This window comes from Oryctolagus cuniculus, chromosome 2 (assembly GCF_964237555.1).
Source record: "Oryctolagus cuniculus chromosome 2, mOryCun1.1, whole genome shotgun sequence".
Taxonomy (NCBI): Eukaryota; Metazoa; Chordata; class Mammalia; order Lagomorpha; family Leporidae; genus Oryctolagus; species Oryctolagus cuniculus.
The window spans coordinates 148194922-149196452 of record NC_091433.1 but is presented as its reverse complement, the minus strand read 5'-3'; the positions used below and the strand labels follow the sequence as shown (position 1 = coordinate 149196452).

The window sequence follows — 1001531 nt, the reverse complement described above, 5'->3', positions numbered from 1 at the left end:
ACTGACCATATGCTAGGCCATAAAGGGAGCCTCAACAAATTCAAAAAAATTGAAACTATACCATGCAGCTTCTCAGACCATAGAGCAGTGAAACTGGAAATCACCAACCCAAGAATCTCTACAAAATACACAAATATATGGAGAATGGACAACATGATCCTAAATGAATAGTGGGTCATCGAAGAAATTAAAAGAGAAATCAAAAGATTTCTAGAAACAAATGAAAATGATAACACAACCTATCAAAACCTGTGGGACACAGCAAAAGCAGTGCTAAGAGGAAAGTTTATAGCAATTGGTGCCTACATCAAGAAGCTGGAAAGGAACCAAACAAATGAACTCTCCATGCACCTCAAGGATTTATAAAAACAGCAGCAAATCAAGCCCAAATCCAGAAGGAGGAAAGAAATATTAAAGATCAGAGAAGAAATAAACAGAATTGAAACAAACAAACAAAAAAAACAATACAAAAGATCAACAAAACCAGGAGCTGGTTCTTTGAAAAAATAAACAAAATTGACACACCATTGGCCCAACTAACCAAAAAAAGGAGAGAGAAGACCCAAATCTGTAAAATCAAAGATAGTAATGGAAATGTAACAACAGACACAATAGAAATAAAAAGAATCATCAGAAACCACTACAAAGAGATGTATGCTAACAAATTGGGGAACCTGGAAGGAATGGATAGATTCCTGGACAAATACACCTTCCCAAACTGAGCCGTGAAGATATAGAAAATCTAAACAGACCCATAACCATAGAAGAAATTGAATCAGTAATAAACACACTACTGAAAAAGAAGAGCCCAGGACCGATGGCTTCACCCCCGAATTTTACCAGACATTTAGAGAACAACTAACCCCCATTCTTCTCAAGTTATTCAAAACAATCGGAAGGGAGGGAATCCTCCCAAATTCTTTCTACGAAGCCAATATCACCTTAATTCCTAGGCCCAGAAAAGACACAACAGAGAAAGAAAACTACAGACCTATCTCCCTGGTGAACATAGATGCAAAAATACTCAACAAAATTCTGGCAAACCGAATCCAACTGCACATCAGAAAGATCATTCACCCAGACCAAGTGGGATTTATCCCTGGTAAGCAGGGATGGTTCAATATTCGAAAGTCAATCAATGTAATACATCACATTAATAAACTGAGAAACAAAAATCATATGATTATCTCAATAGATGCAGAGAAAGCATTTGACAAAATACAACACCCTTTCATGATGAACACCCTAAGCAAATTGGAGTTAGAAGGAACATTCCTCAACACAATTAAGGCACTCTATGATAAACCAATGGCCAGCATCATATTGAATGGGGAAAAGTTGGAGGCATTTCCATTGAAAACTGGCACCAGGCAGGGATGCCCACTCTCACCATTGCTATTCAATATAATCCTAGAAGTGTTAGCCAGGGCCATCAGGCAAGAAAAAGAAATTAAAGGGATACAAATGGGAAAGGAGGAAGTTAAACTATCCGTATTTGCAGATGACATGATACTTTATATATGGGACCCGATAAACTCCTATAAGAGACCATTGGAACTCACAGAAGAGTTTGGTAAAGTAGCAGGATACAAAGTCAACGCTCAGGAATCAACAGCCTTTGTATACACAGATAATGCCTGGGCCGAGGAAGAACTTCTAAGATCAATTCCATTCACGATAGCCACAAAAACAATAAAGTACCTTGGAATAAATTTAACCAATGATGTCAAAGACCTCTATGATGAAAATTACAAAACACTAAAGAAATAGAAGACGACACAAAAAATGGAAAAACCTGCCATGCTCATGCATTGGAAGAATCAATATCATCAAAATGTCCATTCTCCCAAAAGCAATTTACAAGTTCAATGCAATACCAATCAAAATACCAAAGTCATTCTTCAAAGACCTAGAAAAAACGATGCTGAAATTCATATGGAGAAACAGGAGACCGAGAATAGCTAAAGCAATCCTTTACAATAAAATCAAGGCCGGAGGCATCACAATTCCAGACTTCAAGACATACTACAGGGCAGTTATAATCAAAACAGCCTGGTACCGGTACAAAAACAGATGGATAGGCCAATGGAACAGAATAGAAACACTAGAGATCAATCCAAACATCTATAACCAACTCATATTCGACAAAGGACCTAAAACCAACCCCTGGAACAAGGACAGCCTCTTCAACAAATGGTGCTGGGAAAACTGGATGTCCACATGTCGAAGTATGAAGCAAGACCTCTACCTTACACCTTATACAAAAATCCACTCAACATGGATCAAAGAACTAGAGATGCACCATGACACCATGAAACTAATTGAGAGCATAGGGGAAACACTTCAAGATATTGGAACGGGTGAAGAATTCCTGGAGAAGACCCCAAGAGTTTCTTTACAGCAAAGGAAACAGTCAGGAAAGTGAAGAGGCAACTAACAGAATGGGAGACGTTATTTGCAAACCACACAACAGATAAAGGATTAACAACTAGAATCTATAAAATGATCAAAAAACACCACAAAATCAAAACAAACAACCCAATAAAAAAATGGGCCAAGGACCTTAACAGACATTTTTCAAAAGAGGAAATCCAAATGGCCAACAGACACATGAAAAAATGCTCAGGATCCCTAGCCATCAGGGAAATGCAGATCAAAACCACAATGAGGTTTCACTTCACTCCGGTTAGATTGGCTTACATACAGAAATCAACCAACGACAGATGCTGGCGAGGATGTGGGGAAAAGGGACACTAATCCACTCTTGGTGGGAATGCAAACTGGTAAAGCCACGATGGAAGACAGTTTGGAGAGTCCTCAGAAACCTGAATATAGCACTACCACAGGACCCAGCCATCCTACTCCTTGGAATTTACCCAAATGGAATTAAAAGGGAGAAAAAAAGAGCCATTTGCACCTCAATATTTGTTGCAGCTCAGTTCACAATAGCTAAGACATGGAATCAACCTAAATGTATATCAACGGATGACTGGATAAAGAAACTATGGGATATGTACTCTATGGAACACTATACAGCAGTAAAAAAAAAAATGAAATCCGGGCATTTACAACAAAATGGAGGAAGCTGTAAAACATCATGCTGAGTGAAATAAGCCAGTCCAAAAAGGACAAATATCATATGTTCTCCCTGACTGATGGCAACTAAAAAGCATCTAAAATGATACCCATTGAAGTGAAATGCACACTATGAGAGACAATGACATGATCAGCCCTTGTCTAGACTGTTGAGGAACAACTTACTATTTTATTCCTTTTAGTGTTGTTGTTGTTGTTGCTCTGTTTGTTCTACATAAGACCACTGGTTGAACTCTATAATCAATGCACAATCATTCTTAGGCATTTAAAATTAACAGAAAAGTGATCTCTGTTATACATAGGTGTGGGGAGCAACTCGGACTAGACTAAGGTACTGAAATTAAGACTTATTCTATGCATCTGCTCTCCCACAATATGGCGCTGAGAGAGGAGTAAACAACTTCTACACAGCTGCCTACAGTTTGACCAATAACCTGCAGGAGCTGATCCTGCTCCTGATTGGAGGAGAGCAGTGTGCTCGGCATGTGGGTAGCAGAGTTGGGATTGGTGGAAGAGGACTATAAAGCAGGAGAGAGACAACATGCACCAGGAACATCTAAGGGGAACATCAGGATAACATCTGAGCAGCCCCCGAGAGAGCCGGCCGGCGGTGTGCTGCTCCCCCGCGGAAGTGGGGAAAGTGGCAGGGGGAGCCGCCCTTCCACGGAGGTGGAAGGATCGGCAGCCAACCCGGGAAGGACCAGCAGCAAACCTGGGAAGGGCCGAGCAGACAAAAGAACAGCGCAGGGTCCTATGTCATTCCTCCGCGAAGAGGGGGAGTGACAATAGGAGTGGGAATAAGAGAGGGAGGAGATATATAGGTTGGCACATGCTCACTCGGACTTACCTCCAATGGTGGAACTAGAAATGTGTCAGGGGATTTCAACTCAATCTTACCAAGGAGGCAGGTACCAATGGCAGTGCACTTGGTAAAGTAATAAGTATAAAAACACAACCGATCAAAAAGATAGGGTATGTGTCTATGAGATTTCACAAATAAGACCAGTGTAAGCAAATAATGAAGGATAGAATTAAAAGGGAGAGAATGATCCTGCGGGGGAAACAGGACACACAGCAGACTCATAGAATGGCAAATGCCCAAAACAGCACTCCTGCCTCAGAATCAACCCTTGGGACATTCGGATCTGGCTAAAAGGTCCATGAGAGTCTCACAGGCATGGACAGCCATGACACGGTGGCAAAAAAACAATCTAAATGAAAGATCCTGGTGAACAAGACCCCAGCAGAAGGAACAAGCCATCAAGGAGAGAGGCGCCTTTCTCTGAAGGGAGGAAGGAACCTCCACTGTGACACGGCCTTGACTAAACAAGTTCAGAGTCGGTGAACTCAAGGGGCTTCCATAGCCTAGACAGCTCATAGCAAGAGTCTCGGGTGATTGCTGACATCATAAATAAGAGTGCCAATTGTTAAATCAACAATGGGAGTCACTGGGTACATGCTCCCCATGTAGGATCTCTGTCCTTAATGTGTTCTAGAATGAAACTTAAAAACAACACTACTAGTCGAACAATACCCTATACCTTGTGCGGTTGTGTGAGTGCAGCCTGTTGAAATCCTTGCTTAGTATATACTAAGTTGATCTTCAGTATATGAAGGTAATTGAAAATGAAACTCAATGAAGGGCAGGATGGGAGAGGGAATGGGAGAGGGGAGGGCCATGGGAGGGAGGGAGGTTGGGGGGAAGAAGCCACAACAATACAAAAGTTGCACTTTGTAAATTCACATTTATTAAATAAAAAAAAAACTATATAACAAACAAAAAAAAAGAAAAAGGAAAAAAAGAACTTAATACTTTACCCTTTTAGTATTTTTTATGTTCTACTTAAAACTATTGGTTGAACTCTGTAATTAATACACAATTACTCTTAGGTGTTTAATTAATGCTATAACTAGTACTCAAATAGTATTTTACACTTTGTGCTTCTGTGTGGGTGCAAACTGTTGAAATCTTTACTTAATATATGCTAAATTGATCTTCTGTATATAAAGATAATTGAAAATTCATCTTGATGTGAATGTAAGGGGAGAGGGAGTGATAGAGGGGAGTGTTGTGGGTGGGAGGGAAGTTATGGGGGGGGGGGGAGTTATTGTAATCCATACGCTGTACTTTGGAAATTTATGTTCATTAAATAAAATAAAATGTTAAAAAAAAGAAAGCCTTCTTAATGAAATAATAACAGAAAACTTCCCTAATTTGGAGAAAAGCACACCCAAGTACACAAATCACATAGAACTCCTAACAGACATAAGCAGAAAAGATCTTAACCACAATACATTGTGTTGCACATAGAACTCCTGATGCACATGACCAGATCTTCACCATGACACATTAACCAAACTCTCCACAGTAAAACATAAAGAAAAGATTCTAAAATGTGCATGAGAGAATTACCAGATTACTTTCAGAGGATCTCCAATTAGACTCACAGTGGACTTCTTATCAGAAACCCTACAGGCTAGGAGAGAATGGTGAGATATAGTCCAAGTCTTAGGAGAAAAGAACTGTCAATGCAGAATACTATACCCTGCAAAGCTGTCATATATGAATGAAGGTTAAATAAAGACCTTCCATAACAAACAGAAATTGAAAGAATTTGTCACCACCCATCCAGACCTGCAAAAGATGCTTAAGGATGTGCTACACACAGAAACAAACAAACATGGTCATCACCATGAAAGAAAGTAAAGGAAGTAAATCTCCTAGCAAAAGTACAAAGGAAATCCAAAGTAAACAATTGGAATATATATGGAAAAATGGTAAGGCAAAGTTGGTGCTTATCCATAGTCATCTTGAACATAAATGGCCTCAATTCTCCAGTTAAAAGACACAGGACAGCTGAATGGATTAAAAAACAAAACCCATCTATTTCCTTCCTACAAGAAACAGATGTCACCAACAAAGATGCACACAGACTGAAAGTTAAAGGATGTAAAAAGATATTACATGCCAACAGAAACCAAAAAAAAGCTGGTGTAGCCATTGTAAATAGACAAAAGAAGCGCACTATGTAATGATTAAGGGATCAATTCAACAGGAATATGTAACCATTATAAATATATATGCACCTAATTACAAGGCATCTGGCTATTTAAAAGAAATGTTAGGGTTCTAAAGGAAGACATACACTCAAATACAATAGTAATGGATTTCAATACCCTACCTTCAACGATGGACAAATAAACCACACAAAAAATCAGCAAGGAAACAGCAGATTTCATTGACACTAAAGACCAAATGGACCTAACAGATATCTACAGAAATTTTCAGCCTATAGTTTAAGAATACACATTCTTCTCACCAGTGTGTGGAACTTTCTTTAGGATTGACTACATGCTAGGCAATGAAGCAAGTCTCAGCAAATTCAAAAAAATCTAAATCATAGCATGCATCTTCTCAGACCACAATGCATTGAAGCTGGACATCAGCAACTCAGGAATCTCTAGAACATATGCAAACACATGGAGATTGAACAACATGTCCATGAATGAACAGTGGGTCATAGAAGAAATCAAAAGAGAAATTAAAAAATTTCTGGAAACAAATGAGGATGACAATACAACATATCAAAACTTACAGGATACAGAAAAAGCAGTGTTAAGAGGAAAGTTTATAGCAATTGGGACCTACATTAAGAAATTGGAAAGGCACCAAATAAATGAGCTATCTATGCATCTCAAGAATCTAGAAAAATAACAGCAAACCAGGGGCTGGCACTGCAGCAAAGAGGGTAAAGCCACTGCCTGCAGTGTCAGCATCTAATATGGAAGCCAATTCATATCCTGGCTACTCTACTTCTAATCCAGCTCTCTGCTATGGCCAGTAGTATATGGCCTAAGAACTAGGGCTCCTGTACTCACGTGAGAGATGTGGAAGAAGTTCTTGGCTCCTGGCTTCAGGTGCCCCATCTCTAGCCATTGCAGCCATCTGGGGATTGATTTAGCAGATGGAAGATTTCTCCCCCCCACCACCTCTCTAACTCTGTCTTTCAAATAAATATTTTTTAAAAACCACCAAACCAAACCAAAACTAGTAGAAGAAAAGAAATAATCAAAATTACAGAGAAATAAACTAAATTGAAACCAAAAAGAAATGCAAAAGATTAGCAAATGAAGAGCTGGTTTTTTGAAAAATAAACAAAATTAACACACCATTGGCCTAACTAACCAAAAAAAAAGGAGAAAGAAGACCCAGGTTAATAAATTTAGAGAGGAAAAAAGAAATATAACAACAGAATCACAGTTATAAAAAGAATCATCATAAATTACTACAAAGAACTCTATGCCAACAAATCAGGAAAATAGAAGAAATAAACAGATTCCTGGACACATACAACCTACCTAAATTGAGCCACGAAGAAACAGAAAACTTAAGCAGACCCATAACCAAGATGAAAATTGAATCAGTAATAAAGGCCTTCCCAACAAAGAAAAACCCAGGACCAGATGGCTTCACCGCTGAATTCTACCAATTTAAAGAACTAACTCCAATTCTTCTCAAGCTATCAAAACAATTGAAAGGGAGAGAATCCTCCCAAATTCTTTCCATGAAACCAGCATCACTTTAATTCCTAAACTGAAAAGGAAGCAACTGAGAAAAAAACTACAGACCAATTTCCTTGATGAACATAGAAGCAAAAATCCTCAATAAAATTCTAGCCAATCAAACCCAACAACACATCAGAAAAGTCATTCACCCAGACCAACTGGGACTTATTCCTGGTATACAGAGATGCCTCAACATTCGCAAACCAATCAACATGATACAACACACTAACAAACTGAAGAACAGAAAATATATGATTATCTCAATAGATGCAGATAAAGCATTTGATAAAATACAACACCCTTTTATGATGAAAACTCGAAGCAGATTTTGTAAAATAGAAGGAATATTCCTCAACACTATCAAGGCAATTTATGACAAACCCACAATCAAGATCCTATTGAATGGGGAAAAGTTGGAAGCACTCCCACTGAGATCCAGAACCAGACAAGGATGCCTGTTTTCAACATTCCTATTCAATGTAGCCCTGGAAGTTTTAGCCAGAGCCATTAGGCAAGAAAAAGAAATCAAAGGGTTACAAATTGGGAAGGAAAAAGTCAAACTATCCCTTTTTGCAGACGATATGATTCTACACATATGGGATCCAAAAGACTCCACTAACAGACTAGTGGAACTCATAGCAGAGTTTGGTAAAGCAGAAGGATATTAAATAAATAAACAAAAATCAACAACTTTGTATATGTACACAATGCCATGGCTGAGAATGAACATCTAAGATCTATCCCATCATAATAGCCACAAAAAAATCAAACATGTTGAAAAAAATTTAACCAAGGATGTCAAGGATCTCTATGATGAGAATTATAAAACATTAAAGAAAAAATGGAAGAAGTTACAAAAAATGAAAAAAATCTTCCTTGTTCACAGATTGGAAGACTCAATATCATCAAAATGTCCATACTTCTGAAAGCAATTTATAGATTTAATGTGATACCAATCAAAATACCAAAGACATTCTTCACAGACATAGAAAAAATGATGCTGAAATTCATATGGAGGCACAGGAGACCCCAAACAGTTAAAGCAATCTTACACAATCAAAACAAAGTCAGAGGCATCACAATACCAGAGAGCAAAAAATACTAAAGTGCAGTTATAATCAAAAGATCATGGTACTGATACAAAAACAAATGGATAGACCAATGCAACAGAATAGAAACTCCAGAAATCAAGCCAAGTATCTACAACCAACTTCTCTTTGCCAAAGGAGCTAAAATCAATCCCTGGAGCAAGGACAGTCTGTTCAACAAATGGTGCCAAGAAAACTGGTTTTCTATACAGAAGTATGAAGCAAGACCCCTACCTTACACCTTACACAAAAATCCACTCAAAATGGATGAAAGACCTAAATCTACAACCCAATAGCATCAAAATATTAGAGAACATGGGGGAAATTCTGCAAGACATTTGCATAAGCAAAGACTTCTTGGAAAAGACCCCAGAGACAGAGGCAATCAAAGTCAAATTAACAAATGGCATTACCTCAAATTGAGAAACTTCTGTACTGCAAAGAAACACTCAGGAAAGTGAAGAGTCAACCAACAGAATGAGAGAAATTATTTGCAAACTATTCAACTAACAAAGTATTAACAGCCAGGATATATAAAGAGATTAAGAAACTCCACAACAAAACAAACAACCCAGTGAATAAGTTGGCAAAGGACTTAAAAAGATATTTTTTCAAAAGATGAAACCCATATGACCAACAGACACATGAAAAAATGCTCAGGATCACTAGCAATCAGGGAAATGCAAATCAAAACCACAATGACATTTCACCTCACCCCTGTCAGAATGGCTTTCATACAGAAATCAACAAACAAATACTGGCAAGGATGTGGGGAAAGGGTACCCTATCCACTTTTGGTGGGAATGTAAACTGGTAAAGCCACTGTGGAAGACAACATGGAGACACCTCAGAAATCTGAATATAGACCTACCATATGACCCAGCCATCCCACTCCTGGAAATTTACCCAAGACAAATGAAATCACCATCTTAAAAGAGTTATCTGCACCCCCATGTTTACTGCAGCTGAATTCACAAGCTAAGAAATGGAATCAACCCAAATGCCCATCAATTGAAGATGGGATAAAGAAATTATGGAATATGTACACTATGGAATACTAAACAGTGGTAGAAAATGAAATGCAGTTATTTACATCAAAATGGATGAATCAGGAATACATCCTATTTAGTGAAATAAGCCAGTCCCAAAGGGACAAATACCATACGTTCTCCCTAATCCGTGATAACTAATAGAGCACCTAAAAGGTAATCTGTAAAGGTGAAATTGACACTTTGAGAAGCAATAATTTGAATGACTTGAACTTATCATGACTGTTGAAGAACAATTATTTATACTGTTTCTTGAACTCTTTACTTAACATACAGTTAAACATATGTGTATAAAGTCAATTGAAAATAGATCTTAGAAATAAATAAGAGTGGGAATAAGAGATGAGAGAGGAAGTGGGGTGAGAATATGAATGGGAGGGCAGGCATGGTGGGAAGAATCACCATGTTCCTAAAGTTGTAATTAGGAAATGTATGAAGTTTGTAACTGTAAAGCTGTATACATAAAGTTCTGTGTACATTCCTACAGACTCACTTCTAAGGGGACAGTTTAAAAACTTGCCATAGGATCTCAAATCCCCTTAGGTTGGGTGGTAAAAATACCATCTTAAGTGTTAAAGTGATCATATGGATAGGATTAAATGTCTGGTAATAATAATAGGTAGAATTAAAAAGGAGTGAAGGCTCCAACATGGGATGCAGTCTACACAGCAGACTCATAGGGTGACAATTGCTTTAAGTAGCACTCTTACCTCAGAATCAGTCTTAAGGCAGTCTAGTCTGGCTGAAAAGCCAACGAGAGCATATCAGGCACAGAAAGCCAAGGCACTGTGACAAAAAAATATCCTACATGAGGGACCTCGGTGGGTGAGACCACATGGAAAGAAGTGGTCCTCAAAAAAAGGAAGTACTTTTCTCTGAAGGGGGGAGAGAACTTCCACTGTGCTTATGGCCTTGTCTAAATACTGACGGAGTTTGTGGATTCAAAAGGCTTCCATAGCATAGGCAGCTGATGTCAAGAGCCTCAGGTGGTCACTGACATCATACATAAGAGTGTTAATTGTTAAACAATAAGAGTCACTGTGCACTAACTTCTAATGCAGGACTTCTGCCCTCCAAGAGTTGTATTATAATTATTTCTAAGTGCTAGCAAAAATATATCATTGGGTGCTTTCTTTAAAGTTAAGTGTCTAAAAAAAAACGAAGTGAAATTAACTTCAAGTTGCAATGGCTTTGTACAGCCCTTGTCTTTACTGTTGAACAGCTTTCTGTTTTGTTTGGTTTGGTTTTTTTCTTTTTTTTCATGCAAATTGTTGAACTATTTACTTAATACAGTGTTGGTCTTCTGTGTATAAAGTTAATAAAAAATGGATCTTAGTGGAAATGGGACTGGGGATGGGAGAGGGAGGAGGAGGGGTGGGAGTGTGGGTGGCAGGGCAGGTATGCTGGGAAGAATCACCATATTCCTAAAGTTGTACTTATGAAACGCATTAGGTTTGTATTCCTTAATTAAAAGGTTTCTTTGGGGGGAAAATGATTTCTTGATGTTAAAGATTATAAATTTTAGAAAATTTTCACCTACAGGGGACTGGAGACCCACATAGTACTGTGAGGTGCCCCCCCCCCCCCCGCAGGCTCTCAACATAACACAGCTTCCAGGGCTCAAACCCCTAGAAGGACCACACATGGGCTGCTGTCTCTAGCAACGTCTCCGCTTCACCATGTACAGAACAGGCTAGAGAGGCAGAGTGGATCCTCTGTACCCTGTGATTATGAGAGCCCTGATTGCTGAGACTGTGGGAATTCAGTGACAACACAAGTGAGTACAGGGTATAGCTGGGTGTCTGGGCAATCCTGTTTTTGCTCCACAGGCTCAGAGCTCCCTGAATGCCTGGGATGGGTCATTGAAGCAGGATCCATGCTCGCTCTGACACTGCACAGATCCTTTGTGCAATTCATGCAGAAGTGCAGATGAGTATTGCACCCACTAGGCCTAACACCCAGGAACTTACCACTTTGGAAGAGAGGAGGTGAAGGTGTGAATATGCCGATAGAGGTGACCATACCTCCACTTTTCTGTTAACAAGAGCAGTTCTACCATGCCCAACATGGATGTCATCCTGGATACTTACCCCACCTCGGAGCAGTGACCAGAGCTTCATAGCCACACTCAGTACACACCTCTGGATAGTCACTAAAACAGCAGAAACTTCACTAAGCCACAGAAGAATAATTCAAAAATAAAGCCATCAGAGGAAAAAAACAACAAGTTTATCCATAGATGCCTAAAAGTTAATGCAGAAATTCAAGAAACAAGAATAAGGAAGACAACATGAGCCCTCTCAACAGAACACATCAACACTTCAGTATTAGAATGTGAAGAAGAAGAGATTGAAGAAATGCCTGAAATAGAATTTAAAATATCAATCATAGGATTACTGAGATGCAATGAGAAGCAAACTCATAAACTAAAAAAATCCATACATGACATGAATGTAAAATTTTCCTACAAATTTGAGATTTAAAGACAAATCAAAATGAAATATCAGAAATGAAAAATTCAATATGTCAAAAATATGTGGAAAGCCTTACCAAAGATTTCTTGAGGCAGAAGAAAGACTATCTGCACTAGAAGACAAATCCTTGGAAATTTTTCAGTAAGAGCAAATAAAAGAAGAAATTAGAAAAATTAGAAATAGTGTTGGAGATTTGTGGAATATTATGAAATGACCCAAAAAACAAGCCTAAGGAGTTCCTGAAGGTGTGGAAAGAGAGAATAGATTAGAAGGACTATTTAGTTTAATAATCACAGAAAACTTCCCAAATTTGGAGAAAGAAAAGGATGTCGAAGTACAGAAAGCACATAGAGCTCCTAATAAATATGACCAGAGAAAAATCTTCACCACCAAACATTGCAGTCAAACTTTCATCAGTAAAACACAAAACAAAAAAGACTCGAAAATGTGCATGAGAGAAATGCCAGATTATCTATAGAGGATCTCCAATTAGAATCACAGCTGACATCTCATCAGAAACTCAACAGGCTAAGAGAGAACAGAGAGACATAGTTCAAGGCTCCCCCCCCCTCCAGAAACCTTTTATTTAAGGTATACAAACCTCATGCATTTCATAAATACAACTTTAGGAACATAATGATTCTTTCTCTCCATACCACTCTCCCATCCACATTCCCACCCTCCTTTCTCCTCCCTCTCCTATTCCCATTATATACATATAAGATTAACTCTATACTAAGTAAGGAGTTGAAAAAATAGTATGGAAAAAAACCTGTTCCTCCACAGTAAGACAAGGGCTGTTCAAAGTTATCACATCTCAAAGTGTCAATCTCACTTTTATACATTACCTTTTAGGTGCTCTATTAGTTATCACAGATTTAGGGGAACAGATGGTATTTGTCCTTTTGAGACTGGCTTATTTCACTAAGTATGATGTTTTCCACTTTCATCCATTTTGTTGCAAGCAACAGGATTTCATTTTTTCCACTGTGAAGTATTCCATGGTGTTAACATCCTATAATTTCCTTATCCAGCCTTCATTTGACAGATATTTGGGTTGATTCCATATCTTAGCTATTGTGAATTGAGCTGCAATAAACATGAGGGTACAAATAACTCTTTCATATACTGATTTCATTTGCCTTGGGTAAATTCCCAGGAGTGGGATGGCTGGGTCATGTGGTAGGTTTATATTCAGATTTCTGAGGTATCTCCATACTGTCTTCCACAGTGGCTGTACCAGTTTATAAATGATACAACTGACTAAGGTTTAATAACCAGAATATTTAAAAAGCTCAAGAAACTCAACAATAGCAAAACAAACAGTATTTTTTTCTTAACCCAGTTAAGAAATTGGCAAAGGACTTAAACAGGCATTTTTCAAAAAAGGAAATCCAATGGCCAACAGACACATGAAAAAATGCTAAGGGTCACTAGCCATCAGGGAAATGCAAATCTAAACCACAGTGAGGTTTCACCTCACCCCCATTAGAATGGCTTTCATACAGATATCAACAAACAACAAATGTTAGTGAATATGTAGGGAAAAAGTTACCTTAATCCACTGTTGGTGGGAATGTAAAGCAGTACAACCATTATGGAAAACAGTATTGAGATTCCTCAGAGATCTGGAAATAGATACAGCATATGACCCCCTCTTCTCACTCCTAGAAATTTGCCCAAAATAAATGAAATCAGCATATGAAAGAGTTATCTGTATGCCCAAGTTTATTGTAGCTCAATTCACAATAGCTAAGATATGGAATCAACCCATATATGTCTGTCAATTGATGACTAGATAAAAAAATGTCATGTATGCATACACTATTGAATACCTCTTAGCCATAAAAAAAATTAATTCTTGTCTTTCGCAACAAAATGGATGCAAGTGGAAACCATTATGCTTAGTGAAATAAGCCAGTCTCAAAAAGACAAACATCAAATGTTTTCTCTGGCGTGGCAGTTAACACACAATACTAAAAAATGTTTAAGATTGAAATGGTCATTTTGAGATATAATTGTCCTTTTTAGCCCTTGTTTATACTCCTGTGGAAATGTGGTCCTCCTACTTTTTGCTTCTTGAATATTATGATTAGTGGCAAATTAATCTTGTGAATATAGTGTGGATAAAAATTATGTTTTTGCAAGAACTAATGAAAAGAAGGGAGGGAGGAAGGGAGGGGGATTGTGGAGGAGCAGGGGAATGAGGGAAGTGTGGTTGTCTTTGTGGAACTGTACCTATGGAAATCATAAAATCGGTTCTCTTTAAGAAAAAAAAATTTAAATATTGTTTGTCTCTTCATTTTTTAATTACAGGAATGCACATCTTTGCCTATAACAGAAACACTATTTCATACAATGTAATAGCCACTTTAAAATTCAATGACATCTCACTCATCCCTGTCTTCAAAGAGTACGCATATGAATGGAAGTCTTTTGTCTTCTGCCACATCACCATTAATGAAACTCAAAGACAGGCCCTTGGATGGTGCTTTTATTTCTTTAGCTTGGCTTTATAACATACCTAGACAGATATGAAGGAGGTGCATCAAAGATGTTCGTGATTCCACATTCCTCTGCCCTGCCTGCGCCCCTTCCTGTCTGTTATCCTCCCAGAGATCTAAGGCTCCCTGTGTCAGGCTGCCCTCCTCTCCTCATTAGCTGCCATTCCGCTCTTGCCCATGCAGAGGAGGGTGCTCTCTGTTCTTTGCTTCTTTGCCTTTCATTCCCAGAGTCAAATATCAATACCACTCACACTGTTCCCAGTGTTCAGAATCAAAAGTCATATTAGCAATTCCTTCTGAATAGGCTCTCCATTTTTAACGTTTTTTTTTTTATTTATTTACATTGACATATTTTTCACATAAAAAAAATACACACACATTTGCTTTCAGAGGCAGGTACCCTTTGATCCTCCAAGAGGCTGAAAAAAAATTGCCTTTGGGTACTGCATGCTCATATGTGATGGCACATACAGATTTGACTTTCACTATACCCCATTTTCATTTGATCATTCACATTTAATGTTACACATGCTTACCTCCTTGACTTTTTTTTTAAATCTCATACACTGAATGATATACAAATTAATTCCATATTCCACTATCCAGCAACTTGTCGTTATTTATCAGCATTGACTGAACTATCATTGTCATCTATTCATTAGCTTTTGAAAGATTTAAGCATCTTCTCACGTGTAGTCTAGCTGTGTTATTTATCATATTGTCATTAACTCTTATTCCTAGTGGTATCTGCTTTGTAGTGATAAGTCATCATCATCTTCTGCGCCAGATTTCTCAGGAACTACTCATCAGTGATCAGGATTAACCTCAGTTAGGTTCACAGATTGGATAGACCAAACCCTGACATCCTACCAACTAAGCAGAAATGTCTCATTACTAACCAACCTGGGGATTACTGTTTTTTATAATCCCCAGTCAAGAGAGCTATCAACTGCCTCCCCAGAAACATTGTAAGCGTAGAACCAGCCCTTTAAGGAAATCAGACCCTCTTGTTTAGGAGAATCTCCTGCCTATGGAAGCTTTGGCAGGACAGGTATTATCCAGCAACAAAACCCAACTTCACAGTGTTTCAGTTTCAGATGGAGGAGAAGACCTAAAATAATGGCTTCATTGTAACCCCCACAGTGCTGCATTTTAAATCCCCTGCAAAGTCCATTTCCTGGGCTAACAGGTTTTGGCTTCTGTATTGAGAACTCATGCCCACCAATAATCAGCATTCGTCCAGACATCTTAATGGCATCAGATTCAAAACAAAACTGGCCTGTGAATGGACTGACTTAGCCAGGGCTGAACACAGGCCACACTAAATCAGAGTATGCTCCATGGATACCAGCAACCAGTATGGTATCCTTGGATGAAGAGCATATTGCATTTCTAACCCGTGCTTTCCCACACCATATTATTATCTCTTGGCATACTTCCATATGAGTATCCAGTTAGGCTGTGGAGGAAGACAATAAAGTAGAGCCAATGGATAGATAACCCCAGGTTTAAATGTCTGCATATTCTTTAGCACAAATCATGACCCAAAAAATGGTTTCTTTATTTGGTTAAAGAAGAAAATGAGAAAATAGCAAATACTGATTTTTAAAAACAGCCAAGGCTGTGAATAAAATATAGAAATAACAAAGTCTAATTCTTTCCATATACTCAGCTGGTATTCATCAATGCTTCTTGAATTGGAGTCTTTCTTGAAAACTCTGTTTGTAACCAATGTTCATTTCAATGGTAAGGAAAATAAAGGTCAAAAGTGAATCCCAGGGCAAGCTCATCAAGGAGGGAGCCATGCTCTGTATGCCCACAGTGCTACGTAGGAGGCAGGTGATCAGTACATATTTAAATATTTATCAAATGAATGGACGAGTGAACAAATAAACACTTGAATCCTGCAAGGACCTCAACTTTCCAGCAATGCCTGTACTAAACCACAGTGCTTAACCACAGTGAAATGCTCCTATCTAACACTACTATGAAAGTTGAAATTTTCTATCATTAACTTAGCTTTTATGCTTCAAGCTGAGAGCATTTTTACTTGGATAATAGCATCTCTTCCGGCCTTTTCTCCCTTACATAGACATTTGGGTTTGTATTTATCACCTACGATGTAGCAGACACAGGTGTTGCTACAAATTTCGTGTTGCACTGCACTGCAGGACTTACAGCATGTTTTATCATGGAACCACGTTTTGGTCTTAATAAAACACAGCATTGCACAGCATGAAATTCACTATAATCTAATTAAATACAATGCCAAGGGAAATATGTCACTGTGAAGGTGAAACACACATGCTATTTCCTCCTTTCTATGCAAGGGACAGCTTAAGCATGCTTTAGGAAGAAGGTCTTCAACACAGTAAGATTCTGCAGCTTGACAGCAAGACACAAGGCGAAAAAGATAGGACATAGAGGAAAGGACACAGAAGAGAAATATAAAGAGGAAGTGGAAAACATAAGTGATCAGTTGTATTTCAACTATTGTCTCTACTTAAACCAAAAATCTCTGTTTCCAAACTTTAAAGATTTCAGAGAAGCAGAGTAAGTAACCCTGAACAATGATAAATGATTTTTTAAAGGTAAAATAAATAAAACTCTTGTTTTTAATCATATTACTAGCCAAACTTCTAAAAGCACTTGCTAAATAGCTTCACCCACAATAGTGAAAATTTGTTTTGCTTCCTCCACTCTCATGTGAAAACAAATCATTAAAGCAAAAACCATCACCAAGAGGTAAGATATCTGGTCCAGTACTGGCCACATCTTGAACTGTTGGTAGCTTAGGGCATGTCATTTAGGATTTAAAGCCTATGGTTAGCTTATATAAAAAGGTGAGGACATCAGATCTAATTATCTATGCTAAGAATGCTGATTTTGTTAGGGTAGAGAAGCATCCGCCGCCCAAGGAATGACTCCAAGAGACACTCTCATGCAATCAGCAGGGGGTTTATTGATCCAGCATGCTGGGGCTCTCTGACACACAGGAACAGAGCGGCCCCAGGAAGTCAAGGGTCAGGGTTTTTATACAATTTTCAGAGGCACTCCACACGTCATGGTACCATTTAGCAAATCATCTCATCATGCGGGAAATTCAAAGGACATCTCCCAAAAATGGGATGGCTTTGGGGTTGATGCCCTTTGCATTGATTGGCTGAAGCATAGGGTCTGAGCTGCTGGGGTGTACATGCCAAACTGCAGGGTCCTACACAAGATTACAGTAAGGTTTGTGGCTGATCTGGGAACTCAGGGACAAGGAACTGGTCGGGGGAGGCAAGATACAGGAAAGGGGTAGGGAGGGACTTTGCGAAAACAGCAGGTGAGGCAGAGGTTACATAGTTTGTTTTGTTGTTTTTTTGTTTTTTTTTGTTTTTTTTTTTTTTTTTATCTTTACAGCTGCACATAGTTTCAGCTTTGGGGGAGGAGGCTTAGGCCTGTAACTTTAAATCCAACTCCCCACAATCAAGTTTTACAATGAAGAATTGAGCTTTCAGAATAGGCAAAATCAAAGAGAAAAGCAGACAGCACAACTTTCTATTTAACTGCTGACACATAGTCAAAAACAAGCTCAATTCTCAATTTTATGTAAGAACAAAGACACACTTGCATTTCTGTCTTACCTACACAATCCTTACCTTATGCAATTCCTGTTAGGGTTAATAGAAGCTGCATCTCACAAGCAGGTATACACAAAAATCCACAACACACACCAGTAGCAGTCCTCTCTTGTCCCTTCCACCAAGGACACATGGGGAAATGAAGGAACACAGTACCTATAGAGTTGATATATGATATAAATGATATAAATGATGACCAAGAAGCAATTCCTCTAGTAATTTCTCTATGGGGCTCTTCAGGCCCCTTTATCCATTTGCAACATAGAAAACACATACCTTTCTCCTCCATAAAAGAAGAGAAACACCATGGCCTCTTGTTTCATGAACCACCTTTTACAATCCTTCTGTTAGAGACAAACCCCAGGCCTCATTTTAACCACTCCTTAACCAGTCACATGAGAGCGGGTCTAACACCTCTTTTTGAAACTGAGGACACCGGCGCCACGGCTCACTAGGCTAATCCTCCATCTGTAGCACCAGCACACCAGGTTCTAGTTCCGGTCGGGGCGCCAGATTCTGTCCCGGTTGCTCCTCTTCCAGTCCAGCTCTCTGCTGTGGCCCGGGAGTGCAGTGGAGGATGGCCCAAGTGCTTGGGCCCTGCACCCGCATGGGAGACCAGGAGGAAGCACCTGCTCCTGGCTTCGGATCTGCACGGTGCGCCAGTCGCAGCACGCCGGCCGCAGCGGCAACTGGGGGGTAAACCAACAGAAAAAAAGGAAGACCTTTCTCTCTGTCTCTCTCTCTCACGGTCCACTCTGCCTGTCACAGAAAAAAAAAAAAAAAAAAAACTGAGGCTGATGATTACCTACTGTCCTGTCCGCAGCTTTTGTCTTCTGCTAAAATCCCAAATAAACAAGGAAAGTCCTATTTAACACCTTGTTATGCTAAACTTCATGCAAAGAAAATTATTTTTTCACCAGCTCCTTCCTCTAAAAACCTATTCTTCTTTAAGTCATTCTCAACTCATTACATGATACTGCTAAACAACCTATTAACTGCACAAGCCAGAAGTTTAGAGCATGGTCCCAAAACCTCTTCTCCCAGACTCCAGTCTATCAGCAAGTCTGGCTTGCTCCACATCTTCCATTCCCAACCAAGGTTCAAGCCCCAGTCACCACTTACAGAAATTCCTGCAACAGACCTTTTGCTCTCTCAGCCTCCACACCGCAGTCCAACCTCCAGCCGGCAGCCAGAGCAATCTTCCACAAGTGAGTTACATGGTGTCACTCTGAGAGCAGCAGCCACATTAGCTCTCTAATCCATTTAGAATTAGATCCTCCGTGGCCCCCACACATCCAGGACAGCTTTTTTTCTCTCCCACCCATTTACTGCCCTCCAGTCACTCAAGTATTCCTTCTATTCCTTGGTACACAATCTCATTCTCACCTCTGAAGCACTGCACCCTTTCCCCTCCCCTTGGAACTCTACACTCACATCTCTGTCAATTTGGTCACAACTCAAACACCCTCTCCTCAATGAGGCCTTCCCCGGTTATCAGTCTCTGGATCCATCACTAGTTAAGGGCCATATAGGGAATTTCAAAACCGAAATCCAGCCATTCATTTGGGCTACTTGTGTATTTTTAATGATTCATGGCTTATAGACTTTTTTTTATAGAAAAATGATAAGGAATTAAAGGAGAGTGTAATATGAAAGAAAAATATAAAAGTTTTTTACAAGTAGAGTACAATAAACACTAAATAAAAATAATAAACTTTAACTGATGAAATCTTTACTTAATATATACTAAATCGATCTTCTGTATATAAAGATAATTGAAAATGAATCTTGATGTGAATGGAATGGGAGAGGGAGCGGGAGATGGGAGGGGTGCGAGTGGGAGGGAAATTATTGGGGGGGGAGCAATTGTAATCCATAAACTGTACTTTGGAAATTTATATTTACTAAATAAAAAAATTAAAAAATTAAAAAAATAATAAACTTATTTAGGTCCAGATTTTGGTGAAAGAAAAGCACATGAGAAAAAATAAACAGTTACTAGCCAAGGGAAAGACAAAGAACAGAACAACCAGAGGCAGCCCAGAGAAAAGCAGAGTAGCTGAAAAGAAGGGAAACGCTATTCACAGACCCATGAGGCTGCTCTAGGCTGACTTTCCCCAGAAAGGAGACTGCGAGGTGCATGCGGCAGGCAGGACATTTCCTAGGGAGAACTCAGGGGATTAACACCCATGGAGACACGGGGAAGGAGGCAGAGGGAGAAGGCAAGCTGCAAGGACCACCCTCCAAGGAATTCAGGAAAAAGACAGCCAGGTCTTTGCACCCAAAAGTCTCTCAGTTACAGGAAGGAGTCACAGCTTGGAAGGAGGCCTTTTCCTCAGATGGAGCCATTTCCAGAGACAGCTGAGGACACAGAGTCTACACAGAAGCTGAGTGTCTAGGCAGATGATTTTGTTTCCTCTTCCTTGTCTGCCTACACATGTAGCCTTCCCCACATTTCTATTATTCATCTTTATGCATACTAGGAAAGCGAATATATAGACCAGTTTATCAATAGTTTTCCTGATATATTCTTTTTATTTAAAATATGCTTGAGGGGGAAAGGGACAGAGACTTGGGTATGAGGGAGGGGGGATGGTGTTGTGGTACAACAGGTTAAACCACCACTTGTAACAAAAGTATCCCATATCTGAGTGCTGGTTTGAGTCCAGGCTGTTCCACTTCCAGTCTAGCTCCCTGCTAATGTGCTTGGGAAAGCAGCAGAAGGTGGTCCAAGTGCTTGGACCTCTGCACCCACATGGGAGACCCAGAAGAAGCTCTTGGTTCCTGGCTTCGGCCAGGCCCAGCCCAGCCATTGTAGCCATTTGGGGAGTGAACCAACAACTGACAGATACCTCTCTCTCTCCCCTTCGCCTTCCATGTGTATTTGTGTGTGTGTGTGTGTGTGTGCGCGCGCGCACGCATGCAAGTGCAGGTCTGTCTCCCTCTCTCTGTTTCTGTTTTTTTATATAAAATAATTTTTTTTAAATAATAAAACATGCTTGAGGTCACAACTTAAATGCTTTCCTGACTGTTTTATGCTTATATAGCCACAAGTAAAACAAATTCACAAGGTTGTTGTTCAATAAACAACCTTTGGGGATCAAAATGGGATTCAGTCTGACCTCCAGGGCTTCCCACAATCTGGAGCCCATAGTATAAAGTCACTTATTTCCACATGCTGATCTTTCTTGAAAAAATGGCTGATAAATTTGAATTAGGTAATATATTTTTCTGTTGCCTAAATCATCATTCCTCACATCTGCTCCTATAAGTCTAAGACCAAGTCATCTCTCTGTCTTGAAATTGTCAATGAGAACATATATCTTCTGTTGCTCATGATTTTACCATCATCATTATAATAATATTGGTAAACTATTTTTAGTAAACTTTCTCCAAAGTTCTAAATATCTATGCTAAGCTTTTCTATTTATCTTTTACTTTTTCAAAACTTTGAATGATAAATTTAAATCCTTAAATACGTGGGGTATTTTTTATAAATCACCACATTTTTAAAAATGATTTTAAGGCCGGCGCCGTGGCTCACTAGGCTAATCCTCCGCCTAGCGGCGCCGGCACACTGGGTTCTAGTCCCGGTCGGGGCGCCGGATTCTGTCCCGGTTGCCCCTCTTCCAGGCCAGCCCTCTGCCGTGGCCAGGGAGTGCAGTGGAGGATGGCCCAGGTGCTTGGGCCCTGCACCCCATGGGAGACCAGGAAAAGCACCTGGCTCCTGGCTCCTGCCATCGGATCAGTGCGGTGCGCCGGCCGCAGCGCGCCAGCCGCGGCGGCCATTGGAGGGTGAACCAACGGCAAAGGAAGACCTTTCTCTCTGTCTCTCTCTCTCACTGTCCACTCTGCCTGTCAAAAAAAATGATTTTAAAATGCTTAGGTTTGTGAGTGGACATGTGGATTTGGACTAGCAGTTAAGATGCCACTTCAGACACCTGTATCCCCCAGGAGAGCACCTGGGTCCAATACCTGGCTCTAGCTCCTAACTCCAGCTTCCTACTAATGCACAGTGGGAGGCAGCAGAAATGGCTCAAGTAATTGGGTCCCTGCCATCCATAGAGGAGACCTGGAATGAGTCTTCGCTCTGAACTTTGGCCCTGCCCAGCCCTGGCATTGCAGGCATTTAGGGAGTGAATCAGACAGCAAGAGTTCTCGTTCACATTCTCACTCTTGTTCTCTCTCTGTGTGTGTGTGTGTCTGGATGTGTTGCATCTCTGCCTTTCAATAATTTTTCAAATTTCAAAATAAATAAATAAATGAGTTTGCTTAGGTTTTAACTTTCTATGAAAATGAATCATCCCAGAGCCGCATTGTGGTGTAGCAGGTGAAGCTACTGCTTGTGATGCCAGCATCCCATGTGGGAGCCGGTTCACGTCCCTGCTGCTCCACTTCCAATCCAGCTCTGTGCTGGTGGCCTGGGAAAGCCATCAGGGGATGGCCCACGTACTACACTAGTGGGAGACCAGGAGGAAGCTTCTGTGTCCTAAATTTGGCACAGCCCAGCGCTGGCCATTGCAGCAATCTGGAGAATGAACCAGTGGATAGAAGATCTCTCTCTCTCTCCTTTTCTCTGTCACTCTTTCAAATGGATAAAGAAATCTTAAAAAAAAGAATCACACTTTAAACTGATAAACATATAAAATAATTATGTGTTAATACATAAAATTTTCTCTTATTTCAATTAACTTTTCAGTTTTCTTAAAATTCATAACTCATTTTGCCAATTTTTCTCAAGACTTTTTTTATTTATTAGAAAGGCAGAATAACAGAGAGAGAAAAGGAAAGACAGAAAGAGATCTTCCATTCACGCATTCACTCCCCAGTGGCCTCAACAACCATTGACCAGGAATCAAGACCTCCACCCAGGTCACCCACAAGGGGGCAGGGGCCCAAGTACATGGACCATCTTCCACTGCTTTCCCAGGCACATTAGCAGGGAGCTGGATCAGAAGCACAGCAGCCAGGACTCGAACCAACACTCTGATATGAGATACTGGTGTCGTAAGCAGCAGCTTAATCCCCTGTGTCACAATGCAGCCCCTTTAACTTTCATTTTAAAGTACATCTTAAGTACATATTTCTAAAGGTTTTTTCACATTGTTATAATTACTTCCATTTTTCAGTCTTATATTAGAAGTTTCAATTTTTCCTTCCATTTTTTGCCAGATGAAATGAGACACTAGATGTTTTAGTGGCTTTAAAAGAAAATAGGTCTAAACTTCTAAAAAAATTAAATGGAGAGAAGCAAAACTCAAAAATAAGATTCTAAATATTTCTAGCTATAAGAAAAATAAAACTCGCTATTACTTGGTATCAAACAAAATAAGCTTCGATCACAGATTATATTTTCAATGAGCAGGCATAATCATCTGAATTCAAATTGCTGACCAGGACAAGCATTTGGCACAGCAGCTAAAATGCCACTTGGGACTCCTGCATCCCCAGTCAGAGTGCCTGGGTTCAAGTCCTAGCTCCACTGTGATTCCAGCTTGCTGCTGATGCACCCTGGTAGGCAGAAAGTGATAGCTCAAGTAGTTGGGTCCCTGCTACACACATGGGGTATGTGGATAGAGTTCCAGGCTCCTGGCTTCAGTCTGGCCCGGCTCTGGCTCTTGTGGGTATTTGGGGAGTGAGACAGTGGAAACAAGAGTTCTGTCTGTCTGTGTCTGCCTCGTTCTCTCTGACTTTCAAATAAGTAAAAAGTGGAATGATTTTTTTAATGTGCTGACCAACAGTGTGGTCTGGTGTGAGTAACATTACTACCAAGACCCAGTTGGAGTACTCAATGGAACCTAAGACAGGATCTGGTACAGGGATGCTAACTTGGAAAACAAGTAGCTATTACTCTACCATTTGGAGTAAATGTTTAAAATACATGTGCAATGTAGTATATTTACCTTCATGAGTTGCATGCTAAATTATAGTTAATGATAATGAATTCCACATTCAGGATTAGGCAAGCAAATAATTAGGAAACATGTACTTGTTTGGTATATCATGTGTGGGGCTCTCCCAAAAATTAATTACAAGCCAGGTAATTATTTTCAAATCTCTTAATCTCTTTCTTTCTTAAAAAAAACTAAGAGTTCGCTTTTCTCCGTGCCTCCTCCTCCTTCTCTTCCTCATCCCCCCTCTCCCTCTTCTCCCTCCACCTCCCTTTCTCCTTCTTCTTCTTCATAAATATGGGGTTGAGGGCAGACATCTTACAACTGGTTGTAACTAGAAACACACCAATCACTCTGTGACAAATCACTGCATTAGTATGTTCAGGTGAGACTTCCATAGGTAATTTTAATATCCCTAACCAGCCATTAGTCTTATCATTTTTATTTTATCATGCTACAAAATACTAAAAATGCACACATTTCCCAGCTAATCCATGACAGCAATCAATGGGAACATTTCCTTGGGAATAGGCTTTAAAATGCAAGTATTTACTTTTTGTTATTTTTAAAGAACATTTTCTTTAATATTGGCTGTCACTCTAAACACTAAAAAGCAAGATTCAGAAACGCTTTGAGCTCTCTGGCCAACTACTTAACTCACATAAGAATAAATAGCCTGACAACTTTTTTTAAAGCATGTAGCTCTTTTTGTTGTTATTTTTATTTCACTGGGAAGGCAGAGAGGGAAAGAGAAACAGAGAGAGCTACCATCCACTGATGCATATTACCAATGTCCTCAACTGCAAGGCTGCAACAGGCCCAGATAGGCACCAGGAACTCAATCCAGTCCCCCCACCTGGGTGACAGGGACCCAGCTTCAAGGGCCATCACCATTTCTTTCCAGGGTGAGCATTAGCAGGAAGCTGGAATTGAGAGCAGAGTCAGGACTCATACCCAAGCACTCCAATGACAGATGTGGGCATCCCAAGAAGCCTGTAACTCCTGAGTCAAATGCCAGTCCCCAGCAATATATTAAGTTGTGATGAGGAATCTTTCTAAATACTGGAAGAATATTAGCCATTTAGATCTCAGTGAGAAATGGGAAAATTTGAGAAAAATCTAAACTTAACACCAACCAGCCTGGCATCACTAGATCTGGCTGGTTTTCTACTCTGAATAGGAAACTGGCTTCTGCAGTTATTTTATAGTAAAACAAATGGGGAGATTTGGAGTATTCCAACATTTACCCAAAAACTTGATATTACATGCATTTTTACAAATGCCATAATAAATGGAGCACTGAGGTAATTATCTGGATAATTAAAAAACTCATGATATGCTATCAAGGAAAAAGGGTGGGAAGTGGGGTGTAGAGATTAAAATTATCCATTAAGAAATAATTACCTCTATTTTAACCATTATTAGCTTCCCAATGAAATGTCTCATTTATGTGACAAGAATCTCCAAAGCAAAGACAATATTTCAATGTGATTATGTGTAATTGTTTTTTAAAAACATTTGAAAAATAATTACTCCCATTTATAAAGAGAGAAAAACTCTATCTATGGAATCACCAGTAAAATTAAATTACTTAGGTTCCCCTACAATGTTAGCCTTGCCCAAACACAAGCTTAAATGAGGAGCAATAAGGCAAGATCTTTGACATGGTTAAATTCTAACAGAATAGCTTTGCCTCTCATGGTCCCTCCAGTGAAATCATGACACTTTGTAGGAGATAAACAATAGTGAAGCCAACAAGAAAACCTAAAGTTGGCTGGAAAATGGAAGTAAATTTGAATCACAAATACACATATCATCAACACCATCAAAGCATTTTATTTTAGCCATAACACACATATTTGCTAAATCTTTTCCCCCACATGAAGCCTGATAGAATGTAAGACAAATACAAGCCCAGGTCAGTCTTTCTATCTTCCTATGTAGCAGCCTCAGGGCCCAGCCTGGCTTCTCAGGACAAGACGAGAAAGCTTCCTCTGCGCAGGGGATCAGCCTCACCCCCAGCCCGTCACCTCACGTGCCTGTAAACTGTCCTCTTAGAGGGAGCCATCCGTCAAGCTCTCCTTTAACAATTTAACGTGAAAAGTTGTGGCACACTGACTGATCTGTCCCTGAGTTCATGCTCCTTGAGCAGGTTGAATGAAGTAAAATAAACTCACCATCTGTTCCTGACACTTGTTTAATTTTGGAGGGAATCTAAAATTTGACTAACTCTGTAAGAGGAGCTAAGAAAACGTAAACAAAGCCTCTTAATTTAAAATTGACTAAACGCGTGTTTTGCTAGTTCCAGACAATCTGCTGTCTTCCAGCTGTGCCTGCTCAGTTCTGCAGCATTCTGAGAGGCCTGGTGTCACAGCAGTGAACAGGCAGGGTTCGATGGAGAAGAGACTGTGCCAACCTGCACTCCCCAACAGCATACAAATGAGCGCCCTTATGAAAGAATTAATAATGCAGAGCACACCAAGGTAGACGGCTTGGCATGGCCCTGAATGCGCATCGACAGAGGCAGCCGGGACTCGCCAGCCGGAATGTGTCTGTGCAGCCTGACCGCCTGCAAGTGTGCCGGGGCTCCTAATCGCCAGTCTCCTTTCCCGTCACCCTCAAGGGCTTCATGAATAAAGATGAAGGACAAACACTTTCTGCTTCCCTTTAGTATCTCAGCAGGTGCGCACTTAATAAACTTTCTTATCTCTTTAGGTACAAATGACCTCAGAGATCCTGCAAGCCCAAAACTGTCATTATTTTTTTCTCCTTCATCCACAGAAATATGCCCAAGTCATTGAGGATGAGCAGAAGAGTATTCATGGATGGCAGCACAAAAAGAAACAGACTCATCTCAAAGAGATGCAGAATGTCCACCCAGAAATACCCACCCACTGTCACAAAGGGGCCTCACTCCTTAGCAACCCATCTGCTGTACTCACCAAAGAAACACCATCAAATTCAAAATTTTTCATATGTTAGCATTTGATAAGGAGTCCCTAGTGACTCCAAGAAAGACGGACAAGTATCTTTGGGAAAGGAAATTTCGTTTGTACTAATTTAATCATCTCCAGAAGGGAGGCCAGGTGCAAATTCTGGGGCTGAATGCAACCCATGAATGCAACCCATGAAAACGTCACACGCAGGCATCCCAGAAAGCATAATAGGGGGAAGCTGACATTGCAGAGTATTTCCACCTTGTTATTTATAATCAGATTGCAAACTTTAACATACTCACGATATTGTTACCACTAAAAGACACACAATGTATGGGTGCACCAGCAACAATTGACCACATTTTCGGAGTCACGATTCCTGACAGTAGTTTTGTTTTCATATATGTCAGTTTCTTTCATTCTGCCATAACTAGCAGATAGTGGTATTTGTGAAACTTCCGGAATGAATGGGTGACTTAACACTAATAAATTGTGCATAACGCCACCAGTGAGCCTTTCTCACTTCCCCAAGTGTTTATTGCCTCTTTCTACCCAGCAGTTGAAGAGGTTTCCTATAACACATACCCTTTCCCCTCCCCTGCCAAAAAAAAAGGTAAAATATAAATAAAAGGACAGAGCATGAAATTCAAGGGAAATAAATCTCAAGCAAAAACACAAAGCAAGGTGAAGACAAAAACACAAATACATTGTGCACAGTTCATAAGAGCCACTTGAGTTGCTTCCAAGCTTTTTGAGAGTCAAAGAAAATAACAAGAATGTCACTCAGCAACATATATGTGAATTATCAGAGAGGATAAAACCGTCTCAGTTTCTCAGAAGTCAAGTGCTATGTTAACATCAGTATTAAAACAAAATCCTCATGTGTGGTTTTACAAAAGGGGTTCCCTGGTCTTTTGTTACGCAAACATGTCAGTCCTGCTCCTGCTTCAGGCCTTTGCAGCCCCTGTGCTACTGTCTGGATGCTCTGTCCCTGTCATTCCCATGATACAGTCTTTCACTGCCTCTGTCTTGGTGAGGCCTTTGGCCAACAACTAAAATCGCAGACCTCCTTGGATAAGACCCAAGAGCATCAGAAAGAAAAGCAAAACTAGAGAAGTGGGATTATAGCAAAGTGAGATGCATAGCAAAACAACCAACCAACAGACTAAAGACACAACAAAGAGACTGGGGGGAAAAGTTTGCAAATTATTCATCTGACAAAGGATTAATATTCAGAATATATAAGCATCTCCAAAAACTCAAAAATAATTCAGCTAAGAAATGGGCAGAGGATCTGAATAGATACCCAACAAGCATGTGAAAAAATGCTCACCAGGGAAATGCAAATCAAAACCACAGTAACATTGCATTGCACTCCGGTTAGAAGTACTACAATCAAGAAGACAAAGCAGCAAATGCAGGTAAGGACGTAGAGAAACGGGATCCCTAATATACTAGTGGTGGGAATGTAATTTGCACAGCCATTATGGAGGACAGTATGGAATAAAAACAAGCAAGATCTACCATATCAGCCAGCTATCTCATCTCTGAGTAAACACACAAAGGAAATGAAATCATCATTTAAGAGGCCAGTGCTGTGGCGTAGCGAGTTAAAGCCTCAGCCTGCAGCACCAGCCTCCCATATGAGTGATGGTTCGAGTGCCGACTGCTCCAATTCCAATCCATCTCCCTGCTAATGTTCTTGGGAGAGCAGCAGAAGACACCACAAGAGCTTGGGCTCCTGCAGCCACGTGGGAAACCCAGAGGAAGCTCCTGGCTCCTGCTTTCATATCAGTTCAGCTCTGGTTGTTGAGGCCATTTGGGGAGTGAACCAGCAGACTGAAGACCTCTCTCTCTGCCTCTGCCTCTCCGTAGTTCTGCCTTTCAAATAAATAAACGAATCTTTAAAAAAAAAAAAAGCAAGAGAAAAATTATCCATCATGAACAAACATGAGACCAGGATGAGTTGACTTTTCCCCTGAAACAATGAAAGCCAGAGACAGTGGAATGACACAGACCATATGTTAAAGAACAAATACTGTCAACCAACAACTCTATACTCAGCAAAACTACCTAAAACAAAGACAAAATAAAGTTTCTGCAAGAAACAAAGATTTCACTTCTTGAAGATTTGCCTTACCAGAAATTATAAAGTTCTTTATTCTAAAGAGATGACACCAAATAATAAATCAAATCCACAAGAAGAAATGAAGAATATTTAGATATGGTAAATATACGAGTTAAGCAAAAGAAAATAACTGCATTTCTTCATTTCTTAAATTCCTCAAAAATATGTGGCTTTATAGACAAAGAATCATAGTATTGAACTTTGGATTTGTAACACATAGAGATGTAAGATGTATTACATAACGCAATAAGAGTATGAAGAAATGAAGAGAAAATGAAGCTACATTATATCAAAGTTTCCAATCTTTACCATAATTAAGTCAATATTACTCTGAAGTAGATTGTGAAGAATTAGGAAGCATATTATAATTCCTAAAGCAATCACTAAGAAAAAATGTATGAGAATTAATATATGCATATATCCTAAATAAACAATATAATTAAAGTAGCATACTAAAATATTTAACATAAAATAAGCCAGTAAAGAACAGAACAAAAATATATTAGACACAAAGAAAATAAAGTAAAATACCAAAGGTAAATCTAATTATATCAATAATTACCCTAAGAAAGAATGGATTACTTAAATTTAAATTACTCAAATTTAAAAGCAGAAAGATTGGCATACTAACAGAAAATCAGGTTATACCACACATTCAAAGACACATACAGGTTGATAATAAATTGTATACTACACAAATGGTAAATATAAGAGCGCTGAGTAGCTATACATCTGCTGCTGCTCTCCCAGGAACATTAGCAGGGAGCTGGATTGAAAGTGGAGCAGTCGGGACTCAAACCAGCACCCATATGGGATGCTGGTATCAAACAAAACAGATTTTAAAACAATAACCATTTTATAATATTAAAAGGCTAAATCATCATACTGGTATAAAATTATAAATTTTTGCACATCTAACAACAGACTTTCAAAATACATGAAGCAAAAACTGAGAGTTTTAAAGTAAAAATAGATAATAACAATAATAGGGATTTTAATATTCAATTTTCCATAGTTGATAAAACAAATTAAAATTCAGGAAATATATAAAATACTCAACACTATCAACAAATTTAACCTAACTGACATGTAGAACATCCTACTAATGACTCTTCAAGCATACATGGAATATTCTCCAAGGTTTACCATAGGCTGGGCCATAAACAAATTTCAGTAAATTTAAAATGAATTCAAAAATAGAACATTTGTAGCCGGCATTATGGCATATCAGGTGAAGATGCCACCTGTGATACCTGCACCCCATATGGGCGCTGGTTCAAGTTCTTGTTGCTTGACTTCTGATACAGTTCCCTGATAAAGAGCCTGAGAAAGCAGCAAAAGATGGCCTGAGTGCTTGGGCCCCTGCACCCAGTTGGGAGATCCAGATAAAGGTCCTGGCTTCTGGTTTCTGGCTTTGGCCTGCCCAGTCCCAGCTATTGTGGCCATTTGGAGAGTGAACTTGTGGATGGAGGATCTCTGTTTCTTTCTCCCTCTCTCTCTCTGTAACTCTGTCTTCCAAATAAATAAAATAAATCTTTAAAATAATAATAATAAAATATTATCTGTCCACATAGAACTAAATAAGAAAGCACAAAATATTTGTAAATTAAGCAACATACTTCTAAATAACCTTTGTTCATGAAATAAATCACAACAGGAATTTGAAAATACTTTGAAATAAATGAAAACAAAAAGAAAACTTACAGAATTTATGGGATGCAATGCTAAAACAGTGCTGGGAGAGATGTTTGCATACAGATTTAAAGTGATATCTGAAAAGAAAGGTCTTAAATCCATAAACTTCTTTTCCACCTTAGAAAACTAAAATAAAAGGAGTAAATCAACCCTAAAGCAAGCAAAGGACAGTAAATAATTAAAATTAGAGTGGCTGTCATTGAAAGAGAAAACAAATAATATGGGAAAAGATCTATGAAACCAAAAGTTCATTTTTTGAAGAAACAATAAAATTGATAAATAGATAAATTGACTCTAGTGATTCGAATGGTGGCCCCCAAAAATCCTTGTCCAGGTCCTAATCCTTGACCTTTGTCAGTATTACCTGCTATGGCAAAAGATTGAATATTTATGGCTGGCGCCGCAGCTCACTAGGCTAATCCTCCACCTGCGGTGCCGGCACTCCAGGTTCTAGTCCCAGTTGGGGCGCCGGATTCTGTCCCGGTTGCTCCTCTTCCAGTCCAGCTCTCTGCTGTGGCCAGGGAGTGCAGTGGAGGATGGCCCAAGTCCTTGGGTCCTGCACCCACATGGGAGACCAGGAGGAAGCACCTGGCTCCTGGCTTTGGATCAGTGCAGCGCACCAGCCGTAGCAGCCGTGTGGGAGGTGAACCAACGGAAGGAAGACCTTTCTCTCTGTCTCTCTCTCTCTCTCACTGTCTAACTCTGCCTGTCAAAAAAAAAAAAAAAAGAAAGAAAGAAGAAGAAGAAGATTTACTTACAAAGCAAAAGATCTTGGGGCCGGCGCTGTGGTGCAGCAGGTTAATGCCCTGACCGGAAGCACTGGCATCCCATATGGGCTCCAGTTCTAGTCCTGGTCCCGGCTGCTCCACTTCCTATCCAGATCTCTGCTATGGCCTGGGATGGCAGTGGAGGATTGCCCAAGTCCTTGGGCCCCTGTACACACATGGGAAACCTGGAAGAAGCTCCTGGCTCCTGACTTTGGATCGGCACAGCTCCGGCCGTTGCGGCCATCTGGGGAGTGAACCAGCGGATGGAAGACCTCTCTCTGTGTCTCTACCTCTCTCTGTAACTCTGTCTTTCAAATAAATAAAATATACCTTTTTTAAAAATCTGATTAAGTTAATGATCTTAAATGAAGGCATTTATCCTAGGCTATACAGGTGAGCTGATGTGAAATCACACACACCCTTACACGAGGGAAACACATGGAGTGTTAAGACAGAAGAGGAAGACAAGGCAAAGTGACCACAGAGGCAGAGTTTGGAGTGGTGGGGCCACAAGCCAAGGAATGTCTGGATCTATTTGCAACTGGAAGAGGTAAGAAATGGATTCTCTCACAGAGCTCTCAGAGGTACTGGCTTTGCCAACACCCGGACTTCAGACTTACGGCCTCCAGAACTGAAAGAAAATAAAATATCTGTTATGTGAAGCCATGCAGTTTGTGGTAATTTGTTACAGTAGCACAGGAAGTTAAAACACCAAGAAGAGAAGAAAAATTAAAAATATGAAAGTCAGGAATGAAAGAAGAAACTGCTACTGACCCTACTGAAATCCAGGCTGAAACACTATTCAGCAGTAATTGGTTCAAGGAGATTTGCTTGTGCTCACAGAATCTACCTATCAATCAAAAAATTACATCTTTTCTTCAAGAATAATGCATCAGTCAGACTACCTATGAATTTTGGCAAAGTCTGGTTTAAAGCACATTTAACAAGCATCTCAAGAGAAAGGACCAAAAAAAGCATAAAACCTACATACAAGAGAAACAAACCCACTAGGGATTCAGACACTGCAAGTATTTAAGTATTAGAATAAGTGCTCAATATGTTCATGAAAACAGAGGAATAGATCATTTCACCAGTGAACTTGAGTATATGAAAAGAATCCATAATTTTAAAACATTTTCACAAAGAAAATTACAGATCAGAGACCTTCACCAGTAAATTCTTCCATATATTCAAGGAAGAAATAAAGCCAATATCATAAAATCTTTTGTGGAGAACACAGAGGATATGTCCTGGTTCTTTTTGGGTGACCAACATAACCTTGATACCAAAATCCAACAGGATATTAAAAGAAAGAAAAGCACAAGTACAAATATATATGAATATAGATGCAAAAACTCTAAATAAATGGAATTCAGCAATATATGAAAAGGCTAATTCATCACAACCAAATTGTGAAGAACTTTAGGTTGGTTTTAACATTTGAAAATTAATGATGTAACTTACCATATTCACAGAATAAAGGAAAAATATTTTCATCTCAATAGATATAGAAAAAATCTAGCAAGATTCAACATCCATTCATAATGTTTAAAGTTTTAGCAAAATGAATAATAGAAAGGAACTGCATTAATTTAATGAAGGTTATATTTTTTAAACTTACAGAAAACATCATACTTAATGATAACCTATTAAAAACTTTACCCCTGGAATAAATCACCAGAAATCACCACCTTAAACTAGCCAATAAAAAAAGAAAAAGAAATAAATTGCATAATAAATGTAAAGGAAGAAACAAAATTATTACTATTCACAGAAAACTTGATTACATAGAAATCTGAAAGAATATATATGGGATCCATTAAAATTAATAAATGAGTTTGGAAGTTTCTAATACAAAATCTTCTCAAAATTATATTTTCTACCCCTTTGGCATTCTCAAGTTCAAATTAAACTCCACTGTGAGGATATTTGCTCTTTTCTTGCTGTCACAAAGTTCTTAAGGGCTTTATTCAATTTCTTAATTCTTTCTTTTTATCTTCTGATAGCATTTTCAAATAGATTGTCTTTGTGCTCATTGATTTTTTTGTTTGCTCTACTCTGCTAATGAAAACTTCTATTATATTTTTATTTTACTTAGTGCAGTTTTCAATTAAAGAGTATCTTTTTTTAATACTTTCATCACTGTGTTCTTTCTCTGTTACAGTATTAAATCAGTTCTCTGTGTTCTCTTGATGCTTGTTGCGTTTCCTTTAAACAACTATTTTTAATTCTTCAGTTGAGCCTTTGTAAGTGTCATTTCCTAGCTGGCTTGCTTCTTATTTTGTTCATAAGGTGAGGTCATAGTTCCCTAAAAGTTCTTCATGTCTATTGGCACATGCCTTTGTCTGTTCTTTGAAGGACTAGCTAATTTTTTTTTTTTCAGTCTTTGAATCTGGAATTATTTGAGGCTCTCCTCCCAAAAAAGTCTAAGGCAGTCTGCTTTGTCTGAGCCCATGGACACTAGCCCTATTTCAGCACTAGATGGAGCCCTAAAAGGATTTTGCCACATAGCTTCTGCTGAAGTTTTGTTGCTGTTTCAATCTAGAGGACATCTCAAATCCAAACATGTCCCAATTCATGGTCAATGTGTTTCTCAGATTGAAATGGGAAACTATATAGAAAAATGATTGTGCATTCCTGCAAGCCTCCTCCTGAGGTTGGAGCAAGTCTAGATGCCAGCAGTGCTTCAATGCTCGATCATACCCAGAGTTCACAGTACACAAAGACCAGCACTGCATAGATTAGGACCTAAGTTCACCCTACTGTGATTTATCTTCTGCTGATCCATCTTCAGGACTCAGTCTTGAAGCTACTGCAATCAGCTGCAGGTGATGCAGGCTCAGTTACGAGTATGATCAACGGGGTCCATGGGATTCTTCTTGACACTAGAGCAAGCCCAGAAATTGTCTGCAGGTACTTGTCTAGAGACAGGGACTCTTACAGTTATCCTATTACTTGGTGTCATCAGTCTAGCACTGAGTTCCAAGATACAGTCCTATTAGTTTTTGTGTCTGCTCAATTTGGGGGACGGGCAATAAAGTCAACCCCTTAGTCACCCAGGATGGCGCTAAGCTATGTCAGCCTTAGTTCTCATAGTAACCAGGCCTTAAACAATCTCAGGGGTCCACACTGGACCCACATAATGCTGGCTATGATCCATACCAAAATGAGTTAGTCCCTCTGAGTTACAAGTCTCCTGCTGATGCCAAGTCTAGAAATTCTGTCTGCAAGCCTAGGAATAGAAGCCTCTGGATTTTTTTTTTTTTTTTTTTTTTTGGACAGGCAGAGTTAGACAGTGAGAGAGAGAGACAGGAGACAGAGAGAAAGGTCTTCCTTTTCCATTGGTTCACCCCCCAAAATGGCTGCCAAGGCCAGTGCGCTGCGCCAATCCAAAGCCAGGAGCCAGGTGCTTCCTCTTGGTCTCCCATGCGGGTGCAGGGCCCAAGCACTTGGGCCATCCTCCACTGCACTCCCAGGCCCCAGCAGAGAGCTGGACTGGAAGAGGAGCAATCAGGACAAAATCCGGTGCCCCAACCAGGACTAGAACCCAGGGTGCCGGTGCCACAGGCGGAGGATTAGCCTATTGAGCCGGGGCGCCGGCAAAAGAGGCACCTCTGGATTTTGTCAGGTGTGTGGTGTCAAAGAGGTAGACCTGGCTCTGAGTTCCAAGACAAGATCCTAAGTTCTCTTTCCTGCTCTTCTCCCCAAGAAACTGGGTTCTCACCCCACTGTCTTCCAGAGATGGGAGAAGGGTGGTTGTAGACGTTGTCATTAAGCTGTCTGGTTAAAAAGGATCCAAAGGCTACGGATACAAGCCTTGGTGGCAGAGACCGTGAGGCTCTGTTGGGCACTAATTTTCAACATGGTGGGCCTGGACTTTGACATGATGGGCTATGGGCTTCAAGTCTCTGGTTTGGAATAAATCCTCTCTCCCTCCCTGAAGAGGGTGGCACCCCTATCTATGCTGTGCTACTTGGAGCTGAGTGAGCAGTGACACAGGCAGCTCTTCCTCCTGCTCTCTCCAGTGAACCTTTTCTTATTGCTACACTATAACCAGACACTGTGTTCCCTCATCTGGCTTTCCTAACTCTTATAAAGATGACTTGGTGTGTGGCTAGGTGTTCAAATTGGTGTTTCTGCAGTGAGATGATTATCAGCATCTTATGTAGTTGCTTTCTCGTTCCACTATGCAACCTTAAAGAACAGTATGAGTGTGGTAGGGAAAGGATGACTTTTATTTTAAATTGGTTTTGAAGGGCCAGCACTGTAGCATAGTAAGTTAGACCTTCACCTGCAATGCCAGCATCCCATATGGGCACCAATTCAGGACTCAGCTGCTCCACTTCTGATCCAGGTATCTGCTAATGCACCTGGGAAAGCAACAGAAGGTGGCCCAAGTGCTTGGGCCTCAACACCAATTTGAGAGACCCAGAATCTCCTGGCTCCTGTATCTTGGCTTAAGTCTGGCCCAGCCTTGTCATTTGTGGCCATTTGGAGAGTGAACCAGCTGATGGAAGATATCTCTCTTTCTCCCTCCCTCCCTCCCTCTCTCTCTCTCTCTCCCTCTCTCTGTCTCTCCTCTCTCTGTAACTCTGCATTTCAAACAAATAAAAAAAGTAATCTTAAAAAAAATAAATAACTTGGTTTTGAGTACATTAGGTATGCTTATTTTTAAAAATTAATTTTAATCTGTCACATATCATGCATATATGCACACACATACACACACTCAGGTACATCAATTCCATATAGATTATATTCAAGTGTGGAAGATAAAACAATAAAGCCTTAGATGATAGCATAAGATTGTGCTTTTATAAGCTATTTAAATATAACATAAAGGGGCTGGCACTTTGGCATAGCAGGTAAAGCTGCTGCCTTTTGTGCCAGCATCCCATATGGGTTCCAGTTAGAGTCCTGGCTGCTCTATTTCTGCTCCAGCTCCCTGCTAACGTGCCTGGGAAAGTAGCAAAGGTTGGCCCAAGTGCTTGGGCCTCTGCATCCACATGGGAGACTCCAGAAGAAGCTCCTGGCTCCTGGCTTCGGACCAGAGCTATTCTGGCTGTACTGGCCATTTGGGGATTGAACCAGTAGATGAAAGATCTCTCAATCTCTCTCTCTCCCTCTCTCTCTCTCTCTCTCTCACTTCCTCTCCTTCTCCCTCTCCCTCACTCTCTCGGTAACTCTGACTTTCAAATAAAATACACAAAGATTTAAAGTGTATATATATACAGATAGATAGATAGATAGATACACACACAAACACACATATATATATAAGAAGAAGAAGAACAAACATACAGAAAAGAGCACAAATGGAAGTACATTATTCTCTTTATCAAAGGACATCTTATACTGTTCAAAAGACATCTTTAGGATAGTGAATAATAGAAGGCCAATGTAATACATATATTTGACAAAGGTCTTGTATTCTGAATATATAAATAATCATAGTTAATCTATAATAAAAGTCAGCAACAAATTTTTAGTAGTGGGAATAAGACATAAAAGAAGATGATCTAATAGCTAATAAATTTATGATAATACTGTTCAACATTAATAAACGGGAAAATCTACTTCAAAATCACAACTGAATGCCTTTTACATCACCAGAATGGCTATTTTTTGTTTCAAAATATATTATACTGTGGGCCGGCATTGTAGTGCATCAGGTTAAACCACCACCTGTAGTACCAGCTTCTCAGAGTGGCACAAGTTCAAGTCCCAGCAGTTCCACTTCTGATCTAGCTCCCTACCAATGTGCATGTGAAAGCAGCAAAAGATAACCCAAGTCCTTTTACCTCTTCACCCATGTGAGAGACCTTGAGGAAGCTCCTTGCTCCTGGCTTCAGCCTGGTCCAGAACTGGCCATCGAGGCCATTTTGGGAGTAAGCCACTGGATGAAAGATCGATCTATCTCTCTGTTTGTGTCTCTGTCCCTGTCTCTCTTCCTCTCTCTATAATCCTGCCTTTCAAATAAATAAATTACACATGTGTATAAATTATATACATATAAATTACATACACACACATTATACCTAATGTTGTTAGACATCCAGAGTAATGGAAGCCTTCCAACACTATTGGTAAGGATGACAGATGATACAATCACTTAGAAAACAGTCTAACATCTACTAAAGCTGAAGAAAGACATACCCTTTGACCCAGCATTAACCCTCTGAGTTATGTAACTTTCCAAAGTGCTTGTTTATGAGCACTGAAGACATATGCAAGAATGTTCACAGCCCATTTTTTGAAGCAGCCAAACATTCAAAACAGCACAAATATCCATCATCAACAAATGTTATAAACTATGATAAATTCAAGACGAAAATGAAATTGACTGCAGCTATTCACAAGTCCAAGTCTTAAATCATTATGTCTCATCATCTTATATATAGGAAACATATAAAAACTTAACTTTAGCAATAAATATGCCACTTACAGTAACTTTGAAATAAAGAGCAGGTCACTGGATGTTTAGCAACAGATTCATTTCCTCCCATCTTAAATGATCTACAGACAATACAAAGTGTGCAATATTAACCACTAAGAGTAATAAAAGAGACAATATTATACCTTAATTTAATGAGGACTGCACAAGGAAGGGAGAGAGAATGGATCCTAAAATGGAACAATTTGGATCCTGCATCTGCAGATTAGAGACGTTCATGACTTTCCAGTGGCACTGTCCTAAGACATGAAATGAGAAATATAAAACTCTTTGAAGACACAGACCCTGTAGAAATGGCAAACAGAAAATAATCCCTGTGTAGGAGAATATTGGGGCACCTCACTTCTGGCAGCACAGAATTAAAGTGAGCAATGAAGCATGAAATAAAACCAGAATTTGCTCCTCAGATTTTTTTTTACTTTCCCCATCCATAACTTCAACTCCCCAACTGAGGACTGAGGACTAAAGCTCAACTCTGGCAAGAATCTCACTCTTATTCCTCATTTATCTGTACTTGGATGCATTAGAGACCAGGCCTGGGTTTTCTTTTGCCAGTTACCTGCAAAATATGAACACTGAACTTCAGGGAAATCAATTGACACTCAAAGGGCACTATTAGAATATTTGTCCCAAAGTCTTTGAAATCCAGACCACCTGAAATAAGCACATGTACCTCAAAAGACCTCTTCATTCCCATGACTACACATCCCATTGCCCTAAAAATCTCTGTGTTGACTGACAACCAATATCCCTGTACTCATCCTCTGAGTGGTTCATGTATGCTAAAATTCAAAGTGCTCCATGAAGACTTTAAGTCAAAGTTCTCATTCATTCTCAGCATTCGATCTTTTCGTGAACATGAGTTATTGTTACACTGAATCAAAAAGCAGTGGACAGCAACACTTTATGATTTTACCTAGATCAGGACACAAGCTTCAGCTACTGAGTCAATTGGTTTTAAAGAACCACTTCATATTATGGAACTACCTCACTTAGTAGAGAACCTAATGGGCTAGATCAATGTATTCACAAATCATACTTGGTAGGAAAAATATCTTCAGAGAAATTTCAGTACTTCATGAAGATAAAAGATAATTGTAATTTCGTAGAACACTGGGTAAGATAGAAAATAAATATACTTAGGAAGGTCAATCTACATACTTAGGAAAGCCAGTCCCAGCTTTCACTCTTTAAAAAATTGAATGACTGGGATGGCACTGTGGAACAGCAGGTTAAAGCCTCGGCCTGAAGTGCTGTCATCCCATATGGGCACCTGTTTGAGTCTAGGCTGCTCTGCTTCCTATCCAGCTCCTTGCCAATGTGCCTGGGAAAGCAACAAAGAGTGGCCCATGTAGGAGACCCGGAGGAAGCTCCTGGCTTGTGGTTCCTGACTTCAATCTGGCCTAGCCCTGGTTGTTGCGGTCATTTGGGGAATGAAGCAGCAGATGGAAGACCTCTCTCTATATATATATATAATTTGCCTTTCAATTAAATAAAATAAATCTTTAAAATACTGAATAACCTAAAACCCAAGTTGCTGAACCAGTCATCACAATGGTCCATTTCATAAATATTAGGACACTGCTGGAGTTTCTAGGGCCTCTGCCTGTCCCAGTGACTGCTTGTCTGTGTTTCAATGCATGTCACCTCCTGTGTCTTCACTTCTCCTGCTCCCCAACCCCCACCCTAGCCACTGATTCCAGTAAGGAGAGTTCTTCTCAGCTCCCAAGAACCTACTCAGTGTTTCTAAGTGAACTGCTTTGGGGGAACAAACCTTTCCATCCCCTTCCTCTTTCTCTGCTATCCAATGACAACAACCATGCTTGATTATAATTCTGGAGCTTTAGAAGAGAATTAAGCAGCAATTATATCTTCCAATAAATAGTTTGCTCCCACATATTATTCACTAAGGAGCAGATCAGCTGAAAATATGCACTTTGCTTTCGCAAGGGGTCAGTTCTGCATATGTTGTAATTTAATTTATGTTTGGTTTTCAACTCACACCTGCAGTCTGAAATGAAACTCCTGAACAGCTAGCAAGCCTTCCAGAGCTCAAGAGAGTCTCCAAATATATGGCTCTACTTCACTGACAAATGTAGGTAAATATTAAATAAGGAACTGAAATATATTTAAGTATTAAAGAGAAAGCACTCCTATTTGTTACAGCTCATTTCACCAAAGCAGAATATATACTTATCATCCTGTCTCTTCCAATGAGTCTAAGAATCTTAGACACAGAAACCGGGAACTTAAACACAGCTGAAAGCTTGCTCACAACTCTGGTTTTATATTCCTGGACTTCCTTCATTGTAATGACTTTAAAAGGTGACTAATTTTAAGAGAACAACTGATTGTCCACAAATGCTCAACGTGGAACTAAATGCCCTGTGCAATTCCTACCAAACACAACACCTGTAGTAGAGCTTTCAAATCTGGCTATCAGAAGCAAACAGCATAGTGTAGAACAGACATATCTAACTCTTCCATGATTTTAGATAGAAGTAGAGCTACTGAACAGTGAAGGCGAAAAAAGTTGGGGCAAGTGTTGTCTATCAACTCTCAACAGATTAGAAGATTCCACCCACCTAAACTCTACATTGGTCCAATGAGGAATTACTTGGACTTGCAGATCTTGTGCTTTTCAAAAGAGCATCTATTAAAGGGGATTAAGATGGCAGAGTAGGGAGGGAGCTTACAGCTCTAGTCTAGGAGAAGATAGTTTTTAAAATGTGGAGAGTCTCAGGGAAGAGTTAGGAAGAAAATGGCAGAGGAAACTCTATGCAAACTAGAGGGACACAGTGGACCTACATAAAGAGCATAGATATGCACAACTCAGAACCCTAGCAACCGAGAGCCTCTGCACCAGAGTTGGAGAGTTAGGTGAGAACAGACCACAGCAGCACAAGCCACTGGAGATAAAGCTGCAGGAAAAGCCTAGAGGAAATTCAGCTTGGAGCCCCATGGGAGATAGTGAACCTACCAAACTAGAGGAGAAAAAAATCAAAATGAGGGGCACAATGCTCTCTCCCGATCACCCTGCAATGACATCCTGTAACAAGCTATTAGGGAGCAGATGCCATTTTGACATAAATAACAGCTGCACAACAACCAGCTGAATGGAGACTCCTGAGTCTTGGGGAGGGAAAACTGACAGGGGACTGGGTGCTCATGACTGTGGGAGGCTTGTGTGCCAAGACTATGAAATTGTGTGTGAGGGCTTTGAAAAAACTGAGGCTGTATGGGTAGGCTTATGGTGTGGCTGGGACTTTGGACAGTCACAGTGGAAGGCTCCACATGCTCAGGGCCCCCTGGTTACCTGGTGAGGGACATTGCTGGGGAATGTGAGCTTATACAGAGGACTGCACAGATTATTTGTGTGGTCAGCAGCAGAGTAGACAAATATGATAACCACTGGGGATAGTGTTCAGGCACTGGTCTCCTTTGAGGAGAGGAGCTAAGCTCAACAGAATATAACTAACTCCCCTCGATAAAAATTATTTTAAAAAAAGAAGAAGAAAGAAAAGAGGAGATTTACCATGCCAAAACTGGGTGTGTCACCTTAGACATGCTCTTTACCCTGAAGAACTGAACAGAGCTCTCGGCCACACCTACCACATGTCTCTAGGTATTCAGTGAAAGCAGATACTCCACTAATCTTACAGAGGCATAGTACAAAGATAAAGGCCACCACAGCAAAATGGGACATATCTCCCTGTTTTCCTAGTGTAGACAACAAAACAGGATTCAGATAGGTTGTTGTAGTCCAAGGCTGTTCATCCAGTGGGGTGCAGCAGGCAACCATGGAGCTTTGTGTGGGTACCAATCAATGTCAATATTTACAAAAATATTACACGATTATCAAACATATTTTATTTTATTTTATTTTTTTGACAGGCAGAGTGGACAGTGAGAGAGAGAGACAGAGAGAAAGGTCTTCCTTTTCCGTTGGTTCACCCCTCAATGGTGGCTGCAGCTGGTGCGCTGCGCCAGCGCACCACGCTGATCTGAAGCCAGGAGCCAGGTGCTTCTCCTGGTCTCCCATGGGGTGCAGGGCCCAAGCACCTGGGCCATCCTCCACTGCACTCCCTGGCCACAGCAGAGGGCTGGCCTGGAAGAGGGGCAACCGGGACAGAATCCGGCGCCCCGACCGGGACTAGAATCCAGGGTGCCAGTGCCGCAGGCGGAGGATTAGCCTATTGAGCAGTGACACTGGCCAAACATATTTTATTTTAAAAACAAAAAAGAGAAAAAGAATTGTCAACCCAGAATATTATTCCCTCCAAAGCTCTCATTTATGAATGAAGGTGAAATAAAGACCTTCCATAACAGAAGTTGACAGAATTTGTCACCACTCATGCAGCTCTGCAAAAGATGCTTAAGGATGTGCTACACACAGAAACACAGAAATATGGTCATCACTACACAAGAAAGTAAAGGAAGAAAATCTCCAGTAAAAATACAAAGGAAAACCAAAGTAAAAAATAAGAACATTTATGGAAAAATGGCAGGGCAAAATCATTACTTATCAATAGTCTCCTTGAATATAAGGTTAAACTCTCCAGTTAAAAGACACAGACTGGCTGAATGGATTAAAAAACAAAACCCATCTATTTTCTGCCCAAAAGAAACACATCTTACCAACAAAGATGCACACAGACTGAAAGTGAAAGGATGGCAAAAGATATTCCAACAGAAGCCAACAGAAGCCAAAAAAAAGAGCTTCTCTAGCCATCCTAATATCAGACAAAATAGACTTTAACAGAAAAGGTGTTAAAAGTGACAAAGAAGGGCACTATGTAAAAATTAAGGGATCAATTCAACAGGAAGATGTAACCATTATAAACATATATGCACCTATTTACAGGGCACCTGGCTATTTAAAAGAAATGTTAATGGATCTAAAGGGAGATTTAGACTCAAATACAATAGTAATGGGGGATTTCAATGGACTGTCAGCAATGGACAGATAACCCTGACAGAAAATCATCAAGGAAATTGCAAAGATAATCAACACTGTAAACCAAATGGACCTAACAGATATCTAAAGAACGTTTCATCCCAAAGTTGCAGAATACATATTCTTCTCACCAGTCCATGGAACTTTCTCTAGGACTGAGCATATGCTAGAACATAAAGCAAATCTCAGCAAATTCAAAAAAATCAAAATCGTATTATGCATCTTCACAAAACACTATGAAATGAAGCTGGAAATCAGCAACTCAGGAAATGTCGCTCCCCCTCTTCACGGAGGAACGACACAGGACCCTGCACTGTTCTTTTGTCTGCTCGGCCCTCCCCGGGTTTGCTGCTGGTTCTTCCCGGGTTGGCTGCCGTCCCTTCCACCTCCGTGGAAGGGCAGTTCCCCCTGGCCACTTTCCCCACTTCCGCGGGGGAGCGGAACACCACCAGCCGGCTCTCTCGGGGGCTGCACAGGTGTTCCTTCAGATAGATGTTCCCCTTAGATGTTCCTGGTGCATGTTGTCTCTCTCCTCCTTTATAGTCCTCTTCCACCAATCCCAACTCTGCTACCCACACGCCGAGTATGCTGCTCTCCTCCAATCAGGAGCAGGTCCTACAGTTTATTGGTTGAACTGGAGGCAGCTGTGTAGAAGCTGTTTCTCCCTTCTCAGCGTCATATTGTGGGAGAACAGATGCATAGAATAAGTCTTAATTCCAGTAACTTAGTCTAGTCTGAGTTGCTCCCCACAAGGAAACTCTAGAACATATGCATATAGAGACTGAACAACATGCTCCTTTGTGGTAGAATTGACAGATGCTCTTTTTTTTACCCCAAAGAAACCTTTTATTTCAGGAATACAAATTTCATAAGTACAACTTCAGAAATATAGTGATTATTTCCACAATACCCATCCTCCCACTCACACTCCCAAGGCTCCTCTTCCTCCCTCTCCTATGCCCCATTAAAATTCATTTCCAATTAACTTTATACACAGAACACCAACTCTACACTAAGTAAAGAATTCAACAATTTGCACACACACACGTACACACACAGTTTGAGAACAAGTTTTACAGTTAACTCTCATAATACAACTCATTGAAGACAGAGGTCCTGCATAGGAAGGTAGTGCATGGAGATTCCTGATGTTAATTTGAAGTTAAAACTCTTACATATGATGTCAAAGACCACCTGAGGTTCTTGACATGAGGTGCCTAAGCTGTGGAAGTTGAATCCACAAACTCTGTCAGTATTTAGACAAGGCCATAAGCAAAGTTGAAGTTCTTTCCTCCCCTCAGAGAGAAGTACATCCTTCTATCATGGCCACTTTTTTTCTACTGGGGTCTCAGAGATCCTTCATGTAGGACTTTTTTTGCCACAGTGTCTTGGCTCTTCCATCTTGGTTATGGGTCTGCTTAAGTTTTCTGTGTTTCATGGCTCAGTTTGTGTAGGTTGTATGTGTCCAGGATTCTATCCACATTTTCTAGCTTTCCCAGTTTGTTGGCATACAACTCTTGGTAGTAATTTCTAATGATTCTTTTTATTTCGGTGGTGTCTGTTGTTACATTCCCTTTTTCACCTCTAATTTTATTGATTTGGGTCTTTTCTCTCCTTTTTTTTGGTAACTTGGGTCAATGGTGTGCCAATATTGTTTATTTTTTCAAAAACCAGCTCTTCATTTTGTTGAACTTTTGTAATGTTTTTTGGATTCAATTTTTTATTTATTCTCTAATTTTAATTATTTCTTTTCTCCTACTATTTTTGGGTTTAGTTTGCTGTTGTTTTCTAGAGCCTTGAGATTCATTGATAGCTCATTTATTTGGTGTCTTTCCAATTTCTTGATTTAGGCACCATTTCTATAACCTTTCCTCTTAACACTGCTTTTGCTGTATCCCATGTTTTTATATGTTGTATTGTCATCTTCTTTTGTTTCCAAAAATTTTTGATTTCTCTTTTGGTTTCTTCTATGACCCACCAATCACTGAAAGGCTGTGAATGGCTCTGCTCAGAGAAAATAAGAAAAGGGTCCTCAAAAAAAAAGAGTTTGCTACCTATCCAGACCAGGATGCCAGAAGCTCTGGCCACAGGACATGTTAAGTTCTTTGTTGTAAGAACATCAATTCCTGAGTTACCCCCTGAGCTTAGAAACATGGAAATTTTTTTTCATAATATCACTTAGCTTTAGCAGCGACATTACTGCTAATAGGGAGGGTATTATTTGAGTAATATCCTGATTAAAAGCTTGTTACTGATGTAATCTAGGACAGACAAGTCCTTCCCTTTGTTTCTGCCTTCGAGACTTGGGGCTTCCCAAATGCCCTTAGGTGGCACTCAGTGACTGCCACGTGCATGAGGGAAGAAGAGCTGTTCCTGCTATGATGGCTCCAGTATTGCATGATTAGCAGCTATGCTCTTCACAGCAGTGACATTCATCCCTGTGATAAATATGAGAAACAAGGAAGCAGAGGTACTGCTTGAAAATAATGATTTACCACAGAACATGCTTTGCTTTAGTCAAACCTCTTTTTTTTCCCAAGGAAAAAAAAAATGTGTGGGTTTATCTCTTGAAAATGCCAGCATGGCTGCAAACACTAGGGAAATTAAAAGACTGAATAGAATGGATTTCTTAGGAAAAATCAGTATGAGTATGCCGGGAGTTGCATGGCTTATTTATTAAGTTGTGAGCTAGGTGAGGATTATCTGCCCTGAACTTATCTATTACTTTGTGGCAGTGGTTTTTAAATATGGAATATTTTTGCACTGTACAAAGCCAAGTTCAAATGAAATCTAAAAGTAACTTTGGGAGATTTGGTTATGACACAGAAATCAGAACAATAGCAACACAAGTATAGTCTCCACTACCATACCCCGCCCATAAAAGGAGAGAGTTTGAAGAGCATTCTATGGCTTTTTGACACAATATCATTTCTTTCTTGGAAACAGAGGTTAGTGGGCCAGTGCTGGAGCATAGCGGGTTACCACCACCATCTGCAACATAGCATCCCATACAGCCACTGGTTTGTGTCCCAACAGCTCCACTTCTGATCCAGCTCTCTGCTAATGTGCCTGGCAAAGCAGCAGAAGATGGCCCAAGTGCATGAGCCCCTGCCACCAACATGGGAGACCCAGATGAAGCTCCTGGCTCCTGGTTTCCATCTGGCCCAGCGCTGGCCACTGTGGCCATCTAGGAAGTGAACCAGTAGATCGAAGACCTCTCTCTCTCTCTATCTTTCTGTTTAACTCTGAATTTCAAAAATGAATAAGTATAAAACAAAAAGAAATAGAGGCTAAGGACAGTGCCTAGAGTAATGAATGCCACCTAGCAAAGCTGATGGTCAGTGTATTCCTATTTACTGTTGTACCCAAAAAGAAGTAAGAAATATCTTTGTCATGGGTGAGGAAGAAATTCACAATCTGAAATCACATGTTACCAAGTGCTAACAGTGGACACAAGTGTGAACATCAGTGCAGAGTCCAGCCTGTTCAACGGCAAGAATCATCTCATTTCTGAAATGAAGTCATTATGACTGGGTGCTGTGAAGTTGCTTGCTTCTAGTTAATGGCAGTATTGTGCACTAATAACACTTTTTTCTTTTATTTCTAAAATTGATCTATAACCACAAGTCTTCAGAATATTCCTCAGAAGTTGAGTTCACACTGTCACTCTTATTTTATTTGAGGCATGGGAAGGAAACTATGTACAGAAAAATCATCCAGGGAGTAAAGGCAAATATTGGCCATCGAGAATACCTGCCCTTAATCCTGATCAGATTTAATGCTTTTAACCAAAAATATGTCTGTACAGAGAGTTTTTGAAATATCCTGTAATAGCTCCTCAAAATGACATTATCAAATACATGTCATTTTGAACCCCCACAAAATGGGATGTGGTACATTAAAAATAGGATGGATTTTGTCCTACTCTGACCTGCAGTTACTCCTACAACTCCTGCACAGTTAATCCTGTTATTGCCTCTTGGCAATAACCCAGCTGGACAAGTTATCTAATTAGAATTTCTTCCTGAATGCACAGAGCTCTTAGTATTGGAAAATAATTTCCAAATAAATAAATAAAAAAGCTTGTACTTTCTGTCAAAGAAAATGGCCTATTATTTCAAAGTAGAATCCTTTTTTTCACTGATAGCCCAGTAGTATTTGTTACTTTTGAGAACCAGAGTTTCAGCATAGCACATTCTTAAAAGCATTGCCCTGACAGACATTCAGAAGCACAACTATAACATAGCTAACTCCCAGAATCTGCTGGGTACTGGAAAGACTGGTACGGGTTGGTCACACTGTTTTTAAAACTAGCAAAGAACCAACAGTCCAACATCCTTTTAGAAACTCTTTCAGGGGCTAACATTTCTTCCTAAAGATGCCTCCCCTTTTAGTGTCTTTCCTATGAATCCATCCACACTTCTAAATGATATCTAATGGATATATTTATTTCCAGGGCTGCTATAACAAATAATCACAGCGGATGGCTTAAAATAACCAGAATATATTCATTCACTCACAATTCTGATGAGGCTACAAGTTCAAGATCTAAGTCTCAGTAGGTTCATGTTCCCTCCAAAGGCTCTAGAGAATAATCCCTCTTTGACTCTTTTACATTTTGAGAGTGGCCAGCAATCCTTGGTGCTGCTTGGCTTATAGTAGTTTAACCCTAATCTCTGCCTCGGTTTTCATGTGGACTTTTTCCCAGCATGACTACATCTGCCTGTGTCTCCTTTTATAGAAATAACAGTCAGAGTGGACTTAAGGGCCTACGCTAGTTCAGTGTTGCCTCATTTGAACTAATTATGTCTGAAAAACCCTTGTTTCAAAAAAAGGTGACAGTGTGACAGATTAAATGTTGTGCCCCCCCCCATAATTGACAAATCAAAATTCTAACTCCCAAAGTGGTGGTATAAGGAGGGAGAGCCTTTGGAAAGAAATTAGGTCATGAGCAAGGAGCCCTCATGATTGGGATTACTGCCTTTTTTTAAGGGACCCTCTGGGGCTCTGGCACCCTCTTCCTATCATGTGAGCACACAATGAGAAGTCAGCTGTCTGCAACCCAGAAAATAGCCCTCAGCAGAACCTGAGTAAGTTTGCAACCTGATCTCAGACGTCCAGCCTAGTGCACATGAGAAATAGATGTCTGTTGCTTAGAAACAACAGTCTCACTCTATGGTGCTTTGTGAAAGAAACGCAAGTGGACTAACAGAACACACGAGTACCTGAGATGAGGACTCTGACACATCTTCTGGGGAGATACAATTCAACCTGCAAGAACCCCCATCTTCATGACTCCAGTGGCTCTCAACTCTTAAACATAGATTAGAATCATTTGAGAGAGTTTAAAAAAAAAAAAAAAAAAAAAAACTTCTGCTCTCTCCACCACCATAAATTAAGTTGCAATATCTGGGGAAAGCCCCAACATCAGTAGATTCTTTTTTTTTATTTAGTAAATATAAATTTTCAAAGTACAGTTAATGGATTACAATGCCCCCCCATAATTTCCCTTCCACTCACACCCCTCCCATCTCCTGCTCCCTCTCCCATTCCATTCACATCAAGATTCATTTTCAATTATCTTTATATACAGATGATCAATTCAGTATATATTAAGTAAAGATTTCATCAGTTTGCACCCACACAGAAGCACAAAGTGTAAAATACTGTTTCAGTACTAGTTATAGCATTACTTCACATTGGACAACACACTAAGGACAGATCCCACGTGAGAAGTAAGTACACAGTGACTCCTGTTGTTGACTTAACAATTTGACACTCTTGTTTATGGCGTCAGTAATCTGCCTAGGCTCTACTCATGAGTTGCCAAGGCTATGGAAGCCTTTTGAGTTCACCGACTTCGATCTTATTCCGACAGGGTCATAGTCAAAGTGGAAGTTCTCTCCTCCCTTCAGAGAAAGGTACCTCCTTCTTTGAACATCAGTAGATTCTAAAGCTCCCCAGGGAGTTCTCATAGGCAGCCAGTGTCAACAACCCTCACAACCTTGAGGGATGATATGCATAGCTGAAAACAAGAAGAATCAAAAAGGCTTTCACCATGGCCCCCATTCTCCAAAGTGTCCCCCTCCAAACCACCCAATAGATTTTAAGACGTAATTCAATTCTTTATAGTTTCCCCAATAAGTTTTAAACTGAGAGTAAAAATGCATTTTTTCATAACACCAAGAAAAATCCCAATATTTATTTCATCCAAGAAAAAAAAGTGTCTAATGATTTAATCTCAAAAGCCTATGTTTTCAAATGTACAGTTTAATCTAGATATGGAACTGTTTCTCCACAGCCATCGTATACTACCTCTCTCTGAGTTCTGAACATCGACATGCCCATGGTGCATCCATCAAGGCGTGCTTCTTTCCTGCCAGCTCTGTAACGGGGAAGATTCACTCCTCCTTCTCAAGGTGTCAAACTTTGGTGTTATTGATGCATGCAAGCCCGCAATTACTTTCTGAAACTAATGGGTAAAAGCACTTAAAGGGCTATGCTTTGTGGTTCCATTGTCATAATGCATGTAAAACAAAACAGACTCAATACAGCCTGACACACTTTCAGCCTGTTATTATTAGGGGCTTATTTAAATTACAGGTTTGACTAAATTTATAATTTAGCCATTGCACTTAGTATAGTTTCATTTTTCTTTTAAAACTAACCCCAAGAGAGACACTTACAAAATTCCTTTCTCCATGCTGTCAGATGGAAAACATGTCAAGTAGCATGAATGGCCAGAGGAAATGGTTTAAAGTGTGCTTAGAATAGTAAACTTAATACAAATGGAACCTCATAGCTGACTACTTTTTTACCACTTTGTCAATGGATACAGTGTATGAGTTCATCCTTGTTTTAACTCCCTATTCATCCTGTCATAGCACTGGGAAAAGAGTGGTGTAAAAAGTCTGTCCATACAATCATCTCCTCTCCTTCTTCTTTCTGCCTGATTTGAGACTCCTTTAACAAAGCATGAGGCTGTTGCAATAAATTTTAATGTCTCAGCTGAGGAGGAAGGATGTCACTTCTGGTGTCTTTCTTGGGAATAGAACAGCATTGCCCTGAGAGGTCAGCAACATGTAAACACATCTAAGAATAGGCATTAATGTTATTTAGACCATTCAAAATGTGTACCACCATAACTGATAAATAGTGTCACCCTTACCCAAATATTAAAGTATCTTGCAGAAAAATGGAGTCTAACAAGGATGGTGCGTAATGAATTTGTTTATTCATTTATTCAAAATAGTTACTGAGCACAAACTCAAGGCCAAACACTGTGCTGGAGGCTGGGAATACAAATGATGACCTGGGAAGATGGCCATATACCTGACCATCACAAGAGGCTCTGATGCGCTCTATAAGAGGACTTGCACCTTGTTCAAGATGAGCAGAGAAGGACAGAATAAAGTGACAGGGAGACTGTGAAAGGCTTGAAACAGGAGATAACCTTAGCATGGATTTTTAAGAATGAATTATTCACAAAATTGATCAGTCAGAGAAGGACATTGCAAGGAACAGCATGTGCAAGGGTATGGAGTAGAAAAGGGGCAAACACAACTAGGCAAAAGCAGGAAGTTCAATAGTGAGTAGCCACAGAATATCTGAAGAAAAATACAAAAGAAGGCCTGAAGAGCTGTGGGCCAAATCATGAAGAAGTTTATAGATCAAGAAGCTTGAGGGGCTGGCACTGTGGAGAAGTGGGCTGGACCTCCGCCTGTGGCACCAGCATCCCTTATGGGCACCGGTCCGAGTCCTAGCTGCTCCTCTTCCAATCCAGCTCTCTGCTATGGCCTGGAAAAGCAGTAGAGGATGGCCCAAGTGCTTGGGCCCCTGCACCCACGTGGGAGACACGGAGGAAGTCCCAGGCTCCTGGTTCTGTATCAGCCCAGTTCCAGCCATTGCAGCCATTTGGAGAGTGAACCAGTGGATGGAAGACCTTTCTGTCTCTCCCTCTCTGTATCTGTAACTCTATCTATCAAGTAAATAAATAAAATCTTCTAAAAAAGTAACTACAGATTGAAAGTTTAAAATAAAAAAAAAGAAGCCTGAACTCCAAATGCCATTGTCAGGTAGCTCCTACACATTTTCAATTGATCCTCACAGTGTTGTTTATTTGTTTTGAACATTGACCTAATATTTAAAACTGAAGAGTTTGCCGTAGTCCCTACCATTCCCTATGGTCTCCAGTAATAGCCCATTTATCATTAGGCTTGACCTTGTTTTCTTTGTAGTAGAGAGAACATTTTACCTGTGCTCATATCTCTATCACAGATGAGAAAACAAGAGATAGTGAGGGGACACATGATGACTCACAGCCCAGTTGATTCATTTAAGTTATCTGCCTGCCTTAGAACACTCAGAATATTTGAATCCTGAATCCTATCTTGGACCCTCTTCCCTGTGATGTTCTTGAGAGAGATAAACTCTCACAGGACAAGGCAAAAACAGGATGGGCTGGGCTTGTGCTCACCATCCATCCCATTGCAGAATTTGTATTGAATGGAGCTAAAGCTCTTGGTTTAGTCTTCACAAAGACAGGGCCTACCAGGGCCTTTTCCAGTTGGGCAGGTCCCAAGTGATACTGACAGAGCCACAGAGCACTCAGAAGAGAAAAATAAGATGGCTATGCTCAGATGGGAAGGCGGGCTCGCACCTAGCTTTCCACCTGGGACAGGACACAGAAGAGAGAAGAGATTGGTAGACTGTGTAAGACAGTACCAAGGTGGCATGGAAATAATGAGTTTGATGAATGGTACAAATAGAGCAGTGAGGTCGCAAATCCTGGCACTTTCTGCCGCGTGCGTCATCTATATAAGACATGGGTCACTCGGTTTCCTATGGTCCCCAGGGGTATAAAACAGGAAAATGAGTGGTACGGGGCAAAAAATGGTTCCCTGGGGAGCATCACTCCTTACTGAATCCAGAGCAGGTGGAGGACTCAGGGAAGCAGCTTGTGTGCCCCCTCCTCAACCCCATTCCACTCCCATGGCAGAGACTCAGCTAGCAGAAGGGGACTGCATGTGTGCCCTGAGAGAGGGGAAGCTCTGGTCAAACATTACAAGCAGCTCATGTCAGAACCTGCTGCACTCCTCCCAAAACATGCAGCAACTGCCCCTGGTGCCTTTTGGGAATGACTGCTATACGGTTCTGACCCCCTAGGAGCCCTTTTCAGTAAGGGAGTGCTCAGTCACGCACAGCAGGAAGTGGGCTTTTTGGTAGCTTAAACAGAAAGGATTTTATTGACCTCATGTTTCAGATAGTCCAGCGTCGGCAGTCCAGACACAGTGGTTCAAAAATGCTGTCAGGGATGCCAATCTCTCGCCAACCTTAGCTTCTTGGCTTTTATCTTCATGCTGTCACAGCATGGTTGTCAGCAAAAGTCTACAGGTTCTCCCACATGGTCCCAGGCCTCAAGTTCACATTCAAGGTATGACGTTGTCTACAAAAAGGAGAGAGGCAAAAGCAGGAACTCTCAAAACAGATTCACGGCCTCCCAGATCTCTCAACTATGCAGTTCAGTTGTTGCCCGTGCATTCCTGATGACGCCCAACATCCTTGTAATAAATGACTCTCATTTTATTTTGTATTGTTCATACTTACTCAAGTTCATTTCACTTACTTGCAATTTTTTAAGTGCAATCTAATGTGTTCATGGGGTCAGATTCACCTGTTAAATCACACATTCCTGAGAAATTTGTGGCCTTTCTATTTTACCTTGGAGGTCTACTTGTAAGCATTTATATGATACTGATTAACACTTTAAAATAATAATTGGAATGGCAGCTACTATTTACTGAGCAAATGCTTCATATACTGTTTGGGGCATTTTACATTTGTTCTTGTCATCCACCCAAAGTCCTGATAAGTGGATGTCCTTATACATTGACCTTGATGCTGAGAAAAGTAATACTCCTGAGACTGAACACCTTGTAATGACCCAGAGCTACAAGGGACAGACCTCAGAGCTCAGTCTACATGGCTAGCACTTTTCAAAGTGTGATCTGGGGCCATCCGTGTTAAATTCATATTAGACATTATGAAAACGTCAGATTCCTGAATTCTTCTCAGGAAAACTGAATTATCTCTGGGGCTGGGGCTGGAAGTCAGAGTTAGGACTCTGCACTTTAAATAACTTTCTCAAGTAATCCTTCCCTCTGTCAAAGCTTGAAAAGCGCAGCTTCTCCTCTCAGAGGCTTTTCTGCGGTTAACGCCTGTTGGGCTGTTTCCCTGGAGTCCACAGTAGTAGAGGGACAAATAAAAGTTGAAAACAAGAGGCTTAATCCTCCCTGCTGAAAATAAAGGAAAAGGTTTCTCACACCTCCTTTTTCTTAGAGCACTTACTTTAGAAAACTTTTCCTTGTATTTTCTCTTCTCTTTGAAATCTATGCAGGGTCTCCAAAAAGTTCATGGAAAATGCATATTATAAAGGAAATTGGTACCTGGATTCCAAAAGTTTTTTGCCTAAAAATAAACTAATCATTTAATTCCATTTTCTATGAACTTTAAAAAGCACTCTCATAGAAAAATCCCTTTGAAAACTAGAGAGGCCTTTTGTCTGCTTTATATCCCAAGGATGTCTTTTTCCAAAACCTGGAGCCAGCTTTTTGAAAAGCAAATGTTAGGGAGAATGTATCCCTATCTCACTATTTTCTGTGGGAAGGTAAGAGCCTAACTTCCACAAGTGAGGGACTCCAGTTTGCAAAGCAATCTCCAGTCATAAGCAAATAAAGTTTGTTGTTTCTTTCAGTTAACGCCAATAACCTAACTCTGGATGCTTACCCCAATTACCAGGTGAAGTTAATGCGATCTGTGTGTGACAAGTGGCACTCTTCAGCCCTCTTACCTGAGACTAGTTATTGTTCACCTTGGAAACATACACATAACAGCTCGTGTCTGCTTGGCGAGGTAAGCAGATTCCTTTCTGCCTTTGCCATCTCTTAGCAGACGGCCTTTGATGCGTGTTGAATTCTGGCTTAATGCTTTTTCAATAATAAAACTGTTTTCTTTCTCTCCTACCCGTATGGAGAGTTACTCTGGTTTAGAAGAAGATTCTATTTTTATTTATGTTTTCCCAACAGCAGCAATGTTCCTACTTTGTAGGATGCATTTTTTAAAAAGTGTTTTAGGGCAGGTGTTTAGTGCAGTGGTTGGGACGCTCCATCCCCTTCTGAGTGCCTGGGTTCAACGCTGACTCTGCTCCCAGTTCTTGCTTCCTACTAAGGCGCATCCTGGGAAGCAGCAAGGCGTGGCTCAAGTACATGAGTCCCTGATATCTGCAAGGGAGATCTGGATTGAGTCCTGGGCTCCTGGCTTATGCCTGGCCCAGCCACAACTTTTACCAGCATTTGGGAGTGAATTGAACCAACAGATGGAAGACATCTGTGTGTGTGTGTTTGTGTGTATGTGTCTCCCTCTATCTCCCTCCATCAATCTCTCTCTCTCTCTCTGTCTCTCTCAGCCATTCAAATAAATAATTTTTAATTTTTTAAATTTCTCCTAAGTCTTTTTATAGAAAATATTCCTGGGAAAGTCATACTATTCATGACCATATCAGACATAGAGATAACAAAACTTATGTTATGCACCAGAAATGCAAATTGCAAACCTTATTTCATACAAGCTTCACCCTCACTCTTGCATTGTGGATAAATCCCCTCACAAAAACAGCCTCGAAGTCTTCATCTGTGAACTGGGATTCCATAGTGACAGCCATAGCCACACAGCAGCTGCTGCAGGCACTTCCCCACACACATTTCTGGGAAAACGATTATCCATGCAAAGTTCAGGTTACAATGATTCTGCAAACCACACTTATAAAAGCTCATTTCAGGAAATAACATGCAATACGAATAAAATAATCAAGTGTAGAAAGGTTAAAACTGACAACTTCCACCCACAGTATCCTTCCCCACAAAGCCCCGGGGACAGGCTCTGCTGTGAGAGCTGAAGGGGTCCGTGCCGTCTGCAGCAGCTCAAGCAGCAGGCTCTGGTCGGGAAACTTACCTCAGCAGGACTAGAGGATGCTGGGTCAGGGAATTCAATCCCTAATGGGACCACTTCCTTCCCCTGAAATTCTAGAGGATTTCTCCCTCCTGCCATTCTAGGGTTTTTTACCTGAAAGAAATATGAGGGGAAATTTAGCTGGAAGAAAAAAATGCAGGAAATGAAAGTTAAGAAGATTCCAGGATTTTTGTTGCTTGTTGATTTTGCATTTCAGTTATTTCATGGCTATAGGGAAATAGGCTGAAGCTAAGAGCCAATGACATGAGAACACAGTCCTCAGAATTCCACCAGATGACAAATGGAGAAGTAAGTACCATTTAACTTTATAAGAGTGTTCCCACATTTAAATAAGAAAACCATTATGGGCCGGCGCTGTGGCTCAATAGGCTAATCCTCCGCCTGCAGCGCCGGCAAACCGGGTTCTAGTCCCAGTCAGGGCATAAGATTCTGTCCCGGTTGCCCCTCTCCCAGTCCAGCTCTCTGCTGTGGCCCGGGAGTGCAGTGGAGAATGGCCCAGGTCCTTGGGCCCTGCACCTGCATGGGAGACCAGGAAAAGCGCCTGGCTCCTGGCTTTGGATGAGCGTGGTGCACAGGCCACAGCAGCCATTGGAGGGTGAATGACCTTTCTCTCTGTCTCTCTCTCTCTCTCTCACTGTACACTCTGCCTGTTAAAAAAAAATTATGTATTCTTTTCTATTAAATGGACATTTCATATACTAATCATGAGCCAGGTGCTGTGCTAGATGTTGGGTATGCAGAGGGCAATGAGATAAACATTGTTTTGCCTTTACAGAGCTCATAGTCTAGTTAGAGAAACAGACACACAGAGCCTGGGGAATGCCCCCAAAACATTCACTTAACACTGCTTTTGCTGTATCCCATGTTTTGATATGTTGTATTGTCATCCTCATTTGTTTCCAGAAATTTTTTTATTTCTCTTTTGATTTCTTCTATGACCCATTGTACATTCAGGAGCATGTTGTTCAGTATCCATGTGTTTGCATATGTTCTAGAGATTGTTGAGTTGCTGATGTCCAGCTTCAATGCATTGTGGTCTGAGGAGATGCATGCTATGATTTAGATTTTTTTGAATTTGCTGAGACTTGCTTTATAGCCTAGCATGTGGTCAACCCTAGAGAAAGTTCCACGCACTGCTGAGAAGAATGTATACTCTGCAACTGTAGGAAGAAAAGTTCTGTATATATCTGTTAGGTCCATTTGGTCTATAGTGTCAATGAAATCTGCTGTTTCCTTGCTGCTTTTCTGTCTAGTTGATCTGTCCATTGCTGCAAGTGGAGTATTGAAGTTTCCCATTACTATTGTATTTGAGTATATGTCTTCCTTTAGATCCCTTAACATTTCTTTTATAGCCAGGTGCTCTGTAATTAGGTGTATTTACATTTATTATAGTCACATATTCCTGTTGAATTGATACCTTAATCATTACATAGTGTCCTTCTTTGTCTTTTTTAACAGTTTTTATGTTAGAGTCTATTTTGTATGATGTTAGGATGGCTACACCAGCTCCTTTTTGGTTTCTTTAGCATGGATTATCTTTTCCATTCTTTCACTTCCAGTTTGTGTGCATCTTTGTTGGTAAGATGTGTTTCTTGGACACCAGCGGCAGACTCAACACACCAGTGCTGGAACGCGAGGTGAGCCGAACCTCAATAGCCGGAGACACCGGCAGGCAAGGGGAGAGAGGAGACTAGAGGGAACAACCCCCGGGAGGGGGGGGGAGTTCACCAGGCTAACTGGAAGAGAGAGAGAGAGAGAAAAAAAAAAAGGTAACTGGTAAGGACACGGGTTTCTCTCTCTCCGCTCACCTCTCAAGGGCGAGCAAGACAAAGAGCAGGAGCCATCTTGTACATACGTCATAAGCAGAGCAACCTCAGGTCTGCACCGGCCCTGAGCCTAGCAGAAAAACCTGACTCTGGGCGGGGCGAATTAATAGGAGATTAGGACCTAGTAAATTTGTGGTGCTACTGAACTGAGACTGTGAAAAAAGAGACGGTGGGGGAGAGAACTCACGGAATTCACGTAAGCACTCTCCAGAGACGCTACAATTCCGTAACTTTGGCAACCCAGTGGGAGACTGAAGGAGAATTTGAGCCCACTCTGAGGGCCGAACAGATTCCCTGTGTGGTCCTTGGGAAAGAGCTTCCGATCTCTGGCTCCTGTGGGTATATCATTTGCCTGCTAACTACCTCCAACTTCGTTCAGCTGTGCGGAATTACTTCCCTTTTGAATCAAAAAAAAAGAAAGAGAGAGAGAGAGAGATTTACCACGCCTAACCTGGGAGTGTCACCTTTGGCACACCAAACAGAGCTCTCAGGCCACACCCATCTCAAGCCCTAAGGCTCCATCAAAAACAGATAGTCCACTTAATCTAGAGTCATAGTATAACAAGAAAAAGCACCACAGTGAAGAAACCAAATATCTCCAATATGCCAAATAACAAACACAAAAACCGAGGTAATAAAAACAAGGAAGTCACCATGACGCCCTCAAATGAAAAAGACACCCCAATTCAAGATTATGAGGATGATGACATAGAAGAAATGCAAGAAGCAGATCTCAAAAAATTGATAAGAACATTAAGAAGTTCTCAAAAACAAATTCTTGAACTACAGAAATCCTTAATGGACAAGATAGAAAATCTCTCTCGTGAAAATGAAATATTAAGGAGGAATCAAAATGAAACGAAACAACTAGTACAACAGGAAACTGTGATAGTGACTGAAGTGAAGAATTCAATAGATCAAATGAAAAACACAATAGAGAGCCTTACAAACAGAATGGGTGAAGCAGAAGAGAGAATATCGGACTTAGAAGACAGAGAACAGGAAAGGATACAGTCAGACCAAAGAAAAGAAGAGGAAATTAGAAATCTAAAACATATTGTCGGGAATCTTCAGGATACTATCAAAAACCCAACATTCGGGTTCTAGGAGTTCCTGAAGGCATGGAGAGGGAGAAAGGATTAGAAGGCCTCTTTAGTGAGATATTAGCAGAAAATTTCCCAGGTTTGGAGAAGGACAGAGACATCCTAGTACAGGAAGCTCACAGAACCCCTAATAAACACAACCAAAAGAGATCCTCACCACGACACGTTGTAATTAAACTCTCCACAGTGAAACATAAAGAAAAGATCCTAAAATGTGCAAGAGAGAAACGTCAGATTACTCTCAGAGGATCTCCAATCAGACTCACAGCTGACTTCTCATTAGAAACTCTACAAGTTAGGAGGGAATGGCGAGATATAGCCCAGGTACTAAGAGAGAAAAACTGCCAGCCCAGAATATAATATCCTGCAAAGCTATCATTTGTGAATGAAGGTGAAATAAAGACTTTTCATAGCAAACAGAAATTGAAAGAATTTGTTGCCACTCGTCCAGCCCTGCAAAAGATGCTTAAAGATGTGTTACACACAGAAACACACAAACACGGTCATCAATATGAAAGAAGGTAAAGGAAGGAAACCTCACAGCAAAAGATCACAGGGAATTCAAAGCATATATTAGAACTTATCTTTGGCAAATGGCAGGGCAAAGTTACCACTTATCATTAGTCACATTGAACGTGAATGGCCTGAACTGTCCAGTTAAAAGACACCGATTGGCTGATTGGGTTAAGGAACAAAACCCATCTATTTGCTGCTTACAAGAAACACATCTTTCCAACAAAGATGCATACAGACTGAAAGTGAAAGGCTGCAAAAAGATATACCATGCCAACAGAAATGAAAAAAGAGCAGGCATAGCCATCTTAATATCGGACAACATAAACTTTACCACAAAAACCGTTAAGAGAGACAAAGAGGGGCACTATGTAATGATTAAGGGATCAATACAACAAGAAGATATAACAATTATCAATGTATATGCACCTAACTACAGGGCACCAGTTTATCTAAAAGATTTATTAACGGACTTAAAGGGAGACTTAGACCCCAATACAATAGTACTGGGGGACTTCAATACTCCACTCTCAGAAATAGACAGATCAATAGGACAGAAGATCAACAAGGATACAGTAGATTTAAATGACACTATAGCCCAAATGGATCTAACAGATATATACAGAACTTTCAATCCTACAGCTAAAGATTTTACATTCTTCTCAGCAGTACATGGAACCTTCTCTAGGATTGACCACATACTAGGCCATAAAGCAAGTCTCAGAAAATTCAAAAGAATTAGAATCATACCATGCAGCTTCTCAGACCATAAAGGAATGAAGTTGGAAATTAGCAACTCCGGAATCCCTAGAGCATATGCAAACACATGGAGACTGAACAACATGCTCCTGAATGAACACTGGGTCATTCAAGAAATCAAAAGAGAAATCAAAAACTTTCTGGAAGTAAATGAGGATAACAGCACAACATACCAAAACTTATGGGACGCAGCAAAAGCAGTGTTAAGAGGAAAGTTTATATCAATAGGTGCCTACATCAAGAAATTGGAAAGGCACCAAGTAGATGAGCTTTCAATTCACCTCAAGGATCTAGAAAACCTACAGCAAACCAGACCCAAATCTAGTAGGAGAAGAGAAATAATTAAAATCAGAGAAGAAATCAACAGGATTGAATCAAGAAAAACATTACAAAAAATCAGCCAAACGAAGAGCTGGTTTTTTGAAAAAATAAACAAAATTGACACCACATTGGCACAACTAACTAAAAAAAGAAGAGAAAAGACCCAAATCAATAAAATCAGAGATGAAAAAGGAAAAGTAACAACAGACACCACAGAAATAAAAAGAATCATCAGAAATTACTACAAGGACTTGTATGCCAGCAAACAGGGAAACCTATCAGAAATGGATAGATTCCTGGACACATGCAACCTACCTAAATTGAACCAGGAAGACATCAAAAACCTAAACAGACCCATAACTGAGACAGAAATTGAAACAGTAATAAAGGCCCTCCCAACAAAGAAAAGCCCAGGACCAGATGGATTCACTGCTGAATTCTACCAGACATTTAAAGAAGAACTAACTCCAATTCTTCTCAAACTATTCAGAACAATTGAAGAAGAGGGAATCCTCCCAAATTGTTTCTATGAAGCCAGCATCACCTTAATTCCTAAGCCGGAAAAAGATGCAGCACTGAAAGAGAATTACAGACCAATATCCCTGATGAACATAGATGCAAAAATCCTCAATAAAATTCTCACCAATAGAATGCAACAACACATCAGAAAGATCATCCACCCAGACCAAGTGGGATTTATCCCTGGTATGCAGGGATGGTTTAATGTGCGCAAGACAATCAATGTGATACACCACATTAACAGACTGCAGAAGAAAAACCATATGATTATCTCAATAGATGCCGAGAAAGCATTTGATAAAATACAACACCCGTTCATGATGAAAACTCTAAGCAAACTGGGTTTGGAAGGAACATTCCTCAATACAATCAAAGCAATCTATGAAAAACCCACAGCCAACATCCTATTGAATGGGGAAAAGTTGGAAGCATTTCCACTGAGATCTGGTACCAGACAGGGATGCCCACTCTCACCACTGCTATTCAATATAGTTCTGGAGGTTCTAGCCAGAGCTATTAGGCAAGAAAAAGAAATTAAAGGGATACAAATTGGGAAGGAAGAACTCAAACTATCCCTCTTTGCAGATGACATGATTCTTTATTTAGGGGACCCAAAGAACTCTACTAAGAGACTATTGGAACTCATAGAAGATTTTGGCAAAGTAGCAGGGTATAAAATCAATGCACAAAAATCAACAGCCTTTGTATACACAGACAATGCCATGGCTGAGGAAGAACTTCTAAGACCAATCCCATTCACAATAGCTACAAAAACAATCAAATACTTTGGAATAAACTTAACCAAGGACGTTAAAGATCTCTACGATGAAAATTACAAAACCTTAAAGAAAGAAATAGAAGAGGATACCAAGAAATGGAAAAATCTTCCATGCTCATGGATTGGAAGAATCAATATCATCAAAATGTCCATTCTCCCAAAAGCAATTTATAGATTCAATGTGATACAAATCAAGATACCGAAGACCTTTGTCGCTCCCCCTCTTCATGGAGGAATGACACAGGACCCTGCACTGTTCTTTTGTCTGCTCGGCCCTCCCCTGGTTTGCTGCTGGTTCTTCCCAGGTTGGCTGCCATCCCTTCCACCTCCGTGGAAGGGTGGTTCCCCCTAGCCACTTTCCCCACTTCCACGGGGTAGCGGCACACCGCCGGCCGGCTCTCTCAGGGGCTGCACAGGTGTTCCTCAGGTGTTCCTGGTGCATGTTGTGTCTCTCCTCCTTTATTGTCCTCTTCCGCCAATCCCAACTCTGCTACCCACACGCCGAGTACGCTGCTCTCCTCCAATCAGGAGCAGGTCCTGCTGTTTATTGGTTGAACTGGAGGCAGCTGTGTAAAAGCTGTTTCCTCCTCTTCCAGCGCCATATTGTGGGAGAGCAGATGCATAGAATAAGTCTTAATTCCAGTAACTTAGTCTAGTCCGAGTTGCTCCCAGTTGCTCCCCACAGACCTTTTTCTCAGATCTGGAAAAAATGATGCTGAAATTCATATGGAGACACAGGAGACCTCGAATAGCTAAAGCAATCTTGTACAACAAAAACAAAGACGGAGGCATCACAATACCAGATTTCAGAACATACTACAGGGCAGTTGTAATCAAAACAGCATGGTACTGGTACAGAAACAGGTGGATAGACCAATGGAACAGAATTGAAACACCAGAAATCAACCCAAACATCTACAGCCAACTTATATTTGATCAAGGATCTAAAACAAATTCCTGGAGCAAGGACAGTCTATTCAATAAATGGTGCTGGGAAAATCGGATTTCCACGTGCAGAATCATGAAGCAAGACCCCTACCTTACACCTTACACAAAAATCCACTCAACATGGATTAAAGACCTAAATCTACGACCTGACACCATCAAGTTACTAGAGAACATTGGAGAAACCCTTCAAGATATTGGCACAGGCAAAGAATTTCTGGAAAAGACCCGGGAGGCACAGGCAGTCAAAGCCAAAATCAACTATTGGGATTGCATCAAATTGAGAAGTTTCTGTACTGCAAAAGAAACAGTCAGGAGAGTGAAGAGACAACCGACAGAATGGGAAAAAATATTTGCAAACTATGCAACAGATAAAGGGTTAATAACCAGAATCTACAAAGAGATCAAGAAACTCCACAAAAACAAAACCAACAACCCAATTAAGAGATGGGCCAAGGACCTCAATAGACATTTTTCAAAAGAAGAAATCCAAATGGCCAACAGGCACATGAAAAAATGTTCAAGGTCATTAGCAATCAGGGAAATGCAAATCAAAACCACAATGAGGTTTCACCTCACCCCGGTTAGAATGGCTTACATGCAGAAATCTACCAACAACAGATGCTGGCGAGGATGTGGGGAAAAAGGGACACTAACCCACTGTTGGTGGGAATGCAAACTGGTCAAGCCACTATGGAAGTCAGTCTGGAGATTCCTCAGAAACCTGAAGATAACCCTACCGTTCGACCCAGCCATCCCACTCCTTGGAATTTACCCAAAGGAATTTAAATTGGCAAACAACAAAGTGGTCTGCACCCTAATGTTTATTGCAGCTCAATTCACAATAGCTAAGACCTGGAACCAACCTAAATGCCCATCAACGGTAGACCGGATAAAGAAATTATGGGATATGTACTCTTTAGAATACTATACCGCAGTAAGAAACAACGAAATCCAGGCATTTGCAACAAAATGGAGGAATCTGGAACACATCATGCTGAGTGAAATAAGCCAGTCCCAAAGGGACAAATACCATATGTTCTCCCTCATCGGTGACAACTGACTGAACACCAAAAAGGAAACCTGTTGAAGTGAAATGGACACTATGGGAAACGGTGACTTGATCAGCATAGCCCTGACTGTTAATGAACAACTTAATACATTATCCCTCTTAGTAGTTTTTTTGTCTGTTCTACTTAATATGACTGGTTTAATTCTGTAATTAATACACAGTTATTCTTAAGTGTTGAAAATTAACTGAAATGTGATCCCTGTTAAACATAAGAGTGGGAATAAGAGAGGGAAGAGATGTATAATTTGGGACATGCTCAAGCTGACTTGCCCCAAATGGTAGAGTTAGAAACATACCAGGGGATTCCAATTCAATCCCATCAAGGTGGCATGTACCAATGCCATCTCACTATTCCAAGTGATCAATTTCAGTTCACAATTGATCATAATGAAAGGACTAAGAGTCAAAGGGAGCACATAAACAAGTCTAGTGCCTGCTAATACTAACCGATAGAATAAATAAAGGGGAGAGTGATCCAACATGGGAAGTGAGATACTCAGCAGACTCATAGAATGGCAGATGTCCTAAATAGCACTCTGGCCTCAGAATCAGCCCTAAAGGCATTCGGATCTGGCTGAAAAGCCCATGAGAGTATTTCAGGCATGGAAAGCCAAGACACTCTGGCAAAAGATCTCTGTGAGTGAGATCCCAGTGGAAAGAACAGGTCTTCAAAGAAGGAGGTACCTTTCTCTGAAGGGAGGAGAGAACCTCCACTTTGACTATGACCTTGTCTAAACAAGATAAGAGTCGGAGAACTCAGAGGGCTTCCATAGCCTTGGAAACTCATGACTGGAGCATAGGGAGATTACTGATGCCATAGACAGGAGTGTCAATTGGTAAAGTCAACAACAGGAGTCACTGTGCACTTACTCCTCATGTAGGATCTCTGTCCTTAATGTGCTGTGCATTGAGATTTAATGCTATAACGAGTACTCAAACAATATATTTCACTTTGTGTTTCTATGGGGGTGCAAACTGTTGAAATCTTTACTTAATGCATACTAAACTGATCTTCTGTAAAAAAAAAAAAAAAGAAAGAAAGAAATTATCAATTCCCAACTTGACTCTCACTGGGATTAAACATGACAATAGGTCTGATCTGATTTCATCATCATTAAAAAAAAAATCATCTATTATTTTTCACTTTATGTTTCTGTGTGGGAGCAAACTGTTGAAATCCTTATTTAATGTATACTAAGCTGATCTTCTGTATATTAAGATAATCGAAAATGAATCTTGATGTGAATGGAAGGGGAGAGGGAGTGGGAAAGGGGAGGGTTGTGGGTGGGAGGGACGGTATGGGGGGAAGCCATTGTAATCCATAAGTCGTACTTTGGAAATTTATATTCATTAAATAAAAGTTAAAAAAAAAAAGATGTGTTTCTTGTGGCAGCAAATAGATGGGTCTTGTTTTTAATCCATTCAGCCAGTCTATGTCTTTTAACTAGACTTGAGACAATTTACATTCAGGGTGACTATTGTTATGTAATGATTTTGCCCAGCAATATTTCCATTAATAGTCCTAACTCTTTTACTTTGTGTTTCCTTTGTGCTTTTACTGGGTCATTTTCTGTGTTCATATTCTTTCATGGTGATGTTTCTGTTTCTGTATTTCTGTGTGTAGCACATCCTTGAGCATCTTTTGTAAGGCTGGGTGGGTAGTTACTAATTCTTTCGATATCTGTTTGTTGTGGAAGATCTTTACTTCTCCTTCATTCATAAATGAGAGCTTTGCATGGTACAGCTTTCTGGATTGATGATTTTTTTCTCTTAAGACTTGGAATATATCTCGCCATTCTCTCCTTGCCTGTAGGGTTTCTGATAAGAAGTCTGCAGTAAGTCTAATTGGGTTTCCTCTGAATGTGATTTGGCATTTCTCTCATGCACATTTTAAGATCCTTATGTTTTACTGTGGAAAGTTTCACGATGATGTGTCATGGTGAAGATCTTTTCTGGTCATTGGGAGTTCTGCGTTCTTCCTATACTTGGATGCCTCTTTCTTTCTCCAGATCAGGGAAGCTTCCTGTTATTATTTCATAAGAAGGCCTTCTAATCCTTTCTCTCTTTTCATGTCTTCCAGAACTCCTAGGATCCATATGTTGGATTGTTTGATAGTATCTTTTAGATCTCCAACAGTGTTTTTTAGTTTTATAATTTCTTATTTTATTTGTTATGACTGTAATATTTCCAGAAATTTGTCTTCTAGTTCTGATATTCTTTCTTCTGTCTCATGTATTCTGTTGTTAATACTTTCCACTGCATTTTTATTTGATATATTGAATTCTTCATTTCTAGTATTTCATTCTGACTTCTCTTTAATATTTCGATTTTTTGGGAGAACTTTTATTTAGGTCATGAATTTGCTTCTAATTACTTCTAAATAATCTGACAACTAATTTTCTGAATTCCATTTCTGGCATATCCTCAACCTCTTCATCTTTACCTTCTATTATTGAAGAGTTGTAGTATTCATTTGAGGGGATCATAATGTCTTACTTATTCTTATTTATGGTTTTTCCTTTGTTTTTCAGCATTTGTGTAATTTTTTCTTTTTTCTTTCTTTTTGGTCTGGTTGCTTTTCTTTTAATTTGTGTCTTTATGATTTAGTGGGGCATCTATACTTTCAGTGAGTTCCAAGAGGTGTGTGTTGCATGTGGCCTGGGCACTCTGTTCAGTATTCCAGGGTGGAGGAGGTATCCAATGTAAGGCCCCTATGGGGCTTTGAAGCTTTCTTCTGGTTTTTTGGTTAGAGGAAGTTGTTCACTTCTGTAGGTGTGTCCTGCCCTTTTCTTCACAGTTGTGGGATGCCCCAGTGTTAGTCTCTGGTGTGTTCAGGTCCTATCATTCTGCATAATGAACTGCATCTCTAATCTGGAGATTTTCTTGTGGTGAGGTTTCCCCCTGTTACTAGTTGCTATGTGTCTGTGCATCGCAAGTAGAAGCATGGAGCCCCACCTACTGGAGCCCACTTCACTTCTCAATTGTGGTGGAGGTAGGTACAAGCGCTGGTGCATGGTGTACTACCTACTGGAGCATGGCTCACTTCTCAGTGGTGGAAGGAGCTGGCTTTAGTTTTTGATATTCAGGATTTCTCCTTGTTATACAGCTTGTGTGGTGGGGAAGAAATTCTTCTAAAATGTTGTGGTCCTTGTTCCTGGGTGGGGGTTATGGTGAGGTGGCCCCCGCAATTGATGGGCACATGCACAGGAGGCAAAAGCCGCCATCCCCTGCTTACGTTAAAAAATATAAACAAACAAAATGGCTTCTCCCAGCCAGCTGCAGGTCTGGGGGCTGGAGTTGGGGGCATGGGGTTCCCAACCTCTCTGTTTGTTCCTCTATACCTTCTCTTTTTTCAAAAGCAGTTCACCAAGTTCTCCCTCTTGCTGCTGTTTGCAGCTCCGTGGACCTGTGATTTCCCATCTCACCTGGTCCACTGGCGGCTGCTGCCAACCTCCCCTGTCCAGGACTCTGCTGCTTCCCTTTCTTATTTGCTCCTTCAGCATGGACCTGCCCAGTCTCTGTTGGTCTCCTGGGCTTCCTGTCATGAATTTCCCATGGCTCTCTGGAATGTACCTTCTCTGCTTTTTAACTATCTAGTTTGCCCCATGTGACACAGATTATCCTGTTGCTATACTGCCATCTTGGGACTCACAGCCTCACTCACTTCTAATTTAGCTGTACAGCCTGGGTTATTCTTGCTGAGTGTATGGCTACAAACTTATCTAGATTTCAGTTTGGATTAGTGTGCATCCATCCTGAGATATATCCAGCCTCAGCTATCTCTACCATTTCCCACTAATCCTTCATGAACAGCCCCACAACCACTCTGAAGAGAGTGACACAATCAAACTGTCCAACCACTCTCTCAGGACATCAGTAATTCAGCAATTTGGACATTTGGAATATAATAGCAAATTAGGTAGAGGCCAGTAAAATTCTTTATCCACTAGATAAAAAAGTAAAGGAAGGACTTGCTACATACAACTCCTTTGGTTGATTCCAAGATGGCTGACCTCAAAAGGGGAGAGGGAAATTATAATATGAAAGAGGTCAACACTAACAGTCCTGGGCACAGTTGCGGTACAGTGGGTTAAGCCTCTGCCTGTGACACCAGCATCCCATATGAGCACCAGTTCGAGCTTCAGCTGTTCCAATTCTGATCCAGCTCCCTGAGGCTGGGAAGCAGGAGAAGATGGCCCAAGCCCTTGAGTCCCCTGTTACCCACATGGAAGACCAAGATGGAGTTCAAGGCTCCTGGCTTGCCCAGCCCTGGCCATTATGGCCATCTGGGGAATGAACCAGTAGATGGAAGGTCTCTCTCTCTCTCTCTCTCTCTCTCCCTCCTTTCTCCCTCTCCCTCCTCCTCTCCCTCCCTCTCCCTCTCCCTGTATGTAACTCTGCCTTTCAAATAAATAAATCCTTTTTTAAAAAAATCCTTCCTTGATCTTGAAAAAGCTTTAGTATTAGCTTCCTTCTTTTTCATATAGAAGGATGAAAAGAACTCTCGCTGAGTTCATGACTGGGTGCACCTCCACTCTGGTATCGGGAACACTAAGTCAACGCAAACTTAAGCTTCATAACTGTCAATCAGCATGAACGTGCAGCACACAGTAGATGGCTGCTCTCTGAGTCATGAACACAGTGCGGTCCTGGTGAAGAGGTGTCTCTCCCAAGGGCATGGTGACAAACTGTGTCTTCAATATCCCCTCTCTTTCTCACCCTCTCCTTGCCTGCACTATCTCCAAACTCTACTCCCTCAGACAGGGCTACAAACCAACTAGCCATAAGTCAACTTTATGGCTGCTAGGGGAGGAAACATTCTGGGACAAGAGAACATTAACATAGGACAAGACTGAAATAAAGTCAATGTGCACACATTCTACTTATCTTTCACAAGTGATAAAACCTGTGTTCCCTCTCTGCTGGGTAAAACTGTGACACTAACTTGGAATTCTCTCATCCTGCATTATCTCCAGCTCTCTAATGTTCAGAGGTTTGAGACTTATTTTGCTTTTCACTTTAAACACAAAAAAAGCATCTGTGGGCTGAAATAGTCGTCTATTACTGACTCCCACTATCTCCTCTATTATCAGCCCAGAAATGTGGTGGATGAATGTGACAGCTGTTTGCTCTGTAGTTGTCAAAAGGTTTTGGAACAGAGCTTAGAGGAAGGTTGGGAAATCAGGTTTAGTCTGTCAGTCTTGTGGAGAAAAAAACTGGGGGAAGAGGCGATGACTTTGAAAAGTCACAGACTCCACTACGAGAACACTTCCCCAGTTACAAGGTGGGTGTTGGTGGGGCTGCTGTGCACTGAATCACAGCAGGAATCAAGTCAGAAACACTGGTCCTCTTAAGTGCTTCCATGGAACAACCTATCGCATGTGGTTTTCTACAGCAAAGATGACTGGGAAAATGAAATCCAGGGTTCACACTGTGAGCTGCCAAAAATAGTCTCTATTCTTCCTTGTTTTTGCTAATGAATCTTTAATGGGATAAAATCTTTAATGGGATAAAAATATGTCCCATCCCATGGAATGAATTTTATTCCTCTTAATCTATCATGACTCTCCCCATTTCTCACATTCCCAGGAGGTTTTGCATGGAAGAAGTTACCGGGTGACCCAGCTCTGGTAATGACCTACAAGGGGAGTCAGGCAGGGGCCTGCAGAGTTGTTTTTTTTTTTTTTTTTCTAATCGAAGCAAGAGACACATTTGGCACCATCCTTTTCTTCCTCTTTTCTTTCTGTCTTGACACAGATGTGATATCAGCCTGGACATTTTGCTACCACAAGAAAAAAATGATCAGAGGGGACCAAGAGAGTCTTAGAGATGTCAACTCTAATGTCACAGAGCCACAAAGCTAATAATGTCAGCTGTGACATGAGAAAAATAAGTGTGTAGTCAGGGTTTCTGCTGTTCACAGTTGAAATCATTTCTGGATTAAAATATTCTCTCATCTTCTATTGCTTTGATAGAAGAGTATAGAATGATGAGCGTTCTCTTGAGGTGCACCAATTCTTAAATTGTCTTGATATTTATTCAGAATTGATTATTGGGTATTCCCTTTATAATCCATCAGTAGTTCCCTTTCAAATGTTGTGTTTATATCATTTCCACAACAATCTGTCTTTGTGAAGGACAAATCTGTTAAAAAATGACAATAGTGTTTCACCCTCCCAGCTCAGAACTGTCTTAATCAAGACAAAGAAATAGAGTTGGATTCTTCTGTCCCACCTCCCTCACCTGTGCTCCTCCCACTCACCCACCCCCACCATCTGCCTCAGTCACACATAGAGAAATGGTTTTCACAGCCAGTCAATACCAAAATGTTGTGGGAGGCTCAAGTACCAAAGGAAAATGTTACCAACAAGGAGAAGGCTGATCTTTTTTTTTTAACTTTTATCTAATGAATATAAGTTTCCAAAGTACAGCTTATGGATTATAATGGCTTCCCCCCCATAACGTCCCTCCCACCCACAACCCTCCCCTTTCCCACTCCCTCTCCCCTTCCATTCACAACAAGATTCATTTTCGATTCTCTTTATATACAGAAGATCAGTTTAGCATTCATTAATAAAGATTTCAACAGTTTACTCCCACACAGAAACATAAAGTGAAAAATACTGTTTGAGTACTAGTTATAGCATTAAATCTCAATGTACAGCACACTAAGGACAGAGATCCTACATGAGGAGTAAGTGCACAGTGACTCCTGTTGTTGACTTTACAAATTGACACTCTTGTGTCACCCTAGGCTCTTGTCATGAGTTGCCAAGGCTATGGAAACCCCCTGAGTTCACCGACTCTGATCATAGTTAGACAAGGCCATGGTCAAAGTGGAAGTTCTCTCCTCCCTTCAGAGAAAGGTACCTCCTTCTTTGATGACCTGTTCTTTCCACTGGGATCTCACTCGCAGAGATCTTTCGTTTAGTTTTTTTTTTTTTTTTTTCCCCAGAGTGTCTTGGCTTTCCATGCCTGAAATAGTCTCATGGGCCTTTCAGCCAGATCTGCATGCCTTAAGGGCTGATTCTGAGGCCAGAGTGCTGTTTAGGACATCTGCCATCTGCCATCTGCTGTGTATCTCACTTCCCATGTTGGAACGTTCTTTCCCTTTTTTATTCTATCAGCTAGTATTTGCAGACACTACTCTTGTTTATGTGATCCCTTTGGTTCTTAGTCCTATCATTATGATCAATTGTGAACAGAAATTGATCACTGGGACTAGTGAGATGGCATTGGTACATGCCACCTTGATGGGATTGAATTGGAATCCCCTGGTATGTTTCTAACTCTACCGTTTGGAAAACATTATGCTGAGTGAAATAAGCCAATCCCAAAGGGACAAATACCACTTGTTCTCCCTGATAGGTGATAACTAACTGAGCACCAAAAAGGAAACCTGTTAAAGTGAAATGTACATTATGAGAAATGGTGACTTGATCAGCCCTGACCCTGACTGTAGATGAGCAACTTAATATGTTATCCCTTAGTATTTTTTTGTTCGTTACACTTAATACTTTTGGTTGAATACTGTAATCAATACACAATTCTTCTTAAGTGCTGAAACTTAACTGAAAAGTGATCGCTGTTAAATGTAAGAGTGGGAATAAGAGAGGGAAGAGATGTGCAATTCGGGACATGCTCAAGCTGAGAAGGCTGATCTTAAAATCAGAGTGTCAAAGCAGGAACCTTGTGCAAAAATAGTCTTTATAGAAGGAAGAAAAGTTTGCTCAACAGAATTGAGGCTAGTATCTTTCAGTGATCAACAAAAGTCAGGAATGATAGTCAACCATCAAGGACCATCTCATATCAATTACAATTATCTGATATCAAGTAACCACACAAATTCCATGATTTCCTGAGAGAGGTACCAAAAGAGCTAAGTGCTATATGTTCACACTGCCAGTATATAGTAAGTGCTCAATAAATATTTGTTTAATAAATACCATTAGTTTATGAAAAGTTACACCAGCCACATTCCAACTTACATAAAAGAAACATATGAGCAAGTGGAAATGACAATTCACACAGACCATGATGAAATGGCCTGGTTTCTGATGAACACCCACTGAAGACTAATGGGGAGACCACTTTGTTTGCAAATCTAAGCCTCCTAAATAGAATGATTTATATCCCAGCAAGTTTAGGGATTTTCTGCCAGTGCCGCGGCTCAATAGGCTAATCCTTCACCTGCAGCACCGGCACCCCAGGTTCTAGTCCCGGTCGGGGCACTGGATTCTGTCCCGGTTGCTCCTCTTCCAGTCCAGCTCTCTGCTGTGGCCCGGGAAGGCAGTGGAGGATGGCCCAAGTGTTTGGGTCCTGCACCCACATGGGAGACCAGGAGAAGCACCTGGCTCCTGGCTTCGGATCAGCGTGGTGCACCGGCTGCAGTGTGCCAGCCCCAGCAGCCATTGGGAAGTGAACCAACAGAAAAAGGAAGACCTTCCTCTCTGTATCTCTCTCCTGTCTGAAAAGAAAAAAAAGAAAAAAAAAAACTTAGGGATTTTCTTCTGAGAGCACCAAACCAATGACAGTGATTTTTAGAGATATTTAATAAGATCTAAGTGAACAAAATGCTTCATATAAAAATTTTTTGTTAGGGGTAGGCATTGTGGCATACCAGTTAAAGCTGCCACCTGCAGCACCAGCATCCCATATGGGCACCAGTTCATGTCCTGGTTACTCCATTTCAGATCCAGCTCCCTAATAATGGCCTGGAAAAAGCAAGAAAAATGACCCAAGTGCTTGGACCCTTGCCACCCAAATGGGAGACTCAGAAGAAGCTCCTGGCTCCTGGTTTCAGTCTCATCCAGCCCTGGCCACTGCAGCCATTTGGGGAGTGAGCCAACAGATATAAGATCTCTTTCTCCATAACGCTGACTTTCAAATAAATAGTCTCTTTAAAAAAAAAAAGGTTTCTTTTAGAAATCATCCATATTATTTTAAAAAGAAAGAATTTGAATTCTGCCAAACTTATGGTAAAGTTTGATGAATGCAGTAACAGGTGAGATCCTATCACTGAGGAAACTGACAACAAAAATGGATAAGATTCACTAAGTGATTATTATGATTTGGTACTTTTCACTTAATTCAAGTCCCAAAATTACCCTAGTTGTCATTACTAATGTTGTTCCACATTGTACATCTTAGGAAGTCAGCAAAATTGGGTATTTCCAAAGGTTACCCTTCACTGGGTAGTGAAGGTGTGGAGCTCTGAACCCAGTCTAATTTCAGAACCCCACACTATACACCCTTAAATTATCCGTGTTTTTCTACAAATTTCTGGGCTCCTCGAGGCTACTTCTTGCAAGCTAATGTGTGCTGGGCTCCCTGGCTAGGGAGTGCTACTGGGCTGTGGTCAGTGTTCAGGGCAGAGAAGTGACCTCACAAAAGGATCGAGAAATAGTCCACTGAGAGAGCTGCTCGAGGTACCTGCCCTCTCCCCCTCTCCCCTCTGCACTCCACACCATCTAATAATGCTAGCCTAGGAAACACATTCATTTTGCCACTTGTGTTTTCCTTGGTACTTCTGGATTTCTGGAGTTTTTTTTAGGCTCATTAGGCACTCTTCTCCATGCCCATGAGAGATCCACTTCCAAGTAGCTCTCTGTTGCCAAGTTATTACTCTTCTTTAAGCTTCTCTCCACTTCTATTTTTCTCTTCATTGTTTAGGTATGTTGTGCTGTTTCATCATGGTCACAAACTGGCAGCTGCTCCTATAAGCATTCTATCAGCATTCAAAGCAAGGAAGAGGAAATCGGTCAAAGGTTTGTGATAGCCAAGGTTTCTTTCTTAATCATGAAAGCAAAAACTTTCCCAGAGTCCCTCCAGCAAGCTATGCTAATATCTCATTGTCCAGAGATGTTATCACATGGCCATCATTAGCTGCAGGACAGGCCTTTGTGACAGAAGGTGGGAAAGAAAAAAGAAGACAGGAAGAACTTTTGGGTGAGCCAGTTGGCATGTGTGCTCCTCATCCACCCACACAGCAACCACCAGATTCATGAAACAATGCTTGCTCTTATACCCAGGTCCCTGCTCCCATTCTTCCTTCTCGCCTCAGTCACTGTAAATGTTTCCTCTTCTCCAATGTCTCTCCTGACTCGGATACCTACCATCACCAAGAGTGGGTAAGTACCCTTCTGCCAATTCTCTAGCCCTTGGATGCTGCTGCCGTGTTTCTTATCTTTATTATCTGCTGGACTCAACTCCTGGAAGGCGGAACCATGAATTTTTCATCACTGTATCCCAGGTGCCTATCAGGGACAGGCACCATAAGCCTACTGAAAGAATGAAGTGACAAATCAAGAGATCCAACTCAGGTCTTTCCAAATTCAAAGTCCATGAGCTATTCGCTATACAACACTGACTGCTGGGGCCAGCGCTGTGGCTCACTTGGTTAATCCTCTGCCTATGGCACCGGCATCCCATATGGGCACCGGGTTCTAGTCCTGGCTGCTCCTTTTCCAGTCCAGCTCTCTGCTGTGGCCCAGGTGGGCAGTGGAGGATGGCCCAAGTGCTTGGGCCCCTGTACCCACATGGAAGACCAGGAGGAAGCTCCTGGCTCCTGGCTCCTGGCTTCGGGCATCAGCTGTAGCAGACATTTGGGGAGTGAACTAACAGAAGGAAGACCTTTCTCTCTGTCTCTTTCTCACTGTCTATAATTCTACCTGTCAGAAAATAAAAAATAAAAACACTGACTGCCAGGAATAAAACAATAATTTTTTTAAATCCATAGAAAAATTCACCAGCTCCCTCCAGAGACACCCAGGGTTTTATTGCTATCATCATCATCATCATCATCACCACCACCATATTTCCTACCCACCCTCTAACAGAGGACCAGGAAACATTTAGAACAACCAAAAGTAGGGCATGAGGACAACAAAATTGTAAAAATTTTTTTACAAATTTTAATCCTTGAATATGTTAAAAGCAGTTAAAAGTTTTACTGTTCCTTTCTTAATTACACTGGATACACATCAGTTTAACTATGCAGAAGGCAATGCCAGCCTAGTTTATTCGGGCCTGGAAGTGTGGGGAAGGGAAATCTGCTGTGAGCTGGCCGGTGAGGACCCCATAGACGCTAAAGGACCTCCTGCCGACTGCACAGCTCCCTCTTTGGGCATCTTGTGAGGTCAAGTGAAGCGAATCTATCACCAGGGCTGACACTGCATTACAGAGCTTCTCCCTTTCATGAAAAATAGCCAACCTGGGTGACCAGTACTTGTTCCCAAGAAAATTGGAAAGCTGGTATACCAGGAGGGTCTGGTATACCTAACTGTAGCTACAGCACTGAAGGGTATTTGCTTATATTTCCATATTGTTTAGTATTTATAGACCACAGCTCATGTTTTGTGATTTTTTTTTTTAATTAAACTCTAAATCTATTGCAACGGCGCAAAGGTCATTGTTCATGCAGAGGAAGCATACACCTGATAACCAGAGCTTTCAAGCATTCAAGACCCCTCAGACATGGCTGATAAAATATTATGCCCAAATTGCACAGTGCCATTAGAAAGAAAGGAAATTTCTAGTCATCTGCTGTCTTCTACCTTCTCCCTCTGGGTACACAGGAGAAACAAACCATCAATACCACTGCTTTGACCACCTCCTTGACAGAAATAATCACCGGCATATAGAATACATACTAAGTTTTCTTTGGCATTAAGCCACTTTCTCTCCTTTTTCCTTCACATTTCCCCTGTTCAAGGCTAATACCTCATACATACATGTTATATGGGTCATCCACTGTTCTGTTGCAACATGTTTTTAATAAGAAGAAACATTTAACTACTGTGGTGATTTTAAATATGTTCAAAATGCTTTCATATGTTCCCTTCCAAAAGGTTAAAACTAATTCCCCACCCTTCAAATGTGAGTTAAGTTAGTGACTCACTTCTGACAAATAGAACAAAATGGTATATGACTGTGAGAACAGGTCATAAAAGGCACTGCAGAACTTCTCTCTCTGTCTCTGTCTCTCTCTCCTCGCTCCTCGCTCCTCCCTCCTCACTCCTCTCTTCCCTCCCTCCTTTCTTCTTCTCTCTGCATCACAAGAACATTTAAGATACCCTATGGAAATACTCACATAGTGAGGAACTGAGGCCTCCAGTCAACAGCCACGTAAATGAACTCTGCGGTGAATTTTCAATGACTAGGACCTCAGACTATAGACTACAACCTCAAGTGACACCTTGAGCCAAAACCATCCAATTGGGCTGCTTCCAAATTTCTAATGCATAGAAACTGTAAAATAAGAAATGTTCATTTTTTAAGTTGCTAAGTTTTAGGATGATTTATTACACAGGAAGAGATAACTAAGAGATAATTAAGCTATACTGAAGAAATGTTTTAAACAATTAATAGATCACCAATAGCCTATCATTCTAATATAGTTTCCATACTTAGATTTTATCTTTGACATGAAAATGCTTTATACTTACATGGTTGTTACAACACAACTGCAATTCTGACTTGTCATTTTCCCATAAATATTCCTGTTCTTATAATAGCTCCATAGTTAAAATTTTTATTGGTTGCAAATATTTGATCATGTGGATATACCCTAATATTTTACATCATTCTTACAATATTGAATGTTTCCATGATTTTCCAGGATTTTTCTGTTATAGCTCTTACTACTGTGAATACCTCTAAATAGATAGCTTTGTGCTTCTCTTGATTTATTTGGTTAGGATAAACTTTGCACACTAGAACTACTGAGGGGGAAAAAAAGAGTAAGAACATCTTTGTGGCTCTCATTACATGCTGTCATACTGACTTCAGAAAGATATATCAATTTATCAGTGACGATTAAGTGCATCAGCTATACTTAATAACAATATTATAATATTTTAAAGTTGTGCCATAGGTACAAAATTGCCTCTTATTTGTTTTTTTTTTAATTTCTTTGATTCTGAATAAGGTAGTATTTGTATGTGTATAATTACTACTTGCTTCCACTTCTGTGAATCATTTACCCCTGTATTTTATTATTATTCTACTTTAAATGTGCAGTTTTTCTTATAAATTCAAATAGAAAATTACAGACTGAAAATACTAAGTTTTTATTATCTATGATTAAAATATTTGTCAGGTAATTATCCATTTATATTAGTTTGTTCTTTATTATACAAAAATTAACTTTTTTACATTCAGATTTATCAGTGCTTCCATGTTATTTATTCCATTTCTTTTAATTACTGCAAAGCTAATAAAGTTCACATTCTCCCTCTGATCTGAACTACAACCACTTCTAGTTTCTCTAAAATATATGAAGTGGTGTTTTATTTTGTTCTGCTTGTATTCACCTCAAATCCATCTGGAGTTTATTTTGGTGTGTACTGTAAGTTGTAGATTTCTTTTATTCAAAATTGTTCTGGAGGTTATTCATATTAAAATATTTCAGAGCAACTTGGTTTTAAAATTCTTATAGGATATCAAGGACTTAATGGAGATCACTAAACTGCTATCCCCAAAATGGCAAAGAATGACATCCTTGAGACCTGTGCTAAATACTATCATTTGAGACTTCCTCTCTTGTTTGTTTATTTTATTTATTTATCTTTTATCCAAGTTTCATCTGCAGGTGGAAGTTTTCATGGAAGAAAGATACAAGTACTGATAGAAGAAACAAGTACTTCGGGGGAACTGGGCTCCTTCTTAGCCCTAGGAAATAAATCATAATTGGCCCAAGTCAAATACTTCCTTTTTCTGTGATTGGTTTAGATTTGGATTCTTTTTTTCTTACCATGTTGGCAATGATATGTGAGGGAAAGCCTGCTGGAGAAACCTAGAGAAGGAAATATCTTTCTTCCATGAAAACTTCCACCTGCAGATGTCAAACACTTAACAACCATGAGAGCACAAGGCAGAACAAAACTGCTAAAGATGGTGGGGACAAGTGAATTGCAGGATGTGGGCTATATAATGTTACTGAACCATGAAATTAACCATCTCTAGAACTGCCCTAAGAGCAAGTTCTATGAGAGATTATAAATTCCTACTATTAAGTCACCTTTAGGTATCTTTACTGTTATTTTCAACTGCAAGCACCCTAAATGTTAAAACCTCTGTGATATTTTACCCTTGTTCATTTATAAGTATTTCTCTCACAACATTTAGAACTGATGGTACAGGGGCCAGTGTTGTGGCACAGTTGAGGTTAGGTTGCCACCTGCAGTGCCAGCATCCCATCAGAATTCCAGTTCAAGTCTCAGCTGCTGTTTCCAATCCAGTTCCCTGTTAATGCATGGAGGGCAGCAGAAGATGGCTCAAGCGCTTGAGTCCCTGTCATCCACTTGGAAGGTCTGGATGGAGTTCCTGGCCCCTGTCTTTACCCAGCCCAGCCCCACTGTTGCAGGCATTTGGGAAGTAAACCAGTAAACAAAAGATCTCTTTCTCTATATATCCCTATCTATGTATGTATGTATGTATGTATCTATCTATCTAATAAATATAAAAGAAAGAAAGAAATGGGTGCTGGTGTTGTGACACAACAAGTTAAGCTGCCACCCATGAAGCTGGCATCCCATATGGGTCCAGTTTCTGTCCTAGCTGTTCCACTTTTGACCCACCTCCCAGCTAATGGCCTGGGGAAAGCAGCAGAAGATGGCCCAAGTGTTTGGACCATTGCCACCACCATGTGGGAGACCTGGATGAAGCTCCTGGCTCCTTCATCTGGGGAGTGAACCAGAAGATAGAAAATCTCAATCAATCTCTCTCTCTCTCTCTCTCTTTCTCCCCTTCTCTCCCTCTCATATATAACTCTGACTTTCAAAAAATTAAATAAATTTGAAAAAGAGAGAGAAGCAAAGAAAAAAGAAATGATGGCACAGCTTTAAGTACCTGGTTCTCAACTTAAAAGAGTTCAGAAGCCTGAGTGTATCTAGGAGAGTGTATTTTGTGAACCTCCCCATGAACAGGAGACTAGGTCTTCACTGCCCAGCAGCCTAGTAAACCCTGTTTTCACCCACATTTCAAACGCCTTTGTGTTCAGGGCTCTTTGCCTTCCTTCTCAGTTACAAGCACATCTATTAGAGCCCACCTACTTACAGGCTACAACCGCCAAGAGGATGAGTTGCAATGAATGACAAGCACCATTTTCCACCACCATTTAACGCAAAGCTCTGGACACCTCTTTATCAGCAACAATACAACGAGCACTCTGCCTTCAAGATTTTGATAGTAACAGTCCTGAACTACATGTTCTACAAATTCTGCCACAGAGGAACAATGGTGGGACCTATCAACAAGCATCTTAATAATAACTGCAAATATGCAAACAACCTAGGATAAATGAAAAATCCAAATAAATCATATGGTTAGTTTACCCCATGGTTTGCAAACTGAGCTCCATAGAATGCTAGATGTTCTACAGAAACAGCTCATGGGAAGGTAAGAAAGATTGAGAATGCAAAGCTTGGCTCTAGTACCTCCTCAAATAAAAGGCTCCACTTAACTGTAAACATATATCTTGGTTTTATATAAAATATTCTATTTGAATAAATTTTTTAATTTCTTTTTAAGTTTTAAGACACTAATTTGGGGGGGGTGATTACTGTAGTGGTTGAGACACTTGTGCCCCATATCAAGGGCCTGGGTTCAATCCCTGGCTCCAGCTTCTGACTCCAGCTTTTCTGCTAATTTATATCCTGGGAGGCAATGATGATGGTTCAAGTAATTGGGTTACACTGATATGGGGGAACTAGGCACGGAGTTAGATAGGAATAAATAAGCTAGAAAATTCTCCACAATTTTTTTTAAGATTTCTTTATTTTGCTTGAAAGAGTTACACAGAGAGAGAAGGAGAGGGAGAGGGAGAGGGGGAGGGAGAGAGAGAGAGATCTTCATCCACTGGTTCACTCCCCAATTGGCAGCAATGGCTGAAGCTAGGCCAATCCAAAGCCAGGAGCCAGGAGCCAGGAGCTTCTTCCAGGTCTCCCACATGGGTGCAGGGGCCCAAGGACTTGTGCCATCTTCTATTGCTTTCCTAGGCCATAGCAGAGAGCTGGATAGGAAGTAAGTCTTGAACTGGCACCCATATGGGGTGTCGGTACTGCAGGTGGCAACTTTACTCACTATGCCACAGCACCGGCCCCTCCACAATTTCTGTCTCTAATCCTGCACCTTAACTCCATCCCCTTACGTACCAATCCGATATACCCACTTTCCCATGACTCACCTGTGTCTCTCCCAGGATTGGGAAGACACTATCAGCACGTGTAAGCTGAACTCCACGTGGAGACACCACAGAATTCCAAGAAAACCCCACGTACCCTAAATCCCACCCAAATGCCACCCCATTTGTATATTCAATTAAAGCACCACCCCCTGTCCCATGAAGGAGACTACTGGACTTGAAAGTGCCCCCCGCCCCCGCCTTCTCCAGTGCTGTCTCCTCATGGGCAATTCTGGCCCTCTCCTGGTGAGAACCTCTCCTCATAGAGTTGCCTGTACTCATGTCTGAATAATGTATACTCACTTTAAATAAATCCTCCTCTCATCTATGCACTTTACTTATGACCCTACTTCAAATTCTAACCTCAAAAAGGGGCAAGACCTTGGAATAAAAACTGGGAAATACATTCTTACAACACTGCCATCCACGCTGGAAACCTGGATGAGTTCCTGGCAACCAGATTCAGCCCAGCCCAGTTCTCCTCCTCTCTCTCTCACCCTCCCTCCCTCTCTAATAAACAAATAATTTTTAAATAAATGATAAAATATTAGTTGCCCTCTTAATTTTTGGAGTTACCCAATGTTTGTAATCAGATAATAAACAATAAAATTAACATCAAAATAAGCCACCAGATTATTAAGGAAAAGACAGGAGGAGAGAGAAGACACTGCCTCTATCTTCTTATTTCTATTTTTCTTACTGTGTTTAGTGTAATAACTTAATGAAAGAGCAACATGTATGTGTATTTCCCAAAGTAGAACTGAAAAAGAGACTTTTGGTATTGCTCCATGTCTGATCTTCTTGATGTATGTTAGAGTAGACATGAGCAGTAAGGAGCAGAAAGCTGATTCTCATTGTTCTATTTTAATGTAATAATCTGACAGCACAAATTACTGGCATAGCTTTTGCCACACTGGCACGCATGGGCTATTTCTATTGATCCCTAAACTTAAAGAGTCCATGACCTCATCCAAAGTGTGCTTTTTAATAATTCACTCCACTTGAGGGCCCATTAAAATGTCAGAACTGTCATAAGCCTTGTAAACACTTAGTTACCTCTAATGTCTTCAAAATAATAATACATTATTGATGAAGCCCTGGTTTGCAATCATTTTGCTCCCATTTTGACAAAGTCACTACAACACAAGCTTTCGCCACATGGCCTCATTCCTGGGCCAGAGTTGTTGCAAAGAGTTCTTTGGAATCTTCTCTTGTCCCAAGCCAAAAAGATTAACTTATTTGGTCCCTTATTTCAAAGAAGACACTAGCAAAATAATATGATTATAAATGTTCCTGGGTAAGCCAGCAACCAGAGTATACAAAAGAAAGAAGGAACCAGGAAGTCAGAAATCCATTGCTAGCTGAAACATTTGCTTCTTTAGACATACATGACTTCTTCCTATAGAAATTTCTGGGAGAGCTTAATTGTACAAACTTGACTGCAGGTGCCTTCCCAATGGACAATGAGCAGAAAGAACAGTATTACTTTGAGCATCAATCAAACCAGTAAAATGAAAATAATTCCCCAACATATGAAGGAATCTTCCTGAGACTAGGATTGCCAAATAAAATACAGAAGTCCCAGTTAAATTTTAATTTCAGATAACAACAAATAATTTTTAGGAAAAATATGTCCCAATTTTTTCGGACAAAAACTTTACCTGAAATTTAGACTCAGTCTGGCATCTTGTATTTTTTCTTGCTATGTCTGGCAATCATACCTAAAAACTAAGCCTTGAAGCCAGCCTCAAAAAAGACAAATATCGTATGTTTTCCCTGATTCAATGAAACTGATAAAATACCTGAAATGTAATGTATTCAAGTGAAATGGTCATTTGCAGAATGGATGATTGTTTATAGCCCTTGTCTCTTCCATTGAGGAACAATCTTCTACTTAGTTTTGCTTTATTTGTTTTGTTTTGTTTCTTTTCATACTATTTGCTGAACTCCTCTACTTAGAGTAGGGCTAACTACAAGATCACTAAGTAAACTGATAATAGATCACTGTAAAAATTAAGAGTGGGAATAGGGAGGAGGGTTGGAATGTGGGAGGGAGGGGGGAAGCCCCATTTTGTTCCTAAATCTATGTATATGAAATATATGAAACTTGTATAATTTAAATTTAAAAAAGTATAACCAAAACAAACAAAAAATACCTCACCTAACATTAAAAATGCTAATGGTACAAGCACAATATTCCCTGATCCTAACTATACATTAGAATCACCTATGGTTGTCTGGTCTACCCTGGAGAGCAGCTAAAGAAGTCTCTGGCATGGGTCCCAAACACTCTCTTAAGCCCTCCAGGGGGTTCTGGTTTTGCGCCCAGGATTTAAAACCACTATGCTAGGAAACTGCAATGACTCCACTGCAAACTCGCAGACATTTCTGAGGCACACTAAAGGATCTCAGGGTCTTATGGCATGGAAGTACATGTATATTTTAAAAGTATATTCAATATTTTAGTATTGTTTTATTTTTGAAAATAGAAAGTAGATTTTTGTATTACAAACTACAAAATAATTAAGGCTGAGTGATTCATACCTTAAAAGTGAAAAGATAATGAAAGACAAAGCCTGGAGCTGGGGGCAGTTCCTAGATGGGGCAGAGCACCTGGGAACAGAGAATAGGCGTTTAGGAGCCAGGAGGCAGGCAGGATTTAGTGAATACACAGGTGTATCAGGTCAGAAGGTAACATGGACTCTTGTTCAAGTAGGCAAACAACAAGATCTAGGACCTCAAGCCAAGAATCTAGACAGTCATTAGCCAGCCACCAGCTGATCACTACTGATCATGTAATCCTGCCAACTGTAGAACTTTGTGGCCGGCGCCGTGGCCCAATAGGCTAATCCTCCTCCTGCGGCCCCAGCACACCGGGTTCTAGTCCCAGTTGGGGTGCCGGATTCTGTCCCGGTTGCTCCTGTTCCAGGCCAGCTCTCTGCTGGGACCTGGGAGTGCAGTGGAGGATGGCCCAAGTGCTTGGGCCCTGCACCCACATGGGAGACCAGGAGAAGCACCCAGCTCCTGGCTTCAGATCAGTGCAGTGCACAGGCCTCAGCGGCCACTGGAGGGTGAACCACCGGAAAAGGAAGACCTTTCTCTCTGTCTCTCTCTCTCACTCTCCACTCTGCCTGTCAAAAAAAAAAAAAAAAAACCTTTGGCCCAGGGGTCACAGGTAACAGAGGTGTAAGCATTTGTCTAGATTGGGAACAGAAATACAGATAAGGGCAAATAGTGAAATCACATCTGAATGCAATGCCAACTGCCCTGCACTTATGGGGAGCCTGAGTTGAGTCACAATTAGAAGGCAGAGCTTTTCGTCCTGCTTACTCAGATGAAGTTAGCTTACATCTCTCTTTGTCAGAGTTCTTTTCTCAAAGAAAAGGAACAAAATCTCCTTTGCAAGGATGTGTAGGTAGCATGAAAAAATCACAAGATGTACATAAAAGAAACAGAATTGGCGTATGGGTATCTAAGCTGGAGCCCATCACTTTCCCTGTAACACTCACCGATAACATATGCCCATGTTCTTCCAGGTCATGGGCCAACCCTCGAGGCTCCTCTGTCTCTTGTTCAAAAAAGTCACTTATTTTTAGGACAGTGGAGATCCAGCGTCTGACACAACACCCCATAAAACAAATGATCAGGGCCAGCACTGTGGTATAGCAGGTAAAGCCACCACATATGGTGCCAGCACCCCATGCAGACACCAGTTCAAGTTCCAGCTGCTCCACTTCCAATCCAGCTCCCTGCTAATGTGCTTGGGAATGCAGTGGAAGATGGCCCATGTCCTTTGGCCCCTGCACCCAAGTGGGAGACCTGGAAGAAGCTGCTGGCTCCTGGCTTCAGATTGGCCCAGCTCTGGTTGTTGCAGCCATTTGAGGAGTGACCCCAGCAGATGGAAGATATCTTTCTCTCTGTCTCTGTCTCTGTCTGTCTCTGTCTCTCTCTCTCTCTCTCTCTCTCTCTCTTTCTGTAACTCTGACTTTCAAATAAATAAATATTTTTTAAAAAAGATCAGTGAATATTTGCTGCTTTAGTTAGACCAAGAAATCTATGTAGATACTCCTCCTTCTAAAACACGTTTTGGCATTCCAAATATGGCTTATTTTTATTTTCTCTCCTATCTATATCCATATAAGGTCTGTATTTACTAGCTGTGTGACCTTTAATGAATAATTTAACTTCTCAAAACCTCAGTGAAGTCATTCTGTAAAATGGGAGTGTTTAGTGGTATTTACCTTAAAGGTTTGTGGTAAAGATCAACTCAGATTACATATGAAAATCCTTAGCCCCTCACCTGACATACCACAGGTGTTTACAAAATATTTACTTTTATTAGGAAAGTCACCACTAATTGTTACTGACCCAGCAACTCTTTGATTCAGAAATGTGCATTCCTTGGCAACCCTAATCAAAGTACCCAGAGGCAGGTTGCAAGCCCAGGGCAGAAACGGGACATTCTGAGGTCACCTACTGCCTCAGAAGCCACAAAAGGAGGTCATAAATGTCACACAGCTCTCAGTGACTACACAATAAAAAAGTCATCTCATATTTGCTATCCCCCCTGCCTCCCATCTCTATCTTCTATCCTAGGTCTGTATTTTACTGAGAATTCTATATTCCTAACAAAATAACATCATGCTTTTATGAGCTTCTCTATGCAAAAAGTCTTAAACTATCCTATCCCATCCCCCAAAGGCATAAAAGTAAACCTAAGCCATATGGCACTGGAATTAAAGTCAGGATATTGTTACATGGTGTAATTCACCATTATTATAAATGATTTCTCAGTGATATTGTGAGAGTAACCCACTCTTCTGTGCAATGATTCATTACAGTTGTAAGTTTTCCTTTGAAGCCCAGCGGCTGTCTCAAATGGAGCTCAGCTGAATTAAGCCTCACAAACATTATACTGCCTCATTCCCTGGCCCAGCTGCCTCATGGAAACTGCCTATTTCAGGCCATCCACAGGGCTTCCGGCTTTTAACACACACAGAGTCCTGCAACTGGATTTTAAGTTTTATTTATTTATTTATTTGAAAGGCAGAGAGGGTTGGGGTAGAAGAGAGAGAGAATGTTCCAGCTGCTGGTTTACTCCCCAAATGGATGCAACAGCCAGGGCTGGGCAAAGCTGAAGCAAGTAGCCTGAAACTCCATCTAGGTCTCCCATAGAGGCGTCAGGGGCCCAGGAACTGGGGGCCATCCTCCACTGGTTTCCCAGGCACATTGGCGGCTGGATTGGAAGTGAGCATCCAGGACACTAACTAGCGTTCATACGGGATGCCAGCATTGCAGGCAGTGTTTAACCCACTACGACACAACACCGGCCCTAAGAGCCCTTCCTAATTTATGGAGGTAATTAGTTCCATCCATCATTAATGACATCTGACCTCATCAGTTAAATCATTTTAGAAAATTTTGAGTCCGGTGTCCAGCTTCCTACTTTGTTCATTTGCACATTTAAAGGTAATAAATGGAACTCACAAGAGATTGTGCAATTTCCCTTAGTAAATGAGGAAGATGTGACTTTTCCTTCCTTCAAGGGGGGAACTTAATACTTAAAGAAAATGCAACATACATTAAACAGCTCTCTAGGCAACTTTATGTATATAAAAATACATCACATAGCATGCGCACTCCCAAATACGTTACCTTGATGTTACTTACAGCTCCCTGGGTTTACCTTGTCCTTAATATTCAAGAAAAATGATTCAAAAACCAATACTACTGAGAAAGGCACCACAGCTCTAATATTTGGGAACTGGTCTAGGACTATCAGCCAGGACTTGTTGTTGCCAGGAGCTGGCCTGGCACATACAATTATGCCTTGGAGTTTATTGAACATAAGCACCTTTATAAGGCCACTCTATGGCAGTGATGGATCAAGACAAAAACAAGGCCACTCCATTCCTGTGAAGACAGGAAACATGGAAATTGTCCAGTCAACAAATGACTAAGCATCCCCCTCTCGTGGCTAAGAAGAGTACTGCTGCTTCTTTACCAAGTGATAGTTTAGCCTTGCTCTACTCTTCTCTCCCAAAAGATAGGATGTTTAAGATAACAACTCCTGGAAGTAAGGTTACTCCCTGACAGCATCCATTCAGAACAAAGTCTCACTTCCTTAAGACCTCCCCAAGACAATACTGTGGAAGCCCAAATCTCCTAAGTCCCCGAAAGCATCCTCTCACTGAAACGCCCCACAGCTCACCACCATATGCATTCTCCCTCGCTACAGCTGTGACAAGGAGCAGACTCAACTTGTTCAGCTATGTGTACGTTCCTGGTGGTGGTCTTTGGCTAGAAGACATCGACACCACAACTTATCAGATCCATCCTTCCTACTTTTCAAACGACATCCCTCCTGTGTCAGAGTTCGTTTCTGCAAAACAAGGGAAAGCTGTTTATCCAGTTCCCGTGCTTGGGTCACCCCTGCACTGTGGTTACTCTCTGGATCCTAACCAATACTCTCACCTCCACCTTAGGAGCCCTGGGACCGCCACCTTTGTCCCTCATTTTGCAGAACACCACAAACGGAAGACTGTGAGCAAAAGAGGCATTTGTGTGATGATTTGGAAGTAATGGGGGGCAGCATGGAACATGTGACCTATACATCCATGAGCCAAACTTTCTTAGGGACTCCCTCATCCCCCTCCCCCACTGCCAGTCACTTCTTCCCCTGCCTTTTACTCCTTAAGGAATATCGCACTATCTGGATGCACCGTGCACCCCTATCTCTGCAGTACCAGCTTTGTTTCTGTGTTTGTCTGTCCTTCCATCTATCTACTCTTCTTTCCTCTGAATCTCCAAACCTCAGCCTCCAGCAACCTCTCCTATATCCCTCTCTTGTTTATCTGCAAAGGCCCCCACATCCTGGGCTCTCCTGCCCACAGAAGTGGGTAGGATAGTGGTAGTGGCAATGGAAACTCTATCATGCAAATCACTCTTCTCTGTGAGTGCCTACCCTAAGCAGATCATGTAGCAGCTGGGATGGAGCTGGGTTAAGCAGTAAGCAAGTAAATCACAATGGCTATAAAACTACACCAGAGATACACTTGAAATTTTGAAACAAAAGAAAAATTTCTTTTCTAGGTGGAATTCTGCTCTAATTCTACTAGCATGGTGACTGACAACTTTATGGGTTGGGGCTGGCATTGTGGCATAACAGATTAAGTTGCCACGTGCAATGCCAGCATCCCACATGGGTGCCATTTAAGTTTGAGCAGCTCCACTTATGACCCAGCCTCCTACTAATGAGCCTGGGAATGCAGAACATCATTAATTAAAAACACTCTAGTTGGCTGCAATATTTTGCATTGACTTCATGACCCACTAATGGATCTCAAACTGTATTTCAGACACACTTTCCTAAAGCAACCAGTATTTAAAATGAAAAAAAAAAAAACTGTATTCCCATTATAGAAAAAGAATTCATGTCTACTTGAGATATCAATTGGTCCATGGAACAGGTTCCTGACCCAAAAGAAGCATTGAAAGACAGAGACACAGAGATACACATGGAGAGAGAGAGAGAATGGACTCTTCTTCTCTGTAGGTTTCACAAGCAGCTTGGACTCACTTGACCATGATAAGGCTCAAGATAGAGCATCAGTTTATATGGCAACCAGCTCATCTCAAGGAGCTCCTTTGAGTTCAAGAGACTTTTTGAGGCCCAGTCAAAAGTAGAGCAAACTAAGGCCCAGATGAGAGAGAACACAGAATGTGATTACAGTGGCCCCCAGGGATGGATGCAAAGAACCCTGTGCCCTAGAAGTACCAAGAACTGCAAAGCAGGATAATGCAGTTAGGCAAAATGAACAACAGTGGACCACAAATAGAGCCATTCTAGGAAGTCAACGTTGATATAGGGGAGATGAGGTGGTTGATGGAAGATAAAGGGTGGCTCCAGGAACCAGAAGCCAGCTGGGGAGGAAGGACTAGGAATCACAAAGGTAAAATGATGCTTCCCTTTATCAGAACCAGAAACTCTGGATCCCATAGGAAACAGATACAGCATTTTACAGGCATCAGTGCACCTTTCAAACAGTCATCAGCTCTCTCCCCTGAGCCAGAAGACTCACTTGTGAATTTGAAGACCCCTGGTATTTTTTTCAGGATAAAGCTTCGTTTCTATGAAAGACAAAGTATGATACATTAAGGCAAGCTTGCTGATGCCAGTGGTGATGAGGATGATAATGATGACATATGTTTTTTGCCAGAATCTGAGACAGCAGCCCACTTTACGCTTAGTTCATACATCTTCTCAAATAGAGGTTTGTAAATATGCATTCATTATCTTTCCCTAAAGTTAAATTTATTTTCAATGATTTTGAAGCTCAAGACAGTCTTGCTGGTATGTTTACACTACAGGGTTTATTTTCAGAGGTAGTACTGCAATAAATGAAAAATATTTTCCTTCAGCAGAAAAGAAAACATTATGCTTGGATATTTATAAATATGACTAGTTATTTTTTTAAAATGCTATTATAATTATTATGCATTGCTGGCAATAATTTTCTGAGTGTTTCTAGTTTACAGACTGGAAATAATATTCATGACATGAACTATACTTCAAACTGAATATGGAATAAAAATGGATTTAAATAACCAGAGCGAACTGCATATCTAAGTAGTCCATGCAAATAAGCTTAACTTTTTTATATTAGAGTAACTGTAATGGGAAATCACCATAATAAAAATAATAAAACCACTATTTTTGAGTACCTATTTTATTGCAACTATTGTGATGGATATTTTATACCATATTATATTTCACTTAATACTCAGAATAACCACAAGAAATAGGTACAGCAAACCCTATTTTGTAACTGAAGAAACCAAAGTGCAGGGAGATAAGTAATCTGCCCTAGATCACACAGCTAGTTAGTGGCCAAACTAGGATTGAGTCCTGTATTTCCTGCCACAGTCTGTATTTGCTTCCTGTTCCTGCACTGCCTGTTCCTTCTCAGGTTCGGAGAGAATGACACTCAGGTGATTATTCAGGGAACACGGCTTTGCCCAGACGCCAGCATCTATGGAAACTCAGAGAATGCAGAAGCCCAGACTCCAGAGAGCTTTGCTCTGATGCTGAGGAGTAAGCAGTGTACTCCCGGGTGCAGATGCAGGGGGCATGCAGGTGGGCTTCAGAGTCTCTGTTCAGAGAGAAGTGTTCTCAGCAGGTGCCTTCTACAACTGCAACATCTCCAGAGCCTGCTGCAGCCCCTCGGTTCAAACAGTTTGGGATGTTTCCCCCATCAGATGCAAGCTCCTTAGAGACCATGGTACACGCCAGGGGAACTGAGAACACTAAACAAATGCTGATGATCTGTTTGGGGTCCCTCCCAGCAGGACACTGTAAAAGGATTGCACCCTGGAATCCTCCATTCTGTTTCCTGGAGGACTCTTCCTGTGCTGAAAGTGTGCCTTCCAGTAAGCGCATCAAGGCAGCGTCTATGTTTCCTTGTGCTGAGGAGGGTGCTGAGGAAGATTCTACAACACACCCTGCATAAATTCCTCCGCGGTAGCCCAGGTGTTCTTTGATAAGAAGCAAAATGGATACCTGAAAGAGAACAGTATTATATCCTTTGACAATAAAACATTTTGGCAGTCATCATTTTGGCCTACTGGGTAAAGCCACTGCCATATGAGCGTTAGCTCATGTCCTGGCTGCACAACTTCTGATCCAGGTCCCTACTGATCCGTGTGGGAAAAGGGTGGAAGACAGTCAAGTGCTTGGGCCCTGCCACCCACATGGGAGACCCAGAAGAAGCTCCTGGCTCCTGGCTTCAGGCTAGCGCAGCCCTAGCTGTTGCGGCCATCTAGGGGGTGAACCAGCGGGTTGAAGATATCGCTCTTTCTGTCTCTCCCTCCCTCGCTGTAACTCTAACTTTCAAATAGATAAATGAACCTTTTTTTGAAAAAGGCATTTTGCATCACAAATATCCAAGGTTAAAGAGCTAACAATTTAGGCTGGTGCCTTGGCTCATTAAGCTAATCCTCCGCCTAGAGCGTCGGCACCCCGGGTTCTAGTCCCGGTTGGGGCGCCGAATTCTGTCCTGATTGCTCCTCTTCTAGTCCGGCTCTCTGCTGTGGCCCGGGAGGACAGTGGAGGATGGCCCAAGTGCTTGGGCCCTGCACCCACATGGGAGACCAGGAGAAGCACCTGGCTCCTGGCTTTGGATCAGCGCAGCGTGCCGGCCGTGGTGGCCATTTGAGGGGTGAACCAACGGAAGGAAGACCTTTCTCTCTGTCTCTCTCTCTGTCTCTCACTGTCTAACTCTGCCTGTCAAAAAAAAAAAAAGAGCTAATAATTTAGATATTTCTTTGGAAACCATATAAACTATTTTTACTGGATACCATCCTCTCTTGGGAGCAGCTGTGTTTTTTTTGTTTTTTTTTTTTTTTGCCCCAATTATGCACTATGTGAATTAATCATTTCTTATACTAGTAGTAAGAGTATAAAATTTGACTGGGGTTGGGGGAAGAAAAAACAGAGACTAACTGAATTTTCCGTAAATGGAACAATAAGCAGTCATGAAGGGAATTCTGATGATACAATAATTTTTACTAGCTTGATGTGCTGACTGAAGAAATAACATGCATTTTTAAAAACTGGTTTTTTAAGGAGTAATAATTTTCTTGCATAAACTATGATTATTTACCCTCATAAATGTATATTTGAATTTATTGCACTATAACCAAAGCCAACTATATCTGCCATAGCAGGGAAACCAAGTTCTGCATTTAAAAACAAACCAAAGGTGTGACTTGCAGCACATCAGCATCTAATGCTGACTCAAGAAATCGAAGCTGTTAAAATTCTGCTGAGTTTCCAGAATGCAAGGCTCTAATGAGGCTGAATCCTTTAGAAATAAAAAAAAAAATACAGTTCAGACTAGGGCTCATTCCTCCAACAAAGAATAGCACCTGGAAGATGCTGGTCAGCACCTCTCCCAGCTTTGCCTGGGTTTCCACCTGCTATCCACGTTAGAGTCTGTCTCTGAGGCTACATGCAGCTGCACACGCCAGATGCGTTTTCACATGTTTGAATTTAAATATGTTTGGAAGAGATGAGAACAAAGGTTAGATGCGCTGTGCTCTCGAGCTCTCCAGACTTCATTATTTCCACTCTTCTTAGAGTGGGTCCTCAGACCCCTCTCCCATGCGCTTGCCTTTTGAGAACTCATGAAATGCTCCTCTCCTGCTCTGTCCGAGCCAGAAACTGGAAGCCCTTCAAGGACACAGATCCCCTTATCTCTTTCACTGGCCAGAAGGAAGAGAATGGAAAAAAGAGGAAGAAGAGATCTTTATCCACAAATACACTTACACTAATTTTCTCTTAAGGCTGCCCAAAGAAACACAGAAAATCAGAGATAAGAGAGGGCTCCAAGACCTAATCTCATTTCCTGGTGCCCAACTCTTCCAAAGATCCTTAAGTTACTTCTACTCCTAACAGAATGGATGCTTTATAAGCCGTTACTAATGAAGGAGGCAAGAGACTACTAAGGAACACCTTGGAAGGAATGAGGAAGGAAGGGCAAGGTTGTTGGAACAGACCAGGACATTTTGAAATCTTTTGACTATGTGAAAAGAAATTTTATTTTTTTAATGATGATCCTTCATAATTGAACAACTTGCCTTCTTAATGTCATCAAGGAAAATCTCTTTCATATTGTCATTTTTGTTTTTAAAGAAACAGGGAAGCATCATTTCTGATGTCACCTTGTTATTCCCATTTAACCTTGTCTCACCAAAAACAAAGTAACAGAGAAGCAGGAAAAGGGATTGGAGGAAATAAGTAAAGGGGTTGAACATAACAATGTGCCAAGCATGGAATTTGGTGGATTATACAAGGTGTGTAAAGCATGTCACAAGACTCTCACAGGTCTTCATTTTGCAAACCAGGAAACCACAGTTAGTCAGCTTGGCCAAGGTCACAGAGCAAGAAACAAGGTAGCTGGCCTATGCTTTATCTTTTAGAACTGCTGAACATGCTGTATGGACTCAGTACTTCATTTTGGTGGATTATGGTACTTGGGTTTGGCTTTGCCTTCTAAGGGTAAAATAAAAACGCAACATATTTATCATGACATTTTCATTTACTTGGACAACTTCCATTTCCCCTTCACATACCCAGTTAAAGTCGTAGTGGTCCACAGCTCGTTGAATAGCTGTCATTATTAAATCTGCTGTCCAAGGCTATTTCTTCAGAACGCAGTCACATAAGACAGAAGGGCAGATATCAGTATGACAGTACCTTTAAAAACTTCATGGAAAATGGAAACAGAAGATAAGCTTATTTTGGTGCAAAATATTTTGAATGCCCTGTGTAGTTTTTGGATATACACATTTTCTATGGATTTTTAAGAGCCCTTCATATACATGGATTTTTAAATTTTTTCATACCAATAATTCTATTTTCCAAGGACTTTCTGAAGCATACAATACATTGAGGCAATTACTGGAAATACAGCCTGAAAGAGGATTCTTCTGATCTCTCGATCACTGTTTCAATTATTACCTTTAGTTAGAGAGGGATGGAGCTGGATCACCAATTTCAACCTCATCACCTGGTGTTTCCCTTCGTCTGGAGCTCCAGCAAATATCTCAAATATAAGGGCTGATAACTGTATTTCCAGACCCCACGTTATGACTGTGTCCACCAGAGGAAGTTGGTTTTGTCTTTTTAAAATATCATCATGAAAGTATTCTCACAGTGTGAAACTTGAGAAAGAGCTGAGTACCTCATGCAGTGTGTCAAGAGGAAAGTTAACAAAAAGATTGCAATATTTTATTTCCACATTATTTCCCTAAGCCCCCTGTTGTCCAGACCTTTCTGGCCTTTAAAACCACAGGTAGCTTCTGGCAAAGCTGGAGACAGATGGCAATGTGGAGATCCTGGCAACTGAGATAAATGTGAGTAGTAGAAAGCACCCACCTTCCAGCTTCAGAAGCTCACAATACCCCGGCTCCTACCGGAGGCCTAAGGAAGCATTGCTTGCTAAAATAATTTTCTGGTTAACAAGAAATCTATGCAACATTTCATGCCCGGGTGTTTCAAAAGCCCCCTCTGAGGGATCCACAATATGCATTTTAATTTAGCTTTACACGTTTCATTTTTTAATAGAATGAGCTGTGCATAACACCACATTTCACAATATGAAATGAAAAGCCTTTGATACAGTTCATCTACTGGTAGGTTTTAACTCTAAATCCAGAACAAATAAAGCAAAATAAACACAGCAGGACTCCAACTTTCCTCTTCCAACATTTAGTAATGTGTTTGGGCATGGATTTAGGAGATATTTGGGATACAGAAGGAAAGGAAATAGTAAGTTGCAGTAATGTTTATTTGTCGCATGCTGAAGAAGCCTTAATTTCATCTGCAGTCAATGACCTTCACAAATTCTTGGTCGTTTTGTCACATTTGCTGGAAATCAATCCTTTTACAATCAGCTCAAATTTCAAATAACCTTTAAGAGGCTTTTTCCCATTGCAGCATGTAAATGGAGATTTGAGATTCATTTGAAAACACAATAGGAGGGTTAATTTGGAGATAATAGACATCTTCTATCTGTTTATGTTCAAGGCTCTATAGAGCTCTAGGTTGGTTAGCCCAAATTTTCTGACAGAAGCTCGCACTGGGGACTATCAGGGGCCTTACAGACCACCCGCTTTCTCCCAACTTCTGACTGATGAAAAGTGACTCCTGGAGCACTTGGACGATTTGCCTACATTACACAGCGTGGGGAAGAGCCGCCTTCACACATACCTTCAGAAGGCTGTGTTCCACGTTTTCACCTGATCCTAAGTCACCATCAGCAGGACTTCAAGGCACCGATATCTTCTGGAAGACTGACCCTCTCTTCCAAGGACTTGAATGAATTACACTAGTGGGTTTGGGCAAAGGTCACTTCTTCAGAGAACCTTTTGCAATTAGACTGATCGTGAACATAATCTTGTTTCATTCTACAAACCTGGCAATTTATGAAAATCCAAAAATTTGCTCTTATTTTTTTCTTTTTATATTCATGAAAAATATTTTTTCTGGAGCCAGGCTGTGGTACAGCAGGGTAATGCCCTGGCCTGAAGCTCCAGCATCTCATATGGGTGGTGGTTCTAATCCCAGCTGCTCTACTTCCAATCCAGCTCTCTGCTATGGCCTGGGAAAGCAATAGAAGATGGCCCAAGTCCTTGGGCCTCTGCACCCATGTGGGAGACCTAGAGGAAGCTCCTGGCTCCTGGCTTCAGATTGGCACAGCTCCGGCCATTGTGGCCATCTGGAGAGTGAACCAGCGGATGGAAAACCTCTCTCTGTGTCTCTACCTCTCTCTCTAACTCTGTCTTTCAAGTAAATAAAATAAATCTTTAAAAAAAAATAAATGTGGAGATCAAAATATTGACTATTCCCATGCAGGTTGCTAAGACTAAACCCTAGCTGGCCGGTGCCATGGCTCAATAGGTTAATCCTCCGCCTAGCGGCACCGGAACACCAGGTTCCAGTCCCGGGCGGGCGCCAGATTCTGTCCTGGTTGCAGCTCTTCCAGGCCAGCTCTCTGCTGTGGCCTGGGAGTGCAGTGGAGGATGGCCCAAGTGCTTGGGCCCTGCACCCCATGGGAGACCAGGAGAAGTACCTGGCTCCTGCCATCGGATCAGTGCGGTGCGCCAGCCGCAGCACGCTGGCCGTGGCGGCCATTGGAAGGTGAACCAATGGCAAAGGAAGACCTTTCTCTCTGTCTCTCTCTCTCTCACTGTCCACTCTGCCTGTCAAAAAAAAAAAAAAAAAAAGACTAAACCCTAGCCTTTTCATTTAGGCAGAGCTGCCTCCATTCTCAGGCATCCCTGGTTAGGGGCAAGAGTTGGATACACACTCAGGTAGAATACACAAGTTGGAAGAAAAGTAGTGAGGACAGCCCCATGCTCGCTCGCTCTCTCGCTCGCTCTCTCTCCTTTACTCTCAAATAAACAAATAAATAAATGTTTAAGCTAAGATGGGAAAAATGAAATGTTCTCTTCTAATATGTAGTTTTGCATTATGTTTGTCTATCTATGCATCTTAGTCCTGGCCTTCTCTCAGGATTTTTAAACCTCTTCAGGATGGGAACCAAGTCTTACTTGGCAATGTCCCTCATCAAAGCTAATACAATGCTGGGTAAGAAGAAATACTTAATAAATATTTTCTTTTAAAGGATTGATAATCAGAGAAGACTTGTAAAAGGTTAACTATTCACATTTGTAAAAACAAATAAAACTGGGCCGGCGCCGCGGCTCACTAGGCTAATCCTCCGCCTTGCGGCGCCAGCACACCGGGTTCTAGTCCCGGTCGGGGTGCCGGATTCTGTCCCGGTTGCCCTCTTCCAGGCCAGCTCTCTGCTGTGGCCAGGGAGTGCAGTGGAGGATGGCCCAAGTGCTTGGGCCCTGCACCCCATGGGAGACCAGGAGAAGTACCTGGCTCCTGCCATCGGATCAGCGCATGCGCCGGCCGCAGCGCACCAGCCGCGGCAGCCATTGGAGGGTGAACCAATGGCAAAGGAAGACCTTTCTCTCTGTCTCTCTCTCTCTCACTGTCCACTCTGCCTGTCAAAAAATAAAAATAAAAATAAATTAATTAATTAATTAATTAAAAAAAAAACAAATAAAACTTAGAAAAACTAATCTGGTTCATCACTAGGTTGACCAGCTTAGACCCAGGTCCTAAGTCATATATTCACATCAAAAAGAGTTAAACTAAACAGCTTTATTCTCTTCTGCAAAAGCCCTTTATTTTATTTTTCAGAAAATAATGGGTTCATCTAAAGACTCTGAGCATAACTTGACAGAAGTTCACTCTTCAACCACCCACAAACTAAAGGGTTGCTCATCCTTAATAAATTGGTTATTTAAAGCATTGCAATATTTCATAGAGAAAGAAAGAAATACTTACAAATTGTAAGAAATAAGAACTAGAAATCATGGCATAAAGTGAAAATACAGGTAGGTTAAACCCAAATTTCCACAAATTGCTTGATGAAAATCTTGCAGTTATGTCCTCAACACAAAGATGAATAACTATCCTCTGGAGAAACGCCCAACCAGCACACCATGCAAATTGTGGGTGTAAAATTCCTGAGTGTTTACACACCATCTGCCAAGATATTAAAAATGCAGTTCCAGTCATAAAGGGAAACATAACAAATTAAAGAAACTTCTAAACTGGAATGTCCTGAAATCCAAGCTTTGGAAGTTCCTCCAAGTGGGAACTGATGAGGTGAATCCTCCATCCTGAGCAAAGGCAGGTCACAAGAGCATTAGTGAAACTGTCAAACCTATGTTAGCTGGTGCCTTCCCTCCCTACAAATAGGTAATTTTTAAATATTCCTAGGATGAAAAGCAGGAGGAACTCTCCTGGGTTCACCTCAACCTATTTTATCTACTCCTGAGAAGCTGTCCCTTATCTACCATGAACACTGTGTAGATATACTCTGGGACGGGTGGGTTTTGTCAGCTCCAGGGTCACATCTGAGGAGCACCTTCCTAGGCAGGCATGACCTGTTAACTGCTCAGAAACAAGCCAGCCTCAGGAGATGACAAAGTAGAAAGTATGGGCATGCCCTCACACTCTCGCTTCAAGAGAAGCTCCTGGGGCCAGCATAGTGGCTCAGTGAGTTAGACCACCACCTGTAACGCCAGCATCCCAGATGAGCACCAGTTTGAGTCTTGGCTGCTCCACTTCTGATCCAGCTCCTTGATAATAGCCTGGGAAAAGCAGCAGAAGATAGTCCAAGTACTTAGGCCCTGACATCCATGTGGGAGACCTGAATGAAGCTCCTGGCTCCTGGCTTCGGAAGCTTGGCACAGCTCCAGCCTTTGCAGCCACTTAGGGGATGAATCATGGAATGGAAGATTTCTATCCCTCTCTCTATAACTCTGTCTTTCAAATAAATAAGTAAATTTAAAAGATTTTAATAGAAAAGAAAAACTTCCAATACCTACCAACCTCCCCAGCAGCTCTCTAAGCCATTTTAAAATCATTCCTTCAACTTAAATGAAGTTTTCTACAGTTTTGTTTTCATTTAACAGAGTTTTTTAAATAAGTTCTGGTTTCATTTTTTTATTTGTTTTATTTTTATTTGAGTGACAGAGAGAGAGAGATCTTCCATTCATAGGTTCACTCCCCAAATGCTAGCAACAACCAGGACTGGTCCCGGCTGAAACTAGAGGCCCAAAACTACATCCAGGTTTCCCTTGTAGGTGACATGGACCCAAGTAGTTGAACAAACACCTGCAGCCTCCCAGGGTGCACATTAGCAGGAAGCCGGATCAGAAGCAGAGCAGCAAATACTCAAACCAAGCACTACAATGGGATATGGGTGTCTGAAACAGGCAGTGTAAAATTCCTGCCAAACGCTAGCCCACACCATATGTTTATATACTGCCTGCTCTGTGTCAAGCAGGGTTCTAAGTACTTTATTCCTCTACACAAGCCTATTAGATAATTTTCTCATTATCTGGATTTTACAAATAAGGTCACTGGGCACAGAGACTAAGTAACTTGTCTCGGATCACATAGTACATAAGTGATTTGAGGGCAAACAATTGAGATTCTGGGTTCCTGCTGCTCTCCCCATAAGCATAAATAGTCCAATAACACTTTTTGGTCATGATCATCAAGCACAGGCCCTAGTTAACATTTCACTGCAACCACTAATGTAAAATGTTTATAAATATACTGTCAAAAAGGGAATATATGGACAGTGTAATGCTAATGTTCACATTGTCAGCATATGGAATACAGTAGGATATTTTAGAGCTCCTTCCCAAGTAACTTAAACAGAAAGGTGTAGAACAGGTGTTCTCAAACCGTAGCGAGCATCCCCAGAAAGACTTGCTAAAACTGAAACTGCTGGGCCTCTGCGATTTCTAACCTGGTGGATCTGGGGATGGGGGGAGACCACAAGTTTGAATTTCTAACAAGTTCTTGGTACTACAGATGAAGGATGTCACACTTTGAGAATGACTGGTCTAGAGAGTACAACAGGACAACCATCCTTGTGTGCCAACACATCCTCTGTGTTCACTGAAATCTGTTTACATTGATGAACATCACTTACGCCTCCCACTCCAGGTCGCACTGCGCTGACCAGAGCAGTGATCTCCCTACCCTGACCAGCTCTTTCAGGTCTAGGTCTTGCAGATCGCCTCAGACATCAGCTATAATCTTTTCGCTGCACCCTGGGACTCACATCCGTAAAGCCAAGGAAACGACTATCTCCCTGAATTTCTTCATGCAATCCAAAAATCAACCCATTGTGGATAGAAATGATTGCACACCGAGAGCTTAACTATAATTATAAATAAAAAATAGACCAGCATAGACATATGCAAAATCAACTTAACAAGAAAAATGGCGGAGCCCGCACTGTGGGCATAGCAGGTAAAGCCGCCACCTGCAGTGCCGGCATCCCATACAGGCACCGGTTCTAGTCCCGCCTGCTCCACTTCTGATCCAGCTCTCTGCTGTGTCCTGGGATAGCAGTAGAAGATGGCCCAAGTCCATGGGCCCCTGCAACCGCATGGGAGACCCAGAAGAAGCTCCTGGCTCCTGGCGTTAGATTAGCGCAGCTCTGGCCATTGCAGTCAATTGGGAATGAACCAGCAGATGGAAGACCTCTGTCTCTGCCTCTTCTTCTCTCTCTGTGTAACTCTGACTTTCAAGTAAATAAATCGGAAAGAAAAAAGAGAAGAGAAAAGAAGAAAAAGAAAAGGGGCTACCAGACCTTCAAGGCTTGATTTTCACCAGATTGATGTTATTTGGAAACCTAAAACACAATCAGTCAGAAATGAGAAATAGGGTTGGTCTTAGAGATGGAACAGAGAGGACTTCTAGAAACTAACAGTGTCAGGACATTTTGAACAGCATCCATGGTCCATTAAGCACTTTGTCAGTCCAGCTCAGACACCAGTCCATCTGATGCGGAAGCCCCTTTTCTGGAAATATGCGCACTGGGGCATGCCAACAGAGCCTGACGCATAAAACATTGGAATCATATTATTAAATCTTTCAGCCTTGATAACACAGTCACCAAGCACCTATCTGATAATTTGATTCCTCATGCATGGCACATATCTGCAAAAAGAGTACAGCCACTCAGGCCAATCAGGAATGTTTGGTCCATGGAAAATATAATCCTCATAGTAAATTGTGTTAGGCGAGAGTTTTGTTCATGTGAGGAATCTCCCCTAAGGACAGTTCAATTGAGAAGTATCACCAGGGCCAACACTGTGGCAGAGCGGCTTAAGCCTTGGCCTTCAGCACTGGCATCCCATATGGGCACCAGTTCCTTCCCGGCTGCTCCACTTCTGATCCAGCTCCCTGTTAATGGTCTGGGAAAAGCAGTGGAAGATGGTTCAAGTCCCTGGGCCCCTGGCACCCATGTGGGAGACCCAGATGATGCTCCTGGCTCCTGACCCTGCACTGGTTGTTGTGACCATTTGAGGAGTGAACCAGTAGATTGAAGATTCTCTCTCTCTTTCTCTCTCTGTCTCTGTCTCTGTGTGTCTCTCCTTCTCTCTCTCTCTCTGTAACTCTGCATTTCAGATAAATAAATGAATCTTTAAAAAAGAAAAAAAAGAAAAGGAAAGAAAGAAATACCACCAAGATCTCAATGTTTGAATTTTGGAGCCCAAAATGCCAGTCTTCTACTCCTTAATGCCAGATCAGCCATTGTGCAGCACACTGGGAGTACGAGCCTCACAAGACAATGACACCGCATGGTTGAGCAACAGGATCTCATTCCACACATGAATAGAGCATAAGGACAAGCTTTGGAGTTAGACAGACTTGAGTGAACTTGGTCCTACAACTTCCTAGCTTTCTCTCAGAACCTCACTCTTGATTTTCTCAATTCCTACATAGGAAAGAGGCCTATATTATAAACCAGTGGTTCTACATGTGTGAACCCTGGACCCACAGAAAAGTCACTTCTAGGAATTTGTTAGAAATGCAAATTTTCAGATCCTACACCAGATCTACTGAACAAGAAGTTCTTGTGATGGGCCTCCATGATCTTTGTACTAACAAGTCCCCCTGGGGCTCACTAGGCTCAAAAAGGATTGATAGTTTAATGAAGAGTATAAATCATGTGTATGAAGTGTCTACTACAGCACCTGACATAACAGTGATACTCAAGTTCTTTTTTTGCAGTTTTTTCTTATCATTTTTTCTTATCATTACCCGCAAGAAATATACTGTTTGGGAATGTGCTTTAATGTGGACAAATACTTTGATTATTCCTGGTTGTGGTCCTGCTAAGGTCTTAGGACTGTACACTTTGTTTATACTCTTAGGAAAAGAAGAGATTTTGAAATTTTCATTTTATTAAAATTATAATTTCAATTTCAGGCAAAATATGAACTTTTGCTCAAATCTATAACAAACTGCAGAAAATAAAAAAGATAAGTCAATTATAAGATCTAATGAGAAACCTCAGTAATGTTGCTATAAGATTAATTTTATAAAAACCACTATTTATTTAATCTAGTCATAACCAACAACAACAAAACAAACAACTCAGTTAAGAAATGGGCAAAGGACTTTAACAGGCGTTTTTCAAGAGAGGAAATTTAAATGGTCAACAGACACTTGAAAAAATGCTCAGAATCACTAGCCATCAGGGAAATGCAAGTCAAAACCACAAGGTTTCACCTCACCTCCATCAAAATGACTTTCATACAGAAGTCAACAAACAACAAGTTCTGGCAAGGAGGTGGGGGGAAGGGTACCCTAATCCACTGGTGGTGGAAATGTAAACTAGTGCAGCCATTGTGGAAGACAGTATGGAGATACCTTGGAAATATGAATATAGACCTACCATATGACCCAGTCATCCCACTCTTGGGAATTTACCCAAACCAAAAGAAATCAGCATATGAAAAGGTTATCTGTACCCCCATGTTCATTGCAGCATAATTCACAATAGCCAAGATATGGAATCAACTCCTATGTCCATCAACTGAAAATTGGATAAAGAAACTAAGGTATTTATACACTATGGAATACTACATTGGGGAAAAAAAAAACAGAAATCCTGTCATTTGCAACAAAATGGATGCAACTGGAAGCCACAATCCTTAGTGAAATAAGACAGTCCCAAAAAGACAAATACCAAATGTTCTCCCCTATCCATGGTAACTAATACAGTACCTAAAAAGTAGTCTTTAGGAGTGAAATTGACACTTTGAAATGCAATGATTTTTTTAACAGCCTTTGTGTCAACTGAGGAACTATTTTTAACAACCTTTGTCTCAGCTATTTGTTGAACTCCTTACTTAGTGTAGGGTTAATCTTATGAGCATAAAGTTAACTGAAAATAGATCTTTGTGAAAAATAAGAATGGGATTAGGAGAGGGAGAAGGAAGAAGGGTAGGAGCATGGGTGGGAAGGAGGGTAGGGTAGAAGTACCACTATATTCCTGAATCTGTATACATGAAATACATGAAATTTGTGTATGTTAAATAAAATTTTAAAAATAAAAAACAGTATTTCTTTAATACAGTCATAGCCAAATGGAAAATAACATATTCTTTACAACAATGTATTTAAGAATCAACCTATGAGGAGAAGGAGGAGGAAGAAGGCTGAGTGTGCAAAGCAGAAGGGAGGGTAGGGTGGGAAAGAGCAATATGTTCCTAAATTTGCATATATGAAATACATGAAGTTTATATACCTTAAATAAAAAATTTCTAGGTAAAAATAATAATAAAATAAAATTTAAAAAAGAATCTACCTATGAAAGAACACATAAGGCCTTTATGGAGAATATATGTTGATATATATGTTATATGTATTATATATTTATATCTATCACAGGACATAAAGAAAAAGATATGAATGCACAGAAATAACACAACATAGTAAACGAGACAATTCTCTCCAAATTATTTACAGGCTTAGTACAATCCCAAACAAAATTCTGGTTGCAAAACTTGATAAATTTCACTCTAAAATGTATATGAAAGAATGAAAGAACACAAATACCCAAGTTAACTGAAAAGGAGCAAAAAGGGAGGACTCAGTATACCAGATATTAACATATAGCACAAAGCCTTTGTATTATAAGCACTATGCTTCTCTAGAAGAATAGACACATAGATGAAAGAATGGAATTGAGCTTAAAATTACATGTACATAAATGCATGTCCACAACATGCATGTATATGCATACAACATGTACACGTGAATGCATACTAAGGCACCTGATATGAGATTAAGACAATTAGCATAAAGCAATGAGGGATGGACACACTGTTTAGCAGATATTGCACAGGCTTCGTACCATCTCACCTCTGTCCAAGTCACTGTAATCTCTGACCTTGATTCTTAGAAAAACCTATTATCTGCTTTTTCTGATTTCTCTTAATCCATGTCAGCCTATTTAATAATAATCCTGTTAAAGTAGTCAAATTATGCTTGTGTTTTTAAAATGTGAACAACTTAAGATACTAAAGGCCTTCTTTTTTTTTTTTTTTTTTTTTTTTTTTTTTGTCAGGCAGAGTAAGACAGTGAGAGAGAGAGAGACAGAGAGAAAGGTCTTCCTTTTCCGGTGGTTCACCCCTCAATGGCCGCCATGGCTGGCACGCTGAGGTGCGCTGCGCTGATCCGAAGCCAGGAGCCAGGTGCTTCTTCCTGGTCTCCCATGCAGGTGCAGGACCCAAGCACTTGGGCCATCCTCCACTGCACTCCCGGGGCACAGCAGAGAGCTGGACTAAAAGAGGAGCAACCAGGACAGAACCTGCACCCCAACCAGGACTAGAACCCGGGGTGCCGGTGCCGTAGGCAGAGGATTAGCCTAGTGAGCCGCCGCACTGGCCAAGACCTTTTCTAGTCCAACAAAATTAGATGGAGAATAATAGCTAATAATTTTTGCATACTTTCTATCAGTAGACACTATCTGATTTACACACTTAATCTCAAACAAACTTAATTAGAACAAACCTAAGAAAAGGGCACTTTCATTCCCCCCATCTTTTTTTTTTAAGATTCATTTACTTATTTGAAAGTCAGATTTACAGAGAGAGAAGGAAAGACAGAAAGATCTTCCATCTGCTGGTTCACTCCCCAAATGGCTGCAGTGGCCAGGGCTGGGCCAGATGAAAGCTAGGAGCCAGTAGCTTCTTCCAGGTCTCCATATGGGTACAGGGGCCCAAGTACATAAGCCAACTTCCTTTGCTTTCCCAAGCACATCAGCAGAGAGCTGGATTGGAAGTGGAGCAGCCAGAACATGAACCAGCTACCATATGGGATGCTGGTGCTGCAGGCAGTGGCTTAACTGGCTGTGCCACAGCACTGGCCCCAATTCCTCCCATCTTAAAAAGAGATGCAGAGATAAAGTGATTCACCAAAGACTACAAGTCACTTAACCTCTCTGTCTAGACACAGACTTGGGATTCAAACCTAGGAATTCTGGCTCCAGAATATTTAGAAAAGGTTTGTAGCAAGGCAAGATTTATTTACTAGAATTATAAATCCTCTATGAGTTTTAATTAATTAGAACATTAGTCACAGTGTTCATAATTGATTTTATAGCTATTATTCAATTTTATGGTAGGAGGGAATTATTACAAAATGTATTGCATAAAATCTGGCATGTGGCCTCACTCCGTCCCAGCTTTCTGATACTTAGCTCCCTTCTGCCATCCTGCTGCTTCTGCTCCCTGCAGCATGCGTGGCAGGCCTTTCCTAGGATCCTCGGTTCTCCCCCATGGCAGTCAGGCAGGAAAGAGGCCTGTCTGTTCCAAGGCCATCCTGACAACTGGCTGTGATATAGCACCACAGGGATGGGTGGGACAAGACACCACCTGGCTTTGCTGGGGCAAAAATAGGCTGGACAGGCAGGCGAGGACCAGGCAGGAGGGCTAACCTTGGCTGGGGCGATTCGGTTTGTAGGAGTCAGCTCACAGTGAGCATCACTAATGTGAAAGCCACTAGCAAACTTTAAAGCAAGAGTAGTGTGATGTGCAGGACAGACTGCAATGTGTGTGTGTGTGTGTGTGTGTGTGTGTGTAAGACAGAATGAATACTGAATGTGTCAAGACTCATCTGTGCTGAACAAACTATACATTTAGACAAGCCCTGCCGGAAGCACCACAATTATCTAAATTATCTAAAAAGTCAGGGACATTAACCAAGCCTTAAAAACAAATATTGACCTGTGTGACCATAACCTAAGGGAAAGACTTAATTAAACTCTAAACATGAAAAATTGAATGCATCATTCACCTTTTGGGTTGAAGTTGGGGAGTCTGGCAGGCAGGGAGGGAACTAATGATATATTAGCTATCAACAACTGACAGTTATTTCACTTAAAATTTAACAAATGTGTCACAAGAGCCTTCTGGAATTATCATTTAATTCTTAAATTAATTGAATGTCCAGGGGGTAGGTGTTGTGGTGCAGTGGGTCAAGCCACTGCTTGGAATGCCTACATCTAATATCAGTGTGCTGGGTTAAGTCCTGGCTATTCCCAGTGTTGTCTACCTTCCTGCTGAGGTGCACCCTGGGAGGCAGCAAATGATAGCTTGGACTTTGAGCCCCTGTAACCCACATGGGAGACCTGGGTGAAGTTCCAGGCTCCTGGCTTCGACCTGGCCATCATGGCTGTTGCAGAGCACTTTGGGGACTGTCAATATCCTGTGTGTACTCCAGGGCTATGACAAAGGTACAGGGATAAAAAGGGGTGAGAAAAAAAGAGGTAAGACTACGAGCAAGGAGAACAGTTAGAGTTACAACATTGTTGAGAGCCTAGGCAAAGGCAATGGCAGAGAAGCCAGAAGGAGAAAATGAACGCAGGAGATTCTTAGAACAGGGAATCAGCAGAACTTGAGGATCTATTTGAAGGACACTGCTGGGATCTGAAGACTTAGTAAATAGTATCTCCCTTTTTCTTTTTTATTTTTTTATTTTTTTTATTTTTTTTATTTTTTTTTATTTTTTTTGACAGGCAGAGTGGACAGTGAGAGAGAGAGACAGAGAGAAAGGTCTTCCTTTGCCGTTGGTTCACCCTCCAATGGCCGCCGCGGCCGGCGCGCTGCGGCCGGCGCACCGCGCTGATCCGAAGCCAGGAGCCAGGAGCCAGATGCCTTTCCTGGTCTCCCATGGGGTGCAGGGCCCAAGCACCTGGGCCATCCTCCACTGCACTCCCTGGCCACAGCAGAGGGCTGGCCTGGAAGAGGGGCAACCGGGACAGAATCCGGCGCCCCGACCGGGACTAGAACCCGGTGTGCCGGCGCCGCTAGGCGGAGGATTAGCCTATTGAGCCGCGGCGCCGGCCTCTCCCTTTTTCTAATCTGAGTTCAGAACCCAATTAAAATATAGACACTTGGGGCCAGCGCTGTGGTGTAGCAGGTAAAGCTGCCTGCAGTGCCGGTATCCCATATGGGTGCCGGTTTGAGTTCCAGCTCCTCTACTTCTGATCCAGCTCTTTGCTATGGCCTGGGAAAGCAGTAGAAGTCCTTGGGCCCCTGCATCCGCATGGGAGACCTGGGAGAAACCCCCTGCTCCTGGCTTCAGATCGGCCCAGCTCTGGCCATTGTGGCCATTTGGGAAGTGAACCAGCGGATGCAAGACCTCTCTCTCTTTGCCTCTGCCTCTGCTTCTCTGTAACTCTTTCAAGTAAGATAAATAAATCTTTAAAAAAAAGACACTTGTGTCAGACAGATGCATACCAGAATATTTATTACTAAGAAACCCTACAAAGAATGATATATATCAGGCATGCAGAAACAATGAGCTTACTAATATCAGAATAAGACAAGAGTACTTGTCCACCCTGAACACCTAGACCCCCAGCCAGCCCAGGGGGCTTGCCAAGGAGAACATAAACCCTCTGCCTGCAGATGGAACACAGAGGAGAGGCAGGAACACATGAGCTGCCATGCTCAGTTGCGTCATCAACACTTATCAGCCAGATGGATCCTCTTCCTCCAGGGAGTAATGAGTTTAAGTATGTGTACTGAGGTTTCCTCCAAGTGAAAATTTAAACAAAGAAGGACTCCTCAGCTCCAATAATCACGATATCTCATTTTGGACCATAACTATGATATAACAGGGGCCACCAGAGCTGAGTTCCAGGCCTGCTCCGTCATTCCACATTTGTGTGACTGGGCAGATTTTATATAATAGTATAGCTAACGCATATGGAGGCACTGCTATGCACCTCCACACTAAATGCTTTCCATACACAAATTCAATCTTCACACAAACTCCATGAAGAAAAGGTCCCCATGTAAAGTAATTGTTCCCAAAATGATTGGGACAAATCCTAATATGATGGTGTTTGCAGATGGAACTCAGGAAGGTGAATAAGTCATGAGAGTGGGGTCCGCGCACGAAGGATTATAAAAGAGGCCCCAGGAGCTCCCTTGTCCTTTCTGCCATGTGAGGATGAGTAAGCAGGACATCCAAGAACCAGAAAGCAGTCTCTCGCCACCACATTTGCCAATACTTTAATCTTGGGCTTCCCAGACTCCAGAACTGTAAGAAATAAACTCAGTCTACGGTCTTGTATTACAGCAGTATAAACTGATTAAGACAGTGCATAAGGCCATAAAACACTCCTCACTCCCAAATCATGCAGGTTTTATTAACTGGCAAAGGAACAAGTGGAGTTAGTGGAATTAGAATGGACACCATGCTGCAATAGGAACAATAGTGCTTAAGGCAGGCATGGTTTCTTTCTAAAGCAAGCCAGGTCAGGTGAGGCAGGACTGAGCCAAGTGTTTCTCAGCACAATAAAGATGGGACTTATTCTAGAAGATCATCAAGACAAAAGCCATCCTGAGTGGAGAAAATGTTCTTCCTCCCTTGAAACTGATCTGTGTTGACTCTAAGGAACGTGAGTGATTGCCTTGGCAAGATGGCTTACTTTTAATGAGCTGAATAAGAAAATCAGCCTCTGAATCTTCTTGGTAGCAAAACAACTGCATTTGGATAATCCACATTAACCATCATGTGCAGGACCAGAGGCCATCCCGCCACTGCACGGAGACTTGGTGGAAACCTGAAGCATTGCTCAGTACTGGAATTGCAGAAAGCTCCTGCGGCCTGAACCCCACAGGGTATGACTCAAGAGTGTGCCCAACTTAGGAATTTGAAGAAGGGGTACTATGGTGGACTTGGAGTGGAGAGAATGAGGGACAGATCAGAACAATGCTTTTCTAGACCAATTCTAAGCATGAAAAGTCCTCCTCCACTTCGGACACTTTCTTTTCTCTCTCTCTCTCTCTCTCGTCTTTCTTTTTCTTTCTTAGGTAGAGAGGCAGAGAGAATTTCCATCCACAGGCTCATTCCCCATAACATCTACAACAGCCAAGGGACTGACTGAAGTTAGGAGCCAGAAACTTAATTGACATCTCCCACATGAGTGGCAGGAGCCCCAGTCATTTGAGCCTTCGTCACTTCCTACCAGTGTCTGCATTAGCAGGAAATTGGAATCAGAAATTGAACCCAGGCACTCCCACACGGGAAACAGGCATCTTATCCTCTGTATTAACTGGTAGGCTAAACACCCACCCCTGGGCAGTTTCAAGTAGGATAAATCTCACACAGAACCACCACTGGGAGACTGTGCTGTCTCTGCAATAAATACTTCACAAATCTGCCCCATAGTCCCGTGAGGTTTATCAAAAAGAGACCAGAGTAGTAGACTCCTGGAAGGAGAGGGATTTATCCACTTCCACCCTCCAGCAGAACAGCAGAAGCGACACTGGAGGAAAAAGAAGCAGGAAGGGTGAAACAAGGTATGTTCCAAGTTCAAATTAAGTATTGAAGAAGAAAGTGACTGTGGGTCTACAAACAAGAAATAGAAATCTTTAGCAACTGCTACATTCATGCCACAATAATCCCTAGCATCTAGTCTCTGAGTTTCTTCCACAATTCTTTTCAGGAAACCAGGAGATACATAGGACCTTGTTGGCCCTAAGATTTAGGTAAGATTGACTCAACCTTCCTCGCTGTATGTATCCAAAGCCTTCCTCGCGATTTCTACAAAGTCCAAGGGCATCAGGTTCTCATGGTGCCCTCTGCACCCAGGCTCATGTTGAAGTCCTCCTGTTCCCCCCACAACACCCTGTAAGCATGAACTTCAGTTCTTTTAAATTTCTGCAACCCAAAACACATGTGGGCTTAGCATTATTTACTGAATAACAGAAAGAGAAAAGTGGTCTACAGCAAGGATGCAGGCCTCTTCAAATGGAACCACAAGCAGCATCATTCCAGTTTCTCTGCTTTCCTTCCTTCTCTCTCTTTCCCTCTCCCTCACAGAGGAAAAAAAAAAAAAAAAACAACAACAAAAATTCCTCTCTTTAGCCCTACAATTGAATTCAGTGGTCTCTTTGTATTGTCTCTCCCTTAGAGCCTCACCCTTTATCTTCACTGCAGTCAGATATGATTTTAAAACAGACAATTCACTCCTGGAATTTCATGCCAGCAAAGCAACTCAAGGCTCAAGTGAGTCACGACAGGTTCTCATCTCAGGCCTAAAAATTTGAGGGAGCATCAAAAACACTGTGTAATCAAGATGTGTGTGTGTGTGTGTGTGTGTGTGTGTCTTTTGAGAGAGAGAGAGCTTCCATCTGATGATTCATTTCCCAATGCCCACAATGGCCAAAACTGAACAAGAGTAAAGCCAGGAACCTAGAACTCAATCCAGGTCTCCCATATGGATGGCAGGAATCCAATTACTTCAACATGCTGTTTCCCAGGGTCTTCATTAACAAGAAGCTAGATACAGGACCAGAGCTGGGTATCTAACCTGGGCATTCTGACACGGGATACAAGCATCTTAACTGCCAATTTAACTGCTAGGTTCGCTAACTGCCCACTCCAAGATATACAAAATTATAGAAAATCAAAAGGAATGTTCCCCCAAGTCCCTAATGAGAAAAATATAAACATTTTAAAGTCGAGTTGTTGTTTGTTTTACCACTATGTGCTATTTTGCAAAAACAACAGTCATTCTCAACCACAGGCCAAGCAGCCATCATGTGAACCCACCCAGAAGATTAATGAGGGTTGACAATGACGTTAGAACATTTTGGGAAATGCATGGCTTATGTATACTCACGGTATTTTTTTTTTATTTTACTGCAGAACTTCATTATTTTTCTCTACTTGTTTCAAGATAGGGAAGGATCTTTTGTTCAGTGTAGAATTATGTAAGGATGCAGGTTTTTCCTTTTTCCTCAGGTTCAGTTGGCTGGCAAAGCACTAAAGATAGGGAAGAACTTGAGTCTGTCTTGTGTAAAAGGCCATACTGCTAAGGCACAGATGATGGAGGCAGCAGGACAGCATGGAGAAGAGCTTTGAGTTGTTCAGAGCTGGGTGAAGGCCCAACTCCACAACCGCCCACTCTGTGACTGGAGGTGGTCAATCATCCTTCCTCAGGCCCAGAGTCTTCCTGCAGGACAGGGGGGCAATAATAGCACCTGCTTCCCAGGATCCTCGAGATGATAAGATGAAACAATGATGGTCAAGTCCTTGGTATATCCTAAGTGACCAATAAATGCTGGTAATGTTACTCTCCTGTGCTCTGTATAATAGTTATGATGGCCAAAAAGTTGATTGCATTTTGATGGTGTTCCTCCTAATCTGATATTTTGCCCATTTAATTGATGATGTTGTTTGAGAGGGATCTTCTAAGCATGTCAAAAAATTAATTTGGGGGGCTGGTGCTGTGACGTAGCAGGCTAAACATCCTCCTGCTTTCCAGCATCCCAAATGGCACGGGTTCACGTCCTAGCTGCTCCTCTTCTGATCCAGGTCTCTGCTTATGACCTGGGAAAGCAGTAAAAGAAGGCCCAAGGGCTTGGACTCCCACATCCATGTAGGAGACCTGGAAGAAGACCCTGGCTCCTGGTTCAGATTGGCTCAACTCCAGCCATTGTGACAAATTGAGGAGTGAGCCAGCAGATGGGAGAACTTTCTCTGTCTCTCCCTCTCTCTGTCTGTAACTTTGCCTCTCATATAAATAAATAAAATTAATTTGGTATTCACAAAGGGTACCAGGCTTACTTTTTTACCTCCAAGATATGTTTATTGGTCTTTTAAAGTCTAGTTTGATAGACTAAGCACTCCAATACGAGACTGCAAATTAGCAGACATTGAGTGGAGGAGTGTCAGGATGTACACAAATTTCCATAATGTCTAATAAAAGTGACCATTTACTGTACACCTACTATGTGCTCTGAGTGAGCTTCTTAACAAACTCCAACCTTGACCAGCCCAACCACGTTTTATAACAGACTAAAGAAAGCTCAAAGAGGAAAAATAATTCCCCCAGTGTAACACAGTTAATAAATGGTAGAATGGAGGGCTTTTTAATGTTTATTTATTAATTTTTTATTTATTTTAAAGAGAGAGAGAGAGAGAGATCTTCCACTAGCTGGTTCACTCCCCAAATGCCCACATCAGCCAGGGCTGGGCCAAGCCAAAGGCAACAGCCAGGAACTCCACCCAGTTCTCCCACATGGATAGCACGCACTCAGTACTTGAGCTGTCATCCACTGCCTACCAGGTGCATTAGGAGAAATCTGGACAGAAGGAAGCAGATCTCAGTCCCAGGCACTCCAGTACGGGACATGGGAGTCGCAACACCACACCTAGTATGGAACTGTGATGGTTGCCTTGATTGACTGGTTCACAGAGTAGGAATACTTCTTCCCTTACAGAAATCTATTTTTCTCAGTGAGTGTCATAAAATAGACAGGAAAACAATGATTTGGCCGTAGTTCTCAAAGACTGGATGTGCTTGTAGCACTACAGACCCATATGTGCTTCCTCTGGTGAAATTTTCTGACCAGAAGAGTCAATCGCAGGATTGAGTTTATGAATAAAAGCAACTGAAATTTCCAAGAGATGCTGAGCACAAGTTTTTTTGTTTGCATCAACTATATTCCAAGGTAACACAGTTCATGCCTTTACAAGTCCTAAGAAACTCAGGGCTGCTCATGGATGCCCATCAGGAAGAAAACCAAGCTGGGAAAAATCTGTCTTATCATTGTCTCAAAACTAAGAAGGAGGCCAGGGGCAAATGCAAATGAAAATATGTGAATAAGCTCATCTATAAATTCACTTGCGAGCCAGGAGGTTTGAGCAGTCAGGGCTTTTGATGGCCCAGATGTTGTCTCGTTCTTTTTCTGCCACTCAATCTACTTGAAGCTTTTCTTTTTTCTTTCAAATGCTCTAACACTGATGATATTGTTTGAAATCAGCATGGGATTGGAGACAAAAATGCAGATGCAGTCACAGAAGCATGAATAGCTGAAGCATGAAACTAATATGATCGAGAAAAGTCACAAAAATAATCCTAGAGGCAGGTTGAAAATAAAAAGGAAAAGAAAAGCAATGCTGGATCCAAATCTGTGCTGGACAAAGGAGAGGAAGGATATTACTGAAGGGAAAGTGATAATTATTCACAGCTCCAGTAGCTGGGTCAGGGCTCACTGGGAGGAGCATGCTTTCCCTTCGAGGTGCTGGGTAGGAGCAAGGAGAGAGGCTGCTGCTTTGCTGTGATCCTCCTTGTTTCCTTCCCCACCATCCTTGTGACTAGGTCAGAAGAGATTTCTAGGACCAGGTTCTAAGTTTGAGATCAGATTTGGAATGGAATTACTGCCACCTTCTGAGATGCCATTAACCCAGCTGGAAACCCCGAGCCTCCACGGTAGTACCACATTATGCTTTCTGTGAGTTACATCCCCAGTGCCTCCCAGGCTGCAGGCCAAGGCTGCTCACACAGAAGGGAGGCATCCTCGCTGGGGCTGAGACAAGGATTTGTTAGAAAATGTAGGGCTGAGTACACCATTCTTCCCTCCTAGGGACTCAGAAAAATAAGGCAGAACAAATATCAGTCAGCGGTTATTTTGCATTCGGGGCAAATCCCTGCTATGCGAAGCCATCAGACAGCAAAATGGGGCCTCCAGGCATCACTGAAATCAGCAGTAGAGTGGCAAGCAGGAGACACCAGCAAAAGTAAACAGAGGCAGCTTCCATGGCTTTCTGGGCTGATTCCAGAAGTTGCTGTCACGAGAGTCCAGAGTTACAGGTGAGTGCACCCACGTTGATTCTTCCTGTACAGCATGCCATTCCACACACTGATCTGCACGCAAACAGCCACAAGATCCACTCTTACATGGGTTCCTCCAGGACAAACAACATCTTTGGTATGTGCTATAATTTGAATGTGCCCCCAAATTTCATCTGTTGGAAATTTAATCCTCAAAGGCATATGTTAACAGTATTTGAGAAGTGAGACCTTTGGGGGGTGATTGGACCACTCCATTGGTGGATTCATGGCTTAACGAGTCATTGCAGGAGTGCCTTCATTATCAAAGCAAATGCTCTTGGAGAGGGTGTTTAGTTCAGCAGTTAACAAGGCCCAGTCCTTTATTGAGGTGCTAGGCGTGATTCCCAACTCCAGCTTCTGACTCCAGCTTCCCGCTAATGCAGATCCTTGGGAGGCAACAGTGGTGGCTCAAGCAATCCTTGCCAATGACATGGGAGCCCTGGATTGAGTTCCTGGCCCCTGGTTTCAACCCCAGGCCAGTCCCGGCCACTGCCGGCATCTGGGGAGTAGACCAGAGGGTGGGAGCTCTTGCCTTCTGGCACTCTTGCTGTCTTACCACATGATATCCTCTACCATGTTATGATGCAGAAGAAGATGCCAGCTCTGTGCTCTTGAACTTCCTAAACTCCAGAACCAAGAGATAAATAAACCTCTGTTCTTTATGATTTATCTGGTCTATTTATTTATTCTAGCAACAGAAAACAGACAAAGGCAGTATGTAAGCTATTTGTTCTCATCTTAGGCTGTGCACAGACATTATCAGCTGAAAATATTAAGAGATGAAGGGTCAGATCTTGAGAATGAGCATCTTGTGAGGACTCACCTCAGGTGGGGTCACTGCACACGCTATTTGCGCGAGGAAGGAGGACTCTCTGCTATATATGAATCCCAGGAGAACCGGGATTTAACATTCTAGGGTACACCTTCCCAGTATCCACACCCCAAGCTATAGGGTTCTACTTATTTATTTTCATGGCTTTGATTCTGACACAGGTGACCTGCAGACACTATGCATCCAGCCTCTTTTTGTTGTTGTTGTTCATCCAGCCTCTTTTACTGCTTGGCTACCCTTGCAACAAGTTCCCCGTGGTTCAACACAGCCTTCTCTGGAACTGCAGGAAGTGACAGCTCCCTTCAGAGCTGTCAGAGAAGCCTTCTGGCTTCAAAGAATGTTATGAGTTGAAAATTGTGTTGTCCCAACCTATTGTTTTCTTTAAGATTCACATTGCAAACAGAAGCCACAGCACTCCATCATGCCCTATGCAGCTCAATCACATCTCACGTCCCCAGGTCTCACCTTCCACCTACATAGCATCCCTGTGAACCACAGGTGAAAGAAAGCCTCAAGAATTTCAATGTCGGGGTCATCCCCACCTCTCTCACCACTGGCAGTGGGATCCATAGTGCTACCAGACTGCTGAGTAATATAGTGGAGGAGCCACTTCCTTCAGATTCCACACAGCCCTTGCCAGGCAAATACTCACAGGGGTCCTCCTACACATGTGCCCTTAGGTCCTGAAATTCCTTTAATGCATAAGTGTCCTTAAGCAGACATTTAGCTTAGGTTCTCTCAGAAAGCAGAACCCAAGTCAGGGGATATATATGTTAGCGTTTTATTCGAGAGCACAATCCCAGGGAGTAAGAATGATGAAGGATCGAGAGCCAAGATGTTGCTACATTATTGAATGGCCACCACCAAGTGTGACTGCTTCCTTGATGTGCAGAACTGCACTCCGGAGAAGTTCCACATGCAATGTTTCAGGATCACATGACATGGGAGAGGAAGACAAAGAATTTATCCAATGGAGGAGAGGGCTAGGCTCCAAATCTTGGCTAAACCTCTTGATAATGCAGACTCTGGGAGGCCACAGTGATGGCTCAAGTAATTGGGTTTCTGCACCCACATGGGAGACTTGGATGAATTCTAGGCTCCCAGCTTCGGCAGAGCCCAGCCCAGCCCCCGCCATTGCAGGCATTTGGAGAATCAACCAACAGATGGGGTTTCTCCCTCCCCTCCCCTCCTCTCCCCTCTCCTTTCCTCTCTTCTCCTCTTCCTCCTCCTCTCCCTCCTCTCCTCCTCCTTCTTCCTCTCAAACACATCTTTTAAAAAACAATGTATCCACTGGTACTCATCCTCCTTTCTTAGATGTCCACTACCTGTGGGTTGTGGAGGAGTCGGCCTGGGTTCCCACTGCAGGGTTAACTAGAAAGCACTGGATGCAGAACGAAAGGGATGATAGAAGGACAGAGGGAAGAGGGAAAGTTGCTATCAGGTTGTACCTGGATGAATTCACTCAGGGTCCTGCAGAACTGACACAAGAGACAGGCAACACCAAAAAAATGTGAACAGGTGCAAAAGAGGTGTCTGATACAACAGAAGCTCTATACTTTGAAAAAATAAAAATAAAAAGGTGGGGCCGGCACCATGGCTCACATGGTTAATCCTCCACTTGCGGCGCCAGCATCCCATGTGGGCTCCGGGTTCTAGTCCCGGATGCTCCTCTTCCAGTCTAGCTCTCTGCTGTGTTCTGGGAGGGCAGTGGAGGATGGCCCAAGTGCTTGGGCCCCTGCACCTGCATGGGTGACCAGGAAGGGGAGCCTGGCTCCTAGCTTCGGATCGGTGCAGCGCCGGCTGTGGCGGCCATTTGGGGAGTGAACCAACGGAGGGAAGACCTTTCTCTCTGTCTCTCTCTCTCTTTCACTGTCTATAACTCTACCTTTCAAATAAATAAATAAATAAAAATTAAAATAAAAAGGCAAACTAACAGCTTTTTGGTGTAATATTATAACCTCCAGGCAATGAGAAAACCAGAGCTAGGAAGTCAATGGAACATGAATGAAGAAACTCAAGTGTTCACAGCCATACAAAAAAAGAATCACTTTTTTGGGGGGTACACCAGGAGAATGAAAAATATAAATTTTTCAGCTGCACTTGAAATATTCACTCTTATGGTTAGCATTCACTCAGCCCATTAACAAATACAAAATTGGCTAGCATACTCACATGACTTTTGGCACTTCTATTCACATTGACATGGCACTGAGGCCTCAAATAAAGCAAGCTGTGGGAAGATAGCTAGAGGCAAACATGAAGAAAAGCTAGGAGGGGAACATAATAGAACAGTCGCATAGTACAATCATCTCCACCCACTTCTCTAATATTAGTTATTGACCAGCAGTCAGCAAACTACAGCTCACAGGCTACGTCTTGTTCCCCGCCTTTTCTGCAAATATGTAATATTTTATTGGAGCACAGTCATACTCATTTGTTTAAATACTGTCCATGGCTGCTTTCCCTGTTACCAGGGCAGAGTTGAGTAGTTGTGACAAGGGCCATAAGGCCCACAAAGCATAAAATTTACTACCTAGCCCTTAACAGAAAGACTTTGCCAAGCCCTAGCCTGAAGTCCTTACATGAGATTTCTGTTACAGGTAGTATTTCCAGATTAGCAGTAAGTCAAAACTAGTAGTGGTCCCTCAGCCATTAACCAGAAAATTCCTCTTCCTAATCACCATACTTATGTACAAACTCAGCAACTTCTCTTTCTGTCAGGGCTAAGGCAAACATTGTAATGCTGGTACCACAGAACCAGAGATTCATGTAGTGAAAACAGGGATAAAGGAAAGTGGTGACTTCCTGGCTTTAAACCAACAACAAAATTCTCAGAATCTTTGGTTGAAACCCATGTTTAAAAAGCTACTCCATAAGGCCAGCGCTGTGGCTCAATAGGATAATCCTCTGCCTTGCGGCGCCAGCACCCCAGGGTTCTAGTCCCAGTCGGGGCGCCAGATTCTGTCCTGGTTGCTCCTCTTCCTGTCCAGCTCTCTGCTGTGGCCAGGGAGTGCAGTGGAGGATGGCCCAAGTGCTTGGGCCCTGCACCCACACGGGAGACCAGCAGAAGCACCTGGCTCCTGGCCTCGGATCAGCGTGGTGCAACAGCCACAGCACGCCAGCCGCAGCGGCCACTGCGGGGTGAACCAACGGAAAAGGAAGACCTTTCTCTCTGTCTCTCTCTCTCACTGTCCACTCTGCCTGTCAAAAAAAAAAAAAAAAAAGCTACTCCACACACCTTAGCTCTGATTGAACGGAAGTTGCACCTAGGCAATCCCAGGAATTGTGGTAATATGAGGCAGGTGCTAGGGAGGGAAAAGAATCACTTTTTAACAGGCTAAATAAATAACAATTTTCACACTGCATCTAACCAAAGCTTGAGAGCGTGTATGTTTATTACCCTCTATGAAGGTGAGTCTAATTCTGCAGGCTCCTAACTTCCTCCGTGGGTATAATTTAGGTGCTTTGATGGATAAACCAGCTCCTTCCAGGCACCAGAGGCCCATCTCGTTAGTGCATTGCCAGTAAATAATGTTCCAATATATTTTTATGTGATTCCAACTCAACTTCTACAAGAAGAAAATCAAGATAACCCAAAATATTCCTTTTGGCAAAGAACAAAATCTAAGGAGATGCAATTATGCTAGATCACAAAATCCCAGAATTTTAATTTGTTGATTCTTTAATGGGTATAATTAACCTCACAACTTACTGAACTATGTTGTAAATACAGAATTTTGCCATTTTCATATTTAATTGCATCATGGGCCCAATTATATCCCCCACAAACATAACAGCAGACAGAAAAATCCTGAAAAATCACCTGCAGCCCGTAGATTACTCAGTTGGGCATGGCAATGCATTCTTACTGGTTCCTCAGCCTTCCATATTCTTCCCCTCCAATTCCATGTACATTTCAACCATTATGGTTATGTTTCTAAAACATACACCAGAGAATTCAGCTTCTCTGCTTTAAAATTTTGCAATTTCTCCCTCCTTGTTGCCCATGAGACAGTCCAAGTTCCTGAGGAAATAAGGCTTTTCATGATAGCACCCCCGCCAGAACCACCACCTCATCTCTATTTCCTGGGTCCACAACATGCAGGACACAGCTGGTTTGCCATCAAGTGTGGCCCTTTGCCCAAGGTGGCTATCACACTGTCCTTTGCTTGGTCCATAAGCACGGTCAATGTACTCTCCTGCACAGCCGGCATGCTGACCACAACATGTGAACACAACTCCAATTTTGTTGAGATACTGTTTGAAGCCCTTATAAAGTCTCATCTTTCAGTCAGTCCTCCCCAGCCCCAGTGGACCGGACCAAGGGAACAAGTACAGCATTGCCCTCAAGCTACTGCTCGATCACACCCAGTTCTTCAAGTGGCCGTCTCTCCCTGCTGTGACCGACAGGACCCACATCCTCACACTGGTCCCCAGTGCTTTCCCTTGAGGAAGCAGTCTGATAGGTCTCAGTCTCAGCTGCCCTCTCCTCTCTCTTCCTTCTCGACCTGTCTCTCTGCCTCTCCTCTTACCTCTACCTCTGTCTCTATGTCACATCCAGTGAGGCAGCTGAGCAGTCCAGAGGATCTGCAGGGAATCTGTAGGCTGCTCGGCAACATACACTTACTCACTCAACAAACATTTTAAAGTACTTAGTATGTGCCAACCCTTTATCAATATTGAGTACATAAGAGTTCACCATATATACCCTATCCATGTGCCCAGTGAGTGAATTCATGCTCTTAAGTCCCAAGTCCTCTAAATCAGCAGCCCTTGCCTAATTTGTCAATATTCATGCTATTCTCCCTCCTTTCCTGCTGTCCTGGATGTTCAGGGCTAAATCCAAAACATCTTGTGGGATCTCCAGGTGATTTGGTGGGTTCATAGATAGCCAAAGATGATTAAGGCCCACTGGGCTGTAAACCCCATGAGACAGGTTCATCATGCTGTAGCAATGAGCACAGAGCTACCAGGAAATCATCAATTCTAAGATAACGATGTCTAAAATAATGATGTCTAAGTTTCTGTCACAAATGCTCTCTGCTATTTATAACTCAGGAAAATGCAACAAGGACCATATACCTGCTACAACGAAGTGGTTCCCCAATTCAGAGATAGAGAAATTGGAATCCACAAGGACATGAGACCAAAGATTTTCCTTCACTATCATGGTTAGCAATGGCTCTAGGTTTTCTTGTGTAGGAGTTGGAGTCTTCTCTAATCTGGCTGCTTGCTTGCCTGCTATGCTCCCCTGGAATTTATGACCTCCTGCCTCCTACCGGCTCCCCTGGGATTTATGGCCCGATGCTTCCCACCAGTTTTTCCCGTGCTATATCCTTTGTGTGGCCTTCCCGCCACATAACATATATAGTCTTTACATTTAAATGAACCAATGAACATGTTAGGTCCCAATACCTTGCCATATAGAGAGTAAGAAGGTAACCTATGTAAGAGATGACCTGCACCCTTGTAAATGTGAGGCTATAAAAACCTCTCTTATGCAAACGAGAGGGCCTTTTGCCTGTGCACTGCTAAATGGCTGTGTGTGAGTAGGGGGTCCCAGCCGGCTGGTAACAGATAAACCTCTGCTTTTGCATCCATGACTGGCCTTGTGCATTGATTGGGAAATTCGGACACAACAATTGTGGCAGGACCAAGTGGTGGGGTTACCCGCTGGGTAACCTTTATTCAGAGACATGTACCCAAATGGCATGTTTGAGGAATTGTGGAAGGGCCTCTACATAAATAAATGGACTTATCTCTGCTTCTGGCCTGTGCTAATGCTTGACAACACATAACTAACAATTGATGAATTTGTATTGATGCCTGTCAATTGGTTTTGGCCTTTAAAAACACATGTAAGTTCTAAGAGTGAAAAATTAAGCCTAACAACTTGTGAGTAAACTGGTAAAAGTAGGATCATGTACAAAAAGTAGACTGAGGATAGAGGTAGAAGGGAATGGAATTTTTAAAAAAGATTTATTTATTTATTTGTTTTCTTTTTTGACAGGCAAAGTTAGACAGTGAGAGAGACAGAGAGACAGAGAGAAAGGTCTTCTTCCGTTGGTTTACTCCCCAGTGGCTGCCTCTGCCGGTGCACTGCGCCGATCCAAAGCCAGGAGCCAGGTGCTTCCCCCTGGTCTCCTATGCAGGTGCAGAGGCCCAAGCACTTGGACCATCCTCCACTGCCTTCCTGGGCCACAGCAGAGAGCTGGATTGGAAGAGTAGCAATCGGGGACAGAACCCGGCGCCCATATGGGATGCCGGCAACGCAGGCAGAGGATTAACCAAGTGAGCCATGGCGCAGGCCCCTATTTATTTATTTGAAAGACAGAGTTACACAGAGAGAGGAGAGGCAGAGAGGGAAAGAGTGAGGTCTTCCTTCCGCTGGTTCACTCCCCAGATAGCCACAACGGCCAGAGCTGTGCCGATCCGAAGCCAGGAGCTTCTTCCAGTCTCCCACGAAGGTGCAGGGGCCCAAGGACTTGGGCCATCTTCTAATGCTATCCCAGGCCATTGCAGAGAGCTAGATCGGAAGTGGAGCAGCCAGGTCTCGAACCGGCGCCCAGATGGGATGCCGGCGCTTCAGGCCAGGGTGTTAACCCACTGTGCCACAGTACCAGCCTCAGGAATGGAATTTAAACTTTGTCCTGCCCTCACCCTCTCTTACCCTCACTGACAGCCAGTTTTCAAGCACTGCCTATTTCTCCTTCATTCAAGCTAACTTTCCCTTTCCCTCTCCCCTCCTGTATGCTTCTCAGTACAATGGCCTGAATCTAAGACTGCTGCTGGTCTTCACTCACCCACTAACAGCAAGCCCTGCTACTGGATTAAACTTAGTAAATGTCAGCGGAGCCAAGATGGCGGAATAGTGAGGGCGCGCACCGATAGTCCAGGAAAATTTAGTTTAATAAAAGGGGAGTTACGGTAGCCGCAGAAAAAAGAACCAGGAAAAAATTGCACGGGAATCGTGAATCGGAGGACCTACTGGGAGAACAAGGTCGCCCACCGCGCGGAAGCCAAGTCGCGGGACCCAGCCGCAGAAGCCCCAGTGCTCCAAGGGGAGTGCATGCCACACAGACAACAGCGGGGAGACTTGGGACGCTCACGGCTCCGAGTCCACACATCGGCGCTGGAAGGGGAGGTGAGCTCAATAACCCGAGACATTGGTGGGGAAACGGGGGTCAGAATCTAGAGGGGGGCCAGAAAGTGCAGCAAACTCACTACCGGAAAGAAGGAAAAAAAAGCTTCGGGGTTTCTCTTCCCCCTAACCTTGCAAAGGTTACAAGGCTGTGAGGCTAGAAGAATTCCCAAGAGACAAAGAGCAGGCCTGCTCTCTGGTTTTACATACCAATGGGGGAGAGCTAAGGAACTGAGTCACTACAATTCAGTAGCCTAGGCAACCCAGTGGGAGTCCAGAGGAGCCAAAGACTGGAAGCTAAATACCATCAATTCTGCACAGCCGTGCCCTGCAGTGTTACTTACCCCCTGAATAAATAAAATAAATAAATAAATAAAAAGAGAGAGATTTACCACGCATAACCTGAGGGTGTCACCTTTGCACACCCTTAACCTGGAAGAACCAGGCAGAGCTCTCAGGCCGCACCCATCTCAAGCCTCCAAGGCTCCTCCAACAGCAGGCAGTCCACTTAACACGGACACAGTATAAAAAAAAAAAAAAACGCACAGTGACGCAAGAAGAATTAACTATGCCGAGTAACAAACACAGAAATAGAGGGAGCAAGATCAACGATGACACTATGATGCCTCCAAATAAGCAAAACACCCCAAGCCAAGAGTATGAAGATGATGAGATAGAAGAAATGCAAGATACGGATTTCAAAAAATTTATGATAAGAACATTTAGAAGTTTTCAAAAGCAAATCCTTGAACTACAGAAATCCTTAATGGACAAGATTGAAAATCTCTCTCGTGAAAACGAAATTTTAAGGAAGAGTCAAAATGAAACTCAGAAACTAGTAGAACAGGAAAGTGTTATAGTGAAGAGAAATCAAAATGAAATGAAGAGCTCAATAGATCAAATGACAAACACATTAGAAAGCCTTAAAAACAGAATGGGTGAAGCAGAAGAGAGAATATCGGACTTAGAAGATAGAGCACAGGAAAACATACAGTCAAACCAAAGAAAAGAAGAGGAAATTAGAAACCTAAAAAATATTGTTGGGAATCTACAGGATACTATTAAAAAAACCAACATTCGAGTTCTAGGAGTTCCTGAAGGCATGGAGAGAGAGAAAGGATTGGAAGGCCTTTTTAGTGAGATACTAGCAGAGAACTTTGCAGGTTTGGAGAAGGACAGAGATATCCTAGTACAGGAAGCTCATAGAACCCCCAATAAACATGACCAAAAGAGATCCTCACCACGACACGTGGTAATTAAACTTACCACAGTGAAACATAAAGAAAAGATCCTAAAATGTGCAAGAGAGAAACGTCAGATTACTCTCAGAGGATCTCCAATCAGACTCACAGCTGACTTCTCATCAGAAACCCTACAAGCTAGGAGGGAATGGCGAGACATAGCACAGGTGCTAAGAGAGAAAAATTGCCAGCCCAGAATATTATATCCTGCCAAGCTCTCATTTGTGAATGAAGGTGAAATAAAGACCTTTCATAGCAAACAGAAATTGAAAGACTTTGTGGCCACTCGTCCGGCCCTGCAAAAGATACTTAAAGATGTGCTACACTCAGAAACACAGAAACACGGCCATCAATATGAAAGAAGGGAAAGGAAGAACACCTACCAGTAAAAGAGCATGGGAAGCTCAAAGCATATACTAGAAAATATTTCCGGGAAAATGGCAGGGCAAAGTCACTACGTATCAATAGTCACATTGAACATTAATGGTCTGAATTCTTCAGTTAAAAGACACCGTTTAGCTGACTGGCTCACAGAACACAACCCAACTATTTGTTGCCTACAAGAAACACATCTCTCTAACAAAGAGGCATGCAGACTGAAAGTGAAAGGTTGGAAAAAGATATTCCATGCCAACAGAAACCAAAAAAAAGCAGGTGTAGCCATATTAATATCAGACAAAATAAACTTTAATACAAAAACTGTTAAGAGAGACAAAGAGGGACACTATATAATGATTAAGGGTTCAATTCAACAGGAAGATGTAACTATTATAAATGTATATGCACCTAATTACAAGGCACCGGTCTATTTAAAAGATATGTTAAGGGACTTAAAGGGAGATTTAGATTCCAATACAATAGTACTGGGGGACTTCAATACTCCACTCTCAGAAATAGACAGATCATCCGGACAGAAGATCAACAAGGAAACAGCAGATTTAATTGACACTATTGCCCAAATGGATCTAACAGATATCTACAGAACTTTCAACCCTACATCTACAGACTTCACATTCTTCTCAGCAGCGCATGGAACCTTCTCTAGGATTGACCACATACTAGGCCATAAAGCAAGTCTCAGCAAATTTAAAAGAATTAGAATCATACCATGCAGCTTCTCAGACCACAGCGGGATGAAGTTGGAAATTAGCAACTCAGGAAACCCCAGAAAGTATGCAAACACATGGAGACTGAACAACATGCTCCTGAATGAACACTGGGTCATTCAAGAAATCAAAAGAGAAATCAAAAACTTTCTGGAAGTAAATGAAGACAACAACACAACATATCAAAACTTATGGGATACAGCAAAAGCAGTATTGAGAGGCAAATTTATAGCAATAGGTGCCTATACCAAGAAATTGGAAAGGTACCAAATAAATGAGCTTTCAGCGCACCTCAAGGACCTAGAAAAACTTAGTAAATGTCATTTGGATCACGCTGTTCTCCCTAACACAGAGTCCTTCAAAGGCTCCCCACTGCCTTCAGCCCAGATGCCTCACCCGGCATTCCAAGCCCCCATCACTTGCCCCACAGTTGTCTCCCTATTGCAAACTTACTATGTTGTCAAACTGCTATCACTACTACCCAGTAGACCATGAACATTTCCACCAAAAAGAGCCTTTTAAGGTGCCCTCTCCTTTTCTCACCATTTGTCAACATTCTCACAAATCACTCTAAATCCACCCACAGGATCACCGGCAGTGGGCCTGGCCTACAGGCTCCAATCAGTATAAAGTCCGTCCTCCTCCCAGGAGGCTTACTTCGCTCAAACCCATTCATTACAGACTGCCGTCACACTGCTGAGATTTGCAGAGGTTGTATCTCACCTCTTAAGCTGTTTTTGAATGTAGAAAACAAGTATTATCATTTTCATATTTATTACCTAAAATATTGCCTTCTTAGCATCCTTAAGAACAGAGGAATACCTTTAATTCTCATAGAGAGCAGGCTGAAGAATCAAGGCTGTTAGTATCAAAAGGGAACTCAACTGTGGGGTCCCAGTCCATATATAGCTTCCTTGGGCAACTCTGCTAGCAACTTCTCTAGAACCCCTAGCTCCAAGGATGGCCAGAGAACTAAATCCCAAGTGCCATGATGGCCCACAGGGCAAAAAGAATCAAGTTTTGGGTTGTACCCGCTAAGTCTAGACTCCAGTCACTCACTGAGGTCAGGCCTCTTGTTCATATTTCCTTAAGGAAGACAAGCAACTGAGATGTAAGCTCAAACAAGCATATTCAGTTAAGTGTGTATACAAGTACATTTCCCTCCATGAAGTGACGTGACCACCTACACCCTGCCCTCCGTTACTTCAATTTTGGCATAAAGGATGACTCCATAGGATCTTTTCCTTTAATGAAAAACACATATATTAGCAAAGAACTAAAAATTTTCCAAAGTCTAGAACCCCATTATGCCTAAACTCCATGAATTATTCATGGTGCTCCAAGTGAGAGAGACCAGATTTAATTATGTTCTGAGGGGGCACCTTCCCTAGAATTAAATAGAAAATATGCTATTTGTCTACTGAGCTGTTTTAGGAACAAGTTATCATGGGCTTTCTACAGAAATGTATATACTGAGAAACAAAGGTGGCTCAATGGATCTGTACAGAAGAAACAATATGAAACCAGACAGTGCTTTCCATATCTACATGGAGCCTGTTGCTAAATTAAATGTAGGCGAGAATGACACCAATACCAACACATGCAAAATCTAATAAATTAGCTGCATGCAATTATTAAGAAGGCAGCCTTAGGTCATAAAAATGATTTTGTGAAATTGATCCTAAATGAAAAATGTGTAATTACACTTAAAGCAGTTACAGGCTGCTAGTCAATGAAAAATTTATATTTTCCGTGGAGTTGTACCACTTTCTGTGCATATAAAATTAGTTGCGCTGGTAGAGCTTATATTACGATCTGAAGTGGTTCAAGAGACAGAAACATTTTTCAATATACTTATCTAAATGATCCCACAATCTGGCCGGTTATATACCCAATGTTCATGTTGTAATTTTATTGCCTTTGGCCAAAAGCCACTGTTAAGATCCAGTGTTCAGAATTCTAAGCAACATTCACAATATTTTGTAAAACCTTGTATGTATTATTCCCTATTTTCCTTTAGTTATTCCTTTTCTGTTGTTTAAGATTTCAAAGACTTAGTTTTTAGTATAAGCAAAACTAAACTTCAGGGATAGGGTTTATAATAGACAAGAGTCATGGGATTCAACACTGAAGCCTTGATTCATCTATCTCCTCCTTCCTTCATTCCATATGTTATCAGCCTCCTTAGGTTTCATCTTTAAATTCATCTCGGGGCCAGCACTGTGGTGCAGTGGGTTAACGCCCTAGCCTGAAATACCGGCATCCCATATGGGCGCCAGTTCAACACCCGGCTGCTCCACTTCTGATCTCTGCTATGGCCTGGGAAAGCAGTAGAAGACGACTCAAGTCTTTGGGCCTGTGCATGCGGGTGGGAGACCCAGAAGAAGCTCCTGGCTCCTGGCTTTGGATTGGCACTGCTCCAGCCATTACAGCCATCTGGGGAGCGAACCAGCAGATGGAAGACCTCTCTCTCTACCTCTCCTCTCTGTGTAACTCCGACTTTAAAATAAATAAATAAATCTTCAAAAAAAAAAAAATTCATCTCAATATTATGCACTTCTCTCCATGTCCAATGCTTACTCCCTGGCCCAAGCCACCAAGGCAAGAATTTTCTAACTGGCTTCTTTCCTTGTGCTCTTGACTTGCTCGATTCATTCTTCCCACAGTAAGCTGAGAAAAGTTTTTTGAAAATGTAATCAGATCCTATCACTGCTCTGTCTTAGACCTTTCAAAAGCTTCCGCGTGCCCTTTAAATAAACCCCAATCCTTGGGTAACATATGAGACCTTACTTGATCTGGCCCGTGACCCCACTTCTTGTCCCTGCCCTGCTCTCAGGGGACCATCACACTGGTCTCTATTCCATCCCCAGGGCTTTGAGCTGACTATTTCCTTCCTTTGGAAGACTCTTCCTCTGACTCGTGATATCTCAACCCTATGTTTATTGCCTATAGAATCACCATTTCATTGATTTGCTTACTTTTGTGGTATATTTTAGCATTTTGTGAATGCAAAATAAGTGAATGAATGAAATGACATATTTAAGCACATCATAGCAGAAAGTTGGAATCAGGAGTGGAGCCAGTACTCAAACACAGGCACTCTAATACGGGATATGGACATTCCAACTGGCATTTAACCACTAGATCAAATGCCTCCCCCTATTTCCAATTAATTGGATTATTGAGATTTTTTGCTATTGTGTTGAGTTCTTTTTATATTGTCAGATATATAACTTGAAAACATTTGCTCCCATTCTGTAGGTTGTTTATTCACTCTGCTGATTGCTCTCTTTGTAATGCAAAAATTCTTTATTGTGAGGAAATCTCATTTCTCTATTTTTCCTTTCCTTTTTCCTATTCCAATGCCCTGTTTTCTTCTAGAAATTTCAAAGTTTCAGGTCTTATATTTAGGTCTTTAATAAATTTTGTGTTGACTTTTTTTCTAACATGGTAGAAATAAGGGGTCTATTTTCATTCTTCTGCATGTGGATATCTAACTTTCCTAGCACCATTTATTGAAAAGATTGCCCTTTTTCTGTTTTTTTTTTTTTTTTAAGATTTATTTATTTATTTGAAAGTCAGAGTTACACAGAGAGAGGAGAGACACAGAGAGAGAGAGAGAGAGAGAGAGAGAGAGAGAGATCTTCAATCCTATTGTTCATTCCCCAATTGCCACAACGGCCAGGGCTGGGCCAATCCAAAGCCAGGAGCCAGGAGCTTCTTCCAGGTCTCCCATGTGGGTGCAGGGACCCAATGACTTGGGTCATCTTCTTCTGCTTTCCCAGGCCATAGTAGAGAGCTGGATTGGAAGAGGAGCAGCCAGGACTAGAACCAGCACCCATATGGGATGCCTGTGCTTCAGGCCAGGGTGTTAACCTGCTGCGCCACAGTACCGGCCCCAAGATTGCCCTTTTTCCAGTAGTGAACGTTCTTAGCACTTTTGTCAAAGATCACTTGACTACAGATGTTAGGGTTTACTTCCAGTGTCTCTATTCTACTCCATTGGTCTATCAATCTGTTTTATGTCAATACCATGTTTTGTTTTTGTTTTTGTTTTTGATAGGTAGAGTTATATAAAGTGAGAGAGACAGAAAATAAGGTCTTCCTTCGACTGGTTCACTCCCCAAATGGCCGCCACAGCTGGCGCTGCACCGATCCAAAGCCAGGAGCCAGGTGCTTCTTCCTGGTCTCCCATGAAGGTGCAGGGGCCTAAGCACTTGGGCCATCCTCCACTGCCTTCCTGGGCCACAGTAGAGAGCTGGACTGGAAGAGGAGCATCCGGGACTAGAACCCAGTGCCCATATGGTGTGCCGACGTCACAGGTGGAGGATTAACCAAGTGAGCCACTGTGCAGGCCCCACCATGTTGTTTTAATTAATATATGTTTATAATATATTTTAAAGTCAGACAGTATAATTCTTGTGCTTTGTTCTTTTTGCTCAAGATTGTTGTGACTGTGTAGGGTTGTAGCATCTTTTGTAGTTAGAATTTCATGCTTTACACATTAATTCATCAGTAGTAATCATTAAAAAAAGCTAACTTGTCTTATCTTTTGGTCATCCCTTAGTAATCATACATGACTTGATGAAAATATTCCCACTAGGTAAATATTAAACATTATTCCTAATAATATAGATAGAATCGAGCAATCTATCCACAATACTCAACAACTAATTTTACATAGGATTGCAACACTTAGCAACTGAAGATATGCAAAGAAGAATAAAGCAGAGTTGCACCCATAATAGATCTCCCAATCCATTCTGAAGATAAAACAAAGATGAGAGGATGATGGATGCAGGAAAGAGCAAGGACTCCAAAAAGGGAGAGATCATGAGGAAAGGTCAGGGCAGCCTTGAACTGTGTTTTCGCAGAAAGGGAAGCCTCCGATAGACAAGAACAGGAAACATTCCAAGGTTGGGGGAAAGGTGACCACGGGTGCCAACCACAAAGGAGGATCTGTAAGTAGTTGAATCCAACTGGAATAGACTTAAACTGGAAAGAAAAAGGAAAGCAAGAGAGAAAAAGGATCAGGGGTTTGAAAAGTCAGATTTAGGGGCTGTGGCATAGTGGGTAAGGCCGCTGCCTGCAGTTCCGACATCGCTTTTGGGCACTGGTTCTAGACTTGGCGGCTTCACTGCCGATCCAGCTCTCTGGAAGATAGCCTGGGAAGGCAGCAGAAGATGGCCCAAGTCCTTGCGCCCCTGCACCCACATGGGAGACCCGGAAGAAGCTCCTGGCTCCTGGCTTCAGATCAGCCCAGCTCCAGCCATTACAGCCATCTGGGGAGTGAACCAGCGGATGGAAGACCGACCTCTCTCTCTCTGCCTCTCCTTCTCTCTGTGTGTGTAACTCTTTCAAATAAATAAATCTTAAAAAAAAAAAAAAAAGAAAAGTGAGATTTAGCTGGCAGCAGATTATCAATATTTTGATCCAGAAGACTCAATAACTATGAATGACATTGGCACAAGAACAGAAAAATAGAAAGTAAATGCCCCAATGGTGAGAAATTGGCCATTTTAAGACCCACATTTATATAATAGAAGAATATGTTTTATGAAAGCAGTACTCAGAATAAAACCATACATTTTAGCCTTCCTGGAAAATATACACACTTCAAATGTATTTGATTAAGGGAAATACGGATTTTAGAAACCTGGTGGGGCTGGCACTGTGAAGTAGCAGGATAAGGCTCCACCTGTGATGCCAGCACCCTACATGGGCACCAGTTGAAGAGCTAGCTGCTCCATTTCTGATCCAGCTTCCTGCTAATGCACCTGGGAAAGTAGAAGAAGATGGCTCAAATCCTTGAGCCCCTGAACCCATGTGGGAGACCCAGAAGAAGCTCTTGGCTCCTGACTTTGACCTGGCCCAGCTCCAGTCATTACATGCTCATTCTTTCTCCTCTTCTCTCTCTCTCTTTCTTTCTCTCTCTCTCTATCCCCTTCCCTCTCTCCTCTATCTGTAACTGCCTTTCAAATAAATAAAAATTAAAATTGAAAATTTTAAAAAATTACACCTGACATAAAGTTTTATTCAGAATGAAGAAAAGAAGTGGCCCAAGGAAAACTGTAAGCTAGTTTGTGAGATTATGACTGGTGTGATCTGAATGTTTGTGTTCTCTCAAGATTCATGTCAAACTACAATCCCCAAAAATGATGGTGTTAAGGGGAGAGTCTCTTGAGAAATGACTGGGCTATGAGGGCAGAGCCCTTACAAATGGGATTAGTATTGTTATAAAAGATGCTCAGGGAGGACCCCTCATCCCTTCCACTGTGTTATGACACAGGAAAGTGCCATCTATAAACCATAAAGTGGTCCCTCATGACGCAATGAAGCACTGACTCAGCTGGGGCCTACGTCTTGGATTTCTAGGTTTCCAGAACTGGTGTTTATAAATGACCTATTTCGTGGCATTTTGTTACAGTAGCCCTAATAAACTAAGACAATGGCCCTATATGATTGAATTATGAAATAAGCTCCATCTATACATGTGTCATCATTTATCTAACACTCCATTTTTCAAGGTAATTTAAGTTATTAAGTCTTTTAAAAGAGTGAAGCTCAGCTGTTCTTTTTTTCAAATAAAAATGAAGAATTAAGGGGTATGTTCAAAGTTACAGAAACAAATCAAAATGACAAAGACTTTCTGAATTCCAACAACTTGCTTCAAGTTCTGGACCTTTTTAAACACTTGCTAAGATCAGAGGTGGTTATTACATGTTGCAGCGTGAAGACAAGATTCTGGTAGTATAACCATTAGAAAAACTTAGATAGGAATCCAAGTTAACTATCAAACATAGGCCCCAGATAGATTAATATCGGTCCCACATCTCATAACCATCATACTTAGTATTTCAGAACCAAAAGAAATTTGCCCTTCCTAGATTATTTGTAACATGTCCCCTCAAAACACCAAGACTGCAAAACTTTAATGTTACCTCCTGTGGAATGTAAACATTAATCTTAAACATACTAACTGGTTGTCATGGGGACTATGTTCAACACAATATCTAAATGCCATAGACAATTCCTTCATTCTTTTGTTTGTAGGAAGAGCCTGAAATCTTTATTTCTGATTCATTTTCCTAAGGACCTGACAGAATTAAGGAAATCAGTGGATCTAATGTATTATTTTAAAATAATGGCACATGAACATTTTTAGGTTTATTGGTATTTACACATACATACAAATAAGCACAGATCATCAGAGCAGAAGGTAGCAGAGCAGAGAATGAGCTAACCTCAGATAAATCACTTGGACTTTTCTAGTTCACACTCAGATCTTTCTTTGGCAGCCCTCGTACTCCATATGCCTGCCTAGTACATGCACATGTGTATAATGTGCACTGCACTTCCACAAAAAAAGCTTCCTGAAGAAAAACATTCAAGAATTTTTCAACATAGAATGAATAAGAGATAAACATTGTGTGAAAATATAGTGCATTTTATACTAGAGTACTAATTTAGGAAGAGGGGGTTAAAATAGGAATTCATATTGACAAATACAAGTACATTGTTGGGGTTATACAAACAAAATGTTTACATTGAAATTGTTCATGGAATAACCTAGAATAGCCTTGATCAGCTGTGTGGACCAGAGGGTTGCTATTTTTGTTCAGGGTACAGTGTTTTTAAAAACTGAGGATATTGGACTCAGGGAAACTCTTAGCTACATTGAGGGGTGGGGTGGAAATTAGGAAATAGCACTTATACATTGGCAGATATGATACATGAAATGGGACAGGACCCCCGCTATTTTCCAGACAGAGCCAACGAAAAACATGGGAACTTGTATAAAGTACCTAAAGCAAGGCAACCTATCAATTTCTAGGACTATCTTCTCTGTTTCTTTGTTCTATTTTGGTCTCTATCCTGCATTCACATCTCACTCATCCATGTCAATGGGTGGAAATGAGTTGGGGGTAGGGAGTGCAGAGATTGGAGATGAATTGGCTATTTTTGGCTTAATCTTCATGAGTCCAGCAGGACTCAGACTGCAGCTTTGACTTGAAGCAACAGCAGCAAAGTATTTTACCATCACCAGTCTGTAGCTTGCAGATAACCTTCCCAGGTCCCCAGAGTGAGTGAGTGAGTGAGTGAGTGAGTGGTGAAGGAAGAATTAGAATTTGGGCCCCTCTGGTTCTAAAGTCTGGTCTTACTGTGTAGGCAGGAAAGAACAAATGCACCAAAAGCCACAACCTCTTCCCCCGCCCACTTAGGTTCCCAAACTTTTCAACACACCACATCCTAAACAAAATATTTAATGACCCAGGTTCCAGAACACACTAGCAGTATGCTGTTTTCCAAAATGGCTATGAATTTAAGAAACAAATAGGGTACATTAAATCATTCAACATTAGCCCATTTGAGCTTCTACATTGCTAGAGTAAAGATGTTTGTTTCATGAGGACTAGAATAAGATTACATCCTTGCCAGCAAATGAATTTGCAATTGCTCCTTCCTTCTGGAAGTTTTCCTTCCTTCAAGCTATCCAATTAACAAAGCACTTCCTTACACTACCCTAAACGTTCCTTCTTTATATACTGCTTACTTGGATACTTGTCTAATTTCTTTGAAAACTGTTGAACAGTTACCATTCTCCTGGCCTCTAGTTTGCACCATAGGGCAAATTGTTTTATATACTATATAGCGGATATTCAAGACATTTACAGAATGTTCCAGTTGTATTTTTTTCTTCATAGTTGGATCACGAGCTTTCCACTCCTAAATAAAGTTAAACTTTGAAAAAATATCAGTATTGTATGTATTGCAATTCCCTTTTACCAGATATTTTCACTTCCTATGCAATACCATGCTTACCATAAATCCCCTTACATCTATATTCCAATGTGTCTACAGCTTCATTGTATCTTCCCTGAGGCTGCATAAGGCCACAGTGTGGCTCTGAATTATCCAAGATTAAACCATATTCAATATTGTGCAACTTATTGACTAACCAATACAGCTACAATAAAATCCAAACAGTTGAGGTTTTTTCCATTAAGTCTATTGGGAATATTCAAACATTAAGTTGCAAAATTAAAAAAAAAAAAGTAAGAGTGACTCTAGAATTAAGCATACTTTAGTCACAATCACTAAAATACCTCATCTAAGACATGTTTAACCCACTGTCAAACTAACTAGAATGTATTTTCTCCCACCGTGCCCCATAATAATTTATGGTTAACACAGATTTTTAAGTGATGTGTGAGCAGATGCACAGTAATTTTTTAATGCTTTTCCTAGCTATACTGTAATGTCCTGTGGATTCTATTATGTAAATCACAACTGATCTTGTTACTGTGCCTTTTATCCACCCTTCCTGACTATAACCTCCATACAGTAGAGAACATTGTTTCCTGACGACTTAAATTCAGTGCCATCTTTCTAGACAAGTGGAGACTCAAAAAACTGAGATCAAAGTCAGGTGGGAGGACCCAGGAGGCACCAAGACGTCTAGCCCTTTTCCTGTAGGCTACCTACAGTCAAGTGCCAGCATTTTGGGAAAGGGCCAAATCAAAACATAGCAGACTACCTACTGGAATCATCATCCAAAGAGACAAGAAATGGAGACCACTGTGCAAGTGTAAGCTAAAAATCTAGGCCTCAGGAATCCAATGAAGCAGGACATGTCTGGAAAAATCCCCAGTTCCTGAGAAAGCTGTAGCTACACCTTTTTATAGGGCACCACTAACTTTAGCTATGGAGGGAAGTGAGAAAGTTGCCATTCTTACAAGGATACATTTTCCTCAATAAATGGGAAGAAAAGAGAAAGGGAAGACAAAACTTCAGACATGATTAATTTTTTGCTTCTACATATTTTGGGACTAAGAATAGTGAGTGTATCATACATTTTCACACAGTTCAGTTGATGGAGAAAAATAACCAGTATCAGAGTTCCTTTGCCAGTTACTTCTGAACTAAGTGGAAAGTGGAATTCCAGACAATCCAGCATAGATGACATATCAGCTTTTGATGGACATGCTGGGTAGATTTACACAGTGTGAGAAAATGACTGATAGTGTTATGGCCCTGCAGGTGGTTCCTTTTAAGGGCAATTCCTCTACTTGGTGGAAGGGAGAGTAAGGCAAAGTAAGGCAAAGCTGTGCCAGCTATTTAAATTAAGTCCTTCCAATTAGGAGTGTCAGGTTTATGAGTTTAGAAGGATTCTTTAGATGCTATGCATTGCCACAGAAACTGTACACAATTGTGCACTGACACCTTTAAGACAGCTCATCGTGCCTTCACATACAGCACCATGAACCCAGGAATCACAACACTTGGTATCACCTTAGTATCCTCCCTAGTAAACCGAGGCTTTTCTTAAGCATCCAAAATGATTTCCTCTAAGACAGAGGTTGAAAAGCTATCAGAAGGAAAATAATCCTGCCATTTCTTTTGTAGAAAGTGTAGTGATGGAAGTTTATTGTTTAAGTCATTAATTCCCCATCATTTTCAAATGAGACTTTCATTTTATTAAAGACTATATAGTTGGCAATATATTACTGTCTCTTAAGCCCTGAATTATTATTGCTATATTTTACCCTAGAGTTTAAAAATAATATACATATACTTCCATAGATCATCAATTCAAAGCAAGACAACTCAAGACTTTTATTATCCAATGAAATATTGCATAGGGAGGTACATTTCCTATCTTGGGCATTCTAATATTCTCCAAGTGTCCAAAAGAGGGATATTAGCAAGTTGTTCTAAAACTCATCTCTATTATTGTTATTTGAAATAAACAGACTGCTAAACCAAATGGAGTTCTTTAAGCTCTTCCAAGGCAGAATGGAAAATACATCTTTTCTCTGAGACAGAGCCATCACTGTGAACCCTCACCAACAAAAAATAAATTAATTTGATTATTTGGTATAGTGAGGTCAAGAGGAGAGATAAGTAAATGTTATCATTTGATGTTGAAACTATTTTCCCATCTTTAAATAGTAACCATAAGGATAGGTGTTGTAGCCCAGTGGATTAAACTACTACTTGGAATACCTGCATCCCATATTGGAAAACCAGTTCAAGTCCTAGCTCCTCCACTTTGATAGCTTCCTGCTAATGCACATGGGAGGCACCAGGACACGGTCTGAATACTTGGGTTCCTGACACTGACGTGGGAGACCCAGATGGAATTCCTTGCCTTGGTTTCAGCCTAGCCCAGCCCCAGCTACTTTTGGGGAGTAAACTAGCAGATAGAAGATTTGTGTGCATGTGTCTGTTTGTCTGTTTCTGTTTCTTCCTGTCAGTGTGCCTCTGAAATAAATACTTTTTAAAAATAAATAAGAAGAACGGTGCCTAACTCAAAACAATTACCTCAATACTTTTTAAAGATGTATTTATTTATTTGGAAGGCAGAGCTACAGAGAGGCAGAGGCAGGGCGGGGGGTCTTCCATCTGCTGGTTTACTCTAAATGGCTGCAACAGCTGGAGCTGCACCAATCCAAAGCCAGGAGCCAGGAGCTTCTTCCAGGTCTCCCACAAAGGCCCAGGGGCCCAAAGACCTGGGCCATCTTCTACTGCTTTCCCAGGCCATAGCAGACAGCTGGATTGGAAGTAGAGCAGCTGGGACATGAACCAGCGCCCATATGGGATGTCGGCACCACAGGCGGTGGCTTTACCCACTACACCACAGCACCGGCCCCTAGTATATAATTTAAAACTTAAGAATCCTTAGTTGTTATTATTGTTTTGTTATATTTCCTATGGGAAATTACATGAGATCAAAGAGATAAATCAATGATAGTTGTTACTGAAATATGAATAGCACGCTAAGGAACCTGGTCTTCAAATGGCAAAAAAGAAATCAAAAAACATTTTAATAGAGACACAATCATATCTTAGTTTTAGGAAGAAAACAGAATCAAGCCTTGAAAGACATAGATATATCCTTATAAGGGTACAGAAATAGATACTGATATAGATTTAAAATTTTTAATCTCCATTTGGTCCATTCCCAAAATGGCCAAGAGCTCCTAGTACATTTCCTCCCTGGGCATAATTAACACTTCACCTTAAGTACTACAAAGTGTATATATTGTGTATATATTTTTTACGTTTATTTATCTTAGTTATTAGAAAGGCAGGGAGACAGAGACCGTCCAAGAGTGGAACCAAAACTCAAACTCAGGCACTCCAAGATGGGATGCGGACTTCCAAATCATCATCTTAACTGCTTTACCAAATGTCACCCTGACATAAATTTGTAGAATGTTAATTTAAAATGTTTTACAAACTATTTTTAAAAAGAAAATCCTTGTCATTTTTTAACCTAAAATTGGCAAACATCCCTAAAAAAATATCTAATATTGGAGGCCGGTGCCGTGGCTTAATAGGCTAATCCTCTGCCTTGCGGTGCCGGCACACCAGGTTTTAGTCCTGGTCGGGGTGCCAGATTCGGTCCCGGTTGCCCCTCTTCCAGGCCAGCTCTCTGCTGTGGCCAGGGAGTGCAGTGGAGGATGGTCCAAGTGCTTGGGACCTGCACCCACATGGGAGACCAGGAGAAGCACCTGGCTCCTGGCTTCAGATCAGCACGATGCGCCGGCCGCGGCGGACATTGGAGGGTGAACCAACGGCAAAAAGGAAGACCTTTCTCTCTGTCTCTCTCTCACTGTCCACTCTGCCTGTCAAAAATTAAAAAAAAAAATCTAATGTTGGAGAGAACACACAGAAATAAACACAACCATACCAAGACACCACCTCACCTTTGAAAATGGGTAGTTTACCGGTATGTACAGAGGTTTTATATGCATAACATTTAGCTTAATAATTCTACTTCTAGGAATTCATCTCAGTAAAATAATCATAAATAGGCACTTAGATGTACACATAAAAATGGTAATGTCAGCATTAATTCTAATAACTAAAAACATAATTATCTGAATATTTATCTAGAATAGGATAAACCAAACTCTAGCCCACTGACCAAATCTGACCTACCAGCTTGCTTCATCTAGCCTGCAAGCTAAGAAGAGTTCCCACATGTTTAAATGGTGCAATAAGTCAAAAGAATAATACTTTGTGAATTATATTAAAATTAAATCTTATATAAATCCATAAAAATGTCTTATTGGAACACAGCCATATTTCACTCATTGACACATTATCTATGGATGTATTATTTCATAATACAGTAGCAGAATTAGGTAATGAACTGGGATAAACTAGATTGCCCCAAAGTCTAAAATACTTTGTATATTGCCTTCACATAAAAGTTTGCCAATCTCTGCATTAAATAAACCATGGTCTAATCGTAACATAAGTTTATGTAGCCATTTAAAATGGTATAGAAATTATTTACTAGTTTGTAAGAGTGTTTAATGAATTAAATATGATAGATTATATAACAGTGTATCAAGTTATGATCACATTTTTGTTAATTTTAATAATATACAAAATAGAAAAAAAGGCTAGAAAGTTTTGTATTAAAACGTTAATATTCAGCCGGCGTTGTGGCTCACTTGGCTAATCCTCCACCTGTGGTGCCAGCACCCTGGGTTCTAGTCCCAGTTGGGGTGCCGGGTACTAGTCCCAGTTGCTCCTCTTCCAGTCCAGCTCTCTGCCATGGCCCGGAAAGGCAGTGGAGGATGGCCCAAGTGTTTGGGCCCCTGCACCCGCATGGGAGACCAGGAAGAAACACATGGCTCCTGGCTTCAGGTCAGCGCAGCGCTGGCTGTAGCAGCCATTAGGGGAGTGAACCAATGGAAGGAATTAGATAAAAAAACATATCTTTCAGTATCAATAAAATAATATTGTGGCATACATATTCTACAATTATCTTCACCCCTCATATAATTCCCTTCTCTTAAGTGTGGTTATAATCTATGACTTGCTTCTTTTTTTTCCTTTTCAACTTTTATTTAATAAATATAAATTTCCAAAGTACAACTTTTGGATTATAGCAGTTTTTTCCCCCATGATCTCCATCACTCCCACAACCATCCCATCTCTTACTCCCTCTCCCATCCCATTCTTCATCATGATTTGTTTTCAATTATCTTTACATACATAAGATCACCTTAGTATATACTAAGATTTCAACAGACTGCACCCACAAAGACACACAAAGTATAGAGTACTGTTTGAATAGTAGTTTTACCATTAATTCGCATAGTATAACACATTAAGGACAGAGATCCTACATGGGGAGCAGGTGCACAATGACTCCTGTTGTTGATTTAACTATTGACACTCTTATTTATGACGTCAGTAATCACCCGAGGCTCTTGTCATGAGCTGCCAAAGCTATGGAAGCCTCTTGAGTTCACCAACTCCCGTCTTGTTTAGACAAGGCCATAGTCAAAGTGGAAGTTCTCTCCTCCCTTCAGAGAAAGGTACTGCCTTCTTTGATGGCCCGTTCTTTCTGCTAGGATCTCACTCACAGAGATCTTTCTTTTAGGTTTGTTTGGTTTTTTTGTTTGTTGTTGTTTTGTTTGTTTTGTTTTTGTTTTTGTTTTTGTTTTGCCACAGTGTCTCGGCTTTCCATGCCTGCAAAACTCTCATGGGCTTTTTAGCCAGATCCGAATGCCTTAAGGGCTGATTATGACTTGTTCCTAAACCATAGAATATGGCAAATCATCTATCACAGACTATCACTTCCATGAACAAGTTACATAACAGAGACTTTACTCTTTCCAGAAGACGCTCCCTATCGCCTTCTTGCCTTGCACACTTTGATGAAGTAAGCAGCCATGTGAGGCAAAGCCATGAGGCAAGGAACTGAGTATGGTCTTTGGCCCAGAGACAACAAGAAACTGACACCCTCAGTTCAAAGTTTGCAAGAAGCTATGTCTTGCGAACAACCACATAAGCTTAGAAGCAGATCCTTCACCAGTCAAGCTCTCGGGTGAGATCCTGTTGCCGGCTGATAGCTGGACTGTAAACTCATGACAGACCCTGAAGCAGAGGGGCCGGCTGATCCATTCTCACCTTCAGATGCACGGAAGTCATGAGACAATAATATGTGCTGTTTTAAGTCACTAAATTTGCAGTAATGTTTTATGCAGCAATAAATAACTGGCACAAATACAGAATTTCTTTCTATAGAATAATCTATAAAGAAGAAAACAGTAACTTTTGAGTGGTTAAGTAAACTTAATTTTTGATGAGAGCTGTGACATCAGAAAAATGAACAGCTCACATTAGTGGATCAAATTCTGTCCTTCAGATAAAATTAATGTACCTGTCACCAAGTGTGTGGGTTGCCCCAGATTCTGAAGCCATTCATGTGTGGACTCAAGGTTCCTGGAAAGAAATTCGGACTACACAAACTTCCCCAAAGCCTTGGAATGCTACTGTCTAAATTTGAAGAAACGACCATTTGATTCTCAGTTGTTTAGAGTTCTGCACCTACTGCTTCTCCCTCTGAACCCCTCCAAAGCCTACCTCATTTGGACAGCATAAAAAGAAAGACTATCACCACAGAATAATTGCAGCTAGTACGCCCATATCCCATCTCACAGTGCCTGATTCGACTCCCAGCTTCAGCTCTTGACTCCAGCTTCCTACTAATGTAGACTCTGACAGGAATCAGTGATGGCTCAGCAGATAGAGTTCCTGTCAGCCACATGGGAGACTTGGATTGAGGTCCCAGGTCCTGGCTTCCATCCCAGCCCAGTTCTGTCCTTGCAGGTATTGGGGGGTGGGGGGACAGGCAGGGTGAATCAGTATTTGGGAGCTCTCTCACTCTATCTGTCTCTGTCTCTATGCTTAACATAAATTAATATTTTTTAAGTTTTAAATAAAAAAGAGTAACTGCTCTGAAATTAGTCACCACCAATATCTAGTATCTTCCCAAAACTCAGATTATTTTAAAAAAGTAAAAGTTATTCATCCTCACTTTGATCAACAGGATAAGTACACACATAAATCTCCCATTTTGATGCCAATATTGCCCTTAAGTAAATTTCACATAATTTTTATGTCTAACAAGTCATTGTATTTTATCATCAAAGCAGTAATAGCAGTTTATTAGCTTTAAAAGTGCCCTACTGACCATTAAAGACCTTTCCCCTTCCTCAAGACCTTGTAAATGAGAAAGCCATTGTCTAGCATGATTATTGGGTATCAGTCACAGGTCATAAATATCCACTATTTCTTACAGTGTGTCTTTAGGGGATTAAAATAAAACAAAATGAAAAAAACTGCACTCTGACCCAGTTAAAAGCATCTCGCTTAAGTCTGTAAATATTCTAGAGTTGTAGTTGAAGGAGTGTCAATTCTCATATTATTTGCATATTTTGCAGACCAAGAAACCAATAAAGCTTAATTCTGATCTTCTAGAGCCCAAAAAACTACAGCACTGATACTGAATAGGCAAAAATTCCTCCCACTGAATTGTCCCCCTCTCAATCTGAATCACATGTAAAATATTTATGGTTACTCTTCTTACATAAAACTGCTCTCATATTCATTTCTCCCCAGAGTAAAATCTCAATTTTAAAGGACTCCTCAGTCATTCTGAGAGTTTGTGATGCAAATTATTTTAGGAGCTTTTACAGCTGGAGAACGGAAGACTACGAGAATGAATGTTCAGATTTGTTGAAAGGATCAATAATCTCAAGTGGAATTGTTCTAAGGGAAATCATGAAGAAAGATATTTTGTGCATTTGGCTCATGAGTATTGACATCTGTGAAGTCCTTTGGAATGGTGGAAGTTCTCATTCTTTGTTCCCACCCTGCTCCTGTGGTCTGATTGTTTGCATCCATCTTCCCCACAAAATGCATATACTGAACTCCTAATCTTCAGTGTAATATTTGGAAATGGAACCCATGAAAGGCAATTAGGTCATGAGGGTGGAGCCCATGATAGAATTAGTATCTTTATAAAAAGAGGAAGAGACAGGAGGTACTTGTCTATTTCTCTGATTCTACCAAGGGATAATACAGGAAGAGCCATCTGGGAACCAAGAAATGGGCTTGTTTCCAGGCAGCTGGCTCTGGGAATGTCTCAGCCTCTCTGTGGACAGCATGGGCCAGTGGGGTGGAGTGGATTCTCTGCACCCCATGACTGTGGGAGCCCTTGTGGTGAGACTGTGGAAACTGACTACATGAGAGGAAGGAGGGTGTAGCTGCATCTCTGGACAATCACTGTATGTGGCTGCACATGCTCAGAGCCCCCTGATTGCCTGGGGTGTGTCTTTGCAGCAGGATTCATGCTCACACTGAGCATGATGAGTACTGCACCCACTGAGGGCCAACACCAGGGCACTGATCACCTTAGAAGACATGAGGGTATGACTATTCCAACTGAGGTGACCACACACCCCCTTCTGTTTACAAGAGGAGATCGACCACTCCCAAATTTGATACTTGGCCTACCCTACAACACTGACCAGAGCCCCTGGCCATACCCAGCACATACCTCTGGGAACTCACTGACAGTAAAGACTTTCCACCAAGCCACAGAGGCAAAGTTCAAACACATAAGTCATCAGAGGAAAAAACCAACAACTATCTCCATAAATGCCTAAAATAAATGCAGAAACTCAAGGAACAACGTTAAGGAAGACAATATGATCCACCAAAGGAACACAACAACATTTAAATATTAAAATGTGAAGATGAAATGCCTGAAATAGAATTCAAAAGATTAATCATAGGATTACTCAAAAACAATGAGAGGCAAATCCATGAATTAAAGAAATCCATACATGACACTAATGAAAATTTTTCCAATGAAACTGAGATTTTAAAGAGAAAACAAAATGATATATTAGAAAGTAAGAATTCAATAGATTCAAATAAAAAATGTAGTGGAAAGCCTTAACAATAGACTTGGTGAGGCAAAGTAATATCTGAGTTAGAAAGCAAATCCTAACCAGCATGGCAGCTCACTAGGCTAACCCTCTGCCTATGCCACCGGCACCCAGGGTTCTAGTCCCGGTTGGGGCACTGGATTCTGTCCCCGTTGCTCCTCTTCCAGTCCAGCTCTCTGCTGTGGCCCGGGAGTGCAGTGGAGGATGGCGCAAATGCTTGGGCCCTGCACCGCATGGGAGGCCAGGAGGAAGCACCTGGCTCCTGGCTTCAGATCAGCGCAGTGCACCAGCCATAGCAGCCATTTGGGGGGTGAACCAACAGAAGGAAGCAAATCTTTGGGGGCTGGTGCTGTGGCATAGTGGGTAAAGCTGCTGCCTGAGGTGCTGGCATCCCATGTGGATGCCAGTTCAAGTCCTGACTGCTCCACTTCCAATCCAGCTCTCTGCTATGGCCTGAGAAGCAGTAGAGGATGGCCCAAGTCCTTGGGCCCCTGCTCCGATGTGAGAGATCAGGAAGAAGCTCCTGGCTCCTGGCTTCAGATCAGCGCAGTGCTGGCTGTTGTGGCCAACAGGAGAGTGAACAAGAGGATGGACCAACCCTCTCTCTGTCTCTCCTCTCTGTGTCACTCTGCCTTTCCAATAAATAAATAAATCTTGAAAAAAAGAAGAAGACAACAAATCTTTGGAAATTTTACAGTCAGACCATAAAAAGGAAGAAGAAATTAGTAAAATTAAAAACAGTGTTGGAAATTTATGAAATACTATCAAATGACCTAATATATGGGTCTTACAAGTTCCTAAAGGTGTGGAAAGGGGAGAATGGACTATTTAGTGTGATAATTACAGAAAACCTTCCCAGTTTGGTGAAACAAATGAATGTCCAAGTACAGGAACCACATAGAAGTCCTAATAGACATGACCAGAAAAGATCTTCACCACAACACATTGTAGTCAAACTCACAGTAAAACATAAAGATTCTAAAATGCTCTTGAGAGAAACACCAGATTACTTTCAGAGGATCTCCCAATTAGACACACAGCTGACTTCTCATCAGAAACTCTCCAGGCTAGGAGAGAATGGAGAAACATAGACCAGGTCTTAAGAGAAGAAAACTGTCAACCTGCAATAGTGTACCCTGCAAAGCTCTCATATATGAATGAAGGTGAAATAAAGACCATCTATAACAAACAGAAATTGAAAGAATATGTCACAACCCATCTAGCCTTACAAAAGATGTTTAAGGATGTGTCATAATTCTGAAAGAATGTAAGCACAGACTATCTCCCAGTAAAATTACAAAGGAAATCCAAAGTATGCAATAGAAATATTTATGGGAAAATGGTAGGGCAAAGTCATTACTTATCAAAAGTAATCCTGAATGTAAATGGCTTCAACTCTTCAGTTAAAAGATATAGACTGGCTGAATGGATTAAAAAGAAAAACAGTCTATTTGCTGTCCAAAATAAACACATCTTACCTACAATGATGCATGCAGACTGAAAGTGAAAGAATGGAAAAAGATAATCCATGCTAACAGAAACTAACAAAGAGCTGTTATGGCCATCCTAATACCACACAATATAGACTTTAATACAAAAACTATTAAAACATACAAAGAAGGGCACTATGTAATGATTAAGGGATCAATTCAAAAGGAAGATGTGACTATAATAAATGTATATGCATCTAATGACAGGACACCTGGCTATTTAAAACAAATGTTAATGTATCTAAAGGGAGACATAGACTCTAATACAATAGTTATGAGGGACTTCAATATCCCACTTTCAGCAATGGACACCTCAACCAGACAGAAAATCAGCAAGGAACAACAGAGTTAATTGACACTGTAGACCAAATGGAATTAATGGATATCTACAGAACTTTTCATCTTACAGTTACAGAATACACATTCTTCTCACCAGTGCATGGAATGTTCTCTAGGATAAACCACATACTAGGCCATAAAGCAACTCTCAGCAAAGTCAACAAAATCAAAATCATACTATATATCTTCTCTGACCAAAATGGAATAAGGCTAGAAATCAACAACTCAAGAATTTCTAGAACATATACAAACACATGGAGACTGAAATACATGCTCCTGAATGAACAGTGGGTCATTGAAGTGATAAAAATATAAATTAAAAAATTTCTGGGAATGAACAAAGATAGTATATCAAATTTATAAGATACAGCAAAAGCAGTTTTAAGAGGAAAATCTATAGCAATTGGTGCCTGCATCAAGAAATTGGAAAGGCACCAAATAAAATAAGTCAAGTCAATGCATTTCAAGGACCTAGAGAAACAACAGCAAACCAAACCCAAAACTATCAGAAGGAAAGAACAAATTGAAACTAGAGAATAAACAAAATTGAAGCAAAAAAAAAATACAAAAGATCAGTGAAATGAAGAGCTTTTTTGAAAAAATAAACAAAATTGATACATCACCAGACCAACTACCCCCCCAAAAAAGGGAGAAGACCCAAATTAATAAAATCAGAGATGAAAAAGGAAATGTAACAATAGATATAACCACAGAAATAAAAAGAATCATCAGAAATTACTACAAAGAACTGTATGCCAACAAATAGGAAACCTAGAAGAAATAGATAGATTCCTGGACACATAAAATCTACCAAAATTGGAGCCAGCACCATGGCTCAGCAGGTTAATGCCTGGCCTGAAGCGTGGGCATCTCATATGGGTGCCAGGTTCTAGTTCCAGTTACTCGTCTTCCAGTCCAGCTCTCTGCTGTGGCCCAGGAGGGCAGTGGAGGATGGCCCAAGTGCTTGGGCCCTGCACCCGCGTGGGAGACCAGGAGGAGGCACCTGGCTCCTGGCTTCGGATCAGCATAGCTCAGACCATAGCAGCCATCTGGGGGGTGAACCAACGGAAGGAAGACCTTTCTCTCTGTCTGTCTCTCTCTCTCTCACTGTCTAACTCAGTCAAATAAAAAAAATCTACCAAAATTGAGTCTGGAACACATAGGAAACACAAACAGCCCAATACCCAAGACAGAAATTGAATAAGTAATAAAGACCCTCCCAACAAAGAAAAGCCCAGGACTGAATGGCTTCATTCCTGAATTCTACCAGACATTTAGAGAAGAATTAATTCTGATTCTTCTCAAACTTTCAAAACAATTGAAAGGGAGGGAATCCTCCCAAACTCCGTCTATGAAGTCAGCATCACCTTAATTCCTAAACCAGAAAAAGATACAACAAAGAAAGAGAACTATACACCAATATCCTTGAAGAACATGGATGCAAAAATTCTCAACAAACTAATAGCTAATTAAATCCAACAACACATCAGAAAGTTCACCTGGACCAAGTGGGATTTATCCCCAGTATGCAGAATGGTTCAACATTCTCAAAGCAATCAATGTGATACATCACATTAACAAATTGAAGAACAAAAACCATATGGTTATCTCAGTTGATACAAAGTATTTGACAAAATACAACATCCTTTAATGATGAAAACATTTCTCAACATAATCAAGGCAATATATGAAAAACTCACAGCCATCATTTTATTGAATGGGGATAAGTTGGAAGCTATCCCACTAAGAACCAGAAACAGACAAGGATGCCCACTCTCACCATTACTATACGGTATAATCCTGGAAGTTTTAGCCAGAGCCATTAGGCAAGAAAAATAAAAGAAATCAAGGGGATGCAAAATGGAAAGCAGAAATCAAACTATCCTTATTTGTAGGTTGCATTTTTGGGTATTCAAAAGACTTCACTAAGAGACTATTGGAACTCATAAAAGACCATGGTAGAGTGGCAGGATATAAAATTAACACACAAAAAATCAATATCCTTTGTATATACAGACAATGGCATTACTGAGAGAGAACTTATAAGATCAACAAAAAATTAAATACCTTGTAATAAAGTTAACCATTAACAAAAAATTAAATACCTTGCAATAAAATTAACCAAACACGTCAAAGATCTCTATAATGATAAATATATAATAATAAAGAAATAGGAGAATAAACAAAGAAACGGAAATTTCTTATATGTTCATAGATCAGAAGAATCAGTATCATCAAAATATCCATGCTACCTAAAGCAATTCACAGATTCAATACAATCCTAATAAAAATACCAATGACAGTCTTCTCAAATCTAGAAAAAATGATTCTAAAATTCATATGGAAACACAAGAGATCCTGAATAGTTAAACCAATCTTATACAACAAAAACAAAGCCAAAGTCATCATAATACCAGATTTTGAAGACATACTACAGGGAAGTTATAATGAAAACAGCCTAGTACTGGCAAAAAAAAAAAAAAAAAAAAAAATATATATATATATATACACACACACACACACACACACACACACACACATCTACACCCATGGAACAGAATAGAAACTCCAGAAATCAATCACACATCTACAACCAGCTTATCTTTAATAAAGGAGCTAAAAATCAATCTTTGGAGCAAGATTGATTCTTCCACAAATGGTACCAGGAAAACTGGATCTTCAGGTGCAGATACATGACACAAGACCCCTAACTTACACCTTACACAAAAATCCACTGTGGCATAGGAAGCTAAGCTTCTACTTGCAGTACTGGCATCCCATATGGGTATCAGTTCGTGTCCTAGCTGCTGCTTTTCTGATCCAGCTCCGCTTATGGCCTGGGAAAGCAGTAGAAGATGGCCCAAGTCCTTGGGCCTGCCCCAGTATGGGAGACCAAGAAGAAGCTCATGGCTCCTGGCTTCAAATTGGCTCAGGCCCAGTCTTGCAGCCATATGGGGAGTTAATCAGAAAATGGAAGACCTTTTTCTTTGTCTCTCACTCTCTCTGTCTGTAACTCTACCTCTCAAATAAATTCTTTTTTTTTTAAATACTATGTTGCTGTGAAAAGAAATGACTGTTTCTATATATTATTATGGAATTAATTTTGGGACATATTATTGTATGCACTACTTTGCTTTTCAGAGGAAGGACTTTGAAAACATGCTTATGTTTTTAATAAATTTTAAAATAATTGAGTCAGGCATTTGGCCTATTGCTTAACACACTGCTTGGCACACCTGCATTCCAAATCAGAGTGTGGTGCATCCACATCCTGACTCTCTTTCAAATCCCCGCCTCCTGCCAATGCTAACCCCGGGGAGGAAACAGGTGATGGCTCAAGTAGTTGGGGTCCTGATACCTCCACAGGAGCCTGAGTTCTTCACTCTTGACTTTGACCTGGCCCACCCCCAACTATTGCGAGCATTTGGAGAATGAACCAGCAGATTGGAGATCTCTACCTTTCAAATTAATTAATTAACTAAGTATAATATAAGCTACATACAGTCTTTCTTTTAAAGCAGGTAGAAGTAGGATGGAGAGGAGAGGGGATAGAAGCTAAATTTCTTTGAATACATTTTTCCCCTATAATTTTGACTTTAAGACCACATGTTTCTCATGATTAAAAACATAATAGAAATTGTAAAATCTCTAAAAAGCAGAAGGAAAATGAAGCATTTTGTGCATCCAAGTAACTTTTTAAAAAAAAAGATGTAGGGCCAGTGCTATGGCATAGTGGGCTAAAGCCTCCTCCTGCAGCACCACTGTCCCATATGGGCACCAGTTCAAGTCCCGACTGCTCCATTTCCAATCCAGCTCACTGCTAAGGCCTGGGAAAGCAGCAGAGGATAGCCCAAGTATTTGGACCCCTGCACCCGCATGGGAGACCTGGAATATGCTCCTGTCTCCTGTCTTTGGATTGGTGCAACTCTGGCCATTGTAGCCATTTGGGGAGTAAACCAGTGGATGGAAGACCTGTCTGTCTCTCCCTCTCTGACTATAACTCTACTTCTCAAATAAATAAATAAATGAAAAAAATAAATTAAAAAAGATGTATTTATTTGAGAGGCAGAGTTACACAGAAGGAAAGAGAGAGAGAGGTCTTCTATCTGCTGGTTCATTCCCCAAGTGACCACAACAGCTGGAGCTGGGCTGATCCAAAGCCAGGAGCCAGGAGCTTCTTCCGGGTCTCCCAAGAGGGTGCAGGGGCCCAAGCCCTTGGGCTATCTTCCACTGCTTTCCCAGACCATTAGCAGGGAGCTGGAAAGGAAGTGGAGCAGCCAGGACTTGGTGCCCATGTGAGATGCCGACATTGCAGGTGGAGGCCTAACTTATTACACCACTGTTCAGGCCCCCCCAAGTGACTTTAAATATAGCAATTTGACTACACATCCCTAGTGGGATATCCTAAGTGATGAGGCAAACTGGAGTGGGGAGAAGAGAATTATAAGCTGTTATTACTAATCATATTGATTATAGTATAGAAATTAGTGGGGCTGGTATTGTGGTGTAGAAGGTAAAGCTGCCGCTTGCAGTGCTGGCATTCCATGAGTGCTGGTTCGAGTACTGACTGCTCCACTTCCAATCCAGCTCTCTGCTATGGCCTAGGAAAGCAGCATAGGATAGCCCAAGTGCTTGGGCTCCTGCACCCATGTGGGAAACTGGGAAAAGGCTCCTGGCTCCTGGCTTTGGATTAGCTCAGCTCTGGCCATTGTGGCCATTTGTGGAACGAACCAGCAGATGGAAGACTTTCTTTCTCTCTGCCTCTGCTTCTCTGTAACTCTACCTTTCAAATAAATAAATAAATCTTTTTAAAAAGAAATTGTTATTCTGAAACTATTTTATGTGAATCTTGTCTAAAACACATGACTCATTTTGTCATTGAGAAATAGGATTTTCAGCATATAAGGAAATGCACAAATTTAATACTAATGAAGTTAAAAACTCTAGAGTCCTGGATTTTTACAGTCAGTGTAAAGAATATAAACAAAATGAATACTAACATATTTCTTAGTTCTGTCAACCAAATGATTAAATGATAATCAAATCAGTAGAAATGAGCACCCCAAGATCAACACTACAGTGTGCATGGGTGTGTTATGTATTATAGTCCATAAAGAACTACTTCTTAAACAGCAAACAAAGTTCTTAGGGAAAATGCTGGATTCCAGGTCTGGGGATGGAACTGTACAAAATAAATTTAGGCTATCTTGTTATCAGAAAGCAAAAATCTGATCAAAGACTACTTAAAATCAATTAAAGATAATTTGAATATCAATATCTGCAATGTATTAGAAATCATTAAAAGTTTGTATTAATAATTAAAAATAAAAACTTACTACCTTTAAACAATGTAAGAATCAATACATTATCCTGGAAACTGGCAAGTAAAAGAAAATAATAAGCATTTTACTTTTCTTCCTTATATTAACTTGACCTTAGGATACTGAAATAATTAAGAAAGTTCTCTTTCTCAAAATACTACAGTCAAGTAAAGAAAGCTATAATGAACTGAGTTAGCTAGCCATGATATAGTCACATTATTGCTAATGTCCCTAGCTGAGAATTATTCAACATATATGCCGCACTACAAGAAAAAAACAGTTTGTAAGTGTTGAAACAATCTGGTCAGGACTCTGCATTTGGTGCTGGCTTCGTGTGCATCATCTGTGCAGTGCCGCAGTGATCAGGGATCAGCCGTACCCCACAATTTGCTTTAACTCTCTGCCATCCCCACCCCAAAATCTGAACAAAGGGCTCCACACTTTGATCTTGCACTGGGCCTTGCAAACTATGTCTCATTCTTCCCTAAATTTGGCTAACACTTTACAGGAAATATTGTGTGGTGGTTTAAAAGGAGGTCCTCAAATTCTATAACACTCCTTCCTTCCAAAGGTGGAGACTAATTCTTCACTTCTTGAGTAGGGGTTATGCTTCATGCTTTACTTATCATGAATAGAGTGGATTAGAAAAGATGGTGTCGTGACTTCCAAGAGATCATAAAAGACATTGGCATCAGACTTGCTCTCTCTAGCATCACTTGCACTGTGGTAGACCAGCTGACACGCTGTGAGGAGACTCAAGCACATTTATGAAAAGGTCCATGTGGTCAGAACTCAAGGCTTCCAGCCAACAGCCACATGAGTGAGCCACCTTGAAATGAGTTCTTTAGCACCAATCAAACCTTCACCTCACTGCAAACCCAGCTTACAGTTTGAATTGCAACCTCATGAAAGAATCGGAGCTATAATCACACATTATTCAGTTACTGACACATAGAAACTTTTGAGATGTTAATTATTGTCTTAAGCTGTTACATTTTGAGGCAATTCAATACACAGGCTATATAATGTGCTGAAGGGCAGCATGTGAATGCAATTGGCAAAATCCAGGTAGCAGTAAATTCTACAAGAAATGAATCTATATCTTCAGTAAAAAAAATTCAAAAAAGAAAAAACCCCACAACACAGCATAACAATCTTTTTTAGATTTCAATTAAAAGTATTTAAAAAGTTCTGACAAACAAAAATGTTTAAGACTGGTATCTGACTATATTAAGAAATTATTACTGGTTGTTTTTAGGGAGGTCTGATGTTGGCATCACAGACATGCTTTGGAGGGTGAACCAACGGCAAAGGAAGACCTTTCTGTCTGTCTGTCTCACTGTCCACTCTGCCTGTCAAAAAATAAAAAATAAAAAATAAAAAAAAAAAAAAGGAGAATCCTTGACTTCCACAGATACGTACTGAAATATTTACAGATAGTATGCCTGGAATTTGTGAGAGAGGGAATTGGTAGGGAAAGGGAAGTAAGGTTGATCATGAGTTGATAAATATTGAAGCTGAGTGATGGCAACATGGGAGTTGAATATATTATTCTCTATTTTTTAATATACTTTAAATTTTCAATAAGAAAGATAAAAAAGGAATGTGATTATATCAACACACATAAACACCACAGCACACTGAAGAAGGTACTCAATAAAGTCAAATAATTAAAAGCAGATGAAGACTAATAAGGGCTTTAAGATTATACTATACAATTAAAAGTCACAATTTTTTAAGTGTCAAGCCCAAAATCCACACCCCATATTACTAACAAATACATCTATTTAAGAAAAACTCACAAAGAATTGGTATCTTTGGCACATATTATTTGATCCAATTACCCATAATAACCTCAGAGGTATTATGCCTTCATTCTAATTCTCCATTTCAAATCATGGTCACATTTAGTCACCATATGGACTTTCTTCTTCACCTATTCTATCATGTTAGCAAGAGTGTAAATTAGCACCTTAAAATGACTCATGTTAGACTTTTATGATCCACATAGGAGAGCAGTAAAGAGAAGGTTATGCTAACCATTGGATGGTAAAAGACACATTAACAGATGCTATTCACAAGTCTCTGTGCACTGATGGCAATTACCACCTGTTCTGCTTCATCTATTAGTGCTATGCATGAAAAGGAAACCAAGAGACAGAAAAAGGCAGACACGAACCTTTATTGTGACAGTTGTATTTTAAATTCTTTCATTAAAACTTCATACCATACCATACAAAATAACAGTAGCATAAATGCAAAGGATAGATAATTGCATCACTATCCTGTGCTGAGACAAGATAACTAGAGCAGGCTCACAAAGGTCTCACTTCCATTCCCTCCTCCCCTTTACGGATGGGAGGGAAGGACTGTCTGCTTTCTGTAGATACCTGGGAAAAGAATCAACCAGAGATGCCTCACACTTCTCATTCTCACCAATTCAGAACTGGTTGTGTTAACTCATGGCCTAACTTGGTAGCAGGTTTCACTAACATAAAATGACAATAACAAAACAGATGGATCAGGGTATAAATTTGTAAAGATAGTTTAACTATAGAGAAAAAAATCTCAAACTTTATAGATAAAAAGAAAACTGAGAAAGAAAATATTCTAATATGTAGGTTAACAATGGGTCTGAACAATAGGACTAGAGCTCTATCTTCCTTTCTTTTTTCTACATATTAAAATATTTTTTCTAACATATTTAGTTTAATAAGAAAAACTCAAAATGTGCTATTACTATTATTTGTATGTGATAATCTTTAAAACACTTACTACCACAGTGACAGGCTAATACATGCTATTTATTTATTTATTTATTTGACAGGTAGAGTTATAGACAGGAAGAGACAGAGAGAAAGGTCTTCCTTCCATTGGTTCACCCCCAAAATGGCCGCTACAGCCGGCACTGTTCTGTTCCAAAGCCAGGAGCCAGGTGCTTCTTCCTGGTCTCCCATGCGGGTGCAGGGGCCATAGCACTTGGGCCATCCTCCACTGCCCTCCCGGGCCACAGCAGAGAGCTGGACTGGAAGAGGAGCAACCAGGACTAGAACCCCGCACTCATGTGGGATGCTGGCGCCACAGGTGGAGGATTAACCAAGTAAGCCAGTACATGTTGTTTAAAATTCAGTAACTTTATTCACTAAAGCAACTTAAAATCTTTGTTCAAGTTATTCCAAAGTATTGGTTTGCATAAAAGATACAACTGAGTTTGGCCTCCTCTCAGTATGAATTATTGACATGGCACTGCAAATAGAAGTTATATACTGTTCTACCAACATGTCACAGAATATATCACAGAAATACTATGTATAATCAGTTCTGTCTCTATAAAAGCACAGGATTTTATTGAACAAAAGACAGTTTACTTACTGCAAGGTACTGTGCTCCAATGACCATTCTGTCATTTAACAACTGCAATAACAATAATACAAACAAAAATAGACACTTCAGCCTCAAAGAGACAAAGAGAGTGTGTGTGTGCAAAATAAGAAACCTGAAGTCACACTCAACAATATTAAATGTTCCTTAACTAATACACCTACTGTCAGTTACCTCTCAAATAACTATAATGGAATCTCTCAGCTGCGACTCCATCCACATGTCAGCCTTGAGAGAAAGAAGGCAACTGCTCCAGTCTGGGAAATTCAGGGGGACTAAGAGTACCCAGAGCACTACTATTTTGTTTAAAGCATGCTGGAAATGCATTAGAGAACTCTTTGGTTTAGAAATCCTATTTGAGCATTTGAGGGAAGCCTCAGGGCTGAGCTTCCATTTGTTTATACACAAGCAGAATATGAACTCATGAACCTGGAAGGCAGTGTATAATTTTACTGTTTATTCTCCCTAAATTGTTAGACTTAAAACTTTTCATCATAAATCCTAAAATGGTCACATTACCAGCAACTTCACTATCTCATAACCATTCCCACCATTTAAAATCCTTCTCCAATAACACTAAATATCTGCTGCCAGTAATTACACTGAGAGTTCCTCTTCAAACAAGTATCTCTATGATTAATCAGAGAATATAATTAGGCGAATATATCTTTGAGAATGGAGAGGAATATAAAATGAAAGGCAAACTTTCAGATGAATTTTCTCAACTTCTTTCTACATCCCATTCCAGTGGAACCATCAAATCCACTATTCCAGAAAAGATGTAGTTATTTACAAACATTGTCATTACTTAGTATTCATAATGTGTTTTTAATACACCAATAAAATTAGAGTGAAATTTTAGGGAGTAATGAATCAAAAGTATTCATATGTCCTCAAACTGTATTCAAAGATCTATAAAACATCACCATTTTAAAAGATTTAGTTAGGTAGAAAGAGCAGACCTAAAGTTAAAGGTATGAATTAGTCATGTGACATAAATATGACATGGCTGCAAGTCAAGGACTTCAAGGACTAACACTGTTACAGGTGGCCATGGGCCACAAGAAAGCTACACATCAAGGCACTTGTTATCTGTCAAAAGGAGAAAGGAAATGAGAAGAATGGATGTCCAGGTTACAGTTTTTATATCAAACAGTCAGAGAAAAATACCCTGCAACAGGCAGGATCAGCAGAAATGTACTTACATGGGTGAGATCTGTTACTAAACTGCTGGCTTGTGTCCTGCTCTGGTAGTATGTACCACCACTGGAGAACTACAGTGTCAGAGCTCTTTGCAGCACTCCCTGGTATGAAAGCACCATTGTGCACATGGGGCAGGACTTAAGATTCAACTAAAAAGCTGTGCCATTTTGGTTAGAAATTGTAACTATAACTCATCTATCCTTATATACTTTTAGATTAGATTTCCCATACAGTCCTTGTTATAAGTCATAAAAACAAATATTTTATTATAAAAGAGCCTAAAGGAAAGGTACATGGTATATAGTAAAGCAAAAACATTCATCAGTTTCAAAGATCAAAGCCTTTGAAATGTTCCTGAAATACAGATGCTCCTTGACTGAACATGAGGTTATTACCCACTTATAAACCCATCATTGGTTGAAATACCCAAAGCTAAAAATACATTCAATACACCTAACCTATGGAACATCCTAACACAGCAGTACAGTACTCTGCAGAGCATCACAGGGCTGGCTGGAAGACGTGGCTCCTGCCAGTACCCAGCATTGCCAGAACTGCAAATAAGAATATGCTGCAAATCACTAGCCCAGAAAATGTTCAAAATTCAAAGTATGGTTTCTACTGAATGCATACTGTATTCACACCATCATGATATCAAAAAATCTTAAGTCAGGTACCACTGATGTTATTGATTTGCAGATTTTTAATAACATGAGCACAATGAGTTTTTATTTTATATTTGAACACAAACAAAACATACAAAAAGATTCACTCTCAAAAATAAACATTCTGTGTACATTTGGCCCGAACCAAAAACTGATGTGTTAAAAATCAGACATAGAGTTTGGAAAATAAAGAATATGACAACATTTAAAAAATACAACATAGTACATATAGAGTTTAGGAATTTCTTTATTAAACAGCATAATTTCCATGTAGTTGTTCCTATTAAACCTTATTTCTGCCTACTCACCCCATTCAAACTCTATCTCCACTCTACAGACAGCACTACTCTGATCAAAGAGCTTGGTCATCCCTCTGAATTTTGCTGCCACCTCTCAGTCTGCCTTCAATACTACTTTTGTCAAAAAGCAAAGGCCTATCAGAGATAAGCTCAGGTGACACACCGCACACCGCCATCTGTTTTAAACCATGTGTTCCCAACAGGACAGGAGACTCGCCTCAGTGGACCCCAGCTCTAGGTGTCTATTGTGACAGTGATGCTCTCACAACCTTTCTCTCAAAGCTATTCTCTGCAGCCTCCGCCACAGCTCACACAATTCAGCATTTAGTTCCTTCCTAAAGCAACTGTAAAAATGCAGGAGGCCATGCCCCATTAACCTAGGACTCTGAGGTCTTTATTTCCTGGGCTCTTTGATAACCTACCCACATAATAAAAAGGAAAAACACTGCAATATTAATAGACCTGGCTATTACTGCTTCATGGGAACAAAGCCACCCTCTGATTCTGGGGCAAAACAGAACCTGAATGTTTTATCTGTAACTAACTCAGGAATACACCCCCTTCTTTATACAGACAGTGCCACAAAAACCACTTCTCTCAGGGTTAATATTCCAAATGGGACAGAATGCTCACTTCTCTCAAAACTGACCTAACATTTTTTCAACTGAGCCATTTCTTTCAGTTTAGATCTGTTCTTGCCTTTGCCAATTAGAAATGTGAGGGTTCTTTTTATTTAGGAATATAAAAAATATAAATGAGGTGGCGGGGCAGCAATATGGTTGGTTTTTCTGCATTCTTTAAAAAAGTTTCCCCCCTGAGTTCACATGTGAAAAAACAATGAATATCATTTTTTCTCAAGAGTGACTAGATTAAGAGAATGGAATATGACAAGATAGGAAAACTTACCCTTTAACAAACATGAGATATTCAACTCCCAATAAAATAATAACAATAATAAAATATTCATACCAATTATATACTCTTTTAGTGACATTTTATGCATTCTATTCTTTGCTCTCAGTAACAGATAAACATGAATCATGGTGGAAATAATGCCAAGTTAAGCACTAGAGGCAGCATTCATTAGCAGGATGAAATAGAAAATGGTCAGGTAAATAAATACTACAACACAAAATGTATTGGTGATGACACTGCACTAAAATAACATAAATGAGGTTTACAACACTTTATTTTATTTTTGGCTGGGAAGCCCTATTAGAAACATTTGCATTAAACTACCCCATACCATTCCCCATCCCTACAACTGAACAAGCCACACGAACAAAAATTGTTCATAACTGTAAAATCATGAAGAGTTTGTATTCATGGCTCTTTTGTCTTGGTGGTTTTCAGACCAGGAAATGAGCTCCATTAAGTAGTCTCACTGATTTCTCCATCTTGAATAGCTGCCAGTTCTGGAATCTCATTCATCCTCAGAATCTCTGCATAGAGCAAGTAATTATGTAGGCTCCTGGGAAGTGGCAATTGACAGATAAAATTCTCTGTTCGTAGATGTTCTGGTTTTAGGCTAGACCGAATTTCCAAACGGCAAAGGTGGGTCAGAGACGGAACAGAGGCTAGAGAAACAAATCAAAAAAAAAAAAAAAAAAAAAGGCAAGGTAAAAAATTTGAAATAAGACATGAAGACACACACCACCCCCTCCCTACACCCCCACTTCTGTGTAGTAACAGAGAATTAAGACATTGCTTAGACTTACTCTGAAAAAAGACTTCTTGGGCCTGATGACCACAACAAACCATATTTACCCTTTTCTACAGCCTTCACCTGGCTCCTTTCCCTCCAGTTGTCAGCCACACAAAGTCAGTACAGTACCCAGTGCCACAAAACTAAATGTTTACACTCTAAAGATCTGACAATAACAACTGGCACTTGAGAAATGAATGAACTAACTTTAGAAATGTTAGAAGCTCAAAGCAACAAATGCTACATCCCTTTTAGTCTGTTTCATCGTAAACAGTCTCTGACCTACCACATCAAGTGAATGGATATGCAGCTTGCAAGTTCTCCTCTTTTTATCTGACATAAAATGAAATTTTAAAATTGGCACAAAAAAAGAACATTTACTGAGTGCCTTCTATACCATATGTCCATGCATTTCACACATAGTCTCTTTTCATCTTCATTAACTCTATGATGCTATTATAGATGTGAGAAGTTTAAAAAGTTTAAGTTTCCAAAGGCCACAAAGCTAGTGAATGGCAGAGTAAGCATTCAAACCAAGATCTACCTGACCTCAGTGCCTCTGAGCTGTGTAACTGTTTGCTGAAGCTGCTGCAGCCAATAGCTAACTACTAATTTAAAGGATAATCTGCATGCATGTAATTAAGAAGCACAGGACAACCATTTCATTTTCCAAGATGAAAACTGAGAGTACTAAAATGTTATTTTATGTGAAACAAACATAAAGCCTTTTGTTAGTACAAGAAATCTTTTATAAATCCCTGTGAAATGTAGCAATGGTTAACAGACTAGGATCAGAACATCAAAGACAAGTTCTGGCAAGAGCACAGCTGATATCAGACAGCTGCTCTGACTCCAAATCCAGGGTTCCTTAAATACTACTTAAATACTTAATTAAACACTTAACTCCTTAAATACTAACTAGTGGGACTAAGAGGAGCTAATTCTCTAACATCTTCAATTTTGTTTAGCTTATTCAGACTTTAAGAACCTCCTCAAATTAGTGTTTCAAAATGCTAAATAAGAAAGAAAAAGTTCTTTACATTTATTTAGTTAGTTAGCTAGTTATCTGAAAGGGAGAGAGACAGAAAGGATCTTCCATCTGCTGGTTCACTCCCCCAACAACCAAGGGTGGGTAAGGAAAAAGGGAAGCGCTCAGAATACCAGCTGGATCTCTCATGTTGGCGGCAGGGACCCAAGTACTAGAGCCATCAACTGCTGCCCCCAGGGTGCACATTAGAAGGAAGCTGGATGAAAAGCAAAAGTGCAACACGAACCCCGGCACTCCAATATGGGATGCAGGTATCCCAAGTAGTGGTTTGACTGCTGTGCCACATTGCCTGTCCCAGTTATCTGTTTTTGCAATAAAACATGAGTCTAAGAAAAGATGGGTATTTTCTTGACCAATGAGTCACAGAGTCAGTATAAATAACAAGACTGTGGCATTTGCAACAGTATTACATCCATTTCCACAGTGTTTTCACATCTAAATCTTATTTAAACTTTACCTTTTTCTATAAGCTTAAAGGGGGAATCACTGTTCTCATTTGAAAAATTGGAAAAACAAAACAAAACAAAACAAAAAAACAGGTAAAGGGAGTCCTGGAGGGATGATCAGGGATACACATGGAGATCGTACCCAAAGGGAACGTCAGTTCTCCAAAGGTGCGCAGAGGCTAAGTTCAATCGTTAAGTATAAAGATGTCTCTTTCCCAGTAAGATCAAGAACAATTAATTGGTCAGTTAATGGAAAGTTACCTTAAAGCAGTTGACCAAACCACACATATTTTAAACATTCTAACTGAAAATGTATACATCAGGGGTTGGCATCCTGGTGTAGCAGGTAAAGCTGTCACCTGCAACACTGATATCCCACATGGGTGTTGGCTCAAGTCCCAGCTGCTCTGCTTCTGATCCAGCTCCCTGCTAATGATCCTGGGAAAGTAATGGAAGACTGCCCAACTGCATGGGCCCCCACACTAATGTGGGAGACACCTGGAAGAAGCTCCTCACTCCTGGCTTCGTTCCGACCAAGCCCTGACCATTGCAGCCATTGGGGAGTGAACCAGCAGATGGAAGACCTCCCTCTCTCTCTTTCAAATAAATTAAATCAATAAATAAAATGTATAAACCAACCATCTCCATAATGCATCATCTGTGGCTTGTAGCTTCACTTTCTTTTTTTTTTTTTTTTAAGATTTATTTTATTTATTTGAAAGACAGTTACATAGAGAGGTAGAGACAGAGAGAGAGGTCTTCCATCCGCTGGTTCACTCCCCAGATGGCCGCGACGGCCGGAGCTGTGCCGATCCGAAACCAGGAGCCAGGAGCTTCTTCTGGGTCTCCCACACGGGTGCAGGGGCCCAAGCACTTGGGCCATCTTCTACTGCTTTCCCAGGCCATAGCAGAGAGCTGGATGGGAAGAGGAGCAGCTGGGACTAGAACCGGCGCCCATATGGGATGCTAGCGCTTCAGGCCAGGGCTTTAACCTGCTGCGCCACAGGGCTGGCCCCAGCTTCACTTTCAATTATGACAGATTTAAAGATACACATAAACCAAAGTGAGCATACAGTCCTTTTACATTTTTACAATTGTTTTCATATCATTCAGTCGCCTTACCCACATCTAATTCAACTTCCATTCCTAATGAACACTTTATGAAATACTTTTAAAGCATTCAATTTTTCCTTAATATAAACAATGATTCTCTTTTCTCAGTCATAATTCTCTGGGTTACACAATTTGGAATTAAGTAATTCCAGTAATATGTTAAATATAATACAAGTTACATAAATAAACACAGTTCAGCTGGGAGAGTCAAAAGTATGTTTGCATTCTAGAGAGTAGCCTTTCAGCTGCAAATACTGAGCATGCGGACCCAGTCATATGTGACTGCGACAAGAAATAACAAGACTAGTTAATCCAGTGTGTGGGTTACAGGAAAGCTGGTTAACAGAATTTCTAATTATATTCAGTCAGAGTTTAGTAACTATCTGCTAAATTGAATATCTTCATTCTGCACATTCTTGTTAATCCAGATACTTATGATATACCTAGAAGGAAGATAAAGGATGGCTGTGCTACTTGGAGGAGAGCCACTCACTCAGGGATAAAAGATGCTTACTGCCACTACAGCATCTCTGGTTGAACAAACTACTCAAAACTCCTCAGGAAGACTGGGAAAGTTTCTCTGGCCCTCCATAAACTTCCTGCAGTGCTGACACACTTTTTTAGGTTGTCTGACTACATCACCAGAGCCCCATCTGTAAAGCTTAATGAATCATTTGATTGTGCACCTATGTGTGTAGAAGCTTAACTATTTGCCATCAACTTAAACTGGTCCCGTACATATTTTTTATGGGATGCTTAAGTGACTTGTCCACTGTGACACTGTACATCAACACAGCTGTCATCAACTACAAATTATCTTGATCCAAGTCTAGGGTTCTGTAATCTGTGAAAAGCCAATAATATTTTTCTAAGATTTTGAAATCACTATTAACTATCATAAGTTTCAGAACCTTGCTATTCAATAATAATTGTAATAGGGTAGGGTAGAGTTACTTCAGACATTGGTTTCAATTTTAATTGTACCACTCTGGGTTTTCTCTTAACAGCACAACAGTTCAATGGCCTAACAAACAATTAGAGGTAAGAACTGTGTTCACAACTGAACTGAGGGAGTCTTTCATCTATAGGCTTAACATAGTTAATATTATACCCATCATTGTCATTTTAGTTTAATATGCAGTGAATACTAAGGGAATGTTATAACCATATATGTAATATTTCCAAGCATGCAAAATTCCAAAGTTTTAGTGATGCATAGTACTTCCAGATGTGCTGCCACTAGGCTGAGAGAAGATCAAACCATGCCTTGGATTTATAATATGAAAAGACTGCAGGAACAGTATGTAAAACATACTTTCATGGAAACTCTTTAAAACTAATTTTAATTTGCCAAGTAAATCTCTGTGCTCTTGGATTAAGGCAATGACTGTAGCTTAGAAAATGAAGTCTGAAACCATGGTATACTTTGTCACTTTTCTAAACCAATCATTTTCTATTTTACATGTTAAATTTAGTTTCTTTACAGATCAATCAGCAGATAAGCAACCTTTTAACTTTTCTTAGCTATATAGAATTCAATTGTTTATTTTCCATTATACATATGTATAGATATAGAAATCAAACTAGGCTACATGTTATCTTTAGTTTTATTAAAATCAAAAGTAGATACAATGATCAAAATAAGCTCAACAGCTTAGTTAAAGGCTATGCAGTGGAAACAAATAAACCCTAAAACTCAGTGTCTTAATACAATGTATATTTGTTGTTCATGCAAAATCCTTTGCAGTTCAGACAATTTTCCTAAAGTAACAACTGAGTGTTCCAGGTTATGTCCATCTTGTGTCACTATCATTTCAAACAAGGCTTTCAGACTTCCTCAGCAAAGCCATGGAGTTCCACAACTGGCTGCTACACTTTGACAACTTATCTCAATCACAAGAAAATCAAGGCAACAAAAAAAGTCTCAATTTATTTCAAAGAGGCAGAAAAAAAAAGGAATTCAGTTAACTGAAATCACAGTTCCAATATCTATTGTGAAAATGATGTGATACAGGTACTACTATGTTTTCTTGGAACTAGGGAAACCCAGGCTCACAGAAATAAGTAACTTCTCCACAGCTAGCAGGTGGTAGAGGAAGGTCTAATTAAAGCAGGGATCCAACCTTTCATCAATATACCCTGTTTGATGTGCATGCAGAACACATACCAGATCACTACCTTGACAGCTAAAGTTAACAGAGAAGTTAAAATTTTTCATTGGCATAAAATAAGGTTGTGTCCCACTTCCATCTTTTTAACAAGTAATTTAATGACAGACTATCAACTGAGCAAGACACATGCTCTTTCTAAAGAACACAGGAAAATAACTATTCTTTCACAAACAAATGCATTTTATTACTTTTAACTTAAAATGGTCTGAGTAGACAACCGGAATACTAGATTATTACTACAAAGGATTACAGATGAACTATTCCTAAACTCAAGTACACAGTAGAGTATCTTCTAGTATTAGTCAGATTTTTACCACTACAACTGAACATCTGAGGCAACTCTGTAAACAAAGTACTGTTTTGGCTCATAGTTTTGGATGTTCACAATCCAAGATCAGGTGGGCCCAATGGTTCCGTCTCCTGGCTGTGGCATTTGCTGGCACAGTCCCAACACAACATAGGGCATCACATGGCAAAAGGGAGTATGTGTGTCCTCACATATGTCTACTTGGTCCCTAATAAAGCCACCAGGATTTAATTATGGGGGATCCACCCTAACAACCAATCCAATCACCTCCCAAAGCCCTTGCCTCAAGATATCATAACTGAATTAAGTTTCAAGCATTTTAGTAATAGTAGCACAAGATTTTGGGAATCAACTCCTTAACACAGAGGTTTCTGGGAGATCTTCAACACACAAATTAATATTCAGACCATAGCATTGACAGTTATTTTTCAGTTTTTCTTTTGCATCTATTTTTTAAATATTAATTCACCATTACTTTTTATTTTAATAATATATACAGAGTTAGCCAAACTGTAAGGATGAAGGCTCAATCTTCCAGATTTCCAACAGTGTCCTAGAATTCTTTTTTTTTTTTTTTTAATTTTTCCCCAGAAACGTTTTTTTTTAAGTTGAGTATTTATTCCCGATCCACTAGGGAAAAAAAGTCCACTTTATGCAGCTACCCTTTAATTCATTTCTTCTGAAGAAAAGTACAAAAGACTAGACTAAAATTCAGAGAGGCACTTAAAGGAAAATCCTTTAACTAGGAGTCCAAAAACAAACTGTAAATGCTTAATTTTTCCAAAAGAATTAGTTTTTGTATAAAATATGAACACTTTTACATTATAAACAAAGACTGTTGTACATACACTTAAATTAGAATTCTGGTATCTGCTTGACCTCCAATTTGTCTCTAGCACAAAGTACACTTGCAAGCCATGATCTAAGAACCTGAAAAGGTAGGACATCTTAGAATAAGTTTTAACCTGGCCGGCGCCGCGGCTCACTAGGCTAATCCTCCGCCTTGCGGCGCCGGCACACCGGGTTCTAGTCCCGGTTGGGGCGCCGGATTCTGTCCCGGTTGCCCCTCTTCCAGGCCAGCTCTCTGCTGTGGCCAGGGAGTGCAGTGGAGGATGGCCCAGGTGCTTGGGCCCTGCACCCCATGGGAGACCAGGAAAAGCACCTGGCTCCTGGCTCCTGCCATCGGATCAGCGCAGTGCGCCGGTCGCAGCGCGCCGGCCATTGGAGGGTGAACCAACGGCAAAGGAAGACCTTTCTCTCTGTCTCTCTCTCTCACTGTCCACTCTGCCTGTCAAAAAAAATAAAAAAATAAAAAAAAGAATAAGTTTTAACCTTATTAACACATTATTAACCTTATTAACACATCTGAAAGACAGCACTGATTCTTTCCTGTGGCTCAATGTCTGGAATATCAGTAAGTTTAAATTTAGTTTACAAAACTTTGCCATATTAATATGAAGAACACATTAATGTTTAACGTTTAAGGATTCTCTTTTAGGATATAATACAATAGAGTGTAACACAAAATATAAAAGTTCACAATCTAAGTCTAATATTAATTCAGAAAACTTCAGCAACTTCTACCTTTACTGAAAAAGACAAACGTTTCCTTACCTCCTACTATAACATTATTCTATTTTCATAGCCTTTTTATGGAAAAAAATAAAGATAAAACTTGGTCATATTACCTACAACTATTAGAAATTGAGTTGAGAGACGTAATATTTAGAGCACATAGGCCATCCATTCTCCAGATATTCTAAAACCTAGCCCTTGTTCAAGTGACAGCAACACAGAACTGAGCACCTGAACCACACACACTCCACTAATTACTTAAGAACTACACTTCAATATGATAGAAACAATCCATGCTGAAGAATGTTAAAAGTCCCAAAAACAGTGGCCACCAAGATACTGCCTAATAAAGCTGTAACAATTTCTAATAGTATCTGTAATTCTAAGCAAAAGCTTTGTCTGATCTTATAAACCCTATCACCTAGTGCCAAAGACTAGAAATTTCAAAGCCAACCTTACAGTCTATCCATAAAGTATCAAATTGCCATGACTATGCTTTCTTCTACACCTACTCCCACCTTTTTCATTTTTTAAATCTTAAGAGATTTATTTATTATCTATTTGAAAGTCAGAGTTACACAGAGAGAGGAAGAGACAGGGAGAGACAGAGACGTTCCATCCACTGGTTCATTTTCCAGACAACTGAAATGGCCAGAGCTGGGCCAGGCCAAAGCCAGGGGCCAGGAGCTTTACCCAGATCTCTCACGTGCGTGGCAGGGGTCCAAACACCTGGTCCATCTTATGCTGCTCTCCCCAGGCCCTTAGCGGAGAGCTGGATTGGAATTAGAACAGCTGGGACTCGAAACAGCAGCAATATGAGATGCCAGCTTCACAGGCAGTGGCTTAACCTGCTATGCCACAACGCAAGTCTCCTCTTTTCCCTCCACTTTTAACCTCTAACTATTTTGTGATAATACATGTAGCATCACAATAGGGATACATTCTGAGGAATACATTGTTTGGTGATTTTGCTGACCTGGACTTGACATTGCCTTTTATGTGATCAGAAGATGCAGTAAATATAAAGTTGCTGCTGGTATAGAAGTTTAATAGAAACACTTTAATAAGTAGAAGGAATACTCTCTAAAACAATAATAAAAAAGTATACTACATTAAATCCTAAACTAGTAATATAGTCATTTAGTATCATTACCAAGTATTATAACTATATCCACTATACTTCTACATTTTTATATATACACTATACTTTTTTTCTTTTTAAAGATTTATTTATTTATTTGAAAGGCAGAGTTACATGGAGGCAGAGGCAGAGGCAGAGAGAGGTCTTCCATCTGCTGGTTTACTCCCCAAATGGCCACAACAGCTAGAGCTGGGCCTATCTGAAGCCAGGGGCCAGGAGCTTCTTCCAGGTCTCTCACTGGGGTACAGGGGCCCAAGCACTTAGGCCATCCTCTAGTTCTTTCCCAGGCCATAGCAGAGCACTGCATCAGAAGTGGAACAGCCAGGACTCAAACTGGCGCTCATATAGAGTGTCGGTATTGCAGACCACAATTTACCCACTATGCCACAGTGCCAGCCCCTATTCACTATATTTTTATGTGAGAAGCAGCACAATAAGTCTGATGACACCAGCATCACCACCAATACGTGAATAACACACTGTGCTACATCGTTAGTACAGTTACAACATTACAACAGCTATGATGTGATAGCAATAGGGATTTTCCAGTTCTACCAAAATCTTTTAAGATCCCCATCACATATGTGATCTGGCATTGACCAAAATATTATGTGGTACATGACTGTATATAGTATTATAAACTCTTTTAAATACTTTTTCAAACAAAGGCAAGGAATATTAGAATAAAAAGATCAAGATAGTTTCCTGGGGCCCTTTTAGGAGTCTTTATAGGATCTAGATCCATTTAACACTGTGAATAGAACAAAATATGTTTGATCATTAAAGGTTCAGGATGAATTATAGTCAGGTACTTTTATAACTAAGAATTTAGTTACTTAGATTTGATCTTGGCTAGGTGACCAGAAGTTGGCAAATTCTTTTATTAAGTTTATCGCTATGTGGTTGAGCTGGTATTCCTAAGAAGTATATAAAAAGTACATGATTAAATGACTTTTACTAAAACTGTAACTACTCAATACATTTTACCTGGTATACACCCTTTCCTGAGCAAGAAGCTTCTTAAGGACAAATCTGACTCTGTGATTAAAAGATGAGCGGTAGGGGATTAGGTGTCAACTTTGTTTATAAACTACAGCAAGTGGCTACTTCCTTAGAGAGGAAAAAAAGTGACAAAATGTTAATTTTGAACAAGTATATGGCATTTCCAGAACTTGAAAAAGGGCTTAGGGAAAAAAATGGAGACAATCTTTTCCTAGATACTGGCATACCTAACAGAGCAAGGGAGATGAGCATTATTTGGGTATTTACTAATAGTGGCAGAGATGTGCAAGAGAAAGAGACATTTTCTCAACAATTTTTAAAGACATATATCAACAACGAGGAAGCTGTTAATACTATGACACGATTAAAGAAAATGGGGTAAAACCAAGAGTGCTACTATGACCAGAGAGGTAATCAATGAGTTGCTCTGGGCAGATTTCCATTCATATTAAAACCATGATAATGTTTCTGCTTACTAGAGCTGCAGCTCCAGGTGAAAGAAGGAGTCTAGATGACCAATGTGCAGTAACTGAGTATCCTGAAAACTGAAGTGAAAAACGGTGTGCTAAGAGAACCTCCACTACAGAGACTAAGAGAATCATAAACCCATTGAAGTTCAGGCAACTGAGCAGATGGGACAACCTTTTCTTCCGAGTCTTACAAAAATTCCAGTGTTGGAACGGCTCTTACTATCTGCATAAGAGATTCCCGGAATGTTTTAGAATACTAAGAAAGAACACTGCAAGTAGGAAAAATAACGTAAGCTTTTCCTAAGCAGTCTCCAGTAAGAGAGTTAAGTAGTCTACTTAAGACAGGGTTTATTTTTTTTTTAAAGATTTATTTATTTATTGAAAGTCAGAGTTACACAGAGAGAGAAGGAGAGGCAGAGAGAGAGAGAGACAGAGAGAGAGGTATTCCATCTGCCGGTTGACCCCCCAGTTGGCCACAACAGCCGGAGCTGCACTGATTTGAAGCTAGGAGCCCAAGAGCTTCCTCCAGGTCTCCCACATGGGTGCAGGGCTCCAAGGACTTGGGCCATCTTCTACTGCCTACCCAGGCCATAGCAGAGAGCTGGATCAGAAGTAGAGCAGCCGGGACTCAAACTGGTGCCCATATGGGATGCTGGCATTGCAGGTGGCAGCTTTACCTGCTATGCCACAGCACCACCACCCCCTTTTAAAAAAAAAAAAAAAGATTGACAGGGTTTAAACAACACAAGAATCATGATGGATCAGGATTTCTCAACCTCAGTACTACTGATATTTGCAACTGGATAATTCTTTATACTGAAAAGCTGTCATGTGTGTTTTAAGATGTTTAGTAGCATCCCTGGCCTCTACAACCCTCTAGATAGCAATTGTAGTCCTATCAGTTGTGACAACCAAAAAATGTTTTCAGACATTGACAAACATCCCCTGGAGAGCAAAATCACCACTGTTTACCCCACCAGTGTTATGGAAGAAACCGTATCAAACAGCTGACAGGCTGAACTTATTTTCTTGGTCAATAACACTCTTAGATCATCTCACCTCGTAAGCCAAGAAACAGGGAGAGAAACTGAGGGATTTGTAGGAAAAATGACATTTTCAATTTTGAATATGTTAAAATGTGAAATACCAAATGGAGACTGCCAAAAGGTAGTTAGATAAGTAAAACTGAAACAAAGAAAAGAGGTCTTGACTAAAGAAACAGACCAGAAAAGCATTAGCTGCATTAATACCTCTGAGAAAGGCTTTTGCAAATCTCCAGCCAACACAAAATCCTCTTAAGAGATGATGATTATGATCCTACACAGCTCTACCTAGTGCCTAATTAAACAAGAAGCCCATGATGGATTTAGTCTACTGTAGGGTAATGTACTCATGCACACTTTTTACCTTCATCTGGACAAACTTGCCATATGTTAGGGTCTTCAGAGTAAACTCTCACATATCTTTACTAATTGATACTTTGCAATAATATTCCCATTTGGCATATGCTCCCTCTTTTGACTCTTTGTTCCCAAATCCATTGTTCCTTATTCTATCTGTTCTGAATAGATATTTCTTCTCTATTGCTGCAGATGCATAATTAGTAAAACTAAAAGCAGATGTAATTCTCAACATTAAGAATTATATGCAAGTGGGTTTTCCAGCATTATCATTAATGAAATTCTGTACTAGAAGGCTCAGACACTCCAAACAGATTACTTTTGTGCTCCAACAGAAAGCTCTGCGATAGTCAATCTGAATACACCTCAGCTGAAGAGCATATTTTTTGAATGTTTATTTTTGAGATTTACTTAAATGTGCTTTTCCAAGAAGTTATAAGACACATTTCTACATATGCATAAGTTCACTTGTTAAAACCTATTCAGTGTTTTATGAAGAGTTACACTTCATGCAAAAATAGCAGTGAAGAAACAATTTTCCTAACTTAAGACTCATAATCTAATTAACAAAACATAGTCAAAATAAATCTGAGTTAAGCAAACAGAAATACTTTACATATACCTTGTTTAGGTTTTTTTTTATTTCTATTTTTTTGTTTTCATTTTATTTGAAAGATCGAAAGTCAAATAGAAACCTCCCATCAACTAGTTTACTCCCCAAATTCCTGACATAGCTGGGACTGGGTAAAATCAAAGCCAGGAGCTCAGAACTCCACCTGGTCTCCCATGTGGGCTGCAGGGAACCCAAGTACCTGAGGTATCACCTACTGCCATCCAGGGTACACATCAGCAGAAAGCTGTATCAGAAGCAGAGTGGTTGGGACTCAAACCTGGAACTCCAGTATAGACTGCAAGTGGTGACTTTACTAGACCATATGTCCATCCCTCAGGTTTAGTTTAAACTGCTTTCCTGTGCAAAATTTTCCCCTACAGTGTGCTCTCTAATTTTTTTTAAATAACTTAAAAATATTTTTAATCAGTGAAAAATTACTTTCACAAACTCCATCAATATTTCAATAAGGCCATAAGCAAAGTGGAAGCTCTCTCCTTCCTTCAGAGAAAAGTACATTCTTTTAGGACCATTTCTTTCCACTGGGATCCCACCCATAAAGGTCCTTGATGTAGGACATTTGTTGCTACTGTGTCCTGGCTTTCCATACCTGAATGCCCTCATGGGCTGTTCAGACAGACCAGAATGTCTCAAGGGCTGATTCTGAGGTCAGAGTGCTACTTAAAGTGATAGTCATTCTATGAGTCACCTGTATGTACCGCTTCCCAACATTGGAGCATTTCCTCCTTTCTAATTCTATCTATTATTATTACTGTTAGTATCTATTATTATTACTTATATAATCACTTTAACACTTAAAATGCTATTTTTACCCCAGCTTAAGAGGATCTGGGGTCTTATGGTAAATTTTTAAACTGTACCCTTGGAAGTAAGTCCACAGGAATGTATACAGAACTATATAGCTTGTGGCTGGTGCTGTGGTGCAACGGGTTAATGCCCTGGCCTGAAGCGCCGGCATCCCATATGGGCGCCAGTTCGAGACCTGGCTGCTCCACTTCCTATCCAGCTCTCTGCTATGGCCTGGGAAAGCAGTAGAAGATGGCCCAAGCCCTTAGGCCTCTGTACCCATGTGGGAGACAGGGAAGAAGCTCCTGTCCCCTGGCTTCGGATTAGCGCAGTTCCGGCTATTGTGGCCAACTGGGGAGTGAACCATTGGATGGAAGACCATCCTGCCTCTCCTCTCTCTGTGTAACTCTGACTTTCAAATAAATAAGTAAATATATAAATCTTTTTTAAAAAAAGAGAATTATATAGCTTTATAGTTACAAACTTCATATACACTTCCTAATTACAACTTTCGGAACATGGTGATTCTTCCCACCGTGCCCGCCCTCCTGCCCACACTCCTAACCCTCTTCCTCTTCCCTCTCTTATTCCTAATCTTATTGTTTACTAGGATCTATTTTTGATATAATTTTATTGAAGTAAATTACTATCTCTCTCCCCCATAATCCCATTCTCTCCTGACATAAGAAAATGCATGTTATAGGTTTTATATACATTCTCCAATGAATCTTCTCACTTAAAAATACAACACAGTTACAGAGGCAAAAGAAGAAAAAGTAGTTTTATGTGTTTAAAAATTGTTCTTTCTTACCAATACGTTGCTGTAAAACCCAAGAGGAATGTGAGGCACGAGCAGAGAGCATCTGTTCAACAGCTGATGGAAGTCTTCTCCAATTAGTAAATTCCAAAGTGAAGATAAGGGTGTCATCGTTGACTGAGTCAATCCTATAGTATCAAGATATTAACAAGTTATTAGATACAAAAAAGACCAAGGGTTCATCTTGGAAACAAACACCACATATCTATTTTTACGTCCTAATAAAGAAGGCAGAAGGCAGACAAAAAGAAAAAAAAAAAAAAAAAAAAGCCTGGGCACAGGAATATTCTTGTAACTGGAGGCAAGTTCAGTAAATATGAATAATTATCTGCGTTTTCCCACTGGAAACTAGATTGAGTCTGTGAAGACAGCAGGAAGTCTACCCTTCCTTCTCACTGGAGATAGCAGCAATGTCATCAGTGGATTTTCCATTAACTCCTTCCACCTAGATCATCTTGCCAAATGCAGCCTGGCTATCCTCACGAACACATTTCAGTATGAGGGCCAAACACCTCAGGTTATCCCTAAATTGAGTACAAAAGAGACATGATTTATTTCTGTCCAACTCCCGGGGATTTGCAACTGTTCTCTAAGAACCTTCCCCACTGTAGGTTCAACACTAAAGAATGTACCAGAATAAAATTTGTTTTAATGAACTGAAAAAAGGGGCTCCACACAAACAGTTCTTTTCCTGTTCTTTCAAAAATATCACAGTCTCTTCCAATTCACCAAGAAAGTTTTCCCCAAATTTTATAAGTACTGGAAACTTAGTGAACAGAGTCCTAACTTCTAATATCTACAAGCATGTTGCCTGATTTCCGTAAACCCTATTTTGGCTCTCTAAAATGAGAGTAATATACAAACTGCCTATTTCAGGGGACTATTTGTGAAAGTAATGTAATATGGTAAGTACATTTTTAAAACTATAGAGCGTTATATAAACATCTGCTATTACTAGAACTGATTCAAAAATTTCTGAATTATAATTTCAAAAGATCTCATGACATTATACATATGGGATTTAGTCAAAGCTTAAAGAGAACTCTCAACCCTAACAAAATTATCCATTCTATATTCAATTAGATACTCCCTATCATCACACTGTTTGAAGAGAAATCAAATTTAAGGTCTCTGGTAATTACCAAAAAAATAAATAAATAAATTCTTCTCAAGACTGCATTTTGGAGGGAGGGGACATTACTGAGCAACAACTGAAAAAGGAAACAAAATAGAAGGAAAGAAACAATAATATTGTAAATCTGTCATCTCAAAGAAAACTTATTTCTGGCAATTCAGAAACAAAGTATCCTTGAAATGACTAAGTGGAGAGTATAAAAATTATTTCCCAAATTATCAATTCTCCAATATATAAACACATAAGGAAGAACATGAAGTGTAGCATAAGTGCCTTGGGAAAACATTTCACTTCTCAGCTCTTAGGGAAATCACAACTTATCAGGAAATACTGAGAATAAATGAAATGCTAAAATATACTCAAAGGCAAACAATCTCCTTAGCTTTCTAGGAGTTCCACACCAAAGGTTACTTGTTATTTCTTTTTGAATGGTTTCATGTTTCAGCATTAATATGCTTTAGGCCTCACTGTGACCAAATACAGTCATTTTTTATGTGCTTATCTGAACACATATATGAGAAATAAATCTGCCTGCACAGCTGTAGTTATTATAATGGTGAATTTATTTTTATCAACACTGATAATGCCAATAGAAATGTATTGTCACTGTATTACATTGACCATTACACTGTACAGAGAAGTTGTACAATCATAAATGAGTGACAGTTAATCAACAAAATGCACAGATGACATTTGTCTCCTATTATTCTCCCATTATGTTCAGGGACAGGAGAGTCAGTCTTGCATTTAAAGTTAAAAAAAATTTCAGCTTTGTAGATTATATTATGACAGGCAATTATTCAGTCAGATATATTTTTAAGACAAGCATTACCAAGGAAGTACATTTACAATTTACATGACAAAGATTAAACAGCAGACTTACATGTGATATAAATAAGAAACAACAAAAACGCACTTTGACAACATATTGGAATTTTTATGGGAGAATTTTTCTCATAATAGCTCTCTGAAAGCAGATTTGATCAAAGAAAGCAAAACATTTATCAAATTCAATGTAAACACTGGCTTTATTCATTCAATAAAAGATTAGTAAATAAAAGTGTGACTATGTTAAACATTTTCTTTACTAAAATGAAATTTTCCAATGTATTTTTTCTAACGAATGTAAAGTGATTAAAGTTACTCCTTATGCGTAAAATATACTCAGCTGGCATTCTCCATTTGGATAACTGAAACTTACATAATTTACTTCAAAATAATTTATTGTTTGCTGGTTCCTAACTCTTTCCTATTCTAACAAAGCCAATAAATATGAATACAACATACACACAGTAGTTTACTACCACAATATTTCACATCCAGGGGTCAAGAGGCTGTATCTGATCTGGGGCAAGGAGAGTATATGAGGGTACTTCAAAAAGCTCATGGAGAAGCCAGTATTGTTTACAGTGGGTTAAGCCACTGCTTGTGGTTACAACATCCCACATGAGACTGCCCGTTTGAGTTCTGGATGCTCTGCTTCTGATTCAGCTCCCCACTAATGCACCTAGGTAAACAATGAATGATGGCCCTGCCATCCACACGGGAGATTCAGATGGAGTTCCAGGCCCAGTCTCAGCTGTTGCAGCCATTTGGGAAATAAACCACCAGATGGAAGATCTCTATCTGTAAGTCTCCCATCTTCTCTCTCTCTGTCACTTTATCTCTCAAATAAATAAATGAATAATCTTTTAAAAGTTCACAGAAAATGCATTTCATGAAAAAATTGTTCATGGATTTCAAAAGTTTTTGTGCCCAAATAAACATCTTTTAATTCCATTTTCCACAAATTTTTTGAAGTACTCTCTTATTTTCCAAAGCCTACTAACAGAATAAACCTAAGCATGTCTATCAGTGGTTTGTTTAGTTGGCTGAAAGGAAAGGACAACAGGCATGAGTTTTTGTTTTTGTTCTCTGCAGAAAAACTTTAATTTCGGAATGGGATGGAGCAAGAAAAATTGGCACTGATGCCCCAGTTTAGGCAAGGGATTAAAGTACCTAAAATTAAGTGATAACTACTACCTCATCAGGCTTGAGAAGTGTATCATAATGGTTAGTAATAATCTTGAGCCACACTACAGGACAACTTAGGTTCAAATCTAAGCTCTCTGCTAACTAGCTGTGTGAAACTGTGCAAGTATGTTAAATACTCTGTGCCTCGATTTCCTCCTGTATGAAATAAGGATAAAAATACCAACTATTCCACTTTTTGGTAAATGAGCTAATAGCAGTGAAAAACTACCAGGTGTCAGAGAGTAATCTAAGTTTGGAATAAAGAAATAAATATATTAGAAAACAGAAGGAAGAATGCTGAAAGTAGAATTGCCTTTTGGTGCAACAGTTAAAAAGACACTTGGGACACCGACATCCCACATCAGAGAGTACCTGTGTTCAAATTGCAGCTCCTCTAGTTCCAACCAGGTTTCCTGCTAATGAGCACCATGGGAGACAGTAGGTAAGGGCTCTAGTGCTCGGGTTTCTGCCACTCATGCCACTCATTCACCTGGGTTGAATTCCTGGCTCCTAGGTTTGGCCTGGGCCAGCCTTGATATTGCAGGCATTTGAACCAGGAATGAAAGATCTCTGTCTCTCTGACTCTATCTCTTTCTCTGTTTCTCACATAAGATGATAAATAAAAATTGGGGGAAAAATTACAAAAGTACTGAGCAAATCACCTGAAATCAGTCAGCAGCTTTAATGGAGGAAGACAAGGAATATGACTAAGGAAGTAGGCACCCTGGAGAGAGGTAGCATAGGTGAGAGATGGAAAGGGCAGCTACCCTATGTAATGGGATTTACAGCAGTAGTCAGGCAGTGATTACTGGAATGGTAAAGAGCAAATGCTGTTAGCTCCCCAGAGACTAGGCAGACTCGTGAAATTCAGTAACAAGGGAAGGGTACTTAAATTACTTTACTAATAACTAGTTGAAGCATTCATTAGCAAGTGTTCCATAGTTGACCAGTGTCTATGTATATGCACAAATTTGCATGTGAGGGAGTGGGGTTGTTAAGACAAATACACAGGGGCTGGGCGCTGTGGCAAAGCGAGTTAACGCCCTGGCCTGAGGCACCGGCATCCCAGATGGGCGTCGGTTCTAGTTCTGGCTGCTCCTCTTCCTATCCAGCTCTCTGCTCTGGCCTGGGAAAGCTGTAGAAGATGGCCCAAGTGCTTGGGCCCCTGCACCCACGTGGGAGACTCGGAAGAAGCTCCTGGATCCTGGCTTTGGATTGGCTCAGCTCCAGCTGTTGCAGCCATCTGGGGAGTGAACCATCAGATGGAAGACCTCTCTCTCTGTCTCTACCTCTCTGTGTAACTCTGTCTTTCAAATAAAAAAAAAAAAAAAAAAAAAACAGCAAAAAAATATACATATACAAATAAATTTTAAAAATCAGAGATGTCTCAATGAACTGTCAGTAGTCTTTATACATTTCATTCAACTACCTAAAAAATGACAATAAATTTGTGCAAAACAATTTAAAAGGTAGAGAAAGAATGGCAACAATGAACATCTGACAAGAGACAGCTAGGTATTTATTATTCAGCTCTTGAGGGGGAAAGTAAATACAATTAGGGACTCAACCAGTTATAAACTACAAACAAAAAGTAAGGTGGGATCAAAGGTATATCTCAATTTCTTTTATTTTTATGTTCCTCAAACTACTTACCAGAAAGCAGTTTTTCTATTGTAAAGCCTATAACTGAAATAGCGTTAGGAAGAGCATAAAACCTCTGCCTAGGGAAAATTCTTGAAGACCACGTGATGGGAGACAGAATAGAAAGGTGAGATATTGGGATACTGCCAAATAAGGACCTGTGCCTCACATAAAAAGGGAAAAGCTACCAGGCAGAAGTTAGAATCCTTAGAAATGCAAACCAAGTTAATAAACAGGAGCCTTAGGCAATGAATGAAGGCCTCTTTAGAGAAGAAACAGTCACATAGCAAGACAACAAACCATTTTTTGCTGAAATGCAAAACCTCAGCATTCGTCTAAACTTTATTTTATAATGAATGATGGTTTCTGAAGGGCAAAAATGAAGATTTCTAAATATTTTATTGAAATTCTATAAAATAATAAGTCTTCTGTTTTCAGGGAGACTTTCATTCAGTTTTCTCATTTAGCTAGCATTATCAGACCAATAGAGTCCTCTCACTGCTACAATTAGCTGTCTCAGGACACTAACAACTTTTGCAAAGGCCGTGGACTGGTAGAAACAGTCTTCTTGTTGCCCAAGAAAAATTCTGACTCAACTTTCATATAAATCTCTCACAGGGGGCTGGCTTTTCTTTTCTTTTTTTTTTTTTTTTTTTTTTTTTTTTTACAGGCAGAGTAGACAGTGAGAGAGAGAGAGAGAGAGAGGTCTTCCTTTGCCATTGGTTCACCCTCCAATGGCTGCCACGGCCGGCGCACCGCGCTGATCCTATGGCAGGAGCCAGGTGCTTATCCTGGTCTCCTATGGGGTGCAGGGCCCAAGCACTTGGGCCATCCTCCACTGCATTCTCTGGCCATAGCAGAGAGCTGGCCTGTAAGAGGGGCAACCGGGACAGAATCCGGCCCCCCGACTGGGACTAGAACCCGGTGTGCCAGCGCCGCTAGGCGGAGGATTAGCCTATTGAGCTGCGGCACCTGCCCGGGGCTGGCTTCTAAAAAACTACCTAAAGCACCCAAGTTGTATCTCAGACACCAGAAATCAGTGCTTATTAATGATGATGCATTTCAATAGACGGAAGATGCTGCAGGGAAGGAGTATTCAATCTAGTTTGATCAGGGATAACAGAGATCTCAAAGTCCCTACAACTAATCTTTCTTCCACCCCAGGCATTTTAAGAGCATAAGGAATATCCTAAAGTAGAAATATCCCTCTCCAAAGACTTCACTGGCATTCTATCCTCTTTTACCCTCCCTTCCTTTAATCTTTTGCTAGTCTGTACTTAATCTCAGTTTCACTAACAGACCCCAAACAACCCAGCCCAGATATAGGTAAAATACACATATCTTCCTCCCAATAAATGGATCTCAAGAAACCGGGAATAATTAAAGGTAACACATTCCCTTAAAGAAGAGTAAAGCACATGATGATAGGTCTTCTTACCAAGAATTGCACAGAAGAGTCAGTGGATCAAATCCGGCAAGCAGGAGATGTGGTAACCACTCCTTATATTTTGCTTGTGCTTTAACTGCATGACTTATAAATTCAGATATATGGCTCCATGGTGCCACAGGGCAACCTTTCTTCAAAAAGTAGCGAAATACTGAAAACTTCTCATATTTCAGACAGTATGCCAAATGAAGTTCATTTATCTGGGCTCCATATTTCAAAAGAATATTCACAATTCCGAAGAACTCACAGCTCCACCACAAAAAAAAAATCAAGAAGTTAGACTTTTACATAAAAAATAATTCTTTTAAATTGCTACTAGAGTTATACCTGAAGGAATAAGAATGTCAGATGAGATAGATTCTTTTACACATCTAATAGACTGAGATGAAATGAAAAGGGAGTTAGGAACTTTTACTTTTCACATTCTCTAGCATGGTTTTCAATTTTCAACTGTGAACAGGTAGTCCTCTTATAGTTTAACATATTTGTCTTAAATAAATCATACTTTTTAAATTATCATTCATAAATAGAAACTATTCTTAAATTGTGATTTTTTTTTCTATAACTAAGTATCTCTACTATCAAGTACTTGCTAAACAAAGTTAATAAACAATGTGGTCAGTACCTAAAGATTCATGATTCATTCCACAAACCTCCAAGATACCATTTTTATTAGCAACAGCAATAGTCAATCTATCCCATGTACATTTTTACTAATATATCATTTATTCTCCAATTTACGCTTTGTTACTTCAAAAGTTTAAACAATATTCTCTTTACAATTAATCATTCACGTAGCAGTTAGAGAAATCTATAACTCTTTAATTTCTTTGTAAGAATGAATAATTTTGTGGCCTGTCTGCTACTGTGTCATTTGTTTCTACTAGGAAGCCTGCCACCATTTGTTCATGAATGTTGTTATGTATGTACTTTCTTCCTCTGGTTGTTTTCAGACACAGTAAAGCTGAGAGACTGCTGCCCGCAGCCATACAATAAAGAAATGCCAAAGGATATCCTTCTGACTGATGCTTCTAAAAATTTTCACAAATTTACCGCAGTCATTTTGATCTAATTTAACTAGGCTCTCATTAGTTTGCCTGCAGTTATCACTTGCTGATCCTGCTACAGAAGAAACTATACATGAGTTGCTGAATACGTTCCAGGATGTATGAAGGGCACTTCGGTGAAAAGCTAAAGACACTGCCTCATTACAAAAGCACTATATAATTCTCAAGAAACCTCATGGGCATTGTCTACCTCAAAGAAAAACCACTATAAGAACATGTCTGTGACTGTAGATTCCTAGAGTAGATTAGATTAGAAATAAGACTTATCACCCCCTAAATTTGCATGCTCTTAAAGGCTGCCTCCTTTAAGCTGCTTTACATAGTAATCTGCCATCAGGGAGACCCAATAGGCCTGTGCACCACAAATGGCATTAGTTTTCAATGTGGAAAGCCAGTCATTCAGATGGACACAGAAGTCAGCTTTTGGAGAGCCCTGGCAGCTCTGCTAGGCAAGAGTTGGGTCAATGGAAATGGAACTGCTCCAGGAGTTGAAGGATTCTTGGGTCAGAGCCACAGACCCTGCTGGCTCTAAGCTGAAAAAAGGCCTTCACTTGGTCCAGCTTCCAAAGTAACCACCACTGTTGAAGGGATGGGCAAGGAGGGTCAAGTACCATTACAGGCAGAACTGTAAATTTCCTTTTAAAGATGCCACCTACTTTCTATTCAGGGCATCTCTCCTTCCAGGTCAGCTAGGTAATGGAAGTCAACAGGGTGCTATCCCTAGGGAGGTTCACAACTCCTTTACGGTGTCTCTTCTGGCACTCCATGTGAACAGATAGATAAGTCTGGGCCTCATACTTGGCCAGGCCTTAAATCCCACCTGATTATTATCAGGCCTCTAAGGTCAGTTTCTATTTGACTCTCAATGAGAAAACTTGTTTGTGGTTTAGATAGCACCTTTCTTAGGTCCTCTAATAATGACTCTGTCCTTTGTTTTAGACCCTGTGAGTTGAATCTGCTTGTAGATTCATTTTCTCCTGACTTGAAACAGTGAAATTCTAGATGGCCATGCACATGAAACCTCAGAGAGAAGCAGCTTCTGCAAGCTGGCACTGTATTTCCACAAAAAGCCACCTCCTGCTGAGAAGCTACCTCCTGCTGGAACCCTGTCTTAACTGCCATTCCCAACAATGCCCCTTTTCCTCATGAAGCAGCCACAGCAGTCATTGCCCAGTTCCCCAAACAGAAGTTAGGGTCCAGGACCCGGCACCATGATGTACTAGATTAAATCTCAGCCTGCAGTGCCAGCATCCCATATGGGCACTGGTTCAAGACCTGGCTGCTCCACTTCTGATCCAGCTCTCTGCTATGGCCTGGAAAAGCACTGAAGATAGCCCAGGTGTTTGGGCCCCTGCACGCATGTTGGAGACCTGGAAGAAGCTCTTGGTTCCTGGCTTCAGATTGGCCCAACTCTGGCCAATGCAGCCATTAGGGAAGTGAACCAGTGAACCAGCAGATGGAGGATCTCTCTCTCTCTCTCTCTCTCTCTACCTATCTACCTCTCTGTAACTCTGCCTTTCAAATGAATAAATAAAAATTAAAAAAAAAAAAAAAAGAAGTTAGGATCCATTCTTCTGGGTGGGAATGTGAAGAGTCAGATGAGTTAATAGGCAGTCAGGGTGGTTCCAGTGGAAACTGAGGAAGCAGTATCTTTAGCAAGATCAAAATTGCCTGCCTGCCCACTCCTTGAAAGCTTCCAATCTTAGGAGAATAGCAAGGGAGTGGCCATGCCTCCTGAGCTCCCAGTTTATTGTAAAGTAATTTTACAATAGGTAAATAGGTATCCCATCCTTCTGGTGGCTCTTTTTGTTTTATCATGAGCAAGCTGGATAGGATAAAACATTGTAAATCAGGTCTTTTGATGGTTTTTGTCCCTACCTTGTAACTGAATGTCAAGATCTTTTCTTCCCCAAAATTGTGCTTAAAAACCCCAGTACCACAGGCAGAGTGGACAGTGAGAGAGAGAGACAGAGAGAGAAAGGTCTTCCTTTGCCGTTGGTTCACCCTCCAATGGCCGCCGCGGCCAGTGCGCTGCAGCACACTGTGCTGATCTGAGGCCAGGAGCCAGGTACTTATCCTGGTCTCCCATGGGGTGCAGGGCCCAAGCACCTGGGCCATCCTCCACTGCACTCCCTGGCCACAGCAGAGGGCTGGCCTGGAAGAGGGGCAACCGGGACAGAATCCGGCGCCCCGACCGGGACTAGAACCCGGTGTGCCGGTGCCGCAAGGCGGAGGATTAGCCTAGTGAGCCGTGGCGCCGGCCTCGGGTTTTGCCTCTCTTGGAGACCCCCTCCATGCCTCAGGCTGAAGGGTCTTCAACTCTAATAAATCTTGCTTTTAAGAAAAAAAGAGAAGAGAAGAGAAGAGAAGAGAAGAGAAGAGAAGAGAAGAGAAGAGAAGAGAAGAGAAGAGAAGAAAGGGAAGGAAGGGAAGGAAGGGAAGGAAGGGAAGGAAGGGAGAGAGAAAGAGAGAAAGAAAGACAGAAAGAAAGGAGAGAAAGAAAGAGAGAAAGAGAGAGAGAGAGAGAGAGAGAGAGAAAGAGAGAAAGAAAGAAAGAAAGAAGGAAGGAAAGAAAGAAAGGAAGGAAGGAAGGAAGGAAAGGAAGGAAGGAAGGAAGGAAGGAAGGAAGGAAGGAAGGGAGAAAGAGAGAGAGAGAAAGAAAGAGAGAGAGAGAAAGAGAAAGAGAGAGAAAGAGAGAGAGAAAGAAAAAGAAAGAGAAAGAGAGAGAAAAAGAAAGAGAAAGAGAGAGAGAGAAAGAGAGAGAGAGAGAGAAAGAAAGAGAGAGAAAGAAAGAGAGAGAAAGAAAGAGAGAGAAAGAAAGAGAGAGAAACCAGAAATTTTCTAGGCATGTATGTTTATATGTGCAAATCAGGGACAGTTTGAATTCTTCCCTCAAGTACTCGAAACCGTCAGCAGCCAAACATAGATACTCTAGTTTTTAAAGACACAGGCCAGAGGACATACTTTTGCTACAGAATATAAGTAGATGCTATTGATATCCCCTAAACATACCTTATCAGATTAGATGCTACAGACAGGCACGCTGTTACTTTCTGTTTAGAAAAAAACTTCAGGCCGGCGCCGCGGCTCACTAGGCTAATCCTCCGCCTAGCGGCGCTGGCACACAGGGTTCTAGTTCCGGTCGGGGCGCCGGATTCTGTCCCGGTTGCCCCTCTTCCAGGCCAGCCCTCTGCTGTGGCCAGGGAGTGCAGTGGAGGATGGCCCAGGTGCTTGGGCCCTGCACCCCATGGGAGACCAGCAGAAGCACCTGGCTCCTGGCTCCTGCCATCGGATCAGCGCGATGCGGCGGCCATTGGAGGGTGAACCAACGGCAAAGGAAGACCTTTCTCTCTCTGTCTCTCTCTCTCACTGTCCACTCTGCCTGTCAAAAAAAAAAAAAAAGAAAAAAAAAAAGAAAAAAAAGAAAAAAACTTCAAAACCAAGAAATTTTGTTATCAAAATTTCAATATAGCACATAAACATGTGACTAAAGCTAAGAAAAATTTTAAGGGACACGACCAAAAGATAAAACATCCTCTAAACTGTGAGAAGAACATGTACATATAAACTTGTCTAAACTAACAAACTTTACAGAGTATCTACTCTATTCTAGACACTATGTGAAACATGTTACCTGCAACATTGGCCTTAACCCTTGCAACAATCCTAAGACATTCTATCCTAGATGCAAAAACTGAAGCTTAGTCAAAAAGCTAGTAATTGGCAAGAATGGAGTAATATAACACCAGAATCTAACAGTGACTATGACACAGTAAATTTCAGAAATATTTCTCTTCTAACTATTACGAAAACTGAAGACTTCATGAAATAATCAAATTGAAGAATATTTTAAAGCTAAATCTATGTTTCTGAAAGTATGCTCTGTGGAACTTTAGTATCTGAAAATGATCCATATGTAAAATGCTCTCTAATGAAAAAATTTAAGAAACTACAAAGTATTGAATGAGCCTAGAAGAGAAAGGAGGGTGAATTTATTTCTAAGCAGGATGCTGGTTACATTTTCAAATTATACGCTAAGTGTGTCAGGATGGCCTAGCAGTCTTTTTTTTTTTTTTTTTTTTTTTTTTTGGCCTAGCAGTCTAAGGCACCAGACTCAAATTATATGCTCAATATTTTTCATCAACCTCCAAACACTCTTCAGAAGTAAAATTAAAGCAAGGGTCTATTCATTAATCCTAAGAAAGCATAATAAACAGTACAAAGTGCCCAAAAAGTCTATAAACACAAGAGTAATAGTGTGTCTATTGTAAATATACATCCTACATATCTGGACTTTGCAAACCTTCGCAGATTCATCGTCCATTAAGAGATTCACAAAACTCATCACCACATGAAAAATTCACTGAAGCCCTCCAGTAAAGAAAACTATTTAACACTGCTTAATCTGCTTCCCTTACTTACTTAACTACAGAATCCTTTATATCTCACTTAACATCTAAAAACAATCTATAGAACCAGTATTCCACAGAACACACATCGCTCTAAACTTCTTCCAATACAGTACTCACATTGCCTTATGTTAGTAGGCTTATGAAACTGCCTGGTGCTCAAATATAGATACAAACTATCATTTATATGGAGAATAAAAAACACAAAATAAATTGGAGAATCACAGAACTGGGAGGATACATGCTCCAGAAATGCGAGCAACTGCAGTACTGTTATATGACCTTGATTATCACATACCACGGACCACAAAGTAAATTAGCTTGGACCACCTTGGGCTAAAATATAACTTATATGGACAAATGTATATATTTCCTCTAACACTTCAAAAAATTCTCCCTCAAGCTATTATATGAATTTGGAAAAACTCTTCAAATACAAGATTTTTAAAAAATAGTCCATCTAGCTTAACATAAATATCAAGAATTAATTGCGACATAAAGAGATGGCATGTTATATAAACAGTAAACATCATCAGATACTGAAAAACAAAAGAAATTTAAAAGTAAAGATGTCTAGACCTTATTTAGGGTTTGCTTGTACATGTTATACACTCTGTTCTTGAAAATTCAACCATGTTCAGAAAAACAGTAATCATATAAAAGAAGCACAGTAAGAGAAAATTCAGCATGAAAACTTATAGAAATAGGCAACCATTTTGAGCACTTTATGTTCATTCAGTTAACCAACAGAATATCTAACCAATGTGTTAGCTGCATTATCAAAAGGCTATAAGTTTCACTGAATGGCTTTCAGCTATTGGCTGAAGACATCAAGTTTTGTCAGATGTGCCCAAATATGATAACTAGAAAGGAACACAATAACTTCTATGAAACTAATGTGATAACAATGATCAAAATCAATGAGAAAGACAAAATTAGGTCAGCTAAACCATGATATTCTATAGCCATATATAAAAGCCATTAAATATTAATTCAATTGTCCAAAATTCCAGTTGGAGGAATCTTTTTTAATATGTTCTCATTTAAATTTAATCACTCAACTATGCCCCTGAAACTCTGGCTACCTATCACTGCAGCTGTTAACTTTTTAATCCCAAAGGACTAAGACTGCTTTAGCTGAGAGATCTGTATAATGGTGGAGCAGACAACTTTCCAACACACCTAAAAGCAGGGAAAAGAGCTTAAAGGTCATTACTTTAAAAGGAAGTTCATCCTCTCAAAGGGAAACCCAACAAAAATGTTTCAGAACACTAAACCTGAGCTAAAACGTTTCTAGATGAATAAAATAATAATGAAGAAAAAACTTAAACCCAGGGCTATTTATACTTATTATTTTAATTTTTTTGATGTAAATTTTTTTTTGACAGGCAGAATTAAACAGTGAGAGAGAGACAGAGAGAAAGGTCTTCCTTCTGTTGGTTCACCCCCCAAACGGCTGACAGGGACAATCCATAGCCAGAAGCCAGGTGCTTCCGCCTGGTCTCCCACATAGGTGCAGGGCCCAAGCACCTGGGCCATCCTCCACTGCCTTCCCGGGCCACAGCAGAGAGCTGGCCTGGAAGAGGAGCAACTGGGACAGAATCCGGCACCCCAACTGGGACTAGAACCCTGGGTGCAGCGCCGCAGGCGGAGGATTAGCCTAGTGAGCCACGGCACCGGCCAAAATTTTTTCTTTCTTTTTTTTTAAAAGGCAGAGTTAGACAGTGAGAGAGAAAGAAACAGAGAGAGAGGTCTTCCTTCCGTTGGTTCACCCCCCAAACGACCGCCACGGCCGACCCATAGCCAGGAGCCAGGTGCTTCCTCCTGGTCTCCCATGGGGTGCAGGGCCCAAGCACCTGGGCCATCCTCCACTGCCTTCCTGGGCCACAGCAGAGAGCTGGACTGGAAGAGGAGCAACCGGTACAGAATCCAGCGCCCCAACCAGGACTAGAACCCGGGGTGCTGGCACCACAGGATTAGCCTAGTGAGCCGCGGCGCCAGCCTTAATGTAAATTTATTACTTATAAAAGTTAACCAAACACAACTGGCCAGTAGTATAAGAAAAGGCATAAATAATAAAAAAAAGTGCAAATGAGAAATCAAGTCTTCCATTCATTAACACCTTGAATCAGAAAAGTGTTAGCTAAATATTATTTAACAATCTTGCACAAAATTAACATTATTATGACACATTGTTGCTATAAAAATTTCAAAAGTTGCATCATTAAGTTCATTATCTATTATCAAAATCTCTAAAATTTAGAATATCAAATAATTAATTAAAAAAAAAGAATAAAGGGGCCAGGAATGTGGCATATTGGGTAAAGCTGCTGCCTTCATGGCCAGCATCCCATATGAGTGCCAGTTTGAGTCCTGGCTGCTCCACTTCTGATCCAGCTACCTGCTAATGGTGTGGGAAAAGCAGAAGATGGTCCAAGTGTTGGGTCCCTGACACCCACATGGGAGATCCAAAAGAAGCTCCTGACCCATGGTTTTAGCCTGGCCTAGTTCTGGCCAATGCAGTCATCTAGGGAGTAAACCAGTGAGTGGATGATCTCTTTTTCTCTGTCTGTCTCTCTCTCTGTGTAACTCTAAATAAATTAAATCTAAAAGAAAAAAAAAAAACAAAACTTCCAACTTACCCGGTATCTCTGTTGTGACAAAAATTTGAATTATTAAAAAATGACATATAAGAAAAAGTATATTCAAATATTCGCTCCTCATAAATGGCAGTTTAGATTAATTTAATCAACATTTGGGCATACGGTTACTGAGAATCCCAATTTGAAGATGCTTACTTAAGAATGGGCATTTGGGGCCGGCGCCGTGGCTCAATAGGCTAAACCTCCACCTGTGGCGCTGCACCCAGGGTTCCAGTCCCAGTTGGGGTGCCGGATTCTGTCCCAGTTGCTCCTCTTCCAGGCCAGCTCTCTGCTGTGGCCTGGGAAGGCAGTGGAGGATGGTCCAGGTGCTTGGGCCCCGCACCCGCGTGGGAGACCAGGAGAAAGCACCTGGCTCCGGGCTATGGATTGGCTGTGTCAGCCGTTTTGGGGGGTGAACCAACAGAAGGAAGACCTTTCTCTCTGTCTCTCTCTCTCTCTCTCTCTCTCTCTCTCACTGTCCACTCTGCCTGTCAAAAAAAAAAAAAAAAAAAAAAAGAATGGGCATTTGGAACAACAGTCAAAATGCTGCTTTGCATGTGCACATCCAACATCAGAGTGCCAGGGTTTGAATCCCAGCTCCACTTTTGACTGTAGCTTCCTGCTAATATGTACTCTGGGAGGCAACATGTGTCTTCCAAATAGTTGGGTCCCTGCTGCTCACATGAGAGACCACCTGAATTTCCTGGCTCCTGGCTTCCACCTGGCCTACCTCTGGATCTTGTAAGCATTTGGGTGTCAATCAGCGAATGAAAGGTCTGTATTTGTCTGTGTCTGTGTCTGTCTCTCTGCCTTTACAATAAACAAATATTTTTTGAAAGATACTTACTTACTGAAAGAAATAATAAAAATGCAACAAATTTTCAGCTTTTATTTTTTTGGCTAGATGCCTCTTCATAAACAAAAAGAAAACCTATTGAGAAAATGAACATTTTCTTGTTTGATCAGGAAAGCTTTACACAAGTCCCAAAATAATGAAATGATTTCCATATTATATGTACAATGACTGACATGGAAGCTGATACTAACCATTAGCCAATATAAATGTAATAAAAGGACTAAAAATGTAATTGCTGTTGTTTTCTAGGTAAATAGAGGAACAGAAGGGAGAAGAAAATTAACCTTGATGATGCAAAACATACTATATTTAAATTAACTACTTTTATATACATACATGAATCCCTTGAGAAAGTTTTTCCCTTCAATTAAATTCTCCACAAAACAGTTAATAGTGGAAGAGATGTATCAAAAGTTAGTCCATTGGCATGGGTTCTAGACAAACAAATGAAAAATCAATTGGAAGCACTAGGAGAGTACATCCTCATTAAACAGATCTTCTGATGTTTTAACTTTTTTTTTCCTACAGGCTAACAAATAGATTTTTCAATGTCTTCTCTTACTGAAAACCTACCTCACTAAATAAGAATATACTCGGCCCAATTCCAAGTTCCACTTGGGAGAAAATAGCTTATAAACTTTTGTGACAGACACCAAAGCAGGTTCAACTGTGCTTTGTAGGGAGCTTCAAAGACCAACATTTCCAAGAGGAGAAAAAACAAAGCTTGCTAGCTCATCTTTGTGACCAAAGACATCTGTACACTATAGTGCTCCTCCTTTATTTCTGGCTCACAGCAATTTGATTGGTTTTGAGCATGCTTTTCTTCAAGTTTATCATGCTTGGGTTACCAACTTTCTTAATATGCAAATTTATGTATTCATCCAATGTGGAAAGTTTTGTGCCATTGATAATTTTCTTATATTTTTCTATACCAATTTTTCTCCTCTCATTCAGGCCTTTAACAAATATTAGACTTACTTGGGTTCTTAATGCTCTTGGTTTGTTCTTTTATTCCTTCCACTATTTTTCTCTCTCTTCTTCCATAAAGATAATTTCTATTGGTCTACCTTCACATTAATTGATCTTTTCTCTGCCACTTCCATTTTGCTATAGAGCCTACACAGTGGTTTTTCATTTAAGATATTATATTTCAGTTATAAAATTTATATTTGGTTCTTTTTAAATATTTTTCTTCTCAGCTGAAAATTTCTATGCTTTTATTTACTTTGTTTATTTCAGGAAACAGTTTATAATAGTTCCTTTCAGTTATTTTATATTTCCAATGTCTTAATCATCTCAGCATTAGCATTTGTTAACTGTCTTTTTCCTTCCTATTTAGTCATATTTTATTGGTTCTTCATATGTCAAGTACTTTTAGACTATATCTTAGAAATTATGAATGTTATGTTGTGTAGACTCTGCTGGATCCTATGTCTTGTTTTAATCCATTGCTTATGTTATCAACCTAGTAAGACTCAGACTGCAATCCCTGCATCACCTTCTATAGGGGTTCCAATGTCAGTTCAGTTCTCAAAGTCTTTGCTAGAGTACTTTGCACCTAGTCTCATGATAGTGCCATTCAGTAAGGCCTGAACCTTCGGCAATAGTTTACATCTAGCTTTCAAAAATCTCTTTCTATCTTTACACATTTAAAGCTTGGAGTGAATGAGTCTAAAATATGCAAATTGATGCACAGAATTAAACAGTAAACCAACTATAGATCTCAAAAGTATACTTTGGGGGACAGCATTGTGACATGATGGGTAAGGCCCCAGCATCCCATATATGCAGCAGTTTGAATCCTGGCTGCTCCACTTCCAATCCACCTCCCTGCTATAATGAGCCTCGGAAAGCAGAAGATGGCCCAAGTACTTAGGACCCTGCCACCTACTTGAGAGACCAGGAAGAAGCTCCTAGCTCTTGGCTTCAGATCAGCCCAGCTCCAGCTGTGTGGCCATCTGAAGGGTAACCAGCAGATAGATCTCTATGTCTCTCCCTTTGTCTCTGTAACTCTGCCTTTCAAATAAATATATCAACCTTCATTTTAAAAAAAAAAAGTAAGTACAATTTTGTAGTACTTGTGAAAGCAAAAGAAAAATGACCATTTAAGTCACTATTTAGGAATGAGATAATAGCTCTTAGAAAAATGATCCTACAGCAGTAAAAAATAGATTCCTTGTCGTCCATGAAAAAAAAACCTATCAAAGACACATTTCGGGGTGGAGAGGGTTATGCGGTTAAGATGCTGGTTAAGGTGCCCACAATCCACATTTATTTAATAACCTGCCCTGGTTCTAACTCCAGCTTTCTGCTAATGTAGACCCTGGGAGGCTGCAATGATAGTTCAAGTAATTGGATTCCTGCCACCCATGTGGGAGCCCTGGATTGGGTTCTCAGTTTCAGCTTGTCCTGATTCAGTGCTGGCCTTTATAGACAAGTAGAGAGTAAATCAGAAGATTAGAGCATGCTTGCTCTTTCTCTTGCCTCTCAAAAAAAATTTAATAAAAATTTTTAAGATAACATTTCTTTGCTAGAGTTAGCAAAAGACAGTGAAACAAATGCTACTGAATAATATTTTTCCCATTAGGTTTTTAATTCTTAAAGGAAAAGGTCCATGTTTCAGCTTCCTCAGTAAATGGTCAATTAATGTTACTGACAGAAAAAGAGCTGTCCCCAACAATTTTTTTCTCTTAAAAAAATATTTGGGGGAGGGGGGTGGCGCCGTGGCTCACTTAGTTAATCCTCCACCTGTGGCGCCGATCTCATATGGGCACCGGGTTCTAGTCCTGGTTGCTCCTCTTCTGATCCAGCTCTCTGCTGTGGCCTGGGAGGGCAGTGGAGGATGGCCCAAGTCCTTGGGCCCCTGCATCCGCATGGGAGACCAGGAAAAGCACCTGGCTCCTGGCTTCGGATCAGCGTAGCTCCAGCCGTAGCAGCCATTTGGGGAGTGAATCAACGGAAGGAAGACCTTTCTCTCTGTCTCTCTCTCACTGTCTAACTCTGTCAAATAAAAAAAAAAAAAAAAAAAAAAATTGGGGGCCAGTGCTGTGGCGCAGAGGATTAAAGCTTAAAAAAAAAAAAAAGTGGAGCAGCTGGGACTTGAACCAGTGCCCATATGGGATGTTGGCACTGCAGATGGCAGCTTAATCTGCTACACCACAGTGCTTACCCCCTTTCAATGTATTTCAATCAATCTTGGAAAACCCAAAAGACTATTTAAGATCTTTCTCACCAAAATTCATTTATCTGAATCTATGGTATAAAGCATACTGCCCAATTCTCAAAGGCTCCCATTAATTTTTTTTTTTTGAGATCTTATTTACTGTTATTAAACCTTATTTTTGACTGGACTCAGATTTAGAAGTGGACGCTCTCAGAGAAGACAGCCTACGTCTCTTGGCAATCTGTTCCTGGCGTTTTTCTTTGGCCTCCTTCATTCTCTTGGCCAAGAGTTTAGCATATTCTGCAGCCTCCTCCTTGTTCTTAGTACGCTGTTTCTTCAGAGCAATTCGCCGGCGTTAGTGTTGCAGGACACGTGGAGTAACCAGACGCTGAATCTTGGGTGCTTTGGTCCTAGGTTTCTTACCTTCTTTGTTTAAGGGCTTTCTTACAACATACTGGCGTACATCATCATCTTTAGAAAGATTGAAAAGTTTACAAATTCTGCTGGCTCTTTTAGGACCCAGGCGACGAGGCACCGTGGTATCAGTCAATCCAGGAATATCTTTCTCTCCTTTTTTTACAATAACCAAGTTGAGAACACTCAAATTGGCATCGACAATGCAGCCCCAAACTGATTTGCGCTTTCTTTCTCCAGTTCTCCTTGGTCTGTAACAGGAATGCCCCTTACTCAGCAGCAGGCGGACCCGCCCATGGGTCAAGACACCTTGCTTCATGGGAAAACCTTGTTTATCATTCCCACCACTGATCCGGACCACATAACCCTTCCATTCTTCACCCAGAGCGTCGGCAGCAATTTCTGTGGCCATATGCTTCTCATAGAAAGTACGAAGTTTACGTTCATCGTCCACTTCGATGAGTTTCTGGCAGCCAGTGGCTGGGAAGGAGATATTCAGCTTCATTTTGAAGCAGCTGACCGCCTCAGAGGCGCCAGGGGAAAGAGCGGCTCCCATTAATTTTAAGGTGTTTCAGCGTTAACAAGGGTATTGTATTGTGTGGTTTAACTCAAGCTGTGCTTCAGAAATGATGAGCAGCCGCTATGACCAGAAGGACAAAAGCAGCATTCCTCCACAAAATTAGATGAAGGCCAAAAACGATTACCATTATATTGGACGGGGACACACACACACACACAGATATACATTATCTAAAACTGTTAAGCTCTCATCTAACAAAAAATGTTTAATTCTGTATTGAACGTGTATAGAGAAAACAACTGAACAACTAAAGTTATCAAAGCAGCCTTACTGAGGGCATATTAAAGAAATTAGTACTCCTCTACTCAGAGAGAGAAAACTTGAGGGAGTATATAATAAAATTCCAGGAAACCATAAAAGTTATACAAACAGTTTCAGATACTCAGATAAACCAAAATCCCAAATATTCAAATTAAAATGTATATTTGGAAGTTCAAAACAAATAAAATCAATGATTATTTTACATAGCGAAATATTTAAGAGACAAATAAAGCTAAAAAACTGAGCAAACTTTCAACAGATATTTAAACTAAATCACAACAATGGGCCACAGATACTACTTAATATGGCATTTTTTACTTATAACTCTGTTCTATTTTTTAATCTTTTTATAGACAAGTTATCTGCCAGAAGCAAATGAAACAACAGTAATTATTCCTTTACTCTACTTCATAGAATCATAGCAGATTAGTAAAACATATACTTTTATATATATATATATATATGTATAGGATAAACATTCTCAAACTTAATTCTCATTGATCTCAAGAAATGTACCAAATACATTTAAAATGTAGTTAATATCCATAAAACTAAAGTTTAATTTTTAAGCTCATAACAAGTTTTATAAATACAAATTTCAAATGATAAATTACCTGGAACATTCACAGCCTTACTTGATAAAAAATCTTGAATTATTTTAAAGACTAAAGATATCAGAGAATTTCTGCATTTACTTTAACACACTGAATGTGTTCCCTAAAATTACTATACTAAAATTGTAATCCAGATCCAAAGAAGAAAACAACCTGACTTTTCATTTCATTTTTGCTATAGCTTGAATTAACAAGATATACACATGGAGGATTTTTGCTGTTAGTTTAGCATTGACAGAGATAGTAAGCTTAAACACGAAAAAAACTTGGAAATAAAACTCCATAAAGAAAAAATCTGAAATTTGGCAAATATACATACTCCTTTTGGAAAGCCATGCACATGGGAGAACTGAATCCAAACACCAGGCACATCTGGGCATCTGGGCTATAGCCATTCTGGAGTAGTAGTTCAAGACACTCTTCATGTCCTCCAAACACTGCTGAGTAAACAGGGCTCACTTTGTCTGGTCCAGTGTCACAGATGCGGTTAGTAAGTGGTATTAACAAGTCCAAGATTCTACAAATATGCAAAAAGCGGGTTTAATGTTTTTATATGCTCATATGAGAATTGGCAACATTTCCACAACACATATTTTAATAATCACCCACTGACTGGTTTAACCAAGGTTTTTTCATTTGTCTTGCTTTTCTGTGTTTTGAAAGGCAGGGCTACAGAGAGAGGAAAGAAGAGAGGGAGAGATCAATCCTCCACGCACTGGTTCACTCTCCAAATGGCTGCCAATGGCCAGAATTGGATCAGCCCTAAGCCAGGAGCCAGGAAGTCCATCCTGGTCTCCCACACGGGTGGCAGGTGTCCAAGTATTAGGGCTACCTTCTGCTGCCTTCCTGGATGCATTAGTAGGAAGGTGGATTGGAAGCAGAGCTGCCAGGACTTGAACCAGCACTCTGATATGGAAATACCAGCATTATAGATGGTGGCTTCACCTGCGGCACCATAATACTGGCATCCCTTTTTTATTATTTTACTAATTATTTACCTTATCGCCACTACTTTACTCTCCAAACTTTAAATTTTATGGTAAATATTTCAGGATCTAATAAATAATTTAAATCTAGTCTCAAAAATGTTTTCCTGGCCAGCGCCGTGGCTCAATAGGCTAATCCTCCACCAAGCGGCGCTGGCACACCGGGTTCTAGTCCCGGTCAGGGTGCCGGATTCTGTCCCGGTTGCCCCTCTTCCAGGCCAGCTCTCTGCTGTGGCCAGGGAGTGCAGTGGAGGATGGCCCAAGTGCTTGGGCCCTGCACCCAATGGGAGACCAGGAGAAGCACAGTGCGCCGGCTGCGGCAGCCATTGGAGGGTGAACCAACGGCAAAGGAAGACCTTTCTCTCTGTCTCTCTCTCTCACTGTCCACTCTGCCTGTTTAAAAAAAAAAAAAAAAAAAAAAAAAAAAAAAAGTTTTCCTAAGGCCAGAGTTTTGACACAGCAGTTAAAGCTGCCACCTGTGATGCCAGAATCCCATATGGGCACTGATTCGAGTCCCAGTTGCTCTACGTCCGAACCAGCTCCCTATTAATGGCCTGGGAAATCAGTGGAAAATGGCCCCCTGCCACCCACATGGGAGATCTGGAAGAAATTCCTGGCTTCTGGCTTCAGCCTGGCCCAACCCTGGCAGTTGAAGCCACCTGGAGAGTGAACCAGCAGATGGAAGATCTCCCTCTCTTTCTCTGTCCTTCCTCTCTCTGTAACTCTTTCAAATAAGTTTTTAAAAATCTTTTAAAAAATTTTTCCTTCTTAAAGTAACAACTAGCTTTATTTTCCCAATTAATAAGAACTTTTAAAGATGGTGAGTGACGTGAAATGGAGAATAATATTTCCATCAGGAACAAAATAGATTTCTACTAAAAAATTTTATTTTCTCGAAAGAATATGAGCTTATTAAAATACAAAGCTGGTTGCAGGAAAGAAGAACTTCTACAGAAAATCATTAAAATATAAGTTATTAGATTATCTGTAAACTTACCTCCAGCAGTGAGCTGGAAAAAGCACTATTTAGCACTTTAAAACTAAAATAAAACTTTAGGGATTAAGTATGTAAGGTATACCATGTATTACCTATGTATTAAGTATTCCTCTTTCTGAGGAAAAAAAAATCAGCATTACAGAGAGGGAGAGTCAAATCTTCCATCCACTGCTTCACTCCCCAGGTAGGGACAACGGCCAGGGCTGGGCCAGGCTGAAACCGGAAGCCAGAAGCTTAATCTGGGTCTCCCACATGGGTGGTAGAGACCCAGGCACTTGGGCCATCCTCTGCTGCTTTTCCCAGGCCATTAGCTGGGAACTGGATTGGATGTAGAGCAGCCAGGACTCGAACTGGCACCTATATGGGATGAGGGCACCCATACTAGATGCCAGTGTCACAGGTGGTAGCTTTACCCACTGCACCACAATGCCAGCACCATAACTAAAGATTTTAAATATACATTTTAAAAAACTGTTCAGTGCCAATTTATGACAGGTGGCCATATTCTCTTAAGTATAACCAGGGGGTCGGTACCATGGCTCACTCGGTTAATCCTCCGCCTGCGGCGCCAGCATCCCATATGGGCGCCGAGTTCTAGTCCTGGTTGTTCCTCTTCCAGTCCAGCTCTCTGCTGTGGCCTGGGAAGGCAGTGGAGGATGGCCCAAATGCTTGGGCTCCTGCACCCACATGGGAGACCAGGAAGAAACACCTGGCTCCTGGCTTTGGATCGGCACAGCACCGGCTGCGGCGGCCATTTGGGGAGTGAACCAATGGGAGGAAGACCTTTCTCTTTGTCTCTCTCTCTCACTGTCTATAACTCTACCTGTCAAATAAACAAACAACAAAAAAATTAAGTATAACCAGGTTATTGCCTTCTAAAGTTCCTAGAACCTCAATTTACTGTGTCTCCAGAAAATGCCAATCATTTTACAGGAACTTTTGGCTACAAATTAAGAGTAACAGAACCATGGAAAAGTACTGAATTAGACGTAAGAAGAAAGAAAAATGCAACCAAAAGGTTTAAGATGGAGAGGACTATTCACCCCAACAGGGGTCACAAACTTTCTGGAATCTGGGAGGTAATGTGACTAATGCCATCAGATTGCTAGTTGAAGAAGCCTTGGATAACAGGGGAGAAGGAGGAAAAGGAGGAGAACAGTCAGAAAGGAAGATATCAGAGGGAAGACTCCACACTCTGAGAAAGCACTTGAGTTTACCCTTCTCTACTCTTACTGCCTTACACCAGGAAAGTTTAGGAGACAGAATGGGGTAGATCTAGTCACCCGAAAAATTGTAGGAAAAAATACCAAGGATTTTATCTGTAGATAATATGTCTGGACCAGATTTATTCCTTAAGCTTTTAATTCCTTAAGCGTTTTTAATTTTCTGGTTTTAAAGTATTATTTCTTTACTTGAGAGGCAAAGAGCAGATATAAAGCACTCCCATCTACTTGTTAACTCCCCAAATGTCCTCGACATCTAATGGGGGCAGAAGCTAAGAGTGGCAGCAACCCAACTACTTGACCCACCAATGATGCCTGCAAGGGTCTGCATTAGCAGGAAGCTGGAATGAGGAGCCAGAGCCAGGAACAGAACCCACATACCCCAGTACAGGAGGCAGGCATACTAATCAGCATCTTAACTACTGGACTAGAAGGCTACCCCTATTTTCTGTTTTTAACACTTACTTTGTATGGCCCATTTGTGCAGCTGCATGAATAGGTAACTGCCAGTTGTCCTCATTACAGTAAAGATCAGGATCTGCCCCACTGGACAGCAAAAGCTCCACACATTTTGTGTGACCCTCCTGAGCAGCAATGAACAAGGGAGTAGCTTTGTCCAGGGCCTGGCAATTGACATTTGCACCTAATAAGATTAAAACATTTAATAGATACTTCTCATTTATGTCAAAAAAAATATATAAATTTCAAAGCAACTGCTAAAAAAGCATTTCACAGTACAATAGCTTTTTCTCCTCAGTAGATGTTGCTGTGTAAATATACTTTTTTTGCTAACTTCTTTGTAATAATTTAAATGGTTTTTGCTTTTATATCAGCAGAAAAACAAGTGATTCATATTTTAGAATTCATTTTTGAGCTAAAATGAAAACACTGTTTAATGAACATTCATTCCAATCTGATCCTTCCTCCTTTATGGGTCTAAAAAGTAGGTGTTTTAAAAGGAAAACCACAAACCAGCAAATATGGAAAACATTTCTGATAATAAAAAAAAATTTCTAAAGTCTAAGATATGTCCCATAGTTGTCACTCATCAATTTAGGCTAAGATTTATGAAAAAAAAATATCATTAGATGTAACATACATAGGGACTATGCCTTAAAAGTAGCATATTGTCTTTATTATATCTCTTCCTTCATTACCACTGCATGACAAACAAACCCTACAATAAAGGAAAAAGGTATTTTAATAGCTTTATGAGATCTTCTTAACTCCACAAATCTAAGTATTTAGATGATAGTGTATAAAGATTTGAAAAGCTGAAAATGACCTTGATTTTTATAAAAGTTTTGAAAACAGCAGAATTTCTTAGATTTTTCTCATTGGCAAAAATGTATTAAATATGCTAATTATGGCACTTATTATATGACCAGAATAAATTTTAAATTTCTGGAATATGAGGGTACTTCAAAAAATTCATGAAAAATGGAATTAAAAGGTAAGTTTATTTTGGTAAAAAAAATTGTGAGGGGCCGGTGCTGTGGCACAGTGGGTTAATACCCTGGCCTGAAGCACCAGCATCCCATATGGGTGCCGGTTCTAGTCCCAGCTGCTCCTCTTCCCATCCAGCTCTCTGTTATGGCCTGGGAAAGCAGTAGAAGATGGCCCAGGTCCTTTGGCCCCTGCACCTGTGTGGAAGACCTGGAAGAAGCTCCTGGCTCCTGGCTTCGGATCAGCGCAGCTCCGGCCGTTGCGGCCATCTGGGGAGTGAACCATCGGATGGAAGACCTCTCTCTGCCTCTCCTCTCTGTGTAACTTGGACTTTCAAATAAATAAATAAATCTTTTAAAAAATTGTGAAATTCATGCATATTTTTTCATAATATACGTTTTCCACAAACTTTATGAAGTACCTTCATACATCTCAGTGGAAAATCATTATCAAGGAGAAGAAACTGTCTTTATTTAAATGGATATTCCATAAGTACACCAAGAGTTTCATAGAATCTTAAGAAATTCCAAACATGCTAGACAGCTAAAATTTTCTTGACTTATATGAGGACTTGCTATTAGCTTCAAAAAGAAGTGAACACCATTAATGAGAAAAGACTAAGTCAAGAAAGAAATTTACTTAACTTTCTTCTTAAATAAATGTTTCACATTGAGTGACAATTTCAAAAAATAAAAAATAAGAAACCAGTTCCTTAAGACCACAAGCGGAGAAGTCAAACAACATGACAACTCACTAAAAGAAGACTCATTTTAAGGAGTTACAAGCATATAAGGTTTACAATACAAACATACCTACGTACCTTTCAAGTTGCTATTTAGAGAAAAGACAAAATTTAACAAAGAACAAAACACAACAAGTATCTGGAGCTCCAGGTGACAGGAGACAGGGCTGGCACAAAGAGACAGCCAATAAGGTGCAGGTTAGCCTACTTTATTCTAACATTAGTTAAATGCTAATAATTGGAACAACACATAGGACTGAAAGTCATTAACTGAATTAGGACAGTCCTCAGAAGGTATTAAATGGCAGATGAAGGAAGATCAGAAGTCAGAAGGCCTGGTCCAAGTCCTAATTATGCCAGGAAATAGCAGCAACACTTCTGGCACTTTAGCACTTCGGGTCTGGGATTCTTAATCTAAAAAATAACGTATTTGAAGAAATGATTTTTAAAGATTCCTCTTAACTCTAAGATTTGCACACTCATTATTGACAAAAAAAAAAGCCTTTTTAAAAAAAATTTATTTGAAAGGCAGAGTTACAGAGAGAGAGAAGGAGAGACAGAAATAGAAAGATGCTCCATCCACTGGTTCACTCACATATGGCCATGACAGCCAGAGTTAAGCCCATCAGAAGCTGGGAGCCAGGAGATTCCTCTGGGTCTCCCATGTGGGTGCAGGGGGCCAAGTAACTTGGGCCTCCTCCACTGCTTTCCCAGGGCATTAGCAAGGAAATGGATCAGAAGTGGAGAAGTTAGGATTTGAATGGGCACCCATATGTGACTGCAGGCCATGGCTTAACTAGCTGCACTTTTTAAGATGGCACTTAGGGGCTGCCACTGTGGCGTAGCAGGCAAAGCCACCGTCTGTGGTGCCAGCATCCCACATGGGCAACAGTTCCATCCCAGTTGCTCCATTTCCATCCATCTCCCTGCTAACGCACCTGGAAAAGCAGAGGAGGATGTCCCAAGTAGATGGGCCCCTGCACCCCTGTGGGGGACCCTGAAGAAGCTCCTGGCTCCCAGCTTTAGATAAGCCCAGCTCTGGCCATTGCAGCCATTTGGGGAGCGGACCAGTAGATGGAAGCTCACTCGCTCTCTCTCTCTCTCGCTCTCTCTGTCTCTCCCTCAATCTCTCTCTCTCTCTGACTTTCAAATAAATAAATAAAATTTTTTTTAAAAAAGGTAGTATTTAATAAGTATTTGTTTCTTTTACCCTCTACTTCATGTTAGGTATCTGAAGGTTGGTAAAGAGAAAGCAGAAGTAAGAAAACATGGACCCTGATGTTCAAGTAAACTTTGTCTTTCCTATCTGGGAGCAGTTTATAAAAAAAAGCCCAGGTACTGAAAAACATTGCCTGTCAGCAAATACAGATGTCACTTCCCTGCTCTTCACTATACATGCTTTCTCAGGTTAGTACTGTGAGAGGACACAGTGTGGGGAAGGAATTTAAAAGCCCTTGTATGATAAATCTTTCCGTTCATAGAGACATTATTACAGAGTAAGAATGCCACCTCAACACCATCTTCTCAGGAAGTGCAGAATATGCAGTTAGGTTATCACTGAGAAATGTATATCTGGCTTATGTTGCCATTGAAACAAAATTAAGTGTAAACATGCTTTGAAATAAATCCATTTAAATAGTCACATAGCTATCAAAATAAATAACCATCTAATAAATTAATTTAGCTTAAAATAGTCATGTACCCTAGAAAGTTGGAACTCCTCAGGTTCCTACAGGAAAGCACTTACTTCATTCAAATTGCCAACTTCCCTTAGTGATAGATTGTACATTCCTACTCAGATACCTTACTAGCTAGGCATTGAACTGTTAGTAATACACACTTAATAACCAGGCTCATGAATCAACTTGTGTTTACTCTTATTTACAAAAACCATAAATGTCACAAGCATATTTAAAAATTATTCTTCCCTAGGAAGATACAGGTTAATATTCATGATCTTAACAGTACAAAGGATAATGGATTAATCTTACCCGATGAAATAAGTATGCTCAAGCTTTCTAGCTTGCCATACTGAGCAGCCACAAACAAAGGTGTGATTCCAAAGTCATCCTGGCATTCCTTGTTTGCTCCTTTTTTAAGAAGCAATTTTATGATTTCAGCATTTCCCTAAGGCACAGATTCATATTTTAAATAAGAGAAAACAAAGAAAATAGAAGGTATCTTTTTTCGTAATATGCTTTATTTTTTTCTTTTTTGACCTTACATTAAAGGTAAACTAGAAAAAGAAAAACAAAATAAAACCATACATTGTCAGATTGGTTGGGAAGGAAAGGGCCAAATAGATTATCCTACACCTCCAGCTAGCCCACTAAATGTAAACAGATGAAACACTGCTCTCTAGGAATTATAATCCTTATAAAATCCTGCAAAATTAGCTTGTTAACCCAAGGACTAAGGAGCTAACACAATTTCTAAACACACTGCTATAAATAAAATAAGACATTGCTCTTTGTCAATTTACATCCTACATGTTACGATGATCTCTAAACTATGCTATCAACATTTGAGAATTCAGATAATCCCTATAGCCCAAAGCTACTACAGCTACTACAGCAGTTAGCTTATTCAGAATGATCATTAGCATTTAGACTGCCTTTTTGGTACTGCACTAACCATCATAAATTACAAGCAAGTGGGAAGCAAAAACTGTATAGAACTGTCATTTTAAAAGGGTAAAACACACAATTTACATGGAAATGAAATAATAAATTCAGAGGTTACCTGAAAAGAAGCCTGATGCAAGGAGTTCCATCCACACATAGAATGGGATCCATTAACATTTGCTCCATGTCGAAGCAGCAGCCTTAAAACATCTATCTGTCCATTTTCAACAGCTGCAATACAGCAGTCAGAAAAATTACTGTCAGCAGAAAGGCATGTTTGTAGGCCGGGACACCTGGTGATAGTCTCATCACTTATTCAACTCAGAACTCATGATGCTCTGACCATTCTGAAACATTTATCACAACTGTCTTAGCCTAGATCCATTAACATAAACCGAATCCTTTCTGTCCACATATAAAATTATTTTCAACAATATGGTAAAAGACACAGAGGAAATGGAAACAGGAAACAAACATTTATTCTCTCTGATGATGGAGACCCTGTGGTTCTAGTTTGTTAAGATGCAATTTGGAGAGGGATAGGATGAACGGTTAAGAAGAAACAATAATAGGTTGGAGAAAGGGACTTTTGGTTGCTATCATTACCATTTGATCACAAGTGACATGAGTCACTGACAAAGCAAAAATGCAAGCCCTGCATCTTAGATATTTTTACCATCACAAACAACAAACTTTTTTTTTAATGCTATGGGAATTGCTATCACTGTGAACACAGCTTTTTGTTGAGTGGTGTATTTGATTAATTGCTGTGGACCTTAGACTGTCTTCCAGAACTCCCATACATTTTGACCTTTTTTTTTTTTTTTAAGATTTATTTATTTGAAAGGCAGAGTTACAGAGAAGAAGAGGCAAAGTCAGAGAGAAAGAGAGAGACAGGTCTTCCAACTGCTTATTCACACCCCAAACGGCCACCACAGCTAGAGCTGGGTGCATCCAAAGCCAGGAGCCAGGAGCTTCTTCCGGGTCTCCCACATGGGTGCAGGGGCCCAAGCACTTGGACTACCATCCACTGCTTTCCCAGGCACATTAGCAGGGAGCTGGATCAGAAGTGGCAGCCAGGCCTCAAATCAGTGCCCATGTAAGATGCAAGTGGCAGGCAGCTTTACCCGCTAGGTCACAGCGTCAGCTCCAACAATCACTGTTAAAATTATGTCCTTATATCTACCAATGAAAACAGAATAAAATCTTCTTGCTTAAACTAAAAGAGAACTAAAGGGAAACTAAAGAGTATTGTTTTTAAAAAATGTATATTACTTTACTATAATAATTGAAACCAAGGACTCCCAAATTGCTGCTGAATGAAGTCCTTTGAAAGAATAGTTTGCAAGTCTATAGACACAAACACCCAATATTCATGTGATTCCTTTTTTTTATTTTATTTTTTATTTTTTGGACAGGCAGAGTTAGACAGTGAGAGAGACAGAGAGACATGTGCTTCCTTGAATAATTTCACCAAATTATTCTATTTTCTTTTACATACATAATTTAACATTACAACAAGATATAGTTAGTCTAATACTATATACGTTTAAGTTTATAAATCTTACTTTGTGAGTATAAAAACAGAATATAGGTGCAATGTATTTAGAGAACACGTTATCAAGTTGACACAAGGAGGTGTAGCTAAACTTTCCAATATATGTCTACAATAAAATTTTACTATGAGTCAGTAATTCTGCTGGTGTTGAAGCAGAGTTAATGAAAAACTGAAAATCAGAAAACAGCCATATATGAGGATGCTTCAAAAAGTTTGTAAAGGGCTTTTAATAGCCTCACACATACAACATTCATAATATGCCTTTTTGACAATGTTTTGTTTGCATGTCTGTACTTTTTAATGTAGTTCTCCCATCTGTGGCAGATACATTCTCAGTGAATGCCTTAAACTGCAAATAGTACTGAACCCTACATGTGTTATGTTTCCTCCTATGCAGATAAACCTCTAATTTGGCATTGAGGCGTCATGCCTGCAACTACTGAATCTCATAAGGGCACCATTCGAGTCCCAGCTGTTCCACTTCCAATCCAGCTCCCTGCTAATGTGCCTGGGAAAGCAGCAGAGAATGGCCCAAATCCATAGGCCCTTGCCACCCATGTGGGAGATCCAGAGGAAGCTCCCAGCTCCTGGCTTCAGCTTCGCCCAGCCCTGGCTGTTGCAGCCATATGGGGAGTGAACCAGCATATGGAAGACCTCTCTCTATGTCTCTCCCTTGCTCTCTCTCAGTATCTTTGCCTATCTAATAAATACAATAAATTTTAGCAAATAGTTTGTAAAAAAGTGCAACTCAAAAGTAAGTTTGCTTTGGTGCAAAAAAATTGTATATATCAAATTGTATGTATTACATATATTTTCATACATTGTATATATGAAAGTTCTTCAAAAAAGTTCATGGAAACCATATATTATGAAAAAACTACGCATGGATTTCAAAACACTTTTACACTAAAGTAAAGTAATCTTTTAATTCCATTTTTACAAGAACTTTTTCCAGTCCTCCCCTCATCTGGGGTTGTGATCTCCATGGTTTCAGTTACCCACGATCAACAGTGACCCAAAATATGAAATGGAAAATTCAAAAAGAAAATTAAGAATTTGTAAGTTTTAAACTGCTAGGTGTGCTGAGTAACATAATGAAACCTCACATTGTCCTGCTCTGTCCTGCCTAGGACACAAATCAACCCTTTGTCCCACCTACCTACTCTACCTACCCTGTAAACGTGTATACTACCTGCCCATTAGTCACTTAGTAGCCAAGGTTATCAGATCAACTGGCAGGGTATCACAGTGCTTGTTTTTAAGTAATCCTTATTGATAACAGCGAATTTCATTACTGAATATTATTATAACTGTTCTATTTTAATAGTTGTTGCAAATCTCTTAAAGAACCTAACTTATACATTAAAACTTACAGGGCCGGTGTGGTGGCATAGCAGGTACAGCTGCTGCCTGCAATGTCGGCATCCCATATGAGCACCGGTTCAAGTTCTGGCTGCTCCACTTCCCATTCAGCTTTCTGCTATGGCCTGGGAAAGCAGTGGAGGATGGTCCGGGTCCCTGGGCCCCCCACCCACATGGGAGACCCACAAGAAGCTCTAGGCTCCTGTCTTCAGATCGGTGCAGCCCCAGCTGTTGTGGCCATTTGGGGAGTGAACCAGCAGATGGAAGATTTTCTCACTTTCTCTGCCTCTCTGTAACTCTGCCTCTCAAATAAATAATCTTTTTTTAAAAAAAAATTTCTAAGTTTGGGGGCTGGTGCTGTGGCATAGCGGATAAAGCCACCGCCTGCAGTGTTGGCATCCCAAATGGCACTGGTTCTAGACCTGGCTGCTTTACTTCCAATCCAGCTCTCTGCTTGGGCCCCTGCAACCGTGTGGGGGACCCAGAAGAAGCCCCTAATCCCCAGCTTCAGATCAGTCCAGCTCTGCCTGCTGCAGCCATTTGGGGAGTGAACCAGCAGATAAAAGATCTCTCCCTCTTTCTCTCTCTCTCTCTGCCTCTCTGTAATTCTGCCTTTCAAACAAATAAATAAATCTTTTTTTAAAAAAAATTCTAAGTTTGGAGAAATAGTTCCTGTAAGATAGAGGGCCGAGACGTGCATAAGAAAGTCTAGCTTCACGTTCTTGGGTGTAAGAAAGAAGGTTTAAAAAACAAATTTTTTCTTTTATTTCAAGTATTTCGTTATTCGATTCCTCTGACTAGACTAGGAGGCAGGATATGGAAATCAAGAAAATTCAGCCACAAAATTAGAAAGGCACTAGACATTTGCATGATGGGTCATACTTAAAAATGTTAATATAGATGAAACAAAGGGGACGGTAAAATCCTTAAAAGTGTATGACAAAAAAGGGTAAGTGTACTCATTAAAAATGAGTAACATGCCAACAACAGTCTATTAGTTTTATATACTGAATTTAGAACAGTGCTTATTTCCCCATAAGGACTCTCAGAAGTCTCTTACCCTGGGGAGTTTCAGAAATGTAAATAATCAACGGCTGTGAGAGTGCCACTAAGGCAGAAGTTTAATATAGCTTATTTTTTATTTCTAAGTTAATAGTCAAGAGCACTTTGTCAAAGAAATAATATTTTAAGCAAAATTAATTTTTTAAAAAGATTTATTTATTTATTTGAAAGTTAGAGTTACAGAGAGGTAGAGCAGAGAGAGGGGTCTTCCATCTGCTGGTTCACTCCCCAAATGGCCGCCAACAGCCAGAGCTGGGCCAATCTGAAGCCAAGAACCAGGAGCTTCCTCCGGGTCTCCCAAAAAGGCACAAGGGCCCAAAGACTTGGGCCACCTTCTACTGCTTTCCCAGGCATAGCAGAGAGCTGGACTGGAAGTGGAGCACCGGGACTTGAACTGGCGCCCATATGTGATGCTGGCATTTCAGGCAGTGGCTTTACCCAGTAGGACATAGCACTGGCCGCCCCAAGCAAAATTAATTTCCTATGGTCAATCTAATTTTTGGTGGAGGTCATGATAGAAAAGAAAATCTGTTTCATACCCAACTTAAACATTTAAATCAGTGACTGCTGATTATCACGTTACTGGCAATGACATATGAATTAGAGAAAAAGTAAGTTTGCTTTCCATGAATTAGGATGACCTTTAAAAATGGAAGCAAAAAAACAAAATGCTTTAAGTTTTAAATACAGTATTAAAGTCCCACAGAAAAATTGTTTTTACTTTTAACATCATAAATACATTAAGTTACCTGATTTCTTTTTTTTTCTTTTTTTTTCTTTTTTTTTTTTTTTTTTTACAGGCAGAGTGGACAGTGAGAGAGAGAGACAGAGACAAAGGTTTTCCTTTTGCTGTTGGTTCACCCTCCAACAGCCGCCGTGGCTGGCACGCTGCGGCCGGCGCACCGCGCTGATCCGATGGCAGGAGCCAAGGTTACCTGATTTCTACTGAAAACATTTCCCAATGGCAAAAAATTAAACCTGTATATGAGCAGATAAATGATATTTTCATAGCTCTTGCTAATTTTTTCAAAATAAATTAGTGGTCAATAATTGAGAAAAGATGGTTTATAAGAGTTTAGTTAGAGCTTAGATTTATTCCCTAAATCTCTACTTTAGAAGAAGTGCATTACTGCCTTTATGTAACAAGTTGGAGTTCTCAAACTGAGGGATGGGGGAGATTACAACTGTGCTGAACAGCTTACTTCCAAAAAGGCAGCCATTCTACGCATTTTCTCAATACTACCAAGAAAACCAAATATAAAAGCATGCTGAGAAACAACCCAACATCTAAAATAGACTATAAAACTCTTTTCCAGGAACAGACTCAACCACTCAAATATCTATAAACAGTGAGTACTTTAGTTCTATGAGACTAGTGGGAGCATAGTACGGGAAGGATGGAGAACGTTATCAGAGAATTAGAATAGTGCTTCTGCCTCAAGAGCTTTTTAAATAGAAATATGATAAACATGTCAGTGACAGCAAACTAATGCCACTCAATTGAATCAGTGACTATTTTTTGTTCTCATTGTCTCTGATAGGGCCTTTATTCAAAATAAGTGGTCCAAAAGGATTTGATCTTTCTGGAACAAACAGATCTGAGACTTTACACAGCAGGCTTTTCTTCGGGGCGGTTTTCTTGTCGGCGGGCTTCTTGTCTGTGGCTGGCTTCCTGGAGGCAGCAGCCTTTTTTCCCACCACAGGCTGCTTCTGCTTCTTGATGCTGATGGGCCTCGGCTTCTTTCCCTTCTTCACCACCACAGGCTGCTTTTTGCCTGTGGCCTCCTTCTGGCCAGATCTGACAGCTAGTGCTCCCACTGCCTTCTCCATTCAGAGCTTGTGATTCCTGGCCTGGCAAAGAATAGTGTTCCACCACAGGGTCTTCACGCACGGGTTCAGCTTCAACATGATTCTCAGGTCCTTCAGTGGGTTCTTCTCCATGACTCTGCAATGACTCTTCTTGCATGGTGCTCGGAGGGCCCTTTGGATCTCTGGACTTTTCAGATTCTGCTAAGGTCTGTATTGAGCATCTTGTGCCTGGGAAGGTTGTAGTTACTCGTGAGAGAAGCAGCTTTATGCCAAGTGCGATACAATTCATCTAACTTCTGGAAAGCACTTTCCATCCAAATGCAGAAACAATCCACGTGTCCACCAGGAGCAGCTTGTTCACAATGAGCAGATTAATTCCTGGGATGTTCCGGAAGGCCTTGATGATGCCATTGTTCTCATTACAGATGATGCAGGGCCCCCTGTACTGGATTCTCCGGCAGTTTCTCATTGTGCCCTTGCCAGCCCTCATCCGCTAAGAGGCTGTCATTTTTCATGTCAATACAGGCTTTGAGTTTCTTAAGAAGCAGAACTGCCTCCTTGGTCTTCTTTTAGCCTTCAACCTTATCTTCAACCACCAGAGGAAGTTCCAGAACTTCCTCAATACAGTGACCTTTAGGCATGACCAGTGCTGGCAAGGCCCACGCAGCCAAGGCAGAGTAAATGGCCTATCACTTTTGAGTCGTGTTCACTCTCCGATGCCAACAGCGCCAGGTTTTGGTTGATGCAAACATGCAGCCTCCTCAGCAGATATTCCCAAGAGCACCCTGGCCAGATCGGTGGGTCCCACCTCGCGCTCTGGGAATTAGAGCCACAGCTCTGTCAGTACCCCACGACTCAGCAGTGGTCTGGTGACCTGCTAACTCACTGACAGCATAGGACTACCTGCTGTTTTTGCACAAGTTGGTGTGAACGAAGTTCACAGTATCTGGCCGAATGGGAGCCTTGAGTACATCAGGCAAAGTGACATTTTTGCCGGGTGACACCCCCTTCTCAAGAGTACACTGATGTGAGTGGACCAGCACAGGCCATGGCGGGGGGGAGGGGAAAGGGAGAGAGGTGAGCCACGCTCCTCTCTACCTGGAGGCTCCCAAAGGAAAAGCCAATCAGCGATGTTAACAGGAATGGACCACACACGGACCACAATACAATGTATTCTGTGTAGAAATAGGATTTACTTATCCTTTCCTTCCCAACTGAAAAGAAGGAGCTTCCTCTTTTTTGCAGTTTTACCTGTGTCCTCGCCATCACTTCCACACCTCTTCCTTTTCTTTGAGCTTACTCTTTATACTTCTCTTACCATTCCTTTGCTATTGGGCTCTACTGTTCAACCTGCAAACTGATTTAGATTTTCCTTTTTTGAAAAATAAAACAAATCTTCCATGCTAATATCAACGTGCTAATTTTTCTCCCTTTCTTTTATACCACTAAACTTTCTCCAAAGGTACCTTCATTTACTTAAGATTTATTTTATTTATTTGAAAGGCATAGTTAGAGAGAGAGAAGAGATAGAGAGGTCTTCCATCCATTGGCTCACTCCTCAAATGGTAGTAAGGCAAGGGAAGGGCCAGGCTGAAGCCAGTAGCAAGGAGCTTCTTCCAGGTCTCCCACTTGGGTGCAGGGGCCCAAGCACTTGAGTCACCCTCCACTGCTTTCCACTGCTTTCCACGGGAGCTAGATTGGAAGTAGAGTGGCCAGGTCATTAACCAGCACCTATATGGGATGCCCATAATGCAAGTGGCAGCTTAACCCGCTAAGCCACAGCACCAATCCCAAATGCCTTTTCTTGAGTAAACATTAAATTATTCCATTTTTCCCACAAATTATTCAATCATTCAACAAATATCTAGTGAGTGTTTACTATGTACTAGGCAATGCTGTAGGTACTAGAGATACAAAAATGAATGAGATAAAAATTCCTGCCTATGGGGACTGTACAATCACTCTTTTAGTTACTACCTAATAAGCTGCACTGCCATAATTCATTTGAAGCTTCTCCACTGATAATCACTAGTGACCTCTGAGTCATCAAATCCAAAGGCCTTTTTCTTAGCCTTCAGTCTCTCACTAAGTTCCTACTGGCGCTGACACTAAATTCCCCATATTTCTATAATACCAACTTTCTTCTCAGGATCAAGTAGTTGCAGGTTTTTTTAAAAAACATTTTTTAAATTCTCAAGCACTATCTAAGGTTTGTTTTTGGGTTTTTTTGTTTTTTTTTTGTTTTAAGATTTATTTATTTACTTGATGGGGCCAGCGCCGTGGCTCACTTGGTTAATCTTCTGCCTGCAGCGCCGGCATCCCATATGGGTGCCGGGTTCTGGTCCCGGTTGCTCCTCTTCCAGTCCAGCTCTCTGCTGTGGCCCGGGAAGGCAGTGGAGGATGGCCCAAGTGCTTGGGCCCTGCACCCCATGGGAGACCAGGAGGAGGCACCTGGCTCCTGGCTTCGGATCGGCACAGCGCACTGGCAGTGGTGGCCATTTTGGGGGTGAACCAACAGAAGGAAGACCTTTCTCTCTGTCTCTCTCTCTCACTGTCTAACTCTGCCTGTCAAATTAAAAAAAAAAAAAGATTTATTTATTTACTTGAAAGAGTTAGAGAGAGAGAGAGAGGTCTTCCATCTGTTGGTTCACTCCCTAATGGCTGCAAAGGCTGGAGCTCCACCAGGAGCTAGGAGCTTCTTCCAGGTCTCCCACATGGGTACAGAGGCCCAAGGAGTTGGGCCATCCTCTACTGCTTTCTCAGGCCATAGCAGAGAGCTGGATTGCAAGTAAAGCAGTTGGGTCTCGAACACACGTCCATATGGGAGGCTGACACTGCAGGCAGCGGCTTTACCCACTACACTACAGCATCGGTCCCAAGTAGTTGCAGTTTTAACTCATTTTCTCTCCTTAGTTTATTTTTCTCTCTCCTACCAATTCCAAATTTGTGGTAATTTACCAAAATTCTGTCTTCAACCTTTATTTTTCATTCATTTATACATTATCTCTCTTTGTTAAATATTTATTTATTTATTTGAGAGGCAGAATTACAAACAGAGAGAGGGAGAGACAGAGGGAAAGATCTTCCATCCACTGGTTTACCCCCCAAAGGCCATAATAGCCAAAGCTGAGCTGATCTGAAACCAGGAGCCAGGAGCTTCTTCCAGGTCTCTTATGTGGGTACAGGGGCTCAAACATTTGATCTAAAAATAAATAGTAGGATGCACAGTATTTATGCATATGAAGACTCACTATTGTAGAAATATAAATTCTTACCAAAATAATGAAAGTTTAAATGCCAGCTCAATCAAAACATCTGAAGGTGTTGTAGAGGTTGTTTTTATAGTTGAAGGGAAAACTGATTCACATACATGAGAATACAAAAGACCAAGTAAAGCCAAAATAATTGTGTAGAAAAAGAATAAAGTAAGAGGACTCATCCTACCAGGTATCAAGATTTACAAAGCTGCATTGCTTCTCGGCCTTTTGGCTAAGATCAACTATACAAAGCTGCAGTGATTAAAATAACACAGTATTGGCAGAGAACAGACAAAGAGACCAAATAAACAGAATTGAAAATCTAGTAACAGACCAACTCCATCGCCCAAAACTGGTCATTTTTATGTCAAAGGTGACAATGGAATTGAGTCATGAAAGACAACCTTTTCTCAACAAACATTGTTAGGTCAATTGAATATCTGTATGGAAAAAATAATAAATTTTGACTTCTGTCTCATATAATATACAATTTTTTTTTTTTTTGACAGGCAGAGTGGACAGTGAGAGAGAGAGAGACAGAGAGAAAGGTCTTCCTTTTTGCCGTTGGTTCACCCTCCAATGGCCACCGCGGCTGGCGCGCTGCGGCCGGCGCACCGCGCTGATCCGATGGCAGGAGCCAGGAGCCAGGTGCTTTTCCTGGTCTCCCATGTGGGTGCAGGGCCCAAGGACTTGGGCCATCCTCCACTGCACTCCCGGGCCATAGCAGAGAGCTGGCCTGGAAGAGGGGCAACCGGGACAGAATCCAGCACCCTGACTGGGACTAGAACCAGGTGTGCTGGCGCCGCAAGGCGGAGGATTAGCCTATTGAGCCGCGGCACCAGCCGATAATATACAATTTCAATTCCAGATACATTAGAATCAAAATTTGAATAATAAGATTTCTAGAAAAAAATTAAGAATATCCATAACCTGAGCATGAGGGAAAAAAGAATACTTAATCATGGAAAATAGTGATAAATTATATTTTGTTAAAAAAAAGAACAACTTAAATCAATAAAAAGATTCATTGGATTCTTTTATCTATTAAATATGCTTACACTCCCTCTCCAAAACAACCAGGCTTCACAATTGCACTTCTGGTTAAGAAAAACATAACTGTTATGAAATTAGCCATCACTCCACAATCTTAAGAATGGACAAAATACCTAAATATAATTTATTTGGGCATTAAACAACAGACAGAAAATTGACTCCTGAGAGGAGGCAAACGTCTGAGGCAAGGCCTATGACAAGCCCAGCTCTTTGCCTAGGCATATTCCCTGAGTATGGTGTACTGAGCAAGACCAAAATTGGGGGGAAAACACTGCAAGCAGATGAAATATAGATAGAAGTCCAAGCAGAATACAGAAGTTCATTACACTAAAGAGGCAGAGATTAGTTTAAGGTGGTTGAACTCTTCAGTAAGGCTCCAGAGAATAGAACCATGCAGAGGGGAGGCCTCAGTGTGGAAGTTATACAAGAATCCTTGGTTAAAGTCTAGGATGTCATGTACTAGGCAAATACTAAGCATACTAGAGAACAACTGCAAAAACATTAAGTGTGGAACAGAGATAATTAGAAATCAAACAGCACTGATGCACAAAGAACTCCTTGGAGCTCTAGCCTCATCAGTGGTGAGCCCATATTATAGCTTGTTAACACCCAAGGCATTCAGCTAAGATACCCAAAAAGCAGGTCTCTAGAAGTAAGGTGCACATCTGAGAGTAAGGTTTACTCTAGACTTGCACTAAGTTTAAAATGAACCCTGACAAGATCAGGAAGGAAAGCAGAGACTGGAAACTGAGTGCCACCAATTTAGATGAGCTTGGGAAACAGCTTAAGCTCTCCTCAGAACACTTCTAACAAACCGTAAAACCAAACCTAAACAAATTTGAGGTAGTAAACCAGCAAATTATCTGCCTATTTAACAAAAAGAACAAAACATTCTTCCAGAGGAAGAAAACAGAATTCAAGTCTATAACATAGTAGCCACAATGTTTATTCAGTATAGTAGTCAAACAGCACTCAACAGGAACTGAGCCCTAAAATGGCCCAGATGTTGGATTTAACAAGTTAACTAAGGCACCTGGTTAGAGTTTGAATGTGTCCCCTATATTCAAGCATTAAACCTAATCTCCAATGCAACAGTATTGAGTGGTAGGGCCTAAGAAGTAATGATTAGGTCATGAGGGTTCTGCCCACCAAGAATGGATTAATGTTGTTATGGGAGTGGGTTGGTTATTTTGAAAGTGAATTTTTTTTTAGAAATTTCTTTTTTGGAAAGATTTATTTATTTATTAGAAAGTCAGAGTTACACAGAGAGAGGAGAAGGAGAGAGAGAGGTATTCCATCTAATGAGTCACTCCCAAATTGGCTGCAACGGCTGGAGCTGCACCAATCTGAAGCCAGGAGCCAGGAGATTCTTCTGGGTCTCCCACGCAGGTGCACGGGCCCAAGGACTTGGGCCATCTTCTACTGCTATCCCAGGCCATAGCAGAGAGCTGGATTGGAAGTGCAGCAGCCGGGTCTTGAACCGGCACCCACAGGAGATGCCGGCGCTTCAAGCCAGGGTGTTAACCCTTTGCACCACAGTGTTGGCCACGAGAGTGAATTTGTTCTAAATGTGAGTTCAGTCATCTCTTTATCTCTCACCCTCACTCTTTTTTTTTTTAAGATTTATTTTTTTAAAGATTTGTTTTATTTATTTGAAAGACAGATTTACAGAGAGAGGTCTTCCATCTGATGGCTCACCCCCAAGATGGCCGCAAAGGCCAGATCTGTGCCGATTCGAAACCAGGAGCCAGGAGCTTCTTCCGGGTCTCCCATGTGGGTGCAGGGGCCCAAGGACTTGGGCCATCTTCCACTGCTTTCCCAGGCTAGAGCAGAAAGCTGGATTGGAAGAGGAGCAGCCAGGACTAGAACCAGCACCCATATGGGATGCCAGAGATTCAGGCTAGGACTTTAACCAACTGCACCACAGTGCTGACCCCAAGATTGATTTATTTATTTGACAGGCAAGAGAGAAAGAGAAAAACAGAGAAAGAGAGAGAGAGAGGTGTCTTCCATCCGATGGTTCACTCCCTAATTGGCCAGAACAGCCTGAGCTGCACCGATCCAAAGCCAGGAGCCAGGACTTCCTCGGGGTCTCCCACTCCTCACTCTCTCTTGCTCTTCCACCTTTTATGATGTAGATAATGAGGCACACAGCAATTCACAAGATACTGGCATCACAATCTTGGACTTTCCAGTCTAAGGGAGCCAAATAATTATCCAGTTTCAGGTTCAGACACTCTCAACAAATAATAGGGTTATATTCCAATAAACTCACTGGAAGTTGAAAATATCATATGTTGAAAATGTATTTAATACACTTAACCTACCAAATATCATAGTTTAGCCTAGCCTACTTTAAATATGTTTAGAACATTTACACTAGCCTACAGCTGAGTACCATAAGAAAATATTGGACAGGAGGGAGGGTATGGTGGGAAGAATCACAATATTCCTAAATTTGTATATATGAAATGCATTGTTTATAAACCTTAAATAAAATTTTTTAAAAAAGGAAATATATATGGTTAGCCCAAGGAAGACTCAAAATTCTAAATTCTAAGTACAGTTTCACAAATAACAAAGTCAAAAAAAATCATTAAGTCAAAGACCATTATAGGAGCATAAAATGAACCAGGACAACAGATATTATACATGTTTTTAAAAATTAAGGAAAATAAGGGCCAGTGCTATGGCACAGTAGGTTAATCCTACAGCACTGGTATCCCAAACAATCACCAGTTCTAGTCGTGGCTGTTCCTCTTCTGATCCATCTCTTTCTGTGGACTCAGAAAGCAAGGGAAGATGGCCCAAGCACTTGGCCCCTACACCCACATGGGAGACCTGGAAGAAGCTCCTGGCTCCTGGCTTAGCATCAGCTCAGCTCCGGCTGTTGCAACCATTTGGAATATGAACTAGTGGATGGAAGGCCTTTCTTTCTGTCTCTCCCTCTCACTGTCTGTAATTCTACCTTTCAAATAAATAAAATCTTTAATAAAAAAAATAAAATTCACTCCTCTCCTTAAAATCATCAAGAAATGATATTTTTTTAATTAAGCAAGATATATTCTAAGACTTTTATACATTTTTACTTATCTATTTTCATTTTATTTGAAAGGCAGAGAGACAGAGATCTTCAATACACTGGTTCATTCCCCTAAATGCCCAAAACAGCTGGGTCTTTGCCAGGCAGAAGACAGGAGTCTGGAACTCAATCTGAGTCTTCCATATGGATGGCAAGGACTTAAGTATCTCAGCCATCTTCTGCCACCTCTAAGGGTGTGCATTAGCAGGAAGTTGGATCAGAAGCAGAGCTGGGACTTGAAGTAGACACTCTGACATGTCCCAAGCAGCATCTTAACAACTGCACCAAATGCCTCCAACTCAAGATTTTATTTTTGATGTATATATTATCAAGATAGGTACAGGAAATCTCAGCACTGAAATGAAAACACTAAAAAAATGCAAATGGGGAGTCTGCAACTAAATGATACAAAAGCTTTAAAAAAAAGAAAAAGAAATGGGTGTGCTTAAATGCAGAATGCAGAAGCAGGTGGATCCCACAATGGAGTGCCTGGGTTAGATTGCAAGCTGCGGCTGCTGACTCCAGCTTCCTGTCCTGGGAGGCAGATATGGCAGGTAATTGGGTTCCTACCAGTCACTTAAGAGACCTAGATTGAGTTTCCAGATAAAGAAGAAAGTGAAAAGAAGGCACATCCAAGAAAACACATCATGAGTAACTCAGAGGAGCCTCTGAACAATGCAAACCTTTGGATCAAGTCAAAACTATGTGAAGGGGCCTGTGCTGTGGCATAGTAGGTTAAGCCTCTGCTCAGGTTCAAGTCCTAGCTGCTCCACTTCTGATCCAACTCCCTGATGATGGCCTGGGAAAGAAGTGGAGGATGGCCTAACTGCTTGGGTCCCTGAACCCATGTAAGAGACCTGAAAGAAGCTCCTGGCTCTGGATTGGCCCAGCTCTGGCCCTTAAGGCCGTTTGGGGAGTGAAATGGCAAATGGAAGTTTTTTTTTTCTCTCTCTCTCTTCCTCTCTCTGTAATTCTGCCTCTCAAATAAATAAATCTTAAAAATAAAACAAACAAATAAAAAAAGCACGTGGTATGCAGCACATTAACTGCAGTCAGTGACAAGCCCCATACGAAGACTTCATGAAGGCATGGACTCAAAACAAGATTCTCATCTAGGAAAACTATGGCAACCTGTAAGTACCTATAAGTACAAAATCTAACAGGGATAGCAAATAATGGTTACTGTTTAATACAGCATTCATTAAAGAATAAATCAGGGGCTGGCGCTGTGGCGTAGCAGGTAAAGCTGCCGCCTGTATTGCCGGCATCCCATATGAACACCGGTTCGAGTCCTGGTTGCTCCACTTCCAAACCAGCTCTCTGCTATGGCCTGGGAAGGCAGTGGAACATGGCCCAAATCCTTGGGCCCCTGCATCCACATGGGAGACCTGCAAGAAGCTCCTGGCTCCTGGCTTCGGATTGGCACAGCTCCAGCTGTTGCGGCCAACTGGGGAGTGAACCATCGGACAGAAGACCTCTCTCTCTGCTTTTCCTTCTCTCTCTATGTAATTCTGACTTTCAAGTAAATAAATAAATCTTTAAATAAAACTTTAAAAATAAGAATAAATCAAGGGATATTTTTACATGTAATTATCCTACTGAACACTTCTGAAAAATGTGCCAATGTTTTGAAAGGACTTCCAACAGTTAAGTTCTCTACCAACTGCAAATCACAGTGAAGTGACTTCTGTGTAAGTTAAAAAATATGCTCTCATTTTAAGGGTCAGATTTTGAAAGCAATTCTAAAAAAAATCATGGTCAGTAAAGTTGTAAGGAACAGTTTAACCACAGTCTGTCCAAAGCTTTTAATTACAGCAGAAAGTTGACAATTTCTGAGAGTCCCAGATATCACCTATAGATTCTATTAGTATACTTGAATTATATATGAATTTTTAACTGTCTATATTTTTTGAGTTCTACATGTACTCTATTCTCTATTATGCACTTCATTTGTAAATATAATTCTATAGTAAAATCTTTGCACTGTATTCCTAGTTTATTTCAAACATTTTCCCTCCTTTATGAAGCCAAAAAACAATGTTCATAAGCCATTTATTGGATGCAGTATTTCTCTAGTCCTATGGTTATACTGACATCTGGTGGTACAAGAAAAGAAACTCCAGTGCAATGACAGGGAATTGTTTTTCCAGTACTGCTAATTTATTCTGTGTAACCTTATCTATACCAAGGACAATAGAACCAATCAAGTACCATCCTAACTCCAACTGGTGGCATACATTATTTGCAACCCTTTATTTTGGTAATATGACTGGCAAGGATATTGAATCTTTCATTATTTCAAGAAATACCACAAGGTAAATAAGCCAGTCCAGTTATTTACTTCTTATCTAGAGCTTATAACCAGAGAGGCCAGCACTGTGCCATAACAAGTAATGCTGCCACCTAAGACACCAACATCCCAAATGGGCACCAGTTCATGTTGCAGCTACTCCACTTCCAATCCAGCCTGCTAATGACCTGGGAAAAGAAGCAACAGAAGCCCCAGATGTTTGGGTCCCCACCACCCATGTGGGGGACCCAGATGAAGCTCCTGGCTCCTGGCTTTGGCCTGGCCTAGCACTGGACATTTTGACCATCTGAACAGTGAACTAGCAGCTAAAAGATCTCCTTATTTCTCTGTGTGTGTGTGTGTGTGTATGTGTGTGTGTGTGTGTGTGTGTATCTGACCCTTCAATTTTTTAAAGACAAGATAAAACTCAGATGGGAGATCTCTGCTTGTTTCTCCTTCTCAAAAAAAAACAAAAAAAAAACATAAAAATATCTTTAACAGTAAACACTAGAAAACAAAATTAAAACTTTTACATGTAACTATTAGTGAACTCCATACCTTTGTTCTTGAAAACTCAAATCACCATTTTCAAGAATTCATGTAAAAATGCTTATGTTACAAACCCTAAAGAAGATGATTAATCTTTCAGTTCAAAATTCTAAAACTCCACAAAGTTTAATTATTATTAAGATACATGAATACAAAACCTCAAAATCCTTAGCACTTCAAAAAATAGTTTCATGATCACTATCCACAAAGAGTAGTGAAAAGTGAAACACATGGTGGTTTCTTTGACTCTGGAATCTTTCATCAGAGTCAGAGTTAAAGGACATGCTTGCCACGTGAACCATGGCATGACACATTTTACAGTTAAATATTGAAACAGGCAGTGTCATACAACATTGTTTATAAAACACTCTGTTCTTATTAAACATTACTGTTCTGTTTAACATCGAAGGATGTAAAGAATAAGCAGAAATTCAGAATAAAAACTGAAAAACAATCAATCAAAAGTCCAAAGTTCATGCTATGCAGTCCCATAGACATTTTTCTGTGAACTCCCATGGGGTTGCACCTGAACCTCCAATTTATCTGTTACAAATAAGAAGAAAGCATCTATTTCCTAAATATTCAGCTGGATTTTCACACAGAATTTACTACATTTATAAAAAAGGACTTTTTTTAATTTCCAAATAAACCTGTCCTTAGAATAGCTACTATGCATGAGTATAGTGAACAACAGAAGGGGATGGAATGAGGAGAGGAGGCAAGGATAAAGAAAAGCCATAAGGGAGCAGACTTCTTTTGAAAACATCAACTCTAAACTGTTAGCAAAAAGATGGTCAAGAAAGTCAACTTTCACATAAAAAAGATGAGGAGAGAGTTCCAGAATTTTCCTATCTCATGCAGTTCTATCATTTTGAAACTGACAGATTACTTTGAGTATATAAAAGTACATATAGGCCGGCACCACGGCTAAATAGGCTAATCCTCCGCCTGCGGCACTGGCACACCGGGTTCTAGTCCCGGTCAGGGCGCCAGATTCTGTCCCGGTTGTCCCTCTTCCAGTCCAGCTCTCTGCTGTGGCCTGGGAGTGCAGTGGAGGATGGCCCAAGTCCTTGGGCCCTGCACCCACATGGGAGACCAGGAAAAGCACCTGGCTCCTGGCTTCGGATCAGCGCAGTACTCCGGCCGCAGCACACAGGCCACAGCGGCCATTGGAGGGTGAACCAATGGTAAAGGAAGACCTTTCTCTCTGTCTCTTTCTCTCTCTCACTGTCCACTCTGCCTGTCCAAAAAAAAAAAAAAAAAAAAAAAAAAAAAAACATATAGCCTATCTCCTTGAGCTTAGACTACCTCCTTAAGTCAAATTATTCATTGTAAATGCCAACTCAAAACAGAATTAGGATAGTAAATCTGTTGCCAAAGAAACTACCTGAGTCTTCCTATTACTAAAAATAAGTGATTATAAGTTACTCATTGGTTTACATTATCTTAGCAACTCTTCCTTAACATTCTGAAATATAAACCACTCTCTCTAATTTTTTCCAAACACTTATAAAAGTAGGCACAATACTGAATTTTGTAAGTGAGAATCTAGTATTTTGAAACTATAAACTAAGTGACCAAAATAGCATTTCTAAAAAGCCACATGGAATATTAATGTATTCCTAAGTCTTATACAAAAAAGAAGAAGGTTATGGTCAAGTACATTTCAAAGTGCTGGGTTACACATGGTAGACCCAGAAGACGCTCCCGGCTCCTAGTTTTGGATCGGCCCAGCTCCAGCCATTACAGCCATTTAGGAAGTGAACCAGTGGATGGAAGACCTCTCCCTCTGTCTCCCTCTCTGTCTATAACTCTGCCTCTCAATACAAACAAATAAATCTTAAAAAAAAAAAAAAAAAAAAGTGCCGGTTTTGAAGTTAAATTATGGAAGGTCTTGCAGAGACTTTCACTCTTTCATTTTCAATAAGCAATTAACTGAATACCTACCACATACTGGGAAATGATCTAGGTTTGGATCAGAAGTAGAGCAATCAGGACGTGAAATGGCATCCACATAGGATGCTAGTGTCACAGGCAGCAGCCTGAGTTGCTATCCCACAGCGCTAACCGCTATTGTACACTTCTATAACTTTTGATGTAAAGATGAAATTCTATAATGACAGCAATCAAGATACATCACCTCTCACCCAATTAAAGTTTTTGTTTAAAATTTATTTGAGGGGCCGGCGCCGTGGTTCACTAGGCTAATCCTCCACCTAGCGGCGCCAGCACACCGGGTTCTAGTCCTGGTTGGGGCGCCAGATTCTGTTCCGGTCGCACCTCTTCCAGTCCAGCTCTCTGCTGTGGCCGGGGAAGGCAGTGGAGGATGGCCCAAGTACTTGGGCCCTGCACCCCACGGGAGACCAGGATAAGTACCTGGTTCCTGGCTTCGGATCAGCACAGTGCGCCAGCCACAGTGCGCCAGCCGAGGCGGCCAATGGAGGGTGAACCAACAGCAAAGGAAGACCTTTCTCTCTGTCTCTCTCTCTCTCACTGTCCACTCTGCCTGTCAAAAAAATTAAAAAAATTATTTGAGATACAGAGGGATAGAGACAGATAGGCAGAGAGAGCTCTTTATATACTGGTTCACTGTCTAGATGCCTGCAACAGCCCTGGGCCAAGATCAGGATCCAAATCTAGGTCTCCCTTATGGGTGAGAGGGATCCAACTACCTGAGGTATCACTAGCTGCCTCCCAGGGAATACACTGGCATAGCAGAGAGCTGGATCATAAGTGGAGCAACCAGGACTCAAACTGGTGCCCATATTGGATGCCGGCACTGTGGGCAGCAGTTTTATCCACTACACTACAGCGCCGGCTCCACTGTATATATATTTTAAAAATAAGTATTTTTAAGTTCATAAGGAAACAAGTACTTTCACAGACATCTCATTTTATCTGTCCAATAATAAAGGCTAGTTAGATACTACTAATCTCATTTTAGAAGTGAGGAAACTTGGAGGCCAGAGCTATGGCAGAGTAGGCTAAGCCTGTGGTGCTGGCATCCCATATGGGCACCGGTTCATGCGGCTATTCCTCTGATCCAGCTCTCTGCCAACGGCTTGGGAAAACAGTGGAAGATGGCCCAAGTGCTTGGGCCCCTGCATCCATGTGGGAGACCAGGAAGAAGCTCCTGGATCCTTGCTTTGAATCAGCCCAGCTCCAGGAGTTGGGGCCATTTAGGGAGTGAACCAGCAGATGGAAGAGCTTTCTCTCTGTCTCTCCCTCTCTCTGTCTATAACTGTAACTCTACCTCTCAAATAAATAAATCTTAAAAAAAAAAAAAAAAAGAAGAAACTGAAGCACCTGATAAATAAATGAACATACAAATTACACATAGCAGAATCAAAACTGCAATCCAGATATACTGGTTCTATTCCAAATGCTTTATTTTCCTAATTGTCTCATGTTTCACTAAATTTTGTGGGACAAAATGTCCATGAAGGCAAACAGGATCAAACAAACGGAGATGGGAAAAAGAGAGTCATTGGAAAGGTGCCACTGAGAAGTTGGCCTTTGACCAAAAGGAATTAAAAAACAGTCCATAACTGAAGAGGTCTAAACAGTGATCTGATCAAGCAGAAAATTAATTGGTATTAAGAGATTAGCAGGTGATTTCTTCCATAAAAGCTTCTTAATGTCTTGATACTAAGAAAAAGAAAAGGCAAACATAAAACATTTACAGTTAACCTTGTACATAACTACTACCACAATTTCAGTACTACCTAGTCTTCAGAACTACAGTGAGAATAACGACAGCGACTAAATTCAGAACAGATTTTGTAACTTTAAATAAACATTTAAAGTCCCAGATGCTACTACTTGAAGGTAGAAAACAAGAAGGAAACCTTTAAAAATATCTTTTCAGTTTCAGAATCAAAGAAGTGGTGGTATAATTTTTGCCCAAAGAGCATACTATAAATACATCTCAAAAAAAATTAAGCTTAATTTCTTTAAAAATAAATAAATAAATCGCATTTGTACCACAAAAAGCATACATTACCTAAAAACAATGGTGTAGTTTCTTCTAAAGTAGTTGCATTAGGATCTGCCCCAGCTTCTATAAGAATCTGTACAATCTTCCAGTGTCCTTGACTAGCAGCAAGATGTAATGCACAGAAGCCCTCAAACGTCTTTGTTTGAATGTAGTTTTCAGAAGAATCTATGGAAGAATAAAAACCAAGCAACAAGACCGCTTCAATTTCTTGGGCTTAAAAAGCAAATATTCCTAGGTAGCTGTTCTGAGCAACTGTTAAGATGCCACCAGGGACACCTGCATCTCATATTGGAGTCGCATCCCATACTGATGCGCATGGCACCTATGCTTGAGTGCCAGCTTTGCTTGCAATTCCAGCTTCCAGCTAACATGTACCCTGGAAGGCAGCAGGTAACAGCTGAAGCAACTGGGTCCCTGGCACCCACACAGGAGACCTGGTCTGAGTGCCAGGATCCTGGCTTCAGCCTGGCCCAGCCCTGACTGTTGCAGGCATTTGGGGAAATGAATCAACTGATAGAAGTTCTCTCTCCCTCTCTTGCTTTCATAAAAATAAGTAATTTTTAAAAGGTAAGTAAAGTATAAAAAAGCAAACATTCCAATATGAATTTAACAAAATATTAAAAAATAAACAATTTAAAGAGACATCTCATAGTTTAAAATTCTCTAGCAAATAAAGAAAAAATTCTAATGGATCCCAGTATACTTAGTTTAGTTTGTTTGTTTAGAGAGGCAGAGACAGAAAGTCAGAGAGAGTGACCATCACTGAGTGACTCCCCCAAACATCTGCAACACCTGGGCTGGGCAGGGGCTGGGCCATAAGTCCAAAGCTGGGACCAGGAACACTATCCAGGTCTCCCATAATGGTAGCAGGGACCCAACTACTTGAGCCATCACTGTGCCTCCCAGGGTGTGCATTAGCAGGAAGCTAGAGTCAGGTACCAAGCCAAGAATGAACCCAAGAACTTGAGGGACTCAGGAATTTTTTTTTTTTTAAGATTCACTTATTTATTTGAAAGGCAGAGTTATTGGTGGAGGGAGGGGAGGGTGCAGAGACGAACAGAGAGAGGTCTTCCATCTGCTGGTTCACTCCCTAAATGGCCACAATGGCCAGAGCTGGGCCGATCCAAAGCCAGGAAATTCTTCCAGGGTCGCCCACTTGGGTACAGGAGGCCCAAGTATTTGGGCCATCTTCCACTGCTTTCTCAGGCCTTTATCAGGGAGCTGGATCAGAAGTGGAGCAGGAATTCAAACAGGCGCCCATATGGGATGCTGCCACTGTGGGCAGAGGCTTAACCTAGTACACCACAGCACTGGCCCTGGGACTCAGGAATCTTAACCACTAGGCTGAACAGTAGTTTCAGCTCTTTAGTATTCTTACACACCAATTCTATTCACTCAATCTCATTTTCTCTTCTCTAACTTGGGGGGCAAGGAGGAATGTCAGGAGTTGAAAGGTACCACCAAAGCCAAGATCTGAGAAGGACACAGCACCAAAGATTTGTTTAAGCAGGATTTACCTAAGTATTAATAAATTTGATTTTATTTCTAAATGTCCACAAGGGAAATAGTTTTATCTCTAGCATTACTTCCCTATATTCAACTAATGACATAAAGGCAATTTTAAAACTCCTTTCTAACTTCAGACTATGGTCTAATAGTGAATGCAAACTGTATTTCTAAAGAATAAAGTGTGCTTCAAAGAAACCAAACTGTTACATAGAATTTATAACGAACTTATAAGTTAACTTAAGGATTGCATTTGTTACAAATAAACTCAATGTTCTGATAATATTAAAAATTAAGTAAATAACATCTACTTGAAAAGCACAGCAAAAGATAATACTGAGAGGTGATTTCCTTAACTTTACTACCCAAACAGTCAATTCTAAGCTCTTAATAGAAGGATAAGCTCTAAGGTAAATTGTGAAGGCACTGTTGAGAAGAGTAATAAATAAACAAAAAATTCTCCAAAAATCTTTTTTAAAAAATCTCAAATTTTACAAGCACCTACAACCAAATGGCAAGATAGTCATATTTTAAAAGCGCAAATCACAGAAAGAGGATTTCAGAGAGTAGTGAGAAAATGAGCCTTATTCTAACTAATTTATTCAGATTATTCAGAGACTGGTCAGACATGACCTTTATTTTATGTATTAACTTTATAGATTCATAGATAAAAAGGACAGGCAAAACTAGGAATGAGAGACATCTGCACTTCCACCTTTTTTTTTTTTTTTTTTTTTTGAAAGATAGAGTTAGACAGTGAGGGAGAGAGACAGAGAGAAAGGTCTTCCTTCCGTTGGTTCACCCCCCAAATGCCTACTACGGCCAGCACACAGCGCCGATCCGAAGCCAGGAGCCAGGTGCTTCCTCCTGGTCTCCCACGCAGGTGCAGGGGCCCAAGGACTTGTGCCATCTTCCACTGCTTTCCCAGGCCATAACAGAGAGCTGGACTGGAAGAGGAGCAGCCAGGACTAGAAACGGGCCCATATGGGATGCCAGTGCTTCAGGTTAGGGCATTAATGCGTTGTGCCACAGCGCCGGCCCCTAAATGTTTGAGGGGACAGATATATTTATCCTGATTATGTATCACACTGTGTACATATACTGAAACACCACATGGTACCCCATAAATATGTGTACTTTTTATGGAAAAGAAAAACTAGGAATGCACAGATATCTACAGATAACTGATACATGCTGATGGCTCCTCAGCAGGAAATTTCAGACTATATAGATAAAAATTATTCCCAAAATAATTAATAAATAATATAATTCTAATCAAAATGCCAGTAAAGCTGTTTTTTAGTTCTATACTGGCAAAAGCAACTAAAGTTGATAAGGGAAGGATAGCATGGATAAGAATAAAGAAGAATTTAGAAAAATTAACAGACAAGTATTGAAAGGAGCCTAGACTTACTATGCATTAACCATACTTTTTTTGTTTGTAAGATTTATTTTTATTTATTTGAAAGGCAGAGTTACAGACAGAGGGAGAGACAGAGAACTTTCATCAGTTGGTTCACTATCCAAATAGCCCCAACGGCTGGGGCTCAGCCAGGCCAGGGCCAGGCCAAAGCCAAGAGCCAGGAGCTTCTTCCAGGTCTCCCACATGGGTGCAGGGTTCTTGGGCCATCTTCTGCTGCTTTCCCAGGTGTATTAGCAGGGAGCTGGGCAGGAAGTGGAGCTTCTAGGACTCAAACCAGGGCCCAAATGGGATGCTAGTGCTGCAGACAGTGCCCACTACACCACAGTGCTTGCCCCAACCATGTCTTTAAGTTAAGGAAAAAGGTAAAATGCTATGGCTTAGTACAAATGCAGAGATGACGGTGCCCACCAGGGAGCGGAAGAATCAACAAAACCAACAGGAAGCTAGGCAAGATCACAGCTGTAAAGCATGGGGAACTAGACTGTTTTATTACAGAAGCCAAGGAACTTTGGAAAAGAAGCATGTTCTCTTCCTCTGAGGAAGAAGAAAAAGATAACATTTAATCCTGGCCATTCATATACTACATTATGCCTTACAGCAGTAAAAGTGATCCTTAATACGCACAATTAAAAAAAAAATATTTAACCAGGATACAGGCGGAAGGGGCAGGCTGAGACAAAGGAATCTAATTATGTTTCAAATATATATATCATAATCTCACTGAGGGGTAGAGGAAAAAAAGCTGGCCTATATAACTTTGAAAAATGACTTTTCAACTGGAAACTATAAGACTAAAGACAAAAGAAATGGTACGGAAACACCATTCTCTAGTTGGTAAAGCTGTTTCTTCTGGACTGTAGAGTAACAATTCTGAAACCACTTTACATATATACTAGGATCAAACAAATAAGTGGATGGTAGATCTGGATGCCAGGTTTCTTTTTACAACAAAAGAAACCAGGGCTCTTATGAGAATGTTTGAGTCTAAGATTGGGGTAGGAATATACAAAATGTGCCTGAAGCATGTAGAGGTCCAGGAAGAAAAAAAGTACTCAAGAAACAAAAAAAAAAAAAAAAAAAAATGGAGACATGTCAAAGGGATACTCAATGGCCAAAACAATTTGAGCAACAAAATAAATAACCTCATACTGGATTACAACTCAAAGTATAAAATAAATGTCCTTGAGTTCATGCAGATATAAATGACTGAATAAGTAAATGAGATGCGATAAATCTCCCACACAAATGAATTCCAAATAATTTGCACACAAACTCTCTCCTAAAGGTACAGGCTACCTTCAGTGACTTGCGTACTCACCCATCTTAGGAAAAGGACAAAACCTTCTGTTCGATTATCCAAGCAGTAAAGGAAATAAAAGGCAATTCTCACTCAGAATGAGAAATACTCATTTCATTACTAACTTGCAATCTCCAAAAATTTCACTCATGCTAAAAAAAGATATATTATAGCTAACTTTAAAACCAGTGGACTGGGAAGACAACATTTGGAGTTACAAAATTGAAGCTACAATCCTGGCTCTGACAGTATAATTTGAATTACATTTGGGGTAAATTACTTAAACTCTCAAAGGTTCAGGTTCTGTAACAGTAAAATAAAGATAAATGGGATCCAATAGAATTATGTAAATACATAGTTTGAATTTTTGTAAAATGCTTTAAAATACAGGTAGGTATGCAATAATTATAATATTTATGTAGGGTCACAGTTGTTAGAAATTTGATGAGGGGCCGGCGCCATGGCTCACTAGGTTAATCCTCCGCCTGCGGTGCTGGCATCCCCTGTGGGCACCAGGTTCTAGTCCGGTTGCTCCTCTTCCAGTCCAGCTCTCTGCTGTGGCCCGGGAAGGCAGTGGAGGATGGCCCAAGTCCTTGGGCCCTGCACCCAATGGGAGACCAGGAGGAAGCACCTGGCTCCTGGCTTCGGATCAGCTCTGTGCGCCGGCCGTAGTGGCCATTTGGGGGGGTGAATCAATGGAAGGAAGACCGTTCTCTCTCTCTCACTGCCTATAACTCTACCTGTCAAATAAAGGAAGGAAGGAAGGAAGGAAGGAAGGAAGGAAGGGAGGGAGGGAGGGAGGGAGGGAGGGAGGAAGGGAGGGAGGGAGGAAGGGAGGGAGGGAGGAAGGAAGGAAGGAAGAAAATTGGTGAAATCTGAAATATTTTAAGAATTTCAACACCTGATATAAATTGCTTTGAGGGGCTCCAATGATAAACCTCGTTCTGAAGTATGTTGTGGCCACAGCAGTTGAAATCACCGTCTACCATGCCAGCATCCCATGCGGACACCAGTTCAAGTCCCAGTTGCTCCACTTCCGATCCAGCTCCCTGCTATTGTGCCTGAAAAACCAGTGAGGGATGGCCCAAGTCCTTGGGTCCCTGCATCCACATGGGACACCTGGAAAAAGACTGGCACAGCCCTGGCTGTTGCAGCAATTTGCAGATTGAACCAGCGGATGGAACATTTCTCTCTCTGTAATTTTGAATTTCAAATAAGTAAATAAATAAATCTTCTTTTAAAATTTGAAGTGTGTTTTCCCAAAGGTACCATATCTATTTGGTACTGGACCATCAACCACCACCATCTCACTTTCCTTCTTTCTAGAAAGAGGGCTTCTTAAAAAAATGGCCCAATGTACTGTTCTTACCATTTTTTCTTTTGGACAGGCAGAGTTAGACAGTGTGAGAGAGACAGAGAGACAGAGAGAAAGGTCTTCCTTTGCCGTTGGTTCACCCCCAAATGGCCGCCACGGTCAACGTGCTGTGGCTGGCGTGCTGCGCCAATCTGAAACCAGGAGCCAGGTGCTTCTTCCTGGTCTCCCATGCGGGTGCAGGGCCCAAGCACTTGGGCCATCCTCCACTGCCTTCCTGGACCACAGCAGAAAGCTGGACTGGGAGAGGGGCAACCAGGACAGAATCTGGCACCCCAACCGGGACTAGAACCCAGTGTGTCGGCGCTACAGGCAGAGGATCAGCCTAGTAAGCCGCGGCGCTGGCCCCTGTTCTTACCATTTTTAACGCCTTAATAATTATTTATTCTCAAACGAAGGCCAAGTGGTTTCTGCTTCTCATCTACTTACTGCAATTTTAAATGTTAAGGGCATTAAAGACTTCCTCAAGGATAAACATGATAAGCACTTCAGTTTGCTGCTCACAACAACTTGTCAGTTCTTTCTTGGCTACAGTTTAAAGATTGGGGCCATCTCATGGGACCAATGCCAGTCACTGACACCTGTGCAGCAGTGATAAGCACTGGCCTTAATACCCTGCCAATGACACCACACCCCATGTTTGCTGACACAGAGTGTCTTTGGCTTATAAATAATAAACTTGCTTATTTCTTGTTGTAATAGTGGTAGTGATGGGTGGCAGATGGTTGCTTTTGTTTTCTGCAAACCCTTAAGAGATTCTGAGTAGAGGAGACAGCTTAAAAATAAAGAACTTTGTCCTAACAATTGAGCCAGAATTTGACAAGGGCAAACAAATCCATGATGTGCTGACCACAAGGGTGACGTCAATTTCATGCTGCTGATATATGAAACCTTTTACAAAATTTATAACATCTTACTATGTTTTATTTAAGAATTCTTAGAAAAAAAAAGATAACAGATAATATCCACACACAATGAATTTTTACTCTGTACAAAATGCTTGGACAACACTTAATAGATTTTAAGATGCAGGGGAGAAATCAGCAGAGAAAAAAAAGTTGGATGGCAGCACAAAGAAATTAGATATCATTTTTTTAAAAAGTAGCAAAAGTCTAGAAAAAAATATGAAAGATATCTGAAACACATACATAATAGCAAAGAATCAATAACAAGAATACACAAGGAGCTCTTTAAAGATGAGGTAAATCTAGAACTTCCAAAGAGAAATAAAGTCAACATGATGTAAAGTAGGGCTAACAGAAAGGGACACTGAGAGTCCTAATGACACGGTTTTTGGCTATCAGAGCTCAGCAATGCCTGAACAGACATACTACTCAGACCTGGCATTTAGATGAGCTTCTATACTCTCTTATTTAAACTAGTCTGAACTGGGTTTCTTTCATTCATTACCAAGATAGTCCTAATTCATACAGCATACAATTTAACAATACCTATCAGTATTTTAACTTGGTATATGTATGATGGTTAATTCTAGCTTTTACTTTGTTTTATTTTGTTGAGAGGCAGAGAGAGCAGCAGACAGAGCAAAAGAGCTCCTATCAACTGGTTCACTCCACAAATGCCCACAATTGCTCAGACTGGCCCAAGGCCAAACCTGGGAGCCAGGAACTCAACCTAGGTCTCCCATGTGTGTGGCAGGAACCTGATTACTTGAGTCATCACCTCTGCCTCCCAGTGTTTGCATTAGCAGGAAGCTGGAACTGAACTGGAGATAGTCATCGAACCCAGGTACTCTGATGTGGGACACAGGTATCTTAAATGCCCACTCCTGTGATGATTAATCACCTTCACTGGATTCTCAGACAGCTTCTAAAACATTATTTCTGGGTGTATCCATGAGGATATTTACCCAAAAACTTAGCACTTGAATAAGTGGACTGAAAAAGAAAGCTTCATCCTCATCAAATGTGTGCCAGCATCCATACAATCAGTTGAGAGCCAGAAACAACAGGAAGGTGGAGGGAGAATTCTCTCTCTTCTTGAACTAGAAGATGCATCTTCTCCTGTTTCTAGATATCAAAGCTCCCAGTTTTTAGGTCTTCAGGCTCAGGGGCTCGCATCAGTGGTCTCACATAACCTACTTCTCAGGCCTTTGACCTCAGAGTTACACCACTCCCTGGTTCTCAGACCTTCGGACACAGACTGAATCATACCACCAGCTTACAAGTTCTCCATTTTTGCAAGATCACATATCCTGGGACTTCTCACCTTCCATAAGCATATAAACCAATTCCCATAGTAAATACCCTTTTATTTACCTGAATACAACAGTACTTCAAAAAATTCATGGAAAAGTAATATTAAAAGATAAGTTCAAAGCAGGCATTTTGCACAACAGGGACACCTTCATCCCATATCAGAGTGCCTGGTTTGAGTCCTGGATCAGCTTCTCATTTCAGCTTCCTGATAATGCAAACCCTTGGAGGCAGTAAGTTCAAGTACTTGGGTCCCTGGCAATTATCTGGGAAGACCAGATTGAGATACAGCTCCTGGAATCAGTCTGGACCAGCTCTGGATCTTATGAGAATATAGGGAATAGGCCATCAGATGAGAGCGTTTTCCCTCCCTTCCTCCCTCCTTCCTTTCCTTTCTTAAAGATTTACTTATTTCTTTGAAAGGCAGAGGCCTGGCACTATGGTGTAGTGGGCTAAGCCTCCAAATGCAGTGCCAGCATCCCATATGAGCGCTGTTTTGAGTTCCTGCTGCTCCTCTTCTGATCCAGCTCCCTGCTATGGCCTGGGAAAGCAGTGGAAGATGGCTCAAGTGCTTGGACCCCTGCACCCTCATGGGAGACCCAGAGGAAGCTCCTGGCTCCTGGCTTCAGATCAGCCCAGCTCTGGACATTGCAGCTCTGGACATTGCAGATGGATGACCTTTCTCTCTATCCTCCATCTCTCTCTGTAACTCTACCTCTCAAATAAAGAATAAATAAAATATTTTAAAAAATAATAAAAATAGGCTAGGCACAGGTGATATGGGGGAACTAGGCAGAGAGTTGGAATAGGAGATTTTCCCACAACTTCTATAGCCCTGTACTGTAACTCTGACCCCATGAATGACGATCCAGTACACCAACTTTCCCATTATGCACCTGCATCCTATCCAGGACTGGGAAGCAACAGACATCATCAGGGCCAGGTAGATGTTAAATACCAGGAGCTGGTGTTGTGGTGTAGTGGGTAAAGACCCAGCCTGTGATACTGGCATCCCATATGGGTGCTGGTTCTGGTCTCACCTGCTCCACATCCGATCCAGCTCCCTGTTAATGTTCCTGGGAAAAGCAGTGGAGGATGGCCCAAGTTCTTCAGTTCACCACCCACAAGCGAGACCCAAAAGAAGCTTTTGGCTTCTGGCTCCTGGCTTCAGCCTGGCCCAGCCCTGGCCATTGCAGCCATCTGGGGAATAAACCAGCAGATGGAAGGTTTTTTTCTGTCTTTCCCTCTCTTTCTCTCTTTCAAATAAATAAATAAATCTTAAAAGAAAAAGAAGTTGTTAAACTCCCTAAAAAACTTATGCACCCTAAAACCTGCCCAAACTTTACCCAATTTGTATATTCAGTTAGGGGACCACCTCCCACCCCATAAAGGTAGAGAGGCCCTTTTTAGCTTCTCTCTCCTTCTCCCAGGCAGCTCTCCTTCTCCTCACAGGCATTTTTTTGGTCCTCACATGGCAGGTATCTCTCAGAGTGCGACTGCCCACATGCACGTGTGACTGTATTCTCACTCTCATTTCTGCACTTTATTTATGCCTCTGCATTGAATTCTTATCTGATGTGGAAGTAAGGATTCTCAATAAACCAGGAAACATGCTCCCATAACACAAGAACTTCCATATAAAGGACAATGATACTGGACTGCCTCCAAGTTCCTGCTTTGTCAGGCAGAGTTACAAAGCATAATAAACTTATGCTGGCTAGATTGAGTCCAAGCCCCTCCAAGTAGAACTTGCCTCATCAGCACTTCTGCCTATCAGTTGCCTCCTACCCAAACCAAAAAGGTTTCCCCAAGATCCCCCCCTCCTTAGTCATGGAGGAAGACTTGTCATTTTTCCTGCTCCCTTACTGGCCAGTAATGAAGTTTTTCTCCTCTAAAAATCAGCATCATAGAATGTGATGGGAAGTAACAGACAGTGAATCTACATAGCTCTGTGACAATAATACTCAGAAGTCCAGCTGGTACATCATGCTGGTGTAAGCCAAGAAAGGCAATCCCCCATCTTTAATAAATATGTTGGAGGCACACATATGGCTTGGCAGTTCAGATGCTAGCTGGGATGCCCACACCTCTTACTAGAATGCCTGAATTCAAGTCCCAGCTCCTGATTCCAGCTCCCTGCTAGTGCATAACCTAGGAAGCAGCAGGTGATGGATGACCTAGTAGTTATGTATCTGCTACTCACATGGGAGACTTGGATTGGGTTCCCAGCTGCAGGCCTCTGCCTGGGCCAGCCTAAGCCATTATGCCCATTTGGGGAGTGAACCAGCAGATAAGAGCACTCTCTCTCTTTCTCTCTCTCTGCCTCTCATATAAACACAACAAATTTAATTAATAAGGCAGTTGTTTATGATTACAGGAAGGGAAACAAATACTACTGTTAATAAGTCAGTATTGGCCGGCGCTGAGGCTCACTATGCTAATCCTCCGCCTGTGGCGCCGGCATACCGGGTTCTAGTCCCGGTTGGGGCACCGGATTCTGTCCCGGTTGCTCCTCTTCCAGTCCAGCACTCTGCTGTGGCCCTGGAGTGCACTGGAGGATGGCCCAAGTGCTTGGGCCCTGCACCCGCATGGGAGACCAGGAGGAAGCACCTGGCTCCTGGTTTCAGATCAGCTTGGTGTGCCAGCCATAGCGGCCATTTGGGGAGCGAATCAACGGAAGGAAGACCTTTCTCTCTGTCTCTCTCTCACTGTCTAACTCTGCCTGTCAAAAAAAAAAAAAAAAAAAAAAAAAAAAGTCAGTATTACCATCTTCTCATGTTTTAGTACTCCAGCTTGTTGACACAGCCTCCCATACCTTGAATTTACTTTACCTGCATGAATTAACATCTGCAAACATTCTATAGAGTTGTGATACGCTGCTTCATGAATTGGCATCCATCCCCTATTATCAGCAACATCAACACTGCGACCCTTTTTGAGCAGTTTCCTCAATACTTTAATATTGCCTTCCCTGGCAGCAAGTCCAACTGTAGAACACGTGTCCGAGTAAGCCTCTGTAAAATCCATTCTTTTGACCAGTCTGCAAAACAAGGTAGAAAGATAATACTACAGTCAATAAAATAACACTACACTCCTAGAGGTTAGTAGATCACAGTGGGACTGTCTAGCAACTCTCACATGACTGCAACAGAAGAGCCCAAAGTAGGAAAAAGTGACTGCCTTGCCACAGCCTCTGCCAGAGCCTAAAACAGGAAGTCTTTGAGTTTGACAAATTAGGACTCCTTGGAATGTTCTTATTTAAGGGAGTTTTAAGTGCTTATCTTTCATCCTCTGGAAATGTCTAATCAGCAGGCTTCTGTCCCTGTTCATATTCCTCCAAAGTGTCCTCCTTGGAGCTGGCTGATGAAAACACTAAAGGTCTCAGTTAATCCCAAAGGTACACTGTATTAGCAGAGAGAACAACTGATCTACCTGCAAGGCTCAGCCTCCAAACCACAACCTTCTATAGGTTGCTATCTACCAGCCTCCAAATCACAACCTTCTATGGGCAAAAGGTAAACCCAAAAGGCTAGAGAGAATAAAAGACAATTAACGAGAAGAATAAAGCTAAGTAGTTGTTCTAGCTTTCCTGTATCTGCTGGTCCTTTCCAGAAGAGGATAAACATGCAGATTCTCCATTCTTAATGAAATAGTCCCAATGAATGATATGCTGAAATCAAAGATTCTTTATTTCATAAAGAAATAGGCTCAGCTTTCTTCTACTAGCCCAGGAAAGTTCTTCACAGCATTGCTGCCCTCATCATCATCGCCCTTCAAAGCTATTTCAAAATTCCCTGGCAACTACAGTCCAGTATAGTTCTCACTAAATGACTCTATCATTAAGATGATTTCTTGTTACTAACACACCATGAAGCATGTTGAGCAGAGATTCAGAATTCTCATGCAAAGTTATCTCCTAAGGGGTAGTCCATCCTAGTAACACTCCCAGGTCACCCCTCTTAGTTTTTCTAATAAGCTGAGCACTGGTTCGGGAAATGCTAACATATATAGCCTAATATACCTGAAAAACATAGTCGAACCACATCCTAAGTAATTTAAAGAAAGAAAGAGAGAGAGAGAGAGAGAGAGAGAGAGAGAAGGAGGTAGGTAGGTTTAGGGGCCGGAGCAGTGGTGTAGTGGGTAAAGCTGCCACATGCAGTGCCGGTATCCCATATGGTACTGGTTCAAGTCCTAGCTGCTCCATTTCTGATCCAGGTCTCTGCTATGGCCTGGAAAAGCGGTAGAAGATGGCCCAAGTCCTTGGGCCCCTGCTCCCGCATGGGAGACCCAGAAGAAGCACCTGGCTCCTGGCTTTGAATCAGCTCAGTTCCAGCCATTGTGGCCTTTTGGGGAGTAAACCAGCAGATGGAAGAATTCTCCCCCTACCCCTACCAGCTGATGGAAGACTTCTCTCTCTGTAACTCTTTCAAGTAAATAAACAAAATCTTTAAAAAAAAAAAAAAAAAAGGGTTTAAGGAAAGAGGTTAGAAGAAAGCATATGGCATTTCCTAAAGTAAATTTAAATTTTGCCTTGTTCGCCTTTAAATATAAAGCTGTAACTACAGAAATTGATAGCAAACCACTTAATGTTACCAATGCATTAATCTGATTGTATCAAGTAGTAGGGTAAGATAAGGCATTGATCACCAAATCTTTAATTATTCAATTAATTATTAATTATCGAGCACCAACTTAAATTATTAGCAATGGGAGTACAGAAAGATGACAAAGGCTTAGATTGTGGTTTTTTTTTTTTTTTAAAGATATTTATTTACTTGGGAGTCAGAGTTACATAGAGAAGGAGAGGCAAAGAGAGACAGGTCTTCCATCCACTGGTTCACTCCCAAGATGGCCACAACAGCTGGAGCTGAGCTGATCTGAAGTCAGGAGTCAGGAGCTTCTTCCACGTCTCCCACACAGGTGCAGGGGCCCAAGGACTTGGGCCATCTTCTACTGCTTTCCCAGGCCATCGCAGAGAGCTGAATCAGAAGTGGAGCAGCCAGGTCTCAAACCGGCACCCATATGGGATGCCAGCACTACAGGCAGTTGCTTAACTCGCTACACCACAGTGCCAGCCCCAAAGCATATATTCTCTCTCAAGTTTTGTACAGTCTCACAGGAATGATAAATATATGTGATGCAAGGTGAAAAATACAAAGTTATATAAAAGAAGTACATATGAAAAGTTGCAGAAACCAAAGGAGAAACTGTTTCAGCTCAGTAAAGGAAATGAGTTGTTCATTAAAGGACAAGGCAGATTCAAAAATGAAACAACGGTCAGAACAGCATTCCTGGGCAGAAGGAAAGGCATAATCAAAAATATGGAGATGGAGGCAGGCCCTGTGGCAGAGAGGGTATAGCCTCAGCCTGCAGTGCCAGCATCCCATATGGGCGCCGGTTCAAGTCTCAGCTGCTCCACTTCCCTTCTCTTCTCTGCTATGGCCTGGGAAAGCAGTAGGAGGTGGCACAACCTTGGGCCCCTGTACCCACGTGGGAGACCTGGAATAAGCTCCTGGCTCCAGGCTTCAGATTGGCGCAGCTCTGACCACTGCGGTCAGTTGGGGAGTGAACCAGCGGATAGAAAACCTCTCTCTCACTGGCTCTACCTCTCTGTAACTCTATCTTTCAAATAAATAAAATAAATCTTTAGGGGGGAAAAATGTGGAGATGAACAACGAAAGGTGAGTGACAGTAAGAAAATCATTTATTTTGGAAAGAGATTTAAGTAAACAAAGAACAGAAGGAAAATGAGGTTACAGAGGTAGCTGAAGGCCAAACTGTGGAGGATCCTCAAAGCTGTTACACCTTTTGAATCCTGCTAACTTCTAGCTAAGATAATTGCACACAGGGCTGACATTGTGGCATAGTAGGTTAAGCATTCACCTGTGGTACCAGCGAACCATATGGGTGCTAGTTCAAGTCCTGGCTGCTCCACTTCTGATCCAGCTCCCTGCTAAGGACCTAAGAAAGCAGTGGAACATGGCCCAAATGTTTGGGCCCCTACACCCACATGGGAGATCTGGAAGAAGCTCCTGACTCCTGGCTTCGGGTTTGCACAGCTCGGCCATCGTGCCCGTTTGAGGAGTAAACCAGCAGATTGAAGATCTCTATCTCTTTCTTTCCCTCTGTCTGTAACTTTGTCTTCTCAACTAAAGAAATAAATCTTTAAAAAAAAAAAACAATTGCACACAATTTTTACAGAAGACAGGAAATTGCACACTTGATTGCAATTTATGTTTATTTAATACCTGAAAAAAATTTTTTCTGTGTAGAAAACTCACTTATACCCCCACACAAGAATACCTAAATACATTAAAAGCAGCATCCAGGCATGTTTCCCTTTTCAATTTCATGGACTTTACTCTTAGTTATAAATAATGTTCATGGATACAGGTTATTAGGTAATAGCCTGAAAAAACAAATACATAAGAACTAGTAATATCTTTGAGCTTAAAGGACAAAAGGTCCAAAGAAATGCATGTTAATGGGAAGAACATTCTCTTCAAACCATAATACCATTCAGTAAACATAAATTCCTAAGATTTCCACTTTTACAAAAACTTTCCTGTGTTCTAGACTAAAGAGGGCACAGAGTCAAACAAGAAAATTTAATAACTGGATCCTAGATTGGTACGGGACAGAGGGTGAAATCTGGATACAGAATACATATTTGATGATATAATCCACTGTTGATTTTCTCAGATGTAACAATAACATTGTGGTAGTTAAAAAAAATCCTTATTCTTCAAAGATGCATGTAGTAATAAGTGTATAATATACTAGTAAAATTAACACATGCAATCTCAAGTGTTTTTGATTTTTTTAACTTTTATTTAATGAACATAAATTTCCAAAGTACAGCTTATGGATTACAATGGCTTCCCCCCTCCATAACTTCCCTCCCACCCACAACCCTCCCCTTTCCCGCTCCCTCTCCCATTCCATTCACATCAAGATTCATTTTCAATTATCTTTATATACAGAAGATCAGTTTAGTATATATTAAGATCTCAACAGTTTGCACCCACACAAAAACACAAAGTGTAAAATACTGTTTGAGTACTAGTTATAGCATTAAATCACAATGTACAGCACATTAAGGACAGGGATCCTACATGAGGAGTAAGTGCACAGTGACTCCTGTTGTTGACTTAACAAATTGACACTCTTGTTTATGGCCTCAGTAATCACCCTAGGCTCTTGTCATGAGCTGCCAAGACTATGGAAGCCTTTTGAATTCACCGACTCTGATCATATTTAGACAAGGTCGTAGTCAAAGTGGAAGTTCTCTCCTCCCTTCAGAGAAAGGTACCTCCTTCTTTGATGACCTGTTCTTTCCACTGGGATCTCATTCACAGAGATCTTTCATTTAGGTCATTTTTTTTCTGACAGAGTGTCTTGGCTTTCCATGCATGTATAAAGGAAAAAATATATATAAAGCATATATAAAGGAAAAAAAGGTAAAACACTGTGGCAAAATGTTAAATATTAGATCTATATGAAGAGTTTATTAATCATGATTACAATCCCTTTTTCTAACTCTTCTGTATGTTTGAAAGTATGGAGGATTATGTGAAACTACAACTTGGAGAAAATATGAAAAGACTGTTATTCTTCAATTAAGTTTTTCTTTGTAGCAGCTTCCTGGTGATTGCCTTTTTTTTTTTTTTTAAGATTTATTTATTTATTTTGAAAGTCAGAGTTACACAGCCAGAGAAAGAGACGCGGGTGTGTGTGTGTGTGTGTCTTCCATCCACTGGTTCACTCCCCAATTGGCCGCAATGGCCAGAGCTGCACCAATCAGAAGCCAGGAGCCAGGAGCTTCTTCCAGGTCTCCCACATGGGACCAAGTCCTTGGGCCATCTTCTACTGCTTTCCCGGGCCACAGCAGAGAGCTGGATCAGAAATGGAGTAGCCAGGACACGAACCAGTGGCCATATGAGATGCTGGCACTGCATGCAGCAGCTTTACCTGCCAAGTCACAGTGCTGGATTCCCCTGATTGCTTTTTTTCCCCTGCTGATTGCTTTTTAAGAGCACAAGCACTACTCTCTGACTTCAGTGTTTTACCATTCTTCTTTTATAAAGCTAAAGACCATGAAACTGAAATTCTCAAGGAAGAATTTGAAAGAAGCACTTGGTTAAAGCTTCTGTTTTCTTATTACACAGACATAGTCATGCTGGTCCAAATAAGCTTCCTAAAGAACGTTTTCCGAGCAACAGGTCCAGCAAATAGATCTAAACCTTTTTAAGAACTCCTTGAAGAAACTATGCTGCACAGTTCTCCCTCCCAAAAAAAAGGTACATACACCCCAAATTTTGTACATAACTTCACTAGATTCCCCGGCTTGCTTCTAGTCTGTAGTTGAAGCTCAAGAACTTCTACCTGCTCTTTTCTAAGTTACTGAAAATACTAAAGACGAATAAGGCTTTGCGCATATAACTTAAACATGTAAACAAGTCCCGTTAAAATAACAGTTGCTTTTTCTTAAGCTTAAAATTAATGTAAATTTCTTTTATTTGTAAAGCAAAAAGGCAAAACAAAAACAATTTAGGTACATAAAGCCAAATGTAGACTACATTTTCGGTCTGCGTTCTTGTGGTTACTGCTACATGCTCAGAAACGCCAATTCTGAAGCAGAACAAGATGTCCCTAGAAGCTCACAGGGGCGCGGGCACACTCCTGTACCTGCAGCAGCACTCTGACTCCTGCCCTTCCTCTTCGCCTTCTCCTCCCCTGAAACGCAAAGGCACGCTGCCAACAGCGGAGCCACACACCCCCGTAAAGGACTGTGGGTATTGTAGTCCTCGGCATACCGGTGCTACAGAAAGGTGAAGGTAACTTATGGAGGCTACAGAAAACTCAACTGCTTAGTGTACAGAATGTCAATGCCTTCTGATCCTCAGCAAAGAATTAAGTCAACACTTACTGAGATAAAGTGGGAAGACGTTCCTCGAACTACAATCCCAGTGTGCTTTGCGCCAAAAGCAGCTGTGCGGCAGTCGCGCCTGCGCCCCGTGCAGCCGGTTACTCGGGTCCGGGAGGCTGCAGTCCCTGGCGGATCAGAGACAACAGCAAAGGACGAACAGCCACCGCACCAGGGAAGCAGGGAAGAGATGTGGGTTTTCGGTTACGGGTCCCTGATCTGGAAGGTGGACTTTCCCTATCAGGACAAGCTGGTCGGATACATCACAGACTACAGCAGGCGCTTCTGGCAGGGCAGCACGGACCATCGTGGGGTCCCCGGCAAGGTGAGGCGCCAGCCAGCAACCCCCCGCACTTACTGCCCCAAGCGCGCCCAACTCCTAGTCCCACTGCTGCCTGGGACCCACACCCCAATGCTTCCTGGTGGCCGATCACGTGGGTTGGGGGCTAAGGATATTAGATCTGTGCATCTCCCTCGGCCACCTGCCCCGTTCCTCTCCCCTAAACAAGGGCACTTCTTTCGAAACGACTTAATGTGCTAGGGGTTAGTTTCCTAAGGGAGGCAAAAAAGCGCTGGCACAGAATAAGGCTGATGTCCTGGGAGGGGACCCCAACTCTTGGCAATCTCTGCCAATAAAACCCACTGGCGGGACGAAGCTTTACGTATTACTATGGAGGTGAAATATTAAAATCAACTTGCAAATTAGGCGGTTTAGCAATTACATTTGTTGGTAGACTTGTTGAGTTTTAAACATGCTTGTTATTTCTAGCATTTTAGTGTATCTTTCTGAAAATGTTATTGGATGACACTTAAGATCACAGAAGAACTAGTTTCCAAAATTATCTCAGTTTACTAAGCTCACTCTGATCGCTTTGGTTGTCAGGTATTAGGGAAATCAAATGAAGTTCCTGGTTTGTTACAAGATTAACACAGTAGCCAACTAACATTATTTTAATGTACTTTCTTGAAGGTTCTCAAAAATCATAAATGAAATACAACTTCCTTGATCCATTTTTCAGTCAGTCACACAAAGATACTCATCTTAATTTATGTGGTCCATAAAATTATTAGCAACTCATTGCTTATGCAAATCAACCTTGTACTGGCTACAAAACAATCCCTAAAGAAGCCCAAACTTGGGATAATTAAGCATTTGGATAACTTGTTTTAGCAACTAACTTTTTGAGAAGTATAAAAACTCTTTAATTGCTTGTTTGTTCTCTAAAATACTCAAGATTTACATGAGCTTGAGTACTGTTTTTAGGAAAGAAATTAATATTGGCCCAAAAACACTATCTAAAATGTTAGGAATCAGATGTTGGAAGACATTATGGTTAATTCCAAAGAAACACCTGCAGTCATGGAAAGGGGAAGAGAGAGAAGTGTCTAAAATAGTGTGCAGCTGCTCATAAGAGGATTAAAATGAAAAGAACCTGAGTTAGAAGCCATTCTACCTCAGCTAGAATTGGCTTTAAAATAGTCACTTGCCTGTTAGGATGTGGATGGATGAAATGACTTGAGAAAGGAGGAGTGGCTTGGGACAAATGCATATTTACATGTCAAAAGAAACATCATCCCAATTATCTCCAGGATAGTTATAAAAGGGTATCTAAGATATTAAGGAACAAAGTAAAATGACTTTTGAGTTGTCAGTTTTTGATATGAACACTTAAAATTGCCATTCTGAAGAGAAAACTCTTAGCCCAAGCTCCAGTTTTAATGACTCAGTAGTAACTATTTATAAATGTGGTTATAATAGCATCTTTTACTACTCTAGTCTCAACCAAAACATATAATCTTTGTTATATAGCACACTAAGAAATGCATACTGTCAGAAAGACTGATAAGAAATTAGCTGGTCAATGTGACAGTCTATGATTGTTTAAAAGAAAGGAGCTACAAAAGCCACTACCACTTTGTATTTAAATTTACTGAGATGTCAGAATGGAAAGTTGAGGAGGAAAAACTACACTGACTAACTGTTTTAACCTAACTTTTATTTAAAAAATCCACCCAAGAAAATTAAAGAAAAAAATCTAAGTACTAAACATTTCTAAGTATACCATTCTTTTAAAAAAAAATTTACTTCATGATCTTTATTAAGTGGATTCCTAACCTAATATAAATATTAACGGACAAACAAGAATACAATAGGCTACAGAAATACACAATAAATCAGAAGAATGACTCAGATATTACTTAGTGTATTAAAAGACACCTGTGTTTTACCGCAACATATGCCCCTAAGAAATTAGTCATCAGAAATGCCTCATATTAATATACAAATGTTAGGCTCATTTCCACACAGTGCAACTGACATCTGTGGGATGCATGCTGAACCTATTTGCTTTTAGTTTCATTAAATTTTAATTTCTCCTTAGTTCTAATTAAGCATCTCATTTTTATGTCACAGACCAGCAGACTGTCACCAAAAATAAGAATTTTATTTAAATGTGAAAGATTTTTCACACATCAAAAATAGTACAATTTCCAAAAGAAACATTTTAATACAAGAGACAATTATGAACATTCAATAAATTCCTAATGTTTCCAGATCTGAAACATTACTCATAACCCATGAAAATGCCCATGATGGTTCATATTTCACAAAATTCTCCAATCCCATTCAGTGTGAAAGACTCCTTTTTCAGTTTCATTTAAAAAAAAAAAACATCCCAATATGTAACTGTCTTTACACATTTACACTGTTTTTTTGTTTGTTTGTTTGTTTGTTTGTTTGTTTTTGACAGACAGAGTGGACAGTGAGAGAGAGAGACAGAGAGAAAGGTCTTCCTTTTGCCGTTGGTTCACCCTCCAATGGCCGCCGCGGCCGGCGCGCCGCAGCCAGCACACCACGCTGATCCGAAGCCAGGAGCCAGGTGCTTCTCCTGGTCTCCCATGGGGTACAAGGCCCAAGCACTTGGGCCATCCTCAACCGCACTCCCTGGCCACAGCAGAGAGCTGGCCTGGAAGAGGGGCAACCGGGACAGAATCCGGCACCCCGACCAGGACTAGAACCCGATGTGCCGGCGCCACTAGGTGGAGGATTAGCCTAGTGAGCCGCGGCGCCGGCCCTACACTGTTTCTAATAACATATTTTAGGGACAAAGAGCTTAAGCTTTTTAGAAAAGATTTCCAAATAAATTTATTAGTAGTGCCAATATTTCACATCTATATTATCCATATGCACAGATTCCAGTTATTTCCCCCTTAAAATAATTCCCTATATACACGTTGTTTTCTGTTCCACATGTCACCACCCAAGTCCAAGACTTCACTATCCTCCCTGTTCCTCTCAACAGTTACTACTGAGCACTTAAGTGGAAGATAACTATGCAAACCAAAATGCTTGGTAAGTGCTAGAAGGGAAATGAAGAAAAGGAGCAAATAAGAATTTAGGGGAAGGATTTGCTAAATCTAGTGAAGACTTTATAGACAGAGAGGTCATATAGCTCGGGAACTCTTACATTCACTAGTTCATTCCCAAATGGCTACAACAGCCAAGGCTGAACCATGCTGAAATCAGGAGCCAGAAAACCCTTCTGTGTCTCTCACATGAAGACGATGGCCCACTGGCTGCTGCTTTTCCAGGCAGATTAGCAGGGAGCTGGATTGGAAGCAGAGCAGCCACGACTCAAACCAGCACTCTGAAATGGGATGCAGGTGTCCCCAGTGGCAGTTTAACCTGATACCCCACAATACCAGTCCCAGGCTTTCAATTTATAAACAAAGATTATTTTTTCCAGTCTTGAAAGTGAGAAAACAAATCAAATTTCTCTGGCTTAATAATTTCTCGTTGCAATCTCAAGTTGAATGACACACAGGCAAGCTTCTTTGCATGTAGCTGTTGACAGTGTTAAAACCAAAATGGAAAAATAAAATTGCCTAGAAGGCAGGTAGTCTAACTTTCCCACATAAAAGGAACTCTATGGAGGTCGGCATTGTGGCATAGTGGATAAAGACACTTGCGATGCCAGCATCTCATATGGGTGCCAGTTTATGTCCTAGCTGCTCTACTTCCAATTCAGCTCCCTCCTAATGGCCTGGGAAAAGCAGTGGAAGATGACCCAAGTACCTGGACCCCTGCCACCCACATGGGAGACCTGGAAGAAGCTCCAGGCTCCTGGCTCCTGGCTCCATCCTGGTGGAGCCTTGGCCATTGTGGCCATTTGGAGAGTGAGCCAGTAGATGTAAAATCCCTCTCTCTCTGCAACTCTTTCAAATAAATAACTACATTTTTTTTTAAATGGAACTATATACTCTAATATTAACCTCTCAATACAGCAATGTAAAGTTCATTTATAAATGTAAAATGAACTAACTTGAATGAGTATCCATTGCCATATATAAATATATAGGAGCACTTTGTAACTCAGAAGTGTAAATCACTCCTCCTTTCATGCTTGAGACCTCTTAGTATATCTGGGTATCAATGATTCTCAAAGTTTGATCCACAAAATAATTTCAGTGGAAGCATATGGGATGTCGTTACAAATGTAAATTCTGAGACAACTCCAAATTTGTAGAATTAGAACCTCTAAAGGGCTTGCCTAGCAATGTGTGTGTACCATGCCCCCCAGATAATTTTGTTCAAAGTTTAAAAAAACACTTCCTTTCAGGAAAATAACCCTCAATAAAACTGTAACAACCTTTTTTATTTATAATCACTGTTTCCATTTGCCTTTCATTTTAGACAAACACTAGTGTGTATTTTTTAATATACCCATTTTCAATGAACATAATATACCTAAGATATACACACTGATGAAAATTTTTTAGAAAGGCTAAGACAGCTTAATAAGGTAGATTCTCTTAATTCACTTTAAACTTTATTAAAGAAATAAGTACTTTAAAAAAGGGAAGTACTTCTTTGAGCAAATGTAGTTAAAATATTCCATGTCAACAGTACGTTGCTAATGCTGTTACTTTAATTTAGAAACTTTAATTCAGAAAAAAATTAAAAGTTTTTTTTTTTTTTTTACAACAGCCTGGAAGAGTTGTGACTCTTGTGGAAGATCCTGGGGTATGGTTTTTTATTGTTTTTTTTCATATACTTGATAATATAAAATGCTGAATGTTTCTCAGTTTTATTTATCAGTGAAGTTTTATTAAGAGTTATCACAGACAATTTGAACTGTAGTTATATCTGAACTCTTCTGTAACTGGGATTTTTCATGTTTGTATGTAGAAAAGAGTCCAGTGGGAAAAGTTAGAATGCAGAATGCAAAGCAGCCAACTCATACAACCAAACAGCACGCACTTTTATTTTTGTTCTTTTTGAAACAAATTTGTTAACTGAGAATGTTGTGCTCCCCTTTGACATTAATGGAGATAGCTCTGAGATAGACGACCACTAAAAATCAAGTAGAACCCTTAAAAAGCTATCTGCACATTTGCTAGGAGTCTTGTATTTTCAACAGAAATCTAAGTCACAGAGCTGTCACTTTCTGCATTGCTTAATTTTATCAATTGCCCCTCTGGTTTTTGGGTTTTTTTTGTTTGTTTGTTTTTGTTTTTGTTTTTGTTTTATTATGGGCCAGTCCCGATATCTTTATTTTGAAAGTTTCAATTGTCAAATATGTCTAAAGTGCATTCTTGCAGCTAATCAATAGCAGCATTTGTTTTGTTTATAAAACCCAAGAAATACTCAGATTTATTTTATTTTATTTTCATTTAAAAGACAGAATTACAGAGAAAGGTGGAGATAGAGAGATCCGTTGGTTCATTCACCAAGTGGCCGCAACAGCCAGTGATGAGCCAATTTGAAGCCAGGAGCCAAGAGCTTCTTCTGGGTCTCCCACGTGGGTGCAGGGGCCCAAGGACTTTAGCCATCTTCTGCTGCTTTCCCAGGTGCATTAGCAGGGATAAGAAGTGGAGCAGGTGGAACTCTAACCGGCCCCCATATGGGATGCAGGTGCAACAGGCCATGGCTTTAACCCACTGTGCCACAGCATCGGCCCCTGCCCCTCTGTTTTTTAACAGGTTTGGAGAACCAGAAAACTTATTTAAGTCATAGTCCTCAGTTCTGTAAATGGTTTTAATCATTTTACCAGGATACACATTGGAAATGTTATATTGTGAAATTAAAGATTTAATAACAAAAGGACTTTGACATACAAAAATCAAGCAGCTAGCAATTGCAGATAAATAATGAACATGGGAAATGTATTCATAGTTTACAATAGGAAAAGCATCTATAAAAATAGCTTTAGATGACAGAGTTGTGGTGAAGTAGGTTAAGTCACTGCCTGCAATGCCAGCATCCCATATGAATGCCTATTTGAATCCCTGGTACTCCACTTCCTATCCAGTTCCCTGCTAATGCACCTGGGAAAGCAGCAGAGGATGGCCCAAGTGCTTGGGCACCTGCACCCACGAGGGAGACCCAGAAGAAGCTCCTGGCTCCTGGCTTAGGCCTGGCCCAGCCCTAGCCATTGCCACCATTTGGAGAGTGAACCAACAGATAGATTTCTCTGTTTCTCTCCCCCTCTCTGTGTAACTCTGCCTTTCAAATAAATAAATCTTTTTTAAAAAAAAGAAAGAAAGAAAGCTTTAAACTGATAACTACAACTCCTAATTAGTTAATAAACAGATAGTATGTTATTTCTATAGAATTTTTGATGACCAAATGAAAACCTGGTATTTTTCATTTCAGTCTCAATAATTAAAAAGACCTAATTTTTAAACTTTTGAAAAATAAGCAGGAATCTGTGCTTATGATACAAAAAATTACTTATTCAGGATGAACATTTTTAAATGCTGATTTTCTTTGTTGTTTTACATGTACCTCTTCAGTGCACCTTAAGTAAAACAAAACCACACTGAATTCTAACACAAGGTATTTTGTTAGTTCACAACATCTTCAACTAAGTAGCCTTGTAAACCCTAAACAGGGTATTCTTTCCCTTTCTCTATAGGGTTGTGTATGGGGCGTTGCATACAAACTGCCAGTAGGAAAAGAAGAAGAAGTAAAAGCATACCTCGACTTCAGAGAGAAAGGAGGCTACAGGACCACAACAGTTAATTTTTATCCAAAAGATCCCACAACAAAACCATTCAGTGTGTTGTTATATATTGGAACGTGTGATAATCCTAATTATCTTGGTCCTGCACCACTGGAAGACATTGCTGAACAAATTTTTAATGCAGCTGGTCCAAGTGGAAGAAATACAGAATATCTTTTTGAACTTGCAAATTCTATGAGGAACCTTGTTCCAGAAGACGCAGATGAGCATCTTTTCTCTTTGGAAAAATTAGTAAAGGAACGCTTGGAAAGAAAACAGAATGTCAACTGCATATAAAGACCTCATCATTGATTTTTCCAAACAATACCTTGTAGTCTTCAGATAATAATTTCAGTGTATAGTGGCAGTATAACTTAGAAATATGTTTATTTGAAGATATTACTTTTAATGTTGTAGTTGGGATATCACCTGAATTTGTAGTTTAACTCAAGTATTTGAAACACTTACAAGGTTGCAATACAGAGAAAAAAATTCATTTTTTAACAATGTAATTTCCTAACTATATGATATTGAACACTTGCTCATTAGAAATGAGTTCTTTAGAAAAAATACATTGAAGGATTCAGATTTAGTTCAGTTCTTGTTTTTATCAGTAAAAATAATTTGTTTCATGTCACAATACCATTTTAAAGTTATAGAGCATCAAAGTCCAATAAATATAATAAAATTATACCTGCAAAATATTCTTGTACAATAATCTTATAACCATGGTTTAAAATAAAATATACTAGCTAGAAATAACATGTAATTAGACGTGTATGATAATACAGACAAGATCTCAGCCTTGATTATGAATTTCCTTGTATTTGGGTATTATATAAGACTCAAATTTAAGCCAAAAGAAAGTGGTTTTTTTTTTTACACAAAAAATTTCCTTGGAATATAATGTACTGTACCTTTCCTTTTATGTATAAATATATGTTGTTATGTGGGAAAAAAAACTCATTAAACTAATGAGCACAAACTACATTATACAAATCACTTGCATTAATGACTCGGTCTGTCATTCATTTGTATTATTATTACACTAAAACTGGGAGGAAAAAAAAAAAAAAGATGTGTTTTCTGACATTACAAATTAACGGAGGGGCCGCCATTGTGGCATAGCAGTTAAAGCCACTACCTGCAATTCCAGCAATATATGTGGGTGCCAGTTCAAGACCCAGCAGCTTGACTTCTGATCCAGCTCCTGCTAATATGCCTGGGAAACCAGTGGGAGATGACCCAACTGCATGTGCCTCTGCACCCACATGGTCGACCAGAAGAAGATCCTGGCTCCTGGCTTCAGCCTGGCCCAACCTGGGCCACTGCAGCCATTTTGGGGAGTGAACCAGCAGATGGGAGATTCTCTTTTTCTTTCTCTAACTGTTTCAAATAAAAAATTTAAAAAAAATTTTTATTTATTCAAGAAGTCTTGGAAAAGTTCGTGGAAAATGTGTATTATGAAGAAACTATATTTGGGAACAAGTGGAGAAGCAGTAAGATGCCACTTGGGATACCTGCACCCTATATAGTACCTGAGCTTGAGTCCCACATCCACTTCTGATCCAGCTTCCTGGTACTGTGTAAGGTATCCTGGGACACAGGAGATGATGGCTCAAGTGCTTCAGTCCCAGCCATCCACATGGAAGTCCTGGATGGAGTTCCTAATCCTTGACTTAAGCCCAGTCCAGCCCCACTGTTGCAGGCATTTGGAGAGTTAGTCAGCAGATGGAAGATATCCTAGTCTCTCTCTCTCTCTCTCTCTCTCTCTCTCTCTAATAAACAAAAATTTAAACTATGCATGGTTTTCAAAAATTTTTGCACCAAAATAAACTTGTCTTCTATTTTCCATTAACTTTTTGAAGTACCATTGTGTAATGAACATTACATGTTTGAAACAAATGTCGAAATTATAATTTTTGCAAAATAAACAGACAGGAAAGTGAAGAGCCAACCAACACAATGGATGAAATTATTTGCAAACTATGCAACTGATAAAGGATTAATAATCAGAATATATAAAGAGTTCAAGAAACTCCACAACAACAAAACAAACAACCCAATTAAAAAATGGGCAAAGAACTTAAACAGACATTTTTCAAAAGAAGAAATCAAAATGGCCAACAGACATATGAAAATATGTTCAGAATCACTAGCTGTCAGAGGAAAGCAAATCCAAACCACAACAAGGTTTCACCTCATCCCAGTTAGAATGGCTTTCATACAGAAATCAAGAAACAACAAATGCTGGCGAGGATGTGGGGGAAAAGGTATCCTAATCCACTGTTGGTGGGAATGTAAACTGGTAAAACCACTATGGAAGACAGTTTGGAGATACCTCAGAAATCTGAATATAGACCTACCATACAACCCAGCCATCCCACTCCTGGGAATTTACCCAAAGGAAATGAAATAAGCAAATGAGAGTTACCTGCACTCTCGTGTTTATTGCAGCTCAAGTCACAATAGCTAAGACAAGGAATCAACCTAAATGCCAGTCAAGTAAAGACTGGATAAAGAAACTATGGGATGTACACTATGGAATACTACACAGCGGTTTAAAAAAATGAAATCCAGTCATTGCAACAAAATGGATCGACCTGGACAACATTATACTTAGTGAAATAAGCTAGTCCGAAGGGGATAAATACCATATGTTCTCTCTGATATGTGATAACTAACAGAGCACCTAAAAGAAAATCTGTAGAAGCAAAATTGACATTTTGAGAAGCAATGACTTGAACAGCCCTTGTCTCGATTGTAAGGGAATAGTTTTTTTTTCTTCTTCTTCATACTATTCATTGAACTTTTTACTTAACACAGAGTTAATCATGTGTATAAAATCAATTGAAATTGATCTTGGTAAAAAATAAGAGTAGGAATAAGAGGGGGAGGAGGAAGTTGTAACTGTAAAGCTGTATAGTTCTGCATACATTCCTACAGACTTACTTTTTTTAAATATTTATTTACTGATTTGAAAGTCAGAGTTACACAGAGAGAAAAGGAGAGGCATAGAAAGAGGTCTTCCATCCGATGGTTCACTCCCCAATTGGCTGCAGTGGCCAGAGCTGCACCAATCCAAAGCCAGGAGCCAGGAGCTTCCTCCAGGTCTCCCATGCGGGTGCAGGGACGCAAGGACTTGGGCCATCTTCCACTGCTATCCCAGGCCATAACAGAGAGCTGGATGGGAAGAGGGGCAGCCGGGGCTAGAACCAGCGCCCATATGGAATGCCGGCGCTTCAGGCCAGGGCATTTACCAGCTGCGCCACAGCGCCAGCCCCCAGACTTACTTCTAAGGGTACAGTTTAAAAACTTGCCATGGACCCCAAATCCCATTAAGCTGGGTGGTAAAAATGCCATTGTGTTAAAGTGATCATGGCCGGCGCCGCGGCTCACTAGGCTAATCCTCCACCTGCGGTGCCAGCACACCAAGTTCTAGTCCCAGTTGGGGCGCCGGATTCTGTCCCGGTTGCCCCTCTTCCAGGCCAGCTCACTGCTGTGGGCCGGGAGTGCAGTGGAGGATGGCCCAAGTCCTTGGACCCTGCACCCACATGGGAGACCAGGAGAAGCACCTGGATCCTGGCTTTGGATCAGCGTGGTGTGCCAGCCGCAGCACGCCAGCCACAGCGGCCATTGGGGGTGAACCTACAGGAAAGGAAGACCTTTGTCTCTCTCTCTCTCACTGTATAACTCTGCCTGTCAAAAATAAAATAAAATAAAATAAAATAAAATAAAGTGTCTGGTAATAATAATAGATAGAATTAAAAAGGAGAGAATTTTCTAACTTGGGAAGCAGTCCACACAGCAGACTCATACAATGCCAGTCACTTTAAATAGCACTCTGACCTCAGAATCAGCCCTTAAGACATGCTGGTCTGGCTGAAAAATTCATAGAGCATTTCATGCATGGAAAGCCAAGACACTTGGCAAAAAAATGTCCTACATGAAGGATCTCTGTGATTGAAACCACAGTGGAAAGAAGTGGCCAAAGAAAGATATACTTTTCTCTGAAGGGAAGAGAAAACTTCCACTTTGCTTATGGTCTTTCGAAATACTAACGAGATTGTGTATTCAAAATGCTTCCATAGCCTTGACAGCTCATGTCAAGAGCCTCCAGTGATCACTGATGTTATACATAAGAGTGTTAACTGTTAAATTAACAACAGAAGTCACTGTGCACTTACTTCCCATGCAAGACCTCTGTCCTCAATGAGTTGTATTATGAAAATTAACTGTAAAACTTGTTCTCAGTTTTGTGTCTGTGTATGTATGTGTGCAAACTGTTGAAATCTTTACTTAATATAGAGTTGGTCTTCTGTGTATAAAGTTAATTGAAAATGAATCTTAATGGATAATGGGACTGGGAATGGGAGAGGGAAGAGGAGGTGGGGTAGGAATGGGGGTGGGAGAGCGGGTATGATGCAAAGAGTCACTATATTCCTAAAGTTGTACTTATGAAATTTGTACTCCTTAAATAAAAGGGTTTTTTTTTTTTCTGGGAAAAAAAGAAGGCACTGGAAGGAAAACAATCTGCACAGGAAATTAAAGAGAAAAGGGCAATTACTACTTACAGCAACCTCTGGAGTAATTACTGCTAATAAAATCAGACTGCACACCAGCTGTTAAGTTAAACAGCTGTCTACATCTTTTCATTGGTTTCTGCCCTTTATACCTCTAAATAATAATAATGACATTTTGGTTAACAACTCAAAGCCTCAACGCTTGGTTCTCATTTCTGACTGAGGAAATTTAATTGGAAAAAATTGCTGCTTTATTTAGCCATATTTTATAACATGGCATAGATATAATTTTATGTGTTCGTATATATTATGTTATTAACCTTTCTTGTATCTCAGTTTACTCATCAGTAGAATTGGAAGGGACCTACTTTTTTAGGGGTATTATGAAGTATAAGCCAATTAAATTAGTTTACATTTATAAAGTGCCTATAATGATACCTGGACACAGCATCTATTAAGTGAGTAAAAGTCATAATAAATCTGAATCTTCATAATAGCTATTATATCTTACTTTTTGCTATTTCCTACATTATTAAAGATAAGAAAACTGACCTCCAGAGAGGTATGCCACAGATCATACTTCTAGCAGGTGTGTCAGAGCCACAATCAAAACCTAAATAGTCTGATTCCTGAGTGCCAAATCCTAACCACCTAAATATCCAGTTTTGCAGAGTCTGCATATAATTATTTATTCAGCCATCCCCTTATTATTAGAAAAATCAGGTATTCAGAATTTTTTCCACTACAGATGAAGCCATAATATCTTTAGACATACATCTTTAGATATCAAGACTTTCATTATTCAAGGAGAGAATCCAAAAGGTAAAATTACTAAGCCAAAAGGTGTGGATATTCTTAATTTTAATAGAAATTGCTAATTTTTAAAAGTTGAAGTCTATCTTGTCCTTTCACTGTATCCAGATTTCCTGTCTTACCAAAAAAAAAGTAATCTCTACTACTATTACATAAATATTCTCCTACTTTCTTCATATAATATGCATCGTTAACTCATCCAGAACTTATTTTATGTGTGTGGTATGAGGAATATTTTTGGTCGGTGTTGCAGCTCACTAAGCTAATCCTCTGCCTTGCGGCGCCGGCACACTGGGTTCTAGTCCCGGTCGGGGTGCCGGATTCTGTCCCGGTTGCCCCTCTTCCAGGCCAGCTCTCTGCTGTGGCCAGGGAGTGCAGTAGAGGACGGCCCAAGTGCTTGGGCCCTGCACCCCATGGAAAACCAGGATAAGTACCTGGCTCCTGCCATCGGATCAGCGCTGTGCGCCGGCTGTGGCGGCCATTAGAAGGTGAACCAACAGCAAAGGAAGACCTTTCTCTCTGTCTCTCTCTCTCACTGTCCACTCTGCCTGTCAAAAAAAAAAGAAGAAAAGTCACATTGAAGAATGAAGGAGTTACTTATGTTACCCTCCCCTAGTTCCAAAGAACACAAGAGAGAGAAGCAAACTGAATCCCAGTGTCAGGCCCTCTGTGAAAAAATTCAGCTGGACTGAGTCCCCTTCAAGGCCCTTACCTGTGGAATATTTGGAGCCCACACAGCGAGGCAGCCTTTGTGACCCCTAAAGAAAACATAAGTCTAGATGTGTGGAGAGGCCAGAGAGGGAGCTTAGGACCAAGCCTACCACACTAGAAGCAACACCTGATAAAAGCCCAAAGGCCTCCAGAAAATTCCCTGCCGGTGCTCAGATAATAAGCTTGGCATCAGGCAGAGACTTGCACTCCAGAAGTCAGGATTCATTCTGGTGTGATCCTCTGCCAGCCTCTGGCAGGTTTGGCAGACACTCCCAGGACTTTCTGGAGATCTGTAACTATAGGACCTGGGTGTGACCAGCCTGGGGCCAATCTGGGTGGCCAGAGGGTTGCCTTTACCACTCTTTTCCAACCCTAGGCTGAAAACAAGGGCCCCATGGGACTGTCTCAGGACTCATTGTTAGGTTGGTAAAGCCCAACATTAGGCAGATTCTCAGTTTCTATACCTAATCAAGTGCCTATGGACAGTTTCTGGACCTGCCACAGCATCACACAGGGACCCACACACTGATGAGACAGATTTGCTTTGGCATCTATCACTGCCAATCTCTTGTAGGCTACTGTACAATCTCAGGATTGCACAGGAAGAGGTGACTGTGAAGACCCAGGCATTACACATGTAGGCACTGCCTGAGAAGCTGAGGGATTGCCTTTATCATCCTCCTACTACCTTGTGCAGACATCAAGTAATCACAGGACTGCTTTGAGACTTGGTGCCAGGCTGATAAAACCCAGCATTGAATAGATCTTAATGGTCCTTGTCCCCAAGCCAGTGTCTACAGACGGAACCTCTGGCAGCAGTGTTCCACGGTCCCTACTGAGCAGTCTTATACACCAGCCAATATCACCAACGGCTGACAAGTGTGGCATCGGGCAGTGAGCCCACCTCAGCAGCAGACAGACCCAAGCAGGGTAAGCTTTGCTCTGACCCCCAAGCTGTACTGCTTGGTAAACTGAAGGCTCCAATGTGTAATATCACATTCATTGACATAGCACAAGAAGTCTGAGGAAGGCCTAGGAAGAGGCTTATAGGGAAGTACATACTGAACAACACATCAACTGAATATTTGGAACAGTATATAAACCATTTATATCTTTACTGTAAATACTAATACATAAAAATCATTACATTAAAATGTTTAGAAACAGGAAATATTGGGACCGGCACTGTGGCACAGCAGGTTAAAGCCCTAGCCTGAAGCGCCAGCATCCCATATGGGCACCAGTACTAGTCTGAGCTGCTCCTCTTCCGATTCAGCTCTCTGCTATGGCCTGGGATAGCAGTAGAAGATGGCCCAAGTCCCTGGGCCCCTGCACCCACATGGGAGACCCGGAAGAAGCTCTGGCTCCTGGCTTTGGATTGGCGCAGCTCTGGCCTTTGCAGCTATCTGGGGAGTGAACCAGCAGAGGGAAAACCTCTTTCTCTGTCTCTACCTCTCTCTGTAACTCTGTCTTTCAAATAAATAAAATAAATCTTAAAAAAAGGAGAAACAGGAAATATTGAAAGAGGTCAAATTTAACATCAAAAATGCAAAATACACTGAGGAATGGAGTATAAATGTCTTTTTTTTCAGGATTTCTCATCCCTGTTTTTTGTTTGTCTCTTCACATATTTATAATCAGCATTAAGTTTTTTTTTAAATTTTTTTTATTTTTTTTTTTTTTTGACAGGCAGAGTGGACAGTGAGAGAGAGAGACAGAGAGAAAGGTCTTCCTTTTGCCGTTGGTTCACCCTCCAATGGCCGCCGCGGCCAGCGCACTGCGGCCAGCGCACTGCGCTGATCCGATGGCAGGAGCCAGGTGCTTCTCCTGGTCTCCCATGGGGTGCAGGGCCCAAGCACTTGGGCCATCCTCCACTGCACTCCCTGGCCACAGCAGAGAGCTGGCCTGGAAGAGGGGCAACCGGGACAGAATCCGGCACCCCAACCGGGACTAGAACCCGGTGTGCCGGCGCCGCAAAGCGGAGGATTAGCCTAGTGAGCCGCGGCGCCGGCCATCAGCATTAAGTTTCTATCATTTCAAAATTACAATCAAAAGAAACTTTTTTGTAAGCTTCATAAGAACCACAAACCAAGAACCTAAAACAGATTTACCAAAAATAATAAGCAAAAGACCCTGCCACATACACATGGAGCTGGTCTTTCCAAAGTAGCTCACTGGATGCTGCTACAGCTATGCATCCTCAATGCTTATATCATTGTGTCACCACTTCCATCACAGCCCAAGGTGACACTAACTTCAAGATCAACACAACCAACTTCGAAGCCAATACATCCATCAGCAGCAGCCATTTCATTTCTCTCTGGGAGGCTCATGGGTCATCCTCTTCCCACCCTCGGGACTTCACCCCAGTTTGGACCAGAGAATTTGCCAGAATGTGCCAAGAGAAATGTTAAGCTGATTGCCCTTTCAACAGTATTGAGGACCATCTTGCCTAGAGAAAGGATATCAATATTTTCAATGGCATTAAGTCCACAGAAAAGTTAACTTTTCCTATCATCAATGGTAAGAATCAAGACCTTGCCATTGTGTTGGACATGCTGAGAAGGAAATACAGTGACAGTTTCTGTGGTGTTTGTCTCCAATCTTGACGTCTATCCTCTCCCCAACTACCACTGGCAGGAACTTTGATGAGATTCTCACAGAGGCTCTTTCTCTGCAGCCAACAACAGAAAAGTGAGTGGCCTTCCCAGTGTATTGGAAGAATGGAGATACTGTCATGGTCCTCAAACCACCCTCTGAAGAAGCCAAAACACTTTTCCCTAAAGGAGTCCACCACTAGCTCCCACGTCTGGCAAGAAATACCTCTGCTACATCGCCAGCCTTAAGTCTAAGAAGTTGGGGCAGGAGCTGCTCCTTAGTACAGTGAATCAGAGAATGTCAGCTGCCAATCATGTTTTCCTAGAATAATCCCATGAGAACATCCTGATTTAATCAAAGACAAGGTCTTTAGGTTGTTATACTATTGGTTTATTAAATGAAAATGGCACTAAACATTTCCTTTGATTCTTCATGCCTTTACCAGCATTCTATCCTGTTATTAGAACTCAGCACTCTCTGCTGGGTAGCACTCTGGGAAACACAATCCTTATTTAAGGCTCAAAAAAATAATTAGAAGAAGCAAGAAATCTAAGTATGCTACTACAAAAACATCTCTTATCTGCAAATGAAGACTATAAGAGGAAATAGAAAGAACCTACAATAAAAATACAAAACAGCGGGGCCGGCGCCATGGCTCACTTGGTTAATCCCCCGCCTGCAGCGCCAGCATCCCATATGGGCACCGGGTTCTAGTCCCAGTTGCTCCTTTTCCAGTCCAGCTCTCTGCTGTGGCCTGGGAGTGCAGTGGAGGATGGCCCAAGTGCTTGGGCCCTGCACCCGCCTGGGAGACCAGAAAGAAGCACCTGGCTCCAGGCTTCGGATCGGCACAGTGTCAGCCGTAGTGGCCATTTGGGGAGTGAATCAACGGAAGGAAGACTTCTCTCTCTCTTTCTCTCACTGTCCATAACTCTGTCAAATAAATAAATAAATAAATACAAAACAGCATCAAAATGACAGTATTAAAACCTTACCCATCAATAATAAACAACTTATCACTGCACCTCAAGGAACTGGAAAACAAGAACAAATCAAAGCCAAAACTGGTAGAAAGAAGGGAGTAATAATGTAGGGAACATAGCTTCTACCAAAGCACTTTCAGTGAGGACACATCCTCCTGAACACAGAGTGTGGTTGCAGGAACTGATTAAGGATAGTGAATGACCTTCTAACAAGAACAGCATTGAGCCCTAACAGGAACATTGGGACCCATAAGGACATGCAGCTGCTTTTCCAAACATGCTTATCTAATATGTCTTGCTAAACATGTTTCAAAGAATCTTGAGAGTTATATAAGCATGCATATGCACTGTACAAATGGCTGATGTAATCCTGGACAATAAAGAAACACACTGGGATTGTCTCGTGGCATTCTTCAGAGGAAGAGTTCCTGTGTCCTATCTCTCCTTTCACTTGCTACACCCTAACATAATAAAACTCACAGCACATGGGGCCCGCATAGTAGCACAGCAGGTAAAGCCGCCCATCACCATCATCCCATACGGGTGCCAGTTGGAGTCCCAGATGCTTCACTTCCAATACAGCTCCCTGCTGCTGCACTTGGGAAAGTGGAGAATGGCCCAGGTCCTTGGGCCCCTGCACCCATGTGGGAGACCCGTTTGAAGCTCCTGGCTCTTGGCTTCAACCTGGATCAGCCCTGTCTGTTGCAGCCATCTGGGGAGTAAACCAGCAGACAGAAGTCTCTTGCTCTCTGTCTCTCCCTCTCTCTAACTCTAATTAATTAATTAATTTTAAAAAACCACTGAGCACACATAAATGGCATAGAGATTTTTAAAATGGTAAAAAAAAAGAATTCAATGAAACAAAGAGCTAGTTCTTTGAAAAGATAAAAATGATAAATTCTTAGACCAACCAAAAAGAGTATTCAAGGGGCTGGTGCTGTGGCATTGCAGGTAAAGCCACTGCCCGCATTGCCAGCATCCCATATGGGCACTGGTTCGAGTTCCAGCTGTTCCACTTCTGATCCACCTCTCTGTTGTGGCCTGGGAAAGCAGTAGAAGATGGCCCAACTCCTTGGGCCCCTGTACCCACGTGGGAAACCCGGAAGAAGTTCCCGGCTCCTGGCTTCGGATTGGCGCAGCTCTGGCTATTGCGGCCATTTGGGGAGTGAACCAGCAGATGGAAGACTTTCTCTCTCTCTCTGCGTTTCCTTCTCTCTCTGTGCAACTCTGACTTTCAAATAAATAAATAAATCTTAAAAAAAATTCAAATATATAGAATCAGAGATGAAAACAGGTACACACAAAGGATTATTAGAGATTACTAAGAATAATTATATGGAAACAAATTTGATAATCTAGAAGAAATTGACAAATTCTTAGACACATATACCTTACCAGTATGTAATAAGGAGGAAATAGAAAATGACCAATAACAAGTAGCAAGACTGAATCAGCAAAGAAAAGTCCAAGACCAGATGGTTTCACTGCTAAATTCTACCAAACTTTAAAAAAAAAAAAGCTTATTTATTTGAAAGACAGAGTTACACAGAGAGGAAGAGACACAGAGCGATCTTCCATCTGCTGGTTTACTCCCCAAATGGATGCAACAAGTAGGACTGGGCAAGGCTGAAGCCAGGAGCCAGGAGCTTATTCCGGGTCTCCATGTGCATGCTGGGCCCCAAGCACTTGGGCCACTTTCCTCTACTTTCCAAGAGCATTAGCAGAGAGCTGAATTGGAAGTACAGCAGCCAGAATCAGTATCCATATGGGATTCCAGCATCAAAAGGCAGTAGCTTTACCCATTATACCACAACGCCAGACCCCTATCAAACTTTTTTTTAAGGTTTATTTGGTTTGAAAATCAGAGTTACAGAGAAGGAGAGGCAGAGACAGAGTTATCTTCCCTACTCTGGTTCACTCCCCAAATGGCCAGCAGGCGCTGGGATGACTCACTTCTTTCAGGTCTCGCACATTGGTACAGGGCCCAGGCACTGCTTTCCTAGGTGCATTAGGAGGGAGATGGATGGGAAGTGGAGCAGCTGGGACTCAAACCGGCAGCCACATGGGATGCCAGCACCACAGGCAGTAGCTTTACCTCCTACGCCACAGCACTAGACCCCCCACCAGACTTTTAAGGAAGAATTAACACCAATTCTTCTTAAATTATTTCAGAAACAAAAGAGAAGAGAATTCATCTTAGGAGGCCAGCATTATCTTGATATGAAAACCAGTTAAGGACACAACACAACAAAAAAAGAAAACTACAGGTCAATATTCTCAATGAACAAAAATATAGGCATCCTCAACAAAATACCACCAAATTGATCCAACAACATTATGAAAAGATCACAATGATCAAATGGGATTCATCCCAGAGATGCAAGGATGATGCAACATACACAGAAATCAGTGTGATATATCACATCAACAGAATGAAAGACAAAAACCGTATGATCATCTCAATAGACACAAGAAAGGTACTCTATAAAAGTCAACATCCCTACATGATAAAAACTTTGAAAAAAATATGTAGAGAAGAAACAAACCTCAACATAACAAAAGCCATATATAACAAGAGAAAGCTAACAACATACTGAATGTGAAAAAGTTGAAGGCTTTTAGGGCTGGTGGTGTAGCACAATGGGTTAAGTAGTTCCCAGGGACATCATCACCCTATATGGGAATGCCAATTGGAGTCCTGGCTGTTCTGCTTCCAATCCAGCTCCCTGCTACTATGCCTGGGAAAGCTGTGGAAAACATCCAAGTACTTGGGCCCCTGCCACCATTATGGGAGAGTCGGATGGAGTTCTATGCTCCTGGCTTCAGCATGGCCTAGCCCTGGCCATTACAGCCATTTGGGAAGTGAACCAGCAGATCGAAAATCTGTCTTTCCTTCTCTCTGTCACTCTGCCTTTCTAATAAATACAATAAATCTTTAAAAAAAAAAAAGCGGAACACTTTATGCCTAAGATCTTGATCAAGAAAAGGATGCCACCTTTTATTTAACATAGTACTGGAAGGACTATGGCAAGAGAAAGAAAGAAAGGGTATCTAAATTGGATAGGAATAAGTCAACACTGTTCACTGTTTGCAGATGATATGATCTAATAATATACAGAAAATCCTAAACATTCCACCAACAAATTGTTAAAACTAATAAATCCAGCAAAGTTGCAAAATACAAAGTCAATATACAAAAATCAATAGCGTTGAGGCCAGTATTGTGGCGTAGCAGGTTAAGACTCCAACTGTGTACAAGTCCTGCCTGCTCTGCTTCTGATCCAGCTCCCTGCTAATGCACCTGGGAAAAGAGCAGAAGATGTCCCAAGTACTTGTGCCCCTATAACCCATGTAGGAGAGCAAGATGGAGTTCCTGGGTCCTGGCTTTAGTCTGGCCCATGCCTAGCAGTCATTTGGGGAATGAACCAGCAGATGAAGTTTACCCCACCCCCTTCAGCCTCTTTCTGTCTCTCCCTATTTCTCTGTCACTCTGCCTTTCAAATAAATAAATAAATCTTTAAAAAAAAAAAAGTGGGTGATAGAGCACACATTTCAGGTAAAATGTTAATAACTGAGGAATCTGGGAATTTTTTGTGCAATTCTCACAATTTTTATGTAAGTTTGAAATTATTTCAAAATATAAAGTAAAATAAAAACATTTGAATCTAATCAGTCCACATTCTGTTTCTTTATCTGTCTTCCCTCTTCCAGTAAATTGCACCACTAGCTACTCAGGAAAACAACCTAGCCATCATCACTGACACATTCTTGTCCAATTGTAGCACATCCAATCTACCAGCAAATTCACTATGCTATACCTACAAAACATGTTCCAAATCATGTCATTCCTCTGCATCGCCACTGCTACCATCCTAAATGGTCTCCTAGGGTCTCCCTGGGTCTTGACCCTGTTTTAGATTTCTAGGGCTACTATAACAAATTACCACAAATTGGGTAGCATAAAGCAACAGAAATGGAATATTTACAGGTCTGGAAATTAAGTCTGAAATCAGCAAGGCCATTCTCTCTCTCCCCCCTCTCTCTCCCTTTCTCACTCTCTGTGTGTTCTAGGGCCTCTTTCTAGCTTGTGGTGGTTGCCAGCAATCCTCAGTGTTCTATGGCTGGTAGAGGAATCATTCCAATCTCTTCTTCTTTCCTTACTTGGCATTCTCCTTCTGACAGTATCTGTGTCCGAATTTCCCTCTTCTTATAAAGACCCTAGACACTGGATTAGAGCCCTCATATTCTGAACAACACTACCTCATCTAACTTGAATTACTTTTGCGAAAACGCTATTTCAAATACGTTCACACTACCAGGTGCTAGGGGTTAGCACGTCAACGTTATCTTTTTGGGGAACGCAATTTACAGCACACACACACCCCCAATAACCAATTTCTCACAGAGCAGTCATAATGATCTTCACAAATATACATCGGCTCACGTCACCCTCCTGCCTGCAAGGCTGCGTCCGGCTGGCCTCTTACTGTCCCTCAAACTTCATCTCCTACCACTGTCCTCCCTCACTCCAGCCGCCGCTGGCCTTCTTTGTGTCCCTCTAACACCCGCCCAGCCTTGCCTCAGGACCTCTGCCTGGCAGTGTTTGTGTCATTCAAGTCACAGGCTCTGACTCCACATAAGGAACCCATCAGCTTCCTGGACCGAACAACGGAGCCGTTTCCCGTTGATCAGCTCAGGGATGGAGGGGCCCCACGCCGGGTTGCGCGGTCCAAGTCGCCCGCCTGACCAGGTCTCCGTCCAGGCCAACCTTGCAGCACCCCCAGTGAGGCATGCAGGGAGTCCCTCAGCCCGGGTTGGCCCTAGCTCGCGTCTGCAGAGGTTGAACACACCCTCGGGTTAGTCGGAGCTGCTAAGTATCCAGATGCCCACAGCGCACCCAGAAGAGGCGGACAGAAGCTTCGGGCGGGAAAGATGAAGTACGGAAACGAGAAGAAATGGGAAGAGAAAAAGCAGCGAGGGCAGCTCAGTCAAGAACACCGCCCCTAGTCACTCCTCACCGATACCTCCAACAATCTCACCTAAAGGACCACTCGCACCCTCGCGGCGCTCACAGCCCTGCAGGCCAGGACGCCGCCCACCCCTGGCAGAGCGGCGCGGGGCGGCGGGAGGGAGCGCTTGCCGCCTCCGGGACTCACCGGCTCGCTGGGCCGCCACTTCTCAGGGGGAAAGCCTGCTCCAAGGCCGGGTCTCCGGGCGTTCTGGCCCAAAAGGCCACCGCATTCGATTCCCCCACGAAAAACCTACGGTTGTCGGAAACGAGAGAGGCGCGGGCGGCGTCCCGGCTTCCGTAGGGGGACGGCTCCGCGGCCCCGGATGTTGATTTTCCGCCTGCCCCGGAAACGCTGGCGGGAGGTCCGAGGGGGCGGAGGCGGTGTTGGCCGGTTCTCCGGAAGGAGACGTGGCGGCGGTTGGGCCCCGGGCTCCCTGGGTGCTTTGTAGTCCCGCCGCCTCCTCCTCCTCCTCCACCTCCTCCTCCTCCTCTTCTCTTAGGGCAGAGGAGGCTGTGGCGGCGGCTGGAGAAAGCGGCGGCGGAGGATGGAGGAAGGAGGCGGCGGCGCGCGGAGTCTGGTTCCCGGCGGGCCGGTGTTACTGGTCCTCTGCGGCCTCCTGGAGGCGTCCGGCGGCGGCCGAGCGCTCCCCCCGCTCAGCGATGATATCCCTTTCCGAGTCAACTGGCCCGGCACCGAGTTCTCTCTGGTCAGTGCCTCCGCGAACCCCGCAGCCATCTCTCTTGGTGGCACTAAGGTTTCAGCCCTAGCCCGAGGTTTTTCTTTGCTTTGTCCCTGCCCAGAACCTCTCTGCAAGCGCTTGCCTCCCCCAAGCCAAAGCTGCTTTTGCGCTGCGTTTGTTCGTTCATTGGTAGATTTCTTGGGCACGCTATGTGGATGTTAGGGATAATACGATCACCTGCCCGGTCCTGTCGCACTAGACCTTGCTCCCGACACTCCCACCCCGTGGATGAAGCCGCCGCAGAGCCCTGCCAGGCGCCCTTAATTTATCTAGCCCTTGGAGAACGCTGTAGCACTGCCTCCACCAGAAGCCTTCCTTGAAGCGTTACACACTACCCTGCCCACACAGTCGCGCTGCGGATGCGCCTTCCTCCTCTCTTACGTTCGCACACAGGTATTATACACACACGCACAGCCCCTGGGGAACCTTTCACCTTAAAAGTTGTTCCTAAGAGGGCTGTTTGGCCTCTGAGATCTTAACCCAGTACCCGGAGTGTCCTTTACAGTTTTGATGTACGACTCTTAATCCCAGAACGTGAGATTTTAGGCATTTTCCTACAGTAAATAACCTATATTTTGTTTTTGGGGGGCGTATACCGCCGCAGAGTCTGCCTGACCTCCTTTAGCTACTGAAAATGTGCTTTACTAGAAACCGTAATTTGTTTCTTTTCAAACTGGAGTTTCCGGAAGAAACAAAAGCCTTTCGAAAAAAAAAAAAATTTTTTTATTTCAGTTACGTACAGTCATTCCAGTTAGGAGATTATTTTATTATATTGTTCCGTGAGTGTTTCATTGAGACATTCTTAAGTGTTACGTGATGTAAAAAGATTTACCAAGTTAACAGATGTTACCATGACCACTAGCTTTCTATTCGCAAATGTTAATTTTTGGCTTGTATTGTGTTTCACACCTGGTTTGGTTCTCCACTGCTCTCTTCTCCCATTCTGGCTGTTCAGTGGTTTGCTAGTTTATTTAGGTAAATATTTGTCTGGGAAGTCAGGTTTCTGCTTGTATCAGTGCCACGAAATGCTGATAAACAGTGGTACAATACCTATATAAAATTTTGTTAGAGATCAGATAACACATAAACTGGTTTGAGGTGAGAATATTTTAGTTCAACCTCAGTAGTCTCCAAAGAGCACACTTGGAATGAACTTGGTAAATGTTGAGATAATTTGGTCATTAAATTTTTTTACCCTTGAACCTGTGTTTTCTTTTTTAATTAAAGAAAACTTGCTGATTCGCAGCATTGAAAACTTACTAGACTATAAGTGGATGACTAAAAGTAGCCTTTTTAGAAGTTAATACCAAGTCATAGTAAAGTTTTTTTTTGCCACCAGTGCTTGCTGACTGAAAAGAAGTAATGGAAAAAGATTCCAGTCTTAATATATGTTACATTAACCTTTCACTTACCCATTTTGCAATTTTGTTTCTCATTACTTTTCTTTGGCATTTCAACTTAATCTAGGTACATTTTAAAATTTGCAGAGAAATTTTTGATTTAATTAATTTTGAGAAAAATCTAGAGACATTTTCTATGAATTGGCAAAAAAAAAAAAAAAGAAGGTCTGTAGTCAGCATGCAAAACTAACCATAAGAATCATTGTCAATGGTCTTTTGATTTTTATTTAAATACTTCTATAGTTATATCTTCCTTCTGGGTTTCAATTGAAACTACTGCCCTTCTCGCCTGTCATTGCCTTTTTTTTTTTTAATGGTCCAGTTGTTTGGACTTTTGTTTATAGCTGCTGTATGAACTAGTAGGACAAGGCCTTTTGTCTCTCCCATCTGAAATTGGAAGATAATGAATTAAAAGATCCGAAATTTTTTTAAGAGTTAAATTTCTGCTTTAAATCATCTTCTCATTCAAATATATCAAAAGAATACATAATCTTTTACAGTCTTGCTTTCAAATTTATTTAAGTATTAAGTGCCAAAAATATTTTAGTCTGTAACTAATTAATAATTAACGATATTCTTTGTTTACTGCTTTTTAAAAATCACTGTTTTGTTTTAGGCTATATATTTTTTTCCTGAAGTATCCTCTCTGTGTCCTTGAAGTATTCAGTTATTTATTGCTTCACAGAATTCATAGATTTGACCAAACTGAACCACAAAACAAATTTAATTTTCTGCTCACTTCTATTGCTACCAGAGAATATTCATACTGAAAAACTTTTCCCAAGCAGTACGTTTGGGAAGCATGTTGATTACTTCATTGTTTACAGTATATCATATACTTTTACCTTGGCAAGTTGTGCCACTGCAGGTATTTTTTTTAAGGATTTATTTTATTTATTTGAAAGGCAGAGAAAAGGGAAGAAAACAGAGAAAAGAAACCTTCCATCTGCTGGTTCACTTCCCAAATGGCCATAATAGGCCATACCAAAGCCAAGAGCCAGGAGCTTCTTCTGAGTCTCTCACAAACGTTAAGGGCCCAAAGACTTGGGTCATCCTCCAGTGCTTTCCCCAGGTGCATTAGCAAGGAGCTAGATAGGAAGTGGAGCCACCAAGACTCGAACCAGCACCCATATGGGATGCCAGCATCACTGGTGGTGGCTTGACCGACTATGCCACAGCACCAGTCCTGCCAATGAATTGTGTTTTACAGCCTCTCTCGAGATAGTTTTACCTCTCATCTTCTAACAGTCTTTATTCCTCTAGAGTCATGTCAAGCATTAGGAATTTCACTCATGCCAAGAAAATTCTTAAATTCCTTAACATTAAAGTACCCTAACTCTCAGAGTAGATGTTTATCCTAGGCATTACAGTATCTGCATCTCACATGGGAGTACCTGGATTTCATTTCTAGCTTCAGCTTCCTGCCAGTGCAGACCCTGGGAAGCAGTGGGATAGTTCAAGTAATTGGATTTCTAACACCAACATAGAAGATCTGGACTATATGCTTGGGTTCAGCCCTGGCTCAGCCACAGTCATAAAGGGCATTTAGTGAGTGAACCAAAATAGGAGAGCTCTTTAACTTGCTGTTTCTCTCGCCTCTCAGATAATCTCTTAAAATTAAAAAAAAAAAAAACTAATCAATTAGCTTTTATATTAAATTTTTACTTTAGGGGTTGGCATTTGACAGTAAAGATGCTGGTAAGTACACCCACATCTCAGCTCGGAGTTCCCAGGTTCTAGTATTGGCTCTAGCACCTGATTCTAGCTTCCTGCTAATGTACTTTCCAAGAGGCAACAGCTGATGACTTGTGTACTTGGGTCCCTGCCATCCAAGTAGGAAACCAGGATTTAGTTCCCAGCTGTGCCTCAGCTTTCACTGGTATTTGGGGAATGAACCAACAGTTGGCAGCATTCCCTTTGGTTGTCCATCTGTCTCACTCTCTGAGTCTCTTCCTCTTAATTTTAAAAAAGGATAATTTGACTTTATATAAAATCACTAATAGATATTATCTCACAATGAAAACATTTTAGTTATTTGGAACAATTTGCTGTCTGTAATTCTGTATATTCAGAATGTATTATGTTTCATTTTATTAAAAAAAACCTGTTAGTCAAAATAAGGAAGAAGCATTTTAGATCAAAAAAATTTTATTTTATTTTTAAAAGAGATTTATTTATTTATTTATTTTGAAAATGTTACAGAGAAAGAGAAATAGAAAGAGATCTTCCATCCATTCATTTACGCCCCAGATGGCTGCAGTGGCCTCCATTGGGCCAGGCTCAAGCCAGGAGCGAGGAGCTTCTTCCTGGTCTCCCGAATGGTTGGCAGGGGCCCAAATACTTGGGTCATATTCCGCTGCTTTTCCCAGACCATTAGCAGGGAGTGGGATCAGAAGTGAAACAGCTGAGACACAAACGAGTGCCTATGTGGGATGCCAGCATCGCAGGTAGCAGCATTACCCCCTATGCCACAATGCCAGTCCCAAAATATTTTAACTTTAAAAGTCACAAAAGATTAGTTTTACCCAGTGATTAAATTTGGGCTAATACCTTGTGATCCCAGTAAGTGACTCAAAATTTAAGCTTAATTTTCACATATAATTAGTATTCTATTTTATTGAAGAAAGTCCTTTTTTTTTTTTTTAATTTGACAGGTAAAATTATAGACAGACAGAAAGGTCTTCCTTCTGTTGGTTCACTCCCCAAATGGCTGCTACAGCCAGCACTACACCAACCTGAAGCCAGGAGCCAGGTGCTTCTTCCTGGTCTCCCATGTGGGTGCAGGAGCCCAAGCACCTGCGCCATCCTCCACTGTCCTCCCAGGCCACAGCAGAGAGCTGGACTGGAAGAGGAGCAACTGGGACTAGAACCTGGCACCCATATGGGATACCAGCGCCGCAGGCAGAGGATTAACCAAGTGAGCCACGGTGCCGGCCCCAGAAAGTCCTCTCTCAACTAATCAAAGACAAATTTTGGCATCAAGCATTATCTCTGATGCAGAGATTTGTCTTCCATTCTTTGCTGTGATTCCAAACAAACATTTTTTTCCATTGTTAGCATTGTGGTGAACGTTGTAGTAACTAAGTCCATAATGTTGTAGAACTCTGAACATCAAGTACTTCATAAATACACATCAATAGATTGAAATCATTTGCTACTATCTTGCCTTCATTACAGTATAGGAATGATTTGACAAGGCTTCAGGCCATACATTGCTAAGTGAGTGTGGGTCAATGCTTTACACAGTTCTGACATATATATTCTTAGTATGTCCACAAAACATAAGGCTTTATAAATGTTACATTTTACAGGAAATTCTTGGCATAACTGAATACATGTTTCTATGAATACCTTTATTTTAAATTTGACTTAACAACTATTACTTTCAAATCTCCTTGAATCTCTCAGCATTTAACACCGGTCTTAAATGAAAATTCCTGGTCATTATCCAGACATCTACAGTGTACTCTAAAAAAGAAATTAAAAGGTCATTCAAATATGGTAAACCAGTTAGGAACACACATAATACGGGGCCAATCTGCTTGGATTCCCTGGGCCTTAGTGTCCTTTTCTGTAGAAATCAGCATGATGTTTGTTTTGAGGATTAATGAGTTAACAGATGTAAAGTACCTAAAACAGGACAGTTGTCCCCCTGTATTTGCAGGTTCTGTGTCCAAAGATTGAACACAGAAGTATTCCAGGGAGGTGGGAGTATTTTTATCTATGGTGAACATGTAAACTTTTCTTATCACTGTTCCCTAAGCAATAGGGTAACAGGTATTTACATAGTCTTTACATTGTATTAAGAATTATAATTACACTCTAGAGAATATTTAAAGCATATGGAATGATGTACATAAATTATATGCAAATAGTATATCATTTTATATAAAGGGCTTGAGCATCTTGGATGAGGGGTGCTGTGAAGCCAATTCCACAGACACTGAAGGTAAACTGGCTTGGCTGTCGTGGAGCTAATACGGCTGTTATTTTCTGCCTTATTTTATAAAATATTGCCCTAATTTGCATTTGTGTTTAGGATTACATTAGTACCAAGTAGTACTGATTTTATTATAGTTCAAGATTTGTTACTGTTAAAATGAGAACAGAAAGAGGTACTCAGTAAGTAATTCTTTCCTTGTCAGGAATAGCCAGTAGTACATGGTTTCACAGTACTGTAAGGAGAGAGAGGTGAAAAATGAATGAAATTATCATAGAATACGTATCATAAAACATGAAAATCTCTTAGTAAATAGCATCACATTTGCTATCCAAAAGCAGAAATTTCTTAGGTAAAATAATATTTATATTAATTGAAGGGTTCATTGGATTTAAATTGTTTCACATGAACCAATGTGAATTTGGTTTCAAAGCATAGAAAGCTTTAAGTAGAGTTTTGTTGCTATACACCAGAAACCCACAAACTACAGCTATTGTGCTGGTCTGCCACATATTCTTAAGAAGTTTTATTGGACTACAGCCACGCTTGTTTGTTTACATGTTGTCTATGCACTTTGATGCTAGAGTAGCAGACTTGTAACAGAAACCATGTGGCCCACAAAGCCTAAAATGTTTACAATATTTATTATCTGGCCCTTTACAATAAAGTTTTGCTAGGGTGGGCATTTAGCCTAGAAGTTAAGATGGCTCATCGCATATTGGAATACCTGCATTCAATACAATGCTCCAGCTGTTGACTCCAGCTTCCTGCTAATGCAGACCCTGGGAGGCAGCACTGATGGCTCTGGTAATTGGATTCCTGACATCTACCCCAGAGACCTGAATTAAGTTCCTGCCTCCTAGCTTCAGATTTACCTAGTCATGGTTGTTGCAGGCATTATAGCAGTGAACCAGCAGAAAAGAGGTTTCTGGCTCTGGCTCTCTGCCTTTCAAATGAATAAATAAAGTGCTGTAAATTAGCCCATATAGATGGGAATTACTATTAGAAGTAATAAGTAGGAGTAGGTATTGTGGCACAGTGGGTTAGACTGCTATTTGGAATGTCTGTATCCCATCTTTGAGTGCCAGTTTGAATTCCAGCTATTCTTCCAACCCAGCTTCCTACTAATACACCTGGGAAGGCAGCAGATGATGAACCAAGTACTTGTGTCCCTGTCACCCACATGGAAGATCCAGATAGAGCTCTAGGCTCCTTGCCCAGCCCTGAATATTGCAGCCATTTAGGGAGTGAGCCAACAGATGGAAGGTCTCTCTTCCTCTCTCTCTCACTCTGCTTTTCAAATAAATCTTATAAAAAATAAAAACAAAGAAGTAATAAGTATCCCATGATAGTTTAGGAACATTCATTGCCTCTTAATTGGTATGTTAACTTTATCCTATTGCATTACTACTGTTTTTCTTATACTACATATTTTATTTTTTCTATTGTAACACAAGGCTAAAGTTTGTCTTCATTTTGTCATTAAAAAATAAATTGAAGAGAGGATTTTAAGTGGGCTGGAGTTGTGGTACAGTGAGCTAAGAGCCTGCAGTTGCCAGTATCCTGTATCAGAGTACCTGATCTGATCAAGTCCTGGCTGCTCTGTTTCCAATCCAGCTCCCCACTGTTGCACCTGGGAAGGCAGAAGATGGTGGCCCAAGTGCTTGGTCACTTGCCACCCATGTCAGAGACCATGATGCAGTTGTTGGCTCCTGGCTTCTATCTGGACCAGCTCCAGCTGTTGTGGCCATTTGGGAAATGAACCAACAGATGGAAGATATCTCTCTGTCCATGTCTCTATTTCTGTCTCTTCCTTTCAGATAAAAAAGAGAGGATTTTGAGGATTTATTATGAATAGAAGAGAGGATTTAAAAGAATGATAGTTCAAGATGAAGGATATGCCGTTACCCTGATGTGATCAGTACATAGCGTATACATGAATCAAAACATCACACTGTACCCTAAAATATGTATAATTATTACCAGCCAAAAAGTATTTAATAAAGAATAAAAATGTATAGACTATTTTTCCACCTTTTGGAAAAACATTTTTAAAATCTTCTGTTGAAATGATATTTTGAAGAATTTTTGTTTCAATCTGATAACAGTTTAACTGGAGAAAGTAATATATATTCTTGTTGTTTTTCTAGCCCACAACTGGAGTTTTGTATAAAGAAGATAATTATGTCATCATGACAACTACACATAAAGAAAAATACAAATGTATACTTCCCCTTGTGACAAGTGGAGATGAGGTAAGTTTTTAGAAATATGATGATGATTCCTTTCACCTAACATTATAACCACATACTTGAAAACAAAATTGAATAATAGGTTTCTCAGTAACCTAGATTTAGCATAAAAATAATAAATCACTTTTATTCTTGAATTCTTTGCAAAATTAGCATCCAGTTATTAATTTTTTAAGATCTGTTTTATTTGAAAGGCAGAGGGAGAAAGAGAAAGATTTTCTACCCACTGGTTCACTTTCAAAATGCCCACAATAGCCAGGGCTAGGCCAGGGTAAAGCCAGGAGTTTGGAACACCATCCAGCAGGAACCTAGATACTGGTGCTATTATCTCCTGCCTTCCCCAGATGCATTAGAAGAGGCTGGATTGGAATCAGAGTAGCCAGAACTCGAACTGGCACTCCAGTGTAGAATGGTAGCATATGCAGTGCTGTAACCCACTGCACCTCAAGGCTGGCCCCTCAATTAATATTATGAATGAAAATCAAAGTCCATGTTTGTTTTTCTCATATAGATATAAGGGCTTTAAAACAAATACAATTTTTAATATATGATATTTTTATAAAGAATTCTAATTTATTGGAAAGGCAAAGAGAAAGAGATCTTCCATCAGCTGTGTCCCTCCCCAAATGCCTGTCAACTCTCAGGGCTGGAGAAGGCAAAAGCCAAAAGCGTGGAACTCACTCCAGGTCTCCCATGTGGTGGCAGGAACCCAACTACTTCAGCCATCAGTGTTGCATCCCAGGAAACTGAAACTCAAACCTAGGGACTCTGATATAGGATGTAGTATCTGAAGTGGCATTTTAACCACTAGACCAAATACCCACCCCCATAAAGAATTTCTTATGAATTATAATTGTGCTTTCTCAACCAACTTAGTTCGTGTCATTTTCTTTCTCCTAAAATGCCCAAACTGCCTTTTATCCATCCTTCAAGTCAGTGACTTCTTTCAAGATGAAACAGGAGGGGCAGCATGATAAAATGAAAAGGACACCAGCCAGGAGGAGGCTGAGGTATAGTCTATAGTTAGCAGTGGAACCTTAAACTAACTTGAAAGTCAGTTCCTCCACTCAAAAAATTTATTAAACCAATTATGTAATACTTTCATGATCTGTAAAATAGAAATATTAAAGTCAGTACCTCCTTAGGTTTTATTCAGATTGGAAATCTGTCTGAGACAGCTGTTTTCATTTTGTTTTAAACTTTGATGAGATAGAAGTACACAAACAAAACAACACATAATATGTAGTATTCAAGTCTGAAATTTATAAAATGCATAGAAAATTTATCTTAAAGTATCTTAAAACTTTCCAATCAATGTATTCTAAAAAATTCAGCTATTCTAACGTTTTCATAACTAGAAGTTCATTAGGTGAAAGCATTTAAAAATTCTGAAATAAATGTATAAGATTTGTTCAAAAAACTGTTACTTAAAATCTTTTTTAAAAGAAAGTAGAATAGACTATGGATGATTGCTCTGTGGCTCTGTATTTTATACTTCAATTCATTTGAAAAATGTGGCTTACCATAGCTTCTTTTTAAAAATTTTGACTTTCCTATTTTTCCAAGCATTTTGATTAGACCAATGTATTAATACTCAAACAGCAAAGTTGGATGAAATTCTAGAAAACTTGCAAGTATTAAACTCCAGTTCTTTCCTAGGAAGAAGAAAAGGATTACAAAGGTCCTAATCCACGAGAGCTTTTGGAACCACTATTTAAACAAAGCAGTTGTTCCTACAGAGTATGTATTTTATGTTCATTGATTAGCTAGAAAATAAATTCTAGTAGCCAATAGATCCTTGAAATTACTTCCATATTATTTCTTATTATGTTATATCAAGTTTTTAAGTTAGGTACAAATCTAGCTTATGGCTTCATAGTAGTTTGTTCATTTAGATTCCTGTATTGTATATGCAGCAGATAACCACTAATTCTAGTATCAAATCATATCACTATACCTGCTGTTTTAATTCAAAAGAACGTTTCCTAGCATAATAGAATTTTATATTAAAAAGCTAGTTGCTATTTTTAAGCTACATTAAAAATTATCACTAAACCAGGTTGTTAATACACACCTCAAAAATATTCTAGACCTATTTCCTGCACAAAATTATCAATAAGTAAAAATAATGAGTAGACTGCAGAAATTTCACATTTTTCTGAGGTATAATTGTGTCACTTAATGAAAATTTACCCTAAATATTAGGGAAAATCTACTCAACCACTTAAAATACCAAAAAGTAATTCAACTGAACTATATGTAAATACATCCATCTTTCTTAGATTGAGTCCTATTGGACTTACGAAGTATGTCATGGAAAACACATTCGGCAATACCATGAAGAGAAAGAAACTGGTCAGGTATGTTTTTCTTCAAAATATAAAGTAAGGAACTTTATAAAATAAGGAGTTTAATAATGCAATTAGTAATTTAAAAAATTATATTCTGTGTTGTTTAAGAGGTACCAAATTAGATAGGAGGAATAAATTCTAGAGTTCTATAGTATAATAGGGTAACTGTAGTTCACAAGAACCTAGAAGATGTTTTGTGAAGAATGAGAAGAGAGGAGTTTGAAGTCTCCAAATATAAAGAAATGATAAAGAGATGGGAATACCAATGACCCTGATTTGATCTATACACATGGTATACATGTATTGAAATATCTTGTTGTACCCCATAAATATGTACAATTATTACATGTTAAAAATGTACATATATCGGTAAAATGCTCACTTTTCTTTTTTTTTATACAGAAAATAAATATTCATGAGTACTACCTTGGGAATATGTTGGCTAAGAACCTTCTGTCAGAAAAAGGTTGGTCTCTGCACAGTGATTTGATGATAATGCTGGTATTTTCTCTAAAATAGATGTTCATATTGGACATTAAAAGATTTTCTTGGAGACTATGAATTTTAAAACACTGAAATGAATTTCTGAACTGTCCCTTTGTTGTAGCAGTTAAGAAAACCCTTTTTTTTCTTTCAAGATTTATTTATTTATTTGAAAGCCAGAGTTAGAAGAAAAGGCAGTTAGAAAGAAGAAAAGGCAGAGATCTTCCATCCACTGGTTCACTCCCCAGCTGGCCACAGTGGCTAGGGCTGGGCCAAGCCGAAGCCAAGAGCATCATCTGGGTCTCCCTTGTAGGTGTAGAGGCCCACACATGAGCCATCTTCTGCTGCTTTTCCGAGGCCATTAGCAAGGAGTTGGATCAGAAGTGGAGCAGCTGGGACTTGAACTGGCGCCCATATGGGATGCTGGCATTGCCGGTGGCAGCTTAACATCTACACCACAATGCCTGTGGCCAGCCCCAAGAAAACACTTTTGAAGTTTTTGTTTTCATTATTTTCTGCCATGACAAACATCATATTTTTTTCTGCTTACTATTAATGTTTTTAAAATCTGGTAGGATATACAAGTTAGTGTTATATATTTATATACATAGCATTCATATTTGGTTTAAACAAAGCTTTTATGTATAAAAACAGCTATATCCCTCAGATGATAAAATTTTTATTAATCGAATTGGCCAACTAATTTAAGATGAAAGTTCTAAGATAAAAACTTCAAGAATAAATGTTTAGCCTAGTGATTAAGACACTGGTTAAGACACCAGTGTCACACATTGGAGTACCTGGGTTCAGTTCCCACCTCCAGCTCCTGGCTTTAGCTTGCTGCTAATGCAGACCCTGGGAGGCAGTGCTAATGGCAGTGATTAGGTTCCTGTGGGAGACTTAAATTAAGTTCCCTGCTCCTGGCTCTGGCCCAGCCCATCCCCAGCTATTGCAGGCATCTGGCAAGTGTACCAGCAAATGAGAGTTTCTCTCTCTCTCTCTCTGCCTCTGAAATAAAGAAAGAAGAAAAAAAATTTAAAACTTCGGGGGTGGACATTGTAGCACAGCATATTGAGACACCTACATCCTATATCCAAGTGCCTAGTTCCAGTCCTGGCTAATAAGCTTCCAGTCAGCTTCTTGATAATGTGATTCTGGGAAGCAGCAGGTGAAGGCTCAGGTAGTTGAGTCCCTGCCACCCACATGTGAGACACAGAGTACCAGACTCCTGGCTTCAGCCTGGCCCGACTTTGGCTTTTGTGGGCATTTGGGGAGTGAACCAGCAGATGCAAGCTCATTCTCTCCCTCTCCCTCCCCCTCCCCTTCACCCTCCTCTCCGTGTGTCATTCTGCCTTTCAAATGAATATAAATAAACTTGTAAATTCAAAACAAAATGGTTGTGGCTAGTTTTCCTGCATGAAATAAAATATTTCTTAGGGGAAGATATAAAGATAAATGTATATAGTATAATTTGATACATAATCATTTCAAGGTTACCAACTTTAAGGTAGTGAGATAAAAATGTATGTTTTGGCTCTCCTTTAGAACTTTGAGGGAGTTTTGGTGGGGTTTTTTTAAACCTTTATTTATTTGAAAGTCAGAATTACGTAGAGAGAGGAAGAGACAGGGAGAGAAACAGATCGTTCATCTGCTGATTCCCTCTCCAAGTGGCCGCAGTGGCTGGGACTGGGCCAGGCTGAAGCCAGGAGTCCGGAGCTTGTTCCGCGTCTCCCCACATGGTTGCAGGAGCACGAGTACTTGCAAGAGCTCAAGCACTTGGGCCATCTTCTGCTGCTTTCTCAGACACATTAGCAGGGAGCTTGATCAAAAGTGGAGTAGTTGGCCGGCGCCGCAGCTCACTAGGCTAATCCTCCGCCTTGCGGCGCCGGCACACCGGGTTCTAGTCCCGGTTGGGGCGCCGGATTCTGTCCCGGTTGCCCCTCTTCCAGGCCAGCTCTCTGCTGTGGCCCAGGAGTGCAGTGGAGGATGGCCCAAGTGCTTGGGCCCTACACCCCATGGGAGACCAGGAAAAGCACCTGGCTCCTGGCTCCTGCCATCGGATCAGCGCGGTGCGCCGGCCGCAGCGCGCTGGCCGCGGCGGCCATTGGAGGGTGAACCAACGGCAAAGGAAGACCTTTCTCTCTGTCTCTCTCTCACTGTCCACTCTGCCTGTAAAAAAAAAAAGTGGAGTAGTTAGGTCTTGAACCTGTGCGCATAGGATGCTATCGCCCACTACACCACAACACTGGCCCCAAAACCTTAAAGGTTTAAATTTGGTTGACAACTTAGTCATTTGTATCTATGTCCTAACGGTAACCATTCTTTACAGTTACCTTTCTCTTATATTATTCCACAGAACGAGAAGCAGAGGAAAAGGAAAAGTCAAACGAGGCAAGTGCCAAATGTTGATTTTTCTTTTTAAACTCAAAATTTATTGTTAGTGAAGCATGAATCTACACAACTTAATTAACAGAATTTGCTTTCCATTCTTTATCAAATACCTCAAAGGATTGAGACAAAAATCACAATATAATTTTTCTGAAATAAGTTAACACTGTGATTCTTTTATTTACTTTAAAAATGCTACCTAAGTAGATAAATATATTAATGATGTATCTGGGAAAGATTCTGTGATAGCATTGTATCACTTCTGTGCTTAGCAGTGATTTCTTCTGTTTAGTTTTGGAAACTATTCTAGTAGGAGCTTTTGTGTTTTTCTCTTATTTGGCCCCCATCTCCTATTAGTAAAACAGATGAAGTATATATGCAAATAACAAGGCATCAGACTAAAAGCATCTTGAAAAAAGATACTTTTATCTCTTCAACTCAGAGTGCAAAGCTGAGTGCCAGACTGTCAGTATTTCATACATGTTTATTGAATGAATGGATACATGGTAAATAAAAATAGTTTAAAAAGAATGATTCCTTAAGTTGCCTGATCTTAATTATTAAATACCATGTGGTTCAAGGAATACTTTGTGATTCCTAAGAATTTCCAACGTTTAAAAACAATATTGATAGAGAATATTTCATGATAAATTTCATTAGAAGTGAAATGAAATGGCAGAGACCTTGAAAATTAAAGGACACATAAAACTTAAAAGGGTGACTTTGGGAGGACTTGATCAGCTAAGCAGAGACACACATAGCATTGCTATTTTAAAAGATTTTAATTTTATAGACTACCTTTGAGATAAAATATTTATTTACTGTGACTATGGAGGATAGCAGGATGGAACACAATGTATGAAATGATAAAGGAAGAGAAAGAAAAGGGTAAGGGAAGAACACTAACATTTACTGAGCCCCAGTTTACAAGCCAGATACTGCAAGGCATGTAACAAAAGCCTATGTTTAATTCTCCCAATAACCTGTGAATATTTATTATTCTGCTATTATAAATGACAAAAACTTAAAAATTGATCATCATAAATCTGATTAAATCAAAGCTGATTTCAGATATGAGTGTAAAAATAAGTCTCAAATTATTTTTTCCTGGAAACATTTATTTATTGCCTGTCACTGAGAGGTACCAAAGTGGTGCAAGATGCAAACCCTGCCTCCAAAGAGTTTGCTTGAAGATATGATTATCAATATCTTTATAAAATACCTATATTACATTTGTCTTGTGCTTATATGGAGGAAAGTATGAGAGCTAATTCCTTAATAATCCTTGACATCTCAGATTATGTCCTTTATTCCTCCATCCTGTGATAGTTTTTTAATTTGTCTTTTGCTGGCCTAGAATAGATGTTCATATATAGGAGTTTATGTGCTGAAAAGTCTGTGGTGTTCCTTTTAATAACAGCAAAGAAAAAGCATATTGATAAACCAGTGGTATATTTAGATTCCTGTTTTAGGTAGAGCTATACAATATAGCCCTTCTTTTTTGACAAATCATCCTTGAGACTTATAGAATCAAGATGGTTATCAATTAAGAGTTCAGGGAAGAATGCTCTGAGCAGCCTGTTTAGTAAGTTTTATATTTTAGTCTGAGTGTCTTCCTTCAGAAATGTTAGAAAAAAATTCCTACTAATCATGATCCTATAACCATTTACAAAAATGTACATTTACTTAATATCTTAATTTTAGTATTAAGTCATTTTCTTTTGTATTAAGCTAGCTATGAAAATACATACTTATATTTGCTCAAACAAGAACTTAAGAATCAAAACAATACTAGAGGAAGAACTTAAAGAAAATACACAAATGTTACCTTTCCATTTATAAATAAAATGTAGTTTTCTCCCTTTCAGAATAATAAATGCTTCTCCCATCCTTATCCCCACCTCTCTAATGAAAAGTATGTCTTATACTCTTTTTTTTAAGATTCCCACTAAAAATATCGAAGGTCAGATGACACCCTACTATCCGGTGGGAATGGGAAATGGTACACCTTGTAGTTTGAAACAGAACCGGCCCAGATCAAGTACTGTGATGTACATATGTCATCCTGAATCTAAGCATGAAATTCTTTCGGTAGCTGAAGTTACAACTTGTGAATATGAAGTTGTCATTTTGACACCACTCTTGTGCAGTCATCCTAAATATAGGTAGGATGTGCATTTAATATTTTAAACATAAAATGCACACATGCCTTAAAGTGCTCTATGCTTAGCTTTAATGTTTTGTTCTTATGGAATAGGTTCAGAGCATCTCCTGTGAATGACATATTTTGCCAGTCACTGCCAGGATCGCCATTTAAGCCCCTCACTCTGAGACAGCTGGAGCAGCAGGAAGAAATACTAAGGGTGCCTTTCAGGAGAAGTAAAGAGGTATGAGGATTATTTGTTGATAATTTCTCAATGCTTCATTTTCCAAATTTCAGAACATGTATCAGCATTTAAATATTCTTGTAATATATAGTATTAGCAGTTTATTTTTTGACTCAAAATTTTAAATGCCAATTCTGCTCATTGATTTTAATTCTTTTGTTAAGTACTTCTTAGAAATAATTTTGAGATTCTTAGATACTCAAAATTCTATAATATTTTAAAGTGTGACATTTTTTGTGTTATAGTCAGTTAAATTTTTAGATAGCTGATCCAGCTTAAGCCTCTTGAAAAAGTAGACTACAACCCCATCTCCACTGTAGTTATTCTTCTGCTCATTGCTGTCCTTCTAACCACTTCTCTATGCTGCTTCCCCCTTTTGATGTCTTCCCATTTATCTCCAATGGGACATCACCTTATACATTCTCAGTAATCTCACACTCATCGTTTTTCCTCATCCATTTTCTTATCCTCTCCAATGCCTTTAAAGCACTCTGCTGTTCCCAGTTGACAAAGTCAGAAATCTGACTCTTTTTTCTTCTCTTCATTTATATCTAAATCTAATCATTTTCTAAGAGCCATTAGTCTTCTAAATGCTTTTTTTTCCTTTAACTTTTATTCAATAAATACAAATTTCCAAAGTACAGCTTTTGGATTACATTGGCTTCCCCCCCGCCAATAATTTCCCTCCCACTTGCACCCCCCCCATCTCCCGCTCCCTCTCCCATTCCATTCACATCAAGATTCATTTTCAATTATCTTTATATACAGAAGATTGATTTAGTATATATTAAGTAAAGATTTCAACAATTTGCACCCACACAGAAACACAAAGTGTAAAGTACTATTTGATTACTAGTTATACTGTTGATTCACATAGTACAACACATTAAGGACAGAGATCCTACATGGGGAGTAAGTGCACAGGGACTCCTGTTGTTGACTTGACAATTTGACACTCTTGTTTATGGCATCAGTAATCACCCTAGGCTCTTGTCATGAGTTGCCAAGGCTATGGAAGTCTTTTGAGTTCGCCAACTCCGCTTTTATTTAGACAAGGCCATAGTCAGTGGAAGTTCTCTCCTCCCTTCAGAGAAAGGTACCTCCTTCTTTGATGGCCCGTTCTTTGCACTGGATCTCACTCACAGAGATCTTTCATGTAGTTTTTTGTTTGTTTGGTTTTTTGCCACAGTGTCTTGACTTTCCATGCCTAAAATATTCTCATGGCCTTTTAGCCAGATCCGAATGCCTTAAGGGCTGATTCTGAGGCCAGAGTGCTGTTTAGGACATCTGCCATTCTATGAGTCTGCTGTGTATCCCGCTTCCCATGTTGGATCGTTCTCTCCTTTTTAATTCTATCAGTTAGTATTAGCAGACACTAGTCTTGTTTATGTGATCCCTTTGACTCTTAGACCTATCAGTATGATCAGTTATGAACTGAAACTGATCATTTGGACTAGTGAGATGGCATTGGTACATGCCACCTTGATGGGATTGAATTGGAATCCCCAGGCACGTTTCTAACTTTACCATTTGGGGCAAGTCCGATTGAGCATGTGCCAAACTGTATATCTCCTCCCTCATTTATATCTAAATCTAATCATTTTTTAAGAACCATTAGTCTTCTAAATGCTTTTTAAATCACTCCTAATTGTATTTCTAGACCTCATTATTTCCTAGTCCCAGAAACTGGTTTCTTCACAAATCCCCTTTCTAATCTTCCTTTGCAGCAGATAAAATGCTCTTTCTACACATTTGATTATTTATTTAATCCTATGATAGTTAACATTATCTATAACTCAAGATAAAATCTTCCTCATCTTCCATTATCCTCATAAAATCAACCTCATCTTCCATTATCATTCCTTGTCTTTATTTGAGTAACAGACAACAGAGCTCCCATCTACTGGTTTACTCTTCAGTGCCCACAATGGCCAAGGATCAGCAGGCTAAACTGAAGAATGAGGAACTCCACCCAGGTCTCCCCTGTGGGTAGCAGGGACTCAATTACTTGAGTCTTCATTAGCAGGAATCCAGTGGATCCAGGATTGGCATTGTGATACAGCAGGTTAGGCTGCCACTTGCATTGGCAGCATTCCTGTATTGGATTGCCAGTTTGAGATCCAGCCATTGCACTTCCAGTCCAGCTCCCTGCTAATGTATCTGAGAAATACTTGGTCCCTGCCACCCACGTGAGAGACCCAGACAAAGTTCTAGCCTCCTGACTCCGGTCTGATCCAGCCACATTTTTGTAGCCGTTTGGGGAGTGAACCAGCAGATGGAAGATCTCTCTTTCTCTTTTTCCCTCTCACTCTGTCACATCGCTTGTCACATAAACGAATCTTTAAAAAAAAAAAAAAAAAAATGTGGAGCCAGTACTCGAACACAGGCACTCCAATATTGGATGTGGGCATCCCATACCAGCATCTTAATATTAAGCCAAATACATCTTAATACTAAGCCAAATGCCTGTACCACACACAAGTACACCCCTTTTTTTAAAAGATAGCCTTATAGGCTTAATAGAATTCTTTAGGGTATTTTTGTTTTTGTTTGAGATAGATAGAGCAAGCTCCCATGTACTAGTTAACTCCCAAAATGCTTGGAACAGCTGGGACAGGACCACAGCCAAAATTAGGAGCCAGAAATACAATCCAGGTCCCCCATGTGGATGGCAAGAGTGTAATTACATTAGTCATCACCACTGCCTACTAGGGCCTGCATTAGCAGGAAGCTAGAATAGGTATCAAACACAGGCACTGTGATATAGGATGTGGGCATCCTAATCAGTATCTTAATTGCTAGGCTAAATGCCTGCCCCTACTATTCCCTTTATCCTAGCTATTTTGAACTACTTACAGTCTCCTGAATTACCATGTTCTTTCTGGCCTTTTTTCCTTTTTTTGTTACCTTTTCCCCTTTTCTTCCCTTGACTTAATAAACTTCAACCTGGCCTTGCAGATGTGATTCCAGTGTTACTGCCTTTGGAAATGAGCCAGAATACCCAATGAATTGTTCACCCTTAGTAGTCATGTATTTTATGTAGTCCTGTATTGTAGCACTTCAGTGGCTAAAACTGGTGGTTTTGCCAATGGTTCTTACATTAACTTGAGGGCAGAAGAAACTATGCTTCCTTTACCTCTGGGTTTTTTTTTGTTTGTTTGTTTGTTTAATTTTTTTTTTTTTTTTTTATCTTTGACAGGCAGAGTGGACAGTGAGAGAGAGAGACAGAGAGAAAGGTCTTCCTTTTGCTGTTGGTTCACCCTCCAATGGCCACCGCAGCCAGCGCGTTGCGGCCGGCGCATCACGCTGATCCAAAGCCAGGAGCCAGGTGCTTCTCCTGGTCTTCCATGCGGGTGCAGGGCCCAAGCATTTGGGCCATCCTCCACTGCACTCCCGGGCCACAGCAGAGAGCTGGCCTGGAAGAGGGGCAACCGGGACAGAATCCGGCACCCCGACCAGGACTAGAACCCAGTGTGCCAGCGCCACTAGGCGGAGGATTAGCCTATTGAGCTGCTGCTCCGGCCTACTTCTGGGTTTTAGCTCCTTGCATGATACCTGGCATGTGGAGGGTACTTATTGATGGTTTAGTTACTAATACTTAGCTGCAGGAGCTGTTTAACTTTCTCTTCAGTATTTTTTACTTAAGTATTGCTGGACTCATGGATGAACTATCACTTTGACAGTGACCTTAACATTAATTCCACAGTTTGGTTTGGAGTGTTGTATGTTTTAAAAGACTGGAGCTAGGTTCTCTTTTTGTCTTCTTTTTTTTTTTTTTTTTTTAATTTAATTTATTTGAAAGTCAGAGTTACACAAAGAGAGGAGAGGCAGAAAGAGAGAGTGAGAGAGAGATCTTCCATCCGCTGCTTCACTCCTCACTTGGCTGCAATGGCTGGAACTGTGTCAATCTGAAGCCAGGAGCCAGGAGCTTCTTTTCGGTCTCCCACATGGGTTCAGGGCCCAAGGACTTAGGCCATCTTCTACTGCTTTCTCAGGCATAGCAGAGAGCTGGATCGGAAGTGGAGCAACTGGGACTCGAACCAGTGCCCATATGGGATGCTGGTACTGCAGGCAGCGGCTTTACCCACTACACCACAGTGCTGGCCCTTGTCTTCTGTTTAATAGTGATCTAAATACTGACAGGTACTTAGCTCAATCAAAATGCTTCACAAATCCCAATTTTCATTGCTCTTCAAGGAAAAAGTGACAGTTTACTTTTCTTCTTTTCTCTTTTTAAGATTTATTTGTTTAAAAGAGAGTTAGAGGTCTTCAGTCTGCTGGTTTATTCCCCAGATGGCCACAATGGCCAGGGCTGGACCAGACTGAAACCAGGAACCAGGTGCTTCTCCCAGATCTCCCAAATGGGTACAAGGGCCAAAGCACTTTTTTTTTTTTTTTAAGATTTTTTTTTTTCATTATTATTTGAAAGGCAGAGTTACAGAGAGAGAAAGGAAGAGACAGAGTGAGAGCTTCCATCCGCTGGTTCACTCCCCAAATGGCTGCAACCGCCAGAGCTGGGACAATCCAAAGCCAGAAGCCAGGAGCTTCCTTTGGGTACCCCATGTGGGTTTAGGGGCCCAAGGATTTGGGCCGTCTTCTGCTGATTTCCCAGGTGCCTTAGCACGGAACTGGATGGGAAGTGGAGCAGCTGGGACTCAAACCGCTGCCAGTATGATACACCAGCATAGCAAGCAGCGGCTTTACACACTACACCACAACACTGGCCCCAGTTTATTTTCTTTAAATACTGTACTTAATCTGTCAGTTGAGAAAATAATTTTTTTTAAACTTCAGATGATAGTGCTTTCAAAATACTTGGATCTTTAGGGCACATGTTCCATATGAAAATCTTAGGTGATATTGTAGCATAATGAAACTGATCTTTATTTTACAATCTTTTTTAAATGTAAATCTGTTGCACATAATTTCTCTGTTAAAAATGTACACTTTGGGGGGCTAGTGCTGTGGTATAGCAGGAAAAGCTGCCGCCTGCAGTGCTGGCATCCCATATGGGTGCTGGTTCAAGTCCTGGCTGCTCCACTTCCAATCCAGCTGTCTGCCATGACATGAAAAAGCAGAAGATGGCCCAAGTCCTTGGGCCCCTGCACCTATGTGGGAGGCCCAGAGGAGGCCAGTGGTTGGAAGACCTCTCTCTCTTTTGTCTCTGCCTCTCTGTAACTTTGTCTTTCAAATAAATAAATAAATCCTTAAAAAAAAATGTACATTTGGGGACAGGCTTTGGGTGCAGTGGTTCAGACACGGCTTAGGACACCCATGTCCCATATCAGTGTGTCTGGATCCAAGCCCCAGCTCTGCTTCCAATTCTGCCTTCCTGCATGGATACTCTGTGGAGGCTACAGTGTCCCTTAAGTTCTTGGATCCCTGCCACTCACATAGAAACCCAGGTAGTTTTCTGGGCTGCGGACTTTGGCTTGGCCCAGCCCCAGCTGTTGCAGGCACTGGGGAATGAACCAGCAGATGGAAGACCTCTTCCTTTCCCTCAACTTTCAAATAATAAAATATTTTTAAAAAATAAAAATGTTTATCTGATATTTTGTTTTTCTTTTAAGTGTGGATCAATGTTCACCATATAGATAAAGAATTTTTTTTTTTTTTTAAACAAAAATACAAATCTGGCTATCCGAATTTTGGTTTTGATCTCCCTGCATGATTATATTACATTAATTTGGAGATTATCACAAACTTTTAGGAGTTCATTTTTATGGATTTTCAAATCCTGCTATAAAATTGTTAGCCTATTTATATTAGAATAATTTTCCTTAAAATGAAAATGGATGTTTTGTCCCAAAGAAGCAACATTAGGGGCTGCCGTCATGGTGTAGTGAGTTAAGCTTCCATCTACAATGCCAGCATCCCATATAAGGACCACTTCAAGTCTCAGCTACTCCACTTCTGTTGTAGTTCCCTGCTAATGCACCTAAGAAGGCAGCAGAAGAAAATGGCTCCTGCTACCAACATGGGATACCAGATGGAATTCAGGCTACTAGCTTTGGCCTGGCCTAACCCTGAGCCATTGTAGCCATTTGGGGAGTGAACCAGCAGATAGATGATCTCTCCCTGTGTCTCTCTCATCTCCCTGTCTAACTCTGCCTTTCAAATAAGTAAAATAAATCTTAAAAAAAAAAAAGGTTATGATTCTGTCCTTATTACCACTCCAGTTTAGTCTATTCAACCTCTTAGAAGTAATACTTAGCACATAAGAGAATACCAGGAGCTATTATTTACTCAGGAGTTATTTGGTCAGAATTCTCTGAAGGTGGATAGAGTTATACATTAAAGTTCAAGGTACTTTAAAAAATAAGGTGCTGGGCCAGTGCTGTGGCATAATAGGTAAAGCCACTGCCTGTGGCACCAGTATCCCATATGGATGCTAATTAGTGATCTGGCTGCTCCACTTCTGATCCAGCTCCCAACTAATACACCTGGGAAAACAGTGAAAGATGGTCCAAGTCCTGTGCCCCTATACCCACGTAGGAGAGCTGGAAGAAGCTCTTGGCTCCTGGCTTCCACCTGGCCCGGCCCCAGCCACTGAGGCCTTTTGGAGAGTGAACCAGCTGATGGAAGATCTCTCTCCTCTCTCCCTTTCCCTCTCTCCCTCTCTCTCCCTCTCTCTGTCTCTGCCTTTCAAATAAATAAGTAAATCTTTTAAAAAAAGAAAAAAGGGGCCATCTTGGCAAGAAATCTTTATTCTTCCTTATATTTGAAGGGACAGAGCATAAGGTCATTGGTTTCTGGAGTAAACCATCCAATGACTCCTCCAAGATGAAATAGAAGCAGAAGGACCACAATTGGTTAGGGGCAGTTGCAGGAAGTGGAAAAGGATACATAGTTTATAGTTTACATGTATTAGAAACCCACTTACTGTTCAATTTTTATAAGTTTTTCTTTATAATCAAAATAGTACTGGTCTAAATTCATTTCTCTCTACCCATTGTCAAATACCCAAAAACCATCAGATCCTGACTTATTCACCTTTTTCATAATTACCCTTTTCTCTCTACTTCAGCCCCATCATTCCCTTACTTTGGATTCTCTTCATCTATGAAATGCGTTTCTACAACTCCTACCTTGACTCCCTCTGGATTCGTCTGTGCTATTCCTTCTTAACTGCAGCTGTTAAAGTAACTACTTAAAAATAATGATCACCAGGGCCCACGCTGTGGCATGGTAGGCTAAGCCTCCACCTGGGGTGCCAGCATACCATATGAGCACTGTTCCACTTTTGATCCAGCTGCAGCTGATGGCCTCGGAAAGCATTAGAAGACGGCCTAAGTGCTTGGGCCCCTGCACCCACGTGGGATCAGCCCAGCTCCAGCCATTACAGCCATTTGGGCAGTGAACCATCGGATGGACGACCTCTCCCTCTGTCTCCCTCTCTCTCTGTAACTCTACCTCTCAAATAATCTTTAAAATAGTAATAATAATAATGATCAAAACATATCTTTGCCTAAATAACCGATAGGATAGTGTTCAAACCTCTAGGCATATACTTTTGTACCTTAGAGTACCTACTTACCTTTCATGTCTTTTTTCTCTTTAAGAGTTTATTTCTTTTGTATTTAAGAGAAAGTAGAGAGAGAGCTCCCATCCACTTGTTCTTTCCCCCAAATGCCTGAAAATGGCTGGGACTGGATTAGGCCAAAGCCAAGAGCCTGGAACTCAATCCATATCTCCTACATGCATAACAGGAATCCATCACTTGATCTATCACCATCACCTCCAAGGTCTACATTAGCAGGAAGCTGGAACCAGCACTTAGGAGTGGGTATCAAACTCAGGAACTCTTTAGACATGGGCATCTTAACCAATAATATTACTAGGCCAAACACCTGCTCCATCCTGTAAGTTTTCAATATTATAGACCTGCATTTTTGCTTTTACCTCCTTGAAGTCCACATGGCATATACATAGACACAAAATTCATACACAGATATAAATCACAAATCCTTTGTGTGTCAAGAATTAAGGGCTTTCTCTTTATGAAGTCTTCATATTTTCTTTGTCAAAGTCTGCTTGAACCATGCCTTCCTCTGTGCGTGTGCTATTAGCTTAATAGCACCTGCACCCTTATTAGTTTAGTCTCCCCTATTACATTGCAGATTCCTCCTTAGCAATAACCAGGTTCTACTCCATTTGAATAATTCTAACTAATATTCATATTTCCTCCCTCTTCTTTTTATTCTATTTGTTATCCCATCTTTACCCTTAATGACCACAAATGGATAATATTTATTTTTAAATTTTTCTACAGTTTAATAATAACTTGGTGGGGCCGGCGCTGTTGCGTAGCAGGTAAAGCCACCACCTGCAATGCCAGTATCCCATGTGGGTGCTGGTTCATGTCCTGGCTGTTCTACTTCCAATCCAGCTCTCTGTTGTGGCCTAGGAAGGCAGTAGAAGATAGCCCAAATCCTTGGGCCCCTGCACCCACGTGGGGACCCGGAAGAAGCTCCTGGCTCCTGGCTTTGGATCAGTGCAGCTTCGGCCATTGCAGCCAATTGGGGAGTGAACCAATGGATGGAAGATCTCTCTCTTTCTCTCTGGCCCTCTTTCTCGCTCTATCTAACTCTGACTTTCAAATAAATAAATAAATCTTTAAAATAATAAAGGGTTAGATGTGGTACAGCATGTTAACCGACCACCCGGGATGCCTGCATCCCATATCAGTAGTGGCTATACTACATTTCTGATCCAGCTTCCTGCTAATATTCCCAGGAGACAGGATGATAGCCCAAGTACTTTGTTTCCTGACACCCACATGAGTGGAGTTCCTGGCTCCTGGCTTCAACCTGACCTGGTCACAGCTGTCGTGGGCATTTGGGAAATGAATCAGTCAATTACAGATTTCTCTCTCTCTCTCTCTCTCTCTCTCTCTCTCAAATAAGTAAATCCTTAAAAAATAATAACACTAATAATGGAATAATGGAAGCTGTAACTGGTAAAATTAAATGTGGTATAGAAACCTTTAAACATGTTTCCTGTTTAATTTTAGGAAGATTTGCAGTCAACTAAAGAAGAGAGATTTCCAGCAATCCACAAACCCATTGCCATTGGCTCTCAGCCAATGCTCACTGTTGGAACAACTCATATATCCAAACTGACAGATGACCAACTCATAAAAGAGTTCCTTAGTGGTTCTTATTGCTTTCATGGGGTGAGAAGTAAACTTTTTCATTTAAATGTTTATCTTGTAACTCTTACTTGTCAGTTATTTAGTCAATGGACATTAGCAGTACAGAAAAATTTTATCTATAGAGAAATGAAAGAATCCTGCCATTCCCCATGAGCATTTTTCTCTCTGCAATTTCATACCCCTGCTTCTGTATAATCTAATCCATAGCCATTATTTTCTCTTTACTCACAAGGTAAAACTTGACTTTTTCTCTGGCAGTCAGGAGTAATTTGGTTGATCATTGGCATGGGCATCAGTGATTATATAGCCTATATTTTGGATTTTAAGCAATCCCATTTCAAACTTGAGTTAACATCTGCCTTTATAAAGGTAAATTTTGTCCCTCATTATTGGCACCAGTGGGAAATACAAGTACAAGTAGACTTTTCATGTTATTTTATTGTACCAGAGCAATACAACAGTTATTCTCTGTATTTGTCTTGTCCTCAAGAATTTTAAATTTTCAACCATACAATTTCTATGACAGGTTTTTTTAAATTACATATATTTTTATCCTATCATGTGGCAGTATTGAGACAGGCCCAAATTCCCATTCTCTGTACATAACTTGATCTAATATGTTTTCTTTCCTTTAGGGTGTTGGTTGGTGGAAATATGAATTCTGCTACGGCAAACACGTACATCAATACCATGAGGTATACAATAGCATTTATATATCATTCTGTCACTAGGTAGATTAAAGTTTTTAATTTTTTTGTAGAAAAGGAGGGAGGATGGTGCTACTTTCAATTATGAGATGATTTTAATACGGAAATATTAATCAGGAGTGGGTGTTGTGGTGCAGTAAGTTAAGCGTCTTCTTGGGATACCCTCATCCCATATCAGAGTAACTAAATGAAGTCCCGGCTTCTCTGCTTCAAATCCAGTCTCCTACTAATGTGCCTGGGAAGTAGCAGATAATGGCTGAAGTACTTGGGAGACACAGATGGAATTCCTGGCTCTTGTCTTTGGCCTGGCCCAGTCCCAGATGTTGCAGGCATTTGCAGAGTAAACCAGCAGATAGAACATCAATTGATTGCTTTCAGATAAATAGAGAAGAAAATGAGAGGAAAAAGGAAAGGAGAGGGAGGAGGGGAAAGGAAAAAAGAAGACTAATCAGAATATCTCCAAATTTTGGAAACTAGAAAATTTGATGTTCACTAAGTCAGTTATCTTTGAGTGACACTGTTTATTAACTACCAATATTCTTGTATATCTGTGAGCATAGAGAATGTTAAGCTATTGTGGCTATATCTCTTTAGCGTTGAACAGATTTTTTTTTTTTTTTTTTTTGAGATTTATTTATTTATTTATTTGGAAGACAGAGTCACAAAGAGGGAGGGAGAGACAAAGAGAGAGCTCTTCCATCCACTGCTTCACTCCTCCAATGGCTGCAGCAACCTGAGCTGTGCCTGGCCAAAGCCAGGAACCCAAAGCTTCTTCCAGGTCTCCCACGTGGGTGCAGGGGCCCAAGCAGTTGGGCCGCTTCCACTGCTTTCCCAGGCATATTGGCAGGGAGCTGGATCAGAAGTGGAGCAGCCAGGACATGAACTGGCACCCGTATGGGATGCCAGCATCAGAGACAGCGACTTTACCTGGTAGGCCACAGTGCAGCCCACAAGTAAGCTTTAAATCAAGAAGAATGGTTACTGCATTACTACTAGAGTTAGTAAAATGAACTATAATAAAGCAAGTTTCACAAGAAGGAAGGTACTACCTCATCTAAGTTTAAAATAAGTTTTAGAATTACACATTCTGGTTTTTTATTCTTTCCTTTGTTTATAATTTCATAAAGTCAGATAACATTTCCTCCCACATTGAGCCAACCTGCTTAAATTCTTAGGTTCAAGCTCCATTAATTTTATTTGTCATAGTTGTACTTTGCTTGGGAAATCATCCAAAATATATGAGGCTTCTGTAAACTAGGATATTTTTTTCTTTTCCTAAATCTGAGAAATTTCATTGAATAAATTTACATTTATTCGTAGTGCTTTGCGGATGTTTTCTTTTTAGTAATATTTATTAAAGCAGAAAAGAGATGAAGAAAGTGCCATCTTACTGTAGCTCAGATAATACCCAATTCCTTTAATTTTTTTTGTATTTAAAGAATATATGCCAGAAATTTAAAATGAGAAGTAAATTTTTCCTCTGCCATCATTCCACTTCTCAAAAGTAAACTACCATTAACATTTTCCTAGTTAACTCTACAAGAAAAAAAAAAAGTATGTGTCAGTGTAATCTTTTCACTGATATAAAAGGGATCAGGTACTGCTCTGCACTTGTCCTTTCCACTTGATATTTTGGAAATCTTAGAGTGTGTCTAATCAGACCTCTGTTAATGGGCTTTTAAGGTTTTTTCCAGTCTGCTGTGAGTCTTTCAGTGGGCATTTTTTTAAATAGTACTGTTGGTGTATATTTGCAAGCATATTTACAGGGCATATTTCTAGCAATATACTTGCTAGGTCAGAGTATCTGCATACTGAAAAATTGCCTTCCAACGCATCAGACAGTTTATACTCACATTAACAATTACTTTTTTCCCTATACATTTGCCAACACTGGGTTTTAGCAAACTTACTTGACACAAGATCATATAAACTAGAACTTTGTGAAGGATTCTGATAGGCGCTTTAGGAGATCTAAAATTACAGTTGCTAACAAATGCAAAGCACTAAGTACATGATGCAGAATAATTGTCAGGCCAGCGCCACGGCTCACTAGGCTAATCCTCCACCTTGTGAAGCCGGCACACTGGGTTCTAGTCCCGGTCAGGGCGCCGGATTCTGTCCCGGTTGCACCTCTTCCAGGCCAGCTCTCTGCTGTGGCCCAGGAAGGCAGTGGAGGATGGCCCAAGTGCTTGGGCTCTGCACCCCATGGGAGACCAGGATAAGTACCTGGCTCCTGCCATCGGATCAGTGCGGTGCGCCAGCCGCGGCAGCCATTGGAGGGTGAACCAACGGCAAAGGAAGACCTTTCTCTCTCTCTCTCTCTCTCTCTCTCACTGTCCACTCTGCCTGTCAAAAAATAAATAAATAAAATTTTTAAAAAAACTTTAATTGTCATAACAACATAAAGTAGTAGGTTGTCAAGATGAATGGAAATAGAGGTTTTGTGACTTGCCTAAAACTACATAGGTAATAAAGTGGTGGCACAAATTCAAACCCACTCAGTTTTGCTCTACATCCAGTCATTTTTTAAAAAAAAATTATTTATTTATTTGAAAGGCAGAGTTACAGAGAGGTAGAGGTAGAGAGAGGTCTTACATCCACTGGTTCACTCCCAAGATGGCCGCAACTACTGGAACTGTGCTGATTCAAAGCCAGGAGCCAGGAGCTTCTCCCAGGTCTCCCATGTGGGTGTAGGGACCCAAGGACTTGGGCCATCTTCTACTGGTTTTCCAGGCCATGGCAGAGAGCTGGATAGAAGTGGAGCAGCCGGGACCCAAACCAGCACCCCTATGAGATGCCAGCACTGCAGGCGGCAGCTTTTACCCACTAAGCCACAGCACAGGTCCCACACATCCAGTCTTAAACACTTCAGTTTTAGAGCTGGCATTGTACCGCAACAGATTAAGCCACCACTTGTAACATCCGCATCCCACATGGGAACACCGGTTCAAGTCCTGGCTGCTCCACTTCTCATCCAGCTCCCTGCTAATACACCTAAGAAAGCAGCAGATGATGGCCCAGGAGTTTCTTACTCCAACCCTGGCTATTGCTGCCATTTGGGGAGTAAGCCCGCAAGTGGAAGGTCTTTCCGTCTCCACATCTTTCTCTGTCATACCACCTTTCAAATAAATAAATCTTAAAAGAGTTTTTAAAAAAATCACTTATGTGATCCCTGTTTATCTAAGAACTTTCAGTCTACTTGCTGAAAAGATGTTCAGTAGCTTTCTCTGCCATTAGACTAAAAATTCCAGTGCCCCTGCCTGTTTGATTTGCCTTTGTAGGGGGTTTTAATTCTAATGAGACGTATATTTGTGTCTAGCATGGTTGGCCTAGCATAAAATATAAAAGGAAATGAAGGCAGGCAAGAGATAGGAAGGAGAGAATTGAAAGAAAGTCCACATGTAAGACAGTATGCCATTAGTGTTTAAAACATTTACAAAAGCAGAATGGGGTTTCTTGGTAGAAGCTATATAAATAACTCTCATCTGCTGGATCACTCCCTGAATGGGTACAGTGGCTAGGGCTAGGGGCCAAGGCCAAAATCAGAAGCCAGGAACTCAGTCCAGCTCTCCCATGTGAGCAGCAGAACCCCAATCACTTGAACCATCACTGTTGCCTCCCAGCATTTGTATTAGCAGGAAGCTGGAGTCAGGAATGGAGCTGGGTGTCAAACCCAGGCTTTTCTATCTGGGATTCAAGCATTTAGCCCTAACTGCTGGACTAAACGCTGGCCTCTGGACAGATGATTTTGATACAAAAGTATGCATGGTATCACACGAGCAAGGTGAAGATCATTTACAATTTTCATTTAAAAGAGAAGTAGGAGGAGGGGGCCAGTGCTGTGACATAGTGGGTAAAGCCGCTGCCTGCAGGGCCGGTATCCCATATGGGCACTGATTCAAGTCCCAGCTGCTCCACTTCCAATCCAGTTCTCTGCATGGCCTGGGAAAGCAGTAGAAGATGGCCCAAGTCTTGGGCCCCTGCACCCTCGTGGGAGACCTAGTAGCTCCTGGCATCAGATCAGCACAGCTCTGGCCGTTGGGGCCATCTGGGGAGTGAACCAACGGATGGAAGACCTCTCTCTTTCTCTGTCTGCCTCTCTATAACTCTGCCTTTCAAATAAATAAAGCTTTAGCTTTTAAAGAAAAAAAGAAGCAGGAGGAAGATAGGCAGCAGGGTAAGAGATTGTTATAGTCCATTTTGCATTGCTATGACAGAACACCACAGACTGGGTAATTTATGAAGCAAAGAAAGTGACCTCTCATATTCTGGAGGCTGGAAAGTCTAATGCCAGCATCTAGTAAAGACTGCTGTGCTGTATTAGCCCATGGTGGAGGTGAGAGGGGTTAAGAGATTAAACTCATAGCCTCAAGCCCTTTTACAGTCAGTATTCATCTATTCATGAGTATGGAGCCCTCCAGACCTAAATACATCCTATTAGGTCCTACTTAATGGGATTGTGTTTCCAGCCATGCTTTTGGAGGTGACACATTCAAACCAAAGCAGACATCGAGGCCAGATGTTTAAGAATCACAGTAGTATGTGGTTGTATTATCTAGGTTTTGAAAGAGAGACTCTTGAGTGGCAGTTGGGGGTGCTGACATGGAAATTACAGAAGAGTGTGAAGTCAGAAAAATCTGCAGGAAAGAACTGATAGGACTTAACAGATGTATGAGAGAAACGCAATAGAAGAGTCAAAAATAACTGCATCTAGAGCTAGCCTGACTAGAAATTGCATCATTCAGAGAAACAAGGAATAAAAAATGAATTAAAATACTTGTTGAGTATAACTAACATCATTACCAGGTAGCTAACCAGTGTGCAGAGGATCGGTTCATCAACATAAATGCCTGTTGAGTGGTTGCAAGCATAAGTTACCACAAATACTTTTTTCATGTATTAGGACAAGGACAGTGGGAAAACCTCTGTGGTTGTAGGGACGTGGAACCAAGAAGAACATATTGAATGGGCCAAGAAGAATACTGCTAGAGCCTATCATCTTCAAGACGATGGTACCCAGACAGTCAGGTAACTGTTAACTTATATCTGCCTTTGAATTTGATGAATGGAATGTGTAAAGCTCAGAATATTGAAAAACATAAAAATTGAACCACTTAAGTAAAATCTCTGGACAATTTTTTTTCAGGGGACATCTTTTAGGTTGGTTTTCTGGGGAAGTAACACAGTGTAACAGGTAAAAACATACTGTGGAGTCAGACTGCTTGGATGCAAATTGTGCCTTTTGTACAAAATACAGAACCTTTTTTAAGCCTCACTTTTCTTATCTGTATGTATTTGCCTCATAGGATTCTTGTGACATTTAAATGAGACAGTTCATGTAAACAACAATACCTGGCAATGGCCTGCAAAAAACTTTGCTGCCCTTAGCAATGGTAGTGGCTGTGGTGTTAGCAACAGACTCAGCTCTGTTGGAACTAAAGCTGTCTAAAACATTTGCTTCTTTCATGTGTAATCATGACCTTTAGAATTCAGTTAATTCTATTTAAATGTACTGTGCATTTCCCTTTGTTACTTAGCCTTTGTGACATAATGATTGAAAATAGTTGAATAGTAGTTTTTTGTTGATTTTGTTTTTTCTTTTTTTTGTGAACATATTTTTAAAAAATGATTTCACATTTCTTTTGGACCATATGGGTGTATTTTTTTATAATAGAAGTAACTTAATCTCATCTCCCAAGAGTGCTCTCTTGCCTAGTGAATTTTAAATTATTCATTTTTGTTCCTTCTCAAGTGTTAACTTGGTCCTTCCTAGAACAGATGGTATTGAGGAGATTGTTTTCAGAATATGCTGACTTTTTGGGTTAACCAAAATCAAAGTTAGGTATCATAATACACTAAAGAGAATAATTTTTTAAAATCTTTATTTATTTGAAAAGTAGAGAAGGAAAGAGACCAGTTTCCCACCCACTGGTTCACTGCTCAAATGTCCAAAACAGCCAGGCTGGGCCAGGCTGAAACCAGGACCCCAGGATTCAATCTGTGTCTCCCACTTCAGTGGCAGAGACCCAAGTACTTGAGCCTATCATCTGCTACCTCCCAAAGTGCACGTTAGTAGGAAGTTGGATCAGAAACGGAGCCAGGACTTGAACCAAAGCACTCTAATACGGGATATAGGTACCCCAAGTGGTGACTTAAACTCTGAGCCAAAGGCCTATCCCCAGATTGATTTTTCTTACACTTATACAGGGGAGCATCAAAAGTTCATGGAAAATGGAGATTAAACATTAATGCATATTCTCCATGAACTTTTTAAAGCCCCAAATATATGTGTCATGTGGAAATAGTTTATGGCATCATGTGCAACTGAAGCATGGGAATGTGAGACTAGCAAAATTAAAGCTTTTCTTTGAATACTGCTTATTTGAGTTTTATAGCTTGACCTAGGTTTTGCATTTTGTACTTCTATAGCACATTATTTTAATGAGATTAGCTAGAAGGAGGACAAAAACAAAGTTATTCTATAAAACAATGTACCAGACTTGGGAAATAGATAACTTTGAAACAACTTTTTTTAAAGAAATCCAACCGTAACTATTTGTATACAAATAAATAACATGCAAGTTTATTATTAATTTTAAGCCAGTACAAAACATCATTAACTTATACTCTATACAATCTGAAAGACTGCCATGTAACCTTAAATATATATTTTAAAGAATATTTTAAAATCAGTTTGTTTTTTTTTTAAAGATTTATTTATTTGAAAGTCAGAGTTACAGAGAGAGAGAGATGCAGAGGCAGAGAGAGAAGTCTTCTGTCAGCTGGTTCACTCCCTAAATGGCCACAACAGCCAGTACTAGGCCAGGCCAAAGCCAGGAGCCAGGAGATTCTTCTGGGTCTCCTACATGGGTACAGAGGCCCAAGGACTTGAGCCATCTTCCACTGCCTTCCCAGGCATACTAGTAGGGAGCTGTATTAGAAGTGGAGCATCATGGCAGGCACCGCGGCTCACTAGGCTAATCCTCCGCCTGCGGTGCCAGCACACCGGGTTCTAGTCCCGGTTGGGGCGCCAGATTCTGTCCTGGTCGCTCCTCTTCCTGTCCAGCTCTCTGCTGTGGCCAGGGAGTGCAGTGGAGGATGGCCCAGGTGCTTGGGCCCTGCACCCCATGGGAGATCAGGAGAAGCACCTGGCTCCTGGCTTCGGATCAGCGCGGTGCGCCGGCTGCAGCACGCCAGCCGCAGCGGCCATTGGAGGGTGAACCAATGGCAAAAGGAAGACCTTTCTCTCTGTCTCTCTCTCTCACTGTCCACTCTGCCTGTCAAAAAAAAAAAAAAAAGAAGAAGTGGAGCATCTGGGACTTGAACCAGTGCCCATATGGGATGCCAGCACTACAGGTATCAGCTTTACCTGCTCCACCACAGCACCAGCCCCAAAATCAGTTTTTAACTAATGCAAAACTAACTTCTGTTAACAATTTTCTCACCCTGTTGAAATTATTTTAAATTAGTGATATCTTAGTTTAATAAGGCTTGTGTGTTTCTTTCAGGATGGTGTCCCATTTTTATGGAAATGGAGATATTTGTGATATAACTGACAAACCAAGACAGGTGACTGTAAAACTAAAGTGAGTTGAGCCCTCAAATCATGCTATGTGTCTTTCTCTTTTACCTGCTTCCTATGAACAATTAAAATTAATTATGAATAATCGAGCTATTTATTAAATATACAAGGTCTACTTAAATAGAATTTTTATAGCTTAAGAGGAAAACTATTAAAAATAATCTTACTCTGTATGATCTGGGCAGTCCCTTACAGTGTCTATCTTTCAGGTGTAAGGAGTCAGATTCTCCTCATGCTGTTACTGTATATATGCTGGAACCTCACTCCTGTCAATATATCCTTGGAGTAAGTAGAAGGAAAATAATCAAAAGTTTGGTCTTGGTCTACATTTTAAATTTTTGCATTAAGTCTAGAAAGGACCATCAGTAATCTGTCTCTATGACTTAATATAGCCCCCATATCACTTATGAAAGGCTGACATGGTTTTTTAAATGTATAATTTATGTAAACTAAAATGCACATATCTTAAATGTTGACTCTGATGTATTTGACAATTTTAATACCCTTATAACATACCCAAAATAAAGTATCTGTCTCATACTCCTTTTTAGCAAACATTCTTTACCCCCTCCCCAAGATTACCCCTTACCGATGTCTTACATCATAGAGTAGTGTTGCTTCTTTTTGGATGCCACACAAATGAAATGATATTAATATACAATTTTTTGCCTTGCTTTTTTTTTTAAAGATTTATTTATTTATTTGAAAGAGTTACATAGAGAGAGGTAAGACAGAGATTTTCTATGCCCTGCTTCACTCCCCAAATGGCTACAACAGCCTGGACTCGACCAGGCCGAAGCCAGGAGCCAGGGGCTTCTTTGAGGTCTCCAATATGGGTACAGGGGCCCAAGGACTTGCGCCATCTTCCACTGCTTTCCCAGGGATCTGGATAGGAAAAAGGAGCAACCGGGGCTTGAACCAGCACCCATATTGGATGCCAGCACTGCAGGCTGCGGCTTAACCTGCTGCGCCACGGCTCTGGCCCTTTGCCTGGACTCTTTGACTCAACATGCTTTTGAGATTCAGCCATGTTGTTGCGTGTATCAGTACTTTGTTTTCTTTCTATTGTTTTTATATAAATATACTACATATGCTCTTATATTGTTTTTTTATCTAGATGTTTGTTTCTGGTTACTCTGAATAAGGCTGCAGTGAAGAATTTTTAAGTCTTTTTGTGTTTTCATTTCTTTTTTTTTTTTTTTTTTTTTTTTTTTTTTTTTTTTTGGACAGAGTTAGAGAGAGAGAGAAAGAGAGAAAGGTCTTCCATTGGTTCACCCCCGAAGCCAGGAGCCAAGCGCTTCCTCCTGGTCTCCCATGCGGGTGCAGGGCCCAAGCACTTGGGCCATCCTCCACTGCCTTCCTGGGCCACAGCAGAGAGCTGGACTGGAAGAGGAGCAACCAGGACAGAATCCGGCGCTCCAACCGGGACTAGAACCCGGTGTGCCGGCACCACAGGCAGAGGATCAGCCTAGTGAGCCACAGCACTGGCCAGTGTTTTCATTTCTTTGGATAAATGCATAGGAATAGAACTGCTGAGTCACAGAATTTTGATTTCTCCAAAGTGGTAGTACCATTTTATTTTCCTGCCAGGAATGTGTGTAAGAGACCAGTTGTTCCACATCCTCAGCAACATGTGATATTGTCAGTCTGTTTGTTTAAAAAGCTATATTTATTTACTTGTGTCCTAAGAAATTTTTGTTACCCCAAGTCATTAAAATATTCTTCTTTGTTTCTTTCTAGACTTTATGATCCCGCCTTCGATGTAGCAATGCCTAAATGTGGTTTTCTATGTATTTACTGTACTATTTCTCTGTATTTATCAGTGAGCTCCTTGATTTCGTGGGTGCTTAAAATGTATCAGTTTTGGGGTCGGCGCCGTGACTCACTTGCCTAATCTTCTGCCTGCGGCGCTGGCATCCCATATGGGCACCAGATTCTGTCCCAGTTGCTCCTCTTCTAGTCCAGCTCTCTGCTGTGGCCCGGGAGTGCAGTGGAGGATGGCCCAGGTCCTTGGGCCCTGCACCCACATGGGAGACCAGGAGGAGGCACCTGGTTCCTGGCTTTGGATCGGTGCAGCATGCCAGCCGTAGCGGCCATTTGGGGGTGAACCAATGGAAGGAAGACCTTTCTCTCTGTCTCTCTCACTGTCTAACTCTACCTGTCAAACAAAATAATGTATCAGTTTGGAACATTTTTGACCATTATCTCCTCAAAGATTTCTTTGCTTGTTTTTCTCCTTTGTTTCTTAGATTACAGTTAAACATGTTAAATTGAAATTGTTCCAAAATATCAGATTCTTTTTCCCCTACTTTCTTTTCCCTTTGTTTCAGTTTAGGTAATTTCTCTTGTCTTCAAGTACACTGGTTCTTTTCTATGCTGTGTGCAGTCCATTGAAGGAATTTATCTCTGATAGATTTTTCATCTCTAATAATTTCCATTTGGTTCTTTTCTCACGTTTTCCTTTTCTCTGCTGAAATTCCTTTGTCTGGTCACACTTGCTATCTGCCTTTCCTACTTTTCCTTCATGTTTATTATAATTATCATATCTGATCATTTCAACATTTTGCCCACCTTTGGGTTACATTTTTCTTTGCCTTTTACATTGAATACAGCTTACTGTGTTGCTACAACCTATAATTTTTATTAAGATCTAACTAAGACACTGATATTCTTCTCCATTGTAAGCTTTCCATTTAGTTTGCTTCCAATGATTAAATCTAAGTCATTTGAAAAAATCTAACTCTAAAAAAAGTCCAGCTAATCAGTGACAGACACTGGGTTGGTATTAGAAAGTAGGAGTTTGTTTTGCAGTATGCAAAGCAAGAGATCGGGCAGCTGTCACTCAATTCAGAATTTCTAAGGCTTGATTAAGGGTGGTAGATTTTTTTTTAATCTTTTATTTGTATTTATTTATTTGAAAGGCAGAGAGACAGAGATCTTCCATTCTCTGATTCATTCCCCAAATGCTAGCAATAGCCAGGGCTGTGCCAAGCAAAAGCCAGGAGCCTAGAACTCAGTCTGGATTTCCCATGTGGCTGGAAGGGACCCAAGTACTTGAGCCCAGGGTGCACATTAGCAAGAAGCTCTTTGAGAAGTGGAGCTAGGAATTGAACTTAGGGACTCTGATATGGAATGTAGATATCTCAAGCAGCATCTTAACTGCTACACCAAAGACAAGGTGATGATCACATAGATTGAAGTGTGGGACTTGAACAGTGCATGATAGGCTCATGTGTGGGTCTCTGGTTGGTTCATAGTGCTGTGATCTTCCTTTGATTGGTCAGCAATGGGAAGCTGATGTGTTCTTTTGAAGATGCAGTGATGGGGCAGCATTGTGGTACAGTGGGTTGAGCTGCCACCTGCCATGCTGGCATCCCATATGAACACTGGTTTGAATCCCAGCTGTTCCACTTCCAAACCAGCTCCCTGCTAATGCACCTGAGAAAGCAGTAGATCATGGCCCAAGTACTTGGGCTGGTGCTACCCACGTGGTAGATCCTGATGGAATTCCCAGGCTCCTGGCTGTGGCCTGGCCCAGACCCAATCACTGTGGCCATTTGAGGAGTGAACCAATGGATGAAAGTCTCTTCCCCTCTTTCTATTTAACTCTATCTTTCAAATAAATAAAAATAAATCTTAAAAAAATTATATGATAACACGGTGGGCTGCAGTCTGTCTGGGGTCTAATAGGTATTTTGGGTATTGCTTTGATCAGGGTCTGGAGTTCCTATGAAGTATCTCCGAATAGTCTAGCATTAAGATGTTAACCATAAAGGTAACAACTAAATTCTGAATTTTGTGAACTGGGGTCTTGGGCTGCTCTGACCCTTAAACCACTCCCTAAATTTAGGGGTTATTTAGCAAGAAATTTATTTGTAATCATCAAATGAACAGCAAGTTGAGGGAGAAAAACCGGGCCCTGATAAATTCTACATCAGGTACTGGTATTGTGGATGACGCCACATATTAAGCCACCCTCTATGATGCTGACATCCCATACCAGAGCACAAATTCTAGTACTGGCTGCTCCACTTCTGAACCAGCTCCCTGTAATGTGCCTGGGAAAGCAGCAGCAGATGGCCCAAGTGCTTGGGCTCCTGCTACCCACCTGGGAGACTTGGTTTGAGTTTGTTTCCTGGCTTTAGCCTGGCCCAGCCCTAGCCATTCAGCTATTTAGGGAGTGAACCATCAGATAGAAGATCTCTCTGTCTCTCTCTGTCACTCTGCCTTTCAAATAAATACATCTTTTAGATATATAAATAAGGGCTGGCACTGTGGCACACAGGTTAAAGCCCCGGCCTGTGGCGCTGGCATCCGTATGGGCACCAGTCCAAGTCTCAGCTGCTCCACTCCTATCCAGCTCCCTTTGAAAGCAGCGGAGGATGCCATAAGTCCTTGGACCCCTACTCCGATGTGGAAGAAGGAAGCTCCTGGCTCCTGGCTTTGGATTGCCTCAGCTCCAGCCATTTGGGGAGCAAACCAGCGAATGGAAGGCCTCCACCCTCTTTCTACCTTTCTCTGTAACTCTTTCAAATAAAATAAATCTTTAAAGAAATAAAATATATAGGCCGGTGCCGTGGCTCACTAGGCTAATCCTCTGCCTGCGGCGCTGGCACCCTGAGTTCTAGTCCCAGTTGGGGTGCCAGGTACTAGTCCTGGTTGCTCCTCTTCCAGTCCAGCTCTCTGCTGTGGCCCGGGAAGGTAGTGGAGGATGGCCCAAGTGCTTGGGTCCCTGCACCCAAATGGGAGACCGGGAGGAAGCACCTGGCTCCTGGCTTCGGATAGGTACAGCGTGCTTGCTGTAGCGGCCATTGGGGGAGTGAACCAACGGAAGGAAGACCTTTCTCTCTGTCTCTCTCATTGTCTAACTCTACCTGTCAAAAAATTTAAAAGAAAGAAAAAAAGAAAATATATAAATAAAAATGAAGTCACATCAAAGGTATTAGGGAAGGGGGTTCCATTTCACAACTATGATTTTTTTATCAATGACAAAAAATTGTTATTTAGAAAGCTTTGAATTTGTAGAAATAATGTTGGATGTTTATCCAAAACAAGGACTCATATATATTTACCAGATGTCTTTGTTCAGCAGCAAGAATTCAACTTAGCACTTTTTAATGGCTTTATTGTGTTTATTTTTTAGGTTGAATCTCCAGTGATCTGTAAAATCTTAGATACAGCAGATGAAAATGGACTTCTTTCTCTCCCCAATTAAAGGACATGAAAATGGGGAGGAAACTGAGATCACTGAAAGTCAGATCTCTGTCTGACCATGTGTCTCACAGAGTTCTAAGCCATTGGACCTCATCTAAAGGATCATATAAAAGGACTCTCAACCACTTTGTGAATGTATATGTGTATATAAGAGGTTATTGATAAACTTTTAAGGTGACATTTGTCTCACTTTTTTCATTTTTGTTGTATGTTATGAACTGATTGTATTTTTTTCTTTGCTTGAATAATGTGATTCCAAAATAAATCTCATCCAAGCAATATAGATTCCAGCCTAGTCAAATGTCATAATCATATCTATTGAAACCTTTTAAGTTATAGATTAATTATGTAAATTATATGTAACTAGCTAATGAAAAAACAAATTGACAGAAGGTTGTTTAAATGAGAAACCATGTAAAATGTGTAAATTATGGTGCCTGAAATCCTTTCAACAAATTTTTATATAGCAGCTGCTCTCTGCCAGGCATTAAACTAGGAAATTGGGCACAACGTAAAGCCTCACTGGGAGTTTTCTTCCTCACTGTTAATCTCAAGAGATTCTTATTTGTAATAGGTTGCTTCTTTCCCAGAACTTTCATCTGTTTTTTTTCCTTTTTTGTCATATGTTTTCTCCCAGAGTGTATATCTGGTGTGGACAGTTGATGATCCTTTGATTCAGATTGATTCACCCTAATAAAACACAGTGTGCTGGCCAGCCATTGTATTTACTACTATATGCTTCAGATTTTAGTTCTGGAAAATTTCACAGCACAATATTTATTTTCAAGTGAATAAAATGTTCATAAGCAGTGTTGTCATGTAGTTAATGGTACATTAATCAGTTTATTTTCTCCATTATCCATTACACACCTTTTGAATATACATTATTTGAACAAGGACAGAAAAGTGGCCAGAAAATACTTTACTTTTCCTCTTTTCAGTAGTTCTGGCCAAAGATATTTTACTTTAAGAAAAGGTTAATATAATTGACTATTTTAGATTTATTTGTAGATTGTAATAGAAAGCAGTATGCATAAAGAGCATGTACTCTGAATGGTCTAAATCTTCTTTTTAACTTAATATGTAAGAGAGAAAAAGCCAAGCTGTTTTTCACACTCAGCACAAAACATTAGATTTATTCAACCCTTCTCAGGTTCAATAATTTGCTAAAATAATTCACAGAACTCAGAGCAACACTTAGTGTTTACCAAGCTGTTAACAGAGATTACAACCAGGACATCCATATGGAAGAGATGCATTAGACAAGACATCAACTAATGGGAGTGGGGACACAGAGTTCCCAGGCCCTCTTGGTGTGCTGCTCTCCCATTACCTCCCGTGCTCCAGAACTCAGAAGTTTTCATACAGCTTGGTCTCCAGACCGCCTTTCCCAGAGGTCCATGGATGGAGCTGAAAGTTCCAACCTTCCAATCACTTGGTCTTTCTGATGAGCAGTCCCATCCTAAGTACCATTAGCAAAAACAATAGTGTGAGCCAAAGGGGAATATTATGAGTAACAAAAAGCACTCCCATCACTCAGGAGATTCCTAGGGTTTTAGGAGCTCTGTGTCACGAATCTGGGATAAGGACCAACTATATTTCTTACTATGCCACACAACCGTGTGAGCCTACATGTATCAGTGAACCTCTTGAGCCTCATTCCCTCTTGTAGAAACAATTTTACAAGGTGGTTGTATCAGTATTAATTTTACTGTGCATAAAAAAAGTCTAGCCCTACACTTGATACCAGGTTCCTAATGAGTATTAACTTACTTTCTAATATTCCTCTTTATTAACTAGATAAAACCTAAAGTCATTAAAAATAATTTCCTTAATGAATTACAGGATCATATTTATAATATCAGTGAATTAAAACATAATTACCTTCACATTTAAACCTTATGTTATAGGAGGGGAGGGAGTTAGAATTATGAAAAGTTAGTGCCAAGAGATACTTTGAGAATATTTAGATCACATTCTCCTTGAAAAGGAAAAAGATACATCTGTAAAAACTGTATTGTGTCATGGATGGCTCTTAAAAATAGAAGTCATTATTTCAAAATAGAAAGATTTTATAAAAGTGAGCCTTCCATCTTGGCTAACATAGTTCTGAGCTTCTCTCAGAGCTGGGGGCAAGTCCAGGTATCCTCATACCCCTTGTAAATCAGTAGTCAATGAAATTTCATTTGATTGCACAATTATTAGCTGCTTCCTCCATTATGTGGTCATTCTTCCAGGTAAACAGGCTGAATTCCTACTAGGGTGGAGAAATGGCTCATCTACAATATAAGTAAATACACTTTCTAAGATTTATTTATTTGTAAGAATTACACAGAGAGAAGGAGACGCAAAGAGAGAGGTCTTTCATCCACAGGTTCACCCCTCAATTGGCCGCAGTGGCAGGTGCCTTGCCAATCCAAAGCCAGGAGCCAGGAGCTTCCTCCAGGTCTCCTGCGTGGTGCAGGGACCCAAGGACTTGAGCCATCTTCTACTGCTTTCCCAGGCCAGAGAGCTGGATCGGAAGTGGAGCAGCCGGGACTCGAATTGGCGCCTAAATGGGATGCTGGCGCTGCAGGCGGTGGCTTTACCCACTGTACCACAGCACCGGCCCCCCTAAATGCACTTTGAGGAGTCTTTATCCAAGTGAAGACTATTGAAAGTGGGTGCTATCCCCACCTACTAAATAAAAATTTTCAGGATGGAGTGTAAGGACCTGCATTTTGAATAAACTTACCAAGTGATTTCTCTTTGTTTTAAAATACATTCTCCAATGACTGAAAATCACTGACTTCACTTTCGACAGTTTCACATATACTAACTTTCCTGTCCTCAGATTGGGGTTTCAGGAAAACAACTAGTTGCTCACCTTTACAAAGTTGTGACAGAGACTCCGTTTCTGTACTTTGAGCTTCACCTGCTTTTCTTTGAGACACCACCAGGTGGAGCTAATAGTCCAACCATAGTCTGTATTCTTGGTTAAAGGGATGTTGGCAACAAATCGCATCAAAACAATTGTGTGCTCCCCAGTGAACTATCCTTTTAAATCAATCTGATTCACAAAGGACTGACCTGGTTTCTGACAATGCGTAAAATGCCTGGCACACAATGAGGCCACAGTATTGACTCAGTAGCTCCAAAGATCCAGCACAAAAGGTCTTAAACAAAGACCAAAATCAAGACTTGAATTTTGAAATACTAGGATTTGTAGTCAACATCACACGGTGATAAATACCAGCCAACTAAATCTAATTTCAGACTCTGTTCCTAGTGTTGGATGATTTTACTTACCAGTACTTACTCTATTTGAATACAGAAATAGAACCATCATATGCACTGATGTTATAGCAAAATGAGCTATTGAGGTGAAAGTTCTTGAGTTATGTTGCCAAGGCTTAGGAGAAAATCCATTTCTCGATTCTTTTTCACTTGTTTAGCAGCGGTGGTAGGGTGCTTTTTTTTTTTTTTTTTTTTTTTTTTTCACAGGCAGAGTGGACAGTGAGAGAGAGAGACAGAGAGAAAGGTCTTCCTTTGCCGTTGGTTCACCCTCCAATGGCCGCAGCAACGGCCGGCGCACTGTGGCCGGCGCACCGCGCTGATCCGGTGGCAGGAGCCAGGAGCCAGGTGCTTTTCCTGGTCTCCCATGGGGTGCAGGGCCCAAGCACCTGGGCCATCCTCCACTGCACTCCCTGGCCACAGCAGAGAGCTGGCCTGGAAGAGGGGCAACCAGGACAGAATCCGGCACCCCGACCAGGACTAGAACCTGGTGTGCCGGCGCCGCTAGGCGGAGGATTAGCCTAGTGAGTTGCTGCGCCGGCCGGTAGGGTGCTTTATCTCATGTCAATAAACTAAAAAACGGGCAAAATGATCCTGTGGATTGTGAGAGGAAAATATTAGAAATTCTACTAATTAATCTCTTACAGCAGAATTAAGCCTCATTAATATTTCATCTTGGACTGATGCACATAGCCTTTCAGAAATTATAAATTTTCATGTCATAAACACAAACATCCTGACAGAAGAGTGGGCATCAGCCATCTACACAGCAGAGGTGATGGGGATACCCCCCTAATTCTTTACCTTCACCATTTTACCATACTGCAAATTATCTAAATGAATGCACCTATTACCTTTCAGAAAATGTAACTGCCCCTTTGAGTACTGGCATCAAGAACATACACTATTAATGGTAGAAAGCCCATCAGAATTATGGCATAGAGATTAAAAGGTTTCTTTCACAAGCCATGGCTTCAATCACTGAAGTCTTGGTATCTTCCAACACTTCTCCATTAGAAATAAGAGGAGGCAAGCTCTGTGGCACAGTAGGTTACGCCCCCGCCTGCGGCACTGGCAGCCCCTATGTGCACCGGTTCGTGTAGTGTCCCAGCTGCTCCTTTTCCAGTCCAGCTCTCTACTATGGCCTGGGAAAGCAGTAGAGGATGGCGCAAGTGCTTGGAATCCTGCACCTGGGTGGGGGACCCAGAGGAAGCCCTTGGCTCCTGGCTTTGGATCAGCCCAGCTCCAGCCATTGCAGCCATTTGGGGAGTGAACCAGCGGATGGGAGACCTCTCTCTTTCTCTCTTCTGTAACTCTTCCTCTCAAATAAATAAGTAAATCTAAAGAAGAAGAAGAAGAAGAAGGAGAAGGAGAAGGAGAAGGAGAAGGAGAAGGAGAAGGAGAAGGAGAAGGAGAAGGAGAAGGAGAAGGAGAAGGAGAAGGAGAAGGAGAAGGAGAAGAAGAAGAAGAAGAAGAAGAAGAAAGAAGAAGAAGAAGAAGAAGAAGAAGAGGAGGAGGAGGAGGAGGAGGAGGAGGAGGAAGAAGAGGAAGAAGAGGAAGAAGAGGAAGAAGAGGAAGAAGAGGAAGAGGAGGAAGAAGAAGAGGAGGAAGAGGAAGAAGAGGAAGAAGAGGAAGAAGAGGAGGAGGAGGAAGAAGAAACAATAGTTTACTGATGCTTTTTAATAGTGATTGGGAAGAAGGAACACGCTTTCCTCACTAGCAATCAGAAGAATCTAGTTTGAAGACTAGCAGAATTTTACTCATTAAAAATTAAACAAAATAAAAACAGTCCTGACAATCTCAGAACATAAAAATGGAAAGGAGAGATCAAAATTATTAATAAATGGCATATAGGGCTTTAAACTATTTTGCATCCACAGCTACTTGTACATTTCTAAGCATTATAGTATTTTTTACATTTGAAACAAACAATATTCACCAAAAGTAAGTAAATTAAGTAGAACTTCTAGAAACGGTAAACATCTCAACCACAGAAAACATTTGTGATGATGCAAAATAGTACTGGAGCTGGCTCTGTGGCATAGTAGGTTAAGCCTGCGCCCGCAGCACTGGAATCCCATATGGGCACTGGTTCCAGTCCCTGCTGCTCTTCCTCAGATCTTCCTCTCTGCTATGGCCTGGGCAAGCAGTAGAGGGTGGCCCAAATCCTTGGGCCCCTACACCCACCTGGGAGACCCAGAAGAAGCTCCTGGCTCCTGGTTTTGAAGCCGCTAAGTTCCGGTCGTTGTGGCCATTTGGGGAGTGAACCAGCAGATGGAAGACCTTTCTCTTTCTCTCTCTCTCTCTTTCTTATCTGTAACTCTACCTCTCAAATAAATAAATAAAATCTTAAAAATATAGTACTAGACATCTCACATCTAGTCATACATACACTGTCTTAAATTTTTCAAATCTGTTTTGCTAACAGGCTGTCCCAGAATTGCCTTCTGTTATGTCTCAATAGAATAAATTATGTTTTGCCTTGAATTTAAGAGAAAAATATAACATTTTCCTAAGACACATAGTTTTTATTAATGCACAATATTAAAATCAAACTTCCTAAAAAGACTAGCAATTTAGTGTTTGAAAACCAAATAGGGGCTGGCGCCATTGCGTGTAGGTTAATCCTCCACCTGCGGTGTCAGTATCCCATACGGGTGCCGGCTTCTAGTCCCGGCTGCTCCTCTTCCGATCCAGCTCTCTGTTGTGGCCTGGGAAAGCAGTAGAAGATGGCTCAAGTCCTTTGGCCCCTGCACCCACATGGAAGACCCGGAAGAAGCTCCTGGCTCCTGGCTCCCAATCAGCACAGCTCCAGCCGTTGCAGCCATTTGGGAAGTGAACCAACGGAAGAAAGACCTTTCTGTCTCTTCCTCTCACTGTCTGTAACTCTACCTCTCAAATAAATAAATAAAATCTTTAAAAAAAGAAAGAAAAGAAAACCAGTATGTGGAATCTACTCTCTAAAATCATTCAGTAATGTAAGCAAAAAGTGAATTTTGTCCAGTTCTAACAGCTTCACATCTGTGCCCTCAGTAAAATAGTTTGCAATTAGTTTTTAATGTTCCAAATGACAAAAAATTTTTGCTCACTTAAGTATTCTGTCAAAATTCTAAATATTGCCTTATGAATTTGTTTTTTATGTATTTATTTAGGTGTGAGGCAGAGTTAGAGGGGCAGAGGCCATCAGAGACAGAGGTCTTCCATCCACTGGTTCACTCCCCAGATAGCCTCAACAGCCAAAGCTGGGCCAATCCAAAGCCAGGAGCCAGGAGCCAGGCGCTTCTTCAGGTCTCCCACGAAGGTTCAGGGATCCAAGGATTTGGGCCATCTTCTACTTCTTTCCCCCACCATAGCAAAGAGCTGGATCGGAAGTGGAGCAGCCAGGACCCAAACTGGCAGACATACGGGATGCTGGCACTGCAGGTGGTGGCTTTACCTGCTGAGCCACAGTGCCGGCCCTGCCTTATGAATCGGAAAGTATTCATAGAGAAACTAGAAGTTGATTTCTTCTAGGATTAGTTTTCTATACTTACTAACATTATTAAGCTATGTTGATATAAATAATTTATTGGAAAACCTTCCATTAACCACCTCCAAAAAAGAGTTGCAACCCTAGAAAGTCACTATCTTTAGTAATTACTACTTGAATTTCAGATAATAGGCTGTTTTTATAGCAACAAAATGACGGTTGTTATTATTGAACATTTATTAAGTACTGAGGTAGGTTTACTATCTTTAACTTGCAGATAAGGAAAATGAGTTTCAGAGTTCAACTAAATAGAGGTCGTTGAGCCAAAATTTGAACCAATTCAGATTCAAGTCCACGTATAAGTCATATGCTACAGTGCTTGGATTTGCAGATATGATTTCTGTCTCAAGAACCACAATGTTGTCATCCCCACCTGCAAGAATGCTCAGAAGGGCTTGGAAAATTAAGGAAATTATTAATCTTGTCCTGGAAATGTCTGACACTAACTTTTTTCTATACACTAATTTTCTCTGTACTACTTAGTTTTTCATTACTACAACAAAATACCTGACAAGCTACTTTGGAAGAAAAGAGGTTTACTTTGGCTCATATCTATAGCTTCACAGTCTAGGATCAGGTGGCCCCATTGCTTTGGCCTCTGCTAAGGATGGTGTATGGCAATGGCAGTGTGCCTGTGGAGCAAAGATTGCATGGTGAGCCAACTCAGGCCTTTATAACCAGCCCTCTCATGAGAACCAACTTGTGAGGACTCCCACAGGCCTACCTACTCAACACCACGATTGGATTAACTTTCTGCTCTCTTAATACCATTAACTCATGACTTTGGGGACTGAACTTTTACCACTCAGGCCTTTGGGAAACATTTAACATCCAAACTAATAGCTAGGCAGACTCCACTACAGCATCACAGCACACACTCACTTTTCCTAAGCTAACGCGATTTACAAATCTGGCAAATGAAAATTCATTAATAAAATTAAAATATCAGCTTGAGAATTCTGGCTTCACTAAATGCCATCAAACCCTCCCTCCTTTGACAATCCTCTGGTGATTGTAAATTATACAAGTATAGTGCAATTTAGCTGGATCTAAATTGGGTTCATAATTTTAGTGATAAAATTATATTGGGGCCTGTGCCATGGCTCACTTGGTTAATCCTCCACCTGCGGCACCGGCATCCCATATGGGCACCGGCTTCCTGGTTGTTCCTCTTCCAGTCCAGCTCTCTGCTGTGGCCCGGGAAGGCAGTGGAGGATGGCCCAAGTGCTTGGGCCCTGCACCCACACGAGAGACCAGGAAGAAGCACCTGGCTCCTGGCTTCGGATCAGCGTAGCTCCGGCCATAGTGAGGAGTGAACCAACGGAAGGAAGACCTTCTCTCTGTCTCTCTCTCTCTCTCTCTGTCTATAACTCTACCTGTCAAATAAAAAAATTATAATTCCTTCATCTTTTTATTTATGTTTTTCTGCTTGGAGTAAAGACTACATCTAATTTGTTTCTCTTCATGAGATAGTACTTGGTTAAGTCCAGCTCCACTCACTTACCAGGAAGCACACAGGAGAAAAAAAAAAACACACACACAAGATTCAGGAAAAGGAATTGGTTCAAATCAGTTGGATCCAACCAAATGTCCAGATTAAGCATTACCTGACCTCCAGTCTCATACACTCATTATAATGTAAAAAATCACTCCTCCTAACACCATGACAATTTACAATTTGTTAACAGTATAGGAATAGGACAAGCAGGAGACAGATCAGGAACTCAACAGCCAGAACAGAGTATTGAGAGAGAAACCTGACAGAGACTCGCTACCAGCAAGGGTAGAGTGCAGTTCTCATACGGACTAAGTCCTTATACAGTCAGTTATTTCCCAGCTGGTTCTGGGTGGGTGGGCACTAGGTGAAGTTAAGCTGGCTTGTCCAGGAGAGTGGCTGCACTGTTTGCTGCCTAAGAGGCAATATGGCTCTCAGAAGGTGGTACTCATGCTCCTGACCCATCACAATTTCCATAGCAACCTTCAGAGGGATCCGATCCTTGAAAGAGGAAAGTGAGGTGGATCCCTAATTCCTGAAAGTCACTGCCCCTTTCCCAGGGGAAAAAAAAAAGAATATTCTGGGGCTGGCACTGCAGTGCCAGTATCTTATGTGGGCACTGGTTCGAGTCCTGGCTGCTCCACTTCCAATCCAGCTCCCTGATAATGCACCTGGGAAAACAGCAGAAGATGGCCCAAGTCCCTGGACCCCTGCACCCACGTAGGAGTCCCAGAAGAAGCTCCTGGCTCCTGGCTTCAGTCTGGCACAGACCTGGCCATTGCAGCCGTTTGAGGAGTGAACCGCAGATGGAAGATCTCTTTCTGCATCTCTCCTTCTCTCTCTCTCTGTAATTCTATCTTTCAAATAAATAAATAAATCTTTAAACAACAACAACAACAAAAGCAGTTACTTTAAACAAGAAGAATATTCTGCCTCGACGCCAGCATGTGGCTTAGTAGGTTAAGCAGCGCCTGTGCAGGGTGTCCTGGCTGCTCCACTTCCCATCTATCTTCCTGCTAACATGCCTGATAAAGCAGCAGAATACAGCCCAGGTGCTTGGAACCCTGCCACCAACATGGGAGGACCAACCCTGAGAATTGTAGTCATTTGGGGAGTGAACCAGAAGATGGAAGGTTTTTTATTCCTCCCTCCCTCCTCTCTTTCTATAACTCTGCCTTTCAAATACATAAAATATCTTAAAAAAAAAAAAAAGGGTGAGGGCCAACACTGTGGCACAGAGGGTTAAAGCCCTGGCCTGCAGCACTGATCCCATGTGGGCGCCAGTTCCAGTCCTGGCTGCTCCACGTTCCAATCCAGCTTCCTGCTAATGTGCCTGGGAAAGCATCAGAGGATGGCCCAAGTCCTTGGACCCCTGAATCCACGTGGAAGACCCTGAAGAAGCTCCTGTCCACTATCATTCAGACCTTGAATAAAACTGACACTCATCATATACCTAATGAGTTTTTTGAGAAAAAAATTTTTCTTTCCATTTACGGTGGATGGGAAAGAAAAACCAGAATTTTTTTCATCAATTTGTTCTGTCTATATTCATTTTCACTAAGATTCCACACCAGATCATTTAATTGTTTGCCATTCTACACCACTTTCTCATGGATGAATATGTAGCTTCTCTTCCCTAAAGGGAGTACAGTGTGTTTCATTCTTGTGTTGTGTTTCCTCCATCTATGAATAGAAAACATCCCAATTCTGAGGACCTCTCAGAACAACAAAAACAAGTGGCAGGACTGGTGCTGTGGCTTAGCAGGTAAAGCCAATGCCTGCAGTGCTGTCATCCCATATGGGCACTTCCAGTCCTGGCTGCTCAACTTCCAATCCAGCTCTCTGCTATGGCCTGGGAAAGCAGTAGAAGATGGCCCAAGTGCTTGGGCCCCTGCACCTGCACGGGAGACTCTGAAGAAGCTCCTGGCTTCAGATTGGCTCAGCTCCAGCAGTTGCGGTCATCTGGGGAGTGAACCAGTGAATGGAAGACCTCTCTCTCTCTTTTTTTCTCACTCTCTCTCTCTCTCTGCCTCTTACTCTCTGTAACTCTGCCTTTCAAATAAATCTGGCCGGTGCTGTGGGATAGTGGGTAAAGCCACCACCTGCAGTGCCGGCATCCCATATGGGTATTGGTTTGAGTCCCAGCTGCTCCACTCCCAATCCAGCTCTCTGCTATGGCCTGAGAAAGCAGTGGAAGATGACCCAAGTCCTTGGGCCCCTGCAACCACACAGGAGACCCGGAGGAGTCTCCGGCCATTGCGGCCAATTGGGAAGTGAACCAGTGAATAGAAGACCTTTCTCTTTCTCTGCCTCTCTCTGTCTCTGTAACTCTTTAAAATAAATAAATAAATCTTAGAAAGAGAGAAAGAGAGAGAGAAAGAGAGAGAGAAAGAGAGAGAGAGAGAGAGAGAGAGAAAGAAAAGAAAGGAAAGGAAAGGAAAGGAAAGGAAAGGAAAGGAAAGGAAAGGAAAGGAAAGGAAAGGAAAGGAAAGGAAAGGAAAGGAAAGGAAAGGAGAGGAGGAAGGAAGGAAGGAAGGAAGGAAGGAAGGAAGGAAGGAAGGAAGGAAGAAGGAAGGAAGGAAGGAAGGAAGGAAGGAAGGAAGGAAGGAAGGAAGGAAAGAGAGAGAGAGAGAGAGAGAAAGAAAGAAAGAAAGAAAGAAAGAAAGAAAGAAAGAAAGAAAGAAAGAAAGAAAGAAAGAAAGAAATCTTCAAAACAAACAAAAAAACAAGTGGCTTCCTTTATGGTTCCTCTGTGAAGAGTAGAGTCCCCAGTCTCATCTTCCCTTAGAATAATATCAATAAGTTTTTCAATTTCTCTGACATTCATTGTTGCTAAAAATCAAACAAGTGACCAAGATTTCATGAGCTCTCCCTACTGAAGCATTCACACATCAGGAGACCTGTCCTGGTCCACTGGCCCCAGAAGACAAGCAGAAAGCCCTCTTTGTGAACTGCTGAGCACTGGAAGCCCCATCCAGCATGTGAACAAGCTACATTTTGCAAAACATCAGGCACTGCATGAAAATCAAGGTTCCCGCATTGAGAGAACTGAAATATTTCCCACCCACCAGCATGCTACTGGCAGCTGATGGTCAGGAAAACAGCAAAGGGCTAAGTTTCCCACAAATGAAATTCAAAGAAACAAATTAACGTTATCCTGGCACCACTTAAGTGTATTTATGAAAAAGCAGAACGTATGTTTCTTGGAATGGCAGAGAAGAGAAAATATGCTAGCTTGCCCACTAGCAATGAAGCGATATTTTTACTTTGGGAAAGTTAATCTCAAAGGCAATGGACCTAAAAAGACTGCCTTTTAATCCTACTCTTGTAGAAAGTAAAAGTTCATTAAATCTTCTGCCTTGAGTCAAATCGTCTTACTTTATTTAAAGTAATTGGTATTCCTCCTCCTCTCCCTCCAAGAACCAGTTACTTCTTTTCTGCTCCAATCCCTTTGTGGTTTCTGAAAAGTTTGGTTTTGTCCTTGGTGACTCTGGGAAGCCTAACGAGCCAAGGAATTCCAGAGAGAATGGATGCAGCTGGTCTGCCAACTCCTGGGCAGCAGGGTTCTCTCCCTTGGGAAAAGACACCCTCGGAAACAGACAATGGTCTCTAGGAACCGAGTGAACAGTTGGGAACAGGACCTTGTAGTTCTCCTAAAGCAAGATGCAGACCCCCTTTCATGAGAGCCCTGCTGATAATCATCCTGGCGAAACAGAGAGGGATAGAAAAACTAACAAATGGGCACATGGTAAGCCAGGCAGATGGAGATGTGGGCTGATGTCATTTCCAGGCTTCATCATTCGTTCATTATGTAATTCATTTACTCAACAGTTTTCACTGCAATCCCACTATAGCAAGGATTGAGAGGTACTAGGGATATCGGGCTGAACAAAACAAGCAAAGTCTTTTCTCTATTAGAGCTTTATTCTAGTGGGGAGACAGCCAGTAAGGGATTACAGGTAACTGCTGTAGACTGAACTCTGTCCCCCTCAAATTCACACATTGAAGTCCTGATTCTCAGTATCTGGGGGCCGGATTGTGGCATAGAGGGTAAGGCTGCCGACTGCAGTGCCAGCATTCCATATGGGCACCAGTTCTAGTCCCAGTTGCTCCTCTTCTGATCCAGCTCTCTGCTATGGCCTGGGAAAGCAGTGGAAGATGGCCCAAGTGCTTGGGCCCCTGCACCGCGTGGGAGGCCCAGAATAAGCTCCTGGCTTTGGATTGGCACAGCTCCAGCGGTAGCAGCCATTTGGGGACTGAACCAGCAGATGGAAGACCCCTCTGTTTGTCTCTCCCTCTCACTGTCAGTAACTCTACCTGTTAAATAAATAAAATCAAATCTCTTAAAAAAATACTCCAGATGAGAGATGGTTAGGGTATGGGCTACAGGAGTAGGGAGGGAAGAGGTGAGGAACAGTTAGATTCACAATATATTTTCCAGATAATTCAAGATTTGGCAGTAGATTGGGTACTGTATGTACAAGAAAGAAGAGTCAAGACCGCCAAATTAAGCTGAATAACAGGTTTATCATGGATCCATTTACTGAGATGATAAAACAGCAGGAGAAGCAAGTTTTGGGAGGGCAAGGTTTGAGTCCAGAGTTCAATCCTGCACCTGTCAAACTGTGAAATGTCTATTAGATATCCAAATGGAGGTAGGAAATAGGCCAAAGGACAGACCAGAAGGGAGGTGAGGGAGAGGTCAGGACTAGAGATAAAAATGAGCATTAGCATTTTAAAAATTGTCTTTGTTTATTTATATTCATTTTATTTGAAAGGCAGAGAAACAGAGAGACAGATGCCTACAAGAGCCAGGGCTAGGCCAGGTTGAAGCCAGGAGCCTAGAACTCTATCTGGGTCTCCCATGTGAGTGGTAGGGACCTAAGGATCTGAGCCATCATCTGCTGTCTTCCAGTGTACACATTAATAGGCAGCTGGATGGGAAGCAGAGCAGCTAGGACTCAAACCAGACATTCCAATATGGGATGCAGGTGTCCCAAGCAGCGACGTAATTGTGCACCAAACATCCTCCTTTCATGAGCATTTAAATAGTATTGAAACTCAGAAAACTAAGTATCATCATAAATACTGCCAGCACTTGCTTCTCAATTTACCAATTCATCTTTAGGGATGAAGGAAGGGGGTGGGAAATAATTTTCCTATCTTTCTGTTCCATTTCTTGCTTTTCTGCCTCATCAAGATGACCCCCATCTACCTTGTAATCATCATTATCTTCACCATTCTTGGAAGTGACTTCAGTTCTCCTGCCCCTCATCACTTTTGGGCTTGCGTGGTTGAACAGGTGCACCCGAGAGCACATTCTCTATCTGTCGAGGCAGTGTCTCCCAGTAGTGGAGCTTGGCTGCCTTGCCTATGCTTATAAGCTCAGTTTGTTTATGCCTGGCTTCTCTAAAACCTTGGTACCGGGTGCAGGTGAGCCTTTTCCCAGGAACCTGCCTGCCTCTCTCCTCATCATTCCACAGGGTCTGGTGTCTTCAGTGACTCTTGGCTTCTGCTACAGTTTGAATAGGATTTGTTCCTCCAAAATCACACAGAAGTTTAATTCCTAAAGTTTTACGTTATTAAGTGGTTTGAAATCCAATCTATGATATTATCAGATGTTGTCAAAAACAAGTCAGATATGGAGAGAAACCTGAGCCTGCAGCACCCATATAATCTATGCTGCCTTTCTCAAGTGATTGGATTGTAACACGATGTTAGTGTGGGGCTTCCATGATTGAATCCTGGAGGTTTTATAATGAGGTGGACAGACAGTCATGTGCTGTCTCTTGCCTGTGACTGTCCGCGCTGCCTCAGGACTCTGCAGCAGGAAAGCTATCAGCAGAGGAGGTCCCTAGACCTTGTACCTCCAGAACCACGAGCCAAAATAAACCTGATTATTTTTTTAATGAATTTAATCAAACAGCCTCAGGTATTTAAGTTAACAAAAAGCTGTCTAATACATCTTTCAACTGCAGCAGGAATGCCATGAGGTTTCTTTTAAGGGGACATAGGCATGTTTCATTTATGGAAAAGAGAAACAACCGTTCTTAGTGAATAGGAGACAAAAAGTGCTTAAGAAAATAAAAAATCCCACTCAGTGTCCCAACATATATTGCTAGTCAACTGTGAATGAAAAGAGTGGCCTTGAAAGAGGAGACTCCACAATCTGGCCTGGTGAAATGATGGAAAATCGTCCTATCTCCATTCAGATCTGGGAGCTCTCAGATGGCACACCCACTAAGATCCACTACTGGTGGCCTTCAGAGGAGAGCACCATGGAGTCAGAGGACCAGTTTACAGGTGTTGGCTTCTCAGTTCCTAAAACTGAGCTGTTTCAGAAGGCTACTGTCTTTCTCTGCAAGACCTCATGCTGTTTTTCTCTTTGACCCGTTCTATTATTACCTTCTTTCCACATTAGAAAAGAACCCCTACCTTGAATCTTACCAGGGAGCACTGCTCCTTGATTTACAGAGTTGCTAACCAAGGAATTGTTCCGAACATTCTTTTCAAAGAAGCGTCTGTATGGTTTGGATATAGCTGAATTATTTAGTTGTGTCCCCAGAACGGCCCATTGTGATTAAAGGCTGGGTCCCTAGCATGGTGCTTTTGGGAGGCGGTAAAGTCTTTTGGGGGTGGCACCTGCTGAGAGGCCTTATGTTACTGCGCATGTGAGCAGTCTTGTGCCTTTCCTTTGATAGTTCTCACAAGAGGGTAGTTATTAGTTAGTCCCTGCCGCCAACCCCTGCTGCACCTGGGTTGAGATGTAATCACTCTCCTGTTCTTACACACGTTCCTGCCTTTGCCTTCCACCACTCACCACACGTGACTCAGCCACCGATTGGCCACCAAGTATGTGCTATGCCATTTGAATTTTTCAACATTCAAAACACCACTAAAATTAGACTGAAACTGCTTGTTACTATGGAACAACTTAGCTACCATTATTAAAAACATGAGAGTATTTCAAAAAGTTTGTGAAAAAAACTGAATTTAAAGATAAGTTTAATTTGGTGAAGAAATTTTTTAAATCACTGCAGTTTTTTCATAATATGCTTTTTTCCATGGACTTTTTGAACATACCACCACCACCATACATACCAAGACTTCTGTATTGGACTAATACTCAAAGTCCTAGCAAGGGCAATTAGGCAAAATAATTATAAATAAAAGTCACAAAATCTGAAAGGAAGACATTAAATTATCTCTGAAGAGAACATGATTTTACACATATACTGAATTAATAAGTTAATTGAGTAAAGTCACAAGATAGAAAATCAACATACAAAAACCAGTAGTCTCTATATTAGAAACAAACCATTGAAAAAAACTAAATCAAAACTACTGCATGTATAATAGCTACCAAAAAATAAAGTACTTAGGAATAAATTTAGCCAAAGACGTGAAATTTTTTATCTGAAACCTATAAATTACTAATGAAAACCCTGAAGAAGACACAAATAAATAGAAAGATATTCTATGTTCATGGATTGATATAAATAATGTTATTTTTTATTTTTTGAAGATTTGTTTATTTATTTGAAAGGCAAAGTTACAGAGAGGTAGAGGCAGTCAGAAAGAGAGAGAGAGAGAGAGAGAGAGAGACTGACTTCCATCCACTGGTTCACGCTTCAAATGGCCGCAATGGCTGGTGTTGTACCAATCTGAAGCCAGGAGCCAGGAGCTTCTGGGTCTCCCACATGGATGCAAGGGCCCAAGGACTTGGGCCATCTTCTACTGCTTTCCTAGACCATAGCAGAGAGCTGGGATCAGAAGTGGAATAGCCGGGCCCGGCGCTGTGGTGTATTTCACTTCATATTCAAAAATCAATGAAAATGGATTAAAGACTTACATGTAAGACCTGAAACCATAAAACTACTAAAAGAAAACACAGGGGAAAGTTCCATGATATTAGTTTTCATGATAATTATTTTATATGACCATAAAACCACAGCAACAAAAGCAGAAATAGACAAATACAATTATAGTACACTACAAAACTGTACATCAAAGAGAACAACAGAGGAGACAACTTACAGAATTGGAGAAGATATTTACAAACCATACATCTGATAAGAAAAAATTAACCTGATTAAAAATGGGCAGGAACTGGCATTGTGGCACAGTGGATTAAGCCATCACTTGCGACGCAGGCATCCCACATCAGAGTGCCAGTTCAGGACCTGGTTGCTCCAATTTTGATCCCTATTAATATATGCAGGAGAAAGCAAATGATGGATGGTTCAAGTATCTGAGTTCCTGCAATGCACATGGGAGACCCAGATGGAGTTCCTGGCTCCTGATCACAGCCTGGTCCAGCAATGACTGATTTGGCCATTTTTGGGAGTGAACCAAGAAATGGAAGACCGAGTGCTCTTACATTCATATTTTCTCTCTCTCTCTCTCTCTCTCTCTCTCTCTCTGTGTGTGTGTGTGTGTGTGTGTGTATACGTGTTTCTATGTGTCTGTCTTTCAAATATAAAATTTTTTCAAATGGATAAAGGACCTATACAGACATTTATCTAAAGCAGATATACAAAAGGCCAACAGATACATGAAAAAATGCTTAACATCTCTAATTAGCATGGAACATAAATTAAAACCACAATGAGATACCACCTCACACCTATTTGAATAGCTGTTATCAAAAAGACCAAAGATACATGTTAGTGAGTATGTGGAGAAAGGTAAACCTTGGTACACTGCTGGTGGGCATGCAAGTCAGTACAGTCATTGTGGAAAACAGTATGGAAGCTTCTAAAATATTAAAAACAGTAGCACCATATAACTCAGCAATCTCAGTTCTGGGTATACGTCCAGTGGTACTGGAACCAGCATGTCAAAGAGGTATCTGCAATCCCATGTTCATTTCAGCACTATTCATAGTAGTCAAAATAAGGAATCAAACAAAGTGTTCATGAGCAGATGAATGGATAAAGTTGCTCTATATACATGACTGAATACTAACCAATCATTAAGAAGAAGGAAATCCTGTAATTTGTGACAACATAAACTGGAAGATATAATGCTAATTGAGGTAAGCCAAGCACAGGAAGACAATTATCACGTCATCTCACTTATATGTGAAATCTAAAAAAAAAATCAATCCATAGAAGCAGAGATAAAATGTGGTTACCAGGGGTTGGAGGAGTGGGGGAAATGAGGGATGTTGGATAAAGACCACAAAATTTCAGTTAGAAGGACTAAGTTCAAGAGATCCATTGTTGAGAGGGGCAGAGACAGTTTGAATAAAAGGTACCAAAATAGCTGGATAGCAGGACTTAGTTCTAGTGTTCTGTAGCACAGAAGGATAGCCACAGTCTACAACAATTCATCATGTATGTCAAAATATCTAGAAGAGTTTGAAGGTTCCCAACACAAAGAAATGATAAATGTTAGAGGAGATGGTAATGCCAATTCCTGTGATTTGATCATTACATTTTGCACACAGCATTGTATTATGCTATACCCCATAAATATGTGCCAAATTGGGGTCAGTATTGTAGAGCAGTGGGTTGAGCTGCTACCTGCAATGCCAGCATCTCATATGGGCACCAGTTCGAGTCCCAGCTGCTCCACTTCCAATTCAGCTCTTGGTTATGGCCTGGGAAAGCAGTGGAAGATGGCCCAAGTCCTTGGGCCCTTGCACTCACATGGGAGACCCTGAAGAAGCTCTTAGCTCTTCGCTTCAGCCTGGCACAGCCCTGGTTGTTGTGGTCACTTGGGGAGTAGATGGAAGGTATCTCTCTTTCTCTAAAGGAAAAACAAGTGCCAAATTGACAAATATTGTATAAATTTAATTTTTAAAAGATTATGGGGAAGGGTTTGACAAGTTTGATTTTTAATATTTTTTTTTTTAATTTGGGGCTGGTGCTGTGGTGCAGTGGGTTAATGCCCTGGCCTGAAGTGCCGGCATCCCATATGGGCACCAGTTCAAGACCTGGCCACTCTACTTCCAATTCAGTTCTCTGCTGTGGCCTGGGAAAACAGTAGAAGATGGCCCAGGTGCTTGTGCCCCTGCACCCATGTGAGAGACCCGGAGGATGCTCCTGGTTCCTGGCTTCAGATTGGCGCAGCTCCAGCTGTTGAGGCCAATTGGGGAGTGAACCAGCGGATGGAAGACCTCATGCTCTCTCTCTCTGACTCTCTTCTCTCTATGTAACTCTTTCAAATAAATAAAAAAAATAAAAAATAAATTTTTAATTTGAAAGGTAAAAAAGCCAGAGAGATCTCTGATCCACTTGTTGACTCTCCAAAAACCTGCAACAGCCAAGGCTGGGCCATGCTTAAACAGGAGCAGGAACACAAGTACTTGAGCCATCATTTGCTGCCTCCCAAGGTGCACATTAGCAGGAGCTAAATAAAATAGAGGCGATCAGGACTCCAACTCAGGCACTCTGATACCAGATAGAGGCATTGCAACTACCAGTTAACTGCTGTACTAAATGCCCACCCACAAAAATTTCTTAAAAGAGGATCACTGTTTTTTATACAACATAATGGCTATGGTTAACAACAATGTACTGTATAGTTTAAAATTGTTAAAAGAGTAGGGTTTTTTTTTTGTTTGTTTGTTTGTTTGTTTTTTGACAGGCAGAGTGGACAGAGAGAGAGAGACAGAGAGAAAGGTCTTCCTTTGCCGTTGGTTCACCCTCCAATGGCCGCCGCGGCCGGCGCTCCGCGGCCGGCGCACCACGCTGATCCGAAGGCAGGAGCCGGGTGCTTCTCCTGGTCTCCCATGGGGTGCAGGGCCCAAGTACTTGGGCCATCCTCCACTGCCCTCCCGGGCCACAGCAGAGAGCTGGCCTGGAAGAGGGGCAACCGGGACAGAATCCGGCGCCCCGACCGGGACTAGAACCCGGTGTGCTGGCACCGCAAGGCGGAGGATTAGCCTAGTGAGCCGTGACGCCGGCCAAAACAGTAGTTTTTAAGTGTACTCACTACAAAGGATAAATATGTGAAGTAATATATGCTAATTAGCTTAATTTAGCCATTCCACAGGGCATATAAATATGAAAACATCATGTTATATACTGTAAATATATAAAATTTTATTTGTCAATTAAAAACCAAATTTAAAACAAAAACTAATAGGTTGGAGGCAAGCTACTATACTTCTATACTTATATATAGAAAACAGAAAAACTGAAAATTAAGGAGATAAGTATAAATTTAAAAAGTTCAGGGCTGGCCGGCGCCGCGGCTCACTAGGCTAATCCTCCGCCTAGCGGCGCCGGCACACCAGGTTCTAGTCCCGGTCGGGGCACCGGATTCTGTCCCGGTTGCCCCTCTTCCAGGCCAGCTCTCTGCTGTGGCCAGGGAGTGCAGTGGAGGATGGCCCAGGTGCTTGGGCCCTGCACCCCATGGGAGACCAGGAGAAGCACCTGGCTCCTGGCTCCTGCCATTGGATCAGCGCGGTGCACGGGCCGCAGCGCGCCGGCCGCGGTGGCCATTGGAGGGTGAACCAACGGCAAAGGAAGACCTTTCTCTCTGTCTCTCTCTCTCACTGTCCACTCTGCCTGTTTAAAAAAAAAAAAAAAAAAAAAGGTCAGGGCTGACATTGTGTAACAGTGGGTTAAGCCACCACCAATGATGCTGAGATCCTATAAGGGTGCCGGTTCAAGTCCCAGCTGTTCTACTTCCAATCCAGCTCTCTGCTAATGCATCTGGGAAAGCAGCAGGAGATGGCCGAACTCCTTGGGCTCCTGCATCCACATGGGAACTCCAGAAGAAGCTCCTGGCTCCTGGCTTTGGCTTAGCACAGCCGCAGCCATTATAGCTATTTGGGGAGTGATAAAGCAGATGGGCGATATCTCTGTCTGTCTCTCCCTCTCTCTGTCTCTCCTTCTCTCTGTCTCTCCTTCTCCCCCACCCTGTTAACTTTACTTTTCAAAGAATCTTTTTAAAAAATTAAAATTTAAAAAGTTAGAAAAATAGGGAGTTGGTGCTGTGTTGCAGCTGGTTGGGCCACAGCCTGAGGCACCAGTAACTCATGTGGGTACCAGTTAACACCCAGCTGCTCCACTTCCTACCTGGCTCCCTGCTGGTGTACCTGAGAGAGGATGGCCCAGTTCCTTGTGCCCCTATCGCCTGCATGGGACACCTGAAGGAAGCTCCTGGCTCCTGGCTTCAGCCTAGTCCAGCCCTGACAATTGAGGCCATTTGGGGAGCAAACCATTTAATGGAAGAAATCTCTCTTGCTCTCTTTCTCTCTCCCTTTCTTTGTCTCTCTGCCTTTCAAATAAATAAAATTAATTTTTAAGTTAGAAAAATAAAAATAGAATGAATTCAAAGTAGAACGAAGCAAATAATTTAAGTAGGAGTGAATGAAAGGAAGTAAATATTTTAAGGTGATCAAAAAAGCAGAGAGTTGGCTCTTTGGAAAGATTTATAAACTTGTCAATATTTGGTGAAATGGACCTACAAGAGTAAAAGAATATATAATAAAGGGAATTAAAAAGGTGATGTAACTCATATGCTACAAAAAATAAAGGCAATATAGAGTATTTTGAATAACTTCTTCAAAAAATTTGAAACATGTAAAATGTGAAAAACTCTTAGAAACATATAATCAGTGATATAATATCACATTATATTTTATATAGTAGTTATAACATGACATGAATGAACTTAAGGTGAAATAGAAAACCCAGGCCGGCACGGCGGCTCACTAGGCTAATCCTCCGCCTTGCGGCGCCGGCACACCGGGTTCTAGTCCCGGTCGGGGTGCCAGATTCTGTCCCGGTTGCCCCTCTTCCAGGCCAGCTCTCTGCTGTGGCCAGGGAGTGCAGTGGAGGATGGCCCAAGTGCTTGGGCCCTGCACCCCATGGGAGACCAGGAAAAGCACCTGGCTCCTGGCTCCTGCCATCAGATCAGCGCGGTGCACCGGCCGCAGCGCGCCGGCCGCGGCAGCCATTGGAGGGTGAACCAACGGCAAAGGAAGACCTTTCTTTCTGTCTCTCTCTCTCACTGTCCACTCTGCCTGTTAAAAAAAAAAAAAAAAGAAATAGAAAACCTGGATAAATCATAAAATCATCACAGGAACGGAATTAATAAACATTTTTACAAAGCAAACAGCAGCATAGATTATTTTACAGGAAAGCTCCATCAAACATTCAAGAACAAAGTAATTCCAATCTTCCTCATATCACTCCAGAAACAGGAAAAGAAATAACACTGCTTACACACTTTCTGAAACTAGAATAACCAGACAGGAGATTACAAGAATGGGAAAATGCAGGGTCACCGCATGCACACAGATGAAAAGTCAGAATATTAGCAACTGATCCGCAATGTTTAAAAAAGATGAAACTTTGTAAGCAACTTGGGTTTATCCTAGAAAACCAATTAATATTAGAAAGTCAGTTACTGGGGCTGGCACCGTACTGCAGTGGGTTTAGTGGCTCCTGGTAGCTTTGGCATCCCATATGGGCACTGATTTGAGTCTAGGCTGCTCTAATTCTGATCCAGCTCCCTGCTAATGCACCTGGGAAGCCAACAGAAGATGGCTCAAGTGCTTGGGCCCTTGTCACTGATGTGGGAGACTTGGATGAAGCTCCTGGCTTTGGCCTGGCCCAGCCTTGGTCATTGTGGTCATTTGGGGAGTGAACCAGTAGAAGGAATCTCTCTCCCCGCCCACCCCCGCCCTTTCTCTGTAACTCTGCCTTTCAAATATATAAAATCTTTAAAAAGAAAAGAAAATCAATTATTTCGTGTATGTCACCATATTAAAAGAATAAATGAGAAAAATCACATGATCTTCTCAATAGATTCAGTAAAAACTATTCAGTAAAATTTAACCACCTTCCACAATAAAAAAAATTCTTAACAAACTATGACAAAATTTCTTTAACTTGGTAAAGGGCATTTATTAAAAATCCAGAACAATCACTGTCCAAGATGACGGAAAATTTCAAGTCAACAACCAGAATGGATGCCTACTAACAATTTTGTTTCAATATTGTACTGAATCTAGCCAGCCACATAAGACAAGAGAGGCTGTAAAACTTTAGAAGAAACAAAACCAGATATTTGCAGATGACATTGTTATTTACACAGTAACTCAGAATATGTTTTAGATAAATTATTAGAAGTAAGAGAGGATGGGGCAGGCATTGTGGCATAGTGGGTAAAGATATCACCTGTGATGCCAGCATCCCATATGTGCATTGCTTGTGTCCCAGATGCTTCATTTCCTATCCAGCTCACTGCATGGCCCAAATACTGGTGTTCCTGCCACCTACATGGAGGCCTGGATGAAGCTCCTAGCTTCAGTCTTAGGCCTCGCCCAGCAACAGCCATTGCAATAATCTGGGAAGTGAATCAGTAAATGAAAGACTCTTCTCTGTCTCTCCCTCTCTCTCTGTAACTCTGACTTTCAAAAATAATTTTTTTTTTTTGACAGGCAGAGTTAGACAGTGAGAGAGAGAAACAGAAAGGTCTTCCATTGGTTCACCCCCTAAATGGCCGCCACAGCTGGCGCTGCGCCGATATCCAAAGCCAGGAGCCAGGTGCTTCCTCCTGGTCTCCCATGTGGGTGCAGGGCCCAAGGACCTGGGCCATCCTCCACTGCCTTCCCAGGCCATAGTAGAGAGCTGGACTGGAAGAGGAGCAACCGGGACAGAACCCCGGGGTGCTGGCGCCGCAGGCAGAGGATTAGCCTAGTGAGCCACGGCACCAGCCAAAAATCAATCTTTAAAAGAAGAAATAAGTTTAGCCAAATAGGTAGATATAAAATTGACTTACATAAATTACTGCATTTCTAGCAACAAAGAGAAAATAAATAACTACAATGATTATAGAAATAATTACAATAGCAAATATATAAGCAGAGTACTTAGAAGTGTATCTATCAGGGCCAGCATTGTGGCATAGTGTGTAAAGCAGCCACCTGCAATGCCAGCATCCCATATGGGCACCAGTTAGTGTCCCAGCTGCTCCACTTCTGATCCAACTCCCTGCTCATTGCCTGGAAAAGGCAGCAGAGGATGGCCCAAGTGCTTAGGCCCATGCACCCATGTGGGAGACATGGAAGAAGCTCCTGGATCCTGGTTCCAGTCTGGCCCAGCCGCAGTTGTTGCAGCCATCTGAGGAGTGAACCAGCAGATGGAAGATTTCTCTGTCTTTCCCTCTCTCTTTGTAACTCTTTCAAATAAATAAATAAATCTTAAAAGAGAGAGAAGTATATCTATCAAAGGAGGTATAAAAAGGAGGGACCAGCATTGTAGCATAGCACGTAAAGCCACCACTTACAACACCAGTATCCCATATGGGTGCCAGTTCATTTCCCAGCTACTCCACTGCTAAAGCACCTGGGAAAGCAGTGGAAGATGGACCAAGTCATTGGGCACTTGCACCCATGTGAGAGACCCGGATGAAGCTCCTAGGTTCAGCCTGGCCCACCTCCAGCTGTTGTGGCCATCTGGGGAATGAACCAGATCTTTCTTCTTTGTCTCTCCTACTTTCTCTGTAACTGCCTTTCAGACAAATAAATAAATCTTTGAAAAAAAAAAAAAAAACCTTGTATTATAAAACTGTACCAAAAGATATTTAAGAATTCTTAAATATAAAAAATAATAAAAAATAAAAAGAATCCTTAAATATAAAAATGTTTACATTGGCAGACTTGATTTTTGTAAAAATGTCAGTTCTGAAATTGACCAACAGATTCAATGCAGTTCACATCCAAAACCCAACATGGTAATGGAGGATTTTTTTTTTAAAGCTTTATATAGAGAGAGGGAGGAGCAAAGGGTTATTAACATTCAGGAAAGTTTTTTTTATTTTTTTTTTTATTTTTTGACAGGCAGAGTAGACAGTGAGAGAGAGAGACAGAGAGGAAGGTCTTCCTTTGCCGTTGGTTCACCCTCCAATGGCCACCGCGGCCGGCACGCTGCGGCCGGCGCACCGCGCTGATCCGATGGCAGGAGCCAGGAGCCAGGTGCTTTTCCTGGTCTCCCATGGGGTGCAGGGCCCAAGCACCTGGGCCATCCTCCACTGCACTCCCTGGCCACAGCAGAGAGCTGGCCTGGAAGAGGGGCAACCGGGACAGAATCCAGTGCTGGCGCCGCTAGGCGGAGGATTAGCCTAGTGAGCCGCGGCACCTGCCGACATTCAGGAAAGTTTTAAAGAATATAGGAGAGGGGCCAGCACTGTGGCATAGCAAGTAAACCTACCACCTGCAACACCAGTATCCCATATGGGCACCGGTTCAAGTCCCAGCTGCTCCACTTCCAATCTAGCTCTCTGCTATCTATGGCTTGTGAAAGCAGTAGAAGATGGCTCAAGTCCTTGTGACCCTGCACCCACATGGGAGACCTGGAAGAAGCTCCTGGATCCTGGCTTTGGATCAGTGCATCTCCAGCCATTGTGGCCACCTGAGGAGTCAACCAGCAGATGAAAGACCTCTCTCTATCCCTCTCTCTGCCTCTGCCTCTCTGTAACTCTGCCTTTCAAATAAAATAAATAAATCTTAAAAAAAAAGAATATGGGAGAACCAAGATGGCAGAATAGTGGCAGGACAATCCAAATGATGCTGGGCAAAATTAATGATTAAGGAGGAGAGAAGATACACACCTGAGACAGGGCTGTGAAAATTCACAGTGGAAAAACCAGAACAGCAGAGGCCAGCCAGGTCCACACTAAGAGAGTGAGTGTGAAGAGAGCGAGTGTGAAGGGGAAATGGTGGAGGCTTGGACTGGGGAGGTCAGTCCCGGCTCATGGCAGACCAGGTGAGACAAAAATTTACAGGTCCAGGGAGATTTGGATAGCAGTGGGAGGGAGAGCTTGGCAAAATGCTTTCAAGTTCTACACAGGAAAAGGAAGGAGGGGGCAAATACTGAGGAGCAGGTAGAAAGGTAGGACACCACCCTGTCCCCCTCCCTCTCCTCTCCCCCAACCTGTACTTGTAGTTGGCAGGAGAAGCCATTTGGTCCCATTGTTTGTTTATATTCTTGGACACAAGTAGGGGCCTGAAGCCCTTGCCTCCTGTGCATGTGCCCACTAATTGAGGGGGTTACTTCACCTCTCCCCCTACCCAAGAGTGAGGACCACAACAGTCCAGAAGAATTTCTTCCCCCACCACACAGGCTGTGCAGCCAGGGAAAGCCCTGTCTATCAGAAGCTCATAATTACTCCTGCCACCATTGAAAAGTGAGCAGAGCTCCAGTAGGCAGGGCTCAGCAAATTCCAGCTCGTAGCCACTCACACAACCACTAAGAAGTGAGCCAGGCTCTACATACCCGCTAGCACACACAGACACATAGCAGCTCATAACAGAGGAAACAATGCCCACAGGAAAGTTGCCACAAAAAAGCAACCAGACCAAAAAAAAATACACAAATGCTGAAACGCAAAGGAAGAACACTAAATAGGAATAAGGAAGACACAAAGAGTCCCCCCAAAGGAACACTACAACACTTCAGTAGGAGAAGGAGAAGATGAAGAGATTGAGGATATGCCATCAACAGAATTCAGAAAATTCTCAGACTATTTAGAAGCAATCAGAAGCAAATTCATGGACTAAATGAAAAGTTTTCCATTGAAATCGATATATTAAAGAGAAGCCAGAACGAAATACTAGAAATAAAGAATTTAATAGGTCAAGTAAAAAATGCAATGGAAAGCCTTTACAACAGACTAGGTGAGACAGAAGAAAGAATATCAGAACTAGAAGACAAACTCCTGGCAATTTTACAGTCAGACCAAAGAAAAGAAAAAGAAATTAGAAAATGAAAAAACACTGTTGGAGATCTACAAGATATAATCAAATGACCCAACATATGGGTCCTAGGAGTTCCTGAAGGTGTGGAAAGAGAGAAAGGATTAGAAGGCCTTCTTAATGAAATAACAGAAAACTTCCCCAATATAGAGAAAGAAAAAGACATCCAAGTATAGGAAGTACACAGAATTCCCAATAGGCACAACCAGAAAAGATCTTCACCATGACATACTGTAGTAAAACTCTCCACAGTGAAACATAAAGAAAAAATCCTAAAATATACATGAGAGAAACACCAAATCACATTCAAAGGAACCCCAATTTAGACTCACTGTGGATTTCTCATCAGAAACCCTATAGGCAAGGAGAGAATGGTGAGATATATTCCAAGACCTCAGAGAAAAAACCTGTCAACCCAGAATACTATACCCCACAAAGCTCTCATTTATGAATGAAAGTGAAATAAAGATCTTCCACAACAAGCAGAAATTGAATTTGTAACAACCTGCTCAGCCCTACAAAAGATGCTCAAGAATGTGCTACATACAGAAAGAGAAATATCACTATGAAAGAATGTGAAAACAGAAAATTGACCAATAAAAGTACAAAGGAAACCCAAATAAAAAAAATAGGACTATTAATGGAAATATGGCAGGACAACGTTGGTACTTGACAATAGTCACCCTGAATGTAAATGGTCTCAACTCTCCAGTTAAAATATATAGACTGGCTGAATGGATTAAAAAAGAAAACCCATCTATTTGCTGCCTACAAAAACACATCTCATCAACAATAATGCATACAAACTCAAAGTGAAAGAAAAGGCCGGCACCGCGGCTCAGTAGGCTAATACTCCACCTAGCGGTGCCGGCACAACGGGTTCTAGTCCCGGCCAGGGCGCCGGATTCTGTCCTTGTTGCCCCTCTTTCAGGCCAGCTCTCTGCTGTGGCCCGGGAAGGCAGTGGAGGATGGCCCAAGTGCTTGGGCCCTGCACCCCATAGGAGACCAGGAGAAGCACCTGGCTCCTGCCTTCAGATCAGCGTGGTGCGCCGGCCGCAGCACACCAGCCGTGGTGGCCATTGGAGGGTGAACCAACGGCAAAGGAAGACCTTTCTCTCTGTCTCTCTCTCTCACTATCCACTCTGCCTGTCAAAAAAAAAAAAAAAAGCAAAGTGAAAGGATGAAAAAAGATAAAACATGCTAACAGAGCTGGTGTATCTATTCTAATATCAGACAAAATAGACTTTAACACAAAAACCATTAAAAGAGACAAAGAAGGGTATTATATAATGATTAAGGGATCAATTCAACAGGAAAATATGACTATTTTAAACATATATGCATCTAATTACAGAGCACTGGCTTTTTAAAAGAAATGTTAATAGATTTAAAGGGAGATATAGACTCAAATACAATAGTAATGGAAGGACTTCAATACCCCTCTGTCAGCAATGGACAGATCAACCAGACAGGAAATCAGCAAGGAAACAACAGAGTTCTTCGACTCTATAGACCAAATAGACCTAATAGATATCTACAGAGCTTTCCACCCTACAGCTACAAATTATACATTCTTCTCACTGGTGCATGAAGCCTTCTCTAGGATTAACCAAATGCTAGGCCACAAAGCAAGTCTCAGCAAATTCAAACAAATCGAAATTATACCATGCATATTCTCTGACCAAAATAGAGTGAAGTTGGTAATCAACAACTCAGGAATTCCCAAAACATATGCAAACACATGGAGACTGAAGAAATCAAAAGAGAAATTAAAAATTTCTGGAAACAAATGAAGATGACAATAGAACACATCCAAACTTATGGAACACAGGAAAAGCAGTGTTAAGAGGAAAGTTATAACAATTGGAGCCTACATCAAAAATTTGTAAAGGCACCAAATAAATTGGCTATCAGTGCATCTAAAGGACCTAGAAAAACAACAACAAACCAAACCCTAAATTGGTAGCAGAAAAGAAAAAGGAAGAGCTGGTTTTTCAGAAAAATAAATAAAACTGACATACCACTGGCCCAACTAACCAAAAAAAAAAAAAGGAGAAGACCCAAACTAATAAAATCAGAAACAGGAAATGTAATGACAGACACCACAGAAATAAAAAGAATCATCAGAAATTATTACAAAGAGCTGTGTGCCAACAAAATGGGAAACCCAGAAGAAATGGATAGATTCCTTGACACATACAACCTACCTAAATTGAACGAAGAAGACATATAAAACCTGAACAGACCAATACCCAAGACAGAGACTTAATCAATAATAAAGACCCTACCAACAAAGAAAAGCCCAGGACCAGATGACTTCACCAGTGAATTTCACCAAACATATATTTATTTATTTTTAATTTATTTTTTAAGGAATACAAATTTCATAAGTCCAACTTCAGGAATATAGTGATTCTTCCCACCATACCCACTTTCCTACCTACACTCCCACTCGTCATCCTCCTCCCTCTTCCCTTCCCAGTCACATTCTCCATTAAGATTCATTTTCAGTTAACTTAATACACAGAAGACCAACTATATACTAAGTAAAGATTTCAACAATTTGGACACACACACACCTGTTTGAGAGCTAGTTTTAAAGTTAACTCTCATAATACAAAACATTAAAGACAGAGGTCCTGTATGGGGAGTTAGTGCACAGAGACTCCTGTTGTTAATTTAACAATTAACACTCTTATGCATGATGTCAGTGATTACCCAAGGCTCTTGACATGAGCTGTCAAGGCTATGGAAGCCTTCTGAGACCACAAACTCTCTGTTAGTATTTAGACAAGGCCATAAGCAAAGTGCAAGTTCTCTCTTCCCTTCAAAGAAAAGTACATCCTTCTTTGATGGCTATTACTTTCTGCTGCAGTCTCATAGAGATCCTTCATGTAGAACATTTTTGCCACAGTGCCTTGGCTTTCTATGCCTAAGTGCTCTCATAGGCTTTTCAGCCAGACCAGGAAGCCTTAAGGTCTGATTCTGAGGTCAAAGTGTTACTCAAGGTTATTGTCATTCTACAAGACTGCTGTGTTCTACCAAACATTTAAAGAAGAATTAACCCCAATTCTCCTCAAGTTATTCAAGACAATTGAAAGGGAGGGAATACTACCAAATTCTTTCTATGAAGCTAGCATCACCTTAATTACTAAACCTGAAAAGTATACATCAGAGAAAGAGAACTATAGTCTAATCTCTCTGATGAACATAAACACAAAAATCCTCAACATACTAGCCAATTGAATCCAACAACACATCAGAAAGATCATCCACCTGAACCAGGTGGGATTTATTCCTGGTATGCAGGGATGGTTCAACATTTGCAAATCAATCAATGTAATACTTCACATCAACAAACTGAAGATTAAAAGCCATATAATTATCTCAACAGACACAGAGGAGGATTTGATAAAATACAACACTCCTTCATGATGAAAACCTTAAGCAAATTGGGAATAGAGAGAACATGTCTCAACACAATCAAAGCCATACATGTCAAGCCCATGGCCAGTGTCCTATTGAACAGGGAAAAGTTGGAAGCAATACCACTGTAATCCAGAATCCCAGAACCAGAAAAGGGTGCCCACTCTTGCCACTGCTCTTAGAAATAGTCCTAGAAGTTTTAGCCAGATCCAATTAGACAAAAAAAATCAAAGGGATACAAATTGGGAAGGAAGAAGTCAAATTATACCTATTGCAGATGACATGATCCTATACATAGGGGATCCAAAAGACTCCATTAACAGACTATTGGAACTCAAAGAAGAGTTTGGAAATGTAGCAGGGTATAAAATCAACACACAAAAATCAACAGCTTTCATATACTCAGACAATGTCACAGCTGACAAAGAGCTTCTAAGATCAATCCTATTCACAATAGCCACCAAAAAAAAAAAAAAAAATCAAATACCTTGGAATAAAGCTAACCAAAGATGTCAAAAATCTCTACATTGAGAATTACAAAACATTAAATAAAGAAATAGAAGAAGACACACACACACACAAAAATCTTCCATGCTCACAGATTAGAAGAATCAATATTGGGCTGGCGCCATGGCTCAATAGGCTAATCCTCCACCTTGCAGCGCTGGCACACCAGGTTCTAGTCCCGTTCAGGGTGCCGGATTCTGTCCCGGTTGCCCCTTCTTCCAGGCCATCTCTCTGCTGTGGCCCGGGAGTGCAGTGGAGGATGGCCCAAGTGCTTGGGCCCTGCACCCTATGGGAGACCAGGATAAGCACCTGGCTCCTGCCATTGGATCAGCGTGTGTGCCTGCCACGGCGGCCACTGGAGGGTGAACCAACGGCAAAAGGAAGACCTTTCTCTCTGTCTCTCTCTCTCACTGTCCACTCTGCCTGTCAAAAAAAAAGAATATCATGAAAATGTTCATTCTTCCAAAAGCAATTTACAGATTCAATCCAATACCAATCAAAATACCAAAGACATTCATCTCAGATCTAGAAAAAATGATGCTGAAATTCATATGGAAACACAGGAGACCCTGAATAGATAAGGCAATCTTATATAACAAAAACAAAGCTGAAGGCATCACAATACCAGATTTCAAGATATACTGCAGGATGGTTATAATCAAAACAGCCTAGTACTGGTACAAAAACAGATGGATAAACCAATGGAACAGAAGAGAAATACCCAAAATCAATCCAAATATCTACAACCAACTAATCTTCAACAAAGGAGCTAAAATCAACATCTGGAACAAGGACAGTCTCTTCAACAAATGGTGCTGGGAAAACTTGATCGCTACATGCAGACACATGAAGCAAGATATGTATCTGACACTTTTAACCAAAATCCACTCAAAATGGACTAAAGACCTAAATCTATGATTCTACACCATCAAATTATTAGAGAACATTGGGAAAACCCTATAAGACATTGGCATAGACAAAGAATTCCTGGAAAAGATACCAGAGGTGTTGAAGTTGAATTCTTCCTGAGAGGATTCATTCTGAGAGGAGGAGTGTGGTGGGGGCAAGAGGCGCAGAGTCACCACACAGCTCCCGGGAGTCGGATGAAAGCAGGCCAGAGGCGAGCAGCCCACAGACTCATTTATTTCAGTTGGTACAACAGCTTATATAGCCAAGGCAGCCAATCTGGTCAAGGGGCAGTTTATGCCTTAACCAATCACAGCCTGTTGCCAGGCAGTATCCGAAGCCATCCAATCACAGCCTGTTGCCAGGCAGGCTCCGTTGCCAGGTGGGTTGCAAAGCCATTCCTGAGTAACTGATGCTCGCTTGCCAGTGGCCATCTTGGCATGGCCTTCTCATTCCACCATACAGAGGCACAGGCAATCAAAGCCAAAATAACAAATGGGATTACATGAAATTGAGAAGCTAGGCCGGCGCCGTGGCTCACTAGGCTAATCCTCCACCTGCGGCACCAGCACATGGGGTACTAGTCCCGGTCGGGGCGCCGGATTCTGTCCCAATTGCTCCTCTTCCAGGCCAGCTCTCTGCTGTGGCCCGGGAGTGCAGTGGAGGATGGCCCAAGTGCTTGGGCCCTGCACCCTCATGGGAGAGCAGGAGGAAGCACCTGGCTCCTGGTTTCAGATCGGTGCAGCACGCCAGCCACAGAGGCCATTGTGGGGTGAACTAATGGAAAAGGAAGACCTTTCTCTCTGTCTCTCTCTCTCTCTCACTGTCTACTCTGCCTGTCCAAAAAAAAAAAAAAAGGAAAGAAAGAAATTGAGAAGCTTCTGCACTGCAAGGGAAACCATCAGCAAGCTGAAGAGACAACAGACAGGATGGTAGAAAATATCTGCAAACTATGCAATTGATAAAGGATTAATAACCAGAAAATATGAAGAGATCAAGAAACTCCACAACAACAAAACATACAATCTGATTAAGAAATGGATAAAGGACTTAAACAGACATTTTTCAAAAGAGGAAATCCAAATGGCAACAGACACATGAAAAATATGCTCAAGATTGCTAACCATCAGAGAAATGCAGATCAAAACCACAATGAAGTATCACCTCACCCCAGCTAGAATGGCTTTCATACAGAAATCAACAAACAACAAATGTTAGCAAAAATGTAGGGAAGAAAGTACCCTAACCCACTTTTGTTGGGAGTATAAACTGGTAAATCCACTATGGAAGACAATGTGGAGAGATCTCAGAGGTCTGAACATACACTTACCATATGATCCAGCCATCCCACTCCTGGGAATCTACCCAAGGGAAATGAAATCAGCATACAAAAAAGTTATCTGTACCTCCATGTTATCACAGCTCAATTCAAAATATAAAGACATGGAGTCAACCCAAATGCCCATCAACTGAAGACTGGATAAAAAAATTACGGGATATGTACATCATGGAATACTACACAGCAGTAAATAAAATGATGCTTGTCCATTTACAAAAAAATGGACAAAACTGGAAAACATCATACTTAGAGAAATAAGCCAGTCTCAAAGGGACAAATTCTATATGTTCTCCCTGACATCCGATAACTAATAGACCACCTAAAAGACAATGTGTAGAAATGATATTGACACTATGAGAAGCAATGATTCTGAACAGCCCTTCTCTTGACTATTGAGGAATAGCTTTTTATTCTATATTCTTGGTTATCCTTTCCTCTCCTCTCCTCTCCTCTCCTCTCCTCTATTCTCCTCTCCTCTCCTCTCCTCTCCTCTCCTCTCCTCTCCTCTCCTCTCCTCTCCTCTCTTCTGGAGTATTTTCCTTACCTTTTTCTCTTCCATACAAATTACTGAACACTATACTTCACATAGAGTTAATCATATATATATATATATATATATATAGTTAATTGAAAATATATCTTAGTAAAGAATAAGAGTGAGAATAAGAAAGAGAAGAGGAAGGGAGGGGGTGGGAGAGGGGGTGGGAGGGCGGGCATGGTGGGAAGAATTACCAGGACCCTAAATCTGTAACTTTGAAAAGTATGAAGGGCATAACTACTAAACAGTATAGTCCTACATATTATCCTACTGACTCACTTCTAAGGGTACAGCTAAACAAAATGCCATAGGACTCCAAAATCTCTTAAGCTGGTTGAGAAAAATAGCAGCTTAAGTGTTATAAACACCAAATATATAAGATTAAGTACTAAAGTGATCATACAGATAGGATCAAGTGAACAAGTGATCATATAAATAGGACTTAGTGTATGGAAACAATAACAAACAGAATTAAAAAGAAGAGAATTCTCCAGCACGGGAAGCAGTCCATACAGCAGACTTATAGAAGGACAATTGCTTTAGGTAGCACTCTGACCTCAGAATCAGCCCTTAAGGCACTCCAGTCAGGCTGAAAAGCACAGGAGGAACATATCAGGCATGGAAAGCCAAGACACTCTGGCAAAAGACATCCTACACAAATGACCCTTATGGGTGAGACCCCAGAGGAAAGAAGGGGCCACCAGAGAAGTATGTACTTTTCTCTGAAGGGAGGAGAGAACTTCTGCTTTGCTTATGGTTCTGTTGAGCTAGTGGATCCAAAAGGCTTCCATAGCTGAGACAGATCGTGTAAAGAGCCTTGGGTGATTACTAATGTCATATAGAGTGTTGTTTGTTAAACAAATAAGAGTCACTGTGCACTAACTTCTCATACAGGACCTCTGTCCCCAAAGAGTTGTACCATGAAACTTAATAGTAAAACTTGTTCTCAAGAATCACTTCTTTTTAGTATATTAAAAGGAAGATATTATGTCTTAGAAGTTATAGTTATGTCGAAGAGCTCACAAAAGAAGTAACAACCTTGGGTTCTTCTTTAAAGACAATTAACTTTCTAAAAGGAAAGATGGGGGAGGAAGGAAGGAAAAAGAGGAGGGGGGGAAAGCGAAATCACTTTTGAGAGGCAATAACATAGATCAGCCCTCATATAGACAGTTGAGGAACACTTTCTATTTCTCTTTTCTGGATAAAAAAAAGAGAGAGCAGGAAGGGGGAAAATGGGTGGGAGAGTGGGCACAGTTGGAAGAATTAGTATGTATTTAATGTTGTATTTATGAGACACATACAAATTTTAAAAAAGAGGATGGTGGGTTAAGAAGTACAGTATTGGTGTAGAAATAGACCAATGACCAGTAGAAAATCCAGAAAGAGACTTATGGACAAAGGGGTAATAATGAACAAAGGAAAGAGATGGAATTACAGATAAATAAGGAAGTTAGTTATCCCTATAGAAAAAAATAAAATTGAATTCATACCATATACCAACTGAATTCTCTGAATTTAAAGACTTCAATATGAGGTTTTAAACTTAAAAATTTTGTTAGGATATTTTATGACCAAAAGATAGAGAAACATTTTTATTATTTTTACTTAACAAATAATTGTATACTTTTATGGCATATCCCTTGATGTTTTGGTATACATATAAATGCATATATAATATAAAATGATTAGCTTAGGGTAATTAATATATAAGTCACCTCACCATTTTTGGTGATGAGGATAATTTCCTAAGTAAGTTGCAAAGAGATATAAGAGATACACAAATATATGTACAGGAAACTGAGGCTTAGAGAGGTCAAATTTGTCCAGAGTCACATGGCTAATGTTCTAATCTCGGAAATGCAGTTTGGGGTCTGCATTCTTAGCCTCAATGCTGTACTGGTGTTTTCCATGTGTTCTATACATTAATTTCTTCCCCGCCCTTCATTTTTTCTTTACGATTTATTTTTTCCCACTGTTGGTGGGAATGCAAACTGGTAAAGCCACTTTGGAAGTCAGTCTGGAGATTCCTCAGAAACCTGAATATAACCCTACCATACAACCCAGCCATCCCACTCCTTGGAATTTACCCAAAGGAAATTAAATTGGCAAACAAAAAAGCTGTCTGCACCTTAATATTTATTGAAGCTCAATTAATAATAGCTAATACCTGTAATCAATCCAAGTGCCCATCAACAGTAGACTGGATAAAGAAATTATGGGACATGTACTCTGTAGAATACTATACAGCAGTAAAAAAAAACAATGAAATACAGTCATTTGCAACAAAATGGAGGAATCTGGAAAACATCATGCTGAGTGAATTAAGCCAGTCCCAAAAGGGACAAATATCATATGCTCTCCCTGATTGGTGACAACTAACCAAGCACCAAAAAGGAAACCTGTTGAAGTGAAATGGACACTATGAGAAACAGTGACTTGATCAGCCCTTGTCCTGTTGATGTACAATTTAATACTTTATCCCTTTTAGTATTTTTTTTTGTTCTACTTAATACTATTGGTTGAACTCTTTAATTAACATGTAATTATTCTTAGATGTTTAAATTTAACTGAAAAGTGATCCCTGTTAAATATAAGAGTGGGTATAAGAGAGGGAGGAGATGTACTATTTGGGACCTGCTCAATCGGACTTGTCCCAAATGGTGGAGTTAGAAACGTGCCAGGGGGATCCAATACAATCCCATCAAGGTGGCATGTACCAATGCCATCTCACTAGTCCAAGTGATCAATTTCAGTTCACAATTGATCACACTGATAGGTCTAAGAGTCAAAGGGATCACACAAACAAGACTAGTGTCTGCTAATACTAACTGATAGAATCAAAAAGGGAGAGAACGATCCAACATGGGAAGTGGGATACACAGCAGACTCATAGAATGGCAGATGTTCTAAACAGCACTCTGGCCTCAGAATCAGCCCTTAAGACATTCGGATCAGCCCATGAGAGTATTTTAGGCATGGAAAGCCAAGACACTCTGGCAAAAAAAAAAAAAAAAAACACCCTAAGTGAAAGATCTCTATGAGTGAGATCCCAGTAGAAAGAAGAAAGAACAGGCCATCGAAGAAAGAGGTACCTTTCTCTGAAGGGAGGAGAGAACTTCCACTTTGACTGTGACCTTGTCTAAATAAGATCGAAGTCAGAAAACTCAAAAGGCTTCCATAGCCTTGGCAACTCATGACAAGAGCCTAGGGAGATTACTGACGCCAAAAACAAGAGTGTCAAATTGTTAAGTCAACAACAGGAGTCACTGTGCACTTACTCCCCATGTAGGATCTCTGTCCTTAATGTGTTGTTCAATGTGAATTAATACTATAACTAGTACTAAAACAGTATTTTACACCTTATGTTCTGTGTGGGTGCAAACTAATGAAATCTTTACTTAATATATGCTTAATTGATCTTCTGTATATAAAGATAATTGAAGATGAATCTTGATGTGAATGGAATGGGAGAGGGAGTGGGAGATGGGAGGGTTGCAGGTGGGAGGGAAGTTATAGGGGAGAAAAAGCCATTGTAATCCATAAACTGTACTTTGGAAATTTATATTTACTAAATAAAAGTTTAAAAAATTAAAAAAAAGATTTATTTTTCCTTTGAAAGTCAGAGTTACACACACAACACACATTCTTAATCTTGCATTTGCTGGTTCACTCCCCAGATGGCCTTAATGGCTGGGATTAGGCTGAGGCCAGAAGCCAGGAGCTTCTTCCAGACCTCCCAAGTGGGTGCAGCAGCCCAAGTACTTGGGCCATCCTCTGCTGCTTTCTCAGATGCTTTAGCAGAGAGCTGGATCAGAAGTAGAGCAACTGGGACTCAAACCAGTGCCTAAATGGGATGCCTGTGTTACAGGAGGCAGTTTAACCTGCTATGCTACAGCGCCAGTCCCTACTCCCTCCTCTTGAAAGGAAATGCACTCCCCATAAAATTGGAACTCCCAAGAGCTACAACTTCAAAGCTGGGGTAAATAAAAACAAACCTAACCCACTTGACACTCTACCCTGTGTTCAGGGACCTAAAAAAAATAGTTGTCTTGGAAGTTGACAAAGAAATGAAAATAAAATTCCTTTCATGGGCTTAACAGTCCTCCCCACCGTTGTCTATAGACAATCAGCCCACGTACCCACATTACCTAGGTTCTTAAAAAACAAAAGAAAAAAGAAAACAAAAACAACCCTTCAAGTTCAGTTTAAAGTGGTTCTAAACTGGTGATACACTTAGGTACCTCAAAGAAGCAAATGCAAATTCTGTCTTCATCCAAGCTGGTATTCTCAATCAAGGGTGAGAATTCCCACTATAAAAATTTCAAGGAATTTTAGCAGTTCACAATAAAAGTAAAGAAAGCATGAAGGAAACAGGGTACCATGAGGAGCCTAAGTAATAGACAAGAGGCCTTTGTTAAAAATCAAATACTGGCAGCCAGCGTTACCACACAGCAGGTAAAGTCACCCCTTCAATGCCGGCACACCACACAGGTGCCAGTTTCTGGCTGCTCCTTTTTTTTTTTTTTTTTTTTTTGACAGGCAGAGTGGACAGTGAGAGAGAGAGAGACAGAGAGAAAGGTCTTTCTTTGCCGTTGGTTCACCCTCCAATGGCCGCCGCAGCCAGCACACTGCGGCCGGCGCACCACGCTGATCCGATGGCAGGAGCCAGGTACTTATCCTGGTCTCCCATGGGGTGCAGGGCCCAAGCACTTGGGCCATCCTCCACTGCACTCCTGGGCCTCAGAGAGCTGGCCTGGAAGAGGGGCAACCGGGACAGAATCCAGCGCCCCGACCGGGACTAGAACCCGGTGTGTCGGCGCCACTAGGTGGAGGATTAGCCTATTGAGCCGCGGCGCCAGCCTTGCTCCACTTCTGATCTGGCTCCTTACTAATATTCTTGGAAAAAGCAGTGAAGACTGCCCAAGTGCTTGGGCCCCTGCACCCATATGGGAGACCTGAAAGAGGCTCCTGCTCTTGGCTTTGGATTTGCCCAGCTCAAGCTATTGTAGCCATTTGGAGAGTGAGCCAGCAGATAAAAGCTCTCTCTTCCTCTCTCTGTAAACTCTGCCTTTCAAACAAACAAATAAATCTTAAAAGAAAATAAAATGGACAGACATGAGGGTGGGGTATTGTGGCACAGCAAGTTAAACTGCTGCTTGGGACACCTGCATCTCATATTGGAGTGCCTAATAGAGAGTCCTGTCTCTACTTCTGATCCAGCTTCCTGCTAATAAACCTAGGAGGCCACAGATGATGGCCAAAGGACTTGGGTCCCTGCCAGCCACAAGAGAGATGCAGATGGAGTTCTTGGCTTCTGGTTTCTGCTTGGCTCAGCCCAGGTCGGTGCAGATATTTGATAAGGGAGGCAGGGGACGGAAGATTTTGATCTCTTTGTCTCTCTCTCTCTCTCTGCCTTTGAAACAAATGAATCAGATTTTTAAAAACAAGTAAATTATTCATTTTTGATTATATGAAGAAACAGAAAACTCTAAAAATAAAACTTAAAAGTCTTTTTACATGAGAAAATAAAATTTTAGATATATAAAACATATTAATAATTAGAGTTGCTGGTCAATTTCAACACCTAGATTCACGTGGGAAAGGAATTCATGAACTGGAAGCTGGTTTGGAAGAAATTATTCAGAATATGAAGAAACTAACAGATGAAAAACTGAAAACTGGGTTTAAGTGTGTGGCACAGCGGGTTAAGCCCCCACTTGAGACACCTGCTTCCCATACTGGAGTGCACGAGGGTGAGTCCCGAATCCTCTTCTGATCCAGCTTCCAGCAGGTAGAAGAGAGTGCTTGTGCACATCCTCCTCTCTCTCTGCCTTTAAAACAAAACAAAACACAACACAATACTGAAAGCTCAGTGAAGGAGACAGTAGGAATAATGGGACAGAAGCAATATTCAAAGAGATGGTGGCTAAAAATTATGCAGACTAATAAAGACACCAAGCTACAGAACTCTGAAAGTCCAATCAATCTCAAGATTAGCAGGTGATGGCTCAAGTTCATGGGTCCCTCGCACTCTTATGGGAGGCCCAGATGGAGTTCCTACCTGTCACAGGCATTTGGAGAGTAACCAGAGGATGAGAGCCATCTCTGCCTCTCAATGAAATACTTTTTTAAAAATGACATATTAAAATTGCCAAACTCAAGAGACATAAGATTTATTTAGCAAAAAAAATTGTCTCTTAAGGATGAAGACAAAATTAAATTATGTCCAGAAAATGAGATCATTCACTAACAGAAAAGAAACATCAAAAGAACATCTAAATGATGCACTTAAGGCAGAAGGAAGCCAATCCCAAATGAAAGGATTCAGATACAAGAAAGAATTGATGAGCAAGAAATGTGACAAAAGTATGAGTAAATTTAATGAATATTAACTATATGAAATCGTAACTATAATGTCAGGCTGAAAACAAAGACAAGAGAGAATTAAAAGATGGCAAAAATAAGTAAAGGTGTGTGGGGAGCAACTCGGACTATACTGTTACTGGAATTAAGACTTATTCTATACATCTGCTCTCCCACAATATGGCGCTGGGAGAGGAGCAAACAGCTTCTACACAGCTGCCTCTCACCAACTTGACAAGCTGCAGGAGCTGCTCCTGATTGGAGGAGAGCAGCGTACTCGGCGTGTGGGTAGCAGAGTTGGGATTGGTGGAAGAGGACTATAAAGGAGGAGAGAGACAACATGCACCAGGAACATCTATCCGAAGGAACACCTGAGCAGCCCCCACAGAGAGCCAGCCAGCGGTGTGCCGCTCCCCCGCGGAAGTGGGGAAAGTGGCAGGGGGAACCGCCCTTCCACGGAGGTGGAAGGGACGGTAGCCAACCCGGGAAGAACCAGCAGCAAACCCGGGGAGGGCCGAGCAGACAAAAGAACAACGCAGGGTTTAGTGTCGTTCCCCCACGAAGAGGGGGAGTGACATAATGGTGCCGTGACTTGGATATGAAGCCTAGGCAGGGTTTAGTGTCGTTCCTCCATGAAGAGGGGGAGCGACAAAGGTGGATGAGGATAAATGGAGTTAAAACTGTCTCTGGGGTGGGTGTTGTGGTGCAGACGGTTAACCTTCATCCTATATCTGAGTGCACTGGAAGCAAGTCTTGCCTCCACTTCTGATCCAGCTTTCTGCTAGTGGAGGTCAAAAAGATAGGACATGGGGAGCAGAGGGAGCAAATTATAATATACTAGCCACAATTTCCTGACCAGTTAACAGAAGCACTCAAGGTCAGTATTTTTTTTTTTTTTTTTGCACAGGAAGTTAGTGAGAGAGAGCGACAGAAAGGTCTTCCTTCTGTCAGTTCACCCCACAAGTGGCGCGTTGCAGCCAGCGCACTGCGCTGACCCGAAGCCAGGAGCCAGGCGCCTCCTCCTGGTCTCCCATGCAGGTACAGGGCCCAGGGACTTGGGCCATCCTCCACTGCCTTCCTGGGCCACAGCAGAGAGCTGGACTGGAAGAGGAGCAACCGGGACAGAATCTGGCGCCTCAACTGGGACCAGAACCCAGGGTGCTGGCGCCACAGGCAGAGGATTAGCCTAGTGAGCCGCGGCGCTGGCCTCAAGGTCAGTATTAACTCCAATTTTTATTGTTTATCCTATAGCTTGTATGTGTGTGTCTATCAAACATTTTAACCAATTTCTTCTTTCTACCATTTTCCCCAATACTTGATACAAATGTTGGCAGTAAACTTTAGAATTTAGTCCTTATGTTACAGAATAGCAAGTTGGGATGTCTGAACTAGAGAGGCAGAATGATTCCACTTTGCATCCTCTCTCTGGAGGAAATAAGGCTTCATTATTTCAAGAAGCAGAGTGGTGGTGTCATTATTGCTGTGGTTTGGGAGCATGACTAGAGGCGAGTATATCAATACTGAGTACCAAGAACGTGAATCATTGTGGACAGAATAGAATGAAACTCAGCATCCATCCTGAACATCCTTTTAAACATAACCAACCCTTGTAGTGTAATTACACGATTCAGATTCTTCTGAAGGTTATAGACGCAAATTAGGTCCCCCCAACTCAATGCATGATGCCAAATTTTTCTGCATTTTTCTCTTTTGGTGCTCAGCTACTTTACTTGCAGTAATTAAGAGGACTTGTTGTGTACATAGTGGCAGTAACAGCAGGTTCCTGATTCCTGGATGAAAACTTCAACAATGTGTCCTTGAAGTCACAAGTCTAAGGAAAGCTTCCAGTCTCCTTCCCTTATTTGTTGTAGCAAAACTAATAGTGTGTCTGGCTGGGCAGGCTTGTATTTTCTATTGTAGAATCTTTCTGGAGACATATCATAGAGCTCTGCTCATCTAATGATTTGTAGACATCTGATATTCTATATTAAATCCTTTCCTATTTATCTTCATGTTTCTGAATCTCAGTTCCTGACTGAGGAACTACAAATTTCAAAATTCTCTCTCTTTTCCCAAGTTGATCTCATTTTAAAGAAGTCATTGAAATTTTTCCACTGGGTGGGACTCTTCCCTTTGGGTGAGAAACTAAGTCTAGTAAATAACCTTTGAAGTTAACTATTCCGCATTAGTCTGTGCACATGTTTTACTAATGGTGGTCAAATTATTTTATCTCTTAAAGGAAAAGAATTCTCTCTCTCTCCATCTCTCTCTCTCTGAACAAACTATTACCCATTGTGCAAAAATGATCATTTCCATGCTGACAGTTTGAAAATTATTGGATAAAAAGTCATTATAGTGCAATCTGGTGTTCAGAAATGTTAGGATTTTCAGTATTTTATTTTCCAAACATTATTTTAAAAGAACATTAAAAGCATCAGAAATACAAATCTGACCTAATAGTTAACATAAGAACAATTATTATAAAATGTTTTAAATATATCACATATTTTGCATCACAGTAAAGCATCAAGAGAACTTAATTAACACACCCTTCTAATGAATCATGTTCAACTGAATTCTCATTGCTTTAGTTCTCATTTTAGCCCTTATGAAAAGTTATATATGTCTATCTATACCTATAATGTGACACTATAGGCATACATAGATATATTTATATATAACTCATGAAGAGATAAGTTATATATGTCTAGCTATAGGATTAGCTAGACATACATAACTTTTGAAGAGACAAGTTTTATATCTATATCTACATCTACCTGTAGATGTAGATATAGATACAGAGGGGAGCTAAGAATCTAGCCCACTATGTATTTCATGCAAGTTAATTAAATAATTTCTTATGCACATAAAGAGAGTAAATACCTCATATCTACATGCTAAGTTTGTTGTAGGCTATAATTTTTAAGTCCCAAAGAGATGGGCCCCATACTGATCAAATCATCTCAAGTCCAAAGATCTTATAGGAAACCTGACATTTAAAATTTTACAAGTAGAAATTACTTTTAACCTTTTATTAAATCACATTTAAAATGCCTGGCCAGAAAAAAAGATAGATATCTTAAAAAGTATGAAGTATCTTCTTGATCAATGTTATTAAATATAAAGCTGTTTGGCATACTAGAATAAACAGGTTGTGAGTTAAGAAAAAGAGTCTAATTCCTAATTTGCCACAATTATTCAAATGATCTTGGAAGAGAATATTTGATTTCTTAATTCTTTGTTAAAAAGAGGTAATATACTAACCTATGTGATAGGAGCATTAATAAATGAAAATAGTGAGTATTAAAATATAAAAGTACAATTGAAACAGTTAACAGTGACTTCCAAAAATAGCATTTAATTACATGAAAAATGAGATAGTGGATATTTTCTGTTACAAAATTTAATAGCAAAAGAAAGGAAAAAAAAAAAAAAAAAAAGAGAGGAGGGAGAGAGTTTAGGAGGGGGGAAGGAAGGTAAATCAGTCCTAAAAGGTGAACTTAAAAACAAAATAAAACCTACACCTCACACTTACATTTCTGAAACAGAAATAATTGGCCAATACTGGAAGGTAATAGTTAGGCTGAGTAGTAGTTCTAGTTCTACTCTGCCTTCTCCATGCCTATCACAATCTCTGTATTTGGGAAGAGTCAGAGAGAGGGCACTATAAACAGAGTCCTTTCATCCAAAGGAACAAAGTGCATTCCAAACTGCAATAATAATCATTGAACATGACAGTTTATAAATGCAGACTTTTGTATCTTGATGCTCATCCTGCATCTAACAGTTACAAAGTTGTAGAGTTCAAACACTAATTGCATAATGAAAATATTTTTACATAAAAACATGAGTTTGCAGTTGTTAATGTACCACAGAGTATAAAATAAAATTAGTTTCAGGTACAGAATTATTTAATCTATTTTCCTCATTGCCTGTTTCTAATTTAAGATTAATGGAAAAGAAATAAAACCAATAGTGTGAAAACAGTAATCTTGAGTTTTTTTACCATAGCAATCTATAAATAAAGATAATAAAGAAATTATTTCTAAGTACGTTACTTCAATAGGTCAGGTGGTTACCAAACTCTTCTCACACAGAAGGAAACACAAATTAAACACTCCCAGTCTCATCTCCAAGCCTTATTAGGCAATAATAGATTGCCCAATGTATGAGAACAGACCACACTGCTTCCCATGCAAGAATATCAACTATGCCTGCAGTAGTCTTAATCTCCCAGGAAAGTGTACTTCCATTAGAGAAGCAGTTCTCTTTAATAGGATTCTTGCATATAAGATTACTCTGAAACATAATAATTCACTTTAACAAGCAAAGACATATCTTTTAAAATGATTGATGAAGCTACTCACTTGACACAAAAATAATATATATAATACGAAATGGCAATAACTATAATATTATATTTATGTAAGAAAAGTACTACTGCCTGTGTGAGTACTTTTAGTAAGGACAGATTATGGGTAATATACTTCTGATTTTCTGCTTTAACAATATATCATTCAAATCAACCTGCCAGCAAAAAAAAAAAAAAAGTGTACTCTTTCCTGTTTTAGCACTCCACAGAATCAAAATTCATAATTCACTTAATAAGAAGTAGTCATAAAACCTCAGCAAAGATCATACCTTCACATTCTTCTAAAAATTCAGCAAACATATACTTTTGAAAATCCTTAATATTGACTCAAAGAATCATAATCAGTTGATTTTCTACTTCAACATGGCAGCATAATGATTCATGGTCTATTTAAAGGTTCAGTACAAAAGATGGGGACACAGGTCAAGGTAGAAATCTAAATAAACTTTTACATTAAATATTAAAGTATCAGGAAACTATAAAGCAAACTAACAGATACTAATATTTCAGGCATAAGAAAGTCTTAGTTGCCAACTCTTTAGCTCAGTCTTTAAGTTCTGATCTGACACTGATGCCAAAAAGTTAAAAAAGACTCAGCATCTGACGCAAAACCATTTACAAAAGAGTCTCTAGACCCCATGACTTTAAACAGAGGGGACTGGAATCTGCTTGGCTGAAGTGCTGTCATATTCCTGCATCAAATCATTAGTAGTGTGATAGTGCATGGCAATGTATGAGTTGGCAAATCCAAAAGAGTTTCCTGGCTGCAAGTTACATGGGCTGCTCTCCTCCTGGGAAGGGCTACTGTTATAGATGCTGTAGTATGGTTCAATCCGAGTGTTGATGGGGGTCGAGCTACTCTGACCACAGTGTTGATGTCCAGCAGATATCTTGGGACTTACTACACTTTCCTTTGAATGACTTGGGCCACAAGCCTGGTCCACAAATTTCTTCTGTGGCTTTGGAGACAACATGTAGGCAGAGTTTGTTTCATGATGGGAGGATTTGTTTCTGTTGACTTCCAGGTTCCCCTTTCCCATGGCTCGAAGTCGAGTCTTTTGTTTGCAGCAGAAAAAACCCAGGCCGATGTACTGGAGGCACCAGAGCACTTTCCTCCTCAGCCCGGCACTGTTCCGAGAATATATAAAAGGGTTTAATCCTGACTTGAAAAATATAAGGGTAAATCCAAACAGTTCAAACTGGTAAAGGATGAAGCTCCCATTGTTGGACAGAACCACCTGCACCAAGGAAATCCCCAGTGGAAGACAGCACACCAGGACCGACAGCACAATGATCACACAGGTGACCACAGCTTTGGAATCCTTGGCAGTGGAGAGGTTGATGGCGGATACCAGCTGGAGTCGGCTGGCTGCAGGAGTTGGCAGCTGGTTGGGATTCTTGGTGTATCCATGGGTCTGAACATGCTGCAGTTTGTTGTAATTCTGGTTCCTATATAGAGCCGGCATGGTACATTGGATGGGATCTCCGCCTCCCTTCACGGGGGCCCCCATGAAAGGTTGTGGTCTGGAAGCATCAACTGTGATGACAGGGGGGCACTTTCTGACTTGAGCATTCCTATGCAGGGTCTGAGCGATCATGATGTAAGAGACAGAGACCACGGTGACACAAAAGGAGAAGTCAACCACATAGAGAGAGAGGATGGCTTTCCCTTCTCCAGACATCAGGCTGGACATGGGAAGACAGAGGTGGGACTTGCTAGTTTTCAAGGTAGCCAAAGTAGCCAGGGTGAAACTGGTGGCCCAGAGAAGTAGAGTGAGGAGCAAGGTACAGGAAAAAGAGGCTGTGCGATTAGGCTGCTTCCCGAGCACCATCCGGAGCCGGTGCAGGGCAATCACCGCCACCGTCTTGAGGGACATGATGATGAAGCCTGAACTGGTGAGATGGAAGGTGAAGCAGAATGCATCTGGGATACTCCTGGCCGAGCTGAACAACACAAAGGTGAACATGGGGGCCGTCACTCCACAGATGAAGAGGTCACAGAAGGACAGGTTCAAGATCATGAAATCAAAGTTGGTTCTGAATTTCCTGAAGGCTGGATCAAAGAAAGACAAGAAGACAATGAAGTTGCCATATGAGCCCAGGCAGAAGATGACGGTGAGCAGAAACGTACAGGTCACCAAGGTGGCCGTGTGGATGAGATCCTCGAGCCCCTCCTGGAGAGAGGAGCTGTTCCCTCCCTGCCAGTGAGGCACGCGTAGCAAGGTGGCATTGTAGGCATCCTCAAGGGGGTCTGTTGAGTTCATCTTCAGAGAGAAATGCCTCTTCCTTCTGTTCTCCAAAAGTGCTCAATGGGAAAGGAGTCAGGGCTTCAACTCACAGATGAGTGATACGTGACAAGAGAGGCCCAAGGCAGATAAGCCTGTACACGGAAATGCACACCCAGAAACAAAAAGGAATTAATACAGTGGTTTCATTATTTTTTCAAAGCACCAGAATTTTTCAGCTCTGATCTAGCACACTGCAAGCATTTCTCCTCACTAAGTCCAACACTGAAAAGACACAAATGCCTCAAAATACATTAAAACAGCTAATACTTACTTCTATAACACTGTGGGTTTAAAACATACTTTAAGTCACACCTGAAGCCCGTGACAAAAGTTTCAGTATCACATGGAGAGTAGATTCCTGGGCCTTACCCTTGAGGTTCTGACTGAGGACGCGCAGGTGCTACTTTCAGCAGTGTTTCCATGTCAGGTACTGGGGCTATACAGAGACACAGCTCCACCAGAGATCACAGTCTGGTGGAGGAGATCCGTCTACCTATGTTATTACAGCCTAATGTGGTTTCAGGGTGCTGGGCAAGCAAAGAGGGGAAGCTAATGCAGTCGGGGATGGAGCTGGGAATGCATGAATGACAGGAGCTTTGGTAAAAGGAGCCAGCTGGGTGAAGGGTGAGCGGGGGAGGATTCATGGAGATGAAGTCAGTCTTCCCCACAGAGACTGGGGCCGGAAACAGGGTGAGTTTGAAAATATAAGCAAGAGGGTAATGTGGATACATTACGAAGCCCTTCAATACAATTTCCATGAATCACTAAAAATATCCTATTTTTCCCCTAGAAAGAATCCTTTATTTCCCAATATTTATCATTTATTTTCCCAGTTGGAGATGTCTTTGCCAACTCCATATCTTCCTTTGGGGGAGTGAGGGAAACTGTGTGGACTACATCTAAGAGGGGGAAAATAGTAACAAAGAGATGTTGGAATTATACTCAAAATTAACAAAGGGCAAGGCACTACTTCATAAACTCTAAACTGCCATTAAATGTGAATTGACATTATTCCAACAGGAATATCCTCCCAATAAAACCAGAAGCATGCACTCATTCCAACATTCATCCATTCAGTTGACAGTGACAATGTGCATACCATATGCTGACATTATATTTAATTCTGAGGGCACAGAGATTAGAAAGACACAGTCTTTCCTGCTCCCTCTTTCCTTTATTGACCTTTTCCCCCCATTCTGAAATGAGATGTGCTGTACATTCACACAAATCTTCTACATTGTCCCAGTCCGCAATGCTTTGTGGGCCAGGTGCCCAACCTTTTCCGATAGTTGCATCTAGTGGGATGGATCACGTTGCTTGGCACTATGCTCCTGACAACCAAAAAGCATTTGCTTTCATCGAACATTTAGGAATAGCCAATTGTTTTGTGGAGGTCCAGGACTGATGTTGTTCAGAATATTTAACCACCTGCTCAAGTTGTATCCCAGAGGCCTCCAATGCTAACCTTGAGTTGTTGGATCAGGGAGTAGAGGAACAGGCCAGGTCAGTAAGAGATGGATCCCTGAGGACTCCAAGTACCAGCTATGAACTACTCAGAACATAAGTCTCGGCAATGAACAACAGTGAGTATAGGACACACACAGCCCTGGGAGATCCATGTAACTGGTGTCCTTCATTAATGCTTTCTTAATGGTCATACAGAGGATTTGACGACCATATGGTGAATTTCTCCACTGGAAAATGAGACCAGATTCTCTGTATTTTCCTTTAAAAAAGTTCCATGAGAGATGAGAATAAAAAAAAAAAAAAAAAGCAAGAGTAATGGATAGCTCTCATTGTTTCTACTTAAAGTCTATAAAAACTGTTTCTGAACAATTTGTTACCTATGTAGTGAAAATGACAAATTTTTACTGTTTTTAATAAACTGATAATTAAAGGCCTGGGGCTAACTTTATAGAAGCAGAAGTAGAAAGGAAAACCCAGTGAGAGGAAACCCAGTGAAAGAAGGCACGAAGAGCAGAGGTGATACTAGGGTAGAGAGCAAGCTCCCTCTCTCCAGACAAGGGCTTCCTTTTTGGAAGGAGAAGAATAAGGAAGAGTGAAGAGCAATGGAGAAAACTGGACTGGGGAAGTTACACGAATGAGGAAGCTGAAACCAGGATGCTCAGAGAAATAACGAGAAAGTGGGAAATAATGAAGAAGTGGAATGATGGAAGTTATGAAGACCCCGGGCCAGGAGATAATCAGAAAGGGGGTTGATTTCTCAACGAGAAAATGAAATGATGAGACACCAACATTAGTCAAGGATAAGATGCAAGACCAATAATCCAAGGACAAATTGAGGGAAAACTCTCACGTTTCAAATTGTTACATGTTTTCAATAACTTTTAAGGTTTTCAACAAATTTTTGAAAAGTAAAAACAAATTCCAGGATAGGAAAGAATAACAGCAATATAATTTTCGTAAGTGTCATTACCATATTATTATACGGTATACTGTATTATTCTTATCAAGTGCTGATAAGGTGCCTGGCAGGGTTCACCATGCTCCACACTTTTGTTACTGACTCCTCACAACTGAACGAGTTAGCATAACCTTTCCATTTTGCAGATGAGGAAACTGAGTTAGAAGGTCAACACTTAACCCATGCAAGAACATGGATGTGAACCTAACCAAAGCCCACGCACTCTGCCACCACAATGTAAACAGAACAGCAAAGAATGCAGGCAGGGATCACCAGGTTAGAAGAAAATTACCGGCCGGCGCCGCGGCTCACTAGGCTAATCCTCCGCCTAGCGGCGCCGGCACACCGGGTTCTAGTCCCGGTCGGGGCGCTGGATTCTGTCCCGGTTGCCCCTCTTCCAGGCCAGCCCTCTGCTGTGGCAAGGGAGTGCAGTGGAGGATGGCCCAGGTGCTTGGGCCCTGCACCCCATGGGAGACCAGGAAAAGCACCTGGCTCCTGGCTCCTGCCATCGGATCAGCGTGGTGCGCTGGCCGCAGCGCGCCAGCCGCGGCGGCCATTGGAGGGTGAACCAACGGCAAAGGAAGACCTTTCTCTCTGTCTCTCTCTCTCACTGTCCACTCTGCCTGTCAAAAAAAAAAAAAAAAAAAAAAAAAAAAAAAGAAGAAAATTACCAAAGCTAAATTCATTGGGTGCTTATTTCATGGCAGGAACTTATACTAGAGACTTGATACAAGTTATCAAACTTCAATTCATTTTCACAATAATCCTATGAAGTAGTTATTGACTGCAACTCCTTCCTGAAAAAAAGGTTCCTAGAACCCCAAATTCTAAGCTATTGACCTAGATATCCATGTCTATCTATAGATGTAAATACAAAACCTTTTCACATATCTGATTAGAAAGCTTGATAATCATAGCTCCAGTATAAGGTTATTACAAATTACTCCTATTGGGATAATAATAATAATAATAATAATAATAAGAAGAAGAAGAAGAAGAAGAAGAAGAAGAAGAAGAAGAAGAAGAAAGAAGAAAGAAGAGGAAGAGAAGAAGAAATCAGTGGATGAAAAGGAAAAGGGAGGAAAAACAGAGGACAGTTTAGGCAGAGACTGCAGAAGCAACACAGGAAACAGAGGGGAAGGAAACCCAGGTGTTAGAATCAGCCAAGTTCTGGGACTTTTAGAAAGTGGAGGCTGAGGTCACAATTTAGAACAAAGTTATGATGGCAGGAACACAAAACCTGATGATTTGGGGGAGTAAACATCTATTTGCTACTTCTAAATATGACACACTACCAAAGTTATTTTCATTGCAAGCGTACAAGCTACACTCTCTCTGGGACCACAAATGGGCCCTGGAAGATGTGATTAAAAGCCATAAAACCCAAAAGATTTTAAGCTGGAACGTCTGTCTTAAGCAGGCTTATTCACTACAATGAAGAGACAATGAATTCACATGCATCTGATTACAATTGACTGTGAAGTAAAGAGTTAGGCAAGAAACAGAAAATTTTGTAGAGTGGCAATGATTTCTCATTAAAATGTGAGACAAGTCTCTGTTCTGGTTTAATCTTTAGTAATCATTAAAACATCTTTCACAACTCAATTCATGACCTGGATTCTTCCCACCCATTTTCTCTTTCTCGGTCCTAAATTCCCCCAGGGTAGGCATTTCCAGAGCCTAACCCTCAATATTACCATTCCCCCTGCATTAGTATTGACGAGGAAAACCTCGGGAGGTTGGATAACTCACCCAAGGTCACTAAGATTCAAGCCAGGTGTAGCTGATTTTTTTTTTGAAAGCCTTCAACTACTCTTGCAGCCTGGAGCAGCTGATGGGGTGGGTCAACTGGTGGGAGGGATGGGAGGCCGAGCCAACGAGTGGAGGGAGAGAGTGGAGGGAGGGAGGTCGCTCCAGCTGCGGGGCTCCCCGGAGCCGGGAGAGGTGATGGTGAGGAGGGCCTAGGCCAGGCGGGGAAGCTTGTGAAAACCGGCAGAGGGCCGCAGGGGTGAAGAGGGGTCAGGCAGGGCGGGGGCCTCCAGGGCGCTGGCGAGGACCAGCGAGACGGCCTCTACCGCAGCCCGCGCTGGGGGCACAGGTGCGCGGCCTGGCCCAGCGCAGCGGCGCTCCTCGCTAACCCGCGGCCTCCGACCGGCACCCCCCTCCACCCCCCGACCCGTGGGGTCGTCCTCCTCAAGGGGCCCGCGGTCTCTCACCTGCCGGGTGGGCGCCGCGCCGACCCTCCTCCTCCATCCCGCAGCCGGGACCTCAGCTCCGCCCGCCGCCCCGAAGGATGCGGGGCTAGAGGCATCATCGCCATCGCTGCCGCCTCCGCGCATCCCGGGAGCCGCGGCGAGCCGGGGGCGCGGAGGCGCAGTCACGGAGCCGCGGAGGGCGCCACCCCCTCCGCCGGACACTCGGGCCGGCGCTCCGCCTGCCCGGTCTCGTGCCCGGAGCCCGGGCGCTCCCGCCGCGCGCGTGGGGGCGCTTGAGCCGCTGAGCAGGGCCGGCGCTGAGAACTACGGAGCAGGAAGAGCGCGGCCAGGCCAGGGCCCAGCGCCCCCCACAGAGGCCTTTGCTGCAGAGGAGGGAGCCGCGGGGCGGGCGAGCTGGCGTCCTCAGCCGTCACGACGGTCGGCCCCTGGCCTTCGCACCTGGCGCCCCGCTCCCCCGGAAAGCCCGGGGCTTTCAAGCCAGTCTGCTCATTTCCACTAGAGGCTGCAGCTCGGTTTTTCTCCTAAATTTAGGCATTGTCCAGTTTGGAACTTTGCGCGAGAAATAATGTGTAAATCATTTTAACAACTTCAATCAAGCCACCTTTAACTTAAAGCATTAGGGAACTTAGTAGACAGAAACTACCTGTGCAAATAACCAAGCCAAGAAATCACAGATGTTAATACCGTATTGAATGTTCAAAATCCGCCAAGCAGTGTGGCTGGGCTGTTAGTGAGCAAGTATACAGAAAACTACCGTCCTCTCATTCTAACGCATTCTTAAAATGGATTTAACTCCAGTCTCTGTCACCAGATAACACTCCTCATCAAATCAGCTCAACTTTTACCCCTTCAGTATTCTAAACTAATTAGGATTTTTTTTAAAGGCATGTTAATTACTTTGAAAGAGTAACAGAAACGGAGATTCCACCTGCTGCTTCACTTCTCAAATGGCCAAATTAGCCAGGGCTGGACCAGGCGGATGCTAGAAGCCAGGAACTCCCATCTGGGTCTCCCACATGGGTGCCAGGGGTCCAAGCACTTGGGCCAATCCTCTACTGCCTTCCGAGGCACTTTAGGCAAGGAGCTGGATCCGAAGCAGAGTAGCCTGGACTGGAACCAACTCTTTGCTATGGGATGCAAGCATCAAGGTTGCTAACAGCAGCTTAACTGATGTGCCAGAAGCCCCTTACTCCTTTATTTTCTTAACCTCCGCAGGGAAGCTATTTAGAAATGTTATTTGAATGCTCTTTCCTTCATCCACCCTAGTAGGTAGGAAAAACACAAAAAGTTGATTCTGTTCAGATGAAACAGAGAATTTTGTTACTGTAATCATCTTTCAAGCTAAGTTAAACACAGAACCAACAAATACAATAATTTTACTTATGCATAGTTTCTCAGTGTCCAGGTGCTTTCAACAATAAACAAAACAAAAACAAGAGGGCTGGCTAATTACAAAGTACACATTCAGTCCAAGTGTTGATCATGCCATCAAGAAACCTTTCCAGTTAATTCCCACATAAATCGTACTCCACTAATCAATCACTTGCAGCAGAGACAGAGGTCAGGAGACGAGACAGGCACGCACCAGTTCTAATACATGCTGTCAGTAACGGTGACCCTGGGGCCTAGAAGCAGTCAACAGAAAAAGACGACTTGTTATAGAGTAGGAATTCTCACCAAAATTATATGCTGCTTCTTTTAAGTTAACTGCTACATAAAACAAAAAATGCAAGTTCATGTTCATCTCTATCTGGCCATATGAAGGGAAGGGATTGCCAAGGGTTTGGGCTGGATTGTTACCAGTTGTTAACCCCTACAGGAGAAATGACTTCATACTTTAAAAAAAAAAAAATCACAAGTTGTAAAGGGTCCTAGAAATTTAGAAAAGGAAATTAAAATTCACTAGTTCCAGAACTAGTTATACATTAAAACATGGATAGCCTACAGACCTAGAGTGGAACCAGCATTCCAATACACACTACAATTGTAATGCAAGTTGATACACGTACCTAAGAAAACATATTAGAGCCATTAAAATATTTAGATTTTGGGGTGGGCACCTAGCCAAGCAGTTAGAACAGCGGCTGTGATGTCCATGTCCCACATCAGTGTCTGGGATTGGCTCAGTTCCTAATTGCTGCTTTCTGCTGATGCAAATCCTGGAAGGCAGCAGGTGATCCCTCTATTGGTTGGGTTCCAGTTACTGGCCACTGGCTTCAGTCTAGCTTTTGTGGGAACTTCAGGAGTGCACCAGCAGATGGAAGCTCACTCACTGTCTACCTCTCAGGTAGAAAGGTTTAGATACTGGACCTAAAAACTTCTTTCCTAAAACAGCTACATCAAAAGTTTTAAAGCACGAAGTTCTAAAATGTGCACTGCCATGTTAATTTGTAGTAGAGAAAATGGAAAACCCTGACACTCAACAAGGGAATATGAAAAAGAAAATGGCAGCTTAAGACAAAGTCTAAACTCATCAGTCCTTTCTGGTCACATTACCAGTCACCAAAATTGGCCTGCAACCAAGAGAATTTTGCAATGCCAACACTACAAATCTCTGGAAACAACTTTTTCATTATTACATGCATGTATGATAGTGCTTCAGCTTGTAGAAATGGAATTGAAAGTTTTGGAGCAAAAAACGTTGAAATCCATGCTTGGTTTTTATCATATAAGCTTTCTGAACTCAAAATGCGGATTTCAAAAATGTTTTGCACTAAAATACTTATACCTGAATTAGGTAAACAAACTAAAAAATTTGTAACACTATCTGCAATGTATTTTTTAAGAATCCACTTAAAATCTCAAGATTAGCCCTTATGATCTTAAAGATGTATAGGTTTTTCCCTACCATCACTTCTCACCCACCATGATTTTCAAATGTGGGTCTGCCTCCCTTAGTGTTCCTGCTCCATCCATCTCCACCCTTGCTAATGTACCATACATTTTATTATTTTTTAAAAAATTTATTTGAAAGGCAGAGCCAGAGAGGCAGAGGGAGAGGTCATCCATCTACTGGTTCACTCCCCAGATGGTCACAATGGCCAGAGCTGTGCTGATCCAAAGCTCGGAGCTTCCTCCAAGTCACCCACACAGGTGCAGAGGCCCAAGGACTTGAGCCATCCTCTACTGCTTTCCCAGGCCCTAGCAGAGAGCTGGATCTGAGGTAGAGCACCCAGGACTCGAACCGGTGCCCCTATGGGATGCCAGCACTGCAGGCAGCAGTCTTATCCACTACACCACAGCGCCAGGCCCACACCATACACTTTAAGAACCATTTTAGACAACTGCCGTTCCACTCTTTTTCATTCCTGAGGCCACTGGTAGAAAACTTCAGTAATTTACGGTATAATTTGGGGGAAACATTAAGGTAATAATTCCAAAAAGCCCACATCATCTTTGTGCACATTAGTCTGAGAACCAATCATTCAGGCCAGTGCTGTCCAGTGCTGTTGGAAAAATTCAATTGTGCTATTCAATGTGGTATAATCACTTGCCACATATAGTGAAAATAATCATTTGAAATGTGCCTGGTGAGACTTAGGGAATCATTTATTTAATTAAATGTAAATACTCCCATGTTGCTGGTAGCTACTGGCCAGTAAAGATATAGAGCATTCATATTGGTTTCAGGGTGTGAATTAACACCTGAGGCTCCAAGAGGAGTCCATAGAGGCTGGTGTTGTAGCACAACAAGTTAAGCTGCTGCCTGTGACACCAGTATCCCGTACTCGAAGGATGGTTTGAGTCCTAGCTGATTCACTTACAATACAGCTCTTTGCCAACTAATGTGCCTGGAAAGGTAGCGGAAGATGACTCAACTATGTGGGTCCCTGCCACCTACATGGGAGGTCCAGCCCTGGCCATTTGGGGAGACAACCAGTGGATGAAGTCTCTGTCTTCCAGATAAATAAATGAATTAAAAGAATAAAATAAAAGTCTACACAACTGCCTTCTCCTCTTAATCAAGACAAAAGCCAGGTGTTAAAAACAATCCATTTATTAGGTTTTAAACTAGTTACACAATTGAAATAATCAGTTTGGCACTACTCTATACAGGGATTATGCCTGTGTATGCTGACACTTAAATACTGTACCAGAACCACTGCTGTGCTTAGATCTGTATTGAGTCATTTAGCAAGTAGATACTAAAAAATATACTGTAGTGTTCCTTTAAGGAAGACTGTACAGGTTGTGTTGCAAGATGACAATCCCCAACTTGTGAATTACTTCAATCTAGAAGATACCTTGCACTCAATTAACTTGTCATAGGCAAACATGTGGTGTTAGCATTTAGAGATGCACACACAAGTTACATAAAAATTCAGACATTCTAATGATAAATGAATTTAAAAAAAAACAAAACCAAAACCCCCACACTTAAGCTTCTGTAACATGAAAAGATAAAGAAAATAATTTAAAAACACAAAAAAAGGCATTCAGTGGGTACAAAAGCTCAAAAATCACTATAAGAACTACATGTGAATCTTTACAAATTAATTACAATGTGTTGTGTAAAAGGTTTGTTCCATCTGTACAAAGTCTTGCCAATGCTATCTCTACAGTTTATACAATCTTTTACATCTATGTAACATATATTAAACCAGTCAATTAAATATCAAGCCTTATTAGTCTCTCAGCGATTCTGCAAGCAAAAGAAACAGACAGAAAGAAAAAAAAATTACAGAATTTCCACAACACAGCAGTCTTCCATTTACGTGAAGTACAACAGTTTTCAAAGAGGGTTCAAACAGTATTTAGAAAGAATATAGGTAAAAATCAACCAGTCAGGGTTTTCATTGTTGTTGCTGTTTATTTTCAAAATCACACATTGTATACACACAGAACACTCAATCAAAAATGTATTCACCAAACCCCCAGTTTTTAGCAACTGGCTCTATTCAGCACCAAAAACTCCAGTCTGTGGGAAGTGCGCAGACACAGACTTCACTCCTGTGCCTTAGTCAAGCAATCCGTCAGGTATCCACTAGTTAGGTTCAAGACTTGTCCTCTTTTCCTTCTCTCTTCATGGTTCTCCAGACCCAAGGCTTCAGATTTATGGCCCATAGCCCTACTACCATCTACACCTAACATCTGTTTGGGAAGAATTCAAAATCATTTGAGATGAATGAAATGACAGGACCTGTACTACTGATGGATAGTCTCCATTCCAATCAACTGTTTCTTCATGAGCTCTTAGATTTTGTTTGGTTTTGGACGCCATGATCATACTGAGTAATAATTTCTAGTCTGAAACTTTGTGACTTTGATGCCTCAAAGGAAAAGTGATCAATATTCTGGAAACACTTCCAGACAAATTAGGAAATAAAATGGCAGCTGAGAACCTGTGGAACGCAGACTAGTGAGACCAAACACAGAAACCACCAAAATGATGAGAGCTCAAAAGAGGCAGAGTTTTCAAGCCTGCTGAGAGCCACCACAGATGGTACCTGAGGATCTGGAATTTTTGATGAGAAGAGCCTGAAGTGAGGACTAGTCATCTGCATCAGAGAGAAAAAAATTCAATTAGGTAACAGGACATTCAATTCTAAAAGCTCAATAAATGAAACTATCTATTCTTTTTATCCTGGTAGGTCCTCCCTTTTTAGAGAGAATAGGTAACAAGTATTTAAGAATCCCTATGAAACATTCTCCTAACTGTACTACCCAGAGTTTCCAAGGGAACTCAAAATGTGCAGACCCTACTTAAGAGGCAACTCAGAATATCATTTCTTTCCAACGTGGACCCAGCCTACTAAGACAACTCATTTATAAAGGTCTAAAAGCAGTAACATCCATCCTCTGCTTAATGTCTGAAGCAGACAGTCTCTGGGAATGTACTTCCACCAGCCACAACAAAGCATGCTGAAAAACAAACATGGGAGTGGGCAGGGAGCAGGTGCCTGGTTTAGTCACTGTTTTGGACATCTGCATCCTATGTCACAATGGCTGGGTTCGAGTCCTGCCTTTGCTCCTGTCCAGCCTCCTGTTAATGTGCACCCTGGCAGGCTGCTGGTGATGGCTCAAGTAGCTGGGTCCCTCCTCCCCACATGAGACTCCTGGACTGAGTTCCTGGCTCATAGCTTCAGCCTGGTCCAGTTCTGGTCAGTGTGAGTGAACCTGTGGATGGGAGATCTCTTTTTGCCTCAAAAGTAACTAAAATTAAACAAATAAGCCCCTTCCCCCACCTAAACAGTATCATCTAAGAATGTCAGGAAAAACCAAAAACAACCAATCAAAACAAATAAACAAATCCCGATGCATACCCACTATCAGTCACAAAACCAATGGCATCTGCCTGAGGATGTTGCTTTTTGAAACCCAGGTTTGCTGACTTACCCTTCTACGCATAATAGCATGGTGACACAAGGAGATCAGTGAGAACTAGCAGCTGGTCATCAGTGAACTGCTGTTTGTGTTCTTGCCAGTTGTCATGGTGTGTCCTTCGGAAATTGGATAAGGTCTTTTTTACAGTCATCTGTGGAATAGACAACCCACAGACATTTTAACATCTAAAAACAGGAATTCTATAACGGATACCTTCAGCTAAGTAACAATCCCTCTAGAATTTAAAATTACCCATCACCAAATACTATAAAACCAACAAGTCAATTTTACTTCTGCAAGACAGCAACACTGAAGAATTACTAGCTTTACTTTAGGACAAACCACTGGAATTTACATTACATCATTAAACAAGCTGCAACGTACATATACATCCTTTTATAAAGGTGAGACAGACTAAGTCATTGATATTCTGAGCTGTGTAACCCAGGTTCACTACTAAGTAACACCATGGAAGTTCCTATTTTAACATTTGTTTCTAGTAAGACAGTTTCCAGCTATAAAATGTTAGAAATAACAGAAGCATGAAATCGGACAATTCTGACACTGTTAATATGGTATTTCCATTGGACTGGAAAGTAAAATAATTTTTGCTATCAAAAGATCTCAAATATACAGGGAATAAGATCCCTACAGGATTTTAATAATTAGTGGAGATCAGAATTGCTCGTTAAAGGCAGGAGCTTCAGCAAAGCAAAAAGTTCAGAGTGTACAGGAATTTACTATAAATGATTTTTTTTTTTTTTTTTTGACAGAGTGGATAGTGAGAGAGACAGAGAGAAAGATCCTCCTTTTTTCCGTTGGTTCACCCCATAATGGCCGCTGTGGCTGGCATGCTGCGACCGGCGTCCCGCGCTGATCCGAAGCCAGGAGCCAGGTGCTTCTCCTGGTCTCCCATGTGGGTGCAGGGCCCAAGGACTCGGGTCATCCTCCACTGCACTCGTGGGCCACAGCAGAGCGCTGGACAGGAAGAGGAGCGACCGGGACAGAATCTGGCGCCCTGACCGGGACTAGAACCCGGTGTGCCGGCGCCGCAGGTGGAGTATTAGCATAGTGAGCCGCGGCACCGGCCTATAAATGATTTCTTATAAGACATCACTGAAACTCTATGTGCAAAAAAACTAAAAAGAAGAATTATACCTCAATAGGCTGAGGGTCATTCAGATGTGCACTGAGATTCATAAGCAGCTGGGGCATCCAGGTGGGAACATTATAAGGACTGGAAAGAACACATGCACCAAGTCCTAACACCCCGGCATGGCGTTTGACCAACTCTGCAAGAAAAAAAAAAGCCGCAAAAAAAAACAAAAACAAAAATAAAAACAAAAAAACACCTAGTAATATATGTGCAAACATTTATAGTATCTATGCATGTGTTACAGTGAAATGTGGTTTTTAATTATGCTAGTTATTTCCAGTGTGTGAATATCTACATTTGAAATCAATCTGCATAATCACATATCAAAAACATGACTTTGAGACTGCACTAAAAATAACTCTATACTTAAGAATTTGTCCAGACATCCTATGTTGCTCAATGACAGCATAATTGTACCTAGGGCAACTAGTATTAGCTAGGACTTGTTAAAATCTAACAGAGTAATGTCTTTTCTAATCAATTTATTTGTATTCAAAAGTGGAAACCCTGACCTTAAAACAATCTCCAATAAGGTAAACATTTCTGTGGATGTGACTACCCCCAACAGAGAATGCATCAGTTCAACAGGTAAACACATCATTTAAGTTCTCAAAACAGAACTGCAATGTGTTTGTATTCTAATGGTTCTCTATTCTTTCTGTAGCAGAATATGTTAAAAGTGCTTTCCAGATTCTGTTTCTTAATACATAGAGTGTCTGTTTATATGCATACACATGAAACATGGAGCACAGGGAGTTGGATCTAAGAAAAATTATCAGAGTAACCAATCGTAAATGATGTCACCTGGTACAAATAAGACCTAAAAATAATAAAAACATAGCTCTCAACAGAGAAACTGGAATGTACATTGCTATTCTATTAGACTTTGCTTGATGATTATTTACAGCTCTTGTCTCTTCTGTTCAAGTATAGTGTTTTTTTTCTTCATACTATTTGTTCAACTCTTTTACTTAGTGTAGGGTTAGCTTGATGATCATTAAGTAAACAGAAAATAGGTCTTTGTAAAAGTTAAGAGTGGGCATAGAATGGCAAACGCCCAAAACAGCACTCCTGCCTCAGAATCAACCCTTGGGACATTCGGATCTGACTAAAAGGTCCATGAGAGTCTCACAGGCATGGAAAGCCATGACATGGTGGCAAAAAACAATCTAAATGAAACATCCTGGTGAACAAGACCCCAGCAGAAGGATCAGGCCATCAAGGAGAGAGGCGCCTTTCTCTGAAGGGAGGAAGGAACCTCCACTGTGATACCGCCTTGACTAATCAAGTAGAGTTGGTCAACTCAAGGGGCTTCCATAGCCTAGACAGCTCATAGCAAGAGTCTCAGGTGATTGCTGACATCACAAATAAGAGTGTCAATTGTTAAATCAACAACAGGAGTCACTGGGTTCATGCGCCCCATGTAGGATCTCTGTCCTTAATGTGTTTAACTATGAAACTTAAAAACAACACTACTAGTCGAACAATACCCTATACCTGGTTCGGTTGTGTGAGTGCAGCCTGTTGAAATCCCTGCTTAGTATATACTAAGCTGATCCTCAGTATATGAAGGTAATTGAAAATGAAATGTGATGAAGGGCGGGATGGGAGAGGGAGTGGGAGAGGGGAAGGCCACGGGAGGGAGGGAGGTTGGGGGTGGGGGGGGAAGCCACAACAATACAAAAGCTGCATTTTATGTTCTACTTAAAACTATTGGTTGAACTCTGTAATTAATACACAATTACTCTTAGGTGTTTAATTAATGCTATAACTAGTACTCAAATAGTATTTTACACTTTGTGTTTCAGTGTGGGTGCAAAATGTGGAAATCTTTACTTAATATATGCTAAATTCATCTTCTGTATATAAAGATAACTGAAAATCTTGGTGTGAAGGGGAGAGGGGAACATTGTGGGTGGGAGGGAAGTTATGGGGGGGGGGAGCCATTGTAATCCATAAGCTGTACTTTGGAAATTTATGTTCATTAAAAAAAAAAAAAAAGAGTAGGAATGGGAGAGAGAGGAGGAAGAAGGGTTGGAGGGTTTGTGGAAGGGAGGTTAGGGTGGGAAGTATCACTATGTTCCTAAATATGTGTATATGAAATACATGACATTTAAACAACTTAAATAAAATTAAATAATAAAATTTAAAAGAAAACTAAAAAACACTTTGCTATTAGGTATCTATATGAAGATTCTAATATCAGCACTTAAGAGCTTCATATCCAACTATGTCACACAAATTCAAAAATTTCCTACTTACAACTAACTGTTGGATCTCTTTTTGGGTTAGAGGTACACTTGATTTATTAGAATAATTGTATGCAGGAGTGTACAGGTTCTTTTGTACCTATCTATCTCAATTTTAGCTTTCATATTCCAGGTCCTGCCTTTTATATGCAAAACTCTTCCAAAGCAGGAATGTGATCCCTGAACAGACCTGTGTACAAATACTATAAATATCTGGTCAGTAAACCTGGTTAAAACTAATTCCCAAAAGAATATGGGTGTTCTCTACCACCAATGTTACCTGCAGAAGGGATGGTATCTCCTACAGAACCAGGGTCTCGCTTTCTTTTCTTAGGTAGTTTTGTTTTGCAAAGTTGCTCAAAATGAATCTGCATAGGACTGTCCATGGTAAGGAAATTACACTGTAACAGACCACTTAAGGTGGTAGCGGCCATTTCCCGAACCTGCAGAGATAACTTTTATTAGAATTGAGATCTTTATTCTGAGAGAATAATGAAGGACACAGAGTAGTGTGGGAACTGATAATGTATGCGAATTTTGCATATACTCTTTGGCAGTTTGTTGATAGCAATTTCAGATTCTCAAGGATCTGTGGCCTGAACAGGGATAAAAGCTACATTAGGGGGGCTGGTGTTGTGGCATAGCAGGTAAAGCCCCCCACCTGCAACATCAGCAAACCATGCAGTTGCCAATTCAAGTTCTGGGTGCTTCACTTGTGATCCAGCTCCCTGTTAACGGCATGGGAAAAGCAGGTGAAGATGGCCCAAGTGCTTGGGCCCCTGCACTCGATTTGGGTGCCTGGATGAAACTCCTGGGCTTCAGCCTGGCCCAGACCTGGTGTTTGTAGCCATCTGGGGAGTGAATCAGCAGATGGAGGATCTATCTCTGCTTTTAACTATAAAAGCAGTGCCACAGCCTGACACTAAAATAAAGTTTTCCTAGATTCCACAACTCTTAAAGCCACTGCTGTAGTTGTTTCTGTTGGTAAAAAAATGAAGAATCTCATCCTATTTTTAAAACTGATATACACTGTAGATAACTGAGTTTCAATGGCTACTGTCAGACCACAAACACAATTCACATGAGCACTAAATAATGGTTCATTTCAAACTGGAAATTCCAGTTTGGGAAAGTAAAAAAAAAAAGACAGTAGTAAGTCATCTTCTTGAATATAAATCTCAAAACTTCCTGCCCAATATTCAAAAAGACATAATAATTTAAAAGAACAAATATTTTACTCTCTATTCCTTCTAAAGGTCATTTGTATGTTTTTCATCACTACTGTGTTTTGGATACATTATTTCCCATAAAATTTACATACTGCGATTTTTAATTTTTATTTTTAAGGAAAAACAACAGCAAATCTTCCATCTACTGGTCCAGTCCCCAGATAACCACCACAGGTGAGGCTGGGTCAAGTCAAAGCTAGGAGCCTGGAGCTCTACCTGGGTGGCAGTAACGCAAGTATTTGAGCCATCATCTGTTGTCTCCCAAGGTGTGTGTTAGCAGAAGTTGGATTGGAAGCAGAGGCAGGACTTGATCCTACGTGCTCCAATATGGGACATGGGTATTCCAGCTGATGGCTTCAGCTGCTACGAAACACTATTCCACCCTGATTTTTTTTTTTTTTTTTTTAACAGGCAGAGTGGACAGTGAGAGAGAGAGACAGAGAGAGAAAGGTCTTCCTTTGCCGTTGGTTCACCCTCCAATGGCCGCCGCTGCAGCCGGCGCACCGTGCTGATCCGATGGCAGGAGCCAGGATCCAGGTGCTTTTCCTGGTCTCCCATGGGGTGCAGGGCCCAAGCACCTGGGCCATCCTCCACTGCACTCCCTGGCCATAGCAGAGAGCTGGCCTGGAAGAGGGGCAACCAGGACAGAATCCGGCGCCCCGACCGGGACTAGAACCCGGTGTGCCGGCGCCGCAAGGTGGAGGATTAGCCTATTGATCCACGGCGCCGGCCCGCTGATTTGTTCTTATACTTAATTATTGATTAGAATACTTTCAACTTCTTACTACCTATATACTATACAATATTTCTAATTCATAACTTTTGTCATATTGTAGAATATTTTCTTTTGATAGATTACAAGAATTAGGATTACTAATCCAAAGCTATGTACACTTTCACTTTTTTAAAAAAAGGATTGATTAGTTATTTGAAAGGCAGAGGGAGAGAGAGGGAGAGCTGGAGTCGGTCAAAGGCACTCTCATAGGATGCCAGAGTTGCAGGCAGCAGCTTAATACACTACACCACAACACTAGCCCCAAACTTAACTTTTAATTTCATTTTCCATGAACATTTTGAAGCATTAATTTCAGAAGGTAAGAAAAAGGACTCTATTTAGCTTTCCCACCCATAAACATACTATCTTCCACCACTGCTAAAAATTTTCCTTTAAATCGAGAAAGGTTTAAAAAGCAGTTCTCGTTTAGATTACCAAGTATTTTTCCCCAATGCTACCCTGAATAAGATTTAGCTCATCATTACTATTATTTAGTATCACATGTTGCTTTAAAAATATGATGACTTTAATAAATGTCAAAGTTAGAACAGCTATTTTAAACCTACCATATAGAATAAGCTATAAAAATGTTTTAAAAGAAGCTCTGAAAAACCATATTTTTTAAAGATTTATTTATTTATTTGAAAGGCAGAGATACAGAAAGGAGGAGACAGAGAGAACTCTGCTATCCACTGGTTTACTTCCCAAATGCCTGCAAAGGCTAGGGTGGGGCCAGGCCAAAGCCAGGAGCTAAGAGCTTCTTCAAGGTATCTTTTGTGGGTGCCTGGACCCAAGTACTTGGACCATCTTCTGTTGCTTTCCTAGGTGCATTAGCAGGGAGCTGGATCAGAAGTGGAGCAGCTGGGAGTTGAGCCAGTGTCCATATGGGATGGTGGCACTGCAGGCAGAAGCTTAACCTTCTATGCCACAGAGTAGACCTCTGAAAACTACAAATTTTAATGTAAGTATTATTAATAATTAAAGTTAGAACAGTTATTTTTGAAATTTCCACTTTTCCATTTCTATTACTTCAGCTTTAAAAACTATAAAAGAAATCAAATTCAGCTTGTCAGTACTCTAGGGACTAGACTACACTCACTCTCAGAACACAAGAAAACTGGATAGGTTTATCAAGGAAGTGGAGAAATTTTCATTCCCAGTTTCCTATGGATAAAATCTATTCTCAGTGCTCTCAATGCAAAGAGAAGACATAACAAGAACATGTGCAATGTTTATACTACGGGAAATCATGATTAGTATATCAAAACTACTAAGTGTTAGTTAAAACTAAACAGTTACTTTTAGTAATTTATCTTATATAATACATCTTGAGGCTGGCATTGTGGCATAGTAGGTAGAACTGCTGCCAGCTATGCTATCATCCCAAATGGGAACTGGTTCTGTCCTGGCTGCTCTGCTTCTGATCCAGCTGCCTGCTAATGGCCTGGGAAAAGCAGTAGAGGATGGCTCAAGTGTATGGGTCCTTGCCACCCATGTGGGAGACCAGAATGAAGATTCTGGCTTCTGGCTTCAGCCTGGCCCAATGCTGGCCATTGCGGACATATGAGAAGTGAACCAGTGGATGGAAGATCACTTTCTCTCTCTCTCTCACTCTAACTCTGAATTTCAAAATACATAAATCTTAAAATATATCTTATCTGTGTGCGAATAATTCCTCAAAGTGGTGAACATGAGGGTTTCTTTAAAATAACTGATTTTTTATTTGCTGTAACCTAAACTTTACCTCTAGTTGTTCATCCTCCAAAAGACTTATAATCAGCCACCTGATGTCTTTAACTGCATCTTCATTGTTTAGGAAAATAAAGAGGTTATAAAATACCATGGTCTGGAGGTAGGTCAGTACTGTGTATCTTGCATGCCACGAACTGCTCCTTGCTGTCTGTGAATGAGAAATAAGTACACTGAAAATGAACAAGAACATAAGATGGCAGATAGTAACACCACACACAAATAAGGTCATCATTTAATTCTATTTTCATAGTATGTTTAATTAGGGCAAGTTAGTCTTACATTTCCTTCTAAAATGTTGAATGAGCTGTTTCAGGTACTTATTCAGAATGAATAAATGTGGTTGAGAGTAGGAAAAGAAACACTTCAATAAAAATGAATAGAAGAGAAACTACTCATGGTTAAAGGCTCTTCAATCCTCGAAAGGTTATATATTTTACTTTTTGGTAGCCTCAGGTAGGGTGTTAAAAGCAAACAAGACTAAAAATTACTAAATCCATTATAAAAAAGCAACTTATTTTAGATTGTTAAATAATTTTCAATGGCAGTCAAACTTAAAAGCTATGGGAATAAGTCCACTTTTATATGAGTATTACATGTGTATGACCTGGACAAAGCTACATTTACAATACACTAATAATGTAGTTAGAAAATACAGAATCATTGTATGTCTCTTTAGCACAGACCAGGAAACAGAAGTGAATAAAACACAGGAGACATGGTAAAACAGAACTGCCATCCCCTTTCTTCATAAGCACTTTGTATATAAGATGCTTAAGTAGCTCTTTGTTCATATACGCAATTTTTGGCTTGTATGACTTGTGCAAGTCCATAGAAGTTGGTGGCCGAGCTAGGTATAGAATCTAGGTCTGCTTCTTTGGATAATAAATACATCTCTCTGGGACTGGTGCTGTGGCACAGCAAGTTAACACCCTGGCCTGAAGCGCCGGCATCCCATATGGGCGCCGGTTCAAGACCCGGCTGCTCCACTTCCAATCCAGCTCTCTGCTATGGCGTGGGAAAGCAGAAGATGGCCCCTGCACCCACGTGGGAGACCCAGAAGCAGCTCCTGGCGGCCGGCACCGCAGCTCAATAGGCTAATCCTCTGCCTGTGGCACCGGCACCCAGGGTTCTAGTCCCGGTTGGGGCGCCGGATTCTGCCCTGGTCACTCCTCTTCCTGTCCAACTATCTGCTGTGGCCCGGAAGTGCAGTGGAAGATGGCCCAAGTCCTTGGGCCCTGCACCCCATGGGAGACCAGGAGAAGCACCTGGCTCCTGGCTTTGGATTGGCGCAGTACGCCGGCTGCAGCAGCCATTGGGGGGTGAACCAAAGGCAAAGGAAGACCTTTCTCTCTGTCTCTCTCTCTGTCCACTCTGCCTGTCAAAAAAAAAAAAAAAGAAGCTCCTAGCTTCGGATTGGTGTAGCTCTGGCCATTGCGGCCACCTGGGGAGTGAATCATCGGATGGAAGACCTCTCTCTCTCTCTCTGTAAATGACTAAATAAATAAATAAATCTTAATATAAAAAAATACATCTCTCTTATACTGAAAGAAAATTGAAAACAAAAGCAAAAACAAAAAATAGGTGAAAGAGGTATTATGTGTATTACAGTTGACATTATGAAATCCTTTGGGTTCTTAACCAAAACATGTAAATATTATAGTTATACATTCTTACTTGTTTTAGCACCTGAAGTACCAAAGGCACTTGATGAGGGTAAAGCAACCCCTGAGACATTAGTGATAAACATAACTTTGCATCTCTCTTCAGCTCATCATAGCTATTGTCATTTTCTACTGGAGCAATCTATAACAATTAAAAGAGAAAAGACAAATTGAAAAATAACTGCCAGTAAGTACAAAGACATCTCACATGAAATAAATCACATTTTCACTTTTAACAACTTCTATGAAAAATTTCAAACACACACAACTAGAGAATGGCGTAATGAACCCATCCCCTCCCCTACAACTTCAATAATGACAAACTCATGGACAACCTTTTTGCTTCATTTTCTGCTCCTGACTCCTTTTCCCTCAACTAAATTATCTGAAGCAAATCCAGCACACACTTGAACCATAAATATTTTATTATGCTATCTTGATAAGTTTTTTTTTCAACCACACCAAACAATGGTAACAGTTTGAGCAGGTAGATGTGTTTTGCGGGGAGTGATCCAGTGGATGGAAAAACTGTTTCTAGCTGTCATCACTGTGCCTTTCAAATAAATTTAAAAATCAGTTTTCAAAAACAGAAAAACAAATCATCAGCAGCTACACCACAGATGTTACTAATGACGTATCTATAATCTTAGCTGGATACACTACTAATACTAAAGTTGAAGATCTGCTTTAGACAATCATTGATAAATGGAGTTCATGGCATCATAGCACAGCTGTTTTACAGATCAGATGTACAGAATGTAAACATACAAAAGAGTTTAAAAGAAACTTACTCAACTAAGAGGAGCACATTAATAGGGGTAGTTAAGAGAAAATCAGAAATTGTTTGGAACAAATTTGAGATGCTTATAAAATTGATGAGGGAAAATGTTTATAATGTGATGTTGCTTGTAGGTGAAGATGAGTGGGCATTTGGAGTTCAGTGTGATGGTACAAACTTGGGTGTCATTAACACAACAGATGATATTTAAAACTGAGACAAATAAAATCATCAGGGGAGTGGATATAGATGGAAAAAAAGTTTCAAGGATTAAACCAATGTTCATAGATTAGGGAGTTGAGCACATAGAAAGCTACAGAAAGCTAATGTTTGTAGTTTTATTTGTTTCTCCAGATACTGTTTCCTGAAAGTTATCTTTAATAGGATCATGTCAAATTCTCTGTGCTTCCCTTTTATTGTACCTAATCAATATATTATACACTTTTCCAGGTGAGTAGGAATCCGTACTCTTCTTTAATTGGCTGCTAGGATTAAGTATCTAATTTAGTTTCTAGTCATAGATGTTCGCTTTAATTTCAGCTGTCCATTATGTAGATAATGAGAGGCAGGTAGAATAGTGGTTAACAGCATGAATTCTGGGGCTGGCATTGTGGCATAATGGGTTATCCTTACCTTAAAAAACAAAGGTAGAAGCTGAAGTTGCTCTGTGACAGCTGTAGAGAATGATCGTCCAGCACTTGCCATCAGCCATTTCAATACTATTCAGAAGCAAATATGTAGAATCAGTTTTTGCTATCTAATTAGAGACCAAAGCAGAGTAGCACTGTAACCCTTTTGTCAGACAGCAACTCTAGTATCTCATCAACGTTCTAACAGATAACCTATGCTACTTCATAAATCAGACACTGATTCATCACTAGTATGACAGGACTCATGATAGAGTGTCAGCCAAGCCAGGGTACTAAAGACATTCCTGAAGAATAAATCTGTAAATTACTAACAGCCCACCAAGTACCTATACCAAATGAACTAGCCTTCAATAACTCTAAGGCAGTTAAAATACTGGCCAAGGGGTTCATACTTAGAATTCTTGAAAAATTTTTAAATATAAAAACAACACATTATCCCCAGTTGCCAAAAACATTCTGAAAAAGTTGGAGGATTTATACTCCCAGATTTAGAAACTTACTACAAAGTTCGAGAAATCAACAGTGTGGTTACTAGCATTAGGGAGGCATAAGCCTAATGGCACAGAAGAGAGAAGCCAGAAACAAACTCTTATAATGTGACCAATTAATCTCTGACAAGAATGCCAAGTCTATTCAATGGAGAAAGGATAGTCTTTCCAACAGATGGTGTTGGGAAAACTGCTCCTATGCAAAAAATCAAATCGGACCCCCTACTTTACACTTATATACAAACCATTTACTCAGTGCATTAAAAAAAACTAAGAAAAGATTATAAAAATCTTTTACTTTGGGATTTGGCAATGATTTTCAAGATATAAAGGGACAGTTATCAAGAGAGTAAAAAATTAATCCACAGAGAAAATATTTGGAAATCATGTATCTGCTGAGGAACTGACAGCCAAAACAAAGAGCTGCAACTCAACAACAAAACAACCTATTTCAAAAATGGGATAAGGACTTAAGAACACATTTCTCCAAAAAAGACTCAGTCAAAAAAGCACAAGAAAGGGGCCAGCACTGAGGCACAGCGGACTAAGCCTTAGCCTGTGGCTCTGGCATCCTATATGGGTACCAGTTCAGGTCCTGGCTCCTCCTCTTCTGATCCAGCTCTCAGCTAATGTGCCTGGGAAAGCAACAGAAGACGGCCCAATGCTTGGGCCCCTACACTCATGTGGGATACCCAGAAAAAGCTCCTGGCTCCTGACTTTGGATTGGCCCAGCTCCAGCTGTTGCAGCCATTTGGGGAGAGAACCAGCAGATGGAAGACCTCTCACTCTCTCTGCCTCTGCCTCTCTGTAACTCTGCCTTTCAAATAAATATTAAAAAAAAGAAATACCATATGGTATACCAAATTCCACTTTTAGTTAAATATCCCCCAAAATTTAAAGTACAGACTCTAACACTTACACATCAATGCTCATAGGAGCATTATTCACAAAAGCCAAAACATAGAAAACCAAAATGTCCATCAACAGATAAATGTACAAAGAAAATGCAGTAGGAATGAGTTTCTGACTCATGCAAAAACATGGATCCACCTTGAAAATATTATGCAAAGTAAAATAAGCCAGGCACAAAAGGAAAAACACTGTACAAGTTGACTGACATGTGCTTCCTAGAACAGGAAAATTCTTTTAGAGGAAGTGGAATCGTGGTTGTTAGGGACTATGAAAGAAGAGGGGAGAATGCTAAGTTATTGTTTACCGGGGACAGAGTTTCAGTTCTGTAAGAGAATTCCGGAAACGGATAGTGGTGATGCACAGCAGAGTGAATGTTACTGTCATCTAACTGTACATTTAAGACTGGTTAAAACAGCAAATTTTATATTACACGAATTTTAACTAAAAGCAAAAAAATTAAGAAGTATGGGAAATAAACACACAGGAGAATCAAAATAAATGTTTTAAGTAAATTTCTGCTGATTTTAGCCACTCACTGGTTTTTAAGAGTTTAATGCCCTGAGTTCGTTCATCTTCTTCACCAATTCCATTTTCTTCCAGGACATGATTCTGAATTTCTTCATCCACATCCATGAGAGGTTTCAATTTGTCAAGAATTCGAGCAGTAAACTCAGGGACACAAGGGGATGTTGTTGGCGCAGTATTTGGCAAAGACACATCTATCATGAATATGTAGGTCAGCACACTGTATAATAAAATACATAATAGTAAGAAGAACTTCAACATAATCAGTAAAATTGAGGCTCAAATGTTACGACTCAAGGAAAGTACATCTTCCCAAGACAATTCTTGGTTAAAGTTTAGAGGATCCTGTTTCTCATAACACAATAGTAAACAAAATTTAAGGCATAAGACACTACAAGCTCACAATCAACATGTATTGTTAGACATTAAAATTCCATACAAGGACTGAAGAGATCTGCCATCCACAGAGAAAACAGTACTTACCTCCCTATTCTTTCCCTGACATTTTTGTAAACCTGGGTGAGTTTGGGTTCCAAGTACTTCAGTAGTCTGTGCAATAGCTCAGGTACTCTCCATTCCTGCTGGGCAAGGCCACCTTGTAGGACATAAAGTCGACTAAAATTCAAGCACAGGAATGATATGTTAAGAGCCCATTTCTGCCTTTACATATTGGCAACAAATAATGTCTGTATCTCACTTAAAACTGGTCTATTTTCTCTTCTAATGAATATCTACAAATCAAAATAGCATCTTTATGAAAATTTCATTTTTTTCTGCATGTGTATTTTATCTCTACTACTATAGAATCACAAGACACACTGACTTAAGACTAATTGAGGGGCCGGAATTCTGGCATAGTGGGTAAAGTTGCTGCCTGCAACACTGGCATCTCAAATGAGCACTGGTTTGTGTCCCAGCTGTTGCATTTCCAATTCAACTCCCTGCTAATAATGGCTTGGGAAAGCACCAGAAGATGGCCCAAGTGCTTGGGCCCCTGCCACCCACATAGGAGACCTAGATGAAGGTCCTAGCTCACAGCTTCAGGCTGATCCAGCACTGGCCATTGTGACCAGCTGGGGAGTGAACCAATGGATAGATTCCTCTGTCTCTCCCTCTCTCTCTCTAACTCTTTCAAATAAATAAATAGTTCTTAAAAACAAAATAATACTAATTGAGTTAATCTTTAAGCATCAGGATTCAAGTTTTCTAGCTAATTTACGAAGTACCTAGTCTTCTTCATAACAGAATTTCCCAGAATTCTTTCTATCCACTAACTTTCTCCAGCTTCATCTCTTCACCAACCCATTTTTCTTAAAATGATTTTTTTAACCCTATTTTGTTGAACTGGATCACACTATCTTCCAAAAGTATTAACTTCATCTAGCCTTTAGAAATATAGACAACTCATTTCCATTCATACATCAATTTAACACAAAACCTTAACATTATGTTAAGCTCATAGGTTTTCTTTCTCCTTACTTTTTTTCTAAAAGAAGGTTTTCATTTATTTGAAAGGTAGAGCTAGAGAGAGAGGGAGAGGGAGAGATCTTCCATCTGCTGGATCACTCCTCAAATGGCCACAACAGACAAGGCTGGGCCAGAGTGAAGCTGGGAGCCAGGAACTTGCTTCCAGTCTCGCATATGGATGCAGGGGCCCAAGTACCTGGACCATCCTCTGCTGCTATCTTAGGTACATTAGCAGGGAGCTGGATCAGAAGTAGAGCAGAGCCCATACGGAATGCCGGTGTTGCAGGTGATAGCTTTACCCACTATACTATAGTGCTGGCCCCACAGGTTTTCTTTTTATTTACCATGCATCTACAAAGGATCCTCCTTCACCGCTCAATGGTGATTCCAAGAGCAACTCAAAAAGCCAGTGAAGCTTCCGGGGATCTCTGCTTTCCTGTGTTGAAAATATAAAATAACACATGAGTAGAGAACCAACAAATCTGTACACAAAAAACATCCAGTTGTGGATATATCAAAAATACATATAGAAACAAAGGAAGAAAATCAAACTAACAGGTGAGTCACATCCAAATGTAATTACCATAGCTCACGTAAATAATGAGAAAAATGTTAGCTAAACAGATTGTCTTGAAACCAACAGATGAACTATGGATATATTTGGTGTCAAAATTGCCTATAATCTTGTATTATATTGGTTTTTTACTGCATGTAAGTTACATTTATTTCCAAATACATGATTTCACTCATTTAATTTTAAAATGCCATTTCCACAGCACAGACTATTAATAATCATGCAGAGTTATTGCTCAAGGCTTACTTGAAAGGCTGAATGTTCAACCATCTCTAATTATGTAACATGACAAAAGAGGGAATACAATTTCAAGATTCAGAGGTATGATGAGATTTCATACATGCTATGAGGCAGAATAAGAAAAGTTAGACAAAGGAAGCAGGAGAACTTACACAGGATGTTGCTATACAAGTTCCCCAGTCATTGTAAGTTTCCACTGTGATATTGGACAATGCTGTTCTAAGCAGAGGGCACAAAAGCTCCCAAAGCTTCTCCACCTGCTCAAAAAAAAGTCCAACGGTAAGACTTAATGACATTTTTCTTCAAATATCTTTTCCTGGAAATGTATACACAAACTTATAAATAGTTTAATAAATTCTTGAAAGCATCCAAATAAGCCAAGGAAGCACTTTACCAAATTATCACACAATCCAGCCCTAGGTGAATTTTTTTTCCAGAAAATTATTCAGAAAAGAAATTCTATACAGTTCCCTATAAAATCTCTCACACTACTGAAAAGTCCTCTTTTTAAATTTTTGAATAAAACAGTATGCTAGGCTGAAACAAAACCTCAATTTTAAGTTTTGTTAACTTATCAGGTCACTTGAATCTTGTGTGTGTGTTTAGGATTTTATATTATTTATTTGATAGAGTTACAGAGAGAGGTAGAGCAAGAGACAGAGAGAAAGAGGTCTTCCACCCACTGGTTCACTCCCCAAATGACCACAACAGCGAAAGCTGAGCTGATCTGAAGCCAGGAGCCAGGAGCTTCCTCCAGGTCTCTGAGGTGGGTGCAGGGGCCTAAGGACCAGGGCCATCTTCCACTGCTTTCCCAGGCCACAGCAGAGAGCTGGATTAGAAGTGGAGCAGCTGGGACTTGAACCGGTGCCCATATGGAAAGCTGATGCTGTGGGCTAGGGCTTTAACCTGCTACACCACAGCACTGTCCCCAACTGAATCTTAAAATAGGAGGCAATGTCATGTTAATACAATTTTGTAACTAGCCAGAGATATAATCCATAATTGTAAAGTATCAGGTTACTATAAACAGCCTTGAAAATCTTTCAGTTGTAGAGAGACTGTGCATTGATATTTTTCACAGGTTAATGAGTATACAAATCACCTTGAAATCTTCATAAAAAGTAGATTCTAATTCACTTCAACTGGGACCTTTGATCTTATTTCTCACTAGATCTGCCCATGCTGCAGGCCCATGGAACACAAGTTAGTTAAAAAGCACCAATAGGGTGGCAACATTGGGGTAAGATGTCCAGTGGTAGAACCAGGCATTGATTGAAAAGAAAAATGTTATCTCAAACAATTGTAAGAAAGAGGTTTTTAGAAAATAAGAAATTCAGAAGTGGTCTTAATAATTAAGACAGGATAAAAACGATGTATGTGTATTTTAAAGAAAACTGTCTCTCTTTAACTCAAGCAGGGTTTCTCATATGGGCGGCAAGAACCCAAGTACTTGAGCCATCACCTACTTCATCCCAGGGTGTGCATTAGCAGGAAGCTGAACTGGAAGTAGGACTCAAATTCAGGTACTCCAATATGGAATGTGGGCATGCCAAGCGGTGTCTTAACCACTGTACCAACTACCTGCCCCAAAACTGTTGCTGGCAAGCAAAAGCGTCCACAGTCTTATTGCTTCATGAACTGTATGTGAGCACAAATATTCACAGTCCTCATAAATGCTAGCCAAAATCCATATTTGGAACTTTTGAAAAAACAGTGGCCTGTCTCAACTTCAGGTAGTCCTAATACTTACACAGGTTATTTTCAGTCTGGTGCATTTTGCTAACAGGCAGCTACTGAAATTAAATATTAAAATGCAAAAGTGCGATACTCTAAAAAAAAAAAAAAGAGTTTCAAACTCAAACTATCTACAAGACTAGATGAGTAATGTGGGTAAGCAGGGAGTCTAACACAAAGGGTTTAATGAGAAGCTGGAGAAGCTCCATGAAAGATCATGTGCAGCACTAATTAAATGATGCAGCAATAACACGGGGCCAGTGCTCTAGGATCTTCACCTTTTTTCCAAAGGAAACTAGAATTTATCCTGACTTTCCCCACCAGTTAGTAAATAATTTTAATTTTTAAGGATATTGAATATCACCTCTAAATCACTGAGCTTCTGACATGTAGTGAAAAGCAATATATTCATATTTGGCACATTTTATGGACTCAAATACCATATATTTTAAATATCAGTGCCTAATGTGTTGGAAGTAGCTACATAAATAACACAGCTTTAACAGAAACATGCTGTAAAAAATGCATCACCTTTTCAAATGTCCAATGCTTAGAACCTCTGATTAAACCAGCTATAATTTCTGCAACGCATCGCTGGGTACTTTCATGTGAATCGGCAACCAAACGTTCTAAATGGGGCTTCAGAACTGGCAGAAAGGCATCATCAAAATTTCGGAATAAACCCTATAAAAACCAAGAAAAGTTTTTCAGAACACAAATATCATCTAAATTATAATCATAATGACTACAGTTTTTTTTTTTTTGCATTACTACTACACTTAAAAACACCAAGTCCAGGCCGGCACCATGGCTCACTTGGCTAATCCTCCACCTGTGGCGCCGGCACCCTGGGTTCTAGTCCCGGTTGGGGTGCCGGATTTTGTCCTGGTTGCTCCTCTTCCAGTCCAGCTCTCTGCTGTGGCCCGGGAGTGCAGTAGAGGATGGCCCGAGTGCTTGGGCCCTGCACCAGCATGGGAGACCAGGAAGAAGCACCTGGCTCCTGGCTTTGGATTGGAGCAGCACCAGCCACAGTGGCCATTAAGGGGGTGAACCAATGGAAGGAAGAGCTTTCTCTCTCTCATGGCCTATAACTCTCTGTCTCTCTCTCTAACTCTGCCTGGCAAAATAAATAAATAAATAAATAAAACACCAAGTCCTCTGCCCTTTAGAATTTACCCGCTTTAACAAAATCTCAAAGTTAAACTGCTAAGAAAACTGCCATTTTATATGAAAAAGACATTAAAAATATCACACCTCAAAAAAACAAACATAAAAAAGCATTGTTTTGGCTTTTTACTTTCAGTGCTAATTATAAACATTAAAGATAAACACTAAAAAGTTTTTTTTTATTTTTATTTTTTTTTTAAACAGGCAGTTAGAGAGAGAGAGAGAGAGACACAGAGAGAAAGGTCTTCCTTTTTTCCGTTGGTTCACCCCCGAAATGGCCGCTATGGCCTGCGTGCTGCGGCTGGCGCACTGCGCTGACCTGAAGCCAGGATCCAGGTGCTTCTCCTGGTCTCCCGTGCTGATGCAGGGCCCAAGCACTTGGGCCATCCTCCACTGCACTCCCAGGGCCACAGCAGAGAGCTAGACTGGAAGAGGAGCAACCGGGCCAGAATCCGGCGCCCGGACCAGGACTAGAACCCAGGGTGCTGGCCCCGTAGGCGGAGGATAAGCCTATTGAGCCGCGGTGCCAGCCTTTTTTAAGATTTTTTTTGAAAATCAGAGTATACACAGAGAGAGGACGAGACAGAGAGAAAGAGAGAATCTTTCATCAGCTGGTTCACTCCCCAAATGGCTTTAACAGTCGAGATTGGGCCACACAGAAGCTGGGAGTCAGGAACTACTTCTGGATCTCCCACATGGGTGCAGGGGCCCAAGCACTGCAGCTATCCTCTGCTGCTCTCCCTGGCACATTAGCAGGGAGCTGGATTGGAAGTGGAGCAGCTGGGACATGAACCAGCACCCATATGTGATGCTAGTGTCGAAGAAGGCCAATTTACTTGATATGTCACATTGCTGGCCCAGTTCATTAGTTTTTTGAAGAGACTCTTGGACCTTAACCCAAGATCAGTATAACTGATAGAAATTCTAGTGCCATTTTAGATGAAGTTAAAACTAAATTCAAACTTTGATCAAACATTTAAAACTTAAGGCCCTACAAACTGAATAGTCATTAAGCTTTATGAAGGAGAGTTTATAAACAAGATAATTACCTTAAAGAGGCAAAAACGTCGAGGATTAAACTTATCTTTTCCCTTTCTGTCTTCTAAAGATAGAAAAGTAATTAACTGTTCAACAAATTTAGGATCAGAAAAGTGATCAAATATAATCTGTTCTGCCTATAAAGTAAAAAAAAGAGAATATTCAGATTTTAAAAGCAAAACTCTAAGAAAATTCTAATTAATTATGACTTTGATACTAAATAATAGGCTGTATTTTTCTATTAAAGAATTTTTTCAGTTCTCATGCATACTAAAATGCTTTCTAGCACCAAAATAGTAACTCCTCCTAAACATGCTAAATCCAGAATAGCTTAAAGTTTTCCTTCATATCCTTAGGTCTGGACCCAATTTCTTATATTGTGCATTAATACCAACACATGTTCTTGGGAAATGAGCACCTAATGCTATTGTACTACCTGAATTACAAACCCAAACAATTCATCTCGCTATTGGGATAACACCAGAAATCACAAGGTAATCTTTGTTCAGAATTAGAAATGTGCCAGTACCATTAACTTGAGGAATAAATAAACTTAAAAGTGTTTAACTTTAAAAGTGGTAAGTTCAGCAAACTAAAGTTTTAGTAAACCTATAAATATCTATTTATTGCTCATTTCTATGCAATAAAAAACTTAAACTCAGTCATTATCTTTGTCTTCAAGAGGCTCTTCTATCAGACAGAATGGAATTAGCAGCTACCTTCATAGGGCATTACCTAAGGGAGCGCTAACTTGAGAGCAACCTTAGATACATCAAGACCTATGTCAACTGGCACCAGTGAAGGCAGGAGGGGGAAGGACTAGACATCCACCAGGATTTACTCAGTGTTATCCTCATATACATGAACTGGAAAAAAGATCAGAACTGAGACTGAAATAAATCAGTGGCCAAAAATAAGATGCATTTGAACCATGGTGAAATGGATGCTTACCTCTGTCATATCCTCCCTGCTTCTGCCAAGCTTAGGCTGCTCTTCCACACCAGCATAAACAACCATATTCCTATACAGTAAGAGTTTATAATACGCATAAAAATATTAGGAGCTTCATGAATAGAAAGCATTAGAAGGCACTTTTACTGAACTCCAACTAGATGGTGAGTTTAGGGTTATGAGTACATTAATAACAATCTTGGCCTTAAAAATCTATCAGATCATTGTGTCCTAACACATGAATTACTGGAGTCAACAATGAGAGACACTACATATTTCTCTGGGCTGGTTTGAGGCATATCTAATATTAATAGGTAAGAATATAATTTAGAGCAGCTATCAACAACCTCTTTAGCCATATAATTATGGGATTAAGAAAGGCTAAGAATTTTAGTGCAAGGAAAGAGGCAGGAATGAGGCACAGCATTGGCAGGAGCAAAAGAAAGAGAGGAAGAGAGGAGGAAAAAAATGTGGAGGAAGAGAGGAGGAAAAAAACCTTCAAGTGCCTCTGAACCTCCCCAGAAATCTACATATGATAAAACAAATTATTATCAAAGGCTATTTAATGATAAGGTACAGAGTAAGTTACGACTTACTTTGGCCAGGTGTAGTACCCCCAGTGAGTTTTTTCCACAAAGCAACTTGACTCCCATTCTTTTTTAGTCCTTGGTATACTTTTGCTATTATAATGCAACCAATGATTATCTGGCCTATCACCAGCAAGAATTTGGGCAGGTCTGGGATATCCACCTAAGGAAAAGAAAATCACATTTGATTAAAAAAAAAAAATCTTGAAAGTCATATTTACTGAGAGATGGAGAGGCAGAGAGAGACAGAGACATCTTCCATCTGCTGGTCTATTCCCCAGGTGGCCGTAACAGCCAGTGCTGGGCCACATTGAAGCCAAGAGCCTCATCTGGGTCTCCCAAACCCTTGGACCCTGTTCTGCTGCTTTTCCACATGCATTAGCAGGGAGCTGGATCAGGAGCGGAGCAGCCAGAACTCAAATTGCTGCCACCATGTGATGCTGGTATCCCAAGAGGCAGCTTTGCCCACTTTGCCATAATGATGGCCCCCTCATTTGTTAAATTTTAAAATATTCTTCTAACAACTATACCACTAGTTTAACTGTCTTTATAATAAGACACTATCAAAATTCTAAGATTTTATATGTGTGTGTGGGTGTGTGTGTGTATGTATATATGTATGAGAAATTAAGGGAGCATTTCAAACCAGAGAGGAAAAGATGGCATTATTACTAAATGGTACTGGGATAGTTATTTGGGGGAGGAAAATCAACTCTGATACATACTTTACTTCTTTTATCAAAATTAGAAAGTTTTGTTAAAACTTTTTAGCTATGAATTTTCATACTTGAGTTCAAAGAATTCTAACACAGCCTTCAAATACTTCAAATTTTAAGTTTATGTCACATGTATATTCTCCCTCTCCCTACACACACCCACACTTCGTAGAGTCATGTGTGTCCATTTTCTATAAACAACTTTCTTATATAACCAAAAGACAATTTTCAAAAATCACAAAGGCAAAAGAAAAAAGGGCAACATTGACACTGTACCATTATGTGATTAACATACCTTATTCAAATTTGGTCAATTGTCCCTTACATCCAAAGAAAAAAATTTTAAACATTTTTTTTACATTTTTAAACATTATAATCCAATCTAGAATTAAGCACCGCATTAAAGGAAAACTAAAGAGACATGACAACCAAATGCAATGTTTTCATCCTTTATAACCAAAAAAGATTTAAGGTATAAAGGAGAAAGTTAACCTTGCCCCTAATCTCTACCCCAAAAAGCATTTAACAAATTGCTAATGGTATTTTAAATCTTTGAAGTACAGCTGTATAAATAACTTAGTAGGTGAGGTAAATGATATGACATACAAGATGTATTTCCCAGAGTATCACTAGTTTGTCACTAGTTTTTACTAAGTCAACTGTGAGCTTCACAATATTATTTCATACTTTCAATTAATACCTAAAAAGAACAGTATTTCAAGTCAAGAACTAGAATTTTTACCTTTCCAGGAGATTTTCTGAGTTTTACTGAAAACCAGTATTAATTATTGTTGCTATGGAGCCAGCACTGTGGCATATAAGGTTCAGGCTCCGTGTGCAGTATTGTCATCCCACATGGGCACCAGATCAAGTCCCAGCTGCTCCACTAGCCCTCTGCTAATGCTTGGGAAAGCAGTGGAAGATGGCCTAACTACTTGGGAACCTGAACCCACATGGGAGACCCTGCAGAAGCTCCTGACTCCTAGCTTTGGCCTGGCCCAGCCCTAGCTGTTAAGGCCATTTGGGGAGTGAACTAGAGGATGGAAGATCTCTGTCTCTCTACCTATCCCCTCTCTCTCTGTATTTCTGCCTTTCAAATAAATAAATATTTAAAAAATTATTTTTGATAATACTTACTGATTTCATAAGGATTGATAGTCAGCTTTTTATGGGTTCTTTTTAGCTGTTTGAGAATCCCAGCAACAGCTGAGATAGCCATCTAGATAAGAAAACAGATAAGGGATATTTATCAAAATTTGAAAATTTCTAAAATGGTTGCCTGCTTCACCTAAAACAGAAGCTGGATTCTGTTTCTTTCTGAAACACCTCACCCACTGACATATAGTGGCATAGTCACATGAGTGCTAAATCTGACTTAGAGAACCTTACCATGCTAGTCTCTCTACCCAGAATACCTGGAACCTTTCCTTTGTTAAATCAACACCTGTTCATTCTTCAAATCTCAACCTAAGGGTCTTTTTAAGCATCTTTCTCCAATATACTACACTAGACCACAACCCTACTCCCCTGCTCCTCACCTTTAACACTTTCAAAGCAAAACCAGAAAGTTATATACCCTGATTTCTTTTTACTCCTGAAACACTAAGTATCTAATTTCTTTTATTGTCTTGATCTTTCCCATTAGCTGATAAATTGTTCCCTGTTATGCACTCCAAGTGTTGAAATGCACAATGCCCAAACATGTTCTCCTATATTTTCTGGACGAATTATAATTATAATAATTTATTATATAGTAATTATGTATTATATAATAACATATGATTATATAAATATATACTATAATTATAAAATACTATACTAATTATATAATTATTATAATAACCAATAGTGGGATTTTTCAAATCAATACATATAAGAATATTTATAAGGTATGTATTGTTTATAAAGAATTCAAAGACTTTAGGTAAGGTAAATATTCCCAAAACCAAGACAGTAGTTAACATGAAGTATTTACCTTTCGAACTACGATTGCATCATGGTTGAGATTCTCAACAAAAAACCGTATGGCACGAAGAGGCAACACTCGGTCATCTCTTAAGAGCAGAGACAGAAGTCCAATGCCTATGTGTTCGAATTTCCAGGGCCTTACAGGGGTGGGGGGCGGGGAGAAGATCACAAAGGTGTCACTAATAAAACCATTATAATGAAGAATGCTGTTTCTATCTCCAATTCCAAACTTTCCCTCCATCTCCTCCTATCTTAGTTTTCTTTTAAATACACAAGACACAGTGTAATTTTTGTGTGTGACAGAACCTTTCATGGTCTTTCACACAGAAAATTTAAAAGAAATACTCTGAAAATTTAAAAAAAATTTTTTCACACTTACAGATTTCTCTGCTCCACACCATCTAGCAAAGTGTTTACCAAATTTTCATAGTTCCTTAAAGAAAAACAAAATCAGGTGAAGTACTGTTTTACTGTAATACTAAGATGGGAACATCAAATAATGTTAACAAATCTGAATTCTAGCCCAATTTTCTTCCCCTTACTTCCCACTGCCTGATGGTAAAGGCCTTGTAGGAACAAAGAGTGAAAAGCAGATGAATGGATGAAGACATGAGGGAAGAAAGGAGGTACAGGAGGTTAGGTACAGTGAACCTCTCAAGTGTTCCTGAGTGAGCATTCAAAGGCACATCTTTGAGCACTAAGGCATTTAGTTACAAGTGTTCTATTTATATGGCACTCTGGGTATCTATAGGCTATCTTATTGGGGAATTTATTATTTATAAAGGCATTTTAGAAAGCAGCAAGAAGGTATATACTAAGTCACATACTAATTATAAAGCAAAAAAAAAAAAAAAAAAAAAAAAAGAAATCACGCTAAATCCACTGCTTGAGTGTTATCACTGAAACACTAAGTGCTTTGGTTCCAAGAACTAAAAAACAGTTTAGTAATGTCCTAATACCAAATATGATCAGAAAATAATTATTATGAGTTATTAAGTTCATGTACTGAACTTGAATTTAGGGCTCAACAACTGATATATACCAGTTATGTTATTTTGAAATGTTATAATTTTAAAAATTGAAGAGCATTAATACTAAAAAAAGATGCAATATTGAAATAACTATTTTAGGCTGGTGTTTTCCACCTCAACAGGTCAAAGTGAAAAACTCAGAGATCCTTACAGCAATTTTGTCTTTTTTTTTTTTTCAAAAGTCAATGTGTAAAAATAAGTAGTTATGGTACATCTATATTTCAGAGAGATTTAAAATTTAATATCTACATTGTCTATGTTAGCAGCTATTCATTACCTTAGGGCATCAGCATTCTTCTCTTGCTGGCGTTTAAGTCCTTCTTTAATTTTCTCTGGACTAAGCAATGTCTCGTTGACAGAGGGGTTTTTTGATTGCTGAAGTAATTCTGCTATTTCAACACATGACTCTGGAATCTTATGAAAAAAATCAGGAAAAAAATGATATTCTGACACACCCAAAAATATGCCATGCTAGAGTTAAGTGAAGAAGTGAGACCTAAAAGGCCACATATTATTCCATTTATAAAATATCTAATAACAGGCAAATTCACACGGAAAAAAAAGTAGATTAGTTATCCAGTGGCTATAGGTGCTGCGGAAGCAGGAAGCAACTGCAACTGGGTAAAAGGTTTCTCTGTGGGTGATGAAAATGTTCTATGATTTGAGTTGTGATGGTTACACAACCCTGTGAATATATGATTGTGAACATGTACCTGTACAACTGAACGAGGTAAGTGTTTTGTGTAGCAGTTAAGATGCCACTTGAGATAACTGCCCCCCACCCCTTTCTGGAGTGCCTAGTTTTAAGTCCAAGCTCCGCTCCCAACTAGCTTCCTGCTGAGGCAGAAAGTGATGGCTTAAGAAGTTGGGTCACTGCCACCCACACAGGAAACTGGCTCCTGGCTTCAGTGTGGTAAGCCCCCGCTATAGAAGACATGTAGGGAGAGTAAACCAGTGGATAGGAGATCTGTCTGTTTTCACATAAATAAAATTATTTCTTTTTTGGCATGTGAGCTATAGCTCAAGTCAAAAAAGTGTAATGATAGTTGCAAAGAACAAGACTATCTTATTTAAAAAGGAAGAGAGGGGTCAGTGTTGTGGCATAGCAGGCTAAGCAGCCACTTGCAACAGCAGCATCCCATATTCTGTAAGCACTGTCAGTTCAAGTCCCAGCTGTTCTGCTTCCAGTTTGCTGCCTGTTAATGCACCTAGGGATGATGCCTATTGCTTAGGTCCCGGACATTGACACAGGGACCAAGATGGAGTTCTTGGTCCCTGGTTTGAGCCTGGCCAAGTCTTGGCTTGGAAGGCATTTGGGGACTAGAAGACCTTTCTCTGTTTCTCTCACTGTGATACTCTGCCTTGAAATAAGTAAATAATAAATCTTTAACAAATAACAAAGGGGGGGGGCACTATTGTGGCACAGTGGGTAAAGACAGGGCCTGCAACACCAGCATACCATATGGGTACCAGTTCATGTGCTGTCAGCTCATCTTCCAGTCTAGCTCCCTAATAGCCTGGGAAAAGCAGAAGACAGTCTAAGTGTTTGGAGACCTGACACCCATATGGAAATTCAGACGAAGTTCCTGGATCCTGTCTCTTTCTGTCTCTCTCTTTCCTTGCATCTCCCTCTCTCGTCCTTCCTCTCTGTAACTCTGACTTTCAAAATAAAAACATTCTTAATGTTCATGAATTGGAAGAATCAATTTCATAAAAATGTCCATTCTCCCAAAAGCAATTTATAGATTCAATGCAATACCAATCAAAATACCAAAATATTCTTCTCAGATCTAGAAAAATTGATGCTGAAATTCATATGGAAACACAGGAGACCTCAAATAGCTAAAGTAATTTTATAAAACAATAACAAAGGCAGAGGCATCACAATACTAGACTACAAGACATTCTACAGGGCAGTGATAATCAAAACAGCCTGGTACTGGTACAAAAACAAATGGATAGAACAATGGAACAGAATAGAAACACCAGATATCAACCCAAACATCTATAACCAACTTATATTTGATCAAGGAGCTAAAATCAATTTCTGGAGCAAGGACAGTCTATTCAACAAATGGTTGAAAATTGGATTTCCACAAACAGAAGTATAAAGCATTACCCCTACCTTACACCTTACACAAAAATCCACTCAACATGGATTAAAGACATAAATTTACAATCCAATGCCATAAAATTATTAAAGAACACTGGAAAAACCCTGCCAAGATATTGCCACAGGCAAAGACTTCTTGGAAAAGACCCCAGAGGCACAGGCAGCAAAAGCCAAAATTAACAACTGGGATTACATCAAATCAAGAAGTTTCTGTACCGCAGAAGAAAGAGACAGGGAAGTGAAGAGGCAACTGAAGGAATGGGACAAGTTATTTGCAAACTATGTAAGTGACAAAGGATTAATAACCAGAATCTACAAAGAGATCAAGAAAATCCACAAAACAAAACAAAAAAACCAAACAACCCACTCAAGAGATGGGCCAAGGACTTAGACACTTTTCAAAAGAAGACATCCAAACAGTCAACACACATGAAACAATGTTCAGGATCACTAGCCATCAGGGCAATGCAAATCAAAACCACAATGAGGTTTCACCTCACTCCGGTTACAATGGCTCAACATACAGAAATCAACAAACAACAGATGCTGGAGAGGATGTGGGGAAAAAGGCATACTAACTCACTGTTGGTGGGAATGCAAACTGGTAAAGCCACTGTGGAAGAGAGTTTGGAGATTCCTCAGAAATCTCAATATAGTCCTACCACACGACCCAGCCATCCCACTCCTCGGAATTTACCCAAGGGAAATTAAATTGGCAAATAAAAGAGCTATATCTGCACCTCAATGTTTATTGCAGCTCAATTCACAATAGTTAAGACGTGGAATCAACCTAAATGCCCATCAACAGAAGACTGGATAAAGAAATTATGGGATATGTACTCTATGGAATACTACTCAGCGGTTAAACAAACAAAAAAAATCCGGCCATTTGCAACAAAATGCAGGAATCTGGGCAACATGAGGCTGAGTGAAATAAGCCAGTCCCAAAGGGACAAATATCATATGTTCTCCCTGATCTGTGACAACTAACTGAGCACCTAAAAGGAAACCTGTAGAAGTGAAACTGACACTATGAGAAGCAATGCCATGATCAGTGCTTGTCCTGTCAAGGAACAACTTACTATTTTATTCTTTTCAGTATTTTTTTTCTACTTAATACCATTGGTTGAACTCTTAACACAGAAATATTCTTACGTGTTTAATTCCAATTGAAAATTGATCCCCGTAAAAACTTAAGTGTGGGAATAAGAGAGGGAGGAGATGTACAGTTTGGCACATGTTCACATGGAATTACACCTAAGGGTAAAGCTAAAAATTTGCCAGGGCTGATGCTGTGGCACAGTGAGTTAAAGCCCCAGCCTGCAGCGCCAGCATCCCATAGGTGCTGGCTCAAGACCGGGCTGCTCCACTGCCAATCAAGCTCTCTACTATGGCCTGGGAAAGCAGTAGAAGATGGCCCAACTCCTTGGGCCCCTGCACCTGTGTGGGAGACCTGGAAGAAGCTCCTGGCTCCTCCTGGCTTTGGATTAGGTCAGCTCTGGCCATTGCGGTCATTTGGGGAATGAACCAGCAGAATAGAAGACCTCTCTCTCTGGTTCTAACACTGTGCTTGAAATCAATTAAGTTGCCAGGTACTAATGCCATCGTATATGTTAAAGTGATCATATTAAGTGTGTAACTGATCATACAGATAGTGTCAAAGGAATCACATAAATAAGACCAAGTGACTGCTAATAATAATTGATAGAATAAAAGGAGAGAATGATCCAACATGGGAAACTGGCCACACAGCAGACTCATAGAATGACAAATGCCCTAAATAGCACTCTGACCTCAGAATCAGTCCTCAAGGCATTTGGATCTGGCTGAAAAGCCCATCAGAGCATTTCAGGCATGGAAAGCCAAGACACTGTGGCAAAAAAATGATCTACACAAAGGAACTCCATGAGATCCCAGTGGAAAGAAGGGGCCAAAGAAGGAGGTACTTTTCTTTGAAGGCAGGCAAGAACTTCCACTTTATGGCCCTGTCTAAATGCTGACAGAGTTTGTGGACTCAAAAGGTTTCCATAGCCTTTGCAGCTCACGACAAGAGCCTCTGGTGATCACTGATGTCATAAATGAGAGTGTCAATTGCTAAATCAATGAAAGGAGTCACTGTGCACTTGCTCCAAACGTAGGACCTCTGTTCTTAATGAGTTGTACATATGAGAATTAATGGTAAAACTTGTCTTCAAATAGTACTTATACTTTGGGTGTCTGTGTGAGTGCAAACTGTTGAAATCTTTACTTAGTATGTAGTTGATCTTCTGTATATAATTAAAAATGAATCTTAACGAAGACTGGGATGGGAGAGGAAATAAGAGGTGGGATGGTTTGGGGGTGGTAAGGCGGGTATGAGGGGAAGAACCAGTATATTCCAAAAGCTGTTGACTATGAAATTTGTACTTATTAAAGAAAAGCTTTCAAAAAATAATCAGCATTTTACAAATGAAGCGGTAGACAAATATGGGATAATGCAAACTATAACAATGTAGTAACCTTTATAACCTCTTGGTAGAAAACAATAGACATGCTCCAAGTTGCCACTCCACCCTGTTATCTATAGTAAAGATCATTAAAAGAACAAAATGGAAATAAAAAACAAAAGCTTTTTAAAGAAGTTAGAATCAAATGCCATAACATATTCATTAAAGGGGGGGGGGCATTTTAACAAGGTAGTATCTCCACTAAAATATGAATGAAGAAACGGTTTTGCTTACTTTGAAGTCCAAGCCGATTGTTTCATATTGCCGATGAATCTTTTCTGCAAGATCATCAAACAGTCTCACTATTGATGGCTTTTCTAGTGACATTGCTTGGCTAAGCCCTGAAGAAACAATTGCTGGCCATGTCTGTACAATACAGTCCCAGTCATGAAGATTTGCCAGGCACACACCACTGTGATTTCCAAGGAGACAATATAATGCACCCTGCAGGAAAAAAATAAATTTATATGGAAGATAGTATGCATCATTTAGTTTCAGCCAAAGCACTTAATTGTTTTTAAATTTACATTGATTACTTAAATGTTTAATGTTGGTTGGTAAAACAGGCTCACAATAAAAATGTGAATTTGATATTTAATTATATGACATACACTTTATTTTTTCTGATTCATTTAATAGATGATTTATTCAGAGAATGGCTGCTAGTAAGAATGTAAGAATATTCCATTCTACTCTTTTACTGTAACAAAGGTTATAAAAGATGCCACTCTATCTTAGAACAAATGGTCTGAAATACCTGGCTGCCAAGAATTTTACTAAATAAATAAAATTAATTAATTATACTGTGCAGTTTATTCACTCCACTCTGCTCTCTACAGGTTCTATGTAAGGTTCTGTGATAACCCTGATTCTTTGACTTAGCTAATTTTTCACTTTTGATCTTATACAACCTGATTCTATCCATTTAAATTGCTCTCAACAAGATCAACAAGATACTATTCAATGAGTTGGGCCCCCTCTGACATTTGACAACAGAGGTCAAGTGAACATGTTCTATAAAGGGCCAGAAAGTAAACAGTGAGCTATCTGTCTCTGTCTCAAATACTCATCTCTTCACTGATGCATGTCAACAGCCATACACAATACACAGAAGAATGGACATGGTAGTTTCAATAAAGCTTTACTCACAAAAGCAAGTAACTGAGCCTCAGTTGTAATTTGTTGATGTCTACCTTAAAAGCTAACGTCAAGGAATATGTTCTGTGCTTGTTTTAAATTCACTCTAGAATCCTAGCACTACTGACACGAGTTTCCCTTTCTCTTTGCCTCCTGTGATTCTTCATTTCTTGATACTTCTGACTTTGTCTATTTCAGTCAACTCCTGTGCCCAGAGTTTCTCAACACATGTCCCTTGTTTCTTTTCTCACCCTCCTTGTAGGCTTTCTTACCCATGCTCAAAGACTCAATTTGTCATCAACAGATATGAAAATGGTGTCTTTAAACTCATGTCCAAGTGCCAACTGCCTCTTAGTTTATAGGAAACACTTCAATTTTTAAATGTTTAAATAAACTAATTCATCATCTATTCTCACTAGTCTCTTTCTCTGATATGTTCAACAAACACTGCACAATCCCAGAGCTTAGTAATTTTGGTATCTTTTTTCAGCACCCTCACATTCATCCATCAAGTTCAATCTATTCTCTCTCCTGAATCATTGTCCATGGGTAAAATTCTCTCGATGTGATGGTATTAACAATCATACCTTATCTTTTTTTTTTTTTTTTTTTTTAAGATTTATTTATTTGAAAGGCAGGTACAGAGAGGCAGAGAGAGAGACAGAGAGAGAGAGAAGGAGAAGTCTTCCATCCATTGGATCACTTCCCACATGGTCGCAATGGCTGTAGCTGTGCTGATCTGAAGCCAGGATTCTTCTGAGTCTCCCACACAGGTGCAGGGGCTCAAGGACCTGGGCCATCCTCTGTTGCTTTCCCAGGCCATAGCATGGAGCTGGACTGGAAGTGGAGCAGTAGGGAATTGAACTGGCCCATATAGGATGCTAGCCCTGCAGGAGGCAGCTTTACCCACTGTGACACAGCGCCAGCCCCTCTTATTTACATTCTATGGCTCCCTATGGGATGTAATGTCCCAGGTAATTCCTTCATGCTGATCATACTACCTTTTTTTTTTTTTTTTAAGATTTATTATTTATTTGAAAGTCAGAATTACACAGAGAGAGGAGAGGCAGAGAGAGAGAGAAAGGTCTTCCATCCAATGGCTCACTCCCCAGTTGGCTGCAACACCCGGAGCTATGCCGATCTGAAGCCAGGAACCAGGAGCCTCTTCTGGGTCTCCACATGGGTGCAGGGGCCCAAGGACTTGGGCCATCTTCCACTGCTCTCCCAGGCCATAGCAGAGAGCTGGATCAGAAGAGGAGCAGCCAGGACTAGAACCGGCGCCCATATGGGATGCTGGTGCTTCAGGGCAGGGCGTTAATGTGCTGCGCCATAGCACCGGCCCCATACTACTTTCAACTTTTTAATATTTCATCTCTCTTATGGGCCAGCTAAATTACTCAGCCGCTAGTGTTCAATTAAAAGAATTCTTTTTCTCAGGGAGTTATGCACTCCGTATTTTCTCCTTCATAATACTGATCATAAACACAGATAAATACATAAAGAATTAGGGAATAAAAAAAGACTACACCTGTTAAAAGGAAATTTGTACTTATGTCCTTTACTTTAAAATATATTTAAAAGTAAGTCATTGGACAGATATTTAGTATGACAAATATAAAATTTTAAATACAGAATCTGGTGGTTATAGGAGGTTCACGGCAGACTTCTTTCAACTTCTCTATAATGAAAACTTTCCTAGTCAAAGAAAACAAAACCTGTACCTTGAACTGTTGTTGCGTAACATCTTTTCTATCAGGCCGTAAGAATTCCAAAACTAAGGGGATGATATCTCTGCAACAGAAGTTATATGCTCCCAGGGCAGCAAAAAATGTTTGCTGAGCCTTATTTCTGACCTGCAGAAAGTATTATTAACAAAAGACTTTAAGTGGCAGAAAAAAAAAACACAACTCCTTACTGAATTATCAAAAAGTAATAATATAAATGTTATCTAATTAACAGCAAAATAGATCAGAAGGTATATGCTAAAAAATGAATATATTATTATCTTCATATTAAAAGAAAAGTACATTACCACCAACTAACCAAATCCAAATTATAGATTATGTTGGTTCAAATAGTTCTGATAAAGGGGAAATCAAAAGGAGTCAACAGGCATTTTTTTAAAAAACACAGATAAAATAATCAGACCATTAAAGCACTTGGGCCATCTTCCACTGCTTTCCCAGGACATTAGCAGGGAGCTCAATGGGAGGTGGAGCAGCTGGGACTCACAGGTGCCCATATGGGATGCAGGAATGAGCTTAACCTGCTGCACTATAATGCCAGCCCTGAATTTAACCTTTTCAAAGCATGCCATAAATACAGCCTCACATATTTTGAACCCAAAGGATTCATTTATATGGATTTATAAACAAAGAGCTATTTAAACAGTGGATAATAACTGATTTTTTAAAAAAGTAACATACATATTTTTAAATCTTAAGAGGGAATTTCTGGGGTAGAAACCAGTTATCTGATCTACATCATTTTGCAAAGATAAAGTAAGTGCCTGTACTTTGATTTCTTACTTTTTCCAGTTAACTGTGCTTGGGGATAACGTCTTGGTCTATGCTAAAGGACTGACCCTAAAATTATATGGCCTTCATAGACTGGCCTTACAATTTAATTTAATTAAGTGCCAGTAGCACCATGCCAGGACTGTCTTTCAACTTTATATTAAGAAACAAAATCGAGGAGCAATTCCAAACAGTAAAATTACATATTATTAAAAAACAGTAGCAAAATTAACTTGAATATATTGGCAATATGAAGTGTTTCCTGAGCCAATATGAATTAAAGGGCCCTTGCCTTTAGTTCTGGTTTTCTTACTTCCTACCAGGTTGACCATGACATGTAATAAAATGGGAGTGTTAGGATGACAGTCTGTAGACAAGCCTTACCTGACTGTAGGAACTTGTGGATAAACGAAGAAGGTCTCTAATCATATCTTGATGTATCTTTTTATATTCACAACCCTCGACAGTTAGTGTTCTTAACTAAGAAAACAATACAAACCAAAGTGTTTGTTGAAAGTTTATTAGGAAAAACATAAATAAGTAAATAAACATAGGAAAACTGGCATTTAAAAAAGTCACAAGTGAAAAAGCAATTTACCTCATGTTGCAACATTACTCTGTCAATCAACAGTGCTCTGATATGTTGTTTTTTCCCATGGAGCTGGAAAACAAAGCAGCAAACACCTCAAGATTTTCCCAAAATGATTTCAACAACAGACTCCTTTGAATCCCTTAATGAAAAATTACTTCAAAAAAGGTCCATGGTAGTCCCAACGCTGAAAGGTGGGGGTAATTATTATTATTTTTTAAAGAGTTATTTATTTGAAAGTCAGAGTTACACAGAGAGAGAAGTGGGGAGTGGTCTTCTACTTGGCTGGCTCACTCTCCAGTTGGCCGCAACTCCATATAATTATGCAACTCTGTATCTTTCTCCAGCCCAGAGCTCGGCTGATCTGAAGACAGGAGCCAGGAGCTTCTTCCAGATCTCCTATGAGGGTGCAGAGGTTCAAGAATCTGAGCCATCTTCCACTACTTTCCCAGGCTGTAGCAGATAGCTGGGTCGGAAGTAGAGCAGCCAAGACTTGAACCAGCATCCATATGGGATGCTGGCACTGCAGGCGGCAGCTTTACTGGCCATGGCACAGCGCTGGCCCCTAACTTCATTAATTCTAAACAAATACCATCTTGATGGTATTAATGTTAAGGCTAATAAGAGAATCACCTCCCTTTCATATCCAACACTGCTCTTTTCTGACAGGTTATTAACAGATCCAGATACGGAGAGCAACAGAGTTGTTTCTTACTCAGTTAAATACTCTAAGTAGAAAAAAAGGCTACTAAGAAAACTGCTCATCTGTTATATTAATAGCCTTTTAGGGTAACTCCAAGTTTACTACAGAATAGAGAATCATTTATATTGCTAAAAATTATAGTATTAGTACAAGCTTTAACACACATGATCTCCTACCTAGTCACCAAAATACATATCCATGTTTCAAAGATTGTTCTCTTTTCACATCTTCATCTAATTAGCCAGCAAGTACCCACAACTGCATCTTCTTCAAAATGCCTCATCTCCATCCCAATTGTAAGTGATTTCATTCAGGCTCTGTATCTTCACTTGGACTATAGTAGTTTAACAGCTCTCCCTGTTTCCAGTATCAATCTCCCAGCACTTATTTTTTCAGCTGTAGCAAAGCTTTTCAGTGTTAGTGAACTGAATACTGATCCTTCCAATGTCCAGCTCAGATCTACCTAAGAACCTTTCATGGCACCTGCACTACTAAATATGAAACCAAAGCATTTTTTCTCAACAAGCAAAATATAAACAACCTAGTTTACCCCCTACCACTCTTCCCTACAGCTACTGCTCCCTAAAACGTGCCACACTTTTTTTTATCTCCCTGCACTTGCATATGACATACCCTCTGTCTAAAATACTTAACACCACTTCTCTAAACAATTACTTCATATCATCTTTGAAGAACCGATTTCAGTAAATGTCTCTTATAAAAAGAAAGTCTTCCTACAGAAGAACAGTGCTATGAACACCTCCTGGCTCATTTAGGTGGTCCTCCTTCTTTGCTCCCAGAGAAGTTTACACAGATTTCTGCCAGAGCACAAATGCAATGTTATCTTTTTCTGATTTATTTACATGAAATGCAATGCTTTAAATTTATGCTTGTGACAATTCCTTATTTTTAATTCCTTCAAGCTTTTAGAAGGCAGGCTAAATACTGTTCTTCACATTTCTATTGGGAGTTCAGATACAATCATGGAAACTGATAGATGAATCTGCGCAAGGAAAATATATTTTCTTCCAGGACCCACTTGACTTACACTATGTTTTTTACAGTCGTTATGTATTTTTAAACGTGCTGCCTTGACTTATAGGGAAACTCGCTCTGTACAATGACTAATACCCAAATCAAAGTGTTATTACACATTTTTAAAAAAACTAATTTAAATACTTGGGTGAAAATACTGACCCGATTTTCCATTGATTTCTTCACTAAGTTAAAACTTTTCCATCGGGAGTCAAATTCATGCTTGTGAGATCCTTGGAATTGCAAAAGGTCTCCAATAATCTGTGTCACAAAATTTCAAATTTTATTTACAAGTCATCAAGTCAAGCCTAATCACAATAATTATGCAACTATCAAATGACAACTGTACCTTTATGATAAGAAACAATGACTTTGTATCATCTTCTGAATTAACAAGTATGTGGTCTACAATAGAAGAAAAAAAATTTTAGTTAAAATACTTTATGAACTACTCTATGAATCCCATTCCGTTAGTTAAAAGAGTTAGAGAGAGAGAACAAGAGACAGAGACAAAGATCTTCCATCCACGGTTCACTTCCAGATGACTGCAATGGGCCAGGCTGAAACCAGCAGCCAGGACCCTCTTGTGGATTTCCCACATGGGTAGCAGGGGCCAAAACACGTGGATCATACACACTCTTTTTTTTCACAGGGGATTAGCAGGGAGCTGATTACAAGTGGAGCAGCTGGGACACAAAAAGGCACTTTGCTGGTGTCACTGGTGGCAGCTTTACCTGCTACACCATTATGCTGGCCCCACCACTTAGAATTTAAAATGTTAAGTAAAAAGCATGCATGCTATAGAATATAATTCCTAACTATTTAATAGTACAAATAAGTGAAATGCACATATATACTTACTAAGAAGTTTCCTTATGACCCTAGCAATTGCTTCTCGATGGTTCTCTCTAGATAGATCTATTTAAAAAAAAAAAAATAGAAGGAATTTTAGACACAGAATGATCTTCAGACTTATCAAAATTTATAGCAGCAGCTTATGTTAAGAGGAGATAAAGTATCCGGGCAAAAAATAAGCAAGTCTATCTTTATCATAGTTGGATTAGTGGCTATGCAAGATGCAGAATAACTTCTAAAACCTCCACATTTGAAATGAACTATTTATAAAGCCTTATTGGCAGGATCATGAAAAAGACAAGGAGAAGAGGAAGAGAAAAACAATTTTTGCCAATATTTCAAATGCTCTAGTCATTAATTAGAGATCAGAAGTGTATGAATTTTTGAATTAGTCATTGGTAAGTCAACTCAAGAAAATAATTATACCTTAGCAATCAATGTACATAACTATTTATCCAGCAATGAAGAAATGTGCTAAGTATCTATTAGTGTTAGATTCAGAACATTAAATTAATACAATGAAATGTTTCCAATAAACATTACTAAAAAATTTAAATCACTACGATATGAAGATTATTAGAATATAAGGATTACAACATTTTCATTCACATCAAGTGTATCAGTCCTAAAAGAGTTCTACAATAAATGAACAGTATAAAAGCCTACTTCTGGGGGTGGTGATGTGGCACATCAGGTTAAAGCCACAGTCTGCAGCACTGACATCCCACATGGGCACCTACATCTGCATACATAAATCACTCAAATACTGATTTACTGATAGGTTTCTGTTTACTGGCTATTCTTTTTTTATTGTTATTTTTTAAAGATGTATTTATTTATTTGAAAGGCAAAGTTAGAGAGACAGAGACATAGAAAGACAGACAGAACCCTCCCATCTGCTGGCTCACTCCCTAAATAGCCCTATCAGCCAGGGCAGGGCTGGGCTGAAGCTAGGAGCTTCCTCTGAGTCTCACACATGGGTGGCAGGAACCCAAGGATTTGTGCCATCTTCTGCTCCCTTCTCAGGAGCATTAGCAGAGAACAGATTGGAGATAGAGCAGCCAGGACTTGAATTGGCACCCATATGGGATGCTGGTTTGCAGGCGGAAGCTTTTACCTGCAACACCAGAACGCTAGCCCCTACTGACTATTTAAAAAATTGTCTAGCCTCTCCAGAAAAAGTAAAAATGACTATTGTTCACTGTATTAATATCCATTTTTATAACAAAGAGACTAAGAAAACCCTAGCTATTAAACTATTCCATTTTAACACTTGGAGAGTAACTGACCAAAACAATGCACAGATTTACTCAGATTAGGAGTCACATACCATATTCAAGCCCAGTATACAACTTTGTCTCTTCCAAGGACACCATACTTGGTACCCTGTATAAAAACAAGAGTGCTTACACTTACTAATAATACCAATATGAAGCATCATGAAGGATTAAAGGAGAAAGTCTCATTGCTAGAATGTTTAAATTAAAACAAAAAAATGTTCTTTTATGAAATATAGATTTCCCATCTTCAACACTTCTTTATTCTATCCTTCTGAAGATTAACAATACATTTTTTACTGAAACATTAATCTTAAAGAAAATGTTAATTTAGTGACTTCAAGGAAAAAAATTCATCTCCCAAAGAAACATGTTGATATTTAATTTTCAATTGTAAAAGCTTAGATCTGATGATAAACTTTTATACCTTTACAAAGAAAAGTCAGCTTTAAAATGATTTAATAACAGTTAAAACTCACAATCAAATTTTATTAAGCATATATAATATAAGCTGCTTTAGATGATCAGCTCCTTTCCTCTTAAAACTAGCAAAAGGGATATTTCCTAACATCTGCAGCAAAATGCTACTCATTTTGAAGAAATTCAGATGCAAAAACATACTTTTTAATTAAAGAGCTGCCACAAAGAATTGTCACCACAATAAAATCTAGCTAAACTCATCAAATGGTTACATGTCACTTTTTAGGTATGCAAGAACAGATTTTATACAATAAGAATCTATCTACCTGAAATTCAATTTTCTTCAAAGAAAAAATAATTTCCAACATTTCAAAATATGAGGTTAAATTCAGTAGCTTATAAACAAAGATACATTACTTTCTAAGAAGAGGAACATGGGCACAAAGGTCCAGGAAACATGTAAGTATATTCATATGAGGCTAATTAATAAAGAGAAATTGTATTATTACTATTTATCACTGATGAACTGACCACTCAGCCCTTGTAATGAAGAAAATGCTAGTTTTTAACCAAACATACCCACAGATCTACTGCATACCTTTCAAAAGTTGTTCAATTAAACGGGTTATTTCCATGTCATTATTTGAGTTATGAATTCTGCTATTTATCTAAGTAATTGATAACATTATTATTAAAATGTCTGAATACTGAACTGTATTTTATGCCATACTTTGGTGCCTAGGATAGCAAAACCTTCTGAAGATGCAAAACAAAGCTGATAGCGTGGCTTCTGTTTTACTAACTTATTTCAAAACTTAGAAGTATTTTATAGGATAAAATGCTAGTTTGCTTTTTAAGAGACTTTGAAGTTCAAAATCCTGTTTAAATTTAGTTTTCATTCTATAAAGCCCCAACCTTTGGCAACAGCTTCCATATGCATCCTGAAAATTTGTGTGTGATCAAAAAGTACATAAATATCCAAAACCTGGTCGATAAAAAATAAACTCCAATTCCTTTACAATGAACTTTGAGTCAATTGAAATTAGATTTCATCAACAAAGAGAAAAGCCTGTGCTTAGAGAGTACTAAGGATAAAGCAAGAGGGTTACTGCCTCTCCCACCTCATTCTTGTTAGAGCACGGGTAAGTGCATGTCATAGACTGTCGTTTGAGAATACTTGTCTCCCCACTGCTTCTATAAACATAAGTAGTTTTCCAATGTACAGCTGTAATTATATCTTACCCAGTCCATAACTACTACCATGTAATAATCAATCAAGCATGAATTCTAATTATGGTCACATCACTCTTACAATTAAGATTTAAGAAGTAATCTCTATTATCATTTGACAGTTTGAAGTTTTGTTGTATGTTTTTCTGGTTCTAGTAATACCAATCACACTGTAATCGCATTTAAAAACAAATGGTAGGGCCAGCGCCGCAGCTCACTAGGCTAATCCTCCGCCTTGCAGCACTGGCACACCGGGTTCTAGTCCCGGTCGGGGCACCGGATTCTGTCCCGGCTGCCCCTCTTCCAGGCCAGCTCTCTGCTGTGGTCAGGGAGTGCAGTGGAGGATGGCCCAAGTGCTTGGGCCCTGCACCCCATGGGAGACCAGGAGAAGCGCCTGGCTCCTGCCATCGGATCAGCGCGGTGCGCCGGCTGCAGCGCACCAGCCGCGGCGGCCACTGGAGGGTGAACCAACGGCAAAAGGAAGACCTTTCTCTCTCTCTCTCACTGTCCACTCTGCCTGTCAAAAAAATTAAAAAAAAAAAAATGGTAGCAGAGTCCTTTTTGCTATTTCTTTTTAATCCATAGGTCAGTGAATCTCTTTCCTACTAAAAAATCTAAAGAAATAGTATTTTTTATTTAAAAAATGCCATCTTGTATAAGATTTTAAATATTAACATAATAAGAAAATAGGGTTGTTCCAGATACAGATATATATAAATATGTAAATAAGGTATCTAGTTAGATACATATTTCAGTTTTAATTTACTTCTTACCTACCACAAGCTCCTTTTATGCTTACCTAAGATTCAGATTTAATTTGATCTTTTCTTACATACCACAAATTAATCATACTCTAATTGAGCTGACATGTTTTATGCTAAGTATTTGTCAGCAAGTATAAATATTTACACAAAATATTTCTTCTGATCTTCTTCTTTTCACTACCCAAGGAAGACTTCCTGATTGTATCTCTATGGTCACATTATAGGCATAGGTGTTCCCAGGTTGTACTGCTCTGATAACTTTTAGTTATGTATGTTATGCTAGCTGAACAGACTTTAACATGCTGTCTACACTTACAGATCTATCTGCTGATTGAAAGCCACTCTAGAAGGGATGGCATTCCATATTAGAAAGACCGTTTGAGTCCTGGCTCTTCCTGTTAATGTGTCTGGGAAGTTAATAAGATGGCCCAAGTACTTGGGCCCCTATTACCGATATGGGAGGTAACGGTGGAGGGTTGCTGGTTCCTAGCTTCAACCTGGCCCAGACCAGCTTTGGTGGCCATTTGGGGAGTCAACCAGAGGGTGCCTCTCCATCTCTCCCTGTTGCTCTTTCAAATAAGTAAATAAATATTAAAAACAAAAGGCTAACGTAATAAGAATATATATAACTTTAATATCATCACTCTACCAATACTCATTCACTAGTTCATTTTATAAAACTAGTATCATTTCACTCCAGGAAGTAAATCTAATTCTGAGAAATAATTTCAACACATTTTAAGTGATACCATCTATATAATAAACTTAAATCAGTTTCATAGGTCCTAGAGTACCAAACCATCTAGTTTATTTAAAAAAAAGCCTTTCTATTAAAATATTTCTGCCACTAAAAAGACATACTAATTTTTCACAACTATATTATTTGTACCACTAGGTGGCAATCCTCTTTAGATTTGATTATAGAAGAACTATGAAAATAACCATAGGTAGGAAAGGAAGGATGGTAGAAAAGGAAGAAATGACTAACAAAATAAAAATATATAACACAAATAAAATATGTAAATATGGGCTACATGACTTGTCATGGAACAGCTGTGATCAATAACACAAAATTTCTCCTATGTATTAGTGAAGGAACACCCTACTCATCCTAATAATCCTCCTCCCAAATAAAAACAAACATAAAAGACATAAAACCAAGCACTGATATGTTTCTTCCCACTTCAAGGTATAAGAGAATCACAAGAGACATCTGGCCTATTTCTGTGTTCTATTATCTAATTCAATCCTTGGCATCGATAACTATAAACACAAATGAAAGGCTAGTTCTCACTTTTATATGAATAAAGGGTTGCTAGGTAAAGAGAAATCCTATATACTGCTAGATTTAAAATTAACTCTGAGAATAGGAAATATTCCCAAGTCTGACACACAAGTTTTTTAAAAAAAAATCAATGAAAACAGTCAGAAGTTGAAATAAGGAGAAAACAGGGTTACTCACCGTGGAGTAGTAACTGTTTCCTTTTCTGTGTGCAGCTTCCCCAGCAGAGCTGGGTAGTTTCCTGGAGGTGCCAAGAGAGGTTAGCTAGCCCTGCCCCTCATTGCATAAGCAACACATCCTTTTACATAGCAATGAAATGGTCTCACTCTCAGACCTTAAGTATGAATTTTTTTTTCGAATGAAAAGTTAGTAAAAGCTAAGGTCCTAAGAATGATTTAACAGATCTATCAGAGGAAAGGGGGCACAAAGTAAAAAGAAATATTTTTGAGATGAAAAGTGATGACTCCTCTACCTTGAGTAACCCTGTTTTTTTAGATGTTAGTTTTTTACATCCTGTGATAGCTGGTTAGACCTAAAAGGCTATTATATAGAGTGGACTGCAAAAGGAGAAATTAATGATGATTTCAGGAATAAAGGCAAGTGTCCAAAATTTCTGTGTGATCCTGAAAAGACAATCCAACTTCCACATCTATAAGGGCAGAACCATGAGTATAAACTACGCCACAGATATTTCTCTTAAAACACTGAAAGTTGTAACAGCAAAATAGAGGTTCCATTTTAAGATTAATTCAGCAACTGTGATATTTGACAAAACTGCTAACTATTCAAATTGCTCTAAATTGAACTAAAAGAAAATTTACCCTTAAATGCCCTCAAGAACCTTACTATATACATTCTTTGAAACTGCAAAATTTATAGCTCCAACGTTTTTTCATAACCCTATATTGCCAAAGCCTCAAAAGTACAATGTGGATACCCTTAGGTAGATCATTTACCTTTATACTTAGGACTTAGCTTTTATTTTCTGTCAGTCTCTAATCACATAATACAGAAAATAGGTTTTCAGATTTAGTAGCCACTTCCCTGAACAATGACACATTAAGACCATCCTATATATTCTATTAAGAACTAAGTTAGATTTTCTTACAAGAGAACTCAGAAATAAACTACATTTCTATTTTTTCATCACCAGATTTTCCAGAAGACAAATACTATACACTACCAAATCATGCAGAGGGCAAACTTAATACTGAGTAATCTAACAAAAATAACTGTAGAAGCTACAGTATTTGACATAGTTGAGATTTATATAACAAAGAAATTTTTAAAAAATCATTTGAGTTGCTATGTGCTGGCATTTCAGGAAATGCGTAGTGTCTGATGAAACCAGAACCAAACTGAAACAAGAGATACTATCCCAGGTGCCTTGTCTTACACTAAAGCATTCATCACAATTAAGCTTTCCCTTTTCTCTCCCATCTAGTACATTTTTCTCTATTTTCTATGGAGAAATATCCTAAACTAGAAGTTTTTTGGTTTTACATTTACTGGTTTCAAACTGCTGATATTCCCCGTGAATTAGGCTATGCGCAGATACTCCTTTTTCGTACTAACATGAATTCACACCACAGAAAAATGGAACCACCTGAGGCTTTTCAAATCAACTTAGATTTAGAAGATTTTAACAACCATTGATCTCTATTACATTAAGCATTTTAGGTATTTTGAAGGCATTTTGTTTTTGTTATTTTAATACTTTGGTGAGAATTCACCAGCTGCAAAAGTGTCAAAATGTTTTCTATGGGAAATAAACACAGGGGCCAGCGCTGTGATGTAGTAGGCTAAGTCTCTGCCTGCAGCATTGGCAACCCCTATGGATGTCAGTTCATATCCCAGCTGCTCCTCTTCTAATCCAGCTCTCTGCTTATGGCCTGGAAAAGCAGCAGAAGACGGCCCAAGTGCTTAGGCCCCTGCACCTGTGTCGGAGACCCAGAAGAAGCCACTGACTCCCAGCTTTGGCTAGGCCATTGCAGCTATCTGGGGAGTGAACCAGAAGATGGAAGACCTCTCTCTGTCTCTACCTCTGTCTGTAACTATACTACTCAAATAAATAAATAATTTTTTTTTAAAAAAAAGAAATAATACAAAAATTACATTTTACCAAAGTAAACTGAAATTTCAGATGAAGGTAATGTCAGCTATAACTGGAAAGAATTTTTAAAGAAACATTTAAAAGCTCAAGTAAAACTTTACAAATTTGCTTTCTTGGAATTTAAAGGCAAAGAGCTGCCCATTTATTCTAGTTCAACTTTGTGTAGAATTATCAGGCATGGATGTATCTAACTATAAAGAACCAGAAAAATAAGCATTATTCAATGATTTTTAAAAATTTCAGTTTTTGTCTTATTAGTATAGAATATTAAGTATACATTAGGAAATACTTTATATTTTCATATTTAAATATATAAACTTTCTGTATTTATACTATCAAATATATTGTATGTTATCCTTATACAGTATTTACATTGATTTTTTACTCCAAATGTGAAAAGTCTGAAATAACATTTTTCAGTCTAATTTGCTTCCCTTTTAATTTTTCCAGGAAAAGCCTATAAGGATACTTTTAAGATTAATTTTACAGCTTATGTTACATAATATAGACTAACAATGTATTTATGTTCTATGGTATTCAAAAAAGTTTCATAATATATTCTTTTCCTTAATAAAAATGCCATTTCATTACAAAAAAAAATCTAATTGGCTTTAAAATAATCAAATACACAGAACTCTTGCCAGGATGAACATATTTTCAAAGGAAAATCAGCAGTTTGGCTTTAATTCAGTATGAAACTACACAATACAGAGCTCCATGTTGATATGAGCTATGAAGAAAACTGAAAAGCCCCCTGAGCCACTCCTCCAGCAGTGAACACTAATGATCACTCAATCCTGAACATGTTCCAGTATGAACAGTCATACATGCTGCTGTCCTAGATAAATGATTGGATGAAATGAGCACAATAATTAAACATCTTCAGGCAGAACTCAAATTTACTGATGTGCTAAATTTACTTAGTATAAAATCACTTTTTGAATGCCATAAAAGGATCAAGTTTTTATGGTGTGACTCTGCTAAGATCATGTTGGAAGGAGGAAATCAACAATTTCTTTAGGTCTCTAATTTTTAAATAGTCTAAAGTCAATGACTTCTTGCAAGAAATTAATTTTGGAAAACTTGCTCCTCTATCAAAACTATAAAACTGATAAAAAAATTAAGTCTTTAAAAAGATTTCAGCAAAGTCCTCGGCAAACTTAAAACAGATTTTCTTACCTGAAATGACCCTACTTCTTCTTAAAGCTTAATAAGCAACCTAAAAAGTTCAATGGCTAGAAAGTTTTCACTGTGAAATAAGCAGGAATTATGGAAAAGTATGGCTCCAAGAATGACTACAAAATATGGAAACGATAAGCAAGCCACATTTTTAAACTACCCCTTTAAGCTTTTCAAGATGGTTGCAGCATAAGCAAATAATTCTTCCGTTTGGGTCTTCTGAGGTGAAAGAAGGGTAACTGACTTTTTTATGTGGTTTCCATTAACTTATTCAGTAATGTGACATTAATGTTGAAAACAAAATGATCTTAGAATACTGAAATGAACCTTTACATAGTAAATTAAGCTTAAGTTGTTACGTACCAATCTCTCCCTAAAACAATTTTCTCAGCATAAATAACAGCAATGAATTAAACTGAGATATTCATTAAAATAATACCCTGAAAAACACTTAAAATCATGAAATCTATTTGGTAGCTTTAAAGAGTTCAAATTATTATGAACAATACTGAAGAAATTTTTTTTAAAAAATTTCAGTTTTTCATTTGCTAAAGAATCCTAAATCTACATTAACTACAGAAAAAATACTCAAGTATTTTCTCTTTTTCTAAAAGAACAACATTTAACTTAACCTCAGTAAACTAACATATGAACTCGATATTGCCATATTTTTAGATTAACACCTAAAGTAACTCTATTCAGGTACCATATGGACATCTGAATAAAGCCTTTAAGTTTAAACTTCTAATTTTTTTTTTTTTTTTTTTTTTTGACAGGCAGAGTGGACAGTCAGAGAGAGAGACAGAGAGAAAGGTCTTCCTTTGCTGTTGGTTCACCCTCCAATGGCCGCCGCGCTGCGGCCAGCGCACCGCGCTGATCCGGAAGCCAGGAGCCAGGTACTTATCCTGGTCTCCCATGGGGTGCAGGGCCAAAGCACTTGGGCCATCCTCCACTGCACTCCCTGGCCACAGCAGAGAGCTGGCCTGGAAGAGGGGCAACCGGGACAGAATCCGGCGCCCCAACCGGGACTAGAACCCTGTGTGCCGGTGCCGCTAGGTGGAGGATTAGCCTATTGAGCCGCGGCGCCGGTTCTAAACTTCTAATTTTTGCAAGTACTTCTGACCTAACAATGACAATAAAAAGGTTGAAGTGATACAGAAACAACAGCAATAGTGAAACCAGTTAAGTAACTTTCTGAGTAAGACTTAAAATATATACCAAAAAGCAAAATAGTAAAATATGTAGAGTAGTCATTTTTACTTACAAGTTGGTAACTGGCTCTCCTTTCAACGGAGGTAGGAGGTTTCCTGAGCCAATTAAACAGTTGTGCACTATGGTCAAACTCTGTAGAATATCATCTCTAGAAAAGATGTTTCCGTATTTTAGATTTCTAATCTCCATTTAACAAGACTTTAGAGGCTAGGACAAGGTAAAAATACTTCACAAAGAGAATATACAAAATTAAGGCAAAGAAACAGTGTACCATCTCAATAATATAGGGTCACTAGAGATCATTATTACTAATATCAAACCTATTTACATTTAATCAGATTCTAAATAATAAACCACAATAGAAATTCTCCTTGTGAAGCAATTCTGAATTGCTTTTACCACAATCACTACCATGTACAAAAAGGGAAAACAGTGTGTTTCTACCAAGTCCATTCCTTCTGAATTTGCTTATTAAAGACTTCTGGTACATACTAATTTTCTTACTATTATTTCAGAAATAAAGATTCAAACTATAAAAACCTAATGCTTTCAAATAACTATTTTTTGCTAAACACCCAAGGGACTCAACAAAACAACCTCCTAGAGATATTTCCTTAAGTAACATAAAGATCACCAAAGTGAATTACTAAAAAGAAACAGCCTAAAAAAAAAATCTGAGTCTAGTAAAACAAGAGTTTCTTTCAAAGGGGCATACCTATATATACTTTCCAAAAGATACACAAGAGAAATAGAAGTAGGAGACAGTTTCTCCTAGAAATGGCACGAAAAATCCCAGTTTTTCTACTTAAAATATCTAAATGTTGTAATACTGTCAACAAAATTTGACAAAGGATTTTCTAAGCGTATTATGGCAGATTTTCAAATCACACATTGAAAAAAATATATATGCTAGAGATTAAAGGCACAAAAAACTGTTTAGCCAGCAACCAAATGACACTGATTATAAAAGAAAACTAACCTAGACATTTCAAGTTCTCCATCCCCACAATGTTGGAGTTTCGTGAGCTCAGGCTGAAGAAAAGAGTCCAACACATAGAAGGCGAAAGACACTTCTTCTTCTGAAGGAACATGCCACTGAATTCCAAGATTCCACAAGTCCCCAGGTTTACCCCAGTCCTAGAGAAGAAGAGCAACTGTTTTACAAGTTGAGACGTGGAAAAGAACACACATATACAATGTAAAAGGTTCCACAGGAATGTGTAAATAACACAAACCTAATTTAGCAAATAACATGTAAAAAAGTGACATAAAAAACTACTACTCCTTCATTGTCACTCCTGGAAAGTTTCCCTGAAAAGCCAGTCAATGAGTACACTTTAACAGTGCAACATGACAGTAAGTTTACATGAGGCTATTTAACTTAGCAATAAAATTATATGGAACTAAAGAGGTTAGATATGGCATACAATTTGTTTTACATGCAAATAGAAAAGAAATCCTGAGTTTTAGCTCCACACAAAGTCATACAGTATAAATATAATACATTCTAATAATAGTTGTTTTTTTTTTGTTTTTTTTGTTTTTTTGACAGGCAGAGTGGACAGTGAGAGAGAAGACAGAGAGAAAGGTCTTCCTTTGCCGTTGGTTCACCCTCCAATGGCCGCCGCTGCCAACGCACTGCGGCCGGTGCACCGCGCTGATCCAATGGCAGGAGCCAGGTACTTATTCTGGTCTCCCATGGGGTGCAGGGCCCAAGCACTTGGGCCATCCTCAACTGCACTCCCTGGCCACAGCAGAGAGCTGGCCTGGAAGAGGGACAACCGGGACAGAATCCGGCGCCCCGACCAGGACTAGAACCCGATGTGCCGGTGCCACAAGGCAGAGGATTAGCCTAGTGAGCCGTGGCACCAGCTTAATAATAGTTTTAATAGTATACCTTAAAAAACCAAACTGGCTTCTTTAAACAAAACAAGAAAAAATATTTGAATCTCTTAGAAAAGGAACCCAATATATCCATGAATACTGAATTATTGAAAATGCTTGCCTTGATAGGAAAGTATTCAGAGGGAGGCTTGTCAAAGCCTCCTGGCACACTGCAGTATTCTGTAGGGTAGATAAGTGTAGTAGAACGAAGAAGATGATGCAAAAGGTTACAAGACAGAGTGTAACCCTGCTTACAGGTTAAATGTAGGGTTCTTTGGAGAATCTTTACAAGCTGCTCCCTATAAAGAAGCAACTTCTTCCCATCTACTCGAGTAATCTAAAAAGAAAAAAATTAGGTGGGGATGTTATAATTAAAAGATCAAGAATCAATAATCAATACAAAGTTCCATGTATGGCTACTGAGGTATATACTAAAATAGTATTTTTAAAAATAACTTCAACTTATTTTACAATTATTAATTATGTTCTAATAACTGTTTTTAAAGTGAAAACACATTTTCTGAGTTATGTTTTCATGTACCACAGTAACAAAGTTTTCAAAGGAATGTTATCTCCTTAAACAGACAAAATTAAATTCTTGACTAATTTCTTTTCTTTTTTGTTTTTAAAGATTTCTATTTAGTTGAAAGGCAGAGTTACAGAGAGAGAGGGCAAGACAGAGACAGAGACCTTCTATCCATTGATTCTCTCCCCAATGGCTGCAATGGCCAGGGCTGGGCCAGAGCGGAGCCAGGAGCCAGGAGCCTCCTTAGGGTCTCCCATGTGGGTGCAGGGGGCCAAGCAGTTGAGACACGCTCTGCTACTTTCCCAGGCACATTAGCATGGACCTGGACTATACACAGAGCACCTGAGACTAGAACCTGGCATTGCAGGCTGCAAATTCACCCACTATGCCACAACACTAGCCCCAAATTATGGACTAATTTCATAAAAGAAAATAAAGTTTGACTGATGGCCAAATTTAAAATGTAGATGGAAAAAATTCCCAATTATAAGCTTTCAATTAATGTTACTCACATTAAAATTAATCTGTAAAAAAATCAAGAAGATAGTTGGACATGTAGTAATCAACAATTACCATGCTCCTTTGATTTCTCTGAACACAAGAGTATGAGAAATTCTCACATTCTGCAGGCATAAACCAATTTTCAAAATTTTTATGTTTTAGCCCTTTGTCAGAAAGGGTTAAATACTTTTTTTTCTTTTTATAAACTTCTAATTCTGTCTTCCCACCAACATATTTTTTTAAGATTTATTTATTTATTTGAAAAGCAGAGTGACAGAGAGGGAGGGAGAGAAAAAGAGAAAGAGGTCTTTCATCCTCTGGTTCACTCCCCAAATCTGCCAGGGCTGTGCAGTCTGAAGGCGGGAGCCTGGAACTCCATCTGGGTCTTCCCTGTGATTGGCAGGAGTCAAGTATTTGGGCCATCCTCTGCTTCTTTCCCAGACACATTAGCAGAGAGATGGATCAGAAACCAGCAGTTGAGACTCAAACCAGTACTCTGTTACGGGATACCAGTGTCACAAGCCACAGCTTTAACCCACAGTACCATAATATCAGCCCCATGGGGTAAATCTTAAGACCAAGTAACATTCTCATATTAGTATTTTCTTAATCCAAAGATTTACAATACCTCAGACAAAAGTTGAAGATTCCATAGTAACTCCTTATCTAACTCTTCTTCATTCAATACATCATCATCTAAAAATGGCAAAATATTATCAGGGAGAAAAGCTACACATTCAACTAAAAATATCCATATTTAGTATTTCTATTTAATATTTCTAATGCTGAGAAAAGTCTCTTTAAGAGAGACTTTTCATTTCTTCTTTATGAAGGAGAACTGGCTTCAACAGGAGGAGGAAATTCAATTTTCAAGAAAATAAGCCTATGAGCAAGGATTTCTGCTCCCCTACATTGCATGAAATAAATGTTATTTTTGAAGGTACTCTCTATAGAGGATTTTTGTATGAAAGTATCAATATAATCAATTAAAATTTCTAAGCTACCAGTTACCCTGGATGCTATCTCTTTTAGGGGTAATTCCAATCCCCTGCAAAACTGTTTAAGTAAAACACTGCACAGTTTAATGAGTCTATTGTCATTAACAAACTTCTAAAAACCAAGAAAAAAATTTTACCTAAAATTGTAAAGACCTTTTGACTTACTTGTTGTTAGCTGAGTTATAACACTGCAGCAGTGTGGTACAAAAAGCTTCAGAGCTTCTTCTGGGCAGCACTGAAAACATGTTTGTATAAATTAGGTTCTTTTGAAAAGGCAAATATTGAACACTCACAAAACATATACTAGTACTATTTTCGGTAGTGAATAAAAATTGTGTAGTTAAAGTATAACAAGAATATAACATCTGATGTATAGAAATAACAAAGAATGAAAAAAATAACAAGTATAATGTCTGAAATAATTTGCTGTATAGACATGTTAGTTACTGAGTCATTAACTGATTTTTAAAAAAACACAACTCACCTTTACAGCAGCACGGCACATGTCTGCAACCATGCGGCCTGCTACTCTTGTTTCAAATATATGTGAAATAGAAAAATTAAAAACCTTCTGAAGGGCTACCTGTTAAGAAACATAAGGAGAAAGTTCAATCAGCATTTTTTAGACAACTAAACAAGTTATTGACCAGAAAAGAAAATGATGAACATTCAGCACATACCCAAAATAACCAAGTAATTTTTAACCATATGCTTTTATTAGGATTTGCTTGTTAAATTTGCATTTGGGTCTACAATCTTCACAGCTGATCTAACTTTAAACATCTGATGTACAGGATTTACTTAGTACAGAAACCTACTCAAAAAATTGTAGCTGGTGGACACAAATTGCTTTTTAATTATCTTGTTGGTTAATCCAATTTAATAAAGTGATTTTTAAAGAGTATTTAAGACTTATAATTGTCAATCTAGTAACTAAAAACAATTATTCCAACCCTAAAAGACTTTAAGCAGTCTATTTAATTTCATGATCATGCAGATTTTTAACTCACTTGGTGAATGAAAGAATGAGGTCTTAACCTGGGTTAACAATCATAGTTTTCAATAAACAACTTTCAGTTAAACAAGAGATGATTAATGTTCATTTTTTAAACATAGACAAATAGTTCACATAGCTATAAGGCAATTTAGCTTTATTTAAACTTATTTATTTGACAAACAAAAAGGGAGACAGAGGGGGCGACCATCCTCAGCGGCTCACTCCCCAAATGCCTCAGGTGGCCAGTGCTGGGCTGACTCCAAAGCTAGGAACTCAATCCAAGTCTTCTCACACGGATGGCAAAAACTCAATTACTACAGATATCATCACTGCCTCCCATATTCTGCACTGGAAGCTGGAGTCAGGTATTGAATCCAGGTACTCCAATATGGGATGCAAGTGTCTTAACTACTACACCAAGTGCCGGACTGCCAGTCTAACTTTTAACCAGTATTAATATATTTAACAGTGATAATATCACATGAAGGGATAAGAAACATAAATAAAATGTGGTGTTAAAAATCATAGATCATACTGTACATGGCTGGCGCCATGGCTCACTAGGCTAATCCTCCGCCTGCGGCGCCAGTACCCAGGGTTCTAGTCCCAGTTGGGGCGCCGGGTTTTGTCCTGGTTGCTCCTCTTCCTGTCCAGCTCTCTGCTGTGGCCCAGGAAGGCAGTGGAGGATGGCCCAAGTGCTCAGGCCCTGCACCCGCATGGGAGACCAGGAGAAGCACCTGGCTCCTGGCTTCGGATGGGCACAGCACACCGGCCACAGTGTGCCGGCTATGGCGGCCATTTTGGGGGGTGAACCAATGGAAAAAAGGAAGACCTTTCTCTCTGTCTCTCACTAATTCTGCCTGTCAAAAAGAAATCATACTGTACCTAAAAAGTACCAACCAGTATCAGATAAATTAATGTTCATCAAATGCCTTTATGAAAACAACTTTTTTTTTAATTTATTTGACAGGTAGAGTTATAGACAATGAGAGAGAGAAAGAGAGACAGACAGAGATAAAGGTCTTCCTTCCGTTGGTTCACTCCCCAAATAGCCGCCACGGCCGGCGCTGCACCTGATCCCAAGGCAGGAGCCAGGTGCTTCTTCTTGGTCTCTCATGCACGTGCAGGGGCCCAAGCACTTGAGCCATCCCCCACTGCCCTCCATGGCCAGAGCAAAGAGCTGGACTGGAAGAAGAGCAACCAGGACTAGAACCCCTGCACCCATATGGGATGCCGGCGCCGCAGGTGGAGGATTAACCAAGTGAGCCACGGTGCCGGCCCTGAGAACAACTATTTCTAACCCTTCACAATTAGCCAGACTGATACTGATATATTTAGGATTTTTTTTTTTTTTAAAGATTTATTTACTTGAAAGGCAGAGTTTCAAAGAGATGGAGGGAAAGAGAGAGGTCTTTTATCCACTGGTTCACTCCCAAGATGACTGAAACAGCCAAAGCTGAGCTGGTCCAAAGCCAGGAAGCAGGAGCTTCCTCTAGACCTCCCTGTGGGTGCAGGGACCCAAGCATCTGGGCAATCTTCTGCTGCTTTCCCAGGTACATTAGCACAGAGCTGATCTGAAGTGGAACAGCCAGGACTTAAACCAGCACCCAAATGGCATGTTGGGCCCCAGGTGATGCCTTACCCATACGCCACAGCATCAGCCCCTAGGATTTAATTTCTATCATGTGAAAACATAAACGGGGGCATCCATTGTGCAAACATCCCATATTGGAGTGCTGGTTCAAGCCCAGCTACTCTGTTTCTGATCTAGCTCTTTTCTGGAAAAAAAGCAGATGATGGTCCAAGTAGCCGGGCCCCTGTCTCCCACGTGTGAGATCCAGCAAAGTGGCAGGCTGCTGGATTCAGCTTGGCCTAACACTATCCATTGTAGCCATTTGGCTAATGAATTAGCAGTTGGAAGATCGATCTCTTTCTTTCACTGTCTTTAAAACTCCCAAACATCTCTGCCAGATAATTATTTTAATTGTAAAATTTCACAATAATTTCTTGTTACTTGCAGCAGTTAGGTTCTACAGCTGCCGTGAACATGCAGTTAGCAAATACTGAACCACTGTTGTTAAGGGAAATACAGGATTAGGTTCCTGTGAACCTCTGGTCACAATATGGTTAACAATTGATGGGTACATAACCTTGTTTTAAGTGTGTTTGTTTACTGACAACTTTTTAAAAAATTTAGTTTTTATTTATTTGAAAGGCAGAGTTGCAGAGAGGGCAAGGAGGGGAGAGAGACAGCGAGAGATCTTCTATCTGCTTGTTCACTCCCCAAGTGGCCACAACAGCGGGGGGGCTGGGCCAGGCTGAAGCCAGGGGCCAGGAGCTTCTTCCAGGTCTCCCACGTGGGTGCAGGAGCCCAAGCACTTGGGTGGTCCTCTACTCCTAGGTGCATTTGCAGGGAGCCAGAGCAAAAGTGGAGCAGCAGGGATTTGACCAGTTCCCACATGGATGCCAGTGCTGCAGGCAGTGGCTTAACCCATATACCACACAGCACAGCACAGGCCCTGACAACTTTTTATTTTTTTTTAAAGATTTCATTTATTTGAAAGGCAGAGCTACAGAGACAGCATAGGAGAGAGCGAGACCCTTCATAAGCTGGCCCACTTCCCAGATGGCCAAAACAGCCAGTAGTTTCTTCCCTGTTTCCCAGATGGACAGCAGGGGCCCATGGATTTGGCTATCTTTCCACCGCTTTTCCAGGCACATCAGCAGGGAGCTAGAATGGAAGTGGAATATTCAGGAATGGAACCAGTATTCATATGGAACACTTGAATTAGAGGCAGAGGCTTTACCTGCCACATGCCAGCCCATATAGACAACTTTTAACATATTTTTGATTCATTAACATTGAACACAGAGTCAACAGCACTGTAACTCCTATTTGATAAATCTTGACACAGCCCAATTCTTTTAAGCTTAGAAACATTAGCCCTCATTTAAACATTAACCTTTTGGGGATCTACTTTTAATATGTTTTAAATAGTGAAATCATCAATGAAAAGAACACAAGTTTGAAAAAGGAGGCAGTGAACAGATCACAAAAAGGACACTTGTTTAGGAACAGTGGAACAAGAAAGCAGAGTGCCTGCTACCTTGTTCCACCTCAGCTGGGAATATGTGCATCAGGTAACTCAAACTTTTGGCCACTCCACTGTTGTTCTAATAAAAGCACTGACTTTTGGGGCTACTAATAAATTTGTGCAAGTAAGTGCATATGAAAATATAGAATTTATGAATAATGAGGCTCAAGTGCATATCCTTTTTAATCTTTAGTATGGCTAGAAAGGATAAACAGACATGATATGATATACACACTTGAACTAACCTAAAATTCAATTTTAAGACATTAAATAAAACCAAAAGACTGGAAGTTAATTTTTTGTAGCAACACTCTCTTACCATAAATATTTCTTTGGAACATTGTGTGAGGATTGTACTAAATGTAGAAGACAGACCTAATTCGACCAAACTCTCCAAGTGAGTCATTTTTTCAGTTTCTGTTTCTTCTCTTGTTTGCTCCAATGTGCTACTTTCTATAAGTCCAAAGCATCTAAATAATCCAAACAAAGTACAATTTTAGCAACTAAAAATGGCTAATTGAGGTCACGACAACACAGGGAGAAAACCAGAGGTAATAGGACAGGACATTCATTTTCTTGAATAAAAGACAGGACAGATCTGGGCTACAAGCTCACCTGTCCATAAACTGTAAGACGAAATCCTCAAATTCAGCTGTGGCTGAACAAAGTTCTCGTTCTACCTGTAACAAACAAATAGACAAATAGACAAAAATTATGAAAAGCTTTATATTTTACTCAACTAATAATAAGTTATCATCTGACAAATGAATCTAACAGTAAATTCTATTGGGTACTGTGACAAAGAGCATTATCACTGCAAAATGATTTAGAACTTGATCTGATCTACTATGTTCTTAGGATCAAAATAAACAATACGTCAAAAAGCTACCAACAGAGAACTATCTTTATTGTCAATTAAGTTTTCAAAATGCTGGTATATATGTAAAGATCAAAATCTCATTACTGGGGCCGGCACTGTGTTGTAGCAGGTAAAGCCACTGCCTGCAGTGCTAACACACCATATGGACTACAGTTCGGTCCTAGTTGCTCCAATTCTGAATCCAGCTCTCTGTTATGACCTGGGGAAACAGTAGAAGATGGCCCAACTCCTTGGGCCCCTGCACCATGTGGGAGACCTGGAAAAAGCTCCTGGCTACTGGCTTTGGATCGGTGCAGCTCCGGCCATGGTGGCCAATGTGGAGTGAACCAGTGGATCGAAGAACTCTCTGCCTCTCCTTATCTCTCTGTGTAGCTCTTTCAAATAACTAAACAAATCTTTTATAAAACAAAAATGTCATTACTTAAACACCCAAATAATGAAAATCAGGAAAAAACATTTTTGCAATAGAGAACAATAAATAAAATGAAGTATCTAAGTAAGTTATTTGGATGGATATGCCACAATAGTTTTAACAGAACTAGAAAGAAATGAAGAAAATCTCTTCATGGCAGGCGCCGCGGCTCACTTGGCTAATCCTCAGCCTGTGGCGCCGGCACCCGGGGTTCTAGTCCCAGTTGGGGCGCCGGATTCTGTCCTGGTTGCTCCTCTTCCAGGCCAGCTCTCTGCTTTGGCCTGGGAAGGCAGTGGAGGATGGCCCAAATCCTTGGGCCCTGCACCCGCATAAGAGACCAGGAGGAACCACCTGCCTCCTGGCTTTGGATCGGCACAGCGCGCCGGCCGTAGCAGCAATTTGGGGGGTGAACCAATGGAAGGAAGACCTTTCTCTCTGTCTCTCTCTCACTGTCTAACTCTGCCTGTCAAGAAAAGAAAAAGAAAATCTCTATTCATTCTATCAATCCCCAGACAGATGTATTCGCACTATATCATGATGGATACCACTTCTGCTTAACAACACACTTTTCACTGAGAAGTGAAACGAAATTGAAATACTCCTCCAGGTGTCAGCTGTTTATAGTATTGGCCTACTTTTGATCTGGCTGTGGTGAGTGTTTTATACACAATCTTACCAACGAAGGCCTGGCTTTCCATTTGTATCATTCTAATCACAAAACAGTAACTTTATTTTATAGAATCTATTCAAAGTTGTTTTTAAACTATGACATATTACTGTGCATATAAAGTAATGATTAGGGCCGGCACCGTCGCTCAATAGGCTAATCCTCTGCCTTGCGGTGCCAGCACACCGGGTTCTAGTCCCTGTCGGGGCGCCGGATTCTGTCCCGGTTGCCCCTCTTCCAGGCCAGCTCTCTGCTGTGGCCCAGGAGGGCAGTGGAGGATGGCCCAAGTCCTTGGGCCCTGCACCCCATGGGAGACCAGGAGAAGCACCTGGCTCCTGGCTTCGGATCAGCGTGGTGCGCCGGCCGCAGCACACCAGCCGTGGTGGCCATTGGAGGGTGAACCAACGGCAAAAGGAAGACCTTTCTCTCTGTCTCTCTCTCACTGTCCACTCTGCCTGTCTAAATAAATAAATAAATAAATAAATAAATAAATAAATAAAGTAATGATTAGAATTTGGGGGAAAAAAACAACTTGGTTAACCATTTGATAACCAGAAAATATCCTTACTTCTGTGAGGTCATTTCTTTCTTGTAGTACAGATGAACAATCCACTAAAGGCACCAGAGTAGAAAATGTTGCTATAAACTGGAATGTGATCTACAGGAAGATGCAAAGGATTTTCCATGTTACTTAATTCTCATTCAATACATGTATACCATAAACTACAATAAAGTATCCAAATAAATTATTTTGAGGGAAATTCCAAAATCTTTCTTTATATATTTCCTCTGGAATTAAACATTTATATATTCCTCATGATTAACTAGATTTTGCTTTAATAATGAAATTATAGTGGGGCTAGCACTGTGTTATAGTGGGTAAAACCACCACCTGCAGTGCTGGCATCCCATATGGGCACTGGTTCGAGTCCCGGCTGCTCCACTTCGGATCAAGTTCTCTGCTATGGCCTGGGAAAGCAGTAGAGGATGGCCCAAGTGCTTGGCTCCCTGCATCCACATGGGAGACCTGGAAGAAGTTCCTGGCTCCTGGGTTTGGATCAGCCCAGCTCCAGATGTTGCTACCATTTGGGGAGTGAACCAGCAGATGGAGGACCTCTCTCTGCCTCTCTGTAACTCTGCTTTTTCAAATAAATAAATTTAAAAAATGAAATTATAGTGAATTTGTTTTCATACACTTATCTGTTAGATTTCTTTTTTTTATTAAAGATTTTATTTACTTATTTGAGAGGTAGAGTTACAGACAGTGAGAGGTAGAGACAGAGAAAGGTCTTCCTTCCATTGATTCACTTCCCAAATAGCTGCAATGGACAGGGCTGCACCGATCTGGAGGCAGGAGCTTCTTCCTGGTCTCTCATACAGGTGCAGTGGCCCAAGGATTTTGGCCATCTTCTACTGCTTTCCCACGCCATAGCAGAGAGCTGGATTGGAAGAGGAGCAGCCAGGACTAGAACCGGCGCCCATATGGGATGCCCGCTCCACAGGTGGAGGATTAACCTACTGCTCCACGGTGTTGGCCCCCTTATCTGTTAAAATTTTAACACAAAGTTTTCTAACTTTTTGTCAATTATAAGTTACTCTGTCTACCACCTAAAAATTTCACAGGAAATAAGATTAAACAGAAACTGCTAGGGGTCGGCACTGTGGCATAGCAGGTAAAGCTGCCACCTGTAGTGTCGGCATCCCCTATGGGCGCCGGTTGAGTCTCCACTGCTCCACATACGATCCAGCTCACTGCTAATGCTCCTGGGAAAGCAGCAGAGGGTGGCCCAAGTCCTTGGGACGCTGCACCCATGTGGGAGACCCAGAATAAGCTCCAGGCTCCTGGCTTCATATCAGATTGGCCCAGCTCTGGTCATTTTGGGCATTTGGGGACTAAACCAGCGGATGGAAGAACTTTATCACTGCCTGTCTATAACTCTGCCTTTCAAATAAGTAACTAAGAAAGACAAAGACAGAAACAGGAGAGAGAGAGAAAGAGAGAGAGAGAAAGGAGAAAGAAGAAAGGAAAGGAGGAAAGCAAGGAAGGAAGGAAGGAAGGAAGGAACTAACTGCTAATGCAGAAGCTACAGACTAGATAAGAGGGAAGATGAACAAAGTGGTAAGTCCAAGAAGACATGTACAAACAGGATCTGATATATTACATACATCTAGTAACTGTTCATCACATCCTCTTGCAGTAGATAAAAGGAAGTGCAAATGATCATATACTATGATTTTTATCATATGCATTTAAGAAAAATAGTAATGAGCTTTAAGGCATCATATGATCACTAAATACATACAGGTTATATATATCAATTTACTTTTAAAGGAAGGCATTATACAGAGCAGTTGCCCACAGAACTAAAATTAATATCTAGAAACAATCTGTGTTACCATTTAGCAGATTTTATATTGAACTGTATTCTAGAGTATTTTTAAGAGAAATTAAAAACATGTCCATTAACAGAATTAAAACTTCAAAACAACAAATTAAACCATCAATACACTTACCATGCATTTACTAAAGTCATTTGGATCCACCCCAGGCAATGCTCTCATCAACAGAGGTAGCATGTGTGTTGGACCTTCAGGAAACCACCTGCCCCCTGATACCAAGCTGCGGGCTACTCCAATTACACAACTTAAAGTAGCTGTGAGCTGGTGAGGTTCTGTTAATGTCTCTAGTGCAGGGTATGTTCTACAGGTTGAAAACAAAATTTTAAAACATTAAATATAATAAATTCATAAGTTGCAATTTCATTTAAAGATTTACGGTCAGCACAAGAATTTCCATGATGAAAAGGTATATCAAGACTATTGCATGCCTCTCCAACCCCTTGCTATCTTGCTACCTTTCTCCATGCAAAATCCACAGTGACAAAGGGCATAAACTTGTAGACTGCGTTACTTGTATTATACTATTTGCATCATACTAATCCGATGGCCAGTGAATGCTAAATTATCAGGAATAATAAACTACAAATAATCTTCCATTTCATAGGAAAAACAATCTCAGGAAAAAAGCTGAAATTCCTCCTATTGCATAATTTTCAAAACGATTTGTCTTTTAAAATTGCAAATCAGTTATCAGAATATTCCTAACCCCAGAGTAAATAAACCAGGGGGAAGATTTGACTGTTCATTATTTAAGAGCCAATCCACTCTTAGTAATTTTACTTCTGAGAATCTTAAGTCTAGAATACAGTCATTTCAAATTATTCTTACACAGCAAAGGTAAGCAATAAAGGAAAGTGCATTATATTTCAGATGGGGGAAAAAGGAGGATTTATAACTAGGATGAAAAACATTCAAACCTAAGTTAATGTTAGTTGAAGTTTTTTCGACTAAAAATGTACCTCATTATTCATGATCAGCAGAAAAACACAGAAACAGGCAAAACAGCTATGAAGACAGGAGAAGGTCCTCCCTCCCAGGGAGGATCAAGGAAGCTACCACTGACTGCTAGCTTCTGCCATCCGAAGGAAGCCAAGCAGCAAAGATTACCGAGGGCTGAAAACAGAAGAAACTGCCTACCTCCCATGATCCATTTTTTAAGTAAACTGTACACGCTGGAAGAGTTTTAGTGCCATAATATGCACACATAAAAAACAGAGGTTGAGAAAGTGAGGTACAATCTAACTTAAATATTTATGTCAAGACAGACACAGTGAGACAGAACAAGTGAAATTTATAGATAATGGAGACCCACTTGGGTCAAGATCTTTAACAAGGTAACCTATCTCAAGTAAATGGGATCAATACTTACCCTGTTTCAACAGTGATTAGAAAATATGTTATTTGAATTCTTCTACTAGGAACCCTGGACAAACTGTTATGGAACTCAATTGTTAGATCCTTATGAGCTCTATAAATCAACATCCTTCCTCTACTTTTGACAAAGGCATTTTGAGAGAAGTCATAGGCTCAAGTTTGGGTAACAGAGGTCTAACAGAAAGCTTAAGTAGTTTGCTCTTGAATGCTCAAAAACTGAACGGCAGGAATTAAGATGCCCATGTCCTACAGCAGATTGTGTGGGCTAGGTTGCTGGTTTCTGCTGATTCCAGCTTCCTGCTAATGCAGACCCTGGGAGGCAGTGGTGATGGCTCAAAAAAACTGGATTCCTGACATCCACAGAGGAGATCTGAATTGAGTTCCTGGCTCTTAGCTTCTGTCCCAGCCAGAAGCCAATGTGTACTTTTGAGAAGTATACTAGCAGATATGATATGTGTGTGTGTGTGTGTGCCTGCCTCTCAATTTTTTTTTTTAAATTGAAAGCTCTCTCTCAAGAAGCATAAGACTATACTGTGATAATGATTGGCAAGTAGAGGTCTATTTTTATTTGTCTCAATATACAAAACTAAACAAATGCAATGAAATTCACACTGTAAAAAATATACTTAAAATTACATAATTCAGGAAAATAATAGGTAATGAACTTTTCTTCTGTATCACTGAGTCAATGCTATGTTCTCAAAGCTGATCAATGAATTTCTCCTCTATGAACAGAAATAAGCATGGTGAAACAAAAACAGAAGCCATAACGAAAAGACAAGCAACCAAGTAGAAGAGGCCAGGAAAAGGAACAGATATCAAGAATAATCTAACTATGAAGGGGCTTCAATAAAAACATGCAAAACTACACTTACCTTTCAAGTACAGGGGGTATTACTAACTCAGGTCTCATGAGTGCAAGATTCTGCAAAGCCTGGGCTGCTTCTAGACTACCAGTTTTGCTAAACATAGCCAAGAGGACAGGCTGAATAATGCATTGTACAAAGTCTGTAACATCTTGATCAGTGAGCTTATGGCTATCAGGCACAGGAGTCAACCAAGAGGGCTTCTTGTATCTTTCACGATGCAATCTTCTAACAACACTGTTTGGCAACCGCTGAAGTAGTTTCATTAACTTGTTCTGGGAACACAGAAGCAAAAGGCTCTAGCTAGTTTCCTTTCTCTAAGAGAAAGGATTTTAAACGAACACCTCTTATTAAATCTACATGATACACTTAGATAGAATAAACATACTTTTACCAAGGAATTACTGAAAGTTAACTATTGAGTTGGAAGTTCCAGTTCTAAAAGAACTTCTTCTAGCACCTCTTAAATTTTCCATTTTATGAAAAGCCATTTTAACCAGGCTACTTAAATAAAGCAAAACCACAAAACATTGCTGGTAAGTTAATATTGAAAAGATGATTCTATGATTTTGTGGCATTTTTGCTATTTTGTTGCCAAAATGTTACATTCTGTCACTAATTACCACATCAATATTGTCATAATTTATCTCCATACATTCTATGAAACAGTAAATGAATGTGAACTGAATCACTTAATACAGAACATAGTTTAAAATGTGGAAAGAATCAAAAGATAAGTTTATTTTACTGCAGAAAAATCATAGTTCTCATAATATGCATTATCTATGAACTTTTGGAAGAAAAAAATTTATGTATTGGATTTTTACACCAAAATATGCCCATCTTTTAATTCCATTTTCCACAAACTTTTTGAAGTACCCCTTCCAGCCAAAGTTTATATTTTCACATGAAGCAAACAAAATGCTTTTACAAGTCATAGAATAGACAATTTATACGTATGGCTGTATCTTGAAAATCTTCAAGTACTACAGTACAAAAATAAACATACTCACCAGCCAACGCCCATTATTTGAAGGATGGTAAAAAGATGTGATGCTGTTAAACAAACCAGCTAAGTGTTTTTGCACTAGCTTACTTGGTCCACCCTGTCCAGAAAAAGAGTAAAAATGTCAGTAGCCATATTATATTGTAAAACTGAAAGGAACAACAGGGTCAAGCTTGTACATAAATCTCTGTAAAACAGTACACATTCGTCCTCTTATTCTCTGAAAAAGACTCTACAACAATTCCCAGATGAACCACATGCAAGTCAATTTAAAACATTTTACTAAAAATAAGAGCAACTTACTTAAACCAAATTAGAAAATTTTAAAAGGTATCTTTGCACTTAGCATATTTTATGGTCAAGTTACTTAGTAAAATTTATCATTAAGCAACAATGGTAACAACAAATTAAAAGTAGTTCTTAAATGGCTCAATAAGTGAATTTCTCATTACATGAAACAGAATACTCACACTCACACAAATGTACTCTAGTATTTTATAATAACCTCTAAATGTTTAACACTATCAAACTAATGTGGCCACATTATGACTTGACAGATTTTTTCTTGATCTACTGACAAAACATATTCTATTAAAATAACCAAACAAAAACAAACAAAACAAACAACAGCACAATCTGGGAGAAAAAGCAAGTTTTCATCCTATCAAGTTGATTAGTCCCAGGATACAACACGACTTGGTCTCTAAAACCTCCTGTCTCATGATCATCTGTCAAGAAACAGCACAGATGTAAAATAAAATGTCAGCCTACAAGAGAAATATGCCTTCCTGTTGAAATGAAATGCATGTTCATGTTTCCCAATCTAGTCCCTAGAACTGGGCAACCACTCAAAGAGCTCCTAATTCCACAACAAATTAACTCATACAACTTTCAAATTTTTGACACTGTAATTGGCAACACTGATATTTTTTAAAAAATTTTTCAAATTTAACATTAAATAAAGTTCACAATGAGAACTGTGTGAGAAAGCACAGCAAAATTCACTCAATCAAGGCTGAAACTAAACATCTAATCTTGTGGTCTCCAAAACACAAGTTTCAATTCACTGCTTATGTAACAGAGCAAACATCCACATGTTTTTTGCTTTTATTGAATATTACTGAATATTGAGGAAAAATAAGATTTCCCTTTTTAACAATAAGACAACAAAAACCAAGAGGAGCTTTAATTTCTTTCACTTTATGAAATTTAAGAGGTAAACTAACAATCATTCTATCTTATCCACAGAAACAAGTAATGTCAAGCAAAGAATAAAATTTCAAGGGGACAGCTGTAGAAATAGCATGTGAGCAACAAGCCAAAAAATCATAACAGTTTTTCTACTACTTGGACATAAACAAGTAATGCTTTAATGTTTTCATACCACAGCCCAATCCTCATCTTTCTTGTCCTAAACTCAGTGAAAATATAAGAAGCTGTGCTCATTTGATGCTATACTTGTACATATTTCAAAGCAGTTAATATTTTTTACAGTGAATCAGGTTCATGAACAATGGGAATTAAATGAAGCAAAGGATACACAAAGCAATTCTTGTTTTCAGTGACTTACTCATTACATGTGAGTTGCCTCTTGAGTAGATGTCCAGAATGTGCTATAATAATGTTGTTGTCATTGCTGGGAGCTAAATTATGTTTTTCTCTCAAAAGGAAGAGCTAGTGAAGTCTTAACCCACCCAATACTTCATAATCTGACTTCACTTGGAAATAGGATGTCTCAGATGTACAGCTAATTTAAGATGAGGGCCTCCTGGAGTAGTGTAGGCTCTAAAACAACATGACTGGTGTCCTACTAAGAAGGCATCTGTGTGAAGGCAGAGACATACACACGGGAGAGTGCCTGTGACAGTGAAGGCAGAAATTCACGTTCTTCAGTTGCAAGTTAAGCAACACCAGAGATCATTAACCAACCACCAGAAGCTTCAAGAAGCAAGGAAGGATTCCCCTACAGCATGGCCCTGCTGACACCTCGATTCTGTGGAACAATATATTTGTTGTTTTAAGCCACTGGTTTGTGGTAGCTTTGTATGAAAGTCTACTACTACTATATTCTTAGTTGAAGGATGACACTGAAATCTAAAGCTGTGGATTTGTTTTGCTTTCCCTCAATGATAAAGTAAACTGACACTGCATAATTCTCCCTTCACTGAGATTACTTTGCTAAGAAGCTTTGTGTTTAGTGTAATGTTTTATGTGAACATTAACAGTGAATAAGTAATGGGGCTTCTGATCATATGCAGAACCCCAATTTCTAATTCTACCTTGGAAATTCCATTTATCTGAGTCTGGCTCCTTGTCTATAAAAATATTAAGACATTCTGAAACCTTCAAAACTCAACTTTTGGGTCCATTTTTAAGTTTCATTGGTTAGGGAGGTTTATAAATGGTACACTATGATTACATTTTGGATCTGAGAAAAATGAACTTAACAATATCAGAAGCCAAAAATCAAGGGAACAACCAAATCATTACTATAGACTTCTGTGATTAAACAGAATTTCTGTATGGTAATACAAAATAGGGGTGAACTACGTAAGACAAATATAAGGTATTACAAACCATCATAGCAGTAATCCATATCACAGCATGTCCTATATCGTAAGCATTTGTTAAAAATCTTGGAACTAACACCTGGCTGCTTCCCACTGGAAGGTTCAAGCTTCTCAGAATTCTTGTAAATATCTTTAAAAAGAAAAAAAATAAGAATAAATAGTCATAAGTATAAAAATAATTCCTTAATAACTTAGTAGATGTTAATAGTGTTACTGAATATATTCTCACTTTATCATGAGTTTTAAAGAATTACATATGGTTTAGTAATGTGATTTATTCTTTAAAAAAATTATATATAAATATCAACGGCTATACTGTATGACACTCTGAACTCACAGGTACATGAAAATGAAGCACCTGGGTATATGTCCCAAAAAACAATCGAGATAATTATAAACATGAAAGGTAAAATGTAGATATTTTGAAATCTGATTCCTTTCTACCTCTCTAAATGCACCTCAATTATTTTTCCTATGCTACTCTTCTATGCCAAAGATGCACAACAGTCCAAGCCTACATACAAGTATCTTCCAGCAGATCACTTAACCTTTCAAAATTTTAATGTTGTCTTGATTTTCCCCCTAAGAATTTTTATTTTAGTCACTTAATAGATGCATTTTAAAACAAGTCAACTTATATTTTCAATATTGTTATAACTACCAAAAGGTAGAGGAAAACTACTTTTCTCAGTTTCTAACAGATGACCAACAATAGAGTAAGATAACACAAGCAAAGGCAAACAGAGCATTTGCCTTTTGCAGATCCCAGGTTCCATTCAAATGTCAATATGCACATCAAAACCACTTGGATGCCCCACCCCAGGCTTACTAAAGCTCCACATGTGATTCTACCACTGGTGAAATGATACTGAAGATACAGTGTCACAAAACACTGCATCTAGAAACACTCTAGCTTTATTTATTATAGGAATATATATACTGTGATCTAAAAAGTAGGCAACACTCTAAAGCAGTAATCCAATCCAACACACAAAATGTACTGGAAGGCATGAGTGTATGACACCGTTAAAGATACACGTAATTCTTTCCAAATTTCTCCAAAACCTACAGTTTGTGTCCTGCATAGATTAGATAAAAATCATATACTTATGATATACTTTGGTAAGTTCCAATTAACTTCTGAAAATAAATGACACATCCTTATAAATTCCTGATATACATTTGTACTAATTAGTCAAAAAGCATTTAAAGTGGCATCTGGAGTTAGGAAGCAAAAAAACACTTCTCTAATTACCTTTGGTACATATGGATCCCAATCTATGTACCCTATATTATCTGTGGCCAACCGAGCAAAGAGATTTACTAGTTGCTGAAAGCAAACAAAAAGACAGTTAATATTTTTGTTGTTTTTAAGTGTCACAGTCAAGCTTCTTATGCATTTATTTTCAGCAATCATTAGCACAACTTAATAGTTTATGATTTCATTTTTAAAAACTTCCCAACTTAAGCTGATTCATGTCACCCAATTAAAATTATCCATTTAATTTCAACAGTTGAAATTTTTTTTAAATGAAACTAATAAAATACCACCAACAAGGCAAAGATAAAAGAAAATTTTAAGATCAAATATTCAGAAAACATTCAGCGTGTCTAGCACTATTCTAGTGCAAGTACCAAAGGAAACAAACAACAGGGTATTATACTTCATACATTTCACAATACATGAAAAAATAAATGTCTACTTCTCTAATACACCAAATAAAAAAGAATAGTCACTCCTATGAAACTGCTTCAAAATGTTCATGGAAAAAGGGAATCAGAAGGTAAGTTTCTTTCTATGTGTGTGAGCTTTTGTTTGGTACAAAATTGTTTTGAAATCCATATATAGTTTTTTCATCACACACGTCTTCCATGAACTTTTGAAAAGTGCTAATATTTATCATCAACCTAAAAAAGTATAGGAGAAAAAAACTGAATACTCACCCCCTCCCACTGTGGGAGATTTTGCACTGAAACCCAAAGGCCAATTAATTCATCAAACCAAAGTCTGAAGAAGAAAAATGTTGTTATGAATAGCAATTGATTATAGAAAGTGGTTCAAAGCCAGGTATCCTTTGTAATTTTTTAATCTATTATTCTTACTGATAACTACACAACCTAGAAAAAATAATACTCAAAGTTACAAACTTAACGGAACAAAGGACTATTTCTTGTCTGAATATTCCCTTTCCAATTTGCTTATGCTAAATCTCGTATATTAAACTTCTACTGCGTTAACTGTTGTCCAGCTCTATCAACTGTTGACAAGTTTCTCCCTCCTTTCTCTTTAAAAATAATGTTTCCTATTACTACCTATTCTCACAAGTGTCCCTTTCTTTTCTATTCCTTAAAGCCCTCATCTTTTTTGGCTTGTCATACAGTAATTATAGTCTTATATTTAAAATCTTACTTTACTGTTTTAGCTTTCACATGTTTTAAAAATAAATATAATGGCTGATTTACAAATTAAAAAAATTATCATTGCTTTACTAGTTTGTATATCTGTATTTTCTGATGTTACTTACTTAAAACCTTTATGATGAAGTTCTGGAGGAAGGGAGGTAGGAAGAAATATTTCAAAATAAGTGATGGCCTTTTGCATTGTTACATCAAAGGGGCACATTAAAGGCCGCCATTCTTCTAGCATCTCAGCTGTGGCATCCGCTGGAAAATATCTAATGAAAAGAAAGGTTTTCATGTATCTGATTATTGACTAAAGGTTCTGCAATAGCAATATACGACTGACAAAACAGAAGAGGAACGGCTTTCATAAGATATGTTACACACACACAAATGTCAAGTCAGCCCATAAGAAACACCCATTTTACAGCCGTATAATAAATACTTCATCGCATTTAGGATAATGCAAATTATCCTCTAATGTAAGGAACTTTTAAAAATACAGATTTCCTTATTTGAAAGGCAAAGTCTCAGAAATGGGGGGGGACCCCGGGGGAGAGAGACTGATAATCTTCGATCCACTGGGGCACTCCCCAAATGGCCTGATAGTTAGGGTTGGGCTAGGCAGAAGCCAGGAGCCAAAAACTCCATCCATGTCTCTCCCATGTGGATGGCAGGGACTCAAGTACTTGAGCCATCATCTGCTGTCTCCTAGGCACGTTAGCAGAGAGCTAGACCAGAAGTAGAGCAGCTGTAACTCAAATGAGCACACTGATTTGGCATGCAGGCTTTCCAAGCAGCAGCTTAACTTGCTGTACCACAACACTTGTCCCCAAGGGACTTTTCAAAAAATGTTGTAATGTTGATAAAAATACAATATTCTTTAAATCCGTTACAAACTTAAATAAGTATGGTTGCTATTTTTACTTCATTTGTGTTATGGAACTGCAATTATAAAAAAAATCTTGTCATACAGAATTGAGCCCAGGGAAGAAACAGATCATCAGTAAAGGACAAAGAGAATACCAGCTCAGAAATCTCTGGCTCCTTTGGAAAAATCATTGACTGCTACAGGACCAAAGTCCTCTCACATAACAAAGTATTGAGGATCTGGTCTTATGGACAGAAGTGTGCCTGAGTTAGGGATTTACAAAATTAAAATTCTAAGTGTGGAGGCTGGAGTTGTGACACAGTAGAATATTCCTCTGCCCGTGGTGTCGACATACCATACAGGCGCCGGTTCAAGCCCCAGCTGCTCCTCTTCCGATAGAGCTCTCTGCTATGGCCGGGGAAAACAGTAGAAGATGGGTGAAGTGCGTGGGCCCCTGCACCCACATGAGACATGAAGAAGCTCCTAGCTTCGGAATGGTCCAGTTTCGGACATTGCAGCCATTTAAGAGAGTGAACCAGTGGATGGAAGACCTCCCTCTCTGTCTCTAACTCTCTCTGTCTGTAACTTTATCTCTCAAATAAATAATAAAAAAAATTTCAAAGTGTGGGGGCTGACGTGACGTAGTGAGTAAAGCTGCCATTCCTTACAGGTGCCAGTTTGAATCCGGCTGCCCATCTTCCAATCCAGCTCCCTACTAATGCACTTAGAAAAGCAGTGAAAGATGGGCCTCTGCACCCACATGGATACCCACAGGAAGCTCCTGGATCCTGGCTTCTGCCTTGCCCAGCCCTAGTCATTGTGGCCACTAGAGAACGAACCAGCAGATGGAAGATCTCTTTCACTGTCTCTCCCCCTCTAACTCTGTCTTTCAAATAAATTAAAACAAGGGGGGCAACGCTGTGGCTTAGTGGGTAAAGCCGCCACCTACGGTGCCGGCATCCCATATGGGCGCAGGTTTAAGTCCTAGTTGCTCCACTTCCAATCTAGCTCTTTGCTATGGCCTGGGAAAGCAGTAGAAGATGGCCCAATTCCTTGGGCCCCTGCACACACATGGGAGACCCAGAAGCAGTTCCTGGCTCCTGGCTTAGGATAGGCGCAGCTCCAGCCACTGTGGCCAACGGGGGAGTGAACCAAGGATGGAAGACCTCTTTCTCCCTCTCTGCCTCTCTTTCTCTCTCTGTGTAACTCTTTCAAATAATAAATCTTAAAAAAAACACCTAAGTATGCACTTACACACAAAGCAAAAGTAAACAAAAAGAACATAGGTGTATAATTACTAAGCGCACCTTAAAAGGTTTAAATTAAGGAAGAGCATATGAGAAATTCTAATTATTTTCCAAGGAAGTTGAGAAGTCCCACCAAATCACTTAAAGGTTTGGACTATATGCATTATTAACTAACTGTATCTTCAAACATTTTTGTTAACTAAAATCACTCTTCACTCTTTCACATGAAAAACAAAATTACATTTCTAGAAATTCATCTGTTGGCTTACGACTCAAGTTAGATGTTAAGCCTCTTAAGAACAGAAAAATCTTATATCCTCAAGACATCTGTACATAGCACCAAAGGTCAGTTAAGAAGTATCCGATTATTAAATAGCTTATTTTTTTAAGCAAATGCGACTCATAAGCATATAAAGAAAGGGCTTTCCATTTTCAAAAGAACTTATTGCATCTAAAAGTAGGAAAACAGTCATACAACAGCCTGAAGACAATAAAACAGTTCAAGTATATAAAATTGGACTTTAATTCAAGTTATATTCTATCTACAGTAATCTTTAAAAGAATGAGATTTATTTAATAAAGTAAAAAATCCAACTGAAAGAGAAAAAAACTATGAACTACCTTCTTGTCACTGTTCATGTTTTAATGCCATACCCATAATGCTCATTTTGAAAAATACTTTGTACCTGATTAATAATACTCAAGGAAAACCTTTTGATCATATGTAAATTAAAATATTCTTACTTTAATAAAGGGTGAATTAAATGTTTTTAGATGTGTAAGTCCAAAAAAAATCAGTTCAAGAGCTGGAAATTGTGCTGTGCTCAGTGTCTAATGTCACAATGTCAGGAAGTGTTTATACCTTTAACTTCCTCTTCAAAGCACACTAAAGATAAGGAAAAGCCCCCAGAAAATTAAAAGTGTATAAATTGAGAAGCTACTTACGGTCGACAGCTTTTCACGAGTGTTTTGAGAACATTTTCTACAGAACTGGGGGGGGAAAGCCATTTGATAAATTAGATCAATGTATTTAAAGAACATCAAATACAAGTAATGAATATCTCTAAGATACTCTCACACACTCATACATTAACTGTTTATGTATAACCATCTTCCTCTTTCTTACAGACCCAACTACCAACAGTTAACTACCTAAACCCTTTAATCTACTCTTTCCTTTCCCTTAATTTTGCTCATTCTCTGGTATGAAAAAATATGACATAAGGAAAAGGACAAATTACTTTCAATCTCTTCAAAGTAGGCAACAATCCAAAGATGAAGCATGCTCAGTGGCTTAAAATGTCAAGTAGTAATTTTTATTATAGTGCTTCCACATCAAAACACAAACTGGAGACATACCAAATTCTGGTATGCTTCTATCAGTAACTGTCATAAATTAGTTTCCATAATTAATTGACAAGAGTTCTATAATACTCCAAGGCACTGCCCACAGTAATATTTCAAAGGGCAAGAGACACTTCTTCGACCAGTTACTTACAAAGTTAGTTAAGTAACATTAAAAACTACAGATTATTTTCCAGCATACAAGTACCTTGGTGAATATACAAGACCAAAAACGTGTACGAATTCATTCAACATTTCTGTTCTAGTAAATAGGCCAATGTGTACTGATTTAAATACATGGCCGATTTTTAAATAAATGGGACTACTTACAGTATGATATATGAGGGAAAAAAAAACACCCTAAATTTCACAAAAAGGGGGGGAGGGGAGCAGTTAATTTTCAAGCAGTGTTCCAACCTGACCCTTTCTGTAAGCTTCTTGAAATTCTAAAGTCCAGAAATCTATTCAACTTCTTTGAAAGCTTAAAGAACTAAACTGCAAAGGAATTCCAAAAACACAAAGCAAACTCAATACAAGTAATCAATATGTTCTATAACCAAGAGAGCTAAATATAATCTCATTTTTCGAGTAATGGGAATCCTCTTTAATTTCAAAACTATTCAGAGAAAAGTTAACTGAAGAGGAAACCAACAATTCATGAGATGAATTCTGAATAAAAACATGACCATCATGTAGCATTTTCTCTGATCAGAGAGATGTTCCACTGTCTCACAGAAAGTTAAGCAAGTCAGAAATATGGTTTACAGAACATCTATGTTTGCTCAGAAAAGGAGGCAAATCTCTCTCCACCTACATTTAAAGTTCCCTAAAAACCATGGCTACAGTTTTTACTTCTGGGTATTTCCAAAGTGCTTATAACAAGGCTATCTGTTCTTTTAGATTCTGTAATTCATTTGTCTCTTGTTATACTCAGTAAACAATTTCCATCAGGGCAACAGAGCCCAGGATCTTGGGTCTTCTTTTAGTCTTTTTGACTGAAGAACCCCATTTAATAACAAACTATGCAGGCAAGGTTTAAGAGCCATCTATTTCCAAAAGAAATGACAGATACAGATCAATTTAAATGCAGATTTTAAAAATGTAACTCTAAAATGGCAAACTGTCTTTCCAATAAGCAGGAGACCAATAATTCTACTACTTTCTAATGTTTGTGTTCACATTAACTTTACATTTGGTTTGCTGATTCTCTGGCAACTTTTTTGAGAAAAAGCTACACAGAAAACTTGTTCTTGCCACTAACTGACTTCCCTGAATCAATAAATGATTCTAGAAAGCAAGTCACAAAAGGCCGTGGAGCTACATGTTTTCTCCAATTCCCTTCACTCTTTAGAAGAACAGAAAGTTAATTTTAACACTTGATAGTATCACTTCACTCATTAGAGAACTAGAGTTATGTGGGAATGTGTTTTAGTTCATCTAAATGAAGTCAATTCAACCCCTTCTTATATATAAGGCCTGTACCATTGGATTTATGTTCTTTATCCAGAAAAGGGTACAATCTCTCTAACCTGTGATATCTGTATAGTGACCTTTTGTGATTCTTGTAATCTCTCAAGATGAAGGGAACAATGTTTCTGTTTAAAAATAAAATAAAAGGTTAAGGCTAGATGCTACCAGATCATATTTCTCTAATTTTTAGAGGGAATGAATAATCACTATACACTTTCCAATTTTTGGAGATTCATAATAAAAAAAAAAACTGATAACAATTTAAGATACCTTTTTTTTTTTAAATCAAAAGGGATCTACAGAGTGACTAGTCTTTGGATGAGTTTTCTCATACTCTATTTCCCGTTCAAAAAAGTAATGGTAAGTTGAAAAAGAAAGCCATGGCAGAGCATGCAATGGTTAAGTTTGGCTTAGAATCAGACAGATACGAATTTGAATGCCAGTTTTGCTCTTTCTAGCAGTACAGTTAGAGCTGTTTTTTTCATCATAAGGGGTAATAATAACATTCACCTTTCAGAGTCATTAGAAAAATTAAATGATAATGTAAATATAGCAGTTACATGGTCCAGAACTAAGCACAATAAAATTTAACAATTATTTCATGCTTAACCAAAATAAACTGTACATAATTTCCTTAAAAACTGAAAATTTGTGCTCACTTTCTTTTTACATGGTAATGCCTATGAGAAGCTATTAATTTATGATTCAGGAAATTCTGCTCCAACCACTCTCCTTTGAAGGGCAGAAAATGAGTTTTTGTCCCAGTTCTTAACTTCTTGTTCCAGTTTTAATCAAGGACTGTGTGAATTTTCCTCTCTGAACCTTATGATAACATTCCTTTTGTGGTTAATAAGTAAATGCCAATACATAGCAGAGAAGCCTAGTGAAAGCCAATGGCCTTAGTCTCCAGTTACTAAGATACTGGATTTCCTTGGCCCAAAACAAAATTTCAGAATACTCATATTTGCTTTATCATAAACTGACTGGGAGGCTGTAACAGTGGGATGTTCTGTATGTAACTGCTTTAATCCCTTATAATTTAATGGCAACTGCTTATACATTATTTTCTTTAAAGTTTGTGGCAAACACCTTACCTAACAGTCAGCTTTACTTGCTTTCTCTAAATCTAAACAAATCCACCGTAATTTAGTCAAACATTATCCACCTCATATCTAATCTTTAAAATCCAGTATTATCCAATTTAATTAGCAAGTAGTCATTTTCCATAGCCACTTGACTCAAAATCAGGGTCAAGATAATTTCATTAAAGAAAAGTACAAATAAGGTGCAACAATATCAACACTGATACACCATTAACATTGCTTTTTTTCATCATTTAAATTAATTAAATTATCTCTATGGCAAATAAAGAAATTATAATTATCCTTACCATTCATGTAAACAGCATGTGTAACTACTTTAAATGACAAGCATGATCTTTGAACTATTTTTAAAAAAAAGTTAGTTTTTTTTAAGATTATCCTAGCATAGACACAATTTTTACATGAAACACCATCAAAATCATGAATAAAAAAACCAACCACATATTTTCTAATTTCCAAATAAAAGCACAATATTTTAGAAGTAAATACAATCCTTTTTAAACATTAAAAATCACTATAAATACATTAATCATTGTTTATAAACAAAACAACCATAAAAACTATTTTAAGTTTTAAAACTTCCAAATGTACTCGGAAAAATGACTTTAATCATTTCGGTATTTCATTAAACTTTGTACCTATCATCCATGAGCTGCTGTAACTTAAGCTCAGCAACGTGGCCCTGCATGTCAAGAAACCAGAGATTCGGATGTCATTTCCAAGGGGTAAGCAGGGAAGGGGAGGACAAAGGATTTAATTTGTATCTTACATTTAAGAGCACCAGTTCAAATGGCTCTTGGAAGGACCAGGATAGAAACAAATGCCATCAAGAATAAGTCCCAGAAAAAGGAAATATCAAATTTCTCTAAAGGCAGATTAACAGGAAAAATAAAGAGTATAATACTGTATACCCTCAGAAATACATGTAAAAGAAATATAAAATTTTAAAATGACTTTTAAAAACAGTAAATCCAAACTGTATTCATGATGAAAATATGTAGACCCTTAATGTAAAATAACAAAAATTAAATTGGCAGTGCTAACATGATAAATTTATACAAAGGGATTCAAACTAAATTGTCTTTGCCCGTCTTTGAAAGCATCATTCCCCCCAACACTGTTAGTAGTAATACTCTACATTACTAATTACTAATGTGTATACATTAGTATACTTGTAACTTGCAGTATGCTACCTAAAATAGTGTATAGGACATTGCTTTTATGAAATAAAACCATGCCCAAAAGACTGATGTGCTTCTTTTACGAAGTAAACAATATCAATTCCTAGATTGCTAGTGTCAAGTTCCAATCATTTATCTCCTTTTAATTTTTGTTTTTTCTACTGAACAAAAAGCTCTATAAACAATTCTTTCTCCAGTAGAAACTAGAAACATACAGGAAGAATGACCAGGGTCTTTTGACCCAGAGAGAAAAGAACCAAGGAATAAGGAAAGAAGAGGAGGAAAAAAAGAAAAGGAGGGTTAAGACAAGGGGAAGAAAAAGGAAAGGGAGTAGGGTAAAAGGAAGAAACTTGATAATCCTTACACCAAACAACAGAACAAGCTTCCAAAATCATGTTGAAATGCATAGCATACTAAAGGCACATGAGTGTAAGACTTGAAAGACTTAAATGAAGTAGCCTTTTCACTTGATTATAAAAACAGTATTCCAAAAATACTGTTCTAAATAATATTCCATACCGGCGCGCTGGGGCCGGTGCATCGCGCTGATCCGATGGCAGGAGCCAGGTACTTATCCTGGTCTCCCATGGGGTGCAGGGCCCAAGCACTTGGGCCATCCTCCACTGCATTCCCTGGCCACAGCAGAGAGCTGGCCTGGAAGAGGGGCAACCGGGACAGAATCCAGCGCCCCGACCGGGACTAGAACCTGGTGTGCCGCCGCCGCAAGGCGGAGGATTAGCCTAGTGAGCCGCAGCGCCGGCTGTCCCTACTGTTCTAAAACGCGTTAGAATACACCTAAGAAGAAAATACTCAAAAACATGAGTTTTAAAAACGTCATATTAAATGGCTCTTTAAAAACTAATGAGATTTTTTAAATAAAATGCTCATAAAAAGTCATAATTTTATCCCTTAACTATGAAAGCTTAATGCTGTATCAGTGATCTAAATAGAATTTTAGGTAGAATAGTATAAATTTTTGTAGTTATTTTCTTTTAGAAATTCAGTGAACAGAGAATCACTCTGAGGAACAAGGAAGAAAAAGTATTAATATATGGTTCCCCAAGCAGTTCCTCTAATAATTCCACAGAAGAACCAAGACTGTTTAAATTCAAAGCAAGCACAACAAGAATAAAAAAAAAAGTCAAACTTTCAAATGCAAAATTTTATAATTATTTATGAAGTAATCTAAATGGAAGTAAGGTAGCAGATATTTTTTCCAAAAAGGGATGTAAAATTTGATAAGAGGCTAACAGAAAACTAAAGAAAATTAATAAATAATTATAGTCCTGAAAAAAGTTTTAAGTACTTTCTTCATTCTTTTTTTCAGAGACACCATGTTTCTCAATCTGTCCTAGAGTTCTGCCTCTTACCGACCAAAAGCCCCCTTAAAATTATTTCCAGATTCACAGTATCCATTCTGATCCCTTCAAGTTGGAACTATTTATTATCATTTGAAAGAGACTGCCTCAACAGAGCTGCCCTTCAACAAGTGTACTCTATATAGTGAAGGCACATGGCCTATGTGTGAAATACTCCAAGCCAACAGACTACTATGGTCACTGGTTAATCTTCTGAGAGCATCAATTTTAGTCAGATATCTATAAGGAAGATATTTCTACTCAAAGAATTACCTAATAAGCATACTACAGATACGAATATTTAAGGTAAAATATGAATTTTCCAAGAAATTTCTCTAATCAGGAACTCTTCAGATCATAGCTCAGAGCTCTGGGGAAAGGAAAGGTTAATTAAATGGCAAGTTTGAGAAGTAGTACAGGGAAAAGAATAGTCATTGGAAATGAGAAGATCTGGAAGTTACAGAATGAAAAACAAAGAGCCAGAACAATAAAAAAAAGTTAGGGACTGATTGTGCTCGCTTCGGCAGCACATATACTAAAATTAGGGACTGATTAATGATGTAGAAAACCTTTGACTACAGAGATATAAGAGGTGGCAAATTCAAGAGCTTCAAATCACACATAAGGAAACTTCTTGGAAATACTTGTTTAAGGGGTATTTTTAAGTATCATGATTGAGGAGGGCTCAAATGACCTTTAGATATCCTGCAATTCATGTAATAGGCCCACACAACAGCAACAACAAACGGTAAGACTTTCAAATGTCCCATTGGACATTTTTAAAGAAAATTCTGAACCTAAAAATAACTGCTTCAAATATAAAGTAGTTTTAATAGACACTGAGTCATCTAGGAATGCTACTAACATGTCAATCAAGGGAAAACTGTACTGTGCTTTCTTTGAAAACTTTACCTGGAGTTATTCACTGTTTCTGAAAAATCACATAATCAGGGCAATGGCAACTGAAATACTTGATTTGCCAGTACCATAGCTCTCTGCATAAGTAGTTACTCCATACAATCATGTAACTACAACTGAAGATTGTCTTAATAGTTTTAGAACCAGGTGTCATTAAATTAGCATCAGCAGCACAGACACAAAATATGATGTCATAGAACTTCATTACTAAAATGCTTCATGTTATTGCTGTCCCTTTCTGGTACAGCATCAAAAAGCAATTTATCGGGGCCGGCGCTGTGGCGCAGCGGGTTAAAGCCCTGGCCTCCCATATGGGCGCCAGTTCTAGTCCCAGCTGCTCCTCTTCCGATCCAGCTCTCTGGGAAAGCAGTGGAAGATGGCCCGGGTCCTTGGGCCACGGCACCCCTGTGGGAGACCCAGAAGAAGCTCCTGGCTTCAGATCAGCACAGCTCTGGCCGTTGCAGCCAATTTGGGAGTGAACCAGTGGTTGGAAGACCTCTTTCTGGTAATTGAAAATGAAACGTGATGAAGGGCGGGATGGGAGAGGGAGTGGGTGAGGGGAGGGCCACGGTAAGGAGGGAGGTCGGGGTGGGGGAAGCCACAACAATACAAAAGATACATTTTATATTCTACTTAAAACTATTGGTTGAACTCTAATTAATACACAATTACTCATAGGTGTTTAATTAATGCTATAACTAGTACTCAAATAGTATTTTACACTTTGTGTTTCTGTGTGGGAGCAAAATGTGGAAATCATTACTTAACATACGCTAAATTGATCTTCTGTATATAAAGATAATTGAAAATTAATCATGATGTGAAGGGGAAGGGGAGAGGGAGTGGGAGAGGGGAGCGTTGTGGGTGGGAGGGAAGATACGGGGGGGCGGGGGGGAGAGGCTATTGTGGTCCTTAAGCTGTACTTTGGAAATTTATGCTTAAAAAAAAAAAAAAAAAAAACCTCTTTCTTTGTCTCTACCTCTCTCTGTAACTCTGTCTTTCAAATAAATAAAATAAATCTTAAAAAAAATCAATTTATGCTGTGAAAATCTTATGTTGATATCATGTCTTTACTTCAGCATTGCTTGTTAGTTTCAAATCATACTTTAAAGAAGGTTCAGTCAATTCAATCCATGTCACACTCCCTGCAGCACAATTACTATTCAAAAGGAATCTTTGTAACAAAGCTAATATATCAACTCTGGGTTTTTTCTAACAAATATTTGGAAAAGCATGTTTGCATATGTTACCATTCACTTTCATAACACATTTTCGCTATTTTTAGGGCTGAAATGAGTTTCTGTGTTTCAACATATGAAACCTGCAGAAAATAAATTACTTCTGATACTACTTCTTGTTTTTTCTTAAAAAAATATTGATTTACTTATTTGAAACTCAAAGTTACAGAGAAATAGAGGGAGAGACAGATCTTCTATTCGCTGTTCACGCCCCAGATGGCAGCAACAGCCAGGGTTGGGCAAGGCCAAAGCTAGGAGCCAGGAGCTTCTTCCAGGTCTCCCACATGGTTGGCAGGGGATGAAGTAGTTGGGCCATCTTCTGCTGCTTTTCCCAGGCCATTAGCAGAGAGCTGGATAGGAAGCAGAGCAGCCAGAACTCGAACCAGCGCCCTTACAGGATGCTAATGTTACAGGCGGCGGCTTACCCGTTACGTTATAACTCTGGCCCTTTGATCACTCTACTTCTGACCATTGTCCAAAACCCAACTAGCACCTCAGTTTAGGATCACCTACAGTCATTTTTTTGCCTTTTATATTCATATAATTTCACTTTTCACAACTTATCTATGACCAGAAAATATTTTAAAGTCTGCCATCTGCAATCATTTTCAAAATATCCCATGGTAAGGGACAGACTGCTGATTTAAGTGAAGTCTGACATTTAATCATGAAGTGAACTGGAAAGGCTACAAGAAATAATGAAGCAGTATAAATATGTGTAAGATTGAGAAACAAAGCACCAGAAAAAAAATTTTTAAAGGCTTAATTTATAAAAGAAAAAAAGGAAATTAACACAGGCATATAAAATAAGGTGCTATTCAGGAAATGGGTATATAAGTATATGACAAACAGTTCTAGAGAGCAAAACCATAAAATCAAAGAAAAAATTGCCCAAAAATAAATTTTACACATTTAAGACATTTTAAGACAAATTTATTAAGATTAATAAAATTAAGAGCTAGAGAGCAACTGGTTGGAATCCCTGTTAACAGAGAGAAACAATATTTAACAGTCAAGTATGAAAACACTATTAATGAAAAAAAGGCAAAAAATTATGTTATATGCTATGTATTCAGAATAAAGTATTAAACATGGAGCAGGCCTTTAGCCTAAGCAGCTAAGGTGGCTGCATCCCACATCAGACTGCCTAGGTTAGATTCACAGCTCTGATTCCTGATTCCAACTTCCCACCAATGCATATTCTGGGAGGCAATGGTGATGGCTCAAAGTAATTGGATTCCTGTCATCCCAAGAGGAAATGGGGCTCCTGGCTCAAGCCCCAGTGTGGTCCCAGCTACCCCAGGCCTTTAGGCAGTAAACCAGCAGATAAGAGCTCTCTCTCAAAATAAAAAGTAAAATAAAATGCAAAAATACTAAATATATAAAACTTAGAGATCTTGAAGGGGCAGGATATATGTCTAAGAAATAATCAGTAAGAAATTTATAGTCTAAACTTACCAGAAAATAACATAAACCAAGGGCTGTGCATTTTAACAGTTTATGTTCTAAAAATGTTAATCAGAGAAACTGATGCTTCTGTAACGTAGAGTATAAAACCTCTGTGATGTGGGTGCCCCTGGAATATGCAAGCTCCTTTTTTTGAAATATTCATTTTACTTTAAGAGTGAAAACACATGTGGATATATAATGCAGAACACCAAATGTGCACTACTGATAATGTCAAAAAGTAGATTTCACACAAAAATCCTGTCCTTTCTTTGGCCGGTATCTCTGTTAGAGATAACCTGGTAGGAAACCTTGCAAAGTACATCTTCAAATATACTTTAAAAGAGGGTAACAAACTGTCTTAGTAGTCAAGTCACAGAGAAAGGAATACATTAAAATATATATTTGTTTGCTTATTTCAAACAACCTATTATTTTTCAGTCATCATCAATTCCCTAAAACTATCATGTACTCTCAAAGAAGTACTTTACATGAAAACGCTTACTTAGGAAACCAATTTAATCCCAGGTGCTCTGTCTTGGAATATAATATTCTTTCCACCATGTCATAAAGTGGTCTCCATGGTAACTCCAAGTCATCTCTTGAAAGAAGTTCCTTTTTCCTATTTTTAAGAAAAGGGAATATATATGAATGTGTATGTGCAAAGATATGTGTACATCATACATAATATACAGGGAGGACAGCAAAATACTGCTGCTCATCACAACAGGTTTTGTTTTTCCCCATCCACATCCACCCACTGGTACAACATGTTATTAGGAAGAACAATGCTCCAGATTCCTGTTGCTGCTCAAATGTCAAAGAGCACCAGGTAAAAGGAGGAATTAAATTTGTGCCACCAATACAACAAATTTCTTAGTTTCTCATACTATAGAGTACTTGATATTTCTAGCAATGTGATGGATACAAACAAAACATCAAGATCCTTGTCTTCTCAAAGAACTATAACCTACATGAGGGAAATAATTAGCATAAAGAAAACAAACATATAATTCCGTTTGTGCTAAAGAGAAAACTTCATGGAAAAGATGACATTTTAATTAAATGGTGACATATAGAGTTTTAATTACATGTGGTAAGAATACACACAATTAAATATGTGATGATGCAATCTACTTCCAAATTAGCCACTTGGTACTTGGTCTTCTTGCCAAATACTTAGCTCTCATCTAAAACCTTGAGAAACAAAAAACTTTAAGAGAAATCATAGGAAACAGACTTACTTCAACAAATTGATCAAGAGACGGGCAAATCCCTGCATCATGCTGATTTCCAGTTTTGGAATTGATACCAGCTCATACAATAACTTAATAAAAAGAACATGATCTTCTTTGCTAAATTTTCTCCCATAAAGTCGAATATATCTGCAAGAGAAATGGACATAGCCTTTTAAAAACATATGATGACATATCTATGCTCACTGTAATGTTTTCCACAACAGCTCTATATGGAATCAACCTACTAACTATGGAGGGATGAATGGGTAAAGAAAATGTGATATATGATATGCAATACTATGGATTATTCAGCCTTTTTTTTAAAAAAAAAAAGGAAAAAAAAGAAAATCCTGTCAAATGCTACAACATGGATTGATCTTGAACAAAATAAAACAATCCCAAACAAATATGGCATGGTTCTATTTATATGAGATATCTAAAGTATTCAAACTATTAGAAACAAAGTAAAATAAAATAGTACCTGCCAAAGGCTTGGGAGGGGAAGGGAAGAGGGAATTGTTACTCAACTAGCATAGAGTTAATCATGCAAAATAAAGTTTTACAAAAGTCTACAAGAACGTATCTACAGTTAACAATACACTTAAAAATTGTGGAAAGGGGAGGGGACACAAGTATTGCAGCATAACAGTTATGCCAAATGCTTGCGTCCTGTGTTCAGTGCCTGAGTTTAAATCCCAGCTTCAGCGGCCAGCGCCATGGCACGCTAGATTAATCCTCTGCCTGTGGCGCCGGCATTCCATATAGGTGCCGGTTCTAGTCCTGGTTGCTCCTCTTCCTGTCCAGCTCTCTGCTGTGGCCCAGGAAGGCAGTGGAGAATGGCCCAAGTGCTTGGGCCCCTGCACCTGCGTGGGAGACCAGGAAGAAGCACCTGGCTCCTGGCTTCGGATTGGTGTAGCTCCAGCCGTTGTGGCTACTGGAGAGTGAACCAACAGATGGAAGACCTTTCTCTCTATCTCTCCCTCTGTCTGTAACTCTACCTGTCAAATAAATAAATAAAATCAAGAAAAAAAAAAAAAGAAAAACTGTTCAAAAAAAGAAATCCCTGCTTCACTTTCAATCCAGCTTCCTGCTAATTTGCACCCTGGGAAGCAAGAAGTGGTAGCTCAAATACTTGGGTCCCTGCCACCCACATGAGAGATCTAGATGGAGTTCCAGGCTCCTGGCTTCGGCCCAGCCTAGCCCCTGCTGTTGTGAGCATTTGGTGAGTGAACCAGCAGACGGAAGATCAACTGATCTTTCTCTCTCTCTCTCTCTGTCACTCCACCTTTCAAATAAATAAATAAATCTTTTAAAAAATGCATCAGGTTACTTAGAATCTTGAAATACAGCAGGTTACATAATCTTTAAAATTTGTTTCCAACAATTCATAATTATAATAAAATTATTACTAAAAATAGCTTAATATTTTATCTCAAAATTACACACATTTTTAATCTTTGTGAATCAACTACAAGCAATTTAAAAATAAGGCATCCCAAAATGCAAAAATAACTAATCACGGCACATTTAAAAATTCAGAAGTAGTTAACTCAAATTTTATTTTAAACAAATTACTGGATACTTAAAATCACAAACCCCTTTGAAGAGGCTCATTTTATAGACAGATAAGTCAGCAGAAATCAAAGTATTACTATTCCTTATGACTTTTTTTTTTTTTTTGGACAGGCAGAGAGACAGTGAGATGGAGAGACAGAGAAAGGTCTTCCTTTTCTGTTGGTTCACTCCCCAAATGGCCAGCGCGCTGCGCCGATCTGAAGCCAGGAGCCAGGTGCTTCCCCCTGGTATCCCATGTAGGTGCAGGGCCCAAGGACTTGGGCCATCCTCCACTGCCTTCCTGGGCCACAGCAGAGAGCTGGACAGGAAGAGGAGCAACCAGGACAAAATCCAGTGCCCCAAGTGGGACTAGGACCCGGGGTGCCGGCGCCACAGGTGGAGGATTAGCCAAGTGAGCCGTGGCGCCGGCCTATTCCTTATGATTTTAAACACTCTCCCAACAGCTAACAACAAATTAAATTTATGTTTAATTTTGAAAATTAGGGCATGGTTTTCTACATTCCTGAAATTTCTCAAAATTCTTAGTCCATGAAGAGCAGTCTTTATTTCCTCCAGCTATTCTGAATTTATTCAGCTCCTTTTGTCACTTAAAGGTATAACCCCATAATCTCACTTTAGTAAAAATACTGAGATCACACAGAACAAGACGAACAGTGACAAGACTTGGATCTGATTTGGACTCAGCCAGCAATAATTACTGTCAAAGTTTCACAGCCGATGGGACTGGAAAAGCAAACAGATTAGCGAAAACAGTATGTGAAGGTCCTACACACAGGGCTGCTGCCATAGATATTGTAGGCTGTTGAACAAACATGGTGCAGTCTCTCAAGTCTCCTGCTCAACTTCACTCTAAATTTAGGAGTGAAAGCTAGAATCATTTGAAAGTTAAACTCTTAAATGAGAACTATCTCCTCAAAAAGCAGTAGATATTTTTAACATAAAAAGAAGAGTTCAAAGAAATATGCTCTGCTCTCAGTGGCTGTTTCTGGCCTTGCCAAGATTCCAGATACCCCTGGAATCATTCCTGCATTCTTCCCCATGGAAAGCATAACAATAACTAAAACTAAAGAAACACCACTCTAAGAAACTGAAATAACAGCCACAGCACACTGCAATATTGCAGTAGATAGGTAACACACGAAGGACATAAAATCCACAAAGCTCAAAGCACGTGGCATAATAGGTAAAGCTGCTGGCATCCCATGTGGGTGCCAGTTTGAGCCCTAGCTGCTCCACTGATGTGCCTGGGAAAGCAGCAGAACATGGCCCAAGTGCTTGGGCCACCCACATGGGAAATCCAGAAGAAGCTGCTGTCAAATGGCTTCAACCTGGCTCACCCCTGGCTGTTGTGGTCATCTAGGGAGTGAACCACCAGATGGAAGGTATCTCTCTCTCCCCCACTCTAACTCTGCCTTTCAAATCTCTAAAAGACAGAGAGATAGACAAAAATGGGACTAGAAACTGGAGTATAGATTTATCTTTAGGGAGTAAAATGTGGTCAAAGGATCAAGGGCAAATACTAACATGCAAATTATTGGAATACAACTTTGATCTACTGCATCAAAAATCCTTGGAGTGTTAAGTCTCAGTAAAGCTATTTCTTTAAAAAAAAAATTCTAAAAAGAGACTAACAATCTCCATTTTTTTATGCTCCAGTCTGATTTTTCTGTATATTTAAATTGAAAATTTCTGAACTATTTTTTTTTCTAAAGATTTATTTACTTGAACAGAGTTGGGAGAGGGAAAAGGAAAATGAGAGGGGGAGAATCAACCTTCCAGCTACTGGTTCACTCCCAAGATGGCCTCACCAGCCAGGACCAAGCCAAACAGAAGCCAGGAGCTTCATCTGCATCTCCCAAATGGGTGGCAGGAACTCAAGCACTTGGGCTATCTTCAGCTGCTTTTCCCAGGCCATTAGCAGGGAGCACAGAGCTGGATCAGAAGTCGAACAGCTGGGACTCAAACTGTTACCTATGTGGGATGCTGGCTACCCTACAATTCCAGCCCCCAGAACTTTATTTACAGATGGTTCATTCCCTTCTCCAACTAATTTTGACATGAAGTTTTAGGACTAAAGATTACTATTAGGTCTCCCAAAGTATTTAAAAAAAATCTCAATAACAGCTATGATTAACTTCTGAAGAGAATATTTCTTAAACTACTCAGAATATGCAGATGACAAGTTCATCCCCCACAGGAGGAAAAAACAGTAAGAGATAACACAAAATCATTCCAAGCATCTCCAGTTGCTTCCTCCTCACAACCTTACAGTATATTAACCAAATGCTTTAATTTTAAAATCTTACATATTTTAAAAGCAAAGAGACAGGAGCCAGTGCTGTGGCGTAAAGCTGCAGCCTGCAGTGCCAGTATCCCATATGGGCACAGATTCAAGACCTGACTGCTCCACTTCCAATTCAGCTCTCTGCTATGGCCTGGGAAGGCAGCAGAGGATAGCCTTTCAAATAAAATCTTAAGGAAAAAAAAAAAAAAAAGGAAAGAGACAAGAAAGGAGGTAGGGAGAGATAACTCCCATTTGCAAGATTACTCCTCAAATGCTAGCAACAATCAGGGTGGGGACAGGCCAAGAGGCCAGGAACTTAATCTCAGTCTCCCACGTGAGTAACTGGGCTTCAACCACTTGAATAATCATCACCTGCTGCCTCACAGGGCATGCAAAGGAGCAGCAGTCAGGAGTAGAGTTGGAACAAGATCCAATGTGGAATGCAGGCATCCCAAAGACTTACCTAAGTGCCCTCCCCACATGACTTAATTTTAAATCAAGAAATACAGTGGTGTATCAGGAGCAGTAATTATTTAATAAAATAGGTAGTGCTAGCAGATATTTTTCTAATATACATCCTGAAAGTAGTTTATTACAACTTACAAGAAAATTTAAAGTAAAAATAAAAAGTTACAACATGAATCAAACTAAGATACAGAGCTTGGCTAGGAGCCAAAACTCATGGTTTCTACTACAAGCTTTGTCATTTACCAGCTGTTTTACTTCAAGGCAATCAACAGGTTTCTAAAGCTCTAACAATACCCATCAACAGAGAAACATAATTTGAGAGCACATTAAAACTTTATGAAACATGCTAAGACATACTTAGCAGTAGTATTTAGTCTTAAATAGAAAGCTTTATTTTGGACAGTCTGACCCAAAAAATGAAAAAAGGAATTTCAGTTTGAAAAAAATCAAAAATCCAGAATTGTACTACTATTTAAATTATATATCTTATACAGATACATGAATCATCTTTCAAAAAACCCTCCATCTAGCAATATATTCTAAGTAAGTAATTCAGAATATTGAAGTCAAAAATCTCAGAGAAATTCAATGTACAATAAAAAAAAAAGTAGGGGAGGAACATTTAGCTTAACAGTTAAGATGCCTGCATTTCCTACTGACCCAGGTTTGATACCTGGTTCCTTACTCCAGCTTTCCACCAATGTAGCACCTGGAGGCAGCAGTGATAGAGCAAGTAACTGGATTCCTGCCACTCACATGGAAGACGCAGGTGAAGATCCCAGGTCCTGGCTTTGGTCAAACCCACTTTCAGCCACTGTGGGCAACTGAGGAGTGAAGCAGCAGATGGGAGAACTAGCACACACTGGTTGGCTAGCTCACTCTCTGCCTCTCTCTACTCAAATAAATGATTTTTGGGGGCAGGTGTCTGGCCTAGTGGTAAGCCATGGTTTAGAATGAACACATTCCAAATTGGAGCACCTGGGTTCAATGCCTACCTCTGGCTCCAGACTCTGGGCTTCCTGCTAATGTGTTCCCTGAGAGGCAAGAGTGATGGTTCAAGTAATTGGGTTCCTGACATTCACATGGGAGAGCTGGACTCCTGGCTCCTGGCTTCCATCCTAGCAAGGGAAGTTGCATGCACTGGGGAGTAAACCAGTTGGTAGATATAGATAGTAACAAGTGGATGGGAGCTCTACATGCTCACTTGCTGGTTCACTCTCCCAAATGAATAAACAACTAATCCTTTTAAAGACACATGTGAAAATTTTGAGCTTATAAAAAACTATAGGGACCAGCACTGTGGCGTAGTAGGTAAAGCCACTGCCTGCAGTGCCGGCATCCCATATGGGCGCCAGTTTGGGTCATACTTCCGATCCAGCACTCTGGTACGGCCTGGAAAGCAGAAGACGGCCCAAGTCCTCGGGGCCCTGCACACGCATGGGAGACACAGAAGAAGCTCCTGGCTTCGGATCAGCACAGCTCCGGTGTTGCAGCCAATTGGGGAGTAAACCAGCAGATGGAAGACCTCTCTCTTTCTGCTTCTCCTTCTCTGTGTAACTCTTTCAATTAAAATAAACAAATCTTTAAGAAAATATATTCCTTAATCCCTGACATCTAGGGCTAGATGACAAGTATTTAATTGTAAGGAAAACTACCCTGACCAATAAAATCTCTGAACAATCCCCAAAATCAATCTCAAACAGTAAGCTCAATGCCATCTCCCCATAAACACCACCAAGACTGCAGCTGTATCAGTTCCAGTCTTCTCCTTCTCATGATTTCACTAAATAGAAACATCAAGGAGAGAAGAAAAAAGAAAAAAAGAGTAACAGTAAACTGGAGGCTCAGGAATAAATCAGTCTGATAGGATTCCAGGAGTAAGTCCCTCACTACATGTAATATCAGAAATGAAGATAAGCTTCTCACTGCTGGAGCTTGTAAACAAACAAAAGGAAGGCTTTCTCATAAACCTACCTTTCCTCTTTTAATTTACTCATCTATTCAAAAAACTATTTCCAGAGCAAACGACATGTACAGGATACTAGTACTTTCATAGTTCCTTTAGGAAAAGAATTCACAATCAGAGACACAAATAGATAAGAGATACTTATAAGAGTTCCCAAGCACCTGAAAATCCACCTATTTGGAAGCAGGATAAGCCAAGTATGAATAGTTTTGTAGTTCATTTTTTATAAAAGTTTTAGCACAGATTTAATGACAATGACCTTGAAAGATTAGAAAACTGTCCTCAATTTATGCTCTAGGCATTATAAGGCAGTATAAGGTCAAGATAATCTTGAGCATCTGTGGACAGAAAGAGTCACAAGACACAGTTCTAACAGAGGAACAGATCAGTAATAGTAATACTTCTGAGACACAACCAACATAATGTTCCTTATTCTTCCATTTCCCCTCCAAATAGGACTAGCTGAGGAGCAAGGAAAAGGACAAAGGCTCTCATTCAATCTCTCTTGCCTGTTCTTTCTCTTTTATATAGTATTTATTTCAAGTGACTGTTGGTAGGGTTCAAATGTAAATTCAATATATCTAAAGTGAAGAATGTCTTATATTCCATTCTAGTTTGCTTTACAACTCCCAACATTATCAACTCTAGATAGACTACTGATTTTAACACAAGAGTTCAACAGGAACTACAGGGCTCTAACAAGTTAAGATTTGAAACTGCTCTGTCAGTCCCTTGGGTGTGTTATTAATCATCTGTGTACTTGTAAACCTAGGTTCCCTCACAAGGCTATGGTGACAGACAACTGATTAACATACATGAGGCCGGCGCCGCGGCATACTAGGCTAATCCTCCGCCTTGCAGCGCCGGCACACCAGGTTCTAGTCCCAGTCGGGGCGCCAGATTCTGTCCCGGTTGCCCCTCTTTCAGGCCGTAGCTTTGGAAGACTATCCTTTAAGGGCTATCTCTGTTCTCTTTGCCCTTAAATAGTTTGTATCAAACTTAAGTATTTTTCCCATTGTATTTCATATTATAGTAGTACTCATATACATACATAATTTTATTTCTTCAGATGATCAAAAGCTACTTGGTGAAAGAGACCATGCATCTATACCTATTTAATCTTTAGCTCTAATCAGAGCTAAAACAAGATGAACATTCTAAGAAACACTTTTTCACATGACAGAATGTACATCTTGAGGAATATAAATTACAAACAACTTATAGGACTAATTCTTTTTTTTTTTTTTTTTTGACAGGTAGAGTTAGACAGTGAGAGAGAGACAAAGGTCTTCCTTTTCCATTGCTTCACCCCCCAAATGGCCATTATGGCTGGTGCACTGCGACGATCCCAAGCCAGGAGCCAGGTGCTTCCTCCTAGTCTCCCATGTGGGTGCCAAGGCCCAAGCACTTGGGCCATCCTCCACTGCCTTCCCGGGCCACAGCAGAGAGCTGGACTGCAAGAGGAGCAACCGGGACAGAATCCGGCGCCCCAACTGGGACTAGGACCTGGGGTGCCTGCACCGCAGGCGGAAGATTAGCCAAGTGAGCTGCGGCGCCAGGCAGGACTAATTCTTTATGGAAAAAATATCTCAAAGTAACAATATGCCACCACACTAAACAAACTAGCTTTAAAACAGAAAATTTTTAAAACACACTAAAGAAAACTAGGCCTATCATGTTTGCAAGACTGTCTTCATGATTGAACACCCTAAGGACAGAAAAATCAGAGGTATACACTTTTCTTTATCCGTGGCCATCAATGGTTCAACATCACTCAGCCTGGAAGCTTTCCTCCCTCTAGACAGACGCAGTGGTTAAAACAAAAACCTCTGGGGCCAGCGCCATGGCTCACTTGCTTAATCCTCTGCCTGCGGCGTCGGCATCCCATATGGGCGCCAGGTTCTAGTCCCGGCTGCTCCTCTTCCAGTCCAGCTCTTTGTGGTGGCCCGGGAGGGCAGTGGAGGATGGCCCAAGTGCTTAGGCCCCTGCAACAGCATGGGAGACCAGGAAGAGGCACCTGGCTCCTGGCTTCGGATCAGCGCAGCGCTGGCTGTAGCAGCCATTGGGGACTGAACCAACAGAAGGGAAGACCTTTCTCTCTGTCTCTCTCTTTCTCTGTCTATAACCTCTGTGGTTATCAGGCTATACTATAACCTCTGCTATGGATTGAATGCATCTTACACAACATTCATACATTGAAACCCTAATCCTCAATGTGATGATGATATCTGGAGATGTAGTTTGGGGAAGGTAATTTAGTTGGTAGAGCCCTTATGATGGGATTAGTTTTAGTTTAATTCATTGCCCTTATAACAAGATTCAGACAGAGCTTGCTTTCATTCTCTTACCCGCCATCGGGTGCAGTTACAGCAGGATGGCTGGATGTCTATCAGCTAGGAACAAGGTCCTCACCAAAACCTGTCCATACTTACATCTTAAATGCACACTTCAGCCTCCACAACTAGGTAAAACAAATGTTAGCCATTTCAGCCACCTGTCTATGGTATTTTGTTACAGCAGCTCAAGCACACTAAGAAAACCTCACTAATCCTCATATCTTCCATGGTAAAATTGGGAAAATAAATATACATATACTTCACAGGGTTGTGTGTGAGAAAAATAATAGGGGCTGGCGTTGTGGCACAGTGGGTTAAGTCACTGTCTGTGAAACAGGTATCCCATATGGGCATCAGTTGGAGTCTCAGCTGCTGTACTTCTGATCCACCTCCCTGCTAATGGCCTGGAAAAATCAGCAAAAGATGGTCCAAGTGTTTGGGCCCCTGCCACACATATGGGAGACCCAGATGAAGTTTCTGGCTCTTAGTATCTGCATGGCCCAATCTTGGCCATTGGGGTTATCTGGAGAGTAAACCAGGAGTTGAAAGATGTCTCTCTCTCTCTCCATCTCTCCCTCATTCTGTAACCCTTTCAAATAAACAAATAAATCCTAAATAATACTAAATGCAAGGTACCTGTATACATGTATACTGATTTCTCAATATACAGTAATCATTATCTATGCTACTCATTTAACATTCTATTAATGCCTTTTTCTGCAAGATCCTTCAGGTTAGTAACACTTTAAAATGTTGTAACTTTTCATTTTTTGCCCTTATAATTTTTTTAAAGATTTATTTATTTATTTGAAAGTCAGAGTTATAGAGAGAGAGGTCTTCCATCCACTGGTCCACTCCCCATTTGGCCACAACAGCCAGAGCTGTGTCAATCTGAAGCCTAGGAGCCAGGAGCCTCCTCCAGGTCTACCATGCAGGTGCAAGGGCCCAAGGACTTAGGCCATCTTCCACTGCTTTCCCAGACTACAGCAGACACCTGGATTGGAAGTAGTGCAGCCAGGACTCAAACTGGCACCTATATGTGATGCTGGCATTGCAGGTGTCAGCTTTACCCACTACACCACAGCGCCTGCCCCTAGTCCTTGTACTTCTATTCAATGAAGCAGATGTTGACTACATGATAAAGTACTGCAAGAAACCTATTAAACCACAACCCACAGTAAAATAAAACACAAATATACATAACTGAAACAAAGTTAATGAACATTTACCCTTACTACTTCCAAAAGCATTCTAATGAATCTAGTTCTCTCGAAATAAACCAAAAACTGATTTAAAACCTGCTAGAATGATTTCACAACCATTTGGTCATGATGAATATACAAGTGAAAGATTAAGGACCTGTCTTAAAACAAAACCCAAGAGAAATGTGTGGGGAGCAACTCGGACTAGACTAAGTTAGTGGAATTAAGACTTATTCTATGCATCTGCTCTCCCACAATATGGCGCTGGGAGAGGAGGAAACAGCTTCTACGCAGCTGCCTCTTGCCAACTTGAGTGATGACCTCCAGGAGCTGATCCTGCTCCTGATTGGAGGAGAGCAGCGTACTCGGCGTGTGGGCCACGGAGGTGGAAGGGTCGGTAGCCAACCCGGGAAGAACCAGCAGTAAACCCGGGGAGGGCCGAACAGACGAAAGAACAGCGCAGGGTCCTGTGTCGTTCCTCCACGAAGACGGGGAGCGACAGAAATGGTCTTAAAATAATTCTGACTGGTAATTTATGAATGCTTTTTGAAAATATTTCTGCAACATTCTTAAATTTTCGAAGTGCTAATACAATTTTCTACTGCCATATGCAAAATAGGAAACTCCACTTGTCTGGTTTACAGAAATTTGACGTTTTATTTATTAGGATCCCTGGAAGGAAATCTACCTTTCCTCACAACACAAACTATCCAATTCAACTCTTCAGAGATCTGCCAAAAACAATTCCATTCAAAAGTCATTTGAATATAGGAATTAGGAGAATAAACATACATTCACATGCAAATGACTGCTTTCATAAAATTTCTTCTTCATTGTTGGCTTACAAAAGAAAAGAGCAAAAAAATGAAAAGAAATGCCCACATGTAACAGCTCAAAGATTACTAACACTCTATTTAGACTGTCTTTCAAAAGAAGATTATTAGTAACTCTTAAACAATCTTCAACTTGTTGGCACTATAATATTATTTTATACCCATTTTATACCAGCAACACTTTTATTTATCTTGGAAGTCTTAATCATAATTTTTATGTACTTCCATTTTATTTGAAAGACAGAGAAACACAGACGGATCTTTCATCCACTGGTTCACTCCCCAAATGCCTGCAACAGCCAGGAAAGGGCCAAGCCAAAACCAGGAGCTCATGACTCAGTCTGGGTCTTTCTCATGGGTGACAAGGATCCAAGTACCTAAGCCATTCATTACCTGCTGCCTCCCAAGGTGCACATTAACAGGAAGCAAGAAGTGCAGCAGACAGGACTCATTATCAGGCACTCTGATATGAAATGTGGGTGTCCAAGCAAAGAGTTAAACATTGTCCCACATGCCTACTCTTTTATCATACTTCTAATCTCAAAAAGTTAGGGCATAAATACTGTGAAAAACAGCGAAATTAGCCTACAAAGGTGATGATCACTACTAAAATTTTACAATTCATCAAAAAATTAACTATTAACTACACTGTATTCACTCAACTGTGAAAATGTCTCTCTTCCATGTGTACCTGTAAGATATTTCCATTATGTCGGCAAGTAAAGGCTTAAAACAAAAAGAAAAAAAAAAAACAACTAAATTGTATAATAGTATTTCACTACAATTATACTTTTTCTGGATTTGTTTATTTATTTGAAAGGCAGAGTTAGAGAGAGAGAGAGAGACAGAGACAGAGACATCTTCCATCTGCTGGTTACTCCCCAGATGGCCACAACAGCCACGGTTGGGACAAGAGGAAGCTAGAACTTCATCCAGGTCTCCCACATAGGTGCAGGGGCTCCAGTGCTTTCCCAGACACATTAACAGGAAGCTGGATCGGAAGTAGAGCAGAGCCCATATGGGGTACCAGTGCCACAGGCGATGGCTTTACCCACTACACCACAGTGCTAGCCCCCACTACTACATTTTTTAAAAATGAAACTTGCAAACTCGCTGATCCAACCAATATAATCTGCTTTCTTCTCTAATTTACCTGCTAAACCCTACGCCCTTACATTCTTTTTGGGTTATCAAACATACTACTCTCTTCATTTAAAAAAAAACAAAAAACCAAGATTTATTTTATTTATTTGAAATAGAGAGAGAGGTAGAGACAGAGACAGAGACAGAGGTCTTCCATATGCTGGTTCACTCCCCAGATGGCTGCAATGGCCGGAGCTGCGCTGATCCAAAGCCAGAAGCCAGGAGCCAGGAGCTTCTTCCGGGTCTCCCACGTGGGTGCAGGGGCCCAAGGACTTTGGCCTGGGATAGCAGAAGATGGCCCTACAGAAGAGAGCTGGATCAGAAGAGGAGCAGCTGGGACTAGAACCGGCACCCATATGGGATGCCGGCACTTCAGGCACCACTGCGCCACAGCGCCAGCCCCAGCACACCACTCTCTTCATTAAAATGCTTATTCCTTCTATTCTTTGGTTAAATTTACTTCATTTTTTTAATTAATTATTTTTATGAGATATGTAAAATATTTGTTATTGTTATTTATATGTCCATATAATCTAATATTTTTCTTTAAGCCATCTTTATTATTTCTGCTTAAGATTTATTTATTTGAGAGGCAGAGTCAGAGAGAGGGAGAGAGAGAGGTCTTCCATCCACTGGTTCACTCCCCAAAAAAGGTGCAATGACCAGAGCTGGGCACATCCAAAGCCAGGAGCTTCTTCTGGGTCTCCCACATGAGTGCAGGGGCCCAAGCACTTGAGTCATCTCCACTGCTTTCCCAGACCATCGGCAGGGAGCTGGATGCAAAGCAAAACACCAATATGGGATACCAGAACCATAGGCAGATATTTAACCTACTATGCCACAGTTCCAGCCCCGAGAGTATTTTTTTAAAAAATTTAAAACTTGGGATAGTATTGAGTAATATAGGATGTCCTATACTTTTTTTTTTTTTTTTTTTTTTTTTGGACAGGCAGAGTTAGACAGTTAGAAAGAGACAGAGTTATAGACAGTGAGAGAGAGACAGAGAAAAAGGTCTTCCTTTTCCATTGCTTCACCCCCCAAATGGCCACTATGGCTGGCGCTGTGCCAATCGGAAGCCAGGAGCCGGGTGCTTCCTTCCCGTCTCCCATGCGGGTGCAGGGATCCAAGCACCTGGGCCATTCCCCACTGCCCTCCCAGGCCACAGCAGAGAGCTAGACTGGAAGAGGAGCAACCGGGACCAGTACCCGGTGCCTCAACCAGGACTAGAACCCGGGGTGCCAGTGCCGCAGGCGGAGGATTAGCCAAGTGAGCCAGGGCACCAGCCACGTCTTATACTGACTTTTAAAATAGATCTCGGGAGCCAGAGTTGTGGCACAACAGGTTAAGCCACTGCCTGTGACGCTAGCATCCTTTATGAGAACAGCATCCCCTATCAGAATGTCAACTCAAGTCCTGGCTGGTCTACTTCTGATCCAGCTCCCTGGATGGAGCGCCTGGCTCCTGGCTTCAGCCTGGCACAACCCCAGCTGTTGTAGGCATTTAGGGAGTGAACCAGTGGATGGAAGATCTCGTTATCTGTCTCTCCCCCTCTTTGTCACTGTATCTTTCAAATAAATCAATCTTTAAAATAAGATGAAATAAAGTGAATCCCATCTTAAACCCATTTTGACTGTTACTGTAACAATGCCTTAGATTTGCATGCTTCAGTTTACAAAGAATGTAAAAGCTAATTCTTAATTTTTTTTTTTTTTTTGGTAAAGATTTATTTGAAAGTCAGAGTTTCTGAGAGAGAGGAAGAAACAGAGACATTTTCCACCAGCTGGTTCATTCCCCAGGTGGCCACAACATCCAGGACTGGGCCAGGCTGAGGCTAGCAAGCCAGGAGCTTCTTCCAGGTCTCCTATGTGGGTTGCAGGGGGAACAAACACTTGGATCCTTTCTGCTGCTTTCCCCCCACCTTTAATAGGGAGCTGCATTGGAAGTCAAGCAGCCAGGACATGAACTGGTGCCCTTATGGGATGCCAGCATCACAAGCGGCAGCTTTACCTGCTACTCCTCAACACCAGCCCCAAAAGTTAATTCTAACATTAATGAGTGCCTATGAATGTATAGATCAATACTAAATGCTGTGAGCAGAGGGAAGGAGAGGTAAATACAGAACATATTGACCTCAAAGAAACTTCACAGTTGACTTTAAAGTATTTAGCATGTCAGTTATGATGCCCTACACTGAAGTACCTGGGTACAGCCCAACTGTAGCTCCCGACTCCAGCTTCCTTCTCTTGCACACCCTGAGAGGCAGCAATGATCGCACAAGTAATTGAGTTACTGCCAACCATATCAAAGTGAATTGAGTTCCTGGCTCCTGGCTTCAACCCAGCCTACTCACTGCAGGCATTTGGGGAGTGAACAAGCAGATGGGAGCTCTGTCTCTAATTCTCAAGTATAAAATAATTTTTAAAAATTTTCATGGTAAAAGAGGAAAAATATATACACAAAGAAGAGCAAAACCACAAACAAGGGATTAAGAGAGTACACTAAAAGGACAAAAAAAAAAAATGCCAAATATGGAAATAGCCAACCTCAAGATTCCAAACAGGAATACTTACAGTTAGGTGCTGCTAAAGATTTGGGTTACATTTCACTGATACATCCTCAAACCCAAAAACAGTGCCCAACTTATACAAGTCACCCAAAAATAAAAAATAAAGTATTCAATGAAGACTGAATCCTGTCTCTTTCTATTAACCTACAAGTCTCTGCATCTTCATTTCTAAAATGGATATAGTTCAAGAGAGTATTTGCTACCCTAGGAACAAGAATACGTTTCTAGTTAGGAGGGAAAATATGAAAATATTCATTAATGAGCCATTTTTAAAATCTCTGTACATGAGATCTAATTATAGTAAACTGTAGGAAAAATATGCCAATTAAGTGGAAACTCTAAAAGTAAAATCACGTATTTTACAAAGAAGTAGCACTCCACCATAACAGAGTGCTAATTTTTTTTAGGTTTCATAATGGTATTGGCATTGCTATATTTCAAAATTCCTTTCCCTTAAAGATATATACTAGGAACATTTATGAATGAAGTAATACGGTTGTAAAACAATGGGGGAGTGGGGTAAAGGGAAGATCATGATAGGCCATGAGTTGGTAATTGCTGAAGATGGGTAATGATGCTTATACTATTATTTTCTCTTTCCTATAACCTATGCAGGAAGGTTATAAAGTGTTCTTAATAATTAAACTGAATTTTATTCTAAAGGAAGTTACAGTTTACTGAGCAAGTGATTCCACAGTACAATAATCACTTAATCATAAAATAATATAGAATATAATATGTGACTAAAACAAGTGATCAACATTATAACAAACTCACTTTACTTTACAAAATATCAAAATTCTGGGGCTAGAACTATGGCATAGTGGGCTAAGCTACTGCCTGCAGCACCGGCATCCCACATGGGCGCTGGCTGGAGTCTTGGCTGCTCTACTTCCAATGCTCTACTTCCAATTCAGCTCCCTGCTCATGTGCCTGGGAAAGCAGTGGAAGACAGCCCAAGTGCTTGGGTCTCTGCACTGTCACAGAAAACCCAAAAGAAGCTCTTGGCTCCAGCCTGGCCCAGCCCTGCTATTGCAGCCACTTGAGGAGCAAATCAGTAGATGGAAGATCTCTCCCTTCCTGTAACTCTGCCTTTTTGTTTTTAAAGATTTATTTATTTACTTGAAAGTCAGAGTTACACAGAGAGAAAAAGGAGAGGGGGGGAGGGAGGGAGGGATGGAGTCTCCCATCTGCTGGTTCACTCCCCAAATGGCCGCAATGGCCAGCTGTGCCGATCCAAAGACAGGAGCCAGGAGTTTCTTCTGGGTCTCCCATGCAGGTGCATGGACCCAAGGACCTAGGCCATCTTCTACTGTACTGATTTCCCAGGCCATAGCAGAGAGCTGGATCAGATATCTAGCAGTCAGGACTCAGACTGGCGCCCATATGGGATGCCAGCACTGCAGGCAGCAGTTTAAAGCGCTACGCCAGAGTGCCAGCCCCAACTTTGCCTTTCAAATAAATAAATCTTCTAAAAAAAAGGCAAAATTGTTTAAAAAAAAAGATGACTGTGGACAAGGAAAAGTTGTAGGACAGTACCCTATTCACTTATTCTCTGCCCTTTTCCCTTTCTTTCTCCAGATTATCAATTTAAAAGAACACATAACTAATAAAGCTCTTAGGGACCAACCAGTCCACTGAATTTCTAAATACTGGGTTCAGTAGCCCCAGGCACATGTCTGGGATTCTATGATCAATTAAGTGTTAAAAAGGGAAGGAGAAAAAAGCAGCGAGTTTTAATCTAGGAATTCCAAGCTTGTGTTTTAAATTTTGCTTTTATAAAACACCACTACTAAATTTTAAATTTGAAAAACTAATAGTCTAAACTATCCAAAGGATGACTGCAAAGCTAACAAAGATTAAGATCAAAGATGGGAGGGGGGGAGCCACAGCAATACAAAAGTTGCACTTTGTAAATTCACATTCATTAAATAATAAAAATAAATAAATCTAAAAAAAAGAAAAAAAAGACCAAAGATGATTTAAAAAGAAAAAAAAAAAAAGGTTTGGAAGAAGCATCTGATGCTATGCCTGCAACACCAGCATCTTGTATGGGCAACAATTCATGTCCTGGCTGCTCCACTAATGATCCAGCTCCCTGCTAACTCGCTGGAAAAGCAGCAGAGGACTGCTCAAGTATTTGGATTCCTATGCCCATGTAGGAGACCTGGGTGAGCCTCCTGGCTCCTGGCTTCAGCCTGGCCCAGCACTGGTCACTGCAGCCATTTGGGGAAAGAACCAGCAGATGGAAGATGTTTCCCTTTCCATCTCATTCTTTCTGAAACTCTGCCTTTCAAATACATAAAAATAATTTAAAAAAAAAAATGGTCAAGAAGACAAGAGAAACAAAAAAGCTTGTTTCAATACTGCCTCTTTCAAACTCTCTTCCTTTACATAGGCCATACAAGTTATGCACAATACCATTCACTTACCATGTCCATGAGAAAAACTTCACTGCCATTTTCCAAGGACCACATTTTCTTCCCACTTTCTCTAATTTGTTTCTTCCCTCCTTAAAAATTTGCCCGGTGCTGTATTGCATCATAAGATTTTCTTCAACAGGTAGCCCTAATGCTTTATAAATTGTACAAAGGAGCTTACGTTACAGGGCCAATTTTTAAAACGCACAGAAATAACCTTTTGTCAAAGACACTAAACAGACCTACAAGTCTCAAACATTTTAGTGTTCCTAAAATGAACACTAAAATAAAATAATTCAAAGTCAAAAACCAGGGCTAAATGGAGAGCATGAGTACCTCTGAAACCAGAACTCATGATACCTAGGTTAGTGGTACGGTTCCAGTGCCTCTGAACAACATTCACACTATCTTCTCTAGGAATGTACTTGATCTATGCAACCAATTCCAGTACTTTAAAAACTACGCAACAAAATTTATCTGCTTCTCTCATCTATATTTAAAAGTAAATTTGAGGGGCCAGTGCTATGGCATAGTGGAGTGGATAAAGCTGTGGCTTGCAATGCCAGTATCCCATATGGTCACCAGTTCAAGTTCCAGCTGCTCCATTTCCAATCCAGCTCTCTGCTATGGCCTGGGAAAGCAGTAGAAGATGGCTCAGGTCTTTGGGACTCTGCACCCGTGTGGGAGACCTGGAAGAAGCTCTTGTCTCCAGATCGGATGAGCCCAGCTGCAGCCTCTGCGACCATTTGGGGAGTGAGCCAGGAGATGGATCGATCCATTGATCAATTGATCTCTCTCTGTGTAACTTTGCCTTTCGAATAAATACATCTTTAAAAAAAAGATTTGAAATAAGTTTCAAACTGTTCTTTTTATATGTTTTGTTTTTTAAAAATGAGGTGTATATAATTAAAACATACGTAAGCTGTCAAAAACAAAACAAAAAAAAACTTGGGCTAGCACTGTGGTGTAATGGGTAAAGCCGCTGCCCGCAGTGCCAGCATCCCATATGGGCACCTGATCAGTCCCCGCTGCTCAACTTCCGATCCAGCTTTCTGCTAATGTGCCTGGGAAAGCAGCAGAGGATGGCTCAAGTCCTTGAGCTCCTGCACCAGTGAGAGAGATCCGGAAGAAGCTCCTGGCTTCAGATTGGCCCAGTGCTGGCCGTTACAGCCATTTGGGGAGTGACCAAGCAGACGGAAGACCTCGCTCGCTGTCTCCCTGTAACTCTGCCTTATAGATAAATTAATTTAAAAAAAAAAAAAAAAAAACTACACGCACATTCCTTCTAGAAAAATATACAACAGGCTTAAGTTGAGCTCAACAGGATAAAAATAAATACCTAAGATCACAGAACACCATAACAGGAATGGTTCCCAGGAATTATTTATTTCAATTTTCTTGTTTCACTCACAAGAATACTAAAGTGCATGATTAAGCTTCCCAAAGTTGCAGATATGGGAGAAACTAGATTTTATTTTCATTACTATTTTCCATTCTGCTACAAAGTGCTAAACATGACCACTACTCAGCTATCATCACAGATTTTGGCATTATTTAGATGTTAACTTATGCAACATACAAGGCTTAAAAAACAAGCACGACTATAAACAGGTGACCTTAACATGACTTAAGAGAAAAAACACACCCAAGACCACAACACGTCCCACCCAACAAGTTCAAAATGTCACACAGTGCAACCACAAGAATCAGTTCTCTGTATTTAATCACCATTCCAAAATAAAATTCTACCTGATAGCATTTCTCGCTGGTTAGATATATATATATATTAAGCCACTAACTGCAATCCTGTCCCAAACACCATGTGCTGTCTCCACTGTATTTTTAGCCCTTTCTAGGTAAGAACTTTTGTCTATTAACAGTAACAAAACTGTAGGTGCTAATTTACCAGACTTGTTAATAACATCACTAAACAATCCTTATCTAGGCCTATGTAGATTGCAGCTTCATAAATCCAAACCAGATACGTCTTCACATTTTAGCACAGTTATATACTGTGCCTCTAAAAGAAGCTGTTTGTGTCACCCCAAATGGTATTCTCTGGCAAGTCTAATACAAGTGATTTAAATAGGAAATTAATGGAACTGACAAGGAAACTTTATTGTTACTGTGCCTGAGTAATAACACAAACACCTAGAAGGCGCACTTGAAAAAGTGTTCAAATTGTAATTGTTTATAAAACATTCTTCTGTTTTGACTGACAGAGGTTCTTTTCCCTGTTACATTCCTTTCCTCCACAATCCTTCCACGGATCCCAACAGAGTACAAACTTTACACTCTGGTCAGGAAGAGAGCTGACACTTTTGTCATTTTATGGTTGCTCTATGAAGGGGAATACTGTTTTAGCTTTGGTTCTTAATTAAAAAGCTAATTATTCCCACCTGTCTTAATTAAAAAGCTAATTATTCCCACCTACACCCCCCTCCAAAGAAAAGAAATTTGTCAGAGGTCCCCTAATAACTGGCAGATAAGAATCATCCTGTGAGGGTGACTATTGCATTACAAAACCCTGAGTCATCACCCAGTTCACTCAGCAGATTTGGGTAAACATTGAGTAAGTGACTTATGTCTTGTGTGTTCATCTACCAACATTCACACGCATGAACACTGTTAGTAGAACCGTATGCACATTAACCAAACAAGATACAGAGAATGTTTTCCAAAGTTCTGACACTGAAAATACCCCTCTAGTGAACAACCTCCCTAACCTTTTGCCCGCACACTATTTTAACTGGGGGTGTTTGGGTCCCCCCCCCCCGACCGTAATTTCACTGACACTATAGGTGGCAGCTGGTTTTTAGAGACGATGCCAACAACACAACTCCTGCAACTAATTCAGTAATCTGCCTTCGTCTGAGCGCCTTAACAAAGCACTCAAGTTTGATGCTAGTATCGCCCAGCACAACCTGACACTGCATCTATTTCTCGGAGTATCGCAAAGGTCTGGCGAAAGGAAATGTCACAAGAGGAATACCGCACACTTCTCTAAGGTTTCAGACAACACTCTCAACACTAACGTCCCATGGTGGGCCCAAGAATACTCTGAGGGCTGATTTTCAACCAGTCTTCTCAATCAAATCCACTGAAAGTGAGCAGACCCACAAAGCAGAACCCAGCAGTGTTTCCCAACGCCCTCCTTCCCATTCAGAAAGTTCCTAGACGCGAACCGACACGAGTAGAGGCGGGGACTGCAGGGGAAGGAAGAGGAGGAGGAGGAAGCACGAGGAGAAGCAGACAAGTCAGGAGTTCCTCTCCCGAAAACCAAGGCTATCACCCCGCCTTCCCCATACGCAAAGCCCCAAAGAAGGCTTTGCGAGACGGCTCCTCTCTCCCGCGCCGGGCCCCAGGGCCCGAGGGGCCGGAAGACTACAACACCGCCGCTCGACGAGGGACAGCTGGGAGGACGCAGAGGGCGGATGAGGTCCCGGGAGGTCCTGGAGACCGGTCGCAGGAAGGAGACCTGAAAGCTTTACAAGCTGCTGTCGCAGGGGGGACAGCTCCGTCCAGGACAGAGCATTAGCTAGGTCCAGCAGCCCGGACAAAGAGCTAGCCCCCTCAACCCACACCCCCACGATGCCCTCCCACGGAGCCTTGTGCCCCGACCCATTTCGCAGGCCTGGGAACACTTACGTGGAGAGTTTCCTGGTCCAGAAGAGGCCCCCGGGCCACAGCTCTTGGAGCTGCACGGCCCGGCCCAGGTTGCTTTTGATCTGGGCCAGCTGCAAGTCGGACTCGGCGTCCAGCCGCTCGGCGTAGGGCAGCAGCTTGTTGTACACGATCTCCTTCTGCGGCACGAAGCCTCGACAGCCCGGCCCGAGACGCCCGCCCGGCTCCGGGGGCTCCCCGCCTCCCGCCCGCTCGGCCGGCTCCATGAGCACAGGGACACCCCCCCACCCCCTCCCACCCTAGCCCTCCCCGGCCCCCACCCCTCTCCGGGCTCCGCCTCCTCCGCGTCGTCGGCGCCCCGCGGCCGCCGGCGGCCCGTCACCCTTCGGCCCGACCGCTAGGCCCCCTCCCCTGGCCGACGCGCAGCTGGGCCCCGCGCGGTCTTCGGTTCGTTGGCGACGGCAGCGGCCGCTCTGCCCACCCCGCACCGGCTCGGCTGGTGACGCTGCAGCCGCCGGGCCCTGAAGTTCCGGACGGGCCTCAAGTCACTTCCGGGGCGGGGCGGGGCGGGGCGGGGCGACGGCGTCGGAGGAGGCGGTAGCAGCGGCGGTGGCGGCGGTGCGCCCAAGGAGCCGCGCCTTCCTCGCCGTGGGCCCGACTTGGAGCTCCCACCCCCGGGCCTCACCGGCCGGGCACGAGGCTTCCCCACCGGAAGCACGAGGCCGAATTCCAAGCTATTGTCCTATCTCGCCTGGTATCGCGCGCTCCTGGCGGTAGCCTAATCGCCACAGCCTCAGGCAAAAGGAATTGGCCTGGGCCCGCAGGCAGAGGAACTAATGCCTCAAGGATACAAGCGGTTTTTTTGGAAAAGCCTGCATACCCTGTATCTATCCAACCGGTACCTTACAGATTTTTTTACTCTGTCTGCTTTAAACTAAGCCCCTATCTTTCTGACCAACATCATCCTAACGAAAGGGATGATTATTCAACAAATATTAATCGAATGACTATTTTGTGTGCCAGACGCTGTGTCTAGGCTCTTGAGATGGAGGCTTTAAGAGCACCTGGTTTTCTACCCTCCAGAGATTTACTGTGAAGCGGAGATATAGACCAGTGAGTTACAAGAGAAATCTCTTAATGACTATGTAAGTACAGGTTGCCTAGGGATCTCTAAAGAGAAGTTCGACCTGGAGATGTGTCCACAAGTAGTTTCCTCGAATGGTAAATTATGCTGGAAGGTTGACAGCAAAGTAAGAAAAGGAAGGGAGACTTTTCATATTTCAAGTGAGACGACAGCTCTAAGGCTGAAAGCGGTATTGTAGGAATTTGAAGAAGTTTATGATGGCTGAAGATTGTTCGCAAGAGGGGACAGTAGAGAAATGAAACTGAGGAGGAAATGCTGGAGGATTTAGAGGCTTATCCTAAAGAAAAACTTCTCAAAGATTTCGTGCATAGGAGTGGCATGATATAAATTATGTTTTTTGAAAATTATTATTTGGAGACAGAGACATAGAACCCGCAATCACTGGGTCACTCCCCCAGTACCAGAAGCAGCAGCAGAAGTCAGGAGCTGGCAATTCCATCCTGGTCTCCAAGGTGGGAGGCAGGAACCCGATGGCTTGAGTCCTCAGTGCTGCATTCCAGGGTCTGCAATGGTGAGAAGCTGGAGTCAGGAGCAGGAGGAACTCAGGTACTCTGATGTGGGATGCAGGCATCTTAACTGCTAATGTAAATGTTCACCCTTCATTTACAGTTTCGAACAATCGCTTTGGCTTTTGTAGAGAATAGATTGGAGCAGACAGGATTGGGAACTGGAGGACTCCTTAAGAAGACATAGCATAATGATGGTGTGGAAGTCAGTAAAATTCATTTGAGAGCTATTTCAGCAGAATAACCTCAGCTAGGTAGTTGATTGAATATTAAGAGTGAAGAGAGGAAAGAAATGGGATGATGCCAGGTTTCTGGCTTGAGAAGCTGGATAATGAAGACTTTGAGGTAGAGAACACAGCAGAAACAGCTCTGTAGGCAGAAAGCTTATGGAGTAAGTATTGATGTGGCTGAAAAGGGTGATCTAAACTGGGATACAAAGGAGAAATTTGGTGGGTAGGAGGGAATGAGGAAAGAATGAAAAGACTAGGGCTCTTGACATACCTCTGAGGAACCTCGAGTTTAATGATAGAGGAAAGGGAGACAGATCACAAAGAATAGTCAGAAGCAGTAGTTACACAGGTAGGTGGGTTTCCAGGGAACTAGACAGCACCAAAACAGTTTCAGTGAAGGGAGTGATACATGCGAGTAAAGGTGGCTGGCAGGTGAGATGAGATGAAACCTGACAAGAGTTTACTGGATAAAAGGTTTATTGATAAAGCAGGTAAGAACAGTTTCAAAAGAGTGTAGTTATGGAAATTAATTGCAGTGATTAAGGACAAATGTAAGTAAATAGCAATATGGACAACTTTTTTTTTTTTAAATAGTGGGAAGAACAGGGAGAAGAGGTAAGGAAGGACATGAGCTAAAAAGAGGGATCTTTTAAAGGTGGGATATGTTTAGATATTGGTGAGAGGAAGCCAGTGAACAAAGAGGTTGGAGGTATGTGTTTGAGAATGACAGACACTGGGGGAGATTGTGGAGTCATTGATGCTTAATATAGTAAACCACATTGTGCTTCTATTGTCAAAAGAGGAAAGCAGGCAAAGGTAACTGCAAATGTAGAAGAGTTTATAGACTTGGTGGTGGAAGTTGGAGAAGCCTTTGTTGTTCGTTTTAAATTTTTATAAATTTACAGAACAGTTCAAATATTATGCATTAACCAATTCAACTTATTCCACCCACTCTGGTGAAGGGAAGAAAGAGTCTACACCCAAAGAACTACTTTACTTGACAGAATGTTTCTAGAATAATAAGTAGCTTAAACAGCTATCACAAAGTGTCTGGTTTGGTTTTTGAAATGGGAAAGTCACACATTTTAGAAGTAAATACATTTAATTGTGGATCAGGTATAATTTGAAGCTAATGAACCATGTAGGAGTGAGGGTTAATAAACCAATGTGCTTTAAATTTGTTCAAGTACTGGTATTTCTGTATGTAAAGATATAACATATATAGTAGCTATCTTGAGAAGTGAAAAATATTTTCCCCCAGAAATGAGAATATTTAAATTGAAATACATAAAGTAGTTAATAATCCATACAACGTAAAATTCAAAAAATCAAAGTTTACATGTCCCAGTTGACCAAGTGTGAAAATACAAAACAGGTTTTTTCTTTTTTAAGATTGTTATTTATTTATGTGAAAGAGAAAGAGATATCTTCCATCCTTTGATTCACTCCCCAAATGGCTGCAATGGCCAAGGCTGGGCCAGGCTGGAGCCGGGAGCTTCATCTAGGTCTCCCACTTGGGTGGCGCAGACACTTGGGTCATCCTCTGCAGCAAACTCGATCAGAAGTGTACAGTAGGACACAAACTGGCATCTTTGTGGATGCCGGAATTGCAGGCATCACCATTACCACTGTGCCACAACGCCAGCCCTGCAAAGTGGATATTAAAACCAGTGTTGTGGGGCCAGCGCTGTAACATAGCAGGTAAAGCTGCTGTCCTCAGTGCCGGCGTTCCATATGGGTGACAGTTTGAATCCCAGCTGCTCCACTTCTAATCCAGCTCCCTGCTATGGCCTGGGAAGCAGTAGAAGATGGTCCAAATCCTTGGGCCCCTGCACCCTTGTGGAAAGACCCATAAGAAGCTTCCAGCTCCTTGCTTCAGATAGGTCCAGCTCCTAACATTGTGGCCATTTGAGGATTGAGCCAGCGGTTAGAAGACCTCTCTTTCTCTCCGCCTCTGCCTCTCTGTAACTCTGCCTTTCAAATAAATAAAAAATAAATATTTTTAAAAGATTCAGTATTTTTATTAAAAAAATTGTGCACAGTATTTAAAATCAGTTTGTAATGGGTCCACATGTAAAGGCTTAATAAAAAAAACAGAAATGAAAGCTTTAAACTGGTATACACTGTTCACACATGTATTTCAAGTTTGGAAATACATATTTGCAAGCAGCAATAAAAAGGTATTCATGAAGAATGCATAATTTCTGAAAATTATTAAAACATTATTGCTACCAATGAATTTCTAAATACAAAACTTACTACCATATATGTTACTGCTGTGTAGCAGAGACATTTATTTTCAAAACAGATAAAATTCAGTCTTTATGTGTGATTGGTGAATGACAGTACTGTTTTTTTAATCGCTTTTTTAAAATTTTGCTGTTTTTTAAATCGGGATCCATAAGCATGCAAAAGCTTTGAATGGGAGGGTCCACAAAGGAACCAATATTGTGATGGTATCCTGTTAAGCCAAAGGTGGAAAAGCCACATCTCTAGCAGAAGCACTTGCCTTGTCTGTCCTGCTGCCATGGTTCGACCCGACTCTCTCAACCCACCACTTTATGGAAGAGCCAAAGCAGGCGCTGTTGGCTTGGCATGGCTGGCTGCAATCAGTAAAGGTACACCCCGGGGGGCCATCATCATGACTGGGCACCTGCAGCAAGGTTTTGTCTTGTGGTCGCCAGCCAAATCCACCAGTTATATGATGACGGATCAGGCCTCTTCTGGGTGCTGAAGACAGCAGAGAATAAGAAACAAGACACCAGTTGGGGTAATGTTGAGGGGCCTGGGGCCAGAAGCGCAGTTTAGGCTGTGGCCCAGACCAACTCCAACATAGCCGGAAAGACTGCTATGTAGATTTCCAGAAAGACCACAAAACCAGCTGCCTCCCAGGGTTAGCAACAAAGAGGAGAGGCAGCTGCCTATGGTGCTCAAGAAAGAAGGAATGAGATGTGTTGGAAAAGACCTGATCAACTTCAATGTAAGGAGAAAGTAATTGATAGATGACTAGGAAACTATCTCATTAACAAGAGTTGAAAAGCCACTCTAGGAAAAAGGGTGAAGGAGGTAAGTTTTCGTTGATAGACCCATAATAGACCAATCTGTCTGAGGCCATGGTGGTCTTTGAAGAGGTCAAGGAGACTGTGGAGGTGGAATAGGGTGAGGTGATTGATTTGATTCTAATGGCAGATGCGAATTTGATAAGCATAGTAATAGTGATAGATCATTTTAACATTACAGTGGTCTGAAGCATGAGAACAAACGTGGATAGCAGATCTCACAATTGAGGAACTGTCAAAGATGAATGAAGACAGTCCCCAAAAACACATTCAGAAACAAGTGTCTTGTTGTAACAGTGACCTGGAGAAGTTGTTTCTGATGGTTTCTAATTTTTTTGGAGGAAGAAGAGCTTGAGAATTACAAGGGAAATTGTCTGTAGATTTGAGGAGATTGGAGAAAGCTTAAAGTATTCACAAAACTAATTGGAGAAACATTAGAATTGTTAAGGCTGGAAGCATGAATTTACCATTGCTTGTAAGCACAATTTAGTGGTTTTTCTCCAATAAAGTTTAGGAGCCCAGAATTGCATGATTTACAGACTGATAAAATAGATTAAAGAGGAAGGAGGAAGACAGTATTATTTGTGTTGTGTTAGCTACCATTTATTGAACACTATTCTGTCTTTACTTTACCTGAATTATGTCCTTGAATTCTCTAAATAGAAGTGATTGAGTTGAGACAATTAGGAAGAGCATGGTTAAAATGTAAGCTGATTGAAGTCCAAGTGGAGATAGTAGAGTTCTGATAGAAGATCTTGATGAGGTGCAAGAACAATATGAAAGGATTAGCCTGAACAAGGGATCTACAAGAACAGTAATATTTGGATTTAAGATATCAAAGAAATAGTTCCATGTGATGTCAAGCTCCCTGGAAACAACAATCTGAACTGGAGAAAATAAAAATCTTGGAGCAAATAAAATAAAATCTTTTTCTGTTACTCTATGTGAAATATAGTAAAACAAAACAAAACAAAACTATTGAAATACTGCTAGAAAATTGAGAGACCTTAAATTTCTTTGAGTGACCTAGTCTGCTAATGGTTGGAGACAGTAAATGAAAGTTTCATGAAGATTTTCTCCTGTCATCGCAACTCCAAAGTTATTATCTCTTGGAGGTCAGGAAACTCACAAAAGATAACAGCCCACTCATTATCCATTTCAATCAGAGACCAAGGTGAAGGTGACTTTTTATCAGACCCCTCAAGAAGTAGGTCTTCTAGGAAAACCCAGAAAAAGTAGTGGCCTTTTAAAGAAAATAGCCTTTTCTTTTTTTTAGTGATATATTTAATTATTTGAAAAGCACAGAGAGAAGAGAAGAAGAAACAGAGAAAGAAAGATCTTCCATCTGCTGGTTCACTCCCCAGATGGCCACAACTGCCAGGGCTGGGCCGGACTATACTGAAGCCAAGAACCAGGAGCTTCTTCCAGGTCTCCCATGTGGGTGCAGGGACCCAAATGCTTGGACCAGCCTCTGTTGCTTTCCCAGGTGCATTAGCCGGGAACTGGATTAGAAGTGGAACAGGTGGGACTCGAATCTGCATCCATATGGGATACTGGCATCGCAGGCTGTGCCTTTACCTGCTACGCCACAGCACCAGCCCTCAAGGAAAACATCCTGAACAGAGGTTCCTCCTCAAGCTGGAGGAATTGGCAGGGATAATTATCCATAAAATATTTATGTCTTTGATATACTTATTGACTCAGTACTTGATAATTTACTCATTAGCAATGGGAAAAAATGACAAGTTGTTAGTTTCATGTTTTTCTCTTAGTTTTTTCTATATAGGATGTGCTTGGAACTGATATATTGGCAAATGGATGAATCTCTGATGCCAGAAACATAATCTCTATATGATTTTAAGTTATATTAGAATGACTCATTTCAACATTATGGGTTATCCAAACTTCTGCTGAGTTACAGTTACTAAAGGCACAAAAATATTGGTCTGAGAAATGTTGAGAGATTTTTTGTTTTTTTGTTTGTTTTTAGTTTCGGCAAGACTCAAGTGTTTTGGTTTTGGTTTTGGTTTTTTAAGATTTAATCTATTTGAAAGGCAGAGGTACAGAGAGCGGGAAGGCGAAAGAATGGTCTTCCATCTGCTGGTTCACTTTCCAAATGACCACAACAGACAGGGCTGGGCCAGATGGAAGCTAGGAGCCAGGAGCTTCTTCAATGTCTCCCATGCAGGTACCGTGGCCCAAGTGCTTGAGTCATCCTCTGCTGCTTTACCAGGTGCATTAACAGGGAGCTGGATCAGAAGTAGAGCAGCCTGAACTTAACCTGGTGCCTGAATAGGATGTCAGTGCTGCAGGCAGCAGCTTAACCTGCCAAGACTGCCCCAAGTTTTAGATTTTTCATACAAAAATCTTTTTCATGCAGCCATAGTTTCAACTCTACTTCATTTGAAATATATTTGGGATTCAGTTTCTGATAAGGAAGAAATCAGAGATGAAGGAATGAATTTTTGTGATTTTACAGTTTTTATTAGGCATTTGACATTTCAGTAAAATGTAGGTAGATATGAGTTTTTCAAAAATTTTGCAAGAGATTTCTGTCTCAAAAGATGTATATTGTTTATCAATATGCATTTTTCATTTTAAAATTATTTAAGGTATACAAATTTCATGTATTTCATATAGACAGATTCAGGAGTATAGTGATACTTTCACCCCACCCTCCCTCCTGCCCATGCTCCCACCCATCCTCCTCCCTCTCCTATTCTCATTCTTAATTTTTGAAAAGATTTATTTATTTATTTGAAAGAGTTACACAGAGTGAGAAGGAGAGGCAGAAAAAGAGAGAGAGAGAGAGTTTTCCATCAGCTTGTTCACTCCCCGATTGGCCACAAGAGCCGGAGCTGTGCTGATCCGAAGCCAGCAGCCAGGAGTTCTTCTGGATCTCCCACGTGGTACAGGGGCCCAAGGACTTGGGCCGTCTTCTACCGCTTTCCCAGGCCTTAGCAGAGAGCTGGATCAGAAGAGGAGAAGCTGGGACTAGAACCAGTGCCCATATGGGGTGTCGGTGCTTCAGGCCAGGTCTTTAACCTGCTGCGCCACAGCGCTGGCCCCATAACATAATTTCTTTATCCAGTCATCAGTTAATAGACTTCTGGGTTGATTCCATATCTTAGCTATTGTGGATTGAACTGCAATAAACATGAGGGTACAGAGCACTCTTTTATATACTGATTTCTTTTTGTTTCAGTAAATTCTCGGGAGTGGGATTCCTGGGTGATATGATTGGTCTATATTAAGATTTCTGAGGTGTCTCCTTACTGTCTTCCACATTGGTTGCATCAGGCTACATTCTCACCAACAGTGAATTAGGGTACCTTTTTCCTCACATCCTCACCAGAATTTGTTGTTTATTGATTTCTGTATGAGAACCATTCTAATAGGGTGAGGTGAAACATCATTGTGGTTTTGATTTGCATGTCCCTGATGGCTAGTGATCCTGAGAATTTTTTCATGTGTCTATTGGCCATTTGAATTTTCCCTTTTGAAAAATGTCTGCTCAAGTCCTTTGCTCAATTCTTAACTGAATTGTTTGTTTTGTTGTTGTTGTGTTTCTTGAATTCCTTATTTTTTCTGGATATTAACCCTTTATCAGTGTCATAGTTTGCAAATATTTTCTCCCATTCTGTTGGTTGCCTCTTCACTTTGCTGACTGTTTGTTTTGCGATGCAGAAGCTTCTCAGTTTGATATAATCTCATTTGTCAATTTTGGCTTTGGTTGCTTGTGCTTCTGGGTTTTTTTCCAAGAAGTCGTTGCCTATGCCAATGTCTTGCAGAGTTTCCCCAGTGCTCTCTAGTAGTTTGATGGTATCAGGTTGTAGATTTAGGTCCATGATCCATTTTGAGTGGATTTTTGTGTAAAGTAGAGGTCTTGTTTCATACTTCTGTACACGGAGAATCAGTTTTCCTACCACCATTGGTTAAAGAGACTGTCCTTGGTCCAGGGACTGATTTCAGCTCCTTTGTCTAAGATAAGTTGGTTGTAAGTAAATGGATTGATTTCTGAACTTTCTATTCTGTTCCATTGGTTTGTTCCATTGGTCTACATGTCTTTTATTTTTCAGTACCAAGCTGTTTTGACTATAACTGCCCTGTAGTATGTCTTAAAATTGTCTAAGACTTTTTCATAATTTCTTTAAACTCCTCCTTTCTCATAGACTTCCCATTAAACATATTGTACTTCCTCATTGTAATCTCCATGTTTCTTATAATTTGCAGATCTTTATCTCTGTATCTCATTCTGGATGACTTTATCAGATCTATTTCTTGTTCTTTAATTTTTTATTTGTTTCTTATCTGCTATTTACTTTCACTACTAAAGTTTTCATTTCAATAACTTTTTAATTTTAAAAATTCTATTTTGCTGTTTTTATTGCATTTTATTATTTATGGTTCCAGTGGCCTTTTTTTTTAAAGGATTTGTTTGTTTATTTTGAAAGAGAGAAAGAAAGAGGGGAGTCTTCCATCTGCTGATTCACTCCCCAGGTGGCAGCAACAACCAAATCTGGGCCAGGCTGAACCCAGGAGCTTCATATGGGCTCCCACGTGAGTGGCTGTGCTGCTATTTCCAGGCCTTTAGCAGGGAGCTGAATCAGAATTGGGAGCTGCCAGGACATAAACTGGTGCCCATATGGGATGCCATCATTGTAGGTGGTGGCTTTACCCACTATGCCACACCACCAGCCCCTCAATGACTTCTTTAATCCTTTCAAATATATTTAATTATTTAAGACAACCATGCTTCTCAATTTTTAGAGCTGTTGTTGTTTACTGACTTTATCTTAGATTCTTAGAGGTACTGTTATGTTTGCTCATGTGGATCATTTACTTCAGGTTTTGTAATGTTTTTAGTAATAGATCATCTTCGGAAAGCCCTTTTTCTCTGTTACCCAGAACAGTTTTTTGTTTGCCTTACCTGTACCACATCCATGGAAGTATCAAAGGTCCAGTACCAATTAAAGTTCATTTTTTGGCTAGTGTAAATTTTAATTTTTGTCCTGTGCAAGTTTCAAGCCTGGGAATTCAACCTTTTGGTACATTCTGATTTTATACATATATTAATTCCAGTTTTCTTGGATCTAAGGCTTCACCTTCTACTCCTGGATAGATATGGAAACTCAAATCACTTGCTGTTTTCTAATCAGGTAACATTATCCCAAAATTGATGCAAAGTCAATTCATGTACTTACCTCTCTGGATTTCCTTTCTTCTTTGTTTCTGACTCATCTCTACTTAGTATTTGTTGTTATGCTCGATCCAGCCATTCTTTTGGAAAAGGATTTCTGTCATAGCGCAGGCTGCCATGCCTTAAATTGGAAGACTTAAGGAACGACCTTCTGACTCTAGCATATTAGACATCAATCACACAGGTCATTAGTTATATTTTTTACAAGCTATCTTTATTTAATTATTAAGTAATGATGAAAAAGAATTTTTGGGGGCAGGAGTTGTGGCACTGCAGATTAAGCTACTACTTGGGACTCCCGCATTCCATATCAACTCCCAGCTACCACATACTTCCAATCCAGTTTCCTGCTAATGTGGGAATCTGCCAATGATGATGGTGTAAGTAATTCAGTTTTGTGTGGCTTTTCAGAGACCTAGGTAGAGCTTCTGGCTCCTGCCTTTGGCATAGCCCAGCTTTGGTTGTTGCAGGCATTTGGGGAGTGAACCAGCAGATGGAAGATGCTTTTCTTTCTGTCTCCTCCTCTCTCTGTCACTGTGCCTTTCAACAAATAAATAATGAGATCTTCAAAAAAAAATTTGTTTATTTTATAAACACCTGTTTGATCTTAGAATGCAAAAAGAGCTTTTCAACAACAGTAAGCTCTTTGTGTTTCTTCTTTTTTGGAAGTTGTAAACAATGTAGAAGGCAACAGCTTCCCTCATAATCATGTGAAGACACGCATTTTTTAATGGTAGTTAAAATTAACAGGAGAGTTAGTGGAGAGATAATAATCAATGCAAAAAGAGAATGAGCACCCTTTTCCATCTACTTCCAGTTTTTATGTGTAAAAATAGTACAGACCTTTCTCCTAAGCAGAGAATGAGATTGTCTGCATGAATAATTTGAACAGCCATGAAAATATTCTTGATCGCATTTGATGCTTGAAATGCTATCATTTGCAATCTGTTTCTTTGTACTAAGAATTCTTTTTGAAATTTACAGACTCATAAGAGTGGTAATATATCAATCCCTAATTCTCCAGAGTGAATTAATTTGTTAATTCATTAAAAATTTATCAAATGCCTCCAGAGTACCAAGTTTGAAATCATGAGATGAATGACACAGTATTTGTCCTCAAGTAGTTCATTATCTAGTAGATTGACAGACATGTAAACATATACAATTTTATCAAAATAATCAGCTTGAAACTCCATACATGCTAAGATCTCTAGATAAAACTAATTTTAATTTCCTTCTACAGGTAGTTTAAAAAAAATCAAAGCCTTGTCGGTAGTCCTATCAGTTTTGTAGGGTGAGGGCTTATAATTTAACATCATGTCCCAGCTGTAAACCTTGGCTTCTACTAAACTAGTTATATTGGATGAATCTTACCATGAGGCTTCTATTGTTCCTGTTCTGGCATTGCTCAACCCTAACATGGAACCTGCTTGATCGCCACAATATCCATACGACAAACCATTCACACAGGCTGTGTGTGTGTGTGTTTGTGTGTACACCTAAGATGCACAAATGAGACCAGGGACTTATATGCTACTAATACAAACAAGTTAAAATTTAATATAAACTAGGGCTGACACTGTGGCACAACAGGGTAAAGCCCCAGCCTGCAATGCCAAAATCCCATATGGGCATCGGCTCGAGTCTTGGCTACTCCACTTCCAATCCAGCTCTCTGTTAATGTGCCTGGGAAGGCAGCGAAGAATGGCCCAAGTCCTTGGACTCCTGCACCCACATGGGAGACCCAGAAGAAGATCCTGGCTCTTGGCTCCTGGCTTCAGATCAGCTCAGCTCCGGCCATTGCAGCCATCTGGGGAGTGAACCAGCAGATGGAAGACTTCTCTCTGTCTCTACCTCCCTCTGTAACTGTTTCAAATAAGTAAAATAAATCCTTCCTTAAAAAATTTAATATAAACTATATTTCTTTTCCTGAGAGATCCATTTCTGTGTGATTCCCCTTATTGTGGAGCTCATTAACTAGCGGAGTAGGCAGACATTAAGCACACTAGGGTATCTTCAGCTGCCTTCCCATGTGCATTAGCAGAGAGCTGGATCAGAAGTTGAATAGCTGGGACTCCAACTGGTACATATATGGGATGCCAGCATCACAGGTGGCAGCTTACCCCACCGCACCGAAACACTGGACACAAGATAAAAATTCTTATGAAATTATAAAATGAAGAACTTCTTTAAATCTGGTAAAATTCCTGTCAACTTCTGTACTTAACAGAGAAATTTTGGAACGCAACTCATTAAAGTGAAGAACAAGACAAGGATTCTAGTTGTATTAATAAGTTGGACCAGGTTATACTGCATTATCCCCCAAATCACACTGGCTAAAGATTGCTATTCCTTCATACCATATTCAATCTCAGGTCAAGGGAGACCCTACTCTATATTGTCCTCACTCCAATACCGAGGCTACTGGCTAATCTGGAAAATACCCAACAGAAATATAGGTGATAGATAGATTGATAGATAGATTCACCAAAAGATATCTGCTTAAACATTCATTGCAGCCTTATTCAAAATAATGTAAATCAGGGTCAGACATGGTCAAGTCACTGCATGGAATGCCAGTATCCCATGCAAGGGTGCTGGTTCAAGTCCTGGATACTCGATACTTCTAATCCAGCTTCCTGCTAATGTGCCTGAAGGACAGTGGGATGTGGCCCAAGTAATTGGGTTTCTGCCACCCATGTGGGAGACCTGGATGGAATTCCTGGCTCCTGGCTTTGACCTGGCTCCACCCTGGTTGTTGGGGCATTGGGAATGAATTAGCAGGTGGAAGGTTCTGCCTTTCAAGTAAATAAATAAATCTTTTTTAAAAAAGTATGTAACAGAACTATTCAAATGGCTATCAACAGTACAATGGATAGTGGTATCATATTGCACAATGTAACACTACTAGCAAGGAGAATGTAAAATATACAAATGCAATGCAACAATATGGACAAATTTTTTAAGAAGATTTATTTATTTACTTGAAAGGCAGAATTACAGAGAGAGAAAGGAGAGACAGAAAGAGGGAGATCTTCCATCTGGTGGTTCACTCCCCACATGGCCGCAGTGGCCGGAGCTGAGCAGATCCGAAGTAACAAAATCTGAGTTTCCTATGTGGTTGGCAGGCACCCAAGGACTTGGGCCATCTTCTGCTGCTTTACCAGGCACCTTATCAGGGAGTTGGATTGAAAGTGGAGCAGGTGCTGACGCAGTGGTGCTGTAGGTTAATCCTCTGCCTGCAGCACCGGCATCCCATATGGGCACCGATTAGTTTCCCAGCTGCTTCTCTTCCAATCCAGCTCTCTGCTATGGCCTGGGAAAGCAGTAGAAGATGGCCCAAGACCTTGGGCCCCTGCACCCACGTTTGAGACTGGAAGAAGCACCAGGCTCCTGGCTTCGGATCGGTGGAGCCCTGGCCATTGCGGCCATTTGGGGGGTGAACCAACAGATGGCTAGACCTTTGTGTCCCTCTGTCTGTTACTCTACCTCTCAAATAAATAAATAAAATCTAAAAAAAAGTGGAGCAGCTGGAACTCAAACCAGAACCTGTATGGGATGCTGGCATGGCAGGTTACAGTTTAACCAGCTGTGCCACAGTGCCAATTCCTGTGGGTGAATCTTAAGCACATAATGTTGGATCAAAAGTAACCAGACACAAAAGAGCATGTTCTGTATGGCTCCATTTATGTTATAACACCAAACTAACTTGTGTGAGAAGTCAGCATAGCAATTACCCTTTAGGGTAGGGTACAGAAGGAAAGACATGAAAGGTGCTCCTAAAGGATGATAGTGAGAATCTGTTTCTTCATCTCGGAACTGACTAAATGGGTATGTTAGGTTGTTAAAACTCATTTTTGTTCCATTAAGTGAGCAGTGATATTTCATTGTAAACTTAGCATTTCCCTAATGGTTAAGGATGTTGAACATATTTTCATCTGCTTATTTGCAGTTTTTGTATCCTCTTTGGTGAAATGTCTGCTAATATGTTTTGCCTGTTTTCTAATTGAATTTTGCTTTTGTTTTTCACTGCTGTGTTTTGAGAATTCTTTATAGAATCCAAATACTATTCTTCTGTTAGATATGTGGCTTGCTCTTTGTCCACATAAGAAATTATGCAAATTTGTAAATTAAAATGACAACTAATGGTCCTTTTTCTTCTGTGTTTTTTTTGTATAAAAATTTTTCTCTGCCGGTGCCACAGCTCAATAGGCTAATCCTCCGCCTTGCCACGCTGACACATGGGGTTCTAGTCCCGATCCGGGCGCCGGATTCTGTCCCGGTCGCTCCTCTTCCAGTCTAGCTCTCTGCTGTGGCCCGGGAGTGCAGTGGAGGATGGCCCAAGTGCTTGGGCCCTGCACCGGCATGGGAGACCAGGAGAAGCACCTGGCTCCTGGCCTTGGATCAGCCTGGTGCACTGGCAGCAGCGCGCTGGCTGCAGCGGCTGTTTGGGGGGTGAACCAACGGAAAAGGAAGACCTTTCTCTCTGTCTCTCTCTCTTACTGTCCACTCTGCCTGTCAAAAAGATTTTTTTTCTCTGAAGTATCCTTCCAATGTTTAAACTTTTGTTTTGGTCATCTTTATTTAGTTTGCATGAAATTGAAATTTAAGCCATTTTTTAAAAATTTTATTTCATGCCTGTTTTGTAGCTGGGTTGGAGGGAGGAGAAAATTCACTTTGAGCATATACTTTTAAATTCTAATGCAAAATTATACAGTTTTCCTGGTAAACAGTAACAATTTTTGATTAGGGGACTTTTTTTTTCTAGCCTGAATTTTAGCCTAGAAGAAAAGTGAGTAAAACTAATTACCTTCTTAAAAGGATTATAGTGCTGCATTTTCTGAAGTTAGCACCTCTTGCACTGCATTGTATGTCTAGACTATGTGTATTACAAATCTGTGTGGCAAGTCTGCAGCAAGATCATGTGCATCCCCTTGAAAGGCGACTTCAGAAAATATGGGAACGTTATTTTCACACAGTTCCTGTGTGTGTGTGTGTGTGTGTGTGTGTGCGCGCGTGCTATCAGTTGTTCACAAAAGCTTTTTGTTGTCTCAGTGAGGATTATTGCTCACTTGTGAACCTTTATTAACTTGAAGTGAAATGGTTAAAAATATTTATCCTGTTAGGAGTTTGTCTTCAACAACTCATTAAAAAATTACAACAACAAACAAAAACCTAACCAAAAAAATGTGGTTTGCAAATATTTTTCCTTGTTTGTAACTTGTTTTTTTTTTTTTTTTTTTTTTTTTTTTTTTTTTTGTTCTCTTAGCAGGGTCTTTTGCAGAGTAAGTTTTTAATTTTGATGAGATAGAATTTGTCAACTAGTCCTTTTATGTATTAAATTTTTGTTGTTAAAATCTAAGAATTCTTTGCCTAATACTAGATTTCAAAGATTTTCTAAAAGTTTTACAGTTTAACATTTTACAGTTTTACATTTTACATTGTGATCTATTTTGGGTTAATTTTTATACAAGATATGATGTTTAGGCGAATATTCCTGTTTTTTCCTGTAGATGACCAAGTAATAATTTGTTTATTATTTGAAAGGTGGAGAAAGAAACAGAGAAGTTTTATTGGTTTACTCCCCTAAGGCCATCATCTGCTGGATCATCATCTGCTGCCTCCCAAGAGTATTACTGGAGCTGGATTGGCAGCTGGGATTCAAACTCAGCACTGTGATGTAGGATATAGGTGTCCCTACGAGTGGCTTAATCTGCTGTGGCACAAACCTGGCCCTGAATTCAGTTTTAAATTTTACTACTTGATGGCTACTAAGAATTCAGTGCAAGTAGCATATCCAGGTATTTCTAAACCTGGTCATTTCATTCCATTCCTTACTCAAACATAAAATGAAAATACTGTCGAGGACAGCATTGTGGAGTAGTGGGTAAAGCCACTGCCTCTGATGCTGGAATCCTATATGGGTCCCAACTGCTCCACCTCTGAGCCAGCTCCCTGCTAATGTGCCTGGGAAAGCAGCAGAGGATGGCCTAATTGCTTGGGCCCTTGCACCCGCATGAAAGACTGGAAGAAGCTCTTGGCTCCTGGCTTTGGCCTGGCCAGCTGTTGTGGCCATTTGGGGAGTGAATCATCTGATGGATGATTCACCTCTGTACCTCTTTCTCTTTCTCTGTAACTCTGCCTTTGCAATAAAAGAAAATACTGTCAGACCAGCCTGTGCCTGTTAGCACCATCCCCTCTTGTAATCCACTTCAATAGACATTTTTATTGAAATCAAATAAAAAGTAAGTTAAGTTGTTAAGTTAATAATTGCCAAAACAAAAAAATAGGGGCTGGCATTGTGGTATAGTGGTACTGCCGCCTGAGACACTTGCATCCCATGTTGGCCCGTGTTCATGTCCTAGCCGCCCCACTTCTGATCCCGATCCCTGCTAAATGGCCTTGGAACAGCAGTGGCTCCTACAACACATGTGGGAGACCTGAATGGAGCTTTTGTCTCCTGGCTTTTGCTTGGCTTAGCCCTGGCCATTGTAGCCATCTAGAGAGTGAATCAGCAGATGGAAGATCTCTATCTCACCTTCTCTTTGTGTAACTCTTTGAAAAAAATAAGTAAATATTAAGTGTGTGTGTACATATATATATACATATATATATATGTATACATATATGAACAAAATTTGTCTGATTCTGCTAGAGTATCATCCTGCTAACAATGTTCCCAATTTGCTTTATTCAGAACACTTATACTAGTGGATATATGTAATTATTTTTGGTTGATAACTCTCTGAACCTGCTTGCTAGATTTGGAGAATCTCCCATTATCTAGGTTTTGATGGGAAGTAGCTCCTGCCTCTTACTTAAGAAGCCTAAGGGGTGCAATTCACCCCTCTGCTCACTCCCCTGTCAACCTTGTGACCCAGATTTGGCTAACATGTACTTTGGATCTTGAGCCAAGTGATACTAAGAAGGGATGATGAAGTAGATTGGATCTATGATAGATGTGGTATCAACAGTCTGACATTTGGCTGTGTTTATCATGAGCAGTGACTGTCTACAGTAACTGCTGTGTCACACAGAGGTGGTATATGTTGGTGGTAGAAACAGCATCTTTATCAGATTATTTCTGCTATCCTCACTCCCTTGGTTCTTACCCATTATCTGAGAATATTTTCATCCTTTCTCGTTCATTCAGATGGTTACCTGAGACTTTCCAATAAATTCTTCTATTTTAATAGAATTTTAAGTTTGTTCAGAGTTCATTACTGGCAATTTGGATACTTAACACACCAAAAACCCTCACTTCCAGTAAATGAGCCTAGGGTTATAAAGAGCTCCTTCCCCCAGCTTCTGCTACAGAAGATCTGGAGTAGAACCTGAGAATTTTTACATTTTTAAAATGTTTCCAGGTGATGCTGATGTTCTGGTCAACAGGCAACACTTGATCATCATCAAGGATTGTGTAAGTTTATAGTTTTCTTCCAAACAATTACTGAATAGTGTTCCATTGTGTGAATAAATCACAGTTTCCTTATCCATTCATCTGTTCATGGACATTCCAGTATCCATTTCCTGGCTATTACAAATAAAGCTGTAAATATGTATGTACAAATCTTTTATAGACAATTATTTTCTTTTCTCTTGGGTAAATCTAGGAGTAGAATGGTAGGAATATAGGATAAATGTATGTATAACTTTTTTTTAAGAATGCTGGAGATTATTTCTCCTTTTTTTAAAGTTTTTATTTATTTAAAAAACAGAGTTGCAGAGAGTGGTAGAGACAGAAAGGTCTTCCAGCTGTTGGTTCACTCGCCAAATGGCCTCAATGGCTGGAGCTGAGCCAATCAGGAGCCAGGAGCTTCTTCTGTGTCTCCCACATGAGTGCAGGGACCCAAGGACTTGGGCCATCCTTCTGTTGCTTTCCCAGGTGCATTAGCATGGAGCTGGATCAGAAGTGGAGCATCCAGAACTTGAACTGGCAACCATATAGGATGTTGGCACTGCAGGCGGCAGCTTTCCCTGTTACACCACATAATGTATGACATTTTAAGAAACTTTTCCAGAATGGTTATGCCATTTTACATTTTTGTCAGTGGTATATGGGAATTCTAATTGTTCCAGGTCTTTGCCTATACTTTCTATGATCAATTTTCTTAAACTTTAGCAATTCTAGTGGAAGTGAAGTGGTGTCTCATTATGGTTTTAATTTGCATTTTCCTAATGACTGATAATGATGAACATCTTTTTGAGTGATTATTTAGCATACATATATTTTCTTGATGAAATATATGTTAACATTTTTATATCTTTTTTGGAGGCTTGTTTTCTTATTATTGATTTTTGATGGTTTTTCATATATCCTGGTTACGGACTCATCCTGCGAAATCCACACCATCAGGGAGAGTGGGGCAACAGTGTTCTTCCACAAGAAGCACCAGGGACAGGCTTCAGTGAACATGTCCATCTTTATTAACAACCACATATACTTTTAAAGGGCAGGTAGAAGAGGCGTAACTAATTCAGGGCAACACTAACTATAGAACAGAAAAGACACTGGCACTAATATGTCTCTCCAGTCAGCTTGTAGGTCACGTAGGCTAGTAGTTTTCCAGGTGGGCCTGAGCCACACCCAGGAGCTGACTGGCAGAAGACAGGGGTGGAGGCAAGTGTGCCTGGGGCTCCTGCCACCTGCCAGCAGTCTGGCTAACTGCATGGGCTAGGCAGGCAGCCTCATGGGATCACCCATACCTGGGAATAAATAAATATATGTGATCTTTAAGTATTTCCTCCCAGTCTGTGTCCCCCTATAACCTCATTCTCTTAATAGGGAGTACTTTTTACAAAGATTATTAAGAAACTCATCAATTTTCCTAATGACCTCCCTTGATATTCAGATTAGTCCTTTTAAAAATTACTTATGCATGTATGTATGTATTAGAAAGTCAGATTGAGAGAGACATAGAGATTGTCCCCTGGTTACTCCCAAGATACCTGCAACAGCCGGGGATAGGCCAGATGGAAGTCAAGAGCCTGGAACTCATGGATGGCAGAGATTCAAGTACTTGTGCCATTACCTGCTGCCTTCCGTGGCTTATGTTAGCATAACATTGGATTGGACAGCTCTCTGTTATGGCCTGGGAAAGCAGTAGAAAATGACCCAAATGCTTGGGCCCCTGTACCCGCGTGGGAGACCTGGAAGAAGCTCCTGGCTCAGATCGGCGCAGCTCCAGCAATTGCGGCCAATTGGGGAGTGAACCATTGGATGGAAGACCTCTCTCTCTCTCTCTGCCTCTCCTCTCTCTGTGTAACTCTGACTTTCAAATAAATAAATCTTTAAAAAATTGGATTGGAAGCAGAATCCTGGAGGCTCCAAAATGGGATGTGAGTATCCCAAGATGCAACTTAATCATACACTAAACCCCAAATTATTCTCCTTTGAAGCACATTCCTTTTCTGTTTTCCTTGATTCTATGAAGATCCTTCAGAACATTTATGGGAAAATGGAATTAAGAATACATTTGTTTTGATGCAAAAAGTTTTGAAATCCATGTATAGTTTTTTAGAATACACATTTCCTGTGAACTTTCTGAATACTACTCATATTGTATATGATATGAAGAATTCTCTATATCACTTTCAACAACTTAATGAAATCTTGTGCCTGTTGCAAAAATCTACAGTTTCATTTTTTTTGCATTTGATTGATATTTTTGGATCTCCATCAAGTCTCAAATTCAATCCAATAATAATGTCAACTGAAGGACAAATGGATGGGATAGGGTAAGGAAAATGAATGCTAGTGTGTTGTGTAGAAGATTTTTGAGTAGGAACTCATTTTGTAAATAGTCAGCTCCAGTATAGAACATTTTTATGCTATTATGATTTTTTCTCCATGTGCCTTCCAAGACCTCTTCTTAATATCTCTTCTGCTCCTGGTACTTTGTCCCTGAGCTCTCAAATTTTTTTTTCAAGGCACCTGTTTCACAATATAACACTGCTTAATGAAGTCTAGTAAGTGAACCAAGAATTTAGATTTACTCTAAATATGATAGAAACCAATGGACAAAGTTTTAGTCAGGAAACTGATGTGGTTTGATCTAAAATTTCAAAAGATCTCTCCTGATTCTGAATATAGAACAAATTATACAGAAGTTAGGATGACAATAGGGAGACAAACGAGGAGGCTATTTCAGTAATCCATTGATAGATGATGAGGGATTGCATCAAGGTGTTAACAGTGCAGATAGCAAGAAGTGGTAAGATATGAGAAGTATTTTGGAGATAGAAGTAACAGGATTTGATGATTGAATGTGGGGTAAAAGAAAGCAAAGAGTCAAGAGTGACTCCCAGATTTCTGTCTGGGAAAAGTTGGACAATAGAGTCAATTCATTGAGGTGGGGAAAATGATGGGTAGGTCAAGATTTTGGAGAAAGCAATATTATGAGTGCCATATTGAAGATATTAAGTTTTCCTACAAGATTGTAAATGAAGATTCATATAGACTTTTCAATGTTAGTTTCTAGAATTCGTGGTAGGAACTAGGCTGGGCATAGAAATTTGGAAAATGAAAGCATGTAGATGATACCATATTTAACATTAAGGGGCTAAATAAAATCACCCAGAAAACAGTACTGGTAGAAAAGAATATAAAACCTTGAGGTTTCAAGTAGGACACAACAGGTGAAGTCAAAAAAGGAGTCTGATAAAGGAAAACCAGGACAAAACGGTGTTGGGATGCCCAAAACTAGCTCCATGTTCAGAAATTCACTAGGAGGACTCATTACAATCAGTATCTAGTTGTGTTCATAGATCGGATTTATCACAGTGACGTAGTAAGCATATAACATTGAATCATGAGGGAAGAAGATGCAGGTGGAGTTGGGAAGAATCCATGGACAGGTTTCATTATGCCCTCCTCCTCCCATGAGAAGTCATATGGAACATATTTTTCCTCTTGCAATGTGGATATGATATTTCTGTCTGGGGGAACCCGTTAGAGACTCGGGGGCCAAGATTTTTACTGAGGCTTGTCATGTAGGCACCCTCTGTCTACAACATTCCAGACTTGCAGATGTAAAGCAGGTGTTCAGCATAAACTGTACCATCCATAAAAACAGTCAGGGCTTAATGAGCCATTGTTATCAGGGAACAACAGGAACACTCCTGAAATCCAAGTTCCCAGATACCAGCCAAGGGCCTCATGCAAGCATCTTCTATGAACAGCAATCTGAGGCACTGTGTTAACTCTTATCTACACAGAGTGTCATCACAGAAGCTAAGCAAAAAGATTGTAGGGAGAAAGATGATGCTGATGAATCACATCAAAAAGAACCAACATGCCCAATTGATTTGGTAACATAAAGGTCATTGGTGACCTTGACAGACACCATTTCAGAAGCATGCTGGGACAGGGAAGCTGGATTGGAGAGAATTCAGGAGTGATTTCATGAGGTAGTGGAGATGCATATAGAAACAGGATAGTTGAAGATTTCCTGTGAGGGAAGTAACAGAAAGAGCAGTAACTTTAAGAGGGTAAAAGTTAATACAATGATTTTTTTTTCTAGATTAACAATACCAACTCATGTGTTTTGTTGTGTCAGAATCTTAGAAAGGGAGAGGGCCAGTGGTGTGGTGTAGACAGTTAAGCCGCCACTTGCAACACCTGCATGCCATATGAATCCCAGCTGCTCCGCTTCCAATCCAGCTCCCTGCTAATGTGCCTGGGAAAGCAGCAGAAGGGCCCTGCACCCATGTGGGAGACTCAGAAGAAGCTCCTGGCTCCTGGCTTCAGCCTGGCCTATGCCTGGCCACAGAGGCCATTTAGGGAGTGAACCAGCAGGCGGAAGATCTTTCTGTGTCTCCTCTCTTTGAAACTCTGCCTTTCAAATAAATAATAAATCTTTCAAAAAAATTTTTTTAAAAAAGGGGGTGGGGTGAGAATAATGTGAATAGATATGCACTGGATCCGGAACAGAAGTGAAATGATGGGAGAGAGAAACTCTCTCCATTGAAACTGGAAGAAAGAGAGAGAAAATGTGCAATTAGAAGTAGAATCACTGACTTGGGAATCAAAAGATGAACAAATTACTATGGTTTCTATTTCCCAAGAGAAGAAAGAAGAATAAAGTAGCTTCCTCAGTTGCAAGTAGAGGATTGTGGAAAAGATGTAGAATGTATGTGGAAAAATAGAAAATTTGGAATTTGTAAAATAAGGAGAAAAAATAATTTGGGAAAAAGGATACATAAGATGAGTAGCTGGGGGGCCAGCGCCGTGGCTCACTTGGCTAATCCTCTGCCTGCAGTGCCAGCATCCCATATGGGCACCGAGTTCTAGTCCCGGCTACTCCTCTTCTAATCCGGCTCTCTGCTGTGGCCCGGGAAGGCAGTGGAGGATGGCCCAAGTGCTTGGGCCCTGCACCCACATGGGAGACCAGGAGGAAGCACCTGGCTCCTGGCTTCAGATTGGCGAAGCACGCTGGCCGTAGCTGCCATCTGGGGAGTGAACCAACGGAAGAAAGACCTTTCTCTCTGTCTCTCTCACTGTCTAACTCTGTCAAATAATAATAATAAATAAATACATGAGTAGCTGGCAGGGTAGGCCATTGAATTATTTTCCCAATGAGAGACAATAATTTTAATTTATATATTTAAATGTTTCAAGATCTACTTCAAAATGAAAATATTACTTTGAATGGCAGTTAAAAATAAGAGCAAAATTATCATGACTTTAACTAAATAGTTTTTTATTAGCTTAAAACTGCTTTAGCATAACGGTTTCATTTTCAAATTACTCTTGCACTGAACAATTGAAACTTAATGACCAAAAGCCAATCAACCAATTAATCTACCTCAGTCTAACACAAACACACACACACTATACCTGTAACATTACACTATAACTTCCCCCAGCAAACAAAACAGGAAGAGTGGTTATATTTAATTAATAGTATGAGATGATCTGTCATGTAGAGTTGTAAAGTATACAACCTATGAGAAATAAAGGAGGAAGGATGGTCGGGTAGGGAAAATCTTCAGACCTGGATGCTCGTCTGATACCTGGGAAAGGAAAGTGGGTTGTAAACCAGATTGGCTAGGCCTTTTTTTTAAAAAAAAAACAACTTTATTTGTTTATTTATTTGAGAGGCAGAGTTATAGAAAGGGGGAGAGAGAGAGAGAGCAACACAAAATGAGTTTTCACCTGCTGGTTTACTCCTCAAACTGCTGCAACAGCTAGGGTAGGGCCAGGTAGAAGCCAGGAGCTTGACTTCATTAGGGCTCCCACATTGGTGGCAGGTGCCTAAGTACTTGAGCCATAACATCTGCTTTCCAGGCACATAAGCAGGAAGCTATATCACAGAGCAGCCAGGACTCCAAAGAGCATTCCTTTTTTTTCTCCCAAAGATTTATTTATTTATTTGAGGGGCAGAGTTACAGAGAGGCAGAGGCAGAGATGGAGAGGTCTTCCATCCACTGATTCACTCCCCAGATGGCTACAACGTCCAGAGCCATGCCGATCAGGAGCCAGGAACTTCTTCTGGGTCTCCCAGGTGGGTGCAGGGGCCCAAGGACTTGGGCCATTTTCCATTGCTTTCCCAGGCCATAGTAGAGAGCTGGATCAGAACTGGAGCAGCCGGTACTCAAACCGTTGCCCATATGGGATGCCAGCACTGCAGGTAGTGACTTTACCTGCTATGCCACAGTGCCAGCCCCATATATATATATATGTATTTTAATTAGTTACTGGGCCAGTTTGAATCTAGGAGCTGGGAACTCAATCTGGGTGGTAGTGACCCAACTACTTGAACATCACCTACTGTCTGCCATGGTGTGCAATAGCAGGAAGGTGGAATTAGGAGCAGAGCCAGGACTTGAACCCAGTCACTCTGATATGGAATATGGGTATCCCAAGTCGCATGTTAGCTGCCATACCAAACTCATGCCTCAACTTTGCATATTATCCTTTTATTTTAAACCCTGTTGTAATCACTTATTAGTTCCAGAAGTTTTATATGTGTATTCTTTCAGATTTTATATATAACAGTCATGTTATCTATGAACAAAGATAGTTTTATTCCTTCCTTCCCAATCTTAATACCTTTTATTTCCTTCTCTTCCCTTATTGAATTAGTTAGGACTTCAAATATGATTTTGGAAAACAGTGTTGAGTAGGGCATCCTTGTTCCTGATTTTAGCAGAAAAACTAGTTTTTATCATTGAATATGACATTAGCTGTACTTTTTTGGTGGATATTCTTCACTAAGTTCTTTTTAGGTTGCTGAGATTAACATAGGTTTTTCATCTTTTCCTTGCATTCATTTCACTTAGGAAAAGTCACTATCCATAGATCCCAAAACTGCTGTTCAAGTTTCTGAAGACTCTAATGAGAATAATTACCTTTTTCAGATGCTCCATAAGAAACTATTTCCTCTTATTTTGAATTTTGTAAACTTCTCAGGCATATTCCCATGGACCATAGGAGATTCCCACATACTCATCAACAACCACTATGTTGCCAATAACTATTAAAGTATTTTCTACTCCTGAATCTGTGGACAAAATGAAAACATTGAAGTTTAGTCCCTATATTTATTTATTTATTTATTTATTTATTTTAGTGTGCCCAGAAAAGCATTAAAAAATGAAAGTTTGCACTTCTCTTTTGTTCTCTAAAGTTAATCTAGAACTTAGATTATAGTTCAAAAGCATCAAATCCCTAAAAGGATCTAGTCCTGCCACCATCTCGCCTTTATAATAAGAACATAGTGTTTGCCTGTTTGGCCTCACCTTCCAGAGGATATAGGGAACACTCAGAGGTCATGAGCCTAAGCCAAGATCTAGTGGTTCCAGTCCTGTGCTATGGCCAGCTTTTGTAGAAGGAAGGTAGGAAGGGAGAGAGAGAGAGATGGCAAGAAGGAGGGAAGGGAGGAAAGAAACCACACTACTGTAAGTTGCAGTCCCTCCCTGTTCATAAGAGCACTATGTGTGCTGAGTCTTTAAGCCTATTTCTTAGCCTGCTACTAAAACACCATATAACTGCCAAACTCAAAGCATTCTGCCCACACACTGAAGTCCACTCACACCTCTAAATTAATACAGTTCCTCTAAATTCCAAATTTTGGTTTTAGTTTCTCAGTATCCCTCAGCATTCATCCAATTAAAGGTCTTCTGACTTCAGATCTATACTCCCTTCCCATTCCATACAGGGGCAGAGGTTGCCTCCTGTACACCTCATTGGCCAGGAAGTGAACAATTAAGCCCAGGTTTTGTGAGTAGTCTAAAGGCTAATTAGAGAGTATTGGTTTGTTCTACACAAATTTATCCACCTCAGGTGAGTCACTCTACTTCCTGAAGGTAGAGTGAATACAGAAACAGAGAAAATAAGAATTCTGTCCATTATGTTCCCTCTATATGAAAAAAAAAAAAACAACAATGTAACTGGAGAAGCATTCTCTGCTAGCTGGGTAGCCTCTATTTTCTCAGTGAAGTAGCAGACAAATCTGTGTTGTAAAAATATTTCAGGTAAAGCCGGCGCTGCAGCTCACTAGGCTAATCCTCCGCCTGTGGCACCGGCACACTGGGTTCTAGTCCCAGTCGGGGTGCCAGATTCTGTCCTGGTTGCTCCTCTTCCAGTCCAGCTCTCTGCTCTGGCCCAGGAAGGCAGTGGAGGATGGCCCAAGTGCTTGGGCCCTGCACCCGCATGGGAGACCAGGAGGAGGCACCTGGCTCCTGGCCTCGGATTGGCGTAGGGCTGGCTGTAGTGGCCATTTAGGGGGTGAACCAACAGAAGGAAGACCTTTCTCTCTGTCTCTCTCTCTCTCACTGTCTATAACTTTCTCTCTCTCTCTTACTGTCTAACTCTGCCTGTCAAAAAAAAAATTTTTTTTCAGGTAGCAAAAGACATGGAGATTTGAGGAAAGTAGACATGGTTTAGAATAGCTGTTGCAAGGAATGGAATAAAGAGTCAATGAGAGATCAATTCTAAAATATTCTCAAGTAATCCTGATATCCTAGAGTTAGGATACAGCTAGATCAAGGAAATAATCAAGGTTTGAAGCAGTCCACAAACTGAAATGAAAAAAAAAAGTGAACAATGGCAGGGAAGAGTACAACCAAGTGGGAGAAAGCCAGGATGACTGTGGTGACCAGGCTATACCAGAAGTGAAACCGAATGGAATATTGATACTGCTGGCCAACATTTATCATTTACTTAATATATGCCACGTTTATGTGAATTACCTCATTTAGCCTTAACAGGAAGTATGTGAGAAATTTATGGCATGGAGGGATTAAGTAATTTTAACCTGGTCACCCATCGACTGAAGGGCAGAATCAGGATTTAAACTCAGGCAATTTGGCCTTAAAATATGCAGCCTTGGGCCACCATTGTGGCATAAGCAGGTAATGCCGCTGCCTGCAATGCTGGCATCCCATATAGGCACTGGTTTGTATCCTGGCTGTTCTACTCTCTGCTGATGGCCTGGGAATGCAGCGGAAGATTGCTCAAGTGTTTGGGCCCTTGCCACCCACGTGGCAGACCCACATGAAGCCCCTGGCTTCACACTGGCTTTTGCAGCATTTGGGAAGTGAACCAACTGATGGAAAATCTCTTTCTCTCTCTCTCTCTCTCTGTCTCTCTCTGTAACTTCAACTGTCAAATAAATTCTTTTTAAAAAATGCAGCCTTAACTACAAAACTGAGGATTGATGTAATTCAGTTTACTCTGAAGATAAGTACCAGGTTCAGTAGAATGGCGACATGCAAAACAAGTTATGGCTAAAGATGGCCATTTACATTTAAAATTTTGGAGATGGAGCAGATTTGATGTTAGATGGTAAGAAATCAGTAAGGCTGAGAAAATGTGAGATCAGTCTATCAAAAAGCTGAGGTTGGCGCTGTGGCCTAGCAGGTAAAGACACTGCTTGCAGTGCCAGCATTCCCTATGGATTCTGGTTCGAGTCCTGGATATTCCACTTCCGATCCAGCTCTCTACTATGGCCTGGGAAAGCAGTAGAAGATGGCCCAAATCCTTGGGCCCCTGCACCTATGTGGGAGAAAGCTCCTGGGTCCTGGCTTTGGATCGGCACAACTCCAGCCATTGCGGCCAATTGGGGAGTGAACAAGTGGATGGAAAACCTCTCTCTCTCTCTCTCTGCCTCTCCTCTTTCTGTGTAACTCTAACTTTCAAATAAATAAATAAATCTTTGGGGGAAAAAAAGCTATCAACAGGGATATGGAAGTTGTTAAGAATGATGTAGTTGGAAAGAAAAGGTGAAATTCCCCAAAGCTGTCAAAGGACATGGGACTGGGAGCATTGAGGGAAGCAGACTTAATTTTAGCCTAGATGCCTGTGTGCTGCATTGCAGTACCTGAGTTTAATACCCAGTCTGGCTCCTGACTTTGGCTTCCTGCTAATGCTTCCAGTGAGGCCTCAGATAATGGCTCAAGTAATTGGGTTCCTGCCATTCATGTTGGAGGCCCAGGTTAAGTATCTGGCTCCTGGCTTTGGCCTGTCCCTACTCTCATTATTTGTGGGTATTTGGGGAGTGAACCAGCAAATGGAAGCTCGCTCACTCTCTGGCTCTCTCTCTTTCTCTCTCTCTCCCCCTCTGTGTGTGTGTGTATGTGTCTATTTTTCTGTGTTTCTCTGCCTTGTAAATAAATTAGCTTTTTTTTTTTTTTTAAGAAAAAGAACATGAGGGATATTCCCAAAGCTAATGGATGGATTTATTAGGGAAGAGGAGAGGGTGGTGCCAGCATGTTACCTAAACTTCAAAGGATTGTGTATAATCTGCCATAGTATCAGTGTCCTCTCCTCCCCCACCTCTCTCTCTGCAGTGCCTAGCTCTCCTTTATTTTATCTAGGAGACAGATGAGGAACAAAGAAAAAGCAAAACGACATGACATATCGTATTGCTAATACTCATGGCTGCTTGGTGACAGATTCAAATGAAAAGTCTCAGTAAATTGTTAAATCTTTGCTGCTCAGCTGGTCTCATTTTAACATCAAGAATCAAGCTCTTAAATATCTAAGAAACTATTTATGAGAATGTACATAGTATAACACTTTTATTCTCAGAAGCTTCTTTTCTATTTTTCATTTAAAAATGTTGATGTTGCTGACACATGTCCCATTTTAAGTATAATTTTTATTTCCTTGGATATTTTTGACTGAAACATTCATTCTTGTGCTGTTCCTGGCAGAAATAATATTCATTGGCACTGTTTGATGACATTTCAAAAAGCGTCTCCTGCTTCCTCTACTCTTAGATTTGTATTACATTTTCCTTCATGAATACATCTTTTTATAGTTCTCTCTCTCCATAATGGGGGAAGATAATTCCGTATGCAGTTCTTGATCTTTTTTAAAGTCACATATATTTAATGCTATATTTGCTTTTTTGAATTCCTTTTTCTTTCTACTGATAGTCCTTTCCTCATTGGAAAATGGTCTGCATCACTTAGCAGTGAACTTTGCTATTGCCTCTTTTTTTGAAAATACCAAATGATATTCTGGCAAATTGACATCTCAGTGTATTTAAGCTATTTTCTATTTCTCTCTCTCTCTCTCCAAAAAAAAATATATATATATATATAATCTCTATTTTACATTCCAGGGCATTTTCTTTCTATGTTTGTTACCTCATCAAGTTCACAGATACTTTCAGAAAATTTGATCCAAGTTTTATATGGTTTTAAGGCTATTCTAGCTTTTAAAATATGTGCACTGGAAATTTTTTGAACTTGAAAAGTACCCATAGTCTTTTTTTATTATTTAAAATGCTCCTAAAATAATAGTGAAATTCCCCTTGATAGTTTAGCTGTTGAACTTAATTTTTTTTGCATTTGTCTTTCTGTTTTCCTTACACCAATTAAAAGTGTAACATTGGCCGTCTTGGTATGGCATTGGAGTAGTTACTTATCAAAATCTGGTTACTTCTGTCCTGAACTGCTCTGCTATCATTCTGACTCACAGTCCTTACCCCCACCATCTCTGGCCTAGGTTATTTCAAGAGCCTCCCATCTGGTTGGTCAATTTTGGCATTCTCTACCCTATTGTGTTTTTAAATTAGCATCCAGAGTTTTCCCATTAAAACTTAAGTTAGGTCATGTTCCTCTTGGCCCTTGAATGGCTTCTCATCTCATTCAGAGTAAAAGCCAAAGTATTCAGAGTAGCCTGCAAGTACCTAAGTGATCTTGGCCTTCTTCCCTCCCTGCCTTCACCTCTCACATTCACTGCTTCCTCTGCTCCAACAACACCAACTCTGTACTGTTCTTTGAATATGCCAAAACTTGTGCTTTTGGCCTTAGCACCATCTTTTCAGACACTCTGTGCCAAACAGCCAAGAGGAGGAAGAAGCTAATGCACAGGCACTGATGCAAAAGAAGAAAAATGAAACAGAAGTCCAAGTAAAGTGCTGGCCTGTATGCCCATGGTGGCTGGAGGGGCAAAAATAAGGAATGTGAGAGGCTGGGAATGCTAGCATAAGTTGCTAGACTGCATGCTACTATCTAGAACTTGTCTCTCAGTGGATGTGCATCCAGTTGCTAAGATCATCTCCAAGAAACCCACCTTGCTCATAACTAAAACAATCCCCACTGGTTGTTTACCTCAGGCTCTGACATTCTAGACTAGTTCTATTCTCAGTTGTACCCAAGTGTAACACATGTATAATAAATCATCTCCTCTGCTGTCTTGGCTGAAGAGTCAAATACTTACATTAAAACCAAAATTGTGCTATCCTTTGTCTGGATTGACCCCTCACCTCTTTCATGTCTTTGGGTAGTCTCCCATTCTCAAGGGGCCTTCTCTGACCCCCTATTTTAAATACCACACTTCCTCCCCTGTGGCATTCTTCACTCCTTTCTCTTGCCATTTTTTATGAGTTTAAAAATTGCTTATTTTATTATTTTTTCATCTACTTGAAAGGCAGAGTGACATACAAAGAGAGAGAGAGAGAGAGAGAGAGAGAGAATCTTCCATTTATTGGTTCACTCCCTAAATAGCCATAATAGCTGGATCTCCCACATTGGCTGCAGTGGCACAAGCACTTGAGCCATGACTTACTGCCACCAATGTGCATTAGCAGGAAGTTGGATTGGAGGCAGAGACACTATTACTTGAACTGGCACTCTGATAGAGGATATGGGCACCCTAAGCAGCAGTTTAACCTGTGAACCACAATGCCCACTCTCAGTTTTTGTTAATATAAATTTATCTAACACACTTTAAATAATGTTTTATTTATTGCTATGCAAAGACTTGGATATAAGTTTTATGGTTTTGTTTTTTTTTTTTTTTTAAAGATTTATTTATTTATTTGAAAGTCAGCTGGAGCTGCACCGATCCAAAGCCAGGAGCCAGGAGCTTCTTCCAGGTCTCCCACGTGGGTGCAGGGGCCCAAGACTTGAGCCATCTTCTACTGCTTTCCCAGGCCATAGCAGAGAGCTGGATCAGAAGTGGAGCAGCTGGGTCTTGAACCAGCACCCATATGGGATGCAGGCACTTCAGGGCAGGGCATTAACAGCGAGGGCCCCAGTTTTTGTTGTTGTTGTTGTGTTTTTTTGTTTGTTTGTTTTGTTTTGTTTTTTTTTTTAGATTTATTTATGTATTTGAAAGGTAGAGTTACAGAGAAGCAGAGAGAGTGAGAGATCTTCTATCCACTGTCACTCCCCAAATGGCTGCAATGGACAGAGCTGAGTTGATCTGAAGTCAGGAGCCAGGAGCGTCTTCAGCACTCCCACACAGGTGGGGAGGTCCAAGGATTTGGGCCATCCTCTGTTGCTTTCACAGACCTTAGTAGAGAGCGGGATCAGAAGTGGAGCGGCCAGGACCGGAACTGGCGCCCATATGGGATGCAGGCACTGCACGCGGCATAAAGCGGCGTCCTTTCTGGCTAGCTGCAGCTACTCCATGAGTTTTTTGAACAATACCAGAGAGAGAAGTCTCTGCAAGAAATCAAAAACTTGTTAATTCCTTCAACTTAGTAGTTAGCATGAGAAAATGGGACTTTTTACCAACACAGTGGGAATCTGGTGACAAAGGAACTCCCAGCAGGTGGGCAGGGCCTAGCAGGCTGGGGAATGCAAATCTTTTGGTTTCTGTGGTTGTCCTCCCTCTTCACCTTCTGTGGTGAAGATTTGGGTGGGGCTGGGTTCAGGTTTATCTCTACTTAATTTGGCTAAACTAAATTGAGTCTGTAGGTGTTGGCATTTTATCTGCTGATCTAAAGGCATTTGTTACTATTCAGCTGCCTTCTCCATCCTCTACCCTGTCATAGAAGAAAATCTTTTCTCATTTATAGAAATGAAAATATTTATCTCCCTCCTTCCTTCCTTCCTTCTTGTTCTTTTTCAATCCATAAATCCTATTCCTAACAATCTGCTTCATTAGAGCTTCTAGAGAACTTTCTGTTGAATGGTAATACACAGTGAAGCACCACTTGATCTTGATAAAGATGTTGAAAAACTATTACTCTGAGTTCTTTTGGGCTGCTAAGCTATTCTCCAATCAGTCAGTGCGTAGAATCTGCAACCACTTGGATTGACATAGTTTTGCATTTATAGCAAGTTTAAAGAATACATTGAAGTTAGAAGTAGGCATTTGCCCTAGTAGTTGAGACACCAGTTAGGACATCTGCATGCCATATTCCACATTGGAATACTTGGGTTCAATATCTGGCTCTGGATGCTGACTCCAGCTTCCTGCTAATGTAGACCCTGAGAGGCAGTGGTCTTTGGGTTCCTACCTGTAAGGCCGCCACAAAACACACCAAACACCAGAGTAAGGGTAAGAGTTTATTGGGGGAAACCCAACAGACTGAAGGGAAGGGGCGAAAAAGGAAAAGAGGAAGAAGGAGAGCATGAGAGACAGAGATAGAGGCCAGGAGATGGAGGGGAAGAGAGAGAGAGGAGAGAGCGAGAGACGAGTGCCTGTTCAGGAACAGGTCCTTTTAAAACTTTGCTGGGGACTCGAAGGGAAGCAGGAGCAGCGAATCCCATTAGGATGGGGGTGGAGCTTGACAACTGGCTTCCATCAATGGCCGCAGGGGCTAGAGCCTAGGATGGTGTCAGGGTGTAGATCATGCCATAGATAAGACTGTGCCATTTTCCTAACACTACCACTCATATAAAAGACCTGGACTGAGTTTCCTACTCCAGGCTTTAGGGACCACCCCACCACCACCACCACAACATACACACCTACACATACCCTGAGTGGTTGGGGACCTTTGGAGAGTGAACCAGTTCATAGGAATTCTGTGTGTGTGTTTGTATATTTGTCTGTGTCTCTCAAGTAAATAAGAATAAAAACAAAACAAAAAAAAACTTAGTTGGGTGCAGGCAGGAATCTCAACCCATCCCTCATTCTCCATTTAAACCAGCTCTGCAGAATTGTTGTTCACCATAGCATGGATAAACTCGTGGGCAGGTCCCACACCTTTCAGTTAATTCTCATAGTTAAAAAGCCTAGTCCATATTAGAAGTCCATGTCTCAGATGGCCTTACTCTTATAGCATACCTCTTGGGCAGGGATCCATTTAAGAAAAGTTAGCTTCCACCTATAAGGAACAAGTCACACTCCCAATTCCATAACAGTGCAAATACAGCTTATTCTGAACCTCTCTCTTTCTCTGTCCTCCCCCCTCCACTGCCTTCTGCTGTTCTTTTTTTTGACAGGTAGAGTTATAGACAGTGAGAGAGAGAGACAGAGAGAAAGGTCTTCCTTCTGATAGTTCACTCCCCAAATGTCCACTATGGCCTGCGCTGCACCAATCTGAAGCCAGGAGCCAGGTGCTTCTTCCTGGTCTCCCACGCGGGTGCAGGGTCCAAGCACTTGGACCATCCTCTACTGGCCTCCAGGGCCACAGTAGAGAGCTGGAATGAAAGAGGGGCAGCTGGGACTAGAACCCGTGGCCATATGGGATGCTGGTGCCACAGGCAGAGGATTAACCAAGTGAGCCATGGCGCTGGCCCCAAACCTCCTGCTATTCTGCCATCTCTGGCTGATATAGCAACAGCCTGCCACATTTGACTTTGCAGAGTGAGACACCAATCTCTATGTCCCCTCAAATCCCAGGGGGACACAAGCCAGGCTCTAATAGCTGATTCTCTTGAAAACTCCAACCTTTGAGATGAATACTAAGAAGTCTCTACTCTGGTTCTGTGGGGGATGGAATGCATGGCAATGCTGAAAATGGACCTCATCACCTGCTTTTTCAAACTAGGTGAATTTGTCATCATCTCATCTAATCTGGAGGTGGATGATAGTTTAAGGATGACAGAACTGGTTTCTCAATGTTCATAAAAGCACCTATCTTTAGATCATGGCAGTACTTGGCATCTATTGTACAAATAATAGAGGCCTTGGCAGAACCCAATAGTCTCTCTCACCAGTCATTTTAGCATATCTGGTGGTTATTTTGCCTGCCATGTCCAACTCTCCATTTTGTTATGAGGAAAATGGCAATGAAGATGACAACATTGGTTTTGGTCTCATGTAGAAGAATTTCCATGCAGACAAGGCAGAAAGCAAAGCAAGATTTATTTAAGTCAGAAACCTGCTGCAACAGCCAGGAGGGAGGTTCCAAGAGAGAAGACCTGAGAAACTGGTCCGAGTGGGGTCTTTTAAGCACAATTCAGGGAATCAGTCAATCAAAGGGGGAGGACAAAACACATTAGAAGGCCAGAACTGTAATCCTGGCTAGCCTGCTCATTATTAAGTAAAGCTGCCAGGGGCTGGTATTGTGGCATAATGGGTAAAGCTGCTGCCTGCAGCACCAGCATCCTGTGTAGGTGCCAGTACAGGTCCTGGCTGCTCTACTTCTGATCCAGATCCCTGCTAACGCAAATGGGAAAAGCAGGGGAAGATGGAAGACGCTCCTGGATCCTGGTTTGGGATGGGCCCAGCCCTGGTTACTGTAGCCATTTGGGGAGTAAACCAGTGGATGGGGGAATCTCTCTCTCTTTCTCTAACTCTGCCTTTCAAATAAATAAAATGAATCATAAAAAAAAAAAATCAGAAAAAAAAAAGCCATCAGAAGGATGGGATAGGTAATTGCTTCTTTTCCATTCTCATGATAAATCTAGAAACTTGTAAGAGTGGGATCAGTACTTTTGCCTTGCTAAAGGTAGATTTTTTAGGGAGAAGCATGAATTTTGTACTCTCTAAAAGATACTTACCTCTTTTCTCATTCCCATAGGAACCTGACCTAGCTGCCTATTAGTGTTTCTGTCTCCTCACATTCCCTCCCCCACCCCTAGAAGAATGGACCCTAGCTGCTGTGAGGGATATGAGAGGTATGGCCACTCTGCTGCTTCAGGTTGAAAGAGGGATATTGTTGAAGGATAGCAGCAGACCATTATTCTGAGAGTGTATCCAAGGGGCATTGTCTGTAGTATCACCTGGGGTTTGATGACTTCTACTTGTTTAGTCCTGGGTAACACAAAGCATATAAGAGTTATTATCTCTCCCAATTGAGGGCTTCATCGTTGAGACTTCCAGGGATCCAGCTGGAAGCCGCAAGGTCAAAAACTTAGTTTCAGAGCTTTAAATGTAAAAGAATTGTCAGACATTTAAACCGTTTGGGCAAAATTAACAAAAGTTGTGGACCAGACCTAATCAGAACTAACTCCTTTAAGACTCAAATTTTTAAAACAAATAAACTAGATCAAGGCAACAAAAAACACATGAAACTTCCTGAAGATGTTAATTACAAAACAGAGAAAACCCTTAATCTAAAAGAATGGTATATGACTTCAACATATGAACCATCACAGGACAAGTAAATACATCAAGTTGCAAAAGATGGAGAATCAGGTAATACAGGTATCTTTTTTTAAAGAAGAGCTAACCTTAAAATAACTTCCTTCTAATCTCATCCAAACTAATCTCACACAACGTTTGACTTCTGCAAACCTACAACACGCTTGTTTCTTCAGTTCCTCTTTCTATCAAAAAAATTCTTTCTATCCAAAATCTTGCTTAATCTTCTGTAACCAAGAATACATTCTCATGCTTATGGCTTCATCCACAAGTTTCATTACTAACTAATGATTCCTTCAGTTCACATCCTAAAACAATCCTCAATGCCTCCAAATTAAGAGAAAAAAGCTTAAAAAGCAAACAGCATTTTAACCCATAATTACTTTAAAGCAGTTTTTGGAAAACATGGCCCTGCAGGGTAGTCTGGTCAGTGGCAAAGGAAAACGAAACAAAACAAAACCTTGGTGGTCTAATGTTATGACAAGTTCTTGCTAGTGTCTTCAAAATGGTGACTAAAGAGGTAGGAAAAATGAAACATGTGGCATCCTTTAGCAAAAAAGGTAGACTGAGACCAGGTGTTGGGCCTTGGCTGCAAAACAGATACAATACCCCACACCCACACCCACACCCCCCCACTTCCTGAAGATTGAGATGAAGGAGAGGTGTAGTGAATAGGCCCTGGGCAGACCAGGCAAGCCAAAGCCAAGAGGGCCCACATAGAGAAACTGAGAGAAATGGACTTAGGCCTATGTTTTTTTTTTTTTTTTTTTTTTTTGACAGGCAGAGTGGACAGTGAGAGAGAGAGACAGAGAGAAAGGTCTTCCTTTGCCGTTGGTTCACCCTCCAATGGCCGCCGCGGCCGGCGCGCTGCGGCCGGCGCACCGCGCTGATCCGATGGCAGGAGCCAGGAGCCAGGTGCTTTTCCTGGTCTCCCATGGGGTGCAGGGCCCAAGCACCTGGGCCATCCTCCACTGCACTCCCTGGCCACAGCAGAGGGCTGGCCTGGAAGAGGGGCAACCGGGACAGAATCCGGCGCCCCGACCGGGACTAGAACCCGGTGTGCCGGCGCCGCTAGGCGGAGGATTAGCCCAGTGAGCCGCGGCGCCGGCCAGGCCTATGTTTTTTAAAAAAATTAATTAATTAATTTGAGAGGTGGAGTTACAGAGAAAGGGAGAGACAGGGAGAAAGGTCTTCCATCCTCTGGTTCACTCCCCAAATGGCTTCTATAGCCAGAACTAGGCTGATCTGAAGCCAGGAGCCAGGAGCTTCTGGGTCTTCCGCTCAGGCACAGGAGCCCAAGAACTTGGGCCATCTTTCACTGCTTTCCCAGGCCATAGCAGATAGCTGAATCAGAAGAGGAGCATCTGGGACATGAACTGGTGTCCGCATAGGATGCCAGTGCCAGAGGTTAAGGCTTAGCCTACTATACCACAGCATTGGCCCTGATCTAGGCCTCTTTTTTCTTTTCTTTATTATTATTTTTAAAGATGTATTTATTTATTTGAAAGGCAGAGTTACAGAGAAGCAGAGGCAGAGAGAGAGAGAAGTCTTCCGTCCTCTGGCTCACTCCCCAAATGGCTACAATGGCTAGGGCCAATCTGAAGCCAGGAGCCAGAGCCAGGAGCTTTTTCTGGGTCATCCACTTGGGTGCAGGAGCCCAGGAACTTGGACCATCTTCTACTGCTTTTCTGGTCAGAGAGCTGGATTGGAAGTGGAGCAGTTGGGACATAAACTGGCACCCATATGGGATGTTGGAACTGCAGATGGCTGCTTTACCTGATACACCACAGTGCTGGCCCCAGGCCTCTTTTAAGATACTCCTGCATGAGTGTAGCCAAGATACCTTGGCTGTAAGAGAGGTTTTGTATTCACAAAAGACAGAATTTAGATGTGGGACAGAGTAGCAGTAAGCAAGATAGCAAGGTAACAGGATAGGAACATTGGATAGGTACCATTACCTCATTAATGAGGTGGAGATCCTGTACTCCTCTCCATTCTGCATTTGGCCTTTGAACCCCTAGAATTGGACTGTTACAGGGTCTTTGCATGGCTTTGTTGGTTTGTTTGTTTGTTTGTTTAAGATTTATTTTTATTTATTTGATAGGGCCAATTAGAGAGAGAGAGAGATCTTCCATCTACTGGTTCACTCCCCAAATGGCTGCAATGGCAGAAGCTGGGCCAATCCAAAGCAATAAATCAGGATCTTCTGCGGGGTCTTTCCTCAGCTGCTTTCCAGTCACATTAGCAGGGGGCTGGATTGAAAATGGAGCATCTGGGACTTGAATCAACAGCCATATGGGATGCTGGAATCATGGGTAGTGGTTTTACCTATGCCATGACACTGGCCCCTGTTGCATGGCTTTAAAAGTCCCTGCACCTTGAGATTGTCTACTGATGGAACAAGGATATAAGCCTCAGCCATTCTTGCTCATTTCCCAAAAGATAGATAAACATTGAAATGTATTCCTTGCCCTTGAATCTCAATTGGGTCTCAGAGCCTATTGCCTTCATACCCCACCCTGCATTCTTTCCAGATTCCCAAGGCCTAAGAATAATTCTGTGTTAATTAAAGAGTTCAACCAATGGTATTAAGTACAAATAGAAAATACTAAAAAGAGTAATAGTAAGGTATTCCTCGACAGTCAGGACAAGGGCTGATCAAGTCATTGTTTCTCCTGGTGTCAGTTTCACTTCTACAGGTTTCCTTTTAGGTGCTCAGTTACTTGTCACAGATCAGGGAGAACATATGATATTTGTCCCTTTGGGATTGGCTTATTTCATTCAGCATGATGTTTTCCAGATTCATCCATTTTGCTGCAAAAAACTGGATTTCTTTTCTTCTCCCTTTTTTTTAAGCACTGTTTAGTATTCCATAGAGTACATATCCCATAATTTCTTCATCCAGTCTTCTGTTGATGGGCATTTAGGTTGATTCCATGCCTTAGTTGTTGTGAATTGAACTGCAATATACATTGAGGTGCAGACAGCTCTTTTATTTGCCAATTTAATTTCCCTTGGGTAAATTCCGAGGAGTGGGATGGCTAGGTCATGTGGTAGGGTTATATTCAGGTTTCTGAGGAATCTCCAAACTGTCTTCCACAGTGGCTTTACCAGTTTGCGTTCCCACCAACAGTGGGTTAGGGTGCCTTTTTCCCGCATCCTCTCTAGCATCTGTTGTTTGTTGATTTCTGTATGTAAGCCATACTAACCAGAGTAAGGTGCAACCTCACTGTGGTTTTGATTTGCATTGCCCTGATGGCTAGTGATTTTTTTTATGTGTCTGTTGGCTGTTTGGATTTCTTCTTTTGAAAAATGTCTATTTAGTTCCTTGGCCCATCTCTTTTTTTTATTTGACAGATAGAGTTAGACAGTGAGAGAGAGAGACAGAGAGAAAGTCCTTCCCTCCGTTGATTCACTCCCCAGATGGCTGCTACAGCCAGAGCTATGCCGATCCAAAGCCAGGAGCCAGGTGCTTCCTCCTGGTCTCCCATACGGGTGCAGGGGCCCAAGCACTTGGGCCATCCTCTGCTGCCTTCCCGGGCCACAGCAGAGAGCTGGACTGGAAGAGGAGCAACCAGGACTAGAACCCAGAGCTCATAAAGGATGCCAGCACTGCAGGTGGAGGATTAACCAAGTAAGCCACGGCACTGGCCCTGGCCCATCGCTTAAGTGGGTTGTTTGTTTTGTTGTTGTGGAGTTTCTCGATTTCTTTGCAGATTCTGGTTATCAACCCTTTATCAGTTGCATAGTTTTCAAATATATTTTCCCATTCTGTTGGTTGCCTCTTCACTTTCCTGACTGTTTCTTTTGCAGTACAGAAACTTCTCAATTTGATGCAATCCCAAATGTTAATTTTGGCTTTGACTGCCTGTGCCTCCGGGGTCTTTTCCAAGAAGTCTTTGCCAGTGCCTATATCTTGCAGGGTTTCTCAGATGTTCTCCAATAATTTGATGGTTTCGGGTTGTAGATTTAGATCTTTAATCTATGTTGAGTGGATTTTTGTTTAAGGTGTAAGGTAGGAATCTTGTTTCATGCTTCTGCATGTGGAAATCCTGTTTTCCTAGCACCATTTATTGAATAGACTGCCCTTGCTCCAGAAATTGGTTTTAGCTCCGTGATCAAAAATAAGTTTGTTGTAGATGTTTGGATTGATTTCTGGTGTTTCTATTCTGTTCCATTGGTCTATCCATCTGTTTCTGTTCCAGTACCATGCTATTTTTTTTTATTATCACTGCTCTGTAGAATATCTTGAAACCTGGTATTGTGATGCTTCCTGCTCTGTTTTTGTTGTACAAGATTGCTTTAGCAATTCGAGGTCTCTTGTGCCTCAAATTTCAGAATTCCATATGAATTTCAGAATAATTTTTTTCCAGATCTGAGAAGAATGCCTTTGGTATTTTGATTGGTATCACATTGAATCTATAAATTGCTTTTGAGAGAATGGACATTTTGATGATATAGATTGTTCCAATCCTTGAACATGGAAGATTTTTCCATTTTTTGGTATCCTCTTCTATTTTTTCTTTAAAGTTTTGTAATTGTCATCATAGAGATCTTTGACATCCTTGGTTAAGTTTATTCCAAAGTGTTTGATTTTTTGGTAGCTATTATGAATGGAATTGATCTTAGAAGTTCTCTCTCAGTTGTGGAGTATCTGTGTATTCAAAGAATGTTGATTTTTGTGCACTGATTTTATATCCTGCTACTTTACCAAACTCTTCTATGAATTCCAATAGTCTCTTAGTGGAGTTCTTTGGATCCCCTAAATAAAGATTCATATCATTTGCAAAGATGGATAGTTTGACTTCTTCCTTCCCAAATTGTATCCCTTTAATTTCTTTTTGTTGCCTAATGCCTCTGGCTAAACCTTCCAGAAGTATATTGAATAGCAGTGGTGAGAGTGGGCATCCCTGTCTGGTACCAGATCTCAGTGGAAATGCTTCAAATTTTCCCCATTCAATATGATGCTGGCCATGTGTTTTTCATAAACTGCCTTGACTGTGTTGAGGAATGTTCCTTCTATACCCAATTTGCTTAGTTTTCATCATGAAAGAGTGTTGTATTTTATCAAATGCTTTCTCTGCATCTATAGAGATAATCATATGGTTTTTCTTCTTCAGTTTGTTAATGTGGTGTATCACATTGATTGATTTGCGAACACTGAACCATCCCTGCATACCATGGATAAATCCCACTTGGTCTGGGTGGATGATTTTTCTGATGTGTTTTTGAATTCTATTGGCCAGAATTTTATTGAGTATTTTTGCATCTATGTTCATCAGAGAAATTGGTCTGTAATTTTCTTTCTCTGCTGCATCTTTTTCAGGTTTAGGAATTAAGGTGATGCTGGCATCAGAGAAAGAATTTGGGAGTATTCCCTCTCTTTCAATTGTTTTGAATAGTTTGAGAAGAATTGGAGTTAGTTCTTCTTTAAATTTCTGGTAGAATTCAGCAGTGAATCCATCCAGTCCTGGGCTTTTCTTTATTGGGAGGGACTTTATTACTGATTCAGTTTCCATCTTGGTTATGGGTCTGTTTAGGTTTTCTACGTCTTCATGGTTCAATTTAGGTAGGTTGTATGTGTCCAGGAATCTATCCATTTCTGATAGATTTCCCAGTTTGTTTGCATACAACTCTTTATAGTAATTTCCAATGACTCTTTTTATTTCTGCAGTATCTTGTTACATTCCATTTGTCATCTCTAATTTTATTGCTCTGGGTCTTCTCTCACTCCTTTTTTTGGTTAGTTGGGCCAATGGTGTGTCAATTTTGTTTATTTTTTCAAAAAACCAGCTCTTCATTTTGCTGATTTTTTATAATTTTTTTATTCAATTCTGTTTATTTCTTCTCTAATTTTAATTATTTCTCTTCTCCTACTAGTTTTGGGTTTGGTTTACTGTAGTTTTTCTAGATCCTTGAGATGCATTGATAGCTCATTTACTTGGTGCCTTTCCAATTTCTTGATGTAGGCACCTATTGCTATAAACTTTCCTCTTAACACTGCTTTTGTTGTATCCCTTAAGTTTTTTTTTTTATTTTTATTTATTTATTTATTTTTTGACAGGCAGAGTGGCCAGTGAGAGAGAGAGAGAGAGAGAAAGGTCTTCCTTTTGCCGTCGGTTCACCCTCCAATGGCCGCCGTGGCCGGCGTGCTGCGGCCGTCACGCCACGCTGATCCGATGGCAGGAGCCAGGTACTTTTCCTGGTCTCCCAGGGGGTGCAGGGCCCAAGTACGTGGGCCATCCTCCACTGCACTCCCTGGCCACAGCAGAGAGCTGGCCTGGAAGAGAGGCAACCGGGACAGAATCCGGTGCCCTACCAGGACTAGAACCCGGTGTGCTGGTGCCTCAAGGCGGAGTATTAGCCTAGTGAGCCGTGGCGCTGGCCCCCATAAGTTTTGATATGTTGTATTGTCATCTTCATTTGCTTCCAGAAAGTTTTTGATTTCTATCTTGACTTCTTCGATGACCCACTGTTTATTCAGGAGCATGTTGTTCAATCTCCATGTGTTTGCATATGCTCTAGGAATTTCTGAGTTGCTAATTTCCAGCTTCATTCCATGGTGGTCTGAGAAGATGCATGGTATGATTTTGATTTTTTTAAATTTGCTGAGATTTATGCCTAGTATGTGGTCAATCCTAGAATGTGTATTCTTTAAGTGTAGGATGAAAAGTTCTGTAGATCTCTGTTAGATCCATTTGGGCTATAGTGTCAATTAAATCTGCTGTTTCCTTGTTGATTTTCTGTGTGGTTGATCTGACCATTGCTGAAAGTGGAGTTTGAAGCCCCCAATACTATTGTATTGGAGTCTAAGTCTCCCTTTAAGTCCCTTAGCATATCTTTTAAATAGCCCGGTGTTGAGGTTGATTCATTCTGAAAGGAGAAACATGGTGGGGTCAAGAGGCACAGAGTCATGACAGAGGCACCGGGAGTCGGGTGAAAATGGGCTAGAGGTGAGCACCTTGCAGACTCATTTATTTCAGTTGGTATAGCAGTTTATATAGCCAAGGCAGCCAATCTGGTCAAGGGGCAGTTTATGCCATAATCAGTCACTACCTGTTGCTAGTCAGGCTCCTTTGCTAGGTGTTTTCTCAAGCCATTTCCTGAGTAACTGACACTTGCTCCCCAGTGCCATCTTGGCACTGGTTTCTTTTTTTTTTTTTATTTTTTTTTATTTTTTTTTATTTTTGACAGGCAGAGTGGACAGTGAGAGAGAGAGAGACAGAGAGAAAGGTCTTCCTTTGCCGTTGGTTCACCCTCCAATGGCCGCCGCTGCAGCCGGCGCACCGCGCTGATCCGATGGCAGGAGCCAGGATCCAGGTGCTTTTCCTGGTCTCCCATGGGGTGCAGGGCCCAAGCACCTGGGCCATCCTCCACTGCACTCCCTGGCCATAGCAGAGAGCTGGCCTGGAAGAGGGGCAACCGGGACAGAATCCGGCGCCCCGACCGGGACTAGAACCCGGTGTGCCAGCGCCGCAAGGTGGAGGATTAGCCTATTGAGCCACGGCGCCGGCCTTTGGCACTGGTTTCTCATTCCACCACAGCCCAGTACCCTGTAATTAGGTGCATATACATTTAGAATAGTTACATCTTCCTGTTGAATTGATCCCTTAATCATTATATAGTGCCCCTCTTTGTCTCTCTCTCTCTCTCTCTCGCTCTCTCTCTCTCTTTTTTTTTTTGACAGGCAGAGTGGACAGTGAGAGAGAGAGACAGAGAGAAAGGTCTTCCTTTTGCTGTTGGTTCACCCTCCAATGGCCGCTGCGGCTGGCACGCTGTGGCCAGTGCACCGCGCTGATCCGATGGCAGGAACCAGGTACTTATCCTGGTCTCCCATGGGGTGCAGGGCCCAAGTACATGGGCCATCCTCCACTGCACTCCCGGGCCACAGCAGAGAGCTGGCCTGGAAGAGGGGCAACAGGGACAGAATCTGGTGCCCTGACAGGGACTAGAACCCAGTGTGCTGGCTCCACAAGGCGGAGGATTAGCCTAGAAAGCCACGGCGCCAGTTTTCTGTTATAGTATATTTTGTCGATATTAAGATGGCTATGCCAGATCTTTTTCAGTTTCTATTGGCATGGAATATCTTTTTCCAACCCTTCACTTTCAGTCTGCATGCACCTTTGTTGGAAAGATGTGTTTCTTGTAAGCAGCAAATAGATGGATTTTGTTTTTTACTCCATTCAGCCAGTCTGTGCCTTTTAACTGAAGAGTTGAGGCCATTTACATTCAGTGTGACTGTTGATAAGCAGTGACTTTGTCCTGGCATTTTTCCAAAGATATTTCTAATATATAATTTGAACTTGCTGTGATCTTTTGCTGGGAGGTTTTTCTTCCTTTACCTTCTTTTGTATTGATGACCATGTTTCTGTGTTTCTGTGTGTAACACATTTTTAAGCATCTTTTGCAGGGCTGGATGAGTGGTGACAAATTCTTTCAATTTCTGTTTGCTATAAAACGTCTTTATTTCAACTTTGTTCACAAATGAGAGCTTTGCAGGATATAATATTCTGAGCTGGCAGTTTTATTCTTAGTACTTGGGCTATATCTCACCATTCCCTCCTAGACTGTAGGGTTTCAGATGAGAAGTCTGCTGTGAGTCTGATTGGAGATCCTCTGAGAGTAATCTGACATTTCTCTCTTGCACATTTTAGGATCTTTTCTTTATGTTTCACTGTGGTGAGTTTGATTACAATGTGTCATGGTGAGGATCTCTTTTGGTCATGGTTACTAGGGGTTCTATGAGCTTCTTGTACTAGAATGTCTCTGTCCTTCTCCACACCCGGAAAGTTCTCTGCTAGTATCTCACTAAAAAGGCCTTCTAATCCTTTCTCTCTCTCCATGACTTCAGGAACTCCCAGATCCCGAAAGTTGGATTTTTAAATAATATCCTCTAGATTCCCAACAATATTTTTTAGATTTCTAATTTCCTCTTCTTTTCTTCGGTTTGACTGTATACTTTTCTTTGCTCTGTCTTCTAAGTCTGATAGTCTCTCTTCTGCCTCATTGATTTCGTTTTTAAGGCTCTCAACTGCATTTTTTAATTTGTTCTATTGAATTATTCATTTCATTTTGATTTCTCTTCAATATCTCAATTTCTTGTTTTATTGAATTCTTCATTTCATTTTGATTCCTCCTTAAGATTTCATTTTCTTTTTTTTTTTTAAAGAGTTATCTATTTATTTGAAAGTCAGAGTTACACAGAGAGAAGAGAGGCAGAGAGAACAAGAGCAAGAGTGAGAGAAAGAAAGTGAGGTCTTCAATCCAATGGTTCACTCTCCAATTGGCTGCAATGGCCAGAGCTGTGCTGATCTGAAGCCAGGAACCAGGAGCGTCTTCTGGGTCTCCCATGTGGATGCAGGGTCCCAAGCACTTGGGCCACCTTGTACTGCTTTCCCAGGCCATTGCAGAGAGTTGGATCAGAAGTGGAGCAGCCGGGACTTGAAGCAGCACCCATATGAGATGCTGGGACTTCAGGCCAGGGTGTTAACCTGCACCGTCCCAAGATTTCATTTTCATCTTGGAGATTTTCTTTCATGTACCTGCATGGATTTCAGGAGTTCCTGTGTGGTTTTTTTTTTTTTTTGATTACTTCTAAGTATTCTTATCATCAATTTTTTGAGTTCCATTTCTTGCATTTCTTCTATCTCATCATCTTCATGATCTTGTATTGAAGTGTTATGTTCTTTTGGGGTGTCATGTTGTCTTCCTTATTCTTGTTTCTTGGATTGTTGCGTTTGTTGTTTGGCATATATGGAGGTACTCATTGGTTTCTTCTTCTTTTGATTTTTCTGACGTGGGGGCTTTTTTCATTGTACTTTGACTCTGTAGATAAGTGGACTGTCTGCTTTCAGTGAATCTCTAGAGGCTTGTGGTGGGTGTGGCTAGAGAGCTTTGTTCAGTTCTTCAGGATTAAGGGCATGCCTAAGGTGACACACCCAGGTGGTGTGGTAAATCTCTCTCTCGTTTTTTTTTTTTTTTTTAATCAGAAGGGTAGTAATTCCACTCAGCTGAGCTCTTCTCCTCGATGGCGATCAGTGCCTGAGTGCTAGCCCCAGTGGGTATAATATTTGTCTGCTCTGTCCCAAGGACCACACAAAGGATCTGTTCTGTCCTCAGTGTCAGTTCAGATTCCCCTGCAATGTCTCTCACCGGGTAGCCACGGCTGCCCGAGCTTGTGGCATCTCCCACCAAGACTACTCAAAGTCTCAGCCACACCATGAGTTCTCCCACACACCCTCAATTTTTTTTTCTACAGTCCCAGTTCAGAAGCTCCACACGGTCACTAGGTCTTAGTGTTCTGTTATTACTCCCCACCAGAGTTAGGTTTCTCTGCTTGGCTGATTGCTGGGCACAGACACAAGCTGGCGCAGCTGTTACATATGTCCAAAATGGCACCTGCTCTATCGGCTTGTAAGGTGATTGGAGAGAGAGAATTATGTCTGTACCATCCCTTTTATTTTTTCTCTCCTCTAGTTAGCCTGGTGTACTTTCCCTCATGGGGCTTCAAGCCTTGTTCCCTCTAGGCTCCTCCTGTTGCTTTTCTGCCAATGTCTCCGGCTACTGTCATCTCATCTTACCTTACTTTCCAGTGCTGGTGTGGAGACTCTTGGCACCTGGAGTCCCGAGCTGTGGGCGTCCACGCCCTCCACGGATGTCTACCATGTCCCTCTGTTTATGGAAGAGTTTCCTCTGCCATTTTTTCCTAACTCTTCCCTGAGACTACACTATCTCCACTTTTACTAAACTATCTTCTCCTAGACTAGATCAGTAAGCTCCCTCCGTATTCTGCCATCTTGGAATCTGCAACAAAGGTGTTTTGAGCTAGAGTCTGGAGGGAGGATACCAGTGTTGGCCAACATTTAAATTGGTAACTTGGCAGGTGAGTAGATAAAGGAGCATAGTGGGGGAACAAAAATTCTCCACAGTATGCTACTTTGGAAGTCTGGGTTTCATAAAAGGACCTAACAAAGCTGGACTCAAAAGCAGGAGAGATCTAAGAAGGAAGGGGAACACAGAGAAGGTGCTTGAGGGCCTGTCTCTCCAAGTTCAGGTCACCAGGGGATCTACACCTAATGAGGAGTCTAGATGGAAAAACTGCCTGTCTGCTAGAATCTAACCCAGAACTAACCAGGTGTCTAGGGAAATCCTGGATAATGGGAACAGGAATTTGAGTTTGTAGAGATTGAGGAGATTTGGCAGAGTAAGGAGAGTATCTAGCATGAGGCAAGCAGAAAAAGAGATGGAGATCTTGTCAGGGTCTAGGTAGAGAAAGGATTCATTGAGGCATAGAGCCTAGAGTCCCAAAAGTGCTCCCAGTCTCACTGACAAATTGATATCTGAAGAACAAAGTGCAGTTTTCAGCTCAACACCCTACTGCGCTGTTGGAGTCTGGTGTCCAGTTACAGAGCCTGTGAAAAACACCAGAGCGTTGCCCTGGCCTGAATTTTGCAATTACTCCAAGACCTTCTCCTAGTCTCCTGTGACAGGCCAATCCCTGTGAAAAGAAACTGAGTTTTACAGGACAAACATTCCCAGTGCTGAGACAAGGAGTATAGAGTCTCAGTTCCAGGGGACTGCTCCAGCCTAGTCAGCAAGCCTGACCCCTGAGTCTTAAGACTGGCACTAACTGCTTAACTGGCTGACAAGGGACCCAGTGATTTTGAGACAGAGAGTTTCTATGGAGGAGAGTGAGGCTCTCTGAAAAACAGAAGCAAGAGCAGTATGCATGCTCACCCATCCGGTGAGACGATCTGATGCTGGCTGGAGTCAAATTAGAACTGGATCCAAGTCCATGCTCAAGCTGACTTACCTCAAACGGTAGAGTTAGAAACATACCAGGGATTCGAATTCAATCCCATCAAGGTGGCATGTACCAATGCCATCTCACTAGTCCCAGTGATCAATTTCTGTTCACAATTGATCATAATGATAGGACTAAGAACCAAAGGGATCACATAAACAAGAATAGTGTCTGCAAATACTAGCTGATAGAATAAAAAAGGGAGAGAACAATCCAACATGGGAAGTGAGATACACAGCAGACCCATAGAATGGCAGATGTCCTAAACAGCACTCTGGCCTCAGAATCAGCCTTTAAGGCATGCGGATCTGGCTGAAAAGCCCATGAGAGTATTTCAGGCATGGAAAGCCAAGACACTCTGGAAAAAAAAAAAAAAAACTAAATGAAAGATCTCCGCAAGTGAGATCCCAGTGGAAAGAACGGGTCATCAAAAAAGGAGGTACCTTTCTCTGAAGGGAGGAGAGAACCTCCACTTTGAATATGACCTTGTCTAAACAAGATAAGAATCGGAGAATTCAGAGGGCTTCCATAGCCTTGGAAACTCATGACTGGAGCATAGGGAGATTACTGATGCCATAGACAGGAGTATCAATTGGTAAAGTCAACAACAGGAGTCACTGTGCACTTACTGAAACGATATAAGAAAGTCTCTGTCCAGGCAACAGGTGACTGAACTAGAGATGGACTCTTGAACCAGGGTGGAAGGCCACCACATAAAAACCAAATGCTGGAGTTAAAGGAAAGGTTTATTGTTGGGTGGTGGAAACCCAACAGGCCAGAGGGAGAGGGTGAGAGAGGGCAAAAAGAGAGAGGGATTGAAAGAGAGAGAGGTCAAGAGAGTCCATTTGGGAAGCAAGTCCTGTTACAGTCTTGCATGGGGTAGGGAAGTGGGAGCAACGAATCCTGTGAGGGTGGGGCTGGAGCTGATGCTTATGGTTGGGCCATTTGGTCACCTCGCTTCTAGCAAGTCTGGGGTAGTGCCAAAGCTTACTGTGTAAGATGGCGACTGAGACCAGAGCCTAAGATGGCACCTGGGACTTAAGATGGTGCCACAAATAAGACTACACCATTTTACTAACACAGGGGACTAATCCTAAAGCTGGTCCAATCTGATCCTCTCCTGAAAACTGACTCAGGCTGCGATATGGTGGTAATGGTGGGGAATTGAACTGAAAGGCCTTTGGAGTCAGGGCTGGGAGGCCTAATGGGCAAACTAATGAGAAAGCTGGAGAAGGAAGCAGAAAAAGGCAGGAAAGCTGGAGAGTGCAGTGTCTGGTGACCTTCCAGTTCCCAAGAGTTACTCAACCATATGTTCTGCATTGGCTTCTGTAAGATTCCCTTATGTCCTTTTTTATAACCTCTCTTTTTACTTTGGCTAACAGAGTGAAAAATGGCTATTATCTGCAAACATATGAGCAAACCAGAATAAAATTTTTATTTATTTATTTTTTTGACAGGCAGAGTGGACAGTGAGAGAGAGAGACAGAGAGAAAGGTCTTCCTTTTGCCGTTGGTTCCACCCTCCAATGGCCGCTGCTGCCGGCACGCTGCGGCCGGCGCACCGCACTGATCCGATGGCAGGAGCCAGGTACTTATCCTGGTCTCCCTTGGGGTGCAGGGCCCAAGTACATGGGCCATCCTCCACTGCCCTCCCTGGCCACAGCAGAGAGCTGGCTTGGAAGAGGGGCAACTGGGACAGAATCCGGCGCCCCGACCGGGACTAGAACCCAGTGTGCCAGTGCCTCAAGGCGGAGGATTAGCCTAGTGAGCTATGGTGCTGGCCCAGAATAAAATTTGAATGAAATGATTTTTCCTTAAAATTCTTTTTTTTTTCTTATTTCAATAGTATAACTTAATGGATATGCTGAATTTAGAATAACACGCTCATGTCCAGTTACTGCAAGTGTAGTCTGGGGATCAACAGAATGACTATAACTGGGAACATGTTATAAATGAAGACTGGCAGCCTGCAGCCCAGAACTGCTGAACTGAAATCTGCATTTAAACAAGATCCCCAGGTGAATTCATATGCATGTGACAGCCTTAGAAGCCCAGCTGTAATGTACTCTACTTTCTTAATACTGCTTAGATCCTGTCACTAGAATTTTAAATAGTTCCCTGTTGCTCTCAGAACAAGTCAAGGTCCTAGGCTGATCTTTAAGGCCTTGGTAAGACGGACTTAATCAATATCTCCAATCTTTCCTGTATAAATGTCCTATTCCCCATAAATTTGTCTGTTCAATAACTATACAAATATGCCAAGCATATTCAAGATCTATGCTCATGACTTTGTTTATCTGGCATTTTTATTCCCACCTCCATACATGTCCATCCTAAAAAGATTAACTCATTTTCTACATCTTCTGTTAAGAACCTACTGCTGCTCACCTTAGTTCATAATGGTCGTTCATTTTCTGAAAATCTATAGCTAACCCAGTGCCTTTTTTTTTTAATCATAGCCTCTTCCTACTCAGGGATGCCTATTATGATACAGTGCATATACTACTTTTTTATTCATTAGTTCCATCTTTATTTATTTTTTACTTTTTTTTTTTGACAGGCAGAGTGGACAGTGAGAGAGAGAGAGAGAGAGAAAGGTCTTCCTTTTGCCGTTGGTTCACCCTCCAATGGCTGCCTTGCAGCAGGCGCACCGCGCTGATCCGGTGGCAGGAGCCAGGAGCCAGGTGCTTTTCCTGGTCTCCCATGGGGTGCAGGGCCCAAGCACCTGGGCCATCCTCCACTGCACTCCCTGGCCACAGCAGAGGGCTGGCCTGGAAGAGGGGCAACCGGGACAGAATCCGGCGCCCCAACCAGGACTAGAACCCGGTGTGCCGGCGCCACTAGGCGGAGGATTAGCCTAGTGAGCCATGGCGCCGGCCTTATTTTTTACTTTTTTAAAAGATTTATTTATTTGAAAGTCAGAGTTATACAGAGAGAGGAGAGGCACTGTGGGGAGCAACCCAGACTAGACTAAGTTACTGGAATTAAGACTTATTCTGTGCATCTGCTCTCCCACAATATGGCGCTGAGAAGGGAAACAGCTTCTACGCAGCTGCCTCCAGTTCAACCAATAAACTGTAGGACCTGCTCCTGATTGGAGGAGAGCAGCGTACTCGGTGAGTGGGTAGCAGAGCACGGATTGGTGGAGAGGACTATAAAGGAGGAGAGAGACAACATGCACCAGGAACATCTAAGGGGAACATCTGAGGGAACACCTGTGCAGCCCCCGAGAGAGCCGGCTGGCGGTGTGCCGCTCCCCCGCGGAAGTGGGGAATGTGGCAGGGGGAACTGCCCTTCCACGGAGGTGGAAGGGTCGGTAGCCAACCCGGGAAGAACCAGCAGCAAACCCGGGGAGGGCCGAGCAGACGAAAGAACAACGCAGGGTCCTGTGAAGCCTAGGCAGGGTTTAGTGTCGTTCCTCCATGAAGAAGGGGAGCGACATAATGGTGCCGTGACTCGGATAGGAAACTTAGGAGGGAAGAAACGGGAAGAAGTGGAAAATACCAGAGAGAGAGACTAGCAAAGAGCCTAGGGGAAAGCCGGACGGAAAAGGTGCCGGAAGAAGCTATTGAAAGCCTAGGCATAGACTCGGATATGGACTGTGGGAAAGAAGTTAGGATTTAAAGTGAAAGTGAAAGCTTTCATAGACTCAGATGCGGACTATGGCGGGGAAGCTAGGAGATTAAAAGTGAAAGTGAAACCTAGAAGAAACTTAGACTTGGATACGGACTGTGGGGAGAGGCTAGGAGAAATGAGAGGGGAATATTGTTGTTGGAAGAAAAGTTAGGGAAACATACCGGGTAGAGAAAAATATGTTAGGGAGGATGAAGCCGCGAGTGCAGGCTGAAGCGGAGACGTAAGCTATCTTGGGATTCTTCAAGTCAGCCCGGGGAGCAAAAGGCAAAAATCTGCAACCAGAGGCAGAGACGTGGGCCGCCAGGTTGGAATTCGCCAGGTTAGTCCAGGGAACTTGGACTGAATACCGGTGGCGGAAACGTGAGCTGTGCTGTGTGACTCGTGGAAGCCACCGCGTGCAGAGAGAGCATGGGGCGTGAATAGATAGGGAACGCGGGGCTGGCGCGAAGGCCGTGGTGTGGGCGCGAAGGGCGTGGAGACCGCGGAGTGTGCGCGCGAAGCCGAGCCGCACAGAGCCGGGAGCCCGCCGGCGGGGCGAGGCGCCGGGAAGCTGCACAGAGCCGTGAAGCTGCCGCGGGGCGAGGTGCCGAGAAGCAGCCTCGGGGCGGGCGCCCGGAAACCGCGGGGATAAGAGAAGCCACGGGAAGTTTAGAAGTAAAATGAGAGAAATAGGAATGCTGGCAGATAGAAGTAAAATGGGAGAAATAGGAATGCCCGGAGATAGAGAAATAGAGAAAAAATAAGGCCTCCCCACAACACAGCAATGAGAGCTTGGATTCGGTCTGCCTGATTAGGGAGGTGGTGAGCACCTGCGGGCGGCTAGCAGCTTATGTGCCGCAGGTCACCGAAGACAGGCATGAATTAACATCAGTAAGTCTCCCCACAATACCGCAATGAGAAGGCTTGGATTCGGTCTGCCTGATTAGTAAGGCGGTAAGCACCAGCAGGCAGCTCGACCAGAGTATGAGCTGCAGGTCACCGAAGATAGGCACGAATCAACACCAATAAGTCTCCCCACAATACGGCAATGAGAAGGCTTGGATTCGGTTTGCCTGATAGGGCTTGTAAGCACCTGCATGCAGTTCTAGCAGAGCAGAGCATGCGCTGCAGGGCACCAAACTCAGGCACGCATCAGCGCCTAAAAACCTCCTCACAACATGGTGAAGAGAGGACCCAGATTTGGTTTGCCTGATTGATAGGACTTGTAAGCACCTGTGGGCAACTCTAGCAAGCAGAGCAGAGTGTGTGCCACGGGGCACCGAAGACAGGCGCGTATCAACGCCAAAAAATAAAAAGAAAGGGGGATCTGTGGGGAGCAACCCGGACTAGACTAAGTTACTGGAATTAAAACTTATTCTATGCATCTGCTCTCCCACAATATGGCGCTGAGAAGGGAAACAGCTTCTACGCAGCTGCCTCCAGTTCAACCAATAAACTGTAGGACCTGCTCCTGATTGGAGGAGAGCAGCGTACTCGGCGAGTGGGTAGCAGAGCACGGATTGGTGGAGAGGACTATAAAGGAGGAGAGAGACAACATGCACCAGGAACATCTAAGGGGAACATCTGAGGGAACACCTGTGCAGCCCCCGAGAGAGCCGGCTGGCGGTGTGCCGCTCCCCCGCGGAAGTGGGGAATGTGGCAGGGGGAACCGCCCTTCCACGGAGGTGGAAGGGTCGGTAGCCAACCCGGGAAGAACCAGCAGCAAACCCGGGGAGGGCCGAGCAGACGAAAGAACAGCGCAGGGTCCTGTGTCGTTCCTCCACGAAGAGGGGGAGCGACAAGGCACAGAGAGAAAAACAGAGGTCTTCCATCCGCTGGTTCACTCCCCAATTGGCCAAAATGGCCAGAACTGCTCCGATCTGAAGCCATGAGATAGGAGCTTCTTCCAGGTCTCCCATGCGGGTGCAGAGGCCCAAAGACTTGGGCAATCTTCTACTGCTTTCCGAGGCCATAGCAGGGAGCTGGATTGGAAGTGGAGCAGCCAGGTCTCAAACCAGCACCCATATGGGATGCCAGCTCTTCAGTCCAGGGCATTAACCCACAGCGCCACAGCGCCGGCCCCTTTACTTTGTTTTTTATTCAGGAGAGGCTTGTTAATTTATAAATCTCAAATTTCTCTAAGTGGAGTTAGAGCCAAACAGGAAGAAATGAAAATAATGTATTCTTGTGCCCCTATTTGGATTTTCATCAGAATCTAATGAAGGTACAGTCATTTCATTGACATTTCAATACTTCATTATCTAAGAAGTATTGTATGTAAGTGACTATTCTATAAGTGAAGGTGCTGATGGAGCTGTCATTCCATTTGTGCTGCTAGAGCAAAATACTACAGTCTAGGTAATTTATAAGCAATAAAAGTTTATTTCTCATAGTTGTGAAAACCAAGGCATTCAAGATCAAGGCACCATCAATCAATGTCTGGTAAAACCCTTCTTGTTGCATCTTCAAATGACTGAAGGGACTTTCTGTGTTCTCAAATAGAAAAGTATAAGAGAATGAACCTACTCCCTATATGAGGAGGCAGATGGGCTGATAAGCATTTAGGTAGGGCCAGGTTGGAAAAAGGGAAAGGAGAAATCTCTTTAAGATGGTGCAAAATGCTTGCTTCCTCCAATAGCTAATTTTAGTAGCATGAAAGTGCCTAATCCCACTCCATGCTTCTCCCCCAAAAGCTGCCTTTAGTGAGACAAAAGTACCAATCCCGCTCCTCAGAATTTTCTGTTTTAACATGAGAATAGCAAGGAAGTAGTGATTCTACCCTTCAGAGTTTTCAGGTTATTGTGAAAACAGAAGGAAATCACTAATCCACCCTTCTGATGGTTTTTTTATTTTTATCATGAGCAAGCTAGACAGTATTACAAAACCAGATTTGTGATGGGTTTTGTCCCTACTCTCTGATTGTTAGCTGCTGTTCTGTTTTTTTTTCCCCAAAAATAATTATGCTTAAAAGCCTCCATATCACAGTTTCTCAGGTCTGCTTCTCTTGGAGCCCCCCTCCTGGCTGCTGCAGCAGGAGGTATCTGACTTAAATACACTTGTTTTACTCACTGCTTTGTCTTCATGGAAATTCTTCTTTCAAGTGGGATGAAAGAACCGAGGTTACTTTTCTTTTGTGGCATTTTACCCATAACACCTTGAGCCCCACCCCCATTTCTTTTCCCTCCAAAACCTTTTATTTAATGAATACAAATTTCATAATTACAACTTTAGGAATATAGTTTTTCTTCCCACCATAACCCCCCTCCTACCCACACTTCCATCCCTCCTTCTCTCCCCTTCTCAGTCGCATTCTCCTTTAAGTTCCCTTTTTTTTTTTTTTAAAAAAAAGGATTTATTTATTTATTTGAAAGAGTTACACAGAGAGAGAAGGAAAGGCAGAGAGAGAGAGGACTTCCATCCACTGGTTCACTCCCCAGATGGCTGCTACAGCCAGAGCTGTGCCGATCCGAAGCCATGAGCCAGGAGCTTCTTCTGGGTCTCCCACGTGGGTAAAGGGGCCCAAGGACTTGGCCATCTTCCACTGCTTTTCCAGGCCATAGCAGAGAGCTGGATCAGAAGTGGAGCAGCTGGGTCTCAAATTGGCTCCCATATGGGATGCTGGCACTGCAGGGACGGCTGTACCACAGCGCCAGCCCCAAGATTCATTTTTAATTAACTTCGTACACAGAAGACCAACTCTATACTAAGTAAAGATTTCAACACTTTGCACACACATACACACAAACTGAGAGCAAGTTTTACAATTAACTCTCATAATTCAACTCATTAAGGACAGAGGTCCTGCATGGGAAGTTAGTGCACAGTGATTCCTGTTTTTAATTTAACAATTAACACTCTTATGTATGATGTGAGTGATTACCCAGGGCTCTTGATGTGAGCTGCCTAGGCTATAGAAGCCTTTTGAATCAACAAACACCGTCAGTATTTGAACAAGGCCATAAGCAAAGTGAAAGTTCTTTCCTCCCTTTGAAGAAAAGTACATCCTTCTTTGATGTCCACTTATTTACGCTGGGGTCTCACTCAGAGATCCTTCATGTATAACATTTTTTGCCACAGTGTCTTGGCTTTCTATGCCTGAAATACTCTCATGGGCCTTTCAGCAAGACCAGGAAGCCTGAAAGGCTGATTCTGAGATCAGAATGTTGTTTAAAGCAATTGTCATTCTGTGAGTCTGCTGTATGGCTGGGTCATTTGATAGGTCTATATTCAGATTTCTGAGGTACCTCCATACTGTATTCCATAGTGGTTTTACCGGTTGACATTCCCACCAACAGTGGACTAGGGTACCTTTTTCCCCACATCCTTGCTAGCATTTGTTTGTTGATTTCTGTATGAAAGCCATTCTAACTGGGATGAGGTGAAATCTCATTATGGTTTTGATTTGCATTTCCCTGATGGCTAGTGATCCTGAACATTTGTTCATGTTTCTGTTGACCATTTGGATTTCCTCTTTTGAAAAATGTCTGTTTAAGTCCTTTGCCCATTTCTCAACTGAGTTGCTTGTTTTGTTATTATTGAGTTTCTTGTTCTCTTTATATATTCAAGTTAAAAATCCTTTATATCCTGCTACTTTACCAGACTCTTCCATGAGTTCCAATAGTTTCTTAGTGGAGTCTTTTGGATCCCCTATATATAGAATCATGTCATCTGCAAATAGGGATAATTCGATTTCCTCATTCCCAATTTGAATCTCATTGATTTCTTTTTCTTGTCTAATATCTCTGTCTAAAACTTCCAAGACTATTGAGTAGCAGTGTTGAGAGTGAGCATCCTTGTCTGGTTCTGGATCATAATAGGAATGCTTCTAACTTTTCCCCATTCAATAGGAGCAGACTGTGGGTTTATCATAAATTCCCTTGATTGTGTTGACGAATGTTACTTCTATACGCAATTTGCTTTAGAGTTTTCATCATTTAAGAGTGTTGTATTTTATCAAATGCTTTTCTGCATCTATTGAGATGACCATATGGTTTTTGTTCGTCAGTTTATTAATGTGATGTATCACATTGATTGATTTGTGAATGTTGAACTATCTTTTCATACCATGGATAAACTCCTCTTGTTACAGGTAAATGATCTTTCTGATGTGTTTTTGGATTTGATTTGCCAGAATTTTGTTGAGGATTTTTGCATCTATGTTCATCAAGGAAATATGGTCTGTAGCTGTCTTCGTTTATTGCATCTTTTTCAGGTTTAGGAATTAAGGTGATGCCGGCTTCATAGAAAGAATCTGGGAGGACTCCCTCAATTTCAATTGTTTTGAATAACTTAAGAAGAATTGGAGTTAGTTCTTCTTTAAATATCTGGTAGAATTCAGAAGTGAAGCCATCTGGTCCTAGGCTTTTCTTTGTTGAGAGGGTCTTTTTTATTGATTCAATTTCCATCTCGGTTTTGGGTCTATTTAGGTTTTCTATGTTCATCATGCCTCAGTTTAGGTAGGTTGTATGTGTCCAGGAATCTGTCCATTTCTTCTAGATATTTCAATTTGATGGCATATACTCTTTGTAGTGATTTCTGATGATTCTTTTTATTTCTGGAGTGTCCATCATTACATTTCCTTTTTCATCTCTAATTTTATTGATTTGGGTCTTCTCTCTCCTTTTTTTTGGTTAGTTGGGCAAATGGTGTGTCAATGTTGTTTATTTTTTCAAAAAACCAGCTCTTCATTTTGATAATCTTTTATAATTTTTTTATTCAATTCTGTTTATTTCTTCTCTAATTTTAATTATTTCTCTTCTCCTACTAGTTTTGGGTTTGGTTTACTGTAGTTTTTCTAGATCCTTGAGATGCATTGATAGCTCATTTATTTGGTGCCTTTCAGCTGGTGTCACAGCTCACTAGGCTAATCCTCCACCTGCAGCGCTGGCACCCTGGGTTCTAGTCCCAGTGGGGGCACCAGATTCTGTCCCGGTTGCTCCTCTTCCAGTCCAGCTCTCTGCTGTGGACCGGGAAGGTGGTGGAGGATGGCCCAAGTCCTTGGCCCCTGCACCCGCATAGGAGACCAGGAGAAGTACCTAGCTCCTGGCTTCGGATCAGTGCGGTGCGCCAGCTGCAGTGCGCTGGCTGCAGCGGCCATTGAGGGGTTAACAACGGAAAAGGAAGACCTTTCTCTCTGTCTCTCTCTCTCTCTCACTGTCCACTCTGCCTGTGAAAAAATAAAAATAAAAAAATCAGCTCTTCATTTTGTTAATCTTTTGTATTTTTTTGTTTTGATTTTGTTTATTCTCTATTTTTAATTATTTCTTTTCTCTGACTAGTTTTGGGTTTGGTTTGCTCTTGTTTTTGCTGGATCCTTGAGATTCATTGATAGCTCCTTTATTTGGTGCCTTTCCAATTTCTTGATGTAGGCACCCATTGTTATAAACTTTCCTTTTAACACTGTTTTTGCTGTATCCCATAAGTTTTGATACATTGTATTATAATCTTCATTTGTTTTCTCAATTTTTTTATTTATTTTTTGGTTTCTTCAGTGACCCACTGTTCATTCAGGAGCATGTTGTTCGGTCTCCATCTTTTTGCATATGCTCTATAGATTCCTGAGTTGCTGATTTCCAGCTTCATTACATTTTGTCAGAGAAGATGCATGGTATGATTTTGATTTTTTTGATTGCTGAAACTTGCTTTATGTCCTAGCATGTGGTCTATCCAAGAGAAAGTTCCATGCCCTGCTGAGAAGACTGTATATTCTACAATTGTAGGGCTAAAAGTTTTGTAGATATCTATTACGTCCATTTGATCTATAGTGTCTATTAATTCTATTATTTCCTTGCTGATTTTCTGTCTAGTTGATCTATCCATTGCTAAAAGTGTGGTATTGAAGTCCTCTATTACTATTTTATTTGAGTCTATGTTTCTCTGTAGTACCCTTAACATTTCTTGTTTTTTTTTTTTTGTTTTTTTTTTTTGTTTTTTTTTTTGAGTGAGAGAGAGAGACAGAGAGAAAGGTCTTCCTTTGCCGTTGGTTCACCCTCCAATGGCTGCCGCGGCTGGTGCGCTGCGGCCGGCGCACCGCGCTGATCCAATTGAAGGAGCCAGGTACTTATCCTGGTTTCCCAGGGGGTGCAGGGCCCAAGGACTTGGGCCATCCTCCACTGCACTCCCTGGCCACAGCAGAGAGCTGGCCTGGAAGAGGGGCAACCGGGACAGAATCCGGCGCCCCGACTGGGACTAGAACCCGGTGTGCCGGTGCCGCAAGGCAGAGGATTAGCCTAGTGAGCCACGGTGCCAGCCAACATTTCTTTTAAATAGCCATTTTCCCTTAACGTTTCTTTTAAATAGCCATTGTAATTAGATGCATATATGTTTAAAATAGTCACATCTTCCTGTTGAATTGATCCCTTAATCATTACATAGCGCCCTTCTTTGATTCTTTTAACAGTTTTTGTGTTAAAGACTATTATATCTGATATTAGGATGTCTACACCCACTCTTTTTTGGTTTCTGTTAGCATGGAATATCTTTTTCCATCCTTTCACTTCAGTCTGCGTGCATCTTTGTTAGTGAGATGTGTTTCTTGTAGGCAGCAAATAGAAGGGTTTTGCTTTTTAATCCATTCAGCTAATCTTTGTCTTTTAACTGAAGAGTTGAGGCCATTTATATTCAAAGTGACTATTGATAAGTAATGACTTTGCCCTGCCATTTTCCCATAGGTATTCCTATTTTTTACTTTGGATTTCCTTTGCATGTTTACTGGGAGATTTTCTTCCTTTACTTTCTGTCATAGTGATGGCCATTTTTCTGTGTGGAACACATCCTTAAGCATCTTTTGCACAGCTGGTCAGGGGTGGTGACAAATTCCTTCAATTTCTGTTTGTTATGCAAGGTCTTTATGTCACCTTCACTCGTAAATGAGAGCTTTGCAGGGTATATTATTCTGGGCTGACAGTTTTTTTCTCTTTTTTTTAAACTTTTATTTAATTAATATAAATTTCCAAAGTACAGAATATGGATTACAATGGCTTCCCCCCCCATAACTTCCCTCCCACCCACAACCCTCCACTTTCCCTCTCCCTCTCCCCTTCCATTCACATCAAGATTCGTTTTCAATTCTCTTTATATACAGAAGATCAGTTTAGCATATATTAAGTAAAGATTTCAACAATTTGCACCCACATAGAAACACAAAGTGAAAAATACTGTTTGAGTACTAGTTATAGCATTAATTCACATTGAACAACACATTAAGGACAGAGATCCTACATGAGGAGTAAGTGCACAGTGACTCCTGTTGTTGACTTAACAAATTGACACTCTTGTTTTGGCATCAGTAATCACCCTAGGCTCTTGTCATGAGTTGCCAAGGCTATGGAAGCCTTTTGAGTTCACCAATTCTGATCATATTTAGACAAGGTCATAGTCAAAGTGGAAGTTCTCTCCTCCCTTCAGAGAAAGGTACCTCCTTCTTTGATGACATGTTCTTTCCACTGGGATCTCATTCGTGGAGATCTTTCATTTAGGTGTGTTTTTTTTTGTTTGTTTGTTTTTTTGCCAGAGTGTCTTGGCTTTCCATGTCTGAAATACTCTCATGGGCTTTTCAGCCAGATCCGCATGCCGTAAGGGCTGATTCTGAGGCCAGAGTGCTGTTTAGGACATCTGCCATTCTATGGGTCTGCTGTGTATCTCGCTTCCCATGTTGGATCGTTCTCTCCCTTTTTGATTCTGTCAGTTAGTATTAGCAGACACTAGTCTTGTTTATGTGCTCCTTTTGGCTCTTAGTCCTATCATTATGACCAATTGTGAACAGAAATTGATCACTTGGACTAGTGAGATGGCATTGGTACATTTTAACTGAAAAGTGATCCCTGTTAGGAATTTGGAAAACATTATGCTGAGTGAAATAAGCCAGTCCCAAAGGGACAAATATCATATGTTCTCCCTGATCGGTGACAACTAACTGAGCACCAAAAAGGAAAGCTGTCAAAGTGAAATGAACACTATGAGAAACGGTGACTTGATCAGACCTTGCCCTGACTGTTGATGAACAACTTAATACGTTATCCCTCTTAGTATTTTTTTTTGTTTGTTCTACTTAATACTTTTGGTTGAATACTGTAATTAAACAGTTATTCTTAAGTGTTGAAACTTACTGAAAAGTGATTGCTGTTAAATATAAGAGTGGGAATAAGAGAGGGAACAGATGTGCAATTCGGGACATGCTCAAGCTGACTTACCCCAAACAGTAGAGTTTTTTTCTCTTGAGACTTGGACTATATCTCACCATTCTCTCCTAGCCTGTAGGGTTTCTGATGAGAAGTCCACTGTGAGTCTAAATAGAGATCCTCTGAAAGTAATCTGGCATTTCTCTTGTGCACATTTTAGAATCTTTTCTTTATGTATTACTGTAGAGAGTTTGATTATAGAGTGTCTTGGTGAAGATCGTTTCTGGTCATGTCTATTGGGCATTCTATGTGCTTCCTGTAGTTAGGTGTCCCTTTGTTTCTCCAGATTAGGGAAGTTTTCTGTTATTATTTTACCAAAAAGACCTTCTAATCCTTTATCTCTTTCCACACCTTCAGGAACTCCCAGAACCTATATATTGGGTCGTTTGATAGTATCCTTTTGATTACCAACAGTGTTTTTTAGTTTTCTGATTGCCTATTCTTGTTTTTGTTCTGACTATATACTTTTCTATGCTTTGTCTTTTACATTGGATATTCTTTCTTCTGCCGATTCTATTGTTAAGACTTTCCCCTGTATTTTCTATTTGTTCTATTGAATTCTTTACTTCATTTTGACTTCTCTTTAAGATCTCAATTTTGCGGGAGAAATTTTCTTTCATGTCATGTATGGTTTTCATTAGTTCGTGCCATTTGCACTGATTACTTTTATGTAATCTTATGATCAATTTTTTTGAATCCCATTTCTGGCATTCTTCAATCTCATCTTCTTCTAAATCTATTAGTGAAGTGTTCTTTTATTTTAGGGGCGTCATGTTGTCTTCCTTATTCTTGTTTCTTGAGTTTGTGCATTTGTTATTCAGCATTTGTGGAGACACTCATTTGTTCTTCTTTGTTTCTTTGCTGTGGTAGTTTTTATCTGTGTACTATGCCTCTGTAGATTAGTGGAGTATCTGCTTTCAGTGAATATGTAGATGTGTGTAGTGAGTCTGGTAAGAGAGCTCTGTTCAGTTCTACAGGGAGATGGGCATGTCTAAGGTGACACACCCAGGTTGGTGTGGTGTAGTAAATCTCCTCTTTTTCTCTCTTTTTTTTTTTAATCAGAGGGGAAGTTTATTCTGCCTAGCTGAGCTTCTCTCCTCAAAGGAGACCAGTGTCTGAGCGCTAGCCCCAGTGGATTCAATATTTGTCCACTCTGCCCCAGAAACCACACAAAGGATCTGTTGTAGTCCTTAGTGTAAACTCAGATTCCTCGGCCATGTCCCTCACCAGGTAACCAGGGAGCCCTGAGAGTGTGAAGACTCCCACAGTGACTGCCCAAAGTCCCAGCCACATCATAAGCCCTCCTACATAGCTTCAGTTTTTTCATAGTTTCGACACACAAGCTTCTCACAGTGTGAGCATCCCACCCCCTGTTAGATCTCCCCATGAGAGTCAGGAATTTTTACTCAGCTGGTTGCTGGGCATGAACATGAGCTGGCACAGCTGTTATGTATGTCCAAAATGGCTCCCACTTTATCAGCTTGTTACAGGACACCACTGCAGGATGATCTGGGAGAGAAAAACATGCCCCTCCTTTTTTTGTTTCTCATCTAGTTTGGTGGCTCCACTACCCACACTGGGTTCCCTCTAGGCAATTCCTGTAGCTTTATCTACAGTGGGTTGGGCCGCTGCAGTCTGGTCTCACCTCACTCTCCAATGCTGCTTCAGAAGCTCTCGGCTGCTATGGTCCTGAGTTGTGGATGTCCACACCCTCCACATAGGTCCAGTGTGTCCCTCTAATTTGTGTAGAGGTTCCTCTGCTGTTTTCTCCCTAACTCTTCCCTGAGACTGTACTCTTCCTACTTTTTAAAAACTATCTTCTCCTAAACTAGAGCAGTAAGCTCCCTCCTTATTCCACCATTTTGGAAGCCCCCTTGAGCCCTTTTACAAGGGCCCTAGTCCCATCTACCATGGCTCTGCCTTCATAACTTAATCACCTGCTAAAGACCTCCCACCTCTTAATGCTATCATATTGACCATTACAGTGTTTTTTTTTTTTTTAAAGAAGTCATTTTCTTTTTTCTTTCTTTTTTATAAAGGTGGAGAGGCAGAAAGAGAAAGACAGATAGAGCTCTCCATTCTGCTGGTTCCCTCCCCAGATGCTCACAACAGCTGGACTAGGCCAGGTTGAAGCCAAGAGCAGGAAACCCAATCTGAATCTCCCACATAAATGGCGGGGACTCAACCTCCTGAACCATCACCTGCTACCTCCGAGGGTGTGCATTATGGGGAAGCTGGAATCAGGAGTGGAGCTGGGACTCGAACCCAGGCACTCTGATGTGGGAGGCAGGAGTCCCAAACGGCATCTTAACCATTAGCACCAGTGCACCAGTGCCTACCCTGGTCATTAAGATTTTTTTCAAATATTTGTTTATTTGAAAAACAGAGTTACAGAGAGAGATGGGGTGGGGGAGAGACAGGGAAAGAGAGAGAGAGAGAGAGAGAGAGGTATCTTTCATCTACTGGTTCACTCCCCAGATGGCTGCAATGGCCAGGACTGGGCCAGGAGGAATCCAGCTGCCAGGAGCTTCTTCTGCGTCTCCCACATGGGTGCAGGAGCCCAAGCACTTGGGCTATCTTCTGCTTTCCCAGGCATATTATCAGGGAGCTTGATCAGAGTGGAATAGCCAGGTCTCAAACTACTGGCCATATGGGATGCTGGCACTACAGGCTGCAGCTTAACCTGGTGTGCCACTGCACTGCATTAAGTCATTAATGTTTTTATATATACACATTAAGTTTATATATATATATATACATTATATATATATGTATATATGGAGATACATTTAGACCACAACAACTCTTCAATATTTCTAAGATGTTATTGCAATTGTTATTATACATAGACACAGTTTAGGAGTAACTTTCTCTAATTCTTCTTATGAAAAATTTCTCACATCTCCATCTCACACTACTGGTTCTTGAACAAGGATGTGGTCAGTCAGCACTTCATGTGCTACTATGTTAAGTGTACTGGGGGCTTGGCAGTCCAGGGTGGCGTAAGTAGCAGTTATAAATATGCATGTGCCTCCATTTACAAGCCCATTGTCCCTCTTCCCTCCTTCAGATCTTAGCCACTGAAACATGGAATGGTGAGGAGGCTCTGGATGGACCTGTACTAGGACCCAGCAACCCCAAGTGTGGATCTCTTTTGCAATAAGCTGTGTAGGCATCTGCCTAGATATAGGCCAATAGTTCTTAAAGCTGTGTGAGCATTAGTGTCACCTGGAGGGTTATTACTGGATCCTACCCCCACTGTGTGATTTAGGAGGTCTGGGGTAGGCTCCAAGAATTTTAGTTGCATCAGGTTCCCAGATGATGATTTAAGGACCATACTGAAAGCCAGTAGCATAGTAGGGAGCAAAATATAAAAAGAGAACAGAAAGAGCCTAATAAATATGAAATATTAGTCCAGATCTTCTTGGATATCTCTTTTCTCTTGAAGATAAGAAAATTATAATCATTAATTCAAATAAATATTATAAAATGGACAAAAAAGCATAGTTTTCAAACAAATAGAATCATTTATGAGCTTTGCTCATTATGCCAGGCATTTGCAAACATTAATCTTTATCTAGGAAAATATTTTTATTTTTGTTTTTAAAAACATGTTAGTGTTTGGATGTTTGGTGTCAGGAGGTTAAACCACTGCTTAAAATGCCTTCATCCTGTCGCTCCCCCTCTTCGTGGAGGAGCAACACAGGACCCTGCGCTGTTCTTTCGTCTGCTCGGCCCTCCCCGGGTTTGCTGCTGGTTCTTCCCGGGTTGGCTACTATCCCTTCCACCTCCGTGGAAGGGCAGTTCCCCCTGGCCGCATTCCCCACTTCCGCAGGGGAGCGGCACACTGCCGGCCGGTTCTCTCGGGGGCTGCACGGGTTCCCTTAGATGTTCCCCATAGATGTTTCCTGGTGCATGCCGTCTCTCTCCTCCTTTATAGTCCTCCTCCGCCAATCCCAACTCGGCTGAGTACGCTGCTCTCCAATCAGGAGCAAGTCCTACAGTTAATTGGTTGAACTGGAGGCAGCTGTACGGAAGCTGTTTACTTCTCTCCCAGCGCCATATTGTGGGAGAGCAGATGCATAGAATAAGTCCTAATTCGAGCAACTCAGTCTAGTCCGGATTGCTCCCCACAGATCCCCCTTTCTTTTTATTTTTTGGCGTTGATACGCGCCTGTCTTCGGTGTCCCGCGGCACACACTCTGCTCTACTTGCTAGAGCTGCCACAGGCTCTTACAAGTCCTATCAATCAGGAAAACCGAATCCGGGTCCTCTCTTCGCCATGTTGTGAGGAGGTTTTTAGGCGCTGATGCGTGCCTGTGTTCGGTGCCCTGCAGCGCATACTCTGCTCTGCTAGAACTGCCTGCAGGTGTTTACAAAACCTATCAGGCAAACCGAATCCAAGCCTTCTCATTGCCTTATTGTGGGGGAGACTTATTAGTGTTGGTTCGTGCCTATCTTCGGTGACCTGCAGCTCATACTCTGGTCGAGCTTTGCTGGCGCTTACCGCCTTAAATCAGGCAGACCGAATCCAAGCCTTCTAATTGTTGCATTGTGGGGAAGCCTTACTGATGTTAATTCGTGCCTGTCTTCGGTGACCTGCGGCGCATAAGCTGCTAGCTGCCCGCAGGTGCTCATCGCCTCACTTGATTAGGCAGACCGAATCCAAGCTCTCACATTGCAGTGTTGTAGGGAGGCCTTTTTATTTCTCTATTTCTCTATCTCCGGGCATTCCTATTTCTCCCATTTTACTTCTATCTTCCAGCATTCCTATTTTTCTCACTTTACTTCTAAACTTCTGTTTCTCTTATCCCTGCGGCTTCCCGCTCTCATTCTTATCCCCGCGGCTTCCCGGCTGCGCCCGCCCCGAGGCTGCTTCTCGGCGGCTTCCCGGCTGAGCCGCTTCAGCCCGCGCCTCTCTCATCTGCGCAGCTTCCCGGCTTTGCGCGGCTTCCCGGCGCCTCGCCCCGCCGGCGCCCGCCCCGCGGCGGCTTCACGGCTCTGCGCGGCTTCCCGGCGCCTCGCCCCGCCGGCGGGTTCCCGGCTCTGCGCGCACGCTCCGCGGTCTCCACGCACTTCGCGCCTGCACCACGGCCTCGCGCCAACGCCCCGTGCTCTCTCTGCACGCAGCAGCTTTCGCGAATGTTTCCGCCACCACCGGCATTCAGTCCAAGTTCCCCGGACTAACCTGGCGAATCCTGGCGGCCCACGTCTCTGCCTCTGGTTCCAGATCTTCGCCTCTTGCTCCCCGGGGTGACTTGAAGAATTCCAAGATGGCTTGGCCTGCACTCGCGGCTTCATCCTCCCTAACATTTTTCTCTACCCGGTGTGTTTCCCTAAGTTTTCTTCCAACAATATTCCTCTCATTTCTCCTGGCTTCTCCCCACAGTCCGTATCCGAGTCCAAGCCTCTTCCAGGTTTCACTTTCGCTTTCAGTCTCCTAGCTTCCCCGCCATAGTCCGCATCCGAGTCTATGAAAGCTTTCACTTTCGCTTTCAATCCTAACTTCTTTCCCACAGTCCATATCCAAGTCTATGCCTAGGCTTTCAATAGCTTCTTCCGGCACCTTTCTCGTCCGGCTTTCCCCTAGGCTCTTCGCTAGTCTCTCTCTCCGGTATTTTCCTGCTTCTTCCCGTTTCTTCCCTCCTAAGTTTCCTATCCGAGCTGGGTTTCCTATCCGTCCTAGGTTTCCTAATCCGAGTCATGTTTCCTATCCGAGTCACAGGGCACCATTATGTCACTCCCCCTCTTCGTGGAGGAACGACACTAAACCCTGCCTAGGCTTCATATCCGAGTCACGGCACCATTATGTCGCTCCCCCTCTTCGTGGAGGAGCAACACAGGACCCTGCGCTGTTCTTTCGTCTGCTCGGCCCTCCCCGGGTTTGCTGCTGGTTCTTCCCGGGTTGGCTACTATCCCTTCCACCTCCGTGGAAGGGCAGTTCCCCCTGGCCGCATTCCCCACTTCCGCAGGGGAGCGGCACACTGCCGGCCGGTTCTCTCGGGGGCTGCACGGGTTCCCTTAGATGTTCCCCATAGATGTTTCCTGGTGCATGCCGTCTCTCTCCTCCTTTATAGTCCTCCTCCGCCAATCCCAACTCGGCTGAGTACGCTGCTCTCCAATCAGGAGCAAGTCCTACAGTTAATTGGTTGAACTGGAGGCAGCTGTACGGAAGCTGTTTACTTCTCTCCCAGCGCCATATTGTGGGAGAGCAGATGCATAGAATAAGTCCTAATTCGAGCAACTCAGTCTAGTCCGGATTGCTCCCCACATCATCCCAAAAGAGAAACCCTGGTTCCAGTCCAGGATATTCTGATTCCATTACAGCTTTCTGGTAATGCACATAATGGGTTACAGCAAGTGACAGCTCAAGTACTTGGGTCCCTGCCACCCATGTGGGAGACCCAAATGAAATTTTCAGCTCCTGGCTTTGGCCTGGCCCAGCTCCAGCTGTTGCAGGCATTTGGGGAGTGAACAAGTAAGTGGGCAGAAGACTTCAATATCTCTCTGTTTCTCTCTCACAAAGTAGTTGAAAATAAATAGTAAAGAAACATTAGAAGTCAAATACTGTTCCTGTTGTTTGGATGATAAAATTTTAATTACATCATAATTGTTTCCCCTCTGGGAGAGGAAGTATCAGTACTATATTTTCTTTTTTTTTTTTTTTTTAAGATTTTTCTATTTATTTTTGTTGAGAGGTAGAGTTACAGACAGTGAGAGGGAGAGACAGAGAGAGGTCTTCCTTCCATTGGTTCATTTCCCAAATGGCTGCAACTGTCGGAGCTGGGCCTATCTGAAGCCAGGAGCCAGGAGCTTCTTCCAGGTCTCCCACATGGGTGCAGGGGCTTGAGGACTTGGGCCATTTTCTTCAGTACTATATTTTCTTTAAATGCTCTTAATCAAGGTTTAAAATACTTTACAAGTGGCTATGAAATATTTGCTTTAAGGAAAGAAGCCAAAAAGTATATGTTTGTCATTTTGGAAGGCTACATAGTTATTCTGTCATTACTTAAAACCAGGGGTGAACGAACATGGACCGTGTGCCTGATGTGTTCCACAAACTGCTTTTATAAATAAAATTATATTGGAATACAGCTAATCTCATTCATTTAAGTATTGTCTGTGGCCACTTTCACACGCCAGTTGATTCCTTATGACAGAATCCATATGACCCACAAAACCTAAAATATTGACTAGGTAAACCTTAACATAAATGTTTGCTAATCCTTGCCTAAAATAGGTTTGGGCCGGCGCCGTGGCTCACTAAGCTAATCCTCCGCCTTGCGGCGCTGGCACACCGGGTTCTAGTCCCGGTCGGGGCGCCGGATTCTGTCCCGGTTGCCCCTCTTCCAGGCCAGCTCTCTGCTGTGGCCAGGGAGTGCAGTGGAGGATGGCCCACGTACTTGGGCCCTGCACCCCATGGGAGACCAGGATAAGTACCTGACTCCTGCCATCAGATCAGCGCAGTGTGCCGGCCGCAGCGCGCCAGCCACGGCCATTGAAGGGTGAACCAATGGCAAAAGGAAGACCTTTCTCTCTGTCTCTCTCTCTCTCTCACTGTCCACTCTGCCTGTCAAAAAAAAAAAAAATAGGTTTGGAACTCTTATTTGGTTTTGATTTTAGAGATATGGATTTTTTTTGAACGGCACTTGTATTAATTTGCTGAGGAAGACTTGAGTTTTGAAGAACTCTGATAGTTATTTGAGATAAAGAATGGCAAATAATTTGTATGATCACATGTGCTGACCCTATTATATGCAAAATAAAACATGGATGTATTTAAAATAACCATACTGATTTTATTAAGCAGTTCAAAAACAGGCTCTGAAGCACTGACGTGAGATTCCCAGAAATGTCTGAGCAACAGTATCATCACTGAAATAAACACATTTGTTGCCTATTCTGCCTTTTAAAATTGATCTTGAATAAAATGTCAACATGATTTCAACACAGCTGGACAAATAAATTGAACATTATGTAGAATTACAGACTCCAATAACAGTTGCTTGTTGGAGATTTTTATTTTACAACCTGGTTGTACTGGTGTTAAACCCATAATCCTAAATTTAGTTTAACCATCTGAGCAACTTTTAATAAACAGTGAGAACAGACTGTTCTGTGAAGACAGTCACATTTTAAGTGCTCAGGCTAAATAAATACTTTGGTCAGACTTGAGCCAGTAAGCAAAGTGAAAAATAAGAAAATTGACCCTCAGAGAAATTCCTATCTTTTTACCTGTGGTATTATTGAGCTTGATTTTTCTTGCAACTTTCTTTTCTGAAAATTTTCAAACCTATAAGGAAATTGCAATAGTAATGTAACTTACTCTTCATCTTGATTGACAAATTTTGAACATCTTGCCACATTTATATTTATATCTCTCTGCCTTTTCTTTTTTTCTTTTTTTTTAACTTTTATTTAATGAATATAAATTTCCAAAGTACGATTTATGGATTACAATGGCTTCCCCCCCATACCGTCCCTCCCACCCACACCCCTCCCCTTTCCCACTCCCTCTCCCCTTCCATTCACATCAAGATTCATTTTCGATTATCTTAATATACAGAAGATCAGCTTAGTATACATTAAGTAAGGATTTCAACAGTTTGCTCCCACACAGAAACATAAAGTGAAAAATAATACATGATTTTTGCCTTTTCTTCCTTCCTCTCTCTCCTTTGCTTCCTCCTTTTTTCTTCCTTTTGCTGAATCATTTGAACATGAGGTGCAAACATGATGTTGTCTTACTCCTGACAGAGTTCAGGACACACTATCCCAAAAATATGAGGCTTGTCACGTTTAATATTTTTAGGCTGAAGGAATTTGAGAATGGCAGATGTAGGAGGGACTGTGTGACCTTGCCCTGAGCAGGTCAAAAGGCCCTCGTGGGAGAGGTGCCCTCTCCACATCCAGAGGAAAGGAACATCCGTACCTCTGAAGCTAAAAGTGCACCCTTGCAGAGGGATCTGGAGAACAGGCCGTATTTCTCCAAGTTTACCACTCTTAGATCACCAGTCTATTGTCTCGTTTTTCCACGGCTTTCCACTCTTAACCAAACCTAGAATTAAAACACTCAGGTTTGGCTGTTTCTTTAGCTCTTCTTTTCCTTATGATGCCTCCTATATTAGAGTAAAACATGCATTAAACAAATTTGTTTGCTTTTTTCCTGTCAGTCTATTAGTCTTATTAATCTAGTCTTATCAATACCATTAAATCCTACCCAGTTTTCCTTCAGTCATGATTCTGTGGACTGTCTGTAAAAATATGGAGTTTTCTCTGCATCTTTGGATCTTCATTTAATTTTTAAAAAGTTTGTTTTTACATTTATTTGTTTGAGAGGCACAGAGAGAGGGGGGTGGGGACAAAGTGAGAAAGCTTCTATCCACTGGTTCACGCCCCAAATGCCCACATTGGGGTGAGGCTGAAAGCATGGAGCAAGGAATTCAATACAGGTCCACTATATAGTGGAAGTACATAGATATTCACTTTACCTACTTTTTAGACTAGCGTATTGCGTGATTATCATTCAAGCAGTGATACTGAATTTATACTCAACTATCCACATGATCACATTTTGTCCCATTTATGAAAAATTTCATACAATGCAAAGATAATAATGGCAGGCTGTAGTTCACAGTCACAGAAGAGAGTGAAACTTATCTGTTGGTACCAGATTTTAACATAATGGCAGATGTTTCCCTTTTATAATTGTTATCATTTGGAATTATGGACAAATACCCTCCAAAGACTTAGAAATAAGGAAATAAATTTATCCTCTGAGAATAAAATGTAAAATCAGAACAGAAAAGCATAAAATTTCCTGAAAGAGACAGGTTGACTTTTAAGTCAGCTAAAATGTTAATAACCTGATTGAAACTATACCAGTCAAAAAGGATTGATTGACTTTCAACTCTTAGGTAAAGAGATACATAAACAAAACTGGTAGTTCACATCTGAGCTCAGAGTAGGAAAAGAAAGTCTTAGCCATTACCCTGCATATTACTGGTTCTGACAGCTAATTGATTTATGACAGCTGAGGATTTTGATTCCTTTTATAAGATAATCTCAACTGAAATGGATGCCATAACAGGTATTGCTAGCATTAAAACATTCAGGTTTAACTTGTTTCAGGTTGTCTTTTCCTTATGAAGGCTCTTATGTCACATAAAACATGTTTTAAACAAATTTGTTTGCTTTTCTCTTGCTAATCTAGTAATCTTGTTAATCTAATCTTGTCAGTATCATTGGATCTTAACCATTTGTCTTTCAGTCATGCATTGCTAATAGTCCCCATCATTCCTTCTCCCTTATTCCTTAAGAATAAGACTTTTTGTTTTTTTACGAGGCACCGAGAAACCCGGAATAAAGACTGTACTTCCCAGTTTTTTTCAAGGTTGTGTGAGATATGACCAAATTCTGGCCTATGGAATGTACTCACAAGGTGGAAGCAGCTTTTAATATATGTGCTTTTAAGGAAAAGGCATGCTTTCACCTCTTTCTTCTTCCTGCTGATTTGTAAATTTATGTTATGGCTGAAGATGAAAAAGTTATATTGAACTATGGGGTTGAAACTATGTGCTAAACATGAGAGAGCACAGGACAGAGGGAGAGTGGAGGAGAGAATATCCATCCTGGACGGTTTAATCTGGGTATTATTATTTTTAGAAAATTTTTATTTAATGCATATGAATTTCATGAGTACATCTTTAGGAATACAGTGATTCATCCCACCATACCGCCCTCCCACCCCCACTCCCTCCCCTCTTCCTACTCCCTCTCCCATTCCCAGTCCCATTCTCCATTAAGATTCATTTTTAATTAACTATATACACAGAAGCCCAACTGTATAGTAAGTAAATATTTCAGCTTTTTACACATAAGCACACACTAGATGTAAAAAACTATTTGAGAACAAGTTTTACAGTTGAATCTCATAGTAAGACTCATTTAGGACAGAGGTCCTGCATGAGGGGTAAGTGCACAGTGATCCTGCTGGTAATTTAACAATTAACACTCCTTTTAAAAAATTTTTTTTGACAGGCAGAGTTAGACAGTGAGAAAGAGAGACAGAGAGAAAGGTCTTCCTTCTGTTGGTTCACCCCCCCAAATGGCCGCCATGGCCGGCGCACTGCACCAATCCGAAGCCAAGAGCCAGGTGCTTCCTCCTGGTCTCCCATGCAGGTGCAGGGTCCAAGCACTTGGGCTGTCCTCCACTGCCTTCCCGGGTAACAACAGAGAGCTGGACTGGAAGAGGATCAACCAGGACAGAATCCGGTGCCCCAACCAGGACTAGAACCTGGGGTGCCAGTGCTGCAGCTGGAGGATTAGCCAAGTGAGCCGCGGCACCAGCCAACAATTAACACTCTTACATATGATGTCAGTGGTCACCCAAGGCCCTTGCCATGAGTTGCTAGGTATTATTTTTATGAGAGTACATACCTTGTTCAAAGTGCTGATGTTTGGGGATTTCTACCACTTGAATCTCTATTTTATTTAACATGAATGCCTCAGGCTCTGTACTAAATTCCTGTTGTTGCTATAACAAATTACCATAAACTTAGTGACTTTAAATAAAACAAATTTATTTTCTCACAGTTCTGGGCATCAGGAGCCCAACCTGGGCCTCACAGGGCTAAAATCAAAGTGTTGGCAATGCTGCATTCTTTCTGGAGGCTCCAGGGGAACACTAGTTTCCTTGCCCTTTCTAGCCCCTAGATGCTGTCTGTATTCCATGGCACCTAATGCCTTCCAGGCATTACTCCAGCCTCTTGCTTCTGTCATCATGTCTCCTATTACTGCTTTTGACCTTTCTGTCTCCCTGTCATTACTTTTGTGACGACATTGTGTGCACCTTGATAATCCAAGATAATCTTCCCATCTCATCTTCCCATCTTCTGCCATATAAAATAACATCTCCACATGTTCTGGGTAGTAGGACACAGATATATATTGGTGGCCTTTATTCTGTCTACCATAGGGTCTTTTTGTTTTGTTTGTTTGTTTTTAAAATTTATTTATTTATTTGAAAGTCAGAGCAACAGAGATAATCTTGCATCCTCTGGTTCACTCCCCAAATGGCCACAACAGCAAGAGCGGGGCCAACATGAAGCCAGGAGCCAGGAACTCCATCCTGATCTCACACATGGTGACAGGAGCCCAAGTACAGGAGCCCAAGTACTGAGCCATCTTCTGCTGCCTTTCAGGATGCATTCGCAGGAAGCTGGAATGGAAGCAGTGACTCAGAGTGGCACTCTACAACATCTGCCCGCCTTTATTTTTTAAGTAATTAGTATTAGTTAATATTTTTCATGATAGAACAAGAAGTAAAACATGATTTTTAATGGATAGTAATAAATTCATACCAATTTTTTTTTATTTGACAGGTAGAGCCATAGACAGAGACAGAGACAGAGACAGAGACAGAGAGAAAGGTCTTCCTTCCATTGGTTCATTCCCCTAATGGCCGCCATGGCCGGTACTGCACCTATCTGAAGCCAGGAGCCAGGTGCTTCTTCCTGGTCTCCCATGCTGGTACAGGGCCCAAGCACTTGGGCCATCCTCCATTGCCCTCCCGGGCCACAACAGAGAGCTGGACTGGAAGAGGAGCAACCGGGACTAGAACCCAGCACCCATATGGGATACCGGCACCACAGGCTGAGGATTAACCAAGTGAGCCATGACACCAGCCCCCAAACCAATTTCTTTTAAAATGTCTGAACCGGATCTAGTTTGAGGCACTAAGAAGGATAAGATCAGTTTGAAAAGAGCTTGTCTTAGAGGAAGAGTGATGGAGAGAAATCTTCCATCTGGTGCTACAGCAGGCTGAGAATGGAGCCCAAAACTCCATTCGGGTCTCCTATATGGTAGCAGGGACCCAAATACTTGTACCTCCCAAGATACACATTAGCAGGAAATTGGATTGGAAATGGAGCAGGGTACTCAAACCCAGGAACTTCAATATGGGGTGCAGATGTTCCAAGAAGCATCTTGACTGCAGTGCCACAATGCCTGCCTTTAGGATGCCTTTTTAAACTAATGAAATTTTGTGGAACACTTTAAACTAGATGATTTGTTGATGATCATATCAGAAGATCGGAAATATGAATAGACTATAAAAATTTGAAAATTCTTTGAGGAATATTAAGTATTTAGCTCTAAGTACTTAGAGCTAGCAGATTTTTTGCTCCATGAACATCAGAAAGATTGGAATAAACATTTCCCCAGGGTTGGAACTCTTTGGAAAGAGTGAGGCCTCGACATTTCCTAGTCACCTGGAAAGTGTTCAGTGCGGAAGGTAGTGATGTCCGGAAAAAAAAAAAAAAAAAAAAAAAAAAAAAAAAAACAGCTGGTGGACTTGGGTTTTCTAAAGGAGGATAATGAGTTCCAGGAGTTCTTCCCTGAAGGCTGGGCTGGTTTAGGTGAAGATGAAGATGAAGACTTATTTGTCTGGGAGGATGACTGGGACGATGACAGCTTAGAGCACGACTTCTCTGATTTAGCAAGCTGAACTGGAGAAACACAGTTATAAGGTGGAGACTTTGTAACCTTCAGAAGAAGTTTTTAAGTAACCTTAATTGGAACTGTTGACTAAATTCTAGGATGCAGAACCCAGGATGTACTACTTAAAAAATAAGTTTATTTCATCATCTGCTTGGATTTATTTTTGTTTTTGTAGTACACACAAAAAATAAATGTTTTTGCTGTCATTTTGAAAAAGCAAAAAAATTTCCTTAGGGTGTAAAATGTCCAAAACTTTCTGTCCTAAACAGTGAAATGATTACAATTTAATATTCAGTGTTACCAACACCATCCCTTATATATTTAGGAAATTGAAGCATAAAATAGAAAAAAATAGGTGAGTTTATTGAGACAATTCTGGATCATCACTTCCTGGAAGGTGGGAGAACATTTATTCTTACCTCTGAGCCTCCTGATTCAAGTGTTTGTTCTATGTCTTTGGCCTCAAATGCCCTTCTTCTTGGCCTACTAAATACCTCTTTCTCCAAGATTCACATTAAATATCAGCTTCTCTATGAAGGCTTTTATTTTTTTTTAACCTACAGGGAAGTTGACCCTTACTATTTTCTTTACTACCATTGAACACTGTACTTTTGATTTCTTGAGAGTAGGGAGCATATTTGTATCTATATACTAGAGGTCTTCAAAAAGTCTGGATAGGGCCAGCATTGTGGCATTGCAGGTAAAGTCTGCAGTGCTGGCATCCCATATGGGCGCTGGTTTATGTGCCTGCAGCTCCAATTCCAATCTAGCTCCCTGCTAATGGCCTGGGAAAAGCAGCGGAAGATGGCTCAAGTGCTTGGATACCTGCCACCCATGTAGGAGACCTGGATGAAGCTCTTGGCTCCTTGCTTCAGCCTGGTTGAGTGCTAGCCGTTGCAGCCATCTGAGGAATGAAACAGCAAATGAAAGATCTCTCTCTCTCTCTCTCTCTCTCTCTGTAACTCTGACTTTCAAATGCTTAAATAAATCTGTTGTTTTTTTTTTTTTAATTATGGAGGGCTGGCATTGTTCCATGCAGGTTAAGCCACCACTTGTGACACCAGCATTCCATATGGTCACCAGTTCAAGTCCTGACTGCTCCACTTCCAATCAAGCTCCCTGCTAGTGTACCGGGGAAAGCAGTGGAAGATGACCCAAGTACCTCTCTCTATCTCTCCTTCTTGCTCTAAAACTTTTTTTTCAAATAAATAAATAAATAAATCTTAACAAATGTTTGTGGAAGATGCATATTATGAAAAAAACTATGTATGAATATAAATATTTTTATTCTAAAATAATTTTTATGCCATTTTCTTGTAACATGTCTGAACAGGACTAGTTTGAGGCACTAAGAAGAATAAGACATCAGTTTAAAAAGAGCTCCCATTAGAATAACATGAATTCTGATGAAATTGAAGAACAAGCATCAAATTTATTGTGAACCTTGGTGGAAGAATGGTGAAATCCCTGATGCTTTTTCTTTTTTTAAAGATTTTATTTTGAAAGAGTTACACAGAGAGAGAAGGAGAGGCAGAGAGAGACAGAGAGAGAGAGAGTCAGTCTTCCATCCGCTGGTTCACTCCCCATTGGCTGCAATGGCTGGAGCTGCACAGATCCGAAGCCAGGAGCCTGGAGCTTCTTCCAGGTCTCCCACATGGGTGCAGGGGCCCAAGGACTGGGGCCATTTTCTACTACTTTCCCAGGCCAAAGCAGAGAGCTAGATCAGAAGTGGAACAGCTGGGTCTGGAACTGGTGCCCATATGGGATGCTGGTGCTTCAGGCCAGGGCATTAACCCCCTGCGCCACAGCACTGGCCTTATCCCAAGATTGATTTTATTTATATGAAAGGCAGAGATACAGAGAGAGAGGAAGAAGCAGAGAAAGAAATCTTCCATCTGCTGGTTCACTCCCCAAGTGACCACAATTGCCTGGTGCTGGGTCAGGCCAAAATCAGGAGCCTAGAACTTTATCCAGATCTCCCATGTAGTTGGTGGAGGCCCAAGTACTTGGGCCATTTTCCACTGCTTTTCCCAGGCATATTAGTAAAGAGCTCTGTCAGAAGTAGAGCAGCTGGGACTGGAATCAACATTCATGGAATGTCACAAGAGGTGGTTAAACCCTCTTCACCATGACACCATCCCAGATAAATTTTTAAAATAGCTATATTAAAGATGAAGGCCACAGTGGCAGACCATCCACATCAATTTTTGAAGAAAAAAATTAATCTTGTTAATACCCTAGTTGAGTAGAACGGATAAGTAACAGCAGAAACAATAACCAACACCATCAGCATTGCAGTTAGTTCAACTGACATGATTCTGAATGAAAAAGTAAAACAAATTTTATGCTTGCTAAGTGCCAAAACTGAGGTGCCTAGATCAACTGCAGACAAGAGTAGAGCTTTCAATAGAAGTTTTCAACAAGTGGGATCAAGTTCCTGAAGTGTGGATTTGAAGAATTTTAACAGGAGATGAACTGTGGCTTTACCAGTAAAGCCTTGAAGACAAAGCATGATCAAACCAATAGCTACCAAGAGATGGAACTGGTTCAGCCAAAATAAAATTGGACTGCTCAAGAGCAAAATTCATGGGAACAGTTTTGAGAATACTCAAGGCATTTTACTAGTTGACTTCTTAAGAGTCAAGTGAAGATAATATTTGCATATTATTAAAGTATTTTGAGAAAGTCAGCCAAAGCTTTTGCAGAAAAATGCCCCAGAAAATGTTTCCAGAGAGTTTTCCATCATGGCCATGTTCCTGCTCAGCCCTCTCATCAAACAAGGGCAATTTTGTGAGAGTTTTGATGGGAAATCAATAGTCATCTACTCTACAGTCCTGATTTTGCTCTTGCTGAGCACTTTTGTTTCCAAATCTTAAAAAATGTTTAAAGGGGGGCCAGCATCGTGGCATAGCAGGATAAGCCACAGACTGTGATACCAGCATCACATACAATGAGTGCCTAGCTCGAGCCCCAGCTGCTCTACTTCCTCTCCAGCTCCCTGCTAATGTGCCTGGGAAAATGACAGACAATGGCCCTAGTACTTGGGCCCCTGCCATCCACATGGGAGACCTGGATGGAGATCCAGGGTCCTAGCTTTGGCCTAGTACAGTCCTGGACTTCGCAGCCATTTGGGGAAAGAACCAGCAGATGGAAGATCTCTCTCTCTTTCTGTCTCTCTGTCTTCCTGACTCTAACTCTAACCCATATTTCTTAAGTTAATACTCTAAAAATGGCTGCATTGACATAGTAATATTCCCAGAATTCTCAGTTCTTTAGGGACTGACTAAATGTCTGGTATCATTGCTTGAAATATTGTCTTAACTTGATGGAGCTTACATGAGAAATAAAGTTTTAATTTTTTTTTTTTTTTTTTTTTTTTTTTTTTTTTTTTGACAGGCAGAGTGGACAGTGAGAGAGAGACAGAGAGAGAAAGGTCTTCCTTTGCCGTTGGTTCACCCTCCAATGGCCGCCGCTGCAGCCGGCGCACCGCGCTGATCCTGGCAGGAGCCAGGAGCCAGGTGCTTTTCCTGGTCTCCCATGGGGTGCAGGGCCCAAGCACCTGGGCCATCCTCCACTGCACTCCCTGGCCATAGCAGAGAGCTGGCCTGGAAGAGGGGCGACCGGGACAGAATCCGGCGCCCCAACCGGGACTAGAACCCGGTGTGCCGGCGCCGCAAGGCGGAGGATTAGCCTATTGAGCCACGGCGCCGGCTAGTTTTAATTTTTTGTTATGATTTTTTTCATTCCATTTTTCATGAGCTTTTTTAAATCTTCTTGTGTGTACATGTATATATAAAATATATACATATAATAAGGTCATATGTATGTATTGACTTAACATAGCACTTACTACGTGCCAGGTGCTGTTCCAAGCACTACATAAATATTTAGTCATTCGATTCTCATAATAGTTGCACAAGGTTTACTTTATTTATAATTTTTTAAAGATTTATTTATTTATTAGAAAGGCAGAGTTACAGAGAGAAAGGGAGAGAGAGGGAGACAAATCTTCAGTTTGCTGGTTCACTCCCAAAATGGCCACAATAGCTAGTGCCAGGCGAGGCCAAAGCCAGGAGCCTGAAACTCAGTCCAGATTTCCCATCTGTGTGGCAGGGACCCAAGTATTACTTGGGCCATCATCACTACCTTCCCAGGCACATTAGCAGGAAGCTGGATCTGAAGCAGAGCAACAGGGCTTCAAACTGACATTCTGATATGGGATGTGGGCATGCTATTTAATCCACTGTGCCACAATGCCAACCCCTCCACAAAGTTTATTATTATTATTTTTTAAAGATTTATTTATTTACTTGAGAGACATAGTTACAGAGATTGAGAGAGGTCTTTCATCCATAGGTTCACTCCCCAAATGGCTGCAATGGCAGGAGCTAAGTCGATCCGAAGCCAGGAGCCAGGAGCTTCTTCTGGATCTCCCACGTGGGTGCAGGGGCCAATCACTTGGACCACCTTCTACTGCTTTCCCAGGGCATCAGCAGGTAGCTAGATTGGAAGTGGAGCACCTGGGACTCGATCCAGCACCCATGTGGGTAGCCGGCACTGCAGGTAGATGTTTAACCTACTGTGCCACAGTACCAGCCCCCACAAAGTTTATTATTAACCCCAATTTATAAACTAGGAGTGTTACAATTTTTAACTTTATTAGTCTTTGTTTCACTAGATTGTAAAGCTGGTGCCTTGCATACAGTAAGCATTAATTCATTCAATACATATTTATTGAATAATTCATATTCAATAAATAATTCATACAGGTACTTTTATAGATGCCAGGATACAGCAGAGAAAAAAGCTGGCAAAAGACTCTACTCTTGTGACACTCATGTTCTGGTTGGCCAAAAAAGAGAAGTAAAATAAATACATTTTCTGGTAGATGATAATTGCTTCTACAAAAAATAATAATAAAGCAAAGAAAGAGGAAGCACATGGAAGTTACAATTTTGGGTGGCTAAGTGGGGAAGGAGTTGAATGAATAAATCCTGTCTGGGGAAAGAGTAGAGGTCTTGAAGTACAAAAGGACAGCCCTGGATAGGGAGAGTGCTGTTAGAATAAAACAGGCAAGGGGAAGGAAGCAGGGGGTAAAATTGCTAGGTGAACAGAGCACATAGGGCTTTAAAAGAATTTTTGGAGTTAAACTTTTTTTTTTTAAAGATTATTTATTTGAAAGAGTTTGGGAGAGAGAGAGGGTTATATATTGGGGGGGGGGGGATTTTCCATCCACTGGTTCCCTCCCCAGATGGCCTCACCAGCCAAGGATGGGCCAGGCAGAAGCCAGTAGCCAAGAGCTCCATCTGGGTCTCCCATGTGGGTGGGTGGCAGGGACCCAAACACATGGGCCATCTTCTTCTGCTTTTTCCAGAGCATTAGCAGGTTGCTGGGTTGGAAATGGAGCAACTGGGACACAAACTGGTGTCCATATGGGGTGCCAGTATTGCAGGTATCTGCCTAATCCACCGTGCCACAGTGCCAGCCCCTGGAGTTAAACATTTATTAAAAATATCATTGGAGGATTTTTGAGCAGAAGAGTGACCCATCCTGATTTATGTTTTATCATTGCCACTCTTGCTTCTATGTTAAGAAGGATATGCAGAGTATCAAAGCTGGAAACTGGGAGACTTGTTGGGCAACTCCTATTTTAATTTAGGTGAAAGAAATCAGTGGTAGTAGTGAGGAAGTGAGAAGTATTAGATTCTGGACATATATGCTCACATTTGATGACAGATAAGATGTGGGTGTGAGAGAAGAAGCATCAAGAATGATTTCAAGTTGTGGTCTTTGCAACTGGGAAAGCATAGATAAAGGACAGGTTTGGCAGTAGAGCAGTACAAAGAGGAGATCAGGAATGCAGGTGTTTTTTTTTTTTAATTTTTTATTAAAGATTTCTTCATTTGTTTGAAAGACGGAGTTACAGATAGAGAAGGAGAGACATAGAGAGAGAGAGAGAGACCTTCCATCTACTGGTTCACTCCCCAAATGGCAACAATGGTCAGGACTAGGCCAAGCTGAAGTTGAGAACCAAGGGCTTCATCCAAGTCTCCCACATTGGTTCAGGGACTCAAGGATTTGGGCCAACTTCCACTGCTTTCCTGGAAGCATTAGCAGGGAGCTGGAATGGAAGTGGAGCAGCTGGGACCTGTGGGATGCTAGCACTGTAGGCAGCAGTTTAACTTGCGATGCCACAATGCCATCCACAGCAGTGTAATTTTACACTTGTTAAATTTGGGGTTTCTATTGATCATCTAAGTTGAAATATTAAGGCAGCAAACTAGATATGTGCTTCTGGAGCTCAGAGAAGAGATGCAGGCTGTATACTGAGCATACTAGATGATATGAGACTAAATGAGATCACCACATGAGTAAGTGAAGATAAAATGAGAAGCAGCCCTAAAACTAAATCTTGGAATACTTGAAGGTCAGAGAGATAGAGAGGATACAACAAAGACAGGAGGAGCAACTGGAGAGGGAGTAAGACAAGATATGTGTGCTTCTAAAAGCCCAGTAGTTCAGGAAAGAGTGATTATATTGTGCTGGCTGATAAAGACGAAAATTGAGACTTGGCCATTTTGTGTACTAACAGGGAGGTTGAGGTGATCTTAAGTAGATAGGACAGATACCTGATTGCATTAGGTTTAAAAGAGAATGTGAAGAGAAAAATTGGAGACAGTGGATATAGACAACCTCTAGTAAAGAAAGAAATGGAGATAGTTATTGGAGGAGGAAGAGGGGTCAACAGAACAGCTTTCAAAGATAGGAGAAATAATATTCATAGATGTAAAAGATCTAGTGGAAAAGGAGGAATTAATGCAGGAGATTGAGAAAATTGTTGTACTGATGTTGTTGAGCGTGTGAGAATAGGTTGCATCTAGCCACAAATAGAGCCTTTTCTGGGAGCACAGAGTGTTCATCTGTGATCATAGGAAAGAAGACCAGAATAAGGGCACTAATGCAGGTAGCTGGTGTTTTTAGGGGTTATTTTCTCAGTGAAATGGGAAGCAATGCCATCCAAGTGATTATAGATGATAAGTAGATATTTAAGGATTGAAGACGGAGAACGTATGAAGTAGTCACACAGGAAAGTGGAAACATTACCTTTAATAAGGATAATTGTTGTCAAAGGGGACAAGGGAGCTGAGGACACATGCATTATAATATATGTGAAGGGTAAGGGATCAAGTAGATGAACACATAAATAAGTGGTTTCTCCATTTGGTTTGTATTTTTTCCCCTCACATCCATTGATTCAAACCTACTTTATACTCAATGACTGACATGAACTGTACTATCCAGAAAACATGTTCAGTGTTAAGCTAATAAATGTTGCTCTTGGATGAGGATAGTTTGAGGGGGCCGCAGCAAGTGTTTGGCACAGTGGTTAAGTTACTGCTTGGGACACCCACATCCCATATTAAACTGCCTGGTTCAAGTCCTGACTCCTCTCTTTCTGATCCAACTGCCTACTAATACACACCTTGGGAGGCAGCAGGTGATGACTCAAGTACTTGGGTCCCTGCCAGTCATGTGGGACACCCAGATGCAGTTCCTGGCTCCTGGCTTTGGTCTGGCCTGGGCCCAACTCTTGTAGGCATTTAGGGAGTGAATCAGGGGATAGAAAATTGTTTGCCGCTCCATCTCTTTGCCTTTCAAGTAAAATGAAAATGAATAGATGAATGAATGAATGAATGAATGGGACAAATGTTAAATCAAAGGTCATAGTGTAGAGGGATTTTTCCGTTGAAGTTTTCCCTTAGGTTATTTAGGATTCTCTTCCATTTAAATGTTAGCTCATTTGGGCAGCAATATTTGGGCAGCAAAACACACTGATCTCTGGTAAATGCTGGAGGGTGACTCACACAGGTTTCCACACACATACAACTTTTTCTTTTTGACTAGAATTCGTATCTTTATTAGTGCCTGGTAAATGGTATTTAGGTAACAGGTAGTTCCTAATCAGGAATGTGTGTAAAGAGACATGACAGTGAGGGAACTCTTATTCCCTTTGGGCCTCTGTTTGGCTTCAATTTTGAATTCAGAAGGCAGAAACAGTGGCAGATATTACTACCTGTCCTTGGCCAGGGGAAACATTTTTGCAAGGCTAAGTCTCCTTTACTCTAGTTGGATACCAGAGAGATGCAAAACCAGCCAATCTTAGGAACCTACCTAAATCAGCACTCATAATTTTCACCTTTCTAAAATTTAAGTATAGCACAAAAATAAATGCTCTAAGTCATTCTACATTCCATAAACAGCATGGCCACTCCCTGACCACAACCTCTTCACATTATGTGGTCAAGGACCTTGGTGAATATGGAGTGTGTATTTGTGTTTGTGTGTGTATGTGTGTATGCTATTTTAAAACTGGTGGCCTAAAAATAGAAGTGTACAAACAGAAAATGCATGCTTGCTGCATTAAGGCTTGCCAACTTGCCAAGCCCTGGAACTTTTGGCCTGGGAGGATGGCAAGTATACTTTATCCTATTACCTGGAAATCTAAACCAGGAAAAACCAAAAGAATCCAATAAGCTGGAAACTCCTACTCAGGCCAGTGGTTCTAAACAGGAGCATTTTTTAAAAATGTGATTTGGAAATTGTGGATACATTTTTGGTTATCATAATGATTGAGGACATGCTAACTAACATTTGGTGGCAGAGAGCCAAGATTGACAGATGTGTGGAACAGTTCCATAGAACAATGAAACTATCCTGCCTAACTTTCAGATACCCTGCAGGGCACTGATGTGGTTGAAAAATCTGTTCATAATTATTTCCACATAGACCCTAACTCTAATTTTCTGTTTATAAGTAGACTACATTACATATGAACTTCATTTTAGGACAGTGAAGGGGATAATCTTACCTGTGAGAGGTAGGCAGGCATCAATCCCAATAGTCTACATTAAATCCACAAGCGTAAAGAGTCAGTTGAGGTTGTGATTCCTCCTTTTTACCCTAAATTTCTTCTGGAAAAGGGAATCACAGTAAGAATGGGTGGAGAGGAGACACAGAAGGGCAGGTAGAGGAAGTATTCAGGCAGCAGATGAGATAGAAAGCCCTGTGAAGGACACAGTTGTGTTTTCTCTGCCTCCACCTCCAAACTCTCCCCTACCACAGTTGTACAAGAGCCCATTCCAGTCTCTAGAAATGCAAACTGCATGTCACAATATTCCAGACACAACCACTAACTCCCTTTGTTATCAGGGCATATATTGCATGGGAAAAGGTTCTCACTAGAATATGCCATCCACTGAGCTCCAGACATTTCACTAAATGAAGGAACCATGTGGAAAGTTTGGAAAGATCTTCAGAAGACCTTCCAGAGAGGCAAAGTGTTCATTAATCAGGACCTTGCAATGAGTGACAAGGACCACAGACCTTTCCTCATCGTTAGGGCAAAACATCTGTAAATAATCACAGCAGGAAAGATAACTGCCATATTATATGCTTAAAACCACAGTGGGTGGGGTGGGGGGAAGGTGTACAGTGTTGTGGAGTAGTAGATAAAGCCACCATCTACAATGCCAGCATCCCATATAGGCACTGGTTCATATCCCAGCTGCTCCACTTCTGACCCAGCTCCCTGCTAATGGCCTGGGAAAAGCAGCGGAAGATGGCCCAAGCCCCTGCCACCCACATAGGATACCTATATGAAGCTTTTGGTTCCTGGCTTCTTCCTAGCCCAGTGTTGGCTGTTGCAGCCATCTGGGGAGTGAACCAGCAGATGGAAGATATCTCTCTCCCTCTGTAACTCTGACTTTCAATAATAATAATAAAAAAAAAAAAAACGCACAATGGGAAATGGCTGACATTTTGTGTATTTTTTTTTTAAAGGCAGAGTTAGACAGTGAGAGAGAGAGAGAGAGAGAGACAGAAAGGTCTTCCTTTTTCTGTTGGTGCACCCCCAAAGTGGTCGCTACGGCCATCGCATTGTGGCCAGCGCACTGTGCCGATCCAAAGCCAGGAACCAGGTGCTTCCTCCTGGTCTCCCATGCGGGTGCAGTGCCCAAGCACTTGGGCCATCCTCCACTGCCTTCCCGGGCCACAGCAGAGAGCTGGCCTGGAAGAGGAGCAACCGGGACAGAATCTGGTGCCCCAACTGGGACTAGAACCCGGGGTGCCTGCGCTGCAGGTGGAAGATTAACCTACTGAGCCACGGTGCTAGCCTATTGTGTATTTTTTTTAAAGATTGTATTTATTTACTTTAGAGGTAAAGTTACAGACAATGAGAGGGAGAGACAGAGAGAAAGGTCTTCCACCTGCTGGTTCACTCCCCCAAATGGCTGCAATGGCCAGAACTGTGCCAATCAGGAGCCAGGAGCTTCTTCTGGTCTCCCACGTGAGCATAGGACTCCAAGGACTTGAACCATCTTCTTCTGTTTTCTCAGGCCATAGCAGAGAGCTGGATTGGAAGAGGAGCTGCTAGGACTTGAACCGGTGCCCATATGGGCTGCCAGCGCCACAGGCAGAGGATAAATCTGTGCCAAAGCACTGGCCCCAACATTTTGTGTTTTTGTTGTTAGTTTTTAACAGGGAAGCACATTCATTGAAAAGGAAGTCTTGTGGACCAAAGAGAAGGCTTAGTATTCAAGACTCATAAAAACTGTGGGATACTTTCTGCTGTTGAGTATAATCTGAAACCTCAGCCAGTAAAAGAGTTGACTGAGGGATGGGAGTGTTGGTGCAGCAGGTTAAGCTGCTGCTTGGGACACCCACATCCCATGTTGGAGTGCCAATTAGAGTCCCCCTACTTTGCTACTAATCCAGTTTCCTGCTAATGTGACTAGGAAGGCAAATACCTGGGCTGTTGCCATTCAGAAATGTTGGAAACCTAGATGAAGTTCCCGCTTCCTGTTTTCATCCTGGCTCAGCCCTGGCAGCTGTGGTAATTTGAGGGCTGAATCTGTGCATGAAAGATCCCTATCTCTCTCTCTCTCTCTCTCTCTCCCTCTCCCTCTCCCTCTCTCTGTATCTGTCTGTCTATCCCTCCATCACTCTGCCTTTCAAATAAATAAATGAATAAATAAAATGATTTCAAAAAAAGTTAAATGCTTGGGATACCCACATCCCATATCAGAGTGCCTGGGGTCAAGTCCCAGCAGCACTCTCAGTTCCAGCCTCCTGTTAACTCACAGCCTGGGAGGCAGCAGGTAATGTCTCAAGTAAATAAGTCCTTGCCACTCATGTGAGAGATCTGGATTAAGTTCCTAGCTCCTGGTTGTCTTGGCCCAGCCCCAGCTGTTGTGGGCATTTGGGTAAAATGGGTGGTAGTATTCTTTCTCTCTCCCCGCCCCCCTCTCTTTCTCTGTTTGCCCTTCAAATAAATAAAAAATATAATAATAATAATAAAGGATTGGCTGAGAAATACATGTTGTTGTCTTCAGGCTGGACCTGTATCTCTCATGCATCTACCATCTTACAGTGGTTTTAAGGCTTAGACAGAGTATTTGCTGAAATAGGTTGAGGCATAAATTGAGGACTTGATAGAGAAAGATGATATGACTAAGAGCAGAATGTAAGACCTATGCAATTGCTCAAGGCCTTGTGCTTAGAAAGACCTCACACCCATTGGTTTAATGCTTTGCTATCTTAAAATTATTAATAATTGCTTTTTAAAAATGTTTTCAATTTGTTTGAGAGTCAGAGAGATGGAGACAGATGGACAGAAAGAGGTAACTCTCATCTGTTGACTTATTCCCCAAAATGGCTACAGTGGCTGGGCCAAAGCTGGGAGCCAGGAACTCAATCTAGGTCTCCCACATGGGTGACAGTTACCTAGTTACATAAGCTATCACCATTGCCTCCCAAGGTCTGCATTGGCAGGAAGCTGGAGTTAGGAGCTGGAGCTGGGATTCTAATGTAGGTACAAATATGGGAGACAAACATCTTAAATTCTAGGCTAAACATCTGCTCCCTGCGAATAAATTTTGAATAAAATCTTCACATGTTCATTTTCCACTGGGACCTTCAATTTATATAGCAAGTTCTGGTCAACAGAGTGAACCTGAGTCTGAAACACCAGAGCTCAAATCCAAGCTCTAACATCAGCTGGCTGTATGATCTTATGGGACAAAGACTAAAGGGTACTATACAGCAGATTTCAATAGATCTTATTAGTATTATTATCAGTGACAAAGATCTAGGTGCTATTGCAAAGGCACCAAGGTACCAAGCAGTGCTGAAGTTGAGCTGTCTTCTAACTTCATTTCTGTGAATACATTTCTGCTGTGGATATGTATATTGACGTCACCGTCCTTGTGGTAAGACAGGCCAAGATAATTTTCCTAATTGCATGCTTCACTGACACATTTTATGCCAGAACCAAAGGAGAGTAGGTGTTATTTCAGATCTGTGAATCATCACCACACACTCACGCGCAGCTTATTTCGTATAGATTTAAACGAGTTGAATTCTAACCAAGATAATGGAGATATTATTTTAGAATGTAGAAACATGCCCATATAAAGACAATTTGCTATTGAAAATACTTTACTTCTTCTGCGTGGGCTTGTCAAGTCATTTTATTTGCTATACTTGTTCAGTTCTTGAATGCAATATTCTCAACCATAGAAGGTACAAATCAAAAAAAAAAATCATCAGACCCATTTTTCTAGGACTGCATTCTAATTATCACCTTTCCATGAATAAATTGGTTGTATTGTATTAGAATATAGTTTGTGCTAAGTTAGGAATAAAATATAGAGGTAAGGCTAAGTGGAAGCATTTTCTTCCATTTTGGCCGAATACCCCTTTATTAATTCCCTGCTCATTACTGTAATTAAAAGTAACCTTTGTCACCACTTGTTCTTTTAAAATTATTTCTGAAGTTGAGAACAGATTTTTAAGATGTGAAATGGATTTTTAAAAAGGTTTTAATACATTAAATATGTCATGGCATTCTACTTAGTGGAAAAACCTCAGCTTCCATACTCCTCCAAAGAGTAGAATGCTAGTTCTAGATGCAAACTTTTCGGTGGCTAGAGAGAGAAATTTGCTCCTGTGTTGTGAGAAGTGAGTTCTTTTCCCCAGTCAAGGATGGTTTTATGGTTGCCTGAGAGGTCAAATTGGTCTTGAGAATCTCTCTAAATTTAACCTTGGGCTTCACATCATCACTTAAGTCATTAAGGCTGGCGCTATGGTGCAGCAGGTCAAAGCCCCAGCCTAAAGCACCAGCATCCCATATGGGCACTGGTTTGAGTCCTGGCTGCTCCTCTTCCGATCCAGCTCTCTGCTATGGTCTGGGGAAACAGCAGATGATGGCCCAAGTCCTTAGGGCCCTGCACTCTCGTGGGAGACCCAGAAGAAGCTCCTGGCTCCTGGCTTCAGATCGGCTTAGCTGTGGCCATTGCAGCCATTTGCTGTGTGAACCAGCAGATGGAAGACCTCTCTCTATTTCTCTCTGTAACTGTATTTCAAATAAATAAAAATATTAAAAAAAAACTTATAAATGCAGTGATATGGATTTAGGGACAATTTTCTCTAACTTTATATCTGACTTAATTTTTTTGATTATGCTAAAACCTACAAAACATAAAATTTATCATTCCAACCATTTTGAAAATATGCTGTTCAGTTGTTCTAAGAACATTTGCATATCTTTTGTGTTTTAGAGGCCTTCAATGCCTAAATCTTCGTAGTTGTTTCCAAATATTTGTAGATCATTTGTTTAGGTACAAAAGGAAATTACATGCCTCTGAAGTCCCCAAGGAGTGCTCATGAGAGAGCATCTCATACCAGGCAAGGGTGGGTGTGCCTCAGGACTCAGCAGGAAGCAAGAGGGAAGGGGGACAGATGTTTTGAGAAAGATTAAAGACTGACTCATGCCTCCCCCGATTCTTGAGAATTCTAGAATTGTTTTCTAAATGCATTTCTGTGAATACAGTTTTGCTGTGATGTGTATATTGAAGTTATTGTCCTTGTGACAAGATAGACCAAGATAATTTAAATTGTGTGTCTGAGACTTCTGACTTTATCAGTTGTGTCTTTTTCTTCCCTTTTATCCTTTCTTTTTCAGTTGACTTCCTATCCACATGTAAACAAAACAAAACAGAAAAACCAAACCAAATGAACAAAACCTTCCCTTATCAAAATTCCTCATTTTAATTCTATATGTTTTTTGTTTATTCTTTTAAAAAATTATTTACTTTTAGTTATTTGGAAGGCAGAATGCCAGAGAGGGAGGGGGAGGGGGAAAGGAGGAGATTTATCTTCCATTTGATGGTTCACTCTCCAGTTGCTACAACACTCAGTGCTAGGCCAGGACAAAGCCAGGAACCTGAAACTCCAGCGGGGACCCAAGTGTTTTAGCCATCATCTGGTGCCTTCCAGGACGCCCATTATCAGGAAGCTTTATGAGAAGCAGAAGCGTGGGGCCAGTGTTATGGTGTGTAACAAGTTAAGCCAGTGGCATTCCATCTGGTCCTAGCTGCTCCTGCTCCCTGTGAACGTGTCTTCCCAGCAGTGAGATGGCTCAAGTGCTTGGGCCCCTGCTACTCATGTGGGAGACTTCAGTGGTGTTCTTGGCTCTTGGCTTTGTAGTAAGACATTTGGATAGTGAACCAGCATATGGAAGATTCTCTCTCTCTCTCTTGCTCTCTTGCTCTCTTTCTCTCTCTCTCTCTCTCTCTCTCTCACACACACATACATATACACAGACACACACACACACACACACACACACACATTGCCTTTCAAATAAATAAATACATAAATACCAAAGAAGACAACAAAAAAGAAGCAGCAACAGAGGTAGACTCTCAGGCACTTTGATAGGGATGCAGGTATCTCAAGTAGGGACTTAACCAACAGTGTCACAATGTCTGCCCCTGTTTACTCTTTTTAATGTAAGACTGTCTCCCCTCTCAAATCTATACAAGCATGTGCCTGATTAAAAACCTTGAGTCATTTTCCAGGCCCTTGGACAAAGAACAACAGTACCTGCCTCTCTGTTGCTTCTGATTTCCCAGAGACAATTACTTTCCAGTCTTTTAACTTTTTTTAAAATTTGTGTCATCTCAAAATAACATGCTTATTCAATTTTTGGCCAGCTTTGGCTAATGGGAACTTTTTTACACTGGTTTCCATAGAACTTTTTTTTTTTTCCTGAGCTTTTCTTTGCCTTTTTTCTGACACTATAATTACTTTTCTTCCAGTTCATCTTGTATTTTCTTTTATTTTTGAAATTTGTTCATTATTTATCTTTGTTTATTTGAAAGGCAGCATGACAGAGATAGATAGAGAGGTCTTGATCTGCTGGTTCATTCCCCAAATGCCTTCAACACCCAACACCAGGCTATGCTGGAACAAGATGCCAGGAACTCCTTCTGGGTTTTCTACTTGTGTAACAGGAACCCAATCACATGGGGCATCATCTGCTGCCTCCCAGGGTGTGCACTAGCAGGAAGCTGGATCATAAGTGGAGTAGTCAGGACTTGAAACTGCACTCTGATATGGAATGTGGGGATCCCAAGCAGCTGTTTAAATCACTGTGCCACAATTACTGTCCCTTTGTCTAGTATTTTTCTCATCATAACACTAGGATAAGTCATTCTCAAGGAGCCTTGGTTTCTTTTATTGAAGAATGATTTTTAGAAACCAAGATTTGGGCACAAATATACTCACTGTTGCTTGGTGGATATTCCCTCTAGGCCTTCACAGTGGATAGAGCTAGGAAATGTATGAGGAATCTTCAAAAAGGTCATGGAAAATGAAAAAACAATTGTACATGGATTTCAAAATTTTTCTGTACCAAAATAAACTTATCTTTCAGTTACATCATTCTACAAACTTTAAGTAGCCTTATATGCATGTGTTTCCATGAATACACAGTCTGTTTCTCTATCTATATACCTGCTTACCTACCAATCAGTGCATTAAACTTAATGTAAATTCATGCTGATGTCTCAAACTCTAACTTAGTGTCACAGGTTTATTCTAGTTTCCTCTTTTTTTTTTAAGATTTATTTATTCATTTGAAAGTCAGAGTTACAGAGAGGCAGAGGCAGAGAGAGAAAGAACTTCCATACACTAGTTTGCTCTCCAAATGGCCGCAATGGCTAGAGCTGGGCTGATCCAAAGCCAGGAGCCAGGAGCTTTTTCTGGGTCTCCCACATGGGTGTAGGGGCTCAAGTACTTGGGCCACCTTTCACTGCTTTCCCAGGTGCATTATCAGGGAGTTGGATTGGAAGTGGGGCAACCAGGACTTGAACCGGCACCCATGAGGTATGTGGGAACTGCAGGCGGCAGCTTTACCCAGTATACCACAGTGCTGGCCCCTAGTTTCTCCTTATGTTGATTTGTCACTTTTCCTTCTTATTGGCTCCTGTTATCTATGATTTATCATTCTTCAACATTAGCACTGTTGTAAAGTACTTTCAGAAGTCTTAACCTGTATCCATGTAAGAAACTAATTTCCAGACTAGAGTATAACATTTATCTACAATTGTTCTTATCTTTGGTTTTATATTTTGAATCAAGATACCATTTTCCAAAGGTACTTTAGTTCAGCTCCTTCCCTATCCTTTTCACTAGAGATGTCATACATTTTCATTTAATATTTTTTTAATTTCTTTATTTGACAGGCGGAGAGACAGAGGGAGAGAGAGAGAGAGCACCTATCCACTGATTCATTCCCCAGATGCCCACAGTGGGTGGGACTGGCCATGACCTGGCCGAAACTGAGAGCTGGGAATTCAACACAGGTCTCCCATGTGGATGTCAGGAACCCACGTACTTGAGCCTTCACTGCTGCTTTGCAAAGTCTGCATTATCAGGAAACTGGAGTCACGAGCTGCAGGCAGGAACTGGAACCAGGTAGTCTTGATGTGGGATGTGGATGTCTTACACTACATCTTAAATTATAGGCCAGTGCCCACCCTCTGCTATACATTTAACATAATTGTTAAGTTTTTATTTTTATTTTACTTGAAAAGGAGAGAGATGGATCTTCCATCCACTGGCTCACTCTCCAAATTGCCACAACAGCAAGGGCTGGGCCTGACTGAAGACAGGAACTTGGAACTCTATTCAGCTCTGCCAGGAGTGTGACAGGGACCTCTGTGGTGTGCATCCATAGAAAGCTGGATCACAAAATGAGGTAGCCAGGACTTGAACCAGTCACTCTGATATATGATGTGGATATCCCAAGCAGCCCCTTAACCACTACACCAAATGCCTGCCCTGTCATTCATTTTTCTTACAGTCATCATCTACATTTTGTACTGGAATCCTCCAATATCCTAGTAGAGTTTTAAAAATTTACCCATGTTAAAGTTTACCCTTTTTGATGTACACTTCTATTGGCTTTAAAAAATATAGAGAGGGGTGGGCACTGTTGCTCCCCCACTCACGGAGGAACAACACCGGACCCTGCGCTGTTCTTTTTGCCTGGCCCTTCCCGGATTTGCTGCCGGCCCCCCACTCGCAGAGGAATGACGCCGTCCTGGGTTTGCTGCCGCCCCCCCCCACACCTCCACGGAGGGGCGGCACCCCCGCTGCTTTCCCCGCTTCCGCAGAGGAGTGGCACACCGCTGGCCAGCTCTCTCAGGGGTTGCTCAGATGTTCCTCAGATGTTCCTGGTGCATTTTGTCTCTCTCCTCCTTTATAGTCCTCTTCCACCAATCCTAACTCTGCTGCCCACACACCAAGCATGCTGCTCTCCTCCAATCAGGAGCAGGATCAGCTCCTGCAGCTTGTTAGTTGAATTGGTGAGGCAGCTGTGTGGAAGTTGTTTGCTCTCTCTCAGCGCCATATTGTGGGAGATCTTCCGCTACCTTTCCAGGCACATTAGCAGGGAGCTGGTCACAAGTGGAGCAGTTGGGAGTCGAACCAGTGCCCATGTGGCATGCCTATGTTGTAGGTGGCGACTTAACGTGTTACACCACAAAACTGGCCCCTGTAATTATTTTAGAGATAAGAGAACCAAAAAAATTAATTAGGAAGATTTGTCCAAGAAATTGTTGATATTAGCATGCAAACTAGAAGGTGCATTTTAATTTTTTTGTTATTAGTCTTTATTTAAATATTTGTTTATTAATTTCATCTTTTCCCCAGTGTAAGAGGGAGCTGGCCATGTAATAACTAGTTTTTCTTAAATGAGATAAATTTTTTCTAAATCATCTCTCAGGAATAATAAAATTGAGTACTATTTATAACAATTCCATTACTTAGGGTGGTATTTCATTCAGCAGTTAAGCCGCTGCTTGGGATGCCCATATCCCATATTGGAGTCCCTAGTTCAAGGCCCAATTCCAGCTTTCTGCTAATGTGCACCCTGGGAGGCAGCAGGTGATGGTACTTAAGTCACTGTCTTCCATATGGGAAATCAGGATTGAATTCTAGGCTCTTTGCTTCAGCCTGGCCCAGTTCTGACTATTGAGGTCATTTGGGGAGACCTTTCTGTCTCTCTTTCTGTGTCATATACATAAATGCATGAATTGTAAAAAATAAACATTTTTAATAAAAGTGAAATAGTTCATTACAATAACCATAGTGGCAATAATAAAAATAACTTATATTTGTACAACATCTTATTATTCACCAAGCATATATTATCCAGCTTTACTCCCACAGAAATGCTTTTGAGGTCGATAGAAAAAGTATTATTTTTCTGTTTTACAAATTGAAAGCATAGGCTCAGAGAAGTTAATTGGCTTTCCTAAGGTACAGAAGAAGCGGTGCAGATTGAATTTGAACCAGGTCTGTCTGATTCCAAAATGTTTTCTCCTAACTATTCTACCCTCCACATACTACAACATGGCAAATACATAATAAACACATCTGTTGCTCAGCAGATTATATGTACTCAGAGATCTAATCTGACAGGAGAAGAAAGTTTTTAAGTGTCAGTGATGACTCTAATTCTGAAATTAGGCATCAAAAAAGTGGGCACAATCTAAAAGTAATTCTGTATTCTGTAGTACACCAAATGTATTATGGTAAGCACACAACCTTAAAATGTAGAAATTACAGTACCCTCAGATATAGTATCCATCAACATAATGGAGAGTTTTGTCTCTGTAGAGACAGAAATTGAAGCTCAGAGAAGTTAAGTACAATAGTTGAAATGTACTTAATCCAAATCCCTCTGTTTCTAAAATGCATGCTCTTTCTGGATTACTGTGGTTGACCACAAGAGAAATATCCATGTAGGAAAATTCTTCAGGGAGCGGGGAAAAAGAGCTGACCCTCTTCAACCAGCTCGAACACAAAGCTCTGCCTTGAAGAGGATTAGTGAGTGAGACAAGCACAGGCAAGGCACTGGTGGAACTAAGATCAGGCTGCCTGCCAGGCAGGACGCCGTGAGAATGGCTGTGGCTCGGATAGGCAGCCAAGAAGACATCACCTTTCTTGGCTTGGTGCCCTGGATTATGCTTCTGATATCTTTGTCTATTGTCAAGAATACAATGCAAATAAAATCTTATAGTCTTTCCACGGATTTGTCAGCACTAATAGACACCACTTAGTTTTGATTGTGTCCCTTGACAAGGACACATGCCTCATTGTATTCTTTGATTGAATCATGTGTTTCTCTGTGGTTTTTAATGAAGATATTTTTAATGATGACATAGTCTGGATTTCCTAGGAAGATAACTCTGATTTCAAGTTTTGTTATGTTTCCCATAAGAGTGTTTCAGCTTATATTGGTCCAGATTTTTTATTAAGAAAATAGTTAAGGGGTCCAGCACTGTGGCAAAGCAGGTAAAGCTGCCGCCTGCAGTGCTGGCATCCCATATGAGCCCCAGTTTGAGTCTTGACTGCTTCACTTCTGATCCAGCTCTCTGCTATGGCCTGGGATAGCAGTGGAAGATGGCCCAAATGCTTGGGCCCCTGTACCCGCTTGGGAGACCTGGAAGAAGTTCCTGGCTCCTGGCTTCAGATTGGCCCAGCTCTCACCGTTGTGGCCATCTGGGGAGTGAACCAGTGGATGGAAGCCTGCCCTCCTCTGTCTCTGACTCTGCCTTTCTGTGACTCTGAATTTCAGATAAACAAATAGATCTTTTTTTAAAAAAAATAGTTAAGTATATTGCATGAAGGCAATTTAGTTGCCACCTGTATTTTGAAAGCTTTCTACTATATTATTTGTTGATTCCTATATTTGGAATATTATGGAGCAGTGGATGATAAATAATTTACCAAAATCTTCCTTATACTGAAATAGTAATTCCACTGAAAAAGTAAATGAAAATTATAGCTATTCCCCCAATAATTCAGGTAAAAGATTTATGCAGGATGTTCTCCCCTCCCCCCATGTATTTGGGTTGGGCGAGAAGGCATATTAATTTTGATTGAATCATAAGGTAGGCTATCTAGATTAACTTTCTGAGATAACTTTTCAACCTACCCCTTGGGGTTTCCCAGTGATGAAATGTTTCTTATTGTTCTCATGTATTTCGCTTTCAGCAGGTTTTTGGCGAAGTCATAATTGTCAGGAAAGAACCATGGACAGAGAACATTTTTCTTGCTTCACTGCTTTCTTAAATCAAAACTTTGCTAAGGTGAGTCTCCAAAATAAATACTGAATTTTAATTAATAAAATCCTCTTTACAGTTTATCAGAAGTCTTTGGTATGGAAAATGATCTTAGTATGGTAGAATATACTTGTTAGAAACATTTAGAAAAGAAAATGTTCATGTAAAGAGATAAATTTTTGGGGCCAATGCTGTGGTGCAGCAGATTAAAGCCCTGGCCTGAAGTGCTGACATCCCATATGGGCACTGGTTCTAGTCCCAGCTGCTCCTCTTCTGATCCAGCTCTCTACTGTAGCCTGGGAAAGCAGTAGAAGATGGCCCAAGTCTGTGAGCCCCTGTACCCACGTGGGAGAGCTGGAAGAAGCTCCTGGCTCCTGGCTTCGGATCGGCACAGCTCCAGCCATTGTGGCCATCTGGGGAGTGAACCAGCAGATGGAAGACCTCTCTTTATGTCTCTACCTCTGTAACTCTATCTTTCAAACAAATAAAATAAATCTTGAAAAAAAAAAAAAAACCGAAATGAATTTTGAGTGTATATTTGACTAGTTAAATTCTAAGACAGGTATTTACTGTCACGTAGACACTGACAGATTGTTCTGTCTACCAGAAAAGTACATTTTATTAGAGACATGGCAAATGTATTTAGATTAATGCATTCTGAGTTATAAATGTCTTCACTGTTAAATATATGTATCTAAATACACACATACATTTATATTAGTTTTAAGTAAAATATATGCAGTATATTTATACTGTATAATATATATTGTTATTTATAGAATACTGAATATTTAGTAATTTATAAAGTGAAATATGGGAATTACTCAAATGAGGAGTAAAAATAGAAGGCACCGGATGACAGAATAACGTCATGACCTTTATGGGGAGAACCAGACCAAGGTAGAACAGAGCAAGGCAGGCTTTTGATTTGGTTGTCAAATGCCAAACAGTTGTGGTATAGTAAATACGGAAAATACATGAGCATTTGGGAAGCAAATTTGCTTTGAGTTATTCATTTATCACACGCAGACACTAAGAAAGTTTTTCTTTTTTAATCATTTGAAAATTCAAATACTGGTCACTGAGGTAGATGAGGCATATGAAGCAGTAACATCTTCCTAATTTAAGCAAATGCTGCGTCTCTGTAGAAAATTCACACTCAATGGAGTGTTGACAATGGTGTATGATGTAAGCTAACACATGAATAATATCTGAATTTATTCTCATTGGTTCTTTTTGGGGAGATTATAATTTTTATCAAGGTAGTACAAAGTTATATACAATATTAAATATCACTACAGAGCTTATACTAAAAAGAAATTGATTCTTCCTTCCTCCCCTGACCTGTGCTTCCCAGATGTTTTTATTTTCTATTTTTAAGGTTAATTTGTGTATCTGAAAGAGTTAAAGAGAGAGAGAAGGAGAGGGAGACAGAGAGAGAGAGAGAGAGAGAGAGAGAGAGAGAGAGAGATCCTGCATCCGCTGGTTCAGCCCCTAAATGACCACAGCAGTTGAGGCTGTGGCAGGCTGAAGCCAGGAGCCAGGAGATTCTTCTGGGTCTCCCATGTGGGTGCAGGGGCCCAAGCATCTGGGCCATCTTCCACTGCTTTCCCACGTGCATTAGCTGGGAGCTGAATCAGAAGTGGAGCAGCTGAGACTCAAGCCCGTGCCCTTGTTGGATGCCGGTATCACAGGCGGTGACTTTACCCACAACACCACAGCACCGGCCACCCTCACCCTGTCCCAATGCTTTTAAATCATTGGCAGTTTTTCCCAACATAAATTGCTGGTTGCTGAAGTTCTTTTCCTTCATTTTTAAATTTTAGACACTATCTATTAGTTACTCATTCAATACTTTCATTCCCTATCATCCTAACATATTTCTAACCTGATTTCTACTTGACTAAATATTTAGTGTTACCATTATGTGAGTGATGGTCACTGGTAAGCCATGTAGTGTGCTTTGAAGCTTTGTGTAAGTACAGCCTTTTGTCTTCTTTGGCACTGAGAATTGCCCAAGTTTCTATCTTATCAATTTTCTATCACTATGAGTAAGCGTTTTATTAGATTTTTCAGATGTTTATTAATACTACATTCAACATTTCTGATAATCTATCAGCTGTCTCTGTCCTCCTGTCCCTGTCTAGACCGGCTGTTACCTAGATTGCGTAGATTGTCATCCCATATACAATAGTCCCCCTCTGTATCGTATTCTCCCCTTACCAACAGGGGATGCATTCCAAGACACTCAGCAAATGCTTGAAACTGTGGATGGTACTGAACCCTATATAGATGAAGACACTTAAAAAAATTCCATGGGAAATATGTTTTATGATAAACTACATGGATTTCAAATTCTCTTTGCACCAAAATGAGTCATATTTTATTTTTAAGAAATATTTATTTATTTAAAAGGCACAGTGACAAGAGAAGAGTAGGAGAGACACAAAGAGAGATTTTCTTTTTTAAGTCTGTAGTGATAGACATTTTTTAAAAAGATTTATTTATTTATTTGAAATTCAGAGTTACACAGAGAGAGGAGGAGAGGCAGAGAGAGAGAGAGGTCTTTCATCTGCTGTTCACTCCCCAGATGGCTGCAATGGTCGGAGCTGTGTCAATCCGAAGCCAGGAGCCAGGAGCTTCTTCAGGGTCTCCCACATGGGTGCAGGGGCTCAAGGACTTGGGCCATCTTCTACTGCTTTCCTAGGGTACAGCGGAGAGCCAGGATGGGAACCGGCACCCAGATAGGACGTCGGCACTGCAGGTGGCAACTTTACCCAATACACCACAGCACTGGCCCTGAGAGAGATTTTCCATCTGCTGGTTTACTCCCCAAATGCTGCAACAGCCAGGACTGGGCCATGCCAAAACCAGGAGATGGGAACTCCATCCTGGTCTCCTATATGGGTGGCAGAGACATAAGAATTTGGGCCATTTTCGCACATTATCAGGAAGCTGAATTGGAGATGCAGCAGCCAGGAATGGAACTGGCATTGCAGGTGTTGGCAACTTAACCCATTGAACTACAATGCTGGCCCCAAATTTATATTTTAATTCCATTTAAAAAAATACATTCATACTATGTCTTTTCCTGTACATGCAAGCCTATGATAAAGTTTAATTCATAAATTAGGCGCAATAAATGATAAACAATATAGCAAATAATAAAGCAGGGCAATCATAACAATATATTGTAGTGAGCTATGTGAATGGAATCTTTTTATCTCTCAGATATCTTACTGTACTGAAGTCAGCTTTCTTCTTATGATGATATGAATTGATACAGTGCCTATATGATGAGATGAAGTATAGGCATAGTGAAGTAGCTTTGGGCTACTGTTGATCTCCTCCATTGATCTACAGGAAGCTGTTCTGAATCATATGTTCATATATAGCTTAACTTTGCCTGGGATGTGAATTATCCCTTGGTTTAGCTTGTCCATATTGTATATGCTACTGTACCTGTTAGTCACACAGAGCTATTTTGGTTACCAAATTGACTATCAATCTATCACAGTTCTGTGTTCAGGTAACACTCTAAAATATCTTGCAATTTATAATGTGTGAATTGTTTGTTTCTGGAATTTTCTATTCAATATTTTTGGACCATGGTTCCCTGCAAGTAACTGAAATATGGGAAGCAAAACTGTAGATAAGGGAACATTACTGTACTACTTTTATATGTGACATCTTCTGTTTTCCAGGTTTTTTGTTAGGTCTCTAGTACAGGGACCCGCACTTCAGTAGGGTAAGAAAGAGTGCATTTTTGCCTTCCTGGTTGATTGTTACTTAAAGACAGGAACAGAATTCTAGGATGGAAGTAACTTGCTCTCACAAAGGGAAAGGCATTGCTTCATCACCTTCTGAACGTTGCTGTCAGTCAGTTTGATGATACCCATTCTGACTCCTCATCCTCCTTATGTGCCTGCTTTCATCCTTAATCTCCTGGAAATTTTAAGTTTATTCTTAGTGTCCTGAGATGTCATATTATAATTTGTTATAAGTCTTTCCTTATTCATGACTGAGCATTTAATTGGACCTTCCAATCTGACATTGCATATTTTCACCTATGGTACAATTTGTTGTTGAATTTATTTGATAATTCCTCCCATCATTTTCCCCCCTGTTATCTTCTTCTAGAAATCCTGTCATACATTAGACAGCCTGGGATGAACCTTTAAAACATCTTATTTTTTCCTCTCTTACTGCCTATCTTTTTATCTTTTGATATCACTTTTTAGGAGATCTCCTTGCCTTTATCTTCTAACCCTTTTACTGAACTTTTTGCTTGTTTCATGATATTTTTAATTTCAGTAAACTGATTCTTGTTCTGATTATTCCTACTTTTTAAAAAATTATCCTCTTCTTGTTTCATAGATATAGCATCTTCTTTTATCTCTCTGACAATATAAGTTACAGCTTGTACTAAAGTCTCCTCCTTGCAGTCTTTGTTTACTGTGGGGTGTATTGTTGGTATTGGAAGCTTTTCTCAAATATAATTTTTGGTTATCTACTTGTATTTTTCATAATGTGACATTAATTTTATCCAGAGGGAGGTAGGATATACTAATTTCCTTGCTTGAGTACATAGTATATTTACTTGACAGAATTCCATCAAATGGTGTGCCTACCCATAATTTAATCATAAGGCTCAAAACATTTTTTTAAAGATTTATTTATTTATTTGGAAGAGTTACAAAGAGAGGGAGAGACAGAAAGAGAGAGAAATTTTCTATTCATTGGTTTGCTGTCCCCCCACCCCCCAAATGGCCAGGGTGGTGCTGAGTTGAAGCTAGGAGCCAGGAGCTTCATTCAGATCTCCGTGGATGGCAGGGGCCCAAACCACTTGGGCCATCTTTTGCTGCTTCCCAGGCCATTAGCAGGGAGCTGGTTCAGAAGTGGAGCAGCCAGAACACAAACTGGCACCCATATGGGATGCTGGCATCCCAGGTGGCAGTTTTACTCACTATGCCACAGTGCCAGACCCAAAAACATTTCTTTTTTTATGTAAAGGAAATACTCAGGTTTCTAAGCCATCAGCCATTGTGAATGCCTACAGGGTAAATTGATGGCTGTGTTCTTGGTATCTACCTATTTGTACTCTTTTTTTATTTTTTTAATTTTTTTGACAGGCAGAGTGGACAGTGAGAGAAAGAGACAGAGAGAAAGGTCTTCCTTTTGCCATTGGTTCACCCTCCAATGGCTGCCACGGCAGGCGCTACGGCAGGCGCTGCGGCCGGCGCACCACGCTGAGCCAGGTACTTATCCTGGTCTCCCATGGGGTGCAGGGCCCAAGTACTTGGGCCATCCTCCACTGCACTCCCTGGCCACAGCAGAAAGCTGGCTTGGAAGAGGGGCAACTGGGACAGAATCCGGCGCCCCGACCAGGACTAGAACCCGGTGTGCCGGTGCCGCAAGGCGGAGGATTAGCCTAGTGAGCCGCAGCACTGGCCCTATTTGTACTCTTAAATTTTAACTTCCTTTAAAAAAAAAAAAAAAAAAGATTTACTTATTTATTTGAAAGTCAGAGTTACACAGAGAGAGAAGGAGTGGCAGAGGGAGAAAGAGGTCTTCCATCTGCTGGTTCACTCCCCAATTGGCTATCATGGCTAGAGCTGTGCTGATCCAAAGCCAAGAGCCAGGTGCTTCTTCTGGGTCTCCATGTGGGTGCAGGTGCCCAAGCACTTGGGCCTTCTTCTACTGCTTTCCCAGGCCATAACAGAAAGCTGAATCTGAAGTGGAGCAGCTGGGGCTCAAACCCATGCCCACATGGGATGCTGGCACTGGAGGTGGCTTTACCCGCTATGGCTCAGCGCCGGCCCCAAATTTTAACTTCTTTTGTTAACAGTCTTCCATCTGTTTCCTGACTTTCAAAAATTCATTATTTTTTGTCTGCCAGTATTCATTTTCTTTTGCCTTATGCTTTATACCATCTTTTTTTCCGGGGTTTCAGAAACATGTGGAGACAAACACATCTAATTAATCTGCCATGTTAAACTAGAAGCTCCTTAATGGTTTTTGATTTTGGAAATTTGGCTCATGGATACAAAGATATCTTTTTTGTCTTAGAAATATTAAACTGGGGTGGATGTTGTGGTACAGTGGGATAAGCCAGTGCTTTGGACTCCCACATCCCATATAGAAATGCCTTATTTGAGTCCCAACTACTCTGCTTCTGATCCAGCTTCCTGCTAATGAACATCCTGGGAGGCAAAAAGCGATTGCTCCAAAATTTGGGTCCCTGCCAATGTGTGGAAAACCTGGATGGAGTTCCACACTTCTAGTTTCAACCTGGCCCACCCTGGCTGTTTCAGCCATCTGGGAAGTGAACCAGCAGATACAAGATCTCTGGAGTTATCCAAATTTGTCTCCTTCTCAAAGTAGAACATGGATTATTAATTTGTCATCTGCTATCCATTTTTCTTTCTTCTTTAGTAATAGACTTTTCAACTAGTTCCATGACCACCCAGAACAAACACTGCTCTTCCTGGCTTTTCTGCACATAAGCATAGGCATATAACTAAATTATGGCCAATGAGATATAAGTGGAATTGTCTTGTGGCAACTTCTAAGAACCTTCCTTAGAAGATACTTGGGACATACCATTTGCCTTGTTCTTCATCTATTCTTGAATACTGCTGCTTTCTTGGACCCTGAGGATCAGAGCTACATCCTAAGAATGGTGGAGCTGTGAGCCCAGAGCCTGTTCACTGGGAATTTTGTGGAGAACCACTGTACCAGCTCTGGACTTGTTCGGTGCATGTGAGAGAAAATTAGAAATATACCTTTTTGTGCCACTGTTTTTTTTTCATATTTTATCATGTTTATTGGAACTTAATCCTAAATGATACACTGAGGCTTACTTGCTTATCTCTTCTTTCAGTTGAATAAACTGCTGCAGTATCTCTTCTGCAAACTTTTTCATTGCTTTTGTTAAGTTAGACGGATTTTGTTTCTGAGACTGCTACAAAGGTTTGTACCAGTCAGAGAAAGGTTTAAAATGTCAACATCACGGCAGTACTCACAGTCAGAAAACTGATTACTGAGGCCTATAGTCCAGCAGTTCTCAACAGGTGACACACACCTTTGGGACATTTTGGAAACTTATAGACCCTTTTTAGCTTATTAACATAATTGGAAGATACTTCTAGAAGTTCTACGTTGTATAAGACATACCCGTACTTCAAAAACTTGGTCTGTAAATTGAATAAGACTTTCAAATGTCTTATTGGATTTTCATGTACATATAGAATTTATTATCTGTGCCTACACCCAACTCCATTTTATATAAGGATATGTGTAGTTTTATGTATTTTTTTAATTTATGAATTTTCTAGGATTCTAACTATTAAATAAGCCAAAGAAATTTTGTACATTGGTTTCTGGGGAACTTTACGAAGAGTTGCTTACTGTTTTGGAAACTTATGTCCTGGACATCACCACTCATGGTATTGGAGTCTCCAATTCAGTTTCATGCATTTTGTATTTGTGGTTGTTACATTCATGGTGATTCTGAGACTACCCCAAGATGTAAGCTTCTGAGTGTCTGAGAGTTTACATTCTGTGACATATATTACTTTATTATAAGTGGGTTTTATTAATGCTTTTAAAATATAGTTAGATCATTACATTGGTATTAAAATGTTTTGTATAAATTGTGTTACCTATGAATTCCATTTCAGGATTGTAAAGGAGACATTTTAAAATAGTATTATAAAAGGAGCTGCAGGCATAGGCCTGATAGGACTCTAGCCAGTTAAAATAAGTCAAATCTATAAGGCTAAAAGATGGAAATAACATCTGGGAGGTGCTAAGTAGGGAGGTATGAGCTGATCCTTCAGGTAATCCCCTTGACATGGCTCAGGGGCTTCTCTACATATCTCATTAGCCATCAACATTGCCCTGCCTCTGACCTCCTAAATCATGGATTACATTTGTCTTCATCTGAGGGAATTCTTTTGTAACTGACCTCATACACCAGCCACCTCTGTTCAGCTTCTATCTCATTACCCTTGTGATACTGGAAAACAGTATTTGTAGATACAGATACCAGATAAATCGATTTAGGAAAATGTAAATCTGGTTCCACTTTTACTTCCTGTAGAGGATATTATTAGCATATTTTCCATATGAATAGGGGCTGTCATAAGCCATATGCAGTTCACCATATAGCATATGCCTGTTTCAAGGCATATTTTAATATAGCACAAAGGCAAAGAGATTCAACTTGAAATGTTTCCTGTGTGTTTTGGTTTAGACTTTTTGGCTATCATGAAGCTTAAGTTAGTTTTCTGCATATATGCCATAGAATGAGCTCTCAATAAATTAGCTAACAAAGTTAAACAAGCGGAGAAGAATTTTGGGCAAAATAAATTATTAGAATTTCAACTCAGTCTAGGCAGAATCTGACAGATTTTGCAGTTGAAGCCATTTTACTAGGTGGACAAAAAAAAAAAAAGAAAAGAAAAGAAAAGCTGGAAATAGCATGGCTGGCAAAGAAGTAAGAAGATATGGCCTCAATAATTAGACTGTGTAAAGCACATCATCCCATATAGCAGATACCTTCATGGGTTCAAGAAATATTGATTGAGTCCCATCTTACATCAAGTACTATGTTAGTTCCTAGGGAAACAATGGTAAACAAAGATAGAGACAATTCCTGACCTCAAGGAATTCACAATCTAGTGTGGAAGATGGACAATAATAATAATTTTAAAACCACTTATTATATAGTCACAGATGGACTTGCATACTGTTAATGAAAGGAACCTCAAGTAAAGAACACTGACTGTACTGAATTGCTTTAGCCCCTCCATCCTATTGTGCTCCAGGAGGTTGCCTCTGTGGCCTCCAGCGAGAGGCAACCTACCTCTCTGTCCTCAGTCTGGGGGTTTGACCGATGAGCGGTTGTGGGGAGCAATCCGGACTAGACTAAGTTACTCGAATTAAGACTTATTCTATGCATCTGCTCTCCCACAATATGGCGCTGGGAGAGAAGTAAACAGCTTCCGCACAGCTGCCTCCAGTTCAACCAATTAACTGTAGGACTTGCTCCTGATTGGAGAGCAGCGTACTTGGCGTGTGGGCAGCCGAGTTGGGATTGGCGGAGGAGGACTATAAAGGAGGAGAGAAACGGCATGCACCAGGAACATCTATGGGGAACATCTAGCTGAAGGAACACCCGTGCAGCCCCCGAGAAAGCCGGCCGGCGGTGTGCCGCTCCCCTGCGGAAGTGGGGAATGCGGCCAGGGGGAACTGCCCTTCCACGGAGGTGGAAGGGATAGTAGCCAACCCGGGAAGAACCAGCAGCAAACCCGGGGAGGGCCGAGCAGACGAAAGAACAGCGCAGGGTCCTGTGTCGTTCCTCCACGAAGAGGGGGAGCGACATAATGGTGCCGTGACTCGGATAGGAAACCTAGCTCGGATAGGAAACTTAGGACGGATATGAAACTTAGGAGGGAAGAAACGGGAAGAACTAGGGAAAATATCGGAGAGAGAGACTAGCAAACAGCCTAGGGAAAAGCCGGACGAAAAAGGAGCCGGAAGAAGCTATTGAAAGCCTAGGCATAGACTTGGATACGGACTACGGGGGGAAGCTGGGAGAAATCTTTAAGGTCGAAAGCGAAAGTGAAAGCTAGAACAAACAGACTCGGACGCAGACTGTGGGGAGAGGCCAGGAGAAATGAGGGAGGAATATCGTTGGAGGAAAGCTTGGGGAAACATACCGGGTAGAGAAAAATGTTAGGGAAATTGAAGCCGCGGGGGGCAGGCCGAGGCGGAAACGGAAGCCACTTTGGGGTTCTCAAGTTAGCCCGGGAATAGGGGGCGAAAAGTTGAAACCAGAAGCTGAGACGTAAGCCAGATTGGGATCCGTCTGATCAGCCCGGGGAGCAAAGGACGGGAAGCCAAACCGTGGGGCGGAGACGTACGCTGGGTTGAATTCGCCAGGCTAGCCCGGGGAACTTAGATTGAATCCTAGTGGCGGAGACGCAAGCTACGCTGTGTTACTCGCGGAAGCCGCCGCGTGCAGAGAGAGCACGGGGCGTGAATAGATAGGGAACGCTGGCGTAGGCCGTGGTTCAGACGCGAAAGGGTTAAGCGTGGAGACCGCGGAGCGCGCAAAGCCGAGCCGCGCAAAGCCGGGAAGCTGCGCAGATGAGGCGCGCGGGCTGAAGCGGCGCAGAGCCGGGAACCCGCCGGCGGGGCGAGGTGCCGGGAAGCTGCGGGGATAAGAGAAACAGAAGTTTTAGAAGTAAAGTGAGAGAAATAGGAATGCTGGAAGATAGAAGTAAGATGGGAGAAGTGGGAATGCCCGGAGATAGAGAAATAGAGAGAAATAAGGCCTCCCCTCAACATGCCAATTAGAAGGCTTGGATTCGGTCTGCCCGATTAGTGAGGCGGTGAGCACCTGGGCGGCTAGCCGCAGGTCACCGAAGACAGGCACGAATTAACATCAGTAAAGCTTCCCCACAATGCAACAATTAGGAGGCTTGGATTCGGTCTGCCTGATTTAAGGCGGTAAGCGCCAGCAAAGCTCGACCAGAGTATGAGCCGCAGGTCACCGAAGACAGGCACGAATTAACATCAGTAAGGCCTCCCCACAAAAAGGCAATGAGAAGGCTTGGATTCGGTTTGCCTGATAGGTTTTGTAAACACCTGCAGGCAGTTCTAGCAGAGCAGAGCATGCGCTGCAGGGCACCGAACACAGGCACGCATCAGCGCCTAAAAACCTCCTCACAATGGCGAAGAGAGGACCCGGATTCGGTTTGCCTGATAGGACTTGTAAGAGCCTGTGGCAACTCTAGCAAGTAGAGCAGAGTGCCGCGGGACACCGAAGACAGGCGCGTATCAACGCTAAAAAATAAAAAGAAAGGGGGATCTGTGGGGAGCAATCCGGACTAGACTAAGTTACTCGAATTAAGACTTATTCTATGCATCTGCTCTCCCACAATATGGCGCTGGGAGAGAAGTAAACAGCTTCCGCACAGCTGCCTCCAGTTCAACCAATTAACTGTAGGACTTGCTCCTGATTGGAGAGCAGCGTACTTGGCGTGTGGGCAGCCGAGTTGGGATTGGCGGAGGAGGACTATAAAGGAGGAGAGAAACGGCATGCACCAGGAACATCTATGGGGAACATCTAGCTGAAGGAACACCCGTGCAGCCCCCGAGAAAGCCGGCCGGCGGTGTGCCGCTCCCCTGCGGAAGTGGGGAATGCGGCCAGGGGGAACTGCCCTTCCACGGAGGTGGAAGGGATAGTAGCCAACCCGGGAAGAACCAGCAGCAAACCCGGGGAGGGCCGAGCAGACGAAAGAACAGCGCAGGGTCCTGTGTCGTTCCTCCATGAAGAGGGGGAGCGACAAGCGGTATCAACAGCAGACTAAGAGGACAGGAGCAGAGTAAAATGAGGCTAGTCTCTCCCCTTCTGTGCAAGGCTATGGATTGTCATCTTCTCTTTGCTGCAAGCTGTAGCTATTCTCTGCATTCTAGGAGCTACCCATCTCCTACTCCCTTAGGTGGAGAGTGAAAGGCCTTCCTGCTGTTGCTGGTTGCAGATGCTTCACTATAGCTAGTTGACTTCCCTTAACTGTAACACACATTTGTAAATGGTTCCTTCAATGAATTCACTTTTTGTCCCTTCCTTTTCCTGCCAGTAGCCTGACACTAGCCTGGAATAGAGGAGAGTGGGTTGCTAGTAATGAAAAGAATATTACAGGAAGACAGGAAAGCTTGATAAAAGAAATGTCTGAAGGAAGGAACACTGTAGCTGGAGTGTGGAGAGGGTGGGATGGGATGATGCCAGAGGAGGAGCAAGGGTGAAATCAAGTTCTAGCAAATATTTTCCTTCTCCCTCTTCTTCTTTCTCTCTCTTTCTCTGCCTCTCTCCATCTCTCCCCTCAGAATTTGGAACCCCTTCTTGTGTTTGGGGATTTTTTTTACTGGGAGGCCAGCTAGTCTAACATTGCAGAAGTTAAGCTCTCAAACTGCTAGGTGTGGGCGCATGGCCTGGCTTCAGCCTGTCAGGTGCATCCACTCAATTTTTTTGGAACAAGATCCAGAAACAAAACAGTGAGGAATTGTCTTCGTGCCTTGGCCAGACTTCCAGAGTATTGGCAGTGCAGGCTGCAGCATCCATTTCCTGAGCTTGACCCAGCCTTCCCATAGGCTTTCATATTTTTCTTCATAAATTCGGTTTCTTCTTCCTAGTGACAATATTCTTTTTTTTTTTTTTTGACAGGCAGAGTGGACAGTGAGAGAGAGAGACAGAGAGAAAGGTCTCCCTTTTTGCCGTTGGTTCACCCTCCATCAATGGCCGCCGCGGCCGGCATGCTGCGGCCGGCGCACCACGCTGATCCGATGGCAGGAGCCAGGTGCTTCTCCTGGTCTCCCATGGGGTCTTTTTAGTACATTTCTTTGCCTTTTTTTTTTAATTTGAGGGTGACAAAGACAGAGAGTGAGTTCCCATCTGCTGGTTCATTCCACAAAGGCCTGCAGTGTCTAGGGCTGGGCCAGACTGAAGCCAGGTGCCAAGGTCTTAATTCAAGTCTTCTAGGTGGGTGTCATGGGTTCTACTTGAGTAATTACCACTTAAGCCATTAGTGGTAGCTCTCAGGCTCCATCTTACCAGGAAGCTGGCATCAGTAGTCAAAGCCCAGGTATTGAACCCAGACATCCCAGTATAGGACATGGCTTTCTGGACCAGTGGCTTAACCACTAAGCCACATGCCTTCCCCCATTTCTTTGCTTCCTAAATTTACTTTTAAAATTAACATCATTGGGGCTGACATTGTGACATAGAGAGTAAAGCCACCCCCACAATGCCGGTATCCCATATGGTGCTGGTTTGCTCCACTTCCAATCTGACTTCCTGTTAATGGCCTGAGAAAGCAGCAGAAGATGGCCCCTGCCACCCTTGTGAGAGACTCAGATGAAACTCTTGGCTCCTGGCTTTGGCCTGTCCCAGTCCTGGCCATCTGGGGAATAAACCAGCAGATGGAAGATCTCTCTCTTTGTCATTCCCTTTCTCTGTATAACTCTGACTTTTAAAGTAAATAAATAAATCTTTTTGAAAATTATAATTTTTATTAATGGCTAAGAAATCTGATGATTAAATACACTGTTTTGACCAAGACCACTTTGCCTTATAGCCCATGCTAAGAACCTATGTCATAGAACTAAGGGAAACCATTGAAGGCTTTTTAAAAAAATTATTGATTTTTTATTTGAAAGAGAGAGAGATCTTCTATCAACTAGTTCACTCCCCAAATGGCCATAAAGGCTGGAGATGGACTGATCCAAATCCAAGAGCTGGGAGATTTTTCTGGGTCTCCAACATGTGTTCAGGGACCCAAGGAATTGTCCTATTTCTGCTGCTTTCCCAGGCACATTAGCAAGGAGCTGGATTGGAAGTGGAGCAGTCAGGACTTGAACTGGCACCCATATGGGATGCTGGTGCCACAAGCTGGGGCTGAAGGCTTTAAGCAGCAAGAATGAAGTGGTGGCAGTGACAAGACCAAGTCTGCATTTTGAGGAAATCTCTGACTGCATTGGGTAGGATCTAGATTAAATATAGGGAGATAAAAAAAATAGGTGATGTTGACTTAGACTAGAAATTGCAGGGGAGACATAGATAAGCTCAAGGATTTAAGAGATATGTGGCAGGGCTGGCACAGTGGTGTAGCAGGTAAAGCTGCCGCCTGCAGTACCAGCATCCCATATGGGCACCAGTTCGGTTTCCAACTGCTCCATTTCTGATCTAGGTCTCTGTTATGACCTGGGAAAGCAGTGGAAGATGGCCCAGGTCCTTGGGTCCCTGCATCCATGTGGAATACCTGGAATAGCTCCTGGCTCCTGGCAATTTGGGATTGGCCCAAATCTGCCCATTGTGGCCATTTGGGGAGTGAACCAGTAGATGGAAGATTCCTCTCTCTCTCTCTCCCCCTCTGCCTCTCTGCCTTTCAAATCAATCAATCAATCAATCAATCTTTAAAAAAGAGAGAGCAATGTGGCAAGTACAGTTGCTTTGATTGGAATGGGAGAAGGTTAAGGAAAAGAGGCATATCAAGGTTAACCCTCAGTTTTTTGCTTCCTTAAGAGGGCATTGAGTTCATGAAGCCCAGATACTTTTAAATCCTTGATTGCTACCAATGACTTAATGTCTGATCAAAATGATTTTTCCATTCTTCTATGCTTTTATATACATACATAAACTTGTTGGAGTTGGATGACATTTTACACTTATATTTTCTTCAGATACAGACTCTGAATTCAAAATGTGTTTCAGTGCTTGGCTGTGAGTGAGGAGGAGAAACACAGTTGGTTTCTGAGTCACACTGTGAAGTAGTAGTCAGTGCTGAGGATTCAGCTGCAATGCCTGATTCAACACGACCTTGGGCTGGTGTGAGTAGGAGGAAAACCATTTTTGAGAAGCCAGAATTGTCCTGCCATCTGTCATTTTTAGGCTTTGCTTCTTACACAAAACTGGTGAATAAAACTTTTAACAGGCAGTAGCTGGAAAGGGATACATAGCATCTTCATTCATGAGAAAAGTCTAAATTTTGTTTTCCATTTAAGGACATTATTTAAATATTCTCTGGGCTATGTTTATGCATCCTAAATTGAATTATATAATGTTCACTGTCATCAGTACTTCAATCAGGACCTCACATTGGGAAATTGTGAAACTAGCATTTGCTGCTAACTGTGATTCACAACTTCCCCCATGTGAATCAAGCTATATTTAGGGTCTTTTCCAAACTGACTTATTTATGACTTTTCCCAACAAAAGTTGTAAAATTTCCATTAATTTCGCGTTTACTTTTTATTATTCTGCCAAATACATTTCTGTATACATACCATACATCCTTATACACACCATGCATTTAATTAACTCCCACTAATCGTAGGTGTTGCTGACTCCATTTTACACATAAAGGAATTAGAAGTCTTAATACTGTTCAATGTTTTAAAATTTATTTATTTATATTGACTTATTTGAAAGGCAAGAGTCTCTCTCTCTCTCTCTCTCTCTCTCTCTCACACACACACACACACACACACACACACACAGCCCTTCCTTCCTCTGGTTCACTCCCTAAAAGCCCACAATAGTTGGGACTGAGTCATGTCATAAGCAGGAGCTCAGAACTCCCTCCAGGTCTCCCACATGGGTGTCAAGGACTCAAAACTTGAGTCCTTACTTGCTGATTCCCAGGGTGTGCACTGTCAGGAAACGGGATTGGAAATAAAGGCAGGACTTGAACTCAGGCACTCCAATATGGGATGCTGGTGTCCCAAGTGGAGTCTAAAATGCTGCAGCAAACACTGTCCCTAGAAATACTATTTTGAACCTAGATGTATGTTGTTAGGCCTATGCCAAATCACTATGCCATAAAACCATCTGACTTATTGTTTCCTCTCATTTATTCAGTGTTCCCTGAAGTGATGTCAATATGAAATGTATTATAATTATTTTGAAATTGAAGACATCTAATAGATATAAAAGCACAGATAAGTAAATTAATGGATAACATGAGGAATTAAATAGTTAAAAGAATGTAAGTGGTGGGCATTGTGGCATAGCAAGTTAAGCTGTTGCTTGAAATTCCTACATCCTGGGGCTGGTGCTGTGGCATAGAGGGTAAAGCTACCACCTGCAGTGCTGGCATCTCGTATGGGCACTGGTTGGAGTCCCAGCTGCTCCACTTCTGATCCAGCTCTCTGCTGTGGCCTGGGAAAGCAGTAGAAGATGACCCAAGTTCTTGGGTCCCTGCATCTACGTGGGAGGCCCAGAAGAAGTACCTAGCCCCTGGCTTTGAATTGGCTCAGCTCTGGCTGTTGCGGCTAATTGGGGAGTGAACCAGAAGATGGAAGACCCCCCCCCCCCCGCCTCTTCTTCTTTCTCTGTATAACTGTTTTTCAAATAAATAAATAAATCTTTCTTTTTTATTTTTATTTTTTTGACAGAGTTAGACAGTGAGAGAGAGAGAAACAGAGAAAGGTCTTCCTTTTCCATAGGTTCACCCCCCAAATGGCCACCACAGCCGGCATGCTGCAGCTGGAGCACTGCGCCGATCCGAAGCCAGAAGCCAGGTGCTTCTTCCTGGTCTCCCATGGGGGTACAGGGGCCCAAGCACTTGGGCCATCCTCCACTGCCTTCCCGGGCCACAGCAGAGAGCTGGCCTGGAAGAGGAGCAACCAGGACAGAATCTGGTGCCCCAATCGGGACTAGATCCGGCGTCACAGGCAGAGGATTAGCCAAGTGAGCCATGGCACAGGCCATAAATAAATAAATCTTAAAAAAAAAAAACAAAAAACAAAAAACTCCTACATCCTGTATCAGAGTATCTGGTTCCAGTCCTGACTTCTCCATGATTCTGACCCAGCTTCCTGCTAATGTGCCGAGAAATAGCGGATGATGGTCCAAATACTTTGGTTCCTGCCGCCCATGTGAGAGTTCTAGGCTCCTGACTTAAACGGTTGTTGCAACCGTTTGGGGAGTGGATCAGCTGATGAAATATCTCTTTCCCTCCCTTCCTTCCTTCCTTCCTTCCTTCCTTCCTTCCTTCCTTCCTTCCTTCCTTCCTTCCTTCCTTCCTTCCTTCCTTCCTTCCCTCCCTCCCTCCTTGGCAGAGTGGACATTGAAAGAGAGAGAGACAGAGAGAAAGGTCTTCCTTTGCTGTTGGTTCACCCTCCAATGGCCGTCGCGGCCAGCGCGCTGCGGCCGGCGCACCGCGCTGATCCGATGGCAGGAGCCAGGTGCTTCTCCTGGTCTCCCATGCGGGTGCAGGGCCCAAGGACTTGGGCCACCCTCCACTGCACTCCCTGGCCACAGCAGAGAGCTGGCCTGGAAGAGCGGCAACCGGGACAGAATCCGGCGCCCCGACTGGGACTAGAACCCGGTGTGCCGGCGCCGCAAGGCGGAGGATCAGCCTAGTGAGCCGCGGCGCCGGCCGAAAGATATTTTTCTCTCTCTTTTTCTCTATCACTCTTTCTTTTAAATAAATATTTATTTATTTTTAAATATTTTAAAAATTTATTAATTTAAAATTTAAATATTTTTAAATAAATACATATTTTTTTAAAATATTGAGACTATATATTTTTTAAAATGTGATTGGCTAAAGGAAGTCATCAGGATCTCTAATCAGTCCAGAAAAATTGACCACTCTCTGATGGAATCATCCACTTGACTCCTATATTATAAACTAGGATGAGGAATAGTTTTCTTTCTTTCTTTCTTTCTTTCTTTCTTTCTTTCTTTCTTTCTTTCTTCTTCTTTTTTTTTTTTTTTTTTTTGGACAGGCAGAGTGGACAGTGAGAGAGAGAGAGAGAGAGAGAGAGAAAGGTCTTCCTTTACCGTGTTCACCCTCCAACGGCCGCTGGGGCCAGCACGCTGGGGTCGGCGCACCGCGCTGATCCGAAGCCAGGAGCCAGGTGCTTCTCCTGGTCTCCCATGCAGGTGCAGGGCCCAAAGACTTGGGCCATCCTCCACTGCACTCCGGGCCACAGCAGAGAGCTGGACAGGAAGAGGAGCAACCAGGACAGAATCTGGCACCCCGACCGGGACTAGAACCCAGTGTGCTGGTGCCGCAGGCAGAGGATTAGCCTAGTGAGCCACGGTGCCAGTCAAGGAATAGTTTCATAAGCTTTTTAAAACATCAAACTAGGTCCATTAAAATAAAGGGAATATACTGGATGAATCAAATGACAGGGTTTTAATCTGAGCTTTGATTCTCTTTTTTAAGAATTTATTTATTTATTTGAAAGTCAGAGTCACACAGAGAGAGGAGAGACAGAGAGAGAGAGAGTGATTCTTAATTTTGTATGAACTTGGGCAAATCAGTTGACATCTTAGAGCTCCTGTATCCTCAGATGCTATCATTTTTCTCATACAACATGTATGAGGATTAAATGAGTAACTAACAGAAACTACTTATAAGCTATAAAGCATCATACAAATATGGACTTGTGGTTAAGTTACTTGAGTCCCTAAAAGTTTGAATTTCTGGAAGTAAAGTTTAGGACAACTATGCTTGTGTTCCTATAAATTGCAATACCAACCATAATTTTTTTATTTGCTAAATCTTCACATGACTTTTCTTACAAAAGAAGCATTGCCATTATATAAAATTTACAGACCAATAAGCTGAAATAAGTTCTTCAAGGTCAGAGAATCAAATAAAGTTGGGATTTATTTCTACCTTTCACTGTGTATTTTTCCTTCTTTAGAATACCTTTGCTTCACACCATTTATGGAAAAAAATGTAACTTAAGTATCTATGGTTAAATTTAGCAGATGATGTTGAAAGATGAGACTAGGAGAATATTTTTAGAGAGAAAGCCTATATAACATGAATTGTTATCTGCTAGGGAAAAATTGGGTTTCAGTTATTCCTAGAACTCAGTCTAGAAAATTTATTCATCACTAAAGGGAAAGTCTGTGATGAGTATACCTAACATTCTTTTTAAAACACTTCAACTTTGAATTTATATTTGACAGTGATTTATTTTTTCATATGTGAGATGTCCCAAACTTACTGATATGTCCACATAGTTGCCTTGCAAATCTCCTGGGGAAAGTAAAACATAACAAATCAATAGAAAAGTAGCAGTTGAGGGACTCCTTAAAGTTAACAAACTGCTTGCCCTTTACAAATAAAGGCTATAAGTATGAATTGCTTTATTATCAGACTAAGTGCTTTGGTTATCTTAAGAATCAAGTATTTTAGCTCTATCTCTGTAATACATAGAACTTATGAAAAATATTGAGGAGAAGGAGCACACTTGTTTAGTGTGATGTTTTATTTTACAGGTATGTTTTGACAGGGAAGTTGTCTGGTTGAGTGTGTCTCCTATAAGCCCATTTCTTACATTAGAACTGATATTTCTATGTAAAGGGAGACTGATTTTTTTAGCCTCCTGGGATATTCTCTGCTCTTTAAATTACTTCATCCCAGGATGTGAGGAATGATTCATTATATTTCTGAATTTGTGAGAGGAACTGGTTTGTATACACCTGTTTTTAGGGACTTTTTGGTATGTCTTATCTGCCTTCAAATAGTGTGCTGAATGTTTCCTTACTAACAGAAATGGATTGCAGGCAGCTAGATGCCCATGTCTGGTCACAGGTAGTCACCTGATACAAATTGGATGAATGAGATTCTCTTTCTCTAAGGATCTGATAGGGAAAAATAAAGAAAATCAATCTGGCCTTGATACATATATAAAGCCAGAAGTATTGGGATGGCCATTGCTATCCTCCCATGTGGACTGGGAAAATATAACTTCAGCAAAAAAAGAAGCATGAATTAGGTTGAAAGGGAACCATGTGGTTCTGATAGCTTTTTGCTTCTAAAATCTAGTTTTTTTCTATAGTCTGGTCAAATTTCTGACATTGATTATTACAAGATGACTGCATCATACAATAAATTCCCTATTTTTGCTTTCCTAGTTGCTTTCTGATACATTTGCCCAACATATATTAATTGATAACATCCTCTAAGTAAATAATCTTACCTAGGCTGTTTGAGAAAGAGGCTGCAGAAAAGTGTGTTTATTGGTCAGCCATTTTAGGTGGTCAGCCACTTTAGGTGGTACAATATAATTTTATTCTGAATATTCTTTCTTGGTTTAATTTCTAAAACATTATAATATGTAGAGAGCTCATAAAATATGGGTGGGCATGTGTGTGGGGCATTCTTAAGCAGACCTGGCAGGTTTAGTAAGTAGTAATGTGTTTCTAACTAAAGAGGATTTGGCCAGTTTTAGTAAGTAGAAATGTGTTTCTAGCTAGAGTTTTTGTTTTGTCATGAGGAAGAATACAACTGAGTTATTAAGAACAGCTAACCAGATACTGAACACCTGCACACAATGGGGATTGGGAGTGCTCTAGCCAAGCTTGTCAGAAATACCTATTAGATATTTAAAGTAAGGAAAAAATGTGTTCAGTAGTGGTTTTTCTTATTAGTTGTGGCATTACACAAAATGGTAATTCTTATTGATTCAATAATATAGCTGATATTATTATTTATTTAATTATATTTAATTTAATATTTAATTAATATATATTATTTACATAATGTATGAAATTATATAAATGTAATATTAATAGTTATACTACATAATATATTATACTAAATATACATGTATAGATGTTTAATGTTATTAAATATATAATATATAAATGATATTTTATGTTTTAAACAAACATGTGACCATTTGTCTTTTCATCCATTAACATTAGTTGTATCTGTCCAGGAAGCATAAGACTGTTGCAATCTAGTTCTTGAGTCACACAAAATTATAGAAATTAGAAAACAGCTAGATTCTGATTTTGGATTCTGTTTAGCTGTGTTTTCCATTGTCAGCGTATGGGATTTCTGGTATTAAATGATCAGCACTAAAATATACCCCAAGACAATAATTAGAGGTACAAGGCTTTCATATTACCAAACCAGGAAATAATGTGGCTCAGTTTTGTCATATACAACAATAATTTGCCTGACATTCCCCACCAACCCTCTACTTTCCTGTAAGTTTGCATTAAAAAATTCTCACTGCCCAAATAAAGCAAATTGCAGGATGGATGAAAGGGCTCATGTGTTGCCACCATATTTAGAATACAGTGAAGGTGAACAGCTGATGAATATAGTAGCAGGTTGGTAAATTTTGGAATCTAGCTATATGGCTAATATAACTATAGTAGCAACATGTGTTTAAAAATACTATTAATTAAATTATGCGATTTTAGTAAAAGAGTGTATTGTATTTGAATAATTAAATTAAGCCTAAATTAACATACTTGTATGGAGTAAGTTGAAGCTCAAGATTTTTTTTTTAAATATTTATTTGTTTATCTGAAAGTCAGAGTTACGAAAAGAGAGGGAGAGATAGAGATAAAGAGATCTTCCATCTGCTGGTTCACTCCACAAATGGCTGCAACAGCCAGGTCTGGGCCAGGCCAAAGCCAGGAGCCAAGAGCTTCATCTGAGTCTCCCACATGGGTAATGGAGGCCCAAGAACTTAGGACAAATTCTGCTGTTTTCCCAGACACATTAGCAGGGAGCTGGATCTGAAGTGGAGCAGTGGAAATTCAAACCAGCACTCTGATATAGGACATTACAGGTGGCAGCTTAACATTTCCAGCCAAACAATTTACTATTTCCAGTCAACATTGTACTAGAGGCTCTAGCCAGCACAATAGTGGGGCGAGGGGAGGAAAAGAAATATGAGGCATCCAGACTGGAACGGAAGTAGTAAAACTGTCTGCTTACAAGATGCATTCTCTCTCTCTCTCTCTCTCTCTCTCTCTCTCTCTCTTTAAGATTTATTTTGTTTACGTAAAAGCTAGAGTAAAAGAGATCCACCAATGGCTACAACAGTCAGGGATAGGCCAGGATGAATCCAGGATCCCACATGGGTGGCAGGAGCCAAAGTACTTGAGCCAATATCCGCTGCCTTTCTAGGTACATTAGCAGGGAACTGGAATAGAAGCCTAGCAGTTGGAACTTGAACCTGCATTCTAATATGGGACGCTGGCATCACAGTGGGCAGCCCAATCTGCTGCACCACAATGCTGGCATAATCTTGTATGTAAAAAATCCAGAGGAATCTACTAAAACCCCTTAGAACCAATAAACAAATTCATCTAGGTTGCAGCATGTAAAGTCAATAAGAAAAAAACTATTTATTTTAAATATACTAGCATTGAACATTCAAAAAATTATGTTAAGAAAATAAGTCTACAGGGAATAAGAGAGGAAGGAAGAGGAAGGGTGGGAGCATGGACAGGAGGGAGGGTTGGTTGGGTTGTATCACTATATTTCTAAATCTGTATATATGAATTACATGAAATTTGTTTACCTTAAAAAAAAAAGAAAAAATAATTCTAGTGGCAGAAGTTTGGCACAGCAGCTAAGTTGCCTGTCTACACTCTGTAGACAAGTATGTTGGAATTTATGTTTTTACCAAAAAAAATCAACTGACCATAAATATGAGTTTATCTCTGGACTCTCAATTGTATTCTGTTGATATAAGTATATGTGCAGCTTTTTGCCAGTACCATACTGCTTGATTAACGTAGCACTATAGTACGTTTGAAATCAGGAAGTGTAAGTTTTTGGTTTTTTTTGTGTTTTTAAAAATTTATTTATTTGAAAGGCAGAGTTACAGAGGAGGAGAGGTAGAGGCAGAGAGAGAGAGAGAATCTTCCATCTGCTGGTTCACTTCCCACATGGCCATGATGGCCAAGGCTGGGCCAGGCTGAAGGGTGCAGGGGCCCAAATACTTAGGCCAGCTTTCGCTGCTTTACCAGGTGCATTAGCATGGAGCTAATTGGAAGTGGAGCAGTTGGAACTTGAACTGGTGCCCATATGGGATGCCAGCATTGCAGGCAGCAGCTTTTCCTGCTATGCCACACTGGCATAGTGTGTGTGCTTTAATTTGCTCTTTCTCTACATTATTGCATACTTGTGTTTATATCTGAATTTTATGATCAGCTTCAATTTCTATTTTTAAAAAAATATTTATTTATTAAAAAGGCAGCATTACACAGAGAGAGAGAGAGAGAGAGAGAGAGAGAGAAATATTTTTCCATTCACTGGTTCACTCCCAAAACGGCCGCAATGGCTAGGGCCAGGGTTGGACCAGGCCAAAGCCAGGATGCAGGACTCCTCCATCCATGCCAGAGGCCCAAACACTTGGGCCATCTTTTGCTGCTTTCCTAGGCAAATTATCAGGGAGGTGGATCAGAAGTGGAACAGCTGAGGCCGGTGCCACGGCTCACTAGGCTAATCCTCCGCCTAGCGGCGCCGGCACACCGGGTTCTAGTCCCGGTTGGGGCGCCGGATTCTGTCCTGATTGCCCCTCTTCCAGGCCAGCTCTCTGCTGTGGCCAGGGAGTGCAGTGGAGGATGGCCCAGGTGCTTGGGCCCTGCACCCCATGGGAGACCAGGAAAAGCACCTGGCTCCTGGCTCCTGCCATCGGATCAGCGTGGTGCGCCGGTCGCAGCGCGGCGGCCATTGGAGGGTGAACCAATGGCAAAGGAAGACCTTTCTCTCTCTCGCTCTCTCTCACTGTCCACTCTGCCTGTCAAAAAAAAAAAAAGAAGTGGAACAGCTGGTACCTAAACTGGCACCCACATGGAATGTCAACATTGTAGGTGGCAGCTTTTTTACCCTGCTACACCACAATGCTGGCCCCTCAATTTCTATTTTTAAAAAGGCACCTGTGGGGCGGAGCCAAGATGGCGGAATAGTGAGGGCGTGCACCGATAGTCCGGGAAAATTTAGTTTAATAAAAGGGGAGTTACGGTAGCCTCAGAAAAAAGAACCAGGAAAATATTGCAGAGGAAACTCTTCTGGATCCAGTGGTCGTGAAACGGAGGACCTACTGGGAGAACAAGGTCGCCCACCGCGCGAAAGCCGAGCCGCGGGACCGAGCCGCGGGACCGAGCTGCGGAAGCCGAGCCGCGGGACCGAGCTGCGCAAGCTGCAGGGTCTGCGCGCAAGTGCTCGAAGGGGAGTGCGTGCCACACAGACAACAGCGGAGAGACTTGGGACGTCCAGGGCTCCGAGTCCACACATCGGCACTGGAAGGGGAGCGGACCTGCGTGGAGAGCGTGGGAGCCCACAGTTCGGGACACCAGCGGCAGACTCAACACACCAGCGCTGGAACGCGAGGTGAGCCGAACCTCAATAACCCGAGACACCAGCAGGCAAGCGGGGAGAGGAGACTAGAGGGAACAACCCCCCCGGGGGGGGGGGACTTCACCAAGCTAACTGGAAGAGAGAGAGAGGGAAAAAAAAAAGGTGACTGGTACGGACACGGGTTTCTCTCTCTCCGCTCACCTCTCAAGGGCGAGCAAGACAAAGAGCAGGCGCCATCTTGGACATACGTCATAAGCAGAGCAACCTCAGGTCTGCACCGGCCCTGAGCCTAGCAGAAAAACCTGACTCTGGGCGGGGCGAATTAACAGGAGATTAGGAGCTAGTAAATTTGTGGTGCTACTGAACTGAGACTGTGAAAAAAGAGACGGTGGGGGAGAGAACTCACGGAATTCACGTGAGCACTCTCCAGAGACGCTACAATTCCGTAACTTTGGCAACCCAGTGGGAGACTGAAGGAGAATTTGAGCCCACTCTGAGGGCCAAACAGATTCCCTGTGTGGTCCTTGGGAAAGAGCTTCCGATCTCTGGCTCCTGTGGGTATATCATTTGCCTGCTAACTACCTCCAACTTCGTTCAGCTGTGCAGAATTACTTCCCTTTTGAATCAAAAAAAAAAGAGAGAGAGAGGTTTACCACGCCCAACCTGGGAGTGTCACCTTTGGCACACCAAACAGAGCTCTCAGGCCACACCCATCTCAAGCCCTAAGGCTCCATCAAAAACAGATAGTCCACTTAATCTAGAGTCATAGTATAACAAGAAAAAGCACCACAGTGAAGAAACCAAATATCTCCAATATGACAAATAACAAACGCAAAAACCAAGGTAATAAAAACAAGGAAGTCACCATGACGCCCTCAAATGAAAAAGACACCCCAATTCAAGATTATGAGGATGATGAGATAGAAGAAATGCAAGAAGCAGATCTCAAAAAATTGATAAGAACATTAAGAAGTTCTCAAAAACAAATTCTTGAACTACAGAAATCCTTAATGGACAAGATAGAAAATCTCTCTCGTGAAAATGAAATATTAAGGAGGAATCAAAATGAAACGAAACAACTAGTACAACAGGAAACTGGGATAGTGACTGAAGTGAAGAATTCAATAGATCAAATGAAAAACACAATAGAGAGCCTTACAAACAGAATGGGAGAAGCAGAAGAGAGAATATCGGACTTAGAAGACAGAGAACAGGAAAGGATACACTCAGACCAAAGAAAAGACGAGGAAATTAGAAATCTAAAACATATTGTCGGGAATCTTCAGGATACTATTAAAAAACCCAACATTCGGGTTCTAGGAGTTCCTGAAGGCATGGAGAGGGAGAAAGGATTAGAAGGCCTTTTTAGTGAGATATTAGCAGAAAATTTCCCAGGTTTGGAGAAGGACAGAGAAATCCTAGTACAGGAAGCTCACAGAACCCCTAATAAACACGACCAAAAGAGATCCTCACCACGACACGTTGTAATTAAACTCTCCACAGCGAAACATAAAGAAAAGATCCTAAAATGTGCAAGAGAGAAACGTCAGATTACTCTCAGAGGATCTCCAATCAGACTCACAGCTGACTTCTCATCAGAAACTCTACAAGCTAGGAGGGAATGGCAAGATATAGCCCAGGTACTAAGAGAGAACAACTGCCAGCCCAGAATATTATATCCTGCAAAGCTATCATTTGTGAATGAAGGTGAAATAAAGACTTTTCATAACAAACAGAAATTGAAAGAATGTGTTGCCACTCGTCCAGCCCTGCAAAAGATGCTTAAAGATGTGTTACACACAGAAACACAGAAACACGGTCATCAATATGAAAGAAGGTAAAGGAAGGAAACCAAGGAAGGAAACCTCACAGCAAAAGATCACAGGGAATTCAAAGCATATATTAGAACTTATCTTTGGCAAATGGCAGGGCAAAGTTACCACTTATCATTAGTCACATTGAACGTGAATGGCCTGAACTGTCCAGTTAAAAGACACCGTTTGGCTGATTGGGTTAAGGAACAAAACCCATCTATTTGCTGCTTACAAGAAACACATTTTCCAACAAAGATCCATACAGACTGAAAGTGAAAGGCTGGAAAAAGATATACCATGCCAACAGAAATGAAAAAAGAGCGGGTGTAGCCATCTTAATATCAGACACCATAAACTTTACCACAAAAACCGTTAAGAGAGACAAAGAGGGACACTACATAATGATTAAGGGATCAATTAAACAGGAAGATATAACAATTATCAATGTATATGCACCTAACTACAGGGCACCGGTTTATCTAAAAGATTTGTTAACGGACTTAAAGGGAGACTTAGACCCCAATACAATAGTACTGGGGGACTTCAATACTCCACTCTCAGAAATAGACAGATCAATAGGATAGAAGATCAACAAGGATACAGTAGATTTAAACGACACTATAGCCCAAATGGATCTAACAGATATATACAGAACTTTCAATCCTACAGCTAAAGATTTTACATTCTTCTCAGCAGTACATGGAACCTTCTCTAGGATTGACCACATACTAGGCCATAAAGCAAGTCTCAGCAAATTCAAAAGAATTAGAATCATACCATGCAGCTTCTCAGACCATAAAGGAATGAAGTTGGAAATGAACAACTCAGGAATCCCTAGAGCATATGCAAACACATGGAGATTGAACAACATGCTCCTGAATGAACAATGGGTCATAGAAGAAATCAAAAGAGAAATCAAAACTTTTCTGGAAGTAAATGAGGATAACAGCACAACATACCAAAACTTATGGGACGCAGCAAAAGCAGTGTGAAGAGGAAAGTTTATATCAATAGGTGCCTACATCAAGAAATTGGAAAGGCACCAAATAGATGAGCTTTCTATTCACCTCAAGGATCTAGAAAACCTACAGCAAACCAGACCCAAATCTAGTAGGAGAAGAGAAATAATTAAAATCAGAGAAGAAATCAACAGGATTGAATCAAGAAAAACATTACAAAAAATCAGCCAAACAAGGAGCTGGTTTTTTGAAAAAATAAACAAAATTGACACCCCATTGGCCCAACTAACTAAAAAAAGAAGAGAAAAGACCCAAATCAATAAAATCAGAGATGAAAAAGGAAATGTAACAACAGACACCACAGAAATAAAAAGAATCATCAGAAATTACTACAAGGACTTGTATGCCAGCAAACAGGGAAACCTATCAGAAATGGATAGATTCCTGGACACATGCAACCTACCTAAATTGAACCAGGAAGACATCGAAAACCTAAACAGACCCATAACTGAGACAGAAATTGAAACAGTAATAAAGGCCCTCCCAACAAAGAAAAGCCCAGGACCAGATGGATTCACTGCTGAATTCTACCAGACATTTAAAGAAGAACTAACTCCAATTCTTCTCAAACTATTCAGAACAATCGAAGAAGAGGGAATCCTCCCAAATTCTTTCTATGAAGCCAGCATCACCTTAATTCCTAAGCCGGAAAAAGATGCAGCACTGAAAGAGAATTACAGACCAATATCCCTGATGAACACAGATGCAAAAATCCTCAATAAAATTCTTGCCAATAGAATGCAACAACACATCAGAAAGATCATCCACCCAAACCAAGTGGGATTTATCCCTGGTATGCAGGGATGGTTTAATGTGCGCAAGACAATCAATGTGATACACCACATTAACAGACTGCAGAAGAAAAACCATATGATTATCTCAATAGATGCCGAGAAAGCATTTGATAAAATACAACACCCATTCATGATGAAAACTCTAAGCAAACTGGGTTTGGAAGGAACATTCCTCAATACAATCAAAGCAATCTATGAAAAACCCACAGCCAACATCCTATTGAATGGGGAAAAGTTGGAAGCATTTCCACTGAGATCTGGGACCAGACAGGGATGTCCACTCTCACCACTGCTATTCAGTATAGTTCTGGAGGTTCTAGCCAGAGCTATTAGGCAAGAAAAAGAAATTAAAGGGATACAAATTGGGAAGGAAGAACTCAAACTATCCCTATTTGCAGATGACATGATTCTTTATTTAGGGGACCCAAAGAACTCTACTAAGAGACTATTGGAACTCATAGAAGATTTTGGCAAAGTAGCAGGGTATAAAATCAATGCACAAAAATCAACAGCCTTTGTATACACAGACAATGCCATGGCTGAGGAAGAACTTCTAAGATCAATCCCATTCACAATAGCTACAAAAACAATCAAATACCATGGAATAAACTTAACCAAGGACGTTAAAGATCTCTACGATGAAAATTACAAAACCTTAAAGAAAGAAATAGAAAAGGATACCAAGAAATGGAAAAATCTTCCATGCTCATGGATTGGAAGAATCAATATCATCAAAATGTCCATTCTCCCAAAAGCAATTTATAAATTCAATGCAATACCAATCAAGATACCGAAGACCTTCTTCTCAGATCTGGAAAAATTGGTGCTGAAATTTATATGGAGGCACAAGAGACTTCAAATAGCTAAAGCAATCTTGTACAACAAAAACAAAGCCAGAGGCATCACAATACCAGATTTCAGGACATACTACAGGGCAGTTGTAATCAAAACAGCATGGTACTGGTACAGAAACAGATGGATAGACCAATGGAACAGAATTGAAACACCAGAAATCAACCCAAACATCTACAGCCAACTTATATTTGATCAAGGATCTAAAACTAATTCCTGGAGCAAGGACAGTCTATTCAATAAATGGTGCTGGGAAAATTGGATTTCCACGTGCAGAATCATGAAGCAAGACCCCTACCTTACACCTTACACAAAAATCCACTCAACATGGATTAAAGACCTAAATCTACGACCTGACACCATCAAATTATTAAAGAACATCTGAGAAACCCTGCAAGATATTGGCACTGGCAAAGACTTCTTGGAAAAAACCCCGCAAACACAGGCAGTCAAAGCCAAAATTAACATCTGGGATTGCATCAAATTGAGGAGTTTCTGTACTGCAAAAGAAACAGTCAGGAGAGTGAAGAGACAACCGACAGAATGGGAAAAAATATTTGCAAACTATGCAACAGATAAAGGGTTAATAACCAGAATCTACAAAGAGATCAAGAAACTCCACAACAACAAAACCAACAACCCAATTAAGAGATGGGCCAAGGACCTCAATAGACATTTTTCAAAAGAGGAAATCCAAATGGCCAACAGGCACATGAAAAAATGTTCAAGGTCATTAGCAATCAGGGAAATGCAAATCAAAACCACAATGAGGTTCCACCTCACCCCGGTTAGAATGGCTCACATTCAGAAATCTACCAACAACAGATGCTGGCAAGGATGTGGGGAAAAAGGGACACTAACCCACTGTTGGTGGGAATGCAAACTGGTCAAGCCACTATGGAAGTCAGTCTGGAGATCCCTCAGAAACCTGAAGATAACCCTGCCGTTCGACCCAGCCATCCCACTCCTTGGAATTTACCCAAAGGAATTTAAATTGGCAAACAACAAAGCGGTCTGCACCCTAATGTTTATTGCAGCTCAATTCACAATAGCTAAGACCTGGAACCAACCTAAATGCCCATCAACGGTAGACCGGATTAAGAAATTATGGGATATGTACTCTTTAGAATACTATACCGCAGTAAGAAACAACGAAATCCAGTCATTTGCAACAAAATGGAGGAATCTGGAACACATCATGCTGAGTGAAATAAGCCAGTCCCAAAGGGACAAGTACCATATGTTCTCCCTGATCGGTGACAACTGACTGAACACCAAAAAGGAAACCTGTTGAAGTGGAATGGACACTATGGGAAACGGTGACTTGATCAGCATAGCCCTGACTGTTAATGAACAACTTAATACATTATCCCTCTTAGTAGTTTTTTTGTCTGTTCTACTTAATATGACTGGTTTAATTCTGTAATTAATATAGAGTTATTCTTAAGTGTTGAAATTTAACTGAAATGTGATCCCTGTTAAACATAAGAGTAGGAATAAGAGAGGGAAGAGATATATAATTTGGGACATGCTCAAGCTGACTTGCCCCAAATGGTAGAGTTAGAAACATACCAGGGGACTCCAATTTAATCCCATCAAGGTGGCATGTACCAATGCCATCTCACTATTCCAAGTGATCAATTTCAGTTCACAATTGATCATAATGAAAGGACTAAGAGTCAAAGGGAGCACATAAACAAGTCTAGTACCTGCTAACACTAACCGATGGAATAAATAAAGGGGAGAGTGATCCAACATGGGAAGTGAGATACTCAGCAGACTCATAGAATGGCAGATGTCCTAAATAGCACTCTGGCCTCAGAATCAGCCCTAAAGGCATTCGGATCTGGCTGAAAAGCCCATGAGAGTATTTCAGGCATGGAAAGCCAAGACACTCTGGCAAAAGATCTCTGTGAGTGAGATCTCAGTGGAAAGAACAGGTCTTCAAAGAAGGAGGTACCTTTCTCTGAAGGGAAGAGAGAACCTCCACTTTGACTATGACCTTGTCTAAACAAGATAAGAATCGGAGAACTCAGAGGGCTTCCATAGCCTTGGAAACTCATGACTGGAGCATAGGGAGATTACTGATGCCATAGACAGGAGTGTCAATTTGTAAAGTCAACAACAGGAGTCACTGTGCACTTACTCCTCATGTAGGATCTCTGTCCTTAATGTGCTGTGCATTGAGATTTAATGCTATAATGAGTACTCAAACAATATATTTCACTTTGTGTTTCTATGGGGGTGCAAACTGTTGAAATCTTTACTTAATGCATACTAAACTGATCCTCTGTAAAAAAAAAAAAAAAGAAAAAAAGAAAGAAATTATCAACTCCCAACTTGACTCTCACTGGGATTAAACATGACAATAGGTCTGATCTGATTTCATCATCATTTAAAAAAAATCATCTATTATTTTTCACTTTATGTTTCTGTGTGGGAGCAAACTGTTGAAATCCTTACTTAATGTATACTAAGATGATCTTCTGTATATTAAGATAATCGAAAATGAATCTTGATGTGAATGGAAGGGGAGAGGGAGTAGGAAAGGGGAGGGTTGTGGGTGGGAGGGACGGTATGGGGGGGGGAAGCCATTGTAATCCATAAGTCGTACTTTGGAAATTTATATTCATTAAATAAAAGTTAAAAAAAAAGAATAAACATATTCAAAGGAGAAAATAAAAAAGGCACCTGTGATTTTGATAAGCATTGCCTTGATTCTATAGATAAATTTGGAAATTATCATAATTTTAACAATATTGTCTATTTCCATTTATTTTTGTATTTAATTTTTTCAATAATGTTTTGAGGTTTTCAAAGTATATATTTGCACTTCTTTTGTTAAATCTATTCCTATGTGTTTTTTTTATTCCTTTTGATTCTGTCATATATGGAATTGTTTTCTTTTTTATAGTTTTTTTAAATTTAAATTTTATTTGTAAAGCGAAGGGACAGAGCTCTTCCATCCATTGGTTCACTCCCCCAAGTCCCCACAATAGCCAGTGCTGAACCAGGATGAAACTAGGGTCCTGAAACTCAATCCCACTTTGCTGACAGGACCTAAGTGTTTGATCCTTCACCTGCTGCCTCCCAGGATGTACACTGGCAGACAGCTTGACTGTAAGTGGAGTAGCTGGGACTTGAACCAGGCACTCTAATATGTTATATGGACATCCCAAGTAGTGACTTAACTACTACAACAAATGCTAGCCCTGAAGTGATTTTCTGGCTGCTGTACCAAATGATTGTCTCTGTTGTATTTTTGTTTGTTTGTTGAGAGGCAAAGGGAGAGAAAGAGAGAGCTCCCATCTGCTGGTTCACCTCCCAAATGCCCGCAATTACTGGGGCTGAGCCAAAGCTGGGAGGTGGGAATTCACGGGTCTCCCATGTTGGCGGCAAGGACTCAACTGTTTGAGCATCACCACTGTCTCCCTATCATACATTAACAGGAAGCTGGAATTGAAAGCTAGAGCAAGGTATGGAACTCAGGTATCTCAATGTGGAACATCATTGTCTTAACCACAAGGCCAAATGCCCACTTTTAAACTGACTTTTGACAAAGATTCCAAGACAATTCAACAGGGAAATAATAGTCTTTTCTACAAGTGGTTCTGGGACAAGTGAATGAAGTTGGTCTTCTATAAATGAAAGAATGAAGTTGGTCTTCTACTATATACCATATGTAAAAATTTACTTAAAACTAATCAAAGATTTGAACATCAGAGAAAAAGTAAAAAAATTAGGAAAAAAATAGGCATCTGTCTTTATGACCACAGAATGGGCAGTGTTTCTTAGGTATGACACCAAAAGCACAAGTAACAACAAAACATAAATGAATTAGACTTCATCAAAATTAAAAAGTTTTGGGCCTTGTGTTGTAGTGTTGGAGGTTAAGTCACCACCTGCAATATCAGCATCCTATATGGGTGACAATTTGAGTCCTGGCTACTCTACTTCTAATCCAGCTCCGGGCTAATGCACCTGGAAAGCAGCAGGAGATGGCCCAAGTGTTGGACCACTGCACCCACGTGGGAGAACTGGAAGAAGCTTCTGGCTCCTGGCTTTACTTGGGGAGTGAACAAGTGGATGGAAGATCTCTCTCTCTCTCTCTCTGTATGTGTGTGTGTATGTGTATGGGTCTTCTTCTATCTCTGTAATTTTGCCTTCCAAATAATTAAATAAATTTTATAAAAAACGTAAAAACCTTTGTTCTGCCAAGGATACCATAAAGGAAGTAGAAACAGAATTCATAGAGTGAGAGAATGTTTTGGCAAAACTTGTATCTGATAAGAAAATGTAAAGGGCTCTACAAGTCAATAATAAAGACATCCTGATTAAAAGATGGGCAAAAGTTGTGAATAGATTCTCCAAAGATTTACAATAAACATGAAAAAACTAGATGTCACTGGTCATAAGAAAAATGTTCATGAAAACAAAGAGATACTACTTTTTACTTGCGAGGTTGACTATAATAAAAATGACAGACAATAACAAGTGTTTATATGGATTTGAAGAAGCTGGAACATTCACATATTGTCGATGGGAATATAAGATGATATATATAACTCCTTTCAAAATAGTCTAGCAGTTCCTCAAGAGATTAAATATGGAGTTGCCCTGTATCTCAGAAATTCCACTCCTGGGTAAATGCCCAAAAGAAATGAAAGAATATGTCCAGGAAAAAAAACATCTATCAATGTTCATAGTAGCACAATGAAAGTATAGCATATTATGGGTGCCAGTGTTCTGTCATAGTGGGTTAAGCCTTTGCCTATGACACTGGTATCCAACATGGGTGCAAGTTCAAGTCCCAGCTATTCCACTTCCAATCCAGCTTCCTGCTAATGTGCCTGGGAAAGCAGCGAAAGATGGCCCAAGTCCCTGGGCCCCTACAACCACGTGGGAGACCCAGATGAAGCTCCTGGCTCCTGGCTTTGGCCTGGTGCAGCCCCAGTGGTTGCAGCCATTTGGGGAGTGAACAAGCAGATGGAAGATCTTTTTCTCTCTGTGTCTCTCCCTCTCTCTGCCTTTAAAAAATATATATAGCATAGTAAATACATAAACCTGTAATATAGTTGTTCATTATTATTATCATTAAAAAGTATTATGTACTGTACATAATTGTATAATCTATACTTTTATATGACTAGTAGCACTGTAGGTTTGTTTACACTAACGTCACCACAAACATGAGTGGTGAGTTTGGCTGTTATGTGAAGACAGCTACGATGTCACTAGGCAATATGAATTTGTCAGCTCCATTATAATCTAATGGAACCACAATCATCTATGTGGCCCATTGCTGACTGAAATGTTCTTATGCACGGCTGTATATGCAGTATGGTTGTATTAGTCAGAGATCTCCAGAGAAACAGAGCCAATAGGATGTGTTTACCTACAGAAAGATTTATTGTAAGTAATTGGATCACAGGATTATGGAGGCTAGTAAGTTCAAAATTTGGGCCAGCAGGCTAGGTACCCAGGATGAGTCACTGTTGCCTCTGAAGTCTACCAGCAGCCTACTGTAGGGTTCATTCTTGCTCAAGGGAAGTCAGTCTTTTCTTCTATCCAGGTCTTTAGCTGATTGGATGAGGCCACCTGCATTATAGCAAGCAAACTGCTTTACTCAAAATCCAGTGGCTTAAATCTTAATCTCATCTGAAATATTCTCCTGGAAATATCCAGAATAATATTTGACCATATCTGGATACTATGGTTCAACTTGACACATAGAGTTAGCCATTACAATGGTTTATTTTTTCCAACTTTTTAAAAAAGGATTTATTTATTTATTTGAAAGGCAGAATTAACTGAGAAGCAGAGGGAAAGAGAGAGATGGAGAGAGGTCTTTCATCTGCTGGTTCACTCCCCAAATGGCTGCAGTGGTCAGAGCTGGGCTGATCCAAAGCCAGGAGCCAGGAGCTTCTTCTGGGTCTCCCACATAGGTGCAGAGGACCCATCTTCTACTGCTTTCTCAGGCCATGGCAGAGAGCTGGATTGGAAGTGGAGCAGCCATGACTTGAACTGGCACCCATTTGGGATGCTAGCACTGCAGGGGTCAGCTTTACCAACTACACCACAGTGTCAGCCCCTTTTTGCAACTTTTCATTTGTCCCAGTGATTGGATAATTTGGGGAAGTAGTATTGTTGATTTGCCTCAAAAGCAGTTCTGGAGATTGTTTGATAGTCACAATAAAAGTTTAGAGGACAGACTGGTTAGGCTATTAATAGAATTAGTAATGGGGCTGATAAAAAGAATTCCTAATAATCAAATGACAAAATATCTGCTTCTAACACTTATTCTTTTTTTTTCAAGAGAGTTAATTCATTTATTGATTACACATAATTGATGATACACAGATTCATTACCATCTGTAATTTTATCTGGTACCATTATTTATTTTTTTAAAAGATTTATTTATTTTTAAAAAATATTTATTTATTTGAAAGGCAGAGTTACAGAGAGGCAGAAGCAGAGAGAGAGAGAGAGAGAGAGAGATATCTTCCATACACTGGTTCACTCCCCAGATGGCCACAATGGCCAGAGCTGCGCCAATCCAAAGCCAGGAGGCAGGAACTTCCTCTGGGTCTTCCACACAGATGCAGGAGCCCAAGGACTCAGGTCATCTTCTACTGCTTTCCCAGGCCATAGCAGAGAGCTGGATCTGAAGTGGAGCAGCCAGGACTTGAAACCAGCATGCCCATATGGGATGCCAGCACTGCAGGCAATGGCTTTACTCACTACACCACAGAGACAGCTCCTCACACCATTATTTAAATATATATATTTAAATATATTACACAGAATGTGCCAACAATGATTTGTATAACCAAATAATCCCATGACTTTGCTGGGGTGGCTCTTACAATGGTGAACTTCAGAAGGTCAGAACAGTAGCTTTTGGTATCTGAGGACAATGGCTTCTCCACCCAAGCAGGCTTTAGCCTGATGAACTCTGGCTTTATAATTTTGGGGAAGTTTACTAAGCTGGCTTCAGAGTAGACTAACTTTCCATAGCACATTTTTTTTTTTTTTTTGACAAGCAGAGTGGACAGAGAGAGAGAGAGAGACAGACAGAGAAAGGTCTTCCTTTGCCGTTGGTTCACCCTCAAATGGCCGCCGTGGCCGGCACACTGCGACCGGCGCACCGCGCTAATCCAATGGCAGGAGCTAGGTACTTATCCTGATCTCCCATGGGGTGCAGGGCCCAAGTACTTGGGCCATCCTCCAGTGCACTCCCTGGCCACAGCAGAGAGCTGGCCTGGAAGAGGGGCAACCGGGACAGAATCCGGCGCCCCGACCGGGACTAGAACCTGGGGTGCCGGCGCCGCAAGGCAGAGGATTAGCCTAGTGAGCCGCGGCGCCGGCTCCATAGCACATTTTTAAAAAAGACATATTTATTCAGTGTCACTGTAAGACTCTTACAGTTAGCAATCAACAGCATGGGTATGAAAAAAGAAAAAAAAATTACATTAAAACCGTTTGTTAGAATGCTTTATACTTTCCACACAACAGAAACTAAAATAACCTATAATATCATTAGCCACAAATACAGTACTTGAGTTTTTTTGCCCATACATGTGAGTATTGTCCAAAGTATGTCTTTGTAGCAGCTAGGCCCTGCCACCACTGTGCTTGGCTGAATTTACAAATCTGTTGTAAACTGTAGCTTCCCTGTCCCTTCTCTGGACCTCTTCTCCTGCTAAGCTTTGTTTCCTGGAAGTTAGTAAAACCTTCTGCCACTACCATAGCTACTGCTGCTGCTGCTAGAACTGCCATAGCCACCTTGGTTCCATTGTTTGGGTAAAATATTATCTGCTACCACAATAGGGACCGGACCTTCTGCTTCCAAAGTTTCCTCCCTGTTTGGATCCAAAATTTGACAACTGATTGTTATAATTGCCAACATCATTGTAGATTCCAAAATTGCTTCCATCATCACCAAAGCCACCACGACCACTGAAGTTTCCTCCACAATCAAAGCTGTCATTGCCACCAAAACCCTCCATGATCACCAGCAAAGTTTCCAAAACCCCTTTGACCTCTTAGGGTGGATGAAGCACTAGCCACCTTCTGCTTCAACAGGGCCTTCCTTCCTTTTCAGTTGTGACCATTTACAGTGTGGTATATCTGAGTGACAGTCTTATCCAGAGTCAAGGTGGTCAAAGGTCACAAAAGAAAAACCCCTCTTCTTTTTTGTTTTTCACAGATTTATTTATTTATTTGAAAGTCAGAGTTACAGGGAGAGATGGAGAGACAGAGAGATCTTTTATCCACTGGTTCATTCCCGAGATAGTTGCAGTGGCCAAAACTGGGCCAGGACAAAACCAGGAACCAGAAGATTCCTCTGGTTCTCCCATGTGTGTGACAGGGGCCCAAGCACTTGGTCCATCTTCCAGTGCTTTCCTAGGTGCATAAGCAGGAAGCTGGATTGGAAGTGGAGCAGCTGGGACATGAACCTGGGATGCTGGTGTGGCAGATAGCAGCTTTACCTGCTGTGCCACAGCATCACTCCCTGCATAACTAAAGATTTAAAAATATGTCATTCATGTTGAATTACTACATTTTATTAACATTCATATTTTGTGAGTTCTTTGCAGCAGATATTATAAATTTTGCATTTTACTAAGTGTTTTGATTTTAGATTTCACATTCTTTATAAACATTCACTAGGGCCAAAAATGAAAATGTTCCTATCTGGAAAATCAAGGCATTTGGACACAAGTTAAACTTTTACTTCTTTGCACAAAGCCTGTTCAGTTTTATATGTAAATAGTAAATCTGCAGGCCAGCTCTCTGCTATGGCCCGGGAGTGCAGTGGAGGATGGCCCAAGTCCTTGGGCCCTGCATCCCATGGGAGACCAGGAGAAGCACCTGGCTGCTGGCTTCGGATCAGCGCGATGCACCGGTCGCAGCAGCCATTGGAGGGTGAACCAACAGCAAAAGGAAGACCTTTCTCTCTGTCTCTCTCTCTCACTGTCCACTCTGCCTGTAAAAAATAAAAAAAAATAAAATAAAAAAAGTAAATCTGGTACAGAGCTTATGGAAATATAAGGAAAGCATTCTGAAAGAAAAGATGAGGGGTCTTCAAAAATTCATGGAAATGCATATTATAAAAAATTGTGCATGGATTTCAAAGTATTTTGCACCAAAATAAGCTTATCCTTTAATTCAGCTTTTCCATGAAATTTATGAAGTACTTTCACATAACAAGCTGATAACAATGGTGAGATGAAGAGGAATTGGGACTGAGAAAACTGGGGAAAAGTCTAACATGGACTTCAAGCTCATCTGCATATTTTACATCTATATGGAGTATATATGTATGTATTACTTGTGTAATTAGTAATTAAAAATTATGTATCTGTACTGATTTTGCAAGATATAGGATGATGGCCTTGTGAGGTTTAGAGGCTCATGGATGTTACACTGCTAGTTACTGGTAGAGACAGGACTAGAAGTAGGTCTCTTGCCACCCAGTCCTATGCTCTAACGTAATAGTTTGCCTGGGAAGTAAGGTACTAAAAAGATTGTAGACGACTTTTTTGCATATATATATGTATATATATATGTAAAATTAATATATATTTTATTTTACTTTGTTTTGAAGATCTGTTTATTTATTTGAAAGTCAGAGTTACACAGAGAGAGAAAGAGAGGCAGAGAGAGAGAGAGAAAGAGAGAGAAAGAGATTGGTCTTCCATCCATTGGCTCACCCCCCAGTTGGCTACAACAGCCAGAGCTGTGCCAATCTGAAACCAGGAACCAGAGGATTCTTCCGGGTCTCCCATGTGGGTGCAGGGGCCCAAGGACTTGGGCCATTCTCCACTGCTATCCTAGGCCACAGCAGAGAGCTGGATCAGAAGTGGAGCAGCTGGGGCTCAAACTGGTGCCTACATGGGATGCCAGCACTGAAGGTGGCAGCTTTACCTGCTACACCACAGTTCCAGCCCCTATTTTGCTTTTTAGATAATACACTTTTAAATTTGTGTTTATTTTATATATTTGAAAGGCAGAGACATAAAGAGAGATCTTCCACTCCCCCAAAGCCTGCAACAGTCAGCACTGGATCAGCCCAAAGCCTGGAGCCATGAACTCAATCCATATCTCCCAGATGGGTAGGAGGTACCCAAGTACTTGAACTGTCATTTGCTGCCTCCTAGGGTGAGATTTAGCAAGAAGGTGGGATTGGAAGTGGAACTGAGACTTGAACCTAGGCGCTCCAATATAGGATGTGGGCATCCAAGTAGCATCTTAACCACTGCACCAAATACCTACCCCATCTGTTTTGTTGTTGTTGTTGTTTAGTTTGAGAGGCACATACATATACACACAAACACAGCTTCTGTCTGCTGTGACACTCTCCAAATACCTGTAATGGCTGGAGCTGGGCCAGGACCAGAGACAAGAGCCAGTAACACAATGCAGGTTTCCCACTTGAGAGACAGGAACCTAATTAGTCATGGCTTCCTTCAAGGGTCTACATTTGTGGGTAGCTGGAGTTAGGAGCAGAGCTAGAACTCACTTATTTACTAGACTAAATGCCTGCTCCTATCTTGCATATGTTGAATACAGAAAATATTTTTAAAGAGTTATTTATTTAAAAGGCAAGGAAAGAGAGAGAGGCGGGGGGGGGGGAGAAAGAAAGGAAAGAAACAGAGAAAGACCGTCCATCCACTGGTTCACTCCCCAAATGGCCACAATGGCAGGGGCTGGGCCAGGCCGCAGCTGGGAACCAGAAGCTTCATCTGGGTCTTCCATGTAGGTGGCAGGGGCTCAGGGACTTGGGACATCTTTCACTGCTTTCCCAGGCACATTAGCAGGGAGCTGGATCAGAAGTAGAGTAGCTGGGACTCAATCTGTATGGGATGCCAACATTGCAGGCGATGATTTAACCTGGGATGCTACAGCACTAGCCCTGAATATAGAAAATATTAAGTAATCTGGAAATTTAGTAGATTTTTCTATAGAAACTCAATTGGAAGATTTAAGTTGAATTTAAGTTTCCAGTGCAAGCAGATAAAAATTCCCGAGTATCTTGGAGAATGAACTTAGAAGAACGGATGGGCCTAGAGATGAGTTGAGCACAAGGGTGAGAGAGGGAAAGCACAGCTAGGCCTACAGTGGAAGTGGTAGACAGATTGAGATCCCTCTAGAGTTGTCAAATATGGCTCCAGAGAGTATGAAAAAGATAAAAACAGCTGTTTACAAATAACTGAAAGTTTTCTTAGTTACTTTACTCTGTGAGCATGAAGATTGAACTATATAAATAAACTGCTTCTGTTTTACTCTAAACCTGAACCTGGGTTTTCAGAGTTGTCTGGAAAATTGTTATTCGGAAATAAAACAATATTTAATTTTTAAAGACTATTTATTTATTTGAAAGGTAGAGTTACAGACAGAGAGAAACGTCTTCATCCACTGGTTCACTCCCCAAATGGCCGCACTGGCTGGAGTTGGGCCAGTCAGGAGCCAGGAGCTTCTTCCAGGTCTCCCATGTAGGTGCAGGGCCCCAAGCACTTGGGTCATCCTTCACTGTTTTCCCAGACCATCAGCAGAGAGCTGGATTGGAAGAGGAACAGCTGGGACATGAACTGGCACCCATATGGGATGCTGACTCCACAGGCAGAGGCTTGGCCTAATGGGCCACAGCACTGGCCCCCAAACAATATTTAATTTTATTAAACATGCACATACATACAAAAATCAGTTTTTCAACAGCATGTTTTTTTTTTTTTTTTGATATGGAGCTAATGTAACCTACCTTCACTTTGAGTTCCCTTTTGTTGCATTTGCATTCTATATCTTGGATTTTTTTAAAAAACATTTTATTTGTTTATTTGAGAGGTAGAGTTATAGATAGTGAGAGGGAGAGACAGAGAGAAAGGTCTTCCTTCTGTTGGTTCACTCCCCAGATGGCCACAATGGCCGGAGCTGCGCTGATCCAAAGCCAGGAGCTAGGTGCTTCTTCCTGGTCTCCCATGCGGGTGCAAGGGCCCAAGGATTTGGGCCATCTTCCACTGCTTTCCCAGGCACTTAGATTTGGAATGTGGGTATCTTAACTATTGGGCCAAATGCCTGTCCCTTTGTTACACTTTGAGTCAATCACACATGTGGATACCTCTTGTCTTCACTTGTTTTCTTCACAGTGGTAGATTATGAGTTTTATACTATCCTCGTTGATAGTATTGTGGGTGGCTGCATACATGTGGCTTTCCTCAGTTCTGTTTATAGTACTGCTATAATTTGTGTCCTATGAGTACTAGAATTCTGATAAATGCTATCTCAAACCACCCCATCAAAAATGAAAAACCACAGTGTATTTATAATGTAAATGCAACATTATCAAGTATATACCTGACAGGAGAAAAAATTTTTTAAAGACTTATTTATGTATTTATTTGAAAAGCAGAGTTAGAGAGAGAGGAATGGAAACAGGGGGAGAGAGAGATATCTTCCATCTGCTAGTTTCTTTCCCAAATGACTGCAACAGCCACGGATGGTCCAGGCCAAAAACAGGAGCTTCTTCTGGATCTCTCACATTGGTGGCAGGGGCCCAAGGACTTTGGCCATCTTCTGCTGCTTTCCCAGGCACATTAGCAGGGAGCTGGATCGGAAGTGGAGCAGCTGGGACTCAAACTGGCACCCATATGGGATGCTGGCACTGAAGATTCAAGCTTAACCTTCTTTTTTAATTAAATATCTGCTTAAACATACATGTTTAATGATCTGAGCATGTGGGTGGTCCCCTTGTTCTGTGTAGTTCAATCGATTTCATTCACCCACATATGGTCAACTGGTGGGTTGACTGACCTCACTGTCATGGCTAGAGGTTGGCTGGCTAATAGCTGAGGCAACTGGATGAGCAGGCTATATGTCTTTTGTCTTCCAGGAAGCTTCTGAGAAGCTCAGGCTTCTTCGTAAAGACAGTCATAGTTTCAAAGCCTAACATAGAAGCGCTTTTCAAGTCTCTGCCTGCTTCATCCAGGGGATCCAAACAACCTTACAACCCCTTCCAATGCTCGAACCCTGCTCTCCCCTGGCCTGAAGCTAGTCTCCCTGCATCCCCATCCAACAGATAACTAGGTGCAGAGATATGTCATTAAAATTTCTCTAATGGTGGTGTTGAATTTTAAAATAAAAATTCATTTTTATTATTCCTGATTAATGTCAGAATATATAATTTGTATACACATATATTTTCTTCATAGTAAAAGCACTTTCTTGTTAAAACAGAATGTCTTTCCTCTACAAATCAAGTTTTAAACCTGATCTTCTGCATTATCATGGCATCTCATGTCTTTAAGCGTGTTTTATATAGCTTGCAGTTCAAATCAATGCCAAATTTTCTGATACCAACAAACTTATAGTAATTGAATGATGGGTTGACAGTCATAGCCTTGTAGGCAAAATTCAAGTCCATAGGTAGGACTGATAAGTAATCATTATCTTCCCAGGGAAATTACAGAAGGTACCAAAGACTTGTATGCTGTGTTATCACGGCAACAGTTGCCCATGTCTGCCCAGCAACAGGATCTGTTATTGAAGCTAACACAAATGTTAGTCTGCTACCACAAGACAATCAGTTTGCGAGTGATGTCTCTCTTGAGGACTAATCAATAAGTATATTAACCTCCTGGACAGAGTCCACAGCAGTGGCAGCCTCATGAAGCTGACACATTATCTTCATTTCCTATTCTTGTTGAAGCTCTGACAGCAGCATGCCTGTCTTTTTGCATTCAATTACATTTTACTTGTGAGCTGTGAAGATTTTAATTCCCACAGAAGACCCAGAAGGTTCAGTGGAACAAGTCCTAATTGGATGTTACTTTCAAGAGAAATTGAAGCACAGTGTTTATAGGGAACAGCCATTGTTGGAGTAACTGGCATTAAACTGAATGGTAGGAAAGAATAGTGCATCTAGGAGATTTAAAAGAGCCAAATACATAATATGGAGAACAACTCTCTCTACATAAACATTAAGATAGTCTGACCCATTGGCAAGAACTTGACACCAGGCTCCACAGCCCCACTGATAATATTAGTGTCCCAACCCCACAAAGGCACAATCTGGACAGAATATTCCTTTATGCTCTCCCAGATCCTGGGACATAAATACCTTCAAAACAGAAACAAAACTCAAATCCTGCATTCTAGGTAAAAGGTAGACTTGATGAATAAAGTTCTCCTACATCAAAAATACAAGAATGGTTATTTGTCAGCATCCTCTTAGAATCTAGAGAATGTGTCTGCTTAAAGACTGGTTGTCTAAAAATTAAATAGAAATCCTAGTGATTTGTGTATCTCTAATTTGTAAATAATACTGATTTGATTTTCCTTTTGTGAGTTTGCTGAAAGTACAAATAACAACAACAATTATTTAAGCAAGAAGTATGATTAACCATATGATGGTATTACTTATTAAAAAAGGAATATTAGAAGAATCAGAATAATTGGGCCCCCGATTACAGTGGTTTTGTCACAATCAGTAACTTGCCTTGCACTGCCCTCTTCCTGCCATCTATGTCCATCTAGAGTCAGAAAGGATCTTGGAGGTGGGTGTTCAGGAAATCCCTCTTGTAGAAAATTTAAATATAGACAGTATAGATGACATTACTCTTGAATTTTTTGGGTTTGTTTGATTTGATAATGAATTCAGATATTTCTTGGGAGAACTAGAGATGCCTGAAGGATGCGAAATGGAATGAAAAACACTTGATATATCACTGCATTGCACTCATTGCTGCAAAAGGCCAGATATTATGTCTTTACTTTCCAATATTTCACAGTTATAGAATAAAGAACTGTTAAATACTCTAAATAGTTACTGAAATTTAAATAGTGTATTAGTTACATAAACATGTTGGTTAACTATATATTTAAAAGTTAATTATTTGAAAGACAGAGAGAGACAGACACATAGACATAGGTCTTCCATCTGCTGGTTCACTACCCAAATGCCTTCCAACAGCCAGAGCTGGGCCAGGCCAAAGCCAGGATCCTGCCTGGAACTTAGTCAAGTCTACCACGTGGGTTGCAGAGATCCAAGTACTTGGATGATCATCTGCTTACTCCCAGGCTATGCATTAGAAGGAATCTAGAATTGGAAGTGGAATTAGGAATTGAATCCAGGCACTCTGATATGAGATGTAGACATCCCAAGAAGCATCTTAACCTGCTGTTCCAAATTCTTACAGCTATTGTTTTAATTATTGCTCCTGTTATTTTTATTACTTTTTTTCCAATGTAAGAATTTTCTCTTACTCTTGGGATATTTTTTAATGTGTTCAAATCACCTAACAATTCAGCATTTTTCTCATTCAATTATAACTATAAAAAGTTTGCACATCCTTGCAGCACTCACTGCTCAATAACCTTGACTAAGGCTACATGAAAGAAAAATGTCAGGACTTCAAGCCTGCTTTCACCATGCTTTGCCCTTTGGTCCTGCCATTCTTCTCCATGAACCTCTGTTTTAGTTAACTTGGGCATCCTGGCATCCCTTAAAAACATAGTGTTTTCTCTCTTCAGGCTTTAGCCAAATCAATTTTCTATTGCTTGGAAAAAATTTCATTCTTTTACCCTGTCTACATTTGCATCTTACTGGTTCCCTCACAAACCTGTCCAATCTCCTCTATAATATTGTCCTGGGCCAGCCATTTGTGTGGGTCCTTCTTTTTTTGACTCTTGTGGGGTCTCTTAAGCAGCATTCACATAGACTTGTTAATGTTTTCTGTGTATTTGCATTATTTCACCATCTAGATTTTGGTGTTCTGAAGATAGGGATTCTGTTTTAGACATTCTTGTTTGCCTCACAATGCCTTGGACATAATGAACACTGACATAATTTTTGATTGGTTTAGAATAGATTTTTCTATTTTTGGAATAAGTACAGAAACTGCTAATATTTCTCAAAAGACAACATCCATAAGGTCTGCCTCCAGTGAGTCAAAGTATATGGAATGTTACTATATGCTATAAGGGAAGAATTTCATAGCAACTCAAAAGGGAATTCATCCAATGAAAAAGCAACCTCTGAATATTGACTAAAGACATTTGTAATATGTTGGAGAGTTGGAAAGACTGCATGTGTTGGGGTAGGTTACACGGAGAAAGCTAAATACTCATCTTCCATACTAGAGGAAAGTCAATATAAAATCCAAACATCTACAGCCAACTTAATATTTGATCAAGGATCTAAAACCAATTCCTGGAGTAAGGACAGTCTATTCAATAAAGGGTGCTGGGGAAACTGGATTTCCACATGCAGAAGCATGAAACAAGACCCCTACCTTACACCTTACACAAAAATCCACTCAGCGTGGATTAAAGATCTAAATCTGTGACCCAACACCATCAAATTATTAGAGAATATTGGAGAAACCCTGCAAGATATAGGCACAGGCAAAGACTTCTTGGAAAAAACCCCGGAGGCACAGGCAGTCAAAGCCAAAATTAACATTTGGGATTGCATCAAATTGAGAAGTTTCTGTACTTCAAAAGAAACAGGAAAGTGAAGAGGCAACCGACAGAATGGGAAAAAATATTTGCAAACTATGCAACAGATAAATGATTAATAACCAGAATCTACAAAGAGATCAAGAAACTCCACAACAAAACAAACAACCCACTCAAGAGATGGGCCAAGGACCTCAATAGACATTTTTCAAAAGAGGAAATCCAAATGGCCAACAGGCACATGAAAAAATGTTCAAGGTCATTAGCAATCAGGGAAATGCAAATCAAAACCACAATGAAGTTTCACATCACCCCAGTTACAATGGCTTACATTCAGAAATCTACCAACAACAGATGCTGGCGAGGATGTGGGGAAAAAGGGACACTAACTCACTGTTGGTGGGAATGCAAACTGGTCAAGCCACTATGGAAGTCAGTCTGGAGATTGCTCAGGACCTGAATATAACCCTACCATACAACCCAGCCAACCCACTCCTTGGAATTTACCCAAAGGAATTTAAATTGGCAAACAAAAAAGTAGTCTTCACCTTAATGTTTATTGCAGCTCAATTCACAATAGCTAAGACCTGGAATCAACCTAAATGCCCATCAACAGTAGTCTGGATAAAGAAATTATGGGACATTTACTCTATAGAATACTATACAGCAGTCAAAAACAATGAAATCTGGTCATTTGCAACAAAATGGAAGAATCTGGAAAACATCATGCTGAGTGAAATAAGCTAATCCCAATGGGACAAATATCATATATTCTCCCTGATAGATGACAACTAACTGAGCACCAAAAAGGAAACCTGTTGAAGTGAAATGGACACTATGAGAAACAGTGACTTGATCAGGCCTTGTCCTGACTGTTGATGAACAACTTAATACTTTATCCCTTTTAGTATTTTTTTTTTGTTCTACTTAATACTGTTGGTTGAACTCTGTAATTAACACACAATTATTCTTAGGTGTTTAAATTTAACTGAAAAGTGATCCCTGTTAAATATAAGAGTGGGAATAAGAGAGGGAGGAGATGTACAATTTGGGACCTGCTCAATAGGACTTGCCCCAAATGGTAGAGTTAGAAACATGCCAGGGGATTCCAATTCAATCCCATCAAGGTGGCATCTACCAATGCCATCTCACTAGTCCAAGTGATCAGTTTCAGTTCATAACTGATCATAATGATAGGATTAAGAGTCAAAGGGATCACATAAATAAGACTGGTGTCTGCAAATACTAACTGATAGAACAAAAAACGGAGAGAACGATCCAACATGGGAAGCGAGAAACACAGCAGACTCATAGAATGGCAGATGTCCTAAACAGCACTCTGGCCTGAGAATCAGCCCTTAAGGCATTCGGATCCAGCTAAAAAGCCCATGAGAGTATTTTAGGCATGGAAAGCCAAGACACTCTGGGAAAAAAAAAAAAAAAAAAAAACCAAACACAAAACACCAAAAAAAGCCTAGATGAAAGATCGCTGCGAGTGAGATCCCAGTGGAAAAAACGGGCCATCAAAGAAGGAGGTACCTTTCTCTGAAGGGAGGAGAGAACTTCCACTTTGACTATGACCTTGTCTAAATAAGATCGGAGTTGGCGAACTCAAAAGGCTTCCATAGCCTTGGCAACTCATGACAAGAGCCTAGGGTGATTATTGTTGCCATAAATTAGAGTGTCAATTTGTTAAGTCAACAACAGGAGTCACTGTGCACTTACTCCTCATGTAGGATCTCTGTCCTTAATGTGTTGTTCAATGTGAATTAATGCTATAACTAGTACTCAAACAGTATTTTTCACTTTGTGTTTCTATGTGGGTGCAAATTGTTGAAATATTTACTTAGTATATACTAAATTGATCTTTTTTTTTTTTTTGACAGGCAGAGTGGACAGTGAGAGAGAGAGAGAGAAAGGTCTTCCTTTGCCGTTGGTTCACCCTCCAATGGCCGCCGTGGCCGGCGCGCTGCGGCCGGCGCACTGTGCTGATCCGATGGCAGGAGCCAGGAGCCAGGTGCTTTTCCTGGTCTCCCATGGGGTGCAGGGCCCAAGCACCTGGGCCATCCTCCACTGCACTCCCTGGCCACAGCAGAGGGCTGGCCTGGAAGAGGGGCAACCAGGACAGAATCCGGCGCCCCGACCGGGACTAGAACCCGGTGTGCCGGTGCCACAAGGCGGAGGATTAGCCTAGTGAGCCGCGGCGCTGGCCTAAATTGATCTTCTGTATATAAAGAGAATTGAAAATGAATCTTGATGTGAATGGGATGGGAGATGGAGTGGGAAATGGGAAGGTTGCAGGTGGCAGGGAAGTTATGTGGGAAAAGCCACTGTAATCCATAAGCTGTACTTTGGAAATTTATATTTGTTACATAAGAGTTACAAAAATTTCTAAAATTGAAAAAGTAAAAAAAAAAAATTTAGAACTATGAAGGTAAATAATAGAAGAGCTAATATTTTTTCTTTCTTTTTTTTTTTGACAGGCAGAGTGGACAGTGAGAGAGAGAGACAGAGAGAAAGGTCTTCCTTTGCCATTGGTTCACCCTCCAATGGCCGCCGCGGCCGGTGCGCTGCGGCCGGCGCACCGCACTGATCCGATGGCAGGAGCCAGGAGCCAGGTGCTTTTCCTGGTCTCCCATGGGGTGCAGGGCCTAAGCACCTGGGCCATCCTCCACTGCACTCCCTGGCCACAGCAGAGGGCTGGCTTGGAAGAGGGACAACCGGGACAGAATCCGGCGCCCCGACCGGGACTAGAACCCGGTGTGCCGGCGCCACTAGGCGGAGCATTAGCCTAGTGAGCCGCGGCGCCGGCCTTCTTTCTTTTTTTAAAAATAGCCTTTCTAAGCTTTTATGTAATTTCTCTATGAATTTCTCTGGAATCATATCTCACTCTCTTGATTTTAAAGGCCCCCCCAAAACCATCCCCCCCAGATACATTTCCAGTTTTAGGCCTTAGTTGTGCTTTATTTTTATACCTCAGAGTCATCAGTTGGAGCAATCTGGGCAGGACTGAGAGAACTGTTTGTAATAGTCTGTGTGAGAGGCCGGCACCATGGCTCACTTGGCTAATCCTCCACCTGTGGCATTGGCACCCTGGGTTCTAGCCCTGGTTGGGGCACTGGGTACTAGTCTCAGTTGCTCCTCTTCCAGTCCAGCTCTCTGCTGTGGCCCGGGAGGGCAGAGGAGGATGGCCCAAGTGCTTGGGTCCCTGCACCTGCATGGGAGACCAGGAGGAAGCACCCAGCTCCTGGCTTCAGATCAGCGCAGTGCCGGCCTTAGCGGCCATTAGGGTAGTGAATCAACGGAAGGAAGACCTTTCTCTCTGTCTCTCTCTCTCCAACTGTCTAACTCTGACTGGCAAAAAATAAAAAAAAAATAGACTGTGTGAGAAAGGATAATTCCATGGGCAAGTCATCTGGATGGTAACTGTGGGGAAGGAGAATGAGGAGGGCTTTGAAAGCTACTTAGCAGTAGAATTTAGAGAATTTGGCATCTAGTTAAGGTGAGGGAGTTTGAGGGCCCAGAGATAAACCACTTTTCACAATTGTTGGTTGGATGAAGGAGGAAGAATAGAATTATGGGTGAAGAAAATGTCAGTTCAATTTTGAAGATGTTGAATTTGCTGTGATGGGGGCAATGGAATAGAGCTGCCCTTTTTGTCTCTTTTAATCGTTTTTGTGTTAAAGTCTATTTTGTCTGATATTAGAATGCCTACATCAACTCATTTTTGGTTTCTGTTAGCATGGAATATCTTTTATCATCCTTTCACTTTCAGTCTAGTGCATCTTTGTTGGTGAGATGTGTTTCTTGTAGGCAGCAAATAGATGGGTTTTGTTTTTTAATCCATTCAGCCAGTCTGTGTCTTTTAACTGAAGAGTTGAGGCCATTTACATTCAAGGTGACTATTTATAAGTAATGACTTCGGCTTGCCATTTTCCCATAAGTATTCCTATTTTTCGGATTTCCTTTTTATATTTACTAGGAGATTTTCTTCCTTTACCTTCTTTTGCATTTCTGTGTTTCTGTGTGCAGCACATCCTTAAGCATCTGTTTCAAGGCTGGATGGGTGATGACAAATTCTTTCTGTTTGTTTGTCATGGAAGTCTTTATTTCACCTTTGTTCATAAATGAGAGCTTTGCAAGGTATATTATTCTGGGTTGACAGTTTTTTTTTCTCTTAAGACTTGGAATATATCTCACCATTCTCTCCTAGCCTATAGAGTTTCTAATGAGAAGTCAGCTGTGAGTCTAATTGGAGATTCTCTGAAAGTAATCTGGCATTTTTTTTTTTGCAAAGTGATAAGGTTTTATTGACTGGATGCCCAGTCACTAGGACTGAGGGAGAGCTATGTTACATGGTTGAATGGAGAGAATAAACCTGGGCAGGCCAGGTGGGCTGTGGTGGAATGAGAAGGCCATGCCAAGATGGCCGCTGGCAACAGAAACTGCCGGACAACAGGCTGTGATAGGATGGTTTCGGAAACCACATGACAACGGAGCCTGACTTTCAACAGGTTGTGATTGGATGGCTTCGGAAACCACATGGCAACAGAGCCTGACTGGCAACAGGCTGTGATTGGTTAGGGCATAGACCGCCCCTTGACCTGATTGGCTGCCTTGGCTATATAAGCTGCTGTAGCAGCTGTACCAGTTGAGTCTGTAGACTGCTCGCCTCAGGCCTGCTTTCACCTGACTCCCAGGAATCCAGCTCAGCAGAGAGCAGAGGGCTAAGCACACAGTCTGTTTGGACTCCCTAGGTTTTTTTTTTTTTTTTTAATTTATTTAATGAGCATAAATTTCCAAAGTACAGCTTATGGACCACAATAGCCTCCTCCCCCCCACCCCGTGTCTTCCCTCCCATCCACAAAGCTCCCCTCTCCCACTCCCTCTTCCCTTCCCCTTCACATCACAATTAATTTTCAATTATCTTTATATACAGAAGATCAATTTAGCGTATGTTAAGTAAAGATTACCACATTTTGCTCCCACACAGAAACATAAAGTGTAAAATACTATTTGAGTACTAGTTATAGCATTAATTAAACACCTAAGAGTAATTGTGTATTAATTACAGAGCTCAACCAATAGTTTTAAGTAGAATATAAAATGCATCTTTTGCATTGTTGTGGCTTCCCCCCGACCTCCCTCCCTCCCGTGGCCCTCCCCTCACCCACTTCCTCTCCCCTCTCCCCCCTTCATCACGTTTCATTTTCGGTTACCTTCATATACCGAAGATCAATTTAGTATATACTAAGCAGGGATTTCAACAGGTTGCACTCACACAACCGAACCAGGTATAGGGTATTGTTCGACTAGTAGTGTTGTTTTTGAGTTTCATAGATAAACATATTAAGGACAGAGATCCTGCGAGGGGAGCATGAACCCAGTGACTCCCGTTGTTGATTTAACAATTGGCACTCTTTTTTATGACATCAGCAATCACCCGAGACTCTTGCTATGAGCTGTCTAGGCTATGGAGGCCCCTTGAGTTCACCAACTCTGAATTTGTTTAGTCAAGGCCATATCACAGTGGAGGTTCCTTCCTCCCTTCAGAGAAAGGTGCCTTTCTCCTTGATGGCCTGATCCTTCTGCTGGAGTGTTGTTCGCCAGGATCCTTCATTTAGATTGTTTTTTGCCACCGTGTCATGGCTTTCCATGCCTGCGAGACTCTCATGGACCTTTTAGTCAGATCCGAATGTCCCAAGGGTTGATTCTGAGGCAGGAGTGCTGTTTTGGGCATTTGCCATTCTATGAGTCTGCTGTGTGACCTGCTTCCCCCGCAGGATCATTCTCAACCCTTTTGATTCTATCTTTCATTATTTGCTTACACTGGTCTTATTTGTGTAATCTCTTCGACACTTACCCTATCTTTTGGATCAGTTGTGTATTTATATTTGTCTCTTTACCAAGTGTGCTGGCATTGGTACCTGCCTCCTTGGTAAGATTGAGTTGAAATCCCCTGGCACATTTCCAGTTCCACCATTGGAGGTAGGTCTGATTGAGTATGTGCCGTCCTATATATCTCCTCCCTCTCTTATTCCCACTCCCATGTTCCACAGAGGTCAATTTCCTATTAATTTTTAAACGCTTAAGAATGGTTGTGCATTGATTGCAGAGTTCAACCAGTGGTCTTGTGTAGAGCATACCGAGCAACAACAACAACAACAAAAATACTAAAGGAACAAAATAGTAAGTTTTTCCTCAACAGTCTAGACAAGGGCTGCTCATGTCATTGTCTCTCATAGTGTCCATTTCACTTCAATGGGTATCATTTTAGGTGCTCGTTTAGTTGCCATCAATCAGGGAGAACATGTGATATTTATCCCTTTTGGACTGGCTTATTTCACTCAGCATGATGTTTTCCAGCTTCCTCCATTTTGTTGTGAATGCCCGGATTTCGTTGTTTTTTACTGCTGTATAGTGTTCCATAGAGTACATATCCCATAGTTTCTTTATCCAGTCATCCGTTGATGGACATTTAGGTTGATTCCATGTCTTAGCTATTGTGAATTGAGCTGCAACAAATATTGAGGTGCAAATGGCTTTTTTCACCCCTTTAATTCCATTTGGGTATATTCCAAGGAGTGGGATGGCTGGGTCCTGTGGTAGTGCTATGTTCAGGTTTCTGAGGACTCTCCAGACTGTCTTCCATAGTGGCTTTACCAGCTTGCATTCCCACCAACAGTGGATTAGTGTCCCCTTTTCTCCACATCCCCGCCAGCATCTGTTGTTGGTTGATTTCTGTATGTAAGCCAATCTAACCGGGGACTCCCTAGGTTTTTAAGGGAATCTGTTTACCCACCTCCCCTTCTCCTCCAGGACAAAGGATGGGGAGTCATAGCAGAAGGGTTTGTTGGGTGAAAATTAGCAAATTCCTCCCCAGATTTGCTGGGGATTTGACCCATGTTATCTGATAACCTATTTGGTCCTGAGGAGAGAGAATTTTCCTGGGAGCTTTCCTTGAGGGAAGGGATGGGACTACCTTGGAGGTTATCAGAGTCTGAGCAGGACTTTGAAGTGCAAAATGCTGGGCTTCTGGAGCTTCTGCAATAGGTATTGGTCTTTGGGCCTGTCTCACACACATAAGCTAAATTTCTGACTTCCTACCTAACAGTTTGACCAGCAAATCCAAGTGCAAACATCAACAAGTTTATAACATCTGGTACAGAAATTTAGGTCACACGAACCAAAAAGCTATCTTTGATTAACTTAGCAGTTTGAATTTATGGATGATATTTTATCTGTAAGCAAATTAAAACAGAGCTCTTAATAAATTTTCCATGTAGACATACAGTGTGTGCACATGTGTAACATAACATACAAGATAGAACAATAGAGCAGCTTCAGTAACAATTTTCTAAATCTTTAGCTTTTTTTATTACCATCAATCAATTAGAATTACATTCTGCCCTTAGTAATCTGAATTAACCATACTTATACATAACTGTAGATGACAAAGGTTTTAAATAGCCATGTTTAAAATTATAAACTCATTAACCAACAAGAATAGGCATTTGCTTATTCCATTAAGTATTTTTGAAAGCATCTGTAGGATTTGATCAAACATTCAACCATTTTAAGCCTCTGGACCTTTTTCATTAAGATAATCATCATGTCTGATGACAACACAAGATCATTAGAATTTAACATTTGTATCAATAGCATTTTACATTACCATAACAAAATTTAGTACCGTTTCACATCTTGACAGTACCTTTAATATGATCCAAAAAACCATATTAGTTAAGGCTCAAAATACCTGGTTGAAATAGGATCCCTTTACATCATGATATAATATGGACCAAATTTGATCATTGATGCAAAATGATAATTCAACTGCTTTAAAATAAGCTCATATTTAAACAACCCATAGCTCTTAATTAAAAAAAACTCGACTTTGCTTTTAAACAATTAGAATTTAACAGAGGCGTTAAGAAAACACAACACAAAATCTGTCTTTAGTCATCCCAAGAATTAAGTAATTAAAACTTAAATTAGTTAGCACACAGAATTATCCCATAACTTGGAACAATTTTAACAGAGTCACAACTAGTGAAGAGAAAATAGCTTCCTGGAGCTAGTTAGAAAACTGACAGTCACCAATTATACAAAACTATTAAAAGGAGGGGCCAGCGCCGTGGCTCACTTGGTTAATCCTCCACCTGGGGTACTGGCATCCCATATGGGCACCAGTTCTAGTCCTGGCTGCTCCTTTTCCAGTCCTTCCCTCTGCTGTGGCCTGGGAAGGCAGTGGAGGATGGCCTAAGTGCTTGGGCCCCTGCACTCACATGGGAGACCAGGAAGAAGCACCTGGCTCCTGGCTTCGGATCAGCGCAGTGCTGGCCTTAGCAGGCATTTGGGGAGTGAACCAATGGATGGAAGGCCTTTCTCTCTGTTTTTCTCTCTCACTGTCTATAACTCTACCTGTCAAATAAACATTTAAAAAAAGGGGATGCTACAGTTTAAAAAAAAAACCAGATTTTTACTAATATATATGCATTGTAAAAACCTTATAGCTTTAACAGAGGATCAGATTCTAATTCTGTGTCACAGAAAAGTAGATTAATAGCTTTTGTATTCAAAAATTTCTTTCATAACCTTATGTGACTTCCACATACCTTCTTCAACTTACTTGAAATGTCTTATCATTTACATTCCAGTCTATAGTAAACTAGCCATCAGGATAAGGTACTTATTTTTTTTAAGAATTATTTTATTTATTTGAAAGACAGAGTTACAGAGAGAGGTAGAGCCAGAGAGAGAGAGGTTTGCAATCCACTGGTTCTCTCCCCAAATGACCACAATGGCCAGAGCTGAGCTGATCTGAAGCCAGGAGCTTCTTCCAGGTCTCCCACACTGGTGCAGGGGCCCAAGGACTTGGACCATCTTATACTGCTTTCCCAGGCCATAGCAAAGAGCTGGATCAGAAGAGGAGCAGCCGGGACTCGAACCAGCTCCCATATGGGATGCCAGCACTGCAGGCTGGAGCTTCACTGGCTATGCTATAGTGCCTCCTCCCAGGATAAGGTACTTCTTACAAACCATTTCCTTTCTTTATTCAAAAAAACTCTTTCCTTCTTAACCTTCCTTACCAAGAAAACATTCCATCTTAACCTTCCTTAATTTACATTTTGAAATAACTTGTTAAAAATTCCAAATTAAGACAACATTTTTTAAATAAGGTAACATATCAAATTGCAGTCTGAGTTACTTTAAGCAGTATTGAACTATTTTTATATAGACAATTTATGAAAACATATTTGTTAAACAAACCCAAATAGTTTCTCCATAGTATATAAGGTGCTAAGAGTACAAAGTTTACATTTAGACACATTTATCTCATTTGCTTTACCGGATGTTCAGTTACAGTTGAATCAAATTCTATTCACCAAAGATATCATTTTATATTCTAACTGAATTTGAGTCTAGTTTTCCTTTTACTCAAAGAAAAAAATACCTTAAGCCATTGATACCTAGACAGTAGTCAGCTACTTGGGACTGCCTCTGAAACAAAAGGTTTAGCAGCTGCAAGATGGGTCTCAAGGGTTACTGTAGGCTAGGGACCCATGTGCCAGTGATAGGAAGTCCACTGGAGATTACTCACCATTGTTAGATTTTAATAGGAGAGAGCATCCTCCATAGCAGGTTGGCACCCCTCCAGAGATTTGTAAGGAGAATCTGAGAGGTGATAGAATACGGCAGTTACTACAAGGAGGCTCCTGTAAGAGCCCATAAAGGGGCAGGGTAGAGAAAAACTGGAGGCCCTGCAAAGAGACAATAACCTTATACTCTAAAACCCAAAGCCAATACTAGATGTGTCTAATAGTGAGACTGTCACTCAAACCAGTCTCAGGGATGAGGAGTCAGGTTAGGAGGTGTCTCAGGAAGTCATCATGTGGATTAATCCATACGCATTCAACAGCATCTAAAGTTATTGGGCCTATATTTTTGCCTAGAAACTGCCAGGCAAGGCCGGCACCCTGGCTCAATAGGCTAATCCTCCACCTTGCGGCACCGGCACACCGGGTTCTAGTCCCGGTCGGGGCGCTGGATTCTGTCCCGGTTGCCCCTCTTCCAGGCCAGCTCTCTGCTGTGGCCAGGGAGTGCAGTGGAGGATGGCCCAGGTCCTTGGGCCCTGCACCTGCATGGAGACCAGGAGAAGCACCTGGCTCCTGGCTTCAGATCAGCATGCTGCGCTGGCCACAGCGCGCTGGCCACAGCAGCCATTGGAGGGTGAACCAACGGCAAAAAGGAAGATCTTTCTCTCTGTCTCTGTCTCTTTCACTGTCTACTCTGCCTGTCAAAAAAAGAAGAAAAGAAAAAAAAAAAAGAAACTGCCAGGCAAAATTAAAACATTGTGGGCAATTGTCACCTGATTGAAAAAAAAAAAAAAAAAAACTCCTCCACTGAGATTAAAATCAGCAGTCATAAGCAATAACAGAAGAACCCAAGTGGCTCACCGAATAGACCCAAGGACTCTGTGACACTGTGGAAAAGAATTTAATGCATATCTGAGCACATGCAGGGTGACAGAGGAAACAGGTTTATTAGGAGACAGAGTTCTGAAACAAGGAGTCAGAGTAGAGGGGCTGGCACTTTTTATAACTCACTTAAGCCATCTTCTCCATCCTCTAGCTTGTAAGCAGGCCAGGTAGTGGTGTAGAAAATGAGGAGGCATTTTTCTGTAAGCTCACAGGCCAAAGAATTAAAAGTAGGTAGTTTGCTTCCTGGCTGGAATGAGAGCATAAAAACAGAAGTGTATTTCAGGTCTTATGTCTCCTGAGTTTGAGACATCTCTCAAAACTGTCTTGCTGCCTGTGGCGTCCAGACATGCACTGAAGCCCACAGGGAAGGGAGGAAGGTAAGGGTGGGATTAGCGTGTGTCACCATCTCTCACTCAGCCTTCCATGCCTGTAGCTTAGGGTATATAAGCTTAGGGAGTGATCAGTTGCCTTACTGGTGGTGTGCTAGACTGGGCCTCTGCCTGGTCAAATATATGCTGTAGCTTGTACTTATACATAAGGAAAAATAGTTGTTCTATGCCTCTCCTTAGTCTTCTCTAATAGGCCTGATCTCGACAATGAGCTTTCATGGCAATAACCTTAGCAGAGGTGTTTGTAAGCTAGAGTGTCAGCCCTGGCTACCACCTACATTGACTACACAAGTGAAGTCACAAAGAAGCAGAGTGGGGGAATATAATTCTCCCCAGTAAAGCTCCTCTGAGGTAGCTGACGGTGGGGACCCAAAAGAGCAGACTGGAGAAGGAAGGTGGGGGATACCAGAGACATGCTGAGAGTTGTCCATGCCACTGGGGACTGCAGCTAATGGGAGTCTAGATCGAGAGACTGCCTGTCTGCAAATGAGATAGTTAGATTTTAACCCAGGAACTAATGAATGAATTATCTAGGAGATACCCACTAATGAGACCAGGAAATTGAGTTTGTAGAAACTGTGGAGACTTGATGAGGTATAGAAAGCATTTAGAGAAAGAGAGAGAGAGAGAGAGATATGAAGATCTATCGAGATATAGGGTAAAGGAAAAACTCACTGAGGCATGGAGCTGGGAGCCCATGACCTCACTCCAGGCTGCACCCAGTCTCACTGACAGATTAATCTCTAGGCAGGAAGAACAGAATGCAGTTTCCAGCCGACTTCCTAACAGGCCACTGGGATCTGGTGTCCAGTCAGAGAGTCCTTGAAAAATGCCAGAGAGTGGCCTTGGCCTGAATTTCAAAGTTACTCCAACCTTTCTCCCAGTCCCATGTGTTGGGCCAATACCTGTGAAAGGAAGCTGAGTTGGACCAGACCAACATTCCCAGAGATGAGACAAGGAGCAAGAAGAGTGGAGCCTCTGGCTTACAGCTCATGAGGACTCGAAAAAGGCAGGGGATTGGCTCCCCGCTGGAAACTGGCCTTAGTCAGCAAGCCTCACCCCTGAGTCTTAAGACTGGCAGCCATGCTAATCACTTTTAACTGGCTGACAGGGACCCAATGTTTTGAGAAAAATGTGAGTTACTATGAAAAAGAGAAAGGCTCTCCAAAAAAAAAAAAGCAACAACAGTCCTCATGCTCACTGGTCCAGCGGAATGATCCAACATTGGCTCCGCATCACAGTAGAGTTGCTATCTTGGGGCTGGCGCTGTGGCACAGCAGGTTAATGCCCTGGCCTGAAGCGCCAGAATCCTATATGGGCACCATATAGTGGATTCTCCCATTTTACTTCTATCTGCCAGCATTCCTATTTCTCTCATTTTACTTCTAAACTTCGTTTCTCTTATCCCCGCGGCTTCCCAGTGCCCGCCCCGAAGCTGCTTCTCGGCACCTCACCCGCGGCGGCTTCCCGGCTCTGCGCGCTCCGTGGTCTCCGTGCTTCCACAGGACCACACAAAGGATCTATGCAGTCCTTAGTGTAAGTGGATTCCCCAGCAATGTCCCTTACCAGGAAACCAGGGAGCCCTGAGCATATAGAGCCTCCCACAGTGACTGCCCAATGTCCTAGCCACACCCTGAGCCTTCCCACACAGCCTCAGTGTTTTCACAGTCCTGCAGCCTCAGTGGTTTCACAGTCCTGGCACACAAGCCTTCCACAGTCACGAGCGCCCAGCTCCCAGTCAGTTCTCCCCACCAGACTAAGGAATCTCTGCTCAGCTGGTTGCTAGCTGCAGGCACAAGCTGGTGCAGCTGTTCTGTATGTCCAAAATGGCACCCGCTTTCTATTGGCTTGTTACAGGACACTAGTGCAGGATGATGGGGAGGGGAGAGAAATGTGCCCCCCCCTTTCTTTTCTCATCTAGTTTGGCAGGTACATTATCCAAGCAAGATTCTCTCCAGGCTTTTCCTGCAGCTTTATTGCCAGTGGCTTGGGCTGCTGTAGTCTGGCGTCACCTCACTTTCCAAAGTTGGTGCTGTTGTACCTGAGGAAGTCCAAACAGAGGAACACCACACACTGATAAAATTTGATGGTCCTTTATTGCCGGCGACAGAGAGTGGGCTCATGCCCCAAAGAACTCTTGACCCCAAAGCCCAAAGCAACAGGGTTTATAAAGGCAAAAACCACAAAATCAGGAGGGGAATACATGGTTGCTAGGATCAGGGGGGAGTACATTGTTACTGGGGTCAAGCTAACCTAAAACCTATATGAAACTAATATCAATTATAATCTTAACAATGCCAGTTATAATTTTGACATTAATCCAGGTACTGGCCTATATCATATGTGGGACATAGACAAATTAAAACTTTATCATTAACCTGGGTGCAGCCTATCCTCTTCCAAGCCTGAGCGACTATGCTGGAGGGTTTCTATGCTTTGCCAAGTGTGATGTAGTAGATTACTATTGTCCAAGTGTTTTAGATCATGGTTTTAGACAGAGTCTCATGGTGGGGGGAGGGGTTCCTTCCCAGGATGGGGTCTCTGGTGCTCCAGAATGGAGTCCCTACTGTCAAGGTGTTACTTCAGTGCGAAGGCTCTCAGCTGCTGGGGTCCTGAGTTGTGTGTGTCCACACCCTCCACGTAGGTTTGCTGTGTCCCTCTAATTTTCGTGGAGTTTCCTTTGCCATTTTCTCCTTAACTCTTCCCAGATACTGCATTCTCTCCACTTTTTTAAAACTATCTTTTCCTAGGCTAGAGCAGTAAGCTCCCTCCCTACTCTGCAATCTTAATCCATACTCCCTCAAATGGAAGATTTTTTTTTAAATCTTGCTGACACCACTGTTCCCCAAATCTCATTCCATTCTTCAGAGAAACCTGAGTAAGAAAAGCAAAAATGGCAGTGTGCTATTTTGGATATTTTCAAATATACACAGAAGCAGAGGGAATGGGATAGTGAGTGCCCCACCAACACACACACACACACACACAGTGATACACACACAGAGCTTCTACAATCACTATATATGCCCAGTCTTTATTTCTTGATTCTCCTATATTTTCTTGGGAGAAAGAATTAGTGCTAAAGCATTGTTAAAGAAAATCCTAGGTACCATGTTATTTTATGTAGAAATACTTCATTATGCCTCAAAATACAAAAGATATTTTAAAATCTAACATCATATTATATCTAGTTCATGGTCAAATTTTTCTGATTGCATCAAAATTATTCTAACAAAGGATCCCAAAGATTTGATTATTTTGTCTCATAAATGTCATTTCCTCCAAAGCTCAGTTTTCCTCCATGCCATTGATAGAAAAATGAGGTCAGTCATCCCATAGGATGTCCCATATTCTGCATTTAACTGATTGCTTTGTCTTGGTGTGCAGAGTCAACTTCGTTTAACAGTGCCTACTTTTAGTTCTTTTTATGATTACCTTGAGATCTCCAAATGTGTCATTTATAACACAAATGACACAAATGTTATAACACAAATGTGTTATTTCTTCATTTAAAAATCAGGATGAATGCAACTTCAGCTTGCTTGCCTCGCCTTCCTCCTCCTAACATGAGCTGTTCACTGATCTCTGCCCCTCCACCAGTCGTCTCCTTGATTTCAGGCAATATCCTTGAGCATCAAATTTCTATCTATCCCATCAACCAAGAGCATCTCTTGGTAAGGACGTTTTGTTCCTGGATAATCCCCTTCACCCGTTCTTCTTCCCTCTCTTTAAAAATCTTACTTATTTTATAATTGACAAGTAATTGTTGTACATGTTTATGGTATACAACATGATATTTTGAAATATTTGAAACTGTGGAATGGCTAAAATCAAGCTAGTTCACATAGGTATTATTTCACATACTTATCTTTTTATGATAAGAATACTTAGAATCTATTCTCTTATCAGTTTTTAAGCGTGCAATGTATTGTTATTTACTGTAGTCACCAATTTGTACAACTGGTTTCTTGAACTTACTCTAAGTGAAATTTTGTCCTTTTTTTAATAATTTGAAAAAGTAACACACAGGCAGAGAGAGAGGGAGGGAGGGAGAGAGAGAGAGAAAGAGAGATCCTCCATCCACTGAGTAACTCCTGGCATGGATCCAACAGCGAAGCCGGGGACAGACTGAAGCCGGGAGCCATACTCCATACAAGTTTCCCACATGGGTAGCAGAAACTCAAGTACTTGAGCCTTCACCTGCTGCTTTCCCATGTGCTTTAGCAGAAAGTTAGATCTGAACTGTAGTAGCCAGGACTTGAACTAGCGCTCTGATACAGGATGCAGGCCAGAATGCCTGCCCCTAATTTTGTTGTCTTTTGGCCAATATCTCCCCAGTCTCCAAGCTTACACCTAGTCTCTAGTAACTGCCATTATCATCCTACCCTTCCTCAAATATGTATAATTTTTCTGTCAGATTTATTTATTATTTATTTGAAAGGTAGGGTTACAGAGAAGCAGTGGCGGGTTGGGGTGGGCTTTCATCCACTGGTTTACTCCCCAAAAGGCTGCAAAGGCTAGAGCTGGGCAGATCCAAAGCTAGGAGTCAGGAACTTCTTCCAGATATCCCATACAGGTGCAGGGGTCCAATGACTTGGGCCATCTTATATTGCTTTCCCAGGCCATAATAGAGAACTTGATTGGAAGTGGAGCAGCTGGCACTCGAACTGGCCCCCATATGGCCCCCACTGCAGACAGTGGCTTAACCCGCTATATCACAGTACTAGTCCCCAAATATGCATAATTTTTTAAAAAGGTTTATTTATTTATGTATGTCAGAATTACACACAGATGGAGAGACACAGAGAGAGAGACTGAGAGAGAGAGAGAGGGAGAGAGGTCCTCCATCCACTGCTTCCCTCCCCAATTGGCCAGAATGGCCAGAGCTAAGCCGATCCAAGGCCAGGAGCCAGTAGTTTCTTCTGAGTCTCCCATGCAGGTACAGGGGCCCAAGGACTTGGGCCGTCTTCTACTGCTTTCCCAGGCCATAGCAGAGAGCTGGATCAGAAGTGGAGCAGCCAGGACTCAAACTGGCCCCCATATGGGATGCCAGCACTGCAGGCAGTGGCTTTACCTGCTACACCACAGCACCGGCCCCAAAATATGCATCATTTTAAGGCTTTTGAGTTCTATAGTCAAATTGCTTTACAAAATATTTTTATCCAAATATCAGCAATGTGTGAGAGTCGCTGTTTTAACGTATCATCAATAATACTGGGTATTATGATAATCTTTAATTTTAAGGAAATTGCTATTTCACTTATATTAGGACACATACAAATGAGATATCACTGTGTTAGGACTCTACACAACAATTAGATGACATTGGTTACAATGAGAAAAACTTATTAGAAACCAGCTTGAGCAAAAATGATGTTTAATGCTTTATGCATCTGACCACTGGCCTCAAGACTGATTTGATTGGAGAACTCAAATGATGTCAGAAAATATGCTGTCCCTCATTCCTCCTCTGCAGACAGGATTTTTCCAAAAAAGGAGATATGGTTATAGGCAGCTCTAGGCTTGTGTCATCTCAGCCAAGGAGGTCTAGAGGAAAGAGAAACATTTTCTTTCTTTGATTTAGTGTTATATTAATAGAGCTTATTTGAATGCTATGATAGAAACCAAAATTTATTTATGCAAAAAATGGCAAAGGTAACTGAAAAATCTAAAAGAGAGTCCTTCTTTCAAGATCAGCTAGATCCAGGGGCTCAAACAACAACGTCATCAGGAGCTGCTTTTGATCTTTTGTCCTGCTCTCCTCTTGCTTGCTTCATTCTCAGGCAAATTTTCTCTACCTTTGGGCAACTTGGTTCTTGGAAGCTCTGGGATTAAGTGATTCTGCAATCTGGTGATTCTCAAAAGGAGCATGTCATTTATGATGGTTCTAGTGAAGGTTCTGAGGAAGACTGTAGTTGGCTTGGCTTCCAGACTGTCTTCATCCCACTCTGACAAATTCAGAGTGAGTCATATGCCACTCTTGTACAAGGCTTCGGGAAGGTACTAACCTCAACAAAATCACAAGGACTGGTAGGAGAGGAAGAAGCTTTTTAAAGACAAAACAGGAGTGTGGCTGCTGTACCAGCAGAAAGAATAGATACCTATTTCATGTATCTCCAGCCCTTCCACAACCACATTGTTGGAATATGGGAGAAAGAAGTTTCTATCATAAGAAGATAGCAAGGAAGAATGCATGGAAAGAAAGAAAGAAAGAAAGAAAGAAAGAAAGAAAGAAAGAAAGAAAGAAAGAAAGAAAGAAAGGAGGGAGGGAGGGAGGGAGGGAGGGAGGGAGGGAGGGAGGGAGGGAGGGAGGGAGGGAAGTCTTCAATGTCATTTTAAATTTGCATTCACTATTTGTATTTATTCTATGGGTATATTTTGCTGTTAGAGCTGTATTTTCATTCTACTGATTCATGAGTTGCTAACATACTGATCTTAACCCTTTTGAATTATACATGCTAGGAATATTTTTCCCATTGGCATTTGTTTCTTAACTTTCCTTTGTACATTTTTACATAAGAATATAATTTTAGAGGCTAGCATTGTTGTGCAGCAGGTTAAGACACCACTGGGGACTCCCGTATCCCATATTAGAGTGATGATTTGAATCCTGCTATTCTGCTTCTGATCAAGCTACCACTAATGCACCTGGGAAATCAATGGAGAATGGGCCAAATACTTGGATCCCTGCCATCCATTTCGAAGACCAGGATGTAATTCCTAGATCCTGGCTTTGGCCTGTTGCAGGCCTGGCTGTTGCAACCACTTGGGGAGTGAACCACAAATGGAAGATTTTCTCTCTCTCTCTCTCTCTCTCTCTCTCTCTGTCTCCATGTGTGGTGTGTGTGTGTGTGTGTGTCTCCCTCTCTGTCATTCTGCCTTTCAAATAAAAAGTAAATAAATCTTTACTTTTAATAATAAAAATTGATTTTAAATTGCACATAGATCCATGTATTGGTTACATGCATTTTTTTTTTATCCTAGTTCTAACACTAAATAGTTTTGTGTGATAGTTAATCTGATTTAAATTCTGTGGTCTAGTTTCTTCATCTGTAAAATGACCATAATTTTTCATATGGCTATTGGATAAGATTAATTTATTTCAAAATATAAACCTCAAGATAGTAGACAGGAAATATTAGAGAGTAATGCTTTGAACCAATTCAGCCAGAAGATATTTGTGTTCCATAGGAAGTACCATGAGTGACTCATGGTCACTGCAGCTTGAAGTTATTCCCATGCCAAACTAAGCAGAATAAAACCTTGTGCTAGCCAGCTAGGGCAGGTCATAAGCAGAGGAATGCCTGTAGTGTTACAGGGAACATAGATGCCAGTCAGAGCTTGCACATCAGAGAGAACACTATAAGGCTAAGCTAAACAGACTTAAGCCAGCCCAGGTTGAACAAGAAAGCAAGAAACCAGTATTTTCCTGATTGTAACTATGAGTACAGCTCCTATTGGTGATAGAAGATTGGGTACTTACAGTGAACTTTGAGACGTTCAAAATATATAGATTAAGAACTTTCCTCATGTAGATTTAAGATTCTAGTATTTTAGGTTTTTATGTTGAATATCCCTAAAGGCCCATGTGTTAAAGACCTGTACCTCAGAGTGGTGCTGTTGGAAGGTTGTGGAATGAGGTGGGGGCTGCTGGGAGGTCCTCAAGTTGCTGGAGGCATGAGGTGTTTCTTGTATGATTTCTGGGTAGTTCTCTTCTGAATTTGAGTTCTCACAAAAGAGTTATTATAAAAGTCTGTATTTGGGCCCACCCACTCTATCTGCTCTGGTTTGAAATATGAGCTTTGGTTCCTACATACAGTCCGACCCTGATGTGCTGCTATCCAACACCTTTAAATGAGATCAGAGCAATAGGGCTGCCTGATCTTGGACTTGAACTTCACAAAGTGTACATGAAATAAGCCTTTTCACATTACTTTATGGTTTTAAATTTTTCATTTTTTTTTTAATTTGGGAGGCAGAGAGGGAAAGATGGAGAGAGAGAGAGAGCACTCACATCTGCTGGTATACTTCCGAATACTAACAATGGCCAGGAAGTAGGAATATAATCCAGGTCTACCACATGGATGGCTGGAACCTCATCACTGAGCCATCACCTTTGCCTCCCAGGGTCTGCATTGGTAGGACACTGGACTTGGGAGCCAGAACCAGGAATTGAACCCAGGAAGTCCACTGTGAGATTCAGGTGCCTTAACCATTGGAGTAAACATCTGCTCCCAACTGTTTTTACTTTAATATTTTTTTAATTTTTAAAAACATTTATTTATTTATTTGAAGGGCTGAGTGGCAGAGAGAGAGGGACAGAGATCTTTCATCTACTTGTTCACTCCTCTACACCAGGACTAGATCAGGCTAAATCTAGAAGCCAGGAATTCCAGTTCTCTCATGGGAGTGGTGGGGACTCAAATATGTAGGCCATCATCCACTGCCTTCTGGGCACATTATGAGGAAGCTGGATTAAAAGAGGAGATGGGACTTGATCCAGGGCACTGCAATATGGGACGTGGGTATCCCATGATACAGCTTAAGCTGTTGTGCCACAGAGTCTACCCCTATTTTTTTTAATAACCCAGGGAGAAAGTAGTAGTCTTTCTTTTCTTTTCTTTTCTTTTCTTTTCTTTTCTTTTCTTTTCTTTTCTTTCTTTCTTTCTTTCTTTCTTTCTTTCTCTCTCTCTCTCTCTCTCTCTCTTTCTTTCCCTCCCCTCCCCTCCTTTCCCCTCCCCTCCCCTCTCCTCTCCCCTCCTCTCCTTTCTTCTCCTCTCCAAGTGAATTATTTATTTGAAGGAGAGAGACATAGAGAAAGAGAGATATCTTCCATCCAGTGGTTTACTCCCCAAATGCCAACGACACCTAGGGCTGGGCCAACCTGAAACTGGGAGCTGTAACTCATTCTAGGTCTTCTACATGGGTGGCTGGGACTTGAATACTTGAGCCATACTCTCCTGCTTCCCAGGGTGTGCTTTAGCAGGAAGCTGAATCAAACTAGAGTCAAGATATGAACCCAGGGACTCCCATATGGGATTCAGGCATTCCAAGTGGTGCTTTAACCACTGTGCCAAATGCAGTTCTCCCTTTGCACTTTACATGATGCAAGATTTGTCTTCTACATTGAGGTGTTGGGCAGTGGTACCTTGATGCATGGATGAGGATAAGCTGTCTTGGAGAACTGAAACAAGCTGGTATGAGAAAATAAACTATTTCTTTGGTTATAATGACCAAGGAACTCCTAAATTCTTTCATGACGAAGAACTGAAAATTGTTATCAGCACCTCTCATTGTGTGCTTTTGATAGTTTATCACATGTGTTTTTAAATTAATGTGTATTAAAATGTATAACCTCAGAAGGGTGAGCATATTCACATGCCACAATTCCTTTTGTCACCAGCGTAAAAACTTTTCTAGGTCTTGTCAGCTAGGTATTTTTGAAGTGATTAGATTCTTCCAAACTATTAGATGCAGCAATCTGGGACTGAATGATAAACCAGATAAAGTTACCTTACATTTCACTGTTTTCAGCTTATTTTAGTTTGATAATGCTATACTTTATCAAAATCACTTTGCAAAAGAGAGAATATTACGTAAAAATCATCACAATCCCTCAGATCAGTTATTCTCAACCCTGGCTAAACATTAGAACTACCCGGGGAACTTTTGTTTTAAAAAATGGTGATGTCTGGCCTGTTATAGTTTAAAAAATAATTTGGGGGGCCGGCGCTGTGGCATAGCGGGTAAAGCTGCTGCCTGCAGAGCCGGCATCCCATATGATTGCCAGTTCAAGTCCCGGCTGCTCCACTTTCTGATCCAGCTCTCTGCTATGGTCTGGGAAAGCAGTAGAAGATGGCCCAAGTCATTGGGCCCCTGCACCCACGTGGGAGATCCAGAGGAAGCTTTTGGCTCCTGGCTTTAGATCAGCGCAGCTCCACCTGTTGCAGCCATCTGGGGACTGAAGCAGTGGATGGGAGACCTCTCTCTCTCTCTCTCTCTTTCTCTCTTTCTTTACCTCTGCCTCTCTGAAAATCTGCCTTTCAAATTAATAAATAAATCTTAAAAAAAAATTTGGATGTCTCCTAAAAGCCCATGTGATGAAGGCTTATTCCTCAATAAGTCTTATTATGTTAATAGTTAATTGATTGATATTAATGTTGAATGGATTAAGGGTGGAGACTTTATCTTATTATGGCATTTAGGTGGTGGGCCCAGTTGGAGGTCTTTAGATCACTGGAAGTAGACCTTCAGAAGATAGTTTGCAAGAGAGGTTTAGTTATACAGGCCTGAGTCTGACCCAGTAATTCTCTTTCTGCTTTCTGACTTAACCTATGTTTCTTCTTCTGCACATATTCTGTAATCTATTGCCCTCATCAGGCATCGGACCAAGGGTCCTGCCCAACCTTGGAATGTGAATCTCCAAAACTGTAAGTTGAAATAAACTTTCTGTCTTCTTAAGTAGTTTCTGTTTTATATTTTATTTTTATTTATTTATTTGACAGGCAGAGTTAGACAGTGAGATACAGAGAGAAAGGTCTTCCTTTTTCCATTGGTTCACCCCCCAAATGGCTGCTACTGCCAGCGCTGCGTCAACCCGAAGCCAGGAGCCAGGCGCTTCTCCTGGTCTCCCATGCGGGTGCAGGGCCCAAGCACTTGGGCCATCCTCCACTGCACTCCTGGGCCACAGCAGAGAGCTGGATTGGAAGAGGAGCAACCAGGACAGAATCCGGCGCCCCAACTGGGACTAGAACCTGGGGTGCCGGCACCACAGGTGGAGGATTAGCCTAGTGAGCCGCGGTGCCTGCCCTTCTTTCATATATTTTAATTCAGGTAACAAAAAAGCTAATACACTGGCCCAACCTCATATTAATTAAATTAAAGTCTTTAAGATGGGAGTATGCTCCTCAAGTGATTGTAGTGTGCAGCTAGATTAAAAGGCTGTTAGGGCCTTGCACAAAAGTGAGGTCTAATCAGATCCTAGAGGATATTTGCACGCACAATGTAACATGCTAAGCTATAGTATTGTTATTATTATCTAGTTGTTTCTGGAATAAAGTTTTGGAGAAATATTCAGATATTTTTGAATGCTGTTTGTTGAAACTATTCATAGTTTTTTGAACGATTCAGTTATTTTGCAGGTGTTGAAGTGATCTAAACTGGTAATGAGGGTAAACAGGAGGGCATTTTATAAATGGGGAAAATTCATATGGAAATTAGATACTTCAATGAATATTTTACATAGTTTTTCCTTCTTTTACCCCAGAGTTTGGTAATGTTAAATTTATAATAATGCTCCTTTGCTCCCCAATCCCTGCCTTTGTTGTACTTAATAAGCAAATTTCAGCAAATGTCTCCTTGTGTGTAACTGTGCAACCTAATGTCTAAGTTTTGACTTTCCCCAGAAGCAGACTTTGAAAAAGGTCTTCCATTCATGTAGTTTATTTGGGAAGTGTAGGTTACACTGGTAGAGAAATGGGAAAGAAATAAAGGGAAGGAAAAGTATAAAGGGAAGGGAATGTATTCAGAGGAAGATAGACTATAAGCTAGGTGCCATGAGTAATTTTCACAGGGACTCTCTGGGAAATAGTGCAAAACACATACCTCAGAATTCATTTATCTAACTGTTTACACATCATGTCTTAGGAATCACTTTGGAGCACTTTTGGTTTGTTAAGAGTCCTGAAAGTATGGTGTATCATAGTTCTGGGAAAAGTTTCTTAATCAAGGAACTAGAAATTCTGTCTGGTTCGAGTGGGCTAAGGCACATTGGAGGTTCAGGGGACAGAACACAATTGTTGGGAAAAAAATATCACAGCTGAATATGTTGGTATCAATATAAATTCATTATGTTTATCCTCAAATATACACTTAAAAGGTGGCTGTTGTGGCACAGTGGTCTAAGCTGGATCTTGGGACACCCATATCCCATATCATAGTGCTAGTTTGAGTCCTAGCTACTTCACTTCTGATCCAGCTTCCTACTAATTTCCCTGGAAAGGCAGCAGATGATGATGGTGCAACTGCTCAGATCCCTGCCACCCAACGTGGAGTTCTGGCCCAGCCCTGGCTGTGGTAAGCATTTGTGGAGTGAACAAACAGGTGGAAGATCTCTCTTTTTCTGTCTCTCCAGTTCTCTCTGTCACTCTGTATTTCAAGTAAATAAAAATGAACAATTATTTTTAAAAATGAAAATACAATTGGTAATCTCACAATGTTTTTCTTGTGAGCTCATACTCCTACTCTTTAAAACATCTGTGTCAGATAATTGCAATGTCTAGATTACTTGTGTGTCTGTTTTTCTCTCACTTTTCTGTCTTTTGGACCTTCTTCTTGGCAAGCTTGGTATTATTTTTAATTTCAGGAAAAAGTAATAAGGGTTCTGGTTGATGCTATTATCCCCTACAAATATTTAACATTTTTATTGTCAGAAGCTAGAATAGGTTCAGGTCAGGGCTAACGCTGTGACATACTGGGTTAAGCTGCCACCTAGAGATATGGGCACCTGTTCAAGTCCAGGCTGCTCCACTTCCAATCCAGCTCCCTGCTAATGAGCTTGGGAAAGTAGCAGAAAATAACCCAAGTGCTTGAGCCCTTGAACTCATGTGGGAGCCCAAGAAGAAGTTCTTGGCTCCTGGTTTCAGTCTGGCCCAGCTCTGGTTATTGTGGCCATTTGGGGAATGAACCAGCAGATGAAAGATCTCTCTCTCACACTCTTTGTCTCTCCTTCTGTCTCTGTTACTCTGCCTTTCAAATAAAATACATATTTTTTTTTAAAAGAAAGTAAAATAAAAATAGGGTCAGGTCACCCTGACGTTATCAGGAATTGAGCTCATTTTAGCCATTTTGGGCTTTAGGAGAACTGATCTATTTCCAATTTGCCTTTATTCCTAGAGTGTCCTCAGAGATGTCAACAGGAAGCAGGGGAATTGGTCAAAGTTCGTCTTCCTTGGCAGACCATGAGCTATACATTTTCCCTAACTAGTACCATGGAACTGCCAAAAACTGCTCATTTTTTAATCTCTTAGAAGATTTCTGCTTGCTTTATTGCATTTTCACCATTGCACAGTTTAAGATTTGGTAAATGTCTGAATAATAAAAGCCATATCAAATGTAGAGATCACTTCTCAAGTCCTGGCTGCAGTTGTCTTCCAGAACTTCAGTTTTTGTTTCACTGGTTCCACAGGAGGGCTAAGAACTTTACTCTGCCATATTTGCTAGAAATTAGCAGTAGCTTTTGTGGGTTTTATTTTCTCCTTGAGGAGTTAGGCAAGTTCATCAGCTGAGACTAAAGGGCAGTAAAAGAGGTGACAGAGTCAAGATAACTAAGGAAGTCATGGACTAGTTTTTACAGAAAATGAGAGAAGCCTTTTCACTTTGAGGTCATTTGTATCAGACCAACTACCAGCTGAGGACAACTATCAAAGCTGAAAGAGAAAACAAACAACAGAACTCCCGATGTTTGAAGGCATGGGAAAGGAAGTGAAGTAGCCAGAACTTTATATCCTGAGATCTGAGAAAGGAAGGGACATGTACTAAGGGAAATGTACTAAGAGGAGCTAAATTCCCCCCCTCAGGGTATTTTCTGATTTATAGCAAGGGACTTCGAGCCTGAGTTCCCTTCATTGGCTATCCACTTAGAACAGAAACCAGACTCAAGGCAGGCACTTGTGATAGTCATTATGACACTGTTGAAATGCCAGCATCCATGTTGGAGTTCATGGGTTCCATATCCAGAACTGGGGAGCCAGCATTGTGGTGCACTGGGTTAAGCCACTACCGGCTTCCTATATCAGAGTAGTAACTTTAAGTTTGGGCTACTCCACTTCTGATCTAGCTCCTTTCTAATGCATGTGGGAAAGCAGTAGATGATGGTCCAAGTGCTTGGGTCCCTGATACTTGGATGAGGGACCCAGATGGAGCTCTAAGCTCCTGGCTTTGGCTTGGCCAAACCCCAGCCATTGCAGCCATTCAGGGAATAAACCAGTAGATGGACGATCTCTTTATGTTTCTTCCCACCTCTCTGTTGCTCTAACTTTTAAATAAATAAATAAATCTTTGTTTAAAAAAGAAATCCAGAGTTAGCTCCTGAGTCCAGCCTCCTACAAATGCAGACCCTGAGAGGAAGCAGTGATGGCTTCATGGATTGAGTTCTTGCCACCCACATGGAACATCTGGATTGAGTTCCCGGCTCCCAGCTTAAGCCTGGCCCACCTGCTGGCTGTTGCAGGTGTTTGGGGAGTGTACCAGCAGAGAAGAGCTCACTCTCCTTCTGCTGTCATCTGTCTGCATCTTAAACAAATTTAAAAAAGAAAAAAAAAAAAGAAAGTAGACTCTTTACCATGGCCTGTGAAACCTGGAATAATACCATTTCTTCCCGCCTAGACAGATAGCTGTACTTCATGCTGCCTTCCCCTGTTTTTAGAATGTGTCAGTCACACTTGCTTTCTTTCCATTCCTCCTACTTGGTAACTAAGGCTTTCTCCATACTACTCCCTCTGCCTTGATTGAATTCTTTTTTTCTTCAGGGCTCATTTCTTTCTATTCTTTAGGGATCACTTCCTCAATGGCCTTCCTGGATAGTCACTCTATGCCCTAGCCCACTGACAGTCCCTGAATTAGACACCACCTTCTCTCCAGACCTTTACATAGCACAAATAGACTCTCAATAAATAATTGTTGAATGAGTGAATGAAAGACTGCTTGAAGGCAGTTTGGCATAGTGGAAAGAACCCTACATTTTACTATGAAAGACCAGATTCTAGATAGAGTTCAATTCCTGGGTGATTTAGAGCAATTTCCTAAAAACTTTGAGACTACTTCTTTGTCTCTAAAATAAAGATAGTACTGCTGTACTTAGTTCACAGGGTTTTTGTAAATATCAGATGAGTACTGGTATAGAAAAGTGTCTAACTGATTTTATAATACTGCTCCAGATGTAAGTTAATATACTATTCATCAACTCAAAAGGAAACTATATATAGTCAGTCAGCAAAATATATTGTAAGTGCTGAATTATTGATGTACCACATTCATCATCATTATAAACGTTTTAAAGGTAAGATTTATTTTTAAAGTTTTATATATTTATTTAAAAGTCAGATATACAGAGAGGAAGAGACAGAGAGAGACCTTCCATCTGCTGGTTCACTTCTTAAATGGCTGCAATGGCCAAGGCTGTGTCAGGCCAAAGGCAGGAGTCAGATCTGGATCTCTCACATGGCTACAGGGGTCCAAGCATCTGGCCATCCTCCACTGCTTTCCCAGATGCATTAGCAGGGAGCTAGATTGGAAATGGAGCAGTTGGTACTCAGACCAGCACCCAAATGCCACAGCAAAAACCCCTAAAGCTAAGATTTTATAAAAGAGAATGAAAAGAAAATAATTCTAGATGAAATCTTAAAATACTGCAAAAAAATTTACCTTGACGAAATAAAAAAACATCTTATTTATATAACAATATATTTCAGAAACATGAAGTCTTTTAAAAGGGTTAATTTTAAGGGATATAGTAAAAAAGTACACTATGAAGCATATGCTGCATGTTATAAAATGAGTTCAACCAACCTTTATGAATGAATGTTCATGTAAGTTTTGTTTTTCCTATAACATCCATATCTAATAGTAATTCATGGTCAAGATGCTTTCATGTTTAAGTCTTCTGTTGAAGAGCCTGAAGGAACTTACTTCTTGTCATTTAAAGGTGTAGTAGTCACTGTATACAGTATGCACTATAGAATGCATTAATTAAAACTGAAATGAGAGATAATTTAAGTGACGTTCACTTTCCTAAAAGACAAAGTGATTCTGTAAACGTGACCTGCCTTGCCTTGGATAGTTGGTAGGTGGCAGTAACAGACCAGAAATTATGATCCATTTAAACAATCAGTGCACAGGAAGAATTCTTTTTAATGTTATTATTTCCATTAATTTTTCTCAAAATAAAACAATACAGCTGCAAATCAAGTAGGTACTAAACATGTGTGTAGGAAATAACTAATAAAAAGAGTATAGGTCACCCAAGCCTGTATCCTATAATCTTTAAACAGCAACTTGTTTTTCAAAAGCTCTATGCTTAGTTTCATTACCATTCTTAAGTTAGTTTCTCCTCACCTTCTTCATTTCTTCTCTGTAAATTTGGAAAATGTTAGTGTTTTTTCATCACTAGGAGGATGGCATATTTGAATTTTCATTCTGCTTAATCTGTGATCTAATTCCATTGTGGAGATTTTGCCCCAGGAATTGCACTGGTCAAGGGTCAGTTTTAGAAAAGATATTCCCAGGTCTTCAAAGAGGGAGGTACCTTTCTCTGAAGGGAGGAGAGAACCTCCACTTTGACTATGACCTTGTCTAAACAAGATAAGAATCGGAGAACTCAGAGGGCTTCCATAGCCTTGGAAATTCATGACTGGAGCATAAGGAGATTACTGATGCCATAGACAGGAGTGTCAATTGGTAAAGTCAACAACAGGAGTCACTGTGCACTTACTCCTCATGTAGGATCACTGTCCTTAATGTGCTGTGCATTGAGATTTCATGCTATAACGAGTACCCAAACAATATATTTCACTTTGTGTTTCTATGGGGGTGCAAACTGTTGAAATCTTTACTTAATGTATACTAAACTGATCCTCTGTAAAAAAAAAAAAAAAAAAGAAATTATCAACTCCCAACTTGACTCTCACTGGGATTAAACATGACAATGGGTCTGATCTGATTTCATCATCATTTAAAAAAAATCATCTATTATTTTTTACTTTATGTTTCTGTGTGGGAGCAAACTGCTGAAATCCTTACTTAATGTATACTAAGCTGATCTTCTGTATAATAAGATAATTTCAAATGAATCTTGATGTGAATGGAAGGGGAGAGGGAGTGGGAAAGGGGAGGGTTGTGGGTGGGAGGGACGGTATCGGGGGGAGGCCATTGTGATCCATGAATTGTACTTTGGAGATTTGTATTCATTAAATAAAAGTTAAAAAAAAAATAAAAATAAAATCAAAAAAAAAAAGAAAAGATATTCCACTTTAGACAATTTAAATAGAAACAGATCTAATATTGGATATTAAGTGGGTTAGGGAGTTATTGAGGGGACTATTAGTATCTTTGATTATTGACTTGTGCTTCCTACACCATTAAGATCTGTTTGAATGCTTTGAAATTCAAGTGTTTGGTCTTATCTTTGCCTGAGTCTGATTTAGGAGTTGACAAACACTAGAGTTACGTACCTGTGTACTGAAATAATGCTTCTGCTTATGTACTGCAGTGAGAAGTTATTCTAAAATATTATGATAAAATTTTAAAATATACTTTTTTTTTTGACAGGTGGAGTGGACAGTGAGAGAGAGACAGAGAGAAAGGTCTTCCTTTGCCGTTAGTTCACCCCCCAATGGCCTCTGCAGCCGGCGCACCACGCTGATCCGAAGCCAGGAGCCAGGTGCTTCTCCTGATCTCCCATGCGGATGCAGGGACCAAAGACTTGGGCCATCCTCCACTGCACTCCCGGGCCACAGCAGAGAGCTGGACTGGAAGAGGGGCAACCGGGACAGAATCCGGTGCCCCGACCGGGACTAGAACCTGGTGTGCCGGCACCGCAGGTGGAGGATTAGCCTAGTGAGCTGCAACACCGGCCAAAAATATACTTTTTAAAGGTAAACTTTTAAGTTTAGAAAAGTTTTAGGAGCCGGCGCTGTGGTACAGCAGGTTGAAGCCCTGGCCTGAAGCACCGGCATCGTATATGGGCACTGGTTCTAGTCCCGGCTGCTCCTCTTCCGATCTGGCTCTCTGCTGTAGCCTGGGATAGCAGTGGAAGATGGCCCAAGTCCTTGGGCCCCTGCACCCACATGGGAGACCAGGAAGAAGCTCCTGGCTCCTGGCTTCGAATGGGCACAGCTCTGGCCATTGCAGCCATCTGGGGAGTGAACCAACAGATGGAAGACCTCTCTCTCTCTATCTCTACTTCTCTATGTAACTCTGTCTTTCAAATAAATAAAATAAATTAAAAAAATAGTTTTAGATTTTTAAAATTGTTGTGAAGATAGTACACAGTTCCAATGTACTCCATACTCAGTTTTCTGTATTATCTTAAAATTAATGATAAATGACATCTTTGAACCATTGTTAGTAATAAATAGGTACATTGTCACAATTAAGGAATAAATATTGATACTTGATTATTAATTAAAATCCATATTTTTTTCAAATTTCCTTTTTTTGTTTTTTTTTGTTTGTTTGTTTGTTTGTTTTTTGTTTGTTTGGTTTTTTTTTTTTGGTATCACATCCAGGACACCACATTACACTTAGTCCTCATGTCTCCTTAGTCTCCTCTTAGGGTTTCCCAGGCTTACTTTATTGTTGATGACCTTGATAGTTTTGAGTATGTTAAGCATTTTGTGGAATGAAATGAATTCTTTTTATTTTGAAGCTTGGGCTTGACATGAAAATCTCAAACATACACAAAATAAGAGAATAGTATGACCAACACCCATGTATCCATGACCTAGTTTCCAAAACCATTACCAATTTGCCAAGTTTATCCCTAAACTGACCTAACCCGCATCCCCAAGGAGTTTAAAGCAAATCCTGAATATCATATCATAGCACCCTTACATATTTCAGTATACACTTCTAGCAGAGAGGCTTTTTATTATTTATTTATTAAAGATTTATCCTATTTGTTTTGAAAGAGAGAATTAGAATGAGAGAGGGCTTCCATTTACTGGTTCACTCCCCAAATGGCTGCAACGGCTGGGGCTGAGGCAGTCTGAAGCCAGGAGCCAGGAGCTTCCTCCTGGTCTCTCACGCAGGTGCAGGGGCCCAAGGACTTGGGCCATCCTCTGCTGCTTTCCCAGGCACATTAGCAGGGAGCTGGATCAGAAGTGGAGCGGTAGGGACTCAAATCAGTGCCCACATGGCATGCCAGCACTGCAACCAGGGCGGCCTAACCTGCTGCACCACAATGCAAGCCCCCATAGGCCTTTTAAAAAATGCAAACCCACAAGGCCATTATCACAGATAAGCAAAATTTATGACTTGGTAATATTTAATAATCAACCTTTGCTCAAATTCCTCCAGCAGTCTCAAAAATGTCTTGTTTAGCTTACATATTCAAATCAGGATCCAAACATGTTTTATATTTTGAATTGTGTTGATTTGGAAAATGGGAATTTTGTTTATATTAGCTGAGACTGAAAACAAACCATAGTTACTACCTACATTTCAAGATGAGATGCTAGACCCCTGAGTTGTGCATGAGGGATATTTAAAAAAGAATTTAAGATTCTTTTTTTTTTTTTTTTTTTTGACAGGCAGAGTGGACAGTGAGAGAGAGAGAGAGAGAGAGAGAGAGAGAGGTCTTCCTTTTGCCGTTGATTCACCCTCCAATGGCCGCTGCGGCCAGCGCGCTGCGGCCGGCGCACCACGCTGATCCAAAGGCAGGAGCCAGGTGTTTCTCCTGGTCTCCCATGGGGTGCAGGCCCAAGCACTTGGGCCATCCTCCACTGCACTGCGGGCCACAGCAGAGAGCTGGCCTGGAAGAGGGGCAACCGGGACAGAATCCGGTGCCCCGACCGGGACTAGAACCCGGTGTGCCGGCGCCGCAAGGTGGAGGATTAGCCTAGTGAGCCACGGCGCCGGCCGAATTTAAGATTCTTAGCCTGACAACCACTGCTGCTCTGCTGCAGAGGAGTTCTTGGGGAAAAGACTGAGGAGCTGTGGCTTTTCCCTCCTATCAAGAGAGAGAGAGCGAGAGAGAGATGGGGAGAGATGGGGAGAGATGGGGAGAGATGGGGAGAGCACTAGAATGGACTGGTAGTTGCCCCATGGCTGAGGAAAGCACAGAGGAAAGGCTGTGGCTGCAGAGCCTCCAGTAGTGACTTCCAAGCTTAGTTGAGAGAGGCAGTTGGATCAGAGCACTCTGTGACCTCTATCAGTGCTAGGGCAGAGATAGGCGTCCCTACAAGTGGATGAGTGATGGGAGGGCGGGATCTGTCCCGTGGTCGGTTTAAAATGGATTCCCATCCACTTGGCCTTCTTGCTGCAGCTACTCTGTCCTAGCAGAAGGAGATGGGAGCCTTAGCATTTAGAACAGAGGCTAGGATGGGGTTGTATACAGTACAGGCATTGCCTGTCAAGGGAGCAGCAGTTAGGAATCCCTGTTGGAATAAAGCTCTGATTCCCCCCAGAAAGGATCTGGTAAGAGTGAAATAGCTTTGGATATTTGCCAAACCCGGAAAGCCCACACGGTACCTGTTCTTTCTGATGCTCAGCTACGTGGGGGAAACTAAGGCAAGCAGAGGGGTGGACTCCACCACGCCCTTCTTACCACCTTAGCTTGAGCAGTACCAAGCCGGGACAGGGAAGATGCTCTAACATGGCATGACCTTCTGAATTTTTAATGTGAAATTGGACCATGCAAAAGAAAACTTTATTCAAACCAAGGAAAGAATCTCATTCTAGGAAGACATATGCCTTCCTGATAAAAATGCTTAAGCGGTTTTCTGGTAAGTTGTAATAAGACAAAATCCTCTTCTGGGATACTAGCTACTTGCTCAGCTAACAGGCTAGTATCTAATGATTTTGAATTAAGTTTAGTAATAATTATCTAACCACTTCTTTACCTATAAAGTATTTCTTTCATGAAGGAGTCACTAAATTGGCTTACTTGTGCCTCTTTCCTTGTGGAAGTTAACAATTTGTATACTGTTGAATCCTGCTCTTTCAGTATATGATTACAAAAATATTTAGATGGATAAAGTAACTTTGCCCATGAAATAAACTGTACCTTAATATAAAATTTCTGAGAAATCACACCACAAATCACTCTGAAGAGACCTTTTGTGATGGATTAGAGATTTACAGGTGGTACTTTCACAGTTCAAATGTCATTTGGACATTGAGATATGGTATTATCAGTCTTTATTTCACAGGTTCCGGTGCCAGGCTATCTTATTTTTTTTTAATATTTTATTTATTTGAAAAATACAGAGAGAGGGAGAGAGAGGAAAAAAAGGTCTTCCATTTGCTGGTTTACTCCTCAAATGGATGCAATGGCCAGAGCTGGGTTGATCCTATGCCGGGAGCCAGGGGCCTTTTCTGGGTCCCCCACATGGCTGCAGGAGCCCAAGCACTTGGGCTATCCTTACTGCCTTCCCAGACCATAGCAGACAGCTGAATTGGAAGAGGAGCAGCCAGGACACAAACTGGAACCCATGTGGGAATGCCGGCAATACAGGTGGAAGCTTAGCCTACTCCACCATGGCACCAGCCCCTGGGTTATCTTTTATACCCATATTGTATGGGCACACTTTTCTTTTGCTGTGTACTGTCTTTTCCTACATGAAAAACAAAATTTTTAAAAGGGTTTAAGGCAGGTAATGATTTGATTAGCTTTCACTTTCAACCAGTGATAACTCAGAATCTGATTATTTCAAAGCTGTTGTTCAGGTTACAAAACCCAAATTTTTCACGTAATTTAATCATTTGCAACATGTGAAGAGTCTGCATACATTTGCATAAAAAGCCAAATAGATCATACAGCACTGGTAATATTACACTTGCATTTAAATTGGTAAGGCTCTTTGAAAAACAATTTGGCAATATGTATCAAAAACAATACATGCTATTATCTTTAGATATATTTTATTTTAAAGATTTATTTTATTTATTTGAGAGAGTTAGAGACAGAGAGAGATGTCTTCCATCCTCTGGTTCACTCCCCAGATGGCCAGAGCCAGGAGCTTCTTCCGGGTCTCCCATGTGGGCACAGGGGCCAAGGACTTGGGCCATCTTCCACTGCTATTCCAGGCCATAGCAAAGAGCTGAGTTGGAAGAGGAGCAGCCGGGATTAACACTGGCGGCCACATGGGATGCCGGCGCTTCAGGCCAGGGCTTTAACCCGCTGCACCATAGTGCCGGCCCCAGATGTATTTGATTTTAAAAATAGTCTAAACTCTATTCCTAATTTAAACATAGGAATAAGAATCTCCGCATGAATATTTGCTTCACACTATTTTTTATGGCAGTGAAAAATGAGAGCCAGCCTGAATATGTTAACAACAGGTACTTAGTAGGTAAATTTACAGTTACAGCCAGTTAAAATATTCATTGGAAAGCACTCAGTATGGCAAAGAATAAACACTGAATTCATGTTGTAACTATTTAAAATGTGTACATGAAGAGAAAACATAACTGTTATAATAATGTTAGGATTATGAATTATTTTCCCTTTCTGTTTTCAATAATTTCTCTAGATGTTTTTGTTACTTAAAACTAGCTTACATATTAGAAGATTTGCTTAAAATTTCTGATATCTTAGAATCACATATCATTGGCAATTCATGCTGAAATGGTACTCAAAAATTTCCATTTGTTAATGTTCTGCTGTTGGCAGACACAGTAAATTTTTTAGCTAAGCAAATGTCAATTGTTGCTATAGCACATCTAAAATTAAAATAAAGCTACATAATAATTGGTATAGAGATACTCTAGGGTAAATGTGGAGAAAAGTCAAAGGCTGATTAAGAAAGGAAAATGTCAGCCTTCCTAGTTGGTGACTTGGAAAACACATATGAACTATAGAGGAAGACAAACCAAATAACAACTAGGATGAAAGCTGCTGAGCACTTATAAAGGTGACTGGACAGGAGAGGGGACAATTTTGGAGTAGGAGGAGGTATTCCAGATAAAGCAAACCCAAGAGCAAAGTTTTTTTTTTTTTTCTTTTAAACCCCTCTGTTCAGAGAGAATAATTATCCAGAATATCTTGACTGTAGGTAACCTGCAGGGTTGTCAGGTAAATGGTAACTAGGAGGTTAGTGGAGGCTGAAGAACTTGTTTTATTCTGAATGCAGTAGTGAGATTCTGAAGATATTTGAGGATAAAAAAATCTATTTCAATTACACAATTTTTAAAAAAATTATTTTTATTTTATTTGAATGGGAGAGAGATATAGATATGGAGAGAGATGGATATTGACTTCCATTTGTTGGTTCACTCTCCAAATATCCACAACAAGCAGGGCTGGGTCAGGCTGAAATAGGTCTTGGAGCTTTACCCTGGGCTCCCACATGCATGGCAGGAACCCAGGTAGTTGAGCCATCATCTGCTGCTTCTCAGGATGCACATTAGCAGGAAGTTAAAATCAGAAGCAGAGTTGAGATTCCTAGGAACTCTGATATGGCATAGGGGAGTCCCAAGCAGCATCTTAACTGTGGGGCCAAATGCCACCTCCCACTCCCATTCTATAATTTGCATAGAATGAACTGGAAGGGAGACTGAGAGGAAGAGGGATGTTGTGAGGTCTTTGTAATAAACTGAGACCTCATTCATTATATAAAATTATAAATTAGCATCTATAGAATATATTTTACTTAAAAATTTAACCACATTCTAACCAAGTTTTATATGGTTTTTGAGGTTTCTTAGTAGAATTAGCATATACTATGGAATCAAATTGCAGTGGATTATTTTAACTGTATGGCCAGATGCAAAGAAATATGTAAAGATATTCAAGCTGACAAATAAATTGAGAACTGCAAATCCTTACATGTAGAAGATCTTGAAATTCTAGAAGGTGGCAGATTATCTACCAGTGTCCAGATCCTTTGGAGTGGCGGGTTGTTTTAAATTAAGATTTTTTTTTAAAGATTTATTCATTTGAAAGACAGAGTTGCAGAGAGAGAGAGAGAGAGACAGAGAGTCAGTCTTCCATCCACTTGTTCGCTCCCTAGATGGCCACAACAGCCAGAGCTGTGCTGATCTGAAGCCAGAAGCTTCTTCCAGGTCTCCCAAGGACTTGGGCCATCTTCTACTGCTTTCCCAGGCCATAACAGAGAGCTGGATCAAAAGAGGAACAGCTGGGACTCAAACCGGCGTCCATATGGGATGCCAGCACTGCAGGCTGTGACTTTACTGGCGACGGTGGCCCCAAATTAAGATTTTATAATATATTGCCAGGAAATAAAATTCTCTTAACTATACACTGCCTCAACTTTATAGGAATTGAGATGTTGCTGAACAATAATCAAGACCATAAAAAAAACTGTATGATGGGACATGTGAAATAATTACCTTTTTTCCCTTGTTTCTAGAAACTAGCATAAGAAAGTTCAAAATTTTTAAACTTTCTTGTTCCAGAAAAATCACAATCCATTTAGAATATGGATTCATATCTTTCTGACTTAACAGAAGAGCTGAAATGGATACAAATTTCATCTTATGAGTTGGCTCAAAATCAACAGATAGATTTGGCGGTGGCCTAAACATTTTATAATTAGTTCACTCTCCAAATACCCTCAGCCGCCAAGCTAGCAGGTCCTTCATTTCAAAAGCAAATCTTTTTTTTTTTTTAAACAAAATCCATCTATTTACTGCCTACAAGAAACACATATTACTAAAGATGCATGCAAACTGAAAGGATGGAAAAAGATATTCCATGCTAACAGAAACCAAAAAAGAACTGGTGTAGCCAGTTCAGACAAAATAGATTTTAACACCAAAACTATTAAAAGAGAAAAAGACAATATATAATGATTAAAGGATCAATTCAACAGGAAGATGTCACTATTCTAAATGTATATGCATCTAATTACAGGGCACTTGGGTATCTAAAAGAAATGTTAATGGTGATGGATACATGACCTTTCCATAAACTTTATATGAAAAGTAAAGAGTAACTCACTCTGTTGCTGGTTGAGAACATTCTGGTCTCTGAAGGGAGGAGAGTACTTCCACTTTGACTATGGCCTTGTCTAAGTAAGGTCAGAGTTTGTGAACTCAAGAGGCTTCCATAGCCTTGACAGCTCATGACAAGAGCCTTGGGTGATCAATTATGTCTTAAACATTGTATTGTGACCTAGCATAAGGTTTTTCTACATACAGTAATCCATGTGCATTTCAACAGCAAGTATGTTTTCTTGTTCAACTATACTGTGAGGTTCTCTCAATAGGTTCCTATCTTCTATAGCCTGCCTGATATTTTGCAAGCTTTTTTGGAAATTTCAATCAATTACTGAAAGAGATCCTTGTGTTCTAATAATAGTCTTCACCAGTCTACTACTCCCTTTGATTTTGTCATTTTTTCAATTAATGTTGCTCTTTTGTTACATACTTGCATATCTACAATTATAAAGTTATTCAGGTTGATTAACTTCTTTATTACCCATAAATGTCCCTACTTATCTGTAGTAACATTTTTTAGTGCTTGTTCTGTCCTTACTACAATAGCCAGCTCTTTTGTTATTTTACATATAGCCATTTTCATGATTTAACTTTCAATGTATCTCCAGACTGATTTAACTTTCAATGTATCTCCAGACCACAATATATTATTAGATATTGTTTTTCATAAGTTAATTCTACAATCTGTGAGTTTTTAAATTTTTGTTTAAATTTATAAATAATATGCTATCACAATGTAATGTTTGATAAAAATAGGCTTTGTGGAATTATCAGGCCAAGTACCATAATAATTACTTAATAAAATTGCTATTTCTGTATGGTAACACATTTAAAATCCAGCCATAGCAATGCTACTAACATCTCCATAATCTAAAACACAACACCAGAATTTATTGACCAATGTGTTCTACCCCTCAACACTCTGATATACACTATTCTATTCTATGATTTTAACTACCTTGGAATCAGTATATATGTGAACTCTGTAATATTTGTTTCCTTTACATTCATCATATTGTCACTTTGACAGAAACACCTTGTTTCAATGCTAAATGGTTTTCTTTTCCGTACGTTTTTAGTCCATTCATCCATGGAAGAGCACATTGGTAGTATTTCTATCTTGGCAATTCAAAAGCAAATCTTGAGGTTGAAGAAGGAATGGGAAATAGGGAGATACTAGTTCAAGGGCACAAAGTTTCAATTACCATGAATAATTTACATAGATCTATTGCAGAGGATGGGGACTATAGTTAATAACATACACTTGAAAATTGACAATTAAATCTCAATGTTCTTGCCACAAACAAGTATGTGAGGTGATGGATGTTAATTAGCTTATAATTTTACAATACACATGTACACATATGAAAACAATCTTGTACACCACAGATTCGAATAGTATACAATTCTCATCAATTATACTTTAATAAAGATAGCGGAGGCCGGGACGCATTTTCGGGCAGGGCACATCCGATTTTTATTTCCAAACATTGAGAAAGGAACCCCGGTGAGTTAGGGCGGAGGCAGCGCATCCTTCCCGGGAAGCCAGCGCGGCTGCACCGGCGCAGGGACAGAGGCTTCGGACGCCTGGGCCCAACAACCTCTTCCCTCCTGGCGTCCGGTTGCCGGGCCTGCCGTCTCATTTGCCGTCTTTCGACGCGTGACCCCGGCGCGCTCGCGTCCCGGGCCGGTGACAGGCGCGGGGTGCGCCCAGCGGTCCCATGTGCCTCCTCTCTCTCGCGGCCGCTACAGTCGCCGCGCGCCGAACCCCGCTCCGGCTTCTCGGCAGAGGGCTTGCCGCCGCCATGTCTACCGCCGGCCCGCTGAAATCCGTGGACTACGAAGTGTTCGGGAGAGTGCAGGGTAGGGGACCCCCTGCAACGGCAGGTCAAACTAGTGTAATGGGAGGAGGAGGGGGAGAGCTGCGGAAAGCGCCTGCCTTCTTGAGGATGCCCTTTCCCGGGGTGAGGTGCAGGGAGGAGGAGGGCACTTCCGTTCGGCCATGACACAGCACCCCGGGTGGGAAAGAGGCGAAGCGCGCCTGCGCCGGACGGCGGGGACTGGGAACCGGGAACGGGGAGGAGCTAGGGTCGCTGGTGTCTAAAGGGTGGCGGAGGGAGCGCTGTGCTGTGCTGCAGCGGAGAACGCTAGAGTAGGAAAGGGAGCAGGGTTTTGAGCTGGCGGTAGCCTTACTTGAAGCGGAACTACCTGGACTTGAGACGTCTAGAGGGCGTTTCAGAGTTCACCTTGTCAGAGGTCACACCCCACCCCACCTCCCAACTCTTCAAAGAATTAAGTTATCTTTAGTTTTTGTTTCATCCCACAGTTAGATTTTTCGAATACAATGTCTTACTGTAAATATTAATATTTGTAATTTAAAAATTTTACATCACTCTTGGAAACTCATCCAATGGAATGCTGTAGTGATTTAATATCTACTGTCATTCATTTAAAATAGTTCCTTAAAATTGGGAAATTTACGTCATCTGTTTTCCTCTGTGAATCTGATTTCTGTTTAACTTCCCCTACGAAGTGTTATCTCATTGTTATATTTGCATATTTCTTATTCACTGGATCATACTTTTTTTTTTTTTTTTTTGCAGTGTGGACACGGGTTCTTCAAAAGGGTTGCATGAAAATGGGATGAAAAGATTAGCTTGTTTTGGTGCGGAAAAAATTGAAATCCATGTAATGTTTTTCGTAATATGCACCTTATGTAAACTTTTTGAAGTACCTCTGTGAGTGTGTGTGTGTATATATACACACAGATACATGTAGATAAATGTAGTGATTTCTCTTTATTTCTTTTTACAATAAAGCTCTGAATATTGTCCTTCTGGATTGAGTTACTATTACAATTATCACAATAAAATTAATAAAAATCCTAAATATATTTAAAAAGTATGATAAACGTTAACCAGGTAAATTTGTATCAGAAATTCACTTCTTCTTTTTTTTTTTTTTTTTTTTTTTTGACAGGCAGAGTGGATAGTGAGAGACAGAGAGAAAGGTCTTCCTTTTTTTTTGCCGTTGGTTCACCCTCCAATGGCTGCCACGGCTGGCGCGCTGCGGCTGGCGCACCGCGGCTGGCACACGGCGTTGATCCAAAGGCAGGAGCCAGGTGCTTCTCCTGGTCTCCCATGGGGTGCAGGGCCCAAGCACTTGGGCCATCCTCCACTCCCGGGCCACAGCAGAGAGCTGGCCTGGAAGAGGGGCAACCGGGAAAGAATCCAGCGCCCCGGCCGGGACTAGAACCCGGGGTGCCGGCGCTGCTAGGTGGAGGATTAGCCTAGTGAGCCGCGGCGCCGGCCAGAAATTCACTTCTTAATGAAAATGTTAAAATCCTGGATATTTTTATACTTTTGGGGCATGTATGAAGGTAGAATGAAAACAGGCCCTTTGGAAAGAGCTTTTCTTTCTTTTTTAAACCACTTGATTTACATTTTTATTGAAAATAATTTCTTCCTTTTATACTAAATGGGATGAGGAGGTTCCACAAATTCAAGGAAATTTTACAAAATCTTGTCATTGATTTTTTTAATTTTATTTAAGATATACAAATTTCATGTATTTTGTGTATACAGATTTAGGAACATAGTGATCCTTCCCATCCAACTCTCCCTCCTGCTTGTGCTCCCACCCTTCTTCCTCCTCCCTCTCCTATTCCCACTCTTGATTTTTTTTTTTAAGATTTTATTTATTTATTTGAGAGGTAGAGTTATAGACACTGAGAGGGAGAGACAGAGGGACAGGTCTTCATCCACTGAATTATTCCCCAAAAGGCTGCAACAGCCAGAGCTGGGACGATCTGAAACCAGGAGCCAAGAGCTTCCACCAGGTCTCCTATGCAGGTGCAGGGGCCCAAGTGTTGGACCATATTTTATTGATTTCCTAGGCTATAGCAGAGAGTTAGAAGAGGAGCAGCCGGGACTAGAAACGGCGCCTATATGGGATGCTGGTGCCACAGGTGGAGGATTATCCTACTGCATCACAGTGCTGGCCCTCCACTCTGACTTTTTACAAATATCTGTTTTCAGTTTACTTTATACTCAAAAGGTTAACCCTATACTACATAAACAGTTCAACAAATAGTATAAAGAAAAAAGCACTGTTCCTCAACAGTCAAGACAAAGACTGTAAATAATCATCAAATCTCAAAGTGTCCATCTCATTCCCATAGATTACCTTTTAGGTACTCTGTTAGTTACCACAGATCAGAGAAAACATATAGAATTTGTCTTTTTCAGACTGGCTTATTTCACTAAGTATAATGGTTTCCAGTTGCATCCATTTTGTTGCAAAAGACAATTCCTTCCCTCCCTCCCTCCCTCCCTCCCTCCCTCCCTTGCTCCTTCCTTCCTTCCTTCCTTCCTTCCTTCCTTCCTTCCTTCCTTCCTTCCTTCCTTTCTTTCTTTCTTTCCCACTGTGTACTACTCCTTAGTGTATATATACCATAATTTTTTATCAGGTCATCAGTTGATGCACATCTGATTTGATTCCATGTCTTAGCTATTGTGAATTAAGCTCAGTGAACATGGGGGTATAGATAACTTTCATCTGCTGATTTCATTTCTTTTGGGTAAATTCCCAGGAGTGGGATGGCTGGATTGTATGGTAGATCTGTATTCAGATTTCTGAGGTATCTCCTCATACAGTCTTACACATTATCTGCACAAGTTTACATTTCCACCAACAGTGGATTAAGGTACCTTTCCCCCTATATCCTTGCCAACATTTATTATTTATAGATTTCTGTATGAGAGCCATTCTAACTGATGTGAGGAGAAACCTCATTGGGGTTTTGATTTGCATTTCCCTGATGGCTGGTGATCCTGAGCATTTTTCATATAGACATATGGCCATTTGAATTTCTTCTTTTGAAAAATTTCTGCTCATGTCCTTTGTCCATTTCCTTTTTTTTTTTTTAAATCTAACAGCCTGTTTTCTTCCTTCCTTCTTTCCTTTTTCTTTCTTTTTTCTTTTTTTAGATTTACTTATTTATTTGGAAGACAGAGTTACAGAGAGGCAGAGAGAGCAAGAGAGAGGGAGAGAGGGAGACAGGGTGAGAGATATCTTCTGTCCACTGGTTCACTCCCCAAATGGTCACAACAGCCAGAACTGGACCAATCCGAAGCTAGGAGCCAGGAGCTTCTGGCTCCAGGCCATAGCAGAGAGCTGGATTGGAAAGTGGAGCAGCTGGGTCTCAAACCAGCCCCTATATGGGTTGCCAACACTGCAAGCAGCAGCTTTACCTGCTGTGCCTGTTGAATTATGGGGTCCAAGACCTTTCCCAATTAACCCACAGAATACAGTCACAGATGCAAGGGCAAGAGGATTTATTGTTTTATTGCCAGCTAGCTGGGGCTCCCACCGACACATACAACATAGTGCAGTGCGGGAGTGAGAAGCTCTGCCTCTCTCCTTCTCAGCGTTTTTATACGCTTGAGTAAACAAGTACATCTGTCATCACACACGTATGCTAGTTCCTTATTCTTTGTATGGCAATTACCTAAATTTGAGCATTTATTGGTGTATCTCAGCAGTCTGGGGACTATGCTTCACACAAGAAAGTGGTCACACAGGGAAGTGGGAGACCATTAATTTCAGGAAGTATTTACTAAGTTTTGTTTTCTGAGAATTGGGCATTCCTGTCTTTTTGGAGTTTGTGAAAGCTGTCATGGAGGTACAGTTATCCCCCCACCTTTTCTTATGCTGGGCATCCCACATTAAGTCATTGAGCAAGCAGTACAGTACAGAAGCAAAAAGCAATTGATACTTAGCAGCAGTTATTCCTAGATATTTTTCATTTCAACATGCCGACAACACTGACCCCTTTTGCCCATTTCTTAACTGGATTGTTTTGTTGTTGTTGAGTTTCTTGAGTTCTTTATAGATTGTAGGTATTAATCCTGTATTAGTTGCATAGTTTGCAAATATTTTCTCCCATTCTGTCAGTTGCCTCTTTGCTGTGTTCTTTTGCAGTGCAGAAGCTTCTCAGCTTGATATAATCCCATTTGTCAATTTTGGTTTTGATTGCCTGTGCTTCTGGGGTCTTTTCCAAGAAGACTGCTTATGCGAATATCTTGCAGAGTTTCTCCAGTGTTCTCTAGTAATTTGATGTTATTGGATTGTAGATTTAGGTCCTTGATCCATTTTGAATGGATTTATGTGTAAGGTGTAAAGTAGGGCTCTTATTTCATACTTCATACATAGAAAACTTTCAGTTTTCCCAGCACCATTTGTTGAAGAGTGAAAGATAAGTTGGTTATTAATGCATGGATTAATTTCACAGCATTTTTATTCCATTCTATTGGTCTACTCGTCTATTTTTTTTTGCCAGTACCAGGCTGTTTTGATTATAACTGCCCTGTAGTATGCCTTGAAAGCTGGTATTATGATGCTTACAGCTTTTCGTTGTATAAGATTGCTTTAGCTGTTTGGGGTCTCTTGTGTTTCCATTTGAATTTTAGCATAATTTTTTTCTAGATCTGAGGAGAGTGTTCTTGGTGTTTTGATTGGTATTGCATTGAATCTGTGAACTGCTTTTGTTAGTAGGGACATTTTTATATTCTTCCAATCCACAAACATGGACGATTTTTCCATTTTTTTATTTTGTCTTCTATTTCTTTCTTTAACATTTTGTAATTTTTGCCATAGAGATTTTTGACCCCCTTGGTTAAATTTATTCTAAGGTATTTAAATGTTTTTGTAGCTATTGTGAATGGGATTGATCTTAGAATTCATTGGACTCTTTCCGAGTCATGAAATGGTGTATATAAAGACTATGTATTTTTGTGTGTTAATTTTATATCTGTCACTTTACCAAACTCTTTTATGAGTTCCAGTATTCTCTCAGTGGAGTCTTTTGGTTCTCCTATATATAGAGTCATGTCATTTGCAAATAAGGATAGTTTGACTTCCTCCTTTCCAATCTGTATTCTTTTGATTTTTTTTTTTCCTTGCCTAATGGCTTTGGCTACAACTTCCATGACTATATTGAATAGGCTTACTTGTCTGGTTCTAGATCTTAGTGGGAATGCTTCCAACTCTTCCTCATTCAGTAAGATGCTAGCTGTGAGTTTGTCATAAATTGCCTTGATTGTGTTGAGGAATGTTCCTTCTATACCCAATTTGCCTAAGGTTTTCATCATGAAAGGATGCTATATTTTATCCAATGCTTTCTCTGCATCTATTGAGATAATCATATGGTTTTTGTTCTTAACTTTGTTAAAGTGATGTATGACATTGATTGATTTGTGAATGCTGAACCATCCCTTCATACCAGGGAAAAATCCTACTTAATCTGAGTGAATGATCTTTCTGATGTGTTGTTGGATCTATTAACTAGTATTTTGTTGAGGAATTTTGTGTCTATGTTCATCAGGGTTGTTGGTCTATAGTTCTCTTTCTCTGTTGTATCATTTTCAGGTTTAGGAATTAAGGTCATGCTGGCTTCATAAAAGGAGTTTGGGAGGATTCTCTCCCTTTCAATTGTTTTGAAAAGCTTAAGAAGAATTGGAATTAGTTATTTAAGAGTCTGGTAGAATTAGCAGTGAAGCCATATGGTCCTGGGCTTTTCTTTTTTTGGGAGGGTCTTTATTACTGATTCAATTTCCGTCTTGGCTATTGATCTATTTAGGTTTTCTATGTCTTCATTGACTCAATTTTGGTAAATTGTATGTGACCAGGAATCTATCAATTTCTTCTAGATGTTCCAGTTTGTTGGCAGATGGTCTTTGTAGTAATTTCTAATGATTCTTTTTATTTTTGTGGTATCTATTGTATTTTATTTTTTAGTTCTGATTTTATTGATTTTTTTTCCTCCCTCTTTTTTTATTATTTGGGCCAATGGTGTATCAGTTTTGTTTATTAAAAAAAACAGCTCATAATTTTAGTGATCTTTTGTATCTGTTTCAATTTTTTAATTTCTTGTATAATTTTAATAATTTCTTTCCTCCTACTAATTTTGAGTTTAGTTATTTTTCTATGTCCTTGAGATGCATTTATAGCTCATTCATTTGGTGCCTTTCTAATTTCTTGATGTAGGCACCAACTGCTATAAATGTCCCTCTTAACACTATTGCTATATCCCATAAGTTTTGATATGTTGTATTGTCATCATCACTCATTTTCAGAAATTTTTTGATTTCTTCTATGACCCACTGTTCATTCATTATCCATGTGTTTGCATATATTCTAGAGATTCTTGAGTTGTTAATGTCCAGCTTCATTCCGTTGTGGTCAGAAAGATACATGGTATGGTTTTGATAGTTTTGACTTTGCTGAGACTTGCTTTATGGTCTAGCATATGGTCTCTCTTAGAGAAAGTTCCATGTATTAATGAAAAGAATGTATATTCTTCAACTGTGGGATGAAAGATTCTTTAGATATGTTAGGTCCACTTCGTCCATAGTGTAGATTAGCTCTGTTGTTCCTTTTTTGATTTTCTATCTAGTTGATGTGTCCATTGCTGAAAGTGGGGTGTTGAAGTTCTCCATTACTGTTGTATCTGAGCCTATGTCTCCCTTTGGATCCATTAACATTTGTTTTAAATATCCAGGTGCCCTGGCATTGGGTGCATATATATTTATATAGTCACATCTTCCTGTTGAATTGATCCTTTAATCATTACATAGTGCTCTTCTTGATAAGGGCCTGGCTTTCAAAAGGTGACTGTGGAAAGGGTGGTAGGAAAGGAGAATCAGGGCAAGCAGGTCTCAAACACATCTTAGATGAGTTTTCCAGAATACAAATGCAATTCGAAGATCTGGAGACTGAGTCTCTTAAAATTATCTATGGATTTGTACCCTTTAGAAAGGTTTTGGTGGGCCACATTGTCGGTATTGGGTAAAGCTGCCTCCTATAATGTGGGCATTCCTGCTGCTCCACTTCCAATCCCACTGCCTATTAATGGTGTGGGAAAAGCAGAGGAAGGTGGCCCAATTGTTTGGGCCCCTTCCACCCACATTGGGGGAGGCCAAGATGAAGCTCCTGGCTCCTGGCTCCTGGCTTCTTCCTGGCTCAGTGCTGGCCATTGAAGCTGTCTAGGGAGTGAATTAGCAGGTGGAAGCATTGTCTCTCTCTCTCTCTGTAATCCTGACTTTCAAAATAAATAAATAAATAAATAAATCTTACAAAAAAAGAGAAACGAAAGAAAGATTTTGGGAACACTCAGAGGAGTGGTACAGTGATTTCAAAAATGGCATAAAAAGTCACTGAAATGCATTATATAAAATATGAAATTGATGGCAATGATTATTTGACAAAGTATTTGGTCCACTGGACAGAAATGGCAGTAGTTAGTGACTGCATGTTTGCATGCATGTGTCTGTGTGTGTGTGTGCTTGTGTGTGCTCACACATGTGTGAAATTTACTAGGAATGTTCATATGCTGAGCACCTCACTGTTATTAATTCTTGTCACTGTTTTGTGAGATATATGTCTTATTCCTGTTTTAACAAGGAGAAAACAGGTACAGGGGTTCCATCACTTGGATAGGCCCTTAGTTGACAGACGGGATTTGATTACATATCTCTCTTGTACTTTTCTATTATATGACATTTTCTGGTAATACATCATATATTTTTACTAATTTTAAGTTTATACTTTTGTGCAGATGGTGGTTATATGATATTTGAAAATCAATTTGAGGCAGCAATAAAAATATAGAAAAAGAGGTGTAGGTGAGTGAGTGGTTAGCATAGCAGCTACAAAGCCTGTGTCCAATATTGCAGTGCCTGGATTTAATTCTCAGCTCTGATTCTGGTTTTGATTCCAGACTCCAGCTTCCAACCTGTGCAGACCCTGGGAGGCAGCAGTAATGGTTCACTTAATTGGGTTTGAGCCACTGGTGTGGGAGACCTGGATTGCATTCCTGGCTACTAACTCTGGCCCTGCCATATACCTGGCTCAGCTCAGTTTTAGCTGTTGTGAACGTTTGTCAAGTAGACCAGTGTTGAGGTGGCTTTGTCCTGAGAGGAGGAGCGTGGTGGGAGCAAGAGGCACGAAGTCACCACACAGACCCTGGGAGTCAGGTGAGAGTGGACCAGAGGCGAGCAGCCTGCAGACTCGTTTATTTCAGTTAGTACAGCAGCTTAAATAGCCAAGGCAGCCAATCCAGTCAAGGGGCAATTTATGCCCTAACCAATCACAGCCTGTTGCCAGGCAGTATCTGAAGCCATCCAGTCACAGCCTGTTGCCAGGCAGGCTCCATTTGCCATGTGGTTTCCAAAGCCATCCAATCACAGCCTGTTGCCAGGCAGGATCCATTGCCAGGTGGGTTCCAAAGCCATTCCTGAGTAACTGACACTTGCTCGTTTGCCAGCGGCCATCTTGGCATGGCCTTCTCATTCCACCACAGATCAGAGAATGGAAGCTCTGTCTCTCTCTTCTCTCACTGCTTCTCAAATAAATAATAAAATAGTATTCCTCAAAAAACTTAAAATAAATCTATCGTATGATCCAGCAATCCTGTTACTGAGTATATATCCAAGGGAAAAGAAACACATCTGTTGAAGAGACATCTGTCCTCCAATGTTTGTTGCAGCACTATTCACAATACCCAAGGAATGGAAACAATCTAAGTGTGTCCATCCACTAATGAATGCATAAAGAAAATATGGTACACATACACAGTGGCATGCTACTCAACTTCAAAAAGGGTGATATCTTACCATTTTCAACAACATGGGTGGAACTGGACGTCACTATATTAAAGTTAATAAGCCAAGCAAAGAAACACAAGTATCACATGATCTCACTCTTAATGTGGAGTCTAAAAAGTAGATTATCTCATAGAAGTTAAGAATATAATGGTGGTGGCTGGTGCCATGGCTCACTAAACTAATCCTCCGCCTGTGGCACCAGCACCCCGGGTTCTAGTCCCAGTTGGGGCGCAGATTCTGTCCCAGTTGCTCCTCTTCCAGTCCAACTCTCTGCTGTGGCCCGGGAGTGCAGTGGAAGATGGCCCAGGTCCTTGGGCTCTGCACCCGCATGGGAGATCAGGAGGAAGCACCTGGCTCCTGGCTTCAAATCAGTGCAGTGCACCGGCCATGGCGGCCATTTGGGGGGTAAACCAACGGAAGGAAGACCTTTCTCTCTTTCTCTCTGTCTCTCTCTCTCTCACTATCTAACTCTGCCTGTCAAAAAGAAAAAAAGAAAAGAAAAAAAGAAAAAGAAAGAAAAGAAAAGAAAAGAAAAGAAAAGAAAAGAAAAGAAAAGAAAACAAGAGGCTGGGGAGGGAATAGAGGAGGTGAGGATGGGGAAATATTGATTAATGGTAACTAGGTTAGAGAAAGATAGGACTAAGTAGTTCTGGAGTTTGGTTGAATAGTAGTGACTATGGATAATACACTGTATATATTAAAAAACATAAAACCCAGAAGAGAGGATTTGGGGTGCTTTCACTATAAAGAACCATTAAATTCTTGAAAGAATAAATATATTTACCCTGATTGGACATTACACAATGTATACATTTAAGGAAACATTACATAGTATCCCATAAATATGTACAAATTTGTATATCTGTAAAAAGTTTTTAAAGTAAAAATTTAGAACTATATATATATATATATATATATATATATATATTTGACAGGCAGAGTGGACAGTGAGAGAGAGAGACAGAGAGAAAGGTCTTCCTTTGCCGTTGGTTCACCCTCCAATGGCCGCCGTGGCCGGCGCACCGTGCTGATCCGATGGCAGAAGCCAGGTACTTATCCTGGTCTCCCATGGGGTGCAGGGCCTAAGCACTTGGGCCATTCTCCACTGCACTCCCTGGCCACAGCAGCAGAGAGCTGGCCTGGAAGAGGGGCAACCGGGACAGAATCTGGCGCCCTGACTGGGACTAGAACCCGGTGTGCCGGCGCCGCAAGGTGGAGGATTAGCCTAGTGAGCCACGGCGCCGGCCCTAGAACTATATATTTTTAAGAAAGAAATGCATAATACTAAGATAGTAGGGTTTAAAAATTTAACTTCAGGGCAGTAGCTCCTACAGTTTGAAGTACGTTAAATGGAAGGGAATGCAATTCTCACTGTTTATTTACTGAAGTATAGTATGTGGTAAAATATCATCATCATTTATTGCTCACATCTACATTGGTATTCCCTGACAATCTATGGTATGCCAAGCTCTGTACTTAAAATTTTAAGTGCAGTGTAGTATTTAATTCTCATCTTGTGATTTCAACCATTTTTTTTTTAAATTAATAGATGGAGAAATTGAGGCACTAGTAAGTAACTTTTTCAGAACACTGAGGATTAAGTGATGAGGCTGGAATTTGAACCTTGACAGTTTTTATACTAGAGTCCAGGCTTTTAATCAGTGTATATTTCCTATTGGTTCTCTTCTCAAGACCCTTTCATCCTGTACTTTGCCTACTTCCTAATTTACATACTGAACATACAGACTGAAGCAGGACATTTGCTTCTGGTCATTGGGATCATTTCTCATGGCTCTGATGATGTTTTGACTGTCCTTTTGAAGACAGGGAAGTTAAACTTGGTCAGTAAGTAGTTTGCACACTCAGAAAAACTATCTCTGTCACGTGCTGGCACAGCCCCTTTCATTATATCAGTGTGTGTTTCACAAAACTCACCATTTTCTAGTTATTACTTAAGAAATAAATATAAGCCATTAGCCTTTTATCGGGGTAATAAAGATTACATAGAAATAATTAACAATGAATTGTCAAAAGTTATAAACAATTTACTTTCTTTTATTTATTTATTTATTTTGACAGGCAGAGTTAGACAGAGAGAGACAGAGAGAAAAGTCTTTTTTTTCCGTTGGTTCACTCCCCCAAATGGCTGCTATGGATGGCTCACTGTGCTGATCCGAAGCCAGGAGCCAGGTGCTTCCTCCTGGTCTCCCATGCGGGTGTAGGGCCCAAGCATTTGGGCCATCCTCCACTGCACTCCGGGGCCACAGCAGAGAGCTGGACTGGAAGAGGGGCAACCGGGACAGAATCCGGTGCCCCAACCGGGACTAGAACCTGGGGTGCCGGCGCCATAGTCGGATGATTAGCCAAGTGAGCCATGGTGCCGGCCAACAATTTACTTTCATAAGATAAAATGAAAGAAATTAAAGAGAACATTGTAGAATTCAGTTAATTTAAAAATATTGAATAGCTAAAGCTTAGTGAACACTGGCTTTTTAGACTTAATGGCTATGAAAGTTATTTCACAATGAAGGAAGCTGTCATTGGGAACATTTAATATAGACAAAATGTGGATTAATAAATAAAATTGTCATTAAAATATTCATGTGGAAAACATCCTTTATGAAAATGATCTCAATGATATAAATACAAAACAAAAATGGGAAGTGATTTAACTTTCCTATATGGAAAATTCATCCATGAATTAAATTGGCTAACTGGAGTTTTTTTGTTTTTGTTTTTTGTTTTTTGTTTGTTTGTTTTTTGTTTTTTTTTTTTTTTTTTTTTTTTTTTTTGACAGGCAGAGTGGACAGTGAGAGAGAGAGAGAGAGACAGAGAGAAAGGTCTTCCTTTTCCGTTGGTTCACCCTCCAATGGCCGCTGCGACCGGCGCAGTGCGGCCAGTGCACTGCGCTGATCAGAAGCCAGGAGCCAGGTGCTTCCTCCTGGTCTCCCATGCGGGTGGCAGGGCCCAAGCACTCGGGCCATCCTCCACTGTACTCCCTGGCCACAGCAGAGAGCTGGACTGGAAGAGGAGCAACTGGGGCAGAATCCGGCACCCCAACCGGGACTAGAACCTGGGGTGCCGGCCGCCGCGGGCAGATGATTAGCCTATTGAGCCACGGCGCCGGCCTATCCTAGCTTTTATTTTAAGAAAACTGCTCTTTATATATATGTATATGTATATATATATATATATATATATATGTAAAGTATATATATATATGTAAAGTGTATATATATATATATATATATATATATATATATACTTTTGGAGTATATAGTGCTCCAAAAAGCTACTCCTATTGTAAAATTGAGTTAATATTGGCAGAAGCAAACTGGTGAATTTCTACACTACATGTAAACCATTAGATTGCCACAGTGCATTTCTAGGTGTCCCATATGTATTCACCTGAGCTAGTAAAGCATGAATTTATCTACATACATACAATCAGTTATTAAACAATTTCCCTTCCAAATTCTCAGATTGTATTATACTATAATGTATTATACATGTAAACAGAATTAAACATCTGTAGTATATTTTAAGGCATGCCACAGTTAACAAATTCTCTAAAAACACAGGCTCAGTGCCAAGCTCCGTTGACTCTCATCCCAGGATCCCCAGTGCCACCAAAGTTCTTGAGAAAGTGGAGAATTCTAAAGGTAGAGAATAGAAAGGATGAAAGAAACTTCACAGTGTAGAAACCTGACAAACACTACTGCAGCAATGTGAATCAGGTAACATCAAGAGTGGTAAGTCATCAACAGGCTAATCCTCCGCCTAGCGGCACCGGCACACCAGGTTCTAGTCCCAGTCAGGGCACCGGATTCTGTCCCGGCTGCCCCTCTTCCAGGCCAGCTCTCTGCTGCTGTGGCCAGGGAGTGCAGTGGAGGATGGCCCAAGTGCTTGGGCCCTGCACCCCATGGGAGACCAGGAGAAGCACCTGGCTCCTGGCTTTGGATCAGTGCAGTGTGCCGGCTGCAGCGCACCGGCCACGGCGGCCATTGGAGGGTGAACCAACGGCAAAGGAAGACCTTTCTCTCTGTCTCTCTATCACTGTCCACTCTGCCTGCAAAAAAAAAAAAAAAAAGAAAAAGAAAGAGTGGTAAGTCACACTGATAGTCTGCACCCTTGACATGGTATGATGAGACTGGCACTTTATCTCTCACCTTTCTCTCAACAACCCATGACTCCAGTCTTATCATGACAAAAATGCCAATTAGGAAGCAGTCTACAGAGTACTTAACCTTGAAGTCCTCAAAGTACTCTTCCAAATTGCTAAGGTCATCCAACACAAGGCAAGTCTGAGTCTCACAGGCTAAAGGAACTTAAGAAGATGAGACAACTACATGTAATATGGTGGAGCCAGTGTTGTGGCACAGCCTGTGAAGCCACCACTTGAGATGCTGGCTTCCCATATCAGAGTGCTAATGCACCTGAGAATGCAGAGGAAGATGGCCCAAGGGCTTGAGCCCCTGCCACCCATGTGGGATACCAGGATGGATTTCCTGGCTCCCAGCTTTGGCTTGGCCTATTCCTGGTTATTGCAGCCATTTGGGGAGTGAACCAGTGGATGAAATATCTCTTGTCTCTCTTTTTCTCTCCCTCTTTCTATCTGATGCTGTGCCTTTCAAATAAATAAATGTTTAAAATAAAAAATATTTGAAAATGTACTGTGGTATCCTTGTTGGGGTCCTAGAACAAAGAAAGACATCAGGTAAGAACTAAGGAAATATGAATAAATATGGACTTTGATTTAAACATTAATTAATTAATTAATTTACTTATTTATTTATTTTGAGATGCAGATAGTAGCAAACAACCAAAGAGACAGAGTTCCCATCTGCTGATTCATTCTCAAAAGCCCACAATAGCCAGGACTGGGCAAGAACTGGGTTGGGGCTGAAGCTGGGAGTCTGTAATGCAATCCAGGTCACCCATGTGGGTGGTAAGAACCCAATTACTTGAGCTATCACTGCTACCCTCCAGGATCTGCATTGGAGGGTGAACCAACGGCAAAGGAAGACCTTTCTCTCTGTCTCTCTATCACTGTCCACTCTGCCTGCAAAAAAAAAAAAAAAAAGAAAAAGAAAAAGAAAGAGTGGTAAGTCACACTGATAGTCTGCACCCTTGACATGGTATGATGAGACTGGCACTTTATCTCTCACCTTTCTCTCAACAACCCATGACTCCAGTCATAAAAGCTAGGACGAATTACGAAGTGGCTTTGTCAGGTACCACATGATTTAGACAAGTTTTCCTTCCATGCACAGGTAAAAGGAAAAGCTGTGTTTTAGAGGTTGAAATTTTGGGTATATTCAAGTCTAGAAATCAAATATCATTAACTTTAATACCCTCTCTCATCTTTGTTCCTTATTCCTACTTCATTTAGAGTTGTGTTCTACTTGTTTTTACTTCTCTCCCATCCATTCTGCTTTCCACTGCCGTTATTTTGTACATGTCTGTTTTCTCAAGAGATGATGATAATAACATTTTGAAGGTCAGCTTGGTGGCTTGTTTCTGTGTACTTTACAGGGCTGTATCTGTGGGCTTTTAAAACTGTCTCCAATTAAATTGAAGTGCTTGGGGATAGTGAGCTCAGGGAAGAGATAAACGTGTGATGGCTGTTTCAACTATTTGAAGATACCACAGTGTGTGTCTCGGGGGAAAACAGACCCTGTGTTAATGTGAACGTTAGGTGAGGCAGAATTTTATTCCATGTAAGGGAAGCTTTTCTAATAATTAAAGATCTTTAAAATCATTAAGGGCTGTTGTGCCGTAAGGTGGTAACTAGATCATTTCCTGCATTCTGAATCAACACATGCAGTCAGATCCCAGGAGGAGGGGTACATGACAGATATGAAAATATAATTTTTCATGAAAGGATCATCCTATGATTTCTTTACTTTTTTTTTTTTTAAGATTTTTATTTACTTATTTGAGAGGTAGAGTTACAGACAGTGAGAGGGAGAGACAGAGAGAAAGGTCTTCCTTCCTTTGGTTCACGCCCCAGATGGCCACAATGGCTGGAGCTGGGCCGATTTGAAACCAGGAGCCAGGAGCTTCTTCCGGGTCTCCCACGTGGGCGCAGGGGCCCAAGAACTTGGGCCATCTTCCACTGCTTTCCCAGGCCATAGCAGAGAGCTGGACTGAAAGAGGAGCAGCTGGGACTCGAACCAGTGCCCCATGGGATTCGGGTGCTGCAGGCAGAGGATTAACCTACTGTGCCATGGTGCTGGCCCCTATAATTTCTTTAAATACCAACATTTCTTTGTAAACTTACAGCATGATTTGCTTTGCAAACATTCACCTCAGGTTTCTCACTGATGCATCCTTTCACAGTGCAAGGAACAGTTGCAGCTGAGTGAGCCTTGACTGAACAGCATATTGTGCTTGCATTTTTCATGACTGAAGGGGCTGTTGTTTGTCCCAGTTTCTGGAGCAGTGTGTCTGTAAAAGACCTGCATGTGTCGTATCAGCTTCCCTTCTCTTTGGCAAGTGAGGTGGAAGCCGTGCAGGGAGGTCATGAAATCCCATAGAAGAATCTTCTCCGGTAGAGGCTGTGTCCTGAAAGTGCTTGATGCAAGCTGATGGTGATGAACTGCAGAAAGTCTGTCTCTACCTTCACTTTTTCTCCCTATATAGATGTCTCTTGGTTGCACAGTATGTTTTAAACTGCAGACTGGGACTCTCAGGAATTGTCTGAGAAAATTTCAAGTGTGTTTGAGCTGTGGACAGTTGATTCCTTCATGGTTCACTTCTTTGCAAAGTTAATGGCCTGTAGGTCTTGAGATCCCTTGTCACATATTGCTTCTTTGTGTGTGTGTTTTTTTTTAATTATTTGTATTTATTTTAAAAATTTTGGATAAACATGAAATATGTGTACATTTTGTAAGGGTATAGTGCGGTATTTAAAAAGGATAGACATGGCCGGTGCCGCGGCTCACTAGGCTAATCCTCCGCCTTGTGGCGCCGGCACACCGGGTTCTAGTCCCGGTCGGGGCGTCGGATTCTGTCCCGGTTGCCCCTCTTCCAGGCCAGCTCTCTGTTGTGGCCAGGGAGTGCAGTGGAGAATGGCCCAAGTGCTTGGGCCCTGCACCCCATGGGAGACCAGGAGAAGCACCTGGCTCCTGCCATAAAAAAAAAAAAAAAAAGGATAAACATAGCATAATTCAGGCTATTAGAGCTTCCATTAGCTTTATTGCATATTGTAGTTAACTATACTGGTCTGTGGAATACCAGAACCTATTACCTTCATCTGACTGCATTTTGGTGCCCATTATCAACCTCCTGCCACTCCCGGCCCCTTCCCAGTCCATAGTAATCACAGATTCAGGTACGCATTGCTTCTAAGACTTTGAAATAAGTGTTGTAATTTGAGGAGCCCCAGAGTAACACCTCTCTTCCTTATGTGAGTTATTGACAAGGAAGACAGAGTAAAGCAGTTTTTGGGATGTGATGCATGTCTGTAGGTAGGTGGACTTTGTAATAATCTTGACTGCAGAACTGAACACACCCGCCCAGGCACAGGCAGGGCTACACCAGGGCAGAGCAGAAGGTCTGATCCCTGTGAGAAACTTGCTCCCAGCAGGAGGAAGAAGCAGTACCTGGCTGGGTGTTGCATGTTTTGTCTTGTAAACTTACCCACAAATGAGTCACTGCATGTTGCTGGGGAGGAGTCAGGAGTAGGGTAGACAGTGGCCAGGAATGTAACGCTAATGGATACTCCTTCTCATGGGAGGAACTACTGGTAAGGAGAAAGAAGCTTTCTCCCCCAAAAATGACTTGTAAAATCTAGTTTAGTTCTGCATGTAATAATTCAAGATTATATGCACTGTAGTTTTTTGTTTGTTTGTTTGTTTTTGGTTTTTGATACTGAGTGAAGGGAAAAGTCTTGGGGAGTGAAATTGGAGGATGCCTGCCTTTGTTCTGCTGATAGAGGTAGGAGGGACTGCATCATAGCCCTGTTTTCTGCTTTGTGGTAGTTTTAAAAATCTGAGATACAAGCTATATAACACTAAATATACAGTGGTTTTTCCTACAGTGGTTTTTAGAATATTCATAATGTTTCACAATTATTACTACCACCTACCATCCCCCAAAAGAACAATCTCCTCCCTTCCTTTTAGCAATCATTCCCTGTTCCTCACTCTATATCCCACTTCTCCCCCTGCCTCCTGGCACCTTAAACATGGCAAGTCAGAGCTAAAGTCTTTGATGTCCTTTGTCTTTCCCTCATGGTTTCAAGATGGCTGCTGTAGCTCCAATCTTCATATTCACACTATAATCAGGAAAAGAGAGGGCATAAGTGCAATACCTCTGGCTGAGTCAGCTGCTGTTGAAGAAAGCCTCAACCAACAACTTGGCTTAGATCTCATTAACCTCTCCTTATTGTAAGGAAGACTGGGCAACATAGAAGGACACATTGCTACCACTGTAAAATCAGAATTCTGTTAGAAAAGAAGGGGAGAATGGATTTTGTGTATGCAGCTAATAGTGTCTGCCACAGATGTTCATATGTTAAATAAAATAAATAACATCATAGTTGATATTCTTTCCAAAGCAGTGACACAAATGGACTTGTTAGAAAAAGACTGATTTCTATTGTCTCAACTTAAAACCATTATAATCAAGATAACTTAAATTTCTATTAAGTACATATTGAATCTTTTATATGATTTATCCATCTTATATTTTTTCCTCTGTCACTGCATAAAGTAATGAGTAGCACTTCTACCCAGTTTGTGAAGCATTACGAACTTAGCCTAAAATTATATCTCAAACTTAAGTGACAATCTATAATCTATTGTTTTCATATTTGTTTAGTAAATGTATGGGTGTGTGTCCCTACCATTCACTGTAAAAATACTTTTAAATTAAAAACTTTGGAAGTTTAAGTCATATTAACATATGTACATGGATTTTTAAAAAACAGTACAGAAGGGCTGGTGATGAAAAACAATAAACACCGGTTTTTGCTCTGGAGCATTCTTGGCTGGTTCCAGCTAGTGGCAGGGGTGCATCTTTGGATCTCGGAATGCCTGTTAAAAGATCACTGAAGTTGGAAGCAAATTCATCTGAGCCTTCAAAAATCACAAGGATTGCAACTTATTCACCAACAACCAGAACTTGTCAAATGAGCCCATTTACTTCTCCCACAAGCTCTAAAGAAGGAGAGGACAGAAATGAACCATCAAATGGAAAGAGAAGAAAATTGAATCACCTCAGTTTAATGGGAAGAAAGGAATCTACAACAAAAGTCAGTGATAAATTCATGACAGTGCTGTCTAACGTTGAGAAATCATCAGACAAAGTCGTGGAGATAATGCGGAATTCAAACAGTATACAGGCTTTTAAAGGCAATAGAGAGCTCGAAAATCTCATTGCTATTTCCTGTGCATCCTGCTTCTTAAAAAGAGAAATGGAAAAAAACCAAGGAACTAAGTAAGAAGAAATTTTGATAAAAGTAACAAAACAAAAATTGTTTGAAAAGAATTCAGGACTTCCTCACAAAACCCCTGAGAAGAAATGCACTTACTATGAGCACCAGCCTTTGCATCTGCCTGATCATATTTAAAGGAACAGAAGAAATGTTTGTAATTAATCTGCCCAGTAAATACCAGCTCATAGCATGAGGCAGGTGAAGGTTTAGATAAGATTTCTTGCAGCTGATTTAAACTTTCTGCACACACCAGTAATTACTGAGGTAATCTCAATGTAAATAATACATTTCTCTTTGACCGTTTAATGTAAGCCAGTATGTAAAGAAGGATGTTGACATACACTTTGTATCCCGTATGTTTCTGTGTACTTTTGACATTTGTGTATAGACTGAGTAAAGCTTATATGAAAATACTTAAAAAAAAAAACAATAAACACTATAACCTGCTCTAGTTTCCTATTCCAAATTGTGTGTGTTCCATAAGACAACTAATGTAATCATTTCTTCTTTTAGCTGCTGCAACTACGTTTTCTTATACATATATTATAGATATGCCTATTGTCAACTTGGGTATCATCTTATAACTTCTTGCTATCTTTTAAGGAATATTTATTATCTATTATATATAATACATATGTATATTATATTTTCTTTTCTTTTCTTTTTCTTTTTTTTTTTTTTAAGATTATTTTTACTTGAAAGTCAGAGTTACACAATGGGGTTGTGGGGGGTGGTTCCATCTGCTGGTTCACTCCCCAATTGGCCATAACAGCTGCAGCTGCGCCGATCCGAAGCCAGGAGAAAGGAGCTTTTTCCAGGTCTCCCATGTGGGTGCAGGGGCCCCAAGACTTGGGCCGTCTTCTACTACTTTCCCAGGCCATAGCAGTGAGCTGGATCAGAAGTGGAGCAGCCGGGACTTGAACTGGTGCCCATATGGGATGCCGGCACTGTAGGTGGCGGCTTTACCCATTAGGCCACAGCGTTGGCCCCTGTATATTATATTTTCAATCACTATTTGTTATTGAAAACTCTGCTAGAATCAAAATTTAGTTCTTGAGATTGTTTCCAGAACTTTGAATGCAGTAAATACACAGTTGTCATTCTGAAATTGAATGTAAATTTTGATCAGTATTGTTACATGTGTATTTGCAATATTAATGATGAATTATTATAGTGTAGGTAAATATTTCACTTAAATATTTTATCAGCTGTTTTTTCCTACATTCATTTATTGAACAACTATGCTCCAAGTTTTGGTCTAGGTGCTGGGGACACAGTGGTGAATAAGTCCTTGTGTAACTTACAGTTTACAGTTAAGACAAGAAATCAAAGAGTAAACAAATATGCAATCATATGGCAATGAGTGCTGTGCATGCATTTCTGTTTTAGATAGATTGGTTAGAGAATATTCCTCTAGGGAGGTGGGAGGCATTTGTTCAGAGAGATGAATAATGCAATGCAGGAAGAGCATTTCAGGCAGAAGGAATAATAAATGCAAAGGACGCAAAGCAGGGATATGCTTGTCACGTTTAAGGAGCCCAAGGAGGCAAATTTGATGGGAAGGAGTACTGAAAGGTGGTGCAAACAGTAGGAGGTGGAGTGGAGGCTGTGGTAACCAGAATATGAACCAGAATATATTTTAATTTGAATGTAATGGGGAGCCACTAGTGGGTTTTAAGCTGAAGAAGGAAATGATTTGATTTTACTTAAGAAAACCACCTTAGTTACTTTATGAGGAATATACTACTGCCTAGGAGGGCAGAACTGGAAGAAGGGAGCTTAGTTAAGGAAGTTCAAACAGTATATTATAGTATCTTTGGGTATAAAAACATTACTACTACTTTTTCTAAGAAACAGTTGGAACAGAATTAAACTATTTTTCAGTAAGTCTTCAGTGAGGTTTGGGGCCTAGAAATAATTTAGAAAATGAGTCCAATACATGGTTTTCAAAATTTAACTATGTGTGATATCAAATATGCCAAAATTTCAACTTTAGGCCTTTGTAGATTCCCTTCCATCTGTAATATTATTCTATTCTCATCATAGTTATTTTTGCTCATGATTGAAGTCTCAGTTCTAGGACTCATTTTTCAACAAGCCAGCCTTAAAATCACCTAAGTCATGTGTCTGTTCCCTAAACTCCCATTTGTACCTAGGCTTTTGCATTTTGCAACGTGTCACTGTTCTGTATTTTAATTGCCAGCTTACTTGTCTGTCTTTCTCACTGGACTTAAATTCCTAAATGCAGGGATTGTGCCTCATATATTCATCTCATTCTTTGCTCTTAGAATTAGACAACTAATAAATATGTCATGTGAATAAACAGCATTTAGTTGCTTGCTTGTTACATGTATTACAGTTCCTTGATGATTAGATTGTCTGTCAGAAAAATATTCCATCAATAGATTGGAGTAGGTGATTTCCTTAACCCTACAACATGTAATCAATGGTCGGAGTTCCTCAAACCCTATGACAAGCTAATGGCCTTTTGTTGCCATCAGTGAGTAGGTGGTAGAATGGCTGCTTAGGACTCATACATGTTGAAAGAATGTTACTCTTCATTGGAGAACCATTCCTCAGCTGCCTTCTCTGGAAAGGTCCAGTATTTTTTGCAGAAAATAGTAAAGGTGGGCCGGTGCTGTGGCTCAATAGGCTAATCCTCCGCCTGTGGCCGCAGCATCCCGGGTTCTAGTCCCGGTAGGGGCGCCGGATTCTGTCCCAGTTGCTCCTCTTCCAGGCCAGCTCTCTGCTGTGGCCAGGGAGTGCAGTGGAGGATGGCCCAAGTGCTTGGGCCCTGCACCCGCATGGGAGACCAGGAGAAGCACCTGGCTCCTGCCTTCGGATCAGCGTGGTGCGCCAGCCGCAGCGGCCGTTTGGGGGGTGAACCAACGGAAAAAGAAGACCTTTCTCTCTGTCTCTCTCTTTCTGTCTAACTCTGCCTGTCAAAAAATAAAATAGTAAAGGTGGAGGGAGCAATTTAAGCTACAGGCTGCCTAGGCTGCTCCAACACCAGGTTCAATTAGGGTACAGGAGAGGGAGCACCATTGTTCTTTCATACAGTGCTGCCATTGACTTGTAAAATAGGTGTGGCAACATGGATATGCAAGTATGAGTACCTGGTTTATCCTCAATACCAACTTGAACCACAGCACTGCATCACATTTGCAGTACCCTGCAAGAGTTTAGTTTTTCCCTTTGGGATGCAATTCTTGACCTGAAATATAAGCCCTTTTCAAACTTCTCCCAGATTTTCCTTTAACATGGAACCAGTATTAATTCTAAACTTTAGTGGACATAAGAATCAGCTGAGAATGATTCATAAGAATCAGCTGAGAATGTTAAGACCAGATTTCTGGACTCAACCTGTGGAGTTTCTCTTTGTGTAGGTCTGAGAATTTGATTTTCTTAGAAACTCTCAGGGGGCAGTAGGTATGGTGTGGTGAGATCCAGCTTCCTGCTAATGTATCTTGGGAGAAAGCAAATGGTGGCACAAGTGCTTGGGCCCCTGCCATCCATGTTGGATACTGGGATGGAATTCCAGCCCTGGCTGTTGTGGGCTTTTGGGGAGTAAACCAGTAAATGAAAGATCTGTCTGTCTCTCTGTCTCCCAATCTCTCTCTGTCTCCCAGTCTCTCTCTCTCTCTCTGGCTTTCAAGTAGATAAAAATAAATAAAATTAAAAAAAAAAACCTCTAAGGTGCTATTGGTACTGCTGGTTCATGGACCACTCTGAATAGGGGAGAGATGGTGTTTCCAATTTATGTTTACTTCAGTTGCATGTACTTACTCTTTTCATTATCCTAATATATGAAGCTGCTCACTGTTGAGGAACTCAGAGGGGAATATACATAATATGGCCTTGACCAAAACTTTCAATCTACTTACTTGGTCAGCATATTACTATGTTCTGAAATTCCCCCACTCGTGATAAAAAGACTATACGCTTTTTTAAACTTTTATTTGGTAAATATAAATTTCCAAAGTACAGCTTATGGATTACAGTGGCTTTCCCCCCCATAACTTCCCTGCCACCCACAACCCTCCCATCTCCGGCTCCCTCTCCCATTCCATTCACATCAAGATTCATTTTCAATTATCTTTATATACAGAAGATCAATTCAGTATATATTAAGTAAAGATTTCAACAGTTTGCACCCACACAGAAACATAAAGTGAAAAATACTGTTTGAGTACTAGTTATAGCATTAAATCTCAATGTACAGCACACTAAGGACAAAGATCCTACATGAGGAGTAAGTGCACAGTGACTCCTATGTTGACTTGACAAATTGACACTCTTGTTTATGGCGTCAAAATCTCCCTAGGCTCTTGTCATGAGTTGCCAAGGCTATGGAAGCCTCTTGAGTTTGCCGACTCTGATCGTATTATACAAGGTCATAGTCAAAGTGGAAGTTCTCTCCTCCCTTCAGAGAAAGATACCTCCTTCTTTGATGGCCCGTTATTTCCACTGGGATCTCACCCGCAGAGATCTTTCATTTAGGTTTTTTTTTTTTTTTTTTTTTTTTTGCCAGAGTGTCTTGGCTTTCCATGCCTAAAATACTCTCATAGGCTCTTCAGCCAGATCCAAATGCCTTAAGGGCTAATTCTGAGGCCAGAGTGCTGTTTAGGACATCTGCTATTCTATGAGTTTGCTGTGTATCCCGCTTCCCATGTTGGATCATTCTCTCCGTTTTTTGTTCTATCAGTTAGTATTTGCAGACACCAGTCTTGTTTATGTGATCCCCTTGACTCTTAGACCTATCAGTGTGATCAATTGTGTACTGAAATTGATCACTTGGACTAGTGAGATGGCATTGGTAGATGCCACCTTGATGGGATTGAATTGGAATCCCCTGGCACGTTTCTAACTCTGCCATTTGGGGCAAGTCCGATTGAGCATGTCCCAAATTGTACATCTCCTCCCTCTCTTATTCCCACTCTTATATTTAACAGGGATCACTTTTCAGTTAAATTTAAACACCTAAGAATAATTGTGTGTTAATTACAGAATTCAACCAATAGTATTAAGTAGAACAAAAATAATAATAAAAGGGATAAAGTATTAAGAAGACTATACACTTTTGTCTAGTTCTCTCTTTTCAGCATTTTCTGGTTGACCTGAACTTTCCTGAATTTTCTGCCACTTTTTTTTATGTCTACTACTTAATGTCTTTTCCTCCATTTATATAACAGATTGCCTTTCTGAGTCTCCTGAAGATCAATACTTGCTACTCATCATTCCTGCACATCTTATATATATATATCTTTTGCAATATTTTATAGCCCTGTAAAAATTCTATTTGTGTTACTGTCCTTTTTTATTGCTTCACTGCTCTTTTTATTCATAGTCATTCGATACTATAATACACTAATGTCAGGAAACATTATTATAAATCTGCTTATAAAATATCTAGTCTACTGATCTCTTCTGTATAGTTGCTGTGGGTAGACTTGGGCCCTGCACCCCATGGGAGACCAGGATAAGTACCAGGCTCCTGCCATCGGATCAGCACGGTGTGCTGGCCGCAGTGCGCTGGCCGCGGCGGCCATTGGAGGGTGAACCAATGGCAAAAGGAAGACCTTTCTCTCTGTCTCTCTCCACTTTGCCTGTCAAAAAAAAAAAAAAAAAAAAAAAAAGAAGCAGTATCTTTTGATCTCTGTGGAGATCAGTTTAATCTAGCCCCTGGGACTTCCCAAAGCAATTTTTTGAATGTTTTTTCAATGAAGTTATAGTTTACTTTCAATGACATTCACTATTTTTAGTATACAATACGGTGATTTTGACAACTGCATGCAGTCATGTATCTACTGCTACAACTGAGATATGCAACAGTCCCATCACTCCAAAAAATTCCTTTGTGCCGCTTTATAGCACTCTCTCCCAGGTCTTGACAACCAGCAGTCAGTTCTCTGTCTCTGTAGTTTTGCCTTTTCCAGAATGTGGAATTACATATTATGTGTCAGTCTGGCTTGTTTCGTTTACATCATGTGTTTGTGATTCATACATGTTATTGCTTGTATCCATATTTGATTCCTTTTATTGCTGAGTAATACCATTTGTGTGGCTCTACAATGGCTTATTTATTCCAATTTATTTTTTTTTTAATTTATTTATTTGAAAGTCAGAGTTACACAGAGAGAAAAGGAGAGGCAGAGAGAGAAAAAGAGAAATATTCCATCCACTGGTTCACTCCCCAATTAGCCACAATGGCCGGATCTGTGCTGATGCGAAGCCTGGAGCCAGGAGCTTCTTCCTGATCTTCCATGCAGGTGCAGGGGCCCAAGGACTTGTGCCATCTTCTACCGCTTTCCCAGGGTATAGCAGAGAACTGGATAGGAAATAGAGCAGCTGGGACTTGAACCGGCACCCATATGGTACGCCGACACTGCAGGCGGCAGCTTTACCCGCTATGCCACAGCACCGGGCCCTCCAATGTATTTTGAAATAGCATTTTTATTTAGCTAGTTATTTGAAAGGGAGTTATTGGAACGGGGGGAGATTGATTGATTCCCAGCCAGGAACTCAATCCTGGTCTCCCACATTGGTGGTAGGGACCCAAGTACTTGAACCATCACCTGCTGCTTCCCAGGGTGTTTAGCAGGAGGCTAGAATGGACAGTGGAACCAGGACTTCAACTCAGTCAGTCTTATATGGGATGTAGGCTTCACAAGCTGTGTCTTAACTGATACACTCATCCCTTTCAGCTTTCAGTGTGTGTGTGTGTGTGTGTGTGTGTTTATTAGACAGGCAGAGTTAGACAATGAGAGAGAGAGAGACAGAGAAAAAGGTCTTCCTTCTGTTGGTTCACACCCAAATGGCCGTCACGGCCGGCATGCTACACCAATCCGAAGCCAAGAGACAGGTGCTTTTCCTGGTCTCCCACGCGGGTGCAGGCACCCAAGCACTTGGGCCATTCTCCACTGCCTTTCTGGGCCACAGCAGAGAGCTGGACTGGAAGAGGAGCAAACAGGACTAGAACCTGGCGCCCATATAGGATGCTCTCGCCACAGGCGGAGGATTAACCAAGTGAGCCACGGTGCTGGCCGATTTCAGTGTGTTTTTAATTGCTATGTCCTCTCCTTGAAATGTGTTTTTAAAAATCATTTGGCTTTTTGGGTACAAAAAGGAAATTTTCTGTTCTAGGTGAGAATAAAAATGAAGTTGCAATTTTGGTACTAATGAGCATTGTATTTCTGCCCCTGCCACACTCCTAATGTTTCTTCACTTAGGCCCTACTCCTAGGAAGGAGCTCAGAGGCGGGGCATATCTATCCCAAAGATGTTTGTTCTGTGCATCTTTTTGGATTAAGTGTCTTCCAAGTAGCAATTTTCAGGAATAACCTGAGGTTTCGTACTTAGGGTCATTGCTACAATTCTGAAAACAGATGTAAGAAGGCTTTCCTTTTCTGCTAAAGGGTCCCAAATCATAAGTGCACATACTTGATAGCTAGGAACCAAACTGCCTCTTGTTTTGCCTTTATTTTTCAGCTCAGTTCTCCATATATCAATATTTGGTCCCAAACAACTCTGGTAATGGAATCCCATAACATTCTTATCTGAGATGGAGCTCCCAGTATTGCAGGTTGGGTAACCAAGGTAGTTGGTCAATATGGAATGCCCTGGTCTACTATAGTCTAGATAGAGAAAACAACCAAGATCAGTAATACTACTAAAACTTATATGACTCAAAGTTATGAACATAATGTAGCCCACACCAGAGAGATTCCAAGTATTATTTACAGAAGCCAAGTTATAGTCAAGCATCTCATTTCTGATATATGCTTTACTGGGCTTATAACTAGAAGTAAAATTAAAACAAGAAAGTTTCATTGCACTTAAACTTGAGTTTAGTACTTGTATTTAAAGAAGAAATTCTAAAAGCTGAAAATAGGTAAATTTTATGCCAAATATACTCACTATCCATTTAATAAGCATTTAAAATTTTTATTTAAAAGACAGCATAGCAAAGGGAAACACAAGCACACACACATATAAGAGATCATTAATATGTGGATTTACTCTCCAAATAGCTACAATAACCAGGCTTGGACCAGGCTGGAGCCAGGGTTCAGAAACCCCATCTGGATCTCTCTTGTGGATGTCAGGGGACCCCAGTACCTGGGCCATTATCCACTGCTTTCCCATATATATTAGCAGGGAGCTTTATCAGAAGCAAAGTAGTTAGGACTTGAACTGGTACTCCATTATGGGATGCCAGCATTGTAAGTAGCAGCTTAACCCACTGCCACAAAGCTGGTCCCCCAACCATTTTGTTTGATTTAGCACTTTAAAATAGAATATGCAGTTCAGAATTTCATTAAACTTTGGCTTCATTTATTTATCATTTAATAAGTACATGAAAGTTAAGTTGAAAAAATATATATGTATTTTTAAAGAGAGTCAAACTGAAATTTCTTTTTATCTTTCTTTCATACAGGTGTTTGCTTCAGAATGGTAAGTCAATACAATCTTCTTATTATTTTCATTGCCATATTTTCTGCTGTTATTTTTAATCACAGAGAATTTTATACTTGATGTTAGTCGGTTGCTTATTTCCTATACTTGACAACAAATGAAGAAATAAATATTTCATTGAAATTATTGGATTTTTTGTTAAAGCTTTCTTTAAATATAGTCTGTCAGGTCACAGAGTCTTTGTTAGACTGGCACCACAGCAATCATGGTGAACTGACTGCATATTGTGTGTGACCACTGGGTTCACATACTTGTCCCTCTGGGATTTTCCTTTGGATGCTGTCTACAATGAATGAGGAAAAGCTAACAGCCTTTCAGAACAAGACTGTTATTTAAAAGGGAACTGAGACTCATTGAAGCAGATATATGTAAGAAAAGGCTTACAGAATGTTCACATTAAAAAAAAAAGATTTATTTATTTATTTGAAAGAGACAAACAGAAGGAGAGAGAGAGAGTTTTCCATCTGCTTGTTCACTCCCCAACTGGTCACAATGGCCAGCCAGGATCTTCTTCCAGGTCTCCCACGTGGGTGTAGGGGCCCAAGGATTCGGGCCATCTTCCACTGCTTTCCCAGGCCACCGCAGAAAACTGGATTGGAAGTGGAGCAGCTGGGACTCGAACTGGCAACTGAACTCGATGCCGGCACTACAGGCAGCGGCTTTACCCGCTATGCCACAGTGCTGGTCCCCAAAATGTTCATATTTTAAAAGCTACAAGAGAAATAAAAACATGTTTATTATTGCTTTTTAAATAGCCCATTAACAACACTACCACGGTCCTAGTTTTTAATGTTTTCAATGATTTTCAAAAGTGCCTCTCTTGGAGTGGTGGTAATTAAGCATTTTGGTTGGGTATACTGAATATAAAGTATAGGATTTTCCTCATATCCTGAATGGAATGAACCCTCTCACAGCCAGAGGAAAATGCTAGCGTTGCACAAGGAAGTAGTTTTGAGGTTTTCAGCAGTTAAAACTTCTCGTCACTCTTTATTTTTAAAAATACTCTTTTCTGGGAGCTCAGGCGCTAACAGATGGGCAGGCCGTGCCACAGGGTGCTGGGAAGGGGCAGGATGGTCTACCACAGGTGTGCCAAGTGTTTCCTTACAAAGTGAAGGCTAAGAGAGCCGAGACCTAACCATCTTGAGTCTCCCCTAAGATGTGCTCTTCCACATGCTGAAATGGTTTTCTCCTGGGGACGTCCGAGCTGTTGGACCTCAACAGTAGCGTGTGGGCATGTGCCAGCTTTCAGGACCTGTGGCCTTCAAACAACCAGAAGCTCTTTGCGAGGGCTGCCGAGAGGGAAACTGCGAAGCTGCGTGAGTGTGGACCTGAGGAGACCCGCGCGGACGTGCACGGCCTGAAAGCTTTCTCGCTGGTTCATCTGGCCGGGCGACTCACTACAGGTGCGGCACCCTTCATCTGGCTCTTCCTTGGCAACCGGAAGCTGCTGCAAGGCTGTAGCTCACGAGTGCTTCCGGGCTGATGACTGACGGCGTCCATCCTGCGCTGCTTGGTCAGAATGCTGAGTGTCCGTGGATGAAGAGAAAAAGAAAACAAGGTTCTTAGCCAGCTTGTCTCTTGTCTGGAAAGTAAGATAATAGCGGATGTGTCAGTTGCTGGAAAAGTCTGCCACTGGTTATACAAACTCAGAAACTGCTGGCTGGCGGGTTTGCCAGAACCCGGAAGAGGCCTCCACAGCTTCCGGTCATCTGGAAGAACTCCTTGTCTTAAAAGTCTTCGCACCTCACTGCGCAGGGCCAAGAGCTGGGAAAGTGCTTGGTTCCATCTCTGCGCACCTTCACCTTTGCCTTTAAGGCCGCCAGTCTTTTCCTTTGTAAATGTTTGTGGGTTACACCTGTTACAGAAACGCATCCCACTCACTTTGGAAGGTTGTCCTGTAGGGAAATCCTGTCCTGACAGCAAAAGTTGAGGCTGCTTCAGAGCAGAGGGGCTGGTGGAATTCAGTCCAGTCTTTTTGGCACCTACTCACTGTATCCTGCCTCATCACGACCAGGAAATCAAGGATTTGTAGTTGTCTAGCCGTTTTCCTCCACCACTTGCAGCTGTAAAAAAGTCGTTTCAGGTTAAATCATAATGAGCCCCAGTTTGACAAATGGAAGCAAACTTATTCTTGCCACTCTACCTAGCGATGGAGGCAAACTTACTCTAATCACTCTGCCAAGTGATGGAGGCACCATGCTCAAAGAGAGGGGAAAAAGGGAAGAAATTCACATGGATAGACTGCTCAGCCTGATATTGAATAGAAAATTGTGTGTACCTGTGTGTAAAGGTAAGCAACAGAACTTAAAAGAAATGTAACGATGTGGTTCTTTGGAATCTCAGAGTATTCAGCAAGAATTAGTAAGTTCTGACAAGTTCAGAGGACCTCAGTGGATTCTCAAAAAAAAAAAAAATAGGAAATAAATGCAACTGTGGTACCTCATACAGTAGAACAATATCAATCTCATTACTATTCCACAGTGCACTTTTAAACATGGATGTTGATCATGTTAGCAAATTATATTTTTCTCTCTATGTTTTTGCGTGAATAGCTAGTAGCTTCTGAAATATTTTTGTTTTTAAATATTTTTTATTTATTTGAAAGGCAGAGTAACAGAGAGAGGGAGAGACAGACACAGAGATTTTTCACCTGCTGGTTCACTCCCTAAGTGGCCACAACAGCTGGGGCTGGGCCAAGTCCAAGCCAGGAGCCTGGATATTCCTCCTGGACTCCCACATCAGGGCAGGGTCTGAAGCACTTGCCACCTTCCACTGCTTTCCCAAGCGCATTAGCATGGAGCTGTATCAGAAGTGGAGGATCCAGGACTCAAACCAGTGCTCTGATGGGTTCCCAGTGTAGTAGGCAGAGGCTTAACCTACTACTACACATCACTGCCCTCCAAAATATATTTAACAATAGTAGTTTTGGGGTAGATATTTGGCACAGTGGTTAAGATGCCCCTGTTTGGGGTGTCCACATCCCATATTGGAATGCCTTGGTGGGAGTCCTGGCCCTACTTCTGACTCCAGCTTCTTCTAATGGTCCTCCTGGGAGGCAAGAGGTGACAGCTCAAGTACATGGGTGCCTGCCACACTTGGGAGATCTGAATAGACTTCTGGCTGCCGGCTTTGGTCTGGCCCCAGCCCTGGCTGTTGCAGGCATTTGGAAAGTGAACCAGCTGGTAAGAGAACTCTAATTGTCTCATCTCTCTATGTATTTTATTTTTTTTAAATAAAGTTTTCAAAATTTGAATGTTTCTGGTGAAGATGCTAGGCGTTCCTGTTAGTGAGTGTAAAAATCAGCCCATGATTTTCAGGGAGCATTTAGGCATGTGTAGCTAAAGACATAACACTGCTGCTGCTGTGTAGTAACCATGTAAGGAACGAAGTACAGATATTAAAAAGACTAAGCAAAAATGTTCCATAAAACCATAAATCAGAAACACTGTTAATGGAAAAATAGGTGAAGCAGATAGTTAATAGCAAGGAAATAGTTACTGTTAGGCAAGCAAAGAAAGTATAAAATGTATATATATTATGATCACACATGGATATACATATGATATTACAAGTGCATTGAAAATTCTAGAAGGAAATAAAGTGATCCTTCAATGTCCTTAGGGGATTGGTTCCAGGACCGCCTTTTCCTCCCACCCCCATCCACAGATTTTAATAAGTATAAATGTCATTATACTTGCAAATAACATACGAAATCCTTCTGTTTATCTCATATACTGTTTATATTACCTGTAATACCTAGTACAGTGCAATTGCTACATAAATAATTATACTGCATTGTTTAGGGAATAATAAGAAAAAAGTTGATATGTGTTTAAAAAAAATACTCTTCCTAAAAGTTAATTGTAGTGTGCATTTTTTACCTACTTGATTAGGCACCTGTGGTTCTCAACTACTGAGGGCTCAGACATGTTCCTACCAACAAGGCTGTATTTTGTGATAGCCCCATCACTCATAATTTGGGTTGTCCATTTATTATGTAGTAAGAGCTTGACTTAGTTTTCAGAACCATCTCCTCATCAATCCTAGCTGTAATCATGTTGGTTTCTATTATCTCATTTAGCTTCTGTTGTGTAGTATAAAGGTCTTGATTATCTTCACCTCTAAACAGGAACAGCACATTTTAAAAAAATTCTAATAGAGTGAATTCATAAGAATTTTAATATGATGTAGTTAAAATAATTCAAAATCAAAATATTGCTAGTTTTTTATTTTCTAGTAATAAAACTGAATTTAGAGCTGGGAAAAGGAAATATAAAAAATGACATTAATAGGAGAGATAAATTTATCCATAGACAGTTGCAACATTTCTGTGGTAAGTCCAGAGCCAGAAGAAAACATGAGAATCTTTTACTCTACAATAACTGCAAGGCAGCATATCTAGGTTAATGTTTTTGTTAGTTTAATTTTCTATTGAAATTCTTTTTCTCCATTTTTGTTGGAAATTTCAAGATGTTTTAGTGTGTTTCTGCCTGTGAATGCTTTGTTGTTTATAAGTAGATATTTTCCTCCATTTCTGAGAATTATGGATTGATAATCATTTTAGAACTCAGATTAGCAGTGTAATTTTGTGTTAATATGTATGAGAGCAATGCAGCCGATTTTATGAATCCCTAAATGTCATATGTCATAGAAACTGTTTCTGAAATAATTCCTACTATTTATTTAATTCCTATGAGCTTATTTTTTCATAATGTGCTTGTTTTTACTGAGAGTGAAATTTAACAACGAAACACTTTAAGTGAAGGTTATTGTAAATAGAGGTGTTACAGTAGATCAGCTACACAGTTTGGTGGTATAGACTGCTATTTTAGGAAAAAATGATCATCAAGTTCATGTTTTCTGAATACTAGGATCATGTAATTTATAAAAGTCAAACTTTTGATGCTGGACTTCTTTTCTCTTGTGTTTCCTGTCTAGTATACAGAGGGTGAAGCTAAGAAAATAGGAGTGGTTGGCTGGGTGAAGAATACCAGCAAAGGCACTGTGACAGGCCAAGTTCAAGGCCCTGAAGACAAAGTCAATTCTATGTGAGTATTAAGACTAATAACACATGCATAAAATTTGTGGGGCTATTTTAATATTTTGTTGGGCAACAAGCATAGTATTTTATGGGCTATATTTAGTTTGTAGATCATAAGTAAGCCAACATATTTTTTGACAAGGTAGCAGAGAAATTCCCAGAATTGGGAGTAGAATTTCTGTGTGTGTGTGTGTGCGTGTGTGTGTGTGTTTTAGTGTGTGTCAACTATTATGATTAAAAAATATTTCCAGTATCTGTTGGCTGCTTGCTTCTGTGGCCCCATCCCGTGGACTGACCCTTCCTTCCCTCCCAGTACCTGGACAGAAGTAGAGCACTGGGCTTGGGCGAGGGACTTGCAGGGGCCCTATCCTTCTTGGCTGCAGCTTTCCTTGTAGTGGCCAGGATGCTGCTCAGCTTCTCATGCTTCCTCTTGACATGGATTCCATTCCCACCCTTTTCTTGATGATCTTGAAGGCCCTTTTGTCCTTGGAGACCTTGAGCAGTTCTGTAGAGCTGTGTTCAGATAGGGCAAAGCCACACACCATCTAAATCTTGTCCCACATGAACTTGTTCTGCTTGCGGAAGTGCTCACAGCTGCAGCTGTGCCTTGTCTTGCTTATGTTCTTGGTCACCTTGTAGACCTTTGTTGAGGTCCATGGCCATCAGGTAACACAGAGCCATGGCCTCACAGAGGATCTGGAGCTCCAGATGGTGACAGGTCTTGGCAGCCAAGGAGTGCAATTTCTGTTTAGGAATGGATTTCCTTGGTGGACAGGTCTCAGGAGACTATTATGCTACTTTCCAATGTATATGAATTTGTTCAGTAGCATCTCTGCCCACATAGGGGATGTGTCCAGGGCCCAGGTATGTCCAGGGTTCCAAGTGTTGCAACAGAAGCATAGTGCCTCAGGATGGTTCTTAAAAGTTCTTCAAGTAAGGCCGGCGCCGCAGCTCACTAGGCTAATCCTCCGCCTTGCAGCGCCGGCACACCGGGTTCTAGTCCCGGTCGGGGCGCCGGATTCTGTCCCGGTTGCCCCTCTTCCAGGCCAGCTCTCTGCTGTGGCCAGGGAGTGCAGTGGAGGATGGCCCAAGTCCTTGGGCCCTGCACCCCATGGGAGACCAGGAAAAGCACCTGGCTCCTGGCTCCTGCCATCAGATCAGCGCAGTGCGCCGGCTGCAGCGCGCCGGCCGCGGCGGCCATTGGAGAGTGAACCAACGGCAAAGGAAGACCTTTCTCTCTGTCTCTCTCTCTCACTGTCCACTCTGCCTGTCAAAAAAAAAAAAAAAAAAAAAAAGTTCTTCAAGTAGCATTCAAGGCAAAAAGATTGCCATCTCTTTTTTATTGTACAAGTACCTTGCTTATCTAATTGTAATTTTATTTGTACTGTCAATGAGAATGTGTTTTATGAAGTGTATAATTACCATAATATGCATCCTTAGTGAAAAAAGGACCAGTTTCAGTAATATTAGGAAAAGTACTTGTATATTCTTAGGCATTGTTTCTTTAGCTTAGTAATTTCTTTTGTTCTCTGTAGTCTTTAATTTATTTATTATTTTTAAATTTAAGATACAAATCTATACATAGAGTGAGAAAGAGAGAGAGGCACACTTGCATTTGCTAGTTCAGTCCTCAAATGCTCATACCTACCAGTGTTCCATGTGGATGGTAGGAATCCAACTACTTGATCCATCACTACTCCCTCCCAGAATCTGCCTTGGTGGGGAACTGGAGTTCGGAGCTGGAGCTGAGAATCAAGCCCAGGTACTCTGATATGAGTTATTGATGTCTTAACCATTAGGCCAAATGTCAACCCTCACCTGTGTTTTAGAATAAAAATTAGCTAACATTTATCAAACATCTGGAGTTGGAATGTGGGGAATCTGCTAAGTACTTTACTTGAATTATTTTGTTTAATCTTCACAGCAGACTCCATGAGGTAAGTACTAAGTAACACTCAATTTACTTTATTTTGTTGTTTGCAATTTAAATTTGTTTTCATTACTTAATGTTTTCAGATTTTAAAAGCAATACTTTTTGCTTGTTGTTATAAGTGAAGTAATACAATGCAGAGGGATATAAAAGTAGACCATATGTAATAGTAGACCATAGATATAAAAGTAATCTACCCCTTCCTCTGTGTTTCCTTTCCCTTTATGTGCCACCTGTGCCAATGGCTTTGTAAACTTTCCATATGTTTCTTGGTCATAGAAATATTAAGCTTATATCCATAATTAAGATTTTGCTTCTTGTTACTGAAATGGAATATTTCATGCATATTCTTCTGTAACATGTTTTTGTTTAGTGGATATTCCAATGGTCAGTAAACATATCATTATTAACTCCTCATTTCTACAAATTCCTTTTCTGTATAGGTAGCATTTGTATGTTAAAACACACTCCAATTTGAAAAGTGGTATTAAAAATTCATTTTCAAAAAATAAAAACTCACAGTTAATGGAAAACAATATTTTTTAGTAGGATTGTTACAAAATACACAAAGGATTGGGAGGCTTACATTGCATGGAACTGATAGTTCACTGGTCAAGAAAATGCTTAATGATTCTGCGATAGTTGAAGAATAGGGACTGGGTGTTAAATGGAAGCTCATGCAAATCACGTTATCTAATCCATGTTGATTCCAGGTCTTTGATAAATGTGATCAACATAAATGGAATCGTATTATTCATTCTGCTCATTCTTTCTTTCCAAGTCCTGCATTCTTATCTGACTTCTCAAGTCATGTGTGTTAGCAAGCTGTTTTGTATGTTCTCTCTGTCTCTGTCTCTGTCTCTCTCTCTCTCTCTCACACACACAAAGGGACACATTGTGCCTACTTCAGTGCACACATATCTTGAGCTTTGATCAGTATTTGCTTTTTTAAAATGAAATTGTGGTGTATGCCCTTTTCTGCACTTTTATCACTCAAAGATATATTCAGGAACATGTTTTTGAGTCAGCTGGTACAACTTAAATTAATTCTTTTAATGGTTGCTTATTATTCCAAATATAGATATACCATTATTTAATACCGTATTACTGGAGATTCATTTTTTTGTTTCTTGATTTTTGCAGTAAGAGCAATGCTGCAATAAATGTTTTATTGATGACTTTATTTGTATGTGATATATTCCCGAGTGTGATTTGTTGATCCAAGTGTGTGTGTATTTTTAGTGTTTAAATATTTGCCAGGCAACTTTCTAAAATAATTCTACACAATTTATATTTCTTCCTCCTCATCCTATCAGCAATTGGTATTATTTCTAACTTTTCTTTTATCTGTTTGGCTGTAGAGTGATTTATTTTTTTTTTACTGGAATGTGCCTTTCTCTGATTACCAGTTAGCTTGGGCATCTTTATGCCCATGGCCATCTGCATTTGTTCTCATGAATGCCCTTTTCAGATCCATTTCAGCCATTTCCCATTCAGTTGCTTGTCTGTTGCCAATTTTTAAAGAGCTCTTTGCATGTTGGTAATGATTACTAACCCATTAGCTGTTATGTATTTTATAAGTATTTTCCCCAATTTATCATTTGCCTATTAGTTTTGTTTATGATAGCCTCTGCAACATAATTGTTTTAAGTTTTTATAAACTGAAATATGTCTGTCTGTCTTACTGGTTGAAAAACAGATTGTGAATGTTGTTTATAGCCCTTGTCTAGTTTCCTGCTGAATTATGGTCTTTTTATTTATTGAACCCTTTATTTAGTGGAATATTAAACCTTTGACTATAATGTAAACTAAAAATGTCATCTCAAAAAATAATAAATAAAATATAAAGTTGAAAAAATATATTTTACTTATTTGAAAGAGTGACACAGAGAGAGGAAGACAGAGAAAGAGATCTTTCATCTGCTGGTTCATTCCTCCTGTGGCTGCAATGGCCAAGGCTGGTCCCAGCAAAAGCTGGGAGCCTAGAAATCCATCCACATGGTTGGCAGGGGGCCAAGTATGTGGGGCATCTTCTGCTGCTTTCCCAAGTGCCTTAACAGGGAGCTGGATCAGAAAGCAGAGCAACGCACTTGAACTGGCATCTCTCCAATAAGGGATGCTGGCATTGCAGGCAGTAGCTTAACCTGTTGGACCACAACGCTGGCTCTTCCCTGAAAGTTCTTGATGCTGTTGGCATATGGCATCATGTGAACATTGATGGATTAGTTATAGTAATCTGGCTTTTTTTTTTTTTTTTGGCTGTCCTTCTAGAAATTCTAAACTGCTAATTTTCCCTGGGCCCTTGGATACTTCTGCTATTTCAGTACCACATAGCACCCTAGGTCAAGGTTTGCCCAGGTCCACTGTTAATGTTTTTGAAGATCAGTCCTACAGTACTCCCCAAACTCAAATTTGTCCCAAACCTGCAGTTGGTGTATTGTTCGCTATGAACTGAGGATGTGCCTAAAAAGGGGTAATCTATCCCTGCTGGCCTCTTCCTGAGCCTGTAGTAGGTTCAAAATCCTTGTCCTGTGTCTGTCAATGTAACTGCTAGATCACATGCTGAGCCCACAGTCCGCTAAGACGAGTGTAGCAGGGGTCAGGACCAAAGTTCACTCTGGTTTTGTCTATCTGCTGCTAAGGTTGGCTCACTGCCTGATGCTGCACCTCCCAGCCACTGGTGATGCTGGCTGAGGTATAAGACTGTTCAACCAGGATCACAGAACTCTGCTTGATACTGAAGTAGGTCTGCAGGCTTGTCAAACTGTGCCTCTCAGGTAAACTCAAATGAATAATTAATGATCCCAGCTTCTTCATGACTCCCTCTGGAGAGACCTACGTCTTGACTTCAAGTGGTGTTAGGAAAAACAGTATCTGGCATTTTCAGTTTTTGTCCTAGCAGGTGGGATTTAGCACCAGCCTATGAAGATGGAAGATCATTTTCTCTCTCTCTTTCTGTGATTCTGCCTTTGAAATAAATAAATAAATCTGGGCTGGCGCTGTAGTGAAGGTTAAGCCTCTACCTGCAGTGCTGGCATCCCGTATGGGTGCCAGTTTGAGTCCCGGCTGCTCCACTTTTTTTTCCCCCAGAGAAAAAAGCAAATTTATTTATGTCAGAAACCTCCAGCCAGAGTGGCCTGAAATGGGGGGGGGGGGGGGGCTCCAAAAGAGGCAAAACCTGAAGGGGCTAGTGGTAGTGGGGTTTAAGCACAATTTTGGGTGGGGAAAAAAAGGAAAACTGCTACTCAGCTAACATTCTGCTATAAGGTGGGGCAAAACCCATCGAAGGACCTGATTTATTTATTTGAAAGGCAGAGTTGAGGTAGGGGGAGAGACAGAGAGAGATCTGCCATCCTCTGGTTCACGCTTCTAATGGCTGCAATGGCTGGAGCTTCTTCTGAGTCTCCCACATGGGTGGAGGGGCCCAAATATTTAGGGCATCTTCCCCTGCTTTCCCAGGCACAGTAGCAAGGAATGCTTGATCTGACGTGGAACAGCCGGGTCTCGAATTGGCACCCATATAGGATGCCAGCACTGCAGGCTGCAGCTTTACCTGTTATGCTACAACATTGGCCCCACCATGTAAGTTTTGATTCAAGTTCTCAAGTTCTATAAAGCAACAAGTTAAAATTTTAACTGGAATTACATTGAAAGAAATGTAAATCTGGGGAGAATTTATTTACAAAATATATTAAAACTCTCATTTTGTTCTTATTTAATTCTTTCAATAGTGTATTATAATCTTATGGATAAAGGTCATCTTTCTCCCCAAGGTATTTGATAGTTTTGATTCTATTATAAATTCTGTCTCTCAATCATTTTATTTTCTGCTCATTGCTAATATATAGAAATATAACAAATTCTGTGTATTGTCTTACTTCCAGCAGTTTTACTAAACTCGCCTATTGATTGTACTGACTCATATATAGATTCTTTTGGAAGTTTAGTGTATGTAATAGCATGTGTCATCTGAGAATAATGAGAACTTTATTTCTTCCTTTTCCAATCCTCTTCTCTTTTATTTATTTATTTATTTGGTTATTTTTTTTTTTTGCCACACTGCACTGGTTAGGACTTCAAGTATGATACTGAATAAAAAGAGAAGAAGTAACAGTCTTCTGTGTCTTCTTTTTGATCTCAAACACCTGACATTGATGTATAAAACTAAATTATTTTTTTTTTCTGAGCTCAGGTCAAGTGTAGAAAACCTCATAGTTATAAAGGTCAGTTGTAAAACCTTTTCATCATTGCTCAGAAAAGATTAGCCTCTCTCTCCGTCTCTTTCACACTCACACACACACATACACACACACAATTTCATCCATCTAGTCCTCAGTTATCCACTGCCATCTTTATTATAGACACATGCATACATACATACATACACACATACACACACACAACCCCCAGATGTAACGCCCATATTGTTTTAAATAATGATAGTTTTCCTTCTCAGAACAATGGAGATCATGCATCAGGTAAGACTAGAAGGTCTTCTGATGCTCAGATTTGGCTATTTTCATCATTGACCCACCTTGGTATGAGCAGATCTCAGAGAAATGAAACTAAATTATTAAGCAATATACTATTATATAGTAAATATGTACTTCTAAATAATATATACTTTACCACTTAAAATTAAGAGTGCCAGCTATGAAGAACAGGATGATGGGGCAGGAATTGTGGGGTAGCTGGTAAAGCTGCTGCCTGCAATGTCGGCATCCCATATAGGCGCCAGTTCGTGCCCTAACTACTCTGCTTCCTATCCAGCTCCCTGCTGTTGGCTTGGGAAGGGCAATGGAGGATGGCCCAGGTGATTGGGCTCCTTCACCCATGTGGGAGACCCACAAGAGGCTCCAGGCTCCTGGCTTTGGCCTGGCCCAGCCTTGGTCATTGTGGCCATTTGGGACGTAGACCAGTGAATGGAGGATCTCTCTCTCTCTCTCTCTCTCTCTCTCTCTCTCTCTCTAACTCTGCCTTTCAAATAAATAAGTCTTTGAAAAAATATTACAGAGAATGAGATGGTAAGGATTTGAGGGTGTTTACATTTACAAGGGTGTGAAATAGGATGAATCATCCTAGAATCTTAGTTGGACAAGATGAGAAATTAATTGGAAGGGAATTGATCGGTGGTGTGAAATGGTTCCTTCGTTGGATCCTTTTTTTTCCTTCGTTGGATTTTTAAAAAAGATTTATTTATTTTATTTGAAAGGCAGAGTTACAGAGAGGCAGAGAGAGAGAGAGACAGAGAGAGAGAGACAGAGAGAGAGAGAGAGAGAGAGAGAGAGAGGTCTTCCATCTGCCGGCTCATTCTCCAGATGGACACAATGGCCGGAACTGGGATAATCCAAAGCCAGGAGCTAGGAGCTTCTTCCGGGTCTCCCATGTGGGTGCAGGGGACCAAGGGCTTAGGCCATCTTCCAGTGCTTTCCCAGGCCATAGCAGAGAGCTGGATCAGAACTGGAGCAGCTGGGACTCAAATTGGCGCCCATATGGGATGCCGGGACTACAGGTGGCAGCTTTACCTGCTACACCACAGCACCAGCCCCTCATTGGATCTTGAACTACAGAATTATAAAGCTTTGAGAAACATTGTTTTATTGCCCACTACAGTCTTAGAATCAGTTGGATCAATGCAGAAAGGAAATGATGGAGTTTGTGTGAAGCAGTAATGATACTTTTTCTCTACTGTGAGTGAAGATCTGAGTTAGATGAGTCTTGGACTTTTTCCTCCCTGAATCCAGTTGTTGTGCAACTGGACTTCGTCTAAGCTTTGCTAAGTGGAAATTCCTCCTGCTGTCTGAAAGATTATTGAAATGTTATATACATTTTGGTGTTTTCATGTGTTTCTCTTGTACAATTTTTTTTGTATAGATTGTGGGTTTCAGAGAGAACAGGAGAGTGAAGCCCAGGTGCTTGTTACCCAGTTTCAATAACAATTAACTTTCTGATAATCTTGTTTCATATATTTCTGCAACTTTTGTTTTTTATCATTGCTAGACTGTTTAAAGCACATTTCCAGTATATTTTTTCACCTGTAAATCTGGGTAAATGATATCAAATTGGCAATACTTGACAAAATTTTAATGTATAAAAGAACAATTTCATCTAGCATTTTACTATGTTTCAGGCTAATATTTTACTGTGTTTCTCTAATGTAGGCTATTTGTATCTGTTAGTGTGTATTCTAAGCCCCATGACAAATCTGCCTTCAGATGTCAAAGTATATCACATAAGCCATCAGTAATGCTTTTCCCTGAGGTCCTGTCATCCTCCTAGCGTTGGTCTCAGTTTCCTGTACAACTGTGGCTCTGGTTCCTCTCTTTGCCTCTTTCCTGTGGAGCGGGCTCCTGTTGCCTCATGTTTTTTATCTTGATTTCTTCCCTCGTTTTGCAGAAACATCATTCTTGATAACAGAAAGGAATTCTCCCAAGGAAAGGTGCATGAGAGACAAAAAGTTTACGTTCCTGCATGCCATCATTTAATCTCTTGCTTGAATGACTGAGTTGTAAAATTCTTTGCCAAAAATAACCTGCTGATCATTTTGAAGGCATAGTTTCATAACGTCTAAGGTTACTATTCATGGGTTTGATGTCATTCAGACACAAAGGATTAGGAGTTACAGTTGTTTACTCAGAAATCTTGTTAGGTGCCCAATTTAGTCCTCTTTTTCTGCACTTTCATAACCATCTACCTTCATGCAAGTTTTAATTTAACTTTAAATGTCATGTTATTGGAGAAGGAGAATGGTTTTTCTTTGACAATTTCCTGTCCTCTCTCTTCTTGGTTTTCCTCTTCTGCAACTTCTGTGTGGACCTTGCCTGATTTTCACTTTTCTCACCTCGTTTCCAAATATTTTTACCTGGGAAATTGCCTTAAGTTTATCTTCCAAGCTTTCTATTTTTTATTTGTTTCTACTTGCTCCATTTTAATTATTTCTTTTTCATAGTATCTTTTTTTCCCTCAGCTCTGAGGATGTTATATATCTTTTGGAGGTTCTTTCTTTTTTAACTTTTATTTAATGAATATAGATTTCCAAAGTACAGCTTATGGACTACATTGGCTCCCCCCCCCATGACTTCCCTCCCACCCGCAACCCTCCCCTTTCCCGCTCTCTCTCCCCTTCCATTCATATCAACATTCATTTTCAATTTTCTATATATACAGAAGATCAGTTTAGTATACATTAAGTAAAGATTTCAACAGTTTGCACCCACATAGAAACACAAAGTGAAAAATACTGTTTGAGTACTTGTTATAGCATTAAATCTCAATGTACAGCACATTAAGGACAGAGATCCTATATGACGAGTAAGTGCACAGTGACTCCTGTTGTTGACTTTACAAATTGACACTCCTGTTTATGGCATCAGTAATCTCCCTACGCTCCAGTCATGAGTTTCCAAGGCTATGGAAGCCTTTTGAGTTCACCAACTCTTATCTTATTTAGACAAGGTCATAGTCAAAGTGGAAGTTCTCTCCTCCCTTCAGAGAAAGGTTGGAGGTTCTTCTTATTTGCTGAAGGTTCCTTTTCTCTCCTCTCCTTTCCTTTTTTTTTTTTTTTCCCTGTTTGCTTATTTTTCTTCTGTTTTTCCTACTACAAGCTTGTCTTACAATCAGATTTTCAGTTAACTTAGTGTTAAAAACAGACAGCTAAGAATGAACAGAACTTTAAGGATAATGAGCATATAATTGTACATTTGTAGCTGGAGGAATTGTGATTACTGATGTGGAGCTGACTGTTGTATTGGGGAGTCTCCAACTGTCAAATCTGTAGGTTCTGTGTTCTGCAGGAACAAATCTTGGGTCATCTCTGGGTTCCATGCTGTGAGCTGACTTGCTGACTTGTTCTATTGTTTCAGTAAGCACATAGGCTCTAGCGTCCTTTCTTTGTTTTACTGGAGAGCTACTACTCTTCCATCTGCTTTCCTTCTTATTGTTTGTTGAAATCTTTTGTTCAGATGGTAGGATATTAAGCTAGGAATATTTTCAGATAGAAGTTAATAGGAACCTGGACTTAAATGGATAAAACAACTAGAGGTTCATTTTTCTTAACAAGAAATCTGGAAGTACATTGTTATTGGCCTTGATTCAATAGCTCAGTGATGTCAGGACCAACATCTCTGTGATTGTCTTAGCAAAGTCCTCATGGTCAAAAAAGGGAAACTGCAGCTGTGTGTCTTATCTACAGTCAAGTCAGGAAGAAAGCAGAAGAGGGTGAAGATTGTATTGCTTTTCCTGAACCATGCAGAACAGACATCCACTGTGTTTTATTGGCTGGTAAAGGATTGTTTGATTATACCTCACTATGCTACAAGGAAGACTGGGAAATTGGTTTGGCATATGGATAACCCAAACAAAATTGGTGCTCTCTTGGCCAGGAAGAAGGGGAGACTAGGTACTAGGTACTGGGTACTAGGTAGTCAGTGAATACTATTTCTTACATCTTTCATATTTTAATGTTAATGGGGTTTTAGATAAAAAGAGATAAACACATAATGTGTAACTGCAATGTGAAAATTAAGTGAGAAAATCCACTTAGCTGGTACCTGGCACATAATAAGTATCAATAAATGATCGTTATCATTACAGGACTCCTGGTACACTGCTTTTTACGTTTCATGGTGATTGGATATGCCACTTGGCTCCTAGATACATAGATATCCTTCCAGGGAAATTAGGCTAGAGAAATAAAGTTGGTTGTCATCAGTATGTAGGTAGTGTTTGAAGCCACATACATGGATGAGATTATCCAGGGAGAGTGGGTATAATGAAAAGCATGTAGGAAGAAGACACTGGAGACTGTAAATTAAACTTTACAAACATTATGAATGGTTATGGCATGGATAAATAAACATAGTTAGGTTTTAAAGAATGAATTTATTCTTCTAGTGTAATATACTGTTAAAGGCACTAAATTACCAAAAAACTAAACCACAGTAAGAAATGTCATAGAAATAGGCTGTAAGTCAGACTAGATGTGGTACATTTGTAGTACCTGATTTTCCTTTAGTTATTAAAAATAATGATTTTTCTTTTCAGAATACTGTGACAGTAATAAGATGCAGAAATTAGAGTTAAATTATCTTGAAAAACAAGTTTGATTTCTTCCTGAATTGTGGAAATGTAGACTATAACAGGGACCATCACTTAGAGATGGCCTGACTGTAATTGTAGCAGCCCTACTCCATTCTTGCTAACAAGCCAGGAGCACTCAAGAACATACTGTAGATGTATGTGTTTGTTTCCTTCCCCTTCTGTGTTTTATGTTCTCAGAAAGAATGATGGTTTTCTTTTGCAAATTGCACTATGTGATTCCAATTGCAGAAGTGAGTTCTGCCAACATTTTTTGATGTACAGAAACAACTTTGAATCTGTTATTTTATTAAATGTACCTCATTTTATTTTTGAAAATTTAAAAACATTTTCTACTCCTTAGTAATCATTTCAAATTAACATATAGAGTTATGACACTTGGCACAAGCCTTTGGCTATCCTCATAAAATGTATTTTTTTTTTAAAAAGACTAAATGGTAATTTTAGAAAACAAAAGACATTTGTATTTGGAGACAGTGAACCAAATTCTAAAATTATGTCTTGATTGTGACATATTTTGGAAACCATATGTTGTATATCTGTTTTTTTGTACTTCAAAGGATTGTTAACAGACTGGAGTATATACTCCAGTCATACATGGAGTACATACAAGAGATGATCAAATGGTCTGGAAAACTATGTTGTAATTCAAAGAATGCTTGAAGGTTTGGGGGATATTTAGCTGGAAAAAGGAATACTTGAGGGAATCATATATTTTACTGCAAGTATTTGATGGACTGATACATGGAAAAGGGTAGATGCTTTCTGTTGTTTCAGAAAGCAATAATTTTGGTTGTACCTATGGATATACTTGCTTATTTCAGCTCATCCTGACAAGTTTTCCTGTAAAGGCATTTAATGTATCTAATGGTGGAATTTTGTCAATACCTAGAAATTGTCTAGTTCAAGGGTTGGGAACCTAACTCATGAGCCAGAACTGGTCTACTGCCTGTAGGTAAATAAGTTTTACTGGAGGATAACTACACTCATTTATGTTTGTCTACAACTGTTTTCCTGGTACCACGGCAGAGTTGAGGTATTGCAGTATAGGCTGGATGGCCATGAAGCCTAGAATATTTACTCTCTGTTTACAGAATAAATTTGCTCAACCCTGTGTAGATATCAGACAAGTCAAGGGTGCTGCAGAAGATCCAAGTGAATGGTGTGTTAGACTGGGTGACCTTCAGTATCCTGTCTAGCTGATATTCAATGGCTCTGGATAGAGTTGCTGATTTCCAAGGGTAATTCAAAAAATTTGTGGAAAGTGGAATGAAAAGATAAGTTTATTTTGGTGCAGAAAGTTTTGAAATCCATTCACAGGAGTGATTTTCAAAAAGTTGATGAAAATGTATTATGACAAGTAATATGGATTCAAAATTTTTGCATCAAAATAAACGTATCCTTCCAGTCCATGTCTCGTGAAATTTTTCAAGTAACCTCATACATATACTTAAAATGCATTCATAGTTTAAAAGTTAGACTAGTCATATTCACAAATACAGCTATATTTATTTCTTCCATAGAGAATAGCATTTGTGTGAAAAAAAGAAGTTTGGACAGCATCCTGCTTTAACTATGAAATACCATTGTTTTCAATTTCCAGCTGTTACAGTAGAAGATTGGAATGAAGCAGTGGATTTTGTGAACAGTTAGGTTGTATCAGATTCAAAGTTATTTAATATTTTAAAAAATAAATGTTCTCTGGCAGACCATGAGTGACATAAGTTTCTATGTAACCAGAGTTGCTAATTTTTCCTAACTTTTCTTATCTAAGAATCTCAAAAACATTTTGATAATATTTTATACCTTACTCATCAGGGTCCTTCTTAACAAAAATAGATGTGGTTATTAAGAAAGGTTCCATTGGAAAGTCTATTTAAATATAGAAGACCTGGACATTTTTCAAAGGAACAAAAATCATTGAAGAGCTGTAATTTTGGAAAAAAATTTTAAAGTAACCTAATGATATAAAGTAATGTGAAATTAGAAACATATAGTAAAGTCAAATTTCAAACACCAGATTTCAGGCCTCAAATACTAAGTAGTTTATTTCCCTTTGGAATGCAACAAATATGTATTAAAATGACTTAACTGCATATTCTTTGTTTTAAATAATATGTACATTTAGTAAGATAATAATGTTTAATAAATAATACATAATATAGCTCTAGTGACTTTTAAAAACATTCATAGACTATTTTTAGAACATTTTTTTGTATTTGAAATATTTATTCTTAACTTTATTTGAGAGAAGAAGAGAGAGAGGGGGGCAAGACAGAGCTCCCATCTACTGGTTCACTTCCTTAGTGCCCATAATGGCCAGACATGGACCAAACTGAAGCCAGGAGTCAGTTATGCAGTCCAGGTCTCCTAGTTGAGTGACCAAATACCCGAGCCATTATCGGCTGCTTCTAGGGTATGTATTAGCAGGAAGCTGGAATTGGGAGCAGAGCTGGGAGTTAATCAGGCACTCTGATGTGGAACAAGGGCGTCCTAAGCAGTATCTTAACTGGTAGGCCAAATACCCACCCCCAGGTATTAGGACAAATTGAGTAGAAAGTAGAGTTCCCATTGCTTCAGGCTGGGGGATTAACCCACTGTGCCACAGCACCGACCCACATGTAATCTTCTTGTTAGAAACAAACTATACATACCCATGTAGTTATATTAATTTCCATCATTTATAAAGATGAGATCATGCTGCACATATTGTTCTTCAGTTTTAAAAATGTCATATTGTTATATTTTGTGGTTATCTTGATGGCAGTAAATATTTTTTGAATTGCTGTACTAGTTCTATTTTATGGATAAGTCATAATTTGATCAATTACTGGACATGAAATTTTTTGCATTTTTTTGCTCTAATGAATCTTGTTGCAGTGAGCATCCTTGTACACACATGTATGTATACCTTGTACACGTTTGTATGTGTATCCTTTATATTAGTCAACGCTAATATGTGTTAGTGCTAGCATTCTTCAGTGACCAAGCAGTAAGGTTTCTTATTTCATGTGGAGAGACCCACAATAAACAAACAATTAAACAAACAATACAGAAACTAATTTTTAAAACATTTATTTATTTATTTGGAAGAGTTACAGTGAGAGACAGAGAAAGAAAGATCTTCCCTATGCTGATTCACTCACTCCCTAGTTGGCCACAACAACCAGGGCTGGGCTAGGTCAAAGCCAGAAGGCTGGAGCTTCTTCCAGGTCTTCCGTATGAGTAGTAGCTGCTGACGCACTTGAGCTATCTTCTGCTGTTTTCCCAGGCCATTAACAGGGAGCTGGATGGGAAAGGGAGCAGCTGGGACATGAACCAGATGTTGGTGTTGCTAACCACAGCTTTACCTTCTGTGCCACAATGCCAGCCTCCCAAAACTAATTTTTAAAGAAAGATTTATTTACTTGAAAAGCAGAGGGTGGGGGAAGGAAAGACATAGAGAGACTCTATCCTCTGGTTCACTTCCCAAATAGCTGTAATGGGTAGAGCTGGGCCAGGCTGTAGCCAGGAGCCTGGAGCTCCATCTGGTAGGCGCCCAGGTCCTTGGACCATCTTTGAATGCCCTCCAAGTGCATTAGCAGGGATTAGCAGTGAAGCAGCGAGGGGCCAGCACTGTGGCGCAGCAGGTTAAAGTCTTGGCCTGAGGTGCCAGCATCCCATATGGACGCTGGTTCTAGTCCCAGCTGCTCCTCTTATGATTCAGCTCTCTGCTATGGCCTGGGAAAGTAGTAGAGGATGGCCCCGGTCCTTGGGCCCCTGCACCCACATGGGAGATCTGGGAGAAGCTCCTGGCTTCTGGCTTCAGATTGGCACAGCTCTGGCCGTTGTGGCCATCTGGGGAGTGAACCAGCAGATGGAACACCTCTCTCTCTGTCTCTACCTCTCTGTAACTCTGTCTTTCAAATGAATAAAATAAATCTTTAAAAAATAAAAGAAGTGGAGCAGCCAAGCAAACAAGCACCCCAACATATGATGCCCTAATATCGGATGCCAGTAATACAGGTGGTCACTCACGCCACTGCACCATTATGCCAGCCCCTAAACTAGATATTTTTAGATAGCAGTAAGTCTTCTTTTTTAAAAAAGATATATTTATTAATTTGAAAGTCAGAGTTACACAGAAGAGAGGCTCCTGGGCAAGTGGAGGAAACATCTGCCTGATGCAGGTAATAGGGTGCATTGTGTATAGGGAACCAGAAAACAGGAAAACCAACTAAGAGTTTTTCTTTTTGATCTGACAATGTGCCAGCAATTCTAATCCGTAAAATACTGTGCCTGGTAACCTCCCCCATCATACCACTGACATTGTATGTGTACATTTCCTGATAATTTTGAAATATTCATTCCGAGATGTGGGTCAAAGGCTGTGTGCATTGTAAGTTTAAACAAGGGTTTCATTTTTGCTTATAAAAATTATGAAGCATTTTGCAAATGAAAACGGAATAAACTAAGGATTCATGGTCCCAGGAAGTTTTGTTCTCCTATGTCCTCTTTTTTTTTTTTTTTTTAATGTTTTTTGTAGGTGACATTTCAGTTTCTTTCTCTTCCTTCCTTCCTTCCTTCCTTCCTTCCTTCCTTCCTTCCTTCCTTCCTATTTATTTATTTATTTATTTAAAAGGCAGAGTTACAGAGAGGCAGAGGCAGGGGGAGAGACAGCTCTTCCATTCTCTGGTTCACTCCTTAAATGGAGCTGAGCTGATCCAAAGCCAGGAGCCTGGAGCTTCTTCTGGGTCTCCCACTTGGGCGTGGGGCCCAAGCACTTGGGCCATATTCCACTGCTTTGTCAGGCCATAGCAGGAGCTGGATGGGAAGTGGAGTAGCTGGGACTTAAACTGGCGCCCACACGGGATGCTGGCCCTACAGGCGGTGGCTTTACCCACTACAAGCAGTGGCTTTACGCCAGCCCCGCTATGTACTTTTTTTTTTTCTTTTTTGACATGTAGAGTTAGACAGTGAGAGAGAGGGAGACAGAGAGAAAGGTCCTCCTTCCATTGGTTCACCCCCCAAATGGCCGCTATGGCTGGAGCGACACCGATCTGAAGCCAGGAGCCAGGCGCTTCCTCCTGGTCCCCCACACAGGTGCAGGGGCCCAAGCACTTGGGCCATCCTCCACTGCCCTCTGGGGCCACAGCAGAGAGCTGGACTGGAAGAGGAGCAACCGGGACTAGAACCCGGCACCCATATGGGATGCCGGCGCCGCAGGTGGAGGATTAACCAAGTGAGCCACAGCATCGGCCCTGTACTCTTATAAGTTAAAAGAAGTATTGATTTGGGTAATTTAAGTGAGTCAAGCCAATTCTAAAACAAAATGGAAATTAAACATTTTCCCTGTCTCTTAAATGAATTAAAAAAATTAAAAACTAAATGGAAATCGAACAAAAATCACTCATAAACCTGCTGATTGAAAACAAAAATGGATAATACTTTGATGCAAAATACAACTTTGTGTGTGTGTGTATATACACACACACACACACACACACACACTTTAGAAAGGCAGAGTGACATAGAGAGTCAGATAGATCTTCTAGTCTCTGGTTCACTCCCTACATGGCAGCAGTGGCCCGGTCTAGTCCAGGCTGAAGCCAGGAACCAGCAACTCCATCCAGGTCTCCAGTATGGATGCTCAGTATCTGTCTGCTCCCTTCCTAGGTGCACCAGCAGGTAGCTAGATTGGAAGTGGAATGGTCAAACCCGAGCCTGCGTTCTGAAATGGGATGTTGGTGTCACAAGCAGCAGCTTAACCCACTGTGCCACAACATTGGTCCCCGTAATACAACTTTCTATTTTTCTCTTTTGCGGGGCTGGAGTCAGATGACTAAACTGTTGGTTTGGTATTCTCCCAGAACTATGTTGCAGTTTTTAACAAAATTGCTTTTGGTTGTACCTTCATCTAAACCCAAGTTTCCTGTGATTTAAAAACAAACAAACAAAAGAACCCACTCAAAACCAAGAAATTGTAGAGCTGGAAAATTCATGAGAGATTGCCTGTTTTAACCCAGTAAGTTTCTATTGGAATAGGCATCTTGTTTATTCAAGTGAAGGTGGCACATCTGGGAAGTGTTGGGACTCAGTTGCAGAATTGGACCTGAAAAATAGTCACAAATCAGCTCCCTTATGGAGTTAGGACTTTTTGGAATACTTTTTAGTTGTGGAAATATTTTGTCATGGTCATTTTTTTTTTAATACAGCAAACATTTGTGTGCCTTTTGATGTCCCTCTGCTAGGTATAGGGGATATAAAACTGATGAAAGCTATTGTGAATAGTCCAGGCAGTTTGAGATGAAATAAACGAGTCAGATCACAGGATGGAAGCTGTGGGTGCTGAGCGGGATTTGGGAGTGCACATGGAAGGAGTACGCCCCTTGTCGGGTGCAGGACATGCCTCTTCTGTTCTTCCAGCCTCTTTTTACTCTTCTTGCTGGCCTTTCCACCCTGCTTCTCATTCCCTCCCTAGGACTTTCGGTCTTTGCTGAATCTTATCTCCAAGTCTTGCTGATTGTCCCCTGCTCACCCTGTTATAGGCTCTTACTGCATGCTCTGTTTCTTTACATCGCTTAGCACCACTGTCAGGAAACAATTGTCTAACTCACCTCCACTTTGTGCTTTCAGCTGTAAGTTACAGAAAATTTGGTGAACAGGTGGCTCCAATAAATGGGAATTTATTCTCTAATGTATTAGAGACTGGAGGCCATTGGCCCTTGTTAAGCTGATCATCAGTGTCAGGACTGTGTCTATACGACTTCCTTTGTATTTTTTCTTGTGTTTCTAAGATGGCCGTCCCCACCTCAAGCATCACACCTCACTGCAGGCTGAAGGAAGGGATGGCCGTGGGCCTGTTCCTTTTACTCTGGAAATCCGACTCCCAGAAGCCTGTGGCATACTTGCCCATATGTGCCATTGCCCATCCCTAGGTGAGTTAGCTTTTCCAGCCACTGATAAGGAAGGGAGTGGTTGGAGAGAAATAGTAAGATGGTGTCAGATGCACCAGTCCACAGTGTCTACCACACCTCTCAAGACTATAAGCTCATTGGGCGTCCTTGTGTGCTCTTCTTTCAGTTCCCATTGCCTAGCACACTATCTGCTGAACTGAACAAATGGTGACAAATATTTCAGAAAGAAAAGGTGGAACAGGAACATTCCAGGAGAAGAGACTATCAGGTAGACAACACAGCGCTGAAAGAGCATCCACAGTGCATGTGGGGACAAGTGACTGGAGCACAGACAACAAGGACTGTCAGAAATTGAGACTGGAAAGGCAGATTGGGGCCAACTGTGGAAAGCCTTGCATGTTAATTTGTCCTTTCTTCTGTCAGCAGTGGGAAGTCATTGAAAAGCTTCAAGACAGTGACAGTAGAATTTGTGGATTAGGATATTAACTCTATTGGTAGTGTGGAAGGAGAGAGATTGCAATCAGGGAGACTATTAACTACATCCTACTGTAGTTCAATACAGGAGAGTAAGAATCACTTGGGAAATTGGGAAAATGTAATTTTAAAATCATCTATAACAGTGATTCTGAAAGTATGACCTGGGTCAGTAGCATCAATATTACCTGGTGACTTGTTAGACATGCAGATTCTTAGGTTCCACCTTTGTCCTACTGAACCTCAAGCTCTAAGAGTAGGGTCCCACAACCTGTGTTTTAATAAGTCCTCAAGGTGGGGACAGCACTGTGGCATAGAAGGTTAAGCCTGCCTGTAGTGCCGGCATCCCATATGGGAGCCAGTTGGAGTCCTGGCTGCTTCACTTCCGATCCAGCTCCCTGCTAATGCACCTGGGAAGGCAGTGGAAGTTGGCCCAAGTGCTTGGGCCCCTGCACCTGCATGGGAGATCCAGAAGAAGCTCCTGGCTCCTGGCTTTGGCCTGACCAAGCCCTGGCCATTATGGCCATTTGGGGAGTGAATCAGCAGATGGAGGATTCTCTCTCTCCCTCCCTCCCTCCCTCCTTCCTTCCTCTCTCTGTATCTCTGCCTTTCAAATAAATATATAAATCTTCAAATAAAAATAAGCTGTCAAGGTGACTTTGCACTACACTAAAGCTTAAGAACCATTCAGATATTTAAGGTGAAAGACGATTTGGGGATAGATGATTCAATCTATGTGTTAGAATTACCTGGCGAGTTTTTACAAGGCCACTATACCTCCTGGCAGAACAACTAAATCAAAATCTCTGGGGTGGGGGCCCAGGAGTCAATGTATTTCCAGTACTCTCAGGTGGTCCCAGTGTGCAGCCAGGTCTGAGAACCACTGAGTTTGTGTAACTCCTACAGATGAGAAAGCTGAATTCTAAAAGAGGAGTTGCTCAAAGTCATACAGCAAGTTCAGGTAAGAACTGCATCGCTAAAGTCATTCTTTTAAACTGTCTTGTCCAAGATGCTTTAAACACTATCTCAATTTTTTATTAATTTTCCTTAAGGTAATCATTCATAGTGACAAATGTAATTGCCAAATTTTTAGAAGAAAAATAGATTACAGACAGCGTTATAAAAAAATTAAGTTCTCTTTTGTTAGCAGTATTTCACTTTTTAGAAACTTATGACTTCTGTAAAGACTTTGTAAAAATATTTCAATATTAATGACAACAATATAGATAAGATACAGGCAAATAGTAATTTATTTGTGTGTGAATAAGTAGTAAGAGCCATTTTTTTTCAAACTCTAGGTGGAGCTCTTTGGTTTTTCTAACTATAATTTTGAGTCTGTTTTTAAAAGGGAGATATTTGGGGATTTTTTTTTTAAACAAAACAACTTACAATTTATAGTAAGTATTCTTAACACTTCTCAGCTCTCCTTTTCTTGCTTCAGAACCATATAAAAACTTGTATTTTTTTTTCATATTATTGGGCCAAATCCAAATCTGGGCCTCTGAGTCATTTTCAAACACCTTAAATTTTATTCTTTTTTTTTAATAATATTTAACAAACAGGATAGGTTTCCCGTGCTTATTGTTTCTGATGTCTCAATGTTGAAATAGAATTTCTATAAAATTCTATAAATTTCTATGTGTATCGCTTTATGAATGATGCCAGTAGAGAATGTCCTCCTGACAATACAGCTGTTGCTATAGTAATTCCTTCAGCTATTTTTACACTATTGTATGCAGAGGAGTATTAACAGCTACCTTCTTGGAATATGAAGAAACTGTTTGCTGCCATTTCCTTTCCTTTTTACTAATTCAGCATTCTTCTTTCTGTTGGGAGTATATATGGAGGCATGTTACTTTACTTAAAGATTTATTTATTTTTTATTTGAAAGGCAGAATTAGAGAGGGCGAGACAGAGAGAGAAACATTTAATCTGCTGGTTCACTCCTCAAATGACCACTCTCTCGGGCTGGGCCAGGTGGAAACCAGGAGCCAGGAGCTTCTTCCAGTTCTCACATGTGAGTGGCAAGGTCATCTTGAGCCGTCTTCTGCTGCTTTTCCAGGCGCAGCCAGGACTCAGACTGACATCCATATGGAATATGGAGCACCAGTGTTGTGGGTAGTGGCTTAACTGGCTAGGCTACAACACCAGCCCCTTTTGTTATTTTAGATGGTATGATGATGTGGTGTATGGTTCTAGGTGATGTGGTTCTAGGCCAGCAGCATTACGGTTGGCATCACCTGTAAGTTTATTAGAAATGCAGCTTATCAGTCCTCTCCTACACAGAGCTACTGAACCAGAAACAAAACTTGGGAGTGGGATTCAATAATCTGTTTGGATTTACTGTCATAGGTTATTTTGAAAGGATAAAAATCCAAGTATTCCCTGGAACCTGTATTGAAAATGCCTTCTGGGCTGGCGCCGCGGCTCACTAGGCTAATCCTCCGCCTAGTGGCGCCGGCACACCGCGTTCTAGTCCCGGTCAGGGCGCCGGATTCTGTCCCGGCTGCCCCTCTTCCAGGCCAGCTCTCTGCTGTGGCCAGGGAGTGCAGTGGAGGATGGCCCAGGTGCTTGGGCCCTGCACCTGCATGGAGACCAGGAGAAGCACCTGGCTCCTGGCTTCGGATCAGCGCGGTGTGCCAGCCACAGCGTGCCAGCCGCGGTGGCCATTGGAGGGTGAACCAACGGCAAAAAGGAAGACCTTTCTCTCTGTCTCTCTCTCTCACTGTCCACTCTGCCTGTCAAAAAAAAAAAAAAATGCCTTCTGTGCTGTCAGTTTTACCCATTTGGGTTAGTTTAGGGCTTTTCTCAAATCACGAAGTATTTTCTTAAAGGGCAGAATTCTCATTCACTAAGTTTCAGGTGGAGCTCGACATGCATCAAATCTAACAAGTCCCAAGTAATGAAGTAATGTGAGTTGTCCTTGTTCATGGATCACATTTTTAGGAGTCAAGATAGTCACCAGCCAAATAGCACACAATAAGATTATACCCATGCTCATGTATAAAAATTAGCTAAGATTTATGACTAACTTTTGGTTTAGTATTTTTTAAAGATTTACCTATTTATTTGAAAGTCAGAGTTAGACACAGAGAGAAGGAGAGGCAGAGAGAGAGAGAGAGAGAGAGAGAGAGAGAGAGAGAGAGAGACACGGCGGGGGGGGGGGGGGGAGGGGAGGTCTTCCATCTGCTGGTTCATTCCTCAATTGGCCACAACAGCCGGAGCTGTGCCAAGCCAAAGCCAGGAGCTTCTTCCAGGTCTCCCACGTGGGTGCAGGGGCCCAAGGATTTGTGCCATCTTGCTGCTTTTCCAGGCCATAGCAGAGAGCTGGATCAGAAGTGGAGCAGCTGGGACTAAAACCGACGCCCATATGGGATGCTGGCACTGCAGGCAGTGGCTTTACCCGTATGCCACCGTGCTGGCTCTTGGTTTAGTATTCTTAAAGTCAGTGAGTTTTCCCTTTTCAGTCACACTCAGTGAAAAACATGTATTTCTGAAACATAATGTTCTCTTGTCTGCTTTAAGGTGACTCACCCTTAAGCGATACTACAAGAGGGTATTGTTTGGCAGACTCAGTCTCTGAGATCCTCTAATATAATCAGCAGTGGATACACTTAAGGATTGCATGGTTTTTTAAATTGAGAAATGAATTCATTCATGCATCATATAACCAGGGAGAAAACCCTGAAGTTTGAAGATACTTTAAGACAAAATAATTTCAGACAAAAAATAGTTCATAAGATTTGAATTGTATATTGATTGCTTATTGTTTATCAAATAACTGCCATGTGAGACATTATAATTTAGGGGAAAATGATAAAGTCCTTGTTATTACAGGAAGATTACAATTTACTTGAGGAAAATATAGCAAATATTCATCAAGTAAGTAAAATATTCTGTAAAGTGTGGTAGAACCTCACAAAACCAAAGAATAGCTAATGGCTGAGGAAGCTAATAATATGGAATCTGGCTTTAGCTTCAGGAAGTGAGTAGAATTTGAATATTCAGAGAAGAGGGGAGGTGAATGGTACCCCATAAAAGAGCTGGCATGGGCCAAGGTGTAGCCTCTAGTATGAACCAAGGATGTAACAGGGGAGTAGTTCATACTACGTGGTGTTTGACTTGTCTAGGAGAGGTTATAAAAGTGAGCTAGGGCCAGACTTAGAGTGGATTGAGCTGCCAGGCTTAATTTACCGTCCATATGTGATGTATCCTTGATAATTGACAGCAAGGAGACTGAAGTGTGTGGATTTCTTTTGTCCCTAATGTTCCCTTGAGAGCACCCAGAGAGCTATGTAGTCTTTGATACAGCATAGCAAATGCATTTGACTATTACCTGAATGTTTGAGTAGGCATTCATTCACTAATTCCGTGAATATTTGTAAGATATCTCCTATGTGTCAGCCATAATATTGGGAGAAAGGAGTAAAATAAGGAGTGCCTTCAAGAAATTGGGGGGAAATGGGCAGGTAATCACAGAAAATATGTAAAGGATGAAGCAAGAAATGGGGGATTTGATCCCAAATAGTTGGTAGATGTAGGAAGGACTTTATCATTTTCCCCCTATCTGTTATGCTATAAGATTTTATTGCTCAGATCACATCTGTGTTTCCATTTTTAAAAAAGATTTATTTATGTATTTGAAAGTCAGTTACAGACAGGGAGAGACACAGAGAAATTTTCCATCCTCTCGTTCACTTCCTAAATGACCACAATGGCCAGGGCTGAACCAGCCTGAAGTCCGGAGCTTCATTGAGTCTCCCATGTGGGTGGCAGGAGCCCAAACACTTGGGCTGTCCTTTGCTGCTTTTCCCAGGCCATCAACAGGAAGCTGTATCAGAAGTGGAGCAGCCAGGACATGAACTAGTGTGAAAATGGGATGCCAGCATGGTAGGCAGCGTCTTAACCTGCTGTAGCCTGCTGTAGTGCTGTAGTGGTGGCCTCTGTATCTCCAATTTGGCTGACACTTTCTGTCCTTGTGAAATCTGCTGAACTCAGGACTAGGTAATTTTTGATTGTGGATCAGACCATGTACCTGAACTGGTTACTAGAATCCCACTCATTTTCTTGCTGGCAAGATCGTTAGTCTACCTAGTTAAAGCCTTGAAGTTTTCCTATGCAGAAACTTAGTTCAAGATTTTTATGGCAACTTGGCTTTGTTCCCTTCACAATTCATACTACCCCCCTGCCACTTCCTAGTTTAACTTTTACCATTCTAATCCCCTGGTAATGCCCATCTGACAAAGCTGGCAGATGCAGCTCACTGGCCTGGAGGTCAGCAACCCTTGTTGTTAAGGACCCTATTTTTGGTTTTGTGTTTGTAATGTTTCAGACAATTCCATTTGATCTTGCCATCACAAAAACTGTAAGTATCCTTCCTCATTATTGTGTCCACTGTTCTGTGATTTTTGCTCCAACCCTTAACTAAACATAAAAATACAAGTACTTCTAAAAGATAATCTGAAAATACATTTAATGAGTCTTACTGCTCATTTCCTCACCAGTCCCTGTTATATTAAGTTTGTCAAAACACTTTTGGATCTTGATTGAGTTATCTAACACAGTCATTATCCTCTCCAGCTAATCAACTGAGAAATTTGATAGATGTCATTTTTGTTTCATTGTTACAATGTAGAACAGGACAGAGCCAGTAGCATACTCTAGAAACTTCCTTCTGCTTCTACATCTACAACTAATCTACATGTATACAAATTTTAAATACATAGAAAAATGATGTAATAGCACCCATATCTAGATTTCATGGTTGTATTATTTTTCTATAACAAATATAGGTACTCATTTTTCCTCCTGATATGGCAAATAAACTGTAAAAGGCACTTGGGGGAGGGACTGTTGGAGATATTAGAATATAACCTGGGTATTAAAGAACATTAAGGATTTAGTGTTAAATTTTCTAGATGTGATAGCCACATGATAGGTATTTGAGGAAATGTCTTTATTGCTATAAACTGAACTATTTGGGTAAAATGTAGTGATGTCTGTTTTACTTAAAATGTTTTAGACTGGGTCGGCGCCGTGGCTCACTTGGCTGGTCCTCCACCTGCAGCGCCGGCACCCTGGGTTCTAGTTCCGGTTGGGGCACCGGTCCTGTCCTAGTTGCTCCTCTTCCAGTCCAGCTTTCTGCTGTGGCCTGGGAAGGCAGTAGAGGATGGCCCAAGTGCTTGGGCCCTGCACCCTCATGGGAGACCAGTAGGAAGCACCTGGCTCCTGGCTTCAGATCAGTGCAGCACCGGCCATGGCAGCCATTAAGGGAGTGAAACAACAGAAGGAAGGCCTTTCTCTCTGTCTCTCTCTCACTGTCTAACTCTGCCTGTCAAAAAAAATGTTTTAGACTGTCATAAAGAGTAATCCAGTGGGAAGATAATTGGATAGGAAGTACCGAAAAAGAGTCAGACATGTGTGGGTGTATTGGCTAAGTGATCTTTCATCAGTTCATACTGATATAGTTATTTTGAGTCTGAAATTTTTTTTTTTTTTTTTTTTTTTTTTTTTTTTTAAAGATTACTTATTTATTTGAAAGCAAGAGAGGGAGAGACAAAGAGAAAAATCTTCCTTCTGCTGATTCATTTTCCAGGCAGGGCTGGACTGAAGCCAGGAGCCAGGAGCTTCTTCCAGATCTCCCATGTGGGTGCAGAGGCCCAAGCACTTGGGCCATCTCCCGCTGCTTTGCCAGGCATCTTAGCAGGAAGCCAGATCAGAAATTGAGCAGCTGGGACATGAACTGGTGCCTGTATAGGATACCAGCATTGTATACAGCAGCTTAATCCACTATGCCACAATGCCAACCCTGAATCAGACTATTTTTGTAAATTCTAGATAACAAGCCAACTTTAACAAATTATCACCTAATATGTAAATCAGAAGCCTTCAACCAGTTCCTGAATCCCAAGCCATCTCAGAGCCTCACCCCATTCCATCCTCCTACCCCAAGTATTAAATAAATTGTTTTTCTGGGGCAGCGCCATGGCTCACTTGGTTAATCCTCTGCCTGCAGCACCAGCATCCCATATGGACGCCGGATTCTAGTCCCAGTTGCTCCTCTTCCAGTCCAGCTCTCTGCTGTGGCCCGGGAGGGCAGTGGAGGATGGCCCAAGTGCTTGAGCCCTGCACCCGTATGGGAGACCAAGAGGAGGCACCTGGCTCCTGGCTTCGGATTAGCACAGCACCAGTGGTAGCAGCCATTTGGGGAGGAAACCAATGGAAGGAAGATCTTTATCTCTGTCTTTGTCTCTCTCACCGTCTAACTCTACCTGTAAAAAAAAAAAAAATTGTTTGCAGTCACGTGGTTTTAGGGCCGGCGCTGTGGCGCAGTGGGTTAATCCTCCGTCTGAGGCACCAGCATCCCATATGGGCGCCGGTTCCAGTCCCTGCTGCTCCTCTTCCAATCCAGCTCTCTGCTGTGGCCTGGGAAAGCAGTAGAAGATGGCCCAGGTCCTTAGGATCCTGCACCCATGTGGGAGACCTGGAAGAGGCTCCTGGCTCCTGGCTTCGAATTGGCACAACTCCGGCCATTGCGGCCATCTGGGAAGTGAACCAATGGAGGGAAGACCTTTCTCTCTGTCTCACCCTCTCACTGTCTGTAACTCTACCTCTCAAATAAATAAATAAAAATCTTTAAAAATTTGTTTTTGTATATGTATTTTTAAAAGATTTATGTGTTTATTTGAAAGGCAAAACAATATGGGAGGTGGGGAAGGAGAGAGAGAGAGAGAGAGAGAGAGAGAGATCTTCCACCTGCTGATTCACTCCGTAAATGGCCCCAAACAATGAGAGAGAGAGAGAGAGAGAGATATCTTCCACCTGCTGATTCACTTCGTAAATGGCCCCAAACAATCAGACCTGGGCCAGGCCAAAGCCGGGAGCCAGGAACTGCATCCTGGTCTCCTACATGGGTAGCAGGTGCCTAGGTACTTGTGCCACTTTCCACTGCCTTCCCAAGCGCATTAGCAGCAAGCTTTAGGAACTTGAACAGCCAGGACTTGAACCAGCTCTCTGATACAGGAGGGTGGTATCTCAAGCAACAGCTTAACCATCAGCCCTTTTCTGTACTTTGATGATGACGTTTCGAGGGTGTTTTATCAAAATGTCCACTGTGCTTGTTGACTTCATCAGGACATCCCCCAGACAGAAACCATGTGTCAAATCTGCTACATCAGAATGTCCAAATGAAAGGATGAAAAGAATGAAAGAAAAAAGCAGTATGAATAATCATAGAAAGTAATTCGATATTACCAAGGAAAGCATTTAAATGTAATTTTAGATACAGTACCAGGATAATATTTAGACAGGTGTAGTAGAGTTAATTATTGCCAGGTATCTGCAGAGTTATTTTAGCATACTTTTGGTGATAATCATTGAATTAAACTAAAAATAAAGAGGAAGAGCTGTGCAAGGGAATAAAAAGTATCTCTTGGGGAAAAGTGAAATGGTTGATAAACCACTAGTACTGTAGAGGATGTATTATTATAGATAAAACTTTAATTGTACCTTGGCTGTGTCTGTAACTATTAGAAATAAAATATATTAAGTATTGCCATTTTCAGTATAGCCGAGAATGAAAGCAGTGGAGTTCTTTAGCACGAGCTTTCACTTAAATGGGATGTAACAGGGCAACTCAGGGGAAACACTGGTGAGTGAATCCAAGCTTAGATTTTGGCACCAGTGTCCATTCCATTAAACTATGGGATTTGTAAAATGTGGTTTTGCTGCTATAAAAGTCAGTTAGGAGGCCAGCACTGCAGCTCAATAGGCTAATCCTCTGCCTGCGGCGCCGGCACACTGGGTTCTAGTCCCGGTTGGGGCGCCGGATTCTGTCCCGGTTGCTCCTCTTCCAGGCCAGCTCTCTGCTGTGGCCTGGGAAGGCAGTGGAGGATGGCCCAAGTCCTTGGGCCCTGCACCCGCATGGGAGTCCAGGAGAAGCCCCTGGCTCCTGGCTTCGGATCACCGCGGTGCACCGGCCGTGGCGGCCATTGAAGGGTGAACCAACGGCAAAGGAAGACCTTTCTCTCTGTCTCTTTCTCTCACTGTCCACTCTGCCTGTCAAAACATAAAAAAAAATTAAAAAAAATTTAAAAAGTCAGGAATTATTTTCATTCCTGAACCAGATTAAGTGGTAATTTTTCTAAATTATGTCATGCTCATTCTTACTATTGCTCCCCCTGCCTCCAGGATGGAAGCTGTTTACGAGACATTAAAAGTTGTTTTGATGACTCCAGTCTATAATTTTAGCACTGAATTTTTCCAGAACCAATTAACATACTTAGTAACATTATGCCAACAACAACTGGCCATTGTGTTCTTGAGTTCTTGTGTCCCTATATATTATTTCTTCTTTGTTAGATCTGTTTTTTATCTGTGACATTTGCAGCGAGTCCATGAGAACCTCCCTTCAGCCCCCTTGATCTTAACTTCTGATCTGTAGACAAACACACATATTCTCACCTTTATTTGACTCCCCCCTCCCCTGCAGCACACTTGATAAACAGCCCTGAACCTGTAGGATGCATCCATGTTATTTTAGCCAACATTTTAAAAAACAGCACACAGGAAAGGTTCATAAAAAAACAGGTTTTTCTCTGTAGGATAATAGTTCCTTGTATTGCTATAAGTTAATAAAATAATACTTGCATATTTATAACAAGTCTAGTGCTATATATATAAAAAAAGCAACCATTTTGCTTGAAACCTGTCCCATTCTACTCCTCAACAATTATTTTAGTGATTTCTTTGGGTATTCCTCCCAATTTAAAAATAACTGATATGTATCTTAAATCATTCATTTTACATACTATCTGGTGAGTTTCTATTATGATAGAGGAAATCTACTGACTTCTTATTATGATAGAAGAAATGAAAGCAGTCTTGTACCATTTGCACTATTATTTCCCTCCCTCATTTCTCTAGAATGTTTGTATATGACTTCTGCCTTAATGAATCAGCCCTTTTTTCAAAAATATTTTTACAACTGTATAAGTTGTATTCACTTCTTTTTTTATTTATTTAAAAGGCAGAGTCACAGTGAGGGGAGAGAGAGATCTTCCATCTGCTGGTTCACTACCCAGTGGTCAGGGCTGAAGCCAGGCATTTCTTCCAGGTCTCCCATATGGGTGCAGGGGCTCAAGCAATTGGGCCATCCTCCGCTGCTTTCCCACATGCATTAACAGAGAGCTGGATTGGAAGTAGAACAGCCAGGATTTGAACCTGTTGCTGGAATGGGATGCTGGTGCTGCAGGCAGCGGCTTAACCTGCTATTCCACAACACCAGCCCCAGTTGTGTTCACTTCTAATTAAGGTGGTATATTCTTCAAGAACATGGTACTTACAAGATGCCTTTGTGGGTGTGCATTGTTAGCAGACACGGGAATCCATTCACTTGGAGTGTCATCAAATAATTAGCTTTAAGAATGATTTGCTTAGAGGAAAATTTTTACCTGTGACAAGGAGACATTGGGAAGATATAGTTCCTTAAAGAAAACTGCCTCTTGGAGAAGCAGTTTGCTAGGGCTTTTGTAGCAAGGGCTAAAGGATTGTCCATGGTATAGAAAAGGAGCGCCTAAGCAAGGCCCTTCCTGCTTGCAGTATACGGCCAGGTTGTAGAAAAGTGGGAATCCTCCCTGTGCAAACCCCATACATCTCCCTATGGTCAGAAATGACTCACACTGGTGTCTTGCAGCTTTTCTTGTTTGTGGTGGTCTGGGCCCCCGTGAGTATAGTGTTACAAGATAAACTCTCCTGGAACATTTTCTGAAAAAGGGAGTAGACGGTTTCATATTGTTTGCCTGAAATCCCACACTCTTGGCTAGGTCTTAACTTTCCTCCCCTTCTTCATACTTACCTAAAGCAAGAATGGGGAACCTTGTTCTGCTAAGGACCATTTGGATATTTATAACATCACTAGTGGGCAGTACAAATCATCAACTTAAAAAATCAGCCTGCTGGGGCTGGCACTGTGGCAGAGAGAGTTAAAGCCTAGCCTGCGGTACCAGCATCCCATTTGGGCACCAGTTTGAATCTCGGCTGCTCCATTTCCGATCCAGCTCCCTGCTACTGTTCCTGGGAAAGCAGCAGAAGATGGTCCTTGGGCCACTGCACCCACGTGGGAGACCTGCAAGAAGACTATCCTGGTTTTGGACAGTGTCAGCTCAGGTCATTGTGGCCATTTGGAGAGTGAACCAGCGGATGGAAGACCTCTCTCTCTGTCTTTACCTCTCTGTGTAAATCTTTCAAATAAATAAGATAAATCTTAAAAAAAATCAGCTTGCTACAGATGTATTGAATTTTGAGTTGACCTGTAGTGGCTATGGCAGGGCCAATCTAAATGTTTTCCTACATCTTAGATGGCTGATTGGCCTGAAGTTCCCCACGCCTGAAGCCTAGGAAGGTAATACAGCTGCTGCTCATCCTCCTATGAAATTCCTAAGAAGACTCTGACTCCAGTTGTTTTTCTCCTTTGAAAAATTGGTGGTACTTAGTGATACTTAATGCCAATTTTAGGCAATAAGAAAATTTTTATCCCAAATCTTGTTACCAAATAATTTATTAGAATAATTGGTATCACAGAATAGACATAATCCCTCGGGTGGTGGTAAAAATGTTCAGATCTCCAAGTAGACTATGAAAAATCTTGAGGATAGGGAGCATGACTTGGTTTCACAAAAAATAGAGAATTTGAGAAGGAAAGGCCCTGGAATGGAAAGTTAGTTATGCAATCACAGGTGGGACGAGGGTCTCCTAATATCTTGTTTCTGCCCTGCAGAATTTAGTAACTCTTCATTGCCTGATAGTCACTTCCTCACTGCAGCTAAGAGGTGCAGCTCCATCCTGGTCATTTGAAGGCAGGGGTGGGGGTGGGAGTAGGAATGCTAGGACCTATCTCATTCATTTACTGGAGCAGATGGTTATATTGGGAAGCTAGCAAGATGATTTGGAAGGCTGTTTATTTCATAGGCTTTGAGCTGCCTACTCTGCATGTGCCTTCTGTGTGTAAGTGACTGATCTTGTGCCAATACCTTTTTTAAAAATTTTTTTGAAAGATTATTTGAGAGGTACAGTTACAGACAAAGAAGGAGAGACAGAGAAAGATCTTCCATGTGCTGGTTCACTCCCAAATGGCCTTAATGGCTAGAGCTGGGCCAATCTGAAGCCAGGAGCCTAGAGCTTCTTCCAAGTCTCCCACACGGTTGCAGGGGTGCACGCACTTGGGCCATCTTCCACTGCTTTCCCAGGACTTAGACAGAGCTGGATCAAAGAGGAGCCAGCCGTGTCACAAACTGGTACCGTTATGGGGTACTGGGGCTGCAGGCAGAGGCTTAACTTACTGTACCACAGCCCTGGCCTGAGCCAATACCTTAAGTGGGCATTTCTCTCATGATTCTTCTTCGATTGCCTTTCTTCCTATAGGGTAATGATAGAAGTGTACAAGTCTGAGCGTTAGATTCTTAGTTGATTGTGCATTCCCAAAGATTCCTGCTGGGCTTCCTTCACAACTGCTCTTTCCTTCAAGCCTGTAAAACTACCCAGAAAAATAAGTACAGGAGCTCAATCCCATGCTTCCTCTCAGTACTAGATATATGTGATAGAGTAAATGAATATGTCAAAGAATGAATTGTTACCTGTCTACAAGTGTTGTAATTCCTGGTGACTGAATATGCATCTTTTTTATTAAGTAAATTTAGCTGCACAAAAGCTGCCATGTCCATGAATTTATTATGATGCCTATTTTGGTATCATTTGTAGATTTATCAGCATTACAGTGTGATGTTGGTTGCTAGATACATTATTAACCTATTCAAAAGTTACTCTGGCATTTTCTTTGTTCGTGAAGTTCAGTTTTCACTAGAAGAAGCATCCTAAACAAAAATAACTAGAGAAACTTAATTTTTTCATGTGAGAGCTTTTTCATCCCTCAAATTAGTGATTCTAAAAATTTTGAACTGGAAAATTTAATAATAGAGTGAGTTTATCTAAGCTTCTCTGAAAGTTGTACTTGTCAGTTCTATTTTTGGTTTCTTAGGAAACGAGTTAAAAACAGCTTTTCATTCCCTAATACATTTCTAATTTTATTTCTCCTCTTTTGAGAGGCTTGCTTTTCTTTAAAATTGTGGGTTTCTTTTCCTGTTCTAATTGGAGTATTGGTCTTAAGAATTCATATTCCCTCTAACCATGGTCATTAAAGATATATACATAAATGTTTGCAAAGGGCTAACACAAAAGTCTGGTGCTTTGAACAAAGCTTTTGAAATTGAAGATTTTAGTGTGATCACAGTGTTTGTGAACACATTTGTTAACAGCTGAAGTGATGGCCTGGGCAGAATTTCTTTCTTCTCCCTAAATCCTCAACCATGCCGACTGATGTTTCACAACAGTGTGTGTAACCCATGACAGGGAGACAAACTTAGCTTCCACATCTGGAGTACGCAGTTGAGAGAGGAGGGAAGAGAAGATGGGGGAAATTGAACCTCAGTAATCTCTTAGAGCCTATGCTTACAGTTTGTAGCTCATGGGCCTTGTATGTTGCAAGGTTTACATGTCACCTCAACTGATTTCCACTTACATCTTTTTTCAGATCTTCAGAGGAGAAAAGTGGTAGGAGAGAGAGGAATTTTGCAGATTAGTTGCTACCTCATTATAGCCTCTCGGCCTGTTTTCCTTTCTGATGATGCCTTTTACAGTAAACAAGAGGTTATTAATGACTTCAGCTGCTGTCACCAGGTTTCAAAAAGAAAAGATCTCAAAACTGTGCCGGAGGAGGCAAGATGGCGGAATAGGAAGGGAACACACTGATAGTCCGGGGAGAGATAGTTTAATAAAAGTGGAGATACTGCAGGTTCAAGGAAGAGTAGGGGAGGAAACAGCAGAAGAAACTCTTCCGGAACGCGTGATTCACAGCGGACCTGCGTGGAGAGCGTGGGAGCCCACAGTTCGGGACACCAGCGGCAGACTCAACACACCAGCGCTGGAACGCGAGGTGAGCTGCACCTCAATAGCCCGAGACACCGGCAGGCAAGCGGAGAGAGGAGACTAGAGGGAACGACCCACCCGGGGGGGGGGGGAAGTTCACCAGGCTAACTGGAAGAGAGAGAGAGAGAGAAAAAAAAAAGGTGACTGGTACGGACACGGGTTTCTCTCTCTCCGCTCACCTCTCAAGGGCGAGCAAGACAAAGAGCAGGCGCCATCTTGGACATACGTCATAAGCAGAGCGACCTCAGGTCTGCACTGGCCCTGAGCCTAGCAGAAAAACCTGACTCTGGGCGGTGCGAATTAACAGGAGATTAGGACCTAGTAAATTTGTGATGCTACTGAACTGAGACTGTGAAAAAAGAGACGGTGGGGGAGAGAACTCACGGAATTCACGTGAGCACTCTCCAGAGACGCTACAATTCCGTAACTTGGGCAACCCAGTGGGAGACTGAAGGAGAATTTGAGCCCACTCTGAGGGCAGAACAGATTCCCTGTGTGGTCCTTGGGAAAGAGCTTCCGATCTCTGGCTCCTGTGGGTATATCATTTGCCTGCTAACTACCTCCAACTTCGTTCAGCTGTGTGGAATTACTTCCCTTTTGAATCAAAAAAAGAGAGAGAGAGAGAGAGAGATTTACCACGCCTAACCTGGGAGTGTCACCTTTGGCACACCAAACAGAGCTCTCAGGCCACACCCATCTCAAGCCCTAATGCTCCATCAAAAACAGATAGTCCACTTAATCTAGAGTCATAGTATAACAAGAAAAAGCACCACAGTGAAGAAACCAAATATCTCCAATATGCCAAATAACAAACGCAAAAACCGAGGTAATAAAAACAAGGAAGCCAGCATGACGCCCTCAAATGAAAAAGACACCCCAATTCAAGATTATGAAGATGATGAGATAGAAGAAATGCAAGAAGCAGATCTCAAAAAATTGATAAGAACATTAAGAAGTTCTCAAAAACAAATTCTTGAACTACAGAAATCCTTAATGGACAAGATAGAAAATCTCTCTCGTGAAAATGAAATATTAAGGAGGAATCAAAATGAAATGAAACAACTAGTACAACAGGAAACTGTGATAATGACTGAAGTGAAGAATTAAATAGATCAAATGAAAAACACAATAGAGAGCCTTACAAACAGAATGGGTGAAGCAGAAGAGAGAATATCGGACTTAGAAGACAGAGAACAGGAAAGGATACAGTCAGACCAAAGAAAAGAAGAGGAAATTAGAAATCTAAAACATATTGTCGGGAATCTTCAGGATACGATTAAAAAACCCAACATTCGGGTTCTAGGAGTTCCTGAAGGCATGGAGAGGGAGAAAGGATTAGAAGGCCTTTTTAGTGAGATATTACCAGATTTTCCCAGGTTTGGAGAAGGACAGAGAAATCCTAGTACAGGAAGCTCACAGAACCCCTAATAAACACGACCAAAAGAGATCCTCACCACGACACGTTGTAATTAAACTCTCCACAGTGAAACATAAAGAAAAGATCCTAAAATGTGCAAGAGAGAAACGTCAGATTACTCTCAGAGGATCTCCAATCAGACTCACAGCTGACTTCTCATCAGAAACTCTACAAGCTAGGAGGGAATGGCGAGATATAGCCCAGGTACTAAGAGAGAAAAACTGCCAGCCCAGAATATTATATCCTGCAAAGCTATCATTTGTGAATGAAGGTGAAATAAAGACTTTTCATAGCAAACAGAAATTGAAAGAATTTGTCGCCACTCGTCCAGCCCTGCAAAAGATGCTTAAAGATGTGTTACACACAGAAACACAGAAACACGGTCATCAATATGAAAGAAGGTAAAGGAAGGAAAGCTCACAGCAAAAGATCACAGGGAATTCAAAGCATATATTAGAACTTATCTTTGGCAAATGGCAGGGCAAAGTTACCACTTATCATTAGTCACATTGAACGTGAATGGCCTGAACTGTCCAGTTAAAAGACACCGATTGGCTGATTGGGTTAAGGAACAAAACCCATCTATTTGCTGCTTACAAGAAACACATCTTTCCAACAAAGATCCATACAGACTGAAAGTGAAAGGCTGGAAAAAGATATACCATGCCAACAGAAATGAAAAAAGAGTGGGCGTAGCCATCTTAATATCGGACAACATAAACTTTACCACAAAAACTGTTAAGAGAGACAAAGAGGGGCACTATATAATGATTAAGGGATCAATACAACAAGAAGATATAACAATTATCAATGTATATGCACCTAACTACAGGGCACCAGTTTATCTAAAAGATTTGTTAACGACTTAAAGGGAGACTTAGACCCCAATACAATAGTACTGGGGGACTTCAATACTCCACTCTCAGAAATAGACAGATCAACAGGACAGAAGATCAACAAGGATACAGTAGATTTAAACGACACTATAGCCCAAATGGATCTAACAGATATATACAGAACTTTCAATCCTACAGCTAAAGATTTTACATTCTTCTCAGCAGTACATGGAACCTTCTCTAGGATTGACCACATACTAGGCCATAAAGCAAGTCTCAGCAAATTCAAAAGAATTAGAATCATACCATGCAGCTTCTCAGACCATAAAGGAATGAAGTTGGAAATGAACAACTCAGGAATCCCTAGAGCATATGCAAACACATGGAGATTGAACAACATGCTCCTGAATGAACAATGGGTCATAGAAGAAATCAGAGCCGGCACCGTGGCTCAATAGGCTAATCCTCCACCTAGCGGCGCCGGCACACCGGGTTCTAGTCCCGGTTGGGGCGCCGGATTCTGTCCCGGTTGCCCCTCTTCCAGGCCAGCTCTCTGCTATGGCCAGGGAGTGCAGTGGAGGATGGCCCAGGTGCTTGGGCCCTGCACCCCATGGGAGACCAGGAAAAGCACCTGGCTCCTGGCTCCTGCCAGGATCAGCGCGGTGCGCCGGCTGCAGCGGCGGCCATTGGAGGGTGAACCAACGGCAAAAGGAAGACCTTTCTCTCTCTGTCTCTCTCTCTCACTGTCCACTCTGCCTGTCAAAAAAAAAAAAAAAAAAAAAAAGAAGAAATCAAAAGAGAAATCAAAAACTTTCTGGAAGTAAATGAGGATAACAGCACAACATACCAAAACTTATGGGACGCAGCAAAAGCAGTGTTAAGAGGAAAGTTTACATCAATAGGTGCCTACATCAAGAAATTGGAAAGGCACCAAATAGATGAGCTTTCAATTCACCTCAAGGATCTAGAAAACCTACAGCAAACCAGACCCAAATCTAGTAGGAGAAGAGAAATAATTAAAATCAGAGAAGAAATCAACAGGATTGAATCAAGAAAAACATTACAAAAAATCAGCCAAACGAGGAGCTGGTTTTTTGAAAAAATAAACAAAATTGACACCCCATTGGCCCAACTAACTAAAAAAAAGAAGAGAAAAGACCCAAATTAATAAAATCAGAGATGAAAAAGGAAATGTAACAACAGACACCACAGAAATAAAAAGAATCATCAGAAATTACTACAAGGACTTGTATGCCAGCAAACAGGGAAACCTATCAGAAATGGATAGATTCCTGGACACATGCAACCTACCTAAATTGAACCAGGAAGACATCGAAAACCTAAACAGACCCATAACTGAGACAGAAATTGAAACAGTAATAAAGGCCCTCCCAACAAAGAAAAGCCCAGGACCAGATGGATTCACTGCTGAATTCTACCAGACATTTAAAGAAGAACTAACTCCAATTCTTCTCAAACTATTCAGAACAATCGAAGAAGAGGGAATCCTCCCAAATTCTTTCTATGAAGCCAGCATCACCTTAATTCCTAAGCCGGAAAAAGATGCAGCACTGAAAGAGAATTACAGACCAATATCCCTGATGAACACAGATGCAAAAATCCTCAATAAAATTCTCGCCAATAGAATGCAACAACACATCAGAAAGATCATCCACCCAGACCAAGTGGGATTTATCCCTGGTATGCAGGGATGGTTTAATGTGCGCAAGACAATCAATGTGATACACCACATTAACAGACTGCAGAAGAAAAACCATATGATTATCTCAATAGATGCCGAGAAAGCATTTGATAAAATACAACACCCGTTCATGATGAAAACTCTAAGCAAACTGGGTTTGGAAGGAACATTCCTCAATACAATCAAAGCAATCTATGAAAAACCCACAGCCAACATCCTATTGAATGGGGAAAAGTTGGAAGCATTTCCACTGAGATCTGGTACCAGACAGGGATGTCCACTCTCACCACTGCTATTCAGTATAGTTCTGGAGGTTCTAGCCAGAGCTATTAGGCAAGAAAAAGAAATTAAAGGGATACAAATTGGGAAGGAAGAACTCAAACTATCCCTCTTTGCAGATGACATGATTCTTTATTTAGGGGACCCAAAGAACTCTACTAAGAGACTATTGGAACTCATAGAAGATTTTGGCAAAGTAGCAGGGTATAAAATCAATGCACAAAAATCAACAGCCTTTGTATACACAGACAATGCCATGGCTGAGGAAGAACTTCTAAGATCAATCCCATTCACAATAGCTACAAAAACAATCAAATACCTTGGAATAAACTTAACCAAGGATGTTAAAGATCTCTACGATGAAAATTACAAAACCTTAAAGAAAGAAATAGAAGAGGATACCAAGAAATGGAAAAATCTTCCATGCTCGTGGATTGGAAGAATCAATATCATCAAAATGTCCATTCTCCCAAAAGCAATTTACAGATTCAATGCAATCCCAATCAAGATACCGAAGACCTTCTTCTCAGATCTGGAAAAATTGGTGCTGAAATTTATATGGAGGCACAAGAGAGCTCGAATAGCTAAAGCAATCTTGTACAACAAAAACAAAGCCGGAGGCATCACAATACCAGATTTCAGGACATACTACAGGGCAGTTGTAATCAAAACAGCATGGTACTGGTACAGAAACAGATGGATAGACCAATGGAACAGAATTGAAACACCAGAAATCAACCCAAACATCTACAGCCAACTTATATTTGATCAAGGATCTAAAACTAATTCCTGGAGCAAGGACAGTCTATTCAATAAATGGTGCTGGGAAAACTGGATTTCCACGTGCAGAAGCATGAAGCAAGACCCCTACCTTACACCTTACACAAAAATCCACTCAACATGGATTAAAGACCTAAATCTACGACCTGACACCATCAAGTTACTACAGAACATTGGAGAAACCCTTCAAGATATTGGCACAGGCAAAGAATTTCTGGAAAAGACCCGGGAGGCACAGGCAGTCAAAGCCAAAATCGACTATTGGGATTGCATCAAATTGAGAAGTTTCTGTACTGCAAAAGAAACAGTCAGGAGAGTGAAGAGACAACCGATAGAATGGGAAAAAATATTTGCAAACTATGCAACAGATAAAGGGTTAATAACCAGAATCTACAAAGAGATCAAGAAACTCCACAAAAACAAAACCAACAACCCACTTAAGAGATGGGCCAAGGACCTCAATAGACATTTTTTTTTTTTTTTTGACAGGCAGAGTGGACAGTGAGAGAGAGAGAGACAGAGAGAAAGGTCTTCCTTTTGCCGTTGGTTCACCCTCCAATGGCCGCCGCGGCCGGCGCGCTGCGGCCGGCGCACCGCGCTGATCCGATGGCAGGAGCCAGGAGCCAGGTGCTTTTCCTGGTCTCCCATGGGGTGCAGGGCCCAAGCACGTGGGCCATCCTCCACTGCACTCCCTGGCCACAGCAGAGAGCTGGCCTGGAAGAGGGGCAACCGGGACAGAATCCGGCGCCCCAACCGGGACTAGAACCCGGTGTGCCGGCGCCGCTAGGCGGAGGATTAGCCTAGTGAGCCGTGGCGCCGGCCTCAATAGAAATTTTTCAAAAGAGGAAATCCAAATGGCCAACAGGCACATGAAAAAATGTTCAAGGTCATTAGCAATGAGGGAAATGCAAATCAAAACCACAATGAGGTTTCACCTCACCCTGGTTAGAATGGCTCACATGCAGAAATCTACCAACAACAGATGCTGGCGAGGATGTGGGGAAAAAGGGACACTAACCCACTGTTGGTGGGAATGCAAACTGGTCAAGCCACTATGGAAGTCAGTCTGGAGATTCCTCAGAAACCTGAAGATAACCCTACAGTTCGACCCAGCCATCCCACTCCTTGGAATTTACCCAAAGGAATTTAAATTGGCAAACAAAAAAGCAGTCTGCACCGTAATGTTTATTGCAGCTCAATTCACAATAGCTAAGACCTGGAACCAACCTAAATGCCCATCAACGGTAGACTGGATAAAGAAATTATGGGATATGTACTCTTTAGAATACTATACCGCAGTAAGAAACAACGAAATCCAGGCATTTGCAACAAAATGGAGGAATCTGGAACACATCATGCTGAGTGAAATAAGCCAGTCCCAAAGGGCCAAATACCATATGTTCACCCTAATCGGTGACAACTGACTGAACACCAAAAAGGAAACCTGTTGAAGTGGAATGGACACTATGGGAAACGGTGACTTGATCAGCATAGCCCTGACTGTTAATGAACAACTTAATACATTATCCCTCTTAGTAGTTTTTTTGTATGTTCTACTTAATATGACTGGTTTAATTCTGTAATTAATACACAGTTATTCTTAAGTGTTGAAAATTAACTGAAATGTGATCCCTGTTAAACATAAGAGTGGGAATAAGAGAGGTAAGAGATGTATAATTTGGGACATGCTCAAGCTGACTTGCCCCAAATGGTAGAGTTAGAAACATACCAGGGGATTCCAATTCAATCCCATCAAGGTGGCATGTACCAATGCCATCTCACTATTCCAAGTGATCAATTTCAGTTCACAATTGATCATAATGAAAGGACTAAGAGTCAAAGGGAGCACATAAACAAGTCTAGTACCTGCTAACACTAACCGATGGAATAAATAAAGGGTAGAGTGATCCAACATGGGAGGTGAGATACTCAGCAGACTCATAGAATGGCAGATGTCCTAAATAGCACTCTGGCCTCAGAATCAGCCCTAAAGGCATTCGGATCTGGCTGAAAAGCCCATGAGAGTATTTCAGGCATGGACGCCAAAACACTCTGGCAAAAGATCTCTGTGAGTGAGATCTCAGTGGAAAGAACAGGTCTTCAAAGAAGGAGGTACCTTTCTCTGAAGGGAGGAGAGAACCTCCACATTGACTATGACCTTGTCTAAACAAGATAAGAATCGGAGAACTCAGAGGGCTTCCATAGCCTTGGAAACTCATGACTGGAGCATAGGGAGATTACTGATGGCATAGACAGGAGTGTCAATTGGTAAAGTCAACAACAGGAGTCACTGTGCACTTACTCCTCATGTAGGATCTCTGTCCTTAATGTGCTGTGCATTGAGATTTAATGTTATAACGAGTACTCAAACAATATATTTCACTTTGTGTTTCTATGGGGGTGCAAACTGTTGAAATCTTTACTTAATGCATACTAAACTGATCTTCTGTAAAAAAAAAAAAAAGAAATTATCAATTCCCAACTTGACTCTCACTGGGATTAAACATGACAATAGGTCTGATCTGATTTCATCATCATTTAAAAAAATCATCTATTAATTTTCACTTTATGTTTCTGTGTGGGAGCAAACTGTTGAAATCCTTACTTAATGTATACTAAGCTGATCTTCTGTATATTAAGATAATCGAAAATGAATCTTGATGTGAATGGAAGGGTAGAGGGAGTGGGAAAGGGGAGGGTTGTGGGTGGGAAGGACGGTATGGGAAGGAAGCCATTGTAATCCATAAGTCGTACTTTGGAAATTTATATTCATTAAATAAAAGTTAAAAAAAAAAGATCTGTTTGTCCCTAATGGCTGTAGAGCCATGGGGCATACACATACAGTTTGATTACTCTCCCGCTTGTTGACTGTCTTGTCCCTCTGACACCACGAGCCTGGGCAGTCTCTTTGGGACTTTACCTGGAACAGCCTAACCCACCTTCATGTTGCTGTCTCTTTCTTGTCATTGAGGCCTTAGCTCAAATATCACTTCCCTAGAGAGGACTTTGCTGATATCGTTCCCTATTATTTCACTCTTATTTTCCACAAAGCATTTACTGCCATTTTTTAAAAGTCTTTGTTTATTATCTGTTTCCCACCAGTGACTAACAGATCCTGTCTCTTCTCAGAGTCAGAGCTCCCTAAGATTGGGCCTATATCCTGACTTGTTCGGTGGTTTATCCCTTCCACTAAGGGAAGAGTCAGCAAACCTTTTTTCTTTTTTCTTTTTTTAAAGGACCAGATAACAATTGGTATAGGCTTTGTGGAAAAAAGATCTTGTTCTAACTACGCAGCTCTGTTGTTACAGCACCAGTGTAGCAATAGATAGTATTCCACTGTCTATGGGATATTCTACATAATTTTCATGTCATGAATCTTCCTTTTTAAAAAGTATTTTCTAACCATTTAAATATATATAAAACATTGGCAGGCTAAATTGACCTATGGTAGAGTTAGAAACATGCCAGGGGATTCCAATTCAATCCCATCAAGGTGGCATATACCAATGCCATCTCACTAGTCCAAGTGATCAGTTTCAGTTCATAATTGATCATAATGATAGGATTAAGAGTCAAAGGGATCACATAAACAAGACTAGTGTCTGCTAATACTAACTGATATAATTAAAAAGGAGAGAACAATCCAACATGGGAAGCGGGATACACAGCAGACTCATAGAATGGCAGATGTCCTAAACAGTACTCTGGCCTGAGAATCAGCCCTTAAGGCATTCGGATCCAGCTAAAAAGCCCAAGAGAGTATTTTAGGCATGGAAAGCCAAGACACTGTTGCAAAAAAAAAAAAAAAAAAAACCTACATGAAAGATCTCTGTGAGTGAGATCCCAGCGCAAAGAACGGGCCATCAAAGAAGGAGGTACCTTTCTCTGAAGGGAGGAAAGAACTTCCACTTTGACTATGACCTTCTCTAAATAAGATCGGAGTTGGCGAATCAAAAGGCTTCCATAGCCTTGGCAACTCATGACAAGAGCCTAGGGTGATTATTGACGCCATAAACAAGAGTGTCAGTTGTTAAGTGAACAATAGGAGTCCCTGTGCACTTACTCCCCATGTAGGATCTCTGTCCTTAATGTGTTGTACTATGTGAATTAACGGTATAACTAGTACTCAAACAGTACTTTACACTTTGTGTTTCTGTGTGGGTGCAAATTGTTGAAATCTTTACTTAGTATATACTAAATAGATCTTCTGTATATAAAGAGTTTAGAAAATGAATCTTGATGTGAATGGGATGGGAGAGGGAGCGGGAGATGGGAGGGTTGTGGGTGGGAGGGAAGTTGTGGGGGGAAAAACCACTATAATCCAAAAGCTGTACTTTGGAAATTTATATTTATTAAATAAAAGTTTAAAAAAATTGACCTATGGGCTATAGTCTACTAAGCCCAGATATAATACATCACCTGGCAGGTACTTACTTAGGTTTGTTATAATGAATTAATTGATAAGATACAGTTAAAAGGCAGAATTTTCACATGAAGAAATGAATACATTTACTTCTGATGCAGTGGTTAAGATGCCACCTGGGATACCCACATTCCATATTCAAGTGCTTAGATTTGAGTCCTGGTTCTGCTTCCAATTTCAGCTTGCTGTTAATGCACACCCTGGGAGCAACAGTAATGGCTTAAGCACTTGAGTCCCTGCCCTCCACGTGGGAGACTCAGATAGAGTTCTGGTTTCCTGGCTTTGGTCTGGCCCAGCCTGGGCTGTTGCAGGCATTTGGGGAGTGAACCAGCAGATGGATTATCTCTCTGTGTCTGTCTGTCTGCCTGTCTCTCCCATTCAAATAAATAAAACTTTTTTTAAAAAAAGATTTATTTATTTTTTGAAGGTCAGAGTTACACAGAGAGAGAAGAGGCAGAGAGAGAGTCTTCCATCCGATGGTTCACTCCCCAATTGGCTGCAATGGCCAGAGCTGTGCTGATCCGAAGCCAGGCGCCAGGAGCTTCTTCCGTGTCTCCCACGTGGGTGCAGGGGCCCAAGTTGGGCCATCTTCTCCTTTCACAGGCCATAGCAGAGAGCTGGATCGGAAATGGAGCAGCTGGGACCAGAACCGGCGCCCATATGGGATGCTGGCGCCCCAGGCCAGGGCATTACCCCGCTGTTCCACAGCACTGGTTCCCCAAATAAATAAAACTTTTAAAAATGATCTTAAAATATATATTTATTCCCAAAAGTAGAATGGGAAAATACTCTTCTAAATTAATTCTGAATGAATAGGTTATTTTAGGAAGATAAGAATCATATTCTGTATTTGGATATCCTCTGGGTTTGGCCTGGTTAGTAGAGTGCATGCTGCAAATTGAGTCCAAGCCAGTTTAAACATGCATAACACTTGGCTATACTTTCTTTAGCTATCAGTGAGGTTTGAGGTATAGTAGTTAGCTACTCTCTCACAAACTAGCACTAGGTGTCTTGGTCTGTTTTTACAATAAAGCAGTTGAGGCTGGGTAATGTATAAAGAAAAGAGATTTACTTAGCTCACAGTTCTAGAAATTCAAGAGCGTGGCACCCCACCAGCATCTGCTCTGCTCTAGTGAGTGCCTTCTGGCTGCTAACAGAATGGCAGATATCATAATGGTGGGAATGAAAGAGGGAGAGTTCACAGATAAGACAGGAAAGCAGAGAGATTGAGGAATCAGACTTTTTTTTTTTTAAATAAAACCCCACTCTTTCAGGAACTAGCTGAGGTCCCACGAGAACAATATTAATCCTTTCTGAGGACAGCATTCCTAATGACCTAACAACATTCCACTAGGCCCTATTTCTTAAATATTTCACCATCTCTCAACGTAACCACATTGGGGACCAAGCTTCCAGCACCTGGCCCTTCTAGAGATGCACTCAAACCATAACCAGACTGTAGGGGCAGGTAATGATGAAAACAGATCTCAGGCAAACCTCATGAGTAGATATAACACTTACATATTAATCAAGCATTGATTAACACATGTGATTCATTCAGCTCTTCTGTAAATGCAATGAGCCCAGTGCTGTGTTCTTGTAAGTGCTTGGATTCATTGTCTTAGTCCATCTGTGCTGCTGTAAGAAAAGAACAGAAACTGGGTAATTTACAAATAATGGAAATTTATTTTCTTTCAGTTCTGGAGGCACCAGCAGGTTGCATTTTCTGATGAGTCCTGCTCTCTGCTTCCAAGATGATGTCTTGTTGCTGCATCTGTGGAGTGGAGGAACACTGTGTTCTCACTTGGTGGAAGTTGGAAAGTCAAGACTGCCAAATGCTACTTGGAGCCCATTTTCAAAGGGCCTCCTCCATTTACAAGGGAGGAGTTCTTAGGGCTTACTCACCTCTTATAGACCCCACCTCATAGACTATGACATTAGCCACTAAGTTTCAAGATCTGTTTCAGAGAGGACACTTTAAACCATAACATTCATCATGTATAACAGCTCGTTGAAGACAGACGTGACATTCCAGGGTCAGAAAAAATCATGGAGCCAGAACAACAGAAAATACATATTTTTTTAAAAATTGGGGGGAAAAAAAAACCTTAGCCCTAATTTTATCATCTAGAGTCAGCCACAGTTAACTGACATCTTAGAAAATGGATGTTATGTCATGCCCTGACCCTCACCCATTCAGGATGGTATGCTCAGTCATGCAGTGATACCAGGAGTATTAGCTGCTAGTGTTATCTATCCAAGCATTGCCCTTGGCCTCCTGGTGTTAACCTGTATCCAATAACCTGTTGTTGAGAGGTATGAAAGCTTGGCCTTCTTACCTCTTCTGGGACCAGCCCAGCCTCAGACCTCCAAGTAGGAATAGCCAGAGGCCTCTTTTGCAGCTGCATTACAGTTCACCTTCTCCCTCTTCCAGTCCTTCTTCCTTCCTACCCACAGGTGCTGTCCCCAGGAGTAGTCCACAACAAACATCCTACATGCAAATCTCAGAATCTGTTTGCTAGGGAACCTGACCCATGACATAAATAATTTTACAAATTTGGAATTATAATACTGTATTTTTCACTAAACATTGTGCTGGGTGTTCTCTGGTTCCCCCTGCAACACCACACTCCACCCTTCTCTGTTCAGCTCTGTTCTGAGAGGCTGACCTCTATAGGTTACATCAGTAACCTCCTTCCAGTTGATTCTGCCAGTGGAAGACACTGGTTGAAAGTCAGATGGTGGGAGGATAGAAGGGCTGAGATATTTGTTTCTCAGATTCTTCCTTGTGATTCTTCCACTAAGTCTATAGTTCCTGCCATAAGCCCACTCCTACAGCTCTGTTATTGTGCTCAGGTAAATTGTTCCTTCCCTGCCTTTTCCAGTGTAGAAGTGGTAATGACTCCTCATTGTTGGTATCCCTGGGGTCCATCGCTATCTTTGCCTAGTTTCCTTTATCCCTGCCTATAGCTTTGTAAATAGTCACTTTCTGTCAACCTTTTGATTATGCCATCTTTTTCTTGGGAGGACTGTAACTTATAACAGGATGAACTGAAAGCATTTTCCCACCTCTTAAGTATTCTTCTAAAACAAAGTTTTCATTGGCCATATACAGTTCCATCATGTAGACTTACCAGTACTTCTTTAATCGTTTCCTTACTGTCGTCTCATGGTTCTGCACGTGCAAGGTCTGGGGGCCTTAGCTGCCAGTGGCACAGAGAATCACGTGGCAAGAGATAGAGTATGTATGTCTTATATGTGTGTGTGTGTGTGTGTGTGTGTGTGATCTCTCCCTCCTTATAAAGCCACCAGGATTCAATCATGGGGGTCCCACCTTAGTAACCCAATTTAATCACTTTTCAAAGTGCCCCCCCCACCCCTCTAAACACCATGGTCAGAATAAGTTTCTTTTTTTTTCTTTCTTTCTTTCTTTCTTTCTTTCTTTTTTTTTTTTTTTTTTTGGTGTAGGGGGTTTGAAAGAGAGATTTATTTCAAAAAATGAAGTGAGAAGATTAAAAAGGGCAGCATGGATTTTTTTCAAAAATTTGAAAGGATGCCAGATATGAGAAGGGTGAAAATTTTTCAGTACAACCTCAGAGGCTCAGGGACGCATTGGGCTAGGGTACGGGGAGATGGATTTAGGCTCAGTCTTATGCGCTTTCAGTAGAACTGTCCAAAGGCATCTTTGGAATGGTCAGAGTTTCCCGTCTCTTGATGTGCTAAATCACAGGCAAGGGCAGCTGCACAAGAGAGAAGGCCACACAGTGGATTGAAGGGAGCAGAGTGAAATGCTTAAGGGTCAGGTGCCTAGAACTGCTGTTTCTCTATACTTACTCTGATTTTATCTAGGTTATTATGATAGCTAATATTGAAGGGCTCAGAACGGCCCCTGATACAAGGCAAGTGCTAAATAATTTTCCAATAAACATTAGCTCTTATAGTTGGTTGTCATTGGATGAGTGTTTTGCTGAGGTGCTCTGTAAAGTTCTCACTTTGAAAGGCTTTGCATTTCTAATCATGTCAGATTAAGTTTCCACCGTAGTAATATCACTAACATAAAACTTCAGGGATAACTCCTGTCTGAGTTTGGGGGAACAAATTCTATTGAAACCATAGCACTATGATTCATTTAACATTTGCTTAAAAATTATAGAGTTATATACATTCCACTCATTTAACCTTATTTGTACTACACTCAAAAAGATTAAAAACCAGTGTTTCAAATAAACATGATTTATGAAGTTGCAAAACAGATCATCTTTCACCTCATCAGCATTTTCTTTGGGAATGCTGTGTAATGCATTTTAGTCAATGCTACAGGAAGTAAGACATCAATAATTGGAAATGAACACTTTTATTGAGCTACAGCTTTTGTTCAATCCAGCTTTCTCATCCATGGGGCATGCTATTCAAATCTTGAATGTATGTATTGATTTTTTCTTTTATCAGGAAGTCCATATTATAATGTTATTGTATGATAAGCGTTTTGTGGAATTAGTCTGTAAAACAGAAAGTACCATCAATATCAACGATCATGTTCTCAACATTGAGTTTCGTTTTTTTTCCATTTCATATATTCATGGATTCTAGCATTTCTTTCTTTTGCTTTTAAATGTTATACTAAATTTCTTTGTAAATGTGACATTTGATATCCCTAACTGGATATGAAGACTATTTATGTTGAGAAGGAATTATCTTATTTTTAAAATAAACCTGTATACCTTATTAAAATGCTGTCTACACAGGAGGGGGCACTTGACTGTGATATCACTAAAAGTGTTGGTTTTGGGAGTTGGCATTATTAGAACTCTGGGAGCTTTTCTAGCTACTAGCTATGCTACTTAACTTATGAGTTATTCAACTTTCATATCTCAGATCCTTACCTTTAAATGGGAAACAATGGACTATTTGCTTATTCACGTTGTTGGGAGTATTAAATGAGTCAGTTTATGTAAAACACTTAAAACAGTGCCTGAGACATACTGAACTCTCAGTACATAGTTGCTGTTCTCCTTAACATTATAGATTTTGCTATCTTTGGTTTGATTTACTACTCACTTGATTGGAGTACTCCTTTTTGTTGAATATACATCAGATATCATAAATCTCACCATTTAAAGTGGTTTTTAAATGTATTCAGTGGTTTCTAGTGTATTCACAAGAATGTGCAAACATTACCACTTATTCCAAAATATTTTAATCAAACCCTAAAAGAAGCCCAGTAACTATTAGAAGTCACTCTTTACTCCTTTGTACCTTCAGCCTCTGACAGCCACTAACCAATTCTGCCTCTTCAATTTGCCTGTTGTAGATATTTCATATAAATGGTATCATGCAATACATGCTCTTTGGAGTCTGGCTTCCATTCACTCCATGTTTTTAATATCTGTTCATGTTGCTGCATATATTGGTACTTCTTTTTTGTGACTGAATAATATTCTCATATGGATATGCTGTATATTTTTATCCATTCATTAGTTGATATTGAGGTTGCTTGTACTTTTTGACTATTATGAATAATGCTGCTATTCAAGATACATTGAAAATTTCATGTACTTATTTTTATGCAGACATATTTTGTTATCTTGAGTGTATTACTAGGGGTAGAATTGCTGGTTATTTGGCAAATTTACATTCAGCTTTTTGATTAATTGCAGACTGTTTTCCAAAATGGCTATTCCATTTTAAGTTCCCAGTGGCAGAATATGCATTGGTTTATTTCTAAACTTTCAGTTCTATTCTGTTGGTCTGTGTATCTAACCCTACACCAGTAACATATAGTCTTGACTATTATGATTTTGTTTGGAGATTGGGAAGTGTGAGTCCTCTAATTGTAGTTTTCTGTTTGGATTGTTTTGTTTTTTTTGTGGTCCCTTGATATTCGATGTGAATTTTAGGATCAGCTTGTCCTTTTCTACAAAAAAATGCAGTTGGAATTCTGATAAAAATTTCCCTGAAACAGATAAATTTTGGGAATATTTCCATCCTAGCAAAATTAAGTCTTCTAATCCATGGACGTGGGATGTCTCTTCACTCTATTTCAAGTCTTTACTTTCTTTCAGCAGTATTTTGTAACTTCTGGTATATACATTTGTACTTATTTTGTTATTTCTAAATATTTTATTATTGACAATATTGTAAATAAAAATGTCTCCTTAATTTTTATTTTAAGGTTGTTGCTAGGATATTGAAATACAATTACTGTTTACATTTCATCTTCTATTGTGCAACCTTGCTGACTCAGTTTATTAACTCTAACATTTTTAGTAGAGTCTTTAAGATTATCTATGTATATGATCATGTAATTGAGGCTGGAATTGTGGGGTAGCAGGTAAAGCCACTGTGTGTGATGCCAGCATCCCATATAGGCATTGGTTCAAGTCCCAGTGCTCCACTTCTGATCCAGCACCCTGCAATGCACCTGGATAGCAGCGGTAGATGACCAAAGTGCTTGGACTCTGCATGCATGTGGGAGACCTGATGAAGCCCCTGGCTCTTAGCTTTGGTCTGGCCTAGCCCTGGCCATTAGGGAGTGAACCAGCAGATGAAAGATCTCTGTCTCTGCGTCTTTCTCTCTCTCTCTCTATAGCCATTTTTCTTTAAAAAATATTTATTTATTTATTTGAAAGTCAGAGTTAAACAGAAAGAGAAGGAGAGGCAGAGAGAGAGAGCTTTTCCATCAGCTGTTTCACTCCCCAGTTGGTTGCGACAGTTGGAGCTGTTCCAATCCAAAGCCAGGAGCTTCCTCTGGGTCTTCCCACATGGGTGCAGAGGCCCAAGGACTTGGGCCATCTTCAACTGCTTTCCCAGGCCATAGCAGAGAGCTGTATCGAAAGTGGAGCAGCTGGGACTTGAGCTGGCACCCATATGGAATGCTGGCACTCAGGCAGCAGCTTTACCTGCTACACCAGAGTGCCTGCCCTGCAAATAAATAAACATAATCACAGGAGACTCATAGAATGGCAAATGTTCTAAGCAGCACTCTGGCCTCAGAATCAGCCCTTAAGGCATTCGGATCTGGCTAAAAAGCCCATGAGAGTTTCTCAAGCATGGAAAGCCAAGACACTCTGGCAAAAAATGACCTAAATGAAAGATCTCTGTGTGTGAGATCCCAGTGGAAAGAACGAGTCATCAAAAAAGGAGGTACCTTCTCTGAAGGGAGGAGAGAACTTCCGCTATGATTATGGCCTTGTCCAAATAAGGTCAGAGTTTATGAGCTCAAGAAGTTTCCGTAGCCTTGGCAGCTGATGACAAGAGCCTCAGGTGATTACTGACGTCATAAATAAGAGTGTCGGCCGGCACCATGGCTCACTTGGCTAATCCTCCGCCTGCGGCACTGGCACCCTGGATTCTAGTCCCGGTTGGGGTGCTGGATTCTGTCCCAGTTGCTCCTCTTCCAGTCCAGCTCTCTGCTGTGGCCCAGGAAGGCAGTGGAGGATGCCCAAGTGCTTGGGCCTTGTACCCGCATGGGAGACCAGGAAGAAGCACCTGGCTCCTGGCTTTGGACTGGCACAGCGCTCTGGCCATGGCAGCCATTTGGGGGGTGAACCAAGGGAAGGAAGACCTTTCTCTCTCTCTCTCTCACTCTCTCTCTCTCTCTCTCTCTCTCTCTCACTCTCTCACTGTCTAACTCTGCCTGTCAATAAATAAATAAAGAGTGTTAATTGTTAAATCAACAATGGGAGTCACTGTGCACTTACTCCCCACATAGGATCTCTGTCCGGAATGTGTTGTACTATGAGAATTATCGGCGAAACTAGTCTTCAAACAGTACTTTATACTTTTTGTGTGTTTGTGTGTGGGGGGGTGCAAACTGTTGAAATCTTTACTTAGTATATACTAAGTTGATCTTCTGTATATAAAGATAATTAAAAATGAATCTTAATGAAGAATGGGATGGGAGAGGGAGTAGGAGATGGGATGGTTGGTTATGGGGGGAGGGAACCACTATAATCCAAAAGTTGTACTTTCAAAATTTATATTTATTAAATAAAATTTTTCTAAAATAAATAAATGTAATCAAAGATAATAATAAAAAAGTAAAAAGGATCATTTAATCTACAGATAGAGTTGATTTCACTTCTTCCTTTCCAATACAGCTGCCTTTTATATCTTTTCCTTGCCCTTTTGTCCTGGGAAGAACCTCCAGTAATTGTTAAATAAAGGTGACAAAGCTTTCATTTCTTCTTTCTGACCATAAGGAAAAGTCCTTTGGTGTGTTATAATTAGTTATGTTGTTAGCCCTGGTTTTCTTGTACACGTCCTTTATTAGGCTGAGGAAGCGCTTTTCTTCCCTTTCCTGTGCTGTCCTGCCCTCTGTTTTCTTTTCCTTTCCTCTCCGTTTCCTTTTTCCCCTCCCCTTCGCCCTCTTCCTTTTCTCCTTTCGTTTCCTTTCGTTTCCTCTCCTTTCCTTCGTTTCGTTTGTTTTCTTTCGCTTCGCTTCTCTTCTCTTTTCTCTTCTCTCTCCCTTCCTTCTTTCCTCCCTTCCTCCTTTCTTCCCTCCCCCCTTCCCTCCCTCCCTCTTTTCCTTCCTTCCTTCCTTCTTTACTTCCGATTTTGTTTATTTGAAAGTCAGAGTTACAGAGAGGCAGAGGCAAAGAGAGAGAGGTCTTCCCATGTGGGTGCAGGGGCCCAAGGATTTTGACCGTCTTCTACTGCTTTCCCAGGCCATAGCAGAGATGGATCATAAGTGGAGCAGCCAGACTCTAACTGGCACCCATATGGGATGCTGGCACTGTAGGTGGTAACTTTACGTGCTACAGCACAATGCTGGCCCCTGCGGTACTGTTCTACTACTCCTTTTCTCTGAATTCTTATAAATATGAAATTTCTCTTTTCACTTTATGGTTTATATCTTGATACATGATTCTTGGAAAATAGTCCATTTTTCTTAAAAGTTTCTAACTTCTTCCTGATTCCAGTATGGTATATGAAAGATCTAATGCCAGCATGATTTTTTTATTTTTGTAGGTGAATATCCTGTTCTTATTGTCATAAAGCCTGTATGCCTTGTTTTTTATTTGGAATTTGAAGTTTCATCATAATATGTTAAGAGTATGTCTTTTTATTTTATTTTATTTCATTATAAATGTCTGGCATTTGATGAGTTCCTTTGATCTGACAACTCAATTCTTTCTTCCCTTCAGACTTTTCCTATTTGATGGCTGCTTTGTTCTCTTATCTCTTCTGGAATTCCTGGTATTTTCATATTGGTTCTGTCTTACACACCTCTTATATTTTCTGCAATAATCTCTGTTTCTTTGTGATGTGATAGTTCTTTTGCTTCATCTTCCTTTTTTTTTTTTTTTTTTTTTTTTTTTTGACAGGCAGAGTTAGACGGTGAGAGAGAGACAGAGAAAGGTCTTCCTTTACCTGTTGGTTCACCCCCCAAGTGGCCGCTACGGCCAGTGCGTTACGGCCGGCGCGCTGCACTGATCTGAAGCCAGGAGCCAGGTGCTTTCTCCTGGTCTCCCGTGTGGGTGCAGGGCCCAAGTACTTGGGCCATCCTCCACTGCACTCCCGGGCCACAGTAGAGAGCTGGACTGGAAGAGGAGCAACCAGGACAGAATCCAGCGCCCCGACTGGGACTAGAACCCAGGGTGCCAGTGCCGCAGGCGGAGGATTAGCCTATTGAGCCATGGTGCCGGCCCTCATCTTTCAATGTACTAGTTTTTCTTTCTTTTTTTTTTTTTTAAATACTAGTAATTGGGGTCCGCACTGTGGTGCAGGGTGTTAAAGCCCTGTACTGAAGCACCGGCATCCCATGTGGGCACCAGTTTTAGTCCTGGCTGCTCCTCTTCTGATCCAGCTCTCTGCCATGGCCTGGGAAAGCAGTAGAGGATGGCCCATGTCCTTGGGCCCCTGCACCCACATGGGAGACCTGGAAGAAGCTCCTGGCCCCTGCCTTTGGATCATCACAGCTGTTTCGGCCATCTAGGGAGTGAACCAGCGGATGGAAGACCTCTTTCTCTCTTTCTGCCTCTCTGTAACTCTGTCTTTCAAATAAATAAAATAAATCTTTTAAAAAAATAAATACTAGTAATTAATTTCACTTCCTCTTTTATAAAAACTCTAGAATTATGTTTTTAATTTATTTTTTTAAGAATTATTTTATTTATTTGAAAGACAGAGTTACAGAGAGAAGTAGAGCCAGAGACAGAGAGAGGTCTTCCATTCTGCTGCTTTACTCCCCAAATGACTGCAATGGCCAGAGCTGAGCTGATCTGAAGCCAGGGGCCAGGAGCTTCTTCAGTGTCTCCCACGCAGGTGCAGGGGCCCAAGGACTTGGGCCATCTTTTACTGTTTTCCCAGGCCATAGCAGAGCACTGAATCGGAAGAAGAGCAGCCAGGACTTGAACGGGCACCAGTATGAGATGACGGCTCTGCAGGCTGGGGCTTTAACCCTCTGCCACAGTGCTGGCCCCTATTTTTTAAGGTTTTTTATTTTATTTATTTGAAAGGCAGTGTGAAAGAGAGAGGGAGAGACAGGGAGAAGAGAAAGAACGATCTTCCATTCACAGGTTCACGCCTTGAATAGCTGTAACAACCTGGGCTGGGCCAAGCCAAAGTCGGTATCCCAGAACTCCATGCAGGGCACCACATGGGTGGCAGAGCCCAAGTACTTTGCCATCTTCTGCTGCCTTTGTAGGTACATCAGCAGGGTGCTGGGTCAGCGGCAGAACTGCTGGGATGTGAACTCTGCTCCAATATGGGATGCTGGTGTTGCAAACAGTGACAACCTGCTGTACCACTATGCCTGCCATGATTTCATGTTTCTCTTATGCACTGCCCAGCTTTTGTAGTTATTCTCTATGTGCATCCCTCCAACATTCTCACTATATATTTTTTTAATTTTTTTTCCATTAATTTGCACTTGGTTAAATCTGCCTGTTCTGCTCATTCTGGTTTCTCTACTTTGAACTGCCAAGTTCCACACATGTCTATACAGTTTCTTTGATTTCTTAGGTCAGGAACTGTGTACTCTGAAGCATTTGTATGAGTATGGTGGGTGAAGTCTATGGGACCATGGTAGATGTCACCAGTAACCTGTGGGAGCTGAGGTAGGAAATTGTGAGAGAGCATCTAGACTTGCAGAGACCATTTTGATCACAGGCAATCTGAACAACCAGAGGAAGCCAGTCAGCAGTAAAGAGGTAACACCCAGAGTGGGACAGACCATCTGTGAGGAGGAAAAGGCCGTCTGATAGCATGATCCCCTGTTTTCTGTTATTATCCTTAGTTTCTTACAGAATATTTGCATGTCCTCCTCTGATGCCGTTTATGTATCTGTATCTTCTCTCCTCCTGTCATACATCCACCCTTCCCTTCCTTGGAGTGGCTTGACCTGATCTCCCTTCCTAGATCAAGTAGCATTCACAGCACTGTTGGTGTGGAATGCTTTCAGCTTCTTTACACAGGGCTCAGATGGTAGGCACTCTTATCCTCAACATTCTTTCTGCAAGAACTTACACCTACCTTTTGGGGTAATCTTTTCAGTAATCTCTCCTGAATAATTGTATTCCTTTGTAAATTTATTTTCCTTAAGTTCTTCCAAAAACCTTTAGTTTAGATTTGCCAGTGTCTTGCACAATTGACTCAGAGATACTCATCTGTAGCTAATGTTCCATGTGATAGAAGCTTTGGTTTAGGGTTAAATATATATCAGTGATTACTGTAATCTCAATTAGTAATTCATATATTTACTGTTCTAATTTACTTCTGTTATTTAGCTCCAGGATCACAAACTGGCAGTTTATTGAATATTGCCTGAGGTGATGCATTCTACTGGGATTAAACAGAGTTGTTATTGCATTGTTTTAATACAAACTTGATTTTTCACAGGGCTTTCACACCTTGCCTCCTTGACCCCTTCTTACATGTGAAACTTCTCACATTTTTATTAACTCTCCTGTCCTTAAAGGAGTTTGAGTTTTAAGGTTGGGATGTTGGGCTTCAGATACTATAATTTGTTTGCTTGTGATCTTAAATATTTATAATAGGTGACATTGTGAATTAGAGGCAGATACCATGAATTGAAGTATAGATCTGTTAATTTCTCTTATTGCTAGCTATGCTTAGAAATCTACTTTGAATTATTTTTTTGTTCAATTAAATTTTTTCAAGTCCTATGATGTTTCTAAAATGCTCCCATCCAAGTCTTGCTGTTATGTGTTTTTTTAAATTAGATTGCCTGTCACTTTGCTAAAGGTATAATTAGTAAATAATATCTCTGTTGTGCTTGATTCAAAACTGATGTTCTACAAGTCACTTTGGAAACAAGATAATTTATCCTTTGTACTTTGACAGGCCCAGGACTTGGTTTTCACAAATGGAATTGTGAAATATCAGGTGCCTATTGCATCTTGTAAACCCTTGTGGTATTGGTGTCTCCTCTTTGTTCCTTGAGACGAGTGTACCAGCCCATTTTCACTTTAGTTCATTGGAATCCACTTATGTGGTCTCTTCCATAATTGTAGAGTAAATATAATTCAATACTTGCTCCACTCCAAAATGTGATTTAGAAATGCAAACTAATGTTCTCCTGTAGGGGGTGCAATCTATTTTAAGCTCTTAAGATGAATAATGAAAGCTTTAAAGTGTAGAGGGAACATTCACAGGCTTCACCCAAAACTCCAAAAGACAGATATCATGATTTCTCTGATTTGTAGTGGTTGATATATATAATACAAAAAAACCCTTCAGGTATATGAGTAAAATTGACATGTTGGAATTAGATTATTATCTGTAGCCCTTGTTTATATTCTTGCAGAACAGTGGTCTTTCCATTTTTCACTTGTTGAACTCTATTTAGTGGAGCATTAGAACTCTTTATTTAGTGGAGCATTATAAAGTAGATTGAAAGTATGTTATGTCAAATTTTAGGAAAGAAGGAAGGAGGAGGAAGGGAGTGAAGTATCATTATATTCTTAAAATTGTACCTATGAAATACATAAATCTGTTGTATTTATATTAATAAAAGTTAATTAAATATATTTCTTAAGACTTTGTAAATCTGATGGTACCCAGTGGTTTTTTTTTTAATCAAGGCTTAGAATTTATACAATGTAAGATAAATGCAGGCCAGCGCCGCGGCTCACTAGGCTAATCGTCCACCTTGCGGCGCCGGTACACCAGGTTCTAGTCCCGGTTGGGGCGCCGGATTCTGTCCCGGTTGCCCCTCTTCCAGGCCAGCCCTCTGCTGTGGCCAGGGAGTGCAGTGGAGGATGGCCCAGGTGCTTGGGCCCTGCACCCCATGGGAGACCAGGAAAAGCACCTGACTCCTGGCTCCTGCCATCGGATCAGCGCGGTGTGCCGGCCACAGCGCGCCGGCCGCGGCGGCCATTGGAGGGTGAACCAACGGCAAAGGAAGACCTTTCTCTCTGTCTCTCTCTCTCTCTCACTGTCCACTCTGCCTGTCAAAAAAAAAAAAAAAGATAAATGCAAAAAATTCATTTTCTGTTATGGTTTGGGACATTCTGTTAATGAGAGTTCTCCAGAGAAGTAGAACCAATGGTGTGTGTGTATGTTTGTATGACTGTGTGTGTGAAGAGAAAGACACAGAGAGAGAAGTATGTATATGACCATGGGATTTGAAGTTGAAGTTTATAGGGCAGGCTTGCAGGCTAGAAATTTAGACAAGAGTTGATGTTACAACTTTGGCTCTGAAGGCTGGAAACTCAGGCAGAATCTTTTTTTTTTTTTTTTAAGATTTATGTATTTCGAAAGAGTTACAGAGGGAGAGACAGAGAGGGAGAGAGAGATCTTCCTTGTGCTGGGTCATTCCCCAGATGACCACAGTGGTCAGCACTGGGTTAGGCTAAAGCCAGAAGCCAGGAGCTTTTTCTAGGTCTACCACTTGGGTGGCAGAGACCCAAGCACTTGCTTTTCCCAGGCCATTAAGCAGGGAGCTGGATCAGAAGTGGGTCAACCCAAACATGAACCTGCATCCATATGGGATGCTGATGTTACAGGCAGTGGCTTTATCCACTATTCCACAATGTTGCCCCATCAGGTAGAATTTTTTTTTTTTTTTTTGACAGGCAGAGTGGACAGTGAGAGAGAGAGCCAGAGAGAAAGGTCTTCCTTTGCTGTTGGTTCACCCTCCAATGGCCACCACAGCTGGCGCACCACGCTGATTTGAAGGCAGGAACCAAGTACTTATCCTGGTCTCCCATGGGGTGCAGGGCCCAAGCACTTGGGCCATCCTCCACTGCACTCCCGGGCCACAGCAGAGAGCTGGCCTGGAAGAGGGGCAACCGGGACAGAATCCGGCGCCCCAACCGGGACTAGAACCTGGTGTGTCAGCGCTGCAAGGCGGAGGATTAGCCTAGTGAGCCGCAGCGCCGGCCCAGGTAGAATTTTTACATGTTGCAAACTAGAGGCAGGATTTCTCTGAGAAGCATCAGTCTTTGCTCTTTTTCTTTTTAAAGACTTGTTTTATTTATTTGAAAGGTAGAGTTACAGCAGTTCAATCTGCTAGTTTACTTCATGGCCACAACAGCTGGATCTGAGACAGACCAAGTCCAGGAACCTGGAACTCCATCTAGGTCTCCCACGTGAATACCAGGGGCCATCCCCCACTGCCTTCTCAGGTGTATCAATAGGGAGCTGAATCAGAAGTGGAACAGCCACACAGATGGTGGCCCAACCTGCTACCCCACAATGCCAGCTCTTCTTTGCTCTTAAAATTTTCAATTGATTGAATGGATGAGATCTACCCACATTATGGAAGATCTTTTATAACAATTGTGGGGAGCAACCCAGACTAGACTAAATTACTGGAACTGCTAAGACTAATTCTATGCATCTGATCTCCCACAATATGGCCTGAGAGAGAGCAAACAACTTCTACACAGCTGCCTCACCAGTTCAACTAACAAGCTGCAGGAGCTGATCCTGCTCCTGATTGGAGGAGAGCAGCGTGCTCAGCGTGTGGGCAGCAGAGCATGGATTGGTGGAAGAGGACTATAAAGGAGGAGAGAGACAATATGCACCAGGAACATCTGAGCAGCCCCTGAGAGAGCCGGCTGGCGGTGTGCTGCTCCTCTGCGGAAGCAGGGAAAGCAGTGGGGGTGCTGCCCCTCCGTGGAGGTGGGGGGGGGCAGCAGCAAACCCGAGACAGCGTCGTTCCTCCGCGAGTGGGGGAGCGACAACAATCAGCTGATTGTAAATGTTAAGCTCATCTTTTAAAATACCTATGCAGTAGCACCTAGACTAGAATTTGACCAAACAGTTGAGCCCCATCGTCTATTCAAGCTGACATATTTTCTGTCACAGATATCTCACTTGTGTTTTTGTCATATAGGAATGGACTACATTAAACATAATGGTAGGTAAGATTTTTAGTAACTTGTATTCAATGTTTATTGCACCTCTGCAACAATAAATATGCTAATTTATACCTTAATTCTCCAAAGTTGAGTGAATGGGACATTAAGCAAATAAGCCATGAACCATATTTCTTATAATTTTGGAGTTTTTCAGCAACATTTTTCTGTAATTATGTTGTTCTAGTTTATTCTTTTTTTTAAAAAAAAGATTTTATTTATTTACTTGAGAGAGAGAATTAGACGGAGAGAGGCAGAGAGAGAGAAGGGTCTTCTATCCACTGGTACACTCCTCAAATGGCCACAATGGCTGGAGCTGAGCCAATCTGAAGCCAGGAGCCAGGAGCTTTCTCCAGGTCTCCCAGGCGGGTGCAGTGGCACAAGGACTTGGACCATCTTCTACAGCTTTCCCAGTCCATAGCAGAGAGCTGGAATGAAAGAGGAGTAGCTGGGACGTGAACCTGCACCCAATGGGATGCCAGCACCATAGGTGAAGCTTACTCTGCTATGCCGACCCCTAGTTTATTCCTTGAAATTTAGATTTCAAGTTCTTTGTGTGCATTCCATATTGAGCAACTGTGAAAATACATACTTGGAATACTGACCAAAATGTGAGTTAGAGAGTGAAGGCTAATATGCCTACTGTCCTGTGTAATTTCTGCAATCCTAATTTTTTTACAACACAGAATGTTCCAGCGCCTTGCACAGGTCTGTACAATGTGTCTTCTCGATTATGTTCCTCATGTGGTTTGTGTCTGCCTCCACCTGATGGAGATGTTACACTTGTTTTTTCTCTGACCCATGTGGTCCAGTAAGAGGTCTTCTAGGTGTACCCTCTTTTTTTCTGTCTCCAAGTTTTTATTTGTCCTGTTTAGTTCAGTTCATATTCAAAAAGATCTTTTTAGTTATTTTTCCCCTATAATCCTATAATGGTTTTTCCTCACCCTTCCTCCCTCCTGTCTCTCTTACTGTTTTACTCAGTTCTGATTATGATATTAATAATATGCTATTTTAAAAATTTTTTATTCTTTTATTTGAAAGGCAGAATTACAGAGAGAGGAAGAAAGAAAAAGAGAGACAGAAAGTCTTCCATCTACTGGTTTATTCCCCAAATGGCCGGAATAGCCAGGGCAAGGCTAGGCTGAGACCAGGAGCCAGGAACTTCTTCCGGGTCTCCCACATGGGTAACTGGGGCCATCTTATACTGCTTTCCCAGGTTCATTATCTGGGAGCTGGATTGGAAGTGGAGCAGCCAGGACTCGAACCAGTGCCTATATGGGATGTCAGGATTGCAGGTGGTGGCTTTACCTGGTATATCACAATGCTGGTTGCTAATAATTTACTATTCTTAATCTTGTATTTCCATTTTCATTTTATGTGGCAGACTTCATCTGTATTTTTCTTTTCTAAGATTATGGTTTGCTTTTTAAGTTCTCAGGATGGTGAATGTCAGTTTATTGTGTGTGTGTGTGTTTCATTGTAATTGTTAGAGCTTGATCTCTACATGACTTTCTATTAGCCCGGCATCATGTGACCCCTGGGGTTGGGCAGGAAATTAGTTTTTGTGTAGAATAGCAGGCTTCAACAGAAATGATTTTTTTAGTTCCAAAGCCTCTTTGCTGCAAACGCACAAATTGAAATAGTGGCTTAGTGATTGACTTAACTCATTAGACAGCCTGCTGATAAGAATTTGTGCTTAGACTTTGGGAAAAAAGGGAGTTTTTTTTTTTTTCTGGGCTCAATGCAGATCTCAGTTATAGAGAACAGTAAGAAGAAAAACAGCTATTTCTAAATATTACTGAGCGATATTCTGTCATAAATCACATTTTATGGGATTAGTCATTTGTCAGATTCTGTCCTCATACCCTATTGTGTGATTGAGTGTGCGCGCATGTGTGTGTGCGTGGGTGTGTGAGTGGGTGTGTATATCTGTGTTCACTGAGATAATCCCTAATTAAAAATTAATGGCTTTTCATTTGATTTCTTCTTTATGAAAGTATTAAGGAGGTTTTTTTTTTCGCTTTTGCTTTTTTCTTTTGGCAAGCTCAGCTTTTCAAACTGTTTATTTTTGCAGATGTATTTCATCAGTTCTTAAGAATGAAGCTAGGAATGTTTGTTGGCTTCTAGGTTAGTACCACCCAGAGACTGAAAAAAAAATCTGTTTTCTTAAAATATGGTATTTGTGAGGAGGTAGAAAATCTTTTCATTTTTTTGTGAACTGATTTTTAAAGATATTTAAGTAATACATTTTTAATATTGCTTCTTAATGTACTATTTACTTTAATTCCATATTGGCTTTTTGACTTGTCTTAGCTTGACCTCATTATTTTATAGTCAATGATTTTTATGTAAAGAGGATAAAAGTTGCTCATGTTTTATTTTCTCTAGAAATTTCAAATATAATGTTCATACATCTTAGAATTGTTTCCTGGGGACCATTGCCGCGACTCATTAGGCTAATCCTCCACCTGTGGTGCTGGCACCCCGAGTTCTAGTCCTGGTCGGGGCGCCGGATTCTGTCCCGGTTGCCCCTCTTCCAGGGCAGCTCTCTGCTGTGGCCCAGGAAGGCAGTCGAGGATGGCCCAAGTCCTTGGGCCCTGCACCCACATGGGAGACCAGGAGAAGCACCTGGCTCCTGGCTTCGGATCAGTGCAGTGCGCTGCCCACAGCGCACCGCCCGCAGCGGCCATTGGAGGGTGAACCAATGGAAAAGGAAAGCCTTTCTCTCTCTCTCTCTCTCACTGTCCACTCTGCCTGTCAAAAAAAAAAAAAAAAAATACTGCTATCAAGTACCCAACCATTTCTTGATAGTGAAAAAAAGACTTTTTATCTCCAAGTCTAAATTTCTGTATATTTAAATTAAGTTGTAAGTAGTTTTTCAACTTTAAATCTACTATTAAAGTATAGCATCACAATAATGTTTAACTCTGATGACAAGGCCTGACATATGAAATAGGTTTTGAAAATAACTTTGATAAGTCCTTGGTTTTAAGAGAGAAGCCTAACTGTTGTTAGCTTTTCCTGTGCTGATCTTACTGAGCATCCGGATGTAATTAGCTTGACTGAAAGAATGGTTGGGAAGCTCAGGTTTGTTTTTTTTTTTTTAAGATTTTATTTATTTATTTATTGAGAGGTAGAGTTACAGACAGTGAGAGGGAGAGACAGAGAAAAAGGTATTCCTTCCATTGGTTCACCCCTTAAATGGCTGCAAGGGTCAGAGCTGCGCCAATCCGAAGCCAGGAGCCAGGAGCTTCTTCCAGGTCTCCCACGCAGGTGCAGGGGCCTTGAGCCATCTTCTACTGCTTTCCCAGGCCAAGCAGAGAGCTGGAGTGGAAGAGGAGCAGCCAGGACTAGAACCGGCATATGGTGCTGCAAGCGGAGGATTAACCTACTGCGCCAGGGCGCCGGCTCCATGGGAAGCTCAGTTTTGGCATCTTCTGTATCCAGTCCTGCCTTAGACAGTAATGTCAGTTTTATGTTAGAGTATATACTTTTTTTTTTTTAAAGAAAAGGTTTATTGTTGGGTGGTGGAAGCCCGACGAGCCAGGGAGAGAGAGTAGATACTTTTAATTTTATTCTATTTAGAGAACTATAATATTCAAGTTTTCAGGTATTACTGATTATATTTAATTTCAAAATATTGTGATTCACTTACCAAAGAATAAACATTGCTGTAGACCGAACAGTTTTTTCTACAATCCTATTTGTGCTTCAAATATCTAAATGATGTGTACAACTTCTGTTTATGTACTGCATTAGTGTTCTCTCTTTCTTATGCACCATTCAAGACTCATTATTTCCATCCCTAATTGACCAGCAGGGTCAACCAGTGCTTGAAAATTCAAAGGAGTGTGTTTGGCAGGGTGATTATGATGCTGCTTGGAATGCCTTCATCGCATGCCAGACAGCCTGGGTTTGAATCCCAGTTCCACACCTAATTTCAGCTGCCTGATAATGCATGCCCTGGGAGGCAGTAGGTGATGGCTCAAGTAGCTGAGTTCCTGGTACCCACATGAGAGACCTGGATTGAGTTCCTGGCTCATCCGCTAGTTCACCCCTGAAATGATGACAACAGCCAGAGGCGCATCAGTCCAAAGCCAGGAGCCAGGATTTGAACTGGCATCCGTATGGGATGCCAGCACTGCAGGTGGCGGCTTTACCTGCTACACCACAGCACTGGCCCCCTTATTTTTTAAAATATTTATTTGAGAGGGAGAGTTACAGACAGAAGAAGAAACAGAAATAAAGGTCCATCCGCTGGTTCACTTCCCAAATGGCCACAATATCTGGGATGGATCCGATCTGAAGCCAGGAGCTTCTTCCAGGTCTCCCACTCAGGTACAGGGGCCCAAGAACTTGGGCCATCTTCTACTGCTTTCCCAGGCCATGGCAGAGAGCTGGATTGGAAGAGGAACAGCCCGTACTCAAACCAGTGTCCATATGGGATGCTGGTGCCACAGGCAGAGGCTTAACTCACTACACCACAGCGCTGGCCCCAGAAATTAGATTATTTAAAAATTATCTTTTATACTTAATGTAGGGTTTGTGCCAAAAGATAATTTTACATTTCTGTGTCTATTAGTCTTATTACAGTTTTTGTCTTTGGTATCATGTTTAGGAACTCCTCCCAAATGCAAATATTAAGCTGTTCAGTTCTATTTTCTTTTAATACTTAATGGTTTCTGTTTTAATACTGAAAACCTTAACTAATACCTAAAATATAAAATGAGGCAGGAATTTAATTATTTTCTAAAATGCTTTTCATTCCTTCACAAATTTAAGATGCTAGTCTTGTAATAAATAATAATTCTTATAAATAATTGGGTCTGTTCCTAGACTTTTACGTTCTTTTCCATGGATCTGTTCTATTCCTGAGCCAGATCCATACTGTTTCTAATTATTGAAGGTTTATACTATGCTTCAGTTGATGTCCAATTGAGTAAAACTTCTTTTCTCAAAGTTTTTTTGGCTAGTCCATCAGCTGAACATCTTCCTTAGGTTTGAGAATGATTGGACAAATTGCAAAAAAGTTTTGCAACTTTTTTATTGGAATTCTGTTAAATATAAAGGTTAATTTGGAGAGACTGATGTGTTTATAATATTTCCCTATCAAATAACATGAAATGTGTTTCTACTTATTCAAGTATTATTTGTTAGCTCCTAATGACATTTTTTAGTCTTAGTCATATAGCTATTGCACAGTCTTAAGTTTATTTTAAAGTATTTTATCTTTTTTTGCCTTTGCAAGTGGAAGCTTTTTCTCATATTTTCTGATGATTGCTAGTACAAATATATGCAAATTTGATTATATTCATTTTGTATTCTTCTTTTTTTAAAGATTTTATTTATTTATTTGAGAAGCAGAGTTAGAGAGAGAGAGAGAGAGAGAGAAAGACAGAGAGAAAGATCTATCCATTGGTTAACTCCCTAAATGGCTGCAATGGCTGAAACTGGCCTGATTTGAAGCCAGGAGCCAGGAGCTTCTTCCAGGTCTCCCACGTGGGTGCGGTGCCCCAAGCACTTGGCCCATCTTCCACTGCTCTCCCAGGCCACAAGCAGAGAGCCTAGCCTACTACGCCACAGTGCTGGCCTGGTATTCTAGTTTTTAATACTTGATTTTTTCTAATTGATTTTTATTTCGTTTTTCTGGGCTTTCCTTAGAGATAATAATTCCTTTCCATTATTTAGACCTTATTTTCCTTTCTTGACACATTACGTATGATCAGACCTAGTCGAGCTAGAAAAGTATTGAAAAACTTCATGTAACAGGGCTTCGTTGCCTTATCCCTGACCTTGAAGAGTCTGTGGGTCATCATTTTCTAGTGGAACTTTCTGCAGTTGTGGGAGTATTCTCCCACTTTTCAGTACACATGGGCACTGAGCATGTGAAATGTGGCTAATGGGACTGAAAATCTGAATTTTAAATTTATTTAATTAGTTTAAGTTAAAGCCCCACTATATTCAACAACCTAACCCCAGGTTTTCATTGTTAATTGTGTTGGGTATTTCAGATGGATCATTAACAGGTAAAGATGCCAGCTTAGGGTAAAGATAATGGAATGAAAGTGAGAGTGTTCTTGTCAAACATAGATGGGAGCCATCGCTGTGGGATAGCAGGTTGGGCTGCCATCTGCAGTGCCGGCATCCCTTATGGGTGCCAGTTCGAGTCCTGGCTATTCGACTTTTGATCCAGCTCCCTGCTGATGCACCTAGGAAAGCAGTGGAGGATGGCCTAGACACTTGGGCGTCTGAACCCATCTGGGAGACACAGATTAAGCTCCTGGCTCCTGGCTTTGGCCTGGCCAGCCCTGGCTGTTGCAGCCATTTGGGGAGTAAGTCATTGGATGGAAGATTTCTGTCTCCTCCTCTCTCTGTGATTCTGACTTTCAAATAAATAAATAAATCTTAAAAAAAAAAAAGCCCCGTAGACATTTAGTAAGATATGAAAGGTTAGGAGCACAGAACAGAATGATAGCTAGAGCAGAGAGAGCTCGCTTTTACCTGTTTGCTTTGTTACGAAGAATAATATGGACCCAAGTCCAACCCACTATTTGTCCTCCCAAATAAGGGAGTACTGCAGTAAGTTAAAGGAAGAATGAATACCATGAGAAAACTACGCATAAATTTTTTTTGCACTATAATAAATTTATTTTAAAATTACATTTCCATGAACTTTTTTCTCTTTTTAAAAATATTACAAATAATGCAGAAAAAAATAGCTCATGAGAGCATTTCAGGCATGGAAGGATCTCTGTGAGTGAGACCTCAGCAGAAAGAAGTGGCCATCAAAGAAGGATGTACTTTTCTCTAAAGGGGGGAGAGAAGAACTTCCACTTTGCTTATAGCCTTGTCCAAATACTGATGGAGTTTGTGGACTCAGAAGGCTTCCATAGCCTAGGCAGCTCATGTCAAGAGCCTCAGGTGGTCACTGACATTATACATAAGAGTGTTAATTATTAAATTAACAATAGGAGTCACTGTGAACTAACTCCCATTTAGGACCTCTGTCCCCAATGAGTTGTGTTATGAGAATTAACTGTAAAACTAGTTCTCAAACTGTGTGTGTGTGTGTGTGTGTGTGTGCACGTGTGCTTGCAAATTGTTGAAATCTTTACTTAGTGTAGAGTTCATCTTCTGTGTACAAAGTTGATTAAAAATGAATCTTAGTGGGGAATGGGACTGGCAAGGGAAGAGGAAGGAGGAGGAGGGTGGGAGTATGGATGGGAGGGCAGGTATGGTGGAAAAGAATATTTAAAAAAAAATACTACATGGGGCTGGTGCTGTGGTATAGCAGGTAAAGCTGCCACCTGCAGTGCTGGCATCCCATATGGGCGCCAGTTTGAGTCCCAGCTGCTCCACTTCTGATCCAGCTCTGTGCTATGGCCTGGGAAAGCAGTAGAAGATGGCCCAAGACCAGTAGATGGAAGACCTCTCTCTCTCTCTCTCTCTCTCTCTCTCTCTCTCTGCCTCTCTCTCTAACTCTTTCAAATAAATAAATAATCTTTAAAATAAAATTAAAAAAATAAAATACTACTGAGTTCTGTACATCTTTAATACCTATTTATGAACATATCTGCCATATTGCAAACCTTTGAGTCAGTATTTGTAATCCTTGACTGATTTACCTTTATCTTGCATGGCCCTTATGCTGAGGTGCTGTTTGTGTGTAATATACACATCCAGTAAATATTAAGTGAATCACAGTTCAGTTTGTATTCATCATTTATGTTTTGGATATATTTTCTTCAGTTGATAAGTTTTGGAGAGCAGAAATTAAATTATATATATATATTTTTAAAAGATTTATTTGTTTATCTGAAAGGCACAGTTTCAGAGATGTGGAGGCAGAGGGAAAGAGGTCTTCCATTTGCTGGTTCACTCCTCAAATGGTCGCAATGGCTGGAGCTGGGCCGATCCAAAGCCAGGAGTCAGGGACTTCTTCCGGGTCTCCCATACAAGAGTAGGGGCTCAAGGACTTGGGCCATTTTCTACTGCTTTCCCAGGCCATAGCAGAGAGCTGCATTGGAAGTGGAGCAGCGGGACTTGAACAAGCACCCATATGGGATGCTGGCACTCCAGGCAATGGCTTTACCTGCTATGCCACAGCGCCAGCCCCATGTTTTGGTTTTTATTACTTCTGTGTACTAGTTCAATGCCAAGCATTGAACAATTGGGAAATTATTTTTAAATTTTTGTTCATAAAAATAATTTTAAGACTTATTTAGGACTGCATGCTGCTGCATATAATAGAATCTAGTTTAAATAACTTAACCAGTTTGTTTTTTTCAAAGAATAAGGAATCTGGAGGTCAACAGTCTGGGTTTGAGATACAGTAGTATCATGATGTCATGAGTGTCCTAGGTTTCTTTCTGTCCTTAACATGTTGCTTTTGTCCTTGAGATCACTTGAGGTTCTTCTCCCTTCAGTCATCACATTTATGTTTCTGTCCATTTCTCTTAGGAAAACAGTAGCTTTTCTTGAAGTCTCTACAAATAAGATTTTTTTCCTGCTCTTATAACATTAGTCAGAATTAGTGCCACATGAGTGTCACTGTCTGGCAGGGAACTTAGGATGATATTTTTAACTGGGTAATTTCCATCCAAGCAAAATTTGGATTCTTTTTATGGGGAAGAAAGGGAAAATGATAGTTAATGGGAAACCTAGAGTATGTAACTTAGATGTGAAATTTACTCTTACAGCCATTAGGAACTACAAAGAGAAAAAATACATGAGAAAAGTTCAATTTGAGGGCCGGTGGCGTGGTTCACTTGGTTAATCCTCCGCCTGCGGTGCCTGCATCCCATATGAGCGCCGGTTCTAGTCCTGGTTGCTCCTCTTCCAGTCCAGCTCTCTGCTGTGGCCCAGGAGTGCAGTGGAGGATGGCCCAGATGCTTGGACCCCTGCACCCACATGGGAGACCAGGAGGAAGCACCTGGCTCCTGGCTTTGGATCGGTGCAGGGCTGGCTGTAGCGGCCATTTGGGGAGTGAACCAGTGGAAGGAAGACCTTTCTCCCTCTCTCTCTCTCTCTCTCGCTTGCTTGCTCGCTATCTATAACTCTACCTGTGTCAATTAAATAAAAAATAAAAAATAAATTTAAAAAATTTCAACAATTCAATAAAATTATGATAAATTCCATATATGCAGCCGTATAATAAATACTATAAAAGATTACAGGTAGAGATTGATAGAGAAGATGCAGTTAACTAGAATATCATCAGTGCAGGAGGTGGGATGTGATCAGATTCTTAAGAAATGAGTCAAGTATTATACAGAGGCATTAGATGCTTATTTTGCAAGTGAGAAACAACATGCTTCACACATATTTCTGAAATTCTAGACCAGCTTAGGGAGAATAATATATTCATATTATGGAAAAGTAGAAAATAAGGGTAGAGGCAGGCGCCGCTGCTCAATAGGCTAATCCTCCACCTGCAGCACTGGCACCCCAGGTTCTAGTCCCGGTCGGGGCGCCAGATTCTGTCCTGGTTGCTCCTCTTCCAGGCCAGCTCTCTGCTGTGGCACGGGAGTGCAGTGGAGGATGGCCCAAGTGCTTGGGCCCTGCACCCGCATGGGAGACCAGGAGAAGCACCTGGCTCCTGCCATCGGATCAGCGCGGTGCGCCGGCTGCAGCATGCTGGCCGCAGCAGCCATTGGTGGGTGAACCAACGGCAAAGGAAGACCTTTCTCTCTGTCTCTCTCTCTCACTGTCCACTCTGCCTGTCAAAAAAAAAAAAAAGAAGTTAAAAAAAAAAAAAGAAAAGAAAGGTAGAAAAATTAGGACAACATAACAAAGGTGGGTTTTTTTTTGCTGCTTTTTTTTAAAACTGGTATTTATTTATTTGAAAGTTAGAATTACAGAGAGGGAGAGACAGAGAGAGCTTTCATCTGCTGGTTCAATTCCCAAATGGCCTCAGTGGCCAGAGCTGAGCCAGTCTGAAATCAGGGCCCAGGAACTTCATCCAGGTGGGTGGCAAGGGCCCAAGGACTTGGGCCATCCTTCCTTGCTTTCCCAGGCCGTTAGCAGGGAGCTGGATCTGCAGTAGAGCAGCTTGGACCTGAACCAGCACCCAGATAGGATGCTGGTGTTGCAAGTGGTGGCTTTACCTGCTATGCCACAATGCCAGACCCTAGACTTAAAAAAAAATTCCAAAAAATATTTTGTTTTGTTACCATTACAAAATAGATTAAAATATTATATCAGCCTATTTTATTATGTTAATTCCCAAGTGTAGTTCTTCTTAATTAAAATCTCTAGGCTTGCACTGAATAATTTATAATGATTAAAAACAGATCGGTGCTCTTTTGACTAAATGTGCTTTTGGTGTCTGTTATTTTCTCAACCTAGAACTTAAATTTTTTGAAAATGCTTAAATTTCAAAGCACGTTTGTTGACTTAATGTTTTATTTTCCTTTTCAGTCAATCTTAGTGCTCTTTGTTTCTTTTTAATAATGAAATGTGTTAGAGCTTTCCGCAGATACAATTGTTAATTTTTAATGAGATATTTATTCAACTGTTAATCACATAAAATATAAATATTTCAATAAAGATATCAATTACTTTTGATGGTTTGATATAACAGTTTGAATAGACAGTCTGATTCAGTTCAAACACGTAAAATATGTTTGAAATTATTTCTTACATAATTATGTGAACATACAAAGCCTAAGTTACCTCATTAATTTAGTAACTAGAATATCAGAAATTTTCTTTTCAGAATATTATAATTAGTACCTTATTTCTCCAGAATCTCCTTAATTACATTCAATCTTTTCTGTCAGTGTCACATTATTACAAATTTAATTCCATGTAAAAATACAGATATATAAGGAGTTCATTGAAATTACAACTAATCAGTGATAATAACAGTATTCGTTGTTGTGTACTTTTGATTACTATTTAGCCTCATCCCACTAATGTTGAGTTTGGCCACAGGACTTGCTTTGGTCAATGGAATAGTAGTAGAAGTGACACAAAGACTTAATTAAATAGGCTTGCATTGTTTAGCTTGGATTTCGTACACTGATAGTTTACTACGAGAAGAGATTTTGTTGGGCTGCCCTTCAGCCTGGGTCTCAGAATGAACACTAGTGTAATAAACCCAAGCTCAACCCTTAACTTGAAGCAGAGTCACTCAATCAACCCTGCCTAGATCAGTCAAACTGCAGTCAACACGCAGACCAATGAACATGAGGATAAATGTTACTGTAAATTTCAGATGCTTTGTTACATTGGATTATTGTGGCAGTAGTTGCCTAATACTGTTACTGTTTTCTTTTTTAAAAATTTATTTTTTATTTAATTGAATGGCAGAATTAGGAGGAGAGTAAAAAGAGAGAGAGATCAATCTTCCATCTGTTGATTTGCTCCCCATATGGACACAATGGCCAAGTTTGGGCCAGGCTGATCTCCCATGTGGGTGCAGGGGCCAAATACATGGGCCATCTTCTACTTTCCCAGGCACATTAGCAGGAAGCGGGATTGGAAGTCTTGAATCAGCACCCATATGGGATGCCAGTGTTGCAAGCTGGAGGCTTAAGCTGCTACACCACAATGCCAGCCCCTGTTGTTACTATTTCTTTTCAAATAGCTATATTTCCATTTAGGAGAAGCGTAATTATACATGCTGACCTTTCAACACTCTGCATTATGAGTTGAAAAGTAATAATGCATAACATCAATTAATTGAGAGTTTCTCTTGACTAGTAGCTATTGCAAATTTTGTTGAGTAAAATGCCTTTAATGGATCTTGAAGAATAAACTGAAGTTTTTTTTTTTTTTTTTTAAACCTAGCTTATTCTACAGGTAAGTGAAGACTTGGGATTATGCCTAATACTATTGAGGATGGGATTATGCCTAATATTATTGAGGACCTGGTCACACAGGTACTTGGTATTTTCTTCTCACAGGAAAAATTTAAGGCAGTAAACACGTATTTACTGAGTACTTATTTTATGCCAGGTGTTATAAGGTATATACTGTCCCATTTTTTTTAGACGAACAAACTGCGGCTCTAAAAACTGAAGTGATTAAACCTCACAGCCAGGAAAGGGCTAAGGATTTGACCTAAGACCAATGCAACTTTACAGATCATGCCATTGTCATAATCATCATTGTATTCTTCATATTTGGAAGGTTGGACTAGAAGAAAAGTATGATGTACAAACAGATTTACCTGGCGTTTTTTGGTGTGTTATACCTAGTCATTTGCTATATAACCCACTTATCACTTGGAACCAACTTTGCATTCAAAACTCTGTGAGTACATATGATTAGCTCTGACACCAATCCATTTTATAGCTTGTGAAGGTTTGAAGCCCATCCCAGAATTTCTACTAATTCCCATGCCTTGCGTTCTCGTGGTCTCCTTCCTGTGTCCCTGGAGAACACCTTGATTTGCCATATCAACCTGAGTGTTAAGTTCCACCCTCTGGTTTCTAATGGAAGTCACTTCACCAAGCATTTTAAAGTTTTGATAAAAATTCCCTTGCAAAACACAAAATCTTCCACCACTCTTTCCTTCCCAACTTTGCCACTTGTGTGTAGGGCATGTCTCTTTTAAAATTCTTCCTTTAAGGCCGGCGTCGCGGCTCACTAGGCTAATCCTCCGCCTTGCGGCGCCGGCACACCGGGTTCTAGTCCCAGTCAGGGTGCCGGATCCTGTCCCGGTTGCCCCTCTTCCAGGCCAGCTCTCTGCTGTGGCACGGGAGTGCAGTGGAGGATGGCCCAAGTACTTGGGCCCTGCACCTGCATGGGAGACCAGGAGAAGCACCTGGCTCCTGCCATCGGAGCAGCGCGGTGCACCAGCCACAGTGCGCCGGCCGCAGCAGCCATTGGAGGGTGAACCAACGGCAAAGGAAGACCTTTCTCTCTGTCTCTCTCTCTCACTGTCCACTCTGCCTGTCAAAAAAAAAAAAAAAATTCTTCCTTTAAGCCGGCGCCGCGGCTCACTAGGCTAATCCTCCGCCAGAAGGCGCCGGCACACCGGGTTCTAGTCCCGGTCGGGGCATTGGATCCTGTCCCGGTTGCCCCTCTTCCAGGCCAGCTCTCTGCTGTGGCCAGGGAGTGTAGTGGAGGATGGCCCGAGTACTTGAGCCCTGCACCCCATGGGAGACCAGGATAAGTACCTGGCTCCTGCCTTTGGATCAGCGCGGTGCGCCGGCTGCTGCGCGCCGGCTGTGGCGGCCATTGGAGGGTGAACCAACAGCAAAGGAAGACCTTTCTCTCTCTCTCTCTCTCTCTCTCTCTCTCTCTCTCTCACTGTCCACTCTGCCTGTTAAAAAGAAAAAAAAAAGAAAAAAAAATTCTTCCTTTATTTTTCAGAATAGCTTTCCCTTCCTTTGAAGCCTTGATGACAGTAAGGCATCAATGACTTTGGGATTCACTCCACCACCCCTCAACTGGAGCATCAGTGTGAGCCTTCCTTGTCTCTATCTCATTAAAGGCACAGATAGTGAGATTCTCTTGAGAAACAACATAAGTTAGAATTAGTTCTATCAGTCTGACAGCCCCCATTGATCTCAATTTTAATTTTTAAATTGAGTTTCAATTGAATTTTCATCATCAGTTTTTTTTTTTTTCTGCTAACCTGAAATGGTGAGAACTGAATGTATCAAGTATAACAAAGAGCTGCTATTTTCTTCTTAGGTTAGAAATAAGATACTTGATTTTGGGGCTGGTGTTGTGGCATAGAAGGTTAAGCCTCTGCCTGCAGTGTCAGCTTCCCATTTGGGCACCATTTTGAATCCAAGCTGCTCCACTTGTGATTCAGCTCCCCGCTAATGTGCCTGGGAAGGCAGTGGAAGATGGCCCAAGTAGTTGGGCCCCTGCACCCACATGGGAAAGCCTGCGTGGCCAAGTTGGAGAGTGAACCAGCAGATGAAAGCGCTCTCTCTCTCCCTCTCTTCTCCCTTCTTTTTCTGTATGTCTGTCTTTCAAATAAATAAGCAAATCTTAAGAACAAGATACTTGACTTTATATAACTAAGAAAAAAACCTATCTTTAGAGTTTTACTTACTTCCTACCTCTTTCCAAAAATGTGGTTTACAGAAATTACAGAATATGGGTGTAAGCTTTTTCTGTAGTTTTTTTTTTCCAGACCACTTTTCCTATTAGTTATTCAGAGAGAATTTCAGGAGGTTGAGAACTTGATTTGTTTATGAGCCTAGAATGTAAGTCTTCTATAAATTTAAATAGTCTGAAGTGTTTGAGTCTACAACACTGTTAGAACTACTCTCTGCTCCTGTATAAGCCCAGAATGCTGTCTTGTCTTGTGTGATTTGCCACTGAAATTATAATTCCTGTCAAAATTATTTTTAATGGGAGAAAGATGAATAAGAATTCACCAAAAAACTTTGGTCCTTTTTCCTTCCTAATTTAATTTTAATTAGTTCATCTTTAATTTAGGAAGCAATTTTCCTAGTAATTTGGTAGACATGAATTTCTTACCAAAGATATTGCCTTAATGGTATTTTGGGAATTCATGCTTCCTCATATTCCATGATTGAATTAGTAATTTTTTAAAAAATGAACAAGGGGCCAGCGCTATGGCATGACTGGTAAAGCCGCCACCTGCAGTGCCAGCTTCCCATATGGGCACTGGTTCAAATCCCAGCTGCTGCACTTCCAGTCCATCTCCATACTACAGCCTGGGAAAGCAGTAGAAGATGGCCCCAGTCCTTGGGCCCCTGCACTTGCCTGGAAGACCTGGAAGAAGCTCCTGGCTCCTGGCTTCAAGTCGGCTTAGCTCTGGCCATTGCAGCCATTTGGAGAGTGAACCAGTGTATATAAGACCTCTCTCTGTCTCTGCCTCTCTGTTACTCTGCATTCCAAATAAATAAATAGATCTTTTTTAAAAAGTAAGCATTATTTATTTATTTATTTAAGATTTTATTTATTTATTTGAGAAGTAGAGTTATAGACAGTGAGAGGGAGAGACAGAGAGAAAGGTCTTCCATCCACTGGTTCACTCCCCAAATGGCCACAATGGCCAGAGCTGAGCTAATCTGAAGCCAGGAGTCAGGAGCTTCTTCCAGATTTCCCACGTGAGTGCAGGGGCCCAAGGACTTGGGCCATTCTCTACTGCTTTCCCAGGCCACAGCAGAGAGCGGGATTGGAAGAGGAGCAGCTGGGACTAGAACTGGTGTCCATATGGGATGCCAGCACCACAGGGCGAGGATTAACCTACTATGCCACAGCCCTAGCCTTGCATTATTTATTTACTAAACAATGCATTGCATTGGAAATGTATTCAAACATGTAAGCAGTAATTTAAAAAGAGTAATGGAAAATGAGGTGGATTCTAAATGTGAAATATATTTGTAAGTGGAGTGTTTCACAATATCTTCCTGGAACATTGGTGTTAAGATTTTGATTTTGTGCTGCTGGTTCAGTCTTAATTTACTAAGGTTGTATGAAGAGCATTTTATCTTTGTATAAACATTGACCAGGTTCTTTAACCTTCTGAAACCTCTCATTCCTTATCTGTGAATGAGGATTATATCTGCTTTATTTACCTCTTTAAAAGGTTGTTGTAAGGGTCAGATGAAAATAATATATGTGCAAGTATTTTGTATCGTACAGTACCTACAGACAGTAGTGATTATTTGTGTGGGGCAAAACAGTAGACAGGATGGAGGAGAAGAAAGGTTTCATATATTCATTCTGGCAGTGTGGTTGGAAATGGACAGTCCTCAAATTCTAAATGGTTGAAAGATGGTCATAAAAGGACTGTTAGCCTGGGGCACAGCAGTGACAGGGCCCTTCGGCTGGCCCTAGTAAACTCCAACTCCAGTCGTTCCAGGTAGTATTCTAGAGTCTATGATCTGCTGGACACGTGTTAGTTACCAAAGATACATGCAATGACAAGATGCAGTCATTGCCTTCAGCAGCTCAGTCTGGCCTTGGACAGTGTGGCTGTGCATCTCCAGCAGGGATAAGCCAGAAGATGACAGGATGGACAGAGTGTGGTTGGAGCAGAAAAGAAGTTTATTGCTCTGACTGTGTCTTGCCTGCTTTTTCTATCACTGAATAAGGTAATTTAAAAGTAATGTACCATATTTTTAATTGTTTGAGACACAGAAAAGAAAAAAATAAGGAAGTTTTATAAGATTGGTTAAAACACATTTTTCCTTTGAGTAGATGAAGAATAACAGGGTCAGCATCTTGTTTACAGTTTTGTTGTGTTTCAGGCTTTCTTTTTTTTTTTTTTAGGTTTTAGGGACATTGTCATACAATGAGTTTCTATTATGTTGCTTGTTTGTGTTCTAATTTTGTGGCACTAAATCTTTGGGCATCATTTTTAACTTCATTTTTTGTATTCAAAAATCAAATTGATAATGATCTTTATCTTTCATTGTTTAAAAATAAATTTTTTGTTTATTTTTATTTGAAAAAGAGCGATATCTTCCATCATTTGGTTCGCTCCCCAAATACCCTCAACAGCTGAGGCTGGGCCAGACCAAAGTCAGGAGATGGTCTCCCCTGTAGGTGGCAGAGACCCAACTACTTGAGCCATTACCTGCTTCCTTCTGGGGGGTACGTTAGCAGGAAGCTGTGCTGGCACTCTGATATGGAATGCAGGCATCTGAAGTGGCATCTAAACTACTAGGTCAAACACCCGTACCTCTTTGATAATTTATAAAGGAAATAAATGGAAATTACATTATTCATACTACTGAGAGAACCTATTGACAATGATTATTCCTAATTAATGCTAATTACTTTTGGCTCTGGAATTCCTTAATGATTTCTTTCCTCCTTATTTCTTAGACAAATAATAAAAATAAGCTTTCATCTTTTGTGCATACAAAAGGGAGGGAGGGAGAGGAGGCATTCCAGAAGATGCCAGGTAATAAGGTGCTCATGTAGGATTAGAAAATTCAGGGGTTAGTGGGCTAATCCAGTGTAGAATTAAATTCTCTACTTATCTAACTAAAGCTTTACTCTAGTAGAGTTCTACTTTATGTCTGCTTTAAGTAAAGCGCCTACTAAAAATCTGGGTAATTTGATATTACCATGTTGGTCTTAGTTGTTTCTTCACTGCAGAAATTCTCCAGTGGCACCAGTGTGGCCCAGGTCCTTGCCTTGATCCATAAATTCACATGATATAATAGAAACTTTGGGAGGTGGTAGCCAATCCCATATTCAAAATTCAAAACAATAACAAAAACAGGTAAATAAATACCTGAATGAGTAAAAACTGATTCATGTGGCTAAGTTTGGACCCATCTTTCAAAGATGTTGAGTATCTGGAATTGTTATGGACATTTGTTAGGACATAGTTTCCTCTGACAGACAGTTGTTATTAGGCAGGCCTGAAAGGGCAGAGCCTAGAAGAACAAAGAATTTACAGTACAGAGCTTTCAGTAATGTGTTGATGTCAGGAAAAGAGTTAAGCCATTTTTTATAAGAAGGAAGTGTTAATTTTAAACAGCTCTGAATTTGTTTTTTGTGGTCTACTCCTGCAAAGTGACTCTAGGGTAATTTGTGGGGCATGGGTCACAAGATGAGTTTGAGGAATTAATGAAACCAAAGAGAGAAGTAAATACTGGAAGAAGCGGCAGAAGTCAGCCCTGGGAGTGGAACACAGAATCTCTCTCTGGCTCTCTGGCTCTCACTCTCTCCTTTTTTTTTGTTTTTTTTTTTGTTTTGTTTTTGTTTTGTTTTGTTTTTTTTTGTTTGTTTGTTGTTTTAAGATTTAAGGAGCTGGATTGGAAGTTGAGCAGCTGAGACATGAACCAGTGTCCATATGAGATACTGGCAGTGCAAGTGGTGAATTTACCCCACTATGCCACAGCGATGGCCCCCACAGGACCTCTAGGACTTCATTTTCCTGTCCCAGGTTTAGATTTAGTAGTGGCAACCTCCCTCCTTTGAGTCCTCACCAACCACTCTTTTTCAATGAGTCAACACGGAATCAAAATTATTCTTAGAGTTTAAGAAATGATATTGAAAATTATTCTATGGGGGCTGGCACTGTGGCTCACTTGGCTAATCCTCCGTCTGCAGTGCCAGCACCCAGGGTTCTAGTCCCAGTTGGGGTGCTGGGTACTAGTCCTGGTTGCTCCTCTTCCAGTCCGTCTCTCTGCTGTGGCCCGGGAAGGCAGTGGAGGATGGCCCAAGTGCTTCGGTCCCTGCACCCACATGGGAGACCGGGTGGAAGCACCCGGCTCCTGGCTTCGGATTGGCGTAGCGACAGCTGTGGTGGCCATTGGGGGAATGAACCAACAGAAGGAAGACCTTTCTCTCTGTCTCTCACTGTCTATAACTCTACCTGTGAAAGAAAGAAAGAAAGAAAGAAAGAAAGGAAGGAAGGAAGGAAGGAAGGAAGGAAGGAAGGAAGGAAGGAAGGAAGGAAGGAAGGAAGGAAGGAAGGGAAAGGAAGGAAGAGAGAAAGGAAGGAAGGAAGGAAGGAAGAAAGGAAGAAAGGAAGGAAGAAAGAAAAGAGAAAAGAAAAGAAAAGAAAAGAAAAGAAGAGAAGAGAAGAGAAGAGAAGAGAAGAGAAGAGAAGAGAAGAGAAGAGAAGAGAAGAGAAGAGAAGAGAAGAGAAGAGAAGAGAAGAGAAGAGAAGAGAAGAGAAGAGAAGAGAAGAGAAGAGAAGAGAAGAGAAGAGAAGAGAAGAGAAGAGAAGAGAAGAGAAGAGAAGAGAAGAGAAGAGAAGAGAAGAGAAGAGGGGCCAGTGCTGTGGCGTAGCAGGTAAAGTCACTGCCTGCAGTGCCAACATCCCATATGAGCGCCAGTTCAAATCCCGGCTGTTCCACTTCCAATCCAGCTCTGTGCTGTGGCCTGGGACAGCAGTGGAAGAGGTCCCAAGTCCTTAGGCCCCTGCACCCACGTGGGAGACCCGGAAGAAGCTTCTGGCTCCTGGCTTTGGACCAGCTCAGCTCCAGTCGTTACAGCCATTTGGGGAGTGAACCAGCAGATGGAAGACTTTTCTCTCTCTGCCTCTGCCTCTGCTTCCTGTAACTCTGCATTCAAATAAATAAATTAATCTTAAAAAAAGAAAATTATTCAGCATTCCTGGTATTCAGACTTTTTTTTTTAAGATTTATTTATTTGAAATAGTTACAGAGAGAGGTAGAGAAAGAGAGAGAGAGGTCTTTCATCTGCTGATTCACTCCCCATTTGGCCACAACGGCTGGAGCTGCACTGATCCGAAGCCAGGAGCCAGGAGCTTCTTCCGGGTCTCCCAAGTGAGTGCAGAGGCCCAAGGACTGGAGCCATCCTCTACTGCAATCTCAGGCCATAGCAGAGAGCTGGATTGGAAATGGAGCAGCTGGGACTAGAACCGGCACCCATATGGGATGGCAGTGCTTCAGGCCAGGGCTTTAACCGCTACACCACAGTGCCAGCCCCCAGACTAACTCTTAATAGCATACCCAAGTAGCACACCCATTTTGATGCTTAAAGAAATGTGGTTTTTTTTTTAAACAGACTAAAATTTTAGTAATACATTTGACTGATATAATGAAAATGGAATTGAGTGAAAACTTATTGTCTTAGTTAAGATGTGTACATTCTGAGTATCTGTAAGCCATTGGGTACAAATATTGAAAATGAGTTAAATTTGAAAGGAGACTGCTTCAGGGCTCCAAACAGGACCATTAGTGTTAGGATGTGCATTTAAAATTCAACCTTTATATCTGTTTGTGTTTGAAGTTTTTTTTCAAATTAATATTAGTTCTTTAATGACCAGATTCATGTTCAACTCTTCATTATGAGTCTGAAGTAAATCACTTACTTTCTCATCTCTCATCTCTTTTACTCCATTTATAAAATATGCACATTAATTCTGGCCTGACTTATTTTGAAAGTATCATATACATAATATTTTTTGTGAGAAAGCATCAAGTAACTGGTAATATTTTAAGCCATAACAGTCCAAAGTATTGTTCTATGTGTGAATGGTAGTATAAACATTGCATAGAACAAAGAATATGTAAGTGGCTGCTGTATCATTTTATTTTTATGATTATTCACATGTAATAAATATATTCATATTTTTTCTGAAAGTATTCTAAAGTATAACATGAGATACAAAAGTTCATTTCTATATTCAGATTCTACCTCTTTTGAGGTAGAAAATTAAATAAAAAATTTCAGGATTGAAGATCTAAGTGACCATGTAGGAAAAGCTACTCTGCCCCATTTCGGTTTGATTTCACATCACTTTCAAATCATTTGCTCAGAATGCTTTAGCTGCTTTTCAAGATAAACTGATGACAGAGTTGCTATGAAAATAGCATCTCATAAATATAGAGAAGTATGAACAGATTCAGGCTGGTTGAAAGATAACTCCTTTCTGTTTGAGAAAAAAAGAGAAACGAGTATAGCCGCAAGTAATGAATTCCAATCCCTTATTACTTTGTTTGAAGAAATGATCACATTTAATATACACTGTGTTAGTAAGGAGGAATTTACACCTGAGCAGAGAAGTAGATTTTAAATGGACATACAAGATCCTGCAGCTCTTTAGCATTGAGAAAATGCCTAAAGAAAGTAATGTAGAATTATGATTTGAGCAGGACTTGGCACCCCAGCTCTTGCAGATGTTTAAACCCCCAAGTCATAAATTAGTCACACTAAAGAGAGTAGAGACTTAATCCAATTATGGTGATGGGAGGTGGGCCAGCTGAGAGGTCATTGGGTCACTGAGGTGTGCCCTTGAAAGGCAGTTATCATTTCTCTCTGCTTCCTGAGTCACCATGTGGTTGTTCCTCTGCACACCTCTGTCATGGCTCTGTCATGGCTGCCTTCCACCCTCATCAGATGCCAGGCAAATGAAGCCATCTGATCTTGGACTGTGAACCTCCCAAACCGTGAGCAAAATAAACCTTTTACCTTCAAAAATAGCTTCTCTCAGGTATTTTAATGAAGAACTGATATAGTACAGTTCTGTAGATGGGTGTATAGGAACCCTAACAATAACAGCAATAACTAATATTTATTATGTGTTCATTGTTAAAGAATATAAATATTACCTATAAATGTGAGGCAGATTATATTTTTACCCTCATTTTGAAGGTGAGGAAATCAGGGTGTATAGAAGTTAAGAAATTTATTCAAGGTCATACATAGCTGTGCTAGTTTTCAGACTTGGGAAAATCCGTGTAAATCATGCTCTTTTTTTTTTTTTCTTTTTAAAGATATTCATTTCAAAGGCAGAGTTTCAGAGAGAAAGAGAGAGAAAGAGAGAGAGAGAAAGAGAGAGAGAGAAAGAGAGAGAGAGAGAGAGATCTTTCATCCCGCTGGTTCACTCCCCAAATGACCACAACAACTGAGGCCAGGAGCTTGGGAGTTTCATCTGGGTCTTCCACATGGTGTAGGTGCCCAAGGACTTGAGCCATCTTCTGCTGCTTTCCCAGGCACATTAGCAAGGAGCTGGACTGGAAATGGATCTGCTAAGACTTGAACTGGCACCCACATTGGAATATGGGATGCTTGTATTGCAGGAAGCGGCTTACCCTGCTATGCTACAACGCCATCCCCCAAACCACACTCATAACAAGTATGCCATACTGACTCAATGGAATTGTCAAGTAGATTCATAATCCATCAATTGGTGTTTATAGAGGACAGTGGTGAGGCAATGTTATGAAACTGGTGGAATATAGCTCTGACTGAGGCCAAGTTCCAAATTGTTTAGGAAGTAGCCCAAATACCAAAGGGAAGGGGAAGAGGAAGGACAAAAAGATCTATTCCAACAGGTATTAGGTACTGAATATTGTGGGATTCTCTGATGAAATATTAGGGACCCATTATAAGAAGATTGATGCTTTATAGTAAGAAACCCAGCCAATGAAACTGGGTACAGATAAAGAAATCAATCACAGCAGACTGGAATAAAATAAGAACAAAATCAGAGGAACAATAATTCAGGGCAGAGGCAGGGAGATCTTGACAAATTATTTCTTATATTATCTCTCCTTGAGGGCTAGAGTTGGCCCCAGAGTCAAATGCATAGTCAAGGTTAATTTAAGGGGTTTAACTCAGAGAGAAAGAGAAGCAAGGGCACTGAGCCAGGTAGGTCATTACAGATTGGCCCAGCTGGGTTAGAGTTCCAGGCAAGAGGCTAATTTTGCTAACATTATTTCTCCACCACGACAGCCCCTGCCTCTATGGGACATGGCATCATGTAGCAGTGGCATTAGATATCCAAAGACTGTGGAATTTTCATAACCATTTTTAGAAAGTTTAATAACATCATTTCACTTGTCTTTTATGGCCCAATCTAAGTTGTTATCCTCCTCTTTATTACTTTTTAAAAACAGCATGTTGGTAATATACTGTAGTGCAGTTCACTAAGTCATTGGGGAGATTATTTGGAAGAATAATTAGATGTTGAATAGTTATTTATTGTTATCATTTGTTTATTCTGTCATAACTTTTGAAGGATGTGATTTGGGGACAGTTCTTGTTTTCTATCTATAAAAGATAGGATAAGAATTCAAGATAGCAGTAGTTTAGGAGAGTCATTTTGAATAGCTTTCATAGACTAGTTCTTTCATAGACTAGTTTCTTATTCTGTGAAAGAAAAAATAATTTTGTTTCATAGAAATTTCTAAAATTTGTATAGAAATTCTAAAAATAATTTTGTTTTCATTCATGTACTATTTAGCCAACTGTCTTCAAATTTTTTAACAGCTCCAAAGACTATATACATATCTGGAGTTGGCCCCAGTGTCAATTCCATAGCTGTAAGTCATAGCACTAGGTATCTGATTTTTTTTAAGTTGAAGTAGGATAGAACTGGTTTTAAAAAGTTACTTTAGTTTTTTTTTTTAACTTTTACTTAATGAATATAAATTTCCAAAGTACGACTTATGGATTACAATGGCTTCCCCCCCATACCGTCCGTCCCACCCACAACCCTCCCCTTTCCCACTCCCTCTCCCCTTCCATTCACATCAAGATTCATTTTCGTTTCTCTTTATAAACAGAAGATCAGTTTAGCATACATTAAGGGTTTCTAACATGACTTTAAACTATGTGTATTCTTAAGACTTTTAATTCTTTTGACTTTTGTCTGTCACATATATCCACTGCTTTGCACTAGTTATGTTTTAATGCAACTAAATTCTATTATTTAAGACATTTTGGGATGCAGGTGACAGATAATCAGATTTAATCTGACATGAAATATAAAGGGGATTTTTTCACTCACAACTGAATAGTTCTTGACTGAGCTCTATTTCTGTGTGATTCTTTTCACTCTGTCTTCTTTCGTGGCGCCTCATTTTGTTGGAAATAACTGTAGCAGTTCCCACCATGACATATTTTTATTACATTCTCTTTAGGAGTAGAGTGTTTCTTCTTCCAGACAGTAACTCTGCTAGGTCTTTGATTGAACCAGTATAGATTTTGATTGATTTATCCTTGTCCTTCTCTTGAATCAATCCCTGAACAAGAGGACTGGTGTTATGCTGCTTAGTTCAGGCCTTCATCTGAGATTGTGGTCAGTGTCACCCAAGTCACGCAAATCGTAATAGGGCAGGAGGTGAAATGGGTGCTGAGAGTGTTCGCTTTTTTCCCAGCTACTTCTGTGACTACTGACTGAAACTGGTAGTGTTAAACTAACTTTCCATTTTGGAAATAAACTGTTTAATCATTATTTATTTCTTTATTCATTTAACTAACATTTTGCTTCTATAAATGAGATTGGGCTACAAGTTCTCTTTCTACCAATGCCTTTCTCATGCTTTGATATCAGGTTATGCTGGCCTCATAAAATAAGCTGGTTTTTTTTTTCTATTCTCTGGAAGAATTTGTGTAAGATAGATGTTATTTTTTTTCCTTAGCATTTGGTTTGAATTAATCACTGAAACCAGCTGTGCCTAGAGCTTTCTTTGTGGAAAGCTTTAAAGTTATTGATTCATTTTTAATAGATAGGAGACTATCCATGTTTTGTTTCTTCTTTTCTTTCAGTTTTCATAAGCTACATACTTTTTTAACTTTTAAGTTTAAGTATGGCAGGCACCATAATGTGCACAACATTAAGCATATAGCTTGATGATTTTTTTAACAAATGCACAACTTACTGACAAAGTTTTTTGTAATAATTCTCTTTTTTAATACATGTAAGCTCCATAGTAATGTCTCCTCTTTTATTCCAGATGTTGGTTATTATTCTTCAAGAGGGTTTATAAGCTTATTTTGTCATTTCATTGAACTTTTGTCTTTCTTCTTCTCCACTGTGTGTTCATTTTCTACTTATTGCTTTTATCTTTTCATAATCTTCATTTTGTTCAAGTTGTTCTCTTTATAACTCTGTTATGGATGTTTATCTCATGCTTTTTAGCTTTCTTATTTCCTAATACAGATACTTCTCAATGTATAATAGGGTTTCATCCTGATAAACTCATGACAGATTGAAAATATTATAAGTCAAAAATGCATTTAATGTATCTAACCTACTGAACATGATAGCTTAGCTTAGCCTACCTTAAGTGTGCTCACAGCCTGGTTTATAGCTGTATTTTCTTTTGGTACTTGGGTTTTTCTAGCTTCTCTTCGTTCATATTTTGCTGCTGTTTTCTCGTATTTGCTCTTTAAAATATGCTTTTCACCATTTTTACTATGATATGCAAAGGTGCGCTTTTCACTTTATCTTGCTTTGGGTTCAGAAATCCACTTGAATTCGTAGCTATTGCCAATTTTTAGAAAGCCTCAGCCATTTCTTCTCAAACACTGTTTCATTCCCATTATTTCTTCCTTCTCTTCTATGGGCCTTCTCAATAATTATTCTAAACTTCCTGGATATGTTAAGAATGGACTCCAGGCAACCTGTCCTACTCCATCCCCTCTGATACTATCTTATTAATCACTTGTCTCTAACTGTCTTGCTGGTTTTCTAATATGCCAAGTATGCTTCTGCCCCTAGTATTGCTTCCTTAGCCTGTAACAGCATTTTCAAGATATGTCTAAGATTGTTTGCTTACATGATTCAGGTCTGCCCTCAAATGTGGCCTTATCTGTCGCTCCCCCTCTTCGTGGAGGAACGACACAGGACCCTGTGCTGTTCTTTCGTCTGCTCGGCCCTCCCCGGGTTTGCTGCTGGTTCTTCCCGGGTTGGCTACTGTCCCTTCCACCTCCGTGGAAGGGTGGTTCCCCTGGCCGCTTTCCCCACTTCCGCAGGGGAGCAGCACACCACCGGCCGGCTCTCTCGGGGGCTGCACAGGTGTTCCCTTAGATGTTCCCCTTAGATGTTCCTGGTGCATGCCGTCTCTCTCCTCCTTTATAGTCCTCCTCTGCCAATCCCAACTCGGCTGCCCACACGCCGAGTACGCTGCTCTCCTCCAATCAGGAGCAAGTCCTACAGTTTATTGGTTGAACTGGAGGCAGCTGTGTAGAAGCTGTTTTCTTCTCTCCCAGCGCCATATTGTGGGAGAGCAGGTGCATAGAATAAGTCTTAATTCCAGTAACAGTCTAGTCCGAGCTGCTCCCCACAGATCCCCCTTTCTTTTTATTTTTTGGCGTTGATACGCGCCTGTCTTCGGTGTCCCGCGGCACACACTCTGCTCTACTTGCTAGAGTTGCCACAGGTTCTTACAAGTCCTATCAATCAGGCAAACTGAATCCGGGTCCTCTCTTCGCCATGTTGTGAGGAGGTTTTTAGGCGCTGATGCGTGCCTGTGTTCGGTGACCTGCGGCTCACACTCTGGTCGAGCCGCCTGCTGGTGCTTACCGCCTTAATCAGGCAGACCGAATCCAAGCCTCCTAATTGCTGTATTGTGGGGAGGCCTTACTGATGTTAATTCGTGCCTGTCTTCGGTGACCTGCGGCGCATAAGCTGCTAGCCGCCCGCAGGTGCTCATCGCCTCACTTAATCAGGCAGACCGAATCCAAGCTTTCTCATTGCCATGTTGAGGGGAGGCCTTTCTATTTCTCTATTTCTCTATCTCCGGGCATTCCTATTTCTCCCATTTTACTTCTATCTTCCAGCATTCCTATTTCTCTCATTTTACTTCTAAACTTCTGTTTCTCTTATCCCCGCGGCTTCCCGGCCCGCCCCGAGGCCGCTTCTCGGCGGCTTTCCGGCTCTGAGCCGCTTCAGCCCGCGCCTCTCTCATCTGCGCGGCTTCGCGGCTCTGCGTGGCTCGGCTTCGCGCGCACACTCTGCGGTCTCTCACTAGCCCCGCGTTCCCTATCTACTTGAGCCCCGCACGCTCTCTCTGCGCGCGGCAGCCTCCACGAGTCACACAGCGTAGCTCACGTCTCCACCACTAGCATTCAATCCAAGTTCCCCGGGCTAGCCTGGCGAATTCAACCCAGCTCACGTCTCCGCCCCACGATTTGGCTACCCGTCCTTTGCTCCCCGGGCTAATCAGATGGATCCCAACCAGGCTTACGTTTCCGCTTCTGGTTTTAACTTTTCGCCCCCTATTCCCGGGCTAACTTGAGAATCCCAAAGTGGCTTTCGTCTCCGCCTTGGCCTGCCCCCCGCGGCTTCAATTTCCCTAACATTTTTCTCTACCCGGTATGTTTCCCCAAGCTTTCCTCCAACAATACTCCTCCCTCATTTCTCCTGGCCTCTCCCCACAGTCCGCATCCGAGTCTGTTTGTTCTAGCTTTCACTTTCGCTTTCGACCTTAGAGATTTCTCCCAGCTTCCCCTTGTAGTCCGTATCTGAATCTATGCCTAGGCTTTCAACAGCTTCCTCCGGCACCTCTTTCGTCCGGCTTTTCCCTAGGCTGTTTGCTAGTCTCTCTCTCCGATATTTTCCCATTTCTTCCCGTTTCTTCCCTCCTAAGTTTCATATCTGTCCTAGGTTTCCTATCCGAGTCACGGCACCATTATGTCGCTCCCCCTCTTCGTGGGGGAACGACACTAGACCCTGCGCTGTTCTTTCGTCTGCTCGGCCCTCCCCGGGTTTGCTGCTGGTTCTTCCCGGGTTGGCTACTGTCCCTTCCACCTCCGTGGAAGGGTGGTTCCCCTGGCCGCTTTCCCCACTTCCGCAGGGGAGCAGCACACTGCCGGCCGGCTCTCTCGGGGGCTGCACAGGTGTTCCCTTAGATGTTCCCCTTAGATGTTCCTGGTGCATGCCGTCTCTCTCCTCCTTTATAGTCCTCCTCTGCCAATCCCAACTCGGCTGCCCACACGCCGAGTACGCTGCTCTCCTCCAATCAGGAGCAAGTCCTACAGTTTATTGGTTGAACTGGAGGCAGCTGTGTAGAAGCTGTTTTCTTCTCTCCCAGCGCCATATTGTGGGAGAGCAGGTGCATAGAATAAGTCTTAATTCCAGTAACAGTCTAGTCCGAGCTGCTCCCCACACTTATCCAAGAGGCTTTTCCCAGCCACTTTTTCTTTTTAATTTTATTTATTTAAAAGGCAGAGGGACAGATAGAGGGAGAGTTAAGGAAGGGGAGAGAGAGAGAAAGATTTATTTCATCTTCTGGTTCACTCTCTGAATGTCCACAACAGACAACAGCCAGGGGCTGAGCAAGGGTGAAGCCATGAGCCAGGAATTCCATCCTGGTGTCCCACATGGGTGGCAGGAAGCCAATATGTGGGCCATCCTTTGCTGCCTTCCCAGGCATACTAGCACGGAAGCTGGGTTGGAAGTGGGTAGCCAAGACCTGAGCCAGCACCCTGATATGGCAGCTTAACCTGTTGTTCTTCAACACCAGCCCCTGGTCACTTTTTCAAAATTATCATCTAAGCCACTGTCCTCCACTTTGTTCTTTAAACAATTAACTTGGTTTTATGCTTCTTAATATCACTTATTCCCATATCTCATATATTTAATACTCATTTGCTTGTTCTTTATCTTCCTCCATTAGCATATAAACTACTTGAAAGAAAAGGCTCTTTTTTTTTTTTTTTTCTCACAGCTATATCCAAATTCCTGGAAATGTGCCTGGAGCAGAATAGGTGCCCAATAGTTGTTTGCAGGAGAATGGATGAATGAATGAATAATAGGTAATGGATATGGGAAAATTGAGTTCTTTATAAGAAAGTGAATAGGTAGATAAGGATTAATAAACTAAGCAAGGCTTTTAATTTTTATATCTTTTTGTATGTAAAGATGTTATCATTGATCATATTTCTGTCAGTGTTACCTAAAATAGCAAAAGGAAAAATTAATGTTTGTCCCATCATTTAGTGTAGGCTTTTGCTCCATGACCTTTTTTTTTTTTTAAGATTTATTTATTTGAAAGTCAGAGTTACACAGCGTGGGGCAGGGGGGAGAGAGAGAGTTTCCATCCATTGATTACCTACATGGCTGCAATGGCCAGGGCTGGGCCAGGCCAAAGTCAGGTGTCTGGAGCTTCTTCTGAGTCTCCCACAAGGTGGCAGGGCCCAAACTCTTGGGCCATCTTCCACTGCTTTCCCAGGCACATTAGCAGGGAGCTGAATGAGAAGTTGAGCAGCTGGGACTTGGATCAGCATCCGCATGGGATGATGGTGTCACAGACAGCAGTTTAACCCACTATAGCACAACAATGGCCCTTGCTCCACAAATTTTGGAAAACCTTTTAGTTTTTTACCTAAAGAAGATGCATTCTTTTCCAATGAATTGATGAATAAGTGGATTTAAGTCTGTTTTAAAAAAAAGACTTTTAATGTTTTACATAGTATGAAATTGGGATTGCACATAAAATTTTATTAAGTTATTTTGGAAAAATATTATGAGTGCTTATCAGTACAAAGGCTAATGCTGTTCAGCACCTGGGTACAGCATGGCCTATTTCTTTTATGGTTTGTAGGGATATCTATTTATAGTGTAGAAATTTAGTGACTCATATAAACGTATCATTTTTATGGGCATAAAATCTAACCCTGATCTTCTATATGTCTTCTGTAAATTTCTTTCCCTAAATAAATCATAAATTCATCTATATTACCTAGACCTATATACAACATTTACTCATTATAGCTATTGAGAAGGAATCTATAGTATAGATCAAAGCTACTTGACCAAGGAAAGCCTAGAGTCTACTACTAATAAAATTATTTTGTTAAAGATGTATTTACTTATTTGAAAGTCAGAATTACATAGAGAAAGAAGGAGAGGCAGAGATAGAGAGAGAGAGACATGTTCCATCCGCTGGTTCACTCCCCCAGCTGGCCACAATAACCAGAGCTGTGCCGATCTGAAGCCAGGAGCCTCTTCTGGGTCTCCTATGCAGGTGCAGGAGCCCAAGGATTTGAGCCATCCTCCACTGCTTTCCCAGGCCATAGCAGAGAGGTGGATCAGAAGTGGAGCTGAACTGGCACCCACATGTGATGCCAGTACCTCAGGCAGCGGCTTCATTTGCTACACCACAGCGCTGTCCCCTAGTGAAGTTTGTACCTTGCTGGCGCCCACTATATTTTGCCAGATTACCTGAACACAGCGTGCTTTCCCGATGTTCATAGATTGCACTGCTATTCCAAGATTATCTCAGTGGGATCCTGTCTGAAAGAAAAGGTGCCATGCTCTGACATTTCACTGCTTAAAAGAGAACAAGAATGGCCTCTGTCATGTTCTGTTAGCCAGCTTCTAACAAATGTTAGCCACCTTTTAAGCAGAAATGGAACTGATGACGTTATCAGGCCTGATTCTCCCTCTGCTATGTATGTATTTTCTAGTTCAGCGTGAAGCTAATGATATAAAAGAAGTGCTTCCTAGAAAAGTTAAGGAGAAAAGGATTTACTACCTCACTCCTCCCATTCCCTACCCCTGAAATAGGAATGTTAGCATCTGACATGAGCTGGATGAGTATTTGAGGCTGTGCCATATGTCCTCGTTAGAAGCTCTGCACTCATAATGACTAACAAACTCCAGGGGGTTGTCCAAGCCACAAGGTTACAAAGGGCACAGCATTATCACAGCTGAACTAAAATTTAATATGATTCTTACTTTACCACATGTGGTGACCTAAGCAGGTGGTATGACAGACAGAAGTCTAAATAAAAAGGACTCAGTCATGGCTCTCCAGAAAACCAAACAAGTTGTTTTCATGATAGATTAGGGAAGAAGAAACTGATAAATATTTCAAAATGTCATGAGTTTACATATGAAGTTACTAATTTCTTTAGTATTAAAATTATATTCTTGTTAAAAGTATTTAAAAATAATCCTCAGATTTTAAGTACTTATAACAAAAATTGTATATATATTCACCAATTAAAAATTTGGGGTGTTCTCTAGAAAGAATTGTTGACTCCACTGGTCCAGGGCCTTTGCGTTCTATTGCTTAAAGTAGGCATTTCTTCTCAGAATGAAGTTAGAGATGTGTTCCCTCCCTGTGTGGCACGGGGATGTTTGAGAAGGTTTGGGGATTACCATAATGAAGGTGAGTAGGACTGAAAATGATCAGAGGGTCTGGGGATTGGGAGGGGGATGTCACCATGATCTTAGTGTTAGTATTACATCTTTACAAACTACATCCAGGTCACAATCCCCCAAGAAGAGAATAATGAGTAAACTAGGCATCAGTTTAATTTAGAGTGAAAACAGGCCTCTTTCAGGAATCAGTCTGCCTATGAACTGCAGCCTTCTTGGTGAGCAGATAATCAAAAAAAGAAAAATGGACTTTTCACAAAAAGCACATTAGACTTTTGTAGCCAGGAGAACTCACTCTTCTCCAGTGCATAGACGTTTCTTTTCCTAATAACTTGGACAGGTTGTCTCTAGTCAGAGCTCTTACACCATATCTAAAGACATCAGTACTGCCAGATTCTCCCACTTCTGGTTTTTCCATTTTTATTGGTTCTCAGAACTTTGTCATTGCAGTATCCCCTGCTTCTCCATACATGTGACAAATTGAAATTTCTAAAAGTGAGGCTTATATTACAAAGGATGATTTAGATGACCAGTTCCCTACCAGATGAATAGCTCTTCAGCTGATGGGATAAGGAACATAGTGATGTAGGAGTCAGAAAACCTGGTGGCTAGACGTAGGGATTCTTCTACCTACCAGTTTGATCTTGAGTATTTTTTTCTGGAGTCAGTGGCTTAACCTGTAAATGAAGGTCTTTTGAATCTTAAATTTAAAAAAAATTTTTTTTGTAAATTTTGAGAGGTGCACACACACATAGGTGCCCATACACACATAAACAAGTTCCCATTTGCTGATTCACTCTCCTCCTCCAATGTTTACAATATTTGGGGTTGAGCCAGACCAAGGTTGAGAACTAGGAACTCATTCCAGATTTCCAATGTGAGTGGTAGGATCCAAATCACTTGAATCATCACCTGCTGCCTCCCAGGAGGTGCATTAGCAAGAAGCTGGAATCAGGAGTGGAGCGGGACTGAGTGGGACTGAAACCCAGGCACTCCCATGTGGAATGTGGGCATTCCAACCAGTAATTTAACCAGAAGGCCAAGCACCTGCCCCTCTTTTTCACCTTTGACATGTGATCCAAATCTGTTACTTTATTTTATTTTAATAATTTCAAGAAGACATCTGGACTCTGAATAAAGAGATTTTGCATTATTTAATTATTCTTGGTCAAGTTGTTGCTTTTAATCTGGGACTCTTTATTTCTGTTTTTTGTTCCCTTATTTTGGCTAACTGATGAACAAGTGCCAGTGACATGGTGCAAAGCCTATCTTCTTTTCAGTCTCGGAGCAAGGACTTCCAGTGTAGACATCCCTACCCCCTGCCTAAATGCTTACAGATGACAGTTATGAAATCCTCTTTAAAATTAAGTCATTGAAGTTAGTGTAAGTTGAATTAATCTCTTGATTTATGCAGATCTTGTGAAACTGTTTATAATATATGCCAGCTGACCCTTATCCAAATTTCCATGGAAATAGCATTTTTATAACATAGTGTGTTCTTGGACTATTCTAAAATTCCCAGCTGGTTAAATGGGATATTGAGGCTAAAAAGGAAACCTTCTACTAACAAAGTATGTCCTCAGGTGCTCAGGAGATGAGCTTAACTTGAAAAAAATTCACTGAAAATATTCAAGACTCAAATAGTTTGGGCTTCCCTTAAACATTTTTGAGACCTTTGATTTTATTATGTTCTGTCTGAAGTCAAACAGTAGAAGGGACTGCCAAAAAAAAGTTTGGTGGTTTTATTATTCTCCCCTCAATGAGGTAACGATTTATCCATGTTAGGAGCAGCTTTGGTATTCATATTCTTCTCTTGAATGATCAAATAAAGTTCTAGTTCAAGGGATACACCATACCTCAGTAGGATCAGATTTATTCACCAAATGTGTTGCTGTTAAAAATATGAAAATATTTGAGATGAAATAGTACTATTTGGGAGAAATTGACCATGTATTTATATTATGCCTAATAAAAGTTCAGACACCATGACCATATTGCATGCTTGGTGAAAGTAACAGCAGGTTTGCTGTATTCATAACACTTGAATTAATCTGTTCAAATCTACACATACCATTACAGAAAAGACTTTCACGGTGCTGTCACTGCAGTCTGCATCAGTTATGGTTTTGTTGTCTACATAGTACCAGACATGATAGAGACAACTAGTCACACAGGACACTGTGTGACCATTGAAGGCTTGTCTTACTCATTTTGCTTTGATATCACTGTGGTTATTTATATCCTCCATTAAGACAAGTTAGAATGCCCATATCTCATATTGGAGTGTCTCAGTTTGAGTCCTGGCTCTGCACCCTATTCTAATTTCCTGCCACTGTAGACCTTAGGAGGCAGCAGTGGATTTTATTTCAAATATTTGAGTCCCTGCCACCCACATGAGTGACCTGGATTGAGTTCCTGTCTCCTGGCTTTGGCATCCTTCAGCCCTGGCCTTTGTAGACATTTGGAGTGAACCAACAGCTGGGGGAGCTCTCTCTCCTCTATCTCAATTAAGGGAGAAAAGAAGGGAAAAAGGAGCTTGGGAGGGAGGGAGGGAAGAAATGGAAAAAAGGATTGTATTTGACAGGATGAATAGTTTTGTGCTGTGCCTTGGGTAAAACATGTATAATCTGAAGTTAGCATCATTCTTTGACAAATCCCTATATTAGTAATTTACAGTCATTTATTATACATCCTTTCTCATCATTCTAAGAATTTGCTTAATATGAATTTATGTGTAAAAGTACTATCTGTATTACAGAAATTAGCCCTTTGTGATATGACAGTATTATTTCTCTAGTTTGTCTTTTTTCTTATGGAATTTTTTTTGCTGTTGTAAAATTTTTTATGTGGTTATAATTTAGCAATCTTTTCCTTTGTGTCTCCAGATTTTAAATAATACTCATAAATATTTCCCCATTTCCAAGTTAATACATATAGTCCGTTTTGTTTTCTTCCATTATTTTTATTCATTTTTAATTTAAAATTTTATTTCTGTGTAATTTAGCTGCTGTACAGCACAAGGCAAATTCCAACTTTATTAAAAATATTTCTTTCTACAGACAGTGTTTTGAGTTGTCCATCTTTTCTTCACTGATTTGAGATGGGTACTACGTTTATCCTACGTCCAATTCTGTATGCATTGTGGTTTTTTTTTTAAGATTTATTTATTTGAAAGGCAAAGTTACAGAAAGAGAGGAAGAGACAGAGAATCTTCCATCTACTGGTTCACTCCCCAAATGGCTGCAAAAGTCAAGGCTGGGCCAGACCGAAGCCAGGAGCCTGGAACTTCTGCCAGGTCTACCATGGGGATGTAGGGGCCCAAGCACTTGGGCCATCTTCTGCTGCTTTCCCCAAGAACCTAAGTAGGGAGCTAGATAGGAAGTGGAGCAACTAGAACTCAAACCAGCACCTACATGGGATGCCAACATTGCAGGCAGTGGCTCTACCTGCTACAACACAACGCCAGTCCCAGGGTCTATTTCTAAACTTCTTGTTGTGTTCCACTGATTCATCTATTCTTATTTCAAGACTACACTTTTAATTATCGTAGATTCATATTACTTTATAGTAAGTCCTAAGAATTATCGCTTTGATTAAAATCTTTTTTGCAAGTTTCCTTGAAATTCTTGTTTTATTTATTTTTTAACAAGTACTTTATAATTTGCTTGTCTAATTCTCCGCCATTACTACCTCTTCCCCAGTTTTTGGCATTTACTTTATTGAGTTTAACCATATTTTTAAGTACTAAAGTCCCAGGGCAGTGTGTTTGAAGCCTCCCCACCATGATAGGATCAACATTTCTAAAAGAAGGAAGCTTTGGACACTCTAGTCTATAGTCCATCTCCCTCCCATCATGGGTAACAAATTCCAAGCACAAGGTGGCCAGGGAATGCAGTGGAGGATGGCCCAAGTGCTTGGGCCCTGCACCCCATGGGAGACCAGGATAAGTACCTGGCTCCTGCCATCGGATCAGTGCGATGCGCCGGCTGTGGCGGCCATTGGAGGGTGAACCAATGGCAAAGGAAGACCTTTCTCTCTGTCTCTCTCTCTCACTGTCCACTCTGCCTGTCCAAAAAAAAAAAAAAAAAAAAAAAAATTCCAAGCACAAGGAGGTTGTAATTCCTCAAAGGAATCCAAAAGTAGATTACAAGTTGGAAATACTGTCTCTTAGATCTCACACCAGTGTCCTTTTGGGTATATGAGACTAGTACTGGCTGGCTCTGCAGCTCACTAGGCTAATCCTCCACCCACGGTGCTGGCACCCCAGGTTCTAGTCCTGGTTGGGGCGCCGGTTCTGTCCTGGTTGCTCCTCTTCCAGGCCAGCTCTCTGCTGTGGCCCAGGAGTGCAGTGGAGGATGGCCCAAGTGCTTACGCCCTGCACCCGCATGGGAGACCATGAGGAGGCACCTGGCACCTGGCTCCTGGCTTCGGATCAGTGCAACACACCGGCAATAGCAGCCATTTGGGGTTGAACCAACGGAAGGAAGCCGTTTCTCTCAGTTTCTGTCTCTCTCACTGTCTAACTCTACCTGTCAAAAAAAAAAAAAAAAAGAGAGAGACTAGTACTAACGATTTCTCTGTGACTATTTTTCTCTTTCATTTTGCTCTCACCTCAAGATTTTCCCATTTTATCTCCCTGTTCCCATCACATTTCTGGGACCTCACATGTGCTGCCTGGCTGTGCATTCTCCCTTTAGTCGGCCATTGCTGAGAAGCCAAGTTTATCAAAGGAGATTTCTAGACAGTGACATAATCCTTTCCCTACCCAAAAAGACCTCTTTCCTACTTGCTCTTCCTGGACAGAGTACATTGTCTTCCAGATGCCGTTGGTTACATCTGGAATTAAAAGAGAAAGTTCATTGGAGCCCTTGAACACTTCAAAATATGCTGCAGCCTTGATGGTGCCTTTAGCAAGATGATTTTAACTAGAAGTACATGTGTCATAAGTGCCATTATATTTAATATTCATTTATGGATGCTGTTCAGATCTCAAAAGAAATTAGGTCATAATATAATTATAATATTTAAATGAAAGAACAAATGGTTACATGTTACTATTATTGTACTTCTGATTTTAATTTACCCTGTCATAACTTTCTTTAACAAATATCAAAATTAGTAAATGTTTTTATATACACAAAATTGTATACAACTGGGAAAAATCTAACCCCCTTTCTATTTGGACTAACCATTTTCTACTGCAAAACAAATGTTTCTGTCCATTATAGTTATCAGACTCTGGAGTCAGATTTTGGGCTTGAATTCTGCTTTATGTTTCCTGCTGCCTGGCTAAGTGATTTGTCACAACTAACATAAACTCAAATGAATCTTACTTTCCTCATCTGCAGTGTGGGAATAGGAATACCTTATAGAGTTGGTGAGAATAAAGAGAATTAAGTGCTTAGCACAGAGACTATCATGATGTAAGGCCTCAATAAATTATAACCATTATTATTACAGGTTATGGTTAAGGGCTATAATACAGCATGTTGTTTTTAACTTATTACCATGTTAATTTAGATATTGAAGAGTAAATGTCACAATTTCACTCATTCTGGGTCTTTAATTGAAAAAAAAATCACTCATTTATCCACATAGTCTCCTGAGAGGTAGAACTAACATACTTTTAAAGATTTGACTTAAATCTCTGCTCTTCTTTCTTAGGAATTATTATGGTAGCCTTGTCAGTTAACGTTTATCTAAAACTTCAAGCCTAAAAGTGTGCTATTAAATTTTTATTGGGTTTTCATTAGCCTTTTTTTTATTTATTTATGTATTTGAGAAGTAAAGTTACAGTGAGAGGGAAAGACAGAGAGAAAGGTCTTCCATCCACTGGTTCATTCTCCAGATGGCCACAACAGCTGGAGACAAGCCGATCCAAAGCCAGGAGCCAGGCGCCTCCTCCAGGTCTCCCATGCAGGTGCATGGCCCCAGGGCTTGGGCCATCCTCCGTTGCTTTTCCAGGCCATAGCAGAGAGCTGGGTCAGAAGAGGAGCAGCCAGGACTTTAACTGGCACCGATATGGGATGCTGGCGCCACAAGCAGAAGGTTAATCTACTGCACCACAGCACCAGCCCCTCATTAGCCATTTAAAAAAAAAATTATCTATTTGAAAGGCAAGTAAGAGAGAGAGAGGGAGGAAGAGCAAGAAAAAGAGATACCTTTCATCTGTTGGTTCACTCCCCATATGCCTGCTACAATCAAGGCTGGGCCAGGCTGAAGCTAGGAGCTAAGAAATCCATCTGAGTCTCCCACATAGGTGGTGGGAGCCCAAGTACTTGGATCACTATCTGCTACCTCCCAATGCATTATCAGGAAGCTAGATCAGAAGTAGAGGCGAGACTTGCTCCAAGCACTCTGATATGGGATGTGGGCATCCCAAGGGGCATTTTAACCCACTTACTACAGTGATAGTGCCCACCCCTTATTAGCTAGTTATTATTTATTGACCATATATAAGTGGAATAGAAAAGTAACAGAAAGACTTGGGGCTGGCGCTGTGGCTTAGCAGGTAAAGCAGTCTGCAGTGCTGGCATCCCATAAGGGTGCCGGTTCAAGTTCCAGCTGTTCCTCTTCCTATCCAGCTCTCTGCTAATGCACCTGGGAAAGCAGTAGAGAATAGCCCAAGTCCTTGGGTCCCTGTAGCCACATGGGAGACTTGGAAGAAGCTCCTGGCTCCTGGTTTCCGATCAGCCCAACTCTGGCCGTTTCAGCCATTTGGAGAGTGAACCAGTGGATGCAAGACTTCTTCTCTCTCCCTCTTCATCTTTGTAACTCTGCCTTTCAAATAAATAAATAAATCTTTTAAAAAGAAAGAAAAAAAGGTGTCAAAAATACTAACATGTTTCCTACTCTACACATTTAGAACTAAAAAGGACTTTGAGCATCTTTTTCTTATATACTCATTAATTATGGGGGAAGGTTCTATTTTGTTTCAGCATAATACTGTACCCTAGGCATACACAGGTAAAAAAATAGTTTCCTAATATGAAGAAGCTTAGTGTAGTATGGTGTCTGTAATGGAATATAAAAGCCACCTTTTACACCTTGATACTCTTTTTAAAAATATTAATATAAAGAGAACAGTTTTATACATTCCATAGGTACAGCTGCAAGAAAACAACCACATTTCCCTCACTATCCTGTTCCCCCGATCCCTCTCCCTCCCTCCCATCTTTTTCATCAGTTTTTACAAGAACATAAATTTAATCTAATCTATATTCAGACTTAATTTGCCACTAGTCATAATATTCAGCAAGCAGAAAGTAGGAAGACCACAGTTCCACAAAAGTATAAACATAAGCTGAAAATGACAACCATATCCCAAAGTGACCATTTCATTCCTATACATTTCTTTGTATTCTATATTAGCTGCCCCATATCAGAGAAAAATTATATTTGTCTTTTTGAGACTGGCTTATTTCACTAGACATAGTTTTTCCAGTGGCATCCATTTTGTTGCAAAAGATAGGATTTTATTATTTTTTTATGGCTGAATAGCACTTAATAGTGTTTATATACCACATTTTCTTTATCCAGTTATCAGTTTATGGGTGTCTGGGTTGATTCCATATCTCAGCTATTGTGAATTGAGCTGCAATAAACATAGGGGTACAAATAACTCTTTTGTATGCTAATTTCATTTCCTTTGGGTAAATTCCCAGGAGTAGGATGGCTGGGTCATATGGTAGATCTATTTCCAGATCTCTGAGGAATCTTCGTACCATCTTCCATAATGGTTGTATTAGTTTACATTCCCACCAGCAGTGGATTAGGGTACCTTACCCCCCACATCCTCATCAATAGCTTAACACTCTTAATTCTCAGCTGAGGGGATATTCCGTCTTTTGTGGTCCCATAACACCCTGTGCTTATAGCTAATTTCATATTTCTCACACAGTAAGTTAATTGTCTCCTGTGCTAGACTATAGGCTGCTTAAGGTTAGGGATTGTGTCTTATTCATCACAGAAGAAAAGAAGATAGCTAAACCATGATCTTGGCATCTAAGGAACTTAAAATTGAGTGACTGCTAAATATATTAAGAACTAACTTCAATACAGATTTCTGTGAAATTAATGATGCAAATTGTGTGCTAGAGGTAGGTTTTTAAGAAGGTTATATAGAGGAGATGGTGTTTCAGTCTAATTTAGAACAAGTAGGTGACCAGAAGAGCAAGAACAATGAAGTCACATAAATCACATAGACCAAGTGCTGCCGTCAGTTTACGTAATGCCCAGCAACTGTCCACAGGTCATGTTCCTGTACTGCCAATGCATAGCAGGGTGAATAGAATATGCTCCTCAATACAGCAAGAAATTCAGGTACTAGAAATTCTTAGACTAAAGGCTCTGAGGGCAAATAGAGTCCAAAGAGTGCAGATAAGGAGAGTGTCATTTGCTTGGCTTAGAAGGGAGTAAACCATGACCACATGATGTTAATGAATAGCTTGAAGACTGTGGAAGTGAAACTGTATAACCAGGGAGATCTCAATCTTGAGGTTGAGAGAATGGAAGCTTTAGAGGGAGGCTTGACAGAGTTCAGTACAAAAATTTAAAAGGCAAATCCGATGCTATTGCTCAAGCACATGTCCAGTTTGAGGTGATGGGGACCTCAAGAGCAAAGGTTAACCAGTTTGGAACCTAAAGGGCCTGGATATCTCCATTGGTTCTCTTATCTGGCCTCATCTTGCCCTGTGAGCCCCTGCACACAACAGGTAGTATTGTGGTGAATTTGGCCAGAGGGCTCTTTGATAATCGCAGCAATCCTATTGGATTCTGAAAGACTGTGTTCTAGAAATCAGGTGAAGCTGTGGATAATGATTTTGGTTTCTGTCAATGAAAAGCTGGTTCATGAACTTGATGCCATATGATTGGAGTGAAAAGAGACACTGGCCGGAGGATCTGACCTCATCCTCCTTGGCAATCAGCTTGTTTCTGAAGTAGGGGTTTCTTCCACAGAAAAATTTGAACTTGTAACCTGTCCTAGGGTGTCTGAGCTCCTTCACCTCTAAACTGGTTACATACTTTAACATCTCTATATCTTAGACAGTGGGTGGTTCTAAGAAGCAAGTGACCCAGAAGCCTGGGATGTTCTGAATGATGTAGTTGCTCTGCTCCAGGTAGTACTGGCACAGCTTCCCATACTTCTGTTCCAGCCGGAGGAACACCTTGTCATCTTGAGCATTCATGGTGTCCAGTTTCAGCTGATGGCCTCCAGGGGCTTCCTGTGGAGACCTGCATCTCCAGGCTGGGGCCCTGCCTTCTCCTTCATCTCATCTGTCGATCTTTTTCCCTCCATCACTTTTAATTCTTCACCTACTGGCTTCTCCATCACCTGACCCTTCTCCTCCTCATCCACTGCTACTAGCTGTTCAGTCTTAAGGTTATTGGCTTTCATTCCAGCTATCACCTCAGACTCCGACCTCCCCACACTATAGGTTTCTAGGACTTTTTGCCTGCCTGGGCTGTGCATTTGTCCATCCAAAAAGCCATTTTTGAAGCTGCAGTTAGTTTCCTTCAAGGCAAAGGCTGCTGCTTGGTGCTCCATGAGTGGCGGAGCCACTTCCTGCCCAGCTTTGGTTGCTACATGACCACTATTCCCATTGCGTAGGCTCTAAGAAAGATGGCCACAGCCCACAAAGACCCAAAATGGGACTGCCTTCTCTGAAAGCCAGGATGGTACAAGCACAACAGACACTAAGCTGCCCCCCCCTTTTCTATGCTCACCTGAGCCTTCTTGGTCTCTTCGTGGAGCCAATGGGACAGGTGTGGATGCAGGTTTCCTGGGCCATGGCCAGGATTAGTGATGCTGTAGGCTTGAGGTACTCATGGTGTTAAAAGGTGGACCAGCCATGGGTCAAAAAATCTGCCACTTGCAACACCCACCCTTCAGTCTTGTGACACCCACTTGCTAATCTCAGAAGAGTCTGTCTCCATGGCCTATCATTTTTTATTTTTAGCCATTCTAGTATATGTATAATGGTATCTCATGGTGATCTTAATTTGTTTTTACCTAATGGCTAATGAAGTGAAAACGTTTTCATGGTTTTTTGTTTCAGTCCTTTTGAGTGTCTCCTTTGTGCACAGTCATCCTCCCATTTTTTTCTGTTCAGTATTCTGTCTTTTGAATATTGATTTGTAGGACTCCTTTGTACATATTAGGTACTCATTTATTTTCAGATATGTGTATCAAAAATCTCTTCTCCTGCTCTCTGGGTGACTTTTTTGCTATTTTAATGGTGTATTTGGAGGAACAAAAATTTTAATCTTAATATAGTCTGATTTGTCATTTTCCTCTTTAGATTAATGCTTCTATGTCCTGTTTAAGAAATCTTGTGTAGAAGGTAAAGCCTCCACCTGCAGTGTCAGCCCATATGGGCACCAGTTTGAGTCCTGGGGCTCCAATTCTGATCCAGCTCCCTGCTAATGCAACTGGGAAAGCAACAGAAGATGGCCCAAGTCCTTGGGCCCCTGCACCTACATGGAAGACTAGGAAAAAGCTCCTGGCTCCTGGCTTCGGCCTGTCCCAGCCCCAGGAGCCAGGAGCTTCTTCCAGATCTCCCATGCAGGTACAGGGACCCAAGCACTTGGGCCATCATCTTCTACTACTTTCCCAGACCATAGAAGAGAGCTGGATCAGAAATTGAGCAGCCAGGACTCAAACCAGTGCCCATATGGGATACTGGCACTTCAGGCAGTGGCTTTATCTGCTACACCATAACACCAGCCCCTACTCAAGAATTTTGACCTGAACAACTGATAGAGTAAATGGAAACAGATTTTTGAAGGAAAATCAGTTTGCTGTTGGATATGGTAAGTTTGAGATAATTGTTTGGACGAAAGAGTTGAGATGCCAAGTAGGATTATGAGTATGGAGTGCAGGAGGGGTCTGGGATAGCAATAACCCAATTTGTAATAATCAGCATACATGGTGCTTAGAGCCAGAGGGCTGGGACTGGCACTGTGTGTAATAGGCTAAGCCTCTGCCTGAAGTGCTGGCATCTCTTATGGGTGCTGATTCAAGTCCAGGCTGGTTCCTATTCCAGTCCAGCTTTTTGCTTATGGCCTGGGAAAGCAGTGAAAGAAGACCCAAATGCTTGACCCCTGCACCTATATGGGAGATCTGGAAGAAGCTCCTGGCTCCTGGCTTTGGATTGGCCCAGCTCTGGCCATTGTAGCCATTTGGGGAGCAAACCAGCAGATGAAAGACTTTTCTGTACCCCCCCCCCAGCTTTGCTTCCCAAATAAATAAATAAAAAGGATATTTTAAAAAAATCAGAGGCTATATGAGATCATCAAGAGAGTAAGTATCAATAAATCGAACCCTGCAGTCTCCAAAATTGTAAGATCAAGAAGAAGAAAAACCAGCAAAAAGGAGTAAGGTGAGACCAATGAGGTAGGAGGGACATCAGGAGAATGAAATGTTTTAGAAGTCAAATGTGTAAAGAAGGTGTTCAGCTGTGTCCCATGTGCTGACAGTTGAACTGAAATGAGATCTGAGAATTGGTCATCAGATTTTTAAAAAAAGATTTATTTATTTATTTATTTACAAAGAGTTTTGTATAGTGAGAGAGGATTTTGCATTCACTGGTTCACTGCCCCGATGGCCGTAATAGCCAGTGCTGGGCTAGGCTGAAGCCATAAGCCAGGAGCTTCATCTGGGTCTCCCACATGGGTGGCAGGGGCACAGGCACTTAAGCCATCTTGTGCTGCTTTTCCCAGGCCATTAGCAGGGAGGTGGATCAGAAGTAGAGCAGCCCAGACACAAACCCATGCCCACATAGGACGACTGCATCATAGCCCCCAACTACACTACACAACACCACCAGCTCTAACCATTAGATTTTATAAAAAAAAAAAAAAGTCACTTATTACTCAACAAGAGTATTTTCTTTAGAGTGGTAGGAGTTTGATTAGTTTTTAAAGGAAATCCAAAGGGGCTAAACATTTGATGCAGTTGCTAAGATGTCCACATCCCATGTTGGAATGCCTGGGTTTGACCCAGCTATGCTCCCAATTCCAGCTTCTTGCTAATGTACACTGTGAGGAGCAATAGATTATGGCTCAACTACCTGGGTTCCTTTCTACCATATAGGAGACCCAGATTGAGTTCCAGGCTCCTGGTGTCAGCCCTACCTAGCCCCCGCTTTTCAGGCATTTAGAGGAATGAACCAGTAGATTTTTGAAAGATAGCCTCTCTTTTTCAAATAAATACAAAATAAATAAATAATTTAAAACTAAAAGGAAAAGGAGGAAAGAAGTTGGAGACAACAGATATTGACAATTCTTTTGAGGAATTTTGTTCCAAAAGGAAGTGAGATTATGATTCTGTAACAGCAATTTCAGAGGAGTGGTCAGGTGGGCTATAATAAAGGGTTTAATAGAAAATTGAAAACAGCAAGTACACACAACTCTTCTGAGGAGTTTTGTTTCAAGGAAATGGGATGATGACTGGTAGGGAAAGTAGGTCAAAGAAGATGTCTTTTTTTTATTTACTTATTTATTTGAAAGGCAACGTTCCAGAGAGAGAGGGAGAGACAGTGAAAGAGAAAAGATCTTCCATTTGCTGGTTCACTTGCCAAATGGCCAAAACAACCAAGGCAAAGCCAGGAACCTGGAACTTCATCCTGGTCTCCCATGTGGGTGGCAGGGACCCAAGCATTTGAGCCGTCTTCTGTTGTCTCCCCAGGTGCACTAGATCCAGAGGTCTGGATTGGAAGTGAAGCAGCCCGTATGAGAGGTGACCCAACTCATCATGCCACAGTGCTGGCCCCAAGAAAATGTTTGTTAAACGAGAGAAAAAAAACTATGCAGATATACTGGTGTGAATGATCCATTAGGGAGCAAAATCTAATGATGTAAGAGATTTAAAGGAGAATTATCTGAGAGATGCTCTTGAATACAGGAGAGGATATGGAGTTATCCTTAGTTGGAGGAGTTAGGTAGGAGCATAACAAGTTCACCTCTAGTAATTGTCAGGAAGGCAAATATTAGGATATGAATGCTGGACACAGGTAGAAATGATGGTGAGATTTGTTAAATGATCTTCTGATGTCCCCAGTGTTCTTAGTGAAGTCAAGAGCAAGATTGTCAAGAGCATGTGAAGTTGGGGCAAGAGACCATGGGAGTCTGAATAGAGAGAATAAAGTATTTAAATAGTCTTCTGGAGAGTAGAAGAATGACTGGCTTATGACATAAGGTATGATGGTCAAACAACATTAAGGACATGAACTTGAAGTGAACTCTATCAGTATGAGTGTAGGTTTTTCTCCAGCTGCATTTGGCTTATAGGTACATTAGCAAGCAAAATTAGATTTAGAGCTGAAGCAAGAAAGGTAGGGGAATGATTACAATAATTAATCTTACATGTTAAGCTGGAGGAAGCAAGGGAAGAGGATCAGTGAGGAAGTGGTCTGATCTATGGATTGGAGACCCAGGGTGTCCAAGAGTTGTTGGGATTAAGAACCAGGCAGAGAGAGCATGGTCTTGAGAGTAGACTGAGGGGATTGATCAGAATCCTATTCATCCATCCAAGTTGGACTCTAAAGAGACAGATTGAAGACAAGGTCACTGAAGGGGAAGATGTCACAGAAAAGAGACCAGGGTAGGAAGGGATTGGAAATCACTGAAAGAAGAGAGAGAAGTGAAAATGAGCAGAAGCTAACATCCTTGAGAAATGAGGGGGAATGATGTAGGGGCAGCAACCATGTAGGGCAACAGGTGATTCAAACTGATGACAGGAGATTCAAAGCCGGGTCTGTGTTGCACCATCATCCTTCATTAAAATCATTTAGTGGGAATATAGATACTTTTAGAATTTCACATTTCTTAATGTCAGAGAGCCTTTATCATATTTATGTCTTCTTCCTCAAAGTGCCTATAAGAAGTCTCTAAAATATTAGCTGATCAGAAATAGGGTAGATTCATTTTTAATTAGAAAGTGATTACTGATAATATTTTTGAATTCACTGTGATATACTATTTTCTTTTGAGTTTCCATTCTGCTTATGTCCTAGGTAATAGACCAGAACTTACTGAGAATTATAAAATACAGTTCCAGCATTGTTACCTGAAACATCCTGGCTAGAACTTTTTTTTGCAAAGGACATACCAAGACTATTAATATAAAAATCTCCAAAATGTGTAGGCAGCCTGAGAGGAAGATAAAAAGGGAGGGAAGAAGGCAGGTTTCTTGAAGTGTAGAATTTAGCTACAAATCTGCACACTTTCGCATTGTGAAGTGTGTAAATCCTCTCAGAAACAGAAAAAAAATGTTTTACTTTAGAAGATAATGTAAGGTGAAGAAAGTCTGTGAATTGTATAGACTTGTTTTCCTCTGGCCTCTCAAATATTGTTATTCAGTTCTTACTTGTTTTGAAAGGGATCCCCCACTCTTGACTTAAATTCTTTAAACAATCTTGTTTGCCTAGTGATTTAACATGCAGAACTATTCTTAGGACTCGGCCACCCAGTTTACAAAGCTGAGGGCCTCAGTACAATATGTCACTTTCTTAAGACTCAAAAGAATGTTGGTAGACAAGAGAAGGAGATGTATGCTTTGTTAATTTCCTGTTCCCCATAGAAAATCCATTAAATTGTGTTTGTAAAGGAAATGGTCAAGAAAAGGCCTTAAGTGTTTAACCAAGTGGCTTTTCAGCTGTGGTCATCCCTGTTGCCTGTTACTACCCAGCGCATAAATACAGACAAGTGTGGAGAAGTATTTGAGTTGCCAGGGTGTTGGTAATAATTTACCCTAGGAAAGTTAATAATTGTGATTGAATCATTTTCAACTAATACTGCACTCACAGATAGCAAATATGCATTTCTGTGCCTGGTGAAATTGTAATGCAGGTTTCTGTAGTCTGGCAGACTGGCCTCAGGGTGGTAGGGCCTGGCAGGGGTGACCCAGATCAGCTAAGGGTAGACAGAGCCACAGGCTTGTGACTGAACCAGTATCCTGGTTAGTGCCAAGAGTCTCCACCAGTGAGTACAATACAGTTACAAAATGATACAACCACTGTTAAAGTATTTCTGTTACACAGTGCCAGAATACCAGTATTTATGCCAGCCTTTTATTTTACAAGTGTTCAGAATTCATAAAAGAATGAAACTGAATAATTAATACTTCTTAAATATAAAAATACAGATTAGGTAGTGAGTTGTTTATAAAAAGATATATGATCCTTGTTCGGTGTAGGGATCAAGAAAGCTACCAAAGACACATTCTGGCTGTGGTATAGCAAGTAAATCCACTGCCTGCAACGTGGGCATCCCATATGGGTGCCGGTTCATGTCCAAGATGCTCCACTTCTTATCCAGCTCTCTGCTAATGGTCTGGGAAAAGGAACAGAAGATGACTAAAGTGTTTGGGCCCCTGCCACCCACGTGGGAGACCTGGATGAAGCTCCTGGTTTCAGCCTGGCCCAGCCACAGCCATTGTGGCCATCCGGGGAGTGAAACAGTGAATGGAAGAACTCTTTCTCTCTCTCTCTCTCTCTCTCTCTCTTTCTCTTTCTCTTTCTCTTTCTCTCTCTCTCTTTGTGTGTGTGTGTCTCCCTCTCTGTAACTCTGCCTTTCAAAATAAATAAATCTTTTTAAAAAAAGATGCATTCTTGGAAAATAGAGGAAATTTGAATATGGACTAGATATTAAATATTTTTATAGAATTATATGCATTTCCTTAGATGTTACAACAGCACCATAGTCACAGAAAACAGCATTTTTATTCTCAGAAGAGGCATGTTTATATATAGGGAATCAAGTATTATGACATAATCAAAGTTCAAGTACAGCACCAAAGTAGCAATTAAATGTATAAAGGGAGGAAAGAGAGTGATTGGGAAGGAGGAGGGAAAGAAAATATAGAAAATGTTAACTAGGTGAAATATATATGTGATGTTTACTCCTACTGTTCTCTTTCCATGTTTCTGTATATGTATGAAAATTTGTCATAATAAAAAGTTCAATTCACAAGATAAGCATCCTGTTCCCATTTTGACCGTGGTTGGAGGAGGCAGATGAAGAGGAGTAGGAAGGAAAAGGGAAGAACACAGCTTGTGCCCTATTGTGACTTTGGGCTGACACTTTTTTGAGCCTAAGTTTTCTTCATCTGTTTTACAGACCAGGGTGATATGAAGATTAGCTTAATAACATGTTACAAGGGTAAATGAAAATGTTAACTGGACATATTCATATCTTGAGCTTTAATTCCTCGTCCCCATAAGTCATGTTGCCCAGCAGTCATTAGGTCATTAAAGCCCAGGAGAAGGAGAAGGGAGAGTGGCTTTCCAGAGAAGGAGATGGCGCAGAGTCGTCCAGGTCGTAGTGTGGTCATGGACCAGCAGCACTGGCTGAATCTGGGAGCTTGGCAGAAAGGCAGAATCTCAAGTCTCACCTTCATCTCCTGAATTGGAATTTGCATTTTACTGAGAGCCCTAGGTGATTCACCTGCACATTAAAACTGAAGAAGCCTAGGTAGAGGCAAAAATCTAGCCTCTCTAGATAGGAGAATGAAATGGGAAGCCTCATTCTTCATTGCAGCCCAAGAAGAGAGAGATGAAAAAGACACCAGTTCCTGACTACCCTTCTCTGGACTGAAGTCCTGGGAGGGACCAGCAGATGGACTGAGAGAGAGGGAGGGAGAGAACTGAATATACAGGGGCGTGTGCCTTGTTTCCCATGGGAAAGGCCCACTGTGACCTGTGCCCTCACACATCAGAGGTACCCAGAGCAGCCGCAGAGCAGCGTCTCAGTCTGAGGGACCGGGAGAGAGCCTGACTGGGAATTCTGAGCTGTCCTTGAGTTTCACAGTGAGGAAAGGGCATGAGAGTCCCCACCATGACTCAGACTGGCTGAGAACGCGATGCAGGGAGGGAGAAACAAAAGTTATGAAGCACTCCCAGTCTGGTAATGAGTGAAAGTCATAACGAAAGCTATGGGGCAGAATGAGTGGGGGAGGACCCCTAACCTTCATCAGCCAAAGACTTTAGCATCAAGGCCATTAAGGTACCCGGGATCCAGGTAGACAAAGCGCCTTGCTGTGGAGACCCAAGAATCTGAGAACTGTGAGTGCCTCGTTTTCTCCACAGGCAGCAGATCACAGAACTGTCCCCCTTCACATGTACCAAACACTGTCACGGAGGGGAACAGGGAAACTAACACTGAGGGAGACACCATTTATCCCTTCAAGAGTTCCTTTTTTTAAAAAAATAAAGATTTATTTTATTTATTTGAAAAGTAAAGTTAGAGATGGGATTAGGGAGATGGGGAAGGGGGAGATTTTCTATCCTCTGGTTCATTCCTTAGATGTCTGCAATGGCCAAGGCTGGGCCAGGCTGAAGCCACAAGTCTGGAGTTTATATGATGCGGGTATCACAGGTGGCAGCTTAACCGGATGGGCCACAATGCTGGCCCCCAAACAAGGTTCCATTAAGAGACTAAATTACTGAGTCATCCTGAGTTTTTATACTTCAAGCATTGTTTTTTAAAGTGTAGCAGGTGACATTATCTCTGTTAGTACATGACCGAATATCAAAAATACAGTAAGAGAGGCCAGCATTGTAGCACAGCAGATTAAGCTGCCACTTGCAACAATGGTAGTCCATATCGGAATGCCAGTTTGAGTCCTGTCTGCTCCGCTTCTGATCCAACTCCTTGCTGATACATTTGGGACAGCAGCACTTGATGGTTCAAGTGCTTTCGATCCTGCCACCTAACATGGCAGACCTGGATGAATTTGCTGAGTCCTGCCTTAGCCTGGCTCAGCCCAACCCTGGCTATTGCAGCCATTTGAGGAGTGAACGAGCTGATGGAAGATCTCTCTCTCTTTTTGTCTTTCCTTCTCTCTCCGCCTCTCTGCCTTTCAAATAAATAATTTTTTAAAAAAATACACCTTGAAAATATTAATAAGATTGATCTTGATGTATATCAATGAGATACACAAAAATAGTGATTAAAAGTGGTGATTCTGGAGCCATACTGTAGGATCTGAATTCCAAATTCCACGTATTTTCTAAATGACCTAGCAAAAGTTGTTTTGTTCCTCCATTCACTTACCTATAAATCCGGTATAGTAATAGTGCCTATTTCACAGAATTGTTGTAAACAACAAAGCCCTAACACAGTAAGAATTTAATGAACATTAGTTGCTGTTATTTGTGCTATGTGGAACTTGACATCCTGAAAATAGAGCATGCCCCCTTTGCTTCATGTACCCATTGGATACTCACGAAAATGAAGCACTTTATTAGGCCACATAAAAAACATCAATATATTGTAAAAAGTAGAAGTAGTATGGATAACATTTTCTGAGAACAGCTATAATAGGAACTATGAAGAACTCTCTGAACCAACTCTTGGGTCAAAAAGGAAATAGAAAATGAATTACAGAATACCTACAAAATATAGTACTTGAAGCCTCACATACTGGAACTTAGAGGCTACAACTAAAGGACTTGTGAATATTGATATAAAAATACTGAAAAAATATACATAACCAGGGAGCTGGCGCTGTGGTGCAGCGGGTTAACGCCCTGGCCTCAAGCGCCGGCATCCCATACGGGTGCAGATCCTAGTCCTGGCTGCTCCTCTTCCAATCCAGCTCTCTGCTATGGCCTGGGATAGCAGTAGAAGATGGCCCAAGTCCTTGGACCCCTGCACCTGCATGGGAGACCCGTAAGAAGCTCCTGGTTCCTGGCTTAGGATCAGCACAGCTCCGGCCATTGCGGCCAACTGGAGAGTGAACCAGCAGATGGAAGACCTCTCTCTCTCTGTCTCTACCTCTCTCTGTAACTCTGTCTTTCAAATAAATAAAAATAAATCTTTAAAATATATATATATACACAAACAAGATCTACCAACACACTGAAAGGATCACTTACTACAACCAAGTGGGATATAATTCCACTAATTTTAGGTGTTGGTACATTACATCCTCTCCTCACTCCTATAAACTGGATACTATCATTAACCCTGTTTAACAGATACGAGCACACTGAGGTGCAGAAATATTAAGTAATTTGCTCATGGACACATAATAAATGGCAAGGCCAAGAAATGAACCCAGGCGATCTAAAACCCAAAGTACTGCCTTTCACACACTACAAGAAACTTTCTGAGCCTTTCCAAGCTCCCGTTTTGTCATCTACAAAGCAGAGTCAGTAGTTCTTTTCCCTTGTGGTGGATTTGACAAAGTATGGTTCTGAGGGGCAGGTGGGGGAGATGGTTATGCTGTTTTTATCGGTTTCTGTGTTGTTTGACTGTTATAATGAACAACCATTATTCATGGAGTTTTTAGCCAAAAAAAATTTTAAAGTACTTATTTGAAAGGCAGAGAGACAGAGGAGGAGGAGGAGAGAGAGGTGGATCTCTTCTATCTATAAGTGGACACAACAACCAGGGCTGGGCCAAACTGAAGCCAGGAGCCAGGAACTCCATCTGGATCTCCCACATGGGAAGCAGGGGCCCAAGAATCTGGGCCATATTTTGCCTTTGCAAGCGCAGTAGTGGTTAGCCAGATCAGAAATAGAGTAGCCAGGACTCCAACCAGCACTCCAGTATGGGATGCCAGAATCGCAAGCAGTAGCTTAACCCACTGCATCACAACACTGGTCCCTGGAATTGAAGGTTTTTACTTTCAAATGAGAAAGGCTTGCATATCCTACAGTAAGGAGTGAGAGAGTTAATTGGTACAGGTGAATGGGAAATACCACCAGTAGTTGCAAAGTCCCAAGAAATTGGGGATGGAGACCAACAGGGCAATCATTAACCACCCTGGATGAATAAAAGTATCTTGGAGAAGATTAATCTTCCTTGTTGGAAGATAATCTCCATATTATAAGCTCATGAACAGTGGGCTTCTTTGAGATAATAAGATCATTGTGGAAAATAAGAAAGGAATTAAAAGAACTCTTGCCTTCTTTATTTATCTACCTAGTTCCAGGGGATTGAGAATAGGTTTTCTGAAGAGAAGTCAGCAGTTTATTGTTCCATTTGTGGGTTACATTGGCCAAATGATTGTTAGCAAAAAAACAAAAAAAATCTTTTTTAAGTGGCTTCCCTTGGTGTGGGTCAGAGGAGCAGCAAGAGTTATTTCTGCAGCTGGGAAAAAGGTTCAGAGCTGTCTTCCTGGATGTGACTCTCATTTCAGAGTCTAAAATAGATTAGAAATACTGTGCTGTTTGGGAATGGAGCCCGTTCATTCTAAGCACATCTATTGGTAGCTGTTGAAATTCAAATAAATTCACATAAAGTTCAAGTAATTCTCATATTACACTTATTGATTTCAAGTTTAAAAATCACATATTCACAAAACCTAACCCTCAGTTGCTGTCACTGCCAAATACACAATATGGAAAACCTTGATTTCCTGCCAACCATAGTTGCTTTGAACCTGAGCCGCAACATATAATTCCTTTTTAAAATGCCCCTTCCTGAACCTTTTTTACTGATATTCATTTTCATTTTCAAGCGTTTAGATACAAACTGTATCAAAGAGTTCTCTCTTTTGGTTTTGATCATTCCACAGCCTTCAGTGGTTGAAGTTGTTGGGCTTTTAAACTTGTAAACCAAGACTGAATGCATTTTCCTTCCTGTCTTATCTCCAGTTTTAGTAAATGAAATTATTCATTTAGGTGCTGTGATTAAGGAAACTTGGTCTGTTTATTTATCTGTGATTCCATTCCATAAAGGATTTGAGGTATCTTTAAAAAGGCAAACACAGAACAGCAAAATAAGGGAACTTGCCTCTTTAAAGTAAATCATCACTCTTTTATAATGATCTACAAAATGAAGGATTTGAAAGATTTTTTTTCCAAAGAGATTTGTTTGTTATTTGAAAGGCAGAGTTAAAAAAAGGGAGAGATAAAGAGAGAAAGATATCTTCCATCTGTTAGTTCTCTCCCCCAAATGGCTGCAATGGCCAGGGCTGGGCTGGGCCAGGCTGAAGCCAGGAGCCAAGAACTCTATCTGGGTCTCCCACGTGGGTGGCAGGAGCCAAAGCATTTGGGCCATCTTCCACTGCTTTCCTAGCTGCATTAGCTGGGAGCTGGATTACAAGTGGAGCTCCTGTGGGATCAGAAAGCTGCTCGTATTAGATGCAGGCATTGCAGGTGATGGCCTAACCTCCACTACACCACAGTGCCGAGCCTGGTGTAAGTTTCTTTCTCTCTCTGTCTCTTCCTTGCACTATTCCTTCCTCCATCCCTCTCCCCCAAATAAGTTTTTTAAAAGGTGTTTTCTCTCTAAAGGCTTCACAAATACTTGATTATTTTTTTCCTCCTAGCTTTGCTAAGAATTAAAGAAAATATTTAACTCTTTAATACACTAGGGACTTACTCTGGTTTATCGTGTAAGAGCTGATCTAAATCACTTTTTTAGTTTTGTTTTATGTTTAATAGTTGGCCAGTCATACTGGCAATTATTAAAGTATAATTAGGACATTATTAAATAATTTTTCCTAATTTTATGATTGTATACCTTATAAAATTATTTCCACATACCCCATGTGCCTCTAACTATTTAATTATTATAATTTAATTAGTATACTATGTACTTTAGGATTTTCTGGCAATTAGATCAGTATTGTAACTCATTTTTTTGTTAGTGTATAATTTTAATATTTAATAAGAATAAATAACTTGGTGAAAATTGTTTTCTTATGTTAAATCATGGTATATGTCTCAATTTGTTCATCTTATTTTATGTTTTCCAGTAAAGGTTCACAGTTTTAATTACATGTGACACCTACAGTTCTTTAAAATTTTCTCTTTAAATGTCATGGAGCATTCTGTTGTTTATTCCTCTCCTCTCTCCATTTTTATGTGAAATGGAATTTCTTCCCATTCATTATATTATTTAGCTGGTGGTTACCATGCTAAAGAAAGCCCCTAATTATGGTGAATTCCCTATAAACAAGTCACTGATAAACTCGGGCTAATAAATTTAAACAGTTGTAGACATTCAGTACTATCCGCAGGTAAGCATAGTTTTATCTCACCCTTTAATGTATTATTCCATGGGCACAAAGTAGAAGTCCAGTACGTGGCAGTTGCTGTCATTTCTGTGTGGGAAAGAGTATTAGGGTTAGAGAGTCAGGAGACCTGTATCCTACTTTGAGTTCTTCAGCTGAGGGGGTCCCTTCTGAAGCACCTTTGCTTGCTTCATGGGTGAGGCATCATGCTTGGCATTTCACATAGGCCATCTTGGCCAAGGCTTAGAATAAGCCTACAGTGTATCAAGTATTAAATTTCAGAGTTGAGGAAACTGGAACTTTGTGGGTGTAGACTGCCCACGGTAGGCTCAAAGAAGCACTAGAAGTGGAATACTGAGGTGGCTTACTGCAGTGAGCCGTGTATGAGAAGTTGTACCTAGCTCTGGGATCTAGTGACCTAGGTTCCCTGGGGACTACATCTCCTTGAACTTTGGCCAAGGTCTGTGAGGAGCTAGGGGGATATCTAGGAGCTGAGTCAGCTTGAATCCTTACCTTTGGTGTGTGTTTCCCACTTCCTTTTTTTTCTGGGTCACAGTAAAACTAAGTGAAAGCAGGCCTGAAGATAGTCTGTGTTCTCATTTTTCCCCAACCTTCCAACCCATATCAGTTTTTTGAGGTTTGGTCTAGCTCAAACCAAAGTAAGGGGATTACATGGCATCCAGTGGTATTTCCATACTACTAGTGATGTCTTTGCACCAGTGTGGTGGTTTGGCCAGCTCAGTTCTTCTCTCTGAGCTGTAGTTTCTGTATCTGAATATAAAAGAGGCACATATGAGGATGCAGTTTTCACAGGCTGATTGTGTTGTGGAATATCCTATTTCTTCTTCAAGGCCGCAAATTTCCTCAAAGACACAGACTATATATTTTCAACATTCTTGAGTTGCTCATATTGATTTGCACATAACAAGTGCTCAATAAATATTTATTGAGACTGAATGAATGAAATAAAGAAAATAGTCTTAAAGATTTTCTCACAAGCAACATTTTCCATGCTTGAACACCAGCTGCTGTAGGGTCTCCCATTTCAACTGTGCAGTCTTATAAAGATGGCATTTGTTACGTGCCTTTTCACAAGAAAATGCTTAACATAGGGCCAGGAAATGGACTTTTCTCTAACAATTATGTTCCAGTTGTTTTTATCTTCGTGCTGTTGATAAAGCAACACTATGACAAAACTGTGACTTAAAGTATAGTAAACCTAGATTTGAATAAATGACTGTGGCACATGCCTTACCATCCCTGTTTGGGCATGCAGTAGACAATTCTTATGTTCTGTCTTTAATTTAAACATACAATAGTTTACTTATTTTAATAGATTTTATTTATTTGAAAGGCAGAAAGACACAGTGAGAGAGAATCTTCTGTCCATTGGTTCACTCCCCATATGACCACAACAGCTGGAGCTGGGCCACATCAAAGCCAAGAGCCAGCAAGCAACTCAATCCAGGTTTCCCACATGGGTGACAGGGACCTAAGTACTTAGACCATCTTCTGCTGCCTTCCAGGGTACACATAAGCAGGGAGCTGGAATCTGGCATGGACACAGGACTCAAATGTAGGCATCTCCAATTGTGTCTTTTTTTTTTTTCTTCCTAAAAGATTTATTTATTTGAAAATCAGAGTTACAGAGAGAGAGAGAGAGAGAGAGAGAGAGAGAGATCTTCCATCTGCTGGTTTACTTCCCAAATGGCAGCAACCATTAGGGCTGGGCCAGGAATTCCATCCAGGTCTCCTATGTGGCTGTAGTGGCCCAAGCAGTTGGGTCATTTTCTGCTTCTTTTCCCAGGCTGTGAGCAGGGAGCTGGGTCCAAAGTGGCATAACTGGGACACAAACCAGCACTCATATGGGATGCCAACATTGTAGTTGGCAACTTTACCCACCAGGCTGGAACACCAGCCAGGCACTTGTGTCTTAACCACTGCACCAAGTGGTATTTTAAACATACTGTTAGGAAATACAGTCTAAACCAGCACATTATTTAACAGTGTTGTTTTATATATATATATATATATATATATATATATATATATATATATATTTATATATATATATATATATATATATATAAAACACACAAAATCCAAAGAAAGGAATCAGGAGACATAAAATCTATTAATCTTATAATTAATGTTTTGAAGTTACAAATCTCTTGAAAGTCATTAGTTAACATTTCTAAACCTTTATGCCTGAACAATTCTTAGCAGATTTCCCAGCAACTTGCCTGCCCTCTACCTCATCCCAGCCAAAGTGGGGAGGAGGGAAGATCTCAATACCAATAGTTACAACAGTTGTTTTTGGAACTAAAACCAGGAATTTGCAGCATGCACAAATGTCTGATTTTGTCTCTTGAGCTTCCCAAAGACCAACATCATACTGAGACAATTAAATTGTTTTCTGAAACTAAAAGGAAAATCATACAAAATTAAATATTTTTGTTATTGTTGGAAAGCACTTAACTTTAGATGATAAAAAAATTCTTTTGCTGAGTTTTTATACAAAAGGGGGCATAGTAGTTATAGCCATAAGGAATCAAACTGTTTCTTATAAGCCATAATATTTGCAGGAAGAAAAAAACTTTACATAAGCCAGGAATAGTTTCTCTAACATGAATACAAAGGAGAATGTTATAACTGCAGCCAGGGGTTTGTGCTTCACCACTAAAGAGTAGTGCTTGTCTGTGTCCTTAATTAAGTTAAAATACTCAGTTCAACTTGACTAACAGGCAATAAAGTTGCAAGGAAGCGTGTTTAGTTTCAAAAATTTGTTTACCACTTTGTAATATGGTTTAGATTTTTGTTCCAGAGCAGGAAAAAGAAAAATCATGTTAATTACATTGAATAATAACTTATTGATAATGTGGATCATATTTATATTTTTGATGTTATTTTTGTTGTCAGAGAAGGTATAGGGCTGTTTTAAAATGTCATCCTTGGGGCCGGCACTGTGGTGTAAGTAGGCAAAACCACTTCCTGCGTTGCCAGCACCCCATATGGGCACCGGTTGGAGTTCTGCTGCTCCACTTCCAATCCAGCTCTCTGCTGTGGCCTGGGAAAGCAGTAGATGGCCCAACTCCTTGGCTCCCTGCACCCACATGGGAGACCCAGAAGAAGCTCCTGGCTTGTGGCTTCAAATCGGCCCAACTCCAGCTATTGTGGTCATTTGGGGAGTGAACCAGCAGATGGAAGATCTCTCTCTCTCTCTCTCTCTCTGCCTCTCTGTAACTCTGCCTTTCAAATAAATTAATTTAAAAAATGTTACCGTATGGGGACAGGCTTCAGCACAGAGGATAAGATGATATTCCATCCCATATTGGAGTTCCTGGGTTCATTTCCCTACTGTGCTTCCAAGTCCAGCTTTCTGCTAATGCACACTCTGGGAGGGAGCAGCTGGTAGCTTGCATTCCTGCCACTCATGTGAAAGACCATAGATTGAGTCCTGGGCTCCTGCTTGGGCCTGGCATAGCCCCAGCTGTTGGGTGTATTTGGGAAGTGAACCAACAGATGGAATATCTCTGTTTCTTTCTGTGAGCCTCTCTGCCTTTCAAATAAGATAAAAAATAATTTTAAAAAGCAGAAAACAAAATGCCATGGCAACCTGAACTGAGATAGTCCTGAATTTTCTAGACCATGTTTCAAATTTCCTAATATTATTTTAAAGTTCTCTGTCAGGTAAGATATGAAAGAAGATGAAAAAAGAAGCTGTTCACATAAATAACTGTGGTCTTAATGCTCTAAATTAATAAAATAAAATTTATTTTGACTTTGAGTTAGCATGATTCAGCTGTTAAAGGACTATAATGAAGATGCTCTTCTGTATTTTCTAGTTCAATTTCATGTCAACCAGACCAATGTGAACCTAAATACAAGTACACTTTTCCAATAACAGCTGTCTGTTTGTAGCTCATTATCTGTTCTACTTCTGTATCTATATCTCACTGTCTTACTCCCAACCACAGGAAACAGAGACCTTTTGACAGAAGTGAAAAATCTCATAAGTACATTTTAATAGTTATTTATTTGAGAGACAGACACATGGAGTTGCTATCCACTGATTCACTTCCCAGTTGCTCACAATGGCTGGAGCTGCAAAGCACCAAAGCCAGGAAGTCAATCCAGGCCTCCCTAATGGGTAACAGGGACTCAATCACTTGAGCAATCGCTTCTGACTCCCAGGGTCTACACTGACAGGAAGCTGGAGTTGGAAGCTGAATCAGGAGCTGGAGCCAGTTATTTCATGAACCCACTCTGGTATAAGATACAGGTGTCTCAACTGACATCTTAACCTCTAGGAAAATGTCTGCACCTGTTCTTAACTTTGAAGGGAAAGTAGTACCTCTTGACTATTTCTAGCTTCTGGTTTTAAGTTAGGGGGTGGGAGGGACTTTTATTTTTTTACCATTTCCTTGAAACCATGTAATAATTTAGGGATGGGGAAATCTTTTAATGCCCTATTTCAACACCCTGGGGGTGTCTTCCCCAAGCTTTCCTAGGGGAGAAACTAATAACTAGCAAAGTGTGGATCCGCTTTGTATCTAACAAATCCCTTGCTAAGGAATATCAGGCACACAGAAATGATTAAACAGATTTATAGACTCTAACATATTAAGTGAATTCCATTTAGAATTTGGAAGGTCATCATGTATTATTTTATAATGAGTGTGCAGGCCCTGCTTGATTCACCTAATGGAATATTTGATAAGGGGAAAAAACTTCCATTGTAATATAATTTCTTATTAACATTTAGTCAAACAATGAAATGCAGCATTAAGCATGCTCATAACAAAGTATATTACAGGAGTTTCCAAAGTCATTGCTGTGGGTTTTTTATTTATATTTATATTGCATACATCCTTTTCAGGAAAAAAGAAATGAACATGAAACTTAGATTGCTTACATGTTCATTCTTCCAATCCTTGTTAGGGAAAAATTCCTTTATTAAAGAGAGGTTGTGATTATAAATGCTGCTGGTAATATGCTTTGCCTTTGATCTTCACCACCTCTAATATATCCTCTTTGGGAACCTTGAGTTTTCATCACAAAATTCAACCCTGTCTGTGTCCAACAGAAAGAGGACAGAATAAACAGATGAACTCTGTCTTGTACTCAAGTAACATTTCATATATTCCTTTATCATTGCATTCATCATGCTGAATTATAATTCTTTGACTTTCTGACTATACTTTATACTCATGGGGACAGGCACCACATCGTATTTGTCTTTATAGCTCAGATACATGGCACAGATTACAGAATATATTAACTATTTGTTAAATGGTTTGCATTTGCTACATCATCTTTTTTTTTTTGTAACTAAGATAAACTTTAACTTCAATGAAGATAAGATGCAAGTTGTAATTTCTAATTTTCCGTCAATCCTAAGACTCTCTCACTGAGCTTCAACAATAGATGATAGAATAGAAACACTGGAAACAATAGAAACACTGGAATGGAAGGACACAAATATCAAGTCTTTGTGCTGCACCTGTTAAATAATGGTGCAAGCCTCTGAGGCAATCTTGACTTTATTCTTGGTAATCAAACAAGAGCCTGATGCAAGCCAAAGTCATAAGGAGAATAAGAGATGGTTGGGGGTGGGGAGGATATTATTAAAATCAAGAGGCATCTTAGCTGATTGTGCAGGGATTATTAACCCAAAATTCTGTCAATTTTCAGAGACAGAGCACATGAGTAAGGGAGGTGTGGGTGGGCAGAGGATGTGGAGGTGGAAGCAGTTAGAGTACAGCCAAGTCGGGAGATTTCCTAGGGGAGTATGAATCCGGAGCGTTCAGGATCAGGCTGGGCTTACATTAAATCTTCCAAAGAGTATATAGCAATTAAGAAAGCAGAGGATTAAGTCTGGAGAGCACCAAAATGATAGGACAAAGTAAGAGAGACTCCTAATGAAGAATCAGCAGAGACATAGAGGGAAAAAAAAAGGGTGGTGTCCCAGAAGCCTAGGGTAAAGAGGAGGAAGAATGTCAAGGTGACGAAAGTTTATTCTTCGTATTTATGGACTTGGAGGTCTGTGATCACCCTTGTGAGGGCAGTTTTAGTAGAGTAGGGCCTTGGAAGCCAGATTCATTGGCTTGAAGAGCTAATAGAGGTGAAGAGACACTGAGTAGATTTTACTCTTAAGAAACCTATCTTAGGGAAAGAGAAATAGAGTAGTAACTGGAAAGTGGGTTTAAATTCTAATCAATACTTAGTTGATTTATGAATTACAAAAACTGTTGATTTATGAATTACTTGAAAAGAATCTACCAAGTGTCAGGATCATGGAAGAAAGGTATATAAAGGTCCGGTGGAAAAGGAAATGTCCCCAAGTGGGAGAGGAATTTATTTCTGTGAGTCCAGGTCTCTTCATTTATAAATGGAAATAATAATACCTTCCCTAGAGAGATGTTGAAAATGTTAGTGAAATAACATAATTTAAAACATTTTGAAACTAACAAAGCACTATTCAAAAATAGATTACTCTGTGTATTATCAATTCCAGCTTATTATCTTGACCTAATACCTGATTAGCCTCAATCTTGGTCACTTAGTATTAAAATCAGTTATGATTAACCTTATCATTACAGCCCAGAAGTCATGGCTTAATTTTCTTTTCTTGGCACTGGGATATATTCTAATGCTTCTGGTGCCAGATAACTTCTTATCTGTTTAATTCAGTTCATCAAACTAAGTAGCATGCACAGAGGAGATCAGAGGTGCTACCACAGTACTTGTGTACGGATGCACTGCCCATCAAAGCTCTGGACGTTACAACTGTATGAGTCCGCCAGTTGAGAGGTGCCAAGTTATTAGCCTGCATGATGCCTAGGAAAGTAAGGAAGGGCTGATGTTTCCAGTCTTCGGTTTGGTAAGGACCCCTTATCTCCTTGGAACTAGAGTAGCAAAGACATCATGTGACAGAAATACCTAGAGCTAAAGTTTGGTGAAACCCTTGTGCTCAACTTTTTGTGATACAAAAGTTAATTCTAGGCTCTGGTATGATGAAGTAAAATTACATTGAAAGCCAAATAAAAATCTTACTGTTCTAAAGGAGAGTGGTGCCACAGCTCCTGGTAATGAAATGAAGGAGGTGTTAATTTGGGGGCCATTTTCTAAGGTGTTAAATATAGATTGTAGCAACATAGAATCTAGATGATTATGGAAACTGCTTTACCGAGTTCCCCTTTTTTCCCATTACACAAATTCAATTAAACCTGTTTGAACAAGAATTGTAAAAACAGAAATTATATCCTATTGGTTAATTATTTCCTTCTTTAGAATGAATGTTATAATAGAAGCAAGCCACACAATTAACAGTCTTCATTACTATTTCTTTTCACTTACACATTTACTTGGTAGTCTGTGTCCTTCCACAAAGGAGCTGAAATGACTGTTGCTATTCATTTAATGTGTTTTTAATTCATAACACATTACTCAGGAGGACCCAGTTCTCTTAGAAATTAAATGTATGTTAAGTATTTTTGCTTTAAAAATTTTTGAATTTATATATTAAATTTAAATCTCTTATGAAAGAATAACAAAAGTGTAAATAAGTTCTCCTTCAAAGACACAGTTTTAAATCCCAACATTTACACTTCTGTTTCTGCTGAAGTTAGGGATTGGGGACTTCAAATAAAATTACTAAAATAATAAATACCCATAAATCCTACCATCAAGCTTGTTGGGAAACTGAAAGTCAGTTTCAGTGTCTTCAGACAGTTCCCAGCTCATCTTCCTTTCCTCCTCTGTGCCTTCACCCTGGTCTACCCTTTATTTTTGCTCTGATATAAGCACTTTACCCTTCTGGTCAGATTTGAAGATCCTGGGAATTAATTCTGACCTGGAGCACAGTTGTGCTTGATCTGTGCTTAGTTCAGGTCACATGTTTTTCCCATCTATTTCTATGAATGATTTTTTAAAAGCACTAAATAAACACTCCTTTATTAACAGAATCAAAACATCTGACTTGCTTTTAAGTGATTAACCAACTGCAGTGAGCCATTCACTCCCCCATGAAATCACGGGAAATGGAGAAAAAAGAGGGCCATCTTTTCTAATAGAAGTTGCTTAGAAGAGATTGGTCTAATAGACACAAGAAAGAAGGAAAATAAAAGGCAGACTGGTCATTTCAAAATGTGTTCCTTATAAGGTGGGAACAGTGACAGATAATAATAGGAAAATAACTGATTCACATAGGTTACTTCAAGTTCCCTTTTTTGCATAAGGATCAAAGCAGAGGAAACTTCATTATCATGCCCATTGAATCCTGCCTGTTTGGGCAACATGGCTATTACTATCTTTGCAATTCTGGTTTTTTTGTTTGTTTGTGGCTTTGGGGGGGCAATGTTATCTTCAGCTTGTAACTGTAACATGAGTGACGCCATTTTTGTTTTTAGCCTTGTCTGTTGGGGTTCAGTGCAGAAGCCTGGTCCCAAACAATGGCTTCTTGTAATTTTTCTTTAATGACACATTATTAACCCCTTTCATCTTCACAACACTACTGTAAGATAGAAATACTATTAATCTCGTTTTACAGATGAAGACACTGAGAAACAGAGGTTAAGTAACTGGCTCAGGGCTGCACAGCTCGGGACAAGGGTAGCAATCACTTGAACCAGAGATCTGGTTCAGATTCACTACCCCCATCCTTTTAAACCGTGACTTCATGGTGCCATCTAGATCAAGGGAGAAAATAAATTTAAATATATTTTGTAATTAACAACTCAAATTTCTAACAATAGGAAGTTGATTACAACTTAATAAGTATAACTTAAGTTGTACTTAATCAATTTATAGGGTCTATGCACAGAATGTAAATCTTGAGAGGCATTGAAAATGATTAGATATTAATCTATTGACATAAACATAAATTTCTTCTTATTATTAAATAGAAAAGATTTTAATGCTACTTATAATGTGACCAAACATTTGAAAACTTATATGATTCAGGGCTAAAACTGAACACATAAGAAGCCCTCATGTGCTTGTAAGTCAGAACAGGCTACAGAAACAATCAGTCATATTATCGGGAGTGCATCATTGATCGCTGTACTTTTTCCCCACCACACCTGGATATATATGGCTTCACCCATCTCCTCTACTCAGACCCCTCTGGCAGCTGCCACCAGTCCATCCCTGGTGGCCCTTGACATGAATCTCCTTTGTCTTTTTAGTATTTGCTCTCTTCTATTTCACTGCCAAAATCTGTTCACCTATTATTTTTTCTTAGTCTCTCCTGTTTTGTAGCTCATTTTTTTGTCTGAACTTGTGTGTTCCTTTTTTGGCACTCTTCTTGCCACTGCACTTGTGTGCTAGAGCCTGGTTTGCTACTGCTATTATTACTCTTACATACTCTCACCTTTTCTTTTTCTATTAGATCATTCCCATACACATAGAAATTTGATTTAATATCTAATTGTTTTAAAAAAGGTTTTTCTCTAGATCCTGCATTCCTGTCCAGCTACTGCCTCCCTCCTTTTTTTTAAAAGAAAAAAAAAACTTACTGTGTCATTACTATTATTGCTGGTATCATTTATTCACTGAAAGATTTCCATTGGGGGTTGGGCATGGCGGCACATGGAGTTAAACTGCCACTAGCAATGCCTTCATCTCGTATCAGAATGCCAGTTTGGCTCCATCCTGGCCTTCATATCATACTAGAGTGCCAGTTTGAATCCGGCCTGCTTTTGATCCAGCTCTCTGCTGATGCTCCTGGGAAGCAGATGGCTCAGGTGCTTGAGTTGCTGCTACCCACATGGGAGACCTGTATAGAGTTCCTGATTCCTGGTTTCAGCCTGGCCCAGTGATGACCACTGTGGCCATTTGGGGAATGAACCAGAGAATAGAATCAATTTGTCCTTCTCTCTCTTCCTCTCCCCCTCTCATTCTGTCACTCTATCTGTCAAATAAATAAATACATGGAAATGTACATAAATAAATAAATAAATCTTTTAAAAAAGATCGAGAGTCAAAATTACAGAGAGAGGTGGGGAGAGAGAGAGATCTTCCATCCTCAAATGGCCATATTGGCAGGTGTAGGAAGGGGCAGGGAGCTGGGCCAAGCCGAAGCCAGGAGCCAGGAACTTCCTCTGGGTCTCTCAAGTGTGTGCAGTGGCCCAAGTAGTTGGGTCATCTTCCACTTCTTTACCAGGTACATTAGAAAGGGAGCTGGATTGGAAGTGGAGCAGCTAGGACTCAAACCAGCACCCATATGGGATGCTGGCACTGCAGGTGGAGGACTGCTTTCAACTTTTCCCCATTCAATGTGCTATTGGCTGTGAGTTTGTCATATATAACCTTTGTTATGTTGAGACATGTTCCTTTTTTTTATTTTTTTTTAACTTTTATTTAATGAATATAAATTTCCAAAGTACGACTTATGGATTACAATGGCTGCCCCCCAATAACGTCCCTCCCACCCGCAACCCTCCCCCCTCCCACTCCCTCTCCCCTTCCATTCACATCAAGATTCATTTTCGATTATCTTAATATACAGAAGATCAGCTTAGTGTACATTAAGCAAAGATTTCAACAGTTTGCTCCCACACAGAAACATAAAGTGAAAAATGATAGATGATTTTTTAAATGATGATGAAATCAGATCAGACCTATTGTCATGTTTAATCCCAGTGAGAGTCAAGTTGGGAATTGATAATTTCTTTCTTTTTTTTTTTTTTTACAGAAGATCAGTTTAGTATGCATTAAGTAAAGATTTCAACAGTTTACACCCCCATAGAAACACAAAGTGAAATATACTGTTTGAGTACTTGTTATAGCATTAAATCTCAATGTACAGCACACTAAGGACAGAGATCCTACATGAGGAGTAAGTGCACAGTGACTCCTGTTGTTGACTTTACCAATTGACACTCCTGTCTATGGCATCAGTAATCTCCCTATGCTCCAGTCATGAGTTTCCAAGGCTATGGAAGCCCTCTGAGTTCTCCGACTCTTATCTTGTTTAGACAAGGTCATAGTCAAAGTGGAGGTTCTCTCCTCCCTTCAGAGAAAGGTACCACCTTCTTTGAAGACAGGTTCTTTCCACTGGGATCTCACTCACAGAGATCTTTTTGCCAGAGTGTCTTGGCTTTCCATGCCTGAAATACTCTCATGGGCTTTTCAGCCAGATCCGAATGGCTTTAGGGCTGATTCTGAGGCCAGAGTGCTATTTAGGACATCTGCCATTCTATGAGTCTGCTGAGTATCTCGCTTCCCAGAGACATGTTCCTTCTAATCTGTTCAACTTTTTTAAAATGATCATGAATAAATATTGAATCTTACTTAAATGTCTGTTTGCATCTATTTTTTTTTTTTTTTGACAGGCAGAGTGGACAGTGAGAGAGAGAGAGACAGAGAGAAAGGTCTTCCTTTGTCGTTGGTTCACCCTCCAATGGCCGCCGCGGCCAGCGTGATGTGGCCGGCGCACCGCGCTGATCCGATGGCAGGAGCCAGGAGCCAGGTGCTTTTCCTGGTCTCCCATGGGGTGCAGGGCCCAAGCACCTGGGCCATCCTCCACTGCACTCCCGGGCCACAGCAGAGGGCTGGCCTGGAAGAGGGGCAACCGGGACAGAATCCGGCGCCCCGACCGGGACTAGAACCCGGTGTGCCGGCGCCGCTAGGCGGAGGATTAGCCTAGTGAGCCGCGGCGCTGGCCTGTTTGCATCTATTAAGATGATCATATAATTTGTATCATTCATTTTGCTGGTGTAATGTATTACAGTGCCTAATATAAATTAATGCATGGTATCCTGTTTTATAAACTGAACTCCTGTGAATTTAGTTAGAACTCATTTGTTCCCCTAAACTTGATTATTTCAGAGAACACTTTTTAAATACTCATTTGCTTGAAAGTCAGAGTTATAGAGAGAGAGAGAGAGAGGAGAGACAGAGAGAGGTCTTCCATCTACTGTTTCACTCCCCAGATGGCCACAGCAACCAGGGCTGGGCCAGTCCCAAGCCAGAAGCCAGGAGCTTCTTCTGGGTCACCCACATCGGTACAGGGGCCCAAGCACTTGGGCCATCTTCCTCTGCTTTCCCAGGAGCATTATCAGGGAGGTGGATTGGAAGTGGAGCAGCCGGAACTCAAACAGGAGCCCATATGGGATGCTGGTGTTGCAGAAAGTGGCTTTACCCACTATGCCACAGCACTGGCTCCTCAGAGAACATTTTTAAGATCAATTCCTAGTCCATTGAAGACTTTTGGCAACTCCACCAATACAATGATGTTTCATAGGAATCTATAGAAAGCTTCTAACTGGTTTCTTTTTTTCCTTTGATGTAAGTTTAGCTGTAGTGGGAAATAGTGTGCAATTAGAAGAGCTTTGTCCCCGCTGCTCTAGTTCTGATCCAGCTCCCTGCTAATGTGCCTGGGAAAGCAAAAGAAGATTACCAAAGTACCTGGGCTCCTGCACCCATGTGGCAGACCAGGAAGAAGCTCCTGGCGCCTGGCATCAGCCTGGCTTAGTCTTGACCATTGCGGCCATGTGGGGAATGAACCTGTAGATGGAAAATCTCTGTCTCTCTTCCTCCCTCCCTCTCTCTCTTTCTTTCTCTCTGCTTCTGCCTCTCTTTCTCTGTAACTCTGACTTCCAAATAAATAAATAGATCTTTAAAAAAAAAAAAAAGAGCACTAAAACTTTGTGTCTTCTCACAGAAGATTGCCTGATCCAAATAGCACATTCTAGAACTAACATCAAGGAGTCCAGTTTCTTTCACAGCAGGAATCACCTTCTGGCTTCTTAGCTTCATGGTTCTAACTTCTGAGGTCCCAGACTTTTGAATTTATTCAAATACAAAGGTGACACTTTTACAAGTTTGAGTGTATATGTGTAGTTAGAGCTGTCTTATCTAAAAGTAATTTGAAAAATTATAAATAATGACAGCTAGCTATTATGCTTAATGTAAGTAACTTGCAGTTCGAAAGAGGGAGGTATAATGTAATTAATTTCAATTACATTTGATTCTGTTTACGAGACAGCATTTGATCATTTTAGTAATGGTATTTAGGAAATTGTATGCACCTTGAAGTGCAATATCACAGTTATGTAGAATTTACCTTAGAGAAGGGTGATTACATATCTCTCAGATCATTTTCTGTCTTCTCCCTTTCAGCTTCTAACCCTTCCTTCTTCCACTGTGTCACCTCCTACTAGCTAGGCAACTTGGATATATTGATGATATCCTTTTATTTGTCTAAGATTCATAAAGCTATTAATAAGTTAGATTTCTTTATAAAAAGTACAGCAGATTTAAATCATCCAACAGCATGTACTATTTAAATTTTTTGTAATAAAGTGACAACTTTACATTCAATTTTAGTTTTCAAAATTTAGACAGAGATGTTTACCAGTATTTAGCAATAGTTTTTTCTGTTACAACCTGAAAAAAAGTGATATTAGAAAGGTTTGTATTTTTCCCTCACCTTCTATTTTATTCTATATTTTCATTTAAAAAAAGCTGGTATATTTTTATGAGTATTAAAAGAAAACATTTTATAGGAAATCACTATTTCCCATTAATCTCTGTCTGTTTAACAGACTGAAGTTTGTGAGCATTTAACACATTAGTGCTGGGGAAAAAGGAGAGACCATTAATGTAAAAGTAGTACTTACAGGTACTTTTATGTAAAAAGTAACTGAAACATTACTATGGCATTCTTACCTCCTATCATGAGCCTCCCCATGAACTGACTCATATACTTGGCTTTTAAGATAAAAACTCTCCTATGGGGAAATAAAAATCTAAAAAACATTCATTTTTTAAATCTGGGAAGTTCAAAAGTGAAACCATTCCTTTATCCATAAAGAAAAGCTTCACCATTTTGATTTTTTGTTGGGTATTTAAAGGCATTCTAAAAGCCTTATCTTCAGAACTAACTATATTTAATGCAATATGCTTAGTCACAGACCATTTCTTTAAAGCATGAACAGTCTTCTTTTCACTGACATTGAATTTTTGCATCTGATTTTCTATCAAACCTCTTCTTCCAGTGATTGTTATTTCATTAGCTACTTTCCCACTCTTCCTTCAAATTGTTCTTTTGATTCAACTGTGCATAAATTATTTACAAAGTGATTGTCAGGAAGATGCTCCATGAATCTCTCTTTCCAACTGTGCATGCAGCTCTCTGAGATGAGGTCAGAGTCTGGGGAAGTGGGGGGTGGGGATGTTTTCCATGATGTTTGTAGTTCCCCAGCAGCTGGCCCTCAGTAAAGCAATCTAGCCTGAAGCTGCCTTTGCCGGTGGCCTTGAGCTCACAGTTCTGGAGTTCATGGCCATTGATAGGATGGTGGCTTCAGAGAGCGCTACCCTGAAGATGCATGTTTTTATGGCTACAGAACTGTTACATGCCTCACCATAAAGGAAAAAATGTCCTCTAGCAAAGATGGTTGTAAAGAAAAACTCTGTAAATATACTCTACCCCAGTTATTTCCATTATGAAGCCTCACTTTGTTCCCAGAAGGATTTAAAGTGATTTGTAAGAATTTGTGTAACTTCAACAAGAGAACGTAAGTTTTAAAATGAAAGAGAATAAGAACAAGGGTGGGACATAGGGCCAAGAACAAGGTTTTGAAAACTTCCTAAAATAATGACATCTGATGTGGATAGGTCAGTTTAGTTCTAAAATATATAATATCACCCCCCCCCCCAAAGTCATTTGTCTATGAGCATTTTGGAGGGAGGTAGAGAGGTCGGGGTAAAGTGTGAAAATACAAGGCTATCTGGCCAACTCTTCATTTGGCTTCATGTAGGATAGATTTTTAACATATCTGGAATAGAGAACATCTTGGACCTTGTGTTCTCAACACAATCTTCCTCAAATATTGCTCTGTTGGGGCAAAGCATTCATAAATTGTGGAACACATTGAATTAAAAATCTATGCAGGTTGACTTGCCAAGAGCAAAACTTTAAAGTTTTTAAGCTGTCTGTCTCTTGTTTCTTTTATGTAAGCTCAAAAGATTCGCCTATTCTTGCTGTTTCTGTTTCTTCACTTTACCCTCATTCCTAAAACCACTCTAATCTGGCTTCTACCACTACCTCCTTAGTGAAGCTGATCTTGCCAAGGTCCCCACTTAAATTTTACTTGGGCCCCAGCAGCCTTTGGAATTTGGCTGTTCTTTCCTTCTTAGAATAGTCTGTGCCCATTGTCCTCCTAACACCACACTTCTGTAGTTATCTCCCTCTTCTGTGGTCATTCCTCTTACATGTCCTCTGTTTCTCCTTCTCTGCCTGACCATTCAGAGCAGGTGTTCCATGGAGTTCCATTCTAGTGCTTAAATAAAGCCTTCGGATCTGAGAGCATCTACAAAATTGTTGACAACATACAGACCAGCAAAAGATCTTTCTAATATTTCTGAATCCCTTATGTGTAAAATTTCATGAAACAACATGAACAACAGCAGTAGTCGATATGGTGTGTTGGCTTCGTTATCCTCTGTTCTGAATTCCTTCTGGTGTCTTCCCTTTATTGCAGACCTTGGAAAGTTAGAAGCCGTATTTCCTGACTACCTAGTAGCCAGGGATTAGAATGTGATGGTTACCTCATCAATCATAGATACTCACGTGAAATTTGAATTTGAATCTGATTTAATAGAAAAAGAGGCAGCAGGGCTGAGGCATCTGCTTAGTTGTTTTGAGGGTCTCATGGATATTATGTGGCTCTGGAACCAATAGTTCTGGTGGTGGCTTCCTGATGCCTAGACCACAATTAAAAGTAGTGTGTTCATAAATGCAGTGATTTCAATGGTAGGTTGCTAATTCCCAGAAGTTCCTCTAATAGGATTGTCAAGAAAAATAGTCCAAGGCATTGATTTGGGTAATAGAGATCGGGGGTATATTTCATAGAAATCTTGGTAAAATCAGGGTATTATCTAGTGGAACTGTAAGGAATTTTCTGTAGGGGAGTGAACCTTTGGTTGATTTCCTTTTGACTAGGCTATTTTACAACCACATAGAGTAGAAATTTACTTATAGCAGGCTATTGAAAGGCAAATAATTCTTGCACATGGTGAACAACAATTTTTTTCTGGTAGATATGCAATGGATTTTTGCCCCTAAGAAAAGATAGCCTCAAACATTATTTTCTATTGGCCTAAAGCTATACTGTCTAATATGGAAGCTACTAGCCACATGTGGTTTTACAGCTCTTGTACTGTAGCAAGTTTGAATTGATGCATGTTGTAAGTGTAAATACAAAATACATACCAGATTTTAAAAACTCAACATGAAAATATATGTAAAATCTCTCATTAATTTTATTTATCAAATATTAGTATTGGTTATATCTTAAAATAGTAATTTGTATAAATTGAGTAAATGATATTTTAAAATTAATTTTACCTATTTTTAATTTTTTAAATGCAGTTCATGGAAAATTTTTAATTTCACGAGACTCGCATTACAGTTCTCTTAACTACTACTACTGTATGTAATTTTGACCAGTTTTGCATCTGTTAGCAAGCTGATTTCAGCATTCATAATTGTATGTATATACAATCTGTGTGAGTGTGTTTGTGTTTGTGTAAATTCTCCTTGAACAAGACTTAATATCTTACAGGTTCCCTCATTAAATAATTCATAAAATAAAATTTCTGACATGCATCTTTTTATGTTTGCTTGAGAATCACAGCTTTACACTTTTTATTTTAGCAGCCAGTGCTGTGGAGTTGTTCTGAAAGACCTGGTGTAAATCTGTTCTTTCAGTTCTAATGACCCAATTCACTTATTAAATTCCATTCTAAAAGAGCTAAGGCCGTTTTCATTACCTGCTACCAAACTCAACTGATAAAATAGCTAAAAATGGAGTGCTTACTATTTTCTAGGTGCTGTATTAAGCACTTCACAAAATTATTTCATTTAGTCCTTTTTTTAACTTTTATTTAATGAATATAAATTTCCAAAGTACGATTTATGGATTACAATGGCTTCCCCCCCATACCGTCCCTCCCACCCACTACCCTCCCCTTTCCCACTCCCTCTCCCCTTCCATTCACATCAAGATTCATTTTCGATTATCTTAATATACAGAAGATCAGCTTAGTATACATTAAGTAAGGATTTCAACAGTTTGCTCCCACACAGAAACATAAAGTGAAACATAATAGATGATTTTTTTTAAATGATGATGAAATCAGATCAGACCTATTGTCATGTTTAATCCCAGTGAGAGTCAAGTTGGGAGTTGATAATTTCTTTTTTTTTTTTTTTTTTTTTTTACAGAGGATCAGTTTAGTATACATTAAGTAAAGATTTCAACAGTTTGCACCCCCATAGAAACACAAAGTGAAATATATTGTTTGAGGACTCGTTATAGCATTAAATCTCAATACACAGCACATTAAGGACAGAGATCCTACATGAGGAGTAAGTGCACAGTGACTCCTGTTGTTGACTTTACCAATTGACACTCCTGTCTATGGCATCAGTAATCTCCCTATGCTCCAGTCATGAGTTTCCAAGGCTATGGAAGCCCTCTGAGTTCTCCAACTCTTATCTTGTTTAGACAAGGTCATAGTCAAAGTGGAGGTTCTCTCCTCCCTTCAGAGAAAGGTACCTCCTTCTTTGAAGACCTGTTCTTTCCACTGAGATCTCACTCGCAGAGATCTTTTGCCAGAGTGTCTTGGCTTTCCATGCCTGAAATACTCTCATGGGCTTTTCAGCCAGATCCGAATGGCTTTAGGGCTGATTCTGAGGCCAGAGTGCTATTTAGGACATCTGCCATTCTATGAGTCTGCTGAGTATCTCACTTCCCATGTTGGATCACTCTCCCCTTTATTTATTCCATCGGTTAGTGTTAGCAGGTACTAGACTTGTTTATGTGCTCCCTTTGACTCTTAGTCCTTTCATTATGATCAATTGTGAACTGAAATTGATCACTTGGAATAGTGAGATGGCATTGGTACATGCCACCCTGATGGGATTGAATTGGAATCCCCTGGTATGTTTTTAACTCTACCATTTGGGGCAAGTCAGCTTGAGCATGTCCCAAATTATACATCTCTTCCCTCTCTTATTCCCACTCTTATGTTTAACAGGGATCACATTTCAGTTAATTTTTAACACTTAAGAGTAACTGTGTATTAATTACAGAATTAAACCAGTCATATTAAGTAGAACAGACAAAAAAACTACTAAGAGGGATATTGTATTAAGTTGTTCATTAACAGTCAGGGCTATGCTGATCAAGTCACCATTTCCCATAGTGTCCATTTCACTTCAGGAGGTTTCCTTTTTGGTGTTCAGTCAGTTGTCATCGATCAGGGAGAACATATGGTATTTGGCCCTTTGGGACTGGCTTACTTCACTCAGCATGATGTGTTCCAGATTCCTCCATTTTGTTGCAAATGACTGGATTTCATTGTTTCTTACTGCGGTATAGTATTCTAAAGAGTACATATCCCATAATTTCTTTATCCAGTCTACCGTTGATGGGCATTTAGGTTGGTTCCAGGTCTTAGCTATTGTGAATTGAGCTGCAATAAACATTAGGCTGCAGACCGCTTTTTTGTTTGCCAATTTAAATTCCTTTGGGTAAATTCCAAGGAGTGGGATGGCTGGGTCGAACGGTAGGGTTATCTTCAGGTTTCTGAGGAATCTCCAGACTGACTTCCATAGTGGCTTGACCAGTTTGCATTCCCACCAACAGTGGGTTAGTGTCCCTTTTTCCCCACATCCTCGCCAGCATCTGTTGTTGGTAGATTTCTGAATGTGAGCCATTCTAACCGGGGTGAGGTGAAACCTCATTGTGGTTTTGATTTGCATTTCCCTGATTGCTAATGACCTTGAACATTTTTTCATGTGCCTGTTGGCCATTTGGATTTCCTCTTTTGAAAAATGTCTATTGAGGTCCTTGGCCCATCGCTTAATTGGTTTGTTGGTTTTGTTTTTGTGGAGTTTCTTGATCTCTTTGTAGATTCTGGTTATTAACCCTTTATCTGTTGCATAGTTTGCAAATATTTTTTCCCATTCTGTCGGTTGTCTCTTCACTCTCCTGACTGTTTCTTTTGCAGTACAGAAACTTCTCAATTTGATGCAATCCCAATAGTTAATTTTGGCTTTGACTGCCTGTGCCTCCCGGGGTCTTTTCCAGAAATTCTTTGCCTGTGCCAATATCTTGAAGGGTTTCTCCAATGTTCTCTAGTAACTTGATGGTGTCAGGTCATAGATTTAGGTCTTTAATCCATGTTGAGTGGATTTTTGTGTAAGGTGTAAGGTAGGGGTCTTGCTTCATGCTTCTGCATGTGGAAATCCAGTTTTCCCAGCACCATTTATTGAATAGACTGTCCTTGCTCCAGGAATTAGTTTTAGATCCTTGATCAAATATAAGTTGGCTGTAGATGTTTGGGTTGATTTCTGGTGTTTCAATTCTGTTCCATTGGTCTATCCATCTGTTTCTGTACCAGTGCCATGCTGTTTTGGTTACAACTGCCCTGTAGTGTGTCCTGAAATCTGGTATTGTGATGCCTCCGGCTTTGTTTTTGTTGTACAAGATTGCTTTAGCTATTCGAGGTCTCCTGTGTCTCCATATAAATTTCAGCATCATTTTTTCCAGATCTGAGAAGAAGGTCTTCGGTATCTTGATTGGTATTGCATTGAATCTATAAATTGCTTTTGGGAGAATGGACATTTTGATGATATTGATTCTTCCAATCCATGAGCATGGAAGATTTTTCCATTTCTTGGTATCCTCTTCTATTTCTTTCTTTAAGGTTTTGTAATTTTCACCATAGAGATCTTGAACGTCCTTGGTTAAGTTTATTCCAAGGTATTTGATTGTTTTTGTACCTATTGAGAATGGGATTGATCTTAGAAGTTCTTCCTCAGCCATGGCATTGTCTGTGTATACAAAGGCTGTTGATTTTTGTGCATTGATTTTATACCCTGCTACTTTGCCAAAATCTTCTATGAGTTCTAATAGTCTCTTAGTAGAGTTCTTTGGGTCCCCTAAATAAAGAATCATGTCATCTGCAAAGAGGGATAGTTTGAGTTCTTCCTTCCCAATTTGTATCCCTTTAATTTATTTTTCTTGCCTAATAGCTCTGGCTAGAACCTCCAGAACTATATTGAATAGCAGTGGTGAGAGTGGACATCCCTGTCTGGTCCCAGATCTCAGTGGGAAATTTTCTGCTAATATCTCACTAAAAAGGCCTTCTAATCCTTTCTCCCTCTCCATGCCTTCAGGAACTCCTAGAACCCGAATGTTGGGTTTTTTAATCGTATCCTGAAGATTCCCGACAATATGTTTTAGATTTCTAATTTCCTCGTCTTTTCTTTGGTCTGACTGTATCCTTTCCTGTTCTCTGTCTTCTAAGTCCGATATTCTCTCTTCTGCTTCTCCCATTCTATTTGTAAGGCTCTCTATTGTGTTTTTCATTTGATCTATTGAATTCTTCACTTCAGTCACTATCCCAGTTTCCTGTTGTACTAGTTGTTTCGTTTCATTTTGATTCCTCCTTAATATTTCATTTTCACGAGAGAGATTTTCTATCTTGTCCATTAAGGATTTCTGTAGTTCAAGAATTTGTTTTTGAGAACTTCTTAATGTTCTTATCAATTTTTTGAGATCTGCTTCTTGCATTTCTTCTATCTCATCATCTTCATAATCTTGAATTGGGGTGTCTTTCATTTGAGGGCTTCATGGTGACTTCCTTGTTTTTATTACCTTGGTTTTTGCGTTTGTTATTTGGCATATTGGAGATATTTGGTTTCTTCACTGTGGTGCTTTTTCTTGTTATACTATGACTCTAGATTAAGTGGACTATCTGTTTTTGATAGAGCCTTAGGGCTTGAGATGGGTGTGGCCTGAGAGCTCTGTTTGGTGTGCCAAAGGTGACACTCCCAGGTTAGGCGTGGTAAACCTCTCTCTCTCTCTCTCTCTTTTTTTTTTTTTTATTCAAAAGGGAAGTAATTCCGCACAGCTGAACGAAGTTGGAGGTAGTTAGCAGGCAAATGATATACCCGCAGGAGCCAGAGATCGGAAGCTCTTTCCCAAGGACCACACAGGGAATCTGTTCGGCCCTCAGAGTGGGCTCAAATTCTCCTTCAGTCTCCCACTGGGTTGCCCAAGTTACGGAATTGTAGCGTCTCTGGAGAGTGCTCACGTGAATTCCGTGAGTTCTCTCCCCCACCATCTCTTTTTTCACAGTCTCAGTTCAGTAGCACCACAAATTTACTAGGTCCTAATCTCCTGTTAATTCGCCCCGCCCAGAGTCAGGTTTTTCTGCTAGGCTCAGGGCCGGTGCAGACCTGAGGTCGCTCTGCTTATGACGTATGTCCAAGATGGCGCCTGCTCTTTGTCTTGCTCGCCCTTGAGAGGTGAGCGGAGAGAGAGAAACCCGTGTCCGTACCAGTCACCTTTTTTTTTTTTCCTCTCTCTCTCTTCCAGATAGCCTGGTGAAGTTCCCCCCCACCCCCCAGGGGTCGTTCCCTCTAGTCTCCTCTCTCCGCTTGCCTGCCGGTGTCTTGGGCTATTGAGGTTCGGCTCACCTCGCGTTCCAGCGCTGGCGTGTTGAGTCTGCCGCTGGTGTCCCGAACTGTGGGCTCCCACGCTCTCCACGCAGGTCCGCTCCCCTTCCAGTGCCGATGTGTGGACTCGGAGCCCTGGACGTCCCAAGTCTCCCCGCTGTTGTCTGTGTGGCACGCACTCCCCTTCGAGCACTGGCGCGCAGACCCTGCAGCTTGCGCAGCTCGGTCCCGCGGCTCGGCTTCCACGGCTCAATCCCGCGGCTCGGCTTCTGCGCGGTGGGCGACCTTGTTCTCCCAGTAGGTCCTCCGATTCACGGCCACTGGATCCAGAAGAGTTTCCTCTGCAATATTTTCCTGGTTCTTTTTTCTGAGGCTACCGTAACTCCCCTTTTATTAAACTAAATTTTCCCGGACTATCGGTGCGCGCCCTCACTATTCCGCCATCTTGGCTCCGCCCCCATTTAGTCCTTTTTTTTAACTCAAAATAGGATGATTTTAATAGTTCCTCTCTATACACAAATATCTGCTACTTTTGAAAACTGAAATAGCACATCCAAAATTTTTTTATTACAATTAAAATATTTGAAAGCAGAATATCCAGTTATCCTACCCTAGCGAAAATATGCAGTGTTTTTATATTCCTTCTCCACAAGTTACTTTGCACATCAGTTCTTGGTGCTGGATTTTATGTCATTGACTTCAGTATACTAAAACACTCAGGAATACTTGATACATTGATGCTTCTTCTCTGTATCAAATCAAAAATAACTAAAGTATATTGAAACTCATTCAAATATGTTCAAACTGTAGATTACATATAAGTTACTGATATCAAGGTAGGAAGTGACATTACAACTCATATCATAGGTTATCTAAAGTATTGATATATAAGCTTATCTTAGCATAAATAGTTTTCTCTGTTGCATAAAATTACTAGCAAGAACAGTATAAGTCTAAACTGACCATTTGTCATAATCTTTTTCTATCCTAGCATTCTCCAAAGGATCCCATCCATGACTGAGGGGGTAAATGCAGTGACACCTGAAATGCTCACTTTCCAATTCACTCTGAACTCAACCATAAGATCACTGTCTCTGTGTTCTTTTTTAACCTGAGAATCTGTTCATTAAGAGTGATCTCAGTTTTACCAGCTCTTCTCACTGTTCAGATAACAATGTTCGTGCTGCTCTTCTTTTGAGCATCTTGAACATCGTTTTCTCACCTCTGTTAGACTGTTAAGGTGGATCTTCTGGTACAGGGGAAAGGAATTTAGTAGTAGGACTGAGAGTTAACATTTCTGGATGGACAGAATGAGAGGCTGAATCCTGAGAATTTTCTTCAATAAACATTCAAGAAGACTCTGGGATCAAGTTTGGATGAAGCTTTTGTGGTGGATCCATAGCAGTCCAAGTTACAGCTCTTAGGGCGTTTGGTATCTCATTTAATCCTTGTAACGACTCTATGAGATAGGTGATACACTTGTACTATCCATTTTACAGACAAGGCACTTAGAGTTTTAAACTCAACTAGGGTGTTCAAACAGAAAGACTAGCTGGATTCACACCCAAGCATAATGATCCCAAAGTCAGCTTCCATTGCCACTGTAATAGCACCTATCTTATTTCCAGTCTATTAAACAGAAATAGGAACTTAACTGTCACTTGGTTGACCTAGAAGCTGTGGTATGGTTGGGAAGCAAGATTTTTTTAAAGACAGAGTTACAGGAAGAGAGGGAGAGATGGAGAGAAGAAAAGTCTTCCATCTGCTGATGCAGTCCTCAAATGGCCATAATGACTAGAGCTGTGCCCATATGAAGCCAGGAGCCAGGAGCTTCCTCCAGGTCTTCCATTTTGTGTAGTGGCCCAGGCACTTAGGCCATCCTCCACTGCTTTCCCGGGCCATAAGGAGGGAGCTGGATTGGAAGAGGAACAGCCAGACATGAACCGGTGCTCATGTGGGATGCTGGTGCTACGGGCAGAAGCCTAGCCTATTACACAACAGTGCCAACCCTGGAAGCAAGATATTATAGTTATGCCCTGCCCTGTTTTCCCAGGTTCTCACAATCCTGGGTGTAGCTTTATGTCCAGGTAGCTCTGCAGACTCTCACCTAACTGAGAAGGTTAAATGACATACTATTTCTTACTGTAGCTGGCAAGTACCTCTGCCAAGACTGAGAGGGTTTTTTTTGTTTTTTTTTGTTTTTAAATTTTTTTTATTTGACAGATAGAATTAGTGAGAGAGAGAGAGACAGAGAGAAAGGTCTTCCTTCAGTTGGTTTACCCCCCAAATGGCCGCTATGGCCGGAGCTGTGCCAATCCGAAGCCAGGAGCCAGTGCTTCTTCCTGGTCTCCCATGTGGGTACAGGGGCCCAAGTGCTTGGGCCATCCTCCACTGCCTTCCCGGGCCACAGCAGAGAGCTGGACTGGAAGAAGAGCAGGCAGGACCAGAACCCGGTGCCCTTATGGGATGCCGGCGCCACAAGGAGATTAACCAAGTGAGCCATGGTGCTGGCCCTTGTTTTGTTTTTAAGGATTTATTCATTTTTAAAGGCAAAGACAGAGAGAGAAATCTTCCATCCACTTATTCACTCCTCAGATGCCCAAAACAGCTGGGGCTAAGCCGGGCCAAAGCCAGGAACCAGTATCCCGATCTTGGTCTCCCATAGAGGCAGCAGGAACCCAAGCACTTAGGCCATCATCTGCTGCCATCCAGGTCTGTCAGCAGGAAGCTGCATTGGATACATAAAGCAGTCAGGACTCAAACCAGGCATCCCCAACAGCAACATAACTTGCTGTGCCACAATGCTCACCCCAAGACTGAGAGATCTTACCTGCGGAATTGTACTAGAAATATGTTTCTCTTGGGCTCACGGAACTTGCCAACAGACCATCATCATATTAGGTAAAGGCAGAGAACATTCATACTGTAATACCACTGGAGTGCTTAAGCATAATGCACTTGTATTAGGTGAGTTACACATATTCTCATTAATCCTTTCAGTAGCTCGGTGAGGAGAGTAATAGTCTGATTTTTAAAAATAAGGAATCTGGAGCCCTTGCTGTGTCATAGTAGGTTAAGCCTCCGTCTACAGCACCAGCATCCCATATGTGCACTGGTTTCAGTCCCAGCTGCACCTCTTCTGATCCAGCTCTCTGCTTATGGCCTGGGAGAGCAATAGAAAATGGCCCAAGTGCTTGGGCCCCTGCACCCACATGGGAGACCTGGAGGAAGCTCCTGGCTCCAGGTCTTGGATTCGGCCCAGCTCCAGCCATTGCAGCCATTTGGGGAGTGAACCTGCAGATGGAAGACCTTCTCCTCTGTCTCTCCCTCGCTTTCTCTGTTACTCTATCTCTCAAGTAAATAAATAATTTTTTTTAAGAAAAGATAAGGAATCTGGGTCTCAGGTTAATCATGAATGTCCTGGGATGCCCTGGATAATCACTGTACTTCATTAATCATGGGCAGCATCTCTAACAGATATTTTAAGCATTATATAAGAATATTGTGGGGCTGGCACTGTGGCATAGTTTAAGCTGCCGTCTGCAGCGCTGACATCCCATATAGACTCCAGTTTGAGACCCAACTGCTCCAATTCTGATCCAGCTCTCTGCTATGGCCTGGGAAAGCAGTAGAAGATGGCACAAGTCCTTGGGCCCCTGCACCCACATGGGAGACCCAGAAGAAGCTCCTGGCTCCTGGCTGCTGGCTTTGGATCAGCCCAGCTCCAGCCATTGCACCCATTTCGGGGTGAACCAGTAGGTGGAAGATCTCTCTTTCTCTCTGTCTCTGCCTCTGCCTCTCTGTAACTCTTGTTTGTTTGTTTTTTTTTTTTTTTTTGGACAGGCAGAGTTAGACAGTGAGAGAGAGAAATGTCTTCCTTCCATTGGTTCACCCCCCAAATGGCCACTACGGCCAGCACACTGTGCCAATCCAAAGCCAGGAGCCTGGTGCTTCCTCCTGGTCTCCGATAAGGGTGCAGGGCCCAAGCACTTGGACCATCCTCCACTGCCTTCCCAGGCCACAGCAGAGAGCTGGACTGGAAGAGGAGCAATGGGGACAGAATCCGGTGCCCTGACTGGGACTAGAACCTGGTGTGCCAAAGCTGCAGGCAGAGGATTAGCCTAGTGAGCCGCGGCACTGGCCTCTGTAACTCTTTCAAATAAATAAATATATTTTTAAAATATCATTACAACATTTGTTTTGATAAAAGGAAGCTTATGATGCTATTTGCCCAAATATAAGTGAATAAGGAACTTGTTAAAGAAAGAGGAATCTCTTGGGGCCGGCGCCCTGGTACAGTAGGTTAATCCTCAGCCTGCGCTGCCAGCATCCCATATGGGCGCCGGTTCTAGTCCAGGCTTCTCCTCTTCCAGTCCAGCTCTCTGCTGTGGCCCAGGAGGGCAGTGGAGGATGGCCCAAGTCCTTGGGCCCCTGCACCCGCATGGGAGACCCGGAAGAAGCTCCTGGCTCCTGGTTTCGGATCAGCGCAACTCCGGCCATTGCAGCCATCTGGAGAGAACCAACGGAAGGAAGACCTTTCTCTCTGTCTCTCCCTCTCACTGTAACTCTACCTCTCAAATGAATAAATAAAATCTTAAAAAAAAAAAGAGGAATCTCAACAACATTATTTACTATCCTTCCATTATTAATGCTAGTTTAAAAGCTTGAAATATGCAGGCAAGTCAATATTTTCCAACATGCATTACATTAGCTTTTAATTCATTAGTTGTCTTTTCCTACTGTCTGCTCTCTTGTCGTGGTCTACATTTTTTACTGGTGCTACAGTGATAAGCGAAAGCATCGTGCTGCCCCACTTTAGTCCTAGGAAATATAACCACTATGAATTATTGATAGTGTTGGCTTTCTAGTGCTTTAATTTCGCTTCTTTGTTTCAGACAGGGGTATTAGTTAAATGGAATTTTTTATATCACCCCAGGAGCTTACTACATTTTTAGGAAACACTGACTTGAATTATAGAAAATTTCTGCCTGTGATGGATTCTCCATGCGTTCCACTTCCCCACATCCTTGCTCAGTGATAGGTTATTAGGGCAGCTTTCCATTGGAGCTCCTAAGGGCACCTGGTATTCCACAGAGGTGCTCAACGTGTAGCTGAGGGGAGGGGCGCTAGGGGATGTCTGCCCATATACACAGCCCCCAACCATTCTCTTTCTTCAGAGAACTTCATTTGTTTGGGTGTAAGCATTAAGCATGTGTACAAGATTACAAGATTATATTAAAAGGACTGTTGTCTTTTAAAGGCTGGAAAATCCTGAATTAACACAAAAAATACAACAGTATTTGCAATACTAAGAAAAAATATCTTAAGTGTTTTTACACACTGTCTGAGCATATACAGCCGTCCACTGGACTTGATCCTCACAGTTGATGGGGCTTGAGGGTGGAGTTAGCCCTCCTGAGGTGTCCTAAAAACCACCCTGAACTCTGAAGGAAACCAGGTACCATGTTTACTTGTATGATGAGTAAACTCACAACCACAAGAAATGCAGTAAGATTTGGGAGCTGTCAAAAATAAACCAATTCCACAGTAAATTTGGTTCAGATTATTTTTCAGATCCATAGACCTCCCATATCCTTTAAAAGGGTGAACATTCTTTTTACCTGTGTTACTTCATAGGGAACTACCATGAGTAAAGTACTTCATTTTCTGTAATGAAAACAATTATTAAAAAGTGAGTGAGGGTTTTGTTTCATGTGAGATTAAGTCAAAGAGGTAAAAGGTCATGCTCAGGGGGATACCCTTTGTGTGGACAATGTAGGACCCTAAAAGTATCCCTCTTTCCATGTAAAGAAGCTGTTGAGACCTGTTATGACCTGTCACACAGGTGACAAGGTGACAAAGACTCATTCATTCACTGTGTGTTTAGTGGGTACCCACTAGCACAGGCATGGAACAATATGTTGGGGATCTAATAGTAAGACCCTGCCCTTGCCTCTTAGAATTTGCATTCTATTGTGGTGGAGGCACATAATGAAAACATAAGTAATTACATAAACACAGGCTTACAGAATGTGGTAATTGTCATGCACACAAGGCGGGGAGGGGGGTCCCATTTGGGACAAAGAAAAACCCCTGGGAGGGCTTAAAAACCTGTGTGTTTTAGAAGAGGCCACAGCTGGCCTCTCTCTGATGGATGCCAAGGCTATAAATGTGTGGTACTTAGTGTATTTGAGGGCTAAGTATGTGCCATCTGCACCAAAGAATTAGAATGCTATGGAAACCCTGAGAGTACCAGTGGTTGGTAACTGCCTGAATAGGAACAGAAAAATATCGCAGTTTATTTATGAAATATTTTCCTTGATCAATTAATGTTTATCAGCACTGTATTTTTAAATGCAAAATGGCTTGAAGAATGCTCCAAAGAAATACAATCAAGATCATTGTACTTTGTCATTCCATAAAAAATTGTTTTCACTACTGTATATAATTTTCATCAAACATGTAGGAAATGCATCCGTAACAAAATTCCTTCTTATGTTACTTTATCACTGCTAAAGGCAACATGATTTGGGTAAAAGCATAAATTGGGCTTTACAAAAATTAGTTGTATGTTCAAAACCTCTACATCAGGCATTTAAAGTAGAGTACAGGGAGACACATAATCATCAGATTACATAACTTCTGCCAAGAGAATTTTCCCATTTACATTCCTCTTATTTTGTTTTTACTAGTTGAACTTTCATATTTTTTGTTTCTTAAAGCTTATCAGTAGATCATGTTTCTCAAATAGAAATACCTGAAATAGATAGGCACAAAAGCCAGATTCAGTTTACAGCAGAAATGTTAGACTTCAGTTTATTTCAAGGAAATATGATTCATCCACCCATCTAACCATCCATTCAATATTTATTGAGTCTACAACACTAATAGATAAAATACGCTGGAGCCAGAGCAATATATTAAGGTTGTTAGTCCGATGGCTGGTGAATACTGTTATAGCTTGTTTTGTTTTTTTTTTTTTTTCTCTGCACGATTACTGTAGCAATTCTCTGAAAGGGAGGCAGGTAGAAAAATGTGGCTAGAGAACCTATTAAAATAAGAGCACTTTTAAAAGTATCCAGACTAACATAATTAATTCAGAAAAAAATACATAGAAAAAGTTCCAAGGTAAACCTTAGGAACTCTAAAGAAAAAAAAAAGATTATATTAATAAGAAAGTTCATTAAGCATCTGATTATAGTATGAGATCACTTGTTTCCTTACAATGAAAGCTTAGAACATAATGATTAAAAGTATTTTGTTCAAAATAGAAAAATAGTGCATAGCTAAGTATAAATTTATCAAAGAATTGTACAGGTCCTGCATTGAGCAAACTGCAAAATTTTAGTGAGGAACTTATATTTGAACAAAAATACACATTTTTTTGCTCTTGATGATAAGGTTAAATATGAGAATGTCATTTTTCTCCAAATTATTTTTTTAGATTTAAAAAAATAAATAAAGGATTGAATAAAATTATGCTAAAATATAGTAGATTCTCTGAGACAAAGGATAGTTCAAGACAGAATAATGGGATGAGGGATGTAGGGACTACTGGATGTTAAAATATATTCTCAAATTATAACAATTAGAACAGTTTTGTACTAGTTTCAGGATTAACTTAAGATACTGATAGAGCCATACAAAATGTCTAGAAGTAGACTTGGGCATATACCCAAACTTACTGTATGATAATAAGTGGATTTGAAATCTGTAGGAAAAGGTAAATTACTCAGTAAAAGGAGCTGGGAGAGAATCTAACCATTGAAAATTAAGACTTTTTATTTTCATATAATGCAATCACATATTTCCAAATGGACAAAGATTTCAGTATAAAGGATAAAGTCACATTTCAGTTAAAATATTACATTCTGAACAAATGCATTTAATTCTATGCTCCCTCCTAAATGTCATTTACCAGAAAAAAGCATTTTTTTTTTTTTTTTTTTTTTTTTTTGACAGGCAGAGTGGACAGTGAGAGAGAGAGACAGAGAGAGAAAGGTCTTCCTTTGCCGTTGGTTCACCCTCCAATGGCCGCCGCTGCAGCCGGCGCACCGCGCTGATCCTGGCAGGAGCCAGGAGCCAGGTGCTTTTCCTGGTCTCCCATGGGGTGCAGGGCCCAAGCACCTGGGCCATCCTCCACTGCACTCCCTGGCCATAGCAGAGAGCTGGCCTGGAAGAGGGGCAACCGGGACAGAATCCGGCGCCCCAACCGGGACTAGAACCCGGTATGCCGGCGCCGCAAGGTGGAGGATTAGCCTATTGAGCCACGGCGCCGGCTAGAAAAAAGCATTTTTAAGAAGGTTTAAACACCCACATGCACAAGGAATGTGAGAGAAAGCTACAGCAACAAAACTTTGGAAACTAGAAAACAGATGAGCAGGTGGTAACACAGACCTCAGTTGTGAGCCTGCAGTGGGGAAAGCTGAGAAAGGGCCTAATTAACACAGTGGAAATCCCTCAAGCCTCGGGCCCCTGAGGTGGGCATGAAGTTGAGGGTGTAAGGGTGTTTAATAAGCACCCTCACCGCTTACTGGGGAGCAGCTGCTCTGCCCACCCAGGCTGAGGCCACTGTTTCATTCTCTGGAGAGGGTCTATAGGTACAGTTGAGAAAAAGATACTGTGTTGGGGCCGGCGCTGTGGCTCACTTGGTTAATCCTCCGCCTGCGGCGCCGGCATCCCATATGGGCACCGGGTTCTAGTCCCGGTTGCTCCTCTTCCAGTCCAGCTCTCTGCTGTGGCCTGGGAGAGCAGTGGAGGATGGCCCAAGTGCTTGGGCCTCTGTGTCCGCATGGGAGACCAGGAAGAAGCACCTGGCTCCTGGCTTCGGTTCGGCACAGCGCCGGCTGTAGCGGCCATTTGGGGGGTGAACCAACGGAAGAAAGACCTTTCTCTCTATCTCTCTCTCTCTCTAACTCTGTCAAATAAAATAAAAAAAAGAAAAAGATACTGTGTTGAAAACAGATTCAGTGAACACTATTCACTAAATAGGAGGCCTTAACTTTCTTCTCAGATTTTAAGAATTTGCATAGTCAGACTTCTATCCTCCAGGCAAGAAATTGGATGTGTATTCCCTAGAGAAATTGACCAAGCTAAGAGAAAAGATAATAAGATAACAACATCAGAGGCTTCCCAAGGAAATAATTTACCCAGCTTGCCCTAGCAAAATAAGACAGCTCAGCAGCAGGCCAAGGAAAAAATCCATTGCAGTTCAATGCATGGGGAGCTTCACACTCCAGGAGATATCTGATTGAATTGTTAAATCTACCCCCAGATGGACTGCCCCTAATGAGAAGCCCCTACTTGATTTTTGTGTTTTTTTGGGGGGTGGGTATTTGCTTATTTGAAAGAGTTACAGAGAGAGAGGGAGAAACAGAGACCTTCCATCTGCTGGTCCATTCCCCAGGTAGCCACAGGAAGCCAGGAGCTGAGGGCTTCGTCTTGTCTCCCATTAGGGTGACAAGGCCCAAACAGTTGAGCCATCCTCCACTGCTTTTCCCAGGCCATTAAAAGGGAGCTGGATCAGAAATGGAGCAGCTGGGACATGAACAGGTGCCCATATGGAATGGCAGCATTGTAGGCAGAGGCTTTACCCACTATGCCACAGTACAAGCCCCTAACCCTAGTGGTTTTGACCACACTTGTAAGAACAGTCTTCTGAGAAGTGCATGTCGAACCTCAACGGCCCTCATGTTTTGGGGCTGAGTCAGGGCCTAAATGTTTGGTTCTTGTATTTTTAATTTTCTAGGTTCTTGTATTTTACTTGGAGAAGAATTCTAAATACAGGCCCAAATATGGCATACAATGTGAAAAACTTTATTTACAAAGTGGGAAAAATACACAGTCTCATTAGGGCTTTATTTAGGGAAAAGGAGCCAAAGAAAGGGAATTATCATACCCTGTGCTGCTTGTCCTCAGTGTACGTGGAGGAAAGAGAGCTTGCGCTCTTCCTAGCTTTTTGTGCACTTAGGAAAATGGAAGTGTCTATGTGATACCACCTCCATGTCCCAGGTAAGAGGAGGTACTTTCTGAGGAGGGGTCCTCTGATTGACAGGTAGGTGAACATGACAACACAATGCAAAGGAGGTGTGGCTTCCTGCTCATGAACTTAAAATTATCTAAGTTTTACCACATCACTATTTGCTTTTTAGCAGTTCTTTCATTGCAGTTAACATTTGTTAACTCTTATTGCAATTATTAATACCTCTCCCATTTTATTCAATCCCTCAACTCTGCCTCTATCTCTCTGATTATTGATAATTACCTTACTTCTTTGATTATTGAGAAAATCAAGGCTATCTCATATCATTGACTCTTCATATCCAAATTATATCCAATTTTTTAAACCCATGTTAAATTTATAGAGTCTGCCTATTTCTGGATTCTGTTTGATCCAGCCTGCTGTGGGCTGTGTCCCACCAATTACCACTGCTTTGTTTTAAATCCCCAAACCATTGATAATGTATGTAATGGTTCCTCTTCAAGGCTGAGGGACTCATTTCCCCAAATGCTGGAGTGTTGCTGGGAGAAGGCTCTCAGCCATCAGCATTTTCAAGAATTGTCTCAGTAAAAGATTGGAACCCCACTAAATGTCATACCCACTTTTCTGGGCAGCTCCCCTCTAATAACTGATTGCTGGAGGGGATATAAAGACCCAGTCCTCTGTCCTCATCTCACAACAGCTCTGAAGGGTCTTGCCATAGTTTCTTACATTTTGGCTGAGGCCTTTGCTAAGATTACATCATTGCCCCCATTTTTCATGTAGTCCATTCCTGTCCCCACCTTTCCCTGTATCCACTAAGTAGTTAAACCCAGAACACTCCCTAATTAAAATCCTGCATGCTAATCTCCATCTCAGTGTCTCTGTGCTAGGATACCATAACTGTGGTAATATGTCTATAATATATGGACACTCAATCATTTGTTAGTACCAAGTTGTCCTTTATAAAAGCTGTACATACCTACTCTCCCATCAACAATATATAAAAGTGCTTCTCTTTCAATACCTTAATTTAAAAAATAGATTTATTTATTTATTTGAAAGAGTTACAGAGAGGCGATGGGGGGCGGGGGGGCTTCCATCTACTGGTTCAATTCCCAAATGGCTGCAACAGCTGAGCCGATCTAAAGCCAGGATCCAGGAGCTTCCTTGGGGCTATCTTCTATTGCTTTCCCAAGCCATAGCAGAGAGCTGGATCAGAAGTAGAGCAGAGAGCAGACAGAACTCGGATCAGCGGACCTATGGGATGTCCCCACTACAGACTGTGGCTTTACCAAGTACACCACAGCACCAGCCCCTGCTCCCAAGGATAGTCATCATTTTTTTCCCAGAAACATTTTATTTAAGGAGTGCAAACTTCTTGCATTCATATTTGCAACTTTAGAAACGTGGTAATTCTTCCCACTGTACCCACCCTCACACCCACACTCCTACCCTCTTCCTCCTCCCTCTCCTTTTCTCATTCTTATTTTTTACTAAGATCTATTTTCAATTAACTCTATACACATATGATTAACTCTTATGTTAAGTAAAGAGTTCAGCAAATGGTATGAGGAAAAAAGAACTGCTCCTCAACAGTCAAGACAAGGGCTGTTCAAAAGTCTTTGCTTCTCAAAGTGTCAATTTCATTTCTGTAAATTACCTTTTAGGTGCTCTATTAGTTATCATAGGTCAGGGAGAACATATGGCATTTGTGCTTTTGGCACTGGCTTATTTCACTAAGTATGATGTTTTCCAGTTTCATCAATTTTGTTGCAATGACCAGATTTCAATTTTTTTACCGCTATGTAGTATTCCATGGTGTACATATCTCATAATTTCTTCACACAATCTTCAGTTGACAGGCCTTTGGGTTGATTCCATATCTTAGCTATTGTGAATTGAGCTGCAATATTCATGGGGGTACAGAGAACTCTTTCATATGCTGATTTTATTTCCCTTGGGTAAATTCCCAGGAGTGAGATGGCTGGATCATATGGTAGGTCTATATTCAGATTTCTGAGGTATCTCAACTGTCTCCCGAAGTTGTTGTACCAGTTTATATTCCCGCCAACAGTGGATTAGAATAAATTTTCCCCATATCCTCATCAACATTTGTTGTTTCTTGGTTTCTGTATGTATTCTAACAGGGGTGAGGTGAAACCTCATGGTTTTGATTTGCAGTTCCCTGACAGCTAGTGATCTCATGTGTCTGTTGGCCATTTGGATTTCCTCTTGAAAAAGGCCTGTTTAAGTCCTTAGCCAATTTCTTAACTGGCTTGTTTGTTTTGTTGTTGTTGAGTTTCTTGTTCTCTTTATATATTCTGGTTATTAATCCTTTATTATTTGCATAGTTTGCAAATAATTTCTCCCATTCTGTCTTCACTTTGCTGAGTGTTTCTTCTGTGGTGCGGAAGATTTTCAATTTGATGTAATCCCATTTGCCAATTTTGGCTTTGCTTGCCTGAGTCTCTGGGGTCTTTTCCAAGAACTCTTTGCCTATCCCAATGTCTTGCAAGGTTTCCCCAGTGTTCTCTGGTAATTTGATGGTATCAGGTCATAGATTTAGCTCTTTAATCAATTTTGAGTGGACTTTGTGTAAGGTGTATGGTAGAGGATTTGCTTCATAGTCTGCATTGCAGAGATCCAATTTTCCCAGAACCATTTGTTGAATAGACTTTCCTTGCTCCAGGGACTGGTTTTTAGCTCCTTTGTCAAAGATAAGTTGGTTGTAGATCCTTGAATTGTGGCATTTCTATTTTGTACCATTGGTCTGCCCATCTGTTTTTGCACCAATACCAGACTGTTTTGATTATAACTGCCTTGTAGTATTCTTGAAATCTGGTATTTTGATTCCTCTGGCTTTGTTTTTGTTGTATAGATTGCTTTATCTAAAGGTCTCCTATGTTTCCACATGAATTTCAGCATCATTTTTTCTATATTTGAGAAGAATGTCCTGGTATTTTGATGGGTATTTCTGTGGTGTCTGTTGTTATATTTCCTTTTTCGTCTCTTATTTTATAGATTTGGGTCTTCTCCCTCTTTTTTTTTTTTTTTTTTTTTTTTGGTTAGTTGTGCCAGTGGTTTGTCAGTTTTATTTATATTTTCAAAAAACTCAGCTTTTTGGTTTGCATATCTTTTGTATTTTTGTTTCAGTTTTGTTAATTTCTTCTCTAACTTTAATTTTTTTTTTTTTCTCCTACTAGTTTTGGGTTTGGTTTGCTGTTGTTTTTCTAGGTCCTTGAGCTCATTTATTTGGTTCCTTTCCATTTTCTTGATGTAGGCACGAATTGCTATAAACTTTCCTTTTAACACTGCTTTTGCTGTATCCCAAAAATTTTGATACGCTGTGTTGTTGTCTGCATTTGTTTCCAGAATTTTTTTGATTTCTCTTTTGATTTCTTCTGTGACCCACTGTTCATTCAGGAGCATGTTCAGTCTCCATGTGTACGCATATGTTCCAGACTCTTGATTTGTTGATATCCAGTTTCATTCCATTGTGGTCAGAAAAGATGCCTGGTATGATTTTGATTTTTTTGAATTTGCTGAGACTTGCTTTAGGGCCTAGCATGTGGTTTATCCTAACCAAAGGTTCATGTACTGGTGAGAAGAATGTGTATTCTTCAACTGTAGGATGAAAAGTTCTGTAGATATCTGTTAGGTCCATTTGGTCTACAGTGTTGATTAATTCTGTGTTTCCTTGCTGATTTTCTGTCTGGTTGACCTGTCCATTGCTAAAAGTGGGGTATTGAAGTCCCCCAAGTACTGTTGTATTGGAGTCTGTGTCTCCCTTTAGATCCATTAACATTTGTTTGAAATAGCCAGGTGTTCTGTCATTAGGTGCTTATACATTTATAATAGTCACATCTTCCTGTTGAATTGATCCCTTAATCATTACATAGTGCCCTTCTTTGTCTCTTAACAGTTTTTGTGTTAAAGTCTATTTTGTCTGATATTAGGATGATTACAGCAGCTCTTTTTTAGTTTCTGTTAGCATGGAATATCTTTTTCTATCCTTTCACTTTCAGTCTGCCTGTAATCTTTGTTGATGAGATGTGTTTCTTATAGGCAGTAAATAGATGGGTTTTCTTTTTTAATCCATTTTGCCAGTCTGTATCTTTAATTGGAGAATTGTCACCATTTACATTCAAGGTGACTATTGATAAGTAACTACTTGGTCCTGCCATTTTTCCATAAATTTCCTTACTGTTTACTTTGGATTTCCTCTGTACTTTTACTGGGAGATTTTCTGCCTTCACCTTCTTTCATAGTGACGACCATGTTTCTGTGCTTGTGTGTGTAGCACATCCTTAAGCATCTTTTGTAAGGCTGGATGAGTGGTGACAAATTATTTCAATTTCTGTTTGTTATGGAATGTCTTTATTTCACCTTCATTCATAAATGAGAGCCTTGCAGGCTACAGTGTTCTGGGTTGACTTTTTTTTCTCTGAAGACTTGGAATATATCTCGCTATTCTTTCCTAGCCTGTAGGGTTTCTTTCTTTTTTTTTAAGCTTATTTATTTGAGAGGTAGATTTACAGACAATGAGAGATAAAAAGGTCTTCCATCCACTGGTTCACTTCCCAAATGGCACAATGGCTGGAGCTAAGCCGATCCAAAGCCAAGAGCCAGGAGCTTCCTCTGGGTTTCCCGCATGGGTGCAGGGGCCCAAGTGCTCAGGCATCTTCTACTGCTTTCCCAGGCCATAGCACAGAGCTGGATCAGAAGTGGAGCAGCCAGGACTAGAACCAGTGCCCATATGGGATGCCAGCACTGCAGGCGGAGATCAACCTACTGTACCACAGCGCCAACCGCATAAGGTTTCTGATGAGAAGTCAGCTCTGAAAGATCCTCTGAAAGTAATCTGCTGTTTCTCTCATGCACACTTTAGAATCTTTGCTACAGTGATTACCTAAAGTACCAGCCACACCCTCTGCCCTCCCATGGAGCCATAGTGTTTTCACAGTCCAAGCATGCAAGGCTCCCACAGTCACGAACACCCAGCCCCCTGTCAATTCTCCCTTCCAGACTCGGGCATCTCCACTCAGCTGGTGGTTGGGCACGCGGACACTAGCTTTGCAGCTGTTATGTATGTCCTAAATGGCGCCCACGTCTTTCAGTGTATTCCAGGATGCCGGTGCCAGGTGGTCGGGGAGAGAAACATTCCCCCTTTTTTCTCCTCTAGGTTAGCAGGTACACTGTCCCCGATAGGGCTCCAAGCTGGACTCGCACCAGGCCCTTTCTGCAACTGGGCTTGTGCTGCTGCAGTTTGGTCTCACCTCACTCTCTAAAGTGGTTACTGGGGCTCTGGGCTGCTGGGATCCTGAGTTGTGCACGTCCATACCACCTAAGTAGGTCCACGGTGTCCCTCTAATTTGCGTGAGGTTTCTTCTGGAGTTTTCTACCTAGCTCTTCCCTGAGACTGCACTTTATCTACTTTTTAAAAACTATCTTCCCCTAGTCTAGAGCAGTAAGCTCTTTCCCAATTCCACCATCTTGGTGTTTCTGAAAATCAGGGATTGTCATTTGACTCTCAGGATATTATGCTCTCTCAGATTTTCTTAGACCTCACTGGATGCTTTCCCCTCTTCCTGTGCTGATTCCTCCTCAGCTTCCCAAGCTTTTAACATAGGAGAACCCCAGGGTACAGTCATTGGACCTCTTCTCTTTTCTGTTTGTATTCCTTATCAAATGATCCCAGTCTGCTGACAAATTCCAAATTTGATTTCCTCTAGTCAGACTCATAGATCCAACTGCCTACGCAACATCTCATTTGGATGTCTGACACACATCTCAAACTGAACATTCCAAAACTGAGCTCATCTTCCCCCGGAATCGGCCTCTGTCACAGTCTCTCCATTTCAGTAAATGGCAACCCCATCCAACTAGCTACTCAAACCAAGAACTCTGGTGTCATCCTTCACTCCTTTTCTCCCACCCACATCCAATATGTCAGCAAATCTTCTTACTCTACATTCAGAATGTATTCAGAATTGGACTACTTCTCACCCACCACTGCTACCACCTAGGGCAGTTACTTAACACTTTGGTTTCTCTCTTTCCTCATCATTAACTTGGGAGTAATAATAGTCTAAGACTTACAGGGTTCATGTGTGGAGTAAAGGAAATCATACATGTGAAGAGTTTAGCATAGTGCTTACCAGAGAGGGCTCAAAAACTGTTAGCTTTCAGTACTATTTCTGACCTTAGTTTTCTTGAAAGTTTAAAGATTTATTGATTTTTATTTTTTAAGGTGATCTGAATAATAAAATTAAGGCTCCTTTTCATAAAAATAGTTCATAAGAGCTGAATTTTATTCTACAACACGTGAAATCTCTATCTTAAAAATCCCTAGTAGATGAGCTAAAAATAAATGTGTTTCTGTGCTGATGGCTTAACTTCTGAAAAGAAAGGCAAAATTAACCTCACCAGTGACTGTCACAAATAATAACCACAGAAAGGGTTTTTAGCTCAGTGAACCATTAGAATACTTTGCTATCCTGATTAATAGTAATTTTCAAGTAACCAGAAAAATTTGGCCTAGAAAATGGTCTTAGTGGAAGGTTATATGAGATTGTCACATATGCTGTTGCTGAGCTGTATGCAGCACTAGTTTGATGGTCTGAAATAACTTTGGGGATGTGAGGAAACACACAGGATGTTTCTATAGCAACAACTGAGGTAGTGGTCGTCACTTGTATAAAATAGTAGCATGATTAAATCTGTCATACTAATTATCAATAGTTTGACAGATTCTGGAAAATCCTCAAGAGTATGATCGTAGGTGTAAGCCATATACAGTAGGCCTGAATTATATAGGAAGCATCTTAGGTGAGTACTCAAATCCATAAGTAATACATACAGATATTGCTAATAAATAGGATAAACCATTGTACCAAATAAGCACAAAAATTCTCTTGGAATATTTAACTTACCTATTAATAAAGTCAACTGTGCTAATGTATGTGGTGAGAAACAGTGTTTGGATAGATAATTCATATAACTAATTTTACTTCCATGTTTGTAAAAAATTAAATTTTTTTCTTTAATTCTCTCTCCATATTACACATAAAATATTTACTATGTACTGGATAATGAGAAAACAATGGTGAATCATCTTTATTACTAACCCTATAAAAGCATTTTGGCCTTTTGAATATAAGAGCTAGGTAATAATGACGTTGGAGTGTTTTAAGGGGGGAAGAGGGGAGTAACCCATGTATGAAATCGTTAGGAATTGGTTGTGCTTGTTTTTAGCTTTTCTTTTTCCATATTTAATTGTATATTATACTTTGTGGTCTTCTTAGACTATATATATACACACACAGTATAAACAAATTTATATATCAAATATATATTTATAATTACATTATATGTGAAAGTTACGTAATAAACTGCCATGAATACCTTTTGTGAGATCATTCTACCTGAACCCCATATACTTCATATGCTAATTTCAATTATTATTTTTTTCTTTGTAGGAAATCCTGGCTGAGCAAGGTTGGGAGTCCTAGTTCTCGCATTGACCGCACAAACTTTTCTAATGAAAAAACCATCTCCAAGCTTGAATACTCCAACTTTAGTATTCGATATTAATGGAAGAGAAATACTAATTATAATGCTTATATTGTAAAATAGACATCATATGTTCTTAAGTCTACACCATAGAATAATAGTAGCAGAGTAGGGTTAAAAAAAAAAGAATGTTCATTTCTGAAATGCATAAAATTATACATGTTACTCAAAATGTCTGACACAAGTGATTTTACTCAATTATGTTTTAGTAAGCAAAACTAATTTTCTCATATTTAAAGTGTCATAACAAAATAAGTTTGTCTTGTTGAATCTTTAATTTTGATGAATATTATATATGTTATTTGGCTAGACATAAAATAATCATTTAAAAATTCTTTAAATATTTTATCTGTAGTGAATTTAAAAACTGAATAATAATGTTATTAAAGTTGAGTAATTTGTTATTAAAGTCTTTAAAAAGACCAGTGATTAGATAGAAATGTATATGATGATCAATATAACCATAAACTAATACAAATAAAGAGTTCATATTTTAAATTCTGTTTAATGTGAACATGATTCAGTACTTAGGCTGGAACTACTTGATGTCACCTATGTTCTGCACAGTGACTATTCAGGCTGAGTGATGGCAGTTGATAACAACTCATGTATGGAAAGCAGCAAGATTTTTTATCAACATCACCCAATGAGTGTCCTATTAATCAGAACTGAGAGTCTAAATAAGCATATAATACTAGCCCCCAAACTTGGTCTATAATTTGGGAATTTTGGAATGTAAATAATAATGAAGCAACAGTATTTTAAGGGGTAGGTTCATTTTTATACCATAGAATTTAATAGTGGAAAAAGACGACCTTCAACCAAAAAAAAAAAAAAACACTAGAATTTCAAATGTTATATATTTTGTATTTGCAGAGACTCCTTTATAGCAATGGGACCCTTCCTTATAATAGAATTCTGTAGAACTGTATATATAAAATTTTTAAAAAAAGAATCACAACTATTTTGGGGGTCCCTGGAGCCCTGCATACTTAATCTTTTTCTTCTCCCTTGGACAGTTTCAAATCTCTTGGGGGCACTGGTTCGAAATTCCCATTCTATCTATGGAACAAATCTCCACTGCTACACTCTGTGACATTGAGAAAGAATCCCGGCCTCTCTTTTCTACCTGCTGAAAGATAAGGATTGAGAGGACATGAAGGGTGGGCCTTGTTGGTTCATTTGAAAGGTTAACTCTATGGATGATCATAATGTAAACACATGTATGTAAGACAACATATTAGGGAATGACTTTCTAAATATACTTAAAGAGTACCTCTTCTGTAAATGGACTTTAATACCATCATCATAACATGGGTTTTGCTCTCTTTCTGTTTGCTCACTGGTTCAAGGAAGGTAGACAAGTTTCTTACCTTAAGCAGTTTGGGGGCCAGATCCAGAAGACAACTTTTTTCCCAAGGTTTCATTTTAAAGACAGCATTATGGGCCGGCGCCATGGCTCACTAGGCTAATCCTCTGCCTGTGGTGCTGGCACACTGGGTTCTAGTCCTGGTTGGGGTGCCAGATTCTGTCCTGGTCGCTCCTCTTCCAGTCCAGCTCTCTGCTGTGGCCCGGGAGTGCAGTGGAGGATGGCCCACGTCCTTGGGTCCTGCACCGGCATGGGAGACCAGAGGAAGCCCCTGGCTCCTGGCTTTGGATCAGCGGGGTGTGCCGGCCACAGCGCGCCAGCTGCAGAGGCCACTGGAGGGTGAACCAATGGTATTGGAAGACCTTTCTCTCTGTCTCTCTCTCTCACTGTCCACTCTGCCTGTCAAAATAATAATAATAATAATAATAAAAAGACAGCATTATGGTTACAGAGAAAGGGGTTGTGAGTTGAGGAGAAGGACAAACAATGGGCCTTTTGGGGGTAAAAGAAAAACAAGTGGTGAGGGCCAAGGGGACAGAGGTTATCCAGGATTTTGGAAAGGAACAAAAGGCTGTGGATTTCTCATCGTGGAGCACCTCTCTCCCCAGCAGCATCCCTAGGAATGGCTAAACTCAAGGGAAGCTGCACTGCTCAAAGCAGCTGGATCCCAGGCCCAGGGGTTCCCAGTCTAGCAAAATTTCTGTCCCCCAAAGTGCTACAAATCATCCTACAAGCACCATGCTGGCTACAAGAGACCATAATGGCTTAAGCAGTAGTCAAAGTGATGGTATGCACTAGAGACCAGAGAAGTCTTTCCTGGATGTTTTCTTTGTATCACACTCTTTGTATGACTCCAGAAAGGGTGCAATGCTGAGGGATGCTGAAGAAGTAACTTCCTAACTCCCATAAAGGGTGGGGCTTGAGGCAGACTCAATTTTATTTAAAGAAAACAAAATAGGCACTTATTTCACACTCAAGTTTGAAAACAAAATCTTTTACCTCTCTATGTAGAAAAACAAAGGCTTTTTCAAAATACAATCTCAAAATTAGCTAATGAATCACTTTTTGTTATCATGATATCCTTTGGTAATTAGTTCATTTCATAGCTCTCTTTATAAGAAAATCACACTTTGCCAGAAAAATCTTTTAACTGCACAATGTGAATCACACTAAATAAGATTGCTTAATGATAAATACTAACTCCTATTACTGAATGAGAAATATTGTAGATGTTTGTTGAAAAATAGGTGTTCATGAATGTGTGGAAAGAGAATAAAATAAAGCAATATGAAAATGTTATAAAGACCAGATAACACATCTTAACAATGAACTCACTGTCAGATTTCATACTGAACTTACACAGAGTTTTTAATGTACATACTGTATTTCAGATAATGGCAAACCTTGATAGGTTTATTTCTGTCAAAATTAGACATTTTAAAAATCAAGAAAAAGTGCAGCAAAACTGCCTCAGTGACTAGCAGCCAGAGATTTCAGTAATCTCTTTGCCCATAACCCGACCACAAGAAGCAACTATCAGAATCAGCAGAATGGCTGTAAGTGCAGAAGCGTATTATTATTTTTCATATTTATATAAAATCCTTTAAAAAAACCTAACAAGTAGTAATGATGCTAACAAGTAGCATCTTGACAGGAGGGAATGGGATAAAGATTCTTCAGGACTCATCTGTCCACAAGGCACATGGAAGGGAGATGGGTGTGGCAGGCATAAGAGACCATTGGGTAAGGTGGGATGTGGGCATCCAGTGTTGAGGAGAAGCAAGCCAAGTTTCATCTGAGACTCTCCAAGGGCTCTCCAAGGAGGGGCGTACCCTGCAGCCTGAAGGATGCGGGGTAGGTCTTTGTCTTCACAGAGGAAGGCAGAAAAGCAACAAAGGAGGGGACTAACAAGTGATGGGCAAAGCCAACACCAATACCTATTATTTCAACCTTCACTAGTAGCTGGTCACCATTTTTTTAAGATTTATTTATTTGAAAGGCAGAGTTACAGATAAGGAGAGAGAGACAGGAAGAGAGAGAGATTTCTTATCTGCTGGTTCACTCCACAAATGACCATATCAGCTGAGCCTGGGCCAGGCTGAAGCCAGGAGCCAGGAATTTCATTCTGCTGATTCTCCCAAGTGGCTTTAGGGGCCCAAAACACTTGGGCCATCTTCTGCTTTTCCCAGGAACCTTAGCAGGGAGCTGGATTGGAAGCGCAGCAGCTGGGACTCAAACTGCTACCCATATGGGATGCAGGCACCACAGGTGGATGCTTAACCTACTATGCCACAGCACCAGCCCCACAAATATGTATATTTTCTTCTTTTTTTTATTTATATTTTTTGACAGGCAGAGTAGACAGTGAGAGAAAGAGACAGAAAGGTCTTCCTTTGCCGTTGGTTCACCCTCCAGTGGCCGCCACAGCCGGCGCACTGCATCCAGCACATCACACTGATCCGAAGCCAGGAGCCAGGTGCTTCTCCTAGTCTCCCATGGGGTGCAGGGCCCAAGCACCTGGGCCATCCTCCACTGCACTCCCGGGCCACAGCAGAGAGCTGGCCTGGAAGAGGGGCAACTGGGACAGAATCCGGCGCCCCGACCGTGACTAGAACCCGGTGTGCCGGCACCGCAGGCGGAGGATTAGCCTATTGAGCCACAGCGCTGGCCCATGTATATTTTATTCAGTAACTCTCTTGGTATCTTATTGATAAATGTGTCAAAGCACTTTCTCCCTTTGGTTAAAAGGGAAAAAGTTCCTGTTTGGAAGTAATTTAGGAACTGAAAACTGGCAGCATGGTGTGGAAGAAATGCTCTGCTGTTGGAATCAGAATGCTACATTCTGTGACCAACCAATCTCTGAATTAGCAGTGCACCTCAGTAGTCTTAACCTAAAGAAGTTGGATTAAACCAGAAGTTCTTACAGGATTCTAGTGAGCACAGAGCCCCTGGGAGGTGGCAACAGGAGAGCTGCAAAAGGACAGTGAAAAAGGCCGTTTGACTTCAGCCCATGGCCCTGATGCTCACCCCAAGCAGCAGCTCCCTATTTAGCCATGTGCCACATCCTGAGATTTTACTCCACAGTAGACCTCGTATACAGTGGTGCTCCCCTAGTACTATGTTGCCTAGTGATAGAGCCAGCTTAGGATACTCTGTGATGTTCGCTATGAAAATTGCCTAATGAAGCATGTCTCAGAAATGCTCCCATCATCATGCAACGTGTGGCTCCATTAGGATTGACCATAAGGCACCTTTGAGAAGAATTCCTTAAACAACAACAAAGACACCATACTTACTATTTGTTTTTTCTAAATGTCTATAAATGCTACACTGAAATACATTTCCCATCCTTCCAATTCTTTCTGTCAAGGTAGTTGGCATTCATACTTAACCTTAAATCATTTCCATTGAAAACACATGCAATTCATGAAAAGTACTGTTGGAAGTAAATTCTTGTTCTTCTTAGCAGCCTCTATAAAAGTCCGTGGCTGCTAAAATATTTCTGAAATTCTCTATTGTCTTTTCTGTTTTTATCTTACCAAGGGGAAAAATATGCAAGAGGAAATGCAAATACATAATTAGGTTTAGATAAATTGTTTTATAATAATATTTTGGAGAATGTAGCCTTATGTTTTGATTCATGTGAGAGATCATTTTCCATATCTTAAATGGTTCAACTACTTTTGAATAAAACTGGTCTGATAATTTTTTAATTGGAAGCCATCAGAGGGTTTTAATTAAGGGAATAACAACCAGATTTGCACTATTTTTTGAGAGAGAGAGGCAGAGAGACATAAACAGAGGACTCCGATTATTGGTTCATTACCCCAAATGACTGCAAAGATGAGCCAACACCCCTTCACCTGCTGCCTCACAACGTGCGCACCATCAGGAAGCTAGAATAAGGTGTGGAGCCGGGTATCAAACCCAGGCATTCCAGTATGGGATGTGGGTGTCCCAAGTGGCGTCTTAACACCTGTGCCAAATTCCCACCGTTCTGATTGGCAAATATTATTCCTGGCATGCTTTCCCCACCCTGTGATGAAACACCTCCCAGGAAATATTTCCTTCCTCAGAACGGAAGCAGCGCCTCACCCTCATTGTTCACCCAGCTGTTTACAGTCCTGGTAGAGATGGCTGGGAGAGACTTGGAATGGGTATCTCAGGGAGGAGCATCAGAGGTGCTCCACCCCACTGGGAAAGCAGTGGAAGATGGCCCGAGTCCTTGGGCTCCTGCACCCGTGTGGGAGACCCAGAAGAAGTTCCTGCCTCCTGGCTTCAGATTGGCCCAGCTCCGGCCATTGTGGCCACTTGGGGAGTGAACCAGCGAATAGAAGACCTGTCTCTCTCTCTGTCTGCCTCTTGCATCCCTGTAACTCTGCCTTTCAAATAAATAAATAAATCTATTTTTTTAAAAAAAGAAAGAAAACCTGGGATTGCCACAGAGGTCTTCTGAGGTCATTGTGCAGCCTGTATAATCTAAGAGTGCGATGCACTGCACTCATAACAGACAGCTCATACAAAAGGGGAGCAGAGCCACAGGCAGCAAAGTCTCAGCATGCACCTAAAGAAGCCGGGCAGCCTACAGACTGCCTGCTTGGGAGGCAATGAATACGTCGATGGAAGCTTTCCCAGTTGTTTGTCAGGATGTCAGGGCTTGACTCCATAGTAGTCTGTCTCACGGTATGGGTTGGGGGATCAGACATGTGGAGCCAGGTGATCTGAGCTTAGAGATGCCCTGTTTCTTGTCCTTTATCTCCCCAGGGGATTGCTGTCTCTAAGATGTCTTTTCTTGTGTTGAGACCAGATCTTGGAGATCAGGCGTAACCCCAAATGCTGGCAACAAGTCCTGAAGTATCTCCAGCTTTCAGAAAAGTTTTCACTCATTCAGCAGACATCTGGTGTTCATTGAGTGCCCTCAAACACAAGTGTGGTATTGCAGGGGTGGAGGTCTTTGGAGGTCTACCTGCTGAGCTTAAGACACATTCTGATTTTCAGGTATTGTGGCACAATTGGTTGCTACAGCAATGTCCCAAGCCTTGGTGACCTTCTCTATCCCCAAGTCAAAGAACTTGTTTTTGTAGTCCAAACTGGAGCCAAAGTTTGCACCACTTAACATCAGCCAGTGTAGCGGACAATGGCTCGGTCCCCAGTCATAGGCATCTGTATTCCTGTGCTCTCTTGCTTGATGACCATGAGCAGCCTTTATCTTCGTGAAGGGGCAGCAGTGGCAACTGTGTCCCACTGTGGGCCACAGTTGGCTCTGCAAGCTAGGTGTCTGCCAGCCAAGTCCCCTGGCAGCCAGGCCTGAGGGCTGAGCAGGTGGCTGGGGATGCCAATGGTGACTGTGGCTATGGACCCACCTGAGAATCACATGCCCTGGCATGCTCCCAGTTAAATTTTTAAATTTTAGAATGAAAAAGTCTAGTGATTGTATGATCTCATTAACAGGTTTTTCTATAGGAAGAGGGACTTTTTTTCTCCTTTTACAGAGCCTGATTTATGCTTTCTGCTCTGCTGGAAGTACTGACATGCATTCTTGGTTGGCAGTCCAGATACTTCATTCATCCTTAAATTATGTTTCTCTTTTAACAGTTTTATGTTCCATATTGGCCCAATATGGACTCTGCACATAGTAGTAGATATAAGACTAATAGGGCTCTTTTTTTTTCTTTCTCCCTTCTCATTTCTTCTAAATATTAGAAGACATATAGAGAAAGAACATGCAGGAGATTTATTGTCTTGGAAATGGAGTTCCTACTTCAAAACAGTTCTAAAAACAGGGATCATAGTCATTTGGTTATTTGTAAAGATCGAGGCAGAATCTCTTCCAAATTTGGGATGGATTAACCTGGATTAAGAACATGCCCGCAGTGCTTAACCAAGAACTGGCATGAAGCAGGCAGACACTGTGCACTATTATTCTTGAGATGCAGTATCTACATCAACTGGGAAAAGTGGAGCAGAAATCATTCTACTCCGGAGGGATGATTTCCCAATGAAGCTAAAGCAGAATAAACTCTTCTCCCTTTTCCCTGATCCTAGTTACCACACTTTCTCCATTAACTATGATAGCAGAACCACTGAAGTCACAACACAGAAAAGAGACCAACACGTGTGGTCCTTTTATTGGAAACACAAAAGTAGAGGTGAAGAAAAAAGTGACTCCATAGCAAAGCATGTCAGCAATTGTTTGAGAATGGAGCACTAAGAGCTTAAGTATGAACAAGAGCAAGGGGGGATCATCACCCAGCTAGGATAACAGTTACATCCAGGTCAGACAAAAGGGAATGTGATCCAAGACAGAAACACGCGTGTTCCTCAGCCAGCTTCTGATCACCTCTCTCTTCATCTGAGTGGTAGATTCACACGTGTTCTCTTTCTAGTTAAGTGAACTACAAAATATTACATACATTCTCTGATATGCATGTTATATCATAATTAAAAATTTTAAATGTCATAGAAATATCATAGCAAAACAATACTAAACAAGGGCAGATAATTCTGAAACTTTACATATGTGACAAATACTCTCTATTGGTAAATACCAATACATGACCAGTTCTCCTCCTTAGGAGATGAATAATAATAGTAATAACAAAAAAAAGACAAATAACTAGGGATCAAAAACCAGGTTTACAATTCACAAAAAGCCCTGCACCCTAAGGTAAAGGGTATACTACCCTTTAGAATCGGGGGGATACATATCTCTAAAAATTGTTCAGGAAGAAAATAAAATTTCAGGAAACATCTGCTGAGTCCTCCAGAGCATACAATGCAAATTTGCCCCTGTGAAGAAAGGGCAGGGAGTATTTGGAGAGAACATGCACAGATTCAAATAAAATATATAGGTTAAGAAAAATGAGCTAAGGTATAAAAACCATAGCCTAAAAGGCAGGACACACACACACACACACAGTATAGACAAGCTGTAGGAAACCCAAAAGGCAATAGGAGAATTACAATCCATTCTGGAATCAGAACCCAGTAAATTTTGTTGCTGAATACAGCTCTGGCTGCCACACCAAGCTGGTAATTAGAGTTACTTGTGGAACTTTTTAAAGGAACCTCTTATCAGGCCAATCCCAGATCTAATGAATCAGGATCTTCCATGGACTTTGTCTCTTAATTTATACATATTTTTACGTCTCTAAGTGATTTTGACAGTAAGGTAGACTTAGGGAACACTGGTGTAAAGAAGACATCTGAAAAGTTCATCAGAAAAGTAGAAGAGAAAAAAAGAAGTGTAGATGAGAGAAAAATTATTAACTTGGGAGAAAGGCAATGTATCTAATCTGTTAATAAATAAATGACTGAAGTTCATGGTGATAAAGTCAGGGTAATTCAAACAGAAATGAAAATCAGTTATGAGACAAGAAACCTTTTTCAGTTAAAGTATACAGATATTAAGTGTACATTATAAAATAATTTATATTTTACAGTATATAGCTATTAATATATTATATAGTATAAAGGTCTATAGCTAGCAAAGACTAGGTAGTAAAGTTACAAGGAAAATTATTTGAAAATTACTGAAAAGAGGATCATATATAAACCTGGCCAAAAATAAATAAATTATTAAGATAATTAAAATGTTCTAGCATTCTCCTCAAAAGACACCTAACTGGGACAGACAGTTGGTCCAGCAGTTAAGACGTCACATGGGATGCCCACATCCTGTTCAGAGCCCCTGGATTTCAGTCTCAATCCCACTTTTGATCCAGCTTCCTACTAATGTGCACCTTAGGAGGACACTGACTATGGCTGAAGTACTTGGGTCCCTGCCGCCCACATGGGAGACCCAGATTGCCTTCCAGGCTCCTGGCTTCAGCAAGGCCCTGCCATGACTATTGCAGGCAGTAGAGGACCTCTCTCTCTCTCTGCCTTTCAAATAAATAAATGTTTTTTAAAAAGAAGAACTTAATTGCTGCCTAGCAATTGTTTTGTTTCTCTAACCCATGCACTGCCAACCCAGCCTCCCTGAAGTGTCATTTCATATGTTCTCCTCACCCCTCAAACGTGTACACCAGGTCAACTCTCAGCCATGACCTTCCTTCCTGTTTTCATCAGAAGAGAATATACGCATTCCTACCATTGCATCTATCCACCTGCATCTGTGCCCAAGTACTTGCTCTACTTTCCTGGCTGTTACCAAAGATGCAATGTTTATGATCCCTGTCAAGGCAATGCCCCATCTCAAGGACACTGCTTCTGCACTTCTCCCCCACCACTTCTCCATCAGCAACTTCTGTTTCTTTCTGAATGAACTCTTCCCATCAGTCTAAAAACATGCTATTATTTCTCTCTCTCTCTCTCTTGAGTTCTTTGGCTGTGGCCACATATTTCTTCCTTTTACAGGTAAATTCAAAATTCCCCCCATTCTTAAGAAACCTGTTCCCATCATGCATTTGTTTCTCTGCCCCTACCCATCTACTAACACTGAACGTGTTATGCCTAATTATTTAATTTCATTGTTGCTAACTCCACTGGTCAATCTGTCCTCTTCCAATATGAACCTATCAATCAGCACTTTTCACTTGGCTTACTGGATATCACACTTCCATGGTGTTCCTCTTTGCTCAGAATTCACATTTAAAGACTTCTCTGGTGATTTCTACTTATCTCCCTAAGTCCTCAATGTTGTAGTGCCCCAGAGCTTAGTACCTAGACATTTTCTCTTCCTTTGGCAGTATTACACATCTCATAACCTCTAATGTTGTGTACACATCAACAACTCCAGATTTGCTCAACTCCATTCATAATAGCCAGCAGCCTACTCAACAGTTATATTTGGACACCCAGGTATCTCAAATTTCGATGTCCCAAACTGTACCTTCTGATTCCAAACTTCCTCTTCCCAAGCTACCCCCTGCCAGCCTTAACTGATCAGCTGCAGACTGCTTCCCCAGACTTCACCTCAGTTGATGGCAGTACCATCTTTTGAGAAGTTCAGTGCAGAAACATTGAAGTCATCTTTGACTTTTTTCTTGCATTCATGTCCCTGTTGTCTCTACCTTCAAATTCCATAATTTGATTAAAAATAATCCAATAGTTGTGGGGTAGGCAGGGGAGGGTGCAGTAGGGGGCAGCTTCAGGGACAGAAAGGAAAGGGGCAGAAAGTAGATGAAGTTAAAGATGAAACAAGAATGAACATGAGTTTTCAACTACCAAAGTGCATTCACATAGGTTAACTAGACTATTGTCTGTTCTGTTCTGTTCGTATTTTCCATAACAAAAAGTTTAAAAGTATGTGCTTGAGTCCAACTACTTCTCACTACCTCTAAGGCAACAGCCCTGACCCCTATTACCATCATGACTATAATAGTGTCCTAACTGAACTCCCTGCTTCTTAATACAGCATCAAGTGATACTGTTAAAACAGCAGATCAAATCAGTTCACCTCTAAGCTCAAATCCTTCTCACTGCAATCTATTTACTCTCAGCGAAAGCCAAGATTATTACAATGGTCTACTACGCCCTACACAATCTGATCTGTTATTTACTGATTTTGACCTCATATCCTACTATTCTTCTTGTTTGCTCTGCTCCAGCCACTGTTCCTCACTGTTCCTTCAATTAGCCAGGCATGCTTTGCCCCCTGGCCTTTCCATTTACTATTTCTTCTCACTTAAATGCTCTCCTCCCAAATATCCACAGATACCCTCTTTTCCTTCTGGTCTTCAGATGAATGTCACTTTCTCAACAGTTCCAACCCTGACCACCTTGTGTAACTGTTACATACTCACTCTCCAAACTCCCTGTCTTCTCTCCTTTACTTTCTCTAGGCTGCTTATCCCAATGCCTTAATCTGTTTCTGGTTGCTATAGCAATATCACAGACTGGAAGTTTATAAATAGAGACATGTTTAGCCCATGCTTCTGGGGGCTGGGAAGTCTTAGAGCATGGCACTGGCCTCTGCTGAGCACCTGGTGAGGCTTTTCTGCTGGGTCATGACATGGCAGAGGGCATCACATTCCAAGGCACAGCAAGCATGCCAGAGAGCTCCCTTTTTGTAACAAAGTCACTCCCTCAGTAACCCATTAAGCTATGAATGAATTAATCCATTCATGAGGACAGAGCCCTCATGATCCAGTCACTCCCCAAATCCACCTCCAAATACGATTAACATGTGAATTTGGGATTTAATTTCTAACACAAGAAATTAGGGGGACACATCCAAACTAAAACAGGTAACAGTCTTTTCCTTCCTTATTTAATCATTATCTTTCACCTAGTGTAAGCTACAGTGGGGCAGGAGTTAATGTAAATTTGAACCCTGTAGCAGCTGTAACACTTAGAACATATTATGGGCATGGTGAGTACTTGCAGTGTCTGTTGAATTAATAGAAGAAAATACTCCTCTAGGGACTTAAGCTAACATGATGGAAATCAGACTACATATTCACAATAATAATAAATTTTAAATGGCTAAAATTCCCCTATAATAAATCCTCACATAATCCAAGTATATGCTCATTACAAGAGACACATAAGGCAAAATGACAAAAAACTTTCACTATCATTCATGACACAGACAAATCCTGGACTTAACCTCCTATGGTCAACAACTAGACTGCTGAACAAAAATATATGGGACAATTTTCAGACACTGGACAGTAGCCATTGCAGGATTGTGATCTCTGAGAATAGAGGAACAAATGAAACAGGTAAGTCCTATAATTTGCCCCCATCTTTCTGCCTAGAAATAATTTCCAAACTGCAAGAAGGGAGAATTGAACAGTGCTTGGATGTCTTGTTGAATAGAAGAGAAGGAGGACGGAGTTTAGAGAGACTAAGCCAACTGAGAGTTTCAGGGCAGAATTCTGGAAAGAAAGATTCTACAAAAGAGAGGAGAAAGGCTCCAGAAACCGGCACAGAGGTCCCCTTTCATTTGTTCCTGGGTGCTAGACCATGCCTATGTAGAATGAGATTTCCACAAAGTTGAACAAAGAATAAGTGGGAACTGTGAAAAGAAAAAAAATAGAGTGCCAACATGGAGCCAAGAGAAACTGAAGCCCAAAGTAGATGGTTCTCAATGATCTTTCTAGACCCATGCTAGGGAAAACTTTAAAAATAGCATTAGGAGGGATCAGATTCATCAGAAAACAACTTAATTGCTGGATAAAACAAAGTACAGCAACACTTAAAGAAAGACAAAAAAAAAATAAAAGCCATATTCTCCAGAACTTTCAGAATTACTTCCAACATTAAAATTCTGAAGAAAAGGCTGGCGCCGTGGCTCACTAGGCTAATCCTCCGCCTTGCGGCGCTGGCACACCAGGTTCTAGTCCCGGTCAGGGCGCCGGATTCTGTCCCAGTTGCCCCTCTTCCAGGCCAGCTCTCTGCTGTGGCCCGGGAATGCAGTGGAGGATGGCCTGAGTACTTGGGCCCTGCACCCCATGGGAGACCAGGATAAGTACCTGGCTCCTGCCATCAGATCAGTGTGATGCGCCGGCCGCAGCGCGCTGGCCGCGGCGGCCATTGGAGGGTGAACCAACGGCAAAGGAAGACCTTTCTCTCTGTCTGTCTCTCTCACTGTCCACTCTGCCTGTCAAAAAAAAAAAAAATTTTCTGAAGAAAAACTGAGAACTGTCCACCTAGAATTTTATATTCCAATAAGATTAAAAAATGAAGGCCAAATAAAACTTTTTTTGAAAAACCAAATCTGAAAAAAAAAAAACAACTTCACCAGCAGATCTGCACTACAAGAAACGTTACTTGAAGTTCTTCCAGCAGAAAGAAAATCATACCAGATGCAAACTTAGATGTACATGAGAAATGAAGACTACTAGAAATGGTAAATGTAAGGATAAATTCAGAAGGTGTTTTTTTCTCATTACAATAAATTAAAGGTTTACTTCTTTACTTGGAACGTAGAGTAACAGAGAGAGGGAGAGACAGAGAATGAGAGACAGAGATCTTCCATTCACTGGTTCATTTTCCAAATAGCCTCAATAGCTGGGGCTGGGCCAGGCTGACGCCAGGAGCCTGAAACTCTATCTGGGTCTCCCACTTGGGTGGCAGGGGCTTTCTCAAGCACATTGGCAGGGATCTGGATTGGAAGTGAAGTAGCCAGGACATGAACCTGTGCTCATATGATATGCCAGGGTCACAGGCAGCGGCTTAACCTGCTGCTTCACAACACTGGCCCTCAGAGTAATTTTTTAAAGACAGTTGGTTACTTACAGAAAAATAATAGCAACATATTGATGAGCTTATGACATGTAGAAGCAATATGAATGGCGCAAAGGAGAGAAGGGAGAAATCTAAGTTCTCTGTGTTAAGGATCTTGTGTTATATGTAAAGTAGTTCTATGGTTTGGATAATAGTTTGAGTATCCTCCAAAGGCCCAGGTTTGCATTAATGGCTTGAGTCTTATATTAATGGAAAAAAGATGGAAATTAATCCAATTACTGTGTCTGAAGGCAGGTTCTTGAAAAATGGTTACACTGGATTAGGCTGTTAGGGTATAGCCCTGTGATTGAATTATGGTGACTTCATAAAAAGAGACATAAACATGGGCTGAGCATGTCCCTGCCTGTCTTCTTCCTGAGTGCTGTGTGACCTCAGGTGTTCTGCCATCCACCACCTCGTCAGACATCAGACTAATGAAGCCACCCAGTCTTGGACTGTGAAACTCCAAGACTGCGAGCTAAGATAAGCCTTCCTTCTTGTTAAGAAGCTCTTCCAGATATTTGTTGTAGTGATGGAAATCTAACACAGTAAACATAATTTGAAGATAGACCACAAGGTAAATTTGCACTTTATAAATCCTAGAGCAAATGACTTGGGAAAAAAAAAGATATAATGATGTATTCTTTCAGCAAAAAATTAGGTCTATTTTAAAAAAATGTTTATTTTTCTTTATTTGAAAAGCAGAGCAAGTGAAAGAGATCTTCTTATCACTGGTTTATCCCCAAATTTCTGCTGGCCAGGAACTGGGAATTTTATCTGGGTCTTCCATGTGGGTAGGTGGCAGGAACCCAAGTACGTGAGCTATCAGCCACTGTCTCTCAGGTGCATCAACAGGAAAGTAGTTTGGAAGGTGGAGGTAGGACTCCAGCCCAGGCCCTCCAATGTGGAATGCAGGCAGTCTAAGAAGTGATTTAACCTCTTGCACCACAATCTGCCCCTTTGTATCTTAATTGAGGAGGCGGTCTCACACACAGAGACATGTACATATATATGTTAAAATTTGTTGAAAGTATAATATTAAAATGAGTGTGTTTAATTGTATGTAAATTTTTTATCTCAACATTTGATTTTTTAAAAAATGATCAGGTGGGTCCCAGTGCTATGGTGTAGTGGGTGAAGTTACCACCTGCAGCACCTTCCATATGGGCACTGGTTTGAGTTCCTGCTGCTCCACTTGTGATCCAGCTCCCTGCTAATGGCCTGGGAAAGCAGTGGAAGATGGCCCAAGTACGTGAGCCCCTGCACACATGCAGGAGACCCAGAAGAAGCTTCTGGCTTCGGTTCGGCCCAGCTCTGGCAGTTGTGATCATTTGGGAAGTGAACCAACAGAAGATTTCTCTCTCTCTGTCCCTCCCCTCTGCCCTGTAATGCTATCTTTCAAATAAATAAATCTTTTTAAAAAAGGGGGTCAGTTAGATTTGAAAGAAAAAACACTAAATTTTTCAAAAATGAAAAATAATTGGCAAAGTTATAAACCTAGGCAACATGTTAAACAGCAGATTAGATACAGCTGAAGAGAACATTATTGAGCTGGAAGAGAAGTTTAAAGAATTACTAAAATACTTTATAGAGACAAACTGAAATATGATTGCTTAGAGAGATGGAAGGTAGAATGGAAAGTCCTAAAAATGTCTCATCAAATTCTGAGGAAGAGCGGCTGGTGTTGTGGCATAGCGGGTAAAGCAGCTGCCTGCAACTCCGGCATCCCATATGGTTGCCGGTTCGAGTCCCAGACACCTACTTCTGATCCGGCTCCCTGCTTTCCCTGTATCTGGGGAAGCAGTGGAAGATGTCCTAAGTCCTTCTAGTTCCCATGTAGGGAGACCCAGAAGAAGCTCCCAGCTTCAGCCTGGTCCAGCTCTGGCCATTGTGGCCATCTGAGGAGTGAACCAGTGGGTGGAAGACGGTTTTTTTTTTTTTTCTCTCTCTCTCTCTCTCTCTCTCTGCTTCTCCCTCTCTGTAACTGTGCCTTTCAAATAAATAAATCTTTTAAAAAAAATTCTGAAGAAGAAAAAAATGGAAGGAGCAGCAACAATCACAGTGATATAATGACAGATAGTTGCAAAAATGACACCAAGTATTTCCTCCCCCTCACCTCACTACAAAAACAAAAACAAACAAGCAAAAAACCTTTAATCTACACAGAAAACGTAACATACTCCAAGCAGGGTAACATTTTTTAAAAATTCTGACATAAATATTTTGTAATGAAATTGCAGAGCTTATCTCAGCATATCCTGCTGCCCTCCCAAAATAGATTTTAGAGTATAAGCAACAAAGAGAAGATATTTAAAAGCAATCAGAGAGAAGAGACAGATCACCAACCAGCATTGGTTTTACAACTGAATGCTCAACAACATTGGAAGCTAAACAGAATAATTTCAAGGTTTTGAGAGTAGTTATCAACCAGAACTATCTTTTTACCATGAGAGAGAACAAAGAATGAAAACATTTTTAGAAAACCAAAATCTAATTTTAAGAACCTATGTTTTATAAAAAGAAAATAAAATAGTTTGTACTTTCATCCAAACTAAATATAGTTTATGTAATTTTGTGTATAAACATAAAAATGTATAAATATATATGATACATAATAAATATATAGGGAGAATTATATATGATCAAGTTTTCATTTGGATATATAGGCACAAATATCTTTTTACATATTTCTGTCAATAGAAGTTTTATTGTTGATAAAAAAATTCTATATTCAATGAATCCATTGCCCTTGAATTGTGAGCTGCATTTTTAGCTTCATTAAATATTATTTTAAATAGTTACAAGTTATTAGTGGATACAATATTGGACAGTATTATTTCTAGAATGATTGAAAAATGAAAAAATAATCTAAAAACTGATAAGTGGTTTTTTCCTACTTGGTAGAATTTTATTTTATTATTTTTTATTTTATTATCATTTATTATTATTTTTATTTATTATTATTTACTTTATTCATGTTTATATTTACCAATTTTTCTATAGTAAACATGTAGTCTGTCTATAGTATGAAAAATTGAAAAAATGTATGCAGTAAGTACCTAATACAAAATTATAAGTGAAGGTTTCATCAGAAAACTTTTAGAATTAAACTCTGATAGTATAGAAACTGAACTACCATTTAATTCTTAAAATAATGCTTATCTTTGGATGTTTCTATGCCAACAAAGAATTGTTCAATGGTAAGCTCATTTTAATGTCTGTCAATAAATTTTGTTTTGATATTAAAATGCAATGGGGGGGGTGGGCATTGGGTCACAGCAGATTAAAGCACTGTTTGGGATATCCACATACCACAACGGAGTGCCTAGTTTGAGTCCCGGTTACCCCACTTCAGATCCAGCTTCCTGCTAGTATGTCTAGGAGGCAGATTATGGCTCCAGGGGTTGAGTCCCTGCTACCCCTATAAGAGATCTGGATGGAGTTCCTGGCTTCTGGCTTTGGCCTGGCCTAGCCCTGGCTGCTGTGGGCATTTGGGGAATGAACCAGATGGAAGATCAATCTGTCTATCTGTCTGTCTCTGTCAGAGAGTATGTCACTCTGCCTTTTCAAGAAATAAAAATAAATGAACAACCTTAAAAAGTGAAATTAGCAGGTTTTTTTTACATTTTGTGTGTTCTGAAATGGCTCAAGACAGGATTATCTGTAAGAAGTACAATAAACACATTTTCTCAGATATAATAGATTATATAAAGTAAGTTCAAATTTTGAAACTTTCACTAATTTATCTAATTGTGTATCAGAATTTTCAAAGGGAAAGTGCTTTGATTTTATGGTTGCATACAACTTCACAATTACTTTAATAAAATAGAAAATAAAATTAGCTTAATGGACCTAAATTGAGATGAATAAAAGACTTAATATTAGATTTTTAGGAAACTGGAATAATATACTATAAATTCTTCCAATTTGTCTGTGACCTCCTTACCATCCCTTCCCCATATTAATTTGCTTGAATTTAGCAACAATAAGAATTCTCTTAATGGGCCCCATTAGTGCTAACAATTTGCAGTCTGAATAATACATTTGAGACATCAGCATTCTGGCATTTAGGCTGTAGCTTAACTTGGATTTTAAAAAGAATGCCAATGTCCCATTCACGTTATTGTTTCACTCATTGTTTGGAAACAGAGAGGGGAAAAAAAGATATTAACTATTTTCAAATGTCAGCAGACCTGGGTGACTAAATGTTTAGAGCTGTCAATTCATGGCACATAATGGAGGACATGTCTACATGGACATCATTGCCAGCCACAAGTTCAGACTCTACAAATACAAGTTTAAGTTCTACTTTGTACATACTCTAGTACTAAAAGTTTCACTATATTTTTTAAATTAAACATGTACAAAATTTGGGTATGTTAAATGCTACTCATCTGATTAAATTGGAAAGTATCCCTTTGAGATGTAACAGATCATTTTAACGCTACTCGTTTTCCCAAACCATAATGTGCATTGTGTTTTAAGTGAAAGACTTAAATGCTGGCTGTCCTTGAGTAACCAACAATTGGACACAGACACAAGACATTCACAAACACACATCCAGAGTAAAATTCCAAAGTAATAAAAAATGATCTTAAGGTACTGTAATCTGTGTGGTGTAAATCCTAAAATTAAGGCCCAATATTACATGTTGCCTTGACATCTGGTGGAACACAGAGGGCTTCAAATGGCTTAGCTTCAAGTTCTTCTCCCCTCAAACCTAGCTCCCATGAAAGAGGTCTAGCCAAACAGCCCTATTCACCAAGGAACTAAAAGCTTCCTATTTACTACTGAGTAGCAGATTTCAGTTCCTTACCAACCAGCAATACAAGCCAGTCACATCCTCCTATGGAAACCAACTCATCCTCCTAATACTGCAGAATCTGCTTCTCACAGCCTCTGGTGGTTCATTGTGTTCTCAAATGCAGCCTCCATGTGGCCTGCATGGCATGGTGTCCTTTTCCTTTTGATTGTTAGTATCTGTGACTAATATACTGCTACCATTCTCATCTGCCTAGGGCTGGCTGTTAGGTGTCATGTGTTTGGCCATTCCCATACCCTGGGACAGAAATCCCTTCCATATTAACAGAGGACATAAAAGTGATAAAGCAGGCTATATCTCAATAGTGTAAGAGGGGGCCAGCACTGTGGTGCAGTAGGTTAATCCTCCGCCTGAGGCGCCAGAAATCCATATGGGTGCCAGTTCTAGTCCCAGCTGCTCCTCTTCCAATCCAGCTCTCTGCTATGGCCTGGGAAAGCAGCAGCAGATGGCCCAAGTCCTTGGGCCCCTGTACCTATATGGGAGACCTGGAAGAAACTCTTGGCTCCTGGCTTCGGATAGGCGCTGTTGCGGCCATTTGGGGGTGAACCAACGGAAGGAAGACCTTTCTCTCTGTCTCTCCCTTTCATTGTCTGTAACTCTACCTCTCAAATAAATAAATAAAATCTTTAAAAAAAATAGTGCAAGAGGTCCACTTTCAGAAAACAACCCTTATAGTGGCTGTATCCAAGGGTATTGTGAAGTAGGGTGGTCTGGATGGTGTTAGGAATTTGGTTTTGCATGTGGTTTTGGTTGGTCTCACTTCTGCCATTCTCTGCTGAGAAAGCATATAGATAATTATAGTCAAACAGCAAAAAAAAAAAAAAAAAAAAAAAAACAAAAAAAAAAACACTGATGTCATTAGCTAGACAAGAACCCAATTTGATAAATGGAAAATGCAAGTGAAATCTAGATTACAGAAATTTATGTAGCGTAAGAGGCTGAATTGAATACTCTTATTTCCTATACCCTCTCTTTTGAAGTTTAATACCCTTTCTCCACATAGTTGCTTGATGTTGGATGACTGGCCCATCAGCGTACCCAACTGCAGGCAGAACAGAGTTGACGTATTGAGAACAGCTGAGACAGACCCTACCTGCTTTGTCCAATCCCTGAAGATAGGAAGTGCAAGAGAGGGTAGGGGTGTGAGCGTTCCGGAGCTATGACTTTTAATATGGGGATCCTACCTTCCAGTACAGCAGTCCCTGTCAATGTCCACTTCTGACAGTCAGATTAGAAAGTTTGCTCTCCAGAGGAATGGAGGTGGGTGGAGAGAAGGAGGCCACAAACAAAGCAACTTTCCCTGTAACCCATGAACTAAGGTGAAGTTTCTTCCCCCAAATAGGATGGGAAGTATTCTAGGTACATTTAATTAGAACAGAATACAGAGTAAACAGAAACAAGTATGGTTTGTGGAAGAAGAATGCATTGTTCTTAGAAGATGACCCAAATTGGGGGGGGGGGCTGTTAGAACAATAGTAAGATAGGGAGTCACACTTTATAAGAGTTTGAAGTTCAAAGACAGGAAGGGGCTGAAGAATTACCCAAGTAAAAAGATGCAGCCTGATAAAAAGAGACTAAGGGTTTTTTTTGTCTGCTTGTTTGTTTTTTTACTTATCACTAAGGTCTCAGGACACACTTGTGAGTCCAATCTCTGGTACTCACAACTCTCACTGAAAAATTCCTGAATGGGGCTGGCATAGGGGGTTAATGCCCTGGCCTGAAGTGCCCACATCCCATATGGGGGCCAGTTAGGGAGCTGGCTGCTCCACTTCCGATCCAGCTCTCTGCTATGGCCTGGGAAAGCAGCAGAAGATGGCCCAAGTCCTTGGGCCCCTGTACCTATATGGGAGACCTGGAAGAAACTCTTGGCTCCTGGCTTTGGATCAGCCCAGCTCCAGCTGCTGCAGCCATCTAGGAAGCAAACCAACGGATGGAAGACCTCTCTCTCCCTCTCCGTCTCCCTCTCCGTCTCCCTCTCCGTCTCCCTCTCCCTCTCCCTCTCCCTCTCCTTCTCCTTCTCCCTCTCTCTTTCTCTCTCCTCTCTCTGTGTAACTCTTTCAAATAAATAAATAAATCTTAAAAAAAAATTCTTGAAGCAAGAAGATAACAGAAGGCTGACAGAGGAAGAGAGGGGACTATATAAAACATACCAGATGTTTTTGCCATTCATTCAGGAAATGTCCTCCAAGAATCTGCCAGGTACTATTCCCAGGGCTGGGATGGAGACAGTCTCAGCTTTAAAGCATGTACATTTTGATGAAAATGCTGGTGGATAACAAGTGAATGAGCACTTGCCATATGCCAGGCAGTAGAATATGGACCGTCTTATTTGATCCTTACAAGAACTCTATAAGAAAGGAAGATACTCTAATTATTTTCATTTTACAAATAAGGAAATATCATAAAGAAAACTTGCTCAAAGTCATTTGGCTAAAAAGTGTCTCCAGTTCAAGGGCGCAGCTCATAACTATCATGCTAGAATCCTTCAAATAATGAATGACAACCAAAGAGAATATTAAAGTTGGAAGTACATTTTCAGTTCTATCTATATTCAGTTCATTAAAAAGAATAATAATGAATGCAAATTCCAAAGTATAAAAAATATTCATAGACGAGATAGAAATAAAAGTTTGCAGAGAGTAGTAGCCTTAAGTAACACAAATCTCACATTACTACATAAGAATTGAAAGTGATAGAAAAATAGTAAGTTTGATATAACTCCATAAAGTATGCCCAAGATAAAATTATGATTTCTATACTGTATTTTAAGTAATCCCAAGCATTCATTATGAAAACAACAGATTCATTATAGTTTCTCATTAGCAAGGCTTTCTGTTCTCATCCAAGCTAATCAAACAATAATCAAGCTAAAGCAAAAGTCTAAGATTAGTTATTAGGTCCTAACTTCTATACTACTACGCAGGCCCATCTTTAGAAAGAGACAAGAGATTGAGGAGATGATCTCATGGGTGGGCTCCTCAGCCCAATATTCTTGCAAGCAGAGATGAAATCTGAGGCTTAAAATGAGGGTTAACAGTGGGCTCAGCAAACAAACAGACGCTAAACTATAAACAAAAGCAAATGCAAGTCAGGGAGGCTATTCCCAAAGTGCATGCTGCTGGAAGCTTTTACATATGTTTCTTATGTGAAAGTAATTCCAAGATGGAGAAGGTGGGGCACTAGCATGGCCCAACTACTGGATCCAGGAAGTATGATGTTCCACACCTGTTTATCAAGGACAGCGCAACAAAGCTCTTTCACATATCACTGCTTCTTTCATTTGCTGAGGTAGCTAAGGCAGACGTTAGCATCCCAGTATGGATAAAGACAAAGAGGCTGATAGAGTTGGTCTTTCCAAGGGTCATAAGGATGGTAAGCAAAAAGCCAAGCCTAAACCTGGATTCCCAGTAGCCCATGCCCTTCTTCACGGTGGTGGTGTTGACAACAAGGGCTCACAAGGCTCCACCACAGTCTCCATGAGGTTTACGGGCCGTGACTCAGAAGAAGCAAGGATGGTGACCCTTCCCGTATCCATTCTCTCCATCGCAAAACGTTGCAGAAATATCAAGTTTCTTTCTAATGGTGCTTTGTTTATCTTAAAATATAAGAAATTATTTTAAGATTCTTTTTTTGAATCTTACAACCCATTAGCAAAGCCTCAGAGGTTGGCAGAGAAAGCAAGAAAAGGAGAAACTTAAATCAGGTAAATAGCTTGCTCCCAGGCTTACTATAAGAGGATTAAAAAACACTGCTAAGTTTCCAAACTCGTGAAAAGCTTATAAATGCTGAAGTAATTAACCATAACTTGAAATACATAATGCCATTATAATTATTTAAGGGGAAAAGGATAGGCTAGAATAATAGTTTTAAAATCTTGATTTGTGAAAACTTTATTTGCCATACCATTTTGAAACGAATGACACAGGTCTGGGAGGTATTTGAGGAAAAACTTAAGAAGCCCTTACTAATGAAAAGAGTTAAACCTTCAATTATGGTTTCTCTTTCAGAATTTTTTTTAGGTCAAAACTCATATTTTTCTTTAAATTAAATCTTAAGTTATCTCCTAACTTCCCTTTTGCTACAGAAAGAATTTTTTAAAATTTAGCATGTCTACTCAACCATATCAAAATAATTACCACTTATTTTTTAAAAGATTTATTTATTTATTTGAAAGGCAGAGTTACAGAGAGGCTGAGGCATAGAAAGAGAGAAAGAGAGATCTTCCATCTGCTGGTTCACTCCCCAAATAGCGGCAACAGCTGGAGCTGGACTGATCCAAAGCCAGGAACCAGGAGCTTCTTCCTAGTCTCTCACATGGGTGCAGGGGCCCAAACACTTGGGCCATCTTCTACTGTTTTCCCAGGCCTTAGCAGAGAGTGGGATCGAATGTGCAGGAGACAGGTCTCAAATTGGTGCTCATATGGGATGCTGACACTGCAGGCAGCAGCTGTTATGTATTTCTGTTAGGCCGTCACAAAACAAACCAAACAGTGGAGTAAGGGAGAGGGTTTACTGGGGAAACCCAGCAGGCTGGAGGGAAGCGGTGAAGGAGGAAAAGAGAAAGAGAGTATAAGAGAGAAACAGAAAGGAGAGGAGCTAGCGAGGAAAGAAGAGAGAGAAGACAGACGAGAGGAGAGCAGATGAGAGGAGCCAAGAGAGCCACGTGTTCAGGAACAGGCCCTTTTAAGACTTTGCCGGAGGGCGGGCAGGGAAGCAGGAGCCTCGAATCCCATTAGGATAGGGGTGGAGCTTGACACCGGTGGTTGGGCCATGTGGCCACCTGGCTTCCAGCAATGGTGGCGGGAGCCGGGGCATAGGATGTAAATCAAGGTGTAGATCGCACCATAGATAAAACTGCTCCATTTTCCTAACAGCAGTTGTACCCGCTATCCTATCATGCCAGCCCCAATAATTACCACTTTTAACCAGTTCACTGGTATAGTTTCAAATTTGTGGCTCAACATAAAGTCAGGCATTGAAGTAATGGTGATTTATAACTGCGCACTTATCTTGGACTGCTATTGTTTCTGTTTAACCAGCCATGGACCCTAATCTGCTACACATTTGTCAGAATGCATTGCACATGGTGACATTTAATGAGCAGGTAGAGCACACTTTGACCCTTTGTGCTCACCCCACCACTGCATGTCTAACCTGGTGTCTTTTCCCTTCTCAGCCTTCTTGTCTCGAAGTCTTCCACTCACCAACGACTCCTGTAACATGGGGTGACTTTGTTCTTTCCAATTTATACCACAGTGTTCTTAATATTTCTAGTCTACTCTACATGAGAAAGACCCTATACTATTTAGAATCTTATGTTCAATTTTTCACCATGGTTTAAAGCAAGAAGTAGAGACACTAGACATAGAAGAAAATGAGATACATAAAATAAGAAGTAAACAGATCTAAAAACAAATCCTGGCAATAACACTTTTGAGCTGGGTGACCTTAGATTGGGGTAGACAGGCAGGAGAGAGAGGAAGTAACACTGAGTGCCTACCTAATGACAGGTGATTTACACATTTAATTTTATCTGATGTAACAGCATTCCTTTTTTTTTTTTCAGTTTTTTTCTTATTTATTTTTTAAGAATTAACAAAAGACATTTTTTTAACTTTTATTTAATGAATATAAATTTCCAAAGTACAGCTTATGGATTACAATGGCTTTCCCCCACCACAAAGACTTCCCTCCCACCTGCAACCCTCCCCTTTCCCGCTCTCTCTCCCCTTCCATTCACATCAAGATTCATTTTCAATTATCTTTATATACAGAAGATCAGTTTAGTATATATTAAGTAAAGATTTCATCAGTTTGCACCCACACAGAACATAAAGTGAAAAATACTGTTTGAGTACTCGTTATAGCATTAAATCACAATGTACCGCACATTAAGGACAGAGATCCTACATGAGGAGTAAGTGCACAGTGACTCCTGTTGTTGACTTTACAAATTGACACTCCTGTCTATGGCATCAGTAATCTCCCTATGCACCAGTCATGAGTTTCCAAGGCTATGGAAGCCTTTTGAGTTCACCGACTCTTATCTTATTTAGACAAGGTCATAGTCAAAGTGGAAGTTCTCTCCTCCCTTCAGAGAAAGGTACCTCCTTCTTTGAAGACCTGTTCTTTCCACTGGGATCTCACTCATGGAGATCTTTCATTTAGGTCATTTTTTTTTTTTTTTTTTTTTTTTGCCAGAGTGTCTTGGCTTTCCATGCCTGAAATACTCTCATGGGCTTTTCAGCCGGATCCGCATGCCTTTAGGGCTGATTCTGAGGCCAGAGTGCTGTTTAGGACATCTGCCATTCTATGAGTCTGCTGTGTATCTTGTTTCTCATGTTGGATCGTTCTCTCCCAAGAATTAACAAAAGACATTTAAAACCTAAAGCTCAAAGGATTTAAATAGTTTGCCCAGAATTACAGAACTAGGATTTAAACACAGATCTAATCCTGAAGTTCAATAAATATTAGTTTTCCTTCCCTGGGTAAGTTCAAAGAATGGTAATCTGTACCATCAAAGTGATCAAAAGTAGAAGTTCAAGAACTTAAGTTATTTAGCTTAAAAGAAAGTTTTAGTTACCATTTTAAAAAACATGAAGATTCTCTAAGGAGTATGTTGAATAGTTTTTTCTGTGTTCATAAAAAAAACACCTAAAATTTGAATATATTTTGAAGGATATAAGGAAGGATTTTTCTGAGTTGATCTCACTCACAGGCTCTGTTATTTGGAAGGTACTTTTCTAGATACTGAAATTTCACATGAATTAACAGAAGTCTCACAATACAATAAGAACAGGCCAGAATACAAAAGTTACTCAATAAATGCTGTGTTGCTCAATAATTAGATAATAAGATGTAGTAACAGCCTTCAAGGAAGAGGATGACAGCTTTGGAATTCTTCAAATAGAACAAGGAAAACGGCCTTAAAAAAGAAGCTAGCAGACAAAAAATTTCAACTAGACAGCTTAGACTAGTGAATCCTGATCTTCTGAGAATGGTAACACCCTAACCACATTTTATTTTGCAATGTTCCATCCTCAAGAAGCTGTAAGTTCATGGCCATTCATTCAACTAATTTTTACTGCATGACCACTGTATTTAAGATACCACTACAGCAACAAAATTGCCCTTCACTGTTCTTTCCATCTATCCAGCTTTCATTCATCTGTTGGTTATACAGCTTCTATAAAGGCATCCATAGCTGAGATTATTTAAAACTGAACCTTGAGGCTGGCATCGTGCTGTAGGAGTAAAGCCATTTCCTGTGACACCAGCATCCCATATGGGCGCCGATTTGTGTGCATGCTGCTCCACTTGTGATGCAGCTCCCTGCTGATAGCCTGGGAAAAGCAGTGGAGGATGCCCAAGCGCTTGGGTCCCTTCACCTACGTGGGCGATCTGGAAGAAGATTCTAACTCCTGGTTTTGGAGGAAGATTTATTTATTTTTTTGAAAGTCAGAGTTACACACAGAGAGGAAGAGACAGAGACAGAGAGAGAGAGAGAGAGAGATCTTCCATCAACTGGTTCACTCTCCAGATGGATGCAACGGTCAGGGCTGGGCCAGGCTGAAGCCAGGAATCAGCTACTATGCCACAATGCCAGCCCCAAAACCTGAACCTTGAATCATGAAATCATAAAGGTAGCTAGAATCTCCCAGATTCATAAAATACAGGTTCATTTATTCAATCAAAAGAATATCCAAGTTGATTTCTAGCAATGATTTTGTAATAACTGAGGTTATCTGTAACTTTCAAAAAATTTTAGATGTCTATGTATAATTTATAAGAATTAATGTAAACATATCCATGAGAATGTATCTAAACATACCCATGCATATATCCAGTACAATTTATTTCAGAAGTGACACATCTCTTTCTGAAGTATATATGAGATTTTCACCTTTCAGGAGACACAATGCCTCATACTAGTTTATTTTTTGGTAGTATGTCTCTCTTAAAAAAATAACATAAACCAATTAGCTTTGAACTTGGACCAGAAGAAAACTAAGGGTCCCTTTCATATCTGTGCCTTATTTTCAAGATCCCTACCCATATCACAAACACATTACTTCAGAAAAACAGGCAGGAAGCTTGATCCCCCTGAATCTCAGCTTTCCTATAAGGTTACACAACTTGCACCATTTGCTACTTTTGGCATTTTCCTAGTTCAAAAACAAGTGGACAATTTTCTGCATGTGTAACATTTTAGCTAAGCAGCTTCCACCCTATTGTGGTTCCTCACATATGGTGTTCTAGCTAAAATAGTAGGAGTATTTTTAAATTACTCAGTATTAGTAAACTAATTTGAATTATTCTTCATTAACAAGTAACCCAGCTACTTATAACAGATGGGAAAATCATATGTATTATGGAGGCTAGTGTGTCCACTGATTTTTTTTAGACATATATTTTCCTGTAGAATCACGCTATTTTAGAAGTGAAAGAGATGATGAAGACGATGGATGTAATATGGCTAGCTCTTTTTTTTTTTAACATATATTTATTTTTATTTGAAAATCAGAGTTACAGAGAGAGAGAGAGACAGAGATTTTCCATATGCTGTTTCTCTCCCCAAATGGCCACAATGGCCAGAGCTGCACCAATCCAAAGCCAGGAGCCAGGAGTTTCTTCTGGGTCTCCCACATGGTAAAGGGGCCCAAGGACTTGGGCCATCTTCCACTGCCTTTCCAGGCCACAGCAGAGAGCTAGATCGGAAGTCAAGCTGCCAGGACTTGAACTGGCACCCATATGGGATGCTGGCACTGCAAAGCAGTGGCTTTACCTGCAGTGCCACATCACCAGCCCTGGCTACCTCTTTTTATGTCAGAATCTAGAGCCCAGAAAGGTTTATGTCTCCTCTAGATCAGCTAGTTGGCACTAAGTACTACTAAATAGCAATGCAGTGCTTTTTCTGTATATAAAGTCAATAATTGTTATAAAATCCATATGGCTACACAGTTCCATGCAGAGGATGCAGAGACAACTTGGCACATTATTATAATATTCTACTATCCTGAGTACTGAACTTCCACATTTGTGACTGTCGATGATATAATACCATTACATATCATTGTTCATCATTTCTTCCTGTGGGTATGTCTTATATCTCTATATACAGATTTTTAGGCACAATGTCTTTTCTTAAAATGTTTCTCATGGCCTTTGATTTTGGACAAATAGGAATTGCTTAATAGTTGGAAAGAGATGAAGAAAACACATTTATATGTTTAGACTGATACTCTAGTGCTCCAAACAGAGGTAAACTACTGTTGTCCTGTGAATTTTCTGGTTTCAAAAGAGAGAAAGTTGAGCAAATGCCTACATTTCTTGGCACTTGTTGAGACTGTCCCTGAGGCTAAGTGGTTTTAGAAACTTGAAGAGATTGGTTAGAAATTAGAAGGAATGATGAGGAATTTGATTAAGCATCAGGGACATGTGGCAGCATATGCAAGCCGAATTGCTCAATAAAAACAATAACTACTAATGACCAAGCACTTACTAAACATCAGACACTGCTCTTTATTCCTTGCCTGTATTAAATCATCTACATCTCATAGTAACCCTTTGGAGAACTTAAAACATTTGCCCAATTGAATTAGCTACGAAGTGGTGGAGCCAGGACTCAAAACGCCGACAGCTCCGAGGGCACGGGGCTGCTAATCACAGTCTGATGACGGTCAATGTTCATCGCCCTTGCTTTTTGGCTTTCAACTCTCTCTCCCCCAATTTATTTACTTACTCACTCTCCACCCTCGATCCCACAGTCTTGTCTTTTCCAAGGCTACAGTCAGGTATCTAGGTCGCAGGGTGTTAATTCTATTCACACAGGGCTCCTTTCCTGACAAGACTTCAGCTGTGTACAAGTCTGAGGATCAACCTCTGCTCTCCCATTTTTCTTCAGGCAAATGTAAATACACACACTCACTTTAATCCTGACTCTCAGTCACAAAACACATGCCCCTGAACAGAATTACAGCAGAATTCAGCCCCAGAAGGACATTTCTATGCCAGCTGACCAGGGAAAGGCGTTAAGAGTTACTGTGACAGATGCCAAAGACATTTGGCTCTGGTAGTGGAAACTGAGAGGCTATGGTGACATGAGGTAAGAAATTCCAGGGCCAGAGGTGTGGACACAAGTCACTTCCCAAGTTATTCTTTTGGGGTCAGTGCCACTTGTACAGGCCTAAGCCCTAACAATCCCTCCACCCGATGCTGGGCCCTACTTGGCTAGGGCCAGTTGCACCCGCTGCGAACAGCCTCATCCGCGAGCTGAGTGCTCCCTTGCTCTATTTTAATGCTTGCCGCCCGGCAGGGAAAGGGGGTTTTGTCAAAAACCGTGGCGATCAGGGACAGCCAAGCTCTCTCACGCGAGGCAGCCCAGCAACAGCGAATATTGACTTGCACAGTACTTAACCGCTCCCGGGAAACAAGCTTCCCTCGGGCCCGGCGGCACTTTTCCAGCCAGCTGGGGCAGCCGCGGGCAGCGCCCGGGTGACGTCCAGCCGGGCTCGGGCAACACGCCCTCGCCTGCCCCGGCACCGGAGCCGAGGGCACGGGGGAGGCTCTGTCAACCGCAGGCCCCTCGCAGATTCCCCGACGAACAAGTGGGCCGCGAAAAATAACACGGAACCCATCCGGGACCTACAAGGGGAAAGGCACGGTCCAACGCAGCGTCTCTAGCAGTGGTTCTAGCAGGAACGTCAGGAGACTGGGCCCACCGCGGACGCGGCCAGGTTTACTGCGCCTGCGCGCTCCGGTCCCGCCCTCACGCCCCTCTCTCAGGCCGCGAGCGCGGAGGCCGCCGTCGCTTAGCAACGCAGGAGTCACAGTCGCGGGGCTCTCTTGCCCCTTTCGTGACAGAGCTATGTTCCTGTTCTCGTCCGGCTCCTCGCTGGCTCGTGCCAGGCTCTAGGGGCTCATGGAGACAAAGGAGGAAAAGCAGCAGTAAGTGCTGGTTTTGTTTTTTAAGTTTCCCCTTCCGAAAAATGTTTTCCCCCTTCAATAGGTGTAGGTGAGACCCGAAGTGGGGGCCTCAGTACCAACCACACAAACCAAGCCTCCTGCTCTCCTCTTCTATCTCTGACTTCTTAGAAATAACAATTTTTAAAACGCCCGGTTTACCGAGCACATACTATGTGCCAGGGACTTTGGCTTGCGTTGCCTGGCCTAAAACTCTTGAAGTCATCTGCTCGCAGCCCGCGCCTAGCTTATGAACAAGTTCTATAGGCTTTACCTTTTAAGTTATCCGGAATCCACCACTGTTCATTACTTTCTCCGTCATCCCCGACCTGTCCCAGCCCCCAGCTTCTCATCCCTGGGTGCCGCCAGAGCCTTCTAACTTGGGGCTTTGATGCTTCCCCTGACCTTCGGCAGCTCCTCAACACAGCAAGAGGGGTCCTTTCATAGCGTAAGTTAGACCACCTTCACCTGACATCGCGGAGTAAAAGCCAAGGCACCCTCAGGCCTGATGGCCTGCTTCCCTCCCTCTCTACTCCAGCTCGTAGGGCCCCTTGCTGTCTTCTGCAGCAGTTCTCAGAGTGGGCTCCAGACCACCGTCAGCATCACCTGGGAACTTGTTAGAAAGGCAAATTCAGACTCACAGAGTCAGAAATTCGCCCGCTGGGGCCCCATAATTTGGGCTTTGACAAGGCCTCCAGGTGATGATGATAGACCAACAGTTTTGTGAACTATTGGGTCAAGGTAGTACAGCTGGTTAAGAGCCGTGTGGAGTCAGGGGTGCCTGCTTCCAAAGCCTGTAATTTTGTCTGTAGAACACTGGTTCTCAAATTTTAACATATGGAAGAGTCAGCTAGAGAACTGGTTAAAACAAGTTTCTGGGAACCAGCCTCAGAGATTATGATTTGTGTTTCTAACAAGATCACAGTTGCTGCCAATTCTACTCCATCGACCACACTTTTAAGAAGCACTGTTCCCAGTATAGGGCCGTTTCTTCTGCGAAGCTTTGACAGTTAAATCTTACTCTGCTGGAACGCTCTTCCCGTCAATATCCAGTTTGCTGTCTGCCTCCCCTCTTTGTGTGTGTTTTCAGTGTACAGTGTAGCTTCCCTCCTACCTAAAACTCCAGCCTACCTTACACATATATGCACTCCTGTCTCCTGATTTACTGTTCTTGTCACTTAACATAATCTAACAGATTATGTGTTTTACCGATTTCTCATCAGCCTTCCCCTGCTGGAATTTAAGCTCTGTGAGAGCAGAAATCTTTGTTTTGTCATTGCTGTATCGTCAGAGGATCAGACAGCACCTGGCCATAACTCAGTACATAACTGTTGAACAAATTATTAAATGTTTTTTTCACATCTCTCACAATAGTTATTATTGTTCTTCTCAGGCAAATAAAGAAACCAAGCTCAAATATTAAATGGCAGAGCCGAGATTCCAATCCAGTCTGATTTGCTTTAGAGCCCATTAGCTTTTTTCTATTTTTAACCAGTGCTTTCCTTCCAGTAAGAGATTACTATAGAGTCATATACTTTACTTTTATGTGTAATCTATAGGCATTCATACCACAAATGCTCACTCAAATTAATGCTTAAGTATGCAAGCAAACAGCCATAGTCTTTCCCTTGAAAGACCTGATTCCAGTATAAGTGTATTGCTGGGTCACAGCTCTGAGAGACTCGTGGAAAAAAAAAACTGATGTCAGAAGTGTTCAGTGATAAATTTATTGACCCCAATGTCATGACCTTTAAATAAAGACATATGTCTCTGGAAAGGTAATAGAAAGATTAGATGTCATTTACACTTTATCGTACTCAGTTTTTTTCCAAACCTTTTGCAGAGAGTAATTTTAGCAAGGAGCTAAAATCCGGAGATTGAGAATGTTGTTTGTATGGAGGATATACAGCTAAATCAAAGCCAGAGTAAAAAAAAAAATCCAGCAGATTCACTAGAAATATGTAAATATTTTATTTTTAAAAATGTATGATTAACATGTGATACTCATGCACCTTTATGGGACATAGTGCAATGTTTCAACTCCTGCATATACCTTGAACTGATCAATCAGGAAATCACCATTTTTACCTCCTCATTCTTCTTCCGTGTTTGGAGCTTACTGACTCCTCTCCTCCAATTCTGCATACAGAATATAATACATTATTGTGAATTAAAGTCGTACCCTCCACCCCTGTGCTATGGAACACTAGAATCTAACTGTGTCTTGGTACCTTTAACCAAATGCTCTCTGTCCTCCCCCCACCCTTCCCATATTCTAGCAATGATTTTTCTAAATTCATGTTGATTTTTTTAAAACTTCCACATGTATGGGAGAACACGCAGTATTTGTCATTTTGTGTCTGGCTTATTTTGCATAATCTCCAGTTTCTTCCATTTTGCTGCAAAAGCCAGGATTTCATTTTGTATGACTGAATAATACTCCACTATGTGTGTGTGTGTGTGTGTGTGTGTGTGTGTATGTGTGTTTATTTTACATATTCTTTAGCCATTCATCCATTGATGGACACCTAGGTTATTTTCATATCTTTATGCTTTTGAGTAGTGCTGCAGTGCATATGAGTACATAGGCATCTTTTTAATATGCTGATTTTTAAAAAAGATTTTATTTATTTGAGAGGTAGAGTTACAGAGAGAGGGAGAGACAGAGAGAAAGGTCTTCCATCCACTGGTTCACTCCCAAGAAGGCAAAAACAGCTGGAGCTGGCATGATCCAAAGCCAGGAGCCAAGACCAGGAGCTTCTGGGTCTCCCACACAAATACAGGGGCCCAATACCTGGGGCCATCCTCTACTGCTTTCCCAGGCCATAGCAGAGAGCTCGACTGGAAGAGGAATAGCCAGGACATGAACTGGCACCCATGCGGAATGCTGATGCCTCAGGCAGAGGCTTAGCCCACTATACCACAGTGCTTTTATTTCTTTTGGATATACTAAGAAATGGGATAGCTGGATCATTTGGTAGTTATATTTTTAATTTCTCCACTAACTTCTATATTCTAAATAAAAGCCATACTAGTTTGCAGGTTCTTTTCTGCACATTCTCACCAGCATTTGTTATTCCTTGTCTTTTTGATAATGGCCGTTCTGCCTGGAATGAGACAGCACTCCACTGTGGCTTTGGGGTTTTTGTTTTGTTTCTGTTTTTCTTCTTAAAAATTATTTGAGAAGCAAAAAGAAGGAGATCTCCAGTCTGCTGGTTCATTTCCCCGGATACCCTCAGTGACACCAGCTGGGGCAGAAGCTAGGCACTGGGAAATCATTCCAGATTTCTCCTAAATGGGTAGCAAGGACCCAACTGCTTGTGCCATCACTTGATGCCTCCTTGGATGCTCATTAGCAGAAAGCTGCAATCATACATGAAGCCAGGACTGTACAGCAGGCACTCTATTATGGGATGGGGACATCCCAAGTAGACCAATCACCTGACCCTTGTTGCAGTTTTGATTTTTATTTCTCTGATGCCAATAATTTTGAGCCTTTTTATATGTCTCTGTTGACTATATTTTTTCCTCTTTTTTTCAGAATTTATTTATTTGAAAGTCAGAGTGACAGAGACAGAGGGAGGGAGACACACAGGAAGACAGATAGATCTTCTATCCACTTGTTTACTCCCCAAATGGCTACAACAGCCAGATCTGGGCCAGGGTGAAGCCAGGAGCCAGGAACTCCATCCTGCTCTCCCAGATGGGTGGCAGAGGGTCCAAGTATGTGGACCCTCTTCTGCTGTCCTCCCAGGCACATTAGCAGGAAGCTGGATTGGAAGCAGAGTAGCTGAAAATTGAACTGGCACTCTTACATGGATGCCAGCATTCCAAGCAGTGGCCTAACCCACCGTGCACAATGCTGACTCCAGTTGATTTTTTTTTCTTAGAAATGTCTGTTTAGATCCATTGCCCACTTATTTACTGGATTTTTGTTTTTGTGCTGTTAGGTTTTTTTACTTCCTTATATTTCCTAGGTATTAATCCTTTGTCAGATGTCTAGCTTGCAAACATTTTCTCCTAATCTTCACTCTACTGATTTTTTTAATTTGCTATGCAGAAGCATCTTAGTTTGGTATAATCCTATGTGTCTTGCTTTTGTTGCCAATATTTTTGTGTTCTCATCCAAAAAAATTGTTGCCCATGCTAATGTCTTGAAGTGTTTTCTCTACATTTTTCTATAGTGGTTTTGTAGTTTCAGGTTGTACTTAGGTCTTTTGAGTCATTTTGAGTTGATATTGGCATAGAAAGAGAGGTAGATAGGGGTTAGAATTTCTTCTTTAAAGATTATTTGATGGGGTTTTCCAAGATGGCAGAGTAGCAACAGGATGGTCCAGATCACACGGGGCAAAATTAATGTTTAAAAAAAAAAAAAGAAAAGAAAGAAATTTTCAATTCCCAACTTGACTCTCACTGGGATTAAACATGACAATAGGTCTGATCTGATTTCATCATCATTTTAAAAAAATCATCTATTATTTTTCACTTTATGTTTCTGTGTGGGAGCAAACTGTTGAAATACTTACTTAAGGTATACTAAGCTGATCTTCTGAATATTAAGATAATCGAAAATGAATCTTGATGTGAATGGAAGGGGAGAGGGAGTGGGAAAGGGGAGGGTTGTTGGTGGGAGGGACGGTATGGGGGGGGAAGCCATTGTAACCCATGAGTCGTACTTTGGAAATTTATATTCATTAAATAAAAGATAAAAAAAAAAAAAAAAAAAAATAAAAAAAAAATAAAAAAAAAATAAAAAATGTTGAGGCTGGCGCCGTGGCTCACTAGGCTAATCCTCCACCTTGCGGCGCCGGCACACCGGGTTCTAGTCCCAGTCGGGGTGCCAGATTCTGTCCCAGTTGCCCCTCTTCCAGGCCAGCTCTCTGCTGTGGCCAGGGAGTGTAGTGGAGGATGGCCCGAGTACTTGGGCCCTGCACCCCATGGGAGACCAGGATAAGTACCTGGCTCCTGCCATCAGATCAGTGCGGTGCACCGGCCGCAGCACGCTGGCCACGGCAGCCATTGGAGTGTGAACCAATGGCAAAGGAAGACCTTTCTTTCTGTCTCTCTCTCTCCAGTGAGAGAGACAGTGCCTGTCAAAAAAAAAAAAAAGTGTTGAAACAGGCCGGCGCTACAGATCACTAGGCTAATCCTCCACCTGCAGCACCAACAACCCAGGGTCTAGTCCTGGTTTGGGCATCGGATTCTTTCCCGGTCGCTCCTCTTCCAGTCCAGCTCTCTGCTGTGGCCTGGGAAGACAGTGGAGGATGGCCCAAGTGCTTGGGCCCTGCACCCTCATGGGAGGCCAGGAGGAAGCACATGGCTCCTGGCTTCGGATCGGCACCACACACCGGCTGTAACGGCCATTTGGGGGTGAACCAATGGAAGGAAGACCTTTCTCTCCGTCTTTCTCTCTCACTGTCTAACTCTGCCTGTCATAAAAAAATTTTTTAAAAAGGGTTGAAATTACATGCCTGAGATAAAGCCATGGGGAATTAACAGAGAAAAACCCAGGGAGAGTGGCTGAGATGGTCCAAGTTTGCAATGAAGGAGTGAATAATGAAAAAAAAGGGGGAAATAAAATCGTGGAGGCTCTGAACCAGAGAGGGGAATGCTGGCTCTGGTGGACCAGGTGAGAGAGGAGGGAAATTCACAGATTTGTGGAGCTGCAGATAGTTGTGGGAGGGAGTGTTTGATGAACTTCTGAAGTTACATTGGGGAAGGAATAAATGAACATATAGGATGGTGGTACACTTCCCTTGCACTCCCGCAACCCTGCAGGGACTGGCAGAAACTGGAAGCAATTGTGCTCCTCTGTTTTTTTTCCCCTCTAATTTTGGACCAAGCAGGTGACAGCTGCCCGTCTCCCATGCGTGAACCCAGCAATAGCAGGGGTCATTTAACCCTCTACCCAAACAGCAAGGAACACAATAATTCAGAAGAATACCTTCTCCTACCACTCAGGTAGTATGGCAAGGGGAAGCCATGCCTATTGAAAGCTCATGCCCACCTCCCACCATTGTGAAGCAAGCCCAGTAGGCAGGAGCACTGTGCATACGCCCACAACTCACAGTCCTATAGCAGCTCACAACAGAGGGAACCATGTTCAAGGAAATTGTCACAGAACACAGATGCAGTTCATTAAGCAATCCCAACTAGGGACTAACACCAGGGCCTCCTGCAGCTGTGAGGAGAAGGGTTAATCACACCAACCAACGTGAACACCCTCGTCTACAGACATCCAGAGGAGAGCTACTAAGCCCCACAGTGGCCTTACTTTGGATACTTGCTTCACCCTGGAATATTGAACCGAGCAACCAAGCCACAGCCACCACAAACCTCCTGGTACTCACTGAAAGTGTAGACGTCCCACTAAGCCACACAAAGCCACACAAATACTGAAAAACAAAGAAAAAAAACTTAAATAGGAATAAGGAAGACACTATGAGTCCCCCAAAGGAACCCTACAACATTTCAACAGTAGAAGGTAAAGATGAAGAGATTGAATATATGCAAGAAATGGAATTCAGAAAATTAACCACCCTTCTAAGTAGAAGCAACCAAAAGCAAATTCATGAACTAAATGAAAATTTTTCTCATAAAATTGAGATATAAAAGAGAAATCAGAATAAAATACTAGAAACGAAGAACTCTATAGATCAGATAAAAAATGCAGTGGAAAATCTTAGCAAAATCTTATAGTAGGTGAGACAGAAGAAAGAATATCAGAACTAGAAGAAAATCTATGGAAATTTTACAGTCAGACCAAAGAAAGAGAAGAAATTAGAAAACTAAAAAATACTGTTGAAAATCTACAAGATACTATCAAACAACCCAACATATGGGTGCTAGGAGTTCCTGAGTATGGAGAGAAAGGATTAGAAGGCCTTCTTAATGAAATAACAGAAAACTTCCCAATTTGGAGAAAGAAAGGGGCATCCAAGTACAGGAAGCACACAGAACTCCCAATAGACATGACCAGAAAAGATGTTCACCATGACACATTGTAGTCAAACTCTCCACAGTAAATGTAAAGAATGTGTATGAGAGAAATGTCTGATGACATTCAGAGGATCTCCAATTAGACTCATAAGTGAGTTTTCACCAGAAACCCTACAGGCTAGGGAGAATGGCGAGAAATATTCCAAGTCCTTAGAAAAAAAACTGTCAACCCAGAATCCTGCACCCCACAAAGCTCTCATTTATGAATGAAGGTGAAAAAAAGATCTTCCATAACAAACAGAAATTGAAAGAATGTGTAGCCACCTACCCAGCCCTACAAAAGATGCTCAAGGATGTGCTATAAACAGAAACAAACATAGTCATCACTATGAAAGAAGGTTAAGGCAGAAAATTGCCAAGTAAAACTACAAAGGTAACCCAAAGTAAAAAAATAGGATGGCTGGCGCCACGGCTCAGTAGGCTAATCCTCCGCATGCAGCGCTGGCACAATGGGTTCTAGTCCCAGTCGGGGCACTGGATTCTGTCCTGGTTACCCTTCTTCCAGGCCAGTTCTCTGCTATGGCCCGGGAGTGCAGTGGAGGATGGCCTAAGTCCTTGGGCCCTGCACCCACATGGGAGACCAGGAGAAGCACCTGGCTCCTGGCTTCGGATCAGCATGGTGTGCCGGCCACAGGGGCCATTGGAGGGTGAACCAACGGTAAAGGAAGACCTTTCTCTCTGTCTCTCTCTCACTGTTCACTCTGCCTGTCAAAAAAAAAAAAAAAAAGGACTATTAACAGAAATATGGCAGGGCAAAGTCATTACTTAATAATAGTCACCCTGAATGTAAATGGCCTCAACTCTTCAGTTAAAAGACACAAACTGGCTAAGTGGATTAAAAAAGAAAGCCCATCTATTTGCTGCCTACAAGAAACATATCTCACCAACAAAGATGCACACAGACTGAAAGTGAAAGGATGGAAAAAGATAATCTATGCTAACAGAAATCAAAAAAGAGCTGGTGTAGCCATCCTAATATCAGACAACATAGACTTTAACCAAAAAAAAACTATTAAAAGAGAAAAAAGAAGAGCACTATGTAATGATAAAGAGATCAATTCAACAGGAAGATTTGACTATTATAAATGTATATGCACCTAATTTCCGGGCACCTGGCTATTTAAAAGAAATGTTAATGTGTTTAAAAGTAGACATAGACTCAAATACAATAGTAATGGGGGATTTCATACCCCACTTTTAGCAATGGACAGGTGAACCAAACAGAAAATCAGCAAGGAAACAATGGACTTAATCGACACTGTATACCAAACAGACCTAACAGATATCTACCAATCTTTTCACACTACAGGGAAAGAATACACATTTTTCTCACCAGTGCATGAAAATTTCTCTAGGATTGATCACATGCTAGGCCATAAGGCAAGTCTCAACAAATTCAAAAAAATTCAAATTGCACTATGCATGTTCTCGACCACAGTGGAATGAAGTGTATAATCAGTAACTCAGGACTCCCAGAACATATGCAAACACACTGAGACTGAACAACATGCTCCTGAATGAACAGTGGGTCATAGAAGACATCAAAAGAGAAATCAAAAAAATTCTGGAAACAAATGGAGATGACAGTACAACATAACAAAACTTATGGAATACTGCAAGATCAGTGTTAAGAAGAAAGTTGATATCAATTGGAGCCTACATCAAGAAATTTGCTTATCAACAATGAGCTATCAATGCATCTAAAGGGCCTAGAAAAACAACAGCAAACCAAACCCAAAACTGGTAGGAGAAAAGAAATAATTAAAATTAGAGAAGAAATCAACAAAATTGAAACCAGTAAAACAATACAAAAGATCAGCAAAATGAAAGGCCTAACGAACCAAAAAAAGAGGGAGAAGACCCAAAATGATAAAATCAGAGATGAAAAAGGAAATATAAAAATAGGCACCACAGAAATAAAAAGAATCATCAGAAATAACTACAAAGAGCTGTATGCCTACAAAACAGGGAACCGAAAAGAAATGGATAGATTCTTGGGCACATATGACCTACCTAAATTGAGTCATGAAGACCTAGAAAACCTAAACAGACCCATAACCAAGACAGAACTCAATAATAAAGACCTTCCCAACAAAGAAAATCTCAGACTAGATGACTTCACCACTGAGTTCTACCAAACAAATACGAGCTAACACCAATTCTCAAGTTATTCAAAACAATTGAAAGGGAGGGAATCCTCCCAAATACTGTCTGTGAATTCAGCCTCACCTTAATTCCTAAACCTGAAAAAGATAAAAAAGAGAAAGAGAACTACAGACCAACACATCAGAAAGATGATCCACCCAGTCCAAGTGGGATTTATCCCTGATATTCAGGGATGGTTCAGTATTCGCAAATCAATCAATATGATACATCACGTTAACAAATTGAAGAACAAAAACCGTATGATTATCTCAATAGACACAGAGAAAGCATTTGATAAAATACAACATCTTTAATGATGAAAACTTTAAGCAAATTGCGAATATAAGGAACATTTCTCAAAATAATCAAGGCAATTTATGACAGACCTACAGTCAGCATACTATTGAACGGGACAAGTTGAGATCCAGAGCCAGACAAGGATACAGACTCCCACCACTGCTTTTCAATATAGTACTGGAAGTTCTAGCCTGAACCATTAGAAAAGAAAAAGAAATCAAAGGGGTACAAATCAGGAAGGAGGAAGTCAAACTATCCCTATTTGCAGATGATATGATCTTATACACAGGGATCCAAAAGACTCCACTAAGAGACTATTGGAACTCATAGAAGAGTTTGGAAAGCTAGTAAGATACAAAATCAATACACAAAAATCAATAGCCTTGTTAGACAACGCCACAGCTGAGAAAGAGGTTCTAAGATAAATCCCATTTACAAAAGCTACCAAAAAAGTCAAATAACTTGGAATAAATTTAATCAAGAATGTCAAAGATCTCTATGGTGAGAATTATAAAACACTAAAGAATTAGAGGAAAATACCAAAAGAATGGAAAAATCTTCCATGTTCATGGTTTGGAAGAATCAATATTATCAAAATGTCCATACAGAAAGCAATTTACAAATTCAATGCAATACCAATCACAATAATGAAGATATTCTCAGGTATAGAAAAATGATGTTCAAATTTATATGGAAACACAGGAGATGCCGAATAGCTAGAGCAATCAATCATATACAACAAAAACAAACCTGGAGGCATCACAATACCAGATTTCAAGACACACTATATGGCAGTTATAATCAAAACAGCCTGATACTGGTACAAAAACAGATGAATAGACCAATGGAACAGAATAGAAACACCCAAAATCAATCCAAGCATCTACAACCAACATATCTTTGACAAAAGAACTAAAATTAAACACTGGAGTGAGGACAGTCTGTTCAACAAATGGTGCTGGGAAAACTGGATCGCATAAAGCAAGACCTTCACCTGATACCTCAAAAAGGATTAAAATCCACTCAAAATGCATTAAAGACCTAAATCTATGACCTGACACCATAAAATTATTATAGAACATTGGAATAGACAAAGAGTTCTTGGAAAAGACCCCAGAGGCACAGGCAATCAAAGCCAAAATCAACAAGTGGGATTACATCAAACTGAAAAGTGTCTACACTGCGGAAGAACAATCAGCAAAGTGAAGAGGCAACTGACAGAATGGGAGAAAATATTTGCAAACTGTACAACTGATAAAAGTTTAATAACCAGAATACACAAAGACATCAAGAAACTCAACAACAACAATACAAACAAATCTGGTTAAGAAATGGGCAAAGGATGTAAAAAGGGATTTTTCAAAAGAGAAAATCCAAATGGCACATGACTCATGAAAAAATGCTCAGGATCACTAACTATCAGAGAAATGCAGATCAAAACCACAATGAGGTTTCACTTCACCCCAGTTAGAATGGCTTTCATACAGAAATCAATAAACAACAAATGCTGGTTAGGATGTGGGGAAAAAGGCACCCTAATCCACTGTTGGTGGGAATGTAATCTAGTAAAGCTATTATGGAAGATAGTATGGAGATACCTCAGGGTCTGAATATGGACCTTCCACATAACCCAGCCATCCCACTCCTGGGAATCTACCCAAGGGAAATGAATCAACATATGAAAGAGCTACCTGTATCATGTTTATTGGAGCTGAATTCACAATAGTGAAGACATGGAATCATCCCAAATGCCTATCAACTGTAGACTGGATAAAGAAATTATATATATATATGATGGAATACTACACTGCAGATAAGAAAAAAACAAAACAGAAAACAAGTCTGGTCATTCGCAACAAAATGGATGAAAACTGGAAAACAATACTTGGTGAAATAAGCCAATCCCAAAGGGACAAATTCTATTTGTTCTTCCTGACATGTGTTAACTAATAGAGCACCTAAAATACAGCATGTAGAAATGAAATTGGCTGGCACTGCGGCTCACTAGGCTAATCCTCTGCCTATGGCACCAGCACTCTGGGTTCTATTCCCAGTTGGGGTGCTGTTTCTGTCCCAGTTACTCCTCTTCTGGTCCAGCTCTCTGCTGTGGCCCGGGAAGGCAGTGGAGGATGGCCCAGGTCCTTGGGCCCTGCACCCACATGGGAGACCAGGAGGAAGCACCTGGCTCCTGGCTTCAGATCAGCGCAGCACACCGGCCGTGCTGGCCATTTGGGAGGTGAACCAACGGAGGGAAGACTTTTCTCTCTGTCTGTCTCTCACTATCTAACTCTACGTGTAAAAAAAAGAGAAATGAAATTAACACTTTTAGAAGCAATGATTATGAACAGCTCTTCTCTTGACTGTTGAGGAACAGCTTCATATTCTATTTCTTTGTCTATCTTTTCCTTTATAACATCTGCCTTATCTTTTTCTCTTTCATATGATTCATTGAATGTTGTACTTAACATAGAGTTAATCATATATATGTAAAGTTAGTTGAAAATAGGTTTTAGTAAAGAATAAGAGAATAAGAAAGGGAGGAGGATGGGAGGTAGGAGTCAGGGTGGGAGGGTGGACACAGTGGGAAGAATCATCAAGATCATAAATTTGTGATTGTGAAATGTATGAAGTGTGCAATCGCAAGGCAGTATAATCCTACATACATTCATATGGGCATACTTCTAAAGGTACAACCTAACAACTAGCCATAAGACCCCAAAATCCCTTAAGCTGACTGATAAAAATAGCAGCTTAAGTGTTAAAAAGATAAAATGAATAGGAACAAGTGGTAAAGAGACCATATAGATATGCTCAAGAGTTAAAGTGATCATATTAATAGGATTAAGTTATTTGGAAATAAGAATAGACAGAATTAAAAAGGAGTGAAGGCTCTAACATGGGAAGCAGTCGATACAGCAGATTCATAGAATGACAATCACTTTAAATATCACTCCAACCTCAGAATTAACCCTTAAGACATTCCATCTGACTGGAAAGCCCAGAGGGAGCATTTCAGGCACAGAAAGCCAAGACACTCTGGGAAAAAATATTCTACATAAAGGACCCTGTGGATGAGACCCCAGTGGTCAGAAGTGATCACCAAAGAAGGAGATACTTTTCTCTGAAGGGAGGAGAGAACTTCCACTTTGCGTATGGCCTTGTCGAGCTACTGGATCCAAAAGGCTTCCATAGCTGTGGCAGCTCATGTCAAGAGCCTTGGGTTATCACTGATGTCATATATGAGTGTTATTTGATAAATAAACAATAAGAGTCACTGTACACTAACTTCCCATGCAGGACCTCTGTCCACAAAGAGTTGTGTCATGAGGCTTAACTTAGTAGTAAAACTTGTTCTCAAGAATCACTTTTAGTGAATTTAAATGTGGATATTATTATGTGTGGTAAGTTATAGACATGTCTGAGAGCTCAGAAAAGCAATAACATCCTTGGGTTCTTCTTTAAAGACAATTAAGTTTCAAAAAGGAAAGAAGGGGGAGGAAGGAAGGGAAAAGAAGGGGAGAAAAAAGTGAAAACATCTTTAAGAAGCAATAACAAAGAACAGCCCTTGTTTAGACTGTTGAGGAACAGTTCTCTTGTTTTTTTTTTTTTTTATTTTAACTCCTTTCTTCTTTTTTTTTTTTCTTTTTGATTTCTTTCTTTCTGTTTCCTTTGCTTTCTTAGACCAAATGAGAGGGGGGAGGTGTAGGGGGGGAAATGTGTGGGGGAATAGGGCATGGAAAGAATTACTATGTTTCTAATGTATTTACAAGATACATACAAATAAATAAATTAAAAAAATATTTGAAAGGCAGAGAAACAAAAAGATAACAGAGGTCTTCCATCTGTCAGTTAACTTATCAAATGCCTGCAATAGCTGGTGTTGGGTCAGGCTGAATGAAGCCAGAAACCAGAAACTCAATCCAAGTCTCCCATGTAAATCTCAGGGCCCCAAGTACTTGAGTCCTCACCTGTTACCCGATAGGGTGGGTGCACATTAGCAGGAAATTAGAATCAAAAGCAGAGGGGCAGTGTTATGGTGTAGCAGGTAAAGGTGTTGTATGCAATTCTAGCATCCTGTATGGGCACCAGTTCGTGTCCTGGCTGCTCCACTTCCAATCCAACTCCTTGCATGGCCTGGGAAAAGCAGCGGAAGATGGTCCAAGTGCTTGGGCCCCTGCTACTCATGTGGGAGATTTGGAAGAAGCTCCTGACTCTTGTCTTTGGCCTGGCTCAGCCTTTCTTCTCCTCCTCCAACCCCCCCTCCCCCTTCCTCCCCCCCTCCCCCTTCCTCTTCCTCTCCCTCTCCCTCTCTCTCTCCAACTCCCATAGCTCTTTCATTTAAATAAATAGATCTGGGCCTGGGGGCAGGCGAGCCACGGTGAAGGGCACCCTGGTGGAAAGCGGAAGTGAGGCGCTGTGGCAAGGGAGAGGGACGAGCTGCCCTTCGTTGTCAGCCAGGAGCGAGGACACGGCGATGCTCCCATCCGGCTGCCCACGATCACTCGGCAGCCGACATGTCAGCTGCCGGCGCCCGAGGCCTGCGGGCTACCTACCACTGGCTCCTGGATAAAGTGGAGCTGATGCTGCTGGAGAAATTGAGGCCGTTGTACAACCACCCGGCAGGTCCCCGCACAATTTTCTTCTGGGCTCCAATTATGAAATGGGGATTGGTGTGTGCTGGATTGGCTGACATGGCAAGACCTGCAGAAAAATTCAGCACAGCTCAGTCTGCTGTTTTGATGACTACAGGGTTTATTTGGTCAAGCTACTCCCTCGTAATTATTCCAAAAAATTGGAGTCTATTTGCTGCTAACTTCTTTGTGGGGGCAGCAGGAGCCTCTCAACTCTTTTGCATTTGGAGATATAACCAAGAACTAAAAGCTAAAGCAAACCAATAAAAGAGTTCCTGACCACCTGAACAATCTAAATATGGACATAACCACTGGGACCTATTTGATTACTGATAAGGCAATGCTAACTGTGCTAAATTTTAGAGGGCACACAAAAAAATTTAACTAACTGGTAGCTAGTGCTTGATTCAACAGAAAAATAAAGGAAACTTTTAATAACAGTCTCTCTTTAAATATGACTAAAAGAATTTATCTCTGCATGTTAGTAGCATTTTTTTTCTACCATTGGTCCATAATGAATCATAATTGGTCATACATACCCCCAGCCTTCTGTTCTGGTCAGCCAAAGTGTGTACATACACAAGCACACAGCTTCAAGTAAGCTGAAAGACAGTTGAAAAGTTAAACAATCTGTTTATTTAGCATGGGATGACTGCATAGCTGTAAGTGAAAGGAAATATTGGTAGACAGTGAGAAACAGATAATGGAATGAGAACCCTTAAAATGGCCTTACACTATTTAAAGTTATTTATTTTAAAAGTATTTCAGACTATTGTAAAACTATTTAACTTGACATGAATCTTGATTTTTTTGGCATATTGTATAAAATTCTTTTACAGCCTTAGATTTTCTAATAGGATTGTTATAAAGATTCATTAGGATAATTTTTTAACAAAGTCTATGGCCCATACTGAGTGTTAAGTTGTTGAATTGCACCTAGTAACTGATAATAATGTAGCAGAGAAAAGACTAGAGTCAGACCTGAGTGTGCTTCCCTACTCTGGGTTTATAAGCCATGACTTTGGGCACATTGAGAAAGTGCCTACCAGAGTACTTGGGCTATTAGTAGACTTTCTGTAAATATTTGTAACCTTTATCCTCATTTTGTGAGGAAAGAAAGACCATAGATTATGCCATCTTAGAGGTGATCAATAGTATGTTTGATTTGGGCCTCAGTAGAGGTCTTTTTCCTAAAATGTCTAGTGAAGCCAGGCCTCATTAGAACTATAGTCAGACTAACCAGAAAAGCAAGTTATTTCAACATCTGAACAAACAAAAGAGCATTTCAAATAAAGCTGTTACTATAGCTGATTTTAAAAATTGGCAGTGAGCAGTTGAAAATCTTACACTTCATCTTTGTCAGTTCACCATAGTCCATCTTTGGGGAGGAAGGATTAGAGAATTTCACACAGGCAGAAGTGAAGAAGCTCTGAAGAGCTGAATTAGAATGCTTTCTTTTCATAAGTCTCACTGTTAAATTCATGTGTTTATTTTGCATGGGTGTGCACACAAGTATGGGTTCCCTAGGTTAAGCATTTAGGAAAAACACATTATGAAATATGGCTAGACACAAAAAATTGTTAAAATATCTGTTAAATTGCCATTTCACTTTTTTTTTTTTTAATAAAACCTGTTCTATGTTGGATGGGGTTTTCTAAGTCCCCCCCCAAAAAAAAATTAAAAAAAAAATAGATCTGAAAACAAAGCAAAACAAAAAGACAAAAAAGAGCAGAGCTGTGCCTTGAACCCAGGTATTCTAATGTGGGATGTGATCATTCCCAGTGATATCTTAATCTCTTGCCAAACATCCAGTACTGAGAATTCAATATTGTGATAGGAATATCCAGTTTTCCCAGTGCCATTTGTTGAAGAGACTGTTATTTCTGCAGTGTTTGTTTTTGGCACCTTTGTCAAATAGTAGTTCATTGTAGATATATGGATTCATTTCTGGAATCTCTGTTCTGTTTGTCTATATGTCTTTTTTAGACCCTTATCATGTGTTTTGGTTGCCATAGCTCTGTAGTGTGTCATTAAATCACATAGTATGATACCTCTAACTTTGTTCTTTTTTTTCTCAAGATTACTTTGTTATTTGGGAACTTTTGTGCTTCTGTATGAATTTTTGAATTTTTTTCCAGTTAGTTGAAGAATGTAATTTATATTTTTGATGGAAATTTCACTGAATCTATAAACTGTTTTGGGGTATGTGGAATTTTTAATATTATTACTTCTTCCAATCCTTGAACTTGGGAGGTCTGTTTTTTGTGTTCTCTTCAGTTTGCTTCATCATTGTTTTATAATTTTCACTGTACAGATCTTTTATGTCTTTGCGTTTATTCTTAGCTATTTAATTTTTTGTAGCTATTAAATAGGACAAATTTTATTATTTTTCTTCCAGAAAGTTTGTTACTGGTATATTAAATGCTATTGATTTTTATATGTTGATTTTGTATCTTTTCAAAATTTTCATTTTATTTATGTGAAAAGCAGGGTGGGGGGTGCAGCATGCTGGTTCGTTCCCCAAATACGCACAACAGCCAACAGCCAAAGCCAGGATCTGGGAACTAAATCCAGGTCTCCCTTGTGGGTGGAAATATCCCAACTAATTGGGCCACTACATGCTAACTCCCAGAGTGCACATTAGCTGGAAGCTGGAATCAGGAGCAGAACTGCAACTCAAACTCAGGCTCTCTGCTACCAGATGTAGGCATCCCAAACAGCATCGCTGCCTCACCAAATATCTGCAAGAATTTTTTTTATCAAATTAAATTGTCTTTCACTGGAGTCTTTAGGTTTTTCTATATAATAGACTCATGTCGCCTGCAAATAGGGATCATTTGACTTATTCTTTTCCTATTTGATAGACTTTTTTTTCACTTGCATAATTCCTCTGGTTAAATTTACTGATGTAAAATTAAATAAGATGAAGAGAGAGGATCTCCTTGTCTAGTTGCAGACCTTAGAGGAAATGCTCTCAACTATTCATTATTCCTTATGACGTTGGCTATGGGTTTGTCACATAGTAACCTTTATTATGTTGATGTACAGTTCTTTTATATCTAATTTTTTAGGGTTTTAATCATTAATTGATATTGAAAATTTGAATACTTTTTCTGTATCTATTAAGATGATCTTTTTTATCCTTCATTTTATTGGTGTGATAGATTACATTTATTAATTTGTATATGTTGAATCATCCTTGAATCCCTGGGATAAATCCAACTTGATCATAGAGGGTAATTTTTTTTGATATGTTACTGGATTTGGTTTGCTAGTATTTTGTTGAGAATTTTTGCATGTTCATCAGGAAGACTGGTTTGTAGCTTTCTTTGTCGTGTGATGTTCTTGTCTGGTTTTGGTGTCACGCTGACTTCAAAGAGTAAATTTGGAAGTGTTCCCTTCCTTTCAAATTTTTGGAATAGTTTGAGAAGAATTGGTGTTAATTCTTCCTTAAATTTTGGTAGTATTCAGCTATGAGGCTATCTAGTACTGGGTTTTTCTTTGTTGGGATAATTATTGATTGAGTTTCATATTTGTTACCAGTCTATTCAGGTTTTCTATGTCTTCATGATACAGATTTGGTAGGTTATATGTGTGCAGAAATCTATCTGTTTCTTCTAGATTTTTCAGTTTGTTAGCATATGGTTCTTATGGATGGGTAAAGATTCTTTTTATCTCTGTGATATCAGATATGTGTATCCTTTTTCATCTCTGATTTTATTTGAGTCCTCTCTTTTTTCTTAGTTTAGCTAAAGGCTTATCAATTTTGCTTATTATTCCAATAAAACAACTGTATTAACTTTTTAGTTTCTATTTTATTTATTTTTGTTTTGGTCTTTATTATTTCCTTCTACTCATTTTGGATTTGGTTTGGTCATGCTTTTTAAACTTCTGGAGATGCATTTTTAGGTTATTTATTTGAAATCTTTCTTTTTTTCATGTAGGTACTTATTCCTGTAACCATCCCTCTTAATACTGCTTTTGCTGTATCCCATAAGTTTTAGTATGCCACGTATTCATTTTTATTATTTTCAAACACTTTTTTTAAAGATTTATTTGAAAAGCAGAATGACAGAGACTTCACTTCCCAAATGGCCCAAACAACCAGGTCTGAGCCAAGCTCGCAGGAACACTCTATCCTTGCCTCCCACATGAGTTGCAGGGGCCCAAGCACTTGGGCCATCCTTCATTGCCTTCCCAGGCACATTAGCAGGAAGCTGAATCAGAAGTAGAGTAGCTGGATTCAAACTGGCACTTCAGTATGGGATGCCAATGTCACAAATGACTGTTTAACATGCTGCACCACAACATCAGCTGCAGTTTCAACACATTCTTAAATTTCCTTCTTTATTTCATCAATGACCCGTTGTTTGTGTATGTTGCAGGAAGTGACAACTGAGGCCAGTGTTATGGGTGGCAAAGAATTCACCAAAACAGTCAGATAAAATGAGCAGTTAGATTGATTGAATATGCTGCAAGGGAGCAGCAGGGCAGGTAGGACAGCTACCAGCTGACTACCACTGCCATATATTGCAAGGGAATTACAGACAAGACAATCAGAGGCTGCCTGCTGCAACATGGACTACAATTTAAAAGGCATACTTTTTTTTAAGGTTTATTTATTTATTTGAAAGGCAAAGTTACAGACAGACGGAGAGACAGAAAGATCTTCCATCTGCTGATTCACCCCGCAGATGGCTGCCAGGAGCTTCTTTTGGGTCTTCCACATGGGTGGCAGGGGTCCAAGTATTTGGGCTATCTGCTGCTGCTTTCCTAGGCTCATTAGCAGTGATCTAGATCAGAAACAGATCAGCCAAGACGTGAACTGGCACCCTTATGGGATGTTGGCATTGAGGGTAGCATTCCAACCAACTGATAATCCCAACCTCCATTGATCATTGGTGTCTGTCTATCTCTTTTGATAGTTTTTTGTCTTAAGGTCTATTTTTTTTCTGATATTAGTGTGTTTACTTCTACTCACTTTTGGTATCCATTTGTGTGGAATATCTTTTTCCATGCTTTCAATCCGTGTGTGTATTTACTGGTGAAGTGAGTTTCTCATACTATATTGTTGGGTCTTATTTTTTAATACGTTTCAGCTAGTCTGAACTGGGAATTTAGTCCATAACATTCAAGCTTATTATTGATAATAATTACCTAGTCCTGGTTATTTCTAAAAATTTCTTCTGTTCATTTTGATTATCTTTGCTCTTTTTCTAGTGGGTTTTATACTTTCAAATGCTTTCATGATTGTAGTTATCGTTTTTTTTAACTTGTATTTGTAGCAAGATTCCCTTAAGCATATTTTGAAGGCGTGTCCTGCAGTGATGAATTCCTGGTTTTTGCTTGTGTTATTAAGTTTTAATTCTCTTTCTTTTATAAAAGATATCCTTTTACTGGATGTAGTATTCTTGGTTGCAGATTTTCTTTTAGAATATACAATGTATTATTCCATTTCTTCCTGGCCTGCAAGATTTCTGTTAAAAAATGCAGTGTTGGACCGGCACCATGGCTCCCTTGGTTAATCCTCCTGCGGCACCAGCATCCCATATGGGTGCCAGGTTCTAGTCCTGGTTGCTCCTCTTCCAGTCCAGCTCTCTGCTGTGGCCTGGGAAGGCAGTGGAGGATGGCCCAAGTGCTTGTGCCCTGCACCCTCATGGGAGACCAGGAGGAAACACCTGGCTCCTGGCATTGGATCGGCGCAGCACCAACTCTAGCGGCCATTTGGAGAGTGAACCAACGGAAGGACGATCTTTCTCTCTGTCTCTCTCTCTCACTGTCTATGACTCTACCTGTCAAAAAAAAAATGCAGTGTTAGTCTAATGGCGATTTCCTTACATGTGATTTGCTGCTTTTCTCTTGCAGATTTTATTTTTTTTTTAATTTACTTATTTATTTGAAAGGCAGAGTTACAGAGAGAGAGGAAAGATCTTCCACCTGCTGGTTCACTCCCCAAATGGCTACAGTGACTAGGGCTGGGCCACGCCAAAGCCAGTAGCCAGGAACTTCTTCTAGGACTCCCATGTAGGTGCAGGGGTCCATGGACTTGGGCCATCCTCCAGTGTTTTCCCAGGCATATTGGCAGGAAGCTGGATAAAAAGTGGAGCTACTGGAACTTGAACCCGTGCCCATATGGGATGCCAGTGCTGCAGGTATGGCTTAACCTGCTGTGCCACAACACCTGCCTCAGATTTTATTATTTTTAAAAATGTATTTTACTTATTTGAATGGCAAAGAGAGAGAGGTGGGGGGAGTAAATCTTCCATCTGCTAGTTTCATTCCCCAGGTAGTCACATGGCCAGGGCTGGTCCTGGCTGAAGTCAGGAGCCTGATGCTCCATCTGAGTATCCCACATGGGTGGCAGGGCCCAAGTACTTGGACCATCTTCCACTGCTTTCCCAGGTGTATTAGTAGAGAGCTAGATTGAAAACATAGCAGCTAGGACTCGAACTGGTGCTCTGATATTGGATGCTGACATCACAGGTGGTGACCTAACCTGCTGCACCAGAACACCAGCCCCAGATCTTAGAATTCTCTCTTTGGATTGTGCTTTTGAGAATTTGACTATAATATGTTTCTGATCATGTCTATTTTGGATGCTATGAGTCACCTGTACTTGGATATGTATATATTTTTCCATATTTGGGAAATTTCTTAGGTGTTATTGGATTGAATAAGTTTTCTATGCCTTTACTTCTCTCTTCTATCTCAGGGTTTCACAAGATTCAAATTTGTACATGTAATGGTGTGTGAGAGGTCTAATAGGGTATCTTTATTAACATTTATTTATTTATTATCTGGTATATTTTTTTTTTTTTTTTTTTTTTTTTTTTTTTGACAGGCAGAGTGGACAGTGAGAGAGAGAGAGACAGAGAGAAAGGTCTTCCTTTGCCGTTGGTTCACCCTCCAATGGCCGCCGCGGCCGGCGCGCTGCGGCCGGCGCACCGCGCTGATCCGATGGCAGGAGCCAGGAGCCAGGTGCTTTTCCTGGTCTCCCATGGGGTGCAGGGCCCAAGCACCTGGGCCATCCTCCACTGCACTCCCGGGCCACAGCAGAGGGCTGGCCTGGAAGAGGGGCAACCGGGACAGAATCCGGCGCCCCGACCGGGACTAGAACCCGGTGTGCCGGCGCCGCTAGGCGGAGGATTAGCCTAGTGAGCCGCGGCGCCGGCCATTATCTGGTATATTTTGAAAGACATGTCTTCAAATCAAGATATTTTCTTCTGCTTCATCTAGTCTGTTGTTGAGGCTACATTTTTTATTTGAATTATTGAGCTTTTTAAGATTTCTGTTTTGTTCTTTTTCATAATCTCTGCTGAATTTCTTCATATCATACATTGTTTTCCTGATTTATTTCAGCTGCCTTTATTCTCTTATGTCTGAGTAATGTTGTAAACATTATTTTGAATTTTTTTTTAAAGATTTGTTTATTTACTTGAAAGGCAGAGTTACAGAGAAGCAGAGAGAAAGAGAGAGAGGTCTTTCATCTGCTGGTTCATTCCTCAAATAGCCAGAATGGCCGGGGCTGAGCTGATCCAAAGCCAGGAGCCAGGAGCCTCTTCTGGATCTCTGAGGACTTGGGCCATCCTCCACTGCTCTCCTAGAATACAGCAGAGAGCTGGATTGGAAATGGAGCAGCCGGGTCTCTAACTGGCACCAGTATGGGATGCCAACAGAAAATGCTGGTGGTGGCTTTACCCACTATATCACAACACTGGTATATTTTGAATTCTGTGTTAGGCATTTCCTCAATCTCCTTTTCACTGGAATCCATTATTAAAGTGTCATTGTGTTCCTTTGGAGGAGTTAAATAGCCTTATTTTTTTTTCGTACTTGTGTTTCTACATTGATTTTTGCACATTTTGTAGATCAGTTGTCTCTGTTAATTTTAAAGGGTGACTTTTGTGGTAAAAGGCAAAAAGGTGAAAGGTATTCAGGTGTCAGTTTGGTAGGCTACTTTGGCTTTCCTTGCAGTTGGACACTGTAGTCTAGTTTCCCTGTATCTTTTTCTGCTCTAATCAGCCTTCATAGCAGTAGGGCTTGGGATGCTCCTGAGGCAAAGGAGTTGCTTGCTTGCATCTGACACTGGTGGCACATTTCCACCCACCACCTGAGGGCCAGAGTCATAAAAGCTGGCTGGGGTTGTGAGAGCCCTGGCTGGGAGTCTTGTGTGTAGGTTCCCATGGTGGTAGATAATGCCTCAGGTAGTGGGGGAGGGGAGAGAATAGAGGAGGGTTCCAAGTCTGAGGGGGCAGGGACACCCTACTTCTTAGATCCTGGGGGCCGTATGCCCCTATTGTATCATACCATCTGTTCCTGGTAGTGCAGAGCTCTGTAGGGCCTAGGGTGCTGGGGTCACTGTTGTCTTGCTGGGTCTAGGTGGATTCCTGAAGCTGCAGTCTTTTTTTGCTAATGTGGTGGAATGTTTGTCAGACCCAGAAATGTGGGTATGCAGGGGCTTCTTTCCCATGGGCAGTGTGGATTCTAACAGTGACTCCATTCTCAAGGTGGCATCACACTGCCACATCCTGAACTTTGGGAAATTGGAGGTTGAAGGAGTGAGGTGCAAGACAATGTGAGTTCCTTCTCTGAAGCAAAGCCACCATGAGTACTACAGGTAGGTTCCTTACTGGGCTCCTATTCTATGATAACTGTGGATTCCTCCTGTAGCCAAGATTGTCAGCATGAGATGTCCATGCAGATGAGCTTTCCTGCTGTTACGGTGTTTACCCTTTCTTCTGCAATGGGGATTCGCCTGGTCAAGGGGATGGGGTCATGGTTTCGGTTTCCATTTGACTCTTTCTTTGTTGCCATCTCAGGCCTCTGTTTCCTATAGGGTTCCTATACTTTCCTTACTAAATTCCAGTGTTCCTCTTTTGGCACTCACCTTGAAACACAGCTATTCAACTGTTGTTTTGGTTCTCTGTGGAGAAGGCAAACGCTGGGCACCTCTGTTTGGCCACCTTGAAAACCCTCAAAATATATGTAAATATTATAATAGAAATCCATTTATCTTCGATGAACAAGACTCTTCCCAGATGCTGAGTGTAATGGTGAGTGAAATAATCTCTACCTCATGGAATTTATTGACTAGTAAAGGGTATTTCTGGTGTATATTGAAAAGAATAAACATAAAACTAGGTACACATACTGCATACTGTGGCAAGTATTAGGAAAGAAGTGGAGAGTGCTAAAATAGAGAATTTATGGAATGACTTGAATGAGGAATCTCTGAAAAGCTACTCAGGAGATAATGAGCCAGCTGTACAGGGAGCTAGGAAAGAGCCCTCTGGCCAGAGGGAAGAACACATTCAAATACCCTGAAGGGATAAGAGATGGACATGGTCCAGGTTTTGAAGGAAAACAGGTTAGCTGAGAACTGAGGGCGAGAGGCTGGTGTGAGGCTGAAGAGATTGGCTGGAGCAGCTCACATAAAATCTTGGAGTCATAATTAGGAGGCAGTGTCTTTATTGTAAATGCAGTGGAAAGCCACTGGAGTGTTTTCATTGCAAAATGACACAGTAAATGAGATGGACCTGGCTTGCGGTTGAAATAAAGTAGGAATTCTATTTTAAGGTCTATGTTTAACAGAACTACTTAATTTTTCTGTAAATTTGGAATCATATTGACTCACCTTCTATAGGGTCAGAGCTTTGATTTTACAACAATCTATGTAATATTTATATGAATATTTATATGTTCATTCTTTAGGTTTCAGATTTATGAATTTTATTTTATTTTATTTTTTTTAAGATTTTATTTACTTGAGAGGTAGAGTTACAGACAGTGAGAGGGAGAGACAGAGAGAAAGGTCTTCCTTCCATTGGTTCACTCCCCAAGCAGCTGCAACAGCCGGAGCTGCATCGATCCAAAGCAAGGAGCCAGGTGCTTCTTCCCGGTCTCCCATGTGGTTGCAGGGGCCCAAGGACTCAGGCCATCTTCTGCTGCTTTCCCAGGCCATAGCAGAGAGTTGGATAGGAAGAGGAGCAGCTGGGACTAGAACTGGCACCCATATGGCATGCCAGCACTGCAGGCAGAGCATTAACCTACTGAAGCATGGCACTGGCCCCAAGTTTATTTATTTTAAACTGCTGTCTTTTATAATGTCAATTTCTCCTTCCTTTAAAATGTGAAAAATATACAAACTATTTTTAAACACCTGTTTTTTCATTTTCATAATTTTTATGTTTTCATAGCAGTGTATAGGAGCAAAAATTTGATGAGATGAGTTAATTGTTCTTCCTGCATATTGGTCTTTTCTTAAAAAGATCAATAATGGGCCGGCGCCATGGCTCACTTGGCTAGTCCTCCACCTGTGGTGCTGGCACCCAGGGTTCTAGTCCCGGTTGGGGCGCCGGTTTCTGTCCTGGTTGCTCCTCTTCCAGTCCAGCTCTCTGCTGTGGCCTGGGAGTGCATTGGAGGATGGCCCAAGTCCTTGGGCCCTGCACCCCATGGGAGACCAGGAGAAGCACCTGGCACCTGGCTCCTGGCTTTGGATCGGCACAGTGCGCCAGCCACAACGGCCATTTGGGGAGTGAACCAACAGAAGGAAGACCTTTCTCTCTGTCTCTCTCTCTCACTGTCTAACTCTGCCTGTCAAAAAACAATCAATAATGATGTCTATTTGGTAGTTTTTATAAGTTTATCAGGAGACCTTTATTTAATTCTTAAAGATTTATTTATTTTTTTGAAACTCAGAGTGTCAGACAGACAGGGAGAAACAGAGATCTTCCATCTGCTGGTTCACTCCCCAAATGGCTGCAACAGCTGGGGTAGGCTGATTCGAAGCCAGGAACCTAAACCTTGAGTCATGATCTGCTGCTTTCCAAGTGCTGGGAGCTGGATCAGAAGTAGAGCAGCCGGGACTTGAACCAGCGCCCATATGGGAGCTGGCATTGCAGGCAGTGGCTTACCATGCTCTGCCACAAAACTAGACCCAGGAGAACTTTTAAAATTAAATAGTTATCCTTGTCTAAATGGCTGAGTTTACTAGGTAATGGGATGGGAGTGGTAGATCATCTCTTGGTAATATTACTCTTAAAAAAGATTAGCTAAGATTAGCATGCCACTTAGCCACAGGTATAAATACTGTAAGCATGACTTGTGATCTTGATAATATCACTACTCTTTCTCTATTCCAAGCAAATGAGACTCTGTATACTACAAGGCAACTTCTAAAAGTTTGTAGAAAAAAAATGAATTAAAGAATGTTTATTTTGTTGCAAAAAACTTATGTATGACTTTTTAATAGGACACATTTCCAGAAACTTTTTTTTAAACAGAAAAACTCTAAATGAATTTTTAAATAAAATTTATGTATTTATTTATTTGAAAGGTGGAGTAATGGGGTGGGAAGAGGAGAGAGAAAGATCTTCCATCTGCTAGTTTACTCCTCAAATGCCTGCAACAGCCAGGGCTGGGCCAGGGAAAACCAGGAACGTGGACTGCATCTGGATCGCCCATATAAATGGTGGGAACCTCAGGTACCTAGGCACATTAGCAGGAAGTTGGATTGGAAGTAGAGGTGATACTTGGCTCCAGGCACTCCATTATAGGTTGTGGAAGTCCTAAGCAGTAGCTTAATATGCTGTACTACAACCCTGCTCCTGTGAAATTTTTGAAGAAAAAACATTTTGTACCAAAATAAACTTTTAATTCCAGTTTTCTACAAACTGTTTTAAGTACCGGTGTACTAGCATATTGTAATGAATAATCATCAACACAAATCCTCTTCTATATCTCAGATTGAGAAGATAATATCCCAAATTTTAATAGTATAAGGCCCTTCTAACTAAAATTAAAGCCTAAATTGTCTTAATGCATTAAATATATTTAAATATTATTTATTTATGACTCACTGATATAAATGATTTAATATCTAATTATGTTTTTCAGACAGCATAAAATAGAAGATGCTGGTATAGTATCTGTAACTGAAAGAAAAGAAGAAATCAAACATGAAAAAAAATCTGGAAAAACCACACAGCATTCAAAACCATGTATCGGGAGAGGACGTGTTTATTATGCCAAATTCATTAACACAAACGCAAGAACATACAATGAACCAGTTCCTTACATAGATCCCAAAAAAGGGCCAGAAAAGCAGGTTGGACAGATGTTCATTATATACAAATACAGATTTAGATTCAGAAACTGTTTTGCAGGATAATTTGGCCATAAATTATTTAATGATGCAACACATCTCAGATTAGTACTACTTGTAATCTAGCACTTAAAAGCAATAACCTGAAACAATTCTTCCAGATAATTTTTGAATACGAACAGTATGTTATGGGGGAAGGAATCCAAATAGTCATTTTTCTAGATTGGATCAGATTATAGTCACTAAGTATTGGTTGGGGATTACTACAAAAAATTATGTAATATTGTATTGTAACATATTTCTAATATAAAGATTTCCCATGATATTTAATAATTCAGATATTTTCTGTAAAATAGATACCATTTATTGAAAAAGTACAAAGTGCTAGGAATGAGCAAAATGTTTTATATAAATTATATCCTTTAATTCTGCAACAATTTCTATGAGATAGTATTTGAAATATTTTACAGATAATAATCTCTAGTGAGGTTAACATATCTTAGGTTACGTAGTAAGCAAATATCAGTCATGTTTGAGAAGACGCCATCTGTTTAGCAATCTGTTCTTGAATTTTCCTAAGATCTACATGAAGTAGTAATTTTAAACATTCATCTTAAGCCCATTATGAAAAATGAGACATTGACCGTTCACTCTTGTTCTCCACAGTTCTCTAGTTCTGAAGGCTGTAGAAAAGAATCTCTTTTTTGCCTTTTCTAGCTTCTGAAGGCTGCCTGTATTCCTTGATTTATTGCCCCTGAGTCTCTGAAGCCAGCAGCATTTCTCCTTCACATCTCTCTCTGACTCTTCTCTCATCCTTCCGTGAGGACCCTTGTGATTACATTGGGCCCACCCAGATGATCAGAATACTCCCCTCATCTCAAGATCTGTGATCCTATCTGCAGAGTCCTTTGCCATGTAAAGTACCCTATTCACAGGTTTGATGATTAAACATAAATATCTTTGGGAATGAGGGGCACATTATTTTGGTTACCTCATTTAGACAGCAACATTTGCCTTTTTAAATATATGATTCTATGAGTTTGGGCAAAGGTAAAAAGTCATGTTGCCCCCCACAATCAAGCCATGGAACATTTCCATCAGTCCCAGAGGTTTCCCCACGTCCCATTATAGTCATCTCCTTCCCCTACACCAGCCCCTTGAACAACTGATATGTTTTCTATAATTTTTTTCTTTTCTCATGAAGTTGTATAAATGAAATTATTCAGTCTTGAGCTTTTCTAATCTGTCTTTCAGAATACTGCATTTGAGCTTTCTCCATTTTGTTGCATGTATCGCTTGTTCATTTCTTGTTGCTACTACACACTTGCTATATAACTTTGGGCAAGCTATCCTTTATAACTTGAGTTTCCTTATCTGTGTAGTAAGGATGGTAGTCATTTCTCACATAAGGGTTTTGTGAGGATTAAAATAGATATTTTTGTCAGGTCCTTTTCTGGGCACTAGGTATACAGTACTATTAGAATGTTTGATGGTAGTACTAGCTGGCACAGAAGGTGGAGGAGTAAGGAATGCTGGAGGTAGAGTTGTAATTTAAAATAGGTAGTCAGAGGAGGCCTCACTGAGAATGTGACATTTGAGTGAAAACTTAAAGGAGGATGAGGATGTAACCACATGGAAGCCTGGCAGGAGAGCATTCATAATGTACAAGAGAAGCAGTCAATAAACATTAGTTTTGGCAGCCATAAAATTCTAGTCCACTGCTCTCTGCATAGCTGTGGGCACTGAGGAGTCCACCATCATTAACTAACAGCAGGATTCTATGAGAGAGGACATAGTGCAGTGCTTGGCCCAATTAGTGTTGAGCAGACTATATTCAAAATATGCCACAGCAGAGGTACTGATGCTTTCTCATGTGGATGTTTTCTAGCATGACATACACAAAAGGAAAAGTGCACCATCCATACAGTCTCAGACAACTGCGGCAATGTCAGCCTTGCCCTACTCCACTTCCTGCTTGTGCTGCCAGTGTGCCAGTTAGAGGGAGATGTGATTTAACTTGACATTTAAATGGTGACTGCTTTTGATGAGCTCTCATGCTGATAACATCAACTGTCCTTGTCATAAAATAGCCTACCATGGTTCCATGTGTGACTGTGAGATCTTTTCAGGGAAGGAATTCTGTGGTCAAATATGTCTTAATATCGTAGAGTAAATTCTTTGAAGGGCAGTTTTAAGGGTATTTGATTTTATAAACGTGCCCTTGTTTTTGTACTCTAGTCCTAATTATTTGAGATTTAAAAGAAATCAGTCATTATTGTTAGGCCAGACCTGCTCTGGGGAAATAAATCAGGTACAGAAAAAAATTAGATTAGTGAAGTTCTTGTATTTCTTACAAAAGCTAGTGAATGACTCTCCCAAGCTCTAGTTCAGAGGGGAGTCTAAAACTGTTCACTGGATCAATATATACAATGGGGACACTATAAAGAAAAACTGAATCAAGGATAGAAATATGAAATGTAAAATTATTTTTTTTTTGACAGGCAGAGTTAGTGAGAGAGAGAGACAGAGAGAAAGGTCCTCCTTCTATTGGTTCACCCCCCAAAATGGCTGCTATGGCTGTCACGCTGCGCTGATCTGAAGCCAGGAGCCAGGTGTCTCTTTCTGGTCTCCCATGCAGGTGCAGGAGCCCAAGCACTTGGGCCATCCTCCACTGCATTCCCGGGCCACAGCAGAGAGCTGGACTGGAAGAGGAGCAACCAGGACAGAATCTGGTGCCCTCACTGGAACTAGAACCCAGGGTGCCGGCATCACAGGCGGAGGATTAGCCAAGTGAGCCGCAGCACCGGCCAAATTTATTTTTTCTTAAAGATTTATGTATTTGAAAGTCAGTTACACAGAGAGAGGAGAGGAAGAGTGAGAGAGAGGTCTTCCATCCAATTGTTCACTCCTCAAATGGCCGCAACGGCTGGAGCTGCACCGATCCAAAGCCAGGAGCCAGGAGCTTCTTCCCGGTCTCCCATGTGGGTGCAGGGGCCCAAGGACTTGGGCCATCTTCTGCTGCTTTCCCAGGCCATAGCAGAGAGCTGGATCAAAAGTGGAGCAGCCAGGACCAGAACTGGAACACATATGGGATGCCGGCACTTCAGGCCAGGGCGTTAACCTGCTGCGCCACAGCGCAGGCCCTGAAATGTAAAAATTAAAGAATTAATACCATCTAGATTTCTCTGATTCTGGTTTCTAAGTGTCTTGAAAAAAAATGAAAAAAGATGTTAGCAAATGCTTTCAGCAAGACCAGGTGACAGAATAGCAGTAGAATCATTGTTTATTGTTCCTTGCAAGACCTTTAACAGATGGTAAAAGTAGGTTTGAAATGAAGAACTCAGGTAAGAGAGGCTGTTGGTGTATATGAAAGAGGAGAGTTATGGAAAAAGACTGAAGATGCAACCTAGAATTAAAGGCATGTTTGATTTTAAAATGAAATCAAGGGAATATTCATAATTAAAAAGCAAAATGACAGTGAAACTTAAATATATTCATTTCTAATTATTTCATGAATTTATAAGCTTTGTTCCTTTATTTAAGATGGCAGATTTCTTCTTAAAGGTTAGCTTGGCTAAGAAAAAATTAACTGATTTATAGTAATGCTGGCTTTAAAATAAGAATAAAGAAAATAAGGTTGCCTAAATATTTTAAGTGACATCTGATGTTTTATGGTTATCTTCCAACTTAACAGCAGACTGGTTGGCTTTATTACTAACACAATTTCTAAATGAAATTATCACATACATTTTTACCTAGGAACATAAATTTCAGGATGCTAGAAAAAGTAAAAAGAAGTTTTAACTCAGTCTCTTCTGATGAAAACTAGTTTGTCTTGTATTTCTAAAAATTGGTACTTTTAAAAAGAGGTTATAGGCTGGTGCCACGGCTCAATAGGCTAATCCTCTGCCTGCGGTGCCAGCACACCAGGTTCTAGTCCCAGTCGGGGCGCCGGATTCTGTCCGGGTTGCCCCTCTTCCAGGCCAGCTCTCTGCTGTGGCCCGGGAGTGCAGTAGAGGATGACCCAATCCTTGGGCCCTGCACCCACATGGGAGACCAGGAGAAGCACCTGGCTCCTGGCTCTGGATCAGCGCGGTGCGCCGGCCACAGCGCACCAGCTGTGGCAGCCTTTGGAGGGTGAACCAATGGCAAAAGGAAGACCTGTCTCTCTGTCTCTCTCTCTCACTGTCCACTCTGCCTGTCACAAAAAAAAATAGGTTATAATAGACCTATATTTTCCAAAATTCATTTTTCAGAACACTAGCCTTTGCATAGATGCTTGATTAAATAATTTTCCAAAGTCAAATATGTTTTGGAAAAGTGTTTTTATACATCTTTCCAGAGCTTCACAGTTCATTTTAATATGTAAAGATTCTGAGAAATCTTATGGTAAACTTTTGTTTAACTTTACTTATTTCACTATTTCCCATATTTAACTATGGAAACATCTTTTGTGTGACACCTGTTAATATGCTAGAGAAATAACTAATGTTGAAAACACATTAGGAATAATTTTGTTAGATGTTATAAATTTACTTAAGAGATATTTTTAAGCACTTGTGATACCTACAGCAAAACAGAGATGAACTAAGGTATGATATAGCCAGTCAAACCCTGACTGCCCTTGTGTTTGTATAGAATGTCAATTTTTAAAAGCACTGAAGTATACTAATTAAAGGTGGTTGACTTATGTGTAGGTGTGGTCAAAAGTCCCTAATTTCTTGAGAACCCCCGAAGTATGATTTTTAGGTTCTTCAGTGACACTGCCACTAGCAGCCATCATATCTTGGCCAGGGCACTATAAATGCCGCTATGGAGCTGCACTTTCTGTCTCTTGCATTTTCTTGATTGGTTTCTCCAGGATGCTCCATTTGTTTTTACCACTGCTCCCCAAAGATTCTCCCTTAATTTCTCAAAGAATGGAAAATAAGTAATGTTTACTAAACCTTTTGTAAAAGGGTAGAGATGGCAGGAGTGTAACACAGAGACTGTCTTACATAAGCCTCACAGTGTGGCCAAGGGGCCCACAGTGCAACAGGTATTAGGCCTTCTGGGTTCTTGGGGAGTGGAAGAAGCCCCAGAGTAAAAAATCTCCAGACATTTCCCAACCATGGATCCCCAAAGACTTATCATCCTGGGTTAGGAAAAGATAGGACCTAGATTAGGAGGGGGAAGTTCTTTCTCTCTCTAGGTCCAAAGTTTTGAGTTGAGACCCACTCTGCCTTATGCAGAATCCCCTCTACAATTTGTGAGATGTTGCCTATACACCCAACGCCTAGACAAAGTCACTACCCTAGGTGATTTTTCCCAGATTGGCTTATTTCATTGAAAATAACTCCATGTCAACACCCCCGTACCCTGCCTATAATCCACTGTAAGGGATGGTACACAGAGTGATGAATTGTTTTTGTTAACCTTTCCTTTAAGTATGAAGTGAAGATAAAAACAAGCCTCCATCTAGCTTTTTCTTTCATCTCATAATCTCTTATGAGCAAGTACTTGCACCAAAAAGGCATGCACATGTGCATGGCCATATACATATTCTCACTTTTCCAAAAAGAAATCATTTTCTGGCATAGCCAAGACTATCTGGAAATAGGAAAGATAACAATATTTTGAACTGTAGGATTTCATTCAGCTAAAGTGAAGATGAATCCAATTTATAACATTCATCAGTTTTATACTTTCACCAACTACAGAGTCTTAAAGTCACTAAACCATACTTTAGGAAAAAATATTCATTATTTCCTTTATTTTTAAATTTTTTATTATTTTAAAATATTTACTTATTTATTTGAAAGTTGCAGAGTTACAGAGAGGCAGAGAGAGAGAGGTCTTCCATCCACTGGTTCACTCCTCAAATGGCCACAATGGCTGAAGCTGGGCCGATCTGAAGCCAGGAGCCAAGAGCTTCTTCTGGGTCTCCCATGGGGTGCAGGGGCCCATGGACTTGGGCCATTTTCCCCTGCTTTCCCAGGCATATTAGCAGGGAGCTGGATCAGAAATGGAGCAGCTGGGACTGGAACCAGTGCCCATATGGGATGCCGGCACTGCAGGCAGCGGCTTTACCTACTACAGTGCAGCGCCAGCCCCCTGATTTCCTTTATATTTGAAAAACTAAAGAGGCCATTTGAGTAAAATTCTCACTGAGTTTTCTCAAAAGGTGAACTGACATATCTGCTTTTAGAGATAGCTTTTGTATTACACTCTTGTTTAAGAAAAAATTGCAGTCCACCAGGCATTTCTTAGTGGTTGATTTATCCAAGAGTCACTTTTCCAGTTATTAGCAAGAGAAGTTTCTGACCAACCAAAGTAGATAATATAAAGTGTATGCCCTAAAACCTTAGCATTGAAGAATCTTCTCAGGATACTTACTGCTATGGTTTGAATGTTTGCCCCCTTGAAAATTCATGTTGAAGTTTAATTGCCATTGTAACAATATTAAGAGATGATTAGGCCATGAGGTTCCATTCTCATGAGCAGGATTAATGTCATTCTAAAAGGCCGCATTCAGTACCTCTTGCCCTCTTTTTGCCCTTATACCTTCTGCCATGTGAGAATAGAGCATTCAAGATGTCATCTTGGAATCAGGATTGCCTAACCTGCTACTGTTTGTATTGGACATCTCTACCTCCCAAACTGTGAACTAATTAATTCTAAATTACCTAATTAGAGCAACACAAAACAGACTAAGGCATTTACATAGAGCCTCTATTTTTACATTAGAAATAATTCCATTTGTGCTTATCTGGTTTTGCATTCCTCAATAGATGTCATGTAGCACACAATTTAAGATGTGCAGAGATAGGGAAGGGGTTGGATTGTGGCAATGTTGATGCTGCCCTGAGTGATATACCTTGAGAGGATTAATCTTCCGACAGTTTTCTCATCTGTAAAGTAGATGTACCTCCATCATAAAATTATTGTGAGAGTAAAAAAGATAAGGCCTATAAATCTCAGACTGTGGGACATGATAAGTACTATCAAAATTATAAAGTAGGAGAACTGCAAGAAGTAGGCACTCTGACAACACTAAAATGTGACTATTTTCAGCCACATATTGAGAAGACACCATCTGTTTAGTTATCTGTTCTAGAATTTTCCTAGGATCTGTATGAAGTAGTAATTTTAAAAATTCATCTTCAGCCCATTATGAAAAATGAGAAATTCGCCAGTCTCTGCTGTCCTCCACAGTTCTCTAGTTCCTGAATTTCTGTGATCTCTGCAAAAACTACCCCCGGGTTACAATCACTCATTCCATTGTCCTTGGTTACAGTTTGTCCCTGGCCGGCAATCTGACACTAATTTAAAGTAACAAAATGAGATCTAACTCTGTCATCACCTATGCAGGACTTGGTTCCCTCTTTGGTATTTGCTCATCTCACCTTTTTCAGTTTGAAGACAATTTCCTTTAACAAAGAACCTACAATTGAAGAGTTAGGTTTTCCTTGATTTCTTGCTGTGAACATTTCCCCACAGAAACCCTTATTTTTCCTGCCTTTGGCATCTTTTTTGAATTTCTCCTATTTCTGAGCTTCTTGACAATCTTTTGACAAGTAATGCCATTAAATTTTAAAAATTGATGATGTACAACTCTTTTATGTGTTTCTGTGTTTTTAAAAACTAAGTTCATTTGAGAACTCTCTATACTGCCACATAGATTTCTTTCAATGCTACTTTCTTTTTGTATCAATGTAGCCTCAATTGTATTATCTGAATTTTACTTACCAAAATCATATTCATCCCCCTTGAATCATTTTAAAACTTTTTGACTATGGAATCATGGTGGTTTGTTTTTTTTTTTTTTTTGTTTTTTGTTTTTTGTTTTTTGTTTTTTTTAAAGCAGATCGGCTTCCCTCTAGCCTAAATAGTTTGATTATACTCAAGGTTACTGTCATTCTCTAAATACATACAAGAACTCCTTAGGTGTCAGAGCTACCTTCCCCAAAACCATCCCTGCCCCAGGATTTCTTACTTCTGTTAGTCAACCACTTTTTACAATTTTTAATCAGAATTAGATTGAGTAACATTTCCTCTCACTGATTTCTCAACTGCTGAGATATCAAATTGTCACATGTGCTAATTAAGAGTCTTATCAGTTCTCCCTTTCCTGCATATTTAGGGTTTAATACTAAAAATTCAGTAGCAATAGAGATATTTTCCCTTAGAACAGTTTTTCAAACTGAATCATTAGTGAATTATAAATCCATGTGGGGATGGTTGCTGGTGGGAAAAAGCCGTAACAATTCAAAAGTTGTGCTTTGTAAATTTATATTTATTAAATAAAAAAATCCATGTGGGTTGTGAATAGAATTGTGAAATGGAGAAGATAAATCAACAAAATAAAATGGGAAAATAGCTAAGTACTCTGCATATTGTAAGAGTAAGTGTTTTGTGAAACTTTTGTTTCAGTTTTATGTCCAAGGGAACTTTAAAAAGTTCACGTAAGGGCCGGTGCCACGGCTCACTAGGTTAATCCTCCACCTAGCGGCGCCGGCACACCAGGTTCTAGTCCCGGTCGGGGCGCCAGATTCTGTCCCGGTTGCCCCTCTTCCAGGCCAGCTCTCTGCTGTGGCCAGGGAAGGCAGTGGAGGATGGCCCAAGTGCTTGGGCCCTGCACCCCATGGGAGACCAGGATAAGTACCTGGCTCCTGCCATTGGATCAGCGCGGTGCGCTGGCCGCAGCGCGCCGGCCGCAGCGGCCATTGAGGGGTGAACCAATGGCAAAGGAAGACCTGTCTCTCTGTCTCTCTCTCTCTCACTGTCCGCTCTGCCTGTCAAAAAAAAAAAAAAAAAAAAGTTCATGTAAAATTCATGTTATAAAAAAGCTATGTATGGATATTGAAACTTTTTTGCATCAAAGTAATCTTACCTTTTAATTCCATTTTCTGTGAACTTTTTGAAGTCCCCTCATATGTGTAGCATTGTGAGTTCTTGTATGACAAAATTTATTTCATGGTGTGGGTCATGGAGTAAAAACTTTGAAAATAACCCTTTAGATATTATTAAATTATTTGTATTATTATAATGAGGAGTAAAAATTAATTTTTAGATTAAAGATTGAATATACACATTTATACATGTGCATAATAAAATTGTAGTATGAAACAGAAATATAACTTACTTGATATTTTTTACTTCTCTGTATGTTTGGAGAAGGTATCTTAAGAATTTAGTAGTTGTATTTTATTTGACTATTTATGACACTTCATTTTTAGATGTCTTTTAAGAAATACAATCTCTGTGAAAAAATATTCATCCCTAGATTTCAGAACTCTATTTTAGTACTGGAATATCCAGTAACCTATTGAACTGAGTTGCTAGGCATTCATACACATCAAGCAATAAATGAAAATGTCCTCAGTATCCAATTTTGTGTTTGCAATTTTTTTCTTTAAAGGGTGACTGGTGGTCACACGGTAAAGCACTGGAACATACCTTCCAGCCACCTTACGACACTAAAAGCACCCAGCGGAGTGACTTCCAAAAACCATCCTGTCCATTGGTTTTGCCAGTCAAACACAGCAGGATGCAAAAGCCTTCTTGTGGAATAGGTAAGGTTAGCAGTGGTAACACTTTATTATTATTATCATCATCATCATCATTGTCGTCATCATCTCAGGTTACTGCTGTCAGATTAAGGTGTATTAGATGCACTGATACCTCTTGAGAAAATTGCTGCTGTACAGAAGTTGAAAATACATACACAGCAAGTGCAGCCTTTGATGAGTCTATTCATTGTCTCTTCCTAATAAACAGCTTCTCTGAAAACACATTTACTATAACCTAATGAAAATTGCACTGATCATTGATAACAGTAGCTTCAAAGTCAGACATCTGGTAATGTCCTGCTTGTTGGTCCAAGAGCTTGGGCCCCTGCACCCATGAGGGAGACCTAGATGAAGCTCCTGGCTCCTGGCTTGGCTTGGCCCAGCCCCAGCTGTTGCAGCCACTTGGAGAGTGAATCAGTGGATAGAAGATATTCTCTCTCTCTCTCTCTCTCCATTTCAAATAAATGGAATTTTTTAATAAAAAAAATAAAACAGGGGAAATGCTTCAGAACATTGGAATGGGCAAGAACTTTTTGGATCAGACCCTGAAAACATAGAAACAAAAGGAAAAATAGACAAATAAGTTTTCTTAAAGTGAAAGAGCTTCTGTGTGGCAAACAGTCCAAAGAGTGAAGACAAACCTACAGAGTAAGAGAAAATATTTGCATCAGAGAAGTGATCATAACAAGAATATATAAAAACTCAACAGCAAAAACAAAATGAAGCAAAAGAAAACAGAAACACAACAACAAAAACAACCCAGTTTTTAAAAAATTATTATTTATTTTCAAAGGCAGCCAGGCAGAGATCTTTTATCTGCTGGGTCATGCCCCAGATGCCTGTAATAGCCAGGGGTGGACTAGGCTGAAGCCAGGAGCCTGCTGGGACCTAAGTGCTTGGGCTAGTGCCTGCTGCTCCCAGAGTGTGCATTAGCAGGAGGCTGCAGTGGAAGTGGAGGAGCTAGAACTTGAACAAGGCACTTCCATGTGGGATGTGGGCATCCCAGGCAATGCCTTAACCACTCCACCAAACACTGGTTCCCCAGATAATCCTAAAAATGGACAGTAGATCTAAACAGACATTTCTGAAAGGAGGAATAACAAATGGCCAACAGTACATGAAAAATTGCTCAACATCACTAATCATACCACAAAGAAGTATCATCTCATTCCAGCTCGATTGGCTGTTATCAAAGATAAGTATCATTGAGGATGTGGAAAGAAGGAAACCCTTGTGCACTGTTAGCAGGAATATAAATTAGCACAGCCATTGTGGAAAAAGTGTGGAGGTACCTCAAAAAACTAAACAAAGAACTATATGAACCATTTGTCCAAGACTAATGAAATCATTCTGTGGTGACATCTGCACTGCCATGTTTATTGCAGCAGTATTCACCACAGCCAAGATGTGGAAACCGTCCATCCACTGACGAAGGGATAAAAAAGTCTGGTGCATATACACAAAGGAATACTATTCAACCTTAAAAGGGATGAAATGTTGTCATTTGCTACATGGAGGGAAGTGAAGGCCATTATCTTAAGTGAAATAAAAGTATCACATGACCTCACTCATACATAAAACCTACAGATGTTGATCTCCTAGATACTAAGAGATTAATAGTGGTTGCCAGAAGGGAAGAATGTGGCAAGATTGTTTAATAGGTACCAAGTGATAGTTAAATAGGAGTAAGAAGTTCTGGTGTTCTATTGAAAAGTAGGGTGACTACAGATAATGATAATAGGTAAGTATGTGTGTTTTGCCAAAAAATTTTTTTGAATTTTTTTCACCATAAAGAAATGTTAACTGTTTGCAGTGACAGATATATTTACCCTAATTGGATATTACACAATCTGTACTTGTATTGAAACATCACACGGTGCCCTATAAATACATATACTTTTATTGTGTCAGTTAAACATTAAATAATTTTTAAAAAGAATTAACAGGAAATCAAACAGGAATGATGCAAGAGTACAATGGAATTAATATCTTCAACATTCATAGGGGAAGAAAATTTTAACCTAGGAAAGATAATTTATTTGGCAGGATACTAGAACCATTTTTTTAAAAGTGGCATAGAGCATTGGACCCAAGGAAATGAGATCCTAGCATAATATTTGTCTCTTAAGGGAAGAAGATTCACTGAGTTATGTAATATTATGTTACTTAGTATTTAGACACAAGATATAAAGTTTAAATATGGTTACATAATAGAGAATATATTTATATCCTTTAAAAGAAAAGCAAATATATGATAGATGGAAGATGGGAAGTAGAAAGGAGAAGGGTGCTAATATCATTCAACATATGGTACTCAAGAGATACTATCCAGTACAGTGAAACAAGAAATACATGTTTAAGGCAGAAGTTCAAAAAAAAAAAAACCATTAAGAATTATATTTATTTCTTTACTCTAGCTTCACCATTGTGCTCCAAGCCCACCTATATAACCACCTATTTAACATCTCCTCTTGGATAACTAATTACCTTTTCAAAATCAATATGGTTAGAAAAGAATATTTCATTTCTGCCACCCAAACCTGTTCCCCTGCCCCAGTCTTCCCTGTTTCCGTGAATACCACCTCTGTTCTCCTGGGTGCTCAAATTTTGGTAACATAGAAATCATTCTAAAATTCTCCCCTTTCTGTCCTCCTCTACTTTTGACCATCAGCAAGTCTTGACATCTCTCTCCAAAGTATTTACCAAGTCTTAATCCTTTCCATCTTCATTACAATCAGTATACTGCAGCAACTATCATCATGCTGCCTTTCTTTCTCTTCCATAATGGGTTTTCCACATCACTTTCGGGAAGCTCATTTTAAAACACAAATGGTAATCACTCTCTTTCTTCATGTTTTAGTTGCCTCTCATTGTTCATAGAATAAATTTCAGATTCATCACTGCGGCTACAGAACCCTATTTAATTCACTATATCTACCTACATTATTTTCTGTTACTCATAGTTCAGACCAAGGAGATACAGAAGCTTGCTGAAAGTCATGCTTCTTTCTAAATTGATTTTTGTATGCATACTTGTTACTGCATACTGCATACTGCAGTTTTTCCATAATTTAATTGCATATTCATATAAATTAAAATCTGAATATGAAATAGTTGTTTCTGTAAAATATTCAAAGTTGAATGCTTTGGAAAGATTTGATAAAAGGCCAACCACTAACTTTTTCAAAAGCTTATTTAGCTATGTGCAAAATAACTATAAAAGAGGAAGTAGAGTGGATTTTTAAAAGATCTTACAGGATTCTGAGCTTGTGTTTCACATGTGTTTTCATTCCATGTTCAAGGTCAGAAACTGGAAAAATACATTAGAGACATGGTTCGTTCCTGAGGTACTTTGGATTCTTCCTGAAAGAAAAAGACTTGGCACTCCAATAAAAATTTGGTGAATGAACCGGTTGAAATAAAATATCCATGTATAATATATAATTCTTTGCTTTTAGTAACTTTTTTGGTTAATTGATCAGTCCTTTTCACATAAGGAACAGTTGCCTTTACTCCAGTTGAAGGGCTGTGGGAGTTTTGCAAGATGACACCAAGAAAATGGGCTTTATTCTAGGTTCATCAGGCAAGATCCAGCCGTTTCATAAGGAATTCCCCGAGCTAGTCAACCTTCCCAGAGTGAAAAGTTCCAAACCCTCGCCTGGGATGCAGGATGGAAAATCCAGAAGTTCCTTAAACAGTCTTGCTTAAGGAGCACTGTACCCCATCCCATACTCTATGCCTCAGAGGTGTCTGATGTTTCCCAATTCCCATGCCTTACTGGAATGCTGTGACCGAAACTTACTCGATTTTTACCCACCTCCTCCATTCTCATAAGCACTTAGCTTCCAGTTTTCTGTGGTCAACTCAAGTCAGTTGTCACCCAGCCATCTGCTTTCTGGCTTCCAATCTGTTAACATCTTCATTCCCATTTCCCTTAAGAAAATAAACCCTCTTAATTTCTTTACTGTCTTTATACTGGAAAGGAATAAGGGAAATGCACATGTTGAATTGCAAATCACAGTAACTTTGTTACCATCAACACACCCCTTAGAATTTAATATTGCTCACTAGGCTAATCCTCCGCCTGTGGCTCTGGCAGTCGGGGTTCTAGTCCCGGTCGGGGCGCCGGATTCTGTCCCAGTTGCTCCTCTTCCAGGCCAGCTCTCTGCTGTGGCCCGGGAGTGCAGTGGAGGATGGCCCAAGTGCTTGGGCCCTGCACCCACATGGGAGACCAGGAGAAGAACCTGGCTCCTGGCTTTGGATCAGCGCGATGCGCTGGCCGTAGCGTGCCGGCCACGGCAGCCATTGGAGGGTTAACCAACGGCAAAAAGGAAGACCTTTCTCTCTGTCTCTCTCTCACTGTCCACTCTGCCTGTCAAAAAAAGAAAAAAAAAAGTTTTTTGATCCTGGGTCCACCATTTAAATGTTACCTTGTTTTACTTGGCTTATGAAATGGGAATAAGTCCTAGTTTACAGAGTTTTCTAAGAAATAAAATAACATGTTAAATGCTTACCACAGTACTTGGTACATAGTAAGTAATAAATGGCAGCTGTTTATATTGTTACTTATTGTGTTGTACTAAATTTAGTAATGAGTTGAAAGTTAGTATTGGGAACCTGGCAAGGTGTGTCTTTCTCTCTCCATTCTTTGACTGATATTTCTCATTGCTGAGTTCATTATTGTATACTAAGGCATAGTATAATGCCCAAACTCAAAACATATTTAAGAACTAGTTGAATAATAATTACATATTATTCCACAGATTATTTAAATTCATAATGTAATTTAAACTAACATATATAAATGCAACAATGGCCTGCAGTTTACTCATATTTTATGTAATGTTTGGGTACTAGATGAAAATTACCTAAACAAAGGAAATATTTTAATGTTATGTATATAGGCTAGATTTTTGTATCTGCACTAATGTCAATTTTAAGTCATCTCATAGTCATTCTGTTCCATCAGCCCACTTAATTACGCCTGGTCTTTGGCATTTCAGCAATGTTATCTTGTGCTGACAATGAAAGTGCCCTTTATGTCTTGTACCACCACAGAGTTTCCTGGCTGCCTTCCCTGGGCAGTTAACAAATGGCTGTGCTCCTTCACATCTGAGTGCATGAAAGACTTATATAATAAAACTTTATAATTGGAAAGGTTAATCTAATTGGTGAGGGGAGAATTTCATACTTAAAGGAAACTATTTACAATTATTTGATATTTTAAGATTTTTCTGAACTGCAAACTCAGAAGCAGAGGTTTATGTTGCTTCTTTTGTACCAAGGTATAACATAACTGATTTCTTGCTATAGTTTTGTTTGTTTGTTTTTTAAACTCTCTGTTTTCACGTTAATAATTTTTTATATAATACCAAGATAAATACTACTGAAAAGATGAGGTTTCTAAGTGGAAAATATTATTCTGATGAATGTTTTTCAAGCAGACACAAACAAAAGTTAAAATAAAAATTCTTAGTAAAACCTCTAAGTCCTCACCAGTACAAGGAGCAAATTGTGTGTTCAAATAAATCCTGGCTTTGTTGATAAAATATAAATGGCTAGATACCAGCTTGTTTAGAAAATTCTTATTTTAATTAAATCAAGTTTCCAAGAAGCAGAGTGAATTTCAAATGCTCTTCCTGGACTTGGTCTCATTTTGTAGTTCTCATCTAACAAGGCTTCTTTCAAGTAACTGCTTTGGGTCCAGTTTGAGTTCTTAAGTAGAATAACCACTAAGAACCTGAATATCTTCTTTGATGTTCTTACACTTGGATGTTCTTCACTGTTGTGGGCTTTTTTGGAAAGTCTTCTATGAATGCCTAAATGAACACAGTAGTTATGTCTAACTTTAATAGCTGTAATATCTGGGTAAGGAATTTCTATAATAACTCAGATTACTTTCTCTCCTCTTATTGGTCCCCATGAAGAAATTAGGCCTTTTTTGAGTTATTTTGAGATTCTAGGCATCTCTAGATCACTATTTAGAGAAGGATTCATTTTAATTGATTTAATTGACTTCTTTCAGTGAGGTATTTCTATTTGAGTTATCATCGTAGCAAGCCCTTCAAATTTAGTTTTTTAAAGTAAGAGCCATCTTATTTTCTCACTGTTCTTCAATCTGGCCTGGGCTTAGCTAGGCAATTTTCCATGTGGTTTTGGTGATGGTCACTTGTGTGGCTGCAGACCACCACTTGTTGGCAGGAGATTTGAGAACTGGACAGCAGTATGCTGGGATGACCAGGCCTGACTTCTCCATTTGATGTCTCCATGCAGTTTCTCCAGCAGGGTAGTTAGAGTTCTTACCTGATGTCTCAGAGCTCCCAAGAATGCAAAAGCAGAAGCTACCGTTCTTTCTTTATGTTGATGTCCAGAACTGACACAGTGTCACTTCTGCCACATCCTGCTTGTTAGTTAATCACCAGGCCAACACATAATCAGGGAAGGGATTTGAACACTTAAGATACAGTATTCACTGGGACTACTCATGTAACAGACTACAGCAATATCCTTGAATAACAGTACTGACAATGAGAGTTAAAGAGTGGCTGTCTTCACCTTTCTTGGTTTGAAAATATTTTTAAATTGTCCTCATTTTAATGAATGAAAATATGGCAAGGTATAGAGCAACCTGTTTCAAAATGTGATCTTCAGTTTCTAAGAGAGCCGTGTACACATCATCATCAACTTAAGATTTAAAGTAACATTCCAGTTTTAACATTACAAATTTTTAAAATATTTCTTTCCTTAAACCTTTAATTTTTAAATTTTGGATAAAATGAGGATAGTGACTTTGATTTTTTTCTTTGATGGTTAATTCAAGTTGAGTGGAACAGATGAAATATGCCTTAAGAATGAGTCATTTACAAACATAGTCAATTAAATTCCATTACATTTTAAACTGCAAGTTTGTTGATTTAATTATGTTCTGTTTTCACTTTAAATAACTTGATAAAGAAAACTTAAAACTTGGACAATCAAAACCTTCCCAGGGATGGGCATTTAGCCTAGGAATTAAGATGTTGGTTAAGATGTCTGTGCCCCACATCAGGTTACTTGCTTTTGATTCCAAGCTCCAGCTCCTGATTCCAGCTTCCTGCTACTGCAGATCTTGGGAAAAAGTGCTGATGGCTCAAGTAATTGAATTCCTGCCACCCACATGAGAGACCTGGAGTTTCCAGCTCCTGGCTCTGGCCCAGTGCCAGGCCAGCCCAAGTCACTGCAATTGTTTGAGTGTGAACCAGTGGATGTGAGTTTCTCTGTCTCTTTGCCTCTCAAATAAATAAATTAAAAAAATTTTAAAACTTCCCAAAGAAATAATTCATATAAATATCATAAATTAAACCTAGAACATACAAAATCTAGTAAATCTTATATAGATCTTATAATATAATAAATCCAAATCTCTCATTCATCTTAGTACTGTTTATAAACTTAATCCTTTTTTAAAAATTTATTTGTTTGAAAGGCAGAGTTACAGAGAAGTAGAGGCAGAGAGGGAGAGGTCTTCTATCCACTGGTTCACTCCCTAAATGCTGCAATGGCTGGAGCTGGGCTGATCCACAGCTGGGAGCCAGGAGCTTTTTCTGGATCTCCCATGTGGGTGTAGGGGCCCAAACACTTGGGCCATTTTCTACTGCTTTCCTAGGCCATAGCAGAGAGATGTATCAGAAGTAGAACAGCTGCCACTTGAACACACACCATATGGGATGCTGGTACAACAGGCAGCAGCTTTACCTGCTATGCCACAGTATCACTGGCCCCTAACTTACTCTTGTTTCCTTAAAATTGACAGCATGACACTAGCAAACTACTAGATCAGATTTTCTTCTGACATGGTATATTAACAGATTGTAGATTGAATTGTATTTACTTTATCATCTCTATGTTTAAAAAGCTTCCCAAGGCTGACAATATTTACCAACCAATTATTTTAGTAGTAGTGTGTAAATCCTAGAATATTGGTTTTGAATATTAATAAAACACTAAGGTATTTGTTTAAAAAAACTATTCTGTAACCAATCTGTGTTACCCTATAAGAAACACTGTTTGATATGCTATTTATGTTAAATCTAGACTATGGCTAGGTATTGCGAGGGCTTTTGAAAAATTGAGAAATAGGGGCTGGCACTGTGGAGCAGCAGGTTAAAGTCCTGGCCTGAAGCACCGGCTTCCCATACGGCGCCGGTTCTAGTCCTGGCTGTTCCTCTTCCAATCCAGCTCTCTGCTATGGCCTGGGATAGCAGTAGAAGATGGCCCAAGTCCTTGGGCCCCTGCACCCTTGTGGGAGACTTGGAAGAAGCTCCTGGCTCCTGGCTAGTGGTTTCAGATCGGCGCAGCTCCGGCCATTGCTGCCATCTGGGGAGTGAACCAGCAGATGGAAGACCTCTCTCTCTGTCTTTACCTCTCTCTCTAATTCTGTCTTTCAAATAAATAAAATAAATATCTTTTCTAAAAATTGAGAAATAAAAATTACATGTATACTACATAATGTTTGAAATACATATACATTGTGAAATGACTAAATTGGGCTAATTAACATTTGGCATTACTTCACCTGCTTACCATTTCATGGTTGAGAACTCTTGCTAAAATCTATTCTTTTGAACTTTATTTATTTGAAAGGCAATTAACAGAGAGAGGGAGAGAACTTGAGAGAAAAGATCTTCTGCTAGTTCACTCCACAATTGCCTGCAACAGCTGGGGCTGGGCCAGGCTGAAGCCAGGAACTCCATCTGGGTCCACATCCCATGTGGTGGCAGGGATCCAAGTACTTGGGCCATCTTGTTGCCTCCCAGGCACATTAGCAGGAAGCTGGGTCTTAAGCAGAAGTGGGACTCAATTCCAGGCGTTCCAATGTAGGATGTAGTCCTCCCAAACAGCAGTTTAATTGTCACATTGTTTGCCCCCCCCCCACTTAAATCTATTAAGTTAACGACTTTTAAGAATACAATACTGGGGCAGGCTGTGGAAAAGTGGGTAAAGCTGCTGCCTGCAGTGCCCACATCGCACATGGGCACCAGTTTGAGTCCTGGCTGCTCCACTTCCAATCCAGCTACCTGCTAATGGGCCTGGGAAAGCAGCAGAAGATGGCCCAAGTAGTTGGGCCCCTGCACCCACATGAGAGACCTGGAAGGAGCTCCTAGCACCTGTCCTTGGTCTGGGTCAGCTCTGGCCCTTCCAGTGGATGGAAGATCTCTCTGTCTCACCCTCTTTCTGTAACTCTGCCTTTCAAGTAAGATAATTAAATATATTTTTTAAAAAGTACAGTACATTGTGATTAACATTATTCACCATGTTGTACAATATATCTCCTGAAGTTAGTTCTCCTAATTGAAATTTTGTATTCTTTGACAAACATCTCCCCAATCCCTACCCTCGTAGGGATTTTAATGATAGAAATTTTGCCCTATGCATTTGACTAAGATGTGAATATTATAATTGAACTCAATATACTTAAAATTTTCCTTACAGTAGGTAGATGTGAGTTGTATTGACTGAGGACTTGCTGGCTTTGGATTTTAACCTGAGTAGCAGGCATGTAAACTTCCAGTTTGAGGAAAATTGTTATGTGCCTCAACTGTTATTGCCATCTTAAGTGGCTGCAATGTGAAACACTGGTCCTTGATTATTTCTGATAAACACCTCTAGGATGGGGGAGGAGGAGTCTGTTCACATTCAGAGGTTTAAATCATGATTATAAAGACAAGTCCTCTGAATAGAGTTTCCAGGGAACTGCCAACCAGGTTTGATATGACAATTTTCTAATTTGTTTTTTGTGGAAGCTCCAAATCCATTTTACTACTTTTCATATCTGTAAGGCTCTTGGTTTTCAAGGTTTCTGAAGAAGTGGGGGAGGTAAAAACATGGCCATAAAGCTTGCTGCTATGCTTTGGATGTAGCTTGAGCGTGTTCCCTACTAGTTTGTGTATTGGGAGTTGGTCCCCAGTATGATGGTGTTGGGAGTAGGTAGGACCTTTAAGAGTTGGGACCTAGTAGCAGAGTGGAAGATTATTCCTGGCCCTTGTGTGTGTGTGTGTATGTGTGAGAGAGAGAAAGAGAGAGAGATACTTCCTGTCTGGCCGTGTGATCTCTCACTTACATGCTTTCCTGCCTTTGTAGTGCCAGTCTCTGTGAAGTGATGTGGGCAACAAGGTCCTCATCAGAGACAGCTCTATGCTGTTTGAACATTCAGCCTCCAAAACTGTGAGCTAAATAAATTTTTGCAAGTATCCAGGCCCAAGTATTATATATTCTACTGAAAAACGGGGCCAGCATTGTGGCATAGCTGGTTAAGCTGCCACCTATAATACCAGCATTCTATATGGATACTGGTTCAAATCCAAGCTGTTGCATTTTTAATCCAGCTCCCTACTAATTCATTAACCTGGGAAAGTAGCAGAAGATGATGCAAGTACTTTGGATCCTACCACCCAAGTGAGAGACTTAAGTAGACTTCCTGGCTCTTGGCTTTGACCTGGCCCAGTCCTGGCCGTTGAGACTATGTGGGGAGAGAATCAACAGGTGGAAGATCTCTCTATCTGTGTCTCCGCCCTTGCCCCCAATTTCATTTCTCCCTCTCTCTCTGAAACTCTGCTTTTCAAATAAATAAGTAAATATTTTATTTATTTTTTTAATTTATTTGACAGGTAGAGTTATAGACAGTGAGAGAGAGAGAGAGACAGAGAGAAAGGTCTTCCCTCTGTTGGTTCACTCCTCTACGGCCAGCGCTGCACTGATCCGAAGCCAGGAGCCAGGGTCTTCCTCCTGGTCTCCGATGCATGTGCAGGGGCCAAGCACTTGGGCCATCCTCCACTGCCTTCCCGGGCCACAGCAGAGAGCTGGACTGGAAGAGTAGCAACTGGAACTAGAACCCAGCACCCATATGGGATGCCGGCACCACAGGCAGCGCTGGCCCCAAATAAGTAAATATTTTTAAAATGGATACTTATACTTTATTTTTATGGAGCTTAAGCTGTTTTTCTTGATAAATGCTCATTAGATTATTGTAAGTGGTTTATTTCCAAAGGTCTGGAAAAGGTTATGCTGATCATTTTGCCTGTGGGCTTATTGTTTTTGTAAAAGAGCAGCTTTTTGGAGGTCCTTCTACCATGCCCACTGGTTTTCATCTTATCACTCTCTTTCCAATCTGCCAACTGTGTTAGCTTTGTTGTGGTGTCTTTCATTAATGGAGTATACTGAATTTTGTTGTAATTAAATTCAGCAATTTTTCACCCTGTGGGTTGGATATTGGGAGTTTTGTTTAGGAAGAGTTTTCCTAGTATTAGATCACAAAAATTTTTCCACATTATCCTCTCTTGATTTTATAATTTTGCTTTTCATAATCAGGTGTCTAGCCCCAGAGTCCACCATTTTGCTCAGTATTAAATAGGAAACCTGTTTTATTTTTCATCATGGATGAACCAATTTTCTGCATATCATCTATAAAACAACTTATTTTTAGTTCTTGGATTAGGACCAAAATGTTTCAATTATATGGATTTATAGCTTGCCTTAATATCTGATGGAGAAAATCCCCATTTGCTCATCTTTTCAGAGTTGATCTCTCTGTTTATGGGCCTTTATTTTTCTGTTCAAACTTTGGAAATTATAACATCTCAAAATGTCCAGCTATAATTTTGATTAATTTGTGTTGACCTTATAGTTTAATTTGGAAAAGTTTGTCACCTTTATAATAACAAACTAGGTCATCTATCCAATAATATGGAATGTATATCCAATCATACTTTTATGCATTTAAGAGAGTTTAAATTTTTTCTTGATAGAGTCTTGTGAATTCTTTTTCAATTTCTGTAAAGTTTATACTGTAAAATTTCTGTCCTATGGAGAATATATAAGAGTACTTCAAAAAAGTTCATAGAAAATGAGACGGGTAATTAAGTTTATTGGGGCAGGCAGTTGGTGCAGTTAATAAAATACTTCTTGGGACATCCACATCATGTGTTACAGTGTCTGGTTCAAATCCAAGTTCTTCTACTTCTGATGCAGCTTCCTTCTGATGTGTGTTCTGGGAGGCAATGGTTGAAATCTCAAGTACTTGGATCCCTGCCACCCATGTGGGTTTTAGCTCCTGGTTTTGGTCTGATCTAGCCCTAGCTGTTTTAGCATTTGGGGAGTGAACCAGCTAATCAAAGATTTCTCTCGCTGTCTCTATCTTTCTCTCTCTTTCTGCCTTTCAAGTAAAATGAAAGTAAATTTTATTTTTTAAAATTATTTTGGTACAAAAATATTTTAAAACCTATGCATAGATTTTTCATAATGATCATTTTCCATCAACTTTTTAAAAACCTCTTTTTACATTACATTTACCAATAGATTACCACTACTGTGGATAAATGTGGGTTTTCAAATAATTTAAAATTTTTTATTTTCATTTATTTTAGAGAGGGAAAGAGAGCTCTCATCTACTGGTTCATTCCCCATATGCCCATAGTTATCAAGGCTGCATTTGGCCAAAGCTAGCCACTGGTAACTCAATCCAAGTTTTCCACATGGGTGGCAAGAATCCAATCACTTGAGATATCACCATGGTTTCCTGGGGTCCACTTTATTATTTTTAAACATTTATTTAATTAATATAAATTTCCATAGTACAACTTATGGATTACAATGGCTTCCCCCCCCATAACTTCCCTCCCACCCGCAACCCTCACCTCTCCCCCTCCCTCTCCCCTTCCCTTCACATCAAGATTCATTTTTAATTCTCTTTATATACAGAAGATAGGTTTAGCATATATTAAGTAAAGGTTTCAACAGTTTGCACCCACACAGAAACATAAAGTGTAAAATACTGTTTGAGTACTAGTTATAGCATTAAATCACACTGTACAGCACATTAAGGACAAAGATCCTACATGAGGAGTAAGTGCACAGTGACTCCTGTTGTTGACTTAACAAATTGACACTCTTGTTTATGGCATCAGTAATCACCCTAGGCTCTTGTCATTAGTTGCCAAGGCTATACAGGCCTTTTGAGTTCGCCGACTCTGACCTTAATTAGAAAATGTCATGGTCAAAGTGGAAGTTCTCTCCTCCCTTCAGAGAAAGGTACCTCCTTCTTTGATGACCCATTCTTTCCACTGGGATCTCACTCACAGAGATCTTTCATTTAGGTTCATTTGTTCGTTCTTTCTTTCTTTTTTTTTTTTTTTTTTTTTTTTTTGCCACAGTGTCCTGGCTTTCCATGCATGAAATACTCTGATGGGCTTTTCAGCTGGATCCGAATGCCTTAAGGGCTGATTCTGAGGCCAGAGTGCTATTTAGGACATCTGCCATTCTATGAGTCTGCTGTGTAACCCACTTCCCATGTTGGATCGTTCTCTCCCTTTTTGATTCTATCAGTTAGTATTAGCAGACACTAGTCTTATTTATGTGATTCCTTTGACTCTTAGTCTTATCATTATGATCAATTGTGAACAGAAATTGATCACTTGGACTAGTGAGATGGCATCGGTATATGCCACCTTGATGGGATTGAATTGGAATCCTCTGGCACATTTCTAACTACCATTTGGGGCAAGTCCAATTGAGCATGTCCCAAATTGTACATCTCCTCCCGCTCTTATTCTCACTCTTATATTTAACAGGGATCACTTTTCAGTTAAGTTTCAACACTTAAGAATAATTGTGTATTAATTACAGAGTTCAATGAATAGTATTAAGTAGAATTAAAAAAATACTAAAAGGGATAAAGTATTAAGTTGTTCATCAACAGTAAGGGCAAGGCCTGATCAAGTCACTGTTTCTCATAGTGTCCATTGCATTTCAACAGGTTTCCTTTTTGGTGCTCAGTTTGTTGTCACCGATCAGGGAGAACATATGATATTTGTCCCATTGAGACTGGCTTATTTCACTCAGCATGATGTTTTCCAGAGTCCTCCATTTTGTTGCAAATGACCAGATTTTATTTTTTTTTTTACTGCTGTATAGTATTCTATACAGTACATATCCCATAATTTCTTTATCCAGTCTACTGTTGATGGGCATTTGGGTTGATTCCAGGTCTTAGCTATTATGAATCAAGCTGCAATAAACACTAAGATGCAGACAGCTTTTTTTTTTTTTTTTTTGACAGGCAGAGTGGACAGTGAGAGAGAGAGAGACAGAAAGAAAGGTCTTCCTTTGCCGTCGGTTCACCCTCCAATGGCTGCCGCGACCGGCGCACAGCGCTGATCTGATGGCAGGAGCCAGGTGCTTCTCCTGGTCTCCCATGGGGTGCAGTGCCCAAGCACTTGGGCCATCCTCCACTGCACTCCCTGGCCACAGCAGAGAGCTGGCCTGGAAGAGGGGCAACCGGGACAGAATCCGGCGCCCTGACCGGGACTAGAACCGGGTGTGCCGGCGCCGCAAGGTGGAGGATTAGCCTAGTGAGCCGTGGTGCCGGCCGCAGACAGCCTTGTTGTTTGCCAATTTAATTTCCTTTGGGTAAATTCCAAGGAGTGGAGCTGGCGCCGCGGCTCACTAGGCTAATCCTCCACCTAGCGGCGCCGGCACACCGGGTTCTAGTCCCGGTCGGGGCGCCGGATTCTGTCCCGGTTGCCCCTCTTCCAGGCCAGCCCTCTGCTGTGGCCCGGGAGTGCAGTGGAGGATGGCCCAGGTGCTTGGGCCCTGCACCCCATGGGAGACCAGGAAAAGCACCTGGCTCCTGGCTCCTGCCATCGGATCAGCGCGGTGCGCCGGTCGCATAGCGCTGGCCGCGGCGGCCATTGGAGGGTGAACCAATGGCAAAGGAAGACCTTTTTCTCTGTCTCTCTCTCTCTCACTGTCCACTCTGCCTGTCAAAAAAAAAAAAAAAATTCCAAGGAGTGGGATGGCTAGGTTGAATGGTCGGGTTATATTCAGGTTTCTGAGGAATCTCCAGACTGACTTCCATAGTGGCTTAACCAGTTTGCATTCCCACCAACAGTGGGTTAGTGTCCCTTTTTCCCCACATCCTCACCAGCATCTGTTGGTGGTGGATTTCTGTATGTGAGCCATTCAAACCGGGGTGAGGTGAAACCTCATTGTGGTTTTGATTTGCATTTCCCTGATTGCTAGTGATCCTGAACATTGTTTCATGTGTCTGTTGGCCATTTGGATTTCCTCTTTTGAAAAATGTCTATTGAGGTCCTTGGCCCATCTCTTGAGTGGGTTGTTTGTTTTCTTGTTGTGGAGTTTCTTGATCTCTTTGTAGATGCTGATTATTACCCTTTATCAGTTGCATAGTTTGCAAATATTTTTTCCCATTCGGTCGGTTGCCTCTTCACTTTCCTGACTGTTTCTTTTGCTGTACAGAAACTTCTCAATTTGATGCAATCCCAGATGTTAATTTTGGCTTTGACTGCTTGTGTCTCCAGGGTCTTTTTCCAGAAGTCTTTGCCAATGCCAATATCTTGCAGGGTTTCTCTAATGTTCTCTAATAATTTGATGGTGTCTGGTCGTAGATTTAGGTCTTTAATCCATGTTGAGTGGATTTTTGTGTAAGGTGTAAGGTAGTGGTCTTGCTTCATGCTTCTGCACGTGGAAATCCAGTTTTCCCAGCACCATTTATTGAATAGACTGTCCTTGCTCCAGGGATTGGTTTTGTATCCTTGATCAAATATGAGTTGGCTGTAGATGTTTGGATTGATTTCTGGTGTTTCAATTCTGTTCCATTGGTCTATCCATCTGTTTCTGTACCAGTGCCATGCTGTTTTGGTTACAACTGCCCTGTAGTGTGTCCTGAAAATTGGTATTGTGATGCCTCCGGCTTTGTTTTTGTTGTACAAGATTGCTTTAGCTATTCGAGGTCTCCTGTGCCTCCATATGAATTTCAGCATCATTTTTTCTAGGTCTGAGAAGAATGTATTTGGTATTTTGATGGGTATCACAATAAATCTATAAATTGCTTTTGGGAGAATGGACATTTTGATGATATTGATTCATCCAATCCATGAGCATGGAAGATTTTTCCATTTTTTGCTATTCTCTTCTATTTCTTTAAGATTTTGTAATTCTCATCACAGAGATCTTTAACATCCTTGGTTAAGTTTATTCCAAGGTATTTGATTGTTTTTGTAGCTATTGTGAATGGGATTGATCTTAGCAGTTCTTTCTCAGCCGTGGCATTGCCTGTGTATACAAAGGCTGTTGATTTTTGTGCATTGATTTTATATCCGGCTACTTTGCCAAACTCCTCTATGAGTTCTAATAGTCTCTTAGTAGAGTTCTTTGGATACCCTAAATAGAGATCATATTGTCTGAAAAGAGGGATAGTTTGACCTTTTCCTTCCCAATTTGTATCCCTTTAATTTCTTTTTCTTGACTGATGGCTCTGGCTAAAACTTCCAGAACTATATTGAATAGCAGTGGTGATAGTGGACATCCCTGTTTGGTACCAGATCTCTGTGCAAATGATTCCAACTTTTCCCCATTCAATAGGATTCTGGCCATGGGTTTTTCATACATGCTTTGATTGTATTGAGGAATGTTCTTTCTATACCAAATTTGCTTAGAGTTTTCATCATGAAAGGGTGTTGAATTTTATCAAATGCTTTCTCTGCATCTATTGAGATAATCATATGGTTTTTCTTCTGCAGTCTGTTAATGTGGTGTATCACATTGATTGATTTGCACACATTGTACCATCCCTGCATACCAGGGATAAATCCCACTTGGTCTGTGTGGATGCTTTTTCTGATGTGGTGTTGTATTCTATTGGCCAGAATTTTATTGAGGATTTTTGCATCTATGTTCATCAGGGATATTGGTCTGTAATTTTCTTTCAATGCTGCATCTTTCTCTGGCTTAGGGATTAAGATGATGGTGGCTTCATAGAAAGAATTTGGGAGGATTCCCTCTTTTTCGATTGTTCTGAATAGTTTGAGAAGAATTGGGTTAGTTCTTCTTTAAATGTCTGGTAGAATTCAGCAGTGAATCCATCTGGTCCTGGGCTTTTCTTTGTTGGGAGGGCCTTTATTACTGTTTCAATTTCTGTCTCAGTTAGGGGTCTATTTAGGTTTTCTATGTCTTCATGGGTCAATTTAGGTAGATTGCATGTGTCCAGGAATCTATCCATTTCTGATAGGTTTCCCTGTTTGATGGCATACAACTCTTTGTAGTAATTTCTGATGATTCTTTTTATTTTTGTGGTATCTGTTGTTACATTTCCTTTTTCATCTCTGATTTTATTGATATGTGTCTTTTCTTTCTTTTTTTAGTTAGTTGGGCCAATGGGGTGTCAATTTTGTTTATTTTTTCAAAAAAGCAGCTCTTCATTTGGCTGATTTTTTGTAATTTTTTTTGGATTCAATCCTGTTGATTTCTTCTTTGATTTTAATTATTTCTCTTCTCCTACTAGATTTGGGTCTGGTTTGCTGCAGTTTTTCTAGATCCTTGAGATGCATTGAAAGCTCATTTATTTGGTGCCTTTCCAATTTCTTGATGTAGACACCTATTGCTATAAACTTTCCTCTCAACACTGCTTTTACCATATCCCATAAGTTTTGGTACGTTGTGCTGTTATCCTCATTTACTTCCAGAAAGTTTTTGATTTCTCTTTTGATTTCTTCTATGACCCAGTGTTCATTCAAGAGCATGTTAGGCCGGATTCGCGGCTCAATAGGCTAAACCTCCGGCTTGCGGCGCTGGCACACTGGGTTCTAGTCCCAGTCAGGGCGCCGGATTCTGTCCCTGTTGCCCCTCTTCCAGGCCAGCTCTCTGCTGTGGCCCGGGAGTGCAGTGGAGGATGGCCCAAGTGCTTGGTCCCTGCACCCGCATGGGAGACCAGGAGAGGCACTTGGCTCCTGGCTTCGGATCAGTGCACTGTGCTGGCAGCAGTGCGCCGCCGTGGTGGCCACTGGAGGGTGAACCAACGGCAAAGGAAGACCTTTCTCTCTCTCTCTCTCTCTCTCTCTCTCTCTCACTGTCCACTCTGCCTGTAAAAAAAAAAAAAAAAAAAAAAAAAGAGCATGTTATTCAATCTCCATGTATTTGCATACTCTCTAGGGATTCCTGAGTTGCTAATTTCCAACTTTATTCCGCTGTGGTCTGAAAAGCTGCGTCATATGATTCTAATTCTTTTGAATTTGCTGAGACTTGCTTTATAGCCTAGTATGTGGTCAATCCTAGAGAAGGTTCCATGCACTGCTGAGAAGAATGTAAATTCTTTAAATGTAGGATTGAAAGTTCTGTAGATATCTGTTAGATCCATTTGGGCAATAGTATCAATTAAATCTGCTGTTTCCTTGTTGATCTTCTGTCCGGTTGATCTGTCTATTTCTGAGAGTGGAGTATTGAAGCCCCCTAGTACTATTGTATTGGAATCTAAGTCTCCCTTTAAGTCCCTTAACATATCTTTTAAATAAACTGGTGCCCTGTAATTAGGTGCATATACATTTATAATAGTTACATCTTCCTGTAGAATTGAACCCTTAATCATTATATAGTGACCCTCTTTGTCTCTCTTAAAAGTTTTTGTGTTAAAGTTTATTTTGTCTGATATTAATATGGCTACACCCGTTTTTTTTTTTTTTTTGTTTCTGTTGGCATGAAATATCTTTCCAGCCTTTCACTTTCAGTCTGTATGCATCTTTGTTGGAAAGATGTGTTTCTTGTAGGCAGCAAATAGATGGGTTTTGTTCCTTAATCCATTCAGCCAGTCTTTGTCTTTTAACTGGAGAGTTGAGGCCATTAACGTTCAATGTGACTATTGATAAGTAGTAATTTTGCCCTGCCATTTTCCCAAAGATATTTTCTAGTATATGCTTTGAGCTTCCTGTGATCTTTTACTGGGAGTTTTTCTTCCTTTACCTTCTTTCATATTGATGGCCCTGTTTCTGTGTTTCTGTGTGTAGCACATCTTTAAGCATTTTTTGCAGGGCTGAACAAGTGGCAACAAATTCTTTCAATTTCTGTTTGCTATGAAAGGTCTTTATTTCACCTTCATTCACAAATGAGAGCTTTGCAGGATATAATATTCTGGTCTGGCAGTTTTTCTCTCTTAGCACCTGGGCTATATCTCGCCATTCCCTCTTAGCCTGTAGGGTTTCTGATGAGAAGTCTGCTGTGAGTCTAATTGGAGATCCTCTGAGAGTAATCTGACATTTCTCTCTTGCACATTTTAGGATCTTTTCTTTATGTTTCACTGTGGTGAGTTTAATTACAACTTGTTGTGGTGAAGATCTTTTTTGGTCATGTTTATTAGGGGTTCTATGAGCTTCCTGTACTAGGATGTCTCTGTCCTTCTCCAAACCTGGGAAATTTTCTGCTAGTATGTCACTAAAAAGGCCTTCTAATCCTTTCTCTCTCTCCATGCCTTCAGGAACTCCTAGGACCCGAATGTTGGGTTTTTTAATAGTATCATATTGATTCCCAACAATATTTTTTAGATTTCTAATTTCCTTTTCTTTTCTTTGGTTTGACTGTATGTTTTCCTGTTCTCTGTCTTCTAAGTCCGATATTCTCTCTTCTGCTTCACTCATTCTGTTTTTAAGGCTCTCTAATGTGTTTGTCATTTGATCTATTGCATTATTCATTTCATTGTGATTTCTCTTCACTATCACCATTTCATATTCTACTAGTTGCTCATTTCATTTTGATTCCTCCTTAATATTTCATTTTCGTGAGATTTTCTATCCTGTCCAGTAAGGATTTCTGTACTTCAAGAATTTGTTTTTGAGAACTTCTTAATGTTCTTATCAATTTTTTGAGATCCGTTTCTTGCATTTCTTCTATCTCATCATCTTCATAATCTTGAATTGGCGTGTCTTGTTCATTTGGGGGCGTCATAGTGTCTTCCTTGCTTTTGTTTCCTCGGTTTCTGCATTTGTTGCTTGGCATTGTGGAGATACTCTTTGGTTTCTTCGCTGTGGTGTTTTTTCTTATTATACTATGACTCTAGATTAAGTGGACTGTCTGCTTTTGATGGATCCTTAGTGGAATGTGATGGGTGTGGCCAGAGAGCTCTGTTTGGTTCTTCAGGGTTAAGGGTGTGCCAAAGGTGACTCACCCAGGTTGTTCTCTTTTTTTAACTCAGAATGGAAGTAATTCCGCACAGCTGAGCAGAATTGAGGGTAGTCAATGTATGAAATCTGGCCCCTGTGGGTATAATATTTGTCTGCTCTGCCCCAAGGACCACACAAAGGGTCTATGCAGTCCTCTGTGTGATCTCAAATTTCCCTGCAGTCTCCCACCGGGTTGCCAAGGTTACCGAGTTTGTGTACTCTGTGAGTTCTCTCCCACACCCTCAGATTTTCAGTCTCAGTTCATTAGCTCCACACCTTCACTAGGTCCTAACCTCCTGTTATTTCTCCCCACCAGAGTCAGGTTTTTCTGCTTGGTTGATGGTGGGCACTGCTTTACATGTGTCTAAAATGGCACCTGCTCTTTGTCTTGCTTGCCTTTGTAAGCTGAGTGGAGAGAGAGGCTTGTGTCCGTGCCAGTCCCTTTTATTTATTTTTTTCTCTCCTCTAGTTAGCCTGGTGAACTTTCCCCAGCAGGGCTTCAAGCCTCATTCCCTCTAGTCTCTTTCTGCCGTTTCCCTGCCAGTGTCTCGGGCTACTGACCTCATGTCCCCTTCCAGCGCTGGTGCATAGACTCTGCGGCTGGGCTCCCGAGCTGTGGGCGTCCTTGCTCTCCCAATAGGTCCTCCATGTCACATCCACTAGATCCGGAAGTGTTTCCTCTGCAGTTTTTTCCCCAAGCCTTTCCCTGAAACTACAGTATCTCCACTTTTATTAAACTATCTTTTCCCGGACTATCAGTGCACGCCCTCACTATTCCACCATCTTGGCTCTACCTCCCCACTTTAGCAGGGAACTGGAGACAGGAGCCAGAGCAAGGTGAAACCCAGGTACTCTGATATGAGATGTGAGTGTCTATACTGCTAGGTCAAACACCCACACCAAATCTGAGTTTTTATGGGTTATACTACTTATTTTTCTCTTCTTTAGTCCTTTTTCAAGGAACAAAAAACTTTTTAAATAAGATTTATTTTATTTTTGAAAGGCAGAGTTACAGAGAGAGATGGGGAGAGAGAGAAAGAAAAAGAGAGACAGAGAATATCTTCCATCTGCTTGTTCACTCCCCAAATGGTGACAATGACCAGGGCTGGGCCAGGCTGAAGCCAGAACCAGGAGCTTTATCTGGGTCTCCCACGTGGGTGCAGGGGCTCAAGTACTTGAGCCATTTTCCACTGCTTTTCCCTAACTAATGCATTAGCAGAGAGCTGGATGAATACCAGCTGGCACCCATATGGGATGCTGGCTTAATCTGCTATGCTACAGTGCCAGCCCTGAAACAAAAATCATTGTTATTTTTTTCCATATGTCTTAGACACTCACCTTGATTTATTTCTAGTCTTATTTGAGTTCTGCCTCTAAGAATTTTTCAGAGTATGTCTATTTTGGGGGGAATTCTTCTCGGGCCTTTTTTTTTTTTCCTCCCAATGTGTTTTTTGGCTTCATAGTTAATGAAAGTTTTGCTGGATATAAAAGCTTAGGCTTAAAGTTTTTGTTTTAATATTTTAGAAATATTACTCGGGGCCAGCACCATGGCACACTAGGTTAATCCTCTGCCTGCAGCACTGGCATCCCATTTGGGCACTGGATTCTAGTCCTGGTTGCTCCTCTTCCAATCCAGCTCTCTGCTGTGGCCCAGGAGGGAAGTGGGGATGGCCCAAGTGCTTGGGCCCCTGCACCTGCATGGGAGACCAGGAGGAGGCACCTGGCTCTTGGCTTCAGATCGGTGTAGCTCCAGCTTTTGTGGCCATTTGGGGGTTTAACCATAGTATGGAAGACCTTTCTCTCTGTCTCTTTCTCTCTCTCTCTCTCTCTCACTGTCTGTAACTCTACCTGTCAAATAAATAAATAAAAAATATTAAAAAGAAATATTACTCAGGTATCACCTTGTGTCCAATTTGCTTTGAGAAATTTGATATTAATCTTCTTACACCATTAAAGGTAATCTAACTCTTCTTTTTGAAAACATTTATAATCTTTCCTTTGTCTGAGGTCACCTATAACTTGGTATCTTGGGTATATGTCTTGGGTATGAGTTTTTCCATACCTAGCCTGCAGGATTAGGAAGAGAATGAGAAGCTTTGGGTGCAAAATGTAAGAAGTCACTCCCAGGTCCATGCTAATGCCTCATTCAATATTACTTTCCTTGAACCTTACTTGCCTCATTTTATTCCTATCCCTGTTACTCTCTTGGTCTCCTGTAAACTCATTCAGTCTTATGTCTTTGATATTCCTTGAATTCTTGGATAGTTCCCATTATTTCTTCAAAAATCTCCTTCCCTCCACTGCTTTTGAATTCTGGTGTTGGTACTTTGGGTACTTCTACTTTGCATGGGTCTTAGCTCTTCTTTTATTTTTATTTTTCCTTTCCTATTGCCTTTGAGAGAGCTTCTCAACTTGCTTTTCTAGTTCATTAATCTTTTTATTATTTATTCTACCTATTTTTAAAAATTTTACCTGTTACATATTTTCATTTCTAGCATTTTTCATGATTCTTTTTATGACCTCTTGTTTTTGCTTCATATTAATAATATCTTCTTTCATATTTTGAAGATCATTATCAAGCTTATTTAAAATCCTTTGTTTATTGATTCTAATACTTTTACACATATTACACATAACACATTTTTACATTTTCTTTCTTTTACAGCTAGTGTTTAGTTTATTATAGGTCTTGTTCCCCTAAGGAAATCAGCCCTATGGGGGCAAAGGCTATAGACCAGGGTCTGATTGTGTGCCTGCCTGTAAATTTAAGGAAAGAAAATGAGGCTCACACTGGATAGCTTCAAGTACCACTAAACTAGTTTTGACCATTGGCATTTGCTCTCACTTTACTGGGTTCATCCTCTAGTTAGGAAGCTACCTCCACCACCTTTAAACTGTTTGAAAAGAGGCATCACTGAACGAAGGCAATCTCTTGTGTTTAATCCACCAGCACTGACAGTTGCTCAGGGAATTGTGGAGGAAGAAATGCCCAAGGGGACAGCCGGCTTCTTATCCTGAAGGGGTTCTCTGTTATTCAGATGTTGCTGTGTTGACAACATATGGCTAGGCAATTGATGCCAGTTTCTTGTGGCCTTGGACCAAGCAATGCTCTTTGAAATGCAATGAGTGGGGGGAGGGAGTCAAGAGCAAGTCTTGAAAGCTCTCCCCGACCTGTCCTCATTTGGCTGCAGCCAACCTTCATACCCTCCTGCCCAACCTGCCACCAAGCCTGCATACCAATAAACTAAAGCATTTGAGTTTTGCTCTGTATTTTGATAGTTCAACAGATCCATGCTTCCTTCTTCCTTCTATGCGGTCTCCTTTTGTCAGGATAAAAAAGAGTTTTCCTCTTATTATCTTTGAAGACTCTCCATAATTTGATCACAGCATTACAAGTACTTTATAAACATTGCCCATAATCTTCATAATTCTGAAAGCAAATTATTATCCCCATTTTAGAGAGGGGGAAATTTAATCTTAAACAAGATAAGTGATTTTCTCAAAGTCATATGGCTAGGAAATCTGGTAAAACCAGATTTTCAAAACATGTTTTTATCCCAATATGTATTTTGGATATCCCACCTGATTAATACCCACTGCTTCATTTTCTCCAAGATATATCAAACATATTTTTGAAAACACTATTGTTCTATAAGCTAGACATGGTAGTCTTACTAATTGACATAAAATAAATATGTTATGCATAGAATGTTCCTGATATAGTGATTAAATATTTCATAGTTTCTATTCTTTATGTGCTAACAAGACTTAAAAGAAAGGTAGTGATTAATTAGAATATGAATTTTAGTAGCTGACCTCAATTAGAAATCAAGAAAAAAGTTGTCAGTTAATATTTCTTTTTTTTTTTTTTTGCTAATTGGGAAAAGATTACCATTTTATATCATATATAAATATATGAATATTGATGTTCCTGATAGCAAAATTAGTTTATATCTATGTATAAGTATCAAATTGAATTCATGAAAGCTTAGTAAATGTGGATTTAGTAATATTTCCTTTCTTATAAATTCCCCCCAATTTTAAGATGTGTTCTTAATTGAATTTTAATATATTTTAATAGTGCATGTAGTATAAAATTCAAGTGATATAAAAGGACATACAGTGATAAATGAATCCATCTGGGTCCTTATCACCTAGTTCTCTCCCGCTACAGCAACCACTCTTACCAGTTTCATGTATACTATTCCATAAATATGCTAGGTCTACAGAAACTCTCATGTACATTTTTAAAGGGAGAATTAAAAATCTTTTTCCTTGTCTGCATTTTACCTTGCTGAAAAGTATTGATCGTCAGCAACAGTTAGAGGTTTCTCCAATTCTTTAAATAACTTCCTCTGCTGAAAGGGAAACTTAAGTGAGTTTGTAAAATTATTTAAATAAACATATATGGAGTTAAAAATAATATAATAAATACTTATATACTCATTATCCAAAATGAAAGATTATTTTAAAAGTTATTTTGAGAGGTTTTATATTCTTGTGAATGTTCAGAATCTCTGTCATGAGGTGAAATGAAAAGAATTCTGTGTTCAACTATAATAAAAGCATCCCTAGAGTCTTCCAGTTCATTCCCTTACTGCTATCTGGGAAGAACTTACACATAGAATTTTCTAGTCCATCTTTTTTTTTTTTTTAAGATTTATTTGTTTGAAAGGCAGAGTTACTGAGAGGCAAAGAGAGAGGAAGAGAGAGAGAGAAAGAGAGATATTCTTCCATTTGCTAGTTCACTCCCCAGATGGCCACAATGGCCAGAGCTGAACCGATCCGAATCCAGGAGCCAGGGGCTTCTTCCAGGTCTCCCATGTGGGTGCAGGGGCCCAAGGACTTGGGCCATCTTCTGCTGCCTTCCCAGGCCACAGCAGGGAGCTGGATCAGAAGTGAAGCAGCCAGGACTTGAACCAGTGCCCATAGTCCATCATCTTAACCATTTGACCGCAAACATGGATTTGGTATGGAATTTCTTATACATTTTCTAGTAGTAAAAAATAAGTTGAAGGGCTGGTGCTGTGGCTCACTTGGTTAATCCTCCACCTTCGGCGCCGGCATCCCATATGGGCACCGGGTTCTTGTCCCAGTTGCTTCTCTTCCAGTCCAACTCTCTGCTGTGGCCTGGGAAGGCAGTGGAGGATGGCCCAAGTGCTTGGGTCCCTGTGCTCGCATGGGAGACTAGGAGGAAGCACCTGGCTCCTGGCTTTGGATTGGCACAGCGCCATCCATGGCAGCCATTTGGGGAGTGAACCAACAGAGAGAAGATCTTTCTCTCTGTCTCTCTCTCTCTCTCTCTCTCTCACTATCTAACTTTATCTGTCAAATAAATTAAAAAAAAATAAGTTGAGAAATAAATTGTACTGCTGCTTTTCCTAAAACTTATTGGTATCTGTGTAAAAAGCATATGTGATATATTTTAAGGCTCACAGATATCTAACATTATTATATTAGTATTAGTTGAATTAGTCTTTAAAATTACTAGTAATTCCACTTCTATGGGCTAATTTGTTTTGATTTGATTCTTTTTATGAAGAATGATGAATACATATGTTTTAAGTAACCTTGCATACTTAAAGAATTCAATTTTGTTAGCAATTTTTATGAAGTATGAATATTATAAATATTGATTGTCTTTCTATATACTCATATAATGTTTGTCCTGACTTCACAAAATCTTTTCTTTCTCATAGTTCCACTTGCCTCTCCTGATGTGTCAGCAGAACATCAAAATAATTTTATAGAATGCATCTCTTTTATACATCAATATGATGCCAGGAAGACTCCCAATGAGCCTATCTGGGGAAAGGTGAGATATTATTTGGAATTAATTAAATAATACTGTAGGACAGAATAGGTTTATGCTATAACTTTAGCCTTTTTAAGTGATAATCATCCTCTAAAAGTTTAGTTAATTTAAATAGACCAGCATAGTAGGATAAAATCTCAGCTGTATGCCATAATAAAAATCAGGAAATGATGTTATGCTTTTGAATCATAGTCTTTGGAATTTCATATATTTAAATTATTGAAGTCATTCATTTTATATCATGAAAAATGAGTTTAGAAAAATTTTACTTTAAAAATTATTTATTTATTTGAGACGGATAGAGCTATTTATTTATTTATTTATTTGAGACAGATAGGAACCATCTGCTGGTTCCTCTCCAAATGCTCGCAAGGCCAGGGAGACTAAAGCTGGGAGCCATGACTCCCATGTGGGTGACAGGGACCCAACTACTTGAGCCATCACCAGCTGCCTCCCAAGGTGCACATTAGCAGGAAGTTGGAATCAATAGCAGAGCCAGGACTCAAACCCAGGTACTCTGATATCATGGGATGTACACATCCCAGCCAGCATCTTAACCACTATGCCAAACACTAACCTATCAAACTTTTTGATAGGCTTAACATATGTGCCACAGGGAGATATATATAATATATGTATATATATATATATATAATATCCCTGTGCAGCAGATATATAAGGCTTAAAAAACCAAGTGGAAATGTAATAGTCAGTAGTTGGATCTTTTTTCTACATACAGATGTTTGCTTTCATATTTCCTTGTAACTAAGGCTTTTGTTGGAACTAATAGACATTTGGAATGCAATCATAAATCCTTAGGTCTATGAATTGAAATTCTGTCATATCTATAACAACCTATTGTATAAGAAATGAAATTTGTTGTGAATGGTGTTGTACAAGCTAATGATTAAAAAAAATGAGAATTGGGGATGGTGAGATGCTGCTTTTTTGGCTTTTTTCTTTTTTTGCTTTCTGTTCATTTGCTGGTGCACCCTATATTTTAATTTGCTTAAAATATTCACCAATAATTATTACATGGTGTCTTTAGTTTTGGAGTAGAGGTCATCAAATGAAGAAACAGAAATAAGTTCCTGCATCACCAAGACTTGAGCGAACCCAGGAACTCACTTCACAGCTGTAACTTCCAGCAATTTGTGTCCCACTGGTTAATGTCAACTTTGTTTTCCTTTCCAGAGACATGGAACTTTTGTGCAAAGAGAGATAAAACCAGGGAGTAGGCCAATAGTTCCTAAGGGAACAGAGGTATTACTGAATGCTCCAAGGTCATGTTCATCCAAACAGTCCAAAAACACAGAGAAAGGAAAGTCAGCAGAAAGCAGAATGATCTCACCAAGTCTCTGCCGACAAAAGTCCCAAGAGCTGTTAGAGACTTAAAACTCAGTTATCAGAAACAGACGTCAGACAGGCAGCCAAGGCAGGCCCCAGAAGTCCAGAGAGAAGGGAGAAGATTGCGGGAACCTTTCAGACGACGGGAGAGACTCTTCTCACCAGGCACAAGCCTTTACATCCACTAATAAAGAAATGTGGCTAAAACAGGGTAAATTACCTTCTTCAGATAAAAACATAATCCTTTGAATGTAGAGATTTCAGAATCATTATACAGGCCCCAGTGCTTGCTTTTCTGTTGTCAATAACCTTATATACATGTACCTTATATCATGTACATAAATGGGACAAGGGACAAGAAGATAAAAATACACTCACATTTTAAGAGTAGTCCCCAGTTGTGACATATCATGAGACATGATGTCTGTCTGACATTTTTACAAGCAAAACAACAACTTTTGTACAAAAATGGATGTAGTAACAAATTATAAACTTTTAGAGAAGATGGGCTTTAGTTACAGATATGGAATCAAAATTGGAAGGTTGCCTCTAATTCGTATGAGCTGAGTGACCTTAGGTAAGTCACTTAGACTCACTAGGCTTCAATCTGCTTACCCGTAACTTTAGGAAAATAGCAACTTCATAATATCGCTGAGCGTGAGGTTATGTGCATTGATCAATAAATTGTCCTTGTAATCACCTCATCATTATTACTATAATTATAATTTTAGTTTAAAGATCATGCTTTATAAATTAAAATTTTCCTTTGTCTGGAACTTACAGCTCCTTTATATACAATTAAGAATGTGAGAATCTATAGTAGAATAACTATAGTTGTCAACAATTCATTAAATATTTCAAAATAGCTAATAGAAGGATTTGGAATGTTTCTAATACAAAGAAAGGATGTATGTCTGAGATCATAGACATTCCAGTTACGATGATCTGATCATTATGCATTGTATCCTATAAATATATACAATTACTTTGTGTCATAAATTTCTTTAAAGAATGAAAATTTAAAATCATTTCTAAAAGTAGAAGATATGTATACACATAGGCTCTTTCATTCAAAGACATATGGTTACTTAGGATTTCAAAATATTTCCTAATTTTTTTCTACTACTTAGATTATTTCTAATATTAACTCAGCCTTTACTTTGTGGATGAGTTTGATAAGGATTAACTCCACTGGCGAGTCTTACTTGGTGCGTTCAGTGTGTCACAATGTATTCATTGTAAGATGGGTTCTATTGCATCCAGGTAGGAGTAGGTAGAGGTGCCTCTGCTGTAAAGCTTTATAAGTGTCCATGAAATATATCAGCTTCGTACTGTTATCTTCAGTATTCATAAGACAACAACTATGGCTTTATCCCATTGGTCTCCACTAAGGAAATTGCAATAGATGGCAAAAAAATGAATGTTATTATTATAAATTTGCGTCTTGGGGACTTTAGTTATTACATCATGGCAGATGACAGGTAACAGTGAATCTCTTCTATTAAATACATATATTGAAATGGCTGAACAAAATGGCACATATATCCAAGCTCACAAAACAATAAAACCCTCACATTCCAAAAAAGGAAACTAGCTTATTTCTGTATCACTATATATTTTGAAGATGTTTCCTTGTAGATAAATGTAGATTATCTCATTTTTAATAGCTTCATAGTTCATCTTTCATAGTATAGATTGAATAAAACAATAATGCAAGTTTTGGTAGTGGTAAAGAAGAGTGGTTGTTAGCAGATTTGGAAAGATGTTTTATTATCAAGAAACTTTAATTTTAATCAACACTGGAACAGAGATGGAACCTTATTGGCTTCCAAAGTAGAGAGAGAATTCAAACCTGCCTAAAGCTAACTCTCAAATGGCTGGCTTGTCAAATTCAAGACACAGTCCACTTTACTAATCTAACTGGAGTAGCAGCAAGAAAATGAAATCCTAAGTTTGTACCACATTCCAGTTTGGAATATGACTTTGCTTGCTGGACTTCTCATGAGATACAAAATTAAAATAAAAAATAATCTTGCTAGTGATACTTCTGAAGTGCTTGAAGTGTTTGAGAAAAACAAGTTCAGAATCCCTGCAGAGAGATATTTCCAAGAAGAAGAGAAAAAAGTCACAAAATAAAGTCACACGGGGCCAGCGCTGTGGCATAGAGGATTAAACCGCCACCTGCAATCGCATATGGATGCCAGTTTGGGTCCCAGCTGCTCCACTTCTGATCCAGCTCCCTATGAATGTGCCTGGGAAAGCAGTGAAGGATGGCCCAAGTCCTTGGGCCCTTGCATCCATGTGAGAGACCTGGAAGAAGCTCCTGTCTTCAGATGGGCCCAGCCCTGGCTGTTACAGCCATTTGGGAAGTGAACCAGCAGATGGAAGAACTCTCTCTGTGTGACTCTGTATTTCAAATAAATATTTTTTTTAAAAAAAAGGATGCAGTCACAAACAAAAATGACAAATCACACAAAGAAGAAAAGCAAACAGAGCAAGAGTCTGAAAAGAATGATTAAAACTTTATAACTGGAGATAATATAATTGATTGCATAATTGAAACACTTTCAAATTTTTTATCTTCTGCTCTAGAAAATTTTATTTATATCTCTGTTATTTCCATCTGCTACATTCTCTTCACCTCTGGAACAGGTACTAACTAAATGTTCAAACACTTGGATTTACTATGTTTCTTAACTTTTCTCTCATTATCTTTTTTATGGTACCAGTAAGTAATGCAAGAATCCTCTTCTAACTTTCTGCTAATTTGCTTTATAGCCCTGTCCCTTGAAATGCAAACTGTTGAAACAGAAGACCGTATATTGGGTGTGGGCATTTGGTACAGCAGTGAGATGCCACTTGGGACTGCCCTGCTTCTCCAACCTCACTGTATGATTCTGTTCATGCTGCAGCTACCCACTGCTTAGCACAAGCAGAGCAGGGAGGAGATGATTGTTTTGCTGCTCCAGATGCAGTTGCCTAGTTTTTCAAAGTGATAAGTGCTCCATAGCCCCTTCCATCTGTTCAGATCCATTGACTCTAGGCTCATCATTGTATCAGACATACCTCCACTGCAATCATCTCTATGCATACACTGGGCTTCTGTGGCCTTTAGTCTTGTTCCTCCAGACATTTGTTTCCTCATAATATCTTTCAGAATTATAAAATCTCACTGTTTCCTGATCAAAAGTTTCCCTGTTTCCCAATTTCATTAAAATGTATTTTGATACTTATATTTATCTGCATACATTTTTATGGGCATTAGGGGACAAAAGCATCAGATAAATATGATCAGTCTGCCATCTTAAGTCATTCTCTAATTTTCTTTTAAATAAATAATTTGCAAACTTAGTACTTTAACCATCAATAAATAACAAAATCTCTGCAACAGACCTCGTGGTAGGCTGACACACATCCTTGACTGACACAGTCCTTCTGATCCAGTGAATATGTTTCAGGGAAGACGTGGAGGATCTGGGGTCAAACAGCTCAGTGAGGGGGCTACTACCCTAAGCTAAGTTGGTCCTCAACTTTTTCAAATGCAAGGACATCATCTTGTTTGAAAAGTTTATGGTCTTTACAAAATAGTTAGTTGAACTTTCAGTATCTCCTGTTTAAGAAAATGCATAATGGAAAAATGCAATAATTATTTCCAGGTTCAATTCTTTCTTTTTTAGCTTCTAAGGGTGTGTCTCTCCAAAGTTGAATTCCATAGTCTATTATAAAATCATAGCTGCCTGTCAGTACAAATAGTAATCTTAAGATTCCTGAGGGGGCTGACATTGTGGAGTAGTAAAGTCGCTGCCTGCGACACTGGCATCCCATATGGGCACAGGTTCAAGACCCAGCTACTCCATTTTTTTAACACGAAGTGGTCCATGGCAGTTGAGGTTTATTTCTTTTGTTTGTTTGTTTTTTTATTTGAAAGTCAGAGTTACACTGAGAGAGAAGGAGAGGCAGAGAGAGAGAGAGAGAGAGAGGTCTTCCATCCAATGGTTCACTCCCCAGTTGGCCACAACGGCTGGAGCTGTGTCCATCTGAAGCCAGGAGCTTCTTCAGATCTCCCACGCAGGTGCAGGGGCACAGGCACTTGGGCCATCCTCTACTGCTTTCGCAGGCCATAGCAGAGAGCTGGATCAGAAGTGGAGCAGCCGGGACTCGAACTGGCGCCCATATGGGATGCCAACCCTGCAGGCAGCAGCTTTACCCGCTACACCACAGCGCTGACCCCGCTGCTCCACTTCTGATCCAGCTCACTGCTAATGTACCTGGGAAAGCAGTTGAGGATAGCTTAAAGTCCTTGGTTCCCTTCACCCACATGGGAGACCTGGAAGAAGCTCAGGCTCCTGACTTTGGCCTGGCACATTGGGGTTATTTGAGGAGTGAACCAGCAGGTGGAAGATCTCTCTCTGTCTCTCCCTCTCTCACTGTGACTCTGACTTCGAAATAAATAAATAAATCTTAGGCCGGCGCCGTGGCTCAATTGGCTAATCCTCCGCCAGCACCCTGGGTTCTAATCCCGGTTGGGGCACCAGGTACTAGCCCCAGTTGCTTCTCTTCCAGTCCAACTCTCTGCTATGGCCCCGGAGTGCAGTGGAGGATGGCCCAAGTGCTTGGGCCCTGCACCTGCATGGGAGACCAGGAGGAAGCACCCGGCTCCTGGCTTCGGGTCGGTGCAGCACTGGCCGTGGTGGTCACTGGGGGAGTGAACCAACAGAAGGAAGACCTTTCTCTCTGTCTATCTCTCACTATCTATAACTCTACCTGTCAAAAGAAATAAACAAATCTTAAAAAAAAATTTCATGATAATCTTTGAATGTTTCCAAGTAGCTCTCTCATTAGGTGTTTTCATTGACTGATAACCTTTATTGGCAGAATATGGCTTCTTTTTAGATTACCAAAAAATTTTTTTCAAAAATATCTTTATGAATATTCTAATGATTTTCAAGCCCTAACATGCTGTTAATAATATTGTAAGTTTTAATAATGTGTGTTAAGTGTTAAAGCAGTTGCAAATGGATATCTCATTTGACCCTTTCAATAATCTGATGAAGCTGTGCAAATAATAATATTCCATTATTATTTTACAGCTAGTGGTAGACTCAAATAATGTGATTTCCCCAAGTCTGTCTTTAGTAAGTAATAAAGCCAGGACCAGAACCTGAATTTCTTAGTGCTCTTTCTCTTAACTCCCATATGTCAACCCACCAGGCAATGCTGATCCATTGCAAATGAAAAAAAAAAAAAAAACATGACAGTGTAAGAAGTATCAGAGTGAATAATTCAACACTTTTATTGAGAAGCTGTGATGGACTCTGCTGATGTGGGAAACACCCATCATTCCTATCACTGATAAAGTCTATATAAAATATAATAAAAACATTTGAAATACACAGCTAATAACTAAAACAGGGAATTAAAAGCCTCAGGTACCAGAAATGGAGAGGACATGAAAAAAGCAGTGAGAAAGAGATGAAACTAAATAGGCAACTGGATAATTAGAATCAGAAGATGTTCATAGGGGCTGAGGATTTTAATGTCTTATGTGGTAAAGAGTGAAGTTGAGAGAGCCAAGATCCTAGAATAGGTTTGCTACTGTGAAAAAGATTCTAGACTGTCTCCTCCCACTAGTCTAGGAATTAGGAAACTGATTACCACCCAAAAGACATTTACTGTACTGAGCTTACAGGAGTGGGGTCCAAATGTGCATTCATAAGTAGTGTAGGAAACCCAAACCAAGAAATCAGAAACACTGGCTTGATCAGGGGAATGGCAAACAAAATCACAATGAGATAATAATGCCTCACCCCAGTTAGAATGACTGCTACCAAAACATGAAAAATAGGGGCAGGCGTTTCCCCTAGTGTTAAGAGGCCTGCATCACAGATCAGAGTACCTAAGGTTCAAATCCTGACTCTGCTTCCAATTCTAGCTTCATGCTAACACAAACTCTGGGAGGTAGTGGTGATGGTTCAAGTAGTTAGGTCCCTGGCATCCATGTAGAACTGTATTAAATTCCTGGCTCTTGACTTTGGTGCAACTCAGCCCCAGACTTTGCAGGCTTTTCAGGAGTGAACCAGTGGATGAGAGCTCCCTGTTTCTGTTTCTCTCTCTTACCCTTTCAAATAATTTTTTTAACTATTTTTTAAATTTTTTTTTTATTTATTTATTTATTTTTTTTTGACAGGCAGAGTGGACAGTGAGAGAGAGAGACAGAGAGAAAGGTCTTCCTTTGCCGTTGGTTCACCCTCCAATGGCTGCCACGGCTGACACTCTGTGGCCGGCACACCGCACCGATCTGATGGCAGGAGTCAGGTACTTATCCTGGTCTCCCATGCGGGTGCAGGGCCCAAGCACTTGGGCCATCCTCTATTGCACTCCCTGGCCACAGCAGACAGCTGGCCTGGAAGAGGGGCAACCGGGACAGAATCCGGCGCCCCGACCGGGACTAGAACCCGGTGTGCCGGCGCCACAAGGTGGAGGATTAGCCTAGTGAGCCGCGGCACCGGCCATCAAATAATTTTTTAAAAAGATAAAAATATATGCTGATGTGGATGCAGAGAAGGAAGACCTTTTATACATTTTTGGTAAGAATATAGATCAGTGTAGCCATTATGGAAAGCAGTATGGAGTTTCCTCAAAAAACTGAAAATGTGACTACTGAATGATCCAGTAATGCTCACTACTAAATCCACGTTCTAGGGAAATGAAATAGACACTTTGAAGAAATACCTACACTCCAGGTTTATTAGAGCACTATTCACAAAAAAGCCAGGATATGGAATCAACCTAAATGTCCATTAACAGAAAAATGAATAATGTTTGTAGGTGTATACATACACACAGTGCAAAAACATTCCATCATAAATCCTGCCATTTACAACCACATGTTGGACCGTGGGATTATTAAATTAAGTGAAATAAGTCAGGCACTAGAAAGCTAACAATGCATAATGTTACTCATGCATATAGTCTGAAAAAGTTGATCTCATAGAAGTTAAGAGTAGAATAGTGGTTACTATGACTGAAGAGAATAGGGTGGAGAAGAGAAAGGTTGTTCACTGGGTACCATGTTGCAGTTAAATAGGAGGAATAAATCTGGTTTCCATGGCACAGCAGGGTGAAAATAGTTGACAATAATACATTGTAGTGCAGTGGAGGATGGCCCAGGTGCTTGGGCCCTGCACCCCATGGGAGACCAGGAAAAGCACCTGGCTCCTGGCTCCTGCCATCGGATCAGCACGGTGCGCCAGCCGCACCGCGCCGGCCGTGGCGGCCATTGGAGGGTGAACCAACGGCAAAGGAAGACCTTTCTCTCTGTCTCTCTCTCTCTCACTGTCCACTCTGCCTGTCAAAAAAAAATAATAATAATACATTCTATATATCAAGATAGAAGATTTTGAATGTGCTCATCATAAGGAAATGATAGAAGTTTGCAGTGATATGCTAATTACCCTGAGTTGATCATTACCCAGTGTATACATTAATTGTACCTAATAAATACCTAATAAATATGTACAAATATGTTCAATTAAAAAATAAAATTAGGGGCTGGCACTGTGGCATTAAAGGTAAAACTGCCGCCTGCAGTGCCAGCATCCCATATGGGCACCAGTTCGAGTCCCAGCTGCTCCACTTCCAATCCAGGTCTCTGCTATGGCCTGGGAAAGCAGTTGAAGATGGGCAAGTCCTTGGGCTCCTGCACCCGTGTGGGAGACCCAGAGAATCTCCTGGCTTCTGGCTTCGATTGGGTGCAGCTTCAGCCATTGTGGCCAACTGGGGAGTGAACCAGTAGAAGGAAGATATCTCTCTCTCTCTCTCTCTCTCTCTCTCTCTCTCTCTCTGCCTCTCCTTCTCTCTGTGTGTAACTGACTTTCAAATAAATAAATAAATCTTTAAAAATAAAATAAAATAATTTTTTTAAAAAGAAAAGCTCTTTGAACCAGGGAGATTTGAAGGATCTGGTAGAGACAAATATGAAACTTTCCCATAGTGATAGTTTACAATCTGGCATACATGAAATACCATGGAAAGAAATACCCAGAAATCTCAAGATGAAATGGTTACAAACAGAAAACACAAGAAGTAAGAACAAAATTGAGGGCAGGAAGTTAGCAGGATTGATACCCAAGAATTACAAAAAATTGAACAAGCAATCTAAAAAGTAAATATCTAAAATAAGACAAGAAAAAATAAAAATAAAAACTACACAGAAATATCAGGACACCATAAAAAGAAGTCAGCATATCTGAGGGAGAAAAGCTATAGAAATTACAGAGATAAAAATACATTATTTTTCAAAAACTTCACTCAGTAGTCTAAACATGCTTAAGAGAAATCAGTAAATTGGAAGATGGGGCTAAAGAAATCTTACAGAATGTAATGCATAAAGATAAAAAAAATAAAATGAAGGCACAGAATAGGATGTTACTGCAAGTTCCAAAAGTACATAATAGTGGAAACATGAGAGAAATGAGTAGTAAAATGGCTATAGTGACACTACTATTTGTTCCTCAGTAGCCAGTTTCCCTATTCTCCCTATCAATAAAAATCACCCATATTTAGTTGGGATTTTGGCTTGCCAGAGTAAAAATAATATTTCTCACATTCCATTGTATCTGGGTTGACCACATAACTATATCTCTGTTATGGGATGTACCAGAACAGTACATGCAACTTCCAGAAATGTCCTTAAAGGAAGAAGTAGGCCCTTCTCTGTATTTTTTTGTTGTTGTTCCTTAAAGCTAGAATGCAGATGTGATGGTTTAAGACTCCAGCCATTTTGCTAAAAATGGAGAACCAATAAAATAAAAGGTCCCTTGAACTCCTAACATCATCAGATACCACCTGGATGGCCCTAATGTATGTGAGGAAATAAGTTTATCTTGTACAAACCACTCTAATTTAGGGTTGTTGTCATCACTGTATTCACTTGAAACAGAACCAAGTCCTAATATATACAATGATTGAGGGTTTCCTAGAATTAAAGAATTTGAAGGAGCAAAGTAATTTTTCTTGCAAACTAAATTTTGAAGTAGAGAAATTAAATCCATGTGTAGACATATAATTAAACCACAGAACATCAATTATAAAGAAAAAAAAACAAATGAAAGATTCTTATAGATGAAAGACAATGTCATTTGCAACAATGGATATGAGAAGACAACAGAGTAATATCTTAAAATTGTTGAAGGTGGCCAGCACCACAGCTCACTAGGCTAATCCTCCGCCTGTGGCGCCAGCACCGCAGGTTCTAGTCCCAGTTGGGGCGCTGGATTCTGTCCCAGTTGCTCCTCTTCCAGTCCAGCTCTCTGCTATGGCCCGGGAGGGCAGTGGAGGATGGCCCAAGGGCTTGGGCCCTGCACCCGCATGAGAGACCAGGAGGAGGCACCTGGCTCCTGGCTTCGGATGGGCGCAGCACCGGCTATAGTGGCTATTTGTGGGGGTGAACCAAGGGAAGGAAGACCTCTCTCTCTCTCTCTCTCTCTCTCACTGTCTAACTCTGCCTGTCAAAAAAAAAAAAAAAAGTTGAAGGCAATAATGATCAGCAGAGAATTTTTTTTCTAAAAGCTTATTTATTTATTTGATAGAGTTACAGGGAGGGAGAGAGAGGGAGAATCTTCCATCAGCTGGTTCACTCCCCAAATAGCCACAATGGCTAGGGTTGGGCCATGTTGAAGCCAGGAACCAGGAGCTTCATCCAGGTCTCCCATGTGGGTGCAGGCTCCCAGGTACTTGGGACATCTTCTGCCACTTGCTCAGGGGCATCAGTAGAAAGCTGGATCAGAAGTGGAGCAGCTCAGAATCGAACTGGTGCCTTTATGGGATGCAGACATCACAGGTGGCAGCTTAACCCACTATGCCACAATGCCAGGCCCCCAGCAGAGAATTCTAAACTATACCAAACTGCAATTCAAGAATGAGAGCAAAATACGGATACTTGTGGACATAAGCTAATTTATAATAATAAGCACTTATATAATCCAATTGTAAAAGGCCCTGCTCTATGTGTTATATGTATATTAAAACCATAATCCTGTAACAACCCTCTGAAGTAGATGCTGTTAATATTGCCATCTTAGAGATAATGAAACAGGGATGTAGGGAGTTTAAGTAACTTGCTCAAGATCACACAGCTGGTATGTGGACAAATTGGGATTCAAGTCTAGGCATTCTGCTCCAGACTCTATGGTTGATCACCATGCTACACTATTTCCATGACGAGTTAGAGTCAGCTACCCAAAGATATTCACTGAAATAACTACTTAAAGATGTAATTTAAAAGATTGAGGGGTGGGTGTTTTGGTACAGTAGGTTAGGCTGATGCTTTGGACACCCTTTTCCTTATCAGAGTGCTGGACCAAGTCCCAGTTACTCTGCTTCTGATCCAGCTTCCTGAGAATGTACCTGAGAGGCAGGAGCTGATGGCACAAGTACTTTGGTTCCTGCCATGCAAGCAGGGAACTCAGACTTCCTGGTTCCCAGCTTTGACCTGGCCCTGTACTGGCTGTTGTGGGCATTTGGGGAAGAAACCACTGGATGGAACAGCACTGTCTTCTCTGTCTCTCACCCCTCTCTGTCATTCTACCTTTCAAGTAAATAAATCTTTTTAAAAACAAAAATATTAAATTTAGATAGGCAAATTTGGATATAAGCAGGAAAGCAATGCAAGTAAATCCTATTGATTAACCTATGTATTAACTACAATAATGTTCTTTCATTAAATATTTTGATAATGGGTTCTAGGAGTTTTATTTTCCTTGCAATGTCTTTATTTGGCAACAGAAAATACGGGATGATTCTATGTCAGTTCCTCCTCAAAACTTGTTAATTTCCATGGTCTGTGAAATCTCAGAGTCTGGAAACTATTGGCCTCACCTATTATGCAATAGGGGTTTTTCAAAAGATTTATTTATTTATTTGAAAGAATTACATACAGAGAAAGAGATCTTCCATCTGCTGGTCCACTTTCCAAATGACCTCAATGGTCAGAGCTGAACCAGGCTGAAGCCAGGAGCCTGGAATTCCATCCAGGTCTCCCACTTGGGTGCAGGGGTCCACCCATGTGGGCCATCTCCTGCTGCTTTCCCTGGCACATTAGCAGGGAAGTGGATCAGAAGTGTAGCAACAGGAACTCAAATGGGTGCTCATATGGGATGCTGGTGTCATAGACAGTGGCTTAACATACTATGTTACAGTGACAGCCCCTCCCCCTTTTAAAAACTTTTTTTGGAAAAGCATATTTGCAAGGTCTATTACAGTGTATTCTACTAATGGGATATTTTGTTGGATGTTAATATTCATGATGTAAAGAGGACTGACTGCACAAAACCATTAGTTAAAATCTCCATTCTGCTAGGAACGTGACCCCAGTATAGGAGGTGCTATGAATCAAAATGTAAGACAAGAGGAATAAAACATTTCTACCACAGAAATTAATTGGCAACTTATTAAGATTTATGGATGGGGCCAGCACTGTGGCGCAGCAGGTTAAAGCCCTGGCCTGAGGTGCTGGCATCCCATATGGGCACCGGTTCTAGTCCCAGCTGCTCCTCTTCCAATCCAGCTCTCCGCTATGGCCTGGAAAAGCAGTGGAGGATGGCCCAAGTCCTTGGGCCCCAGCACCCACGTGGGAGACCTGGAGGAAGCTCCTGGCTCCTGGCTTTGGATCAGCACAGCTCTGGCCATTGCAGCCATCTGGGGAGTGAACCAACTGATGGAAGACTTCTCTCTCTCTCTGTCTCTACCTCTCTCTGTAACTCTTTCAAATAAATAAAAATAAATCTTTAAAAAAAAGATTTATGGAGAGAATGCTTTTGGTTGATAAAGTATGTCAAGATGAGCTACAATATTTCACCCAGGAAGACAGAGCCCAGTTCCACCATGCACCCACCAAAATCAAAGATAGAGTTTATGAGAAACAGAGAAAGCAGGTTACTTTCTACCCACCTGAAATAATTTTTTATTATAACATTTTCTTCAAATTGCTCTGTAAAACTATCTTCTAAAATTCTGTAGATGGAAAACTCTAATATTTTACTCTTGAGTAACATTATGGATCACACCAATTCTTTATTAACTAGCCAGCTTCACACTAGAAGGAGACAATCCAGAAATGGTCCCCAGGGGTCCTGACTCTTTGTTTCACAATCATAAGCAAAAGAGTTGAAGAAAATTATGACTTCAGTTTTCACGGCTAGCACATTAATTGTAGCAATAACAAACTGAATTTTCAGATTTAGTTCTTCTGTAAAAGCAATGTCATTTTGGGAGCTGTTTTTGTTTGCTTGGTTTTCTTTATCATAGAGCACCAACATGTATTTTATATTTTGTTGTGATGGGAGCTTGGGATGGTGGGAAGGTATTTTTAAAAGTCAGAATGTAAAACAAATTCTCTTACAGGCAGTATGCACAGTTTGGTGTATAGTAATTCTCATATACACTCAAAATACTGGTCTAGAAGGACAGAGGGAAAATCCCTGTCAGATGTCTGTGTGTCTGTTGGCAGTTTCCTTCAGTTCTGTCCCAGCGTTAAGCTTCTATAACCTCGCACGTGCTTGTGCAGTAAAAGGATTAACCTTGTCCACAAAAGGGCCTGGCCCTTGCCCTTAGCTCCCGTTCGGTATCTTCTAATACCTCAGAATGTGCTGCCTGACCTGATAACAGTGTCTTTGTTTACCTGGGGGCCTTGGGCCATGCCAGTTGGTCTTTAGTAAGTGTATGATGTATGGTGTATGGTGAGGGGTCTTGTGCTGCCTAGTATCAGCTTGACCTCTTAAGGGGTGGGGACTACGGCTAGTCACACAGGCAGTCAACCATGTCCCTGGGACAAAGCTCAGCAAACTCTGGACACCGAGGCTCAGCTGAGTCCCCGGGAGGCAGTACTCTGTGCATATTGTCAGACGTCATTGCTGAGGGAGGTTAGTGCTGTCCACAATTCACCGTAAACTTGGAATTGAAGCTCCCCAGGACCCTGCTCTCTTTCTCTAATTGATCCTTTTACTGTTAGTGACCTGTGACAGCGAGGGTAAGAGCTTTCAGTGAGCTCTGGAGTGCATCTAGCAGCTTATCAAACATGAGGGTGGTCATGGGGACCTGAAGCTCCCTTTGGTGTTGTATACATCATGTACACGAGGCACACCCAGCCACAAGATCATGCTGGGTCACAGAGCAATATTCCTTTCATGCCACACACTTAAATCCTGTTACCAAAACAGTTTTCCTACACAAGGTCGGGAATTTGTATGGGATGTGCGTTTGTGTCTGATGTGAAATGAGCCTGGATTTAACAGACATCTTGGAGCATGTTGCCCAACAGTAATCCCTCTGTCAGGAGGTTAGAAAGAAATCCTGAAAGCCGGGGAGCAGGCAACTTGGACCAGACACTGAGCCAAATGCTGAAACTCTGGTTTCTAACCCCAAGGCAGGTCTGGGAGTAGGTCATGTTGTCAATACAAACATCAGTTTCCTAGTACATTAAGCAAAGCAACAGCAGCTCTGCCTAAGTCCCAGGCCATCTTAAGTACCAAGAAAAGAAAGGAACATTGATTTGAAAGGGCTTTAAAATTTGTAAATCAACAGATGTAGAATTTCACTATCTCACCTTTGAAGTCATGAGACTATGAAAATTTCAACAAACAAATGAAAATGGTTGTTTAAGTAACTAGCTTGGAGTGAAGTGGTACTTTGAAGGGAGGAAGAGGAATACTACTGAACACATTTGTTTTCTTATGTATCCATATACTTACATAGATACAGATAGAGATAAAGTTTGCCTTCCCAGGCCACAGGGTCGTTTGTAAATCGGTGGCACACTGATGTTTCTCATCACACTGACTTGCTGGAGTTAAAAAGAACAATTCAGTGAGAGCAGTGAAGGCATTCCCAGTGCGGAATGGCTCAGTGGGCCGTTCCTCCCCTCACTTTGCTTCTAACATTGCCAGGGAGTTCACATGGTACAAACACACTTAGTGACTCTGTACTGTTTAGTCTCGTATATTGGTGTTGCCAGCTATTAAAGAAAAAGTCGAAATCACAGTTTCAGAGAAGGAAGTGGGGGGAGAGGTAGAATTCCCTGCCACCTCTCTGTCTAGTGACGCTGCCTACCCTGACCCGGGTCAGCCTAAACAGTAGGGAAAGGTGAAGCAGTGCCCGTGGTCTGCAGCAGAGGAAAGAAGCTGGGAGGGAGGGCCAGGACAGAGTTCCTGCCGTTCTCAGGAACTTCCTGGAAGTCTTGAGAGGTGAGACACAGTCCCCGGAGGGACAGTCTGTCTGCCTGGACAGCTTTGGCGGTACCCAGGGCGGCCTGCCAAGGGAACTGTTTTTATTGTTAGCAAATGTCACTCCACCCAAGGCAGGATTTTCAAAGATTCCTTAGATGAATGGGAACTTCTGGTTGCTCCTTGTTTTCAGAAGTGTGTTATGACAGGCATTTGCTCCATTCCTCCTTTGTAACTCCGGAAAAATTCCTCAGAGCCTAGGGGGTGACCTTTAACAGAAAGCAGCGGACATTGTTATTCCTTTCCAGGCACTGAGGGTCCTGATGGGTGGACAGATGAATTTTCTCACAGACGTGTCTGTGTTTGAGGTTGTTTAAGGAAGTAGAGAAAACATGTCACTGTTCTGAGTATTTCCTCATTTGATGCCGAGCCCTGCAGAGATGAGGCCCACTGAGATGCGGTGCCTCCCTCCCATCCTAGAAAAGCACCAGGGAACTGAGAAGGCCTGGCCCTGGGGGACTGCTGCTGGGGGCTGCCACCCTTCCCGGGGGAGGATGCTGGCTTCTTTGGAAGCTCCAGGCAAGGGCAGGCCCCTCCTTACTCTGCTTCCCCTGCAGTACTCTCTCAGGCTGGCACCTACTCTGGCGCCACCCCCCAGGCACTGGTTGTGCACTGATGTGTCTGGTCCTGGGTTCTGCTTGGCCTTGGGGGAAGGGCTGTGCCCCACCATACCCCCATGATGGGGCAAAAGCCCCAGCTTGGAGACTTCAGCAGGGAGGCTCAGTGCCCACAGGCACGCACCTGCTGTCTCAGTTGTCCGCAACTTCTAGTAAATTTCAGACATGCCAGTGGTGGGCGAGGGCAGAGGCAGCCACGCCTGGCGTCTCCTGGGAGGGCGACATCAGTGCCAGAAACACAGTGGCTTTGCCAGGAAGCTAATCCCACAGTGTGGGTGGGCACAGGAGTGGCCCCGAGCGTGCTCCTGCTTGGGGAGCAGCTGCAGAGCTGTGGGAAGAGCTGAGTCTATGGAAGCAGACAAGCAGGTTTCCGAGTCGCTGTTCTGTCACCTCCCAGCTGTGTCAGGGTCACAGTCCTTCGTCTGTTAAATGATGATAATGGAACAACTACGTCACATGGTCCTCGAGAGGAATAAATGAGATCATGCCTGTGGGAGTGCTGTGTAAACGGCAGTAGCTGTTATCACTGATGGAGGGGGGCCGTGCACCTGCCCTGCACTACAAACTCTCTGTGTCAGAACTGGAATCCTCACCAGCCTTTGAAGTAGATTACTATTATCATCCCCATTAGAGGGGGCAAGGGGAGTGGGGGAAAGGGCAATTAAGTCACTTGCTGTGGTCAAACTGTAAACAGGCAGTGGAATTGGCATTCAAACCCAGGTGGTCTGATTCCAAGCCTGCCCTTTTTGTGATATAATACCATATAGATTTTTTTTAAACTTATATTCATTTTATTTGAAAGGCAGAGAAAGGGACGAAGAGAGAGAGAGAGAGAGATCTAACTACTAGTTCACTCCCCAAATGCCTACAATACTTAGGGCTGGGCCAATCACAAACCAGGAGCCTGGAATACCATCTGGGTTTCTCATGTGGATGACAGGGACCCAAGTGCTTGAACCATCATCCACTGCCTCCCAGAGCTGAAAAAAAAAAAAGAGCTGAATTGAAAGCACAGTAGTAGATACTTGAACCAGATACCCTTATAGGAGATGCAGGCATCCCAAACAGCAATTGAAGCCACTGCACCAAATGCCCACCCAACACCCATCCTCTTAGTTGCTAACAATGATGTTAGAAGGGAGCGAATTTCAGTGTGCATATTCATCTTTGAGGCTTCTCTCATGAACCCAATATTCAGCCAAGTGCTAAGACCTATAGAGTCTCTCCATGTCCCGTATTCATCCTCTTGCTTTTATTCTCTTTAGTCTGCAGCAGTTTTAAAACTTGGCCTCAAACTCTCAGACAATTTTCCCATTGAGAGGGAGTTTCTGTATCCTCCACCTGAAATCTGATTGGGCTTGTGGCTGCCTAGACCTAGGGTAAGGCAGAAGTGACAGCATGGGCCTTCCTCAGCTAGGTCATAAAAGGTCATTGTTCGCTGGGACACTTAGCCACTGAATATGGAGTTTGATTCCCATGAAGCTGCGGTGCTGGAGGGATCACATGCCAGCAGCCCACCCAGCAGTGCTGGCGAGTCCAGCCCTTCCAGTCTTTCCCACCAAAGTGCCAGGGACTGAAAAGGTTACCTTAGAAGTGGCTCCTGCAGGCATTTGTATCATCCCTAGTCTTTCCACCGAAGGATCCAGACAGGAGCAGAGACAAGTCTTATCCATTGCCTAATAAAATGGCTGTTGTTTGCTACCTTGTCTGAGATCATCCATTGTGCTGCACTAGATGACTGGTATACTTACGTCTCAAACTAGAGTCATCCCTGTCTTCTCTGCTTCCCAGCTATATATATGTAGTTCTGTCTTCAAGTTAATGGTGTCTTAGGTCACCAAGTGGGTCAGAAACGTTCACGTTCCATCTCCCATCAGTCACCAAGTTGTTTCTTCTTTTTCTATTTCTACTGCCCCTGCCTTACCTCCCCCCTCACCCACAGGCGATGCTGTCCTAACCAATCTCTCTGCCTTTTCCCTCTCGAATTCTGTCCATTCTCTGCACTGCTGCTGGCACTGGTCTCTCCAGATGCACTTAAGTCTGATCAGTTCCAGCCCTTCTTAAAACCTTCTAAGGCTCCCCATTGCTGCCTGAAGTGCTGACATGACGACCATCACAGTTAAGCAGCTTATCTCCAGCCAGCCAGGCTCCAGCCCTGGGCTCTGTGCTCATACCCAGAGTGCCCCTCTCCCCTGAACATGCTGAGCTTATTTGTGCTTCTCCTTTCTCCATGAGATTCCTTCTTCCTGGGTTGCCCATACCTTCATACCTCTCCCATGTCTATGAAACTTCATTCTGCCTCCAAGACCTAGCTCAGATATGACTGTCTCTGCAGTTCGACCTCCAACAGTCCAGAGCAGAACACCTGCTCTTTTGTGTCCATCCTATTGTTTCCTAGTGTGTGTGTCACTTTTGTAGCACTTACTCTATAAGTCTAGGGCCTATCTGGTATACAATATACATGCTCCAGATGCTTCTAGGATTTCCTCTGTTCCTGCCCTAATTCAGAGAGGAATTGTCACCCTTATTTAGTTTGTATTCTGAAAATACAGTCCTCAACAGATCATGTCCCTCTAAAACTTTAGGTGTCTGCCTATTTGCAAAGGCTGAACTCCTTGACGTTGCATCGGTGACCTGTAACTATGACTCTGGGCTGCAGGAGGCTGTGCAATGGTCAGTTGAAGTCTCCAAAAAAGTTGTGTGTGTAAAACACCTTGCCCACCTGTGTGCTGCTCTGACCCTCCTTCCTTTCGTCTGTACCCAGCATGGCACTGCGTTCAGTTCATATGTCTTTAGTCACATACTTATCTTCTTAATAGTTTATTTCTTTTAGACAGAGTATATTTAATTCCTGTATTCTGGCATGGATTCTCCACATCAAGTGTTAGGACTGTCTATGAGGTGATATTTAAGAAATCTGGGGATTAAAGCGGCAGGTCCATGTTCTGCATTACCTATTGCCTGGGCAATGACACATGAACACCTGAGATCAGCAGTGTTGTTTCTTGCCTTTTATTCCATGGCTTTAATCTATTTTTCACTGTGCAACATACTTTCTTCCAACACTGCCTTCTCTCTTATTGTCCATATTCTCCATAGTAACTGGGTTTCCAGTTTTATCACAGCATTTCTTGTTCAGTGCTATATCTTTTTTTAAAAAAAAAAAAGATTTATTTATTTTTACTTGAAAGGCAGAGTTACAGAGGAAGGGGAACAGGAAAAGAGAGCAAGGGAGCAAAAGAGAATCTCTCTCTCTCTCTTTTTTTTTTTTTTTTTTTTGGACAGGTAGAGTTAGACAGAGAGAGAGACAGAGAAAGGTCCTCCTTCTGTTGGTTCACCCCCCAAATGGCTGCTATGGCTGGCACGCTGCGCCGATCTGAAGCCAGGAGCCAGGTGCTTCCTCCTGGTCTCCCATGTGGGTGCAGGGCCCAAGGACCTGGGCCATCCTCCACTGCCTTCCGGGGCCACAGCAGAGAGCTGGACTGGAAGAGGAGCAACCGGGACAGAACCGGCACCCCAACCAGGACTAGAACCTGGAGTACTGGCACTGCTGGCAGAGGATTAGCCTAGTAAGCCACAGTGCTGGGAGGAGGATGGAGAGGGAGAGGGATGAAAGGGAGAGGGAGAGGGAGGGAGGGAGAGGGAGAGAAAGAGGGAGGAAGAAGGAGAGGGGGAGGGAGGGAGAGAGAGGGAAGGAGAGAGGGAGAGAGAGGGAAGGAGAGAGGGAGGGAGGGAGAAGGAGAGGGAGGGAGAGAGGGAGGGAGAGAGGGAGGGATGGAGAAGGAGAGGGAGGGAGAGAGGGAGGGAGAATGAGAGGAAGGGAGAGAGGGAGGGAGAAGGAGAGGGGGAGAGAGAGGGAGGGAGAAGGAGAGGGGGAGGGAGAGGGAGGGAGAGGGAGGGAGGCAGGGAGGGAGGGAGGGAGAGGGTGCAGGGGCCCAAGCACTGAGGCTGTCTTCTGCTCCTTTCCCAGGTGCATTAGCAGAGAGTTGAATCAGAAGCAGAGCCAACCCATGTGGGCTGTGGGCACTGCAGGTGGCGGCTTTATCTGCTATACCACAACGCCAGCCCCAGTGCTGTAATACTTACAGATGAAAACCTAAAATGCCAAAAATGGAAGTCATTTTTTTCATTTCTCTTTTATTTTATGAAATATATCAAGCAATTATATGCCCAGGAACTGGGAGTTCTTTTTAAAACAGGCAATTATTTTGAGTAATTAATTTTGAGTTATCTGACTGAGAAATGAAATTTTAAAAACTATTAAAAAACAGACATCCACATTTCCTTTAGTCATTAATGGAATTTTAAAGTAAAAATGAAAACTATCTCAGGGCAAAAGGAAAACAAGGATTTTAATATTTTAAGTGAGATAAAATAATGCCTAGAGGACCAATAAATATACCCTAAGTTTTTCAGGCAATAACACATTCCTTCTAAAATAACAGTCATTTAAAGAACTTACACATCAGTCAGTTGTTCACATTTTGGTCCCTTTACAGGAATGTTATACAAATCATCCACATGTGTGCCAGAAAGAAAAAGGTGGGATAAGTCTGAACTTGAATGTAGTGGTCACTTGTCAAGCACACAGCACTGACAGGTTTCTAATTATCTTTCTTTCTTGGAAAAGTAATGACAGAATAACCCAGTGCTAACTTTTGCCCCTAGAGTCAATGATGAAATGTACACATCAAGATGCCGTCAAGTTTCCTCTTGGCTTCCTCATTCCACTGCTTGCATGTCTGCAGGGCACAGAAGGCTCAGCGTGGCTTTCTACACTGTTTTTGTCCCTGGTCTGCAAAAAGCATTTCTAATCCTGTTGGAGAATTATTATTATTGTTTTTTGGTTTTGCTTTCACACATACTAAAATATTAAATATTGGATAAATGTTGGTTATCTTTTTGTGATGTTAATTAGTCTACCTTTTTTTTTTACATTTTTTTAACTTTTATTTAATGAATATAAATTTCCAAAGTACGGCTTATGGATTACAATGGCTTCCCCCCCATAACGTCCCTCCCACCCGCATCCCTCCCCTTTCCCACTCCCTCTCCCCTTCCATTCACATGAGGATTCATTTTCGATTCTCTTTATATACAGAAGATCAGTTTAGCATACATTAAGTAAAGATTTCAACAGTTTGCTCCCACACAAACATAAAGTGAAAAATAATAGATGATTTTTTAAATGATGATGAAATCAGATCAGACTTATTGTCATGTTTAATCCCAGTGAGAGTCAAGTTGGGAATTGATAATTTCTTCTTTTTTTTACAGAAGATCAGTTTAGTATACATTAAGTAAAGATTTCAACAGTTTGCACCCCCATAGAAACACAAAGTGAAATATACTGTTTGAGTACTCGTTATAGCATTAAGTCTCAATGTACAGCACATTAAGGACAGAGATCCTACATGAGTAGTCTACCTTTTGTTAACTTTTTTCTTAAGTCTTTTTAGATACCTTATCAGCATTAAAAAATATCTAAAACCAGACCCCAGACCCAGAAGCTGGGAAGGAACAAACCAGCAGGTTTATCTACAAAAGGACATAAAATGTTGATATGGAAAAAAACGGAACTTTAATATACAGTTAAAGGATAAATGGAAGAGCGAAAGAAAATACAAAAAGGTATTAGTGTTCCTAATCTATGACATAGAGGTTTTGTAATAGAAGAGCTTGTCTTCTTATTACAAAATACCCGAGGCTGAGTGCTTTATAAGGAAAAGAGGTTTACTCAGCTTGCACTTTTGGAGGCTGAAAGCCCAAGATGGGGTCTCTCCTCTGCAACCTCTGCTGTGAACCCTCTTGGCTGGGTCACCACACAGTGATTGGCATCATAGCAGGTATACATGCAAGAGGGAGAGATCACACAGCAAAGAGAGACCAGGGAGGGACCAGGCTTGCTCTATTTATAACAGTCTGTTTTCAAGTGCCAGACCAGAATTCATGCTTTCTAAGGGTAATGCCTCCATGACCCAACACCCTCCAGCAGGAGCTGTCTCTTAAAGGTTCTATCACTTTGACGCCACCACACTGAAAACTAAGCTTCCACTTCCAAACCATAGCATAGCTTGTACAGATCGATAAAATAAGGTCAATCAAATTAATAGGAAAATCAACAAAGGGCATGAACAGGCAATTTGCAGAAGAAATACAAAGTAGATATCATCAAATAATTACAAAATAAGGACAAGGTACAAGTTTTCACCTATGAGATGGGCCAAAATTGAAAAGATAGTACATATACAATGTTATTATGTATATTGGGAGAAATATGTAATTTAATGTTGTGGGAGTCTAGTTGGTACAACTTTTCAGAAGGGCAATTTGACAAAAGTTATCAAAATTATAAATGTACATGCAGTTTTAATCTATAATTTTTTCTCTTGGGTGTCAACCCTACAGAAAGAACTGTATAAGTAAACAAGATTATTCTTAAAAGGACAATCATAAGTACATAAATAAAATACAAGGACAGCCATTTGCTGTATTATTTTGCTTACAAGTAATTGAAGAAAATGTCAGTGTTTATGGATAGGGCCCTCTAAATACATCATGATATCTCTGCCTGATAGAATTCTCCACTGTGCATTCAAAACATAGGGTAAATCTTCTTCAAGATACATTGTGAACTAACAGAGAAAGTCACAAAACTATTTATACAGACAGTGTGTTCTCATTTTTTATTTTAAAGCTTCCAAACCATGTAGATGAGAATGTGTGTGTATGTAAGTATAGGTAAACTTTTGAAAGTTTCCCAACATAGAATGATTATCCCGTGGGAGTAGAAATACACAGGCACTTTAGCTTTACACTCTTTATACTCTTTATACTTTTCTGTTTCAGATTATTATGGTGACATGAATTGTTTTTATATTTTTTAATCAAAACAGTTGAAGAAGGAAAATAATATCCAAAATAATTCTAACTATATTACTGTCATAAGTTTCAAGCCACCAGGTAAAAAGGATCCCTAAAAAAAGCATATTTCCCTTGAAATCTCAAGTTCACTTTCTGGCCGCTTCTCTTGACACTGTGATAGAAAAAAAAGATTTTATATTTGAGATCATGAGTTTCATTTCTGACCTTCTTCCCCATTACTCTTAGGCATTTCCAGATACCTATTCCCATGGAGATAAATCTGACCTTTGGTGAAGAGTGCCCAGGATAAACAGGATGCACTCACTGGCAAAGGGCTGTCAGTGCCTGCTGTCACGAGAAACACAGAGAGAATTCAAGAAAGCCAGCACAAGGCCGGCACCACGGCTCACTAGGCTAATCCTCCACCTGCGGTGCCAGCACCCCAGGTTCTAGTCCCAGCTGGAGCACCGAATTCTGTCCTGGTTGCTCCTCTTCCAGTCAAGCTCTCTGCTGTGGCCCAGGAGTGCAGTGGAGGATGGCCCAAGTCCTTGGGCCCTGCACCCGCATGGGAGACCAGGAGGAAGCACCCAGCTCCTGGCTTCGGATCAGCACAGTGCGCCGCCCTTTGCAGCCATTTGGGGGTGAACCAATGGAAGGAAGACCTTTCTCTCTCTCTCTCTCTCTCTCTCACTGTCTAACTCTGCCTGTCCAAAAAAAAAAAAAAAAACCAGCACCTGCCACATGTGGTTCACATGTCACTGCCAGGGCTGCCACTACTTGCCCATTTGCACTGAGGCCTAGGAAGCTGGAATATTCTGGGAAAAGCACTGGCTACCCACCAGGGTCTCTGTCAGCCAAGCACTGTAAGCACAAGACATTCACTTTGGTTTTTCTTGAGGGCCTCACTGTGAAGCCCATCCAGAGTCTGTGCCAGGAGGATGAGAATGGCTGGGTGTCCTCCTGCTGTAAGGGGTCTTTACTGCTCACCTTAGTCTCGTTCCAGCACACTTTCAGTTCCCTGAAAGACTCAGTTGAGTGGCTAGCACTCCTGGACTTGCAGAAGGTAGCTGTCAGCCCGGTGGACTGGTTATCTCCTGATAAGGAGAATTCAAAACAACACCTGACTCGAGACTGCCCAGGTGAGCTGGTGACTATGTAACAACCAGCTTCGCAGGGAAATGACAGCTTGGTTTGTCATTTACCAGTTTCCACAGTGTAGCTGCAACCCCTATGGCCAATTTCAAGCTACCAACAAATCATCACTAAACAGCTGTTGGGAAGAGATGTACACGGGCTATGTGTGAGTACTACAAAAAGCTTGTGGAGGTGAGTGTTTGACACAGCGGTTAAATCACCGCTTGGACTGCTTGCATCCCATTTCAGAGTGTCTGGTTCAAATCTGAATGACTCCACTTCTGACCCAGCTTCCTGCTAATGTACACCCTGAGAGGCAGCTGATGATGATTCAAGTGTATAGGACACTCTCACTCACATGAGAGACATAGACTGCGTTTGGAGTTGCTAGTTTTAGCCTGGCCCAGCCCTGGCTTTTGTAGGCATTTGGAGAGAGAACCATTAGATGAAAGATCTCTCCATCTGTCTCTGCCTTTAAAAAAATATTTTTTAAATAATACATCTTTTTTTTAAGTTTCTAAGAATGAGATTAAAAGATAAGTATTTTAAAAATTTTATTTATTTATTTTCATTGAATTGAAAGACAGAGATGGCTAAACAGAGATCTTCCATCTACTAGTTTACTCCCCAAATGCCCATAACAGCCAGGTCTGGGCCAGGCTGAACTTAGGAGCCAGGAACTCAATCTAGATCTTCCACATGGGTCACAGGGACCCATGTACTTCAGCCATCACCTGCTGCCTCCCAGGGTGCATAAGAGCAAGAAGGTAGAATCACAATCAGATCTTGAACTCAAACCTAGGCACTCCAATATGGCATGTGGTATCCCAAGTGGCATCTTAACCACTATGCCAAATGCCTACCCTAGTAAGTTTACTGTGGTGTACAAATTTTTGAAACCCATGCATACAAGGGGTTGTTAAAAAGTTTGTAGGAAATGTGTATTATGAAAACAATATGCATGGATTTAAAAAATGTTTTACATCAAAATAAACTTACCTTTTTTTAAAGATTTATTTGGAAGAGTTACAGAGAGAGAGAGAGAGAGAGAGGTATCTTCTATCTGCTAGTTCACTTCCCAAATGACCACAATGGCCAGAACTGAGCTGACCTGAAGCCAGGAGCCAGGAACTTCTTCTGGGTCTTTCACACGGGTGCAGGGGCCCAATTCTACTGGGCCATATTTTACTGCTTTCCCAGGCCATAGTAGAGAGCTGGATTGGAAGTGGAGTAGCCGGGACTCAAACCGGCACCCATATGGGATGCAGGCACTGTAGGTTGGGGCTTCAACTGGCTGTACCACAGTGCTGGGCCCTAAACTTATCTTTTGATTCCATTTTTCTACCAGCCTTTTGAAGTGCCCTGTTAGCAATATTATATAATATTTCTACCTCAAGAGCAGAGATAATACTAAAGTGTAATAAGATTAGAAAGTGACAGGTTTTGAATATTTATGACATTTGTTTTTAATAGTTTGATCACACCTAAATTAACACTTATGATAAAATTAAGTCATATTTTTGTGTGATTAAACTTCTAGGTACAACAAATGATTCACAAAATTTCTGAAAATTTAGCAGTTTGTTCTTGAAAACCAACATAGATCCAGAACTGGAAAAATCAGTTCCTACTGGCCTGGACAGTGCATTGCAAAGAAAGAAATGCATGACCATTGGAGTCAAATGGACCAGTGACTCTTGCATATCAATGCGTAATATAATTTAATCATGTTTCTTTCCTGTGGGATTGTTGTAAAGAGAAAAAGAAAGTGGGTAAAGACTACACTCAAACACAGAATAAGAATGGGGTTTAAGGACTGACGTATATAAACCAGCTGTACCAGAACAGGTACCTAGTAATGTTAGTACCATCTCTTATGAACAAGCATCCTACGAGTCCTCTGCTAGTTGGTAGGAGCTATTCAGAGAGAGGCACAGAACTGGCAGCCTGCAGACTCAGGAGCACCCAGACCTGGTAGCATTAGGACGTGGGAGTCTAGGCCTGGCTCTCCTTCCCTTACTAGCTGAGTTGGGATCAGGCTGGGAGAAACATTGACTTTATCGTTCTTATGCTTGGCAGTGGTCTGTGGTTTGATCTTCTCAATCCAAAGCTGATATTTGGGGCAGACACTTCAGTAGATAGAACCATCCTATGGTGGTGGTGGTGGTGGTGTTAGGGGAGATGGGGTAGTACTCCTCCTGTTACCAAGGCAGATAACCAGTGCTTGTTATTCTTGGGGACTAAACTCTTGAGTTCACACAGTTTTGTGGCCTCCAGAGTTTATCCAGGGTGCTAGACCTATCCTTAAACAATACCAACAGGAGCATAAAACAACATTTTTTATACATGAAAACTCTTGGAGCATTTTGAATTCTTCCCTTATTAATTAACCAAATCATATGGTTGATATATATGATTGATGTTAATCATTGTTAACATTAAAAAAGCTGATGAATTTCTTTTACAGCATCAAAATTTCATTCTCAAATCTGCTTGGGAAAATGTGCAGGTGAAATTACAAGAAATAAAGTCTAGTAAAGGAGGATTTAGGAATGCCTGGCTTTCCAGGAAACAGAGCATATTATAATTAACAGAGAGATGCTGGGTTGAATGACGAAGACAATTAAAGGATATATAGCAAATCAGAAAAACAATAAAGAAACACTGAGCCAAGGGAGAAAGCTGGAATGCTCTTCCCTCTGCTCTGTCTGGCAAACCAAAAATCCCTGGCCAAGTCCAAGGCTCTGATAAGCCTTTCTGAACCCACAGCTCCTGAATTCCCACTGCTGTAGATCTTCTTATCTTTACCGCTGCGTTTGTATTTTCATTACACTGTGTACTGTGGCTCCTTGCAGAGATTTGAATTGTCCTATTTGAGCATTTTCTTGTTGGGAAGGCAGAGAGCCTGTGCTGGAGCAAGCACCCCAACTTCTATGCGAGCTTCACATATCAGGCACCCAACCTGTGAAGGAATAAATGATCCAATGAAACAAGAAAAAAGCTCACAACTATAGATATGAGCAAAACACAACTCCTGAGCCTTCATTTTTCCTTATCTTGGCTCACACAGGAAAGTACATTGATTCAACTTAAAAACAAGGTTTTTACTACAAATTCAGTTATTGGCTACTGGAAAGTGACCTGGTTACCCTTGACAACACTTCCTCGTCCATGTGGATAATAAAATAGCCAGCAGAAGATACCTGGCATCATTTTAGACTTTATCCATTGACTTCTTGCTTTCCTTTGGTTCCTCACTCTTCTAGGGCAGTAGTGATTTTTTAAAAAGACTTATTTATTTATTTGAAAGGCAGAGTTACATAGAGAGAGGGAGAGACACAGAGAGAGAGAGAGAGATCTTCCGTCCACTGGTTCACTCCCCAAATGGCTGCAATAGCTGGAGCTGGGCCAATCTGAAGCCAGGAGCCAGGAGCTTCTTCTGTGTCTCCCACGAGAGTGCAGGGGCCCAAGGTCCTGGACCATCTTCTACTGCTTTCCCAGGCCATAGCAGAGAGCTGGATCAGAAGTGGAGCAGCTAGGACCTGAAACTTGTGCCAATAAGGAATGCCAGAACTGCAGGCTGAGACTTAACCTACTATACCACAACACTGGTCCCAGGCAGTGATTCTTACAGTGTGCTCTTGGGTACCTCATCAGGTCACTTGTGCCCATAGTTAAATACAAAAATTCCTGGGCCCCACTCATAGGACTTTGGATTGGATTCTGGGGGTTTGGTGAGGTCTTTGTCTCTCAGATGATTCTTACTCACTCTAAGTGGTTTTGTTGTTGTTTTGATTTGTTTTCATTTATTTGAAAGGTAGAGTTAGAGAGAGAGATCCTTTTTATTTTATTTTTTGAAGATTTATATATTTATTTGAAAGAGTTACAGAGAAGGAAAAGTAGAGGCTGGTTCATTCCCCAGTTAGCTGCAATGGCCAGAGCTTCTCTGATCCGAAGCCAGGAGCCAAGAGCTTTGATCTCCTACATGGATGCAGGGGCCCAAGGACTTGGGCCATCTTCTTCTACTTTCTCAGGCCATAGCAGAGAGCTGGATCAGAAGAGGAGCAGCCGGATCTCGAACCGGCCTCCATGTGGATGCCGTCACTGTAGGATGCAGCTTTACCGGCTGTGCCACAGCACCAGCCCAGAAAGGGTGAGATCTTTCATCCTCTAGTTCACTCGCTGAATGGCCACAACCACTAGGGCTGGGCCAAGCCGAAGCCAGGAGCCAGGATCTTCATCAGGTCTCCCTGGTAGGTGGCAAGGGTCCAAGCATTTGGGCCATCTTCTGCTGCTTTTTTAGATATATTAGCAGGGAGCTAAACTGGAAGTGGAGCAGCCAAGACACAAACTGGTACTCATATGAGATGCCAGCACTGCAGGCAGTGACTTAACCTGCTATACCAAAACACCAGCCCCAGCACTCTAAGGCTTTCAGAGTCTCTTCTTCTGAATGGAGGAGAGGGAAGGGAATGTGTTGGGTGCCCCCCCATATACTTGGTACTTATATTTATGATTTTCATATCACAAAGGTAGATTTTGTTATTTTCTTTCAATGATGAGTCTAGACACAAATGTGTTGATGAGACAAATTACCAAAACCCCCACAATGAATACTAAGCTTGAATTCAAAGGCAAGTGCATCTGACCCCACAACCTCAGCTCTTCCTGTGACATCTCATGCCGGCCCTGCTCCCACCCAGAATGTCGTCCCATTTGCATGCCAGTTCCAGCTGATAATTCTCTGTCTATTGATCCAAAGGGATCTTTGAGATGCTACTCCATCGCTCATCTGGCACAGGAGTTAAAAGCTCAAAAAGCTCCGGAGAATTCCTTATCCACCTGGGAATGCTACAGGCAGACCACAAGCTTAGACCCCTCTTTCAACTGCAATGCATGTGAGTCAGGGCTGTGCATTCTCCACGCCTGCTGCTAAGAACTCCCCATCCTATATACCCTCCCCCGACAACGATTTCACCTGTGCCTCTGAAAAGGCATCTGAACAGATATGGGAATGTGGGTACAGAATGCATCATTGGTTCTCCTTTTTCCTTTATAAGTATTTTGAAATAGTTTCTGTGGCAGTGACTTTTTTAGTCTCTTGTTTCCTTGACTACAGAATGAGAATGAAGAAAACTCTCCTGGTGCCTTTTAGGTCTTTCTCCACGGAGCTGAATGACTGCATTCCTAGTCTTGAGTCCAAGTCTATTGTATTAATTATATCATTCATCTCTGTGCAACTGAGTCTCAGGATCCATTTGCATGAAACACCTCTCTGCGGAGAAGTTAAGATCACATCAGCCTCTTTATTGCACAAAGCTCAAGTTCCTTTTCTGCTTCCAAGGACTGGTGTTGCCACAACCCCTCTGCCACCTCTATTCTAGCCCCAAGTGCTATTCCACCTTTTATGCCTGTGCTCATGCTGATTCTAATGTGAGGTTCTAATCCAATTCCTAACTAACTCCACAAAAGATTTTGATTAAGCTGTTGAAACTCTCTAGGCGCTTTCCTTACCAGAAAGAGGTTCCATTGGTCGGTCATGGAAGCAACCACTCATTGAGGGGTGTGTGCTTTGTACCAACTGCTCTAAGTAGTTGACACATGATTTCTTAAATCCTCCCAAAACCCTCTGCAGGGACATTATTGTTCCCATTTTTCAGGTGAAGCAACTGAGACCAAGAGAAACTATGTAGAATTTCCCAACGCTACTTAGTGAGGAGCAATAAAGAGATTAGACTCCAGTAAAACCCCTGCCTCCCACTACTTGCTATGCTGTTCTTCAACCATCCTTTTAACCCTGAAGTTGATGATGTGATGAAACCTACCCAAACTTCTTCCTCCACCTGTCCCTTGGAAACTTTGAATGATTTTTCATAATAGGCTCATCTCAGAACTGTCTGATTTAACACTTGATTGTAAACCATCAGGCATTCTCCTGTAACTTTTCAGTGACCGTTCTTGTCTGTCTCCTAGTAAAAACACTGAGAGAAAGGAGCCACAGTGACTATTTCTCTGACTGGTGCTGACCACGGAATGCTGGAAGAGAAGGAACAGGGAGGTGGCTGTCTGTACTTACTGCCTGCTCTATATCAACAATGGTCCCAAGCGGTTTTCATTTCATCTCGTTTATTCCTTGAAACATGTTCACAGTAAGTATTAGTTACTTTTATAAGTGAGGGAGCTGAGACCTAGAGAGGTTAATAGCTTACTCTTAATAAGTGGCTGAACAGAACTTACAGTCAGTTTACAAAGCACACATTCTACTATAAAAATCATTGATAGTGTCACCATTATGTTATCTGTAGCCATCCCATGGTTCTTGCTTCCATGCCCTTTTGTTTATTTATTTTTCACTTTCCTACCTCTACCCATTCACATCCTACTTATATTTAAATGTCATTCTACCATCAAGTCCTCCTCACCCTCCTTGTCTTCCCCAACTACTAGCTAGCCCCTTCATGCACACGAATAAACACATAGATGTTTTCTACCAATATCCATTCTCTTCTTCCTGTATTCACAAACCACTTTTTACAGACATCCATTTTATTGGACCATGCGGCTAATTTATACCAAGACATTGTGGACAGAATTGAGTCTCATCATTTCCACACTGTAATGGCTTTAAAGTATGTCCACAAATTATGTTGCTTCTTTCTAGAAGTGGAGTTTAGTTCCTCTCCTTTTGTGTGTGCATTAACTTGGTGATTCTCATCTAAAGAACAAAGATGGCAGAAGTAGCAGCAGATAACTGAGACTAGAGTGTAAAAAGCATTAGAATTTCCACGTCTCTGTCTCTTTCTTGATCTCTGACCACTGGCTCTTGGAGGAAACCAGCTACCATGTTATAACAGTACTCATCAGCTACCGTGTTATAACAATACTCAATCAGCCCAATGGAGGGGACCATATGGCAAAGAACTGAACCCTCTTCCCAAAACCCAGCGAAGAACTGAGACTTTCTTCCAACAGCCATGTGAGTGAAATCCATTGGAAGAGGATCCTCCAGCCTCACTCAGGCCTTCAGATGACTGCAGCCCGGGTAAACCTTGATTACAACCTTGAGAGAGATCCAGAGGCTAAGCTGCTCCTGAATTCACAGAAACTGTGAGTTAATGCATGTTGTTTTAAACTACGAAGACGTAGAGAACTAACAGCTTAATAGATGACTGATATACAGGTTCAGGTTCAGGCTCAGTTAGAAAGCATCCCATATAATATTTCCAACAAACTCTTACTCACAGACCTTGAAGTGAATGATTCTGAAACTTGAGAAGGCGGCAGGATGGAGGGAGTCAGAACGCCTGAGTCACTTGGAGGAGTCATGTCCTAGAAAGCCACCCATCAAGTTAAACCACAGACTTGAGCCTTGCTTATTGCAGTGCAAATGCTCCCTGCTCTGCGTAACACACCCTCTATTTCACTCCTCACGTGTTTGCTGCTCTACACCACATAGGACATAGTTATTTACAGTTGTGCCTTTTCTTCCCATTCTGCCTGCAAGTTGCTTTCTTTTTGAAATGAACACCAAGTGAATGATTATAACACATTTAGCAGTGTTGCTTTGCCAACATATCTCTATCCCTATAAAGTAGATAATCTTATTATGCTTTTTCAGATATGGAATCTGAGCCAGAAAGAGGTTAAGAGACTTGCTCATAGCTCAGAAGAGGCCAAGCTAATAAATGTTGTGCTTCCCAAGCTTGAGCTCTTAACCACCCTGCTGCACTCCCTCCCAGTTATCCTTGTATCTCACATGGCCCTTGGCAATGTATCTTACATATTGTGGATTAATTAGTGTCTGTGCCTGTATGAACAAGTGAATGAGCAGATAGCAATATGTTCAGAGGGGAAATGTCAGGAGAGTTCACAAGTAATAGAAAAATTCTGTTATCCTGAAATAATTTTTGCCCATAAAAATAGCCCTTTTTGCTTGTGTGCGCCTGAACTTTAGGGTGTTAGTGGCTAGAACACATAAAGAGATTCATTCACTGGATGAAAAGCATGCCTAGAGAATACAAAGAAATTTTTCCCAGTTTTAGATCAAGAGCTTCAAGTGTTTCAAGACATCAAACAAAATCAGGACTTTCTGAAGAGCTGACTCATTAGGAAAAGCTGCTGAGATCCACAGGCACCTTTGAAGGAGAGGACAGTGACAGTAGCGATGGGTGCCCATTTCACTAGAAACCTATGCCCATTCACAGAGCCTGGCTGGGGCAACTCAGCAACATGACAAAGGCCAAATTGTTCTCTGCAGAACAACATGATAATGCAGTGAAAGAGTGGGTGCCCTGTGTACCATGGAGAAAAAGGCAGTAAATGAGTCCCTGGCACCAACACAACAGGTCAGCCTTCACAAAGATGGGGACAGAGCTGTCTGCCAAAGAGCTGGGCTTGGCTGACTTGCTCTATGAGTTAAAACTCTATCAGATTTAAGCTAAAAACAGCTAAATTTCCAAAATATGCAGTCAGTGCACCAGGGGACAAAGACTCTCCCTTGCTAGGGAGGCCAGATAAGTAATGAATAGTCTCAAACTCTTTTAATGAAAGTACAGCTCAGGTCTTCCTTTCTGATCTGCTCAGAATTGGCATTAGCCTCAAGCCACCCTGTCTCCACCTCAAGTTCATGCCCGTGTCTAGTCCAGTTCTCCCAAAGGAAAGTTTAACTTTTCATACTGTACACATTTTTTTTTCTGAAATGAAAAATGTTGAAAGTGCTGTAGCTAACTTTGGGGAGAGAAATGAGGACTGGAGCAAAACAAGGGATACATTTGTTTGCCATTCTTGCCTTCTTGTCCCAATAGTTTTCCATGTGCACTTATTAATTTTACTTTATTCATGTTAGAATTCATCAAGGATAAGATTATGATCATTTGGGTCTTTGTTTTTCTATTACTCTGCCTCAAAAGAAATCAAACATTTTTGAAACTTTTATAGCTACAAATTTCTGCCTCCAAACAACCATTATTGTTCCTGTAAACAAAAGCTTTACTTCTCAGGGAAAGGTCCGTTCAGCACGTGTTCCTTGGAACAGAATGTTACAGAACACCTTCACCAAGGAGAAAAAAAAGCACTGGTTATTGTTTTGTTTCCTCCATTATATTGTTGCTTAAAATGGCATAGTCACCTACTGCTCTTCTATATGAAGCAGGGGTTCCTAGGTGAAGGTGGTCTCCTCCTCGACACATTTGCAAATGCCTAGAAACACTTGTGGTTTTCATAATTGGGTGCAGGGCACTACTAGAATCTGCTAGTTAGATACTAGGGAGACTGCTAACATTCTACAGCGAACAGAACAGTCCCCCACAACAGAGTTATCTAGCCTACATGGCAAGAGTGTGCAGATTGAGAAACCCTCACACAGAAATTCACCCAGCTATCGTGCTCACTAAGTGGCTGTGGAGCCTGCATTTGGCTCAGCAATTAAGACACAACTTGGGATGCTGTGTCCCATATCAGCTTCTGGTTCCAGCTTCCTGCTAATGTGCAGCCTGGGAAGGCATCAGATGATAGCTTAAGTAGTTGGGTCTTTGCCACCTACGTAGGAGACTCGGATTGAATTCCTGGTTTCTGGCTTCGGCCTGACCCAGTCTTGACTATTGGAGGCTTTTAGGGAATGAACCAGTAGATGGAATATTTCTCTCTGTCTCTGTTTCTCTCTCTCTTTCAAATAAAATGAAAATAAATAACTAAGTAAGATGGGTAGGAGGATTGCCTCTTAATTGTTTGCATGAAACACATGTAAAATTGAGACAGGACAGGTTTGGTGTTTATGTTCACTCTTCCTGGCCATACAAGGTACTTGGTAAACACTGCCAAGCAGAATTGTATCAATCCTTTATTTTTCTTTCATGTATTTAATAAATATTTGTTGAATCTCTGCTATACTGCCAGGTAGACACAGTGTTTAATGAGACAAAGAAGTGCTAGGCCATTTCTAAATATTACACTCAATATTTTGGCCAGAGTATGTCTTTGGAGTGTAGTACAATGAGAATCTGAAATGTTTAAATGCCTTTCATATTAAATGTGCATACATTTAATTTCCAGTATGGTTGATTTTGTCATGCTGCAATATAAATTCTTACCCTATGGTAAAGCCAGGTCCTCAGAGGGCATCAAATCAGGAGACAAAGGAGGATAAACAAGACAAGTAAGAATTTCCATCTGGGACTTGGGTGGCAAGAGTTTCTGGTACATTCACTTTATCATTTCTGACTGGCCCCACCCTAACCAGTTGTCTTGGGACAGAAGGTTCTTTTGGACTTCCCTCTGCAACTAGACTAGCTGGACGGATGTGAGCATGTGGTCCCAGAGGAGGAACTTGGCTTCTCTCTCAGAATGGAGTCATTGGGAAAGTTCCCAAACTCTCCCTCCCTAAGCAGTCATGAATCCAGCTTCTTTCCCCCTGTCAGAGTAAGCTTCATGAAAATATTTTCTCTTCAACCTAAAGAAACCTCAGCAGGATTAATTCTCTCAGAAGTTATAGTAATTGTAAGCATTATTGATCCATGAACAATTGAATTCTTTGAATTAGTGCCTAAGAACACAAAAGAAACCCCTGTCATTTTTCACAATTCTCTGTGGAATTTCCCATTCCAACGGAAGCAAGCTACACTTTTTTTCTTTTTTAATTTAGCAAGAGCACTCCAACTACTAATATCAATACTTAATAGAGTTTCATTTGTTAATCATTCAGAAAAATGAGTTTTTTCCTAATAACAAAAAAGAAATATAGCTAGAAAGCACTACAATCAGAAAAACATTTTCAAAGATATATTGCAGGCCGGCGCCACAGCTCAATAGGCTAATCCTCTGCCTTGCAGTGCCAGCACACCGGATTCTGTCCCGGTTGCCCCTCTTCCAGGCCAGCTCTCTGCTGTGGCCTGGGAAGGCAGTGGAGGATGGCCCAAGTGCTTGGGCCCTGCACCCCATGGGAGACTAGGAGAAGCACCTGGCTCCTGCCTTTGGATCCGTGCGGTGCGCCGGCCGCAGCGCACCAGCTGTGGTGGCCATTGGAGGGTGAACCAACAGCAAAAGGAAGACCTTTCTCTCTGTCTCTCTCTCTCACTGTCCACTCTGCCTGTCAAAAATAAATAAATAAATAAATAAAAAAAATATATTTCAGTGTAATACTCTCCAATTTTTGGGTTGCCTTCAAGGAAAACTTCAAGTTAGCAGAACTCACTGGGCCTAGACCAAAGGTGGATCAGGGCTGACTGAACCCTCCAGGCCCAGGCCATCCAGCTGGCCCTCCCTGCTAGGTGAAGTTGAGCAGGGTTCTGTCTGTCTCAGGCCATCCTAGCTGTGAATGCTGCATGTCGATCCTGCCTCCTTCTCCTGACAGTCTTAGCTTAGAGTTCACCTAATAGTCCTACAAGTGACCAAAGCCCTAGGCAAGGTCTAGGGCCTACTGTTCATGGTTTGAGGTGCTCTGGTCTTACCTGGAAATAGCCCAGACTCTGAGGCTGTAGGAATGGGTGTTGGGTCTAGGACCAGCCAAAGAATCCCAAATCAATCCGATAGCTTCTCCAGGGCTTTGATGGGAACCAGAAAAATGAGGGGAATGCAGCAACCCATATGCCTGGCTGCATTCAGCCCTGGGTCGGTCACAATAGGTGTTCAGAAACCCTGGTCCTAAGCAATCAATCAGAGAGAGACAACTTCCACTAGGAACTGAAAACCGAGGCAGACTCGCTGGCTTTAAATCATGCCCTGTGTCACTCTGAAACTATGGAATGAGTTCAACCTCAGCATGCTCCTGACTTTAACTTATTCCAGTTTCTCAAATGAGAACAAAGAAAAACATCAGAGGTTATCCATCAGCAGTGTAACGTGCTCCACAGTTGGCTAAGTGCTGTATTTTCACCCTTACCTCAGAATTTCCTACAGATTTAACACCAATCCTTTGTTTTGTTAAATGATGTCACACATGTATTAATTTTATTTAGTATGTATTGAGTTCATTTGTGATGGGCAGTATCCTAAGTTCATTATAAACACAAGTATAATTGTAGATCTATTTCTTTCTATATGTATTTATATATGTACATATGTGATTTATGTATGTTTATAATATGCATTTTAAGGGGTTGCAAAAATTTCAACAAAGGGAGCTCTCTTTAGTGTATTTATGACTGAGTTCATTTTTCTGGTGTTTTTAATTGCTAAAATAATATGCACCCATTTTAAGACAGGAAACTGTTCTAAGGGAAAAGTGAATAATCTTGTCTTTGTCCAAGTTTATATTCCCAAGGTAACACCAATGTTTGCTGATATGCAGCGTTAAGCCTTCTGAAGGGTGTGTAAAAACAAAAAAAAAGCATTCAAAAGTAACCTAGGTCTCAAAAAATGAGATAAATAATAACCTTCTTTCAAGAAAAAGAAATAATTTAGAAATGAAAGGGACAACAAGATAAAGGAAAAGACTCATGTCCTCAGCATGGAAAGAAGGTAAACAGCATGATTGTTGGTGGACTTTTATAGTTATTCTCACTTATTTACTTACGATGCAGACAAAGTGAGAGACAGACAGGCAGAGAGAGTTCTTACTTGCTGGTTTAGTTTTCAGATGCCAATAAGTATTTGAGGCTTGGCCAGGGGTCACATCCAGTATCTGGGAACACATTCCAGATCTCTCACACAGGAGACAGGAACTGAGTCAACTTGTGTAATCACCACTGCCTCCTAGGATCCGCATTAACAGGCAGCTGGAGTCAGGAACCAAAGCCAGGCATCAAACCCAAGTAGGATGCGGGTTCTTAACCTCTAGGCTAAAAACTTGCTCCTGAATTTAAAAATTAATGCTTCTGAGGTAGGAATGGTGAAGAAAAAACCATTAAGTCGGTGTAGACTTGGGAGGACAGTGGAGGAAACAACTTGAAATTTCAGGCCTTTCCTAACTGACTGGTGAGTTTTAATTGTTACAGAGACAGCAAGCACCTAGGTTCCTTTCAGACATTTCCTCTCAGGATTTTATTCACATGTCTTTTTGAAAATAGTCCAGTTGCTCTCTGCTCATATACCCTAAGGATCGCCTTTGAATATTCTGCTAATGCAAAAAGGAAATCTCATACCTTTTCCCTGGAGAGAGGAATCGAATGGCCTATAAAGGAAAGCTGGAAACAGTTTGTCCACTGAGAGCCAGAACCTTCAAAGAACCTGTTTCCTCCCCTGTGTTGTGTGCAGGAGGTGTTTTGTCCAACCTCAAGAAGGCTTTGAAGCCAGGGGAAGCTCACAGGTGCCCTGGAGCATGGGATCCAGGGTGGCCAATGCCATAGGAGTCCTTTGTGGGCCTAAAAATATAATAGAACATAGCAGAGAAGGTTCTAAATAGAAGGATTATCTGGAAAGTAGAAGGGGGAGTAATGAGGACAGAAAAATACTGTCATCCTTGTAGGGTCACCTCTGCAACTCTCTAAATAAAGCAAAGGCTTCAACCTCCAGGGACCATCCTTCCAGCTGCAAAAATGCTGCAAACTGAGCCATCTTTGTCTTCCAAGGGGACCAAAAACAAAAAGATCAAATAATTGAGGAGGTGGGGAATGGGAATGAGAACTCCCCAGCTCATTGACCTTAGTATATCATGTGATTTGAGAGCTTTGTTGTACCATAGAGTAATCAATCTCTTAACCTTGTAAAACAACACGTTAACAATTGTTTCCGGCCGGCGCCTCGGCTCACTAGGCTAATCCTCTGCCTTGCGGCACTGGCACACCAGGTTCTAGTCCCGGTCAGGGCGCCGGATTCTGTCCCGGTTGCCCCTCTTCCAGGCCAGCTCTCTGCTATGGCCCGGGAGTGCAGTGGAGGATGGCCCAAATCCTTGGGCCCTGCACCCCATGGGAGACCAGGAGAAGCACCTGGCTTCTGGCTTTGGATCAGTGCGATGTGCCGGCCGTAGTGTGCCGGCAGCGGCAGCCATTGGAGGGTGAACCAACGGCAAAAAGGAAGACCTTTCTCTCTCTCTCTCTCTGTCTCTCTCACTGTCCACTCTGCCTGTCAAAAAACAAACAATTGTTTCATATCTTCATAGAGCTCTTTTAACCTTTCCCCATAGCTAACAAGCAATTCTTAAAGAGGGCAAATGTCTTGACTTAAGCTTTGAAGTATTGAAAATAACAATAGGATGTGATTAAGGTGGTGTTTGTCTAAGGCAGTAGTCTGGCACAGTGGCTGTGCGTAAGAATCACCTGCAGAGTTGGAAAATCCTGGTCCCTGGAACCCATCCTCATAAATTCAGATTTAAATGTTCTGAGTAAAGGCAGTCCAAACATAGTCCTTCTAGAAATTCCTCAGGTGATTTGAATGATCATGTAGATGTGGGAAGCATTGGTAAAGGATTCAGAATCATTGAGTCCTAATCCCTGTCTAAATAACCGCCCCTAAACATCTTCCCTCTTTTATGAACTTTGGTCCCAAATCTCACTGAAGCTCTGTTGTGAGTTCGGCTGGAATTAATAAAAAAAAAAAAATGCCTTTGCATGCACTTAAATCTCCATCCCCAATTCTAGACTGCAGCTTGCTTTGTTACCATTCCAGTAGGAGGGTCAACAGCCACACCTGTCAGCAAGAAACAGGAGCATGAACACAAAAGAAACCAGAGAATGGTTCTCAGGGCCTGGAGTGGCACTGCCTTGGCCTTCCCCACATAGACGGTGAAAGACAAGGACACAGAAAGTGGCAGAGGGCATGCTGGTCCCCCAAGGCACTCCTCTCTCAACTTGTTTTGCTTTATCCTGGAAGAAGACTATGAGCACACAGCTGGGGCTTCCCTGAGGGAGCAACACCAGGCAGACCTGAGTGCTATAGGTTCCTAAGGCAAGGAAGGATGAGCTGGAGGAGAGGTGGTGAATAGAAGAGAATCCTCAGACTTTTCATAGAGAGGAGCACCTTTAACCTGTCATTGGGCTGAATAGACAGCAGACCGTGGACACTCGTGAACAAGCCAGGGATGGAAAGAGAGAAACATCCAGCACCACGCCCAGCAAACTGAAGTCACCCTCGACAGAACTCCAAACACATAGGAGCACTGGATAAGTTACAGACAAAAGGGAGCGCTGATACATTTCCAGACTCAAAAGAAGTTAAAATTGGAAGCCAAGAGCATTCTGAAGGCAAAGGAGCAGGCCGGGTAGCTGGCACCATGGTGACCCTGGAGACTATGATTTGGCACTCACAGTAACTTGGGACCTAGGAGTGGTGGGGAACAGTGATCAATGCCCCTGCACAAAGCCAGGACCCTCAAACAGCTGCCCCCTCTCTGAAGGATTTAGCAAAACTACTTACTGGTCAGGGAAGCAGCAGGGAAGCTTGTCCTCTGCCCAGAGCGCTGAGTAGGAACAAACAGTCAAGACTACAAACAAAAAGTCTCTAATGGGAAATTAAAACCATAAGTCTATGGGCGTGTGAGTCCAGATTTCATCATCTCTGTGGTATAAGAACCCTAAGCCAAAGAATAAAAGCAGAAAACTAGATTAGGAGCAATAAAATTGCTGGTCCATAGATGCAAATACAAAACTTGTCCACAGTGCTGTTTCCGCAACTCAGGAAGCACAAGTACCACAAATACGATAATTAACATCTGTTCAAAATGGCTCACAATAAAAATTTATAAGCCACACACGATGGTAAACTAAAGTAAGGAGGAGTCAGGAGTGGCAATAAATGGGAGAAATTGTACCATCAGAACAGTAGGTAATGAGGTAACCTTAATGAGATTATTACATATATTTAAAGTAATTAAAAAACTTTTATGGAAGTGGGTACTTAACCTAGCACTTAAAATCCCTGAAAACCACATCAAAGGAACTCATTTGATTCCTGACTCTAGCTCTTGACTTCACTTTTCTGCCAACGCAGACCCTGGGAGGCAGCAGTGGTGGCTCAAGTAATTGAATTCCTGCCACCACATGGGAGACTTGGATTGAATTCCCAGCTTCAGGCTTCAGTCCTAGCCCAGTCCCAGCCGTTGTGAGCATTTGAGGAATGAACCAGCAGGTGAGAGTTCTGTCTATCTGTCTGTCTCTCTCCTCTCTCAAATAATTTTTGAAGTGTTTGTATGTTTTAAAGGAAAAGATACCAGAAGACAACAGGGCAAAATGGACAGGAGAAAAAGCTATTTTGAAAATGAGTTGAAATTAAGAATGTAATAAGCCAGTTAATCAGAAAATGCAACCTAGCAGAGAGGACATTCTTGATCTAGAAGATAGAGGCAAAAAAAAAAAATGTTCTAGGCTACAACTCAGGGATACAATAGAATGAAAAATATAGCATACATAATGGCAAAACTGGAAAAATAGAGAAAATGGAAATCATCAGATGTTAAAAGAGATAGTGACAGAATTTCCTAGTCCTCAGATTCAAGAAGTGTAACAGTATTAAGCAGGATAAATGAAAACAAATTTACCTTAGAAATATTGTTTAAAAATAGCAGAGTACCAAGAACAAGTACTGTACAAGTACATATACAAGAATAGTACTGTGGCCAGTACTGTGGCGTAGCAGGTTAAAGCCCTGGCCTGCAGTGCTGGCATCCCATATGGGCACCGCTTAGGATCCCTGCTGCTCTACTTCCAATTCAGCTCTCTGCTAATGTGCCTGGGAAAGCAGTGGAAGATAGCCCAGATTCTTGGACTCCTGCACCCCCGTAGGAAGCCCAGAAGAAGCTCCTGGCTCCTGGCTTTAGATCAGCCCACTCTGGCCATTGTGACCATTTGGGTAGTGAACCAGTGGATGGAAGACCTCTCTCTCTCTCTCTCTCTGCCTCTGTAACTCCACATTTCAAATAAATAAATAAATTTTTTTTTTTTTTTGACAGGCAGAGTGGACAGTGAGAGAGAGAGACAGAGAGAAAGATCTTCCTTCACCGTTGGTTCACCCTCCAATGGCTGCTACAGCTGGCACGCTGCGGCTGGCGCACCGTGCCGATCTGGTGGCAGGAGCCAGGTGTTTCTCCTGGTCTCCCATGCGGGTGCAGGGCCCAATTACTTGGGCCATCTTCCACTGCACTCCTGGGCCACAGCAGAGAGCTGGACTGGAAGAAGGGCAACCGGGACAGAATCCAGCAGCCCGACCAGGACTAGAACCTGGTGTGCTGGCGCCGCTAGGTGGAGGATTAGCCTATTGAGCTGCAGCGCCGGCCATAAATAAATAAATCTTAAAAAAAGATGTTAAAACCAACCAGAAAGAAAATTGTTTTAGCTACAAAATAACATTTAGAAAAATTTGTAAGCAAATATTCCTAGCAGTTCTATTCATAATGGCCAAAAATTTGAAACAATTAAAATGTGATCAAATGCTAAATGAACAAAATCTAGTATAGCCATAAATACATTACTATTCAACAATTAAAAAGGAACACACTAATAAAGCATGCTACAGCATAAATAACCTCAAAATCATGTACCAGAAGCCAAAGAGTACAGGTCGTGACTCTGTACAAAATTTCTAGGAAAGGTAAATTTCTATCAGCAGACTGCCTAGAGGCTACAGAGGGAGCTAGGGTCAACAGCAAATGGTCCTGAGGGAACTTCTGTGGACAATGAAAATGTTCTATAACTAGATTGTGGTGATGTAGCACAATGTATGCATTTACTAAACATCAAACTTTACATACATATGGGGTGAATTGTATGTCCTCCAAATAATACTTAAAGGAAGTTGTTACAAAAATCTGTCAATAACAACAACAGAATGTACAATACCCAGTGACTTCTAAAGTCAAGCTTTACCAAATCTTTAAAGAACAGATGACTCTGATCCAATACTATTTCAGGAATTAGATAAGAGTGAGTAGCACCAAAATTGAAGAGATGAATGCAATACGAGGTTGAAGTCCGAGCATTCTGACTCCAAGTGCAGACTGTCATCTACTACACAACTGCCTCTGTCTCTGTGTTGAGAGGCACCATGACTTGGATGTGTTTTGAGTGGCCCTCAAGGGTTCCTTTGATTTGAGGCTTGGTCCCCAGGATGGTGGTGGTGTTGCAAAGTGGTGGAACCTTGAAGAGGAGGAGCCTTGTAGGAGGGCTTTGGGTCATTGGGCCCATTAAGTAGTTGTCATGTGACTCCTTGGCAGTTCCTTCAGGATGGTTGTTACAAAAGAAGCAAGTGTGGCCCCTCCCACTTTTGTGTCATTGCCACCCATCATGTACCACAGGGCCCTCACCAAGCTGAGCTGATGCAGGTGCCATTCCCTTGACCATCCAAAACTATGAGCTAAATAAACCTCTTACCCTGTGCCACGTGACTCATACACAGGGGGAAAAAAAGCTGATTGATTTAGGATTTCTTAAGTGATGCAGAAAATGTGCCACCTATAAAGGAAAAGATGGACTTTTGGCTACATTAAATTTAAAAGTAGTTATATGACAAAAGACACCACAAAGAAAGTAAAAGGCTAAAGCCTGAGGAATGATATTTGCAACTCATAATTTTTAAACAAGAAAGGATTAGTAACTCAAAAAAAGGAAATAATGCAAATCAATAAAAGGAAAAACACCCAATGGAAACATGAGCAAAGGATATAGTTAATAGAAGAGCAGTCTCTGAAGACCAACACACATATAAAAATATCTTCAATTTTTTTACTAACCAAAAAAATTGCCAATTATAATCTAAATGAGATACCATTTCACACCCCCGAGAATGACTAAAATCCAGAAATTTAGTAATACCAAATGTTAACAAGGATTTTGAACAATAGGAACTCTGAAATATGACAGGGTGTAAATTTACACAACCACCTAGAAGAGCAATTTTGCAAAATCTACTAATGTAGAAGATGCTCATACCCTTCAAGGAAGCAATTTCACCTTCAATTATGTGCTGCTCAGAAAGGAACAGAATGAGAAACAAATAAGGGAATATGACGCAGCATTGTTTGTCATGTGAATAGGCAGGGAGAGTTGACGTTTGTCACCATAGAACACATCACTGTTCTTTTCTTCATCATACATTGAAGTAGTATATTTCAGTGAAAATGAAGAGATGACTACATATATATATAGATAGATAGATAGATATTGACAGGCAGAGTGGACAGTGAGAGAGACAGAGAGAGAGAGAGAAAGGTCTTCCTTTGCCGTTGGTTCACCCTCCAATGGCCGCCACGGCCAGCGCATCGCACTGATCCAAAGCCAGGAGCCAGGTACTTATCCTGGTCTCCCATGGGGTGCAGGGCCCAAGCACTTGGGCCATCCTCCACTGCACTCCCTGGCCACAGCAGAGAGCAGGCCTGGAAGAGGGGCAACCACGATAGAATCCGGCACCCCGACCGAGACTAGAACCCGGTGTGCTGGCGCCGCAAGGCGGAGGATTAGCCTAGTGAGCCGCGGTGCCGGCCTTTTTTTTAAAAAAAGTACAGCTTATGGATTACAATGGCTTTTCCACCCCATAACTTCCTTCCTGCCCACAACCCTCCCCTCTCCAGCTCCCTCTCCCATTCCATTCACATCAAGATTCATTTTCAATTATCTTTATATACAGAAGATCAATTTAGCATATATTAAGTAAAGATTTCAACAGTTTGCACCCACACAGAACATAAAGTGTAAAATACTGTTTAATTCACATTGAACAACACATTAAGGACAGAGATCCTACATGAGGATCTCCCTTTTTGATTCTATCAGTTAGTATTAGCAGACACTAGTCTTGTTTGTGTGATCCCTTTGACTCTTAGACCTATCAGTATGATCAATTGTGAACAGAAATTGATCACTTGGACTAGTGAGATGGCATTGGTACATGCCACCTTGATGGGGTTCAATTAGAATCCCCTGGCACATTTCTAACTCTACCATTTGGGGCAAGTCCAATTGAGCATGTCCCAAATTGCACATCTCCTCCCTCTCTTATTCCCACTCTTATATTTAACGGATATTTTAAACACCTAAGAATAATTGTGTATTAATTACAGAGTTCAATCAATAGTATTAAGTAGAACAAAAAATACTAAAAGGGATAAAGTATTAAATTGTACATCAACAGTCAGGACAAGGGCCGTTCAAGTCACTCTTTCTCATAGTGTCCATTTCATTTCAACAGGTTTTCTTTTTGGTGCTCGGTTAGTTGTCACCAATCAGGAGTAAGGACAGTCTATTCAATAAATGGTGCTGGGAAAACTGGATTTCCACGTGCAGAAGCATGAAACAAGACCCCTACCTTACACCTTACACAAAAATCACTCAGCATGGATTAAAGACCTAAATCTATGACCCGACACCATCAAATTATTAGAGAACATTGGAGAAACCCTGCAAGATATTGGCACTGGCAAAGACTTCTTGGAAAAGACCCCGGAAGCACAGGCAGTCAAAGCCAAAATTAACATTTGGGATTTCATCAAATTGAGGAGTTTCTGTACTGCAAAAGAAACAGTCAGGAAAGTGAAGAGGCAACCGACAGAATGGGAAAAAATATTTGCAACTATGCAATAGATAAAGGGTTGATAACCAGAATCTACAAAGAGATCAAGAAACTCCACAACAGCAAAACAACCCACTCAAGAGATGGGCCAAGGACCTCAATAGACATTTTTCAAAAGAGGAAATCCAAATGGCCAACAGACACATGAAACAATGTTCAGGATCACTAGCCATCAGGGAAATGCAAATCAAAACCACAATGAGGTTTCACTTCACCCCGGTTAGAATGGCTCACATTCAGAAATCAACCAACAACAGATGCTGGCAAGGATGTGGGGAAAAAGGGACACTAACCCACTGTAGGTGGGAATGCAAACTGGTCAAGCCACTATGGAAGTCAGTCTGGAGATTCCTCAGAAACCTGAATATAGCCCTACCATTCAACCCAGCCATCCCACTCCTTGGAATTTACCCAAAGGAAATGAAATTGGCAAACAAAAAAGCTGTCTGCACCTTAATGTTTATTGCAGCTCAATTCATAATAGCTAAGACCTGGAATCAACCCAAATGCCCATCAACAGTAGACTGGATAAAGAAATTATGGGGCATGTACTCTATAGAATACTATACAGCAATCAAAAACAATGAAATCCGGTCATTTGCAACAAAATGGAGGAATCTGGAAAACATCATGCTGAGTGAAATAAGCCAGTCCCAGAGGGATAAATATCATATGTTCTACATATGTATCTTTTTAAAATGATTTATTTATTTTGAAAGTCTGTTATGGAGAGAGATCCTCCATCCACTGGTTCATTCCCCAGATGGCTGCAACAGCCAGGGCTGGCCAGTAGCAGATGGCTTTCCCAGGCAAGTAGCAGGGAGGTGGAGCAGCCAGGACACAAACTGGCAGCCATATGAGATGCCAGCATCGCCAGTGTTGGCTTTACCTGCTATGCTGCTATGCCACAATGCCAGCTGGCTTTCCTTTCTTTCTTTTGTTGTTGTTGTTTATCTGATGCAAATTTGGCCAAATGTTAGCAGTCCATTCACTACCTCCCCTTTGGAATGTTGGAGAGATAAACTCTGACCTCCAGAGGAACACACAAACCCTAGAGGAGAGGAATCTCTTTGCTTGTTTATGAAGCTGGTGTTTTATGTGGGATAACTGTTTGTGATGTATTTTATCCATATTTGATGTTCTTCAAAAGTGACCAGCATCAAAATGCTGGTCCCATAGAAGGCCTGGTTCTGCACCTTTCAGAGCAAGTCAAGAAGAAATGGCGGAGAGCTGAGGAGCCATGTGTTGGAGGGGCACCACATGGTGACAGGGGAGGAGACTGGGTGGTGGAGTGGCAGGTGCAGAGTAAGCAGCTTTGCCCCAGTGAGCCAGCGCCTGGTTTCTGGACTCCCTTCCGAGTGCTCTGAGGCCCCAAGATGCAGAGATGTGCCTTTCTGTGGATAGATAGAACATTCTCAGAGGAATCTTCTTTCATCAGAAAAAGTCAATGCTTTTTACCCATGTCGTTTTCTCTCTGTGGTGGTATTCTTTCTATACCTGTAAAATATGTGGAAACTCAACTGTTAAGGTTACCAGCTTCTTTGAGGAGCATCAACTTGTAGAAGGAAATAGAAGAAAGTGGCTTTTATATAGTTTTTAATGATTGCTTCAGCCATGTCCTGTCAAATCACCTTCTCGTTCCCCGAGTACCGTTTTAGGCAGACTTGATACTTTTCAGGTCACTTTTAGTTGTTAAAGTTCGTCCAGACTAACCTGATAAAAGATTCAAAGATCTCTCCTTCCCCAGGGTAGGCTTGAAGTGTATATGGGCGGGGAGGGCAACTAACAGGGCCTGCCTGAAATACTGTCTCAGGACCTAGCTCTCTCATTGCTGGCGGCTATGAGAGGGATAGGAGGGTTGCGATCTGCTTTGGTGGCTGGTGGTTGTCCACTGAGGATGGGAGTCTGCAGTGTCATTCTGGTTTGTTATGATTCTCTCTGAAACCAGAGTCCTGTGTCAGTTTCAAGGCCACCACCATCCCATCTGGTTGCTGTGTCAATCAGTAACAGGTGCTCCCAAAGGGACCTTCTAGGGGGCTGGACACCTTGTCCTGCTCTCCTCCAGCATCTACAGGAATAATGCAGGTTCCTCAGCCAAGCTTTGCAAGGTCAAGGCGACCACAGAGAGCAGACTCTTGGAGAATGCATGCCATGCATACATGAATTTTCCAGGGCTCAGTTGCTAGCCACGTATCCTGGGGCACTGAGATGCGTTCCCTGATTCAATGTAGCCTCTGTTAAGGCTTTGCTTTTACCCCAAGATGAATGTGTTCTTCTAGTCTATTAAACCAAAGACTGATCAATGAATTCCAATGAATAATTGATCAATAACTACATCCATGCTCTTTTCAGTGGGGAGCTAGGGATAGAAGGCAAAAGAAAAGTAGACCTCACCAAACCAGGCAGTAATGCCTAAAGGCGAGAGAGAGAGCTTCTGTTCACATAGCTGTTTTGTTGTTTGATTGTGACAAAAAAGGAAGAGAGGAAGAGGAGGAAGACATGCCTGTTCTCACTAAAGAACTTTTTTGTTGTTGTTAAAGAAAGAGGGATACCAAGAATTTACCTCTGGAGACAGGGTGGTCCCTCATCTGATCATGCCCACCCCTCACAGCCTTTACCTGTTCATGCTTATTCATTTTTATGCAGCTTGGGTGGTGATTCTGTCTCAGGCTGACCTGTGTTTTAGGGTTCTATGCATCAAGAGAGCTTGAGAAGTCTATGCCTGACAGGAAGTTGTCCTAAAAGAGAGCATCATTTGTACCAAATGGCAGGTCTGTTTGGCACTTTGGACTGGTCAGGGACCTTCCACTTCAGATGAAATTTGCTGCGTTTTAATCTCTTTCAACATAGAGACCCTTACTGTTGATTCTTACCTAAAATTCTGTTTTCAGTGTCAAACATCTTTGGATAAAAATTGCTTTAAACTATATAAGTCTTGGATTAATTCATGGCATATTTTGCTCAAGCATTACAGTCCATATATTAATGTAATTTCAATATTTTTATGTTGCTTAGATGTTCAGTGATCAATATCTATCCTGTGCTCTGAGATGTTTCAGTTCACATCAGTCAGAATTTACAAAACTGAAATGCAGTCCATTATATTTTTCTTTGTAAATGTAGGGACCAAGTGTTCAGGGTATCCAGAGCTGTTCTTTGTCTCTAGGGTCAACTAAATGTCTGCCTTTTAAATTTTTTTCCTCCAAGTTTTCATGACATTAATTTCCCTTTCAAATGTGCCATCATTATTTGCATCTTATGTCATTCACATTAGTTAAAATTCTTCTCCCCTTAAAATTTTATCATATAAACCAACATTCAATGATCACTACCTTCCTATCTGTTTAAACTGTAAAGAGAAACCTGGTTTGCAATCCACGGAGGAAAGGATGCATCAGTCATCTTTTCAGACAAGAAGCACTGAAACATTTATTACATGGTCAGGTCAAGGCTAAGTGCACTTGAGGGTGACTGTGTATGCATGCAATTAGCAGGATGTACAGCCTAATGATATACAGAGAAAGTGACAGTTCCAAATACTATGCTCATCTGGCTAGATAGATTCCTTCCAAATGCCTCTCAGAATGTCTGTCACTAGCAGTGTCACAGTGATGGCTTTAAAGAACTGCCATGTCCCTTCACAGGAATAAGTAGCTGATTCATTCTACCCATCTGGGTGTGATTCAGGGATGTATTTTACCATTAGAAGAAACTGCAGGAGTCAAACAATGTGAAAAAGAGAGCATGTGTAAAAATTCCAGAAATCTGCTGCCAGGAGCCACCAGCTTCTCCGCACGTAATGATGTTGATGGGTCATGCTTCAGAACCTCCACGTCTCCTTGGGGTGATTCAGCAGAGGCACGTTCTCTCAAGCTATGGAGAACTGCCCAGCGCAGCGGGATCCCTTTTGCTAGCAGAGGGCTTTAAGGCCCAGAGGGCCCCTGGTTTTCCGGCCTGGGCACTCCTGTTTTGCAAACGGACTGCAGTGACCTGAATGTCATTTCTGCTGCTGCTGCTGCTAGAGCCCACCCAAGAAATCTTCCTTCCCCACACCAGCTTCTATGCCTTCAGCTCTCTTATTCTTCCCTGGTATCTATTCCTTTTCTCTGTCTCTTCATGTATTTTGAATAATTCATGCTGAGCTTTTAGCTTTTATATGTTCCATCTCAGGTTCTTTTTGTCACGTAAAATTAAAATGCCCACACTTTCCTACCCTCAATTAATAGGTCTGGCAACTTGGCCATAATATAAAGCAGTGAGACCCTCATATTCTCAGTCTACCCAGCCTCCTTCTTCCTCGCTCTCTGGTGGATATCTGTTCAGTCAGCTTAGCTAAGCTGGAACTACATTGCCCACGGTTCCCTTTTCTGCACGGTTGGCTTGCCTCAGAAGAGAATTCCAGTTTGAGATTTAGAAGGCATAAATGAAATCGCTGAATTCTACTCAGGCTCCCACAGTCGGTGCAGGCCTAGGATGCTGCTGCCACTCACTCATCATCACGGATGTGGTGGCTCCACTGTTTGGCCTAGGACAGCAGCTAGGCCCATTGCTCCCTGCAGGTCTCCTCCATCAGCTCCTATGACTCCAGATGGGTTAGAGAGAGAGAGATGGCCAGCCTTTTCTGCTTGTAGGTAGTTGAGTCCAGTGTCAAATTCAGCAACCTCGTCCCAGCTGTCTCAGCTTCACACGTTCCGGTTTGTCTCTGCTCCTCCCGTATCACACTCATCCTCACTTCCTGAACTAGCTGGCCTACTGACTTCAAGCTCCAGTACCAGAGGCAGAAGCAATAGCCTCCCAGAAGTGTACAATCAGCTCTACAATTGCATGCAGTTAAATCCCTTACTGCTCTATCACCCCTAGTGATTCTCCTTTTCTGATTAAAACACTGACAGATACAAATGAGGGGAAAAGCTTTTAGGCTACAATTGTTAAGATAAAGATGAATTATTCCTTAGCATCCCCTGAATGAGAAATCTCCAATCATATTCAAACATTTCCAACTGGGTCAAACACCTGGGATTTGACACAACAGTGTCTTGAGATTTTATCCTAATGCTTGGAGCAGTTTAAAGTTTTTGAGCGACTTGCTTTAACTTCTCTGACAAGAACAACCCCTGGAGGGGTTAATAGAACACTGAGTGGCCAGCATATAACATTCACCTTGGAGAATGACCTATTTCTGGTCTTCCAGCAGAGCTGGACAGTTCACAGCACATCCAGGCACTCGGATCTGCCCAGTGAGCCTCCCCACCACTTTGTAAGACATGTTCCGAAGAGGCCCTCTCAGGGAAAAGAGCAATACCGTTGGGTGGCCAAACAGTAAGAATTTACTTGCTTCCTCTACATGGGTGGGTCTGTTGACTTTAATGGATGTGTTTTAAATTATGAGAGTTGCCCAGAAGCCACAAAAATACATTTTGGTTGCATGCATACTTATGTAGAGAGCTGATGAGGTCTGGAAAGCACTTCAGGAAGTTCCCAATGTTGTTCCCATGGCTGAACTTTCCTAACATTTTTTTAAAACATGAGAGTTTCTTTTGGATTAGACTTAGGCATATGGGTCATGACTTGCACAGGATCTTAAATATTCCCCAATCTAGATGAATAAAAGCATTTCCCAACAATGGGGGTTGCCAATGTTCTTCCTATGATGAAAAGGAAAGGATATTTTCAAAATGTTTCTTTCTTCCAAAGTTTATTTTTCACTCAATCCAAGAATGAGAATTTATGTTTTGTTAATTCCAAATATCCACCACTGACGTAACTGGGGGGACAGTCATACTGATTTAATCATCCTCCCCTCCTTGGCCAAATTATACTGGATTCACTCTGTGTGAGTTTAAGAAAATAGAGTATTATCAGTCCATCCAGACCCACAAGTGATCAATTACATGGTCCTGCCAACAAACAGTCATATAAATGGAAGCCAAGCATTACTCAGATAAAGGAAGTGTAATTAATCTTCCACATTCAGGTTTGATGGTATGGATCTTTAGAGCACTGAAGACCCCCAGGCCATACCAGTCCAAGGATGCACAGGGGCTCGTGCAGGTAGGGCTACTAGCATGTTTGTACATAGCACCCATCTCTTATCCATCTGAGCTTAATAACAATTAAGAGCTAAACACAAGTTCTTATAATTAGAAAGACTAAATTAGAAGACACAGATTAGTTGTGCTACAATAGGCGTATTCATGTGCCCCAGTCACAGACACAGCTGGACGACCTCAGTCGTCACCCACAGGGTCAGGATCTGCCCCACTAAGCTTCTTGTGTGATAGGGATCACGTGAGTCAGGAAACCCCAAAGGAGAGAAAGGGAGAAGGGGATGGCCTGAGCATGCCCAGTTCCTTTCTCCAGTCACCCCTCCTCCCATGGAGAACAGAGAGTAGATGTGGCAAGAGAAGCCAAGATATCGCTCTAAGCCAGTTCCTCTCTGGGGATGCTGCTGCTCTTCCTGGGCCTTGGTGCTGTCTCTTGTCAGCTTCTGCCATGGCTTCTGGAGCGCTGGAGTCTTTAAGAAACTACAAGTGGCCCAGTGATCTTTAGCAATGCAGGGAACAATATTTCTGTTCTTTTTAACTTGTATTTTTATGACAGTGTCTTGTTAATAGGACTCTAATTTTGCTTCCACTAAATATTACATGTAAAATATACTTTTTAAGTTTTATTTATTTATTTGAAAGGCAATTACTGAGAGGGAGAGAGAGAGAGAGAGAGAGAGAGAGTCTTCAGTCTGCTGGTTTACTCCTCAAATAGCTGCATTGGCTGGAGCTGGGCTGATCCAAAACCAGGAGCCAGGAACTTCTTCCAGGTCTTCCATGCAGGTGCAAGGGCCCAAGGACTTGGGCCATCCTCTACTGCTTTCATAGGCCATAGCAGAGAGCTGGATCAAAAGTAAAGAAGCTGGGACTCGAACTAGTGCCTATATCGGATGCCAGCGCTGCAGGCGGCAGCTTTACCCACTACACCACAGCACCGGCCCCACATATAAAATATTTAACCAACTAACAAGTTAAGTATTTTCTTGCCTAGATTCCGTTGCATCAAGGAACGACCATGCAACAGAATTGAATTAATGAAACAAGCAGAAGTGTCCTTAGGTTTTCTGTGAAACTTTTTTTTTTCTAAAAGAGAGGGGCCTGTGTGTGTGTGTGTGTGTGTATATATATATATATATATAGAGAGAGAGAGAGAGAGAGAGAGAGAGAGAGAGAGAAAACACTCCATCTGCTGGTTCACAACCCAGATTTTCACAATGGCTAGGACTGGGCCAAGGCCAAATCTGGGAGCCAAAAACACAGCCTAGGTCTCCCATGTGGGTGGCAGGAACACAATTAATTGAGCCATCACTGCTGCCTCCAGAGTCAAGAGTTAGAGCCAGGAATTGGGCCTATACTTGGGTATGTGCATATTTAACTGCTAGGTTAAATGCCCTCTCCACATGTGCCGTTTAGATTCTGCTTTCACCATCTATACCAAGCCTAGGATTCACCACCTCATTGACAATGATCATGAGTTCGATTCTCCTGGCTTTTATTTTTAACCTGAGGGTCAGCTAACTTGCAATGTCATCTGCCATTTGGAAAACATAAGTGAGAATTGTATTTCTAATAAAGAGTCCATTTATAACAAGCTGTTTTGTCACCAACTTTTCCCTCTTTTAAGCAATCGATTCTGCTCTCTGCAAATTCAATAACTTGTTATCATCTTCAAAACTAGATTTGTATTGAGCAGACACAGAAGCTGAGTTGAAAAGACTCCCAATACTAGATCAATAAAGAAATCACATTCTCACTACCTCCTAGGTAGTGCATCCTCAAATCCCAGAGAGCTGGATCTTACATAATTTAGTAGTACTCTGTGTTAATGAATGAAAGTCAGAGGATGTGGAGAGAAAAAAACAATCATCATAATAATATACTAGTAGGCTACTTCCTGAAACGTACACACTTGAAAAAGATTACAAGCTGAGGAAGGTGTCTGGATTCTTGCTTTATTTTAATCAGAAATAATAAATAATTTTTCTGCTAAGCAATATGATCAGATCTAGCCATTCTTGCAGCAAATAAATAGTTAATGGGTTATTGGTTTTTCACTTCCTTCTATAAAATTATAATAACATTCTTTTAAGATAATCTATATATTTATTATGATTTTCCTGTTGCATTATGGTTTCTGTATGCTTCAATATTTCTTTGTGCCAATGAGTCTTATTTTCATTTGGCTGTGTCATTTACAATGTATTGAGCAACAGAAAACCTAATAGAAGGTTCAAACACAAGACTGTATTTTTTTGTTGCTGTTAGCTATCAGAAAGTCTTAAAGCAGTCTTCCCTTGAGTTAGCTCAGTGACTCAATGACATCAACCAGTACCGAGGTTCTTCATTCTACCTCGTCCCCGTAAAAGAATTAATGATGTTGCAAGATGACTGTCAAAGGTTCCAGAAGCAGTCATCACAAGTGAGAGGATTCTCTCCTTGGGTCTTGCTTCTTTTTATTTTATTTTTTTGTCTTTTTAAAATTGAGTTATTTACTTGAAAGGCAGAGTTGCACAAAGAGAGGGAGAGATGCAGAGAGAGATCTTCCATTCCTTGGTTCACTTCCCAAATGGCCACAATGACCAGAACTAAACCAGGCCGAAGCCAGGAGCAAGGGACTCCATCTGAGTCTCCCTGTGGGTGGCAGGGACCCAAGCACTTGAGCCATTTTCTGCTGCATTCCCAGGAGCATTAGCAGTGGGCTGGACTGGAAGCAGAGCAGCTGAAGCACAAACCAATACCCATAGGTAGCAGCTGTGCCTTAACACCAGCCCCTGAATCTCATTTCTTTATTAGGGAAGGAAGTTCTCAGCAGCACTCCAGCAGACTTCCTTCTGGAACTCATTAGCTAGCCATGGGTCACATGGCAACCACTGACTGCCAGGGGAGCTGGGAAATGTGCTATGGCATTTTCACCCTCTTATGTAGGAGACAGGCAAAGAAGAAAGGGTTGGGAATACCTGTTGAGTAGGCCACAAACATCATCTGTAGAGGATAAGCTTTTAGAGATCAACGATTACAATTTATTTGCTCTTTATGTACTTCTGTAAGAAAGCAAAAAAATTGGAAACAGTAATTACAGTAAATATATTCAATTAGTACTCTGAGAAAGAAAATCACATGAAATTTTGTCTCCTAGTTACAATGATTTCCTTTTTGTGTATTGTCTTCCACTCACCATAGTAGTCCACATTCACAAATATTTTTACCTAACTACAATCTAATTCTTTATTCTTTTTCACTTAATATTAGATTATAACTATTCCTATTTTTTACATATTGAACATAATATTAATGTTTAGTGGAAAGTCATTTTTCATTAAAATTTATATGTCATAATTTACTTAGCCATTTCCCTATTATGGAATCCATGCATGATTATCCATCTTTTGGCTAAAATAGATTCTACTGAAATCTCATCTTTGTGCATGTGAATTTTTTCTGCTAGTAGATTATTTTGGGTGCAAAAAGACTATGAATAATTTCATAATGTTTAAAATATTACCATACTCTCATATAGCCAGAATGACTGTTACAGTTTAAAATTCTACTTGTGATATTTATACATTTGCAAATGGTATCACAACCTCACCAACATGGTGATATCATAGTTTAGATGCTTTTTTCCCCCTGATTAACCAACTATAGAATGTTTTATTGTTTTTATTTCCATTATTTTCCTTTTCTCTGGAAGGCAAACGTGGGACTAGCCCAGCCAGGGTGGATCTTGTAGGACCATGGTTGGAGCAAGATAGTTTCTTACTCAGATCAAAGTTTAACCAAAATGCTAATAATCATCTTTAATAGGAGGATGTGTATGAGAGACTTCTCCCGGTTTATAAAAATTATTTACTGTTTGTTTAAGTGAAAGGCAGAGTGACAGAGAGGGAGGAAGAGACAAAGAAAGAGCTTCTGTACGCTGGTTCCCTTCCCAAATGGACACAGCAGCCAGTTCTGGGTCAGGCGGAAGCCAGGAGTCCAGAAACCCAGCCAGGTCTCCTGTGTGGGCGGCAGGGGCCTAAGTACTTGTGCCACCTTGCTCTGCCTTCCCAGCCACAGATGATAGGTAGAGGAACAGCCAGGACTCACACAAGCACTCTGATATGGGATGCCAAGCTTTGCAAGCAGTGGCTTAACCCACTCTGCCACCATGCCAGCCTCTTTGCTGATTTGAATTTCCTCCCCCTCTTTTTTTCCTTATTATAAAATGAACATGCATTACTTTGATAATGAGCATAAGGCAATTAGCATTTACTGTTTTTCTTTTAATGAGCTCAACTTGGTGGGTAACCTAAGGAGGAAGGTCCAACCAGGCCACCAGAACATGGAGAGTCCAAGTCAGGAATACAGTGATGGATATGAAGCCACGGGTTGGGGGAGTTCGTGGAGGCCAGAGCAAGGCACAGCGTGTACACAGCAGGCTTGGCGTTCCTGTTGCTCCTGCAGCAAGGCAGGGGACTGCAAGGCCGAGGGAAGAATAGGTTGTTTTGCTGATTACTGTCAAGTATTTTCATGCTGTTATTTTTTATTCTTGAATCAATTATTCACATTCTAAAATGTGTTATAATTATAATATTGATACAGTCCTTCATTCCACAAGTATTTATTGAGCATCCCCTGTAACTCAAGTATTGTTGTAGGCACTGGTGCAGCATGAAGTGAAAAGAGGCAAAGTCTCCAACCAGAGAGGAAGGTTGACTGCTGTGAAGAAATAAAAAGAAGGTTTAGAGCCTAGAGAGAAACCATGGAGAAGAGAGGCGCTCTCTCTCTCACTCTCTCTCTCTCTCTCTCATATTGCAGATAGAAGAAGACTTCTCTGGCGGGGTGACATTTGAACAGGAGCTGAATAACATGAGGAAGCCAGAATACAAAAATCTGGGGGTTAGCACTCTAGACTGAGATAAGAGAAGTGATGAGGTCCTAAGACCAGAGCATATTGAAAAAAGAACAATCCAGTATGGCTGGAGTGGGCAAGTAGGGGAGAGAGTGCAGGGTAGGAGGTGTGATTAGAGAGACCTGGAAGTCAGTAGCCACAGGCTCCCACAGGCCGTGGTAAAAACCTGGGGTTAAGCCCCCCATATGAGGACACGTAGTTGGGTTTGCTATGAGTTAATATTTTAAAGGAATCACAAGTTGCTCTTTGGAGAATAGATTTAGGGAAAGAGGGGATGCTGTGTTGGAGGCAAGAGTGAAAGCTGAAAGTCCAATTGAAGGGAATTACGATTGTCTAAATGAGCAGTACTGGGGGTTTGGACTAGAGTGGAGGTGATGGAACTGGAGAACAGTGGTCAGATTCTGAATTATTTTCAGGATGGAGATGACTAATTTGCTGCTATGTTAAAAGTAGCCTGTAAAAGAAAAGGAGGATCCAGGATGACTTCTCCCTGGGTGTCTTGCCTGAGCAGTCAGGTGAATCGTCACTGCCTTTTGTCTGTTTTAGAACCCTGGAGGAGGAGCAAGACTCAGGGAGAAAACAGAAACTTCAGATCTCTTAGGTTTGAGGTTAGATAATGGAGTGAAGATGCAGAGACAGATGTTGAATATGATTGTTCAGAATTCATAGCGGAGATCTAGGTTGACGGCTTAATTTTAGAATAATCAGCCTATAAAGCTACAAGCCTGGGTGAGATCATCAAGGGAGCCAGTACACATGGAGAAGAGAAGTGGCTCGTACATGAGTGGAGGTTGGGAAGATGAGGCGGGTCCAGCGATGGTCATTGGGAAGCAGTGGCCAAAGAGACAGGAAGAGAATCAGACAAGTCTGGGGCCCTGGAAGCCCTGTGAGGGAACTGTTTCAAGTAAGCAAGTCAAATGCTCCCAGAAAATCCAGTAAGGTGAAGACTATCCATTGATCTATCATTGTGCCCTGGAGTCTGGTAAAATCCTTAATGCTTCAGGTCAATCAAAAGCTACAGAAATAACCCCAGCACCAGCTTCCCCTGGACTATTCCAAAGCCACATCCACAGGATTAGATTTGACTTCACGTAAAGAAGGACCAGTCGGCTGGTACCTGGAAGTTCTACAATTTGCTTCCCTTACTTGTTTGATACACATGCTAGCTACCACACTGAGGTTTAGGATTACTGCAAAACATGAGGCAAAATGCAAAGCATGAGGCCAGGGTCCAGTGCAGTGTATCGCCAAGTGCTATGTTGGCGTTAGCTGGTACTGTAACTCTGGTGAGTCTCACTTCATTTTTAGCTCTCGTTTCAAGCTGTTGCTTAGCAGTGTTCCCAAGATAAGCACCAAGCTTTCTTAGAAATGATTGAAAGTGATCACAACATGTTAGGCTGAAAAGTCCTGTAGAGATGAATTGCTCCACTCTCTTGAGATGGTAAATCAGAAACAGCAATCCAGCAAGAGCATCCACCAAATCAGTGGCAAGCCTCAGACTGGACCATGGGTCTCCCCACGCTGAGTTCTTTTGAATTAGTTACAGTAGAGTTCACAATTAGGGAATTTTTTTTTTATCTTTTTCAGATAACTGAAGCTTGTTCCTTTAACTACAAAAACTTCATAGCAATAATTATTACTTTTGATTAAAGCCTTATACTGCTCTTGGTTAAAACATTTCTGTGCGATGACGTTTTTCTAGGCTAGATTTAAAATCCTTAAAGTCATTCTTCCTCATTACCAACTTATTTACTTACTTATTGCTTTAATTTTGGAGCAGCCCCTTTCATTTTTAAAGCAAATGACAGCTTCATTCGATAGTATAACAATATTTTCAGATTGCTCACTTGGCATTTTATGAAAAGACAGAAACTGAGCCGGCGCCGTGGCTCACTAGGCTAATCCTCCGCCTTGCGGCGCCGGCACCCCGGGTTCTAGTCCCAGTAGGGACGCCGGATTCTTTCCCGGTTGCCCCTCTTCCAGGCCAGGTCTCTGCTGTGGCCAGGGAGTGCAGTGGAGTATGGCCCAAGTGCTTGGGCCCTGCACCCCATGGGAGACCAGGAGAAGTACCTGGCTCCTGCCATCGGATCAGCGCGATGCGCCGGCCGCAGCGTGCCAGCCATGGCGGCCATTGGAGGGTGAACCAACAGCAAAAGGAAGACTCTGTCTCTCTCTCTCACTGTCCACTCTGCCTGTCCAAAAAAAAAAAAAAAGACAGAAACTCAAGAGTTAAAAACAGCAGCAAGCACATGATTCTGCATCTGTGATTATAAGTGTATATTTATTTATATTGTATGGACATACAAGGGTCTCCACAGAGCTCACAGAAGACATGCATTATCTTTGAATTCCATATTTCCATGAACTTTTTGCGTTGTTTTTTTTTTTTTTGGTTTTTTTTTGTTGTTGTTGTTTAGATGCAATTCTATTTGTTTGAAAAGCAGAGTTACGCAGAACTAGGAGAGAGAGAGACAGAAATCTTCTATCCACTGGTTTACTCCCTAAATGGCCACAATAACTGGGGCTAGACTAGGCCTAATCCAGGAGCCTGGAACTCCATCCTGGTCTCCCATGTTGATGGCACAGCCCCAAGCACTTGGGCCACTTTGCACTGCTTTGAAGGTGCATTAGCAGGGAGCTGGATCAGAAGAGGAGCAGCCAGGACTCAAACCAGTGCCTTTGTGGGATGCTGGCATCGCAGACAGTGGCTTAACCCACTGCAGCACAATGTCAGCCACATCCATGAATTTTAGGAAATTAGAATTATGTTATTATGGAGATTTCAATGTGCAGCACAGATCTGCAACTAATGGAGAAATTAATCATCAGTGAATCAGTGTTATCTTTATTTCAGCTTTACAGAGGACACGTAGAGCTCATATATATTTATTTATTGAAATCATTTGTATCTCAGTACCATTTTTCCATAGAGAAATTCTGAACATCGCTTCATTAAACCCTAAAATACTCCTATGAGAGTTGAAGAGTCAGATATTATTCCTATTCAAGAAATGAGAAAACTAACGACCTAAAATGTTAAATATGCCCAAAGGACCTATATGGATAGGAACAAAGTCCTTTTTTCCCTTCTTTTTCTCACTAGTCAAACTTTGAGTCTCATCCAGGAGTATGAATTTAGCCCTCGGTATTTTCAGCTGTTCCAGGAATAGAGCCTGCCAGAAAATAAAGCCCACTGGTTCCCGGTGCTCACAAATCCAACCTCAACTTTTCCCATCACTAGTGACCACAGGCTCAGCCTCTGCCTGCCTCTAAGGTCATGTGCTCTCCATTACTACAAAAACGGTGAGCCCATCGCTTTACCCTGGGGTAGCTCTTAAATGTAGATCATCGGTTACTTACATTCTATCCAGTCTGGTTACAGCAACAAAGCTGTACATTTCTAGAGAGTAGAGTAATAAGAAACAGACCAGCCAAGGATTCCTTCTTTCTGTACCTAGATTTTGATGGCTGTGAATGATAAGAGATATTGTTGAATGCTGGGCATATATTATGTACTGGAAGAATAGCTGACATCTAGATAATTATGGGGTGGTTGGGAGGATTAAAATTAAAGAAGGTGACATGAAGCACTTAGCAAAGGCTCTTGCTCAAAGAAAATGTTCACTGAATGTTAGAGGCTGTTACTGTATTTGTAGGCTATCTGGTAGCCCTTGGGAAGCACTAATCATCATAGTTGTTATTACCATTTATTGAATTAGATTTAAATCACATGTTAGGGTTACACAGTGGTTATCATTTGCCCCGTTTCTCAGATAAGAAAGTGGCAAATGTGGAAGCCAACAAAGGTTTTTCTGATTTTACAAAGTTTGTTCATTCATTTAATCAATAAATATCTACAAAGTTCCTATGAAATAAGCATTGAGTTAGGCACAGAGGTGAACAAGACAGACCTGGTCTCTGCTCTCATGGGACATGGAGACTAGGGAAGGGATACAGACAGGTGAAACCCACACGTACTGACATCCCAAGGCCAGCCCCCACCCTTGCCCTTCCCCCTTGAATGAAAGCCTTTGCCCTTGTCTTCATCCTCTTTAAATAAATCCAGTCTGTTGGGCCAGTAAGGGAAGGTATTTTACTGAAGAATTCACATGGGAAATGTTCAGGGGGCACAGAGTTTACCTTCACAATACCCGGAATTCCTCTTCACATAAACATCTTTGTCTTCCCCACCACATCAATCCGTGACCTTCTCACCCCACCGTGCTCTACTCTCCATCTCTCAGTCCAGAAACAGCCATCTGGCCCAGGACAGTCCCGGCAATACTGAAATAGGCTACTCTATGGTACTCTCTTCTTTGTGTAGACCGTGTAAGCCTGTGTCTCAGGTAGCAAAGGTCCTTCCATTAGCATGCTAGACAGTGTTACACAACCTCCCTCCTTAGACAATGACCAGAAGATTAGAAATAAATTATGTTTTTCTTCTGGTCCTATAAATAAACAGGCAGTACTACTGCTGTGTAAGCTCCTGTGTTGGGGCAGCACTCAGGAGAGACTTCAAATCTGGACTTAGGACAGTGTGGCAGGTGTCCAGGAAAAAGTGACATCCAAAGTATATTGAGTGTTACAGTCACTTCCTCAACATCTATTGTTCAACTCTTATGGGTGTGAGAGGATACTCACCCCTTCTATGTGAAGCCCATGTACTTTGGGAAGAAACTATTCCACCACCCCTAGTTCAGGCCTCAGCTAAATAAATCGCACATTTCTTTCCCCCAGACATAGTTATTGGAGCAGGAGTGAGCAAGGCCTGCACTGGGCCCACCAGACTGAAAAAGATGCTTGCAGGAGTGGTGGAGGGAGCAGGAGTTGGGGCCTGGGGAAGAAACACTCTGTTTTAATTGACACTACTTTCTTTTAATGGCCATCTGATCACCATGAGGATGGCTGGTCTCAGCTGGAAGGTTATATTGCCTGGCAGAATGACGAGCTTAAAAGAACTCTTCATGAGTTGGCAGAGCTGCTGAATTAGCTTCAGCGATGTGAGTCTTTCTTATCTAAGGCAGTGCAGCTTCAGTTGTCTGTTACTTGCAACCCAACCAAACTTAACTGTTAGAGAGGAAAGATCTGACTGATGAGTAGCCAATAACTTTGAGAATAGGATAAGCAAATCCAAGATCTACAAACTCAAGGAAGTTAATTTAAATGAAGCAGTGTGATGTTCAAGATAACCATAAAATAGGAGGTAATTCCTCTATACCCCTAATTACTAGCTAGATAACATAATGAGAAAGCGGTAAGATTTATAACCATGTATACGCATGCACAGTGCACATACATACTCACAGAGATATTCCAATCAAAATGGTTAGGAAAGATGTAATGTGGCTTTTAATAAGAAAACCTCAAAACTTTGTTAAGACATTTAAAAAATGATTCAGGAGTGGGTGTTTAACCTGTTAAGGTGCCAGTTGAGATACCTGTGTTCCATAACAGAGTACCGGTTTAATTCCTGACTCTGACTCCTAGTTTCAGCTTTCTGCCAGTGTAGACCTTGGGAGGCAGCAGATGATGATTCTGATAGTTGCATCCATGCCAGCCATATGAAAGACCCGGACTGAGTTCCTGACTCTTGGCTTCAGCCCAGCCTAGGCCTGACCATTGTGAGTGTGTCTTGCCTCTCAAATTAAAAAATACTTCAGATAAGTGAAGAAATAGATTTAATTTCCAGATGAATGATTAATAACATTAAGATGTCTATTCCAGCCAATAGAATTAGATTAGAACTCAACTGAATTTATAGATTGTATACTTTTTTAAAAGATTTATTTATTTATTTGAAAGGCAGAGTTATAGAGCAAGAGGGAGAGAGTTCATCCATCCGCTGGTTCACTTCTCAAATGGCTGCAGTGGCCAGGGCTGAGCCAGACCAAAGCCAGGAGCCAGGAGCATCTTCTGGGTCTGCCACATGGGTGGCAGGGGCCCAAGCACCTGAGCCATCCTCTGCAGCTTTCCCAGGCACATTACAGGGAGCTGGATCAGAAGTGGAGCAGCTGGGACTCAACTGGTGCCCGCCCATGTGGGATGCTGGCACTACAATGCTGGAACATGGAGTTCATGCTTTTCTGATCCAAAATCCAATAAGTATTATAAACTCCACAAAATTATTCTGAGAGGCAATATAAAAATAGAATACCATCAACAGGAAGTATAGAAGTGAAAAGCAATGAAAAATCTCTACCAATATTAGCCATCAAAACCCATTACCTGGGGCTAGTATTGTGGCATAACAAGTTAAGCTGCTGGCATCCCATATGGGCACTTGTTCATGTTCTTGGACCCTTGTCCCTGTGTTGGAGACCCTAGATGAAACTACTGGCTCCTGGCTTCAGCCTTGCTCAGTCCCGGCCATTACGGCCACTTGGCAAGTGAACCAGTGAATGAAAGATCTCTATCTCTTCCCCTTTCTCTCTCTGTTACTCTGCCTTTCAAATAAAGTTTGTTCTTTTGTTTTCTAAAGTTTATTTATTTGAAAAGCAGATATTTATTTATATATAATCAATATATATTTATTGAAATATATTTTAATAAATTTAATAAATTTTAATTAATAATATATTTATTAAATATATTAAATAATTTATTTATTTACATATATATGTGTATATATATACACAGAGAGAGAGAGAGATCATCCATCCGCTGGTTCACTTCCCAGATGACCAAAATGGCCGGGGCTGGGCCAGGATGAAGCCAGGAGCCAGGATATTCATCTGGATTTCCCATGTGGGTGACAGGGGCCCAAGGACTAGGGCCATCTTCTGCTGCTTTCCCAGGCATATTAGCAGGGAGCTGGATTGGAAATGGAACAGCTAGGACTCAAACTGGTGCCTATGTGGGATGCAGTGTTACAGATGGCTGCCTAACCCGCTGAGCCACAATGCCAACCCTAAAAGTAAATCTTAAAAAAAAAAAAACTATACTATCTAATAAATGTGGATTAAAATAATGTACACACTAGATCATAGATGAATGAAACCAAATGAAGAGACTTTAAAAACCTTCTAATTTACCATATTTATTGTGAAATAGGGTAACTATTTAAATGAGTTAAATATATATATTTGAATGATATGTTATCTATCACAAAATAGTTTTTCATAAAAAGAGGGAAAGGAGGTATGTCCAGACACTTCTAGTTGGCTGATCTGGTGGCCATTCCCAACACTTGTCTCCTTTTCTGTTTCCTACTCTAGAAAGAGTAAGAATCAAATACTTCCAGTCACCATTGCAGCTAGGCATGCCCATATGACACAGTTTTGGCTCATGAGGCGTAGAGGCAGTCTACTGGTAGGCGTCCTGGGAGAGTGACTGCTATGGCTCCCACTGCCTGCCTTCCTGCTGAGCAGCCATCTCTGAACCAGGAGGTGGTGGCTCTAGGGAAAGGCCTGGAGAAGTCACAGTCACTGAGACACTGAAGTCACTCAGCTGCTACTGACCTCTGACTCCTTGTCAAGTGCTCATAAACCCCTCTTTGGTTTACTTAGACTTTGTTACATATAACCAGATAATCATAATGGATACAAGGAACATTAGATATGAGCTATTGGAATTAGTGATAGCAATTTTAAAATAACTAAGTACTCGAATTAATGAGTTAAATTTTTTTTGTTATAACAGTACACTGTGGGAAAGAACTTTCTTTGTCTTAAAATTTTATGAGGAAGAGAAAAGAAAGAAAGAGATAGGTAAATACATACATAAATTTTACACTTCTCTACAATGAAAAACTAAAAATATAAGAAAACAGAATTCAGAATATGAAAACTATATATCAAAGATGAGAGATTCTCGGATCATAAATAAAATATAAATGTTGCTTGTTCAAATTTATGAGCTCTATTTCATCACTCTGATAGATAAGTGGGTAAGAATGTGAGCAAGCAATTCCCTTAACAAGAAACTGAAACAGGAAGTACGCAACTGAGAAAATGTTCAGCCTTCATAGTAATAAAAAATGTAAATTAAAGTAATCTTGAGATATCATTTGACACCTACTAAATTAACATTTTTAAAAATGATGCCTGGCAAGGTGACAGAGATAGCAGCATACTCACTCATTTCAGGTGACACTACACATTAGTACCACCTTTGAGGAAGCAATATGGCAGGCGTGGGGAAACATTTGTGCCCTTTGGCCCAGTAATTCCAGTTCTTGCAATTAGCACCAAGGAGAGTGAGTCAACAGAAGCAAAGACACTCTGCACTGTTCTTCAGAGCCTCAGCAATGCAATCAAATCCAATTAACATGTATTTTACACCTTCTACTTGCCAAGCACAGGCAACAGGGAATCAGAGATTAATAAGACACTGTGTCTGACCTCAGGGGGTTCACAGTCTGGCAAATGTGTCAGGTAGGCAAATAGATATGTAAAAAATGGTGCGGTAAGTCCAGCATTGGGAACAAATGAAGTCAGAAGAGCTAGATTTTTATGATGAGAGCACATGGGGTAAAAGAGCTGAGAGCAGGCAGAGTTGAGTGAGGCTTTGCAAGGGGACAAGGCGGAACCAGCCAGGGAAAGTCACAGGGAGATAAAACAGGGAACAATGAGCAGTCCAGCTCCACAGGAACGTGGATTCCTGGGGGAGATGTGCAGGAAACCAAGATGTGTGGCACACTGGAAAGAACTTTATTGCCCTTGTTTGATGTCTACAATATTAAAAAAAATAAATAAATGTAATAGTCTTAAATGATTAACAGTAGATATATCTCCTTATGAATTATGGTACACAGTGGGCCATTATTCCACTACAAGAATGAAAATTACGAAAATATTTTAAAAATATTAAAAAAATTTTTTTTTGACAGGCAGAGGTAGACACTGAGAGGGAGAGACAAAAAGAAAAGTCTTCCTTCCATTGGTTCACCCCCCAAATGGCCGCTATAGCCAGCACTACGCCCATCTGAAGCCAGGAGCCAGGTGCTTCCTCCTGGTCTCCCATACGGGTACAGGGTCCAAGCACTTGGGCCATCCTCCACTGTCTTCCCAGGCCACAGCAGAGAGCTGGACTGGAAGAGGAGCAACCAGGACAGAACTGGCGCCCCAACCAGGACTAGAACCCGGGGTGCTAGCACCGCAGGCAGAGGATCAGCCAAGTGAGCCACGGCGCCGGCCAAGACTTAAAAATATTTGAGATATACTTCCAGGTTACCCAGAGAGAGTAAGCTGGTCCCAACAATGCTGAGCATTGCCCCAAAATTCACCATTCCCTCTTTTATACCCTCAAATTTCTTTTACTGACATGCTATTCACATGCTATACAATTCACACATTAAAAATGTACAAGTCAGTGTTAATATATTGGTAAAGTTGTGCCACTGTCTAATTCCAGAATATTTTCATCCCCCACAAAGAAACCATTTAGCAGTCACGCCCCACTTCTCCCAGCATTTGGCAACCACAAATCTACTTTCTTTTCTTTTTTTTTTTTTAATGGAAAGAGTTTATTGAGGGAAACCCAACAGACTGGAGGGAAAGGGCGAAGAAGAAAAGAGGGAAAAGGAGAGTGTAAGAGAGAGAGAGAGACGGAAACAGAGGTCAGGAGACAGAGAGGAAGAGAGAAAGAGAGAGAGAGCTCAGGAGATGGAGAGGAAGAGAGAGGGAGGGAGGGAGAGAGAGAGAGAGAGAGACGTTCGGCTGGTACAATGGCTCATTTGGCTAATCCTCCCCTGCAGCGCCGGCACCCTGGGTTCTAGTCCCGGTTGGGGCACCGGATTCTGTCCCGGTTGCCCCTCTACCAGGCCAGCTCTCTGCTGTGGCCCGGGAAGGCAGTGGAGGATGGCCCAAGTGCGTGGGCCCTGCACCCGCATGGGAGACCAGGAGGGAGCACCTGGCTCCTGGCTTTGGAATGGTGCTGAGCAACGGCCGTGGTGGCCATTTGGGGGGTGAACCAACAGAAAAGGAAGACCTTTCTCTCTGTCTCTCTCTCTCTCACTGTCTAACTCTGCCTGTCAAAAAAAAAAAAAAAAAAAAAAAAAAAAGAGAGAGAGAGAGCCACATGTTCAAGAACAGGTCCTTTTAAAACTTTGCCAGGAGGCAGGCAGGGAAGTATGAGCAGTGAATCCTATTAGGATGGGGATGGGGCTGACACTAGTGGTTGGGCCATGTGGCCACCTGGCTTCCAGCAATGGTGATGGGGGCTAGAGCCTAGGATGGTGTCAGGGTGTAGATCGCATCGTAGATAAGACTGCGCCATTTTCCTAACATTCCCCCTTTTGTTTTTTATAAAGCAGGAGTTGCATGGGATTACATTAGTCCCAAAAGTCCAGGAGGGGTAGAGGGATGATGATCTTTCTTTAGAGCTACTTCCTGCTGACATGGGGCGATGAGGTACTCTTCGCTGGTATGGGGCGATGTCTCAAGCCGCTGTCCCCCGGTTGGGGAGCCGAGTATATCCCTGTAGCAGCATTTGGTTGACCACCACATTGCTGAAGCCTTGGTTTGCTCCATTATTGACTCCTGTAAACACTTAAACAGACACTATAGTATAAAAGACAGAGTGAGAATAGCAACCTAAGAGTGGCATTAACCAGGTAATGAGAGGATTTCATAGAGAGGAAATGAGAGGGGTCTCTGGACCCTTGTGAGGACTGTTTGATGGACGTGGTTTAAAGCTGATCCCAGCCCAATATTGGGCTAGAAAGATGGGGTCTAGAACAAAGGACAGAGTCATTATTGGAGAACCTAAGAGAGCTACTGTCTAAATCTCAACTAAGTTTTCTGGTTGAGAGGCAAATAGGAACTGACAGAAAGGGCCTGATACTAACCAGGTGGGCTTTAAGGCCTTGTAAATTATGAGGCCCAGACTTATCTATCTCTTCACATGGGGTACATCCTAAGGGAGGTGTGAACCTCCTCGGGGAAGGCACACTGTTGACTTCCATTACCTAGCTGGCCTGGGAGGAGAGCTGGCTAGGTTAACGCAGGTAGCATCTTCTGACTGCAGTGTTACTGACCCTGCTTGGCCGTCCCAGCAGCAGTGGTGGTTACTTTGGAAGCTGGGCCAAGTGAAGGGCTTTCAGCTTGGAGCCAGCAAGATCTGTAGCTCTGACCTGGGTGTCCTTCAACTCCAGGGCAGTTCCATTTCCAGTGATCCAACTCTTGGCTGGCAGAGCTGCCAGGGCTCTCCATAAGCTGACTTCTGCTGAAGCCCAGGCTCACCACATTGAAAGCCACTGCAGTGGACTGGCCTGTTGGGTCTCTTTGAGGGCAGAACAGTGTACAGAGCTGCCTATAATAGGCCTGCCAGCTATCTTTACGTTGCTTCTGATGCCTAGCTTTCTTTTCCTCCTGGTTTCACAAATCTACTTTCCCATCTCCGCAGAATTCCCTGTTCTTCAGCTTCCGCTCCATGACCCCTGCTGCCCGCCCCAGGCATGGGTAAACAGAGGCTATGCCTTTTTTAATGCCTTTTTTAATGTTCTGGCTCGCCCTCCCTAGAGTATAAGCAAACACCAGGTCCTGATACACCAAAGGGAATCAGGCACAGATTGGTGTAAAACTAGAGAATCTGTATTACAAGAACATCCGGCTGGCCCTGCAGGGCTCTAAGGCCCGTGGCTCCTCACTGAGCTCCTCTTCTCTGCCCTGACACTGGCCCAGCTCCCTTCTTGACGTCTAGGGCCAAGAAGGGAGGAGCAGGGTTGGGGAGAGCTTCAGGGAGAGGCAGGAAGCACACCTTCCTTAGTCAACACATGCAAAGGAAATCTGGTGCTGCATTTGATTTTTCCACTGAGGAACTTGGAGAAGGCATTGTCTGGGTGGGTCTCTGGCAGCTCATTATCTCTTCCTCACCAGCCCCATCTCCTGTAGAACACTATTTTGTTCCTTCCCCAAGGATATTAAAGGTAAAAGCTGTGGATCCCTGTGGAAATGACCACAGATGATTCCCCTGTAATTTGTATGGGCCATGTGCTTCTGACCCTCTGAGGGGGACAGGGCACATTTGATGGTGAAGTCTGGCCTTTCTGTTCTATGTACATTCTTGCTGGCAGCCCCGGTGGTTACCAGACCTGACTTTACTCTTCATGAACAAACTCCAGCAGTGATTCATCTCCGTTTATTTCCCAGCTCCCCAGTACACCGCTAAGCAAAGATGAAGATGAACCTGAACTTGGTGGTGACAGCACAGATGCAGAGGCAACTCTGTGAGGTGTTTGGAGTAGCACTGACCAGGAGGCAGGGTATCTGGGTTCCAGTGTGGCCTCTCTGTTCTCTGACCCATAGAGCTTGGATGAAGTAAGGTCTGAAATAGAAGTTTACAGCAGTTCCTTCTAGATGTAAATTCTAGAAGGAATTTAATTAATTTCCCTACCTTAGTAAAGTGAGAAAGGGGCCTCACTGTTTAAGAGATGTCTGCTCTCAGGGTCTTTGTGGGAGGGCCAGAGGAAGTGACAAAGGACAGCAGGGGAGAAGGGGGAGTGGGGAGGGCTCCGGGAGGGGAGAGGAAGGATGAAAGGAAGACAGGGAAGGGACAGAAGAGGAAGTTTCCAAGGACAGGAGAGGAGAAGGGAATGGAAAGGAGGGAACAGAAATTGGGAGAGGACAGCAGGAGAGAAGAATGGCAAATGAGTGAGACTGCATTACAAAGAAGCTGAGAGCAGGACTGACGATTCTGATATCCTACTAGGTATCAGTTCTCACAATCACCTTCACCATTGCTTTTATCAATAAGGAATAGAACATTTCAGATTCTGTGTCACCCTCCCCTGCATGACCACTGAGCACTCCCCTCTCCCACTAGCGATTTGGGTGCAGCCAGACAGCCTTTGAGACAAGCTGGGTTAAGTCATTTAGCAGCATCCTATTCTACTTCATCACGGTGCTGAAGTTCAAACTCAGGCCTGTCCAGGTCTGCCACCTGTGTTCTTTCCACTCTTCTAGGCTCAGAGTAGGAAACAAAAAGAGAGATGTGAAAAGGCTTCAGGATGGATACTTCTCCATGCAAATAATAAAAAAATGGGCCAAGGACTTCAGTGAAATCCACCCCCAAAAAGAAAAAAAGGAAAAAGTAGGCTGAGTTAAATAACCTATTCACTTCCAGAGATAAAGTCGCAGAAGCATTCCTGGTACAATAGGCCTTTTCCATAATTAACACTTCCCTTGTACTGGGCTGACAATAACTCTTCCTGGGTTAGTGTTTAGCGATCTTGATCTAACAATAATGCTTTGTGTTTTATAGCATTTCCACAGTCCTTCAACCACTTTTACATTCATTATTCCTTTTGACTGACAATAACAGTAGTAATAGTAACAATAATAAAGTAGCTAAGAGTTTCAACAAGGAATTTAGAGTCATACTTCACTTTGATTGCAACCCTTACGCCTTATGAGCTTTGTGACCCAAGAGGCTGGTTAATTACCCGTTCAGAATCTCCGTGTTCTCATAAAATGGGGATAATAAAAATGCCTACCACACAGGGTTGTGGTGAACAGCCAAAGAAACAATCCATGTTAAGCACATACTAATTGTTCAAGAAATGTTAGCCAGTATTATATATATATATAATATATATATATAAATTATATATATAATATATATATTATATATATTATATATATATATAAATACACGGAACAAAGACATAAGCCTCAGCCATTCTCGTTCGTTGTCCAAAAGATAGATAAACATTGGAAGGCAATTGGATATTGCCTTCATATGCCACCCTGCATTCTTTCCTAGGGTCCCAAGGCCCCGCAGAGCCACCTGAAAGACCAGTTCCAGGAATTCACCTCCGCCTGCTGCCCCATGCCCCTACCCCCACCCCCACCCCTAGCCCTCCTAAAACAAAAAAAGAGTCCAGCCCCTGAGGTTGGGGCCTTCTGCCATGTGTTCCATCAGTGTTCACACCGGCAGTTGGGCACCCACTTCTACGGATTTATTTTCTCTGAATAAATTTGGTCTGGCTGTAGATTCATATACCACCTCCTCTCTATTCTGCGTCTCTTTTCCTCACATTTTTGGTCAGAAAATCAGCAGAAAAAATTACTGGGTCTTCTTTCAGTGCAGTATTGGACCTGACTTTACAATTCTATAGTTACAAAAGTTAAATTATGAAAATGAATCTTGATGTTAATGGAAGGGGAGAGGGAGCGGGAGAGGGGAGGGTTGCAGGTGGGAGGGAAGTTATGGGGGGGGGAGCCATTGTAATCCATAAGCTGTACTTTGGAAATTTATATTCATTAAATAAAAGTTAAAAAAAAGTTAAATTAAAAATTTTTGTTGAAGATGCAAATAATTTCTATGCAATACAGCAAATAAGCACAAAGTTTATAGTCTATTGTCCTATTGGATATTAACTAGTTTTGTATATAACTCATCAAGATTATCATATTTATTAAATTTCATAATCACACATACATAATTGCAAATGTTCTTTGAGTCTGTTTTAACATCTCAATGTTCCCCTCAATAAATAAAGTCTTTGACATATATTTATATTCTATTTGCTGAAAAGATAAGATTTTTCCCTTTTGAAAATCATATTTTCACATATTTAAAAGCTAATACAGTAGACTTGTCCCATTTACTTGAGAGACTATGAAACTCAAAGAGATTTTGGCTTGCCCAGAGCTGCAGGAGCAGAGTTCAGGTGTCTCAAATAACAGTCCAGTATTTTTTGTTCTATCTTATGCCTCTGCCCAAACTATATATGAAAAAGAATGTAATACAAAAGGAATAAAGCAAACCTCTTCTGGCAGACTTCAGCAGTTTCCAGGCTATCTTCACAGCTATCACTCAATCAAAGAGCAATATGAGAAACATCATAGCAAACTGCCTTCCAAATGTTCTGATTCTGTGAATGTATTTTTCATAACTTTAAGGAAAAGGGGACACTCTTTAAAAAAAACAGCAGTGGTCTTAAAAAGGGGTTGAGGTGGGCTTATCTGACTGTAGTTTACTAATATAGTTAATAGGAAAGCTAAACTATTCTATGCAAATAAATGTAATCTATATCAATTAAGTAGATGGAGACTCGGTTGATTCTGCCTTGGAATTTGAGTAGATGGAGCATCTCCAAAATACTTTATGTCTGTTTTTTTTTCCCCTGAGTGAGAGGAAAGACAGCCTTCAGGATTCTAAGGGTGATAAAGAGGGAGCGCTGTGTAGGGTAGACCCTGCTGTTCTGCTCTGCACTGCGTGAGTTAAGCCAGCATGGGGCTCAGAGTCCGGCCACCCAGGCTTCCCTAAAAGGCAGGAGCAGCACGCAGAGCTCTGAGCCCCCTGGAGCAGTGCGAAGGTGAGCATGGAACAAGGGTTAGTTTGCTTTAACCAGTGCCTGCATCCTGTGAATGCAGCCACATTGGCAATGATTACAACTGCAGGTTCTTTAAAATAATAACATAAAAGAAGAGGGTTTTTGTATTTGCAAAAACTCCCCCAACCTTACAGTTTGGCACAGCTGGCTGCTCAGTGTTTAAATATTTTCTTCTCTAAATCTCCTGGGATTTCCTCCTACTTCTCTAGCTGCTCCTTTGCTGACTGCTCATCCTTGCGTCCTTAATGTCTGAAGGTTTGATTTATACAGGGCCAGTCATTTCTTGGCCCTGTCTTTTTACCCACTGCTTGGCTGACAAGTCATGGGTTTGCTGATGCTGCCCAAATTATAGCTACTGTCTCTACCTCTTGCCTGATTCAGAACAAATATATACAGTTGTGTATGTGCAAGCTCTACTTGATGTCAATGATCACCTTAATATAGTTAAAGAATTTTTTATTCTGTCTCCTCAGTGACCATATTATATATCACATGCTTCCTCTGGGCTTGCATCATTCTTCCCTTAATCATGTCCTGGGCAGCTCCTCTTGGACATTCGAATCCCAGTTAAACATCACCTTCCCACTACTTGGAATTGTCTCTGGACCCCACCTCAGCACCACCAGCAGTCAGTTCTGGTGGTCAAGAGGTGGCCTGCAAGTGCTCCAGAGCTTCTTTTCCTCTAGATGGAATTCTGTTGCTTAAGCATTTGCTTGCTCATTGTTCATCTTCCCCCATCCCCAACAGAAAATGAGCTCGAGATATGCTGGGGCTCACCTGCCTCAGTCACTGCTCTTTCCCCAGCCTGGGCACTGAACACATTTGCATTGAATGCAATGTCCTATTGGACATTTCAAAACGCAAGCATGACAACTGGGAAGGAAGAAGATACCACTAATTCAGGCATGACTTTACCTATCTAGCTGATTTTTGGAGTGGTAAATACCACTGGGCTGTTGGGGAGAATAGGCAATATTTGGGTGGTGGTTAATGTAAGCAAATAGACAAATGCAAGGGAATAAATTGTTCATTTTCTAGACTTTGCAATTCCAATAATCCCTAAATGCCCAGAAAAACTTTGGTGGACTGACATTAAAGGAATGATTTTATTTATGTATGTATTTATTTATTTTTTGACAGGCAGAGTGGACAGTGAGAGAGAGAGACAGAGAGACAGTGAGAGAGAGAGACAGCACCACGCTGATCCGAAGCCAGGAGCCAGGTGCTTCTCCTGGTCTCCCATGAGGGTGCAGGGCCCAAGGACCTGGGCCATCCTCCACTGCACTCCCGGGACACAGCAGAGAGCTGGACTGGAAGAGGGGGCAACCAGGACAGAATCTGGAGCCCCGAATGGGACTAGAACCCGGTGTGCCAGCGCCGCAGGTGGAGGATTAGCCTATTGAGCCGTGGCGCTGGCCTATTTTTGTTTTGTCAAGTAAAGATATTATGGGGAAAATTTATCATTTACTGTCATATCACCATGATGACATACAATAAAGGACATTTAACTTCCAAAATGTAAAAGTTTATAAATTTCAGTTTTTAATTAAATAAATTTTGCTTTATGAAAACTTCCTATATTGATTTTATTTCTCTCATTGTGCCATGGTCTTTTGGGAATGTCCCTCTGACATTCGAGAGAGTCACTGACTTAAGTGAACAGTTCAAGGTCAAGGAACAAGTTTCCCAAATCTTTACTTCCCAACATGTTGTCCATGGCCAATAAAAGCTTTCTGATAAGTGCTCTCTATGAGGGTATTACAATGTTTAGGTGACCCCAGAAACCTAGCATTGAAATATTAAAAATTCTTTATACATTAACCAATTATAAGACAGGCATACAAAAAAGGTAAGATGCCTGAAATAAGTGTGTGCGTGTGTATGTATGTGTGTAATGCATTAAGGAAGAAATTGATGGATCAACAGAGTTTAAATATATAAAAAAATTCATACAGACTGAAACTAAACTCCAAGGCATCTAGTACCATGATCATATAACATAGAACACAATATCAGATTTCCTTTCATTTTATTGTAAACTGTTTTTAAAATAAATATTTTAAAGAGTAAGATAAAAATGATATAAATAACAAGAGGCAATTAAAAATGTTTAATCTATTGGAAAAACCGAGAAACTGAACCAAATGAGGCAGATGATATCAAGCATTATTCACATGTACTGCTGAACCAATTTATTCAGGACTAACACCCACATGAGAAGGAGAATGTATTTTGAAAATGGAAATGTGAATAATTTCCTTAGATGGTTTACTTCATTTGAAAACAGGAAAATCTGCTCCCAGAGAATATGTAGAATGCAGATGATGATGAGAAATAAAATCTTATAGGCAGAAAGAAAGATTCTCAGACAATGGATATTGACCAACTAGTATCCGAAAGAAAGAGGGATGGCTGGGCCATGTGGCACAGCCCAATTTTTAAAATTAATAATTTAGGGCCCAGCGGGAGCACTGCTTGACTTTAGTCATCCATGCAAGTGAATAGCATGGATTTCATTTCATTGACGTATTGGTTCCTGGAGGACAGTAAACAGGGGCTCAGTGTCTGGGTCATGAGATAAACAATAGTAATAAGAGGAATCAGAACAGTCCTGTCTTGGACTCTCTACCTCTTCAGAGGGGCATCCACATCGCTGCTCAAGACAGAAAGTAAGAGAACTCAATTTGCAGCTGCTCCTGCTCTGCCCGCCCCTGATGTGGTAAAAGACAGGGATTTGCTCCCACACACTCCCTAAGCCATGCGGGAGTCCCCTGAACAAGCGAGCTGATACTGTGAACCGTGGCTCCTCTAAAGAACTTAAGTGGAAAATAACACTAATGGACAGATTTGAATTCTTCATACAACCCAAGTTGTTCTTTGTACTTATTTCAAACGGTTATTTTGAATAAACACTGCATAATATGTGTGACTTTGAATCAGATTCAAAACCTATTCTTATTTTTCTTGAAAAGAATGTTTTAGCTTTTTTATTTGTTTTCATTTTATTTAAAAGGTAGAGAGATGACAGAGACAGACAGGAAGAAATCTTTCATCTGCTACTTCATTCTGCATATGAGCTGCAACTGGGCCAGAAGAACCCAGGAGCCCAGAACTCAATCTGGGTCTCCGATGTGAGTGGTAGGGAAGCAAGTCCTTGAGCCTTCACCTGCTGTGCACGAGCAGGAAGCTGGAATCAAGAGCCAGGGCTGGGACTCAAACCCAGGCACTCTGATATCGGATGCCAGTATCCCAACTACTGCACCAGGTGCCTGTCCCTAAATCTAATCCTCCAGTGCAACACAGATCTTTTCCCAGTACCCAAGATATTCAAAGGACATGGACACCAAGCTTTATTGGCCAGAGAACTTCTGTCCAGCATGTACCTCCAGGAAATAACCTTGAGAGCAAAATGGCTCGAGACCCTCTGGTTTCCCATGGTTATGACAGTCAGAGCTGTAAATTCTGCATGTTATTGGAGATATAGCCCCTAACAGAATAAAATACACCCAGTCATCCTGATTTAATTTTTTGAAAGATTTTATTTATTGGAAAGATAGAGTAACAGAGAAAAGGAGAGCCCAAGAGAGAGAAAGATCTTCATCCTCTGGTTCAAGTGGCCACATTGGCCAGGGCTAGGCCAGGCCCAATACAGGAGCCAGGAACTCCATCCTGGTATGCCACATGGGTGGCAGGGGTCCAAGGACTTGGGCCATCATCTGCTGTTTTCCCAGGCACCTTAGAAGGGAGTTGGGGCCCAGCACTGCAGCATAGCAAGTTAAGCCTCTGCCAGTGGTGCTGGCGTCCCATATGGGAGCTGGTTTGATCCCTGGCTGCTCTACCTCTGATCCAGCACCTTGCTAATGTGCCTGGGAAAGCAGTGGAAGACTGCTCAACTGATTGAGCCCCTGTACCCATGTGGAAGACCAGGAAGAAGCTCCTGGATTCTGGCTTTGGATCAGCTCAGCTCCAGGGTTGCAGCCATTTGGGGAGTGAATTAGCAGATGGAAGATTCTCTCTCTGTAACTCTGCCTCTCAAATAAATAAATGAATCTTTTTTTAAAGAGGGAGTTAGATGGAAAGCAGGGTGGCAGTACTTGAACCATGCTCTGATACGGGATGCTGTCTCAGGAAGCCCCTTAACTAACTGCTACGCTACAACACTGGGCCCCTGATTGGTTCTTTGTTTGTTTGTTTGTTTGTTGACAGGCAGAGAGGACAGTGAGAGAGAGAGACAGAGAGAAAGGTCTTCCTTTGCCGTTGGTTCATCCTCCAATGGCCGCCGCGGCCAGCGCGCTGCGGCTGGCACACTGCAGTGATCTGAAGCCAGGAGCCAGGTGCTTCTCCTGGTCTCCCATGCAGGTGCAGGGCCCAAGTACTCGGGCCATCCTCCACTGCACTCCCTGGCCACAGCAGAGAGCTGGACTGGAAGAGGGGCAACCGGGACAGAATCCGGCGCCCTGACCGGGCCTAGAACCCAGTGTGCCGGCGCCACAAGGCAGAGGATTAGCCTAGTGAGCCGCGGCACCGGCCCCTGATTGGTTTTAATTTTAATAACCAGATTGTAACGACTAGACATTTTTGCTTAAGACTCATCTTGGCTGAATTCTTAGATTTTCACTCCTAGGGAAAGTCTCTATGAAGAGATAGGGACAGTAGGAGAGAGCAGGTAGTTCTCTCGGCCTGGGGTTAGTCCTGCCTGTACCAGCAGCCTGCTGTTGTATTGATCATGGTCATACCATGTCACTTTACTTCTCCAAATCATAATTGCCTCAGCCAGATAATTAAGGTATTGATGTTTAAGGTCTTTTCTAGTTCCAAAATATTATGATTCAATGTGTATAACTAAGTCTGGGTGGTTGGATAGAAAGTTTGTACAGATCAGTTTGCCCAACAAAAGACTGGTTATATCATTAAGTTGTTTAAATGAACAAGAAAAATAGGTTTTTTTTAAAAAAAAAAAAAACTCCCTGCTTACTTTAACAACTTTAACCATTTTCTGACTTGACCGTGAATCAGTCTTTTGATTGCTCAAAGCAGCTTTTAAAAATAATTTAAAAAGAGGCCAGCGCTGCAGCTCACTAGGCTAATCCTCCACCTAGCGGCGCCGGCACACCAGGTTCTAGTCCCGGTCGAGGCGCCGGATTCTATCCCGGTTGCTCCTCTTCCAGACCAGCTCTCTTCTGTGGCCAGGGAGTGCAGTGGAGGATGGCCCAAGTGCTTGGGCCCTGCACCCCATGGGAGACCAGGAGAAGCACCTGGCTCCTGGCTTCGGATCAGCGTGGTGCGCAGGCCGCAGCATGCTGGCCGCCGCAGCCATTGGAGGGTGAACCAACAGCAAAGGAAGACCTTTCTCTCTGTCTCTCTCTCTCACTGTCCACTCTGCCTGTCAAAAAAAAAAAAAAAAGTTAAAAAAGAGGTTTTTAAAAACTAGGAGTAGCCATCCCCTGATCAATGATCCTCATCATATACACTTTTGTTTATGAATATCTGAGGAACATGCCTCATAGGGTTAGTCTACAACACAGTCTCCCTTAGTTCTGATAACACACACAACTTTTTGCTGCTTCCTGGATGCTCCTTCTTATTCTATTTATAATTCCCCCCTCTCTCTGTGCACTCTCTAAATGTTAGCTCCTTGGTGTGCCCACTTGACTTTTTCCTCTCTCACTGTGTTAGCTCTCCTTGGTTGATTTCATCTTTACTCATGATGGTGTGCTGGTACATGTTTAACAAACAGTTCTTTTTAAAGATTTTTAAAATATTTTATTTATTTGAGAGGTAGAGTTACAGAGAGAGGTAGAGACAGAGAGAAAGGTCTTTCATCCTCTAGTTTACTCCCCAGATGGACACAGTGGCCAGAGCTGTGACAATCTGAAGCCAGGAGCCAGGAGCTTCTTTCGGGTCTTCCACATGGGTGCACGGACACCACTGCTTTCCCAGGCTGTTAGCAGAGAGCTGGATCAGAAGAAGAGCAGCAGAGACAGGAACCACGCCCACAGGGGCAGTTCTTGGTGGGGCAGGTTGTGGGGGGTAGGGGTGGGATGTGGCTTGGCCCTAATTTGTAGTGTGTGCTGGTTTCTGTGCTGCAAATGCTCTCACCATGGCCAATAACTAGCTGCCAGTCATTGACTGTGGAGCTGGGAGAAATGCACACAGTTGGTCCACACCAGCTATGTGAATCAGCACTAGCATACCACTGTCTCCATCATTCCTACTAGAACTGACATGGTAGATAAAATCTCTCTCTCTCTCTCTCTCTCTCTCTCTCTCTCATTCACTAACTCACGCCTTCCTCCCTCTCCTGAGTTTTGGACTCATATGCACTTGAATATCACATCTCTGCAATGTCAGCACTATGGTTTTCAAGTATTGCCTGCAAATTTATGTGTTGCTTTGAAGTGGAGGAGAGAGGGATCTAGGGCCTGAGAACAGCTGAGTCTGAGTTTAAGACATGGGAAGTATAGATACAGACGTTCCACTGGCAGAGTAACTATTGCTGTCACTTGGAGGCAGTGATTGCTAACACCGGGCTGAAAAGTTACAGAAAAAAAAAAGGCTCTTTCCTGGACTAAGGCAGCAATAGCGGACTTGGCTAGTCTTGAGAAGGCACATCCTAGTTCCAAGGCTGGGATGGTGATCCTTAGGCAGCAGTCATGCCTAAGTCAGCTGATCCTGCAGAGAAGGGTTCTCAGGAGGATTTCAACAGCAGGAGCCACAGAAGCAGCAGCAAGATGAGAAGGCAACAGGAGAAGAACCCAAGGAGTTGGTTTGGGAGCTCAGCTGAGGGGCTGAGAATTTTTTCTCTTTGTGGTCACAGTCATTCCCTCAGTCCAGCCTCTCATCCTGACTCACCTGCATTTCTCTGAGAGCCTTCCAACTTTCTCCCTCCTTCCAGGCTGTCCATCCACTGTATTGTGCATCAGCAGGGAGCTGGATCAGAAGTGGAGCATCCAGGAGTGACCTTCAAACAGAAACCTAAGTTGATGCTTTGCTGAAAATCCTTCAGGATGAAATCCAGACTCCTTGGGCTGGAACATTAGGCAGTCTGCCTGTCATTCACTTTACAAATATGCTCATCTTGGGGCCGGCACTGTGGCATAGCAGGTAAATCCGCTGCCTGCAGTGCCAGCATCCCACATGGGCACCAGTTCGAGTCCCAGCTGCTCTACTTCCCATCCAGCTCTCTGCTATGACCTGGGAAAGCATGGCCCAAGTCCTTGGGCCCCTGCACCCACATGGGAGACCCAGAAGAAGCTTCTGGCTTCTGCCTTTGGATTGGCACAGCTCCAACCATTGTGGCCATCTGGGAAGTGAACCAGCAGATGGAAGACTCTCTCTCTGCCTCTGCCTCTCTGTAACTCTGCCTTTCAAATAAATCTTTAAAAAAAATGCTCTTCTGATATTCCCTCCTGTGTCGAGTGTACACAGTCTTCTAGACATGCTTTCAACATTCTTCCTAGTTTTTTTTCCCACCTTTAATAATGTGGTTGTAAATTCATTATACTGCTCTATTATTCCATTATACCACTCTACTGCTTTTCCTCTTCCTTATGGTTGTCCCTTATCATCATCTTCCTCTCTTCATCCCTTAATTGCTGATTTTCTCCAGAATTCTCTCTTGTCTCTTCCTGGAAAAAGTCACTTATTCCTGGCACTTATGAAGAACCTTAAAAATCAAACCAAGATGGAGTGACCTAAGCCAATACCATTAAAAACAAGAAGTTACCTTTGCCCCAAATAAAATTAAAGTTTAAAAATTATAGCCCTAAACTTTTTCCCCCAAAGCTAAAATTAGGTGCAGCTATAAAAATAAGGGACCCTATGCTTAGCTAGCTGCGACACTTGTGCCTGGCTGTGCTAAGACCTAACCCAGTTAGTATGCCTCCTAATACTCAAATAACGGTGTGGGAAGCAGGACGCCGCTCTCCCACCAGGGGAACAAAGGGAGCAAGACGTCGTCCCCCTCAGGGTGAACAACATGGCGCTCCCCCTCAGGGTGAACAACATGGCGCTCGCCAGGAAAGGAACTACTAAAGAAGTAAACAACAAAATGGCGACCAGGTGCATGCCTCCCATGTGATCCCGTAGCTGACTGGATAGAAGACGCATGCCCTTCACATGATCAGCTCACGGATTGGACTGCTGTGTGCATGGACTCTATAGTGCTTTTGATTGGTCACTGCAGGTATATAAACCATGTGGCTTTGTGCTGGGGGCGCTCTCTGGACTCCTGAGTTCAGGAGGCCCGTCTGCGCAGACGCCGAATAAATCCTCTTGCTTTTGCATCAGCTGGTCTGGACTCTGAGTCTTTGGGGTGTGTCTCTCGACGTGTTAGCATCCTCACTCCGAGGGTCTAACACTTATGCTTCTGCTTAATGCTGAAATATCTTAAACTTTTGCCTACAGACTACTCTTCTCAAAATGTCCACAGAACGTCTCTAGCTACCTTAAACTCCTTACAGGTCAGGTGTGTCAGACTCCCATCTCCATGTGTGTTCTCCTTCTGTCCTCTGTAGCGGCGAATGTCTCTGGTTGGACGTCACAGCAGTTTCCTAGTGCTGGGCAAGCCACCCTAAAGCAGTGGCTTCACGTATTCTTGTGGTTTGCTCCCAAGTTTATGGGCATTTCTGAGACAAGCTCAGGTGGTCTTGGCTGGTCTCTCTTACAAGTCTGGAACCTTTGCTGCGACAGCTGGGATGAGTGGGCACACAGGGTCTTTTGTCCTTCAGCAGACTAGTCGCGGTCTACTTACATGGCAGGCTTCCAAGAGAGAAAGCAGAAAGCATTCAAGATTTCTTGAATCCCAGGATCAGAATTAGCATGTCATATCACTTGTCCTGCATTCTGTGGGCCAGAAGTCAAAAAGCCAGCCCACGCGCAAAGGATGAGAAATACACACCGCCTCTTAGTGGAAGGGGCCCCAAAGGCACATTCTAAGAGGTGTGGAGACTGAGGGGTGGAGGAGTGTGCTCAGGGTGCCAGCCAGCACAGAAGCAGTCCTAAAGATTCCCACCGTGATAACATGGTGGTGATGGTGATGACGATGATGATGATGATGGTGGTGGTGATGGTGATGACGATGATGATGATGATGGTGGTGGTGATGGTGATGATATGGTGGTGGCAGCTAATGCTTACTGAGCATCTGGCACCTACCCTGCACTGAGTGAATGTGGAGGAATAAACAAACCCTGCACTGTGTTGCACGTTATTTATTAACATTGTTTCTTTTTTGTTTATATTGAGTTCTGTTGAGGCTCCCTTCCTGGCTGCCTGTTCCTTCTGAACAGCTGTCTTCACATGGCCTTTCTTCTGTGTGTGCACAAAGAGAGATCTCTGGTGTCTCTTCTTCTTCCTTAGGACACAAGTCTTGTTGGATTAGGACCCCACCCTTATGACCTCATTTAACTTTCATTATCTCCCTGTGTCCAAATACAGACTCACTGGGGTGAGGACTTCAACATACGTTTAGGGGAGGGGGGACAACATTCAGACCATAGCAGCTACCGACACACCAGAATGGCTAAAATGAAAGCGAACAGCAACATGTGTTGGAAACTGGAACAAGGAGCTCTCATATATGGCTGCTAGGACTTTAAATTAGCCCTGTCACTCTATAAAACTGTATAGCAAAATCTAATAAAGTTAAATATATGCTTAGCCTATGACCAGAGACCCGACTCTCTAAGATTTTATCCAGTGGGAATGCATACATATACTCACCAAAAGACACATACAAGAATATTCACAACAACACTTTTCATAATAGGCTCAAACTGGAAAGAACTCAAATATTGGTACATCATAGGAAGGAGAAATAAAATCTGGCACATTCATTCACGGGATGTTATAAAACCGTGAGACTGAATGAACTACAGTTCCACATGACAGCATGGATGAAGCTCATAAACACAATGCTGGCTGATAGAAGCCAGATACAAAAGGGGACATACTTTAAAATTCATTTAAATAAAGTTCAAAGACAAGCAAAGCAATTCTATGGCGTTAGAAGTCAGGCCAGTGGTCACCCTTGGAGAGGGAAGTACAGACTGGAAGGAAACAAGAGGGGTCTTCAGGGATGCTGGCTATGTTGTGATCTGGTTTCTGGCTACACAGCTGTGTTCACTTCATGAAAATTCATCAAGCTGAATACTTATCATATGTGCATGATTCTGCACATATTTTACACTTCAATAAAAAGTTTCTTTAAAAAGAAATATTCTGTAGACTCCACATCGTCCTAGAATATAAAGTTCCCATACGTTAGCCTGGCATGAGGCCTTGTGTGATCTGGCCTCAGGCCATCCTTTCCAGCCCCATGCCTCCTACTCCCATAACCCACAATGTATCAGCCTCTTTCTCACTACCTCCACCCCTACCCCAAATACTCCTCTTACTTCATTGACTTGGTTAACTCCATTTTAAGCATTAAAAATCATCTTGGGCTACATTCTCAAGCAGGGAGTTCTCCCTCTCCCCACAAAACCCAGGCTGAGTTACTGGTTTGTCCTCCCTCAAGATGCTCTTAGCACCCGTCATACATTGCACTATTGTTTTTGATTTATAAGTCTGTCTTCACTGCTGGACTGCGGGTATGATAAGGGCAGGGCTTGTGCCTTGATCTCTGCGTACACAGCCTCTAGTGCAGTGTCCAGCACAGACCAGACGCCCAATGAACAGTAAACAAGGGAAGCAAGGGGTTAATGAAATGTAGTTTACATCTTTATTTTGGATCTCCATTTTTCTTTCATAGTTAGAAAAAAGTTAAAAGAAACTAATCTGACTGTACAGACTATACCACGCCCCAAATTTAGTTTGCAATGAATGCTTTGTTCCCCACAAACATAAATGTATCAGAGAAATCGAGTGCACATTTTTTAAAACATAAAATAGCAATATTGTCCATTCCCTAGAGACTGTACGAGATGATTGCATTCCTCTGGAATATGGGTGAAGTGTTAATGTTCTTGGTTGGCTTGAGACTCAAGAAATTCCTGTAACATCTAGATTGGCCACGTTTCTGGGTGGATCTGCCAGAAATTCCCCAGATATCCCGTGTAGGATTTATGGACTGAGAGGTTTATGATATTTCAGAGGGTAGACTTGGCTATTGTTTTACATACTAGACAAGTCAAGTAAATGCAGTGAAAGCAGAGCTTGGGCTCACGGCCTACACAGTGAACTAGGCTAACAATAGCCATTTACCATGCAAGTTCCAAGCAAACTTCAGAAAGGCAAAATGATAAGGAGTGACCACAATGGATTCTCACCAGTGTTTCTTCCCGTTTCTGGTTTTGGGCTTCCGTTATGGTTCTATAATAAAAAGCCAGAAAAGGTTTTAATGTTGGGAGATAGGATACTCAGGATATTGTCATGATGGTGACTCTTGGTATATAGAGGTGCACTGTGCACAGCATAACAAGCACAAATATGAACCCAGACCTTTAACTGCTTATCTGGAAGACTGAGGCAGAGGCAGGCATTTGGCACAGCGGGAAGGGTGCCACTTGGGACATTTGTATCCCATTTTGGAGTATCTGGGTTTGAGGCCTGGTTCTGCTCCAAAGTTCAGCTTCCTGCTAATGCATACCTTGGGAGGTAGCGGGTGACATGGCTCAGGTAATTGGGTTCCTGCCAGACATGTGAGAGACCTGGATTCAGTTTCCTCCTGGAACCCAGTTTCAGCCTGGCCCAGCCCCAGCTACAGGCATTTGGGGGGAGTGAACCAGTGAATAGGAGTTCTTTCTGTCTGCCTCTCAAATAAATTTGAAAGTTAAAGCAAAGGTAAAGTGGCAATGGTATAACTCTAAATATGTGTTACAAGGTAGATATCAAACTAGGTATATCAGGCCTCTCTCTTTTTTTTTAAGGATTTATTTATTTATTATGTGAAAGGCACAGTTATAGAGAGACAGAGAGAAAGAGAGAGAGAGAGGTCTTCGATCCTCTGGTTCACTCCCCAAATGGCCGCAACGGCCAGAGCTGGACTGATCCAAAGCCAGGAGCCAGGAGCTTCTTTGAGTCTCACCAGTGGATGCAGGGGCCCAAGCACTTGGGCCATCTTCCACTGATTTCTCAGGCCATAGCAGAGAACTGGATCAGAAGTGGAGCAGTCAGGACTCGAACCGGCCCCCACATGGGATGCCTGCACTGCAGGCTGGGCTTTAACCCACTTAGCTGGGGTCTCCTCACTCCACCCCTAGGATAGGCCCCACAGGCTTAGTTGTAACATCCTTGACTTCACCCATCCCCTGAGCCACAGCTGATTGCTGCAGCTGTGGACAGCTATGAGCTGCTCTCAATTTGTAACTGAGATGCAGGTAAGCCCAAGGTCCAATTGAGAGGACCTGTAGAGCTGTCTGGGTAGCCGTTACAGGACAAAAACTGGCCAGCAGGGAAAAAGATACAGGGAAAGAGATACAGGCAACTGTCAGGGGGGAAGGAGGGGTGGCAGGAAGGAAGATCAGCTCCTGACAGCTTTCCTGCTTCTGATTGCAGTTTCCCCACGAGGAATGGCCCATTCTCTGCCTGGTCTGGGCTTCATGACAAAGCACCATACCTCTGTTTTTCCTGGCCTGGGGGGGGTTTCTGTGGTCCTGGGCCTAGGACACGCATGCTCTGGTATTTGGGCAGGAGGCTTGTCCTCACTGCGCAGGTGCCATCACAGAAGGAGAGAGGGTGAGTGGGATGCAGCGCGGCTGGACAGAGGGAGGCCCTGCCCTCTGCACCCCGGATCCAGGCTGGGGCCTCCTTGGAGTTGTAGCTCTGAACACAGAGCCTCAGGAGCTGTTGGTTGGTGGGGATGTTAATCTGGTTCTTTAAAACGGAAAGCGTGACACTGTGAATGATGATATTTGAACGTCAACAATACAAAATTAAGCCTGTGGAAAATTTTAATTATGATAGCTAGCACAGGAAATTGCATTTATGTATGGAAGCTAAATTTAGAAGCCTGGACAGATTGACGAGATCCCTCCTAAGTCGGTGTAAATATCCCATGCCAGGTGCTAGGCAGTAATCGCAGTAGCAGGGGCTGGCTGAGCAGGCAGGCCCCTTGCTGTCCTAAAGGCTCCAGGGAGAAAAAGGGCTTTTCCCTGGGCCAGGCAGTCTTTCAGAAGTGTTCTTTCTCAGGTTAGAAGAGAATTAACAGTTTTGGAAAGAAATCATTTATAAGGCAGTTCCCATTCTCTTGCTGCTTGCTGTCTGTAAACAAGGAAAGGGTGTGGTCATGGCTGGGATTCACACTGGACAGCATTTATGTGGCCAGGGCCAGAGGCAGGGCCTGGGGGCGGGGGTTGGGGGAGGGACAGGCACTGTGGGAGAGGCTCAGGGGAAAGCGCTCAGGCCCCTTCCCCCACCCCTGCCCCATGCACACTCTTAGGGGTCCCTCTTCCCCAAGGCATTCTCTCTACTCTCATCAAGTCCCAGTGGCGTGAGATAGGGGGTGGGGGTGGGGCAGAGGCAGAGGAGTGGCGTGAGCCTGTTCCATGGAACAGGGGTGGTGGACTTGGGCAGATGTGGTAGAGTCCTGGTGTTATCACCAGTACTGCTGTCAGACCCGGACGAGAGGAACGGCCGCCCTGGGCCAGGACCTCTGGAGGGTCCTGCTCTCTCTTTACCTCAGGGAGGGCAGAGTGCACGGTGCTCAAGGCAAGCACATTCTGGGTACTGAGACTCCTGATTTTGGTGTGGAGAGAGCCCTGAGGCTGCTTCCGGGCTTGTGCGTGCCTCTTCTCCAATCTGACCTCGCAAAGATGTGTCTCTCCTAGGCTTCAGGGTTTATAAGGGCAGCTGTTTGCAGAGAGTATGGACAAGGGTTAGATGGTGCCCACTGGAGTATCCATATGTATCCAGAGACTCAGGCTGACTCCATGGTGCACCACCTCTGTGTGGTCTAGAGCAAGGAGTATAAAAATGCTGAAACAGAATCTAGCTTTCCCACTGGTTCTAACGGCTTAGCTGTCCAAGCAGGTAAAGAAACATTTCACTCTTATCTTGGTATGTATCTTCCGCATAGTCCTAATTATTGAATATGGGCTTCTATTTGTACTCTTGCCACAGGCCCCCCTCCCAAATAAATGTTGGGGCTGGGCCATGCTATCACTTCAACACTGTGTGAATTTTTTTTTTTTTTTTTTTTTTTTTTTTTTTTGACAGGCAGAGTGGACAGTGAGAGAGAGAGACAGAGAGAGAAAGGTCTTCCTTTGCCGTTGGTTCACCCTCCAATGGCCGCCGCTGCAGCCGGCGCACCGCGCTGATCCTGGCAGGAGCCAGGAGCCAGGTGCTTTTCCTGGTCTCCCATGGGGTGCAGGGCCCAAGCACCTGGGCCATCCTCCACTGCACTCCCTGGCCATAGCAGAGAGCTGGCCTGGAAGAGGGGCAACCGGGACAGAATCCGGCGCCCCGACCGGGACTAGAACCCGGTGTGCCGGCGCCGCAAGGTGGAGGATTAGCCTATTGAGCCACGGCGCCGGCCCTACTGTGTGAATTTAAATAAATACTTTAGAGCTCTGGGACCTCAGTCGCCTTATCTGCACAGTGAAAGCCACGGTAGTCACAGTTATTGTGAGAGTTTAAAGTATAATTAGTTATTACTGCTTTGTGTACTGGAGTAAGTTACTTGATCTCTCTGCACTTTGTGGCCTCCTCTGTCACAGGGGGTGGATAATAATAGTCTCTGTTTGGGAGTTGCTATCAGTTGATGTATGCAGAGGCCTTAGAATAGTGTCTGGCAGGTGGTGAATGCCACGTCAAGGTCAGTTATTGGTCCACGGGCTCACCACCACTGCCACCACCTGCTGACGGGATGGAAGGAAACAGCATGCGGAGTGTGGAGGTAGCAGCAAGGCACACCTCGGTCACATTTCTGAGCTTATTTGAGATTTGCTCATCCTCTGGACTCATCTCGTGATTACAAAATCTCCACCAGACTTCTCAGGAAGCATGAAGCCTGTTCCTGCTTCCAACTGTGGCTGTTGCTTTAGCCAAATGTAATCTGATGAATACAAACTAAGAGTTGTGTCCTAGAATAACCCTCATTCTAGTCTGCAAAGGACTTTGAGATCCACTCAGGAAAGGTGCAAAACACATCTTCCGTCTCTAGGCAGGGGGAGGGGTACTGGCCCTGGCCTGAGAGCCACCACTCATCACTGGGCTCTCATCAGCCTCTCTGGGCTGAGCTGGGCTGGGAAATTAACTTACAATGTTCATTTTGTTCATGTGTATGGGAGGCTGAACCTGCTTAAGAGGAGACTTGATCGCACAGATAGACATAATACAGATAGAGCGAATACAAAAGTTCCCCAACCATAAACCCCATTCCTCCCACAACACAGCACTACCTCTGTGGATCAGCACTCACCCTCTGCTCAGCCCCCTCCCCCAGGCATCTCACTCTCCCTGTTTGGATCAACTTTTCAGCGGGTCACCAATAGGCAGTTCAGATACCAGAGCTCCCCTTGGGAATAAAGGTGCCGGGGAGACCGTGGGCAAAAGAGGAAGCATCAAGCCCCTACACCCTCACCTTCAGCAGTTGTTTCTCACCCAGGGACCCACCTCAGGCTCGGTCCTCCTGTGTCTTCCTGCCCTATAGACACATTTTATCTTGAGAATGTTCTACTCCTTGTGCACAGCAAGGCATGAGCAAGAACATACAGTAATATATCTCAGTTATTTTCATTTTTCAAATTTAGGGCTTAAGAAAGCCCTAAACCAAAGACAGTTAGGATCTACCTGTGCAATTTCAGGCGGCAATCAGGATTTTTGTTGATGTGTGGTCCCTCTTGTCTTAGAATCTGCCTGTGCATTTGTGTATGATCTTAGGGACCAACTCCACAAGTTCATTGGCATCACTGCAGCTATTGCCCAGGATCCCTAAGCAGTGACCACTAAATCCCTATGGTCGGGTTTCCATCAAAGCCCTCGCTCTGGAGTTCCCTTTCCCTGTGGCCAAAAGCTTTGAATTCTGTAGACAGACATGGAATGGTGCTCTCACCACCTTTTATTTGTGTCTCGTGGTTCTGACCACACACGCTCATACACCATGGGGATTGGCACCATTTTTACATATAGAAAAATACAGAGTAAGGAAAAGCAGTCATATCATGGTGTTGCCAAATGAGGGTCCACCTGCTTTGATCAGCTTGGGCCATGTTTTGTTTTTAAGATTCTTTGTGAGGCTGGCTTAAAGCCCTGACCTATAGCACCAGCATCCCATATGGGCACTAGTTGGAGTCCTGGCTGCTCTACTTCTGATCCAGCTTCCTGCTAATGCACCTGAAAAAAACAGTGGTTGATGGCACAAGTCCTTGGACCCCTGCACCCACGTGGGAGACCAAGAAGAAGCTCCTGGTTCCTGGTTTCGCATAGGATCAGCTCCAGCCATTGCAGCCATTTGTGGAGTGAACTAGCAGATGGAAGATCTCGATTTCTCTCTCCATTTTTCTCTCTCTTTGTCTCTCTCCCTCTCTCTGTAACTCTTTCAAATAAATAAAGTAAATCTTTAAAAAAAAGATTCTATGTGATGCAAGATGTAAATATATAAGCTGGTTTGCAGGGCTGTCCTGAACAGCTCAGGAATAAATTACAAACATCCTTGTGACATTCCTTAAAGGAAGTAGTTACTAAGTGTGACTGGTACCCACTTTTTCAAGAGTAAAACATCTGAACTATTTAAATTCCTCTGCAAAGCATGAAAAGAAATTAAGTACTCATGGCACAGTCACTCAGATCAGAGGATGGTGAATACTGTAGTTTTATTGTTGTTTTTAGGGTTTTTCTGTTTTGTTTTTAAACTGCTATGGGTAGGGGAATGTGAAATCTGATTGTCAAAATCTCTGGTTAAGAAGAGTTATTAGAACATAAGTAATGCCTCCCACAGATGAATGACTAGGGTAAATATCCTTGTGGTACAATCAAATCAACATGTATTTATTTGAGTGCTGGCTATTGCTGGGTGGTACGGCATGACAACGTCCAGGGCGTGGGGCAGAACATTGTAAGCATGTGTTCTGGGTGTGTCCATGAAGCGGCAGAGCTATTTTTCTCAACTTTCTGTTTATGAAGCCTGGTTGCTTGGACAGCTGCTCAGGAGTTGAACTGATGGGTATGACAGTTAATATGTCTTATCCATGAGCCCTACCTTAAATGAATCGATCAGTGGTGCAGTAAACCACGACCCATACCCACTCTCCTCTACTCAGAAGAAAACAGAGATAGTGTTAGTTTATTTCCTACATAGGAAAAGTTTTGATTCCACTCTGAATGTACCTTTGTTTGTGTGTAGAGTTGTTTCCTGTTTTGTCTTATCAATATATTTCAGCTGTAGCTTAACAAATTGAGTGGGTATAGGGGATTCTGTCCCAACTAAGTTGGAAGAGCATTCTTAACCACAGCTTTGAAGCAGGTCCACTGTATTAGCAGTTAGAGGGCTTAAAAATATAAAATAAAATATTTTTATTTTTATTCCATTGAGTATCTTCTTTTGGAAAAAATGCAGATGGAAAGTGTAGCAATGATGAAACAAAATTAGTATAGCTGTATCATGTAACAAGCAAATAGTCGTCATGTAACATCCTGTATCTCCTTTCACAAATAATATACATATTTTTTATTTTAATGTACCTTTATGCTTGAATCCAGTGACTTAAGGAGCCTGCATTTCTCTGCCCCATGCCATTGTGGGTTGGTTTCATAGCTTTGCCCTAAGAAAATGTGTTTATTTCTCTGTTTCCTATTTCTTGACTTTGTTGGTGACTAGGATCGAGTGTCTTATATCTGCCCCGGGACTGAAATTCTGAGGAAATATATTCAAAGTACCGTATGAAAATGTTTTATCATTGGAGACTGAACGTATTACAGTTTGCTGGCAAATATAATATTCGAGTATAAAAAATTGAAGACTTTTTTTCTCCTTTTCTTTCTGTAGAGCATCAGTAGTATTGGACAAGAAAAAATTGCATTGCTTTTAGGCCAGGGGAATGAGGGGGGCACATAGGGGAGGTGAGAGAGAGAATGGTGTGGCCTGAATTGGGAGGGTAGTGAGGTATGTAGTGCAGTTAACTCATCTTTAATTTTTGTACCAGGCACACAGCCAGCACGTCCAGTTAACCAGGATAAATGATTAAGGAGAACTTCATAAAAATGTTGGACATAATTCACTGTCACCAAATATAGGAATCTCTGAAGCCAACTATATTGCTTGTATGAGATGCATTGACAAGATCCAAATTCTAGGAAAAGAGATTCAACTTGGTTGGCAGAGGAAAGACAGAATGATTGACTCATGAATCTGTTCTGTTTGGACAGATTTCCCAAGATTGCACTTAGGCCCATGGTGCACCTAATAGTATGATGTGCAGGCTGCCACGGAGTGGCCATCAAACTAAATCTCTAACGATTCAAGGTGAGAGAAAATTAGGGGACACAGTCTACCTTCTGGAGATAATCTTTTTGTCAGATTCCTGAGACTGTCCAGAGTAATGAGTTACAAATTATGTATAGCCATAGGGAAAAAACTGACCTCCTGTAGATGTTGAATTTACCTATCTACACCCTATTTCCAGCATCAGAAAAATTTCTGCTTTGACCTTATAACCCACCACAGCCCAGGGGTTGAAGAATCTAATATTAGGGTATCTTAAGTAATTTATTTTTGAAAGGAAATTACTATAGAAGAAAAAAGTTTTTAAAACTTTTCCAATAATACACACAGGGAACATGTGTATTGTATAAACACATAACACTAATTTTACTCTGTTATAGATTAAAATCAAGTATGTGCTCTGCTCCTATTCCTTAGACAGAAATTTCAAAGAGAACAGTCTGAACTTGGCTGTCCCCTAAGTTTGGTATATTCTTTGGAATATGTTTCATAGAATTTTACTTAGGGCTCCAATTAACAAAATAATTGTTACACATACAGAAAAGTAAACCCAAGTTCCTTAAAATAAAAATGAGACTTGGGGGAAGAATCACCATGTTCCCAAGTTTGTATAGATTAAATTTATGAAGTTTGTATTCCCTAAATAAATGTTTTTAAAAAATGAATCTTACAAATCAGTAAGAAAAAATAAACAGGCCTATAGGAAAACTTGCACATACGAAGGATCTTTAAAAAACTTATGGAAAATGCACATTATGAGAAAGCTATTCATAGATTGCAAAATTGTTTTGCACCAAAATAACTTATCTTTTAATTCTATTTTTCCAGGAAAAATGTACCCTTACATACAGGCAGTTCAGGAAAAGGAACAAAAAACAGGAAACAGACATATGAAAATATACTCTATCTCACTCATAGTTTAAAAATTCAAATGATGATATAGCAATTTTCACTTCCAACTGGCACAGATTAAAAAGAGTTGTAAAATCAGATGTAAGATGTGAGGAAACAATTACTGTATGCTTTGCTGGTGAGCATGTTAATTTATATAGTGTTTTGTGTTGGTGCTTTTACAATATTTATAAAAATTGACCCCAACATTTTCCTGCTGCTCATGCAACCTACAGAAACATAGAAGCACACAAACATAAATGTACATGGATAATGATTGCAGCCTCATTTGTAACAGCTAAAAACTGGACACAAACCACTACAAAGGATGTGGTAGATCTTTATGAACTTACACAGCAAATGTTCCAAGATACAGTAACAAGTTAAAAAGAGCAAGTTATAAAAATGATATGGAAAATGATTCAATTTGTGTGAGATGGATAGGAAAAATATTTACCAGTATGGATAATAACATATAAATATTGTTTCTAGGTGTGGGATTTTTGGAGTGCTTTCCACCTCTGCTTTAAGTATTTCTGTGATACTTGGTCATATAATGATAGAACAAAAACACTTTTAAAAAAATAACAGTATGGACATCACATAGATAGTTTTCTTGTCAAACATGTTACATGTGAATCTAAACATGAGTAAACAATAATCAGAGGAATCTATTGTGTAACACCCTAAAAGATAACCAACCTGGGCTCCTAAAATTTATCATTTTTATGAGAAATGGAAAAAGCCAAAGAGACTGCGCTCCATTAAAAAAAAAAAAAAACTGAACTGAGTTCTAACTAAATGCTATATGTGATCTTTGATTGGATCCTAAATTTGTAAATGCACAAAAACATTATAAAGGACATTATTAAGATGCATGTGCTATGATGAATCTAGGTTATTATTTCTAGGATTATACTTTGGGAAAGGCTAATATGAAATACCTCTCTAATTTTAATGTATAGTGTCTCTCCCTGTTACATATCCCCATATCTACATATTATCTCATTTAATCTTGGTTGTTACAGGAGAGGAAGATGATTTTCTGTTGATGCTGTAATTATTATTATTATTATTATTATTTTGACAGGCAGAATGGACAGTGAGAGAGAGAGACAGAGAGAAAGGTCTTCCTTTTTGCCGTTGGTTCACCCTCCAATGGCCACCGCGGCCGGTGCGCTGTGGCAGGCGCACCGCACTGATCCGAAGGCAGGAGCCAGGTGCTTCTCCTGGTCTCCCATGGGGTGCAGGGCCCAAGCACTTGGGCCATCCTCCACTGCACTCCCGGGCCATAGCAGAGAGCTGGCCTGGAAGAGGGGCAACCAGGACAGAATCTGGCGTCCCGACCGGGACTAGAACCCGGTGTGCCGGCGCCGCAAGGCGGAGGATTAGCCTAGTGAGCCGCGGCGCCAGCCCGATGCTGTAATTATTGCTATGATATTGGACAAATACCAATATATTCATTTCTAAAATATCTGATTTTTGATTTCCAACTAGTGCCTAGATACCAACTGGGATTTATTATAAAGTTGGGGAATTTCTGAGCTGGAGGGTCACACACATTTGACAGATGAGCAAGGTAACCCTGATGGGCTGGTTGATTTTCATGTCATCAGTGAGAATGAAAGTTGGTTTCAGAACTCTCCATACCCTTACTGAAAGAGCACTAAGATTTATTTAACCCTTGCTGAACATCAACAACGGACATGGCGTCACAATGGCCAGCCCTGAGATAGACCCCTTACGTGTGGAAAGGGGCTTAGCACTCCAGGGGCAATGGCATGATAATCCTCAAGGAGCTAAGAGCCTCCTACTCCTAGTGCTTATAATCACACAGGCAGTCAGGCAGAGTCCAAGTGGAACCGAGACATGCCCTTTGCTTGACTTTTTTGTTACATAAGAAAGCACAAGGAGTTCAGGCCAACTCTTAAAAAAAAAAGAAGAAGAAAAAGAAAAGGAGGGAGAAGGACAAAGCAAACTAAGGCTTAGGGAAGATGAATAACAAAAGAATCCTAAATCGTTTAGTTTTCCTCCTAATAAACATTTCCCTCCCAGTTTATTCCCAGTAGGCCTCAACCCATCTGGTAGAATGATGGGGGAGAGATGAAATCATTTGTCATTTATGAAATGTATGTGTCTCTTTCTCAGCTTGACTAAGGCTCCAGATTCCCACAGCCCCCACTTTGTAGCTCCCTCTGCAAGTAATCACATGATTTACATGTGGATTTAAGGGAATTAAAAAAGTCCGTCTCCCTTAAACAATTTCTCTGACTGGCTAATGCCCACTCTTCAGGGGTCAATGGCATGCTCCCCGGTGTTGATGGGGATTGTGTGACTTCTTGCAGTGGAATAGATGATAGAGGGAGAAGGGAGGGCAGGCCAAGGGCTCTGGAGAGCACAGGGAGCCACAAGGGTGAACCAGGCCAAGGCTCGCAGAGGTAAATCCAAGTCTAATTTGCTCGAAGACTACCAAGACTGGGGCTGAGAAATCAAAAGAGTTTAGCATAGAATAGAAATAGGCTCGCAGCACAGACAGGGCAGGCAAAAAACAAAACAAAACAAAACAAAACAAAACAAAAAAAAACAAAAACAACAACAAAAAAACAACTCTTGGAAATAGCCCCAGATTCAAGCTGGCATGTGACTTGCCATTTGTGGCTGGCAGGGCCTGCTGTCTGGAATTGGCTGAAGTGGCCATGATCTTGTGGATCCAGAAGAGCCGCTGGTCTGTGACCACAGCTGAGAGCACCGGAGTCCGAGTTAGAGTCTGGATCCCAACATCCAAGGGGCTCATAAGAGTGTGAAGTCAAGGACAGACCCCTTCTTGGTCCACTGATCAAGTATGACTAATCAAAGGAGGAGCTACAACCCAAGCACAAAGCCAGGAAGAGCAGGTAGCCTAGGTGGTGAATGTCACAGCAGTGGAGTGAGGTGCTGTGGATCAGAGCGAGCCAGGCCCAAAGGGTACATGGTACAGCCACTTTGCATTCTGTTCCTGCTGCTCTGAATTGAAGAGAAGAAAAGAAAATGTGAGTTCTTGAAAAATAAAAAAGAAAGAGAGAGAGAAAGTACCTGGGGAATAGGTGAGTGTTTACCCCTTAAGATTCCCCATGTCCCACATGGAGTACCTTCTAGCTCTGTCTCCAGACTCCAGCTTCCCAGTGCTGCAGACCCTGGGAGGCAGTGATGATAACAAATAACTGTGTTCTTGCCACCCACATGGGAGACCTGGATTGCATTCCCAGCTCCTGGTTCCAGCCCTGGCTCAACCTCAGTTATTGCATTGTTGGAGCATGAACCAGCAGAAGATAGCTTGTTTTCTCTCTCTCAAGTAAATACATATTTAAAAAATTAAAAGTACCACAAGAAATTTGTTTATTTCCTTGCAACTAAGTGAAAGTGTGAAGCTTGGAGAAGCGTGGTTAGGGGGAAGAGTATGCTTATGTTGATAGGAAATACTGTTGGAGGGAGGCCTCCAGACTTTCATGCATGCAGGTTTACCAGTGGAACGTGGGGAGGGGGATTACAACCAAAAGGACTTCTCCATGATCAACTCTATTGAGTTCTCCAACTGACTTGTTGAGATTCGTGGTTTAGGCCAATGTGCTTATACTGCAAGAAGGATATGTAATGTTAGCACCCTTGAGAGTCCTCGAAGCTCAGCCCAGATATATCTCTGCCTAAGCCCTGGCAGGGAATGGAACGAGGAAGCCTGGGAACTAGAGATGGCTGAGACCCTGACATAGAAGCCCGAAAAACTAGGCAGCAACAGGGCAGGGCAGAAGGCAGAGTGAACCCAAAGGCTGCTCCAGAGTGGAGTCCAGCCCGTGGACGCCAGTGTACTCACCTTTACCCCCCACGTCAGTCACGGAGGCTCAGCTGTGTTTTGTTGCATTTGAGGTTTCTGTGATTTTCTCTGATTTGACTGTAGTTCATTTGAATACCTTTACCAGCAAGCCAAGTGCCATCCGTGTCCTTAGCTCTTGATGGGAAGTTACCTTGGTTATCACTGGGGGCCCCTTCCCTCAAGGAGTTTCCAGACTCTGGAAAGCCTGGTTTTATGTAGTGGCAAAAAGGAGAGAACAATATAAAGCAGGACATAACTGAGAGCTCATTAATATGTCACAGGCTGCAAGTGACACAGTTGAGAAATTAAAAAAGAGATATCCCTGGGTTGTAGGGGGTGGAGGAGCGACATGTCAAAAAATTATAAAAATTTCTACCAGAAAAAAAAAAAAAAAAAACGAAAAGAAAAAGTGAAACTTGAGCTAAGCCTTCAAGAGGGAAAGGATTTGAAGAAGTGGGGAAATCTTCTAAGCCATGGGAACAGCATGAGCAAAGGTAGAGAGATAATAGTCAAGGCCAGTTTGGGAAACAGTAAATAGAAAAAACATACGGGTGATTGACAAGGTTTTCCATTTTTTAAATTACTTATTCAGACTGTATCCTGAGCAAATACCATTTCCTGTGGTTTATAAATAGGCCAAGTTATTTTAGTAGAACTGTAGCACTGATGATCATTCATGGTATGTTCCATGGAGATTTCAGTCTTTCAAGGACCAGGAAAAAGTGTATAAATGTATAAGAAATGGTCCAGAACATGAAAACTATCAAACTTAATACAATGTTTATGCACAAACTGAGTGTTCCTAACCAGATACTTTCTTCCCCTCCCTTTTTCTGTGTCGCTCCCCCTCTTCGTGGAGGAACGACACTAAGCCCTGCCTAGGCTTCATATCCGAGTCACGGCACCATTATGTCGCTCCCCCTCTTCGTGGAGGAGCGACACTGAACCCTGCCCAGGCTTCACATCCGAGTCACGGCACCATTATGTCGCTCCCCCTCTTCGTGGAGGAACGACACTGAACCCTGCGCTGCTCTTTCTGTCTGCTCGGCCCTCCCCGGGTTTGCTGCCGGCTCTTCCCGGGTTGGCCACCATCCCTTCCACCTCCGTGGAAGGGCAGTTCCCCCTGCCACATTCCCCACTTCCGCAGGGGAGCGGCACACCGCCGGCAGGCTCTTCTCGGGGGCTGCACAGGTGTTCCTTCAGCTAGATGTTCCCCTTAGATGTTCCCCATAGATGTTCCTGGTGCATGCCGTCTCTCTCCTCCTTTATAATCCTCCTCCGCCAATCCTAACTCGGCTGCCCACACGCCGAGTACGCTGCTCTCCAATCAGGAGCAAGTCCTACAGTTTATTGGTTGAACTGGAGGCAGCTGTGTGGAAGCTGTTTACTTCTCTCCCAGTGCCATATTGTGGGAGAGCAGATGCATAGAATAAGTCTTAATTCCAGTAACTCAGTCTAGTCCGGTTTGCTCCCCACAGATCCTCCTTTCTTTTTATTTTTTGGCGTTGATACGCGCCTGTCTTCGGTGTCCCGCAGCACACACTCTGCTCTACTTGCTAGAGTTGCCACAGGTTCTTACACGTCCTATCAGGCAAACCGAATCCGGGTCCTCTCTTCGCCATGTTGTAAGGAGGTTTTTAGGCGCTGATGCATGCCTGTGTTCGGTGCCCTGCAGCGCATGCTCTGCTCTGCCTGCAGGGGGCTTACAAGCCCTATCAGGCAAACCGAATCTAAGCCTTCTCATTGCCGTATTGTGGGGGAGGCCTTACTGATGTTAATTCGTGCCTGTCTTCGGTGACCTGCGGCGCATAAGCTGCTAGCCGCCCAGGTGCTCATCGCCTCACTAATCGGGCAGACCGAATCCAAGCCTTCTAATTGTTGTATTGTAGGGAGGCCTTTCTATTTCTCTATTTCTCTATCTCCGGGCATTCCTATTTCTCCCATTTTACTTCTGTCTGCCAACATTCCCATTTCTCTCACTCCACTTCCAAACTTCTGTTTCTCTTATCCCCGCAGCTTCCCGCTGCCCGCCCCGAGGCTACTTCTCGGCGGCTTCCCGGCTGAGCCGCTTCAGCCCGCGCCTCTTTCATCTGCGCAGCTTCCCGGCTTTGCGTGGCTTGGCTTCGCGCGCTCCGCGGTCTCCACGCCCTTCGCGTCTGCACCACGGCCTCACGCCAGCCCCGTTCCCTATCTATTCACGCCCCGTGCTCTCTCTGCACGCGGCGGCTTCCGCGAGTAACACAGCGTAGCTTACGTGTCCGCCACTAGCATTCAATCTAAGTTCCCCGGGCTAGCCTGGCGAATTCAACCCAGCATACGTCTCCGCCCCACGGTTTGGCTTCCCGTCCTTTGCTCCCCGGGCTAATCAGACGGATCCCAATCTGGCTTACGTTTCAGCTTCTGGTTTCAACTTTTCGCCCCCTATTCCCGGGCTAACTTGAGAACCCCAAAGTGGCTTTCGTGTCCGCCTTGGCCTGCCCCCCACGGCTTCAATTTCCCTAACATTTTTCTCTACCCGGTATGTTTCCCCAAACTTTCCTCCAACGATATTCCTCCCTCATTTCTCCTGGCCTCTCCCCACAGTCCGCGTCCGAGTCTGTTTGTTCTAGCGTTCACTTTCGCTTTCGACCTTAGAGATTTCTCCCAGCTTCCCCCCGTAGTCCGTATCTGAGTCTATGCCTAGGCTTTCAATAGCTTCTTCCGGCACCCTTTTCGTCCGGCTTTTCCCTAGGCTGTTTGCTAGTCTCTCTCTCCGGTAATTTCCCATTTCTTCCCGTTTCTTCCCTCCTAAGTTTGCTATCCGTCCTAGGTTTCCTATCCGTCCTAGGTTTCCTATCCGAGTCACAGCACCATTATGTCGCTCCCCCTCTTCGTGGAGGAACGACACTAAGCCCTGCCTAGGCTTCATATCCGAGTCACGGCACCATTATGTCGCTCCCCCTCTTCGTGGAGGAGCGACACTAAACCCTGCCTAGGCTTCACATCCGAGTCACGGCACCATTATGTCGCTCCCCCTCTTCGTGGAGGAACGACACTGAACCCTGCGCTGCTCTTTCTGTCTGCTCGGCCCTCCCCGGGTTTGCTGCCGGCTCTTCCCGGGTTGGCCACCATCCCTTCCACCTCCGTGGAAGGGCAGTTCCCCCTGCCACATTCCCCACTTCCGCAGGGGAGCGGCACACCGCCGGCAGGCTCTTCTCGGGGGCTGCACAGGTGTTCCTTCAGCTAGATGTTCCCCTTAGATGTTCCCCATAGATGTTCCTGGTGCATGCCGTCTCTCTCCTCCTTTATAATCCTCCTCCGCCAATCCCAACTCGGCTGCCCACACGCCGAGTACGCTGCTCTCCAATCAGGAGCAAGTCCTACAGTTTATTGGTTGAACTGGAGGCAGCTGTGCAGAAGCTGTTTACTTCTCTCCCAGTGCCATATTGTGGGAGAGCAGATGCATAGAATAAGTCTTAATTCCAGTAACTCAGTCTAGTCCGGTTTGCTCCCCACATTCTGTACTGCATTTATTCCTGATTTGCTCTGAAAAACGTCTCAGGCTTTTGAAAGAACTAGAATTGAAATTGAGAGATAAAGAAACAGGCACAAGAAATGAAGTCATTTGTGTGAGCTCCCAGGGAGGGTGTGGCCAGGGTTACAATTCAGGTTGCCAGTCTCAAGTTTCCTTCAACCCATGATCTTGAACACAGAATTCCTGTCTGCCTCCACAGCTTAGGAAGCCCACCAGAAATATACTGAATTCCAGTTCCCCTGATTCCTAAGACAAGAACCTCCTCAACAGGCTGGTATGTTTCATAGGCTCTGCCGTTTTATAGAATTTGTAGTCAAAGAGTATTATTTTCATCCAGTTTGTAAGATTTGCAGACTCAGTTTTTAATGACATAGGTTTTACTTGGTTTAGCTAGGCCATGTGTGTAAGTTTTATAGTACATGAGGATTTTCAGAGGAAGAAGTGAAAGTACTCTTTTTGTACAGATGTTCTTTTACAGTGAGTTGTACAACATTGAGTTGTATCTTAGACCACCAGCTAATTAGAAATTAAGTTCACAGGCAAGCATGTCCTATATGTGATTTTTGGTTCCCAACATCCCAATATCTTTACCATAGGGATGAAAGAACTAGAATAGGAATTGGGAGATTTCTACTTTAGAAATCAAACAGCTTTGTCCATTTTGATACCAACATCAAAAACAAAAACAAAATCACATACATGCACACACAAAGACAAACACAACAAACAAAACAAAAAACTCCACTGTTCTGAGATGTGAAAGTTAACTTCTCTTGTGTGCAGTCCTCAGGAAGGAAGCTTCCAGATTCCATTTCCCATCTGTATTTTGGAATTATACATGTGTAAAGAATGCAACACACACAAGTGACCAGGAAATACGTATTTCCAGTCTTTCTCCACTATGGGCTATTGAGGCTTTCTCAAACTGTTACTCTTCAAGCAGTGTTTCCATTCACAATGACTTAAACAAGAGGCTTGGGAGGAAGGTATCGCAGTAAAAGTTTGGAGAATATGACATACAACATTGATGTGAAGCAGGTTAGCATATTAAAATTTCTGACCAAACCTATAGTTAGATGAACTCCAACTTTGGCATCATAGTGTTTCTGAAGCTTAGTTGATCATAAAATACCATTTGCCTATAGGCTGCGCACTAGTATCCCCTGGGCTACTTTTGGATGATCAGGCCTGTGTAGGAGCCCTGGCTTTCAATAAGACACAGTTAACTCAACAACATTCTCTCTGCCACTTGATAGCTCTAAGACTTCAGGCAAGTTCTTTACCTCCCAGAGGCCTCGTTCTCTCATCTGAATTATGTGGGACATAATATCTATCACATATGAGCTTTCAAAGACATAGTAGATGCTTAGTAAATGCTAATCTCCTCTCCCCTTTACAGTTCACTGTTGTATAAATCCTCTCATGTCTCAATACACATTCCAAGATCACCCGCATTTTCTAGTCTAATCTCCCAGTAACATGGAGAAGTGTTAACACTTTCTTACAGTCAGATTCCCTAGAATGTAACCTCACTAGCTGTGTGAGTTATGACCTTCCCTGTGCCCCAGTGTCCCCTACTGTGAAATGGGGGATAAAAATGGTACCTATATCCTAGGGTTGTGAGAGTTAGAGGTTAATATCTGTGAAGCACTCAAAATAACACCTGGAATAAAGTTAAGTGCTCAATAATCTCAAAGCAGGGCTGGTGCTGTGGTGCAGCAGGTTAAGCTGCCAGCTGCAGTGCCAACATCTCATATGGGTGCCAGTTCAAGTCCCAGCTGCTCCACTTCCCATCCAGCTCTGTGCTAATGTGCCCAGGAAAGCAGCAGAGGATGGCACAAGTATTTGGGTGGGTGATCTGGATGAAGTTCCTGGCTCCTTACTTGGTCTGGCCCAGTCTTCGCTATTGCAGCCATTTGGGGAGTGAACCACTAGATGGAAGCGCTCTTGCTCTCTCTCTCTCTCTCTCTCTCTCCCCCTTCCTCTCCCTCCGTAATTCTGCTCTGCCTTTCCAATAAATAAATAGTGGCTGCAGTAATAATGCCTACTATGATTCTTAAGAAATATAATCTCAAAGTTACTAGTATTCTCATCTGCTAATCATTTGTTATGTTCCAGTCTTACTAGGCTCTTGGCTACTCAGATACCTGCTGTGTTTCCATGTCCATGTCTCTCCTGTTGACCTCTTCACTCTGAAAGCCCTTCTTTTCTACCTGGTGAACTCCTATCCAGCCTTCAAGGCCCAACTTAATGCCAGCTTTTTGAGAAAGCCTGTCTAGATTTCCTCTATCCAGGTGTCTTCCTCAATGCAGGAAACCCCTCAGGGCCTTTTGGTTTTCTGCTCGCACTTATCACATTCTATTTTGTATCCAATGAGTGTAATATTCCTGGAGGAGCTGGTGGTATTTATGTACTCACCTCCTCACACACATACCAGTATCCAGGGGTATGATCCTGTAGGAACAGCACCAGCATAACAAATGAGCCTGGGTTCTGATCCCAGGCCAACCCGCTCCTTACCCTCATGCAAGTCGCTTCACAGGGGCCTTGGTTTCCTCTTTTTTAAAACATCCAGCTGAGGGGCCGGCACTGTGGTATAGTGGGCTGAGCCTCCACCTGTGGTGCCAGCATCCCATATGCGCCATGGTTCATGTCCTAGCTGCTCCTCTTCTGATCCAGCTCTCTGCTTATGGCCTGGGAGAGCAGTGGAAGATGGCCCAAGTGTTTGGACCCTGAACCCACATGGGGGACCCAGAAGAAGCTCCTGGCTTCAGATAGGCCCAGCTCCAGCTGTTGTGACCATTTGGGGAGTGAACCAGCAGATGGAGGACCTTTCTCTCCGTCTCTCCCTCTCTGTCTGTAACTCTGCCTCAAATAAAAACAAACAAAAAGCCAGCCAGCTGGATGACTGGCTCCAAAGCCACTTTTTTTAAAGAAATATTTATTCATTTGAAAGGCAAAGCCACAGAGACAGAGAGAGGCAGAGAGACAGAAGTCTTCCATTCACTGGTTCATTCCCCAAATGGCCACAATGGCCAGAGCTGTGCCGATCCAAAGCCAGGAGCCAGGAGCCAGGAGCCTCCTCTGGGCCTCATACTTGTGTGCAGGGGCCCAAGCACCTGGGCCATTTCTCCACTGCCCTTCTAGGCCACAGCAGAGAGCTGGATCACAAATAGAGCAGCCGGGACCCAAACCAGTGCCCATATGGGATGCCGGCACTATGGGCAGTGGCTTTACCGGCTACGCCACAGTGCCAGCCCCACCACTTTCATCTCAGTGTAAACCCAGCATGCACTCCTTGGGCAGTGATACACATGCATGTATACTATTCAAGTGAATGGAAGGAATAAAGTTTGGTCTCACTGTTTGTAAAAGCAAAAGATGGAAACAACCCAAATAAAGTAAGGCATATGCTACACTACTGTGTAACTGGTACAGAAAAAGAATAAGAAGGCTTACCTTATGCTGACAAGGAAAGATCTCTAGGACATATTAGATGAAAAAAATCAAGGGGCAGAAGAAGCGTGCTTGTAGTATTCAACTTATTGTATAAGAAAGGAGGGAGGTATTAAGAATATCTATTTTTTGACTTTTTTTAAACTTTTATTTAATGAATATAAATTTCCAAAGTACAGCTTATGGATTACAATGGCTTTTCCCCCCCATAACTTCCCTCCCACCCGCAACCCTCCCCTCTCCCGCTCCCTTTCCCCTTTCAAAGAATATCTACTTGATTTCATTCATATATGCCTATAGAAACACTGGGTAGGTACCCTGGAAGGAAAATTTAAAACACAGCTACCTGTAGGGGATGGAAGCGTGGTATGGGATGAATGGGGACAGAGTGTGAGACTTTCAATGGATACTTGTGATTATCATTTTGCTTTTTTTAATCAATGTGAATGTGTTGTTTATGCAAAACAGATCTGAAATGAAAAAAGAAGTCTCTGATTGTGATAATGAGTATTTTGAACAAAAAAGATGCTCATTTTGTTTATTTTCAATTTTCAATGGAACTAAGGAATGACTCACTAATTTCCTGCTGCAGCTTTTTACTAAGGTTCAAATCCGTGTGGCAGACCCGTCATTGGAAAGGTGAAACTTTCCCAGCTAAGGGATGTCTGGAGTTTTCCTCTCAAGCCAGCCACACTGGTTCTTCACTTCATACCACCTGCCTCGGATGGCACAATGGCACAATGTAGTGCTCATTCTTTCTGAAGGATCTGGAAAAACTGAGTTGAGGGCGAAGCCAGAGGCAGCCTAGGAATTCTCAAGTCTCTTGGAGAGCAAAGTATGGAAAACTAACGGGAAAAAGCTCTGATTCCTGTCTTCAGTATAGTCAAAGATGGTAGGACCTATATTCCCATGACTAAGACATAATTCTTATGTTTTGCATAACTTTCCTAGTCTTACCAGACAGTCTACCCTCTAGGTAGAATAAATCTTTCACCAAATGGGTGAAATCCTAGGTTCTTCTCAAATTCAATTAGCCCACCACCGTAAGAAACTTAGACATAGAAATATTTTTGTTCCTACTATAGAGTCCTGCAGAAATTTGAAACCCAGTGTATGATTTTCTCAGCTTGCTTTGGTCCAAGGTCCTCTCTGGAGAATCCTGAAAGTGCAAATGACTTGCAGCTGAGCCAGGCCCATGCTTACGCTGCATGGAGTGCATTAAACCCCAGCACTCCTGCTTGGCTGCTCCTGGGAAGGCTTCAGAAGAACTCTTCAAAGCAGACCTCATAAAAACAAACACTCCCACCTCTGCCCCCATCTCCTGTCCCCCTCAAAAAACAAACAACAATACTGCTCTGTTCACCAAACAAAAGGGGAATTTTCTGTTTCAGGTACTTTTTTCTGATTCCATATTGGCAGCACTTATTAAAAAGCGGAAGACTTTCAAGTTGTGTGAACTTTGAAACATAAGCACACAGGACTCCAGGTGCTTAAAATCTTTTCAAACTTAGATCCATCCACACAGCCTTCATCTTAAAAACATGAAGTTCTACTAAAACTATGTCAGTTTTTTTTTTAAAGATCTCTTTGACCACATGTTTGGAGTAATCATGTTTACATGGAGAGTTCGTAGTAAAATGTCTCTTTTCAAACTTTTGGGAGTAGCTCTGGTATCAGATGGGCTGGGTTTGAATTCTGTTTTCCTCACTTCTTAGCTGTAGGACCTCAAGCAACTGATCCAGCTTCTTTTTGCTTCAGTTTCTTCATCAATGTAATGTGGATAATAATAATATGTACCACACAGATTGTGAGGATTAAATGAGTACATTTACTTAAATAAATACTTGGCAGAATGAATATATATGTAATAAAAGTAATATTCAAACAATAACAAAATACTTCTTATATCTCATTTTGGAAAGGCTTATTAACTGAAATTTCACAAATGTTTCCCCACTTTGGTAATTCTTTAAGGGGCCCAATTTCAGTATTCAATAAAAAGCTTTTCATTAACACCAGCCTGCAAATCATGAGATGCAAGCCAGGAAAGACTTGCAATGCTTCTACAGCAAATATTCAAGTAGTTTTAATGTTAGTTTTTTTGTTTTTTTGTTATCATTCTCTGAGAGTGGGATGTCACATTTATCCTGTAACCATGTGTCTAACCCCAACCCAGCATCTGAAGGCATAGATTGTGAACATGGGGTATCTGGGAGGGGTATAACTAAGGGAGTCAACTGGCCAGCATCTACCATTCAGACCAGACAAAAGAGATTCTCCTCAAACAAGCTGCACATAGGACTTCTCTGGCCTCTGTGGGAGGCGACGTCTTTGTTTCTCAACATTGGCCTATGAATTTCTGCAATTTCTTCAATGAATTCTAGGCATGATTCTATCCCACTTCTGGAATCCTTTACATAGGCTGGAAAACTATGTCAAAATGGGGCGTGGGGGGTGAGGAGATGAAGGGGGCTGAGAGTTGATCTGAGGCAATGGCACTCTGTTCTTGCCAAGGTCTTCTTCAGACTTCCAAAAGAATGACACCTGTCATGAAAATATTAGCTATGCCTGCCTTCTGTTCACAAAAATGCATCTTGATGTGCCACCCACACATACCAAGGCCAATGTCATGGGTTACTACAGGAGCTTGGAAGTCAGAAACTTGACCTCACTTTGGAGTTCTTGCTCGTGGCATATTCCAAATTCTAGTTGCCTTTATTCACTTTTCCTGAGCCTATAGCTATAGAGTGAGCATGCCAATTACTGAGGATCTCGTTGACATCATCTAGAACAGCACCGTGCAATTATACACATGATGTGAGTCACATATATAATTAAAACTCCCCAATGACTGAATTAGTGAGGGTGGGGCCAGGCTGAAACCTGGAGCCAGGAAACCATTTTAGATTTCTCACATGAGTGGCAGGGACCTAACTACTTGAGCCATTACTTGCTGCCACATAGAGTGTACATTAGCAGGAGGCATTTAGAATTGGGAATGGAGCTGGAATTCAAATCCAGAGATTTTTTTTCACCTTATTTTAATTTTTTTCCAAGAAACCTTTTATTTAAGGAATACAAACTTCATACATTTCATAATTACAACTTTAGGAACATGGTGCTTCTTCCCACCATACCTGCCCTCTCATCCCTCTTCCTCCTCCCTCTCCTATTCCCACTCTTATTTTTTACTAAGATCTATTTTCAATTAACTTTATACACATATGATTAACCCTGTGTTAAGTGAAGAGTTCAACAAATAGTGTGAAAAAAAAAAAAAAACTATTCCTCAACAGTCAAGACAAGGGCTGTTCAAAGTCATTGCTTCTCAAAGTGTCAATTTCACTTCTATAGATTGCCCTTTAGGTGCTCTAATGGTAATCACTGGTCAGGGAGAACATATGGTATTTGTCCTTTTGTGACTGACTTATTTCACTATGTATTTTGTTGCAAATGACCAGATTTCATTTTTTTCTTTTTACCACTGTGTAGTATTTCATGGTGTACATATCCAATAATTTCTTTTATCAAGTCTTTAGTTGACAGGCATTTGGGTTGATTCCATATCTTAGCTATTATTAATTGAGCTGCAATAAACATAGGGGTACAGATAATAATTTCATATGCTGACTTCTTTTCCCTTGGGCAATTTCCCAGGAGTGAGATGGCTGGGTCATATGGTGGATCTATATTCAGATTTCTGAGGTATCTCCATACTGTCTTCCACAGTGGCGGGACTAGTCTACATTCCCACCAACAGAGGATTAGGGTACCTTTTTCCTCACCAGCATTTGTTGTTGGTTGATTTCTGTATGAAAGCCATTCTAGCAGGGGTGAGGTGAAACCTCATTGTGGTTTTGATTTGCATTTCCCTGACAGCTAGTGATCCTGAGCACTTTTTCATGTGTCTGTTAGCCATTTGGATTTCCTCTTTTGAAGAAGGCCTGTTTAAGTCCTTTCTTAAGTGGGTTGTTTGTTTTACTGTTGTTGGGTTTCTTAATCCCTTTATATATTCTGGTTATTAATCCTTATCAGTTGCACAGTTTGCAGATAATTTCTTCCATTGTGTCAGTTGCCTCTTCACTTTCCTGAGTGCTTCTTTTGCAGTACAGAAGCTTCTCAATTTGATGCAGTCTCCATTTGTCAATTTTGGCTTTGATTGCCTGAGCCTCTGGAATCTTTTCCAAGAACTCTGCCAATCCAATGTCTTGCAGAGTTTCCCCAATGTTCTCTAATAATTTGATGGGATCAGGTCAAAGATTTAGGTCCTTAATCCATTTTGAGTATTTTTGTGTGAGGTGTGAGGTAGGGTCTTGCTTCATAGTTCTGCATGTGAAGATCCTATTTTCCCAGCACTATTTGTTGAAGAGACTGTCCTTGCTCCAGGGATTAATTTTAGCTTCTTGGTCCAAGGTAAGTTGGTTGTAGATGCATGGATTGATTTCTGGTGTTTCTATTCTGTTCCATTGTTCTATCCATCTGTTTTTGTACCAGCATCAGGTTGTTTTGATTATAACTGCCCTGTAGTGTGTCTTGAAATCTGGTATTGTGATGCCTCCGGCTTTCTGTTGTGTAATATTGCTTTAGGTATTTGGGGTCTCCTGTGTTTCCTTATGAATTTCAGCATCATTTTTTCTGTATCTGAGAATTTTGATTGGTATCACATTGAATCTGTAAATTGCTTTCATTATGGACATTTTGATGATATTGATTCTTCCAATCAATGAACATGGAAGATTTTTCCATTTTTTTTGTATCTTCTTCTATTTCGTTAACATTTTGTAATTCTTGTCATAGAGATCTTTGACATCCTTGGTTAAATTTATTCCAAGGTACTTGATTTTTTTTGTAGCTACTGTGAAAGGGATTGATCTTAGCAGTTCTTTCTCAGCTGTGGCATTGTCTGTGTATACAAAGGCTGTTAATTTTTGTGTGTTGACTTTATATCCTGCTACTTTACCAAACTCTTCTGAGATCATAGTCTCTTAGTGGAGTCTTTGGTATCACCTATATATACATAGAGTCATGTCATCTGCTAATAGGGATAATTTGACTTCCTCATTCCCAATTTGTATCCCTTTGATTTCTTTTCTTCTTCTTCTTCTTCTTCTTCTTCTTTTTCTTTCCTAATAGCTCTGGCTAAAACTTTCAGGACTAATTGGATTGCAATGATGAGAGTGGGCATCCTTGTCTGGTTCCGGATCTCAGTGGAAATGCTTCCAACTTTTCCCCATTCAATAGGACACTGGCTGTGGGTTTGTCATAAAGTACCTTAATTGTGTTGAGGAATGTTCCTACTATACCCAATTTGCTTGGAGTTTTCATCATGAGAGGGTGTTCTATCTTATCAACTGCTTTCTCTGCATCTATTGGGATAATCATGTGGTTTTTGTTCTTCAATTTATTAATGTAATGTATCACATTGATTTGTGAATGTTGAACCATCCCTACGTACCAGGGATAAATCCCACATGGTCTTGGTGAATGATTTTTCTGATGTGTTGCTGGTATTTTGTTGAGGATTTTTGCATCTATGTTCATCAGGCAAATAGGTCTGTAGTTCTCTTTCTCTGTTGTATCTTTTTCAGGTTTAGGAACTAAGGAGATACTGGCATCAAAGAAAGAATTCGGGAGGATTCCCTCCCTTTCAACTGTTTTGAATAGTTTGAGAAGAATTGGAGTTAGTTCTTCTTTAAGTGTCTGGTAGAATTCATCAGTGAAGCCATCCAGTCCTGGCCTTTTCTTTTTGGGAGGGTTTTTATTACTGATTCAATTTCTGTCTTGGTTATGGGTCTGTTTAGGTTTTCTGTGTTTTCATGGCTCAACTTAGGTAGGTTGTATGTGTCCAGGAATCTATCCATTTCTTCTAGGTTTCCTGGTTTGTTGACATACAGCTCTCTGTAGTAATGCTGATGATTCTTTTTATTTCTGAAACCCAGAGACTTTGATATAGGATGTGGACGGTCCTTGTGGTATCTCAACTGCTAAACCAAATTTTGTCCCAAAATAAATTTGAAAAATAGATTTTGTTTAGCCTATTATATCGAAGATAGTAACTTTGCAACATATCAATATTTTAAAAATTGAGCTATTTTGCATTCCTTTTTTACTGAGTCTATTTACTGTGTTCATAGATTTCATAAAATCTGCAGTTAAAGCAAAGAGATTAAAATACCCAGTTTTCCAGACATACTTAAAATTTTTTAATAACAGAGTCCAGAACAAATTTTTAAATTTCAGTTTAAAATTAAATATGTAAAGTTAATAAGTCTGTTTCTCCAGTCATATTTCAAGTGCTCAATAGCCACATGTGCCCAGCTGGATGGTTCATGTTGCTATATGGAAAACCATGAAACTCTGAGCTTCTCCCTCATTCTCAGTTGCTACATGCCAAAGGGAGACTCTAGAAACT

At 41.0% G+C, this 1001531-nt stretch overlaps 9 protein-coding genes, 2 long non-coding RNA genes, 2 other non-coding genes and 4 pseudogenes across 33 annotated transcripts; 7 read left to right on the top strand and 10 right to left on the bottom strand.

The window, feature by feature from the left end:
- Positions 1–151877: 151877 nt before the first annotated feature.
- ASB3 (ankyrin repeat and SOCS box containing 3) lies at positions 151878–342525 on the bottom strand. 7 transcript variants are annotated; one of them, XM_051829002.2, is made up of 10 exons: positions 342422–342525; positions 225693–225901; positions 215054–215212; positions 195147–195259; positions 194396–194531; positions 190682–190859; positions 187330–187527; positions 172996–173253; positions 166763–166896; positions 151878–153733 (listed from the first exon to the last, which is right to left on the bottom strand). In XM_051829002.2, the coding sequence occupies exons 1-10, from the start codon at positions 342523–342525 to the stop codon at positions 153528–153530; spliced, it is 1695 nt and encodes a 564-aa protein (XP_051684962.1). In that variant the 3' UTR covers positions 151878–153527.
- LOC100348810 (small ribosomal subunit protein eS6-like) lies at positions 185070–186153 on the bottom strand. Its single transcript, XM_051842891.2, has one exon. The coding sequence runs from the start codon at positions 186109–186111 to the stop codon at positions 185497–185499; it is 615 nt and encodes a 204-aa protein (XP_051698851.2). The 5' UTR covers positions 186112–186153; the 3' UTR covers positions 185070–185496.
- LOC138848619 (large ribosomal subunit protein uL4-like) lies at positions 200388–202215 on the bottom strand (annotated as a pseudogene).
- On the top strand, positions 231668–239790 carry CHAC2 (ChaC glutathione specific gamma-glutamylcyclotransferase 2). Its single transcript, XM_002709870.5, has 3 exons — positions 231668–232112; positions 236775–236810; positions 238705–239790. Exons 1-3 carry the CDS (start codon positions 231744–231746, stop codon positions 239086–239088), a joined length of 789 nt encoding a protein of 262 aa, XP_002709916.4. The 5' UTR covers positions 231668–231743; the 3' UTR covers positions 239089–239790.
- Positions 253973–292834, top strand: ERLEC1 (endoplasmic reticulum lectin 1). Of its 2 annotated transcripts, XM_070069123.1 has the most exons (15): positions 253995–254134; positions 254367–254560; positions 261658–261762; positions 263419–263499; positions 264042–264119; positions 264513–264576; positions 266950–266984; positions 268923–269146; positions 269239–269368; positions 278382–278543; positions 279158–279217; positions 284133–284257; positions 286738–286815; positions 287021–287096; positions 291955–292834. In XM_070069123.1, the coding sequence occupies exons 3-15, from the start codon at positions 261700–261702 to the stop codon at positions 292024–292026; spliced, it is 1248 nt and encodes a 415-aa protein (XP_069925224.1). In that variant the 5' UTR covers positions 253995–254134; positions 254367–254560; positions 261658–261699; the 3' UTR covers positions 292027–292834. The 2 variants fall into 2 exon arrangements, with proteins under 2 accessions (XP_002709913.1, XP_069925224.1); XM_002709867.5 differs by lacking the exon at positions 254367–254560 and having other exon boundaries at positions 253973–254134.
- Positions 333499–342629, bottom strand: GPR75 (G protein-coupled receptor 75). Of its 3 annotated transcripts, none has more exons than XM_051829039.2 (2): positions 342422–342560; positions 333499–337872 (listed from the first exon to the last, which is right to left on the bottom strand). In XM_051829039.2, exon 2 carries the CDS (start codon positions 337754–337756, stop codon positions 336137–336139), a length of 1620 nt encoding a protein of 539 aa, XP_051684999.1. In that variant the 5' UTR covers positions 337757–337872; positions 342422–342560; the 3' UTR covers positions 333499–336136.
- Positions 342630–346402: 3773 nt separating this feature from the next.
- On the bottom strand, positions 346403–448014 carry PSME4 (proteasome activator subunit 4). Of its 6 annotated transcripts, none has more exons than XM_051842887.2 (48): positions 447736–448013; positions 427301–427441; positions 426562–426678; positions 418872–418937; positions 416944–416988; positions 414006–414155; positions 413425–413488; positions 412736–412810; positions 411488–411610; positions 408918–409010; positions 407914–408179; positions 405779–405965; positions 403833–403922; positions 401921–401985; positions 401625–401775; positions 397698–397796; positions 397379–397448; positions 396844–396911; positions 395310–395525; positions 394284–394441; positions 393357–393452; positions 385158–385213; positions 383834–383890; positions 383322–383377; positions 383135–383233; positions 381244–381306; positions 381030–381125; positions 379851–379982; positions 377227–377436; positions 372671–372807; positions 371742–371795; positions 371370–371499; positions 370532–370613; positions 368688–368841; positions 368092–368161; positions 367152–367277; positions 365467–365619; positions 363354–363458; positions 362732–362823; positions 361404–361535; positions 360932–361140; positions 358979–359064; positions 357581–357709; positions 355899–356054; positions 352431–352593; positions 349904–350037; positions 348758–348896; positions 346403–348538 (listed from the first exon to the last, which is right to left on the bottom strand). In XM_051842887.2, exons 1-47 carry the CDS (start codon positions 447975–447977, stop codon positions 348762–348764), a joined length of 5598 nt encoding a protein of 1865 aa, XP_051698847.1. In that variant the 5' UTR covers positions 447978–448013; the 3' UTR covers positions 346403–348538; positions 348758–348761. The 6 variants fall into 6 exon arrangements, with proteins under 6 accessions (XP_051698847.1, XP_051698846.1, XP_069925222.1 ...); XM_051842886.2 differs by having other exon boundaries at positions 346403–347919; XM_070069121.1 differs by lacking the exon at positions 418872–418937.
- LOC127490321 (uncharacterized) lies at positions 354982–367631 on the top strand. The gene is made up of 3 exons (XR_007918246.2): positions 354982–355115; positions 364619–364724; positions 367497–367631. It is a non-coding gene; the product is annotated as an uncharacterized lncRNA (long non-coding RNA).
- LOC138848622 (uncharacterized) lies at positions 440793–445355 on the bottom strand. Its single transcript, XR_011386648.1, has 2 exons — positions 443096–445355; positions 440793–442507 (listed from the first exon to the last, which is right to left on the bottom strand). It is a non-coding gene; the product is annotated as an uncharacterized lncRNA (long non-coding RNA).
- A 266-nt stretch (positions 448015–448280) lies between the features above and the next one.
- On the top strand, positions 448281–803800 carry ACYP2 (acylphosphatase 2). Of its 7 annotated transcripts, XM_070069129.1 has the most exons (9): positions 448281–449401; positions 537254–537485; positions 541074–541168; positions 606978–607027; positions 608599–608672; positions 649818–649834; positions 654794–654903; positions 684650–684693; positions 803209–803800. In XM_070069129.1, exons 3-8 carry the CDS (start codon positions 541112–541114, stop codon positions 684687–684689), a joined length of 348 nt encoding a protein of 115 aa, XP_069925230.1. In that variant the 5' UTR covers positions 448281–449401; positions 537254–537485; positions 541074–541111; the 3' UTR covers positions 684690–684693; positions 803209–803800. The 7 variants fall into 7 exon arrangements, with proteins under 7 accessions (XP_069925230.1, XP_069925228.1, XP_069925227.1 ...); XM_070069127.1 differs by lacking the exon at positions 684650–684693; XM_070069126.1 differs by lacking the exons at positions 684650–684693; positions 803209–803800 and adding an exon at positions 786740–786993.
- On the top strand, positions 623002–641847 carry LOC127490320 (centromere protein R pseudogene; annotated as a pseudogene).
- On the bottom strand, positions 655131–655577 carry LOC108176356 (large ribosomal subunit protein eL36-like; annotated as a pseudogene).
- On the bottom strand, positions 661010–661079 carry LOC127490457 (small nucleolar RNA U2-30). Its single transcript, XR_007918406.1, has one exon. It is a non-coding gene; the product is annotated as a small nucleolar RNA U2-30 (small nucleolar RNA).
- LOC127490458 (small nucleolar RNA U2-19) lies at positions 661277–661357 on the bottom strand. The gene has a single exon (XR_007918407.2). It is a non-coding gene; the product is annotated as a small nucleolar RNA U2-19 (small nucleolar RNA).
- On the bottom strand, positions 750812–751962 carry TSPYL6 (TSPY like 6). The gene is given in 5 exon segments (XM_070069125.1): positions 750812–751046; positions 751049–751147; positions 751150–751194; positions 751197–751511; positions 751514–751962. Coding segments are annotated over 5 exon segments (915 nt in total). The 5' UTR covers positions 751851–751962; the 3' UTR covers positions 750812–750927.
- Positions 803801–832452: 28652 nt separating the features above from the next.
- On the top strand, positions 832453–895703 carry CIMIP6 (ciliary microtubule inner protein 6). The gene is given in 6 exon segments (XM_008254401.4): positions 832453–832614; positions 858597–858807; positions 868205–868358; positions 894034–894149; positions 895344–895541; positions 895543–895703. Coding segments are annotated over 6 exon segments (864 nt in total). The 5' UTR covers positions 832453–832588; the 3' UTR covers positions 895702–895703.
- LOC100347216 (mitochondrial pyruvate carrier 2 pseudogene) lies at positions 846456–848346 on the top strand (annotated as a pseudogene).
- Positions 895704–1001531: the final 105828 nt, after the last annotated feature.

Coding starts and splice junctions, on each gene's coding strand:
- LOC100348810 (XM_051842891.2), bottom strand. CDS start 186,111: ATGGGAGCCGCTCTTTCCCCTGGCGCCTCTGAGGCGGTCAGCTGCTTC.
- CHAC2 (XM_002709870.5), top strand. CDS start 231,744: ATGTCAATGCCTTCTGATCCTCAGCAAAGAATTAAGTCAACACTTACT. Junction 232,113..236,774: donor ATCGTGGGGTCCCCGGCAAG/GTGAGGCGCCAG, acceptor TTTTTACAACAG/CCTGGAAGAGTTGTGACTCT. Junction 236,811..238,704: donor CTCTTGTGGAAGATCCTGGG/GTATGGTTTTTT, acceptor CTTTCTCTATAG/GGTTGTGTATGGGGCGTTGC.
- ERLEC1 (XM_002709867.5), top strand. CDS start 253,973: ATGGAGGAAGGAGGCGGCGGCGCGCGGAGTCTGGTTCCCGGCGGGCCG. Junction 264,120..264,512: donor AAGAGAAAGAAACTGGTCAG/GTATGTTTTTCT, acceptor TTTTTTATACAG/AAAATAAATATTCATGAGTA. Junction 278,544..279,157: donor GTTCTTATTGCTTTCATGGG/GTGAGAAGTAAA, acceptor TCTTTCCTTTAG/GGTGTTGGTTGGTGGAAATA.
- GPR75 (XM_051829039.2), bottom strand. CDS start 337,756: ATGAACTCAACAGACCCCCTTGAGGATGCCTACAATGCCACCTTGCTA.
- ASB3 (XM_051829002.2), bottom strand. CDS start 342,525: ATGGCGATGATGCCTCTAGCCCCGCATCCTTCGGGGCGGCGGGCGGAG. Junction 195,260..215,053: donor AACTACACCATTGTTTTTAG/GTAATGTATGCT, acceptor GCTGTATTGCAG/CTGTTGAAAATGGACAGATA. Junction 153,734..166,762: donor GGTTTTACAGCAACGTATTG/GTAAGAAAGAAC, acceptor TTGTTTCTCTAG/CCTCTGTTCCGTCTCTGACC.
- PSME4 (XM_051842887.2), bottom strand. CDS start 447,977: ATGGAGCCGGCCGAGCGGGCGGGAGGCGGGGAGCCCCCGGAGCCGGGC. Junction 405,966..407,913: donor ATACCCCCTGTACTTGAAAG/GTAAGTGTAGTT, acceptor TTCAACCTGTAG/AACATACCCTGCACTAGAGA. Junction 401,986..403,832: donor AAAGAAATGACCTCACAGAA/GTAAGGATATTT, acceptor TGTTTGTTACAG/GTAGAACGAGAACTTTGTTC.
- ACYP2 (XM_070069126.1), top strand. CDS start 541,112: ATGGACAGAGAACATTTTTCTTGCTTCACTGCTTTCTTAAATCAAAAC. Junction 607,028..608,598: donor GAATGTGAATCTCCAAAACT/GTAAGTTGAAAT, acceptor TTCCCTGGAAAG/GCAGCAGATGATGATGGTGC. Junction 654,904..786,739: donor GAAGACAAAGTCAATTCTAT/GTGAGTATTAAG, acceptor TTTCTATCCTAG/CATTCTCCAAAGGATCCCAT.